Genomic DNA, 1,153,433 nt, shown 5'->3' with positions numbered 1-1,153,433 from the left:
TATCACTTACCATTCTACTATAAGGAAGAGCTTAAAGGAATGCATTCTAGGTTTATTTTTTCGTTCCTCCTCCACAACTTCCCCTCTGCGTGGAATGCCTTCCCAACCAGGCAAATCCTGCCCTTCCTTGAAGCCCAGATCCAGGGGTACCTTACCTGAAAGCCTCCCCTGCCCCAGTTGGGCAACTAAGACTGCCCACTCTTTCTCTCTTCCCTTCAAACAAGGTGGGCTATAGCTGTCTGGGCTGCTCAGAGCTCCTGACACAAGGAAAGGCTGGGAAGGGAAACCTACCCCTTCCATGGCAGAACTCCCACCCAATCTCCACCTGGTCACCTGCTGCGGTTCTCAAATTGTAGTACCCACCAGAATCACCAGGAGAGCTTTCTAAAGCACAGGTACCTGGGCCCTACCCCCAGGGATTCTAATGCTCTTCTCAAAAACCTCACTGGCTTACCAACAAATGCTTATTTCTCCTTCAGATTACATCAATTACAGATTGGCAGGGAGTTCCGGTCCACACATTCAAGAGACTCCATTTCAATATGAGGATTCCTGGCTTACCATACAAGGATTCTCTGCTCTCGGCCCAGTGGCCTGAAGTACACAGTGCTGAAAAGTGAGGGAGATCTTCGGGTTCCGATTGGAAAGTTGTCTAAGGCATGGTATTATGTTGAAAGAAAAAGGCATATAATTGTATATAAAGTATATATAGTGTATATAAAAAGAAAATACAAATCAGAATACCAGTGTGGTTTCCATCATTGGAACTTACTTTATTGATACTCATTAGCGAATAAAATTTTATTGTTGATTTTTGATGCATTACAACACACTCTTGGTAGTGGTTGCACGGGTTGATCGTTTATTTACTATGCTAAATACGGCAACCTCCGAATTGCTGATTTTTACATGGTATTTCTGGTGATAAGTGGCTCCTCCCTCTGAAGACATAAAGTGGTCCATTCAGTCCATAGTTTTCCTATTCCTTTGTTATTCTACCTACCGTTTTGAAATACATTCAAATAAAAAGATATAAGTTACTCGCAGTGAGTGCACACATACAACAGCAAGGAGAATCGAGAACATAATTAACCAACACTCTTGTGTTCAGAGAATAAATAGGTTTGAAATCGTGGGACTGAAGCCTGCTCCTTGGGGACTTCCTCACAGTATCCTTGGTGGACACAGAGTTACCCTCACCTAACTGAAGGGTACATCTGCTGGGCAGAGGACACAATGACAATTTCAGTTACACAGGATGTTTTCCTTCTATAAATGTCTGGAACAAGTGGTCATGGAACACCAGAATGTAAAGTGCAGTCCTCAGATTAGAATAAATAAATTAACTGCTTGGATTGGAATGCCACAGACACACTATATCTGGAGCTGGAAGGAGAGAGGATGTTTGTTTAAAATACAGCACACACAAGTAATAAATAAGAGTTTAAAACTTAATCGGTGACAGCAACAGGACCAGGCTCCCTTGTTTGTTTGTGGTTCTTTTCGCAAGCACCTCTGTCTTTTCCTAAGAATAAAAAGTAGTACAAGGAGATAAAAGGCTTTGGGGGGTGGGGGGGGTAGAGAAAAAATATTGTTGTGATCCTTACGACCATTCACTGTTCTGAAACCAGAGGGCAACACGTGGGCAGACACTGGCTGCCACAGAAGACTGTGCAGCACAAGCACACGGGCTGTCCCTGAGTTCCAGAGAAGGGGCGGGAGCCAGCAGGATGCCAGGTCTTGTTTCTCCCCGGAACCAGTCGAGTATTCCATCTAGTTTAGTTCTTCCCCTTTACTTTTACTACTGACAAATTTGATAAGCTTTTTCCCTATGCTCTTTCCTTTTAATCCTATTGTTAAAGTTATCTTGGGTCTGGTCTTAAATCAATTTAGTTGTGACACTGAGTCCCAGAAGTAATTTGCTATCTCATGAGCAGCGTGGTGTGTTTGAAATTTATATTTCGGTGTCATAGAACCACATAGAAAACATACACTACCAGTACCATTACTTCCCTGCATATAAAAAAATGGAAAAATAAAACAAATTACACAGAACATGGACAGGCTGCTGAACAAATGCAGCAGGAGTATAAATACATTCTCTTTCAGGTCAGACATGTGGCCTGACAGCTGATTATAGAACACAGGATGACTTCAAGTTGAAGGTATGAAAAGAGAAGGTCACACCTCACAAAAGAAATGACTGTCCGTTGAGGCAGAGTAGTGAAGGTCTTGAAGAAGCTGTGCCACCCATAAAAGAAAAAAGCTCTCCGATATGAACGCTACATCAGCTGCAGGTGGCTGAGGACGGAGGCTCCTTACACTCTCACAGGGTGGGCGAGACAGGGTGTTGGACAACACCCAGATGCATTATGACCTGAGCCCTGACAGCTCATCATGTGTGACACTGGTGGTCAACCACGGGATTCACTGGTTTCCTATCCATGGGATAAGAACCCACTTGGGAGTTTCAGTGCTTCTCAAAAGGAAGGAAGAACAGGACACCCCTTCCCCCAGGTGAGCAGGGGCATAGTTCTCATGAGAGTCATGCCAGCACAGGGGCACTTCCTGTGGGATCTGAAGAAAGAGCAGGGCAGAAATGAGGTCCCCAAGTCCTATATACACATTGTAGAGAGTTTTCACTCTTCCTCCATTAGGCACGAGGTTGATTTGTGTAGTTCAGGAGGGGATGGGCAGAGGAGAGAAGAGGGAGACAGTGCACTGGAAGGGAAGAGAGGGGGTGGGGTGCAAGACGGGAGAGCATTGGTCTCCTCTAGGGCAATAAGACCCCCCATCCCTCACCGTAAGCTAGTTTGTTTGGGGAGCTTAGCACCCATCAAGATGCCTGAGGTGAGAGTCACAGGGGCTTTCATCTGCATGCTGGATCCCACCATGGTGGGGAAGCTGCGATTCCGTCGGATACCACTGCTGAGCTGCAGCCCACCGATGGCACTAGTGACCGTGGGGCATCCAAGAGGCAGGCTCTCGGGTACCAGGCCTCCAGGGACAAGGGCTTGTGTGGGTCCCGGGGGCCCACAGAGGAGAGGTCCTGGCTCCTCAGTCAATGTGGGGACATGGGGTCGCCCTGAGTTCATCACTTTGGCCACTCCAAACCGCCTGACTTTGTCCACGAGGTTGAGGTTGGAGACAGACACATCTGTTTGGCTCTCACTGCTGCGGACGTTCTTCTTCTCCCTCACCTCCCTCAGGATGGAGCTTGCCGGCTTGGAAGCCAGGAAGTTGTCATAGGGAGGGCTTGTGCACTTGAACTCAAAGGAGGGCGGGGAGGACGTGGGCGTCTGCATAGGCGAGTTTGGCGGGGTGGAGGGGATCACAGCCATCCTGGGAGCGTAGGAGTGCAGGAGGGAGCCCCGGCCGGCCCTGTCCCAGCTCTGGGGGTCATAAACAGCTGCAGAAATACCCCGCTCCTTCAACAGCCACACAAGCCCTAGGGATGTGCTCATGGTGGTCGTGGACTCACGGATGTTAGTAAAGGATTCAGCCAGGCTCAGTCTCCGTGGAGTGCACGGTGTGGCCACTGGCGTGGATTTCAAGTGGCTAGCACTGCCACAAGCTGGAGTTGGGGCTGAGTTAAGGCTAAAAAAGAAGACACAACAAATTATTCATCAGAAATGCACACAAACACCATTGAAAGAGTCAGTGGCCAGTCTCCTGCAGGGGACACAGGGCAGGCCTGGGACAAAATGAGGGGATGCTCCCAGCTGAGGTCCCCACAGATGCCTCTATTCATGTCTGCTCCTCCCTTTCACTCAGGGAAGTCTTGGATTCCCTTAAATGGGAACGTGGTTTAAGACAACCTGGCAGGTGGGTATAACTATTCCCTTTGCAGATGGAGAAATAGATTCAAAGCTTAGTGGGTTTCCTCAGTGACACACCTGGCTATTAAGTGGACAGTCCCAAATTCAAAAGCAAGTCTGAATGACCCCAAGGCTATCAGAGAATAGGGAGAGAAGCCTTTCAGCAAAGATTTCTTTCCCTACAAAAGTTTCCTAAATTCCTAACACCTACTTCCCCCCGAGGCCAGACACCAACCAGGACTAAGGGATCTGAGATATTCTTTATTATAGGAATGGCAAAAAGGCCACAGTGTGGGGGGCCAACGCCAGAGGGAACACATCAGTCAGCGTCCTCCTGACTCCCAGCACAGTGCTGCTTCCTCTGTGCTGTGCTGCCCTGAATCCTCTTCACACACTCATCCAAATCTGTTTTGCCCCATGGAGTTATGGGGTCACAGGAGGACATTCATGTGCTAGCAGACCCATGTCTACAGTGCCACCTAGACGAAGACCTGCTGAAGCGTGTGAGATCTGGGTCACTAAGGAAGGCAGAGAGATATGTTCATTCATTGTTGGTGCTGACTGAGGACCACTAGGTCCCAACAGCTGGGATCCAGCTTTGAAGGCCAATAAGACAGAAAAATTCACCAGAAGGGCAGTAAAGGTAAACATATTGCTGTTTACTGAAAAAACAGGAAAGAGTCTTTTTTAATAGCTGCTGTGGGGATAGGGGTGGCCAAGTAGTCTAGACACCCTGCCCTGCTTCTAAATGAGCATCCCAGGGGCAAAGACGCAAATACATCCTAACAGTCTTATGGGAACCACCCTGGTGCTGGCTGGGGCTACCAGCACCCCTTGAAGCAGGTCGACTGGGTGGTCCCCAGGAGCTGGACCAGAACCTCTCTCCCCAGACTGGCAGCACTCCAGATGCTTTGGATAAAACACCAAATGGGGGAAAGGGAAGGTAGAGGGCCCATCCTGGAGCAGGGGTGCCCTCCTATGGGGAAGACAGTTCAAAAGCAAGTATAAGCCAGAGGTACCATTTGGCTCTGCACTCAGCTGACCTCACCACTGGCCAGTCAGCACAGGGTAGGGACCACAGAACAGACCCATCTCACACAAACTCAGGAGTAGGGATGCTGGCAGGTTGAGAACACTCAGAGAAGCATGAGATTAGAAACCAAAGCAGATTCCTAAGGTTAAAAATGTGGATTTTTTAAAAGGTACAGGTGAAATTGTATAAATGTGGACATATAAAGGGCAAAATGTTCTAGACTTAAATTTTTTTTTTCTCTTAACAATTTTTCTATTAAATCATGGCCATTCCTGGGGAGATTTTTACTTTTGTTTCAAGTGGACTTTTTTCAAATTAGGCCAAAAAAGCCCTCGTCTGCTACTGACTTCCCTGGCTTGTTGTGCCCCTGACATGGCTGTATGAAGATGTGAGTGTGGTCTTGGTCCTATGGCTGTGGTCACAAGAGTGCCATCTACTTACCCAGGACACCAGGCTCCTACAGGGGGAAGCTTTGTCCCATGGTTTTAAAAACAATGTCTTCCAAACATAAAGCCACAGGATGGGAAACCACGTTCTCCAGGGGCAGGGAGGGAGATGGGGAAGACAAAGGTAAAATTTAAAAATCCCCGTCTGGGTCTGGTGAGAACGGGTTAGGCCTTTATTAGTGCTGGCACTCAGCTTGACTGGGGCTGTTTAGAAGAGTTAAGGGTATCAACTGTCAAAGGCCACGTTAGCCAGGCACAACCACAGAGACACATTCACGGCTAAGTCCCCGGGTTAGTGGTGGCCACGCGTGCACACAGCTCCTTCCACGTGACCCTGCCAGGCAGGCCCTGCTGACAGCGTGCTCACCCCCTGCCTCGCCTGTGGGCTCAGACTCTCTGCCCTACATCTCCTCTCAGCTCAACGGGGCATATGGCTGCTTCATCGTCTTCCTCACATGACCTGCGGAGAATCATTTACAGTTTAAGGTGCTCCTTGGAGGCCACTCTCTCAAGCTAGCCCTTTTTCCCACCCTCCCTTTCTGTTTCGCCTTCCATTAACGGACATCTTGCTTAACTGTATCACACAGAGAGTGGCTGAGGGGGTCACTCTGCTATGTTAGGAGAGACCATGTTCCCTTTCACTGGGAGCTGTGGAAGGCCTGAAATCAAGCCAAACAGACCAACCCACACCATACAAGTCCTCCTGATCAATGAACTGTGCAATGAACTATGCTGCCCACGTGGCTCCATCTTGGAGTTTTATCACTTTCGTCTTCACAGTTTGGCTGTAGTGTATAGTTCCTGGTACCTATTCCAGAGGCAAAGGGCCTTCCACAGGGTTGAGTTAACTCTATCCAGGAAAGAACTCCATGCTCTGTTGATAAACTTAGGGAAAAATATCCAATAGACTTGGCTGTAGGGCCTGTAGTAGTGTCAGCATCAGCTGGTTAAGGAGGGGTAGACCTCCTTAATCCATCCATGGCTAAGTAAAAGAGCAACCAAGAGCCTTGCTTCAAAAGAAAAGGTGGGACCCAGAATAACTGCAAATGCTGATGAGATGCTTAAGCTGGCTACATAAAGTTGGTTTTTGAATGAACCTCTCTACTTGGCTTTCCTCAACATTAAGCCTTATAGGCAAGGGAGCACCCCAACATCACCCCACCCCTGCCCACCCTAGGTGTGTGCTCCTTACCTTGGTGTGACCCGAGTGAGCTCATCTGAAGGATGCAGGATTCGACAGGTGGTGAAGGTAAAGGTGGAGTTGGTCTGTGACATGCACTTCCCAGGGTGGTGTGCTAAATTGAGGGGAACAAAACATATTCCTTGCATCTAAGTATAACAATGACAAAAATAATAATCCAGCATGACCCTCAACAGATGCAAGAAGTGATGGGCTACCTTGTTGACTGGATCTGGGCGAGGAAGGTGAAACACACGTTCTGGACTGAAGGTGGTTCCTCAAAAATAACTACAATTTTGAGCACTGGTCTGCAGAGCATCAGATTCCAGCTTCCAACCCAATCCAGACAAGGTTCCTCATCAGTGTTCTTGGGCCAGTAGTGGATCCAGTTGGTGAGAGTGGGGGCTTAAAGGGTTTTTGTGGGTAAATTTGGTTTCTCTCCTCAGGGTAGAATCTGCTATCTTCTTTGGTCGCTTTATATTTCATTTCATTGGTAAATAAGTACCAAAACTCTGCTTGGAGGAAAGGGAGCGGTGCAGGCAGGGAGAGGCCCTTGGCACCTGGAAACAGGGCAAGGCGCATAGCTCCCTTTTCTGTTCTCACGAAAAGGGGCTTAGGGAAGCTGGTTCCACTACTGCCTGGGTGTGATTGTTATGATGGGAGATGGGGACCTCAGCTGCCTCAACAATAATCTGTCAAAAGTTCCAGAGATCAGGGCTCTGTGGAGTGCTGCTAAAGCTCCAGGGTCCAGTCTGGTCTGACACACAGTGGTACCAGTGGCACGGGTATCCCCCGCCCCACCCGGGCTGCTTTCCTGCCATCTCTGTGATATCTGATTTCTAATGGAAATGAGATGGCAACAAGTTATCCTCAATTTACTTCCTTTTAATGCTCTACCAAGTTGCTGTTGAGGCAGCTGGGGACTCTGCTCAGGAGCAGAGTAAGTCACAGAAGTATTAGGACCATGCATCAGAAAGCTGGCAAAGGAATGAGAGACGGAGGCTATGGGAGACATCATGATTGTAGAGGTCAACCTCATTCATAACTCAGGCATCAGGGAAAAAAAGAAAAAAGAAAAAAAAAAGATGCTGCACCAAATAGCATGCACAGTGAAGTACAGGGATGACTCTCCCACCCCGTCCCGCCCTCCCCTCTCCCCCTGTAGCAGCTCAGCCCCCAGAGACCTCCTGGGAGAAAACGGATTAGCGTATCAGAGGCCAAGAGGATTCAGAGGCCATGCAGATTCAAAAGGCTGTGAACTAGAATCTTTTAGCTCCTCACTAGAAGTTTTCTCTTGGATTTGACAAAAAGGAAAAGGGAAACAAAACAGAATAAGTTGGTGCCCCCAATCTACAGATCCACACACAAATGATGTGTTTTAAAAGAAAACCAGGAACCAGGTGAAACAAAAATAAAAATTAAAAAAAAAAAAAAATGCTGGAGACAAACAACTTGAAGCAGGCAGGACAAATCCAGAGCACAAAAATGGTGACAGTGACTAGAGGAGCAAGGCAAGACTGGTTTGCCCTGATTTTTATGGTCTGGTCCAGCTCTGTGGCAAAGGAGGCTCCTGTGGCCCTTGGCAGGACAGCCAGAACCACGGCCATGACAGCAAACTCTCCACAGGGAGCTCCAGGCAAAGTGGGAGGAAGGGGAAAGAAAATAAAAACACATAAAAATAGCCTTTATGAATCTCTGTCTCTTGACCAATAAATGTAGTGGTTTAGGAACTCCAATAACTAAGAAACTGCTGCAAGCAAAAGAAAAATGGAATAAGCTATGAAGAAAAGGCAACCAAACAATCACGATTCTCTGACTGCAATAAGGTCTAGAAACAAAAGCAACAGAAAACCTGAGAAAAGCATCCCAAATAATAGGCATGAGGGGTTATTTGGGAAGGAAGAGAGGAAAAAGCAGGAAATAGAAATAATTAAAGACAAAATAGTTGAAAGAGAGATAACATTAAGAAAAAAAATCAAACAAGGCAAGGCTGGATTTAAAATCAGAAGCGTACCCATTTAAACACATGGCCAGACCATCAAATCAAAAGGTCACAAATGTTCACGTCCTCCTCCCCCACCTCACGTATTAGATCTTCAATCACAACAGGTAGTATAAGATGGACATTTTAGAGACATAATTGCATCAGCAGAAGCAAAACCCATCTTATACAAATGGGTTTTGGGGATAGGAAAAGGCTGCTAAAAATTTACAAGTCACCACTCCCCAGAAGCAATGAATAGCTTAAGAAGACCAAGGAAGATCAACAAGGGTCAAAAGTGCCAAAGCCAGAGGTTCAGCCCCTGCAAAATACCACGGGGACGCCTGGACCCGCGAACTCTCCGCACGTCACCACTGACTGCTGGGCCACTGCTGCACCACCCTTCCTTAGGACACAACATAGACATAGTGAGTCACCCGAGGCTGGGCTTGCCAGAGGCTTTTCCTGCTTGTCACAGAGAAGCAACAGGCTGATTCCCAAAGCCCTGGCTGCAGGGAGAGAGCAAGTGCTAAAAAAAAAATAATAAGAGGCACATAAAACATTGTTCTTGGCAGGCAGCAGGGGGCCCACGATGAGGGTTCACCACTGACATCACCAAGGCCACACCACATACTGAAGGCTCTGCTTTATCTAAACCAGAAGTTCTTAGCAGAAGGTGGTATTACAAGTTCATCTCATGCTGCTCACTTTGGGGGTTAGAGGACAGGTTTCTTACATTTACTGCTTTCACTCCCTTACTTCTTATTTCCTCTCTCAACCTAGCTTCAGAGTGTTGTGGGGAGATGGGCACACAGAACAGGCTGGAGTATTCCTGGTGACAAGTACTTTCACCATTTTCTTTAGGAGTGAATTTGCATTTACCAGTAAGAAACTCTAGTCTTTTATTATTTTTAATTGTTCTCCTCCCAAGTTCTGACACTGGTACAATGTTTGATAGCTTTAAATTTAATTAATCCTTGATTATTCAAGATCTATGTTGGTAGGCCAGCATACACTTTTTTTGTACTGAAAACATACCACATGCAAGCACACCTCTTTCTGCTAGCTGCAGAAGGGTGCAACAGAGGACTTCACAGGGTGAAAGTCCTGGTCCCTGCCCTCTAGGAGGACACTGGCATGCTTTCTGGCTGGAGTAGGTACATGTGGAAAGTGGCACTGGCTGACAGTGCTTCCCTGGGGCCTGTGATGTCTGGGACTGACTAGGAAGCAGGGTGGCTGGGATTCTGCTGCTGGAGCCAGTGATGAAAGAGCCCTGACATGGTCCCAGTCTCTAGCAAAGTCGGGGCCTGCTCCCTGGCTGTCACTGCACATTGTGCCGTATAGGCCAGGATGGCTGCTGGCGTGTGCATCGCTCAGTCCCCCAGGGGAGATAGGCAGTAAAGCCCACCGCTTCATCCTGAGGATGCAAAAAGAGTACAGACAAGGGTGGGACACTGGCAGGGCGCAGGGGTTCCCAGGAACTTGAAGGAGCTTTGTTCACACCAACTCTGCCATTTTCATTCAATCCTAATGGTGTTCTTCTTCTCCCATCCATGTGAAAGGGCAGACTGGTAATGTGCTCGGGACAACAGAAGCTTTCTAGAACCTAGTCCTTAAAAGAACTCCCACATGAGCCCACCGAGATGTCAGAGAATACAGCTGCACCTGGTGTGTTTCTATGGACCACACAGTACACGCCCATGCACAGCTGCTTCTCCTTTGAGGACGGATAAACACCAGTCATGTTACACAGCCATGCTATATTTTTAAAATTTCATATAAATAACTTCTAAAGGGCGGTGCTGGTAGCTCAGTGGGTAGGGCGCCGGTCACATACACAGAGGCTTGTGGGTTCAAACCCAACCCCAGCCAGCTAAAACAATGACAATTCCAACAACAAAAAAAAAATAGCTGGGCGTTGTGGTGGGCGCCTGTAGTCCCAGCTACTTGGGAGGCTGAGGCAAGAGAACTGCTTAAGCCCAAGAGTTTGAGGCTGTTGTGAGCTATGCTGCCATGACACTCTATCCAGGGCAATAGCTTGAGACTCTGTCTCAAAAATAAATAAATAACTTCTAAAAATGTAAAAAAAAAATTTACAAATGCATCTCAAAAGCTTGGAAAATGGGACCCTGTCTTTGTGATGCACTGACAGCCTTCTATATTCTTTGCCCACTCTTCAATGGGAAATGGCCACTTGTGGAAAATTAACCAAATGCCCCGACCTTTCTTTCCTTGTCTTAATTTGGACATGTTGTATATGATGATACCCTCACATGATTTGGATCAGCCTTGCAAGTTCTATAAACTCATTAACCAACACCCAACAGAGGCACCTGCAGGCCAGCTTTTTCTATCCAAGCAAAAACAAATCTATTGAAAATAAAAGCCACTGTCTACCCAACTTCAAGGCAGGGTGGCCTAAACTAAGCCTTAAGAATATCAGTATTTTCTTAATGCCCTGCTTCTAATGACTTTGTTGCTTTTTGATTGAGGGGTGGAAAGGGGGAAGGAAGATATTTCTTTGCCAGTTAGCTATAAGAAATAACTCTTTTCATTAAACAAGGAGGCAAGAAGCAATGCTTCAGAATTTTCTATAAGACTAAAAATCAAGGCATAGAAAATACCTTGAAGACTTTCTTCTGTTACTTCATTATATAACTCTATCTACAAAATTTCGGGGGGGGGGAAGTTCTATGATAAGTTCATGTGGGCAAAGCTCCATAAAGCTTTCCTTTGCCCTGTGATTCATCATTTATATAAATATCATGTTAATTAATGCAGCTTTAACAAGTATTTTCTTCCGGAGGGTATTGGGGAATCAAGATTAGTTTCAATGTACCAAAGCAGCTTTCTTGTAATAAGATAACAATGATCTTAAACTATAAAGTATTTGTAGAGGATGATTTTTTTTTTTTTTTTTTGTAGAGACAGAGTCTCACTGTACCACCCTCAGCAGAGTGCCGTGGATTCACATGGCTCACAGCAACCTCTAACTCTTGGGCTTACGCAATTCTCTTGCCTCAGCCTCCCGAGCAGCTGGGACTATAGGCGCCCGCCACAACGCCTGGCTATTTTTTTGTTCTTGTTGTTGCAGTTTGGCTGGGTCTGGGCTTGAACCCGCCACCCTAGGCATATGGGGCCGGCGCCCTACTCACTGAGCCACAGGTGCTGCCCGAGGATGATATTTTTTTAAGACTTTATTTCCAGGATTTACATTAGCTTATGGTAACTGTTTATCTCTGCATAAATATCTCTTTAAGAGAACCCTTGTCTGGCCCTGCAGGTCTATAGAGACCCATGACCTCCCTGGGCATCAGATATCTGGCCAGCAGGAACTTGGGAGCTTTTTATCACAGATTCTAAAGCAGATCTTTTTTTCTGGTTCCTGTACAAATTATTTTTGGTTTCTGCAAAATTAAAAGTTACCTATTCCCATTACACCAGGCTGTCTACTCTCTGTTTCATCTAAAAAGTATATGATTTAAGACATGAATGATTTCACAGAACCTTGCAAAGGTCAGAAATTCTCTCCAGTGTCCTTGAGTTATCTTTTAGAGAAAAGGGGATTTTTTTTTTTGGATGCTGTCCAAAATGTCAAAAGGGCAAATGCAAAAATTTCTTGGGATCCTTGCCAGGACCACAAGGGCAGACCCATGTCCGCTGTCAGGCAGACACCAACAAGCAAATGGAGCTGGCCTCGCTGAGCTGCACTGGGACCTTCCCTTGCTGGTGATTCCAAAGCTAGTTTGAGAGCACGTCTCCTGAGCTTCTCTAGGCAGAGCAGCTGTAAAACTCAGCCAAGTCTGGATACCGTGTGTTCCCTTACAGCCCCCTCCACATCAGAAAAGTGGCAGGTACAGATGCCTGCTCATCTGAAACCCATATGGGTGCCTCTAGGAACACTGGGTTCTCCATGGTTTTCAGAGGTGAGGATGCCATACAGAAACCACTTTCAATAAGCGGGCTTTGTTCTGGAAACTGTAAGCAGGGTTGACTAGGCTTCTGGTTTTAAAGGAGTCATTTCTGTCATTCTTTGCTCATTTTTCCACTTCTGAATTGATGTTTTGCTCTGGTTTAACACACATCCTGTGCAAGATCACAAAGGCTTCCTTAGCATCCCCTCGCGCATGTGAGTGTGAGCTGACCGTCCACCCTGGCCAAATCGCCCAACTCCTCTGGATCGAGAGGTGTTCCCATCAGAAGGGAATTCACCATCACTGTCTCAGTGGAGACCACGGGAAGAAAATTCCCTGTACCCAAGGGTCTGTGAACTGAGTGTACCAGACTCTTCCTTCCAGACCCACGGAGCCCCCAGGCCAGCTTGTTCTCACAAGCCTACCTGGACCCTGTTTCTGTGGCCTATGGTGGGGCTAAATGCAAGACAGGATATTGACTGGTGTGGCTTTGCTCTAATTGGCTCTGCCTCCAGGAGAAGCTGCAAGAATCCTGGCCTTACTGCCTGGCTCCTTTCCACCACAAGCTGTTCTCCCTTCCCTCACACAGTAGCTGCTCATGAACTTGGCCTTGGTATCAGATGAGGAAGTGACATAAAAGGTTAATTCTCGGCTTTTGCCTCTTGGGGTCCAGGTGCAGGCGATTAAGGGTATTTTTCTAGGGTAATTTTGATCAAGTGTGATTTTTGCCCTCCCCACTGACTTTAGGATCTCAGCCTGTTATGATACAGGGCCACTGCCAGGTAAGAGGCCATGAGCTTGTTTTAGGATATGTCCCCCCATTATGTAATAGTATCCATGTATATGAGTATTAAAATTAACTGAACTTTAACTTCCTCTGTCGATGGGGGTTGGCTTTAATCCCAACTCTTTCTTACTTTCTTTTTTTTTTTTTTTTGTGGTTTTTTTTTTTTTTTTTTTGGGCCGGGGCTGAGTTTGAACCCGTCACCTCCGGCATATGGGACCAGCGCCCTACTCCTTAAGCCACAGGCGCCGCCCAATTCTTTCTTACTTTTAAGGATCAAGATAATTCAACTGAACTGTCCATCCCACTAACCAACTACAGATTTAACTGGGTGACTTTAATGCTTAATACCACATGCAGGCTCTTCCCCACACATAAAATACCTAAAGTATTGAATACTCTCAGGACAAGATGATTATTTCTGACAAAGCATACTTTCCATATGAATTAAAAAGTAAAAATAAAGTAAATAAAGTAAAACTTCTTTTAAAAATGTTTTAAATAATTCATTTTAATCATCTAAATTATTTACAGTACAATGACATGGAATCACCCTTTTAAAGAAATGGGATTATAAAAATCAGCAAACGATGCCTTGAATAATACGTTAAAATATATTACTACATGTAAAGTTTTCCAGTACTCAAAACTTTCTTCATGGGGCAGTAGGCTCTAGACCAGTGATTTTCTTTTTTTTTTTTGGTTTTTGGCCGGGGCTAGGTTTGAACCTGCCACTTCCGGCATATGGGATCGGCACCCTACTCCTTGAGCCACAGGCGCCACCCTAGACCAGTGATTTTCAACTGGTGTGCTATGGCACACTCATGTGCTGTGAGAGGATCTTAGGTGTGTTGTGATAATTTTTAAAGATCATTAATTAAGTTATTTTCAAAAGAAGTTCAAAGCACAGCAAGTATTTTTTTTTTGCTTCCTTTTTAATCAATATAATTTAAGTGTGCAGTGGAAGTTTAACTATAGGTTCAAGTATGCCATGAGATAAAAATGGTTGAAAAACACTGCTCTAGACACAAGTGCCTAATATGCAAATCTTCCATATTTCCTTCCATCATACCAGTTGTGTCTCTGTACAGAGTCCTCCCAGGCAGAGGGAAGCTCCTGGGGTAGTGCTGTTTGGCCACAGAAAACCCTAAGCATTGAGAACCAGACCACCCTGGACACAAACACTAAGACAGAAGATGCCCCAGGCCTCCTCCTAAAGCTCATCTGTCTACCCAGGACTCCACAATTGCAGGCACAGAGCCATTCGGGGCCTCCAGGATGACTGGAGAGTCATGTGCTTTTCACCTTCTAAGAATCAAAATGTCACCTCCAATAGAGAAAAAAGAGGCAAATCTTTGTTTATAGTTTCCTTCTGCAACCAGCTTGATCTGATCTAAATGATCAGATCCTTCCTAAATAACCTTCAGCAACCCAGATAATTCTTTTTTGATCATACACCTCCAACCTTAGCCTTCTACAGTTTCAACTACAAATATTCTTGCCTCTCTTCAAATAAAGTTGCTACGATGAATTAGCTGCAGGTTTGAATAAGGAAAGAACACAAAATTTGTCTTTGCTTCTGGTAAGGAAAGTGGTTGGGACTTTAGTCCTCATCACTGGTCCTTCTCCCTCTGTTCTCTGACAGAAGTTCTTTGTTGACTTTCTAAGCTTAATTCCTTCTGTACAATTTCTCAAAGATGCACCTAATGGTGCTTCTTTGAACTTCTAGGACTCACCCTCTCTTCCTGTCCGCTGCAGCGAGGGCATCTCACTCAACACAATGCCCACCTTTTCAACCACAGGTACCAGCCAGATGTCATCTTTCAGCCCCACTGCCTGCCTTCCAGATGGGCATGAGTGCTGATAACAAAGGGACGCACCATATGCAGCTGGTTTCCCTTTCTGGAGTGTGTGGATATGAAATAACAAACATTTTAATTCCATCACATGCTTAATATGGTAACCGCTAAAAAAGAAAAAAAAAAAATCAAACCATAAACAAACCTACGTGCTAAACAAATCCTTTTTACTTGATGACTCCTCTAAAGTTTATGTCAAAGAAAAAGAGAAAAGTTGGTCTCAAAGTTCCTTGACCACAGCTGTCTGAAATCAGCCAGAGGATTCGAAATACTGTCACAGCCTAGCTCTTTTCTGCCTGGTATTTCAGGGGCGTGTGATGGCCTTCACAACTGAAAACCATGAATCACCCCCCACAAATGTCCTTTCTTCAAACTTGATAAGTCATGACTGTTATGAGGATGATAACATCAGGTTAACTCATTGTTTCTGGGTCTCTCTCTTTATCCCACAAGAGCTCTGTCTTCCAAGCACAAGGAACTCTGAGGTCCAGGAAGTTGGGCCAAAGCAAATTGCTGGGGTAAACAATAACCATATGACCTCATGGCTCCCAGGGGCCCTGCTATCCCAATGGCCACTGGGGTGTGGTTAATTCTGCTTTAATGCTGGGGGAAGGGAGCTTAATGACATTCTCTTAGGGTTTATATAGCTAAGGAATACTGCTAAAACACTTCCCCAAAAGCCACTTTGACCACATGTATAAGCTGGAAAGAAAATAACGTATATGCCATCATTGAAGTTAGGAAAGTAAAAAGGCTGATCTTTCAATGTTGTCTGAAACCCTGAACATTTCCTAGGCTTCCTTGTATCTTGATATAGCACACAGGTAATAGCTTCTCTCATTCACCTTCTGAACAATGCAGCACTCATCATTTCCCTACAACTGCCTAGCTCGGCTCAGTTTGGAAGTCACCAGGGGATTTGAGAATCTGCCCTGTAGACACATGGAGAAACCTGTAACAGGAAGAAGGGTGCTGATGTTCTCAGGGGACCCAATAATCCACTTCTTTTTAGCAGCCTTTCCTGCTCCCACTTTAAAAACCCTGCTGGGCCATGCACCTCCAAGATGGGCAGGGAGTTATACCCATTTGTTACAAATAGGAGGCGTCAGATTCTGTATTAAAAACAGAACTGCGCAATGGGAATGCTTTAATAATCACCCACAGAGACGAGCGGAAGCTACAGACAGAGACCCACTACGGATGGTGCCCGGAACAGAGGTGAGGATGGCCCAGAACTCTGCCTCCGGGAAAGGTGCCAAGTTTACAGGACTTATCGTGGTGCCCTCACCAGACCCCTCCTCCTCCTCCTCCTCCGTGGCCGTTGGCGGCTCCTGCATCTCCTCTGAGGAAGCCTGAGGCCGGCTTGGGTAACTTCTGCTGTTTGAGACAGTCACGTGTGCTCGGGACCTCTCACCTGAGGTCTCTGGGTGCTGAACTGGCGTAGAGGTAGCTAGGCCTGGGAGAGAAATGTGGTCACCTGTGTCATCTTCTTCAAAGTCGTTAAGGCAGTATACTTCATCCAGGTCAACGTCCAGTGTCCGGAAGCCCTTGGTGACCACACCAGGACGGGGGTCCAGGATGCCCCCAAGGTGAGGCTGGGCCAACTGCTGCCAGTGGTGAAGGGTGGCAGAACCTTGTAGGAGAAAGAGAAGTGAAAATAAGGGAGGGAAGAGAGGGTTAGAATGGAAATCTTAGATGACAGCTGCTGGCTAAACTCAGAGTGCTTAGTGTGAACCCAGCAGGACCTGAGCCTTTATAGGTGTGCTATGGTGGGGACTTTGGTGGAGTGGTCTTGGCCCTTCCTGCTATGCAATGGTAGCTAAGATCCTATCATACCAATTGTTTTTTTAAAGTAAAATTAATGTTATACTATGTGTCAAGAGTTGGTGATAAAGTCCTTATTTTAATCACCTGATGTCAACCTCCAAATTCAACATATCATTTTACAAATAGAAGAGCAAAAAATGGCAAGATGAGCATAAAAGGAAGGTGCCCATGTGCCAATTCAATGCCAAATACACATTGCTGGGTACAGGGAAGACACAGCTCAGGAAGAAGGTAATGTCAAACCAACCCCACGACTCACAAGAGAAAAATAGCACACAGAGATAAATGATAGGTGTGACCATCACCTCCTTTACTTAGGTTTACTATATTCTGCCATCAGCCTCAAGGGGCTGCAGGCTTAGGAAGAGGGAGTCAGGTAAAAGAGGCATGATTTAAGAACATGGTTAAATTCACACAGAGATCTAAAGCAGAGGAGCCCATCTCCTCGGTGACACCAGACCCTAGGACTCAGATGATAACAGGCAAGGTCTGTAATAACATCAGTCTGTGTCCCTGAGGACCTCAAGGTGTCACAGGGGCTCTATAAAGAGAAGTATTCCAAGGCCTAGTATGCTTAGGAACTTGGGTTAAGAAGTATATTTACAGAAGGGCATCTTAGAACCTTTAGTATGCTATAATATCCTGGGTTTCTGCTCAACCTATTTGATAGAGCAACCCTCTTTTCCTCTTGGAATACTTACTAACACCTCACATGATACTGGTAATTGTGGTGGACAGCCTGTGAGGCTGGGAGTTCTAGCCCTTTTCTACAGATAAAGTCACCCACGTGCACACCATTGCACAAATAAATATTCTATACTCAAAAGAGAGACTTTGAAGAGGTTATCAGGCACCAGAGGACAGGAGCCTTCCCATACAGGTGGACACCCAGACAATCGCCACTGTTTTACCCAGGATGTACTTGTTGAGTAGGCAAGAATCCCTGCTGGCTACCAGGCTGCCCTGGGGAGTGAAAGAAAGGGAACCAGGGATGCTAGGAGCCAGCATCTCAGGAGCCAAGATAAAAGAGAAGGGAACACCAGCAGGTGCTGGGACGAGGAAACGGTCCAGGACCCTCTGGTGTGCCCAGTGAGTGCACTCCCTCCAAATACCACCGGAAAATAACTTCTCAGCCAGGACAATCTCAGCCAGGGAAGCTTGAAAATATTTTGTCGGTGGGCAATTTCAAATCCACTTAAAAGAAAAAAATTGTATATCCTTCTAATAAACATTTAAAGAGACATTCACTTCAAGGTCTATTCCAGTTTCTTGTGTGTACAGGTATAATAGCAGTCTACTTAATCGGAATCTATTGAATATAAATAGAAAATACTCCAAGGGCGGCGCCTGTGGCTTAGTGAGTAGGGCGCCGGCCCCATATGCCGAGGGTGGCGGGTTCAAACCGGGCCCCGGCCAAACTGCAACAGAAAAATAGCCAGGCGTTGTGGCGGGCGCCTGTAGTCCCAGCTGCTCGGGAGGCTGAGGCAAGAGAATCGCGTAAGCCCAAGAGTTAGAGTTGCTGTGAGCCGTGTGACGCCACGGCACTCTACCCGAGGGCGGTACAGTGAGACTCTGTCTCCACAAAAAAAAAAAAATAGAAAATACTCCAGATGCAAAAGGGAAATGAAACAAGATAGTGAAGAGTGAATATAATGAAAGAGGGCATCTGGCTGAGGGGGTAAGATACGTCTAGAGCACTGGTATGCAACTAGGGATGATTTTACCTGCAGGGGACATTGGGACTGGAGACATTTTTTGGTTGTTAAAACTGTAGAAGAAAAGGGGGATGCTAATGGTATCTGGTGGGTAGAGGTCAGGGATGCTGCTAAAATCCTACAAGGCATAGGACAGTCCCCGTAACAAGGAATGACCTGGCCCCCAATGTCAACAGTGCCAACATTAAAAAACCTTGCTGTAGAGCTGTGGTTCTTAACTCTCAGATATCCTGAGAATCTGAAGGAAGCACTCGAGACTCGAGCTCCCTTTGGAGAGGACCTGTTCCCCAAAGGCAGCTCACCAGCAACACTGTCAAACACAGCCGGGACTCGGCAGACCTGCTGAGACCAGTTTATGGGACTCTGAGCCTCAGGAGCCACAGCATCACTTTTTTTTTTTTTATTAAGCTGTGTACTGAAGCAGGCCTGCATGGCAATTTTTCTACAACTCACTCCTCAAAGCCACCCTATGACCTAAGTAATACACTTTAAAGATGGGGGAGCAGAGGCTACCTAAAGTTAGACAACTTCTCAAAGTCGCTTTGGCCAGGTTCTTTCCGTAATCTCACACTGCCTACTCCCCAAAATCCACAGGTCTGAGAACAACAAGGCCATCATTGTTCCAGCCAAAAGCCCTGGTCCCCTGCTGCATAAATGGTCAGCAGCAAAACTTCTAGGTAGGTGTCCAGGGCCTGCCAAGAGACATACACTCCTACTGATGGGAATTCTTCACCACCCCTGCGAACCCCACTCACACTACCTAATGTGCCCAAGTCCACGTATTCACCGGCTACAAAGACACATTCCTGACAACAAAATTGCAGCAGGGAGAAGTCTTAAATGAGCCACTGTCAGGCTCATCTCTGCACATTGGGACCTACGAAGGATGATGAGAAATCCCAGGTACAACGTGGTCACATCACCTCTACCGTTGATGGGGAAGAAGGGAAAGCCAACTGACTCTGAAAAGTGAAGCACCATGCAAGGAAATGCCAGATCTCTTTGTCCTTTTGAAAGGGGCTTGAGATGTCTACAATCCACAGGGAGAGAACTCACAGATGCTGAAGGTCAGGGCCCCAACCAGAGTCCCGCAGGCCTCACTCCTCTGTCTGTTCAATGGCTGCCTCATCTACCTCCCCAACCCCTCCCATGGAGGCTCGAGAGAGAAAGGAGGCCACTACTAAGGGTCTGCTGTGTGCAGTGAAAGAAGCTGCAGAAATGCACTGAAAACCACATAGCCAAGGAGACTAAGTGGGATCACAATTAAAAGATGTGGGAAGATGCACTGTACTTGGATTTGTACCCCAAGTGGACATCCCTTACTCATGTAAGAACAGCCAACCTTTACTGGGAGCTCACTGAGGGGTAGGCACTCTTCTGAGCAGTATATACCTATAACTTGTTAATTCTTCACAACAAACAGTAACCCTATTGTCTTCATTTTACAGATGAAGAAACTGAGTACTGGGTGGCAAAGTAACTTGCCAAAGGTTGCACAGCTGGCTAGTGGCCAATCCAGGACTGAAACCAAGGCTGGCTCCAGTGTCCATTCTTTTAACCCTACACATTGCTTCTCAGCAGTGAGAGGGCCTCACATATGTGAGTCTCAGAAACCTAGTCAATAACACCCTGAATGGCTCTTCTAACCCCCATCCAAGTGTCTTCTCAAACCTAACCTAACTGTGCCATTTCAGTTACGGAATGCTGTGGGGCTCATGGACTATTTCTACTCCTGGCTGGTCCCAAGGCCTCTGGAGGGTTTGCCAAGCCCAGCACCTGGGGAGAACATCTCACACTTTACCTCCCTGCTGCTGCCACTGCCTGTACCACCAGGAGGGAATTCTACCCATCTGCTAGCTGCTGAACTCCTTCCTTTCCTATCAGAGGGCATACAAAATAAAAGGTAAGTATGAACCACATCTTATTCAGGGTTGCCTCTTTCCTATCCCTTCCCCAGCTCATTCCTCAGCCTGGCTTCCTGTACTTGTCAAACACAAACACAATTGTCATCTCCCACTATATTACCTCCCACTACCGATTCAATATAAGACTGGCCCACTCCTCCCACCCACATAAAAATGAGGCAGGGATTAGGCAACAGGACAAGGAAATAGGAGCCTTTGTGCTCATGGTTGGCACCATAATAAAGTTCTATGCAACAAGGGTGTGGACAGCAGAGGAAACTTAATGATGGTCTCTACCCCTTTCCCTCTCCACCTGTGTTCCAACTAAAATGTTTTCACATCATCAAAGGAGAAAAAAAACAAACCCACTGATGTCAGAGGTGTTCCTCTCAGTACTCCGAATAACAAAACCTGGGAAATAAAGCACAGCTCATAAGTATATCCTTTCTCTTAATTACATACTGTTTATTTGGAAATATTACCACAGTTATAATTAATCAGAAAGGAAAAGCAAAATTCAGGAAAAGAAATATTGCCTGCCTCAGTCTTTTTAACACAGACATCTCCCTCTCTAGTTTGAATGTTTTGTTTGTTCTTTACTTGCTTACAACTCATAACGTAAAATGAGAGATGAGAGTACTCGCATTCTTAAACACCTAGCTCAGCTATTTTGGCTGAAACAATAAGCAGATGGCAAGATTAATTAAACAGGTAGGGAGATATCGATGGTAGACACAGATTGGCTATCTACTGAGATCCCAGCCAACGTTCTCCAGGGGCCTGTCACCCTGGGCACTTTTATCTGGGCTGCTGGAGATCATGGGAATCCTATCAGGTTCTGAGCAGGCCAGTGGAAAAGGATAAGGGAAGAACACAACCCTAGCACGATGCGGTCTAGGTCTCAACACCAGGAACTTGGCCCTGTAGACCTAAGCTGCCGGAATAGGGACAAGTTTGGGAAGCCCAAGTTTAACAAGCACTATTGGGTGCCAGGCACAATACCAAACACATCACACTTACTTCTCTCTGCAACATTGTTTGATAGCTATGAGCCTACTGCACAACTAAGGCAAACAGGGCTCAAAAGGTGGGGTAACTTATCAACACTACAGTAGAGCTGTGCTGCACCAGCACCCCACCTTATCAGACTTAACATAGTGTAGTAACACAAAAAATAATTGAGAAAGGGAGGGAAGAAAGACAATATTGGTTATATTTTAAACAGCTAAGAAGACAGAACTACAAAACAGAGACAAAGAGACTTATGGGGATATATTACAGGCCACAGTGATAAAACATGACTTTTAATGGTAGTGACGTAGCTTCCAGGGGAGCAGAGTACTATATATAAAATTCGTCTTGCAAATCTAATGGGATTTCCTCTTATTTTTATTAACTAATCACAAAAATACCCCTAAGTCACAAGATTAAAAGGAATAAAGATGAGTGTGGTCAAAACAAATTTTTAAAAATCTCTTCTTGAGATGTGTTTTGAAAATTAACTCAAAAACATATTCTTAGATGAGCTAATGAAATACGGAATCAAATGTGGAAAGCAGACAAGATAGAGATGATAAATTCTAATGATCTCCGAGAGACTAAGGAGGAAACAAAGAAAAGTAAGGCAGAAAGTAAAATTGCAGAAATGAAAGATTTTATTGAAAGAAAAACAGACACAGTGTGGATGGGCAAACAATCACCACGCTTCAACTGAATAGACAATTTAAAAAATCTTTCCTGAACTCCAGTGAGAGCCTCAGTTACACAATTCAGCGGCCTACTCTTCCTTGCTTTGGAGGTTATGGAACCAGGTCAGGCCTTGGTTACCACACGTGACCTCATCCTAGGGCTTGCATTTTCAACAGGGACAATACTGCCCCCAAGGGGACAAAACAGGTTATTTTAAGGTGAAAAAACTGTATTATATTTAGGTACAGAGCACAGAATATATGTAGAGTACATAAATATCAGTGTTATTAAAATTTCACGAGGGGATGCGGTTGGGGAAAACAATGTCTAAAAAGGTTCCTTAGAAGGGGCAATAATTTTTTAAAAGTTGAGAAATACTCCCTCATAGAAATCCTCATTTGGCTTTAGAAATGTAATAGAGAATTCTAAAACACCTTTTCAAATTCATAGGGGTTTCCAAACTAAAGGAAGAAAAAACAGAAAGGGCAAATACTCTGCAGCTCCCAGTGGGGCAGTAGTAGCTACAGGGAAAACATCATATAAAGCCTGAAGCAACTTCCCCCAAAAAAAGAAAGGAAGGGAAAAAGAGCAAAGGGAGTTTTCCCATGAGTGTAATCATCTGAGGAGCCCCTAATACTAAACTGTGAGCTGCCCCTGGAAAAGGGCAGCTGCAGGGGATTCAGAACTCGCGTCCCTTCGCAGTCATCTACCTCCTGGCCTCCAAATTTTGGACTCCACAGCTTCTTTACATGAAGATCAAATCAGAACAGCTGAGCCCACAAATTGCTTTCAGGTGGCCTATGGGGAAAACCCAAACCAAACAAACACAGGGTCTCCTTGGCACCTGACATCAAAACGTGTGACGAGGCAAAGCCTTCTAGTCTACCTCCTCAGACCCCCTCCCCGCTGGCCCTAAGTGACTTTGAGTCAGCCAGCTGCTCTCACTCCTGAGGTCCCCTCCTCTCCCCGCACCGTCCACCCGCGGCCGGCTCAGAGGAACTCGAACCAGCAGCGCGGGCGGCTGTCGCGGAAGAAGAAGGAGTAGGCGTTGCAGAGCGGGCCCGCCCTCCGCAGATGCAGCAGGGCCCACAGGGCGTCGCCGACCAGGGCCGACAGGGGCCGCGGCGCGCTGCGGTCACCTTCCAGCGGCTTCACGATCTGCAGTTTCTCGGGCAGGTAGGAGCGGCTGCCGAAGGACATGCCGGAGAAGCCGGTGAACTCGGAGAAGCGGGAGTGCGCGCCCAGCGACATGATGCTCTCGGTGGGCGTGAGGGAGCCGCTGCGCAGCTCGCCCTTCTCCGCCAGCTCCCGCAGCTTCCGCTCCTGCTCCTCCTCGAAGAACCTCCGCTCCGAGAGGTAGTTCTCCCGGCGCAGGGACAGCCGCCGCAGCGCCGTCTCCAGGTCGTGGGAGCCCGGCGTGCCCGGCGTCCCGGGCTTCTTACGCCGCTCCTCGTTTCTGGAAGGAGAAGGGCGTGTGAGGCCGGGCGGCCCGCTAGGGGCACCTCGTGGACCAAGAGGGCAGTTCACGTGCAGGTTCACAGGAGACAAACACCGGCCCTGGAGAGCCACGCCCCGCTGCGGGGTTGGGGGGCTGAGGGGGCGCGGGGAGTAAGGTGGAATGAAAATTTTCACAGACTAAATTCAGTCTCTCTAAACACGTCCCTCAGGAACATTCAGGAAGCAACCTTCTGCAGGTTGCAGTGCCTGCTCACCAGAAGGCCAACTGGTTCAGGGGATGCTTCTATTTCCTCCTGAAGCAAAGGTGTGGAAAGCTCAACGCTGAACAAAACCAGCTTTGGGGTCCAGAGTGGTGGCTCCTGCCTATAATCCTTGCACTGGAGAAGGTCCAGGAAGGAGGACTGCTTGAGGCCAAGAGTTCAAGACCAGTCTGAGAACCTAAGAACTCATCTCTACAAAGAATTGCAAACTTAGCTGGTGTGGTGGCGGGTATCTGCAGTCCCACCTACTCAGGGATCTGAGCCCAGGAGTGCGAGGTTGCTATGAGCTATGATGCCACCACTGGACTCTAGCCAGGGTGACAGAGCAAGAATCTGTCTCAAAAAACAAAAACAAAAAAAAAACACCCAGCTCTGATCCAAGGACTTCCCATCTGTCTGACCCAATCAGTCCAGAATAATCAATTTTATTAAGGAAAAGCCTTCACAGTGGACAATATTGGTGGAAGGGGAGGTTTGGAGCACTTCAGAACAAAGAGGAGGTGACCACTACAGAGGAGAGCTCTCTCGTTATGGATGAGTAACATGATGGACACTTTTAGGTACCCTGACTCCCTGCATCCCACCTTCTAAAGGAAACCAGAGAGCTTGAGTCCCCCCACCCCCCAGCCTTTCCAACATCCAAGGTACAAAGGGGTCATAAAACAATCGTCTATTCCATAGTTTAACAGTGAAGATTAACAGAAGAAATATTATTAATCTCCCCTCTAGCAGTTTACAGAAAAGCAGACTTTCGGGTATCACCTTGTTACATTTCTTTAAACTGGTAAAATATCAATACTGAGGATGAGCCTGTGTAGGCTGGTAGAACAGATGTGAGGAACTATAAGGTCTATACTTTCAGGTGACTCTCCCCAACCTCCCTCTGATGATTCCTCAACTGCAGTCCAAAACAGAAAAATCAAACTCCCAGCTCACTCACCCCAGGTCTGCTGCCTCTGTTTCCAAGATAATGCTGTTGGTCTTGTTGTCAAGAACAATGTTGCTGACATCGCTGCCATAGAAGCTGGACCGGGGGGTGCTGACACAGCTGGACAGGAGGGAGTTCATCGCTGAGGACTGGTTGGAGCCAGGGATGTTCATGGGGGAAGGGGTCAGAGACCTCTGCTTGACAACCTGGTTGATGTTTCTCACTGTCTCAAAGACACGCTTCTGGTGACTGGGGAGAGTGCACAACACGCATGAATAAGCAAATGCAGGAATGACCTTGGAGTTAAACCCTCCAATAATTATCAACAGAGGAGCCAAGAAGACACCTGGCCCACAATGAGCCACCAGGCAGCCTGCTATCCTGTGCCTCCACATGTTTTTCAGGGTGCTGGCTGCCCCCACCACAATGCGAACACCCACTGAATCCAGGACTGAATACACTTTGTGTGCTAGCAGGAGTGATGCTGCTTTGCACACCCCTAAAGCTTGACTTACAAATATAAATTCTTAGGTATTACTTCTGTCTTCTTGCTACTTTTCTTCTTTCACTAGAAGAAGCTCCAAGTTCCAAGAGGGCAGTACGGGACATGATAGGGTCCAATAAATATTTGTAAATGGATATTTTTTGACCATTCACGTAAAAAAAAAGTCCTAAAATTAGCTTTAAATTTCTATAGTGATATGATAAATCCCAGATTTGTTTATTTTTAGAAACTGCTATTTTTAAGAGCAGAACCCCCATACATGGATGCTAATGAGTTCTCTTTTAAAGAGAAACAAGTAGGCATGTTTCTATGATGGCTGCTTCCTTCAGGGCTGCAGAGGGCGTCACACACACACACACTGAAGATCACTTGGATGCTCATCACTCTCAGGAGCTTAAGTTCTATTGGTGGAATTTGTGTACAGAAGAATCATGATGAAACTTGGCCTACAGGGTCCTTATAAATACTTTGGGGCAGGCCAAGCACAAGATCAGAAGTTAGGAAGAGAGACAGTAGAAGCTGACCTCTCTGGGTATGTTCATAAAGGAAATAGAAACCTGGCTCTCACCCCTAGAAGAATTCTCTGTATCTCATACTGAATCACTCGTTTTCTGTTCCTAAAAGATGTTAAAATTTTTTTTACAAGACCAGCCTGAGCAAGAGTAAGACCTTGTCTCTAAAAAAGATAGCCGGGTGTTGTGGTGGGCATCTGTAGTCCCAGCTACTCAGGAAGCTGAAGCAAGAGAACTGCTTGAGCCCAAGAGTTTGAGGTTGCTGTGAGCTATGATGCCACAGCCACGGCACTCTACCAGGGGTGACAAAGTGAGGCTCTGTCTCTAAAACAAACAAACAAACAAAAAATTATTTTTTAAAGTAAAATGTTTTCTACTGGAAGAACAGATAAAAATGTGCAACTATGTCAAGATGGAGCTTGTGTTAAGAGAGATGGGAAATACATCTCTCCTTTTCTGGAACTTTCTGGAAGTTTATAATTTGTCTTTAAAACCTAATAGGAGGAGTTAGGTGATGTCAGCTGTGAAAGGACCAGAGTCATCGCTGTTGGTGTCTGAGGCCCAAACATTGCTAGTTTTTTGAACACCGAAGGTCACAAGTTGGTTGGTCTCTGAGGAGCTCAGAACCACAAAAACTGGCCGTACGTGATGTCTGGAGACTCAGGCTCTTCCAGCTGCAGTTCCTTGCGCATTGTTCCCTCGATCTCTGCTGCCAAGGAGTCCTGGAAAAGCCAGAAGACACATGTCAAATAAACAGCAATTCAAATGCCCTGTCTCTAAAAGAAGTATGCAGCCAGGTGTGCCATGGATACTAAATGGACCCACCAGAAGCACAAAGATATCCCACAACACAAGATTAACACCTTCCTCTATTGTGAGAGATCCTGGCTGTACAATGGCCAAGGCAGACTCTAAGTGTAGCCACACCATCACGCTCCTAAATCACACGCAGCTAAGTGTCTGAAAGCAAATCCTGTGTTCCCTTGGCCAAATCACAGGACTGTAACTGTGGTTACAAGGAGGGATGGAGAACTTATAAGGGCAAGGGTGTTGTTCAGAATGATGGGGACAGGTGAACTTCCAAATACCTCTGAGCTTATGCACAGTGACATGTGTGCTGAGGCCATGCTGAGGCCTGCTGTTTATGGGGTCTGCCACACCCCATGGCTCATCCTGGATTCTAGCATACAGACTAGAGCACGGCCTTCCAACTTTGGCTCTTAGGCAAGTATGCCCCACTGGTAAAGGGCACTCTGGGTCTGTGCTGAAAGAACAGCTCTATGTGCAGCACCTGAGTCATGGGTACTGTCATCTCAAGGCCTCTGCTCTGGTTTACCCTGGCCTCCTGCAAGGCAAGTTCCTCTCCCAACTATCCATGGCCCCTCACCTGAGTCATGGGCACTGTCATCTCAAGGACTCTGCTCTGGTTTACCCTGGCCTCCTGCAAGGCAAGTTCCTCTCCCAACTATCCATGGCCCCTCACTTTTTAACAACCTGCCCAGGAACCCACTAGGAATCTTGTGTTTCCTCGCAGACACAAAACACAAGAAGTCTTTGCTATTTTTCTGAACAGTGCAATTATTTCTCTCTCCAGCAAGGCTGTGCACTTTGTGGGTCAGGGGAAGGCCAATCATTGACGGCTTCTCACTTCACCAATGGGCCAGGTCCTGAGTGAGACTCACTAATACCACTACCAATGGCAAACTGGTTTAAAGAGGGGAGAGGGACCAACAATGAAGGCTGCCCGGTGGATGCCCCCTCTTCTGTAACACCCAACCTTGCTCACCATATGAGGCAGAACCTAAAAAACGATCCCCCACACAACGCAGGTGGGTGCCCTAGGACCAAGCATGTCCAGAAAGTACCTGCTGAGCACCAAAGGAGGACGCCTATTAGGACAATCCAAAGGGACAAGCTAAATCCGCATCAACCAACACAACCTTCCTGCGACTTGTCCTGTCACTTGGACATAAGTACTTATGGGAGCCACTATCATGGGTGGCTAGTGAGCACTTGAAATGTGCCTGGTGTGACTAAAGATCTGAATTCTTAGCTGTATTTCACTTTAACTGATTTAAATTTACATGGCCACAGGTGGCCAGTGGCTCCCCAGCACACAGCACATGGGGTCTCCAGAGCATCTACCTCCTGGCCCCACAGTCCACAGGGATGCTGACTCTGGAGGCGAGAGCCAGCCGAGTGAGGTGGCTCCAGAGAAGCTAGTGGGAAGCCCGGTCAATCAAGTGGCTTGTTGTTAATTCTTATTCATAAATATGCATTTTTTAAAGTAATTGTTACCCACAGGTTGTCATTAAACATAAGTCTGGTAAAGGGCTTCCCTAGGTGAGTCCAAGATCTTTTTAAGTCAGCTTCTTTTTCTTAATACTGTTATTCACCATATAATTTACATTTGGAATCCTGAAGAATAACAAGGAAGGGAACGTCATACACCTTAAGAAAAATGAGATATCAAATTTCTACAGCCAGCTCTTCCTATCCATGGGTTCCAGAACTTTGGATTCAACTAACCTCAGATGGGAAATTTGAAAAAAACAAAATAATAATAATAATACAAATAAGAAACCAATACGGTATAACAACTGTTTACATAGTATTTACTTTGTATGTTAGGTATTGTAAGGAATGTAGGGATGGTTTAAAGTATATGGGAGGATATGCATAGATTATATGGAAATACTAAGCCGTTTTACATCAGGGACTTGGGTATCTGGGGAGTTTGGTATCTGCAGGGAGTCCTGGAACTAATTCCCTATGGAACTAAGGTAATTTCAAAGCAGTACTGGGATAAAGTCCCTAACAGGTTCTGTGACTTTTCTGGGCCATGACCCACTCCCCTCTGGCAGTCTGGGGAAGCCTGTGGACCCCTTCTCAGGATAATATTTTTAAATGCATTATTAGGGTTACAAAAGAAGACGATTATATCAACACAACGTCATTTATGATATAGATACCTGGACTGGCAATTACTGTCATTTTAAAGTTGAGGTGAGCATCAGAGGTACCTTGAGGCATCTGTGCTCTGAAAATACCGTTGCCCTAGATGCTAGCCACAGACTTACAGGTAGTGCTAATATCACTGTGGCTTGTACTGGATATGGTTAAAGAATAATGAAAATAAGAGACAGAATTTTCCCTCAAAGTTCACAGGCCCCCTGAATTCAGTCTGTGGATCCCAGATTAAGAACTCCTGCCATAAGGCAAGAGATGTGGGAACATAGTTGAGCAAAAACTATAATTCACTGTTTTCTTCAGCAAGTAGGATAATTGGGAGCAAAAGAGGCAGATCTGGGCATTTGCACGGTGCAATCTTTAGATTGCTTTAAATACCTTTAATGCATAATGCACTTTTAAAATAGCCATCTTTAAAAGCTGGGCTATGCCAATAGCAACAGAAAAAGGCAAATAAAAGGCTTTCCCTAAGCAAATATAAAAGCTGAAAATCCCTGAATGCAAAATTTCAATTCAGCTTTTCCCATGCAATGGTTTAGTTTTCAAAGACAGGTTTGTCCTTGGGAATGGGTAAAACAGTGCAGTGAGTCCTAGGTACCCCAAATAATGATAGGGCCCCAGGTGTTCCCTAAACCAAGATGAGAAGCCAGGAAGGAAAGACCCTGGGCAGGAGGCCTGCAATGCTACACAGGCCAGTGTGAACTGGGTGTAGGCAGTGCTAGATCAGAGCACAAGGGGGACTGGAATTCCTAGAATCACTGGATCACCCTTTGAAAAGCTCACTATGTATCTTTTTGGTTTTTCTTAAATTTCAACCAAGTTAAGATAGAGAAAGTTCTAGCCTGATTTCGAGGTGCAAAAGCAAAGAGATCGTGATTTAGGGAAAGTGAGCCAGACAAGGAGTAGGGGTGGGGGCAAGTACCTGCCGTGGGTAGCAATGGGAGGCTGAAGAAAAAGAGTACACCAAGGAAAGGGTCAAATTCAGAAGGGATCAAATTTCACAAACCTTTTTAAAGCTATCCACTCCTATCTCATTTGGGGAGTGTCTCTCAAAAGCTCTACTCTCTTCAGAGAGAATTTGGTATTTCATCAAACCACAGAAACAAGCCTGAATACAAAGTAGTTGTAGGGAGTTGGCTCTTCAAGCCATCTACCCGTTTGTCCATCTAACCATCCATCTAAATGTAGTATCTACCAAGCGTCTGCAATTCTACAACATACTAAGCACTGTGGTAGGTAAAGAGAATTTTTTTTTTTTTTTATTAAACCATAGCTGTGTACATTAGTATGATCATGGGGCACCATACACTTGGTTCATATATCGTTTGACACATTTTCATCACATTAGTTAACATAGCTTTTGTAGCATTTTCTTAGTTATTTTGCTAAGACCTTTACATTCCACATTTACTAGGATTCACATATACCCTTGTAAGATGCACCACGGTAAAGAGAATTTCAAGAGGGGAATATGTTATAAATAAGATCTGGTCCCTACCTTCAAGGGGCGTAGTCTCATAGAAAATAAGACTAGTAAGCACATACCCCTGTAACATTTGACTCAGTCTATGCTGCCCAACTTCTCAAAGGAGAATAGCCTCCTGGAAAATCCCTTTCTCAACAATGTTCTCCCAAAACCCAAACATGAAACAAATCAGACCAGGGCTAAAAAAATTAAGTTGTGGAGAAATAATATGAAAAATATAAAATTACTAACGCAAGCACAGAGAGAAATTTTTTTTTCAGATCATAGATTCTGAAAGCTACCAAAAGAATGATTACTAAGCTGACAGAAAATCAGGAAAACCGTATAGGCACTTTAGGAATTCTGGAATGTACTTGTGAGGCTAAAACAGCACACCTCTAACAAGGTCAAAAGAAAACTAGGTACAGGTTGAGCATCCCTCACCTGAAATGCCTGGGACCAATCGTGTTTTGGATTATGGGTTTTTTTGGATTTTGGAATATTTCCAGAATGTATTCCACTTAGAGCATCCCTAATCCAAAAGTCTGAAATCCAAAATGAATGCTTCCTTTGAGCATCATGTTGATGTTTGAAAAGTTTTAGATTCTGGAGCATTTCATATTTCAGACTGGGGATGTTGAACCTGTATAAATCACATCTTCTAAATATCTGAGGTTCCTACTCAATTTATCTTCAGGAGTAGAAAGATGACAGATTTAGAGGGATGTAGAGCTATGAGAGGCTAACTATAAAGACCTAACTCCCTGCCAGAGGCCATCTTCCCAGCATCAGGGCCCCTGCTGCCCTCCAGTTAGGAAGAAATCACCAGCTGACCATGGGAAACAGGCCCAGGGAATGGTAGCGCCGGGAGGTGGTGTTGGGCATGGTTTTATTCCGGAGGTTCTTCAGCTCCTCCTGCGCCTCATGAAGCATCTCCATGCACTCTGCATATTTGTCCTCCAGCTCACGCAGCTGCAGAAGACCAGGAAAGATGAGGAGGGTCAGGATCTCCTGAGCACCCAGCTGCACACATGCCCGTCTACCTGAAGGCCAGGGCCACAGGCAATCTCATACAGTCCCTGGCACCCCGGGGAACCACCAACCTATGGGCCTGTTGCCAGAGTCCTCAAGGCTCACTTTTCCTTAGATTTGGGACAAGCTTACAGGCTCATAAATCTTTATAAATACTAACCAATGGGCAACGGAGATAAAAATCAACCTTAAACAAAAAAAAAAGGCAAATCTCCCCACTCTTATATGAAGCCACATCTGTGAATGGGACTCCTTTCACATGGTGCTCTGTGTTGGTTGTTTCACGTATTTGAACATTTACTGAACACCTGTGCATGCCAGGCTCAGCAGATGTACAGTCCAGCCTCCTAGGTGCTCATACCCAGAAATAGCACCAGGAAGCACAGAATCAAGGTACAACTGAGAATTATCTCACCAGTAAAGATGAAATTAAATTCAATATGAAAACGGTTAAGATGGACATGACCAAAGCTGTCAAGGGAGGCTGATCTGCCTTCACTGCAATCAGAGGCCCTGGAGAAACGAGGGAGAGACACTTACTTCAGCCGTGAGCTGCCGCTGGGCATCCTTAGCAGCTCCCAGGTGCTGGACAAGTTCTTCGTTTTCCACCGTGCACTAAAATGTGATTAAAGATAAATCATTTTCTAAGCTGATCTTTTAAGTAAAGCCTACTTTCCCCCTCTATTTCCTTGATCTACTGTGATTTTATCACTTTCTACAAGATGTTTATCTTATATTGGAGTAGAATTTTGCCTTTTATGTAATTTTGAAAGGAAAGTCTTTCCATGTGCATCCATATGCATTCTCCATAGCCCATCTACCCTCCAACCTCCAAAGCTCTCTGTAAGCTTTTCATCTCATGCCAATAGCAAAGGCCTAATATGAGAAACTAAATTGATTCTGTTGCTTCATCTTACCTAAAAGGGATATTGTTTTATTGCAAAACATTGTATAAAAACAAATACTAGGCTGGGCATGGTGGTTCATGCCTGTAATTCTAGCAGCCTGGGAGACCTATTCAGGTGGATTTCCTGAGCTCAGGAGTTTGAGACCAGCCTGAGAAAGAGCAAGACCCCATCTCTACTAAAAATAGACAAAATAGTCGGGCATTGTGGCAGATGCCTGTAGTCTCAGCTACTCAAAAGGCTGAGGCATAAAGATTGCTTGAGTCCAAGAGTTTGAGGTTGTTGTGAGCTGTGATGCCACAACATGCTACCCAAGGTGACAGAGTAAAACTCAGCCTCAAATAAACAAAACAAACAAAGAAAAAGCAAATACTAGACTACACATACAAGTTAAATGATAAAACTCTGTATTTATAGCATCCTTTTAATGAATTCTATTAATTATAATTCTAATAATTGCACCTTATTCTTACGAGATAAGTGGCCACAAGTAAAACCCCTCACCAATTCAGGGCAACCAGTTTTATATCGTTGAATCTACTAAGATTTTTCTCCACAGGGGCAGCACAAATCCTAAGATATGAAACTAAGCGGCACTGTCTACTGGAGTAAATGTTCCTTTCCGATCACAGCATGGCCACTCTTGTATCAGATCAGCCAGAGAAATGCCTTACAGCTTTTGCCTTTTTCTGCAAATCAACGATTTGTGACAGCAGGTGTGTGATCTCCTCTTGCTGTCGGGCAGCATCTTCCGTTTTCTTGGCCAATTCCTCTGAGATACTGGCAATCTGGACGTTGGCATCTCCTTTGACAAAAAAAAAAAAAAAAAAAAACAATAATCATAGAAGTCAGAAAACCACATATGCAGACCCAGAGAGTTGTTTTCTTTGTGGTTTGCACAGGAAAAACCATCTTTATTACAAGACATGGGGAGGAATGGACAGAGTGCAGGAAGAACAAACTCACTACAACCACTTTGCTGCACGGGGAAGCCAAGCGCCTTCTTTGGGGCTCAACCAGTCATAAAAAGGAACCTGGCCCCCTGGCTGTCGCTCCTGGACTTGGTGTGGGAGCCCAACCCCACTGACCAAATGAGGCAGCGGCCAGGAGTCAGCCAGGAGGTGCTACACCAAACACAGGCGTGGTTAGTAAAACCTCCACGTTCTACACATGAGCAAACCTATATCACTAACAGGAACCCCTGCTGTACCCTGTTCTAGAAAGACGATGATGGGTATAGTGCAATTCCATTCCTCTGAGGTTTTTGTTTCCAACCTGTGTTCATAGCCACAACTCATTTAACTAGATCTGAATGTGGGGTGTGTTTCATTTACTTAGTATGTTGCCCTTTTGCCTTAACTTGTAAATTCATAATGGAGAGGGTGGGGAGAAGTATTTATTTGCAAAGCTGAGAACCTTGCCCTCAACTTGGGCAAATCAAATTACTAGCAGTAAGCAGTTTTTCCACATCTTCAACACAAGTTTCTGTAGCTGGGCAATATTATAGTAGAAAGCCAAAAATCAAAATTAAATGTTCATCTCGGCCAGAAATTGAGATAATATGAGGCTAACAACCTAGCATCCAATTCATCCAATTCATAAACGAGGAGGGAGGTGCCACACGAGGTCAGGGAGGCCTCTGGTTTTAATAAAAATGCTGCTGGCAGGGGGACTGCACTTATCAGGGGGAGGCAACCCTGTCCAGTCATAATGATGGCAGATGCGAGAAAGTAAAAAGAGGGAGTGGGAAGCGGGGAGGGCAGGCTGGGAACGTACGCAGCTCCTTCACGCAGTCGTTGACCAGCTGCTGCTCCTTCTCCTCGTAGGTGATGGTCTCAGTCTTCAGCTGGGAGGCCTGCGGACAAGACCCCGGGTCAGAGTCCCACATCACACCTGGACTGGTGGGCAGGCGAGGGCTGAGGCACGGAGCAGCACTCACCTACCCCCAAATACAGAAAGTAAATCTGAATTCCTTGCTTAGTTAATGAACAGGTACCTTTAGAGCAGAAAAGCTGAAAATGCCTTCTACTAGAGGGCGACACACAGAGCACTGGGCAGGAGAGCTGTACACCTGGCTCCCATGAACACTGTGAGCACAGCCATTGAGTCCATCTGTCCTAGTCGGTACATTTGGACACACTGGAGACCCTCACAGCACCTAGGTCACTGCCTTGCCTACAGCAGGCATCCTAAGGATAACCACACAAGAACCGGCTAACATTTACCAAGTCACTACTATTTGCCAGGAACTGATCTATGTAAGAGGTTCTGAGTTGGAATTAAACCCGTGTGTTCAGCTTAGTAACAGCAAGGTGCAGCACAAAAGCATAAAAAAATTAAGGGCCCGGTTTCAGGACTCTGGACAGCTTATACCTCACTAAAAAGGCGAGAAAGCAGAGATCGGAAGGCTCAAAGAAAGTGCCCCAGTTAAAGAAAAGGTGTCTTTCAGCCCTTGGGTCCCTGCCCCAGAGATTCACTACGCTTCTGGGAACAGAGGTGAGGTGGCAGGAGTCTGCTGCTGGGGTCATATCCCTTCAGCTGCTTTGGGTGAAGATTTTGACAGAGGCTGAGTTGCTGGGGACCTGAGACCGGAACATCTGCCTGGGGCAGCTACTGGCTGGCAGAGGAAACCAGGGCGACCTTCTTGGTCAGTGTGGGTTTGTGCTTCCCATCAGTAAACAAGGGGCCAGAAGAGGTGAGGTCTAAGAGAGTAGACATGCAGGAGAGTGTCTTGCTTGTGAAGATCTTGCCAACATGTGGACAAGTTCAATGTGGCCAATGTGTCCTGCTGGGGGACTTCAGGGATCCCAGGGCCAGCTCACACCTGACAACAGGGCCATTCAGCCACATACCACACTTTTGGTTGGAGAGCATGAACACACCAGTAATTAAAACAGTGCTACGTCTGCCTGCATCAGTGTTTCTAGAGAGGGGAAGTGGGTGCAGGGGAGAAACGTGGCACTTAGAATCATAGAATTACAAATCCTGGCTTTGTCATTTATTAAGCTGCATGACTTTGGGAATATCAAAACACCCACCAGCCTGGAAGCCCATTTTTCTCACTATAAATGAGAATCACACTAACCAGCTGTAAAGCCTTGCTGTGAAGACGTAAGGAAAAAAATCATGTGGGCCAAGAGCCTGGCACAATGCATAGCCAATAAGATACTCAGAAGCATGAGTCCCCAAGTTGCCTCAATCCAACCTCTTCAAGTTAATTGTTTAAGAAATAATGGCTCCATTATGAGACTAAAACCATTCCTCATTGCTCTAACATGCTGAAGAAATCACCTGAGGGGGAGGGAGATGGATGCTCAGTTGTCACATCAAAAGAAGCAGCATTATTAAGGCAGCTTCCATTCTTGTTTAAGCCTTCCACTGTTAGAGATTTGAGTTTACATGATATACTTTATGCTCATAACTGATGTGGCTGGAGAACTGGTATTGAATTTATAGCATCAGCAGAACAGAAAATGTGATGTATTTTATGCATGTCAATAAATAAAGGAATGACCCGTTCTTGTTCTACAGAGAATGGAAATTGGAAGTCAAACACCCTTTGTATTCCAAAATAGGGTCTCAAACATTTTGTAATTTTCATTTAAATTGTTAGGAGGCTTGGAGCTATTAGTTAATCTATCTTCCAATACACTGTTTAATATAGCACTGAATAAATGATGCAAGTTGTCAATGGATGAGTGATCAATTAATAGCTCTGCTAGTAATTGATTTATTTTTCGTCAATAAAGTTGCATAAACCAATGAGTTAGCTGCCTGGATTCATCAGTATGGGAAACAATATTTTGTAAATGCAAAGCTGTTTTTTGTATATACTGTTGGGATTTGCTCCATTGTTTGACATCAAACGATGTAAAGTTCAAAAGAGTGAATATTTTGCCATGTTCAGTTAAAGTGCACAGTCTGTTCCAGGTTGACACATTGCTTGACCTGATTTATGCAGAATTAATAAGCTATTTGGATAGTGTAGCTTTAATGTGCTGCACATGATACTGGCAGCCCTGGAGTTCATAGATGGACTTAGGACCCAGCAGTTTTGAAGCGTGTGTGTGGAGTTTAAGAAGTTTATTTTCCAGGTGCAGCCCCCGTCTTAAAATTTTTCTTCACCTTGTACACTCGACAGCTGAAAAAAAAATAACACGGGAGTAATAATGGGTCAAAATTTTCAAAATAAAGTACTGTTTTGGTGTGAGACTTGTCATGAAGCTGTGTTGACGTGACTTATCTATGTGGGATATTGAGTATCCATTGAAATGGATTTGTTCAGCCATTTACATTAATGAGCATTTAAATGCAACAGATATCATTTCAGGTGACTTAAACATGAATGAATAAAAGTAAATGCTATTGGAAAGAAAAAAAAAAAAAGAAAGAATGGCTCCAAGTTCCTGTGTACCATTTCCTCGGAGCACAGCTGATATGCAGTGACATGGAAACAGGGCTGGGTTTGACAGGTGCTATGGTCAGAGGTGGAGACTATGCCGTGGGAAGCTCACCACTGGAGCTTCTGCCCAGTCCACCAGGCACTGCATAATTCACCGAGCTCATCTGCCCCAGCCCGGAAGGTACATGCAGTGCTGGCAGGCAATACCTGGCCACACTGTGCAGTTCTTTCACACACTATCGAATGGCCCAGTGACCATTGCTATTATCACCAGATGAGACAAGAGGGGCCATCACCCTTCCGGCAGGGGCTGGGAGAGACTTCACCTCAGATCGAAGTACCACGTTCTCCTCTTCAAGGTCTTTCAGCTTCTTCTGAAGAGAATCCAAATGGAAGTAGTTCTGGACTGAAGAGGATGACTCATTCCTCTTCAACCTGGGGGAGAAAATATGCTCACAATCTAGGGAGAGAGACATTTCCTCCTCCCACCTGGAAACTGCATGGAGATAGTGAGAAGGGCTACTTCAAAGAAAGTTCAGGAGACTTGCAGGTGTAACTACAACCCACCCATCAGACTACTCTCCCAACTCCAGGCAAACAGCACCTCTCAACACACAGGCTCACCACCACTTAGGACACACATCCCAACCTTTATCCACAAACACAGTGGTCACATCACCTCAGAATTTGGAGGAATCAACTCTATTTAAAGCCTATACAATTCTACAATGTCCGGAATTTATTTTATACTCTTAATGCAGTCTGTGTGCCAAGAACTATTTTAAGTACTCCCCATGTATTCACTCGATTAATGCTCATAACCCCACGACCTAAGTACTTCTGATATCTCTGTTTTATTTGGCTAAGAGCAGGCAGCCAGTAGGTCACAGAGCCGAGATCTAAACCCAGATGTGTGTGGTCTGGAGATGGGGGAGAGCAGCTGACCTGCATTGCTGGCAAAGGTGACCCTGCCTAGGAGACTCCAGGGGACAGGGGCCATCTTGTGCTCCGGCCCCTAGAAACACAGCCTCTGGTGACTTACGGAGTTGAGCAGATGGACTCAGGCTCGCTCTCCTCCGCAGCGCTGGTGTAGAACTGAAGCAGCTCATCTTTCATGGACAGCTCATGCCGGAGCTGAGACACCTGCACAAACAGAGTCAGGGGCCCATCACTGGCTTTCCCAAAAGTGACAATATCCCTGCTTATGCTCAAATACTGCTTAGTGAAAACATTTTTAAAATTTCCCACTGAAAGTGACGGCATTTAAATGATTTCATGTTATTCAAAGCAATAGGGTTTCAAAGGGTTGAGTGTGATCCCATTTGAGAAAAATACAATCAATTACTTTTTGGCAGCAACCTCCCTGTCTAAATTCATTATTTTTACTATGGTACAGAGAAGAGCAGAGAGGAGTCTAAAAAGCTCTAGACCACTCATGGGCTTTGGAAGGAGCCAGAGGCCCAGCTGGGAGAATAATCAGAGAAATACATCATGTTACTGTAAGAAAGAAGAGGCCTCTGCCAGAACCAAATCCCACATCCGGATAGGATTCTAGAAATGCCAGCTGTGAGTGGGCCACCATGAGCAGGTCATCAGCCCTTGCTCTCACCCTTGGACAACCTCAAAACCCCTTTCCGTGGCACACCCTCGCAGGGATCCTGGCCAAGCTTGATCAGACCTTGTTCTGGACCCAATGATCACCAGATAAGAATTTCAGGAGAAAAGAGGCAACCATCAGGGGCCGGCCACATTGACCCCTGCGGTTGGTTTGGCAGATCACACTGATTTATACTTAAGGTTTAAACAAAACTTAAACTGTGCTGTAAAATTTTTCATTTGGCCTTTTACCATTCAGTCTTCATGAATACAGAACCAGTGCTGCAAATAAGAATCATAATTGTGTTTTAATTCCTTCTTGTTTCTAATTTGACTTGGGGGTCTGTGGTTTATTGCAATGTTCCCACACAATTCGGTGAATGTCTTATGTTTTCCCTGGAGAAGCCCATTCTATGAGCATCTAAGTTCAGCCTCAAAACCTAGATTGACAATTTAATGATATGCCTACATACTATAATTTTCAAGTGGACAGCTTCTCCAAGGGAAAAAAGGTATACACACTCCTAGAAAACAGGACACTTTTTGTGCAAGGTGAAGCATGTCCTAAGCAAGAATGGGCATGTGAAGAGGCCGAAGGGCAACCATTTGTTGCATGTGGCAACCATGTGGCAGGTCCCTCTCCTCCAAAGGGGCTCCGAGGGGGCCATGCGGACCCAGCATGCTTTCTTCCCAGTCACCGTGAAGACAGGATTCAGGTCAGAGAATGCAGGTATCACTTTATCTCCTAGAACACAACAGTATCTGCCTTGTCATTGTTTATAGAGAGTCTAGGATTAAAACTTTTCTTAAGTGGCAACCACACTTCATCATATTAAAATTATCATTCAACCCTGATAATGATATACCAAGAAAAACTTTCACAAGGATCAGGTTTGAGTACATTTTAGAGACATGAACAAAAGCATCCCCTCTCACTAAGAAAGTTCCTAATAGAAAACAAGGAAGAAGAAATGAGAAGAGTCCTCACAGTTAAAATTCACTGGCAAAAAGAAGAGTTAGGGTGACAGGAAAGAAGCTGCTAAATAGGGCCTGGCTCTAAGATTGTAATCCTGATTCTAGCAACCCCTCCCAACTCCACAGCCTCCCTCCTCCGTCCACCCCACATTCCCTCCAGCTGTCCAGTGCCACTCCTCCTACACCTTGGCCTCAAGATAAAAGCCTAAAACTTTCATGTCCTTCTTCAAGTGTTGTATCATGAAAATAATAGGATTTCTATCATGAAAACCTCAGGCTAGTTTTTGGCTCTATTTTATATGCACAACATTACATTTTGATCATGAATGTGAATGGCCACTTTCCTGTGCATGTCAGCTGGCCTTCTAACGTGGCTCCTCCTCTAGCTGCCCACACCTGACCCAGGAGCCCCTGCTGGTTGTCACATGAGCCTGTGTGCACTTTTGCCAAATGTGGTGTGTCTCGATCAGCCTTCAGGCATAGCATCTAGACTCCTGGAGGACAAGGACTGAGGCTGGCAGGGCACTGTGGACCTGTAGACTAAGTGTAGACTAAGGCTGTGCCTACCAGTCAGATCCTGTCCACAGGGAACACAAGGAGCCACAGGAAGGTAGCTTTGGGTCTCCAGGGGCCACTTTAGAGCAGGCAGCTCTGGGCTCAGGCCCTGGGTGTAGACTCAGTACGCCGTTATATCATCTCCTCCAGCCAGGTCCATAAATGTTGCCACCCGCTCCTTACCTCCTCCCTGATGTGTTCCACTTGCTCTTCCAGAAGCTCGTTTCTCTCGGTTAGCGTCTTGTTCTTCTTCAACAATGACTGGCCGATCCGAGCAGCCAACTCTAAATCCCGTTCTTTCTATAAAGGCAAGAGGGAGAACATGGATTCAAAAGACCCATGCTTCCTGAGGGAGCCAACAGTGCTCAGTGTCGAATGAGGAAAACAAGGACATCTAGAAATGACAAAGGAATTAATAATTCACCATCCACGTTGGCTTTTGATAACCATTAAAAGAGGAGTGATCTCTGCACACACAATGTGCAGGGCCTACATGGACATCGAGCAATGGAAGGGAAACCTTAAAACCTAATGGAAACAAAGCTTTGTTCCTATAGAAAAGAAAAATCTTTCCAAAAACATCATTTGCAACAACTGTTGTTAGTATTTGTGTAGTCATTTGATAACTTATCTCTCCTGAGGGCTGAGTTATTGTCTTGCCAAGACCCGGCATATGGAAACACTCACTCAGCAGCTATTTATTGAATGAATACATACAGAAATTCTAAAGTGTGCTTACACGAAACCAAGAGCTGACACAGGGAGGCAGCCTTCTTAGCATGCCTTAGGCTGGAATTTACTGAGCTCCTTACTCTCAAACATTTAAAATTACTCTGAAAGACAATTACATGCTTTTTTTGGTTTTTACACAGAAAAAGCTACTTAACTTTAAAATATAAAAAAAGTATATAAAAGACTTTATTTATTTAAAAAACTTTCAAAATGGAGATGGAATGCACAAAATTGCCAAACTTTAGAGGCAAAGACAGTCAGTGTTAAGGACACAGAATGTTGTGTTAGTTCAGCTGAAGATATCAATGAAGACAGAGCAGTGCACAGAGGAAAATCCTTAGACAGAGCAGTGTAAGGACCAAGTTAACTCCATTTTGTTAAAACTAACTTCATCTTGTCCCTCAGTCTTCATTTTGTAGGTGGATACCAAAGGCGTTAGGCAACCTGCTCCCTCCCCCGACCCCCATCCTTGCCCCATGATCCGTGCTCTTACACAATGTCTGCTCCAAGCGATAACAGCACTCTAGACAGCCAAGGACAAATACTGCTCAGTCCCCCAAACCTCCTATCAGCTCACCTCAGCGGCTCACCTCACACCCCCTCCCTTTTTTTCCTTTCTGTACCCTTAAAACCTCCCTCCTTTTCAAGATCGGGGCTTCTCTGCTCCCCTCTGCCAGGACCAGGAAGCCCGGGTTCGAGCTTGTAAATAAACAACCTCTTGCTTTTGCATCGGATGTGGTCTCCGATGTGGTCTCCGGGTGATTTATGTGGGGGATCCCATGACTCGAGCACAACAGCAGTGCACAGAGGAAAATCCTTAGTGGCCTATAAAGGCAGAGCTGCCTCTGCGGGAAGAAAGATGTTCCCTGACAGTGGAAAGGCAGCAGCGCCAAATGCAGCCTTACTACTTTGCAGCTAGGGTTAGATTCAGCTTGCTCACCTTGGAGGAGAGGAGCTGGCAAGCGGAGGAAAAGTCTAAAAACTAAGTCATTTTAGAAAGGTGTGCTCATTAGCCTGTTTACCTAGTTTAAAAGCATGTATTGGGGGCAGGCAAAAGGCTGGGGAGGAAGCCTAGGTTCTGATCTGACAGGGGCTATAAACTACCCATGTGGCTCTCGGTGAATGTCTCCGGCCTCACAGGGTTCGGTACAGTACAGAATTAGTTTCTTCCAGCTACTGGGAGTGGAGGGTGAGAAACCATTTAGTAATGGCAATTGGCATTTTGTCTTAATTAAATATGACAGCACAGAACTGAAAACATCAAAGTGTGTTCCACATAATGAGGGTATTAGTCTACGTTTAAACTTCTGATTGTTTTGTATTTACCTACGTGAGCACCAGGTCACAACCTAAGGTATGTTTCTTACTTGGTGACAAGTTTCATTGCGCTGGGTGAACCATCCTACTCTAAACTGGGAGAGTTTAGGTTCTGTTTGAACATCCCTGGGGTCCCGTTCCCTCATCTGTTAAATAGAGGTAGGGTGAGGGGGACAGGCTAGTTGAGATATCCTTGAGAAAATCTTATAGCTTTATTATCCACTAAGTTGTATGATAAAAAGAACAAGCAGCTTTTATTTCTAACTCCTTATCTATCTGCCCAATTTCCCCATGCAGTAGCAGCACACCTCCCTTTGCTAACTATAGGCAATTCATTGAATTATGAGCACAGAACTTGAAGTCCAAGTACACTTTGAGAAGAGTCTGGATTCGAAAACAATTTAGCTCCTTCCTGCAGGACGGTAAGTATTATTATCCCCTGGAGAGACAGTTGTCTTCCATCCCAGAAGCCAGCCAGGTATCAAACCAAGTGAGCCGTAATCACTAGCAACTCACTCCCACAGTATATGCCTCCCCATCACCCCTCTCCCTCCCTCCAAGAAACATGGTAGGTGAGACAGGTGCTCTCAACAGAGCGAAGGGGACGTGGTGACCCTGCCCCATCAACCAAGCTCAACTATGTGCATTTATCCACACTGGCCAACAGGCTACCAAGACATGTTTACTCATGGCCCTCTGTCACTTCCCAGACTCAACAGTTGTGTTTATATGGCATTTAGAGGAAAGCATCTGAAGAACTGTGAGGGACAGCCTGGAATTGGAGTCTCCAGGGGCCAACTCAAAATCAGCACCAAGCAGTTTCAGTGGCTCACGCTCAAATAAAACTGCAATACCATAGATCTCATTCAAGCCTGCTGAATTTCTCTACTAGAACAAGTTCTCGGACTGAATACCCAGCAGGTGCTTCATTAACATTCATCAGCTCACTACCTCATGTGAACTATAATAAAAAATCAAATCCTAAGCTCTCTGCTAAATGAAAGGACCCCTCTCAGCCAAGGGGATCCAGGGGATCCCAGAAACACCTTAAAATTGAGTTGGTCCCAGCCATGATGGGATGGGAGAGATAAAGCACAATTACAAATGGGCATGATATCCCTTCACAAACATTCATGACTCCTGGTACAGCTTGTTGAGTATGCATATTTGACTACCCCATTCAGTATAAAATCTTGTTCCTCTTGTCTGTCCTTTGAAGCAGGAATGCTTGGCTTCTGGCTGGGGCTCTGCTTCTGAACAGGTTAAAATGACCACCCCATCGGCTGCTACCCTTTATGAGAAATAAAGCTCTCCTTTTTCCAAAGTATAAACCTCCTAAATTTTTTTCCCTAACCCTGACTCTACCTGTTGTTCTGCACTGCCTTCATGCTTCCAAGCTAAGTTCCCACGAGCACAGACACTTTGTAAACCTCAACAAATCAAGCACAAAGCAGAATAGTGAAGACAGGTCAGGCAAGGCACTGCCACAGCGCCTGAAGGATGTGGAAGGCTCAGAACCTCAGAGGACTGGGAAATAGGCAGGGAAGAGAAACAAGTGGGGCAGTGAGCTCAACTGTGAGCCCTTGTACCCTACCTAGCACACCTAAACCCAGGCCAAGGGCCTTTCCCTGCCCCTCCGAGGGCCAGCTCTCCCCTGGTCTATACTGTAAATCTAATCTTTAGAGTAATTATAAAGAACATTAGGCGCCCCAGAAAAAAAAAAGAAAAGAAATTATAGTAAGAATATTTATAGATGAAATAAAAAAAAATAAAAAAGTTATTAATTATGTCTCTAGGGTTTTTCTAATTTTATTAAAGCTGGTTTGGGTTTCCCTTTGAGAAATGTAAGAATGAAAAAACCTCCCTTTCGGGCGGCGCCTGTGGCTCAGTGAGTAGGGCGCCAGCCCCATATGCCGAGGGTGTCGGGTTCAAACCCAGCCCCGGCCAAACTGCAACAGAAAAATAGCCGGGCGTTGTGGCGGGCGCCTGTAGTCCCAGCTACTCTGGAGGCTGAGGCAAGAGAATCGCGTAAGCCCAAGAGTTAGAGGTTGCTGTGAGCCGTGTGACGCCACGGCACTCTACCCGAGGGTGGTACAGTGAGACTCTGTCTCTACAAAAAAAAAAAAAAAAAAGAAAGAAAAAACCTCCCTTTCTTATAACCAGCCAACATGAGATAAATATTTACTTCTAAAAACAAAAGAAAACATCTACCTAATGATAATTGGCTTAAACTACAATGAGAATTTCTACCATAAAGAAATAATTTAAGCCCTTGGAAATAAGCTATGAAGAGAACTAGTTCTTCTATTCCCCAGGAAGTGAGGTGAGGTGGAGCTCACCTCTGCTGGCTGTGCTTTGCTTAAAATAACTGTACCAACAAACACTGGCGTGGACACATCCACTAGAGATTCCCAACAGCCTGCCTCCTATTCTTAGCAGCTGACTCATCTCATTCACCGATTTCAGGATAAAATGCATGACTAAGGGGAGAGTCAATGGAATAACCCTCTCCATCTGGGGAGGAGGCAAGCTTTGTCCAAAGGTGTATTCCGAACAGCAGCAATGCAGGGCAGGCACAGCACTTAAAACCAGAAGCAGCTCTCCACGCTGGCCAAGGGCTGTGCTTTGGGACACTCGAATCCCCCAGCACCCCACCTGCCCATGAGCAGCAGGCTTGCTAACCAACGTGAAGGAACAGAGGAGACCTAGAGCCAATTTAGAGCCGGGCCAGCGCGGCTGTCACGTGACTGGGGTGATTAGACTTCAACCAGGAAACCCGCCTAGTTCCAAAGAAAGGCAGTAACTCAGGCATGAATCTTATCAGACAAGGAACAGAATGGCGAGCTATAAACAGAGACACAGAGATATAAACAAACCATTACCATGATGGCCCTTTAAAAATGAAACACGGCACAACAAAGAAGCACATGAAGAAACCAACCCATTGGGATTTTTTTCCAGCAACACAATTTTTTAAAAAAATGAGACCGTGCTCTTTATTTAGGAAACTAACTTGGGAGGGGGGTGGCGGGAATTAATTCTTAATACCCTGTATGGGCACCAAGGACTGAAGTCCCCGGCTCCTTTGGAAGTGATCCTTGCACATGCAGCTCTCGGACTCAGCTGCAGCCCTGAACTTCAGGCAGTGCACACTCACGGAGGCAGCTTCCCACAGAAAAATGTGCCCAGTTCATGTTTTCAAGGTCAGAAAGTCCCACTGAAAAGCTACTAGCCATATTAACAAAGACTGACAGTAGTAAACACAACAGCCAGATGCAACAGAGTCCCGTGCTTAGGGGCTGGGTTGGAAAGCTGCTGAGTAACCTTGAGCATCTTTTGTCCCCTCAGATGCAGGTCCTTCACTGTAAAATGGGGGAAACAGTGGTGTCTGCTTCTGAGAACCTACTGTACAATTAATGAGATGGTAAGGACAACACTCAGCTCTCAGGAAAGTTTCATCCCTAATAGTAAGCGTGACACCAAAGGCAGACATTTTATCAAAGGCCTGTTATGTCCAAGGTTCAAAAAGAGCGAAATCATCTGACAGCAGCTGGGCGCGGAGGCTCACACCTGTAATCTCAGGACTTTGGGATGTTGAGGTGGCAGGATCACTTGAATCCAGAATTTCAAGACCAGCCTGAACAATACAGCAAGATTCTATTTCTAATGAAAATTTTAAAAATTAGCTCAGCATAGGAGTGCAAGTCTATAGTCCTAGCTACTAGAGAGGCCGAGGCAAGAGGAATGCTTGTGCCTAGGAGCTGGAGGTTTCAGTGAGCTAGGATGATGCCCCAGCAACAGAGGGAGAGCCTGAAGAAAAGAGAGACCCTGGGGGTAGGGGGGAGGGAAGGGAGGCCCAACAAGGTTCCCTGCTTTGGAAAAACTTCTAACCATTCCAGCAGAATGAACAATAACAGGACTGCAGGATGACTCCTGTATTCGGCAGGGTACAGACTACCTGTGTCCAGGTCAAGGCCAGCTTCAAACATCCTGGTGGAACCTGCAGCGCAAGACTGAGAAAGGATGGAGATAGTCAAACAGCACATACGGCCAAGGGTGGGAGAGCAGGAGGCAGGTCCCGGTTACCGTGGGGAGTAGGAGGATTCAGGGTCATGAGCAAGACAGCGGCCTCAAATGCCACACTGAGGAGCTGAATGCGAGGGAGAGGACAAGGTGCTCACAGGGAGCTGGGGATGGTGGCAGCTGCAAGGAAGATGGGAGCGCAGAGAAGCTAAAATCCCACTGCTGAGGCTCTAGGAGTTTTAGTGCGGGCCTCAGAATTAAAAAAAAAAAAAAAAAGGTGGGGGGGTAATGTATGTAGGACCTTTCTCAGGGGACTTGATGAAGACACTAGGTGAGGAGCGGGTTCTAAAAACACTCTGTAAGATCTGGAGAGGGGTGGCACCGTTGGGGGAAATGAATGCAGCAGGAGGGAGTCTTCAATAAACCATTTTCAAAAGCCAGTGGCATCAGCCAAGTGAGCCCACCATGTGCTGACACCAGCAAGATGTGGCCACACCTGAAACACCATCTGAAGGCAGAAGGCTCCTAAACGCCTCCCCTGACACCCTGCCACACTGCAGAAAAAACCCCAACTTCCCCTCTGGAGATGGGATCGGAGTGGGCTACAAGAGGGGTGTGACAATGCTGGGTGTTCAGAAGGAGAAACATGGGAAGGGGAGACATAAGAACCCTGGGTCCCCCTAGATCCTATCTCTGTTTCAACCTTGTCCTCCCGCTGGTTGAAAACAGTAAAAACAACACAATTTCTGCGTCCCTTGTGTTACTCTACTCTCTTTTCAGAGAATGATGGCAATGAGCAGTCACATGACCCAAACTCATTCTAGACTCTAGAGAAGAAGAAACATGGGTTTAAACGTCAGCACCCCTCTACTTAAGGCCTGATTCAGTGGTGAGGGTGGTGTATAGGATGGGAACTTATTCTACGAGTACTAAGAGCCCACCACACTCTAGCCTGTTCTGAGGATGAACACATGACATACTCATGTTTCTACAGGCCTTCAAAGCACCTAATTCTCAACTCCCAATAGAATGTTGATAAGCTAAGAAAACCACAGTCTCTAAAACACAAGCAGCTTACCTAATCCTAAGCATTTTCCTAAATTTTTCTTGCTTTGCTTATTTTGCTTATTTCCTTGCTGATACTGCATAATATTCCAATAACCTGATGTAAGTAAAAACTTAAAATATGTTAAGAAGAAGACATGGATGATATAGTCTTCTGATATTTTTAGACACATTTAAAATATAAGGTGTCCCAAAAGTCCCCATGCATAGAGGAACCTGGGAAATTATAGCTAAATGTATGTTTATTTGGAAAGTATTCATTATAAAGTTTTGCAAAGAAGTGACCAACACATAGAGAATATTTTTTAAATATTTTGAAAAATTTGGTAATGAATATTTTATCAATAAAGGTACATTTAGCTACAATTCCCCATGTTCCCTACAATGACTGGGTATTCTAGAAAGTATTTAACCACTACCTTATTTCATGTCATTCCTTTAAAAACCTGAAATATCTGCACAAAATTACAGCTACAAAGGCCTACATAGCCACTAATCCAAAAAAACAAAGCCGTTAAAGTATACCCTGAGAGGGCCCAACTTCTGAGATTCCTCAGTGAAACAGACAATAAGGCATGCTTTGATCGAAATAAATTAAAATCATTATAAACCTCTTTGCCTTTCTCTGAAACACTTACCTCCTCAAGAAGCCGAGTAACAGCATCTATGTCATTATATGTCTTAGTCATCTGGCCAACTCTTTCAGCACATAAAACTGTAAGAAAAGAAAGGACAATGAGCCCAGCAATGCCACAAACTTGCCAAACAAATGACCCATCTGAAAAAGCAGCCCCAAAGTTGCGCCTGCATATTAGGCACACGGGGCCATTAGTTCTGCGGGTTCAATTCACGCTTGCCCATGTCTACTAAAAGTAGGAAAAAACTAGCCAGGCATAGTGGCAGGTGCTGGTAAATCTTCCTAGCTACTCAGGAGGCTAAGGCAAGAGGATTGCCTGAGCCCAAGAGCTTGAAGTGACTGTGAGCTATGATGCCATGGCACTCTACCCAGGGTGCAGTTTGAGACTCTGTCTGAAAAAATAACAAATAAAAAATAAAATTTCAATTAATGGCAAGGAATGGATTTGCAGTTCAATTAACACCAAGAAGGTAGCATGAGTTTTACTCTATGGGGGAAAGACTGAATATATTATAAATAGATTTAGGGCCAAAGTATAAAATTGTTTAAAACCTGCCTCTTTGGGGCTAAATAACAACTTTCTTGTAAATAAAACTCTAGAGAATAATTCTGTTAAGAGTCGAAGCTTTCGACCCACATTCAGGAAGGGCCCATGCAAGGTATTTGGGAATGGAAGTTTATTACTAAGTCAAACTCAGTAGCATTACTAACAGCAAACAGCACTGGAATTCAATAGGTCTCTAAATATTTTATGAAATGCAAGTAGAGATCATCCTAGTGAATGAGCTCAGAGAAACTGGATCTACTGGAATGATTTTCTAGCTTAAGGAGGAGACCTGAAATCTGGTTCTAAATCTGAAACCTTAGCAACACAGTGCCACCAGGGCCGGGAGACGAGACCCCTCCACCTGAAATGCACTGCCTCAGACAGACCTGCCCATGAGGGAGGGGCAAAGGACATCTACACGGGTGAGTTTAAATCAGAATCTAATTTGATGTAGACAAAGTCCAGCTCACATTGGCTTAGTTCATCAGCTCAAGGTCACAAGAAGTCCTCATGTTAAGATTTCTATGCCACAAGGTTAGTTTCCTCCCTGCACAGCTGTGAATACTGCAAGCATCCAGACCCCTTGTATACACCAGGAAACAGATCACCTCAATGAAATAGCCTCTGTGTTTAAACTTGTGTTATGACTTGAGCGCTTAACACTCCCCTGCTCTCCTCAAAGGACCAGTGAATTTTATCACCTGTGTGGGTTCACGTATCCACCATCACAAGGATCCCTTGTGTTGCCCTTTACAAAGTTACTTTTAAAAAGCTTTAAGATACAGTGGGCGGCGCCTGTGGCTCAGTCGGTAAGGCACCGGCCCCATATACCGAGGGTGGTGGGTTCAAACCCGGCCCCGGCCAAATTGCAACCAAAAGCCGGGCGTTGTGGCGGGCGCCTGTAGTCCCAGCTACTCGGAAGGCTGAGGCAAGAGAATCGCTTAAGCCCAGGAGCTGGAGGTTGCTGTGAACTGTGTGAGGCCACGGCACCCTACCGAGGGCCATAAAGTGAGACTCTGTCTCTATAAAAAAAAAAAAAAAAGATACTTTAACAGTTGAACCTAAAAATATGCACACCTGGACCAACATTAATCTGTCAGTACACATTGTCACCATGCATATAATGGACAGGAGGCAGGGTGTGCCCTTTCATGCTCCCAAGACAGGACAGCTGCAAGCTGGGTGCACAGAGGTAAAGGGACCTCTTCTAAGTCCCAGGGTTTTTGACTGAGCCTAACTGCACAAGGCAGAGGCATGAATGGAAAACAACTGTTTACCCCAAGCAGTAGAAGTGTGTGATCATTCCAACGACATTCAAAAAGAATACATAATTCCAATTTGGAGGCAAGGGAAAGAAATGTATAAATTCATGGTATATAGAAAAAAATTAGGATAGCCACAAAAGTATCAATATTTGGATAGGATTACAAATTTTACATTTTCTTCCTTGTGCTTCTTTTTAAAAAATTCTACAGTGGCAGCACCTGTGGCTCAGTGAGTAAGGCGCTGACCCCATATACCGAGGGTGGCAGGTTCAAACCTTGGCCCCGGCCAAACTGCAACAAAAAATAGACAGGCATTGTGGCGGGCGCCTGTAGGAGGGGAGGCTGAGGCAAGAGAATTGCTTAAGCCCAGGAGCTGGAGTTTGCTGTGAGCTGTGATGCCTTGACACTCTACCAAGGGCAATAAAGTGAGGCTCTGTCTCTACAAAAAAAAAAAAAAAAAAAAAATTCTACAGTGACTGTGCACTGATGGGGGAAAAATTACTTAAAATATTTTTCAGAAAATCTGGAACAGACTTAAAAAATAGGGTTCTGGAATCCTCCCTGAGCTTACTTGAAAAGAAATTGGTGACAGTAGCAGCCTACCTTTACTGAGCACAATTACTATGGCCAGGTACTGTTCCTAGCCCTCTACGTGGATCGTTTCATGTCATCCACGGAGCACTACTTACAGTAACACCATTTTAGGACACTAAGACTCCAAATATTTAAATAACTTGCCCTGGGCCAGGCATGCAAGGTGGCTTATGCCTATAATCCTAGCACTCTGGGAGGCCAAGGCAGGAGAATCACTTGAGGTCAGGAGTATGAGACCAGCCTGAGCAAGAGTGAGACCCCTGTCTCTACTAAAGAGAGAAAAATTACCTGGGTACAGTGGTGTGTGCCTGTAGGCCCAGCTACTTAGAAGGCTGGGGTAGGAGGATCCCTAGGAGTTTAAGGTTTCAGTGAGCTATCATTATATCACTGCACTCTAGTCTGGGCAACAGAGTGAGATCCTATCTCAAAAAACAAAGAACAACAACAACAACAGCAACAAAAAACTTACCCAATGTCACAAAGCTAGCAAGTAGCAAATCTGAGAGTAAGAAGAGATTCCCAACTGAGATGGCTGTTAACATTTACGATGTTATGCTACGTCAAGAGATTGAATATACTTTCTCATTTAATCTAAACAATGCTGCAGGGTGGGCACTGTTAACAACTCATCCGTGACTACTCCACCGATGAGAAAATGAGGCTCTGAGATATTAAGGCCCCGACTAAGGCCTGGGAGAGGCTGCGCTGCCGGGGTCACACCTAGGCCAGTTTGGCTCCTGGACTAAAACAGAGAGCCAGAGAGGACATGAGGTCAAGGCGAGGGCTGGCACAAATCCTCAATGTTTAGGAAGAGTGTGAAGCATTTGTGGCACTGGGGAAGCAAGCCCTGACCTCAGGCTGAGGCTCAGCTTTTCAAAGGACACTTGATCAAGACCACGAGGCCCTCAGCAGCTGTCAGTTAGCTGCAGCGTCTCGGCTTTCCCCTCCTGAGAAAGAGCAGGCAGGAGTGAGAACAGTGAGGATGGGAAAATAACAAAGCATGCCATTAAACAGTAAAATGACTACAGGCTGTGCTTTTCTAGTACTAACTTTTTAGACACTGAATCTATGATAAACTGTGCTCATGTTTCTCTCTCCACAGGAATGATATTTCAAATAGAAGTTCCATTTCTAACCCAGAGAGTGCTGCCAAATAAATCCACTTCTACCCAAAAAAAATCTGTCAGGGGAAAAAAAAAAGTAAAGGAGCTGCCGTAAACCTCTACAATAACTTAATATGAGACACTTATGGTCCAACTCCCAGAAAAAAGAAATTAGAAGTAACCTGTCTACCTACAATGGCGAAGTAACAAAGCTCACACTCTGCACCTTTGGAACTATCACACTAACACTAAACAACCGTTATCAGAGCTCTGGGGGGGACAAGACAGGGCACCCGCCCTCGTGGGACACGCAGAGAGTAGGGCAGACTAGGGCAGGTGCCCAGGGTGTCTGGGGACTAGCCAGTCCCTTTTAGGAGTCTGGACTTATATCACAGGACAAGGGAAAGCCAGGGCAGGATTTTCAAGGGGGGAGTGTCCACGTGAGATCTGTACTTCAGAAAACGCTTTGGCTCCGGTGCAGAGCAAAAGGGGAGGGGTACAAAGGCAACTCCTAGGGGCCAGCATCGAGGCTGTGACCCCAGGTGGCAGTAGGGTGGTCAGAAGGCAGCTTTTCCTTGACATTTATGAGACGAGACTGAGTAGAAAGTAAATCAGAAGTACAGGATCTGGGCTTCTTGTTGGGAGAGCAGGGTCGAGAGCAACGCTCCCCTTCAAAATGGGCACGTGAGGTGGAAGGTCGGGAGCGAGATGGGGCTGCCCAGCGAGACCTCTAGCATCGGGACAGCTGCTGACATCACTGTGGAATAACGTGCCGGGCAGAAGCTGCCCACAGCCCGTGGTGGCAGGAGGCCCATCTGACAGAAGCACACCCTGGGGGCTGCGGGTATGAGAGAATCCACTTTGAGATGGGAGGAGAATCAAGTGCTCACTGCTGGGATGGCAGGTAAAGTAAGAAATCCCACAAAGCCAAATTCGCATGAGTGGCCCTGGGGCTGGCTGACCAGAGAGAGGGAAACGTGTGACTGGGCTGTCACAGCTCACCAGGGTAGCAGAGGTGGAGCACAGCTCTGCAAGTGGCCTTTGCCTGAAAGTCAGTCATGCAACTCTTTTGTTGTTGTTGTTGTTGTTGTTGTTGTTGCAGTTTGGCCGGGGCCAGGTTTGAACCCACCACCCTCGGTATATGGGGCTGGCGCCCTACTCACTGAGCTACAGGCACCGCCCCAGTCATGCAACTCTTACACAAATTAAACCACGCCTCACACAATTTTAAGAGTAAATGTTGCTCTTTCCACCATGTGAGGTTACACAGAGAAGTCAGCCACTGGGACCCCAGAAGAGGGCCCTGATCAGAACCCAACCATTGCCAGTGCCTTGATCTTGGACTTCCAGCCACTAAAAATAAATACATGTCTGTCGTTGACAAGCCAAAAATAAATCAATTAGTGCACTGTTGGCATGCATTTTCCAGGTCCATCTCACAGATAGGAGATGCTGAGGGGATGCGGCCCGTGGGAGGCTCAAGGATGACTGTAACTGAGAGGCCCTGAGGGAAACCCCACATTGGATGAAAGCGACTGTGACAGGTGCTGGGGTTTTGATCTTGACAGATCTGACACTAGCTTCCTTCTGAATGAGCCCTCTGGCAGGGATGGGAGCGAAGGAGAGGAGTAGACTTCAGGGAGAGGTGGGACTGGAGCCTGTGAGGTCTGAGACTGTCCAGTAGGCAGGACCAGGGTGCCTGGCTGGAGTGGTGGTGGGGATGTCTGGAGTTCCATCACAGCAACCAGCTCTCCCCAAGGAACCCTGTACCTCCCTACTATATGTCAAATTAACAGGCTTAGCAAGCTTCGTTGACATTTTAGCCCCATCCTTCTTTAAGGAACTACAGCTGAAAGACCTCACTTCTCATTCATGCATTTTGGTGAACAGATTCCCATAAGGTTGTTATAGAACAAACAGCTCTCATCACGTCTTAGTCTGACTGCATCTCTGCCATTATGTCAGATTTATGTAGCTCTAGAGCAGTCTTTTTCAAACTTTTTTACCTCATGACACCCTTGAACCTATAGTTTAACATCTGCGGCACACTTAAATTATGTTAATAAAAAAGCATTAAAAAGGGCGGCGCCTATGGCTCAGTGGGTAGGGCGCCGGCCCCATATACCGAGGGTGATGGGTTTCGGACCCAGCCCGGGCCAGCTAAAACAGCAGTGGCAACTGCAACAAAAACAGCCAGGCGTTGTGGTGGGCGCCTGTAGTCCCAGGTACTCGGGAGGCTGAGGCAAGAGAATCACCCTAGCCTAAGAGCTGGAGGTTGCTGTGAACTGTGACACCATAGCACTCTACTGGGGACAACAACAACAACAACAACAAAGGCATTAAAAAAAGGATATACTTACTATCCTTTGAACTTCTTTTAAAATAATTTAATTAATAATCGTTAACAATTTTTGCAGCACATCTATAAGATCCTCTCACGGCACACCAGTGTGCCGCGGCACACCAATTGAGAATCACTGCTCTAGAGTGACTAATGCACACACACAAGTTATTTAACACATAAAAATCTCCCTAATCCTCAAGAAAACACTGCCTCCTTATCATTCAAAGACAAGTAGCCAATATCCACAAATAGAAAAAGATATTCATGACTGCCTAGTATATTTGTATTTGGAGCTGTCTGCATTCTGTCTTACCTATAGGCAGCGGTTCTCAACCTGTGGGTTGCGACCCACAGGAACGGTATTAAAGGGCTGCGGCATTAGGAAGGTTGAGAACCACTGCCTATAAGTCATTTAATTAAAACACTGCTTTTCAACTTTTTTTAAGAACCTGAGCCCCATATCTCCAATAATTTTTCCTCCTACCTTCTATATCTTAGCATCAGTTTTTTTAAAAGTTGAATTTTACCTTTCTATAATTATTATAAAAACTAGAAGTAGACTGAGTAAACTTTCAAAATAGACACATACCCCTAGAAATTCCGATGCACCCAGTAGAGGCAGGACTTGTACCCGGGTGACAAGCAAAAAAATGGCCCCCACACCAGTGGATGCCTCCCGCCCACTTCTGACCACCAGCGGCAGTTGTCAGGAAGAGAAAGCAGCACTACATCTGGCCTCTGATCCTCAAGGAAGTCAATTTAATAAGCACTTATTGTCTGCTCTCTTCATAGGAACAGGGGTTACAGGGCCCAAAGCTGGAAGCCACAGCTACAAAGCTTCCCGCAAAATTCTAAATGAGTCACTATTCATGCCAAGTTTCTAGCTATTACAAAACAGATGTCTTTTAAAACTTTGTCTACATGCTTTTGAATTACTCAGTCCCTGCTCTGTTTAACAATCTACCCCAGCTCTGGCACTTCCTACAAGTGGCAGCCTTGACATATGAGACACACAGAGACCATCCCTACCTGGCTCCAGCCCCCTCCCCGCCTCCCCCCCACCGCCCTTTGCCCAAGCCCGTTCTCCGTGGTAGCACTGCCACCCTGGTGATGCCACTCTCAGACGTCAGGCTGTGAGCCTGCTATTCTCTGCTGTAGGGACTTTCTTCCACTTCTCCATCTAGGAACTTCCTCTCTTCCCACAGCCCAGCAAGAAGAAGGTACTTCCATGTAGCTGACACCCTACCCAAGACTCGCCTCTCCCACCCACTTCTGTAAAATCTGTAGTTTCTACTGTCTGCCCAGACACTGAGACCAGCCCAAAGTGGCAAAAAAGGCTGTTGTGACTCAGTTTACACCAGCAACACCCGCCCATCTCTGCCAGACACAGCCCCGGTGAGTTAGATGCATTTATATCTACACCTATGATGGGGAAAGTGAGACTCCCAGAAGTCGGACAAGTTGCCTAAGGTTGCCAAGACTTTTCACAGCTTCCTAAATAACTACCCAAGAGAAATGTAAACACATGTCCACATGTTCATAGCATTATTCATTACAGCCCAAAAGCAAAAACAAATGTGCATCCATTGGTGAATGAATAAACAAAATGTGGTATATTCATACTGTAGAATGTTACTCAGCCATAAAAAGAAATGAAGTATTAATGCACGCTAAAGCAGAGACAGGCTCATTCCTTACTCTCAGTAAAAACCCAACACAAAAATACCACATATTTTCTGTTTTTATTCATGTAAAGTGTCAGAAAAGGCAAATTATAAAGATAAAAAGTAGGTTAGAGGTTGTTGAGGAGTGGAAGTGGGAACATGAGGGATCTCTCTGCTGGGGTGCAAAGTTCTAAAACTCAGTCATGGTGATGGTTGCACAACTCAAAGACTTTACTAAAAATCATTGAATTGTCCAGTCAAAACGAGTGAATTTTATAGCATGTAAATTATATGGCAATATTTTAAGTTACCAAATAACGTGCAAACAAGCATCCCTGAAGCACACCATATTCCAGTCACCTCCCTGTCACACGACAATGTAAACATTCTTTTATTATCTTAACCCTGGACTGAGCCCTCCTTGGGCTACAGTGATATAGCAGTCAGCCAGCAAAATTGTTTAGGAACAGCAAATCACTCAGGAAGAGACCAGAAGTGATGAAGAACACAGAAAGGAACTAATCTGCCCCACACAGATCGTTTTTAGTTAGAGAATTGTCATTGATGCCAGACAGCACTTCATGATACATCCATAACTCAGAGCCACCTCTGTCCAATTTTCAATAAAAGCTTGACTTTGAACTCTCTTCCCGCACACAAACCTCTTCAGCGCTCCCAAGTAACAGCTACTTCCATGGAGGCTCGGCCAAGTCTCTCACTTTGCTAGTGTCCCTCAACATTTATCCTCAAAATAACTCAGCCTTGACTTAGTCTTAGTCCTAATGAATTAACTAAGTCAAATAAGACACACATTACTTGGTTCTAAGAACAAAACACGACTAAGTTGATGCACACTTTGACCTGGACACTGGGATGGGGTGAAGGCCGCAGTACTTGGTAATACAAAACAATGCTCACTTCTCTGCAATTCAAAAAAAACCCAAAAAAACAAAAGTTTTGTCTTATTTTTATCTAAATGTCCTCATGTCAAAAATGGCTACAGCCGGGCAGCTAGTATAAACCTAACAAATGCTTACAAATGTCCCTTTTTATCAGACCTATTTAAGTCACATGAAGTCACAGCTGAGTATTACTCATTTGGGGGCAGAAACATAGTTGATACTCAAAAAATGGAAAAATCTATTTTACTTGCAAATAACAGCTCATTTCTAACCAACACCCCAAAAGGGGTGAAAAACATAAAAGTCCTGGTATACAGCTCATGACCCCAAGATGAGCAGGTGTTCTGGTGAGTTCTCTCCCAAGCCACAAGGCTCTCTGCAAAAATAAATAAATAAAAGCTCCCACAGGATGCTAAGAGATGGGTGGGAAGCTGCTATGACAGACACAATAGCAAGAAGGTACTGACTAAGCAGCTGTGCTCCCAGCAAAGAAGCACATGGGCAGCCTTCTACCACTCCTCCCACGGGAGAGGCGCTGTTACCCTGGCTTTCAGATGAAGACCTCTGGGGCAGCAGGGGCAGAGGCCGGCCCTGAGCCAGGCCCATAAGAACAGCAGGCTGTGCTGCCATTAGCCATGACTGTGTGATGCCACGTCTCTGTCCTGGGAGGCAGGAGTGAGGTGTCACTTGCCAAGGGCAGAGACCATTACAGTACACAGCTCTGGCTTCATTTTACTGGTCATCAGTGTCATTATTTACTGAAGTTGAAGTGTCACTATCTTGCTGGCTCACTCCCCCTTGTCTATCTTGAGAGCAGGGCACCAACACAAGTTACTTAAGAGGCAGAGAGAAATAAATGAAATGATGACTACTGAATTCCTATAATATGCCAAGCTCTGCCCTGGCATTTTACAAATATTATTTCACCTAAAACCCCAAATAATCCCTCAACACAAATATGATCCCACTGAACAAACCAGACAGAGAAAGAGAGAGAGAGACAGGTTAAGTGGCTAGTCCAAGGTCAGGTGCAACATAACTGTGGACTTGGAGGTTTGCTGCATGCTATAATCGTTCACCCTACCCCAGAATGGAATGCCCAGTGTTTATCCACAGGGGTTACTTATCGCCAAGACATTTAATGAGGTGATAACCAAATGGCTCACTCTTGAACACTCGCCAGTGCCTGGCACTCTGCTAAGTGCTGTGTGTACACAGTCTCTTTTAAATGTTTGCATCCAGGAGGAAAGTATTACTATTGTCCCGTGTTAGACAGGTAGAAACTGCCCAAGGTCACGAAGCTATTATGGAAGGGCCTCAACTGTTCAACCCCCAAGTTGGACTTGGGGTTGAGTAAATAAGTGAAGCCTCCCCTCAAAAGAATTCTTGACCTAGTTAAAAAGGTAAGACAGGGTGGCACCTGTGGCTCAAAGGAGTAGGGCGCCGGCCCCATATACCGGAGGTGGAGGGTTCAAACCCAGCCCTGCCAAAAACTGCAAAAAAAAAGGTAAGACACATACACAAATTAGTATAACACAGAGGAATAAGCAGGAAGTATCAGGTAAGAGATGCTACTGGGAGCTTCAGACCCAAGAAGGCTGGGGACGTGGACTGCGCAGCTAAAGGACCCCAAGATATAGACTGTGAAGGAGCTTTGCCCATGGCCAGCCTTAGGGTGATGCTGGTACCCCAACTCCATTAGGAGAGCCGCCCAGGGTGACTGACATTACAGGAGGCCTACGTGGGGGTAGCCCTGGGTACTGAGAACCAAACCCCAGTGCAGCCATGAGCAAAGAGACCTTTGTAACTGTGCTGCAGTGGGTCTGATAAGCCACATCAGCTCCTTCCTCATCCATGGCCCAGCAGGAAAGTTGTCAAAGTGCTCTTGAGCACTGCTAGTCACGCCACGTTAACACAGACACTGGGCCCTGGGTCCCTTCTCTAGGGCGGAGGTTCCCACTGGGCCCAGGAATGCCCTCCACGCTGGAGGAATGCGCTCTATTTCTCCAGCTTTGCCCAGGAACCAGCTGGAGAACTTGGATGGCCAGCAGGCAGGTGCAGCCTCTGGACAAAGACGAGGCTCTGGGTTCCTACTGCCAACTGACGTTTTTTTTCTTCTCTGTCTTTCCAGATTATAAACTCTGGTTACTGCTCAACGCCTGAACACTGCCTCAGTGCAGAGGACTCATGCTGCCTGCTCACACACTCTTAGAGTCACCCTCGGGAGGGCGGGATGCGCCCTTGCCTGCAAGCAGGTGATCTTGGGGACCCCACAACTACTCACAGGAACATTCAGACTCCATTCCCCGTGCTCTGTCCAAACCCTGCCATCTCCTGAGCAAATCGGAGTGACACCTACCAGAAACTCATCTCGTAAATGGGTAACAGCCTTGGAAATGCCCAGGTGAGAAGAAATTAGGAAGTCAGGTTTCTTAACACATTTCCTTGAGAAAGCAATGGAACAACCCAGAATGAACTAATGACCAGAAACTTCCCTTCTCACCGGTGTTTTCCTTATGCCAGTGGAGCTGCTCAGCCCCAGAGAGGGGCATGACCCACTCCTTGACTTCACCATGAGAGGGGCTTGAGAAAAGGAAAGCAAACACAGCCCTCCTCCAAGAAGGCCACTCAGCACCTGACAGCAATTTGGTTTTCTGCAACGGGCTAATTTGCAGTGGTCAGAAGACATAGAGCCTGAATATTTCCTCTCCCTGGAAAGAGAGTGAGAGTGAAGCTGTCTCTCCTGGTGCCTGGTCTCCCAGGAACACCCCCACCCAGGAGTTAAAAGGATTAAATGAGGTAATACCAGAGATGGGCCTAAACCTCTACCAGCTTTGAGCCTGGGGAGCGGTGGAAGGCAGGTGCTTGCAGCTGGGGGACTGCACAAGGCCAACCTGTTGGAGTCTCGGGTGCTTTGGTGGCAAAATGGGCATACTGTTTATCTCAAAGGCTGTTTTGAAGATTACATGGGTGCATTAGAAAGTGCCCAGCACCCCACAAGGTGATCAGGAGAGGACAACAAATGTATCTTGTATCCAAGTAACTCAAATACTTGTGTCCTACAGTTTTCAAACAAAATACCTCTTTTTTTTTTTTTTTTTTGAGACAGTCTTACTCCGTCACCCTTGGTAGAGTGCCGTGGCGTCACAGCTCACAGCAACCTCCAACTCTTGGGCTAAAGCGATTCTCTTGCCTCAGCCTCCCGAATATCTGGGACTACAGGCACCCGCCACAATGCCCAACTATTTTTTGTTGCAGTTGCCACTGCTGTTTTAACTGGCCAGTGCCGGGTTTGCCATACACTCTTGGTATACGGTGTCCTACCCACTGAGCCACAGGTGCCACCCTAAACTACCTCTTTTAAACAAGTAGAAAACCACGTCAGAACCCAGGTAACACAGACCTAAAGCCCCAGACCTATTTCCATACTCAAAAAGCACTTGTCTTCCACCTGGGACCTGGGCGGTGTGATGGCGACAGAGAAACACGGAGTCTCGTCCAGCCTGCTCTGGGATACATGACATGTGTCCAGCAAAACCAGCCATAAAACCAAACCTTGCAAGTCTATCTTCCTGATCCGCACCACAGACTTCCTTCAGGCCAAGAGAAAACCCCAAAAGTGAATGAGTTTGATTTTACAAAGAAAATAAAACATGTTGACAGTAACGTATTTTGAGGTTATTATCCTGGTCCTGAAAATATTGTTAACGCTTTATCTACAGGACCACCAAAAATATTTTACTGGAGAAAGCGGGAAATTGATGAGAACAAACAAGAAAGGAAGAAAATATGCAGTAATTGTCTATCATGAGCTGGGCACCACAGGGCTGGGTCTCCTCCCTGGGTGCTGCCACGGGCAGATGGATCTGCCAGTATCTCTGAGATGCGGATCAGCATAAGACAATACGCACGAGAATCACCCAGAGGACATGCTAAAACCCAGACTGTTGATCCCCAGCCCAGAGTTTCTGATTTAGCAGGTCTGGAGTGGGGCCCAAGGGTGTGTACTTCTAACAAGCTCCTAGGTCAGGCGTCCTCAAACTTTTTAAACAGGGGGCCAATTCACTGTCCCTCAGACCGTTGGAGGGCTGGACTATAGTTTAAAAAAAAAAACTATGAACAAATTCCTATGCACACTGCACATATCTTATTTTGAAGTAAAAAAACAAAACGGGAACAAATACAATCACACCGCCGCATGTGGCCTGCGGGCCACAGTTTGAGGACCCCTGTCCTAGGTGATGCTGTTGCTGTTGGTCAGGGACCCCACTCTGAGAACCACTAGCATAGTAATTACAGAGCAGAGCACTTTCACTTCATTCTGAATGGGCTGTGTGACTTTAAACGAGTTAACTTTAGTTTCCACCTTTCTATAAATGGAAGCTATTATACAACAGTACTTAAAACATTCACATTAAGTATTTTAAGGATTCAATGTGTGAATCCATATAAAGTACTTAAAATGATGCCTGGCACATAGTTAGTGCACAAAAACATTTGTTATCATCATCATATATACAAAATATTCATAGTCAGAGAAAGGAAAAGTCAAAAGGAAAATTTTTTTTTTTTTTTTTTTTCAGTTTTTGGCGGGGGCCGGCGCCCTACTCCTTTGAGCCACAGGCGCCACCTTCAAAAGAAAATTTTAAAAGGAGCCCGTGATGGCTGCTGTCAGGCACATGAGGAATGAAACCTGGGCTCCCCAGCTCACCTCTTGCCTGTGTAACTGGAGTTTGTTAAATACTTCACTGATAGGTGCTGGTCATAAACCTGTTTATCAGATACAGGGCAAAGACAGGATGGAATCAGTCACCCTCCACCAGACTCTAAGCTACCTAACTTTCTCCTTCCCGCTCAACCACATATTTACCTTATGTGCAGCGCTGCTAAACACCAATCAGAACCACAGGAAAGTAACTACTGCCTCACTACTCCCTTCTCCCACCTTCTGTGCCACACACATACCCCTGTTAGAAAACGTATATATACTGTGCCTCAGGTAACTGCCTCCAGACAGAGTCTCTGTCTGTACTGAGTCTGTGTTCCCAGGCTTAAGTCCTCAAACTCGGCTCAGACTCAATCCAACCTTGATTTCTCTAAGTTCTAGTGCCTATTATTTTATGTGGTTGACAAAATATATGAAGAGTATATATATGCAACGTGTGTGTGGATACAGATGCACACACCTTCTCTTCATATATATTTTATACAAGAAAAGTGCACAACATACTTTTTTTTCTTCTCTTGACTAGGATACATGGTATTGTTCCAGAATATTGTGTAGTCTTTAACGGAGAATCAGAAGTTTCGATGACTGGTTTTTTGTTTTTTTTTTTTTTGTAGAGACAGAGTCTCACTTTATGGCCCTCGGTAGAGTGCCATGGCGTCACACAGTTCACAGCAACCTCCAGCTCCTGGGCTTAAGTGATTCTCTTGCCTCAGCCTCCTGAGTAGCTGGGACTACAGGTGCCCGCCACAGCACCCGGCTATTTTTTTGTTGCAGTTTGGCCGGGGCTGGGTTTGAACCCGCAACCCTCAGTATATGGGGCCGGCGCCCTACTCACTGAGCCACAGGCACCGCCCAATGACTGGTTTTTTAAATCATCTTACACTTCAAGGCAGTAGCTCATCTTGTACTTTTTAACATGCATGCACATCATCTGGAGATCTTGTTACAATGCAGGTTCTGACTCAGTGGGTCTGGGCCGGGGCCTGGGATTCTGCATTTCTAGCTGGTTCTAAGGCAGGCACTGGCTGCTCTCACAGCAGCTCATCTTTACAGGACAGAGGCTAATCCAGGTAAGCCTGGGCTGGCTAACAAGAGCAGACAGATGCCTTCCTCTTGGTTGGACCCTTCCTGTCCCCTCCTGAGAGGGCCAGCAGGCCCCAGCCAGGCTCCAGGCTCTAGGCCTCAGCCCGGGGCCCTCACTCTCCAGCTTGACCCACTGTCTTCCCTTTCTCCAATAAAATTGTTTCAGCTGTCCCAGAGTTGAAGTATTAATATTTTCAGTACAGTGACTTCAAAAGAAAGACACTTTCAAAATATAGCCTATTATAAGTAATTTTGAAAACAAAAGTTATCCTGAGACATGAAAGCAGACCATTCTGAAGCAGAGTTCTGGAAACATATTCTGATTTTTTTTTTGAGACAGTCTCACTATGTTGCCCTCAGTAGAGTGCTATGGCGTCATAACTCACAGCAACCTCAAACTCTTGGGCTTAAGCAATTCTCTTGACTCAGCCTCCCAAGTAGCTGGGACTACAGGCACCCACCACAATGCCCGGCTATTTTTCTGTTGTTGTTGTCATTGTTCCTTAGCAGAAGTCAGAATACTGGCTTACACCCTAACCACTGAACTTGGGCAGCAAGCCAGTATTCAGCAAGCCAGTATTCTGACTTTTTACTCAAGAGACCTAAGGAATGTCCATGTAGTCACTGTGTAAACACCTTGATCACCCCCAAAAGCCTCTTTCTCTGTGCTGGAGGTGAAAGCTCCAGAAGCCCCTCTGGGAATGCACAGCAGCATCTGGGCCTATCTTTACTTGACACCCTCCTTTGCCCCACAAAGGGGCGTCCCTCTGAGAGAACCCAGCAATGGGATCCCCAGTGGTTTCAAGGCCAGCCCTTGGACTTTCTTCTTTGAAGTATCTCTAAGTTTAAAACAATCCTTATTTCAGGTCATTTTTAAAAAAATAAACACTGCCAGCACAAAACCATGCTTTATCTAATAACAATTCGGTCTCTTGCCCATTCATCTGCCAAAAGCCATTCAGTTACAAGAAAACACTTAAAACAGAGTGCTGGAAAAGCTAGAGTTTTTTCCACAAAGAAAAAAACGACAAAAAACAGCTAATATTTGTGGCAACATGGATGGATTTCAAAGTCTGTATTTAAGCAACAGAAGCCAGACACAAAGTAATACACACTGTTTGATTCTGTTTACAAAGACACAAAGATCAGGAAGTGGCAAAACAAATCTAAGGTGACAGAGTCAGAACAATGGTTTCTGGGGAAGCAGGTAAACTAGAAAGGTGGCCAGGGGACTTCCAGTGGAGCTGGAAATGCTCTGTGTGGGCGTCTTACAAGGGCGGCTCCAGGCCATTCACATAAGAGCTGTGTATTTTAAATTGTAACTCAATTTAAAAAAAAAAAGAATGCTACGAAATTGGTACAGCCAAGGCTATTTAGATACTAACAATGAAAGGATAAAATCTGAGCAAAGTACAGAATTTACCCTCTTCCAAGAGGTCCAAGGCGTCATGCTGCTCTCGGATGCGCTTCCTCTCTTCATCCTGACAGTCATATTCAAAGCATTCTTCTTCCCCTCCCACATTTCTCAGGGACATTGCTGAAGTCGCCCCCAAACTGAAACATCACCCTAAGGGGCCATTCTAGAGGGAGCTCTGGGCTGCATGCCCGGAGGAGCCATGAGGGCCCAGGCCCACGGGGCACAGGCTGGACCCTGGCCTGGGCCACAGACATGCCCTGGCTGGGCTGTGGTGGAAGGGTGTGCATAAAGCCACTGGCCCAGCATCACAGGGGGAGGACCCGGAAGGGGATGGCTCCCACAAGCCTAGAGGAGGGGTGGGGCCAGGAGAAGCACCTGGCAGAGTGGGAAGGACTATCAGGTATGGTCAGTTGATTTGGAGGGGAGCCCAGCAGGCAGGCAGGTACAGCACCACAGCAAGCTCTCCACCTCCAGATTCTCTCTACTTTTTCTCCCCCCAGGAGCAAGGATAATGGTTGCTTCCTGAAAGTTTCATAGTAACTGCACCAGGCGATACCAACCAAGCCTCAGGCAGGTGCACCTGTCTAAAGGTGAGGAGCTAGCAGAGGAGGTGCCCTGGGGAAGCACTGCCCCATGCCTTCAGATGAGAGATTTCCTGTGGGCGTGCTTGAGAAGCAGAGACAAATCTGACGCTGACGACAGTGCTAAGGGGGGCAAGGAAGTGATCCTTCTAATTTCTAGCAAAAGGGGAAAAAGTGCAGTAACCAATACTATGTTAAGCCTAATTCATCCCAGTCCTTCTTTGGTAATACATTGCATTTTCACTTCACGAATCTGCATTTTATATAATAAATCCCACTCTTACTCTCAATCTGTGTTTCCATAGCCAAATTTATAAAGATCTCTTCCACTTTGTAGAACAAGGCAAGAAAAAAATCTAAAGCCTAATAGCTTGCAATGCAGCCTGAAAAAAGAATCCACAGTTGAATTGTATATCTTGATACCAATTCTTCTGTACTGTTCAATTTTGCCTGTAACAGTGAGAATGGCAGGTTCCTCCATCAAACTCAGTAAACAGCAGCCTCGGGGCTGGCACCTCCCAGGACCGTAGCTCATTCTGGAATCTCTGGACTTCGGCCATCTCCCAGCAACTCTGTGGTAGGTCTCCCTGCTCCTGAAACCTACACCACGAGGCCTATTCCACCTCTATGGCGACTGGCCTTCCTCCAAGGACCCAAGGGAAAAGATTTTAGTAGAGGCAAGATCCTCATAAAAGATACTCTGCACAGATTCAGGGACTATGTCTCATCCATGTCTGACTCCTCAGTGCTGAGGATTCTGCTTAGGTAGCTGCAAATGTCTGCTGCACTTAATTGCTACCTCCATAAAGACTAACAGAAGATCACAAACATGTGCCTCTGAATATAAAACCAGAATATAATGAAGATTTGATTAAAAAATTAAAACCTAGGGACGTATGTATTCTTAACATATGGTTAATGTTTTTAGAACCTGAAAATAAGTACTACAATCTAGTAACTCAGAGGTAAGAAATTCAAAATTGCATTTTGAAAACTACATTAGCTATACCATATAAACATGCTCAGAAAAAAATCTTTCTTTAATCTCGGCAAATATTATCAGATTGGATTTATTAATTCAATTCAGATGACAGTGGGCATATCTGTTAAGATCTTCTTAATGAGACAGGGAGTTATTCTGAGCCCTTGGGAGGGAGTGGGGAAGGGAAGGAAACCCTCTACCTTGTGCTTGATTCAGTTAGCAAGTATCAGACTGACTAGAAAATGGATAGGATACTGTGCTCGGCCACAGTGTGTATAAATGAAAACAAAAACTAATTTCATAGATGTGCTTATCTTTTTTTTTATGTTTATTTTATTTTCATTTATTTATTTATTTATTGCAGTTTGGGCTGGGGCCGGGCTTGAACCCCTCTACCCCCAGTATATGGGGCCGGTGCCCCACTCCTTGAGCCACAGGCGCCGCCCGATGTGTTTATCTTTTAACTCACTCTAGGCTACCCTTAATAAATGATGTCCAAGTCTCTATATATGATGTAATAAAGGCCAAGAACATGATATTTTGTATTTACTTTTCCCCAACTTCTAATTATGAAAATATTTAAATATACTGCATAAAGAATACTGAAGTGGATGTGGTAGTACATACCCATAGTACCAACTACTTGGGAAGCTGAGGCTGAGTTCAAGGCCAAAACAAGACCTTGTCTCAAAATGTAATAATAATAATAATGATAGTACAATGAACACCTACATGCCTCCACCAGTACTGAACAATAGATATTTTGCTTTTGAGGGAGGGAAAGACATAGTTCAGATGTACAGAAAAGTTACAAGAACGGTACATGAAAATCCTGAATATCTTTCACCCACATTCCTCAAATGTTAACATTATACATTTATTTTCTCTCTTTCTCTTTCGACATTGAGACAATAGTATTATCTAATCCACAGACTTTTTTGAGATTCTCCTCAGTTGTTCCAATAATATCCTTGACAGCAAAAGAAATCCCAGAGCATGGGCTATATTCACCTGACAGGTCTTAAGTCTCCTTTAATCTCTAACAGTTTCTGAGTGTTTGATTTTCAAGATATTGATATTTTTAAACAACACAGGCCAATTATTGTTGACTGTCCCTTACTTTGGGTAGGTCTGATGCTTCCTTGTGATTCAATTCAGCTTATGAACTTTGGGTGAGACCACTGCAGAAGGTGCCGTCTTCTCAGCACGCCCTGCTGGGCGCTGCCTGTGCTACTCGGTTCATCTGCCTCAGGTGATGCCTGCCAGGTTTCTCCACTATAAAGTTATTATTTTCTCCTTTATTATTCAAACATGTCTCATGGTGATATACTTTGAGACCACTACTTTGGATGATTCTGGCCTCAGTCAGTTATTAGGATGGATGAAAAATGGTGAATTTCTAATTCCATCATTCCTGCACTTATTAGTTGGCTTTCTACTTTTAGTAATAACTTTTTCTTCTCTCCCATTTTAGCCATTCATTGATTTACTTATGTCAGTGTGCACTCAAGCAGTCTCACTTTATTCCATAAGCTGCAATCACTTACCACTACTATTTGAAATTCAAATTGCCCCCTATGAGGCCAGTTGAAACCCCTTCAGGCAGGTAGGACACGACATATGAACACAGGACCACCTTGGACTCTGCATGTTACCCCATTTCTCTGGGTTTAGATACACTTCAGGATACCCCCACCAATCTCTTCTTCCCTCCCACTGTGGGGGATAGGAGGGAATTCTCAAAACTCATGCACATCAGCATTCATTTCAAGGTTAAAGACAAAGATGGGCCAAAGAGCATCTCTTCTGATATAGAGCAGTTTCTCCAAAATCAAAGCAAAGCTTAACCCACAGAGGGCAGCAATAATGCCTGAGAATCCCTGTGCAAAGTGAGGGGTGGAGAGGGGTTGGTCATGCTGGACTCAGAGGCTGGAAGCCAGGGGTGTGAAAGGCAGGTAGGAAAGAAGGGTGTGCTGCAGCAGAGGCACAGAACAGACAGACACTGGGACCTAGAGCAGGGAGCCAGGGAATGAGTTCTGACTCCTCTGGGAACACTGGACAAGAAGGCCAGAGGAGAAGGGTGCAACCACCTCCTCTAGTACAGAGGGACATCTTTCTCTAAGTGTCCCCACTCTATATCTACTCGATATACCACCATAGAAGTCATCTTCCCAAAGCTCTACCTGGCATTATCCAAAGGGTGGCCACAAGGACTATTTACATTTACATTTTAATGATTTAAAATAAAATACGAAATCCAATCATGCTAGCCACATTTCAAGTGCTCCACGGCCACAGAGGGTAGTGGCTAGCACATTTGACAGCACAGAATAAAATAGGTGCACCCCTGTAAAATAGGTTCACTGGACAGCATCAATCTAAAGGGTATCCCTTATTTTTAAGATGTGAGCTTTAGACTTTCTCTGCCCCACACCCTACATCTCCCCTGGATCCTCTGCTACCAGCCTGACCTCCCACCACACTTGATTCATACAAAAGGAGCTGCTAACTTCTGCCCACACAACGCTGCTGCCTTAGCTCACCTGTGAAGGGGACCCAACTGCCACCCCAAAATATGCCTGTCTCTTTGGTATAAGGATTATTTTGAGCATAATCAAGGAACAGCAGGTACAAGAAAAAGCTCTAAAAACAGAGGAAATTTATATTCATTCAGGTGGCTCCCTCTCCTCATTGATAAGTCTCCCATTAATGGATAAGGCACCCAGTGAAATCTGCACACATCTTTACTAAACCATCTTTGCTTATCACACATTCCCTAGTCACCTCCCTCTAACCTACTCCCTTACAAGAGGCCCAAACCCCTTTCTTTTGTCTCACCTCTTCTCCACACTTTTGTGCCCTTTGGGATAGTATATAAGCCTCCAAATTCCAATTGATTCTCTGAGTCTTATTTCTTTCTGATTGTCTCTGTTTACGTTATAATTAAATCTATTTTTTCTTTTGTTAGTCTGTCTTTCACCAGTTTAATTTGCAGGGCTCCTAGCTACTGAACCTGGCCAAGGTCAAGGGATAAAGTTTTTCCTCCTCTACACCTGCAATGTCCCCCACCTCCCTAGACCTAAATCCTCCCATCTTTCCAAGTCTGATTCAGCGCTGCTCCCCTTTCCTTCAGGGAGACATAAGCATCCTTCTCTCCTCTGTAACTGTCTGGCCCATGTTCTATGCACCTCCCTTGCATTTCATTCCTCTGCTCCTAGAGAGCAGGGCTAGCCCAATATTGAAAGGTCATGTCTCCAAGGACCTTGCTTATGCCTAAACATTATAAAACTGTATTTCATCCCACCTTTTAAAAAAATCACCTTAATAATCTTTTAGGAAAGTGGTACGTCTGGAAAGAGAAAAGTCAACCTCTGCCTTCAAGAAAACATCACACAATGAATGCAAGACAAAGAAATAGGGGTCCATTTGTACTGATGCTTAGGGAAACAAAATGCAAGAAAATTAGAAAAACCATCTCAAAAATCTAGATCATCAACTAATGCTTAAAATAACTATAACAGAACTTCCCTCAGGAATCAGATACCCCACCTTGAGATGACATTCTGGAGGTCACTGAAATCAAGTGAATAACAGAATACACGTGATGGCTCTTGTGTGTTGTTACCTGGGATTTTCATGATGGAAGTTCTAAAAACAACTGTGCCACAATCCACCTCAATTTCCTTCTTTGCACATCAGTAAGAACTAGACCACCTCCTGCCTGGACACTCAGATCTGTAATACTGTAAGGGAGAGGTGGGTGGAGAACGAGTCAGATCACAGAAGACACTGCTGCAGGAGACGGGTGGCCGCAAGGCTGTACCCTGTTCAAAATACCATTCACCTTCTCAAAGAGATAGTTTCTGAAAGAACCTAACCTGTACTATTTCTGAGAAAATAAAATTAAGCACTGACCCAGCTCTTCGCCACTTATCCGAACTATTACTTTATTTACATTCTTCACACAGCTCCAACCAGTGTGGTCACCCCCATCTTCCAGATGAGGAATCTGGGTTTGCAGAGGCTCCGGGACTTTGGGTCCATATCACATGGCCACACAAAGTGCAAAACAGGCCTCAAGCAGAGACTCCAGCCCAGCACTCTGAATGCCATTCTACCTATTTTTAGAATAACTACAAAAAATGCACAGTTTCTGTAACTTAAGAATATACAGTGAACCTAGCCCTTTATAAGCACATTTTTTCTTCTATTATTTTTTTCTAAACTTCAGGTTAATGTGAGAGTACAAACAACCAGGTCACAATCTTTGAATTTGTTAGGTAACGTCCCTCTTGTAGTTGTGCCGTGCACCCAAAAGCTGTGCTATATACCCCTACATTTTGCCCATTAAGGGGGAACACCCCAAACCCCCTCTTTCCCATTTCTTGCTTCCTTGTTCTTTCCCCAACTTGAATTGAGTTTTTCTCCTGTGTGGGCATGAATTAGATCATCTTCTGTATAAGCACACTTTTTTGAAAGTGACCAGTGTAGCCAAGAAACTACCAAGATTCCCAGCTTGACCTAAAGAACTTTTTCTTTATTTTTCAGACCCTTATGCCTGGGGTTGATCTCCACTGACATTAGCAGTTTCCCCAAACACACCTGATGTAAAGAATTCCCAAAAACATGTGCTAAAATTATAGATTTCTCAGGGCTTCTCCTAGTCTGAAGTGGGTCCGAAAATCTGCTTTTTTAATAAGCATTGTGATTTTCAATGATTTCCCAAGTTTTAGAAGTTCTACACCAGGGGTGGGACCTAGCCAAGCAAGGTAATGAAGACCTCACTGGGCACCAGAGTTTAAACTGTAAACTCTCAACACACATATGCAAATTCTATGACCATTACTGCTATGTTGTAATATGTTGATCACTGGCTATTTCAAATCTCTAAAACTTAAGGTATTGGGGAAGCAACCTCCCCAATTTCTTATTATAAGCCCCTGCCCGTGCTTCTTACTGTACAGAGACAGGATGGGTTGAAGACCACAACTAAAATTGATAAAGGGGTTAGATACAGTTACTCAACACTGAATGAAGCTCTCCTGACCCTCAAAGATGAGGGAACAGTAGTCACCTCTTAATTCAGTAAAGATAGGTCCTTGTCGGCCTGTAATCTATATTCCCACCTGTATATATTTCTTTTTCAGTGCTAACACTGCACTTTAAGAGTGAGTCAATAACTCTAACATAAATGATTTTTTAATCTTTTTCAAAAGATTTGACTCACCTTTTATTAGTATCAAAAGTTCCCTGGATGTTTCCCTCATTGATGATTCAGGTGCCAAATGATAAGAGAGAGAAAGCAATGCTGTGTCTGCTTATTTGCAATAAAAAAGGCACATATAGTTTGGGGCAAATTTCTCTTCCAGACTAACCTGCTCAACATAGGAACAAACACAACTAGTCAGAAATGTGTACACAAGTCACCACACAATTGACACATACTTGCAATCCCCTTTTTGTACTTTTCCTAAACCACATCATTTTGGGGCTTCAGTTTCTTTTATTTCCTCTTTGCTACCTCTTTTGGGATTATGAAAATGCCATTTGTCCCAGTAAATTCTACTACTTCCTTCATCCATAATGGCACTGAAGTTAAAGGGCAAGTATTGTGCTCAACATACATTCACACCGTAACAGCAATCAGTATTTATTTACCCCTGGATGGATGAGCTCTCTCCTCTTCCATTTTCCTTTGCTCTTGGAGGAAGAGTGATCAGGGTTATCTCAGGGCCCAAAAGACTCAACCGAGGAACCTCTGGGTAAGAAAATCCTTCTGATGGACTCCCAGATAACAGCAAGCCTCCTCTCACCCTTCAGATTAACTATGGTGAGTGAACTGACTCTATTTCAGGGCGTAAAAAGAACTGGACAGTGTAGCAATTGGGTCAAGACATTAAGAAATCTCCCTCCCCTACTTCTAGGATGCCATCACTGGGGACATGGCCACACCTGCCTCTTCTTCAGGGCTTGTGATCAACACTCCCTAATCCAATGGTACACTGAGGATGTATTTAATGCTTAAGTTACGGAGTCACAAATTGCCAAGGAAATGAGAAGAGGTCAACCATGGTTTCTAAAAAGAAGTATCTCTTTTCTTTAACTGCCTTTTGGAGTTAGGTAATGATGGAAACTAACTTCAAGAATGAATATCTCCAAAAAAAAAAAAAAAAAGAATTCATTCATCCTTTCCCTCTTGAGCCTGGAAGCTGCCTCCAATTCTTGTGTACTCAAGATATTTTAAAGACGCACACACTGAGATCCAACAGACAATGTCTTCCTCTAATGCTGGAGGATGGTGGGCCTCAACTGGCTAAGTTTTCCAGCACATTTAATTACTACCCACTGAGACACCCCCTCAGCCCCTCTCCTATAGCTGACAGTCAAGGCAAAAATCAGCAAATAAGAGACAATTATGTAGTTCTTCAGCTTACTAACTAGGCCAGGTCCCAGCCTGTTACATCATTGAGGCTTATCAAATTTAGTCGCTGTCAGAGCAATCCGAAACTCCTGATTCAATTAAAAAGCAGTTACCTTGCCTATTAATGGCTCATGCAAGTCTGGAAACATATCCTCACTGGGGGACAGACCCTCAAAGTATATCTATTAACTATGTTTTCTTTTCTTTCCTTTGTAAAAGCATGTGATTTAAGGGCCATTTTTAAGAAAAAAAAATTTTAAAGGCAGACTAATTGTGTAACACATAATTTTTACGTCCAATGACACAGGAACCTGAGACCATTCCCCATGTGATCTGAGAACACGCTAGAGAACTATTTTCCATGTTCCTGAAACCTCCCGAGACCTGTCCTGCCACACACTGGTCTCCACCGGAATGTGCCACACCCTCCTTGCATAAACTGGGATAGTGACAGAAGGATACATTCTCTCCTGCCTCTCCCAACACCTCCCCACGCCCATCTCTGCTGGATCCAACAAGCAAAATTTATTTGAATCACCCGCTTGGTGGGAAGCTGCTTCTGCCTTTTCTCCAGTCTCCCCTCAGCCTCCAGGTCTGGGCTCAGGAAACGGCAGAGTCTTCCAGGCCTGCTGCTGATGGTCTAGGAAGCCACCTCCTGAAAATACGATTCCAGCCTCTAGGTTCCTAACCCCTCCAACAGCAGGAGCACAGTGAACACATTTCCACCTGCACACACACATGCATCAAAAACACATGTCTCACACCAGACAGGGATTCAACCCAACAGAAGTATAATGCCTGCAAGCCCAGCACACCAAAAACCATCTCCCCGTTCTGAGCAAATGACCACACATACTGCAGAGGAGTCTCCCATAGTAAAGAGCCCTGCCCACCTGCTATCTCCCCCACTGTGCCTTTGGAACTGTGAGATCCATGCACGCCTGCCAGTGGTGCTAGTTTTGGTGCCCCCCTCTGCCCATCTCCCATGAAGGTTTCGGGACCCCCCCCTCCCCAGTGGTAGACAATGCCTGTATAAAATCCCACTCTATTTTGCAGGGGGCATAATTACCATCCGAGCATTCTTCATAATACCAGTCTAGTTCATAATAATCCGCTTCGATAAATTTCTGCATAGTCAGTATTCTTGCAGAGGAAAGAATAGACTTCACGGCACCATCAACATCAAGTAAAACGCTGCCATGCCTCCCTGCCCTTCCAGAACACTGGGCAGAGGAGCATCCCGAAACACACCAGAATTACGCTGTGCATTCTTAGCGACAGTCTGGAGCCAAAACAGGAGAAGGGGCAATGAAAAGGAAAAATTCTATGGGCGAGAGGAGAGTAGGAGGAGCAGAAAGGGAGGCAATTTGAGAGCTATCAGAAACCCTGGCAGCTCTGCTAATAAAGCGGCACTGGACAGCAGCCCTGAATGGGAGTAGCCAGAACTGTCCTATCCAGACGCCGGGAGGGTGACGTCAGGGACACACACCACCACCGGCTGTCTCACTCAAGCCACGTCTCCTGCTCCACCGCTCATCTTTCAATCTAACTGTTGCCATAGAAACTGGCCAGCTCTAAAAGATGATGCAGAGATGGAGGAAATGTCTTCCAAGGATACTGGGAGCAGAGGCTGAGGGACGCCACACGGACAGAGGGAGAGTGCAGGCAGGTGGGGGACGGGGGTCTTGGCACCATCACCACCTCTAGCAAGTGTGAGGGCAAGCTTATTTGCTCTATTCTGAGTCACTGCAGAAAGATTCTAAATTTGGAAAACACTGTCTTTTAAAATCTGCAAACCATTACTTCTGGTTTTCTTTTTCCAACCAGATTTAAAACATTAAATATCTTTAAAATTTTTTTTACTACCACCTAAAGGAAATGTAAATTATTAGAAAATGGAAGCATTTTTGTTTAGATACCGTATCGTTCTCTGCTCATGCCTTTGCTCAAACTTCTGGGAAAACAGCCTGCCACCTACAAAAATGAGGAGCGTGCCATCACAAAGGGCTCATGCTGCACAAGATACTGTGTCATGGATGTTTATGTGTGTGACAGAGCACAGAAATACATGGAAGGAAGCGGCCCCCCTGCAGGAAGGTGGTTGCCTCTGGGGAAAGAGTGAGAGACTGGGCTTTAAAACTGTCCTTATACATGCACCTGTAATGTTTTACTTTCTTCAAAAACAAGAGTTATTGGAGAATTGGAGAATTACATAGAGTTTAGACTTATTACAGATTAAAGTTCATCCCCTGAAACAGGGTTTCTCAACATCAGCACTATCGACATCTGGGGTTAGATAATTCTTGGGTGTGAAAGACTGTCCTGGGCATGGTAAGATGCTTAGCAGCAGTCCTGGCCTCTCCCCACTGAATGCCAGGAGCACCAACCTCCACTCCCCAGATGCGACAACCAAAAATGTCTTCATACACTGCCAAATGTCCCCTGGCTGCAAAATCACTGGTTGAGAACTCTGCCCTAAAGTAAAACTACTTACCTCACTGGCCTGTTGGCCAGGTACTATATGTATTCCTTAGTGTCAACAGCAGCGTGTGTGTGTGTGTGTGTGTGTGAGTGTGTGTGTAAAATATAAAATAGTGTATATCTCTATATGTGCACATATGTGTGTATGTCAGCCTGCCTCTGTATGTATATAATAGAAAATTAAGAGGAAAACTATACACACACTAATTTTATATACAGAATCTTGTGCAGAATCTATACTTTTGTATAAATTTATCTCAATCTTCCTAAATCAGTGGATGCTACAGGCTCTGTATGGTTGTGCTGTGAGGTTCCCAAAGCTGGCTTCCTATTCCCACCTCTATTCCACAAGCCTCTTCCTACTCAGGGGCACCCTTCCCTCCCTCTAGGGCCATGCCTGGCTCTCTTCATCAGGGCTTGCTTGGACACCAGTGTGGGACCGTCCCTCCTGCCAGCCAGGTCCCTTGTGAACTGTGGGGTTCCTACTCTTTAGCACTCCCAGACAGCAGAGCTTCAAATCCAAGAATGGAAAAGAGACGTTAAAGGCAGGGCCCCAACCAAAGAAATCATCTCTGCATGGAGCTGAGCAACCACAGATAGTGGTGAGGAATCTAAGCTGAAGTTGTTAACAAGTTTTCAGAGAAGTTCATAAAACAAAGAGGACAAAGAAAGGAAGGACATCATCCCTGGCCACGTTATCTGCTGGCTGTCACCTGTACTCTGGAGGACCTGTGCCCCTCTGTCATCTTCCTTTCCTCCAAGGCATCTCCAATTTGACTCCAAATTTCTCCTGGTCAAAGCAGAGATCATACTGCTGGCTCCCCTAACTCACTTTAATCCCTCCCCCCGGCCCCAACTTGAATGCACATTTTAAGTTTTCTAGGACATGGGACTATTGGAAGTTGACAGACAATGATTTTAATTCCTTTTATAACTGCCTGTCATCTGAGACATGGCAAGTTTCCCTCTGGTCCTTTATCACCCCTTCCTTTGACAACAGCCCCCACAGCAAACTAACAAACCACCTTCTCAGGTATCATTCCTCCAAACAGAGGAACAGAGGACGGTGTCCCACGGTTTTCTAAAGTTTTTTTTTTTTTAATTCCTTAAGGTATTTCTAAAAAGATAACAATAAACCTCATAAATAGACAAATCAACAGTTAACAGACTCTTCAAAACTCAGCAATGTTCAACAGGTTCAATCCAGTATGTCTGGGGATGAGGTCCAACATGAATTTGCAAAATGAAGATTTAAAAAAGGAACAGGAAATGCAAATGTCTCCAGGCATCATATGAAAGTCAGACGAGGGTAGAAACCTCTTCAACAAAGGCTTGGCACAATTACCTTACAGAGCCATGAATTTGTTTACTATTTCAGAGAACAAATGACACGTAATGGATAGATGGACAGACAGACAGACAGGTGGAAGGACTGACAGCAGTGTAATGTCATAGTTAAGAGCACAGGTTTTAGAATCATCGGATGGTCCAAGGTTTGGTTCCAGGTCCTTATTCACCATCTCAGTGACCTTGTTAGACACATCAGTCTCATTTGCTAAACGTGGGTGGTTACAGTACATGCCACAGAGGTGTGGTAAAGCTTTAAGTTAATTAATGTATGGCCGAGCACCTAGCATGGTGCCTGGGACAAAGTGAGTTTGCGATAAATGTTACTCGTGACCATCTTCATCACTCTAATACTTTAAAAGATGAAATAAGCTAGGACAATAAGCAATTAAAAAGAGAGCACAAGCTATAATTAGAGAAATGAAGTAGAAACGCCATTTGTAAGTTTTTCCCAGCATAATTAATTCAAAGGCACTAGGTTCACAGTAATGAACAGGAGTGACAGGCGGGGCAGGGGAGAGGGGAAGGGACCTTTCTAAACAGTGACAACGCATCACCGAGCACAATGTACGTCAAGTCCAAAGACTGCACATATCCAGCTCGCTTTTTAAGAAAATAAGTGTATAAAATAAGCACAAAGAAGACATCCTCATTTGCAGATGAATTTTATGGGTCCTGAGCAGTTTCAAAGTGAACTTCTACACCAAAACTATTGCAGGGCTCAGAAGGATGAAGTATTCCACCCATGGCTCTGCAGAGACAGTTCCAAGATTAAAATCCAGGTCTGTCCGGCTTCAAATCCACTGTCCTACATGTTAATAGTTCTGGGACTCCTGAGGTTTACTGTCCCCCCTTGTCCTAGGCTTACTGCACCTGAACAAGAAATCTCCTCAAGAAACCAAGCCTATTCTCCCCCATCACTGCCCATCCCAGGAAGTCAGGAAAGGAACAGGGACAGGTCCCAGGAACAGCCTTGGATAAGCCTCAGTGACACGTGGTCAGCCACCCTCGGTCACCTGCATCTTCAGCCACACCACTTAGGAGTGCTGGCTACACGCCAGTCATCCGGTATCTTATATCCCACTTCATCCTTGAGTCCCCTGCAACCTACTGACTCCCCGATGTGTAGATATGTTTAAGGGGCTTAATGGTTTGAATCACTTGCCCAGGCTCACACAGCAAACACATACAAGAGCATCTGAATATAAATCAGAATGGCCCACAACTTAAGGCTTTTTCATTTCTCAATAAGTGATTAAGAAAATACCCAAAGATTATTTGCAAACGAATTTAGAAGAAGAGAGGAGGAAGGAAGGAGAAAGAAGGAAAAGAACAGCAACTAAGATAAAAAGTCAAGTTAGCATCTCACAGGAAAATTGTTTAAGAACAAAACAAAAAATTTATCTTCTTTTTTTTTTTTTTTTGTTTTTTTGTGGAGACAGAGTTTCACTTTATGGCCCTAGATAGAGTGCCATGGCATCGCATAGCTCACTGCAACCTCCAACTCCTGGGCTTAAGTGATTCTCTTGCCTCAGCCTCCCAAGTAGCTGGGACTACAGGTGCCTGCCACAACACCCGGCAAAACAAAAAATTTATCAACAAAGTAAGACTTAAATTGAAAAGACTAACGTGACTTCATGATATTAAAAAAAAACTCCTGGGCGGCGCCTGTGGCTCAAGGAGTAGGGCGCCGGTCCCATATGCTGGAGGTGGTGGGTTCAAACCCAGGCCCAGCCAAAAAAAAAAGAAAAAAAAAAAAAACTCCTTCCAGCTCTGTCACAAAAGTGGTCCCACAAGGGCTCCCCTCCAACCCATCAGCAGGACGTCAGCACTCTGCTGCCCAGATTTGGGCTAGGCCTTAACAGGGCTCCTTGGAGAGCTGCTGATTCCATGTCTTGAGCAGAGAAAAATCAATATGAGCCTGTAACAGGTTTCAAGAAGCAAAGACCACTGCAAAAGGTCTAGGGTGGAAGTGATTAGGTATAGGAACCATGCGCCCAGTGTCACAATTTGAACATTTTGAGAATACAGTCAATAATGGTTAAAGGGGACGAGCTGAGTCTGTAAAAGCCTCGAATCCACGATAAATATCCAAATGAAACGGCAACCAGGTGAACAAGGCAAGTGACGTGTAAAGGAAAGGAGAACATATTAGGAAGTTCTTCTTCTTTTTTTTTTTTTTTAGGAAGTTATTCTTAATCCATTTCAGAAAGCAGGCCAGGTGGGCGTGTATGGCTGCTCTGTTTCTGCCACTAATACCTTTTATAAAACATTGTACAAATATGTCTCTAAGTGGGATGGCTATGAATAAGCCAACCGGATCTGGAATGAGGAGGCAGGGACCAAGAACAGAAAGGCCCGATACCGTGGGCACCAACCACACCCGGGTGGGAGGAGGATCAGACCCAGGTTGCAAGATGATGGATTAGCCCGGAGACTCCAGAGGAGAGCTGATGGCCCACACCAGGACCCCAAATTCCGGGGAGATAAAAGCTCAATAGGACCCTGCTAATTATAACAAAAAACAAACAAATCTTGTATATGCTTTTAAAAACATTCCAGGTGAATGTGTCATTAGGATGGGACAATGAGTTATGTCACAACAACCAAAGAATTTGTCGTTGCAGGGAAAGGCACCAGTTGAAGGTGGCCTCTCCAAAGACATGACTATCTGGAAGCCGTGAATGTGGGAAAAGGGTCTTTGCAGGTATAGTTAAAAGTATTGAGATGGCATCATCCTGAATTCAGATGGGCCCTAAATCCAATGACAATCATCCTCAGAAGAGAAGAGAAGAGAAAAGAAACACAGAGGAGAAGGCAACGTGAGGACGGAAGCAGAGACGGGCGAGGTACTGCTGCAAGCCAAGGAACGCCAAGGACCTTCGCCGCCAGCTGCCAGAAACTTTGAGAAGGGCATGGAATGGGTTCTCCCTCCGAACGTCAGCAGGAACCAGCCAGGCCTACACCTGGACTTGGGATCTCTGGACTCCACAACTATGAAAAACTAAATTCTATTGCTTTAAGCCACCAAGTTGTGGTAGGCAAACTAATACAGCTACTCTGAGATAGTATTTTCTTTCTAGATCCCTGAAAAAGTCTAAAATGGGTTCAAAGGTCACAAAGAAATGAATTAAACCCCTAGCACCAATGTTTAAGTTAAACAGGAGGATCAGGAATTTTGTTGTCACTGCCGTAAGATCTCTATGTTCGCTCTTGTGAACATATAAGAGAATCTAAGGGAGTTGGTCAATGATGTCAAGGAGAATCTAATTAAATATATTTGTAATCAAGTGTAGGGCAGCGCCTGTGGCTCAGTCCGTAGGGCGCCGGCCCCACATGCCGAGGGTGGCGGGTTCAAACCCGGCCCCGGCCAAACTGCAACCAAAAAATAGCCGGGCGTTGTGGCGGGCGCCTGTAGTCCCAGCTACTCGGGAAGCTGAGGCAAGAGAATTGCTTAAGCCCAGGAGTTGGAGGTTGCTGTGAGCTGTGTGATGCCACGGCACTCTACAAAGGGCCATAAAGTGAGACTCTGTCTCTACAAAAAAAAAAAAACAATGTAATCAAGTGTAAATGTTTAAAAGAATAAAATTTCTAACAGTCTATTAGTTATATGAGTATATGAATATTTAAATTTATTTAATTTAATACATTGAAAAGATACATGAACACTGGCCGGGTGTGGTGGCTAATACCTGTAATCCCAGCACTCTGGGAGGCTGAGGCAGGTGGATTGCTTGAGCTCAGGAGTTCAAGACCAGCCTGGGCAAGAGTGAGACCCCATCTCTATTAAAAAAAGAAAAAGTAGCTGGGCATTGGGGTTGGTTGCCTGTAGTCCCAGCTACTCCAGAGGCTAAAGTAAGAGGATTGCTCAAAGCCAGGAGTTTGAGTTTGCTGTGAGCTATGACACTACCGCACTCTACCCACAGTGACAGAGTGAGACTCTGTCTCAAAAAAAAGACATGAACACTAACAATGGAGGACTAAAGTACCCCAATGATACAGTTATGAGTTTGCCCCAAGGTGCCTCCAATCTCACAAATCTTATCTTGTGCCACCTTTCTCTGGGCGCCACAGGTGCTCAGCACAGGCCCTGTGGTGCTGAACAAGGTCAGTCCTGCCAAGCACCCTCTGAGCTCTTCATTGCTGCCAGCAAGCGGAACCGCTCAGCAGCTTCATGCCAGGATGTGCTCCCAGTCTCCAGCACTTTCCTCCCTGCTGGCCTCTACCTGCAGCCCGGGAAGCCTGAGACAGGGTAGTGCAACACCCAAAAGGGGCTTCCTAACCTTCCATTCTTGAGCAGACCCTGGGGCTTATGTGAAATACACCTCGCAAACAGGCCTTCCCTCCATTTGCTTCAGAAAATTAACTGAACAGGATGCTTTCACAGACTTCTCTCTCTGATCTTTATTTTTTTTTAAAGCTGCCACTGCCAGTCACTAAGCACCCACAGCAGAAGGCAGGCTGCTAATGAACAGCTTGCTGTCAGCTACCCCCTCCCCAAAGCATCTCCTCCTCCTTTCAGGCATCAGAGAAGCTGGTACCCACCCCACCTCCAGGGGAAGGTGGGACAAAGCCTCACTCTTACAGAACACATCCAAAGGCAGGAAGACGGCACTGGGCAGAGGACTGCGGAGCCCAAAGTTCATCCTGGCCTCAATGCGACTCTTATTAAAATCAACCCTATTTCTAAGAAGGACAGAGAGAAAAAAAAGAGCCCAGATATGCTGGGATCAGTACTCAGCCCACACAGTTCTGAGTTTGCCTCCTGTCAGCCTGGGAAGGCTGTATGGGAAATCTCACTCCTATGACCAGAAGGTCATGTAGCAGATGCAGGCTTCAAAACACAAATAAACCAGAAGCTCAAATGGTCCCTGTTGCACTCCAGCCAAAACTCAGCTGAACCACCGTACCCTGAGCCCATCACCATGAAAGAGCGGATGGGGTGTGAGCTGAGCTGTCATGTCAATTTCCCACCTGAGTCCATTCCAGCTTTGTCTTAGACACGCTGAATTAACATGAAAAGGAAAATGGTCAATCTGCACAGGATTGCTTGCCAACCATTTTTCTTCTTAAAAAGGGAAAAAAAAAAAAAGATAACGTTGGAATCTGGTTTGGTAAGAAAGAATGAAAGCTGGCAGGTGGCAGGTGACAAAGTAAGCTGAGGGACCCTGAGAGTAGTTCTGCCCACCAGTATGAGTAACTGACTGTACTGCCCACGAGACACTGCCAAGGCTCCCGGTGCTGTCAGGCACTTGGCATGATCCCCTCCCCAAGACAGGCATCCTCAATACCCCCCAGCACCTGGCTGAAGGCCTTATGACCTTACAAGGCTAACATGTAAGAAGTGACAGTGTTTGCAGCCAGTGTTTCTGAGCTTCCACCTTTGACTCTGCAGATATCTGTGTCAGCCAAAAATGGTGAAGAATGGTCCATGGAAGTCTGTTTGGGTGAGGCATGAGCAAGAGAAGAGAGAAGATTTGCACCACTATAGCCAGCTAATTTATTTTTATTTTTATTTTTTGTAGAGACAGGGTCTTGCTAAATTGCCCAGGCTGCTCTGGAACTCCTGGCCTCCCAAAGTGTTGGGATTATAGGTGTGGCAACTATTTATCAATACATTATAATGTATACATTTTGTTATTATTTGTTAGCAAATGATAATAAAAAGTTTTCCCCGGCAATTAGATTCCCCTTCCAACCTCCACTATATCCCTATAATTTATCTTTCCTTCCTTCATACAACCCTGCCCACCCCCTCCCCAACCATTCTGGGTGAGAACAGACTCCACTTTGTTCCACCAAACACCTCTTGCCCAAACATACACATACTGTTAGGGCCCCACTTCATAAAATACTGACCCCTCCCCCTTTCAGAGGATCAGCACTGTCTGGTATTTTACTCATTTGCTCTGCACAGCCTTCGCGCATATTGTGATGTCTATTTTTGTTTCACTTAGGATTTTAATTAGGATGAAGTCAATCTTTGGAAGGTGGCAACAAACAAAATGATCTCGTTATCCCATATGGGTTTTAAATTTTGTTTTGTTTTTGCAAAAAAGATAAGGAAGGGGAAAAATTTATTTTCTTTTAATTTAAAACCACGTGTATTTTCATTTTCTCTTATTTAAGAGGCACTTATTAAGTACTTATTTAACACAATGCCCTGGGTTGAAGATGTTGGCCCATTCAAGCAGACATGAGCTCTGTCCCATAAATTTACTCCATGAATATGAAAATTATTTTCAAGAATTTGCAGTCTTTTAGAATTTAAACCTTGCACATATATAATCTTAACAAGGAAAGTTCTAGGTAATTTAAAACATGCTTAGAGAGTTGGGTGAATATTTCAGTTGTGTTCAGTTTGCGAATCCTTTAAGATCTCCCTACAATTCTAACTTAAAAGCAATTTAATAGCACTTTCATTCAAAAAAGAAAACACTACACTTCTTAAAAAACAAAAATTAAAAATCTCAACTGTCTTAGTTTCTATTATACAGGTATAATACAGAAAAACTCAAATTAAAAACTTCCATAAAACAAAAAAAAAATGTTTTTTTAATTTTGTCATGGAATACTTTTGACAAGAGAGTAAAAAATTCTCAAAGACGATTTCAGAAAATCACAGAATGTTTAATGCTGCTTAATTTCGAGATAGTAAAACCAAGTCCCAAAGCAGGTGTAAGTGATTTTCCCAAGGTCACACAGTTAGTAGATAACGGAGACAAGGCCCTCCTTGACCAACACAGGACTGGTGGGTCTCCAAACACTTTCATCTCCTAAGAACCAGTCAGAAGAAGAAAGCCTTTATTATAAACAAAAGTCACCCAAACCTCAAAGAGACATCACCTACTCGACAGAGACCAGCTGTATCTCTCAACTCCAGTCAAACTTCTACAGACAGTATGTGTCACTGCCACAGGTAAAAAGTTTGGGAAGTTGATCCCTTGATAACACTTTTAATTAAAAATAACACATGTATTACCTGAAACAATTTGCACACTCACATAAACTTTATTTTACTCTAGAGACAGGGTCTTGCTCTGTTGCCCAGGCTGGAGTGCAGTGTCACAACCATGGTTCACTGTAACCTTGAATGCCTGGGCTCAAATGATCCTCCTGTCTTAGCATCCCAAATAGCTGGGACTAATCAGGTGCTCTCTACCATATGCCTGGCTATTTTTTTTTCTTTCTTTCTCTCTCCCACCTCCACCCCCAAGATGTAGTCCATGTTGCCTAGGCTGGTCTCGAACTCCTGGCCTCAAGTGGTCCTCCTACCTTGGCCTTCCAGAGTACTGGAGTTATAGGTGTTTCCAGACATTCACTAGTAACAACCTGAACAAACTAAGAAAAAGTAAGTGCCCCCTCCTTTCCTTGGGTGTCTTCTAAGAAAATCTTTAGGATGTGTTTAAACTTGTTAAAGCCCAAATTTAGCATTTTTAAGCAAATTGCTTGTAAGTATTACCCGGCCTGATGTTGGGAAGTAGAAGGATTCGCTTGAAGCTGAGATGATCACAAGTTGGAATTCAGGGGAGGTTAAATCCTGTCCATTTTAAATGCCATAAGAACACATAAGACCTTTTCAAACTAGAAGATAATAAGAAAGAAAAGGTACGAACTGCCCCTGGAGATCCATATTGTGGATGAGAATGAGCTTGGTCCAGCTGGGCTGAGCCCCTGCTTCTCACCCTATTTGTGTGACCTTGAGCAGACAATGCCGACCTCCTCATTTTTAAAATGGAGATAAGAACAGTTTTCACCTCTGAGGGTTCCTAGAAGAACTAAAAGCACCTAAACGTAAGAAACACTTGCTGCATGTCACTTTCCCTCATCATTAACCACCATCATCTAGAAACCATCTAGAAGAAATTAGAGATAAAACTTGAAAAGGAGAATTCCTAATTCAAAGAGTGAGGCGCCCAGCAATATCCAAATCTCCATGAACATCTTCAGGGCAGGAAGCTACCAGGAAGTTTACTAAACCTCACCACCTCACAGAATGATGCCCCATTTGCTCCCTCGCTTTCATTTATCCAGTTTTCCTTCTAACTTCACAACTCGATATAAACTAACCAAGAATAAGCCATTCGTATTGCATCAATTTGAAGAATCATTTAACTTAAGAGTTAGTAAACAATGCAAATCAAAAGGCTTAAAAACAGTCGTACCTTCACGCCCAGTCTAGAGATACACCTTAAGGAAATCACAAACTGGGCAGATAAATTTGGGGAAGAAGCTGAAATAGCATAGATTACTAACAATAGATGAATGGCCAAATGTAAATGATACACTAGAAAGTGTTGGTGAAAACTGTGTTTCTCAAGAATTTTAATGCCAGGGGAAATAGTTAGCATATAATATTATTTTTAAAAGCATTATGTTCCTAAATATGTAGCGCATCTGTTGCAGAAAAAAACTACTAGAAAAATCTCACAAAAAGTGAATGAAAAAGTGAACTTAAGTCAGTCATCTTTTTGTTTTTATTTTCCAAATCACCTAAAATCAGCACACTTTTGTCACCAGAAAGAAATGTTATTTTTAAAACCTACCTCTTTTAAAGACCATTTGCATTCATTTCAAGGCCAGGCACCAAAAGCTGAGAAATGGGATAGGAGCCATGACTCTCTAAAATAGTGACAAAGTGACAAGTGTGCCTACTTCCCTGCTTCCTCACCTGAAAGGGACCCTACTTCTCAAGGCCATGCCATCACCAACAAAGTCACAGACTTTTCCTTAAACTCACCAGAAGGAAACTGAGGCCCAGAGAAGATCTGTGACTTCCTCGTGGTGACAGCAATCGCAGGTTTCAGAGCCAGGGCTAGGAGTGCAGGGGAAGACACCTTTGAGAAGACACCTGCTGGGTGTCCACACAGGGGCCTCTGTGAAAGCTAGGCAGGTGGAAGGAGAGCAGTGAGGAGGACAGCAGGTGTTTGGTTTATGTGAGATTCGGCAAGACACCCAGGAGGGAGAGAGAACTGGAGACACCACCTGCAGAGAGGCAACGGCTACAGCAACAAAGGTGTGGGAGGGAGGAGAAGCCCAGACGGAAGACTGACAAATGTCCACATTTACATACACCAAGGAGAGCAAGGGACTTAGCCAAAACCAAAAAGCTAAAGATGACTAAGCAGAGGATGAAGAAGATGAGGATGTTGCCACACGTGATTTAATCACGCACAAATGCACACTGAAAATACAACCTCTAAAAAGAAATACTCAGAATAAGACTTTCACGTTCATTCATCACCCCAGTACCCCTCCAACAAGAGAGCTTGGAAGAGGATTTCTCATGAGGAGGCTCCTCATTTGGGTTAGAAGTCAACCAGGAGTACCTGGAGCCACCAAGGAGGTAGTAAGTAGCACCTTCCTTTGTTCAGCCAACAGTTGGGCCAGGTGCCAGGCTCCCCCGTCTGCACAGAAGAAGGAACAAAAGTAACTCGATCTCTACCTCCAAGGCACCTGCTATCCAGCAAGAAGATGGTTGGTAAAATGAGCGTAACATAGTGGGTAAGGGCGTGGGTTTGTTACAAATACTACGTGGCACAAAACAGCAACAGCAATGGCAGAGGGGCTTTTCTGCTTCCCTGAGGAGCCTGCATTTGCCACGGCCCCCAAAAGCCCACAGCCCAGTGACACTGCTGGCCAGTGGACCACAGTCTCGTGTGCCTGGGTATTTGGGCTTCTGTGCATTGAGTTCTTTCTCTACTAGTGGTCAGTTGTGTGTCCTCAAGCCTATTTATCTCCGTCATGCTTATTCATGTCATTTCATAATTGCATTTAGTATTTCATGAAGGGGTACCAAAGGAAAACACTGTTTCTATGAAAACTAAGTTTAAAATCTTCAGGCACATGGAGGATTAGATGGCCAATTAGATTTAGGTGAAACTGTCATATATTTGAAAAAAGTCATTTAAACAAAAAAAAAGATTATTTACTTCAAATCTAGTGTCTAGGTCCTGGGGCACTCATGAAGGTAAAGCACTTGGCACAAGCCTGGCAAACAATAGCACTCACTAGATGCAAACTGTTATTATGATGATTATTATTATTTATCACTATGTAGGCCAATAATTACAAAGAGTGACAGGAGCTAGAACGGCAGGAAAAAAGTAAAGGAGTGTGTGTGGTGGGGGGAGGGGGCACAGAAGGGACGACCCAGGAAGGGCTTTAAGAAGAACACTCTTGCATCTAGAAACAAAGGACAGAAGAGAGAAGGGAGGGGTGTGGGAGCAGCCCGAGCCAAGGGATACATGGCTGGGATTTGTGTGACCGCAAGTCTGAAGCTGCTGGGTTGGTGAGAACCTTGAGCCAGGTCACAGGGTCTTTGAAGATCCTGCATTTTATCCAAAACGCAGTAAGAGGCAAACAAGCAGCGTAACCAGTTGGATGTCACAACAGACCAGCCAGGCTGCTAAGTAGAAAGCCGACCACAGAGAGGTAGGAGTGGAGGCCAGAGAGCACTCAGAGCCGTCCTGGGAGGAGACGGCAGTAGCTTCTGGGAGGGTGGCAACAGCGAGGCCAAAGAAGGAGTCTGGGACACGCCCCAAGGAAGAATTAACAGGACCTGCAGATGCCAGGAGGATGTGGAAACCAGGTAGACCCTGTGCAGTTATTAAGACAACTGTGTATGGAGGGAGGAAAAGGCCCTTTGGGCCGCAAATGTGCTCAGCCAATGACCAGGTAGATGCAGCTGCAGGGGAGAGGACTGGAGAGGAAAGGAAGGTTGGGGCGGGCATAAATTTGGCTGCAATTCCACCCTTGGAAAGAGAGGATACAGAGAAACAGGCTGGGCACTCCGACATGTAGAGCAGCTCATCACAGTTGCCTGAAGATCCAAAGGGCTATTCTAAGGGTGGGGCCTGGAAAGGTTACACAGCCAGTCCTCTGCATCCACCCCTTCCACATTTGCAGAATCTACCAAGCACAGACCAAAAATATCCAGGAAAAAAAATAACAATACAACAATAAAAAATAAATATAATTTTAAAATACAGTATAACAACTATTTACGTAGCATTTACACTGTATTAGCTATTACATGTAATCTAGGTACAATATGAAGTATATGGAAGGGCGTGTATAGGTTATATGAAAATACCGTTGTATATAAGAGACTTTAGTATCTACAGATTTTAGTATCTGCAGATAAGAGCCACTGACTTGGAAGCTCAGAGGAAGAGGTAAAAGAACTGGTGAAACAGACTGGAAAGGCTGCCCAGAGAGTCAGGTGGGAAATCTAGGAGCAAGTGAGGCCCTGGAAGCCAAGCCAGGAGGACGTCCAGAAGGGAGCAGCCACTGTGCCAGCCCTCCTCAAGGTCAAGCAGGATGAGGGGAAGCAGAAACCCTCAAGATGCAGTGCTGGAGGATGGGGGGGTCCAGTTAAACTCCCACCCCAGACGCTCTGGGTCCTTGAGCCCTATTCTGGGCAGATTCCCACTCTGCTGGGACGAGACGACAGTTTACTCTGTCTGAGTAAACTGCAATGCGTTGGGTTCCTCTCCCATACCTGTAACCGACTTACAAACGCCCATTACACCTGCGACTATGGGGACACGAGTAAGTGAATAAAGGCAGAGATAGGGATGTAACACACGCGGGTTCCACTGCTGGGCACATGAGTCCTGGCCCCACCCCTGCCAGCTGTATAAGCTCAGAAGTCATCTCATGGGTCCATGTTCACAATTATGGCTGAACTAGACTAATGATCTTTAACTTTTTATCTACATTTACATTTTAAAAAATTAAAATAGTCAGAGGAGCTGGTTTAATATGCAGGTTCCGTTCCCTTCTCCCACACGAGCAAAGGAAGCAACTCAGGGTAGGATGCCACCAAAGACCTCAAGAGCTCCCCACATTGGTCCAACCCAGTGCAAAGTCTTTGGGGTAGGTAATGGAAAAAAATAATACAGGAGAGTTTTTATCTCCCTAGTCAGAAAACCTTGGCTGGAGTTTAAACAAGTCAAGTTCTCAAAGGAATACAGGTGCTTACCAGTCACTCAGTAAATATTGTTGGCTGATTCATTAAAATTACTTAAAGCAAATAGTAAGACAATATATTGAAACTCTTAATTGCTTTATAAACTTCTCTTCTCCTTAGGAAAAAACTGTCCCAGGTAAAGTCAGCAGTGGAGTGCTCAATAGATCATATGCAAGTGAGCCAGAGAGAATTCTTTCCTCAACCTATGCTTCTTAACCAAAAATTTACATAGGGAGGCTCCTAGAAGGAAGAACCGAAGGAGTGACAGTTTACTCAAACATCAATGTAGCAACCTTCATGTCTGGTGTCTCCTGAATATTATGTGATTACAGACATTTACAGAACGCAGTCACCTCCATCTGGGATCAGAAAACATGACCTGTAGGCCACAGGATGGAGATGAAAGTTGCAGGGAAGAAGGAAACATCATCTTCACATTAAGCCACATCAGGTTAAGTGTCACCTGGGATGTGGACCATGAGCCATGAAAAAATAAATTTTGAATATGTTAGACATTCTTAAATAGCTACTGACAGATTCTGAAAGTTGGTTTTTGTGGTGGGGCCCTTTTGTGTGTGAGTTTCACCAGATGAGGTTTATTTTTAAAATAGAATTTATTTTACTTATTCAGAGAGAGAGAGAAAGAGGTTAAAAAAGACCACAAAACCCTGGTTTGAATCTTGGCACCTCCACTTGCTAGCTTTGTGACTTTGGAGAAGCTTCCTGACTTCCCTGAGCCTAAGTGTCCTCATCTGTGGAAGAGAGAGAGCCAGCAAGAGGCTGGCAAGAGCACTGAATGAGATACACGCAAAGCACTGACAACTGTGCCTGACACACAGCAAGCACGAAATGCTGATGATTTTTTCTTCCTGTTTAACCATCAAATCCCAAATATTCTATACACGTGGGTACATTTGCTTTGTGGGTCATTTTCATTTTCTGTTTCTTAGACTTAAAAACCCACTTGACTGAAGAAGTGCTGATACTTTTCTGAGAAAGTTATTCTACCACCTGGTAAAGGTGGATGCCCCAGAGCTCCCTCACCTCTTCTCAACAGGTAAGGGCTAGATTTAAAGTGTTTCTCCACCCAGGGGTATGACCCGTAGGAGAGGGAGCTGAATTTTATCTCACTTCCCGATGGCCAGGCCATATCTGCTCTGATCTGTACAGCAACGTGCAGCTGGCCCTCTTGTCCAGGGCTTCTTCCCTAGGGCAGCATATCAGAGCCCCCAGGGAACTCCTCCCCGCTCCCACCCACATCAGAGAAACCATGCCCTAACTGATGCGGAAAGTAACTCTAGAATGAAACAAGGGGTTATGTTGTCTTCTCACACATCTCACAACTGACGTAACACAACAGTGAGTCAGTGTGCTGTAAGTCATGGCATCTCCTGGGTTACACATGTGTAAACAAACAAACCCAAAAAACGATACCAGGAACAGAGCAAGACTCCTAACCTGTGCCTTCCAGCGACCCCTCTGCCAATCTAGCAAGGCAAGCAAGACTCAAAGTTGTAAAATAACACACAAAGGACTCCACAGGGAAACAGATGTATCTAAAACTTGAAAAAGAGTCTGGGATATGAACAACAAAAATAATTCTATGATACATCAAGTGTTTTTCATTAATGCATTAAATGACAAAATCTATCAGCAACTCTAGTAACAAATGTGATTTCAAAGCAATGATGGGTAAAGGCAATGATGGAAAGTATCTGCTTCCACGGTAACATGACGTGCAAACATCTATGATCTCCACTGGTGAGGAAGTCACAGGTCCTGCTATACCACTGTGATCTGTTGTTTGCATTCGTGACGAAAGGAAATGCTGCATTTCCTTAGAAGTTCATGAAATTAAAGATATAATTTTTTTCCCCTTTACAAGTTCTCAGAACTAAATTCTCTCTACAGGCCATTTGGGGGTCCCAGGACCTCAATGTGAGAACCCTATTCTACAGGGTTCTATGTTTAAGAGTTAATGCCTGATCTTTCAATTAATCGTTACTTAGCAAATAGCCACTTTGCTCTAAGTACAGAAACCACAAGAAAAAAAATGCAGAATTAAGATAAGGCTTGGGTGTAACCATGTTGTAAGGACTTGACAATCTCAGCTTGATGTTTATCTTTATTATTTCAGTTTTATTATTAATAGTAGTATCTGCTGCCACCAAGATTTTTTTTCTTAAATATATAACTTAAAGCAAACAAACCAAAAAAAGAGACACAATTTCTGTTTAAGTCTACTGAAACTGTGGTTATGTTATGAAATAAATGCTGAGCCTTCCATGCTCCCATTTCCTCTCTAATAAAACTAACCCTGCCCAACTGTAGATATTTTGCAGGGATGAAATGAGGCAATTTGTGTGAGAGTTCTCTGAAAATTGTGTGGTGTTGACCACGGATAGTGTTCCAATTACACTGTGAATGTCAGTGATTACTGAGTATCTATAGAGGGACCCACGAGCCTGCTATGACAGAAATGTCTCTGGAGGGCCAGGCACAGTGGCTCATGCCTATGATCCTAGCACTCTGGGAGGCCGAGGCAGGTGGATTGCTTGAGTTTAGGAGTTTAAGTTTAGCCTGAGCAAAAGTGAGACCCCGTTTCTAAAAACTAGCCAGGCATTGTGGCAGGTGCCTGTAGTCCTAGCTACTCAGGAGGCTGAGGCAGGAAGATCACTTGAGCCCAGGAGTTGGAGGTTGCTGTGAGCTATGACAGCAAGGCACTCTACTAAGGAAGACATAATAAGACTCTGTCTCCCCCCCCCAAAAAAAAAAGAAAAGAAAAGAAAGAAATTTTTCTGAGAGGGCCACAGACTCACAGGAGGGTCTTCTAAGGAAGAGTAAGTATCAACAGAGACATTTTCCAAAAAATAATTCTGTTATGAATTCTGCTGTTCTGTTGTGAATTCTATTGCACACTTTCTCTACAGTCTGAAGGAAAACAATACAAAACTGCCCAGGAAAAGTTACTCCAGATTTAGTTTTCCACATCATACCACATTCCTCAGTAGTACAGATGCCATGAGTAAGTAAAAGGGACTTGCAAAGCGTTTCTTATATGCTACAAGACACACTAGATGTTCTTTTTTTTTTCTTCTAGAGACAGAGTCTCACTTTATCCCCCTCGGTAGAGTGCCGTGGCTTCACACAGCTCACAGCAACCTCCAACTCCTGGGCTTAGGCGATTATCTTGCCTCAGCTGCCCCAGTAGCCGGGAGTATAGGCGCCTGCCACAATGCCTGGCTATTTTTTGTTGTTGTTGCAGTTTGGCCAAGGCTGGGTTTGAACCCGTCACCCTCAGTATATGGGGCCGGCGCCCTACCCACTGAGCCACAGGCACCGCCCCACACTAGATGTTCTAAAGCTCCAACTTAATGTGAGTGCAAGTCTAACATGCTTCATGTCTACTCTGGTGGGTCAGTTTCCTATTGAAACTGATCATCTGCAGCTTTTACAAAGAAATTGTAGGGTTTGCATCAGGCATAAAACATAAGTCAATTGAAACAAAATTCTTTAGAGTGCAGTGATGTCATCACAGCTCACTACAACCTCAAACTCCTGGGCTCAAGCGATCCTCCTGCCTCGGCCTCTCAAGTAGCTGTGACTATAGGTGTGCAACACCACACCCAGCTAATTTTTCTATTTTTGGTAGAGATGGGGTCTTGCTCTAGCTCAGGCTGTCTTTTCTTATTAATACCTAATACAGAGATTCTGAAAACAGCCCCAGATGCACTCTAAAGGAGATACTTGTAGTTCCAACTTGTTTATTATAAATGATTTCACAAATTATAGAAAATTGGAGAGAGCAGTCTGTACTAGGTGAAAATAATTACAGAAAACTTTTAGAAATGGATTATAAACTGGTTTTGAACTAAATTTATTTTCACATAGAAGTAGGATTACTTTACTTTTGTTTTTAAAGGTGACAAAATGATACATGGATATGTAAATGCTAGGCTGCCATGAAGTTCTAAAGAATGAAGTTGCTTTTAAAAAGGCACCTTTTGGGCTTCTTTGCTTACTTGCCCTGGCAATGGAGGCCTGTTTGCTGTTTATGGCAAATGTATCCTGCTTTGCAAGCTTTCTTACTCTGTAAGCAAGCCTACCTTTCTCTTCCTCAATAAACTTTGTTTCAAACTTGCCTTAAATAAATAAATAATCACCCCTTGAATAAATTTCAGAAACATCAAGTACTAATCTTTTCAATTATCATTTTTTTCCCTCCAAGTCTGCAATATCAAGTTTCAGAACCTCCTCATCAGGCCCACACTGAAAAACACCTACCTACACCCACCTAGTGTACTGTTCACCCTGCCAGGTATGCTCTGCAGCCCATTGGCATCAGCAGCTCTGTGCTACCGTGATATTTTGGCTTTCTCAAATAACCAGCACAGTGACCTTTCACAAAAGAGTTGTCAGCTTGGTACATGTCTTGCTGTGTCATATAAAGGGGGTGCCCAGTTCTCAATACCTTCGGTTTTAAACACAGACACACTCCTTCCTAATAAACATTTCTTTTTTTTTTATTAAATCATAACTGTGTACATTAATGCATTTATGGAGGACTAACATGGTACTTTTCACACAAAGGGAAAATGAGAGCATTTTCAAATTCTTCTATACAGTTAAAAAAAAGTTGATTCAAATGAAAATCATATTTGGTCCTCCTATTCTAAAATACCTATTCAGAACATTTAAAATCAAGACCTATTGTATGGCTAACGCTTGTAGTCACATTTCTTTGATGACCTTTCCAGAGAAGGCAGGCCAAAGTACATGCTAACCAGTATGCAATCTCATTAGAGGCCATGTTGAGAGGGGCTGGTCATCATACCAATCTCACAACACGAAAGGGCAACTACTTACGGAAGTATTTCAGCGTCTCTTCAATTTGCTCGGTTGTGAGGTCGATGTTGGCATCTGGAGAAATGAGAGGTGTATGGAGCCAGTCGTCGTGGTCATAACCGTAGATGGTATCGGCTCTTAACTTATAATGGGGCAGCTGCTCCTCCAGCAGGCTAATGATCTCGACTTCCGGAAGGTCGGTGCTATTGCACACATCTGGAGAAAAGACCAATAAATGAGCACCCGGAACTAGTTACGGCCTAGGGGCTGAAAATTAACTAAGCCAGGGCCTGAAGCAGGAGTCTTCAGCAACTTATCTACAGCATGGAAAAGCAAGAAAAGACCATATCTGGAGTCTTTTTTCTTTTTTTCCAATTTAAATTCTACTATTAAACTTAGAATTACGAAGGCCAGGTGCAGTGGCTCGTGCCCATAATTCCAGCACTTTGGGAGGCTGAGGTGAGAGGATTCCTGGAGGCTAGGAGCTTCAGACAAATCTGGGCAACACAGAGAGACCCTGTCTCTACAAAAAATAAAATAAAAGTGAGCCAGGCATGGTGGTGAGTAACTGTAGTCCTAGCTACTTCGGAGGCTGGGACAGGAGGACCACTGGAGCCCCAGGGGTCAAGGCTACCGTGAGCGATGATCACACCTCTGCACTCTAGTCCGGGCAACAGAGTGAGTCTCTGTTTCTAAAGAAAACTTAGATTCATGTGTGTGTACTACCAACACCTACCCAAGATAGTTTCTACTGTTTAGTGTCCACTATTTGGAAGAAAGGCCAAAATTCCCGAGCCTTCATCATCTGAGTTCTTTCTTCCAATTTTTTCTAACCATTCTCTCTCAAGCACTCTTCATGTAAGCCAAACCAGTTATAATTTCACCAACACCCCTAAACCTTTTCCTGCCACTCTTAAGATTCAGGCTATCCCCCTACCTAGAATTTCACCTTCATTTAATTGGTTCCTCTATCTGTTCATTTACCCACACTTCCTTCTGTCCATCCATACATAGGCATAGGAGACATAATAATGAACACAACAGTCACATACTTGCCTGTGTAACACTCACATTCTCACGGGGTTCCGGCAATTACACCAGTAGATGCCCATATTTCAAGGCATAGAGTGATTACTACCTTTTCCCTGATAGGTGGAAGAATCTAAGAAGAATTAATCTCTCTTCCCCTTTCTATATTCATATAGCATTTTGTCAGAATTTCTATTAGTACATTTTTATTAAGTTTTTTCTTTTGGGTATTATAGTATCCAACTCATCTTGCTGTGAGATGGCAAATTTCCCCACATAGTTGTGCTCGATCCACCACCTCTACCACACAGCCTCTGGCTCAGGGTGCACCATAATACCCATGGTGGTGAGCCAATCGCATTCATATAGGCCTTTTAATTTAATCATAAGCAAGACAACATGGCAAACATAACCAGGAAGGGACTGATCTTATCCTGCTTCTTCACCCCAGTGCTTACTTACCAAAGGAGAAATATAGAAAATGAATTAAATAAATGTTATTGGGTGGGCGGTGCCTGTGGCTCAAAGGAGCAGGGCGCCGGGCCCATATACTGGAGGCGGTGGGTTCAAACCCAGCCCTGGTCAAAAGCTGCAACAACAACAAAATGCTAATGGGTGAGTGAAAATCATTTCATCAACCAATTCTTACTTCATCTAGTGTATCAGCACATTCTGCATAAAGCATTTGGGACCTGTGATGCGAAAGAGCTCATGGGAGCAGTGGTGGTCTCGTCAACCCCTAAATAAACCAAGCACCTGTGATGCACACAGCTGGATAAGAGTGGATGGTTAAACCACTCTTTTGTTGAGGGAATGAGTCTTCAACAAAGAAAAACCAATCAAAAGATAAGAATACTAGTGAGCTCAAATCTCAACAAAGTTGTTACACTGTTTGATTCCACATCTTAGCAATTGTTAATTAAGCTGCAATAATCATTCTAGTGCAATGTCCTTATGGTAAAATGATTTTTTTCTTCTGGGTAGATCAGAAGAAAGCTACTCTCAACATCCTATTACATGGGATTGTGGGATCAAATGGAAGGTCTACTTTCAGCTCATTTAGGACTCTCCATACTTCTTTCCAAAGAGGCTATACTACTTTGCAATCCCACTAACAGTGTAAAAGTGTTCCCTTATCTCTACAGCCACACCAGCATTTGCAGCTTTGGGACTTAGTGATGTGGACTATTCTCAGTAGAGTTAGATGATATTTCAAGGTACTTTTGATTGGCATTTCTCTGATAATGAGTAATGATAAGCATTTTTTCATATGTTTACCCATCAACGCATGAATTGATTAACAAACTGTGGTATATGTATGTATACCGTGGAATACTATGTAGCCATAAAAAAGATGGGAGACTTAACATCTTTTGTATTAACCTGGATGTAGTTGAAGAACACTCTCCTTCATAAAGTATCACAAGAATGGAAAAGCAAGTATCAAATGTCCTCAATGCTAATATGAAACCAGTAAATAAACTCCTACATGCCTACACAAAAGAAAAACACAATTAAATTCAAGTGGAGGAGAGGGGAGGTGGAGGGGACCTGGTTAGCTCTCATCTAATGAGCACAGTGTAAGGCAGGTGTCCTCAAACTTTTTAAACAGGGGGCCAATTCACTGTCCCTCAGACAGTTGGAGGGCCGGACTATAGTTTAAAAAAAAACAAACTATGAACAAATTCCTATGCACACTGCACATACCTTATTTTGAAGTAAAAAAACAAAACTGGAACAAATACAATCACACCACCTCATGTGGTGTGTAAGGGTACACAGAACACCTCCTGGGTGAAGGGCTCAACTACAACTTGGACTTTACCTAACAAATGCAAACAATGTAGCCTAATTGTTTGTACCTGCATATTAATCTGGAAAAGAAAAGAAAATCAGAAAATTAAAACAAAAAGTTGTAAGGTGTTCTTGCCTTGACGTAGGAAACAAAGGTTGGAAGGGCTGAGCACATACTGCAGTCTCTGTCTCTCTCCAAAGTGTCAGAAAGGACAAGGGAGAAAAAAAAACACTCTTGATAAATAAAACCACATGACAGCATGGGAAAATGAGGAGGTGCTGAGGATGGATTGAAATGATGAGGTATCCCTGGTAGGATCCAATTTATAGAGAAAGAGCCAGCCCTGCGTGCATGCAAACACACACATATGCAGCAAATGAGTGCAAAGGGTGGGAACAGCCCCTGGGTGTTGCCCAGGAGGCAGCTGTCAGGCAGAGCAGCAAAGGCCTAGGGCAGGGATTCCGTGGAGAACCAAGGCAGGAACAGCCGGGAGGACCAGTCCCTTGCCTGCGCTCCCATCTTCAGCCAAGAAAGCAGCAAGGCAGTACCTGCAGGGCCTGGTCATGCCCAGGTAGTACGTGAGACAGCTGTGCCTAGAAGAACAGCCATGCCAGAGAGTCACCAAATCCCTGTCTCCTTTGTGTTTAATAAAAAGGCCACATAGCAGGGGGAAAAATATGCACTCACAGGAAGAGAGTGTACAGCTGTGAATCATCACCCTTCAGGCAGGAACCCACTAAAAACACATGTCAGTACCCACCCATCCCACAGCTTCCCATCACCCCACCCCACCCTTCCTTACTCAATTCAATATGCAAAGCTTCACATTGCATAGAACATGGGCATACAACCCTTCCATTCAGGAAGCCAGCATAGACTTTCAAAGAGCTAAGGAAAGAGTTAATAATTAGAAAGTGAGGGAATTCAGAATTTTACTTGGAGCTGGAGGGAAACAGTTCAGTCCTGCAGGGGTGACTACATCCAAATGCTGAGGCTTCTGTCTAAAATGGGAAATGTCACAGCAAGCACACTTGGTATTTCAGCTAGCCAAAAACCAGACCAGACTTTTTCTTTTCCAGGTTTCATTTAAAATTTATTGTAATGGGGTCCGCACAAAAGGAGGGGGAGGAGGGTGGGGAATATGCAGGGGACACAGGAACAGGATGACATGGCCAGGGCCAGAGCTTCTGCCGTGGGGAAGAGGGATGAAAAGACAAGACCAGGGCTGGAGCTGGGGTGGAAGAGGGAAGGGGGAGACACTGTGGCTGCATTCCCCCCAACCCTGGGAAGCACCCCTGGTCCCTGGATCCTTTCATTCCCCTGGCCCCCTAAGATTCCATCTCTTGTTCTGCCTCCTTCCTTTGCTCCCCTTGACTTCCCCACCCCCACCCCCGCACCAATTCTCAAGCAGGATGTTTAGGGCTTGACCCCAAACAACCCCACCTTAATGAAGGTACAGCTTCTGCCTCCCCTGCTTCTGTCAGTCTCAAATCTCACCTCACCTCCTTCCCTCTCTAGGACAGTCTTTGATTCCCCTCCTTCCTCTCCTCCCTCCCCCTGAAAAAAAAAAGAAAGAAAAAGAAAGCACCAACTCCCCAGGGAGGGGCAGCAGACAGTGGGGGGGAAAGCCTGAAAGATGATAAGGGGACCATGGAGGGAAAGGTTCACAAATCCCTAGGAGGACAGGGCTGGGGTTACAGAGAGGAGAAGGGGTAAGGGCAGTGGTTACTCCTGTCCTCTGCCACCCCTGCCATTGTCCAGGGGACTTCAACACAACCGAGGGGATTAGGTGTGTGTAGGGTCAGGTCTGATAGGAAGAAAAGAGGAGCAAAGGAAACAAATCGTTAAAACCTAGTGAATTCCCCTAAGGAAACATTTCTTCCTCCTTTAGTTCGGAGGCTCCTTGGTTGGTGGGTGAAGTAGTAAGGAGTCGGTGAGAAAAGTAGGGGAAGAGGAGACTGTACCAAGGGACTTTCCTGCACTCTCCCCCACCAAGTTGGAGCTCACCAGGCTGGGAGGGAAGTGGCTGAGAGCTCACAGGCACCCCCTCAGCCCCCGAGAGGAAGCCCACAGCTGTGGGAAGGGCTGCCACTGTTGCTGCTGCTGCTGAGAGTATCGTTATGGACTTGTGCCAGGTGTTTGACCAGGAACTGGATGCACTGGAAATTGAGACAGTACAAAGGAAACAATCCATCCCCGAAAATTCTATAAGATGAACTCTTCCTGTGCATATACTGCTCTTTGCCTCCTATACATGGAATGTCTCCTACCCCTCGTTGCTGGCCAACTCCAAGGATGTGATGGACAGCACTACCACTCAGAAGTATTGGACTGACATCCAGTTGCGCTGGGGAGAATATGATTCCCATGACATTGAGCATTACTCCCGGGCCAAGTTCCTGGACTACACTACAGACAATACCAGTATCTATCCCTCACCCACAGGTGTACTCATAGCCATTGACCTGGCCTATAACTTGCACAGTGCCTACAGAAACTGGTTCCCAGGCAGCAAGCCTCTTATACAGCAGGCCATGGCCAAGATCATGAAGGCAAACCCTGCCTGGTATGTGTTACGTGAATGGATCCACAAGGGGCTGCAGCTTTACTCATCAGAGCCCACTGAGCTTTATCTCTCCTCTCAGAACTATGGTGAGCTCTTCTCTAACCAGATTATCTGGTTTGTGGATGACACTAATGTCTAAAGAGTGACTATCCACAAGACCTTTGAAGGAAACCTGACAACCAAGCCCATCTGTGGGGCCATCTTCATCTTCAACTCACGGACAGGGCAGCTGTTCCTCAAGATAATCCACACATCTGTGTGGGCTGGACAAAAGCTTTTGGGACAGTTGGCTAAGTGGAAGACAGCTGAGGAGGTGGCTGCCCTGATCCGATCCCTGCCTGTAGAGGAGCAGCCCAAACAGGTCATTCTTACCAGGAAGGGCATGCTGGATCCATTGGAGGTGCACTTGCTGCACTTCCCCAATATTGTAATCAAAGGATCAGAGCTTCAGCTCCCCTTCCAGGCTTGTCTGAAGGTGGAAAAGTTTGGGGATTTAATCCTTAAAGCCACTGAGCCCCAGATGGTTCTCTTCGACCTCTATGATGACCGGCTCAAAACTATTTCATCTTACACAGCTTTCTCCTGTCTCATCTTGATTTTTTACAAAGAATGACCAAGCAAAGGTGATCCTGAAGCCAGATAAGACTACTATCGCAGAACCACATCACATCTGGCCCACTCTGACTGATGAGGAGTGGATCAAGGTGGAGGTGCAGCTCAAGGATCTCATCTTGGCCGACTATGGCAAGAAAAACAATGTGAATGTGGCATCACTGACACAATAAGAAATTCGAGACATCATCCTGGGTATGGGGAATCTCAGCACCATCACAGCTGAGATTGAGAAGCAGATCAAGGAACAGACTCGCACTGTCAACAAGCATGGTGATGAGATCATCACCTCCACCACCATCAACTACAAGACTCAGACTTTCTCTTCAAAGACTGAATGGAGGGTCAGGGCCATCTCTGCTGCCAATCTGCACTTGAGGACCAATCACATCTATGTTTCATCTGATGACATCAAGGAGACTGGTTACACTTATATCCTTCCCAAGAATGTGCTTAGGAAGTTCATCTGCATATGACCTTTGGGCCCAAACTGCAGGATAACTATATGGGGTGAGCCCACCGGATAACCCCCAGGTGAAGGAGATCTGCTGCATTATGATGGTCCCACAGTGGGGCACTCATCAGACTGTGCACCTGCCTGGCCAGCTGCCCCAACATGAGTACCTCAAGGAGATGGAGCCCTTAGGTTGGATCCACACTCAGCCCAATGAGTCCCCCCACCAGGATGTGACCCCAGGATGTCACCAGTCACGCCAAAATCATGGTTGACAACTCATCTTGGGATGGCGAGAAGACCATTATCATCAGCTGCAGCTTCACACCAGGCTCCTGCACACTGACAGCCTACAAGCTGACCCCTAGTGGCTAAGAATGGAGCTGACAGAACACCCACAAGGGCAACAACCCTAAGGGCTACCTACCCTCACACTATGAAAGGGTCCAGATGTTGCTGTCAGACCGTTTCCTTGCCTTCTTTATGGTCCCTGCCCAGTCCTCATGGAACTACAACTTTATGGGTGTCCAGCATGATCCTAACATGAAGTATGAGCTACAGCTGGCAAACCTCAAAGAGTTCTACCACGAGGTGCACAGACTCTCCCACTTCCTCAGCTTTGCCCTCCTGCAGGAGGGTGAGGTCTGCTCTGCAGACCATGAAGACGTATATGCCTAGTTGTTCCCTCACCTCCTAGACCACACTAGTTCTGTCACTTTGCAAAGGTCTGCCGGGAACAGAAGTTATGTCTTCCCCTAAGATAGAGCTACAGCCCAACTTAAGACAGAAGATTTCTCTATTTCTTCTTTCCCACTATAACAAAGCACCATCCACAGGGTTCAAGATGGGTCTATAATAAGCAAATATTTCCTCTTCTCATCATCAAGGGAAGAGTAAGTTCACATAAAGCTTGTCTCTGCGAAAGGCCTCACAGCTATAAAATGCCACCAGGCGGCTGAGTGGACATGGGCCCAAAGAAGGCTGACGCCCAATTGGTAGCACTCTTGGCTCCACGTGGGTCTGATCAAACCATCATTCCATAGCAACTCCACAAAAGGCAGTCCCAGACTGTCTGAGAAGAACAGGCAGGGGACCGACACATTCCCACATGACACACCCACACGGCATGTTGGAATCTTCTGGTGTCAGTGCTATTTGGTGGTGGGGAAGGCAACAGACTCCAGGAAAGAAAAATCCCTTCTAAGAATAACACATCACTTGCTTTCCACTCTCAAAAGCTGAGACTTAACCTGTCCTTCCACATTTCCAGGCCTGAAGGTCAACCTATTTACAGTGTGGGTCCTTGTGCCTAAAGCACACAATGACCAGTGAGATAAAGTATCAAAAGGTTAGGCTGTGCCAAAATGCCTTTTTAAAAAACTGTGTGTATTTGATTTTTATCTATGCTGTGGGTAGCCATATAAACAAGTTTTCAGATGCTTGGAAGGGTCCATGGAATTAGGGCACAGAAATGGATTATGCAGACAGCCCATAGAGCTCTCCTTGACCTTGGCCCCAGAGCCAGAGGCCCCAGAGACCCTATGTGGAAGCAGACACCACATTTGCCTCATGGACAAGACGTATCCAAGGCCTGAGGACAGGTATGTCTAATATGGAGGCTTCAATAATTCCCCATAGGTGCTGTCAGAGTGCCCAACTCCTAGCCAGATGTCTTCAGAGCATTCTCTGTCCCTTGCAGCAATCTGGGACACAGATATTACTTGGTCGGTCTTGGAGATGTGGAAACTGAGATGCACAGGGGCTGTGGACTATCTTTCTGGTCAAGGTCTTCCTGATAACTAAGTGGCAGATCCCATAAGAGCGGCCTCAGCTTGTCTGAATGAAAGGTATGCTCTTCTCTCTGCCACCTGCTGCCCATCTCCCAGGAGGGCACATGTGAAAAGCTAGGGAGTTCCCAGGATATCATCATCAGGTAAGTTTCCATTCTAAATAGGTAGAAGACTTCCCACATGTAGGAGGGATGCTCAATCAAATACATTGACAAATTCGGGAATTATAGAAATGACTTTTCCCTTTTAAAGCCCAGGAAACAGAGCCAAGAATTGAAGTAGCTTATCTGTAGAACCATGGAGGGTCAGTGGCCTGAGTAGGACAGCACTGCCCCTCCACCTTGAAGCTTACTCAAGTTCCTGGTATGAATGGACACTGCTGGCCACCCTGGAGGAAAGGTTCTCCACAGTTCCAATTCACATCAGTAACAAGCTATAAAAATGTGTTATCAGATAAGTTTCAAAATGAGGGCATCAAATTCCTGATTGAACCCAAGCCTTAACAGGTTCACGGCTGCTAGCAGATTTGCAGTAACAACAGTCCAGAACCCCTACTGACCTCCAGGCTTCAATCATCAAAAGACCAGTCTCAGCAGGACAATGAGAAAGACTCGCCCTTCAGCATCTCCTCCTTCCCCACTTACTATAACAGCTCTCCTGGTTGCTAGTGGGAACTAAAAATAAAATCCTAAACCCATTGCTAAATGAATGGACCCCTCTTGGCCAAGGGAATCCCAGAAACACCTTACAACTGAATCTAGCCATGTCAGGATGAGAGAGATAAAGCCCAACATGCACAATGATTTCCCTTCATAAATACTCACGACGCCTCCTATAGTTTGTTGACCTTGTGGATTGGACCATCCCACTCCATATAAAATCCTGTTCCCTTTTATCTCTTCTTTGAGGCACGTATGCCTGGCTTCTGCCTGGACTCTGCTTCCCAACCTGTTGGAATGGCCACCCAGCAGGTTGCTACACTTTATGAAAAACAAAGTACTCCTATTTCCAAAGTATAAGCCTTGTTACTTTTCTTTTCTTTCTTTCCTTTCTTTCCCTTCCTTCTTTTTTTTTTTTTTTAAGACAGAGTCTCGCTCCACTGTCCTGGCTAGAGTGCTGTAGCATTATCATAGCTCATTATAACCTCAACCTCCTGAGTAGCTGGGACTACAGGCACTCACCACAATACCCAGTTAATTCTTTTATTTTTTGTAAAGATGGGGTCTTGTTCTTGCTCAGGCTGGTCTCAAACTCTTGAGATCAAGTGATTCTCCCACCTTGGCTCCCAGAGTGCTAGGATTATGGGTGAGTCACTATGCCAGGTAGAAAGGTGCTTTTTAATAGTATTGCTCTCTTTTAAAAACCTCCCAGCTCGCTATAAAGCGATTCATTATCCAGCCTGCACCTTCCTAGCAGCAGAGGATAATGACTGTTTCTTCGCATCCAATCTCTGCTTCTTCCTTTTGGTAACGTAACCCCCATGATGTGGATAGGCCCATGGCCACCCAACTAAAAACTAGTTTCTAGCTTCCCCTACAGTAAGGCACATCCACGTGCCTGGTGAACAGGATGAAAATAGAACTTCCAAGTTGTGCCCTTTCCACCTGTCCAGCTGCAGAGTTGGGCTAGTGCTGGAGCCATCTTCAATCACACAGGCAAAGCCAGGAGATGGCCAGAGAAGCCCTGGCTGCCCAGGAGAACCTGGTGGAGAGAGGCTCCATTTAGACTTTGAAGAGCGGAAAAAAAAAATGTCTCCCGCAGTGAGGCCATGATTACTTAATATTTCAGTCTCTGTTAAAGCAGTTAAATCAATATCTGAACAGTGTTTCTTCTCAAGCTCAGCCCCTGCTATTTTCTCCAACTTTTCTTCATAAAGCCACAACTTCTCACCATTACCCAGACATGTTTTTCCACAAATCTCATTTTTCACACTTGCTATTTTAGCTTCCTAGAATGCCTTTCACCACACAGCAAAATGCATCTTAAAATGTCACTCAAATGTCACTTTGTATCGCAAAGCCCCCCTGGACCTCTCTGCTTTGGCTTCCTCAGCTCTGAGTACATAAATGATTTCAATATATGTGAGAAGTGTTTTCTCCATGTTTCTTCCCCCACTGACCGTGAGCCCCTCAGGACAAAGGGCTTTGAATTACTCACCTTTGCATCAACCCAGCCCTCAGCACCTTGCTGGGAAACCTTTAATATAGTCCAGGCTGGAAATCAGTAAGCACTGGATGAATAATGCAACAGAGGAGGAGGAAGCAGCATTGGGCACAGGTCTAGTCTGTCAACCCCCTAACTGCCCAGCCTTCAGCCTGAAAGAGGTGGAGCCACCTAGTGTCCAGGCCTTGTCACACCTCCTGGGTATTACTCCAGGTCTTTATCCAGCATGGAGGAAAGTCCCATCAGGAAATGAATGTCCCCTCAATCACTCAGCAAATGCTGATCCAACGCCACCATTTTTGTGGCATCGCTTAGGGAGCAGAACATATGGGGCTCTTTACCTCCTCAGAACTACAATCCTTCCTCAGTTTTCTCCAAGGCAAAAGTTTGGAGTGAGGCTCCCACACACCAGAGATAAGGGTTTCACTTAAGGCTGCCTGAGAGTTGGGAGAGGGTGCTGGAGCCTGCTCAGCACCTGGCAGGTCTGGGGCTGTAGCAGCAGCTATGTCCTCACCTGGCCTAGGCTACAGCTTCACTCTCCAAAGAGGGCACAGGAGGTTTCCCTGTCTAAGGATTTGTGCCAATGCTCAGGTGACACGCCAACTTCACAAAACCTGCTAGGTGCCTGAGACAATGCTTACATTTCACAGCGGAGGCAACAGCTCTAAATTAGTGACCAAGATTTAAAACTCAGAGAATCATATGTAAAAATACAGAACCAGGCCCTGGCCTCTCAAAGAAGTCTGCATATCTAGGATCAGGGGCCTTCCTCCTGGGCAGAGCTGTGAGATGCTCTGAGTGGTGGCCACCTCTGCCACCCCCAAGGAGAGTAGAGTAACTCCAAAGGCGTTTCTGGGCCTCTTGCCTGTACACTAGCTGGAGGAATCTGGGCCCAAGAGAGCTGAGACCTGCCCAGTTGCAAGGGGGCAGAGTATGCAAAAGAGCCGTTAGAAGGAAAGTAGCCCTAAATACTCTCCCAGCCTGCAGGAGATCTGGAAAACAGCAAGGGGAGAAGAAAAGAATAAAAGAAGGGAGAGACAAAGAAGAAAAGCACCCTGACAGAGAGCAACAGAGGGCACAGAAGAAAGGGGAAAAGAGGACTGCCAGGGAAGAGACTGCCACCTGCTGGAAGGCGGCAAGAGGCACTGGGTGCCAGCCAGGAGCACGGTCTCAATAGTGTGGGGAAAGGGACTGCAGCCTGGGTTTGCCCTCTGAGACTCAGTTTTTCCATCTGTAGAACAAAGGTCTGAGGCTGCAGAAAAGCTCTCTTCTCCCCCAACCTTCTCCGAGCAGCTAGAACAGGGTTTACACATTCCAAGGGCTGTGTCCAAGGGCAGCCCCCACTCACAGCACTTCCCTACCCCACTGAGGTGGTGGTCCCCTAGTCCTCAATATGCTGACGCCTTCAGGGTGTCCAGGGATCTGTATTTTCCTATGAGATTCCATGATTTCTAAATGCTAGACACCAGCTGAGGGGCAAATTAAATGTGCATGCCTCCAGTTTGCACGCTGGGATCTCCCATCCTGGTGCCTCATTCTGGATCTTGGGAGAAAGAGCCTTCTGGACTATATTAAAGGTAACGATCAAAGAACAAGAAATCAAATATGTTCACTACAGAGGCCCATCTTTTTCTGCTTTTTTCCTTCCTATCCTTTTTTACCTCCCCATCCCATTCTGTACTCTTCCCCACCAAGTTTCCACTTGGCCATAAGCCAGCAAGGAGCATGACCCCGGGTCTGTACTTGAGGAAATTTTGGCAGGAGGCAGTAACCTATGCTTGTGACCCATTCATTACCTCTGGCAGTAACTGCAAAGCCCCAGGAATGTTTAAAGGCTCCATAAGACAAGACTCCTCACCCACTTAGCCACTTGTAAACCACTCTGTACAGACTTGGAAATAATTCCATTTTCTTAAAATTATAAGGATTAAAGGGCACAAAGGATTCATATATAGGGCACATTAGTTCCAGACACGTTATACTGTGTAATTGGTGTCTGAGAGACAATCTTCTAGAAAATTCCTCTCCTTCATGGGATCATGCAGTTTAGGGCCTTATCCAAGCATCTTCAGGGCACTTTTTTTTTTTTTAAAGCAGCAGCATCTGGAGTACAGTGGTGTGAACATAGCTCACTGCAATCTCAAATTCCTAGGCTCAAACAATCCTCCCACCCCACACCTGGCTAGAAATAAAAAATACCACCCAGGCTGGTCTCAAACTCTTGACCTCAAGCAATCCTCCCACCCTAGCCTCTCAAAAGTGCTAGGATTATAGACATGAGCCACCGTGCCTCACCAAGGAAACTCAGTTTTAGTAATTATTTTCTAAACCACAAAAGTAGTGATTCCACAAGTTACAAAGCCACCATCAGAGCTAAAAACGACTGACCAAACTACTTCATTTAATGGAACAGGACACTGTGCTCAGAGAGGCTGAGAAAGTAGTCAAATGTCACAGAGCAAACCAGCAACAGACCCGAGACTGGGGCTCAGCCTGCTGCAGGTCCCACCATGCAAAGGGCCCCAGAAGCAGCAACAGCACCTCCAGATGCTGATTTCATGTCCACTGTTTTCCTAGCACCCAGAACCCTGCCTGGTAACCAGTAAGTACATAATAAATATTTGCTGAACAATGCAAAGCATTTGTATCCATTGCTAAATTTTCGTTTACTCTCACAAACCAGCAAGCAATACACAATAAGGATTAGGAATACATTTTATAAATGAGGAAACCAATATCTAAAAGCTAGAAGGAGAAACTGGGGCCCAGTGAGGTTCGGACATATGGCAAGGTCTCAAGGCTAAGCAGTGGCAGGACCCAGAGCAGGACCTCTGACACCCCTCCACCCCCCCTACAGCACTCCTGGCTCACACTCTACCAGGGGTCCTCAAACTACGGCCCGCGGGCCACAAGAGGCGGTGTGATTGTATTTGTTCCCATTTTGTTTTTTTACTTCAAAATGAGATATGTGCAGTGTGCGTAGGAATTTGTTCATAGTTTTTTGTTGTTTTTTTAAACTATAGTCCGGCCCTCCAACGGTCTGAGGGACAGTGAACTGGCCCCCAGGGACAGGTCCGAGTCTTCCCCTTCCCTCCTGCCTCTCCCCACTGAGGGACAGTTCACTTGCTGTGAACAGCAAAGAGTATCTCCAGAAGAGAGAGAAGGACAAGGGGAGAAAGCTGCCTGGAACCACAAAGGGAAGGCCAACGAGACCAGGCCTCAGAGACAGAAACAAACACCGACACTAGGGAGTTCTCTGGAATGGCTACAGTCTTGATTACCACCAGAAGCAACTCTAAGTGATAGGATAAACAATTATACTTCTTCAATTCCACGTAGACTCATCACGTACTGAGCTATGACCTAATCTTGCACTCACTCTCTCTCTCTCTCACACACACACACACACAGCTCCAATGATACATACCCAAAAGGAGCGGCTGAGCGAGCACAGCCAGTTCGCCCAGCTTAGAGGCATTTAGAAACAGGGTCTTCTTCAGTGTGAGGCTAAAGGGCAATCTTGCACAATTGAACGTGACACAGTCCAGTCAGGCATGCTGGTCTGTTGTGCAACAAGAGAGAGCAAGAAGGGGCAGGGCAAAGGGAAAAAGGAAGGAGCCTGCTATGGAGGCCCCAAAGTGTCAAAATCAAATTCGGTGGTTTTCAGAAACAGCAACTGCAATGGGCTTTGAATAGAAATCTACAAAAGTAGGCGATAATTGTTCCGGGTTAGATTGAATCTAACACTAGAACAGAAAGCTAGTATTGTACTGAAAGTTATTTTATTTAAAAGGAAAAATTACTGTGTTTAAGTCTAGCCCAGAGTTAAACCTCTAGGAAAATACTCAAATGAGTATTTGAGTATTTGTGTTAGTGTCCATAGGAAGTAGCTTTACTAAGAAAGAAACAGAAAAAATACAAGCCGGGCGCGGTGGCTCACGCCTGTAATCCTAGCACTCTGGGAGGCCGAGGCAGGAGGACTGCCTGGAATTCAGGAGTTCCAGACCAGCCTGAGCCAGAGCAAGACCCTGTTACTACTAAAAATAGAAAAACTGAAGCAAGAGGATGTCTTGAGCCCAAGAGCTTGCTTGGGCTTGCTGTGAACTATGATGTCACAGCACTCTACTCGGGCCGCCATAGTTGAGACTCTAAGAAAAAAAGAATAAATACTTTGGATTTATAATTTTCTCAATAAATTCTCTTAAAAGGGTATCTTAAAATTGTTAAATAATGGGGGCAGATTATTTTACATGAAAATATCCAGTGTTGTATGACTGCAATTAAAGAGCTCACAGCTGAACCAGTGTTTAGACAGATGGAGCTGGTAAAAATTGGAACAACACTTGTAGTAAACAGTTTGACAGCATGTTTGGTGAACCGAAAATTTGTCCATGATCCCTTAAACCACTAATCACACCTGGGATTAAATCTAAGAAAGGCATCCAAAAACCGGAAAGTGCAAAGTAAATAAGCATGTTTATGATACACCTGATAAAGTTAAAATATGCATAACCAGGTTTCCCAAAAAGTTAAACACAGAATTACTGTATGATGCAGCAATTTCACTTCTGGCATATATTCAAAAGAAATGACAGATATTTGCACCCATGTTCATAGAAGCACTATTGCCATAGCCAAAAGGTGGGGAAAAAGCCCTAATGTCATTAACAGATGAACAGACAAACACAAGGGGATATGTACATACAATGGAATGCTACTCAGTTTTTTAAAGGAAGGAAATTCTGACACACGCTACAACATGGGTGAACCTTACAGACACTATGCTAAGTGAAATAAGCCAGTCACAAAAGGACCAATAACGTATGAGGTACTTACGTGTCCCTAGAGTAGCCAAATCCATAAAGACATAAGGAAGAATGGCAGTGGCCAGAGGCTGGGGGAGGGAGAGAGGGAAGTAATTGGAAAACAGAGAATTTCTATTTGGGAAGATGAACAAGTTCTAGAGATGGACAGTGGTGATGACTGTACAACAGTATGAATGCATTTAATGCCGCTGAGATGTATATTTAAAATGCTAAGTTTTTGTTGTGTATATTTTGCCACAATTAAAAAAACAATGTGTATAATCCACATGGCCCAACATCCCTCCTTCCAGATCTCACTCCTAGAGAAGGTTCTCACATAAAAAAAAACAAGGACATATTTTCCGGGTGGCTCTAACAGCACCGCTCATAATAGCCGCAATGAGAAAATAAGCTAACTATACTTCAGCAGAGGAACAAATAAACTGCAATACCATATGGACATTAAAATGAATACATTAGCTGTGCATATTTCAACATTGAAGAAACCAAAAGCATAACGTTGGATGCAGAAAAAGCTGCAAATGATGCATGCAGTATTAAATCATTTATAAAAACTTTAAAACATACAAAATAAGAAGATAATTTGTGCATAGATACATTTGGAGTAAAAGTTTAAGAAAATTCAAAGACATCCAATGCGCCATCATGATAGTGGCTAACACCAGGAGAGAAAAAGGGAGTGGGGTTGGGCAAGAAGGCCTACTTGTCTCGATTTGCCCAGGACAGTCCCAGACTATGCCTGCTATTCTCTTCTCATTTTTAATATCACCCCGCTTTCTTTGCAAAAATGTCCCTGCTGGTAAACAGTTTGTAGAATTAGCATTATGATCTCCCAATTCTAGTCCTGGGTATATTATTCCAAAAAGCATTAAGAACAGGTATCTAAACAAAAACTTGCGCCCAAATATTCATAGAAGCATTATTTACAATAGCGAGAAGGTGGGAATGACCCAAACGTCTATCAGTTGATAAATGGATAAACAAAATGTGGTATACTCATACAATGGAATACCATCTAGCTAGAAAAAGAAATGAAGTACTGATATATGCTATGGCACAGATATGCCTTGACAACATTACACTAAGTGACCGAAGCTAGTTAGAAGAGACCACATGTTACATGATTCCACTTCTATGAAATGTCCAGATACATAAATGCACAGAAATCCATAGAGACTGAAAGTAGATTGGTGGCTGCCAGGAGAGACTGGGGGACTGGTTAGAGAGGTTTCCTTCTGAGGTGATAAAAATGTTTGGCAACTAGATAATAGTTATGGTTACATAACAATTTTTTTTTTTTTTTTTTTTTTGGAGAAAGGAGTCTCACTCTGTTGCCCTGGCTAGAGTACAGTGGTGTCATCATACTAATAGCTCAAACTCCTGGACTCAAGCAACCCTCCTGCAGCAGCCTGTAGAGAAGCAGGGACTACAGATACACACCACAAGCCCTGGACAATTTTTCTATTTTATGTAGAGATGGAGTATTGCTCTTGCTCAGGCTGGTCTCAAACTGCTGGCCTCCAGCAATGCCCTCACTTCAGACTCCCAAAGTGCTAGGATTACAGCCAATACAGGCAATTGTACCCTTTAAAATGATTAAACGGCTCTCTCTCCAGCCCCACGCCCCTGCCTCTTTCTTCTCTTTGCCACATAAGGGTGCAAGGAGAAGACGGCCGTCTGCACACCAGGAAGCAGGGCCTCTCTGCACTCCAGAGCTGCCAGCACCTTCAGCTGCCCAATCTAATATTCTCTTATAGCTGCAGAAACTAAGGCAAGTCCTGACACCTCAATAAGAATGAGTTACTCTTTTGAGAAAAAAAAAGGAGCCCATTATGAATACACGGGACACAGGCATCAGTAGGAGATAGGTGTGGAAAGAGAGGGAAAGGGAGGGAAGGTAGAAGCAAAGACCATCTTGACTGACCCCCTAATCTTGCCTTCCCAAGACAGACTCTGGCTTCCCCTTAGGCTCTTTCTGTTCCCATTATCTTAGACTCGGAATCTCCACATTTCATGCTGGCTGATGAAAAGACAGAAAGTGGGAAATGCATAATGTTTTAATGTTATAAATTATAGCCTTATTTAGTAGTTGAAAGTTTAAAAATAATGGTCCTTTTTGTCTCCAGGAAGAAATCAACAAGAGAAACAGCACAGATTGGCTTCCAGAAGATGCAGACTCTGAGGTGGAGACCAGCAGGCAGAAGGTCATTAGATGCGCTCGGTGGAGGTGGGGTCATCACCTGTGAAAGGAAAGGCAAGGAAAAAAGAGGACTGGCAGAGGGAGAAGTGCAGCTATGAGGGATTCTTCAGGAAAGCCTCAGCCTGCTGGATTATTCTGAAGAGGGGAAGACCCTTCAAAGATGTCTTGAACTGGGGTGAGAGGGCTAGCCTTTTATATCCCAAACTGACCAGTAATTGGACACAGAATGCCCCAGACAGGGACTGTCACCTTAGGCAAGGAAACTCTCTTCAACTGAGGCAATGCCTGTAAAGGACTGACAGCTGAGGAATGTCTTGCCCACAGCATTAGCCTCTGGGGGAATAAGACCTTCAGTCCTGAAGGGGGAATCTGAGCAGTATGTCACAGAGACCACCACAGACAGAAAATTAGTACCCACCACAGCGTTTGATACATGAAGTCACTCAATAAACATCTGTTTGATAGATGAAAAATAAACGAATGAAATGATTAAATGGTAAACACTATGTGTCTTTTAACACACACACAGTGGCTCATGCCTGGACCCTAACATTCTGGGAGGCTGAGGCAGGAGGATCACTTGAGCTCAGGAGTTCAAGACCAGCCTAAGAAAGAGTGAGTCCCTGTCTCTACCAAAATAGAAGAATTAGCTGGGTGTCGTGGCAGCTACTCAGGAGGCTAAGGCAGGATCACCTGAACCCAGGAGCCTGACATATCTGGGACCTAAGTAAACTAAGGCCATGGCACTCTAGCCAGGGCAACTGAGCGAGACTCAGTCTCAAAAAACGCACACATAAACCCTAAAAACAAAAGTGTCCCTGTTTAACAATCACAATGAGATACTATTACGCACTAACGAGAATGGCTATTATAATCAAAAGGGCAGATAATACCAGGAATCAGAGAATATGAAAAAAGTTAAACATTGCCGATAGGAATGAAAAATGGCATAGCTACTTTTATAAGACACAACTCTGAATGTCAACCAAAACATATCAGTGAATTGTACTCGTAAAACAGGTGAATGTTACGGTGTGCAAATTATATCTCAATAAAGCTGTTTTTCAAAAAAGTGTCCTTTCTTGGACAATGGTCATCCTAGCTCTGGTCAATCATTTGGGAGATAAATTTGAAATCAAAACAACAAAAGGTTATTAAATATAAATGAGAGTATATATGTTCTTAAATTACTTCTGCACATTTCTGGATGTTACTATCTTCAACAGACTTTTTAGAAAATGTTCACCGTATCACCAAAAACAACCATCATGTGTAGCACAAGAACAATATTTAAGTAAATCCTGTCAACTAAATGAACTACTACAAAGCCATAAGAATCAATTATCTGTTCATTTCTGGGGAGGAGCCATCTGGACAGAAACTGGAATGAAGACAGGGTGACCAGTGTTCTGGCAGAGGAACAGTAAATATAAAGAAAGGCCTGCAGTAGCCAGTATGGCTGGAGCCAAGGGAGGGGAGAGCAAAGGAGGATGAGGAAAGAGAGGCCACAGCTCCCAGGAACTCTGGGCAGCAGCAAGGGACCTATGCCACTTGCAATGGGAAGCCATGCGAGCAATGCATGACTCAGTGCAAGGATTTAACAGGTCACTCTGGCTGCTGTGTGGGCAGATGAGGGGCTAAAGGTCAGGGCGTTGGTGAGGATGCTACTGCCACAGCCCAGACAAGAAACAATGGTGGGTGTGGCAAGAGAGCTAGGGCAATGGGAGCAGTGACTGTATTCCAGAAACACTCTGAGGGTAGAGAAGGCAGTGCTTACTGATGGACTGGGTGGAGTTATAGAGACAGCATAGCCGAAGATAAAAATGCTTATAATATAAAACAAAGCGTGGAAAGGGACGTTTTACAATTACGTAAAGCTATGGACACATTGTGTTTCTTACAAGCAGGTTATTACAGAACCCAATAATGACAGCAACCTATATAAACTGGTCTGTGCAAAGGTTTTAAGGAAGTTTTTAAAAACTTTGTTATATTTCTCAAAGAGATTCATTTTTTTGAAATTTTTTGAAATACACACCTGGTTCAGGAAGGTGCTCTGAGAACCACAACCACTTGGAACCCAGGCTCCTGTAAAAAGGAGAGGCTCAGGAATGTCAAAACCCTTTTCTAGGTTTAATAAAAAAAAAGGAAGAAGAAGAAGAAGCAGCAGCAAATATTGCAAGATGCCCTAATTTGTTTTATTTGTTCACATTTTTGGTTGTAACCTTTATGGTGACAAAAGCAAGTCAGCAATGACGATGCCACGCAAAAGAGGCCGCAGTCCCTGAATCTGAGTTCTCACAGTCACAGTAATCACTTCATCCCATTGAGGTTTTTGTCAGTAAACAATGCAGGACAGTTTTCTCCCAACTCAGCCCTGGGAAGAGCCTCTTTCCAAACAAAAATGTTGGCTTTTTTTTTTTTTTCTTTAATGGTAGTGATGTAAGAGCAGGGGTCAGTTAACAAACTTTCAAGCAGGATTTCCTGATTTCTGGATTTATTCCCATCCATTCATTATCTACTTTCCCAATCTTTATTCTCCTTCACAACGCAGAAAATAAAGAAAACTAGATGTGTCCCCCAAGGCTTCAGCTCCAATTTCAGCACCTTCCAGGATTCTCTCCAGACTGTCTTTCCTGCTGTTGCTATTTCCAAAGGAGGTGCAAACTATGTCACTCACTCTGTATTGCACCCAACGGACCCAGACACAACAGCCAGCGGAAGTTTACAGAGGCCTGCAGCCCCACACCCCCACACCCCCACGCTCAGCAGCCCAGTCCCCTCATCCCCTCAGCCAACTGTTCACAGAAACCAAAAGACAGATACACGCAGATACAGCCCTCCACAAGCACACCACACAGGCTGCCCCCCACCACCGCCTGCTGCTTCCGCTCTTCTTTCCGTCCCCAGGCATTGCGCTCCCTCCTGCCTCTGAGCCTTGCTCATTCGGGCCCTCCACTTGGACACTTTTCTTTTCTCCAACAACCACCCCTTTGTCCTCAGATCCCAGATAGAGTAACTTCTGCAGGGCCACCTCCTGGAAAACCAGGCTGACGCAGGGCCCAAAGTTGCCCTCTCTTGGCACCTAACATTTTTTTTCTTTTTTCTTTTTTTTTTTTTGAGACAGAGTCTCACTATGTCACCCTGGGTAGAGTGCCGTAGCATCACAGCTCACAGCAACCTCAAACTCCTGGGCTTAAGTGATTCTCTTGCCTCATTCTCCCAAGTAGCTGGGACTACAGGCAACCACCACAATGCCTATTTTTTGTTGCAGTTGCCATTGTTATTTAGCTGGCAAGAGCCGGGTTCAAACCCGCCAACCTCGGTGTACATGGACAACTCTGTAACCACTGTGCTATGGGTGCCAAGCCAGCACCTGGCATTTTCCACTGATTACAATTTATAGTCATTGATTTGGTGATTGATTACCAGTCATCACTGCCACTGGAGGACGGAGAGAGGACAGGGTCTAATCAGGGTCACAGCAGGCACGCAATAAATGCTGCAGAACGGAAGGGGCAACCAATCTGGCTCCTCACAAACACCTCTCACGCTGGGAAAATCCACCTTCACAAACACCAAGCAAAGAGGCTAGGACCTTCCCTCAACATCTGCAGACAGACGACCTGGGGCTTTTGCCAAAATGACACCTCTCAAGTCACAAAAATGCACAAGGCAAGACTTGGTTTCTGTCTTCTACTCCTCTGCTCTTTGGGCCTCAAAGGGCCCGTCAGTTAAGTGGCAGAGCTCACACCCCACCTGTAAAAGGCAAGAGCTGAGCCAAGACAACAAAATCCAACATATGGTGCTGAACTGGGGCCTCAAGTAGGAAATCCATTTTGTTTCTTTTTCTTTTGCTATAAAGCAGTGATTTTCACCAATTTTGCCCCTCAGGAGACATCTGAAAATGTCTGAGACATTTCTGGTTCCCACAACTGGGAGGAATGCTACTGACATCCAGCAGGTAGAGGTCAGGATGTTCCTAACCATCCCACAGTGCACAGGACAGTCCCGAAACAAACAACTTTAGATGTTAAAGGGCAACAGTGCCACAGCAGTGCTTTAAAGGACATTAGTGAGACCGTGAACAAAATGCAAACGAGGGTTATGGATTAGATCCTGGCATGTCAGTATTAACTTTCTGATTTTGATCATTTCCTGACAGTTAGATAAGGGCATGTCCTTGAGTGTACAAAATACTGAGTATTCACAGATGGCAACTGACTCTCACAAGGTAGAGGAGGGAGAGAGAAATGATAAAGCAAACGTGGTAAAACGTTAGCATCTGGGAAATTTTAGTTGTACTGCATTTGCAACTTATCTCTAAACCTAAAATTATTCCAAAATTTAAAAATTACAAATATTTTGAAACAAAAATTAAGAGGTTGATTCAAATCAATCTTTTAGGATTGTCTGCTTCTATGACCGCTAAGTTACTTCTGTGACTTCACAGACATAGGATCAGATGCCCTGAGAGGATTTCACACGTAAGCTTTAGGACAGGCGTGTCCAACCTGCAGCCTGAGCCACGTGCTCATTTTATGAAGACTTTTTTTGTGTGTGTGTGATTTGTGGTGTAAGATAACACAAAAATTATGCACCATTTTTTTGCCGATGAATTTTCACCAGCAGTTATATATTTAATGTGTGGCCCCGGACAACTCTTACTCTTTTAATGTGCAGCAGGAAAATAAAAGCTTGGACACCCTACTTCAGGAGAAGGAAGTGGAAGAAAAAATGTCCAAAAGCACCTGGACACAAGCCATTAATTCCAAAACTATTCCGAAAATCTCTTTTCTACTTCCTTTGCTTTTATCTCTGACCTCCCCATATACCTTGGAAAAGTCACTCTTGCAATTAAAGAACACTCAAATATAATAAATATCCGTGTTAACCAGACCACTTCACACTTGTCCAATTACTTCCTCAAGATAAGTTCCTAGAACAGAAACTACAGCAAGAAATCTGTGCTCATATTACCAAACTGACTTCTAGACAGACATACCAGTTTATATCCCATAAACAGGGGATGAGAATTTGTGCCCCTACACTCTCCCACTACATGGGTTTCGTTACACATTTAAAGTTTTGTCAATCTGATGGACAACCACTGGTATCTTGCTTTTATTATCTATATAATTTTATTTTTATTAATAATAAAATTTGTATTTTATTGTTTAGGGTACCTAACATCTTCTCTTTGAGAAAGTGGCAATCCATAGTTCTTTAGCAAGTTTTTCGGACATTTTTTTTTTCTTGTTTTATCTCTGGGGGTGTCAACTCTTTACCTATTATTGATACACAGAGAGGGCATATATTAATCTTTGTCTCTCAAACATGTTGCAATTATTTTTTCCAGCTTGTCATTTGTCTTGCAACCCTACTCACGTTTACTATTGTTCCCTATTGCCACAACCTGACTTGCTATTAGGAACTCCTATGCCATTGGCGAGCAGGGGAGCAATACCAATGTGGCACAGATGTTATGTTGGTTCACATGGAATTTTTCGCTAAGGAGGGGAATCAGAATGATGAGAACACTTACAGCCTTCAACAGGAAAGGAAAAACCCCTACAGCTCTTGTTCTGCAAAGGCAGGAGCACTTTCAGTCCCATTTTAAAGGAATTTAAAATAAGCTCTGGCTGGGGGGTGGCTCACACCTGTAATACTCCCACTCTGGGAAGCTGAGGCCAGTGGATTGCGTCAGCCCAAGAGTTTGAGGTTGCTACGAACTATGACATAGCTCTCTAGCCTGGGGCAAAAGAGTGAGTCTCTGTCTCAAAAAAATAAAAAAATAAAGATTGGAATATTATTTCTTGAGAAAAGACATTTACACAAGAAATAATACTAATGTCCTGGTGTGGTAGCTCACACTTGTAATCCTAGTACTCCAGTAGGCCAAGACTGGTGGGTTGCTGGAGCTCAAGAGCTCACGACCAGCAAGAGATCCCGTGTCTAGTAAAAATAGAAAAAGTAGCTGAGCGTATGGCAGGCACCAATAATCTCAGACCCTATCTCTAAAAAATAAAGAGGTAGGTGCCAGATCAGAAATATCTTTACTTTATTAATAGAACACAATACTGTGAAACCACAATGCCAACTGTACTGCTACCACGCAATGCATTCAGCTGCTTTACTGTTCATCCAAATGATCTCCTGAACAGGAAGTTCTGATTATAAACAAACAATGGTTACTTTTTCAAAACATCAAATGAGATCATCTGGATATTAAAAGATTTCAAACTCATCCAAAACATTACAATATGCAGTTAACAAAACAGACAAAGAAAACAAATAAAATCTTACTGTAAAATGATTCTATGTTACTTGAACTAAGTATGAAACTAACAAGAATATAAAATCAAAATGTAGAAAATTATAAAGCAGAATATAAATAAAAAAATATAAAGTTATAATAAAGGAAATTTTTTAAAGTAACTCATCAGGTGCTGTAGTCACCATATGCAAGTGTCCAGTGCAAGTAAAGTATCTACTAAGTGTTCGCTGAAATAGCACGAATGAGCACTTGAGAAGGATCCTCACTCTGCTCTTCGAGGTGGGGAGTGCTCCTATCAAGAGTCAAGAACATCAAGGCAACAGAAACCAAGGAATTTTTGAAAGCTTATTAAAAATGCAGCCACAATGGGGGAGACGGGAGCAGACTAAAGAGTGACAGCTAAAGGGTATGGAGTTTCTTTTAGGGAGAATGAAAATGTTCTAAAACCAAATATGGGGGTGAATGTACAACCCTGAGAATACATGAAAAGGCACTGATATTACACACTTCATATGAATTATACAGAATATGAATTATACTTCAATGAAGCTAATACCTCCCCCTTAAAAAGGAATTTGAAAGTAGGGCTGCTGAGCACATGTACTACCCTTAAACACACCAACAATATCTCTGAAAAATAAAAACAATGCTCACAAAAGATAAATCTGAATCTGCCAGAAAGGTTACATTGCCTTCCATATCAACTATTTAGAAAACCTAAGGGAAAAGGAACTTCTACTACTTTTACAGATATTTCTACTAAAGATAGTAAGCAAAATGAAATCCTTAAAAATGATAAACTTTGGGTTCCTAGATTTTCAATGACATGAAACAACTATTTACAGCTTAACAGTGCTGAATGGGTGGGGTATCACTGGACATACCAACAGCGCTTTGAATTTTACTTGGCTTCCCAACTAAAAAGAGTTATTTATCGGGTGGCGCCTGTGGCTCAGTGAGTAGGGCGCCAGCCCCATATGGCGAGGGTGGCGGGTTCAAACCCAGCCCCGGCCAAACTGCAACAAAAAAATAGCCGGGCATTGTGCCGGGCGCCTGTAGTCCCAGCTGCTCGGGAGGCTGAGGCAAGAGAATTGCGTAAGCCCAAGAGTTAAGAGGTTGCTGTGAGCCGTGTGACGCCACTGCACTCTACCCGAGGGCGGTACAGTGAGACTCTGTCTCTACAAAAAAAAAAAATAAAAAATAAAAAAAATAATAAAAAAAAAAGAGTTATTTATCTCTTATTGTTAAATTGGCATCCTTGAAGGTGTAGGCCAGGAGTCTATACACTCCGCCTCCCTGCTATTTAAACAAATACAAATTTTATTGAAACACAGCCAAACCCTTCCTTTAGGTAGTACCTATGGCTGCTTCTGTGCTATCACAGCAGAGAAGAGCAGTTGTAACAGAGATCCTATGATCTGCAATCCTAAAATACTCACTCTGTGGCCCTTCAAAGTAGTTTACCAACCCCTGCTCTAGGCAATAAGGGCCCACATCCTTTCCCCACTCACCCCACCCCAAGCTCTCCAGCCCAACAAGGCTGAGAAGTAGCACAGGATTCAGAGATGACTGGCACCATGAGGCCTTTTCTATGCCCTTGAGCCATTCAAGGCCACTCCAGCCACAGAAGAATGTACAACCAGGCTCTTCCTGTTGTTCCCCCATTCTTCCTTTACTCTCCACCCTTGCTACAATTCACTTCGAATAAAATATCATTTCCCACCTCTGTGACTTTGGGCCATGCCACATGATTTATTGAGGCCAATGGAATGTTAGTACATAGAACTCCATGTCAAGCCAGAGACTGACTGTGCTGGTGTGGTTGAGTCCTCCTGAGCTCCTGTCCTCTGCCAGGAGGACAGTGTGTCCCTAGGTAGCAACTGCCCCCTTATTCCAGATCCCCAAATGAGAGACAAGCAGAGCAAACTGAATGGAAGCCCAGGCAACTCTGTCTGGGTGAGCCATGACCACCAGCGAGAAGTGAATGTTGCAGAAGTTGGGAGTTGTTAGCACGTCTACAGCAGCAACCACCCGGCACACACACATAACTTAAAGTCCTGTAAAGTACAACCACTGACAAGTAGAGTAAAGGTCACTGTGTGTGGCTGAAATGCACCCCCATCAGAATCTCCTTACATGTAATCTAAGCAGGAAAATCATGACCACATTTGGCTTTAATAACAGCCTCCCTTAACAAAGACTACTTCTGGAATTAGCTCCAAAAGGCTGATGGATCAAGACAGGAGACGGACTGAGGGGGCACGAGGGTTTCTCTTGTTCTGCCCACCTGAAGTCGCTGCCCCACCGTGAGACTTGTGTGATGGTCAATGTCCTCAGTCCCTTTCACAGTTGCAGACCAGGCCAGGAACAGGGCTCCCAACTCCTGCGCCAGCGCCTCCCCGCCCGCTAGGTGGCGCTGCGTCCTTACGCGGACCGTCCCTGCCGCCAGATCCCCAACAGCCCGAATTCCAAACAAAGGCAAAGAAAGGCAGGGAGAGCCCGAGCCAGAAAACTTCCCAGCCCTTCACTAACTCAAAGTGCCGCTGCCCATTTCTACGCACCAAAAAATCCACATAAAGAGGGAGAAATAGCTGTTAAAACAGCATTGGACCATGGTGTTCTAACCTGCAGGTATGAATGGCCAAGGGTTAAGAACTTATCAATGCTGAAAAAAGAGCATTTGGTAAGCGGAACCCTAATGTGTTGGGTGGGGACTGAGAACAGAATTCCCACCAAGAGAAGAGAAGGACACCAGGGTCCCTCAGCACAGCTCTCCCTTCCTGCATTTTGTGGGGAGTTAAAAAGGGGGCCTGCTCCAGGAGGGACCCTGCTCACAGCCCTGCCTGCCCTCATTTTCCCCACCATTCAGAAGGGAGGCCTTCCTTCTCCCCCACCATGAAGGCCCAGTCTGTCCCACACGCATTCCATCATCTAGATCAAAACAGAGCTAGTGTTCAAACCTGAGAGAGTAAAGATGAAGATCCTGCTCTGAGCTGGAGCATTCAGTCTGGAGCTGATGCCAGTACCCCCTGGCTCCTCGGGCCACCTCCAGTTCATTTTCTCTAATCTGCCTTTAAAAATCCTCGCTCACTTGAGACTCATGCCTCATCCCCTGCCTTCTGCTCCCCTGCCCACCCCGCAGCACCTCCAGCCTGATATGGAGGTCGCAATCATCCTCCACCAAGTCCAGCCACTCATCCAGGCTGTCACAAACCCCCCTCAGGGGGGCTTGACATCGTGCAACTCCTCCCTACCTCTCAATTTCTGAACCTCAGTACCCTCAATGACCCTCCCATCACATGGTGCCTCTGCCAGCCACAGCCAGGCCACCTCTGAGACCTGGAATTCAGATGCCCTCTCCCTGACCACGGCCCTCACAGCTATTGTTCCTGCTATTCCACATCAAGCCCCCGCCCTGCTCCATCAGGCCTGAACCCCACAGCCCTTTGCTTCAACCATGCTGATGCCTGAGGCCCATCCTCCCTTGGTCCCATGGTACTTTCAGGGCACTCACAGGGCAAAACCCAATTCTGGATGAAACCAACCGTCTGCCCTGCTCTCCCTGAAGCTAAGCTCCCACACCGGGCTGCCTGTGAGCCCTAGAATGCCCTATCCTCAGAGATGGGATCCAGCAATCCTTCTCCTCCAATTCGGTGGCAGAGGGTGCCAGGGCAGGAAGTGAGATGGGCCTGGATGAGGGATGAAACTGCCTCTCAGCAGTGCAGTAAGTTAGGGCAAAACCACACTCTGTGCAGCTTCCAGTCTCCCCACAGGGTGCCCTGGCTGGCTCGCTGTGCTCTTTCTTTCCCCACCCCCCTTCAGTGGTCAGGTTACCTTCTGCAGAACTCACACTTCAGTTTATTCAAATGCTCACCTCTTCCTTCTTTGAATGCTAGCTAATAATTCAAAAATATTAGCACCCTGACGACATGCGGAGTGAATACTAATAAACCAGTTAATTGCAAACTCAACCATCAACGTCTGGGTAACAAGGTAACTGTTGGCCAGACACAACAGGGAAAGGATCAGTTTAGGACAGGCAAACTTCCTCCATCTAACAAAGAACATTAACCTATCTGTTGCTTCTACCTAAGAAGCTCTACTAAACAGTGCAACTTCGCCAGCCTAGATCCACCTTGGTTGCACAATTTAAAAAATATATATTTCTTTTTTTCTTTTTTGTAGAGACAGAGTCTCACTTTATGGCCCTCGGTAGAGTGCCGTGGCCTCACACAGCTCACAGCAACCTCCAACTCCTGGGCTTAAGCAATTCTCTTGCCTCAGCCTCCCGAGTAGCTGGGACTACAGGCGCCCACCACAACGCCCAGCTATTTTTTGGTTGCAGTTCAGCAGGGGCCGGGTTTGAACCCGCCACCCTCGGTATATGGGGCCAGTGCCTTACCGACTGAGCCACAGGCGCCGCCCAAAAAAAATATATTTCTTTAAGGAAGAGGAGGAGGAAGCAGAGAAAGGAAGGGAAGGAGGGGAGGAAAGACACAGCCCTAAACTGACCCTTTCCCTATTGTGTCTGGCTAACAGGTACCTTGTTACCCAGACATTGATGGTTGAGTTTGCAATGACTGGTTTGTTAGTATTCACTCTGCATATCATCAAGGTGCAATAAGACTTTTGAATTATTAGTAGTGTTCAAAGAGAAGAAGGAGAAAAGGAGGAGAGACAGGTAGGAAGGAGGAAGGAAGAAGAGGGAGAGGAAAAGAGAGGGGTGGAAGGAGGGGATACGGGGGAGGTGGGGAAGAGAAGAGAGTGAGACGAAAAAAGAAAAGAAGGGAGGAAAGGAAAACTGAAAATAAACATCCTGAAAACAGAATACCCACCATCAATACCAGAGTGACCCTAGTACTGACCCAGCTGCTGGTATCACTGCAGTTTAAAAAGTGAGACACCCGCAGCCCTTCCCAGAGCACACCCCGACTGACCAGCTGTCAGTATGTGTTTGGTCTGTTTTCCAAGACAGATGCCTGGCAGATTTAAAGATTCAAATCACCAAATACATGGTGATCCCTGCCCCATTCACAGAAGGCACCGTGTATGTGCCCAGCAGATGATCCAAAGCATGGTCTTTCACCTCTAGAATTCAAAATTAAGACCTAGCAGACCACGCTAAATGAGGGGGACAGAAAGCAAAGTGTAAATAACAATTATCTTACTTAGAATTACGGAAGTAACCACTCCATGAGCTAAAAGTAGAAACTTGTTAAGAAGCATTTACCTCAAGTCACAGAAAAGGCAATAAAATACTCTAGGAAATACTGAAAGATGCTCAACCCCTACATACTGACAAGAGTTCAAATCAATCACCTGAGCTGCTGTCTTAGACACCTCACAATCATCCTCCACACTGTAGGAGACTGGAAGTTGGCAAAGAGCAAAGTGTTGGTAATACCCAGTGTGTAGGCAGACTGGGCCCACATGTTCTCCCACGTCATCTGAACAATACACAAAACACAACCTCTCTGACTCTAACCATCAGAACTGAAGTCTCCACTCTAGGAATTCCCTCAAGTACGTACCTCACGTATTTGCTCCAACATGTGGAAACAAGATATCTCCTATCCTGATCTGTATTTGTAAAATATGGGGGGAAATCTGCACATCCATCAACAGGGAAGCATTTAAGTCATCTGCCGCTCTTGCAAACAATGAATAATGCAGCCAACAAAAAGGAAATGATGGCTGTGTGCTAACTAGAAAGCTCTCCAGTATAGATTGCTGAGAGAAAAACAAACAGTATGTTTAGTGTGTGTCTCCATTTGTAAGAAATGTAAAGGGGGGTATACACACACACACACACACACACACGCATGGAATGTTTTTATAAAGAAACAGTGTTTCCTTTGGGGAGGAGAAGTAGCAGTCCAGGGATCTGATGGGGGTAGAAAACCCAACCTCCAGCTCTTGGCCTTAAGCGATCCTATTGCCTCAGTCTCCCAAGTAGCTGGAACTACAGGTGCCTGCCACAACACCCAGCTAGTTTTTAGAGATGAGGCATCACTCTTGCTCAGGCTGGTCTCGAACTCTTGAGCTCAGGTGATTCACCTGCCTTGGCCTCCCAAAGTGCTAGGATTATAGGTATGAGTCACTGCACTTGGCTCCAAAGGTGCATTCTTTGAACAGTTTGCATTTTTTTCTGTTACATACTTTTTAAGTTGATGCTTATGAGGGTAAGAAAGTCACTTGGTGCATCATTTAAAAAGCAAAAACTGGAAAAATTCACAGTATCATCAATAAGGAACTTCTGCAGCAGTTCTTTCTTGGACCCTGAGCAGCGAGCATAATTAGTTGTCTTTGTGGTGCCCCCTTCACAGCCAAGTCTACCTGCAGGGGCAGGGCATGACTGCTCATCACACATCCCAGTGAAGCCATGTCCATGCAGTTACAACTGACATACGGGCTACATCATTTTACTTTAGTTTCTCCTTTATCTTATAGTAAGGTATTACATTGATTCTTTTAAAATTATATGCTTAAGAGATTAGATATTCATTTAATTTTAGATTAATAAAATAGGAATCACAAAATATGTGTTATAAAAAGAAACATCAGGTCTTCTAGGACTGTGACTGCTGACTTTTCCTAGTCTGTTCAGGATGCTATAACAAAATACCATAAACTGGTAGCTTGCAGACGACAGGCATTTGTTTCTCACAGTTCTGGAGGCTGGGAATTCCAAGATCCAGGCACCAGCAGACACAGTGTATGGTGTGGTCCCATTTGTGTGTGTTTGTTTGTTTAACTGTTAAATTGTATTGGTAGTTGGTATACTTTCAAGTTTTATCAAACATATTATTTTTATAATTTAAAATCCTAGCTAAATGAAATTATTTTTTAAAAAAACCAAGAAGGACAGTAAGTTTTTCAGAAAATAGTATTGCCATGCATGATAGCTCAAGCCTAGCACTCTGGGAGGTCAAGGCGGGAGGACTGCTTGAGCTCAGGAGCTCGAGACCAGCCTGAGCAAGAGCGAAACCCCACCTCTACTAAAAATAGAAAAAACTAGCCAGGCATGATGATACACACCTGTAGTCTCATCTACTCAGGAGGCTGAGGCAGGAGAATTGATTGAGCCAGGAGTTTGAGGTTGTTGTGAGCTATGATACCACAGTACTCTACCCAGGGCGACAGAATGGGACTATCTCCAGAAAAAAAAAAAAAAAGAGGGAGGGAAGGAAGGAGAGGGGAGGAGGGAGGGAAGGGAGGGAAGGGAGGGAGAGAAGGGAAGGAAGGAAGGAAGGAAGACATTGCTGGGTCCCTGTTTTCTGTGAGAAATTAAGCCACCTCACTCTGGGTAATAACAGTACCCACCTTGCAGATTCATGCTGAGGACAGAATGAACTCCAGAAGCAGTGTTTGGAAACCTGCCAGGCACAGAGGTGCTACTCAGTGTCAACTGTTGTCAGGATTTGTAAAGGCTAATTTTTTTTTTTTTTTGTAGAGACAGAGTCTCACTTTATGGCCCTCGGTAGAGTGCCATGGCCTCACACAGCTCACAGCAACCTCCAACTCCGGGGCTTAAGCGATTCTCCTGCCTCAGCCTCCCGAGTAGCTGGGACTACAGGTGCCCGCCACAACGCCCAGCTATTTTTTTTGGTTGCAGTTTTGGCCGGGGCCGGGTTTGAACCCGCCACCCTCGGCATATGGGGCCGGCGCCTTACCGACTGAGCAGGCTAATTTTATATGTCGACTTGACTAGGCCATGGGGTGCCCAGACACACTACTCTGTGTGTGTCTGTGATAGCATTTCTGGGGGAAATTAATGTCTGAATGGGGAGACTAAGTAGAATATACTCTCTAACATGGGCAGGAAGGGGCTCATCTGATCAGGTGAAGGCCTGAATAGAACAAAAAGGCCAGCCCTTCTGCATGTAGGAGAAGATTCTGCCTGCCTGCCTGCCTGCCTGCCTGCCTGCAGGCTGGGAGCTAGCTCCTTCCTGCCCAGCCTGAAACATTGGCTCTTCCTGGGTCTCAAGCCTCTCAGCCTTCAGACGGGAACTACACCCTTGGCTCTCCTGCATCTCGGGTTTGCCAGCTGAGATCCAGGGCCATGTCAGCCTTCATAATGGAATGACCCAATTCTCATAACACACACACACACACACACATTCTGTTTCTCCAAAGAACCCTAATATAGGATTTATGAAATTCATTTTATTCCAGGTCTAATTACAGTTTTAATGTTTTGGCATATCATCGTTTCAGCTTGATTTGTTCAAGTTTTTCAATATTCACAAGTGAACAAGGGTCAGAGAACACAGACAAATCTCTGGCTCCAAAGTTCTCAGCACATCCAAATCCACTTGCTCAGCCCAATCCCTGCACCATGTCAGTTCCAGTCCAAGCCCCTCCAGCAGACCTCAACTGAGCAGGGTGAACAGAATACCCAGGCCAAGGCCCACACCTGGCCCCTCTGCAGCAACTGCAATTTCTTCTAATATATTCTGTATTCTAATTTATTATTTGCCAGCTTTTTAAAATGATTTGAGGTAGTCGAATTCTGTAACAGGTGACACATTTTTAAAAACTTGTTTCAAATGAAGAATTCAAACCAATTAGAATGAAGATTTTTAAAAAACAAAATGAAACACCAGGGAACTATAACCCTCAATTGTGTGTCAAGAATCTTACAAATTCATTAACTGAATTTTACAATTTATGTCAAAAACGCCGTGTGATATTCAGTCCACCCATCTCATGGTGAGGATGATCAGCTAGCAGTTGCAAAAGTCATTTCTAGCATATTTAAAAGGTTGTAAAAGTCATTTCTAGCATATTTAAAAGGCAGAGGTGAGGGTTTTTGTGTTTTTGCAAAGATCAAGTGTTAGCTCTAGAAATCAGCATAATAGGGCCCTGTCCGGCATTCCATTTGCAAAACACAAATCGACTGTTTAAATAGAGGAGATTCCACTGTGAGAAGGAGCAAAAGCCACTTCCAAATTACAAACTTAGAAAATATTTATAGTTCTCTAGATCCTAATTCATAATTTCTCACTCTGACAAAGAGAGGATATTTCACTGTCCATTCTTTACTGTTTCATTAAAACAGCCACGTAAGTGCCATTAAGATTATAAATTTTCAATGGAAAAGACATTATACTAGATGGAAACTGGTAAGATCTTAAATTTAATAAATAAAAATGTGCAAGAAGCCCACAATGTTTTATCTGAGCATGTTTTCTGAGGAAAACAACATCAAGTGTGTGGCTTAAACCAGTGCTAGAAGAGGAACACATCCTAAATCAGGTCCTTGGACGATGAGAACTCCGGGCAGGACTGCTGCCGGTCACGCCCTTCCCCAGCAGTCCTCACCATTCACACCTCTGCCCAGCTCTGAGCTCCAAGGGCAGAACCAGTCCTCAGCCATGAACACCAGCAATAAACACAAGCCCCAGCCAGCAGCTGACCCTGAATATAATCTTACTGATTTCATGAATGTTCAAAGTGTCTTTAGGCTTATTCAATAAGATTTACATGTCTTGAAACCTATAACTGACTGGAACAGGACTAGAGGAGCTCACACCTCTCAGGAATTTACTGCTTTTTGGCCCAGATAGCTTTTAGGAAACAGCACGCAGACAGAACAGAAACCAGACAGTTTATCAACCATTAGACTCTGACCAGCTCACAGGAAATGAGGAGAAACGTCAGCCCCACAGCAAGAGAGACAAGCCAGAGCAGGAGGGCTAGCAAGCTCTTCATCACTGGGGTGTGAACCAGACTCACAGAGCCAAGCAGCTAGTAAAGGACAAAAAGAAAGTGAGGGTGGAAAAAAATGTAAGAAGGGAGAGAAAAAGGGAGGGTGGTTTGGTTTTCAACTTTCGAAAAGCTCCTTGCTGACCCAGGACCAGGCTAGGCTCTAGGAAATGAGGATTAAGACACAGAATTAGAGAAATTACAGAATGAGAGTGGCCAGAGGGAGCCTTAAAGACCTTGCTTGTGGCTGCAGAGCAATTGTGAAAGGAAAAGAAGTGAGAGTCCAGGGCGCCTGGTCCCAACTCAGACCTGAGGCTCACACCCCCAGGGGTTACTTGTCTCCTCTGAGGCCAGACAAGGGAATGGGGGGGAACAGGGGATCAGGAGGACAAGGAGGTGAGGGGACAAGGGGATGGGGGACAGGGGATCAGGAGGACAAGGAGGTAAGGGGACAAGGGGATGGGGGACAGGGAATCAGGAGGACAAGGAGGTGAGGGGACAAGGGGATGGGGACACAGGGATAAGGAGGTCAAGGGGATGGGGGGACAAAGGGATGGGGACAGCAGATCAGGAGGACAAGGGGGTGAGGGATAAGGGGATGGGGGGTCAAGGGGATGACAGGACAAGGGGCTGGGAGAAAGGGGATGAGGGAGCAGCCTCTAAAGTCCCTCCACTCTGCCTGCCAGTCTTTCAGTATCACCATTTCCTTACCACATGGCCATGGACAAGCTGGCAAGCGGCGCAGAGCAAGACAGAAACAACTTCTGTGATGTTTTCTCCTTTCTGGACATACCACAAAGAAAACAAACAGCAGACACACCAGGCAAACACACTTACCACACGAGTTTGCCTGAATAAGCTTGCCTCGGCTGAGTCCTGGCAGAGACTGGGCCCTTCCAGGCTGCCCAAATTGAAAAAGCAATGCCATGTGCAGACATAAACTCCAAGTGCAATTCAGAGAAAAAAGAGATCCTCCATGAGAGCTCAGCCTGGGCACGGCCACACTCTCCAGCCTCCCTCAGCAGTTTTCTGAGTGTGCCTGTTAGGGCAAATCCTAAGTTTGTGCGCTGCCCTGGAAGCACAATGGGTTACGTAACTCTGGGCAGCCTGGGAACCCTATCGTCTCATCTTGTTAAACCACCCCAAAATGACGCACCCAACAATGTGATACCTTCAAGTTGGGGGTAGGGGAGTAGCAGGGAGAACAGGGCTTTGTGACGGGCATTTGGATTTGCCTAAAAATTACAGTGGAACAAAAAGTCTGCTGTTCATCTCTGGGCTTGCTGGGGACTGGGGGAGGAGTGTGTTGATCAGAGGCCCCATGCCAAGCGGTGTCCTGGAAGTGCACTTGGCAAACCGCTAGGAGTCCACACAGGCATTCCTGGGGACACTTAGAGAACTTTTCTCCATTTTATGTCTCCTTTCCATGACCATCTAATGAGACTTTAATCTGAGCATGTAAGCCTCGCCTGGCCGCCCATCACCTTACACAGCAGCACCTGGGTTTCCACTGCTGCTTACCAAGACCCTGCTAAACACAACAGCACGGAGCTGTCGCTCAGCTCCCCTCCAGTCCCACAGAACCTCCAGTTACCACGGCCCACAGGGTTTGAAGTTTCAGCACCGCATTCTGCTGCTTCTCTGCCCTCAGTTGTCAAGTCTGAACAAAGTGAAAGTACTCTAACAGGCTGGACGTTTCCTGGATTTCACTGGTACAGACACCACTAAAATCCCAGGGGTCAGTACACTTGCATTTTTTTATTTTTCTTTTCATTTCTACTGTTTGGACAAATGTCAATGTAGTTGGGATGTCTCCTCCTCCACCAAGTTCTCCTGGTCCACCTCTGTTCTTTCCCCTCCAAGGTTAGACCAGCACCCTCCATGGTCTCTTCCATGAGCCATGCTTATCACCTCAGTACAGGCACTTTCCACTGGCTCATCCATCTCCAGTGAGACTGAATTCCTGGGCAGCAGAGAACACACGCCCTGGAGACCCTCAGACCTGGATGCTACTCCTACCACTGAGAGATCAGTGGTCTCAGGCAAGATGCCGAATCTTTCAAGATTTAGTCCCTTCATCTGCAAAAAGAGGGTAATAGTGCTTACTTCATGGGGTTGTAATAATAATTAAATGACACAATTGATTCATCTAACAAATGTTCACTGAGCACTGGCCACATGCAGGCGCTACTTTAGTTGATGGGATTCAGGGGCATGCAAAACAGACACAGCCCTTGAGGAGTGTACAGTCTATTGCAAGTTTGGCAAACAAAATGAAAACACTGGTGCTCAGAGGATGGTCGAATAGGGGGAGAAAAATAAAGTGGAAAAGGGAAATAGGGAAAAGAGAGATGGACCACTCTTTAGGTCAGCGGTTCTCAACCTGTGGGTTGCAACAGTAGCAAAATTACAGTTATGAAATAGCAACAAAAATATTTTTATGGTTGGAGGTCACCACAACATGAGGAACTGTATTAAAGGGTTGTGGCATTAGGAAGGTTGAGAACCACTGCTTTAAGTGGTCACAAAATACATCCAATGAAATGCCACTTGGAGAAGAGATTTTTCATGAGGACATCGAGGGCTAAGGCAATCCAGGTGTGAGGGGCAGCACAAGAACAAAGGCTCTGCCACCGGAGTGCCTGGAGTGCAGGAGGATTAGGGAGCAGGCCAGCATGCTGGAGCAGAGTGGGGCAGAGGGGGAGCCCACCCCAGACCCTCAAAGACCGCTGTGAGATGGAGCTCACTGCAGGTTGGGAGGAGGGTTCTACCATGCGACTCTGTCTGAAAAGCCAATTGTCAGGAAGGGTGCAGCACAGACTGCATGGGCAGCAGCAGGAGGCCCAGCTGGGAGGCCAGTGTGATCCTCCAAGCATGTGATGAAGGCAGCTGGGACCAGGTGGCTGCTGAGGAACCAGGAGACATGGCCAAATTCTGGACATACAATGAAGATAGAGCCAACAGAACTCCTGGCAAAAAGGAGTAAAAGAAAGAAGTCATAAATGCCTCCAAGGTTTTTGGCCTGAGTAATCAGAATGATGCTCAGGACAGGGAAGGCCCCACAACAGGGGGTGGGATGGAAATCAAGAACTCGCTGTGCGCTGCGTGAGACAGAGGCACCTGTCGGGCGTCCAGGCAGAAACTCTGTGGAATGAGACAGAGATGGCTGGCCTTTGGGAGAGAGGTCCAGGCTTAGGAAAGAATAGAGGTGGCTTTTAAAACCTAGAGAGTGGCAAGACCACTTGATATGTAGACATGCACAAGACAGCAAAGGGAGGGAGGCCCAGGCCCCCACGGTCCCCAAAGCATGAAGATGAGCAGTGCATGGAGGCCCAAGGGATGGCCCTGTTTCCAGGAGGAGCGAGTGGTTGACAGTGTCAAGTATGGCTGAACAGTGAAGTAAGGCAAAGGCTGAGGACGCACCCAGGGACAGACAAGGCTGTCAGCGCTGGGGGAAGTGGGGGACGAGCCCGCCCACAGTGGGCTCAGGAGAGAACAGGGGAGAAACTGGAGAAAGCAGACAGAGGGGCAAAGACACAGGACACTGGCTTGCAGGGAACACAGGGCTGAGAAGGACTCTACTTGAGAAGGAAGGAGAATCATAGCATGTTGTTGTGCTGATAAGACAGACTTACGTTCAAGGGGGAAAGGATGACACAGTAGAGAAAGGGGAGAAACAGGAACTGTGTCCTTCAGGTGGCAGGTGAGCGGGGGCAGGACGCAGTGCACAGGTGGGGGGCGACGAGTGTGGGCCACGCCAGGGGAAGGGAGAAGAGGTGTGCAGGGCCTGGCACTGGGGCCTTCTCTGTGCCCCTCAGTAGCCAGGGAACTCCTAACACACAGTAACTGGTAACGCAGAACTATGAGAAGCTACTGGGAGCAAGTTCCCACATACTAAACTGTCACCAGGCACTACTGGAGAATGAACGCAAGAACTACAGACAAAAACGGGAAATAGGGAAAGATTTGTTAAAGGATACAAAATTACAGCTAGAAGGAGGAATACTGAGGCAAGAGAATCGCTTAAGCCCAGGAGTTGGAGGTTGCTGTGAGCTGTGATGCCACAGCACTTTACCGAGGGCCATAAAGTGAGACTCTGTCTCTACACAAAAAAAAAGAAAGGAGGAATAAGTTCTAGTGTCCTGTAGCACTGGAGATGACTATGCTTAACAATAACATATTACATAGCTTCAAACAGCTAGGATATTGAACACTCCTAACACAAAGAAATGACGTGTGTCTGAGATGATGCATATGCTACTTACCCTGAGCAGATCACTACACATTATATGTATCAACACATCACCATGTAGGTACTCCATGAATATGAACGTTCATAATTTGCCAATTTAAAAAATAATATATATAACAAACAGAGCAAACTTCTATATAAACACAACCCATTTAACCATGACTCTTGCGCTGCTGCTGTTAGGCACACCGTCCTACACCATTTCCACTGAGCCCTCTCGCACTGGGGGAAAAAACAAGCAAGAGCTCTAATGCCAAATGCGTGCGTAGCAGATGCTGTCAGGGACCTGGGAGGTGATCATCCTGCTCCGGAGACACTGGGAAGGTATGGATGACACAGGTATCTATTATAAAAACCAACATCTGTGCCAACCTGATGGTGTACAAAGGGCATTGCATGTGGTTCTCCATTTTTGACAACACGTGTTACTTTCATTATACCTATCTAATCTGTGAAGAAACTGAACTTCAGAGAGAGGAAGAAGGGGCTGAAGTACACTGGCATGCTGCTCAGGGCTCAATGTTACTGTCTTTAACCTTCACGACAATTCTGGGAGCTGGTATCTACATCTCAGACAGGTGAGTGACTGACACAAGTCACAGAATGATTCACCAGCAAAACAGGCTCTGGATGGGAGGTCTCACAATCCCAAAGCTCAGACTCTTTTTGCCCTTTGGAGGCTCCACCCCACATCCTTCCCCCAGACTTGTTCCTGTAGCTGCATCCCTTCCCCAGTCCTCACTGACCACAGCCCTCCACCCTCCTCCCCCTCCGGGGAAGGGCCCCCATACCGGTAATGGTGCAGGCATCCCGGTACCCTCTGGAGCTGGGAGCATCTTCCACAGCCTCACTTATATAGTGTTCCTCGGGGATGCCCGGGCTGCAGGCTAGGACTGCATGGTTGCACACCTCTGAAGGGGGCACAGAGCTGGCCAAAGTGTCGTCGTGCAGAGCTGTGGCGTCCAGCTTGGCAGGTTTCACAGGGAGGTGCCCACTGCCATCGGGGGCCCCACTGCCGGAGTCTGGGGCAGTTGGGCAGGTAGTCCCCAATAGGTCTGGTGCACCGGCAGGGGCTCCTCACAGGGAATCTACAGAACAATCCAGAGAGAAGGGCACAGTTACTCAGGGTCTATGAATAAGCCTGAACAACTCTTTAAAAAACAAGGGTCCTGGTTCCATACAAAATGAAGAATTTTTTTTCCAAATCTTGAAAGTATGGTGTTGGGATTTTAATGGGATTGCATTGAATTATTCAGCCACTAAAAAAGATGGAGACTATGCAACTTTTGTACTAACTTGGATGGAGGTGGAACACATTATTCTTAGTAAAGCATCACGAGAATGGAGAAGCAAGAATTCAATGTACTCAATTTTGATATAAGGACAATTGATGACCTAGTACACGGTGGGGAGTGGGGGAATGGGAGAACGAAGAGAAGGAAGGAGGGAGGATACACCTGTGTTTCATTCAACTAATCACCAATAGACCAAAATACGGAGCACATGGCTTCACTTTCTTATTGAAACTTGCCCTGAAGCAGGTCTATGCAAAACATTAACCAGACCGATGCTAGAATGATGATGCTTAACCTGCAACAAGGACATCCAGGAGGCCTGGCAACCACATCGTGTGTGAGAACAGCTGTGCATTGACATTCCAGGGAAGACAAAAACCGATGTATACCTACAGGGTTTGAGGTAATGTCTTATTTGTATATTGAATCACATAAGATGTGGTTTTTCTCTCAAATTCTTCAAACCATGATATTTTCTCAACTCTCCAAGAATGTTAAGGAGTGCCTCTACCTTAAGCTATAGCAAGCAATCAGGAGACTCCTTTCATACTTTGATGAAAACTACCTATTTAATATCTGACTGGAATTAAAAATGACTGCTGGAAAAGGAATGGTGAGTGACACTGGCTGCTGAGAACCCCACTCTGCCCCACCAATAGCAAACCTACATGGAGGTGATTTCCCCACATGTTTCAGGACAGCACTGCTGCCTCCCCTCCCAGCCCATCACCTCCACACACACATCTACATGTCTACACACAGACACACATGCAACATGTCAAATCGGAGCTCAGTGAACAAGGCAGGAAACTTACAAAAGAGCCTTTAGCACAAGACCTCTCTAAGTGTGGTCTGAGAATGCCTGGGTTCCTCACGATGGACACAAAGGGTCCGCAAAGTCCAAACTAAGACACTATTACCCTCATTGTTTCACTGAGGTACAGTGGAATTTTCTAGAGACTACATGACTTATGATGATGCCATTTCTCCAAAGGCTAATAGAATTTGTGCTTTGGTATCTCTGCAGTTTAAGATCTTACGTTTTGATTTCTAACACGATATGTATGAATCAATATAACCATGTACACAAAAGCTTCTTCGCATGCTCAATAACTAAGGAGTCCTGAGACCACAAAGAGAAACTAAAAAAAAAAAGGGTTGAGAACCACTGCTCTAATAAATAATGCATTATAGTTCATTGTGAAGTTAGCAGACATTATACTGAACACGGTATACACTCAGTTCTGAAAGAAAACTACAGCCCTGAATCTGTGGCATTTTTCCTCAACTAGAGTTTATTTACCAAAATACACCAAGAGTTCCTACTACAGGTTGAGTATCCCTTATCTGAAATGCTTGGGACCAAAAGCATTTCAAAATTGAGATTTTGGAATATTGGCATTAAACTTACCAATTGAGCATCCCTAATCCAAAAATCTGAAATGCAAAGTTCTCCAGTAAGTTTTTGGATTTCAGATTTGGGATACTTAGTCTGTATAAATGAACTGGGCCCAAGTGATAAACTTCCTGCCCTCATTAAAACAGGCAAATAAATATAAAAATGGGAAGTAGGTGAATGGGAGCCTGTGTATCCCTGGTGAAAAGGAAATGTAACACGAGAAGACTGGAAACTTTAGAAATTTCTGGAAGACAACACGTAGACAAAACTGGACTGTTGTATCTAGTCAGTGACTCGAATGCAGACAGATGGATAAGCTGCCCCACAAAAATTCCCAAGCAGAACCCAAAAACATTCCACGTACCAGAGGCATGAGGGGGGTGGACTAGAAGACCCCTAAAAGTTCTCAGTAGTGGGCGGCGCCTGTGGCTCAAGGAGTAGGGCGCTGGTCCCGTATGCTGCAGGTGGTGGGTTCAAACCCAGCCCCGGCCAAAAACCACAAAAAAAAAAAAAAAAAAAAAAAAAAGTTCTCAGTAGTAATCAAGGAGCCAGGATGGAAATTCACAGGATGAGAATTCAATGGGCGATGTCAAGGAAAGCTGGGCACCGCCACCGCCCAAGGAGGCCTCTACAGGCTGCTGAAGTTCTGATTCTTGGTCTGGATGCTGACGTGGTAACTACCATTGGTGCACAAAAATCCAGAAAGCTGCATTCTTCTAATCTATACACTTTGTTTGTACATATAGTTCAATAAGCTGGCGAGAACAGATTCATGAATACAGACACTGAATCTGTGAATTAGCCTAAAATGTCATCCCTAAACTAAGAAGATAAAAAAGGCACACTGATGCGAGTCCCAGAAAAGCCAATAAAAGTATAAGATGAGGGCGGCGCCTGTGGCTCAAGGAGTAGGGCGCCGGTCCCATATGCCGGAGGTGGCGGGTTCAAACCCAGCCCCGGCCAAAAAAAAATCACAAAAAAAAAAAAAAAAAAAAAAAAAGTATAAGATGAAAAAGAGCAAAGTATATAAAAACACTAATTTTTAAATGATCTTCTAGAGCCAAAGACTTACACCTTTAAATCAAAAGGTTCTACAACAAGGCTCAGACAAAATTAATGGAAAAAATACTCCTAAATATAATCTAGTAAAAAATTTAAATTCCAAAGATAAAAATCTAACAAACACGAAGATCAGAGATAAAAAGAGACTCCCTATCTTTATATGCCACGCCAGTGGCCAGTGAAATAGGTTTCTTAAAAATTTAAGTGATAAACAGTCATGTAAGACTCTGACAGCCAAGTAAACTATTACAGTCTCAAAACACACTCAAACAATATTGTTGATATGAGGGGCTCCAAGTATGCTCTCCACACCTCATGGGCTCTCACTATCAGGTTGACATAAAGAACTTAAAGGTGGAAAAAAAAAAAAAAAGAAGGATGTAAAGGTTGAGGAAGACATGATAAAGTAAAAAAAGTACTTTTTGCAAAGTCTAGGCTGGGCACTGTAGCTCAGTGGTTGGAGTGCTGGGTTTGAAACTTGCCTGGGCCTGCTTACTTAAAAAAATAATAATAAAAAAATAAAATAAAAATCAAAGTCTAAATAATGTATATGATTCACAAATCTAAATCAAACAGTCCCAAAGAAAAATGGACAAAGGATATAAAAATTCCCTCCCCCTGCCAAAACACACACACACACTCTCTCTCTGAATGTGTGAAGGAACCTTAAAATAGTTGATTTTTAAAATCTCTTATCAGATCAGCAAAGACTACAAAAATTATAATCATGTTCATTGGCAACTGTCTTAGGAAACTCACAGTTTCGTGCACTGCTGGAGTAGGGCGAGGAGCACAAATTCAGAAAGAGAACCTGACAAAATGGATGTGGCTCTTCGGCCTGTGTGCACACAGGTCAGAGATGTTTATCAAAGTGAAATGCTACAAACAACCTAACATGCAACCAGGAGAGGATTGAGTTATTAATTATGGTACAGCCAGAGAAGTTGCCTGTGCCACCATGAAAAAGAAAAGTTCAGAACAGGTACGAATTTGTCAATACAGAAGGATGCCCCACAATAGAAGATGAGTGTAGACTTCAAACGGTTCTAAAAATGCATTAAACCTTCTTTAACCTGTAGTACTTACACGTATTCTATACGATCCTTATCCAGAAGTTTGAAATACTTTCTCCCTCTACAAAACGCAAGTGTTCTTCCAAAAATGAAGACAGTTTCCTTTAAATCAATGTGCTATGTGTATGTGTTTTTAAACAAAGGTTCTGAAATGTAAAGATTCCTAAAGAAGACTTACAAATTCCACTCTGTGTCTGGAAACTGAGGGAGATGGCCTCAATCTGATCACTAGCCCTAAATTGCTATTGTTTCTCCTCCTAGCATCTTTGTTTCAATTTATAGTTGTCATATACTTAACCCAAAAACATATTGCTATAAAATAAATATTTCAAGTATAAGCACTTTCTAAAAATAACAAAATTTGGAAACTTAGCAAATGTTCATCAAGCCTTAAACAAGAACACAAGCAACAGTTCTGAAGTCCAAGGAACACTTTATATGTGCAGTAACTAGCAGAGCTGTTCAAAAGCTAGAGAGGCCTCTCTTGAAGTGAAAGAGTAATGAGAAATGCCCCTCATTTTTATCAACAGAAAAAGTTACTACCGCACATCCAAACTACTGCATTCTGTAAAAGGAAAAGCCACACAGGCCACTTACATTCATGCCTGGTACACATTAAGTTCTCAAAATAATCATTACCCACTGACATTGTAACTTCCAGATTCTCAGAATCAGGCACCTTTCTTGGTTCTACCACAATATTCAGATGTTAGCATTTCCAAAAACTAATTTACCATGAAACCTTTCTCCACACATCTTTTTTTTTTTTTTTTTTTTTTTTGTAGAGACAGAGTTTCACTTTATTGCCCTCGATAAGAGTGTCGTGGCATCACACAGCTCATAGCAACCTCCAACTCCTGGGCTTAGGCGATTCTCCTGCCTCAGCCTCCCGAGTAGCTAGGACTACAGGCGCCCGCCACAATGCCCGGCTATTTTTTTGTTGCAGTTTGGCGGGGGCTGGGTTTGAACCCGCCACCCTCGGCATATGGGGCCGGCACCCTTTCACTGAGCCACAGGCGCCACCCTCCACACATCTCTTCCCGTGGCCTTTATTTCATGGAGTGCACTTTGGGGGAAGCTTCTCTGTTCTGGACACAACCTTCATGCCTTGTCCATCTATCACTGCTGACCTGGGTTCATCTCTCCCACAAAACCACGAGCTCCTTGAAAGCATGGACTGGCCCTGGTTAAACAATAATTAATGAAATAAGGGGTTTGGCCCAAATGACTCTGCAGATCCCCTAAAGATTTAAAGCTGTGGTTCTATGGTCTATATAGTCACCAAAGGGTCTAAACTTCCAAATTTATACTGTTAACCTTGAAGACTAAGTGGAATCAATGGAAGACCTCCTGAAGACCTCCTAAAGTATGCAGACTAAACCCCATAGGCTCCTTGGATGGCCCCAATTTAACCCAATGTCATCCTTTTAAAATACAAACCAATATATATTAAATGTGATTTAATGGTCAAACATATGTAGACCAGAACGCCTCACTTATATACCACTCAAATGCTGGTTGTTTTTTTGTTTGTTTTTGAGACAGAGCCTCACTCTTTTGCCCTCAGTAGAGTGTCATGGCATCATAGCTCACAGCCACCTCAAACTCTTAGGCTCCAGGACTTCTCTTGCCTCAGCCTCCTGAGTTACTGGGACTATAGGTGCACACCACAGAGCTTGGCTATTTTTAGAGACTGGGTCTCACTCTTGCTCAGTCTAGTCTCAAACTCCCAAACTCAGGCAATCCACCAACCTCGGCCTCCCAGAGTGCTAGGATTACAGGCGTGAGCCACTGAACCTGGCCTCAAATGCTGGTTTGCAAGACTCCCAATCCAGTTTCTAACATGAAGAAAGAGTCACATGTTCCCTCTGGGGAGACCCAGGAATTGTGGAAGAAGGGGTAACACCACTCCCCCAATGCACCTATCTCCACCCAAAGTACACACACATTTCTGAGGCTCCATAGGGAGCTCAGGAACAAAGCAATTGCCACCCTCGATGCTCTCTGGCTCCAGCAAACCCTGGCACACCAAGCAAAAGGCTTCTTTCAGGCAGAGGAAACAAACAAGGCTTAAGAAAAGTGAGGGTGGATGGCCCTGAGACGTGAAAGCGCCTCTGTTTAATTTACTGAATGCTGCCGAAGGAGTCTGCAGGAAGGCAGGATTTTTCTTAGCAGAGGAGTGAGAAATTCTGCAACCTGGTCAATTTTTCAGGAAAAGAGGTGCCAGGAAAAGAAATAGGAGAAAGTATACACAGAGGCAGCTTTGCAATTGAGCTGAGACTGGGGCACTTGGCCCAGGTCCGCTGCCTCACTCTCCTTAACCCAGTAGTCAATGATTCCAAATCCCACACTGTCAAAGAGTACTTCTCAAGTTTATTTCAGTTTGTTGCTGAACTTAAATTTGCTGACAAAGTATACCTGTACAAGTTCCTAAGACTTTCTCTCCAACCAACATGTGATTTTTGTGACTCAGAATGTAAACTAAAACCCAAAGAGCTGTGTGACACTGGGGAGATGATGTCACGACCCTGGGCCTCAGACCCCTCATCTGGACAAAGTAAGGACTGAACAGCACCAACAAGCTGCCTTTGAGCCACACCCTGTAGGAACAGCACAAGAGAGCAGGGGAATCAATCACAGGAGGGCTATGCGTCTAGTTGGCCCTTCTCCACACTCCCTGGTGCTACAATCATAGAACTGTCGTCCCCCACATAGAGGTGACTTCTGGCAGGAAATCCAAGTAGTCATGAGCAGACAGAGCTGCCCTTTGTGAACAATAAATCGCCTATTACAAAGTCCCAAAACAACAGATGCTGGCATGGGTGCAGAGAGAAGGGAACACTCCTGCACTGTTGGTGGGAGTGCAAACTAGTACAGCCTTTTTGGAAAGAAGTATGGAAAATCCTCAAAGAACTAAAAGTGGACCTTTCATTTGATCCTGCAATCCCATTACAAGGTATCTACCCAAAAGAATAAAAATCACTTTACCATACGGACATTTGCAGTCAAATGTTTACAGCAGCCCAATTTGCAATTGCAAAGATGGGGGAACAACCCAAGTGCCCTTTGTCTCATGAATGGATTTATAAACTGTGGTATGTATATACCATGAAATACTATTAAACCATAAAAAAGATGGGAATTTTGTATCCTTTGGCACAACCTAGAGAACAGTCCGCTGAGTAAAGTATCACAAGAATTGAAAGACAGAGGCTGGGTGTGATGACTAACATCTGTAATCCTAGCACTCCGGAAGGCCAAGGCAGGTAGATTGCTTAAGCAAAACCAGCCTGAACAAAAGTGAGACCCCGTCTCTACTAAAAATAGAAAAACTAGTTGGTTGAAGTGGTGCATGCCTGTAATCCCAGTTACTTCAGAGGCTGAAGCAAGAGGACTGCTCAAGCTCAAGACTTTGAGGTTGCTGTGAGCTATGATGATGCCATGGCATTCTACTCAGAGCAACAGAGTGAGACTCTGTCTCCAAAAAAAAAAAAAAAAAAAGATTGGAAAGACAGGCATCCTGTGTACTCAACACCAACTTTAAAATTTGTAGATTAACAGCAACGTACTCACGTGAGAGAAAAACTCAAATGCATCCAAAAATGGGGAGGAGGAGGGTTGGTGGGTTCCTTCCCCAGAGGCAACACCGGGCAGGTGCATATGACACACTTCTGTGTGAGGGATGTAGCTACAACTTAGACTTTACCTTACAGATGCAAGCTATGTGGCCCAATGGTGTGTACCCTCATATTAATCAGAAATTAAAAAAAAAATTTTTTTAAAGAAATCACCTATTTCACAAGGAGTAAAAAGGGAGCTTCCTCCAGGACAAACTCAGAGGCTGTAAGGAAAAAACCAGACCCAGAAGCTCTAGGTGGAAAGGCCAGTCCTGGGTGACCCTTCGGTGGCCAGCCAGGTGCTCGAACTGCCAGGTTTCTGGGCAGGGGTGCCAGACATTCCCAGGACTATGATTTTATTCAGCAATTCCATACAAACACACCTTAGTACAGCAGAAGTGTTCAAGAAAGAACAGACTGTTCACCAGGATCAAGTCAGTCTTGTCTTGCTGCTGTGACAAATTACCACAAATTCACTGGTTTGAGATAACACCTGCTTATCAAATCATACTATCATTGGTTAGAAACCTATCATGGGTCTCACCAAGCTCCTATCAGGGTGTTGGCAGGGATGAGTCCATTACTGAAGGCTCTGGGAAAGAACTAGTATCCACACCTAAGCAGGTTGTTGGCCAAATTCAGTTCCTTGTGGTTACAGGACTAAAGTCCCGGCTTCCCGCTCTCATCTGGAGCTGTTTTTTGTTCCGATAAGCTGCCCATGTTCCTTCTCATGTCTCCCATGAGCTCCTGCAGGCCTCTTTCCAGCCCTCGCACATGGCACCCACGTCTCAGAGCCAGCAATGACATGTCAAATCCTTCTTACACCTGAAATCTCCATGACATCCCCTTCTGCCTTCCTTTACTGTTTGTAAGGACTCCTGCTATTACACTGAGCCCATTCAGATCATCCAGTATAATCTCCCTATCCTAAGGTCAGATGGTTAATAGTCCTAACTCCATCTTCAAAGTCCCTTCACAGCAGTGCCTAGGTCAGCACCAGTGAGTGGCGATCTTCAGGGGATGAGTTTAGAATTTTGCCTCCCAGAAAGACCTTTGATTCTGAAGGCACAGTCTGCCTTGGTTGTCCCCTTGTGGCCCAAAGCATAGTGAGAAGGCAAATCAGAGTCACCTGGCAGCCACCCAGATCCTTCTGGCCCAAGAGGAAGATAATTTAGATCTGACACGAGGGACCAGATAGGCCTGGGTTTAGTTCCAACTCAGCTACCACCTACTGACAGCAGCCTTTGGTCAGGTTCTGAGATTTCTCTTGTGTACAAAATGTGGGTACCATCACCCACTTGTCAAGTTGCTGGAAGTAGACACAATGAAAGTAGGTGGCCTGCCAGGCCTAGGATGGGAAGCCTGAGACTAGATCAAAAGTCTGAGACTCACCTAGGGATCATCAGCATTTAGCTGATGAATATGCAACGAAGGCATGTTTTAGTGCCAGGGGTGTCCAACCTGCACCCCATGGGCCAGATGTGGATTATCTGAGGGCTGTTTTGTTTACCTGTGGTGTTTAATGTCATGAATATTATGCACAGACCTTTTTTTGTTCGTTAGCTTTTGTTAGTGTTTGTGTATTTAATGTGTGGCCCAAGACAACTCTTTTTCCAATGTGTGGCAGGAAAAATAAAAGGTTGGACACCCCTGTCGTACAATCATGTGGGAAGGCCAGCTAATCTGTAGACTGTGTCTGGTCCTGAAGGAAAATAGTCATCTGAAATCAGAGTGGGAACCCCAGGACCTGGTATCTCACCTCACTCTGAAGGGCCCTGGTTAAGCAGCAACCAGGACTGGAGTCTCCCCATTCTCTGAGGAACCTGCTTCCTGATTTGAAGGTAAGAAGACCAACATGCCAACATGTGCTCTCTTAAAGTGCGGACGGCTCCAGCACTCCTGTAATCGTAAAAGGAGCCACGGGCACGGCACTCTGCTCAGAAATTCACGTGTGTGATCTTGTTCAAGGTTTACAACCTATACATAACATCAGCACCCACTTTTACACTGAATAACTTGTCTAGGATTTAAGCCTGGTTTTGAAAGCCTGCAAAGGGGGTCTTCAATCTATTATAGCTTGTACAATATACTATGCTTAAGAGACCTCAGAGGCCACTGGAGACTCAGACATTCCGGGTGGTCCTTGACCACTAGCCATTCTCCTACATCTGTCCACTGTCTCTTAATTAAAACAACTCTTTTGCCACACTAGAGCAAAGGAACTCAAAGCAAAGACACACGGAGACTGCTGTAGTTCTTACAAGAAATGTGCACACCCCAGTCAGCCCAAAGATGGGGAATGACCCGCAGGGCCACGCTGGGCGGTCGGCAGCTGGTGGGCAACCCTGCAGAGGTCTGCTCCTCCCCGACGTCCTCTCACCACTCTCCTGCCTTGTTTGACCTCTCACCAGTCCAGATCAGTGCTTTAAAGAAATGGACTAGCAGCTGAATGATGGGAATTATCATGTAAAAGCTGAACAGTTGGGAGATGAGGAGGAGATGAGTGCAGGTTTCCAGCAATGGTGCCAAGTCAATGCAAGAACAAGGCATCAAGAAGCCACCACCGGCCTGGCAGGACACTCACCCCACAGCTCACAGCTCACAGCGGGCTTTCACAAGCACTTTGCCACACACCCTGCCTGTAAAACAACCCACCGCTGGAGCTTGAGAGAACTATTCTCATTTTGTGAGTAAGGGGTGGGGAAAAGGCATGAGGAAAGGTTAAGTGACCTGATTGAAGTCTTCTCTCAGATAATGGCAGGAGCAAGACTGGGAAGCATTAGTCAAAAATTTCAACTAGCACTACAGCATGCTACAAAGGGAAGGAGCATCTTAGGAGCGGGCACACATGGCCACCTACAGAGCAAGCGAGGTTTGTAGGAGCCAATACCAGCAAGTACAGTCAGCGCAGCAGCAGCAGGGTAACCAAAGTCACAGGAAATGAGATTCCAAATGTCTCAAGGATGACTGCCAGGGCCCCTGTGAGTGCCCGTGAGAGCTCCCAAGGGCCCCTTGAGAAGGAGCGGCCCAGACAGCTGAGGGCTGCTGTCACAGATCCTGAGTGCCTCCAGGGCAGACTTGCACGTGGACTGGGGGCCTGCACATGCCTGTCCTCTGTTGCTCTCACTTTTCCACTCTCAGGCTCACACACACACAAACATGCATATGCACACACAAAAAAAACAAATGCCACTTTTAAGGCTAAACCTTTGTCTGGCTCTGGAGAAAGTGAATCCCCCCCAAATTACTAAGAAATCAACAATCACACAAAGAAAATTTCCACAACTCAAGGCAACAGGGGAAAGATGACTGACCCAATTTAGTTCCAGAATCCAGCCCTCTCTCTTCTCTAAATCTTGCTTAGGACAGAAGCAAATGCACCCACACAGACACAGCTCCCAGCCAACACCTACGAAGTAAGGACAAACCCATTTAACTGATGCAGATCTCATGAATGAAAATTACTTTCACATAACCAAATCCCTATTTCCAAAAATAATTCTGCTGCAACTAAGCAGCCACACTGCTTTCTGTAAAGCCATCTCTGTCTCCAGAATAAGGAAAAAAAAAAAAAGAGTATAAAAATACTCTGTACACTCCAACAGTCTTATGTAACAGTCTACATCTCCCTTTAGCTGATGGCAGCAGATTTATAAAATACCATAAATAGCTCCCTCTCCTGCCAAAGGAGACCAGGCTAAGAGGCTGAGCTGCAGACCCTGCTCACAGCCTGCCTCTCCTGTGTCATCTACAGTGGAAACTTTACATGCCTTCCAGTATAAAGCAAGTTCACTGAGACCAGCTGGCCTGGGCCTAATGTAGACATATCTCTTGAGAGACCCTAAAAGCTGAGCAAGACATTTAAAACTTGGCTGTTGATGCCCAAGACATAGTACTTCCAGGCCACCAGAGGAATGGTAACTACAGGACACTTCTCTGAAGAGAGGTTTCCCCAGCACACCCGGCTGACAGGATTGTTGGGTTGGGCAAACAGTGGTCTTTGGACACCTAATTCTGCCAGTCCAAGAGCATGAGGCCAGCCTGACAGGCAGCAGGCGGGATGGAGGCGCTTCTTAGAAGAGCATGATAGTGGTTATATTCCATGCTCCACTGTAAGCCCCAATCAGAGAATCAGAAATTGCAGAGCTCTCTTCACATTCCCAGGATACCAGGAGGAATTGTGGAGGCTAGCCAAAGCCCGAGAGGGTGGCAGGAGTGGTAACCTCATCCCAGATCCCTGTGGGCTGGCTCCCTGGAGATCCGAGATTCCAGGCTGGAAAGCAATTGCTTTGAAGAAGGGCCAGATGTCCTGAAGTAGGATACCCTGCAGCCTACACTGCATGTGTCATCACTTTGAATGAAAGGAGGTCTCTGGGGGAGAAAGAGAGCTAAGGTCCACGAGAAGGCAAGCATATGGGGCCCCACCTGCACTCCCAATGCACAGGCCTGGATTAGTAATGAACCTGGCCCAGCCAAGAGCAGCAGCTGCTGAGCCGTCAACACTCCAGAATAAAATTATAACAACAGAGTGAGAAAGAGGTCCAGGAATGCAGAATAAAAGTGGAAGAGAAAGAGAACAGTTCTCTATTTGTGACCCCCTCCTTAGGCTCTAGATTTTACTGCACTCACTCCCTAGGCAGAGTTTTGGCCTAAAACACACACGCTTACTCTGATAAGGAAAAGAGCTTTACTGGCTACCATTTACCTCATTGACTATGTGCCTAGCCAGGCCCAGGCACATTATCCCAGGGAGTGATTGCCCAAAATTCACAGCAGTCTGTGGGGCGTGCATCATTGCCTTCCGCAAGTTGCTGATGGGGAGAAGGGGGCTGGAAGTAACTTGACCACTGTACTGAGACCCACTTAGAGGTGAGGCTGGCATTGAACCCAAGCCAGTTTACTACCACAGCACGCAAGAAACATGTAAACATCAATGTAGTTCACTGTATTCTTTCACCCTTACATTGATTTGAACTTTTTCAGAACAAAAAGTTGGGACAGAAAAAGAACAACCCTACATGAAAAAAAAGTTAAGATCATAAGATGTCAATTTTAAGATAAACGCATTCAAAGAAATCATGAAGATCATTTCATATCGAAAATGTTAAAATCCATAATAAAAACTCATGTAAGAATCTTTATTAAATAAATATCAATAATAGGCTCAGCGCCTATAGCACAGTGGTTACAGAGTCAGCTACATACACCAAGGCTGGTGGATTCGAACCCAGCCCAGGCCAGCTAAGCAACAATGACAACTGCAACAGAAAAACAGCCGGGTGTTGTGGCAGGCACCTGTAGTCCCAACTACTTCGGAGGCTGAGGCAAGAGAATCGCTTAAGCCCCAGGATTGGAGGTTGCTGTGAGCCGCTATGCCACAGCACTCTACTGAGGGCAACATAGTGAGATTCTCAAAAAAAAAAAAAGAAAGAAATATCAATAAAATTTTTCAGGATAAAATGTCACCAGCAATCCAAAAAGCAGAAATTAAAACAAGCATGAGATACTATCATGCTACCTATGGCATTAGTACAAATTATAACCCGTGCTGCTGACAAGGGTACTGGTAATGAGTTCACCCACACCCCGGAACACGCATCAGAAGCAATTATATTCTGAGAAAAATCTAACTGTGTACCGACATCTAACTTTCCTCTTCTCAACATTCATGTAACAGGTAAAATGAAAATGTTAAATATAGGGATTTCAATTAAATAAGCATGGTCCACCCACATACTATGTCCCATGTCTGTGCTCTGCTCATGGCGACACCATCTCCAATGACACTGGTGGCCAAGAAACGATGGTGGCCAAGAAAAGATGCTTGGGGTAGATTAAGTGGGAAAATGGAAGGTCACGAACAGGGTTCAGAATATGGTATCTCTACTTAAATTAAAATAAGACACAAATACTAACAAATATATATATATATATATTTTTTTTTTTGGGGGGGGTGCAGTTTTTGGTTGGGGCTGGGTTTGGACCCACCACCTCTAGCATATGGGGCTGGTGCCTTACTCCTTTGAGCCACAGGTGCCGCCCAATACTAACAAATATTTACAGTAGAATTTCATCCTCACAGGCATCCCCTCCTCACACCCCCAGATCTGCAACCAACAGTTCTGGGTTAACCTCCTTATTAGGTCTGGGGCTGACTTACAACAACACTGTCATCCGGCCCTTCCTCTCAATGGTTGAGTGAGCTTAGCACCACTGCACCACCCTACTCACCCACAACTTTTAAACAGCTTGGAAATGAGCACATTTCCTAATCACAAACACATAGGCAAAAATGCATTTCCTAAAACATTTCCACTATAAGCTCAACCCTTCTGGGGACACAGCCAACATGAGTCACTGTGTACCACTGGCTAAGTTAAAGTCAGTTAACCCATACGACCCTCAGTTTTGTCATCTACAAAATGGAAAATAATAACCTAACACTGCAGGGATGTTGCAAGGATTAAATGAGCTAATACACTAAAATGTACTCTAAGATATAGCACATGCTCAATAAATGACCTCTCTGCAGGCACCACTAAGATAAATCCCCATGGGTGGTAGTTTATTTGTTGAGGAAATGAGGACCCTATTTCAACATTTTCCTACAATCAGGAAATTGTAGGAACTGTATACAAATTCCAACCACACATGAATTATATTCCATTCCAAATATTAAATGAACAGAAACTGATTAAGATAAAGACTGACTTCTGCCAATTTAGTTCCCTGCTGCACACTCAGTGCCTGGAACATAGTAAAATTCAGTGAGTCGCAGTGAATTTAATGACTCACCCTTTATGCTCAATCCTACTGAAAATAACCAACTTGATTATTTTTATCTTAATTACAACTGCATGATAGGCCAATCACCTATAAAATACAACAGATTTTCACTGAGCCACCTACCATATTAGGAAATGAAATGTTTCAGAGGCTTCCTGAGTGACAGGACAGAATGACAGTCAACCAGGACTGTGCCATAGTCAACTTCTGAAATTAACCTCAAAACTTATACAGCTTGGATAAAGAAAAAAGCTCATCTAAGCATCAGACAGAAACTGAAAGTTTTTGTTTTAAAGCATATATTTTAAATAGAAAAGCTTCGTTTCCATATCAGCTTCTCAATGTGCACTAAATGAACTACAGCGAAATCACAGTCTTGTGTTTTTGAAAACAGATTCCGCGACTATGGAAACAGAAGTTGTCAGTATATTCTGGCTGCATTGTAGGATCAAGTGAGAAGCAACATCAGCCCGGACACAGCTACTTAGCCACACATACTGTTCTTTTCAATAACCAATAAATAAAGCTCTTACATTTCTAATTTTCTAGACAAATTGTACCACATAAAAGTTCCTTTAGTTAACAATTCAGACTTCAGGCACACGTGTGAAAAGGTACCTGATTTTATTAATTCTAAATAATCCCCAGAAAGGCAAGTGGGTTTCACTTGGGCCACATTAATAGTAAAATTCTGGACTTAAACAAGCTTGATGGCAAAGTAGAAATTCTCTACAAAGCACTTACACAGGCATCTGGAAAGAATGAAAAAGAACGGGAAACCATTTTTATCAGCCACTTTTGGTAAGTAATCCAAAGCAGACCTTGGGATTACTCAAGAAGTAGCACAAATAATTAGGAATGTGTGGTACTGAAGGCAGAAGCCAAGAGCCCCTGTATGAGAATACCCCAGGAAAACAGTGAGGTCAAGGACCAGAGCCACAGAGGGGCTAAAGGAAGCGCGCCCTGTCCTCCCCCCAAAAGGCAGTCAATTAGCCTTTCTCACTGAAATTAACAGGGCCGTTACTAGGAAACTGGTCATAACAGTCATGTACACACTGGGTGAATAGCGACAGCTGGGCCTTTAGTCACACGGTTTCAGGGGACGGCAAGATGGCCTGCGACTGAGCAGTCATGACAAGCACAGCACATACAGGCAAGAAAGAGCAAGACAGGAAGTGAAAAAAGGGAACACACCAGCTAGGAACTGGGCAGATGGCAGGCAGGGAGGACTGAGGCAGTCACAAGCAGAAGGATGCCCACTCCTTCCCGTCCTTGCCAGGCATGAACCCCAGGAGCACCAAGGGCAGGTGGTCCCCCTTCTGCATTGCTCCTGACCTTGCTGTTCAGGGGCAGCAACGTCCTTACTCGGCTTTCCCAAGCTGGGCCACCTCTTTTTCTCTCCTTGACTATTCCATCACACAGCAAGAAACATCTCTCTAGGCCTCAGAGGGTCTAGTGCACCTCAGAGCTTCCTCTTCATAACTAATACGGGTTTGTTTAGTTGTAAGGGCAGGCAAGGCATTTTTGCCAGAAGGAGTTAAAAACCCATAAGATTCAATAAGGGTAGAGTTTTAAGATACAAGAGGTAAAGCTGGGGAGGACCCAGGCCACTCCATCACACAACTCTAGAGGTACTACTCACATTGTAATCTATGCAATTCTATACCGAGGTGGCCCTGCCCTCAAACAGTTTGCTTGGGCTGGGCATGGTGGCTCACACCTGTAATCCTGACACTCTGGGCGGCTGAGGCGGATGGATTACCTGAGCTCACCAGTTTGAGATCAGCCTGAGCAACGATGAGACCCCATCTCTAAACATAGCTGGGCATTGTGGCAGCTTCTGTAGTCCCAGCTACTTAGGAGGCTGAGGCAAGAGAATCGCTTAAGCCCAAGAGTTTTAGGTTGCTGTGAGCTATGACACTACAGCACTCTACTGAGGGTGACAAAGTGAAACTCTGTCTCAAAACAAAAAAAAAAGGGCAGCACCTGTGGCTCAAAGGAGTAGGGTGCCAGCCCCATATGCCAGAGGTGGCGGGTTCAAACCCAGCCCCGAACAAAAACAGCCAAAAAACCCCCCAAAAACAAAAACTGCTTGCTTGGCCTTTACAGAACAGGAAAATAATCCACCATGGCAGATGTTCTATTGGCTACAAAGTCCACCCTGAGATGTTAGATGAATTAAATGAAAACATGGGCTTTGACTTTCGAGAAAGCATGGTCAGGTGGTCAGAAACGCTCAGTACAAACAAACATCATAGATTTAGACCTGCAGAAAGGCACTAAAACCTTTTTTTTTTTTGCAGTTTTTGGCCAGGGCTGGGTTTGAACCCGCCACCTCTGGCATATGGGCCTGGTGCCCTATTCCTTTGAGCCACAGGTGCCGCCCTTAAAACCTATTTTAGTACTTCCACAATTCTATGACCTCTGATTAGAATCAAAAAATATCAAATTTAGGCTGGGTGTGTTGGCTCATGCCTATAATCCTAGCACTCTGGGAAGGGGAGGCGGAGGTGGGTGGCTTGCTTGAGTTTAGGAGTTAGAGAATATCCTAAGCAAGAGTAAGACCCCGTCGCTATTAAAAGTAGAAAAATTAGCTACGCATGGTGGTGGGCACCTGTAGTCCCAGCTATTCAGGAGGCTGAGGCAGGAGGATCACTTGAGCTCAGGAGTTTGAGGTTGCTATGAGTTATGATGACACCATGGCACTCTAGCCTGGGCAACAGAGTGAAATCTGTCTCAAAAAAAAAAAAAAAAAATCAAACTGAACAGCCCTTACCCAACATAATTACAGGTTGAGCATCTCAAATCTGAAAATTCACAATCCAAAATGTTCCAAAATCTGAAACCTTTTCAGTACTTACATTATGTTCAAAGGGAATGATCACTAGAGGATTTTAGATTTCAGGTTTTCAAATTCAAGATGCTCAATCAATAAGTATTTCAAAATGAGAAAAAAAAATTAAAATCTGTAACACTTCCGGTCCCAAGAATTTTGGATAAGGAATATACAACCTTATTTTAAAAAGAAAAAATAGGGCGGCGCCTGTGGCTCAGTCGGTGGGGCGCCGGCCCCATATACCGAGGGTGGCGGGTTCAAACCCGGCCCCGGCCGAGCTGCAACCAAGGAATAGCCGGGCGTTGTGGTGGGCGCCTATAGTCCCAGCTACTCGGGAGGCTGAGGCAAGAGAATCGCTTAGGCCCAGGAGTTGGAGGTTGCTGTGAGCTGTGTGAGGCCACGGCACTCTCCTGAGGGCCATAAGGTGAGACTCTGTCTCTACAAAAAAAAAAAAAAAAGAAAAAAAATAGGGGCAGCGCCTGTGGCTCAAGGAGTAGGGTACTGGTCCCATATGCCGGAGGTGGCGGGTTCAAACCTAGCCCCGGCCAAAACCCACCAAAAAAAAAAAAAAATAGGATAGCTACTTAACCCAGTGAAAATGGACTCTTAATATTCTAAGATATAAATCATTATCAGAAAAGCTTTTCATTTACCAGAAAACAGCACAAATACTTTAAAATTTTAAACAACACACTCTAAGCTGCTTAAAAGTGTTTATTACACATTATACACTTGCATTTCTATGTTAAGTTCCTAATAAAGTAACATCCATTCAATAAATCACATGGGAGCTTGCTCAATTACAACTGATAATATTTTAGAGTTCGTAGGAATTCGAAATTAAATTTAGGTTAGTAAAACATCAAGGCAAAAAATTTGTTTCATACTGAGGAGAGACTGTGAGAGAATTCAAGGCTGTGAAGTGTCGCTGCCACCCAATTCAGATGGCATTTGTGGCCTTCCTCAGGTGGGATGGTAACAAGGGCTGGAGCAGACAACATGGGTTTGCTCACACATCTAACAACATGACAGGGATGGCTGGAAGACTGGGACCTCTCTCTCATGTGGAAACACATTGCCTCCACGTGGCTGCTCAGGCTTCTCCTATGGTGGCTGGATCCCAAGAAGGGGTGTTCAAACCATGAGGCAGAAATTGCACCTCTCTCTAAACTCAGTCTTGGAAATATATAATATCACTTCCACCACAATCTATTGGTCAAAATATGTCAAGGCCAGCCCAGGTTCCAGGGGAAAGGACACACAGGGTCTATTTCTCGATAGAGAATGTGGTAAGAATTTGTGGCCCACGAAATATGGCATCATTCCCCTTTCACAATAAAGCACAGCTAGGTTGCCTGCATAATTTCTCTTTTCACTGTGTGCTTCATCATCATCTTCTCCAAAGAGCAAGAACTCCCTCACAAAGGCATTCCTAGAAGAAAAATGCAGGAACACAAAGAACCTGACTGCTTCTTCAGCTACTGTCTAGAGCAGAGTTGGCAAACTTGCTCTGTAAGAGCAAGGCAGTGACTATTTCAGGTTTTGAGGACAATATGGTGTCTGTTGCAACCATGCAACTCTGAGGCTGTAGCACAAAAGCAGCCAAAGACAACACATAAATGAATAGGTGTGGCTGTGTTCCAATAAAGCTTTTATTTACAACACAGGTGGTAGGACAGATTTGGCCCAGAGGTCAACTTGCTGATCCCTGGTCTGAAGAGAATGAGCACTGGGTTTGGGATTTGAAAATCAGGCCTGAAATTCAGACTTCACTACTCACCAGTGTGACTGGTTCAATTTCTTAAACAGTCTGAAGGGCATCGTTTACATTTAAAAAACAGAGATAATGTCACCCATTTCCCAAGGTGGTTCTGGGAAGTGAGATAACACAGGTGAACATGCCGCATACCCCAGCCAGTAAGACAAACAGCCTTGACCGCAGAGCCTGAAGAACAGATGCCACGGGGAGGGCCAGCGAGATGACTTCAGGGCACTGTTTTCCAAAGAAATGAAGCCCTCACTGATGAAAATTATATTAGCAGCTCAACAGTTTTGTTAAACACCTGGCACTGTTTTGCTCTTTCTCAACAACAAAATACCTTGTTTCAAGGCAAACTGAAAACACTAACACAACCCTATTTCCCAAATAAGCAGCATGCACAGCGAGAAGGAAAAAATCCACCAAAATAAACAAGCCTCAAAAGTGTTATTATCCAAATGCAAAGTTTTCTCAGAGGCACAGCAGCATAATCATACTCTATTGCAGCTTCTGAAAGGTTAAACCAAAAACAGTCTCTCAGATGAGTATTTTTTAATGCTAAAAGCGTAACTGGAATTTTTTTTTTAACAAGCAGGTGCAAACTTTACATTTCTGAAATTGGTCCTAGTGGAGAAAAAACATTTTTTTCTAAAAAAAATTTTTTTAAAGATCCTTAGCCAAAAGGAATCAAAAATATTGCAGTATTTCCTTTGCATCTAGTAGGGCAGCCCATAATATCAACAGTCAACCAAGAAAATAAGAGTGCCACAAGAAGTCCAGGTGTGCTGGCTCATGCCTATAATACAGCACTATAAGAAGCCAAGCCAGGGGCGGCGCCTGTGGCTCAGTCGGTAAGGCGCCGGCCCCATATACCAAGGGTTGCGGGTTCAAGCCCAGCCCCGGCCAAACTGCAACCAAAAAATAGCCGGGCGTTGTGGCGGGCGCCTGTAGTCCCAGCTGCTCGGGAGGCTGAGGCAAGAGAATCGCTTGAGCCCGGGAGTTGGAGGTTGCTGTGAGCTGTGTGAGGTCACGGCACTCTACAGAGGGCCATGGGGTTAGACTCTGTCTCTACAAAAAAAGAAAAAAAAGAAGCCAAGCCAGGAGGATTGCTTGAGCCCAGGAGTTTGAGACCAGTTTGGGCAATATAGTAAGACCCCATCTCTAGATAAAAGTAAAAAATTTAGCCAGGTACAGTGGTGCACCCCTACAGTCCCAGCTACTCAGGAGGCCAAGGCAGGAGGACTCCAGGAGTTCAAGGCTGCAGTAAGCTATGATGAGAACACCGCAAGCTAGCCTGGATGATAAGAGGGAGACAGTCTCAAAACAAACAAACAAAAAAAGAATAACTTGCCACACTGTACTCCTATTTTAGGAAAATTTTATTTCATCCACAGCGAAGCAGACATATTAGAGGCTGAGTGACTTTGACTTGTCCACTGTCAAAACCTTATCTGCTGTAGGATTCCTGCTGCACACATGAGCAGGATCTCTCGGCCACCACTGGGCAGTGTTCACCAGAAGCAGCTGTCCCACAGCCTCCACCAGAGACAGCTGCATTCTGGAAGGATGGCGTCAGCAACATCCTAGAAGGGCGTAGGTTCCCCCTTAAGCCCTGGAGTGAGTGCCAATGGCTGTCATCATTTGAATTGAATATCCACTTCCAAAGCAACCTGGACCACTTCCAGAGCAAAGTAATACTGAACAAAGCTAAAATCCAGGCAGAAGGCTAGTTGGATGGGCTTGTTGCTCCTCATCCATTAATTAATAAATTGGTATATACTGTTGGTCTCTGATTCATAAATTAGATGGGAAAGAAGTGAGATGACTTAGCATAATTAAGTAAAAGTGAACATTCCAAAATTCCCTTGCATTTGTACTTAAGCAGAATGGAATTCTCACATGCTAGCTGGCATGTCTATATTAAGTATCTCAGGCCAATCTTCTACTAAATAAAGTTCAAGTGGCAATGGGTTCACATGATACTCTGAGCTCTCCAAGCAGCTGACTGTCCTCCCCATATCTCCTGCTTTGGAACTTCAGCTTCAAAGTAGCTCCTTGTCTGCTTTTACTATGGCCAGAGTCGATTCTGTACCTAGGAGGTGTAAGTGTGAGGGCTTGCAAAGGACTGACAGATAACAGAACTGCCTCCCTCACTCTGTGTGTGTATGTGCACAGAGACCCATCAGTCTTGAAAACTTAAGGTCAGTGGTTATGTAAGATGTTAACATCAGGGAAGCTGGGTCAAGAGTGTATGGGAACTCTCTGTACTCTCTCTGCAACTTCTCTGCAAAGCTAAAATTATACCATAAAAAAAGTTTTAAAAAATTAAATAAACTTTAAGTCAGCTTCAAGGCTTGAAGCATACCATCCCAATTTTCACAGGGTCCTTCTGCCTAAGTCATTAAGTCCCTTGAAGGGTCAGCTTATTTAGCTCTGAAATGAAGCTGATGAGATCTCCAAGTGTCTGAAAAAAAGAAAAAAAAAAAGAAGAAAGAACCCTGACAAACAGGTGTGACTTTAATGTGACAATGTTCTCATCGAGGCTTGTTCCTGATAATAGACTACTACAGCTATAAACCAGGACGACTGCTAAGGGACACCATGCCTGGACAATAGACACTCTCCACCCACTACATTGCTTTGCCATCTTGCAGTTTCAAAGCTCCCCTGTCTCTCTCTTCCCAAAGGCAAAGGAACAACACTGAGGTAAATCCCTTTGGTTGCCTTTCATCATTTTAAGTGCACCTAAAATCATTTTTATATGGTTTTCATGGAGTTGCCTACTCAGTATGTAAATAAATATTTCCATAAGAAGTGATTAAACACTGGCCTCCGCTCTGTTACCCAGAACCCTAGGTCTTGGTACTTACTAGCTCTCCCCGCCCCTCAGGCACCCTCCATTCCTTCTCTCTCATCTTTTTTGGGATCTCAACCCCACTGAGAGCCCTTTCCTGCCCACCCTATTTAAAATTGTATCCCCTGTCCGTCTTTATTTTTCTTTAGCAGCTATTCCTTTATACTTTATAAAGTATATAAAGTATATAAAGTGAATATACTTTATTCATTTATTGCCCATCTTTCCCACATAACGTAAGCTCCATGAAGTGGGTCTTTTGTATGTTGTATTCACTGCTAATATGACTTCTTAAAAGCCTCCTATGGGCTTGCCCCTATCACTCTTACTGACATGGTTCTCTAGAATCAATGAAAATAATACTTTAAATGAAGAAAGGATACTTCTTGTGCAGGAAAAAAATGATTAATATCAATCAAGCACTTTCTGAATCTGCTATGTGCATGTAACATGGTCCCCTCATGCTTTAAATACTGTGTTATGTCCATGACAGTTTATAAAGTGTATATTACTTTTATGTAAATTATCTCATTCATTCTCCACAAATCTGTGAAGTAGGAGGAGTATGCTTTACCATTCACATTGCACAGCAGAGGAAAGCGAAGCCAGGACAAGAATCTAATTTACTTAACACCTTGCCAAAAACAAGTCTCCATCAGAGGTAGCTGTCTCTCTGTAGCGTAATAAAACACACTTTGAAAAGAGTCCTTTTAAATTTTTTCCTAGAAAAGAATAAACTTTCTGAGTTGGGTGATTTTTTTTAATGTAACACAAATATTAAAGAAAACTACATGTGATCCATCACATATATTCTTGCAGGAAAATGTACAGAAATACCCAGGAGGGATATAGGAAACATCTGAGGTCTGCTGATATGCACGGGGAAAAAATTGAGCCATAATTCTCTCCTAGCCACTGTCTCAAAATTTTATGAGACTTCGTAAAGACCACCTGAAAGCTTACTGCTGAAGACAAGTTGATATCTTTCTAAAATACAGTTAATTCAGTTCCCATCCTGGAGTGGGGAGTGGGGAGTGAGGGTAGGAATCTCAGTCTGTATGCCGACAGAAGCACAGGTGGTAGTTCCTTGAAGTCTAAGGCCTTCCTACGTCCTCTATGTGTGTGTGTGTGTGTGTCTGTCTGTCTGTGTATACACACACATATATACACATATACTTAGATTTCTTGTAAATTAGGTAAATGTGCACTTTATCTTAAAAATCACACACAAAGGGCATATAGTAAAGAGTAAGGCTCCTAAGAGCACATTGTTTCACATTTTAACATCTCTGAAATTTACGTATGTCTTATAAACTAATGATACCATGCTTTCTTTGTAGCATTTTTTTTTCTTTCTTAGACGTACATAAAGGTAATGGTGCATTTTATAATCTACGGCATCTCCTTCATACCTTAACTTTTAATGACACAAAGATTGGTATTTCTACTAATATAAAACCAGCTGATGAACAATTACACACCCACACAAGAGAAAATCACAATTAAATTCAAGTAGGGGAGATGGGAAGGGGAGGAGAGAAGGGGGTAAGGGGGACAAAGCGACGAGGGAGGGGTTTGGTGTGCTCTCCCCTAATAGGCACAAGGTAAGGGTACATGGCACACCTCCTCGGGGAAGAGCTCAACTACAACTTGGACTATACCTAACAAATGCAAACAATGACGCCTAATCATTTGTACTCTCATATTAATCTGAAATGTTAAAAAAGATTGCTATTTCTTTAACATAAAGGTAGCGGGTGGTGCCTGTGGCTTAGTGAGTAGGGCGCCAGCCCCAAATGCCGAGGGTGGCGGGTTCAAACCCAGCCCCAGCCAAACTGCAACAACAAAAAAATAGCCGGGAGTTGTGGCGGGCGCCTGTAGTCCCAGCTGCTCGGGAGGCTGAGGCAAGAGAATCGCGTAAGCCCAAGAGTTAGAGGTTGCTGTGAGCCGTGTGACATGGCACTCTACCCAAGGGCGGTACAGTGAGACTCTGTCTCTACAAAAAAAAATAAATAAATAAAAGGCAGCAAGCTCTAAACACAGTATGTACTTTGCTCTTCTTACTTAGCAGTGTATCTTTATTCCTTATGAATTCATATTGTCTCTTTGACTTTTACAGATGCATCACAATCCACTGAATGGACAAACTATAACTTAACCAGTTGCCTGGTGGTGGTAACTTAGACTATTTGATGACGATGTACTATGCTGAATATTCCTGGACACTTTTGTACATTCCTAAAAACACAGAATAGGTGGGCGGTGCCTGTGGCTCAAAAGAGTAGGGTGCCAACCCCATATACTGGAGGTGACAGGTTCAAACCCGGCCCCAGCCAAAAACTGCAAAAGACAAACAAAAAGAAAAAAACAGAGTAGGTTCCTAGATATGGAAAGGTTGAGTAAAACTAAGACATTTAAACATAGACAAGCCAACCACTCCTTCAGATTTGAGGAAGGGCGGGGGCAGGGATTGGGGGGGGGTTCAGCTCAACAACTAAAATGGCCCCAAAATGTTGTGCAAGGCCAAGCCGGATATTAGGGGAGATTCCTACATCAAAGGGAGGTATGACAGACGGACTTTAAAGGTTCTTTCTAGTCCTCAGTTATCACAATAAAGATGAACATGATAAAACAGAATTTAAAGGAGAAAGGATACTTAACAAACAAACCTTATCGCAGTTAATCTCCAAAACTGCCAGGGGACACGAGTACTATCTTTTTTTTTTTTTTTTTTAAATAACTACCCATGTTTTAAAGATGAGGAGGAGTTAGGACTGTACCTAACAAATTCAAATATTGTGACTTGTTTGTATGCTCACATTAACCTTAAATAAATAAAAATGAGGAGGCTTGGAGGGGTAATTTACCCCAAAGCTGGCCACAGGTCTGATTTCCCAACGAGATGCCTACTGTGGCACAGCAGTAAAAGAGGAATAAGGCAAACCAGGAAAGTGCAACGGTGGCAAAAATAACCCCAACACAGGGACAAAGGGCAGAGCTGGGAGGAGTGAAAGAGGGAGGTGAAGCTTGAGCTCAGCCTTACAAGGAAGCTCACAGAATGACATGTTCAGGTTTACTGCCATTTAAAATGAACATTTCTGTCAATCCTTAAACACTTAAGAACAAGAGCACACAGCCAGGCACGGTGACTCACGCCTATAGTCCCAGCACTTTGGGAGGCCGAGGAGGGAGGATCACTTGAGGTCTGGAGTTTGAGACCAGCCTGGGCAATATAGTAAAACCCCCATCTCTACAAAAAAAAGAAAAGAAACAAGCAGCCTAGTGCAGTGGTGCACACCTGTAGTCCTAGCTACTCAGGAGGCTGAGGCAGGAGATCACTTGAGCCTGGGAGTTTAAGGTTACAGTAGAAGGAGATCTTCTCTCTTTAAAGAAAAAAAAAAAAAAACAGAAGACCAAGAGCTCAAATAGATTAACAAGGTGCTGGCCAAGCAGCAGGTTAACCTGCTGGTTAAGTTCCCAAGGTTACAGGACGTTTGATGACTTGATGGAAGAGGGACAAATGGCCTGCCCGAGATGTAAATGAGATGGAGCCAACCCTAGAATCTAAGTCCACCCCTCCATTTCTGCTCAGCCATGCAAAATGGGTCAGTGTTTGCCTTCCGGCAGGTTCTCCCCAAATCACAAAAAGAAGGCAGCATCACCTGCATACTTAAAGTCACCTCTCCTTCTTACCGAAAGGAGAATCCTCCTCAGGAGACTGCAGCAAACTTGTCCTAACAGCAATGGCTCACACCAAACTTTAGGAGAGGGGAATAGGGCCGACTGCGACTCACCTGGACCAATCAATACCCATCTGGTTCTCCGTAAAGCCCCACTCCAGCACACCTCAAAGGAGGCTGAAGAGTGGAACAGAATCTGGACTCTGTTAGAAAGAAATAAGTGTGGCAGAAGATAGATGTGGGTTGGCCATCAGTTTCCACTACTCCCATCATTCATTCATTCACTCATTCAAGAAGTTCCTCTGTGAGCCTGTGGTCAGTCTTTGTGAAGAAAGCATTTGCACAAAATTGGGCTCCAACCCTCCAGAAGCTATGCTCCAGCCATGTTTACATAAGAATATTCCATTTTCCTTGACAGCCAAAGTAGCACTGGATAATCCAGGTGGTCTAAATAGCAAAGAGTAATTTAGAGTGATTTTAATTACTGCAACTTAAAATGTACCAGTGGCCTACTTCCCATCATCGTGATCACTGCCAGCCAGGAAGTTGCTCGATCTGAAATCAGCTGAAGTGGCAGAAGGTGCCCTTCACCAGGTCCCTGTTGTATTCATAGCAGCTGCACACGACTCAGGTTACAGGTTGATTCAAACCCATATAAAACTGGCTCCTCTGACTGAGGCAATTTTGATATTTCACCTTTCACACAAGATTTTTATTTTCAAAACCCTAATAATTGGAAATAGAAATGTCGAACTTAAAGGTATTAAACAGGATGTAGAGCAGCCTATTATCACAATCAGAGCCAGAAAAAGAAAGAAACATGAATTTCAAAAACTATGCCAAGTACTTGACATTATTTCCTAACAGGGCATACATGTAAAGGTCAAGATATGAAAAATGCATAATTCTAAACTGTGTTGATGACAATACTGAAAAGCAGGAACTTTCACCTTTTTCTTAGATTTATGAGTAAATGTAATAAAAAAGAACGCTTTGAATTTTACAATTTCTAGTAATTCACCTGAGTGAAATAATCTATTTAATGTCAGTTAACAGGTTTGCTCGATAAAATTTAGAAATCAATTATATACGAGAAAGAGGATATTTCTGTTTATGTTGAAATCTTTTCAGCACTGTTGAAGGACACTTATCCAAGATCTAGTTCAATTAAAATAATTACAAAAGTCAATAAGCACATTAAAAGATGCTCAATGTTATTATTAGTCATCAGAAAAATACACATAGGAACCACAATGTACCATCATAAAAGACAAATAGTAACGAGTGTCATTAAGGACGTGGACAAACTGGAATCCTTATACACAGCTGGTAAAATGTAAAATGGTGCAACCACTTTGGAAGACAGTCTGGCAGTTCCTCAAAAAGTTAAATACAGAATTAGCATATGATAACCAAATAGCAATTCTGCTCACGGATATCCACCGAGAGTAATGAAAGCATATGTCCACATAAAAACTTCCCTATGAGTGTTCATAACAACATTATAAGACAGCCAAAAAGTGGAAATCATCCAGAAGTTCACCAAATAATAAATGGATAAACAAAACGTCATATGTATACCCAATGAAATATTATCCAGCAATAAAAAGAATGAAGTACTGATATCTGCTACAACATGGTAAACCTTGAAAATGTTATACGTGAAAGAAGCCAGCCACAAGGGACCACATATTCTATGATTCTATTTATAGGAAATGTCCAGAATAGGAAAATCCACAGAAACACAGATTAGGGGTTGCCTGGAACTGTATTGGGAGTAACGGGGAATAAATGCTAATGGACATCGGGTTTGGAGGGTGGATGATGAAAGTGTTCTAAAACTGTGGTGATCATTGCACAACTCTCAATAGACTAAAACCATTGATTCTGTACTTTAAATGGGTGAACTATGATACATGAATTATATTTCAATAAAGCTGTTATTTTAACAACGCTTTTAAAAAAGGCTTTAGGGTGATGGGACTATTCTGTATCCTTGTGGTGGTTACACAACTCCATACATGTGTTAAAATTCATTCAACTATACACCAAAAGAAAAAAAGTCTATTTTGCTGTATAATTTAAATTTTTTCCCAGAAGTCTAAAAGTTCGGGCAGACACAGCTGATATATTATGAACAAAATGTTCAGAGATAATCACGGCAATGACTTGTCTGGAAAAATCAGAAATGATTCACCTCTCCCTGCCTTGGTTATAGTTGCTTCCGTGAATAAAATACCAAGTTATTCCCACTTTCCACCAGACATAAAATTTCTACCACATATAAAAATCTTCAAAATGTTACAATCATGCTGGAAATAATTATGATGGGAGGTAAATCTGGCTATACAACCAGTTAGCTGGTAAGCAGTAAGTTCTTTCTCATCCTCCTTCTTAAACCTACCCACAGTTCCTCATCATTGCTAAAATAAAACCCAAGCTTCTGATTTTGGTCTGTAAGGCTCTCAAGAGTAGCCTGTAGCTTCCTCGCCTCCTTGACTCTGCTTGCTGAGCCAGGCACAGAGTGGGCCATGGAACCAGCCAGGCCTAACTTGACAGCCGAGGGGAAGATGGAAGGAGGTCGGTCATTCACTCCATTAGCACTCACTGACCATGTTGACAAAGTGCTCAGCACAGTACCTGGCATGTAAAGAGCCCCAGTAAACAGTAGCTGTTTCTACTGCTACAGACACACACAGTTCTATGAGAACCCACACACAGGCACACACTCAAATGTTAACTTCCCAAGGCTCAGTCTGTCTATCTGTGTCTCCAACACCCCGATGGCAACAAAAGCAGGTGCTCAATAAAACACTGACTCCATGATGGTGGTCAGAGAGAACTGAGAAAATTCAGCAAGAGCCAGGACGTTTAGAGAAATTTCTACTAAAATCGAAAGCAGACCTTTGTGCATCCAGATATCTTTGTCACAGCTTAAGCAAGTATCAGGTAGGACAGACTATCTTACAGGGACCCAGATTTGGTTCCCAGCTGTATGAGATGAGCAGTACATCTGTCTCAAGACAAGGCAAAAGCAAAGAAGACCTTTGGCATTAGGGTCTGGGGTTTCATTTTTGCTCAGGAGGGAGGAAAATCGATGTGGATGCGTGTGTGGACTCAGAATACCTCTTCACCTGGGCAGTTCAGGCCTGTTCTACCTAACCAGCCAGGTGAGGCAGGGTCAGTGTGAACTTGGCTTGGGGCAGGAACTCAGCCCGGGTGCCAACCCTGCCTTTGCCAACTGCTCTGGGCCTGGTTCCTGAGGTGGGGGTGGGAAGGCAGTAGCTCCTCTAATAAGGCTTTTCCAGCCTTTCCCTAGGTCCAGGAGGAAAGGAGCCCAGATCACACAATGGAGGCGCCACACTAAGTGTGCCCAGCTCCCCCAAGAAGGGGTCTCCCACCCCACCCCCAGAGCAGCCGCTTGCCCCAAGTACTCTCCTCCCTTGCTGCCAACTTGATCCCTGATTCTGAATGGGGCTATGGTGTTTTCTTTCTCATAGAGTGCCTTTTTTTCCTGATGGGGCGGGGGGAGGGGGGCGGGAATCCACCTTTTCTTTTTCTTCACAAAGAAAATGAGCTCGGCTATCACACTACACTAACTGTAAACATTAGATAAAAGTCAACCAGACAGAGTCCATAAGGCCCACCAGCTTAAACAAATGGGAAAGAAAAGATTTCATTGTGTAGGACACTGCCTGGGAGAAGCAAGAACTCATAAAAGCAGCCATTGTTCAGGAGGGAAGAATCAGACAGCTTTATTCCAGGCAGCACATGAAATAGCAACATTCAGTCGGCTTGCAGAGTCAGGAAATCTAAATGGCAATGGAATGACCCGTCAGTCAGTGTCCCCTGCTTTTCCCCCCTTAACAGAGGTTCAAGATCAGCCAGCAGCACCAACAACTCCAAATTCCACACAAAAATGACTTCCTGAGGGCCTGTGCATCCAGCCCTCAATTTTCTCAGGGTGAGAAATTTGAGTTCTGACGGCTGGAACTCAAATCCTAGGGCCCTTACCACCTTCATTCCTTAACACTGTGTTGTTGAGGGCTCTTTCCTAATGGGGGAGGGCACAATATGGAACAATGCACACACTGTGATCTCGACTAGCTTAAATACACATCCTGCATGCACGCAGAATAAAGACTGGAAAGAAATCCCCAGAACGCCAACTGCTATTATCACTAGGGTCCACACAGCGACCTAGTTACTTCTTCACATGACGCAGCATAACACACATTTTGGTTTGCTTTGGTTTGTTTGTTGTTTGTTTGTTTTAAGATTGAATGGAGCTTTTTGGTCCAATGGGCTACTTTCTCAAATCAGAGCCTGAACAATAGCATAAAGGTCCCTAACCAGGGATGCTGGAGGGGTATTTCCCTCAGGAAGCCTTTGATGAGATTACCATGCCCTCTTTCCAGGCTTTGCGGGAGTAATCTCCCAACCCAAGACTGACTTCTGTTACCAGTCTACAAGATCACCTATACCAGTTAGGAACACCAGAACCTCCTGGAGGGCTTGTTCAAACACAGATCACTGGGTCCCTGAGGTCTGGAGCAAGACCCCAAAATTTACATTTCTGACAAGCTCCCAGATGATGCTGATCGTGCTGGTTGGGGGCCATACTGAGGGGCACTGCTCTAAACCGGCAAGTCGTATCAAGACACACACATCCTTCAGATACTTACATGCTGAACTCTTTAGCACAGGGATGATGCCATGCATTTTTTTCTTTATTTATAATCATCTTCAAATTCTCTGCAAGTTTGGACTTTACTGATTGTTCCTTGCTTGTGACAGTCTGCAGATTTAATCATTCAAAAGCTGGGTGCAAGCATGCTGAGCTACCATATCACAAGGGCATAGGGCAACTTCAGATGACAAATGAGTCACCAGAGTGTTGCTAGGAAGTAGAGAAGATAAGGTTGTAAGAGAAGTTTAATAAGAAAGAAAATCCTAGCCACACACACTTGGACAGTCATAAGGACTATTGATGGTGAAGCAGCTAGATATCCACTGTCTTTCATGATTTCAAAGAAGGAGTCTTCTAATCTCAGAGGTCACCTACTTATCTATCACCCGGAATTCTCCTTCTCTTCCTTCTCACAATGTCTCATCCAATTGCAAGTGGCAACGGGCTAGCCATCTCCCTGAGGCCTCTGAAGGCCACTTCACCCAGGCTTTGGCCCATCAAACAGCCATGCAGCTGCTCAGGAGAGTCCATGAGTAGACAGCAGAGCCAAAGTAAGAAAAGAAGCCATAGATATTGGCCGAGGCTGAAGAGAAAGTTGCAGATAAAGGGGAAGTCCCCACTAAGAGAACACCTGACCTTCAAACAGGTTAATGGCGTCCCCACCTATGTGGAAAATGAGAAGGCATGGATCCCACTGAGCTATCTTCCTGCCTGCCTTGGGCACAGAATGGAGGTTCCTTACTAAAGTAAGAAAGGAAAGGCCATAGAAAGATCTGCACCACCCTTTTCTACACAGGTGAACAGACAACTAAGAGCTCTGGCTAGGCTGGTGAATGGCAATAGGACCTACAACAATGACAGATAAATGACAGAAGGGATCTATCACCGCTAGGGAGGCAATGGCCTGTGCCCAAAACCTATAGATCCCATGGTCATCTGGAAGAGGAAAAGGCTAAAGAAGTTGCCCTGAAACTGGATTAAATGAACAATGAGAGCTCTTTTGTACATTGAAAAAAAAAGTATGGGCAGCACCTGTAGCTCGGTGAGAAGGGTGCCGGTCCCATATACCGAGGGTGGCGAGTTCAAACCCAGCCCTGGCCAAAACACAACAACAACAAAAAAAAATAGCCGTGCACTGTGGCGGGCACCTGTAGTCTCAGCTACTTGGGAGGCTGAGGCAACAGAATCCTTTAAGCCCAAGAGTTGGAGATTGCTGTGAGCTGTGACGTCATAGCACTCTACCAAGGGCAACATAGTAAGAGTCTGTGTCAAAAAAAAAAAGTCAAGAAGTATCTCAAGAATGTAAGAAAAAGTATCCAATGTACTCAGCCCTACTATGAAACTAATTTAGAGCTTACATATGAAGATTACAAGGGTACATGTGAAACTTACTAAATGTAGAATATAAATGTCTTAACACAATAACTAAGAAAATGCCATGAAGGCTATGTTAACCAGTTTGATGAAAATATTTCAAATTGTATGTAAAACTAGCACATTGTACCCCCATGATTGCATTAATGTACATAGCTATGATTTAATAATAAATAAATAAATAATCTCTTTCAAAATAAAAAAGTCAACCAGAGGGCTTCCAACACTACTTCTTTAAACCTACAAAAGAGACCATAAGGGGAATTTTTTAAAGCTATAATAAACTCACAAGGACAAAAAAATAGTCGAGAAGAGAGGGTGAAAATTTTCGACAGAATTTTGGAAAAGGAAAAGAGGCTGGACAAGGCCTAACTGCCTTCATGGAACAAAGGCAACTACAGCCTACAGGGGGTCCCAAGAAGGAGCAAAGGACTCTGAGAATGTTTAGGGCTTGCACGAGCTGTGTGAGGGGGAAGCGGACTTGAGCCAAAACAAGGGTATTGGCCAAAGATGCATATAAATGAGCACTGTTACACCCTCCCATCTCCCAAAGGTCCCTTTCCCTTCCCTTAACATTGAGGAAATGGTCCCCTCCTCCACTACTGCAGAAAATGGGGTCAGAGAGATTGAAACATAAAAGCTTTGGTTCCAGAACACCAGGCGCAAATGAAGGCTGGACTGAGAACAGAGTAAAAACAGAGTTTAAACCTAGATACTTAGAATGTGAGGTGCCTGCTCATCTCCCCACCCCCAGCTCCCTTCCCCAACCACCAGCAGCCAGGCAGAAGACTGGAAGGCTGCCCCCTGGACAAAGTGACCAGTCCAAGAGAAAGAACTACGGGTATTCAGAGTCCTCGATGAAAAAGGCTAAGTGCCTTCTCTCTTGGCACACAGCCTTATCATTAATAAGCCCTGCCCAGAATATAAGCACCAGTCAGCCCCGCAAACATGGACAACCAAAGACCATCAGACCCTTGAGGGAAGTCTATAACTTGCAGGCAGACCCCAAAGCAAACAGAAAAGAGGAACTTGGGAAACTACCGCTTTGGGGTGGTTTCTTCCTTTCACTTCTGTTCTTTCCTAAATAATTGGAATCTTTAAAGTTGGCTGTTATACAAAAATAAGAGTCATGATTTTAAATTTCAAAGTCAAACTGTAGGCATCTATGGGTTAATCTTTCAAATCTGTGGGTGTCAGAGCTCCCATCTTCCTTCTTTTCTTCCTACTTTACTTGATTAATGCCAAACCCAGAACTGAGGGACCAAAAGGGGGAAAAGGAAATCTTAAATATGTTCATTTTTCTCCCTTGCAGATCTGCTTAAAGATCAGCTTCTATGAGCATTACACTCCCCTAATTCGGGCATATAATAATTATACATTTTTAAAACTGCTTTTTCTTTTAAAAAGTACTATCTACCACCTTGGCCATGATTAACCTAAAAATAAATGTAAATATTAAGTACTAAAACGTTAGTACTTAGGCAAGATATACCTCTGAGTATCTTCAATGTCAAAGTTCCCATCATCTGTTAAAAACTAAATGAAATTAAGGTAATGCTAATACACATTCAAAAATAAATTTATTTCAGGGCATTCAGGAAATACCAAATCTCATATGAAATCAATAGCCAAAAAGCATACACTTATTAGAAAGGAAGAGTAAGGCTCAGTGCCTGTAGCACAGTGATTATGGTGCCAGCCATATGCACCGAGGCTGGTGGGTTCAAACTGGGCCCTGGGCCAAGCTAAACAACGACAACTGCAACAATTAAACAGCTGGGCGTTGTGGCAGGCACCTGTAGTCCCAGCTACTTGGGAGGCTGAGGCAAGAGAATCGTTTAAGCCCAAGAGTTTGAGGTTGCTGTGAGCTATGACGCCACTGCACTCTACCCAGGGCAACAGCTAGAGACTTTGTCTCAAAAAAAAGAAAAGGAAAGAAAACTACTCAATTATCACAAGAAATATAACCCCTTAGTAATGATGGATTCATGACTGGGAGTTAGTTTGGGAAGAAGAAAACTTACATTTCTACTTTCTAAAACAAGTACTTTTATGGCGGCGCCTGTAACTCAATCGGCAAGAGTGCCGGTCACATACACCTAGGATGGCAGATTCAAACTGGGTCTGAGCCTGCTAAGTAACAATGACAACTGCAACCATAAATAAATAAATAATAAAACAAGTACTTTAATCCTAGCAGACATTGTCCCATCTAGTCTAAATCGAACTTAGCGACTGTAAACACATTGATTTACCTTCCCCCTCTTGGCAGAAGACCTCCAAGCACTCTGTAAACATCCTCTTAATTCTATCTTCCAAAAATGGAGATACTAGAGTCAGAGGAACTCCACGAACCAGCTGGTTTACCCTGGCTTGTCAGCTGAGCCAACAAACTACTCCAGAGGGAGAACCCTTGGAGTCAGCGAGGCAGAGACAGCATGGGGGGCACCAAAACCCTCACAGACCCTCATTCCCCTAACTCCATACTGTCCCATAGCGCTGGCCCTAATCCCAGCTTTCCCAAGCTATGGACCTCTGAAGGTCTCTCAGGAGTTCCTGAAAGGTGGAAAAATTATGTATGAGTTTCTTTTCCTCAAATATTAAATCAACAAAAAGATAAAAAATTGCCAAAGTTGCTGAGTCAAAACCATGATTATCAAGAAGGCAAAGTTTCCAATGCCAAACACACTATCTACTACCTGAATGAGTCCCCAGTTTTTACTTGGTTGACGTTCAGTTTGGGGACCACTGCCCCAGAACACACATCACAGGTTTAGATGTCAGTTAACATAGAAGACAGGTGATAGGGTGAAGAGGGCCATTCTCCGCAGGCTCAGAGATGAGAAGGCACAAGGACTCCTCCTATATATTTTAACACATTGAACCACCAAAAAGCTCAAATAAACAAATTTTTAAAATTACCTTTATATGCTAAGGGGCAATTGTAACAATGGCCCTGATTCAGAAGTAGAGTTTCCATTTACTAAACATCACAGGCTGATTTCTAACCATCCCAGATAAAGGAGTCAAGATGAAGGCCAGACCACTCTTCTTCAGGATCACAGAATAATTGCTGTCTGGGCTAATGACTGGACTCCCAGTCTTCAAATGGCCAGTTTAGGTCCCAATAATGACAGTGAATTTCAAGTCCAGCAAATGCTCTCCTCCCACCTCTCCAAAGCCCGTTTAAGATGCGCTCACTATGGCGGTGCCTGTGGCTCAAAGGGGTAGGGCGCCTGCCCCATGTGCCAGAGGTGGTGGGTTCAGACTCAGCCCTGGCCAAAAACTGCAAACAAACAAACAAATAAACAAGATGTGCTCACTAGCCAGACTTTAATTATCGCCTTATGCAAAGGATGCTTTCCCTCCACCTAAAATCAGATTTGTGGTAACCCACCACACACCTCACAGAGAGCACTCCATTTTTATTTAAATTAATTACAGGGTGATTTCCACCCATAAAATTTTACTCTTGAGCAGTTTCCATAGTAGGCTTCCTTTAACTGAAGGTATGAGTCCAGCTTCTCAATAAAGTTATAAAAAGGAAACATGTACATGTGTAACAATATAACATACTATCAAATGTGTCTTCACACACAGAACTTTATGGTAGGGGCAGCGCCTGTGGCTCAAGGAGTAGGGCACCAGCCCCATATACTGGAGGTGATGGGTTCAAACCCGGCCCTAGCCAAAAACTGCAAAAAAAAAAAAAAAAAAAAGAACTTTATGGTAACAATAGCTTCTGCTTTGAGAAATTTCTTTTTTTTTTTTTTTGGTTTTTGGCCGGGGCTGGGTTTGAACCCGCCACCTCCGGCATATGGGACCGGCGCCCTATCCCTTGAGCCACAGGCGCCACCTTGCTTTGAGAAATTTCAATCATCACATTTCAAATTACCACATCCAATTTCCTAATTGGGGAAAAAAATTCTTTAAGAGACACATAGGCTTCAGCTAGTAAAGATTTTCTTCTTTCTTTTTTTTTGCAGTTTTTTTTTTGGCCAGGGCTAGGTTTGAACCCACTATCTCCGGTATATGGGGCTAGCACCCTACTCCTTTGAGCCACAGGCACCACCCCAGTAAAGATTTTCTTTTCTTCAAATAAGTTGGTTTTGTTGCTCTAGCTTCCAAAACCCAGCTAACTTGGAAATCCAGGGAAATCGTGTAATTCAAGTGAAAAAAACAGAGCACAGAAAACAGAAAATTGGCAGCAGGATCATGGCTGTTTCAGTAGTTGACCTTTGGCACCAAATCTTCTTTTAACCATAGAGCGTTTGTTAATATTGGCACACCCCTTCTCCCACAATGATGGAGGGGGCATCTATGTCAGTTCTAGAAGGAGGAGATTGTGACTTCGGGAGCTTAACAAATAGGCAGCTGGCAAGTGGCACAGATGGCCTGGAACCCAGGCCGCCTGGCTCTGGAGCCTAGCCTCTACAAATCCAACTTATTGACTCTACTTTCTAGGAAAGATGCCCTCTTAAGCACAGAAAACTCTGCACAAAACACAACCAATATTCAAAAAGCCTTTAAGAAAATAAAATGAAAAGCAAGTAGGGGTAGGAGGAATAGACTCAACACTAAAGCAGAACTGAAAAAAACATTATTTAAAATTCCAATATCAGGGCAGCGCCTGTGGCTCAGTGGGTAGGGAGCCAGCCCCATATACAGAGAGTGGCAGGTTCAAACCCGACCCCGGCCAAACCACAACAAAAAAATAGCCCGGCATTGTGGCAGGCGCCTGTAGTCCCAGCTACTCAGGAGGCTGAGGCAAGAGAATTGCCTAAGCCCAGGAGTTGGAGATTGCTATGAGCTGGGTGACGCCACGGCACTCTACCCAGGGCAATAAAGTGAGACTCTGTCTCTACAAAAAAAAAAAAAAAAAAAAGTTCCAATATCAGTTTTAAGGTCTCAAATCTAAGGCAACCCAGTGCTTTTGGCCACCTAAAAGATGGGTTTTTGGCCAGGCCTGGGCCCCAGGGCTTCTGAGCCCCAAGAAGTCAAGAGAACTAGCTGGTCGGTGGGCCATCCTTCTTATTCCAAACCAACCCACTTGGGAGATCAGGGCAAAGGATCACCATCAGAGGATGGACACTGAAGTTCCCATCTATAAAACAGTAACTCGGACCACAGCAATCCTTTTGTTTTATTAATAATAAAATTTAAAAGAAATTTTTAAAAAAGAAAATGTTGGCTTTCCACCAACTGAAAATCATTTTAAAGAGTTGGGAAGAAGACTATCTATCAAGTAATCAAGGGCTCTTCAGAGGCCAAACCATGGCCATCTTTCAAACCCGTGTCCCTTCAAGGGAGTTTGGCGGCAAGGTAGAAGCTTCCATCACCATAACAGGCCACTCACTACGTGAACCAGGGATGCCAAGGAGCAAAGCCAGGGACTGCTCAGACATGGCCAAGGCCTGTAGACAGAGCCTGTCTGCGACCATGAGATCCCCTTTTACACCCTATCTCCACAGAGGAAACAAGACCAGGGTCTGGAATTGGAGAAACATGCAGGCAGAAAAGCCAAAGCCAACCCCACAACCCCCAGGCTGGACAAGTTTGCTCACAGGGCTGGGGGTGCTGGTGGGAGTGGAGGGGACAGAGTCAGAGGAAGGACTGAGGGTTCTCAAGCTTAATGGGGCAGGGAGGGCAGGGATCAGGGTGAGGGGACAAGGAGAACAAAAGGAGAAGGGGCAATGGGAGGGAAGAGAACAGAGCAAGAGGGAGTGGGGAGGGAGCAGGAGAAAGAGGAGAGGCTGGGAGGAGGCAGGCAGGAGGGGGAAAGGAGAAGGAAGACAGGAGACGGCCAACAAGCAGAGACAAACCCAAGGGCAGCTGAGTGCTTTGAAAAGGTTGCTAAGCTGCTGCCCATAAACCCACAGAAACAAAGCTTAAGCTAGGAGTTGTTTGCAGATATGTTAATCCTTACCCCAGAAGGGGGAGGAAAGAGCAGCAAGCACTCTAAAGTCAGGATTCCTGGGATCAAATTCCACAGAAGGATCCCACCTAATGTATTCTTTAAAAAGAAGGCCATTATCTTCTGGTAATAAGAACCTGGGATCACTCCTTTAAGAGAGGAGACAAGATCACCATAATCGGCAACACTTTCAGAGCATGACAGGTCAGGGTTTCTTAAATATTAGAGACAGTAATCAGAGCAGTGACAACATGGAAGATCTGCACCAGGGAGTGGAACAGCCCTGCACCATTCACCTTAAGAACTGTATTCCTTCTCTGGAACGTATGCTATGAAGCAATCATTTTCATGAATTCATTTTCCAAAAGAAAATAAAGACCTGTAGTTCAATAAAAAACAATTTGCAAGCAAGAAGCAATTTCTGCTCAGACGTCTCTATTTCACTGAAAAGAAAAAGCATTTTCAGTTCATGGAAGTCCTAGAAATTAATAAAGAAAATTAACAAGTAATGGGCCAGTTGCTGTAGCTCACACCTGTAATCCCAGCACTCTGGGAGGCCAAGGAAGAAGGACTGGTTGAGGATAGGAGTTTGAGACCAGCCTGAGTAAGAGTGAGACCCCATCTCTACTAAAAATAGAACAATTAAGGCCAGGCATGGTGGCTCATGCCTGTAATCCTAGCACTCTGTGAGGCCAAGGCTGGTGCATTGCTTGAGCTCACGAATTCTGGACCAGCCTAAAAAAGAGTGAAACCCCATCACTACAAAAAATAGAAAAATTTGCCAGATGTTGTGGTGGTGCCTATAGTCCCAGCTGTTTACTTGGGAGGCTGAATGAAGAGGATCACTTGAGCCCAGAAATCTAAGATTGCTATGAGCTATAACTCTACAGCACTCTAGCCTAGGGCAACAGTCAGACTGTCTCAGAAAAAAAAAATTTCATGAAGTAATGATCTGAAAATCATTTATTATCATATGCCATATTAATAAAATAAAGGACAAAAAAGTATGGTCTTCTCAACGGATGTAGAAAAAGCATTTAACCAAATTTAACAGCCTTTCAGGATAAAACATTCAAAAACTAGAAAAAGAAGGAAACCTACTCAACCCAATGTAGAGTATCTATGTACTCAGTACTACTATAAAACAAATTTATAATCGCTCACACTTTCCTTTTTTTTTTTGTAGAGACAGAGTCTCACTTTATCGCCCTCAGTAGAGTGCCGTGGCCTCACACGGCTCACAGCAACCTCCAACTCCTGGGCTTAAGTGATTCTCTTGCCTCAGCCTCCCGAGTAGCTGGGACTACAGGTGCCCACCACAACGCCCGGCTATTTTTTGGTTGCAGTTTGGCCGGGGCTGGGTTTGAACCCGCCACCCTCGGTATATGGGGCCGGGGCCCTACTCACTGAGCCACAGGCGCCGCCCCAACTCACACTTTCATATGAGAGATGAATCACAACTATAGCCCAAGATGAAGGAGGGAAGAGGTGATTCGATAGAGGGAGGGTTAATGGTGGGACCTCACCTGTGAAGCATATTGCAAGGGTACAAATCAAATCTATCAAGTACTGAACACAAATGTCTTAACACTGTGATTAAGTAAATGAGGTGAAAGCTATGTTAATTAGTAGGATGTAAGCACTCCAATTTGTACAAATAATTAACACATTGAATCCCAGAAAGGCATAAATGTATTCATGATCTATGTATATATGACTTAATAAAAAAAAATCCACAGCTGGCTTGGCGCCTGTGGCTCAAGTGGCTAAGGCACCAGTCACATACACCTGAGCTGGCAGGTTCGAATCCAGCCCGGGGCCTGCCAAACAACAATGACGGCTGTAACCAAAAAAAATAGCCGGGCATTGTGGTGGGCGCCTGTAGTCCCAGCTACTTGGGAGGCTGAGGCAAGAGAATCGCTTAAGCCCAGGAGTTGGAGGTTTCTGTGAGCTAAGATGCCATAGCACTCTACCCAGGATGACAGCTTGAGGCTCTGTCTCAAAAAAAAAAAAAATGGCGGCGCTTGTGGCTCAGTCGGTAGGGCGCCGGCCCCATGTGCCGAGGGTGGCGGGTTCAAGCCCGGCCCCGGCCAAACTGCAACCAAAAAATAGCCGGGCATTGTGGCGGGCGCCTGTAGTCCCAGCTGCTCAGGAGGCTGAGGCAAGAGAATCGCTTGGGCCCAGGAGTTGGAGGTTGCTGTGAGCTGTGTGAGGCCACAGCACTCTACCGAGGGCCATAAAGTGAGACGCTGTCTCTACAAAAAAAAAAAAAAAAATCCACAGCTAACACCAAACTTCATAGTGAAAGACTGTGTACCCTGATGATCAGGAATAAAACAAGGATGTCCACTTCTAGTCAAGATTGTACTAGAGGTTCTTGCTACAGCAATCTGCCAAGAAAAATAGATAAAAGGTACTCATATTAAAAAAGAAGGTATCTCTATTTGTAGCTGAGGTGATCTTATACAAATAAAATCCTAAAGAAGCCACCAAAAACCATTCACAAGTTCAACAAGGTTGCAAAAATACAAGATCAATACACCGAAATCAATTTTATTTCTATACACTGGCAATAAACATAGGAGAAAATACATGCAAATCATGCATCTGATAGATGCTTGTATCCAGTATAAACACAGGCAGTCCCTGAGTTACAAACATCCACCTTACATACAACTCGCACTTATTAACAGAGGCTATTACAACAAGTCCCTAAGTTACAAACATCCGACTGACATCCAATTCACACTTACAAACAGAGACTATTATAGGTAATCGGCAATGTACCTGTTCTTACAAATTCAATTTACAAACAAACCCAAGGTGGGAGGATCACTTCAGCTCAGGAGTTCGAGACTAGTCTGAGCAAACAAGAAGATCCTGTCTCTACAAAAAATAAAAAAATTTAACGGGGCATGGCGATGCACACCTGTAGTCCTAGCTACTAGAGAGGCTGAAGCAAGAAGATTGCTTGAGCCCAAGAGCTGAAGATTGCCATGAACTACAATGATGCCATTACAGTCTAACCCAGACAGAGCAAGACTGTCTCAAAAGAAAACACTGGACAACAAAAATCGTTTTGGGCAAGAATATGGGGAAAAGGGAACCCTAATACATTGCTGGTAGGAATGTAAAATGGTATAAGCACACTGAAAAACACCCAGGTAGTCCCTCAAAAAAATTGAACACAGAGTTACCACGAACAACGATTTACTCCTAGCTGTGCATATTCGAGCAAAATGAAAACATGTCATACATAAATGTTCATAGCAGCATTTTTTTTTATTTTTATTTATTTTGAGACAGTCTCACTATGTCACCCTAGGTAGAGTACTGTGGCATTACAGCTCACAGCAATCTCAAACTCTTGGGCTTAAGCAATTCTCTTGCCTCAGCCTCCCTAGTAGCTGGGACTACAGGTGCCCGCCACAATGCCCAGCTATTTTGTTGTTGTTGTTATTGTTGTTGCGGTTGTCATTGTTGTTTAGCTGGCCCAGGCTGGGTTCGAACCCACCAGCCTCGGTGTATGTGGCCAGTGTCCTACCCATTGAGCTACGGACACCACAGAATTATTTATAATACAGAAAAAGTGGAGACAACCCAAATGTCTCTCCATCAACTAAACCGATGAACTGATAAATATGGTATACCATAAATGGAGTATTATTTGGCAGTAAAAAGAAATGAATAATTCCTACAAGCCACAATACGGATGATCTTTGAAAACACTATGCCAGGTGAAAGAACCCAGATACTACATATTATATAATTCCATTATACGCATATGACATGTTCAGAACAGGCAAATCCACTAATACAGAAAGTAGATCAGGGTAGCTCAGGGCTAGAAAATGGGGGGAGGAAGAATTTACTACTGATTGCTAATGGGGTTACATTTATGGTAGATAAAATGTTCTAAAATTATATTGTGGTAACAGTTGCACAACTCTATGATATAATAAAAATCACTAAATTGGATGAATTGTAAGGTATGTGAACTATATCTCAAGGCTGTTTTAGAAATATGAAGATTTCTAAATCTTCATATACAAACACACACGCCCATACACACACCCCCTTGGTATTTTAGTCTAGTCTAGAGAAATGCAATACAGTCTTCCTGACCCTGTCCTAACACTCTTGTATCACCCCTAGAAAGAGACCTAGTAGAAAAATCGTTTTTAAGCACTCTCATTTTATCCACCACCCTGTAAACCTCTGGGAAGCTCTGACCCACTGCCTCCCTTTCCAGTTGAAGTTCCCTACTAGAAAAGGAAATTGACCTCTCTGGGCCAAAGCCTTGTCAGGTGAGCTACCAAGGACATTATAATCTTGTTTTTTCACTTACACGTGGTCCAGCAGCCCTCACAGTGATGTCCCTTTGAATCATCTCTTAGGAATCCAAGAGGATGGCATCTTCTGTACAGTGCACCACACACAACTCCTATCAGGAAGGAGGAGAGGCCACCTGGACTCAAACTCTCAACTCAAACGCCTCACCAGCCACCCACCAACCTGGACCAATGACTAAGCTGGTAACTGGCTTCTCAGGCCCCTCTCAGGGGGTCACTGGGAGAATGAAATGCTATACTATTATAATCCACACAAACGCTCACTAATTGTCATCTGTTATTAACAGCAAGAAAGGAAGGACAGGTGATAAAGCCCAATTCTGGAGACAGAGACCATCCCAATTTCACTCTAATTTGTTCCTCTAACACGTGGTCTCCAAACATGGGTCATGCTACTCTGTACACCTGGGTGCCCTTCCCTGAGCTCCTCACTCCTCAGGGGAGCCTTTACTAAATTCCCTGACTAAGCCAAAGTGCCTATGCTAGTCCCCCGAGAACAACAGCCTCTGTCACAGAACCTGTTCCATTTACAACTGGATGTTTATTTGTGAAATTGCCCAAATGTCAGTCTATTCTACCAGGCTGCGAGCTCCACGAGAACTTCCACGAGTGTCTGCTTGCCACCCCGAGCACCCTGCCTGCATTCACTCAGGATCTGCTAGCACTGGGCTAGGTCCTGGACATCCACAGGAAATGTCACACATGAAGCTCCTGACCTCCAGCAGCTTCTGTTCTACTCAGGGGGAAGTTTAAAACCAAACCCCCAAAAAACAGTGAATTAAGATCATTAAAGAAAATAGGCATAAAGCAGGCACACCATAAATGTCCAATCAATGAATGATGATGAATCTTACCTACCTGAATCCTAAAACTCTAAGAGCAGCTTCTGCTGTATCACACCACAATAGCATGTTTCCGCTCAGTGGTACCACAGTGCTACCTACTGCACTCAGCCAGGTTAAACGCACAGTAATATAAACTCTCTAGAAGGCTCACTGAACAGGCCCTAACTCTTGGGACTAGAAACACACATTTTCTTCCACTTGTGACATAAGTCAGCACGGCCATGGCTATCTCTGACCCAGGAATTCTGTTCCACTGCTCTGGCGATTACAGCTTGAGATTTCCAGAGGTTCATAAGCATGTGGAGAAAGAGCACAGACAGGCTGCAGAGAAAGGCCTGCTCCAGTGGCCCAGCTCCTGTTTCTAAATCCATGCCTGTCTATTCACCCTAGTAGAGGAACAGACCAACTTAAATCTAAGGGTCGGGCGGCACCTGTGGCTCAGTGAGTAGGGCGCCGGCCCCATATGCCGAGGGTGGCGGGTTCAAACCCAGCCCCGGCCAAACTGCAACAAAAAAAAAACAGCCGGGCGTTGTGGCGGGCGCCTGTAGTCCCAGCTGCTCGGGAGGCTGAGGCAAGAGAATCGCGTAAGCCCAAGAGTTAGAGGTTGCTGTGAGCCATGTGACGCCACGGCACTCTACCCGAGGGCAGTACAGTGAGACTCTGTCTCTACAAAAAAAAAAAAAAAAAATCTAAGGGTCAGGAGAGAAACGCACTTCAAGCATCATGAAAACAACTGAGTTAGAGTTGAAAGTTCACTTTTTACTCATTCAATAAATATTTATTGAGCACCTACTATGTGCCAGGCACTACCATGAGGCACTGCTAGTGCCAGGAATATAGAAGAAAATTGGCCAGGTAGGGTGGCTCACACCTATTAATTCCAACACTTTGGGAGGCCAAAGTGGGAAGACTGCTTAAGGCCAGGAGTTCAAAACCAACCTGAGCAACATAGCAAGACCCTGTATCTACAAAAAAATAAAAAATTCAGCTTGGTCTCACACACCTGGAGTCGTAGCTACTCATGAGGCTTAGGAAGGAGGATCACTTGAGCCCAGGAGTTTAAGGCTGCAGTGAGAAATGATGATGCCACTGTACTCCAGCCTAGGCAGCAGAACAAAACCCTATCTCTAAAAAAAAAAAAAAAAAAAAACATTAAAAATAAATAAATTTTCAAAAAAGAAGAAACTGAATCCAACAAAAATCCCTGCCCTTGCGGAACCTACAATCTGCTGGGAATGCTGATCTCAATAGGCTCTGCTCCCTACAACACATAGATAAGAATGGCCCTTTGGGGAGAGTGCATGTCCTCCACTGTCAGCCATCTGCATGTCCTCCACTGTCCAAAGAAAGCCTCTTACAGATGCTCTTCAAGGGGTCACATACAGTATCAGCAGTGACAGGCCACTGTGAAAACTGCTGAGATAGATGGGTCATCTGGGTCAGGAAAGGCTTCCCAACCTTAGGCCAGAGCTAAAAATGAGCAGGAATTAAGCAGGCTGCCAGAACAAGCTGGGGCTGCCAGCACAGGCAGTGCAGAGAAAGGAGGCTGGGGGGGGGATTCTAAGGCAGAGGAACCCACAGAGGGACAGACAGCATGGCCCAGTTAGGAAACTGAAAAAGCTCTGAATGGCTTTAGCAAGAGAGGGAGAAGCAGCATCTTCTTTGGCCCCGTGGGGAGCTCCTGAATTGGTTTTAAGCAGGGGAATCATGGGATTCTATTTGTACTTTAGAAAGGTCACCTTAGCAACATAGTAGAGAAAAATATTAGAGTGGCCAAGCCCAAAAGGGCAATCAGGGAGCTCTGGGAGGCAACTGACCAGCAGGGGTGGGAGTGAGAGAAAGGAAGCATCAGGAAAATGTCCTGGATGATGCCTGAGCGACTGAGGGCAGCAGTGGCCTCCAGGTAACTGCTCACAGGCAGACCCTTTTCTTTAACAGGGAGTGTGGGGTGGAGAGTGGGGAGTGAGTGAGTAGTGGTGGTGTTCTGGGCAGGGTTTGTACATCCAATGGTGGAGGTGCACAAGGTCAGGCAGGTGTCCTGAGCTCAGGAGACAGATCTGGACTGATTTGGTGGTGATGGCAACTGAGACATAGGCCTGGTAGGATCACCATGAGCAGTGTGCCAGGCAAGGTGCCCAGGGCACACCCTGAGGACACACCAACATTCAAAGAAAGCATGAAGGTGGAGGAGCCTGCAGTCAACAAGGAAAACCAAGGCAGGGTAGTTGGAGAAGTAGGAGGAAACCAGGAGGATGTAGCTTCCCAGAAGCCAAGCGGAAGAACATTTCAAGAAGGAAACAAAGTGCTGTCAAAGGTCAAAAATGCCAGTACTCGCCGGGTGTGGTGGCTCACGCCGGTAATCCTAGCATTCTGGGAGGCTGAGGCAGGAGGATCCCTTGAACTCAGGAGTTCCAGACCAGCCTGAGAAAAAGTGAGACCCCGGTCCTACTAAAAATAAAACAAAAAATAGTGAGTCGTGGTGGTGGACACCGGTGGTCCCAGCTACTTCGGGGCTGAAGCAATAGGATGGCTTGAGCTAAGGAGTTGGAGGGTGCTGTCAGCTAGGCTGACACCATAGCACTCTAACCTGGGCAACAGAGTGAGATGCTCTCTCAAAAACAAAAATAAAAAAAAAAAAAAGAATGCCAGGACTGAAAGGTATGCTGTGGATTTCACATCAAACTCACTAAGTTATTGGTAGTAGAACGGCAGGTTCAGGTGTCTGATGGCAACAGGTGCAGGGGAAAGACACAGAGGACATGTTAGTGAGATTAGCAGTGAAGGGGTGAAAGAGCTACAGTGGGAGAAACACGGGGGTCTAGGACAACGGTAGAGGACAGAGCACATTACATGCTGATAGGATTGAACCCAGAGACAGGATGAGGCTGAAGAGACAGAAAGGGGCTAAGGGACTAAGTGCTGCTCCTGAGTAAGTGGTGTGTGACATGGTGGAACGATTCAGCTCAGGTCTGAAGAGGGCCTCTCCCTTGCCAAACAAGAGCTAAGCTAAAAGAACAGCTCTTACTCGGCTGGGCATGCGGGCTGGGCAACAGCAAGTCTGCTGGCTCTCACTCACACTGTTAAGGACTTCTATGTGGTTCTAAAGGCAAAAGGTAAGTATGGGGTAAGATGTTTGAGAAAAACATGGAAAGGCTAGAACAGTCATCACGGCAAAGGCAGAGAGAGAAGCCTAACAAAACACAAAAAGACCCCTTGGCAGAGCCTGTGACCAGGGAGAAGTTGGTTTACAGGGTCACCATGCTGGTGGTAGGTGATTATGTGACTCCTCCAGCACTCGCGGAAGGTAGGGGGAGAGTTCTGCCACGTGCACAAGGAAGGATGATGGGTACTCAGTGGTGAAAGGATGGGGTGGAGGAGAGAAGCCAGGTACCTGAACAGGGCAAGGAGCATGTGCAGGGGGCTGAGAGGAGTAGCATTCAGAGAACAAGGTGCTTTGCTTAGGGTGTCAGAGGTGAGCAGGTAACTACAGGTGATGACACAGTCCAAGTTATGCCCAGGCTGGAGGGAGAGGCAGGATAGTAAGGATGACTGGAAAGGAGATGATCAGGCTGCAGGTACCATCAGAACCCCACATGAGGCAGCAGTAGGTCAGGGAAAGTGACCTTCAGCCAAGTGACCCAGTCTTCAAGGATGGAGGCAGTGGGTCTGGTAGTAGAGGGAGGAAGAAGAGGAAATGCTGAAATGTCACTAGCCCCAAAGGAATGCAGCTGGGAGCTCTCCTTCACTGAGCACATGCTATGTGCTGCCAACAAGCAAAAACAAGGCAGACCTGTATATATATTACCATATCTAATCGCCACAAGCATACTCCGCAGTCTTATTCTACAGATGGAAAGAATGAGGCTCCCTGGCTAAGTACTTTTCTGAGATCACAGAGCCTAAAACAGGCTGTGTCCAGAATTTGAGGTTTGGCCTTCCAAACATTGAAGCCACTCGGCTCCACCACATTCACAGGGAGACAGGGCAGATTGCATTATTTATGCCCCAGCAATCACTTACCCCCATGCGAGAGCTCTCTAATTGCATCTCACACCATGTCCCAGGAGGAGGGGTCAGGGACTATTGGGCTGCTGGGTAGTAAGTGGCTGGCGGTGCTCCTGAATGGCTTACTGTATAGGCTGAAAAGGGAGACTGCAGTAATTGCCCACAGCCCATTAAAAAGCACCCAGAATGTGATGTTCTAATAGTTCCAGAAAAAACACATCAAATATCCATTTTTAAGGAAACACTGGCCCAGAATTTATATTTCTTTTTTTTTTTTTCAGAATTTATATTTCTAAAAGAGCTTGATCATAACTCAACAGGAAAAATCCCTTCCTTCCCACATTTCCAAATACAGCAGCCAGTGTTTTCATTTCAATGATAATGGATTTTCATTAGAAGGAGTATAGCAGCGTACCACACCTGTTTTAGGGTGTTATAAAATGTTTGGTACCACAGTCTTGGGGCTAAAGAAAAACCTTGAGGAAATCAAAGATATCACAATAGACTTATAGCCACCATCCATACACAAGAAAGCCATCAATAATTTAGTGTTTATTTGGACGTCAATAAGACACAGTGGAAAGGCCTAGGAGAGTTCAAAGGTTGCAAATAAGTCTTCAGGTTGACACACTCTAGGCGTATTTGGGAAAACGTTTAGGGCTTCACATCAGACTTGGCAAGACTCCATAGGCAGCCACTCTGCACTGCACAGAGGAAATAAGCCCCCCAGCTGCTGCTTGGGGAGCAACAGCAGGTTCTAGAATAACCAGGCATGCCCCATTCATACTCACTCTCTGCAGTCCTAAACAAGTTCAGCTCTTGTGTTGACCATTCTTACCATATTCTACCAGGAATTGGCATTATTTTCCATCCTCTAATACTTCGGATTCCTAGAGAACTGCACCTGATAGATTCTTTACTGATAACCTCAGCCACTTACCCACTTGCAGCCCTGAAACACGCTCTAGGCAGGAACCTGCTAGGCACTCCTGACTTAGCCCCTGCCTGCCAGCAGGTGGGGGAGCCCAGTCCTTCACCCTCTTCTCAGGAGAATGGAAGGGTTCATATTTTCTCCCTGAGGCTGTCCTCAAGGCCAGCAGCTTTGCAGGGAGGGAACTAATCTCAGATTGCTGAGGTGAGCAAGAGTGATAATGATGAGCCTTAGATCAGCTGTTTAATCTTTTTATAATCTCCCATCCCTAAGATTCTGATCCTTACTGAGGGACATGCCATCACCCATGTCACAAAGAAACTGGGAACACATCTCAGATAGAGCCACTGTACTACGTAACCAGATCAGATTTTAAACAGTAAAGTTCAAATGAGGCATCACACCCACGAACTAAGCGAATTTTACAACACATTAATACTGACAAAGTAATTTTGAATCTTTAGAAAATTTTCAATTTTGAACATTCAAATAGCTGAGGTTAACTATCTTGACTCCCATTGACACTGTGCTCTAAGGCATGTCATCCCTTTTTCTCTTTGTAATCTGTCCAATGATTACCTAGATATTCATTGATTTGGGAAGAAGTTTGAGGTTTGCCACATTCTGCATGCAGAACAAGTGATTTCTCGGCTACAGAAGAAAGGAACATTATTGTTCCTCCTCACCCCAAACCCCATCTACTTCTTTGATACTGAGTAAACTTTAACCCAAGCAGTCCCTATCAACTGCCTGTTAATGACAATGATTGTTAACACCAGGGTTTTTAAATTATGCAAATACTTTGATTTTAAAAATTCCACTTAAAATGTCTATAAGACCTGGCATCACCCTGGCCTTTTCTCTCCCCTGGCTCCTCACTTATCCTGAGCCCCTACCCCATCCCCAGGGCATCCATAAAGCATCACCTTCCTCCTCTGGCCTGTCCTGGTGCAAAACCCTGTCTTCTCTCCCTGCTCCCACTCCTACCTCCCTTACCTCCCCTGCACTGCACAGGGCAGCAGGCGATCCATTTAAAACTCAATTCATATCATTCCCCATACTCAGAATCTCTAGCAGCCACCAATCATACTCAGATTAAAATCTCAACTCCTAAAAATGGCCAGCAGGCCAGAGGACACAGCCCTATTCTGACCATCTTCCTGACCTCCACTTTCCCCAGGGGCTCCCTGCACTCCAGCCACACTGGTGTCCTTGCTGAGGCTACAGCACTTGCTGAGCATCTGCCTGGGAAGCTCCCCCTTCATGTGTTCCCATGGCTCCATCTCCATTATTCAGTCTCTGCTTGCTGATTGCTGCCACCTCACCCTCTCCCCTAGTCACTGCCTGACATCACATCCTACATCTGTTACCTGACTGTATCTGTCTTACCTGACCCCAGACCTAGGCTGTCTCCTTTACTGCCTTGTCTCCATGCCTGGCCCAGGGAAGCTACTCAACACATACTTAGTGTGTCTCCAGCTCCTCATTCTGCTGGAATCCCCTGCCCCCAACCAAAGGTGGTTCTTACCTGTTGAAGACCTAGGGAATCAGAACGAAGAATACATGTCTGGAATAAGCACAAGCCTCTTAGCAATAGCAGCATGCCGCATGTAAACACGTGACCCAAGTGGCCTGCAGCCACTTTGGAGAGCAGAGCTGCCTTTGAGAGAAAGGGCTTCCCACTCTGGGATTCCCTACTTCAGATAAAGTTAGGGAGATGTGGGCGGCGCCTGTGGCTCAGTTGGTAAGGCCCTGGCCCCATAGACTGAGGGTGGTGGGTTCAAACCCGGCCCCGGCCAAACTGCAACCAAAAAAATAGCTGGGCGTTGTGGCGGGCGCCTGTAGTCCCAGCTACTCGGGAGGCTGAGGCAAGAGAATCGCTTAAGCCCAGGAGTTGGAGGTTGCTGTGAGCTGTGTGAGGCCACGGCACTCTACCGAGGGCCATAAAGTGAGACTCTGTCTCTACAAAAAAAAAAAAAAAAAAGTTAGGGAGATGAAAAATGGTCGTTCCTGGCTCTCTTTCCCAAGCTCCGAATTAGCCGAGAAATGAAAGTGAATAATTAGCTGTCTAGTTCAGCACCTCTCTTCTCATGCTAGCCTCACCGGATAGTTTAGGCTTTTGGCTTTTTAAAAAAATCTCTTTAACACCTAAATAATGTTTAAATCCAGAAGTGCTTTTCTAAAATAAATATATTCACTTCCTTTTGAAGAAAAATGCCCAGATAGAAGCTTTTCTTAAAATGTACTTCTGACAGGGCAGCACCTTGTGGGTCAGTGAGTAGGGTGCTGGCCCCATATACCAGAGGTGGTGGGTTCAAGCCTGGCCCTGGCCAAAAACTGCAGCAACGACAACAAAAAAATGTATTTCTGACAGTTGTGGTTATTATTAGAATAAAATATACCACCGCTATATGCATTATTAAATCATTATTTTTAAAATAAAAATATAATCAGGTTAATTCATTTTGGGTCATAGCTACAAAATTAATGTAAACATACCAGAATATCAGCACTTAGAAATAAAACAGTAGGAAACTTCTATAATGAAGCTTGCATCACTCTGAGATTTAAAAAGTAGACATTGAGGTCATATTACATAAAAGCTCACTTCCTGTAGAAATTCAGTCCCTCAGAACAGTAATTTAAGTCAATTTAATATTGATTCTACTTTGTGATCCCAAGCTGAGAGGTAGGAAACTATAAAAGAGGTGGGAGAGGGAGTGGCCACAGGATGCTTACTGGTAAAAGTTGATCATTGAGATCCAGGACCACAGCACCAGGAGAAGCTGCCAAACTAACAAGGCACAAATTAGTGTGCAAAAATAATCCGTGTCCCTGGCCGGCTCATGAGTCTGCTCAGGTTAAAGTTGTCTTAGACAATAGCTACTTCTGGGCCACAGCAGTGAAGAGGACATTAAGCTAACTGTGTAGTTCAAAATAGGCTCTTATCAAAACGTTCTCTAGAATACGATGACCCTTGGACTTACCCACATTCCTTTCTCTTTCTGTGAAATGCCAAAGTTCATCTAAAATGGGCAAACCCTCTTCATGTCCTACTATGTCCCTTTCGAGTTCCACATAGGATTAAATGAAAAGGGCCTCGAAGGAGAAAGTAAGGAACAGGGAGAATGAGAATACAGAAAACTAGAGAAAGGAGAAACAAAGAGACAGAAAGAGGAAGAGAGGGGAGAAGAAGGGAGGGGAGGGGAGGAGAGAAAAGAGGTGGGGAGGGGAGAGGAGGGGTGGTAGGGAAGAAAGAGGAAGAAGAAAAGAGAAAGAAAAAAACAGAGAAACAGAGCAACAAAGACAAAGAAAAAGAAACAAAAGACAAAGAAAGAAAAGGAAAAAGTTCATGGGAAAAAAGTAGTGATGTGTTTTATGGAAAAGCCATTTGTTAGAGTCTCTTTTTTCATGTACTGTATTATACCATATGTGGGAAGTGAACAAGGCTGGAACTCTGCCTAAGAACATCTGCCAGGGACTTTAAAAGCCCTAATAATAGCACAGCTGGTGTCCCCAGCCTAATGAGCTCACCTCCCACGTGACTGCTCCTTCCCCAGCAGCTCCACAGAGAAGAGGCAGCCAACAAGAGAGACAGTCCCCGCCCCTCTGCCCTCCCCCACATTCACTCTCTATTTCCTACACTGCCTTCATTCTCCCTTTCCAGAAACCACCCCTACCTATTTTCCTGAACTAAGTTACTCTGATCCAATACTTCTTTGAACAGACACTTTCTTAATATGAAAGGAAAATATCAGAAATAAAAGATGGGGACATCACTACAGATCTTATGGACATTAGAAGGAAATTATAGACAATAATAGTTCCACCAATTAATTCCACAGCTAGAATAAAATGGACAGAGTCCTTAAAATATACAACTTACCAAAACTAACGTAAGAAGAAGGAAGATCTGAGTGACTCCACATCTATTTAAAAAATGAAATTCCCAATGAAAAACCTTTCCACAATACAGGGTACAGGTGCCTCCAGGAGCCCTGGGCTAGGCAGGAATGTCTGACAGGGAGACTTTTCCCACTGACCAAGGCATGTTGCTAGGAAGAATCTAAGCTCAGCAGAATTGTTGGGGGTGGGGTGGGGTGTTATAAACAAAGAAGTGAGGTTTTACAAGTTTAGGAAGTTTTAACCTCTCTGGTGTAATTTTTTAAAACTAATTCCCATCAGAGTATGCTTTTAAAACCCTAGCATTTTAAGAAACTGCATCTTAACATTAAGTAAGGGGAGAGAGTTTCAGATTATAAGGAGAAGCCCAGCAGAAAGGGAGGAGACTCCTGTTGGCACTGATGCCTGCCAGTATCCATAGCAATTTGAAAGAGGAGCTAAAAAATCTGGGATCTCTCACTCTCAGTCGCAGCAACAAACCCTGATGGCCAGGAAGAGCCAAATGGATATGATATATAGGGCTTATTCACCAGCAAAAGACAAAGAAGGCCACATTTCAAAACTCGTGCTTAGTAACACACAACAGCATGATGTGTTTGTGAGCATGCAATACTAACAAATTACTAGATTTTACCCCTGGCTACCAGGTAATTGTATCAAGAGCAATCCCATGCTTAGTTAAAAGCAGGATAATCATTAACTTTTTCTAATGTTGAACACTATTACACCCTAAAACACAGGGTTTTATTCCTTGTTAATGCCATAAATAAGTTATGTAAACATTGACAATTTCCTGCTTGGATTTATAACACCAATACTGCTGTGGCCATAAGTTAAACATTTCAAAATTCACAAAAATTCAAACAGAACAATTACAGTATTTTAAGGACCATCATAAATACTTTTATACATTATTCCCTTTGGTAAGAAATTTAATATACTGAGAAGAATCCTCTCCGATATACAATACAGTGGTTTACAATAATAAAACACTGAAAGCACTAAGATAATCAATTGCTATTTCAGTCTTTATCCTTCCAAATTTGTCCTTTCATTATTTTTAGGCCAAATATGCAGGTCAAGTCACTCTTCTTACATCTTAGACATCCCTCCTGGCTCCATCTTCAAGACCACAGAAGTGTCCTGCCAACCCATATCAGAGCCAGAGGCAAAAGGAAAAACCGGTAATACGGAGCCTGTCTCTAATTAAAACTTGGTTATTTTGTTCATCATAGACTTTTAATATTTATACTTCTTAAAGGAGTAAATTAAAATATTACTTATCTTGATTACTGTGCTTTCACCCTCTCTTAAATTTTGTATCCTAGGCAAGTGCCTCAGTAGCCTCACCCTAGTCTAGGCCCTTATAATATTTAATAACAGTACGACCTGGGCAAACTAAGGAAAGAAAGAATAAATACCCAGACTCATGCCTGAAATCCTAGCACTCTGGGAGGCCAGAGGCAGGAGGATCCATTGAGCTCAGGAGTTCCAGACCAGCCTGAGCAAGAATAAGACACACACACACACACACACACCGTCTCTACCGAAAATAGAAAAACATTAGCCAGGCATTGTGCAGGCACCTGTAGTCCTAGCTGCCCAGGAGGCTGAGGAAGGAGGATCACTTGAAGTCAAGAGTTTGAGGTTGCAGTGAGCTATGATGACACCACGGCACTCTAGCCCAGGCAGCTGAGTGAGACTCTGTCTCAAAAAAATAAAAATATAAAAATAAATAAAATAAATACGCAGGCTTCTTAACTGCTCAAAAGTTTGAGGTTGCCATGAGCTATGATGATGCCACAGCACTCTACCCAGGGCAATAGGGTGAGATTCTGTCTCAAAAAATAATAATAATAATTAATTAAATACATAAAAGTTGACAAATTAATTAGAACCTTTTGAGCTCCATTAATTTTTACTTTATACACACACCTTGTACTTACTGTCAATACCCCTTGTAGGTAACCACTAACCTGATCTCTACCAACATAAGATAATTGTTCCTGTTTTTAAACTTCATGTAAATAGAATCACACAGTGTGCACTCTTGTGTCTGGTCTCTTTTGCTCAACATTTTGTCTGCAACATCATCCATTTGTTGCACATATTAGTACTTCATTTCTTTTTCTGCTAAGTTTGGTTATAGCATATTTGTTTATATGGTCACCTGTTAATAGACATTAGAGTTTTTTTCCAAGTTTGGGGAAAATCATGAGTAAAGCTGCTGTGAACTAAGTCCATAAGTATCATTTCTGTTGACTATATACCCAGGAGTGGACTTGGGTCATTAAGCGTATGTTCAGCTATAGTAAATAGTAAATATCTATTGTTACGGGGGCTACGGAGGCATCTTCGCCAAAGCAAGCAATTTTCACATCTCTCCAATTTTGAGAGTCATGATTCTGACTCCAACAGTATAAACTGTAAAACCTCAAGTAAGATGTATAAGAATCACAAAAAAGTACAGTAAAAATCTTTAATTCGGAGCTCATTTATTTCAGAAACACTTAAACACCATGAGACAAATATAGATGATCTTGGCAAGGAAACCTGCAAAGAGGTTTACAAGACTAAGTCAGTATCTCTTAAAAAAAATAGACAACCATGTTATAAAACTACAAATGTTTGCACACCTACTATGTGTAAACAAATTCAAAGGACATTTTAGCCCTTATCTCACTTGGCCTCTAGAAGCAGCAGAATGACCCTGTACACCCCACCCTTCACCATCAGAACACTCTGTTTCCCAGCACTGTTGGTCTTCTCCCAATCCCTGGTCACTTCTCTGCGGGTTCTTTTTCACCTGATATCACTATTGACTGCACAGAGATGGGCCCCAAACTCAGCTCTCTCTTCCAAGTGTCAGACCCAGACGTCTCAGTGCCCTAAACATCTCCACTTGGAAATCTCACAAGCACAGCAAACCCAACTCATTCAAAACAGAGCCCTGGGACAACTGAATTATAGCAGTTCAACCCAAACACCTCAGCCTCGTCCCTAACTTTACCCTGTCCCTAACCCTACCACCATCTCCTCAACAAGCAGGCTTTATCTCCTAAATACTGTTCAAGCGCAGCCACTTCTTTCCATCCACACTGTCACTCACTACCCCAGTTTAATCAACACCTTGAGTCAAGTGTTGATTGCTTCCATGCCAGGTCTCAGCTGCTATAGAGGTGAGGGCTCCGACCACACACTGCCTGGGACACATTTACCAAGGTGAAGCCGGGCCCCCTCTCCTGATGTCACCCCAGTCCTGTCTTCTCTTTAGAAAACCTACATACTGCATTCCTTTTCCACCCTAATGACCAAATGTGGAGGGAAATTCTCAAATCTCATTGTGATAATCGCTCTTTGCCATACTGCCTCTTACCAAATAGAGAACTCCGTGTACTGTAAAGAATAAAAATCTGCTTATAAGATAATCAGGCGTCCAGGAATACTCATTTTCTTTATCCCCAAATAAGCATCACTTCTCTTCTAACATCAAGAGACCTAGCCAAACTAAAAGTTTTTCAAGTTAACATTCAATAGTTGTGAAAACTTTCCTCTTGTACTAATTTCTCTTTTGATAACACTAAATGCTTTCTTAACTTTCAAGTATAGTGTAAATACATCCACTGTACCAGTCAACATTTTAGTCTATTTTGCCAATGGCTTGCTTGTCACACCTTTTATTCACTGTTGTAATAACAACATTCTGCTTGTTTTCTCCAGTAGAATGAGGTTTTCTCAAATATATTTATAAGGTCATTGAATCTAAAATGTCTGATTTTGAATCAAAAGTTTAATTTATTCCTAACACTCTCAGAGGCTGAGGCAAGTAGACTGCTTGAGCTCAGGACCAGCCTAAGCAAGAACAAGACCCCATCTTTACTAAAAATAGAAAAACTAGCCAGGGTTTGTGGTGGGCACCTGTAGTCCCAGCTACTTGGGAGGCTGAGGCAGGAAGACTGTATGAGCCTATGTTTGAGGATGCTGTGAGCTACAATGACACCATGACACTCTACCCAGGGCAACAGAGTAAGGACTCCGCGTCAAAAGAAAAAAAAAAAAAAAAGAGTTTAGCTCATTGTATCTCAAACAAGAAACAGTACAATTAATCCAAGTATGCAACTACACTATCAACACAGTTTTGCTCTCTTAACAGTACCGTATGTATGCAGCAGCAAAGAAGCTTGAGTGTCAATGAAACTGAAAAGGCATTTTTCACAGCTTGTTCTACATGAATTAAACAGAGGTCAGAAGAAAAGTCTTCTCAAAATTTGCCTTGCTTTCCTATCATAACATAAAGGTGAACCATTTCTACACCATATTGTTAAATGTGATGAAAAAAGGATTCTTTCCATTCTTTCCATAGCTTGTTTAGAATTGAGTACTTTTCCTTGCAAAATGTGGTCCGAAGCCTGGAAGAAGTGGTAGTCAGTTGACACAAGCTCAGATGAACATAGTGGATGACGGAGAGTTTCTAAGTCCATCTCTGTAGTTTGAGCAAAGTTGTCTGTGTGACAGTGTTGTCTTATAAGAGGACTGGCCTGCCTGTATTGATCAATGTTGGCTGCTTAAATCGCAGGCATCTTCACTAATCATGTCATCCAGTTAGTTGAAGTTGACATCTGCTATAATCGAGTGACCAGGTTTCATGAAGCTGCAGTGGATAACACCAGCACTGGACCACCAAACAGACACCATTACCATTTTTTTTTTTTTTTTGAGACAGTCTTATTCTGTTGCCCAGGCTAGAATGCCGTGGCATCATAACTTATAGAAACCTCAAACGCACGAGCTCAAGCAACCCTCTTGCCTTAGGCTCCTAAGTAGCTAGAGACTACAGGCGCCTGCTACAAAGCCTGGCCCATTTTTTGTAGAGACGAATTCTCAATCTTGCTCAGGCTGGTCTCGAATTCCTGAGCTCAAGCGATCCACCGGCCTTGACCTCCCAGAGTGCTAGGATTACAGGTGTGAGCCACCACACCCATCCACTATTAGCTTTTTTCATGAATTATTTGATTTTAGAATGTTTCAGCACTTCATCTTTATCCAACCATTTTGCTGAATGCTTGTGATTCCCAAAAAGAACCTATTTTTCATCACATATAACAATATGGTATTGAAATGGTTCACCTTTATGTCATGATAGAAAAGGAAAGCAAGGGCGGCGCCTGTGGCTCAGTCGGTAAGACGCCAGCCCCATATACCGAGGGTGGCGGGTTCAAACTCGGCCCCGGCCAAACTGCAACCAAAAAATAGCCAGGTGTTGTGGCGGGCGCCTGTAGTCCCAGCTACTCGGGAGGCTGAGGCAAGAGAATCGCTTAAGCCCAGGAGTTGGAGGTTGCTGTGAGCTGTGTGATGCCACCGCACTCTACCGAGGGCCATAAAGTGAGACTCTGTCTCTACAAAAAAAGAAAAGGAAAGCAAGCTTTGAGAAGACTTCTCCTCTGACCCTCATTTAATTCATGTAAAACCCATCTATCTAGGTTCTTTACCTTGCTCTTTTGTTTCAAATGGTAAAATACAGTTGGAATAGTAACATCAAACCATGCTGCTAATTCCCATGTAGGTTGAGATAGATTCGCTTCTACTACAGCTTTCAACTCATCATATCCATGTTGGTCTCAGGTAGCCCATATGGCTCATTTTCAAGATTAAACTGATCAGAACTCCTCAAACCACCAAGGTACTGTGCATTAATTAGCCACATCCTTCCTAAACACTTCTTTGATATTTTGAGCTGTCTACATTGCACGGGTTCCAGGATGAAACTCATTTTCAAAAATTACAAGAATTTTTGACTTAGCCATGGTTTCACAAAAATTGCTCTTAAAAAAAAATGATACGTGCCAAAATGTCGATTTGAGAGAATGAGAATGTACCTTCATGATTCAAAAATTAAAAAAAAAAACAAAACAAGAAGTGTCCAAGTCAGAGACAGCAACTTTAAAACTTAGTATTTATGGAAATAAGACACTTCATACTTAATAACCACATTAATATAACATCAAACTGCTTTTCTTCCATGAGCAACCTTTTTCTCTTGTGTCCAAATATCAAGTCCAAAGGGATTTTTCTGATGCCTTGGGACAATTTTAAAATTAACCCTTTCTCCTTAAAGTCAAAGAAGGGAAGTTAGGTGTCAGCTGAGCAAAAACCACAGCCTGTATGAATGCCTTAGGCCATAGGGGCTACTCCTATTGATGCCAAATAGATAAAGGCCAACACCCATACCTGGGTGTGGCACAGAATACCTGTTCCAAAATTGTTGGTGGGCTCAGCGCCTATAGCTCAAGCGGCTAAGGCGCCAACCACATACACCAGAGCTGGCGAGTTCGAATCCAGCCCGGGCCTGCCAAACAACAATGACAACTACAACCAAAAAATAGCCAGACACCTGTAGTCCCAGCTACTTGGGAGGCTGAGGCAAGAGAATCGCTTCAACCCAGGAGTTGGAGGTTGCTGTGAGCTGAGATGCCACAGCCCTCTACCCAAGGCGATAGCTTGAGGCTCTGTCTCGAAAAAATAAATAAATAAATAAAAGAAAAAAACCAAAATTGTTGGTGAATGAATGGGTCATAAGGAGTTCAATAACAATAAGCATATGTACTAATTCATGTAATCCTCTTAATAACTATACAAGTTTGTCATATAAGGTAATGAATGATTCCAGGATTGGCTGTCATAAAAAAGAGGTTTTTGCTGAGTTCATCACATCTTAGCATCAATTTTACAGGGAAAAAAAGGAACATGGCTTCAAACACATCAATGGTATGCTACATTTTATCCAAACTGTTAAATCTGAAGGTTTTTATGTTTTAATGAATGAAAACAAAGCTCCACCTCACTCAGGTACGTATAGAGAACTGTATAATTCCCATAGTATTCAGCACTTCATTTAAAGCATATTCCAGATACAAAAGTTAGAATGAAATTCCCACTGTCAGGGTGACACTCTCTCTTCTACTATGAAAGCCAGTAAACAAAGTGTCTCAGAAATTCTTCATCCTAATGTCAGACTCACAGACATAGCACCAGTGAGTCATACACATAACAGATTTGCTCATTTTCCTCCTCTCCACCTTTCCTCCAAATAATTACAGTGCTATTCCTAATCATAGGTTTGGCTTTTTGTTTGTTTGGTGTTTTTAATGCCCTCGTATAAAGTTTACCAATCCCAACTCCATAATATGAAGTTTAAGCAACCTCCAATTTTCTTTCCAGGTTTCAAATTCTGCAGTGTAGGCAAAGCCCACAGCTTTGGAGCTCCCATTTAATACAAAATGGCCCTTGACATTATACTGTGTTGCCAGATCTCTTCAGATATCAGACCACCAAACATCATATGTCAAAGTCCTACAGGCTAACCAAAATTTATTGTTAGAACCCTATGTTCAGAATCACAAAATGTATTGTTGTACTGAGCTGCCTTTCTTTCTTCTGGAAGTGTCACGTGCCACATCCAAAGAGGAACAACCACTTGGAAAACTTAATATTTACTAAAGCTGGGCCAGGCGTGGTGGCTCATGCCTATAATCCTAGCACTCAGGGAGGCAGAGGCAGGTGGATTGCCTGAACTCACAGGTTCAAGACCAGCCTGAGCAAGAGCAAGACTCTGTCTCTAAAAATAGCCAAGCATTGAGGCAGGCACCTGTAGTCCCAGCTACGTGGGAGACTGAGGCAAGAGGATCACTTGAGCCCAAGAGTTTGAGGTTCCTGGGAACTATGACGCCACAGCACGCTACCAAGGATGACAAAAAAAAAATTTACTAAAGCTGAACATATGCCTTATGACCCAAATATCCATCAATAGGTGACCATATAAACAAATTATGGTATAACTATACAATGGCATACTACTCCACAATAAAAAGAAATGACATGCAAATACACACAACAAAAGGACAAATACTGCAGAAAAAATGTTGAGCAAAGGAGACCAGAAACAGGAGTATACACTGTGATTCCATTTACACGAAGTTTTAAAACAGGCACAATTATCCTATGCGTGGTAGAGGTCAGGCTAGTGGTTACATATGAGACCCTGTATCTATTGACGGTACAAGGTATGTATGTAAGTAAAAGTTAATGGAGCTCAAGGTGTAAGATAAAAAAGGTTCTAGTCAACTGGTCAAGTCTTTGATGATGATGCAACATGATGTGAAACATCTGTTACACACAACACATCAGGGACCAAATATTAGGCAGAAACACAAACATCCAGGACCTTGCTCTCACAGGCACTATCCTTTTCCCATGGCTATTCTCCACTCAGAACATGGCCACTTGGTCTCACCAAGAATGTGGACTCTCAATCCCTCTGGCATGAACAGCCAGGCCATCTGCAGTCACTGACTTTCTCATGACACTGAAGAGGACCAATGCTCCTGGAGAGCAAAGGAATTTGTCTTCGCCACGCTCCAAGAAATGTTTCCCAATACTCTCCAGATAAACATAAATTCAAGTGTGGTTTCTGCACTCTTCAAAGTTTAAATTCTTGACTCAATAATTAGGGTGAAACCAAACCAATTCTAACATTACATGGAGACATTTTATTTTTGACTGTATCTCAAAGTGGAAATTATTTAATATGGAGGCAAGCCTACACTGGACCATATCTGCTCTATTTTTTACAAACTTAGAAACTGAAAGCTTACAGAACATTAGCATCAAAAACCTACAGACCCACATAATATATTGTTAATGTTAAAGAACTGCCTGGAAGGACTTTGTGATTTTACCAAAACGACAAGAGGAACTGATGGAAAACTTCTAAAATCCCACAGTTCTCCATATGCATAGAAGCTTTCTCTTTCCAAACCTGGAGTGGAAAGACAAAAATAAGATCCCGTATCTCTACTAAAATGAATATCCATTTGAAGTGACATAAACCTTCATCTGTGTAATGGAATATAGGATTTGATAATAGCTAATCTGTGTGACCCTAAGTCAGTAGACGGTGGCATTTTTTAAGCAACATAATCGCATCATCTAGTAACTAAGTCTAGTCATTAGGGAGGAGTGCAGTAAGAGTGAAGTGCTCTCAGCAGTATGCTCAAGAGATAATTTTCAGAAACTATCAAGCCACTTAATCTACATGTTCACAGTTATTTTCAAGTAATTCTTAAAAGGGAAAAAAAGGATGTTAAAGACCCCTGAATGCCTTGCAGCATGGTTTTACTGAAGATTCAAATCTAGATAATTTATTAATATAATCTACTGGTTCTTTTATTTACTAATATACCTATTTCCCCTCAATATTAGAGGATCCTTTTCAGATGTTAATGCACAATCCATTTCCTCTAGGTAGATTATCTTCTGCTTTTGAATGTCCTGGTATATTATAAAGTCTAGAACTAGAAGAAACCATAGAAATACTCCTGCTCCAAGTTTCTCAAGGTAGGGTACATATACTGGGGGGAGCTCTAAGCATCCTAGAGAAAACAAAGTACATCTTCCTCAAGTACTTTTTAACTCAAGACGGCAATTTAAAGCAAAATGAAGTTGGCTCACACCTGTAATCTCAGCACTTTGGGACACTGAGGTGGGAGGATTTGAGGCCAAGAGTTCCGGATCAGCCCAGGTAATACAGGGAGCCAGAGGTGGTGGCATGTGCCTATCGCCGAGCCCAGAACTTAGGACTGGAGAGGAAGAGGCAGGAGGATCACGTTAGCTGCAGTGAGCTACAATTGTACCACTGACTCCAACCTAGGCAACAGAGTAATGCACTTTCTCTAAAAAAAATTTCTTTTAATTAAAAAATTTAGAAAGTTTAAAAAAAAAAACCCAAATGAATCCTACATTCTATTCTTCATCAAAGGAACCACAGAGTTTACACTGAAAACTTCAGGCTTGTGCTGGCAACATGGCACTGAGCTCCCAAATTGCCCTTTCCAGGGTTCCCTTGTCCTTAAGGTTATGGGGTAAGTTAAAGAAGCATCCATATAAAAGGCTGTGAAGGGCCACCTGAGTCACTGACATATGTTCACCTTCATCACAGGGATTTACAGGCTTCTTAGAAAAGCTCCAGCCACTAAACAGGTGAGGTTGAAAGCAGTCCTTTCAGGAATGCTGGAGCTGAAATCCAAACAAGAATTGATAGAACTCCCCTTCCACCCCACGCCACCCTCTTTCATCTCAGGTGCACTATTAACGATCACGTAATTAAATGAGTTTCTCAGTGAACAATACTGCACAGCCCTTCATAAAACATGCACCAAAGCCTTTATTTAAGCAGCTGTATATTACTTGGTATATGTAGCTCAGAGACATCCAGATTTACACATACGCTCTGATTTACTCTCTCTTCACTAAAACTCTGAACTTTTCAACACTGAAAGTCATCTCCATTTGGATATAGCTAAGAAGGCAGGTCAAAATAGGGAACAATTGTTCAAAAAGAAGAGAAAAAAAAGAGGGGTGAGGAGCCAGAAAACCCATTCAATAATGTATCTCTGTCCAGCAGACACTAACCCCAAACTGTAAAATAAAATCTAAGAACCTACATGAGCCCTGAGGTTAATGTGGAGACGGTCCTCACCCTAACATCTCTGTCTTCTATAAGGAGTATCCTTTTGTCCTCCCCCACAAATATCATTGTGCATATTAAACACAGATGAGTTACATAGATAGCATCAATTTTCTAAACTAAGGATCACAGAATTACATATCTAAAGAAGCTGATGATTGTAACATTACTCTCAAGTTTATCAAACCTCCTGACTACATAGCATTAAACTGCAGCAAACACAAAAGGCTTTACTGAATAGCTGCAATCTTCGCTGATTTAATTTAAATTAAGTCTTCAGCCACCAATGCCAATCTCACGAGTTCTAAAGGAGAAAAGAACCGAGTTCTAAAGGAGAAAAGAACCGTCCCTTGTAGGAGAAGTGGCCACCTGCCTACTTCCCCTCCTTGCCTCTCTCATTAACTGTATGGTGCAACAGAACAATCCTGTCTATGAAAACACCAACAGCTTAGCCGGGTGTTGTGGCGGGCGCCTGTAGTCCCAGCTGCTCGGGAGGCTGAGGCAAGAGAATCGCGTAAGCCCAAGAGTTAGAGGTTGCTGTCAGCCGTGTGACACCACAGCACTCTACCCAAGGGTGGTACAGTGAGACTCTGTCTCTACAAAAAAAAAAAAAGAAAAGAAAAGAAAACACCAACAGCTGATGGAGAAGAGAAAGCCCAAAGTCTGTTCTTTACCTTGCAAACACTTGGTCAAGATGAGGAGCCCAGATGGTTAATTCAAGAATAATCTAACAATTACAGAGGCCTACTAAATGCAAGGTCAGAAGTAGGACCTCCCAATGCAATGACAGACACAGGTCCACTTTAGATGGCAAAACTTAAGATGCTGTTAGTTTGGGGCCAGGTGCAGTGACTCACCACCTATAATCCTAGAACTGTGGGAGGCCAAGGTTGGTAGATCCCTTGAGCTCAGGAGTTCCAGACAAATCTGAGCAAGAATAAGACCCCATCTCTAAAAATAGCTGGGCATTGTGGGAGTGCCTGTAGTCTCAGCCACTCCGGAGGCTGAGGCAAAAGGATCACTTGAGCCCAACAGTTTGAGGTTGCTGTGAGCTATGACTCCACAGCACTCTACCAAGGGTGACAAAGTGAGACTGTCTCAAAAAAAAAAGATGCTGTTAGTTTGGAAAACAAAAGTTTAGGAACTCCTTCCAAGGCAAATAACGCTCTACTATTTTCCAAGCCTCTTCACATTATCTGATTTGACTGTACAACAGACAGGTCAACAGACAGGTCTGTATTACAACAAACCTGTAACAAGATGATTACTGTTTTAATATGTGCTTTATTATCTCTGTCACAGCTCAAAAATCACAAACCTAATTGTGTTGGAATGAGACCTAAAAATCTCCTCTGTCATTCAGGCAAACTTCTACGACTACTTTCATTTAAAACACTGTCTCTTTAAACGTAACAAAAGTCCATTAGGTTTGGAGGTTTTGCTGAGGGGGGTAATGAAGGGATAAATCCCAGAAAGGGGAGAGCCAGGTCAGAGAGGTTAAAGCAAGGTTACACAGCCAATAGCCTGGCAGAGAGACATTGGAATTTGGATTCAAGTTGCCCCCGCCACAGCCAGTGATTTTAACTCATCAAAGAGAAGGAGCAGAAGCAACATAGCCAGAGCCCAGACACCTTCAACCAAGAGCCAGGAATAGTAAACTGGTCCCTGGGGCATCAAACAGGAAAGGGCTGGTGCTGGGGCCAAGTTGAAACCCAACTCTTGCCAAACCGGGGGCACCCGGACAAGGGCTTTCTAACTAGCTTACCATGGTGGTGGGGTAGGTGCCATCTGTCACCAGTCCAGGTCCATACCTGTCATCCCCACCACTCAAACGTGAAAGACCCTCCCCAGTGCAGACTCCAGGGCTGGTCAGCCCTCCTTATGACCACCTCCCTCTTTGCTGCTCTTGTTCTTCTTGTAAGTGGTAACTGGGGAGGGCCTTGGAACTACAGTTTCCCTATGGTTATTTCCCAGGTAACCAAAGACCTCCAGGAAAGTGTACCAATCCTGGCACCCTCTGCAGATGGTACTGACAACGTTTACACATTTGTTTGAAGCAAATAAAGTTCTGGTGAAGCCTATCAGAAAAAAAATCAGAGGCCTGAACACTCAAACTTTGGAGGTTCTCAAAGTGAAGCTAATTTCAATGTCTGAACAATGCAGTGAAGAATTCTAAAACAGGGAGGTTTAACGGGAAAGGAACACCCCGTGCCAGCCCTAAGAGCAGCCGGACATTTGACATCTTCCCTAAACACAACTTTACAAAAGAGACGACACATTTCATTGTACGCATTTGTTTTTACCTGCAAGAAGCTGACCTTGGAGATTAGAAATGCATTTAAACTCTCATGTGTAGAGTGGCAAAGCGAACATATTAACTCTCAGGATGGAAAGGGGGACTCTAAAATCATCCGTCTGGTCCCTGACACGCTCAGAAGATATCGTTTTCATTAAGTTTTGCGGTTGAGTGGGAATTGGGGTGCTGCCCGCGCTCTGGCCTGGCTCAGCTCGGGGCTCTTTGAAGGTCGCCTCACTGTCACCTCGGAGTACCGAAGCTCGGAATCCAGGCCAAGCAGTGTGGCCGACACCGTGCCCAGCAGGCACCTTTCTAGACCCCAAGGGTTTCCCGCAGGTGCGGCCGATGCAGGAGGAGGGCTGCCAGTCCCCCTCAGGGTCCCGGCGCCCCGCCACTCCCGCCGCTACTATATCACGCGCCGACGCTCCGGTCCTTCCCCATCCCCCGGGCCTGATGCACCCGAGGCACGAGTACGACGACCCCAGGCTTACCCGCAAGAGGCGCAGGGAGCGCGGTCCGGGGGGCCTCCGGCGCTGGGCTACCCCGGCACTCAGCTCTCCCGACTGCCTCCTCCGCGTTATCCTCGGCCTGGCCCCGCCGCCCGGCGGCTCCGGTTCCCTCCGCTGCAGCCGGCCGGGCGGCACCGGGCACACGCGGCCGGGCTCCGCTTCGGCGCCGCCGACCCGGAGCTCCAGGGATCGGGGTCCGAGGTTCCGGGACGCAGAGGTCGTCTGAGCGCTCGAGACTCTTGGGGGCGCAGGGGCTGCGCTCGGGCTCCCCCGCGCTCCCTCAGGCGCGCGGCCCCTCTCCGGGGGACGCCCTGGTCGCCGTGCGCGGGCGTCACGGGCTGGGAGCGCGCGGGGGCGGCGGGCGGGAGGGTCCTGGGGCGGCGGGCGAGGGCACTACGGCGGACACCGGCACTGCTGTGGGCGCCGCGATGCGGCCTCTCGCCATGGCTCCCCCGCGAGCGGGCGGTTCGCGCCTCCCCTCCGCGCTGCCGTCACTGCCCGGCGCGCGCCCAGCCCTCCCCTCTCCCGGCTCCGCCCGCCGCCGCCACCTGCGGGCGGCCCTCCAGGATGCCCGCCGGGCAAGTGGGAGCTCCCGAAGCCGCGCCCCTCTTACCTCTCCCGGACCTGCCTGCCGCCGCACCTGCAGTTTTGCCGATGCCGCTGGGCACGGAGAAGGACCCGGGAAATCCCTGGACCCGGAAAGCTAATCACATCTCTCCGCGAGTGCTTATTTACTTCTAACACTTCTGGGTGTCCTTTCAGTGTCAGCTGAGGAAAGGATGGGACTCTGGCGGCCGGGTCCCGCGCTCCGGGGCTGTTTGTCGTGAACGCTGTGGAAGTCCAGGCGCTCGGTTCCTTGGGGCAGGCTGTCTTCCAGGAAAGAAACTCTTAGGCTTAAACGGAGGGAGTCTGGAACCGGGGGAGGGGGCGATGGAACCAGCAGTCTGAGCAAAATGTCACCAAAGGGTGACGCGGGGGGTGGGGGGAGGCGGGGATGTGTGGACCAAAAGCCGGGATCAGGAAACGATCCAGGAAGTAAGCGCTTACAGACTGCTCTATTATGCAAATTACTTGTGAACGGTTTAACGGGGAACTACCCCGATGAGCTCATTTCCAGTTGAGGCTGCTGAGTCTACTTCTTTGGCCTTCTTTGCTCAGAAGTCGTAGAGGACATTGGGAGGCTTTGGAGTAGACTCAGACTAGAACCAAAAGTTCAAGGAAGCTAAATCCTACAAAATCAGATTTCTGATACTAGCGGAGGACTTGAAGAGATCATGGAGATTGGTGGTGGCAAGAATCATCGGTGGATGCTAACTCTAGGGAGGAGCGTTACTGGAAAGCAGATGTTTGCCTGGTTTAATGTGTCTTCTCATAGGGGCCAGGAATACAGCGCCTTGACCAGATCAAACTTAACATCAGCAATGAGAGCAGATGAATATCATGTCCACATCACCTATGCAGTATTCTTGAGGAGAATGCATAACCTATTGCTTTTCAGCCTTTTGGCTAACATCAAGCATCTATTAAAGGGGGGCAGAGATTATATTCTTCCAAACTGTAGGTGTCATTAAAGTCAAAAGAAAGCTTGGTAAATGTTCCAGATTAAAGGGTGCTAAACAGTCAAGACAGCTAAATGACATACCTAATCCTAGACTGGATGAGAGAAAATGTTGTAATGGACATTCCAATTGACAAAGTCAGAATCCTTATTGTAAAGTATCCGATCAATGTTAAGTTTACTGATATTGACAACTTATACTTCCATATATACAAGAATATCTCTATTCTGAGGAAATACACACTGAAGTATCATGAAGGGGTAGCAGATCATAACGTGTGCAATTTTGAGTGGTTCGGGGGGAAACATCTTGATAGGCAACAATGGTAAAGCAAATTGACAAAACATTATCAGTGAATCTGTGTAAAGAGTGCACTGGAATATTTCCATAAATCTGAACTTATTTCCAAATAAAAAGTTTCTGGAAAACCATCAAATGGGGAAGTAAGGTAGGATGGGAGGAAGGCAGATGTGGTTTTGAAAGGGCAACACAAGGCATGCTTATGGTTTGGGAACTGTTAAGTATCTTGATTGTGATGGCACAGGTGATAAAATTATATAAAACTTAAAACACACACAAATGAGTACAAATAAACCTAGACAAATCTCAAAGATAGAGGTGAATTGTGTTGATGTCGATATCCTAGTTATGATATGCTAAGGTTTTACAAAACTAATCTTAGGGAGAAACTGGGGAAAGTATATTACTTACAATTGAATGTGAATCTATAATTATCTCAATAAAAATTTCGATTACAAAAGAAATCATCATGTATATAGCATGTTTGTCTGTAAATGGGCATGGCTGCCTGGGAGTGTGCAGGAGCAGGTAAGCTGGGGCTGTCTCATAGTGAATCTAGAATAGACAGGGTATGAAGGATTTTAAGGAAAAATAATAAGCTATTTGAAGTATTAACTAACAGATCAGTTACCTTTCAGTTATGTAACTTAGGAATCCTAAAGCTTGGAGTTCTTTGAGATCATCTAGTCCAACCTCATTTTCAGGAAACTGTGGGCAGAAAAGTAGTACATAACCACAGGAGCATCAAATTAGTGGTAGACCCTTAACTACAACTCTTGTCTGCTGAATATATCCAGCTCTCTTTGCACCTTTACCAGCTGCCCATCACTTTCTCTGTTCATGAAATTCAGTCAAGGCTGGAACAGAATTTTGAAGTCATTCCTTCATTGGAGTCCGTCTGTGTCCTGCAGTGCCAGATGATGCCAGATGACAGACATGTAGATCCCACCCCTGATACAGAAAAGGGCTGGTTTCCTTCTCCCACTCCTAGCTTGAAAGAAGCAGATGGCAAGCGGAGACCCAGTGAGAGCCCCAGCTGTGGGCCTGCCCAAGCTCATGAGCTACTTGGAGTAGCTGCTGACCTGCTGCTGCTAAAAGCAGTACAGGGACCTGGGAGGCAAGCAAGATGGGTAGACAGAAGAAAAAAACAGTATTTGCCCCAGCAGGTTCCAGCCTTTTTTAATAACAGGCGGAAGTCTCTGTACTAGTAGCAACCAGCTCCCCTTGGGCTACAGATAGCCATTGTATTCTTTCATTTTGTCAAATCAAATCAAAATCAGCATGTTTAGTGGCATTTGCCAGGCCCTGAGTCAGTTAACTGGAGAAAACATCTGATCCCTGACCTTTAGGAACCTAAAATACAGCCAGAGACCCAAGGTGGAAATGTAGGAAATAACCCAAGAAAAGGAATTAAAATGCAAACTGTTCGTGTTCTCTCAGAAAGCAGCAATGGGGAAGGACTTCAGGCAAGTAGTATCTTTTGGGACATTATCCCATGGAGTAGGGTGGAAAAAGAAATTGAGACCAGAAAGAATGAAAAAGGGAGGGACAGAAAGCCCATTCACGAGTGTATAAACTCTGGGCAATTGGGGCTTAGTCCCAAGACCCTCTGAGGAATTGCATAGAATGCAGGATGGAAGGAAGAAACAGTATTTATCTACCAGCTCCTCTCTCTCATTGGTCAAGTGAATGCCAAGCAAAGAAGCAAACTAAGGCTCGGCACCTGTGGCTCAAGCGGCTAAGGTGCCAGCCACATACACCTGAGCTGGTGGGTTTGAATCCAGTCCAGGCCCACCAAACAACAATGATGGCTGCAACCAAAAAATAGCCGGGCATTGTGATGGGCGCCTGTAGTTCCAGCTACTTGGGAGGCGGAGAAAGGAGAATCGTTTGAGCCCAGGAGTTGGAGGTTGCTGGCACTCTACCCAGGGCAACAGAGCTCGAGGCTCTGTCCCAAAAATAAATACATAAAAGCCCCCTCCAGCTGCTGTGTGAAAGATGAGCTTCAGGGGATAATCAAGAATGCCAGTGGCTGTCCATGGAGGGTATGAGGAAGACCAGGCCCCTGGAGGACCAGCCTCAGATGCTTAGGTCCCATGGCTTCCCCTCCCCACCTCCACTGCCACCAAGTCTGTGGTAATTTGTTATGGCAGCCCTAGGAAACTAATACACCTGCTCGGGTACTTCACTACAGTAACTCACCCTGCTCTCTTTCATCACCAATTTTTCCTCTCTGCTGGGGCATTCTCACCAGCACACAAGCATATTGTTATTCCTTCCATGTTGAATGAAAGAAAAAATTCTCTTGACTTCTCTTCCACCTCCAGATGCCGTCCTTTGCTCTCATTTATAGCAAATCTCCTCAAAGAATTGCTAATTGTCACAGTCTCAATTCTTCTCTATTTTTTTCCTTAAAACCATTCCAGTCAGACTTTTGTCCAGACCATTTCACCCAAAGAGCCCTTGTCAAGATCACCACTGACCTTCATGTTGCCACATCGAGTGTCTATTCTCTGTTCTCCTTTGTTTTCATATTTTTTTGAGTTTCTTATTCAGGCTAGAGTGCAGCGGTATGATCATAGTTCACTGTGACCTCAAACTCCTGGGCTCAAGTCATCCTCCTACCTTAGCTGCTCTAGTAGTTGGAACTACAAACACGTGCCATCATGCCTGGCTAGTTTTTTTATTTGAATTTTGTAGAGACAAGGTCTCACATTGTTACTTATGCTGGTCTTAAACTTCTGGCCTTCACCCATACTACCGCCTTAGCCTCCCAACATGCTGAGACTACAGATGTGAGTCACCACACCTGACCTGTTTTCCTTTTAATTGACCTCTCAGCACCATCTGACACAACTTCTGTCACCTTTCTCCTGGAAACATTTTCTTCACTTGGATTCTGTGCTGTACACCCATTTCTTAATGATCTCATCTAACCTTAAGGGTTTAAACACCCTTGGTACACAGATAACTACAAATTTATACTTCTAGCCCAGACTTTCCCCCTAAATTCCAGACTCACATAAACAAACTTCCTATCTGACACTGTCATTTGGATGTCTAATAGGCATCTCAAACTTACTATGCCCTAAACTGAACTGCTGTTCTTCTCCCATAGTCTCCTGGATTTCATTTGTTCAGGCCAAAAACCTTGTACTCATTTTGACTTCTCTGTTTTCTCTACCCCACATGTAATCCATCAGAAAATTCTATTGGTTCTACCTTCAAAATAGTCCAGAATCTACCTCTTCCTATTGTCACTATTTCTGCCCTATTCTAAGCCACCATCACCTTTCCTGGATGGCTGCAAGAACCTTGCTTGCTTCCCTGCTCTCTGCCCCTGTCCATTGTCAATACAGGAGCCCATGATCTTGAAAATGCGAGTCATAACACAGTTCTCCTCAGTTCAAAATCCTCCAATGGTTGCCATCCCTCCCAGAATATCAGCAAAAGTCTTTACGATGGCCCATGAGACCTACATGGTCTCCTCTGACCTCACCTACCTCATTTTCCATTTCTCTCTATCTCACTTCACTTCATAGGCACAGTGGTCTCCTTGTTGTTCCTTAAACATACCAGGGACATTCTTACTTTTGCACTAGCTGTTCCCTTTGCTTGGAAAGCTCTTCCTTCCTCTGAGTATTCTTAAGACTCTTCTCCTGTCACTGAGGCCTCCTGGCACCATCTCATTAATACTACTACTTCTTTTCCCCTGGTACTCCCAATGCCCCTTATTCTGCTCTTTTTAAATTATTTAGCACATATTAATATATAATTGATTGATTTATTATTATTTTCTGTCTCCTACCTCTTAAATCCCAAGATACTCTTATTCCTAGATATACTGTCTGCACAATATCTAGACCATAGCAGTGCTTATTAAATATTTGTTGATTGGACCAATCCTTTAGGATCTAACCGAAGATACATAGGACTTGGAATGTATTCACTAATTAACATTTTATTACTTTTGGAGGAGTGGAGAGTGTACTAATTCTCATTTTTCATCTCAAATTTAAAAAATCTTGAGAATATGTTATGGGCATCTTAATTTTCCTTCCACGACCCATTATAAAGTGATCATATCAAAATGTTACTAGATCCCACTTGTTTGCAAGATATGCAGTATTACTCTTGGGGTAAAGAATATCCTATATTACTTTGTCATTATGGTATGTCTATTCATGGAACTACTTCTCTCCATGTTCTAGGATTCCTCGGTTTCATTGTATGACTCTACTGACACCTGTCAATCCTCTTGCTTTCATGAAGTCTGAGATCATCTAATCCTCGTTCTAAGCTAGAGTCTTTTTTTTTTTTTTGAGACAGAGTTTCACTTTTTGCCCTCTCTCTGTGGAGTACAGTGGCATCATAACTCACAGCAACCTCAAACTCTTAAAGGCAAGTGATCCTCTTGCCTCAGCCTTCTGAGTAGCTCCTGCCACAGTGCCAGGCTGGGTTTTTTTTTTCTCTCTCTTTGGGGTCTTGCTCTTGCTCAGGCTGGTCTGGAATGCCTTAGTTCAGGTAAACCCCCCATCTTGGCCTCTCAGAGTGCTAGGATTACAGGTGTGAGCCACCATGTCCAGCCCAAATATATTTTTTCTTCAATTTATTTTGGTTATTTTGAAAACATATTATAAATAAAATTGCTTCATCAGTTCAAATTACAAGTTTATTGTTTTATTTTTCTTTATGTTTCACTAGGAAGCATGAGGTTACATGATTGGCCCAGTTGGGTCAAATGACTTTTAGGACTAGAGCTAGGGGTTAGGACCTGCTACCAAAAAGATGCCACTATTTTGGTCAGGAAAGGTACACGCATCATCACACCACGTTATAGCGTCTGAAATAGTTACTTGTTGATAAGAATTGGGAAAAACTTCTTGTTGGGAGACACTGCTAGGGGTCTGTCTATATTCCCCTCAGGCTTGCCGTTGTAATGCAGCCAGTCCCAGCTGCCAGCACCTGCATCTTTTTTGCTGACCACATCCTCTGGCTACCGAAGTCTGCACACCTCAACGCAATGGGCTGAAAGTTCTAAAGAATGAAATATCTCTTCCAGAAGTCCATATTCCCTTGTCCCTTGGGCAATATATGTTCAATTCTATGCTGGCTCCCAGACTTCCTTTACACGATGAAGCTCCAGTTATTTTTCTTGATAAAACATCTTTCTTTGGCTATCTTCCTTTCCTGTCTCACTTCTCTGCTCCCCTGCTCATGTATCCTGGAATCACTCCCAAATAAACTGCTTGCAAATCTTAGGGGCTACTTTTGGAGGAGGCCAAACTAAGATACCTCTCCCGCCATTACTATTATGCACATTGGTCATTGCCTGGCTTAGCACAAGCCTATGTTGGCAACCATCAAAGCAAAGAAAGAGGCACTAAGGAAATTTCTTAGATGCTGTGATGATGTCACTCTAGGAGAGGAGGAGAGGGAAGCAGGGTCATCGGTTTCTGTGCTACAAGGATGGTGAAAAGACAACAAAAGTAACAGTCTTGCATTGCTCAGCCCCAGCAAGTAGAATATTCTCTTCCTGCTGTTACTAAATTTATCACATTTAGCAAAATCAGGCAGTTGACCCAATTATGGATAGAATCCATAATTCTATCCATAAATGGATAGAATCCAATTTGAGCAACAAACTGTTTCTCTCACCAGGCCTTAGAAATAAATAAGCCAATAAGAAACAACTTTCATGTAGGTTATAAGAACTTGGCAAAGACGAAGCTGACGTAGCCAAGGTAATGTGGCAGTGGGGAACATACTTATTCCTCCAAAACCCATCCTACATGGATCAGTTAAATTGAAGACTCAGCAGCACCAGGTTCTTAAAGGAAGGTACCAGGCCTGTTTGTTAGCTGAGCGCACAGAGGACTTTCAGGAATGGGAACCAAGTGCTCATGCCTGTCACTGTATTTAAATCACTGAATACAACAGAACACAAAAGCTATCCTATCACATGTGGGATGACGTTTTTTGCCAATGGAAGCACAAAACCAAGAACAAAATGTGGGAACACCTATATCTGAACCTCTTGGACATGCTGCAGAAATGGTGGATATTTCTTCTGGCAAGAATCCAAATTTGAATTTGCTTTCACGAGAAGCTGTGTCTGAAGCATCCTTTGAGGTTGTGCTTCCTCATGCCCAAACGAAGAAATGACACACAATTTGGAGAAACTTGATGAACTCATTGTTTCCTTACCCCCATGGCTTGTTGCACAAGTTTGTTGAATAGAACATATTTTATTGGTTCTTTTTCTTCCCTCTCAATGAGTCTGAAAATTTTACAACCTATTTCTATTTCTTTTAATATAGTAACCCTTAAATTTTTAATAATTTTATATTTCCTTTTCACAATAAAACATTAATCTTACTTAAGGACATACTCTAAGAAAACATATAAAAATAACCTGAATACAGAAGCAAGAAGAGCACATGAACAATATAGAGATATGAGATGAGTCTGAATTATCTTATATTGCCAGAAAGTAAAGAATATTAAAACACAAACCAAACCCACAACCGTGGATTTATGTCAAAAAGGCTTAGAACTGAAAAAGTTCTTTTTTTTTTTTGTGGTTTTTGGCCGGGGCTGGGTTTGAACCCGCCACCTCCAGCATATGGGACCAGCACCCTACTCCTTGAGCCACAGGGGCCGCCCAGAACTGAAAAAGTTCTTATTGAACAATCCTGGAATAATTTGAGCAACAAAATAAATAAGGCGCTATTGGAATACAGCCCAAAGTATTATAAAAAGTAAATATCCATGAATCCACATTGACATAATAAATGAATGAACAAATAAATACACGAAGAGGAAAAGAAATCTCCTATGCAGAAGAATTCCAAATGAAGTATGTAGATCTCCACTATCAAGAGGTGGAGCTTAACTCCCATTTTCTAAGTGTGGGCTATGCATAATAACTTCCTTTCAAAGAGTGTATTATGAAAGAGGTGAAGAAAGCCATGAATGGTGGATCAGGCCTGTAATCCTAGCACTCTGGGAGTCTGAGACAGGTGGATCACCTGAGCTTGGAAGTTTGAGACCAGCCTCAGTAAGAGGGAGACACTGTTTTTACTAAAAAATATAAAAATAAGCCAGGCACGGTGGTGCACGTCTGTAGTCCCAGCGGTTCTGGAGACAGAGGCTAAGGCAAGAGGATCGCTTAAGCCCAGAAATTTGAGGTTGCTGTGAGCTGTGATGCCACTCTAGCCTGGGGCAACAGAGTGAGACTCAGTCTAAAAGAGAAAGAGAGAGACAGAGAGGAAGGAGAAGGAAGGGAGGGAGGGAGGGAAAGAAGGAAGGAAGGAAGGGAGGAAGGGAGGGAGGGAGAGAGAAGAGTATAACTATAAACTATCCAGTGAAAACCCTGACAAATACTCCTTCAGGCAATCAAGGCTGACATCAACGGTACTGAGTCACGTTGACAGCCTGTTCCCTTGATGGACGTGATGAGCATGGCACTTTCCCTCTGTGTTCTTCCTCCTTGGAGCCCATTAAGAAGACTTGGTGGGATACTAAAATAAACAAGAAAAACCCCAAGACCGTAGCCTCAGCCTAATCATGAGAAAAATATCAGACATATCCCAGTTGAGAGACAGTCTGAAAATAACCTGATAAATATTCCTCAAAACTGACAAGATTATAAAAAACTAGGAAATCCAGAGAAACGATCAGAGCCAAGAAGAGCCTCAGAGATAAGAAGACTAAACGTAATATGGTGTCCTACATGGGATCCTGGAAGAGAGAGAACATTCAGTAAAAACTACGTAAATCTGGATCAAACATGGACTTTAGTTAATAATAATATATCAGTATTTTTTCATCAATTATGACAAATATACCATATTAATCTGAGATGTTAATAATCGGGGAAACTGGGTGTAGGACACAAAGAAACAATTTATACTACCTGTGCCATTTTTTATGATCTAAAATTATTCTAATGTGAAAAGTTTATTTTAAAAATGAGAGTTAACATCAAAACCAGTATAACTTTATTTATTTATTTATTTATTTATTTTATTTATTTATTTATTTTTTTGTAGAGACAGAGTCTCACTTTATGGCCCTTGGTAGAGTGCCGTGGCGTCACACGGCTCACAGCAACCTCCAACTCCTGGGCTCAAGCGATTCTCTTGCCTCAGCCTCCCGAGTAGCTGGGACTACAGGCGCCCACCACAACGCCCGGCTATTTTTTGGTTGCAGTTTGGCCGGGGCCGGGTTTGAACCCACCACCCTCGGTATATGGGGCCGGCGCCTTACCGACTGAGCCACAGGCGCCGCCCCCAGTATAACTTTAAAGTCTAAATAATTTGTAATATGATTAGAATACTTAATGCATTGCTTACTAAATAAATATTTAAGGGTAAAATTATATATATATAAATAGAAATTAAAATATACTATTTCCACAAAATCTGGAAAGGTATAGAAGGAGGAGAATGGAAGAAAGAGGTAAATCTAAAGGTTTCATCCTATATAATTTATGATTTTTATGGAGAAATATAGATTGTTTAGATTTAGGGGTTATTATTAGAGAAACTGAAATAATTGTAGGCCACCTAAATCAACAGAGGAGAAACTGATAAAGTCAAAACAAAAAATATGATACGAATAAGGCCAATGAATAATCAATAGTCAGAGCAGGTATTAAAAAGTTAAATCTTCCAAAAAAAAAAAAAAAAAGAAGTTAAATCTTCCTTTAGAAAGAGAAGACTCTCACAGTGGGTGAAAAATAAAATCCAGTTTTATGGCAGTAGCAAAAGCCTACCTGAAAATATGACTTTTTTCAAGTTGAAAATAATGGGTCAAGCAAGGTGGCTTGTGCTTGTAATTCTAGCACTCTGGGAGTCAGAGGCGGGTGGATTGCTTGAGTTCAGGAGTTTGAGAGCAGCCTGAGCAAGAGTGAGACCCTGTCTCTACTAAAAATAGAAAAATTAGCTGGGCATTGTGGCAGGTGCCTGTAGTCCCAGCTCTGTGGGAGGCTGAGGCAGGAGGATCATTTGAGTCCAGGAGATTGAGGTTGCTGTGAGCCATGTTGCCGTGGCACTCTAGCCTGGGCAACAGAATGAGACTCTTGTCTCACCCCCCCCAAAAAAATAGAAAATAATGAAAGGCAAAACTGTAACAAAAGAATGCTCAGTAAGTATAGACAAGAAAAAGAAAGCATAGGTGGCCTTATTACCACAGCAGCATTATCTTCAATTTCTCTCCTGTTGCCTTCCTCAGTTACTGCACAGACAACCATAGTTTCCATCAGGCCTGATAACAGAACATTCTGTCCTTTTCCCCAGTAAATCTGAGAATCTCGAAAAACATTTGTATTATCCTAAAATCTCTTCCCTTGTCATTGCCTCTTGCCCCGGGCCTCTAAATGACTCATTGCAGGCCTCTTGCCTCTTTCCAATCTATGCCACTTATAGGCGCCCCCAATTGTGTGCCCAAACACATCTAATATAAGGCTGTCATGTTTAATTAGTGTTGACTAAGACCTGAGGATAGTAATTACATGTTAACTGAGTTAACCAGATGGAAAGACTTGATGTTGTGATACGTCACTTATCCCCAAATTAATCAGTGAATTTTATGTAATTCCAACCGAATGCCAAAGAAATTTTATTTTAAGGAAATAACAATGTATTTTAAAATTTCTATGTAAGAATAAAAATGTAAGAATATCTAAGACAATAAAAAAATATAATCAAGGGGTACTAACCCTGACCAGACCAAAACATAACATGAAGTAACAGTAATTAAAGAGTTATTTCTGTCATAGGAATAGACCAGCAGTTCTCACCCTGTGAGTCGGGACCTCTTTGGGGGTTGAATGACCCTTTCACAGGGATGGCCTAAGACCATCGGAAAACACATATTTCTGATGGTCTTAGGAACTGAGACACTGCTCCTCTATCCATCTCCAGGCAGATCCATCCACACGCAGATATACCCACATACCAGTACCTGGCGTGATGACAACCGCACCAACCCCAATACATACACCCCCCTACAAATACAGATGTATGTGACAGGGTTGGTGCCATAATGTACTTATGTGGACCAGTCACACATGTGCAGAGAGCAGCTACTGTGTAGAAAGCAGCTGCTGTGTTGAAAACAGCAGTATTGGAGGTAAAATGACACTTCATGAATTAAAATTACTGGGTAAATGTAAAATTATGTACTGTAAAATCATCAACTACTGCAAAATATATATATATATCTGTACCATGGGAACTTAATCTGGATGCTGATCGGTCTTTTTATATGCAGCTGTGGCTGATGTGAATACTGCCTCCTTGTGATAGTAACAGGTATGTAAAAAAAAACAAACAGAAGGTTAAATCATAGGAAACTTTAATGAGCTGTATTGACTGAACTATGCCATGTATCATCTTTTGTTTTATTAAAGCTATTATTATATATTATTTTTATTAGCAAATCATTCCATGACAATGGATCGTCTAGAGAAGAACATTAAGAAAAGAAAATATACTGAGGATTTTTACACTTGATCTTAGCAAAAAGGCCAAGAAGCTATAGCAAGGATTTTTTACAGTATGGTTTTACCTTAATAATTATAGCAGGAATTGAGAAACTGCAATGTGTTATTTGTTGTGAAGTTCTGTCAACTGAATATATGAAGCAGAACAAACTAAAATGCCATTTGAAAGCAAGCATCCAAGCTTTGCCGGCAAAGATACCAACTATTTCAAAAGCAAAGCTGATGGACTCAAGAAAACCAGAGTTGACACTGGTGGCAAGTACCACAAACAAAACCTAAGCAGCTGTGGAAGCCTCATATTTGGTGGCACTCACAATTGCCAGAGCTGTGAAACCTCATACCATTGCTGAGGATTTATTGTTGCCAGCGGCCAAAGACATTGTTGGGCTCAAATAATCTCCTTGCTTCAGCTCCCAACTGTCTGGGGCCATAGGTGCCTGCCATGACACTGGGCTAATTTTTCTATTTAGTAGAGATGGGATCTCGCTCTTGCTTAGGGTGGTCTTGAACTCCTGAGCTCAAGAAATCCACCCGCCTTTGTCTCCTCGAGTGCTGGGATTACAGGTGTGCAGGTGTGAGCCACTGCATCTGGCCTAAATATTATTACATTAAGAAAAAAAATTCTGGCTCGGCACCCATAGCACAGTGGTTACAGCGCTGGCCACATACACCGAAACTGCGGGTTTGAACTCAGCCTGGGCCACTTAAGCAACAATGACAACTGCAACAGAAAAATAGCTGGGCGTTGTGGTGAGGACCTGTAGTCCCAGCTACTTGGGAAGCTTAGGCAAGAGAATCGCTTAAGCCCAAGAGTTGGAGGTTGCTGTGAGCTGTGATGCCAAGTACTCTACCAAGGGTGACATAGTGAGACTCTGTCTCAAAAAAAAATTTTTTGTTCTCAGTTGGAATTTCTAACATCATAAATATCAGTAGCTATGGCACATAAACAAATGTTTTTTAAGGTCTTCCACAATTTTTAAGAGGGTAAGGCATTCTAAGACCAAAAAAGTTTGATAATACATACAATTTCTGGCATCACAAATGCATTTGACATAGACCACTACTGAGTGCAATTTTTGTTAATCAGCTAAGAACATAGCCAAGACTGTAAATTCAACTGATGTCATTTACAGTCCACAGAGTTAATGTTTTTTTTTCTACTCAGGCTTTGTAGTTTTTTTTTTTTTTTTTTTTTTTTTTGTAGAGACAGAGTCTCACTTTATGGCCCTCGGTAGAGTGCCGTGGCCTCACACAGCTCACAGCAACCTCCAACTCCTGGGCTCAAGCGATCCTCTTGCCTCAGCCTCCCGAGTAGCTGGGACTACAGGCGCCCGCCACAACGCCCAGCTATTTTTTGGTTGCAGTTTGGCCGGGGCCGGGCTTGAACCCGCCACCCTCGGTATATGGGGCCGGCACCCTACCGACGGAGCCACAGGCGCCACCCAGGCTTTGTAGTTTTAAAATAAGAGATTATTTTATCACAGTCATAGAGATTCCCTACTGGGACTTTACACTCTTCAGCCTCATTAAAACAAGCTATTTCAACTCATGGGTCTTAAATTCTTTGGGGGGGGGGGTGTGTATGTGTGTGTGTGTGTGTGTGTGTGTTTGCATGTGTATGTGTCACTCCTGTGGCAATCACTTACTGCTTCAAAGCCCTTTTTCTAGTGAATAGCCATTCCAAGTGACTACAAGTACCAATTTAAGCAACTGTTTTCTCATATTTTGCTAAAGGCTGCCAAATTCTCATCCCTGTAAATGAACTGTATTTCATTGTCTTTGTACCCAAGCAGCCCAGATATTTCCTTCAAGTTTTCTCAACTATCAAAGGGTCTTTGCCAGAATCTACTCTTGGTACCAATTTCTGCATTGGTTAGGGCTCTTAACTGGAAGCAATAGAAATAGATATTGATTAATTTAAGAAAAACAGTACATTGCAAAAGTTATTTATATCAAAATAAACAGGAATATATTGAAAAACAGGAGTATAGTGGGCAGCTCACAGATTTAATGCAAAAATTAGAACACTGAGATCAAAAAACTAGAAAAGATAAAGAGAGCCACAGGTTTAGTGTTCAGGCTGGGGCTAAGGTTAGGGCTACAGCTGGGGTCAGGGATAGGGCAGTGCTAGAGTGATGTTTGGGATATTGCTAAAGTTAGGGCTACAGTGGTGCTAGGATTAGGTTTATTTCTTATGGCTTATGTCCAGGGCTGCAAAAGAGTCAGTTTCATAGTTATGCTTTGACTTAAGCTTAGACCAGGTCTTCCGTTACCTTAAGTTCAAAGACAGCCTTAAGTGTAGAGCCCTGGCTATGACCTTGTGAACGTAGTATGTGCTCTTGATGTCTCATGCATGCTTTCTTTACCAAGCTAAGGCACTCATCTTCCATTAACCTTTCCCGAAAATGACTCCTATCTGAATGGTAACTGGTTCAGATCTGGAAATTAGGCCACCTACTCTTAGTAGGTGGAAGCCAATGCCTGGCTAATTTTGGCATTCAAAAGTGACACCCTAGGCCCGGTATGGTGGCTCACACCTGTATTCTTAGCACACTGGGAGGCTGACGCAGGTGGATTGCTTGAGCTTAGGAGTTTGAAACCAGCCTGAACAAGTGCAAGACCAAGTCTCTAAAAAATAGCAGGGCATTGTGACAGATGCCTATTGTCTCAGCTACTCTGGAGGCTGAGGCAAGAGAATCACTTGAGTTCAAGAGTTTGAGGTTGCTGTGAACTATGACATTACAGCACTCTACTGAGGGCGACAAGTTAAACTCTGTCTCAAAAAAAAAAAAAGTGATATCCTTATTTCAAAGTGGGGCCAAATCTGGAGTGTAGTTCTTGTTCAGAGCTTCCAGTAGCTATTGGCCAAATGAGGTCTTCAGCTAGACATCGTTGCTTAGCTTTTCCCTGTGACCTGTCCTGCTTCGCTCATTCCCTTCCTCCTAAGAGAACTTCCCCGATAAGCTGGTGAACAAGAATCCCCTTCTGAGGTTTTACTTCTAGGCAACTCACAGTGAGCAAAAATTCATATATAAGAAAGAAATTCATGTTCTGCCTGCCGAAACTGTCAAACATCCACAATAGCTATCTTAATCACAATAGAAAACAGGACACATACTCTGACTACATATCCCACTACTGAAATTGTTTCTCTCTCTACTTTCAAGAGGCTCCAGGAGATAAGATCGTACCGTTTTGTTCATTGATTTAGACTTAGGCTAATATAGTGTCTGACACACAGTAGGCCCTCGATATATATTTGTTGAATGAATGGATGGATAATACATAGGGTTCCTCTGATTCTACTCTTAGATTGCTGTTTATTCCAGAGAGTACTGATTCCAGAATTTTTCTCTCATAGCAATCTGATGTTCTCCATTTGTAGACAGGCCATTAGTGCAGTTCAGTGCTCCAATTATTCAACTCTAAATGACCTCTTGTCTCACACACACACACACACACACACACACACTAATTTCTTGGCTTAATCATTTCCCTCCTCTTTATATCTTCATGATCATCTCTGTTCTTTCATTCTCTGAAGATAATTTTTCTTCCTTCATTATAAAAATTTGAAACCAAATTAATAAGAACTTTCTCCAACTAGTGCAAAAATAGACAGCTCAAATGGAGCAAAATTAATAAGCTAGAAACAGATCCTAATGCATATATTAAGAAATTGGACTATAATGAGGGATGCATCACAAATTTCAGAGGAAAGGGAGAATTTTAGTGTGCAGATAAGTGATTAATTATTATGAAGAGTAATCAAAGTACATTCTAATTTCCCAATATTCACCAAAATAAATTCCAGAAAAACTGAAATAATAAAAATAGAAAAATAAGCAAACATCTAATCTCCAAATGAAAAAATTATGTATATATGGGCGGCGCCTGTGGCTCAGTGAGCAGGGCACCAGCCCCATATACTGAGGGTGGCGGGTTCAAACCCGTCCCCAGCTAAGCTGCAACAACAACAACAAAATAGCCGGGCGTTGGGCAGCGCCTGTGGCTCAAGGAGTAGGGCACCGGTCCCATATGCTGGAGGTGGCGGGCTCAAACCCAGCCCTGGCCAAAAAAAAAAAGAAAAAAAAAAAACACCAAAAAAAAAAAAAAAATAGCCGGACGTTGTGGCAGGCGCCTGTAGTCCCAGCTACTCGGGAGGCTGAGGCAGGAGAATTGCCTAAGCCCAGGAGTTGGAGGTTGCTGTGAGCTGTGTGACACCATGGCACTCTATCGAGGGTGATAAAGTGAAACTCTGTCTCTACCAAAAAAAAAGAAAAAAGAAAAAATTATGTATATATGTATGTATATTTATTTATTTTGAGGCAGTGCCTCACTCTGTTGCCTAGGCTAAAATATAGTGGTGTGTGTGATAGCTCATTGAAACCTCCAACTTGTGGGCTCAAGCAATTCTTAGTCTCCCAAAGTTCTGGGATTGCAAGTGTGAGTCACTGGGTCCAGCCAAAAATAATATTTAAACAATCACAGAGGAAATGTTAAATATTTGACACCACCCTATCACACAGGAATTCATCCTCACAAAAAATCAGAGATGTTTGCCAAAACCGATTTATAAGAATGCTCACAGGGGCGGCGCCTGTGGTTCAGTGAGCAGGGCACCGACCCCATATACTGAGGGTGGCGGGTTCGAACTGAGCCCCGGCCAAACTGCAACAAAAAAAAATAGCCGGGCGTTGTGGCAGGCGCCTGTAGTCCCAGCTGCTCGGGAGGCTGAGGCAAGAGAATCGCGTAAGCCGAGGAGTTGGAGGTTGCTGTGTGAGTCCTGTCATGTCATGGCGCTCTACCTAGGGCGGTAAAGTGAGACTCTGTCTCTACAAAAAAAAAAAAAAGAATTTTCACAGTTAACACTATATAGAAAAGAAAAAGGAAATTAGCTCTTTTTTTTTTTTTTGCAGTTTTTGGCCAGGGCTAGGTTTAAACCCACCACCTCTGGTATTTGGGGCTGGTGCCCTACTCCTTGAGCCAGAAATGTCACCGGGGAAACTAGCTTTTTAAATTCTTTTTCTTTCTATTTTTGGGCGGGGGAGGTAAAAAATTCAAAATTTATTTTCCAACAGACAGACGGCATCATCAGGTACAGGGGTTTCTTCATAGATCATATATTTACAAGGCATCATTAGCTCAAGAGTGAGAAAGCCACTGGTGTGTTCTATGTAACAATATTCACTTCACAGTGTGAACAGTAGCTATTTTTTTTTTTTTTTTTTGTAGAGACAGAGTCTCACTGTATCGCCCTCGGGTAGAGTGCCGTGGCGACACACGGCTCACAGCAACCTCTTACTCTTGGGGTTTACGCGATTCTCTTGCCTCAGCCTCCCTGAACAGTAGCTATTATTGTGTTCACTTAAAATTCCAGAAGGAAAGGCACAACTGAGTGCAAAAACAAAAACAAGAAAAAGAAAATAAAAGAAAAAAGAAGGGCAGTGCCTGTGGCTCAGTGAGTAGGGCGCTGGCCCCATATGGGTGGTGGGTTCAAACCTGGCCCCTGTCAAACTGCAACTAAAAAGTAGCCGGGCGTTGTGTAGCCGAGGTTGTGGTGGGCGCCTGTAGTTGCAGCTACTTGGGAGGCTGAGGCAAGAGAATCGCGTAAGTCCAGGAGGAGGTTGCTGTGAGCTGTGTGATGCCACCGCACTCTACCGAGGGTGATAAAGTGAGACTCTGCCTCTACAAAAAAAAAAAAAAAAAGAAAAGAAAAGAAAAGAAAAAGAAAAAAGAGGTTCCCAAAGTCAGGTGCAATAACTAAGAAACAAGACTCTGAGTAACAGGTGGCGCCCGTAGCTCAGTGAGTATGGCACCGGCCACATACACTAAGGCTGGCGAGTTTGAATCTGGCCCAGGCCAGTTAAAGCAACGATGACAACTGCAACAACAACAAAAAACGTAGCCGGGCGTATTTGTTATGATATGTTGCCAGGGTTATGGTGGGCGCCTGTAGTCCCAGTTACTTGGGAGGCTGAGGAAAGAATCACTTAAGCCCAGGAGTTGGAGGTTGCTGTGAGCTGTGATACCACAGCACTCTACTGAGAGTGACAGCTTAAGATGCCGTCTCAAGGGCGGCGCCTGTGGCTCAGTCGGTAAGGCGCCGGCCCCATATACCGAGGGTGGAGGGTTCAAACCTGGCCCCGGCCAAACTGCAACCAAAAAATAGCCGGGCGTTGTGGCGGGCACCTGTAGTCCCAGCTGCTCGGGAGGCTGAGGCAAGAGAATCGCTTAAGCCCAGAAGTTGGAGGTTGCTGTGAGCTGTGTGAGGCCACCGCACTTTACCCAGGGCCAGAAAGTGAGACTCTGCCTCTCCAAAAAAAAAAAAGATGCCGTCTCAAAAAAAAAAAGACTTGGAGTAACAGTTTTAATCCACTTTTTAAGCAACGTTTCATTATTTGTTCAATATTATTACATGTACAAAAGGAGATTACAAGGAGTCACCAAAATCATCTTGAAGGTCCAGCTGTTCCACCAATATCAATACGTCAACTCCTAAGTTTAAGACAGGGCCTGGGAGCTCTCTCTCTCCTTCTCTCTGTCTTTTTCTCCTTTCCTCTCTCTCCCCCCACCTTCTTTTCTCTCCTCCTTGGTGCTGCTCTGCAGCATCCCTACCTCGCCAATAAAAACCTTTCGTACAAAAAAAAATAAAAAAGACAGGGCCTGGGAATATTTCAGTGGTCATAAAATAGGAAAATAGAGGCTATGGCTACAAAAAAAAATATTAGGTAGATAAAGCTTTCGCATCCAGGTCTTGCCTGTTTCAACTCTGTAGCCTTTGTGAAATACTCATAAGGTGGGAATGGGGGGAATCATTATAATTACTTGGTATAAGTCATACCAAGGAAATTCAACAAAGTCAGTATGTGAGCCTGTGACAGGAAACACACCCTTGCACGAGTTTCTTCTCAAGAATGTTTCATTACAGTGGGCATGGTGATTCCCCACTCAGGTGCCCACCTCTTCTGGTGTTCAGGAAGACATTGGCACTTTCAGAGTTCCAAATGAATTGTATTTAAATAAGCACAACCCCCACATTATCTCCGTAAGGACCAAATAAGTCCATTTGAGGGCATACTACTTAAGGTTCTAGAGTTAAAGGAATTTTTTTTTTTTTTTTTTTGTGGTTTTTGGCCAGGGCTGGGTTTGAACCCGCCACCTCCGGCATATGGGACCGGAGCCCTACTCCTTGAGCCACAGGCGCCACCCGGGTTAAAGGAATTTTATAATTCTACAACCTTAGTATTTTTAAAAAATACATTCAAAAAAAAAAAAAACAAAGAAGAAAGAAAGAAAAAAGATAGGGACAGGGTTGGGGGTTATTTATAAAACAAGTCCCTAAATAAATGGATGACAGAGCTTGTCCATTTACCCCACAGTTACCATGAAGGTACACAGGACCCCTCCCCCCAACTTAGGCTAAGTAGTTGTCTTTTTGTTTTTTTTTGAGGTTTTAAAACTTTTTATTTGCATTAATAAAAAAATTGTGCATTCCAATAATTAAAATCATTTGAAAAAAAAATGGCACTCAGATTAAACTGCATTTTACAGCCTGCAAGAAACCCTGGGGCCAGCTTAGTTTTAACTTTAGATTTCACTGTCGTCCCACCCCAATTCTTTCTTCACCAACATGCAAGTTCTTTTCCTTCCCTGCCAGCCAGACAGGCAGATGGTAGAGGCAGGCGTGGCCTTCGTTGTCAGTAGTTCTGGATACTTTGATGTGAAAGGGGCAGCACAGTCATTTAAACTTGATCCAACCACTCTGCATCTTACAAAGTTAAACAGCTAAAAGAAGTAAAATAAGAAGGCAATGCTTGTGGAATGTACAGTGCATATCGGCGGCGCTCGCCTCATTACGACTCGCCTGCTTGCTTCTCCTGTTCGATCGTTTCTTTGGAAGGCAGTGGATTCTTCTCTTGCGTTTCCGTCTTCTTCAATTTCGACTTATCGAATTTCTCGATCTCAGCCATATCGGGTTTGTCAGACATGGTCGCGGAGGAAGCGGATCGCGATGCGAGAGCTAGGAGAGTCCGATCTGCGCAGAGTGCCGAATGCCAGTAGTTGTCTTTTTGATGGTGGTTCAGTAAATTCCAACTGTTCTACCTTGAAATAGGTAACTGTTTTTTGGAAAAAGTCACTCTAGGTTTGTACAAAGTTCTATGTATACCGTTTACCACAAGTAACAAAGCTACTTTGCAAGACCAGCTTCTTTCCAAAAAAAAAAAAAAAATTCAGGAGGCACCTGTGGCTCAAAGGAGTAGGGCACCAGCCCCATATGCTGCAGGTGGCGGGTTCAAACCCAGCCCCACCCAAAACTGCAAAAATAAATAAATAAATAATTAATTAATTAATTAAAAAAATTCTGGTCTGTATTTGTATTGGTATGAATTTTATTTTGAGTTTTCATTTTTTTTTTTCAAAGTAGCATAGCATCTCGATTGTAAGACTGCCAGAGGTTGTGGTCACAATCGTAGTAAACATCATTTGCATATCTGTAAGAAAAAGAAAACAGGAGGAAGAGATGGGTTTTGTAAGAAAATGAAAAAAGCAGCTTTTAGAGATTTCACTTTGCCTGCATTTCTCCTCCCAAGCCAGTCGTCCTTTAGCTTAGCTGACCAAAATCTTGTTATCTTCCAGGAAGTAATGGCACCTGGCTTTTCTACCTTGGCACTAACACCTGATTAGAAACATCTATCTTGGATGTTTGGATTACTGGGAGGGAGAGAATCCCACTGCTCTGGATCACAAAGATCTCGTTGGCCTTCATGACCAGACCACCATTAAGCATGCTGGTGTACTGTTCCACATGACAGGGTCTCTGCTCATGGAAGGGGCCAGGATTTCCTTGGGAAACATTTCTAAGACCCTCTTTCCATCAGCACCTAATAGAGCCATGGTATTCTCGATGGCCAGCTTCCCCCCACAGCTTGCTGAGTTATTGTTCGCCCTGTGGGTCATGTAGTGGACCTTCAAGTTGCCCTTGGTGGTAAAAACTCGACTGCACATGTTGCATTAAAAAAGTTCTATCCTGTGTGAGTCGGCTCATGAATCTGGAAAACACTGTTAGATGAGAATCTTCTGATACCTCATGCAGACAAATTGCTTGGCCTGTAGGCATGGCTGGGTGGCTAACACAGGGGTCATCCTTGCGGACAAGGTTGAGGGGCCCACAAACACTCCAGGAAACTAGCTTTTATTCCGGACAAGGAGAGAGCGTCTCTCCCTTCCTCCATCAGAGACTGTGTATGGAGGGTGGTCTAATAGTTTGGCCTAGATTTGTAAAAGTGAACTTTAAATCTGAATAATCTGCAGATTTTTTTTATTTTTTATTTTTATTTTTTTGTAGAGACAGAGTCTCACTTTATGGCCCTTGGTAGAGTGCCGTGGCCTCACACAGCTCACAGCAACCTCCAACTCCTGGGCTTAAGCGATTCTCTTGCCTCAGCCTCCCGAGTAGCTGGGACTACAGGCGCCCGCCACAACGCCCGGCTATTTTTTGGTTGCAGTTTGGCTGGGGCCGGGTTTGAACCCGCCACTCTTGGTATATGGGGTCGGCGCCTTACCAACTGAGCCACAGGCGCCGCCCATTTTCTTTTCTTTTCTATGCTATAACCTCTTTCTGTTATTGCCAAATCTTCAGTAAAAGTCTGTACTACAAAGTACCATGACTTTGGGAAGTGAAAGAGGAGGAAGAAAGCATTGTTAAAGGTACAGTTGAAGAGGATCATAACATACCACCACAAAACATGCCACTTTGACATATCAACTATTTTGAACTGAAGGCAATTGAAAAACAGCAGATTTCAGGTTTAGGGTTGGTTAACAGTTGGATGGGAGAAGCAGGAGGTACAGGAGTGGTCTCTAATCTCTTTCTCCTATCTAAAAATAGGGTATAAATTTCCTATGAGAAGGGTAACCTCCCTGTACTAGGAAGAGAACATTCTTGTCATTGGAAGTGGGGAGTTGACATCAACTTGAAACTGTAAAAACCTTACAAAGACAATGCTTATCTCTCACTTGCTTTCCCTTGTATTTTCTAGTCACTCTTACTCTTTACCACCTTCTAGCCCAAATCTCTTTTCTATTGTCCTTTCCCATTTCTACAATTTATTGCTTTTTGTTAAAATGGTATATATGTCCCTAGATCTAGTCATGTATTTGGATCTTCATTTCTTTTTTATGAAGGTTTCCATGTGAACATAAAAAAATAACTGAAAAGTAAATATTGAATAAACTCTTTTGTCAGTTTAATTCAAGGTCCTAGTCACAGACATTAGAGGAAAATTTCTCCCCTTCTACATTTTTAAGTATATGAGGGTAAGTAGGATCAGTTGTGAATAAGATATGCTGTAGATAAGATGATAAGAAAGGACCAAGGTTTAAGGAGCATGCTGTGAGAACAGACAAAAATATATGGTTTCTCTGAAAATCCAGCCCACCCTGGAGTTGCCACAGTATGTGCAAAGGATGCTAGACAGTCATTAATTTTGTTATTAAAGGAAAAGATGTCTTCAAATGCCACAAATTTTAAGGGCTATTAGATTGCTAATTTTATAACTGAAAATCTCATCCAAAAGAGAGGTAGTGTCTGGCTCTTCCAGTGTGTATTCACTGGAAGGTGCTGGATGATCATGCTCCTTCCACCAGAGTAATGAACCACATTTAGTTCTGAGGCTCCCAGACTTAGTTCTGTTTCCAAGAGAATCCATTATCTGAGAGTTGAGGCCCCATGATGTCACAGTCAGCTTCTGTGCCTAGTTCTATGGTGGGAATTTACAGTCTGTAGAGTACCATGGAAACTATTTCCTGTCCTCTGAATTTATGCCCCAAGCTAGTAGATTTTTCTCCCCTTCTAATTCATTCCTTTATGTTTTTATCTTTAGTAACACTTTCCTTTATTTCTACGGTGATCATTTTGTTATTTTTCTAAACTTCTTGTCCTTGAATTAAACCCAACAAGTAACTGGCAAATCCATAATCATAATGAACAACTTCAAAACACCTTTCTCAGGAACTGGCAAAGCAAGTAGGACAGAGCAACATAAAAAGATAGTTTAGAAGATTTGAACATTCAGTTAATAAGCTCAAAAATAGGCATATGAAATTTTGAACCCAACAAATAAGAAATATACCTTCTTTTTAAACTCCTGTGGAACATTCACAAATATCAGTCATTCATTACACCACAAAGTCAATTTCAATTAATTCCCAAATCCAAATGACATTTGAGTCAACCATAAAATTTACCCAACTGTCAACTAAAAATTACAACTTTTATATATCTCTTAGATTCAAAATAAAATGCAAATTAGCGATGCCATACCTTTTTATATCTTTGGAGATAGTATAATTTCTGAAGTTTAAAAACATCTGCTTTGTGCATTGTTTTTGCTTCCTTTGAGTTATTAGTTTGCTTATTTTATTTTTTTTTTATTTTTTTATTTTTATTTTTTTTGGCCGGGGTTGGGTTTGAACCCGCCACCTCTGGCATATGGGACTGGCGCCCTACTCACTGAGCCACAGGCGCCGCCCCTATTTTATTTTTTTAAGAGATGTGCTCTCTCTATGTTGCAGAGGTTAGTTGCAGTTGGTTTTCTTTTTTTTTTTTTTTTTTGTAGAGACAGAGTCTCACTGTACCGCCCTCGGGTAGAGTGCCGTGGCAGCACACGGCTCACAGCAACCTCTTAACTCCTGGGCTTACGCGATTCTCTTGCCTCAGCCTCCCGAGCAGCTGGGACTACAGGCGCCCGCCACAACGCCCGGCTATTTTTTGGTTGCAGTTTGGCCGGGGCTGGGTTTGAACCCGCCACCCTCTGCATATGGGGCCGGCGCCCTACTCACTGAGCCACAGGAGCCGCCCGAAGTTGGTTTTCTTATTTTAATCTTTTTCATGTTAATGTTTTCTCACATATCTTGATATTACTGATTATGTGTTCATTTGCAAAAGTAAAGCATCAAAGGGCTGACTCAGTGGAGTTTTTGTTTTTTTTTTTGCATGTTTTGAGGGTTTATTAGTGAAGTCCATTTTATGTTCTGGGAGTGTGGTAGTGTTTTAGAAAATGACATCTAGAAGCACAGTTTCTTTTTATGAAGAGATTTTTCTTCTTGACATTCTTCCTGTGTGAATCTTTTCCCAAGAAATATTCCAATCTTTAGATGGGAGATTAGGAGACTAGCTCTATTATTCTTTGCAGAAAAGAGGACTAAGGAAAGGCTTTATGATCCAGAAGGCAGATTTTCCTTCTCCATTGCCCCAGGCCTTTTGTTTATGATGTTTAGAAAGTATTTCAATGTTTCATCTTGAAGGCAAAAGCCACTGCATGGAAGATGTTGTCCTCTGTGTGCTAAGTGGTAAAGTTTATGGGTAGTGGAGATACCAATTATCAAGATAAAGATTAAATGCCTCAGGACTCATGTTAGTAGCTGAGTCAGGGTTGAGTCTGCTATGGATTGTCTTCTTATCTGAAGCCAAGTGCTTTCTGTGTACCAAAAATGCCTCAGAATTTCCATCTGATGATGGTTTACTTCCTTGTTTTTACTTGTTTTTAAATGTCCTTACAATTTCAATCTCAATTCAGTCATTTCAGTGAGGTTTTGGAAGGCCTTCTGGTAAATTCATGGGTCAGTTCTTCATTTTGAATCTTAAGCCCAAATTATTTTGTGAGGACAATTATAACTTTTCCTGAGTGTCTTGTTGTTGTTCCTTCCTAAGTGAAAGTGAAATGTCTTTCTTAGGAGCCACCCTGAGCATCTTTTAAGTCTTTTCTCCCCAGGATCCAAGAGAATTTTCTTAATTTGTTTTCCCTTTCCCTCAAAAAAATTTTGGGTTGACTGTACATGCATTATTATTATTCACGTATACTTCTTTGTCCAAAGAAAATAATGATGGAGTTGGGGCATAACATTAACAGGTTCATTTATTGCCTGGAAACACCCAAAGAACCTGGGCTAAGAAGATTCAGGATCTGATATTGTTTCCGACATTAACTCTCAGGTTATTTATCAAACTCAGAATAAAGTAAATATTTCATTAACTTTTATGTCTTCGTTAATTCTAGAGTAGGGCATGAGGAAACTTTTCCACAGCAAAGCTGTTAAGTACACAGAACTGACAATAATGGATACTGTAAGATTTTTGAGACAGGAAGGATCAAGAGTAAAAGAATAGATGCGATTTCCCTCAGAACAGCTCCTCTTTCTAGGTAAAGGTTAGCAAAATGCGTTCTTCAACAAGTAACATCGGCATTAAAATGCACAATTTCAGGCCTCATCTAGATCCACAGAATCAGAAGTTTTCTGGGTGGGGTCAGAAATCTGTGGCTTAGCAGGCGCTCCAGGTGATTCTTATCTTCAAGTCTGAAAACAATCCTGCTAACTAGAAAGGGAGTGAAGCTGAAGCGTGGAGCTGGTTCTAAAGAGCCTGGTAGTTGGAATTGGCCAGTCTGGAGCTTTGAAAGTCAAGAACAGGGCGGCGCCTGTGGCTCAGTGAGTAGGGCGCCGGCCCATATGCCGAGGGTGGCGGGTTCAAACCCAGCCCCGGCCAAACTGCAACAACAACAACAAAATAGCCGGGCGTTGTGCCGGGCGCCTGTAGTCCCAGCTACCCGGGAGGCTGAGGCAAGAGAATCGCGTAAGCCCAGGAGTTGGAGGTTGCTGTGAGCCGTGTGACGCCACGGCACTCTACCGAGGGCGGTACAGTGAGACTCTGTCTCTACAAAAAAAAAAAAAAAAAAAAAAAAAAAGAAAGTCAAGAACAATCAGCTAGAGTCAGAGGATCGGTTTTGTTTACTCGATTACAATAAGGAAGACAGTTAACAGCCTTCTGTTCTCTGGAGTGAGGAATCCGAGACACCTCGTCCACCTGAGCTCCTGGAGAACGCCAGAAAGGAAAGAATGTAAGGAAACATAAGAGGACAGTGGGGGCGGGAAAAGAAGAAACGATGATGGCCAAGGGCTTTACAGTCCGCAGTTCTGCACAGGCAAGGTCCCCTCTTTTAGTCAATTACCCCTAGTAACCATTTAGGATAGAAGGACTGTCCGTCACGGCTCCCACTTCCGGGCCTAGTCAATAAGAACTGAAATTCTCCGCTAATCAGCGCCGTGGATTTCTTCCGGCGTTCAGCGCGCTTCCATGGAGACGGAATGGGCAAATCCAAGCACAGAAGGTCTGTTGTGAGTCCCGCCTCCCTGCCGGACTTCCCGCCCCTGTCGCCTGCGGGCGGGCTGGTCCAGAGGCTGGTTGTGATACCCTTAGGGTGGAGAAAACGGCCCTCGCAGCCTCTCACTTCCGGGCCCCCGCCGGAAAGGCAACTCCTCAGCTAGTCAGCGCTTTGCGCTCCTTCCGGCGTTCTGCGTGCAGCCCTGGAGACGGGATGGGCGAATCCAAACACGGAGGGGTGCGAGATCCCCCTAGGCGGAAGCTAGATTCGAGCGTCCCGCTCTGTTTCATTGCTTCCCCCCCCGTACGTGGGCCTGTGGACCTATTCCGAGGCGGAGGCTGCGAAGTGCGCACCCGCGGGAGCGGTCAAGTGTACTAGCTGTTTCTACAGACCAAGTTATCAGGTGTGTGGCGGTGGCGGTTTTAGTAGCCACAAGTCGGGGTTCGTGTCTCCCTCAGCAGATACAGAAGACAGCGCAGGCTTGGGGGGCCTTTGCTCCTTATGTCCATGAACTTAGTGCTTTCTGTGAGCCCTGCTTTGCGCTAGCATTAAACTAAAATCCATACGGCTTTGTCTGGGCACACAGGACATCTCTTCCAGGACCTAATTGCCAGGGCATACGGGGTGATTGGGCTGCTCTTGTTTCTCCGCTTGGGAGATGCGCTTTATGGACGCCACTTCTTAAAACCCAGAGCGAGCTGCATGTTGACCGTCCCGGAGCGCTTCCTCGGCTCCCAGCCAGCGTTGCCGCGGACGGAGGGAGGTAATGGCAGGAGCTAGGTCGCTGGCGGCATGCTGTCTGGGGAACGGGCAGTGGGTGATACGTAGCTACTTTGAGCCTGCAGTTAAGCGAGAAGGACCTGTAGAGTGCTTAGCATAGTGCCTGCAGTCCTTTGTATCCCAGGGAAAGGTTGATTTCCTGGCCGTTCACAAAGTTAAGTGTGCATCAAAGACACCAGAGTGTATGTATTAACAAGTTTCTGGGTCCTACCTCCGGCGTTTCTGATTCTGGAGATCTGGGGCGGAGGTGAGAATTTGCATTTCTCTTCTCCCAGGTGCTGCTGATGTTGCGGTAGCCTGTGATCTTGACATAGGTGGGAATGATTGAGGGGAGGGAGAGTTCCAGTCTTGACCCGTACACTCGCATCACCTGGTCTGTATCAGTTAGTTGAATGCAGGGCATGCCCCCTGTGATTTAAAGGCTTCATTTGCACTCGTGTGATTTGCTCTGCTTTCTGACTTTTCAGACGCTTCTTAGGTTAAAAGAGACTCCATTTTTTTCGAAAACGAGGAAGATTACACTATGGTTTCTGGGAAAGGACTCTTGCATGAGAAAACTATTTTTTAAAGTTAGGAAGTGATGACTATGAAGGTCAGGAGAGTGGTTACTGAGGGATGAGAAGGGATTGGAATGAGATAGACTTATCCAGGGCCCCGCAAGGTGCCATTTCCTCACGTGGGTGGTGAGTACCTGTGTCTTTTTTTTTTTTTTTAAGACACAGTCTTCACTTTGTAGCCTTTGGTAAAGTGCGTTGGCGTCAAAGCTCACAGCAACCTCAAACTATTTGGGCTTAAGCGAATTATCCCGATACAGCCGCCCGATACAACGCCTGGCTTTTTTTTTTTTTTTTTTTAAGAGGACGTCTCATTCTGGCTCAGGCTGGTCTCCAACTCGTGAGCTCAAGCTGTTAGGCCTAGTGGGCCTAGGCCAGTGGTTCTCAACCTTCCTAATGCTGTGACCCTTTGATACAGTTCCTCATGTTGTGGTGACCCCCAACCATAAAATTATTTTTGTTTTTTCTTCATATCTGTCATTTTGCTACTGTTATGAATTGTAATGTAAATATCTGATATGCAGGATGTATTTAGGCGACCTCTGTGAAAGGGTCATTTGACCCACAGGTTGAGAACTGCTGGTCTAGGCTAACGCAGAAAGGTGTCAGGCCTAGGCTATAATGGAAAGATACTTGTTAATTCCTGGCAAATTTCCGGACTGCAAGCTTTCAAAAAAAAAAAAAAATAACTATAGTTCACTCCCAAGATAGATGGAAAAGTACTAATTAATTTCTTGTTTCTAGTTCACTCCATGTTTCTTGCTTGGCTAACTCCCTGGGAAACAGACTGGGAGGTACCAACTGTTCCCAGACTGACTTTTAAACAATACCCAGGTGGGGAAGTACTGAAACTAAGATGTATGACAGATGACTAACTGCAAAATTCTGCTTCTGTAAAATGCTTGCTTGCTACCCTACCTGGATACACCTGGACAGCCTGCGTGCCAACCAGGATGCAGACCAAGCCTTAAAAACCCAACCCCTTAAGCACTTGGGGCTGCTCTCAGAAACCCCATGTTGGGATACTGAGGCAGTTGCCGGCTGGCTCATCAATAAAAGGACGACTCTTTAAATATTAACTTGTTTGGCAGTATGGTATTTGTGGAACTCTTGGGCATAATAAAGCTGTCCACCCACCTCGGCCTCTCGGAGTGCTGGGATTACAGGCGTGAGCCATCTCACCTGGCATATATTTGTCTGTCTTATAATAATTTATTAAACTGTATATTTCATGGGATTTTGTGTTTTACGATTAAAAGGTAACGTTTAAATGCATGTTTGGAAGACTTTAATGGGGAACATCATGGAATGAGAGAAAATCTTAAAGTCATGCATGGAATTTCAGAATTGAAAGATAACATCCTCTGACTTTTTTTTTTTTTTTTTTTTTTTTGAGACAGTATTTCTGTGCCACTAGGGCCGAAATCCATTGGTGTGATCATAGTTCACTGCAACTTCAAACTCTTGGGGTCAGTGGATCCTCCTGCCTCAGCCTCCCCACATAGCGAGGATTACAGACCTGACACACCATGCTCTGCCTCTAATTATTGTTTTACTGTAAGGAAATTGAGCCCCACAGAGAAGTGCTTGTTAATTTCAAAATGCAGTTTCTGGTCAGATGTAGCTGCTAAGTAGAGGTTGAGGAAATAAATTTGGCCTGAATGAAACTCAAAATTTAAAGATTTTAATTTTTCCCCCCTGTGGGCTAAACCCTTATTTTCAAAATATCAGTTACTCATACCAAATAAAAACATTTCATCATCTTGTTTTAATGTACCCTAATAGAGCCAATTTGTGAACATTTCATTAAGGCTCCTGACTTTAATAGCTTTTCTATCTTAACATATTGTCAGTTTGATCTTATTTTGGTTATATTCCTATGTTGACTTCTTGCCATGTCAATATAGATGTATCTGAGGACTGAGGATTGGTTCTTTTTATTAACGTATTTTCTTTTTGAGACAGAGTCTTGCTTTGTCGCCCTCAGTAGAGTGTGGTGTCACAGCTCACAGCAACCTCCAGCTCTTGGGCTTAGGCAATTCTCTTGCCTCAGCCTCCCAAGTACCTGGGACTTAGGTGCCTGCCACAACACCCGGCTATTTTTTTTTTTTTTTTTTTTGTTGTTGTTGTTGCGGTTTGTCTGGGGCTGGGTTTGAACCTACCACCCTCGATATATGGGGCCAGTGCCCTACCCACTGAGCCACAGGTGCTTCCCGTGCAGTAAGTCTTAATTTCATTGGAAGATGGAATCATAGAATTGGTGTTACTGCTAGATTCTTAGAACACTGATACCAGAACAGGTGTCAGCAAATTACTATTGCTTGCATGGTTTTTAATTTTTTAATAATTTAGAAATACTATTAAAAGAATTATATTTTGAGTATGTGAAAAATGTATGAAATGTAAATTTTATTGTCCGTAAGTTTGTAATGGAACACAGACATGCCCCTTGTCTGTGGCTGCTTTATTGGTTCAATAGCAGACTTAAGTAGTTGCAACTACTATTTAAGGCTTGGGAAGCCTAAAATGTTTACTGCCTAAAATTTCACAGAAAAATGTTCAATTCTTAGAACAATTTTTTTCAGCTATATGTAGCCAGTTTTATTAAGTTATTTTTAAGTCTTAACATTTTCAAATTTTGGTAAACTACAAATAATATACACATCTTACGGTTTTTAAGGATACAGTTAGAGTTACATTGTTCTGTGCCAATCTCAAACTCTTTTGTTTTTGCAAAACTGTAACTAACCCATTAAATAACTCCTGTTTCCCCTTGCGCCTGCGGGCCACCCCCCAACCCACCATTCTACTTCCTGTCTCTAATTTCACTAATTTAGGCATCTCATAAATGTGGAGTCATATAGTATTTATCTTTTTGTGACTGGCTTATTTAACTTAATGTTAAAAGTTCATCCATATTATAGCGTGCATCAACGTTTCTTTTTAAGGCTTAATATTCCTGTGTGTATACATATATATTAATACACATATGCTACATTTTTCTTATCCATTGATCTGTTGATGGACACTTAGATTGCTTCCATCTTTGGCCTTTTGTGAATAATTCTTCGCTGAACATGGGTATACAAAGATCTTCTTGAGACTTCCTGCTTCCAATGCTTTTGGTTACATACCCAGAAGTGAAATTGCTGGATCCTATGATAGTTCTAGCTGCACTCCTTTCTTCAAGAATATGCAAGAGATCTAATTTCTCGGCATTTTCCAGATGTTTGTTGTTTTTTTTTTTTTGTTTCTATTTTTATAGTAGCCATGAGTGTAAGAGAGTAGCTCATTGTGGTTTTGATTTGCTCCCCCCCCAACATTAGGAATGCTGAGTTTCTTTTCATGTGCTATGACAAATTGTGTATTTTCTTTGGAAAAATGTCTGATCAAATCCTTTGCTCATTTTTGAGGTGGGCTGTTTTTTGTTGCTGGGCTGTAGGGATTCTTTATACAGTCTAGACATTAATCTCTTAATGGATTTGATTTGTCAGTGTTTTCTCATTGCCTTTCCACTCTGTCAATAGTGCCCTTTAATGCACAGAAATTTTAAATTTTAATGTAGTCCAGTTTATTTTTATTTTTTGCTTGCGCTTTTGGTGTCAAGCTTATATCCTTCTTTAGAAAAAGTAAATTTTAGGGCGGCGCCTGTGGCTCAGTCGGTAAGGCGCCTGCCCCATATACCGAGGGTGGCGGGATCAAACCTGGCCCCGGCTGAACTGTAACCAAAAAAAAAGAAAAAGAAAATTTTAAATAATTGAATGCTTTTGGCATTGCAAAGTGCTCTAAAATCTGAAACTTTGAGGACCAATATGATGCTCAAAGGAAATGTTCATGAAACATTTTGAATTTGGAATGTTCAACTGATAAGTATGATGAAAATATTCAAAAATCCAAACATCTAAAATCTGAAACACATTTGGTCCCAAGCATTGTGTATAAGGGGCATGAAACCTGTATATTTACCCCGTGGTGCGTTCATTACTGCTATTGAATGCCAGTATGTTTTCATCAACCCCTAAAGAAACCTTATATCCATTAAGTTACTGCTTTTTTTTTTTTTTTTTTTTAAGAGTTTGTTTCAAAGAGATTTTGCTATGGGTTCTGACTTGTTGGAGATTACATGAAGTACAGACTTCTTTTTTTTTTTTTTTTTTTTTTGTAGAGACAGAGTTTCACCTCATGGCCCTTGGTAGAGTGCCATGGCATCACACAGCTCACAGCAACCTCCAACTCCTGGGCTTAAGCGATTCTCTTGCCTCAGCCTCCCGGGTAGCTGGGACTACAGGCGCCCGCCACAACGCCCGGCTATTTTTTGGTTGCAGTTCAGCCGGGGCCGGGTTTGAACCCACCACCCTCGGTATATGGGGCCGGCGCCCTACTCACTGAGCCAGAGGCACCACCCTGAAGCACAGACTTCTTAAAGAGGATATTTTATGGCTTGGATAATTTCTGAGAAAATTTTCTTTCTTTACAAATTTTTGAATTTAAATTAGTCAAATGGAAAGGGTAGCAGAAGTAAATTTATATTTTTCTCTCGGCTTTATTAAGATGTGATCCACGAACAATTATATATATTTGGGGGGTACGACATACATGAATACCCATGTGTATTGTGAGTTTTGGGGAAGTCTTTGGTAGTCACCATGTATAAATCTCCCCAAGAGATGTTCCTGTATGAAAGATTGATCTTAGATAGTAAATACTTTGCTTATATGGTTGTACATTTGTTTAAGACATTAATTCCAGTGCTTTTCTTCAGTTCTAAATAAAAATCTAGTCTGATAAAAGATGACATCAAGGGCAGCACCTGTGGCTCAGTGGGGGTACGGTGCCAGCCCCATATACCAAGGGTGGCAGTTTCAAACCCGGCCCCGGCCAAACTGCAACAAAAAATAGCCAGGCATTGTGGTGGGTGCCTGTAGTCCCAGCTACTCAGGAGGCTGAGACAAGAGAAATCCCTAAGCCTAGGCGTTGGAGGTTGCTGTGAGCTGTGACACTACAGCACTCTGAGGGCGATAAAGTGAGACTCTATCTAAAAAAGTAAAAAATAAAAAAAGCACATCAAATGAAAATTAATGGGTTATGTTGGCCAAGGAAATGAACTAATTTAACTGCTTATACCTTAGATGAAGGATGAAGTACTTGGTTAAAAAAGAAAATCTTTATTTAGAACAAGGGTTGAAAAACTTTTCCTATAGGGATAGAGAGTAATATCTTAAGGTTTGTGCAATCCATAGAGTGTCACAATTCAACTCTGCCACTGTAATCTGACAGCAGCTGTAGGCGATATATAAATGAATGTGGCTGTGTTCCAATTACACTTAAGCAAACAGGAGGCATGATTTGACATATGAACCAGTATTTTTCTGACCTGACTTTGAAATGAGTGATATTTGGATTGACTTTTACAATATGGAAATATTATCATTCCATTATTTGTTTGCACAGTAAAGTGTTTTCATATTTCCTCCTTTCCCTCCCTTTCCTCCCTTCTCTCCCTCTCCTCCCTCCCTCCAGGTTGAGTGCAGTGGTATCATCATAGCTCACTGCATCACCTGGCGCCCGTGCTCAAGTGATCCACCTGCCTCAGCCTCCCAAGGAGCTGGGACTACAGGTGTGTGTCATGATGCCTGGTTAATTTTTCTGTTATATTTTTAGTAGAGATGGGGTCTTAACTCTTGCTCAGGCTGGTCTCAAACTCCAGAGCTCAAATGATCCTCCTACCTCAGCTTCCAGAGTGCTGGGATTATAGGTGTGAGCCACTGTGCCTAGCCCATACGTATTCATTTGCTTCTCATAATTTGTAAGGTTTAGGTGGAGCATATATTATCTTGTTAAACAGATGTTGTGCTTGCCGTTGTAACAGAAGTAAGATAATGAAATCTAATCTGGCTAAAATCTAATTCATACCTTGATTTTATTACATGTGTTTGAAATGTTTTCACTATTATTTAAAAATCTTTTTGATAGCAAGTTGAATATTGGTTTGTGAATTCTTTATTTTTTTCCTTAGCGTTGTTCATCCTACAAAAAGATCGACATTAGTATCCAATACTTGTAAGTGAATTTTCTGCATTTATAGAATTATTAGATTTATTTATATATTGAATATTGTAGGCTAATTATCCTAGGCTAATTAATTACCCATTTGGCTTGCATTTAAAGGGTCATTTTGGTTTACTTTTTAGGAGCTAGAGATGCTATTTTATCGTCCATGAGAAGTTGGCCCAGAGATGGAAAACTTTATTCTCTATGAGGAGATTGGCAGAGGAAGCAAGACTGTTGTCTATAAGGGGAGAAGGAAGGGAACAATCAATTTCGTAGCTATTCTTTGTACTGATAAGTGCAAAAGACCTGAAATAACAAACTGGGTAAGTGAAGTGTGTCTCCATCCATCCGGGAAAGACAGCTACAATCAGGTAGAAAAGGTAGCATGAACACGGAAGGCACTGAATTTGTGATATCAAGTGCCACATTTTCAATCTGAAATGGGTGACTTCCTGTTGGTTCAGAGCTGTCAGGCTTGAATAATGACTAATAAACATTTAAATATTCACTACCTTAGGTGTTTTTGTTCAGTCAGTGAAACCATATTCTAATCGAATTGTTTACTTTTAAAATTTAGTGTGTGAATATGAAGCTTTCCAAGGAAGGACATTGTGTGAGAGTGACTTGGTTTTGAAGTAGTTGCATCACTTTACAGTTGAAGCGTCTGAAAAAAAATCCTAAATACATATAATATTTACTTTAATGACTTTTAAGTGTACAACTCAGTGGTAAGTACATTCATATTGCTGTCCAACCATCATCACCATCTATCACCAGAACTTTTTTTATCTAGTAAAACTGAAACTTTATACCCACTAACTCTACATATGCCTCCATGCCTTTTTTTTTTTTTTTTTGTAGAAATGAGTTTTTGCTATGTTGCTCAGGCTAGTCCATCTTATCCTTCTGTGGGGAAGGGGCTGTGAGGCAGCAGGGCCCCACCGCCTGGGTAGGCAGTCAGGGAACGACCTCCCCCCAGATGCTTCTCCTCCTCTAACATCAAGCGTCTTTTCACCTACCAGAAATCAAGTAGCCCATGCATACTTTCCTTATTATTGGGCAAGCCACACAGCTTTTCCTTCTTACAGTTAGTTTTTACCCCAGGTATTAAGATTAACCCTTTTTTTGTTGTTGTTGTTGCAGTTTTTGGCCAGGGCTGGGTTTGAACCCACCACCTCTGGCATATGGGGCCGGTGCCTTACTCCTTTGAGCCACCGGTGCCACCCAAGATTTACCTTGTTAAAGATACTTTTTTTTTTTATTTTTTTTGAGACAGAGTCTCACTATGTCACCCTAGGTAGAGTGCTATGGTGTTACAGCTCGCAGCAACCTCAAACTCTTGGCCTTAAGTGATTCTCTTGCCTCAGCCTCTCAAGTAGCTGGGACTACAGTGCCCTCCACAACACCCGGCATCAGTTTTTTTTTTTTTTTTGTTGTGGCAGTTCGGCTGGGGCTGGGTTTGAACCTGCCACCCTCGGTATATGGGGCTGGCGCCTTACCAACTGAGCTATAGATGCCACCCTCCCCCTGATTTTTGAGTGTTTACTTTGTATTCTACTTTGCTAAATATGTTTCAGTTCTGACAATATTTTTATAGAATCTGTGGGCTTTTCTACATATAAAATTAATTATACCTTTAGTAATCAGATAATTTTACTTCTTCCTTTATGACTTGGATGCCATTTCTCTTTTTCTTGCCTAATTGCTTTAGCTAGGACTTCTTCCAGTACTGTGCTGACCAGACATGGTGAAAGCAGGCATTCTTGGCTAGTTCATTATCTCAGAGAAAAAGCATCAGTCTTTCAAAATTGCATATATTTGCTTTGGATTTTTCCTATATGACTTTCATTATGTTGGGATAGTTTCTTTCTGCTTCTAGTTTGTGGAGTGTTGAATTTTGCCAAGTGCTTTTTCTGCATTGACTGAGATGGTTATGTGGATTTTTTTCTTTCATTCTTTTAATCTCATGTATTACTTTTTTTGGTATCTTGAATCATGTTTGTGCTTCAGGAATAAATCTTATTTGATCATTTACCGGTTACTTAGTTAGGTGTTTCTCAGTAGATGTAATGATTTTTAGGAAGTTATTTATTTTTTTTAAATAAATTAAAGCACTACTGTGTATTTTTCCTTTTTCTTTTTCTTTTTTTCTTTTTTTTTTTGGAGACTGGGTAGAGTACTGTGGCATCACAGCTCACAGCAATCTCCAACTTCTGGGCTCAAGCGATTCTCCTGCCTCAGCTTCCCAAGTAGCTGGGACTACAGGTGCTCACCACAACGCCTGGCTATTTTTTGGTTGCAGCTGTCATTGTTATTTGATGGGCCCTGGCTGGATTCGAACCCACCAGCTCAGGTGTATGTGGCTGGTGCCTTAGCTGCTTGAGCCACAGGCGCCGAGCCTGTGTATTTTTCTTATAACAAGGAAAATTTCAGATACATATGTACATTTTCTTTTTTTTTATTAAGTCATTTGTACATGGATCATAAATACATTTATGCCATTATGGGATTCAATGTGTTGATTATTTGTACAAATTGGAGTTCTTAAATCCTACTAATCAACATAGCCTTCACCTCATTTACCCAATTACAGCGTTAAGGCTGTTCTACACCTGATCCAACTTATACTCGCAATATGCTCCATCGGTGTGGTCCCCCTACCAACCCTCTATCGACCCACCCCTCTCCTTCCCTTTCCCTCCTTCATCCTAGGCTATAGTTGTCTTTCATTTTTCATATGCAAGTGTGAGTGATTATAAATTGGTTTCACAGTATTACTGAGTACATTGGATTTTTTTTTCCATTCCATTCATGTAAACATAAAAGAGGTACTTTGGATATTTTTCCAGTTCCATTCATGTAAACATAAAAGGTAAAGTCTCCATTTTTTTAATGCTGCATAGTATTCCATGGTATATATATACCATAATTTATTAATCCATTCATGGGTCAATGGGCACTTGGGCTTCTTCCATGACTTGGCAATTATGAATTGAGTTGCAGTGAACAATCTGGTACAAATATCTTTATTGCCAAATGATTTTTGGTCCTTTGGATATACACCTAGAAGAGGAATTGCATGGTCAAATGGCAGGTGTACATTTAAATCCCTGAGTATTCTCCAAACTTCCTTCCAAAAGGAACATACTAGCTTGCATTCCCACCAGCAGTGCAGAAGTGTTCCCTTTTCTCCACATCCACGCCAACATTTGGGGGTTTTGTGATGTGGGCTACTCTTACTGGAGTTAGATGGTATCTCAGAGTGGTTTTGGTTTGCATTTCTCTGATTAAAGATGATGAGCATTTTTTTCATGTGTCTGTAGGCCATGCACCTGTCTTCTTCAGAGAAGCTTCTGTTCATGTCTTGCCCACAATGAAATGAGATCACTTGTTTTTTTCTTAGTAATAAGTTTGAGTTCTCTGTGGATTCTGGTTATTAGGCCTATTAAGACATGAAACTATAAAAATTCTTAGAGAAAGTGCAGGAGAAACACTTGAAAAAATTGGCCTGGGAGAATACTTTGAGGAGGACACCCTGGGCAATTGAAGCCACATCAAAAATACATGACTGGGATCTGATCAAATTCAAAAGCTTCTGCACTGCCAAGAACACACTAAGTAAAGCAAATAGCCTTCAGAATGGGAGAGGATTTTTGCAAAAAATTATTTTTTAGAGTGATTACTGGTGTTTTTACAGGTCCGTCTCATCCATGAAATTAAACACAAGAATATTGTAACTTTTCACGAATGGTATGAAACCAGCAATCATCTCTGGCTAGTCGTAGAACTCTGCACAGGTAAGAGAGTGTGTAAGAAGTACTATGAGGGTGGTGTCTGTGGCTCAAAGGAGTAGGGTGCTGGCCCCATATGCCAGAGGCGGCGGGTTCAAACCCAGCCCCGGCCAAAAGCTACAAAAGAAGAAAAAAAAGAAGTGCTATGAATGTAGCTACCTTTTGTACTATTGATAAAACATACAGTGTAAGTTTTGTTAATTTCATCTTCTATTACAAATATTAGTAGTGTTGATATTATTTGCTATCTTAACTTGAAAATCAATTATTGGTATTAGGGTGAAGAGCAAAGGTGTTTCATGAGAGGAAAAATTATGTAAAACTCAATTTGAAGTTGACTGTTATAGGTATTAATAAAAAACTTACATAAAAATTTACAAATATCTTAAAGTAATTTATCAACCAAATTTCTCTAATAAATGAAAAACATTTTAAGTTAACTAGATCAATTAGCTAACAAATTTGTAAAGTGATTTTTTTTTTATGAAAAGGATCCTTTATACAAACTTAAGTAATGTGGAAAAGTACTAAGGTGAACCAACAACTAACACCACGTGGTGATAATTAGTGGTAACATACTATTGCTCCATGCAACTTTCTAGGACTATATGGGAGAAGGTAACTAAACACATAGATATCTGGGGCCTTTAGTTTCAACATTTTAACAGTTTAACCAGGGAGAGGGGGGTGAGGGGCGGGTGTGGTCACTCATACCAGTAATCCTAGCACTCTGGGAGGCCAAGGTGGGCAGATCACTCGCGCTCAGGAGTTCCAGACTAGACTGAGCAAGAGCTAGATCCTCACCCTGAGACCCCGTCTCTACTAAAAATGGAAAAATTAGCCAACTGGTGTAATGGGTGTCTGTAGTCCCAGCTACTTGGGTGGCTGACGCAGGGGGTTACTTAAGCTCAGGAATTTGAGATTGCTATGAGCTAGGCTGAAGCCACCATACTCTAGTCTGGGCAATAGAATGATAATCTGTCTAAAAAAAAAGTTTAACGGGGGAAAAAAGTAATTACTACTACTCTTAGTATATTTTTATTTATACATTAATAATAAGGAATTATTAAATATTAAAACATTGTGATTATTACTTTATGAACCTAACTTACTGAATTAGAATAAGTATGGTAAGTCTTATAAATTCTGATACTTACCATAAGTATCAGAATTTATAAGACTTAATCATAAAAGAGGTTAAGAATAAGTACTTATTAGAATAAGTACGGTAAGTCTTATAAATTCTAATACTGTAAGTATAAAAGAGGTTGTTTAGATTAGTAACTTATTTGCATTTTATTTTTCTGATTCAATAGGAAAAGATAATCGTTGCATTATTTCCACAGATGGACATACTTTTTTTTTTTTTTTTTTGAGACAGAGCAGGGTAGAGTGCTATGGCATCACAGCTCACAGCAACCTCCAGTTCCTGGGCTTAAGCGATTCTCTTGCCTTAGCCTCCCAAGTAGCTGGGACTACAGGTGTCTGCCACAATACCCAGCTATTTTTTGGTTGGCAGGCCTGGGCTGGATTTGAACCCACCAGCTCTTGTGTATGTGGCTGGGCCTTAGCCACTTGAGCTACAGGCGCCGAGCCGCACAAATGGACATACTTAAGGTTATCAGGGGACACTTCTAGTATTACTTTGTGCTTCAGCTATTGTTTCTGATCCCTGACCAAGTGCAATATCCTAACTGAAGTATGTGTAAGTTTGTAATGGTTTCTCATCCATCACAACAAAATAAATAAAACTCCAAGTACCTCTTATTTCCATCATAGTAATTCTGATTGAACTTTCAGATGCTGGCAGAGACTTCACTTTTTCTGAACTTTGCTGTTACAATCTTGACCCTTAAAAAAAGTTTGTTTCAGGTACTCCAGTGGTAGTGATATGTAGTATAATGGGACTTTGGAAGAATATTCACAGTGGCCTGCCTTTTGTCTTTTAACTCATCTATGTGCACACTAGAGGTTGTGATCGTTTAACTGTTAGCAAAGTTAAAATGTGAGGTGACTTTGCACATGAGTGAACAAGATTATGTTTGTATAGTGTGATTTAAGTGCATAGTTTCGTGTTACTGTTATCTTTAACACTAATTTTTGCAGCTGTTCATTCACTGAAGGATCTGGGGTGACTGTTCTTTCATTCTACCTGTTTACTTCTTACCAATCTTTCACGTGTCAGGCGAATGTGATAACCACTACGCTATGGAAACCCTCTTACCAATCTTTCAGACAGAGCACGTCCTCTCCTACAGCTGGCTATGGAGTGAAGGGCAGACTTCTGTTGCAATGCTTGGACCACTGTGTTGGCTCACATGTGTTTTTCCTCTGTCAGACTGTCAGGGTTTACTGTTTAATCACTTTTTTGATGCTCAGTACCTCTTGCAGATAATCTGGTATTGGTGGGTTGAAATGGGTGATTTAAATTAACTTCTTGCAGGTGGTTCCTTAGAAACTGTTATTGCTCAAGATGAAAACCTCCCAGAAGATGTTGTGAGAGAATTTGGGATTGACCTGATAACTGGATTACATCATCTTCATAAACTTGGCATTCTCTTTTGTGACATTTCTCCTGGGAAGGTAATTTATGAAAATTTTGATTTCCTATTGACTACGGCCTCAGTTTAGAGTGTTTTCTCGAGTGTTTTCATTTTTAGATAAACTTTTGTCAGAACATCTTAAAATTTTATGTTAACCTTTTTAAATAAAAGGAAATAGTACTGTATTTTAGCTGCCTATTTAAGTAGCTTTTTGCATGGGAAGCCTCTTCCTTCAGAGCTCTTCAAGTATTTATTGCTGCTAAGGCATATTGTAAATGATGAGTCCAATAGGTTTATAAGGCTCTCTTAGCTCTTAAATCATAGTACATACTTATGAATGATTATTTTAGTTTGATAGTGGTATTTTGTGGCTGTTTATGTATGAGTCCTCATATTACAGATCAAATATTTTTTCTTTTGTTAAAATTAATAACCATACCTAATTTTCTATAATTACTTCAAGTGTAGTAGAGACATGAGACGTGCTTAGTTTCTGAGTTTTACAAGTTGTGTGATTATGGGCAAGTTACCCTGCTTCTCTTTGCCTTAGTTTCCTTGTCTGTGAAATGGAGATAGGTACTCTCAGGTTGGTTGTGAGAATTACATATTGTTTTATTTATTTATTTTTTGTAGAGATAAAGTGTCACTTTATTGGCCTCGGTAGAGTGCTGTGGTGTCACAGCTCACAGCAACCTCCAACTCCTGGGCTTAGGTGATTCTCTTGCCTCAGCCTCTTGAGTAGCTGGGACTACAAGTGCCCGCCACAACTCCTAGCTATTTTTTTGTTGTTGCAGTTTGAACCCACCACCCTCAGTATATGGGGCTGGTGCCCTACCCGCTGAGCCACAGGTGTTGCCTGAATTACATATTATTTTTAGGTTAAGTTTCTAGGGCATTTTCTGGTAGGTAATGTGCTCACATTAATGGCATCTATTACGGTCTTTACAAGTCTGTACTCATAGAAATTGTATACATTATTGGTCTGAGTTTTTACTTTTCCTTTATGTGAATGAAATGAAAAGTTGAATATTTCATTTTCAAACTTTATTTTTGTGGCCCATCCATATCAGAAGATGATTAAACCTAAAGAAAATGCTATGAAAACCCTGTGAAAGAACACAGGTTCTTGTTTGAAATATTCAGATACCTCAACTTTGCAGCCCTCTCAACTGCCATTTTAGTGCTGACAGCCGCCATATGTAAATACCTGGGTGTGGCTGTGTTTCTATAACTTTATTTATGGACATTGGAATTTGAGTTTCATGTAATTTTCACCTGTCAAGAAATGTTTTTTCCCCGAACCATTTAGTAATGTAAAAACCACTCTTAGCTCATAGATTTATAAAAATAGGCAGTGGCTGGGATTTGGCCCAGAGGCTGTGGTTTGCCAAAGACTGCGTGGGAGTTCTCTAATGAGTTTATTATCAGCTGTTATGATCTAAGGAATTCAGGAGGCTTTGTCATGTAGCCTGTGTTCTAAAATGGGTTGGCAAAGATTGGGCGAGATTTCCATTTCTGTAAATAAACTTGTATTGCAACAAAGTGGCACCCTTTCATTATGTGGGTGTTTGCTGTTATGTAACAGCAGTGGAATTAAGTAGTCAGGACAAAGGCTGTAGGGATTGCAAAGTCTAAAATGTTTACTAGCTGGCTCTTTAAAAAAAAAAAAAGTTGCTGACTCCTGCCAGTGCTTCTCACAGTGTATTCTGTGGATTGGCAGCATCAGCATTACCTGGGATTTGTTAGAAATGCAGGCTCTTGGGCCCCTCCCCAGACCTACTGAGTCAGAAACTCTGGAGGTAGTAACTATAAGTAGTCTGTGTTTTGATAAGTCCTCCAGGAGGTTCTGATATGCTCAGATAACTTTAAAAGCCATTGTTGTAGACCAACAAACATCCTTAGTATTTGTAACTAAAAGTTAAGGGTTAACTTCAAATTGCCTTATAAAAATCACAAAGCCACCTGACCCGTGGGAACTGCTGGGAAATACTTTTAATGATTCTAGAGAAAATGATAAAACTAATGGAACACTGGTTCTTGGCATGGTTTCAACAATCAATAGATAACTTCTAGGCAGAAATTATATTAACAGACCGAGCTCTTATCACATGCTAGTAACTGTTATAAGCTTTTGCACGTACACCTTCAATTCATCCTTACAGCAGTCTGAAGTTACTGTTTTTGTTCCATATAACTGAAGAGTTATTGTTTTTCCAATTTTATAGGTGAAGAAGCTGAATATTAGAAAGGTTAAATGAATTTATTAGTCAGGTAGCAAGTAAGTACTGGACTTGGGGTTAAAAACCAGGTTTCTAACTTAAAAACCCTAGTTTTAACCCCACATTATCTTCCTCTCTTGAATAAACACCTCAGGCAGGTGGGTTTTCAAATCCTTTTTTAGTTGTCATTGAAGGTTGGAGAGTATAGATTGTTCTGTTTACATTCTTTATCTTTTCCAAAAGACTGAGGTTTTCTTTCATGTCAGGTATATTTTTCTTTAGCTTTTTTTTTTTTTTTAAAAGACAGTCTCACTTTGTTCCCCAGGCTGGAGTAGCATGGTAGCATCATAGCTCACAGCAATCTTGGTTTCTTGGGTTCAAGAGATCTTCCTGTCTCAGCCTCCTGAGCAGCTGGGACTACAGGCATCCACCATAATGCCTGGCTTGTCTTTTCTATTTTTAGTAGAGATGGGGGGTCTTGCTCTTGCTCAGGCTGATCTTGAACTCCCGAGCTCAGGCGATCCAGCCCCTTTGACCTCCCAGAGTGGTAAGATATAGGTGTGAACCACTGTGTGAGTAACTTTAGCTGCTTAAAAAAAAAAAATTACAAGCACTTATTTTCCTGAGTTGTGATGGAACACAAAGTCAATGCTCAAAAATTCTTTAAAAATTTTTTTTCTTTTTTTCTTTTTTTTTTTTTTTTTGAGATACGATTTCTTTTTGTTTCCCAGGCTGGAGTGTAGTGGTGCAGTCATAGCTCACTGTAGCCTCAAACTCTTATGCTTAATCCTCCTGCCTCAGCCTCTGGAGTGGCTGGGCCTATAAGTATGTGACACCACACCTGCCTTCAAAGTTTTTTAGTGCAATTTTAAGACGTACTGTTGGATATATAAATTAGGTTGAGTTTGTTTCTGAAAACGTATTTTAATCTTCACAGATACTCTTGGAAGGCCCTGGCACATTGAAGTTTAGCAATTTTTGCTTGGCAAAAGTGGAAGGTGAAAATTTGGAAGAGTTCTTTGCTTTGGTGGCAGCAGAAGAAGGAGGAGGTGATAGTGGGGAAAATGTAATGAAGAAAAGCATGAAAAGCAGAGTCAAAGGTATGTGGACCTGGAGAGTTAAGGATCCTAACTCAAACTACAGGCCACCCAAGTCCTGTGCTTTGGAGATAATGTTGCTCTTTTGTTTTGCTTACTCAAATAATATATTGAAGATAGTAATGACCAGGAGAAGTGTGACATGGGAATGCCATGTCTATAGCTTAAAGTTTTCCATATGGACCTAATACTGTGTCAGGTCTGGCGAACCTGTAACAAAGCCTGTATCTTGTCCTTTTTGTGCTGCGGACCACTCATTCGCACATGAGGAGGCAGTTTTTCAACATTTGGAGTAGTGCCTGGGACACACTAGTGGCTCGAGATATTTGCCCAACAGTGTTGAGAGGCTGGCTGATGTTCTGCAGTTGAGACTGATTTATAGGGCTGCAATCTTCGCTGTCTCTTTTTAAATGTAGGTAACTTTTTTATCTCTTACCCTTCCCAACCTTCCCTCTTAGTTTCCAATGTCCATTATGCCACTTTATGACCGTATATACCCATTGTTTAGGTCCTACTTATAAGTGAGAATATGTGATATTTATTTTTCCATTCCTGAGATATTTCACTTAGGAAAATGGTCTCCACTCTTGTCCTGTGTTCCAGCAACACAGTGTGTTTACAGTTTCCTGTCATGCAGGGACTCACACCTGTGCCTTTATTTTTTTTTTTGGCTGCCCTTCTGTTCTCCTTTCCTGGCTTCAGCTTTTTTTATCTTTTTCTCTCTGAGTGGCATGATTTTATTGGACTGAATACTTAGGTATTTTTTTTTCTACTATTAATTTCATAATAAAATCCATCATTGAACTTACCATGTAATATAGTTTTGTGTGTGTCTTTCCCAATTGGTCCGTGAATGTAGGGACTTTTTATTCCTTTATTTCTTAGTTTATTTATTTGTTAATTCTATATTTATTAATTTGGCATGTTCTAGATACCAAGAATATGGATGTGAACAAACAGGTAAAAATCCCTTCCCTCGCTGAAATGAACATTTCTAATGGGGGAAGACAGATATTCACATTCAACAAATGTTAATGAAATACTTCTTAGGCATTGGAGAGAGTGCTGGGGCATCCTGTGGGCCTTATTTGTCTTTGTTTCCTCAGCATCTAGTGCAGGCAAGTAGGCCCTCTGTGGTGTTCAACAAGTGGATGTGTGCAAGAAACGTGACAGCATGGCAAAAAATGTTCCATAGGAGAACTTTACAGCCACACATCAGGACACACCAGCTTGCTGATATGGCTGTAACGGGCCCTGGAGAAAAAATTTGCTGGAAGGTTAACTCAGTGGAATTTTGTTTCCAAATGGTTGGTGATTACTTATTTCATGGAACAACATTTTCACTGGCGGTGGGGGTTTTAGATAGAATAGAAAGAGTATGTACCAGGGAGAGACAAGGGCCCGGGGTTTTGGCAGGTGCTCTGCAAATGCCCTGTGGTGTGATTTACTGCATATTAAGTACCCCTCGAGGCTTCAGTTTTCCTCATCAGTGAACAGGGGAACTTTCTAGCTCTAAAGTATGGGGTTTCTGTGTAATTCTAGACTTTTTATAGAGTATATGTGTGTAGTTGAGTGTGCTGTTCACTCAGTATCTCCCATTCTCCTTCTGGATACACAGTACGGTTGGATCTTCTTCCTGGCCAAAGCCAACAGACTGTGAGCGGAATTGGTATGAGTTGCTTCGAGAGAGGAATTTTAAACCCAGTATGCAATTTGCTGTATTCTTTCTCTTTGCCTGGGTGACTGAGGAAGCCGGAGTTGAGATGGAGCTTCTGTCAGCCTGGCTCTTTGAGTGACTGTCAGGATCAGAGCCCCTTAGCTGATTTACGATGGACATATAGTTTGAGTGATAAATAAAACTTTGTTATTAAGCCAGTGGGATTTTGAGCTTGTTATTGCTGGTTAACTTAACCTATTTGAATGAAATAGTAAAGTGGAAGTTGTTTCTTTTTTTTTTTGTTGTTGTTGTTTTGTTTTGTGGTTTTTGGCTGGGGCTGGGCTTGAACCCGCCACCTCCGGCATATGGGACTGGTGCCCTACCCCTTTGAGCCATAGGCACCGCCTGGAAGTTATTTCAATTTGACTACAGGCATACCTTATTTTTTCGCACTTTGCTTTATTGTGCTTCATAGATAATGCCTTTAAAAAACAAAACATATTGAGGAGAGCAGCATGGCCAGCTCCTTTCCCCGTCATGGCTTGTACTCTTCCACTGATATCAGTGGTGAGTATCAGTGATACTCTGAAAAGGGGGAGTCCTCTGGCTCCCAAAATGTCACTTGGCCTGTTTCCGCCACTCCCATTTGACCAGATATTGTGAACTTTGTTCACACCAAATTGTGCAAAAAACAACAGACAGCCATATGCTGTCAATGAATTAGCAGGTCCTTAGATCTGTGCCGAGTCCTGGAGTACTAGAAGAGCTGTGGCTAGAATTCCCCGAGTTCCAGGTGGTGGGACTCTGTTTTCTGGCCAGGATGCTTTTGGAAATCATGTGTCATGGAGACTGCATGTTTGCACCAACCCAAACCTGGCATCACTGGCACCATAGAGTGAACACGACCTCAAAGCGATATGCCATCTGCTCTGTCCTGGCTGCTTCATGTCTAAAGGTCATTGTATTGAGAAGTTTCTGAACTTCCTTTGGTGGTTGAAGATAAAGTTGAAGGGTCTAAGAAGACCAAGGAAGCTGTTTTATTTCTTAAGAAACTCAAGGCCTAGAATGATATCAGAAATGGTGTATGCCTCCCAGCAAATGAGGGCTGGCAAGGGCAAAATGAGAAACCACCGTCATATCTAGCACAGAGGACTCTGCATCATCTGTAATGAGGATGATAGATCATCACTAGAGCTTGAACATCCCTGGAATCACTCTGCATAATGTAAGCAAGCCAAACATTAGGAAACTTGCTCCTGGTGGGCATGTGGGACATTTCTGCATTTGGATTGAAAGTGCTTTCTAAAAGTTAGAGGAATTGTATGGCACTTGGTGTAAAAGCTGCTTCTCTCAAGAGTAACTACAACATTCCCATGCACAAGATAATGAACACAGACCTTAGCAAAATCTTGAAAAGCCCAGAGGTCCAAAGAGCTCTTCGACCACCACACAAGAAGATTCATCAGAGTCCCAAAGAAAAATCCACCGAAAAACCTGAGAACTGTGTTGAAGCTAAACTCATATGCAAAGATCACGTGCCAGAATGCCATTCTTCACCAGGCCAGAAATCCCAAAGTTTGGGTGGATAAGGCAGTGGCAGCACTGCAGGCCATGTCTGATGAGAAGGGGGTTGCAGGCAAGAAGCTGGTAGCAGTGAAGAAAGGAGAGAAGCCTCTGGAGAGAAAAAAGGCTGCTTCTACCAAGAAAGAAATCTACACAGGAAGTCTGCAGCATAAACTCTTAAATTTATTCCATCAAGGTCAAATCATTTGGGACAGCTTATTTTGAATAAAGACCTGAACAAAGAGTCAGTGTGGGGGGGAAAATATTGAAGGTTTGTGGCAACTCGGGTTGAGCAAGTCTGTTGGCTTCATTTTTCCAGTGGCATGTGCTCACTTTATTTCTGTGACATATTTGGGTAATTATTGCAATACAGGGTGGACATAAAGTTGATGTGCAATTTAAAGTTACAACTATTTCAGATTGCGTAAGAACTTTATGTTCACCCTGTATTTCAGACTCTTTCTGTGTCTGTTAAGGTATTCTGTGATCAGTGATCTTTAATGTTACTATTGTGGTAGCAATTGTTTTGAGGCACCAGGAGCTGTGCCCATGTAAGACAATGAACTTAACTGATAAATGTGTGTGATTTGACTGCTCCACTGGTAGGCCAATCTCCCATTTCTCTCCCTTTCCTTGAGCCTCTATGTTCCCTAAGACACAACAATATTGAAATTAGGCCAATTAATAACCTTTACAATGGGCTGTAAGTGTTCAAGTGAAAGCAAGAGTCAGAGGCCTCTCACATTAAATCAAAAGGTAGAAGTGATTAAGCTTAGTGAGGAAGGCATGTCAAAAGTTGAGATAGGCCGAAAGCTAGGCCTCTTGTACCAGTTAGGCAACTTCTGAATGCAAAGGAAAGTTTTTGAAGGACATTGGAAGTGCCACTCCAGTGAACACATTAATGATAAGAAAGTGAAACAGCCTTATTGCTGATATGGGGGAAAGTTTTAAGGGCTGGATAAAAGTCTTAGACCAACCATACTGTTCCCTTAAGCCAAAGTCTAATCCCGAGGAAGGCTCTAAGTCTTCAATTCTGTGAAGGCTGAGAGGTGAGAAAGATGCAGAAGAAAAGTTGGAAGCTAGCAGAGGTTGGTGCATGAAGTTTAAGAAAAGAAGCGGTCTCTGTAACATTAAAGTACAAGATGAAGCAGCAGCTGACATAGAAGCTACAGAAAGTTATCCTGAAGATCTAGCTGAGACCATATGGCTGCACTAAATAACATATTTTCAATGTAGATAAAATAGCCTGCTATTGGGAGAAAACATCTAAGAATTTCATAGCTACAGAGTGACTGGCTTCAAAGCTTCAAAAGACAGGTTGACTTTCTCAGTAAGAGCTGATGTAACTGGTGACTTGAAGCCAATGCTTAGTTACCATTCTGAAAATCCTAGAACCCTTCAGAATTATGCTCAGAATCTACTCAACCGGTGCTCTGTAAGAAGGAACAACAAAGCCTGGTGACAGGACATCTGTTTATAGCATTTTCACTAAATATTTAAGCCCATTGCTGAGACCTTTTTTTTCCCATGGGCTAAATTGACAATTATTTGTCTATTTCTTGCATTTGAAGTACTCTTTGTTGATATTCATGGCCTGGCATTCCTTGCCATAGTTCTTAACCACTACACAACTGTAACCAATCATTTGATGGGGTTTCCACCCTTCATTCATAAAGGCCTACCTACCCATTCTCCTAGTTTTTTGTTGTCATCGACCTTAACTAGGATGATTTGGTGTTCAGCAGAAAGGGCTTCCACTAACTTGGCATACTAGACTCCTCAGAGATGGATGCCGGCACACTAAGATGGGCTTGACACTGTCTGAGGCTTTGGCAACTTCACATATTTCACATGCAAGATCCTTGTGGAGGAAGGGGATCTTACCTCTTAACAGAGCAGTGTTACTGCCCATTACACCTCCAGAAGCAATGCCTTCTTGGCTGTGGTGGTGGGTTATGGGTGAAGCTGAATCTTGAATCCACCCGAGCTGCTGCTCCCACACTACTTGGTAGTGGTAGGGAAAGAGATGATTTTTTTCAAATATTAGTACTCACTGACAATTCACCTAGTCAACCAAGAGCACTGATGGAGATGTACAAGAAAATTTTTTTTTATGCCTGCTAATATCTCTTCCTTTCTATAGCACATGGATTAAGGAGTAATTTTGACTTCCAAGTCTTAAAGAAGTCCCAGTCTTACTTAAGTATGTTTAATAAGGCTTTATCTGTCACAGTGATTCCTCTGATGGATCTAGAGAAAGAAAATTGAAAACCTACTGGAAAGGATTCATCATTCTAGATGCATTAGGAATATTCATGATTCATAGGAGAAATCAAAATATCAATAGAGTTTGAAAGAAGTTGATTCTACCTTTTAGAGTTGACTTTGAGAGTCTTCAGTGGAGGAAGTAACTTTAGATGTTGTGGAAATAGCCAGAGAACTAGAATTAGAAGTGGATTCTGAAGATTTAACTTGAATTACTGCAGTCATGATCAGGACTGAATGGATGAGGAGTTGCTTGTTAGGGATGAACAAAGAAAGTAATTTCTTTAGATGGAATATATTCCCAACAAAGATGCTGTAAACATTGTTGAAATGACAACAAAGGATTTAGATATTATAATATACAAGGTTAGTTGATAAAGCAGTGACAGAGCTTGAGAGGATTGAGTCCAATTTTAAAAGAAATTGTGCTGTGAGTAAAATCCTGTCAAAAACATAGCATGCTGTAGAGAAATCCTTCATGAAGTGTGGCAAACTTCATTATCATATTTTAAGAAATTGCCATAGCGACCCCAGCCTTTGACACCATCACCTGGGTCGGAAGCTACCATCAACATCAAAGCAAGACCTTCTACCAACAAAAAAATTGACTTACTGAAAGCTCAGATGATCCTTAACATTTTTTTGTGATAAAGTATTTTTTAATTAGGGTATGTATTTTTTTTAAAGACATAATGCTACTGTATGTTTAATAGACTATGGTGTAAATACAACTTTTCCATGTACTGGGAGACCCCAAAATTTGTGTGGCTTGGTTTATTGTCATATTTGCTTTATTGTAATGGTGTGGAACCAAACCTGCAATATTTCTGAAGTCTGTATTTAAATCGTCAATTAAAAAAAAAATACCTCGATGTGCCATACTTCTTGGTTGGATTTTCAAAACTTTTCATGTCTACATATCTTTTGGAAAAGGTAACCTTAAAATTAGAAAATATTTAAAAATATGAAATACACATTTTGTTCATGCATACATTTTTCTCCTGGAAGTTTCTCTCACCAGGCCTTTCCCAGTAGGGCTGTGTTGAGAACAATACAAATACATAACAGAGTTGTTCTTTATACTTTGCTTTTAGGATCTCCGATATATACAGCACCAGAAATTATGAGGGGTGCTGACTTCTCCATCGCCAGTGACCTCTGGTCTTTGGGCTGTCTGCTTTATGAAATGTTTTCAGGTGATTATTTTCTGTTTCAGCATCCCATCAAAGCTAGTCTAACACAAATGAAATAACAAGGTTTGCAAATCTTTTACCAGTATGTTGTTAAAAAGATGACTTTATTACATTTTAATTTATTTTAGGAGATGGAGTCTTTTGGTGTTGCCCAAGCTGGGCTTAAGCAGTCCTCCCATCTTAGCCTCCCAAGTACCTAGTAGCCTCCCAAGCATACCAATATGCCCAGCAGTATTTTTATTTATTTTCTTTTTTGAGACAGAGCCTCAAGCTGTTGCCCTGGGTAGAGTGCTGTGGCATCACAGCTCACAGCAACCTCCAACTCCTGGGCTCAAGCGAGTCCCCTGCCTCCGCCTCCCAAGTAGCTGGGACTATAGGTGCCCGGCTATTTTTTGGTTGCAGCCGTCATTGTTGTTTGGCGGGCCCAGGCTGGATTCGAACCTGCCAGCTGAGGTGTATGTGGCTGGCGCCTTAGCTGCTTGAGCCACAGGTGCCGAGCCCAAAATTTTTATATATGCTAATTTTGGCAGAATTGCTTGGTGTCTAGGAATATGTAGGTTCCTAGGAACTTTTTGACATATAGGAAATTTTTCATGATAATCATCTGGAATGTTTACTGTGATTATTAGAAATTCTTGTAAATATTTCTGTGATGTGAATTATTTGGCTGTGTTGAGTGGCCCCTCTACTCTTGGATCATAGTCATTGTCTGTATGAATTTGTATATTTGTTAGGATGATAAATTTTGAATTAGAGAAATACAAAAATAGATAATGGTCTCATACATACTAGGCATTCATTATTTCTATATTTTTTTCTGTAAATTGTATAATCCTAAAATATTGAGATTAGTTTAGACTTAACTGGGGATAGCAAACTGTTTTATTTTGTAAATTTTCATGTGATTTCAGGAAAACCTCCGTTCTTCTCAGATAGTGTTTCAGAATTGGTTGAGAAGATTTTATATGAAGATCCTTTGCCTCCTACTCCAAAAGGTAAGATTTCTTATGGTAAATCAAGTTAACTTACATTTTATGCTTATTAAAGATACACCTTTATCTTAAGTCTATTTTTGATTCATAACCCCCAAAGGTATATTTTATAAATGGCCCCAAATTGATATTTTTAGAAGTGTTAGCAATGCCTTTGTCATAATTTTGATATACTGAAATGGAAAACAAAGTACTATTGATAGTTTCTTTTATTATAAAACACAAATTATTTTGTGTACCTATATCACAAGTCTAGTTTAATGATTTAAAAAGGCTTTATATAATATTTCTTTTCGTATGTATCATTTACTTAATTTATACTCATACCCTGTGTGGTAATTTCTATTTAGTGTTTGAATAGGAACAAATCAGCTGTTTTTTAGACTTTATTTTGATGAATCTGAATGCTATGCTTAAAAGTTTAAAAGTCTTTTAAACTAGATATAGCTGTGGTACTTTAAAACTGTTGAAACTTTAATCAGATAAACTGGTTTATGGAACAGTCAACCATTAGCAATAATTTTAAGGAGAAAAAAACAAAAGAAGGCACAAACATAGTGAAACATTTTGCTATACACCATTAAAGAAGCAATCTTTTATATTTTTTTTGTTGAAATTAATGGATATGCATATTTTGGGGTACATGTGATAATTAAATGCATTCAGTATAATTTGTAAAGAACAAATGAGTGTTCTTATGCTGTTTATCATCTTAAATATTTGTCCTTTATACTAGGAACATTTGAATTATTCTCTTCTAGCTATTTTTGAAATTTAAAATAGATTATTGTAAAGTTACCATTTGATCTATTGAAGACTAGTCTTTATTTCAAGAAATTAATCTCTCTATATACATATCTATATAATGAAAACAGGATTCTATAAAAATTTTGTCAGTTTTTAAAAGAAAAACATTTTCAGAAGTGATGAGTAGCGTGAATAGGAATACAGGATATTTTTAATATTTCAGGACTCATCCTAGGTGAAAACTCTTTATACTTCAAAATTAGTCTTATTTCTTAAAATGAGTTACATTTCTTTTTTCTTCCACTATCTTTATCTTAATTTTTGTAGAAATCATTCATTCCTGTTTCTGGAAATGATGGCTTCTGATGTTTTTGTTTTAAATACAGCATTAATTACAGTTTTCACTTATAAGTTAAGGGTTTTTATGCAGAGAGGAGAAATCGGAGAATGATGGTATTAAGGATTGGGTCAGATCACTGATGCCATCGCTGATGGCAATTGTGTCATCCATTTTGATTGCTTTGTCTCAAGCGGGCTTAGCTATTGTCTTTGGTCATTGTCTTCATAGCCACTTCTCTTCATAGACTGATGAATTGACTGTGGAATAGATGTAATTTTAAAAGACAAGACCTGAGATTAATGGAATTGGATAGTGTCATAATGTTGTGAAGTTTATTATTATATTTCTCTATTAGAAATCTTTCAAATAAAAGAGATCACAAGTTTTCTAATATATTAGAATGCAAAGTTGGTCAAGTTAAGAATGTGTCAGATGAAAAGATATAATTAATATTAATAGAAGAGTCTGAGTTTCTCAGGCTGGTGATCCTTATTGGTGTTATTCGATAATGAGAAAGTTTACTAGAGGTTAGTTAAGACTTAGTTTTTGAGTAATTGTTGTTAATGGATTCAATGTTCTCTTAAAACCAATTTATATGTTAAAGATACTATTATTGTAAATATAGATATAGGATATAATTTGTATTACGTATTTGTTCATTTACCACATTTGTTTTTGTAAATTAATTTGTTATAGATGCATCGCTTCCTAAAGCTTCTTCAGATTTTATTAATTTGCTTGATGGGTTACTTCAAAGAGATCCTGAGAAAAGGTAGGGATGGTACATTTTTTTTTTTTTTTTTTTTTTTTTTTTGAGAAGGTAGTGATGGTATTATTATTTTTTTGAGAGTAAAACTATTATTTACTCATTTCTAGACAGGATAAAGCGCTGAGAGTATAATATAGTTTAAATAAAGTATGTATATATGTGTATATATATAGCTTGACGATAAATACTTGCTAAAGGTAGAAAATTATTATAAATATTGAGAATAGACAAAACATCTTCAAAGTTTTATAGACGTTGCATTTTAAAATTAATTAGAAACTATGCTTTTCTTCTATGTTAATACTAAAATAGTTGCATTTTGGCTTATATTACAACAGGTAATAATTTATCCATTTGAATATAAACGTGTAATAGTCTTTCTGCATTTTAGATTAAAATAGTACAATATTAAAAAGCTTATAAGCTAAGTCACCAACAAAAATAGGAACTTACCTATACATTTTTGACATTGGGGACCTGTATACAGAGGGTGCCAAGAAATGCAAACATATCTTTTTTTTTTTTTTTTTTGTAGAGACAGAGTTTCACTTTATTGCCCTCGGTAGAGTGCCGTGGCATCACACAGCCAGCTCACAGCAGCCTCCAACTCCTGGGCTTAGGCGATTCTCCTGCCTCAGCCTCCTGAGTAGCTGGGACTACAGGCGCCCGCCACAACGCCTGGCTATTTTTTTGTTGCAGTTTGGCCGGGGCTGGGTTTGAACCCGCCACCCTTGGCATATGGGGCCGGCGCCCTGCTCACTGAACCACAGGCGCCACCTGCAAACATATCTTAAAAAAGGAAAAAAAAAAACTGTATTAAATTATAATATGTCAAGTATGTAGAAAACAAAAGATGAATGTAAGTCACATTTGAGCACCTCTTGTAATTGGAGAAGTCAAATGTGACTTGAGTATTACAATTTTAATATAATTTTTTCCTTTCTTAAAAATGAGTATACATGGGCAGCGCCTGTGGCTCAACGGGTAGGGTGCCGGTCCCATATGCCGGAGGTGGCGGGTTCAAGCCCAGCCCCGGCCAAAAATAAAAAAAAAAAAAAAAAAAAAAAAAATGAGTATACATTTTTTGGCACTTTAGGTATTATGTTACGGAATACCAAACACGGGCAATGTATTCAAGTTTTAGGATAGTTATAATGAAATAAAAAAAGAGAAAAAAATCAAACAGTATAATTTTGTCCCTCCAAAGTAGAGGGACTTAATGATATTTGCTCATTGGAATAAAAAGAAAATTTCATCCTTACAATTAAAGGGCCAAATTCTACTATGTTCTAAAAGTGTGGATATTGTTGCTGTTATTCTTTGAAATAGATGACTTCAGTTCAAATTCCCCTATATTTCTGGCACAATTCACACAGAGATATAACATTACAGAGTAAAAGCTTTCATTGAAAGATAAAATCTATAAATATATCCTTAATACAGAAGTGTGAGCCACTATGAGATTTATTCTGTCGCAAGCTACAGTAAGTTTTATAAGTATGCAGATATGCCATGGTTAGGAAAAGGATTTTAATGATCATGTCTTCTTTGCTTTATTGGGTGGCTGGAATGAATTTAGCCTCTGACCAAGCAGATCATACCTCTGCTTCAGTTATTCCCTCTCAGTGTGCTTAGTGTCACACGGGATGGTGTTTTAATGTAATTGAATAGTGGAATCTTTTTTTCTCTTCCATTTACTTTTAAGTTTCTGCTTTTCTTAATGTACAGATAGCTGTTAAAATTACCTTTTTTAAAAGAAAAGAAGTCTGACTTTGGATTAAGAATTTTTCCTCTCAGTTTGCAGGTATTTCTAATCATAAGGAACTTCTGAAGTCAGTTTCTCTTTTCATGTATTAAATAGTTGCCTCGTAGTTTAACAGATTTTCTTGTAATTCTCAAATACAAGAAGTGCATTTCTCTCCATTGTGTATTTCAGGCTAAAATGATTTTAGACTGTTGAACCAGAGATGATACTGTCAAGATAGTTAATGTATTGTTAACTCAATGACATTTAATGTGATATGTTTTTATGATAATTCTGTCATAATGAGGTTGTCAAGTGACAGGGTGATGGGATCATGGTGAATTTTCTGTGTTGTAGTGATGGCAGTAAGTTGGAAATCACTGTTGTGGCACAGGGTCCGGGAGACTAGGAGGTAGTAGGTCATAGGGAAAGAGGTGTCCTTGGCCTAGGTGACAAGAGTGACTAGTTTCTAGTTCTGCTTCTGTCATGAGATAATTGAGGCAGGTAAAGGAGGAGGTTTTGGGGGTAAAATGGAGAATAAATTTAGTGTAGCATAGAAAATGCTTCATTCTCTACTTTTATTCAATATATGAAAATAAGTGTAGAAGAAAATGCTGATTCTTGTGTAAGCCTTTACTTATATTGGAATGCTTTCAGAATTAATGTTATTTTGGTAGTGAATCTTTATATATCTTTTGATAGGATATACATATACCTAATTTGTTTAGGAGGGTATATTCACATATGCCTACATTTATAACCCTATATATTATATAATGTTTTGCTTAAACGGGACCACTCCATAACCGACTTTTTTTCTCTTGTGGTGTGTTATGGATATTTTTTTTTTGGTAGAGACAGAGTCTCACTTTATGGCCCTCAGTAGAGTGCCGTGGCCTCACACAGCTCACAGCAACCTTCAACTCCTGGGCTTACGCAATTCTCTTGCCTCAGCCTCCCGAGTAGCTGGGACTACAGGTGCCTGCCACAACGCCCGGCTAGGATATTTTCATATTAATGTGTGGGAAATATATCCGCATACATATATATCTTAGTAATTTTATTTGTTTATTTTGAGACAGAGTCTCACTATGTCACCCTAGGTAGAGTGCCGTGGTGTCACAGCTCATAGCAACCTCAAACTCTTGGGCTTAAGTGATTCTCTTGCCTCAGCCTCCCAAGTAGCTGGGACTACAGGCACCTGCCATAATGCCTGGCTGTTTTTCTGTTGCAGTTGTCATTGTTGCTTAGCTGGTCTGGGCTGGGTTCAAACCCACCAGCATCAGTGTATGTGGTGGGTGCCTTAACCACTGTGCTATGGGTGCAGAGCCTATCTTAGTAATTTTACATAGCTACAGAATGTACCTGCGATTATCTATAATAAAGAAATGTAGAATGCTTCTTGATTTGGAATATTATATTCCTTGCTACAGAAGATATCTTTTTGTGTGTGTTTTTTTTTTGTATTGTTCACTTGGACAGAGATCTCCTTTGTATGAATTTCTTAAAGTAGGATTGCTGTCCTAAGGTTAAGAGCATTAAAAAGTTTGCTATATTTGCTGCCTTTTGGGAACATGTTAGAAAGCTCCTTCCCCCCCATTCTCACCACAGTGGGCTTTCTTGACCTTTTAATTTTTGCCAATACGTTGGGTAAAAAGTAAATTTCACTTTTTGGCTATTTTGAATTAGAAGAGCCCTTGTATAAAAGAATGTCATATGTGGTTGCAAATTCTGTTTATTATTTGCTCAAAGTAACATTCATTTAATACAGAAATTTTGGATCATTAAATTATTCAAATATAAAATCTTTTTTGTTTTAAATTTAAGTCATGCCTGATTTTCCCAATCTGGTTGTCTATGCCTAGTGATATACTCTATTAGTAATGAACCGTAATGCTTTGAAGGTGAGTCTGTGTTTTAGATACAGCCTAGCATTTTAAGGCACTAGCTAGGTAACATTATTTTGACTCCTAAACAGTGGTGTGAATGTATATAGTCATGAAGCTGATATTCTTGTTTATTTCTGAAGCAAGTTCCAAAAGCGAAGTTCCAAAGCTGAAATGTGTCAGAGGATAACTGAAATAATCATGCCTCCCTTGGGACACAATGGATGACAGAATTATAGATTGATACTATCTGATATTTTTACTTTAGAATTTCAAATTTTTCATAGACTCTTCATATACTGTTTGGAGTACCCGAAATAGCTTGTTAGGCTCTATGGAATATGAGCCCTGAGACTACTAGTACTTGTCAGACTCTTTCATTCTGCACCATTTAAGGCTTTTGAACTGTTTTGCTAACAATTAATTGCACACTAAAGTGAAAGAGTAAAATGTAAAACAATTTCAAAGGTACATTTTCATGGAGGTATTTATAAAATTGTAAAGTTTGGTAGTGTATGTAATGGGAACATGTCTTGGGGGAATTCTCCATGGTAAATCATGTTAAAATAGAATTTTAACATTTATGTTTTATAAAGATTAACTTGGACAGGCTTACTGCAACATTCATTTTGGAAGAATGCTTTCGCTAGAGAAGATCAGGAATCAAGGATCGAGGATTTCAGCTTCAGGTAGTATAAAAGTATCTTTTATACTACCATGGGATATATTTATAGAGTACTAATGCTATTCCTATTTTAATTATGCAACTTCAGTGACCTGAATTTGTATGCTTTCCAAAGAGAAAATACCGCATTTGCTTAACCAAGGATTGTGATTACTTGGTGTTCTTAATTTTGCTCATTTTCTGATCAATTGTTTCTTCTTCAATCATTGATTTATTATGGTAGTCACTAGTTCTGTTTACCAACTACATCTGGCTTTCTGCCTCCCAAGGAAATGCTAGGATCTCATTCCCCCTTTTAAGTTAGGTGTGGTCATGTGATTTGCTTTGTCTAATAAAATGTGAGGAGAAGTGATGTGTGTTATTTTCACATAGAAACTTTAAGAGCCAGTGTGTGATTTGCACATTCTTTCTCCTGATGAGATATAATTGGGAAGAAAAATGTCAAAATGAAGTTGCTGTCAGCCTGGGTCTTGAGTGGCTTCTATGAGCCTGGCTTTCCTGCCAGTTTTCAACAGCTATGTGCATGAGTGAGGGATAAAGTTGCGAGTTTTTTTTTTTTTGTAGAGATGGAGTCTCACTTTCTGGCCCTCGGTAGAGTGCCGTGGCCTCACACAGCTCACAGCCCCTCCTGGGCTTAAGCGATTCTCTTGCCTCAGCCTCCCGAGCAGCTGGGACTATAGGCACCCGCCACAATGTCCGGCTATTTTTTGGTTGCAGTTTGGCCGGGGCCGGGTTTGAACCCACCACCCTCGGTATATGGGGCCGGCGCCCCACCAACTGAGCCACAGGCACCGCCCAAGTTGCGAGATTTTTAAGCCACTAGGATTTGGCAAGTCACTATTGCATGACCTAGGTCATCCTGCCTAATATACTTCATTTTTAATGAAAAATATTCCTGGTCCAGGACACTTAGCAAAGTTATAGCATTTGGAAAAGAACAAAGTCAGAAGTAGTTGGTAAAGTCATCATAGTTGACTTCCCCCCTCAGGTCATTCAGTGATAAATGGATTTTCCTTTTTCTTCTTTTTCTTTTCCTTTCCTTTCCTTTCCTTTTTCTTTCCCTCTCCCCCTTCCTCCCTCACTTCCTTCATTTTTATTTTTTATTGAGACAGCGAATCACTCTGTTACCTGGACTAGAGTATATAGAGGCATCATCATAGTTCACAGCAACCTCAAACCCCTGGGCTCAAGCAGTTCTCCTGCTTTGACCTCCCAAATAGCTGGGACTACAAGTGTGTGCCATCATGTCTAGCTAATATTTTCCTTTCCTTTTTTTTTTTTTTTTTTCAGAGACAGGGTCTCACTTTTGCTCAGGCTGGTCTGGAACTCCTGGCCTCAAATGATCCTCCCACCTTGGCCTCCCAGAGTGCTGGGATTATAGGAGTAAGCTACCATGCTTGACCGGTTTTCTGCTTGTTAATTTTGATCCTGGCAAAATTAGTATTCTGGTTAGAGAAGTCCCAGTTCTACTTAAGATCCCTTTCAAACTGGAGTTTCTATGATCCAGCGATCTTTAACTGTGTTCTCGTTGTTTTAGGCTCTATGGGAGCTGCTGCAAAGTTTGAATTATAGCTCCCACCTTTGATTGCTTATAATCTGGCACGGGGCCTGGTTCCTGATTTTTAGAGTGAAAGCATTCTGTCTTTCCTCAATTAATGCGATGCTAGCCAGAGGTTTTTATAGCTGTCCTTTTTCGGTTGAATGAATGTTCAATTTTTTTTTTTTTTTTTTTTTTTTTTTTTTGAGACAGAGCCTCAAGCTGTCACCATGGGTAGAGTGCAGTGGCATCACAGCTCACAGCAACCTCCAACTCCTGGGCTCAAGCAATTTTCCTGCCTCCACCTCCCAAGTAGCTGGGACTACAGGCGCCTGCCAGAATGCCCGGCTATTTTTTTTCTTTTTTTTTGGTTGTAGCTGTCATTGTTGTTTGGCGGGCCTGGGCTGGATTCGAACCCTCCAGCTCAGTTGTATGTGGCTGGCGCCTTAGCCACTTGAGCCACAGGTGCTGAGCCTGAATGTTCAATTTTGGTAAATACTTTTTCTCTATCATTTGAGGTAATCATGTGGCCTTTCTTCTTTAGGCTCTTACTCTGGTGGATTACATTAATTGATTTTCAAACATGGAGTCTTCCCTGCATTCCCAGAAGAAACCCTTCTTGGTTGTGACATATTATGGTTTTTGTCACATGGCAGGAGGACAATGAGAGAGAAAAACAGAGAGCAGAGCAGTTTGCCTCAGGTTCTTGGTAACATACCTCTCTGGTCAGAGTAAAGTGTGCCCATCCCCAGAGGCTGGGCATGACAAAAGAGAAGAAAGAAAAAAAAGAAAAAACAAAACTAGGATGTTTTCCTTAACTGCTCTGGGTTTTATCTCCTCTCTATCCCATTCCTTGAAACAAAAATAGAGGACTGCTTCTTGGATTCTTTCTTCTCCACTTATTGCCTTTGAGTCCAGACGCGGCAATACTATGATAAAAGGGATAAATAAAGACAAACTCATTGATGGTTTTAGTGGTACTTTAAGCATTGGTTTACTTCCCCCATCTGCCTGCTACTATTTATTTCCCAGAGATAAGGTTTATAGACTCCTTAGTACAGTGCCTTCCATGTAGAAAGTGCTCATTTTAGCTACTAATTGAAACAAATTATTACTTTTCTAACTCTACAACTTTGTCAAACGCATTGTTTAATTTAATTGCAATAACCAAGCTAGATGTTTCCACGTTACATATTTCTATGATAAAGATCTCCAAAGTTTGATTTTTTTTTTCTTGGCTTTCTCTCATTGAGTAGTAGAAATGTGATGGAGTGTCCTGAGCCACGAGATTCCAAGGAGCTTTTGCAGAACCCTCAGAGTGTAGAAGCCAAAGGGCAGAAGAGTGGTCAACGACTAAGTCACTCTCTTAGACTAGGTAAGCCTTCATTTGAGCACACTCATGCTGCTTAGAATGCCTTTTCAGAGAGTTCCTAATTTCCGAATTATCTTTCTCTTTAAATCTGTTTGTGTTTTGCCTTGCTTATGATACTGTCATTCGTCTATGGATAATATTTTACTTTCCTGCCACAGAAAATCCAACTGACTTGCGGCCTAAGAGTACTCTTGGGGGTCAATTGAATGAATCCATGTTTCTTCTCAGGTATGTGAAAGGAAAAAGCAGTAAGAGATCAATGAGACATAGAATTTATATCTTTTTCTTTTTTTATTAATATTAGATCATAGCTGTGTACATTAATGTGATCATGGGGCACCATACACTGGTTGTATAAACAGTTTGACACTTTTTCATCACACTGCTTAACATTGTCTTCCTGACATTTTCTTAGTTATTGTATTAAGACAATTATATTCTACATTTACTAAGTTTCACATGTATCCTTGTAAGATGCACCATAGGTGTAATCCCACCAATCACCCTCCCTCTGCCCATCCTCCCCCCTTCCTCCCATAACTCTCCCCCTTCCCCATATTCTTAGGTTTTAACTGGGTTATAGCTTTCATGTGAAAGCCATAAATTAGTTTCATAGTAGAGCTGAGTACATTGGATACTTTTTCTTCCATTCTTGAGATACTTTACAAAGAAGAATATGTTCCAGCTCCATCCATGTAAACATGAAAGAGGTAAAGTCTTCATCTTTTTTTAAGGCTGCATAATATTCCATGGTGTACATATACCACAATTTATTAATCCATTTGTGGATCGATGGGCACTTGGGCTTTTTCCATGACTTAGCAATTATGAATTGGGCTGCAATAAACATTCTGGTGCAAATATCTTTGTTATAATGTGATTTTTGGTCTTCTGGGTATATACCTAGTAGAGGAATTATAGGATTGAATGGCAGATCCATTTTTAGATCTCTAAGTGTTCTCCAAACATCTTTCCAAAAGAAATGTATTAATTTGCATTCCTACCAGCAGTGTAGAATTGTTCCCTTTTCTCCACATCCATGCCAACATCTCTGGTCTTGGGATTTTGTGATATAGGCTAGTCTCACTGGAGTTAGATGACATCTCAAAGTAGTTTTGATTTGCATTTCTCTGATGATTAAAGATGATGAGCATTTTTTCATATGTCTGTAGGCCTTGCAGCTGTCTTCTTCAGAGAAGTTTCTTTTCAAGTCCCTTGCCCAGCCTGTGATGGGATCACTTGTTCATTTCTTGCTTATACGTTTGAGTTCTCAGTGGATTCTGGTTATGAAACCTTTGTCGGAGACATAACCTGCAAATATCTTCTCCCATTCTGAGGGCTGTTTGCTTGCTTTACTGTGTTCTTGGCTGTGCAGAAGCTTTTTAGTTTGATCAGGTCCCAGTAGTGTATTTTTGAAGCTGCTTCAGTTGCCCGGTGGGTCCTCCTCATAAAATACTCGCCCAGACTGATTTCTTCAAAAGTTTTCACTGCACTCTCTTTTAGTATTTTTATAGTTTCATGTCTTAAGTTTAAATCTTTAATCCAGTGAGAGTCTATCTTAGTTAATGGTGAAAGGTGTGGGTCCAGTTTCAGTCCTCTACAGGTTGCCAGCCAGTTCACCCAGCCCCATTTGTTAAATAGGGAATCTTTTTCCCACTGAATGTTTTTAATTGGCTTGTCAAAGATCAAATAACGGTAAGTAGCTGGACTCATCTCTTGGTTCTCTATTCTGTTCCAGACATCTACTTCTGTTTTTTTGCCAGTACCATGCTGGTTTTTTTTTTTTTTTTTGCAGTTTTTGGCTGGGGCTGGGTTTGAACCCACCATCTCCAGCGTATGGGGCCGGCGCCCTTCTCCTTTGAGCCACAGGTGTCGCCCACCATGCTGTTTTGATCACTATCGATTTATGGTATAGTCTGAGGTCTGGTAGCATAATTCCTCCTGCTTTGTTTTTATTTCTGAGTAATGTGTTGGCTATTTGAGTTTTTTTCTGATTCCATATAAAACGAAGTATTATTTTTTCAAGATCTTTAAAGTATGACAGTGGAGCTTTAATAGGGATTGCATTAAAATTGTATATTGCTTTGGGTACTATGGACATTTTAACAATGCTGATTCTCCCCAGCCATGAGCATGGTATGTTTTTCCATTTGTTAACGTTCTCAGCTATTTCTTTTCTTAGAGTTTTGTAGTTCTCTTTATAGAGATCTTTCACGTCCTTTGTTAGATAATCTCCCAAATATTTCATCTTCTTTGGCACTACTGTGAACGAAATAGAGTCCTTAACTGTTTTTTCAGCTTGACCATTGTTGGTATATATAAAGGCTACCGATTTATGAATGTTGATTTTGTAACCTGAGATGCTGCTGTATTCCTTGATCACTTCTAAGAGTTTTGTAGTAGAATCCCTTGGGTTTTCCAGATACACAATCATATCAGCTGCGAAGAGCGAAAGTTTGGTCTCTTCTGACCCTATATGGATACCCTTGATCGCCTTTTCTTCCCTAATTGCGATGGCTAAAACTTCCATTTCAATGTTAAAGAGCAGTGGAGACAATGGGCAGCCTTGTCTGGTTTCTGATCTGAGTGGAAATGATTTCAATTTAACTCCATTCCATACGATATTGGCTGTGGGTTTGCTATAGATGGCCTCTATCAGTTTAAGAAATGTCCCTTCTAGCCGGGTGTTGTGGCGGGCGCCTGTAGTCCCAGCTACTCGGAAGGCTGAGGTAAGAGAATTGCTTAAGCCCAGGAGTTGGAGGTTGCTGTGAGCTGTGTGAGGCCACGGCACTCTACCGAGGGCCATAAAGTGAGACTCTGTCTCTACAAAAAAAAAGAAATTTCCCTTTTATACCAATTTTCTTTAGTGCTCTGATCATGAAGGCATGCTGTATATTATCAAAAGCTTTTTCTGCATCAATTGAGAGAATCATACGGTCTTTGCTTTTTAATTTGTTTATGTGCTGAATTATACTTATAGATTTATGTATATTGAACAAGCCTTGAGACCCTGGGATAAAATCAAGTTGGTCATGATGTAAAATTTGTTTGATGTGTTGCTGGATTCTGTTTGTTAGGATCTTGTTGAATATTTTTGTATCTATATTCATTAGTGATATTGGTCTATAATTTTCTTTTCTTGTTGGGTCTTTTCCTGGTTTGGGGATCAGGGTGATGTTTGCTTCATAGAACGTGTTGGGTAGTCTTCCTTCTTCTTCTACACTTTGGAACAGGTTGAGTAATATAGGTACTAGTTGCTCTTTAAAGGTTTGGTAGAATTCTAACGTGAAGCCATCTGGTCCTGGGCTTTTCTTTTTAGGGAGATTTTGTATGGTTGATGGCTATTTCAGAACTTGATCTAGGCCTGTTCAACATTTCCACTTGATTCTGGCCAAGTTTTGGAAAGTGACGTGCTTCCAAGTATTGGTCAATTTCCTTCAGATTTTCATATTTCTGAGAATAAAGTTTCTTATAATATTCATTAAGGATTTTTTGAATTTCTGAGAAGTCTGTTGTTATTTCATGTTTGTCATTTCTGATTGATGAAATTAGAGATTTTACTGTTTTATTCCTGGTTAGGTTAGCCAAAGGTTTATCTATTTTACTGACCTTTTCAAAAAACCAACTTTTCGATTTATTGATCTGTTGTATAATTCTTTTCTTTCCAATTTCATTTAATTCTGCTCTAAATTTGGTTATTTCTTTTCTCCTACTGGGTTTGGGGTTGGAATATGCTTCCTTTTCCAGTTGCTTGAGATGTCCCATTAAGTTGTTAACTTCCTCTCTTTCTGTTCTCTTGAGGAAAGCTTGCAGTACTATAAATTTTCCTCTTAGAACTGCCTTTGCGGAATGCTAGAGGTTCTCATAATTTGTGTCTTCATTGTCGTTTTGTTCTAAAAATTTGGCAGTTTCCTTCTTGATCTCGTCTCTGACCCAGCTATCATTCAGAATAAGGTTATTTAACTTCCATGTTTTTGTATGAGAATGCAGGTTCTTGTTGTTACTGAGTTCAACTTTTATTCCATGGTGGTCTGAGAGGATGCAAGGAATAATTTCTATTCCTTTGAATTTATTGAGGTTAGACTTGTGACCTAAGATGTGATCGATTATGGAGTATGTTCCTTGGGTGATGAGAAGTATGTGTATTCAGTTTTGTTGGGATGAAATGTTCTGTAAATGTCTGCTAAATCCAAATGTTGGATGGTTAGGTTTAAATCTCAAATTTCTTTGCTCAGCTTCTTATTGGAGGATCTATTCAACACTGCCAGAGGAAAGTGTTCAACACTGTTGAAATCTCCGACTATAATGGAACTGGAGGAAATCAAGTTGCTCATGTCTGTTAGAATTTGTTGTATATATTGAGGCACGTTCTAGTTGGATGCATAAATATTCATAATTGAAATCTCATCATATTGAGTATTACCCTTAACAAATATGAAGTGACCCTTCTTATCCTTCCTTAGTTTTGTTGGTTTAAATCCTATTGTGTCTGCAAATAGAATTGAAACACCTGCTTTTTTCTGGCTACCATTTGCCCGAAATATGGACGACCATCCTTTCACCGTGAGTCTATATTTATCTTTTAAGGTAAGATGTGACTCTCGTATGCAGCAAATATCTGACCTGAGTTTTTGTATCCAGTCAGCTAACCTGTAACTCTTTAGAGGACAGTTTAAGCTGTTCACATTAATGGAGAATATTGATAAGTCTGGTAAAATTTTGGGTATCGAGTTTTTCTTTTTGTTTTTTTTTTTTTTTTGGTTTTTGGCCAGGGCTGGGTTTGAACCTGCCACCTCCAGCATATGGGACTGGCGGCCTACTCCTTGAGCCACAGGCGCCACCCAGTGTATCGACTTTTTCAAATGTCCAGTGGACATTTTTTTTTTTTTTTTTTTTTTGTAGAGACAGAGTCTCACTTTATGGCCCTCGGTAGAGTGCCGGGGCCTCACACAGCTCACAGCAACCTCCAACTCCTGGGCTTAAGCGATTCTCTTGCCTCAGCCTCCCAAGTAGCTGGGACTACAGGTGCCCGCCACAACGCCCGGCTATTTTTTTTGGTTGCAGTTTGGCCAGGGCCGGGTTTGAACCTGCCACCCTCGGTATATGGGGCCAGCGCCTTACCGACTGAGCCACAGGCGCTGCCCCCAGTGGACATTTTTAATCCTTTCACCACTGTGGAAGCTGGAGTTTGATCAAAACTTTCTGAGTTTATTTTTGTGGTAGAGGATTGGGCTGGTCATAATGGAGGATAGGTCTGAGAATATCCTGAAGAGCTGGTTTGGTTATGGCAAATTTCTTCAACATATGAATGTCATTAAAGTATTTAATTTCTCCATCATAAATGAATCTCAGTTTAGCTGGATACAGGATCCAGGGTTGAAAGTTATTTTGTTTTAGGAGATTAAACGTCGATGACCATCCTCTTCTGGCTTGAAAAGTTTCAGCAGAGAGATCTGCAGTCATTCTAATATTCTTCTCTTTGTAGGTAATGAATTTCTTATGTCTGACTGCTTTCAGAATTTTTTCTTTCATATTAACACTAGTGAAGTTAATTATGATATGCTTGGGGGATGTCTTATTTGGATTGAGTTGTGCTGGGGTTCTGAAACTGCTTGCTATCTGAATTTCAGAATCTCTAGGCATGTCTGGAAAAGTCTCTTTCATAGTTTCATGGAGAGGGGCCTCTGTGCCTTGCGAGGCCACTTCATCATTTTCAGGAACTCCAATGTGGCGGATGTTAGCCTTCTTTGAATTATCCCAGAGCTCTATGAGAAAATGATCTGTTTTTGCTCTCCATTTCTCTTACTCTTTGAGAGTTTGGGAATGTTCAAAAGCTTTGTCTTCAATGTCAGAAATCTTTTCTTCTGCTTGGTCCACTCTGTTACTGAGGGATTCTACTGTATTTTTCACATCTTTGAGGGCTGCAAATTCTTGCTTCAGTGCATCAAAATCTTTGGTGGTTTTGTCTTTAAATTCATTAAATTCTTGAGACAACTTTTGAATTTCTCCTCAAATTTCTAATTCTAAATTTTCCTTAATCTTGTTTGCAATCCAAATTCTGAATTCGATTTCTTACATCTCGGTGAGCTGTTTATGAATGGGATCTTCAGTTACATCAGCCATATCTTTCCTTGGGGGGGTTGATCTATTCTGGTTATTCATGTTACCAGAGTTTTTCTGCTGATTCTCCCCCATGATTCTTTTACACCGTTTGACTTTTCCCCTGGAGCTTTGTTGATGACCCGTATAGTGCTACTGCCTGAGAAACTGGGGACCTGTTTGGTGTGGTGGGGCTAAGTGGTTCTGTCTTGTTTTCAGCTGGTCTCTGTTCAACCCTAGTGAAGTAGTTACTCTGGGTTGAAGTCACAGATGTGGAGAAATATCAGCAATTAAGTCACCCCACCCCCCACAGGCAACAATTGGAAAAGGAAAATGAAACCTTCCTACAACCACACACCCAGGACACCACTTGAATAGTCCTGAGGCGATTGGCTCAGTTCAAAATGTCCAAATCAGTTGTCTCAGTCAGCACCTGTCTCAGGTGTGAGAGTTTCAAAGGTCTCTGGGAATTGGATTGCAGGGGTCTGGTGACAACTCAAATATGACTTGCTCCGGCGTTCCGTGAAGTCCGGAGGACCCACCCAGCAAATAGAGTAGTCTGGGAAAGTTGATGCCTACTTCCCCACCTTGCACCTTTGTTACACCCAGTCACTGATAGCCCCTCAGGGCTGTGACTCAGTTGCCTCCCGTGAGCAGATACTTCAGGGCTTTGCATCTGCCTGAATCACAAGGACATCTGTATCTGCTCAGCCAGGCCACTGCTTACTGCCTCTGTGTAGCAGGGGGTGGTGAGGCCTGACAGCCTCGGGCGCTTGATGGAGGCTGGCAGGTGTTCACTCAGTTCCAGCCCAACCCCTGATTGATGTTACTGACAGAACAGAAGAACTTTGTGGAATTTGTGTCTGTCCCTGTTAAATTCCTCTGCAGAAGAGAAGGTGTTTTGAGTTCTCAGAACCTGTGCCTCCGGCCCTGTCTTTACTCGTTCAGGTTTGTATTCGTAGCACAGTCAGCTCTGGCCTCTTGCCTTTCTTTGTCTATCGGCTGATGATCCCCTGAGGGCTGGGTGTGTCTTAGGCCAGTAAAGTGGTCTTCTGAGTGAGCCCCGCCCTGAGAATTTCTTGGCTCTGTGTGTGCGTTTTCTAGTCCCCATGGTCCACCCAGGCTGGTACCCCCACAGGCAGACCTTTTACTCACAAGGCCTGTGTTTCAGTCCCATATCTGTTCCGCGGTGGTTGCCTTCTGAGAAGATGCCCAGCCTCCTCTGGTTGCCCAGGGAGACGGGTTGTGCGTTTGGAATATCTGGGGGTGGGCCGTGTTGTAGCCAAAAACAGCTGCTGCTCTGTACCTCAGGGCACTGCCGGTCTGGTGTGGTTCCCTCTCAGCCGACTGTCGTCTCCTCACTCCCGTGACGTAGAATCAGCAATGACCAGCTGCAGTCCAGGCCTTGTCCCCACCCCTCGAGAAATCACCCAAGAATCTGGACTTCTTGGGGACAGGCCTCCAGACCTCAGAGTGAGAGTGGAGGGGAGTGCTGGGGGCTGAGAATTGCGGGTCGAAACACCAAATTCATTGAGACCAAATGAGCAAATAAACAGATAAAAAGGCTACCAGACACACAAGCCCCCAGATGCACAAACAATCAGAAACACAGACATACAAACAACAACAAAAAAACCAACTACAATAAAAATAATTATAATCATAAAATAATTGAGAAAAAGGTAAAAAAAATACAACAAAATGAATAAACAAACTCTCTAGGAAAGTGATGGTAGGACTCTCAGAAACCATAGGAAGGGAAGAAGAGGAATACAGAAGGGAGAAAAAAAGGTGGTGTTCATAAAAAAGTTAAAGAAGAAAGAAAAAAATAGAGAAAATAAAAATATATAAAAAATAAAAATTGACGATAGTTCCTCCAAAAAAATTGTGAGGAAAAAAAAGCACCAACCACAAAAATATTATTGTTGTATATGTGTAGAAATATACGTCTATATATATGACATAGGAATCAACTTTTGTAGGAATATATTTAAAATGCAGTATACTTTCTGGACACCAGGTGGCACTGTGAGTGGTTCCTAGACTTATACCTGATTCACAGCTTATACTGTTACCACGGTAACCACCCTACATGGCCAATCACCATTTTGGAGTTTCTGTAAAAGTTTTTTTACCTAATTGTTGTTGTAACCTCAGCTACTCTGTTCCAGACAGTACTCCTATCCGACCTCCCAGCTCAGTGCAGGAGTCCTCGCTTCACAAATCCTTCCACTCTGCTCCGGAGTTCTCCTGCAAACTGGCAACTGCAATTGGCTGTGGGGGAGGGTGCTGGCAGCTGCCAGGTCTAGTTGGTGCCCGGTCCTGCGGGTGTTGTTAGGTGTTGCTGCCACCAAGGCTGCGGCGGCAGAAACCTTATACTCAGTTTTTGGGGCTCTGGAGTTTTGAGTCCAGCTACCCACCAGTTGGCTGCACAGCCTGAACTGCCAGCCCACACCAATATTCCCCACCAGGAATGGTCTGCTCTATTTAACCACTCCTGTTGTTCTGGGGGAAGTTGTCTGCCATTTTGGACAATTCAAAATGTCTTTTTCCAGCGCGGGATCCCTTCCTTTCAATTTTCCATCAGGTTGCTTAGTATCTTGTGATTCTGAGTAGCTCCCCTTTCGGGTGCCATCTCTGCTTAGGAATAAATTTTCGTCAGTTGGGTTTTGCCAGGAATTGCAAACTGCTGTCCTCTGTGAGGGAGGGGCCTACCGGCCGGCATGGCCAAACAAGGAAAATGTCTACAACAGAGTCCGTGGTTTTAAATTACACCTCATATACAGCAATCTGCCAATTTGCTGCGCGTCTCCAGCTGTCTGTCCACACTAACATTCCACGCAGGGAAAAGGTCCTGACCCCACTTCCTCTCACCTGATGACTTGGGAGAGGTGGGCTACACGTCCATCCCATCTGCCATCATGCTCCGCCTCCAGAAGTTAAATCTTCTTAAAGCATCTGCTGTCCTGGTAGCAAACTATGTTACACAGAGATAAAGAACAGAGATATTAATGCCAAATTCTGGTTTCACTCTGTAAACTTACAGTTAAGTGCTGGCTAGTAGAATCTAGATTTGCCGTGTACAGTATTTAAAAAAAAATTTTTTTTTTGAAACAGTGCCTCAAGCTGTCACCCTGGGTAGAGCGCTGTGGCATCAGCTCACAGCAACTTCCAACTGCTGGACTCAAGTGATTCTCCTGCCTCCACCTCCCACGTAGCTGGGACTACTGTCACCCACCACAATGCTAGGCTATTTTTCTTTTGGTTGCAGCCATCATTGTTGTTTGGTGGGCCCAGGCTGGATTTGAACCCACCAACTCAGGTGTATGTGGCTAGCACCTTAGCCACTTGAGCCATGAGTGCAGAGCCTATTTTTAAAATTTGTAACCAAGCCAACTTATTTTTCCTGTTTGTAAGGATTAAAGTCTCTTCATTTTGTGCTTTAACTTAAAATACAATTGAATTAAAAATCTTAGAAGTCCAGTTTCTTTGTTTGGATCAGGACTTATAGAAAAGAACATGTGTTTTTCTTTAGATATTACATGTATTTAAAGATGTACAAGACTTAACAGTATTTGCAATCGGCTTGGCACCTGTAGCTCAGTGAGTAGGGTGCCAGCCACAGACACCCAGGCTGGTGGGTTCAGCCCTGCCTGGGCCTGCTAAACACGACAACCGCAATCAAAAAGTGGCCAGGCGTTGTGGGTGCCTGTAGTCCCAGCTACTTGGGAGACCAAGGCAAGAGAATCGCTTAAGCCCAAGAGTTTGAGGTTGCTGTGAGCTGTGATGACACAGCACTCTATCCAGGGTGACAGTGAAACTGTGTCTCAAAAAAAAAAAAATAATAATAAACCAAAAAAAATTGTAATTACTGGAGGAATTAAGTTAGAGTGGCATGTTAAAGTAAGGACTAATGTATTTAAAAACTTGATGAGCTGTGTGCAGTGGCTCATGCCTATGATCCTAGTACTCTGGCAAGCCGAAATGGGTGGATTGCTTAAGTCAGGAGTTCAAGACCACTCAGAGCAAGAGTGAAATCCCGTCTCTTCTAAAAATGGAAAAACTGAGGCAGGAAAATTGCTTAAGCCCAAGAGTTGGAGGTTGCTATGAGCTATAACACCATGGCACTGTACTCAGGGCAACAGAGTGAGACTCTGTCTAAAAGGAAAAAAAAAAACAAAAAAACAAAAATAACCTTAATGTATCAATATTACATTATTTTCATAAACTTCTGGAGAAATAGTTTTATTTCTTAAGATAGGGGCTATAAAGACAAAGTAAAATTTTCTGATCTGTTTTACTTATATTTAAAAATGTTATGCATGTTTTAAGTTCTTTGTATACATTTTAGGCATTTTAAATTTAGTTTTTCAGAACCTCATACAGTTTTTGGTATACTGTATTTCATGTGCTAGCTGCTGGTTTTTTTTTTTTTTTTTTTTTTTTGTAGAGACAGAGTCTCACTGTACCGCCCTCGGGTAGAGTGCCGTGGCGTCACACGGCTCACAGCAACCTCTAACTCTTGGGCTTACGCGATTCTCTTGCCTCAGCCTCCCGAGCAGCTGGGACTACAGGCGCCCGCCACAACGCCCGGCTATTTTTTTGTTGCAGTTTGGCCGGGGCTGGGTTTGAACCCGCCACCCTCGGCATATGGGGCCGACGCCCTACTCACTGAGCCACAGGCGCCGCCCAGCTAGCTGCTGGTTTAATGAATCAATAAACAGATAAGTGGAAGAGAGGTGAGAATTCTGATCTTTGGGAATTTGAGGAAAATGATTTAAAGAGACTCCAATAATCCAAGAGGAAGGATTTCTTAAAATGTGAAAAAACTTGAAACCAGAGACTCAGGAATAGTGCAGTGGCTCATAGAATGTGGCAGGTATTTATACATGTAAGGAGAATAATTAAAAATAGGTACAGGTCATAACTTATTTGTTATTTATCTTAAATATACACCAGTGTAATTTTCCATACAAAATTTTCTGATATATAACTATAAATATCTTTCATCTTTTGTACAATATCTGATCTATTTTATTATGTTAATCCTGCCAACACAAGACATTTAAATAATAATAAAAATCAATGTTCACAGAGTTCCTAATTTAAAAATATTGTACATAGCATGGATATTCTAAATAAAAGAAATAATAAATTAGCTAGGAAATTAACAGCAGTTAGAAAAGTTATGTCATCTGAGCTCATACTGAATCATCTATTTTAACATTTTTCATGAGACATGTTTTTCTCCTGGAAATAATAATCAGAGGATAAAGTTTATGAAATCTGAATGTTATCTGGTGTATATTTTTCAGTTCTCGTCCTACTCCAAGAACTAGCACTGTCGTGGCCGTAGGCCCTGGTGAGGATATAACTCAGAATTCACCACAGAAGACTTCTCCTATGACCAAGGTGAGCAGAGATGGGAATTTTTTTTCTAAATAAGATAGAGGCTCAAAGGAATAATTGTAAGTTTATATAGGAATCATATTCATTATAAAATTTGTGCTAAAGTTCTCTTTCCTGATGATTGGTTTTTCTAGTAAGCAGTCTGAGGGAGATCCCATTTAGTTGCTTCTTAGTTTTCTTGGTAACAGCTTTGTAGAGCTGTAATTAACATTACATTCAATTCACCCATTTAAAGGGTACAGTTCAGGCTTGTAGTGTATTCAGAGTCGCGCAGCCATTACCACAATCAGTTTTATAATTATTTCACCATCTACAATGAAACGCTACCATTGGCAATCCCCCTGCCGCCATCTCCCCATGCTTCCCTGTACAACCACTAGTATATGTTCTGTCTCTATACATCTGCCTGTTCTGGACGTTTCATACAAATGGAATCATGCAATATGTAGTCTTTCGTTACTGACTTTTCCTACTTATTGTAAGATTTATCCAGTTGTAGCGTGTATCAGTACTAGATTCCTTTTTATTGTTAAATAACATTCTATCATGTATCTTTTTATTCATTTATCAGTTTCATCGATATTTGGGTTGATTCTACCTTTGGGTTAAGAGGGAAATACTGCTATGACATTTTTTTTTGCTATGAATATTTTGGTACCTGTTTCTGTCTAGATTGTACACACACACACCTATGAGTGGAATTACTATGTCATGTGGCTATATATACCTATGTGTGGAATTACTGTGTCATGTGGCTAATTCCTCGTTTAACTTTTTGAGAAACCTCTACACTGTTTTTCAGAGCAGCTGCACCATTTTACGTTCTCACTAGTGTATGAGAGTTCCAGTTTTTACAAATGCTTACTAACATTTGTTACCTTTTGTTTTTTTAAAAAAAAATTGTGATAAAATATACATAAAATTTGCCATTTTGACTATTTCTAAGCGTACGGTTCAGTGGCATTAAGTATTTTCATCGTGCTCTGCACCCATCATCACTGTCCATCTCCAGAACTACTGCCTCCCAAATCGCAACTCTGTATCCATTAACAACTCCCCTTTCCCATTCACTGTTCTACTTTCTGACTCTATGGATGTGCCTTTTCTAGTATCTCTGTAGGTGTCTGTCCTTTTATGTCTGGCTTTTTCACTGAGTGTAATGTCTTAAAGGTTAGTCCATGTTGTAGCATCTACCAGAATTTCATTCCTTTCTAAAACAATAACATTCTGGCTTGGAGCCTGTAGTTCAGCAGCTAGGGTGCCAGCCGCATACACCAGAGCTAGCGGGTTTGAACCCAGCCTGGGCCTGCCAAACAACAATGACGATTACAAAAAAAAGCCGAGCGTTGTGGCAGGTGCCTGTAGTCCCAGCTACTTGGGAGACTGAGGCAAGAGAATCACTTAAGCCCAAGAGTTTGAGGTTGCTGTGAGCTGTGACGCCATGGCACTCTACCGAGGGTGACATAGACTCTGTCTCAATAAAAAACCAAACCAAAAAAAAAAACAACCAAACAAAAAAACCAGTACCATTCCCTTGCATGTGTGTACCACACTTTATCTTTCATCTGCTGATGAAGGTTGGGTTGCTTCCACCTGTTGGCTGTTGTGCTGCATTGTTTGTCTTTTTGATCATAGTCATCCTATTTCACTCCCTAGTGTGTATGAAATTCTATGTCTTTGTGCTTATTTGTATTACCTGATAGCTAATGATGTAGAAACTTTTCTTTTTTTTTTTTTTTGTAGAGACAGAGTCTCACTTTATGGCCCTCGGTAGAGTGCCGTGGCATCACACAGCTCACAGCAACCTCTAACTCCTGGGCTTAAGCGATTCTCTTGCCTCAGCCTCCCGAGTAGCTGGGACCACAGGCGCCCGCCACAACGCCCGGCTATTTTTTGGTTGCAGTTTGGCCGGGGCCGGGTTTGAACCCGCCACCCTCGGTATATGGGGCCGGCACCTTACCGACTGAGCCACAGGCGCCGCCCATGATGTAGAAACTTTTCATGTGCTTACTTCAAATTCTTTACCTATTTTTATTTAGTTGTAGCAATTTAAAAAAAAATTCTAGATTTAGATTTATGATTTGTAAAATTTTTTTCCCATTCCCTAGATTGTCTTTGAAGCACAAAAGATTTAAATTTTGATACGGTCCAATTTATAGTCGAATTTTTTGTATTTATTGCTGCTTGTGCTTTTAGTGTCATATCTAAGAAACCATTGCCAACCCCAAGCTCATGAAGATTTCCATCCATGTTTTCTTCTAAGAGTTTTATAGTTCTCACGTTTAGGATTTTTATCTATTCGAGGTAGTTTTTATACATGGCATGCGGTAGAGGATACAGCTTCATTGTTTTACATGTAGATAATGTATATCCAGTTGTCTCAGCAACATTTGTTGAAAGGATTTTTCTTTCCTCATTGAATCATCTTGGCATCCTTGTTGATGAAAATCAGTTACTGTAAATATAAGAGTTTATTTCTGAACTCTGTTTCATTGTTCAGTTTGTCCTTATGCTAGTAGCTTACTATCTTGATTATTGTAGCTTTTAGTAAGTTTTGAGAACAGGAAGTATGACTCTTCCAACTTCATTTTTTTTTTTTTTTTTCAAGATTGTCTTGGCTATTCTGGGACACTTGAATTTCCATATGACTTTTAGGGATTGACTTGTCAGTTTCTGAAAATAAGCTAACTGGAGTTTTAATAACAATTGCATTGAATCTATGGATCAATTTGGGAAGTACTTCCTTATTAATATTAAGCTTTCCTCTGCGAGCATGGGATCTCTTTCTACTTATTGTAGGTTGTCTTAAATTTCTTTCAATCATAGTTGTTTTGAATGCAGAAGTACTGTGAATTAAATAAGTTTTTATAAGTTATTTTACTTCCTGCTTGATAAATTGATTTTAATTTTCATATAATTTTTTTTGTAATGTGAAATATATTTGGGTCATATGAAACTTATTGCTTTGAAATTTAGTGTACTGAATTATAAAAAAGTCTGATTTTTTTTGGTTATATGTGAAACATAAAATCTGTGCAAAATAAAAGCATTCTGAAATGTGATAGGCGTTGAAGCTCTTCTGGCAAATGGGTATTAGAGATGAGAGTATAATTATTGAGAAAGTTTAATCAATAATTATGTAAATACATAAGATAATGTTTTGTAATATTTGTTTTATTTTATTTTAATTTCAGGTTAATGTGAGGGTACAACCAACCAGGTTACAGTACCTCTTGTAGTTGTGTCCTACACTCAAAAAGTGTGCCATACACTCCTACATTGTGCCCATTAAGTGGGAGCACACCAATGCCCCCTCCAGTCTCCTCCATTCCTTGTCCCCCTCCTGCAACGTGAATTAAATTGAATTTTACTCCTATGTGGGCATGTATTAGATCATCTGTTGGCTTCATATTAGTATTGAGTACATTAGCTATTTGCTTTCCATTCTTGTGATACTTTACCAAGAAGAAGGTGTTTCAACTCCCTCCAGGTTAATATAAAAGAAATAAAGTCATCTTTTTATGGCTGAATAGTATTCCATGGCATACATGTATCATAGTTTGTTAATCCATTCCTGAGTTGATGGGCATTTAAGTTGTTTTCACATCTTCGTGATTGTAAATTGATCTGTGATAAATAATCTAGTATAACTGTCTTTATGATAAAATGATTTGTCTGGGTAGATGCCTAGTAATGGGATTGCAGGATCAAATGAGAGGTCTAATTTGAGTTCTCTGAGGATTCTCCATACTTATGTCCAAAGAGGGTGTATCAGTTTGTAGTCCCAACAGTGTAAAAGTGTTCCCTTCTCTCCACATCTCTCCAGCATCTGCAACTTTGGGACTTTGTGATGTGGACTAATCTTACTGGGATTAGGTGATATCTCAGGGTAGTTTTGCTTTGCATTTCTTTGATTAGGGACAATGAGCATTTTTTCATGTGTTTGTTAGCCATTTTTTTGAGAGAAGATTCCATTCATGTATCTTGCCCAGTGAGAGATGGGATTGTTCTTTTTTTGTTGATTAATTTGAGTTCTGTATAGATCCCAGTTATCAAATCTCTGTCAGATTCATAAGATGCAAATCCCTTTTCCCATTCTGAAAGTTGTCTATTTGCTGTAATAGCTTACCTGTCCAGAAGCTTTTCAGTTTAATTAAGTCCCATTTGTTTATTTTTGTTGTTGCAATTGCCATTCAAATTGTCTTCATAAAAATCTTTCCTCAGGCCAACATCATCAAGAGTTTTCCCAACATTTTCCTCTAGGATTTTTATTCCACCAATTCTTTATAGGTGGAATCTTTTGTGGTAGCTACCTTATGAACCCTTGGAGGGGAGTGCTCTGTTTTGGTTTTTCATGTTGCCGGAATTGTTCTGTGGGTTCTTCCTCTTGTGTGTTCTCTCCTTGTTGATTTCCTTCCTCTATTTTTTCCTTGTCACTACCTCCTTTATTTTAAATTACTGTATCTCATAGAGTAGGTATCAAAGTGGCCTTTTGGTATAAGGACAAAAGGAACGTAAGGGTAAAGAGTGAGAAGAGGGGAAAAAAAGAAATTGATAGGAAAAAGGGGGCGCAAAAAAAAAAGAATTCAAAGAAAGTAGAGAAGGTGGATAGAAGAGAGTGACAGGAGAAGTAGTGGTGTTCAGCAGGGTGCTTTGACCACACTCATATCTCTAGGACTTTAGGGGACTGGGCTGGTTGGGTCCCTCAAAGTCAAAGCTTCTTACCAACCTGGGGAAAAAGCAAGAATCCCACCTATGCCAAAAAGAAAAAAAGTCACCAGGCTCCATGCCTGTAGCTTAGGGGCTAGGGTGCCAGCCACCTACACCGGAGCTGGCGGGTTCGAATCCAGCCTGGGCCTGCCAAACAACAATGACAACTACAACCAAAAAATAGCCAGGCATTGTGATGGGCACCTGTAGTCCTAGCTACTCGGGAGGCTGAGGCAAGAGAATCCCTTAAGCCCAAGAGTTTGAGATTGCTGTGAGATGTGATGCCATGGCACTCTACCCAGGGTGACAGCTTGAGACTGTGTTTCAAAAGAAAAGGAAAGAAAAAAAAAATCACCAGTATGTCATGGTGGGGATCTTCCAAAAGCTAAAGCTAGAAGGACACCCTAGATCAGTGGTTTTCAACCTGTGGGTCATGACCCACAGGAACTGTATTAAAGGGCTCTGACATTAGGAAGGTTGAGAACCACTGCCCTAGATCATGATCTTGTGGCCTCCTTGAGCCAAACCAAAGCAATGACCCCACCCTCATAGAACACATAAAAACAATAAAAGTAAAGAAAATTAAAAATATAATTATATAAGATAAAGGGGAAAAAATTGGATATCTTAGCTGTTTCATGAGAAATTTATAAGGGAACATTGAGAAGAATAGAAAAATCTCTACCACAAGAGAGAAATAAGAAAGAATAAAAGGTGTAAAAAACTAATAAAAATGGAGGAGCCCTTGCTATTGAAAAAAGTAAAAATGAAAAAATAAAAATATAACTGAAACCAAAACCAAAAACATTCACCACCACCACAACAAAAAAAGCTCAGGAACAAATTAAAAGAAGGACCAAAAGATCAAAGAAATATATGTATATAAATATATACATTGCAACATATTACCTGGACACCAGATGGTGATGTGGTGTTAGGAGACAGAACACATATGGAAGTTTTGCTGTATCTTACTGAAGCCAGAAGCCACTCTCTAGTTTCAGAGGATATCCTGTCCTTTCTTCCTGACTTATTTACCCTCAGTCAGGGCCTGCTGGCTTCATCAGCACTCAGTTCTTATGGAATTTGGCTCCTGTAGCTGTTTGCAGATTTCTTAGGAGGCACATCAAACAGTGCCCCCTGAAAACAAAGTGGCCTTCATGGGGTGTGGGGACCACTCCACTCACCCCAGGATAGTTGCCTGAGCTCAGCAGGCCGCCAGAGCTGACTGTCCGGTAAGACCCTGCAGACCATTCCTCCTGCACAACCTTCCCACACATAATGGTGGCATCTTGCTAGTAGCCAAGCCGATGGGAAATCCACCTACCACTGTTGGATACTGTTTGAGTCCACTCACATTTTTAAGCCTTCCTAGGTAGCTCTAGTGAGCAGCTCAGTCCAAAGTCAAGAAACTGTAGGATAGCCCTTTCTTGTCCCAGTCCTCTGTGGGAGGGCTGGCCATCTGGCCCTGCCTGTACCCAGATACTTGCCTTGTGTGCTGGTTTTCCTCAGCACAAAACTTCTTTTTTGGCTCCTGGAGTCCCCCACTGCTTCACTGGGCCCCCAGAGTGATGTCTGTGGGTAGGTTTCCCCAGCCGGAGGTGGCTGGAGTTCTCTCCCTTGTCTTGCTGCAAGTGGCTAGTAAGATGAGGTCTCTAGTCTGCCATCTGCTCCACCTGTTACGGAATGTTTAAATTATTATTTTGATTAAGTTACAGAAAATGTAATCGTAGAAAATTTGGAAAATGTAAAAGGAGACAAAATAGAAAAAACATTTATAATGTAATCACGCAGAGTGAACATGGTGTGATTACTTTTTTTTTTTTTTTTGAAGAGACAGAATCTCACTTTATTACCCTCGGTAGAGTGCCGTGGCCTCACACAGCTCACAGCAACCTCCAACTCCTGGGCCCAAGCGATTCTCCTGCCTCAGCCTCCCGAGTAGCTGGGACTACAGGCACCCGCCACAACGCCCAGCTATTTTTTGGTTGCAGTTAAGCCGGGGCCGGGTTTGAACCCGTCACCCTTGGTATATGGGGCCTGCGCCTTACCGACTGAGCCACAGGTGCCGTCCTACCCTTTTTTTTTTTTTTTTTTTTTTTTAACAATCTCACTCTGTCACCCCGGGTAGCATCCCATGGCATCGTCATAACTCATAGCAACCTTAGACTCTTGGGCTGAAGTGATCCTCTTGCCTCAGACTCCTGTATCTGGGACTACAGGTGTTTGACACTGCATCTAGCTAGTTTGTCCATTTTTGTAGTTGTGATGGAGTATTGCTCTAGCTCAAGCTGGTCTCTAACTCTTGAGCTCAAGCAATCCACCTGCCTTAGCCTTCAGAGTGTTAGGATTACGGGTACGAGCCACTGTGGCTTGCCACCGATTTTCTTTTTTTTTTTTTTTGAGATGGAGTCTTACTATGTTGCTCTTGGTAAAGTGCTGTAGCATCACAGCTCACAGCAACTTCAAACTCTTGGGCTTAAGTGATTCTCTTGCCTTAGCCTCCCAAGTAGCTGGGACTACAGGTGCCCGCCACAACACCCGACTTTTTTTTGTTGTAGTTGTCGTTGTTTGGCAGGCCCAGGCTGGGTTGGAACCCACTAGCCTCGGTGCATATGGCCGGTGCCATAACCACTGTGCTACGGGTACCAAGCCCCAATTTCCTTTTGATATTTCTACATCTGGATTTATAAATGTTCGTTTCCAAACAAGGAAACATTTTATCATTTAGAGATTATGATTTCATTGCAGTTGTTGATCACTTAGTTTATTCTTGAATATTTTATTTATTTCTGATATTATGAATAGAATATTGTTATAACTATAATTTACACATATTCCGTTTACTTGTAGGAAATTTTTATGTGCAAATATTGTAATTCATCTACTTTACTAATTCTTACATTTTTCTAAATTTTTTAGTTGATTAATTTTAGCTTTTTTGATGTTCAGTTGTATCATTTACATACAAAGATAATTTCAGCCAGGCAAGATGGCTTACATCTGTAATCCTACTACTCTGTGAGGTCAAGGTAGGCGGATTGCTGGAGCTTAGCAGTTTTAGACCAGACTGAGAGAGAGTGAGACTGTCTCTACTAAATAATAGAAAAAGTAGCTGGGCATTGTGGCACATACATGTAGTCCTAGCTACTAGGGAGGCTGGGGCAACAGGATTGCTTGAGCCCAGTAGTTTAAGGTTGCTGTGAGTTATGACACCATGGCACTGTAGCCTGGGACAACAGAGTTTCTCTGTCTCAAAGAAAAAAAAAGTAATTTAGCCTCTTCTTACAAATGACCTTTCAGACGTCATTCTTTACTCTGTGAACTAATGTAATTTACTAGCAGTTCCTATGTATCATTAAATTAGCCCTTTCATTTTTTGTTTATTTTTAAGTGAGTTAGGTCTCACTGTGTTACCCAGGCTGGAGTTAAGTGACTGTTCTCAGGTGCGATCATCATAGCATACTACAGCACCAAAACTCCTGGTCTCTAACAGTCCTTCTGCATGAGCTTTCTGAGTAGCTAGGACAGCAGGTACATGACACCACAACCAGCTTTTGCTTTGCTATTGACTTTTCTCCTTTCATTCTGTCCTCTTTCTTGCCCAAGACACTCCTTTCTATCCAGACTATTCCAATACCTTACCTCCCCTGTTCTCCTTTGCTCCCTTCCAGTCCTTTCTTTGTTGAAGCCATTAATTACAATTGTCATATTCTTTTTTTTTTTTTTTTTTTTTTTTGTAGAGACAGAGTCTCACTTTATGGCCCTCGGTAGAGTGCCGTAGCCTCACACAGCTCACAGCAACCTCCAACTCCTGGGCTTAAGCGATTCTCTTGCCTCAGCCCCCCCCGAGTAGCTGGAACTACAGGCGCCCGCCACAACGCCCGGCTATTTTTTTTGGTTTTTTTGCAGTTTGGCTGGGGTCGGGTTTGAACCCGCCACCCTCAGTATATGGGGCCGGCGCCTTACCGACTGAGCCACAGGCGCCGCCCTATTCTTTTTTTTTTTTTTATTAAATCAATTGTCATATTCTTGAGCAATGCCAGGCTTTGCTTTATATGCTGTAAGGTTATTCTTCACAATCTTGAAAAGTTCTCAGTTTCAACCTTCAGAAAAGAAAAGAAAAAAGCTTTTTTGTTTAACTTTCTTACGGTTATGTAGTTAACAAGTGTCAGTGGAAGTCTACTCATCTTTCTGTCTTGAAAGTCCATGTTCTTAACCTTAGAAGAAAAAAAAGTTTTTTACACAAGGTTTCTTCTTTGTATGTTTTTTTTTTTGGCTGGGGCTGGGTTTGAACCCACCACCTCTGGTATATGGGGCCAGTGCCCTACTCCTTGAGCCACAGGAGCTGCCCACTTCTTTGTATGTTTTTAATATGGCTTTTTTTCCCCCTGTTACAAGGGTAGTCTTAGTTACAGGAACTTTGTTAGCTAACTCTTTTGTTCATTTATCCATACCCTTCCCCACTCAGTTTTGGATTATTTTTTGGGTTCTTTACTTCACTGGCTGTTTTTTTTCTCTTTTATTCAGCTTGCTAGTCATTGCTTCACATAAAGTTCTTAATGCATGAATTCATTTTTTTATCTGATGTGAAATACTAAGGAAGAGCGCTAGCAGTCATATTTCTGTTGAAGTTAGAACACAACCATCTGAAAAGAAAAGCTGATCACAAACTCTGGTTATTAATTTTGTTATATATAAATTCTAACTTGGTTTAACAGATATAAAGGGGTTTAACACTTATGGTGACAGTTAAGTAGTTCAATCTGAAATGTTTTATGGTATAATGTTAACTTTGTATCCAATATTCTAAAAGCAGAAGTAATTGATTAATGTTCTATGAATGAAAGATAAAAACTATGTTGGTAATTGAAAAATCAATTGCCTCATTACAGTTTAGAACATCAAGCTGTTTTGTAGTCCTAAATAGCCTTAGTGGTCAATGTAAGTGATTCATTTACTTTTCTTGAGCTTTGTTTTCTTCATCTGTAAAATGGGAGTAATGATACATATAATTTAGTATGTTTGTCAAGGTCAAATGAGACTGTGAAAGTGTTTTGAACAGTAATTGAAGTACCTTGATATAGGTGACCTTCCACAATGGCGTCTTCCTCAGTATCTTATTAGCTCCATCTTCTAAAGCTCTTAGTCACAGGAAAAAGTCTAATTTTTGTTTTTGTTTCAGATTGCAAGTGGACACCTGAGTCAGCAGGACCTGGAATCCCTGATGAGAGGGCTTATCTACACAGACTCAGATCTTGTCATCACCCCAATTATCGACAACCCAAAGGTCTGGAAAGACTCCATAACCACTGAGTTTTAGACTCTTTTGTGGTCTTAAATCTGCATGATATTTTCATTCAGAGTATTCCTTGCCTTATTTTCTTTCCTGTTCCTCTTGTTGGGCTGCTTCTCTGTAGTATTTCATTTGTGCCACATGTCTGCATTTCAGCTCCTACCTGTCTGCAACCCTCTTCTTTTCCTTCAGTTCCATTTTCCTGGAGTGGTGAGCTTTATTCCCACTGTTCTTATCCTGTCAGCTCTGCCTCTCATGGTGCTCTCCATGTGTTAAGGAGCAGCTGCCGTCTTTGCTACCTCGAGCATTAGCTCTCAGTCCCTTCATTTCTCCACTTGTACTTATGCAATTCTCTCCAGGTATTTCAGTGCTGATGTATCACAAAAGCAGATGTGAGGGGGCCACTGCTCACCCGGCTGGGGTGGGCAGGCCACACAGAAACCCTACCTTTTCATAGGTTGTTAGAGCCACAGAGCAGGCAATGGGGAGACAGCGTGGGGCTGGGGAGCCCTGCTTCACAGTGCCCTTCCAACCCAGTGTGAGTTTTGTTGCTTCATGAGTTTTGGATTGTAATATTGCATAACTAGGGGATGATGAGTACTCTCCTTTAATGAAAATTAATTTCTCAGTCTTCTATTTTCTCTTGATTTCCCTCCCTCAACATAAATTCTACCACGTATTTCCTGCTTTCAAAAATGCCTTTTTATATTGATTCGTGACCATTTCCTCTTATCTCATTGGGGAACATTATTGTGGTTAATACCAAATGAGTTCTTGGATTCGTGTTTATTAGATAGACAGCATTTCATATGGATTATTTAGCTCTTTTTCATAACAGCTAGTTCTTGTAAGTTCAAATATCTGGCAGAGTAACTGTATTATGCTAAGTTTGTTGGGTAATGGGGCTTTTTTTGTTTTTTTTTGAGAGAGAGTCACTCTGTCACCCTTCATAGAGTGCTATGCTGTCACAGCTCACAGCAACCTCAAACTCTTGGGCTTAAGCGATTCTCTTACCTTAGCTTCCCAAGTAGCTGGGACTATAGGTGCCCGCCACAACACTTGGCTATTTTTTGTTGCAGTTGTCATTGTTGTTTTAGCTGGCCCGGGCTGCGTTCAAATCTGCCAACTTCATTGTATGTGGCTGGCTGTGCTACGGGTGCTGAGCTGGGTAATGGGGCATTTTAATAGTGGACTTTCTGGAACAATTTGTGGTAACTTTTTTTCTTTAGTTCCTCTTATACTTGGTAGTTTCTGGGAAGGTTTTAGTAGAAATTTCTGTTTATGTTTAACTTTTTATTTTAAACTACATTTAGACTTAGAGAAAAGGTTTAGAAATAGTAGAGAGTTCCTGTATACCTTTTACCTCTCTGTTTTCAATGGTAACATCTTACAGGACCAAGGTACAGTTAGTAAAACCTAGGAAGTAACATGGTTGCAGTGATTAGCTAAATTACCAAATTTATTTGAGTTTATCAGTTGTGCTGCTAATGTTCTTTTTTTGTTCCAGTGTCCCACCTTACAGTCAGACCTGTTTCGTCTCCCAGTCTGTCTTTGTCTTTCATGGCCTTGTCAGGATTTTTCAGTCTTTGTTCCTCTTTCATGACCATGAGACTTGGGATAGTAACTGACCAGGTATTTTGTAGCATGTGCCTCAATTTGGGTTCATCTGAGGGTGTCTCATGATTAAAATGAGATTCTGAATGTTGGTTGTGAAATTAGAATGGGAGCATGCATTTTTAGCCCAAGTGCTGCAGTAAATACAGTGATACTGGTACTTACTGTACTAGTAAAGGTTTTTAAATGTTATATATGGAAGTTTGTGAAGTTGGACAAAGAAATGATAGTTGAAGGTTACTTTCATCTTCCGCCTCCTACATAAACACTGTTGTAATTGCATCAACCTAAAGTGCTTGTTGTAGTCTCTATTATTTTAAAGAAATTTCTTCCTATAAAAGGTATTCTCTGTAATTATGTCCTTCCTATTTTGAATTGTTAATTTTTTTTTTTTTGGTTTAACAGCTGTTTGTCTCATCTTTCCTAGTAGAGTATCAGCTCTCTAAGAATAGGATTACGTCTTTTATACATGTGTGTCTCTGTATTCCCCTTAGCTCTTAGCACAGCACCTCACCCTGGCAGGCACACCATAAATATTTGTTGAATGACTAAATTTCTAACCTGGAGGTAAATTAGCTAAAGTGTTAGCCAAGATAGGGTGAATTTTTTTCTATAAAAGTAATAATAAAAGTTTTATTGCAGGTATCAATTAAAATACTTAAAAATAATTTGTTTTAATTGAAAGGACATTATTGAATACTACTTTTTGGTAACAAATTTTATAGCATTCTTTTTTGTCCTCATTGATTTATAATCTGATATAGGTGACAAAAGCAGGAGACCGTTATCTGTCTCAAAAGGCACCTCAATCTTTTTTTATTTTCCTAACCATAGATAACGAAACAACTGCCAAATAAATTTGATCCAAAATTACTGCATCTACCAACGCATTCAGGTAGGATTATAAATGGCTTATCAGATATGCAGACTTATTGTATACAGAAACAAATAGGAAATTTACTTGCAAATGAAATATTTGTTATGCATAATTTTCTGTTTTCTTGCCAATTGCTATATCCTTAGAATAGCAATATGCAGATTATAAACAATCTATAATTGTTTGTGTCTGCCTTGTGCTCTGGTGGGTGGGGATAGTTTTATAGAGCTGGACATGTTTTCTGTAAAGGGTAGGAAGGGGTCTCCTCCTGCCCTTCCCCTTGTAGACCATTGTAATTTCCACTGTTTATGGTGCTACTGTGGGTGTACAGGGTTGGTGACCACGGTGAAGAGTTTGGATTCTACCCAAGGGATCAAGGCAATAGAGAACTGGGCTAGGTAGTTCACATCTGTAGGGATGGTGTGGAAATGGAGATATTGAAAGTATGATTGTTATGTTTTTGTTCAACCTAATGAAAGTCTTAGGCTGAACATAAGAAAGTTTTACATACTTTAAATTGATTCATTTTATTTGATAATTTATATATTAAGCCATTACACAAGATTTGGAGAAAATTCTTCATCATGGCTGGAGTAGAATCTGATTTGAAGTAAACTCCAAATTTATTCAAATTTAAATAAATCAACTAATGGTTTACATTAGTTAATTTAATTACTGATAAAATAATGAAGAAACCACATAGAAGGATGTTTTTGAAAGATGAGAGTGATGCAAAACGTTATTAATGGTGGTTTCAGTGCCAAAGAGAACCATTATTTAAGAACACCTAGAAAATTATCTGGAAATAGTATTTTTTTCCTGTTTCTGAGCTATTTAGGAAATTATATTTATAATTTATTTTATTTAAATATAAAGATCAGCTTTATTAAATATAAAGATCAGCTAAATGTGTTAATTTTAGATGGCATCTCACTTCCTAATCTTTGCCTTTTGTTTAGGGATTTGGAGGTAGGAATTCCAGGTGATTTTGACTTTGATGTTAACCTGATTATTTTTAAAAGTAGTTTCACTGAGATTTTTTAACAACTATAGAAATTTGTGACTTTTCCATATTTTAGGGCTGGGTTAATTTTATTAATGCAAAGACGTTCTTGTTTTCCTCACAGTTTTATTCAACTTTATATTTTGTGGTTATTGAACGATTCTCTGTTAGGCATCTGTTTTCTTTTTTGGAGCATAGTTTTCCATTGAAGTAGTTAAAAAGCCTCCATGGGTAGAAACAGAGATGAGGAATATAGAAAGACAAAAGTAGTGTCATTTTTGAGAACTTCTGGTTCTGACAGTGCAGTGGTACATTCTTCTTTGTCTTCACCTTAACTATTGAAATCCTGTGTCCATTTCTCACTAAATGTTTCCAGCAAGTCTTTTTTGCATCATACACACTTTAATTATTTTATTTCCTGTGTAGTGGATAAGTTGTTATTTCTGAAAGATCAAGATTGGAATGACTTTTTGCAACAAGTGTGCTCTCAGATTGACTCCACCGAGAAGAGTACTGGAGCCTCCCGAACCAAGCTGAATCTCCTTTGCTATTTATGTGTGGTGGCTGGTCACCAGGAGGTGGCCACCAAGCTCCTTCATTCCCCCCTGGTAAGTCTCTGTGATGTGCTTAACTTTTGTGTTTCTGTAGAGGTTAAAAAAAGTGTTAAAATATTAATTTGACTTAATTATAATGAAAAAAGTGATTTCTCAAGATTACAGGTTCATGATAATTATCCTGTGTTTAATTCTTAGGTCTAAAAGCAGTCGAGTAGATGGTGGCTTTGAATATTTTTTTGGTAATATTCAGCTTGCATGTTGTTAACTTGTAATAATTATACAGTCTTTTTTGTATCTGAAATCATAAGACGTGTTCTCATTAGTGGTTGACGTAAACTGCCCGTGTGAAATAGGGCCAGGTAAGCTGTAAGGTTTCTTTTTTTTTTTTGCTGGGGCCAGGTTTGAACCCACCACCTCCAGCATATGGGGCTGGTGCCTTACTCACTAAGCCACAGGTGCCACCCAGCTGTAAGCTTTCTGATGTGACATTGAAGTGAGACATTAAGTCTGTAAGATTTTTTTTTTTTTTTTTTTTATCTCTTTCTGGAAATACTACTTCTTGGAGTGTCTTGGTTTATTGGGAGGAATGTGGCGGAGCTTTTGCAGTCATCAGAAAGGAATGACTTGGAGTTTTGGTTTAGAAGTGTTTTTTTTAATTTTTATTAAATCACAACTTTGTACATTGATGCATTTATTGGGTTCAGGGTACTGCTTTGATATACAATGTGAAATGCTTACATTGAACTAAGTAACAAATACATCACAATTATACTCATTTCTTTATAGTTTTGAAATGTACTGTTGCATCATGCACATTAGGTGAGGTCCTCACAAATACCCTCTCTCCTCCCATTCCCCCCCCTTCCCTCTTTCTACTCTTCCCTCTCTCTACTCTTCCCTTCTACTTTATGGACTAAAGTTATGTTTTGCCATTCGTATGAATGTGTAGGTGATTATATATTGATTTCATAGTAGAATTGAGTACATTGGATACTTTCCCCCCATTTTCGAGATACTTTACGAAGAAGAATATGTTCCAGCTCTATCCAGGTAAACATAACATTTTATTAAACAATAATCTAAAAGATGTGAAGTCTCCATCTTTTTTATGGCTGCATAGTATTCCATGGTGTACATACACCACAACTTGTTAATCCATTCATGGGTCGATGGGCACTTGGGCTGTTTCATGTCTTGGCTATTATGAATTGAGCTGCAGTAAACATTCTGGTGCAAATGTCTTTGTTGTAAAATAATTTTTGATCATCTGGGTATATACCTAGTAGAGGAATTGCAGGATCAAACGGTAGGTTTACTTTTAGTTCCTTGAGTGTTCTCCAAACTTCTTCCCAAAAAGGTCATATTAGCTTGCATTCACCAGCAGTGTAGAAGCATTCCCTTCTCTCCACATCCGTGCCAACATCTCTGGTTTTGGGATTTTGTGATGTGGGCTAATCTTACTGGAGTTAAATGATATCTCAAAACCACTTTCAAAATCATCTCTGATGATTAAGAATGATGAGCATTTTTTCATGTGTTTGTAGGCAGAAGTGTTTTTTTTTTTTTTTAGTGGACCTTGATGTGGGGACTGGCTTAAACAAAATTAACTTAATTTCCTTCCAAGACAGTAATACGGTTACTTTTTTGGTAGTTTTGTATCTTTTGGGTGGAGGTAGATATGTAGGGCAGCAGTCCCCAAACTTTTTGACACCAGGGACCAGTTTCACGGAGGATAATTTTTCCATGGATCAGGGTTGAGGGGTGTGGTTTCAGCATGATCCAGGTGCTTACATTTATTGTGCAGTTTATTTCTATTATTATATTGTAATGTATAATGAAATAATTATACAACTCACCATAAAGTACATTAGTGGGAACCCTGAGCTTATTTTCCTGCAATTGGACAGTCCCATCCTCTATCTGCAGCTGCTCTCCAGTGCTAGCATCACCGCCTCAGCTCCACCTCAGATCATCAGGCATTAGGTTCTCACAAGAAGTGTGCAATGTGGATCCCTCACATGCTCAGCTTACAGTGGTATTCACATGTCTGTGAGAATCTAATGCCACCACCCATGTGACCAGAGGCAGAACACAGGCAGGGATGCTAGTGATGGGGAATGGCTGTAAATAAAGATGAAGCTTTGCCTACCCACTGCTTACCTGCTGCTGTGCAGTCTCCTTTCTAACAGGCTGAGGCCTGATACTGGTCTGGGACCCAGAACCACAGATTTAGGGACTATAAAGTGGTAGGAAAAACTAAAAGTACTGTCCTTAGTTTTTATTTTTTTATTTGTATTCTAATGATTTTATGTTTGTAAAGAATCTCCCTGCACAATTTACATTTCAGTTGTATAAAGGTCTGATTTCTTAGCCATCACATTTTGTATTTTGTGGATTAAATGTACATTTTAATTTTTTTTCTAGTTCCAATTGCTAATCCAGCATTTGCGAATAGCTCCAAACTGGGATATGTAAGTAACATTTATACTTTAAAAGTTATTCTTTATGATTTTATATTAAGTAATTACAACATATTTATGAAAAGCACAATCCTAAATAATCATCAGAAATTATTCTGAAGTATTAATGACTCTGACTCATAGGCAATTTCTATAGGCATCTCAACTGTAAATTTAAAAAGAGGATTTAAAAGTAGCCGTTATCCTAAAGTTATAAACACATCTCTGGGATTATTGAAGTTACTTTGGGAAACTTTATTAACTGTTAATTTTTTGAGTTATATAATAAAATGTTAGACAAAATATTGTAAAATGGGGGTGGCGTAACTACATACATTTTTCTTAATGATTCGACTTTGAACAGTGCCTTGTACTTAGTGCATGTGTAATATATGTTGGCGATGTGGAAGTTGTACTTATCAAAATATGTCTAACATTTTATTAGACAATAATCTAATATCTCATCTCCATATTTTAATTTAGTTTTCTTTGTCATTTGTATCTTTACCTCATGTAGCACATAACTTAATAATAGCATAGACTGTTATTTGTAGTCTAATGCAGTGGTTCTCAACCTGAGGATTGCGATCCACAGGAACTGTATCAAAGGGCTACGGCATTAGGAAGGTTGAGAACCACTGGTCTAATGAGATTGTGATTTATAAATTCCTGGTAGAAGGAAGTGTACTTTTTATGGAAGTAACATGCCAGAGTGAAAAGCATACTGGATAAAGTGTTGGAATGCTCTGGGGTGTGGTTGCCAATGAGGCTTGGCCAAATGATCTCTTTTTTTCTTTTTCTTTTTAATATTTATTCAGTTTTTTCAGAGCTACGGTCTAGCTCTGTTGTTCAGGCTAGAGTATGGTGGTACGATCAAAGCCCAATGCTGTCTGGAACTCCTAGGCTTATGTGATCTGCCACTTTAGCTTCTGGAGTAGCAAGGACTACAGTTGTGTGCTACCATGTCCAGCCTATTTTTCCTTTGTTTTTTTTTTTTTTTTTTTTTTTTTTTTGTGGAAACATGGTCTTGTTCTGTTGCCTTTGCTGATCTCAAACTCCTGACCTTGAGTGATCTTTCCACCTCAGCCTCTAAAATATTGGGATTACAGGCATGAGCCACTGCACCTGGCCCTTTTTTCTGAGTCAGCTTCCTGGGCAGTCTGTGTGGGATAAGGAAAAGGCATAGGTTTAGGATTCAGACAGAGCTGGGTGTGATCGCAGATCTGATCCCTTAGCAAATTGGTTTAACTGTTCTGAGCCTCAATTGCCTCATCTGTAAAATGGTAGTGGTGTAACTACATACATTTTTGTTAATGATTCAACTTTGAACAGTGCCTTGTTCTTAGTGCATGTTTAATACATGTTGGAGATGTGGAAGTTGTACTTATTATTAGGCTTGCTCATCTCATATCGTTAGGAAAAGCATGTGAAAAAATGGAGGTGAAAGGATTTTGTGAATTGTGGTAGTGGTGTGATAGTAATTCTTTGGTGCTGGCAAAATATGAGGGAAATAATAAGGGCTCACAAAATGCTTTTTTTGGGTTTTTATTATGTGTCTTCTAATGTTACTCTCTAAAGTAAAATCTGATATTACAAAATAGGATTTGGAGATAATGCATTTAATACTTTGAGAAGATTTACCCTATGCTTATTAAAAATAAACCAGTGAAATCTTTGCTCAAACATGTTTGTTTTAATCCTTAAGCTAGCTGGGGTGAATGAATTGAATGGGGTGCCCCCTGCTGACATTTTAAAATAGACATTTTTTATTTTTATTAAATCATAGCTGTGTACATAAATGCAATCATGGTTTTACATACAATTTAAAATACTTTCATCAAACTAGTCAACATAGCCTTCACGGCATTTTCTTAGTTATTGTGTTAAGATATTTATATTCTACACCTAGTACATTTCACATGTAAAACAGACATTCTTCATCATTTCCAAGTACAGTCATCCCAGGTATCCACCTGGCAGTGGTTCCAGGACCCCTGAGAATATCAAAATACATAGATGCTATTTTTTCAGTTTTTAAAATCGAAGTTTAATTGTAAAATATTTATTTATTTTTTTTGCCGGGGATGGGTTTGAACCCGCTACCTCCGGCATATGGGACCGGCGCCCTACTCCTTGAGCCACAGGTGCCGCCTGTAAAATAGTTTTAATTTGAGGAAAACAATAAGTAGAAAAGCAAACAAATCTTCTGGTACGAGCTGCCTTTTATTTTTTTTCTGCATTGAAATGCCATTTCCCCCAATGAGGCCATTTCTGACCCCCAGATTATCTTGAGAGCATCTAGTAAGGTTCCTTAACTTAGCCTGGGGGATAATCACTATTAAAATAGATATATTTATTCCTTGGCTTTGTTCTGTATATCAAAAACAAGAATTAAGGCTTGGTGCCTGTGGCTCAAGCGGCTAAGGCGCCAGCCACATACACCTGAGCTGGTAGGTTTGAATCCAGTCTGGACCTGCCAAACAACTATGATGGCTGCAATCAAAAAATAGCCAGGTGTTGTGGTGGGCGCCTGGCTACTTGGGAGGTGGAGGCAAGAGAATTACTTGAGCCCACGAGCTGGAGGTTGCTGTGAGCTGTGATGCTACGGCACTCTACCCAAAGTGACAGCTTGAGGCTCTGTCTCAAAAAACAAACAACAAAAAAACAAGAAGTAAAATCACATCATATAATTGTATAGTTTTCTCAGTTCTCTATAATATATATTTTTAATGGCAGTACTTTGTCTAAGATATTTATAAGGCATACCTTTTAAGTTGTGAATATGTGATCATTTTGTTTATCCTATACTGTTTTTGGATCCTATAATATTTTGCTGAACATTTTTGTACTTAAATATTTTTACCTGCTTTCTTTCTCCACTTAGGGCACATTCATAAAATTAGAACAAATGAATAGAAGGCAATACATATTTTTGTGAGTTCTGATACATTGCTAACATGTTCTTCAAAAACATATCAACATACATTGGCAATGTATTTAAAGTGCTTTTTTTAAAATACTGAGTATTTATCAGATTTTATTTTATTTTAGAGACGGGTCTTGCTAGACCAGACTGGAATACAGTGGCCTGATTGTAGCCCCTGCAAGATGCGAACTTATGAGCTCAAGTGATTCTCCTGCCTCCTCCTCCTGAGTAGCTGGGGCTAGAGTCATATACCATTACCCAGTTATTAATAATTAAAAACCTTTTCTTCTTTGTAGAGATAGAGGTCTTGCTATGGTGTCCAACCTGGTCTTGAAATCTTGGCCTCAAGCAACCCTCCCACCTCAGCTTCCCAGAGTGCCACAGTTATAGGCATGAGCCACCATGTCTGGTCTATCAAATTTTCAGTCCTTCCTTGCAATGAACTTTATGTGGTATAATTCACATAAAATAATGGTATAATATTTTAATTAAAAACTTTTATTAGTTATAAATTATGTGTAGCCTAAAGTTTAACATTTTAGCCATTTTTAAGTATATAAGGACATAAAGTACATTTATATTACTTTGCAACTGTCTACTATCCATTTCCACAACTTTTTCATTATCTCAAACAGAAGTTATTTAGGTATTAAACGATAATGTCCCTCCTCCCATCCCAAGGCCTGGTATCATATTTCCTACTTTCTATCTCTATGAATTTGCTTATTGTGTGCACCCCATACATGAATGAGTAGAATCATATAATATTTGTCTTTTGTGTCTGGTTGACTTCACTTAGATTAATGTTCTTTTTATTTATTTATTTTTTATTGTTAAATCATAGCTGTGTACATTAGTACAATCAAGGGGTACAATGTGCTGGTGTCATAAAATCTGAAATATTCTCATCAAAACTGTTCAACGTAGCCTTCATGGCATTTTCTTAGTTATTGTATGTAGACATTTGTATTCTGCATTTAGTAGGTTTCGCCTGTACCCATTCTAAGATGCACTGTAGGTGTGCACCTCCAATTACCCTCCCTCCACCCTAACCTCCCCCCTCCCTTCCCCTCCCTTGGCCCTTTCCCCATATTCTTGTGCTATAGTTGGGTTATAGCCTTCATATGAAAGCTATAAATTAGCTTCATAGTAGGGCTGAGTACATTGGATACTTTTTCTTCCCCATTCTTGAGATACTTTGCTAAGAAGAATATGTTCCAGCTCCATCCATGTAAACATGAAAGAAGTAAAGTCTCCATCTTTCTTTAAGGCTGCATAATATTCCATGGTATACATGTACCACAATTTGCTAGTCCATTCGTGGGTCGATGGGCACTTGGGCTTCTTCCATGATTTAGCAGTTATGAATTGGGCTGCATTCTGGTACAGATGTCTTTGTTATATTGTGATTTTTGGTACAGATGTCTTTGTTATATTGTGATTTTTGGTCTTCTGGGTATATACCTAGTAAAGGAATTATAGGATTGAATGGCAGGTCTATTTTTAGATCTCTAAGTATTCTCCAAACATCCTTAGGTATTCTCCAAACATCCTTCCAGAAGGAACGTATTGGTGTGCATCCACCAGCAGTGCAGAAGTGTGCCCTTTTCTCCACATCCACGTCAACATCTCTGGTTTTGGGATTTTGTTATGTGGGCTATTCTTACTGGGGTTAGGTGATATCTCAAAGTAGTTTTGATTTGCATTTCTCTGATGATTAAGGATGATGAGCTTTTTTTCATGTGTCTGTAGATTGTGCATCTGTCTTCTTCAGAGAAGTTTCTCTTCAAGTTCCTTGTCCACCCTGAGGTGGGATCACTTGTTCTTTTCTTGCTAATAACGTTTGAGTTCTCTGTGGATTCTGGTTATTAAACCTTTATCAGATGTATAACCTGCAAATATTTTCTCCCATTCTGAGGGCTGTCTGCTTGCTTTACTTACTATGTTCTTGGCTGTGCAGAAGCTTTTTAGTTTGATCAGGTCTCAGTAATGTATTTTTGGTACTGCTTCAATTGCCTGGGGAGTTGTCCTCATAAAATACTCACGCAGGCCGATTCCTTCAAGAGTTTTCCCTGCACTTCCTTCAAGTATTTTTATAGTTTTATGTCTAAAGTTTAAATCTTTTATCCAGTGAGAGTCTATTTTAGTTAATGGTGAAAGGTGTGGGTCCAGTTTCAGTCTTCTACAGGTTGCCAGCCATTTCACCCAGCACCATTTGTTAAATAGGGAATCTTTTCCCGACTGAATGTTTTTAATTGGCTTGCCAAAGATCAAATAACGGTAAGTAGCTGGATTCATCTCTTGATTCTCTATTCTGTTCCAGACATGTAATTCTCTGTTTTTGTGCCAATACCATGCTCTTTTGATCACTATCAATTTGTAATACAGTCTCAGGTCTGGTAGCGTGATTCCTCCTGCTGTGTTTTTGAGTAATGTCTTGGCTATTCGAGGTTTTTTCTGATATATATAAAACGAAGTATTTTTTCAACATCTGTAAAATATGACAACAGAGCTTTAATAGGAATTGCATTAAAATTATATATTGCTTTGGGTAGTATAGACATTTTAACAATGTTGATTCTTCCCAGCCATGAGCATGGTATGTTTTTCCATTTGTTAACATCTTCAGCTATTTCTTTTCTTAAAGTTTCATAGTTCTTTTTATAGAGATCTTTCACATCTTTTGTTAGATAAACTACCAAATATTTCGACATCTTTGGCACTACTGTGAAAGGAACAGAGTCCTTGACTGCTTTTTCGGCTTGGCTATTGTTGGTATATATAAAGGCTACCGATTTTGGGTGTTGATTTTGTAGCCTGAGACATTACTGTATTCCTTGATCACTTCTAAAAGTTTTGTAGTAGAGTCCCTAGTGTTTTCCAGATATACGATCGTATCATCTGTGAAGAGTGAAAGTTTGATCTCTTCTGATCCTGTGTGGATACCCTTGATTGCCTTTTCTTCCCTAATTGCAATGGCTAAAACTTCCATTACAATGTTAAAGAGCAATGGAGACAATGGGCAACCTTGCTTGGTTCCTGATCTAAGTGGAAATGATTTCAATTTAACTTTATTCAATACGATATTGGCTATGGGTTTGCTGTAGATGGCCTTATCAGTTTAAGAAATGTCCCTTCTATACCAATTTTCTTGAGTGTTCTGATCATGAAGGGATGCTGGATATTATCAGAAGCTTTTTCTGCATCAATTGAGAGAATCATATGGTCTTTATTTTTTAGTTTTTTTATGTGCTGAATTACATTTATAGATTTACGTATATTGAACCAGCCTTGAGACCCTGGGATAAATCCCACTTGGTCATGATGTATAATTTTTTTGATGTGTTGTTGGATTCTGTTTGTTAGGATCTTATTGATGAATTTTGCATCAATATTCATTAGTGATATTAGTCTATAATTTTCTTTTCTTGTTGGGTCTGTCCCTGGTTTAGGGATCAAGGTGATGTTTGCTTCGTAGAATGTGTTGGGTAGTATTCCTTATTCTATATTTTGGAAGAGGTTTAGTAATATAGGTACTAACTCTTCTTTAAAGGTTTAGTAGAATTCTGACATAAAGCCATCTGGTCCTGGGCTTTTCTTTTTAGGAAGATTTTGTATAGTTGATGCTATTTCAGAACTTGATATAGGCCTTTTCGACATTTCCACTTTGTTCTGGCTAAATCTTGGTAGGTGGTGTACTTACAAGTATTGGTCGATTTCAGATGTTCATATTTCTGAGAGTAAAGTTTTTTGTAATATTCGTTAAGGATTTTTTTGAATTTCTGAGGAGTCTGTTATTTCATCTTTACCATTTCTGATTGATGAAATTAGAGATTTTACTCTTTTTTTCCTGGTTAGGTTGGCCAAAGGTTTAATCTATTTTATTGATCTTTTTAAAAGACCAAGGTTTTGATTTATTGATTTGTTGTATAATTCTTTTGTTTTCAATTTCATTTAATTCTGCTCTGATTTTGGTTATTTCTTTTTTCTTGCTGGGTTTGGGGTTGAAATGTTCTTCCTTCTCCAGTTGCTTGATATGTCCCATAAAGTTATTAACTTCCTCTCTTTCCGTTTTCTTGAGGAAGGCTTGTAGTGATATAAATTTTCCTCTTAGGACTGCCTTTGCAGTATCCCAACAGTTCTGATAATTTGTGTCTTCATTGTTGTTTTGTTTCAAAAATTTGGTGATTTCCTTCTTAATCTCGTCTATAACCCATCTATCCTTCAGCATAAGGTTATTTAACTTCCATGTTTTTGTATGGGTATGCAGATTCCTGTTGTTACTGAGTTGAACTTTTATTCCATGATGGTCTGAGAAGATGCAAGGTATAATTTCTGTTTTTTTAAATTTGCTGAGGTTAGATTTGTGGCCTAGGATGTGGTCGATTTGGAGTATGTTCCTTAGGCTGATGAGGAGAATGTGTATTCAGTTTTGTTGGGATGAAATGTTCTGTAGATTTCTGTGAAGTCCAGATGTTGAATGGTTAAGTTTAAATCTAAAATTTCTTTGCTTAGCTTCTTTTTGGAGGATCTATCCAGCACTGCTAAAGGGGTGTTAAAATCTCCAACTACTATGGAACTGAAGGAAATCAAATTGCTCATGTCTGTTAGAGTTTCTCTTATAAATTGAGTGCATTCTGGTTGGATAAATATTCATAATTGAAATCTAATCATATTATTACCTTTAACAAATATGAAGTGTCCATCCTTATCCTTCCTTATTTTGGTTGGTTTAAAGCCTATTGCGTCTGTGAATAGGATTGCAACGCCTGCTTTTTTCTGCTTCAAATTTGCCTGGAGTATAGATGACCATCCCTTCACCTTGAGTCTATATTTGTCTTTTAATGTAAGATGAGATTCTTGTATGCAGCAGATATCGGGCTTGAGTTTTTGTATCCAGTCAGCCAACCTGTGCCTCTTTAGAGGACAATTTAAACCATTCACATTAATTGAGAATATTGTCTACGGCCATACCTCCCTGAACGCGCCCGATCTCGTCTGATCTCGGAAGCTAAGCAGGGTCGGGCCTGGTTAGTACTTGGATGGGAGAATATTGATAAGCCTTTTGAGAGTCTGGTAGACATTTTTAGTCCTTTTGTGACTGTGGAAGTTGGAATTTGATCAAAATTTTCTGGGTGGATTTACTTTTGTGGTGGAGGATTATGCTGTTCTTTATGGAGGATAGGTCTGAGAATATCCTGGAGAGCTGGTTTAGTTGTGGCAAATTTCTTCAACATGTGAATGTCATTAAAGTATTTAATTTCTCTATCATAAATGAAACTCAGTTTAACTGGGTATAGGATCCTGGATTGAAAGTTATTTATTTATTTATTTATTTATTTTTTGTGCTTGTTGGCTTGGGCTGGGTTTGAATCCGCCACCTCTGGCATATGGGACTGGCATCCTACCCCTTTGAGCCACAGGCACCACCTGAAGTTATTTTGTTTTAGGAGATTAAAAGTAGATGACCATCGTCTTCTAGCTTGAATGGTTTCAGCGGAGAGGTCTGTAGTTATTCTAATATTCTTCCCCTCGTAGGTAATGGTTTTCTTTCATCTGGCTGCTTTCAGAATTTTCTCCTTCATATTAACTTTAGTGAAATTGATTATGATGTGTCTGGGGGATATCTTATTCCCGTTGAGTCATGCTGGAGTTCTGAAACTGTCTGCTATCTGAATTTCAGAATCTCTTGGCATGTCTGGAAAGTTCTCTTTCATAATCTCCTGGAGGAGACACTCTGTGCCTTGTGAAGCCATTTCATCACTTTCGGGGATCCCGGGGTCTGGGCGGGTCCCGATCGTGGGTCGCAGTGCAGCTCTTCTGGAGGTTTGGTTGGGTGCCCAATAGCAGAATTTTAAGTTGAAGTAAAAGCTCACATACCACGCAATATGCCCTGGGCAGCCTGCGCTTGCCCGGCCTCTTGGTGCCTTGGCCTGGCTCCGGCCCCAGATTAATGTTTTCAAGATTTATCAATGTTACAGCATGTGACAGAATTTCCTGCCTTTTTAAGGCTGAATAATAGTCCATTGTATATATACGTATAGCACATTTGTCTGTCTTTTCCTCTGTTCATGAACACTTGGGTTGTTTCTACTTTGGGTGCTTTTTGTTTCTTCTTTTTTGTTATGGACAGTAGTATCCTGATGGGTATGTAGTGGTATCTCATCGTTTTGGTTTGCATTTCCTTTATGACTAATGATGAGCATTTTTTCATCTGAATTTGGCTATTTGTATATCTTCTTGAAGAAATGTCTGTTCAAGTTTTTTGCTTATTTCTAAATCAGGTGGTTTTATGTTGAGTTCTTTATATGTTATCGATATTAATCCCTTATCAGAGACCTAATTTGCAAATATCTTTTTTCATTCCGTGAGTGGCCTTTTTACTCTGTTATGGTGTCCTTTGATGCATTGCAGTTTTTAGTTTTGGTTGAACTCCAGTACATCTTTTTTTCTTTTATTGCTTGTCCTCTTTATGTCATATCCAAAAAAATCATTGCAAAATCTAATGTCATAATTTTTTTGCCTGTATCTTCTATGAGTTAAATAGTTTTCGGTTTTATTTTTAGGTCTTCGATTCAGTTTGCGTTACTATTTGCATATAATGTAGAGTAAGGGTCCGACTTCATTTGTTTGCATGTGCATATCCTGTTTTACCTATACCATTTGTGGAAAAGACTATTTTTTCCCCCTTGAGTGGTCTTGGTACTTTGTTGGGAATCATTTGCCATGTATTTCAGGGTATACTTCTATATTCTATTTCATTGGTTTATATGTTTGGTTTTATGCCAGTACCATTAGCCTGATTACTGTAGCTTTGTAGTAAGTTTTGATTGGGAAGTGTGAGACATCCAACTTTCTTCTTTTTTAAGATTGTTTAGCTATTCAAGGATTCCTTGGGATATGAATTTTAGGAATGATTTTTTTGTTAGTATGTTTTACACTTTAATAAGGTAGAGTAAACACTTGTCATTTTCTTTAAGCACAATTTCTCTGTTTCTTTGCTCCAGTTCCCTCTTGGTTCATTGGAGTTCATTATTTGGTAGTTTTTTTGTTTGTGTTTTAATTTTTAAGAAGACCTCTTGCTGGCTCCTCTCCTCTATAGCACCCTTTGGAGTTTGTGTTCTCTCCCCTGTGCTTCGTGGGGCCAACCTCACTTTTTCTTGTCTCTTGTTTGATTTTTCTTTTCATTGTGAGACCTGTTTTGTATTATTACAGGCTTGTGAAATTTTAGTACAACTAGAATTTTGCTAGAATCTCTTTTACTAATTTGCTTTAGCAGATGCTCAGTTAAATTCTTCATTTCTTCATTAGGTTTTCTGTTATTTCTTTCTATTTTATATTTTTCCTTATTCTGAAACTCCTGTAGGATGAGTGGAGGAGAGAATAGTTCTCTGGCTCTTCTGTTTTTCTTTGCTTTTTCACTTCCACTTTTTTATTCAGAGGTAATTCACATGCCATCACATTCCCCCCTCCCCTTTTTTCTGACACAGTCTCTCTTTGTTGCCCCGAATAGAGTGCCGTGGTGTCATAGTTCCAAGTAAACTCAGATTCCTGGGCTCAAGCGATTCTCTTGCCTCAGTCTCCCAAGCAGCTGGGACTACAGGCGCCTGCCACAATGCCTGGCTATATTTAGAGGCAGAGTCTCACTCTAGCTCAGTCTGGCCTCAAATTTGTGAGCTCAGGCAATCCACCTGCCTTGGCCTTCCTGTGCTGGGATTATAGGCGTGAGCCACTGTGCTGGCCGAATTCACCTTTTTAAAGTTTACAGTTCAGTGGGTTTTAATATATTCAAAGTTGTACCACTATCACCACTATCTAATTTCAGAACCTTTTTATGACCTAATGAAACCCGGTGATCATTCTTTCTGCTGCTGGCAACCACTAACGTACTTTCTTTCTATTGATTTCCCTATTCTGGATAATTCATATAAATGGAATCATGCAGTATATGGCCTTTTGTGTCTAGCTTAGTTTCATCCATATTGTAAGATGTCTTATTCTTTATATAGCTTGATAATATTCCCTTGTACGAATAGACTACATTTTGTTTGTTCTTGATGGACATTTGGATTGTTTCCATATTTGGCTATTATGAGTAATGCTACCACAAACATTTGTCTACAAGGTTCTCTGTGAACGTACTTTTATTTCTCTTGGATGCATACCTAGTAGTGGAATTTCTAGGTGATACGGCTAACTCTGTGTTCAACCTTTTGAAGAACTGCTGGACTCTGTTTCAATGCTCTTTCTTGACTTTATGTTTGAGTTCTGTAGCTTGGTATTTGAAAGTTTTTGTTTATTTTCTTGTTCTGATTGGTCCTTTTTCCTACCTGCGTACGTTTGGCATTTAATTTGAAGAAAAATATGGTGGAACATCTGTAAGTTGAGCACCCAAGGGACCACAACAAACTGGTCAACATACAGAAGTGGTCAACATAAGGAACTAGGCCCACTGTGCTGATATGTGCATGTGGACAGACTTTAAAGGTCTGTCCTTACCTGTGGTATTTAGACAGGGGATTCTTCTATTTGTTCTCTGTCAATCTCAGTTTGTCTATGTATGTCATCTGGGATTTCCTCAAACATTCTAGTCCACATTCAGCCCTTTTTATTTCCAATTATCATTTAATTGAAAGAACTTTTGTTTTAGTGGACTCTTGAGGGAATCAGAAAGGTGGGTGTCAGTGTTTGCTAACATTAAAGAGAATGTTTCATGAGTCTGGATCTGTATTATTATTTAGATGATTGGGATTTATAGAAGTTTTCATTTTTATTATACTTGATGTATAGATATATAGAAGTTAAATTTATAAGTATTTAGGCTTTTTTGGTTTATATTTGTTATTTCTACTTTTCTACTTTTATATGACAATGAGTCTTATAATTTCTGCCTTTGGGAATTGTATAAATTTGTTTTTGTGGCCTAATATAAAACCATTTTTTAAAATATGTCATGAATGTAGTTAATAATGTGGTAATAATAGCTAACTCATTCAGCACATCTTCATTGTTGAACACTCTGATAATTTCTGCACCTGGATCATCTTCTTTCATTTGAGAAAAATTTGGTGAGATATTTGTTGTTAGTCCAGTCTTAGGAGGCAACTAGGAATCAGGCACATGAAAGATGAGTAGCTAACCTAGGGTACTGTCTCCCTCACCTCCAACCATGGAGCCGGGAATGAGCTCAGGATGTATGATTCCAGAGACGTAAACAAGACTTACTCAGTCTCCACCTGAGTAAGTGTGGTCACTGTAGGGTGTAAAGTGAGTGTGTATGTATAAATATGTAATCTGTTACTTTGATCTTGTTAGTTCTATTAAGGATACTCGAATGTGTGTATGTATGCATTCATTTCTTGCCTTCTTGCTGTGCTTGTGAGAGAAACAGACTGATGTTTGTCACTACTATTGGTTTCCTTTCCATGCTTTGTTATTTGGTGTATATAGATTCACACCATATTATCTTTTGTAGGTCATACTGTGTTTAAAAGAAGCCCTTTCCTCATTTTATGATTTTAGCCTTAAATTCTACTTAGAGATTTATTAAATACATTGTAAATCCTGCTTCACTTTTGTTCCCTTTATGCAGCCATGCTTTTATCTACTCTTTCCTACTCGTGTGTTTAGTTTGTTTTTGATAGTGATTTATATTCATTGAACAAACATTTATGGATGCCTACTTACCCCAGGCACTTTCTAGATGCTTACAGTGATGATTAGGACAAAGTCCTGTGTTCATGGCCCTAGCGGGCTGATGGGGTACACAGATCTATAGTAATAAACAAGTAAACAAATGAACATGTAACCACAAAATTTTAGATCTTCTGTAATAAACTTACTAACCGCATGTGGCTATTTAAATTTAAATTGAAAATTAATCCAGACTAAATATAATTAAATGTTTAGTTTCTCTCTTGCCTGTCATGTGTTGTGTGCTGGATAGTCACACGTTTAGTCATACTGCACAGTGCAGATGTGGAGCGTTTCTGTCAGTGCACAAAGTTTTGCCAGACAGTGCTGCCTTAGATGCTGTTATGGAGATGGGATGGTTCTGAGGTGCACAGAGCCACTGGGGACACCTGGAGTGACACTGAAGACGAAACCTGAGTGCTGAGAAGGAACCAGTCTTGTGAGAGTGTTGACTTAGGTTCTTGGTACAAACTGATTATTGTTATTAATTTAAATAGCTTACAATGTAAAAGTACAGAGTTTTTAGGTAGTTTGTTTTTGTGTTTTAATGGGAATTGTTTCTGGTGTTATTGGGGAAAATATTTAATTAGCATGTTGATACATTTTTATTTTAGTTTAATAAATCTAGTAGCCAGTATTTAATTTTACAGATTAAAAATGATTCAATGTTTCATAAATATTTTGAGCTTGTATTTGAAAAGAGATAAGTTTTGTTTCATGTCTTTTAATTCATTGAGCATTTGATAATAAGCATCTGCTTAATAATTGTGAAAAAACTCTTAGATGTTAACTGAGCTGCCCCTTTAAATTGCACACAAGTAGAAATTGAAGGGTAATTGACTTGGCTAATGTCAGTAGCTGATACAGTGCTGTGACTATATATATATTTTTGTAACTCTTGGTGTAATATTCCACAAGTATTTTTCCAAATGATTACTTTTATAGTATAATTGTTTTATTTAAAGGTGGAATTGCCGGAGACTTCTTTAATCTGTTGTATATATATATATCCAGATTGAGACACTATCTCAAAGAAAAAAAAATATATACACACACACATATATAATGTATATGCACATATATACATATATATACACACATTTTTTTTTTTTTTTTTTTTTTTGAGATAGTGTCTCACTATGTTGCCCTCGGTGGAGTGCTCTGGTGTCACAGCTCACAGAAACATTAAACTCTTGTGCTCAAGCGATTCCCTTGCCTCAGCCTCCCTAGTAGCTGGAACTGCAAGTGCCTGCCACAACTACCAGCTATTTTTTTTTTTTTTTTTTTTAGCAGGCTTGGGCTGGGTTAAAATGCACCAGCCCCCGTGCATGTGGCCAGCACCCTAACTGCTGGCCTAGGGGTCCTGAGCCAATCTGTTGGAAATGTTAAGAGATGTGAATGGGCAATACAAGAAGTGTTGAAATTCTTAAGAATGGTTTATGTATGTTAGAGCTGTGACAACCCAGACATTTTTCCTGTGGTATTTCTGAGTCTGATTTATTTCACTCCATGAATGCTACATAGGTTTATTTTAAGAACCTGAAGAATAAGGCTTTCTGGCTAATGTACATACTGATTTGCCTGGATAACGTGGAAGCATCACTAAATGAGTACGGTTTTCATCAACTCACTGTTTTTTTTTTTTTTTTTTTTATTAAAAAAATCTTATGAAAACTAATTTTTTTGTATGAAACTCTTTTACACATCACACTAAAGTGTTACTTAGTAATTTATCTGCTTTATTTTCTGCTTGATACCAAAGGGATATCTCATTATAACCAAGTAGTGTTTATTGAAATAGAAAAGTATTTATAAAACTCTAGATGATAAACATTTCTATTAAAGTGAATATACATATGTTTAACTGTTCAGATATTCATTAGTATTCATTTAGAAACTCATTGATCTACTAACAAGTGGAACAGAGAACTTTAACCAAATCCCTCTGTACTCAGAGATAAAAAGATTATTTCTTTCCTCTCTCTGGTTAATTTTAAAATTTTATTTTCCATTTTACTGTTAAACTACTTCTTGTTTAAATTTTGTCACTATGAAAGTATTGCAGAGGACATTGCTGTTCATGTCTCCCTGAGGGAGAGTTTCTCTGGGCTACATTCATGGAGGAGTGTGCCTGACTGATTACATTCAGTTTTTATTCCACATTCTTGTATCTGATGTTCACTATTGGATAATATAACTAGCTGGGGCTGGTCCCCTTGGTCTCTGACTTTTCTCTTCATAGCCTATTTTTTTCTCTATTCACAGACGGGCCAAGGTTGCTCGGGTGATTGGTTTACTGGCCTCACACACAACTGAGCTCCAGGAAAATACACCTGTTATTGAGGTAATTTCTTTTATTACTGAAATGTTATGAATGACGAAGATTGTTCTTGATTTTATAACTTAGAACTCTTTCACTTAATTTTTCTTTGTAGAATTATTATAAAACAGTCACCTCAGCCGACTTCTAGGCTTAAACAGAGCAGCTTGTTTATAACAGTATGTTATTAAAAGTGGTATGTCAGCGTTAACAAGGCTTGTGAACTCTCCTCATTGTTATTTCATTTATTTTTGAATAAGGCTTGTTTTATTGCTGTTTTTCTTGTAGTCTACCCAACATTTTGTTATAAATAATGTATTTTCTAGTTAAAGCATAGCCTTGGATTTAATGTTTTCATCCTCACCAGTTTTCAATTATTTCTTGTCAACTCATCTCAATATTTAATGGCCATGTGTACACTAAAGATATTTTCTAATATCAGCCGTTTCTATGAAATGTTGATATACTGATAACCCTTTCTTATTCACTTAACAAGTCCTGCTAAGTGAAAGTATCATTGTCCTGTCTGGTTGAGTGTCCTTGAATACTAAAATCTACTTTCTGGCTCAGCGCCTGTAGCACAGTGGTTATGATACCAGCCACATACACTGAGGCTGGCGGATTTGAACCTGGCCCTGGCCAGCTGAACAACAATGACAATTGCAACAAAAAATAGCCGGGCATTGTGGCACGGGTGCCTGTAGTCCTAGCTACTTGGGAGGCTGAGGCAAGAGAATTGCTTAAGCCCTAAAGTTTGAGGATGTTGTGAACTGTGACGCCATGGTACTCTACTGATGGTGACATAATGAAATTCTGTCTCAAAAAAAATAAAAAAATAAAAAAACTACTTTCTACCTATTCTGTTGAACTTTATGGGCCACCCTATATATTTACATTTACTTGGTAACAGAACTTTATTCCTGGGACTGTAAGAGGCTTAAGAGTTAAAATAGATTAAAAAAAAAAGAAAAACAACTCAAGGCTTTTAGGGAAAAGGGAAAGAATTGAAGGAAGGGAAAAAGGGGTAAGGAAGAGGGGATTTTATACAGCTGAAGCTGGTGGTGTGGAAATTGTCTAGCCAAGTGCTATCCAATAGAAATTTCTGCAATGATAGAAAATTTTCTGCAGTAGTAAATTGCTGGGATACTATCCAAGCCAATTGCTGGGACACTATCTCCCATTTATTGTACTGTTTGGGTTCAATAAATGGGAGATTGGTTTTTTTGTATTTCCTTTGCTTACAATTCCATCTCTATTCCCTAAAAACCACTAGATCTCTGACCTGCTAATAAAAATGTCATTAAGCTGGAGCTTTTCTATTCTTCCTGGGACTAAAGTGAATTGTGACCTATATGATTTCGGATGGTACCCAGCTTGGCTCCCAGAGATGTGTAACATAGATTTTTGTCTAAAAGACTGAACTAAATAAGGCAGTGTCACCAGGGAGATAAGAAGGCTTAGGACCTCAAAAGTGAGGTTCCTGCTGCTGGCTCTGCAAAAGCTCTCCAGTGAGACAGAGTGGCTATAGGAGATGGAAGACAACTTTGAAGTCTCAAGCAAAGTCCTGAGATTTTAGAGGATATTCCTGGATAACCAAAGCATGCATTCATTGCTCAGGAGCCACGTACCATGAGGAAAGAGCTTCTGAATATGTAAAATTTGAATTTTGAATTTTATTCAATAGTTAACAATAACAAGTAGGATGGGTTCTTTAATAGGAAGCAGAATTAGTGAATTTGAAGATCAGCTGGATGAGTCAGAAAAAGGATAAAAAGTAGGAATAAAAAAGGCTTAGATGTTAGTTCCAGAAGACCTGTTGTATGGTCCACTGTGGTAGCCACCGGTCACAAGTGGCTACTGAGTGCTAAGAACAACTAATCTAAACTGAGATGAGCTACAAGTGGAAAACACCTACCAGATGTTGAAGATGTGGCATGAAAAGAATAGTAAAGTATCTCATCTGTAACTTTAAAAATACATCTTACATTTTCAGATGATAATATTTTAGATATATTCATTAAATATTACCATTAATTTCATTTGTTTTAATTTTCTATTGTAAGTTAATATGAGGGTATATACAATTAGGTTACATTATTTGTGTTTGCGAGTTAAGTCCAAAGTCTGAGTTCCTGGGCGATCCCTTCACCCAGGAAGTGTGCCATATACTATATGTTGTACCTTATAGGTGGGAACTAATTGAGCCCCTTCCTTCTCCCCTGTTCTTGAATTTGTGTTTTTCTCTCATAGTTGTTGGTTTACTATTTTCAGATTAATACTGAGTATATGAAATGCTTGCTTTTCCATTTTTGAGATATTTTGCTTAGGAGAATGTTCTCCAGATCTTCCAGGTAAATAGAAATGCTGCAAAATTGCCATCTTTTTACAGCTGAATAGTATTCTATGCCATACACATACCACAGTTTATTAATCCTTTTATGGGTTGATGGGCACTTGGGTTGTTTGCACATTTTTGTGATTATGAATTGAACTGCAGTAAACATTCAAGTGCAAAGAAAAGAGCAAAGAACCCAGCAGTCAGTGGACAAGTGACATGAATGGAACCTTTTCCCAAGAAGACAAATGGCCAACTAACAAATGAAAACATGCCCATTATTCCTAATTATTAGAGAAATGCAAATCAAAACTACTTTGAGATAGTGCCTAGCACCAGTGACAATAGCCTACATCACACGGTCCAAAAGCTGCAGATGATGCTGTGGGTGTGGAGAGAGGGGTACACTGATGTATTGCTGGTGGGATTGCCGACTGGTATGGCCTTTTTGGAAAGAAGTATGGAGACTCCTCAAAGAACTAAAAGTAGACTTCCCATTTGACCCCATAGTCCTATTATTAGGTTAATGTGTTTACTAAGAAATTTTACATTATTTATGTGGTTTGAATTATATTCCTGTTGAAGAGGTCTAAGATTTTCAGAGAGAGATCAAGCCAACAGAAGGGAAATAATTGTGAAAGAAATAGTAAAGAAAATGTCACCCTGAATTGAGGAAAGATTGAAATCTTTAGATGAAAGGCCTCACCAAGTGTCAGGCAAAACATTGAGAAAAGATGTAAATTTAGACGTACCATGGTAAATATGTAATTTCAGAGAGAAAAATATGAAAAACAAAAAATCAGGTTATAAACAAAAGCATTCAGGTTTACATTTAATTTATTCGTGACATGGAAGACTACAAGAAACAAAAAGGAACAATACTTAGGGGATTGCGTGCTCTGAAGTTTCTCTATGCAGTCCTCACGTTGCCTTTTTCTGAGGACAGAAGACTTTTTGGGAACTCAATCCAAATTTTACCAGCATTTCTAAAAAGAGAAAAAGAGTCTAAAAAGTCTAAAAAGAGAAATTTTACTCAAGCAAACTAAACTATAGCTGCCTAAGAAAACAAATATTAAGGTAAAGTACAGAAGAAACAAATTTAAACAAATGAGTATTAAAATTTAACTCTAAATAATAGCTGTTAAGCTTGTGAAGCTTAATCTGGAAAGAATGGATTCTTGAAAAGAATATACATATTAAAAATTAACAGCATGGAAATACTACACTATTTTAAAAGATCTATGAGTAGGGGGTAGGGAATAGAAAAAGGCAAGCTTTAATTTTGTTCTGGAAGTTCATAGATACTGCTATATTCTTTTTTTTTTTTTTTTTTTTTTTTTGAGACAGAGCCTCAAGCTGTCACCCTGGGTAGAGTGCTGTGGCATCACAGGTCACAGCAACCTCCAACTCCTGGGCTTACGCGCTTCTCTTGCCTCAGCCTCCCAAATAGCTGGGACGACAGGTACCTGCCAGAACACCCGGCTATTTTTTGGTTGCAGCTGTTATTGTTGTTTGGTGGGCTCGGGCTGGATTCGAACCTGCCAGCTCAGGTGTATGTGGCTGGCGCCTTATCCGCTTGAACCCCAGGCGCCGAGCCTGATACTGTTATATTCTTTACATTGATACCCTTTTATTAATTTATTTCAGAAATATTTAATACTTATGTATACACAAGTCATTATGTATGAGTTGCAGTGTTGAACAATATAGGCAAAAATCTCTGGAGATTTTATTCTAGCGTAGGAAGAGAGAAAAATATATGAAATGTCAAGCAGTGATAAATGCTATGGGCTCAGTGACTGTGGCTCAAGTGGCTAAAGCTCCAGCCACGTACACCTGAGCTGGTGGGTTTGAATCCATTCTGGCCCCCTAAGCAAGAATGATGGCTGTAACCAAAAAAAAAAAAAAAAAAAAAATAGCCGGGCGTTGTGGCGGGCGCCTGTAGTCCTAGTTACTTGGGAGGCAGAGGCAGGAGAATCGCTTGAACCCAGGAGTTGGAGGTTGCTATGAGCTGTGATGCCACAGCACTCTACCCAGGGGGACAGCTTGAGGCTCTGTCTCAAAAAAAAAAAAAAAGCTATGAAAAGATGAAGTATAATTAATAGGGATTAGAAATGGGTGATCATGGTACTCTTTAGATTCATTGCTGAGGGAAAGCCTTTGATAGAAACATTCAGAGACCTGGGGTGGCGCCTGTGGCTCAGCGGGTAGGGCGCCGGTCCCATATGCCGGAGGTGGCGGGTTCAAACCCAGCCCCGGCCAAATTAAAAAAAAAAAAAAAAAAAAGAAACATTCAGAGACCTGAAGATGTTGAGGGAACAAGCAAGGTATCTGGGGGAAGTGTTCTAGGCACAGTAAATAGCAATTGCAAAGGGCTGAAGGTAGAAAAGTGGTTGGCTTATTTCAAGGAACAGGAGGTGAGTGCATGTGGGATTGAGTGAAAGGGAGTGGGTGGTAGGAGGTAAAAGTTGTTGGGGTTACCAGGGGCTAGATCACAGAGAGCAGTGGTTCTCAACTTGTGGGTCGTGACCCCAGGAACTGTAGTAAGGGGTCGCGGCCTTAGGAAGGTTGAGAACCATTGATATAGAGCCTTGTTGTAAGTCGTAATAAGTAAGGATTTGGGATTTTATTCAGAATGAGATGGGAGGTTAGTGGAAGATTGTGAGCAGAAGAAGCATGCCTTGATGTGGCTTATGTTTGAAAAAGATCACTCGTATTACAGGGATGGGGCAAGGAAGACTCAGACTGGTTTAGGAGGTGAGAGCAGATGGCCCAGGTTGTTAGTCACACACACCCACACACATGTTTATATGAACATGCACATGTGTTTTTTACCTGGGTACAGAATATTGACAAATTTGCTGGTTGCTATAATATTTAAAGGCAAGCTTTTATCACCAAGAACACTGGCTAATGTAAATTCTAATATTTAGTATTTAAAATAGTAAGTCAAATGCAAATCAAAACCAAAATGAAGTATCAGCATAGTTACCAGATTGGCAACAATCGAAAAGCCTTGTAATCCTAAATGTTTGTGAAAGTACTGAGTAGAAGAAATTGTCACATGCTACTGATGGGAATGTGAATGAGCATAGCCATTCTGGAAACTTTGGCAATGTCTCCTGAAGTGGAATGTGTCTTTCTACCTGTAACCCAACACCCTCAACAGTATAACCCAATGTGCCAAAGACTTATACAAGCATATATGTTAGCAGTGTTATTTATAACCACTCCATATTAAAATTTTATTTATTTTTTGAGATAAGTTCATGCTCTGTTACCAAGGTTAGAGTGGAGTGGCACAATCATAGCTCACCTCTTGAATAGCTAAGACTATAGGTATGTGCCAGTACACATAGCTAATTTAAAATTTTTTTTATAGACACAGAGGCTCATTTTCTTATCTTGCCTGGTCTTGAACTCCTGGCTGCAAATGGTCCTCCTGTGTTGGCCTCCTAAATGCTAGGATTACCAGCATGAACCACTGTGCCTGACCAATATAATAACCCCATATTTAAAATAATCCTTACATCTGTCAACAGTGGCATGTTCACACAATGGAATGCTAAATAGCATCGAGAGTAACGAGCCACAGCATGGGACAGTGGGCCGGAATGAAGCTCATATTCATAGGAACTTACCCTAAAGATCAGTAGTTTATTTCCTGGGAAAGACTGATCTATATTTCAGTAATGTCCTGGGTGCCGTGATGGTTCTTGCTTAGAGGTCAGCTCCCCCTTGGGCCAAACACAATGTGGGACAGGTGATTAGAGGTAGGTGCCATGGATGGGGTCAGGAGGCGTGGCTTGTGGCAAATCTGGAGCTGAGAGACTGCCCACACTTCCTGTGGGATCCTTGTGTGTGGCACTCCCTGTGACAGTGTCTGGGAGAAGGCACCTGTAGTTAACCTGGGACCTGTCAGTCACCTGGGTTAGGTGCTCCCCTCGCCCCCGGCTCCATGCTCTGGCCTGGTCTTCCTGGTACTTGCTATTGCTGCTTGGCCCAGGGGTTCCTGAACTACCTTTGTTGCTTGTGCCCACTTGGATTGAGTTCTTTGGCCAGCGTGTGTTCCCAGAGTTTTTTACCAACTCCATTTATTCCTGATGCTGCAGAGTGAAAGAGGTGGGGTGTTAATTCTTAAGGTTCTTGGGGCTTTTTTTTTTTTTCTTACACTGTTCCCTTTGTAGGTATTTGCTGATAATTTATTAATTTGAAATGCAAAGAACCTGGGGAAAAGTATACTCATTTCATTAAAAAATAATGGTGTCTATTTAGCTATCTGGCACATTTAAAATAGGCACATTGTATCGTGAACTAAATTTAGTTGGATGATGGGGAATATATATAATAAGTTAAAACTTTGCCAAGGCACTCCCCTGTGATGCCATTTTTATTTTGTTATTTCTCAAAATATTTTTTAGTTCTTTCATTCCTGCTGTGGACAATTGGCTATGATAATTTAAGTAGCCACTAGAGGTCACTCAAGTATTAGAAAAAAAGTTAAGTTTAAGAGATAGCTTTCAACTTCCCGAAACTGCAGGATCTATTTTAGAAGTTCCTGCTATGTGAAATGTGGTTCTGTTCCATTGGTGATTTTTATTTGAGATTAATGAAATTAGTAAAAGCCATGATAGCCTCTCCAGAAAAATGCAGTCAACACCTTGCTCATGATTTCAGAGGCTCTAGAAAGCCTGTAGAAGCCATTGCGAGCCTTTGGTTCAGAACTCTTGAGACCAGGTTTCCATAAAACTCACAGTTGGATGATTGTAGATAATTTTACAGTAAATCATTAATAAAAATTTAAATTATTTCTCCAGTAGTTTTAATATCAGTAGATAATAGAAATTGTGTTAAAGACCATGAGGGCATAGCCCCTCATCTTGTCAATTCAGCTTCGTACCCCACTGTGCCAAGTCAAATTCCTATGCGCACTGCGCATATCTTTATTTTGAAGTAAAAAAACAAAACAGGAACAAATACAATCCCACCGCCTCCTGTGGCCTATGGGCCATAGTCTGAGGACCTCTGATGCAGCAGCATCACTCCCTCCCAGTAGTTATCGGCACTGTGCCAGTCTTGTTTCCCCTCTCTCTCCTGTTTCCACTCCTCTCTCCCCTTTACTCCCTCTTTTTTCCGTTTCTTTTCCTTATTGGAGTATTTTTTTTAATTTCAAAGTATTAAGAGGTTATAAATGCCTTTGTTACATGGATCCCTTGATGAATAATGCTTAAGTGGGGGCTTTTAGTGTTTCCATCACCAGAATAGTGTTCATTGTACCCTGTAGCTAAGTTTTTACCCTTCATCCCCTACCATTCTCCCCACTTCTTGGTTTCCAGTGTCCTTACATCTCGGTACATGTGTGCCCATCATTTAGATCCCAATTATCAGAGAGTACATGGAGTGTTGTTTTTTCATTTCTGAGATACTCTGGTTCCATGAAAATTGCAGAAGACATTATTCCATTCCTTTTTATAGATGAGTAGTAGTCTGTCTGGAATATTAAAAAAAGATCATTTTACTAATATGACTTCAGGCAAGAGCGCAATGGTATCATCATAGCTCACAGCAACCTCAAACTCCTGGGCTGAAGTGATTGTCCAGCCTCAGCTTTCTGAGTAGCTGGGACAACAGTCATGTGCCACCAGGCCTGGCTAATTTTTTCTTGATAGAGACAGGGTTAATAGAGACAGAGTCTCCCTGCTGCTCAGGCTGGTCTCAAACCCCTGGCCTCAAGTGATCCTCTTGTCTCAGCTTCCCAGGGTGCTAGGTGGGATTACAGGCATAAGCCCAGCCCATAGGTACATATTTTTTTTAAACAGAAAAGGATTTTAAAAGGTGTAACATTTTCTCAATGGTCTCATATATGTCATTAAAAAATTTTTTTTTATTTTTATTTTTAATTTCAGCTTGCTTGTTCATTTTTCATTTGAAGTACTTTTTTTTTTTTTTGTTCATTTTCTTTCTTCTTTTTTTTTAGATGTTCTTTCTCTGGCGATGCTCTGTCCCCTTGACTCCCCAGTAGGGGGAATTACAGACGCCCACCACAACGTCTGGCTAGTTTTGATGTTAGTAGAGACGGGGTCTTACTCTGGCTCACATGCTGTTACATAGAGGTCTCGAACCTCTGAGCTCAGGCAATCCACCCGCCTCGGCCTCCCACAGCGCTGGGACTACAGGCGTGAGCCACCACGCCCGGCCCATTAAAAAATTTTTTTTGAGATAGCATTGAAGCAAGTTCCTGTGTGTATTTAGATAATATGTTCCTTAAGTCTCTTAATTCCAAACATTCCTTGTCTTTTATTTTTTAGCATTTATTTATTAAAGACATTGTCATTTGTCTCAGGTAAGACTGGAATGTCAAAAATTTCATTGTATCCTTTGTTATTTAACATAGTTCTCTATCTCCTTTCTTTCCTAAAGACTGCTGCTTGGAGGTAGAACTTTGATTATATTCAAGTTCAGTGTTTTTCAAGGGGTTGGGGTATAGGAATTCTTAATAGTTGATGCTGTATATTTCCTATTGCTTCACAGAGGCACATAATGTCTAGTTGTCTCTCTATTAATGGGGCTAAGGTTGATCACTAAAGTTGGATGTTGGATGTTGTCAGCCTTATTAAAAATATTCCCATTCTTTTCATAGTTTTAACATTGATTATTGTCTGGGTACAATAATCTTTTAGTGTCACAAAATAATTCACTTACTCTATAATTCCTTTACTTCAAAAAAAAATTTTTTTTTATTAAATCATAGCTGTGTACATTAATGCAATCATGGGGTACAATGTGCTGGTTTTATGTACCGTTTGAAATATTTTCACAAACTGGTTAACATAGCCTTCATTGCATTTTCTTAGTTATTGTGTTAAGACATTTATATTCTACACTTAGTAAATTTAACATGTACCCTTGTAAAATGCACTGTAGGTGTAATTCCTTTTCTATTTGTAGCTAGAAGTTTTCTCACAGAAGAGCTTTCTCTGGGCTGGGCACGGTGGCTCCTGCCTGTAATCCTAGCACTCTGGGAGGTCAAAGCAGGTAGATTGCTAGAGCTCACGAGTTTGAGACCAGCCTAAGCAAGAGGAAGATGCCATCTTTACCAAAAATAGAAAAACAGAAGCAAAAGGATAGCTTGAGCCCAAGAGTTAGAAGGTTGCTGTGAGTTATGATGATGGCATGGCACTCTACCAGGGCAACAACTTGAGACTTTGTCTCAAAAAAAAAAAAAAAAAAAAGGCTTTCTCTGATTAACTATTTTATTGTCCCCAAATGTGGTTCATTTAGCAAGGCAGGATAAATGCTTATTTCTCTTTGTAGGCCAATTTTCAAAATAATAAGTTTTAGTGCCTTAGTTATCTGTGTAAGTGTCCAAAAAGAGTTTATTTGTGTTAAGAAATTATAGAGTTCTTAATTTTATATATTCTAGTTCTTAATTCTATATTCTAGTTCTTTGCAGCCATTAGTCTTTTTGATGCTCAAATTGTGTCATCTCTGTCCCATATGAGCCATTTCACGTTTGTCCTTCTCCCCTTTGACATAACTCTCCTACTGCCTCTGATAACTTGCTTTTCCGGCAGTGAGATTTCATAGATTTATCTTGAGCCCCGAATTTGGAAACCAATTCTGTAAGGAACCTTGGTTATACTTCGGTAGAAGTAGTATTTAGAGAATATAATCTGAGTAGGGGTTGTTCACTTCTATTAGGGTTGTTACTTCTTTTAGAATATTTCTAAAAGAGGTTAGAGCTAGGAAAAGGTTTTTAAAGAGAGATTATGAATTCATTCTGATACTTCCAATTCAAATTAAAAATTAGAGATTTCACCTTTCTGATTTAAAATTTTTATTTTTCTTCTCATAAGCTAAAAATCTTGCCACTGATGACATCAACATAATTTTTTAGCCTATAGTAGAATAGTTTGGAAATAGTAATAAAATTGTTACAACAGCAAAAACACAAAGTATATTTAAGGATATTTTGTATTCTGTTTTTTGGTTTTTGGGATATAACCCACTAGATAATGTGTATCAAAATACTGAATTTTAAAGTCAGTTAAAAGAACCCTTCACCTGTACTTCCTTCATCGATATGATACATGGTTATGTGTGTTTTTAATTTGTTTTAGGTGATTAAGAATTACTTCTTGCTTTCTTTTTAGCTTAAAAATTATACTTTTATTGAAGTGTTATAAATGTATGGAAATATATATAAAACATGTATATATGTTTTGTATACATTTGTATAAAAGTAGTACTTAGTGAATTATCACAAAATGAAACCAAGGAAAATGCCACTGGGTTGAGAAATAGAACATTGAATAGATTATTGCAAACACATCAGGGGACCCCCTGTGCCCTCTCCCAAGCACACTCTTTCCCTTTACTGGAAAGGTAGTTTCTAATATTATAATTGTTTTGCTTGTTTTTGAATTTACTTAGAGTCATGTGATATGTATGCTTTGGTAGCTGGCATCTTTTATTCCATGTTATGTTTGGGAATTCATCCTTGTTGCATATACCTGTAGTTCATGTTCATTATGTCAACATACCACATAACTTGTGATAGGCGTTTGGATTTTTTTCTATATTTGGCCGTTATAAATTTTGTACATGAATACCACATGTTTTCACTTGTGAGAGGGAGCTATGTAATATGTACACATGAAAGCAGAGTGTGGAGGGAAGGACAGGGAGGCTTGGGTGAGGAGCTGGAAGGGGTGGATCATGGGAGGTTGCTTGGTGGGCGCAATGTGTGTTGCTTCACTGATGGATGCATTGAGGACTCTGACTTCACCACCTTGCATGCTGTATGTCAGTGTAACAAAATTGGATGCACTTGTGCAAGTTTCCAATTGGCTATACTCAGGAATAGGATTCTAGGTTATAGGACATGCATATATTCAACTTTAAAGGTAATCTGAACTATTTTCCAAAAGGGTTGTATGATATACATTTAAAATCATCCAACAATACAGTGCTGGGTATTCTCATTAACACTTGGTATTGAAATAAAATCATGTTCAATAAGTATTTTCCAGTTTATTTAAAAAAAATTTTTTTTATTTTTAATTTCAACTTGCTTGTTCATTCTTTGTTTGAAGTACTTTTTTTTGTTGTTCATTTTTTTCTTTTTAAAAATGTTCTTCTTCTGCCAATGCTCTGTCCCATTGCCTTGTCCCATTGCCTCCCCAGTAGCTGGGATTATAGACGCCCACCACAACGTTTTGATGTTAGTAGAGGCAGGGTCTTACTCTGGCTCACTGCTGCTCATACTGGTCTTGAACCTCTGAGCTCAGGTAATCCACCCGCCTTGGCCTCCCACAGCGCTGGGACTACAGGCATGATCCACCACGCCTGGCCTCCAGTTTATTTTTGTTCTTATTAGTAGGTGTTGGATTTGGTAATATGGTATCTATACACATCATATAATTTTTCTTCCTATTTCTATTAACAGGTAGATTGTATCAGTGAAATTCCTAAGATTAAATCACTCTTGCCTTTTTAGGAGAAATTGTGCTTGGCTTTATGTTTATAAAGTACTTCTGGACTCTGTTTGCTAATATTTCTTCTTATGAATTTTCTCCCTCTCTTTTTTTCTTTGCTTCATGATATTGATTTCTTGGAGAGTCCAGGCCATATGTATTACGGAATGTTCCACATTCCAGATTTGAAGGCTTGTTTTTTCTTGATATTGTTAAACTTGTTTCATCTAGTTCCTAAATTTCCTGGAAGCTGTAAGTTAGATGTGGGAGCTTGATTAGATTTAGATTAAACTTCCCCCCCCCCCCCCCCCCGTTGTGGGGAAAATATATTATAGATTTCCACATGTCAGGAAGCACACAGTGTCAGGTTTCCCCTTACTACCCTGTTTCCTCGAAAATAAGACAGTGTCTTATTTTAAGGTGTGCTCCCAAAGATGCACTAGGTCTTATTTTCAGGGGACGTCTTATCTTTCCTGTAAGTAGGTCTTATTTTCGGAGGATGTCTTATTTTCGGGGAAACAGGGTAGTTGCATGCACTTTGATCATTTGATTAAAGTGGTGTTGCCAAATAGCTTCACTATAAAGGTGTGTCTTTTCCTTTGCCATGCCACTTTCATTGTCACATGATGCATGCTGTAAGAACATAATCTGAAAAATTATATAGATTATAACTCTCCACTTTTAACATTTTTCTAAATTAAAAGTATAGGAAATGTTAATCATATTAACTATCATCACCATTATATTTTCTCTTCTCATTTTCGACAGGTTATTCATTAAATTTACTGTGCGATGCATTATTATTAATTGCCATCATTGTTTTAAAATTCAATTTTATTTAAAAACTATTTTAAATAATTTTATATTTCATATCCTAATTTTTTTGTGGGATAATCACATTTTGTGATTTAGTTCTTTAAAAGAGTGCAGTCTTCTAAGAGTGATTGACTTAAAAGTATCAACACTGTTATTTAGCCTTCTACTCAGTTGGTTTTAGGATTGAATTTATGGTAACCAGTGGATTTTTGGTGATTTGAAGTATCATTTAACTTAGCTCTCTCTGAGCATTGCGTGCTTTGGGAAGTCTAAGATAGCGTGAGACAGAGGTGCTTGTTCCTCCTGTGTTAAAGGTTGGGTACAGTGTGCTGCACTTTGGGCAGTTGGTTGGTATTAAACCGCACAATTGTATCACTTACTCCTCTGTCCCTGGGGCCTTGAGTAGTGCAGCTTTTCATTGCTAGATAACTATTACTTTTTTTTGTTAGATAACTATTAATACCTATAGTACATTTTGTCATGGTCCTTATTTTCCATAGTCCTAGTTTTCAACTTACAACTTTTTTGGAAAGCAGGTGGTGCTTGTACTTTCTGTATATATATGTTTTGGGATACATGTATTTTATGTAAATATGGGATATATGTATTTTATGTGAATATGTGGACTTGTTTTTACCTATAGTTTTTCACATAGCATTTGTTATGATTTTGTAAATATTCTAACTGAAAAATAATGTGTTGTTTTCTAATTGTGTATGGCAGTTTAGCTCCTTAGATAATCTTCAAAATCCTTGCACTGAACAAAACAATAAACAACCTAAAAAATGCAGGATAATATGCAACAGAAAGACTTTAGAATACATGGACGAATCCACAAGAAAGGGACACTCTAAAAAGTCAGAAACGGTGGTGGAGGGGACCTTAAATCGAAAGTGGCAGGACTTTGAGGCTGTCTGGGACACAGTGGGATGGTGGTTATTGCTGTTACTGTTTTGAGGTTTGACATAATTTAGGAATAGAAGATGAGGCCTTAGGTTTTTTTTCCTGACGCTGTTAGTTGGAACTCAGACCCTTCAAGAACTATCATTTCATAAAATGGGGAGTTTAAGGGGAAAAAAAAGCAACTCATCTGTCTGTATAGAAATGACAAAAAAGTTTGTTGATTTTTACCTTTGGCTCTAGAACAGCGGTTCTCAACCTGTGGGTCGCGACCCCTTTTGTAACAATGAAAATACATCCTGCATATCAGATATTTACATTATAATTCATAACAGTAGCAAAATTATAGTTATGAAGTAGCAACAAAAATAATTTTATGGTTGGGGGGGTCACCACAACATGAGGAACTGTATTAAAGGGTCGTGGCATTAGGAAGGTTGAGAACCACTGTCCTAGAAAGAGAAATACAAGTCTTCCATGTAAATTGTAATCATACTTTTTTGTTTCATTCATGTTTGAGACATAAATTTATGCCTCTCTGAAACTGAGAAATTAACGTAAAAATCAGACCTGGGCTCCTGGTTTTGGTAATGGTCACAGACCATGGGCTAACTCTTCCAATAACAATAATAAATCTGGACAGAATATAAAAACAAAAATAGGTAGAAACTGGAGGGAACACACTATTGAAAGAAGGAAAGTAAGTTAGGTGAGCTGTACATTTAACTGGTTTATTCCTTCTGCAGGTGCTCTGAGTTCACACAAAGTAATAGAGTTTAGGCCAAAAATGGCGTTCTTCCTGAGCAAAGGAACTGAAGTTGGCGTTTGGCCCTGTTGGGTGAGGGTGGGGGACAAATGAATAGGGAAAATCTTAGCAATAGCAGATCACAAAATATGTATACAAGTTCTGTCATTGGCTGACTTTGAAACTGTGCAAGTGTTAAGTGACACCCTGTGGAAACTGGCAGAAAGCAGCAGCTGAGAAGTTAAAGAGTTGAGCAGAAATTTTAGCAGTTGCCCTTTGCTGGGCAGATAGTTTGAAGGGCAAGCCCCACTAAGAAGGGCTGAGTAAACACCACTGCAATTTGAGAAGGACCACATCTTAAGATTATGAAGATGCTATAAAATGAAGGGCTGTGCCCGAGAACTAATGCCCTATGCTTTAGGGCTAAAAAAACAAGAAAAGATGGTCCTAACAAAAGCAACTACCATGCCGTCACAGGATTGAGGTGACTGGCTGGTCTTTTAATTGTTTACCAGAACAAAACTCAGTAGTTGGAGAGGAAAATAAGATTATCCAGAGTCTTTAGTATATATCCACAAGATTCAGAAGAGAAACTCTTGGTGGTCCTTGGTTGGACAAAGAGGCCTTAGACTTGACACCAAAAGCATGGTCTATAAAGGGCAAGAGTTAATAAATTGGACTTTATCAAAATTTAAAACTTTTGCCCTGCTAATGACCTGGTTAAAGAATGAAAAGACAAGCTGGACACAGAGAAAATATTTTCGAACTATCTGGCAAGGGACTCAGCTAGAATATGTCTCAAACTCAACAGTAAACATCCAATTAGAAAATGGGGCCTGTTGCTGTGGTTCATGCCCTGTAATCCCAGCATTCTGGAGGCTGAGGCATAGAGGATCATTTGAGGCCAGTGAGTACCACAGTGAGACCCCCGTCTCTACTAAAAATAAAAAAATTAGCTGGATGTGATGGCTCGTGCTTACAGTTCCAGTTACTTGGGCGGATGAGGCAGGAGGATCAGTTGAGCCTAATAGTTGGAGGCTGCAGTCAGTTGTAATCATGCCACTGCACTCTAGCCTGGGCCACAAGTAAAGCCCTGTCTCAAACAAAAAGGAAAATGGGCAAAAGACATGAGAAATGCATTACCAAAGAAGATACATGAATGGCAAATAAGTACATGAGAAGATATTTAGCATTATCTCTTAGGGAAGAGCAATACTCAAACACTAACTACACACACATTATATTAGTATAGTAAGTAGTGGCAATACCAAGGGCTGTCATGGATGCTGAGAAACTTACTCTCTGTACTTTGCTGGTAGAAGTGTAAAATCATACATCTGTTCTGGAAAACATTTTGGCAGTTTTGTAAAGAATGAAGCATCCACATAGTATAACTCCAGATTATACATTTATGTTCATATGAATATACATATTCACCTCTGAGCTTTGTGAGAAGTGAAACCTGATGTTCAAGTATCTCTACATGACTGTTCATGCTAGCTCTATTGGTTAATGCATCTACTATGCTATGCTGGCTGGTAATACTAGCTCTATTTGTAATATGCCAAAACTGGAAACAACAAAATGTCCTTTGACTTACGAATGATTAAGACAAACTGTGTTACATCCTTAGGATGGAATACTACCTAGCAAAAATTAAGAGAAATGGGGTCTGGGAGTGGTGGCTTATGCCTGTAATCCTAGCATGCTTGGAGGCAGAGGAGGGTGGATTGCCTAAGCTCAAGAGTTCAAGACCAGCCTGAGCTAGAGTGAGACCCTGTCTCTACTAAAAATAAGAGAAAACTAGCTAGGTGTTGTGGCATGTGCTTGTTGTCCTAGCTACTTGGGAGGCTGAGGCCAGAGGAGCTCTTGAGTCTGACAGTTTGAGGTTGCTGTGAGCTACAGTGACACGATGGCACTCCACCAGGGTGACCAAGTGAGACTCTGAAAAAACAAAGGGGAGAGAGAAATGAACTATTGATAGAACTTGGATGGATCTGAAGGGCATTTCGATGAATGAAATGTCATATTAATATGCTATTCTTAAAATTAAAAACCTATTGTGCTGGAAAACAGATCAGTGTGTTTGCCAGGGGTAAGGGATATGAGGGGAAGAGGAAGGGGTTTGACTGTGTAGGGGTAGCACAAGCGAGAGATTTGTAATAATGGAGTAATCCTGTTTTTTTGGTTGCAGTGCTAGTTATGTGAATCTACATGTGATGAAATGATGTAATGATGTAGAATTGTACGCACATTGTACCAGTGTCAAACATTTGGCTTTGATACCGTTCTGCATTGTGGGAAATTGGAGGAAGGGCATATGGGACTTCTCTGTACTACTTATGCCTCTCCTTCCCTTTCCCCCTGAGTATATAAGCTACTTTATAAGTTGCTTCAGTGGCATTATTTCCAGGTCATACGGCTGCTTGAAAGAATTGTCTTTGCTTTCGCTTTTCATCTTTTAATTTCTGCAGTACAACCTTTTGAGCCTCTGCCTATAGTTTAAAGTATTTATGTTCCTTATGAGTACTTTAACATGGATGAACATTGAATTTCTTTAATTCTAATCGCAATATCACAAAGCATGCAAATCAACTTATCTTTAGCAGAAACAAGGTAATGTGTCAATTCCCAATCCTCATTAAAAAATCTGTTCTCTTTCAGCATTCTCTTGGTCATTTTTGACCTGATGGGCTATTAAGCAGACAATATTTAAAAATACTGTCAAGCGTGCAGCTATTCACAAATTCCACTTTCAAGAGAAACCCAGTGCACCATTTTCAAAATCTAATAACAAACTGGCATACTCAACCCCATAGACTGTCACCAACCAGCCTCATGCAGTGATGGTGCCAGTCAGGCAGGTGAAGTTAGAACTGAATCATGAGTGTGGCAGCTATCAGTTTAGCCCTGGTGGCTCACTGATGTTCTAATTGTGCCAGTCAGTCTGGGAGGATTGTTTCATTGAAAACTTATTTTATTCTTTAGTATTTTAAATATGTTCATTTAAAAAAATGAAATAAAAATATGAAAGATAAACAAGAGTATTAAGAATAAAAAGATTTGGTGGCTCAAAGGAGAAGGGCGCTAGCCCCATATGCTGGCGGTGGCAGGTTCAAACCCAGCCCCAGCCAAAAATAAAAAAATAAAAAAAAAGATTTGGTCTGTAAAATTTGATTCAGTCAAAAGGCCCCACTTCAGGACCTAGAATGATTTTCAACCAGTGTGCTGTGAGGGGATCTTAGGTGTGCCGTGAAAAATTTTAAAGATCATTAATTATTTCTGAAAGACATTTAAAGTGCAGTTAAGTATATTCTTTTTCTTTTTTTTGGTCAACATAATTTAAGTGTGCTATGGACATTTATAGGTTTGAGTGTGCTATGAGATAAAAGTTGAAAACCACTGACCTAGAAGGCCACAGGTTCCCCACGATGGCCAACTCTGTCTTTTCTACATAGGAAAGCAAGGGAAGAGGATCTGGGAGGAGATGGTTAGCTCATTGGCTTAGCCTGGAGGTTACAAAGTTATTGCCCAAAGGCATCAAATAAGGAAGTTCTAAAATATGTAAGTGGAGGGTAGTATTTGAATTCGAAAATTGCCAGAGGTGAGAGAGTCCAGAGTATGACTTTGTGGGTGAATGGCTGAGCTGGGGTGGTAGAAAAGGTCAAGAAACTGACTATCAAGAAACCGTGTGGTCAGGCTGTCAGGTGTATCTTTCATGTGGGTGTCTAAGTTGCTGAATTTGAGCACAGGCACAGGTAGGGAGGAAGATGGTGAGCCAGGAGCCAGTGTTCTCTTGAGTAGAAAAATTCAGCAAGGGCTTGGTTGCCCAGGGCTGAGGAGAGGGAGAGTGAGAGGGTAGTATGATGATGTAAGCTTTAAGATCACAGGTCCTTTGGCAAGACCGAGGACACCAGCCCCCCTCACCTCAAAGTGCACTTTTTGAATTAGGTTCCAGATTATGCTTGTTGTTTGGCAGGGCAATAAGAAGCAGAGAGAGACTTAGGTTTATAGGTGATTTTCCATCAGAATCTCAAAGAAATGCCCCCTCTCTTCTTTGGATAAGCTGCTGTTTAAATTTGGTTCATCTAAGGACTGGATTAACAACAGTGACAGTCCGAGACCAAGTGCTAGCCGAAATGTGTCAGGTGGGAAGAACTTTTGGTAAACTGGTTAACTGTGTTTTTGTTAATACTTCTCTTTGTAAAATAGGATCTCCTCCTTGTTGATAGCAATTTGTAAAATTAGATGCTTTCCTGGACAAACTACCTCAGGGTTTGGAGGTCAAGTTTATATATTTTCCTTTTTGCTATCTATCAAAATGGCCGCGTGGACTGCTTTGTACCCTGCTATAGCTTTGGTGTTTTCTCGATTGTTTTGTAGACTGTGTTGAGGGGCCCAAAGGTGCCATATTTCACATCAGCAGTGGTTGAAGATCATTTCTGGCTTGTTTGTAGCCCTCAGTTTAGTCTGATAATCCTCCACATTAATTTCAGTGAACTTGCCTTTGTATCTCCTTGATAGACAAATTTCTTTTTCTTTACTTTTTGGAAAGCAGCAGAGGTAAATTCATAGAAAATGACAAAGCAAGAGTTAGATAATCAGATGTTTTTCCGTGTAGAATGAAGTAAAACATTCTGAATTTTTTTCTATATTAAACTGTGATGCTGAATTTTGTTATCGTTTGGGGGAACTGCAATATTTGAATCACTTTTGCATACAAATTAAACATCTCATATTAAAGAATTCCTAAAAGACATGCTTCCTAATTTCTTATAATGATGGAATTCATTTAATTTCTTATCTGATATCTTGTAGAACAATTTTTAGTTTCTGTGTCTTCTATGACTAATTTTAATGCTCGTTTTACCTTGGCTGTGAATATACCTTTGCTGTGTTTTAGAGCAGCAGTTATGAGGCTTACATATTTGAATGTAATGTAATTTAGTAATCCTTGGGAACCTAGCAAAGCATCCCATTTAATTTTGTATTAGATGAAAGAAACATGGAAAGAGAATTGGTGATGGAAAGAATAGCACAGAATACAACTAATCAGAGCTGAACCCTGAAGCAGAAAAATGCAATTTAAAATGAGTTTCTTTTGTATTTCCATGTGAGGAGTATTGAAGATATGACTTTTAAGAATATAGCAGCAGGTAAATAATAGTTGTATATAGCAGACTTAAAATTGTAGTGTAAGAGCTATGCTCTTTTAAATTATTACAGCATATAAAAATCCAGTTTTAATAACACCACAATGGTAACTTACCCTCTTAAGAAAACATCTGTGTAGTGAGCATAGTTGTGTTCTACTGTTCCTAAATAGAAATGTCACTCAGCCATTGATAAACACATGTATTGTTTATGCCCCAGTAGTTATTTACATTGGATACAGAAGAGGGGACCTGCCACAACAGTGTGGCAGTGCCTGGGTTATCTGCCTCTGGATTTGTTTCCTTTGTCTGGAATGGTTTCTCCCTCCATCTTTGTCAGTTTACTTTGTGGCAGCAAAAGTAGAAAGAAGGTATGGTCTCCAGCCAGTATAGCTGCCAGGAGTCCTGGCCACAGTGCCCTATTTGTTCAGAAAACTTTTATTAGAGCAGTGTCACTGTTCCATTATCATAGATATGTTCCAGACTGGGGAGGCCTCTGCAGGTTGCTGGTCTTCCATTGGTGAATAGTGTTGCTTGACGAGTAGTAGATTAGATGGGGAATTCAAAAGATGATTCTCTGACACTGAGGTGACATTTCTGTGGTGATCCCAACAGCTTTTTTTTTAATTTGAGTAAAACTAACTCAAAACTATAAAATGAAAGTTTGAGAAGTCTTAAAAGGCTGTAACTCCAAACAAAACCTGTCAGTTGTCTCAATGATCAGTCTAAGAACAACCTGGTATCCCATCTGTTGCTCGCAAGAAAGAAAGATGAATTAGGGCGTCAGTGGGGAACCTGTGGCCTTCTAGGTCAGTGTTTTTCAACCTTTTTTTTTTACCTCATGGCGCACTCAAACCTATTGTTAAACGTCCACAGTGCACTTAAATTATGTTGATTAAAAAAATATATACTTTGCTTTAAACTTCTTTCAAAAATAATTAATGATCTTTAAAAATTTTCTTTAAAAATGTATCTTTTCCCATCTTACATTCTGGGACTAGGGAGATACTTAATGATGGGTCCATGGTCCCACTGAACAGCTGTGAGATATAGATAGATTTGAGCTAAGGCTTCATGTAGCACCTGATCTAGGTAAACTGACTTTGGACAATGGTGGCATTTTAGGTTTCCAGAGATCAGCCTGAGTTCAGAGCTTGTATCTAATAACTTCAAGGGGCCCAGCACTGGTTATTTCCCTTTCTGCGGTGCTTAGTCACATGATAAATGCTGAAGCCTCTCTGGGAAAGGAAAGCACTGTGGAAGATTCACAGCCTTCACCTGTGGCCACTTTGCAGGGCTCTCTTTTAAAGCGACCTCCAATTTAGTTAAGGAACTTTAGCTCTGTGAACCAGCTTGGGTCTGGGATCTGGGTGAGGGTTTGTAAATTCTTGACGGTAGTCTTCAGTTATGTTTCTGCCCAATAAACCTAGAAACTTTCTTACTAAATGTCAAGCATTGACTTAGGCTGATCTGATGGGTCGTCTTACCATTGTCTTGGATTTTTTTTTTTTATTGTTAAATCATAGCTGTGTACATTAGTGCAATCAAGGGGTACAATGTGCTGGTTTCATAAACAATCTGAAATATTCTCATCAAATTGTTCATCGTAGCCTTCATGGCATTTTCTTAGTTATTGTATGTAGACATTTGTATTCTGCCTTTAGTAAGTTTTGCCTGTACCCATTCTAAGATGCACCGTGGGTGTGGCCCCACCGATTACCCTCCCTCCACCCTAACCTCCCCCCTCCCTTCTCCTTCCTTGGCCCTTTCCTCATAGTCTTGCGCCATAGTTGGGTTATAGCCTTCATGTGAAAGCTATAATTTAGCTTCATAGTAGGGCTCAGTACATTGGATACTTTTTCTTCCATTCCTGAAATACTTTGCTAAGAAGAATATGTTCCAGCTCCATCCATGTAAACATGAAAGAGGTAAAGTTTCCATCTTTCTTTAAGGCTGCATAGTATTCCATGGTATACATGTACCACAATTTGCTAGTCCATTCGTGGGTCGATGGGCACTTGGGCTTCTTCCATGACTTAGCAATTATGAACTGGGCTGCAATAAACATTCTGGTACAGATGTCTTTGTTACATTGTGATTTTTTGGTCTTCTGGGTATAAACCTAGTAAAGGAATTATAGGATCGAATGGCAGGTCTATTTTTAGGTCTCTTTCTCCAAACATCCTTCCAGAAGGAACGTATTAGTGTGCATTCCCACCAGCAGTGTAGAAGTGTGCCCTTTTCTCCACATCCATGCCAACATCTCTGGTTTTGGGATTTTGTTACGTGGGCTACTCTTACTGGGGTTAGGTGATATCTCAAAGTAGTTTTTTTATTTTTTTTGTACAGACAGAGTCTCACTGTACCGCCCTTGGTAGAGTGCCGTGGCGTCACATGGCTCACAGCAACCTCTAACTCCTGGACTTACGCGATTCTCCTGCCTCAACCTCCCGAGCAGCTGGGACTACAGGCGCCCACCACAACGCCCGGCTATTTTTTTGTTGCAGTTTGGCCGGGGCTGGGTTTGAACCCGCCACCCTCGGCATATGGGGCCGGCGCCCTACTCACTGAGCCACAGGCGCCGCCCTCAAAGTAGTTTTGATTTGCATTTCCCTGATGATTAAAGATGATGAGCTTTTTTTCATGTGTTTGTAGATCGTGCATCTATCTTCTTTAGAGAAGTTTCTTTTCAAGTCCTTTGCCCACCTTAAGATGGGATCACGTATTATTTTCTTGCTAATACATTTGAGTTCTCTGTGGATTCTGGTTATTAGACCTTTATCGGAGATACAACCTGCAAATATTTTCTCCCATTCTGAGGGCTGTCTGCTTGCTTTACTTACTGTGTTCTTGGCTGTGCAGAAGCTGTTTAGTTTGATCAGGTCCCAGTAGTGTATTTTTGATACTGCTTCAATTGCCTGGGGAGTCCCCCTCATAAAATATTCACCCAGGCCAATTCCTTCAAGAGTTTTCCCTTCACTTTCTTCAAGTATTTTTATAGCTTCATGTCTTAAGTTTAAATCTTTTATCCAGTGAGAGTCTATCTTAGTTAATAGTGAAAGGTGTGGGTCCAGTTTCAATCTTCTACAGGTTGCCAGCCAGTTCACCCAGCACCATTTGTTAAATAGGGAATCTTTTCTCCACTGAATGTTTTTAATTGGCTTGCCAAAGATCAAATAACGGTAAGTAGCTGGATTCATCTCTTGGTTCTCTATTCTGTTCCAGACATCTACTTCTCTGTTTTTGTGCCAATACCATGCTGTTTTGATCACTAACGATTTATAGTACAGTCTGAGCTCTGGTAGCGTGATTCCTCCTGCTGTGTTTTTATTGCTGAGTAATGTTTTGGCTATTCGAGGTTTTTTTCTGATTCCATATAAAATGAAGTATTGTTTTTTCAACACCTTTAAAATATGACAATGGAGCTTTAATAGGAATTGCATTAAAATTATATATTGCTTGGGGTAGTATAGACATTTTAACAATGTTGATTCTTCCCAGCCATGAGTATGGTATGTTTTTCCATTTGTTAACATTTTCAGCTATTTCTTTTCTTAGAGTTTCATAGTTCTCTTTGTAGAGATCTTTCATGTCCTTTGTTAGGTATACTCCCAAATATTTCATCATCTTTGGCACTACTGTCAAAGGAATAGAGAACTTGACTGTTTTTTCGGCTTGGTTATTGTTGGTATATTTAAAGGCTACAGATTAATGGGTGTTGATTTTGTAGCCTGAGACATTGCTGAATTCCTTGATCACTTCTAAAAGTTTTGTAGTAGAGTCCCTAGTGTTTTCCAGATATACAATCATATCATCTGCGAAGAGTAAATGAACTCTTCTGACTCTTATGTGGATACCCTTGATCGCCTTTTCTTCCCTAATTGCAGTGGCTAAAACTTCCATTACAATGTTAAAGAGCAATGGAGACAATGGGCAACCTTGCTTGGTTCCTGATCTAAGTGGAAATGATTTCAATTTAACTTCATTCCATATGATATTGGCTGTGGGTTTGCTGTAGATGACCTATATTAGTTTAAGAAATGTCCCTTCTATACGAATTTTCTTAAGTGTTCTGATCATGAAGGGATGCTGGATATTATCAAAAGCTTTTTCTGCATCAATTGAGAGAATCATATGGTCTTTATTTTTTAGTTTGTTTATGTGCTGAATTACATTTATAGATTTACATATATTGAAACAGCCTTGAGACCCTGGGATAAATCCGACTTGGTCATGGTGTATAATTTTTTTGATGTGGTATTGGATTCTGTTTGTTAGGATCTTATTGAGTATTTTACATCATATTGGATTTGTGGGTCAGAGTACCTCACGCTAATTAAGGCAGACTCTTGGGGGGGGGTGTTAGATGCAGCTGTCTATAGTTTTTATAGGTACACAGGTGATTCTGACATGCAGGCAATATTGAGTACTGCAATAGTGATTTTCAAAGTGTGGGTCTAGACTGTACCAATTTGTTAGAGATGTAAATTCTCATGCCTTCCCCCAGGCCTACTGAATAAGAAACTTTGAGGATCAGACCTTGCAACTGTGTTTTTACAAATTCTTCAGTGATTCTGATACATGCTAAAATGTGAGAAGCACTGTTCTAGCACATGCTGGGGAGATCCTAGTTTGTTGATTTCATTAGCCAGAGGCCACGTTTCAGTTGTCCAGCCTAGCAAACTCCCAGATGTTTGGTCTCTCAAGTGAGGCATTGTGAATATGAACTGAAGACCTGCTTTTGATGATTAAATTGATTCTTACAGGAGATTTTTTCCCCCACTGCTTGATTTAGTACCAAGGTCTCAACATTCCCTGCTAACCTCTCTCCTAGGGTGGCTCATTTCTTATATATCCTGGGGTCCTAACTTGATGTGAATGGTCTCCGATTTGATACTACACTATGGGTGTGACCTAGGGTTTGTTTCTTGATCCATATCATAGGGTCATTTTAATGTCACCATGAATTTGGCACATCTCTCTCCCATCTTCCCCAAGGTTGAAGTAGCCTCACTGGTCACCTGTCTCTCTGATTTCCTATTTTCTCTTTGTTCTCCTCTTTCATTTCTATTTTTGGTCTTTGAGTTTTCCTTAATGTCCTGCAAATTAAGCCATGCATATGATAAAGATATTTTATTTAGCATTTTTTTTAACAGTGTCATTTTCCTACCCTAGATTAGGGTGCGGAGGTATCATAGCTCATAGCAATCTCAAACTCTTGGGCTTAAGCCAGTGGTTCTCAACCTTCTTAATGCTGTGATGTATTTTCATTGTTACCAAGGGGTTGCGACCCACAGGTTGAGAACTGCTGGCTTAAGCTATCTCTTGCTTCAGCCTCCTGAGCAGCTGGGACTACAGGTACTTGTCACAACACCTGGCTAGTTTTTCTTTTTTTTTTTAGTAGAGATGGGGGTCTCACTCTTGCTCAGGCTGGTCTTGAACACTGAGCTCAAGCAGTCTACCTCCCTCGGCCTCACAGAGAGCTAGGATTGCAGGCATGAGCTACCTCACCTGGCCCTTTTGTTATTTTTCAGTGGGAGGAATATTCAGGATATTTTGTCTGCCATCTATCAAAAATGGGCTAAGGAATTTTAATCAGTAATCTGATTTTGAAATACAGATTTATTACATATTCATAAGTTTTGCAGTTTGACAACCTATTTTCTAACAGTCTGCATGGCAAGATTTTTTTTTTTAAAGAGCAGTTTTAGGTTTATGGTAAAATTGAGAGAAAAGTACAGAGATATCCCCTACTCTCACACATGTGCAGCCTCCCCCATTGTCAGCATCCCACACCAGTGTGGTACGTTTGTTATAGGTGATGAACCTCCATTGCCACATCATTATCATCCAGTGTCCTTAGTCTCAATTAGGGTTAACTTTTGGTGGTGTACATTCTGTGGGCTTAGAAGAATGTGTAACAACATGTGTCTACCACTACAGGATCATACAGAGACTTTTCACTGTCCTCGAGACTCACTGTGCTCCACCTGTTCATTATTCCTTCCCCATACCCCCTGCCTGGTAACCATTGATCTTTTTCCTGACTCTGGTTTTGCCTTTTCCAGAATGTCATATACACTATCCTTTTCATGTACTGCCTTTCTGGTGGTTGGTGCTTTGCATCCGCGGTGTCAGATCAATGACATAAAGGTTGGTATAATTTTAGGTGCCACACGAATAATCTTTTTCTACCCTTAAGATATGGGTGCCTGAAAATGTGTCAAACGGTCTATAAAACCAGTGTATGGTGTCCCATGATGGCATTAATGTACACAGCTATGATTTAATAAAAAAAAAATGGGTGCCATAGTGTACTGGCTGTTTAGTAATTCTTTTAAACTAGTAGAACTCTGTCATTACTGTGTGTAATTAAAGGAGATTAGTTTCCTTGGATTGAATGATCAGGGTTTCTTTCTCAGGGTAGGCTAGCTTATGTTGTGCTAGCAAAGGCCTTCACAGTCTTAGAGGCTTGCCCTCTCACTGCAGGCCTAGCTGGCTCTTGTGAGCGGCTGACCCAGCATTCTAGGCTGCTTCCATCTTAAGTGGCATTTCTGTCCAGGGTAGAGTGCTTTGAAGTTTCTTGGAACAAAGAGACGTGAGTATAGAAAATTGTACATAAGAATACATACATCATTTTCACTTTCCGTCAATTGGCCAGAGCTACTCACATGGCTCCACCCAACTCTTAGGGGATTGGGAAATGTGTGTCCAGCAAGAATGAGGAACTGGACAGCACTAGTACTATCTGCCACTCTTTTAAATTGATTTTGGCTAACTCAGGTATAAAAGGGTGTTTATTTGAAGGAAATGAAATAGGTCAGAGGCTCCAGAGGTTTGGATTAGTCAGAACCTGGCAGTTCCTTGGGGACTCTTTGCTGCTGGACTTAGGCTGTGGTGCTGCTTGTGACTGTTCCAGACTGTGCGAGGAAAGGGGTTTCTGAGAGGAGCGAGGGACCCTTTCAGGTTTTGTATTTGGAGGGCAGAATGCCTGATTTGCCATCCTATAGACTAGGCATAGTGCAGAAAAGGTATCTCTCCAGTGGTATTAGGACAAGGGACTGGATGGCTAGTGACCCAAAATGAAAAATTTCTTTTGCAGTTGATATTTTCCTTAGGAAATCCAGAAGTTGATAAAGTTTGTGTACCTAGTACGTCCAAACTTTTTAAATGACTGTAAAAGCCTGTATGAAAAAATTTATTTGTGCATTTCATTTGCTTTTCCTGACATTTCATTATCTTCAAGAGAAGGAATCTACCAGTTATAGGTTGTTTTACATTTAGGCTTCAATAGGAAAGTGACAAGATAACAGTCTTGCTTCTCCCTGATTTACTTTTAGGAGTTAGCTGCCAATCACAGGTGCCAATTTGAATGCAGTTACCCAATTAACATGCAGAGAATTAGAGATAATGGTGAAACTTTGATGTCTAGATGTCATCAGACAGAACTTCTTATGGACAACCTTGCAAGAACATTTTCAAAGTTACGAAATACAGGACAGAATTCTCCTCTCTTTAAATGGTTTTATTTTTCTCCCCTGGCATCATTGGCCCTCCCTTATCTGTCTAGAGCCTGGCTTCTTCTTCTTCTTCTTCTTTTTTTTGAGACAGTCTCACTATGTTAGCCTTGGTAACGTGCCATGGCATCACAGCTCCCAGCAACCTCGAACTCTTGGCCTTAAGCGATTCTCCTGCCTCAGCCTCCCAACTAGCTGGGACTACAGGTGCCTGCCACAATGCCTGGTTATTATTATTATTTTTGGTTGCAGTTGTCATTGTTGTTTGGCAGGCCTGGCCTGGGGTCGAAGCTACCAGCTCCAGTGTATCTGGCTGGCGCCCTAGCCGCTGAGGTACAGGCACTGAGCCCTATCTTCTTCTTTTATTTATTTATTTATTTTTATTAAATCATAGCTGTGTACATGAGTATGATCATGGAGCACCATACAGTTGGTTCATAGACCGTTTGACACATTTTCATCACACTAATTAACATAGCTTTCGTGGCATTTCCTTAGTTATTTTGCTAAGACCTTTACATTCCACATTTACTAGGACTCACATATTCCCTTGTAAGATGCACCGCAGGTGTAATCCCATTAATCCCCCTCCCTCCCTTTCCCCCTTCTCCCTATTCTTAGGTTGTAACTGGGTTATAGCTTTCATGTGAAGGTCCTACATTAGTTTCATAATAAGGGTGAGTACATTGGGTACTTTTTCTTCCATTCTTGAGACACTTTACTAAGAAGAATATGTTCCAGCTCCATCCATGTAAACGTGAAAGAGGTAAAGTCTCCATCTTTCTTTAAGGCTGCATAATATTCTATGGTGTACAAATACCACAATTTATTAATCCATTCGTGGATCGATGGGCACTTGGGCTTTTTCCATGACTTAGCAATTATGAATAGGGCTGCAATAAATTTTCTAATACAAATATCTTTGTTATGATGTGCTTTTTGGTCTTCTGGGTACATGCCCAGTAGAGGGATTACAGGATTGAACGGCAGATCTATTTCTAGATGTCTAAGTGTTCTCCATATCTCTTTCCAAAAGGAATATATTAATTTGCATTCCCACCAGCAGTGCAAAAGTGTTCCCTTTTCTCCACATCCACGCCAACATCTCTGGTCTTGGGATTTTGTGATGTAGGCTAGTCTCACTGGAGTTAGATGATATCTCAAAGTAGTTTTGATTTGCATTTCTCTGATGATTAAAGATGATGAGCATTTGTTCATATGTCTGAAGGCCGTGCACCTGTCTTCTTCAGAGAAGTTTCTCTTCAAGTCCTTTGCCCAGCCTGCAATGGGATCCCTTGTTCTTTTCTTGCTAATGCGTTTGAGTTCTCTGTGGATTCTGGTTATTAAACCTTTGTTGGAGACATAACCTGCAAATATCTTTTCCCATTCTGAGGGTTGTTTGCTTGCTTTACTTACTGTGTTCTTGGCTGTGCAGAAGCTTTTTAGTTTGATCAAGTCCCAATAATGTATTTTTGAAGCACCTTCAATTGCGCGGGGGGTCCTTCTCATGAAAAACTTACCCAACCCAATTTCTTCAAGGGTTTTCCCTGCACTCTCTTCTAGTATTTTTATAGTTTCATGTCTTATGTTTAAATCTTCAATCCAGTGAGAATCTATCTTAGTTAATGATGAGAGGTGTGGGTCCAGTTTCAGTCTTCTACAGGTTGCCAGCCAGTTCACCCAGCACCATTTGTTAAATAGGGAATCTTTTCCCCATTGAATGTTTTTAATTGGCTTGTCAAAGATTAAATAACGGTAATTAGCTGTATTCATCTCTTGGTTCTCTATTCTGTTCCAGACATCTATCTCTCTTTTTGTGCCAGTACCATGCTGTTTTGATCACTATCGATTTGTAGTATAGTCTGAGGTCTGGTAGCGTGATTCCTCCTTCTTTATTTTTATTTTTGAGTAATGTCTTGGCTATTCGAGTTTTTTTCTGATTCCATATAAAACGAAGTATTGTTTTTTCAAGATCTTTAAAGTATGACAGTGGAGCTTTAATGGGGATTGCATTGAAGTTATATATTGCTTTGGGTAGTATGGACATTTTAACAATGTTGATTCTTCCCAACCATGAGCATGGTATATTTTTCCATTTGTTGACATTCTAAGCTATCTCTTTTCTTAGAGTTTCATAGTTCTCTTTATATAGATCTTTCACGTCCTTTGTTAGATAAACTCCCAAGTATTTCATCTTCTTTGGCACTACTGTGAATGGGATAGAGTCCTTAATTGTTTTTTCAACTTGACTATTGTTGGTATGTATAAAGGCTACCGATTTATGAATGTTGATTTTGTAACCTGAGACGCTGCTGTATTCCTTGATAACTTCTAAGAGTTTTGTAGTAGAGTCCCTAGTATTTTCCAGATATACAATCATATCATCTGCGAAGAGCAAAAGTTTGATCTCTTCTGACCCCATGTTGATATCCTTGATCACCTTTTCTTCCCTAATTGCGGTGGCTAAACTTCCATTACAATGTTAAAGAGCAATGGAGACAATGGGCAGCCTTGTCTGGTTCCAGATCTGAGTGGAAATGATTCCAATTTAACTCCGTTCAATATGATACTGGCTGTGGGTTTGCTGTAGATGGCCTCTATCAGTTTAAGAAATGTCCCTTCTATACCAATTTTCTTAAGTGTTCTGATCATTAAGGGATTTTGTATGTTATCAAAAGCTTTTTCTGCATTGATTGAGAGAATCATATGGTCTTTGTTTTATAATATGTTTATGTGCTGGATTACATTTATAGATTTACGTATATTGAACCAGCCTTGAGACCCTGGGATAAAACCGACTTGGTCATGATGTATGATTTGTTTGATATGTTGCTGGATTCTGTTTGTTAGGATCTTGTTGAATATTTTTGCATCTATATTCATTAGTGATATTGGTCTATAATTTTCTTTTCTTGTTGGGTCTTTTCCTGGTTTGGGGATCAGGGTGATGTTTGCTTCATAGAACATGTTGGGTAGTCTTCCTTCCTTTTTAACATTTTGGAACAGATTGAGTAATATAGGTACTAATTCCTCTTTGAAGGTTTGGTAGAATTTTGACGTAAAACCTTCTGGTCCTGGGCTTTCCTTTCTGGGGAGATTTTGTATGGTTGATACCATTTCCAAACTTGATATGGGCCTGTTCAACATTTCCACTTGATTCTGGCTAAGTCTTAGAAGGTGACATGCTTCCAAGTATTAGTCAATTTCCTTCATATTTTCATATTTCTGAGAATAAAGTTTCTTATAATATTCATTAAGGATTTTTTGGATTTCCGAGGAGTCTGTTGTTATTTCGTCTTTGTTATTTCTGATTGATGAGATTAGAGATTTTACTGTTTTTTTCCTGATTAGGTTGGCCAAAGGTTTATCTATTTTGTTGACCTTTTCAAAAAACCAGTTTTTTGATTTATTGATCTGTTGTATTATTCTTTTGTTTTCAATTTCATTTAGTTCTGCTCTGATTTTGGTTATTTCTTTTCTTCTACTGGATTTGGGGTTGGAGTGTTCTTCCATTTCCAGTCTCTTGAGATGTCCCATTAAATTGCTTACTGCCTCTCTTTCCGTTCTCTTGAGGAAGGCTTGCAGTGCTATAAATTTCCCTCTTAGAACTGCCTTTGCAGTGTCCCAGAGATTCTGATAGTTCGTGTCTTCATTGTCGTTTTGTTCCAGAAATTTGGCAATTTCCTTCTTGATCTCATCTCTGACCCAGCTATCATTCAGCATAAGGTTATTTAACTTCCATGTTTTTGTATGAGTATGCAGATTCCTGTTGTTACTAGTCTCAAGTTTTATTCCACGATGGTCTGAGAAGATGCATGGAATAATTTCTATTCCTTTAAATTTACTGAGGTTAGACTTGTGACCTAAGATGTGATCAATTTTGGAGTAAGATCTGTGGGCTGATGAGAAGTATGTGTATTCAGTTTTGTTGGGAAGAAATGTTCTGTAGATGTCTGCTAAATCTAAATGCTGGATGGTTAGATTTAAATCTAGAATTTCTTTACTCAGCGTTTTGTTGGAGGATCGATCCATCGCTGCCAAAGGAGTGTTAAAATCTCCGACTGTTATAGAGTTGGAGGAAATGAAGTTGCTCATGTCTGTTAGAGTTTTTCTAATAAATTGAGGTGCATTCTGGTTGGGTGCATAGATATTAATAATTGAAATCTCATCATATTGAGTCTTACCCTTAACAAATATGAAGTGACCATTTTTATCTTTCCTTACTTTTGTTGGTTTAAATCCTATTGTATCTGCAAATAAAATAGCAACATCTGCTTTTTTCTGGTTACCATTTGCCTGAAATATGGATGACCACCCTTTCACCCTGAGTCTGTATTTGTCTTTTAAGTTGAGATTTGACTCTTGTATGCAACAAATGTCTGGCCTGAGTTTTTGTATCCAGTCAGCTAACCTATGTCTCTTTAGAGGGCAGTTTAAGCCATTCACATTAATGGAGAGTATTGATAAGTTTGGTGAAATTTGGGGTATTGAGTTTTTTGGAAGTCCAGTGGGCATTTTTAATCCTTTTGCCATTGTGTTAGTTGGAGTTTGATCAGAAGTTTCTGAGTGAGTTTACTTTTATGGTAGAGGATTGGGTTGGTTATTATGGAGGATAGGTCTGAGAATATCCTGAAGAGCTGGTTTGGTTATGGCAAATTTCTTTAGCATATGAATGTCATTAAAGTATTTAATTTCTCCATCATAAATGAAACTCAGTTTAGCTGGATACAAGATCTGGGATTGAAAGTTATTTTGCTTGAGGACATTAAACGTTGATGACCACCCTCTTCTGCCTTGAAAAGTTTCAGCAGAGAGATCTGCAGTCATTCTAATGTTCTTCCCTTTGAAGGTAATAGTTTTCTTTCACTGGGCCGCTTTGAGAATTTTCTCCTTCATATTTACTTTAGTGAAGTTAATTATGATATGCCTGGGGGATGTCTTCTTGGGGTTGAGTCCTGCTGGGGTTCTGAAGCTATCTGAATTTCAGGTTCTCTAGGCATGTCTGGGAAATTCTCTTTCATAATTTCATGCACAAGCGCCTCTGCGCCCAGTGAGGCCACTTCATCTGTTTCAGGAATTCCTATGAGTCAGATATTTGCCTTCTTTGAATTATCCCAGAGCTCTCTGAGAGAGCTCTCTGAGAGAGCAATGGATTTTTGCTCTCCATTTCTCTTCCTCTTTGAGAGTTTGGGAGCGTTCAAAGGCTTTATCTTCAGTGTCGGAAATCCTTTCTTCTGCTTGGTCCATTCTGTTGCTAAGGGATTCTACTGTATTTTCCATATCATTGAGGGCTGCAAATTCTTGCTTCAGTGTGTCTAAGTCTTTTGTGGTTTTGTCTTTAAATTCGTTAAATTCTTGAGTCAGCTTTTGAATTTCTCCACGAATTCCTAGTTCCATTTTGTTAATCTTGTTTGCCATCCATATTCTGAATTCGATTTCTGACATCTCAGCCAGTTGTTTGTGAATGGGATCTTCAATTACATCTGCCATATCTTTCCTTGTGGGGGTTGATCTATTCTGGTTATTCATGTTACCAGAGTTTTTCCACTGATTCTGCCCCATGATTGTTTTACTCCCTTTCATTTCTCCGCTGGTGTTTTTTCGAAGACTCGTACAGTGCTGTGGCCTGAGAAACTGGGGCCCTGTTTGGTGTAGAGGGGCTAAGTGGTTCTGTCTTGTTTTCAGCTGGTTTCTATTTGACCCTAGTGAAACAGTTACTCTGGGTTGAAGTCTCAGCTGTGGAGAAATAGCAGCAATTAAGTCACCCCACCCACCACAGGCAACAAATGGAAAAGGAAAATCAAACCTTCCTACAACCACACACCCGGGGCACCACCTGGATAGTCCCCAGGTGAGTGGCTCAGTTCAAAAGGTCCAAATCAATTGTCTCAGTCAGCAGCTTCCTCGGGTGGGAGAGTTCAAGAGGTCCCTGGGAACTGGATCACAGGGGTCTGGTGACTGCTCTAATATGGCTTGCTCCAGTGCTGCGTGGAGTCAGGAAGAGCCACCCAGTAAATAGATCAGTCTGGGAAGATTGATGCCTCCTTCCCCACCTTGCAGCTCTGTCACACCCAGTCGCTGCTAGCCCCACAGGGCTGTGACGCAGTCAGTTGTCTGCAGTAAGCAGATACTCCAGAGGTTTGCACCTGCCTAAGTCACAGGGTAGTCTGTGTCTGGTCGTCTAGGCCGCTACTCTCTGTCTTTATCCAGTGGGGGGTGGTGTGGCCTGTCAACCTCCGGCACTTGATGGAGGCTGGAGGTGTTCACTCAGTTCCAGCCCCACCCTTAGTTTATGTTACTGGGTGAAGGGAACAACCCTGTGGGAGTTTGTTTCTGACCCTGCTAGATTCTTCTGCAGAGGAGAGGCTGATTTGAGTTCCCAGTACCTGTGCCCCAGGCCCTGTCTTTAGTCCTGTGGGTTTGTATTCGCAGCACGATCAGTTGTCGGTTGTAGCCTCTTGGCCTCCTTTGTCTGTAGGCTGGTGATCCCCTGAGGGCCAGGTGCATTTTAGGCTCAGTCAAGCGGTCCTTTGGATCAACTTCACTTAGGGAGTTTTCCGGCTCTCGGGTGTGTTTTCTAGTCCCTGTGTTCCACCCAGGTCAGTGCTGTCTCAGGCAAACCCTTTACTCATGGGGCCTGTGTTTCAGTCCCAGGTCTGTTTCATGGTGGTTGCCATGTGAGAAGATGCTCGGCCTCATCTGGTTGCCCTGGAAGATAGGAGGAGAGGCTATGGGATATCTGGGGGTGGACCTTGTTATTGCTGAAGACAGGTGTTGCTCTGCACTTCGGGGCACAACCACTCCAGTGTAATTCTCTCTTAGCCGACCGTCGTCTTCTCGCTCCTTTGCTACAGAGTGAGCACTGGCCAGCTGTAGTCCAGGTCCTGTCTGCACCACTCGAGAGTTCACCCAAGAATCTGGACTCCTGGGGGGGCAGGTCTCCAGATCATGGAGTGAGAGTGGAGGGAAGTGTTAGGCGCTCAGAGTTGCAGGTCGTAACATCAAGCTCATTGAGACCAAATGAACAAATAAACAGATACAAAGGTTACCAGATACATGAGCCCATAGATACAGAGACAGACGGAGACACATAGACATACAGGTAACAGCCATGACAACGGCAATATAAGAACTGCAATAAAAATAGTGATAATTGTAAAATAATTGAAAGAAAGGAAAAGAGAGAAAAAATTGGTGTTAGTAGGAATGTGAAATGAGAAGAAGAAATTAAAATTAGAAGACATAGAAATAAAAAATATATTTAGATAAAAAGTAATAATAAAAAATTATCGAAATCTCCTCTAAGAAAATGGTGAGGAAACAACAGACAAAAACAAAACAAAGAAACAAACAAAAACAGGAAATAAAAAAAAAACAAAAACAAAAATGGCACCAACTACAAAAATATTCTTGCGTGTAGAAATATACCTATATATATCTATATGTCTGCTGTAGGGATCAACTTTCATAGGAATATATTCCTACTGCAATATACTTTCTGGACACCAGGTGGCGCTGTGAGTGGTTCTGAGGCTTATACCTGATTTACAGTTTATACTGTTATCATGGTAACCACCTTCCATGGCCGATTGCCATTTTGGAATTTCTGCAAAAGTTTGTCGCCTAGGAATTGTGTAACCTTGGCTGTTCTTTTCCAGACAGCACTTGCTACTGACCTTCCCACTCAGTGCCGGTGTCCACGCTTCTCAAGTCTTTCCACTCTGTTCCCAGGTTCTCCTGCAAACTGGCGACTGCAATGAGCTGTAGGGTGAATGGTGCTTAGTTTGCGCTGTCGTTGGCGGGCTTGCGGTTTTATCTGCTGTAGCTGGCTCCAGGGGCTGAAGCCAAATTCGCGGCTTCAGTAGCTTCCCAGCTTTAGCAGCCAAAGCCAGGTCTGGGGCTTCAAGCTGGGTCCCGTGGTTGGAGCGTTAGGGAGACTTATTCTGGGTTTTATGGTTCAGAGTTTCCCTTTTGGATGGCCGCCCGCCAGTTCGCCATGCAGCCTAAACCGCCAGTCCCCTCCAACACCTCCGGGAAAGGTGCCCCCCCCTTTTGGGTAGTTCAAAATGTCTGTTTCCCGGGCAGGATCCCTCCCCTTCAATTGTCCAACAGTTTGCCCAGCTCCCCGTGGTTTTGAGTGGCTCTCCTTTCGGATGCCTCCCTCAGTTCAGGAATAATTATTTGTCAATTGAGTTTTGTCAGCATTTACAGGCTGCTGACCTCCGTATGGGAGGGGCCTGCTGGCCTAACGGCCAAGCAGGGAAGAATCTCAACAACAGAGTCTGTGATTTTAAATTACCCCTCATATATAGCAATCCGTCAGTTCGCTGGGCGTCTCCAGCTGTCTGTTCACTCCAATATTCCACACACAGGGAAGGTCCAGACCACCTTTTCTCTCACCTGATGGCTTGGGAGAGGTGGGCTACACGTCCGTCCTGTCCGCCATCATGCTCCGCCCCCTCCCCATCTTCTTTTTTAACCAGTGCTTGTGAAAATGAGTATTTGAAGGTTCGTCAATGGATGTGATTTTGTGAAGGCTTAATTAGATAAGAAGGATTCAAAGTATTCTAGGATTTAATACAAATAAAATAGAGCATGGCTTTAAAAGGGGGATTATGAAATCACATTGTCCTTATTTTGTGTGCCCTAACTATGTTTGAGACATTGAAAGTGATGTTGTAAAAAAGCACTTAGACAAAGTGCTTTTTGGTAGGACAAAGGACAAAGTGGTATTGATTAGAATTCCTTGTTCATTTGGGATTATGGAATGCTGCTTATTCCTGGGGTTAGGGAAGAGTGGTGAATAGTACATGATTTAAAAAGCTATATTGTTAATGTAATCACTGCTGCTATATCTCCCACTGGGAGTAGTGAAGTAGGGTTTTAAAATGTCCCTTTGGCCCGCAAAACACTGACCATAAATAGCAAATGCCTGATACTTTCTGGATCTGGGGATTAATTCAGTTTCTATCTGTAGCTGTTAATTGTGTATCCATTAACGTGGACATTTAATAACCATATTTTGAAGGTCAAGAGCAAGCAAATTACATCTGTGTATCAGAATGTTACTTTTGTAACTGGAGAACTTCCGCGTCAGTGTGTTCTTTCTAGTTCATCATCTTCCTGTCTTTCTCTCCCGGACTTAAGAGACTCAGTTTAGGGCGGCGCCTGTGGCTCAGCGAGCAGGGCGCCGGCCCCATATACCCAGGGTGGCGGGTTCAAACCCGGCCTGGCCAAACTGCAAAAAAATAGCTGGGCGTTGTGGCGGGCGCCGGTAGTCCCAGCTACTCGGGAGGCTGAGGCAGGAGAATCGCCTAAGCCCGGGAGTTGGAGGTTGCTGTGAGCTGTGTGACGCCACGGCACTCTACCGAGGGCGATAAAGTGAAACTCTGTCTCTACAAAAAAAAAAAAAAAAAAAGAAAGAGACTCAGTTTAGGACATATAGGATTGAAGCACATTTGACATTTTGATATCAATCGGGCGACTTCAACTAATGTCACAAAGGCCTGGCTCCATCTGGTCAAATTTGTTATGAAATGAGTTTTGATTTCAAATAAGTAGTTTGGGAAATGGCAGTGCAGTCTTGAATTATTATTAGCAATATTCAACCAACCAGTCATGCCTGTGGTTGCAGAAGAATAGTTTCCATTAGGTTAATAGAATGAGTGATGGCATGGATATATGTCAAAATCTGATACTAAGAAATAAGACCAAAAACTGCTCAGTTTCCTTTACTTACGGTTTTCTAAAAATGCACATGATAGTAGAATAATACCCAAGTATCTATCCTACTTTTATCTCTTGCAGTTTCAATGTTAGAAGGCTGGGAAGATTGATTATAGGAAAACATGCATAAGAACAATATCCACATATTACTTATATTAGAGTTCAAAGAAGAACCAAATCTGTTTTACTTTTCTCATTCTGTTTAGCATTGACATTTTCAAATGCCATTGTACCTAGGTCAACAAATTTTTTTTCCCTCCTTGGTATTTGTCCTTTATGTGTCATATTTGTTCATTCTTAGTTTTTCTTTTTGATATTAATATTTCTTTAAATTTTTAAGATAATAGAAAATCTATACAAATAACATTGCAGAGAACCATTATCTATGGAGTACTGTGTAATGCTAGTGAGATTGCTGTGGCATTATTGGAATAAGTTATATGATGTGTGTCTATTTACAAGACACTGAGCTCCAAAGCAATTTCTATTATGCTGGAGGCAGTCCAGACAGTTTTATCACTTTAAGGGTCTGTAGCATTAAAATGTTTTAAATTTCTAATGATGTTTACTGACAACAAAATACCAGTGGATTATAAAATGGAGAAATGCTGTAAATCTCTGCCACTAACTTTGTGAAGCAGAAATCCAGATCTGGGTTTTGGATTCAATATGAGCTTGACTTTTGAATCAAACTTTTTATTTCTGAGACAATTGTAGATTCACCTGCAAATATAAGAAATAATACAGGGAGATTATCATGTGCACTTATTTGGAAAAACTGTAGTACAATATTACAACCAGGACATTGACTTTGAAACAGTTAAGATCCATCATATCGCCTTTTTGACCATATCTTCTTCTTCCCCCAACTGCGTGTGCCCCTTCAACCATTAATCTTTACTTCTACCTATGCTTTTTTTTTTTTTTTTTTTTTTTTTTTGAGATAGAGTCTCACTTTGTTGTCCTCGTATCGTGCCGTGGCTTATAGGTCACAGCAACTTCATACTCTTGGGCTCAAGAGATCCTCTTGCCTCAGCCTCCTGAGTAGCTGGGAATACAGGCATCTGCCATGATGCCTGGCTGATTTTTCTATTTTTACTAGAGATGGGTTTTGTTCTTGCTCAGGCTGAGTCTGGAATTTCTTTTTTTTTTTTTTTGTAGAGACAGAGTCTCACTTTATGGCCCTCGGTAGAGTGCCGTGGCCTCACACAGCTCACAGCAACCTCCAACTCCTGGGCTTAAGCGATTCTCTTGCCTCAGCCTCCTGAGTAGCTGGGACTACAGGCGCCCGCCACAACGCCCGGCTATTTTTATTTTTATTTTTTTTTGTTGCAGTTTGGCCGGGGCTGGGCCTGAACCCGCCACCCTCGGCATATGGGGCCGGCGCCCTACCGACTGAGCCACAGGCGCCGCCCGAGTCTGGAATTTCTAAGCTCAAGCAATCCACCCCCCCACCTCCGGACTCCCAGAGTGCTAGGATTACAGGTGCGAGCCACTGTGTCCTGTCCTTTACTATTATTATTTTTAATTTTAAGTAAATTTATTTCAGGTTAATGTGAGGGTACAAGCAACCAGGTCAAAATATTTGATTTTGTTAGGTAGAGTTCATCTTGTGGTTATGTCCTCCACACAAAAGTTGTGCCGACCCCTCCCCACGCCGTGTCCATTCAGTGAGAGGACCCAACCCCTCCCCTCTCTTGTTACCCTGTCCCCCAGCTCTAATGGAAATGAGTTTTTCTCCCATTTGGGCATGTATTGGATCATCTACTGGCTTCATAATAGTAGTGTTGAATACATTGGATAATTGCTTTTCCATTCTTGTGGCACTTTACTAAGAAGAATGTGTTAGAACTCCATCTAGGATATTATAAAAGATGTGATGTCATCATCTTTTTATGGCTGAATAGTATTCTATGTTGTATCCTTTATTTTTATATATTTTTATCCATTTCTATGTGTTCATTTCTAGTAGGTAAAAATGCAGTTCTATTGCCAAATTCACTTTCTAGGAGTAAATTGCTTGGGACATCCTATGGGGACAATTTGTCATTTGCAAATTTTAACTATTTTGTATTGGATGAATTGTGATAGTTCATATTATTTGAAGAGTTGGTTCCTTTTGTGTAAGTGCTGAAATTTATATGTGTAGAGTTGTTCTTAGTGTTTTCTTTATTATTATTTTGATGTTCACTTATTTTTTTTGTATATTTGTTTATTTTTTAAATTTAGAAAACTTTTTAACTGGCAAATAACAATGGTATATATCTATAGGGGACAATGTGCTGTTGTGATATTTGTATACATTGTGGAATGATTATATCAAGCCAATTAACATATCTGTTACCTCACATGCTTTTCTGTAGTGAGAATATTTAAAAGCTACTCTTTTAACTGTGAAAATAACATTGTTATTATATTTAGAATATTTAAAAGCTACTTTTTAACTGTGAAAATAACATTATTATGTTAAACTGTGAAATATACATTATTATTTAACTATGATTACCATGCTGAGCATAGATCTTGAAAACTTGTTCCTTCTGTCTAACTGAAACTTTGTACCTTTTGATCAACATCTTCCAATTCCCTATCCAACCCTGGTAGGTTACCACAGTTCTACTCTGTATATTTATAAATTTGACATTTTAAGATTCACATATAAATGAGGTCATACACTATTTGTCTTTCTGTGCCTATGAGAGAGGTGGTGAAGTTCATACTGATAATTGTGGATTTGTCTATTTCTCCTTCTGGTTCTATTGGGTTTTGCTTCACATATTTTGTGGCTCTTTTGTTTGGTGATGCTCATTTAAGATTAGTGTTTCTTTTTCTGGTGGATCGACCATTTTGTTATTATCTTATGTTTCCCTTAAGTCTCTGACAATTTTCTTTGCTCTGAAGTCTACATTACTGATATTAATATAACGAGTACTACTTTCCTTTGATTACTGTTTATTTTTTTCATCTTTAACAACTATATCAAAATTTTTAAAAATTTTACTTTTAATTGACAGTTGTATATAGTGTGTTTGGGATATTTTTCTTTTTATTTTCAACCTACCTATATCACTGTATTTGATGTGAGTTTTTTGTAGACAGCAGATGGTTGGGTCATAATTTTTTCTTCTATTTTTCCAATCTTTTTAAAAAAAAGTTGTGTTGGGCTGTGCCTGTGGCTCAAGGAGTAGGGCGCCGGTCCCATATGCCGGAGGTGGTGGGTTCAAACCCAGCCCCGGCCAAAAACCACAAAAAAGAAAAAAAAAATTGTATTTAGACTACTTTTAATTTGTATAGTTTTTCCTTCAACCATCAAACAATTTAGAAAACTTAATAGGGGAAGGAAAGCTTATTATATTTACTTATATTTTGTTCTTCTTATCTGATATGCCAAGATTTGTTCTTCTATCCTTTCTCTTTAGACTACATATTTTAGCCATTCTTTTAGAGTAGTGGGCTGGCAACAATTTGTTTTTATAGGGTAAAAAAAATGTTGAACATTAATGGCAATTTAAAATGATTTAATGTAGCACTAGTGGATGATCAGTAAAGGTCAGGGGAGACAGACATTGTGTATGGAAGAGAACTGCTACAAAGGTTAATGCTACATGATTCCTTTTTTCTCCTTAGCCCACTTGATCTAGCAGGGGTGTCCAGACCACACTGGAAGAAGAGTTGTCTTGGGATGAGCCCCTCCCCCCAAAATCCATGCATAATTTTCATGATATCCTCCATCACAGATATAAAAAAGTCCTCAGTAAATCTGCATGTGACTCACAGGCTGCAGGTTGGATACCCCGATACAGGATTTACTGTGGGTAAGGCAGTGAGTACATCCATACAGTGGAATACAAGTCAGCTATAAAAAGGGATAAACTATTGATAGATACATGCAGCAATGTGGATGAATCTTAAATGCATTAAGCTTAATGAAAGAAGTTGAACAAAGAATACATAGGGTGTGCAGTATGATCCCATTTACATAAACTTCAGAAAATGCAAACTGATGAGATAAAGTAGATTGGTGACTGGGCAGAAGAGAAATGGAATGGGACTGAGATTACAAAGGGACCTTGAAACACTGGGGGGTGTTTGTTATCCTGATGGTGGAGATGGTTTCACAGTCACAGCAAATGTTTCTAATTGTATACTTTATACAGTTTATTGTGGGAGGCAGATAAGCTGATCTCTTTGTGGGGTATGGCCTCAGTTCAGGGCAAAGTAAGAAGATGGGCCATCCCTGGGGGCTCATCAAGACCACCAAAGATGAAGGGAGTCCAGAGGTGCCCCAGAAAGGGCAAAGTCCTTAATACCATCAGCAGGCAGGGTGGGTTTGAACTCTTGATCAGTGGTTAGATTAGGGAAGCTGATTTGCCTGCCCTGTGGAGATGAGTTGTTTTCTCCTCTCCCTTTCTAAACACATTTTCCACCATTGCTGATACTTCACTACCCGATGTTTTGAATTACCTGGCTGAGCTTGGAATTCTTTGAATCCTATTTTTGAATTTTGGCAGCTTTACATGTTTCACATATGCTTTGTGTTAGAGATCAATAAAGGGTTTCTGAGAAGTCAGAGTTGCTGCATTGTCTCACTCTGCCACCTGGCATGTGAGCCAGTGTGCGCCTCTTCAGGCTCCCGAGAGTTTATATAGAAAGCTGGTGTAGAGGCCCATTCTTTCCTCCCAATGTCATCTCCCCTGTCGACCCCAACCCAGGCTGGGGTCCATAGAGAACCCCAACATCAGTTACAACTCAGCTTTTAGAAAAAATACCACATTAGCAAGCGTTCCTACAGTGCATGACTATAGTGCAGCTACCCCACCGGTATCTCCACTTTTTCTGTACTCTTATTTACAGAATGAGACCTGTGATTACATGCTTTAATATTGTGGCATTGTCAAGTTGCTTTGAAACTTTAAATGCTTTCTTTTAGTTTTTAAATTAATGTCTTTATCAGTGGTAAGAAATAGTCTGGTCTGTGCACCACACTTTTGAGTTACACTGTTTTGGAGAAATGCTTCTACACTATTTTATGTAATTTTTTCCCCCTTTCTCAAAATGGAGCCATTCTCCATATACAGAGAGTGCAAAAAAAAAAAATTACATATTTTAAGAAAGGAAGAAAACTGTATTAAAATTGTAATACTTAATATATATCAACAACACAAGATCAATACAAGTCACGTTTGAGCACCTCTTATATTTGTAGAAGTCAAACATGACTTGGGTGTTAAAATGTGTGTACATTTTTTTTGGCATCCTCTGTATAGCATTCTGAAACCATTCTATCTTACTTCGTGGTCACGCTATGATTTGATTCACCTCTGTTCTAATATATGCGTTCTGGCAATGAGTGCATGTGGTTTTCTTGGCATGACACCTAACAAATTAACTACATCCGATAAAAGATGCTGAGTTTCAAAGTGGAGTATAACTGAAACTTTGTATAACATTCCCACTTTCGGAGTTTTAAAGGAATTATGTTAAAGTTTAATGCAATATCAGAACTTTTCAAACTGTGGTGTTATAGCATACTAGGGATATGACATGGTAAAATCTGTGTCTTGGTCCTGTCTGTCCAGTGAACTGGATGGCTTGGGGCCACTTGCTAAAATCTCTCTCAGCCTCTGTTTACTTCTTTGCCTCACAGGATCAGTGATGCAGTGGTGGAAGTGCTTTATACACTGAAAAGTGCTCTATGTATATACGTTTATTTTACTGAATATATTTTTAACCTTTAACTGGAAGAGTTACTATATTTTTATTCAGAAATAAGGCCCACATTTAGAAAATAATTTGGAGGCTAGTCATTAAAAATGGTAACTCTTTTAGAGTGTCTCGCTTGTCACATATAGGTTAAAGAATTGAGAAGTACATCTTAAATAGTATTTTTTTCTCTTTTCAGGCAATTGTTCTCTTAACTGAATTAATTAGGGAAAACTTCAGGAACAGCAAATTAAAACAGTGCCTTTTACCAACCCTTGGGGAGCTGATCTATCTTGTTGCCACCCAGGTGAGACAGTATGATTAACTCTGTTGCAATTTGACATGCTCTGACATATCCTGCCTGACAAGTATAATATCTTATAAAAGTTTTTTGACTTTGCCCCTTAGAGCATGCCCAGGGAACTTAGGAGAAATTTTACCTCTGGCAGAGAGAATTTCTCAGTGTTTCTGTCTCTTTCTATCTCACCCTGTCTCTCGTCTTTCCTCCTTCCCAGTTTTTTCCTTTAAAATGTAGGTGATTTGTAGACCATACTTTAAAACCAATGGACTGAAAGACCCCAGAGTACTCCCCATCTTTGAAGTTGCTGCTATCTTTTGTTCTATCAGGCAAGAGGAGACCATTGGTTCTCTCAGCATAAAAGTTCCATTTCAGTTTAAACAGGACACTAGTTTGTGCAAATATGTATAGCTTTTCATACGTATTTGTGATGGAAGAATTTGACTTTTTATTTCTGACGTTAAAATATGGAAATGCTATTGAATTAAACAAGGGAAAACTTAATATTTCCTTAATTTTTTAGAATATTATTGAATAGCTATTGATAATTTATGGGTTAGTCAATTCACAGGATACTTTTGAGAGTTTTAAAAACTGGCAAGTTATAAGTAATGAAGGAAGTTCTTTTCTTATATTTCTTAAGTATTGTTTCTAGAACTTGGTCAAATGTTATGTAACCTGAATATCCTTAGTATCTAAATTCAACTTTCTGGGCAATCATCACTTTAAGACAACTACCAAACTCATTATAAAACATTGGTAGTGTTTAAATTGTTTGTCTTTATAGTTAGTACTGATAGCTGATATAGCAAATCTCTCTTTTTTTCTTCCTTTTCATGGAGTATTCTGACTATTCCTGGCCCTTATATCAGAATAAATTTTTGAATCAGTCTGTCCAATTCTATAAATCATTTTTTAAACTTCATTGATTATCCAGATTTGAGGAGAACCGATGTCTTTATGATTTTGAGCCTTCCAAAGCAAGATTTGCTTTTTTCACTTAAGAATTGGAGATAGAGAAGAGCAGACTGTGACTCTGCGGAGGTTTTTCTGAGGCAACATGCTTTTAGCGTATGTATTTTTTCTTACCCTTGTCAAGGATACCTATCATCTTGGGTCTAGGTATTCTCATATTGTTTTCTTTTTCTGTCCTCATTAGGGGAAAGGGAAGGTCAGTAGGGCTGAATGTAGTTTAAGGTCCTGGTAAAAGGACTAAAAAGATTATAACTGGGTTATAGCTTTCATATGAAAGACAAAAATTAGTTTCATAGTAGGGCTGAGTACATTGGATACTTTTTCTTCCGTTCTTGAGATACATAGTAATAAAAAAAAAAAAAAAAGGATAAGAAGAATCTACTGGATTGAATGACCTGAAAGTCTTGGGTGACTCACCAAGAGCTTTTTATTTATTAACTTTACCTGGAGTTAGGGAGGCCGAATCATCAGATTGGAGTGGGTTGAAGATTTAAAGGGAAGTAAGGAAGCTAAAAAAGTCAGTGTATGGTGAGGATGGTTATGACCAAGGGGCCAGGGGCTAAAGAGGATCTCGTTTAAAAATGGAAGACAGTGACCCTATTCAAATGAAATGGAAGAGTTCTAGTGGAGATAAGACTAAGGAATAGTCCATAAGCTAATGACCCTGAATAAGGCAGGGTAGGCACGGGATCCTAAGCTAGAGTGGAGGAGCCTGTCCTGTTATAATCATGGGGCAGAAGTGGCCAAATGGCTTCACATGGGGGGCGAGTTTGTGGTTCCTTTTTTAGGACTTCCATTTTCTTTGTGAAGAGGCAGGTAAGTGAGGGGTGGAAGTATCACAGGCTCGCAATAGGTCTTTTAGAGAGTTAATCTGAGAAATGGTTGGCCTGGAGAGTGATGCTGAGGTGCCTGCCCTTGGTCTGCTGATGCTAAGTCAGTAATGGACTCTGCTCTGTGGTGCCTCCTTCTCTACGGGGCCAGTTGCCTGAACACAGGTGACTGTCTTTCTCCAAGGTTGGGGTTTCCCAAACAAGGGTGAGGGGATGACTAAAGAAAAAGTTTAGATTTTTGGCAGGAATGATTAAATGATGGGCCAGGCACTCTCAGTATCTGATATGGAAGTGGGTGATAGGCTAGGTGAAGGAAGGAAGGGGTCAGGGGAGAGGGGACAGAGTCCAGGGATGTTAAAGACTATGGTGGGCATTTTGAATAAGTGAATGGGAAGTGAAGAAAGTTGTTTGGAAGTTAAAATTAGTTGTGAATTAGTGATTTTTGAGTTGGCGCAGCTCCTGATTATAATGTCTAGGCCAGGCAATGACCATATGTGCAATTCTATAACAATGGGTTACAGTTCTCTTCATGGGCATAAAATATTTTTAATGTACCAATTCTGTCATTTGGATGATGTTAAATTTTTCTCTCAATAGAACCTAATTTTTTCTGCTTTAAAAGATAATTTTTTTTCACCTTTCTGTAAGGCACCTAATTTATATTGTGATTTTATCCGATAGGTTGTAGGAGTGTTTTTATGGTTATTATAACAATTTGGTTAATCTTCTGTGAGACAATTGATGCTGATTCATTAAGATTAGTGTACCTGCTGATCACATTGGCTCATTTTTGTTGAGCACAGTGTCTTACTGGGTCGTATAGGGCCTTTTACTTGTGCTTATGAATCATCTTGAGATACTGCTCAAAGTTGTGTTTTCTGTGTTCTCAAATCATTCCAGACAGTGTAATACTTTTTAGGTAAGAGCATCTAAGTTATCATCTACAATTATCAATGGAATATTTTTTAAAGAATTTTTTTATAAATTAGATGATTTGTCATTTCTCCATTCTTTCCACTAGCTTCTGATAAAGAGATGTTATTAACATCTTATATAACACAATGAGAAAAAGAAGAAACACTGTGTATGTACAGTGCAAGATAAGACCCTTGATGTGGTCGTAATTGTCTGGTAGTAAATAATACTTTAAGTAGAATATTAAGAGGTTTTTAATAGTTTGTATATTTGGAACTGCGACTTTTTCTTCAATGGGTTAATAACTTTTGTGCTGTTAGCTTTACTGCTTTTTCCCCCATTTCATTCTAGGAAGAAAAAAAAAAGAACCCTAGAGAGTGTTGGGCTGTTCCCTTGGCTGCATATACAGTGCTAATGAGGTGCCTTCGGGAAGGGGTAAGACTCCTTTGTTGTCCTCTGTAGACAACCGCAATTGTAATAACCCTTCAGGCAGTGTGTGGGGATTGTAGCCTGCAGCAGTGCAGGAGCTTGTCAACGAGGATTGCTCCTGAATTTAAATAATTCCGACAACCCACTGTGAGCAAGTGACCTACAGTTGAAGCAAGCGTAAAAATGAATGAGCTTTCTCCCTCCCTTGTTTAAATGTATTGCTTTTTAAAAGTTGATGGCACATATAAACAACATAATTCACTTTTAATAGCATATCCTTAATTACCCTATCACTCTTCCCCTTTAAAGTTATTGATATACTAGTTTAGTAAGGAAGATGAATGCAGAGAATTTTCTGTGAGCTTGGGACACCCATGATTATTCTTGTCAGGTTGCCATTTTGAGGTTCAGAAACAGGGAAGCTTCTAGTATCCATTGATTTTTAACATTAAGTTGTATTTACTGTGAGATGTGATTTTTCAGTTTATTCACAGTTCTTATGCTGTTAATAGTCAAAAGCCAGCCAGCTGGCCAATCAACCCTCTTCTCTGTTTGTAGCTCCTATGGGTAACTATGTAAAGGATTTAGTAACTGACCTAAAAGGTTGGCATTTTCTGTTGGCTTTAAACCATTTGACATTGTTTCACCCAAGGCAAAGCCATAGGCTAAAAACATTCCTTAAGGAATGAAAAAGATACATCAGGATAAACATCTTTCTTTTGAGTCCTTGACTTTCTACATTCTATGGTAACAGAATAATGTTCCCAGTATAGAAAGCTCTCTGAGACTTTTCCCTAGTGACTCAGAAATAAAGTTTCAACACTTCTTAGCCTGTAGGTTTGAATACTTAATCATTTGTTTTTAATCAGATAGGATGAAACAAGTAAATTGTACTTTGTCAATAATATGAGAATTAAGTCATTTTCACATATTATCAAAAGACACATGTGGATTTAACATTTAGGGCTTCAAGGTAGGCACTGGTGGGCCTAATGCAGCCACACACAAACCCGTTCTCCCTTCCCCTCTTCCTTCTCTCCCCCTAAGACAAAGACACTAAGGATCTGACTAGCCCGCCTCCCTCCAGTTCTCATGGAAAGACCCTAAACTGACAGGCAACCCATGGAATGTGCCCAGACCCCATGCGTCCCCCGCCCCCATAACAGTGGTCTCTAACTGCCCACAGGCGCAGACGCCATCTTGCACTGCCCAGGCGTGGGTCACCCTCCCCTTTCAATAAACCTGGCCTGGACATCTGTGTGGTCTTGTCTCAGGGCGCCACCTTTTATAATTTTCAGGTGCAAAGCACACTTGGAGGCACACAGATGGAGCAGTTAAAATTCCTGTTTACACACTAATCTCACCTATTGTGAGAGCCAAGATTAAAATACAAGATGGATTATGTCTAATACATAAATGCAGAAGAATAAGGATCTCAGGGAGAAAGGAGTTTTTGACAGTAAAAGTAATTCTATTGTGCTGTGATAAACATGGGAGTGCAGTTACCTCTTTAATATACTGATTTTCTTTCTTTTGGAAAAATACCTACCAGCAGAATTACTGGATCATATGGTGGTTCTATTTTTAGTGTTTTGAGGAACCTCCACATTGTTTTTCATAATGGTTATACTAATTTACATTCCATCAACCGTGTATGGGAATTCTCTTTGCATCCTTACCAGCATATTATTTTTTATCTTTTAATGAAAGCCATTTTAACCGTGGTGAGACAGCATCTCATTGTGGATTCCATTCACATTTCCCTGATGGTAGTGATGTTGAACACTTTTTCTGTATACCTGTTAGCCATTTGTATGTTGTCTTTTGAGAAATGTCTATTCAGATCATTTGCCTGGTTTTAATTGGACTATTTGGTTTTTATTCTGTTGAATTGTTTGAGTTCCTTTTCTATTCTGGTTCTTAATCCTTTAGCCAGGATAGGAAATCAACCGTAGTGTTCATCCACAGATAAATAGATAAAGAAAATATAGTATATATTGAATACAATGGAATATAGCCATCGAAAAGAATAATATCCTGGCTGGGTGCAGTGGCTCACACCTGTAATCTTAGCACTCTGGGAGGCCAAGGTGGGTGGATTACTTGAGCTCAGGAGTTTGAGACCAGCCTGAGAAAAAGTGAGACCCTGTCTCCACTAAAAATAGAAAAACTAGCTGGGTGTTGTCGTGGGCACCTGTAGTCCCAGCTACTAGGGAGGCTGAGGTAAGAGGTTGCTCAAGCCCAAGAGTTTGAGGTTGTTGTCAGCTATGATACCACAGCAGTCCACCCAGGGCAAAAGAGAGAGACTGAACAAAACCAAACAAAAAGAATAATATCCTGTTGTTTATAGCAACACGGATGAGCCCGGTGGACATTACATTAAGTGAAATAAGCCAGGCATTAAAAGACAAATGTTGCATGGCCTTACTCATGTGGGAGCTGAAAAACTTGATCTAATGGAGGTAGAATTATGGTTACTAGACAGTGAGAAACGATGAAGAGAGGTTGGAAAATGTATAAAAAAATAGTCAAATAGAAGGAATAAGTTCTAGTGTTTAATAGCATAGTAGAGTGATTAACTATCAATAATTTTTTGTTTATTTCAAAATAACTAAAAGAAAAGTTGGAATATTTTTAACACAAAGAAATGGTAAATGTTTGAGGTGATGCATGTGTATCCAATTACTCTAAGTTGACCACTACACATTATCTGAACGTATTCAAATGCCACGTGTATCCTATAACAAGTGCAGTTATTATCAACAAGAAAGAACTTCTAAAATCTTTTTAATTTTTGCATCTAAAGTTATTAAATAAAAGATGATGGATTCTAATTCCTGAAGTTGTATCTTTTATTTAAAATCTCTTCCCTTGTGTTTCACTGTACATTAAATATGAAGAGTAATGTTTGACACCTGTGTGCATTGTTGCAATGTTACTAATTATAAAAGAGAAATAGTTTTATCTTTTAGTAACATAGTTGCCTTGTATTTCCTTGGTGTGTATGGCAAGTCTTGCATGTTTTTCATAAATGAGAGAATTTCTAAAACTATATATTTATGAAAATTTTATTTCATGTATTTGAAAAGCAGCTACGTATTTGCTTTGGTAGCATATACACTAACATTGATAAATATTGATAAAAATTGATAAATAAGGTGATGATTATATCTGTTAAGAAGGATTTCTTTGTTTACAAAACAATTCAATTATAGCAGTTCTTAAAATAGCAAATTTGTTGAATGCATTCAAATCATTCATTGCTCAAGGTAAAATAATTTTTAAGCTTTTTTCTTCAACAATTTAAAAACTTTTTTTCTATGTAGAGAACCATTTTTCCAAAACCTACTGAGAATTCTGAATGTAGGTTCTTGTGAAATACACTTCAGTTATAGAGAAAGTTTTGAGATACACGAAATCTGCATGATGAAAGGCATTCAGCCCTGCCAGCAACACCCATATGCGGAACAATTTGAAACTTGCATGGGGGAATCTGAAAGGACACTGTTGACTGTATTTCTTAGAAGTGAAATAATGGACCCATTACAGTCTGTCTCCAAATTTTTATAGTGACCTACATATAATTGAAAACACTCAAATACTCTTAAATACAAAAAAAAAAAAAATTGGGCTGAGTGGGTTGATATCCTCTTTCTCCTTCTTGAAAGTTGCATCTTGTTCTTTCTTTCCTGGTGTTACCATAATTCTTTGGTGATCAATATTCACAGGGTTTTCTTTTTAGTGTTTTCATCTTTGAATGTATTGCTAAACATTAAATTTATTGTTTCTTAATGGTATTTCTTAAATTGTCTCTTTATAAACAGAATGGCATCCTTACTATTTTGAGACTTAATTCTTTTGCTTAAGGTTAGGTTGGGGTTGGTAACCTGTGATTATGTAAACTATCACTCACTGGGGTCGGTAACCTGCTGATTATGTAAACTATCACTCATGTGTACCACTGTAGCATGCCTGTCACTCTGTGTGTATATGTATCTGTGAGTATAAACACGTATAAATACTACCACCAGCAGGTTATGGGAGTGCTCATTAATCTCCATCTTCTGGAACATTTAACATGGACTGCACATCAATCTGATGGGTATTAAGAGGTTTTTTATAATAGTTTTAATACCTATTTCCCTGGTTACTAATGAGGGCGACTATCTTTTTCTATTTGGTTTTTTGGGTTTCCTCTTTTGAAAAATGCTTTTGATTTCTTTGTAGGAACTCTGTACCTTCTGCAGTCTATTAATAAAATGTTTATTAGAAAGGGAAAGAAAAGTGTTATGATTCCCTTAATTTTTCCATCACTCGGATCTACCTGTTGTCAGCGTGCTGCCCTGCCTGCTTTGCAGTAATGTCTGTGTGTGTGTATCTATATCCATGTGCATTTATGCTTTTATTCATTTTCCAAACTGTTTGAAAAAATTACAGATGTCATTAGAATTTATATGTGTTCTGGATATTAATTCTTTGTTGTTGATATGTGTTGCAGGTAGTTAATAATTTGTGATTGGGCCGTAGTTTTCTTCATGCTGTCTGTTGTATGCAGAAGTTCTTAATTTTAATGTAGCTAAATTTATCAATCTGTCCATTTGTGATTTGTGCTTTTTTGTGTCTAAAGAAATGCTTCCCTCCCCCAAAATCATAAAGGAAGTCTCTTGCGTTTTCTTCTTGAAGTTTTATTTTGCCTTTTCCCATTTAGAGCTTTAATCTTTTTGTAATTGTTTGTCGTATGTGGTACTATGTACAGGTCTGGTTTGATTTTTAAATATGAATGTAGGTAACTGGTTTCCTGCACCTCTGAGTGAGTCTTGTCTGCTCCCTGCTGCTCTGCCCCTCGTGTGCAGCCCTCTCTCTGGACTCCGTTGGCTCTCTGTCTGTCTCTCTGCCATGCTAGCTAAAGTAGCTAACTCAACAGTCTTTCTTTTAACATATATTTTTAATATATGGGAAGTAATCTTTTTTTCAAGAGTTCCTTAGCTGTTTTTGTTCCTTTTCATTTGCATATAATTTCTCCAATTAACTTTTTGAGTTCACCTGTTGGGATGTTGGTTGAGAATACATGTATAAATAAATGAGAGGATAATTAATTGATATTAGTATAAAATAGAAGGTATTATCAATGAAAATATTAACAGTAAGAGAACAACACATTTGATTTAAAAAACTGGGATAAGGTGACAACTGAAGTTCCTTTGAGTTCTTGATCACATTCAGCTAATGTGCTAATACTCTCTGGTAAAGGTCCAATACTTTTCCGTTAAAATTGATCAAACATGTCTTCATATTTCACATACTGGCTGGGTTCAGGAAAGACACTGCCCGTCTTCATTTACTGGGAAAGATAAGTGGTTTGTTGTAATCCCTAGTTCTGTACCTCAGCTTTTGCTGTTGTTTGGTAACTTCATTTTCTTTATTTTTTGTACTATTACTAAGTCATTTAAGGCTGTGAACTTCCCTGTCAATCTAGTTTTAGCTATAGTCTGTTAGTTTTGGCATGTAATGTTTTCATTATTGTTATTTTATGGCTAGTCCCTAGTTGTAATTAAAAAATTGTTTTTCCTAGTTTGGGTTTGTTATGAGATGATTTAAGTCTTTTTAGGTGGGTGGGATTTTATTGTTTTTTTCTTTTGTTGAAATAATCAAGCTGCCTTGCCTTTATAGTCAAGAATGTGGTCTATTTATCTCACTTTTAAAAAAAGTGTTATGATAAATGTACATAAAATTGACCATTTTAACCATTAAATATATAGTTCTGTGGATTAGTACATTTATACTGTTGGGTGATTTCTCTTGTTTTTACATCTGTTGAGATGTTCTTTTGCTTATTTCTTTTCCCCCCTCACAAATGTTGAATATTAGCCATTGATTCTGGCTGTTGCTCCTTTTCCTTTCCCTTCTCACCTCTGCATTGGAAAGAAAACAACATGGAAAATTTCCTTCATTTTATTCATACGTAGACCTCTTATTAAAAGGAAATTCTAGGGCGGCGCCTGTGGCTCAGTCGGTAAGGCGCCGGCCCCATATACCGAGGGTGGCGGGTTCAAACCCGGCCCCGGCCAAAACGGCAACCAAAAAATAGCCGGGCGTTGTGGCGGGCGCCTGTAGTCCCGGCTACTCGGGAGGCTGAGGCAAGAGAATCGATTAGGCCCAGGAGTTGGAGGTTTCTGTGAGCTGTGTGAGGCCACAGCATGCTACCGAGGGCCATAAAGTGAAACTCTGTCTCTACAAAAAAAAAAAAAAAAAAAAAAAAAAATAAAAGGAAATTCTAGATGTTTTTAATACTGCAGGTTAATACCAGCAAACATGATAAGATTACATTGTTTGTGTTTATAAGATAAAGTACACGTTGTAGTTGGGCGCTTTACCCAGGAAGTGTAGTGTTTACGCATACACTGAACCCGATAGGTGGGAACTTACCGGATCCCCCCTTCCCCTCCCTCCTCCTTGAATTTGTGTTTTTCTTTCATGTGGGCCTGTAGTTGTTAATCTACTAGTTTCAACTTAATATTGAGTACATGAGATACTTGATTTTCCATTTTTGAGGTACGGTACTTAGGCGAATATTCTCCAGATCCCTCCAGGTAAATATAAAAGATACAAAGTCTCCATCTTTTTTATGTCTGAATTGTGTTCCAGGGAATACATCTAGCACAGTTTATTAGTCCATTCATGGGTTGATGAGCACTTGGGTTGTTCCCACATCTTTATGATTGTGAATTGAGCTGCTGTAACCATTCGAGTACAAATGACCTTATGCATTAAGGACATTTGGGATTGCAAGCTACTATAGCCCTTTTGTAAAGAAGGATGGAAAATCCTCAGAAAGCTAAAAATAGACCTGCCCTTTGATTGGCAATTTTAGTTTTTAATTTTTTTTTTAGTTTATAGAAAACTAGCTTTGTTTTGGATGTTTATAAGCATTATGTGAATGGGCTGGGCACCCGTAGCTCATGAGCCACATGTGCCAGGGCTGGTGGGTTTGAACCCAGCCCTGGCTTGCTAAACAAACAACAACAAAAAAAAGCCACGTGTTGTGGTGAGTGCCTGTTAGTCCCAGCTACTAGGGAGACTGAGGCAAGAAAATCGTTGGAGCCCAAGAGTTTGAGGTTGCTGTGAGCTATGATGTCATTCATAGCACTCTACAGAGGGTGACAAAGTGAGAGTCTGTCTCCATTTAAAAAAAAGAAAGCAGCATTATGTGAATGAAGAGCTTTCTAGCCAGATAAGTTGTGTCAGCAGAAAAGAACCTAAAACTCTTTAAAGTAATAAAAAAAAATTTATTCTGAGCCAAATATGTGCTACCATGGCCTGGAGAGCTATACTCAAGAAGCCTTGAGCAAGTGATCTTGCAGTGGTTTGGTTACAGTTTGCTTTTGTGTGTTTTAGGGATGCAGGAATTACATGTAAAGTAACTGGATAGAGTGCCATGGTGCCATCGTAGCTCATAGCAACTTCCACCTCTTGGGCTTGAGCAATCCTCTTGCCTCATCCTCCTGAGCAGCTGCGACTACATGCACCTGCCAGAATGCCCAGCTAGTTTTTCTATTTTTATTAAAGTTGGGGTCTCGCTCATGCTCAGGCTGCTCTCGAACTCCTGAGCTCAGGTGATCCACCCACCTCAGCCTCTCAGAGTGCTAGGATTACAGACGTGAGCCACCACTCCTGGCCTCAGGCTGGCCTGTTTTATGAACATGATTTCTGTAATTTTAATGATGAGAGAGATGTTTGTTAGACGGGTTTTCCTTGTTTAGATGGAACAAGGGGAAGTGGATAGACTGAGAGACTTTTGGTGGAACACACCAAAGGGAAGTCTGGTGTATATGTTGAGAAAAGATCGTGGCAATAGAGAAGAAAAGATACCCATGATGACACCAAATCATAGTTTCAGAGGCAGTGCTGGCATTTGACACCTGGAGTTGAGATTTAGAAGATGTGGATTTTCCTATTAGCTATGCCTGTCTTCAGACGCTTGGTGTTGACCCATGCCTGGTGGCCACACTTGGTGGTGTTTCTTATTAAAAAAAAAAAAAAAAAGCAAAAACCTGTTCTTGGTGATCTTCCATGTGCTTCTGACTGGATCCCCCCACCCCATGACTTTTTTGGCCATCGCTTTGCCTGTTGTGTTTATATACAATAGCAAAAAATAGTTCTCTCCTAGGGATCATGGCTGTGTTGATCTCAGGAATATTTGGCATTGAATTTAACTGTGTGTGCAGTAGGGAGGCTGAGAAAGTTGTCTTTTTCTTTTTCTTTCTTTTAGGTTTTTCTTTTCTGTCTACAGTACATGTGAAATATGGAAATTTTTGCATGTTTAGAGGAGACTAGAGACTTTTTGCATGTTTAGAGGAGAAGATTAATTTATACATTTATAGCTAATCAACCATCTCTTTTTTTTAGCTCACATAATAGTCTGTATAATTATGGATTCTGAACTAATACCTGTCTTATGTTGTATTTAAAAATGTGAGGTTCAAAAAATAGTTAGTTTTTATTATACATTTCTGAATAATGGCTCATTAGATAATTTTTATGTAAGAAGATTCTTTTAAGAGGAAATTTAATTTTCATTTTTAAATTAGAGCTCTTTGTTCTTTCTGAGGAAACCACTGGCAAATCATTTATGTATTTAATTTGAGGAGACTGAGCTTGAATTAAAAAGAATTACTAGAAATGTTAGCTGTTACATGTATTATCATGGAAATGTTTTAGACACTGGTTACCTAAAGCAAAGAGAAATGAGTTAAATAAAATTCTTGGCTTTTGATAAGAGCTGAAATTTGTTTTGTTTTCTGGTTTTTTAAATATTGTTGCAGCTAAGTTTAATCTTCCTGGTGAAGAAATACATGTGCCATCAACATCAGGGTCTTTGTGGGTGCTCATAATTCCACTTGCCTTTTATGCAGTGAAGATGAACAATGCGTGTGGAATAGAAACAGTGAATGGTGTTTTCTTTGATTTGAATACCACCATGAGCCTAATAATTCACAACTTTCCGAGTGTTGTTAATAACAGGATGGCTTACCAGTGTGGTGTTACCCAGTGTGTCTTAGTCAGCTGTTGAGAATGGCATGAGGGAGCAATCCTCAGCTAGCACTGAGTGGGGTAGACCAGTTTCCAAGAGTGGATAGTAAGAGGGGCACATAGCATGTGGCATTTTCTCTGCAAGAGTGAGGGTTATGCTGCCTTACTTCCTGTGTTATACTCACAGAGGAGGCTTGGCATGTAAGGGCTGAGGAAATCTCTGAGTAGGAATACGTTTCAAGGATTTGCGTTGGTTGGATTTCTGTGTAAGTTTTCACATTCCTTCGATGTTGTATCCATTACATGCTTTGTATGCTTAACAGAATCTGTAGCTCTTCTGTTTCTCGTTTAATATTTCCCCTTCTGTTTCCCCTTACTTAACTTTTGATTATTATTTTTAGCTTAATGATATTATGGTTACAGAGATGTATGTGTGGTTCCTTTGGAATTTCTCAAAATTTTTTTATGACTCTGTATGTGTATACGTGGGGGAAAGTGAATTCTATCGTCACTGGGTGATATGTTTTTTTTTCTGTCAATGAGGTAAAGCTTGTTAATTTTCTAGATAGATATAGATCTTGTATGTGGATTGGTTTTTCTCTGTTTTATCAATACTGAGATAATGTGTTTAAATTGCCCTCTTTGGTAGGGTTGCAATTTTGTTCTATTTGTGTATTTTGAGTGTTATTAGATACATAAAAATTTTAATTTTTCTTTGATTTATTATTTTTATCATTATATTGTGGCCTTAAAAAATCTCCAATAATACCTTTTACCCAAAGTCTACTTTGTCTGATATTAATATAGCTAACCAGCCTCTTTGGGGTTGAAAGAAGTTCAAAGCACAGTACGTATATTCTTGTTTTTACTCTTTTTTAAATGAACATAATTTAAGTGTGCCACGGAAGTTTATAGTTTTAATTGTGATGTGAGATAAAAGAGGTTGAAAAGAACCAGGGTTAGGTATGACTTGAGTATCTTTCTTTATTCTCTCTTGTCCAGTCAGTCTTTTCATAACTTTATGTTTTAGATGTCTCTTTGTATTGTTTGTTTAAAAAATTCTGTTTTAGAAACACATTTCTCATAATTGCAGTATTTAGTTCATTTATGCTTATTGTAATTGTTGGCATGTTAGTTTTGTAGCTGCCGTCTCCTTTTGTGCTATTTGTTCCATCTGTTTTATGTTTTTTCTTCATGCTTTATTGTTTCTTTTTTTCTAATTCTTTTTGTTTTCGTGATTATTCGAATGCTCTTGTTTTTAAAATATATTTTTTTCTGTGAGCACGATTGTAGACGGATAGTAGTTTCTGTTAGCAATGAGATACTATGTATATTATTTCCCTGTCTTGTGGCTACAGTTGTTGGTGCTAAGAAGTCAGCTATTAAGCTATTAGAGCAACTCTGGCTTTTTTGAAGGAAATACTCTGTAAATCAACTGAGGGCCTGCTTTTGCTTTAGCTTCTTTTGGGCCTTCCTGCAACTCACACCCTCACCTCCAAATATACTTCCAGTGCTCAACTCAGATTAACAGATAGTCAGGAAGAGGGGGGTAGCTTGGTTGTAGCTACTGGAATCTCCTTTTTTTTTTTTTTTTGCAGTTTTTGGCTGGGGCTGGGTTTGAACCCGCCCACCTCCGGTATATGGGGCCGGTGTCCTACTCCTTTGAGCCACAGGCGCCGCCCCATCTCCTATTTTTTTATTTTTTTATTGTTGGGGATTCATTGAGGGTACAATAAGCCAGATTACACTGATTGCAATTGTTAGGTAAAGTCCCTCTTGCAATCATGTCTTGCCCCCATAAAGTGTGATACACACCCAGGCCCCACCCCCCTCCCTCCGTCCCTCTTTCTGCTTCCCCCCCCATAGCCTTAATTGTCATTAATTGTCCTCATATCAAAATTGAGTACATAGGATTCATGCTTCTTCGTTCTTGTGATGTTTTACTAAGAATAATGTCTTCCACTTCCATCCAGGTTAATATGAAGGACGTAAAGTCTCCATTTTTTTTAATGGCTGAATAGTATTCCATGGTATACATATACCACAGCTTGTTAATCCATTCCTGGGTTGGTGGGCATTTAGGCTGTTTCCACATTTTGGCGATTGTAAATTGAGCTACAGTAAACAGTCTAGTACAAGTGTCCTTATGATAAAAGGATTTTTTTCCTTCTGGTAGATACCCAGTAATGGGATTGCAGGATCGAATGGGAGGTCTAGGTTGAGTGCTTTGAGGTTTCTCCATACTTCCTTCCAGAAAGGTTGTACTAGTTTGCAGTCCCACCAGCAGTGTAAAAGTGTTCCCTTCTCTTCACATCCACGCCAGCATCTGCAGTTTTGAGATTTTGTGATGTGGGCCATTCTCACTGGGGTTAGATGATATGTCAGGGTTGTTTTGATTTGCATTTCTCTAATATATAGAGACGATGAACATTTTTTCATGTGTTTGTTAGCCATTCGTGTGTCGTCTTTAGAGAAAGTTCTATTCATGTCTCTTGCCCATTGATATATGGGATTGTTGGCTTTTTTCATGTGGATTAATTTGAGTTCTCTATAGATTCTAGTTATCAAGTTTTTGTCTGATTGAAAATATGCAAATATCCTTTCCCACTGTGTAGGTTGTCTCTTTGCTTTGGTTATTGTCTCCTCCTCATCAATTTTTAAGCTTAGCTTAGCAGGGTACAGAATTCTGTGCTCGAAAGTGTTCTGTTTAAGTAGATTAAAGGTAGATGACCATTGTCTTCTGGCTTGGAAAGTTTCATTAGAGAAGTCTGTAGTCGCTCTGATGGATTTGCCCCTGTAGGTCAACTGGCGCTTACTCCTGGCAGCTTGCATTATCTTTTCTTTTGTCTCGACTTTGCACAGGTTCATCACAATGTGTCTTGGAGAAGCTTTGTTAGAGTTGAGGCGACCTGGGGTCCGATATGCCTTTAAAGCAGTGTGTCAGAATCTTTGGTGATATTTGGGAAATTTTCTTTTATAATATTCTCTAGTATGGCTTCCATTCCTCTGGGGCATTCTTCTTCCCCTTCTGGAATTCCTATAACTCGTATGTTGGAACGCTTTATAAAGTCCCATAATTCTGACAGTGAACGTTCTGCTTTCTCTCTCTTCTTTTCTGCCTCTTTTACTATCTGAGTTATCTCAAGAACTATGTCTTCTACCTCTGAAATTCTTTCTTCTGCATGGTCTAACCTGTTGCTGATACTTTCCATTGCATCTTTAAGGACTGTTTCAGTTTCTTCAGCTCTGCTATATCCTTTTTATATTCTTCGTATCGTTCATCTCTTATTCGATTCTATTTTTGGATTTCCTTTTGGTTATTTTCCACTTTATTAGCAGTTTCCTTCATTATTTCCATCATTTCTTTCATTGTTTTATCATGTGTATTCTAAATTCCCTTTCTGTGATTCCTAACATTTCTTTACAGGTGGAATCCTCTGAAGCAGCTACCTCATGGTCCCTTGGCAGGGTTGTTCTGGACTGGTTCTTCATGTTGCCTGGAGTTTTCTGCTGATTGTTCCTCATGAGTGATTTCTTTTATCTGTTTCTTTGCCCTAAGTTTCCTTTCACTTCCTCTTGCTCTTTATGTTCTTGTGCCTGTGGACTAAGGGTTACAGGACCAGAGGGGTTAAAGGTTGAAGAGCAAAGAAGGGATGAAAGAAAGGAGGACCGAGTGATAAGAAAAGAAAAAAAAAATAGAGAAAGAAGAGGGTGTGGGTAAAAGGAATATTGACAAAAAGAAGAGAGGCACAGAAAGTGGGAGACAGAGCAATATAGGTGTACAGTAGGGTACTTTGATACCACCTTAAAAAAAAAACCCACCTTCTGGGAGTGCCCAGTTGGGTGGTTCCCTTGAGGTCAGCAGCTCTTTGCTAACCTGATCAGACACAGTACCCCACCTCCACCAAGTAGAGAGGAAAGACAAAAATGCTATAAATCAAACCAAAACAAGCAAACAAAAAACTTTACGGGATAAAATTGGCTGGAAAAACCAAATAATAGCGGTAGAAACACTGACAAAAATGAAGTTCTAATAATTGAAATAGGCAGCAATAGGAAATTATAATTAAACTAGAAAAATTGAGAAAGAAAAAGGATCTGTATGGAAAAGGTTGAACTTAAAAAACAAAACAACAATCCACAACATCAAAATAAACAAAAAAACCAACCAAACCAAAAAAAAAAAAAAAAAACACAACCAAAAACAAAGCAGTATGTATATGTTATTGAATATTGTCTGGGCAACACGTGGTCTTCTGGGGTATGAGATGTTAATCACAGTTCTGATACGACTGGAGGCTGCTGATTTCTCAAACCCCAGCAGGTATACACCCTAAATCTCTCTTCAGCCCACTTAAAAGGCACTTTGAACTTGTAAACTTGCTGAGCAGAAGCTTTCCCAGGAAAGTGCTTGTTGCTGGAATCACTGCTGAAGTGGCTATCCACTTACCCAGTGTGCCAAAACCGGTCTCACTCTGCCCCTGAGGGTTAGGGCTGCAAGGTGGCTCAGACCCCACCCTTAGGCTACTCAGTCGCTGGGTTACCAGCTCTCACCCGATTCTAGCTCTGTGACCCTGACGGTGGAGCTTGCCGGGGCAGATCGCTCACAATGGCTCCCTGTGACCCACCGCCAAACACTATTAGCTCTGTCTGGCTCAGTGGCTCAGACCGGGGCCCTAGACAACAGCCAAAGTTCTCCGCACTCCCGCTCAGGCTCTCCCCAAGGCAGTTCAACTGAGTGCCAAGTCCAAAGACACCAAAACAGTTCACAGGTAAGGCCTTTCTGGTTTGCAGTCTCGCTGCTACTGAACTTTCAGTTGCGGGCGGGTTTAGTCGGATTGAACACACGCGACCACTTGCTGTTTTTCCACTGTTTTAGTCCTCCTCTTGGGGTCCAGAAGTCTCTCGCTGACTCCCTGTATCTTCACAGGGGTGATGATAGGCAGATGCCACCAGCCAGAGATGCCTGGAGTCCTCTCTCCCCAGACTCATGGTGCCCAGATGCAAGGAAGCTGTTACTTGGCCGTCATCTTGCTCCGCCTCCTCCCCAATCTCCTATTTTTAATTGGGTCAGAGTAAAGGATTCCTTTTTTTTTTTTTTTTTTGTAAGGATTCTTTATTTTACTTACTAACGTTACTTATATGGCTCCTTAGCCTTGCCATTTTCTTACCTTACTGGACAAATGCTATTATGGCCAACACCATTTTAAGTGTTCTGTGTACCTGTCATGATTCTTATTTACCCAGTTCCTGGCTTAAGAATTTTGTGTCATTTTATGGATGATTTTAAAATTTGTTCGTTGACTTCCTTATTTTGTGTCTAGTATTTTTACTTGTTTTCAGAGGGATAGGGTTGTCCAGGTACCTTGGCTACTATATTGTAAGAATTGAGAATCCCATGTTCTTATTTAAGTGAGTTACTAAAATAATAAAGTTTGTAAAATCCCAGGTTCCTTGAAGCTTTCAAAGGAAAGAGGAATCTACCAATATGAAAATAATTAATGTCTAGCTGGGTGTTGTGGCAGGCGCCTTTAGTCCTAGCTACTCGGGAGGTTTAGGCAAGAGAATCTCCTAAACCCAGGAGGTGGAGGTTGCTTTGAGCTGTGATGTCATGGCCCTCTACTGAGGGTGATAAAGTGAGACTCTGTCTCTAAAAAAAAAAAAGAAAAGAAAGAAAGAAAATAATTAATATCAAAGTTTTAGATAATTTTGGTGTTATTTATTAGAAAAGTAGGCATGTAGACTAAAATTACATTGGCAACAAAACTTTCTTTTTAAGACTGCCTATAATGCATTAGATCTACTTAACCCCATTTAAACATAATACAGCTCTTCATTAATAAGCCTGCCCATTTTTTCTAATAGTCATAGCCTTTATTCTCATGTATGATTAAATCTTTGATTTAATAGTAGACATTAGTACAGGTAGCCCTTCCACTAGTTAATTAGGCAGAATATATCACTGATCTTATTGCTTGGTTTGGTGTCCCATGGGGAATCCCAGAGTCTAGGTTGCTCATTTCAGGTAGTAGATTGAATTGGCCTGACAATCTCACTGAGTTTATAGAGTGGTGGGATGACACACAGCCCCTGTTCAACCTAGCTGTTAAAATAATTGTGATTTTGTAGTAGTAGGAATTGGTTCTCCCAGGAATTGACTGACAATTATGATGTAAAGCACATGGGAAGGTATTTGAGAAGGGAAAGTTTTCAGAACTTTATGAGGAAAAAAGGCAAAGAACAGGGAATATGGGAGAAAGTACCATAGTTGTGTATTATGAGAACTAGGGTGAAGGACATAGCTTGTATCTCTGGGCAAATAGGCTTCCGTATATTGGACACCTCCTTCCCCACGTTAACAACACTTAGCACTCCCCAGGAACAACAGCACTATCCTAGTCGGGGACCTGTCTGGGTAAGATTTGTAAGTGGGGAATATGAGAATATGGATGGGCCTGTCCCCAGTGGAAAAGGAGGAAGAGTTGAGCTGTGCACTTAGGCATGTCTCCTTGATTGTTTTAAAATTTGCCAAGTAGATGACTCATTTTGTTTCCCCATGAGTAGAATGGATAAAAGAACTGACAGGCTAGGAGTGTTATGTTAATTTATTCTGGCCACCTGGGAGGAAAACTGGAATAGGAAGATGGGAAGGAAGAGATCTTTCAGATACTCATTATGAGAAATGAAATGTGTCAAAGTTTGAGAAAATGGTGTGTGTTTAAAATTTCTTTTCTAGGAAGCTTGCTTATCAACAATAGCAAGAAAAGCTAACCTTTATTGAGGACTTCCTACTTTCACGATCCAAATTGTGTATATATATGCTGTCTTCTTTAATTCTTGAGCTGCCTTGTGTTCTCCTTTCTCTGTGTTATAGATAAGCTGAGGCACAGAGATGGAAATGCCCAAGAATAGATGGCTAGTAAAATGCAAAACCATGTTTTGAAATTAAATGTATAGGTCAATAAATTCTCATTTTAAAATATTATTTAAGATATTTTACATACATTACAGGGAAAATATGTAAATTTGGATTGAGACAGTAATGCATGCGTACTATTAGCAATCCAAACGATGCAGAAATGTCTAAAGTAGAATTGGTGGACTCCCTGTTCCCACAACCCGTATCTGTTAGAATCATCATTAACAGTGTTACGTATCTTTTTGTGCCCTTCCTTCACTTATGTTTTACATATATATGCATATATACTGTTAAGCAAATGTAGGATCGTATCATATACATAATTCTCTAATGTCTTTTTCAACATTTTATATTAATTATATAACATAAAATGATAATATGTTTAATAGGTGTGTTGCAAATAATTTTTGCTAATCTAAAACACTATGAAGCTTAATGGTGTTTTTATGAGCAGGAATTTAGAATTATGATGTTTAGTATTTTTTTTATGCTTATTGTCTTTCTGTCCTTACAAGATAGTCAAGATATTCTTTATGGTATCTCCTGGAAGCATTATGGTTCTAACTTTTACAGTTAAGTTTGTGATTCATCTCAAATTGATTTGTGAGTATGGATTTTGCTGTGTTTTTTATGGCCCAGAACATGATCTACCTTGGTAATGTTTCGTGTTTTTTTTTTTCTTTTTCTTTTGAGACAGAGTTTTATTTACTATGTCACCCTTGGTAGAGTGCCTTGGCGTCATACAGCTCACAGCAACCTTCAACTCCTGAGCTTAAGCGATTCTCTTGCCTTAGCCTCCCAAGTAGCTGGGACTATAGGCACCCGGCACAATGCTGAGCTATTTTTTGGTTGTAATTCTCCTTGTTTGTCAGGCCCAGGCTGGATTTGAACCCGCTAGCTCCGGTTTTGTGGCTGGCACTCTAGCTGCTGAGCTACAGGTGCTGAGCCTATTTCATGTGATTTTGAAAAGAACATGTACTCTACTTTTACTTGGTGGAGTGTTCTGTGAATCTCGAAGCTGGCTGATAATGTTATCCAAATCTTCTCTGTCTTTGCTGACTTTTATCTCCTTTATTGGCTTATACAGCTTTTTGTTTTTGTGGTACGTTTCTCATTTATCACAGTGGACTTTCAAGTAATGATATACAAATTTATATATAAAATACATGACCGTTATATAATGTTAGAACCTTATACCATCTAATATGTAGTATTAGAAGATTATATCATCATCATTATTTTTATAGACAGGGTCATTCTCTGTTATCCTGGCTGTACTGCAGTGGTCTCGTCATAGCTCACTGCAACCTTGAATGCCTGGGCTCAGGTGATCTTCCTGCCTCAGCCTCCTGAATATGTGGGACTATAGTGGTGTGCTACCACGCCTGCCTAATTTCTTTTGCTATTTTGTAAGATAGGGTCTTGCTGTGTTGCCAGGCTGGTCTCAATCCACCTTCAGGTGATCCTCCTGCCTTTGTTTCCCAAAGCGCTGGATTGATAGGTGTGAGTCCTCCACCGGCCCAGAACCTTATTTATATAATGTATGTAATAATATATACAAACTCATAAGAACTATATAGCATGGACATAAAGTTCATCTGCAATTTAAAATAGGTTACCATAGTAAATTGTACAAGAACTTTATGGGCAGGCTGTATATAAGAACCTTACACTATAATCCAGTACTTCTAGCCTTTCTACTGTTGTCATGCGTTTTACATGTACATGTGTTAGAAACCTCACAGTACATTGTTGTTATTTCTGCTTTAAACAGCTATATTTTCAAGAGGTTCAAAAAGTAAGGAAAACTGGCCACTATGTTTATTCACATTATTAACCATTTTTTTTCATATATCTAGTTTTCCTGTCTGAAGGGTTTCCTTTAATATTTTTGTAGCACCTTTCTGGTGGTGAACTTTTACAGCTTTTGTATGTCAGGAAAGTTCATTTTACTTTTGTTTCTGAAAGACATTTTGGGGAGTAGATTTGTAGGTTGACTGTTACCTTTTCTTTTCTTTTGGTATTTCCAAGATACTTACTGCTTCAATGTCTTCTGCTTCTATTTTCTGTAATGAGAATTTCTTGCCGGCCTTCTTTTTGTTTGTTTGGAATGTGTCATATATCTTTATGATAGTTGCTAGCTGCTTTTGAGATTTTTTAGTTTATTACTGATTCTTAGCAGTTTGAATATGAGGTACCCTGGTGTGATATGTCTTTGTTTCTTCTGCTTGGGGCTCACTGAGGTTTCTGAGTCCTAGAGTTATTAGTTTTCATGAATTTTCAAAATTTTTAACCAATATTTTTTCTGTCTCCCGCTTTGAGATTCCAACTACTCATATACAGGTACTAGATGTTTTGAAGCTGTCCCACAGTTCACTGATGCTGTGTTCCATGTTTTGTTTAGACTTATTCCTATGTTTATGTTGGATAGTTTTTTATTGCTAATTGCTGTGTCTTTAAGTTCAATCATTTAATCTACCCTAATCTGTTAATCTTGTCCAGTGTAGTTATTCTGTAAAACATTGCATTATCTACCCCAGATTTTTTTTTTGAGACAGAGTCTTACTATGTCACCCTTGGCAAGGTGCCATGGCATCACAGCTCACAGCAACCTCAAACTCTTGGGCTTAAGCAATTCTCTTGACTCAGCCTCCCAAGTAGTTGGGACTGTAGGCTCCCGCCACAATGCCTGGATATTTTTTTTGGTTGCAGTTGTCACTGTTGTTTTAGCTGGCCCGGGCCAGGTTCCAACCTGCCAGCCTCTGTGTATGTGGCTGGCACCCTACCCACTGAGCTACAGGCGCCACCCTACTCCAGATTTTTTATTTGGCTCACTTTTATATCTTCTGTTTTCTTCCTTGTATTCATATGCTTTCCTCTTCTTGAGTATATGCACTGTGTTTATAATCATTTAACATCTACCAAGTCTATTGTCATTTCTATTATATTTTTTTCTTATGTTTTCCTGCCCCTTTGCATCCTTGGTAATATTTAATTAGATGTCAGACACTATGGATTTTGTATTCTTGGGTGCTGATTTTTTTTTTATACTTCAGTACTTTTGGGCTTTTGGGTGGGGGGGGCTCATTTATATTACCTAAAATCAGTTGGTTTCTTTTTTATTTTTGAGACAGAGTCTCCCTCTATTGCCTTGGGTAGAGTGTGGTAGCATCATCATGGCTCACAGCAACCTCAGACTCCTGCGCTCAAGCAGTCCTCCTGCCTCAGCCTCCTAAGTATCTGGGACTATAGGCACCTGCCATGATTCTTGGCTAATTTTTTTATTTTTTAGTGGAGATGGGGTTTGCTTCTATTCAGGCTGGTTCTCAACCTCCTGAACTCAAATGATCCTCCTGGCTTGGCCTATTGGAATGACAGGATTACAGGTGTGAGCCACTGCCCAGACAACAGTTGGTTTATTTTAAACCTCACTTTGAAGTGTGTTCGGACCACCCAGAAAATCTTTTAGTCTACGGTTAATTTGGTCACACCACTGAGGCAGTGTCTTTTTAGGACTCTCCTTGATGGTCTGCATTTAGGTGAACTTTCCACTTTGGCTGATTGGTGTACATGTTGTTCCTAAGCCTGTGTGCTCTGAGGATTAGTCTGTATATTCTTTGTGATTTTAAAATCATTTTCCAATTTCCATATTACATTTATATTGTTTATTTTCCAGGCCATTTCAACAATTTAATTTTTATTAAAATAGGTATAGAATTAATTATGCTAGCTTGCTGGTAAATAACCAAATGATAATTTGTAGTAGTTTTAAAATAATCTGAAAGAGTAGCCACACCTCCTAAGATGCCTTAACATATGATGATATAGTCTTGGTATCATAACATGATTTGCAAACGTTATGAAAAAATGACATGCATGTATTTCTCACACTATGTAATACTCCTTTAATCTCCTTGTCTGTACTTTCTCTAGGAAGAACGTGTTGTGAATCATATAGCAGCAAAGATTATTGAAAATGTCTGTACTACCTTTTCTGCTCAAGCCCAGGGCTTTATTACAGGAGAAATTGGACCGGTTTTATGGTACCTCTTCAGACATTCCACTGTTGATTCTCTTAGGATAACAGCAATATCGGTAAGACGGAGCATCTTTCGGGATATATCCAGGTATATTTACACACCAAGTTTGAAGAAATGTACCAGCATAAATTTAATTGAATAGGTAGGAAACTGAAATCTCAGAGTAGTAATAGTTGGTGAGAGCAATAACTTGATTTTTTCCTAAAGAAGAATTTTAAAAACTGGGTTGGAAAATATTGGGACTGTCAGGGAATTCCAGCAGAACCTTGTGAGGAGTATGATATTATGGTTTCAAAAACTGTCTAGAGGTGATAGTGGAAAACTATGGCAGTACATAGGTTATAGTATGTGGTTTGTTATATTTCTAATGGTCCTTGACCTTAACTAAAAGACCTGTTCCGTCTTTTAGACTTTGTGTTACAATTCATTTTGATGTTTAGGTGTCTGTGTTTTTTGCAGTTTTTGTGTTTTGATTGGTTGTTTATTACTTTTATCACATGGTAATAATGACTTGGTGTAAAGAATAATTATGTATGAAGATGTGTTAACACACTGTATCAGTTTAATACTCTGTTGAACAAAATACAACCCTATCTCATGTGATTTATTTAAATACCTCTTTGAATTGCTGCAAGTCTCATCTGGGTTGTCAATGTTCTGTGGCTCCTAGGTATCTCTCTAGGCAGCTCATACTTGCCCTTCTCCCTGGGGCAGTTTCCTGCCTCGTGTGCCTTCCCTAATCCCCAAGTCCTGCATTTTCACCCGCATCCTCACTACATGACTTGCCCCTACTGCCCAGGGAAGATGAAGACATCCAGGGGATCCATCCCAGCTTCCAGCTGCCATGTCAACAGGCCTGTTGTCAGGCACACCTACCTTCTCTCAGTCCTTTCCCTCATGGTGCAATTGACGAGTTGTCCCTTCTGTCAGAGACAAAACTTTTCGCGTTTCTCCAGATCTTCTTCCTGGTCCCTTGGGAATCTCACCTGAGATTTAAAATGGCTATTTTTGTCACTTTAGGAAATTTCAGATCTCTCCTCTGCTAGATCCTCTTAGTCAGCATTCAGGTGTTCTTTCATTTACTCCATTAAAACACACACAAATCAACACACACACACAAATCAACACACACACATCAACACATTACATCAAACACACACACATATACACCACACACCCCTCATACCTCACACACCAACAGATCAGAAGCCCCCAGGCTGCATATCCCCACTTCACAGCCACACCTATTTAAAGAGTCTTCACCTACTGTTGCTCCTTTCTGGCCTATGTTTCCTCCTCAGCCAAATCTGGTACCTGTTCTAAATATGCCACTGAAGTCGCTCTCAGTAAGTTTACTAATGACTTTCATGTTGCTAAATCCTGTGGATATTTATGGATGTTTTTCAGTTCTTTTCTTAGTTTACCTACATGATCTTCAAAAGCAAGAGATTAAAAATCCTGCTCCCTGAATATCCTTAAGAAAAGAAATACAACATTCCTCTCACACACATATATACATACATACAGCTGTTTCAGGAGCCACGTTTTCAAAATTAGAAAAAAATCCCACAATTAGTTATGGTATTAATAATAACAGAGAAGTTGTCAGAAAAATATCAGAAAGAGTTCAGAGTATACCAGTGAACTTTCTTGAGGCATCTTTGAATCATACTTTAAAGCAATCATTTTAATCCTGGGCTTTGAAAAATCTGTCTTGCTCTAATTGGATTTATGTTATTTTCATTATTATACTCAGCATGGTTTCCTTTCTTGGCTAAATTTTTCCAATTGTTTCCACGAAGGTCTCATATTCAGTCCTTCTTTTCTTCATCTGACTCATCAAGCCTGGTTCTTTCATCATGGTCTTCTTATACTTTGTTCTTAGCGTTCATTTACGTCATTAATTTTTAACTGAAATTTTGCCAATTCCCCCAATAATGTTTCCTTTTTCTTTTCTGGTCCAGGATCCTACTTAGGAGCATGTATTTTGTTTTTGTAGCTCCTTAGTCTCTTTCAGTCTGACACAACCCTTCAGTCATTGTATATTTCATGTCCTTTATAATTTTCAAGAGTACAGAGCTTTATTATGTAGGGCAAGGCACACCTGGGTCTGTGTGGCTTTTCCTCAGTAAATGTCTGTAGCGTCCCTTGATGACTCCTTAAATGTACCAGTTACCTCTTTGGTGGTTTCCATTGTGATGATCATTTGTATCATTGCTTTTATCTTCAGGGTTGGCAAATATTTCCTATAGAAGACCAGATAATAAAAATTTGAGGCTTTAACCGGGCGTGGTGGCTCACGCCTGTAATCCCAGCACTGTGGGAGGGTGAGGAGGGAGGATTGCTTGAGCTCAGGAGTTCGAGGCTTGTCTGAGCAAGAGTGAGACCCCGACTCATGGAAAAAAATGGAAAAACCCGGTCGGGTGCCGCAGCGAGCGCCTGTAATCCCAGCGGTTTCGGAGGCTGAGGCAGCAGGATGCCCACAGCCGGAGTCTGAGGTTGCAGTGAGCTACGATGCCATTGCCCTCTGCTCAGGGCATAGGGTAGAACTCTGTCTCGACAAAAAAAAAAAAAATTGAGGCTTTGCAGGCCACATGCAGTCTCTGTATTCTTTTTGTTTTGTTTTCAATAACCTTTTAAAAATGTGAAAGCTGGGCGGTGCCTGTGGCTCAAAGGGGTAGGGCGCTGGCCCCATATGCCGGAGGGGTGGGTTCAAACCCAGCCCTGGCAGGAAACAGCAAAAAAAAAAAAAGTAAAAGCCATTTTTTTTTTTTTTTTTTTTTTGTATTGATCCTGAGCTATATGAACCCAAGCCATATGTCTTAATTGGAATTCTATTTCTAGGACTTGCTTTCTCCTGCATTTATGTATGTATGTATTGATATCACAATGGACTCACGGATATCTGTTTTATTCAGTGAGTTGTAATGTGATACTACTACTAATATTGGGATTCAAGTGCTCAAAACATCCCAGATTTGGCCAGTGGGATCCCTCAGGGTGGCTTCTGTCTTTTTGACCCATTTTTATCACTATTGGATACTCTTACCTTCTCACACCACGTGGTGTTTTGGGCTCATTTTGTACTTTTCCTACTCCAGCCTGGAATCAGTCATTTCTGCAGGAAACCCTTAGTATTTAGAAATAAGGACTTGTTACTCTTTGTGCTCATTCTTGGGAGTGTGGTTGATGTCATTGTTTCTAGGCCTTCTCAATATCCAAATCTAGGCAAAATATTCGTACCCAAACCTACATTTATATTTTTAAAATACATGTCATTGTACATATTTGGGAAAAACCCTTATGAATTTATATTCATACTTGTAATTTTAACACCTCAGGATTCGTTCTAGTCTTCCCTCTTTCCAAGGTTGTAAATCGCTTCTCAGAGAGAAACCAGTCCTATTATTCTCAATGTGTTACTGATTTGCTCAGTTGGTTAACTTACTTCCTTAGTCTAACAAACTCCTGTTTTCTCTGGCTGCCTCCTCCAGGTCATGTCCATCTGTTTCCCTTGTTCCACCACCCTGCTTCCCCGCCCCTCCTTGGCTCACGGTTCTTTCTTCCCTCCTTGTCCCCCTTCCTTAGACTGATACATTGATTCAGGGAGGGAAGGTTCAGAGCATTGGTTAAGGAAAGCAAAGGGCTAGAGGTCATCTTGGGGACTTTCCCTGCCTTTAACTTCTTCTGCTTCACTGTTTACAACCAGCTGGACCATCTGACCTGTGATCCTGATTCCGCGGCATCTCTCAGCACTATCTCTCTGTGGCTGCGTAGCTACCCCCGTCATCCAGGCCACCACCCTCTCTCACAGGACCACTGGAGTGGCTTTCTACTTGGTCTGCCAAAGGACAGTGTTATGCTCTACCAACTCCATCATCTACACAGAGAGACCTTCATAAAATCATATTTCCTCTTATCTGCCTAATCATTTTCAAAGCTTTCCAGTTTTTTCAAATGACTGAAAATGCTTTACCTAAAATGTTAGGTAAAAGTTGAGAATGGACGAATGCTTTTGGTTTTAGGTTAATATTTAATGTTCAAAGCGGATAGTACATTTTGCTTAGCAAATTAGTTATATTAGTTTATTATGATGCCTTATAGATTGTAAACTTTTTATTCATCTCTTTTTAATACTAGCTCTCTTGATTGCATGTTAGCAGTTTTCTTGCAAAGATTAAGAGGGCACAGGTTAATAATGTTAAGCCCCCTTCTTCACTGCAAGATAAAGAAAAATAGGCCACAAAGGTCCTGATAATATATAGGGGTGGCATAATGTTAAAGGAGGATAGAATATATATAGCATGAGATCATTGTTCAGAGATACCAAAGAAAGTTATTCTATCATAATCTTCAGAAAATTGTACCTGCACTATAAACAGATTTACATGAGTTTTTTTTTTTTTTTTTGAGACAGAATTTCACATGGTTCCCTTGGTAGAGTGCCGTTGTGTCTCAGCTCACAGCAACCTCAAACTCTTAGGTTCAAGCGATCTTCTTGCCTCAGTCTCGCAAGTAGCTGGGACTATAGGCACCTACCACAATGCCCAGCTATTTTTAGAGACGGGGGTCTCACTCTGGCTCAGGTTGGTCTTGAACCTGTGAGCTCAGGCAGTCCACCTGCCTTGGCCTCCCAAGTGCTGGAATTATAGGCGTGAGCCACCACACCTGGCTACCTGAGGATTTATTAGAGAATGAGGTTATAGAAACAGACTATGCATCTGGAAATTACTTCACATGCATTCCTGGCAAGGAATGATGGTTCCTTCCTAAACTGGGATGGCTTATGGGGCTGCACTTCCTTGTCAGTGTCTTTTCCTTTACTCCCCTGCCAGGAATACATATGTCCTGACAATGGACCCATTTGATGTTAAAGATCATTCTTAACATGACCTTCAGGATTGTGCGTGATTTCGCCCAGGCCTTCCTCTTTTGATTCATCTCATAACACTCGTTCCCTCCCTCACTGTGTCTCAGTCAATTTATGTTCAGACATTGTCTAGAATTTTTGGCCTCAGGACCTTCTCCCTTGCTGTTTCCTGTGCTTGGATGCTCTCTGCTGGCTGTTCACTTGGCCATCTCCTCATCTTTGAGGTCTCAGCTAAGCGCTGCTTCCTCTGTTAGGATCTTCCTGGCTCTGCTTTTGCCCCTCTAGTGAACACAACTGTGTTTATCTTACTTACAGTTTTTCTCAGTAGATGTTCAATTCCAAGAAGATAAGAGGTGCTCAGAAGATGTCTGCTGACCAAATGAATGAAGGAGTGGGTGGAGGATAGCCCTGCTCAGTGCCTACTCAGCAACCCATTCCTTGCTCCAGTTGTAACTGTCTGCCTTTGCTGCCTCTGTCATTGATTTTTCAGACCCATTTCTCCTGATCTCTTAGCCCCATAGATTCTTCTACGTAGGTGTGATCCCCAGACCAGAAGGATCAACTTTACGTGGAAACTTGTTAGAAACATAGTTCACTGGGCCCTAAGCCAGATCTACGGAGTCAGAATCTCTGGGGCTGGGGGAGGGAGGCCCAGCAATCTGCATTTCAACCAGGTTCTAGATGATTTTTGCTTTCTGAAATTTGAGAACCACTGTCCTAGACTTTGGAGCTTTTAGAAAACACTGTCATTGGCTTGGAGTAAAAGAACTAACTTCCCCTTGCCACTCAGGAGGGGTCACGTTGGTAGGTACTGGTAGTTGCCAGGAGAGGACCTGTCTTGGGGAATGCACTGTATAGTTAAAACTGATCCTGAGAATTATTGAGATTATAGAAAATCTCTATAGGAACCATGGTGGAAGCAGAGACACCCTGAGAGTTAGAGTGTGTAAAAGGGCTCCTATGAGGGAGATAATTGGAGTTGTCCTAATTACTGATGTGCCAAGGTGAAAAGATGTCAGACTTGAAGTGTGCAGGGTAGTGGCTCTTGCTGGGGTTGGAGGGGAGCTTTTCAAGCAGCACTGACTGCTTCCTCTTCTCCATTCATCCCTCCCCCTACTCTATGTGTCTTTAAGATCTCGCGGGGGGTCAAATGGGAGTGTGTGTAGTTTGAAAAAACTCCCAGGGTAATTTTACACGAAGTCAAAAAATCATTTGAAAGACCAAACAGAAAATGGTTCTTGAAACTTTTCTTCCTTGGTGATTCTAGATACGTAACCTTCAATTTTGAATGAATCTATTTCTTTGAGACTGCTAGAAAACCTGAATTCTAGAGGTAATACTAAATATTCTTTTCGATGTGAATTTTGAGCTGGAACTATTCTTTCCAGTTTTAATAGATAGTCTCAAACTCCGTTTTAATAAGTTGGTTTTTAAAACAAAATCACTGAAGCTGAGACTAGATATTTGATTTTTTTTTACTCAGAAAATATAAGCATTAATGTACTCGTTAGGCTCTATGCGTCTTCTCAGTTGCTCTGAAGCTCTCAACTGAGTTTGACATTCAGAAGCAGATTAAAGATTATGTTCTCCGTGAGCTTTTAGAAATGGATGGAAGTCTGTTAGACTTTTGAGTGGGATTCTGAGGAGGAGACATTTTAGTTGCCCTCATACTGCTTTGAATTTCACTGAGAAGTAAACTGGGCAAATCTTGTTATCAAGAAATTTCTCCATGATAATTAGGCAGGGATTTTATAATAATAGGAAGTCAGTTTTGTCGTGCCAGGTCCTCTAAGAATTGTTACGGTGCTAATGAGACATTGTTTTGCCGTGTTGACGTCACTATTGGGAGAGTCCTAATTTGCTTGAAAAATTGTGATTGTAGTATGACCTTTAGGCACTTCATTTAACATACTCTTAAAAGAAAAACTTGGATTAGGAAAATAATGAAACACTTCTGTTTTGATTTCTTAAATAACAATTTTCTTAGATTAATTACAGATGAGTTTTAAAAACTTTTATAATTCTGTAATCAGAACCAGGTTTTTAAAAAGTGAAGAAAAGAATTGCAGAGAGAGAGAGGGAGGGAGGGAGGGGGTGGGTTCTTGGTGTGTGCCACACCTTTTGGGGGCAAGACACAATTGCAAGAGAGACTTTGCCTAATAAATGCAATCAGTGTAATCTGGTTTATTGTACCCTCAATGAATCCCCAACAATGAAAAAAAGTGAATTTATTTTTTGTATTCCTATTTTCAGATATTATTGCTGCTTTTTCATTGAAACTTAAACATTTTGGATTTTAGATTCAAAGAGCCCTACCTTCTTATTTCCTAAACTATGATGTCTACTCTACCCATCTGTAACTCTTTTGGAAGAAAGGGGAAAGACTGAAATGTTATTTCAGAGACACCCAAAGTAGAGTTTAATTATTTGATGGATTTCATTCTGATACAGCTATCTCTAAATGAATAGAAATCCCAGCCATATGTTTGAAATGTAATCAGTGATTATTAAGACATAAATTTTTAAGTGTCTTATATGATAGTTCCACAAAGCAAGGGATACTTTGTTTTTAGGGAAAAGTATATGGTTAGTGCTTTGCAAATTCCCATTTCTTGGATACATTTTGTTTGCTTATTCACTTAGAAATGGTATTAAATATATATATATACACACATTATTAATAAAAATTTCCTGTATATGTTTATTTCAGTATAATCTTATAAATGCCTATTATAATATTGACATTAGAATAATTTTTAAGGATTACTGTAAAAATTTTATACTGTTTGCATTTGAAAGATTTCAACAGCACAGACATTAAAATGTGAAAACTCTTCATGGACCCTTCTCTACCTCCACTTCTTAGTCCCACTGTCAAGAGAAAACATACGAAGAAAGTCCTTTTAGATTTTCATTGATACTAGTTATGTTTGCCATTTCCTTTCTGGCTATAACAAAATCACATTAGGATTAGCATTTTCATAAAGAAATGAAATAAGAAAGAAATGAAACCAAATAGAAATAAGGTTTAACTTTAAGTTAAAACATTTACTTAAAAAATTTCATTTTGGGACAAGACTGAGCTCTATACCAATCACCATGTACTTTTCCTTATGTTCTCAATAGGAGTATCTTTTAAAGGAAGTTCATGCTTAGAGATAGGAATAATGTTTAATCTTTTTCTTCTGACTTTCATGAAAATGAAAATATTTTTCGAAGTCTTTTATCTTTTTTATATCTCCTTCCTTCCTCTCCACTTGACATACTATTTATAACAATTCTTGTATTTCATCTTTTCATTGTTATAAATCTGTTTAAAATATAAATCAGGAAGAAGCTTAAATTACATTAATTATAATGCATTTAAAAAAATTATTCTTAGCTTATTTCTCTCTTTGGCGTTTCTCACATACATGCGGAGTATCAGCCATCTCTTTGTTACTAAGTTTTGAGGGCTTTAGTTTACTTAAGGCATAAGATTTAAACTTCCCAATTTTGTCAACTACCTCTGGCTCCAGCCTGCTTTTCTAGATGGATCATCCGGTTTCCTTCTATCCTTCTGAGTATCTCCTTTCTTACCCAACATAATGTTTTAACTGCTTCAGGTAAATTGTCCTTCTCAGAGCATACTTTGCAGCTTCAGGTCTCCATGGGAGCGTTGTTCTGTTCTCTCAGGTTAGAATTTTCATTGCTCACTTTTCTACCTGTTTCCCAGACTAGCTCAATATTATCTTTCTTATGTAGCTTTTGTTTTCTTGCTTTTCCTTTCCCTTCATGCATAATTAATTGCATCTACTTCTGTTACGCCACTTATTACGTTCTGTTTGTGATAAGGTTCATGTGTAACAGTGTAATAGTCTACAAGCAATCGGGAACGGTTACAGGGTCAGACTACATTGGTTTAAATGTCTGCTCTGCCACTGACAACTTTGGGTGCTACTAACTGTTATCCTACATGCCTTTGGATAAGTTACTCAGGCACTGTGCGCCTTTGTGTTATTATCTACAAAAGGAGGATAATAATGCCACCTCTTCTGTATGTTGTCAGGAGAATTCGAGGAGATAATCCTCAGATCCTCTCAGTGTTCTTCATGTTGTAAACCCTAAATGTTTGATGTTAACTTTTATTACTAGTTTTTGAACACTTAGTTCCATTATCGACACAAACAGGGTGTTTAGTAATGTGTTTGATTACGTAAAGGGATGTTTTTCTTTATAGACTAATGAGTAATTTATCAATTTAATGGTTATCATAATCTCCAATTTTTAAAACAACTTCAGTTTTTATCGGCCGTTGGATATTTTGTTCCTAAGTTTGTTGAAAATTTCCAACTTTATTGTGCCAAAATAAATAATAAAGGAGCAAGGTAAGCACCTTCTAATCTGCTGCACAGAAGCTTGTGTTACCCTCTGGAGGAATGATTGATGCACTTGAAGTTGCCTGACAGATCTCTCCTTTCTTCGTAGGCCTTGTGTAGACTCACCCGCCATTCTCCTACTGCCTTCCAGAATGTCATTGAGAAGGTGGGACTGAACTCAGTGATAAATTCCCTGGCCTCTGCCATCTGCAAAGTTCAACAGTACATGTTGACCTTATTTACTGCCATGTTGTCCTGTGGGATTCATCTTCAAAGACTAATCCAAGAAAAGGTTTGTCCTATTTCACCTGTTACTCTACTTTAAAAATTGTTATTTTCTGTTACAATTTCAGTGGTTCAACAAGTAATGCCATCTCAGTATAATTTATTTTTCATTCCAGGTAGCCTTTTTGAACTTTGCCAAACCTCTGTCTCATGGAGTATTCATCTGCAGATGTTATTAGAGTCTTATAGTAACCAAAGTAGAAATCCAGTAAATGGCTTCTGCCTGCTTACCTTATTGTAGTAATGAAAAATTAGAAAATGTGAGTCCTTTCTATATTTCAGCCCCAGGCTCCATCTCTTCTTCTCATATCGTTTGCCTTTATGTTTTCTGCTTATTCTGACCTGCTTTTATTCCTTTAGAGTCCCTTCTAGTCTTTTAATATTCCTTTCTTTTACATACGGTTGAATTTGTGAGCATTGAACTCATATCATAGAACTGAATAGCTATACATGGGTCTCTCTAGTAGCCTTTCTCAAAGTGTCTTCTCTAGCCCCTGGCTCTAAAGAGTGATCTCTGCGCCAGCAGCACTGGCATCACTTGGGAGTGTGCTGGCCAAGTGTGTTGGAAATGCAGATTCTCAGGCCCCACTGCAGATCTGCTGCCTCAGAATTTACATTTTACTGTAGTGTTTTTCAACCTTTTTATTTCAAGACACACTTGAACCTGTAGTTAAACTTTCATGACACACTTACGTTGATCAAAAAATGAGTAAAAAAAAGTGTGTGTAATATATATATATACATACATACACTTTGCTTTGAACTTTTCTTTGAGACACTCTCACTCTGTCCCCCTGGGTGGAGTGCTATGGTGTCACAGCTCACAGCAAACTCAAACTCTTAGGCTCCAGTGATTCTTTTTCCTCAGCCTTTTGAGAAGTTGGGACTGTAGGCGTCTGCTACAACACCCAGCTAGTTTTTCTATTTTTAGTAGAGATGGGGTCTTACTCTTTCTCAGGCTGGTCTCAAACTCCTGAGCTCAAGCAATCCACCTGCCTCGGCCTTTTAGTGTGCTAGAATTACAGGCATGGGGTACTGTGCCTGGCTTGCTTTTAATTTCTTTCAAAAATAATGTAATTAATGATTTTAAAAATATTTGTGGCACACCTAAGACCCTCTCATCACACAGTGGTTGAAAATCACTGTTTTAATGAGATCTCTAACTGATACATTTGAACTTGGTTTGAGAAGCCCTGCCTTAGAATTATCAGTGTTTGGTGAAAAAAGCAGACCATGGCTATGTAGAAATTTGGCAAGCAAAGAATCCAAGTTAGAGATATTTTCAATTGCACAACTTTTCCCAGTTTTTATTTATTTTATTTTTTTATTATTAAATCATAGCTGTGTACATTAATGCAATCATGGGGCACCATACACTGGTTTTATAGACCGTTTGACACATTTTCATCACACCGGTTAGTATAGCCTTCCTGGCATTTTCTTTTTTTGTTTTTTTAAGTGAGGGAATTCTTTTTATTTTTATTTTTTTTTATTAAATCATAACTGTATACAATGATATGATTATGGGGCATCATACACTCACTTCATAAACCATTTGACACATTTTTATCACAGTGGTTAACATAGCCTTTCCGGCGTTATCTCAGTTACTGTGCCAAAACATTTACATTCTACATTTACCAAGTTTCGCAAATACCCCTGTAATATGCACCACAGGTGTGATCCCACCGATTCCCCTCCCTCTACCCACCCCCCCCTTTCCCACTTCTCCCTATTGTTAAGTTGTAGCTGGGTTATAGCTTTCATGTGAGAGCCCCAAATTAGTTTCATAGTAGGGCTGTGTACATTGGGTATTTTTTCTTCCATTCTTGGGATACTTTACTAAGAAGAATATGTTCCAGCTCCATCCATGTAAACATGAAAGAGGTAAAGTCTCCATCTTTCTTTAAGGCTGCATAGTATTCCATGGTATACATATACCACAATTTATTAATCCATTCGTGGATCGATGGGCACTTGGGCTTTTTCCATGACTTAGCTATTATGAATTGGGCTGCAATAAACATTCTGGTACAAATATCTTTGTTATGTTGTGATTTTTGGTCTTCTGGGTATATGCCCAGTAGAGGAATTACAGGATTGAATGGCAGATCTATTTTTAGATCTCTGAGTGTTCTCCATATATCTTTCCAAAAGGAATGAATTAATTTGCATTCCCACCAGCAGTGCAGAAGTGTTCCCTTTTCTCCGCATCCACGCCAACATCTCTGGTCTTGAGATTTTGTGATATAGGCTAGTCTCATTGGAGTTAGATGATATCTCAAAGTAGTTTTGATTTGCATTTCTCTGATGATTAAAGATGATGAGCATTTTTTCATATGTCTGAAGGCCGTGCGCCTGTCTTCTTCAGAGAAGTTTCTCTTCAAATCCCTTGCCCAGCCTGCGATGGGATCCCTTGTTTTTTTCTTGCTAATGCGTTTGAGTTCTCTGTGGATTCTGGTTATTAAACCTTTGTCAGAGATATACCCTGCAAATATCTTCTCCCATTCTGAGGGCTGTCTGCTTGCTCTGCTTACTGTGTTCTTAGCTGTGCAGAAGCTTTTTAGTTTGATCAAGTCCCAATAGTGTATTTTTGAAGCTGCTTCAATTGCCCAGGGGGTTCTCCTCATGAAATACTCACCCAGACCAATTTCTTCAAGGGTTTTCCCTGCATTCTCCTCTAGTATTTTTATAGTTTCATGTCTTAAGTTTAAATCTTTAATCCAATGAGAGTCTATCTTCGTTAATGGTGAAAGGTGTGGGTCCAATTTCAGTCTTCTGCAGGTTGCCAGCCAGTTCACCCAGCACCATTTGTTAAATAGGGAATCTTTTCCCCACTGAATGTTTTTAATTGGCTTGTCAAAAATCAAATAGCGGTAAGTAGCTGGATTCATCTCTTGGTTCTCTATTCTGTTCCAGATATCTACTTCTCTGTTTTTGTGCCAATACCATGCTGTTCTGATCACTATCGATTTGTAGTAAAGTCTGAGGTCTGGTAGTGTGATTCCTCCTGTTTTGTTTTTATTTCTGAGTAATGTCTTGGCTATTCGAGGTTTTTTCTGATTCCATATAAAACGAAGTAATGTTTTTTCAAGATCTTTAAAATATGACAGTGGAGCTTTAATAGGGAGTGCGTTGAAATTATATATTGCTTTGGGTAGTATGGACATTTTGATAATGTTGATTCTTCCTAGCCATGAGCATGGTATGTTTTTCCATTTGTTAACATTTTCAGCTATTTCTTTTCTTAGAGTTTCATAGTTCTCTTTATAGAGATCTTTCACGTCTTTTGTTAGGTAAATTCCCAAATATTTCATCTTCTTTGGCGCTACTGTGAATGGGATAGAGTCCTTAACTGCTTTTTCAATTTGACTGTTGTTGGTGTATATAAAGGCTACCGATTTATGAATGTTGATTTTGTATCCTGAGACACTGCTGTATTCCTTGATCACTTCTAGGAGTTTTGTAGTAGAGTCCCTAGTGTTTTCCAGATACACAATCATATCATCTGCGAAGAGCGAGAGTTTGATCTCTTCTGACCCTATATGGATACCCTTGATCGCCTTTTCTTCCCTAATTGCGGTGGCTAAAACTTCCATTACAATGTTGAAAAGCAATGGAGACAATGGGCAGCCTTGTCTGGTTCCTGATCTGAGTGGAAATGATTCCAATTTAACTCCATTCAATATGATATTGGCTGTGGGTTTGCTGTAGATAGCCTCTATCAGTTTAAGAAAAGTCCCTTCTAGACCAATTTTCTTGAGTGTTCTGATCATGAAGGGATGCTGGATATTATCAAAAGCTTTTTCTGCATCAATTGAGAGAATCATATGATCTTTGTTTTTTAATTTGTTTATGTGCTGAATTACATTTATAGATTTACGTATATTGAACCAGCCTTGAGACCCTGGGATAAAACCAACTTGGTCATGATGTATAATTTGTTTGATGTGTTGCTGGATTCTGTTTGTTAGGATCTTGTTGAATATTTTTGCATCTATATTCATTAGTGATATTGGTCTATAATTTTCTTTTCTTGTTGGGTCTTTTCCTGGTTTGGGGATCAGGGTGATGTTTGCTTCATAGAACGTGTTGGGTAGTCTTCCTTCTTTTTCTACATTTTGGAACAGGTTGAGTAATATAGGTATTAATTCCTCTTTAAAGGTTTGGTAGAATTCTGACGTGAAACCATCTGGTCCCGGGCTTTTCTTTTTAGGGAGGTTTTGTATAGTTGATGCTATTTCTGAACTTGATATGGGTCTGTTCAACATTTCCACTTGATTCTGGTTAAGTCTTGGAAGGTGGCGTGCTTCCAAGTATCGGTCTATTTCCTTCAGATTTTCATATTTCTGAGAATAAAGTTTCTTGTAATATTCATTAAGGATTTTTTGGATTTCTGATGAGTCTGTGGTTATTTCGTCTTTGTTGTTTCTGATTGATGATATTAGGGATTTTACTCTTTTTTTCCTGATTAGGTTGGCCAGAGGTTTATCTATTTTATTGACCTTTTCAAAAAACCAGCTTTTTGATTTATTGATCTGTTGTATTATTCTTTTGTTTTCAATTTCATTTAATTCTGCTCTAATTTTGGTTATTTCTTTTTGTTCTACTGGGTTTGGGGTTGGAATGTTCTTCCTTTTCCAGTTGCGTGAGATGTCCCATTAAGTTGTTAACTTCCTCTCTTTCCGTTCTCTTGAGGAAGGCTTGCAGTGCTATAAATTTCCCTCTTAGAACTGCCTTTGCAGTGTCCCAGAGGTTCTGATAGTTTGTGTCCTCATTGTCATTTTGTTCCAAAAAATTGGTGATTTCTTTCTTAATCTCATCTCTGACCCAGCTATCATTCAGCATAAGGTTATTTAACTTCCATGTTTTTGTATGGGTATGCAGATTCCTGTTGTTACTCAATTCAAGTTTTATTCCATGATGGTCTGAGAAGATGCATGGAATAATTTCTATTCCTTTAAATTTACTGAGGTTAGACTTGTGACCTAAAATGTGATCAATTTTGGAGTAAGTTCCGTGGGCTGATGAGAAGTATGTGTATTCAGTTTTGTTGGGATGAAATGTTCTGTAGATGTCTGCTAAATCTAAATATTGGATGGTTAGGTTTAAATCTAAGATTTCTTTGCTCAGCTTCTTTCTGGAGGATCGATCCAACACTGCCAAGGGAGTGTTGAAATCTCCAACAATTATGGAGCTGGAGGAAATCAAGTTACTCATGTCTGTTAGAGTTTCTCTTATAAATTGAGGTGCATTCTGGTTGGGTGCATAGATATTAATAATTGAGATCTCGTCATATTGAGTATTACCCTTAACAAATATGAAGTGACCATTCTTGTCCTTCCTTACTTTTGATGGTTTAAAGCCTACTGTATCTGCAAATAAAATTGCAACACCTGCTTTTTTCTGATTACCATTTGCCTGAAATATGGATGACCATCCTTTCACCCTGAGTCTGTATTTGTCTTTTAAGTTGAGATGTGACTCTTGTATGCAACAAATATCTGGCTTGAGTTTTTGTATCCAGTCAGCTAACCTATGCCTCTTTAGAGGACAGTTTAAGCCATTCACATTGATGGACAGTATTGATAAGGCTGGTGGAATTTTGGGTGTCGAGTTTTTCAAAGGTCCAGTGGACATTTTTAATCCTTTCGCCAGTGTGGAAGTTGGAGTTTGATCCGAAGTTTCTGGGTGATTTTACTTTTGTGGTATAGGATTGGGTTGGTCATTGTGGAGGATAGGTCTGAGAACATCCTGAAGAGCTGGTTTACTTATGGCAAATTTTTTCAACATATGAATGTCATTGAAGTATTTAATTTCTCCATCATAGATGAAACTCAATTTAGCTGGATACAAGATCCTGGGTTAAAAGTTTTTTTGCTTTAGGAGATTAAAAGTTGATGACCAGCCTCTTCTTGCTTGAAAAGTTTCAGCAGAGAGATCTGCAGTTATTCTAATATTCTTACCTTTGTACGTTATAGTTTTCTTTCGCCGGGTTGCTTTGAGAATCTTCTCTTTCATGTTAACTTTAGTGAAGCTAATTATGATATGTCTGGGAGATGGCTTATTGGGGTTGAATCGTGCTGGGGTTCTGAAGCTGTCTGCTATCTGAATTTCAGATTCTCTGGGCATGTCTGGAAAATTTTCTTTCATAATTTCATGTAGAAGGGCCTCTGTGCCCTTGGCAGCCACTTCATCGTTCTCCGGAATTCCTATAACCCTTACGTTGTTTTTTTTCGAATTATCTGAGAGTTCTTTGAGTGAGTGATTCGTTTTTGCTCTCCATTTCTCTTCCTCTTTGAGAGATTGGGAGCGTTCGAAGACTTTATCTTCAATGTCAGAAATCCTTTCTTCTGCTTGCTCCATTCTGTTACTGAGGGATTCTACTGTATTTTTCATATCTTTGAGGGCTGTAAGTTCTTGTTTCAGTGTGTCTAAGTCTTTGGTGGTTTTGTCTTTAAATTCGTTAAATTCTTGGGACAATTTTTGAATTTCTCCTCGAATTCCTAATTCCATTTTATTGATCTTGTCTGCAAACCAAATTCTGAATTCGACTTCTGACATCTCAGCCAGTTGTTTATGAATGGGATCTTCAATCACATCTGCCGTATCTTTTCTTGGGGGGGTTGATCTATTCTGGTTATTCATGTTACCAGAGTTTTTCCGCTGATTCCGCCCCATGGTTTACTCCCTTTGGTTTTTCCCCTGGGGTTTTATCGAGGGCCCGTACAGTGTTGTGGCCTGAGAAACTGGGGCCCTGTCTGGTGTGGTGGAGCAAAGTGGTTCTGTCTTGTTTTCAGCTGGTTTTTGTTCGATCCTATTGCAGCTTCTACTCTGGCTTGAAGTCTCAGCTGTGTGGAAAAATCAGCAATTAAGTCACCCCGCCTGCCCACCTCTGGCCCCAGTTGGAAAAGGAGAATCAAACCTTCCTACAATCGCACACCCAGGGCACCGCCTGAAAAGTCCTCAGTCTATTAGCCCAGTTCAAAAGGTCCGAATCAACTGTCTCAATCGGCACTTGTCTCGGGTGGAAGGGTTCAAGAGGTCTCTGGGAACTGGATCACAGGGGCCTGGTTACTCCTCTGACACAGTTCACCCCAGTGCAGCGTGGAGTCAGGAGGAGCCACCCAGCAAACAGAGCAGTCTAGGAACTTTGACGTCTCCTTCCCCACTTTGCCCCTCCGTCGGACCCAGTCACTGGTATCTCTGCAGATGGCTAACCCAGTTGCCTGCAGTGAACAGACACTCCAGGGGTTTGCACCTGCCTGAATCGCAAGGAAGTCTGCCAGGCCCCCGCAGACTGCCGCTATCTAGCAGAAGGAGATGGGGCCTGACATCTTTGAGTGTTTGATGCAGGTGATGGGAAGGAGGTGTTCGCTCAGGCTTAGCCCCGTCCCTGATGGATGCTGCTAACAGAACAGAACAGACAACTTTGCGAGTTTCTGTCTCTGTTCCTGTCGTCGCCTACAGAAGACGGGCTGTTTTGAGTTCAAACGTCTTTGCTGCTGGAGAATTGCGTCTGAACACCTCTCTGGGTCAGCCCCGCCCTGGAAGCTTCCCGGGTTTGTGAGCCGCGTCACCCGGTGGCCTCCTCTGGTTGCCCAGGGAGACAGGGGGTGTGGCCTCAGAATATCCAGTAGTGAGCGTTCTGCCGTTAAAGAAAAAACGGCTGTTGATCTACCTCCAGGGAACTGCTGCTCTGGTGTGGGCACTCAGGCGACCCTTTTCTCCTCTGTCCCGCGCCCCAGAGTCAGCACTGAGCGGCCGCAGTTTGTGCTGGGTTCACACCCCTTAAGAGATCCCCCAAGAATCAGAACTCTTGGGGGATGGGCCCCCAGACCCCGATTGGGAGTGGGGCGGGGGGAAGCTAGAGTTTCATTCAGTTTTACGCAATACTACGGTCCGGGGAGGGCTCCTGCACTGCACCGCGGGGAAGTGCCGCCAAGGCTTGATTTCCCCTCAGCAGAGTGCCCTCTCCTCGCTCACGTGTCCCAGAGTCAGGGCTGACCTGACGCAGCTCAGGCACTGTGCACTCCCCTCGAGAAATCACCCAAGGAGCCGAACTCCTGGGGGACAGTCCCTCAGACCCCGAGTGAGAGTAGGGGTTCTCAGCTCTCAGCGGGGAGGCCAGAGTCTTATTCAGTCTTGGGCCCGTATGCCCGGGGAGGGTTGGTGCACTGCAGCGCAGGGAAGTGCCGCGAGGCGTGACTCCCCCTCAGCCCGGTGCCCTCTCCTCACTTGCGCGCCTCAGAGTCAATGCTGACCAGTCGCAACTCGGGGACTGTCCACTCCCCTTGAGAAATCACCCAAGGAGCCGAACTCCTGGGGGATAGTCCCTCAGACCCCGAGTGAGAGTAGGGGCTCTCAGCTCTCAGCGGGGAGGCTAGAGTCTTATTCAGTCTTGTGCCCAGGGAGGGTTGTTGCACTGCACCGCAGGGAAGTGCTGCGAGGCGTGACTCCCCCTCAGCCCGGTGCCCTCTCCTCACTCGCGCGCCTCAGAGTCAATGCTGACCAGTCGCAACTCGGGGACTGTCCACTCCCCTTGAGAAATCACCCAAGGATCCGAAGTCCTAGGGGACAGGCCTCCAGACCTCAGTGGGCGGGAGGGGAGCGCCGGGGATTCAGGGTTGCCGGCAAAGGATTCCCAAAGTTTTATTCAGCCCTATGTCCGGCAGGAGAACGCCACGGCACCCCAGTAGGGGAGGTAGGTCCAGTTTTTAGAAGGTCTCTCCCGTGGAGTGTAGTGGGAGGGCCTTTAATTTCTGCCTGCTTGTTCAATTTTGGGGCTCTTGAGCCGGTCTCATGGGGGAGGGGGACTTGGTGGTGGATTTTGTACCTTTTGTTTGCGTCCTTGTGATCACAGCTTGCCTCAGCGGTGTTGATGTGCGTTCTTCAGCCTTCTCTCTTGGTGAGGCTCAAGTCCACCAGGATACTTACTAAATTCCTGTCCCTTAACTCTCCTTCTGGATGGGAGCCTTTGTTGAAAGCTGGCTTCAGTCCGCCATCTTGTCTCCCCCTCAATCGCATTTTCTTAGTTATTGTGTTAAGACATTTATATTCTACATTTACTGAGTTTCACATGTACCCTTGTAAGATGCACCGCAGGTGTAATCCCGCCAGTCACCCTCCCTCCGCCCATCCTCCGCCCATCCTCCGCCCATCCTCCCCCCATCCTCTTCCCTCCCTCCCTCTTCCCCATATGCTTAGGTTATAATTGGGTTATAGCTTTCATATGAAAGCCATAAATTAGTTTCATAGTAGGGCTGAGTATATTGGATACTTTCCCAGTTTTTAATATGCACGTGTGTATCATGAATCTTCATGAAGGGAATTCAGTGTGCTCTATCTCTTAGAATTATTCTTTAAAATGTGGTATGCATAGCCAGGGCATTGTGTTGGGCGCCTGTAGTCCTAGCTACTAGGGAGGCTGAGGCAAGAGAATTGCTTAAGCCTCTTAAGAATTAGAGGTTGCTGTGACGCCTTGGCACTCTACTAAGGGTGACATAGTGAGACTCGGTGTCAAAAAAAAAAAAAAAAAAAAGTGGTATGCGGTGTCCTTTAGACCAATCATCCTTTTCTTTCTAGGGATAGAGGGGTATGCCTTTCAAATCAGAGTGAAATTAATGCACAGTGAATTCACAAAGCACAGGGAAATTAATGCTACTCAGAAGTATAGGCTGGAATAACTTAAGTATTCTGTTTACCATGGTTCTTTTGCATTAAATGTGACATGTTAAATTTCATTTTTATAACTAAAGTTAAAATTTCAGTAACTATTGTGAATAATTATCATGTAAATTTCAGTATTATGAATAATTACTATGTAAACTTAATGTATAAAAGTCTAAATAGAGGGTAAATGACTTCTTGCCTTCACTTATTCTGATTATGATTCTGCTAAGAAGTTGGTGTCTCAGAAAAGTATTTTTTCTGCAATCCATGTCTAGTTTTTGCTATTAAATTTTCCAAGTCATTAAATACTCTTATCATTGTATTAGAAAAAGTAACACTTGAGGAATTGTATTTGGTAAGTCTTGGTAATAGAGGCTAAAGGTTTTAGAAGAATGTTTTTCCCCACCCTCAGCACAGGCATGGGTTAAGCTTTGAATATGATATTTAACAAAGGCAGTGAAGTAGAATGTATTAATATGATTTTAAATTATTTTATAATGTATAACTGCTATTCCATGTGTATTTTTTTTTCTTAATTTAAGGTTAATGTGAGGGTTTGAACAACTAGGTTATAGTATTTGTGTTTATTAAGTAGAGTCCCTCTTGTAGTTCTGTCCCACTCCCAAAAGGTGTGTCATATATCCTTATGTTGTGCCCATTAAGTGGGAGGACACCAATCCCCTCCTCTCCTTCCTTCCCCCACATCCTTCCCCCCCCCCCGCCCAACATGGATTCTATTGAGTTTTTTATTTTATGTGGGTATATGTTAGATCGTCCACTGGCTTCATATTAGTAATGGGTATATTGAATATTTGGTTTTCCATTCTTGTGATATTTTGTTAAGGAGAATGTGTTTTAACTCCATCCAGGTTAATACAAAAGATGTAAAATCTCCATCTTTTTTAGGGTGAATAGTATACTATGGCATACATATACTATGATTTGTTAATCCATTCCTGGGTTGGTGGGCATTTAGTTTGTTTCCACATCTTGGCAATTGTAAATTGAGCTGCAATAAACAATCTAGTGTGAATGTCTTTATGATAGTTTTTTTTCCTTCTGGGTAGATGCTTAGTAATGGGATTGCAGGATCAAATGAGAGATCTAATTTGAGTTCTTTGAGGATTCTCCATACTTCTTTCGAAAGAGGCTGTATTAGTTTGTAGTCCCATCAACCATGTAGAAGTCCTTCTCTCTCCACATCTGTGCCAGCATCTGCAACTTTGAGACTTAATGATGTGGCTATTCTCACTGAGGTTACATGATATCTCAGGGTTGTTTTGATTTGCATTTCTCTGAAGATTAGGGATGATGAGCACTTTTTCATGTTTTTAGGCATTCATCTGTCTTCCTCAGAGAAGGTTCTGTTCATTGCTTTTGCCTGGTGGTAGATGGAGGATGAGGGCGTGTTTGCTCTTTTTTGTTGTTGATTAATTTGAGTTCTCTATTGATCCTAGTTATCAAACCTTTGTGAGATTTGTAATATGCTAATATCTTTTCTCATGCTGAAGGTTGTCTATTTGTTTTAATTGTGTCCTTAACTGTGCAGAAGCTTTTTAGTTTCATTAAGTCCATTTGTGTATTTTTGTTGTTGTAGTTGCCGTGGAAGTCTTCTTCATAAAATCTTTCTACAGGCCAATATCATCAAGAATTTTCCCCACATTTTCTTCTATGATTTTTATTTTTCATGCCTTAGATTTAAATCTTTTATCCATCTTCAGTCCATTTTTTTTTTTTTTTTTTTATTGTTGGGGATTCATTGAGGGTACAATAAGCCAGGTTACACTGATTGCAATTGTTAGGTTAAGTCCCTCTTGTAATCATGTCTTGCCCCCATAAAGTGTGACACACACCAGGGCCCTACCCACCTCCCTCCTTCCCTCTTTCTGTCCCCCCCCATAACCATAATTGTCATTAATTGTCCTCATATCAAAATTGAGTACATAGGATTCATGCTTCTCCATTCTTGTGATGCTTTACTAAGAATAATGTCTTCCATGTCCATCCAGGTTTATACGAAGGATGTAAAGTCTCCATTTTTTTTAATGGCTGAATAGTATTCCATGGTATACATATACCACAGCTTGTTAATCCATTCCTGGGTTGGTGGGCATTTAGGCTGTTTCCACATTTTGGCAATGGTAAATTGAGCTGCAATAAACAGTCTAGTAAAGTGTCCTTATGATAAAAGGATTTCTTTCCTTCTGGGTAGATGCCCAGTAATGGGATTGCAGGATCAAATGGGAGATCTAGCTTGAGTGCTTTGAGGTTTCTCCATACTTCCTTCCAGAAAGGTTGTACTAGTTTGCAGTCCCACCAGCAGTGTAAAAGTGTTCCCTTCTCTCCACATCCACGCCAGCATCTGCAGTTTTGAGATTTTGTGATGTGGGCCATTCTCACTGGGGTTAGATGATATGTCAGGGTTGTTTTGATTTGCATTTCTCTAATAGATAGAGATGATGAACATTTTTTCATATGTTTGTTAGCCATTCGTCTGTCGTCTTTAGAGAAAGTTCTATTCATGTCTCTTGCCCATTGATATAAGGGATTGTCGGCTTTTTTCATGTGGATTAATTTGAGTTCTCTATAGATCCTAGCTATCAAGCTTTTGTCTGATTGAAAATATGCAAATATCCTTTGCATTGTGTAGGTTGTCTCTTTGCTTTGGTTATTGTCTCCTTAGCTGTACAGAAGCTTTTCAATTTAATGAAGTCCCATTTGTTTATTTTTGTTGTTGTTGCAATTGCCATGGCAGTCTTCTTCATGAAGTCTTCCCCCAGGCCAATATCTTCCAGTGTTTTTCCTATGCTTTCTTTGAGCATTTGTATTGTTTCATGCCTTAAATTTAAGTCCTTTATCCATCTTGAATCAATTTTTGTGAGTGGGGAAAGGTGTGGGTCCAGTTTCAGTCTTTTACATGTAGACATCCAGTTCTCCCAACACCATTTATTGAATAGGGAGTCTTTCCCCCAAGGTAAGTTCTTGTTTGGTTTATCAAAGATTAGGTGGTTGTAAGATGTTACTTTCATTTCATGGTGTTCAATTCGATTCCAAGTGTCTATGTCTCTGTTTTTGTGCCAGTACCATGCTGTCTTGAGCACTATGGCTTTGTAGTACAGACTAAAATCTGGTATGCTGATGCCCCCCGCTTTATTTTTGTTACTAAGAACTGCCTTAGCTATACGGGGTTTTTTCCGGTTCCATACAAAACGCAGAATCATTTTTTCCAAATCTTGAAAGTACGATGTAAGTACTTTGATAGGAATGGCATTGAATAGGTAGATTGCTTTGGGAAGTATAGACATTTTAACAATGTTGATTCTTCCCATCCATGAGCATGGTATGTTCTTCCATTTGTTAATATCCTCTGCTATTTCCTTTCTGAGGATTTCATAGTTTTCTTTATAGAGGTCCTTCACCTCCTTCGTTAGGTATATTCCTAGGTATTTCATTTTCTTTGAAACTATGGTGAAGGGAGTTGTGTCCTTAATTAGCTTCTCATCTTGACTGTTATTGGTATATACAAAGGCTACTGACTTGTGGACATTGATTTTATATCCTGAAACATTACTGTATTTTTTGATGACTTCTAGGAGTCTTGTGGTTGAGTCTTTGGGGTTCTTTAAGTATAAGATCATGTCGTCAGCAAAGAGGGAGAGTTTGACCTCCTCTGCTCCCATTTGGATTCCCTTTATTTCCTTGTCTTGCCTAATTGTATTGGCTAGAACTTCCAGCACTACGTTGAATAGTAAAGGTGACAGAGGACAACCTTGTCTGGTTCCAGTTCTAAGAGGAAAAGCTTTCAGTTTGACTCCATTCAGTAAAATATTGGCTGTGGGTTTGTCATAGATAGCTTCAATCAGTTTTAGAAATGTGCCACCTATGCCTATACTCTTCAGTGTTCTAATTAGAAAAGGATGCTGGATTTTATCAAATGCTTTTTCTGCATCTATTGAGAGGATCATGTGATCTTTATTTTTGCCTCTGTTAATATGGTGGATAACATTTGTGGACTTGCGTATGTTAAACCAGCCTTGCATCCCTGGGATGAAGCCTACTTGATCATGATGAATGACTTTTTTGATGATAAGCTGTAATCTATTGGCTAGGATTTTGTTGAGAATTTTTGCGTCTGTGTTCATGAGTGAGATTGGTCTGAAATTCTCCTTTTTGTTTGGGTCTTTTCCTGGTTTTGGTATCAGGGTGATGTTTGCTTCATAGAATGTGTTGGGCAAGATTCCTTCTTCCTCAGTTTTTTGGAATAATTTCTGCAGTACAGGAATAAGCTCTTCCTTGAAGGTTTGATAGAATTCTGGAGTGAAGCCATCTGGACCAGGGTATGTTTTGGTTGGAAGATTTTTTATTGTTTCTTTGATCTCAGTGCTTGAAATTGGTCTGTTCAGGAGGTCTATTTCTTCCTGGCTAAGTCTAGGGAGAGGGTGTGATTCCAAATATTGATCCATTTCCTTCACATTGTCAAATTTCTGGGCATAGAGTTTCTGGTAGTATTCAGAGATGATCTCTTGTATCTCTGTGGGATCAGTTGTTATTTCCCCTTTATCATTTCTGATTGATGTTATTAGAGATTTTACTTTTCTATTTCTTGTTAGTCTGGCCAATGGTTTATCTATTTTATTTATTTTTTCAAAAAACCAACCCCTTGTTTCATTAATTTTCTGAATGATTCTTTTGTTTTCAATTTCATTGATCTCTGATTTGATTTTGGATATTTCTTTTCTTCTACAGAGTTTAGGCTTAGATTGTTCTTCTTTTTCCAATTCCATAAGATCTCTTGTGAGATTGTTGATGTGCTCTCTTTCTGTTTTTCGAATGTAGGCATCTAAAGCGATGAATTTTCCTCTCAAAACTGCTTTTGCAGTATCCCACAGGTTTTGGTAGCTTGTGTCTTCATTGTTGTTATGCTCAAGGAAGTTAATGATCTCCTGTTTTATTTCTTCCTTCACCCATCTGTTATTCAACAGAAGATTGTTTAATTTCCATGCCTTTGGTTGGGGTTGAGCATTTTTGTTAGAGTTGAGTTCCACCTTTAGTGCCTTATGTTCTGAGAAGATACAAGGTAAAATTTCAATTCTTTTGATTCTGTTGATATTTGTTTTGTGTCCCAAGATATGATCAATTTTGGAGAATGTTCCATGGGGTGATGAGAAGAATGTATATTCTTTATCTTTGGGATGGAGTGTTCTATATGCATCTATCAAGCACAGTTGTTCTAGGGTCTCATTTAAGTCTGTTACATCCTTGTTTAATTTCTGTTTAGAGGATCTGTCCGGCTCTGTAAGAGGAGTGTTAAGGTCCCCTGTTATGATGGTATTATCAGATATCATATTGCTCAGACTGAGTAAGGTCTGTTTCAAGAATCTGGGAGCATTTAAATTGGATGCATAAATATTTAGAATTGAAATGTCTTCTTGTTGTAGTTTTCCGTTGACCAATATAAAGTGACCATCTTTGTCTTTTTTGACTTTAGTTGCTTTAAATCCACATGTATCTGAAAATAAGATTGCAACTCCTCTTTTCTTCTGAATTCCATTTTCCTGAAAAATTGTCTTCCAACCCTTGACTTGGAGCTTTAATTTGTCTTTTGAAGCCAGGTGTGTTTCTTGCAGACAGCAAATGGATGGCTTATGTTTTTTAATCCAGTCAACCAATCTATGTCTCTTCAGTGGGGAATTCAAGCCATTAACATTTATTGAGATAATTGATAAGTGTGGTAGTCTTATATTCGTCTTATTTTGTGAGAGTCCATTGCTTAGTTTTATCTTTTGCATCAGTGTGGAGGTTTGGTTCTGTCCTTCAATTTGTGAGTTCTTACTTTGCTGCTGATGCATTGTGGTGGTCAGTGTGCAGAACAGGTTGAAGTATTTCCTGTAGAGCTGGTGTTGTTTTGGCGAATTTCCTCGATGTTTGTATATCCGTAAATGATTTGATTTCTCTGTCAGTTTTGAAGTTTGGCTTAGCCGGGTACAGAATTCTGGGCTGGAAATTGTTCTGTTTAAGTAGATTAAAGGTAGATGACCATTGTCTTCTTGCTTGGAAAGTTTCATTAGAGAAGTCTGCGGTCACTCTGATGGATTTGCCCCTGTAGGTCAACTGGCGCTTACTCCTGGCAGCTTGCAGAATCTTTTCTTTTGTCTTGACTTTGGACAGGTTCATCACAATGTGTCTTGGAGAAGCTCGGTTAGAGTTGAGGCGACCTGGGGTCCGGTAGCCCTCTGAAAGCAGTGTGTCAGAATCTTTGGTGATATTTGGGAAAGTTTCTTTTATAATATTCTGTAGTATGGCTTCCATTCCTCTGGGGCATTCTTCTTCCCCTTCTGGGATTCCTATAACTCGTATGTTGGAACGCTTCATAAAGTCCCATAATTCTGACAGTGAATGTTCTGCTTTCTCTCTCTTCTTTTCTGCCTCTTTTACTATCTGAGTTATCTCAAAAACTTTGTCTTCTACCTCTGAAATTCTTTCTTCTGCATGGTCTAACCTGTTGCTGATACTTTCCATTGCATCTTTAAGTTCCCTGATTGACTGTTTCATTTCCTTCAGCTCTGCTATATCCTTTTTATATTCTTCATATCGTTCATCTCTGATTTGATTCTGTTTTTGGATTTCCTTTTGGCTATTTTCCACTTTATTAGCAGTTTCCTTCATTGTTTCCATCATTTCTTTCATTGTTTTCAACATGTGTATTCTAAATTCCCTTTCTGTCATTCCTAACATTTCTGTATAGGTGGAATCCTCTGCAGTAGCTACCTCATGGTCCCTTGGCGGGGTTGTTCTGGACTGGTTCTTCATGTTGCTTGGAGTTTTCTGCTGATTCTTCCTCATGGGTGATTTCTTTTATCTGTTTCCTGGCCCTAATTTTCCTTTCACTTCCTCTTGCTCTTTAAGTTCTCGTGCCTGTGGACGGTTTTCCACTGTTTTCGTCCTCCTCTTGGGGTCCAGAAGTTTCTCGCTGACTCCGTGTATCCTCTCAGGGGTGATGATAGGCAGATCCCACCAGCCAGAGATGCCTGGAGTCCTGTATCCCCAGACTCACGGTGCCCAGATGCAAGGAAGCTGTTACTTGGGTGCCATCCTGCTCCGTCCGCACTTAGAGGTCTGGAGAAAGTTGCTCGGCTCGGAATGAGGTGGTGCCCCCGCAGTTGGGGTCGAGAGGGAGTGCGGGAGAAGGCAGCCCCGGTCGTGGCGTGAGGAGGCTGAGCACAAGCGCGGGAGTTGCCACCGTCGCTACCGCCCCCTCAGCTTCTCCCTGCTGTGCCGCCCCACGCCCGCGCCTATCGCGCGCCCAGCCGCACTGACCCATTTTCCGTCCATTTTTGTAAGTGGTGAAAGCTGTGGGTTCATTTTTCAGTCTTTTACAGTTATCCAATTCTCCCAGCACCATTTATTGAATTGGGGTTCTTTTCCCCATGTGCTGTTTTGGTTTAGCAAAGATCAGATGCCAATAAGAGACTAGTTTCATCTCTTGGTTTTCTATTTATTTCCATATGTCTCTATGTTTATTTTTGTGCCAATACCATGTTGTTTTGATCACTATGGACTTGTAATACAACCTGAAGTCTAGTAGAGTAATGCCTCTGGTTTTGTTTTTATTACTAAAAATTGCCTTGGCTATATGGGTTTATTTTGTTTCTGGTTCCATATGAAACATAGAATTATTTTTTCCATTTTTTCAAATTATGATATTGGTATTTTAATGGGGAGTACATCAAATCTGTAGATTTCTTTGGGTAGTATACACATTTTAACAATGCTTATTCTTCCCAGCCAAGAGCATGGTATATTCTTTCATTTGTTAATGGCTTCTGCGATTTCTTAGGGTTTCATAATTCTCTTTGTAGAGATCCTTTACCTCTTTTTTTAAGGTCTATTCCTAGGTATTTCATTTTCTTTGAAGCTACTGTGAAGGGAATTGCATCTTTTATTAGCTTTTCAACTTGGTGGGTTTTGGCCTGTATAAAGGCTACTGATTTGTGGACACTGATTTTATGTGCTGAGATGTTACTGTATTTCTTGATCACTTCTAGGAGTCTTGTGGTGCAGTCTCTGGGATTCTCTAGGTAGGAGATGAAATCATCTGCCAAGAGTGAGAGTTTGACCTCCTTTGTGCCCATTTATATGCCCTTTATGTCCTTCTCTTCTCTGATTGCGTTGGCTAGAAATTCCAGCAGTATATTGAATAGTAGTGGAGGTAGAGGACATCCTTGTCTGGTTCCAGTTTAAGTGGAAAAGCTTTCAGTTTTATTCCATTCAGTGTGATATTAGCTGTGGGTTTGGTGTACATGGCTTTAATCAGTTTAAGAAATATGCCACCTATACACATATTCTTAAGTTGTCTTGTTAGGAAAGGATGCTGAATTTTATCACATGCCTTTTTTGCATCTATTGGGAGGATTATATGGTCTTTGTTTTTGGTTCTATTGATATGGTGGATTATAGTTACAGATTTGCATGTGTTAAATCAGTCTTGCATCCCTGGGATGTAGCCTATTTGATTGTATTATATGATTTATTTTTATTTATATATATATATATCCTTTTTTTTTTTTGTGGTTTTTGGCTGGGGCTGGGTTTGAACCCACCACCTCTGGCATATGGGACTGGCGCCCTACTCCTTGAGCCACAGGTGCCACCCTTGTATTATATAATTTTTTTTTTTTTCTGTGTATCCACTTTTTTATTATTTAGCATAGATGTCCACCACTTGGCACTTTGTTTAAAAGTTTCCCCAATATCTTTCAAATTTTTTTTAATTTATTTTTTATTTTTTTTATTTTTTATTGTTGGGGATTCATTTAGGGTACAATAAGCCAGGTTACACTGATTGCAAGTGTTAGGTAAAGTCCCTCTTGCAATCATGTCTTACCCTCATAAAGTGTGACACACACCAAGGCCCCACCCCCTTCCCTCCATCCCTCTTTCTGCTTCCCCCCCTCATAACCTTAATTGTCCTCATATCAAAATTGAGTACATAGGATTCATGCTTCTCCATTCTTGTGATGCTTTACTAAGATATATAATTTTTTTAATGTGTAGCTGTAATCTATTGGCTAAGATTTTATCAAGTGTTTTTACACCAATATTCATTAGTGAAATTGGTCTGCAGTTTTCCTTTAGAATTGGGTTCTTTGCAGGTTTTGGTATGAGGGTGATGTTTGCTTCATATAATGTGTTGGGGAAGATTTCTTCTTTGTCATTGTTTTGAAGCAGGTTCTACAGTATAGGTACAAGGTCGTCTTTGAAGATTTGATACAATTTTGGTGTGAAGTCATCTAGTTCAGGGGCTTTTTTGGTTGGAAGCTCTTTTGTTATTTCTTTAAGATTAGTGCTTTAAATTGGTCTGTTCCTGAAGTCTGTTTCTTTCTATTTATATCTAGGGATATGGTGTGATTCTAGGTATTGGTCCATTTCCTCCACCTTGTCAAATTTCTGGGCATAGAGTTTCTTATAGTAGACGTAACCACATATCTATGGTATCTGTTTTTGTTTTCCCCTTTTCCTTTCTGATTGAGAGTATTAGAGATTTTACTTTTCTGTTTCTAGTTAAGCTGGCCAAATGTTTATTGATTTTATTTATCCTTTGGAGGAACCAACTTTGTGTTTCATTAATTTTCTGAACAATTCTTTTGTTTTCAATTTCATGTATTTCTGATGTAATTTTGGTTATTTCCTTCTGCTGGGTTTGGGATTGGATTGCTCTTCCTTTTCTATTTCCTTAAGATTTATTAGGTGGTTGTTGTCTCTTTTTATGTTTTTCAGATGTAGGCATCTAATGTGATATATTTCTCTCTCAGGACTGCTTTTGCAGTGTGCCACAGGTTTTGTAATATGTAGCTTCAACATTGTTACATTTGAGGAATTTAATAATTTCCTCCTTTATCTATTCCTTGACCAAAAGTCATTCAGCATAAAGTTGTTTAGTTTCCATGCATTTGTATGAGGATGAAAGTTTTTGTTTGAGTGGAGACCAACTTTTATTACTTTGTGGTCTGAGAATATACAAGGTATAATTTCAATTCTTTTAATTTTGTTGAGGTTTGATTTGTGTTCTAGGAGATGATCTGTTTTGGAGTATGTTTCATACTCAGGATTGACAAGAGTGTATATTCCTTAGCTTTGGGAAGGTGTGTTCTGTATATGTCTATTAATCCCATTTGTCCTAGGGTCACATTTAAGTCCCTTGTATTTTGTTTAGTTTCTGTGTAGAGTAACTGTCCAGTAAAGCCAGAGTGGTGTTAGAGTCCCCAGAATTATGGTGTTATTGGATATCATATTGCTCAGACCGGTCAAGGTCTGTTTCATAAATCTGGAAGCATTTAAGTTGTGTACATAAATGTTTAGAATTGAAACATCCTCTTGGTGGGTTGTTCTCTTGACTGGTATGAAGTGTAACTATCTTTGTATTTCTTAACTTCAGTTCGTTTGAATCCACTTGTATCTGAAAATAACATTGCAAGCCCTCATTTCTTCTGATTTCCATTTGCCTGAAATATTGTTTTCCTACCTTTACCCTGAGTCTTGTTTCGTCCTTCAAGGTTAGGTGTGTTTGCTGAAAACATTATATGGATGGCTTGTGCTTTTTTTATATGATCAGTCAGCTATTATCTCTTTAGTAGGGAATTCAAGCCATTTACATTTATTGAGAGACTTGATTAATGTGGTGGAGTTCTAACCTCATTTTATGAAAATTCATTAGTTTTAATATTTGTACCACTGTGGAAGCAAGTTTTTGTTCTTTAGTTTCTGAGTGTTTGCCTTTGGTTCATTGTGATATTCAGTGTGGAGAATAGGTCTAAGTATTTTCTGTAAAGCTGATTTTCTTGTGGCAAATTTCCTCAGTGTTTGCATATCAGTAAAATATTTGATTTCTCCATTGGGTTTGAAACTTGGTTTAGCATGATACAGAATACTGGGCTGAAAATTGTTTTGTTTAGGAAGGTTAAAGGTAGATGACCATTTTCTTCTTGCTTGGAAAGTTTCAGCTGAAAAGTTCACCATCACCCTGGCTCTTCATTGGGTTTTTATTGGCATGATGGTTGGGATGGAGGCTCTGTCACTGTTTGGTTGGGATGAAAGCGTTACGTCTCCACTTGGTCTTCTCTGATGCCATTCTGCCACTCTGTGGTGATCACATGTGTTTTGAAGTCCAGGCTCCCTACCTCCCCTTTATTGATAGGGCTTAGGATATGATTTTTGTATAGTATTTGACTGAAGTGGAGGAAGGTATTGTCTAAAAGTTTTCTCTCTTGCCAGGATGCCCCTTTCTTGGTCCTTTAGGTTGAAATAGCTGGTTTTTTTTTGTGTATTTGTATATGTGTACCTATTGTGTTTCCAGGCTCCTGGGTTCTCCATCTTCCAATATGGGATATGGGAGGAAAAGAGATAACCTAGTGAATGCACTGATGTGCCAATCCTTTGGTCCTGAGGTTCCTAGATGGCTACAACCTTCTTTCCAACTTTTAGTCTTCTTATGCCTCTTTCTTATGTAACATCCATGGCTGTTTGTTTAGTGGTAAGAATAAAGAAAAGTACATCTTCTCTCTCTTGATGTCTAGGTGTTTTTTTTTGTTTGTTTGTTTTGTTTTGCAGGCCTGGGCTGGGTTCAAACCCACTACCCCCCATGCATGTGGCTGGCACCCTAACCACTGACTTACAGGCGTTCCCCCCCCCATATTATCCCCAGCCCTTCCCCTTCCCCTTCTCTTCCCTTTCCCCTTCCCTTCCCCTTCCCTTTCCCTTCCCCTTCCCTTCCCTTTCCCTTCCCTTCCCTTTCCCTTCCCCTTCCCTTCCCTTTCCCTTCCCTTCCCTTTCCCCTCCCCTCCCCCTTCCCTTCCCCTCCCCCTTCCCTTCCCCTTTCCAGCTCTTCCCTAGCCCTTCCCTTTCCCTTTCTCTAGCCTGTCCCTTCCCTTTCCCCTTCCCTTTCCCCTTCCCTGTGCCTTCCTCTTCCCTCCCCTTCCTTCCTCTTCCCCTCCCCTCTCCTTCCCAGCTCTTCCCTCTCCTTCCCAGCTCTTCCCTCTCCTTCCCAGCTCTTCCCTAGCCCTTCCCTTTCCCTAGCCTGTCCCTTCCCTTTCCCCTTCCCTGTCCCTTCCCTTTCCCCTTCCCTGTCCCTTCTCTTTCCCTTGTCCCTTCCCTTTCCCCTTCCCCGCCCCTTCCCCTTCCCCGCCCCTTCCCCTACCCTGCCCCTTCCTTCCCCTGCCCCTTCCCTGCACCTCCCTTCTCTTCCCTCCCTTCCCTGTCCCTGCCTTCCCTGCCCCTTCCTTCCCTTCCCTGCTCCTCCCTTCCCTGCCCCCTGCCCCTACCTTCCCTGCCCCCCGCCCCTACCTTCCCTGCCCCCCGCCCCTCCCTTCCCTGCCCCCCGCCCCTCCCTTCCCTGCCCCCGCCCCTCCCTTCCCCTTCCCCTTCCCTTCCCCTTCCCCTCCTCTTCCCCTTCCCTTCCTCTTCCCCTTCCCTTCCTCTTCCCCTCCTCTTCCCTTCTCCTCCTCTTCCCTTCTCCTCCCCCTCCCCCCCGCCCCCTTCCTTTATCCCTCCCTCCCTCTCTTTCTGTCTCTCTCCACACACATGCACAGTGGCCATTGTTTACTTAAAGAAGAGAAAAATGCGTGCATTTGACCATATGTGTGAGGTGCAGGTTTACCAGTCTTATTATTGCTAATTTGAGGGTTTTTTCAAGTGTTTGATTATTTGATTATTGGTTAGAATAGGTTAGAATGAGTAGAAGAGTAAGGGACCCAGGAGCAAATACAACATGTGCTCCTTCCTATTGGACAGGGAGAAAAAACAGCATGAGGTGTTTTTTGTGGGGGGATTGATGCCTGTATATTATGGTCTTTATAAATTGAAATTCAGTCTCCAGAAGATGTCCATTGTCATCCTTATAAATAAAAGAAATTATTCACTCTAAAGAAAATAAACTTAGCTGTAATCTCACTACCCAGCAATAATTATTGTTAACTTGTTAATTTATCTCTTTTACTTTTTTGTCTGTGTCTGTTTTATGAATATGATGATAAAGTTACAATTGTGTTGATTTATCATGCTATTTTCACAACTATTTTACTATGTCATATATTCCTCAAGAACATTTTTTAAAATAGCATATTTGATTTGTCTTGGGAAGCTTCATTAATTCTTCTTCCAATATTAAACTATTTCCTTCCCTATTTTGATCCCTATTAACTCTGATGTAATGAACATCATCTTCACATGCATTCTTGTGTTTACCTCTGATAGATTATCTCATGTTAAACACATAAGACTCTGCATTAATGTTTCTTTATTATTTTCTGGAAAGGTAGATTATGTGAGTATCATTTACTTAAAATTTAAGCATCAGTCATTTAAGCCATATGCTATAATTCTCTCACAATAAAATTTAGAGTTTAGTATCATTTAATTAGCAGAATACTTTTTATTCATGGTTATTTTCAATTGGTAATTAATTTATGATTGTTCATTTGAAATATCTAACTGTAGCATGGTTTTCATCTTAAATTACATTTACTAAATGTATAGTTTATTCCCTTATGAGTCATATTCATTTTCTCAAGTAGATCTTGATATGTTGAAGGAATTTGTTCAGTTCATGCTATTAACTACATGGTTATCTGTGTCCTTAGATAATGACTGTTCAGCAGCCATTTGCATCATAGCCCTTTATGTCATTGTTGCTTGATTTACTTTCTGTCATCTTTAGAAGTGTCTGCTTTTCCTTTGAGTCCCACTGCTTGGCCCTCTCTTTCCACAGCCCTAGCTCACTATGAAGATTGTGCCCTTGGTCGCCAAACCTTTCTGCTTGAAAACATTGATCTGCAGAAAAGGGACCAAGCCACCAGGACTATGATCACTCTGGGAGTGATAGCACTCAGATAACTCTTCTCAGAAGTGGGTTGTTGGGGGTCAGGAGATCCGACATGCAAAGCTCCGAAGGCAAATGCTCTATAAATGTCCCTTCTGCTCTACCTGGCCTCTCACAAGGCTCCTCGGACTTTACCATGCATGGAATCACCTGGGGAGTCTGTCCAAGTACAGATTCTGACTCAGTAGATCTAGGATCTGAGATTCTGCATTTCTGACGAGTTGCCTGGGGATGCCAGTGCTGCTGACTGGACCACAGTGTGTAGAGGGACATTCTAGAACTCCACTGCCCAATACAGCAGCCAATAGCCACATGTGGCTACTGCACACTGCAGTGTGTCTGGTCAGAATTGAGATGGGCCGTGAATGTAAATTTTGTACTGGATTTCAAAGACTTAATACAGAGGAAAAAATGTAAAATAGCTCATTCATATTTTTAATATTATATGTTGAAATGATAATATTTTGAACGTATTGTGTTAAATAAAACCTATCATTAACATTAATTTCACTTCTTCTTTAGCATGGCTATTAAAAAATTTAAAATTACAAAAAAAAAAAAAAAAAGTGTCTGCTTGCCCATGGATGCACTAAGTGGTGGAAGATTCCTTTATCTAAAATAAGTGTTAGTTCCATACATTGTAATGTAAAAAGTAAGTGAACACAGCTGTGGGAGAATGGACACACACACACTCTCTTTCTCTTTTTTAATTCCTTTTTTTTTTGAAGGGTCAAGGTGTTGCACTGGAGTGCAGTGGTGTGATCATAGCTCACTGTACCTTCAAACTCCTGGTTTCTAGCAATCCTCCTACCTCAGCCTCCTAAGTAGCTGGGACCATAGGCACACACTTCCACACCTAGCTGATGTTTAAATTCTTTTGTAAAGAGTGTCTTGATGTGTTGCCAACACGGGTCTTGAATTCCTGGCCTCAAGTGATCCTCTTACCTTGTTCCCAAAGTGCTGGGATTACAGGCTGAGATCCATCATACTTGGCTCAAGAGAGGATTTTCTTGATTTATAAGTGAAAGTGATAAACCATTTTTTTTTTGTTTGTTTTTATTCACAAGATATTTAACAGAAAACTTGCACCATTAGTAGGTGGTACTTGATATGTGTATGATTCCTTAGTCATTGCTAAATGTAGAGAATTGATTACCTTTTTATAATTCAGATGCTGGAGTGACTGAACATGAAGCTGGAGGGCTGACAAGGTATAAGAAAAAAACCTTGTAGGTTAGGTATGAGTTTATTTACTAATCTTTGTAGTATAAATGCTTTATTCATGTAAAAAATTTTTTTTTACCTTTTATTTATTTATTTATTTTTTTGTTGTTACAGTTTTTGGCCGGGGCCGGGTATGAACCGGTTAGGATTAGGGATGCTTTTTTTAAATGCTTTTCTTAAAGTTTACCTTGTAGTTATATTCATCTGTTTCTTCCAGGCTGTTAATTTATTCTGCAAATATTTGATCATTAATATATGGGGCTGGAGGAGTTTAGAAGTTCATAGTTCTCACTTATTAGGGAGAATAATACTGGATGTAGTCAGTATAATTTTCCATAATCTAAAAAGTTAATGTAGCCAATGCTAATTTAATTTTTATCAGATTGTATTTATAACTTTAATAAATTTTAGGGTTTATGTGTGTAGTATAGAGGATTGGGAATATGTGGAATACAGAACACATATAAATAAGCTAATGTGCTTATTTCCCTGAGGTAATCTCTGTAGAAATTTTAATATATATCTTTTCAAGTTTATATTTGCTGTGCATATATGTATACCTGTACACACATACAGATATATATATTTTCACATATTTCCACTTACCTTGCTGCCCGATAACATGCTATTAGAGTCTTTATAGAAATTGGATCAATTGTATGTTGTTTGGCAACCTATGTTTTTCCTATTCAATGATATGTTAGGGAGTCTGTGTTTAAGTCAATTAATGTAACTCTTCAGTATCATTTTAAGAGATTATGACATCCTATCATGTGAAAGTATCACAGTTTATTTCAGTGGTTCCCTCCTTCTCATTTAAGAATTTCTGTTGTTTTGTCAGGAAGAATGTTCTCATGGTTAAGTTATTTTGTATATACATCCTTAATAATTCCTTTAGGATAAACTTTTAAGTAAAATTCCTCTATTAGTCTTATTTTTTTAAAAAGTACTTTTCCCCTGTAGCTTATATATAATGAATAGCTACGGTGCCAGTAAAATGTGTAATAAAGTAAAACCCCATCTTTCACATATGCCAAAAGTATTTTGGTTTAGAGCTTTGTTAAGTGCATGATTACAGTCTTTTCATGTCTTTCATTTTCCTTTTCTATCAAAGTTTCAACCAAGGTACTTAGAGGTCACGTGGTAAATTATGGTTTTCATTTTTCATAATCCCCATCTTTTTAAATTCAGTGGCCCACAGTAAGTTATTTTGAGGTTGTTGCAAGTTGTGGCTCTGTTCTAAATATGGGCTCAGAAATCATGCCAGTTGGAAAATTTGCTTTGCCTTCTGACATCAGGGTAGCTAGTAGAACATGACTCTTCTTGGAATTTAGAAAATCTAAGAAGGACAAGGACAGAACCTGAACCATATTTCTGTTTCTGACATATCTCTGAGTAGATTTCCTGTAAAACTCTCTCACTATAAAAATTTTAGATATGCAGGATAGTCCTTGTGAAGGCATATTTGAATTTGCAAAAAAACCCAAAAATATTAAAAATGTCTAATAGTGAGGATGAAGTGAAAATTGGAACAGCTATTGTGAGTGAAAAAGGACAACAGTCTCAGTTATTACCAGTGTGTGTGTGTGTTTAATACATCAAACATTAAACAGATCAGGGACTGCAGCCTTAACATGTGACTCCTATATTTCTTGTATACTTGTAGGTTTGTTCAGATTTAAATTTGAAACTTTTCTGAGCAGGAGGGTAAAGATGCTTCATTGGTGATATGTGTTCTTTATATCAAAAGACACAGCAATTATCTCCTTTTCTGATGTTTCGAATAAGCAGTGGCTTGAGGCAGTTTTAGTGCAATCTAATGATTATTATACATTTTCCTATCAGATTCACACTTAATGCTTTCATCAGCCATCAATGATAATAGATTTTTTCTGGGTTATTTTTATGGTTATTTTTTTCTCTGGTTATTTATTCGTATTTTATTATGATTATTATTTATTGGTATTCTTTTTACCTGTGTTTACTAATTGCAGTTCCTTGTAGGAAAGAAGTCTTATTTATTAACTACTTGGATATCCCAAAATACAGGTTATAGAAGCAAAAGCAGGATAAATGCTTTATTCAGTCTCTTACTGGTATTCAGAGCAATGAATTGGTTCTTTAGCAGTCTCTAAAGACTGATTGTTTTGGAGCTTTTATGAGCTCATGGATTTTAAGATTTTCATGTGTTTTAAATCCATTGTGGATATTCTTCCATTTCAGAAGCCTCTACATGTTGCCTCCTGGGTCCTTTTTGTCTTAATTCTAGTAGTCTCTGCTCTCTTGCTTCCTGATATGTTGTTTCAGACTTGTGTTACACATTTTTGCTCTAGATCTGGAATCATTTTCCCAAGGAGCTCTGTTTCTTCTAGCGGGAAGTAGTATTTATGGTTTATAATGTGATAGATAGTCGATTGCTATAGGGTTGGTAATTGTTTCTAGACCTTTTCTTTTTTTAATTTTTTTTATTATTTATGGATACAGTTAAGAAACAATGCATTCGAAAAATATGTCAACTGTTCATACTGGTATTGCTTACTCTGTTATAGTATATTGGTATTTCTTAAGCTGAAAATCTTGGTTCCTAGTGGCATCATTGTAACTTTTTGGAGTACAGATGCAGTTTGTAACATGCATAGATTACAGAGTGGTGAAGTTGGGGCTTTTAGGTATCCATTACCCAGATAACACACGTTGTACCTACTTAGTAATTTCTCACTTTACGTTCCCTTCCGCTAATGCCCTCACCATTCCACACTTTGCATCACGTGTGCACATCATCTAGCTCCAACTTATAGTCAAAACATGTGATGTTTGTCTTTTTGTGTCTGACTTCTTTAATTTAATGGGCTCCAGTTCTAGACAACTGCTGCAAAACACGATTTTATTCCTTTTTATGGCTGAATATTATTCATTGTGTATGTATACCACATTTTTAATCCAGTCATCTGTTGATGAGTACTTAGGTTGATTCCGTATCTTTGCTATTGTGAATAGTGCTGTGATAAATATCTGAATGCAGTGTTTTATATCATTATATCAAAAAGATAATGCTGGGCGGCACCTGTGGCTCAGTCGGTAGGGCGCCAGCCCCATATACCGAAGGTGGCGGGTTCAGGCCTGGCCCCAGCCAAACTGCAACAACAACAAAAAAAATAGCCGGGTGTTGTGGCGGGCTCCTGTAGTCCCAGCTACTAGGGAGGCTGAGGCAAGAGAATCGCTTAAGCCCAGGAGTTGGAGGTTGCTGTGAGCTGTGTGAGGCCACGGCACTCTACCGAGGGCCATAAAGTGAGACTCTGTCTCTACAAAAAAAAAAAAAATAATAATAATAAAAAAAAGATATAATGCTTTCCTTATTTTTGGGTATATGGTCAGTATTGGGATTGCTAGATTGAATGGTAGTTCTTTTTTCAGTTCTTTGAGAAATCACCATACTGTTTTTCTTAGAGACTGTGTTAATTTATGTTCCCTATACAGGGTATCACTGTTTTCTTATGGAGGGACCAACATCTGTTATTTTTTGAGTTATTAATACTAGTCAATCTGACTGAGATAAAATGATATTGCATGGTGGTTTTTGTTTATAGAGACAGAGTCTTGCTTTGTCGCCCTTGGTAGAGTGCCGTGGCATCACAGCACACAGCAACCTCCAACTCTTGGGCTTAGGTGATTCTCTTGCCTCAGCCCCCCAGGTAGCTGGGATTACAGGTGCCAGAACGCCCAGCTACTTTTTTTGTTGCAGTTTGGCTGGGGCCGGGTTTGAACCTGCCACCCTCGATATATGGGGCCGGCCTCTACCCACTGAGCCACAGGCGCCGCCCTGCATGGTGGTTTTAATTTGCATTTCTCTGATTAGTGATGTTGAGCATTTTTTTTACATGCCTGTTAGCCGTTTGTGTGTCTTCTTTTGAAAAATGTCTGTTCGTGTCCCATGTGCAATTTTAATGGAATTATTTATTTATTTATCTTTTTTTTTGAGACAGGATGTTAGTCTATTGCCAAGGCTGGGGTGCAGTGGCATGGTCCTTGCTCAAGTAATCTTCCCACCTCAGCCTCTTGAGTAGCCAGGACTAAGGTGCATGTCACCTTGCCCAGTTAAATTTTAAATTTTTTTGTAGAGATCGCATCTCACAATGTTGTCCAGGCTAGTCTTGAATTCCTGGCTTCGAGTGATTCTCTTATCTTGGCCTCCCCAAGTGCCAGGATTACAGGTGTGAGCCACTATGGTTGGTGGGATTATTTGCTTTTTTTTTTAAGTTATTAAATTTTAATTTGCAAATTAAAAAAAATCACAAATGTTATGCAAAAATGGCTCCACTGGTAATTTCTCTTTCTTTCCTTCCTTCCTTTCTTTCTTTCTTTTTTCCTTTCCTTTCTCCTTTCCTTTCGTCTCAGTTTGTTGCTCTTGGTAGAGTGTTGGGGGTTCACAGTTCACAGCTATCTCAAACTCTTGGGCTTAAGCAATTCTCTTGCCTCAGCCTCTCAAGTAGCTGCCCATCACAGTGCCCAGCTATTTTTGGTTGCAGTTGTCATTGTTGTTTAGCTGTCTTGGGCTGGGTTTGAACCCACCACCTTTGGTGTATGTGGCTGGCGCCCTTACCACTGTGCTATGGGCACTGAGCCTCCACTGGTAATTTCTTTTTTATTTTATTTTATTTTTTTATCGTTAAATCATAGCTGTGTACATTAGTGCAACCAAGGGGTACAATGTGCTGGTTTCATATACAATCTGAAATATTCTCATCAAACTGTTCAACATAGCCTTCGTGGCATTTCCTTAGTTATTGTATGTAGACATTTGTATTCTGCATTTAGTAAGTTTTGCCTGTACCCATTCTAAGATGCACCGTAGGTGTGGCCCCACCCATTACCCTCCATTTCCCTTTCTTGGCCCTTTCCCCATATTCTTGTGCTTTTTGGTTGTTTTTGATGAATTGTTTGAGTTCCTTTATATTCTGGATATTAGACTTTTGTCATCCATATTTCACAAGTATTTTATTTCATTCTGCATGTTGTCCATCCACTCTATTATTTCTTTTGCTGGGCAGGAGCTTTTCAGTTTAAGCAGGAGTTTTGGGGTTTGTTACCTGTGCTTTTGAGGTCTTAGTCAGGAATTCTTTCCCAAGACAAATGTTCTGAAAAGTTTTCACTAGGTTTTCCTCCAGAATTTTTGTAATTTCAAGTCTTACCTGTAAGATTTTAATCCATCTTGAATTGATTTTGTATATGGTGAGAGACAGGCATCCTATTTTGTTCTTTTGCGTATGACAATTCAATTTTCCCAGCACCATTCATTGAAAGGGTATCCTTTCCCCAGTATATGTTCTTGTTGACTTATTGAAGATCACTTTGCTTTAGGTATGTGGCTTCATTTCTGGGTTCTGTCTTCTATTTCACTCATCTTTGTATCTGTTTTTACACCAGTACTATGCTGTTTTGTTTACTATAGCATTAGAGTGTAATTTGAAGTCAAGTAACGTGATGCCTTTAGCTTTATCCTTTTTGCGTACAATTGCTTTGGTTATTCAGACTCTTGGTTCCATAAGAATTTTAGGATTTTAAGAAAAGGTTTATGGAACATGATGTTGGTATTGTTGTAGGAATTGCATTGAATCTATAGATTGCAGAAGAAGAAACAGGACCCATCTGTCTCACCATGTACAAAAGTCAACTCAAGATGAATAAAGCCTATGTATAAGACCTGAAACTATGAAAATTCTAGAAGATAGCCTAAGGAAAACTTTTCAGTTCATTGGTCTACCAGGGGTTCTCAAACTGCAGCCCGCGGGCCATATGAGGTAGTGCGATTGTATTTGTTCCCGCTTTGTTTTTTTATTTCAAAATAAGATATGTGCAGTGTGCATAGGAATTTGTTCATAGTTTTTTTTTAAACTATAGTCCAGCCTTCCAACGGTCTGAGGGACAGTGAACTGGCCCCCTGTTTAAAAAGTTTGAGGACTCCTAGAGCAAAGGATTCCTAAGACATCAATGCCAAAAATTGGCGAATGGTACTTAATCGAACTGAAAAGCTTCTGCACAGCAAAGGAAGTAATCAACAGAATAAATGGACAACCTACAGAATGGGAGAAAATATCCATGAATTATGCATTTTGCAAAGGACTAATGCCCAGAATTTATAAGGAATTCAATTCAACACCAACAAAAACAAAGAAACTTCAAATAATCCCATTAAAAAACAAAGGACACAACACCCTTCCTCCCTCCCTCCCTCCCTCCATTGCCCTTGGTAGAGTGCCGTACCATCACAGCAACCTAGAACTCCTTCCTGGGCTTAGGCGATTCTCTTGCCTTAGCCTCCTGAGTAGCTGGAACTATAAGCTCCTGCTAGAATGCCTGGCTATGTTTTTTTTTTTTTTGTTGTTGTTGTTGTTGCAGTTTGGCTGGGGCTGGGTTCAAACCCGCCTTCCTTGGTATATAAGGCCAGCGCCCTACCCACTGAGCCACAGGTGCCGCCCAAAGATGAAGAGCTGTTCTTAAACCGGTTTTTTTTTTTTTTTTTTTTTCTTTTTCTTTCAGTTTTTGGCTGGAGCTGGGTTTGAACCTGCCACCTCTGGTATATGGGGCAGGCATCCTACTCCTTGAGCTACAGGTGCTGCCGAACAACACACATTTTTCAAAAGAAGACATAGAAAGTGATGTTGAGTGTTATGAAAAAACACTCAACATCACTAATCACCAGAGAGATGAAAATTAAAGCTGTAGTAAGATACCATCTTACATAGAATGGTTATTATTAAAAAATGAAAAACAAAAAAGCCCCAACCCCTTACCCCGCCAAAAAACAAAGCAACCCCCCAGATGTTGGCAAGGATACTTAGAGAATGCTTATATGCTGTTTTGGGGAATATAAATTAGTACAACCTCTAAGGAAACAGTATGGAGAAAAATATGGAATCAGCCTAGATGTCCGTCAACTGATGAATGGATAAAAACAATTGATGTGCCCCAAGACAGAGGTGTATCTCATGCTTGGACAAAACTGCTTACCCATTTGTTTTGCTTCCCTGTCCCTGTGTCTGCTGGTCTGTCAGGGCCACTCCTGTCTGTTCCTGGAAAGCTCATCTCTACAGACCCTGGTACCTACCCAGTCTGTCCCATACTATTATCCATAAACCAGTCCAAAAAAAAAAGAAACAATGATGTGTGTGTATGTATGTGTGTGTGTATATACATACACACACACATACATACATAGGAATACTTTTCAGCCATGAACAACAATGAAATCGTTTGTTTTACAGTAATATGGATAGAACTGGAGCCCATCATCGTAAGTGAAATAACTCAGAAAGAAATACTGCATGTTGTCACAAGTTGGAGCTAAATAATACAGAGTGGAATAATTAGACATTGGAGACTTGGAAGGGTGAGATGGGAGATGAGGGAAAAATCACATAAAGGGTGTAAGGCACAATATTTAGGTGATAGTTACTCTGTAAGCCCAGTCCTCACAACTGCCTACTGTATCCCTGTAACAAAGCTGCAGTCATAACCTCTAAATCCGTGTAAATAAAAAGAATAAAGGTGTCTAGGTATTTCCACAAATTCTAGAATATGAGCAGGTGAGGTCAGCAGCTGTTTGGGAGTTGCAGAGGGCAGGAGAAGGTAACTTCTGACAGCCCTATAGCCCTACAAACTGAGAATCCAGTAATTTCCAACGAGTGGTTACCTCTTAACAGGAAAATGCCCCACTCAACATGGAAAATCTGAAAGAGGGTCCTGGAACCAATACCTTGTGGATACCAAGGTACCCTTGTATACGAAAATTAAAATAAAGTAAAGAAATACTGGTACAAAACAAAAAAAACCTTGCATAAAAAGTCAGTGCCAGATTCTTGATGTTAGAAAACTGAAAGTGTGATAAAACTCCTGGACTTCTACTCTGCTGTATTTTAGTTACTTGAGTTTTGAGAACTCACATCAAATTCTGTAAGTTACGGTCAAACATCTGCCTCAGTTATTTCCCCCCCCCCCCCCGAGGTGTATGACCTTTGAATGCATTTTATAACTGAATAATCAGTAATGCGTACTTTGGATTTCATATACTTTTGGGGTTGTTTAAAAATTTATACATTAATTTCTAAAGCTAGACCATATTTCATACACATTTGTTCATGCTCGTTGGTCAGATGGCTTCCTTCTGATGTTTTGACATTAACTAGAGATGCTGCCCTTTTAGCATTTTGCTTTATTAGTTTTGACGCTGGCTGCTGTCCGTTTTTATCTGAGTAGTCTAATTTGAAGCCAGTGCTTTAGGTTTTGTGTTTTGACCAAGTAGCCCAAAGGGGATTAATAATAAACTTGTACTTCAGGTTTATTATAAAACTTTTCTATTATTTGGAAGTACCGTGGAAGATCACCATGAAATTTCATGCATATAAAATTTGGAAAATTGGAGTCCTAAATCTGCTCAGTTTTTTAATAAAAAATCAGTCATGAGGCATACAGACTCAGTGGTTGCTAATAATAAAGTATAAAATTAACATACATATTAATCAGATTGAGTTCGTGTTATGATATTTTTAGTTTATTCATAAATGTGTTCTTTCAAAGACATTTTAGTTGGCTAAACATCTTTTTAAGGAAACTGTGATCCCAGTTTTAGATTTAATCAGTACATTTTTTTGTTTCCATAAATATTAAATAGTAAAATAATGTCAATGTAGTTAATTACATTGTTTCTCATTGTTCTTCCTTGAGGCTGTTACCATTTGATGGCCAGACTGTTCTCATTGATTTTTAGTTGTGACAGTTGGTTAAAGCGGGATCTATTTTAACTCTGGAGATTTTTTTTTATCTTCTCAATATTTTTATTTTTGTTTAGAAGTAAGTTTCTTTTTCTTTTCTCTCTTTTTTGCAATTAAAATGGCTTTATTCCACCTGAGTGCAGGTAGGGTAGGATTTCCAACCTAGGAGTAAGTTTCTTAAACATAACCAAGGGAAGAAATTTTCTTAAACGTCACATCATTGATATGGTAATTATTTGAAAAATTTTTTTAAAATCATAGCTGTGTACAATAATGCAATCATGAGGTACAATGATTTTCACCCAACTGGTTAACATAGCCTTCATGGCATTTTCTTAATTATTGCGTTCAAACCCTTATACTCTACACTTAGTAAACTTCACCTGCACCCTTCCAAGATGCACCCTAGGTGTGGACCCACCAATCACCCTACCTCCCCTCCCCCTTCCCCTCCCTCCCCTCCCCTCCCCCTTCCCCTCCCTCTTCCCCTCCCTCCCCTCCCCTCCCCCTTCCCCTCCCTCCCCTCCCCCTTCCCCTCCTCCCCCTCCCTCCCTTCTCCTTTCCCCCTTCTCCTCCCTTCCCCTTCCCCTCCCTTCCCCTTCCCCTCCCTCCCCCTCCCTCCCTCCCTTCTCCTCCCTTCCCCTTTCCCCCTTCTCCCCTTCTCCCCCTTCCCCTCCCCCCTCCTCCCTACCCTCCCCTTCCTCCTCCCTTTCCCTTCCCCCTCCCTTTCCCTTCCCCCCTCCCCTTTTCCCCCTCCCCCTTCCCCGTATTCTTGTACTGCGATTGGGTTATAGCCTTTGTATGAAAGCTATAAATTAGTTTCATATTTGGGCTGAGTACATTGGGTACTTTTTCTTCTATTCTTGGGATACCTTGCTAAGAAGAATATTTTCCATCTCCATCCATGTAAACATGAAAGTGGTATAGTCTTCATCTTTCTTTATGGCTGATTTTTAAGAGTTAATTTTGAAGCTCTCAATCTCACCATTATTTTTCACTTATCTAATAATTTTGTCATTATGATACATACTAGAGAGATATTTGAACATTTCGTTTAATTTTGATAAAAATGTCTTTTTGTTTGTGAAGTGAGCTTTATATTTTGTTAGATTATTCCTAATTTTATGATTATTTCATCACAGCCTCTTTATTTTAGGGCAGACACGTCCACTGTGAAGTCACTGCTGAGTACCGTTTGCTCTTAGTTGTGAATGCTGGACAAAAACTCGTTGTCCTGTGATTTGGGTTATAGAACTAAATGGCTTCTGCTCTTTTTCTCAGCATGTCATATTTAGGCATGTTGAGCTGTATGACGAGATGAATTTAAATCAAAGCTGAATACATAGTGGATTGCTAGCTGAAGTGACCTGAGGTCACCTTTTGGTTCTCTAATGGTAGTTTTGATTATTCATCCTTGGCACTGAGTCTTTCCCTGCAGCGTGTTATCTTCCCTCCTCAAGTGTTGCTAAGATTAAAACTGTTGTAGAGGTGTGGTGCACACATTGCTTAAGATTAAATGTGGAGCTTTGGGCAATTAGTTGTAGGGAGTCAAAGGCATTACTATTCATTCAGGTTTTTTGAAATGAGTAAGCTTACATCCAAAATTGTGCTGCATATTCTTACAAGACTTATTCTGTTATGAATAAATCTTGTATATAATCTTTTACTTTTTGGTTTTTGTTTGTCTAGTTACAAGGGTGTGTAACCTTTATTCTTTTATGCCACATATTGGAAGAATGAGCATTGTCTTGGGTACACATTAAATAAAAAAATACTAAAACACTAAAAAGCTGATGAACAACAACAACGAAAAAATCTGGAGTGGCGCCTGTGGCTCAGTGAGTAGGGCACCGGCCCCATATACCCAGGGTGGCTGGTTTGAACCCGGCCCCAGCCAACCTGCAACAACAAAAATATAGCTGGGCACTGTGGTAGGCGCCTATAGTCCCAGCTACTTGGGAGGCTGAGGCAAAAGAATCACCTAAGCCCAAGAGCTGGAGGTTGCTGTGAGCTGTGATGCCAGAGCACTCTACTGAGGGTGACAAACTGAGACTCTGTCTCACAAAAAAAATTCTGTGCATGCTTTTCGGGATATCTGACACCACAGATAAGCAAAACAATCCTCAAATAAGAAGCATGCTGCCTGTGGGCCACAGGTTGGATGTACCTGGTGTTTTGCTTATAATCATAAGCATATTATTTTAATTTTGCAAGATTTTAACTAATGGCTAAATCACAATACAGATTTCCCACAACTTACGATGGCTCAATTTAGTGCTTTTTTGACTTATGATAAGTGTATCAGTAGCAATCCCATTATAAGTTGAAAGCATCTGTATATCAAGGAAAAAATACAGCAATAGATCTCACTGTTATTTATTATTGGACATTTCTGTATTTCAAAATTATGTCTATTGCTATATAAAACTCCTGTGACAGGAACCATTTCCTCTTAATATTCTTAAGTTATATTTTATTTAGTGCCATGTAACAAACTACTTTAAAATGGTTTAGTGGTTTAGACAAGAACAGTAAGTTATTTTGTTCACAAATCTGTAAGTGGAACAAGGCTGTGTTACTGGAGAATAACCTTTCCTGGGGGCTCACACGTTGACTGGCATATTTGTGCTAGCTATTTGCTAGGAACCAACTGGAGCTGGAGGCTGGAAGTCTCAAGTGGATTCTATGTTGGCCTCTGCAGATTGCTTGGGCTTCATCATAGCACATTGTCTGGCTTCCAAGAATGAGCGTCCAACAGGAATCTACGTGGCCTTGTCAAACCTAGCCCCGGAGGTCCTGCGGCACCATTTGTATCACTTCCCTTCCGCGCTGCTTTTCCCTCCCCTTTTACATCATTATGTTGGTCATGAAGGAAGCTTAGTCTGGACATTAGGTAGATGGACTATTTGCTACAATTACGATCTTCTGAATAAATTTTCTATTTTTGGGTGTTAAAATAGTTTCTTGGTCGTGTTTCTTATGAACAGTGCTACCGTAAGCATTCTTGTATGTAAAGTTCATTTGTTCAATACTTTAAGTTTCTTGAGACATAACAGCTGTGTCAGAAAAAACATTTTTAAGGCTTTAAACACATGGCAACTCACTTCCCTACCAGCTGTAGGAAAGGCTGAAGACTTAAGTTTCACAACAGCTGTATTTAAGATTTATCCATTTACCTATTACCATGCCAACACTAGCTGCCGGCTCTTGTTATCTTTGGTAATATGCTTTGCAATAAAGTAGATTCTTATTCTTACTAACTTTGCATGTCTTTGCTGGTGAGGACAACCATATTTTAATTTGCTTTTTGGCAGTTTACTGAGTTCTTTTGTCAGTTATTAGCTTATATCATTTTTTCTGTAGTATAATATGTTTTTATCCATAAGTTATATATGCATAAAGATATTCTTTGCCATAGGTTTTAAATACTTGAAGTATTTTTTCTAAGATTTTATGTTTATTTTGACAGATACATAGTATTATAAAGTTACATTTCCCTCTTTAATTTTTAACAACCTGTTTGGAATCTTTCTAGTACTAGAAGTAAAGTAAGGATATCATTTAATAAATAGTCTGGCCTTTATCTTTTCTATTTTTCTGAACTCTTAAATATACTTGTGTTTATCTTTTCTCTTTATATTATATCTTTTTTGTAATTTTGAAATATGTACTTTTTGCAGCTTTATGATTTTGTTATCTAGTTGGACAAAATCCTTCAGTCATTACATCAAGTCAGTGATTTGTGGTGGTGTACTTCTCTCCACTTTGTTTTAAAGTTGAAGAAATTGAATCACAGGTTATTTGTCAAAGAATATGGCATTTGTACTCAGATTTTCCTGACTCCAGCTCTCAAGTTCTTTGCTAGCATACTGTATTATGCTGCCACTGCATTTATTTAAGTGCTCTATTATCAATTCATAAAAATCTATAGTTTTCCTTGTGTAAGTCCTACATTTCTCTTTTAAGCTTTTTTCCTTCAATGGTTTATATTTTTGTTGCTATTTATTGAGTTTTTTTACTACATGTTATAGTGAAGATTGAAGTTTTAATATTTATGTTTAGCTATTTTACTTGGCTTTCAAACAAGAAAAAGCATCAAGTGTATTTTTAGTGTTTCTGAATTTGAATTCATAAGTGCTAAATTTATAAATGTTTAAGAAAATGTTTATTTAATACAGAATTTGATAAAACATATTTTGATAAATATGTAAACATTTTTAAAGAGTAGTTTACAACATAAGATTGCGGGTTTTTAAAAAAATTATACACCTTTTCGTTTTTTTGGTTTATAACTGTTTATACCAAAGTCTTGTCAGGAAGATTTATTTATATTTTAGTTCAGGTTAATTAAGGGTACAAAGAAATAGGTTATGATGTTCGCAGTTGTTAGGTGGAGTCCCTCTTACAATTGTGTCCCGACCCCAAGAAGTGTGCGGTACACCCCAACACTGTGCCCATTAAGTGGGAAGACACCAATCCCCTCCTCTCCTCCTGGCTCTCCATCCCTCATTCCCCTCCCCCAACAACCATGGGTTGAATTGAGTTTTTATCTTATTTGAGTATGTGTTAGATCATTTACTGGCTTCATACTAGTAATGGGTACATTGGATATTTGGTTTTCTATTCTTGTGATACTTTACTAAGGACAATGTGTTCCAGCTCCATCCAGGTTAATAAAAAAGATGTTAAGTCTCCATCTTTTTAAAAGGCTGAATAGTATTCCATGGTATACATATACCACAGCTTGTTAACCCATTTTTCAGATTGTGGGCATTTAGGTTGTTTCCACATTTGGATGATTGTAAATTGAGCTGTAGTAAATAATCTAGTGTAATATCCTTATGATAAAATATTTTGTATCTCTGGGTAGATGCCTAGTAATGGGATTGCAGGATCAAATGGGAGATTCAATTTGAGTTCTTTGAGGATTCTCTATACTTCTTTACAAGGAGGTTTTATGAGTTTGCAATCCCACCAACAGTGTTCCCTTCTCTTTCATATCCATGCCAGCATCTGCAACTCTGAGACTTTGTGATGTGGGCTATTCTCACTGGGGTTAGGTAATATCTCGGGTGTTTGATTTGCATTTTTCTGATGATTAGGGATGAGGAGCATTTTTTGATATATTTGTTAGCCATTTGTCTGTCTTCCTCAGAGAATGTTCTGTTCATGTCTCTTGCCCAATGGTAGATGGGATTATTGGGTCTTTTTTGTTGATTAATTTGAGTTCTCTATAGATTCTAGTTGTCAACCCTTTACCAGATTCATACCCTACAAATACCTTTTCCCATTCCGAAGGTTGTCTGTTTGCTTTAATTGTTCTGTCCTTAGCTGTGCAGAAGCTTTTCAGTTTAATTTAGTTTATTTGTTTATTTTTGTTGTTGAGATTGCCACTGAAGTTGTCTTCATAAAATCTTTCCCCAGGCTGACTTCATGAAGAGTTTTCTCCATACTTTCTTCTGAGAGTTCTATCATTTAATGCCTTAGATTTAAATCTTTTATCCAGCTTGAGTCAATTTTTGTAAATGGTGAAAGGTGTGGATTCAGTTTCATTCTTTTACGTGTGGTATCCAGCATCATTTATTGAATTGGGATTCTTTTCCCCACTGTATGCTTTTGTTTGGTTTATCAAAGATCAGATGCCAATAAGAGACTGGTTTCATCTCTTGATTTTCTGTTTGGTTCCACATGTCTATGTCTCCATTTTGGTGCTAATATCATGCTGTTTTGATCTCTGTGGACTTGTGTGATGCCTCTATTTGTTTTTATTACCAAGGATAGCCTTGGCCAAGTTTTTTTTTTTTTTTTATTTGTTCCATACAAAACAAAGTACTATTTTTTCTAGTTCTGCAAAGTTTGCTGTTGGTATTTCAGTGGGGATTGCATTGGATCTGTAGATTTCTTTGGGTAGTGTAGACATTTGAACAATGTTGATTCTTCCCAGCCAAGAGCATGGTAATGTCTTCTGCTATTTCTTTTCTTAGGGTTTCATAATTCTCTTTGTAGAGATCCTTCACCTCTTTTGTGAGGTATATTCCTAGTTATTTCATTTTAACTGAAGCTACTGTGAAGGGAATTGTGTCCTGGATGTGCTTCTCAACTTGGTTGTTATTGGCATATACAAAGGCCTCTGATTTGGAAGTACACATTTTATACCCTGAGACGTGACTGTATTTCTTGATCATTTCCAGGAGTTCTGTGGTTGATTCTCTGGGGTTTTCTAAGTATAAGATCCTATCATCAGGAAAGAGAGTTTGACCTCCTCTGTGCCCATTTGGATGGCCTTTATATCCTTCTTTTCCCTGATTGCACTGTCTAGAACTTCCAGAACTATGTTGAATCATAGTAGAGATAGTGGACATCCTTGTCTAGTTCCAGTTCTAAGTGGAAAGCTTTTATTTTTACTCCATTCATTATGATATTAGCCCTGGGTTTGTCCTATAGTCAGGGAGACTTAAAAAGGTTTCCTTTTTTGCTGGGAATACTTTTAAAATTCCTTATGAGTTAAAATAAGGGATGCATTATCCTGTTCTAAAAACTTCGGATAGCTTTAAAGTGAGTACTAGTTTTTTTGGAGAGATTTTTCTTAAATTACTATCATTTGTGTTCATTAACATTTTCTCTAAACTCAAAATTAAAAATTTAAATAAAATGAAAAAGACAATTATATATAAGTGTTGGTGAGTTTGTAAAGCAAATGTAACTTTCATATATGGGTGGTGAGCAAATTGGTCCAACTATTTTGGAAAAACAATGACAGTCTCTGATAAAGCTAAACAGATGCCTACCTTTAAATGTAGCAATTCTATCTGAAGGTATACATCCAAGAGAACTTGGAGTTACAGCTCACAGCAACCTCCAACTCCTAAGCTCAAGTGATTCTCTTGCCTCAACCTCCCAAGTAGCTGGGACTACAGCTACTTGGCTATTTTTTTTTGTTTAACAGGCCCAAGTCAGGTTTGACCCCACCAGCCCCCCAGTGTATGTGGCTGGTGCCCTAACTACTTAGCTACGGGAGCTCCCTGGGGATCATGGTTTTGGTGTCACATCTAAGAACTCTTCTTAACTTGAGGTCATGTAATGTTTTCTTCTCTGTTTAAGAATTTTGTAGTTTTGTATATTACATTCAGTTGGATGATATATTTTAGGTTAGTTCTTGCATATTGTGCAAGGTATGAATTGAAGTTAATATTTTTATATGTGGATATCCAGTTACTCCAGAATCATTTTTTTAAAACATTAGGCTTTTGTTGAAGTTGCCTTTGAACCTTTGTCATTGACTGTATTTCTAAACTTTCTATTTTATTTGGTCCAAATGCTGCCTTGTTTTGATTGCTGAAACTTTTTGTCTTAAAAAGTCATTGTGTGATTCTTCTGTTTTCCCACCCCACAGTTTTTCCTATTTTAGTTTCTTTGCCTTTCCAAATCAATTTTATTTTATTTTTTTTAATTCTTTATTAAATCATAACTGTGTACATTAATGCATTTGTGGGGTATAATGTGCCGATTTGATACACAATGTGGAATGCTTACATCTACCTGATGAACAAAACTGATTAACGTAACTGTCTCCTTGCTTGTCTGTTGTGGCAAAAACATTCATATTCTATTCTTAATTGTATAGAAATATATTGTTGCATTATGCACATAAACTTAGTCTGTATCTATAAAAATCCTTCTGGGATTTTCATAGAAGTGGGAGTAAATCTGTAGTTCAATTTAGGAAGGATTGGCATCTTAATTAACTTAACTAACTTGTCTTTTACTATGTGAATGTGGACTGTGTCTTCATTTATTTATGCCTTTAAGATTTTTTCCCTTCATCACTATTTTATGGTTTTCCGTGTACAGATGCTATATATATTTTATTAGGTTCAAACCAATATTTCTTTGTGATTGTTATTGTTGGAGCTATTGAAAAATGGTACTTCAAAAAATTTATTTTCTGATTGCTCATTACTTGGTGTATGGAAATATACCAGATGTTGCTAAATGCACTTATTAGTTGAAGAAGCTATTTTGTAGATTTATTGGGGATTTTCTGCATAGACAAATCATGTTGTCTTTCAATATTTCTTCCATTCCAATCTAAATGCCTTTTATTTATTTTTCTTATTATACTGACTATAGCTTTCAATCAAATACTGAATCATGGATGATGTGAGTTGACATATTGCTTAATTTCCAATTTCTGGGGGAAGCCTCTAGACTTTCATGGTTAAGTGTGATTTTTTTTTTTTTTATTAAATCAAACACATAGATCATGTATACATTAATGTATTTATGGGGTACAGTGTGCTGATTTCATATAGAATTAGGGATGCTTACCTCATACTGGTTAAACCTCATCTCGATTACTTATTGTGTTATAACTGGAGGGTTTTCCATATGCCCTTCCTCAGAATGCGTAGGTTTCCTTATATTCCTAATTTGCTGAGAGTTTTTGTTATGAATGGGTATTGAATGTGGCTAAATGCTTTTTCATTATCAATTGATGTCATGTGTCCTTTTTGTTTAATGTCTTAATGTGGTGAATTACATTAATTTTTTTTGAAATGTTGAATTAGCCTTGGATTCCTGGGACAAACCTCACTTGTTTATAATGTTTTCTTCTTTTAATATACTGCTAGATCAACTTGCCCACATTTTGTTGAGGAATTTTTGCATCTGTGTTCCTAGGGCAGATTGTCTACAATTTCCTTGTCTTGTCTTATAAAATCAACGGTCTTGTATGTTTTTCATTTCTATAAGTGGGTATTTATTTATTTATTGTTTCATTGGTTTTGTTTTTCTTTTTTTTTAGGTATTAAATCATAGCTGTGTACATTAATGCGATCCTGGGGCACCATACACTGGTTTTATAGACCGTTTGACACATTTTCATCACATTGGTTAACATAGCCTTCCTGGGATTTTCTTAGTTATTGTGTTAAGACATTTATAGTCTACATTTACTAAGTTTCACATGTACCCTTGTACGATGCACTGCAAGTGTAATCCCTCACCCCTCCCCCTCCCTCGCCCTCCCTCCTTTCTCGCCCTCCCTCCTTCCCCTTTGCCCTCTCTCCCCTTCTACCCCTCCCCCCTTGCCCTCCCTCTCCCTCCCACCCCTCCCCCTCACTCCCTCCCCCTCCCCCTCCTTGCTCCTCCTCTCCCCCTTCCCCCTATTCTTAGGTTGTAACTGGGTTATAGCTTTCATGTGAAAGCTGTAAATTAGTTTCATAGTAGGGCTGAGTACATTGGATACTTTTTCTTCCATTCTTGAGATACTTTACTAAGAAAGATATGTTCCAGCTGCATCCATGTAAACATGAAAGAGGTAAATTCTCCATCTTTCTTTAAGGCTGCATAATATTCCATGGTGTACATATACCACAATTTATTAATCCATTTGTGGATCGATGGGCACTTGGGCTTTTTCCATGACTTAGCAATTGTGAATTGGGCTGCAATAAACATTCTGGTACAAATATCTTTGTTATAATGTGATTTTTGGTTTTCTGGGTATATACCTAGTAGAGGAATTGTAGGATAAATTGTGATATATGTACATCATAGAATATTATGGAGCCTTAAAAAAAGATGGAGTTTTCCATTGGATTCTGAATCCCTCAAGGATCTATCTCTGGCATAATCTTGCTCCTTCTTGTTCTGTTCTGCAACTTCTTCCTGTGGGATCTTTGGTAAGGGGAGGTTCTAGCCCCTTTCTCTTAGTATTTCTCTTGGGCTATGCTTTCTTACTTAAAAATTTTTCTTTTGGGGTCAGTCTGGTGACCATCATCTCTAGTTGACCATCATGCCCCCTGCCTTCCATTTTTCTCTTTAAAATGGGGATAATATTGTCAACTTTTTATGGCTGATATTTAGGTTTAAATGAGATAGTATATATTAAAAATTTAGTATGACTGGCTGTGCATAGTGGCCTGCCCGAGTAGTCCCTCTGGGAGGGACTGAGGTGGAAGGATCGCGTAAGCTCAGGAGTTGGAGACCAGCATGAGCAAGAGCGAGACCCTGTCTCTACTAAAAATAGAAAAATTAGCTGTGTGTGTTAGTGTGCTCCTATAATTGCAACTATTCAGGAGTCTGAGGCAGGAGAATCACTTGAGCCCAGGAGTTTGATGCCACTGCCCTCTACCTGGGGCAATGGAGCAAGACTGTGTCTCAAAAAAAGAAAAAAATTGAATATGGGGTTTGAAACAATTTAAAAGTGCCATCTCTTTGATTGGTATAATCTTTTCACTCTGAGAGTTGACTGCCCTATTTTTTATGTTTTCTCAAAAAACTTTTTAAATGTCTTCCACAGGATTTTGTCTCCACAATTATTCGCTTACTTGACAGCCCTTCAACTTACATTAGAGCTAAAGCCTTCCTGGTTCTTCTATATATTCTGATTTATAACCATGAGATGCTGCTGCTCTGTTGCCAAGCAAGGTAAGACCTTCTCTAACAGTCTCAGGAATAATTTCAGTTTGGTGCCTATTTTATTAGTAGTTGCATATACATGTCATAGGGCATTTCTTGGCCTCCGTGTACCCAGTATTTAATTATTCTTCTAAATTTTCTTGAGGGTTTAGTTAGTATTTCGCTTATAATCTCTGCTTGAAAGCACCAGTGACATAGAAGAGACCCCTGCAACTGAAGCAGGGTGGGAAATCCCTGGTGGGAAATTTTAAATTTGAGGACGATCCCAGGTAGAGTGTTGAAGTTGGTTCTGGTTTATTTCTTTGGGTACATTTTGGGGGTCATTTTTCAGATAAGTGGCCTGGTTGTGGTTTTTGATACTGTTAGGTTCTGGAATGAGCCTCTGAAGGCCCAGAAGGAGCAGCCTTGTGTGGGGTAGGGGCAGAAGAGCAGGGCAGGGCCAGGATGTGTCCTAGGGTGGGTGCATCTCACTCTGGATTTCAGCTCCTTCCTCTAAAAGGAGGGGCTGTCCTTGAGATGTCCTTCAAGTTCCTTCATGTTCCAAGAGTAACATCTTCTGAACCATCTGATCCATGCTCCATTGAAGCCTAGAAGGTCTTTGAAAATCTGGTTTAATGTCTATTTCTAGGTGTAGGTTTTTGCTTTACTTAGATGTGAGCCTAGCCTGGAAGTGCTGAGATTGATCTAGGTTAGAAGTTGGCAAACTTTTTCATGTAAACAACTGGAAAGTATCTTAGGCTTTGTGGGTCAAGAGGCAAAATTGGGAATGTTACATACATATTTAAAAAGAGAAAAAAAATCTTCACACATTTTTATTGATGTAATATGCCAGTAACACTTGAGTATAATTTCTTTTGTAATGCACATCTACTTATGAAAAGAAGGGAATTCTTTTCTTCGGGTGGGGGAGATAACATTTTGCTTAATTGGGGGTCAGTTAGCATGCCCATCATCAAATCAGTTGCAGTTGTCATCTGTGAGTGTTCATCTTTAATGTGATTTTATGTGTCTTGTCTTTGAAAATGTCTTCACACAGGTAGGTACTGCCAAATATCAAAAGGCAAAAGATTTATGTGATCTGAAGAGAAATCAGACTGTACTGCCAAATATTAATATCAGTTCATGAGCATATGATTTCAGTAGAGCATCTTTGTCATTTGAAGGGCATTTGTAGAATTCTTAGATTCTGTTCTTGATACTTGCCTTTCACCATGCCATTACATTATAGATTATTCATTTCCAATTGAAGGGAATGTGGAATCTCCTAACTAGTCTCCTTGCTTTTCATCTCCCAGGCATCACTCTCCTTTGTCGTTTTAGGTACAATGTCTTGAAAATTGATATTTCATGTATTTTATCTAATTTTTGGTTGTTGTAGATGAGAGAGTGAGTCCTGTTCTCATTAGTCCATTCTGGTCTGAGGCAGAAGTCACTCTTGTCTATTTTTTACAGCCTCACCACTGGCTACCGTGCCTTTGAGCTCTCCTTGCAGGTCCCATCATTTTTTATCAGAGCAGCTGATACATCTCTAGTTTCTGAGTAGATGCTCTTACTTCATCTCCTTCACTCGGTCTGGTCTCCATCGAGCAGCTCTAGTGTTTGCATGCTGGGCCGTGCCCCTCATCGTGGCCCACCCTGCCCTGCTGCCTGTACTTTCTGCTCTTCTCTCAGCCTTTGTCTTCTACAGCTTTTCTTTGTGCACACTGAATTCCAGCCACATGATTGTTTGTTGCTTTTTGAACACACAAAGCCTGTCGTGCTTACTCAGGGTCCCTGTCAGTTGCGTTCCCATGCCTGTGATGTCTGCGCGGCTGGCTTCCCCAGGCTTCTTGTTCTCAGTGCAAGCCTTAGTGCCTCTGAGAGCCAGTCTGATTGCTCTACCTGACATATCCCCCTTGACTCCAGCTCCAGAAACTTTATCTGGAAAGAACTAAACTACTCAGAGCTTCAGAGACTGGGCATGACACATGTGGCCCACCTAGGAATTGCTGTGACTTCTGTGTCTCTGGATGGGGATTTATGAACTTTAGCAGTGGTCTGGAGATATTTCCCCTCACCACCACTCTGCTTGCTTTCTGGAGCAACACACTGAGAGTGTGAGTCTGGAGAGGAGGCCTGGTGGGTGAGCTTAGCTTGCCAGGAAGGTAACTCCAGTTCCCTTCTTTCTGCATGTATGTCAGAGATGGTGTCCCATCTGTGGGCCCCTAAGCTTGGGGTGAATTCTAGACTTTGGGACTATGGCAGGTTCCAAAGTGCAGATTACTATCTACATGCAGTGATTGGGATCCTCAGTTCTGTTCTTAGGAGATTTGGAGCAGGACTAAAATGGTGGGCCAGTCTGCGAGGCTGTGGGAAGACCACCTCACCTTCTTGCTCTGGAAGAGAACAGTGCTTTGTTATACCTGTTCTGATCAGGTGCCGAGTAGGCTAAGAAGTCAATAGGCAGAGATTTGTTCCAGGTCATTTAGGTAAAGACAGTAAGTGAAGGAGAAAGAACGGGACAACCAGGCAATTCCTACTGAGGCAGAACTAATGGAAGAGACAGAAAAGAATTTTAACATTTAATGAAAATTCTATGAAGGGGCAATTTTTTTGAGAGTCAGCAGAAGAACTGAAAGAGAATGTCCTCTGCTAGTGATGGCATTGGTTCTTTGAAAGACAGTATCAAAGAATAAGTCGAACCATTCAGAGCTGAATTCTAGGAGGAACAAAGCAATAGCTGGAAGAGGATTCCTCGTGGAGGAAATCATTGATGTCATCTTCAGGTTGAACATGTTTTCTTCTGATACTGTACTCAGAGTGGAGGAGTGAAGAGGGCACAAAACCACAAGGGCAAAGGGACAGATGGCTAAAGTGGATGAATGTTGTCACCTGGTCTTTGAATTTTGGTTTAAAGCAATGCCCATTTATTAATCTGACAGTTTTTATGGGTCCGGAGTCTGGGCACAGTAAAACTGGATCTTTTGCTCACATCACATGCTTGAAGTCACGGTCTTGGCTGGTGCTATGATTCTCATTTGAGGCTCGAGGGCTTCTTCCAAACTCACTGAATATTGCTGAATTTCCTTGTAGCTGTAGGATTGATGTCCTCAATTTTTTGCTGGTTATTTGTCTTGGATTCTCTCTCAGCTTCTAGAGGACATTTTTTTTCTTCATTGGCAGTTTATAAACATGGCTTACTTTCTTCTTGGCAGACGGCAAGGTCATATCTCATGCCCTAAGTCTCCTTCATACTTCAGACATCTTTGACTTCCTGCTTTGTCTGTCAGTGAGAGGAAATGACTTCAAAAGGTCTCCGCTAATTGGATTAGGCTTACTCAAATCATCTACCTATCTTACATATTGAGGTTAATTGAATTGGGGCTTTAATTACATCTTCAAACTCCTTTCACAGTACTGATGCTCCTTGACTTACCATGGGGTAGTGTCCTAATAAACCCATTGTAAGTTGAAATGCATTTAGTGCACCTATCCTACTGAACCTAGCCTGCCTTAAACATGCTCAGAACCCTTATATAAGCCTACAACTGGGCAAAATAACCTAACATAAAATCCTTTTAAAATGAAGTATTGAATATTTCATGTAATTCATTGAGTACGGAAAGTGAAAAACAGAAGGGTTGTATGCTCCAAGTATGGTTTCTTCTGAATGAATATTGCTTTCACACCATCTTAATGTTTGGGGAAAAACCTGTTAGAAGTTGGGGATTATCAGTAGTATCAAGATTATTATTTCATAATAGCCAGGGGGGTGGGATTTGGGGGGAGGGGCATCTTTAGCATTCTGCTGATTGCAGCTACATAGCTGTGAAAAGGCACAAGGAATATCTGTATATCGAAGTCATTGAAGTCATCTCTGATATGTATTTATTATTACCCTGAAAAAAAGCAAGGTGTATTGTAGTATTCAAAGCCTACCACCTTTTGTGTAAGAAAAGGGTGAAAATGGGAAGGATGTGTATTTATAAATATTTTCAAAAACAAAAAATGGAAGGTGAAATAAAAATTTACAAAAATGTCAATTTACAGGGGTAAGACAAGAATAGGAAACAGAGGCAGGGATGAGGTACATCTCTGAATGTACCTGACTTATGATCTAGACTTAAGAGCCATGTAAATGTTTTATATAATTTTTAAAAAATATGAAAAATAAATGAAATAAAGCAATCTCTGAAAATTTGATTTAACCTGCATGTCAAGTTCAAAGTATCTTTTTATTTCCTTTGGAACTTCCCTTCCTCATTAATCCATGTATTATTTAGAAATGTTTTATTCACTTGTTACATTTTTAGAGATTTTTCTATTGTTAATCTCTTATTGATAGTTTGAATTTATTATCATCAGAGAATACACTTTCTATGATTTCAGATCTTTTAAATTTGTTAAGGTTTGTTTTGTGCTTTAGTGTATGATCCAACTTCATGAGTGATTCATGGGTGCTTGAAAATGACATGTGTTTTGCTAGTTGTTGGGTGGGATGTTCTTTATATGTCAGTATAAAGATATTTTTGATATTCCGTATTTTTACTGTTTTACTTTTTATTATTTCTATCAATTTCTGAAAGTAGGATATTGTGGTTCACAGTTGAAATTGTGGCTTTGTCTATTTGCCTTTATAGCTCTAATATTTTTTGTTTCATATATTTGGAGGGAGGTTCCATTGTTTACTACATACATATTTAGGATATTATGTCTTTTTGGTGTATAGATACTTTTATCTTTATGTAAGTTCTTTATCTCTAATAATTTGTTTTGCTCTAAAGTTCACTTCACCTTATACTGATAGTTGCTGCTGTGTATATTTTAATGTTTGTATTTTATACCTGTTGCCATGCTTTTACTTTACCTATCTATATTATTGCATAGAAATGACTTTCTTATAGACAGCATATTATTGGGTAATGATTTTATATCTACTCTGCCTTTTAATTGGTGCATTGGACCATTTATATTTAAGGTGATTATTGATATGGTAAGATTTAAGCTTGGTATTTTATTTTTATTTTTTTATTTTTTAGTTTTTTTTTTTTTTTTAGAGACAGAGTCTCATTTTATGGCCCTCGGTAGAGTGCCGTGGCATCACACAGCTCACAGCAACCTCCAACTCCTGGGCTCAAGCGATTCTCTTGCCTCAGCCTCCCGAGCAGTTGGGACTACAGGCGCCCGCCACAACACCTGGCTATTTTTTGGTTGCAGTTTGGCCGGGGCCGGGTTTGAACCCACCACCCTTGGTATATGGGGCCGGCGCCTTACCGACTGAGCCACAGGTGCCGCCCATATTTTTTAATTTCTTTTTCTTTTCTTATCTTCCGGTGGGTTATTTGAACATATTTGAGATCCCTTGATTTATCTATAGCCCTTTTGAGTATATTAATTTGCAATGTTGTATAGTTTCCTTAGTGGTTGCTTTAGATATTGTAATATATATGTAACTTTTTTTTTTTTTTGCAGTTTATGGCCAGGGCTGGGTTTGAACCCACCACCTCTGGCATACTCCTTTGAGCCACAGGCGCTGCCCTATATATGTAACTTTTAACAGTCTCCCACTCTCAAAAGTTTATTAATGTGAGTGAAGAGTGAACACCTAATTTCCTTTTACTCTCCTCACCTTTAAAATGTAATTGCTGGCTCAGTGCCTATGGCTCAGTGCCTGCAGCTCAGTGGTTAGGGTGCCAGCCACATGCACCAGGGCTGGTGGGTTCAAACCTGGCCTGGGCCTGCTAACCAAAAAATAGCTGGGTGTTGTGGTGGGCACCTATAGTCCCAGCTATTCAGGAGGCTGAGGCAAGAGAATGGCTCACAGTTTGAGGTTACTGGGAGCTATGTTGCCAGGGCACTCTACCGAGGGTGACGTAGTGAGACTTTGTTACACACACACACACACACACAAAATGGTGATTGTTTTAAGTATTGAACACTTTATCAGATGGTTATAATTTTTGCTTTAATCATTTAGTATGATTTAAGATATTTATTAGAAGTAAGCTAGACCCATCACATCTACCCTTAATTTACCCATTCTGATGTTCTTTACTTTCTGATATCTTTAGCCTTCTGTCATCACTCCCTTTAGGTTTAGATAGATTTCTTCAGACTTTTTTTTAAGGATATGTTTGCTATTAAAACAACTGTTACTTTTCTTATGAGAAATCTTTTCATTCTTTTCTTCCTGAAATTTATTATATTGCACTTAAAACTTTGGTTGACAGTTCTTTTATTTTATCTTTTTAGTCTTTAAAAATGTTCCACTTCTAGACCTTATGGTTTCATAGTACGGTTTCAAATCTGTTGTTTTCAATTGGTGTTCCTTTATAGGTAATTGGGAAGGGGGCTATCTTCATAGGTAATGTGTCATTTCTCTAGCCATTTTGAAGACATTTTCTTTACCTTTGCTGTGGTTTCTTTGGGTTTATCTTATTTGGAGTTTGATTAGTTTCTTGAATCTGTAGATTTATATCTTATAAATTTGGATATTTGGGTGGGTATTGTTTCTGTGAGTACTCTTTCAGTCTCATTCTTCCTATCTGACCCTCTAGGGACTCTGATGACATGAATGTAAGGTGTTTGATTATTTTCCTATTGATCTGTAAGCCTGTTTTTTTTCTTTTGTCTTCTCTCTGCTTTTCAGACTCCTTAAATTCAATTTACCTTTCCTCAAGTTTATTGATTCTATTCTGTGTCATCTATCCTTGATATGGAGCCCATCCACTGAGGTTTTTTTTCTTGGTTATTATATTTTTCAGTTCCATGTTGTACATTTGGTTCTTCTTATAAGAACCCCTTCTTCTCCTCCATGTTTTAATTTATTTCATTAATTTTAAGAGGCTTTGTAATGCTTTTTGAAACATTTTTATGATGAGTGCTTGAAAATCATTGTTATATCATTTCAGCATCTTAGCATTTTAGCTTACTATAGTAATATGTAGTTTTAGCATGTATTAATTATCCTTTGTGATTTTCTTGATTCTTACTTTGATAAGTGATTTTAGATTATATCCTGGACATTTTGCCTATTATCTTAGGAGACTGGGTCCTTATCTCACTCTGTGTCATTAAGTCTTGTTGCTGGTTGGGCTGACAGTAACCTTGTAGGGGGAGCAGATTATTGCTTCTTCCGGTTGGGAATGGAAGATAATCCCCTTCCCATATACCTTAACAACTCCTTGGCAGGGAAATTGGAGAGTGGACTGTTTTTCTTGGGCAGGGAACAGAGGGTCAGCTGCCTGCTGAGTCTCACAGAGCACTACCTCTGCAGGGGAATCAGATAACTGCTGCCTGGTTCCACCTGGCAGGGGATGGAAGATTAGCTCCCTATTATGCCTTGCCTGCATCTCTTAGCTGGAGCATTGGAGTGGGTCACCTGATTCTCAGGGTAAGAAGATCACCTCCCTACTGGCCCACATAACTGGAGGAGGGGCGGGAAAGGATTATAAGTGGTTTTCTGCCAGTGTGTTTTCAGAGTAGGAGAGGTAGTGCCAAAAAGATTTTCTGTTGGTAGGCCATCTTTTCACTGGTGTGTTGGCTAGGGGAAGTAGACTTTTTTCCTGGAATTTTTTGGGGGCAGTTCTGGGTTGGAGGCTTCTGTAGGACCATGTGAAGCAATGAGGAAATGAAGACGACTTGCTGCCTCATTGTTTCTTAGAAAGTCCACCTTCTTCTTTCCACCTTTCAGAGTCTTCCTATGCTTATTTTTTATATTATATTCAGGGCTTTTTAGTTATGAGAGGGAGCACTTTGGAGTAATGGTGCTACTCCATCTTGGCATAAGTGAAAATTTAAAGTCACTTAGCCTTGGTGGTATAGAGGTTAGCATACTTTAAAAAAAATTAATTAAATTAATTTATTTAGAGACAGGGTTTTGCTCTGTCATCTAGGCTTAAGTCTAATGTTATGATCATAGCTCTTTATAGCCTTGAACTCCTATATTCAAGTGAGTCTCCCATCTCAGCTTTCCAAATAGCTGGGTCTAGAGGCAGGGTCCTCTGCACTCAGCTCAAAGTCACTTTTAAATATCATTGCAGCAACATTTTGAAAATAATTTGGAAATATCTTATGACTGTTAACAATACACACCACTTTGGTTTTATCAGGCCTGCATTTGATTGATTTAGCTGCCAGAAATGAAAGTGTGACTAGTTCAGGATAGTCATGAGGGTGTCCAACATAGCATCGTTACCTGGAAATGCAGTTAACACCCATCAGTATTGAAATGCTTCAATGAGTAATGATAGAGCTGTAATATAAATGATTCATTTGATAAACTTGGAGGGATCTTCATTATGTATAGATAAGTGTAAGAATGAAAGGGCAGAGTTATATATTATGAAGTTTCTTTTAAAAACAAAAGTGACAAAATTTTTCTATCTGCATGTATTTTATAATTCACTAAAAAACAGACATGGAAGAATAATATCAAATTTGTTATCTTAGAGTGTTTATCTTCACTCATTTGTATTTTTAGGCTATTATAATCATGTTTCACTCCTATAATTAAAAAAATATATAATTAAGGAAAACTAAAAGAAATGTTAGCAATGGGTACCAGTAGGTTTTGTAGGATTCAGGGAATCCTTAAGGCAGTGAAAGTTCAAATTTTTTTATACTTTTAGATTAAATTTAGTATATAAATTATTGTCAGAAACAAATAGGACAGGCTGTCTTGGTGACTGGTATTTTTTTCCTTTATGCTTTGCAGCCCATGTATTATATTCACATGAATATAAAATGCGAGGTAGAATATAAAGGTATGCAAAGAGTGAGTCAGCCTTCAGGCTAGAGATATATTAAAATTCTCTCTGATGAGTTTATACGGAAAAGTGTTCTTCCTTCCTTCCTTGTCCCTTGAAACTGCACTAGCAGCTGGAGTTCTGAGCAAATCACAGTGCTGCCCATCTGCCTGAGAACGAAAGTCCCACATCAGTAGCCCCCGTAACCTTTGCTACATTATGCAGGTATTATTTTCTGTCTACCATCATCACCTTCGGCCTTTTATGGATTAGATTTCAGCTTTTCTCTATGATGTCAGCTCTCACATCTATCTAGCATGAGACAGGTAGTGAAATTGAGCTGTCAGGATCAGATAAAAATGATATGATGGCCCCCAAATCTCCACCTATTTCTCCAAATGGCTTCATACTCATATTGAATATGACAGGTGATAAAATAGGGCCTTACGTGTCTCTAGAAATGATAACCCTTTTAGAGGATGAATAGTTTTGTAACTTCATTGTATAGGTTTGCTGTGGGCCTGAAATGTCAGTGGTTCTTGATAGATCAGGTTTTCCTAGAGTTTTTTTTTTTTTGATTCCCAATAGCATTACTGTTCATTTATTAATAAGCAAAATAAACCTTAATTTTTTTTTGTAATAAACCTTAATTTTAAAAGAAAGGTTTTATAAAGAAATACTTTCTTTGGATAATTGGTTATGTGGAGGAAAAATTATTTTCTCTTACATATTATTCAAAAATCAATTCCAGATGGATTAAATAATTATATACCAAAAAGAAATCATAATCAGCTGGAAGGAAATATGTTCAAATATGGGTGAGCAAATATTTCCTGAGTAGAAAAGCAACAAAAGCCATAAAAGGAAATACTGATGATTTGCTATGTATAAATTAGACACTTCTATGTCCCTGCAAAATCATAGATAAAATCTATGTGCTAATAAAAACTGTAAATTTTAATACCACACATGTACATAATCTGTGAACACCTATATAAATAGGTGTTCAGCCTCATTAGTAATCAATGAAATGGAAATATGATGTGAGGGACATTCCTTTTGCCAAGCTCACGCATAACTTCCAGCTTTGCCACTTTGGCTCCTTTGTACATTGGCCTGTTGGGCAAGCCCTGTGGTGGCTGGAGAAGGAGTCTTGACTGACATTTGCAGAGCATGTCATGTTGTTTACCTGGTGATTGGGAGCCTCCTCTGAAGTGGATGTCCTTTAGTGAACATCCTCATGGCACGTAAATGTCTTCATGCTCTGTGCCCATTCTATGGGGTCTACCCCCACATCTTTTTCTGAGAACTTCTTGTCACCAGTCTCCAAATCTTGTCCTAAGTCTCTGACTGTCCTACCAGCTATTAGCCAGTGCTCATGAAACAGCATGCCTCTGTACTTCTAGCCATATCTTAGTTTAAACACAGGGTATAACACAGCATTGTTTACTGAAGTTCTGTTCAGAGGATGTTCTTTTCAGGGACACTTTTGATTAGCTTTGTAATGTAGCAGTCCATCTTTATTTGGTGCCAGCATATTGTACCGAACCATTCACTAACCAGACTCAGTGCTTTTCTTGTTAGTCAACATGTCATAAATAATTCTTAATCAGGATTGAGGGGAAGTGACACAGCGGAGTATGTGTTGAAGAAATCTGAGCCACTGCTCATGAAACTCACTCATATAATCTGGACTTGTTCAGGTTCAGTCTCTTACATTGTTCAATCTACCACTGTGCATACCCAACCTGGGAACTCAAATCACATGATCATTTATGTCAATAGTCGTATCAGGAGCTGACTCTCAAAAGGAGAATAGTGATCCATAGATGGGCTTTTGCTTCTAAACACTTAGGTGTTTCCTTAATTTGCCACTAATCTAATACACTCAGATTAGTATTAGATAGTTTAGGTTTTATGGCCCCAGCAGCAGAGCGGCTTGTACCACAGCTCGGGAATGCTGCAGAGTTTTTACTCACTCCAGCTCCATTCAAAAACAGCAAGTTTATAGGTTCCTCACAAAGACCCACCAAGCATTGTGCCTGTTTTTGGTCATAGCAGTAGAAGGTATAATAATCGATCTTTGCCCTGGAAGGATGTCCCAACATGCTCTAGACCACTGAGTTCCAGAAACTTCAATGAGGTGGTAGGGCCCTGGATTTTAATGGTGTCTCTTTCTTGTGCTCCCTCATCTTACTAAGTCAACTGAAGTGCTTGTTGCTCTTTCTCCGTTCAGCCAGCTGAATGTCATCAAAATAGTGAACAAGGGTAATGTTTGGTAGGATGTGAAGATATCCAGCTCTTTCTAGGCTGTTTCTAGGCTGTTACTGGGCTGAGAGCAGGACAGTTGGCATAGTTGTGAGATGAGGTAGCAGACTTGAAATGTTCACCCTGAAGAGGAAAAGCAAATACATCTTGGTGGTTCTAAACTGAGAAACAAGCCCTTGCCAGGCCAACAGCAGCTAAGATGGCCAGGGCTATGTTGATTTGCCCCAGTAGATATATGAGATCTTATATCACAGCTGCAAGTGGAATCACATATTTACATTTTGGATAACATGTTATTCATTGCAGTCCATCACCGTTATTTTCAAAGATTTTGCATAGGCTAAATAGACGACCTAAATGGGGATGATAGATAATAGATATTATCATCCCTGCACCTTTTATGTTTTTCTTTTTTGGTTGAAACCAATTTCTGTGATTTGGTTTCTGTTAATATGCTTTACTATCTTTGTAGACTATCATACTAGTCCCCCTCCATATAGCAGATGGCTAACGTATAGATTCTGCTAGTTGCTAAGTATGTCTTTTTAACTTAATAGACTTAGGTAGTGAAGAACTAATCAGAAATGAGGTCCATAAATATGCTAGGTCATTATAATTTGAATGTGGGCTAGAACTCCATTTATCACCTGATCTCCATAAGCTGAGAGGTAATAGCTTTAATTGGAAACAGATATTGAATTGGGTGGCAAGTTTACTGAGATTTGGCAGGGAGATGGAAGAGAGGAAAAATGCATCCATATTTGAAGTGTAAATTATTCCTACATGAAGGAAGACAATAGTAATAAAGAATAAAGACAGACAAAAATGGACTTTATTTCTTTCTCTGGCCTAATTACTCTGGTTGGGGATATGATGAATAAAAGTGGTGAAAGTGGCCCTCCTTGTCTTATCCTAGACTTTTAATTTTTCCTTTTTCTGTATGATCTTAGCTGTGGATTTCCCTATGTAGACATTATTGTGTTGAGAGATGAACATTCCTTCTGTGTACTTAATTTGTTGAGAATTTTTTTTATTATGAAAGGATGTTAAATTTTATCAATGTTTTTCCTGCATCTATTGAAATGGTAATGTGGCTTTTGTCCTTGATTCTATTAATGTGATGTATCACATTTATTAATTTGCATGTGTTGACCCATCCTTGCATTCCTGAGATGAATCCCACTTGATAAGGGTGAATGATTCTTTTTAAGTACTGTTGAAATCTGTTTACTGGTATTGTGTTGAATATTTTTGCAAATATGTTCATCAGGGTTACTGGCTTGTAGTTTTCTTGTCCTGTTTTCTTTAGGGTATTACTAGCCTTGTAGAATGAGTTGGGAAGAATACCTTTCTCTGAAATATTTTTGAAATAGTTTTAAAAGGATTGGTATCCATTCTTCTTTAAATATTTGGTAGAATGAAGCTGTGAAGCCTGAGGTTCAGGTCTATATTTTGATGAGAGATTTTATTATTCAGTTTTGTTACTCATTATTGGTCTGTTCAGATTTTTTATTTTTATGATTTAATTTTGGTAGGTTGTATGCACCCTCAAAATTAGTCTATTTCTTATGTTATTCATAATGGTCTTAATGATCCTTTGTATTTCTATAGTATCAACTATAATACTTCCTTTTTCTTATGACTGGGTACTGTGGCTCATGCCTAATCCTAGCTGTCTGGGAGGCTGAGCCAGGAGGATCCCTTCAGCTCAGGAGTTCGAAACCAGCCTGAGCAAGAGCGAGACTCTGTCTCCACTACAAATAGAGTAATTAGTCATGCATTGTCATGGGTGCCTGTAGTCCCAGGAGGCTAAGAAAGCAGGATTACTTGAACCCAAAGGTTTGAGGTTGCTGAAGTTTGAGGTCTGAGGCTTTGTCTCAAGAAAAAAAACAAAAAAAACCCTCCTTTTATCTGTGATTTTGTTTATTAATTTTTTTCTTGTCTTAGTCTACGTAAATGTTTGTTTCTTTTAGCTTTCTTCAGAAAAGCAACTTTTTGCTGATTCTTTATATTTTTTAGTATTTCATTGATTTCCTCTTATATTTTTCTTGTTGTTTTTTGAGACAGAGTCTCACTCTGTTGCCCTAGGATAGGATACTGTGGTATCATAGCTCAAGCAATCCATCCATCCCAGGCTATCAGAGTTCTGGGAATACAGGCGTGAACCACCTTACTTCTCCTTTTTGATTTTTATTATTTCTTTCCTTCTAATGAGGTAATTAATCGTTATTGTTTTTCTTGTTTCTTGAGTTGCAATGTTAAGTTGTTTGAGATTTTGCTGATGTTTTGATCCAAGTGTTTATTGCTATAAACTTCCCTCTTAGAACTTCTTTTGCTGTATCCCATAGGTTTTGGTGTGTTGTATTTCCTCAAGGAATTTTAAAATTTCCACTTTAATTCCTCTGTTGTTTAATTTGTATGTATTTGTATAGGTTTCAAAATTTCTCTACTTCTAGTTTTATTTTATGGTGGTTAGAAAAGATACTTGATATGATTTCTGTTTTTAAAAATTTGTTGAGACTTGTTTTGTGGTCTACCATACGATCCATCCTGGAAAAAGTTCCATGTGTGACCATTGCTGAAAGAGTGGTCTTGAAGTTCCCCTACTATTTTTATATTGCTGTCTATCTCTCCCTTTAGACTTAATAATATTTCTTTTAGATGTTTGGGTATGTGTGCCGGTATTTAGTGCTCTTGGTTGGGAAGAGTCAACATTGTTAAAATGTCTATACTACCCAAAGCAATTTTCATATTTAATGCAATCTCTGTTAAAATACCAACATCATACTTTTAAGAATCGGAAAAAATTCTTCACTTCATATGGAACCAGAAAAAAACCCTGAATAGCCACAGCAATTCTTAGTAATAAAAACAAAGCCAGAGGCATTATTCTACCAGACTTCAGGTTTTATTACAAGTCCACAGTGAAAAAACAGCATGATATTGGCACAAAAATAGAGACATAGAGATATGATCAAAGAGCAATCCAAGAGATGAAATCAGTCTTTTATAGCCACCTGATCTTTGACAAACCAAATAAAAGCATGCAGTGGGGAAAAGAATCCCGATTCAATAAGTGGTGCTGGGAGCACTGGATAACCCTGTGTAAAAGACTGAAACTGGACTTGCACCTTTCATCACTTACAAAAATGGACTCAAGATGGATAAAAGATTTAAATCTAAGAAATGAAGCAATAACAGTCCTAGAAGAAAGTGTGGGAAAAACTCTTGATGAAGTCATCCTGGCGGAAGATTTTATGATGAAAACGTCAGTGGCAATCACAACAAAAATTAACAAATGAGTTTTAATTAAACTGAAAAACTTTTGCACAGCTAAGGACACAACAGTTAAAGCAAGTAGATGACCTTCAGAATGGGAAAAGTTATTTGCATGTTACAAATCTGACAAAGGTTTGATAACTAGGATCTATAGAGAATTCTTATTAATCAACAGAAAAAGAGCAAACAATCCCATCTTTCGCTAGACAAGAGACATGAACAGAACTTTCTGATGAAGCTAGAAGAATGGTTAACAAACACATGAAAAAATATTCATCATCCCTAATCATCAGAGAAATGGAAATCAAAACCACCCGGAGATAGTACCTAACCCCAGTGAGAAGAGCTCATGTCACAAAGTCCCAGAGTTGCAGATGCTGGCATGGTGTGGAGAAAAAAGAAAACTTTTACACTGTTGGTGGGACTGCAAACTAATAGAACCTTTTTGGAAGAAAGTATGGAAAATCCTCAAAGATCTCAAATTAGACCACCTATTTGACCCTGCCATCCCACTAATAGACATCTACCCAGAAGGAAAAAATCATTTTATTATAAGAACATTTACACACTAGATTGTTCATGGCTCAATTTGCAATCTTCAAGATGTGGAAACAACCTAAATGCTCATCAACACAGGAGTGGATGAACAAAACTGTGGTATATGTATACCATGGTGTACTATTTAGCCATAAAAAGATGGTGACTTTACATATTTTGTCTTAACCTGGATGGAGTTGAAACACATTCTTCTTAGTAAAGGATCAAAGAAATGAAACAACAAATATCCAATGTACTCAATTTTATTATCAATCCAGTAGATGATCTAATACATGCCCAGATGGGAGAAAAACTTAATTTAAGGTGGGGGTGGAGGAATGAGATATGGAGAGGAGAGAAGGGGGGATTCATGTGCTCCCACTTAATAGGCACAGTGTAGGAGTGTATGGCACACCTTTTGGGTGTGGGACACTACTACAGGAGGAACTCTGCCTAACAAATTGAAATACTATGACCTGGTTGTTTGTACCCTCACATTAACCTGGAAAAAAAACCTTTTTTTTTCAACTTTTTTGTCTAGAATTTTTACAGTTTCATTTCTTATGCTTAATTCATGATGGATAACATACTAAATTTTTGTCACTGGCAAGAGATGTAGATCCTGTTTCAGTCTTTTACATGTTGCTACATAATTTTTTCCGGTACCGTTTATTCAACAGGAATTCTTTATCTCAGTGTATATTTTTGTGTGCTTTGTCTAATATCAGATGACAATATCAGTATGGATGTATGTCTGGATTCCCTGTTCTGATCCATTGGTCTAAGTGTCTGTTCTTCTGTCAGTATCATGGTGTTTTGATTACTGTAGCCTTGGAGTATAGCTTGAAATCTGGTAAATGGATGCCTCCCAATTTGTTCTTGTTGTTTAAGGATGCTTTCACTATGCAGGGAATTTTCTGATTCCATATGAAGCATAGAATTATTTTTTTCTAGATCTGTGAAATATGACCTTGGCATTTTAATTGGTGATTGCATTGATCAGCAGATCACTTTGGGTAGTATGGACATTTTAAGATTGCTGATTCTGCCAATCAGTCATCATGATATGTTTTTTATCGGTTTATGTCCTTTGCTATTTCCTTCTTTAATGTTTCATAGTTCTCCATATAGAGATCTTTTATCATTTGTTAAATGTATTCCTAGGTATTTTATTTTCTTTGTTCTTATTGTGAAGGGTATGAGTCTTTGATTTGGTTCTCAGGTTGACTGTTGTTGGCATATATGATTGCTACTGATTTGTATACATTGATTTGTAAACCTGAGACTTTGCTAAATTTATTTGTCAATTCCAGGAGTCTTTTGGCAGAATCTTTGGGGTTTTCTAGATATAAGGTCATATAGTCAGCAAAGAGGCAGAGTTTGATCTCTTCTTTCCTCATTTGGTTACCTTCTCTTGTGTGATTGCTTTGCCTAGGATTGTCTTGAACAGAAGTGGTGATAGTGGGCATCCTTGTCTAGTTCCAGTTCTCAGGGGTAATGCTTTCAATTTTTCCCCATTAAGTATGAAACATTCATGTCTGCACAAAGTTGTGGTAACTAAACTATTTCTGAGTAATAGTTGGTTTAAAGAGGAAATTAAGATGGAAATCAAAAGATTCTTTTAACTAATGATAAAGAGGACAGAAGTCATAATCTGTGGGACATAACTAAAACAGTTGAGAGGAAAATTAATCACTGTAAATGCCACATCCAGAGGAAAATTAATCACTGTAAATGCCTACATCCAAAAGACAGATCACAAATCACCCATGTAATGAATCATCTCAAAGAACTGGACAAGGAAGAGTAAACCAATCCCAAATCCAGCAGAAGAAAATAAATAAGATCAGAGCAGAGCTAAATGAGATCAATATCAAAAGAATTACACAGAAGATGAATGTAACAAAAAGTTGGTTCTTTGATATGATAAACGATATTGGCAGGCCACTCACTAGATTAACCAGAAGGAGAAGAGAAAGGACTCTGGTAAGCTCAATCATGAATGAAACAGGAGAATTCACAACTGACAACACAGTAATACGAAATATCATCTCTGAATACTATAAAACACTCTACGCACGTAAACTTGAACACCCGGAGGAAATGGACATGTTCTTAGAAACATACAGCCTCTCTAGGCTCAATCAGGAAGAAATTGATTATCTGACCAGACTAATATCACGTACTGAAATTGAAGCAGCAATAAATATCTCCCAACAAAGTAATGTCCTGGACCAGATCACCTGAATTTTACCAGACCTACAAAGAATTGGTGCTTATCCTGAAGAAATTACTTTATAACATTGAGAAGGAAGGAATCCCCCCACCATGTTTTATCAATATAACCTTGATACCAAAGCCAGGAAAGGACACAACAAAAAGGAAAAAATACAGATTAATATCCCTTATGAATATAGATGCAAAAATTCTCAATAAAACCTTAGCAAACCAAATTTAGCTGCACATCAAGGAAATTATTCACCATGACCAAGTGGGTTTAATCCCAGAGCACAAGGATGGTTCAACATATGCAAATCTATAAATGTAATTCAGCCCACAAATACATGGAAAAATAAAGACCATATGATCCTCTCAAAAGATGCAGAAAAATCGTTTGGTCCTATGACATCATTTGGTAGGGTGTGTTGGCTTTGTTTCTGGTTGGGCAAGATATCATAGTCTTTGTGCAGTTTCTTTAGCTATTGTCAACATTAGCAATGCGTCTGAGTGGCTCAGTGACTTAGGTTGGAGGAGTTTATGCAACAGTTCTTTTGGCGTGTGGAGATGATCTCTAGGCACCTCTCATCACCCACCTTACTGATGTTACTCTGAAACCACAAGTTCTTATATAACAATAGAAAGTCATCTTAAGCATTTGTGTGTACGTGTTTGAAATCTCCATATTTCAATGTGTTTATTAAGGGTGTGTGTGATACATATATAAAGGTATATGTATATATAAAATTCAGTACTTTTAATTTTTGTTTTATTTATGATGTGAATGTTTACCTGAATAACTTAACTCATCTTTAACAGAAAGTGGAAGTCTGCTGCCATCCTTCTCGAAGTATCTTCTTACTTGATACCCAGGGCCCTTGTTTAGATTTTCTTCACTTTTCACCAGTCACTATTTCTTAGTTTCCTTTACTTGCCCTTCCTTATCATCCTAGCCACTATACTAGTTCTGTGGCTCGGTCTGTGGACATTCAGTTCCCAAGTGATCTCATTTAGTTTAATGGACTTAAATACCTGCTATCCATGGCCTATTCTCAGATTAACGTCATTAGCCCATACATTTTCTGTGAACTCAGGCTCACATGTGAATGTTCCACATGATATCTAAGCTTTTTTTCTCCATGCTTGTTATTCTAGCAGTGTTTATCTATCTCAATAAATGTCTGGTCTGTTCTTCCAGTCCCTTAGTTGCACAAAGTTATTCTTGACTCCTGCCTTTCACATCTCACATCCAATCAATAGAAAATCTAATTATTCTTAACTTAAAAAGATATCCAGAATTTCATCAATTCATACTATTTCTACACCATTTCCACTCCAGCCAAAGCCATAATTCCTATCTGAATTGTTACAGCTGCTTCTCAGGTGGTCTTCCTTCTTGCATTTCTACAGCCTATTTTTCTTCGTACTATCCAGAGAGCTATTTTTAACTCACATATCAGATCATCTCACTCCTTATTCAAAGTAAAATTCAAGGTCCTTACTATGTCCTACAAAGGCTCACAGAGTCTGGAGGCTGGCGACCTCTCTGATCTGTTCTTACACTGTGCTCCAGTCACACAACTACACAACACATTAAGCATGTGGGACATTGCATGTGCCTTCCTATTTATCTGGAATGTTTTGTCCTGGCTTCCACATCATTTGCTTCTTCAACCCTTGTTGAAGACATCCTGCTTAAATGACATCCTGTCAGAGAGGCCATCTTAAATGACATCCTGTCAGAGAGGCCATCTCTGACAAGTGACTAGCTGTCTTCCTCTTCTTTAATTTTCCTTACAGGACAGACTACCACTTAAACTATTTTCTAGTTATTTATTTGCTTATTGTCTATTTCATCCTACTTGAATATGTATTTCAGGAGCTGTATCCACATCAGCTAGAAAAAAGCTTAGCACATAGAAGACATTGTGAATATTTATTGAATGCATGTCACCCTCCTTTGAGTCATCGAGGTCATTTGACTATTGGCATTGTTCTACCATAGGTAGCAGAGATACACGGGGGCATAACACCTGGCAAGTTTTGCCCCAGAGCATGGAGGCAAAGGCAGATGGGGAATACGAAAAGGCGGATGTGTATACAATGAGCCTAGGATTCTTAGGGAGATGCAAGTAGGAAAACTGTGGTTAGATTAGCATGACTGAATCATAGAGATAATTAATGGAGGGAAACACAGGATTAGAGACAGTTTGTGAAACAGGCACATTCTGGGGAGAAATAATCCTATTAAAGATATGTAGTGGGGGACAAATGAAGAATGTTATCTTGTTCATTTGAAGTTGACTTGGATTTGTGTTTGGAGTGTTGATCTTTTAAACTTGATATACCCTTGTAGAACACTAAATACCATTTTCAATTTTGTTGTAGAACAGTTGTAAAGTGTTTTTTGACACTATGCTCAAATGTTTTCATATATTTCTTCATAGAATGTGAATTATTTTAGTAAATAATGTTCCCTTGTCAGTAAAGTCAATTTCTTCTATTATAGCCTGTAAAAACATATCTTGTAATGGGGAGTCTTTGGGGAGAGTACAGGGAAACAGAGCATCATTCTAGATGTAGTTTTATATTGTTATGGATCCCATCCGTCTTTTATTTTTCCCAGAAGATGTGGTGGATGCTTTCTTATGTATTAAGTCTGTAACAGTATTTGAAAATGATTTGAATAGTTTTTGCCTTAAGTAAAAGACATTTCAAACCATGACAATTAAGCAACACATTGTTAAGTTTTATAATGGATAATTTAAAGTTTAGAGAAAAATTAATTTCTTACAGACAAGTATGAATTTCCTTTTTGATATTCAGTGAATTGTAGGGGGAATTTCTGTTGGGTTCCCTGACTGCTAAAAGATACACATTTCCATTTTCCTCTGTTTTCGGTTTCTGGGGTACCTGTTGGTAAAATGGAGAATTTCCTAAAACAGGGAAAGAAGCCCACTTCCGAATCATCTCAATCTGTATTCAGTTGATCTATACTTGTTGGTGCCTTAGTTGCCTTCCTGGAGCAAATCTAAATTCTGTCTGGAGAAGTCTAACCCTAGGCCTCAAAATATCTTCTATAGTTTTTATATGTTCAGATTTATGGGGAGCTAAACTATGATTTAAAATAAAACCCAAAACAAGAGAAATGAGACAGTGTGCACAAGGGATACAGACAATGGAGTTTTTAGATACCAACTTAAAAAAACAAAACAAAACTGTGATTAATGCATTTAAGCAGTTTGAAAGATTAAGGATTTTACTGGAGAGCTAGAATTGTAATAACAACCCAAATGTATGTTCTAGAACTGAAAAATGAAAGCACTTGGGATTGGGTTAACAACAGATTAGATCTAGCTGAAAAAAGAATATACTGGAGTTCCCTGGAATCAGGAGAGAGAGAGAAAAGTGTGGAAAACATGGAGAAAAGCAGAGAGACATGAACGAAACTGAGAAAATGGTGACTTTTATCATAAGCATTGCTGGATAATTTGGGAATCAATATAGGAAAGTAATAAAAACTTTACCCCTAAGTTATACTGTCAAAAAAAAAAATCAATGCAAAAAGATTTCACATTTCCCATTTCACATGTGAAAGGTAAAAGCAATGAAGCTTCCAATAGATAACAAATAAAAATAGCTTCATGACCACGGGGTAGACCAAGATTTTTTTTAATAGGACACAAAGGCACTGTCATAAAAGAAAATATTGATATTTAGACTCCCTAAAGCAGTGGTTATCAACCTTCCTAATGCTGTGATGTATTTTCATTATTGCAAAGGGGTTGCGACCCAGAGGTTGAGAACCCCTGCTGAAGTTTAAGAACTTCTGTTCATAAAAAGACAAGCCATAGAGTAAAGGTATTTGGCACTTAATATGTAAAGAACTGCTTCTTTAAGGAGAAAAGGCCAGGTAACCCAGTAGAAAAATAAGTACACGACTTGAACAGGTATTTTACAAAAGTGGTTATCTCCACATGGCCAGTTAATGAAAAATGCTTAACCTGATTCTAGTCATCAGGATAATTTAGTTTAATCACAGTGAGGTACTAATGCATACCCACCAGAATGGCTGTGATTAAAAAGCCTGATGATGCAGGGTTGGGCAAGGATGTAGAGCAACTGAAATTCTGATGGCTGCAAGTTGGGGTATAAATATGATGACATAGTGATCACTTTGGAAACTAATTAGCAGTGCCTCTTAAACTGAATCTAGGCATGCCTTGTGATTCAGCACTTTAATTTTCCAAGTATATACTCAATGGAAATGTTTACACGTGACTAGCATGAGATACACTTTAGAATTTATTCATAAACTGAAATAGCCCGGGCGGTGCCTGTGGCTCAGTGAGTAGGGTGCTGGCCCCATATGCCGAGGGTGGCGGGTTCAAACCCAGCCCCGGCCAAACTGCAACAAAAAAAATAGCCGGGCGTTGTGGTGGGCACCTGTAGTCCCAGCTGCTCGGGAGGCTGAGGCAAGAGAATCACATAAGCCCAAAGGTTAGAGGTTGCTGTGAGCCGTGTGACGCCACAGCACTCTACCCTAGGGCCATACAGTGAGACTCTGTCTCTACAAAAAAAAAAAAAAAAAAAAAAAAAAAGCCCAAATGTCCATCCACATCTAAATGGATGAATAAATTGTGGTCTATCCACACACTGGAATACCACACAGCAATGAAAAAGAATGTGGGTAAATATCAGCATGTGTAAAGTTGATTAAAGAAGCTGGGCTTTCAGATATTTGGTAATGTTTGATTTCCTTATAATTGAGAGTTAAGCCTGTTTTAGTAGTTCTCAGTCCATGGGTGAATTTTGTTGACTTTGAGCTTCACATTGAGATCACCTGTGTGGGCATTTTATATGTGAACAGTAGTGTCAGTATTTCTGGGTATTTCTTTCTCTCAGGCCCAGTAGTTTTGCCAAAGAAGAACACAGAAGGAACATTCCAGTTGTATGCCTGGAAGGAAGGGACCTGGATGCCATAGTCCTGGTTGCCCACTGGAAGAAGGGAGCTGAGTTCTCAGTATTCTCTGTACCTAAATTCACTTAGCCTCCCTATTTTCATTTTGTTAGTCCTCTCTAACTTGGTCTTCCTAGATTTTCTGTTTTCTTCTCTCCAGAGGTAAGTGCTTGGACTTTTGCCTGGGTGTAAGTCTAGTGGCACTCACCTAGATTCTTTGGGTAGGGGAGGTAATTTAAGGATCAAACTTTTTAGACCAGATTTTGGTAAATATTTAATATTTTACTCTGTTTTCTTCACCCTTAGTTTTAGAAGTATATTTTCAATGAATAGTACTAGGTAAGTAATTATTCACTTGGAAAAAGAATGAAATTTGATTCCTACCTCAACCTGTATGATCAATCAGCTTCCAATGGACATCAGTGTGTAAAACAAAGAGGAGAAAGGGGGTGAGGCAGAGGGAGAGGAAAGGAACGGACTGCATAAGTAATGCTTCCTAATCAGTGAAAAAAGATCAATGACTTAGTGAAAGAATGAGCAAAAGATATGAACAGATATTTCAGAAAACAAGAAATATGAGCAGAAAATAAATACCAAATTATGCTTATCTCATTAATAATTAAGAGAATTCAAATTGAAGCAACAGGGTACCAATTTAGACCCCATAGATGGGTAGAAATTAAAGCTGATAATACTGGGTATTGGTTGGCTTGTAACTCGAGAGAATTCTGCACTGCTGGTGGCAGTAAATTGGGACAACCACTTTGGTAAGCAGTTTGGCAGTATGGCAAAGGTGAATATTTGCGTTTCCATTCTTATACATGTACCCTTGCACCTGCTCCAGGAGACAGATGCAGCAGTGTTTGTGATTACATCATTTGCAAGAACAAAAGCCAAAGCAGCCCTAATGTCTCTCAGCAGAATGAGTAAATAAATTGTGGTGCATTTTGCATGTTTACTGAAGATAAAACTAGTTATTTTGTTTCCTTAAAGAAGATATTTGGATTTTTCCTACATCAAAAGGAGTAGAACAATTTTAATGACATCTGTTATGTACCATCCATAGAAAGATATCAGGTGTTCTCTCATTTTAATAAATCAAGGCAGACTTTTGGCCATGGTGATTTGTGAGTCAGAACGGGATAAAAAGCAGAATTAGCTTTCTTTAGGAATTTTGTCTTAGTGTATACTCAAGAAAGCGCTATTCCAAGTCTGGTAGTGGTAGTCCCAGACCAAGATGATGATGATAACTGCTATCTCGAGTGTTTGCCATGCCCTTGGCTGTTGCTGATTTAAATCTTCATAGCAGTCCTGCAAGACAGGCATTATTACATTATTATCCATTTTGTAATTAGAAGATTGAAGCTTTTAAGAGCTTAAGGAATTTGTTCAAGATCACACTGTTAGAAAGCTAGAGCTGGGAGTTTTTATTTTGTTGTTATCTCTATTACAATATTGTTAGGTTAAAAGATTGGCCCTACTGAAGAAAAGAATCTAGGAATCATAAAGGACACAGACATAATAAAGTTTTGGAACTCAAACAACTGTGGTACTATTGTTGGTTTGCTTCTTTCATAAAGTCAGCCTGACACTCAGCACTGTGAGCAAGCATCGATCTTTTAACAAAGGGATTGTGTTTGCCTCGGCATTTATTATTTGGTAGGGTATCCTGTGTAATTGACCACTATCTGAGTCAAGAAAATTAAAACAAAGAAAGGGGGCTCTGTGAGACAGCAACATTTTAATGAATTGAAAACATTTATGTTAAAGTTTTGAGTAGGTAATCATGTTCGCGGCTCAAAAACCAAGAAGTTCAAAAAGTGAGAAATTTCTCACTTGTGCCCGATTGCCCCAGAATACCGTCACGAACAATTAAGGATCATTATTAGTTGCATATGTTATCTGTCTTGATATCTGTCCAAACAAATACGAACATAGATTATTTTCCTTTCTTTTTAAATAAAAAGTACCCTATTTTGAACATTGCTTATTGTACTTAACATATCTTGTAATTTTTTCATAGAGTATATAAAGAGCTGCCTGTTTTGATAGCCACATTCTAATGATGTGTACTGTATTTTATTTAATTGGTCAGCTTTTGATTGAGTCTCAACCCCAACTTTTTGCTGTTATAAATAGCAGACAATGAATAGGTATCATATCGTATACATCCAAGTTTATCTATAGAATAATTTCTTCTTAGAGATGTGATTACTAGATTTTTCATTTTCAAGATATTGTCAACCTACTCTGATTTGTACCTGCTTACATTTTCAACAGCAATGTAATTAGAGTTTCAGTATCCTTAGAATCTCTCTGGAAATCTTTGTTATCAAACTTCTTGAATTTTGGCTATGTGAAGGGTAAAAAAAAGTCATTTTAATGTTTATTATAAGCAAAGTGGAATATCTTTTTACTTGAGCCTTTTTCCTATTCCTTGCTCATTTTTTTCTCTTGATAGTCTGTTTCTAATCATTATCTGTGAGGCACATGTGTGAGTATGTGTGTATACATACTACAGGTGCCAAAAATATATATACACGTTTTAAGAAATCTTGTTAGGAGTTGAATTGATCATTCCCCAAAGTGTATGAATTGCAGGTAAAATAGATGTGCATGTCTATCTAGGTATACTTAACCAGATATAATTCCCTCAATTCCACTTCAAGAAGTAATACATTGATAACATCTCTTAAAATGTGTATACGCATTTTTTTACCCTCTGGAAATAATATTAACCTTTTGTTAATATTGTTATGGACTGGGAATATTATTCCCATTTGTCTTTTGATTTTGCTACTGGTAATCCAGCAGTGTGAATTTCAAGTAAACACACATCTATTTCAAATTCTACACACAATGGTAGAATTAAGAAAAGGTCCTTGGGAATCATAAGAACGAAGGAATTGCTTTAGAGAACTAGTTTCAACAGCAATATTTATCTTTTCAGCTAACATTTATTGAATACTTATTTCGTGTCAGGAACTGTGCCCAGAAGTGGAAGGATGTGGTAAGGAAAATACCTTGCCTTTAGGTATTTTTAAGTTTACTAGGATGGCAAACACTATAAATAATCAAAAATATATTATAAAATTGCAGTTGGGTAAGGCCTTGTTGTATTCGATGCTATGAGATAGTATCTTGGGGGACTTTAAATTAAGGAAGTTCTTGGAAACTGTGGTGAATTCTGAATTACGTGTATGAATTTATTGTCAGGGAGGGGAGATAAGAGCCATCTAGGCAGAGGCAATAGCTTATTGCTGGGGGAGGTACTGTGTTAAAGGGACTAAAAGAAGGATGGTGGGAGAGAAATCAAGATGAAACTGGAGAAGTAGTTGGGGGTCAGACCTTGTAGGTCATGATAGGGAATTGTAAGAACTCAGTTTGAAAAATATTTAATGATTGAGTTGAGAAAGGAAGTTAGAGAAAGGGAAGCATTAAAGACTCTTAAGTTTCTGGTTTATTTAATAGAGTAGAGAGTGATGCTACCCAGTGGGATGTTGTACTCTGGAAGACAACCAAGTTGGTAAGATCTTGATGTTTATTTCGCATATAGAGAGTTGAAGTACCTTTGAGATAGACAAAAGCAGGTATCAAGCCAGTAATTGAATGTATTGGTTTATAGCTTAGAGACTGTTTTTGGCTCCAAATTTGTAATTGGAAGATCTGTGTATATAGATTGTCATTTAAGTAATTAGTAGGGATGAGGTGGCCAGGTTCAAATGGATAGAGTAGTGGACTGATAACTGTGTCTTGACGAACTTAAGCATTTAGGAGCATGAACCAATGAGAGATAGAAAAGTAACAGCCAGAGAAACCTGAGAAGAAAACTTGGAAAGTACGATGTTATGAGAGAGGAACAGGAGGAGTGGCAATAGTTTTGAATGTTGCCAACTTGTCAAGATAGGTGAAGGAAGGCAAATGCCCACTGGATTTGACATCATGGAGATTGTCAGTGACCTTGGACATAGTTATAAGAGTGAAAGCCAGATTAAGAAACACATTGGTTGAATAGTGGAGGCAGTATGTTCGATTTCTTTTTAAGAGATTTGACAAAGAAAGGGAGAAGAGATGCAATAGGGAAGTTGCTAGAAGAGCATGAAAAGTTTTTGTTACATGGGAGAGAATGAATGTGCAGTACATGGAAGGAAAAATGAGTTATTGCCAGCTTAAAGTTCTGAGAAAGTAAAAGGGAATGAGGTCCAGGGCACAGACGGTAGGTGGGATAGATGCGTTCTTGTAATAGGAGGAAAGGTGGATGGAATGGGATGCACGGTCGGTGTGCATTTGGGAACTGGGAAGAAGAGGGGCTTCTCTATGATGTTTTCTATTTTTGTGTGTTCAATAGGAGGCATGATCACTCAGTGATGGTCTCATAACAGAATGTAAGGTTAAAGGTTTGAAGAGAAGACCATTAGGAAATTGTGGAATAAGTTGACAAGGAAATGTAGTTAGATGGTTGGTCCTGTTCTGAACCATTCAGTACTGGTGTTTTGCATTTATGGTATTGTATGTCTGCCCCATGTTTAACTGACTTCAGCATCCTTCTCTGGAGGCATTCTGAAAGTATTGTCAGATTCATCGTGAGTTCATTTGACTAGAGGTGTGCAAAGAAAATGGAGCAAGAGTGTAATCAAATGATAGATGGTTGGATCTAATTCGGTCATGAGGAAAGTGGGAAAAAAAAAAAGAGTTGATGGAATGGGGGGAGAAATCTCATGGATTCAATTAGTACAAGTTCCGGGAAAGTTGAGGACCTGTCATAGTGGACATACTGGAATAAGAGCAGGTATGGTCAGAGGAGATGTCTGAAATACTTATCCTGCAGTGGGTGCAGCGAAGTGCCATAGTTTTTGATTTTGTAAAGGTAAGAAGGAAGATGTCAGGTAACCCATGTTAGGAAGCTGAAAGGGAAGATGAGTTCCCATTGTCCCTAGTCTTTTCTGGTCTCTGTCCTTAGTGAAGCAGGTGCCAATTAGTTAAGAGGCTCTTGCAGTGGCTGCCAGGCAACAGCAATTAGTGTGTTAATGCTGCAGGTCCCCAGGGTCTCTGAGACGGTCCCATTCAGTTCATCACAACTTATATGGCTGATGTTCTGGGGGTCCATTTATCATGAAACAGAGGGAGTGTTGCTCTTCGTGGTTTACTTGTTATCAGAACATTTTGTGCCCTGAGCTGCATTACTGCTAATTCATCAATATTCCCATTTTATTCTAACCAGGGTCATGTGTTTGTCAGAGTGTGGCTAGGGCTGTGATCAGTGACTAGAACAGGGGATGCTAACTGACTGATACAGAATCAAGGCTAACTTCCTTATTTGGGTTCATCCTTCTGTGTTCACTAACAAGGTTCAAAATAGCAATAAACAGGCAAATACATGAATAAATCTATTGAGACACATAGATGCTAAGTGTCAAGATTTCCATATCCTTTATGGAAATGTGTGTATTATGTACAAAACAGTGTACTGTGGGAATTGGTTAGACATTGTTTCTGAGAAGTAAAAGTTGGATAGGATGGTTGAGAACAGAAACAAGGAGGTGGTTGATGGTGAACAGGGAGGTTTCCTTAAAGGGGCTTTTGTGTGATGAAATCAGTGCTCTTCCTGGTTTTCAGAGAGTTAAGGAGAATGGGAATTTGGGAAAATGATTAGTGAGTAAAAAGCAGAAAATGTAGAGAGTTCCAAAACTTGGGAACAGTCCCCTATATATCCAAGGTAAGGGTCCAGTGTGCTCCCAAGTTCTGGGTTGAAACAGTTTGTTCAGAAATTGATGTTTAATGAATGCCAGTGGTGTGAAGAAGAGAAATCTTTAAAATGTAGTTATTATAAAACTAGTGGATAAGAAATCTATAAAATCTAAGTGTTCAGATAGTTTCTATCCACATAGTCCAGAGTTAAAATGAAACATTTCTTTGGATTTATGTATATGATTTACTGACAAAATTTGAGTGAATTTCCTGGGGTGCCATGCATATTTAATATGAATAAAGTTGCAGTCAATTTGTGGTTATGCTTTGGAATTTTGAAACATTGAGAGCCCTTGTCTGTCCTGATATCTTTGTTTGTCTTTCATTTCTCATCTGGAGAATATTGTAACTTTCCATTGGCCAAAGGCTGATGAAATTAGGCCATTATTTTGTAGTACACTGATAGAAAGATTCAAATTTGCCTTATTTTCTTTCTGCATAAATGTTTTGAGTTTTCTAAGGTGAAAATTGACTATGCCCGACAAGCTGTTGCAAATCTAAGTGCCAACATGATTGAGACTGTGCCCTCTGGAAACACTTGCCTTGGCAGCATTTGTGGACAGATGCTATCAGCTGTTTCATCATGAGAGGTAATCTTTGCACTTTCCTGTATGTAGACTGGTGATGTACATTGAGAGAGACAGCAGAAAGACCACTCCAGGCAAGGAGCAGCAAAGCGGCAATGAATACCTGTCCAAATGCCTGGATCTTCTCATCCGTCACATTGTGCAGGAGCTGCCACGAATCCTGGGTAAATTGGAGTCACATCCTCAGGCCCTGTTCTGGCTAACCTTTCTATGACTTGGCTTTTAGGCATCACCTCTTTTTATTCATTCTTCTTAACGGTGAATGCAATGATCCTTTTTAATGAATATGTAATTTCAAAAATTAAATTTGCTTTATCTATTTTTATAATTATTTTGCTTCAGTGATATGATTGAGACAATTGCAGTCTAATGGTTACATTGAGGTATTATCTGAGGTAAACCAGAAATTTTAGAAAACAAATGGAAGAAGTTTTCTGATGGCTTAAAATTGGACTTAAACTATTATTATTTCACAGAAGATTTTTCAAGATTCTCTTTCTGCTTAAATCTGAAGAAAAGAATTTACCTTAAACCTAGAGCCACAAATTAATTTATTGCTAAAGAGCTTTAAAATGGGTAGATTTTAATTTAAAAATTAATTTCTTAAAGAATTTTGGTACTGGTTATGGTTTGAAACTTTCTTTTGTTTGAAAAATCATCTTTAAGATAAAAATTGTTCTAATAATGATTTGCAAAGGATTTTTATTATGGCTGAAGAAATCCTTCAATTTCATTGTTATTTGCAGAAATTAATCTAAGGAATGTGTAAATATAGTTTAAATCCATTCCATGCTTTTCCAGCAGATGTAGCTATAAACCAGAAATGTCTAAAATGCTAAATGTGGTTCAAGGTATTATAGCAAGTTATATTTAGACTCAGAAATTCAGATTATTAAATTAATGAAAATATCCTTATGGCTGATTGACAGTTACTTTTTACTCATTACGAATACTTTAGAAGATTATTTTGCCTGTTAATAGAGCATACCAAAATTATTTTGGTTATCACCATTCTTCAGGGTTTAAAAAACTTCTATTTTTTAATTTAAATTTTTTTTTGAGACAGGGTCTTGCTCTGTTGCCCAGGATAGAGTGCAGTGGTGCTGTCATAGCTCACTATAACCTCAAGCTCCTGGTCTTAAGGGCTCCTCCTGCGTCAGCCTCCCACTTAGGTGTGACTACAGGCACATGCCACCATGCCCAACTAATTTTTCTATTTTTTTTTGTGGACACAGGGTTTTGCTATGTTGTTCCTGCCAGTCTTGAACTCCTGGGCTCAAGTGATCCTCCTGTGTTGGCCTCCCAAAGTACTAGTATTACAGGCATGAGTCACTGTGCCCACCTGGAATATAACTTTTTTTTTTTTTTTTTTTGTAGAGAGAGAGGTTCATTTTATTGCCCTCGGTAGAGTGCCATGACATCACGCAGCTCACGCAACCTCCAACTCCTGGGCTTAGGCGATTCTCCTGCTTCAACCTCCCGAGCAGCTGGGACTACAGGCGCCCGCCACAACACCCGGCTATTTTTTGTTGCAGTTTGGCCGGGGCTGGGTTTGAACCCACCACCCTCGGCATATGGGGCCGGCGCCCTGCTTACTGAGCCACAGGCGCTGCCCTGGAATATAACTTTTTAAAATCTCCAACATGAAAGCTATGATCTCTTCAATTGGTAGCTGAATATGTTTATTATAGACTTATCTTGTTTTAGGATATGATGATAAGATTCTGATATCCGCAAAGCAAGTTTTGGTATTAGATTTATCATCCAGTCAGAAGTTTGCAGAATTGATCTCTTTTTACTATCATCCTATTCTGGTTTTCAAAAATTGCAATCTATTTTTGTTCACTTACAATTTTTAAATAATTTTTTCCTGTTTATAAAAGTAATAAGTGCTCAAGGTTGAAATTTGGAAACTACAAAAATTCTACAAGCACTGTTCTCTCATAATCATTTATAAATTTCATTTTTAATTTGTAGATGAAAGGTTGAATTCATTGATAGTGTATATGCAGAATATCATATTCTGTGCCCAGGGCTATATGTGTCTGTTATAATTTTAGTACTTGTGAATAAAATGATACATCTATCTACTTCTTTTATTTGGAGATAAATTATCTTAGAAGTCCCATTTTAGTATTTAAGCAATGACCAGTACCTAAGTATTTGTGGGTTTTGACCTCCATGCATGCACTTGGCTGTGTTTTCACAGGTGACATTCTTAATGCCTTGGCTACTGTTTCTGGCCGTAAACACCCATCAACAGTTCAAGTGAAGCAGCTGAAGATGTGTCTCCCTCTGATGCCAATAGTGCTTCACCTTGTAACTTCACAGGTACTGTTGTATTAGGGGGCAAACGATATAAATGTGGCTCTCTACTTTGACAAGTGGAGCCAAGAAAAATGAAGTCAGACAAAACATTTTAATTCTTTTCTTTTTCATCACTTTCAGCATTTAATCTATAGAAACTCTTATCACACAGGTATTTCGACCTCAAGTTGTAACAGAAGAGTTCCTTTTCAGTTATGGAACTATTCTTGTGAGTAATACTAAATTTTTCTTGTTTCTGATAAAAATGTGGCTCTCTCTGTTTGTGGAATTTGGTGTCAGGATGAGGTAATTTAAAAATCCTAGTGGTATTTATCCCTAGGGAAGTGACCTTTTTATATTTTTATCTGTTGACTGTAATAAAATTTGACATTTGGAAAAACATACATTCTCTCCTGATAATGCATTTTGTTCAGAGACAGTCCAAATGGGGTAAATAAGTCCATAGAAACACTGTCGTAGATTTTAGTATTGAAAAACCAAAAATCTGAAAAAATTTAATATAATAAAACTGGTGAAAATGGAGTGCTAGGAATATATTATCATTATTTACTTTGGACTATATTGTTCGGTCATGTGCAGCATCTCCTTTTATAATTGTGTTTCTCCACATTAAGCTCAGCTCAGGTTTTTTTTTTTTTTTGTTGTTGTTGTTAAATTTAATCTTGATGATCCAAGTAGAAATGAAAAACAAATCACTGTGCTGTTTTTGACTTCAGTTTTGTTCATAAAAATTTATCTTTTTGTTCAGATTGTGGTTCACGAATTATGTTATCTTTTCCCCTTGTCTGTAGTAGTGACGTATTGCTGATAAAATGAGCTGTACAAAGGAAAGCTGCGACATTTGTCATGCAATGTCCCCAGTCTTACGTTGCTATCAATAACAAACTAAAAAGAGGTTTTCAAAACACCCAGAAAGGTATCTAGTTAAAACAAAGCAAACCTGTCCATTTTATTGTTAGTTTGCTCCACCTGCAAGTGAGACTTTGGTTTGCTAGAGGTTCATCATCGGGTGCAGTGCGATGATTTTAAGCACAAATATTGAGTTGAGGTCTCTGTCAGGAAGCAGCGTGGGTAACGCAGTAAGGGTCCTATTTGTGCTCACTTTCAAAGCTTTGTCATCATTCCAGAGCTTTAATCCTGAATTCTAAAAAGTAGATAATTTTATAAAATCTCTAAATTAACAAATAATTAGAATTTTCATCAATGGCCAATCTTTAGTTTACTTTTCATACTATTTTTAAGTACATGATATAATTCTATAGTTATAATCCCATTGCACTGACATATCAATGTCTGAAATAGTAATTTTCCCTTGTAGTGCACCTTGGAATATTTTGGCACAGTGTTTGTTTGGAATAGGTCTAATCGTCCTGCAGTCTTTCTCTTATTAATTTCTTTTGTCTTCTGCCTACATTATCTGAGTAAACTTTGGGTTTTTAAGAAACTAGCCAGGGTCCCCCAACGTAAAAGTCTTCATGGACTTTCAGGAATTACATATCGGTATACTGGGGAGAACTCACGAGCTGCTTGGAATAATGTGTTCATACTGTGTTCAGAGACGAGGCAGAGAAAGACTTCCTCACCCTGTCCCGGGAACAGGAATACTCCTTGGGGGTTCTGTAGGTTCTCCTCAACGTAGGCTCTTTTAGAGAATGGAAAATAAGTTGCCTGGTTTAAAGATCATTATGGTATTGTAAAAAATTTTTAGCAATATTTTCCTTTAATAATCTCACCTAAGGAGAGAGAATTTGGTAAAGTGGAGGTTTTTGGCCATGTTGAGGTTGTTTTCCTAGTTGAAATCACGGCTGGTCCTAGAATTCTTTCGTTGCTTGTTGTTCACTTTTCTCCATACCTAGTGTTGGTGGCACTGGTGAAATGCCAGCAAAGGGGGAGAATTATCGACTAAAATTCAGGATCTGGATTAGTTATCCATATTTTGAATTGTTGAGAGTTAGATGTTGCTTCTGTGAGCTAATTCATAATATTTCCAAAAGAAACCAAAAATAATCGAGTGACAATGTTCTGCTGATGCCTCCGAGACACATTGACTCATCCAACACCCTGTACAGCCTGTTAGAAATTTACAGTGCAGATTAGCACATTAAAGCGTCTGAGTTTCTTCTTTAAAAGTTTTTTATAACCTTTTTAAAGCCAGTGTTTCTAAGCAGAGGTTTTCTAAATTTCTCTAAGGGTCTCTTTTTCTTTTTCTTTTTTTTTTTTGAGGGCAGGGCAGGGCCAAATAGTCACAAATTTAGACCATAGAATGATTGTGTGGGAACTGTCTCTAGGGCACAGTGCTTCATTGGTTCTGGTCACACGAGGAAGTAGTCCATTCATATTTACCCATACTTAGCATTGCATTTGTTTTGGTTTGGTTTTTTAAGAGACAGATCTTGCTCTGTTGCCCAGGCTGGAGTGCTGTGGCCAGCATTGAATTCTGGAAGATTTATTGGTCCAAATCTATCTGTAGAGTAGATTCTGTATTGTGGCAGGCATATTGTCCTTTTATATTTCAAAAATATGCCTTAATTTGAGGCATTCAAACTTAGTCCCCTTTAGTCGCTATATCTGGAAGCAGCAAGCTGCTGCCAAAAACTTCTTGGGCTTCTGCTAAAGAGATCTCCAAGAGCTGCTGGCCTGCCTTGGGTGTGCGTGGAGGTGGGACCAGGGTTGGGCTCATCTCCACTCATTAAAAGGTTCTTAAGGAGGAGACTGGAGAGGGCACTGAAATTGTGCTTCCCACTGGCTTCATGTCTCATAATGGCACCAGGGCAAGGTTTGCCGATTTGACCTATACATATTTTTGGTTTTAGTAGAAAAATTTAGGATACTACTTACATGTGGAGATGTGAATTAGGAATTTACTTTCTGTAACTATTTTTTCCCCAAGATAAAACGAAATCTTAGCTTTCTTACATTTTAAAGAAACTAGCGTTTGGAAATAGTTCAGGGGACTTGTCAAACATTATCAAGCTTTACAAGACTCCTGGCAAAGAGGATAAGCCAGCTGATAATGGCTGTTGTCACTTTTTCCTGGCAGAGGCAGCCTGTCGTCATCACACTTGGCTCCCTCTCCAGGTTTTAGCAGTCAAGTCTCTGGACAGGTGCTAGAGGGAAATGCCGTGGTGAATGCTGTGCTGCTTTTGGGATTCCAGAAGAATCGGACGTTATTGAACTGGGCTGGGGAACAGAAAGCAATGACCTTAAGGAAATATGCTAAGGAGCTTATGTGTATTAACTTGATGTTTTTTGTATTCTTTGTTTCCTTTTGAAAATGCTCTTTATTAATGAGTTGAGGAAGAAGACTTTGCTGTGTTTAAGTTCTGGTCCCGTTACTTTATAAAAGTATGATGGCTTTGTGGTGGTTATGGTTTTTCTCCCACTCTCTCTCTTTTTTTTTTTTTTTTTTTACAAAAAAATATAACTGAGAGAAGACATACTTTTTGCACTCCGCAGATTTTTATTATAAGGGAGAGATTTTGGTTTCAGTTGTACATGAAGCAGAGATAGTGCATTCTTTTATTTTTAAAAATGTGATACTGTATACTTATTCATTGCCACACAGATTTGTTGTTTCTAGTGCTCCCTCACCCCCGCTGCCTTTTACAGACCATGAATTCATAGTCCCAAGTTTGCTCCTGGAGCTTGTCTTAGCCTCTTTAGGGGAGTCCTGGGTGATATTGGAGAGCCCTGACCCACTTGCAGGCCCAGCTGTGCCTCCTGTTCTCTAGGTGGAGCCATTTCTGCCCCACACTCCTCCAGCCGTTGTGCCTAGGTGGTGTCTACCCTGCTTGCTCCCCTGCTAAACTCCCAGCTTTGAAGCTAATTCTATCGGTAAGTACCTGTGTTAGCCCCTGTGTCATGGTCGTCTGTAGATTTCTGGGTCATTGCCCCTCATTCCTCGGCTTGCTTCTAGCATTCGGCTCACTGTGAGCCTCTCTGTGCTGCTCCTGCCATCATTTGTGGAGAATTTGCTAATTCTCTGGTGTAGTCTTCCAGCACCCCAGCCTCTTAGCTGCTCAGGTACAAGCTTGTTTTTCCCTCAGCTGCCTGCCCCAGTGGTCAGACTCTTGACCTTACTGTAAGCATTGCCTTTTCTGGCCACCATCCCTGATCTTCAAACCCTTTTCTCTCCTCCCCAACTCCCACAGCCCTTTGACTCCTCTGAGACTGAATTTGTCCTTCCCAGCCTCCTGCCCACCACCCTGCCCTACCAGGCTCTGCTGCTTCACTTTCTCTTTAGTTCACCAGAGTGCCTGCTCCAGCTGCTGTTACTGCCTTGTATAGACCCAGAGCTCCCTTTCCTCTTTGTTTTCCTGTCTTCCTCTGGAAAATCCTAATGCCGGTGAAATTTAAGTCTCTATCTACCCTGCCTTTGCTCTGAGTGGCTAAATACTGGGTAGATAAAAACATGTTGAAAATAACAGGTCTCACTTAGAATATACCTTGACTCATGCAGACTGGTATGCCTAGTTTATTTTCCTAATTTGTATACCTCTATGCTCGTGTACATGGCTATATTTCCCTTTTCTCCTTAAATCTCCAGTGCCTCCTGTCCCATCCTCACTTTCGCCTTGATGCTTCTTATTACGTACACTGAGAATGAGGAGAAATATATCAAAAGACACTGAAATTGGTAAATCAATAACATACTCAGGGATATATTTTTAAAATAGAGGAAGTATAAGGAAGAAAAGTTAGAAGAAGCCCATAATTTCATCATTTGGATAACCTTTGCTGATATAAAAAAAGAGAAAAAGGTAATACTTGTGTTAGAAAATCTCCAGAGGACAGAAAGGCAGAAAATACAAATTAAAACACACTTTCTGTTTCCGATTCCAAAAGGAACCCATGCTCCTTCTTTCCTGTGATCTCTTCCCCCCAAATTATTGTCTATCTCACCAGCATTTGTGTGTTATCTACATATTTTTAAAAGAATTACTCAGAAATCATTTTTACACATTGTTCGGTGCCTTCTCTCTTGCTTTAGTAATCCACAGACATTGAAGTAGATTTGGTTAAGTGAAGACATTCTGTGTCTCTCTCTTTCTCTCTGAATTTTTCAGAATCCGTATTTACCAAATAAAAGTTACGTGTCCATGTTTGAATTTTGTGAAACTCTTTCAACCAAAATATCATGAAAAGTATATCTTGTCTTTTTAAAAAATTAACGCCATCTTTTTAGTCTTATTTATTCATAGATCAAATTAGAAAACCTGTGGTTTCATGTATTTTCAGTTTTCAAAGAGTTTACATTTTCTAGGCCTTTTGATTTTCTTTATAACCTAAATAAATAATGTCGTGTAAGATTTTAACCTTTACTTTAAAGGTAATTTATGCTTATTTAAGTTGTAAAAATGCATGCTTATTAAAGAAAAATTTGGGAAATTATAATGAATTTTGAAGAAAATAAAATTATGTGTAACTCCACACTAGGAGATAACCATTGTTCACATTGTTGTTTCCTTATGTTTGCTATCAGATACACGCTTGTATTGTAGAAAAAAATTATGTATCTGTAACACACATGCAACATATGCAGATACATGTGGTTGAAACCATTCTGTATCTACATGGATTTATGTTCTACCTTTTTAAAATTTACATTGTGTGTTAAATATTTTCCTATATTTAAAAAAATGTGAATGTATATATTTATGGAGTACAACATTGCAATATGTATCATGTCAAATAGCTAAATTGAGCTAATTAGCATCCCTGACATACTCTTCATATTTTTTTGTGGTGAGAACACCACATAATCTATTCTCTTAGCAATTTTCAAGAATGCAGCACGTTGTTATTAACTGTATTCACCATGTTGTACATTAAATGTCCTTGGTAACCACTATTCTCTCTACTTCTGAGTTCAATTTGTTTTAGCTTCATGTAACATTTGTCTTTCTGTGCCGGGCATATTTTACCTACCATAGTATCCTCCAGGTTCATTTACTCACGCCACAAACTACAAGATTTTCTTCTTTTTTAAGGCTGAATAGTTTTCCATTGTATATATCTATCACTTGTTCCTTATCCATTCATCTGTTGATGGTCAATTAGGTGATTCCATATTTTAGCTATTGTGAATAGTGCTGCAATAAATATGACATACCTCTTCCACATACTGATTTTATTACTGTTTCTTTTGGATATATACCTGATAGTAGGATTGCTACATCACATGGTAGTTCTGTTCTTAATTTTTTAAAGGAATACTTGAACCATTTTCCATAATGCCTGTATTAATTTACATTCCTACCAGCAATGTGCAAGAGTTCCCTTTTCTCCAAATCCTTGTTAGCACATGTTTTCTTTGCTTTTTGGTAGTAGCCATTCTAACAAGTGTGAAGTGATAGCTCATTGTACTTTTAATTTGCACTTCCTTCAATTAATTCACAAGAAAGAAACCAACAATCCCATACATCACTGGGGAAGAGAGATGAATAGAATCTTCTCTAAAGATGACAGACGAATGGCCAGCAGTCATATGAAAATATGTTCATCAGGCTCCCGCCATGCGTTCATAAACCCGCTACCCCTCAAACCGACCTCCTTGCCAAGGAGGAAGAATATAAACATTTAAATGCAGAATTGGAAGCAAAAACAGCTGACTTGGTTTGACAGGCTGATGAAGTAATACGAGATCAGCAAGAAGTAGGATCAAGGCCTTCGGCAACACAAATGAAATCATACAAAGAGGAAGATAACAGTTTAAGAGCTGCGTCGCGACCATGATGCTGCACCGCGACTGTGATCAGTGCCTGCTGGGACCTCGGTAAGAGCTGCGCTGCGACCTGCGCGCACCGGGCCTCTGCACACCCTGACCAAGAACTGTGGGAGCTGCGCAACCCTGCGTCCTCCCTCCTGTACCCTCCCTTCCTCCACACCGGCCTGCTTGTCAGGCCAGGGACTCTGGTAGCCGCGTGCCCTCCGGAGCCCTCCCTGCCTCTGTGTGGAGCCCTTCTCCTGGCCAGAGACTGCTGGAGCCTTGGGCTGTCTGTGCCAAAGTAACTGGGCACCAGGCACTCCCAGAACTGTGTGCGTCAACCCTCACCCTGTTGCTGGATCTGGGTGTGTCACACTCCAGAGCTGCTTCCACCACCAGCACTCCCTGGCTGGGGCAGCCACAGAGAAACTACACAGAGTCGCTCCCTACAAAGATCCAACAACAATAGAGTGACAGGGTCTAATCTTGGAGAGACACCTCTCCAACTCTGAGGACGGACAGAGGCAATGGGTGAAAAACAATCATGAGGCGAAATCAATGGAAAAACTCTGGCAATATGAATAATCAGAGTAGATCAACTCCCAGAAGGATCAATGGGGCAGACACAGCACAAGATCCCATGCACAGACAAATAGCTGAGATGTCAGTAATGGAATTCAGAATCTGGATAGCAAATAAGATCGAATTAGAATTCCAAGCAGTAACCCAAAAGAGATATTAAGAATTCAATGGATTCAAAGACCAAATGACCAAAGACTTTGACACATTGAGACAAGAAGTTACAGCCCTCAAAGATCTGAGAAACACAGTAGAATCCCTCAGTAACAGAATGGAGCAAGCAGAAGAAAGGATTTCTGACATTGAAGACAAAGCTTTCGAACGCTCCCAAACTCTCAAAGAGGAAGAGAAATGAAGGGCAAAACCAAATCACTCTCTCAGAAAGCTCTGGGATAATTTGAAGAAAACTAATATTCGTCTTATAGGGATCCCCAAAAGCAACAAAGTGGCTTCACAAGGCACAGAGTCTCTTCTCCATGAGATTATGAAGGAGAACTTTCCAGACATGCCAAGAGATTCTGAAATTCAGATAGCAGTTTCAGAACTCCAGCATGACTCAACCCAAATAAGACATCCCCCAGACACATCATAGTCAATTTTGCTAAAGTTAATATGAAGGAGAAAATTCTGAAAGCAGCCAGATGAAAGAAAACCATCACTTACAAGGGTAAGAATATTAGAATAACTGCAGATCTCTCTGCTGAAACCTTTCAAGCTAGAAGAGGATGGTCATTGACTTTTAATCTCCTAAAACAAAATAACTTTCAACTCAGGATCCTGTACCCAGCTAAACTGAGTTTCATTTATGACGGAGAAATTAAATACTTCAATGACATTCACATGTTGAAGAAATTTGCCATAACTAAACTAGCTCTCCAGGATATTCTCAGACCTATCCTCCATAAAGACCAGCGTAATCCTCCACCACAAAAGTAAACACACACAGAAAATTTTGATCAAATTCCAACTTCCACAGTCGCAAAAGGATTAAAAATGTCCACTAGACTCTCGAAAGGCTTATCAATATTCTCAATTAATGTGAATGGTTTAAATTGTCCTCTCAAGAGGCACAGGTTGACTGACTATATACAAAAACTCAAGCCAGATCTCTGCTGCATACAAGAATCGCATCTTACATTAAAAGACAAATATAGACTCAAAGTGAAGGGATGGTCATATATACTCCAGGCAAATGGAAAGCAGAAGAAAGCAGGTATTGCAATCTTATTTGCAGACACAATAGGCTTTAAACCAACCAAAATAAGGAAGGCTAAGGATGGACACGTCATATTTGTTAAAGGTAAGACTCAATATGATGAGATTTCAATTACGAATATTTATGCACCCAACCAGAACGCACCTCAATTTATAAGAGAAACTCTAATAGACATGAGCAACTTGATTTCTTCCAGTTTCATAGTAGTGGGAGATTTTAACAACCGTTTAGCAGTGCTGGATAGATCCTCCAAAAAGAAGCTAAGCAAAGAAATTTTAGATTTAAACTCAACCATTCAACATCTAGACTTAACGAACATCTACAGAATATTTCATCCCATCAAAACTGAATACACATTCTTCTCATCAGCCCATGGAACATACTGCAAAATTAACCACATCCTAGACAACAAATCTGACCTCAGCAAATTTAAAAAAAACAGAAATTATCCTTTGCATCTTCTCAGACCATCATGGAATAAAAGTTGAACTCAATAACAACAGGAACCTGCATACCCATAAAAAAACATGGAAGCTAAATAACCTTATGCTGAAGGATAGATGGGTTATAGATGAGATTAAGAAGGAAATAACCAAATTTTTGGAACAAAACAACAGTGAAGACATGAATTGTCAGAACCTCTGGGATACTGGAAAGGTTTTCCTAAGAGGGAAATTTATAGCACTGCAAGCCTTCCTCAAGAAAACAGAAAGAGAGGAAGTTAATAACTTAATGGGACATCTCAAGCAACTGGAGAAGGAAGAACATTCCAACCCCAAACCCAGCAGAAGATGAGAAATAACCAAAAATCAGAACAGAATTAAATGAAATTAAAAACAAAAGAATTATACAACAGATCAATAAATCCAAAAGTTGGTTTTTTGAAAAGATCAATAAAATAGATAAACCTTTGGCCAACCGGAAAAAAGAGTAAAATCTCTAATGTCATTAATTAGAAATGATAATGATGAAATAACAACAGAACCCTAAGAAATTCAAAAAATCCTTAATGAATACTATAAGAAACTCTGCTCTCAGAAATATGAAAATCTGAAAGAAATCGACCAATACCTGGAAGTATGCCACCTACCAAGACTTAGCCAGAATGAAGTGGAAATGTTGAACAGGCCTATGTCAAGTTCTGAAATAGCATCAACTATACAAAATCTCCCTACAAAGAAAAGCCCAGGACCATATGGCTTTACGTCAGAATTCTACCAAACCTTTAAAGAAGAAGTAGTACCTATATTACTAAACCTCTTCCAAAAGATAGAAAAAGAAGGAATATTACCCAACACATTCTAGGAAGCAAACATCACCTTGATCCCCAACCAGGAAAGACCCAACAAGAAAAGAAAATTATAGACCAATATCACTAATGAATATTGGTTCAAAAATACTCAATAAGATCCTAACAAACAGACAAACACATCCAACAACACATCAAAAAAATTATACACCATGACCAAGTGGGATTTATCCCAGGCTATCAAGTCTGGTTCAATGTACATAAATCTATAAATGTAATTCAGCCCATAAACTAAAAAGTAAAGACCATATGATTCTCTCAATTGACACAGAAAAAGCTTTTGATAATATCCAGCATCCCTTCGTGATCAGAACACTTAAGAAAATTGGTATAGAAGGGACATTTCTTAAACTAATAGAGGCCATCTACAGCAAACCCACAGCCAATATCATATGGAATGGAGTTAAATTGAAATCATTTCCACTCAGATCAGGAACCAGGCAAGGTTGCCCATTGTCTCCATTGCTCTTTAACATTGTAATGGAAGTTTTAGCCATTGCAATTAGGGAAGAAAAGGTGATCAAGGGTATCCACATAGAGTCAGAAGAGATCAAACTTTCACTCTTCGCAGATGATCTGATCGTATATCTGGAGAACACTAGGGATTCTACTATAAAACTTTTAGAAGTGATCAAGGAATACAGCAATGTCTCAGGCTATAAAATTAACACCCATAAATCTGTAGCCTTTATATATACCAACAATAACCAAGCCGAAAAAACAATCAAGGTCTCTATTCCATTCACAGTAGTGCCAAAGAAGATGAAATATTTGGGAGTATACCTAACAAAGGATGTAAAAGATCTCTACAAAGAGAACTATGAAACTTTAAGAATAGAAATAGCTGAAGATGTTAACAGATGGAAAAACATACCATGCTCATGGCTGGGAAGAATCAACATTGTTAAAATGTCTATACTACCCAAAGCAATATATAATTTTAATGCAATTCCTATTATAGCTCCATTGTCATATTTTAAAGATCTTGGAAAAAATAATACTTCATTTTCTATGGAATCAGAAAAAACAACGAATAGCCAAAACATTACTCAGCAATAAAGACACAGCAGGAGGAATCACGCTACCAGACCTGAGACTGTACTATAAATCCGTAGCGATCAAAACAGCTTGGTACTGGCACAAAAGCAGAGAAGTAGATGTCTGGAACAGAATAGAGAACCAAGAGATGAATCCAGCTACTTACCGTTATTTGATCTTTGACAAGCCAATTAAAAACATTCAGTGGGGAAAAGATTCCCTATATAACAAATGGTGCTGGGTGAACTGGCTGGCAATCTGTAGAAGATTGAAACTGGACCCACACCTTTCACCATTAACTAAGATAGACTCTCACTGGATAAAAGATTCAAACTTAAGACATGAACGTATAAAAATACTTGAAGAAAGTGCAGGGAAAACTCTTGAAGGAATCAGCCTGCGTGAATATTTTATGAGGAGGACTCCCTAGGCAATTGAAGCAGTATCAAAAATACACTACTGGGACCTGCTCAAACTAAAAAGCTGCACAGCCAAGAACACAGTAAGTAAAGCAAGCAGACAGCCCTCAGAATGGGAGAAAACATTTGCAGGTTATACCTCCGATAAAGGTCTAATAACCAGAATCCACAGAGAACTCAAACGTATTAGCCAGAAAAGAACACTGACCCCATCTCAGGGTGGCAATGGATTTGAAGAGAAACTTCTCTGAAGAAGACAGACACACGATCTACAGACACATGAAAAAAAGCTCATCATCCTTAATTATCAGAGAAATGCAAATCAAAACTACTTTGAGATATCACCTAACCCCAGTAAGAGTAGCCCACATAACAAAATCCTGAAACCAGAGATGTTGGCGTGGATGTGGCAAAAAGGGCACACTTCTGCACTGCTGGTGGGAATGCACACTAATACGTTCCTTTTGGAAGGATGTTTGGAGAATACTTAGAGATGTAAAAATAGACCTGCTATTCGATCCTATAATTCCTTTTCCTAGGTATATACCCAGAAGACCAAAAATCACAATATAAGAAAAACATCTGTACCAGAATGTTTATTGTAGCCCAATTCAGTATTGCTGAGTCATGGAAGAAGCCCAAGTGCCCATTGACCCATGAATGGACTAGCCAATTGTGGTACATTTGTACCATGGAATATTATGTAGCCGTAAAGAAAGATGGAGACTTTACTTCTTTCATGTTTACGTGGATGGAGCTGGAACATATTCTTCTTAGCAAAGCATCTCAGGAATGGAAGAAAAAGTATCTAATGTACTCAGCCCTACTATGAAGCTAATTTATAGCGTTCATGTGAAGTCTATAGCCCAAGTATAGTAAAAGACTATGGGGAAAGGGCCAAGGAAGGGGAAGGGAGGGGGGAGGTTAGGGTGAAGGGAGTGTAATGGGTGGGGCCACTCCTACGGTGCATCTCAGTTTTAATTTTTATTTTTTATTAAATCATAGCTGTGTACATTGATATGATCATGGGGTGGTGCATCTTAGAATGAGTACTGGCAAAACTTACTAAATGCAGAATACAAATGTCTACATACAACTACTAAGAAAATGCCATGAAGGCTATGTTGAACATTTTCATGAGAATATTTCAGATTGTATATGAAACGAGCACTTTGTACCCCTTATTTGCAGTATGGTACACAGCTATGATTTAACAGTGAAAAATAAGTATAAATAAAAAATAAAATAAAAAAGTAAAACACCATGACCAAACAACTCATGAGTTTGCAATAAAAAGCTAATGAATTTAATTTGAGCATGTGACTACTAAACTGTGTTAATCATGATAAGAGAGCTCTGGAATAGGAATAGAAAAGAAAAGTTAGCATTTCTGCTAAGAGGATCAGGAGAGGCTGGTCCTGAATTCTGCAAGAATCAGGGATATGCATAATGTTGGGTTCATTCAATATTGTTCACAAAAATAATTCACCTCTCACCAGTTTACTAAATAGTAAAACATGTATTTAGGAAAGCAATCAGAACTTTTTCCTCATTTGAAAAAAACCAGAAATGTAGCCCTTTTATTTATTAATAAACTTTGGGAGCTTTTGATATAAATAACCCTGTTCAGATGTAAAGATATTCCATTAAAAGTCTAGAAGAATAAGAAAATGGATTATTGTGTATAATTCAGCATTTCCCCTCCTGGTTGATTTATTCGAGAGAAATGAAGATGTTTTCCCAAGAAGAAATCTTCATGCAAATGTTTAGAGCACTTTTATTAGTAATTATCCAAACCTGAAACAACCCAAGTATCCATGAAATGGTGACTGGATAAACTAATTATGGTATATATGTGCAATAGAATACTACATAGCAGTAAAAATAATGATCTACTGATACAGCAACAAAATACGTACTAAGCGAAAGAAGTCAGAATAAAAAATGTACATAATCTATGTTTCTACTTACAGATACTTGACATTCTAGAAATGGCAAAACTATAGTAACAGAAATCAGATTACTTGTTGTCTAGGGCTCAGAGTAGGGGTTTAGGGGACTAACCTTCCTATATATTCATTTGTCATTGTTACAAAGGGGTCTTGACCTACAGGTTGAGAACCACTGTCGTAGACAATGGAAATATTCTCCATCTTGGTTGTAGTGGTTTTGTGACCATGTAAGTTTGTTAAGTTTTTTGAATTTAATATTTTAAAAAGGTGTATGTTATGATATATTAAATTTTATCTCAATAAAAAAAGTTCATCATCCCTTATTGTTAGAGAAGTGCAGATTGAACATTTTTAAAAAAATATTTTTGAGTGTTAATGTTCTTTTGAATCATGTCCATTCGGATTCTTTGACCAATTTTATAACCAAGTTATCTACTTTCTTACTATTGAGTTGAGTTCCTTATATATTTTAGCTGTTAACCCCTTATCAGATGTTTGGTTTGCAGATATTTTCATCCATTGTGTATGTTATCTGTTCACTCTGTTGATTGATTCCTTGGCTGTGTAGAAGCTTTTTAGTTTTACGTAATCCCATTTGTCCATTTTTGCTTTGGTTGCCAGCACTTTAGGATTCATACCCCAAAAAATCATTGCCCAGACTGCTGTCATAGAGTTTTTCCCCTGTGGCTTTTTCTAGTTGTTTTATAGTTTGAGGTCTTAAGTTTTCTAAACACTTTAATGGCTCCACACTGTCATATTTGTATGAATTGTAAATAGTTTGATATGATTTCAGCAAGGCTCAAAAATATACAATATTTGAGAACATATGTATATGTTTTAAAACTATTAACAAAAACCAAAGAAATAATAAATTTGTGATAGTGGTTGTCTCTGGGGGCGAAGCATGTAGATAGAATGGAGGAATTTATGTAAGCAATTGGGAATGTCTTAGCTCTTGACTTATGGATTTAAGAATTTTCTTTGTTCTTTATAACACAAAATATATATATATATTTGCATATGTTACATATATTCTTTCATATTGATCAAATATATTAAGAAAAATCTTAGGAGAACAGTAAAAAACTGGGCAATTGCTTACACTTAATGATTTTTAGTTTTAGTGTCATCTTATATATTACTTTCCATTTGTTATATATAAAATAATACAGGGTGGACGTAGAGTTTCTGTGCAATTTAAAATAGTTGTAACTTTAAACTGCACATGATCTTTATGTCCATCCTGTGTAATATGTATTATTTTATGCACCTTAGGGCAAGAATTCTGTTGTATGTCTCTGCAAATGGATACTCTGCCTAATATAGCTATGGCAGTGATTGTTTCATTGAAACTATGTTCATGAGCAGTTGTGCGTCTGAAGTGTCCAGCTACCATGACAGGGAAGGCCATTTATCCTGGGAGCTGAGTCCTCAAAGAGCTCACAGCTGAGTTGTTCAGGCCTGACTCTCAAGCAGCTTTGGATGTCTTCCTGCAAAGGAAGCAGAAACCTGGTGCTCAGGAGCACCAAGATGGGGGCAGGAGATATTTAGGAGGAAGTAAAAACGGTGGAGAGATTTGAAGTCAGGCCATGAGAACCAAAGCGCCATGTCTTGATGCAGTTTAGAACCAAAGCGCCATGTCTTGATGCAGTTTGTACTCAGGATAACTAAGACTTGACCTTCCTTTGAGACAACTATTTCTCCTGACTAGGTCCCATTGTCACTAAGTTCCACTGTAGTGAGAGAAGTAAGTGTTGGCATGTTATTGGTAATGGTTATATGTCAATTGTATTATTCTCACTTTCGCATGTGCTTATATTACTATGGAATTTATTCTAATTCTATCACTGCTAGTGATTTGTATGTTTAAAAATGATTATAGTTTATAATTCATGTGCAGTATTTAACGACATATTTTAAAACTGTAATTTTAGTATATATGATATATGTAGTGTATTTAATGCCATTTGTAAGTTATTTCATTAAGAATAATGGATACGGTTTTGGGCAAAACACTATTTTATTTCAGAGTAAGTTTGAAACCTCCATTTATTAAAAATTTTCCCTTTTCAGAGCCATATCAAATCGGTAGACTCAGGAGAAACTAACATAGATGGAGCCATTGGTGAGTTTCTTTCTTTATTTGAGGTACTTTAATATTGTGATTTAGAACATGTAAACAAACACCTATAATAATTAACTGTATTTCTAGGACTAACGGCATCAGAAGAATTTATCAAGATCACGTTGTCAGCTTTTGAAGCAATAATACAGTATCCTATTTTATTGAAAGACTATCGCTCTACGGTCAGTTCTGGCATCTTTTGGGAAAAGCTCTCTCTTATTTACTTGGTGATTCTGTATACAGCTCTGTTTTATTTACTTGGTGATTCTGTATACCTATTTTACATATGCTTGGCTCATATGCATATGTGTTCCTCAGATGAAATACCATTTAGAAAAGCTGCCCCATCCCTGGCTGGATGAACATAGGAAATCCCTTCCCTGTGTTGACTTCCTTGGGATTTTTCTTTTTTCTCCTCTTTTTCTTCTGGTCCAAACCTTTCCCCAGCATACTTCTTACTTCTGGCCTCATTATTTGTTGTAGACAATAGTACAAACCCTTAGAGCAGTATATTTCAACCTTGGGACTTAGGGACATTTTGGGATGAACAATTCTTTGTTGTGGGTGACTATGCTGTGCATTGTGCGATGTTTACCAGCATCCTTGGCTTCTACCCACTAGATGCTTATAGCACCTGCTCCATCTCTCTTCGTTTGGGACAACTGTCTGTATACATGGAAATATATCCTTTGGGTGGCAAAACTGCCCCCATTTGAGAACCTGTGCTTTGAATGTTTAGATGAGCTGCCTTCGGCAGAAAGGCCCTCAGCAGAGGAGCCAGGAAGGATAAGAACTAAGATCCTGGTGCAAGGAGCAGTATGAAGTTTCACCACCCAGTGCCTTTCCCATCTCCTGCCCCAGCCCTGCCCTGAGTGCCAGTGATTTGTGGCTAAGAACCTGTGTGCCTCAGCTTCTGCCTTTTGTTCTGCTTCCTGTCTCATTTAGCATTTGACCCAAACAGTAGTGACTGCTTTTAGATAATGAATTGGGCATCGGAGGCTGCCTATAATGGTGATGAATAAAAGTATTGAATATAGAAATTGTATTAAAAAAGAAATTATGAAGTAAAGAAAGTCAATTTTTGACGTCTTCATGTTCACATAGATCCTATCATAGAACTAAGTTCTGTAAATTGTTTCCTCACCTTGCTCTCCTCTACCTTGCACCCTCCCACATACGTACGTGTACACACACATTCTCTCTCAGCTCCCTGTCTTATATTGTGTCCTTTGCTTAAATGGTGTCCTCCTTGGCTTGCGACATCTTGGAATTTGCTTAGTTTTGAACTGGGTTTTTATTGCATGTATATTAAAAATTTTTAATTTATAAAATGTAGTTTAGAATGCCAAAAAGGTATGTATCTATCTTGTTTTCTTAATTAGGAATTACTGTTAAAATAAGGTGCAAATGACTATTTTGGAATTAGCTTTAGTTGCTTGTTAATATATTTAACATTTTTGTGGAATAGTATTGAGAAAGCTGTGCAACTCCCTAAAAGTTATGATGTTATTACTACCAGCTACCCAGTCTTCAAAAAAGTAGGCAATTCATATAAGTGTTCTTACATTCATGTTTTTTCACAAACCATTTATAGAGACCCTTCTTTTCTAGTTTTCATTTACTTTAAAATTTTTTCTTAAAATTGTATTCTTTTATTTTCTTTAATTTTTTCTTGACTTTTTTGGTTTTATTTATTTATTTTTTATTATTAAATCATAGCTGTGTACATTAATGCGATCATGGGGCACCATACACTGGTTTTATAGACCGTTTGACACATTTTCATCACACTGGTTAACATAGCCTTCCTGGCATTTTCTTAGTTATTGTGTTAAGACATTTATATTCTACATTTACTAAGTTTCACATGTACCCTTGTAAGATGCACGGCAGGTGTAATCCCACCAATCACCCTCTCTCCGCCTATCTCCCCTCCCCTCCCCCCTTATTCGTAACTGGGTTATAGCTTTCATGTGAAAGTCATAAATGATGTGCACCTGTAGTCCCAGCTACTCGGGAGGCTGAGACAGGAGGATCACTTGAGTCCAGGAGTTCTGGGTTGTAGTGCGCTATGCCAGTTGGGTGTTTGCACTAAGTTCGGTATCCATATGGTGACCTCCCGGGAGCGGGGGGCCGCCAGGTTGCCTAAGGAGGGGTGAACAAGCCCAGGTCAGAAATGGTTTTCATTTTAATGAGATTGCATTTGCTTTAATGATGCTGGGACTAAAGTGTTGGGGATTCCAAGTATCAAGTGTTTATATGTCTGAAATCTTAAGGCTTGTTTAGATGCATTTCACTACCTATAATTAAAGTTACTAAAAGATAATCTGGAAATATCAGAATTCTGATCTTGACTCCCCAGCTTTCTTTTTCTTGTTTTAGCTCCCAAGAAGGAGTCATGAGAAAGATGGAAGATATCAACTTCAGTGGCTTTTCCTTAAAATATTTTTGTTCCTGATTTAACATTTAAACTAACAAGTCAGTTTTATTAAGTTATCTTTAAGCAGTCATTCATATTGATTGCCTTGCCTTATCATACTAAGTATTACTGTAGGTACAGGTGAAAGAAAGAAGTGAGCAAAACAAAGTACCTGCCCCCATAGAGCCTGCAATTCAAGTAGGGAGGTAGACAGTAACAAAAATTCACATAAATATATATCACGTGGTAGTCATGGCTATGAAGAAAACCTCGGGGTATGAATGGGTGAGTGAGTGCTGGTGATGTTTGTAGAACATTGTTACCTCTTCAGGAGTGAGATGCTTGGGCAGATACCTGACATATCTGGGGAAAGAGCTTTCCAGGCAGAGGGCATAGCAAGTGCAAAAACAGTAAGTACTGAGGTTGCTCAAGGACTCTTAAAGGGGCTGGTGATGTGGTGGTCCTAGGGGAGCAGCTTTTGAGAAGATAAAGGTAGACAGATGGGGCTGGGAGGAGTAGCATATCATAGGGAGCTCTTGGCCATGGTCATGAATTTGGATTTTACTCTGTTGACTATTGATTCCTGAGTGGCCCCATTCCTGTCCCATAAATAATTATAAATATAATTTTTCAGATAGGAATTATTTCTGCAACGACTGCAATCATTTTTGTATTCTCTTTCATGGTTCTAGGGGTTGATTGAGTTTACCAAGTCAGTTTTCACTGAGGCAATGTCTTTTTTTTATTTTTTATTTTTTTTATTGTTGGGGATTCATTGAGAGGCAATGTCTTTCATGTGGTTCAGGTCAGGTGATACCTAGGGCTGGAATCATCTGAAGGGTTCTGGGGCATTTCTCTCCACCTCTAAGTGGTCCTCTACCCGGGTGACTTCAGGGTGCCCTAGCTTCTTACATGGCAGCTCAGAGCTCTAACGACACATGTCCTGAGATAGGGGATGATTATTTTTTGAGAGAAGGAAATTTCTACTAATTCTTTATGGTCTTTTTTTGTTCTTGTTTTATATATTTTACTGGAAAGTAAATTACACAAAAGTGTTTCTTTTTTTTTTTGAAATCCTCAAAAATTTATTGTTGAATTTCTGTATTTAATTGGGAGAAATTTTTATAAAATGAGAGATCCATAATTTTCTTCGAAAATAAAAAGGGCGTTTATCTTTCAGTATTATTATTCCATCCAATCATGAACATAGTGGTTTATTCTTTATATTCTTTTTTAATTTTTTTATTAAGTCTTTTGTACATATATCATAAATACATTTATGCCCATTTCAGTGTGTTGATTATTTGTACAAATTGGAGTGCTTACATCATACTAATCAGCATAGCTTTCATCTCATTTACCCAATTATAGCATTAGGATATTTGTGTTCTACACATGATAGAACCAACTTGTACTTGCAATGTGCTCCATAGTTGTGGTCCTCCTACTATCCCTCCCTCCCTCTCACCATCCCTCGCCCTCCTCTTCCCTCCTTCATCAGAGAAATGCAAACCAAAACTACTCTGAGATCCCTTCTAACTCTAGTAAGAGTAGCCCACATCACAAAATCCCAAAACAACAGATGTTGGCATGGATGTGGAGAAAAGGGAACATTTCTGCACTGCTGTTGGGAATGCAAGCTAGTATGTTCCTTTTGGAAGGAAGTTTGGAGAACACTCAGGGATCTAAATGTAGACCTGCCGTTTTGATCCTGTAATTCCTTTTCTAGGTGTATATCCAAATGACCAAAAATCATTTGGCAATAAAGATATTTGCACCAGATTGTTCATTGCAGCTCAATTCATAATTGCCAAGTCATGGAAGAAGCCCAAGTGCCCATCGACCCATGAATGGATTAATAAATTGTGGTATATGTATACCATGGAATTCTGTGTAGCAGTAAAAAAAAAGAAGACTTTACCTCCTTTATGTTTACATGGATGGAGCTGGAAAATATTCTTCTTAGTAAAGTATCTCAGGAATGGGAAAAAAAAGTATCCAATGTACTCAGTACTACTGTGAAACTAATTTATAATAACTCACACTTGCATATGAAAAAGTGTTTCTAAGTATATATAGTTTAACAGATAGTCATAAAGCAAGTACTCAAGAAATCACCACTCAGCAATTTACCCACAGATAAAATTGCTGTTTGAACTTTCGTAGTAATCATTCCCATGGATTTCATTATAGGAATATGTATGCATTCCTAAACAATAGAGATTGGTTTGCCTTTTTTGAGCCCTTGTATCAGGATAGGATGTATTTGTGTGTAACTTACTTTTTTTGTCTAGTATTTGTGAGTCATCCATGTTTGATTTTTCATCAATGTACAGTATCCCATTGTATGAATATGTGTAAATGAATAGTCAAAATACCCTTATATACTCTTGGTAGATATTAGATCATTAGTTTTTGGTATTTATAAGTGATACTTCTGTGCATATTGCACAGAATGTAAATATGTGTAAATGAATAGTCATAATACCCTTCTATACTCTTGGTAGATCTTAGATTATTCTTAGTTTTTGGTATTTATAAGTGATTTTTTGTGCATATTGCACACAATGTATTTTGGTGTACATAAACATGGATTATTTTTAGTATATATGACTTAAGAAAATAGTCTAGGTTATGGGATCTGTGTAAACCCAGTTTATCTAGAAAATGCTGTGATGTTTTCCATAGAGGGGAAATGTACAAGTTTATGTTCACAGAGCAGTACCTGATGTTTGCCATCCTTCCTAACTTGTTATTTCAGACTTTCTAATGGATGTGCGCATAGTGATATTTAACCATACTTTTAAGTTGTTTTTTCAAGACCATTAATGAGGCTGAGTGACTTTCCACATGTGTGTTGACCATTTGGATGTACCCGTGATCTTTTGTAGAATGTTTTGTTCAAGTATTCTCTTTAGTTGGCTTTTTCTTATGGAATTCTTTATGTTCTCTGGATACTAATCCCCTGAAGATAATTGCTTTTGTCAGGTTTTGCAAGCCTCATAAAATAAGTTGAGGAGTGTGTTCCCTCTTTTTCTATCCTGTGAAGAGTTGGAATTATTTCTTCTTTGCATATGGGTAGATGTGATAGCTTCCTGTGAAGCTATCTAGGCCTGGATATTTTTTTCCAGGAGGCAAGGGTTGCCTTTTTAGTTTTCTATTTCTTCCTAATTCAGCTATTAGTTTTGTTTTCTGTGATTTTGTTTTTTTTCTAGTTTTTAAAATTTATTGGCATAAAGAAGATCATAATACTTTCTTGCCATCTTTTGTAGTGAATGTCTGCATAATCTGATGATGTTGCCTTACATTTTTTGATATTATTGTTCCTTTTTTCTTAAGCAGTCTAGCCAGGTTTGTGAGTTTTATTAACTTTATTGAAGAGCCATTGTTCAGTTTTGCTGATTCCCTCTATGATGTTTCTTTTCTATTTCATCTATTTGTGTTCTAGTAATGCTTATTTCTTTTCTCCTTTCTTTGAGTCTATTTTGTATTCTTTTTGTAACTTGTTGAGATAAATATTTAGGTTTTAATTTTCTGTACGTTTTTATATGAATTTAACACATTTCTCTCTACTGCTTTAACAGCATCCTACAAGTTCTGCTATATAGAATTTGTATCCTTCAGTTAAAATATTTTCTGTTTTTCCTTGACTCATGGGTTATTTAATATATATGCATTTAAATTTTGTATGGCTATATAATTTTTAAAATTATTTTTAAAAATCATTTTTATATAATTGATTGCTAGAGTAATTACTTTGAAGTTGGAGACTATACTCTGATTTCAATATGTTGAAATTTATTAAGACTTGCTTTTCAGCTCTTTATGAAATTTTTCTGTGATAATGTTCTCTATATTTGAGAAGACTATGTATTTTGCAGATGTTGGGTATGGTATTCAATGTATGTCCATCAGGTACATTTATTAGTCTTCTTGTCCAAATCTTTCCTATCCTTACTAACTTTGGCTTGCTTGTTTTATGCATTATGGTATATGTATAAATCCCATATTACTGTTATTTCTTCTTGTGGTTCTGACAGTTTTTGTATTATACATTTTGAGGCTATGTTACTAAGCACATACAAATTTCAAATTATGTCTTCCTATGAAATAAGCCTTTTATCATTGTGAGGTGACCTTCCTTATCTCTAGCACTGCTTTTTGCTTTACTTTACTCTCTGTTTTGTCTCACCTTAATATAATCATACAGGCTATTTTTTGGTTAATATTTACCTGTATATATTTTTTCATTCTTTTCCTTCTAACACCTATCTTTATATTTTAGATCTCTATATAGATCTATATTTTAGATCTGCTTGTCTGTTTTTTATTTTCATTCTATGTCATGAAAATATCATATGGCATTTTAAAATACTTTAATGGTCCACTTTTGACTGGCATCTGGAGCATGCACTCTTTATGCACTGTAAGTATTGGTCTATTTGGACCATTTCTTTCCACTTTTGTCATGCAGACATTTTTTGTCTACTCTCTTGTGCTATTGATTAATGTTTTCTTTTCTTCTTTCCCTGTGTAAGGTTAGTATTTACACACTCTCTGTCCTTGTACTGCTTACTCCCAAATTTACATCATGCATATTAACTTATTAAAAGTTAACCTTAGAAACTTCCTTTTCCTTATGTAATATACAGAGCATAGCCTACTTACTTCCACTCAGTCCCTCGTGGGAGGTATGTGTATGTTATCACTGTCTGGCATTTTTAATCTGCCTTGTTTCATTTCTCTTTTTTTAGACTTCCACCAAATCTTCTCACTAGTACTTTAATACAGTTAACGCCCATTTACATTTGTTCGCATATTCACTACTTTGTTCTTCGTTCCTTCTTAGTTGTCCAGCCTTCCCTCTGTCTTCTCTTGTTTCCTGCTGCAGTAGGTCTTTCACCGTTTCCTTTAGCTTGAGTGTACTGGTGGCAAACTGTCTGGTAAGGTCAGTATTTCTTGAGGGATATTTTTGCCGAGCATTAACTTCTAGGTTGGTGGTTATTTTTGCTAGTATTATTTAGCATTGTGTATGTCTTATTTTGTTCTGAATTGTTGCTAGCAAGAGGATAACTTTTTGGCCTTTGGTTTTTCCTCTGAAGGGAGCCTCTCTTTTTGTCCTTTGTGTCCTCCTAAAATGTTTTCTTGAGTGTGGTGTCCTTGGTTTTCTGTCAATTCACTATGTTGTAACTAAATATGAATTTATGTTTTACTTATTATTTTTAGAATTCTATGTGCCTATTGAATCTGTTGTCTTTTTTATTTTATTAAATCATAGCTGTGTACATTAATGCGATCATGGGGCACCATACACTGGTTTTATAGACTGTTTGACACATTTTCATCACACTGGTTAACATAGCCTTCCTGGCATTTTCTTAGTTATTGTGTTAAGACATTTATATTCTACGTTTACTAAGTTTCACATGTACCCTTGTAAGATGCACCGCAGGTGTAATCCCACCAATCACCCTCCCTCCACGCATCCTCCCCCCTCCCTCCCCTTCCTCCACACATCTTCTCCCCTCCCTCCCCTTTCTCTTCCCCTTCCCCATATTCTTAGGTTTTAACTGGGTTATAGCTTTCATATGAAAGGCATAAATTAGTTTCATTAGAGCTGAGTACATTGGATACTTTTTCTTCCATTCTTGAGATACTTTACTAAGAAGAATATGTTCCAGCTCCATCCATGTAAACATGAAAGAGGTAAATCTCCATCTTTCTTTAAAGCTGCATAATATTCCATGGTGTACATATACCACAATTTATTAATCCATTTGTGGGTCGATGGCACTTGGGCTTTTTCCATGACTTAGCAAGTATGAATTGGGCTGCAATAAACATTCTGGTACAAATATCTTTGTTATAATGTGATTTTTGGTCTTCTGAGTATATACCTAGTAGAGGAATTATAGGATTGAATGGCAGGTCTATTTCTAGATCTCTAAGTGCTCTCCAAACATCTTTCCAAAAGGAATGTATTAATTTACGTTCCCACCAGCAGTGTAGAAGTGTTCTCTCTCTTTTTTTTTTTTTTTATTAGCCTGGGAAATTCCCTGCCATTATTTCTGCTTTTCTTTCTCCTCCAGTCTATCTTCTTTTGCAATTCAGATCACGTGGGAATTAAATTTTATTGTCTGTAGTACTCACTGTCTCTCTGTATATTTGAAATTCTTCTGTAGAATATTCTGAATGATTTAATTTGTTCTGTTTCTGTCTTCTATCCATTCTGCCAAATAGAGCTACTGAATTTTTAATTTTGGTTATTTCTCAATTTTAAAAATCTGTCATCACTAGAAATTCTGCTTCTGTTTTTTATTTCCCAGATCTATATTGCTTTTTATAGTTTCCTGTTCCCTGTAGATATTTTTTAGTTTGTGATTTACAAATTTGCATTTCTAAAGTACAGTTCTATAGGATGTGTGGTAATTCCAATATTAGAAGACTGTGTGACAGTTGCCTTTTGTCTGCGATGTCTTATATCGTGTTTGTGCCCAAATTATCTTGTTTTCTTGGAGGCTTGATTATTGTTTACCCATTGCTGATGATTATTCTGGAAACCCTTTTGTAAGCATTCCCTGAAATCTAGCATTTGCTTCTGCTTCTAGAGGCTCTGCCAGTCGGGATACTACTTCAGAGCAAAGTCGTTTGTACTCAGTGTGCAGATAACTCAGCATGTAGATCTGAGACCATGACTTCCCAGGGCAGCCTTCTAGTTTTCAGGAGTAGGAGTGTATGTGGACTAGACCTGGATTTCCTTGCTCTGAGAGTGTATTCCATCCTCTTGCTTTTGCCCTGCTCAGTGTTAGGAGACTCACAAAACCCCAGATGCTAGGAGGACGTGGACCCAGAAGCCCCACTGGACCTCTGATGTTTATGTTGGTGGTAAATGCTTCCTGGGCACGGTCAGTCCTGTACACTAGTTAATGTTCTCCTCACCTCTCTACTTAAGGTGTTCATTCAGAAATTGGTCTGAAAATTCCTCTACTGTTTTTTCAGTATTTTTGTGGTTTGGAGTTTTTATATTTTATCTGTCATTTTTCATTGTTTTCAGTAATAGAGTTACTGAAAGTAACCATATCCACTAACTAGAAATTCTGTTTGTCATAGTTATTTTCAGAGCAATAAATTCTAAGTCTTCAAGTAAAAGATTTCTTGCTGAGATGTTGCTATTGATTCTTTTGCCTAATGAACAATAATCTCAAAGGTGATTTGTTAAGATCCATTGTTTATAAATATCTATATTGCATTTGAAAAGAAATTTAATTAGTTTATTTTCCTTTTTTTAATTAGTTTATTTTCTAATCAGGAAATGCAAGCATGCTAATTATTGAAACTATATCCTCTGTCATTCTAGAAAAGGTATCATTATAACCTATCAGCTTCATAAAAAGTACTTTTAATGCTATAACTCATGGGAAATTTTCTAATTACTACTTCTTGAACATGACTTGAATACGTGAAGATGATTATCCAATACCCAAGGAGACAAAAATTGTTTGAAATGTTAGCACACTCTAAATTCAAGGCTCCTGACCAACATTGAAGTGGCTAAGTGCATTTAATTCTTATGAAGTACAAGTACTTAACTGAGGTTTTTCCTACAGTTTTTTTTTTTTTTTTTTGCAGTTTTTGACTACGTCTGGCATATGGGGCCCTTCCCCTACTCCTTTGAACCATAGTTGCCACCCTTTCCCAGAGTTTTTAAGACCATTGAGTCCCTCAGAGTTGGAAGTCATTGGTTTGACTCACAGAGTAATCAGAAAGCCACAATGATTTGGTTTGCTCAGAGAATTGGTTTCTACTCATGGTGTTTCAAAAAATCTTATTAAAAGCAAAGGAAAAAATAAAAGTGACTTTTTACAGAATTCTGGCAGTATTGTACATAACTTAAAATATATTTGTTTCTTTATCTTTAGAAAATAAGCCAAGCCTTTATAAAGCATCTTCTCATTACACATTTTTAAATTAAAGGCTTAAAGCTAAAAAATCCTGAATAATTTAGTTTCAATTAAACCAATTGTTTGGAGTTAATAGTAAGTGTTAATGGGAATGTAAAGCAAATGGAACTTAGAATCTACTAGTGGGTATGCGAATTGGTACAAATACTTTTCAAAACTGGCTGTTGCTACTGGAGCTGAAAAATGTATATATTATGACTCAGCAGTTTTACTTCTTAATGTATATTCAGTAGAAATGTGAACATATATTCACCAAAATATGCATACAAGAATGATCATAGCTCCAAACTGGAAGCTATCCAGATGCCCATGTGCAGTTTATGGTAAATAAATTATAGTATAGTTGTACCATGGAATATTCTATAACAGAGAAAAATGAATGATCTTCAGTTAGACTAAGCATCTAATATTGTTCATATGCTATTTCCTATTGTTGGAGGTGTATTTTCAGGTTAAATTGGGATTTATGGTTTAATCAGTAGAAGGGTGATTGTGGAATCAAAAGGTGTGCACTTTTGTCATATGCCAGCAGCATCTCTTGCATAGGCTTTTACTTTCCTACCAGCAGCATGTGAGAGTGCCTGTTTCTCCGCAGTTTTGTCAAAGGTGTATTATCTCCTATTTGAATTTTTGCCAGTCTAATGTGATCTTGTGAGGAAGGAAAAATAAATCTTATACTCCCTGGTGGTCCTGAGAATGCAGCTGACAGCTGCAAAAGAACTCAGCCTCCAAAGATAAGAAAGAACTTTAAGAGATACACTAAATAGGAATCACCTTGAAAGGGACTGTGTTACAAATAATATCACTCTGGTTTCTTGAGAAATATAATCATTAACTTTTTATGACTTTTTTTTTTTGCCTGCTAACTAAAATTTTTCCATGACCTTGCATTGGTATCGGTAACTCTGCATGTATCTTACTAGAATAGTATAAAAGAGCTTTGTGAGAACCACTCAGGGGGCTCCGTGCTTTAAGGCTTATGGCCTGCTGGGTTCTTGCTGGCTAATAAAATTCCTTCCCCTATAATCTTTGGTGAGAATCTGTTGGTTTCGGTTTGCCGGTCCTGCTGAATTCCTTCGTTAACATGTTGTTAGCTATTTAATATTGTAAAGGAGAATTAAACAATGTTTTCTTAGTTATTCGGAAGGAGCCATTCTGTCAGTGGAGGAAGTTAATGTCATGACCTAGGCATGTGATGGCTGACATAACCTACTCTAAGAAAAGAGGACTGACAGTTGGAATATTTTTGTTAATTATGAACCAGATTTGAGGTCTACTGAACTGGAGGCGATGATGATTAAATATCAAATATTAGAATAAATTTTAGTTGAGTGCTTAGAAAGTGAATTTTAGTTTTCAAATGATTTGTTTCATCACTCAAACGTAAAAACACCCATCTACAAAAATAACGGTATAAACCATACTTTCATAATGATTGATTGTTTTAGAAATGAAGTTTTCCATAGGTTATAAGATTGTTGCATTTTTTTTTTATTTTTATTTTTTTTTGGTGAACAGAAGAAAATGCGAATATAGTTACATGGTGATTTATAGCTTAAAGGTGCTAAATTTCAAATATCTCATCTTCAACATTTTTTTTTAAAATGGAAAACATTGAATTAAATCATTATCTTGGGCAGCAAAAGCTTTAAGAACAACTGACATAAGGCTTAACAATGCAGATATTATTTTATATTTCCGATGCATTTGTTAGTGTGTAGCTTAAATGTCCCAGAGGTGTCTTTAGGGTCCCTAGGTGACAGGCATTTATTTTATTTGGGACATGCCATTTAGGATCATAAGCAGTGACTACAGGCAGTCCCTGAGTTACAAATGAGGTAGGTTCTATAGGTTTGTTCTTAAGTTGAATTTGTATGTAAATTGGAACAGTTACATTTATTTATTATCTCCATTCATAAGTGTGAGTCATGTATCAGTTGGATGTTTGTAACTTGAGAACTTACTGTAATAGCCTCTGTAAGTGCGAGTTGTATGTAAGTTGGATGTTTCTAACTTGGGAACTTTAATGTGCATGAACATCCTCTCCCCCCACCCGCTTTTTTAAAAGGGGTATCTTAGTTTTTGAGCAAGGAAATAAAAAATCACCAGACTTTGGAATTTTCATTTTCAAAAAGAGTTCACTAGGTCTCTGGTTTTTTTTTTTTTTTTGTAGAGACAGAGTCTCACTTTATCGCCCTTTGTAGAGTGCCGTGGCCTCACACAGCTCACAGCAACCGTCAGTTCCTGGGCTTAGGCGATTCTCTTGCCTCAGCCTCCCAACTAGGGGGACTACAGGCGCCCACCACAACGCCTGGCTATTTTTTGGTTGCAGTTCGCCGGAGCCGGGTTCCAACCCGCCACCCTCAGTATATGGGGACGACACCTTACCCACTGAGCCACAGGCACCGCCCTCTGTTTTTTTTTGTAGAGACAGAGTCTGACTTTAACGCCCTCGGTAGAGTGCCGTGGCCTCACGCGGCTCACAGCAACCTCCAGCTCTTGGGCTTACGCTATTCTCTTACCTCAGCCTCCCGAGCAGCTGGGACTACAGGTGCCCGCCACAACGCCCGGCTATTTTTTTGTTGTAGTTCTGTGGGGCTGGGTTTGAACCTGCCACCTTGGTATATGGGGCCGGCGCCCTACTCTCTGAGCCACAGGCGCCGCCTTTTTGTTGTTGTTGTTGTTTTTTCTGGCTATGTACTCCACAGCTGAATGTCTTTAAGAAATCAATATCACTAGCCTTAAATATTAAATTTTTTTGGATTACTCCATGTAAGGGTTATTATCCCTACACTACAGTAATGAATGATGGAATTTTATGATAGAGATTTCACTGGTACAGAGGAGCTTGATGAGGATTGTAATGATTTATTGGTGCATATGTTTATACATTCTGTGGAAGATTCTGTAAGGGCAGAACATTACTGAGCAAATCATTAACTCCACCTCAGCCAAAAGGTACTCACTGTCTGTTGTCTCAGAAGATTCAGTCTCTTCTTTTAATTGGTACTAGGTGACCTAGTACCAATGAGCAAACCCATGCCAATTTGAGGGTTTGGAACTTGTTCTCTGTCATGTACTATGTCAGATTTTGTTGTCCTGGTTTCCTCACTGTGACTCAGAAGCAATTTGGTAGAGTTTTTAGGGTTTTGATCTTTTTGGGGGGAGGTTATTTACTGCATTGTTGCTATTTTGTTTTAGGTAGTCATTAAGGCATACAATTTTAATTTGACTGCTCAAAATGCAGATTGAGTTTCATGAGTCAGACTGCATTTCCCAATTATTATTTTTATATCAAGAAACAGCCTGCAGCACGATTAAGCAGTAATTATAGTGTTAAGTTATTCTTTATGTTGGTCTGATACTGAGTTTGAAATTTCTCAGGGCTTAAGGGAACTTAGCCACAATTTTAGATAAAAATCAATGGATGTTAAAGGAAGAAAATAAAAAAATACTGTTTAAAAGCATATTTGGAATAGAGAATCCCCCCAAGTCTGGGAGGAGGTGTGGGCTTGGGTTGTGTGGGGAAGAAACTCCCTTTTGCATGTAGGGGCCCCTTTCTGGCAATGTGGTCTGATGGAAGACAGAAAAGCTTTTACCTTGAAATATCTGCCTGGCCTTTTTTTATAACCATCAGCCTATAAATTGGTCTGTGTTGAGCTTCCATTTCTCTAGTAGGTAGGGATTGGGGCATAGGCTAGAAACCTAGATGGAGAAGGGAGATGGTGGTAGCAGAGAAGCTAAAATTTGTCTGAATAGGAAATGCACACATGTTGTGGAGGTGGTGGGTAGGAAAATAGGGAAGGAAGCAAAGAAAGCGGTGGATGCCCAGAAGTCAAAAAGTCAGGCAGTGGGGCAAGAGCCCAGAGTTTGTGCAGGAAGGTCAGTGAGAAAAGTTGAAGTTATAAGTGATTGCAGATAATTATAAAATCTCCATCACTGCAAACCCTCAGTAAAGTCTGGTATATGTCTTAAGAACTTGTGAGACTTTTAAATGTACTCCTTGAAAAGGAACTATGTTCTTTGACCACACTAGTGGGTAGGAATCAACAAAGACCACCCAAATGAGAACAAATAGAGGCCGTTTATTCAGAGCTTGCAATAGCAAGGGAGTTAGCAACTACCACTTACATTTGACAGAGACTCAGGTAAGGATGGCAGAGCTTTGTAATGCAACAAAGGGAAGCCTTCAGGTGTGCCCTGGTGGAGGCTATTGGCAGGGGGATCTAGAGGTGGGCTAACAAGAGGTAGGACATCCTATGTGATTGGTTAGGGGAGCATATTTTGCTTTCTCTCTGGTTGGCCTTAAGTTGGAAGTGAAGGAGGGCATAAAAAAAATAGTGCAGCTGTCAGTTGTTGACCAAATTCTCACCATTCTGGGTTGATGGCTGCTGGGGTTGCCGTTTGCCTTCCCTGCTGAGTCCTTCAGAAGCTGCGGGTCAGAGTTCTAATGTGTTACTTAGTCTGGCCACTGACTCTTTGTATATTAAGTCTCTCAGAAGCAAATAGCAGGAGAAGGTAAAAAGTGAGTAAGATAAGAGAATAAGTGAGATAGAAGCACTGTGTTAGCATGGGGAAGTAAATAAGCCTCTGCGAATTTCTAGACATCTTGAAAAAGACATGAAAGGTTATATTTTAAACTCAAGTTTGGGTTAACCTCAGCTAATAACTAGGATACAAAAGCAAGTTAGGTTTTGTTTTAAAGAAATTGGTGTTCCTGGCACAAATGAATACTTTTATAGCTTTCAAACTTTTTTTATACTTTATATTAAAGGGTAAATTAGTATGATTAGAGTTATAGCAGTGATATAAAAAGTGGCCCCAGGAAAACTCTTTGATAGTACAACCTCCGTAGTTGACCACCTCCTTAAGTTGTCCAAATTTTCATAGATGGGACATGCACCACATATATGTATCAGAACAATAGGCCTAGTTCCTTATCTTGACTAGTTTCTTACAGTCCCTTGGGTGGTCAACTTATAAAGGTTCTACTGTATTTGGTATACTCACATATTCTTAATGAGGGCCTTTTCTAAACCATCTCTTTAAAGCTTATTATGTGAAATGAAGATGGAACAGGCCACCAACCATGTCTGGAGTTCCTTACCTGTGCCAGGCATTGTTTCACTGTTTGGACAGCAAGATATCACTGGGTTTTCCTGACCTTTATCAGTATAGCTATACCAATAGGTGTTTATTGTCACCAAGATAGTTCATCAGATGAAACAGTGGGCTTCAAAGTTAGATTGTAGTAGTGATTTTTCCTTTTTGCATTTGTATTTTGGAAGTAAAAATGTTATTTTGGGTTAAATTTTAAACTATTTTATGTGCTCTGGTACAAGTGGGATGTCAGAGGGGTGGTTTGTATAGTAGATTGACACCTTGTGAGTCTATTTCTAAAAATAACCAAGATTAACTTGTCATAGTTCTTTGATGTATTTGATGAAACATGGGGATTATGTGTCTCTTCCCCTCCAACATTTTGATTGTTGGTTAGCTTAAACTTAAGTAATTATCACTAGCTTATACATACTAATTTGGTTTAATGCCAACATATGCCAACCAGATTTTGTGTTATATACTAAAGTTACATTTATAAACCCTGAAGTTTTCAGAAATTACTATTTTGATTTTTGTAAGAGTCATCTTGACTGAAGACTTTTTCAGAGTTAAATGAGCTTGGTGATTTAGTAAATGTCATAGGAAATTTAAATCCAGGATGAATTTAGCTGTTGATGTTTTTATTCTCCTTTGATTAGTGGTGGTTGGTATCAGTTTTGTGTTTATAGAGAGTTGAACCAAGTCTTTCACGTGCTTTCTTTTAGGTTATTGATTATATCCTTCCACCCTTGGTCTCCCTGGTTCAAAGCCAAAATGGTAAGTGTGACTGTACTAGCAAGAATTGCATCAGTTCCATACTCTGTTTTCATTCTATGTTCATGTAGTCACATTCCTGGTATTTCTTTTTTCTTTCAAGTGGAATGGAGACTCTTCAGCTTGCGGTTGCTCTCAGAAACCACATGTCTACTCGTGAACCAGGAGGTTGGGGAAGGCGAGGAGGCAGCCAGTGTTGATTCTGACAGCAATCTGATGGCCCTCCTTAGAGATGTCTTACTTCCCCAGTAAGTATCATGTAGCTGTACTCTTGTAGAGAAGGGTAGAATGCCCAGGAAGTTTGTTTCAGACCAGGTTTCATGATGGGTCAGAGTCTCGATGTCTTTGTATTTATGCACAAATGCTTGCGTTCTCTTTATAAAAGAGGTCTGGAAACAGAGGCAGTAACTGTTACACTAAGGAATCTCAGTCTGTCTTCAAAAACATCCGGTCAGAGTTTAATCTGTTTTGTGCCAGGCTCATGACTTTGAAGTTATGCAGATTTAAGGGTATTCCTGGCTCAAGGGGTAAAGTTTATGATTCAAGATCCATATCACAAGACTACTGGCACACAAAATTGAGACTCTTCATGGCGCTACTCAGAAATAGTAGAGATTGAAGGACATCTCCCTTACCCCCCAACCTCCACTCTTGGAATTAGAAATTAGGTTTATTTACAGATAGAATTTTGGTAGCGGAGGGGTTGGTTAGGTAAGGTGGTAGAACGTGTAATGAGTATTAGTTAACAGAAAGGGGTTATTTTTTTCTTTTACTTCATTGCTTACATAGCAAACCTACAGCAGGATAGTTACTGAGATAGCTCAATGTAAACATGCAAAACTCCAAAATGGTACTTTATGTAATTAGAGAACACTGTCAATTTTTTAATTTGTTAATTTACTTTTTTCGAAGACCCTATTTCCAAATATTTCTCAATGTAATTTAAGTTTCCAAGAAGCATATGTCATATATCACTCTCAAAGACTTTTTACAAAATTGGTTGAGGAAGGTAAGGCACCTTTTCCTAAGTTTGCTGCTGTTCTGTGTTAAGCCTCCCATGGGCCGAGGAAGCCTGTCTTGTCTGGCCGAGGATTGATGTGTGTAGTGGTTTGATTTGTAGGGCCAGCCTCTTGGGTTTTTTTTTTTTTTTTTTTCCCCTTTCTTTTTTATACTTCTGCAGTTGCTTTCAGAGAGATCACTGATAATGAATATGTACAGGAAGAATACTTTTGAGTCTTTCCAAAGTAAGACAACTGTTTCTATATGAAAAATAATTTTTTAAACTTTGTCATGTGGAGCTTTCTCAGTGATTAAGTATCAATATCGGTTGTATTTGTCATATATGAGGGTATATGTATATAGTTTACACTCATGCAGGTTAAGTAAAAGATTAAAGCATTCTCCACTGGTATTACTTAATTCTTTTAATGCCATCTTACATTTGTAAAGTATTCACATTCAATCCTATCTTTCTGATAAGAAAATGCCTAAAAATACAGTTTTAGCACAAAATGTGATATTTAAAAGGTGAGGTTTTTTTTTGATATCTGGTATCTAAAGACTTATAGAGAATCATTTTTTAGAACTTAAGAAGTGCTCCCACAATAATAGGGACAGGATCTACTCCAGTAGGACTTCATAGTTTAGTAAGAGTTTAACAGCTCTGCAAAGCTGAAATAAAATTTCTTTACATCTGATGTCTACCCAGTTTTAGAACAGTTTGTAAATTAAAAAGTCTTCAAGTTCAGTGCTCCTATGTTACTCATTTGAGCTGGAATAAATAATAAGTATTTTCTTAAAAGTAGTCTTTACCTTTTCCAGAGAAGAGATTAGATAGGAAAATGCAAATGTAAACCACATAGCAGTTCAGGAGCATAAATAATGTAGATGAGTTTAAGTTTCTGTTAAACAACTTGAAGTGCACTTCAGCTAATGGTATGGGATTTATTGGGATGAGATATGGAAGGTTTTCAGAGCTTTTGGGCTGTTGTTGTGAAAGCACAGGTCTTGGCTCTCTGAATTTTAGTCTCTAGCCCTTAGTTCCCTCATCTACATTATGAGGATAATAATACCTGCCTCTGAAGATTATTGTGAAAATTAAATAGGATACTTCTTATGGAACACTTAGGGCAATGTGTGGGGCATAGTACACGCTTGACAGATGTTTAGCATCACTGCTGTTATCATTAGGCTCATTCTTTCAATCCTTTCTAGTAATCTTTAAAATGAAGATCTATAGAAGTGAAATGGCTGTCAAAATAGATAACGTTTATTGTGCCTACCTGGCATGTATAGTAAGGGCTCAATAAATGTCATGTAAAAAATTAAAAAAATGAAATAAAAGTAATGCATTCATCTAACTTCCTTGACTCTGGAGAACTAGAACCTTGGCAAGGAGTTTGGTCTTTGAAGATAACTCTTGGTAATTGTAAGTTTGGAAATACCAATAATGGAAAATTGATATTCTCCATTGAGGATGTAAATAGTGAAGTTTTTAGAGTTCTTGGGAACTCACTTCAGTTTGTCAAGTAGACATAGTGATGTTGATAATTTTGTTAAAGTTTTAATCCTCCTTTAACCCTAAATAATACTTTGGATAAGGCTAACATGAAGGTCTTTTCATGCATATGTTTAGTGGCCTCCCCAGTTTTTGCACGAAAGTATTGTATTAGTCACGACTATTTTATTTGCAAGTGATAACATCCAACTCAAATTAACTTAGCAAATACATTGCTTATATAACTGAGAATTCAAAGACTTGTGCTAGCATCAGTTATAGCTGGGTTCAAGGTGTTGACTTACGTTTACAATCCTCTGTGACTTTCTCACCATCTCTCTCCTGCCTGCATCTACATGGCTTTGTTCTTAGTTATGCTCCCGTGCTCCTTCCACTTGGTGGTTAAATGGCTCTCATGACAGTGGGGTGGGGGTGGGGGGTTTCCCAGAGAAAGGACAGGTGTCTTTTCTATTAGTTCTGGCAAAATTACCAGGAAGAACAATAATTTAATTACCGTGTAATACCTATGTTCCAGGTGCTTATTAGAACTGATGTGTAATAAAAGTAAAAAATCAGCAAGAAAAAACATCCGTATTAATGTTCTCCAGAGCAACTGAACAAATAGGCTATCTGTATGTATATATAAAAAAGAAATATACTGCAAGGAATTGGCTCACATGTTTATAGAGGCTAAGAAGTCCTAAGGTCTGCAGGCTGGAGACCCACTGGAAACAGGTGTAAGGCCAAAGAAGAGCCAAAGTTTCAGTTCTAGTTTGAAGGCAGGGAACGACCCATGCCCCAGTTAGAGGTAGTCAGCCAGGAGAAGTTCCCTTGTACTCTGCCTTTTTGCTCTGTTCAGGTTTTCTGTTGGTTGGCTGAGACCTGCACACATTAGGGAGGCAATTTGCTTTACTCAGTGTGCTGATTCAGATGGTACTCATCCAAGAACACCTTCACAGACCCACCCAGAGAGTGTGCAACCAAAAGTCGGTCCTCTCGGCTCAATGAATTGGCACATAAAATTAACCATCACATCATAAATACCATGCAAAATAGCTTACTATTTGAAGTAATGCATTAATATAAAACAATTGCCTGTTTGCATTGTGCATGGTTTATATTCTGAAGAGGTAAACTTTCAATTGTGAGATAAACTTTAGTCATAACTATTTGTTTTGCTTAGTGCTTACTATATGTGGATTATAATACCATTATAGAGAGATGCTGTTTGAGTTTGACTTTGAAACTTGTGTATGACTGGATAGCAAAGGAATGGACACGCCAGGCAAAAATGGGGAAACCAAGATGTGGAAGAGGCAGAGATCTGGGCAGTAAGCAGACTGCTTGTTTCCAGCAGAAATCTGCGTGTGAGAGTTACATGCAATAGTGGGAAAAGAATGTTTTCTGCCTTTCATCAGCTCATTTATTCATCCAGTGCTAAATGCATCTTATTTCACAGGCATGTTTCCGGTTGGAAAAATAAATGATCAAGATAGGTATAGCCTCTGCCTTTATGGAACGTACTCTCAGAGGCAAAAATTTCAGAAATTTTTTTAGCCGAAGACATTTGTAAGTCAGGTAAACAAAAATGTTTACTGAAGCATTAAATGTTGAAGTCACCTTTCTGAAACTGTGGACTTACCTAATATTAATAAATCTGGAGGGAGCATGGGCTCCTTTTTCACAGTTCACCCATTTAACTGTCTAAAGCTCAGAGTTTCTCAGCATTCTGTGCCCTTAGGACTCTATTTCCCAGGACCTGCTTATTAATGTCTCTCAGAACTTTAGTAGTCTGTCCATCTCAATTTTGGAAATGCTGTTTAATTAAGAACATTTTCACTAAGGTCAAGAACCAAAAAAGGGTACTCAGCATCAAAACTTTTGTGATTTTGGATTATAAGTATTAATAAAATACAGGAAAATTCAACTCTATCTATTGATGTTCTATTGATAACAATTTTCCACAGACTTGGTGGCTTAAAGCAGCACCCATGTGTTAGGTTGCTGTGCTGTAGGTCGGGACTCAGACCCAGTACACTGGGTTCCTGCTCAGGCTCTCATGCAGCTGAAATTGTGCATCTGCTGGTCTGAGTCCTTATTTGGAGGCTCTGGGGAGAAATCTGTTGCTAAGTGTGTTCAGGTTGTTGGCAGAATTCAGTTTCTTGTGGTTTGTGTTAGTTTCTTAGGATGCTATAACATATTACCCCAAATGGGCTTAAGATAGCCGTTCAGGAGACTAGAAGTCTGAAATCAAGGTGTTGGCAGGGTTGGCTCTTCTGGGAAGCTCTGAAGGAGAATCCATTTCGTGCTTCTGCCCCAGTTTCTGATGCCCCAGCAACCCTTCCTTTGTGGCAGCATCATTACAGTCTGTGCCTCTGGCTTTTCCCCTGTGTCTTTGTATTTCAATTTCCCTCATCCTTTCTTTTATGGGGATGGCAGTCATTGGATTCAGGACCCCCCGGAATCAAGGATGATCTTTTTTTTTATTATTATTATTACATCATAGCTGTGTACATTAATGCGATCATGGGGCACGATACACTGGTTTTATAGACTGACATATTTTCAGCACACTGGTTAACATACCCTCCCTGGCATTTTCTTAGTTATTGTGTTAAGACATTTATATTCTACATTTACTAAGTTTCACATGTACCCTTGTAAGATATGCTGTAGGTGTAATCCCACCAATCACCCTCCCTCCACGCATCCTCCCCCCTCCCTCCCCTCTGCCTCTTCCTCTTCCCCATAATTCTTAGGTTATAACTGGGTTATAGCTTTCATATGAAAGCCATGAATTAGTTTCATAGTAGGGCTGAGGATATTGGATACTTTTTCTTCCAATCTTGAGATACTTTACTAAGAAGATATGTTCCAGCTCCATCCATGTAAACATGAAAGAGGTAAAGTCTCCATCTTTCTTTAAGGCTGCATAATATTCCATGGTGTACATATACCACAATTTACTAATCCATTGGTGGATTGATGGGCACTTGGGCTTTTTCCATGACTTAGCAATTAAAATTGGGCTGCAATAAAAATTCTGGTACAAATATCTTTGTTATGATGTGATTTTTGGTCTTCTGGGTATATGCCTAGTAGAGGAATTACAGGATTAAATGGAAGATCTATTTTTACATTTTTTTTTTTTTTTTTTTTTTTTTTTTTTTTGTAGAGACAGAGTCTCACTTTATGGCCCTCCGTAGAGTGCCATGGCATCACACAGCTCACAGCAACCTCCAACTCCTGGGCTTAAGCGATTCTCTTGCCTCAGCCTCCAGAGTAGCTGGGACTACAGGCGCCCGCCACAACGCCCAGCTATTTTTTGGTTTGCAGTTCAGCCGGGGTCGGGTTTGAACCCGCCACCCTCGGTATATGGGGCCGGCGCCTTACCGACTGAGCCACGGCGCCGCCCGGAAGATCTATTTTTAGATGTCTAAGTGTTCTCCAAACATCTTTCCAAAAGGAATGCATTAATTTGCATTCCCACCAGCAGTGTAGAAGTGTTCCCTTTTCTCCACATCCACGCCAACATGTCTGGTCTTGGGATTTTGTGATATAGGCTAATCTTACTGGAGTTAGATGACATCTCAAAGTAGTTTTGATTTGCATTTCTCTGATGATTAAACATGATGAGCATTTTTTCATATGTCTGTAGGCCGTGCGCCTGTCTTCTTCAGAGAAGTTTCTCTTCAAGTCCCTTGCCCAACCTGCAATGGGATCACTTGTTCTTTTCTTGCTTATATGTTTGAGTTCTCTGTGGATTCTGGTTATTAAACCTTTGTCGGAGACATAACCTGCAAATATCTTCTTCCATTCTGAGGGCTGTCTGCTTGCTTTACTTACTGTGTTCTTGGCTGTGCAGAAGCTTTTTAGTTTGATCAAGTTCCAGTAGTGTATTTTTGAAGCCGCTTCAATTGCCCAGGGGGGTCGTCCTCATAAAATACTTGCCCAGACCGATTTCTTCAAGAGTTTTCCCTGCACTCTCTTCTAGTATTTTTACAGTTTAAATGTTTAATCCAGTGGGAGTCTATCTTAGTTAATGGTGAAAGGTGTGGTCCAGTTTCAGTCTTCTACAGGTTGCCAGCCAGTTCACCCAGCACCATTTGTTAAATAGGGAATCTTTTCCCCACTGAATGTTTTTAATTGGCTAGTAAGTAGCCAGATTCATTTCTTGGTTCTCTATTCTTTTCCATACATCTATCTCTCTGTTTTTGTGCCAGTACGTGCTGTTTTTATCACTATCGATTTATAGTATACTCTAAGGTCCCGTAGCATGATTCCTCCTGCTTTGTTTTTATTTCTGAGTAATGTCTTGGCTATTTGAGGTTTTTTCTGATTTCACATAAAACAAAGTATTATTTTTTCAAGTTCTTTAAAGTATGACAGTGGAGCTTTAATAGGGAGTGCATTAAAATTGTTTATTGCTTTGGTCTGGGTTGAAGTCTCAGCTGTGGTGAAATACCAGCAATTAAGTCACCCCGCCCGCCCACAGGCAACAATTGGAAAAGGAAAATCAAACCTTCCTAAAACCACACACCCATGGCACCATTTGGATAGTCCTTGGGCAATTGGCTCAGTTCTAAAGGTCCAAATCAATTGTCTCAGTCAGCACCTGTCTCAGGTAGGAGAGTTTAAAATGTCTCTGGCCACTGGATTGCAGGGGTCTGCTGACAACTGAAATATGACTTGCTGCAGTGGTGTGTGAAGTCAGGAGGACCCACCCAGCAAATAGATTAGTCTGAGAAGGTTGATGCACCTCTGTTACACCCCAGCTTGGATCTCTGTCACACCCAGTCACTGATAACCCTTCAGGGCTGTGATCTAGTTTCCTCCAATGAGCAGATACTCTAGGGGTTTGCACCTGCCTGAATCACAAGGAAATCTATGTCTCCTCAGCCAGGCCACTGCTCTCTGTCTCTATCTGGCAAGGGGAGGTGAGGCCTGAGAACTTCGGGTGCTTGATGGAGGCTGGTGTGTTCACTCAGTTCCATCTCCACCCCTGATTGATGTTACTGACAGAACAAAACAACTTTGCGGAATTCATTTCTATCTTGGCTAAATTCCCCTGCAGAAGAGAAGCTGTTTTGAGTTCACAGAACCTCCAACTCAGGCCCTGTGTTTGCTGCTGCAGGTTTGTATTTACAGCACTATTAGCTGTCAGTTTTTGCCTCCTGCCCTCCTTTGTCTAGGTTGATGATCCCCTGGTGACCTGGAGCTTCTTAGGCTCAGTAAAGTGGTCCTCTGTTCAGCCCCACCCTGGGAGTCAGTTGGCACTGCGTGTGCGTTTTCTAGTCCCCATGCTCCACCCAGGCCTGTACCGCCTCAAGCAAACCCTTTACTCACGCGGCCTTAGTTTCCATCCCAGATGTTCTACTGGTGGTTGCCTCCTGAGCAGATGCCCGGCCTCTTCTTGTTGCCCAGAGAGACAGGGGGTGTGACTCCAGAATATCCAGGGGTGAGCCCTATTGTTGCCAAAAACGACTGCTGCTCTGTGCCTCAGGGCACTGCCTCTCTGGCATGGTTCCCTCTCAGCCAACCATCCTCTCTTCACTCCCATGCTGCAGAATCAGCACTGGCTAGGTGCAGTCCAGGCCTTGTCCCCACCCCTTGAGACATCACCCAAGAATCTGGACTCCTCAGGGAGAGGCCTCCAGACCTTAGAGTGAGAGTGCAGGGGAGTGTTTGGAGCTCAGAATTGCAAGTAGAGTACATATACAGTTTTACACAGTTTAATTCCTGGCTGGAGGGTGCCATGGCACCCTAGTAGGGGATGTAGGTCCAGTTTTTAGAGGGTCTCTTGCATGCAGTATAATGGGAGGTCTTTTGAACTCTGCTCATTTGTTTATGGGGTACTCCGAGCCGTTCTCATGTGGGAGGGGCTCCCGTCTGCTTAGTGATGGATTTTGTACCTTTTGTTTGGATTTTGGGGTCGCAGCTCCCCTCAGTGGGGTTGATATGTGTTCTTCAGCCTTCTCTCTTGGCGCACCTCCAATCTGCCAGGTTACTTGCTAAATTTCTGTCCTTTAACTCTCCTTCTGGACAGGAGCCTCTGTGGATATCTGGCTTCAGTCAGCCATCTTGTCTCCTCTCTCTCTCAAGAATGATCTTATCTCACAGTCCTAAACTATATCTTCAGAGACCCCTTTCCAGGTAAGGTCGTTTTCACATGTTCTGGGTGTCAGCATTTGGACTTATCTTTCTTGACACCATTATTCGTTCTACTGCGCAGTTACAGGATCACAGTACCCATATCTGTGCTGCCCTCAGTGCCTTGGGGTGCCTGAATTTTTTCTCAGGTATGCCCTCCATCTTCAAGCTGGAAACAGGTGGTTAAATTCTCTTTATGTTTGGAATCTCTCTGACTTCTACCACCATCTCAAGTATACTCTGCTTATTGAAGTTGGCAATTTTCGCCATTGGTTATGTTCACCTAGTGGCTCATGTGTTAGGATTCCACTGTGGATGTGGCATGTATGCCCTCACTTCCTCCTCCTCTTCCTTCTTTTGGTTGCCCTCCTTTCTTTAAGATAGTCGAAATGTCAGTAGCATAACTGAGTTATCTGTGTGATTAATGAGAAAAGATTTTTTTCTTTCCTGGGAAGAAAGATAATACATATACTCAGAAAATGACCATGATTTCTATTCAGCTGTGAGACAAGATTTAATTTTAAAGGTTTATGTAGAAGAGAGGAGGAATATTCTAATGGAGCTTAAACCCAAATGGACCTTATTAATTAAAATCAGCATCTCTCAGAAGTTTAATATCAGAGTCATTTACAGTGAAATCTTTTTTTTTCTTAGAGACAGAGTCTCTCTTTGTCACCCTCGGTAGAGTGCTGTGGTGTCACAGCTCACAGAAACCTCCAGTTCTTGGGTTTAGGCGATTGTCTTGCCTCAGCCTCCCGAGTAGCTGGGACCACTGACACCCACCACAACACCAGGCTCTTTTTTTTGTTGCAGTTTGGCTGGGGCTGGATTTGAACCTGCCACCCGCAGTATATGGGGCCAGTGCCCTACTCACTGAGCTATAGGCATTGCCCAATCAGTGAAATCTCAGTATTGGGAGTAGTCTTATGCTGACTATTTGAACAGTTTTTTTCTGAGACATGTTATATAAGGTAAGAACATTTCTTTTTCAGTATTTAACCATAAATGGGAATAGATCCTTCACATAGGATCATAAGCAATAAGCTCATTGCTTATTTGAGGGGGGAAGCAGGAAATTTTAATAGTCATACAAATGTAAATCTAATTTATACTACAGTATGTATTTGGGCATTTGTCGTTTGACTCTTCTTCCCTTCCACCTCCTTTCGTTCTTGGTTATTTTATTCAGTAAATATATATTGAGTGTCCTCCATGTGTCAGTCACTGGGGCTGTAGTGGTGAATAAGACTGAATCTCTTTCCCTCGTGTGCTTACATTCCAGTGGGTGAGATAGCAGTAAACAAACACATCTGTGGGATGACTTCAGCTAATTAATTATGAGTACTGTATGGGAAAACAGTGTACTGGGAAAATAGAGGATGGTAAGGGGAATAATTGAGGGGCTGTTTTAGATAGGATATTCAGGAAGGTTTAAGTGATAGAGAAAGCCATGGGGAAAATTTGCTATACTGTTTACTTTTGGTAGACTAGAATGGTTTTGCCAGCATGAATTTTAATTTTATATACTTTTTAGCTTTGAGTGTTTGTATTGAAATGGGATTGTGCTGATATAAATGTGCTTACAACATTTTAATGATAGTATGGCATTCAGCATTTCTCTCTTGGGGAAAATGATTATAGGCTTTCTTTTTTGAAATTCTCTGGTGACCTATAAAATCATCAGAGCCATAATGACTTCATAAAATATTAAGGCTTTCTTTTTAGAATCTGAGGAATATATTCCTTAGAAATTAGAATTGTATTTCCCTTTAGGAATAGAAATTTAAAACTGAATTCTTTTAGTGGCAAAACAGTATAGGGTCATTTAGCTGTGTCAGGAATAAAGTCCAGTAAAAGTCATGAATGTGACTATCTAATTTCTGTGCTTGTGGCTCAGAGGATGTGTGAATGGATCTGTATTGCTTCTCTGTCTCTACAACAAGCTTGTTATGTTAAAATAGGTATCAATCTGAGGATCTTTGACAGGAATCAGAATGGAAAGGAATATTTCATTTTTGGTCTTTCCTTAGGTAATTCTTTTGCAGATAAAATATGACTTGCAAACCATTCTGTGTCTGAAGGAAACAACATTCTACTTTCTTCCTTTTACTTAATCTTTTTATAATGCTTTGAGTCTATACTTAAATTGCTACATGTAGGTACAGTGATTTACTCCCACCCTCTAGGGATATAATCTATAGCAATTTAAGTTGGGATAATTTTGTAGCTAGAAGCAGTAATGGGACACAAAGATAATGTTCTTTGACCCTTCTCACTCAGGATAATTCTACCACTTTAGTTCATTGGATATATTTTGTAAAACATCATTGTAAAAATTTTCTGTTGATCTGATTGAAGAGGCTGGTAGAGAGTAGGGCATAACTATCTGAAATTACATTTAACACTTACTTTGAAATTGTATCTATATTTCTTTTTTTGTTTGTTTTGTTTTTTATTATTGGGGATTCATCGAGGGTACAATAAGCCAGGTTACACTGATTGCAATTGTTAGGTAAAGTCCCTCTTGCAATCGTGTCTTGCCCCCATAAAGTGTGACACACACCAAGGCCCCACTCCCCTCCCTCCTTCCCTCTTTCTGCTCCACCCCCATAACCTTGATTGTCATTAACTGTCCTCATATCAAAATTGTGAGTACATAGGATTCATGCTTCTCCATTCTTGTGATGCTTTACTAAGAATAATGTCTTCCACTTCCATCCAGGTTAATACGAAGGATGTAAAGTATCTATATTTCTTTAAAAAAATTATTTGTATATACATGTGTTGGTCTTCCTACATGACTTTATACACTTACGTATTCATTTATTGTATCCATTTATCTATTGATGTACTTAAATACTTACGTGTCTATACAAACATCACGGAATCACCTACAGCTCAGGTCACTTACAAATCATCTTGGGAAGTCCCCAATATAATTGTTTGTTTGATTTATATATTATCTCATCTCATGAAGTTTTGCAATTGACTTGAGATGTTACCTAGTTCAAATTTTGTTTTTGTTTTTTTTTTAAAATGTTACAAAGCTGGGTAGTGAGCACACGTATTTGTTTTATTTATTTATTTTTTTATTAAATCATAGCTGTGTACATTAGTATGATCATGGGCACCATACACTTGGTTCATAGACCGTTTGACACATTTTCCTCACACTAGTTAACATAGCTTTCCTGGCATTTTCTTAGTTATTTTGCTAAGACCTTTACATTCCACATTTACTAAGATTTACATATACCCTTGTAAGATGCATCACAGGTCTAATCCCATTAATCCCCCTCCCTCCCCTCCCTTTTCCCCTTCTCCATCCCCTCTCTTTCCCCCTTCCCCCTATTCTTAGGTTGTAACTGGGTTATAGCTTTCATGTGAAGGTCCTACATTAGTTTCATAATAAGGGTGAGTACATTGGGTACTTTTTCTTCCATTCTTGAGATACTTTACTAAGAAGAATATGTTCCAGCTCCATCCATGTAAACATGAAAGAGGTAAAGTCTCCATCTTTCTTTAAGGCTGCATAATATTCCATGGTGTACATATAGCACAATTTACTAATCCATTTGTGGATGGATGGGCACTTGGGCTTTTTCCATGACTTAGCAATTATGAATAGGGCTGCAATAAATATTCTGATACAAATATCTTTGTTATGATGTGATTTTTGGTCTTCTGGGTATATGCCCAGTAGAGCGATTACAGGATTGAATGGAAGATCTATTTTTAGATGTCTAAGTGTTCTCCATATCTCTTTCCAAAAGGAATGAATTAATTTGCATTCTCACCAGCAGTGCAAAAGTGTTCCCTTTTCTCCATATCCGCGCCAACATCTCTGGTCTTGGGATTTTGTGATGTAGGCTAATCTCACTGGAGTTAGATGATATCTCAAAGTAGTTTTGATTTGCATTTCTCTGATGATTAAAGATGATGAGCATTTTTTCATATGTCTGAAGGCCACGTGCCTGTCTTCTTCAGAGACGTTTCTCTTCATGTCCCTTGCCCAGCCTGCGATGGGATCCCTTGTTCTTTTCTTGCTAATGCATTTGAGTTCTCTGTGGGTTCTGGTTATTTAACCTTTGTCAGAGACATAACCTGCAAATATCTTCTCCCATTCTGAGGGCTGTTTGCTTGCTTTACTTACTGTGTTCTTGGCTGTGCAGAAGCTTTTTAGTTTGATCAAGTTCCAGTAGTGTATTTTTGAAGCAGCTTCAATTGCCCGGGGGGTCCTTCTCATAGAAAACTCGCCCAACCCAATTTCTTCAAGGGTTTTCCCTGCCCTCTCTTCTAGTATTTTTATAGTTTCATGTCTTAGGTTTAAATGTTTAATCCAGTGAGAGTCTACCTTGGTTAGTGGTGAAAGTTGTGGGTCCAGTTTCAGTCTTCTACAGGTTGCCAGCCAGTTCACCCAGCACCATTTGTTAAATAGGGAATCTTTTCCCCACTGAATGTTTTTAATTGGATTGTCAAAGATTAAATAACGGTAATTAGCTGGATTCATCTCTTGGTTCTCTATTCTGTTCCAGACATCTACTTCTCTGTTTTTGTGCCAGTACCATGCTGTTTTGATCACTATCGATTTGTAATACAGTCTGAGGTCTGGTAGCGTGATTCCTCCTGCTTTGTTTTTATTTTTGAGTAATGTCTTGGCTTTTCGAGGTTTTTTCTGATTCCAGATTCTTTATTTTTTCTGATAAAACGAAGTACTGTTTTTTCAAGATCTTTAAAGTATGACAGTGGAGCTTTAATGGGGATTGCGTTGAAATTATATATTGCTTTGGGTGGTATGGACATTTTAACAATGTCGATTCTTCCCAACCATGAGCATGGTATATTTTTCCATTTGTTAACATTCTCAGCTATCTCTTTTCTTCGAGTTTCATAGTTGTCTTTATAGAGATCTTTCACGTCCTTTGTTAGATAAAGTCCCAAGTATTTCATCTTTGGCACTACTGTGAATGGGATAGAGTCCTTAATTGTTTTTTCAACTTGACTAATGTTGGTATATATAAAGGCTACCGATTTATGAATGTTGATTTTGTAACCTGAGAGGCTGCTGTATTCTTTGATCACTTCTAAGAGTTTTGTAGTAGAGTCCCTAGTGTTTTCCAGATATGCAATCATATCATCTGCGAAGAGCGAAAGTTTGATCTCTTCTGACGCTATGTGGGTACTCTTGATCGTGTTTTCTTTCCTAATTGCGGTGGCTAAAACTTCCATTACAATGTTAAAGAGAAATGGAGACAATGGGCAGTCTTGTCTGGTTTCTGATCTGAGTGGAAACGATTCTAATTTAACTCCATTCAATATGATATTGGCTTTGGGTTTGCTGTAGATGGCCTCTATCAGTTTAAGAAATGTCCCTTCTATATCAATTTTCTTAAGTGTTCTGATCATGAAGGGATGTTGGATGTTATCAAAAGCTTTTTCTGCATCGATTGAGAGAATCATATGGTCTTTGTTTTTTAATTTGTTTATGTGCTGAATTACATTTATAGATTTACGTATTGAACTAACCTTGAGACCCTGGGATAAAACCGACTTGGTCATGATGTATGATTTGTTTGATATGTTGCTGGATTCTGTTTGTTAGGATCTTGTTGAATATTTTTGCATCTATATTCATTAGTGATTTTGGTCTATAATTTTCTTTTCTTGTTGGGTCTTTTCCTGGTTTGGGGATCAGGGTGATGTTTGCTTCATAGAACGTGTTGGGTAGTCTTCCTTCTTTTTCTACCTTTTGGAACAGGTTGAGTAATATAGGTACTATTTCCTCTTTAAAGGTTTGGTAGAATTCTGACGTAAAACCATCTGGTCCCGGGCTTGTCTTTTTGGGGAGATTTTATATGGTTGATGTTATTTCAGAACTTGATATGGGCCTGTTCAACATTTCCACTTGATTCTGGCTAAGTCTTGGAAGGTGATGTGCTTCCAACTAACAGTCAATTTCCTTCAAATTTTCATATTTCTGAGAGTAAAGTTTCTTGTAATATTCATTAAGGATTTTTTGGATTTTTGAGGAGTCTGTTGTTATTTCGTCTTTGTTATTTCTGATTGATGAGATTAGAGATTTTACTCTTTTTCTTATTTAGGTTGGCCAAAGGTTTATTTTGTTGACCTTTTCAAAAAACGAGCTTTTTGATTTATTCATCTGTTGTATAATTCTTTTGTTTTCAATTTCATTTAGTTCTGCTCTGATTTTTGTTATTTCTTTTCTTCTACTGGATTTGGGGTTGGAGTGTTCTTCCATTTCCAGTCTCTTGAGATGTCCCATTAAGTTGCTTACTTCCTCTCTTTCCGTTCTCCTGAGGAAGGCTTGCAGTGCTATAAATTTCCCTCTTAGAACTGCCTTTGCGGTGTTCCAGAGGTTCTGATAGTTTGTGTCTTCATTGTCGTTTTGTTCCAAAAATTTGGCAATTTCCTTCTTGATCTCATCTCTGACCCAGCTATCATTCAGCATAAGGTTATTTAACTTCCATGTTTTTGTATGTGTATGCTGATTCCTGTTGTTACTCATCTTAAGTTTTATTCCCTCATGGTCCTAGAACATGCATGGAATAATTTCTATTCCTTTAAATTTACTGAGGTTAGACTTGTGACCTAAGATGTGATCAATTTTGGAGTAAGATCCGTGGGCTGATGAGAAGTATGTGTATTCAGTTTTGTTAGGATGAATGTTCTGTAGATGTCTGCTAAATCTAAATGCTGGATGGTTAGATTTAAATCTAGAATTTCTTTACTCAGCTTTTTGTTGGAGGATCAATCCATCACTGCCAAAGGAGTGTTAAAATCTCCGACTATTATGGAGTTTAAGGAAATCAAGTTGCTCATGTCTGTTAGAGTTTCTCTTATAAATTGAGGTGCATTCTCGTAGGGTGCATAGATATTAATAATTGAAATCTCATCATATTGGGTCTTACCCTTAAAAAATATGAAGTGACCATTTTTGTTGTTCCTTACTTTTGTTGGTTTAAAGCCTATTGTATCCGCAAATAAACTTGCAACATCTGCTTTTTTCTGGTTACCATTTGCCTGAAGTAAGGATGACCATTCTTTCACCCTGAGTCTGTATTTGTCTTTTAAGTTAAGATTTGACTCTTGTATGCAACAGCTATCTGGCCTGAGTTTTTGTATCCAGTCAGCTAACCTATGTCTCTTTAGAGGGCAGTTTAAGCCATTTACATTAATGGAGAGTATTGATAAGTTTGGTGAAATTTGGAGTATTGAGTTTTTCATAAGTTCAGTGGGCATTTTTAATTCTTTTGCCATTGTGGATGTTGGAGTTTGATCCGAAGTTTCTGAGTGAGTTTACTTTTGTAGTAGAGTTTTGGGTTGGTTATTATGGAGGATAGGTCTGAGAATATCCTGAAGAGCTGGTTTGGTTATGGCAAATTTCTTCAGCATATGAATGTCATTAAAGTATTTAATTTCTTCATCATAAATGAAACTCAGTTTAGCTAGGTACAAGATCTGGGGTTGAAAGTTATTTTGCTTTAGGAGATTAAACGTTGATGACCACCCTCTTCTGGCTTGAAAATTTCAGCAAAGAGATCTGCAGTCATTCTAATGTTCTTCGCTTTGAAGGTAATGGTTTTCTTTCGCCTGGCTGCTTTGAGAATTTTCTCCTTCATATTAACTTTAGTGAAGTTAATTATGATATGCCTGGGGAATGTCTTATTGGGGTAGAGTCGTGCTGGGGTTCTGAAGCTATCTGCTGTCTGAATTTTAGGTTCTCTAGGCATGTCTGGAAAATTCTCTTTCATAATTTCATGCAGAAGGGCCTCTGCGCCCAGTGAGGCCACTTCATCTGTTTCAGGAATTCCTATGAGTCGGATATTTGCCTTCTTTGAGTTATCCCAGAGCTCTCTGAGATAGTGATTCATTTTTGCTCTCCATTTCTCTTCCTCTTTGAGAGTTTGGGAGCGTTCAAAGGCTTTATCTTCAGTGTCAGAAATCCTTTCTTCTGCTTGGTCCATTCTGTTGCTAAGGGATTCTACTGTATGTTTCATATCTTTGAGGGCTGCAAATTCTTGCTTCAGTGTGTCTTAAGTCTTTGGTGGTTTTGTCTTTAAATTCGTTAAATTCTTGAGTCAGCTTTTGAATTTCTCCACGAATTCCTAGTTCCATTTTGTTAATCTTGTTTGCCATCCAATTTCTGAATTCGATTTCTGACATCTCAGCCAGTTGTTTGTGAATGGGATCTTCAATTACATCTGCCATATCTTTCCTTGTGGGGGTTGATCTATTCTGGTTATTCATGTTACCAGAGTTTTTCCACTGATTCTGCCCCATGATTGTTTTACTCCCTTTGATTTCTCCCCTGGTGTTTTGTCGAGGACTCGTACAGTGCTGTGGTCTGAGAAACTGGGGCCCTGTTTGGTGTAGAGGGGCTAAGTGGTTCTGTCTTGTTTTCAGCTGATTTCTATTTGACCCTAGTGAAACAGTTACTCTGGGTTGAAGTCTCAGCTGTGGAGGAATACCAGCAATTAAGTCACCCCAGCCACCGTAGGCAACAAATGGAAAAGGAAAATCAAACCTTCCTACAACCACACACCCAGGGCACCACCTTGATAGTCCCCAGGTGAGTGGCTCAGTTCAAAAGGTCCAAATCAATTGTCTCAGTCAGCAGCTGCCTCGGGTGGGAGAGTTCAAGGGGTCCCTGGGAACTGGATCACAGGGGTCTGATGACTGCTCTAATATGGCTTGCTCCAGTGCTGCGTGGAGTCAGGAAGAGCCACCCAGTAAATAGATCAGTCTGGGAAGATTGATGCCTCTTTCCCCACCTTGCTGCTCTGTCACACCCAGTCGCTGCTAGCCCCGCAGGGCTGTGACGCAGTCAGTTGTCTGCAGTAAGCAGATACTCCAGGGGTTTGCACCTGCCTAAGTCACAGGGTAGTCTTTGTCTGGTCGTCTAGGCCGCTATTCTCTGTCTGTATCCAGCGGGGGTAGTGTGGCCTGTCAACCTTGGGCACTTGATGGAAGCTGGAAGTGTTCACTCAGTTCCAGCCCCACCCTTAGTTTATGTTACTGGGTGAAGGGAACAACCCTGTGGGAGTTTGTTTCTGACCCTGCTAGATTCTTCTGCAGAGGAGAGGCTGATTTGAGTTCCCAGAACCTGTGCCTCAGGCCCTGTCTTTAGTCTTGCGGGTCTGTATTTGCAGCACGATCAGTTGTCGGCTGTAGCCTCTTGGCCTCCTTTGTCTATAGGCTGGTGATCCCCTGAGTGCCAGGTGCATCCTAGGCTCAGTAAAGCGGTCCTCTGGATCAGCCCCATCCTGGGAGTATCCCGGCTCTGCGGGTGTGTTTTCTGGTTCCTGTGTTCCACCCAGGTCAGTGCCGCCTCAGGCACACCCTTTACTCCCGGGGCCTATGTTGTGGTTCCAGGTCTGTTCCATGGTGGTTGCCATCTGAGAGGATGCTTGGCCTCATCTGGTTGCCCAGGAAGACAGGAGGAGAGGCTATGGGATATCTGGGGGTGGGCCTCGTTATTGCTGTAGACGGCTGTTGCTCTGTACCTTGGGGCACCACCGCTCCTGTGTAATTCCCTCTTAGCCGACCATTGTCTTCTCGCTCCTTTGCTATAGAGTCAGGACTGGTCAGCTGCAGTCCAGGTTATGTCTGCGCCTCTTGAGAGTTCACCCAAGAATCTGGACTCCTGTGGGGGCAGGTCTCCAGATCATGGAATGAGAGTGGAGGGGAGTGCTAGGAGCTCAGAGTTGCAGGTCCTAATACCAAGCTCATTGAGACCAAATGAACAAATAAACAGATACAAAGGTTACCAGGCACACGGGCCCATAGATACAGAGACAGATGGAAACACATAGACATACAGGCAACAGCCATGACAACAGCAATATAAGACCTACTGCAATAAAAATAGTGATTATCATACAATAATTGAAAGAAAGGGAAAAAAGAGAGAAAAAAGTGGTGTTAGTAGAAATGTTAGAAGAAATAAGAAATTAAAATTAGAAAACATAGAAATAAAAAATATATCTATATAAAAAGTAATAATAAAAAATTATCGAAATCTCCTCCAAGAAAATGGTGAGGAGAAAACAGACAAAAACAAAACAAACCAAAAAAAAAAAAAAACCAAACAAAAGGCATCAACTACAAAAATATTCTTGTGTGTAGAAATATACCTATATATATCTATATGTCTGCTGTAGGGATTAAGTTTCGTAGGAATATACTCATACTGCAGTATTCTTTCTGGACCCCAGGTGGTGCTGTGAGTGGTTCCGAGGCTTATACCTGATTTACAGTTTATACTCTTATTATGGTAACCACCTTCCATGGCCGATTGCCATTTTGGAATTTCTGTAAAGGTTTGTCGCCTAAGAATTGTGTAACCTCGGCTGTTCTTTTCCAGACAGCACTTGCGACCGACCTTCCCACTCTGTGCCCATGTCCATGCTTCTCAAGTCTTTCCACTCTGTTCCCAGGTTCTCTTGCAAACTGGCGACTGCAATCGGCTGTAGGGGGAGTGATGCTGAGTTCTTGTGGTCGCTTAGCTGGTTTGCGGTTTTAGCTGCTGTAGCTGATTCCCAGGGGTTAAGCCAAGTTCGCGGCTTTAGTAGCCAAAGCCGGGTCTGCGCCTTCAGTAGCTTCGCAGCTTTTGCAGCTAAAGCCGGGTCCGTGGCTTCAATCCGGTTCCTGTGGTTGGAGCGTTCGGGGGACTTATTCTGAGTTTTATGGTTCAGAGTTTCCCTTTTGGATCGGCGCCTGCCAGTTCGTCGCACAGCTTGAACTGCAAGCCCCCTCCAACACCTGGGGGAAAGGTGCCCAGGGTGGTTCAAAATTTCTGTTTCCCGGGCGGGATGCCTTCACTTCAATTGTCCAACAGATTGCCCAGCTCCCCGTGGTTTTGAGTGGCTCTCCTTTCGGATGCCTCCCTCAGTTCAGGAATAAATATTTGTCAATTGGGTTTTGTCAGCATTTATAAGCTGCTGACCTCTGTACAGGAGGGGCCTGCTGGCCAGCACAGCCGAGCAGGGAAGGATCTCTAGAACAGTCTGTGGTTGTAAATTACCCCTCATACATAGCAATCCACCAGTTCGCTGGTCGTCTCCAGCTGTCTGTCCACTCCAATAATCCACACACAGGGAAGGTCCAGACTGCCTTTCCTCTCACCTGATGGCTTGGGAGAGGTGGGTTACATGTCCGTGCTGTCCGCCATCATGCTCCGCCTCCTCCCCTAGTTCAAATTTTGGAAGAGACTGTGCAGAAAATGTCAAAAAGAGTAAGCCATCTACCTTTGTCTCATAGCAATCTAGGGGACAGTCGTTAGCCTGTGCAAAAGGTAGATTTTACCTCAGTGCTTTTGCAGTTGGTAGCCTACTCTTTTTCTAAACCTCTTTTCTAAACATCTCTTTCCTCTGAGCTCCTCAAGCCAGATCTATTTTGATCCTCTCCTAGTTTTGCATTTTGATGCATCACTTTTCTCAGATCCCTGCTTTGCTCAGAAATCTGTAGAGCATAACATTTATAGTATTCACCAACTATTTAAGACTCTTACTGTTTCTCCTCTTGCCTACTATTTTAAGTTAGTATTTTCCTGCTCTACTCTATGGTTTCTCCATTCCTGGGGAAATTTACTTCGAATTTTCTGAAATTTCCTGTGTGGAGCCTTCCTACTGTCCTTCCTACTCCCAGTGATCATTCTGTTAATATCTGTATGTACTCTGTATCTATACTTACATAACACTATTTAGTTGGCTGTCTTATAATCTACTTTTTAGCTATGCCTACACTTAGATTACTAAAAAATCACTTAATTCTCAGTTACCAAACATGTAGGATTATTACAGTATTTTACATTATATAGAATGCTGCAAAGACCCTTTTTTATGTCTGTGCCATTGAATGCATCCTTATTTCCTTTTGTTGAATCTCTAGGGTAGAGTTGCTGTGTCAAAATTTAGTAGCATAAAAAAAACTATTTGATATGTTTTGCCAAACTTTTTCAAAGGTAACGGACAGTTTATACTACCACAGTCTCTGTATAAAATTGCTTGTTTTTCTCTACCTTGTGAACTCTATATTGCTTTCTTGCAGATATTAATGAATTAAACCATTTCCCCACATGCTTCTCTGGCTATTTAAATTCTTCTTAGGTGAATTTTGCCTGGTTTTCTAGTGGTGTGTTTATTGTTATTTACAATGGCTGATTATATAGTAAGAAGATTAGCTCTTTGTTTTACCAACATTTTGCAAATAATTTTTCCCCATTTGGTTTGTGGTGGTGGTTTTGCTATTGAGAAATACTTAATTTCATAGAACTTTATTAATAATCTATTTCATATTTATTTTACACGTGTAATGCTAAAGAGGACTTTTTAACCATAGACTATGTGAGTACTCATTTTTAGCATTTTAATGAAGTAAACATTTCACTTAAAATTTTAATTTATTAGAGATACACATTCATAAAGGACGATTTGAGCACTTGGTCTATCTCCCTTTCTAGGATTATTCTTTCCTATCCAGTGCTAAGTGTCACTTTTCTTTCCTTTTGATTTATGATTTATAGTCATGCATCACTTAAGATGGGATAAATTCCAAGAAATGTGTCATTGAGTGGTTTTTCCTTTGTGCAGACATGCACAATGCAATATGGCCTGTTGCTCCTGGGCTATAAACCTATACATAGCATGTGACGGTACTGAATCCTGTAGGCAGTTGTAACACAATGGTAAGTGTTTGTATATCTAAAATAGAGAAGGTACAGTAAAAAAAAAAAAAAAAAAACTTACAGGCATGTCCAAACTTTTCTGCCACACATTGGAAGAAGTAGTGTTGTCTTGGGTCATGCATGAAATACACGAATGCTAATGAAAGCCAATGAACAAAAAAAAAGGTCCATGGTCATTTTCACAATATCCGATACCACAGATAAGCAAAACAGTTCTCAAATAATCAGCATGTGGCCCATGGACCCCAGGTTGGACTCCCCTGGATGCAGTCTCTTGTTGACCCAAATACCACACAGCATGTGACTATGTATGCGTATTCTTTATCCCACCCTACACTTGGTAATTATTGTGGCTTTATAATGTAATTTAGCTTTATATTTAGCAGGATCTTCTTTGTTGTATTTCATCTTAAAATTCATTGGATGTATATTCTGGAATAATCCCTGCCCCCTGAATTCTCTTGAGTGTAGTCCATCGAGATGCAAATTTGAATTTGTGGGTTAATCCCTGCAGAGCGGACCTCTTCAAACTGCCTCCTACCTCCCCTCCACACAATTGGAGAGGACTTTCTCTATTTGGCTAATTCTTTGGTCCCATTTCTTAGAGTATTTCTCACAATAATCCAGAGTTACTTAAATGACCTGTTTCAATTTTTCTCCTAGACCACTTAATTGGACACAGTTTATACCAGTCACTTGGACAAGATAGGGTTTATTCATTTTAGGATTAGGAGTGAAGAACGAAGAGGCAGAGATTATCTTGTCGTCATCTGCTTGTCATGGGTCCTAAATATGGGCTTTTTAGGGGGTTTCTCTTATTTGGGATAGTAGTTAATTCAGTAGGAATGGCCTTTCCTGCCTAAATTCCGCTCCTTTGGTCCCTAGCAAAGACACCTTGGCTGGAGAAGATTAGAGGCAGAAGGAGAACTCCGTGGACGAGGCACTGTGAACAGTGATCTCAATCTGCAGCCGGGCCCAGGCACCTGGCGTTTTCCTCTCTGGCCCTGTCCATCAAATGGCTGGCTTCCACTGGCCACTCTTTCCCAAGGCTATTTCAGGCTCAGGGTTTATCAATGTTTTGTTTCCTGCTAAATTTCATTCAGAGGAATGCATCCAGTTACTACCAGTTTAGTTTAGTACTACCAGTACAGCATACTTTTGACTAGATCTTGCTGACCATTACAAATCTATCTTTGATTAAACTAAAATGTTTATATATATATATTCTAAACATATCCATTATGAATATTACCCTTCTTTTTTTTCCCAATAGAAGGAAAATAGAACAAAATTTTTGGGAAAATTCCCGCTGTACAGGCTAGTACAAGCTTCTTGCTTTCCTCTTGTTTCAAGGTTAGATAACCTCACGTGACCTTAAGACACTTTTATGTCAGTAATATTTCAGCTGTATTTTCTTCTGATATGTCGATTCCACATGGTTCATGTTGTCTATTTTAAGATATGTTTTCCATCCCTATTGAGAATTTTTTTTTTTTTATTATTTTTTTATTTTTTATTTTTGTAGAGACAGAGTCTCACTGTACCGCCCTCGGGTAGAGTGCCGTGGCGTCACATGGCTCACAGCAACCTCTAACTCTTGGGCTTACGCGATTCTCTTGCCTCAGCCTCCCGAGCAGCTGGGACCACAGGCGCCCGCCACAACACCCGGCCATTTTTTGGTTGCAGTTTGGCCGGGGCCGGGTTCGAACCCACCACCCTCGGCATATGGGGCCGGCGCCCCACTCACCGAGCCACAGGCGCCGCCCCCTATTGAGAATTTTTAAAAATTCATTTCTAAGTAGTGGTTATTCATATTTTCTCTTATGATTTCTACACAAGCATGTGAGTAAGGCGGTCACTTGAGAAGGTTTTTAAAAATTCAAAGGCTAATTAATCCATTCGTGGGTCAATGGGCACTTGGGCTTCTTCCATGATTTAGCAATTATGAATTGGGCTGCAATAAACATTCTGGTACAAATATCTTTGTTATAATGTGATTTTTGGTTTTCTGGGTATATTCCTAGTAGAGGAATTGTAGGATAAATTGTGATATATGTACATCATGGAATATTATGGAGCCTTAAAAAAAGATGGAGTTTTTACCTCTTTCATGTTTACATGGACGGAGCTGGAACATATTCTTAGCAAAGTATCTCAAGAATGGAAGAAAAAGTATCCAATGTACTCAGCCCTACTATGAAACCAAACCCTACTATAGCTTTCATATGAAAGCTATTACCCAATTATAGCCCAAGAATATGGGGATAGGGAGGGGAGGGGAGGGGAGAGGAGGGGTGGAGGGAGGGTAATTGGTGGGACCACACCTACAATGCATCTTACAAAAGCACATGTGAAATTTACTGAATGTAGAATATAAATGTCTCAACACAATAAGAAAATACCATGAAGGCTATGTGAACCAGTTAGATGAAAATATTTCAAATTGTATTAAAACCAGCACATTGTACCCCACGATTGCATTAATGTACACAGCTATGATTTAATAAAAAATAAAAATAAAATTAAAAAAAAATTCAAAGGCTTGTGGCCCCTTCCCTTAGCATTTGCCTGGGAGTGGGGACACAGGGAGCCACTTACCCGGGGTACCCCAATGTCAAGTGCTCCAGGCCTTTGTGACTACCTCACAGTAAAACCCTGGATGCCAAAGCTCAGGTGAACTGTTCTGGTTGACAATACTTCACATGCGTTTTCACACATTGCTGCTAGAAGGACCAAGCACGGTTTGTACAGCTCACTGGGAGAGGACAGTGAAAGCTTGTGCCTGGTCTCTTGTGGACTCTGCAGTGTGTACCCCTGATCTTTGCTGATTTTTAATATGTATCAATTCATTGTAATAAGCCATAGTTGTGAGTGTTATAGCTTTTCTGAGTTCTGTGAGTCCTTCCAGCGAATCATTGAACTTGAGAATATTGTTGAATGTCCTGGACTCAGGATGATAAGAGCTTTTTATTTCATAAAATATATAGTCAGGAAAGGAACTAATGATATCTTTCTCTAGTTACTAAGTTGTTTCTTTTTAAATAAAATTTGAATTGTATATTGAATTTTATCAAATACATTTTTATTCTAAAGATTTTTATTTTTGTTTTATTCATATAATAAAATATTAACTGACTTGCTGATATTGTTTTTCATTCTCGAAGTTACCTGTACTTGGTTATGTTGTATTTTTTAATGTGTTATTTCCTTATGATATGTGGGCAGATCTTTCAATTGCTATAATTTGAAACTTTTAGCAAACTTTCTACCTCCTGGCTTCTTAAAGAGAATACTGTAACCCGCCTTACCCTTTTCTTGACTCACTATCCTCATTTCAGACATTGTGTCGTGTGAGGAGCTCTCATCCCCCACTGGGGTGTGAGCAACTTCTTACTCTGTATTAAATGCTCCCCGGGCTGCTTCCTGGAGTTTTTAGGATTGCTTTATTTTGTTTGCCCTATACTTTCAAGTCCCACTTCTCGTAAGTCTTCCCGTAATAATCCCTCTCCTCCCTTTACTTGGCCCCTTTTTTATGGCTGTGGGCTTAGAGGCCGTATAATTAAGCTTGTTATATAATGATTTCCAAAATGAGAGAAAATAAGCTGTAAGAGCCTGGGGCCCTGTTCTCTAGATGAAAAGCATCTGTTTCATGTCACAAGTTTTTAAATATCCATTTTGGATTTTTAGAGATATTTTTCTCTCTTCTTAGTTGTTGGCTGTTGAAGAGAATTAAGCCATAAAGTTGATTAGATGGTTCATTCATTCACTTGATATTTATTGAGCAACCATACAGGGCTGTATACTGGATAGCTTAGAAAGTAACATAGAAGAGCAGACTGAACTTTGTTTGGAAATGTTTGATAAAGACATTTTGAGTTTTTTTTCCTTTGTTAATAGTATTAATCTGTAGTTTTAAAATGTTAATTAAGAATGCAATGCAACCTGAACCGCCAGCCCCGTCACATGAAAGCTATAACCCAGTTACAACCTAAGAATAGGGAGAAAGGAGAAAGGGAGGGGAGGGAGGGGGAAGGAAGGGGATTAATGGGATTACACCTGCGGTGCATCTTACAAGGGTATATGTGAATCCTAGTAAATGTGGAATGTAAAGGTCTTAGCAAAATAACTAAGAAAATGCTACAAAAGCTATGTTAACTAATGTGATGAAAATGTGTCAAACAATCTATGAACCAAGTGTATGGTGCCCCACGATCATACTAATGTACACAGCTATGGTTTAATAAAAAAAAAAAAAGAATGCAATGCAGAAAAGAGTTAGCATAGCAGGCCTGAAACTTCTATTCTTAAAATTTACTATTTGCACTGATTGTGGTGGCATGCTTCTGTAGTCCCATCTACTTGGGAGGCTGAGGTAGGAGGATTACTTCAGGCCAGGAGTTTGAGACCAGCCTGGGCAACATAGTGAGACACTATCTCTAAAACAAAATAAAATGAAATTAGCTGGGTCTGGTGGCACGAGGACGACAAAAATAAAAATGTCCTGTTTGCAAGGCAGGCCCCTGGTTAGGCATTTTGAACTTGCTCTCAGAATGCTTCCAGGTAACACTCACCTGCTAAGGGTAGTTAGTTCACTGTGACTCCACTATTTATACAGACAGTGTGAGTTATGCTGAACCCTTGCTTTCCTTTTGGGAATCTGGAATTTTGGTGCGTGTGAGGCAGAGATCGCCTACGTGAGCAGTAGTAATGAAAACCCTGGTCACTGAGTCTCTGGAGGCTTCACACATATGTGCTGTGCTGCCTTTCCACTGCTGGAGAAAGAGTGTGCCCTGTGCAGCCCCTTGTGGGGGACAGCGCATAAGGAAACCTGTGCCTGGCATCCTCCAGGCCTGCGTCAGTGTCATTTTCCCAGATGATTCAGCTGTGTGTGCTTACTGGGCTCCTGTGCTGCTGCTTAGCCATGCTGAGCCCCAGGAGCTCTCTGGGTGAGCCATGCTCAGTCTCCAGTGAAGCTCTTGAATGTGAGGTTGGTCTTGAGCCCCTCAACAAAAATGCCTAATATGCATTTATCTCTCATGTGCCCAGCTCAATACTAATCATTTATGTGGATTTTCTCGTTGACTTTTTTCAACAACAATATTCCATGAGGTATGTCAGTATCGTCATCACTGTTTGGCAAGTGAAACGGTTAGAAGCTTCATGAGGTTAAATAAAGGTTTGTGCAAGTCCTATTAACTCATAAGTTTATTTCGGTATCTGCATATGTTTTCTAATGTTTCCACCTTATAATGTCTTTTTTTTTTTTTTGTAGTTTTTTGACCGGGGCTGGGTTTGAACCTGCCACCTCTGGCATATGAGGCTGGAGCCTACTCCTCTGAGCCACAGGCACCGCCATAATGTTTTATTCAGGGTTATGTTTAAGTGAGGAAAACTACTGAGTGGTGTTTGTTTTAAGAGACATAGTCTCACTCTGTTAGCAAGGCTGGAGTGTAGTAGTGTGATTGTAGCTCATAGTACCCTGAAACTCCTTGGCTCAAGTGATCCTCCTGCCTCAGTTCCTAAGTAGTGGGGACTAGCATATGCCAGTACACTTGGCTATTATTCTATTTTTTGTAGAAATGGGGTCTCACTATGTTACTCAGGCTGGCCTTGAACTCCTGACCTCAAACAGTCCTCTTGCCTCATCCTCCCAAAGTGCTGGGAATACAGGTGTGAGCCATGATACCCAGCCACGAGTGTTTCTAAAATGTCTCTATCATTTCATTTCAGGTATGAGCATATTCTCATGGAGCCTGACCCAGTACCTGCATATGCTCTGAAACTCCTAGTTGCAATGACTGAGCATAACCCAACTTTTACCAGGTACTATAAGTTCAAATTTATTTTTCTTGTTCTCATCTATGAAATGAATTTTATCTATTATGAAAATATTAAAGGTGAGGAAATCCTGAAAGGCCAATGTTTGCTCTGTCAAAATGGTAGTAATTTGTCATGTTTCACAGGTGGTAATATCTGTCATTTATCCTGTTTTGGCTCTTGTTCTTATTTTTTGTCTTATTTTAAGAGTTTCCAAATTATGGAATGCATGATGTTCTAAAATGATTATCTTTTTTTTTTTTCTTCCTGAGACAGAGTCTTGCTCTGTCGCCCAGCCTAGAGTGCAGTGGCATTATCACAACTCACTGCCACCTTCCACTCTTAGGCTTAAGCAATCTCCCTGCCTCAGCTTCCCAAGAATAGGCACCCACCACCACAGCCAACTGTTTTTTTTTTTTTTTTTTTGGTAGAAACACAGTCTCGCTCTTGGCCAGGCTGGTCTCGAACCCCCAGGCTCAAGTAATCCTCCTGCCTCACCCTCCCAGAGTTTTAGGATTATAGGCATTGAGCCACCATGTCCAGTCAAAAATGATAAATTCTTTTTTTTTTTTTTTTTTTGGTGTAAAAGTTGTTTTTTTTATTATGGGAGTAGGAGAAATTAATAAATTTTTATTCGAGGAATTTCACATGTGATTCTCCTTCTGCTATCCATCTCAATGGCTGGAGTCACTGAAGATTTACCTTCAAGACAGCCCTTTTTTTTTTTTTTTTTTTTGTAGAGACAGAGTCTCACTGTACCGCCCTCGGGTAGAGTGCCGTGGCGTCACACGAAGACAGCCCTTTTTAATGAACAGATCCTCAATCCACAATTGTCCTGTTAGCCCTACATAATAACAAAAGTTTATATATCCAAAGATGATCATATAAAACAAGCCTCCCTTAGCTCCACAAACCACCTATTTATTAGCTGTCCTGAACAGTTAGCAAGAGATCCAGGCATGCACTGTTCCTGCTGTAAAACCTATTAGACAATCACAGTTGCTTGCTTTGTATTTCCACTTGGACAGTGTCACACGCAGGCAATGGAGGGAAAACCAGTCTAATAAAGGGTTAATACAATGTCCCCAGTAGGTTGAGTGCTACCAAAGTAGCAGATAGAAAACCATAAAAAAACTGCCAAAAATGATAAATTCTTTAAGGATAAAAAAACTGTGCATACTTTTAAAAATGTTAATTGTTGTCTTATTTTGTACTGAACAATTTGTCTTAATAGTATTTAATGACTATTACTTGCTACTATTTTTTTTTACATATATATTTTAAGTAGTGGAGAGCTTTTATTATTATTGAAGGTACTAAATATGATGGCAGTATTTTTTAGAACTAGTTCCTGCAATGCTTTTAGTCTTATAAGGAACAGTTTGAGAGAACACTGATGTCCTCAGAAGGAGGAGAAAGAAGTTTTCCTTGTTTTCAAGAAAGAAAATTAGTTTTCTTGTTTAGGTGATGTCTGGGAATTTGGGGGGTTTGAATACTGTCTGCAGTTCATTGCGCCTCCAGAGCTGCCAGTCTGTGTTTAACCAAGAACCAAATCACAGAGTCCCCACCCCACTGATTTCCTCTAACCTGCTGTCCAATTGCAGAAAGTACTGCACTGTTCTGAGCCACCATCAGTCACTGTAATTACTAGCAAACCAGAAAGTCTGATTTTAGACACGATCCATATTGAGCGAAAGCCAAACCACTCTTTCCAGCAGGTGTGCCTGGACACGCGGTGTGCTGTGACTGAGTCACAGGGATGCTCGGATGTGCTCGGTCTGAGGGTCATCCACACACTAGGGCTGTGATAGCTCTCAGACCTGTTACCCTCTCTCATTTATGACCAAACGGTACCATACAAATATCACCCTGTATTCTCTGTGCCATGTTATGGAAGAACCTGGGGGCACTGAACTAGTACCCTCTCTCTTCGCCAATTTGAAGCTCTGTTTCTCAGGGCCAGACCAATGAGCCTAATAAATTCATCACTCAGAAGCACTATTTTCTCATGGGGGCAAGACATGGCTTATTGTACCCTCAATGAATCCCCAACAATAAAAAAAAAAAAAAATTCTAAAGAGTGAATCTATATCAGAAGTTGAATAAAAATTCAGATAATTGTTTCTTTCCTGGACTTATGACATCAGTACTATAATCTGTATAATCATTTTATCCTTTCATTAGACTGAGCAGATTCCATTTACTTTTTTTTGTGTTAAATTAGCTCATTCATGTGGCATGTTTTATAGACTCCTCCCATCTTACCAACTCTTATTAAATTCAGCTGAATTTCTTCTAACCGAAAGAAGTAGAAACAGATAATCAGTGGGCCCCTATAGAACCTTTTTATTTTAAAAATGATTACAGACTAGATTTGGAAGTTAATTTGCTCTAGAGTTTACAAACAAAGGTCAGTGCGCTAATTTTTATAATTTTCTTTGTTTTATAATTGAACAAGTAATATTTAAATATATTGTCTTAAATTTTAACAATAAAATCAAGAAGTCCCCTTGGCTTACTCATTCCTCCAGCCCTTCTGTCTCACAAGTTTCCTTCCCCAAGGTGAGAGGTGTTGTTATTTTGGTGTGTGTCCTTTCTGAACTTTTTCTGTCTAAATTCTATACATACATGCACATAACACACACAGATTTTGGGTCTGTGTGTGAAATAAATCACTTTGCTTTGTGGTGGTTGATTTTTTTAAAATTATAGATAGTATTATTGTATATGTATTCTTTTTAAATTTGGTGTTTAATTTGTCAAAATGATTTGGAGGTCTTTTCATATCAGTATTCATATTTTTACCAACATCTTTGCCAAATGAATGAAAAAGAATAGGAATTTGATTTTGCATTCAACTACTAATATTGAAACTTTTGATATTTATTCACTATATGTAATAAAATGTAAAAGTTATCAGACATTTGTTGGAATCATAGCATGCAAAAATCTTTTCCCCAAAGGGGAGGGGAAAAAGGAGGGTTGTTGGTGGGAGGGGGGATGGCATTTGGTGGGATCTCACCTCAAGTGCACAATGCAAGGGTATATTTCAAAGTAAGAGTAAATTATGAATGTCTTACCATAAAAAAAAAGTAAGTGAGGTGATAGTTATATTAATCTATTTGATTTAACCATTCCATATTGTACCCCACAAATGTATACAGTTGTGATTTAATTAAAAATTAAAAAAAATGTAAAAGGTACATTTCCTTCAAACTTCAGTTCTATCTAAAAATTTGTTCTAGTGAAAAACTCACAAATGCACAAAGAATTCCACTGAGGCAAATCTCAAAAATCAGAAAATTTTATATAACTTAACATAAATAAAATTAGGATATAACCATAATATAGAACACCATATCAATTCAAAAGGGCAAGATGAAACTTGAATACTGACATGCAAAAGTATCTAAATAATTTATTAACTGAAATTATCTACTTATTCCTCCCCTCCCCAAATACTACCTTTGCCTGATTTGTGATCTCTTTCTGGGTTCTGTTGCGTTTGCCTTTTCCCAGGAAACAGGGTGTTAAAATAATACTTGCCTTATGTCAGGCAGTTCTGGCTGAGGCTCCAGAGGTCAAAAGCAGTGAATTAAAAGCCAATTACCATTTCTCCTCCCACCAACACACACACTTTGGGAAGGTCCTCGCAACCTGTGTGCAACTTGAAAACTCCATTCATATATGGAAATGAGGAATGGGGGAGGAAGAAGTCATAAGTAGTTCAACTTTGGAGTTTGTTTTAAATTTTCCAAGCTGGATTTTTAAAAACGAGTTTTAAGTCCAACATTTTGGAATGAGTAATATATTTTTAGTGGAAAAAAAGAAAGTTGTAAAAAGATACTGAGAAGTTTTGTTTCTTCTCCTGTCCACTCTGTTCTCTCTTCATTGTTTTATCATTCTTCATGGTTAACCACTTTTATTCATTCGTGTTCGATGCAAGCTAACATGAATATGTATTTTTTCATTTTCCTTTTTACACACAACAGGTTATGTTTGTTTTTGACTTTCTACCCTTTGATCTTTTCACTTAACAGTATATCCCTACAGTTTGCTTCTGTATAACATGTAGAGAGCTTCTACGTTGTGTTTTACAGGGATAAGATCCTCCATTGTATAGATACATCATAATTTACTTAATTAGTGTCTAATGGATAGATTTGTTTCTACTCTTATTTCATTTCAGAGGATGAATAATCTTATACACATTTCATTTTGTACATATGCATGTGCATTTTATAGCATAATTCCTAGAAATGGTACTGATGTATTGAAGGCTAAATACAGTTGAACATTTTTTTAATGCGGCCAGAGTACCTTCCTTGGTAGTTTACCATTTTGTATCTCCAAAGGACGTATATAAGAATGCCTACTTCTTTACAGCCTTGCCATCAAACTTTGGAATTTTGCCAATGTGACAAGTGAGCTAGATTATTTCAGTGTAATTTTAATTTGCATTTCTCTTATGAGAGAGGTCGAATATCCTTTCTATGTTCATTGACCATTTATGTATCTTTTTCTCTTTGCCAATAGTTCCTTGGTCTTGGCAGTGACACTCTTCATACTAAATCACACCTGCCTAGCTTTCGATCACACACACACATGTCTACTGACCCACTTTACTTTTAGTAGTGTCTGGGTTGTTCCAATTTTTTGTTTCATGAATAGTGCAGCCATGAATACTCCTGTGCGTGCTCCTTGGTGAACCCATGTTTGTCTTTCTGTTGAGTACCTGTGCAGGCATGGAAATGCTGGATTGTAGGGCTGCTTATGGTCTTCCAGGTGCAGTAGATGTACTGAACTACAATGCTAGTAGCAATTTATATTCCTACCAGCATTGTTTAAGGGGTCCAGGTGTCATCTAAGCAATTTTTAAAACATAGGTTTATTGAGGTATAATTTGCATAGAGTAAAAAATCACTTGTTGTAGGTGTACATTTCTATGAGTTTTGATAAACATGTACAATTGTGTAAACCGCTATTGTGGTGAAGATAGAGTACATCATTACAGAAAGTTCTCTTGTGCCCCTTCGTTAGTTTATAAGAGTTTTGATGCCTAGGGAATATGACCAAGTTGATTTTGTATTTAATTTCAGCTTTTAAAATTCATTTTTCAGAGTTAATACGTAACATGTTGACATTTCATTGTTTGAAAGAGTATCTAGAGAAGAGCAAGTCTTCCTCCAAAGAGACAGCTGCTGTTAGCAGTTTATCTGTACATTATTCTTCTCATAGGTGAGAGCATGCTGTCTGCCATTACGCACCTCTTTTAAAATATAGCAGCTTTATTGAAATATAATTTGCATACCAGCTGTACCTCTTTTTAACAGAAACTTGGTATTGTCTTTTATGAATATTATATGTTGATTTAATAAGTCCCTTTTTGGCGAATTTTTTCCCTAATCTTTTAGTATTATAACACGAAACTCCAATTAATAATATAGCTTATTTATCACATGTGTGAATATATGTGTGGGATAAATAGTGAAAAGTGGAATTGTTTCCTCAAAGGATACATAAAGCTGGGCTCTGTGGCTCAGGCCTATACTCACATCACTTTGGGAGGCCACGCTGGGAGGATCACTTGAGGCCAGGAGTTCAAGACCCACCTGGGTAATGTTGTGAGATCCCCATCTCTACCAAAAAAAAAAAAAAAAAAAAATTAACTGAGTCTGGTGGCACATGTCTGGTCCTAGCTACTTGGGAGGCTGAAGGAGGAGGTTTGTTTGAGCCTAGAAGTTCAAAGTTATAAGCTTTGATGACACCACTGCACTCCAGCCTGGGCAACAGAATGAGATCCCATCTCAAAAGTATTTAAGCCAGTGATTTCTACACTTGTCTGTACATTAGTAGGCCTGGGGATCTTTTTACAAATTCTAAAGGCCACGCCATAGCCTCGGACAATTAAATCACAATCTCTAGGGCTGACTTAGGCATCAGTGATTATTGAAGCTCTCCACCTGTTAAATGTGGAAGGAAGTTTGAGAACCTCTAGTCTAAGCTTTTGTATTTTGAAAGATATTGCCAAATTGCCCCCAATCATTTTCTTTCTGTCAGACACATATGAGAGAGCCTATTTGGGCAAAACCTTTATCAATAGGTGTATGTGTGTTTTTGGCCATTCCATTACATGAAAATTCAGTCTTTGACATTAATTTCTAGTTTTATTGTATTGTAATTAGATAATATTTTTGTTCTGTTTCTGGTTTTTATTTCTGCTTTTATTTGTGTGATAATGTGTTGATTTTTGTTAATGTTCTATGTTTATTTGGTGTTGTAACCAAAACAAAATTAGTCCTAGTGCTGAGGAATACCAGCCCTAATTTTGGAAAGTGCCTAAAAAAATGGTACTCGTTAACCTAAAGGTCATAGTGGGTTGTAGGCAAAATACTTACCTATAAAGATATGTCAAGAGTAGAATACCTTAATTGTTTTGTGCAAACAGGTTTATATTCATGTAAAAATAACTACGGACCATTTGTTACAAATTTAACTTATTAATTAGATCAAAGCCATCACAGTCTTTGAAGTATCTTAATTTAGCTTGTAGATAGTATGACTTTAGGGTACCTAGTAATAACTATTAGAACATTATCCCATCCTATGTCACATGAAGCATTATTATTTTTATGTGTTTATTTTTATTTTATAGGATTCTTTGTTTATAAAGAAACCCATGAAGTTTAGTCATAGTATCATTGAGAATTTATTGTTCCCCTTCAAATGAGAGATAAGAGTTTGACCAGGATATTTTTTTTTCTTATTATTTTTTAAGAAAGTATTGCTCTGGTGGTTCTAGTTTATTACTGAGTGTATAGAAGAGAGGTAATCCATGTTGGTGGAATTTTATTGGGAGGAATGTGTTAACTCCCTTGAGCTCTGCCCTTTTTTTTTTTTTTTTTTCTCTTCTTAATTTTACAGTAGGTTGCACCAAACCATTCCTCTCAGAGACAGCAATACCCTGGTGGCTTGTTTCCATTAAGGGCTAATTAGTTTTCAGCAAATCTTCCTCAGCAAACAAATTCAATTTTAACTACGTTGAGTCCTTTTGGAGCAAAATTTAGCTCTTTAAATTTTTTTTGAATGCTCTGTATCTAAGAAGAATTGTTATCATTTTTGTTTGCTCAAAAATGTTCCAACTATTTGTTTTATGGCAAGAGTCAGAAATATATCAAGTGAATGAAATTTTAGGGATGTCTTAAATAAGTTCACAAGTGAATCAGTGGTGTAGCCTTCAGTAAAAAGTATTTCTGACCTTATATTCACCAGTCTTCAACTGACTTTCTTCATTGTTTTTTGATTCATTTTTTCATTACTTCATTCATTCATTTATCAGACATCTAAATAGGCAACTACTGAATGATGACAAGACCAAATGATAAGATAAAGTCACCCTAAGGTGCTTAGTATTTAACAGAGGAGTCAGTTAGGTTCTCATTCAACAATGTAATGAGTTCCACGAGATGGTCATGTCCAGAAGGTTTTAATACATCTAAAGGAATTTAACCCAACTAGCTGTATGATCTTGGCCGTTTTATCTTTGCTTGTCTGTATCTAAGTTCCCTCCTCTGGAAAATAAGGGTAACATTAGCACCAGATCTGAAGAAAGTGCTGTATAAGTTCCACCTTCTCTTCACTCTCCTTCCCCTCCTCTCTCCTGCTTTTTCTCTCCTTCTTGGTCTTATTTCCCACTTTCCATTATGATTAGAGGAAGAAGTATTAGTATTTTTTGAAGATGTAAAAGTAATGTCTTTGACAGATAGTGTAAGTGTTTGGTGGTACTGATTCAAACCAGAGCTCCAGCACGCTAAAAAGAATTAGAAGAACAAAAAGAAGTTTTCAATACCTGAAAGAAACTGCATGGGGGCTGGTCACTTTGGATTGACTTTGGGTAATAATTGTGGAGGCCCTCGCAAGCACCCCAGTTACAAGATGGCTTTCGTTTGCGTTTGTCTTCCAGTTTATATATCTTAATAAAATTAGGCTTTTTCACTTCTGATATATTTTAGTTTAAATTTCATAGTCTGGTTAAAGTAAAAGCCCAAATCACCAGAGATGTTTGGAGATGTTTCCCTGTTGTTAAGATAAGCCGTTTAGATTTATTTCCCCTCAGCTAGCTGAATTAATACAGCTAAAATATTTCCTCTGATGAAATCTCAGTAACTGAAATAGCTATATAATGAAGTAAAAGTTTATTGTTAGAATGAATTGATTTCTTCAGAAATAAGTTGCTGTTTCTCAGGCTGCCTGTGGGTATGGAAAAGCTTCACAGTGAGAACAAAGCGAATCTCTGAGTCTGTGAAGCTCCTCCTATTTCCATTTTTAGGGTCATCTTATGTGGTTTCATGTTTATTCTTTACCAGCCCTCTGCAGAATGAAACACAAGATGTCCCCAGCAGGGGCTGAGCTCTTAAGCATCTGTTTTAAACTTGCTCTTTCCTCTTTTTGTGGACATAGCCGCCCTCCCTACTCCATCCTTGGCTGCTTGTTCACTGTGGGTACACATCTACACTTCTTACTGAAGTAGAATTTTAGGAGATCAAGCAAGTGAAAAAGATTAAAACACTGAGAAAATTTTGAGGTTTTTCTCCTTTTAATCACTCTTTTGAATAAGAGCTTTTCAGCCCTTTTTCTTTCTGCCTTGATTTTGGGATAATAATGCTGCATACTCATCCAACATGTTTTATTGGCCTTTAAAAATTAAGAAGAACTTGGCAATTAAATTAAATTTGTCCTAATTGTCAACTTTGCTGAGGTATTTTGTATTCTTCCACTAATATTATCATTTTAACAATTATGAACACAAATTTTACTCTTGAAATGTTTTGTTTTTCCTGGGAAAGTCCTTTTTCTTGGTTCAACTGCTAGTGGCTGTTAACTTTCATTGAAAGCTGTTAGTAATATAGCATCTCCTATCCTAAAGAAAGAGTTGACAGTTGGACATAGTTATGTTGTCTTATCCAGTTTTAGAGAAATCCACAACTTACAGATAAATTTTGAATAGACATTTGAATGGATTTGTATTTTTATGATCCTGTCGAGTTTGTGTTTTCTAGACTTTAGTCAGGACAGTTATTTTAACATGGTGGTATTTTTCTCATTGTTTTCTTTCAATATAGGTGTGCCTTCACCATCACATTAATTCTTAATAGTTACTTCTTGGTCAGAAGCAGATGGCTTTTTTGGTGTGAGATTTATAAGGAACCACTTAGGATTGTAGTGCACATGTATAAATAGTGATTCCCAGATGTGCATTACAGAGCAGTTTTAAATGTGAGTATGAATTCTGTAAAGCTTTTAAATATTTTTTAAGGCACTCTAAGATCTGTAAACTTTCTCTTGTCATCTAAGGCATAGACTGGCCAACTATAACCCAAAGGGCCAGCTGGCTTGCAGCCCGTGTTTGGGCAGCTCGTGAGGTAAGAGTGGTATTTACATTTTTAAATGCTTGTAAAACTTGCAGACAGAGACTGTGCGTCTGGAAAAGCGTAAAATATTTGACATTTTCCAGAAAATGTTTGGTGACTCTTCCTCTAAAGGACTAGAACGTTTTTGTCTTTATTCAAGTGAACATAGAAATATTGGAATTTTAGAGCCGGGTAGACCTTGGAAGGTCATTTGTTTATTTTAAAATGTAGATTTTATTGTTATTCGGTATAGCTAGGCCAAGGGGATCAGGAGCCAGTTGTCATTAAAAAGATGTTATACCCAGAGGTCCCATGAGAAGGGGCATGTCTGGGAAGCACCAGGGCTAGTTGGGGCAGCCAGGAGGCAGAGGAAGTGATTTTCATGGGGAGAAAGAGGTAAGACAGAGTAAGCAGGTGTGGGATTGCCTAGTTTGAATAATTTCAGTGGGCTCTAGGATGTAGAGGAGGTCCCTGGTTGTCTGATAACTGGCCCTGGAGTGATTAGGACAGGGAAGTAGTGTTAGGAGCTCAGTAAAGGAGGCGACCAGGAGTGCGAGCTCTGGATAGGTTGGTTTGTATAGGAAAGACATGCTCAAGGCTAGTGTTCACTGTCAGTAGGAATTAGATAGTCCTGGGATGGACATTCCCTCCAGGGTTGGCAAGATCCGAAGATATCAAAGCATCAAAAAATACAGAGTCAAAAGATAACCATCAGTATACTGGGCCAATGTCTTCATTTTACACCTGAAGAAAATGGAATCCTAATAGGAATTTGTCCTGTGCCCCATAATCAATTTGAAGCAAGGTCAGATTTTGGGTTCAGACCTCCTGTTCCATTTGTTCATTGTACTACCCAGCAAAGCTACTTTTTTAAGAAATTGAAGTGAATATCACAGTAGATGTAAGGTCAAACTGTTTTAAGTTCCATCGTCACATTTACTTATGAAAGCAGTCCAGTTTCTCAATGTAGTTATCCTTGGTATCATGTGGATAAAAACAAAAGCACTGTTTCCCTTTGCTTCCTTCTGCCATCATCCTGGTTTCCCGGCACCCACCTCTCCTTGCTTTTCACCACCACCTTGGTCCTGGTGCCTTTGACTCATAGTACGGTACTAATTTCTGGTTCAGTTCTGCCTCTTCCTTTTTTTACCTCCCAGGTTTTAAACCCTTCTCTGGCTCACGATTTAAACCACACTGACAGGGTTGGCATCCTTCCTTATTATGTTATAACTCATTACTGCGTATCCTATAGAAACAAATTTCCTTATGTAAGCACTCCATGGAGTAAAGGTTAAATTAATTTGGTCCATCCATTCCAGTATTCTGTCTATGATAGAATTATAGAAAAACACTCAACTAAATGGTTAGGAGTTTGGTCTAAGGTATGCCATTTTTCTTGTGTATTCATAAAGAAGATTAATTGTAATTAATCTAAATCTGTTTTGATACTATTTGTGTTTTCAGGATATAAAGAACTCTTACATGAATTTTGCCTGTTACACATGGCAGTAAATCATTCTGCTATTTTCTTCCATTATCTCATTCACCATCACAGAGATTTTTTCTAAGTTCATGGTGACTTGGTGAGGCATTTCATTGCCTATTCATATCATTGGAGTCCAGTTGGGTCCATTGAGCCTGTGCATCTCTGCGATCAGTAACAACTCAGTCTTTGGAGTCCATACTCTTACAGCAGCCCTCTGGCTGGAGGCTTGGTCATTTCAGTTGTTCTCTGGCTTTCTTGGGTTCAGTGAGGGCTTTCTTCATGGAGCGGCAACTCGAGCCTAGTGGAGAGCCCTGCACGGTCATGTTTCTTTGGTCACAGGTGCCCAGGCTTGAGGCCCTCAGTATATGCTTAGATTAGAAGGTAGCATTTAGTTGAAGTTTTTGGTCAGAGTTGCCTGTGTATTTTGGAGGCTACAATCAACACTAATTCACAGTTCCTCTTTTCTGTGTTTAAGAAGTAGTATGGAGAATACTACCTAACATTTCCCCAAAGTATTTCCTTAGTTACTCACAAGAAAATTCATTTTTACTGTTTTAAGAGTCTCTTGAGATCTTGTGATTTATTTGCATTATGCAACTTCAAAGCAGAACCAGCTTAGCATTTTTCTGCCTGCAGGAAAACTTGTCATTCGTTGACTCATTCCAAAAGTAATTGTATTCACTGAGTGGGACAAAGCAAACAAGATTCTGCTTTCATGGAGCTTACAGTTAAGTGGAAGTAATAGCCAATAAACAAGGAAATCAATTTTAAACGTAATTTCCACAAGTGCCGTGAAGAACAGTAAAGCAGAGTAAGAGAATGGAGAGTTTTCTGGGCTGAGCCTGGGGTGAGAAGGTGGACAGAGAGAGACTGTTAAGGAAGGTGATGTGTAAGATTGAGGCGAGGGAGTTTATTAGCTGTGCTTGCTAGGTGCAGTATTAAAAACACAAGCTCCCAATTTTCAGGGATGTTCAGAAGGAGAGAATAATAACAATGTCAAATGCCGCTAAGAGGGTCAGCGTGATGAGGTAGGAGAATTGACCATTATAATTGGCAACAGGAAGTGGAACTCCTTTAAGGGTGATTTTCAGTGGCACGTGTGGCCCACGCCTGGCAGAATAGATTGTGGAGAGAATGATGAAGTAGAGACAAGGAATGTTAATAACCCTAAAGGAGATCTGCTGTAAAGGAGAGCTGGAAAATGGGCAGCTGGAAGGAGATAGGGAGTCAGGGAGGTTTTTGTTTTTAAGATGACCAATAGTTTAGTGATGTTTCTGTGTTAACAAGAATAATCTAGTTCAGAGGTTGATGAACTACAGCTTTTCTGGCCAAATCTAACTCACCACCTACTTTTGAAATGAAATATTGTTGGTAGATAGCCATGCCCATTCTTTTATGGATTGCCTGTGCCCATGTTTGGATTGTAAAGGCAGAGTTGGGTAGTTGTGAAAGAGAATTACTTTCGGCCCTTTACTGAAAGTTTTCTGACCTATCATCTCCTGGAAAGGGTAAGACTGATTATATAAGTTAGACTGGTGTCCTCCCTCCCTAGGGGATGGTCCTCTCTGCAATTTCCCTGAGGGAGAAGTGTTAAAATTCAGTACAGAAGTAGAGTGGTAATTGAGCTGGAGAGTTAGGAAGTAGTGTTCTGGCTTTGAGATGTTTAAAAGTGAGATTTTTGAAGTGGGATGCCATTAGTAGTCATAAACACTCTGTAGGAAATTGAGTGATTAAGGGTAAGCTAAAAAAAGAGGGGTTTGGAAGCGATGAGGTCAATGAGTCCAGAGGACGAGGTATCAAATTCTTATTTGGGTAATTGGAGACTATATTACATATTACTGTTTCTAGAATATTTGTAAAAGGAATGCCTAACACTATCCTAATGCCTTGTTGCTGTTTATTTCTATTTGGAGTTGTAGTCATTTGGTACAATATACCTTCATTTCCTTCTTTAAGATTAAAAAGTAAAAAACGATGGGTATTATTGTGGTCATTTTTATGAGCTCCTCTTTTTAGACTAGCCTTTTAAAAAACCTGTTCCGATGTATTTCTCTTTGTGGAAAAACATGTTACATTTTTTCTAATAAATCATTTGAGCATGTACAAAGTTCACTAATTTTGCATCTTTCAGACTGGGCAGAGGGACTCATCTGTTTGAGTCTCTCAGTCTAACATGAAACTTTTCGTAGAGGCATGTGTTAGGATTTACGGACAGTAGCTTCTATGAGTTAAGGATTGTATTTATTGTTGCATCATTCTTCCATTTTCTCCTTGAACTCTCGCTTACAATGGGTGTCATCCAGGTGACTTGCTAGAATGTCAGTTAAGTCTCAGGTACACTGTGTCCTTGGCCATAGCTTGTCACCTTCTCATTATTTGCTCAGACATGCATTTTGAGACACAGTTTGGGGCTATAATTCTCCATGTCTTTCCTAGTGAAGTTTGACAGCTCTGGGGGCAGGGGTGGGCAGTGGGTGTAGCCCACAAGACCCTGGTCATCTCCTAAGCTCTTCCTTAGAAAGAGCTAGTAGGCAAAACCGAGGACTGTTCTACAAACTCTGTGACCATTGTGCAGATGATATAAAATAATTGTGAAAATAGTTGTGCTCACATGCTAGGTTTAGCCTGGGTTTTTAGGGTTAGATGCAAACTCCAGAGCTAAACCCAAGTCTCCTGACCAGTTATGCATTGGGCTTAGTTTAGTGGCAGGCTCCTCAATATATCAGTCATTATCAAGAAATGACTCAGTTGAGGGCTGGGCTCATGCCTTGTAATTTTAGCACTCTGGGAGGCTGAGGTAGGAGGATCCCTTGAGCTCAGGAGTTCCAGACCAGTCTGAGCAAGAGAAAGACCCTGTCTGTACTAAAAATAGAAAAATTAGCCAGGCATTGTGGCAGGTGCCTGTAGTCTCAGTTACTCGGGAGGCTGAGGCAGAAGGATCACTTGAACCCAGGAATTTGAGGTTGCTGTGAAATAGGCTAATGCCATGTCACTCTAGCCTGGGCAACAGAGTGAGACTCTGTTCGAAGAAAAGAAAAGAAATGAAATGACTCAGTTGTATTACATATAAAGCAACCAAGCAGCCTTCATACAGGGCTTTTGCATAGAGTTTTGAATATATGAGTCTACAGCACACTTTTCCAACTGGTCTAGAGAGAAAGTGAGTGCTGTAAGTGTCCTGTGTGCCAGTAGAAATGGGACTTTCCGTTTGCACAGTTTTAGGATAACGATGTTAGTATCTCTGAGATGATGATGATCATGGTGGAATTAGTAAAACACAAATCTTCACAAGCTTTCATAGATTGTTAGCCATCTAAACCCTGATGTCCTTCAGTGGAATGCTTGGTTTCTCATTCACACATCGGTCTGGTATCCAAGCAATCTACCTCATCCTTTACCGTAATAAATACATTTCCATTTCTTCATTCAGCTACCATAGGTATCATTATTCTCAGGAGTTAGAAGGGCTAGTCTTTAAATTACTTGTTTATTTAACATCAGATTAACACCTTTCCTTTTACTGGTTTATTAGAAGTGTATAAAGGTGACAATTGCCTTGGACTAGAATATTAATGTAGGAAATACTTATTTTGGTAGATACACTTAGTTATCTTGCCTTGCTGAGAGTTTCTTTTTTAGTTGGCTTCTTTGATTTTTGACTCATCAGCTAATGTCTTTTGGTTATTGTACTTTGCTTCTGATGGTGATAGAATACAGCAATGAAGATAGTGACAAAAGAAAATTTATTGTCTCACAATGAAGCTTTTTTATGATGACCTTATATTCTGTATTTATATGGTTAGTGGGTCTGTCTATGTACCAGATAGTCAATTTAGTAACTGCTTTATTTGGTTTTTACAAGCAGCAAAACCATCAGTGAATGGCACCCTAACAGTAGAAGTAATAGTAAAACAAGGTCTCTTGATCTGATCATTGTATCTTCTGAAGTCTGAAAGAATCAATCCCTTCAATCCCAATTATTTGGCAAGTTTTAACATTACAGTTCTGTTTTGATGTTTGCATTTTATTTTGGTGATTTACCAATGTAATTTACCATTTTAGAATTAACACAGTATCTGGGCTGCAAATTTTTGTTTGTTTAGCTACTCTTGATAAAATCATGCATCATTGTGAATATATTGCATACACCTGCCATTGTCAGTCAACTAGATAGAGCATTGTGAGGCCCAGCTGAATGGAATGTCACATGAAGCACAAAACACAGACTCTCAATTCATTTGTCATGTCTCAACACCAAATCTTCTTTTGTATCAAGAGCCTTCTGATTTTAGGTGATGACAGTTATTGGTCAGAATGTATTATAGAGTTTGCTGTACAGATGTAGCCTCAGCCATCTAATTAAAGAGCACAAAAGCTGCCAGACTAAACAGTAGTCTGAGTTTCAAATGATGTTCTGTGACTTGCTTGGCGCATTTTTATTACCATCTCAAACATGTGTTATCACTTAGCATTCTTCAGCATGTTACATAGGGAGAAAACCCAAGCAGTGAAGTTGTCTAATCATGGTTCTTCAATGAGGTAAATGCCTCTGAGACACTTTGAACCCTAAGAATGCACCGTTTGTGTGTGAGTGTGAGTGCGTCTCCTCTGTCTGCTTGGAATCATAAATTCTGCTTAACCCAGATGTTTACAAGGTAAACAAATGGTCAGCTTTTAGGGACAGATTTCATTGGGTATTTTGAGATTATAATGTAGGGTAGGACCAAAGAGCAAAAGGGACAAAGGTACATTAAAAGTCTATTTCTAACAATAAACATGAAAAAAGAGTCATCATTAATAATCAAAATTCCTTTAAAAGAATAAGACACTTTAAAAAAATTAATAGTTTTTTCCTTAATAGCACTCATTGAGAGTGTAGTGAAATGTGTACTTTCATACAGTTCTGCCTGTCTTTTAAAGTAGTATATCCTTGAACCCCAAAGCACAGGCAATAAAAGGAACATAGGCAAATGGGATTATAGCAACCTAAAAAACTTGTGTATGGCCAGGGAAACAGTCAAAGGAGTGAAGAGAGAACCTACAGAATGAGAGACGATATTTGCAAAGTATAGCAAACTGATGAGTGATTGATAGCCAAAATATATAAGGACCCCAAACAGGTCAACAGTAAGAAAACAACCTGATTAAAAAATGGACAAAGGATCTGAATAGATGTTTCTCAAAAGAAGATAGACAAACTATCAACAGATGCATGTGTATGAAAAAATGCTCAACACTGCTAATGCATCAGGGAAATGTAAGTTAAAACCACAGTGAAATAATACCTCACACCAGTTAGAATGGCCATTATAAAAAAGATGAAAGATAGCAAGAGTTTGGATGTGGAGAAAAGGGAACCTTGTATATTGTTGGTGAGAGTTTAAATTAGTACAGCCATTCTGGAAAAATAATAGGGAGGTTCCTCAAAACATTAAAAATACCACCACCGTATGACCCAGCAGTCCCACTCCTGGGTATATATCCAGAGGAGCTGAAATAGCTATCTTGTAGAGAGAGATACTGCACCTCCCATGTTGATTGCAGTGTTATTCACAATAGCCAAATACAGAGCGAAACTAAGTGCCCCTCAGTGGATGAAGAGATCACAAAAATGCAGTAGATAAACAGAATGCTAGTCAGCCTTAATGAGGAAGGAAATCCTGTCATTTGTGACAACATGGGAACATTATGTTAAGTAAAATATTAAGCCAGACACAGAAAACAAATGCTGCATGATCTCACTTACATGTGGAATGTCAAAATTATGAACTCAGGAGAATGGTGGGTTCCAGGGGAGAAGGGGAGGCCATAGGGTGTTTAGGGAGATGTCAAAAATAAAAAATTTCAATTGGATAGGAGGAGTAACATGGTTTATAGTTAATACCAATAGCAATGTATTGTGTTATTGAAAATGCTAAGAGTTTAAGTGTTCTTACCACAAAAGAAAAAAAGAAAATGGTATGTCAGGTAAGACATATATTGATTAGTTTGATTTAGACATTTGGCAATGTACAAAGTATATATATTTCAAAACCTATTGTGCATGATAAATATATACCATTTTAATCTGTCAAGTAAAACTTACAGATTAGTATAGCTTTTGGGATGGGCAAACTCTCAGTACGTGTTAAACCTTAAATATCTTTGATTCAGGCTGGGTGTGGTGGCTCACACTTGTAATTTCAGCACTCTGGGAGGCCAAGGCAGGAGGATCATTTGAGGTAATAGTTTGAGACCAGTCTGAGCAAGAGTGAGATGCCTGTCTCTACTCAAAATAGAAAAAATGATCAAGATGTGGTGGCATGTGCTCGTAGTCCAAGCTGCTTGGAAGGCTGAGGCAGGAGAATCACTTGAGCCCAGGAGTTTAAGGTTGCAGTGAGCTATGGTGACACCTCTGTACTCTAACCCAGGCTGTAGAGCAAGACACTGTCTCAATAAACAACGAAAAACCTTTGGTTTTAGTTTTAGGAATATATGCCAAGAAAATAGTGAAAGATGTACACAAATGTTTATATGCAAGAATGCCCTTTAAGACATTTAAACAATACTAATAGCAAAGACGGCTAGTATCTGTCTTCAAAGAAAGGATTTTACATACCAACTGATACATAAGGTTGGAAGCTTCACAGGTGTAACCTCATTTCCTCCTCACCATTGCGAAGTGAAGTTGGTGACACAGACTGGGAACACAACAGGAAGGATGATTGAGATTAGAACCCATCTGACGTGATGCCTATACCCCACTACTTTTATTTCCTTTCTAAATACATAGGGGTGAAAAGTAGAAAACAGGGGTCCATCAAAAGAGGGCTAGTTAAATATATTGTAGAGAGAGCTATATAGCTAAAATAATTTACTTATTTATTTTGTCAAGATGGAGTTCTACCTGATGCCCTGAGCAGACTGTAATGGCATCCTAGCTCACTGCAACCTCAGCCTCTGAAGATGCTGGGATTACAGGCACTCACCGTGATGCCTGGCTGGGTTTTTCCATTTTTTTTTTTTTTTTTTTTTTTTTTCATGAGTCAGGGTCTCACTCAGGCTCACATAAGCCTTGAACTCCTGAGCTCAAGCAATCCTCCCGCCTCAGCCTCCCACAGTGCTGGGATTACAGGTGTGAAGCCACTGTGCCTGGAAAATAATTTATGTTCTCAATGACTTTTCTGATATGAGAAAATGTTTTTAACATGTTAAAGAAAATTAGAATTTGAACTTGTTCTCCTATCCCCTATCCTGATATGCTGCTATATCTAATAGACTCTTAATCAGATTTCCAGTTCTAATCTCATGTCCATTATTAGGTTTATAAGTGACTATAAGCAAATTGGTTCATCAGCCTATCTGTCAGTGTCTGCCTCCGTAAAACAGGCTGAACTTCATAGTTATTAAATGAGGCCTGGATGCCCAGCATGCAGCGCAGTGCGGCGCGGCATGTGCTGACTGAGCGGCAGCTGTCACTTTAAAGATGAGGTTGATCCTGTGTCCTATGTGCACAGAAAAAAGACAGGTAAGTAACTGATCTAAATCTAGCAATGATTTTCTTAGAGTAATGGGATTATATTTTCTTTAATTTTTCTAGTTTTCCAAATGTAACATTAATAAAATATTATCCTTCCATATTTATACATATTATGTCAATATGCATAAAAAGTACACGAAGTAATTTTCAATAATGTTTTTATAATCACAAAACTAGAAATTTGTTAACCACACACACGCTTGTACACAGAGGCTGGTGGTTCTTATGAGACATAAGCATGAATGGCAGTCCTAACCCCTGTCAGTGTTTTTCATGGCCAATAAGATAGCCTTAGTTCCGTGGTTTCAAGTTGGTCATCACTGTGTTTTTTATCTCTTAGTATCTTTGTTTTGTGGATTGATCTCAGAAGTATTTCCTGAAATGGGCTTGGCGATATTAAAGTTACTGAATATTCACGATAGAAGAAAAAATGACAGGGATTGGGATCTAAAATCTAAGCATCAGGGATGGTGAGCAGGGTTTTGTTCTTTTTTTTGACTCTTGCATTCCACCTTTATTGATACTCATTGTTATTCTACCTTCATTGATATTGTGAAAGTTTTCACATCACATGAACACTGAGACCATGAGGTTTATTTTCTTCCTGCCAACTCCTTAAATGTTGATAAGCTTTGGGTTTCTGCCCCCGGTTCTTGTCTTATTCTTCTTTCCAAACTTAATTCACCTTCTGATCAAACATTCTTTTCTTCTCTACGCGTTAGAGCAGTCAAGGTTATAAACTTTGAAACTAATTAGCCATGTTACCTTGAGATAGTGAGAAGACAAGTTTGACTTTCTGTTGCCAGAAACAGGACTGAGTCATCCTTGACAACTTCCGGTTCTGCATCATACCCACATGGCTCAAGCTGTTGGCGAGAGATAAGAACTCAGAGCCGGGCTCCTCACTTTTCCCACTGCTTCCGGCATTTGCCCACAACATTGAAGTAACCCGTGTGCCATTCCCCTCTAGTTGCCACACGCTTTTCTCTCTGTCTGCCTGACTCTTCATTCTTCATGCCTCTTGTGACCTGGGAAGTGGAGGATTGTTCTCTTGGCTCATTACGCCCTTTTTGCCCAGGGTCCGTAAGTGAAAGTCTTTGAACTTGTGATGATGTATTGAATTTGTACATTCTATCTGAAGAACTAGAGGATGCCCCAGAATAGGTTTTCCCTGAGTTGGTGACAGAGCACAACATCAGGCTCCTAGCGCCAAAGCAAAGGTCAGGCAAGAGCCATAGGGCATCCCTCATCTGGTTGTGGGTCAGACAACTAGCTTCACACGGTCCACTGGGTAAAAGAATTAGCCCATGAAAGGCACACTGTAAACACCTTGTCCTTTAACTTCCTCTCAGGTCAAAGTTGCTGGTTACTTTGGTACAGAAACACCAATTTAGCTGGGAGCTTTCAGAATACTTGGTTAAGGCTCAATGCTGGTTTTCTCTGTAGCGTGAGGTTAATTATTTGTTCCCCATGGTAAGGATTAAGTGAGAGGTAAAGGAGTGAGCCTGGTGTCGCCCTGCACAGGGAGCTCCAGGACTCAAGGTTGCTTGCTGTGATGTTGTTTCTCATGGTGGTGGCCTCCAGGTACAAATCAAGTACCCAGAGCCATTCTTGATCTCTTCTCTCCTGAATCTGGTAGATTATTAAATCTTGCTGATGAGCTGATAACAACCTCACTAACACCTGTTTTCATTGTCTTTTCCTGTGGATTCCTGCTTTGATTCTGTCACTTCTTGAGACTCGTCACAATCTGCTAACGGACCTCCTTATTCCCAGTCCTTTTTTGTTTTCAGTCCATTCTCCTCATGTAGCTTGAATAATGTTTGTAAAAATTTAATGATGGTAATGACATCACTTTGCCTAATCCTACCCTTCGTGGCTCCCAGTCATCAAGAGTAGGAGTTAGCAAATCTTTTCTGTAAAAGGTCAGATAGTAAATATTTTAAACTCTGCAAGCCATATGGTCTGTGTTACAACTACCCTGCCACTGTAGCGTAAAAGCAAACATAGACAATGTGTAAATGAATGAAAGTGGCTGTGTTCCAATAACATTTTACTTCTGGGAACTGAAAAGTTGAATTTCATACAGCTCTCATACTACATCACAAAATATTCTTATTTTGATTTTCCTCAACCATTTAAAAAGCCTGACAACTATTCTTAGCTGCGGGCCATGTAAATACAGGCAGCCCACAGGGTTTGGCCTGCTGTACTTTGCCAACCCCAACCTAGAAGGTGAGGTTCCAACTCCTTAGCATGACCAACAGGATCTTTTGTGAGCTGCCCTGGCCTTGTCCTCCATCCCACTGTCTTCTTTCTGCCTCTTCACTTATGTGATGAACTTGCTTTCTCACTTACTTTTCACTAGGAGCCATCCTGGTTTTGACTTGAGTCCTGCTACTCCCTTTGCCCAGGATACGCTTTGCCCCGTCTGTCCACCTGCCTTCCCGTGCTTCCTCCACCCACTGCCAATGCAGGCTCCTCTGCTGGCCCTGAAGCTGCACCTCCGCTGCAGTATGCTGACTCCGATCCACGCTGCCCGGCTCGCATCTCAGCCCCTCTACTTGCCACTTAACCAACCGATTTACTTTTGGTGCTTCACTTTCTCATCTGAAGAAAATAGATAATTATGGCTACCTCTTAAGCTTTTCCGTTTCTCTCTCTTTTTATTTTTTATTCTTTGGTTAGAATTCAATGAATTAGCATATGTGCAGCACTCAGGACAGTGTGTTCTGCAGAGTAACTGTGCAATCCATGTTTACTATTGTCATTACTGATTGTACTCTGAAGCCTTAGCTGGACCCCTTAGGAAGACAACTTCTGTTGTCCCTTCTGCACCCTTTCTAGACCATTTTCTTTACGACTCTATCCTAGCCCTTATAATATTTGGTGGAGCTTTCAGTTAGCCTAGTTCATGACACATAAAAGACACTAAGCAAATGTTTTTGCATGAATGGGAGAGAAAAGAGAAAAATCTGAGCTCAACTACAAGATTCCAAAAGAAAACTATCTTGCATTCCATTAAGTATCAAGACAAAAGGGGACTTTAGAAAATAACATGTTCATAAAATTGAAAAGAATTTTTAAAAAATCTTATATGCAATTTCTCTTTTTTACTGTTGGATTCCTATCTGTAGAAGAAAGGAAATGCTGGCCAGATGTATGATCTAGTGGTCCTCTTAGGCAGCAGTCCCTAACCTTTTTGGCACCTGGGACCAGTTTCATGGCAGACAATTATTCCACAGACTGGGGTGGGGTGGGTTTTGTTTTGGGATGGTTCAAGCATATGACCTTCATTGTGTTCTTTGTTTCTATTAAAATTATGTTGTTACGTTACACTGCATTATTACATTGTTACATTATCTATATCCGTCTTGCATTCTCACAGGGAGTGGAGTGTGCAACCTGGGGCCCTCACATGTGTGGTTTACAACAGTGTTCTTGTTCCTATGAGAATCTAATGCTGCCACTGCTCTGACAGGAGGGGGAGCTCAGGCGGCGAGGCAAGCAGTGGGGAGTGGCTGTAAATACCAGATGAAGCTTCATTTGCTCATCTACCACTGACTTTCTGCTGTGCCACCCACTTCCAAACAGACTATGGACTGGTAGGTTGGAGTCACAGCTCTTAGAGACTTGCCTCTGGTCGGTACCCCATGCATCCTTTATCTCACTGTTTCTTTCTGTTCAGCCCCCTTCCCGTTCTGGTGCAAGGGTAAGCAGGCCCCTTTCTTGTTTCAACACGTGGAGCTGGGGGATGAATATGGAATTATGTCTTGGAAGAATGCCAAGGAGTCGGAAAACCCTTAGTGATGAGAGGCCAGCTGCAGAGCCACAGGATTCAGAAAGGCAGAACGAGTGAGTGCTCAGGAGCCAGGCAGAACAGAAAGCACTGGACAGGATGTGGGAATGAGGGATGGACGCTGATTCGCAAAAACATTATTGACTGTGTAGGGACAGTTCATGTAAAGCCTTGGACAAAATAAGACTGTTAGACATATCACAGCATCTGGAGTTAGAAAGAGTCAGAGATGCCTTGTAAAAAAAAGTTCTGCACACTGGTTGGGGATCCTCTTGACTACAGCTCTCTTATTTTACCATTTGTACTTTCTGTAACAGAAACATTCTGTGGCTTATTTCATTCAACAGATGTGGATTATCACAGGGCCGTACTGGGCATCTTTTGAGGCAATGGGGGTAAAAGCATTTTTGCAAAGTTGTTACTATAACATAAAATGCTTCTGTTCACATTTAAAATTTCCTTTGTGGTCTTGGGATTTTGTGATATGGGCTAATCTTATAGAGTTAGATGATATCCCAAAGTAGTTTTGATTTGCATTTCTCTGATGATTAAGGATGATGAGCATTTTTTCATATGTCTGTAGGCCGTGCACCCGTCTTCTTCAGAGAAGTTTCTCTTCAAGTCCCTTGCCCAGCCTGCGATGGAATCACTTGTTCTTTTCTTGCTTATACGTTTGAGTTCTCTGTGGATTCTGGTTATTAAACCTTTGTCAGAGACATAACCTGCAAATATCTTCTCCTATTCTGAGGGCTGTCTGCTTGCTTTACTTACTATGTTCTTGGCTGTGCGGAAGCTTTTTAGTTTGATGAGGTCCCAGTAGTGTATTTTTGAAGCTGCTTCAATTGCTCGGGGGGTCCTCCTCATAAAATATTCACCCAGACCGATTTCTTCAAGAGTTTTCCCTGTGCTCTCTTCTAGTATTTTTATAGTTTCATGTCTTAAGTTTAAATCTTTAATCCAGTGAGAGTCTATCTTAGTTAATGGTGAAAGGTGTGGGTCCAGTTTCAGTCTTTCACAGGTTGCCAGCCAGTTCACCCAGCACCATCTCAAGAATGGAAGAAAAAGTATCCAGTTTACTCAGCCCTACTATGAAACTAATTTATGGCGTTCACATGAAAGCTATAACCAGTTATAACCTAAGAATATGGGGAAGGGTGAGAGAGAGGGGAGGGAGGGTGGGATGGGAGGAGGGATGGTAATTGGTGGGATTACACCTATGGTGCAGCTTACAAGGGTACATGTGAAACTTAGTAAATGTAGAATATAAATGTCTTACACAATAACTAAGAAAATGCCAGGAAGGCTATGTTAACCAGTGTGATGAAAATATGTCAAATGGTCTATAAAACCAGTGTATGGTGCCCCATGATCGCATTAATGTACACAGCTATGATTTGATAATAAAATAAATAAAATTTCCTTTCTATTGGAACACACTTGCTTTTAACCTAACTAAAATTTCTTTACTCAAATTCATATCTTTGTCATGCTATATTAGGCAAGGTGAGCTTTCCTGAAATACGAGGTACATTCTAGTATAGTTTCATGTTCTAACTTAATTTTGAGATTTTCTTCGCAAATGAGGCAGTCAGCCTTGTAACGCGGATTAAGTTATTTTTATATTGTGTATGTTTTTTTGTCTTTTGTTGTGTGCAATTCTTCTGGGAAGAAATGTAATGGCTGGCCATAAGGAAGACTCCATGGATGTTCGTAAAATGACCAAATCTAAAATTTATCTGTGCTAAAGCTGCTGAACTCTCAACCCTGCTCCTTTTTATTTGTGAAAACTAACTCCTCATATGTGTACCTTTATTGGCAAGACTTCTGTAGTTCCCTGCAAATGGATTAGTGAGCATTGCAGGCAAGGGCAAATGTTTCAAGGAGAATATCACAAATGTTATTGTTTTCAGGGTAGACATAATATCATACACAACTAAACATTATGAAACCATTTGTTTTTGAAGCTGATTCAGTGAACCAAGAATTTGAATTTCAGCTTGATGTTAGAGATTTTTAATTTAAAATGCCTATCGTTGGTCCACTAGACTGGTAAATTATGTAACCGAAGAAGCTTTCTTTGTAGTCTAGTGCTCAGCTACTGAACAAATACGAAATCTAAATAATTTTTGGAAAGTTTAACAATGTCCAGCTTCTATTTCGGGTTTGTATACAAGTTGTCTAGAAGCAGGAGAATCAAATATGAATTATTTCTTAAAAAGGAGGCAGGTGTAAGAATGAACTGGGGAAGTGGGCAAGTTCCAGTGTGTGATGGGCAGAACTCTTAAGAGGGCCTTCAAGATTCCCAGTTGCTGGCATATACACACATTCTTCCAGCCAATCAAATACTAATTAAGTGCTGTTATAAAGGGATATTGCAGTTGTAATTAACCAAATTAGTTAACCTTAAAATATGGAGGTTATATGGGTGGGCCCAACCTATCATATGAGCCCTTTAAATCTGTTTTAGAAGTCAGAGACAGAGAAGTCAAAGAGATTGGAGCTTAAGAAGGATTTGATGTGGAAGAGATCCTCTCTTGCTGGTTCCGCGATTGAGGGGGCCCACGTGGCAAGGAATATGAGTGGCTTTAGGTGCTGAGCGAGCTGTAGCTGACAGCCAACAAGGAAATAGGGATCTAAGTCTTCTAACTTTTATAGGAAACTGAATTATGCCAACTATAAGAATGAGATCGGAATGAGGGGGTCCCCTCCACCTCAGCCTCTAGACTAGGACTGCCCATCTGACTCATTGACTCCAGCTTTGTGATCGTCTGAGATGATAACCTAGCCATACTGAGCTGCCCTTCTGAGCTGTAGAACATTGAATGGATGGCGCTTTGAGCAGCTAAGTCTGTGGTTATTTGTTGTGCAACAGTGGCAAACTAATATAAGGCCCTCAATCATGTCTCCTTTGGATTACTGTAGTAATAACCTATTTTCGTTTTGTTGTTTAGAGACAGGATCTGGCTCTGTCACCTAGGCTGGAGTGCAGTAGCATGGTCATAGCTCTCTGCAGCCTCTAACAGTTGTGCTCAAGCAGTCTTCCTGCCTCAGCCTCCTGGGACTATAGGCACTTAACCACCACACCTGGATAATTTTACTTATTTTTATTTTGTTAGAGCAGGTGTCCTCAAACTGTGGCCCGCGGGCCACATGAAGCGGTGTGAATTGTATTTGTTCCCGTTTTGTTTTTTACTTCAAAATAAGATATGTGCAGTATGCATAGGAATTTGTTCATTGTTTTTTGTTTTTTTTTTTAAACTATAGCCTGGCCCTCCACCAGTCTGAGGGACAGTGAATTGGCCCCCTGTTTAAAAAGGTTGAGGACGCCTGTGTTAGAGGGTTTCACTATGTTGCCTAGGCTGATCTTGAACTCCTGGCCTCAAGCAATCCTCCTGCCTTGGCTTCTCAAAGTACTGGGATTATAGGTGTAAGCCACCTATATGCCTGGCCTATAGTAACCTATTAAATGATCTTTCTACTTATGTAAACTAGTGCTACTCAGACTATGGTGAAAAAGCAATTTTTAAAACTTCTATTTGTTGCAGACAAATACTGTGGCAGATCATGTTTCAAAAAGATTTCTGCAAAAATATCTTCTATCCCACGTGCTTTCCTGTAGGCTGACTGTGCCATTCCCAGTAAGAGATAGAGTCTAGCTTCCACTTGAGTCCGGACTGCTTAGATAACCTGCTTGCCTCCACCAAGAACACATGGAAGTGATGCTGTGTAACTTGCAAGGCCAGGTCATGAAATAACACATGGCTTCCATCTGGTTCTCTCAGGGAGCCTGCTTTCTAGGTGCTCGCTCCCTGGACCTCTCCCTAGACCTCTCTCTGGGTCACCCGGCTGTCATGCTGAGAGAGGCCACGCCGTGTGGAGAGGGCAGCAGCAGGTACTCCAGTCAACAGAAGTAACTGAGTCTTCCCTGGAGTCATCCCACCCCAGGAGCCAGACATGTGAGTGGGAGCCTTCAGACGTTGACAGCCCCTAGCTCTTTTTTGTCACTCTCATGCCCAGCTTTTGTATCTTCTTAGCTAAGGCCTCAAACATCATGGAACAAAGGCAAGTTATCCCCACCACACCCTGCCCCAATCTGTGATCCAGGTAATCCACAAGCCTCATAAAATAGTTATTGCTTTATGCCACTAAGTATGGAGTATTTAGTTATCAAGCAAAAGGTAGTCAGAACAAATATTTTTATGAAATAGTATAAAACAAAATTCCGAAAAAGACACAGAGTCTAAGCAAAAATCACAGTGTCACTTCCATGCTACTATATTGGTCAAAACAGTCATACACATGCCCAGACTCGCAGAGAGAAGACATAGACCCCTCCTCTCAAAGAGAGGAGTCAAAGACCCAGAAGCCATATAAGAAAAACTTTAAAGTTTGAAATAATTTTAGCCTTATAGAGAAGTTGCAAAAGCAGTACAAAGAATTTCCATGTGCCCTTCAGCTAGCTTCTACTGATATTATCATCTCACATGGCTGCTGTATAGATAGCAAAGTCAGCAAGTTAAGGTTTGTATAGTACTATTAACTAGACTGCAGATCATATTCCAGTTTTGCCCGTTTTCCGACTAATGTCTTTTTTCTGGTTCAGGTTCTAATCTAGGATCCCACGTTGCATTTAGTCTTCAGATCTTTTTAGTCTGGGACACTGTCTTTCCTCATCCGTCTTTCGTGACCATACACTTTTGAAGTGTCCTGGGTAGTTATTTTGTAAGATGCCCCACTGTTTGGGTTTTTCTGATGTTTTTTATGGTCGATTGAGGTTATGCATCTTTGCCAGAATGCTGCAGAAGTGATGCTGTGCCCTCCTCGGTGCATCGCATAAGGGTATCCTGCTGACCTTGTGTCTTATTACTGGGACATGAAATTCACTCCCTGCCTTAAGGTGGCATCTGCCAGGTTAGTCAGACACTGCAAATAGCTTATGAGCAGGTATTGTGCTAATGCCCTGTTTTTCATCATATTTTGATGGGGTCATGTTTTAAAACGGTCACAAACTTCAGTTTTTGAGTTTTTTTTTTTTTTTTTATCATGAGAGCCAGTGGGGATGAACATAATCTTACAAATTTCTATAGTAATCTTGTCGTAGACCTGTGAGCAGTGGTCTGTAGACCACTGTTAGAGTAGCAGCTCTACTTCTCCTCCTAGTTAAGTTTTCCAGTTACAGTCAGATTGGCCTTTGAACAGCAAATTCAATTGTGTTGCTCTGCCTAAAATCCTCAGAAGTTAGGGGGCATTTAGGGTGAAAACCAATGTCTTAACATGGAATTCAAAGCTGCATCACTCTGTTCAGTCTTTCACGTTGACCTTTTTGAAATTTAAGGCCCTGCTGTTGACCTCACTTCTCCATGCCATGTACGTACACCTGCCCTCTCCACCTACACTAACTAGCTAATTCCTAATGTTTTTTAAGGCCATGAACACTTTCTCTTATCTGTCTGTACTAGTGAGGTTTCCCCCCTGTCTGTTCTGTTACATTCTGTGCATCTGTGTGTCCGTTTTACAAGTTAATTCCCTTTGATATTTATTTTTCTGTTAACCCACTTGAGGGCATGGACTTTGAGTTTATAGTATTAGCCCATGGCAAGGGCTCAGTAGTGTTAATCATAAATTTAGTTCTGAGATAGTTTCCAGAAAGAAAAGGTTCTCTGCTCAGTAAGATCATTATGACAAGACGAATGCCTGAAATAGAGGTAGTGGATGGAAAGATGCTTTGGGAGGACAGTGTCCTCCCTGGATGGGCTGGCTCATCGGACCTGGATTTAGATTTGCGGCCTTTCATCTTTCCATACAGGGGTTGATGAAAATCGCAAGCAAGTAAGCAAACCCAAGGCAGGGCAGCTCCGAAGGCCACAGTGATCTCCTTGGACCTGTCTTGTCACTCTTCTGGGCTCCTTTCTTTATTTGCAAAACTGAGCACAGAGCAGGCGGAGATCCTTTGCCTTCTCTCCCTCCATGTCCTCGCAGCTCTTTTGCTCTCTGGATAGATGGGAATTATGGTGGCACAGGGCCAGAGGGACTTTTCTTTCCTTTTAACTCTGTTCTTGGTTCATCCTTACATAGCCATGGGGAAAAACTCTTAAATTTTAAAGGAAAGTTTTAAAAATGTTAATGATAGTATGACATTCAGCCCAGTCTACTTCTGTAGCTCTCTGAATAGAAGTGGAGTTAATCTTCCATTCCAACTTGGTGCCCGTAGCTCAGTGAGTAGGGTGCCGGCCCCATACACCGAGGTTGGCAGGTTCGAGCTTGGCCCAGACGTGCTAAACAATGACAACTGCAACCAAAAATAGCTGGGTATTGTGGCTGGTGTCTGAAGTCCCAGCTACTTGAGAGGCTGAGGCAAGAGAATCGCTTAAGCCCAAGAGTTGGAGGTTGCTGTGAACTGTGATGCCACAGTACTCTATCAAGGGTGACATAGTGAGACACTGTCTCAAAAAAGAAAAAAACCAAAACTCTCTATTCCTACTTTTCCTAAGTTGCAACTAGTAATTTATATAAAATCACCAGATTTACTTCATATAGTGAACTAAAATAAAATCCTAAGTCCCCAACCGACTGAATGGACCCACTGTGGCCAAGAGGACCTCAGACAAACCTTAAAACTGAGAGTTGCTGGCCTTGATGTGATGGAAGGTGAGACTGGCCGTGTTCTACTTCCTCCCGGCCTGCTATTAGGCTTTCTTCCTTAGGGTCTAAACAGAAACCAATCTCCCCTCCCTTCCGGTGCTTTAGACCAACCTTCCTTCCTGATAAGAGGCCAGTGACCAGTTCACGGAGGATGGGAAGTAAGGGTTTTGTGTTCTCTACTTCACCTTTTCATGTCAGAGGACCGAAAACTCCATGTTAATACTGCCATTTTTGTACATGTGACCTATGAAGGGGTGGGAAGCTCAACTGTGCATACATGTTTCTCCTTCATAGATACATTCATGGCAACTCCGTAGTTTATTAAACATGCATATTCAGCCACCTTGCTGGCAGAAATTCCTGCTCCTTGCCATTTCCTGAAAGTACCTGTTCTTGGCTTCTTCCAGAGGCTATTGCTTCCTAGCCTGACAGAAAGGCCACCCTTCATGCCGCCACCCTTTCTGAGAAACGAAGCGCTCCTTTCCAGCATATGAACCTCATCATTTCTTCAATAACAGTACTTATCCTTTGTTTTCAATGTACGTGAAAGGCAACTGTGTCATAAAATACAGAAAAACAAGGCTACCATAGGCTACTGCTAATGACTTTATGTCAAAACAAGTATTCTTTCTTATATCAAAAGTATTGACCCATTATTTAAGGTATTCATTTTAATTAGTAATCATTGCGTATTTGTGATGAAATCCTCTTCCAGGTCAAATTGTGCCTTCAGCTTCCATAGATAAATCTCAATGAAATAATTTAGATAGTGTTTAAATAGATGGCATTTTAAATATTGTTTATTGATGCATAAACTATAAAATATCAATACATTTTAAAAATTTGGTAACATTAAGGGCAATATATACTTTAGGGCAGGAGGGAGTTAGAATGTCAAACAATATGTTCTAAAAACTTTCAGGAGTTTATTCAAAATTTTATAGTTGAAACAGTACCTCCTTTGTTAATAATATACAATATCCTAGTGAATCTTCTGAGACAAAATTTTATAGGGAACACAAAATCTATCATTAAATTACACTGTTAAGGGAGAAACAAACAAACCCCAAGGTAAAGGAGTCTCAGGAACTACATTTGGAAACTATATTTCAATTTACCCATCTGGAATTACTTATACATGTTGTGCTTAGACAGCTAACATAAAGGAAGAAAAGTATACTGTAACATAGTTAATATGTTCACAGTCCTTTGAAGATTGTGGATCATTTCAAAAATATCTCTGTTTCATTTAGTTTTGGTTTTAAAAAATTTAGATGAATCTCTTCACTTCCTGGCCTTCGGGCTGTCCATAAACCGTAGACAGTTCATTGTTTTAGGATTTGGAATATAACAGGCCTATGTAGTAAAATGATACTGGCAATTTAAATCATGGTGGCCAACCACAATAGGGTACCTCCCAAATAAGGTGGCTTTTGCGTTATTATTTTCCAAGGGGTGCTATGATGATTTAAGACTTGCTGTCTGAATAATTCCTGGAGAATCAGCAGCATCAACTTCAACTTCATTTTGGAGCTAAGCCTCATCCTCTGTGGCCTAGAGAGGCCTGAGCACCAGAGCTACTCGCTGAAGTACTGCATCAAATGAAAGGTGCTCTGAGTAATGCTCTTGACTCAGAGCACAGGGAGGGTTTGATCACTGGAGCCCTCCCCCCCGCCCTTAGACTCACGCTGTGTGAGAAGAGTTGCTTAACATAAGGAGAAGGATTAGTTTTTTTAAATCACATTTTAAGAATATACTGTAAAGCAGATGAATATTTTCTCTAATGTAGTCTCCTTAAATCTATGGATATCATATGTTCTATCTACAACTCCTGGTTAAAAAACAAAAATCAAAAAGCAAGGCATTTTGTCCATTACTCAACACATCACAGCCCAATACTATGTGTGACACCCTGGGACAGTCTTTGTTTTATTGTTTTTTTTTTTTTGTAGAGACAGAGTCTCACTTTATGGCCCTCGGTAGAGTGCCATGGCCTCACACAGCTCACAGCAACCTCCAACTCCTGGGCTTAAGCGATTCTCTTGCCTCAGCCTCCCGAGTAGCTGGGACTACAGGTGCCCGCCACAATGCCCGGCTATTTTTTGGTTGCAGTTTGGCTGGGGCCGGGTTTGAACCCACCACCCTCGGTATATGGGGCCGGTGCCTTACCGACTGAGCCACAGGCGCCGCCTTGTTTATTGTTTTTAATTGGAAACATGCTTTTGTTTCCCACTTATTGGTCACTTCCCAGGATTTAGAAAAAGACTGCATCAGATAATTTTAAATGATTGCAGTCACATTTGTTCCTTACTTGCTTTAGCGTTCCTCTGGTGGATTCACATTCAAGGTTTAGTTCATAAGTCATAGAAGGAAACATAGAAATCTTTTTAGCTAAAATATGATTTTACTTAGCTCAAGTTCCCTTCTTATTTACCAGGAAATATAATATGTGGCTCTAAGTTATGCTAGTAAAGTCAGGGAACAAAAATTGTTATAGTTGATTATATGAGGATGGACTGTTAGAATTTAGAGTTAAAGGAGACATAATACATGTCCATCATACAGAGTCCTGGAAAAGAATTAGTAATTTTAAAGAATGAATTAAGGTGTTTTTATGTGGTTATAGCTTAATACAATACATGTATCTTAAAATACTATTATCCAAAGGCTGGCGTGAGTGGATATTTTCGGTCTGAATGATGGAGTAGACTAACGTCCAGGTACCATTGGAGAAGTCATGGTATTCATGTTCTTGTGGCTTTCTTGGCCTTGGTTGTTATGTGCTTGGCTATTTCAGCCCGAGTCTCATAATACTATACATAATAAAAGTTTAAGAAGACCAGTTTAGGAAAAGAGGAAGTTAACATCTAGGAAGCTGAGGAAGGAGACTGTGAATATGCTGGGCCTGAAGCTGTGTATGGTCTTGAGTCTGTGCATTTCCTGTCCTACCCAGGCATAATGTAAGGAGCGTCATCCTCACGTTGGAGTCTTTCATTCTCCAGGAACGAGGGTGTAAATGATCTTAACATTTATAATCAAATTCTTTACCCCAATTTATTGAAACTAGAGAAATAATCACAGTTACTTTTAAAATTATTAACATTATTTAAAATGGTGTTTTATTATTATTATTTTTTATTTATTTTTTTTTTTTGTAGAGACAGAGTCTCACTGTACCACCCTCGGGTAGAATGCTGTGTCGTCACACGGCTCACAGCAACCTCTAACTCTTGGGCTTACGCGCTTCTCTTGCCTCAGCCTCCCGAGCAGCTGGGGCTACAGGCGCCCGCCACAACGCCCGGCTATTTTTTTTTTTTGTTGCAGTTTGGCCGGGGCTGGGTCCGAACCCGCCACCCTCGGCATATGGGGCCGGCGCCCTACTCACTAAGCCACAGGCGCCGCCCAAAATGGTGTTTTATTTTTAACTGACAGATAATTGTATACATTTATGGAGAACAGTATAAGGGTATAACGTGTATGCATTTTGGGATGAGTAAATCCTACAGTGAGTATTTACTCATTAACATATCTATCACTTCACATATTTTTTTGTTTTTGAGAACATTTGAAATCTACTCTTTTAACAGTTTGGCTATAAAATGCATTATTGTTATCATTTTTAATTACATACCATAGTATTTAAACAAAGGTATTATTAGTAATTAACTTATTCCTCCTGTCTAAATGGACCTTGTACTCTTTTACTTGTATCTCCTCTGTCCCCATCTACCTCCTACCCATGCTCGTAACCACTACTTTACTTTCTGCTTTCGTGAGTTCCTCATTTTGCCACTTTACACATAAGCAGTGCCCTGTAGTATTTGTCTCTCTATGCCTGGCTTATTTCACTTAGCATAATGTCCTCTGTCACAAATGACAGAATCGCTTTTTTTAAGGCCGACAAGTTGTCATGTGTATATACACCACGTTTTCTCTATTCATTTGTCCATCGATGAACATATCTTGCCTGTTGTGGATAATGCTACATTGAATAGCAAGCCATTTATGTTTGCTAGGTACCAAGGTAGACCTTGCTAAGTGCTTCAGTCTTTGAGAAATCTCTTTGTGTCTCACTTTCTCTTAACAAATATTTGCCAACATTGTGATCTTTTTTGGTGTAAGGAGCTTCATGCGGAAAGCAAGAGGTGTCTAATGGGAACTTTCAGGTTTGCCTATTGAGTGTCTGCTCACTTAGTCTCGGAGATTTATCATGCTTCTGGGAGGCCAGATGATAAAATTTCCTTTCCATACACCTGGTATTTTCTGTGTAATAGGCAAATTGCACTCACCTACAACGTATGCAGCATGCTTATCTTAAACTCTGTAGTTTATCATACAAAGTTAATTCCAATAAAACAGTAGAAAGGAATTTTTTTTTAATTTGGATTAGAGCAGGAGTCAGCAAACTATAACTTGTGTCCAACCATGGCCCACTACCTGTTTTTTTTTTTTTTTGAGACAGAGTCTCACTTTGTCACCCTCGGTAGAGTGCTGTGGCATCACAGCTCGAAGCAACCTCTAACTCTTGGACTTAAGCTATTCTCTTGCCTCAGCCTCCCAGGTAGCTGGGACTACAGGTGCCCACCACAATGCCTGGCTATTTTTGTTGTTGTTGTTGCAGTTGTCATTATTGTTTAGCAGGCCCGGGCTGGGTTCAAATCCGCCCGCCTTGGTGTACGTGGCTGGTGCCCTACCAACTGAGCTACAAGCACTGCCTTACCACTGCCTGTTTTTTGTAAATAAAGTTTTATTGGAACACAGCCATGCCTATTTGTGTATTTTTATGGCTGCTCGCACTTTACAATGACGGAATTACATAGTTGCTATTGAGACAGCACGGCCTGCAAAGGCTGAAATATTTACTGTGTGGCCTAGTACAGAAAAAATGTTTGATGTATCCTGCACTAAAGGTGTATTTGAAGATTCAGATACTGACTTTCGAATGGTTTAGGTTTTATCAAGGATGTTTTCTCTTAAATTGCATTAAAAAATCTTCTGTTATGGGTGGCGCCTGTAGCTCAGTCAGTAAGGCGCCGGCCCCATATACTGAGGGTGGCGGGTTCAAACCTGGCCCCGACTGAACTGCAACCAAAAAAAAAAAAAAATAGCTGGACGTTGTGGCGGGCACCTGTAGTCCCAGCTACTTGGGAGGCTGAGGCAAGAGAATCGCTTAAGCCCAGGAGTTGGAGGTTGCTGTGAGCTGTGTGATGCCATGGCACTCTACCAAGGGCCATAAAAGTGACTCTGTCTCTACAAAAAAAAAAAAAAAAATCTTCTGTTATAATTGATGATAATTTGTGACTAGATTTGTTGAGGAAAAGTGCCTAGAGTCTACTAGTGATTGGTGTCCAAATTTTTAACAATTAAAAATCATTAAAATTCATTATACATTAATTCCTTAATGATGAGCAGATAACTAATGAGGCATATATTAAGAATTACACTGTGGCATGCTTATGATTTAACTGTGCAGTGAGGGTTGGTTGCATTATTTCTGCTGACATTACCAATTAAAATTGTGAATTTTAATTAATTTTTACATTAAAAATATTTTTTAAAATGAAAAATCTTTTTGAGATTTTACTTGCTATAGATCAATAAGGCTAAACTAGTATCATTAGCAAAGAAACCTTGTATTTCTTGGGTTTAATAGCTGTGGATCAGTGTTTTAAAAATGAGCATTTAATCATAGCATTTTTGGTCACAGAATTTTAGCAACAAAACGGGGGGCCTATAGTGCTCTGTATCAGGGCAATAGTTTAAATATACATTATCTAACATGTGGTTATGTTTCTGTTTTTTCTTTTTTTTTTTTAACAGACTTGTGGAAGAAAGCAAACTGATCCCACTGATTTTTGAAGTAATTCTGGTAAGAAAGGAAATGTGCATTTGAAACTCAAGTGGAATCGCTTCTTGGCCTTTTGGCTAAGATCAAGTGAAACTCAAGTGGATTTTTGAAAATTTTAAGGTTCTGATAACCCTGACTCTGCCCTGAAGTAGTATTGTATGTTCTTTATTGTCTCACTTAACCTCTTTAGACTACAGCTTGCTTATCTAGAAACGAATGTCAAACTCTGAAATTTATGCAGACATAATTTAATGGCCTACCCTCTTTTCACAAATCCTTTAGATTTGACTTTTATTGTATTAATATGTGTTTTCTGGCCAGTGCAGTGGCTTATGCCTTTAATCCTAGCACTCTGGGTGGCCAAGGCAGGTGGATTACATGAGCTCAGGAGTTTGAGACCAGCCTGACAAAGAGTGAAATCCCATCTCTACTAAAACTAGACAAATTAACCAGGTGGAAGGGCCATGCCTGTAGTCCCAGCTGAGGCAGAGGCCAGGAGTTTTAGATTGCTGTGAGCTAGGATGCAAGGGCGTTCTAGCCTGGGGCAACAGTGAGAGTCTGTCTCTAAAATAAAATGATAAGGGGGTAGGGCTCTGGTCCCATATGTTGGAGGTGGTGGGTTCAAACCCAGGCCTGGCCAAAAACCACACACACAAAAAAAATAATAATAAAAATGTCTTTTCTAACATAGAATACTTTATCTGAGGTTGTTTTGTGGAGGGAGGAAAGAATGATTATTGCTGCACTTCAGTATGAATTTTCTGATGGTCGATTTGAAGCCCTCTGACTGTGTAGTTACTGGATAGCAGTTTTATGCCTATGGTCATCAAATTGTCTTCTTCAGAACCTAGATAGCTTAGCTTCTATACATCATTTTTCTATTTCCAGAATACAACTTAAATTGAAAACTATCTGTTAAGGAAAATGTTTCATCTCTATTTCTTTCTTTCTTTTTATTTTTTGGAGACAGAGTCTCAAGCTGTCGCCCTGGGTAGAGTGCCGTGGCATCATAACTCACAGCAACCTCCAACTCTTGGGCTTAAGTGGTACTCTTGCCTCAGTTTTCTAGTTTTATTAGAGAGTTTTGCTCAGGGTGTTCTTGAACTCATGAGCTGAAGCAATCTACCAACCTAAGCCTCCCAGAGTGCTAGGATTAAAGGCGTGAGCCACCACGCCTGGCCTCATCTATGTTCTTATTTGTAGAGAATACAATGGGATGCAGAGTTAATTTGCTTCGTGTCTGCTAAATCCCTAATTATAGATCTGTGAATTAGGCTGAAAATTGAATTGTGCTTACAGCACAGAAATGCTTGTGGCCAAGGACAGATTCTGTTGTATCTGGGTTTCTTATTCCCTCTTACTATGAACTTTACGTTCATTGTTCACTGATAGCATAAGGGACAAAGGGGAGGACATGTCCCCTATAGGACTGGTCTAGCCTACCTTGGTCATCAATGAGCATTAGCTGTGGTAATCTGATAATCCTACCAATGGAGAATTAACTTTCATTAATGACCTTGAAATATTTTGTTTTTTTGGTGTGCTGTCATGTCCTTTTCTCAACTGCAGATCACTCTGAGAAGCTCCTTTTGGGGGAGTTTACTGGGTTTGCTGAGCTATTTGCATTGGATAGGGTTTAGGGGTGGGAGTGGGTAGTATTCCCAAAGTGTGCCCAAGTGACAAGATGACAGCTGCTTTGCTGAGTGGAATATGAAAAGTTAGAGTCTGGACTGAAAAGGTTAGTAGAGTAAAAGGGAATTTTAGAGATAGCATAAGGAGAAAAGGGAGATAGAGAAGTGGGGAGCCCCAGATCTGTCTAATGGGGACTTTTACATTTTCCCGGTGGCATGTGTCTGCCCACCTTCCGTAGGATGCACATTACTTGCTAATTTGTTATGCTGGTGGATTTGTTATGGAGGACAGTGTTGTAGCAAAACTGCTGAGTTTGGTCAGGTGGTTGGGCATGGGGCAAAGCTGTCCGTCCTTAGCCACTTTAGGTGCGTGTTTGGAAAGAGACTTGTGTAGACCCTGTAGAACTAGTATGGGCCTTAATGGGTGGATGCGATTCATCCCTGTGCTTTGGGAGAAGGGCTTCCAACCTGCTAAGTCAATACAGCACTTTGTGTGACTGATGGAAAGTTCTCAGTCTATCCTTTGGTAATCGTCTCAACATTTAAAATCTAAACACAAAATTCCTTCTTGTAGTTACCAAAACCCCTTGATTAATCTTTGTATACTGAGCACCTAGCAAGTGCTTGATATTTTACAAACCACAATAAATTTTTAATTAATTGATTAATGCCACCATTTAAACTCTTGTCATTGTGGTATGGCTATTTTGGGGAGTGGGTGGAAGGTGACGTCTGGTCTGCATATCAGGACTGTAGCTGGTCCTGAGCCCTGTGGCCTCACAGCCATGTCTAGAGTGATGTTCTTTCTCTAACCAGAACTCCATGCCCAGGTTCCTCATAGCATATTATTCTAAAAAAGAGATCCTGCTGCCAAACAGTAAAGAAGAAAAGAGCTGGAAACCACTGCTGTCTGGGGCAGAGCTTTGACATCTTTGAAGTATATTATTAAATTCCTATGCTACTTGGTCTTTCTTGGGTTGAATAATCTCAACTGTTTTTCTCTGTATAAATACGTTTTTTAATCAATGAAATGTCTTTGTAGAAGTTATCCTGTGAACTTCTATCTTGTCCTTTAAAAATTTTTGTTACTGAGGTAGACATAATATAGTATTTTATTGATTTTTATGATGCACATTTTTTTCAGATTTTAACATTTCTGAAACTGAGATATGCTTTCCAATTTAGTGACATTTTACAATTGCTTTCAGCCAGGTGACCCAGTTGTCATTGCCTTAACCAATTTATTTCACTTCTATTTTATTTTCCTTTTTATAAATGCTTCAGAGTGATACGTTATAAAAATCTATGTCTGAATAAGTCTAGAGGAGCTCTTTCAATAAAAAGTAAATAAAAATTCTGAGTAAGGAGAGATGACATCATAGTTTAATTGGCAGCATTTTTCTTTCTTAGTACTTGATAAAATAATGGTGCATCTTAGAACTGATGGATTTCCAGATTTGAGGAAACATAGTATGCACTTCCATTCAGTTTGGTTTCTAAGTTCAAGGGCCTATGTAGTGTCTAGTATATACACATGGCAGCTTCTGGCAATGAGATCATAATAAGATGAAATGTGAAGATGGTATGGGGCCCTGCATGACTGGCTGCTAATTGTGCCTTCTAGCCTCCCTTTAAAAAAACAACAAAACAGCATTTGACTTGTTCACTTGGCGATCTACTGTGACTTCTTGATTACTTTTTTCTTACTCTTAGCTCATAACTTTTCCAACTTCTGTCTGATATCCTGTGCAGGCTTTGTTACCTCCTGCCTACTTTCTAGAGCTCTTCCTATGATGTGCTCTTCCCAGCAGTGCTCTCTTGCGCATCTTTCCTGAAGAAAGTGACCTCTTTTGATGGAATTGCAGGCAACTTCTCTGTTTTTCTTACAGGCATGGAGACAAGAAAAAGGTGAAGGGAACAGAATTTTGAATTTATGTCTTGTTTGTACAAAAGAGCCATGGAGGAATCTTAGGAGGCACAGACGTTTCTGGAGCTGTATGATAGACCAAGAGCTCCAAGCATGGATTCAAACCAGTTAAATGAAAAATCAATTGAAATTAATTTTTATTATTTTGGAAAAAATATATAAGCTGTCTTCAGTTCCACAGTCTACTTTGGACTACTTTTGGTCTGGATGGCTAAAGTACAGGCTCTGTGCATTCATGATGCAGGGGGAAAGCACCATGGAAACACGTAACTGGGTAAGAGCGTAGTAGGAGCTTTGTGGATCCTGAGGAGGGAGTGACCAGCTGAGTGGAGGTGGGGAGTCTCACAGAAGTGACTTTTGAACAGGGCTGGGGGTGGGAGGGAATTCATCTTGGAGGATGGGAAGGCAAGGTTAGTGTATGGAATGCTGAGTATAGTCAGCTCTCAGTATCTGAGAGGGATGGCTTCTAGTACCCTACCCTCCCTAGTCAGGTGCCTTGTATATCCTCCGTATACTTTAAATCATTTCTAGATTACCTGAGATACCCAATACAATGCAAATGCTATGTACATAGTTGTTGTACTATATTTTTAAATTCGTAAATTTTTATAAGCCAGGCGCGGTGGCTCATGCCTGTAGTCCTAGCACTCTGGAAGGCCGAGGTGGGTGGATTGCCTGAGCTCACAGGTTCAAGACCAGCCTGAGCCAGAGTGATAACCCTGTCTCTAAAAATAGTCGGGCGTTGTGGCGGGCACCTGTAGTCCCAGCTATTTAGGAGGCTGAGGCAAGAGAATTGCTTGAGCCCAAGAGTTTGAGGTTGCTGTCAGCTGTGATGTCATGGCACTCTACCGAGGGCAACAAAGTGAGACTGTCTTAAAAAAAAAAAAAATTGTAAATTTTTTGTACTATTATTTTTTTCCCAAACATTTTTTGATTCATGGTTGTCGAATGTGGAATCTGGGGATAGGGAAGGCCAACTGTCCTTAGATGTGCTTCAGTACATGGAGCAGAGAACATGGAGAAGTGGTAGAAAGTGAGGCTAGAGGGTAATTTGGGACAAAATTCTGCAGGCCTTTATAGTGTGGTCATTTTATATTTGTTTGGCTTTGCCAATAATTATGCTTTTTAAAATCCTCTCCTTAAAAAAAATCTTCTGGCACTCTTATGCTGAAGGAGGTGTGTGCAGTAAGGATATGGGTTGGCAGGCCAGAGGTTTGGGGCTCGGGGTCATGGGGTCATGGGCATATACTGGAAACTGGAGTGTCCATGTTCCTTCAGTCACTAGAGGACTGAAACGGGGTGCAAGGTGGGTTCTGGGAGTTCTTGCAAGTTTCCATCTGTGAGGCTTTTGAAGTCAGCTAGAGGGACTTTGAGGAAGGGAGTGTAAAAGACAGAGCTGGCTCGGCTCAGAGGTCTGATCTAGAATCCCAGGAGTTCTAACACCATGTTCAGGGTAGAGAGGAGGCAGAATGCTTCCAATCCTGAGCTCCAGCTGCGTGTTTCCTTGCTTTGGCAGGCCAGGCAGTGGAGAAAACCAAGTGGCTGACAGTTTACAAAGCACTGTTGTCTTCTTGGGAGCTTGGTGCTACACCCTTGCCAGGGCCTCTGTGGCTGAGAGCTCTGCGTTTTCAGTGACAGCACTGGGCTGCTGTGTTAAGCAGGGAGAGCAGGCCCAGGCAGCCCGCATCAGATTGAGTGAATGCATTTGTAGCATGCAGTCTTCAGGGTCTACATCACAAAGGCAGTTAGTTCAGATGTGCTTAATTTTAATAAATGCAGGTTCCTGAAAAAACGGGAGCCTTCAGAAGATGGCCTGGCTTTGGAGCACAGAATTGCTGGATCTGTAGGATGGAGGACATTCTTTTTTCCACTTTTCTACTTTCCAAAGAGTAGAAATTGCTTTTAAATGTATCTCAAGTGTGAATTTGGCTGTATCAGCCTTTGGATTTTGCTATAACTCTAATCTTTCTTCATTTTATTTCAGTGGTTTATGTTTTGGCTTACTTCAATAAATCATTTTAATGCCACGTAATACAGGCAAACTCTATTTTATTGGAAAAAAAATCTTTATTCATGGCAGATTTTCCAATACGTGCCAAAATATTGCTGTCATGATATTTTATGTGTCTATTCCGAAGCAAACAATTAAAGAGCAATTTCAGTGGCAAACGTTAACAATAAAAATGGGATTAGCAGTACACTAGTTTAAAAATTATGTTGTTTCAACAATTCCAGAGGCTAGCAGTTGAAGCAAGCTTGGGTAAATCTTTCAAGTCAACAGTATCTTCAGAGAAGAGCCTCTTTATGGATCCTGGAAGCCCAAAGGATTTAATCACTGAGACACCGACGTGGTTTAGAATGACAGACACATTACATTTAAGGAATGTTTTCAAACTCGTACGTTCATCAGGCTTATAAAATTGCTTTGCTCTACTCCAGTTGCAACTCAACTAATATGAATTGGTTCTTGGGTATGTTAAAATAACAATTTTTCTTATAATTTTAAGAATCTACATGCTTGTGTTTAATATGCTGTTAATAAGATTCTGCTTTGCATGTGTGCAGAAATTTCTAAAATAGAAAACAAGATTTGACTAACATTTCAAAATAGGAAGATAGTTTTAAATTTTTGCAAAGAATGCCTGTCAGATGCAGGACATGAATTTCATTCTTCAGCCCACATTTGTACCTATTCTAGGCTTTTGCAGGTAGAGGAATGTAGCCATACAACAATTTCTTTGTATACAAATTTGTATACAAAGATGACTTTATACACTGCTAATGGTGGTGTTTTTGGAAATAAAATGGATTTTCACAGATCCATTCTTGGTAGTTTCTGTCCTAAATTTGGACTTGGAAAATAACTTTCTAGGGAGAGGGTACAATCTCTTGATACTGGACTGAATGAAGTGAAGTTATTTATATAGCAAGTGAATAAAAGACTTTGATCAGTTCCATATTAGCTGAATAAATGGGTTGAACTCAGTGAAATAAACTGATGTCAGTAAACTTGGGTTAAACAAAGCATATTCTATATAATCAGCCCAGACCTAATTTAGATAAAACCCACATGTTGTACCCAATGAAGAGAAGCTGAAGTAGGCTTCCTGTGTGTTTGGCCAAGCATAGCGCCTAGATTGAGAGCATGTTCCATGTGGAACACCAGTGGAATCTTGAGTTGTACCATCATCATCCTTGTTTCTAGTTCTCTTCTAAGTCCCTGAGCTTCACACTGAGGAAAGAGATAGTACATACTCATTTTTCCTTCTTTCAAAGGAAGAGAGGTTAGTTAAGAAACAAAAGAATGAAGTAGATAAGTAATAAGATGTTAAATAATATATTTCCCAAGGACATAAGCTTTTTGGTTTTTACTTCTTATTAATTGAGGAATTGGAAAAATGAAATAGTAGAAAGGGCCAGTGTTCTTCAGTTTGATGTACTCAAAAGACAGTGGTGTGGCTTCTCTTGATTGTGACTGTGGTGAATGATAGCACTCAATTTCTTCCCTAACTCTAGACTCTCTGGGTATGCCCAGTCATTAGTCATTGCCCAACTCTGGTTTCAGGCTTATGTACTGACTGTGGTTAGATTTCCTGGTCATATTAAAACCATGTATACTCTAAAGCAGTGATTCTCAACCTTTCTAATGCTGCGACCCTTTAATATGGTTCCTGTGGATCGTGACCCACAGGTTGAGAACCCCTGCTCTAAAGCCTTTGATAGATGGAACAAAGTAAGAGGATTAATGGTAAATGCAAAGAATTCTTGGAAGAGCCTAGTATAAATCCGTCATTATTCATTGTGAATTTTACTTTTTCTCAAAGTTCTTCATTAACATAAGATTCCATAAAGTTCATTCGTGAAAACAACAGAGAATATTCACTTTTTAAGACAGCAGAAACGTCAGCAAAAAGTTACTAGTTTTGATTAAGTAGAACAGCACATACTTACTAGCATTCACCTTTCATGTTCTTTGTATTCGTTTTCTTGGATGCGCCAGACAAAGCCAAATTTATGTGCTTGCTCAGATCTGCAGAGGATTTTTAGACTGAGCCAGGAAATCTGATGTACTGAATCAGTTTACTGATTTATAGTAAAAGAGAAGCTTTTTAAATAGTTCTATAAAATAAAATTGCATTTTGGATTTAGTAGAGCTTGGAGAAAAACTGATGTATAGCCAGTAAGGGCAAGTTGAAATTTTAGGTTTATCTTTTTTGGTAACAAAAACAATGTATACTTGTAAAGAGTTTAAGTAACAGAGATGTCTAACATAGCATATGATGGTCTCTCATAGTTTCATGGCTTATATCTAAATGCATATATTCCTCATTATTTTCCATATGTGTATCTGTATCAGTTTTTTTCAAAAATGAGACTCTACCAAAAATTTATAATGTCCATGGCAGCAACGTTGATGGATGTGTGTGTGTGTGTGCACGCGCGCAGGCGCATGCCTGTGCATTTGCCCTTGTGTATTCTTTATGCTATTTAATGAACATGTAATATTTCATTGTATTAGCATAATTTATTTAGCCAGTCTCTACTGATGAACATTTTAACCCTTTCACCCACCCAGCTTTGTGCTAATAGGAAGAACACTGAACAGAGTATCTGTCACATCTTTGTCCACCTCTGTGGGTTTCTATAGGATAAGTTCTTGGAAGTTGAATTGTTACACCAAACTATGTGCATCTTTTGTATATTAATACTGCTTTGCAAATGGTGAAATAAATTTTCCTACACATTTGTAGGAAAAGTAACACCCGCTTTGCCATACTCTTAGCACAATTGAATATTGTCAGTTGATTGTATTTTAACCTTTTTCCTTTTCAATATGAAAGTCAGATTCATCAATCTTTTTGCTTGTAGCTTCTGTGTTTTCCAGTATGCTTAGGAAAAGACTTTTCAAGATTATAAAGTATTTATTTTTTATTCTATTCGTTTATAGTTTCATAATTAAGTTGTAGATCTTTGCTCCAGAATAATTTTATTGTCAGGAATGAGTACAAATAGGGCTCATCTCTTTCCCCGCATCTCCTTCTCAACATCGTCACGTTGTTGTTCTAACATTGTATATTAATTTAATCCATCATGATGTGACTTGAAACCTTTCTCTTACCATGTTAAAAAATCACTCAATGAATTAAAGACATAAACATGAAACCTGAACGTACTACTAGAAGAAAACACAGAGAACGTACTTTAGGACAATTATCCATGCAAAGATTTCACAGGTAAGACTACAGAAGCATAGGCAACAAAAACAAAAATGGATTGGAACTATGTGAAACAAAAAAGCCTCTGGACGGGCTAAATATCATGTGAGAATAACTGGCTATGTCTTTCTCCCTGGCTTCATTTATTATCTGGCACAGAGTGGCCTTCGCTGTTCAGTAGCTACTCACTACCTTCAGCTTCAACTTCAATGAGGTGAAAGTGCACTATGAAGATTGTTCACCTTTGCTGCATTTGGGATTTATATGGTTATTTGGTAACATTGTTTAAGAACTACTGGGTCTTAAAAAAAAAAAAAGAACTACTGGGTCTTAATGCAATCTTGCGTAAGAATATAATTTATACTATGTGAAAAAATAAGATGGGACTTATTACCAGAAACTACAAAGACCAATCATACACATTTTTTAAGATTTGTTTTATGAAAAAGCATGTAAATGTGTGCAGCTATTTTCTTATGTTGACTCAAAGTTAAAAGCATCATAGTAAAAAATATTAAAAATTTTTGTCCACACTGAAAAAAATAGTTATGGTATAGTGCAGTATTATTTTTAGTGTACTATTGGATTTAATATACAGGTTGTTTTTTTTTATTTCAAAATATTTATAAATGAAATTTGTCTATATTTTCTGCTAATGCTTTTAAAAATAACTTTATATATTGAAATACTTATAATTTCACAGTAGGTTACAAAGATGTACACAGGGGTCCCCTGTACCAATACCAGAAAATCTGCATGGGCACTATGTATATGCATAGTTATTTAAGTTTTTTGATATTGTTTTATCTTCTATGGATGCTTAGGGATTGTGTTTTCTATTGTTGATCCTTGTGTTGTATAAATGTTGATTAGATCCCATTGGTTGATGGTGTATTGAGTTCTATATTCCTGTCAATTTTCTTTCAAGTTATCCTATTAGTTGAGGAGAAAGGAATGTTGAAGTCTTCACCTATAATTGTGGATTTATCTATTTCTCCTTTCTTGTCTCGCTCCTGGTTTGTGCTTCAGTGTTTTGCAGCTTTGTTGTTTAGCTCGTACATATTCAGGATTGTTATGTCTTCTTAGTGAATGGAGTCATTTTATTATTATATAAGTTCTGTGTTCCCATTTATTTTCTTTCCCCTGAAGCTACTTTTTTCTACTATCAGTGTAGTAGAAAGAACACATCTGCTTTCTTTTGTTTGCTGCTGTAACTTCTTCTATCTGTTTAAGGCTCAACTTACATTTATTATGTTTTAAATGAATTTCTTATAGACAGCTTTTAGTTTGGTCATTTATTTTCTTAATCTACTCTTCAAATATAGTAGACCCACTTATCTAGAGTAGATTAAGAAAATTGACCTCTGTAAGTTTACCGCCCAAGGGACTGTAACAAACTAGTCAACATACAGATGTGGTCAACATAAAGAACTAGGTCTACTGTATGTTGAATACATGTGTTGCATGTCCTTCAGTGTAGGGAGGTGGTCAACTATGGAGGTTCTACTGTATGTCTTTTCAGTGGCCTTGTATATTTAATGTAATTATTAATGTCTTAGTTATTAAGTCTATTTTTTGTCCCCCCGTCTTGTTTTTTGTTTCTCTATTTTATTTTTCCTGCTCTCCTCTGGATTACTTGTACAATTTTTAGAATCATATTTTGATTTGTCTGTAGTGTTTTTGAGTGTTTGTCTTTTTAATGATTTATTAGTGGTTACTTTCAGTATTATAATTACATAAGTCAAATTCTAGTAGTTTTAAATTATAGAAACCTTCTCTCCCTTCACAGAACATTTATTTAAGAATATTAGCCCTGAAACTCTTATGGTTCATTTTGGGGGATATTCTAGTTCTTTGACCACTTTTTAAAAAAATTTTTTTTATGTTAGTATATTATAGATTTATAGAAAGGTTACAGAGGTTACAGAAAAGTGAGTTTCTGTGTGCCCTTACCTAGTTTCCCCATTGTTAAGTTCTTATATTAGTATGGTACATTGTCACAACTAAGGACCCAATACTTTATTCAGATTTTATTTTCTGTAGTATTTGTTTGCTTTTTGAGGAGCCATGAAGTATACCACGTTGCACTCAGTCATCATGTTTCCTTAATCTCCTCTGGCCTGTGGCTGTTCCTCAGTCTTACCTTGTTTTGGATGATCTTGGTGGTTTTAAGTAGCATCAGTGTTTTGAAAAATGTTTCTTAATTTAAGTGTGCCCTCTTTCCTTTTTCTCATTATGAGATGGGCATTATGCATCTGGGGGAGGGAAACCACAGAGACGAGCTACTATTCTCATCACCTCCTATCACAGGTACATGCAGGCAGCATAACCTGTCATTGGTAATATTGTGTTTGCTTATGTGGCTGACATTTTTAAGGTTTCTCTACTATAAAGTTACTTTCCCTGCTCATCTCCGCCATTGCCGTACTTCATTCCTTGGAAGCAAGTTTGTAAGCACTCTGACACTCAGGTAATAAGAAATTAAGCTATATATTCTTGAAGTTAGAGTAGCTACATAAATTCCTTGAAATCTTTCTCCACTGGAGATTTATCTTTTCTCCTCTGTTTATTCTTTGACAACTTATAAAAACTTTTTTCCTAGTTATTGTCTGTAAAAGTTATTTTTCTCCTGGAAATTTTATTTTTTCCTAGAATATTACCCATTCCATTATTTGAGTGGAATAAGAATATATATTTTAATGTGTATTATTTACTCTGTCTTCTTTCTAACTTGATATGCTGTGATTTCTCTCATTTCTTTGTGTTAATGTTTTATTTAATTTTAATCTTTTTTATTCCCAAGTCACTAACTAGCTTTTGGATCTTTACCAATTCTACTGATTTTATTATATTATATATTAATTCCTCTATAAAACATCTTTAATAATTCCTTTTTCATTTTCATTAGGGTTATTTTGTTCTTTTCTTGATCTCTTGATTGAAGTCTTTATCCATTTATCAATTTTCCTGTGAGAAATAACAAGCATTTGGTTTTGTCTTCTGAACCAGAGCTATATCTGTTTCCTGGGAGTGTGTGATGAGGGAGATAAGTGGAAAGTGTTATCATGTGGGAATTTTGTGTGTGACTTATGATAATCATTGTTATTCAGTCAGCTGGCCTGTTTGGCACTCCTCAGGTGAGAGAGAATGAGCACAGGTCTTGGCTTTGGTGAGCTCACTTGTGGAGGCAGAAGTAACACAATGTTTAGAATACAGTATAGTGTAACTTATCACAGAGACACACAGTGCTGCTGCCCCTCAGCTGTGGGGTGGTTAGAACCCCTTCAGGAGAGAGAGGACACTTTGCTGAACATAAAATATTGCAGTTTGCATGATGAACAGTATTGTTCATTGGCTGAAGTGTTTGCTCTGTTCTCTTCCCCAAAGGATGTGCTCTTAGGTTGAAAAACTGTGTTCTTATCAGAGTTAACTTTTAGTGGTTCCTCTTCTCTACACTCTCCTGGCCACCTGCCTTTGCCACAGGTGCTCAGGGCACCCTGTACTTCTGTAGAGCACTTATCATGGTCTGCAGTTTTACATTAGTTTTAAGAGAGTAATTGATTAACACCTACCGCTGCATTGCCGACTTCATACAGCAGGCACTGTGCCATGTTTGGTCACCACTGTATCCCTGAACTTCGATCACTGATGGGCAATACTAGGTGCTCATTAAGTGCTTGTGCAACAGAATGAGTGTGTAAGGGAGAGCAGTGGTGGTTATAGGGTGGACTGAGCCCAAACTGTGACAAGCTTTAGTCCATGCCAAGGAGTCTAGGACTTTACCTCACATTTTCTGATGAGCTTTGGGAGAATATTAACCAAGAATTTTGATCATTAGATTTACATTTAGAAATATCTACATCAAAGTTATATATGTGGGGAACATATTTTTGGAGCATGTGCATAAAGCAAGGTTAGCAGATAATTCTTGTTTTTGTAGATATTAACCCGTGGGATTAGTAAGTTTCTTATTTCGAAAATGTCTTTTCTGGGGAATCATCTTTTTATACCTTTATGTAGATTCTCCCCTGGGATGTGATAGGAATGATTTTCAAAGTTTGTACCTGTGGTAGGCAAAATGGTTCTCCCACCTTCCAAGACATCCACATCCTAATCCCTGAAACCTGTGAAATATGCCGGTTACATGGCAAGAGGGGATTAAGGCTGTTATCAGATGACCTAAAGATAGAGGAGGTTTTCCTGGACCATTCTGTGGGTCCAGTGTAATCACAAGTATCCTTTCAATGTGGAAGAAGGAGATATCAGAGTGATGTGATGCAATGTGGGAAAGACTCAGCTGGCCATTGCTAGCTCTGATGTTGGAAAGATGCCATAAGCTGAGAAATGCAGGCAGCTTCTGGAAGGTGGAAAAGACAAGAAAACAGATTGTTTTCCTGGAGCCTCTGAAAGGACTACAGCCGTGTGGACACCTTGTTTTTTTGTTTTATAAACCAGTGGTACCTGTCTTGGATTTCTGACTCTAGACCCACGAGATAATTTGTGTTGTTTTAAACCACAGTGTTTGCAATAATTTGAGAGGATATTAACACAATGTCACTTGCTATTTTTTTCTTTTTTTCTCCCCATTATTATGACTAGAAAAAGCACTTACTGTTCTCTATAATAAGCCAGATCATGAGAAACAATACAAAATAGTCTTTGTGGAAGCTATAAATGAGATTAATGTGAGCGTGTGTGTGTATGTGTATTCTGTGGGCCATAAAAATACCAACATGTATTTGATGATTTTTCTTAGATTAAAATTCATAAGACTCTTGATCTAAATTGGTCAAAGCAGAAATAATGTTCTCTTTTTTTCTAATGCTGTTCTCAGATGATTCACATGTGAATAACTCCTGCTGTGCTATATAACTATGGCAATTTCTAGGTTTCATTGTAAAAATGATTAATTCTGGCCTCCATGACAGGTTTTCCTTTGAAATGTATTGCTTGTATGCTCTGGGAGATTGCTCACATATGTCTCCCTATCTGTCTGGTCTCGTGAAATGCTCTGTATCTGTTGAAGCACTGGCTTTTTGATTTTACTATATAATGTTTTATAGCTTTTCCCATGGCTCCAATTGAGCTACTTTTAAACAATTAATATTTTAGAAGGTTTAGTTTACAAAGTAGGCAGTGTTATAAACCTGTTTAGATAGATAGCAGACTGAAGTGAGGTCGAAACTTTTTAATTCTTCCTCTGGTGGCTATCCAGGGAGGGAGTGAGCAACTGGTTAGATGCAACCAGGACATCTCTGCTTTGATGATTCTTTTAATGTCCAGTGGGTCCACTCATTCTGAATGGGCCTTAAAACTCTTAAGGTGTGTTAGCTTGAGCCCTTTGGGAAGTCAGGGGCTATCAGTAATGAAAGACATGCTTACAAATATGTATTTTTCAGAAGTTATTGTTTTTTAATTAGAGAAATACTTATCAAGAGGATTCAGGGTATCTGTTGTGTTTAGGAGTTTTGTTTTTTCACTTTTCTCCATGTGATGCATTACGAATTGTAGACTTTACCTTTGATCTCTTCTATTATGCATGGCTGCTCCCTTCCCCACAAATCTCTAGCTTTATGGTTTGGGGGACATGTTTCTTTTTTATCTTCTTCAAAAATTTCCAGTGGTAAACCAGTCATCTTGGAGTGGTAATCAGAGGGAAGAAATTGAATGCAGGTGGTGCTGTCTTGTTAGGTCGGGTCTAGACCCCTCTCCTTTCCCCATGGGTTTTCCTATGTGGTTGATCATTCTCTCTGGCCTAGGCTGTGAACCCAGAGGACAGCACAAGGTGGTCCTACCAAGAACTATCTGTCTAAAAAGTTTAGCATGTGATGTACTGTGATGGGAGGGGTTGAGGGGGAGGGAGGGCAATTACGTCACAGAGGCAAATTTTATTTAAGACATGAAAAGTAGCTGTATAATTTGCCATGCCTGACTAGTGCAAAGGCCTTGCAGATTTCAAGTCAAAAGAAAAAAAGCCACGAACATCTCTCTCTTGGTCCATACAAAGAAAGGAGTTTTCTTAAACTATGTAAAATTTCCTGGAGAATCCTTTGGTAAGGCCCAAATAAGAATTAGGTTTGGGATGATCTGTGGTTGGTGCATAAGGTCTCACACTGAGATTTTCCCATTATGCCTCACTACAAAGTAGGGAGACAGCGGTGTGTCCACGGCTAAGCTCACCCTTCTTAGTCACCTCGATGCTATGTGGAACAGGCCTTCATAGACTCCCAAAAGAGGAGTCTGCAGGAGGGGCCCTCTGCCCTGACCACCAGCTCAATGGAGCTACAGCAGAGAGATAGGAGTGGGATGGGGCCTACTTCTGGAGAGTAGAGGCAGGGATACTATTAAATAGTGTACAGTGCACAGGAAAGTGTCCCCCAAACAGAGAGTTATCTAGCCTACACCATCACTACTGCTGACAGTGAGAATCCTTATGCTAGAGACTGGCTCAGTCTCTTCCTTTCTGTAACTACTTCTGACATCATTCTTGGTGACATTAGTTTCCATGGTCCATGTTATGCATGGTCCATCTTATGCTTTGGCCACTGAGTACCTCAGCTATTTTAATTTTAATGTTTTGTTCCATTCCCTAAACATACTTCAGGCGGCGCCTGTGGCTCAAAGGAGTAAGGTGCTGGCCCCATATGCCAGAGGTGGTGGGTTCAAACCCAGCCTGGGTCAAAAACTGAAAAAAAAAAAAAAAAAAAAAAAAAAAAATCCCTACACATATTTCACGTACATAGTCTGAGGACATGTCCCTGACCTTGTGATCTGTGTAATTGGGTTGCCTTTACGACCTTGACTTCACGTATCTCATTCTCTTATGTCTTCACTACCCTTTTTTGGCTTTGATTCCACGATTCACCCAATGCATGCCCTTGCAAATGCCCCAGTTCCCTTGCTCTCTTCCTTATACCTACCTCATCTGTTAGGACCATAACTTTCATTAAGCCCAACTCGCAAGTCTCCTCCTTTTCTTCACCAGCAGCTAGTGAATTAAAATCTCCTGGAGGAAAACAGGTAGGTACAATCCATTGGTTTCTCCTTAAATTCCCTGACTGTATCTGAACTGGGAGTCCATGCTCTTTGCTCTATGTATATGCTCCCCACTGTCTAAAACTACCCCCAGTGCCTGGCTGCCTGAGCTTTAGTCAGAAAGTCCCTTGTCCTTGCAGCATCAAATCTGTCAGCCTATAGGCAAATGTGCACATACCATCTTTCTTGTTTTTCCCAATGGAGTGACTAGAACATCCCTGCTTTTATCAAAGGCAACTCATGCTGTGGGCCCGTTCCCTCTTGCCTTTGTAACGTCTTTCTCCTCTGACTCTCTTTTCAGATCTTGTTAGGAAACACGAGGCCTGCTTTTCACCCTACATTCCTCTGCGGCTTTTGCTTTATTTCTCTGATTGCTCCCACAGCTAAATGTCTTGAAAGAGTTGTCTTTGGTGCTGTCTTTTCTCTGCCTTATTGTGTTTCCATAGATTTTTTGGTTTCCTTTCTTTGTTGAGATTGCACTTATGTCACCGATGACTGTCACATGGGCAGATTCCATAGTCACTTTTTGGTTGTTACTTCCTTAATCTGAAAATAGTTCCTTAGTAAAACTGAGCACTTTCCCCGCTTGAGATGGTCTTTAGCTTGGCTTCTGTGGTGCCACATTCTCCTGTTTTCCTCCCACCTCCCTAGTACTACTGACTTCTGATCTCCTCTGCTAACTCCTCAAGCTGTATTTGACCCCTAAGGTTCAGAGTGTCCAAAAGCTCTGCCTTGGGACACCTTTTCTTTATTTACACACTTTTCCATAAGTAAATCTATCCATGTCCATGGTTTCAAATATTCTTGAACTAGTAATTTTCCCTTAACCTCCCTTTCCAGGATTAATGAGCCACCTTTCCGCCTGCTCAGTGCCCAGGAGGCTGACCCCACCAGAGGCTTCTGGTTGTGTTCCATCAGAAGTTGATGTTGGTAAGATGAGAGAGCGAGAGGAGAAGGGGACAGAGTATTTATTCTCCTTCTCCCTTCTCTGCCTGGCAATAGTTACGGCAGTGGCTGGCCTACAATTTATAACTTAAACTCTAGTCAAGGGATCCCTCTCCCTGGCTCCAGCTCTTCCTGGGCGCTGGCACTACCATCCTTTCTCCTGACACTTCAGGTCTAGTGTGCTAGCTGCTAGTCCTCGGGTGCTTCCCCCTTTGCAGTCTGTCGTAAGCTCGCCCACACACCTGCACGGAGTCCCTTTGTTGACTTATTTTCAGTTAAATCCTTTCCCCAGTGTGTCATTTGATCTGATCAGTGTGTCAGTAGGAAACTACTATCATAAGTACCTTAGAAATGTCTCAAACTTCTTGTAGCCAAGACAGGTATTTTGATTTTGTACCCTTTGCTCTTCCTCACACCTGCCCAGACTGCTTCTGCCATAGTTTTTCCACATCTTAGTAAAATTTATCTGTCCTACCCATATAATACACTCTGTGACCAGCCTTTCTTCTTTTTATAAACATAGCTCAGTCCGTCTCTTTTCCATCTCCCTGACCGGCACTGCAGGCCAAGCCACATTGTGTCTCACCTGGACTGCTAAGTGTTGCTGGCTCATCTCCCTGCTTCTACTTTTACCTTCCCTGCTGTCTGTGTTTCATATACAGCCAGATTTGACCTTCTTAAAAATGAAAATGATACATTTCCTCTCTAACTCAAAACCTGCCAGTTCAACATCCAGTAGAAAATAAACCTTGACCCTCTACAACTGGACTTAAAAAGCCCTACATCTGCACCCTGCCTTGCTCTTCCATCCCGTCTCAGACCATTTGCTCCCTCACCTGTATTCTTCAGCCATGGTGGCCTTCCTGTTTCTCCAGCTTCTGAAGCTGATTCCAACTTGGATCTTCATGCAAAGTTCCATTTACCTGGAATGCTCTTCTCTTTCCTTGGCATGGCTGGTCCCTCTTGTCATTCAGGTTTTAGTCTAAATCTTCCTGTTCTGGGAAGCTTCCACCTAGCAAAAGAACTCAGTCGTAGTCTATTGGCTCAGCTGATTTTAATTTCTAATGGCCCTTAACACTTTTTGATATTTTTCTTATTTGTCACCTTCATGTTTCTACCCACTAAGACCGAAGTTCCCTGAGATTAGGGATATTCTCTGTCATGTTCAGTACTATAAAACTAGTTCCTAGAACAGTTTTATTGTACTGACAGTACAACAGTAGCATTGATTAAGTGGTTAATGAATGAACAAACTGTGTGCCATTTGCTTTTCAGATGTATATTTTTCCAAATTAAAGTTTTACATAGAAATTAAAAAAATTTTCTATAATGAAAAATTTTCATTACAGAAAAAATTTTAAAATACGAAAGAGGAAAATAAAAATCACCTTTTTACAACTACACAGGGATAATGACGTTAACATTTGAGTATCGTGCCTTCTAGTCATACATATGCTTGTGTATGTATTTATGTTTTGATTTCCTGATGGTTTGTATGAATTTAAAATTATGCAATCTATATCAGGAAATGGCAATATGTAAGACTTAGTACTGTCTTTTAAAAGTAATACTTGCCTTTTTCCCCCTTTTTATGCAAGTATGACATATAAATCTGCATCGTATAAAAACTATATACAAAAAAAGCCAGAAGAAGAAACTAGAAAGTAGCTATTACCCTATTCCTAGTGTTAATGTCATAGTTAACATCTTAGCATATATATTTCTGGGCTTGTTTCTGTATCTGTTTCTATGTACAGTTACTGTTGTAGATAGAGACATCAACTATTGGTAGTTATCTTTTTGCATGGTTCCAATGTGTGTGAATTTCACTTAATAGGGTTTAGTTAAATTGGTTACCACATAGGTGTGTGTGCGTGTGCACACACATATGTATATGTGTATGTGTAAATACAAACTTCACTGCTAGATCTTAAATGAAAAATAAAACACTAAATAATAGATGCACATCACATCATGAGTAGCGGCCTATCACGTCACTTCTTTCATGCTCTGTTGGTGATTTGTCACTGTGCGTCAATTCTTGCTCAGACAGCAAAATGCGTAGTGGGGTTTTGTCCTTGGCCTCCCATTGATAACCCCACGTGAGCCTTTACCAAAGCAGTTAGTTGAAATAGAGGTTGGGCAACAAAGAACCATTCAGCAAAGAAACACAATATGGTAATGGTGGAAATGAGATTTGAATGAAGCCTAAGTGGAGTTAGAGAAGAAATAGCTGACTGTGGTAAGGCTGGCCTGCTGCCATCCTACAAGCTCTAGACACACAGCCAAAGTAACTCAGGGGAAGTGAACTTACTAACGCTGAGGAGGAAAGTGGCTGTGCCAAAAAGCATGAACGTGTCTGAGCAAGTGCCATAAGAAAGCTTGACATTAAAGGAACTCAGATTGTTCACAGTATCGAAAACACAAACGATAAAATGGTGAAAAAGAGCATTCCTCAAGTACAGACAAGATACTCTGTGTTGTAAGTTATAGGATGAAAAGAAGATGGCTAGCACTGTTCAACCTACTGTCCTTAAGTGTTTTACTTGATGTTTCGAATATTTTAAATTACAGTGTACTAAAGAAATAATAGGTTTACTGTTTTATTTCTCTGCACGTTTTAACTGATAATAAGACACTTTTAGTGTTTTGACAACAAATTATAAAGATAGAACAACTGTAATTTTTCTGCTAATACAAACACTTAGCACAGTGTCAGCTTCTACAACCATTTCATTTATTTTTATTTCAGATTACTATGAGGGTACACTTGATTAGTTTACATTGTTTACATTTGTAAAGTCAAGTCCAAGTTGTAGTTGTTTTCTTCACCCACGAAGTGTGCCATATACCTGTGCCTTATTCTCTTTGGGTGGGAGCTAGCCAAACCTTCTCCCCCAGTCCTCCTCCTTGTATTTAATTGAGGTTTTCTCTTAAGTGAGCATGCAGTTGTTAATCTACTAGTTTCAACTTAGTATTGAGCATGTGTGAGGCTTGCTTTTCCGTTCCTGTTATACTTCTGTATGGCCATTTAAGTAGTTCCACACTAATTGTATGACATGGGGGCTACCTGTGTATGTTTGATCAAACTATTATCTGCCTTCTGTGGCCAAATATTCGTACCTATACATTTTACTTCTATGTATGACTCTGATAATATATTATTATTGTTCCTTTAATCTGTCCTTTTAAAGAAATTTAAATATAATAAAAATAAGTTTAAAGACAGTCATATATGCACATATTACCTATTTTTAGGAGACCTTTGTTCCTTTGCATAGATTTAAATTTCATTTTTATTTTTTTTTTCTCCCTCCCTCCCTCCCTCCCTCCCTTCCTTCCTTCCTCTCCTGTGCAGGTATACCAGTGAAGAATTCTTTCAACTTTTGTTTGCCAAAAAATTTTTCACCTTCATCTTCAAGAATATTTTCACTCAGTATAAATTTTTGCTGCTTTTTCTTTTAATGCTTCAAAGATGCTATTTCAGTGTCGTGTGGCTTGCACAATTACTAATGACAAATCTGCTATCATTTTTGTCATTTTCTATGTAAATTTTCCTCCCTCTCTGATTCTTTTAAGATTTTCCGTGTATTTCTGGTTGTCAGCAATCTGATTATGATTTGTCTTGGTGTATGAGTGTGTGTTGGGGGTGGGTGCGTATATGAATGCTTAATCATCTTATTGTTTATTGAACTTCTTAGAGATAGGGATTTATAATTTTCCTCAAATAAGAAATTCTCGATGCATTATTTCTTCAAAAAGCTTTTTGTCCCTTTTCCTTTTATCCTATTTAGTACCCGAATGCATTTATGCTAGACTGTTTAATATCCCATAAGATACTAAAGCAGTGTTTTTCAACCTTTTTTTTATTCTCATAGCACACTTGAACCTTTAGTTAACTTCCTCGGCACATTTAAATTATATTGATAAAAACAGAAGAGTTAAAAAAATATACTTACTGTGCTTTGAATTTCTTTTAAAAATAATCTAATTAATGATCTTCAAACATTTTCGTGGCACACCTAAGATCCAGTGGGACACTGGTTGAAAATCACTTCACTAAAAAGGTTCTTTTATTCCTTCAGTTTGTTTTCCTTTCTGTACTTAATTTTGAATATGTTCTATTCCTAGGTCTTCAAGTTCTTTGATCTTTTTGTTCATTGTGTCTAATCTACTGATAATTTCATCTAGTAAAATTTTTATTTCTAAAAGTTGCCTTTGGTTGTTTGAAGCATCTCCCATTTCTTTCTTCATTATGTTCAATTTTCTTTACCTTCCTGAGCATATTGTGTACATTTATAATAGCAATTTTAGCTTTTTCAGTGTGCAGTTCCACTATTTTTGCCATTTCTCTGTCTTGATTCTTTTGACTATTTTTTCTTCTCATGAGTCATTTTTCTTTTTCTTCTTTTGTCTAGCAATATTTCATTTAACTCCTGACATTGCAAATTTTGTATTGAGCCTGTCATTTTGTTGATTTTTCTTTTTTTTTTGAATGTGAAATATATATATATATATATATTTTATATCTACTTTTTTTTATTTTTGGGGATTCATTGAGGGTACAATAAGCCAGGTTACACTGATAGCAATTGTTAGGTAAAGTCCCTCTTGCAATTATGTCTTGCCCCCATAAAGTGTGACACACACCAAGGACCCACACCCCTCCCTCCGTCCCTCTTTCTGCTCCACCCCCATAACCTTAATAGTCATTAATTGTCCTCATATCAAAATTGAGTACATAGGATTCCTGCTTCTCCATTCTTGTGATGCTTTACTAAGAATAATGTCTTCCACTTCCATCCAGGTTAATACGAAGGATGTAAAGTCTCCATTTTTTTATTAATAGCTGAATAGTATTCCATGGTATACATATACCACAGCTTGTTAATCCATTCCTGGGTTGGTGGGCATTTAGGCTGTTTCCACATTTCGACAATTATAAATTGAGCTGCAATAAACAGTCTAGTACAAGTGTCCTTATGATAAAAGGATTTTTTTCCTTCTGGGTAGATGCCCAGTAATGGGATTGCAGGATCAAATGGGAGGTCTAGCTTGAGTGCTTTGAGGTTTCTCCAAACTTCCTTCCAGAAAGGTTGTACTAGTTTGCAGTCCCACAGCAGTGTAAAAGTGTTCCCTTCTCTCCACATCCACGCCAGCATCTGCGGTTTTGAGATTTTGTGATGTGGGCCATTCTCACTGGGGTTAGATGATATCTCAGGGTTGTTTTGGTTTGCATTTCTTTAATATATAGAGATGATGAACATTTTTTCATGTGTTTGTTAGCCATTCGTCTGTCATCTTTAGAGAAGATTCTATTCATGTCTCTTGCCCATTGATATATGGGATTGTTGGCTTTTTTCATGTGGATTAATTTGAGTTCTCTATAGATCCTAGTTATCAAGCTTTTGTCTGATTGAAAATATGCAAATATCCTTTCCCATTGTGTAGGTTGTCTCTTTCCATTGGTTATTGTCTCCTTAGTTGTACAGAAGCTTTTCAGTTTAATGAAGTCCCATTTGTTTATTTTTGTTGTTGTTGCAATTGCCATGGTAGTCTTCTTCATGAAGTCTTTCCCCAGGCCAATATCTTCCAGTGTTTTTCCTATGCTTTCTTTGAGGATTTTTATTGTTTCATGCCTTAAATTTAAGTCCTTTATCCATCTTGAATCAATTTTTGTGAGTGGGGAAAGGTGTGTGTCCAGTTTCAGTCTTTTACATGTAGACATCCAGTTCTCCCAACACCATTTATTGAATAGGGAGTCTTTCCCCCAAGGTATGTTCTTGTTTGGTTTATCGAAGATTAGGTGGTTGTAAGATGTTAGTTTCATTTCTTTGTTTTCAATTCGATTCCAAGTGTCTATGTCTCTGTTTTTGTGCCAGTACCATGCTGTCTTGAGCACTATGGCTTTGTAGTACAGACTAAAATCTGGTATGCTGATGCCCCCAGCTTTATTTTTATTACTAAGAACTGCCTTAGCTATACGAGTTTTTTTCCGGTTCCATACAAAACGCAGAATCATTTTTTCCAAATCTTGAAACTACGATATTGGTATTTTGATAGGAATGGCATTGAATAGGTAGATTGCTTTGGGAAGTATAGACATTTTAACAATGTTGATTCTTCCCATCCATGAGCATAGTATGTTCTTCCATTTGTTAATATCCTCTGCTATTTCCTTTCTGAGGATTTCATAGTTTTCTTTATAGAGGTCCTTCACTTCCTTCGTTAGGTATAGTCCTAGGTATTTCATTTTCTTTGAAACTATGGTGAAGGGAGTTGTGTCCTTAATTAGGTTCTCATCTTGACTGTTATTGGTGTATACAAAGGCTACTGACTTGTGGACATTGATTTTATATCCTGAAACATTACTGTATTTTTTGATGACTTCTAGGAGTCTTGTGGTTGAGTCTTTGGGGTTCTCTAAGTATAAGATCATGTCGTCAGCAAAGAGGGAGAGTTTGACCTCCTCTGCTCCCATTTGGATTCCCTTTATTTCCTTGTCTTGCCTAATTGTATTGGCTAGAACTTCCAGCACTATGTTGAATAGCAAAGGTGACAGAGGACAACCTTGTCTGGTTCCAGTTCTAAGAGGAAAAGCTTTCAGTTTTACTCCATTCAGTAAAATATTAGCTGTGGGTTTGTCATAGATAGCTTCAATCAGTTTTAGAAATGTGTATATGCCTATACACATATATCTAAGAGTATATGCCTATACTCTTCAGTGTTCTAATTAGAAAAGGATGCTGGATTTTATCGAATGCTTTTTTGGCATCTATTGAGAGGATCATGTGATCTTTATTTTTGCCTCTGTTAATATGGTGGATAACGTTTATGGACTTGCGTATGTTAAACCAGCCTTGCATCCCTGGGATGAAGCATAATTGATCATGATGTATGACTTTTTTGATGATAAGCTGTAATCTATTGGCTAGGATTTTGTTGAGAATTTTTGCATCTATATTCATGAGTGAGATTAGTCTGAAATTCTCCTTTTTGTTTGGGTCTTTTCCTGGTTTTGGTATGAGAGTGATGTTTGCTTCATAGAATGTGTTGGGGAGGATTCCTTCTTCCTCAATTTTTTGGAATAATTTCTGCAGTACAGGAATAAGCTCTTCCTTGAAGGTTTGATAGAATTCTGGTGTGAAGCCATCTGCAGGGCCTTTTATGGTTGGAAGATTTTTTTATTGTTTCTTTGATCTCAGTGCTTGAAATTGGTCTGTTCAGGAGCTCTATTTCTTCCTGGCTGAGTCTAGCGAGAGGGTGTGATTCCAAATATTGATCCATTTCCTTCACATTGTCAAATTTCTGAGCATAGAGTTTCTGGTAGTATTCAGAGATGGTCTCTTGTATCTCTGTGGATCAGTTGTTATTTCCCCTTTATCATTTCTGATTGAGGTTACTAGAGATTTTACTTTTCTATTTCTCGTTAGTCTGGCCAATGGTTTATCTATTTTATTAATTTTTTCACAAAACTAAGTCCTTGTTTCATTAATTTTCTGAATGATTCTTTTGTTTTCAATTTCATTGATCTCTGATTTGATTTTCGATATTTCTTTTCTTCTACTGATATTAGGCTTAGATTGTTCTTCTTTTTCCAATTCCATAAGATGGCTTGTGAGATTGTTGATGCGCTCTCTTTCTGTTTTTTGAATGTAGGCATCTAAAGCGATGAATTTTCCTCTCAAAACTGCTTTTGCAGTATCCCACAGGTTTTGGTAGCTTGTGTCTTCATTGTTGTTATGCTCAAGGAAGTTAATGATTTCCTGTTTTATTTCTTCCTTCACCCATCTGTTATTCAACAGAAGATTGTTTAATTTCCATGCCTTTGGGTGGGGTCGAGCGTTTTTTTTAAAGTTGAGTTCCACCTTTAGTGCCTTATGGTCTGAGAAGATACAAGGTGAAATTTCAATTCTTTTGATTCTGTTGATATTTGTTTTGTGTCCCAGGATATGATCAATTTTTGCAGAATGTTCCATGGGGTGATGAGAAGAATGTATATTCTTTATCTTTGGGATGGAGTGTTCTATATGCGTCTATCAAGCACAGTTGTTCTAGGGTCTCATTTAAATCTGTTATATATTTGTTTAATTTCTATTTAGAGGATTTGTCCAGCTCTGTGAGAGGAGTGTGAAAGTCCCCTGTTATTATGGTATTATCAGATACCATATTGTTCAGACGGAGTAAAGTCTGTTTCATGAATCTGGGAGCATTTAAATTGGGTGCATAAATATTTAGAATTGAAATGTCTTCTTGTTGTAGTTTTCCCTTGACCAATATAAAGTGACCATCTTTGTCTTTTTTGACTTTAGTTGCTTTAAATCCACATGAATCTGAAAATAAGATTGCAACTCCTCTTTTCTTCTGAATTCCATATGCCTGAAAAATTGTCTTCCAACCCTTGACTCGGAGCTTTAATTTGTCTTTTGAAGCCAGGTGTGTTTCTTGCAGACAGCAAATGGATGGCTTGTGTTTTTTAATCCAGTCAGCCAATCTATGTCTCTTCAGTGGGGAATTCAAGCCATTAACATTCATTGAGATAATTGATAAGTGTGGTAGTCTTATATTCGTCTTATTTTGTGAGAGTCCATTGCTTTGTTTTATCTTTTGCATCAGTGTGGAGGTTTGGTTCTGTCCTTTAATTTCTGAGTTCTTACTTTGCTGCTGATCCATTGTGGTGGTCAGTGTGCAGAACAGGTTGAAGTATTTACTGTAGAGCTGGTCTTGTTGTGGCGAATTTCCTCAATGTTTGTATATCCGTAAATGATTTGATTTCTCCGTCAATTTTTGAGCTTAGCTTAGCAGGGTACAGAATTCTGGGCTGGAAATTGTTCTGTTTAAGTAGATTAAAGGTAGATGATCATTGTGTTCTTGCTTGGAAAGTTTCATTAGAGAATTCTGCAGTCACTCTGATGGCTTTGCCCCTGTAGGTCAACTGGCGCTTACTCCTGGCAGCTTGCAGAATCTTTTCTTTTGTCTTGACTTTGGACAGGTTCATCACAATGTGTCTTGGAGAAGCTCGGTTAGAGTTGAGGTGACCTGGGGTCCGATATCCGTCTGAAAGCAGTGTGTCAGAATCTTTGGTGATATTTGGGAAATTTTCTTTTATAATATTCTCTAGTATGGCCTCCATTCCTGTGGAGCATTCTTCTTCCCCTTCTGGAATTCCTATAACTGGTATGTTGGAACGCTTCATAAAGTGTCATAATTCTGACAATGAACGTTCTGCTTTCTCTCTCTTCTTTTCTGCCTCTTTTACTATCTGAGTTATCTCAAGAACTTTGTCTTCTACCTCTGAAATTCTTTCTTCTGCGTGGTCTAACCTGTTGCTGATACTTTCCATTGCATCTTTAAGTTCCCTAATTGACTGTTGCAGTTCCTTCAGGTCTGCTATATCCTTTTTATATTCTTCATATCGTTCATCTCTTATTTGATTCTGTTTTTGGTTTTCCTTTTGGTTATTTTCCACTTTAGTAGCAGTTTCCTTCATTGTTTCCATCATTTCTTTCATTGTTTTCATCATGTGTATTCTAAATTCCCTTTCTGTCATTCCTAACATTTCTTTCTCGGTGGAATCCTCTGTAGTACCTACCTCATGGTCCCTTGGCGGGGTTGTTCTGGACTGGTTCTTCATGTTGCCTGGAGTTTTCTGCTGATTCTTCCTCATGAGTGATTTCTTTTATCTGTTTCCTTGCCCTAGTTTTCCTTTCACTTCCTCCTGCTCTTCTCATGCCTGTGGATTAAGGGTTAGATGAGTCCTTTTGGTACAGGACCAGAAGGGTGAGAAGGTTGAAGAGCAAGAAAGGGATGAATTAAAGGAAGACCGAGTGAAAAGAAAAAAAAAAAATGGAGAAAGGAGAGGGGGTGGGTAAAAGGAATAGTGACAAAAAGAAGAGAAGCACATTAAGAGGGAGAGTGAGCAATATAGGTGTACAGTAGGGCACTTTGACACAACCTTAAAAAAACAACCACCTTCTGGGTGTGCCCAGTTGGGTGGTTTTCTTGAGGTCAGCTGCTCTTTGCTAACCTGATGAGACACAGTACCCCACCTCCACCAAGTAGAGAGGAAAGACAAAAATGCTATACATCAAACCAAACCAAGCAAACAGAAAACTTTACAGGATAATATTGGGTGAAAAACCAAATAATAGTGGTAGAAACACTAGCAAAAGTGAAGTTCTGGTTTTTAAAAAAGGCAGCATTGGGAAATTATAATTAAACTGGAAAATTTGAGAAAAAAGATCTGTATGGAAAAGGTTGAAATTAAAAAACAAAGCAACATCATCAACATCAAAATAAACATACAACCAAACCAAAAAAAAAAAAAAAAAAAAGAGAAAAAAACCACAACCGAAAACAAAGCAGTATTTATATGTTATTGAATATTGTCTGGGCAACACGTGGTCTTCTGGGGTATGAGATGTTAATCACAGTTCTGATACGACTGGAGGCTGCTGATTTCTCAAACCCCAGCAGGTAGACACCCTAAATCTCTCTTCAGCCCACTTAAAAGGCACTTTGAACTTGTAAACTTGCTAAGCAGATGCTTTCCCAGAAAGTGCTTGTCGCTGGAATCACTGCTGAAGTGGCTGTCCACTTACCCAGTGTGCCAAAACTGGTCTCACTCTGCCGCTGAGCGTTAGGGCTGCAAGGCGGCTCAGACCCCACCCTTAGGCTATTCCGTTGCTGGGTTACCAGCTCCCACCCAATTCTAGCTCTGGGACCCTGAGGGCGGAGCTTGCCGGGGCAGATCACTCACAATGGCTCCCTGTGGCCCACAGCCAAGCACTGTTAGCTCCATCTGGCTCAGACTGGGGCCCTAGATAGTGGCCAAAGTTGTCCGCATTCCCACTCAGGCTCTCCCCAAGGCAGTTCAACTTAGTGCCAAGTGCAAAGACACTGAAACAGTTCATAGGTAAGGCCTTTCCAGTTTGCAGTCTCGCTGCTACTGAGCTTACAGTTGTGGGCGGGTTTAGACCGATTGAACACACGCGACCACTTGCCAGTTTTCCACTGTTTTAGTCCTTGTCTTGAGGTCCAGAAGTCTCTCGCTGACTGTCTGTATCCTCACAGGGGTGATGATAGGCAGATCCCAACAGCTAGAGATGCCTGGAGTCCTATCTTCCCGGACTCATGGTGCCCAGATGCAAGGAAGCTGTTACTCGGCCGCCATCTTGCTCCATTTTGTTGATTTTTCTAAAAAGTATTGGTTTTGTTTTTTTCGTAGTAGGTAATAAAGTTACTTGTAGATTAATTTTAGAGGTATGCGTTTAAGCTCTTTTAAGCCAGGCGCAGAATTACTTTTACTCCAGGAAAAAGATTATCGTATTTCTTTTCAGACAGACCAGGCCTCTTTGTGAAAAGAGCTCCAGTGATTCCCTGGCCTTGTATGAGCTTTGGAACTTGTTTCTTTTACTTCTCCCTAGTAACTTTTATTTCTTAGGAATTTTTTTCTCTCCTGGTCTTTGTTTTTTTCTATGCAGATGCAGATTGATTTCAGAGATTCACAGTATAGAGCTTTCCCAAGTTCTTTCTCTGTGTGATTCTCTTCTCTCCTAGATTAAACTCTATATTATAAGTTCTTGCTGCTTTAGCATTCCCCAAACTCTAAACCAGGTTGCTGGACATAGTCTGAGATCCTGCTCACTGTGCCACTATCTGAAAAGTGCCTCATAACTAGAAGGTCTGTTCAGTGGTAGGTTCACTTCATTCATTTCTTTTGCTTTAGGGATTATGCTCCTGAGCTAAGTTTTGTGGAGTTTTTTAAAAAAATATTTGTCCTATTTTCTTGTTGTTATTTACAGAGAAAAGATAATTGCAGATCCTTTTAATCCCTCATGACTAAAAGGTGAATTCCAAGAATATACACTTTATGCTATGTCTCATCCTCCTTCCACAATGTGAATAACAAGGGCATGGACCAAGTGGATGAGTATCACCAACACTGGCCAGTGCTGGACACACAATGAGAACTTGCTAAATGAAAATGTTCATTGAGGTCTTAAGACCATCTTGAGCAGTATTGAACTCATTATTAGTTCATTGATTTTATGTTTTCTTCATTATTGTGGCTTTAAAAAAATGACTGTCTTACCTATGTCTATTAAATTATTTGTTGCTATATTTATGACCTGTAACCTTACATTTTTGTTTTTAAATTTAATATATGAATAGAAATAGTCTTTTTTTTTTTTTTTTTTTTTTTGTTTGGCCGGGGCTGGGTTTGAACCCACCACCTCCGGCATATGGGACCAGCGCCCTACCCCTTTGAGCCACAGGTGCCGCCCAGAAATAGTCTTTTGTATTTATTTCATTGGTGTAAATAGTACTAAAGAATATGTGGCTTTGTATGTTAGGGAATGATAAGATCTGATACTTATTGTTAAATGGGCCTTTGTACATGCAGGCTAGTGCAGAGCCTGGCTTCGTGGCCAACAGGTGGGAGACCTGGGCTCTTTTGCTGCTCTTTGGTTGTCTGTTCTGCACTTCTCAAAGCCTCAGTTTGCCGAGAGGTAAAAGTACAGTGTGGTGATCACAATCCTATAGTTTCTTTTAGCTCAAAACACCATGATTATTGTCATCATTTTTCTGTGAAAATTAGAAAAAGAAAATCTAAAGCATAATAACTTTATCTTTGAATTGGATGTAAGTTTGGAAAAATTAGGAAGTCGCAGTTGTGTGAAGGTATGTATTTGTTTGATTTCAATAGCAATCTTTTGGATAAAAGAACTTTTAGTTCCTTTGTATAGTTTGGAAATTCTAATCAATGCTCCTGACATTAGTTCTGTTCAATATAATTATCTTTTGTTCATTGTATACTGGCATCTTTATAAGAAAATAATAGAAGATCATTTTTAAATTGTCTTTAATAATCAATGGAAGATAAGTAATATGCTAAAAAATTCTATGATATAAAATTCAAAGTGCTAATTAACCAATATTAAAAATTATCTAATTTGAAAGATTTTTATCTGTGACATGAAACAATATTTGTTAGAAAGTTGTGGCATTTTCTTTTCAGTTTTCAGTTCCTGAGATAGTATTACCAAACACTGCTGCTGTGCCAGGTTCAATGCACTAGGACCACCATGATGACTAACACTTAGCCTTTGCCTTTAGGAAAGTTCATCTAATTATAGTCAAGTAAGTAAATGCTGTTGGTGACTGAGACACCAAGTGAATATTTTACAGCTTTTGTCTAATTACTTTTAAGATATAGTTCTTTCTCACTATTTTGAAACTTTCTTTCTCACTATTTTAAAACTACGCACCTACGTGGAGTCAAATTCAAATTCAATAATGGTATTGGTGTGGTAGGAGGAATTCTGTTATACCTCCCATGATCTCCGTCCTCATTACATGCCAAAGGGAAGTTTGAAGATGTAATGAAATCACCATTCACTTGACCTTAAGATAAAGAGATTCTGTCTGTGGGCCTCACCTGATGGTTGGGATCCAGATAAGCCTACATAGAATTCTGAGCTATGAATACTGAGATATTAAGTGTTGTGATTTTTTTTGTCCCTGAAAACAACAATAATTTAGTAATATAAAAAATCTAGTGGGTGTTCAAATTTCCAGTTACCTTATGTATGATTTTTTTTCAGTTTATTTGAATAAGCGGATTACATTGATATTGTTTCTCTTAAGCTCTTTTACTCTAATGTTCCTTTCTCTCTTTTTCTGTCTTTTTTTTTTTTTTATTTCAGATTAATGTGAAGATAGAAACAACCAGGTCACAATACATGAATTTGCTACATAGAGTCCATCCTGTAGTTGTGTCCTATATCCAACCAGTGTGCCACATATCCCTACATTATGCCCATTAAGTGGGAGCACGCCAATCCCCCTTTCCCCCTCCCTCATTCTCTGTTTCCCTAACTTGAATTGAGTTTTATTTCTGTGTGGACATGAATTAGATTGTCTACTGGTTTATTATTAGTATTGAGTACATTGGATATTTGCCTTTCCATTCTTATGATACTTTACTAAGAAGAATGTGTTTCAACTTCATCCAGGTTAATACAAAAAAGTCACCATCTTGTTTATGGATGAATAGTATTCTATGGTATACAGATACCACAGTTTGTTAATCCATTCCCGTGTTGATGGGCATTTATGTTGTTTCCACATCTTGGCATCTGAGCTGTGATAGATGATCTGATGCAAATGTCTTCATGATACAATGATTTTTTTCCCTTCTGGGTAGATGTTTAATAATGGAATAGCAGGGTCAAATGGGAGGTCTAATTTGAGTTCTTTGAGGATTCTCCATACTTCTTTCCAAAAACAACATGTGTGTTCTCTGTCTTCTAATACCACAGTACCACTGGGATCCAGGCAATATATTACTATAGACACACACACACACACACATATATGTACAAACACACACAGAGAGACATATTTATAGCTAAACATATTTCTTTTTTATGTGAAAGATTTTTTTTTTTTTTTTCTATATTTACAATGAGGGCCAGAAACCCCTTTCTCCTGTAGAGCAGATTCGGCCCTGTCTTCCTCACTTATTTGCCCTCAATCATGGCCTGGTTGCTTCGTCAGCATTCAGTCCCTGTGGGATTAGTGTCCTATAAGCTGTGTGCAGCTTCCTTAGAAGGCATGTCAAACAGTGCCGTCTGTGAACAAAGTGTCCTCCCAGGGATGCAGAGTCTGCTCCGTTTACCCCAAGGATGGTTTCTCAAGGTAAGCAAACATGCCAGAGCTGGCCTTGTATTAGGACCCTGCAGATCATTCCTCTCATATAGCCTTCCCACAATTGCAGTGCCCTGCTAGTAGCCGAGCTGATGGGAGACCGCCCCACCAAATATTCATGCCTAGGTGCTGGATACTGTTCAAGTCCGCTCACTCATTTAAGCGTTCCAAAGCAGCTCCAGTGAGCAGTGTAGACCAAAATGCAAGAACTGCAGGGCGGTCCTTTCCTGTCCTCAATCCTCCACATGAGGGCTTGCTGGCCATCCCCTACCCGTAAGCAAGCACTTGCCTTCTGTGCTAGTTTTCCTCAGCTCCAGACCTCTACCTTGGCTCCTGTAGTTGACCACTGATGGACTCTGCCCTCAGAGTGATATCTCTGGGTAAGTTCCCCAGCCATAGGTCACTGGAATTCTATTTCCCCTGTCTCATTGCAAGTGGCTGGTAAGGAGCTGTTTCTAATCTGTCATCTTGCTCCACCTCCCGTAATGGGAGTATTTTTTTGATTTACAATAGAACCTTCATATTTGACCACCTCCATACATTGACCACCTCCTTATGTTGACCTGATTTTCATAGACCAGACATGCACTACATGTACGTTTTTAGCACAATAGGCCTAGTTCTTTATGATGATCACCTGTGTATGTTGACTGCTGTGTTACAGTCTCTTGGGTGGTCAACTATAGAGGTTCCACTGTATTTGTTGACAAAATAAAATTGCTTTTCCTATGTTACTTCCCACAGACTACATTCTCACAGTGTCATTTAACATGTTCTGTGATCACTTTTTTCTTGATGTTTCTCTAAACACATGACAGTTTACCATCTTAGCCATTTGTCAGTATGAAGTTTATTAGTGTTTCTATATTCATGTTGTTAGACAGTGAATCTGTAGACCTTTTTTGTTTTGTAAAATAGAAACTGTGTCCCCATTAAACCTTATTTTCCCCTCTCCTCTCCTCTGATCCCTTTGCACCCACCTCTCTTTGTATGATTTTGACTACTTTACATTTTCATATTTATGAATTATAACCGTGTTTTACCTTTTATGCCTGGCTTATTTCACACAGTGTAAATAACAGTTTGTGCATGTTGTTACAAATGACAACTTCCTTCTTTTTGAAGGCTTTTATTGTATTCCAATGTGTATATATACCACATTTTCTTTATCTGTTCTTTGTTGATGGACACTTAAGGTGATTCCATATATTTGCTATTGGGAATAATGCTGCAGTGAATATGGGTGGTGTAGTCATCTTCTTGAGACCCAGTTTTGAAATTGTTTGGGTATATACCCAGAAGTGGGATTGTTAGATCATGTGATATTTTTATTTAAAAAATTTTAAGGGATTTCTATACGGTTTTTCATAATGTCTACACCATTTTATATTCCCAGCAATAGTGTACAAGAGTTCCAGTTTCTTCACATCTTCACCAACATTTGTGATTTTTTTTTTACAATGGTCAAGCTTTTGGGTGTGGTTTGGGCCAAGTTGATGGCTGTGGTTTTGATTTGCTTTTCTCTTACAATCGATGATGATGAGCTTCTTTTCCTATACTTGTTCGCAATTTGAAGAATTGTCCATTCAAGTCCTTTGTCCATTTTTAATTAGGTTTTGTTATTGAGGATTTGCTTATATTCTGAATGGTAACCCCTTATCAGATAAATGATTTGCAAAATTTTTTTTCCATTCTATAAGGTGTGTGTTTTTTTTTTTTTTTTACTCAGTTGATTTTTTCCTTTGTGCACATAAGGGTTTGTTTGTTTATTTATTTATTTATTTATTTATTTATAGACAGAGTATAACTCTGTTGCCCATGCTAGAGTGTGATGCTATCAGTCTATCTCACATCAACTTCAAACTCCTGTGTACAAACTTTTTGCCTCCCTCAGTCTCCCAGGTAGCTGGTACGATAGCCACAATACCTGGCTAATTTGTTTATTTTTAGTATAGGTGGCGTCTCCCTCTCTTAGGTGAGTCTGGAACTCATGAGCTCAAGTAATCTTTCCAGCTTGTCCTCCCAGAGATTACAGATATGAGCCACCAAGCCTGACAAGCACAGAAATTTTCAAAATTTTGTGGTCTTCTTTGTTTTTATTTTGTTGTTGGTGCTTTTCCTCTCATATGCAAGAAATTATCACCAAAGCCAGTGTCCTGAAACTTTCTCCCATGTTTTCTTCTGGGATTTTTACAGCTTTAGATTTTATATTTAGATCTTTAATCCATTTCGAGTTTATTTTTATATAAGATGTAAGGGTCCAACTCCATTTATTTGCATGTGCATAACGAGGTTTTCCAGACCCACTTGTTGAAAAGAGTATCCTTTTGCATGCTATAGACTTGAAAGCTTATCAAAGATCATTTAATCAGGTGTACACAGGTTTGTTTATGGGCTATTTTGTACTATACTGGTCCATATGCCAACGCTGTCCTGTTTTGATTGTTGCTGTTTCATAGTATGTTTTAAAATCATAAAATGTGACACCTGTAACTGTGTACTTTTTAAAAGATTGTTTTGGTAATTTAGGGTCCCTTGAGATTTCATATGAATTTTAGGAATGTTTTTCTAATTCTGCAATGAATGCCCTTGGAATTTTGATGGAGATTTCTTTGAATCTGTAGTTTACTTTTGGTAGTATGGATGTTTGAATAATACTGAGTTTTCTAATCTATGAACACAAGATGTCTTCTGATCTATTTTTATTTCCCTTAGTAGTGTTTTGAATTTTTTGGTATGCAAGTCTTTCACCTCCTTGGTCAGGTTTCTTTCTAAGTATTTTATTCTGTTTTCTGCTATTGTAAATGGGATTGTTTCCTCAATTTCCATTTCAGATTGGTTATTATTAGTTATAACATATGCTATGGTAAATTTTCATGAATTTTCTGTGTGCAGTTAAAATTTATTTTTGATTTTTTGCTATTTATAGGAGTCAGAATTTGATATTATCTTATTGAACATATTATTCAAGTCTTGCTTACTGTTGCTGGTTTTTCCCCTTCATCTTTCTTAAATTGAGGGAATTGAATAAAGTTCTGTATTATTAGTGGGTTTTTATGTAGTTCTCTCATGGTTTATAAAAGTTGTTGCTATGTTACAATGTATTAATAATTATTTTTATTGTTAATATTCATAGTGATATTTGTTTTATTAATTTGCTATATTTTTCTATTTAGACCTTGATACAAAGTTAAAAGAGAAAACAGGAATAGATTCATATATGGGTATTGTAGAATCATGTACAGTGTCCCAAAATTCACCATACATGAGAGAAAATGGGAAGTGATAGTTAAATATACCTTTATTTATAAAATATTCCCTAAAAAATTTTACAATGATGTGGCCAACATATAGAGAATATTTTGTAAATATTTTGTCAAATTTTATAATGAAGGTTTCGTAAACAAAGGTACATTTAGCTACAGACCCCCCTCCCAGGTATGGTGACTGCATGTACGGGGACACCCTCTGTATAATGTCCTCTAATCTGTTCTCCCGTAGGTACCATTCTTTTTACATCAGAGATTTTCCTCACTGAGTCTTCTAGTTTCTAATAGACTCAATCAAAATTTGGCCCAGAGACTCATTTAATTACTTGCTGAATTGTAATTCTAGTTAGGCTTCATAGCTTTCTCATCATGACACATTTTGGAAGCAAGCATGCTATCGAAAGAATCTGTAGAACACCACCTGCATATTTGATAGGTGCTTCTCTGCCCTATAGAGACCCGAGTGAATAGCCATTTTCATTTTTGCTACATTCCACATTTGCATGCCCCTTGACAGATTGTGTATTGTAGGACAATACACACACTGTATTGTAGGACTCACAGGTAGATGGGTTTACAGGAGTATCCTGGTGGAAACGATCTAGCAATCCTGGTTAACAATAACAAAGCACTACAGACATGATAAAAGTGGGAGAAGCCAGGCGTGGTAGCTCATGGTTATAGTCCCAGGGACTCTGGGAGGCTGGGATTGGAGGACCTCTTGAACCCATGAGTTTGAGGTTACAGCTCACTGTGCTTTAGCGTGGATGACAGTGAGACCTCCTATCTTTTAAAAGTGAGATGAGGAGGGTAAGAATGATGGCCAAGGCCTGAGGAAGTGAGATGACAGAGAATGTAGGGCACATCAGCATAGAAAGTGTGATTCTGGCTGCCACTTCAAGGTTGTAATGGAAGGAAGCTGCCTGGCCGGAGAAAGATAGTCTCTCTAGCAGGTGATAAGTTACTGCTGAATGAGACTTTAATTATAGTATAATGCTTTCCTCACAAATATAAATATAAAACAAAGTATTCATCTCTTTGAATGGTTACTTCCTGATTGCAGAATGGGTAAAATTTTTAGATGATCCATCTCTTCTTATTAATCCCACAGGGGTTCATAGTAGAAAATAAATGAGACTTATTTATGCTTGCAAATCAAATTGTCATAAAAGGTTATTTCAATAGACAGAAGCAAAATCATAATAAAATAATTTAGTAAAAATGGGAGCTAAGAGTATGCTTAATGGAACATGATTAGATTTAATTTTCTTACTATTTCTATCATTAAAGCTCCATTATCTTTTCTGAGACCTCATTTAGGCTTCCTGCCACACTGCACTTCTGAAGCATTTCTGGGGCACATATAGAAGCCTGTGAGCACCATTAAAAAACAAAAATAGCTAATAATATTCTGTTCTTTCATTTTTGTTCTTTGATAACAATGTCTCACATCCAGAATTTCTTATATTCTCTTCCTCGCCCCATCTCCTGAAAGCCACAAATATCATTATCTAAGAGCTTTCACACAAAAGAAATTCTATTCTAAAGTAGAAAACAAAACTGAGACTTGTTGATGACTGTCTCTAAAGTGCAGGGGCTCTGAGAATTCTTAAGAATTCATCTAGTTATATCCCTTTGCCTTTAAGCATATCCATGGGTAAATCATATTTGTGGATAATGACAGAATCAGTAATCAGCAGCAGTGCCAGCCTTTTGTGTTCTACAGCACTCGATAGACAGGAATAGTCAAGAATCTGCACATTTAAGAACTACTAGGAAAGACTAACCCGTTGGTTTAATGCAGTGATTCTCAACCTTCCCAATGCCGCGACCCTTTGATACAGTTCCTCATGCTGTGGTGACCCCCAACCATAAAATTATTTTCGTTGCTACTTCATAACTGTAATTTTGCTACTGTTATGAATCGTAATGTAAATATCTGATATGCAGGATATATATTCATTGTTACAAATTGAACATAAAGCATAGTGATTAATCACAGAAACAATGTGTAATTATATATTGTGAAATATTTCTAATTACAAATAAATGAAATTTTGTTCTGAAGCATGGTGTAGCATGGGTAACAGTCTTAATAGAACAATAGTAAACTACATTGCTACATTTTGCGACAGTATGCATAAAAAGCCAACTTCAGTGTGAAGGTTGAGATTGCACCTTTCTCACCAGATCAGAAATTCTAGGGGCAGTCTTTGCAAGAATACAATGAAGATCATCTTCCACAACAGGTCTACTTCTGTATTTAGACTTGATAACCAACAAGCTGGAAAACCCTGTTTCACAAAGATATGTTGTTTGAAATGGAAGAAGAAGGCAACACAGTCTCTGACAGAACAGGATATGACTGCAAACACTTGACCCAGAATTTTGTAACTGGCATTGTAGAGAAATCAGTTCTCACTGCGTCAGTGTTAGTAATTCAGTGAACTCCTGTGTGCTATCTCAGGAACATCTTCAACTTAATTGTGAATGGGCTTCTGGCAGATGCATGTGCAAGTGTTCCTTCACAGAAATTATCATCGTAATCCTTTTGTCTGGTTCAATGTTGTTCCTCAAAGAATGCAGATAAGGTAGGCAACATGTAAATTTTATTTTCATCCAATGTTTTTTTTTTTTTGCCAAAACTGAAGTTTCAGTTGGAATGATTGGATCTTTTCAGACAAATCGAGACATGTTGCATTTGGTCCCTGTAGTGATAAATTTAACTCATTCAAGATGGCAAAGATGTCAACCAAGTAAGCTATTTTCTGCAGTTCACTTTTATTGCTGAAAAGTGCTTCGAACTGCAGTCTTGCTTTCTGATTAAAAAACGTTTTGAATTCATCACGAAGTTCAAAAACACGTTTTAAAACTTTTCCTTTAACAACTGTCTCACTTGAGGGTGAAATAGCAGTGCATTGTTCGGTGCATCCAACTTGTTGCACAGTTGAGAAACAGTCGACTGTTTAAAGTGCTCGCCTTTACAAAATTGACAGAACTTGTGACACTTTTCATTACTTCTTGTAACTCTTATAGCAGCGTCTGCGTTGCTAATATTTGTTGATGAATCATATAGTGAGTTCCGATGACTGTTGGTGACTCATTCAGCACCAAACGTTGAAATCCAGGTCGACATCCTAGCACAGCTAGAGCACCATCTGTGCAAACACCACAAACCTTTCCCCAATAGATCTTATGCTCTTTCAGAAATGAACCAACTGTGTCAAATACATCATGGGTAGTAGTTGTTGTTTCAAGAGGTTTGCAAAAAAGAAACTAATCTTTAAAGTCGCCATCATTAATACACCTCACATAAACCAGTAACTGTGAACAGTTTGCAATGTCTGTAGATTCATCAATCTGGATACTAAATATTGGAAGTGGAGCAGATTTAATTTCCTGGATAACCTGATCAAGAATATCAGCAGACATGTTGTCTGTTCTTTGTGGACAGTGTCGTTAGATAAGGAAATTACCCTTAACTTCGTAACAAATTTGTCTCCCATCATAACTAAAACAGTGTCTTTGGCCACTGGCAACAGTAAATCCTCAGCAATGGTGTGAGGTTTCATAGCCCTGGTGATTCCGAGTGCCACCAAATATGAAGCTTCAATGGCTGCTACGTTTTGTTTGTGGTACTTGCCACCAGTGTCAAGTCTGGCTTTCTTGAGTCCATCAGCTTTGCTTCTAAAATAGTTGGTGTCCTTGCTGGCAAAGCTCGGATGTTTGCTATCAGAATGGCATTTTAGTTTGTTCGGCTTCATAGTTTCGGCTGATAGAACTTCACAACAAGTAACACATTGTGGTTTCTCAATTCCTACTGTAATTATTGAGGTAAAACCATACTGTAAAAAATCCTCAGTATATTTTCTTTTCTAAACATTCTTCTCTACACGATCCATTGTCATGGGATGGTTTGCTAATGAAAATAACATAATAATAGCTTTAATAATACAAAAGATGATACATGGCATAGTTCAGTCAATACAGTTCATCAAAGTTTCCTATGATTTACCCATTCTGTGGTTTTCTTACATACCTGTTACTATTCCAAGGGGGCAGTATTCACATCAACCGCAGCTGAATATAAAAAGGCTGATCAGCATCCAGATTAAGTTCCCATGGTAGTTATTATTATTACCCTGTTTCCCTGAAAATAAGATATCCTCCAAAAATAAGAACTACTTACAGGAAAGATAAGACCTCCCCTGCAAATAAGATCTAGCGAATCTTTGGGAGCACACCTTAAAATAAGACACTGTCTTATTTTCAAGGAAACAGGGTATTTTTTTTTTTTTTGCAGTAGCTGATGATTTTACAGCACATGATTTTACATTTCCCCAGTAATTATAATTCATGAAGTGTCGTTTTACCTCCAATACTGCTGCTTTCAACATAGTAGCTGCTTTTAACAGGGTAGCTGCTTTCAACACAGCAGCTGCTTTCTACACAGTAGCTGCTCTCGGCACATGTGTGACTGGTCTGCATAAGTACATTATGGTGCCAACCCTGTCACATACGCCTCTATTTGTATGGGGTTGGAGCGATGATGTTATCACGCCCAGTACTGGTATGTGGGCGTAGTTGCATGTATGCAGACCCGCCTGGAGATGGATAGAAGAGCCATGTCTTGGTTCCTTGGACCGTAGAAAATGTGTTTTCTGATGGTCTTAGGCGACCCCTGTGAAAGGGTCGCTCGAACCCCAGGTTGAGAATTACTGGTTTAAAGTAACCAGGGAGAGTGGATGCTGGCCTTTCCACCCAGAGAGGTACAGCCTGGTCAATTTAGGTTCAGTTAGGAGTCAGTGCCCCAGGGCCATGTGAAAGTAGAAAGTGAGGTGTTGAGGTCCTGGCATGAAGGCCTCATCAGAGGTGAGTTGTGAGAAGAGGCCCTGTGGGGCTGACCATGGGGCTGGCGTGCTCCTCTCCTCTTCACTCTGAGCAGACACGGCATGGTTGATATCGCTGATGTATAATGACAATAGATTCTAGTTTGCTTTTAATGCCACTGAATCCATAAGAAGTTAATATTCTAGGTACTCATTGACTAAGATTTAGTGTGAATTCTAAAAAGTATTGAGAGTAATCGGCCTCAGTGTGCCTTTGTGTCTTCCCTTTTCTCTCAGCCACATGTTCCTGTGTCTCATCTTGTCTGTGGAAGCCACAATCTGTGCTCCTCATCAAGTTCTCAGCCAACCCCCAGTCTGCTGGCGCTTCCTGCCCAGAGCCATTTCCATCTCCCCTTCCTAAAGCCCTTCTGCTCCCTCTTGCTGTGGCTTGGTCAGGCTCAGCAGCACCCCTTAGCCTGCTGTGTTTGTCCAACCTGCCACCCTGCTGGATAGGAAGTTCCTTAAGAGCTGGTATCTGGGTGCAGATTTGGGGCACTTTGTAAAGATCTGGGGCAGCCCTGACATACGCTGCTGCTCTTAGAGACTGTTGAAGGAACGACATTCAATTGTGTACAGAGGAGCATGTTCAGTTTTTTACTTTTTTCAAAATAGTCTATTTATTATAGTACAAAAGGGTATTAAGGCAGACCAACTACTGAAATGATGACTAATCAACAAATTGTTCACATAATCCTTCATTGTAGGTCTGTGTGTATATATGTTTTAAATGTATACAGTTTCACAGGGAAACTTCTTGTTTTTATGTGGGAACTTAGTTACAATTCATTTGTTGTGTCCAAATGTGTTTTTTTTTGTTTGTTTGTTTTCTCTATCATAAAGCTCTTTGGGAAGACAGTAGTAATTCATAAATATACTTCTTCCCTTCACTCCCCTGGCTGATATTCGTTTGATGAAGTTGGACTTCCTAGTAACTTAGCTGGGTTCTGGTATATAGGTTTCTTTGGGGGTTGAAGGCAGGCAGGCTTCCAAGGATTTTTTTTTTCTTGAAACATAATACAACTTTATATTATTCTTAGGTTGATTAGTGTGTATTACAGGAACGGATGATGGGGGACACTAGTTTTGTGCTAAAACTTATATTTGAGTGATTTTTGTTGGAAACCACAAATGACAGACTATGCAGAAACGTTTTGTTTGGATATCTTCACAAAGCTGCAAAATTGTTAAAATTTGACATTTCTTAACGTCTCATTCAATTATTCTCCCTGTGTGTTTTTTCCTGGGAGTAATTTTGAAAGACACAACATAGGTTTTAGCATCAGAGGATGTTGGAGCAGAAAAGGACCTGGTTAGCTTAAGTCCTCAGCAGTGCACTTCCCACTGGGCAGCCCCGTCTGCACCTATGAGCTACTTGCTTCTGGGCGGAGCTCCCAGCTGTGCACCTGGATGAGGCAGTTGATGCCCTATCGATGAGCAGAGAAGGCGAGGTGGTCTTTAGGAGATGCCCCTGAGCTTCAGGGGACATCTATACACCCTTCATGGATGTACAGCAATATCGATGTGGCTGGACACTCTCAATTGCTGTAGGGAAATGTTTATGGTTTTAAAGAATGTGTTTCCAGCTAATTGCCGTCTTACCTCTTTTTCTGCCTTTAATGTATCTGGTGACAGTAACTTGGATGCTGTAGCTTAGAGTCATTGCTGTAGCATATTTCTTTTCTTTTCTTTTTTTTTTTTTTTTTGAGACGGAGTCTCACTATGTTGCTCTGGGTAGAGTGCTGTGGCATTACAGCTCACAGCAACTTCAAACTCTTGCCTCAGCTTCCCAAACAGCTGAGACAACAGGCACCCATCACAACACCCAGCTGTTTTTTTGTTGTAGTTGTCATTGTTGTTTGGCAGGGCAGGCCCGGCCCAGGCCGGGTTTGAACCCACCAGCCTCTGTGTATGTGGCTGGCACCCTAGCTGCTGAGCTACAAGTGCCAAGCCTGCTGTGGCATATTTCTTTCTGGGGATTCTTGGTCTGGGTGTAGAAGAGCCTCCATTAAGTTGAACCTCTGATGAAATGAAATTGTATTAATTTTGACATATAGATTTCTTATTTCTTCAAAAGAGGTGCTTTTAAAAATTTCTTCAACTTGTTACTTATGCCCCGAGAGATAAGATTCTAAGATTACATAGTAAGATTGGCTAATAATAAAATCCAGTCTTCCATGAAGGATGTGTAGATGTCCCCTGAAGCTCAGGGACATCTCCTAAAGACCACCTCGGCTTCTCTGCTTACGCATACCAGCAGAAGAATTCTGTGCCAGCAAGTCAGCCTGAGGGGACCACGTGGCTATTTATCAGCTCATCAAAATTCACATGCAGAAAGGGCTGTGACACCATCACTCTGGATTCTCACAGGGGGTGGCCAGGTGAGAGTGTGATAGCAAGAAAGCAATCTCAATGACATGTGTGCCCCGTGAATTGAGAAACTGTTTGAAGTGCCTGCCAGAGTTAAGAGCATGAGAGAGGAAGACTGTGCTTGCTTTTCTGCTCCTTGTCTGTGGGGAACATCATGGATCATGCTGGGAAGCCACTAAGCCGTGCTAAAGTGCAGGCACACAGCTGCGGCCTCTGTGCATCTTGCTCTGACCTGCCAGTTAGCAGTTGGAGGCTTCCAGTAGCCGGACACACATTAGGTCTGTGGACTCACTGTTAGGAAAAAATGCCAATTCTAGATTGAGGTGAATAGCTGCCCTGTGATGGGGAGACCTTTGAATTTAGCACCTGCAAGCTTGGTGTTATGTCCTGAGCTTAGCTTCTTTGGACTCGATTTTCCTTCTTGGGGAAAGCCATCTATTCCTCCTTCCTCCCTTCCTATTTTCCCTTCTTTCCTAGCCTTTCTCACATCTGTCCTTCCTCTCTCCTTTCATACTTAGCACTCATTTTGATTTCTTGATATTTTTTCTCTTACCTGCATGAGGAATATTTAATCAAGCCATCTTGACACATAGGCTCTTAAAGCTGGAAGCTCATGTATTGGGATATAGCAGTTAAAAAATATGAAAAAACCAAAGCCTCCTCCCCTTTCCCTTCCTGATTCCTGTATTTTTTCTGGACTGGTGGGGCTGGTGCTCAGATGAGGAAACAGTGGGCAGGACCAAACAGATGCTCTTCAGATGAGTCTTGAATGCTTAGCATATAGCCAGGAACCTCAGCAGATAGCCAGGAATCTTTAAATGTATACAATTTCACAGGGAAACCCTCTTATTGGTTTTATGTGGGAACTTAGTTACAATTCATTTGTTGTGTCCAAATGGGTTTTCTTTTTTTTTTTTTCAGAAGTAGAAAAAATAGTTGTTGCTATCTGTCCCAGAATAGATATTGAGGAGGAGGGTTGGGTTTCAGCTGACTCCCACCTGACTTGGCTTAAGAAATAAAACTCTCAATAGGTGTTGGGGGGGGGCGGAGCAAGATGGCAGCCGAGTAACAGCTTCCTTGCATCTGGGCACCGTGAGTCTGGGGAGATAGGACTCCAGGCATCTCTGGCTGGTGGGAACTGCCTATCATCACTCCTATGAGGATACAGGGAGTCAGCGAGAGACTTCTGGACCCCAAGAGGAGGACTAAAACAGTGGAAAACCGGCAAGTGGTCGCGTGTGTTCAACCCGTCTAAACCCGCCCACAACTGTAAGTTCAGTAGCAGCGAGACTGCAAACCAGAAAGGCCTTACCTGTGAACTCTTTTGATGTCCTTGGACTTGGCACTGAGTTGAACTGCCTTGGGGAAGGCCTGAGCGGGAGTGCGGAGAACTTTGGCCGTTGTCTAGGGCCCCAGTCTGAGCCGCTGAGCCAGACGGAGCTAATAGTGTTTGGCGGTGGGTCACACGGATCCATTGTCAGTGATCTGCCCCGGCAAGCTCCGCCCCCAGGGTCGCAGAGCTAGAAACGGGTGGGAGCTGGTAACCCAGCAACCAAGTAGCCTAAGGGTGGGGTCTGAGCCGCCTTGCAGCCCTAACCCTCAGGGGCAGAGTGAGACCGGTTTTGGCACACTGAGTAAGTGGATAGCCACTTCAGCAGTGATTCCAGCGAGAAAGCTGGGAAAGCTTCTGCTCAGCAAGTTTACAAGTTCAAAGTGCCTTTTAAGTGGGCTGAAGAGAGATTTAGGGTGTCTACCTGCTGGGGTTTGAGAAATCAGCAGCCTCCAGTCGTATCAGAACTGTGACTAACATCTCATACCCCAAAAGACCACGTGTTGCCCAGACAATATTCAACAACATATACAAACTGCTTTGTTTTTGGTTGTGTATTTTTTTTTCTTTTTTTTTGTTTGGTTGGGGTTTTTTGTTTGTTTATTTTGACGTTGTTGATGTTCTTTTGTTTCTTAATTTCAATCTTTTCCATACAGATCCCTTTTTCTTTCTCAATTTTTCTAGTTTAATTATAATTTCCCATTGCTGCCTTTTTTAATAACTACAACTTCATTTTTGCTAGTGTTTCTACCACTATCACTTGGTTTTTCACCCAATTTTATCGCCATAAAGTTTTCTGTTTGCTTGTTTTGGTTTGATTTATAGCATTTTTGTCTTTCCTCTCTACTTGGTGGAGGTGGGGTACTGTGTCTGACCAGGTTAGCAAAGAGCTGCTGACCTCAAGGGAACCACCCAACTGGGCACCCAACCCCCAGAAGGTGGGGTTTTTTAAGGTTGTGTCAAAGTACCCTACTGTACACCTATATTGCCCTGTCTCCCTCTTTCTGTGCTTCTCTTCTTTTTGTCAATATTCCTTATCCCTACCCCCCTCCTTTCTCTATCTTTCTTTTTTTTCTTATCACTCGGTCCTCCTTTCTCTCATCCCTTTTTTGCTCTTCAACCTTCTCACCTTTCTGGTCCTGTAACCCTTAGTCCACAGGCACAAGAACGTAAAGAGCAAGAGGAAGTGAAAGGAAAATTAGGGCAAGGAAACAGATAAAAGAAATCACTCATGAGGAAGAATCAGCAGAAAACTCCAGGCAACATGAAGAACCAGTCCAGAACAACCCCGCCAAGGGACCATGAGGTAGCGACAGCAGAGGATTCCACCTATACAGAAATGTTAGGAATGACAGAAAGGGAATTTAGAATACACATGTTGAAAACAATGAAAGAAATGATGGAAACAATGAAGGAAACTGCTAATAAAGTGGAAAATAACCAAAAGGAAATCCAAAAACAGAATCAAATCAGAGATGAACGATATGAAGAATATAAAAAGGATATAGCAGAGCTGAAGGAAATGAAACAGTCAATCAGGGAACTTAAAGATGCAATGGAAAGTATCAGCAACAGGTTAGACCATGCAGAAGAAAGAATTTCAGAGGTAGAAGACAAAGTTTTTGAGATAACTCAGATAGTAAAAGAGGCAGAAAAGAAGAGAGAGAAAGCAGAACGTTCACTGTCAGAATTATGGGACTTTATGAAACGTTCCAACATACGAGTTATAGGAATTCCAGAAGGGGAAGAAGAATGCCCCAGAGGAATGGAAGCCATACTAGAGAATATTATACAAGAAAATTTCCCAAACATCACCAAAGATTCTGACACACTGCTTTCAGAGGGCTATCGGACCCCAGGTCGCCTCAACTCTAACCGAGCTTCTCCAAGACACATTGTGATGAACCTGTCCAAAGTCAAGACAAAAGAAAAGATTCTGCAAGCTGCCAGGAGTAAGCGCCAGTTGACCTACAGGGGCAAATCCATCAGAGTGACCTCAGACTTCTCTAATGAAACTTTCCAAGCAAGAAGACAATGGTCATCTACCTTTAATCTACTTAAACAGAACAATTTCCAGCCCAGAATTCTGTACCCTGCTAAGCTAAGCTTCAAAATTGATGGAGAAATCAAATCATTTACGGATATACAAACATTGAGGAAATTCACCACAACAAGACCAGCTCTACAGGGAATACTTCAACCTGTTCTGCACACTGACCACCACAATGCATCAGCAGCAAAGTAAGAACTCAGAAATCAAAGGACAGAACCTAACCTCCACACTGATGCAAAAGATAAAACTAAGCAATGGACTCTCACCAAATAAGACGAATAGAATACTACCACAATTATCAATTATCTCCATAAATGTTAATGGCTTGAATTCCCCACTGAAGAGACATAGATTGGCTGACTGGATTAAAAAACACAAGCCATCCATTTGCTGTCTGCAAGAAACGCACCTGGCTTCAAAAGACAAATTAAAGCTCCGAGTCAAGGGTTGGAAGACAATTTTTCAGGCAAATGGAATTCAGAAGAAAAGAGGAGTTGCAATCTTATTTTCAGATACATGTGGATTTAAAGCAACTAAAGTCAAAAAAGACAAAGATGGTCACTTTATATTGGTCAAGGGAAAACTACAACAAGAAGACATTTCAATTCTAAATATCTATGCACCAAATTTAAATGCTCCCAGATTCTTGAAACAGACCTTACTCAGTCTGAGCAATATGATATCTGATAATACCATCATAACAGGGGACTTTAACACACCTCTTACAGAGCTGGACAGATCCTCTAAACAGAAATTAAAGATATAAGAGATTTAAATGAGACCCCAGAACAATTATGCTTGATAGACGCATATAGAACACTCCACCCCAAAGATAAAGAATATACATTCTTCTCATCACCCCATGGAACATTCTCCAAAATTGATCATATCCTGGGACACAAAACAAATATCAACAGAATCAAAAGAATTGAAATTTTACCTTGTATCTTTTCAGACCATAAGGCACTAAAGGTGGAACTCAACTCTAACAAAAATGCTCGACCCCATCCAAAGGCATGGAAATTAAACAATCTTCTGTTGAATAACAGATGGGTGCAGGAAGAAATCAAACAGGAAATCACTAACTTTCTTAAGCATAACAACAATGAAGACACAAGCTACCAAAACCTGTGGGATACTGCAAAAGCAGTTTTGAGAGGAAAATTCATCGCTTTAGATGCCTACATTCGAAAAACAGACAGAGAGCACATCAACAATCTCACAAGAGACCTTATGGAATTGGAAAAAGAAGAACAATCTAAGCCTAAACTCAGTAGAAGAAAAGAAATCTCCAAAATCAAATCAGAGATCAATGAAATTGAAAACAAAAGAATCATTCAGAAAATTAATGAAACAAGGAGTTGGTTTTTTGAAAAAATAAATAAAATAGATAAACCATTGGCCAGACTAACTAGAAATAGAAAAGTAAAATCTCTAGTAACCTCAATCAGAAATGATAAAGGGGAAATAACAACTGATCCCACAGAGATACAAGAGATCATCTCTGAATACTACCAGAAACTCTATGCCCAGAAATTTGACAATGTGAAGGAAATGGATCAATATTTGGAATCACACCCTCTCCCTAGACTTGGCCAGGAAGAAATAGACCTCCTGAACAGACCAATTTCAAGCACTGAGATCAAAGAAACAATAAAAAAGCTTCCAACTAAAAAATGCCCTGGTCCAGATGGCTTCACTCCAGAATTCTATCAAACCTTCAAGGAAGAGCTTATTCCTGTACTGCAGAAATTATTCCAAAAAATTGAGGAAGAAGGAATCTTCCCCAACACATTCTATGAAGCAAACATCACCCTGATACCAAAACCAGGAAAAGACCCAAACAAAAAGGAGAATTTCAGACCAATCTCACTCATGAATATAGATGGAAAAATTCTCAACAAAATCCTAGCCAATAGATTACAGCTTATCATCAAAAAAGTCATTCATCATGATCAAGCAGGCTTCATCCCAGGGATGCAAGGCTGGCTCAACATACGCAAGTCCATAAACGTTATCCACCATATTAACAGAGGCAAAAATAAAGATCACATGATCCTCTCAATAGATGCAGAAAAAGCATTTGATAAAATCCAGCATCCTTTTCTAATTAGAACACTGAAGAGTATAGGCATAGGTGGCACATTTCTAAAACTGATTGAAGCTATCTATAACAAACCCACAGCCAATATTTTACTGAATGGAGTAAAACTGAAAGCTTTTCCTCTTAGAACTGGAACCAGACAAGGTTGTCCTCTGTCACCTTTACTATTCAACATAGTGCTGGAAGTTCTAGCCAATACAATTAGGCAAGACAAGGAAATAAAGGGAATCCAAATGGGAGCAGAGGAGGTCAAACTCTCCCTCTTTGCTGACGACATGATCTTATACTTAGAGAACCCCAAAGACTCAACCACAAGACTCCTAGAAGTCATCAAAAAATACAGTAATGTTTCAGGATATAAAATCAATGTCCACAAGTCAGTAGCCTTTGTATACACCAATAACAGTCAAGAGGAGAAGCTAATTAAGGACACAACTCCCTTCACCATAGTTTCAAAGAAAATGAAATACCTAGGAATATACCTAACGAAGGAGGTGAAGGACCTCTATAAAGAAAACTATGAACTCCTCAGAAAGGAAATAGCAGAGGATATTAACAAATGGAAGAACATACCATGCTCATGGATGGGAAGAATCAACATTGTTAAAATGTCTATACTTCCCAAAGCAATCTACCTATTCAATGCCATTCCTATCAAAGTACCTACATCGTACTTTCAAGATTTGGAAAAAATGATTCTGCGTTTTGTATGGAACCGGAAAAAACCCCGTATAGCTAAGGCAGTTCTTAGTGACAAAAATAAAGCTGGGGGCATCAGCATACCAGATTTTAGTCTGTACTACAAAGCCATAGTGGTCAAGACAGCATGGTACTGGCACAAAAACAGAGACATAGACACTTGGAATCGAATTGAACACCAAGAAATGAAACTAACATCTTACAACCACCTAATCTTCGATAAACCAAACAAGAACTTACCTTGGGGGAAAGACTCCCTATTCAATAAATGGTGTTGGGAGAATTGGATGTCTGCGTGTAAAAGACTGAAACTGGACCCACACCTTTCCCCACTCACAAAAATTGATTCAAGATGGATAAAGGACTTAAATTTAAGGCACGAAACAATAAAAATCCTCAAAGAAAGCATAGGAAAAACACTGGAAGATATTGGCCTGGGGGAAGACTTCATGAAGAAGACTGCCATGGCAATTGCAACAACAACAAAAATAAACAAATGGGACTTCATTAAACTGAAAAGCTTCTGTACAGCTAAGGTGACGATAACCAAAGCAAAGAGACAACCCACACAATGGGAAAGGATATTTGCATATTTTCAATCAGACAAAAGCTTGATAACCAGGATCTATAGAGAACTCAAATTAATCCACATGAAAAAAGCCAACAATCCCTTATATCAATGGGCAAGAGACATGAATAGAACTTTCTCTAAAGACGACAGACGAATGGCTAACAAACACATGAAAAAATGTTCATCATCTCTATATATTAGAGAAATGCAAATCAAAACATCCCTGAGATATCATCTAACCCCAGAGAGAATGGCCCACATCACAAAATCTCAAAACTGCAGATGCTGGCGTGGATGTGGAGAGAAGGGAACACTTTTACACTGCTGGTGGGACTGCAAACTAGTACAACCTTTCTGGAAGGAAGTATGGAGAAACCTCAAAGCACTCAAGCTAGACCTGCCATTAGATCCTGCAATCCCGTTACTGGGCATCTACCCAGAAGGAAAGAAATCCTTTTATCATAAGGACACTTGTACTAGACTGTTTATTGCAGCTCAATTTACAATCGCCAAAATGTGGAAACAGCCTGAATGCCCACCAACCCAGGAATGGATTAACAAGCTGTGGTATATGTATACCATGGAATACTATTCAGCCATTAAAAAAAATGGAGACTTTACATCCTTCGTATTAACCTGGATGGAAGTGGAAGACATTATTCTTAGTAAAGCATCACAAGAATGGAGAAGCATGAATCCTATGTACTCAATCTTGATATGAGGACAATTAATGACAATTAAGGTTATGGGGGGGGAAGCAGAAAGAGAGAGGGAGGGAGTGGGGTGGGGCCTTAGTGTGTGTCACACTTTATGGGGGCAAGACATGATTGCAAGAGGGACTCTACCTAACAATTGCAATCAGTGTAACTGGCTTATTGTACCCTCAATGAATCCCCAACAATAAAAAAAAAAAAGAAAAAAAAAAAAAGAAATAAAACTCTCAGGAGTTTTCTGAACTTTAGAAATGAGGACTGGACTATGTACAGCTACTTTTCTCCTTGGTCAGATTAGTCAGCCACCTGACATTTGGCGTCTCCTTGTTCTTGTTTGTCCAGCGCAGGGTCTGTGGGTTGTGGATCTCTAAACTTACACCTTTTCCCACTGCAAGGCTCCTTGATCAAAATCCTTCCCTTGGTTTTCCAGCACGGAACTTTGGACATACTTATTGATACTACATACTACTTTAATACTGCTCAGTTTATGTTTATGTCTAGAGTATTAATAAAAATAATGCCAGTAAGAACACAAAAGATTATCTGGGAGGTGAAAAATTTCTGGGATCGGAAATTTTATCCCATTGCAACCATTGATTCTGTAAGATAAGATAACGTAGTTTCTGTCACTGTGTGGCCAAAAATGACTTCATTGAATATTTCAAAGTGATTATATAAATGTAACTGTTATCATCCAAGTCGAGTCTGAGAAAAGGAAAGCTGATTGCCCTTGGTTAAAGGAGATTGGGAACAGAAGTGTGATGATGCATCAAATACCCAGCGCAGCAAATTCCAGGGTGAGTGACAAGGATCCAGGCTGCCTTTGCTGCTGATTTTTAAACTCTCCGTATACGTGCATGCTGCAGTTCCCTGATATCTGACATGTTACCTGCTCAGAATATTTTATTGGAAAAAGGTGCTGCTTGCTTAAAATTTAACCCTGACTGTAGGATGTCTTTTACCTTTTTTGAGAGAGCCCTCTGTTACAAAAACTGAAAAGTTCTATTAGATCTAGTAAACATTTCTTCTGGGACATGAGGGTCAGAAGGCATTATGTCTGAGTATTCCCATCTGCTCAGGAAGAGCCCCCTTAGAAGGGCCCCCTGATCACTGGCTGACCCCAAAAAAGGCATTCAGGACAGCTGATTGTGCAGCTCCAAGGGGCAGTGTTGACAGGATTACTCCAGTGTGGGCAAAAAAGTTATCTGTTGTGAACTTATATCCTTGACTTGCTTCTTGACCTTTGGCTAAGATCAAGTGTAAAATCACACCCTTGGCTACACATGCTCTGACGTGATTTTTAGGTAAAGGACTGAGGAGCAATGGGAGGAAATGTGAGAGGAACATGCACTTTTGAGTTTAAGCCCTGGCCGTACTCTTTATATTCCCTCCTTAGTGATTCAGTTTATCTTTAAAATTAAAACATTGCACTAGAAGGTCTCTGAGAGTCTTCCATGGCTTAGGAATGTATGATTCTTGCTTTTCTCCAGGTTTTCTAGCGGCTTTGCGGCAGGCCAGGGCTTAGCACGGAGTCTGCCCAGTTTTCTTTCTGCTCTGAGGCACCGTTTCTTTATGCTCTTTAAAACCTTAGCTTTAAGTAAATTTTCTAGCCAGTTCCCACTGACATCTTTTTCCTGCAGGATTTACTAGTACCTGTTTGAAATAGGGACTGTGAGTATCTGACTTGGTAAACTCCATTAGGAAAAACCATGCAAATTTCCCTTGGTGGAAGATAGCTCTAATTGAAGACCACCGTGGGATCAGTGTGAGCATTGATCTCTCCTTTCATGTGCACCATGTGTAATATTTTCTTTCCTCAGGATGGGACTCTTCTTTGTATTTTTGAGCAGTTATCTTTTATGGTGAATTCCATTCAAATTGTGTTTCATTAAATTGTGTTTCTGAATTTTAGGAGTATATATTTCCCGTGCTAATGCAAATGCTTCAGCAGGTCTTGAGAAGTACAGTATTTAGCATCTGAGAGATTTTTTATATCTTATTTAAAGTAAAACAATCTGGATCCACCACTAATTGCAAAACACTATTTAAAAGTAAATATATTCTAATTAAAAACTTCTTGAGAAAGGCCATTTTTATCTTTTTGTGGTTCTATTTCATGCCATTGTATAGCAAATTTTAGGTGCTCAAAAATATTTATAATTGCTTAATTGAAGGCAGTTTCTAGTCACTGATTAATTTCTTTTTTTTTTTTTTTTTTGAGATAGCGTCTCACTCTGTTGCCATGGTAGAGTGCCATCGCATCATCATACCTCACCGCAACCTCGAACTCTTGGGCTCAAGCCATCCTCTTGTCTCAGCCTCCTGAGTAGCTGGGACTGCAGGTGCCTACACAATGCCCAGCTAATTTTTCTACTTTTGGTAGAGCTAATGCAGTGGTTCTCAACCTTCCTAATGCCACAATGTATTTTCATTGTTAAAAGAGGGGTCGCAACCCATAGGTTGAGAACTGCTGAGCTAAGGTCTCACTTTCCTCAGGCTGGTCCCAAACTTTTGAGTTCAGATGATCCTCCTTGGCCTCCCGGAGTGCTTGGATTGGAGGTGTGAGCCATTGCGCCTTGGCCTGATCAGTTAATTTCTTGCAGGAGGCTGTCAAGAGCTGTCTCTCTCTTCTGTAGCCACATTCAACCAAACAAATTTGAGCAGGATCACTTTTTCATTAATTTTTCAGAGACCATCGTGTACCAGGCACAAAACCTAGGTATTGGGACATGAATACACCTCCTGGTCCTGTCCCCAAGGAGCTCAGCATCAGTGAAGAAGAAGATGAACCAACAGTGATTGTACTCGTGGTAGGCACAGTGACAGAAGTGGCATGGAGGTGATGAAAACACTGTTCAACACAAGGGCACCCTTCTTCTCTATGGCCCCAGTTTCAAGAAACAACATCTGGCCTGAATTTTTAAAAGCGACATTAATTTCCTACTTTATTATCACTGTTTAATTTTTAGTACTATTTTTACTCTGGCCAGTGTTGGGGTATGAGGAGAAGGCTGCAGGCACTAGGTGTCGGGATGCACACCGCTGTTTTCTCGTTTGCCCTCCTGCAGGCTGGTGTTTGAGGAAGATTGGCCTATCTTTCAACACCCCAGGCAGATACATAAAAGGGGCGCAATCCACCCTCAGGGAGACTGGTCCTGGCAGCTTCCCTTTGGCTCCCTTGCCAGGGTTTTCCTGCCTGAGCAGCACTGGCTCTGGCCCACTGATCCTGCCTTGAGGCATCCAGCCCTATAGGGAGCCAAGCTCATGGAAGCTTCCTGCTAGAAGCCTAAATAACATGAAAGGGTAGGGCCAGGAAAGCCAAGTGACACAATCAACCTGCCAGAAGGGCATTCACACACTGTCACTGGGGTTAAATGAGGAACGGAATTCTACGGACAAGCTCAGCGTACTGATTGGCAAGTGGTACCAACTGATCAAACCCACCCCCCAGTGCCAGCTGGCATGTGTTGCTAATTAGAACTTGTATTCGCTGCTGGTAGAAGGCCTCTATATACCTGCCAGTCAAATTTAAAAATCTCATGTCTTTGATTAGAAAGGTGGAGGGAGACCTTCAAATGTTGATACCCATGTAAAGAAAAAGGGACTTAACTGTCCATACCTCTAGCCTCTTAGGGTGAGAGCACCATAAATTTTTGGTTACAGATGGAAGAAAATCATGCTTTGAAGTTCTCTCTTAGTCTCCCCAGCCTGTCGGAGCCTGCTCAGCCCCCCAAATCCCTGATCAGGTTGGCAGAAGGGTACAAATGGCCAAGCAAATGCCCACGGGCATTTACCCCAGCTCCATTGTCATCATACTGCAAACATTCCCACTTTAGACCCTCAAATTATGTCCTCCTTTCCAGGAAATCTGTGTACAGTAATCTCCCCATTATCTGGCACCCACAGGGATTGGTAGATTCTGGATAAATGTAGTTTCTAGTTGCTTGAGAGTTACTATTGAAAATAGGCCTAATCTGTATTCCTTACTACACCATGCCATACTATAAATTTGTATTGATTTGATATTAATACTGAAATACACTAATTGAAAGCATATTGAGACAAAGGCAAACTTCCCTTACTATAACAGTTTTACTGTATGATGGCAATGTGTATACGATGTATACACCAGTATGTGTACAGAAATAAAGTCTCACAGCATTAGACAATCTCACAGCATTTAGCAGACATAATTTATATAACTGGGTATAGGATGCCAAGCTTGTGGGGCTACAAGTCCCAGTAAACCATATCACAGTACTACATTATTTAACCCCAGATCAATAGAGGCACAATAGCAATGCCGACCAATATGTGCAGAGTATGACCAGTTACAAATCCACTTATAGTCAGATAAATAGATCCGTGCAGTATAATCAGAAAGTCCCACAGAAAGCGCAGGGCAGCATAATGGCAGCAGTAGAAAGTCAGCCCATACCCAATTGTGACTGCCCAGAAAAGCAGTAGAGATCCTAAATATGGAGAACACGTGGGAGCCGTGGCAGTGATGCGTGAAGCGTGGCTTACTGACCGTGCACCAAGTTTAAACTCTGATTTGGAGGGGGGCAGGCCTTCTGGCTGCTTACCTTTTGGATAATGGGGAGTTTGTTGTATTTATGAGGTGAATGGCTCAGTTTGTTGTCAGTCTGTGTCCTTTCAGTTTAATTTAGCTTGTCCCCTTCTTTGTTCCTTATCCCTAGTGGTCAATATTTGGCTCAACAAGTTATGAGAACTTTTTTTTTTTTTTTTTGTAGAGACACAGTCTCACTGTACCGCCCTCGGGTAGGTACACATGGCGTCACACGGTTCACAGCAACCTCTTAACTCTTGGGCTTACGTGATTCTCTTGCCTCAGCCTCCCTAGCAGCTGGGACTACAGGCGCCCGCCACAACACCCGGCTATTTTTTGGTTGCAGTTTGGCCGGGGCTGGGTTTGAACCCGCCACCCTCGGCATATGGGGCTGGCGCCCTACTCACTGAACCACAGGCGCCGCCCGAGAACATTTTTTTAAACTACAAAGTGATGTTTCTCTGGACATGGGAGCATTGGCGTAACAGTATTGTCTCTAGGTCATTCCATGACCTTGTGGCTTCCCCTCCTTTCTGGGCTTTAAGTCCCACTATGGCTGTGTGGACACAAACTGGACTGTGGAGTAGTGGTCTTGGTCTCGGTCTCGGTCTCGGACCTGTAGTAAATGAATATGCTCTCTTGGCCTGCAGCCCCCCAGATGTAAGTCACAGGGAGGGAGACAGAGTCCCTGTCACCTCAGAAAGAGGAGTCTGTAGCAGTGGAGGAGGTAAGGCTGGAGGGAGAGACACCTACTAGGAGATTGTCGTGGTCCCAGCCAAGGATGGCAACTGCCTCGTCTTAGGCAGGGTGGTGGGAGGGAGAGCAGAAGACAGAAGCAAGAGAGATCCAGGGACAGTCGGGCCCAGGGTGAGGAAGACAGCAGACAGTCGTGGTCCCAATGGTTCCATGATTTGTAGCTGGGCATGTTGTAGGGCTTTCCATTGAAAAAAAGGAGACAGAAAAGAAGGAAGCATATGGGCAAAGGAGATGAGCTCAGTTTAGATTCCCTTGAGTTTGAGCTGCTTGTGGAAAAGCCTTTTCAAAAATCATCAGTAAAATGGAAAAATGTGCTCTTTCCCTCCACGATTTATTTCACTTGAATGCTCTGAAGCCCCTTTTCTGAGCTTGGGACTCAGAGCTCTGGGAAGCTATTTATTTCACTTGAATGCTCTTTTCTGAGCTTGGGGCTCAGAGCTGGGGGAATCTCAGAGCCAGGTGGAAGGACACGTGCAGAGGAAGGTGAGTGAAGCAGCACTTTGGTACCAGGGACAAGCCGGTGCATAGCAAACGAGCTTCCTTACAGCAACATTGGGACTTTTTTCTGAATTGTAGTCTCAATGTATGTTGACTAAGATGGACCACATGTTTCTAAGAGACTATAGCTGCATTGTGCGCCGCAACACTTGTGTGTGCTTTTGGTTCTCATTTTCTCTGTGGTTTCTCAGCCCTCAGATTAGTTGTAGTCTTTTAATTAGTTGTCTTTTGAATTCTGACCTAAAGGCAAAAGAGAGTAACTGTGGTTCATTGCTACTTTGTTGTTGATGGTATCTTCTATGTTGACTATTCAGATCCCAACCAAACTTTGGAATCTGGACATCTGAAGTCTGTTAGTGTCATTTAATTCTAATGTTGGAATCAAGTATAATGCCATGTCTACAGTGACACCACATTGGAAAGGCTGATCACTTTCTACTTGTGTTTTCTTGCTGTGCCCTTGATATTTCAGAGCTGTCCTCTTTAAGCATTGAAGCAATTAGTTTTGAGAAGGCCTATTCTTCAGGGTCCAGTGCTCTCCTGCCTTTCATTTGCTGAAGCTGTACATTTTAGTGAAGTTGTTTCGTCTATGTTGCCAAACATTAGAATTTTGCTGCTTCAATTCTAATTATCTCTACTGGCAAATGCTGTTTTATTAGCACTCTCAAGTCTCCTGTTTATTAAATGTCCATGCACGATGGTTTAAGCACATAAATTAGATCAGCTGTGCTTATGGGTTATGGATGAAGGTGTTAAATATTCTTCATCATGATCTCTTTTAAAAAATATAAAAAATTTTTATATAAATATAAAAATATATATTTATTAAAATATATATTAATATTTTATATAATGTTATATATCATATAAAATAACATTTTATATAAAATAATATATAATAAATATATTAAAAAATATATATTTCATTGTTGGGGATTCATCGAGGGTATAAGAAACCAGGTTACACTGATTGCATTCGTTAGGCAAAGTTCCTGTTGCCTTCATCACAATCTTACAGTGCAGTGGAATTGCCTTCAATGGAGCACAGTGATACCCTGTCCTGTGAGCTGATTCCTCTCTCACCCATGGCCACTGCAAACACAAGTATCCTGAATACTGTGGCTAGTAATGGTGGCTCTATGTATTTTGTTCTTTTGAGTAATACTCTCTTCCTGTTCTTGCAGTTGCATGATGCCTACATCTTGCTTCTTTGTTTTTTTTTTTTTGTTTGTTTTTTATTTATTTTTTTATTTTTTTTCTTTTTATTTTTTTATTAAACCATAGCTGTGTACATTAGTATGATCATGGGGCACCATACACTTGGTTCATATATCGTTTGACACATTTTCATCACATTAGTTAACATAGCTTTTGTAGCATTTTCTTAGTTATTTTGCTAAGACCTTTAATTCCACATTTACTAGGATTCACATATACCCTTGTAAGATGCACCGCAGGTGTAATCCCATTAGTCCCCCTTCTTCCCCCTCCCTCCCCCTCCCTCCCCTCCCTTTCGCCTTTCTCCCTATTCTTAGGTTATAACTGGGATATAGCTTTCATGTGAAGGTCCTACATTAGTTTCATAATAAGGGTGAGAAAAAAGTACCCAATGTACATCTTGCTTCTTGAGTTGTGCGTCTTACAGCACAGTGATAACATCATAAGTACTTATGAAAGCAGGTGTGGTGGTGGCAACAGCAGGGTACATTGTGGCCTGAAAGGAGGAAGGACAAGCCCCCAAACACTAGAATTTCTTGGGTTTGTCCCACCTCCGACTCTAGACTCCCTTCCATGGTGGAGTTGGTTAACTGGAGTATGCTGACTAGCCTGGGTGACCCAGGCCCCACCCCCTCTCTGTTTGTGGTCATGAGGCAGTGCTGCATGGTGATAAGGGCATGGCCACTGCTGTCCTGTAGACCAGGTCCCAGCTTCACCACCGAAGAGCTTGGCAATTTACGCTTGGCCTCATAAACCTCAGTCTTTATTGATAAGAGGAGAACCGTAGCCCCTTGCATGTTGTGTAAAGATTAGATGAGATAATGTGGGTAAAGGGCTTGGGGTACAGGCCCACAGCACATAGTAAGTTCTTAATAAGTTATTAGAGCAGCCTCGCTCCCTCCAACTCTGGCCTGTGTGGTCTTTGAATCAAACTGTTCCCCTTTCCCTTTCCACCGGTCTTCCAGATCTGTCTAAGAAGAACTCTAGCCTCATATATTTACTCTCACATTTTCTCTTATCTATGCTGACTTTTTTTTTTTTTTTTTTTAAATATGGAACGCTTCACGAATTTGCGTGTCATCTTTGCGCAGGGGCCATGCTAATCTTCTCTGTATTGTTCCAATTTTAGTATATGTGCTGCCGAAGCGAGCACTAACTATGCTGACTTTAAAAAGTATATATGATGTTTTTCAGTGTATAATCTATCCCCTTCAGGCTAATATGGTTATGAACAAGAAGAAAAAGTTGCTAAGAGAAATGAAATAAATTTGATGTAGGTTAATAGAAGTGTGTTTATTTCACATTAATACCTTCTCAACTGCTTTTTGCATTTATTTAACATTTTTTTCTAGGGAAGTTATGATCTAGTCCAGAACAGTAGCTGTGTTAGTTTTCCTAGAGAACCATATCTTCATCTTGAGCAGAAAACATTTCTCTGTTTTGAGGTCTTCCTCCCCAACACCAAAAGGCATACACACCTGTAGGACAGAAGAGCAAGTAAAGATAAATTGATAATACTATTTTTATAAGTTTTTTAAAGCCCCCCTCTTTATACTGAACAAAGTTCACAACCTATAAATAGTTTTAAAAACTATCAAGAAAGAAAATAAAGACAACAGTCTTCTTAATGTCTAGAATAGAAAAGGACCAATTTTCCCCTATCTGGCTATAGGATTATTGGTCTGTTTTTTGTGCTGTTCATCTAATATATTTTTTTCATGAGTACCTAGTCATAATGGTTGTGGGGATGTTTGATAATCAGAGTGTAGCTTAGCTTTACCGTCCTCTGCAATCTCAGAGGCCTTCATTCTGCAGTGACTCGGAGCTCCTGGGGGGGATTCGCATAACCTGGTTGGTTAAGATCTGGTTCCATGTTTTAGTGTCCAGAGGTAACGGAGATTTGGAGAGCTGTCTTTTGTATTAAAGAAAATGCCTGTTATTAACAAGTGATAACCAATGAGCACAGGAAAAGCTAAAGTATTAGCTGTAAAACAAACAAAATAATTGCCAAGGGCATCATAGAAAAAGTGCGTTGAGTCATTAAAATGTGTATCTCAAACAATGAATTTGTCTCCTGTAAGACTGACCTATATTTGGTGACAGACAGGTCTTTGAACAAGGAGCACTATGTGTCATTTTACCAAATGGGACCAAAAATAAAAGATTTATTAGCTTCATTTTTCTTCACAAGCGTTCGTTTTCTGTGTATCGTTAGTTACTTTATCATGAATAACATGTAGTGTCATCTTGGTGCTTATTAATCATCCTTTCCTTCCAACCAACTGTAAGAATAATTATATGAAATTGGTGGCAGACCATTGCTTCCACATTAATCTTCTTAAGCTGGTGTCAGTGAAATATTCAAACTTTAACATTGACCACAAAAGTGCTCTTCAGTGTGTTTCTGAAGTTTGAAATTTTCAGTTAGCAGCATTTGGGAAGCAAACTCTTTGTCTTGGATCAGGCAAAGATATAGACTGTAAAACCCATATGTAATCAAGTGTCTCTCATCAGTGGCGTGTACAGATCTGGCGAGAGAGCAGTTTCAGAGTCAGATGCAGTGCAGGTGTTTTTGTAAGCTTTGGAAACCACCTGTGCAATAAAGAATTCCTGGTTACTCCGCTTCATGTTCTCACTCTGGTACCCAGGCTGTTGTGATGCAGGGGGTGCCTCCATGAAGGGAGGGAACCTTTAGAACTCACCAAGTGGGTTCTTGGCTTCTTGGCTTCTCATGGGAGAGACTCCAAGAGCAAGCCAACTAGGGACAGAAAATTTATGGAGAAAGAAACGGACAGTGGATCTTACTCCACAGACAGAGTAGGTGTCCTTTTCTGAGCAGGAAGAGGTCCCCTTATGGGACACTGGTAACATTTTTAATTATTTAAATACCCCTATGAGGAAATAGCCCTATGTGACCAGGACTGTCTGTGGTCAGGCCATAAAGGTTAATCATAAACTGCTGTCACAGAGAGGCAAGTGCAAACAGTTTGTAGAGCATGTGCTCAGGTGGTGACTTGCTGGAGGTAAAGGTCCAGTATCCATCCAAATGGCTGCACTGTGGCTCTTTCGACCTGTTTTTTTTTTTTTCTTTTTTTTCCGCCTTATCCCTACATTAATTGGAACCTCTGCTGTCTAGAAGGTCACTGGTCATAGAAGCAGAAGTTTGAAAAATAAGAAAATGAAGTCCTACTTGCCTCTTAAGGCTTCTTCCCAAATGAATTTAATTGGCCAAAAGAAGACTCATTTTTCTTTCTAGGTACAAATGGTCAGGGAAATGCCATTGTACTGTATACCTAAGAGAGAAGTCGGAAATGTGTTAGTCATTTATAATCACTAACTCAAAGCAAAAAATGCATTTGATCATTAAATGGAAAATGGTTTCCTTGAAAAGTCCAATAGCATTGACAAAGCTCTGGGAGTCCGATCAACGGGAGGAGCGGACACAGTGTAAAGGGCAATTTAAATTGAGTTCAGAGAAGATTTGTGAAGGTGTAAGAGAATACTATATATGATTTTATTACATTATGTTTGAAAATTTGGACATTGTACATGATTTTCTCAGAAAATGGAAAAAATCAAAATCAGTGTTGTAGATACCTGAGTAGAAGTTTTTATTTTTCTTTTTTAAATTTGAAGTTCTACTGGTATGATAATGTGAAATATGTATTTGGTCTTCACTCCTGTTCCCTGGCATATAACTCCTTAGAAATCCCAAAGTTTTGTCTTCTGTATGCTAATGAGTTGACTGATGGTGATGGGGACTGGTCATCAGAAAGACTGAGGAAGGTTTAGAGGGTTGGGACTTTCAGCGCCAACCTCTGGGGAAGGGATGGGGGTATAGGTTAAGTTGGTCTCATCATGATGCTTCCATAAAAACCCAAAAGGACAGAGTTTGATAGCTTCAGGATTGCAGAATATGTGGAGATTCCTGGAGGGTTGCACACCCGAGTAGGACATGGAAGTCCCCCACCTCTTCCTCCTGACCAAAGAAAAATAGCTCAGAGCAGTCTGAGCTATGTGAAGTATGCAAAATTTAACACACCCATAGAGATAGGAGTTTGGGACTTGAGTCATGGCATGCCCCCTCCAAACACATACGCAAGACACACACACACACACACACACACACACACACACACACACACACACACACACACACACCCACACCCCACCCCGCTAGTCTCAGAGGCAGTTGTTCCTGACTAGCTGCATCAAATGTCTTCATGCTCTTAGGAACTGCCTCTTCCTTTAAACCCCACTTGGAACTGCTGCTAATTAGAGCGTATCTTCAGGGCAACTTGAATCTGTGCTCCTGGGTTGCAGTCTTCAAACTTGACCTGAATAAACTCTGTTTTAATATGTTTGCCTCCCTTTTTCCCCCTTAGCTTGACACCCCATACCTTGCCCTATGCATCTCTTCATCTGTGTTCTTCGTAATGTCCTTCACAATAAACTGATAAACGTGTTTGCCTGAGTTCTTGAGCCACTCTAGCAGATTAATTGACCCCAAAGAGGAGGTCATGGGACCCCCAACTTGAACTTCCAGCGGCCTGGACTTTGCAGCTGGTGTCTGAAGCGGGGTCAAGTCTTTTGGGACTGAGCCCTCACACTACGGGATCTGATGCTGTGTCCAGGTAGATAGTGTCAGAATTGACTTGGTGGACACTCAGCTGGGGTCGGCTGTAGTCGATTGTTTGCTGGGTGTGGGAGGAATCCCTTCCCCCTCCCCATCTCTGCATATGGTCACAATAGTCTTCTGCATTGATTGTCATTGAGTAGGAGAATAGAAAAAGCACTTTGAGTTTATGTGTGAGTTTTTCCATATAACTGGTAAGAGTGTGCCGAGCCTAGTTACTTTTATGAGTAAATTCTACCAAGTCTACCAGAAACAAATAATAGATGCACAATGAGCTGGAGGGCTCGGATTTTGGGATACTAGTCTGCCAAGTCTCCTGGCCAGGGAATAAAGTCACTTCTTAAAAAAATAAAAAATTAATGGAAGAGGCTAGCATGAAATTGATACTAAAATCAGACGAGGATGTCAATCATAGGTGAATTATCATTCATAAACGTAGATGAAAGAATTCTAAATAAACTTAGCTAACAGAATCTAGAAATATATTAGAATGAATACATCTCCCCTCCTTCAAATTTTTGCTCAGATGTTACCTTCTGAAGGAGCTATGCCTTGCTTGCTCTAGTTAACACTACAGCCTTCCCCCACAGCACTCCCAAACCGCCTTGTCCTATTCTATGTTGGCTCCCATAGCATGTATCCCCTTGTAAGGAATCCTGTCATTATTTATTAGATTTATTGTTGACTGCCTCCTTTCCCTCCTAGCAGGTAAACACCATAAGGGCAGATTTTTGTTTTTGTTTTCCTGTTCACTGATATAATCCAAGTACCTAGAATATTTGGCACTTAGTGAGTAATTGTTGCAAAAAATGAATTAGTCCCAAATGTGGCATGGGATCCTGAATTGGATCCTGCAACAGAACAAGACATTAGTGGAAAACTGATGAAATTTAAATTAAATCCGTAACAGTAATACAATACTAACCATTTAGTTTGTTAGTATTGTATTAGTGTTAATTTCCTAGTTTTGATAAGTGTAGCATGATTAGGTAAGATGTTAACATCAAGGAAAGCTGGGTGCAGATATAGGGAAACTCCCTGTACTACCTTTGCAACTCAGCTGTAAAGCTGAAATTATTTCCAAAGAAACATTTATTAAAATGAATTAATCTGAGGTGTAGTAAGAGGCTTTAGCATTTAAAAGTAAAAAAAAACTTCTGTTCAAATGATTCCTTCTCAATCTTATCCCACCCACCCGATTTAAAATCACACATGTGGTTGCTGTCTGCTCAACCACACTTCCCTGCTCTGCTCTTTTCCTTTTTGCCAGAGCACTTGTCACCCAATACATTATACAGTTTACTTATTATGCTGTTGTTTGCTGTCTGTTTCTGTGAGGATATGGAACTTTGTTTTGTTCACCGGTACACCTCAAGTACCTAGAACGGCGTGGCACAAAATAGCCATTCATTAAATTATTTGTTGAATGAATAATAGATATGATATAATTTACATTTAAAAAAACCATTGGTAAACATGTATTTCTCTGGTATGTGTGAAAGGGAGGGAGAGAGAAAAGAAATCTGGATGAAGCCCACTAGTTGGTCTGCTTGTTGCTTTTCAGGATGGGAATAGTTATTAGCAGAGTGGTTAAGAACAGGGTCAGGACTAGAGAGGGGCGAACCAGACTCCTAGAAACACTACTCTCGGTGGGTACTTGCATGGACCCAGGAGTGAGCACCTCTCTACATTTTGTACCCTGTGTGTCTCCCTTGCCTCATCCTACTCCCAAACCTTAAAGAATTCCTGTTTTGTTTTTTTTTTAATTATACAACATCATATTTTCAGTGATAATCTGTTATTTAATTTGTTTTTATTCAGAGAAATTCAAAAGGGAACCAAAGAAAAACAAGTTATTTTTTGAGATACTTCTAAAATTACAAGGAAAATATCTCATTTGTTTTGGCAATGAGAAATTAAGACTGAAGAATTATTTATTTTCTGCATCTTCTTTAGGACCTAAGTTACTTCCTACTCTTTAAGTGTTGAGGAAAGTAAAATCTACTCTTTTATGTCCCCAGTGAAGTTTATTGCACTGAAGCAGTAATACAATTAGATTCAACATAACCATAAATGTTTTAATACCAGGATAATCTTGAAATGGCAAAAACATTTCTTTAAGTAGTGTTCTTCTGTGATCTGAAACTCACTTTCAGCTCTGGCCTTCTGGGTTCCATATACGTCATCTCTGACCATTCCTTTGCTGCCCACTGAAAGCACTCGGGGATGTATGTTGCCCCTCTGCTCACTGACAGGATTGTACGCACAGCACTGCCGTCTGAATGGTTTACTCTTTTTCCCTGTTCACTTACCTAATTGGCAGGGTGTGCCTTGACACAGAAGGATTTGTTTCCGTAAAGTGCAAAAAAACAGTCATTTAACCTCATGAAAAGACTAAAGGGTTGGGGATCATTTGGTCATTTGTCTTTATGACGATATAATTGTACTTCTGTGTAGTTATGATGAAAATTGTTATCTATTGCAGGAACATCAGGAGAGCATTCTGGGTAACACCATGCAAAGTGTGATTGCATTACTTAACAATCTGGTTGCCTGCAAAGATTCGAATATGAAGCTACTTTATGAACAAGGTAAATGCTTCTTAGAATTAAAGTTGAGTTTTGCTTCTGATTCTGTTAAGGTTTGCGTATTTGTAAGTTTGCTCATCTTATGTAACATGGAATCTAAAGGTACTATTTAAAATTGATGAGTCAAACAGATATTTAAAAATCTATAGATAATGATATTATCAGATAAATTGGAGGCAGGGTTACATAAATACAGTTTCCCTCAGTTAGCTTGTTTTCTTTCATGGCACAGTCAGTCAGCACTGCTTAAAAATGATAAACCAAGAAATGGCATAGTGTTTAGGCTGATTGCTACCTGTCTCAGTCCGTTTTATGTTGCTATAACTGAATATTTGAGACTGGATAATTTACGGCAAAAAAGGAATGTATTTCTGATAGCTTTTCCTGTAAGCTAGGAAGTCTAAGGTCAGGGACCCCATCTGGTGAGGGCCTTCTTGCTGTGGGGACTCTGCAGAGTTCTGAGGTAGTGCAGGGGATGACGCAGTGAGGGTCCTCCTCTTATAAAGCCACCAGTACCCCACCCTCATGAACTCTCTAATCCTAATTACCTCTCAATGGTCCCACCTCTCAGATACTGTATAGTTAGATTTCCCACACTCTAAATACATTACCAAACAGATTTATTCTCAGCACGAATTTCAGACTGGACAAACATTCAAACCATAGCATTGTCAGTCAAAATAAAAACACATTTGGCCCAAAGAACCTTGGAACATGAGACTCAGTGGGTTGAAGGTGGCTTGCTTTATGTTGTATGCACATCTGTCCTGTTACAGTTTTTAAAATCTTGAACAGCGATGTGTAATTGTTGTCATTGTGTATACTGACACAAACCTCACTGGGATACTCCTAGACTATATAGTATAGCCTATTTCTACTGAGCTGCAAACCAATGCAGCATGTGGTTTTAGCGAATACTATAGGAAACTGTAACAAGTATTTATGTATCTAAACCTAGAAAACATACAGTAATCATAAGGTATAAAAGATAAAAAAGGGTGCACCTGTATACGGCACTTGCCATGAATGGAGTTTGCAGGGCTGGAAGTTGCTCTGAGCCAGTGAGGGGTGATGAGTGAATGTGAAGGCCTAGGACAGTACTGTACACTAATGTAGACTTTGTAAATACTATACATTTAGGCTACTATATAAAACATTTTTTCTTCAGTAATAAATTAACCTTAGCTAACAGTAATCTTTTCGCTTTATAGCTTTTAATTTTTAAAGAGCTTTTTGACTATTTTGTAATAACACTTAGCTTAAAACACAAACACACTTTATGTCCTTATTCTATGAGTGTTTTTCTTTTTTTTTTTTTTAAATTTTATTTTTTTTAATTATTGTTGGGGATTCATTGAGGGTACAATAAGCCAGGTTACACTGATTGCAGTTGTTAGGCAAAGTCCCTCTTGCAATCATGTCTTGCCCCCATAAAGTGTGACACACACCAAGGCCCCACCCCCCTCCCTCCGTCCCTCTTTCTGCTTTTCCTCCCCCTCCATAACTTTAATTGTCATTAATTGTCCTCATATCAAAATTGAGTACATAGGATTCATGCTTCTCCATTCTTGTGATGCTTTACTAAGAATAATGTCTTCCACTTCCATCCAGGTTAATACGAAGGATGTAAAGTCTCCATTTTTTTTAATGGCTGAATAGTATTCCATGGTATACATATACCACAGCTTGTTAATCCATTCCTGGGTTGGTGGGCATTTAGGCTGTTTCCACATTTTGGCGATTGTAAATTGAGCTGCAATAAACAGTCTAGTACAAGTGTCCTTACGATAAAAGGATTTTTTTCCTTCTGGGTAGATGCGCAGTAATGGGATTGCAGGATCAAATGGGAGGTCTAGCTTGAGTGCTTTGAGGTTTCTCCAAACTTCCTTCCAGAAAGGTTGTACTAGTTTGCAGTCCCACCAGCAGTGTAAAAGTGTTCCCTTCTCTCCACATCCACACCAGCATCTGCAGTTTTGAGATTTTGCGATGTGGGCCATTCTCACTGGGGTTAGATGATATCTCAGGGTTGTTTTGATTTGCATTTCTCTATTATAAAGAGATGATGAACATTTTTTCATGTGTTTGTTAGCCATTCGTCTGTCATCTTTAGAGAAGGTTCTACTCATGTCTCTTGCCCATTGATATACGGGATTGTTGGCTTTTTTCATGTGGATTAATTTGAGTTCTCTATAGATCCTGGTTATCAAGCTTTTGTCTGATTGAAAATATGCAAACATCCTTTTCCATTGTGTAGGTTGTCTCTTTGCTTTGGTTATTGTCTCCTTAGCAGTACAGAAGCTTTATGTAGTCTCAGTTTAATGAAGTCCCATTTGTTTATTTTTTTTGTTGTTGCAATTGCCATGGCAGTCTTCTTCATGAAGTCTTTCCCCAGGCCAATATCTTCCAGTGTTTTTCCTATGCTTTCTTGGAGGGTTTTTATTGTTTCATGCCTTAAGTTTAAGTCCTTTATCCATCTTGAATCAATTTTTGTGAGTGGGGAAAGGTGTGGGTCCAGTTTCAGTCTTTTACATGTAGACATCCAGTTCTCCCAACACCATTTATTGAATAGGGAGTCTTTCCCCCAAGGTATGTTCTTGTTTGGTTTATCGAAGATTAGGTGGTTGTAAGATGTTAGTTTCATTTCTTGGTTTTCAATCTATGAGTGTTTTTCTATTTGAAAAAAATCTTTTTTCACTTTTAAGTCTTTTTATTAAAAACTGAGACACAAACACTTGTATTAGCCTAGGCCTACACAGGATAAGGGTCATCAAGACCGTTGCTAGGTGATAGGGTTATAAAACAGATCTATTATAATCTTAGGTGGTGCCTTATTGACCAAAATTTTTTTATGTAGTACAAATATGTTTTACTTTTATATTAACAATATTATTTATAATAAAACAATGAAAAGCTTTTATTGGAATTGTTGACCAAAATAAGACTTAGACCAAATCTGTCACTGAATAACATTAAGTCACTGTTCTGATTCTCCCATCTCCAAGAATTTAGAGTTCTGATTTTATGTGGTCATTATATTTAAATGTTCGTAATACCTTTTTTGTCCCTTAAGAAACATATACTCTCACTTCCAGTGATAAATATCACCAACAGCGTGCAGCTTTGGTACATAGAGATCCTTATTTTACACAGAAGCAGCCTATTCTGTTTATGGGCATAGCATAATTTATTTAACCAGTGCTCTAATGATGAATATGTACTGTCTCCAATATTTAGCTACTACTGATAGTTCTGCAATGAATATTCTTATACGTACACATTTTTTTCGCACAAGAGTAGAACTATCTGTAGGACATTCCTAGAATTAGAATTGTTAAATCAAAGGCTAGATGTATTTGCAACTTCATAGATATTGACAAGTTGCTGTAAGTGATGTGCCAGTTTATACAACCATTCAGCCATGAGTTTGCTTATCTGTGAATCTAATAGCGTGTTGTATTTCAAGACTTTTTTATGTTCGTCAGAGATGTTTTGTTTTCTCTATATAGACTTTGTGCATTTCTTAAGTTTATTTCTCGCTAGATATTTTATCTTTCTTGGCTTGTTATTAGAAACGAGGACTGTTCTGCCATTATAATTTCTAATTTATCTTTTATATTTAAAAGTTTTTGATTTTTGTTTATTTAATATTGTACCTCTTAATTTTTGATCATTTTCAGTAGTAGTAATTTTTCTAAGAGAATCTAGTGATCCTCTTAGTTTTCCAACTACATAATCACAATAATTGCAAATAATGTTTTTCTTTTTATATATATATATATATATTTGAAATATATCTATATTTTTTTATTAAATCATAAGTGTATACATTGATATGATCATGGGGCATTATACACTCACTTCATAAACCATCTGACACATTTTTATCACAGTGGTTAACATAGCCTTTCCGGTGTTATCTCAGTTACTGTGCCAAAACATTTACATTCTACATTTACCAAGTTTCGCAAATACCCCTGTAAGATGCACCACAGGTGTGATCCCACCGATCCCCCTCCCTCTACCCACCCACCCCCTTTCCCACTTCCCCCTGGGGGAAGTTGTAGCTGGGTTACAGCTTTCATGTGAGAGTCCCAAATTAGTTTCATAGTAGGGCTGTGTACATTGGGTACTTTTTCTTCCATTCTTGGGATACTTTACTAAGAAGAATATGTTCCAGTTCCATCCATGTAAACATGAAAGAGGTAAAGTCTCCATCTTTCTTTAAGGCTGCATAGTATTCCATGGTATACATATACCACAATTTATTAATCCATTCGTGGATCGATGGGCACTTGGGCTTTTTCCATGACTTAGCTATTATGAATTGGGCTGCAATAAACATTCTGGTACAAATATCCTTGTATGTTGTGATTTTTGGTCTTCTGGGTATATGCCCAGCAGAGGGATTACAGGATTGAATGGCAGATCTATTTTTAGATCTCTGAGTGTTCTCCATATATCTTTCCAGAAGGAATGTATTAATTTGCATTCCCACCAGCAGTGCAGAAGTGTTCCCTTTTCTCCGCATCCACGCCAACATCTCTGGTCTTGAGATTTTGTGATATAGGCTAGTCTCATTGGAGTTAGATGATATCTCAAAGTAGTTTTGATTTGCATTTCTCTGATGATTAAAGATGATGAGCATTTTTTCATATGTCTGAAGGCCTTGCGCCTGTCTTCTTCAGAGAAGTTTCTCTTCAAATCCCTTGCCCAGCCTGCGATGGGATCCCTTTTTTCTTGCTGATGCGTTTGAGTTCTCTGTGGATTCTGGATATTAAACCTTTGTCAGAGATATACCCTGCAAATATCTTCTCCCATTCTGAGGGCTGTCTGCTTGCTCTGCTTACTGTGTTCTTAGCTGTGCAGAAGCTTTTTAGTTTGATCAAGTCCCAGTAGTGTATTTTTGAAGCTGCTTCAATTGCCCGGGGGGTTCTCCTCATGAAATACTCACCCAGACCAATTTCTTCAAGGGTTTTCCCTGCATTCTCCTCTAGTATTTTTATAGTTTCATGTTTTAAGTTTAAATCTTTAATCCAATGAGAGTCTATCTTAGTTAATGGTGAAAGGTGTGGGTCCAATTTCAGTCTTCTGCAGGTTGCCAGCCAGTTCAGCCAGCACCATTTGTTAAATAGGGAATCTTTTCCCCACTGAATGTTTTTAATTGGCTTGTCAAAAATCAAATAGCGGTAAGTAGCTGGATTCATCTCTTGGTTCTCTATTCTGTTCCAGATATCTACTTCTCTGTTTTTGTGCCAATACCATGCTGTTTTGATCACTATTGATTTGTAGTAAAGTCTGAGGTCTGGTAGTGTGATTCCTCCTGTTTTGTTTTTATTTCTGAGTAATGTCTTGGCTATTCGAGGTTTTTTCTGATTCCATATAAAACGAAGTAATGTTTTTTCAAGATCTTTAAAATATGACAGTGGAGCTTTAATAGGGAGTGCGTTGAAATTATATATTGCTTTGGATAGTATGGACATTTTGATAATGTTGATTCTTCCCAGCCATGAGCATGGTATGTTTTTCCATTTGTTAACATTTTCAGCTATTTCTTTTCTTAGAGTTTCATAGTTCTCTTTATAGAGATCTTTCACGTCTTTTGTTAGGTAAATCCCCAAATATTTCATCTTCTTTGGCACTACTGTGAATGGGATAGAGTCCTTAACTGCTTTTTCAATTTGACTGTTGTTGGTGTATATAAAGGCTACCGATTTATGAATGTTGATTTTGTAACCTGAGACGCTGCTGTATTCCTTGATCACTTCTAGGAGTTTTGTAGTAGAGTCCCTAGTGTTTTCCAGATACACAATCATATCATCTGCGAAGAGCGAGAGTTTGATCTCTTCTGACCCTATATGGATACCCTTGATCGCCTTTTCTTCCCTAATTGCGGCGGCTAAAACTTCCATTACAATGTTGAAAAGCAATGGAGACAATGGGCAGCCTTGTCTGGTTCCTGATCTGAGTGGAAATGATTCCAATTTAACTCCATTCAATATGATATTGGCTGTGGGTTTGCTGTAGATAGCCTCTATCAGTTTAAGAAAAGTCCCTTCTAGACCAATTTTCTTGAGTGTTCTGATCATGAAGGGATGCTGGATATTATCAAAAGCTTTTTCTGCATCAATTGAGAGAATCATATGGTCTTTGTTTTTTAATTTGTTTATGTGCTGAATTACATTTATAGATTTACGTATATTGAACCAGCCTTGAGACCCTGGGATAAAACCAACTTGGTCATGATGTATAATTTGTTTGATGTGTTGCTGGATTCTGTTTGTTAGGATCTTGTTGAATATTTTTGCATCTATATTCATTAGTGATATTGGTCTATAATTTTCTTTTCTTGTTGGGTCTTTTCCTGGTTTGGGGATCAGGGTGATGTTTGCTTCATAGAACGTGTTGGTAGTCTTCCTTCTTTTTCTACATTTTGGAACAGGTTGAGTAATATAGGTACTAATTCCTCTTTAAAGGTTTGGTAGAATTCTGACGTGAAACCATCTGGTCCCGGGCTTTTCTTTTTAGGGAGGTTTTGTATAATTGATGCTATTTCTGAACTTGATATGGGTCTGTTCAACATTTCCACTTGATTCTGGTTAAGTCTTGGAAGGTGGCGTGCTTCCAAGTATCGGTCTATTTCCTTCAGATTTTCATATTTCTGAGAATAAAGTTTCTTGTAATATTCATTAAGGATTTTTTGGATTTCTGATGAGTCTGTGGTTATTTCGTCTTTGTTGTTTCTGATTGATGATATTAGAGATTTTACTCTTTTTTTCCTGATTAGGTTGGCCAGAGGTTTATCTATTTTATTGACCTTTTCAAAAAACGAGCTTTTTGATTTATTGATCTGTTGTATTATTCTTTTGTTTTCAATTTCATTTAATTCTGCTCTAATTTTGGTTATTTCTTTCCTTCTACTGGGTTTTGGGTTGGAATGTTCTTCCTTTTCCAGTTGCGTGAGATGTCCCATTAAGTTGTTAACTTCCTCTCTTTCCGTTCTCTTGAGGAAGGCTTGCAGTGCTATAAATTTCCCTCTTAGAACTGCCTTTGCAGTGTCCCAGAGGTTCTGATAGTTTGTGTCTTCATTGTCGTTTTGTTCCAAAAAATTGGCGATTTCTTTCTTAATCTCATCTCTGACCCAGCTATCATTCAGCATAAGGTTATTTAACTTCCATGTTTTTGTATGGGTATGCAGATTCCTGTTGTTACTCAATTCAAGTTTTATTCCATGATGATCCGAGAAGATGCATGGAATAATTTCTATTCCTTTAAATTTACTGAGGTTAGACTTGTGACCTAAAATGTGGTCAATTTTGGAGTAAGTTCCGTGGGCTATTAGAAGTATGTGTATTCAGTTTTGTTGGGATGAAATGTTCTGTAGATGTCTGCTAAATCTAAATATTGGATGGTTAGGTTTAAATCTAAGATTTCTTTGCTTAGCTTCTTTCTGGAGGATCGATCCAACACTGCCAAGGGAGTGTTGAAATCTCCGACGATTATGGAGCTGGAGGAAATCAAGTTACTCATGTCTGTTAGAGTTTCTCTTATAAATTGAGGTGCATTCTGGTTGGGTGCATAGATATTAATAATTTATATCTCATCATATTGAGTATTACCCTTAACAAATATGAAGTGACCATTCTTGTCCTTCCTTACTTTTGATGGTTTAAAGCCTACTGTATCTGCAAATAAAATTGCAACACCTGCTTTTTTCTGATTACCATTTGCCTGAAATATGGATGACCGTCCTTTCACCGTGAGTCTGTATTTGTCTTTTAAGTTGAGATGTGACTCTTGTATGCAACAAATATCTGGCTTGAGTTTTTGTAACCAGTCAGCTAACCTATGCCTCTTTAGAGGACAGTTTAAGCCATTCAGATTGATGGAGAGTACTGATAAGTCTGGTGGAATTTTGGGTATCGAGTTTTTCAAAGGTCCAGTGGACATTTTTAATCCTTTTTCCAGTGTGGAAGTTGGAGTTTGATCCGAAGTTTCTGAGTGAGTTTACTTTTGTGGTATAGGATTGGGTTGGTCATTGTGGAGGATAGGTCTGAGAACATCCTGAAGAGCTGGTTTACTTATGGCAAATTTTTTCAACATATGAATGTCATTGAAGTATTTAATTTCTCCATCATAGATGAAACTCAGTTTAGCTGGATACAAGATCCTGGGTTGAAAATTTTTTTGCTTTAGGAGATTAAAAGTTGATGACCAGCCTCTTCTGGCTTGAAAAGTTTCAGCAGAGAGATCTGCAGTTATTCTAATATTCTTACCTTTGTACGTTATAGTTTTCTTTCGCCGGGCTGCTTTGAGAATCTTCTCTTTCATGTTAACTTTAGTGAAGCTAATTATGATATGTCTGGGGGATGACTTATTGGGGTTGAATCGTGCTGGGGTTCTGAAGCTGTCTGCTATCTGAATTTCAGATTCTCTAGGCATGTCTGGAAAATTTTCTTTCATAATTTCATGCAGAAGGGCCTCTGTGCCCTCGGAGGCGACTTCATCGTTCTCAGAAATTCCTATAATCCTTATGTTGCTTTTTTTCGAATTATCTGAGAGTTCTCTGAGTGAGTGATCCATTTTTGCTCTCCATTTCTCTTCCTCTTTGAGAGATTGGGAGCGTTCGAAGACTTTATCTTCAATGTCAGAAATCCTTTCTTCTGCTTGCTCCATTCTGTTACTGAGGGATTCTACTGTATTTTTCATATCTTTGAGGGCTGTAAGTTCTTGCTTCAGTGTGTCTAAGTCTTTGGTGGTTTTGTCTTTAAATTCGTTAAATTCTTGAGACAATTTTTGAATTTCTCCTCGAATTCCTAATTCCATTTTATTAATCTTGTCTGCAATCCAAATTCTGAATTCGATTTCTGACATCTCAGCCAGTTGTTTATGAATGGGATCTTCAATCACATCTGCCGTATCTTTTCTTGGGGGGGTTGATCTATTCTGGTTATTCATGTTACCAGAGCTTTTCCGCTGATTCCGCCCCATGGTTATTTTACTCCCTTTGGTTTTTCCCCTGGGGTTTTATCGAGGGCCCGTACAGTGTTGTGGCCTGAGAAACTGGGGCCCTGTCTGGTGTGGTGGAGCAAAGTGGTTCTGTCTTGTTTTCAGCTGGTTTCTGTTCGATCCTATTGCAACTTCTACTCTGGCCTGAAGTCTCAGCTGTGTGGAAAAATCAGCAATTAAGTCACCCCGCCTGCCCACCTCTGGCCCCAGTTGGAAAAGGAGAATCAAACCTTCCTACAATCGCACACCCAGGGCACCGCCTGAAAAGTCCTCAGTCTATTAGCCCAGTTCAAAAGGTCCAAATTAACTGTCTCAATCGGCACTTGTCTCGGGTGGGAGAGTTCAAGAGGTCTCTGGGAACCGGATCACAGGGGCCTGGTGACTCCTCTGACACGGCTCACCCCAGTGCAGCGTGGAGTCAGGAGGAGCCACCCAGCAAACAGAGCAGTCTAGGAAGGTTGACGTCTCCTTCCCCACTTTGCCCCTCCGTCGGACCCAGTCACTGGTATCTCTGCAGATGGCTAACCCAGTTGCCTGCAGTGAACAGACACTCCAGGGGTTTGCACCTGCCTGAATCGCAAGGAAGTCTGCCAGGCCCCCGCAGACTGCCGCTATCTAGCAGGAGGAGATGGGGCCTGACATCTTTGAGTGTTTGATGCAGATGATGGGAAGGAGGTGTTCACTCAGGCTTAGCCCCATCCCTGATGGATGCTGCTAACAGAACAGAACAGAACAGGCAACTTTGCGGGGTTCTGTCTCTGTTCCTGTCGAAATCGCCTACAGAAGACGGGCTGTTTTGAGTTCAAACGTCTTTGCTGCTGGAGATTTGCTTCCGAACACCTCTCTGGGTGGGCCCCGCCCTGAAAGCTTCCCAGGTTTGTGAGCCGTGTCAGGAAATCCCCTGCTCACCGGTGGCCTCCTCTGGTTGCCCAGGGAGACAGGGGGTGTGGCCTCAGAATATCCAGAAGTGAGCGTTCTGCCGTTAAAAAACCGCTGTTGATCTACCTCCAGGGAACTGCTGCTCTGGTGTGGGCACTCAGGTGACCCTTTTCTCCTCTGTCTCGCGCCCCAGAGTTAGCACTGAGCGGCCGCAGTTTGTGCTGGGTCCACACCCCTCAAGAGATCCCCCAAGAAGCAGAACTCTTGGGGGATGGGCCCCCAGACCCCGATTGGGAGTGGGGGGGGAAGCTAGAGTTTCATTCAGTTTAATGCAACACTACGGCCCGGGGAGGGCTCCTGCACTGCACCGCAGGGAAGTGCCGCCAAGGATTGATTTCCCCTCAGCAGAGTGCCCTCTCCTCGCTCACGTGTCCCAGAGTCAGCGCTGACCTGACGCAGCTCAGGCACTGTGCACTCCCCTCGAGAAATCACCCAAGGATCCGAACTCCTGGGGGATGGGCCCTCAGACCTCGAGTGAGAGTAGGGGCTCTCAGCTCTCAGCGGGGAAGCTAGAGTCTTATTCAGTCTTGGGCCCCGTATGCCCGGGGAGGGTTGCTGCACTGCACTGCAGGGAAGTGCCGCTGATGCGTGACTCCCCTTCAGCCCGGTGCCCTCTCCTCACTCGCGCGCCTCAGAGTCAATGCTGACCAGTCGCAACTCGGGGACTGTCCACTCCCCTTGTGAAATCTCCCAAGGATCCGAACTCCTGGGGGACAGGCCTCCAGACCTTAGTGGGCGGGAGGGGAGCGCCGGGGATTCAGGGTTGCCGGCAAAGGATTCCCAAAGTTTTATTCAGTTTTATGCCCGGCAGGAGAACGCCACGGCACCCCAGTAGGGGAGGTAGGTCCAGTTTTTAGAAGGTCTCTCCCTGGAGTGTAGTGGGAGGGCCTTTAATTTCTGCCCGCTTGTTCAATTGTGGGGCTCTGGAGCCGGTCTCATGGGGGAGGGGGACTCCCGTCCGCTTGGTGGTGGATTTTGTACCTTTTGTTTGCGTCCTTGTGATCACAGCTTGCCTCAGCGGTGTTGATGTGCATTCTTCAACCTTCTGTCCTGGTGAGGCTCAAGTCCACCAGGATACTTACTAAATTCCTGTCCCTTAACTCTCCTTCTGGACAGGAGCCTCTGTTGAAAGCTGGCTTCAGTCCGCCATCTTGTCTCCCTCCAATGTTTTTCTTTATGTTTTCTTATAAGGCTACTTTTGCCCTTTTGTCTAATTATAACATTTAGTGAAAATGGGGTAGAGGTTACCTTAGATTTGTTTCAGGATCTTTTTTACAGGTTAAGGAGGTACCCATCTATTTTAATTTTATCTATGTTTTCCTTTGTAATCAAAGTAGATAAATAATGACTTTATCAAATGCTTTCTTGTCCTCTATGGAAATGATCAAAATTTTTGATCTATTATTGGATAAAATTAATAGATTATATTTAATAGGTTATCTAATATTGAACCCATCCTACTGTTTTGAGTCATTTCCTATGCTTAATTATCATATATGTTCTTTGTGATATTTCTTTGCTGATATTTTATTCAGGATTTTTCATTGCCATTTATCAGTGTGATTTTTGTGTTTGTTTTTGATGGAAGAAATACACCCTTTGCCAAATGTTGCTATTAACGCTCTCTTGCTTTTACTTTTTGCTTTTTTTGTTTTTTAAGAGAGTATTTTTTTCTTTCTGTGCTTTGGGAAAAATTTAATTATCATTAGGAATTATCTATTTCTTAAAAGGTTAGTATTATAGAATTCCCTCATGGAGTCATCTAGTTGGAATTGTCTTTTTGAAATATGACAGTGGTTGGCACACCTTTTGGGTACAGGGCACAACTACAAAAGGGACACTACATAACATATGCAAATATTGTAACCTTTTTTGTTGTTTGTGCCCTCACATTAACCCGAAATAAAGAAAAAAAAAATATGACAGTGGTGATAGCTGTTTGATGCCATTCTCTACATCTACAGTGATAATGAAATTCTGTATTTTCTCATCTCTTCTAGAATCAGTTTTAGTACATTATAATTTCCTAGAACATTTTTATTTCATATACACTTCCAAAGCTATTCCCAGATGTTGGACAAAATAGATTCTCAAAAATCTTTATTGAGGTCTTAGTTATCTCATTACATTTTTAAAATATTATTTGTACTTTTGCATTTTTTCTTTTTTGAGACAGAGTCTTGCTCTGTCACCCAAGGCTGGAGTGCTGCGGCATGATCAGAACACACTGCAGCCTTGAACTCCTAGTCTCAAGTGTTCCTCCTGCCTCAGCCTCAGGAGTAGCTAGGACTACAGGTATGCTCCACCATACCCAGGTAATTAGACTGATTTCACTATATTTATACAGGCCGATCTTGAACTCCTAGCCTTTAGCAGTCTTCCCACCTCAGCCTCCCAAAGTGCTGGAATTATAGGTGTAAACCACCATTCCTGGCCTACTTTTGCATTTTTAATGTGTAATTAAGACAGTGATTTTTACTAGTATGTTTTCCAAATAAGTTTTGGGACTGACTTGTTAGTTTTACTGAAAAGAGTAAGTCATTTTCTGTTTTCACCTATTAATCCTTTGTGTTTTTAATGTCTGTTTTGTCATTCTTTTTCTAGGATTTTCTGTAAGATGTTTAACTCTGATGTTATGAATTGTTTTCAAGTGTTACGTTATCTACACCTGAGTAGAGAATTCTGATCTGTAGCTGTTTGATCATTTTTGTTTTGCATACACATTTCAGTTTTAGTTTATGTTCACTCTTTGAGTTAAGAGTTGTTGAGGAAAGATGCTATGAATTTTTAAGGCTTTATGTTTTAATTTTTTTTGCAGTTTATTGAATTGACCTAAGGGCAAGATTTACAGTAACAGTAAATAATGTGGATCTCTTCAAGGCTGGAGTTAATTAGAAATTAATATGTGGATTAGCACCTACCATAAGAGTTGCTTTAGCAATAGTACTATAATGTTCTTGGAGCCTTTGTCCAAAACCAGTTAGCTGTAAAGCCATGAATTTATTTCTGGATTCTCTGTTCTGTTCCATGGATCTTTGTGTCTAATTTCAATCAATACTATTTTGATTATTATAGTCTTGTAATGTATTTTGAAGTCAGGTTGTGTAATGCCTCTGGCTTTGTTCTTTCTGATCAGGAATGCTTTGGATGATCTTTTTTTTTGGTTCCATATGAATTTTAGGATTTTTTTCCTATTTCTTTGAAAATGTCATTCATATTTTGATAGGGTACTTTGGTAGGAATTGCATTGAATCCATAGGTTGCTTTGGGCAGTATGGTTATTTTAGCAATGTTAATTCTTCAATCTATGAGCATGACACATTTTTCAGTTTGTTTCATCTTTAATTTCTTTCATTAGTATTCTGTAGTTTTTTATTTTTTTTTTTGTAGAAGGCTTTCACTTGGTTAAATTTATTCCTGGATATTTAATTTTTTTTTGTAGCTATTGTAAATGGGATTGGATTTTTAATTTACATATCAGCTAGTTTATTATCAGTATATAGAAATGCTACTGATGTATGTTAACTTTGTATTCTATAACTTTGCTGAATTTGTTTATCATTTCTAAGCGTTTTTTGGTGGAGTCTGTAGGTTTTTCTAGATTTAAGATCCTATCATCAGCAAAAAGGCATAGTTCTATTTCTTCTTTTCTCATTTGCTTGCCTTTTATTTCTTTCTCTTGCCTAAGTGGTCTGACTAGGACTTCTAGTACCATATTGAATAGGAATGGTGAAAATGGATATCTTTGTTTTGTTCCAGATCTTAGAGGAAAGGCTTTCGGCTTTTCCCCCTTCAGTATGATGTTAGTTGTGGGTTTATCACATATGGCCTTTATTATGTTGGCATATGTTTCTTTTTATCATGAAGAGATGGTGAATTTTATCAAATGTTTTTTTCTTCATCTATTGAGTTGATACTAAGTTTTGTCCTTCATTCTGCAGATGTGAGGCATCATGTTTGTTGATTTATGTATATTGAACCATCCTGTATCCCTAGCATAAATCTCACTTGATCATTGTGTATTATCTTTTTGAAATGTTGTTGGGTTGGGGTTGCTAGTGTTTCTTTTGAGGATTTATATACATCTGTGTTTATTAGAGATATTGACCTGTACTTTTGAGATCAGACGAGATCAGGCAGGTTCAGGGTGGTATGGCTGTAGACATTGACCTGTACTTTTATTGTTGTTGTTGCATTCTTGTTTGGTTTTAGTATTAGGGTAATACTGGCCTCATAGGATGAGTTAGGGAGAATTTTTTTCCTCTTGAATTTTTTGGAATAGTTTGAGGAGAAATAATTTCATTCTTCTATGAGAGTTTGTTAAGAATTTGGCAGTGATGCTATCTAGTCCTTGACTTTTCTTTGACTCAATCTCATCACTTTTTCTTGGTCTGTTTCTGCAGCACTGGTGAGGGCATAAGCAATATCGGGCTGGCAGGGCAGGCTTGTCCTATTGTGCAGAGCACAGGCTGTGGCGGTTGGGACAGGGCAGTCCTCGGGATGCTGGATGATGTGCTCAGGCAGCAGCAGCGGTAGATGGTATGAGGCTGTCCTCAGTCCCAAGGCAGGGTTCTAGTTGGCATGTTCCTGGGCCACTGAAGGCATGTGCAGGTGTGCATTAGGCCTGTTGCTGTGAGTGAGGGAAGGTTTCTGTTAGTGACAGTGGCTTCAGGCAGGCAACTCTTAGGCTCTGGGAAGCACATACTTCAGCTCCCTTTGTCCCTGGAGTAGCCTCCTCAGTGTACGCCTCTTCCCTGGGGTGTAGGACACTGCATGGACTAGAGTGCCAGTGACCTAGCCACACTACTGGTTACAGCCAGCATTGTACCACTGCACCCTCTGTGGGACTGCTGGGGGATGTCAGAGGAGCTCCAGGGATATGGAGATTTAGGGGATATTGTGCCCCAGGGAAGAATGCAGTCTATTGGGGATTGGACTCTCAAAATGGTGCTATGTTGCACCCGCTTGGGTCTCAATGGGTCTGTGGCACCCAGTGTGAAGTCTTTTTCTAGAACAATGCCACCACTTGCGCTCCAGGTATCTCCCTCTACTAGTTTTACTGCTGATGGCTGCTGTTGCAAGAGTCCCAGGTAGAAATGTGAATCTCTGAGGAGCTCTCACTTACCCTTTCCCACACTGGAGAGGCTCTGTGGGCTCTGGGCTGATCTTGGCAGGGCAGTGGTGGTTGTGTCATTTCCCTCTTCTTCTGTGCGTCAGATATTCCCTTTTTCTTCTCTGTTAAGTTCCAGTGTTCTGTCTCAGATGCTCTAATCAACATGTGAATATTTCATAGCTGTTTTGTTCCTTTTTTATGGAGAAGGTGAGTTCTGGGTGCCTCTACTTCTCATGAAACCCTCCTTGATATTTCTAGTTGTATTGCACTATGATCAGTAAAGTTTCAGAGTACTATTTCTACTTTAACATCTATTGAAGTTGTCTTGAACTTACTGTGTGTTCAGTTTTCATGATGTATTATGTACTCCTGAGAAGATTCATAACGGCTTTCTCCTATGACAAAAACTGGCAATAACAGGCCCTCCCACCATGAGAAACAGTAAAACTCAATGAAATATGTGAAGCAACTATTATTATTTTCAAGCAGCCTAAAAACTGAGATAAAATTTATTTATCTATTTTCTTATTTAATATTTTTAAGGATAAAATCTTGAAAGTTTTCAGAGAAAAGTGAATCATTACATAAAGGGAGGTGAACAATACAAATGAAAGCTGGCCTCTTGTCATAAATAGTGAAGAGCACAAAGATATATTTTCATATAGGCAGAAGAGGGGATGTGATCCTTGAGAGAAGGCAAACACATGAGGTCAACCTTATGTTCACTCTGATTTCTTTTTCCTTGGGGAAGGAAGTAGGGTCTTAGTAGAGCATGGTTTGGGGATGAGATCTGGTGAGGATTCATAGGGAAGGGTATAAATGAAGGGTGAGTTGCTCAGATAGATATGGCTGAGAAGGAGGTTTTTCTTTCTTTTTTTTTGAGAGAAGGAGGTTTTTCTTGGGTCTTTGGTGAGGTTGACTGTAAGTGTACAGAGAATCTGTTAGGCTTAGCAGAGGGCAGAGCTGATGCTGTAGGGCCCAAAGCTGAATGGCAATGATGAGTGATGCTGGAATTTCAACCTAGACAAAAATAGAGATCTTTGCTATGCACCTGAATAGATCAGCCTGAAATTAAAGGCTACTCTAGACCTGCTTTAGAGTATGAGTAATATCCTAAAGTAAGGACTAGTCCTAGGACTAAGGATTAAACCAATATAGATCTGAACTGACAAAAAATAAATTAAAGCCTTTTGGGGATCATAAAATTTACCGAAACTTTTACTACCTTCTAGAAAAAAGGGTGAAACTACTTAAAACAGTGGTTCTCAACCTTCCTAATGCCACAACCCTTTAATACAGTTCCTGTGGGTCATGACCCATAGGTTGAGAACCGCTGACTTAAAAGAAGCCGCCACGCCCCACAACATATTATGCGGAATGACCGGCAAAGAAAAATTTAGTAAACACTCCATGAAGGCTACGTTGAACAGTTTGATGAGAATATTTCAGATTGTATATGAAACCAGCACATTGTACCCTTTGATTGCACTAATGTACACAGCTATGATTTAACAATAAAAAAAGAGAAAAAAAAATTTTTAATTATGGTAATAAAACATAAAACTTAGAAAAAAATTTAGTAAACACAAAGGAAGTTGAAGAATGTGGGTGCTAATAATAATATTATTAATGATAATAAATGTCCATTGAAACAAAATCCAGGATTACCCACATTAGAATTTAGCAAGTCAGAGTTTTAAAACAACTATTATAAATATACTCAATGTCAAAAAAGAAGATAGACTTAATATATGAAGTGATACGGAACCTTATCAGAGACATGAATCTGTGAAAAAGAGAACAAATAGAACTGAAGAGTACAATATCTAAAGTTTTAAAAATTCCCTGGCTGAACTTCCCTGCAGATTAAAAATTGCAGAAGAAAGGGTTAATAAACTTGAAAGATTAGTAGAAATTTTCTCATCTGAAGAACAAGGACATAAAAAAAGTGTGGCCTATGGGAAATGTTAAGTAATCTGATATATGTATACTTGGAATTCCAGAAACAGAAGTGAAAGAATGAGGCAGAAAAATAATTTAAAGAAATAATGACTAAAATATCCCCCAAGTTGGTGAAACATATTTGTTTATAGGTTCACAAAGAGCAGTTAACTCTTGTAAGATAAAACAACAAATAAACAATACCCATATAAACTCACGATAGTCAAACACCTGAAAATTGAATATCTTGAAATCTTGAAAGTATTCACAAAAAAATGACACATTGCGAAAAGGAGAGCAAACAGTACAAATGATGCTGCCCTCTTGTCAGAAACAGTGGGGGCCCGAAGAGCAGAAAAACATCTTTAAAGTGCTGAAAGAATAAAAGTTGCCAATCAATCTATCCATCTATTTTTATATCTAGCAGAAATATCTTTTTATGTGATGTTGCAATAGGACATTTTAGATAAAAGGCAAGGAAATTTATTGCTAGTAGGGGCCTATTTTATAAGAAATACCAGATTAAATTTTTTAGGCTAAAGGGAGGAGATACCAGATAAAAATTAAAACTCAAATTTACAGAAGGAAATAATGTACACAACTCCTCCAAAAGTCCCATTCCCAGAGCATTGCCACGATTTGACATGTCTCCTACTTCCTTGAAAAAATTCTCCTCATAGGTCACTGTTATTATTTGAATTGGAGCTTATCTGAAGGAAAAAAATCTATATCCATGGAATTTATCACAGTTTTTGCCAGTAAGATGTAGGGAATGAAATCTCCATAGGCGGCTTTAAAAGTCTCTGACATATTCCTGGTGAATATAGATGACTACATACATAGGGCTGTGGACACAACCAGGAAAGACCTGAAAGGACTCCAATCTTTCTCCTCTGAGTGACGTTGAGGGCTTGTGCAGAGTTATAAACTCACTAAATGTGGAAGGCATGTCCCAGCATAAACACACAGCCCCTTGGCAAAGAGTGGAAGATTTATTTGTTTTGGGCATTCAAAGAAATGTCTGACCAGTCATTAACTGGCTACTGAGCTAAATGAACAGAGATTTCTGTGGCCAGACATTATATACAGACTTTATACAATTAGCACAAAGCAACAATGAAATAGCAATAACTGCCCTCATTGGTGGGTCTGATTTTCATTTTTGACATGTGACATCATCTAATATGTTCAGGTTTAAAGGCAAATTTACAAGCATGTCAAAAATAAAAATTGGGAAAATATGGCCCCACACAGGAAAAAAGCCATTAATAGAAACTATTCTTGAAACTATTCCCAGGTCTAAAGAATTGAAGGAAAATATGAAAATTATGTGTCATCAAATGAGACTGTAAATAAGAGATAGAAGTTGTAAGAAAACAAGAACCAAGTATAGTAGGATGACCAAAATGAAAAATTCAGTAAAAAAAATCAGTGGCAGATTTGAACTTGCAGAAAGAATCAGCTAATTGATAATAGATCATCACTATGACCTTATAAAACTAAAAAGAACTATAAGGGCATAGTAGGAACACCTTCATGCCAACAGATTAGACAACTTAGATGAGATTTCTAGAAAAACTACTAAAACTAACTTAAGAAGAAATAGAAAATATTAATAGACTTATAACAGAGAGAGCAAATTAGTAATTGAAAGCATTCCATAGAGTGTGAATGCAAGCAGGCATAGTTCATTAACTGCAGCAAAAGAAGCAAGAGAGCTCTCTTTGGAGCTGGGTACTACAGTATGACCTCTATCCCCTAACAGTTCTTTCTTTTTCATACACAAAATGCAACATTGCCCTAACATTTCTCCAAATATCTCATCTTATTTTTTTGTTTGTTTGTTTGTTTGTTTGTTTTTGGCCGGGGCTAGGTTTGAACCCGCTACCTCCGGCATATGGGACCGGTGCCCTACTCCTTGAGCCACAGGCGCCGCCCTGTCTCATCTTATTAAAGGATCAGTTTCAGGCTTCATAATAAGGATCTTGTCATCTTAAGTAAGTCTGTACATACCTGAAGCTCCTTGGGTACATTTCCTCAGGTATAGCTCCTTGAATATTGTTCCTTTCAGTCTTGAAAACCTATGAATTAAGGACAGAAATTATCTGCTCCTCCACATTCGACCATGATGAGATAAAGAAAGGAGCATCATAGACACTCTCATTTAAAAAGGAGGAAAACAGAAGTTACCTAGCAGTCACTAGTCTATAGCAATGCCAAAATCCTGGCGGACACATTTGCTTAGTTCTCTTTGCTGCACAGGAAAAAAATATTCTTTGCTTTGGGAAAATTTCTGCTCCCTGGAATTGTTTCTCTGTGGCTCTTGACTCTACTGTCTGGATTATTCTTCCTTTTCCATAAAGAGGACTCATATTTGTCATGGAATAGATTTCTCAGCCTGATTGCTGCTTATAGAAGTTTGGGGTGTGGGTTCCTGAAGCCTCTTTCCATTCTGAAATGAATTGTTCTTATCCTTTTTAAGTCCAACCTGGAGGTGCTTCTGATGATACAATTCAATTAAAATCATTGTTGGTTTCCTATAAATTATTGGTGTTCATATCATTAAACAAAAAGCCCATCCATGAATCCATTTAAAACATCCCCCTCTCTAACTTTGGCTGAGAATAAGGATGGTGGAGAATAATGCCTTTTAAATTCTGTTTTTTTTATTTTAGGTTAAATTAAGTGTACAAAGAATTAGGTTACAATGTTGTAGTTGTGATCTGTTCCCAGTAGGTGTGCCCATTGAGTGAGAGCACACCAGTCCTCCTCCCTCCTTCTACCTCCTCTTCCTTGAATTGGATTTTTCTCTTACATAGGTGTGTATTAGATCATCTACTAACTTCATATTAGTATTGAGTACATTGGATACTTGATTTTCCATTCTTGTGATACTTTACTAAGAAGAATGTATTTCAGCTCCATCCAGGTTAATATAAAAGATATAAAATCTCCATCTTTTTATGGCTGAGTAATATTCCATGGTATACATATACCACAGTTTATTAATCCATTGGTGGGTTGATGAGCATTTAGGTTGTTTCCACATCTTAATGATTGTAATTGAGCTGCAGTTAACAATCTAGTGCAAATGTCTTTATGATAAAATGATTTTGTTTCTTCTGGGTAGATGCCTAGTAATAGGATTGATACTGCATAGACTAATAGAATTATTGGAAGATGTATTTTGAGTTCTTTCCAAAGAGGCTGTATTAATTTGCAGTTCCACTAACCATGTAAAGGTGTTTCCTTTTCACTACATCCACTCCCATCATCTGCAGCTTTGAGACACACCCTTGCCAGCATCTGCAACTCTGGGGCTTTGTGACATGGGCTCTTCTCACTGGGATTAGGTGATACCTCAGGGTTGTTTTGTTTTGCATTTCTCTGATGATTAGCGATGCTGAGCATTTCTTCATGTATTTGTTAGCCATTCATTCATCTGTCTTCTTCAGAGAAGGTTCTGTTCATGTCTATTGCCCAGTGATACTTGGGATTGTTTGCCCCTTTTTTGTTGATTAATTGGAGTTCTCTGTAGATTCTAGTTTCAGGCCTTAGTCAGATTTGTAACATGAAAATATCTTTTCTCATTCTGAAGATTGTCTATTGGCTTTCATTGTGTCTTTATCTGTGCAGAGGCTTTTCAGCTTAATTAAGACCAATTTGTTCATTTTTGTTATTGTTGTAAAATCTTTCCCCAGACTGCCATCATTAAGAGTTTTGCCCATACTTTCTTTTAGGATTTTTATTGTTTTTGCCATCCATATTTTAAATTCCCTTTCCATCAAGTCCATACATTCTTTATAGGTGGAATCCTCTGCATGATCCTTTGGGGGGTGGTTGATCTCTTTTGGTTTTCATGCTTCCATTATTTTTCTGTTGGTTCCTCCTCATGAGTGATTTTTTTCTTGTTCACTTCCTTCCCCTACTTTTTTCTTTCACTTTCTCCTTCTCTTTAAATTACCTTGTCTCTGTGATTAGGTGTTGAAGTATTCTTTAGGTATAGGGTCAAAAGGAAGAAAAGAATAAAGAGGAAGAAGGGAGAAAAGAAAGTCAAAGAAAAAAATGGGGAGGTGGTTAAATGAAAAATTGAAAAAAAAGGAAAGAAGAACAGGGAGAGAGAGAAGGGGGTAATAGTCATGTTCAGCAGGGTGATTTTACCCACAACCACTATTCTAGATCTCTGGGGGCCAGGTTGGGTGGGTCCTTCACTATCTGGAGCTTCTTACCACACAGGACCAAAGCAAGAAAACCTACTCCAAATATAGAAAAAAAAAAGTCAGCAGTATGCCACACTGAGGACTTACCTAGACCATCCTTCCAAAGGCCAAAGCTAGAAATACTCACCAGACCAGGGGCTCAATGTCTCCTTGAACCAAGCCAATGCTGTGGTGCACCAATCCAGGTCTCAGAGTAAAGCTCTGTTCTACAAATGGAATACAGAATGAAATAGAATAAAACAAATCAGAAGAAAAGAAAATCAATCATAATAAACATATATAATGAAAGTTGAAAATAAAGTTATATAAGATGTAAAAAAGAAAGTATATCTTAGTTGTTTGAGAAATTTATATGGGAAAGATAAGTAGAAAAATCTCCACAAAAAGAGAGAGAGAAAAGGAGAAAAATGGAAAGGAAAGAAAGTATAAAAGAAATCGAAAAACTGAAGCATAAATGGAGTCCTTACTATTGAAGAAAGTAAGAATGGAAAAAAAAAACACAACAAAACAAAATACAACAAACTAAACAAAATAGAACCTAAAGAAACAAACTGGGAAAAGAAAGAATAAAAGGAACAGAACAACTGCAAGAAAAGTGGAGCCCTTACTGTGGAAAAAAGAAAAATAAAAAAATAAAAATACAACAACAAAAAGCCTAGACAAAAAAGTTGAATTATATTGCAATATATTGCTTGGACACCAGGTAGTGCTCTGGGATTAGGAGATGCTAATTATGTTGCTGATTCTATATAAGATAGGGGCCAAAAGCCACTATATAATTCCTGAGGAGACCCCGTCCTCTCTTCCTGATTTATTTGCTCTAAATCCCTTCAGGGTTGGAAGTCTGAAGTTCTAGCTAGACTACTTAAGAGACACTGTTGCTCTTTGCTAACAGTGCCCCTTTTTCACAAAGTGGCTTTCCTCAGAAAAGCAGGATCCACCCTACTCCCACAAAGGTGGCTTCCCAGCTCAGCAGGCACACCAGAAATGGACCTGTGCTAGGACCTTGTTGGCTCTTTCTCCTGGGTAGCCCTCCCCCAATGGCAGCGCCCTGCTAGCAGCTGAGTGATGAAAATTTCACCGCATCTGGTAGCTCAAACTTGGCCATTGGGTGCTGTTCAAATTCACTTGCTTGCTTAAGCTCTTCCAATGTAACTCTGGTGAGTACCCAAGTACATAAAAGAAAATTGTGGGACAGGCATTCTCTCTAGCTCTCTGCCAAAGGTCCAGCCAGCTACTGGGTAGGCTGAGGCATGAGGATTATTTGAGCCCAGGAGTTTGAGGTTGCAGTGAGCTGTGAAGGCACATGACAGTCTAGCCTGGGCAACAGTGCAAAACCCTGCGTCAAAAAGGAGGCATACCTATACATTCTTACTAGGATTCTAATGAAAGTAGAGTCATTACATGACAACTTATAGAAAAAAGAAGATGACAGATAGAAAGCTGGAGAATTTAATGCCAGGAAAGGATAGTTTGATAATTTTAGAAAGAGATTTATCTTAAAAACATTTCAAGATAATAGGAGAGGCAGGTTCTATTAACCAAGAGGCAGCAGATGATTTTCCAGATGCTGTTAAAAAATTATTGAGGAGCAGGTTAACTGCCTGAATAGGTTTTTAATGCAGACAATGCCCTATTCTAGAAAAAAAAAAAAAGCCACAGAAGACATTTATTAGTAAGACAAGCAGACACCAGGATTTGGGGGCAGGAAGGGATTTGGCTAACTCTACCATTTTGTGAAAATGCAATTGAGTTTATAATCAGGACTGCTTTTACCTGTTAAGCTACTAACTCCTGAGTCTTTAAGGGAAAAGATAAATAGCAGCTGCTAGGCTTTGGCTGTAAGCAAGAAGACCTGAACAAGAACACCTTTTCTGGATTGGTTCCATCAGTGCTTTGTTCCTTATGTCAAGTAGTACTTTGCCAGTAAGAGACTCTCTTGTGTTTCATATTGGATGATAATCCTGGCCACCCAAAACCCCATGATTTCAACACTGAAGAAATCATCATGGTTTACTTGCCTTCGCAACATCTCTCAGCCTCTAGATCAGGGGCTCATAATGAGTCTTCATTATACATAGTACTTGATGAAAAGGATCATAAGCACTATGGAAGAGAACTTGGATAGAGCATCATGAAAGCTTAGTGCTATCATACTACTGATGCCATTATTGTTATAGAAAAGGCCATGGAAGCCATCAAGCCTGAAACAATTAATTCCTACTGGAGAAAACTATGTCCAGATATTGTGCATGACTTGGTAGGATTTACAATAGACTTGATCAAGAACATTGTGAAAGAAGTTGTGGATATGGCATAAAAGGTAGAGGATCAGATTCAAGATACGAATCGTGGAGAACTTCAGACACTATACCAGAGGACTTAACAGAAGATGATTTGATCGAGCTGAGTGCTTCTGACCCACTATCAGGTGATGAGGAAGATGTAGAAGAAGCAGTGCCAGGAAACAAATGACATTAGACAATCTGGCAGAAGGGTTCAGACTATTTAAGAGTGCTTCTGACTTCTTTTATGATATAGACTCTTCTATGATATGGGCACTGAAACTAAAGCAATATAGTAGAAGAATTGGTACTGTGTGGAAAATGTATGGAAATTTTTTTTGAGAAACGAAAAGGCAAAAATGTATTTCTGTAAAATTTCACTGTATGGCTGCCTCTTCTGCCTTTCTTTCTATCTCCCCCACCTCTGCCACCCCTGAGACATCAAGATTAACCCTTCTTCTTCTTCTTTTTCCTTAGTCGACTCAAAGTGAATGTGATGAGAATGAAGACCTTTATTATTATCCTCTGATACTTAATTAATAATACATATATTTTGTCTTCCTTTTGATTTTCCTAATATAGTAGAACCTCCATAGTTGACTTCCTCCTTACATTGACCAGCTATTTAAGTTGACCTAATTTTCATAGACCGGATAATGCACCACATGTACGTATCAGTAGAATAGGCCTAGTTCCTTATGTTGACCAGTTTGTTATGATCCCTTGGGTGGTCAACTTACAGAGGTTCTACTGTATTTTCTGTTTTATTGTAAGAACACAGTATATAATACATAGAATTATAAGACTGGCCAAGAATGTGTTGTTTATATTATCAGTAAGGTCAACAACGGGCTATTAGTATTTAAATTGAGGGGAGTCAAAAGTTATATGTGGATTTTTGACTGGGAAGTCCACACCCCTAACAAATACAGGGTAAATACAGGGCCAACTATATTTACTATATCACTTTTTAAAAAACAATTTGCCAGCTCCTGATCTAGCAGCAACATGGAAAAAGACATCTCCCAGACTCAATGATAAAAGCAGAATGGGGAAATAAAGGATTCTTTACTTGCAAGGACCTGCCTAGGAGACTAGGTCCTAAGAGGCAGTTTCAGGTAGAGTGGAAAGGGTAAAGGAAGCTAGAGAAACAGGCTGGTAATTTGAGGGATTTTGCTGGTAACTATGAGCTCCAGGAGTCATAGTGGAAGGGGTGCAGAAGTTGGAGAGGGTGAGATGTGGCACCTGAAAGGGAGATGTGCAAATCCCCTTGCTGTTTACACTGGTGGAGAAGGGGGATGACCTGATGATCCTCAGCTTCTTGCTGCAACATAAGTAGAGACAAAGGGCATGATGAGTTCAGGGAGTCTTAAGGCCAAGGAGGGTGATCAGGTTCTGAGTATGGGGTGAGAGGATGGAGCTTTCCAGGAGTACACAGAGCTCAGAAACTTTATTGTGGCTCCTGCTGGTGGATGTTGGAGGGGAGGGGATGCCCATGTGGGTGAAGAACAGTCTATTTCCAGTCTCCAGAGATGAGCACCCATGTGTGACTTGGCATCTCACTCTGCTGCTCTCAAACTCCTTGACACTAACTGTGTGGGCTTATTCTTTGAAAGTTGGTTAAAGATCTTGTAAGTGTTTGTAAAGCCAGAGTACATGAAGATTCAGTGGAGCATTGTCACATGGGAGAGTCTCAGATAACCTGCCACTGTATGAGCTGAGTGTATGGAGTCCTCTTGAAAAGCTTTGCTTTTGTTCAGTTAATCATTACTTGGTATATTTCTTACATTTCATACAGCAAATTAAGTTCCCTATTTCAGACATACAGAACTATTTCTAATACTGACACTTTAAAAAATTGCCCCCCCAATAGGTGAATTACATGTAGATAAAAAAGTGGAAATGATTATTCTCTGCTTTAAGTGCTTTATTATAGCATGTCATTGTCAAACTGAGTTTCATTCTCAGACCACACACCAATGGTGGCATAAGGGTGAATTCTAAGGTGCACATCTGTTTTTCTCATATTGTAGTATCTCTGAAATCAGTGCATCAACCATTGCTGTTCATGTTGTGGTTCTGACATGATGACTGCTACTGGCATGTTCACGCTGAACCCTGCAGGATGGGTGTGAGCATCCAGTGGCCTCAGGCGACCATGCTGCTGTAGGACGTTCATATCCCAGTACTCTTGACAGAATGTGAACATTGATGATTCTGAGCTAAAAAATACATCAGGCTTCAAATGGGAAGAGCTTTTTAGGATAATTAATTAATTTAACTTCTGTTTTTCTTTCTTATGTATGAATAAAGGCAATATAGAGAAAAACCATGGTAAAGTAAGCCTCTAAGAGCACTTGTGTTGAATATAAGGTGAATTTCTAAGTGATAAATCATGCAACATCATGTACTTAGCAGTTTTTTCTTTCCTAGTGGTATATAAATTAGTCATGTTCCTTCCGATCAATGTCACCGTAGAGAGAGAGAGCAGTAGGGTAGGTAATGTACATAACAACTTCAGTACAGTGTCTGTTGCCTGGTAGACATGTCACAGACTACATAGGTTTTGATAAATAGACTTGTCGATGTTATCCATATGCATCAGCATTATATAATTCAGCTTTTTTTGGAGTAAACATTGTCTTTTCTGAATGAAATGTTTAGGAAAGAATTATAAGACAAAATAAGACTTTTTGTTTATATTTTGAAAATATCAGTGGTTAACATTTTAAAACTGGCTCTTCCCTGTGCAATGACTATTCAATAATGGATATTAATTCCAGCTTCAGTTTTGCCAGTAGACTTTTAGAATAATGGATTTACATGACGTAGGTCAGCAACAAACTGTAGTATCTCCAAAGAAGCAAAGAAATTATTTGTCTCCACTGGTTTATGGAGTATCAGAAATCAAAATACTCATTTCTTACTAGATTTAGTATTGAACAGTCTAAATTGGTATTTGCTCAAGAGACCAAAGAATCATTATGAGAGTTGTTTGGGCTTTAAAAATGATGTATACCTGGACAGTGCCCATAGCTCAGTGGGTAGTATGCCAGTATGCCAGTATGCACCAGGGCTGGTGGTTTCGAACCCAGCCCAGGCCTGCCAAAATAAAAAAAAATAGTCGGGCATTGTGGTGGGCACCTGTAGTCCCAGCTACTAGGGAGACTGAGGCAAGAGAATTGCTTGAGCCCAAGAGTTTGAGGTTGCTGTGAGCTGCGACGCCATGGCACTCTACCAAGGGCAACATAGTGAGACTCTCTCATTTAAAACAAACAAAAAAAGAATGATGTATACTTGATTGCGCTCTTTTATTTCTTTATCTTTAAGAATGACATTCAGAATAATGTATAGCAGGGGCTTATAAACTTTCCTTGCAAAGAACCAAATAGTAAATATTTTACGTTTGTGGATCATATGGTCTTTGTCTCTGCTACTTAATTCTGTGAGCAGAGCATGAAAACAAATCACAGAGAATCCATCAAAGAATGGGCATGATCAGTTTCAATAAAATTTCATTTACAAAAGTAGGTAGGTGGCTAGCCTGTGGGCCATGATTTGCCAACCATTGTCATTAATTCAAATAAACTCTCCCCAAACTACTCTCAAATCTTTACAAGTCAACATATAACATTTAAGAATACATGAAAAAATACAACAGATCTTCACAAGTCAACATATAAAGTTTAGGTATTAGACTATAATTTAACTCAAGATGTACTGCTGCCATCACAGGAGTATGAAGGTATGTGAAGAAAATGGGAAAAACATACTCTAAGTGTTTAATCTAAAAATCATAACAAATCCCACTGTTGTCAGGTAGCCTTTGCTAAACCGAGCATTGTGGGTACCTGTAGTTCCAGGTACTCAGGAGGGTGAGGCAAGAGAATTGCTCAAGTCTAAGAGTTTGAGTTTGATATAAGTTATGGTGCCATGACACTTTACCCAGGGCAATAGAGTGACACTCTGTCTCAAAAAAATAAATGAAATAAAGAATTAGCCTTTGCTAGATTATAAACCCCAACATGAAGTGACTTCAAATAACAATCAGATATTTGCTCACTGTTGCTTACTCACTTGCCTGGAGCTTCAGTTGCGATGGGGCCTTTCTTTCTACATGGCCTCTCATCCTTAAAGGAGACTCACTCGGGCTTTTTATTATGGTCGCAGCATTCGGAGAGGGCCTAAGTGGAAGCTACAAGGCCTCTTGATGCCTAGGCTTGGAGATCTCATGTTACTTCTATCAGACTGTGTTGGTTGAAGGAAATCATTAAGCCTGCCTGATTCAAGGGGTAGGAGAAGAAACTCTACCTCTTGATGTCAGGAACTGCAAAATATTGTGGCTGTATGTGCTCTACCAGTTTGCTTGGAATTTGCAATCAGAGCTTTTCACAATATTACAGTTGGTGCATCTGATTTAGGGGTTGGCAAACTTTATTCTGTAAAGGGCCAGATATATTGTAAGTTTTATGGGCAATATAGTCTCTGTTACAGCCACTCAACTCTGTTCCAATAGCTCAGAACAGCTGTAAATAACATGTAAATGAATGAATCTATGTTCCAACAAAATTTTATTTACATAGACAGTTTGCCCCCACAGATCTAGTTCATTAAGTCATTGTACAAATATTTGTATGCTAGTCGTTGTTCTAGGTACAAGGAATACAGTAATAAATAAAACTTACAAAAATCTCTGCCTTCATTTAGCTTACATTCTGGTGGAAAAAAATTAAAAAACAAAATAAATGGACCAAAGAGTATGTTAGATAATGCTAAATTTTAGATAATAATAAATACTGAGAAAAAAATAAAATGAAGAAGGATATGAAGTATCTGGATGGGAGTGGGGGTAGAAATGCTACAGGGTTTAAGGCAGGGAAGAGCTTGCTGTAAAGGCGACGGTTATGTAAAAACCTGAAGGCTGCTTAGAAGCCAGCCAGTTAGATAGGTGGGGAAGAGAACAGCAAGTACAAAAGCCCAAGGTGGGATCCTGCCTGGCCTGGCAGAGGATTAGCAAGGAGGCCCGAGTGGCTGCAGTAGAGGAAACACAGGAAGAGCAGTAAGAAAAATCAGAAGAATTTGTTGGTGCATCCAGAATGTACGTGGTCATTTTTGTCAAAAGCCATTGAAAGCATTAAAATCATTTGAGAACTTGTGGCTACCTACCTAGCTTCTATCTTCACTAACTTGTATATACTGGCCTAGTGGTTAGGGAAGCTCAGAGTAAGGCCTAGGAGCATCCCACCGGAGACTAATAATAATCTAGGTTCAAAACCATTGCAGTAGATTCAGCTCTCACTGGGACTGGAGTCTCTTATGCTGTCATCTTGAGAGAGTACTGTGTGAATGAGTCTGGGGTTAGAAAGTCCTTGTTCCCACAAGACAGCACATTCCACCTTTGAAAAATTCTAATTATTGCAGAGTATTTCTACATATTGAGCTGAAATTGCTTCCCTGTAATTTCGACCCCATTTGATTCTGGTTTCCCCCTTTGAAACTACTCATACAAGATTTGTTATGTCAGTTTGCCTACACAAGGAATAAAAAGCCTCACAGTGTTAGATCCACAAGTAAAGTTTAAATTATAGTTATATCACAATTGGTATTTTATAATATGTGTATCTTATGTTTAAGGTATCAGAAATATTTTATTGATTTTTTTTTCAGCTAGCTATTGTTGAGAGATGTTTTTCTTTAGAAAATATGATTAGGTTACATAGTTTGCTTTTGTAAGATTTGAGTACAAGTTGTCATTGTGTCCTTCACCCAGGAAGTGTGCAATACACCTGTGCAATGAACCTGTCGAGTGGAAACTTACCCAATCCTGTCTCTCTTCCCCCTACTTGAATTTAATTGAGTTTTTCTCTCATGTGAGCATGTAGTTGTTAATCTACAATTAACAACCAATTTTGCACTGAATACATGGGATGCTTGTTTTTCATTCTTGTGGTACTTCACTTAGGAGAATAGTCTCCAAATCCAGCCAGGTTGTTACAAAAGATATGAAATGGCCATTTTATTTTTAATCATTGAGTAGTATACCAATGTCATACTTTGAATATGTTTTAAAAAAAGTTCAACATTTTGTATGGTGTGTGTGTGTGTGTGTATATGTATATCACAATTTATTAATCCATTTGAAAGGTACTTAGTTTGTTTCCACACCTTTGTGATTGTGAATTGTGCTGCTATAAAACTAGGTATGTATCCAAAAGACCAAAAATCACTTGGCAACAAAGATATTTGCACCAGATTGTTCATTGTAGCTCAGTTCATAATTGCCAAGTCATGGGAGAAGCCCAAGTGCTCATCGACCCATGAATGGATTAATAAATTATGGTATATGTATACCATGGAATATCATGCAGCATTAAAAAAAGGTGGAGACTTTACCTCTTTTATGTTTACATAGATGGAGCTGGAAAATATTCTTCTTGGTAAAGTATCTCAGGAATGGAAAAAAATATATCCAATGTACTCAGTACTACTGTGAAACCAATTTATAATCATTTACACTTTCATATGAAAGATGAATCACAACTATAACCCAGGATGAAGGAGGGAAGAGGAGGGGGATGGAAAGGGAGGGGGGTGGTTTGATAGAGAGAGGGTTAATGGTGGGAACACACCTATCGAACATATTGTAAGAGTGCAAGTCAAATCCATCAATATAGAACACAAATGTCTTAACACTGTGATTAAGTAAATGAGATGAAAGCTATGTTAATTAGTTGGATGTAAGCACTCCAATTTGTACAAATAATCAACACATTGAATCCCACAAAGACATAAATGTATTCATGATCTATATATATATGACTTAATAAAAGGAAAACAAAGAAAAGAAAAAGAAAACAATAAATAAATAAAGGTTTGAGTGCAAATGTCCTTATGGTAAAATGTCTGTATTTCTTCTGGGTAAATACCTAGTAAGGATATTGCAGGATCAAAGGATAGGTCTACTTTCAGCTCTTTGAGGAATCTGCATACTTCTTTTCATAGAGTATATCATAGTTTGCAGTCCCATCAAGGGTGCGTGGGTGTTCCTTTCTCTTCACCTGCACGCCAGCATTTGTTGCTTTGGGGCCTGATATGAGCCATTCTCACCGAGGTTAGGTGATGCCTCCATGTGGTTTTGATTTACATCTCTCTGTTGATTAGGGACAATGAGCATTTTTTCATGTGTTTGTTGCCCATTTGTCCATTCTCATGAGAAAAGTTTCTGTTCATATTTCTTGCCCAGTTTTTTATGGGGCTTTTTGATTTCTTTTCTTGACTTGCTTGAATTCTTTGTAGATTCTAGTTAATAGGCCTTTGTCAGATGTGTAGCATGCAAATATCTTCTCCCATTATGTAGGCTGCCTCTTTGCTTTGTTGGTTGTGTCCTTAGCTGTGCAGAAACCTTTTAACTTGATTAGGTCCCATTTATTTTATTTTTGTTGTTCCTACAATTGTCAATGGGATCTTCTTCACAAATTCTTTCCCTAGGGGGCTAAGATTCAGAGTTTTTCCCATGCTTTTTCCCAAGGTTTTTATAGGTCCATATCTTAGATTTAAATCTTTTATCCATCGTGAGTTAATTTTCCTAAGTGCTGAGAGGTGTGGGTTCGATTTTAGTCTTCTCTATGTGGCTGACAAGTTCTCCCAGACCATTTATTGAATAAGATTCTTTTCCTCAATGTATGTTCACCTTGTCAAAGATCAGATGGCAATATGAGGCTGGTTTCATCTCTAGATACTCTGTTCTGTTTCATAGTAGATCTATGTCTCTATTTTTATGCCAATACCATACTATTTCGATCCTTATAGGCTGGTAGTGTATCCTAAAGTTTGGTAACAATGCCTCCAGATTTGTTCTTATTTCATAGAATTGCATTGGCTATTAGGTTTTTTTTTCTGGTTCTATGCAAAACATGGAACTATTTTTTAACATCTTCAAAGCATGATATTGGAATTTTAATGGGAATTATATTAAATCTTATAGATTTCGTTGGGTAGTATAGACATTTAACAATGTTGATTCTTTCAAGCCATGAGCATGATATGTTTTTTCATCTGTTAACATCCTCCTCAATATCTTTATTTGTGTTTTGTAGTTCTCTCTATAGAGATCCTTCACATTCTTTGTTAAATAAATTCCAAGGTATTTCTTTTCTTTTTTTTTTTTATGCTATTATGGAGGATATTGTATCTTTGATTTTATTTGCAGCTTGATGTTTTTAGCATATATGAGGGCTACTGGTTTGTGTACATTGCTTTTATATCCAGAGATGTTGCTGTATTTTTTAAAATCAATTTAGGAGTCTTGTGGTTGAGTCCTTGGGGTTTTCTAGGTATAAGATCATATCATCAGCAAGGAGAGATAGTTTGACCTCCTCGCTCTTCATTTAGATACCTTTGATATCCTTCTCTTGTCTAATTGAATTGGCTAGAACTTCCAGCCTTATCTTGAGAAGTAGTGGTGATAAAGGACGTCCTTGTCTGCTTCTAGTTCTAAGTAGGGATGCTTTCAGTTTTTCACTATTTAATATGCTATATTTAAGAGATTAATGAAGCCAAAAGTTGGTTCTTTGAATTGATGAGACATTGGCTAGATTAACCAGAAACAGAAAAGTGAGATCTCTAATAAGCTCAATCAGTAACGAAAAAGAAGAAATAACCACAGATAAAACAAGAATACAAAATATCATCACTGAATACTACAAAAATCTCTATGCCAAAAAGAAATTTGAAAACATGGAGGAGGTGGACAAATTCCTAGAATCACACTAACCCCCTGGACTCAACCAGGAAAAAATAGAATTCTTGAACAGACCAATATCAAGCACTAAAATTGAAACAACAATAAAAAAGCTTCCAACAACAACAGAAAGTCCCAGACCAGACAGTTTCACATCAGAATTCTACAAAGCTTTCAAAGAAGAATAGAATCTACTGTAATCCTAGCACTCTGGGGGGCTAAGGTTGGTGGATTACCTGAGTTCACGGGTTCCAGACCAGCCTTCCACAGTTTGGAAGGAAGAGTATGAATATTTTTTGGATAGCCAGCTATTTTATCTACAAATACCAAATATAAAAACTATTTTTGATATATAGGCAACTTTTAAAATAGTAAATCAAACTTAGAGGTAATTCCATGAAACTATAGAGTCAGAAGATCCTGAAATGTTCCTGTCAAACTTAATAGGTAAAATAAATATTAAGGTTCCCATTTTAATAATTTAAAAATGAATGTTTCTCATATTAGTGTGTTCTTTTGAGTCTCATCAAGACCTATCGATAATTGACCTTGATTTACCTGACCCTGTCTTCCCCACATGTTCATAAGTGTTTCTAATTCAAATTCTGTCACACAGTGTCCCACTGTGGGACAGGAAATGCCTCTGTCTGAGGAAGGATGTCGAATTTAATTATGGATGAAACATCGTAAAAGAAACACTGCAGATGAAACTGCTCATCATTCAGCCTCCAGGAGAGTGAGGGAAATGGGAACCATTCCTCCCGAGGAGCAGTGGAAGTTGCTGGGATGTTTGGTTTGTAAGCCAGATGACTAATCAGAGCTCTGAGGGGTGTCTTTAGATACATGCCTGCCTCTCCTGTGAGGCAGAGAGGAGGTTTATGCTGTGAAAAGCTCCAGAAGATGAGACATTCAGCCCTAGTGAATGTTCCAGGGCAGCCCTTTGTGTTTTCTAACAAAGATCTTTCTAACAAGTTGAAGACTCAGCTGTGCAGAGGCCGACTTCTGGACATAGTGCTCTGCACTGTAAATGCCCCAGCAGTCTCTAAGGAAGATGGAACTGAGGGCGATTCCAGTGGGGGTGGGAGGTGGGCTCATGACCTCCAGAGCCCCTTCTCTAGCTCTAAGATTCTGTGTTTTTTTCTTATGTTTGCCAGTGTTTGTAAACATTCCTGCAGTCTCCAAGATGAAAAGCAAGGGAGAAGTTAATGTAATGAAAGAAAGCTATTAAGATGTAAATTGTTTTCTCTGTAAGTGCTTTCATAATGTGCTGAAACATACATTCATTTTTATTCCCTTATGTTTTGGTTGCTGACACTCAGGAACTAAAGATGGAAATGTAGAATCAAGCAGGTTATGCTCGTATAAAGGGAAGACAGCTAACATCTGGCTCTTTTGCTTTTCCTCTAACTGATAGAATCAGCACTGCATAGGGTCTCTAATGCCTTCCCTTTTATATCCTTAGTTTTGAGAAAAATCTAATGTCAGGCAGCAATTATGCAGCACATTGCTGCCATATTCCTCCAACAGTAGGACATTTCGAGCAAGGACAGTTATTAGTGGGATTAAAACAGTAATAAAACTTTATACAAGCATTTAATAACTCATTTACAGATCATGAAACAAAGCTAATAGTCAACCTTCATGGGTGAAGTGTTCAATTTGTCTTGTCGTCCACTGTTTTGACTTTTAGTCAAATGTCAAGAGATCACTTAGATTTCAAATGTCTTTATGTCATCTTATTGTTAAAGCCTGTAGAATTTTGCACACTTAAGTAATGAGTCCCCAAAGAGCAATGATCTAGCATTAACATTTCAAATACAAAGTTGAGGTATCAGCTCTTTCTACACATAGATATATAAATGAATCATTGGCAAACAATAAAATGATCTTTAGTCTACATGAGCACCAAATTTTGGATTTAATCCAGTCTCCTTCTCTATATGGCTCTCAGATATTAACTATAAATATTTTAATAAGTTATAGGCCATTTATCTCCCCTTCCATTAATAATTTCCATCATAATTGAGTATTTCTGAACATTATAGTTTATCTTCCTTTCCCTCCTAACTGCTTGTTCCCTTACTTTTTACCATGCCCAGGAGATTTCCTTTCTTATTGGAGACCATCACTCTGATTGGGTTGTGTTTCATTCATTTTTATTCAATAGACCTCTTTTAGATTGTAGAATGTTCAGAGTGGGAGTAGCCTTAAAAATAATTTGTTTAAACTTCTCACTGTACAGATGATGATGCCTAGGCCAATGACATGCAGAAACTTCCCTAGGCTCCTCCAGCTGGAAAGTGGCTGAGATGGCTCTGAGACGCAGCACTTCCAATCCAAGCTGAATTCCTTCCCTTCCTGTTCCCTCACCAGGGGCTGGCTCACCTGTCTCTGTTCAGAACAGCAAATAGCCAGGACACCATTAGGTATTTTCTGCCTTTCATTTGGTACCAGGCTTTTGCTTTAGTTTGTTTGTTTGTTTATGAAATGGACTGGATTACTGCTCTCTCTTTTAAGGATAATATTGCTGATAGCCTGAGGTTCCTCATTTACAGACACAGTTCAGGATCTTCTCCCTTAATGTTCTTGGTGACCAGTGGCATGCATCCTTTTTTTTTTTTTTTTTTCCTCTGAGACAGCTGGCCAGTGTTTGGAGAAGTCATTTCTGCCCAGGGAGTAAAGTTATGCTATCCCTCTCAGGAGTTCCATCAGGACTTTACATTCTTTAATCCTGGATGTCTAAAGACTGTTCTCCAGCCGGAGATGGCATGACCGTAATGCTCTGACAGGCAGCTGGCTTGGGCAACCTGATACATATTTTAAAGATAAGGTTAAGAAATGATCTAAAAAAGAGAGAATTTGTTATATTTGAAATAAAGAGGAAAAGATAATAGTTTGAAAGCAGGTCTGTTATATCTGATTAATGTAGTAAGCAGGTAGGTGACGTGCTTATGCAATGCTCAGTCCTTCTACTTGTATCTTTTTTTTTTTTTTTTAGTTGTTTGGGATTCATGAGAGTACAAAGAATTAAGGTTAAACTGATTGCATTTGTTAGATAAAGTCTCTCTTCTGTTCTTTCCTACCCCAGTTCTAATTGTATCTTGACCAATGACTCATTTTGATTTTTCTGTCATAACTCCTTGCATGTCATGTTTACTCAGTAAATATTTATTAAATAATTAATGAAAGAATAAGTGAACAAATGAACTTAAAAATTACTTAAAGATAATTGCATATGTTAATGTGCTTCTGAGAGTGAATCAGGTAAGAAGGGAGAATGGGTTCAGTAATAATGATGATGACGGTAAGTAGTGAAACTTACAGTAAGTGGCATTTGTTTCCAAACATCAGGTCACCTAGCATTAAGCAATATTCCCAGAGTTTGCCTCTGAGTCGGGTTCCCTGAGAGGCAGGGTAGACGCTCCCACCAGGGAACCCAGTCATTCAAAACCAGAGGCCTGCAGAGGGGTTTTCACAGTGCCAACATAGAAATAGAAACCTGGCTTTGGCCTTGTGGATTATTCTTTAAAAGTAAAGAGGACTGACCTAGTTCCTACCTAGTTCCCTCAAACCCTGTTCTAAGGGTTCTAAGTTCTGTTTGTTGGGGGCAGAGCCCTGACTATCACCTCTTAATGCTACTACTTTGGGTCTTAGATTCCAATATATGAATTATGGGGAGATGCATAGATTCAGATCATAATAATATTGCTCTGTATCTTCACCAGCATTTAGTCTTATCAGTTGTGGATTTTAGTCATTCTAATAGGTTTGTGGTGATATCTCATTGTTTGGATTTGTATTTTCCTAGTGAGACATGTTGAGTATTTTTACATATGCTCTTTTGCCATCTGTGTATTTTCTTTGATGAGGTATCTGTTTGGATCTGTTGCCCTTTTTTAATTGTTTTTTTTTTTTCTTTATTTTTGAGCTTTAAGGGTTCTTTTCATATATTGGATACATGTTTTGCAAATACAGTAGAACTTCTGTAAGTTGACCATTCAACTATAACAAACTGGTCAATATATGGAGGTGGTCAACTAGCCTACTGTACTGATATGTACATGTGGTGCATGTCCAGTCTATGAAAATTAGGTCAACTTAAGGAGGTGATCAGTGTAGATGATCATGGAGGTTCTATATTTTTATCTAGTCTATAACTTGTCTTTTTATTTTCTTCTGGTTTAATTTATTTTGATACTTGATTTTAGTGGGTGTTATAGCTGAAAAGTAAACCTTATAAACAGTGCATAGATCTGAGTAGAAAAAATACACCATTGATTCTGCTTTCTAAATTAAATTTATTTTCAAATCCATGAACCAATTATGCAATGGGTTTTTTAAAAATATAATTCAGGTAGTAAAATTTCGTTTCCCTAGATTGTCACCTGCTTTTACTAACTAATTGGAGCTGTTGTATTTCTATATATATTTAAGACCTACTGAGATTTACTTGGAAAATGTTTAAATGGGTGTGAAAATTGTTTCCAATTTCTTCGTTGTATTTTATTTACTTTATACTGAAGTTTAACATGCTTGCAGTAAAGTATAATAATTTTAAGGGTATAGCTTAATGAATTTTTACAGATGTATGCACATGTAAAATCAACACATAGATCAAGGTAAAGAATGTGTCTACTACACTAGAAAGTTCCATCAAGTCCCTTTCAGGTCAGTGTTCCTACCCAGAGCTAATCAGTCTTCTGATAATTTTACTTGTGTTATCTTTGTAATCTTAACTTGAAAATATATTTTTATTTTAATTGGAATCAAAGCAGCTATTCTGTCGGTGATTTTACTTATATAGGTTTTAATTTAAAAAATGAATTATTTACTGTCAAGAGTATATCTTCAGCATATCTTCAGTGACTCACAGAAAAAGTAATTATATGAACATCTCTTGATAGGAACAGAATCTGGAAATGCCATGAGTTGTGTCTGTTCTAAAATAGCTATGCTGGGATCCACCCTCCACAATATATTTGCTCTAGTGCTTGGTGCTTCAAATTTTCAGCAATTCTTTCAGCCAGTGATATTTATTGATAAATATTACATTTCAGTAGATATTTTTGTTGTTGGTGGTGTTATTACATATTATTTCAGCTGTTTTTACCATGGGAAGAAAAGTGTTTCCCCCAATGGTTTGTGGCTTTCTAACGTTTACTATAAAATATGAAACCTCACAGAGACTTCTAAATATTTATCATTAAATTTCATAAAACTTTGAGAAGTATTGGACCAAGAAAAGAATCATTGAAATGTAGAGTCCTCCCTCCCTTACCTCTTTTCTCTCCTCCTTACCCCCTCCCTCACCTCCCCTCCTTCCCTCCCTTCCTTCCTTCCTTTTATGAGGAAGGGCCTCACTCTGGTGCTCAGGCTAGAGTGCGGTGGCATCATCATAGTTGACTGCAACCTCAAACTCCTGGGCTCAAGTGGTCTTCCTGCCTCAGCCACCTAAAGTGTTGAGATTATAGATGTGAGCCACACTGTACCTGGCTGGGTTTTTATTTTTCTATTGTAGGTGATTAGTTTCAAATTTTCTTGCTAATTATAATGGAGTCATTTATTTCTTCCTAAAATATCAAGGCAAAATATATGCCAGGATTCATTTAATAGCAGTAGTTTTCATAATTTCCATTTTAAAGCTGGCTTTTCATAACTGATTAACTTGGCTTTTTTTTTGTTTTTTTGTGCAACTAGGGAGCAGAATTACTCTGATTTTTTGTTTGTTTGTGCCTATCTGTATTATTAGTATTATCCTCAGTTCCATTTTCTTTAATGGAAATCTATAAGGTACTTGTCTCCTTTTTGATTGTTAATTTAGTTAAAACTAAGTAAATTATTGGTATGTTCACTTAACCGGGCATACGTGAACTGCTTTATACTGCATATATATACACATGCACAGGATGCTGACATTGTACAGAAACTTGTGAAGGATTGTCCTCTCTGCCTCTCCTGTAGCATGCACCTGCTGTTTCCTCCAGATACCCAGCACCTCCACCCTGCTAGGCAGAGTGATGCATGGATCCCATGAAAAGTCCATTTTTAAATATTATTCTCCCAGTAAAAATGATTATAAGGCACATTCTGATTTTTCCTTAAACCACACTCCAGTGGTTCACTTTGGAGAACTATTGTCTAAAGTAACAAAGCACTTGCTTAAATAATAGAGACCAGGAAAATGATTCATCAGTGAAGGAGTAATGTTTGAAAGGCCATAGTAGAGAGCTAAGGGGGGAAATAAACAGAGAAGTTGATGATAAATTTGTGAAAATGCGTAGAAAAATCTTAGAAGGTTCCAAAAAAGAGGTGAAGATGCAACAGTGGCAGCATCGAGACAGAAAATGACTACAAGCCAGGGTTTCTGCAGAGCCGTGCTGCTTGGCTCAGCACTTGGAAACGTCCCCGTCAGCTTCTACTCTTCTTCCTCTATGTATATCCATTCTATTTCTACACTTAGGAAGCCCATCAGCTGTCCTCTCAGCTTGAGTGGCTCGCTGGAATCACAGTCTCAAGACCAGAAGTTGGGCGAGGGGATGGACACAGCAGCCTGGTGCACCCACTCTTTGTTTAGCTTGTGCTTCTTTGCACTGGGAGGGTCTTTATCCTTCCCCACTCATTTATGTGAGTGCTTCAGGGAAGAATAAAGAAGCCCTAACAGAGACTAATAAAAAACGTTAATGTACTCTGTACTCTACTTTTAAGATGATCACATTAATGTGTGTACTATTTATGTGAAACAGGCATTTCTTATTTAGTCTTTCTTGCCGTATGGACAGTTAAAAGAGTAACACTACAGAAAATGCATTGGACAAAATATAACACTTACTTATTACTTAAAAACTGCCTTAAAATTATAAGGCAGTTACCTTAGCTTGATAAATAGTGTTTGCCAAAAAATTAAAGCTGTTACCATATTTAATAATGGAATATTGGAAATTTCACCCTGAAATTGGGAACAAGACAAAGATGTCCATCGTGACCACTTATATTAAACATTGTCTTGGAAGTCCTATCCAGTAAAATTAGTTTAGAAAAAAGAAAGAAATGTATAACAAATAGAAAGAAATAAAATTGCTATTGTTTTTGGGCAACATGATTATGAACCCAGAAAATTCAAAAGAATTTACAGATTATTGAAATTAATAAGCAAGTTAGCAAGGTCACTGGGCACAAAGTCAATATAAAAAATCAATTGATATAAAATTTGTATTAAAATTTGATCTTGTTTCTACCAACCATAAAAATAAAAAAATCAAAGATTTAACTTATATTAGCATCTATAAAAAAATACCTAGGAATAAATTTAACAGACAAACTTTTTTTTTAATTGACTTCACCTTTTTTTTTATTTTTCATTAATTTTTTTACATTTTTTAATTAAATAATAGCTGTGTACATTAATGCATTTACGAGGTACAATGTGCTGGTTTTATATACAATTTGAAATACAGCAAACTGGTTAACAGAGTCTCACTGTGTTGCCCTCGGTAGAGTGTTGTGGCAGCATCACAGCTCACAGCAACCTCCGACTCCTGGGCTTAAGCGATTCTCTTGCCTCAGCCTCCCAAGTAGCTGGGACTACAGGCACCCACCACAACGCCCTGCTATTTTTGGTTGTAGTTGTCATTGTTTTTTGGCAGGCCTGGGCTGGGTTCGAACTTGCCAGCTGTGGTGTATGTGGCTGGCACCCTAGCCACTGAGCTACAGGTGTTGAGCCTAACAGACAAACTTCTGTACTGAAAATTATAAAACATCCCTGAGAGACATGTACAGGGTGTTCATAGCACAGCATTTATAATAACGAAAACCTGGAAACTTCTCAAATTTGCATCAGTGCTAGAATATTTAAGTACTGTGGCCTGGTCACATGATGGAATGCTATATACCAATAATAACAAATGAAATGGAACTATGGTTAATACAGTATGGGTGGAACTCATCAAGGAAACAGATGATTCTAGTTATATATTGTATAAAACCAGGCAGCTAATCTTTGGTGGTAGGAGTCAGCATAGTGATGACTTTTGGAAGGGGGATAGTGTCTGGAAGGAGCACAAGAGGATTCTGGGTGCTGTTGATGTTCTGTTAAGCTATGGGGTGTTTATGTGGGTACATTCAATTTGCACAAATTCATCTAGCTGTAATACTTGCCCTATGTACACTTTTTATATGCCTCCTACACATCAATAAAAAGTTTCTCTGAAAAAGTCTAACTGCTTATTATATGCAGATAACAGATCAACATTGGGTATAGGTGCACCTTAGACTCAGTGGGTTTGATTGTTATTCAGTAGTGACTGCATAATGGCCATGTGACCTTGCATACCTAGCTAGGCCATGTGCTTGGACTACTTCCTTACCCTTGTTAAGTTATTTTGAGAATTAATACTGGCATATAGAGAATATGCTTATTTCCCTTCCTTAGGGAACAGTGTATGTGTTTATGTATGTGTGTGTATAAAAATGTGTATATACACACCCAAAGACACATACACAGGGTGTATCTATAAAAGAAAGCAAAAATTCTAGTGAATTTTAAACTGTAACTATTGATTAGATTAAAATAATTATGTACCAATGAAATGTTCTAGCTAAAATATGTTTAGAGTTTACATTTATAGGCCTACGTATAGCTATGTATTTATGGGGCTATGTTCAGTTATAGAGCAAAAGTGAAGATTTTTTGCCATAAGATTTTGCCTATGTATTTTTCCCTTTCAAAGTGATCATGTAAAATAAAATATATGTTTAGTTGCATTTAGGTTGTTAGATGATAGGTTAGGATCTAATAATAATTTTTCTCCCTTTGTAGCTTGTCAGATTTAATCAGTAGGTAATCAGACATTGATGGAAAATGAAATTCAGAATTATGTACTTTCATATTTGCATACATCAATCTGAAGACCTGAGCTGTTTTATAGTCCAGAATAACAGAAATGACTTTTATTTCCATTCACATATTCATTTATTTAAATATTTGTTGAGAGCTGACTAAATCCATCTGCTCTTCTGGGCACTGGTCATAGTAGAGGGTAAAACAAAGGCTCCTGTCTTATGTTTTAGGTGAGAGAGACAGTAAATAGCCTGTGTGGTAAAAATGTCGGTTGACATATGTTGACATAAACTGCAAGGTGGTAAGACGTGAGATAGGGGTTCTGTGTGCAGGGTGACCGGGGGAGGCCTCTCTCTTTGTGATGATATTTAGTGGAGAAATGAGGGAAGGAGGGGAGACTCACGCCAGTGTGTAGGAGATGAGCATTCTTCTAGTCTTAATTCCAAATCAAATGACCCCAAATAAAAAATTTTTACATTATCTTTATTTTTATGGGCTGTTTTTTTTTCTTTGTTTGTTTGTTTATTTGGTTTGCTGTATTGATTGGAATTATTTGGACTTAACCAAATATGGCCTTTCCTATTGTTGAAATCAGAGCATGGATTCAAATGACTAGTTCCAAGTGTTGAGGTTATTATTTCTAGTTCTAATTCATTTCAAGGTCTTTGCTTGCTTCTAAAATGCATTTACTTTCATGAGTAAGATTCAGAAAAACAGAGTATTGTTGTATATCATTTTAGGACATTGAAATGTCATTAATGATGACATTTCAGGTGTTAATCATCAGGTTTCTTTTTCCTTTGAAAGACAAAACATTCCAAATGATTCATAAAGCACATGTGCTAATTACTTACATGTTATACTTTTCCACTGAATATATTCTGAAAGGAGATATTATTCCTTAGGTTAAATTTTCAGCCAATTCAGAACTTAGTGTTTTTAATACTTCTCAAAATTATAACCTAAATGGATGATTTCCAAAAAATTTTGGTACCTTATGACACTAGCCAGAATTTTCCTCAGAAACATTTAGAGTGGACGAGAACTTGAGAGTTTTTTAAATCATATCTGTCCATATTAGTGAGGAAGATGGGGTCCCTTGTAGAACTAAGGCCGACAACTAAGTGGGATCTATAGACTCTGAAACTGATGCCTTCTCTGTTTCCTAGGTCATCTTTAGGTCACAGTGTGGCCATAGAATAGAGGAAGAGCTAGTGACCTGCTTATTTATATAACTAATCTGTGAAAAGTTTTGGGTATACTGAGTTTGTTGACAATGAAGTCTTAGTCTTTTGTTAACTTTGTTTTTGCCTTTGTGCTTCCTGTAGCTGTGACTCTTCCCCTGACAGATCTTCAGGCCACCACCAGTTAGACCTTAAACCAGTGTTTCTCAACCTTTTTTATCTCATGGCACACTTGAACCTATAGTTAAATTTTTGCGGTATACATAAATTATTTACATTAATAAAAAGTAAAAAAAAAAAAGAATGCGCTTTGAATTTTGAAAATAATTTAATTATCTTTAAAAAATTTTGTGGCACTCTTAAGATCTTCTTATGGTTCACCAGTGTACGTACTATGGCAACCAGTTGAAAATCACTGCTTTAAATGATGTCCAATTCCCTGAAATGGTTTTGGTGCACTAACCTGATTGCTGGTGAGTTTTGAAATGAAATGGCAATTTAGGGAGCAAAGCCTGTTTTCTTCTATAACTGTGGTGCCCAACACCCAGGCCACAGACCAGCACTAGTGTGGTCATCTGTATTTACAACTGCTCCCCATCGCTTACATCATGGCCTGAGATCTGCCTCCGATCAGATCAACAGCGGCATTAGATTCTCATAGGAGCAGGAACCCTAGTGTAAACTGACATGTGAGGGATCCAGGTTGCACACTCCATGTGAGAATCTAATACCTGATGACCTGAGGTGGAGCTGAGGCAGTGATACTAGCACCCGAGAGTGGCTGCAAGCACAGATTATCATTAGCAGAGAGGTATGACTGCATGGAGACCATAATTAATCAGTTGCTTGTAGGCTCATATCAAAACCCACCCCTGACCACACCCCCTGGTCCATGGAAAAATTGTCTTCCATGAAACCAGTCCATGGTGCTAGAAAGGTTGAGGACTGCTGTCCTAGAAGATTGAAGTTCTGGTCAGTTGACAACTAATCATAACTGTAACCTAGTCCTTGGGTATGTGAGATTCTTTCTATGATTCCTCTGGGGCTAGATGTTCTCTGTCCTCTTCATTAACTAGGCAATGGGGTTGCCATTCCAATACCTCCTTTAAATTTATGTAACTAATGAAAAGCCCATCTACAGTACAGATACTTTTTTTTTTCTTAAGCTACCTTCTCAGTAGTTGCATAACTGTGCCAAAGGGCATCACATTTTTTTATGGCAGCTGGTTGGTGCTATGTGTATGTTTATCCAGGATTATTGAGATAATTTATAGATAATAAAATGAACTAACAGTGCAGTTTGCAGAGATGAGTATGTAGTTGTGAAGCCGTTACTATAACCAAGATGTGGAACATTTCTATTACCCTAGATTCCTTGTGTTCCCTTGCAGTGAATTTTCTCACCTGCTCTCAGCCCCTGGAAGCCCAATACGTTTTTTTTGCTTTTATAATTTTGCCTTTAAAAAATGTCATAAATGGGAGCGTACAGTGTGCAGCTTTGCATCTCACTTCTTTCACATTGCAAAGTACTTTTGAGACGCATCCATATTGTCCATGTATCAGTAGTTTTTTCCTTTTGAATAATACTCTGTTGTGTGGTGGTATCTTAACTTGTTTATCCATTTACCAGATGATGGACATTTGGGGGTTATTTCTAGCTATTAGTGTTGTGAATAAAGGTAATATGAACAGTCACGTATATATCTTTGTGTTTACATATGTTTTCATTTTTCTTGGTCAAATACCTAGGAATGGGATTGTTGAGTCACATGGTAGTGTATCTTTAACTTTATGAGAAACTGCTTATGTCTATTACAAAGATAAAAGATAACAAATGTTGACAAAGATGTGGGAAAAAAGGGAACCCTTGTATGCTGTTAGTGGGAATGCAAATTAGCACAGCCATTATGGAAAAAAATTTGGAGGTTTCTTTAAAAATTTAAAACTAGAACTACCATATGATCCAGCAATTCACTTCTGGGTACATATCCAAAGGAAATAAAATGCATATATTGAAGAGATATTTGCATTCCCATGTTCATTACAACATTATTCACAGTAGCTCAAGCTAGGGAATCAATTTAAATGTTCATCAAGGGATGAATAGATTTAAAAAATGTAGAATATATACATAATGGAATACTGTCAGGCTTTAAAAAGAAAGAAATCTTGTCATTTGTGACAACATGGATGAACCTGGAGGACATTATGCTAAGTGAAATAAGCCAGTCACAGAAAGACAAATACCATATGATCTCACTTGTATGTGTAATCCAAAAAAGTCAAACTCAAGAAGCAGAGGAGGAATGGGGTTTCTACGGGCCCTGGGTAGGGGTTGGGGGGAAATAGGGGACATATTGGTCAAAAGATACAAGGTTTCGGTTAGATAAGAGCAATAAGATCTTTTGTATAGTGTGGTGACTATTGTTAATAATAATGTATACTTGAAAATTGCTGAGAGAATAGATTTTAAATATTCTTAGCACCAGAAAAAAGTAGGTGATAGTTATATTAATTAGCTTGGTGTAACCATTCCACTATATATACATGCACACACATATGTGCACACATCATATTGTACCTCAAATATAATTTTTATTAATTTTAAAAATTAAGTTTTTATAACTGCCTTCCTGTTTTCCAAAGTTTCTCTTATCAGTGGCTCTTGGGATTCTTATCAGCAGTGTGAGAGAGTTCTGATTGCTCTGTATTCTCACCAACACTTTGAATTGTCAGTCTATTTTATTTAACCATTCTAGTGACTATATAGTGACATCTCATTATAGTTTCCATTTGTATTACCCTGAAAACTGGTGACGTTGAACCGTGCTTATTTGCTAATTAAAAACTGTGGACTTTGAAATATTGTGTTAAACCTTTCAAATTACTGAGAAAATAAAAGCAATGAAAGCCTATACTAGACCAACAAAAACAAAAGAGGGAAAACGTTTATGAAAAAATAAGAGTTCAAGATAACAAGACATCAAATTTACAGTGAAAATATGCCATAAGTGGAATAAAAAAATGCAGGTGCATAAATTGAGGGGTCGTTATTGTAGAAATAATTGAATGACCAGTATGAATCTACACAGCCACCTGGCCCTGAGTGTGGGGATGCAGCGACAATATTTAAATCATCCCAGGCTTGGCTATGCTTGGTGCCATTTGTTGGCCCCTGTGGGACCAGTGAATGTATAGGTGGGGATTCTGTGCCAGGCTGGGGGCTCTGGGACAGCACTAGCATTTCTGGGAATTTTCAAGTTGACTTAATCCAGGGGATTGGGCCAGAAGGGTCTCTCATCCAACCTCCCTGATCCCTGAAGAAAGCTTGCCTGCCATTGTGCAGCTTAGCCTCTCCTTGCCCTCCACACTCACCCTCCCTCTAACCATCACAGAAGTGAAAACTAAAAGAGCAAAACTCCTACCCCAGCCCCACCTTAGATCACATTTTTTAAAATAAGATTTTTATATAGTGGGACTCTGGCATTGATATTTTTTTAAAATTGTAGTTCTCAACTATTGAGAACCAGTGCCTTCAGTGGTTTCTGTAGAAAAAAAAGACAAAAGGAAGGAGCTAGGCTTCCAATTTAAGGAAAAAAAAAAAACACAAAAAAACCCTGAATGAAGTAGAAGGAAGAAAATCATAAAGGCACAAGCAGAAATTAATGAAGCAGAACAGTCCATTAATGCAGTAGGGAAGATCAACAAAGCCGATTGAAATGTCCTTGAAAGAACAGTAAAATTGAAAAAGCTCAGGAAAGCCTTAAGAAAAAAAGGAAAGAAAGTGCAAATAATGTTAAGAATGAAAAAGAGGAAATAATGCTGATTTATCAATGACTGGAGAGATAAGGGAGTACTATAGCAATATTATGCCAATAAATTTAAACACAGAGGAAACTTAGAAAAATATGGCTTAGCAAACTGGATTCAAGAAGTAAAAAGTCTGAGTTATATTATAACTAACATGACTATATAATTTGTCATCCAAATGTGGACACTTTTGAAAATTATGCTGGCTCAACATGTGTAAACCAATAATATTCTAGACTAACCATTAATGAAACTAAAAACCTTCCTAGAAAGAATATATCAGGCTCAAGTGGTTTTGCAGGGGAGAGGAATCAAAAGTTCAAGGGCTGTATTATTCCAATCTTACATTTCTCCACTGAACAAAATAACAGGCGATATTTCTAACTCATTTTATAATGTCAGTATAACTTTACATTGATGTTAGCCTAAGATAACACGTCAACAAAAAATAACAGATCGTTCTCATAAATGAATATAAACAGCAAACATAATTCAGTGAAATATGGATAAGAAAAATACAATAGGAACATTTAGTTCCAACCCAGTAATATAGCGATGGTTTAACATTAGAAAAATCTGTAAAATGTAACTGGCATCATTTACACATTAAAGAAGAAAACCCTGTAACTTCAGTTGATGCAGAAAATCATTTAATAAAATCCAACAACCATTTAGGATTAAAAAAAAACCAACTCTTAGCCAAACAAAAATAGGAGACTTTCTTAACTTGATAAAGGAAGAGTATTTATTAAAATTATTTGCCAAAAGCATCCAGCAAACCCTGATAGTAAGATAATGCTTACAGAGCATTACTTCTGAAAATTAGGAACAAGACGTTGCCACGTACATTCTCATGTACCTGTCTAGCACAGAACAACAATGAAAAATTATACTGACATAAAAAGTATAATTCTAGGATATGAAACTGTCATTATTTACAGATGATATAATCACCTACATTGAAAGCCCCAAGTGTCTACAGGAAAGTTATTGAAAATATTAATACAGATTAGAAAATTGGCTAAATAGAAGATCAGTACATAGAAAATATATTTCTCTACATAAAAGTAGTATAAAAAAGATACCATTTCAATAACAATAGTCTCAATAAATTCATCTAGATAACTGTACATTCTTTTTTTTTTTTTTGAAATTTCTGGTTTATTTCACAGCAAACCAAATCTTTCCATTTGGTAGAAAAACAAAGTAGCTGCATTCTACCATATCATGATTTTGTATGTGCACACGCACTGTATTCTTTACAAAGAAATTCATAAATTTTTATTAAATGATAGCAAAGACCTAAATAAACGAAGATAAAATCTTCATAGATAAGAAGACTCGATATAGCAAAGATAATCAGTTTTCTCCCAAGCTGGTTTGTAAACTCCGTAGAATTAAAGTAAGTATTCCAACAGGGTTTTTGTTTTGGAAACTTGATTATATGATTCCAAAATTTGTATGGAAAAAGAAAGACTAAATGTGGTCAAATTCTACAGAGTTTTTGGTTCCATTGTGGTCAAATAAAGCAATGGAATAGAAAGATTGCTCAGAAACAGAGCCCTACTTTTGTTCTGTGACAGAAATGGAATTCTCGATTCCTGGGTAAATGATGGAATACTCAATGAATGGTGCTGGAGTAATTATATCTCACTGTGGAAAAGGTGCAGTTCTACCTTGTATCATTCACAAGGACCAAGTCTAGGCATTTTATATATTTAAATATAAAAAAACTAAACTTCAAATCTTTTAGCAGAAAATGTAGGATAATGTCTTTATAACCTGAAGGTAAAGATTTTTAAAATACTAATTATAAAAGATCAAGTTGTTACCTTAAAATTTTAAAACATCTATTTATGAAATAAATTTTCACTGTATAGAAAATGAAAAGATGAGGGACAAATTGAAAGAAGCTATTTCTTTTTCTTTTCTCTTTTTTATTTTTACATTTACATGTGTTAATTAGGTTTCCATTCTTTTTGCCTTCACAAACTTAAAAAGACTTGAAATTTAATAACAATAATAATGTTTAAGATAAGGACTAGAAATAAAAACCTCATAAAGAATGAATGAGCATAAATAAATGAACCAATATTCATTCAGAAAATGAATCAATTTACATTGAAATATTAAGCGATAATAATGCAAAGAAAGTAACATTCACATTGTCGAATAAGAGTATGTCTATTATAGAATGCTTTGACTCTGAGATTCAGTATAGAGTCATCAATTAACTTCTTATTTTTTTAAGTAACAAAAAATAGACAACTAATATTTATAAATTAAAGTAAAAGATAATTTCAAAAAACAGATCATGCTAAATCTTATAGACAATAGAAAAAGAAGAAATATATCAAAATCATCTACCTGATCTGGGTACACCTGATATTAAAATTGGAAAAAATATTATAAGGGAGAAATTACAAACATATGTCACTTATAAATGAGGATATAACATCCTAAACAACATATTAACAAGTTGACTTAAAAATTAATGTTTAATATACTTTTGTCAAAATTAAAACCAATTTATGTGAAAATTAGTCACTATTTTCTTTTCTTTTCTTGTTCTTTTTTTTCTTCTTCTTTTCCTTTCCCTCAGCCCTTCCCTCCTTCTCTGTCTGCTCTCCCCTTCCCCATGCCCCACCATGTCATTGTCTTCAAATCAAAATTGAGTACATAGAATTCGTACTTCTCCATTCCTGTGATGCTTCACTAAGAATAATGTGTTCCACCTCCATCCAGGTTAGTACAAATGCTGCAAAATCTCCATTTTTTAATGGCTGAATAATATTCCATGGTGTACATATACCACAGCTTACCAATCCATCCTGGGTTGAAGGACATTTAGGTTGTTTCCACGTTTGGCAATTGTAAATTGGGCTGCGATAAACAGCCTAGTACAGGTGTCTTTATAATGAAAGTTTTGTTTTTTTTTTTTCCTTCTGGACAGATGCCCAGTAATGGGATTGCAGGATTGAATGGGAGGTGTAGGTTGAGTTCTTTGAGGTTTCTCCATACTTCCTTCCAAAAAGGTTGTATTAGTTTGCAGTCCCACCAGCAGTGTAAAAGTGTTCCTTTCTCTCCACATCCACGCCAGCATCTAGAGTTTTTTTTTTTTTTTTTTTTTTATTGTTGGGGATTCATTGAGGGTACAATAAGCTAGTTACACTGATTGCAATTGTTAGGTAAAGTCCCTCTTGCAATCATGTCTTGCCCCCATAAAGTGTGACACACACTAAGGCCCCACCCTCCTCCCTCCATCCCTCTTTCTGCTCCCCCCCCCATAAACTTAATTGTCATTAATTGTCCTCATATCAAGATTGAGTACATAGGATTCATGCTTCTCCATTTTTGTGATGCTTTACTAAGAATAATGTCTTCCACTTCCATCCAGGTTAATACGAAGGATGTAAAGTCTCCATTTTTTTTAATAGCTGAATAGTATTCCATGGTATACATATACCACAGCTTGTTAATCCATTCCTGGGTTGGTGGGCATTTAGGCTGTTTCCACATTTTGGCAATGGTAAATTGAGCTGCCATAAACAGTCTAGTACAAGTGTCCTTATGATAAAAGGATTTTTTTCCTTCTGGGTAGATGCCCAGTAATGGGATTAAAGGATCGAATGGGAGGTCTAGGTTGAGTGCTTTGAGGTTTCTCCATACTTCCTTCCAGAAAGGTTGTACTAGTTTGCAGTCCCACCAGCAGTGTAAAAGTGTTCCCTTCTCTCCACATCCACGCCAGCATCTGCAGTTTTGAGATTTTGTGATGTGGGCCATTCTCACTGGGGTTAGATGATATCTCAGGGTTGTTTTGATTTGCATTTCTCTAATATATAGAGATGATGAACATTTTTTCATATGTTTGTTAGCCATTCGTCTGTCATCTTTAGAGAAAGTTCTATTCATGTCTCTTGCCCATTGATATAAGGGATTGTTGGCTTTTTTCATGTGGATTAATTTGAGTTCTCTATAGATCCTAGTTATCAAGCTTTTGTCTGATTGAAAATATGCAAATATCCTTTCCCATTGTGTAGGTTGTCTCTTTGCTTTGGTTATTGTGTCCTTAGCTGTACAGAAGCTTTTCAGTTTAATGAAGTCCCATTTGTTTATTTTTGATGTTGTTGCAATTGCCTTGGCAGTCTTCCCCCAGGCCAATATCTTCCAGTGTTTTTCCTATGCTTTCTTTGAGGATTTTTATTGTTTCATGCCTTAAATTTAAGTCCTTTATCCATCTTGAATCAATTTTTGTGAGTGGGGAAAGGTGTGGGTCCAGTTTCAGTCTTTTACATGTAGACATCCAATTCTCCCAACACCATTTATTGAATAGGGAGTCTTTCCCCCAAGGTAAGTTCTTGTTTGGTTTATCAAAGATTAGGTGGTTGTAAGATGTTAGTTTCATTTCTTGGTGTTCAATTTGATTCCAAGTGTCTATGTCTCTGTTTTTGTGCCAGTACCATGCTGTCTTGACCACTATGGCTTTGTAGTACAGACTAAAATCTGGTATGCTGATGCCCCCAGCTTTATTTTTGTTACTAAGAACTGCCTTAGCTATACGGGGTTTTTTCCGGTTCCATACAAAACGCAGAATCATTTTTTCCAAATCTTGAAAGTACGATGTAGGTACTTTGATAGGAATGGCATTGAATAGGTAGATAGCTTTGGGAAGTATAGACATTTTAACAATGTTGATTCTTCCCATCCATGAGCATGGTATGTTCTTCCATTTGTTGATATCCTCTGCTATTTCCTTTCTGAGGATTTCATAGTTTTCTTTATAGAGGTCCTTCACCTCCTTCGTTAGGTATATTCCTAGGTATTTCATTTTCTTTGAAACTATGGTGAAGGGAGTTGTGTCCTTAATTAGCTTCTCATCTTGACTGTTATTGGTGTATACAAAGGCTACTGACTTGTGGACATTGATTTTATATCCTGAAACATTACTGTATTTTTTGATGACTTCTAGGAGTCTTGTGGTTGAGTCTTTGGGGTTCTCTAAGTATAAGATCATGTCGTCAGCAAAGAGGGAGAGTTTGACCTCCTCTGCTCCCATGTGGATTCCCTTTATTTCCTTGTCTTGCCTAATTGTATTGGCTAGAACTTCCAGCACTACGTTGAATAGTAAAGGTGACAGAGGACAACCTTGTCTGGTTCCAGTTCTAAGAGGAAAAGCTTTCAGTTTTACTCCATTCAGTAAAATATTGGCTGTGGGTTTGTCATAGATAGCTTCAATCAGTTTTAGAAATGTGCCACCTATGCCTATACTCTTCAGTGTTCTAATTAGAAAAGGATGCTGGATTTTATCAAATGCTTTTTCTGCATCTATTGAGAGGATCATGTGATCTTTATTTTTGCCTCTGTTAATATGGTGGATAACGTTTATAGACTTGCGTATGTTAAACCAGCCTTGCATCCCTGGGATGAAGCCTACTTGATCATGATGAATGACTTTTTTGATGATAAGCTGTAATCTGTTGGCTAGGATTTTGTTGAGAATTTTTGCGTCTATGTTCATGAGTGAGATTGGTCTGAAATTCTCCTTTTTGTTTGGGTCTTTTCCTGGTTTTGGTATCAGGGTGATGTTTGCTTCATAGAATGTGTTGGGGAAGATTCCTTCTTCCTCAGTTTTTTGGAATAATTTCTGCAGTACAGGAATAAGCTCTTCCTTGAAGGTTTGATAGAATTCTGGAGTGAAGCCATCTGGACCAGGGCATTTTTTAGTTGGAAGCTTTTTTATTGTTTCTTTGATCTCAGTGCTTGAAATTGGTCTGTTCAGGAGGTCTATTTCTTCCTGGCTAAGTCTAGGGAGAGGGTGTGATTCCAAATATTGATCCATTTCCTTCACATTGTCAAATTTCTGGGCATAGAGTTTCTGGTAGTATTCAGAGATGATCTCTTGTATCTCTGTGGGATCAGTTGTTATTTCCCCTTTATCGTTTCTGATTGAGGTTATTAGAGATTTTACTTTTCTATTTCTAGTTAGTCTGGCTAATGGTTTATCTATTTTATTTATTTTTTCAAAAAACCAACTCCTTGTTTCATTAATTTTCTGAATGATTCTTTTGTTTTCAATTTCATTGATCTCTGATTTGATTTTGGATATTTCTTTTCTTCTACTGAGTTTAGGCTTAGATTGTTCTTCTTTTTCCAATTCCATAAGATCTCTTGTGAGATTGTTGATGTGCTCTCTTTCTGTTTTTCGAATGTAGGCATCTAAAGCGATGAATTTTCCTCTCAAAACTGCTTTTGCAGTATCCCACAGGTTTTGGTAGCTTGTGTCTTCATTGTTGTTATGCTCAAGGAAGTTAATGATTTCCTGTTTTATTTCTTCCTTCACCCATCTGTTATTCAACAGAAGATTGTTTAATTTCCATGCCTTTGGGTGGGCTTGAGCATTTTTGTTAGAGTTGAGTTCCACCTTTAGTGCCTTATGGTCTGAAAAGATACAAGGTAAAATTTCAATTCTTTTGATTCTGTTGATATTTGTTTTGTGTCCCAGGATATGATCAATTTTGGAGAATGTTCCATGGGGTGATGAGAAGAATGTATATTCTTTATCTTTGGGATGGAGTGTTCTATATGCGTCTATCAAGCACAGTTGTTCTAGCGTCTCATTTAAGTCTCTTATATCCTTGTTTAATTTCTGTTTAGAGGATCTGTCCATCTCTGTAAGAGGAGTGTTAAGGTCCCCTGTTATGATGGTATTATCAGATATCATATTGCTCAGACTGAGTAAGGTCTGCTTCAAGAATCTGGGAGCATTTAAATTGGGTGCATAAATATTTAGAATGGAAATGTCTTCTTGTTGTAGTTTTCCCTTGACCAATATAAAGTGACCATCTTTGTCTTTTTTGACTTTAGTTGCTTTAAATCCACATGTATCTGAAAATAAGATTGCAACTCCTCTTTTCTTCTGAATTCCGTTTGCCTGAAAAATTGTCTTCCAACCCTTGACTCGGAGCTTTAATTTGTCTTTTGAGGCCAGGTGTGTTTCTTGCAGACAGCAAATGGATGGCTTGTGTTTTTTAATCCAGTCAGCCAATCTATGTCTCTTCAGTGGGGAATTCAAGCCATTAACATTTATTGAGATAATTGATAAGTGTGGTAGTATTCTATTCGTCTTATTTGGTGAGAGTCCATTGCTTAGTTTTATCTTTTGCATCAGTGTGGAGGTTAGGTTTTGTCCTTTGATTTCTGAGTTCTTACTTTGCTGCTGATCCATTGTGGTGGTCAGTGTGCAGAACAGGTTGAAGTATTTCCTGTAGAGCTGGTCTTGTTGTGGCGAATTTCCTCAATGTTTGTATATCCGTAAATGATTTGATTTCTCCGTCAATTCTGAAGCTTAGCTTAGCAGGGTACAGAATTCTGGGCTGAAAATTGTTCTGTTTAAGTAGGTTAAAGGTAGATGACCATTGTCTTCTTGCTTGGAAAGTTTCATTAGAGAAGTCTGCGGTAACTCTGATGGATTTGCCCCTGTAGGTCAACTGGCGCTTACTCCTGGCAGCTTGCAGAATCTTTTCTTTTGTCTTGACTTTGGACAGGTTCATCACAATGTGTCTTGGAGAAGCTCAGTTAGAGTTGAGGCGACCTGGGGTCCGATATCCCTGAAACCAGTGTGTCAGACTCTTTGGTGATGTTTGGGAAATTTTCTTATATAATATTCTCTAGTATGGCTTCCATTCCTCTGGGGCATTCTTCTTCCCCTTCTGGGATTCCTATAACTCGTATGTTGGAACGCTTCATAAAGTCCCATAATTCTGACAGTGAACATTCTGCTTTCTCTCTTTTCTTTTCTGCCTCTTTTACTGTCTGAGTTATCTCAAGAACTTTGTCTTCTACCTCTGAAATTCTTTCTTCTGCATGGTCTAACCTGTTGCTGATACTTTCCATTGTATCTTTAAGTTCCCTAATTGACTGTTTCAGTTCCTTCAGGTCTGCTATATCCTTTTTATATTCTTCATATCGTTCATCTCTTATTTGATTCTGTTTTTGGATTTCCTTTTGGTTATTTTCCACTTTATTAGCAATTTCCTTCATTGTTTCCATCATTTCTTTCATTGTTTTCAACATGTGTATTCTAAATTCCCTTTCTGTCATTCCTAACATTTCTATAGTGGTGGAATCATCTGCAGTAGCTACCTCGTGGTCCCTTGGTGGGGTTGTTCTAGACTGGTTCTTCATGTTGCCTGGAGTTTTCTGCTGATTCTTCCTCATGAGTGATTTCTTTTATCTGTTTCCTTGCCCTAATTTTCCTTTCACTTCCTCTTGCTCTTTAAGTTCTTGTGCCTGTGGACTAATGGTTACAGGACCAGAAGGGTGAGAAGGTTGAAGAGCAAAAAAAGGGGATGAAAGAAAGGAGGACCGAGTGATAAGAAAAAAAGAAAGATAGAGAAAGGAGAGGGGGTGGGTATAAGGAATATTGACAAAAAGAAGAGAGGCACAGAAAGAGGGAGACAGGGCAATATAGGTGTACAGTAGGGTACTTTGACACAACCTTAAAAAACCCCACTTTCTGGGGGTGCCCAGTTGCGTGGTTCCCTTGAGGTCAGCAGCTCTTTGCTAACCTGATCAGACACAGTACCCCACCTCCACCAAGTAGAGAGGAAAGACAAAAATGCTATAAATCAAACCAAAAGAAGCAAACAAAAAACTTTACGGGGATAAAATTGGGTGAAAAACCAAATTATATCGGTAGAAACACTAGCAAAAATGAAGTTGAAGTTATTAAAAAAGGCAGCAATGGGAAATTATAATTAAACTAGGAAAATTGAGAAAGAAAAAGGGATCTGTGTGGAAAAGATTGAAATTAAAAAAACAAAAGAACATCAGCAACGTCAGAATAAACAAACAAAAAAAACAACCAAACCAAAAAAAAAGAAGAAAAAAATACACAACCAAAAACAAAGCAGTTTGTATATGTTATTGAATATTGTCTGGGCAACACGTGGTCTTCTGGGGTATGAGATGTTAGTCACAGTTCTGATACGACTGGAGGCTGCTGATTTCTCAAACCCCAGCAGGTAGACACCCTAAATCTCTCTTCAGCCTACTTAAAAGGCACTTTGAACTTGTAAACTTGCTGAGCAGAAGCTTTCCCAGCTTTCTCGCTGGAATCGCTGCTGAAGTGGCTATCCACTTACTCAGTGTGCCAAGACCGGTCTCACTCTGCCCCTGAGGGTTAGGGCTGCAAGGCGGCTCAAACCCCACCCTTAGGCTACTTGGTTGCTGGGTTACCAGCTCCCACCCGTTTGTAGCTCTGCGACCCTGAGGGCGGAGCTTGCCGGGGCAGATCACTGACAATGGATCCGTGTGACCCAGCGCCAAACACTATTAGCTACGTCTGGCTCAGCGGCTCAGACTGGGGCCCTAGACAAAGGCCAAAGTTCTCCGCACTCCCGCTCAGGCCTTCCCCAAGGCAGTTCAACTCAGTGCCAAGTCCAAGGACATCCAAAACAGTTCACAGGTAAGGCCTTTCTGGTTTCCAGTCTCGCTGCTACTGAACTTACAGTTGTGGGCGGGTTTAGACGGATTGAACACACGCGACCACTTGCAGGTTTTCCACTGTTTTAGTCCTCCTCTTGGGGTCCAGAAGTCTCTCGCTGACTCCCTGTAGCTTCATAGGAGTGATGATAGGCAGTTCCCACCAGCCAGAGATGCCTGGAGTCCTATCTCCCCAGACTCACGGTGCCCAGATGCAAGGAAGCTGTTACTCGGCTGCCATCTTGCTCCGCCTCCCCAGCATCTACAGTTTTGAGATTTTGTGATATAGGCCATTCTCGCTGGGGTTAGGTGATATCTGAGGGTGGTTTTAATCTGCATTTCTCTAATAATTAGGGATGATTAACATTTTTCATATGATTGCTGGCCATTCGTCTGTCGTCTTTGGAGAGGTTCTATTCATGTCTCTTCCCCATTGATGTATGGGATTGTTGTTTTTTTTCTTGTGAATTAATTGAAGTTCTGTATAGATCTTGGTTATTAAGTGTTTGTCTGATTCCAAATATGCAAATATCTTTTCCCATTGTGTAGGTTGTCTATTTGCTTTGGTTGTTGTCACCTTGGCTGTACAGAAGCTTTTCAGTTTAATTAAACCCCATTTGTTTATTGTTGCTATTGCCATGGCAGTCTTCCTCATAAAATCTTTCCCCAGGCCGATCTCTTCCAGTGTTTTTCCTATTCTTCCTTTAAGGATTTTTATTGTTTCATGCCTTAAATTTAAATTCTTTATCCATCTTGAATCAATTAGTGGAGAAAGGTATAGGTCCAGTTTCAGTCTTTTACGTGTGGATGTCCAGTTCTCCCAGCACCATTTATTGAATAGGGAATCTTTCCCCCAGTGGATGCTCTTGTTTGGTTTATTGAAGATTAGGTGGCTGTAAGTTGTTGATTTCATTTCCTGGTTTTCTATTTGATTCCAAATGTCTAGTCTCTATTTTTGTGCCAGTACCATGCTGTCTTGACCACTATGGCCTTGTAGTATAGCCTAAAATCCGGTATGGTGATAACCCCGGCTTTGTTTTTATTACTAAGAACTGCCGTAGCTATATGGGGTTTTTTGTGGTTCCATACAAAATGCAGAATCACTTTTTGCAAGTCTTGAAAATAGGATGTTGGTATTTTAATAGGGATGGGGTTGAATCCGTAAATTGCTCTGGGTAGTATAGACAATTAATAATGTTGATTCTTCCTAGCCATGAGCATGGTATGTTCTTCCATTTGTTAAGGTCCTCTGCTATTTCCTTTCTTAAGGTTACATAATTTTATTTATAGAGGTCCTTCACTTCTTTTGTTAGGTATATTCCTAAGTTTTTCATTTTCTTTGGGGCTATGGTGAAGGGAGTTGTGTCTTTAATTAACATCTCATCTTGGCTGTTGTTGGCATATACAAAAGCAACTGACTGTGGACATTGATTTTTATGTCCTGAAACATTACTGTATTTTTTAATGACTTCGAAGAGTCTTGTGGTGAAGTCTTTTGGTTTCTCTAAGTATAAGATCATATCATCAGCAAAGAGGGAGAGTTTTACCTCCTCTGCTCCGATTTGGATGCCCTTTATTTTCTTGTCTTGTCTAATTGTATTGGCTAGAACTTCTAGCACTATGTTGAATAGTAATGGTGACAGAGGACAACCTTAACAGTAACACAGAGGACAACTGCTTAAACATTAATTTTATTTTATTTATTTATTTTTATTTTATTTTATTTTATTTTTTTATTAAATCATAGCTGTGTACATTGATATGATCATGGGGCATCATTCACTAGCTTTACAGACCATTTACCAAGTTTCACATATACCCTTGTAAGATGCACCCCTGGTGCTTAAACATTAATTTTAACTCAACATGTTGATATGTTGTTTAGGATATTGTGTCCTCATTTATAAGTGACATACGTTTGTAATTTCTCCTTTATAATAATATATTTTCTCCAACTTTAATATCAGGTGTACCCAGATCAAGTAGAATGATTTTGATGTATTTCTTCTTTTTCTACTGTCTATAAGATTTAGCATGATCCGTTTTTTGAAATTATCTTTTACTTTTATTTATAAATATTAGTTGTCTATTTTTTTTACTTAAAAAGAATAAGAAGTTAATTGATGACTCCATTCTGAATCTCAGAGTCAAAGCATTCTATTATAGGCATACTCTTATTTGACAATGTGAATGTTACTTTCTTTCCATTATTATTATTATTGCTTAATATTTCGATGTAGCAATTGTCTGATTTCTTTTATTTATTATTAAATCATAGCTGTGTACATTAATGCAATCATGGGGCACCATACACTGGTTTTTTTTTTTTGTAGAGACAGAGTCTCACTTTATGGCCCTCGGTAGAGTGCCGTGGCATCACACAGCTCACAGCAACCTCCAACTCCTGGGCTTAAGCGATTCTCTTGCCTCAGCCTCCCGAGTAGCTGGGACTACAGGCGCTCGCCACAACGCCTGGCTACATACACTGGTTTTATATACCATTTGACATATTTTCATCACACTAGTTAACATAGCCTTCCTGGCATTTTCTTAGTTATTGTGTTGAGACATTTACACTCTACATCCAGTAAGTTTCACATGTAACCTTGTAAGATGCACCATAGGTGAGATTCCTTTTTTTGAATGTATTTACGTTCGTTCGTTCTTTATAAGGTTTTTGTTTCTAATCCTTATCTTAAACATTGTTATTGTTATTAAATTTTAAGTCTTTTTAATTTTGTGAAGGCAAAAAAAAATTGAAATCTAATTAACACGTGTATATGTAAAAATAAAAATTAAAATTAAAATTCTGCTAAAAAAAGCTTCTTTGACAATTCTAATCATGACTTTAATAGTGGAAAAGTAGAAAACATATTTGTCTTCATTGTTAGAAAGAGAGGTAGGATGGTACTTTCAGAGGGATTCAAGGGCAGTTGAAGATTTCCTCAGGAGGTGGGAAATTGCCATATTTGAAAAAAATACCCAAACAGACAGATGAAAGGGAAAGATGATGGCAAGTTACAGTTAAGTGAATAACTTGGAGATAGTGATTTTGGAGTAGACGGAAGGGAACAAGGTGGCTCCCAAGTGAAACTTCCAGGAAGGATGACTAGAGCATGCCATTTTCTTAGCTTTATGTTCTATATGCTTAATTGTCTTGACTAAAAATAGAAAACCTAACTGGGCATCATGGTGGGCATCTATAGTCCCAGCTACTTGAGAGGCAGAGGCAAGAGAATTGCTTGAGCCCAAGGGTGTGAGCTTGCTGTGAGCTGTGATGCTACAGCACTCTACCGAGGGCACAAAGTGAGACTCTGTAGTAAAAAAAATAAATAAATAAAATAAAAATAAATAAATAATAGGATGTCCACAGAGCCTGAAAAGATAGTATGGGTAAAACAGCACTGTGCTTGAAAAATGGGAAGTATTCAGTTTAAAAAAAAATCACTCTCAAATACCTGGATTATACATGTCAAAACTCTGTATCATTTTCTAACATGGCTTTCCATACTGTTGTCATAGGTATGTTTCTGTTTCAGTACGTGGAGTTCTACTTCATTTTTATAATGGTTCCCAATCTCATCCCTTCCCTCTCTAAGTAGGCTCTTCTCATTGTTAAGATGAGCACTTTTTATAGCGTTATCATTGTTTTTCTTTGGTAAATAGCTGTTGCTTCTCTTTTACTTGTGAGTTACTGGAGTATTTGTCTTTTTATTACTGATTAGGAAGGAATATTGTATAAGGGATATTAACACATTTTACATAACTCACATTAAAGATATATGAATTAACTTCATTGATTCTTTTGTCATATAGTAATTCTATATTGATTCTTTTGTCATATAGTAATTCTATATATATGAATTAACTTCATTGATTCTTTTGTCATATAGTAATTCTATACCTTTTTATTGTCAAATCCGTCAGTATTTTATATTATGCTTTCTGATAATCTTTCCCACTTGAAGGTTTGTTTTTTGTTTGTTTGTTTGTTTGCAGTTTTGGCCGGGGTAGGTCTTGAACCCGCCACCACTGGTATATGAGGCCAGCACCCTACTCCTTGAGCCATAGGTGCCACCCTGAAGGTTTGCTTTTATATTTAAAGCTTTAACCTGGCTGGGATTGGTTTCTACTAGTAATGTGACATGTAGAGATTTATCCTTAATTTTTTTTAAATGAGTAGGCAGTTATACAATCACTATTTATTGTTCCTAGAATTTCAAAATCATACTTTTCATATTCTTGCTTAAATAGGAATTTTTATACATTTATATACCAAATTCCATTATCTATATCTGGACTCATTATTTTTCTCATTGGTGTAGCTTTTAATTCCTATATTAGATTATAGTATCTTAATTATTGTAGTGCTAGAGTATATGTATTTTGGTATTTGATAGGGCAAGTATTTATTCTTTTTTTCAAGAAATACCCAACTGTACTTAAGCATTTATCTTTTCAAATAAACTTTAAAATCTATTTGTTAAGTTCCCTCCAAATCCCAGTAAGATTTTTATAACCAATATTGATTATATGCCAAATTGGATTATACTTGTATCTTCACACATACTTTTTCTTTTTTATTAAGTCAAATACACATAGATCACGAATATATTTATGCATATGTGGGGTACAATGTGTTGATTTTTTTTTATACAATCTAATGTGGTTAGATCAAACCAATCAACATAGTTTTCACCTCATTTACTTGATTATTGTGTTAAGACATTTATGTTCTACACTTGACAGATTTGACCTGTACCCTTGTCATATGCTCCATAGGTGTGGTCCGCCTTTTACCCTCCCTCTGTCAAACCTCCCCCGTCCACTCCCTTCCCACTCCATTTCTCTCCTCCATCCTGGGCTGTGTTCTGTCTTTCTTCAAGTATACGTTCATTTGAGGGTTTTGTGCCTTTTCAATTATTCAGGTCTCCTCTTACATCTTTCCATAATGTGTTATATTCTTCTGTACATAGTTGTTTCATTTTTGATCAGATTGATTCCTAAGAAGTTTTGTCATTTAAGTTGTAGTTTATTTATGAAAAGACTTTTTAAATTATTTCCACTGGATATCGTCAATATTAAGGAAAACTTTACATACTGGTAACAATAGTTTTTTCTTGTTTCTTCTTGTTCACAATCACATCTACAAATAATGATAATTTTAACTATTTGTTTCTGGTAATTTTAGTTTATTCCCTTTATTACTTGGGCTAGATTATACAACAGAATTTTTAATAAAATTTGGGAGAGGAGGCATCCTTTTCTTGTTGTCCGGTATTAGTGGATATGCTTCTAGTGTTTCTCTTGAGAGGTATATATGCAAGTGGGCAGTGGCAGGTTCTGTGAATAGAACTCAGATTCACAGCCTCTGTGCAGCCAGCCCAGGTAGCCAAGCCACAACCTCGGGTCAGGACTTGGACAGTGACTGCCAGCTTCTCACATTTTTGTCTGTGCTTGCAACTCAGCATCAACCACAGAAAGCTGAATATGCTCTCCTCACCAGTATTATAAGATGTTCTGCTTCTAGTTAGTCCACTCACCTTCAGCTTCCCCAGGCCTGCAACCTCCAATTAGTGCCTACCTGACACTTTTCTGTCTATTCACTGTAAAGCTTCCCAACTCCTCCCTTGCTCACATTTGAGTCTCGTCAAATCAAGTGATATCTGACTCTCTTGTCGTAGCAAATTCTCAGTAGCCTCTGTTCATTTTCATTTGGGTGATCTTTACTTCTCTACATTATTAAGCATAATGCTTATTAATGAGTTTTCTAATGATTAATCAGCATATTTCTAGAATAAGCCTTTCTTTGGTCATGTTATAATAACAGTTGGTTAGCACTATTTTTTTTTTTTTTTTTTTTTTTTTTTGAGACAGAGTCTCAAGCTTTTACTCTGGGTAGAGTGCTGTGGTGTGATAGCACACAGCAACGTCCAACCTTTGGGCTCCAGCGATCCTTTTGCCTCAGTTTTCTATTCTTAGTAGAGAAAGGATCTTGCTTTTGCTCAGGCTGATCTCTAGCTCATGAGCTCAAGCAATCCACCTGCCTCGGCCTCGCAGAGTGCTAGGATTACAGGCATGAGCCACTGTACCTGACCTATTTAGCACAAATTTCTTGAATATCTGCTACATACTGTGAGCCAGGGACTGTGCAAGGCTTACATAATGCAGTAATTACCCAAGCAGATAGAATCTGTTGTCAGTAGGAACATGGACACTCATCAGATAAGTGCACACACTTGACTGTGGGATAAAGGGGTAGAGTTCTAGGAAGTTGAAAAGGAATGGCTTGGGAAACCTAGAAGATGGGTGTCCTGCAGGCCAAGGAAAAGCAATTTTCAAAAGGTCGTATTTGTCAAGAGCCATCCTGAGGTCAAGTGCAAAGAGGTAACAGTGAATGCTCTTTTGCATTTAAGCACATTTTCTTATTTTTTTTTCTTTGTGGTTATTTCTGCCAGCTTCATCTTTTACATTCATATTTAAGTAAGCTTTTAGAAGTCCTCTTATAACTTGAATTGATTTCTAATGTGACTTCAAATTTTTCAGAAATTGTGTATCTAAAAGTTGCATATTAAATTCTACCTAATATTTACATTCTCCACCAGAAAACTGAAAATGAGACGGGCTCCCTGCTGATTATTGTCATTTACTTGACTGCTCTGGTGTTGAATATCTAATGTTGCAGCAGCAGTGGTGAGGATGGGCTCACTCTGTGAGTGGCACCTGTTAATTACCTATTGCAGAGAGACGTCACTGAAGTAGAAGACTGTCACAGGATAATAGACCTGCTGTGTACAAGTGCTAAAATAACTTTTGCAAAATCAGATATTAATGAAGCAGATTTATTTTCAAGGTGGAATGCCTTGGTGCCACAGCAATTGTCTATCCTGTTTATTTACTTATTTTTTATCCTTATATTTCTCTAGTGGTGGAGGGATTCAACTTTCCATGTAAAGCCCTCACCCTTATTATTTTATTCTTTTCTGTTCTCAGTTACATCTTTTTAAAAGATGTGGGGGTTTTTCCCCATCCCTTGGATTTACTAAATAGTCTTATTTTCCTTCTTTTCTGTTTTTAGTAATTTTAGTTACAGAACAGCAGTCTTGCAAAGAGGGTAATAGCACAGACCTTGGAGCCACATGGCCTTGGTAATCTACCTTATGCTTTAGATATGTTAAAGCATTTAGGATAGCACCTGGCACATGGTAAGAACAATACAGATATTTGCTATTACTACTGTTTGTCTACACTAGGTTATTACAATGTCAAATTTGTAGCTTTAGAATATTGATTTATAACAAATAGTCACAGTTTGTCATCATGCCTCTTTATTGAAAATTATGGAAAGTACTTTTTATGTAGAATTATCTCAAGTGTAGAGATAAATAATATGATTTGTTTGCCACATTCTGACTTGTAAACTGTCAGAGCTGAAAGAAATCTCAGACATCACATGGGGCTCCTTCTCCATTTACATGGAGGAAGTTAAGGCTTAGTGATATGGTCAGATTGCAGCAGCGTTGAGATCAGAATGCACATATCCAGGTTTCCAGTCCAAGGTGCTTTCTGTGCTGTAATTTATATGATATGGTTTTCCTCTCATTTTGGCCAACCAAAAATGAGTCAATTCATAACCTTTTCCTACAAAACAATGTATTAAATATAGCGTGTCTCCAATATTATCAGACTGGGTTCTTCTAAGTTCTTGATGACAACTCAGAAGTTCATCTCCTTCCTTGGTACAGTGGTTGAGAACTTCTTGGTAATGACAACAGACTAAGCCAAGGCATCTACTTTTTTTTTTTAATTTATTTATTTTTATTGTTAAATCATAGCTGTGTACATTAGTGCAATCAAGGGGTACAATGTGCTGGTTTCATATACAATCTGAAATATTCTCATCAAACTGTTCAACATAGCCTTCATGGCATTTTCTTAGTTACTGTATGTAGACATTTGTATTCTGCATTTAGTAAGTTTTGCCTGTACCCATTCTAAGATGTGCCATAGGTGTGGCTCCCCCTCATTACCCTCCCTCCACCAAAACCTCCCCCCTACCTTCCCCTTCCTTGGCCCTTTCCCCATATTCTTGTGCTATAGTTATAGCCTTCATGTGAAAGCTATAATTTAACTTCATAGTAGAGCTGAGTACATTGGATACTTTTTCTTCCATTCCTGAGGTACTTTGCTAAGAAGAATATGTTCCAGCTCCATCCATGTAAACATGAAAGAGGTAAAGTCTCCATCTTTCTTTAAGGCTGCATAATATTCCATGGTATACATGTACCACAATTTGCTAGTCCATTCGTGGGTCGATGGGTACTTGGGCTTCTTCCATGACTTAGCAATCATGAATTGGGCTGCAATAAACATTCTGGTACAGATGTCTTTGTTATATTGTGATTTTTGGTCTTCTGGGTATAAACCTAGTAAAGGAATTATAGGATTGAATGGCAGGTCTATTTTTAGATCTCTAAGTATTCTCCAAACATCCTTCCAGAAGGAACGTATTAGTGTGCATACCCACCAGCAGTGTAGAAGTGTGCCCTTTTCTCCACATCCATGCCAACATCTCTGTTTTTGGGATTTTGTTATGTGGGCTACTCTTACTGGGGTTAGGTGATATCTCAGAGTAGTTTTGATTTGCATTTCTCTGATGAATAAGGGTGATGAGCTTTTTTTCATGTGTCTGTAGATCGTGTGTCTCTCTTCTTTAGAGAAGTTTCTCTTCAAGTCCGTTGCCCACCCTGAGATGGGGTCACGTGTTCTTTTCTTGCTAATACGTTTGAGTTCTCTGTGGATTCTGGTTATTAGACCTTTATCGGAGGTATAACCTGCAAATATTTTCTCCCATTTTTAGGGCTGTCTGCTTGCTTTACTTACTATGTTCTTGGCTGTGCAGAAGCTTTTTAGTTTGATCAGGTCCCTGTAGTGTATTTTTGATACTGCTTCAATTGCCTGGGGAGTCCTCCTCATAAAATATTCACCCAGGCCAATTCCTTTAAGAGTTTTCCCTGCACTTTCTTCAAGTATTTTTATAGTTTCATGACTTAAGTTTAAATCTTTTATCCAGTGAGAGTCTATCTTAGTTAATGGTGAAAGGTGTGGGTCCAGTTTCAGTCTTGTACAGGTCGCCAGCCAGTTCACCCAGCACCATTTGTTATATAGGGAATCTTTTCCCCACTGAATGTTTTGAATTGGCTTGTCAAAGATCAAATAACGGTAAGTAGCTGGATTCATCTCTTGGTTCTCTATTCTGTTCCAGAAATCTACTTCTCTGTTTTTGTGGCAGTAGCATGCTGTTTTGATCACTATCGATTTATAGTACAGTCTCAGGTCTGGTAGTGTGATTCCTCCTGCTTTGTTTTTATTGCTGAGTAATGTTTTGGCTATTCGAGGTTTTTTTTATCCACACCTTACATTAGCTGCAAACCTAGTAGCTTGCAATAATACAATAATTTGTTCTCTTACAATCCTGGAGACTTCAGAATTCTGACCAGAAGTGTAAAGTCAAGGTGTTGGCAGGGCTTCCTTCCTTCTGGAAGCTTCTGTTTCCTTCCCTTGAGAAACCATATTGAAAGGTTGCTAGTGACCACTCACATTCCTTGGCTTGTGGTCCCTTCTCTGCATCACTTCTCACTTCTGTCAAATTTCTCCTGCTCCTCAGTCTGACCTCTTGCCTCTCTCTGGAAGGAGTCTTGGGACGCAATTGGATAATCCTTGACAATCTCCCCATCTCAACATCCTTAACTTAATGACATTTGTCAAGTCCTTTTTGCCATGTAAGGTCATATTCACAGGGTTCAGGGATTAAGATGTGGATATCTGTGTGTGGATGGAGGGTATTATTCAGTTTACCGCACTCTCAAAGTACCATTTAAATTTAAGCAAGAGTTAAATTTTCTAAATTATTAGCTCTGAGTGAAACAAGATTATTGCCCCACAAAAGAAAATTAATCACAATTTTCTCCAAAATTTAATTGAAAATAGTGTTTATATACAGTCATAGCTATGTTATCACTAGATATCAATCTGGTTGGAAGTAAGAGTGAACCATAGAGGACCACGGGGTGGGAACTGTGTGTTGAGAAGTGGGAGGAGTTGGGAGAATAGACTTGCATCTTCATATTCTGCCCTAGGAAGTCAGCAGATAATGCCAAAAACTGGAAAAAAAAAAAAAATCTGGACGTAGCTAGGCAAATGTATTATTTAGAAATGTGGAGATAAATAAAATAATCAAGTAAAGAAAGTGAAAGTAATTGCTTCTGAGGAGAGGAAAGGTGAGCTGGGACTGCTGTAAGATTCCTGGACTCTGATAAAAATAAACAAAATTAGTACAGATTGAGGACAAATGAAGGAGGTAGAAATAATGTAAAGAATCAAAATAGTAGTTCTAAACTTGACAAGTAGAGACTGCTAATGTAGTCCGCTAAAAGAAGATTAGAAAAGAAAAATAATTCCCAATCTGTTGTGTTGGTTGGGTCCATAACCTACATGCATTGGAAACTTACACTAGCTAAGTGAAAACATCTTAATGTTGGCAAGATCCATTCCAGGGCCCTGGAGCAGCTGGGACTGAAGGCTCACATGTGACACTGGATGCCCTTCTCCCTCAGTCCCTCCCATGGCCATGACTTTCCTTGATATTCTCACTATAATCCAGCTCTGCCTCCTCTGTCCCTAAGATGAGCCATCATCACTGCCTCTTCCAAATTTCAAATGGTAAAACATGTTTCTCAGACAGATGGCCTCTCTCTCCTTGTCTGCCCCTTTTTTGGGATACCAAGGGAAGTAATCATCTGGCTATGGCGAGGAAACCAGTCATCTTGAGCAGAATGGCTGCTGCACAGTAACTGGGTGATATGTGAACTTCACAGTTTCTTCTTCTGGGAATTATCAATGATATTATGCAATTTTGCTTTTAAAACAGGGTGTTGTGAAGTTTAAATTAAAATAATGAGTTATAATGTGTTAAAATGTCTCTGAGTTGACCCTTGAACAACATAGGGGTTAGGTTTGCCAAATCCCCCCTCTACACAGTCAAAAATCTGCATATAAATTTTATTCCCCCCAAACTATGAATAGCTTGTTGATCAGAAGCCCTTACTGATAACATAAACAGTTAATACTTGTTTTGTATGTTATATGTATTATATGCTGTATTCATTCTTGCAGTATAGCTAGACTATATTATATTACAATATAATTAGACTATTATATTACAATATAATATAGTCTAGCTATAGAGAAAAATGTTAAGAAAATTATAAAGAAGAGAAAATATTTTTATTATGTATTATAAATCTCTTTGTCTTAACATTGAGAAGACTGAAAAGTAGGGAGAGGAGGTTGGTCTTGGTGTCTCAGATGTGGCAGAGATGGAAGAAAATCTGTGTATAAGTGAACCTGTGCAGTTAAAACCAATGCCATTCAAGGGTCAGCTGTATTCTTTAGTTAAAAAAAAAAAGCAAACTATAGAATATACCCATGCATAATGTATAATATATGAGCATTTATAATAATGCATATACTTAGAATCTATAGCAAGCTCTCATTCATGGTGCGTTTTGAGGAAATAGGATGTCAGCTAAATTTCTGTCATCTCTGTCACGTTTTTACATACAAATACGTACAGAGGGTGCCCAAAAAATGTATACAGATTTTAAGAAAGGAAAAGTATTAGAATTGTAATACTGAAGTCACATTTGACTTCTGTAATTACAAGAGAAACTATATATATGACAAATAACAAATGTTGGTAACAAGATGGGCATAAAGTTCATATGCAATTTAAATAGTTATAACAATTAGTTACAACTATTTAAATTTATGCCCACTTTGTTGAGTATTATAATTTGAATACAGTTTTGTCCTTTCTTAAAATGTGTATATTATTTGTATTTTTACAGAATATAATTTTAAAAAATGAGGATTTGTCTATCAGGAGTACATATTTCTTCCTTCTTCTTCTTCTTCTTCTTTTTATTTTATTTTATTTTTTTGCAGTTTTTGGCCGGGGCCAGGTTTGAACCCACCACCTCCGGTATGTGGGGCCAGCACCCTACTCCTTTGAGCCACAGGCACTGCCTAGGAATATATATGTCTTTTGGAATAAGAAACTAATGGGAGAAATTGCCACCTCTTTGCATTGCTTATGTGATAATGATCTACAATCTCCTGTCCTTTGGCATTTAGGAGCTGGCATACCTCCTGTTTCTGCCCTCTGCCCTGCCTCATTCTGCTGTCCTCCCAGGCCCTGTGTTCTAGCCCTCCCATCAATGCTTGAATGCAGCGTGCTCAGATCCCAGCCACAAACCTTCTCATTGTTTATTGACCACACTAGGGTGCCCTTCCTCCTGTCCTGTGCCTGTCCAAATCCAGATGTCCTGTGAAGTTTGCTTCCAGTCCCTCCTTCCCCATAAGCCCTGTCCCATCCCTTCCCTTGATCATCATTTCTGACCAGTAGCAACAATGGGGACGCTTCATTCTGTGATGCTGTTCATGTGCAATATCTTTATATGAGCCCTTAAAGGAAGGGGACCATTCCTTACTTATTTCATTACTTAATTTTTTTGGAAGTTCCTTCATTGTCTAGCACTGTAAAACTTACATTATAAATCCTCAGCAGCTTGTGTGAACCAGGGAACAAAAGAATGATGCAGGGTTTCTCCTGAATGTTTACCTAATATCGCAGAGCTAGATGATGAGGGAGGAAGAAAGAGAGGGGCTGAGGATTTCCTGGGTTGTGGTGTGCTCTACCTCAGTCTCAACTCACAGAAGCCTCTGCGTAATTCAGCACGTGCTAAATTAAAGTTGGAATTGAATTAGACAAAGCCGTCAGACTTTTGAGGCAGACCTTGGGCTGTGTTGCTGCTGAGAGATCAGCCTCCCTCCCAGGAGGGTTTCCTTCACTTCCCCTCTACCCACTCTCTATTTCCCGCACTTTCCTGGGCATTGGAACATATAATCAATTGTTCACTTTTTTATCCATTCCCTGGCAGAAATTGGTACGCTTATATGCCCTTGAGTTGATAGGATTAACTTTTTGATTTAGTCATAAACAAAATTATATCTTAAGGCTGAATTAACATCCACTTCTCAAATACAAAAATTGTTCCAGTTTATTTGTTTAAATCATTCCTAATCCATAGTAGCACTCTCTGTGTAATCAAAATGAGTGTACTGTTGGTGCAGAAATCCCATAGGTGTTAAACTTCTCCTTTCAGGGATTTTATAATTGACTTTATTCTTTTTTTTTTTTTTTGATTTTTAAAAACCAAAACATTTATTGCATGACTAATAGTTGAAATTCTTAAGATGAACTGGATGCTGCAACAGCTGCCCTCTTGGGTTTAGGTGTTGTTCCTTCACGGAATCCATGCCTGCGGTACACAATTTTTAGGTGCCTCATCCGACCACTCCCAGTGGTATTTCTTCTTTTAGAGTTGGCACTCCAGTTTCTCTTGTGCTTAGCAGGATAGCCACATTTGCCACAGGTGGACTTTCGTAGGTGGTAGGCCTTCGAGCCACAGTGGCAGCACAACGTATGCGTCTTATTCCCACGCTTTCCAAGCAATGATGTTCTCTTCGTCACGGTGCTTCTGTGACCGAGACCAAAGAGCAATTGAGTTCATTCTATCTAGGACTTTCACTTTAAACTATGTAACTTGGATCTCTTTTTGGTCATGGAGCTAAAATTGAGGATTTCTGCTTAAATCAGAAAATTGCATTGCAGCCCCTGAGACAGGTTATCAGAATAAATTATATGCTTGGAATAATTCAGTCTAATATTCTGTACTAATCATAGGAGAATCCAGAGACTGTTTTAGGCTCAGAGGGGAACTGGACATGTTTGTTTTTAAGATACTCACACATACAAAGTTTTCTTGGGAAAGTAATTCAAAATGAATACTCTGAGTAGAGTCTCTTCAAGTTTTTAGAAGAAAATGTTTAACATTAGCTATGGGGCTGGGCGCAATGGCTCAGGCCTATAATCCTAGCATTTGGGAGGCCGAGGCAGATGGATTGTCTGAGCTCATGGGTTTGAGACCAGCCTGAGCCAGAGCGAGACCCTATCTCTAAAAAAATAGCTGGACATTATGGCCAGTGCCTATAGTCCCAGCTACTCAGAAGGCTGAGGCAAGAGAATGGCTTGAGCCAAGAGACTGAGGTTGCTGTGAGCTATGGTGCTACGGCACTCTACCTAAGGCAGTGGTTCTCAACCTGTGGTTTGCGACCCATTTGGGGGTCTCCTGCATATCAGATATTTACATTACGATTCATAACAGTAGCAAAATTACAGTTATGAAGTAGCAATGAAAATAATTTTATGGTTGGGGTCGCCACAACTTGAGGAACTATATATTAAAGGGTCACGGCATTAGGAAGATTGAGAACCACTGACCTAGGGTAACAAAGTGAGACTCAGTCTCAAAAACAAACAAAAAAATCCAAAAGCAACAACAACAACAGAAAACAACATTAGCGTCTGTTATGTTTGAGAAGGCCCAGCGTATGATCCATGAGGTTCTTTTGATTACAGGTTAGATGCATTACTCTACTTCAGCAGAGCAGAGAATTGTGAATTAGCTTAGTAATACTCATTGGGATAAACTTGTTTGATATCTCCCCTGTCTGGGGCAGAGAAAACCCCTATGGTCCCTGGTGTTAGGATTGGATAAAGGAGAGGCTTTAGATAAAGAAGCAAAATCCCCAGGCCAGAGGGATGGCATAGTTTGGAGTACAAACAGGTTAGGAGGATCAAAGCTGGGGAAAGGTGTTGGGCTGGCAACAAGCACAGTGTAGACTCCTTGGCCTCTTCAGTAGCACCTCTGTCAACCTCAGTGAACATGTTGGACTTGTGCTCAGTAGGGCTGGAATAGAAGAGGCAAAGCCTACACTGAGATGGCACAGAAAATTTTAACCTTAGAGATGTTGGTTTTATTTTTGTCTGGGGTCATTTCAGAGTTCAAATAGCTGCTTATAAAGCTTTGGCCAGAACATGTACACTTGGATACCATATGGCTTGAGGGACCCTACAGTTCCCAGATGCCTCCATTTATACCCTGTCATGTCAGTTAGTCCAAGACAAGCATTGCCACTTTCCATGCTCTAAGTTTTTCTATTTAAAAGCAGGCTTTTAACTTACCTGATTTGATGTGACTTGGTTTTAGTGGTTAAATGGTTAAATGTTGATCAAATGGGAGAAGAATAATGTCCCCACATTGAATTTCACAAATACTTTTTATGCTACTTTTCCAGATTTTCTATTTAGGTTGACTTTAGTGAACCCTAAGTGCAAAAGACTACATGTTTATATGATGTAAATAGAAAATTGTCCCGAAGGAGGCCTCTGTATAGGGAAGTTATATTTAGTTTTAGAGTGTTGTATTCAAATTATTAAAGATAGAAACATAAAGTACTTTCAAAGGCTTGGAAATTCAAAGTGTACTCTTGTTCTCTACTCCACCAGATTTTGAAAAGTAGTGATATAATAAGGACATTGTGACCGGAGCTGGAAATAGCTCATGCACATTAATATTCCCAGAACATTAGGCACTTGAAAATAACTTACAGAGATGACTCCTTTAGGGATTTTCTTATAATTAACACAAAATAATTTTTGGATTTTTTGATGAGTTGCTTGTAATTAATGCAAAATAATTCTTGGGTTCTTTGACTTAATGAATTTTGATTTCTTTTACAACTGTTAGGATGGAACATTAAGAAGTTATTGTGATGGCATTTGACCAGAGGACTAGGAAGTTCTTGAACACTATCCCAGATGCATTTGTACAGCATCTCTGAGGGAGGTGATAAGCATGGAAGTTACAGAAACGTTTTTATTATGCTGGTCTACATAGAGGTTTCTTTTTAGCTACACTGTCCATGTCTACTGGTATGGAGACAAAGGTGGCTGTGTCTTTTCCTCTTTATTTGCTTCAGTGCTCAAACTTCAATCTTGGATCTTAACAGTTTGTGCAAGAAAGCTTTCCTCTTCTCTTCAAATAGATGTATCTTATCTAGAACCAATAGAAAGAGGCAAGAGACACAAAAAGAGACTGCATTCGCTCAGCAACGACTGAGGCAAAGCTGATCTAGGCCACAGGTGGCTACTGCACCTAAGACTGGGTCTAGGCAAGAGAGGTTTAGAGCAAAGGAAGAGAGAAAACAAAGCAAAATAAAACAAGGAATGGGTTAGTCTTTCCTGGGGATCACCTTCTAGTCAGGCCATATTTTCACCAGCCTTCTTAGAGCAAACAAAAGTGGAAAGAGTCACACACCTATCTACACTAATGTTTTGATCCCTTGGAAATTTTTCAATCTGAGAACACAGTCTTGGCAATATCCTTGAACTTCACTTCATCTCTTTGGAGGTAGAGGTGTCTTTCTCTTGGTCATGACTTTTCTGTGGAAAAGAATAAAAATAGGAAGATAGGGGAATGTTAACTTTTTTCCTCCTCCATACCAAAGGTTTCTACCTTGATTTCCTTTGACTTCCTTTTTAGATTTATCCTTTAATTCAGTAAAATACACTGTTTATTATAGGATAGAGTATTGGGTTAAAAGTGCTAGGCAGTAGGGACAGAGTAATATGGGAAAAAGCCAAGCATCAGTGCTGGCCCTGAGTACTAAAAACAACATTCACTAGACACAGCGTACTGTTTCAGCCCTAAGTCATATTTAGCAGTGATAAGGTTAAGGTGAGACAGAACTGCAGTAAATTGTGTCTACTTCAATTTTTTTCTTCAATGTTTTATAGTTTTCAATATACGGGTCTTTCACCATCCTTGTTAAATTACTCCTAAGTATTTTATTACATTTTGTGGCTGTTGTAAATGAGATTGTTCTTTTGAAGAACAATTTCTTCTCAGAAAGTTCATTATTAGTGTGTAGAAAATCTACTGATTTTTTTTTTTTTTTTTTTTTTTTAAGACAGAGTCTCACTTTGTTGCCCTTGCCGCAGTTTTTCTATTTTTAGTAGAGGTGGGATCTTGCTCTTGCTTGGGCTGGTCTCAAACTCCTGAGCTCAGGCAATCCACCCATCTTGGCCTCCCAGAGTGCTAGGATTACAGGCATGGGTCATCCCAACTGGCCGAAAATTTATTTATTTTTTTTGTTGTTGTTGATTTTTGTATCCTGTAACTTTATTGTAATTCTAATAGTTTTTTTGTGGAATTTTTAGGGTTTTCTCTATATAAGATCATGTCATTGGCAAACAACAATTCTATTTTCTCCTTGCCCATTTGGGTACCTTTTATTTTTTTCTCTTACCTAATTACTCTGGCAAGGATTTCCAATAATTGGTCACATAGAAGAGGCAAGAGTGGGCATCCTTGTCTTGTTACTGGATCTTTAAAAACGGGGTTACAGTTTTTCACTTTTGAGGGGCTTGCAGGCTGTGCTGTGCACTGTTTAGACTCCTGGTTATGGCAGATCTAGCTCCTCTTCGCACTAATTTGCTGTGATGGTTGTCTCTCTCCTTGGCCCCTGAGGTAAGGTTGGAGGCTGGATATCCAGAGATTCAAGCTAAGTAGACCTTTTCATTACTCCTGGTACACCCAAGTCACCTTTTCAAATGATCTGTACTGTTAGCTGGTACCTCTGATGGGACACTACTGCTGGCAGGTACACAGAGCTACCACTGAGATTTACATGCTGGTTGCTGTGGACTCTGCCTCCTTTCTTTGCCCTGCGTAACCCCAGGTGGTCTAGCTGTGCAGTTTTCTCCTGTGTTCTCCATGAAATGATATAGGAGTGGGCTTCCTAGGAAGGTTCTCGGAATGTTAAGGAAACTGGATGTCCACCTTCAGTTCTCTTTTCCCTCAGTAGAAACTGTAGTCCCTGAGGAATCTTCTCTTTGTGGCCCTTTGCCATCTTGGGAGAAATGAGACCATTTCTTTTACCCTGTTCACGTAGTAAAGTTCTATGGGCCATGGAAGTGACTTTGGTTTCTTCCAGATTTTTTGGATTTTTACCATTGTGTTCTTGTCTGTGGATAGTTGCTAGTTGAACTTTCTGTGGAGGTTGTGAAATCTGAGACCTCCTATTCTGCCATCTTGCTGATGACCAATTAAATATTTTTGACACCTCCCTCCTCCCCATTTTGACTAATGCTAGTCATTATTTGTTATCCTTTAAATCTCCTTATCATGATTCCTGCTTTATTAGCACTTTTGCCTCCATTTCCTCCATGAAGTCCTTCCATTGTCTGGGATTTACTCACCCTCCATCTTCCACTTTCTGTTTCTCTAAGTCTGGGCTGTCCCTTGGGAACATTTCCATTCTCTCTTCTCTTCTACCCCCTCTTTTCTCAGTCTTAACTGCTACCTGGTTTCTAGGGCTAAATCTCCAAATACCTTTGGACATGGACACTTTGGATGTCTTAAACTCAGCATATCTTAAAAGTTAACTTAGAAAAATTCCTAGAATACTCACCCTCCATTTCTTCTAGTGAATGTATCATGCCAAGAATAGAGCAAGTGCTCAGTAAACACTGCTATCAACCCAGTGTAGACTGTGCACACTGCTTTATCTGTCTACCTCGAATATTCCGGTAGTCTATCCCAACTTGATTTTTTTAGGTCTGTACTTTCAAATTTAAATATTTTTAATGCAGTAAATGTACAAATTTTATATATATACTTCAATTAAGGAATGCATACACTTCTGTAACCAATATTCCATTAAAATATAGAACATTTCTATCACCTTAAAAAGTTTTAAGAAATACATACACTTCCGTAACCAATATTCCATTAAAATATAGAACATTTCTATCACCTTAAAAAGTTCCATCTTGCCCCTTTCCCAGAAGCAACTACTGTTCTGATTTTAATGAAGAGACAAGTTTTCTTTAGAGCTTTAAATAAATGTATTCATACTACTCAATTTATACAGTTCTTTTATTTCTGAGGTCTATCTCTCATCATCATTTTTGAGATTCATCCATGTTGTTGTAGGATTTAGTGGTTCATTTCTTTTTATTGCCAACAGTTTTCTCATTTACAGTATACGTGTGTGAGGTCTGGTCACTCCACATTATTACCAACATTTGGTGTTGGGTTTTTTATTATAATTATTTCTATTTATATGTGGTGGTATCTCATTGTGATTTTAATTTGCATTTCCCTGATTGCTAGTGATATTGAACACTTTTAATGTGCTTATTTCGATGTATCTTTTGTGAACTGACTATTCAAGCCTTTACCTATTTAAAAAATTAGATTAGAGCAGGCAAGGTGGCTGAAGCCTATAATCCCAGGTGGGGTTGGAGGGTTTGAGATCAGCCTGAGCAAGAGTGATACATCCCTACTGAAGAATAGAAAAACTAGCCAGACATCATGGTGGGTATCTGTAGTCCTAGTTACTTGGGAGGCTGAGACAAGAGGGTCAATGAAACCCAGGTATTTGAGGTTGCTGTGAGCTATGGTGGCACAGTATTCTACCCAGGGTGACAGAGTAAGACTCTGTCTCAAAAATAAATAAAAATTAGGTTATTTGTCTGTTTGTTATTGAGTTGTAGGAATTGTTTGTATATTCTAAATACATATTTTAGAGCTATATGTGCATAGGGTGCCAAAAACATGTATACACTTTAAGAAAGGAAAAACTCTATTAAAATTTTAATAATATTTACTGAAACAAAAGATGAATACAAGTCATGTTGAACAACTTTTGTAGTTACAGAAGTCAAATGTGACTTGAGTATTACAAATTTAATACAGTTTTTTCCTTTTTAAAATGTGTATACATTTTTTTGGCACTCTCTATATGTAGCGAATGTTTTCTCTTGGTCTTAGACTTTCCTGTTTGTTCTCTTAATAGTGTTTTTGATTTGCAAAAGTTTTAATGTTTGATAAAGTTGAATTTATCCATTTTTTAATGATCAGGTCTCTTATGGTTCTAAGAAATCTTATCTACCTCTTAGTTGCTAACATTTTATCTTACAATTTTTCCTAGAACTTTTTAGATTTTATGTGTTTGATTCATCTGAAATTAAATTTAGCCTATTGTGTGAGATGCAGTGGTCAAGGATCAAGGTCAAGTTTTTCCTTTCCTTTTTGCTGAAAATAATTTCTTTTTTCTAAAGAAATCCCTTGTTGAAATTCATTTGGCCATATATTATGGGTCCATTTCTGGACTCTGGCATTAGAAACATCTGAAATTGGCATAAATGTATTTATGATCTATGAACAAAAGACTTAATAAAAAAATTAAAATTAAAAAAAGAGAGAGAAACATCTGCATGAATTCATTATTTTTCCTCAAAGAGGTATTTACTTATTGTTTGCATTCACCAAATCAATGACCCAGTATCAATGAATATCCCTAGTGCTCAGAACATGGTCTCTAAATACCTATTCTCATAGTGCGCACATGCACACACACACACACACACACACACTCGCACTCACACACACTCACACCTTGTCTCCTTAGAGAAGTAGCTAATACCTACTCTGAGGTAGGACTCTTATAAGATAAACTTGAGACACATGTAGCAGAAGGAAGGATACTTTCAAGAGTTTCTCAGTAGCCAAAAATGGTCCATGTTGAGCATGAAAAGTATAATGATTAAAATTAAATTAAACCCATAAAATATATTATTTAAAAATCTATTTTTTTTTTTTTTTTTTGTAGAGACAGAGTCTCACTGTACTGCCCTCAGGTAGAGTGCTGTGGCATCACACGGCTCACAGCAACCTCTAACTCTTGGGCTTATGCGATTCTCTTGCCTCAGTTCACAGTGATGCTATAAAATAAACTCATAAGTAACTTTTGGTAGTTTCTAGATTCCCCTACCATGGCCTCCCCCACCTTGGTCATCTTTAGTAGTTGTTAACACTCTAAAATCATTGTTTTGAAGACTAGTACATGAAAGAAAGAATAATTTATCTTTTCCTCTTCAAACCTTATTTTATTATAACCAAATAGCTGATAAGAGATGATTCTTTATGGAAGAAAATCCTTTTAAAATATGCAGAAGGAATGATAAGAATATGAAAATCACCGTATTGCTCTATCTAGTGATTGTTACTAGCCAGTGTTAGGGAACTTTATAGTGGATAGGTTGAGTCAGCAACCCCTGAATCCATGGATCAACTTCAATATCCCTAAGACAGATGGTAGATCTTTCCAGAGTACCCAGCCCCAGGTGTTATGGCCAAAGGGATTGATTGAACTTGAATTAAATTGAGTCTCTGGGCCTAACTATCAGTTTACAGGAAATACAGGGATATAAGAACAATGCTATGATAAAATCTATGAGAAAGATGTTCTAATTTCTCCAGCAAATAAATGGCATAAAAATTGTGTATTTGGGAAGAATTTTTAGATAGTAAAGATTAACAATCAAATGGAATGTGTGAACCTGGTTTTCATACCTATTAAAACTAATCATTAAAAAAAAGGTTTTAAGACAGTTGAGTATATTAAGAGAATATGTTGGGCTTGGCACCCACAGCTCAGTGGTTAGGGCGCCGGCTACATGCACCAGGGTTGGCAGGTTCGAACCCAGCCTGGGCCTGCTAAACAATGATAACTACAACAACAACAACAACAACAACAACAACAAAAAATAGCTGGGCATTGTGGCAGGCACCTGTAGTCCCAGCTACTTGGGAGGCTGAGGCAAGAGAATCGCTTATGGCCAAGAGTTTGAGGTTGCTGTGAGTTGTGACGCTACAGCACTCTACCAAGGGCAACATAGTGAGACTCTGTCTCAAAAAAAGGGAAAATATGTTAATGTTATTAAATGGCAATGGCATTGTAATTAAAAAAGAGTCTTTATCTGTTAGAGTACACAGAAGAGTTTACAAGAGAAATAAGATGATGTATGATATTTGCTTAAATTATTTTTTAAAAAGATAAAACAAGATAGATAAACTTGATAATTATTGAAAAGGGTAGTAGAGGTTCATTTTATAGAACTGTCTCTTAACTTGCTTTTTTTTTAAAAAATAAAAAGTTTGAACATGAAAAACAAGCATTTTGACCCAGAAGTGAATATTCTGTCTATTATGAAGAACACTGAAAATATGGCTGAGATGATGGGTTTTTCTGACATTATCCCTGTAGTGAGGAAATATTTTTATCTCATATGTCATTTTCTAATCTTATCTGACCACCTTCCTGTGGGAGCTGGTGACCTTGGTGTGTAAAATCAGAGTTTGGCATTTCTGGCCTGCTTTTTACATAGTAGGCTGGGAAAGACTTTCCTTACCAGCAAGGATTTGGTGTATTCATCCTTTGCACTCCTTCCTTGAAGACTGGAGATCAGGAAGAACATTGCTGCCCACCAGCTATTGACTCTGAATCAAGCAGAGTGTACATGGTGCCATCTCTGTCTCCTGAAGAGCCAGATTCTTCTCTGCTGCTAACAGAGCTGGACTTCACCAGCACTCACCCCCTGCAGCTTTCACCTATGTGGTGTGTCACAAAGTCATTAAGAACCCCAAAAGGAAAACATGTGTCCTGCAGCATGTATTTACTAAAGACTGTGTTTTTAAGCCCTTCTACCCTATCTGCAGCTCACAGATGCCAAGTGTTGCTTGGTAGCATGCACATGGTCATGCATGGTAGCTCTCAGGAAGATGCCTGGTGGTGCAATACACATGCTGTGATACTACACAATTACTTCTCTGCACTGTGTGCCATGGATGTGTGCTATCGGCCCTTGTTGTTTGATAAAGAAATTTTGATGATATTTCATTCTATCTCTTCAAGAGAAATTTCTGTTTGGGATTTTTTTTTTTTTTTAAGCATCTTAGCAGTTGCGTAACTTACACGTTTTTTTTGCAACAAATATAGCTTTGAGCGATGCCTCTGTAATTTTGGCGAGTCTCTTCCTGTAGTGACAAAATTAGTTACTTTTGCAATCTAAGAATTATTTTGCAATTGGCAAGAAAACTAGATTCGTTTGCTGGAAGTGCATTGTGGGGAGGAGATGTCAAAGCTTGAATGTCTGAGCTCGGCAGAGTTTCCATCCAGTTGCTGGTCTGGAGTCTAGGGATGATGGGATTGCAGGTCTAATAAAATCTAGCTTTTAGTACATGTCTGACTTCTTTACCATGCTTTTTCCTCTGTCTGCTTGTATGAAGATTCACTTTTTTTTTTTTATTGTTTGGGATTCATTGAGGGTACAAAGAATGAGGTTACACTGATTGCATTTGTTAGGATTCATTTTTCTTTTTGAGGCATTTAGATTCATGCTCTGCTGATGCTAAAGGTCTCATTTATCATTTAGGTTTATATTATCATGTTTCATGGTGTATTTTCACATTTTTGTATTTAATTTTTGTGAATTCAGGGCTAATGCTATGTAATAGTAACAATAAAAATGTCAATTTAGATGTAAACAATAATGCCCCCAAAATGTGGAAATATATCTGTCGTGACAGACTACATCTAACTAAAAGTTAGTGAAGACTACATTGTTAATATGAGGTTTGCACAGACAAGATGACAGAACTTGGACATTTCTGTATTTCAAATTTTTAAAGATCATTCTGATAATTTTGAAATGTATGAGAAAAAGTTGCTGAATTGCTTTATGCTCTTGAAACAACACAGTTACTGTGGTCAGCCATGGCTCTTGAGTGAAACACTGAAGAACACTGGCTTCAAAGGACAGTCTGGGCACAGCATGTTTATATACAAAATATTTTCCTTCAGTGTCAGGGAGTCCTCAGACCCTGTGAAGCCTGCTCATGCGGGTTTGTGTTTCTCATATTACCTGGGGAACGTCTTTAACAAGTATATATGGCTTTTATGAAAGTTTTGAGATACACAGAAGTCAAGAAATGTAAAATCCACACAGATGGAAACAAACGAAGCCCTCTCAGCAATGCCTAAGAGCCAAATAAGTTGAAACTTGCACGAATGAATCAGAAAACACACTGTTGAATGTGTTGCTTAGAAATGAAATAATGGATCATAACACCATCTCAAAACTTCCGTAGTGACCCACGTATTCCTAGGCTGTCTCCCAGGCTCCGGACCAGAGTCTGTGGGAGTGAGGCCTGGAAACCTGCCTTTTGACCAACTTTCCCCGGTGAATCTGGTAGGAATACAGTTTAAGTACTGCTTAGGGTTCCTAAAGATAGTCTAAGAATGCCTTTCTGTTTGGTTCATGTGACATATTACTTTTATAATTCATGATGAGTATTTTTTCCTTCTCCTTTTTTATCCTCAGGACTTGTTAGTCATGTCTGTAAACTGTTCACTGAAACTGCCACACTGTGCTTGGATACGAACAATAAAAACAACAGTGAGCTGGCGGCCGCGCTGCTGTTCTCCCTGCTCGATATTTTGCACGGCATGCTGACCTACACATCCGGGGTTGTGCGACTGGCCTTGCAGGTAAAGGAGTGTTTTCCTGTATCTTCAGCAGCCCTATGCCATGTCATAATCCATTTTCATTTTCTTCTTTCTAATCTTCCTCTAGCATGGGTCTTTTTTTTAAGAACATATCATTCTATAGAAAGTGTTTGAGTAACCCGTGTCAAGAATAGAGAATTCGATCACAAAATCTTGAGGGAAGGCAGGAGAGGCCTACCAAGGAGAGACTTAGTGAACATTTGTTGAGAAAATGCTCGTGACCAAGGAGAGCTTTTGCCTTAGGTATATCCTATTGTTGGGCAAGCAGTGTGCGGCCTTTCTTGTCCAGAGATCAGGAGGACGGCTCAGCTTGTTAGGAACAATGGGTTAAGAGTCGATGCACGATCACACGCATGTACATGTCTGTGTACCCATATACCAACCTATGAAACGTGTAAACTCTCATAATGCGTTTCCTTATGACTGATGACATGGAATCATGAGATGGTTTTGAGGCTTAGGAGTGTATTCAGTGACAACGGAAAAAGTCAATTTGTCCTGAACTGTAACCTGTATTTATTTATTTAGCATCAGTCTGCACAGAAGAAAGGAGATGTGGTTTTATTGAAACTCTTTCATGTTGGGTGCCTTCCCAGGCCTGTTCACTTAATGCTCTCTCTAACCAACTGAGTCAGCTGATACTTAGATCAAATGTAAGGCACGCGGCCAATATGAAGTCATTGTTATTATTTAAAATCCTGATAAAATTGCTAGAGATGTGTATCAGATGGTTGCATCGTAAGTTGGATAGATGCAGAAGCTTATGTTGAAACTAAACTGTTTTGATACGTTGCCAGGAGTCATAGTAGCCAAGCCAAGAACTAATCCCTAGGCCCTGCTTTAGTCTCTGCTCTTTATCATTATGATAAATGGTATGTTTTACCCGCAGTTAAGCTGGTCAAGTATTTAGCTTGTTTAATATAGTTTAATACATAACTCTAAGATCCCCTCAACCAATATGATAGGTAATTACTGAGTATTTAACCCAAACTATAAAGCCATAGTTAACATGGGCTTTGGAGTACAAGTTGCTTTTATTTGCTTATCTATAATAATTCTAAATTAACAGGAAAGCATTAAATTGCTTATGGAATCCTGAATTATGCATTTCTCCTTTCTTTTCCTCTCTTTTCTAGTAAACCTCATCACAGAGAACAGTATTTCTTTATATTAATTTTTAAAACTTTGTTTTTAATTCTTATGGGCACATAATACCTGGTAGTTGTATGTTTGTATAGGGCACATGTGATCTTTTGATACAGGCATACAATATAAATTAATCAAATCATGGGAATTGGGTTATCCATTACTTCAGGCATTTGTCATTTCTTTGTGTTAGGAACACTTCAGTTCCACACTTTTAGTTGTTTTAGAGTATACCCTAACTACTATTTGTAGCAGCCCATATAGCCTATGGCTTAGGAGAAGTGAGAGTTATGAGAAATACCTGTATAACTCAATAATGGAACACCTTGGTGGAAAGGGCATGGAGAGGGATTCAGCTCTCCTAGCAAGCATGAGAACTCGTGAGATGAGAGCAGTGGTGAATTGGCAGTCTCTACACCTGTGGTGTTGAGAGACGCGAGATCAGCCTTATATTAGGCTAGCAGAGAAGGCAGTCGGGAGCATGCGCATTCTATCACAGACCCGCTTACTCTGACTCTGCCTCCTCTCCTGCCTGCAGAACGCCAGCACGGCGTCTCTCTGCTGAAGATTACCAAGCTCCGCTGAAGACTAAGATCTATCTATTCTAAGACTACTTTACTTTCTCTAAGACTCTCTCTGTCTCTCTCCTGCTAAAGTAGATAGCCCTCAGGCACCTAAGAGAAATTGTTCCTGAGCAAGGTCGCATAGCAGTCTGCATCTGGAACCTAGTTAATCCAGGCCTGAGACCTGGCCAGTCCTGGGCCCTGACAACTATTGATATTAGTCATATTGTTGGGCTATCAAATATGAACACTGTTTCTTATTTGAATTTCCACAGTGATAGTTTTATATAATTCTTTGCTCTGTAGTTGATGGTTACTCTCAAAAGATGCCTTGATGATATCAATTTGTAAAATATTGTCCTGTAGATTGTAGATTTAAAAAGGATCAGAAGTTAAAAGTCTCCAGAACAATAGAAATCTTTTATTATAAGTGAATAGGTAGATATTTAGGGGGCATTACATCTAAATTGACATTTTTATTATTACTATTAATAGCATTAGCCTTTGAATTCACAAAAATTAAATACAAAAACTTGAAATTACACCATGAAGCAGTATTATAATATAAACCTAAATGATGAATGAGACCTTTAGCATCAGTAGAGCATGAATCCAAATTATTTCTGGTCTTTTAGTTTATGCTAAGAAGTTAGCTACATTCTTGTATGTAATTTTTGGTAATGCTGATTCTCATTTAATATTAAATATGGCTCTTACATTAACATTGCTAGGTTTTTATATATGTTTAAGACTACTAAAGTTATATTTCCACCCAGAGTTCTCCTCTGAGATCACTAGCCATATACCCAGCAACTTGTTCAGTACAACCACTAAGTGTCCTGTGGTCCAAAGCTGAACTCAGGATTTACTTCCCAACTCCATTTCCCTGCCAGCAACTCTGCCTCACTCATTTTGCTGTGGAAACCAGAGACCTGGGAGTCATTATGAAAATTTCCTGCTTTCAGCTCGGCTGCTGTAGCTCAGCAGCTAGGGCACTGGCCACATATACCAGGGCTGGTGTGTTCAAACCCAGCCTGGGCCTGCCAAACAACAATGACAACTACAACAAAAAAATAGCCAGGCGTTGTGGCGGGTGCCTGTAGTCCCAGCTACTTGGGAGGCTGAGGTAAGAGAATCGCTTAAGTCCAAGAGTTTGAGGTTGCTGTGAGCTGTGAAGCCACGGCACTCTACTGAGGGCAACAAAGTGAGACTCTGTCTTAAAAAAAAAAATTCTCGCTTTCATATCCCACATCTAATCTGCCACCAAATCATGCAGATTTTTCCTTAAATATCTCACAAATGCAGTTACTTCTCTCAAACCTGCTGCTGTTACCCTAGGTCAGCAGGCTACTATCCTTTCTTGCCTTGACTATATCAGCTGAGAATAGTGAAAACTATTCCTGACTAGGCAGGGATAAGTCCACACACAGCAATAACAAAAGGCAGTAAGTTCTGGAAAGGGCTCAAGGGGACCAGAGGCAAAGGTGAAGGCCCTGGATGGAGAGTTGATGTCATCACAGTGGTAATGTCATGGTAGAGACAGACCCTTTGCAAAGTGCACAAAGAAGACTACACATCCAGCAGTCAGCGGTCTGACTTGAGGGACCAGGGAGCTATGGAGAACTGGGGAGAGACTGACAGGGAGTTGGGCCTGGGCCTCTGTACTGGTTTCTGGCTTCAGTGTTTACTGCTGCATCCATGCAGAGGTCTTTTCGCTGCACACAGCTTCCACTTAGGCCAATACTTTGGTGAAAGGAGTTGAACTTCTAATGCATTCCTGTCATGTACTTCTCTGTCTTACAGAGCTACAGCATCCTCTTTCTTCTGGAACCTTTGGCAACTTTGCCAGGAGGTGGTACATGAATACTGATGGGCAGGGTCTGGATGTTTCTTGGTGACAATAACAAACGAATGTTCTTGGAGGATCTAGAGGACCACCGGCTATTCTGGTGGCAAAAGTCCCCCAGTGTGTGCTTCCGCTGTGGCCCCATCTGCTTTCTCATACATGTGTGAAAGGAAGCAGTGGCATCATGCTCCCCACTGCTGCCTTGGTCCTGATTTGCAAGACTGCCTCATCTCAGCCAAGAGAGAAACAACCTACTCTAAAGGATAATGTGTTAATGTGAAAAGGCCGATTTTCCTTGTTAGATGCACTTCAGAGGGCAAAGGATCAACAGCCAAGATCAGAAAGATTCAGGCCCCTAGGACCTTGCGGCACGTTTGTTTTGTGGGAGGAAATACACCTTTCTAATACAGTCAGTCGGGGCGGGGGAGAGGGAAGCTTCTAGCTAATGATTACCACTGTTCCCTTTAGCTATGGAGCGATGCAAGTTGTTAAAAGATAGGCATCTGAGTTTTAGTGACGTCCAAGTAAAGACTGCAGACAATTGAAATTCTGGTCCACAAATCAGAAGTGCAGAAGGAAACTAGGCATTTATGAGAAGGACCCTGGAGTCCAGGTTAATGACCCAAGGCCAGGCACTCTACAGCCTGTTTGATTGCCCTATAAAGGTCATTATCTAAAAGTGGTTTTGTCTCTTCTAAGTAAAAGTAAAAAGAAACAAGAACAGTGTGAGTGAATTGTATATATACTATAGTATACATATTATAGCAAATAAAATAATCATTACCTTTTCTCAGTACAAAATTACTCATTTATAGTCAACTCCTTTGGAATTAAACAGTTCTATAAAACTCTTAGATGAAGACATACTTAAAATAAAAACTACTCACTCGTTAATTCCTTTCATTGCAGTTTAAGTCTTCATATTCTAAAGAACATAGACCCATATTTGAAGCCTATCCATGCAGTGATTTATCGGGTAATATTCTAGATGTTATCTGAGCATGTGCATGCACACATAGGGTGAAAGAATAGCAGAATGCATTTAGTATGTATCATACTCACACTATGTGCATAAAAACACTCAGAGGAGATTAGCATTTGTGACTTGGAGTCAGATGCCAGGGTTGGCCTCTGGCTTTGTCACTTATTATCTGTGGGATTACTTAGCTTCTCTAAACTTCTGTTTTCTCACCTAAAAAATGGGAATAACAGCACCTAGTCTCAGGATGATTGGAAGATGAAATCCTTCCCACTCAGGATGTGAGACATCACCATCCTTCCTCCAGCAACTATTGCTGTATCTGTGTGCTGTCCAAGTTTGCCTCTGTAGCCTGAGCTGGTGGCAGTGGCAACGTGTATGCTCTTTGTTATAACAAAGCATAATCTTTCCTGGGGCCTCTGTTCTGTACTCAGGAGCTATCATGGAGGTGCAGTGTTTTCCTAGCCCTTTTCATCTGCTAGACTGAGTGGACCTGTCTCCTACAGCCAAGCTGACGAATCACCAAAATCCCCTTTCGCTTCTCTTTCCTTCAGGCCCAGAAGTCTGGCTCAGGAGGGGGCACTCAGGCTGCAGAAGAATTGCTGCTGCTCAGCAAACCTCTGACAAACCTCATTAGCCTGCTCATCCTGCTGGTAAGGGCTCACCTAAGTTTGTGTGTCTTTTAGAACGTTACTGAGAGGTTGAAGTAATTTTATTTGAATTTTATGATTTTCTGAGCTACTCTGTTATTTTCTTTCCTTTCAAAGCCAGAACCAAAAGAATATTTACATGACTATTTGGCCTGGAAATACTAAAGTTTTTACTTTATTTTAAAACCAGTGACTTGGCTCGGCACCTTAGCTCAGCGGCTAGGGCGCCAGCCACATATACCAGAGCTTGCAGGTTCGAATCCAGCCCGGGGCTGCCAAACAACAATGACAACTACAACCAAAAAATAAAAATAGGCAGGTATTGTGGCAGGCGCCTATAGTCCCAGCTACTTGGGAGACTGAAGTAAGAGAATTGCTTACGCCCAAGAGTTTGAGGTTGCTGTGAGCTGTGATGCCATGGTACTCTACCAAGGTTGATAAAGTGAGATTCTTTCTCCCCCCCCCCCCAAAAAAAGCAGGTGACTTATCATTCATTTAAATAGATATTTAAGTAAAGCAGAATCTCAAATCTAATTACTTTCTTAACGAATGTAAGCCAAAAAAAATTCAACAAATGAATTCTAAGATGGAAGAAGAAATCATCATGGGAATAAATTCCTTTTCTGAACGATATTTTAGAGTTTTATTTGGCAAGCAAGACTACCTAGAAATGTGAAAGCGCAGACCCAGACTTAGGGCGTACCCCTCACACTCAGCAGAAATGAAATGATGCAAGTAAAATAAAAACAAGTAAGATTGTACAAGACCATTGAACATGTGAAAAGAGCCCAAAAATATGGAGTTTAGAAAAACTAGTTTTAACCAAACTTAAAAAGGGCCCACTTTGTAGACACATGACTCCCATTCTTAGAAAAAGCTCTCAGCCAGTGGGGTGGTTAGTGAAATTCTATAAATATCATGAAACCGCTCCAGTTCGTGGCTCTAAGAACTAGAGGTACAGGTAACCTGGGGAAAGTATCACTGATGGCCTCCACCCTTCACAAAGGCAGGCAGACAGCGCTTCAGTTCTGTAAAGACTGCCAGAATTTGACATTTCCTACCTTATGGCTCAAAAGAAAGCAAATGCTGTTTAGATAAATAATTCTATGGATTTAATTCAAAAGGTAATGTTTTGGTTCAAGTGAGAGAGAAAGAAAAAGGAATAAGACATTATCAGTACTCAGTTCTTTTAAATAATAGTATGTAAGCAATAGAGCCGTCACAAAAAAGCAGCCAGCGGGTTCATGGTGAAGTTATGGAACAACCCAAAACCCCAGAGAACTGGATATGCCCCTGACAAAGTGGAGAGATCTTTGGAATAGAACTTTGCATGAAGTTGCAGGGCAAATAGCAAAGCTAAGTACTCCAGCTTAGAGTCTGTAAGCCTGGATTATTTACTTTTTGCCTCTTTATGGAAAATGTTTGTTGACTCATGATATATAGGAAATGCATATATTAATAACATTGATCTAATAGAATTATATTCATCTTTGTACTCTGAAAAAAACTCTGGAAAATACTTTTTAAGAAGTTGACCTTAAAAAATTATAATTAAAACAATAACATAAAAGAAAATTATTAAGAAAAACCAAACTTTAAGGACAGAAAAGGAGCTCCGGGCCAGAGTTCACTGAAGAAATAATTTGATGTTCACTGGTATTCTGGTCCTCTGGCTTCTGAGGAGAAATCAGCCACGAGGCTTACTGATGAAGCTTCTATGTGATGAATTCTCTGGATAGGGAACTTCGAAGGGCTTCCATCCAATTACGTCTCCACTGGTGGCTGGGTTTCATCATGATTGAGAGATGTTGGGTTTTAAGCCTGTTAGGGAGTTGGAGAAAGAAGGCAGACAAAGCTTATTGTTCTTACTAAGATTTTGACACTTTTCTTGAATAAATGCTCCTGGATTGTTTCAAAAAAAAAAAAAAAGAAAAGAAAAGAAAAGAAAGTTAACAGTACATTATAAACCACATTCTTCAACCATAGTGCTACAATATAACTTGAGGGGGAAAACAGCAAGTGAAGAAGCACTATTAGCAAATACTATCTATGAATACAGATAATAAGATAATGAATACGTATCAGTCTGGGTCCAGTCAGGAGACAGCAACCATACAGTGATCTGAACAAAATTTTAACATAAAGAATTATTAAAACCATGATAGAAGGATAATTGTAAGATTTTTAAAGACATCTGTAGGGTACCTTAAAGCTGAGGGAAAACAGCCAAGGAAGGACAAACTTGGAAAGGGGACTCCCTGTTCCCAAGGCTGTGGCTCAGACCTCATGGGAGAAGGCATGGCTGCAGCCCACAACAAGGTGGAGAAGTTTGCTGGGTTGCAAGGGCTAGAGCTGCAAAGCAGGAAGCAATCCTCCAGGATGCAGGGAAATTCTAGACAATGGGCAGGCAGGGTGCCACTTGTTAGGAAGACCACAGGAAACAAACCTCTAGAGGTGGTAGACCAGCAGGGGGAGCTGGGCTCCCAGGCACAGTATCCATACTGGGAGGACAGCAGGACTGTGATCACAGGCCAGGCGAGGGCTGAGGGACCATGAATTCTGGGCACGTGGTTAGGGCAGCAGACCCCTGATGCCATCATACCTTAATGATGTGGATGCAACCACCAGAACTATCTGGAGAGGTCCTGACTCCTGAAGTGTGCCTCCAGCGTTCTCTACTGAGCAAGTTAACCTTCATATTCGCTCTATAAGGAGGAATGCTTAACAAAATTCTGTCCATGTCACAGATTGTACTCAAAAGTGATTTTGGAGCTGAGTGGCAGTGAATAGATAATTGGCGTAGTGATTAAACTGACTTCATTCCAGGAAAGTAGATAATCCAGTGTTAGGGAATCTAACATTCTTCAAAGTCACAGGGCTTTTAAGTGAATAAGTTAGCATTCAAACATGTAGATGTCTAACTCCCACCAGCAATGAATGAGGGTTCTCATTGTTCCAGATATTGTCAGTTATTTTTTAAAAATTATTATTAAAAAAGCCTTTTTTGCCATCCTAAAAGATATGTAGTAATGTTTCATTATTCAGTTTGCATTTTTGTAATGACTAGTAATATCATTTTTTCATGTGCTTATTTACTAATATTTTTATTTTTAAAAGTTATTTTTGAAATACGAATTTCTTTCATAATAATACATTAATAGTAAATTGAGTTACTTTAAAAAAAAACATTTTAAATGTATAATTTCAGTGCCTACAAAATGTCCTAGTATTTTAAAATCAAATTATTGTTCCCTGGAAGACTTTTAACACACTTTAATTAATTTTAACTTTATATTTTTTGCCAATTCTATAATCTTTCTAATTAAGAATATTTAGTTACCCTTTTTTTTTTTTTTTTTTTTTTTTTTTTTTAGACAGAGTCCCAAGCTGTTGCCCTGGGCAGAGTGCATGATGGAGTCATAGCTCATACCAACCTACAACTCAGGCTCAAGAGATCTTCTTGCCTCAGTTTTTCTATTTTTTTAGTAGAGATGGGGTCTTGCTTTTGCTCAGACTGGTCTCGAATTCCTGAGCTCAAGCAATCCACCCACCTTTGCCTCCCAGAGTGCTAGGATTACAGAATTTTTCCACGATATCTGTGGAAGCAGGGTTCCTCTTTTTTTACACTATATGTGGTAACTTCCTAAGGGTTGTCAGGGGGATTGTAAACTGTCTTGTTGCTGGTGAAAGTTTATTTTAATATGTTAATACATTATAAGTGGAGTATGAGGAGCTACAAGAGCAGGGGGGGTTGTTCTCATCACCATCTTGGCTCTTACTGGTCTTAACTGGTTTCTTCACTGCATCCTGTTTTTCTTAGAGGCCTTGGTTAGGGTATTGCAACTTTTTAACAAGTTGGGCCTGCTGGTTTCCTGTCTCAAGAACATGGTATGATTCTGGCCAGAGGTTGCCAGGTGAGTAGAAGAAGACCCATGGCCTTGAAGTAAGAAATCCAGGACTGAGGGTCTGGTTCTGCTGCTGCCCAGCTTTGTGATCCTGGGTGAGGCAGTTTTTATCTCTGAGCCTCAGAGGATTAAATGAAATGATGCATATAGCCTGACATGGTGTTGCATTCTTTCCATAATGTTAAGCCCCTCCCCCACCAGCTGAGTTGCTAGCCATGAGAAAGGAGATCAGACAAGCCTCATCATGCCCCTGTCTTCACAGAGGTGTCTTTTGTGACTCATTAATGGGCCTAAGGTTATGCAAGACACACCTGCAGGTCTTCAATATACACAATAAACCACTTGAGTTTGGGCATATGTCCTCTAGTTTGTCTCTGATTAACAGACCCTTATCTTACTATTCCTTTTTTCTGACTCCTGGTCTATTAGATAAAGCCTAACTCTTTCCCTCAATTGTCAACTAAAGAATCTTTAAACTCACCTATAGCCTGTAAGCTCCCCGTTTTGAGATGCTCTACTTTTTCCAGCTAAACCAATGTATAATTTATGCCTTGCACATATCAATTTATAACTCTACCTGTACTTCCTGTCTCCCTAAAATGTATAAAACCAAACTGTAACCCCACCACAGCAACTTCACTTGCTCAAGACTTCTTGGGTGTGGCCCTGGGGTCATGGTTTTGAAATTTAGCTCAGGGGCGGTGCCTGTGGCTCAGTCGGTAAGGCGCCGGCCCCATATACCAAAGGTGGCAGGTTCAAACCCTGCCTCGGCTGAACTGCAACCAAAAAAAAAAAAAATAGCTGGGCGTTGTGGTGGGCGCCTGTAGTCCCAGCTACTCGGGAGGCTGAGGCAAGAGACTCGCTTAAGCCCAGGAGTTGGAGGTTGCTGTGAGCTGTGTGAGGCCACGGCACTCTACCGAGGGCCATAAAGTGAGACTCGGTCTCTACCAAAAAAAAAAAAAAAAGATGAAATTTAGCTCAGAATAAACCTCTTTAAATTATTTTACACAGTGCAGCTTCTTTTCCATTGACAGCTCTTTAAGACTTTGGCAGTTCTTGATTATCATTTCTCAATGTCCCCTTTGATCACATGTCATCTGAAGTCTGATTTTTAGCCTTACTCTTTGCTTGTTACTTTTTGTTAGAATCCTGCCCTCATTAAGCACTCTGTCTTTTGTCTCTCTTCCCTCAGCCTATGTACTATGCTACCTCTTTGCTCAGTGCAGGGTCCTTTGCAGGCAGATTCCTGGAGTCTTCTTTATAAATTCCTCTACTTGTGTTTATGAATTCTCCCCAAAGACCTCTTGTGTCGTGTCCTTTTCCAGGTTGTCTAGGTTCTTCCCTTGAATATTTACATATGTAAAAGCAGGGAGTCTGATTTCCTTCAATAGATCTACTGCTAATAGGTCTTCCTGACCTTTCCTCTGGAATTCTCCTTGGAGCAACTTCTTTTCCTCCAGCGATGCCACCCAGCGTTCATAGTAAGTGACAGCCCAAGGGAAAAAATTGTCCTCTGAGAGGTTTTTCCTAGATCTTTCAGACACTGCACTCCTGTTAACGCTAACTTGATCACACTTAAGTTCTGGAATATTGGCCAGATGTCTGCCTAGTGTATGTGAGCTCTAGTGTATAGAGTATATACACATTTATCACTGGAGCCATTAGGTTTAAAAATGGCCCATGACAAAAACATTGCCATATGTCTTCTCTGCGAAAGATTAACACACATTTATAGCTGTATATAAAGTGAAGAAAAATAGTAATAAGGCTATTGGAGAACCTGAACTAGAGCACATACAGACCAAAGATAAATTTTACAGTAGTTGTTAAAAAATGTAACAGGTTACAGAATGAAGTGCTGGTATTGCTTTCCCATAGGGAAAAATAAACAGACTTTCAGTTTTCATCTGACTTGGATAATTTGGGAGGCATTTGGCCTAAAGGCAAGAGAATGAACATGTTAGCTCTTGAAGTTCTTTCCAGATAATGGTCCTATGAAGGGAAACCTACTTATCCTTAATAGAATATGAAGCCTGTCAACCCATAATTTCTGACCTGTATTTATAATACACACTGTAGGAGAATCATAGTGAAATGTGTATATAAGACAGTGATTGTTACTCTGTTTTGAGCATCTGATGGTTCTAGACTACTCACCCATAAAAATGCCTAGACACACCTTTTGGGAGCAAGACACAATTCTAAGAGGGACTTTACCAAACTAATGCAATCAGTGTAACCTGGTTTCTTGTACTCTCAGTGAATCTCCAATTACAAAAAAAGAAATCCTAAAAAAAATTAATAAACGCCTAGACTTGTTTATATGCAAAGTTTTGCTCTCCTGTACACAAGTCATAATTTCAGAAGGAATTTCAAACCCTTAGTTGGTAACAACAGTATAATAAGTAGCTAATATAGTTTTGGTATCTCCTCAAGAAAAGATAAAACAGGGTAATTATTTGACCAAAATGTTTTATTTCTTAAGAGAAAATGAAAATTCATGGTATATATTCTAGATAAACTTCTAAACTAGATAATTGCTTTAAGAAATTATGCTATAGCTTGCTTATAGGAAACGTTTTTAAAATGTTTATTATATATGTAAGATATAGTTAGACTGGTTTATATTAGTTGATACATATCATATTAATCATTATACCTTTTTAATCATGTATGCCATTGAAAAAATGTCCCTCTGCAGTCTGCTTAGAGTCACTGCCCTCAGCCTGCAATGAAATGTGTACTCTTTCCTGTGCTAGATGCCTGGGGGACTTGCTGTCACCTGAATGCCTAATGATTCTTATCAATTCATGTTTCTAAGATGACTGGGCCAATTTTAAAAATGAGTAAGGTAAAATAAAAATAAAAGTGGGACTATATACGAAAAATCAATTTCTGTTTTTTATTTTCTAATTTCTTCCCTTCAAGAAATACGTGAGCAGATTTTTCTCTTTACATGATGGCACACTGGGACTTGCTTGTTCATTCCCTTCTCTGCTGCCTTCACAGTGGTGTGAAATATAGGTAATAGTTTATGGTGTTTGTGGGAATGAAGCCCAGAGGTACTGGGCAGTGTTTTTGCAAGTCAAAACCAAGAGACTAGGTATTTTACTAGTTCTATACTAAAAAATCACTGCCCCGTTTAATGGTGATAACTCTTTTTTTTTGTTGTTAAATTTGTTTCAGATTAATGTAATGTGAGGGTACAAATAATTAGGTTACATTATTTGCATCTATTAAGTAAAGTTCACGTTGTAGTTGAGTCCTTCATCCAAGGGGTGTGCTTTATACTCCTACATTGTGCCTATCAGGTGAGAGCTTACCGGTACCCACCCTCCTTCCCTTTTCTCTTTTCCTCCCTCCCTAACTTCCTCCTCCCCTCTCCTCTTTTCCTCCTGCCTCACTTCTTTCTGTCCTTTCTGTCTTCTCCCCTCCGACTCCCCTCCACTTGAAGTTAATTGTGTTTTTCTTTCCTGTGGGCATGTAGTTGTTTGTCTACTAGTATTATTAGTATTGAATACATTGGATTCTTGCTTTTCCATTCATGTGATACGTTACTAAGACCAGCATTCTTCAACTCTATCTAGGTTAATACAAAAGATGTAAAGTCTCCATATTTTTGTGGCTGAATAGTATTCCATGGTATACATATACCACAGCTTGTTAATCTATCCATATGGATGGGCACTTGGGTTGATTCCACATCTTGGCCATTGTGAATTGAGCTGGTACAAACATTCTACAATAAATGTCCTTATGGTAAAAGTATTTTTTTCTTCTGGATTGATACCTAGTAATGGGATTGTGGGATCAAATGAAAGGTTTACTTGTAGCTTTTTGAGAGTTTTCCATACTTCTTTCTGTAAGGGCTGTATTAATTTACAGTCCCACCAGCAGTGTAAAAGTGTTCCCTACTCTCTTTATCCATGCCACCATTTGCAGCTTTGGGACTTTGTGATGTGGGCTCTTCTCACTGGGGTTAGGTGATATCTCAGGGTGGTTTTGATTTGCAGTTTTTGATGGTTAGGGATGATGAGCATTTTTTTTGTGTGTGTGTGTTTGTTAGCCTGTTCTTCAAAGTAGGTGCTGTTCATGTCTCTTGCCTACTGATAAGTGGGATTGTTTGTTCTCTTTTTGTTGATTAATTTGAGTTCTCTGTAGATTCTAGTTATCAGGCCTTTATAGGATTCATAGCATGCAAATATCTTCACCCATTCTGAAGGTTGTCTGTATGCTTTAGTTGTTGTATTCTTAGCTGTGCAGAAGGTTTTTAGCTTGATAATATCCCATTCATTTATTTTTAGTGTTGCTGCAGTTGTCAAGGAGGTCTTCTTAATAAAATCTTTTCACAGGCTGATAGCATCAGGAGATTTTCTCACATTTTCTTCTAGAATTTTTATTGTTTTCTGTCTTAAGTTTAAATCTTTTGTCCAGTGAGTGTTGATTTTTATAATTGATGAGAGGTGTGGGTCCAGTTTTAGTCTTCTACATGTGGCTAACCAGTTATCCCAGAACCATTAATTAAATAGGGATTCTTTTTAAAAAAACAGTGCATGTTTTTGTATGGGTTATCAAAGATCGGATGGCGATATATGGCAGGGTTCATCTCTATGTTATCTATTCTATTCCATACATCAGTATCTTTTTTTGTGCTGCTACCATGCTATTTTGACTTTTAGACTTGTAGTATTACCTGAAGTCTGACAATGTGATACCTCTAGATTAGTTTTTATTACTTAGAATTGCTCCGAGTGTTTGTTTGTTTGTTTGTTTTCCTGGTTCCATATGAAAGGAATTTCTATTTTTTCAAGTTCTTCAAAGTATGACATTGGTGCTTTGATGGGGATTGAATTGAATCAGTAGATTTCTTTGAGTAGTATGGACATTTTGATGATGTTGATTCTTATCAGGTCTGAGCATGATATGTGCTTCCATTTGTTGATGTCTTCTGCTATTTATTTTCACACGGTTTCAGTGATCCTTCATGTCCTTTGTTAGGTATATTTTTAGGTATTTAATTTTCTATGAAGCTACTGTGAAGGGTATTGTATCTTTCACTTGATTCTCAGCTTGACTGTTACTAAAGTATATGAAGGCTACAGATTGTGGACATTGATTTTGTATTCCAAGACATTATATTCCTTGATTACTTCTAGGACCCTTTGTTTGAGTCCCTGGGGTTTTCTAAGTATAAGATCATAATATCCACAAAGACAGAGTTTGACCTCCTCTACCCCCATTTGAATATCCTTAATCTCCTTCTCTTGCCTGATTGCATTGGCTAGAATTTCTAGCACTGTGTTGAATAGCAGTGGCAGTAGTGGACATCCTTGTCTGGTTCCAGTTCTAAGTAGAAATGCTTTCAGTTTTGCTCCATCTTGTATGATATTGGCTGTGGGTTTGTTGTAGATTGCCTCTATCACTTTAACAACTGTCGCCTCTGTGCCAATTTTCTGAAGTGTTCTTGTTAGAAAAACATGCTGAATTTTGTCAAATGGTTTTTCTGAGTCTATTGAGAGGATCACATGGTCTTTGTTTTTGCATCTGTTTATGTGGTCAATTACATTTATGGACTTATGTATGTTGAACCAACCTTGCATTCCTGGGATAAAGGCCACCTGATCGCAGTGTATATATATTTTTAATGTGTAGCTGTATTCTGTTTGCTAAGATTTTATTGAGTATTTTTATGCTAATATTCATTAGTGAAATTGGTCTGTAGTTTTCCTTTTTTGCTGGGTCCTTTCTTGGTTTTGGTATGAAAGTGATGTTTGCTTTGCTTCATAGAACGTGTTGGGGAGGGTTCCTTCCTTCTCTATGTTTTGGAATAGGTTTTGCAATGTAGGTATGAGGTCTTCTTTGAAGGTTTACTACAATTCTGATGTAAAACCCTCTGGTCCAGGACTTTTCTTTTTGGAAGATTTTTGTATTGTCATTGCAATTTTGGTGCTTGATATTGGTCTATTCAAAATTTCTGATTCTTTTTGGTTGAGTTTAGGGAGGTGGTGTGATTCTAGGTATTGGTCCATTTCCTCTACATTTTCAAATTTCTGGGTATAGAGTTTTTTTTGCAGTAATCTGTGATGATTTGTATCTCAGTAGTATCTATTGTTATTTTCCATTTTTTGTGTCTAACTGACGTTATTAGAGATCTTTTCTGTTTCTAATTACTCTAGCCAAGTGTTTGTACATTTTATAAATCTTTTCAAAAAACCAACTTTATGTTTTGCTGATCGGCTGAATGGTTCTTAATATTCTCAATTTCATTTAATTCTGATCTAATTTTGCCTATTTCTTTTCATCTTCTAGGTCTGGGATTGGATTGCTCTTCCTTTTCCACCTTTTCCAGATGGTTCATTAGGGTGTTGTACATTCTTTCTGTATTGGATGTGAGCATTTGATGTGATAAATTTTCCTCTTGGGACTGCCTTTGCAATATTCCACAGGTTTTGATAGCTTTATTATCATTTTTTTGGATAAATCCAATGCTTTTCTTCTTTATCTCCTCCTTGATCTAGCTATCATTCAGCATTAGATTGTTTAGTTTCCATGCCTTCAGGTGGAAATGAAAATTTTTGTTGGAGTTGAGTTCTATTTTTATTCAGGGATGTTCCAAAAAGATAAAAGGTATAATTTCTATTAATTTTGCTCAGGTTTAATTTGTTTCCTAGAATGTGGTCGATTTTGGATTGTGTACCATGGGTTGATAAGAAAAATGTATATTCCTTAGCTTTGGGATGGTATGTTCTGTATATGTCTATTAATCCCATTTGTTCTAGGGGCACATTTAAGTCCTTTGTATCTTTGTTTACTTTCTGTTTAGAGGATCTGTCCAGTTCTGTTTGAAGGGTGTTAAAGTCCCTGACTATTATGGTGTTACTGGATATCATATTGCTCAGACCCATTAAGGTCTGTTTCATAAATCTGGAAGCATTTAAGTTGAGTGCATAAATATTTAGAATTGAAATGTTTCCTTGTTGCATTATTCTTTTGACTAGTATATAGTGATTGTCTTTGTCTTTTTTTAACTTCAGTTGCTTTAAATCCACTTGTATCTGAAAATAAGATTACAACCCCTCCTTTCTTCTGATTTCCATTTACTTGAAATATTATCTTCCATACCTTAACCCTGAGTCTTGATTTGTCCTTCAAGTCTAGGTGGGTCTCCTAGAGACAGCATATGGATGACTTGTGTTTTTTCATCCAATCAGTCACCCTGTGCCTCTTCAGTGGTGAATTCAGTCCATTGACATTTATTGAGAAAATTGATAAGTGTGGTGGACTTCTCTTCATCTTATTTTGTGAATGTCTGTTGTGTAGTTTTATCCTTTGTGCCATTGTGGAAGCTATGTTTTGACCTTTAGCTTCTGTGTGTTTACTTTGTTGGTGGTCCATTCATGGTGTCAGTTTTGAGAATAGGTCTAAGTATTCCTTGAAGAGCTGGTCTTGTTGTGGCAAATTTCCTAAGTGTTTGTATATTGCAAAAGATTTGATTTCTCCATCAGTTTTGAAGCTTAGTTTAGCAGCCTATATAACTCTGGGCTGAACATAATTTTGTTTAAGAATGTTGAAGGTAGATGACTATTCTCTTCTGGCTTGTAAAGTTTCAGTTAAGAAGTCTGCTGTCAGCCTAATGCTTCTGCCTCTGTGGATCAGTTACTGCTTACTCCTGGCTGTTTGCGGAGTTTTTTCTTTCATCTCGACTTTGGCCATGTTCATTACAATATGTCTTGAAGAAATTCTTTGAGCTGAGATGACCTGGGGTTTGATATCTCTCTGAAAGGAGTGTATTGGGGTCTTTAATAAAACTTGGGACGTTTTCATTTATGATAGTCTCCAATAGGCCTTCCATTCCTTTGGGGCAATCTTCTTTCCCTTAAGGAATCCCTATTATTCATATGTTTGAGTGCTTCATGGAGTATTGTAGTTCTCTAACTGCCTGTTGCTTTCTCTCTCTTTTTTTTCTGCCTTTTTAACTATCTGGGTTAACTCAAAAACCTTATCCTCTAGCTCTAAGGTTATTTCTTCTCCATGGTCTAACCTATTTTTGATACTTTCTACTGCATCTTTGCATTCCCTGATTGCCTCCTTCATTTCCTTAAGCTCTGCCATATCCTTTCTGTATTCTACATATCTCTCTTTTGACTTTTGGTTCTGTCTTTCCATTTTCTCATCCATTCCTTTTATTGGCTTTATCATCTATATTTTAAATTCTATTTGTGTCAAATCCATTAATTCTTTATAGGTAGAGTCTTCTGCTATAGCTGCCTCATGGTCCCTTGGGGGAATTTTTCCATTTTGGTTTTTCACATTGCCTAAATTTTTCTGTTGGTTCCTTCTCATGTGTTCTTTCTACTTGTTCATCTTCTTGTCCTTCTTTTTTCTTTTTGCTTCCTCCTTTGCTTCAAATTACCTTGTCTCAAACCTTAGGTCTTGAAGTGGCCTCAGCCTGAGCAAAGCCAAACTGTTCCCCATGGCTGAAAAAACAGGAGTCCTTGCTCTTGATGACAATATGTTGCAATATGTCGCTAGAACACCAGGTGGCACTGTGTTTTTTTAGGAGATGGAGAACACAGCCAGCAACCTCTTAGGGTTCTTATTCCTAAGTTAGTTAGTGCCTTTGGTGATCACCTGATTGTTTCCTCAGCATTCAGAACCTGCCAGGTTGAGATCTTAAAGCTCACAAGTATCCTTTGGGGGCAGGTCTCACAGTGCCCCGACACCAGTTCCCATTGGGTGGAGAAGTCCTTTGGCCTTTCCCAAGAGTGAAGTTCTGATCCCAGCAGGCAGAATTAAGATGGCCGTGCTTTCGGCCCCTGCTAAGACCTTCTCAGGACCTTGCCACAATGACAGCTCCCTGGCCACTGAGACCTTTTCTGTATGGCTGCCTCTCCAGCCACCAAACATGTGGCAAATACACTCCAACTGGTATTCAAATCTGGTTGCTGTACACTGTTTGATTGTAGACTCTTCCAAGCTTTCCACTCAACTGCAGCTTCCCCCCAAACTGAGAACTCCAGAAGGGTTTCTTCCCATCACAGACTACCATGGAGGGTCAGCTAATGCCAGCTGGTTGCAATCACTTGCCTAATTTGTCAGATCTTGATCCACCACTCTGGATCATATGCTGTGTCCAGCTCACCACCTCCTTGCTGTGCTCCCTGGGCTACAATCCAGGTAAGGTCCCTGTGCCAGGTTTGGCTGGGTTCTCTCTTTTTCTCTTAGTCCTTCTAGGAGAGCTTAGCTGAATGATCCTTCTGGTTCCAAGGTATAATTTCTATTCTTTTAAGTGTGTTGAGATTTGACTTGTGCCCTAGAATATGATCAGTTTTGGAGAATGATTCATGGGCTAACAGGTAGAACACATAGTCAATTTTATTGGAATGGAATGTTTTGTATATGTCTATGAAGCCCATTTGCCCTAAAGTTGTGTTTAAGTCCATTGCTTGTTTGTTTTGTTTCTGCTTGGAAGATCAGTTCTATCAGAGGGGTATTGAAAATCCCTATTTATTATGGTGTTGCCAGATATATTGTTCAGATTAGTTAGGGTTTGTTTTATATATCTAGGAGCATTTAATATGGATGCATAGATATTTAGTATTGAAATGTCTTCTTGTTGATTTGCTTTCCTGACCATTATATAGTACCTGTCTTTGTCTTTGTTTTTAATTTAAATATAATTGTATCTTCCTAAAAGATTGCAACCTCTGCTTTCTTCTGCTTTCCATTTGCCTGAAATGTTGTTTTCCAACCCTTCACCCTGAGTTTTGTTTTGTCCTTAGAAGTTAGATGTGTTTCCTGAAGAAAATATATAGTTGGCTTGTGCTTTTTTTTTATTCAGTCAGCCAGCTTGTGCCTCTTCAATGGCAAATTCAAGCCATTTACATTTATTGAGAGAATGAGAAGTATGTGGAATTCTGTTCATCTTATTTTGTAAAGGTGCACTGCTTAGATTTATCCATTGTGGCATTAAAGAAGCTAGGCTTTGTTATTTAGTTTCTGGTTGTTCACTTTATTGGTGGTCAATTGTGCTGGTCAGTATGAAGAACAAGTCTGAGTACTTCCTGCAGAGCTGGTCTTGTGGTGAGTTTTCTTAATGTTTACATGTCAATAAAATATTTGATTTCTCTGTTGAACATGAAACTTAGTTTAGCAGGATACAGAATCCTGGGCTTCAAATTCTTTTGTTTAAGAAGGTTAAAGGTAGATGACCACCCTCTTCTGGGTTTCTTTTTCTTTTTTTTTTTTTTTTGGCTTGAAATGTTTTAGCTGAAAAATCCACTGTCACTGACTTGGTGCCTTTAGATCATCGGCTAGGGTGCTGGCCACATACACCAGGACTGGTGGTTTAAAACCAAGCCCGGGACTGCCAAAACAACAATGACAACTACAACAAAAACATAGCCAGGCATTGTGGTGGGTGCCTGTAGTCCTAGCTACTTGGGAGGCTGATGCTAGAGAATTGCTTAAGCCCAGGAGTTTGATGTTGCTGTGAACTGTGACGCCATGGCACTCCACCAAGCTGACATAGTGAGATTCTGTCTTAAAAATAAATAAATAAACTACTGTAACCCTGATATTTTTCCCCTTATAGGTAAGAAGTTGCTTCCAGAATTTTCTCGTTTCACTTTGACTTTGGTCAAGCCAATTATAATATGTCTAGGAGATGCTTTGTTTGAATTGAGTCATGCTGGGGTTCTAAAACTATCTAGTGTCTGAATTTCAGGGTCTCTTGCAATGCTCAGGAAATTCTCCACCATAATGCCTTGAAGTAATTTTAGAACTTTCTTTTTCTTCTTTAGGGATCCCTGTGATTTGAATGTAGTATCATGTATCTCTCAGAGAAAGCTCTGCTTTTATTTTCCTTTTCTTGCTTCTTTGAATATTGGGTTAGTTCAAAAGTCTTACCTTTTACTGTGTTCTGAACCTTTTTGAATGCCTCTTTCAATTTCTTAATGTCTGCTATATCCTTCCTAATTATATCCAGATCCTTGGTGACTTTGTCTTTAATTTCATTGACTTCTTGAGACAATTTTTAGACTTCCTTTTGCATTTCTTTTTCCATCTTCTCCTCAATTCCATTCATCTCATTTGCCATCCATATTCTGAATTCAGTGTCTGTCATTTCAACAATTTCTCTATGATGGTATTTTCAGCTGTATTTCTCTTGTAATCTCTTGATGGAGCTGATCTGCTCTGATTTTTCGGTTGTTGGTGGTGTTCTGCTGATTCCTCCCTATGTGTATTTTCAGTTTATTTATGTATTTATTATACATTCTAGCTGGACTATTAGGTTGTCCCTGAATTGTTATTGAGACATAATTTATTTGTGGTCCCTTAGGCAGCACTCAGGAGACCTGTTTGAATACTAAAACTAGTAGCTTGAAGTCAGATCCAGAGGCCTCAGGATATGGAGTTCACCACTCTCCTTTACCACTGATTGTTCAAATTCAGTGTCACTTATAATTGTGCCCCTTCCACACACAGTGGCCCAAAGCTCCCTTAGGGGACTACAGCATCTGAGGGTACCTGAGAACTGGCCTTGCTATGGGCAGGACCTCTAGGTGACAGTTCTAGGATGTAGGTAGCTCCAGGATATCAAACCAAACTGTTGTAGTCGAAGATCCAGCCCCCTCAAAAACAGGTTCAAAAAAATGCCTTGGCTTTTGCCTGCAATTGGAGGACTGGGATCTCTGGCTTCCCATCTGCTTCCTGGACTTTCCCAGACTAGGCTCATCCTCTCCAACTCAGCAGGAGTGGACCTGGTGGCCAAACCTTTAGGAAGGGCCCACTTGGCACAGATGCAGGACAGAGCCACTCCAGAGGGGGTAGGGAAAGATCCTTCCTAGCAGGAGGGAGACTCAAGAGAGACTAGGTCTCGTCAGAGTTAGTACAGTTGAGCCATAATTTCCTCCTGCAGCGGGGGGCAGGGATGCTATAAGGCCCACTCATTTTGCTGGGTCATATAATGCCGAGGCTTCTCAGAGTTCCCACCAGACAGGTTGCAGGAGCAGGTCCTGTCTCCCTTTCCTCCCAGTGGTGAGGTAAGGATCTGCAGGTTGCCAGCCACATAGCCAATGACCGTTTTATAACCCTTGCTTCCTTGGTTAGTATTGGGGGGTGGATAGGGACCAAAGCTCCTTTGCCTGTCTGGTGCTTGTAGGTGGGGCAGCACCTCGAGGCTGTTGGGGAGGGGCTAATACTCCTACAGGCCCAGGCATTGGGAAGCAGGCCTTTGCTGGGGGCAGTAGTCAGGCAAACAAAGAAAAAGAGACCCCTCCAGGTTCTCGCCAGACACATTGGGGCAGCAGGATCTGTCTCCTTTCTTCTCATGTCTGTGAGGGATCCTGCCAGTTGTCCAAAATTGCTCACTATTCTGCCAGGCAGGATGGGGACCCGGAGAAGGATACTCCTAGGTTCAGGAAAACTGAGACTTATTTGTCCTTGGTGGCAGTCTTCTATGGGGTCAGAGATCCTGTGTTTCGGTGCTCCCAGACAGCTCCCAGGTGAGGGAGGGGCTCTTGCTGTCTGGTCTACTCCTTAATTGTCCCCTGTTCTCTTCCTACCTTTTCTCATCTTTGTCCTTGCAGGTTGTCTCAATAAGGTTGTTGAGTACCTTATTGTCTTCTTGCATTCTGCTCTCCAATTTCAAGTACTCTAGGTTTGCTTCAGTCCAGTTTTTCCCTTTTTGGGTGGAAGCTTCTGTTGAAAGCTTCCTCTAGTTGGACCTCTTGCCCTGCCAACCCTTTTTCCCCTGTGTTACCCTCTTTGTGACTAACCATTGTTTGTCTGTCTAGTAGACATTTCTACTGGATGAACCATAAGTACCTCAGATTCAACAGGGTTAAAACAAACTCATAATCACCTCATCAAAACTGTTCCTCCTCTTGTGCTCTCTCGGTGAATGAAACTAACTCCACCCAGTTACCCAAGCTAAGAATGGAGGCATCATCCTTGCCTCTTCCTTCACCATGCTGCCCCGTCTCATCAAGGCCTGGCAGTCCTACCACCCAAATACTTCACAGACTATCACTTTCAGACCCTTTCTGATGTTTCCAGCCTTTTCTCTTGATGTTTCTTGTCCTACTCTGTGTTCTGCATCCCAACTTTCTTCAGTTTTTGAAGCTTGCCTTTGTTCCCCTTCCCTCTGTCTCCTTTCATTTGGCAGCTCTTCTTTAGCTTTCAGGCCTTCACTTCAATGTTCTTTCTCTCAACAAGCCACTATGCCCACCAAGACGGGTTCAGGTTGCCTCTGACCACTATTCCCATGGGGCCCCCACTTCCTCGTTTCTAATACATCTCATTACCTGGTACCAAAGGCTCTTGTTTATGTTATTGTCTCTCTCACTAGACTGTCATCCCTAGGAAGTAGGAGCCAAATCTATTGGCTTCATTTGGAGCCTGGTACAGAGAGGAGATTCAGTTAATATTTGTGTAGGAAAGGAATTGGAGAGCTAACAAATATATATTCTCAGTGTAACTGAGAACAGACCAAATCTGATAAGATATAGATTTAAGTACAGATGTGTTCATTTAGTTTGTACCCCTGCTGCCCCCCATCCCTAGCTGAGCTAGTCTCTCCTAGGAGACGGTAGTGGTGATGGTTTACCAGCTTACTTTCAGATTACATCATTAGGACTTCTCTCTAGAGGTCACCCTCTTCTTAGCAGGGTAGGTCCTGGCATTCACTGGGAAACCTATATTCCTGAAATAACCTATACTCTGTCTTTGACTGACAAGAAAGGATACAGAAGGGCAGATAGCATTACCTAGGGACTCCGTGTTATTTCTAGGTCCTCTAACTGCACCTGTTTTCTCCTATTACTTATTATACCTTGTCTTTAAGTGGTTGTCATGTAGCATTAAGATTTTTAATGGCATTTTGCAGTTGACCAAGGCTGCCTGCTGTGAGTTTTGAGGACAAAAATATTCACTTATGTGGCAGGATATGAGGAGAGCCAGAAGGCAAGTCCTCCAGAAAGACATTCTTACCCATTGATGCCCCACAATCTAGCTCTCTCGCGTCCTCTTTTCAAGCCCTCTGTCACATAGTAATGCTTTTGTATGAATTCAGCTTACTAACAGAACAGGATAAAATGATAGACGAAAAAGAGATAGGAATTGAAAAGACAAAAGGAAGAATTAAATGTGGAACTGTGCACATTCCAAAAGACATGTCATGTCAAAAGCAATGTCTAGCTAATGAAAAGTATTTTAAGAATGTACTTTATTCCCTGTTTCTGATATACTTGCCTTGATTTAAAAGTGTAAGTTAAGAATATTTTTGTATAATTCATGGTTGAGTTTTTATGTGCATCACTGAGGAAAGTGTCTCTTAATAGTTGGACTCAAATAACCATGTCTGAAGGTTAACTATTAGAACCAGGTAAAAACACATCAGAATTTTAGTATGACTTTATGTTTATACATTTCACTTATGTAAAAGCTGGACAGGATGGTAATAATCCATAGTTTTTGGAATTCCAGAACTTGTAACAAATTCATTTATACATACACACACACACACACGTGGATCACTTTTACATTACCATCCTGCCCAGCTTTGACATAAGTGAAATGTATAAACATAAAGTCATACTAAAATTCTGATGTGTTTTTACCTGGTTCTAATAACTTTCAGATATGGTTATTTGAGTCCAACTATTAAGAGACACTTTCCTCAGTGATGCACATAAAAACTCAACCATTAATTATACAAAAATACTCTGCTAAAAATAGAAAAACTGGCCAGGCATTGTGGTGGGTGCCTGTAGTCCCAGCTACTTGGAAGGCTGAGGTAAGAGGATTACTGGAACCCAGGAGTGTGAGGTTGTTATGAACTATGATGCCACAGCACTCTAACCAGGGCCACAGAATGAGACTGTCTCCCCCCCAAAAGGAAACATACCTTAAATATAATGACACAAATAAGTCAAAAGTATGAGAAGAGAAGATACAGAAAGCTAAAATCGTTATTTTAATATTAGACAAATTATTAATAGATTTCAGAGCAAAGAATATTACTAAAGATGAAGTTTAGTTTCTGATAATAAGGTTGTCTGATAATCAAGTAGATGTAACAGTGCTAAACAAACAGCATAAAGCCAAAAACTGTTAGGAGCACAAAGATGAAAAATCTACAATTTTAGTCAGAGATTTCAACACGCTACTCTTGATCATCTTTAGAACAGCAGAAAAGAGAATCAGCAAAGAAATGGTAGACCTGACTAACACTAGCACATAACTTGACCTGATTAGCATTTTTAGAACACCCAGCAAGGAAGAAAACATGTTTCAAATGTACACAGAACATCTTATCAAAATAGACCATATTCTGAGTCATAAAATATATCTTGAATTAAGAACGATTCAGGTCATACATAGTATATAAAAATAAATAAAACCACAATGGAGTTAAAAACCAATTTCAAAAGATATTTAGAAAATTCCTGTATGTTTAAAACTAATGCACTTCTTAATAATCATAGCTCAGATTAAAAATAAAAAATTACAAAGTATGTTGAACTGAATGAAAGCAAAAGTACTATATATCAGAATTTGCACGATGCTGCTCTTGTACTGGTACTTGGTGGGGAGGGTGAATTTATGGCACACAACTGCCCTGTTAGAAAAGAAGAAAAGTGACCATAGTCAGTGATGCAGCTTTTACCTAAAGAGACTAGGAAAAAAAGAAAGAGCAAATTAAACTCAAAAGTAAGTCAAAGACGTAAGTCAGTCCCAGTTCTTTGGGAGGCTCAACAACATTGGAAAACCCATTGACAGACTGTTCAGGGAAGAGAGAGAGAAGACACAAGTTACTGATATCAGGGGTAAGAGAGGAGTGCGGGGAGATATAACCACAAATTCTATAGATATTAAAAGAACGGCAAGGAAATGTGATGGATAGCTTTATGACAATTAAATATCTTAGATGAAATGAAAAAATTCATTGAATGGCCAAACTATCAAACTCAAGGAAAAAATAGCCTAAATAACCCTATTTTGCATTTAAAAAATAGAATTTTTAGTTTACAATGTTGCTATAAACAAACCTCCAGTTCCAGATAGCTTCAGTAGTAACATTTAATTCAGTGAAACATTTAAGAAATAATAGCAATTTTATATAAATCTTTCCAGAAAATTGAAGAAGAGTTTGTATTTCCCAACTCATTCCGTGAGGCCACCCTTACCTCATACCCCGAACCAAAGACGTTACAAGAAAAGAAAACAACCAACCAATATCTCTTGTGACCATAAATGCAAAAATTCTAAACATAATTTTATCAAATTGAATACAACTGTAGCAGAACCTCCATAGATGAACACCTCCCTATATTGACCACCTCCTTAAGTTAACCTAATTTCAATAGACTGGACATGCACTACATTTACACATCAGTAGAATAGGTTTTGTTCCTTATGTTGACCACTTCTGTATGTTGACTGGTTTGTTATAGTCTCTTAGGTGGTCAACTTACAGAGGTTATACTATATATATTAAAAGAATAAATACATCATGACCAAGTGGTATTTATGCCAGTAACACAGGATTGATTTAACATTAAAAAATCAATGTAATACTATATCATCATCACAATATAGAAATATATTTGATAAAAATCTCACATCTTTTCCTGATAAACCTCCTAAAGTGCATTTATGAAGAATATACAGTTAGCATCATACTTTATGGTGAAAGACTTAATGCTTTCTCTCTGAAATCTGAAACACAAATAGGAGTATCTGCCTTTACACTTCCATTTGTCATTGTATTAGGGCAGGTGTCCTCAAATTTTTTAAATGGGGCCAGTTCACTGTCCCTCAGACTGTTGGAGGGCCGGACTATAGTTAAAAAAAACAAAAAAAAACAACAAAAAAAAAACTGTGAACAATTTCCTATGCACACTGCACGTATCTAATTTTGAAATAAAAATACAGGAACAAATGCAATCACACCGCCTCATGTGGCCCGCGGGCTGCAGTTTGAGGACCCCTGTATTAGAGGCTCTGGCCAGGGTAATCAAGCAAGAAAAAGAAATCAACATCATCCACGTTGGAAGGGAAGTAAGCTGTCTTTATTCACAGATGATACAATGTCTATGTTGAAAATCTTAACGGAATCTTCAAAAAATGGAAATAATGATTGTGGCAGTGTTGCAGTAAACAAAACCAATACACTGAAGTCTATTTTGTCTTTTGCAGTGAACAATTAGAAATTGAAGTATAAAATTATACCACTTGTAACAGCAAAGTATTTACAAAGTATTCTTTACATGTTGGCTACCTGTTTGAAAAATTTTGTAATGAATATTTTGTAAATAAAGGTACATTTAGCTACAATTTACCATTTTCCTTATGTGTGGTGACTTTGGGGATACCCTGTATTAGGGATAAGTCTTATAATAAAATACATGAAAACCAAAAACATTGTTTAGAGAAATTAAAGCAGTTTCTACATATATGGAGAGATATGCCTGGCTCATGAGTGGGAGATAAATTGAAATAAAAAGTAATACCACTTACAATAGCATAAAAATATTTTATTCAATGTTGTTAAGATGCCAGTTCTTCCTAAATTGATCTATAAATTCAGTGCAGTCCCGATCAAAATCCCAGCAGAATTTTTTTGTAGCAATTGATCACTGGTTTTAAAATTTATATGAAATACTAAGGACATTAGAATAGTCAAAACAACTTTGAAGGGCGGCACCTGTGGCTCAAAGGAGTAGGGTGAACTTTGAAAATTAATAAAATTGGAGGGCTAATGCTACCTGACTTCAAGACTTACAGTGAAGCGTCCATACTCAAAATAGTGAGGTATTGGTGAACAGAAACTTTTGAGGGTACTGGTTATGTTCAGCATCTTGAATGCTCTATACTTAAGTGTGTGCACTTGATCATATGTCCGTTATGCCTCAAGAATACGGATAAAAAATAAGACATCATTTTGAGTTGGCTGGGTTATTTTCATTCCTCCTCGAATGAATTCACCTAGTGGCTGTGTGTTCAGTGGTTCTCCTTCTCTATTTCTGTCTTCCTCCCTACTTAGGCTCCTGAACAGTAGAAGCCTCCAGGGATGTTTTGTAATGCTCTTTTTTTTTCTTTCCTCCACTTTCTCCCTGTCTACTGGGAGAAAGTAATTAAAGTTACTTCAACTCTGCCCTGGGTTCTTCAATCCCGAAATAGATGTAAAGTCCAAATTTCTGTCTCAAGGTGATACTTGGTGTATCACAAGTCTAGCTACTAAAGAAGTGGTGAATTTGGCTCAGGTTCTCTAGCTGCTGTTTTCAACAATGGGGCAGCTTCATTTATTAGTGGGAGCCATGTCTCTTTGTGGATTCCATTTCCTGCTCTGCTTGTGTCTTGCCATACCTGGAATGGTGATCCTGTTGCACTGACAATTCTATTTCTTGGTAGCTGCTTCTGCTACTTTTGAATTTCAACCTGCTGTGTGTTTGTTTTATTTATGGCCAAAAGAGACTTTTACCTATATTTTTAAAGTTCTGTTTAAAACTTTAGTTATTATGAGAAGAGTGCAAATTTTGAACTCAAAGACCATTTTGACTGGCAGTCACATGCCTCTAAAGTTCCTACTTTATCCACGGCACTTTTCAAACTATTGATAAATGGTGGATGCGTGAATAAGATACACTAAATGCCAAAACTGGGTTACAAAATAAAATTATAATATGCTCTGACTTCTGTCCTACTGTATATGTATATGTATAGTGGTACAAAAATAAGTGAGGGTGGAAAAACACCAAGGATGTCATTGGGTATTTCTGGACATTCATCTCATTCAAGAGAAATTTCTAAATTGTTATTTTAGTTTCAGAATCTTGAACATTTTTCTTAATATATTTTTAGTGAACACTGAATTTTTCTCTAAATTTAGGTCTTGAAATCCCAGAGTCAAATCTGATAGATATCTCCAAGCTTCTCAGATGATTCAGAAGTATACATTCCTCCCATCCACTTTGCCAGTGGCCAGTAAGAAAATTTTGTAAATGTTCACCAGCTCTGCAACTCTGAGTTTCTCACAGTAGCTGTTATCAGTAGAATTCGCTCTTTAATTCTGGCAGGAAAGGTCAGCATCCTGTTCTGTTGACTAAGAACAGGTTGGTTGGTTTTCCTATGGCAATAAATTGGCTCTGTAGTGCTACAGTAAACATTTTGTTGCCTCCAAAATAAGCAGCTAGATATGATTTAGCAGAGCATAAAACTTAAGATATGTTGCTAGATATGTTGCTTTTCTCCTTTCAGACTTGGTACGTTTCATGTCTTAGTATATGGTGCTACATCCACCGAATTATAAGAATAGTAATTTCTTTTAAAGCAGGTGTGATTTAGGGGGGATCTATATTACTTGTGACATTTGCTAATCTTAATTAATTTTTGATGCCCTTCGTAAGGAGCTAGATGGCACCTCTCTGCTGTGGAGGACATGGGGGCTTTGGTTTACGGCAGCAGCAGCAGCCCTTGGGTCACTTTCTAATTACTACCTAAGAACATGACTGCCTTCTTCCTGTCCCCAAGCAGTACAACCATTTTGGGCATTTGGACCCTAATACATCTTGGTCCAGTAACTTTGTACAACCGAAAGACACAGTGCATAATGGCTCCTTTTTCATCCAGTTTTTTAAAATAATTTACCAGAGATAAAATGACCATTTTCTGCCTGCAAGGCAGTGGTTGGACTAGAAGAACTCTGCTGACCCCTTCAAGCTCCATCATTTTCAAATTCACTCAAGAGATAATGAAATATCTATTATGTAATAAAAGATAATGAAAATACCTGGTTTTAGTTTCAAATGAAACTATATGCTTGTTTATAATATAGCATTTTCAAAAAGCATCCACCAGAAATACAGATGCTTCTCAATGTACAGAGATGTAAGTGTCTGAGCCTAGCATACCTTAAACACGCTTAGACACTTACATTAGCCTACAGTTGAACAGAATCATCTGAAACACAGCTTATTTTGTAAGAAAGTATTGAATATCTCATGTAAATTTATGGAATACTGTACTGAAAGTGAATAGTTGTGTGGGTACTCAGAGTATGGTTTTTGTTGAGTGCCTGCATATGTCTTGCTTTTGCACTATTGTAAAGTCAAAAAAATGGTAAGGTGAGCCATAGTAAGTTAGGGACTGTCTGTATTCTTAAGGAAATTGGTTACATGCGTCCCCCCCCCCCATTTTCCTACTAAATTACTAAAAAGTAATTGTACACGTAGTCAATCCAAAGCTATTTATTCTCACATAGGATTTTATTTAGCAATTTTTGAATTATTTTAGGCTGTGCCTATATGAAACAAGTTGAGAAACATCAGTTATGATTGATTAGCATCCTTCATAAAAAGAGTATAATTATTTTGGATTGCTAGCATATGTGTGTATCTTCTAACATACTTTTATTTTTATTTTGCTTGGACACCCTATGATCTTTAGTAGTTAGATGTCCACAGTTTTTATATGTCCTGGAGATTAAACTGTATTGACAAACAATACAGTTGCCAGTGGCCAGTAAGAAAATTTCGTAAATATTCACCAGCTCTGCAATTCTGAGTTTCTCACAGTAGCTGTTATCAGTAGAATTCGCTCTTTAATTCTGGCAGCAAAGGTCAGCATCCTGTTCTGTTGACTAAGAACAGGTTGGTTGGTTTTCCTGTGGCAATTTAGTGAGAGACATCACTAAAGACTTTAGATGTGAGATTCATTTCCTGAGATCCACCCACCCTTAGGAATATGCTTTCATATGCAGCAGACAACCACCTGTTTCACAGAGAAGTAAATTTAAGTATGAATTGTTTGGTTAAGCTGTTCCTATCTTTCATTTTGCCAGTGTGAATTGAAGGGGAAATTTTCTAACTCATAACTTTTTTATAATTATGTTTTAGCTCATAATTAAAGATTCACTTAAGGCAAAAATTGGAAACTCACATTTCGTGTAAATGAAACCTGAAAGCTTTTTGGAACGTTGAGGCCAAGATAATTACAAAATCTATCATGCAGAAACACTGCAAATATAGAAAATTCAATGTTTAACCCAGTGATTCGTTTTCCCTAATTTATCACTGAGAGAAAAAGAAATCAACTATTTAAGAACTAACTCCTTTTCCTATAGGTTATTGTTTTAAAAAATAAACTAAAATGCTTTGATCATTAACATTGGGAAAAAATACTTAAATATAAAAAAATAATAAAATAAAGTAATATATTTCTATACCAGGACTTCACATTGGCCTTACCAAAAAGTGCAAATGAAAAATGAGTTGGTCACTTGATTATAGGCAGATTAGCTCTCTTCTGAGGTTTTAATGTACCTTCATGATTTATATATCTTACATATTTCCTCAAAATATTTTGGGGACTTGACAAATAGATTTTACTTGTCAGTGTCCTTTTTAAAATCCTAAAAATTATGTGGATTAATTTGAGTTCTCTATAGATCCTAGTTATCAAGCTTTTGTCTGATTCAAAATATGCAAGTATCCTTTCCCATTGTGTAGGTTGTCTCTTTGCTTTGGTTATTGTCTCCTTAGCTTTACAGAAGCTTTTCAGTTTAATGAAGTCCCATTTGTTTATTTTTGTTATTGTTGCAATTGCCATGGCAGTCTTCTTCATGAAGTCTTTCCCCAGGCCAATATCTTCCAGTGTTTTTTCTATGCTTTCTTTGAGGATTTTTATTGTTTCATGCCTTAAATTTAAGTCCTTTATCCATCTTGAATCAATTTTTGTGAGTGGGGAAAGGTGTGGGTCCAGTTTCAGTCTTTTACATGTAGACATCCAGTTCTCCCAACACCATTTGTTGAATAGGGAGTCTTTCCCCCAAGGTATGTTCTTGTTTGGTTTATCGAACATTAGGTGATTGTAAGATGTTAGTTTCATTTCTTGGTTTTCTATTCGATTCCAAGTGTCTATGTCTCTATTTTTGTGCCAGTACCATGCTGTCTTGACCATTGTGGCTTTGTAGTACAGACTAAAATCTGGTATGCTGATGCCCCAAGCTTTATTTTTATTACTAAGAACTGCCTTAGCTATCTGGGTTTTTTTTCTGGTTCCATATAAAACGCAGAATCATTTTTTCCAAATCTTGAAAGTACGATGTTGGTATTTTGATAGGAATGGCATTGAATAGGTAGACTGCTTTGGGAAGTATAGACATTTTAACAATGTTGATTCTGCCCATCCATAAGCATGGTGTGTTCTTCCATTTGTTAAAATCCTCTGCTGTTTCCTTTCTGAGGATTTCATAATTTTCTTTATAGAGGTCCTTCACCTCCTTCATTAGGTATATTCCTAGGTATTTCATTTTCTTCGAGACTATGGTGAAGGGAGTTGTGTCCTTAATTAGCTTCTCATCTTGACTGTTATTGGCGTATACAAAGGCTACTGACTTGTGGACATTGATTTTATATCCTGAAACATTACTGTATTTTTTGATGACTTCTAGGAGTCTTGTGATTGAGTCTTTGTGATTCTCTAAGTATAAGATCATGTCGTCAGCAAAGAGGGAGAGTTTGACCTCCTCTGCTCCCATTTGGATTCCCTTTATTTCCTTGTCTTGCCTAATTGTATTGGCTAGAACTTCCAGCACTATGTTGAATAGCAAAGGTGACAGAGGACAACCTTGTCTGGTTCCAGTTTTAAGAGGAAAAGCTTTCAATTTTACCCCATTCAGTAAAATATTAGCTGTGGGTTTGTCATAGATAGCTTCAGTCAGTTTTAGAAATGTGCCACCTATGTCTATACTCTTCAGTGTTCTAATTAGAAAAGGATGCTGGATTTTATCAAATGCTTTTTCTGCATCTATTGAGAAGATCATATGATCTTTATTTTTGCCTCTGTTAATATGGTGGACAACGTTTATGGACTTGCGTATGTTAAACCAGCCTTGCATCCCTGGGATGAAACCTACTTGATCATGATGAATGACTTTTTTTTTTTTTTTTTTTTTTTTTGGCCAGGGCTGGGTTTGAACCCGCCACCTCCGGCATATGGGACCGGCGCCCTACTCCTTGAGCCACAGGAGCCGCCCCGATGAATGACTTTTTTGATGATAAGCTGTAATCTATTGGCTAGGATTTTGTTGAGAATTTTTGCATCTATATTCATGAGTGAGATTGGTCTGAAATTCTCCTTTTTGGTTGGGTCTTTTCCTGGTTTTGGCAAGAGACATGAATAGAACCTTCTCTGAAGAAGACAGACGAATGGCTAACAAACATGAAAAAATGTTCATCATCCCTATATATTAGAGAAATGCAAATCAAAACCACCCTGAGATACCATCTAACCCCAGTGAGAATGGCCCACATCACAAAATCTCAAAACTGCCGATGCTGGCGTGGATGTGGAGAGAAGGGAACACTTTTGCACTGCTGGTGGGACTGCAAACTACAGTACAACCTTTCTGGAAGGAAGTAGGAGAAACCTCAAAGCACTCAAGCTAGACCTCCCATTTGATCCTGCAATCCCATTACTGGGCATCTACCCAGAAGGAAAAAAATCCTTTTATCATAAGAACACTTGTACTAGACTGTTCATTGCAGCTCAATTTACAATCGCCAAAATGTGGAAACAGCCTAAATGCCCACCAACCCAGGAATGGATTAACAAGCTGTGGTATATGTATACCATGGAATACTATTCAGCTATTAAAAAAAATGGAGACTTTACATCCTTTGTATTAACCTGGATGGAAGTGGAAGACATTATTCTTAGTAAAGCATCACAAGAATGGAGAAGCATGAATCCTATGTACTCAATTTTGATATGAGGACAATTAATGACAATTAAGGTCATGGGGGGGAGGAAAAGCAGAGAGAGGGATGGAGGGAGGGGGGTGGGGCCTCGGTGTGTGCCACACCTTCTGCAAATGCAATCAGTGTAACCTGGCTTATTGTACCCTCAATGAATCCCCAACCATAAAAAAAAAAAAAAAGAAGAGCCACAGAGGCAACTTCAGTGGATGTGAGATGAGGGTAGCTAGAGCACGGAACTTTGAGGGACCACAGCCACAATGTGGTTTAAAACTGGCCATCTTGTGAGAGGCACAAAGGGCCACAGTGGATATGTGAACTGGCTGAGAAATGGAAACAGAGTGGAAAGATGAGATTTTTCACTGTGGCATTCTGCCATTTTGCCATTCTAATACAGTGTAAATCCACTTGGGATTCTGAGCACCAGACCTGGATAATTCCCTTTGTAGAGGTCAAGTTATAATTAGTGAGCTACTCAGCCATTTTATAGCTAGGGGCGTTGTCATCAGTCTGTCATTGCTAAAGACTTCTGAGAGTGAAAGCACTCTTAGTACCATTACCCATCTGATACTGATTGGAGTAACTTTGTCCACCTTATATCTGGAAACTGAGTGCTGCCACTTGGCCTTTGCTGCTTTGTGATAAATTTTTTCCCACTGATAACAGCAAGCACATCTCATAGTAACATATCCCACTGTCATAACTGGTCTATAAAGGACAGTCACCTTGGGACTTTTCAAGGAAATTTGTGTTGACCTCACTAATGTATTGCTCTAAGGTTAGTGAAGAAAATGCCTTTGGACTCTCAGGAAGTGACTATGAAGACTTACACATTTCCAAAATCTCTATTCCTTAAACCTAAGGGTTTATTTCTTTACCAAATGATGGAAAATTCTGGCATATCTGACTCATTAAATGCAGGCCACTGTTAAAAAAAAAAATCCTAAAAATTATATAGCCTGTAAAAATAGTACCTAATAAATAAAGCACTAATAAATAAATAAATATTTTCCTCTCTTGTCTAAACTTATAGAAAATGGTATTTGTGTTTATACTTATGTGCGTGGACGTATAAATGAATGTAGCTATGCCCCATTTTATACAGTGGGATCATAGTATACCTATATATCTGCAACCTGGCTTATCTCTCCTTTATATATTTTAACAAAGTTTCCATATCAAAACAGAAAATTGGGTACTTTTTCTTCCATTCTTGAGATACTTTACTTAGAAGAATATGTTCCAGGTCCATCCATGTAAACATAAGAGGTAAAGTCGCCATCATTTTTAAGGCTGCATAGTATTCCATGGTATAGATATACCACAATTTATTAATTCATTCATGGGTTGATGGGCACTTGGGCTTCTTCCATGACTTGGCTATTGTGAATTGAGCTGCAGTGAATAATCTGGTGCAAATATCTTTTTTTGCCAAGTGATTTTTAGTCTTTCACATATGCTCGTAGTAGAGGAATTGGAGGATCCAAGGGCAGGTCTATTTTAGATCTGAGTGTTCTCCAAACTCCTTCCAAAAGGAGTGTATTAGCTTGCACTCTCACCAGCAGTGCAGAAGTGTTCCCTTTTCTCCACATTCACATCAACATCCCAAGAATGGAAGAAAAAGTATCCAATGTACTCAGTACTTCTATGAAACCAATTTATATTTACTCACACTTTCTTATGAAAGATAGATCACAACTATAGTCCAGGATGAAGAGGAGAAATGAGTGGGAAGGGAGGGGAAAGGGGAGGTTTGATGGAGGGTAAACTGTGGGACCACACCTATGGAGCATATTGCAAGGGTACAAGTCAAATTTAACAAGGATAGAACATAAATGTCTTAACACAATAATCAAGTAAATGAGGAGAAAGTTATATTAATTAGTTTGATGTAAGCACTCCAAATTATATTAAAAAATCAACATATAGTACCCCACATATGCATAAATGTATTCATGATCTATGTGTATATGACTTAATAAAAATAAAAAACATAAAATTTTTACTAAAATATTTTGGATTTTGGAGCATTTCTGATTTCAGATTTTTAGATTAGAGGTGGTCAACTTGTATAACTATTTTTGATGACTGTGGCACTGTATGAATATATCATAATCAAGTTATATTTCTCAACACTTAATTAGTTTAATTAGTGTTTAAGCTTCTAGGCATGCGTGTGTATGGTGATAGTTTTTTCTGATGGATAGACCTGCACTGAAAATCTTTGTTAGGTGTATCTGTTTATTTGTACTTATATAATCATAGGACAAATCCCATGAAATAGAATTGCTTGGTAAAAGATTGTAAATTTCAGGTATTAATATACAGTAGGACCTTTGTAAGTTGACCACACAAGGAATTGTTAACGAACTAGTCACCATAAAGAGGTGGGCCTACTCTACTGATGCATACTTGTGGTGCATGTCTGGTCTATGAAAATTAGGTCAACTTGAGGTAGTCAGCTATGGAGGTTCTACTATATATTGCCAAATTGCCTTCCCTAAAAGATAGAGGACTGGTTTTCAATCTCACCTAAAGATACATTGCCTGTTTCTCCATAGCTTTGCTGATACTGTTGTATGAAATTATAGCATTTTGCCATTCTGATATATGAAACCTCATAGGTCTTTGATGTTTTGTATTTTTTTCATTGTGAATGTTTAGTATCTTTTGTAGGTAAGTTGCCACTTATATGTCTTTTTTCTGTAAATTGCTTTTGTGACTTTGCACATTTCATTCTTAGTTTACCTTTTACTATTGATTTGTAAGTGCTGTTTGTATATTAAGAAGCTTATCCTTTTGTTACAACAAATATACTTCTAAAATTTCTCCTGGTATTTTTTTTGTTTGTTTAGAGACAGAGTCTCACTTTATCACCCTCGGTAGAGTAGTATGGCATCACAGCTCACAGCAACCTCCAACTCCTAGGTTTAGGCGATTCTCTTGCCTCAGCCTCCTGAGTAGCTGGGACTACAGGCGCCTGCCACAACACCCGGCTATTTTTTTTGTTGTTGTTGCAGTTTTTCCGGGGCTGGGTTTGAATCCACCAACTTTGGTATGTGGGGCCAGCGCCCTACTCACTGAGCCACAGGCGTATTTTCTCTATAAAGATAGTTTTTTAGTCAAATTTATCAGTATCCTTTATGATTTTTGAGTTTTATTTCATGTTTTAAAAGGTCTTCCTACTCTAGGATTATAATTACCCGCTTTTTCTTCTAGTACTTCCATGGTTTTATTTTTTATATTATATTTGATTTATTCAGGATTATTTTATTGTAAGGAATAAGATGGTATATTGGTAAAAAATTTCAACCATCAAATACTGTAAAGATTTTGTTCTATTGGTTTTAGTTATCCTTTGCTACATAGTTATTAAATAAGTGGAAATGGCACCAGCATATCTTAGGAATTTATCATTTGTTTGAGTGCAGTTGATTGTATTTATTCTTTGTATCACAGTCATTAAATAATTGAGAATAGTATGTGTCTAGGGAGATAATAGCTAAGCATCTCTTGTGCAAGTATCTCCTTGACCTAATTTGCTATCTTCCTAATAAAACTAAACAAAAGGGAATGGATAATAGTGATTCTTTTATACCACAGAAATGAGTAGTGGCCTCACCTCCATTTCTGTTGTATGGTTATTCTGCAATATGCCCCAAGGATTACACAGAAGAACCTTGCTTTTGCAGTATAATATAATCCTCCAGAGAAAGTAGCATTTTCAGTGGTGTTTTCCTCTCTGAAAAGATATCTTTTCTTCATTGGTTCATGAGAGAGAAACAGACTCAAGGCATGCTATATTGTTTCTTTTGGGGTGATGAAAACTTTATTTAAAGGTGAGGTGCTGATGGATAACCGATAATTTGCCTTATTTTATTTATCTTTTTAAATCTCTATTTCAAGGTCATACTGATACACATATCATTTTAGTTTTTTGATGCTGGTCTTTAGTATGCTAACCTCCTAACATGTATGTATACTAGATTTTTAAACTGTAGAAACTGCTGTGCTTTGCTGTCATCAGGAATAATGGCATAATAGCAGGGAGTTGTGCATTTACAGGTAACAGCAACAAGAAAGAAATGCTTGCATCTTTAAAAGTCGAAAACCAAACTATGTTATCTTATATAGGTGATATTCTACCTCAGACTGTTTAGCAGGAGATCATGGTATTTCCATGATTCAGTTGGGTTATCCCTGAATGCCCATTTGTTTAACTGTGGTTGAGTTAACTGGTTATCAGATGAATGACCTACGGCAAGTTACAAAGCTTCTCACATCAAAAAAGGGAGGGAATTATAATATTTCACAGGATTGTTGGGAGGACTAACAGAGTAATGCAAGAAGAGCTCATAGCACAGGATTTGGCACATGGTAAATCCCCCCCAGATGTTTGTATCTATATCTTTGCTGTGTTATTACTGGTGGTGATACTATTTTTATTATTTAGTAGTACAATAGTGTGATGAAAAATATATTATGCTATAATAAATGAAATACAATTCCTAGGTGTCTTTAGAAGAGGACCATATTTAAGATGAACGGTAAACTGCCTGCATTTGCTTTGTTTCATTTTTGCCACCCTCCTTCTAAATCAAATCAACTCATACTTGATTATGAGTAAGCTGAGAAAGCATGCCTGTGCATCATTTTCGAAACAGGAAAATATGGATATTTAATAGTGTGGATATTTACCCATAACTGTGATACAGTAAAGTTAGCAGTTTTGATAATGATGTTTGGCTTTTTTGTTTTGTTTAATGCCTACAAGATTATCCTGCCTATGGCTCCCAGAGGCCCTTCCCATACAGCATGTTCTATAATCATATTACTGATCTAATAAACATCTATCTCTTATTGAAATAAACTCTCTTTGTGAACCGCCTCATTAATGTGCTGAAATAATGTACCCGGGGGTATTTTTAACAATTTTATTGTAGCTCTAAAATTAGCTGCCCTAACAGCTCTATTGGTGTGAAAACTGCCACTTCAGCTCTGATGATTGAGTCTTCTGCCATACTGTGCAGATCATGAAGGTACAGAGAGCAGAACTCACAGTAGAGGCACTTTGGGGGCAAGAAAGTCCTATACTGTAAAATTATAGACAAGCAATCTCATTTTAATGTGATTTCTGAATCAGTCTTCTTGAATGAATAAACAATATAAACTGAGACCTTACCTTATGGAATTTATGTTAAATGTCTAAAAGACTTAAACTATGTTTAACCCATTTTATTTTATTTTATTTTATTTTATTTTATTTTATTTTATTTATTTTTTTTTTTTTGTAGAGACAGAGTCTCACTTTATGGCCCTCGATAGAGTGCCGTGGCCTCACACAGCTCACAGCAACCTCCAACTCCTGGGCTTAAGCGATTCTTTTGTCTCAGCCTCCCGAGTAGCTGGGACTACAGGCGTCCGCCACAACGCCCAGCTATTTTTTGGTTGCAGTTTGGCCGGGGCTGGGTTTGAACCCGCCACCCTCGGTATATGGGGCCGGCGCCTTACGGACTGAGCCACAGGCGCCGCCCTGTTTAACCCATTTTATATAGAGAATTTTAATCTTTTACTTGTAAAATTTGCTTCATTTTGTAAGCTTTCACTGTTAGGAAGTGTTTTTTAAAATTTTAGTATCCTTGTAATTATGTCATAAAATATTCATTCTTTTAATGGAAAAAAGCTTCCTGAAGAATAAATGTATTGCCTCCTATTCTTTTTCATTAGGGTATGTTCTCAACCTCAAACCTATATTATTTAGTTATGAACGCTTCAGAAAGGAATTATTTTAGCATAAAGAGAATTTCGTATATTTTTCAATGTCTTAGATTCAGTAAATAAATTTTAACAGACTTCTAGACCATATATTTCTGTAGTACACTTCTGACTTTTGTTTCTGTGGGGGTTTTTTGTTTGTTTGTTTTGTTTTATTTTTGAGACAGAGTCTCACTTTGTCATCCTTGGTAGAATGCTGTGGTTTTACAGCTCACAGCAGTTTAAACTCTTGGACCCAAGCAATACTCTTACCTCAGCCTCCCATGTAGCTAGGATGGGAGGCACCTGCCACAAAGCCCAGCTGTTTTTAGAGATGGGATCTTGCTCTTGCTCAGCCTGGTCTTGAACTCCTGAGCTCAAGCAATCCCTTGGCCTCTCAGAGTGCTGGGATTATAGGTTTGAGCCACTGTGCCTGGCCTTATACTACACTCTTGAATCTTATAACCAAAAAATTACACTTGTGAGTTTTTTTGTTCCTTATTTGATGATCATAGAAAATTATGATGGTATCTTATTTAAGTTGCTAGAGGCAGCTTGAGTCCTTCCCACTTTCTTCACTAGTTATAGCAAATCTTGGATTTAACCACTGCATGATGAAGGTCATTACACAGTGTCCCTAGGATACTTTTTTGTTGTTACTAATTTTGGTGGTAAAAATAGCAGATTTGTTTCAAATATTTGAATCACCAGAGATACCTTAAGTGGATTATAACAATTCAAACAATATGGAACTGATTAAAGGAAAAATGAAGTCTTGCTCTTTTGACCTACCCTCAGCATAACCACCAATTACATTTGACATGTGTCCTTGCATTTTCTATCACAAGCACTTATATCATTGATTTTCTTTTTTTGTTTTTGCTTTCACTTTTAAAAATAAGACCATAATATTTGTATTTTGTAACCTGCTTTTCATTTATTTCAGCATGATGAACAGTCTTCCAAGTCAGTACTTCCACATCAATCTTGTTCTTTTTAATAGCTGCATAGTATTTTATAGTAATATAGTACGAATGTACTATTATTTATTCAGTTCAAACATCTGATGGATGGCCATTCAGATTATAAATGTGGCATAATAAATATCTTATAGTTTTGGTACTTATGCACTTCCTTTGATTAGATAAACTACCAGAAGTGAAATGGCTAAATAGAAACATGCTTTTATTTTATAAAAAGTACTAATTACCCTATAACTTCCAAAAATATTCTAACAATTTGTGTTCTAATTAAACAGTGTACAAATGTACCACCTTTCCTACCTCTTCACAAGCACTGCATCTTCTGAGTCTTTTTAAAATTTGTTGCCCTTTTGATAGGTAAAAATGATATCTCACAAACTTTCAATTTGGATTCTGTGACGCTAGCATTAAGAAAGAGAAAAGAAATATAGACACATGACTGTGAAATATGTGTAACATTAAAGCATGAGATTTTCATTAAAGTGGAAATATAGACAAGTTTTGTAGAAAAGTACAAGTCATTAAAATTGATGGCAGAATAGATGAAAATATCAAACTTCAGAAGTTTTTAAAATTTGATCATCGAATATACATTTCTCAATCTCTGTTTCAATAAGAATCTTCAAGGTCTGATTTGTTTTCACCACCACAAAAGGTAGAAAAGAGGTATGCTAATCCAACAAAAAAATCCTACAAGTATTTATACCTGGTAGAAATTCAAAGATGTCAATATAAATATTATCACCAAAGCAAACATTGTTAGGTAAGATAACCAATCAAACATTTTTATCTTTTAAAAGATAAATGTTGATTTCACAGGATACGATCATTTTTTAAGCCTTCTAGGTATCTTACAAGACTTCTTTATTAGAAATAACATTTTCAAGGACTGTTTTTATGATTGAAAATAGAATCCACTTTTCTGTAGCTGCAGGGTAAAGGGAATATTTTTCTCTTTATTATCTTACTAAGATTTCTTTCAAAAGCAGTTAGAAGGGATGCCAATTTGAAGGGCAAATACTAGAATTCCATTAGTTACTTCCAAGTGAAAAAGAAATCTTATTGTAATATGAAAAAACAAACAAGTGATTCATAGAGATGTCATATTTTGCATCTGCAAGATCTATCATTAAAACATTGCCAAGCCTCTACATGAATGTTCAAGGAATCAACAACTGCAATGCTATTTAAATGATTCAGAGTGTAGAAAAAGATGGAGAGCTTCCTGGTTAACATTCTTGAGGTGTAAATTTGATATCATAATCCACTTTAAAACAGTGCAGAACAAGTGAAGATCACCTTCACATAGGAATATAAGTGAACAGAAAAAATAGCAAATCCAATCTAGCAATATATTAAAAGGTCAATATAACTGAGTAAGGTTATATTTTAAGAGTAGTTTGAGCACTAGAAAAATGTGGCTTAAGTTTTTTTAAAAATTGAAGAAGAATAAAAGCACAACCATAATAATTGATGCTAAAATGTTCAGCTAGCCATTCTCCCTTTTGAAAACTTCATTTAAAATAGTGATGCTTTCACACATGTTGAAGTTTATTTCCTAGAAATAAAAAAATGAACATTTTGAATAAAGAAACATTAAAAGCATTTTCATTAAAATTGACAAAGAGGAATGTCACTAATAGTCAATAGTCAACAGTATGGTTATAGATAATGCTATAAGATAAAAGAAATAAATCTTTGGTCTAAAAATGATTACTTATAGTTAATAAGATTTTTCTACCTAAAAAGAAAGAAAATTTAAACAAAGCAAAATTTTGTAAGTAGGTGGTATTTAAGACCCAGAAATCAATAGCTTTTCTTTATGCTGGCATGAGTTCGAAAAAAATAGAAATGGGGGAAAATCCCTTTTATGGAAGTGACTAAAATCGCCCTATAAAAGGATAAAAATAAATGTAACAAGAAAATACACATCATATGATAATAATTATAAGGAAATTTAAGAGACATAAAGTATGGCGTAAATGACATCAGAGACATGCCAAATACCTGGCAGTAGAGTTTACTGTCACTGCAAATATTAATTCTTCTCAAATTAATACACACATTTAAAGTGATTTGTATCAAAACCTCATCCCTCCTTGGTAGTTCACGGAACTGATCCTACAGAATAAATGTGAGAGATTTGCTAAGAAAATTATGAATAGAAAGGCTACTTCTCACTATTTTTTCTCCATACATTCCTCTCTCGTTGCTCACAAGACCTCTTTAAGGGAAAAGTATAGGAATTCAAAAAGGAGTAAACTCATAATAATGAAGAGGAAGGAGACATACCGGTTTCTCCAAAAATAAGACAGTGTCTTATATTAAGGTTTGCTCCCAAAGATGCACTAGGTCTTATTTTTAGGGGACGTCTTATCTTTCCTGTAAGTAGGTCTTATTTTCAGAGGATGTCTTATTTTGGGGAAAACAGGGTAGGAGTCAGTGGCAAATTAAGATGCCCACACACTTCTGGGAGGCAGAAGGCAGAGGGAAGCCTGTAGAAGGACTCACCAGGGGAGAGGATCCCAGCCCCAGAACACCTGGTGATGGTGTTGAGGGCAGTGGAAACACCTGGTGATGGGGTTGAGGCCAGTACCTCTGGCCTCGGAAGGAGATGGGAAGGGGGGCATTTTCAAAAGTCTGTACAGTGTAGATCTGCCATGCGAGCCTTAATCCTGTCTTCAGTTTCCACATGCTAAAGGCCAGGCTGCCTGGCATATTCCCCTGAGTCCCCGCAGTGATGCCTGGACTTTCCCCTAAAGAAGTTGAAGCTGAGAAGAAATTGTGCCTCAGAATAAAGCATTTCTGGTTTTCTGTGGCTTGGTGGTGGTAGAAGGGAGGGTGAGGTGTCCCTAAAGAAAAGCTGTCTGAGCAGCACAGCAGCCACTGCAGGGCGGCGCCACCTCCTCTCTCCACCAGTAATCTCATCCCGCCCCTTGCTTTCCACGCTGTCTATGCTTGGCAGCTTTCCAAATTTGTATTTTTAGCCACAGCCTGTCCCTGAACTCTATTTTTCGATATCTATTCCCTAAATACGATCTCCATGAGACATCTAAGCAGATGGTGGTGTGAACCACAGGGCGGAGATCCCACTGACTATTCGGTGGGCTCTGTGTCATCCTGCTGTCCCCTCTCACCTCACTTTCTAGCCAGTCCGTGCACATTCACTCCAGTCATACTGCCTCCTTGCTGGCTCACCAAGAACCATCACAGCGCTCCTGCCCTGCCCCCGAAATTCTTACTACGAATGTACTCAGCCCCACTATGAAGCTAAATTATAGCTTCCACATGAAGACTATAACCCAACTATAGCACAAGACTATGGGGAAAGGGCCAAGGAAGGGGAAGGGAGGGGGGAGGTTTTGGTGGAGGGAGGGTAATGGGTGGGGCCACAACTATGGTGCATCTTAGAATGGGTATAGGCGATTGCACTAATGTACACAGCTATGATTTAACAATAAAAAAAAAGAAAAAAAGAAAATTTTCAAACAGAAACGCTGAAAGAATTGCACAGTAAGCCCTACATAACTGTCACCTGCATCCTATAACAACAAATAGTTTTCTATATTTTATCACTTATCTATCAATGCATCTTTTTAACTTTGCATTCTAACTTTGAAAGGCCCTTTCCCCCAACATTTGCATTGCTCCTTCTCTCTTTTGGCCGTCTATTCGAAGACTATTTCCTCAGAGAATCCTTTGCTAATACCACACTGTTAGGTCCCCATTCATTTATTGTCTGCCTTCCCCTCTAGAATGAGTGCTCTGGCAGGGAGGGACTTTTCCTGTTTTGGCATCAGGACAATCCCTGGCAGAGACTTCAAGTTGTCCACCAACATCCAGTCTCCTTATGGACGTTATAGATGGCAAAACTCCATCTCTATCCTCTTAGGTTCCTGCCTAGGCCTGAGAATTAGATTAATAGGAAAAAAGCACTCAAATTTGTTTAATAAGAGTTTCACATGGCATAGGAGTCCTTATAAGGAAATGAAGACTAGAGAAGCAGTTAAGAATCAGTTACTTAAATACTAAATTAGACAAAGAATAGTACAGTTGACCCTTGAACAACACAGGTAAGAACTGCATAGATATATTTACATGCAAACTTTTTTCAATTAAGTTGGAAAACTTTTTAAGATTTGCAACAATTTGAAAAACTTGTAGGCAACCCACAGCCTAGAAATACTGACAAAATTAAGAAAAAGGTATGTTATGAATGTATAAGCTATCTGTCTGTTCACGTGTGAATCAGCTGTTTATGATTTTAGTAAGCCTTCCAGTCAACAGTGCACCATAGCATCTAAGTTTGTGGCGAGTCAAAAGTTATATGCAGATTTTTAACTGTGCAGGGTGGTTGAGGGTCGGTGCTTTCAATCCGTGAGTTATTCAAGGGCCAAATGTAAGTTGTGAAAATTTGATAAGGCTAGTGTAGTTTATAGGCTAGAAAAGTAGCTAGAAGGATAAGTTAGTTTAAAACTTGTTTGTACAGAATTCCTTCAATCTTAACTTCTTCATCCCTGATAAGAATGGTACATCTTTCATCTCCTGATTTTTATAAACAGCACAAAGATCAGAGTGATCTCTTCGCACAAGCTGTTTTGCAAGTACCTTTGACTTAAATAGCGAATATACCAGAGTGGTATTTTTTTTTTTTAACTCCTTTAACACCTGTAACGCTATTTTTTTCCAGCCTCTTTTCTTGCTTGTTGTGACATGTAACTGATCCAGTAAGGCCAGTGAGAAGGGAAGAGAAGTGATTAATGTCCCATCCAGGATTCACTCTTAAAAGGACTTTGTGTGTGCTCACCTGCCTTTGATCCTGTTCCCGCTGCCTGGATGGGAGGAGCCTCTGTGCACCAGGTGCCCAGGTTTTGCAGTCAGCCTCTGCAGCTTAAGTACAATCTACACCTGGTGTAGAGACATATGATTTCCTCTAGACTGCTAACCTGCACCTTCTGTGAGTTCCTCATACTCAAGTCAGCCTCCATCCAACCCCACATTCAGAAGTTTCCTGAATCACATTGTTCTTCCTCCTTCGGGTGTGTCAGCAGTGTTTTGTGGCCTTATCTTTTCTGTGCTTCTAGACATATTCCCATTTCTTTCCCAGGCCCTCTTCCCTGACAGTTTCACTGCTGATCTCTCCCCATTCAACCCCAGCATCCTTACATTAGCTCAGTGACTGGCAGAAAGCTTTTCTTCCATTCTTCCAATCATTCCATCATTCCAAACCATATCTGCATCTGATACCTCTGGAGTTTCTCCGGGAGTGAGCCCTGTGCAGACCAGAATGCTTCTCTGCATAAACGCACCCTCCCCTCCTCACTGTCTTTCATAGGCACAGAGGCAGAAGACAGCGGGCTTCCAGGGGCTCACTGTTTGGCCCCCAGTAGCTTCCTGTTAGCCATAAAGAATTCCTGGTCCTATGGAGCACCCCACAGGCTATAGCCAGGATGTCCTTTTGGGAATTCTCCCATCACATTTACATTTCAGTGCACTATCACCGAGCCCCCATCAGTGTGTCCTGCCCCCAACTTTCTTCATGGAGTGCTTTGTAATTCCTGATTCTAAGTCCAATCTCTTCCGTGCACAAATGCTATCTCATTTGGACAAATCCTATTTCCCTTTCTCGATGCTATTCCTCCTTGGTAATTAGCCTAAATAAGTTAGGTGGGTCACATGTCCCCTTTTTCACATGGGCGTTCCCAGCCCTGTGCTACAGCCCTGTCTTTCCTGCTCCTGTGGGCATCCATTGTTCCTGTCTCAGGCTGCATTTCCAGGCAATCTCATTGTAGATCTCTTTTCTCCTTTTCTTTTTCTTTCCAGCACTATTGCAAACCTCTGTGGTATCAGTACACATGGTCTGTGTCAGTTAGGAAATGTGATCATTTTTCAATGTATTCTAAGGCAAGAACCATTAGAAGCAAATAGTTTTGTTCTGGGGAGGGGTGTAGCAGTTGAAAATATAAATGGTTGACAGAGGCATTTCATTACATAAGGGCTTCATTCCAGTGGCCTTCTGAGGATTTAAAGGGAAAAAAACAGTCATTACAGTGGCCTTTGAATGGAGCCAGTAGTGAGGGAAGTGGAAGGATGGGGACCCAGGAGAGGCCATGGCAGGCCCAGCTCTGTTCAGTAGTCACCTTGAAGCAATGAGGACCTAAGTGGGAAATCCTTGTTTTTATGTGAAATCTTCCAATTATGAAATGTTAGAAACTTGATATTAAATTTTTCAAATGTTCAAGACCAAATAAGACAAGTCTGTGGGCAGATTTGTTCCAGGGCCTACCAGTTTATGTCTTCTCTGTCACACTAAAAGCCTAGTTCTTTTTTATTTATGTGTTAGGACTTACATTTAGTACAGTTATTTTTCCTATTGTTACTGCTATATCAAAATTATCATTTTCCTGGAAATGTAGGACTTTTTGATGTTATTTTATAAAGATCATATGGCCACATTTCCCCTAGAGGGGAGTTTGTTTATAAAAGTCATTGGAACAATAACGTTTGGCATATAAAAGTTCACATTATTTGTAGTTCACAGTTGTATTACTCACGGTATCTCCATTCTCCAACTCCTCTTTGTTTTGAATCTCTTGCCAGTGGGGTGTTTGAATCGGCAAGCGGGTTTAACACATGTTCACTGAGTGCCTGCTTTGTACCAGGTGACGGGTGCAGGCCAAGAGCCAGCTTTCATGGGCTAAAACAAGTGAGTGGGCATGCTCATTTCTAAGAGTGGCAAGTGGTCTTAATCGTGAAAAGGGAGCGGTGGTACAGCACCGCAGAGTGGCTTGGGGGGTAGGAGAGGAAGATTTGGAATGAGACAAGTATCTCTTTAAAATGGGAGGCTATGGAGGAGCTCTCTGAGGAAGTGGCCTTTGAATGGAGCCATGATTTGTGTGTAGTCACCCTTGTGAAAATAGGCAATGACCACCCAGGTAACAACATTGAAGATGTAACTATCCTGAGTAGCACCACCATGGCACACCAGGAATGAAGGAAAGCTGGATAGTTTAGGTGTAATGAGCAGGGACAGAGGAGGCTATAGGTGAGACCAGAGGAAAGGCCAGATTCTGGCCCCACAGGCTCTGTGGGCCACAGTAAGTCTTTTGGCCTATACTCTAAATGCAGTGAGAAGTCATTCAAGGTTTTAAGCAGAGAAGTGATGTGATCCAATATAAGTTTTGGGAAAAAAAAAATCACTGTGGCTCCTGTGTTGATTATAGGGAGCATTGTCACTGGGAGCATTGTCACAAGTGGAGCATTGTCAGGGAGCATTGTCACAAGTGGAGCATTGTCAAGTGGGACATTTGGTCACTTCTCAGGTTGCTGTCTCAGACCTTCTCCACCCATTGGTGACAGAATCCATCCAAGTGTCTAGAGATAAGAAGAGCAGAAGGTGACATAGTCAGGCCCAGGCTTTCCCACAGAACTCAGCGTCTTCATGTTCACTGTTAACACATCCTTCTCTGTGGCTTCTGAAACTTTGTTGTTTCAGTAGAATTATGTAAATCTCCTTCTGTTTTCACAGTTACGGCTTTTAGAATGAGCTATGTTTCCCCTTTCTTTAGTTACTGACATGGAAACTGTCATTTCATAATGCACATGAAAAGTATGTTATGAAAATTGTGTGGATAGTACAGGAGGCCCAGAAGTCAGGCCAGTTTGATCTATCTGTGACTTTCAACTTCGTTTCAGATTTTTTTTACCTGATACTCTGGTCTGTAATATGTAGACTTTTATACCTAAATCAATAAAGGTAGCAGCAAGTTTTTTTTCTCTTTAAATCCTCACATTGAAAAATATAATATGCCTGGGATTAAAGGAGATTGAAGAGTACCCTCACTTCTGAAGGAAAAGGGGCCAACGTCAAGGCTGTGGGTGATAGTGTTTGCTTGGGCTGTGTCCTTTGCGGTAACCACCATTCATGAATTTAATGATGTTTTCTTTTTTTTTTTTTTTTGGTATTGTTGAGGATTCATTGAGGGCACAAAGAACCAGGTTACACTGCTTGCATTTGTTAGGTAAAGTCCCTCTTATACTTGTGTCCAGCCCCGAGAAGGTGAGTCACACACTGTGACCCCCAACCCCCTCCCTCCTTCCCTCTCTTTGCTTTTCCATTCCCCCTCCCCCCACCATGTACTAGGTCATTAATTGTCTTCATATCAGAATTGAGTACATGGGATTCTTGCTTCTCCATTCTTGTGATGCTTTACTAAGAATAATGTCTTCCACTTCCATCCAGGTTAATACAAAAGATGTAAAGTCTCCATACTTTTTAATGGCTGAATAGTATTCCATGGTATACATATATCACAGCTTATTAATCCAATCCAGGGTTGGTGGGTATTTAGGCTTTTTCTACATTGTGGTGATTGTAAATTGAGCTGTGATAAACAGTCTAGTACAAGTGTCCTTATGGTAAAAGGATTTTTTTCCTTCTGGATACATGTCCAGTAATGGGATTGCAGGATCAAATGGGAGGTCTAGCTTGAGTTCCTTGACAGTTCTCCATTAATTCCTTTCAAAAAGGTTGTATTAGTTTGCAGTCCCACCAGCAGTGTAAAAGTATTCTTTTCTCTCCACATCCATGCCAGCATCTGTAGTTTTGAGATTTTGTGATGTTGGGCATTCTTGCTGGGGTTAGATGATATCTCAGAGTGGTTTTGATTTGCATTTCTCAAATAATAAGGGATGGTGAGTATTTTTTAATATGTTTGTTAGCCATTCATCTGTCTTCTTTGGAGAAGGTACTATTCATCTGTCTTGCCCATCGATATATGGGACTGTAGGCTTTTTTTCATGGGGATTAATTTGAGTTCTCTGTAGAACCTAGTTATCAAGCTTTTGTCTAATTCAAAACATGCAAATATCCTTTCCGGTTGTGTAAGTTGTCTGGTTATTATCTCATTAGCTGTACAGAAGCTTTTCAGTTTAAATACCATTTATTTATTTTTGTTGTTGCAGTTGCTACAGAAGTCTTCTTCGTAACGTCTTTCCCCGTGCTGATATCTTCGAGTGTTTTCCTATGCTTTCTTTGAAGATTTTTTTCATTTCATGCCTTAAATTTAGGTCTTTTATCCATCTTGAATCAATTTTTATGAGTGGAGAAAAGTGTGGGTCCAGTTTTAGTCTTTTACATAATGGATATCCAGTTCTCCTAGCACCATTTATTGAATAGAGATTCTTTCCTCCAGTGTATGTTCTATTTGGTTTATCGAAGATTGGGTGACTATAAGATGTTAGTTTCATTTTTTGGTTTTCTTTTCAATTGCAAATGTCTGTGTCTCTATTTTTGTGCCAGTACTGTACTGTTTTAACCACTATGGCCTTGTAGTGCAGCCTAAAGTCTGGTATGCTGATGCTCCCAGCTTTGTTTTTATTACCAAGAACTACCTTAGCTATATGGGTTTTTTTTCTAGTTCCATACAAAAGGAAGAATTATTTTTTCCAAGTCTTGAAAGTGCAATGTTAGTATTTTAATAGGGATGGCATTCAATCTTTAGGTTGCTTTGGGAAGTATAGACATTTTAATAATGTTGATTCTTCCCAGCCATGAGCATGGTATATTGTTCCATTTGTTAATATTCTCTGTTATTTCTTTTCTTGGGGTTTCATAATTTTTTTTATAGTAGTCCTTCACTTTTTTTGTTAGGTATATTCTGAGGTATTTCATTTTCTTTGATGCTATGGTGAAGGGGATTGTGTACTAAATTAACTTCTCATCTTGGCATATACAAAGGCAACTGACTTGTGGACATTGATTTTATATCTTGAGACATTACTGTATTTTTTGATGACTTCCAGGAGTCTTGTGGTTGAGTCTTTGGGGTTCTCTAAGTATAAGATCATATCATCAGCAGAGAGGGAGCATTTGACCTCCTCTGCTCCCATTTGGATTCCCTTTATTTCCTTGTCTTGCCTAATTGTATTGGCTCGAACTTCCAGCACTATGTTGAATAGTAATGGTGACAGAGGACAATCTTGTCTGGTTCCACTTCTAAGTGGAAAAGCTTTCAGTTTTACTCCATTCAGTAAAATATTAGCTGTGGGTTTGTCATAGGTAGCTTCAATCAGTTTCAGAAATGTGCCACCTATGCCTGTACTCTTCAGTGTTCTGATTAGAAACGGATGCTGAATTTTATCAAATGCTTTTTCTGTACCTATTGAGAGGATTATATAGTCTTTGTTTTTGCTTCCGTTGATATGGTGAATAATGTTTATGGACTTGCGTACGTTAAACCAGCCTTGCATCCCTGGGATGAAACCTACTTGATCATGATGTATGACTTTTTTGATGATAAGCTATAATCTATTTGCTAGGATTTTGTTGAGAATTTTTGCATCTATTTTATTAGTGAAATTGGTCTGAAGTTCGTTTTAGTTGGGTCTTTTCCTGGTTTGGAGATCAGGGTGATGCTTGCTTCATAGAATGTTTTGGGGAAGATTCCTTCCTCCTCAATTTTTTGAAATAACTTCTGCAGTATGAGAATAAGCTCTTCTTTAAAGGTTTTCTAGAATTCTGGTGTGAAGCCATTTGGACCAGAGCATTCTTTTTTTAGGGGATATTTTATTGTTTCTTTGATGTCAGTGCTTGAAATTGGTCTGTTCAGGAGATCTATTTCTTCCTGGCTAAGTCTAGGGAGAGGATGTGATTCCAAATATTGATCTATTTCCTTCACATTGTCAAATTTCTGGTCATAGAGTTTCTGTTAGTATTCAGAGATAATCTCTTATATCTCTGTGGTATCTGTTGTTACTTCCCCTTTATAAGTTCTGATTGAGGTTACTAGAGGTTTTACTTTTTAATTTCTAGTTAATCTGGCCAAAGGTTTATCTATTTTATTTATTTTTTCAAAAAACCAGCTCCTTGCTTCATTAATTTTCTGAATGATTCTTTTGTTTTCAATTTCATTAATTTCTGATTTAATTTTTGATATTTCTTTCTTCTGCTGGGTTTGGACTTAGATTGTTCTTCTTTTTCCAATTCCATAAGATGGCTTGTGAGTTTGTTGATGTTCTGTTTTTCACATATAGGCATCTAAAGTGATACATTTTCCCCTCATGACTGCTTTTGCTGTATCCCACAAGTTTTGGTAGCTTGTGTCTTCATTGTTATGCTCAAGGAAATTAATGATTTCACCTTTTATTTCTTCCTATACCCAACTGTTATTCAGCATAAGGTTGTTTAATTTCCATGCCTTTGTGTGTGGTTGAATGTTTTTGTTGGAGTTGAGAAGTTGTGATCAGAGAAGATAAAAGGTAAAATTTCAGTTCTTTTTATTCTGCTGAGGTTTGTTTTGTGTCCTAGGAAATGATCAATTTTGGAGAATGTTCCATGGGCCAATGAGAAGACTGTATATTCTTTAGCTTTGGGATCGAGTGTCCTATATACATCTATCAAGCACAGTTGTTCTAGAGTTACAATTAAGTCCCTTGTATCTTTGTTCAATTTTTGTTTGGAGGATCCATCCAGGTCTGTAAAAGGAGTGTTAAAGTCCTCTACTATTATGGTGTTATGGGATATCATGTTGCTCAGACTAATTAAAGTCTGTCTCAGGAATCTGGGAGCATTTAAGATGGGAGCATAAATATTCTGAATTGAAATGTCTTCTTATTCTATTTTTTCCTTGATGAGTATGAAGTGAACATCTTTGTCTTTTTTGACTTTAGTTGCTTTAAATCTACTTGTATCTGAAAATAAGTTTGCAACCCCTCTTTTCTTCTGAATTCCGTTTGCCTGAAAAATTGTCTTCCAACCCTTAACTCTAAGTTTTAATTTGTCCTTTGAAGCTAGGTGTGTTTCTTGCAGACAACAAATGGATGGCTTGTGTTTTTTAATCCAATCAGCCAGTCTGTGCCTCTTCAGTGGGGGATTCAAACCATTAACATTTATTGAGATAATTGATAAGTGTGGTGGCATTCTAGTCATCTTATTTTTTGAAAGTCCATTGCTTAGCTTTATCCATTGCATCATTGTAGAAGCTAAGTTTTGTCTTTTAATGTTTGGGTGCTTACTTTGCTGTTGATCCATTGTGATCGTCAGTGTGTAGAACACGTTGAAGTATTTCCTTTAGAGATGGTCTTGTTGTGCAAACTTCCTCAATGTTTGCAAATGAGTAAAATATTTGATTTCTCTGTCAATTTTAAAGCTTAGCCTAGTAAATACAGAATTCTAGGCTGGAAATTGTTCTGTTTAAGTAGATTAAAGGTAGATGACCATTGTCTTTTGGCTTGAAAAGTTTCATTAGAGAAGTCTGCAGTCACCCTGATAGATTTGTCCCTGTAGGTCAATTTTGGTGCTTAGTCCTGGCAGCCTGTAGAATTTTTTATTTCATCTTGACTTTGGACAGGTTCATCACCATGTGTCTTGGAGAAGCTCTATTTGAGTTGAGGCAACGTGGGGTCCAAAATCCCTCTGAAAGGAGTGTGTTAGAATCTTTGGTGATATTTGGGAACTTTTCATTTATAATACTCTCTAAAATGGCTTCCATTCCTCTGGGGCACACTTCTTCCCCTTCTGGGATACCTGTAACTCATATGTTTGAATACTTCATCAAGTCCCATAATTCTTTCAGTGAATGTTCTGTTTTCTCTCTCCTTTTTCCTGCCTCTTTAACTAAGTTATCTCAAGAGCTTTATCCTCTACCTCTTAGATTCTTTCTTCTGCATGGTCTAATCTGTTATTGATACTTTATACTGCATCTTTAAGTTCCCTAATTGACTGCTTTCATTCCTTTAGCTCTACTATATCCTTTCTATAGTCTTAATATCATTCATATCATTCATTTCTTATTTGATTGTTTTTTTGGATTTCCTTTTGGTTATTTTCCACTTTCTCAGCAATTTCCTTCATTGTTTTCATCATCTGTATTTCAAAGTCCCCTTCTGTCATTTCTTTATAGGTGGAATCTTCTGCAGTAGCTAGCTCATGGGCCCTTGGGTGGATTGTTCTAGTCTGGTTTTTCATGTTGCCAAGATTTCTGTACTGATTGTTCCTCATGAGTGTTTTCTTTTGTCTGTTTCCTTGCCCCCAATTGTCCTTTCACTTCCTCTTGCTTTTTAATTTACTGTGCTGTGACCTAAGGTGTTGTTGGGTCCTTTTGGTACAGGACTAACAGAATGAGAAGACTGAAGATCAAGAAGGGAAAAAAGATTAAAAAAAAAAAAAGAGAAAGGGAAGGGGGTGAGTAAAAGGGAATATTGACAAAAAGAAGAGAGGCACAGAAAGAGGGAGATGGTAGTAATAAAGATGTACACTAGGGTACTTTGACTCACACTTTAAAAACCCCCAATCTCTGGGGCCAACATCTCTTTGCCAGCCTGAGCAGACATAGTAGTATCCCACCTCCACCAAATAGAGAGGGAAAACAAAAATACCACAAATCAAACCAAAATAAATAGAAAACCTTACAGGATGAAATTGGGGAGGAAACCAAATAACAGGGGTTTTATTATTAACAATGGCAACACTGGAAAATTATATTTACACTACAAAAATGAGCAAGAAAAGAAAATTCTAATGGGAAAAAGTTGAAATTAAAGAAAAATAAATAAAGCAGTATATATGTCTTGCTGAATATTGTCTGGGCAACAGGTGATCTTCTGGGATCTGAGATGCTAATCAGACTGCTGATATAGCTATATGAGATGGAGACGGGAGGCCTCTGCTGACTTCTTTTTTCTCAAACCCTGCAGGGTTGAGAGCTTGAATCTCTCCTCAGCACACTTAAAAGACACTTTTTTTTTTATTAAATCATAAAAACATAGATCATGTATACATTAATGCATTTATAGGGTACAATGTGCTGATTTCATACAGAATTAGGAATGTTTACATCACACTGGTTAATATATACCTCATCTCGTTTACTTAATTATTGTGTTAAGACGTTTATACTCAGTGGTTCTCAACCTTCCTAATACTGTGACCCTTTAATATAGTTCCTCATGTTGTGGTTACCCCCAACCATAAAATTATTTTCATTTCCATATAATTTTGATGTACTGCAGCAGGGAAGAAAAGGTGATCAAGGTGGGCGGCGCCTGTGGCTCAGTCAGTAAGGCGCCGGCCCCATATGCCGAGGGTGGCGGGTTCAAACCCACCCCGGCCAAACTGTAACCAAAAAATAGCCAGGCGTTGTGGCGGGCGCCTGTAGTCCCAGCTACTCGGGAGGCTGAGGCAAGAGAATCACTTAAGCCCAGGAGTTGGAGGTTGCTGTGAGCTGTGTGAGGCCACTGCACTCTACCGAGGGCCATAAAGTGAGACTCTGTCTCTACCAAAAAAAAAAAAAAAAAAGAAAGAAAAGGTGATCAAGGGTATCCATATAGGGTCAGAAGAGGTCAAACTTTCACTCTTCGCAGATAATATGATCATCAAACACCAGGTATTCTACTTCAAAACTCCTAGAAGTGAGCAAGGAATACAGCAGCGTCTCAGGTTACAAAATCAACATTCATAAACTGGTAGCCTTTATATATACCAACAATAGTCAAGCTGAAAAAACAGTTAAGGAATCTATTCCATTCACAGTAGTGCCAAAGAAGATGAAATATTTGGGAATTTATCTAACAAAGGACGTAAAAGATCTCTATAAAGAGAACTATGAAACTCTAAGAAAAGAAATAGCTGAAAATGTTAACAAATGGAAAAACATACCATGCTCATGGCTGGGAAGAATCAACATTGTTAGAATGTCCATATTACCCAGAGCAATATACAATTTTAATGCAATCCCTATTAAAGCGCCACTGTCGTACTTTAAAGATCTTGAAAAAATAACACTTCATTTTATGTGGAATCAGAAAAAACCTTGAATACCAAGACATTACTCAGAAGTAAAAACAAAGCAGGAGGAATCACACTACCTGACCTCAGACTATAGTATAAATCAATAGTGATCAAAACAGCATGGTATTGGCACAAAAACAGAGAAGTAGATGTCTGGAACAGAATAGAGAACCAAGAGATGAATCCAGATACTTACCGTTATTTGATCTTTGACAAGCCAATTAAAAACATTCAGTGGGGAAAAGATTCCCTATTTAACAAATGGTGCTGGGTGAACTGGCTGGCAACCTGTAGAAGACTGAAACTGGACCCACACCTTTCACCATTAACTAAGATAGACTCTCACTGGATTAAAGATTTAAACTTAAGACATGAAACTATAAAAATACTAGAGTGCAGGGAAAACCCTTGAAGAAATCGGTCTGGGCGAGTCTTTTATGAGGAGGACCCCCCCAGGCAATTGAAGCAGCTTGAAAAATACACTACTGGGACATGATCAAACTAAAAAGCTTCTGCGTAGCCAAGAACACAAATAAAGCAAGCAGGCACCCCTCAGAATGGCAGAAGATATTTGCAGGTTATGTCTCCGACAATGTTTTAATAACCAGAATCCACAGAGAACTCAAACATATAAGCAAGAAAAGAACAAGTGATCCCATCTCAGGCTCATCAAGGAACTTGAAGAGAAACTTCTCTGAAGAAGACAGGCGCACGGCCTACAGACATGAAAAAATGCTCATCATCTTTAATCATCAGAGAAATGTAAATCACAACTACCTTGTGATACCATCTAACTCCAGTAAGATTAGTCCATATCACAAAATCCCAAGACCAGAGATTTTGGCATGGATGTGGAGAAAAGGGAACACTTCTACACTGCTGGTGGGAATGCAAATTAATACATTCCTTTTGGAAAGATGTATGGAAAACACTTAGAGATCTAAAAATAGATCTGCCATTCAATCCTATAATTCTTTTACTAGGTATATACCCAGAATACCAAAAATCACATTATAACATAGATATTTGTAGCAGAATGTTTATTGCAGCCCAATTCATAATTGCTAAGTCATGGAAAAAGTCCAAGTGCCCATCAATCCACGAATGGATTAATAAATTGTGGTATATGTACACCATGGAATATTATGCAGCCTTAAAGAAAGATGGAGACTTTACCTCTTTCATGTTTACATGGATGGAGCTGGAACATATTCTTCTTAGTGAAGTATCTCAAGAATGGAAGAAAAAGTATCCAATGTACTCGGCCCTACTATGAAACTAATTTATGGCTTTCATACGAAAGCTATAACCCAGTTATAACCTAAGAATATGGGGAATGGGGTGATGGAGGGGAAGAAGGGGGGAGGATGGGCAGAGGGAGGGTGATTGGTGGAATTATACCTATGGTGCATCTTACAAGGGTACATGTGAAACTTAGTAAATGTAGAATATAAATGTCTTAACACAATAACTAAGAAAATGCTAGGAAGGCTATGTTAACCATTGTGATGAAAATGTGTCAAACGGTCTATAAAACCAGTGTATGGTGCCCCATGATTGCATTGATGTACACAGTTATGATTTAAGAATAACAAATAAAAAGAAAACAGTCTGGCTATTCCTTGAAAAGGTTAAACATAGAGTTAGCACATGACCCTGCCATTTTACTCCTAGGTATATACCCAAATGCACTGAAAACACATGTCTACACAAAAACTGGGACATAAATGTTCATAGCAGCGTTATTTATAATAGCCAAAAAATGAAAGCATATCTATTGTCCATCAACTGATGGACAAATAGTATGGATAAATAGTATTTGGTCTATCCATACAAGAGAATATTGAAATATTTATCAATGAAAAAAAGTACTGATACATGCTACAATAAGGATGACCCTTAAAAACATGTAGGGCGGCGCCTGTGGCTCAAGGAGTAGGGCGCCGGTCCCATATGCCAGAGGTGGTGGGTTCAAACTCAGCCCTGGCCAAAAAAAAAAAAAAAAAAAACATGCTAAGTAAAAGAAACCAGTCACAAAGGGTGACATTTTGTGTGATTTCATGTATCTGAAGTGTCTACAATAGGCATATCCTTTGAGATGGAAAACAGATTAGCCTGGAGGGGGGGCATGGCAAGGTGACTACTAGGGGACATAGGATTTCTTCTTGGGGTGATGAAAATGTTTTAATATTGTGGTAATGGGTGCATGATTCTGTGAATATACTAAAAATTACTGAATTGTACACTTGGGGTAAGTTGTATGGTATAGAAATTATATCTCAATAAAGCTGACATAAAATTTTGAAATATAAAAAGGTTAAAATATAGGATTTCCTATTTATACCTTTTTATAAATATATAGAAACAATAGTTTCCTTCCTATCTGTTTAGTCAATAATGATTTGAACACAGACAAGATTAAAGTGCTCTTTCGTGTCCTCTAGAAAGTGGACTTTTCCTAAATAAGTGATAAGTAAACAGGAGTATAAAGGAACATATCTCTGAAAAATCAAACTATTTCTACATCCATTGACTTGCACACATTCCTGCAAGTATATATATGTGTAAGTTAGATATACATGTGCAATACACATTGATCCTCTACTAATTACAGACCATTCTTTTCTGTGGATGAATGCATCCATCAATGGATGAACAGATAAAGAAAATTCCATGGGTATACACAATGGATACTATCTAACTATAAAAGAGAATGAAATTCTTTCATTTGTGGCAACATGAATGAACCTGGAGGACATTATGTTAAGTGAAATAAGCTAATCACAGAGATAAACACCACAAATATTTGGTGGTATAAAAGTTGATCTCACGTGGTAGAGAGTAGAATAGTGGTTAGTAGAATAGTGGTTACTAGAAGCTTGAAAGGAGAAGAGGAGATGTGGGGGGATGAGGTGGGCTTGGTCATTGGGTACAAAGTTAAGTTAGCTAGGAGGAATGAGTTCTAGTGTTCCATTGCCAGTAGCATGACTATATTTAGCAATAATATGTTGCGCATTTGAAGGTAGCTAGAAGAGAGGAATTTTAACGTTTTCATCACAAAGAAATGATAAATGTATGAGATGATGGACTTGCTGATTATCCTAATTCAGTTATTCCACTTGATTCATGTATATTGAAACATCACAGTATATCCCATAAATATGTACATTTATTATGAGTCAATTAAAAATAGAATAAAAGTTTTTTTTCAAAAAGAAAGGACTGAAGACCTTTTCCTGATTTTTGTGCTATTTACCTTGTTTGAGCTACTTGAAAAGGATGCGTTCAAAAAATAGTGAGATTTGTGCTCAGACTGCTGCTCTCATTATTAAGCCATATTTTTACTGTATTTCTTGAGGAGTACTAACACCATCTTTGATGGAATTTAAATAGTCTTGTTTGTTAATTTTCAGCTTCCTCATGAGGATCCTGAAATTTTCGATGTTTCGTCCAAGTGTCTGTCTATACTGGTTCAGCTGTATGGAGGTGAAAACCCAGACAGCCTGTCTCCTGAACACATGGAAACTTTTGCTGACTTGCTAGTATCCAAGGAGGACATAAAGGAGCAGAAACTTCTGTTGAGGATACTCAGAAGAATGGTGAGTTCACGCACAAACTTGGGGGTATGATGGGTAACTTCAGTGGCAGGTACATAGACAGTGAGTAATTGTTTCTTGGACCTAATTTCAAAGTTCCACCAAAGTTGTAAGAGTAGTAAAAGAATTCTAATGTGAAGGCAGTAGATGATCTAATACTGGGGGGAGGTTGGGGAATGAGGGTTTGGGGAGAGGCGAGGAGGCATGTTACATAAAGGATGGTCATCAGATGTTGGTTACTACTGTGTGGTACTCCCTACGTTAAGGACTTTTGGGTTATCTCATTTAATCCTCACAACAATCCTCGAGGTCAGCTCCAGTCATTATTCTCACTTTACAGGTTAAAAATTAAGGCTCACAGAGCTTAAGTAGTATTCCCAAGTCCACCAACCAGGAAGTGGCAGAGCTGGTGTGGAGCCCAAATTGGATTGCCCCTACTCAGACTCCTTCCAAGTAGCTCACCCCAGGCTGCTGCTCTGCCTAGGACTGATCTGGATTCTGTAGACCAGTGGTTCTCAACCTGTGGGTCGCAACCCCTTTTTAACAATGAAAATACCTTGCGGCATTAGGAAGGTTGAGAACCACTGCTGTAGACATTCATAAAGCCAAATTTGAGTAAACTTTCATCTAGATTGGTACCTGAGAGATTCATTCTTTCATTCATGGATAAATAAGTAACATGGAAAGCTGTACTATGCACAAAGCACTGCACTAGGGATACTGAAACAGTAAGAAGTGGTCTTCCTGCTCCCTGCCCTAAGGATCTCTAGCCAGAGAGATTCATAAATAACCAGCATCATCACAAAGCAGAAAGCAATCTGTGCTCAGCCAACAAAATGCCACAGGACTGCTCCCTCTGGGGAGGAAGTTGTCCAGACATGTTTAAACTGGATGCAGAAGGATGTGTTGCTATTCATGGAGCAGGAGTAAGCACAACCTGAGCAAAGGCCCAGAAATTCATGGAGCCAGATTGGGAGGACATAAGAACTGGGTCAGGAAAGGCCAGAGAGTACCAAGCATGAGCTTTACCAGCGTTTGGAGTTTGGACATTATTGTTGGAGTAGGAAATTGTGGTCTTTGAAACAAAACTGTGGTGGCAACATTTCTTTTGAATTCTAGTTATCCTTACTGTGGAAAAAAAGCTTTACCAAAGTACCTGGCATCAAATAGATATTTAGTGAATAAGCTAAATAAGGACTATCCATTAAATGTAACTATTTCATTATTGGCAGCTATTTATTTTTGCTCTTCAGTCCATATGGGAAGCTCATGTTGATGCTGCACAGACACATAGGTCAGACTTAGAAAGACCATCAAAGACATTTAGCGAGGCCACGGTCGGAAGCATCAGTTTCCTCTGTGGTAGTAGCCTTGCCAAGTTTCTGAGTAATGGATGAAAATGGATGTGCAGGTGGAGAGAGGACAGGACATTGACTGATATAAGGAATGATATCAGAGATTTCCTGTGACTTTGAGGAGAACCCTCTCAGGTCCAGCTCACCAAAGATAAACAGGGACAATCTAGAATTATTACTTGCCATCAGAGGTTGGATTAAGGAGGACTGATAAATGCATTCTCTTGACTAGAAGAAACTAAGGAAGGCTAGACAAGCTTCTTGAGGACCTACCTCACAGGGTTTTCATTAAGAGCTTACTCTGACCAGGAGCACATATGAAAAGAGAGACTTCCAAGCTGGTGGGGCTGTCTTGAAGCCCTGATAGAGGAGTGCCCTCCTGTGCCCCAAACTGAGCAAGCCTGGATGGATCCAGAGAGGGTGACCCTAAAATAGGATTGGCTCCATAATTTACAGTAATGAGCATGTCCATGTCTGGCAGATTGCCACTATTACAGAATCGTTTTGGAGAATCTTGCAGATACCTCCCTCTGAATCACAAAAACTGTCCTAAATTCTTGACATTTCTGTGTAAAGCCCCAGTGTTGTGATACTAGCTTTATTTGGGGGAGAGAAGGAGGAGCTGCAGATCAAACAGAGGGTATTTGGCATACCTGCCTGATGGGATTCTCCCTGGCTGCCTGAAACCCAGCTGTGAGGGAGGTGGTAGTCCTTGGGCAGCTGCACACATTTCTTATCCTGTAGGCTGAAGCCATCTTGAAACCTTTAAGAAAAGAGTTAAACCCAGCATCTAGGAAGCAGAAAGATATTGGAGCTTTGATAATATATTACGGACTTGCTTTTTTAGTATTGGACTGCCTAACTATGGGCTGTTCATTGTATGCAAAAAATGATTCTCTGTCTGATCAAGCCACTGCAAGTTGGGTTTCCTGGTACATGTTACTGAACTCAACCCTAATAATGCTGCTTTGAGGTATTAGTGAACCAGCCTACTGCTCAATTGCTATGACCTTAGGGCTAGTGCTATAAATATGAATCTAGGATAGTAACTTTCTAAAGCCATGATTTTTGCTAACAAAAGGAAGTAGATGCTTAATTTCTGTTAATGGAGGTGGGATGTGTTTTGCCCCGAGAGTGCTCTTCCTTCTTTAGTCTGTATTTAGAACATCCGGAGAAAGTTGAGGAAACCTAACGATTTAATTATCTGTTGTAATTTACCAGAAAGTTGGAGGGTTTTATAATCTTATTTTGTACTTTAGCTTTAAAAATGTGACAGAAATCTTTCCAGTATCTCCCAGGTTTGCCTATCCCCTAAACTGATAGCAGTGGGAGTTTTCCCCGGATAATGATTGTAGATTAGCTACTTGTCTCTTAATTAAAGCTAGCTTACTCCAACACACAAAATATTGACTACATGTGGAACCACCACAGAATTGTTCTGTACCTGAAATTGGCTTAATGTATGCTATTGACTTCTCTCTGAACGCAAAGCAATCCAGGGAGGGTGATTGTGATATGCTGCTGCTAATGCCCTATCATCCTGTCACCCAGCAGAGGTGGCAGGAGTACAATTTGGGATAACTCCCTGAAGGTGATTAGTATTACAGAATTTTGAAGATTTATTATAAATATCCATTTCTAAGAGGCTCTTTACCCTATGGCCTTCTGAAAACCTTTCTGTGCTCACTACCATTTTCCTTCTAAAGTGTCACTCCACACGAGACTGAGTATAACATAGCATTTCTTCCTGTGCAGAGTCTTTGCATCTTTAGAGAGACCAGGTTAGGAAGCGAGGAATTCTGCAGTCACTCTTTTTCTGTTTGAGGATCAGGTTGAATTAGAATCAAAAGAGACATAATTTCTACTAGAAAAGTACAGAAGGAAGTACTCCTTAAAGAATAACAGAAAGGCAAAATGATGCCCCTCTCCCGCCTGTCACTTTTCTTTGTGTTAAGACCTTCTATTCTTGACTGCTTCAACAATACAAAAAAAAAAAAGGGAGAGAAAGGATGAAGATTGGTGTGAAACCAGTGACATTTTAAAGAGAAACACGGTGTGCCCAAATGAGTAAAAAGTAAATGAAATCAGTTTCTGTGAAATATGGTCCCTGAAGATTTTCCTGAAACTCTTAAGAATATCTTTCTTGAATTCATACAAACCCATTTGTAGTTCCACTGGATAACCATTCTCTGCCAGGAATTGCCATAGGGCTCACAAGTTAATTTGGGGATTCTTTGAATGATTGTCTAGAATTTTTGCTTTATTTGCTAAAGAGACATTCCTGAGATTTTGAGCAAGACAGATTCAGGAAGCAAATGGCTAGTGGAATAGAGTCATTTCTAGCCGGTTCCTGTCAGGATTTCAGTGTTGCTGTCAGCAAAATAACAGTCCACGTCCAGAGCCTTGAGGAAGGATATAGATCTTCACCATAAGACCACAGGTCACAGGATGTACATGTGACAGACAGCATCCTTCAGATCCACTCTGAGCATGTCTCTTTTCCCCCACACATCAGCTCTCCCCAGTCTCCTCCTGTCTAGGCTTTTTGCCATCCCTTCCCTTCCTAGTTCTCAGTCTGCTGTTTGTAGCTCCTGGGAAGCACAATTTTCTTTCTGTTCTGACTTTTTTTCCCAAGAGATTCAGTTCCCCCACCCACTTCCTGTAATCCCAGCAAATAAAATTTGTTCCCTCCTTTCTCTCTAGAGCCTGTGCTCTTTTTTAAGCTCCCATTGCCACTGATACTTTTTTATTACAAAATGTTTCAAGACCACAGAAAGGCTCAAGTAGAATGATCACCTTTGTAATCAAAATTGTTGATTGGTCATGGGATTAGAGTATAAAACATAAATAAATAAAAGCATTAGTATCAGAATTGTTACCATTTTACCATATTGCTATGTGCATATATGTCTGTTTTCTGAATCATATGAAAGACCTAATGTTGGGCAGCGCCTGTGGCTCAGTGAGTAGGGCGCTGGCCCCATATACTGAGGGTGGCAGGTTTGAACCCAGCCAAACTGCAACAAAAAAATAGCTGGGTATTGTGGCGGGCACCTTTAGTCCCAGCGGCTCGGGAGGCTGAGGCAAGACAATCGCCTAAGCCCGGGAGTTGGAGGTTGCTATGAGCTGTGTGACACCACAGCATTCTACCGAGGATGATAAAGTGAGACTCTGTCTCTACACACACACACACACACACACACCTAATGACACTTGACCCCTAACCACAATACCATTATCAGACCTAAGAAAATGATTTTGTAATACCATTAAAATCTAATTTATGTTTAATTTTCCCTATTTGTCAAAAAATGGTTATAATAGTTTTTGGTTTTGAGCCACAGTCCAATAAAGCCTCAAATACTAAACTTAATTGTTATTTTCTTGTTTGTTTATTTATTTATTTAGAGACAGTCTCATTTCGTTCCTGAGGCTAGAGTGCCATGGCATCATAGCTTACAGCAACCTCAGACTCTTAGGCTCAAGTTATCCTTTTGCCTCAGCCTCCTAAGTAGCTGGGACTACAGGCACCTGCCACTCCACCATGCTTAGATTAACTTTTTCTATTTTTAGTAGAGACAGGGTCTCACTCTCACTCAGGCTGGTGTTGAACTCCTAAGCTCAAGCTGTCCACCCACCTCAGCCTCCTGGAGTGCTGGGATTATAGGCATAAGCCACTGCGCCCAGCCTTTTTTTATTTTTTTCTTTTAATCTAGAAGAATCTCTATGTTTTTTTCCCCCTCCTATTAAATTGACATTTTGAAAAGCCCAAATTAGTTGCGAAATTTCCCACATTTTGGACTATTGTGATTATTTCTTCATGATATTTTGTGTCAAAATATCCATTGGTAGTAGCCCCTCGTATCATACCATCCATCAGGAAGCAGACACACTACTGTTTCATACATGAGGACGCAGCTAATGCCAGTCTGCTTCACTTACGTGACACTCAGATGATTGCTTTGTTACGGTGGTGTCTGCCACATCTCACCAACATGCAGGTGCACATTTCCCTTGCAACTGTATAATCCTTGGAGAGAGACATTGGCACTGTGTGAAATTCCTATTTCCCACATTGAGAACATTTTAGAGCAAAGGATAAAAACTATAAAAATGTGATGATGTTTATGGAACCAAAGAAATTGTTAATTTTAAAACCTGAGTAAGGGAATATTTAAAATGTAGAAAGGCCCAATCTACTATTCTTGGTAACAGATATAATAACCCTCAAAGAGAAAGAAGAGCTGCTGGAAATACTGCTTCCTTCTATAATATAATCATTGAAAATCTACCCAGTGGAAGTTGTAAGTAAAAAGCTAAGTCCCTAGCTTTTGCTTTATGTTTAATAGTCTCCTAACAACCAAAAGTGTACCGTGAGGGGTCATTTATTAATTCAAACCTTAAATGTTTCCATTTATGAGGAATTATTATCTGGTGCAGACGATACTGACTGTTAAGTTACTGTGTTTTGCCTTCTTGCTGCTTACTATTAGTTTTTGAACATTGTCAAAACTCACTGCAGTTTTTGTCATGCAGAATGCTGCAGATTCTCCTGGCAATTTGGGATTTCTTTAAAGATATGCTTTTAATAAAACCATTCTCAAAATAATGAGCATTTAAAGCATGTTAAGTATTAGAATGAATATGTTTGAAAAATACTTTTTGTGGTTGTAAACAGCAATGAGAATGTTCTAGAAGCCTTTATGAATAGCCACATTAAATGTTTCTAAAGTTTTTTTTAAATAATACTTTAAATATAACTTTTCTTTATTCAACCTATACTAATCTTAAAAAATAAATTCCGTCCACTGAAAGAAATAATAACTAATATCTATATTAGATTCATAGGAGTATGTTTCTTTCTTGAAAAGGATTGTTTTCGTATAGATAGGCTATATTTAAAACAAATAGCCAGAGCTGACTTTTAGGGTTTTAGTTTTTAAATAATCACAGAAAAATCTGAAGATAAAATATTTTAGTTGATATTTAAAATATGTATCCAAGAGACTATTTTAAATTTAAGCTGTTAAATAAATTGAATTTAAAGGTATAAAATACGATATTTTCTTGGTTTTTATGAACTGTGTATTAGTGTATTGAGTTCAGTCAATAGAACTACTTGACCAGGTTTAGGTATATGATTTTGTATCCCAGGAGTTATTTTTGTTGTGGTTATTCCAGAGTAAATGATATTGGAAAATCAACCCTTAATGTAGCTTCATGTAAACTGGCTTTATGCTTAATAGTTAGGAGACTATTAAACAATTATAGTCCTAATGGTTGTTAGGAGAATATTAAACAATTATTAGGTATTATTGGTAAATAATGACAAAATGTTTGGTTGGGATTTGATCTCAAAATATAAAAATAGATTTATTTTGACTTTTTTTTTTTTTTATTGTTGGGGATTCATTGAGGGTACAATAAGCCAGGTTACACTGATTGCAATTGTTAGGTAAAGTCCCTCTTGCAATCATGTCTTGCCCCCATAAAGTGTGACACACACCAAGGCCCCACCCACCTCCCTCCTTCCCTCTTTCTGCTTCCCCCCCCATAACCATAATTGTCATTAATTGTCCTCATATCAAAATTGAGTACATAGGATTCATGCTTCTCCATTCTTGTGATGCTTTACTAAGAAAATGTCTTCCATGTCCATCCATGTTAATACGAAGGATTTAAAGTCTCCATTTTTTTTAATAGCTGAATAGTATTCCATGGTATACATATACCACAGCTTGTTAATCCATTCCTGGGTTGGTGGGCATTTAGGCTGTTTCCACATTTTGGCGATTGTACATTGAGTTGCAATAAACAGTCTAGTACAAGTGTCCTTATGATAAAAGGATTTTTTTCCTTCTGGGTAGATGCCCAGTAATGGGATTGCAGGATCAAATGGGAGGTCTAGCTTGAGTGCTTTGAGGTTTCTCCATACTTCCTTCCAGAAAGGTTGTACTAGTTTGCAGTCCCACCAGCAGTGTAAAAGTGTTCCCTTCTCTCCACATCCACGCCAGTATCTGCAGTTTTGAGATTTTGTGATGTGGGCCATTCTCACTGGGGTTAGATGATATGTCAGGGTTGTTTTGATTTCCATTTCTCTAATATATAGAGATGATGAACATTTTTTCATGTGTTTGTTAGCCATTCGTCTGTCGTCTTTAGAGAAAGTTCTATTCATGTCTCTTGCCCATTGATATAAGGGATTGTTGGCTTTTTTCATGTGGATTAATTTGAGTTCTCTATAGATCCTAGTTATCAAGCTTTTGTCTGATTGAAAATATGCAAATATCCTTTCCCATTGTGTAGGTTGTCTCTTTCCTTTGGTTATTGTCTCCTTAGCTGTACAGAAGCTTTTCAGTTTAATGAAGTCCCATTTGTTTATTTTTGTTGTTGTTGCAATTGCCATGGCAGTCTTCTTCATGAAGTCTTTCCCCAGGCCAATATCTTCCAGTTTTTTTCCTATGCTTTCTTGGAGGATTTTTATTGTTTCATGCCTTAAGTTTAAGTCCTTTATCCATCTTGAATCAATTTTTGTGAGTGGGCAAAGGTGTGGGTCCAGTTTCAGTCTTTTACATGTAGACATCCAGTTCTCCCAACACCATTTATTGAATAGGGAATCTTTCCCTCAAGGTATGTTCTTGTTTGGTTTATCAAAGATTAGGTGGTTGTAAAATGTTAGTTTCATTTCTTGGTTTTCAATTCGATTCCAATTGTCTATGTCTCTGTTTTTGTGCCAGTGCCATGCTGTCTTGAGCACTATGGCTTTGTAGTACAGACTAAAATCTGGTATGCTGATGCCCCCAGCTTTATTTTTGTTACAGAGAACTGCCTTAGCTATACGGGTTTTTTTCCGGTTCCATAGAAAATGCAGAATCATTTTTTCCAAATCTTGAAAGTACGATGTTGGTATTTTGATAGGAATGGCATTGAATAGGTAGATTGCTTTGGGAAGTATAGACATTTTAACAATGTTGATTCTTCCCATCCATGAGCATGGTATGTTCTTCCATTTGTTAATATCCTCTGCTATTTCCTTTCTGCGGATTTCATAGTTTTCTTTATAGAGGTCCTTCACCTCCTTCGTTAGGTATATTCCTAGGTATTTCATTTTCTTTGAGACTATGGTGAAGGGAGTTGTGTCCTTAATTAGCTTCTCATCTTGACTGTTATTGGTGTATACAAAGGCTACTGACTTGTGGACATTGATTTTATATCCTGAAACATTACTGTATTTTTTGATGACTTCTAGGAGTCTTGTGGTTGAGTCTTTGGGGTTCTCTAAGTATAAGATCATGTCGTCAGCAAAGAGGGAGAGTTTGACCTCCTCTGCTCCCATTTGGATTCCCTTGATTTCCTTGTCTTGCCTAATTGTATTGGCTAGAACTTCCAGCGCTATGTTGAATAGTAAAGGTGACAGAGGACAACCTTGTCTGGTTCCAGTTCTAAGAGGAAAAGCTTTCAGGTTTACTCCATTCAGTAAAATATTGGCTGTGGGTTTGTCATAGATAGCTTCAATCAGTTTTAGAAATGTGCCACCTATGCCTATACTCTTCAGTGTTCTAATTAGAAAAGGATGCTGGATTTTATCAAATGCTTTTTCTGCATCTATTGAGAGGATAATGTGATCTTTATTTTTGCCTCTGTTAATATGGTGGATAACGTTTATAGACTTGCATATGTTAAACCAGCCTTGCATCCCTTGGATGAAGCCTACTTGATCATGATGAATGACTTTTTTGATGATAAGCTGTAATCTATTGGCTAGGATTTTGTTGAGAATTTTTGCGTCTATGTTCATGAGTGTGATTGGTCTGAAATTGTCCTTTTTGTTTGGGTCTTTTCCTGGTTTTGGTATCAGGGTGATGTTTGCTTCATAGAATGTGTTGGGGAAGATTCCTTCTTCCTCAGTTTTTTGGAATAATTTCTGCAGTACAGGAATAAGCTCTTCCTTGAAGGTTTGATAGAATTCTGGAGTGAAGCCATCTGGACCAGGGCATTTTTTGGTTGGAAGCTTTTTTATTGTTTCTTTGATCTCAGTGCTTGAAATTGGTCTGTTCAGGAGCTCTATTTCTTCCTGGCTGAGTCTAGGGAGAGGGTGTGATTCCAAATATTGATCCATTTCTTTCACATTGTCAAATTTCTGGGCATAGAGTTTCTGGTAGTATTCAGAGATGATCTCTTGTATCTCTGTGGATCAGTTGTTACTTCCCCTTTATCATTTCTGATTGAGATTACTAGAGATTTTACTTTTCTATTCCTCGTTAGTCTGGCCAATGGTTTATCTATTTTATTTATTTTTTCAAAAAACCAACTCCTTGTTTCATTAATTTTCTGAATGATTCTTTTGTTTTCAATTTCATTGATCTCTGGTTTGGTTTTGGATATTTCTTTTCTTCTACTGAGTTTAGGCTTAGATTGTTCTTCTTTTTCCAATTCCATAAGATCTCTTATGAGATTGTTGATGTGCTCTCTTTCTGTTTTTCGAATGTAGGCATCTAAAGCGATGAATTTTCCTCTCAAAACTGCTTTTGCAGTATCCCACAGGTTTTGGTAGCTTGTGTCTTCATTGTTGTTATGCTCAAGGAAGTTAATGATTTCCTGTTTTATTTCTTCGTTCACCCATCTGTTATTCAACAGAAGATTGTTTAATTTCCATGCCTTTGGGTGGGGTCGAGCATTTTTGTTAGAGTTGAGTTCCACCTTTAGTGCCTTATGGTCTGAGAAGATACAAGGTAAAATTTCAATTCTTTTGATTCTGTTGATATTTGTTTTGTGTCCCAGGATATGATCAATTTTGGAGAATGTTCCATGGGGTGATGAGAAGAATGTATATTCTTTATCTTTGGGATGGAGTGTTCTATATGCGTCTATCAAGCACAGTTGTTCTAGGGTCTCATTTAAGTCTCTTATATCCTTGTTTAATTTCTGTTTAGAGGATCTGTCCATCTCTGTAAGAGGAGTGTTAAGGTCCCCTGTTATTATGGTATTATCAGATATCATATTGCTCAGACTGAGTAAGGTCTGTTTCAAGAATCTGGGAGCATTTAAATTGGGTGCATAGATATTTAGAATTGAAAGGTCTTCTTGTTGTAGTTTTCCCTTGACCAATATAAAGTGACCATCTTTGTCTTTTTTGACTTTAGTTGCTTTAAATCCACATGTATCTGAAAATAAGATTGCAACTCCTCTTTTCTTCTGAATTCCATTTGCCTGAAAAATTGTCTTCCAACCCTTGACTCGGAGCTTTAATTTGTCTTTTGAAGCCAGGTGTGTTTCTTGCAGACAGCAAATGGATGGCTTGTGTTTTTTAATCCAGGCAGCCAATCTATGTCTCTTCAGTGGGGAATTCAAGCCATTAACATTTATTGAGATAATTGATAAGTGTGGTAGTATTCTATTCATCTTATTTGGTGAGAGTCCATTGCTTAGTTTTATCTTTTGCATCAGTGTGGAGGTTTGGTTCTGTCCTTTAATTTCTGAGTTCTTACTTTGCTGCTGATTCATTGTGGTGGTCAGTGTGCAGAACAGGTTGAAGTGTTTCCTGTAGAGCTGGTCTTGTTGTGGCGAATTTCCTCAATGTTTGTATATCCGTAAATGATTTGATTTCTCCGTCAATTTTGAAGCTTAGCTTAGCAGGGTACAGAATTCTGGGCTGGAAATTGTTCTGTTTAAGTAGATTAAAGGTAGATGACCATTGTCTTCTTGCTTGGAAAGTTTCATTAGAGAAGTCTGCGGTCACTCTGATGGCTTTGCCCCTGTAGGTCAACTGGCGCTTACTCCTGGCAGCTTGCAGAATCTTTTCTTTTGTCTTGATTTTGGACAGGTTCATCCCAATGTGTCTTGGAGAAGCTCGGTTAGAGTTGAGGCGACCTGGGGTCCGATAGCCCTCTGAAAGCAGTGTGTCAGAATCTTTGGTGATATTTGGGAAATTTTCTTTTATGATATTCTCTAGTATGGCTTCCATTCCTCTGGGGCATTCTTCTTCCCCTTCTGGGATTCCTATAACTCGTATCTTGGAACGCTTCATAAAGTCCCATAATTCTGACAGTGAACGTTCTGCTTTCTCTCTCTTCTTTTCTGCCTCCTTTACTATCTGAGTTATCTCAAAAACTTTGTCTTCTACCTCTGAAATTCTTTCTTCTGCATGGTCTAACCTGTTGCTGATACTTTCCATTGCATCTTTAAGTTCCCTGATTGACTGTTTCATTTCCTTCAGCTCTGCTATATCCTTTTTATATTCTTCATATGGTTCATCTCTGATTTGATTCTGTTTTTGGATTTCCTTTTGGTTATTTTCCACTTTATTAGCAGTTTCCTTCATTGTTTCCATCATTTCTTTCATTGTTTTCAACATTTGTATTCTAAATTCCCTTTCTGTCATTCCTAACATTTCTGTGTAGGTGGAATCCTCTGCAGTAGCTACCTCATGGTCCCTTGGCGGGGTTGTTCTGGACTGGTTCTTCATGTTGCGTGGAGTTTTCTGCTGATTCTTCCTCATGGGTGATTTCTTTTATCTGTTTCCTTGCCCTAATTTTCCTTTCACTTCCTCTTGCTCTTTAAGTTCTCGTGCCTGTGGAAGTTGCAGGCGGGTTTAGACGGATTGAACACACATGACCACTTGCCGGTTTTCCACTGTTTTAGTCCTCCTCTTGGGGTCCAGAAGAGAACTACGAAACAAAGGCTCCCCATTGAAAAAGCAACAATTTTCATTTCAGACACTTTGGAATTTTTAAAAACGGAGGCTCACTCTGTCACCCTGGCTAGAAAGCAGTAATGTCATCACAGCTCATTGCAACTGTAGGGTTTCAAGCAGTTGTCTGCATCCTTGGTTCTCGGGGTACTCTTGGTTGAGGAATGATCAGATGCCCCTGTGAACTGTTTTGATGTCCTTGGACTTGGCACTGAGTTGAACTGCCTTGGGGAAGGCCTGAGTGGGAGTGCGGAGAACTTTGGCCGTTGTGTAGGGCCCCAGTCTGAGCCCTATTTTGACTTTTAACAACATTATGAAGTCCTTCCAATGATTTATTTAGCGTTTCTCAATAGTACACTAGAAATCCTCACTAAGACGAGTAACCACTCACTCCACAAATAGTTACTGAGTGACTACTCTGGGGAAGACATTGTTCTTATATGCTGGGGAGACAGCAGCTAGCAAAACAGGAAGAAATCCCTGCTCTAATGACGCTTACTGGGGAGGGCAAGATGATGGCTACATTTATTAAATAAATCATATTGTATTTTAGAAAATAAAAGCACTGAGGAGAAAAATATAGAAGGAAAGAAAGATAGGAAGTAGAACAGGATATTTGCAACTTTTAGATAATGTGGCCAGGGAAGGTTTCACTGATATGACATCCAAACTCATACCTGAAGGAAGTAGAGGACAGAGCCAGGGGTTATTTGGAGCTGAGCATACCGGACAGGGAATAGCAATAAGGTGACAAGGCCGTACATACATGACATGTTCTAGGGACTATAAGGAACGTTGGGTGCGCATAACGAAATGAGGAAGAACACACTGAATGTAAATAAGAGAGACCACAGGGAGGGGCATTCTAGAGGGAAGAAGTTACAAAGGACCTGCAGCCCTTGCAAAGACTAGCCTTTATCTGAATGAGAGAGGGGCCTTTGGAGGGTTTTGATTAAAGGTGAAATGAACTGGTTGCTGCATTGATAACAGTTATTGAAGGGAGCGAGCGATAAGAGATGTAAGTCAGGAGGCTCCCGCAGCCAGAGGAGTCCTGATCATGGCTTGGAGGGAGTAAAAAGTGTTCATGTTTTGGATATATCTTGAAAGTAGAGCCAGTAGAATTTGTTGACAGATTGGATGGAGACTGTGAAACAAAGGCTGCAGTCAAAGATGTTTCCAATTTTGGCGTACACCAAAACTGAGATGCCTGAAATTGCAGAAGGACCCGATTTGGAGTGAAAGGGGAAATTCAAAGGACAGTCTTTAACATGTTACATTTGAGACCTCTGTCAAGATATCAACTGGGGACATCAAGTTGGCCTGAAATTCCAAGTGAGAGATGTCTGACCTAGAGACAGGAATGACAGAAGGTGGTGATCAGAAAGTAGGTGCTTGCTTGAATGCAGAAGGTTGCCAGTTAATGGTAGTGACCAGGTCTAGGATAAAGCCACAGGAGTACATGTGTGAAAGGCAGAGGAAGACAAGATCATGGGAGGAAAAGCCAAAGGAATCTGTGGTCCTAGAGGTTCTGCAAGAGGATCCTTTTTGTCCATCACTTGGGGCTCTGCCAATGATTCTTGATGTCTTCTTTCACATTGTCAAGATTGCATGATGGCACATTATAACATCTTTCATATTTAACCTTCTCTGCACCATCATAAAAATGAGTCTGTTTAGCAGATATTTAACATTTCCATCAATTTTCCATTACTATTAAAATTAACTATTTTTTAAAATTGCCTGGACTGTCTTCACCTTTGAAGAGATTTTCTCTTCTTCAGCTGTTAATCATCCAGTCTTCTGTTTATCTGTCAAACCCTTCCTAATCAGGATTTGGGTTTGATTCCTCCACCATTACTGACACTGATTTCATGAAATCCCACATCTTTTGCAAGATTAGATTTTTTTCCTTCACATTTATGTATGCGCACACGAGCGCTAACCACCCATCAGTTTATCAGTGAACTTGCATATGCCACAAGGATGTATGCTTCCCAGCTCAGTCAGAGTTTCTGAGGGCTCAGGTATGGAAAATAAATATTTAGGTAATAAGACTCCTCTACTACTCTGTAATGACCTATAGCAAATCTATGATCCTACATGCAGGCATGGCTTTCTTTTGAGAATTTGCCTTTAAAATCAAGCATCACAATAAGTGACACTTTTAATCTGTGTCAGTAGTTATTTGGTTTGATTTTAAAAATATATTTTGGCATGTAGGGGTGATGAGCTAATCCGATAATCTCTTCTAGTATTTCTTCTTAGAACATTTAGGAGATGACTGGGAAGAGATAGGTGGCCCACATATGTGACATGGGGAGATAAAGTCTCATTGGCATCATAGGCAGTTGAGCCAAACCTTCTAGACCATTATCCCAGCCATATCCATGAAATCATTATTGAGGCCTTCCATAACTTTTTATGTTTCATGGATTAGCCTTTTCCAACATCACTGCTAGACAAAATGTTTGGAAAGTGTTCCTGAGAATTATTTTCCATGGTATCTTGATTTGGTAGCTGCTGCTGTCATAACCCTCCTTGAAGCAAGTAATGATTGGGGCTCTCATTTCAAATAATCCTTACCTCACTTTCTGATTTATACACAGAACATACTTATCCCTTCTTCAAAGAAAATCTCAAAGTTCTATATAGTATAATTTTTTCAGGATAATAAACACTTTTATTTACTATAAACTAATACTACTTTTTTTCTATGGAATACTTCTAGAAACAGTATAGGTTTCATTAATTGGATCTCTAAAATATTTGATTTTAAGTTTCACAAAAGTTTTGATGTCACTTGCCTTTTTTGTTCATTCATTGTTTTGTCAAGAGACTAAGCCTGTTTATAAACTCCACATGGATCTTTTGTGTAATGGTTATGAACAGGTTTTAATGAAATTTGAGAGTGTCTCTAGAGATCACAGATACTGGGCCCTTTTACGTTGTGTTGTTGCTTAGCAACCTGGAAGTCATTACATTTCCAGGCTCTGTAATAACATGGTATACTTTTCTTTGCCAGTCTCTGATGAAAAAGTAATGGAAATAATCCCTTTCTAAAGGTTGCACTCTACGAGTGGACAGCAAAATAGTTTTTTGTTTTTTTTTTTCTCTTTTCATGGCTGGGGCGGCAGGTTTTAATTCAGTGCACATAGTATTATCTTCTGAATGTTGCATATAATAGAAGGAAATATATTCTAAGGTGATATTCTTAAAAGGAAGGCCTACTATTCTGAAAATAATGGTTATAAGGGCCATAGCAATTGTTAGCATACGTTTGTGCATCCTCACCATGTTGCAGAGAAAATTGGATTTATTAGTTGACCACCAGTTACTGCAAAAATGTCTGCTTATTCCCCAGTTAATTTATTCTATCCAGGTATTTGCAGGTATTAGGCTGGTATTAAGGGTTTAATAAAACCATATGCTTTAGTGTAGTAGGAGCAAAGCCAGTCTAAGTTATTGAAAAATTTGACTCACTATTTTTGAAATAATATTTTCATAACTTTTAAAGTAGTATTTTTAAATTATAAAAGTAATACACAATTTGTACATGAAGTTCATAGCAGCACTGTTCGTAATAGCTCAAAAGTTAGAGACAACTGAAGTGTCATTCAACTGATGAATGAATAAGTAAAAATTGGTATGCCTGTATCATAGGATATTTATTATTCAGCTATAAAAAAGAATGAGGGACTGATACATGTTACGACATGGATAGACCTTGGAAGCATTATGCTAAATGAAGGAAGTCAGATACAAAACACCACATGCTGTGTGATCCTGCTTATATATAAAATATCCAGATTAGATGAATACTTAGATAAATCAATAATCTGCAGAATCTACACTGCTACAAAAAGATTGTGGTTGCCTGGGCTTGCGAGAGGAATGGGTTATGACTGCTAGTCATATGGCCGTGAATTTTGTTTGGGGTTGATGTTGTTTAAAGCTGATTGTGGTGACAGTTATAAAACTCTGAATATTCTAAAAAAAAAAAAAAAACACCGCTAATCTTGTACACTTTGAAATGGTGAATTTTATGGTATATAAATTTGTTATTTAAAAAATTGCAACATCAAAAAAAAGAATATATAGTCATAGTTGATAACTTACAAAATACATGATTAAAAGGTAGAAAATTATGTCATCCTTAAACTTATAAACCATCGATTACCATGGTTAATATTTTGGCTTATTTCTTTGTTGTCACACAAACGCACAACATGTATGCATGTATATGTATATACACATGCATGCAAACACACATATACATATATTAACATTTATTTCTATATTCATATTTTAAGTTTCAATGGTGAGTCCATGTGTTTACCTTGTTGGCTCCCCAAATTCCACAGAAATGATCAACAAAATTATGAAAATAAGTAAAAATGCAGTCTCACTGAACACAGGGCAGAGTATCAATAATAGATGCCTAATTTGAGATATTTCTGGAAGACAGGATTGGTTTGACAGCAAGAGTATTCAGAATGCAGGAGACCACAGAGCACCATAGGCAGGACGCAGGCACACAGAGAAGCTCTGGAAGAATCCCAGACTCAGGGACAGCAGGAGTTCAGGGGAGGGGCAGAGCACCCGCCCCAGTTCCATCCTCAGAGCTGCTCACCTAGGATCTGCCCAAGGGTGCACTGTGGGAGGGCACAAGAGTAACTGAATTCCAGAATAGGCTGCCCTGGCCCCTCAGAGCCACTGCCCTCCACCAAAGGGGATTCTCAGCCTTTTACCCTTATTCCTTCCCTGAACTAAAGTCTTAATTCACTTCTCCATTTCTTACTAACTCCAGAGCAAGACTGCCTACAGCTCTCAGCAGCATCCACTTAGGAGGAGATCCCTAAGGAAGTCAAAACAAAAATCTTAAAAATTACAGGGGTAGGCCCGGTGCCTGTAGCTCAGCAGCTAGGGCTCTGGCCACATACACGGGGGCGGCGAGTTCGAACCCAGCCCAGGCCTGCCGAACAACCATAACAACTACAACAATAAAATAGCTGGGCATTGTGGCAGGTGCCTGTAGTCCCAGCTACTTGGGAGGCTGAGGCAAGAGAATCACTTAAGCCCAAGAGTTTGAGGTTGCTGTGAGCTGTGACGCCATAGCATTCTACTGAGGGTGACATAGTGAGACTCTGTTTAAAAAAAAAAAAATTACAGATGTGGTGCTCATCAGGCTGCCAGTATATGCATGCATCTTCATTTATGAATATGAACAGACAAGAAAGAATCACTGGATAGTGGAGAAAGGTACATAACCAAAGAGTGGCTGCAGCTGAACCAGAAAAGCCAACAGCCATAGAAAAAATAGAAGCAGGTCTTAAAAGATACTCTAATTAGTATCCTCATATAGACTTGAAAGATTATTACATCCATAAAATAAAACACAACTTTTTCAAATTTGAAAACCTAATGGATTAAATAACAGAATAAGCTCTGACAAAAGCCAAGTAAGTTATTTATAAAACAATTTGAAGAGTTCTTTCTGAACTTAAAGTGAGAAAAATGTTACAAATTATGGCAAGTGGATCCAGGAAATCCAATGGCTCTTCATGGGAACAGAATATGAGTGCCATCTGGGTCTTGTGAGCCACCAAATGAATGCCATCCTAGCATAGAGAGGAGGGACAGAACACTCAACTGTGACATGTAGACATTTTCTCACTCCACATGTGGACAATTTGCATATAGTATATATGCGTAAATGTATCATAGACGTACATGATATACTGTATGTACATGCACACTTGGTGTGTATGTGTATATATACACAGTAAGTATATAGATACAATAAGTGCGTGTGTGTCTCAGCCATATTTTCCAAAGATTGGTGTCTGAGGTTCTGCATTTGCAGAATCTGTTCTACTGAATTGGCACACATTTTCTTATATCAAATAAATATGACTGTTTTGTACTATTTATTTATTTATTGAGACAGAGTCTCACTGTGTTGCCCTCGGAAGAGTGCTATGGTGTCACAGCTCACAGCAACCTCAAGCTCTTGGGCTTAAGCGATTCTCTTGCCTCAGCCTCCCAAGTAGCTGGGACTACAGGCTTCCGCCACAATGCCTGGTTATTTTGTTATTGTACTTGTCATTGTTTAGCAGGCCTGGGCCGGGTTCGAACCCGCCAGCCCCAGTGTATGTGGCTGGTGCCCTAGCCACTGAGCTATGGGCGCTGAGCCTGTTTTGTACTATTTAAAGCGAAGTATGTAATATTACTCCCAGAAACATGTATTTTCTAGGGAATTACCTCATATTTCCAATACTATAATAGACAAATAAAAGACCATCTGACCTCCTTACCCTTATTCTTAACCCAAGGAGTTGTCCGTCTATTTGCTGAGTTAGTGAGAACCGCCACAGATTCATTAGTCTTGGGTTTCTGTTGAAGTCAGTCTTGAGAAGATTTCACGAGGTGAATCGCACCTATAGTGAAGCCGTGGGCCATCTGCCTGGGATTCCTTCTGTGTTGCCTGGTGCTTTCTGTTCTCAGGAGCCAGAAGGGCCAGAGTGCTGCTTGCTGTTGTTTGTTTTGAGAGCATCTTCAGCCCCTGCCATTGTGCCCTTTAGCCTTGTTAGCCCAGTTTGTGAGTCTGTCCCAACTTTTCTGGATCAAATGACTTAAGTAGTACAGCCTTTCAGTATATGCATTAATACTTAGCGATCACTCTTTGTTGAGGTAGATAGTAAAGCTATACAAATCATTTCCGAATAATTCGCTTTGTGATATGAACTATTTGATTCTGACCAACTTGACTTATGTTTTTACTTAAGAAAATCAGTGATCCTTATTTTAGCTTGAGTTCATTTGATACGACCTAACCACAAAATTGTTTTTATACCGAGGTAGATGAAAATTTAACTTTATAAGGTACTCGTTCTATGTTTGCAATGAAAGAGCTCATTTAGCATAAAGGTGAAGAACAGGGGCTTATGGGTCAGATAGCCTTGGGTTCAAGGCTCACTTCTTTATTTGGCAAACAATTGGGGGCAGGAAACCTATCTTTACTGAGTCTTAGTAATCTAAAAACTGGACTTGATGATATTTCTATATTAGATTATTGTGAGGATTGAATAAGACAGTGTAAGCGAGGTGTTTAGCATGCGCCTGAAACATAACTGCTTGGCAGTGGTATAACTATTGCTATGCTCATTACTATCAGCATCCTTATGATCATTTTTATTCCTATGTTAAATTTCTGGCTGCACCAGAAAGTTTAGCTATCTTATTTCTTAAATACATGTTACTTTGTGCCTCATAATTGTGAAAACATTAAGATAAGTAAAACGTCTGTTGGCTATTTGAAGAGTATTCCAAATTTGCCTTATTAAGCTTTCATCAGACTTCAAGAACATGAAGGCTGCCACATAATAAATTTTGTTTATTCTCTTCTTTCTATTAAGTGAGGCAAATGTTATACTGTTTACTGTAATGCGAAGAAACACTCATTCGTTGCATGTCCCAGTAGGACAGCTAGATTTTTCTGGACTAGATAATGAGATTACCCAGCAAAAAATACTTTTGGATTATGGATCCTGAGTGTAGTAAAAATGCTAAAATACTGCCATCTCTGGAAGAGTTCAACAGCGTGATGGTGAGATAACAGGACCTCTAATCCCTTGAAGCCCAAAATATGGCCCCAGACCTGCAATTGCATCATTACTTGGGAGCTTTTTTGAAATGTAGAATATCAGGCCCTACCCCATCCCTGCTGAATCAGCATCTGCATTTTACCAAGATCCTCAAATGATGAATCTTCGTATTATTTAAGAAATGCTATTCTAGAGGCTGCCCCTCTAGAATGGATGTTTATTGAAGCCATAAAAATGATTTGGATCTGAGAGATTCCCTTCTCAGAAAAGTCTGTCTCTATCCAGTTCCAGAAACTTTAAATTATGTTTGCTAGAAAGAGAATTAGAACCCTAATTTGTCCATTTATTTCTAGAAGGCCTGCTAATATCTACTTTCAAAAGTCTTTTTATTTCTTAAGTTTTCTTTTAATTGAAAATGGTAACGATAGCCCATATTGACATATCTGTTTATGGTCTTCTGTCTCTAGAGTCCAGTTTATCTGGTGAAGAATTCACCAGTGGAGAGACTTTAAATAGCACAAGAAGAGAGCTATCAGGAAGAGAGAATGCTGCTTTAAGAAACCTATGAAAAAGGCTAGCCTCAAAAGTACAAGAGATTTCTCATCTGTTGAGATGACGATATCTGCTTACTAATGCGTTAATAATGCAGTACGTGCACAGGGCCCAGCACAGGGCCTGGGGGAGGGCAGGTGGGCCAGTGTCATTGCTGAACAGTCAGTTCAGGGGCAAAGGCCAGGAAATGGGGATGAGGGGATTACTGGGCTCTTCTAGACAGTTAGTCAACAGTGACTGGATTAAAAGAAGAGACTTGGGTATGAGGTTCAAATCTTCACCCTGCTCCTTATCTGCTGTGTCTTCGGGCTCGGCGTTTAACCTGTGGAAGCTGAGTGGTGATTTGCCTGTCGGGGCTGTTGTATGAGGATTACTGGAGGTAGTTATGCAAGATGTCTGTATCATAGTGTTTGGCACAAAGCAAACCATACTAAAAGACGAACACATGTACATAACATACATACATGCACCCAGATACATACTTTGGAAATGAGAATTGTCTTCATAAATGTGCAGGACCCAGGGTTGCATCCCTCCCCAATTACATGCTTTCATCCTTGTTTCCCCAGCAAAATCCATTTCTGTTTGCACACACACACCCTTCCTGCCAGCTGAGGGTTGCAATGATGGGAAAAATAGAAGGCAGCCTGCATAATGCACATATTTTTATTGCTTGACTCTGCAAGAACAAGAGCTCTGGAAGTCAGCTTTATTGGATCCACAGAGAGGAAGCAATCCTAGGCCAGCAGCCTCCACACACACAGGAGGCCTCTGTTGCCTGTTTCCCCATAAACCAGGGATCAGTCTTGCTGTGTCTGGCTTATGAGAGCACAGAGCAGTCAACAGAGCTGCTCATGACTTATGCATGAAGATAGGTGATCCCATCTGGCCTCCCTCAAAGTCTTGACCCTTCTCTGGCCTTTCCCTGCTGCCAACACATAATCCTTAGCCCCTGGGGAACCAGAGGCCTGTTGCCAATTACCGTGGGCATCTCTGTGTGCCCCCCAGGGGGCTCCTTCTGCCTTGTTAGGCTTAATTGCATGGCCACTGAGAGCTGGAGCCTCTGGTATTGTTTCTTCAGTGGCTCTGGGGCATCCTGGGGACAGGCAGTGTGGCTCACAGAGTCCACTGCAAAGTTGTATGCAGGCTTGCTGCCTCCATTACCACTATAAAGGCTGGAGAGCAGCCAGGCTGCACAGCAGGGCCCCAGCTGCAGCAAATGATGCTGGAGACTGTGTCACTGCACAGAAACTTTCCAGGAACAGTACAGCCAGTTTAGGGCTTTGCTCTCTTAGTGCCTGGATCACGAACCTCTGAGCTTCTGCAAAGCTGGAATGTTCTCTGCTGCTGAGTGCTTCTCCCAGGGACGTTCTTATTATCACCAACTGCTAATCAGATGAGTCTATAGACTGGGAAACAATTTTCTTCAAAGTTACTCTTTGATCATTGCCTTAATAATGGTGTAAAATCCGACATATTTTGAATACTGTCTCTGGGATGGCCACTGAACTGAGTCATTAGATACTGTGGATAATATTGGAATGACCATATGAGGGGAGATATTGCCCCTATTTTACAGTCAAGGAAACTGAGACATGAGAAGCCAGATGAGTTAGTGGTGGAGCTAGGATTTGAACCCAGATTTTTTTAACTTAACATTTTTTACCATCACGAATGGTGATTATTGTATCATATCTACCCCAAATGAGGAAGAACCGACAAAATCCTTCATGGGCTTATTTTCTGTGAAAATCACCTTCGCTCAAAAAAATCCCCAAAATATTTGGTGCCATCATACCTAGGAACTTTCTGTACTTCAGCCAACACTACTCCGGAGGGGTTGCATTTTTCATGTCCTTTAAGCTTGTAGGCTTTCACACCTGAAATGAATTGGCTAGACTGAACCATCCCATTATACATAATCCTCTGTTGTCAGACATGACTGAAAAGTTCACTATTCTGGTTAATCGAGGTATCTGACGAATGCTACTCTCAGAAAACCAGAAGGCAGTAAGATATGTTTATCAGGATAACTCTTTTCAACACAGATTACCCTTTAAGTGTATAGAACTCCTGTCTAAATATACAGTAACCCATGTGAGCAGAGCATAAAGAATAGGCTTATTCCATTACCTTGTTTTATAAGCATGTTGAAACTCTTATTTCACAATGATATAAATACAAAATAGCCACCTTCTCTAGAAATAATACCAAAATGCTGGCATCTCTCTTTGAAGTTTTTATGGCAGAAATTTAAATTTAATACAAATTGATTATATCAAAATCTGAATAAGATGCTACATTTTATTATGAATATTTTGCACTCATACCAAATTGTGAAGAACAAAAAATAAAAACTTCTATAACCACCATAGAATAAAATCCTCTTTAAAAAAATCTTCTAGTTAATCAAGTTAGGATAACTTATAGTGATATCGTAATATGAAGGGTCTGAAAATTAAGTTCAAAGACTTGTACAGTGTGCTTATGCTGGCAGCACTGTACAAACAACTCAGTAAGGTTTCATAACCTTGGTATATCAGTGTCTCACAGCTGTGTTCATGTCAACATGTGGCAGTGTCTTGCTAAGTGGCATTCATTATTGTTGCATATTTTTGTGTGCCCTTTCAAGAATGTTGGAGGTTAAATTAGAGCAATAAACAAATACAACATTTCTTGGATTGTCTAGATAACTTGAGACAGACCGTTACCTAATTGTATACATCTAGGGTAGGTACTCCAGTGTATCTTGAACCAGTGACCAGTAATTTGAAGTAAAAGTAGTTGACTGACAGTGAAAAACTCTACCTTTGGTGACTAGGATGACATACAGCATTTTTTTATAGGTATTGTACAGAAATTACAGTCTTTTTTTTTTTTTTTTTCGAGACAGAGTCTCTGTGATGCCTTGGTAGAGTACGATGGCATCACAGCTCACAGCAACCTCAAACTCTTGGGCTTAAGCAATTCTCTTGCCTCAGGCTCCCAAGTGGCTTGGACTACAGGCACCCCACTCCCCCAATACCTGGCTATTTTTTGTTAATTTACTTATTCATTGCCTCTCTCCTAGAATATTAGTTCCATGTGAGTGGAGATCTTTGTGTCGCTCACTGATGCAGCCCATACATGGGTGTTTAATAAATATTTATTGAATTAAAGTAAAAAGAAGTTCTTGTTAAACATGGCAAGAGTGCAAGTGAAATCAGGGTCATATTAGTCCAAATTTATGGCGATAATGCTATGAAGAAAATGGTAGTCTACAAATGGATTATACATTTTTCTGAGGGAAGAGATAGCATCACTGATGAAGAGATGTCAAGATGGCTAGTAACAAGCAAAACTGATGAAAACATTGCAAAAATTCATTGAATTTTGTGTTAAAATTGTCAGCTGATTGTGAGAAGCATAGCAGACTAAGTAAACATCAGTAGCGAAAATCTTCACTGAAAATCTTGGCATGAGAAAAGTGTGTGCAAAAATGGTCCCCAAAGAGCTCACCAATGAACAAACAAAGTAAAGTCAAAGTTTGCCAAGACCTTTTAGGCAAGGTGGTGTTTTGGGCCATGTGATCACTGATGACAAAACATGGATGTATCAATATGAACCTGAAACAAAGCATCAAAGTGCACAATGGAAGTCAGCTAATTCTCCTTGACCAGAAAAGTTCTTTCAATCCAAATCAAGAGTTAAAACAAGGTTGCTAACATTGTTTGATATCAGAGGGATTATTCATTATGAATTTGTACCAATTAGATAAGCAATAAACCAAGTGTACTATTTGGAAGTGCTGAAAAGTCTGATGTCTGTGAGTGAGTGTTTAGCCAGTCAACAAACAACTGCCTTGGAACATTCTCCCTACTGGCCTTCAGTGACTTTCATCCGACCTTCAGTGACTTTTTTCTTTACCTGAATGAAGATAAAGGAAATATGGAAAGGAAGACATTTTGATGACATTCAGTACTACACTTAATCTTAGCCAAAAGACTGAGAAGCGATTTTGATGATATTCAGGACATCAGGGGTAATATAATGACAGCTCTGATGGCCATTCCAGAAAAAGAGTTCCAAAATTGCTTTAAAGTGTGGACTAGGCACTGGTGCTGACTCATAGCTTCTCAAGGGGAGTACTTTGAAGGTGACCGTAGTGATATTCAGCAGTGAGGTCTGTATTACTTTTTCTAGGATGGGTTAATTGCCAGGTCTTATATAAAATCATCTCCAAATAATGATATATTTTCACAGTATGGCTTTTGAACTTCTATACAGTTTTATGTTGGTTTTTGGCCAACATGGTCTAGATTCAGTCACCTGCTTCCACAATGAATGGCCCACTGTCAGGCCTGATCCCAGGAAAAAATGAGTTTGTGTCCAAGAGTACTTTTCAAACAACAGGATAGGAATTCGTACTTTTCATAATTTTATGTATTATACTGATTAAAATTTTTTCCTGCATTTTATCTCATCAAATGGGAGTTTTCTCTCAATCCTTGGCTAAAAAAGGATTACAAGTTTCTATTTAAAATCTTTTAAAAATATCCAAACTCATAGTTTTCTTTCTTGGCTGATGATCTTTTTTTCGAGCGTCACAAAATAGATGAGGTTGGGAGAGAGTTCAGCCTGTTTTATCTCAAGGCACGCTTAAACCTATAGTTAAACTTCCACAACACACTTAGATTATGTTGATTAAAAAAAAGAGTAAAAAAATATGTACTTACTATGCTCTGAAGTTCTTTTGAAAATAATCTAATTAATGATCTTTAAAAATTTTCTTGGCACAACTGAGATCCTCTCTTGGGACACCAGTTGAAAATTACTGGCCTCCAGACCAGAGAGTGATCAGTCCTCAGTCTTTGCTTGACATAGCTTTTGTCACAGCTGTGACTCCTCCTCCAGGAACACTCTCTTCCCTTGGTTTCCGGGACATGGTGTTCTTTTGCTTTTCCTCCTGATACACCAGCCATTCCTCTCCGTCTCCTTAGCTAATGTCTATAAATGTGCCTGGAGACTACCCTGAGACCACAACTCCCCTCCAATGTGTTTACTTACTCCCTGGGGGAACCCTGCCTGTTCCTTCTTTTCCTGTCATCCTTACACCTGGGCCTCTAGCCTTGTACCTTCAGCACACACGGGCCCCTGAGCTCGAGTCTGAGGGAATGGGCCACCTGCTGCAGACCTTCAGACTGCCCATGGACTCCAGGCCTGCTGCTCCCTCCCTCCAGCCCGCCTCAGTCATGTAGCTTTAGGTGCCTCAAGTGGGACCTTGCACCAACTCTGTGTGCTGCAGGAGGGTGGCCTTTGGGCAGAGGCGTGAAGGAAGTCAGGGAACAAGCCAAGTTGTCCTCAGATCCCCTCTCTCATCCTACTACCATTACCCATAGATTCTGCTCTATTCTGAGCATAGATCAAGAATCAGACCATTTTACCCCCTCCCCTACTCCTGTCCTAACCTAACACCTCCACGTGGATTACTGGAACCACCAGAAAATAGTCCCCCTGCCTCCCTGTGCCCCCAGGCCCTACCCTTCTGTCCTTTCTCAACATAGAGCCTGGGGATCTGCTTACAACCTAGGTTAGGGCGTAACATGAAGACTACCAGGTGAGTGTTCATCTCAGAGTGAACTCCACATTGTTACCTCATCTGCAAGGCTTGTGCCTCTGGCCTCCACTACCTGTCAGCTCACCTCTTCTGCCACTTTGCTTGGGGCTAACCTCAATGTTGATGCACTTGCTGTTTCTCAAACACCCCAAGCATGTTTGTAGGTCCAGGCCTTCATGTGTGCTGTGCCCTCTTCCTGGAGGGTTGTTCACATACCCACATGGCTGCCTCCCTTCATCCAGGTCTGCATATGAATGTTACCATGTAGAGGCCTTCCTGCACCAGCCTCCAGGACACAGCGCCCCTCTCTGCCTCTATGTCCTCTGCCTCCTGGTCTGGCTTTCTCATTCTCCGTACACTTACTGTCTTATTGTGTTTTGTCTTTTTGTTTGTTTTCTATTGTTTATTTGCCACTCTAAGGTATGAGCACCATGAAGATGAGGAATTTGTTCATCTCAACATCATTGCTGTATCCCTAGCACCTAGGTTGTACTGGGTATATGGTCTGTTTAAATAAATGAGTGTTTTTGTAAACTATGTCCCTGCTCCTTCCCGGATGGACTTAAGCCATGATCTGTTCTGCAGAGCCATTTATTGTAGTGTGTTTGCCCCTGAACGTCTGTGGCAGGAACGTGATGAGGCAAGGTTTTCAGATCAGGCCTAGGTTTAAGTCTCCATTCTACAGTGGGAAACCTTGGACAAATTACTTAACTTCCTTAAACATTTCTTTATCAGTAAACTAGAGATTACAGCATCTGCTTCACAGGTGTCCATGAAGATCAAATGTTTGTTTATCCAAATGTCCTCACATATTTCAAGCTTCCAGGTTCACCACTTCCTTATCTCCAAAAAAAAAAGACTCGTATTCTAAGGGGCGCAGCACCCCGTCACGGTTGCCAAGGATGACTGTAATGTGGAAGGGGCTTAGATTCTACTGGTTACCTACACCTCACCTGCCTGCTTGCTGATCACCATCACACCTAAGCCTCCCTCTTTCATCCCCAAGTGTGGGGAAGGAACATTTTCAGCCTGCTGAGGGAACTGTGAGGCCTCCTCTTACCTTATTCTCCACCTCCCAAGCTACAGCCTCCTCTGCCTCACCTCCTAGTTGAGACTTGCCCCTGCCCCTTGACGCTGCTCCCCAGGCTCCAGGCTCTGATGGGCCTTGCTTGGTTTCCCTTTACCTTTTACCCTGATCCTGTCTTCCTTATGAAGCACTTGAAGAATGTTTACATTCTTAGCAAAATTAAATCTTTGTTTTTATTTTCTGACTGTACAGGTAACATATGACCTTTATGGAAAACAATTCAAGCATTACAGAAATGACTAAGAAAGTTCAAAATTCTAAAAAAAAAAAAAAAAAGAGTGTCATTCTATACACATTGATCCACAACTGCCTTTTTATAGGGGATAGAGTTTTTTTGGTTAGTGTACAGTTAATAAATAGTAAGGATATAGTTTCCAATGCTGTGATTTACAGTGCCCCCACATCCTTGGACTCCTGCGAGTGACTGTATTAGAAAAGAACAAAGTCACTGAGAATTTGGAGACAGGCGAGACTGTCAAGGGAGACGGCAGTAGATGACATGCACCTGACAGTGACGATCAACTGTGTTCCTGCCAGGCAGCTTCACGTCCGTGTGTCTGGCATGTCCCAGTCACTGCCACATCTCAGTCTCAAGGTAATAGAAGTTGGTGTTTTTGAATGATCCTCTCTCCTTTATAGGAAAACATATAAAGTCACAGAAGAGTCTAAGAATAGTTTGGCATGGAGAACACAAGAGGAAGTGGCCTTCGAATATGGAAACAAATTTAATTATAAGGAGTCTGACCTATTTTTCATCTCACCAAGGTCAGAATAATAGTCAATTTAAATTACGTATAAGGAAAAATTATGTGATAGTTAAATGAAAATATCCAGGTGCTTATCTGAGAGAGGCTGTGGGATGTCCTTAGGGCAAGAAAACTGGTTTGCATAGAGTATTTATTTGTAAGCTTTCTATTTTGAATTTGATGGCATTTTTTAGCTAGCTGTTTCATTTTAGCATACTCAGTAATGAAATAAACGAAGTGTGAAATATGAAACAGTGCTAGTTAAACATTTATACCAGCCCTACCCTGTCATTTCTTGAAACTATTAAAATGTAATGTTTTTATATGAAATCATTATAAATTTATAACAAGTCTAATCTGTGGTGATACACTGTGCCATGGACTGTGAATTATTGTTCTAAATTTCGGTCGGTAGATGCTTCCTCTGAGCAGTGTGCAGGGATGATTAGTTCCTCTAATGCAGTGTAAGAATGTATCTTCTAATTTGCATGAGACACGAGTGCTGATTATACAGTTTGATTTGAGACCCTTCTAAAATATTTTTCCAAACAATAATCTTGACAGTCATCCCTCTTACAATAAGAAAGTTGATTATGAATACTACCCTGAAGACTTTCTACTCCAAAATCTCTATGAAGAATGTAGCCATAGAGACGATAACTCAGGAAAATCACTGAGTCTTTAAGACACGTTCAGTAATTGTCCATTGCAGAAGGTAGGTTCTGTAAGGCTTTTGCTAAGCTCAAGAGCAGTCTTAGGTTGGAGGCTGAATTCAACCCAGGATCATATCTCTCTCCCCAACTCCAGTCTTAGATGTAGGTGGACGAGACGCTACCCTCCGGCATTGCTGAAGAGTGCTACGAGGGCCCTTCTGCCTCAGAGTATCTGTGTCTTTTGTGCCTTCATCAGTTCCTAAAATTCATCCTCTAGAGATCTTTCTTTGGAGAACAAGATCTCATTTATGGGAATACATATCTTAGAAAGTGATGCCTTTACCCTTAGCACAGTTAATTTCTTAACAAATGAGAATTTTCAATGTGCTTTGCAGTGTGGTAAGGAGCTGAGAGCAACTCCTTCAAGAGTGATGAACAGCAGCTGCTCGGGAGGCTGAGGCAAGAGAATCGCGTAAGCCCAAGAGTTAGAGGTTGCTGTGAGCTGTGTGACGCCACGGCACTCTACTGAGGGCGGTACAGTGAGACTCTGTCTCTACAAAAAAAAAAAAGAGTGATGAACAGGAGCCTAGCAGTGCTTTGACGCAGGTGTTGGAGGGCGGGAAAGAAGATATCCTGGGCTGTAGAGAGGGAGACATCCGCCAGGCAGGGATCAGGTCAGCAAACCAGTTTGGATTTCTGTAGTGTAACAGAGGTCAAGTGTTCAACCTGGAGAAGACTGCACAGCAGTGCTCGTTTGCAATCACATGTGTCTGTAATGAATACAGATTTGGAAAACACGCTATAATCTAGTAAACACAGCTGTTTAGCGGGCTTGCTCAGACCTAGCAGAGTTTGATTTACCTGTTTCAAAGTGGGGCCCTCACTTCCTGATCTCCCAGGCCCCTTTTGTAAGCTGGCCTCTGCCACGCCTCTGCCATGCTTCCGCCTGTCAGCTCACCTCACAGCAGAAAGCACAGGAGGGAGTAGTCTGTTGTATCTTTTTTTTGTGTGTGGTTTTTGGCCGGGGCTGGGTTTGAACCCACCACCTCCGGCATATGGGACCGGCGCCCTACTCCTTGAGCCACAGGCACCGCCCAGTCTGTTGTATCTTGACCCCAGGTGCTCCCAGTCTGACAGGCAGGAGGCTGACACTACACAGTGTTGCCACACAACGTTTGTGATTAAATGAGAAGGGCCTGCAAACCTGGTCTAGAAATGGGGTAGCCAGTTGAAACCAGGCTCTACTGAAATCTCTGAAACAGCCAGAGAGGCTTGATTTGTAATGGATGCGATATATGTAAATGGTGCACAGTAGAGCTCGGGAAAGCAGGAGCCCCTGCCACGGTGCTTGAGCCTTCAATGAAAGGAGATTGGACTCTGTCTCAGTATCGCCTCCCTCAGCCACTATGGACTGGTGGGAGAAAAAAGGAAGAGTGACAGAGTGGCCAGCAAAGCACCCAGTGTAGTGATGCTCTTATGTGACTCACACTGGACTGCATGTCCCTCCCTTGCATTCAGGGTCCCCAAGTGGTGTGTGAATTCTGGGTGGAGGCTCCTTAGGAGGAGAGGCCTCTTCAGTCCTCTGTACCCATTGCCAGCTGACTGCAAAGGGCTCGGAGGTCTCTGTGGGACAGAAGAGCCACAGGCTGCAAGGAGCATGGCTCTCTGAGGTACCAGAGAATCACTTTGAAACTTACATTGAACTGTCTATGAGAAGAAACAAGAAATAAACTTCTTAGGTGTTAAGTCACTGAGCTGTGGGTAGGAGGGAGGGAGGCAGGGACGAAGAACTGTCTGTTACTTCATCTCACTTTATTTTAACTAATATGGTAGGTGCGGCCTGTGGAAGTAAAGCAGTAAAACAGCCTTTCCTTGTTTTGCTTTAGTTATTGACTTCACATTAACACTACTGCTCCAGGTTACTAATATATTATGAATACAAATGTGTACCTCTATTGCTGGCCTTGCAAATAAAATATAATCTGATCTGTAGTCAGTGAAGTAGGTCAGCACTTAGTGGAACCAGGTCCTGTTACGCTAAGAGGCAGGGGGAAGCTGATGTCAGAGAGAGTTCTAAGCTGGGGAGACCCAGGAACAGTGGATACCAAGCTTAAGATTTCTACAGAGGAAGAGGGAGAAGTATCCCTGGGATAGGCTAAAGTTGTGTCATTTCTTACATTCTCCAGACCCAAAGGGAAGCTACCAGATACTGCTGGCCCTGAAAGCAAGTCCAGTAGTATAAAAGCATAAAAGGGAAAGGTGAGAGGCCTTTTTGAGGTCCATGGCTGCCATTCTGACACCCACGTGGGTGAAGATAGTACTGTTCTCTTTTGCTTAAGATTTGAAAATGCACGAGTCCTGCTCTTCCCCAAAGGCTCGCACATTCCCTGTTAACCAGCACCTCAGGTTAGGGTTCCTGAGTCTTCTGCCTTCCTTCAGGCTAAGCAGTCTCCTGTTTGGCTGGGAATTTAGTCCAAGGGAGGAGGGTAAGCAAAAAGGAGTTAAGCTGCTCTCTGCAGCAGATCAGAAAGGCATTGTCCTGGAAGGGGAAGTTAGTATGATGTTTATTATTTTTGGCTATTTTTTAGTGGACAGAGAGTCCTGAGCCTGGAGCTGAGAGCATGGGGAAAATGAGCTCATACCTGAGAGAGAAGGGTCAGGATATGAAGGGTGCAAGGAAACAGTGGCTAACAGGGGAACCCCCAGTGTGGGATTTGACACTGGGAACATCAAAACGTGATAGAGTTTTCTCTTTGGGGGATCTCAGATCTTTTCTGATATTACCAGTAAACACTGTGCTCAGTACTAGTCAATGGTGCCTTGAGAGTAATGGTGGGGATCCTGCAGCCTTGGCAGGGTGCTTGGAGGGGGTGGCCCTCACTGTTCTCTGTAGCCACGGTCATGGTTGTAGGATTTATGGGAAGGGGGAGTCAGTGTTCCCTGAGGCCAGATGGGAACAAGCAGCCAAGTCAGAAGATGCCTGCAGACATGGAAACATACGAGGCCATGGCCAGACATTAGAGCAGGTGTCCTCAAACTGTGGCCCATGGGCCACATGAAGTGGTGTGAATTGTATTTGTTCCCATTTTATTTTTTACTTCAAAATAAGATATGTGCAGTGTGCATAGGAATTTGTTCATAGTTTTGTTTTTTTTTAAACTATAGTCTGGCCCTCCAACAGTCTGAGGCACAGTGAATTGGCCCCCTGTTTAAAAAGTTTGAGGATGCCTGAATTAGAGGATGGATTCCAGAGAGCCCAAGCCCCCTTTTTCACATCCACTAGAACAGTGTTTGTTACATGTTTTTTTTTTTTTTCCTAATTACAAACCTGAAGGAATCTTTTTAGACCTTTTTTCCCTCACTGCCTCTCCCTATAAAATTTTTATATGGCAGATAGTTTGTGTCTATTTATATATTGTGATCTTTCGGAAAGGCACAGACCATTGTAATATCTAAAATTTAGCCGCTTACTCCAGTGACCAATTTTCACCCCACGGAGCAGTATTTCCTGTTGGGAATGCAGTTGTAGAAGCAGACGACCTACAGAGGAGGGACCGTCAGATGTTCTTCCTTGCGGATGGGGGTGACCCTGGATTTAGGATGGATCCTTAGATTTCCATGTCTGTCCTGTGAAGACAGGCAGCTCCCGTAAGGCAGACTTTGCTGAATATAGTGATACTTATTGAAAGACACAAGTGTAAGTCTGCCTGTGGTCCCAGCTACTTGAGCCCAGGAGTTTGAGTCCAACTATTTGTGGACAGCATAGCAAGACCCTATCTCGAAGAAAGAAAGAAAGAAGAAGAGGGGGAGGAAGGTAAAGAGTGAACCATGAATTCATTGCAAAGAATCCTAGATGATTCTGGGGTTGATGCAAGAAGCTGTAGTTATTAACATGATCCACAGAACACTTGGATACACACGCACACAAACTACCAAACACTAAGCCACAATTTCAGCTTCTTACGCTAGTTCAATGGTAAGCCTTCAAATTGTAGTTTATTCTTTTGTTCTTGTTGTTGTTAGAGACAGGGTCTTGCTCTGTCACCCAGAGTGCAGTGCTCTAGCTCACTGCAGCCTTGAACTCCTGATCCTTCTGCCTCACCCTCCCAAGTGGCTGGGACTACAGGCGCACACAGCCACACCTGCATGTTTAACAAAAAATGTAGAGATGGAGTCTCATTATGTTCCCCAGGCTGGCCTTGAACTCCTGGCCTCAAGCAGTCCTCCCACCTCAGCCTTCCAAAGTGCTAGGATTATAGGTATGAGCCACTGTGCCCAGGGTAGTTTATTCTTAAGCAGCATTACTTTTTGATTCATATGCATAAAAAGATAGGAAAAGTTATATTTTTCTTCATAAGGATTATTTTTGTTTGTGTTAAGGAAACAAAATTCTAACTAAATTAAAATGAGTTATATGAAAACCTTGTGGTTTTTCTCTGTATGCATGTTTTTCTGGAGAAGAGATCCCTAACTTTTCTCTCATCCTTAAAAAGACCTATGTCTCAAAAAACACAATAAAAAAACAATCGATCAAGAGCATGCTATCCCTCTGCAGAGGAGAGGAACCGTCAGGATATTATAAAGCTATTTCTTCAACTTGCGCTTTTATTATCTTCTTAGGTTAAATATGAGAATGCTAAATATGATGAATAGTAGGTTTGCATAAAATATGGAAAAGGTCTGTGTTGGTGAAGAAATGACTTTCACAAATCACATTTATCATAATGTAATGTTATAAAATGTATACCATGTGCCTGTAAAATATGCCCATGAAATAGCATAGAGGATTTATGTCCATATTCATAATGGCAAGATGGGCAGAATAAGCTACCTCTTATTTTTCAGAAAGATACACGTGGCCTTGACAGTGGAGCCACAGTGATATTTCCTGTACAGGGGAATAACTTACATAAAGAGACATGATACCATTTCATTGAAAGTAGGAATAAAGTACATTGGGCCCTTGTTTCCTCATGAGCCTCCTCCGATGAGAAACTTCTATGCCTTATGTTTATGCCCAGAACACCACGGGAGAATCCAAGTTTTATATTTGACAAATGAACTGAGAGTAAAAAACGACACTCTTTTTGTCTTACTTTGCCTTTCCTCAAGTTCAGTTCTGCTGGGGGACAGGGATTCAGGAGCTGTGGTTCATGGGTGCACTGTTCGTGTTAGCACTAGTTGTGCTACCACTTCTACTCCTGAAAGTCTCTCTCACGTGTCTGCCCATAAATGTCATGGATGGTGAATGGAACAATTCCTTGCTGGCTTCTTAGGAGGACTTAGGCATAGGGGCAGGAGGGTCGGGAAGTTTGGCTTAAGTAACCCCAAGTAGACTAGACCCAGAGCTCAGCTCTCAGAAACCAACTTAGATAGTCTGGAGGGGTATTCCCAGAGGTCTGGAGTTTCTCAGCATATTCAGTGGGTAGAGCCTGTGACCGCTCTTATGTCAGATAGGAATGGAAGGATAGATGGAATTTTTGTTATGGGAATAGTGGCCTTCACAAACGAAGGAAGATGGAAGTTGAGGGTATGTGGTGAATTCAGTAGAGCTCAGCCTTCGAGCTCATATGACCTTTAGTATGGCCTGAGCCCTAGCCGCCTTCTGGCCTTCTGCTCAGACTGCAGTACTTCAGACTGAGGCATCTATCAGTCCCATCTCCGTTTAGACCTGTGTCTTTTTTTTTTTTAATTTAAAATTAATATGAGGGTACAAATTTTTGGATTACATTGTTTTCATTTCCAAGGTAAAGTTCTAGTTGTAAAAGAACCCCTCACCCAGGGAGTATATTATAAACGCTCACATTGTGCCCCTTAAGTAAGATCCCACCAAATGCCCTCCCTCCTTCTTCCAATCATCCTCCCCATCCTCCTTCCCCTTCCTCTCCCCCCTACTCCTGCCCCTGCCCTGGACTTTATTTGTGTTTTGTTGTTCATATGAGCATGTTATTGTTTATTTATGGGTATATTAGTATTGAGTACATTGGCATTTATTTTTCCATTCTTACAATACTTTACTAAGAAGAATGTGTTTCAGTTCCATCCAGGTAAACACAAAAGATATAAAGTCTCCACCTTTTTATAACTGAATAGTATTTCATGATATACATATACCACAATCTGTTAATCCATTGATGGGCGTTTGGGTTGCTTCCACATCTTGGCAGTTGTGAATTGGGCTGCAATAAACATTCTGGTGACAATGTCTTTGTGGTAAAATGACTTTTGTTCTTCTGCGTAGATACCTAGTAATGGGATTGCAGGATCAAATGGAAGGTCAACTTTTAGTTCCTTGATAATTCTCTGTGCTTCTTTCCAAAAAGGCTTTTTGGAATACCACCAGCAGTGTAGAAGTGTTCCCTTCTCTCCACATCCACACCAGCATCTGCAGTTTGGGGACTTTGTGATGTGGACTAATCTTACTGGAGTTAAATGATACCTCAGAGTGGCTTTGATTTGCATTTCTCTTATGATTAAAGACAATGAGCATTTTTTCATGTGTTTTTTGGCCATTTGTCATCTTTGGAGAAGTTTCTGTTCAAGTCTGTTGCCCACTTAGAAATGGGGTTGTTTGTTCTTATTGACTGAATTGAGTTCTCTGTAGATTCTAGATATCAGGCCTTTTGTCAGATTCGTAACATGCAAAAATCTTCTCCCATTCTGAAGACTGTCTGTTTGCTTTGTTTGTGGTACCCTTAGTTGTGCCTGTGTCTTAAAGGTTGACTTGGGAAGAGTGAACCATTCATATCTCAGTGGAGATCATCAAATCTGCCTGCTATCTTACATAAAGGACATTTTCCTGATATGTTAGCGCTCATACAGGTAACAGGTACTGACTGATGCTTCTTGTGAGGGTCCTTTGGCTGCTTGGGTTCTCTTAAAGACCTGGTTCTGGGTCACCATACAGAAAACATTCACTGTTGTGAAGTCACTGAGCTTCCAGAAGCTGAGAACTAAGGACTCTGGCCCACTTTGGTGAGGTACAGCCAAAATCTGTTGTTCGCTTCTTCTAATTCAGAATATACCAAATCAAATAGGTAATTAAATCCATGAATGTGGAAACTCCTGGGAAGTATGATGCATTATGCTGATATCAGGGACTTCCGTTCACCTCTTTTGCTTGTTCCTGCTGTAATGCTAACAGTGTTCCTAGAAGTCTAACTCATACTTCTGCCCTTGTTTTATTGGGGCACGATGTGTGTGCTCGCTTGTATTTATCTTTTTTGGAGTGTAAAGTTTCTTGGGCAACATAAGGGATGGGACAGACTTTGGAGGCAGAATGGTTTTTAGCTGTTTGGTCCTTTCTGCACTCACTCAGCCTCTCTGGCCCCATTCCCTCCTCCATCAAGCAAAGATAATAATATGGACATTCTAGAGTTGTTTTGACAAATTCATCAACAATGTAAGTAAGGTCCTTGCACAAACTCTGGCCCTTCCATGCACTCTAAATGACAGCCTTTACCTTGTTCTCTAGGACACCTTGCGTAGGAACCCAGAAATGCTGAGTTGGGTTTGCCGGAGGTGAATGTAACACCTGTGCCTTTCACATTTGAGACCCTGTTCTTCTTTTTGCCTCCTCTTGATCCAGGTACTTTTTTAAATTGTTAGATCAGCAAATCCACCCGTTCCTATCTTCCTAATACCTCACTGCTCATGCAGGTAACAGGTATTAATGCTTCTTAAAGTAAAGCAACACACAAAGGGTTACCCTGCATTACCCTGCCCTCAATAGGTCAAGAGTTAGATGACACAACGCAGGGTAACAAAGTGGCCCGGGCACTGGAGGAGAGGCTCCTTCTCTCTGACCATACATAAGGCCAGTTTCTTAGAGAAGGCAGTATCCGAGATGAATTTGTGTGTGATTCGAACATGCAGATGGGGAGATAAGAGCATCCAGATACAAGGAACAGCATGAACAAGAGCATAGAAGCCAGAAAGGGAGAAGCAGACTTGAGAGTGGAAAGGAAGTTTTAGATCGAGTGTTACGTGTGTGGAGGGGAAGAGGAGAAAGAAATGAAGGTGGCAAAAAATGTGGAAACAGCCGAAATGCCCACCAACCCAGGAATGGATTAACAAGCCGTGGTATATGTATACCATGGAATACTATTCAGCCATTAAAAACAATGGAGACTTTACATCCTTCGTATTAACCTGGATGGACGTGGAAGACATTATTCTTAGTAAAGCATCACAAGAATGGAGAAGCATGAATCCTATGTACTCAATTTTGATATGAGGACAATTAATGACAATTATGGTTATGGGGGGGGAACAGAAAGAGGGAAGGAGGGAGGGGGGTGGGGCCTTGGTGTGTGTCACACTTTATGGGGGCAAGATATGATTGCAAGAGGGACTTTACCTAACAATTGCAATCAGTGTAACCTGGCTTATTGTACCCTCAATGAATCCCCAACAACAAAAAAAACAAATTAAAAAAAAGAAAAAAGAAATGAAGGTGGCAAGACGAATCAGAGCCTGACCTGGGAAAGCCTTGACTATCTCTCGATTTTTAAGAGCTGGGGGACAAAGCATTTGTCTTACTTGTTTGCTGGAATATTATAGGCTTCCTGCTTACACTTTTTGAGACTATGAACTCTGAATTGGAAATTTTTGAAATAAAAAATTTTTCATTTTATGATTTTTCCAAAAATGAGAAGAGATTTTGCATACTAAAAACTTAAAAGCAATACACACATGACAAGTCTAGTTAGCACACGCATGGCTTTGGACTGAGTTGATTATTGGAATAAACTTAAAAGCTACTGCAAGGTGCCTTTGAAGTCAGCTCTAGCTGCAGTGACGGCCCTTTTATGTAGTGCCTATTCTAGTCAGAGGAAGGTATAAATCTCTGTGAGTCCTGTGTGGTTTCTTTTCCTAAACATTTTTTTTCGGTGTCTAAAAAGGGGGGATTCCAGTGACTAAATTCTGTAATTGGTGTTCTTTGAAAATAAATCCTGAGTAATGACTCATATATTGTAGATCATTCTTAAGCCATTATAAAAGTTTGAACCTCCTGAGAATAAGCAGTGAGTCTATATGTGACCAAGCCCTCAAATCCAAACGACTGACTCACACTCTTGTCATGTTAAATGCTATATACTTCATACTTGGAAATGATGTTGAAATGAATTATTTTAGAAAAAAGGGACTCAAGAATAGAGTGTCCTTGCTTGCTTTCATCTTTTTCAATTATTTTTTTCAGCTTTATTTTTCACAGCACACACAAAAATGTACTTCTTCCTTATTCATTGTGCAGTTATTGTGAAAAGTAGTTCCCAGTGAAAATGGATATAATCCAAAACGTGGGTCTTTTCCCGAGGAAAATATTAATTTAAGCATAAGAGAATTAAATGCTAGAATTCTTCCTCCTACCCTTTTAAACTTAGCTCCCTCTGTCCTCACAGCTACATCGCCCTGACTTACCTCCTGCCCTCTAGCACCCCAGTCTGGGCCCTTGTGGGAACTCTGAGCTCACTTTCTGCAGAGAAGGGGAACCAAGAACTTCAGTATGCCAAAAAGGAGAGCAGTGAAGTTATCAAAGAGGCAATTTAGAGTTACCTGTGAGGCAAGTGCAAGAAGGAGACAATAGGAACTTCCAGAAAGCAGGCATAGTTTAAGTCTTGGATGTTGTGATGCATCCTGACATGAGTGGTGGAGCCAGGGAGCTGGAAGGAAAGACAGTCCCACCTTACTACCCTGCTTAAAGCCCAGCCAGTGGTCCCCACTGCCCTTCCATAAAGCCTGGGGTCCTAAACGTGGCTTGTGAAGTCCTTCCTGACTTCTGTCCTCTCTCTGGTCATGCCTCCTGTCTGGATACTCTGCCCCCCAGCTGTTCTGGCCCCAGCACCTGGCTGTACCCTAGCCCTCTGTCTAAAATAGTGTTCCTTCCCAACCCCACATCCTGTCCCCATCTGTCCCCCTGTAAGTCCCTGCTCTCTGTACAAGTCTCAGTTCCCAGCGTTTCCCACTAGGGTAGGAACACATCTTGCACTACCCCTGCTGCAGCATCTCACAACTATCTTTAGGTTTGGTTTCTATATGTCCAGGACAGTTTCAAACAGTGTAGATGAAACATACGTGGAAGATACTTAGACATCAGGAAGAAGGAGGCCCGCAGAAGGACAAGAGGAAGGGAAGAAAGAGAAAGGTGAGGGAAAGAAAGAAATGCCTACAAGGCATTGTGCCAGGCACTGGGAATAAAAAATTAGTTAAAAAAAAATAATCCCCAGGGGGATGGCGGGTTATGGTGTGTGACACGCCTCTTGGGGGCAGGACACAATTATAAGTTACCTAACAAATGTAATCAGTGTAACAGAATTCTTTGTACCCTCAATAAATCCCAAACAATAAAAAAGAAAAAAAAATCCTGATAGGAGTTTACAGTTCACAGCCTAATAGGGAAGAGATATTCATACAAAATCATTAAAAATACGATGTCAAGAAGCAGATAATAGTGCTGTGAACTAAGGGCCATTGAACCCACTCGGTAGCTCTTAAACATAAGCATGAGGATCCTTGCTCAGGATCTCAGGAACAGGGAAGGGTCCTAGGCATGTTGGGACCAGGAAGTGGGGATGTGATTGTCCTGGATTGAATGCTGACCGTGAGCTTGCCATTGGCAGTCCCAGGTGGCCACAGGACCCACTTGTTTCCTCTGGAGATGATTAGATCACTCCTGTTTTATGTAGGGGCCACTCTGAGGAGCCCTGGGCTCATATGGCCCAAACCATAGCAGAGCACCAACCACAGCCCCCTCTTATCCCTCCAGGAGTGAAAGCTCTCTCATACAGGGACTGGGGCTGGGGGCGGGGTGAGGGGGACTTCCAGCATTAGAGTTGACCTGGGGAAAGACTTGCAGGAAGAAGGGCCATCCTCAGTGTTCCTGAGAAGATGCTGGAGTAGAGAGCATGGATGGGCAGATATGTACAAGCTTATCGAATCTGGACATTCTCTAAAGTGCTTAAAAATCTAAGGGTAATAAAGACGTTTAGAGTGTTGTCTATGTGAGTCACTGTTTTCCCCAAGTAAATTGTGTAAAACCAAAGAGAAGAGCACGCCGGTCTGGCTGCGGCCCCTCATTTCCCGTTTGCATCCCGTCAGTAATCTCCTCACAGCTCAGAGTGGCAAATAGAAAGATAATTAGCATTAGGCTGTGAGAGAAGCTTCTGCACAACAGAGGCTTATTCTTTGTATGTACGATTACAATGTGATGGGAACTCGGGAGGATTCAAGTTAAATAAGACCACAGCTTGTCAGTGGCTTACTTTTTGTTCATATGACTCTTTATTAAGCAGTAGCTGCCTGTGTGTTTCTTATATGACTTTAGCTCTAATAACAGTAGCAACATTTTAATTATTAGAGGACTCTTAATCAGCTTTCATTGCGACATAGACAAGAAAATCTATTGGAAACCTCAGGCCCAGTGGAGAATCAAGGTGCCTGCATTAGACTGTAGTGCAAGTCCATTGGCCCTCTGGGCAGTCTGTTCCCCCTCATTCTGGTGTCTATCGTTAGAATGTGGAGTGACCAGAGCTGTGCCTTTCTGAAATGACCGTGTGGCTTTGCCTGTGTCTGTGCATGAAGCTCCATTCTAAACCCTCAACTCATTAATTTACTCCCCCCTGCCAAGGTGCTTCTATCCTAAGCACAAACCAAGGACTTAAAAGGAGAGAGGGAAGCGCATAAACCATCCTGGCAGTTTACTCCACTCCATCCCCATCTTGCCACAAGCGGTAGTTAAGTTTTTATTCATTCAAAAATTACTTTGCTTAACACATCTGCTGAAATGTCATGCTGCCTTGGCTTTTAATAAAACAAAATTTGTTTATAATCAGCTCAGGAAACTCCTCTCGGATTTGCGAGACCATTCAGTAGATACTTCATATCTTAAACAACGGGAGAAAGAAACCCTAAAGTGCATCACTGCCATTCATTTAGTTACTTGGGTAGCTCCTCTGAGGGATGAACACCATCCTTTCCAGGAAAGTGGAATGTGGGAATAGGGTCCCCGTGAGGATGCTCCGCAGTGCTTTCCACGTGGGAGCCTGTGGGACCCACTGTGACTGCCAGGCTGCCGTAAGGGCACTTGGCCTGTTTCCCTGCTGGGCAAGCTACTGCCCCAGCCCTTCAGTCCCTTCTTTTTTACTTTTCTGGTGTCCACCAGAGGATGCAACTGACCTCCCAACCTCCTCCAACAGAGTCTCAGAAGGGTATTCCTGAGCCCCGGGAGCAGAGGTGAGTGGGGTACCTGCCCCAGTGGGAGCTGGGGTGTCAGGCAGGATGGGGAGAGCAGCTCACATCTGCCACTTACGTGTATGCCATCTGTCCTGTGCCAGACCCTGCCACAGCCTTGTGATTTTATGCCTAGTGGTCTCTGATGATAAAGTTAGCAGAAGAAAAGAGAAAAAAAAAAGGGATCCGAGAGGTGGGTTTATTTTCAAAATTTCCCCTTTTCTTCTCAGTTATGGGCTATAAAGAATTAACAGTAGGGGCAAATAATATCCTTGATGAGGATGACTGAGCCACTTGTGTCTTATGTGAAATCAAAGTTACAATACAGTGAGAGTGACAGTGCTGATATCAGTTTCTCTTTTTCAGCTTCTGTTCTGGTTAGACTGGGTTTCCATGGTATAGCCATGTGGGGCTATGGTTGTTACAGCCATGGTTTATCTTCATCATACTTAAAGTGATAGCTCCAGTCCAGCACCTCCAAAGAGCTCAGTTACCCAACAAAATCATATACTTTTTCCAAACTGAGTCTAGTCCTTCCTTTGTCACCATCTGTAATGGGCAGCTATTACCAGGATAGTGAAAAACACAGTCATATAATAAACCACCCCCCAAAATCAAAAAGCATTTATTTACTGATCGTGTGATTGGAGGTCATCTGGGTGCAGCTGGTCTGAGCTCAGCCCACAGGCAGAGTTCCATTCTGCTCTGTTCTTTAGAGCCAGTGGGCTACTCAGGGTAAGATATTCTCAAGGCAGTGAAAAAAGCACAAAAGACCAAACCCAACCATGTGAGTACATTTCAGTCCTCTGCCGGGGCTGTATATACTAATATCCCATTGGCCAAAATCAAATCACAAGGTTAATCCCCAAATTAAGGAGATGGTAAGTGTCTCCACCTATCCTGCAGCAAAAACAAGTCACCTGGCCAAGCCCAAGTGAATATTTATTGAAAAATAATGTAAACTATCAGACCCTCATAGGGACTGGGTACACAAGGTAAATCTCATGTCAGTCTGCTTGTTCTTCCCTTGCTGTGTGTGCTGAAACATACACCGAAGAGTCTCAGCACCTTGCAGGTGTGACCGCAGTGCTTGGTGGGAAGTTAGCGACTCACATGATAGAGAACATTGCAGCCTCTTAATCAAGAGAGAATACCAGTTGTATCACTGGACTGGATGCCCTCACAGTAGGATGGCCTAGCCACTGGATTTCCATTTGGAAATTTGAGGGGGCTGGTTCTGTACTCAGCTTGGGAATGATGCTCTTAACCCTGCCTTCAGTCTTAAAGATATATGTCTCCTCTGCTGAGCTCTAATTTCCTTCAAGAAGAGACATTTGTTACTTTGTTCCTTGTATGTCCAAACCAACCCCATCTATATCCATAAAAGATTCCCAGTGAATTTTTATAAATAGACAAAAACTTCGTCTTGGTTCTAAGAATAGTTACCAGCATGAACTTGTACATATTTTCATATCTTTAATCATAGCACACGAGAAACAAAAGAACCTTTAGAGATCATCTAGTTCAGCACTGTTCAAACTTTCTGCAATGATGAAAATGGTCTTTATCTATACTGTCCAATATAGTAGCCACTTGCCTTAGACGGCTGTCAAGCACTCTGAATATGTCTAGCACTGTTAATGAACTAGATTTTAATTTTATTTACTTTCTGCAATGTTGAAAATGGTCTTTATCTATACTGTCCAATATAGTAGCCACTTTTCTTTGATGGCTGTTGAGCACTCCAAATGTGTCTAGCACTGTTAATGAACTAGATTTTAATTTTATTTAATTTTCATTGTTTTAAACTTAAATTGCCTATCACTACTATATTGGTAGTAGCTTGTAACTACTATATCAGGCAGTGTGGATCTATTTAATTCCCTTTTTGGCTCAGAGTAGATATTAGTAGATATTCATTCAAGATATGGCTTGAATGAATAAAAGAGGAAGAGAGAAATGGCCTTCATCCAAGGTCATGCAGCCAATTCATGGCAAAGCCAAAATAAGACCCTGAGACCTAGCAAAGGTTTGCCTGGGCACTTACTTTCCTCTGCTTCCCCACCTTTACCTTCTGGAGGCCTGTATTTGCATTGGTTTGACCTTAATTTTGTACATGTAACCTTCTAACAATATCTGAACACCTCACGGTCAAATAGGTTGGGAAAAAAACACAGAAAAATAAAACAATTTTTCTATTATTAGTAATTTGAAGAGTGAGCATTAAAAACTCAATCAAACATCAAATAATTTTTGCACACTAGAAATAATATATACTTTCCATCCAAATTAAAACACATGCTCCTGGCAATTTAATTATGCAAATGTGATATAAGCAGCAGTAGAAACAGTGTTAAAGGAGAAGAATGAAGATTGATAAGCTAAAATTTCTGGTGACATTTTCCTTTTTAATTTCCTCTTTTGGTTAACATTATGCTGATTTTCATGCACTGCTAAGGTGGATACTTTATTTCTTTGTAATAAGTGCCTCTACAAATTTATGCAAATAATATTAATCACTGTTGAGGAAAACACAGCCACTACTATCCCTATTACCCACAAGTGTTAGGCACCAGTAATAGATGAGTTTTGAGCTATGAATACGATTAAATATACCGGTGAGCAAAGCTGCTGTGTTCGGGAAGGGTTGTTCTTCCTCTAGCTGCATGGGAGAATTTCTAAAGGAAAGGTGGGAAATATAGTTCCCACTTCCTTGTAAGGAAGAGCCAAAGCAAAAAAATTAAAGAGTGGATAGGGCAGCTCCTGTGGCTCAAAGGAGTAGGGTGCCGTCCCCATATGCCAGAGGTGGCGGGTTCAACCCCAGCCCCGGCCAAAAACTGCAAAAAAAAAAAAGAGTGGATAGAAGTTGTCTTGCCCCTGCCTTATCAGAGGAGCACCCTTCCCCCGGCTCTCATCAGTGGGGACCTCTGGCTCAGGCGCTTCCCCCTGAGGCAGGCTGAGATGAGGACTTGTCCCCAGGAGAACCCTGTGAGGAAGAGGGGAAGCAGGACAGGGAAGGGCAGGAAGGCAGCAGCAAGGGCCTTACAGAGTCCTGTGGTGGGCGGCTCCGTCCTGATTCCACCGTGGACACTAGATTTGTCCTTAGAATTTATCCCCACTTGAGGGCAGGGGACTGAGCTTTTGTGTGTGGCCACTATCAGTGTAAATCCCCGGGCACTGGCAGCTCTCTGGGAGTGAGTGTGGGCGGAGTGGCTGGCAGGCGGAGAGCTGCTAGTGCAGGCCCGTGCATGGGGATAGAGACTGGAAAAGAGACCCAGGGGGATTGGGAGAGGCCTGGCGGTGCCATCAGAGCCTTACCCTGGCACCTGCCCACTACTGGTATGCTCCACTTTGCTGCTTGTGGTAGCTAAGAGGCTAAGGGATGCCCAGAGAGCTGGTTAAACATCCTTTCTGGGTATGTCTGGAAGAGATTAGCAATGAATTAATTGGTAGACAGAATATAGCAGCTGGCCCTCCCCGGGGCAGGTAGGTGTCACCAATCCCTGAGAGCCTGAACAGAACAGAAAGGTAGAAGGGACTATTCATTCTCTTTACCTGATTGTTTGAGCTGGGACAACCATCTTCTGGCCTCAGCATTCCTGGTTCTCAGGCCTTCACACTCTTGCTGGAATCTGTACTACCTGCTTGCCGACTCTCAGGCCTTCAGAGTACACCACCAGCTTTCCTGAGTTTCCAGCTCACAGACAGCAGAACCTCCAGAATTGTATGAACTAATACCTAATGATCACACACACACACAAACATACAAATACATGCACACATTATCTTATGAGTTCTTTTCATTGGGGAATCCTTTCTAATACAGGATCTCCATAAAGTTCATGCAATTTAAAATAGACACTGTTTTAAATTGTTGTCCATTTTAAATTGCTCATAAACTTTATGGACACCTATACAGTGCTCTACCCTCCAAAACACCTCCAAAGCACTACCCTGGAGTTCTACTGGGGACTAGAGGGTTTCCTGCTAAATTATTCCCAGGCAAATGGTATTTTTGTTTGTAAAGGCTTTTTTTCCATAGCTTACATTAGGATTTTAAGAGCCGTCTTCAGAGTTTTAAAGCAAAGGGGTGAGCCGTGGAGGAAATTTGTGGAAATTTCCCCAGTAGAAAAGTTGTTCAGATCAAGAGAGCAACTCATGAGTAAGGCTAGCTAATAAGGAACCCACATAATTTAGAAATTAATGTTTGTTTTTCCCCTGCAATTCCTTTATAAAGCCTAGGATGCTGTAATGATTCCTCCCTTTTCACAACCAGAAAGTTTAGGGCTTGGTTATGTAGCACAGATAGTCTCTAGGGCTGTCCTACGGCAGCCTCCCCATGGATATGGGGAGGGGAAGGGAAGCTGGAATTCTAGGCACAAGGCACCCTATGTCAAAGCACTCCAATCCCATTGCAGAAAAATTGGAGCTATAGACACTTTCTCTCTTATTTACTTCCGCCCTTTCAAAGAAGGTATCCCTCTGAAAGGCTCTCTCTGCAAAGCAGAAATGCTATTTTGAAGATGAACATAAAAGCTTTCTTGGTAAAGAAATTGCTTTGTTCCATTTGAGAAAGCCCCCCCCTCCCCCTTTGAGAGAAGAGAGGGTATGGGGCTATGGGAACTTGATTAGCTCTCATCATCTTTCTCTCTGGTTTTCAGAGATGAGGCTAGACAGAAAGGCTCTCTCTCAGGTTTGTCTGTCTCATAGACACAAGTCTATCCCCTGATTGCAGAACTTCAAGAGCTGCCATAATCAGAGATGCCTGAGATTTGGGGATTCCTATTAGGACGGGAAACTGAGAACAGAACTCAGGGCCCAGGCAGCAGAAGGGGAATCAGATTCTGGTTGTCTGTGGTTGTGGCTGGTTCTGCTACTAAATGGCTGTGAAAATTCTGTTTTGCAAAATAAGGACAGCCGCACCTTAGCACGTTGTGCAAAGGGTACACTGTAAACTGAAAAGGACCGTACGATTTAGTTGCTAGTGATTTCTGAGTCCCAGGACCTCAGAATTCTGTGTGTACACACGTGTGCTCGCATCTGTGTGCACATACATGTGCATGCATGCATGTTTTAGCCTATCTTGGCACATGTGGTTGGTGTTGCTATGCCCCTAAACTACCAGTCCTCCTCCTCCCCTCATGCTTAGAACAGAGGAGGTACGGAGTCCCCTTTCTCACACAGGTGAGCAGACAGCAGCAATGACAGAGGCACAACTCTTATTCCTGCACTTCTTCCCCACCCCCCACCTCATACAAGGACTCTGTCAAAGCATTGTCAATTTTACTTTACCAAAAGTGTCCAAATTGTTATTTTTATATAAATATAATAAATATGTACTGTAAAATAATACTTTAGAGCCCTAAAATATAAAGTTTAAAATAAAATGGAATCATCATGATTAGAAGGGCGTAGGACTTTGAGTAGTAAGATCTGGATTTGGGACCTGAGTCTGCTGTTGATTTATTACATGTCATGTATTCTCTCCAAGCTTCACTTTCCCAGTCTGGAAAATGGAGCTAAGCCCAATAGAAGTATTGTTGTGACATTCTAAAAAAAGGACATTGGAGCATCCAGTGGAGCAGTCTAGAGCTGCAGTATAGCCTCCTGGTTTACAGATGCGGGAGCTGAGCTCCAGATTCATTAGACTCCCCCAGTGTTACTAGCAATGGCCTGTCACAGCTTCCTGTCCAGTACATCCCACATGCTCTAGGCAAGATGGCAGATGCCAGCCTGGCCTGGCCATCTCCCAGGCTGCCGGGAGGCCCAGTCTTGCCCTTTACTATCATTCTACCTGCCCATTCCCAGCCTCTGTAGGTACAAATGCTGGAGACCTCAGAGGGAGTTAGTGTTGTGGCTGAAAGGACAGACCATGTGCATTTGTAAAGGCGGATAGGCGTGGGCTTTGGGGTAAAATAAGAGAGATGTTCTTTCTCCTCCTGCACCTTTGAATTGCTCTGTGTACCAGCAAGTTCTCACCTTAAACCTTGAATGCATTGCTTCCTCCCAAGAGGTGGTGAGAAGTGGGCTTCTGTGCTTGTCTAAAAGAAGCAACACAGAACAGGGGTCCATAGGGCACCACTTTTTCACTCTTTGCTTTCCCTAAGCTAGACCCCAGTAACATTGGAGAACGTTTCAACAGGGGCTTAAAGTTTTCCCACCATTGTTTTTTGATACGTTTTGTTTCTTTCCCCCCCCCCACCCTGATACATTTCCTTTAAAGTTTTAAATTTAATATGTAGAACCTTTTACTGTGTGTTAACTTTCCAAAGCTCTTGCTGATTGTTTCTGTTGCACAGAAAGTGTTTTCCTCCGGAGATACTTTCACCATCATGGTAGATTTCCTGGGGAAGGGACTGGGGTCCTATTCAGAGTGCCCAGGCTGGGCCTCAGCATGCTGCAGGGCGTGGTGAGCAGAGTCCTCATCTTCCCTGTGGCCCTCCGAGGCTGGGCTGGTCCCCTGGAGGAGCTGAGTGTGTTTAGGTAGAGATGGGCTAACATCATAGTTCTTCATGGCCAAGATGTATATGCATTCAGCTGCCAAAACCTGCTCCTTCTTTGTCCTTCTGCACATCTCTTTATCTATCAGAAAGCCTTGTTCTATTATAAACAAGTTTGGAATGGCTTATGGCATAGGTTTTCCTGTTTTCAAGTTAAGAATTTGTTTTAAGCTTATGGAGCATTTATTTGGGTTGCTTTATGTTGATGTTTCTTTCCATTTTTAACTGTTCCCTTAGAGCAGTGGTTCTCAACCTTCCTAAGGCCGCAAGGTATTTTCATTGTTAAAAATGGGTCGTGACCCAGAGGTTGAGAACCACTGCCCTGGCTTGGGGTGGACACTTTTAAATATCTAAAATAAGAAATAATTCAAGATGAGACCCTGGTGGTGTTTGAAGACTAAATACATCCTTTCAGTGCTTATGCTGCTGACATCCAACTCCCTTTAAGTTCCTTATGCCTCCAGCACCCGCCTGTTTTATAATCACCAATTTCCATGGGGTAGGTTATGATTGGTGTTCTTTAACAAAATAGCTGCCTTTTTAAGTACATTCACAGGCCATAATTTTCTTGTATCTTGTATTATTAGTGGTTATGACATTTTTTGCAAGGGGAAAAAAGACTTTACTCTTACTATTTTGTTATTTACACTGTTTCCAAGAAACATGAGCTGCTGAGAGATTTTTTTAATAATTCCAACCCCATTAAACTGGATAATTTGAAGATGGAGATATTCTTACCTAGATAGTTAGAAATGTGTTCAATCAATGAAGTTAGAGATTAATAAGGACTCACACCACTGATGATTTCTGTCATTAGTCTTTGAACCCAAGCCATGGAATGTGATACTGTACAAAATGCACATCAATTTTACCATGAAGTCAACCAGCATTAAACAACCTGCTCCTTAGTTCCAATTTAAATTTAACTCTTTTAAAACCTTATTCTTAATGAGCATTATTAACACTGTTATTTTGTGACTTAATTATCCATTCTACTCGGCTTGCCAAGAATGCTTATAAAGAAGGGACTATATGCCATTATTGTTAAAAACATCATTAAAAAATTAGCATAGAATGTTCAAAGTTCTGTGTCTCTTCATTTGTGTAAATAGTAGTTTGCCTCTGTTGATCTTTCTTTTTTCACCCTCAACTCTATAAATTTTTATCCTGCCTTAAATTCTCTATCCCTGGGGAATAGATCATCATTTTAGGTAGTCTCTACTCCTCTAGCCAAGACATTCTGGGGACAGCTTCTACCCTGTTCACTTCTGCCTTTCCTTTCTGTCTGAGTCTTATTTATCTCTATTCCTCCAAAGGATGAATTAAAACAAAAGGTAATTAAACATGAAGCTTTAAAAGAATAGTTGTAGGGCGGCACCTGTGGCTCAGTGAGTAGGGCACCAGCCCCATATACCAAGGATGGCGGGTTCAAACCTGACCCTAGTCAAACCGCAACAAAAAATAGCCAGGTATTGTGGCGGGTGCCTATAGTCCCAGCTACTTGGGAGGCTGAGGCAAGAGAATCGCCTAAGCCCAGGAGTTGGAGGTTGCTGTGAGCTGTGACACCGCAGCACTTTACTGAGGGCAATAAAGTATAACTCTGTCTCTAAAAATAAATAAATGAAATAGTTGTAGTTAATTTTTTTCCATAAATGTTCAAATATGTTTTCATGTATTAAAATATACATCTCAGATATCTGTGTTTAGGCAGTATACTTCAAAGACTTAGAAGTCTTTGTTTTAATGGTTTATAGCCTCACCAGGGGACTCCTGCTGCCCCATTTGGAGAGCCCTGGAAGTGGAGGGGAAGATTCATTAGTGGACAGGGAGGAGCAGTACCCAGATGGTGTCACCCCCGTGCTCACTTTTTATGTGTATTTATGGTCATGCTTGAAAGTGGGTGTACCAGTTTTTTCCACCATGGCCTAAATAGAAAAATAATCTTTAAAAAGTCTCTAAAGTCATAGAGTTCAAAAAATTTAGAGTGGAAGGAGCCAAGGATATCAGGTGAGACACTGTCTTGGTGGCCTTGATTTGGAATCCTCGCAGGGTGTCAGGGAGAAACAAAGAACCCAAGTGGCTAATAGAGCCTAAAGAGACTAGATGGGCTTCCAAGGGAGAGTAGTTGAGGCAGCTTCTCAACTCACTTCCCAGAAATAATTTAAGAAAGGTTTGTTTCGGTAAGTCCTTTTCAGTTTGTAGCCCCTTTCACAAACCTTCTATGTTCAGCCCTCTTCCCATCACTATAGGAACCATCTCTTATAATAAAAACAATTAAGGGAAGAAGCACTTCTGCAAATATAACCTGGAGAATAAAAGTTCACCTGACAAGGTAACTAAAACACTTGCGCGTCCACACACACTGGCAAAACTGATGGCAGAACCAGGGTGCAGTTGAAATCATCTAAGCCACATTTGTCTATATAATTCAAGCAGTGACTTGATCTGAAATATCTACAGATGTGCCCTCAATTTATTCTACTACTGATTCAATCTGAAATGGAACCTTCAAGAAAGACTTATTCTCATGTTGTAGAGATTTATCATGGCTGCACATAAGCTCTCCAGAAATATGTTATCTTTTGCCCTTTGAATCTCAAGGCACACTGGTTTGCTAGGAAAAAAACAATTGTTTTTTGTTTCAGATGATGACTAGAATATATTTTTAAAAGCTGGTTAAAGTTGGTCTAAAGATTTTTAAAGGGCAGTACTGACCTTCTTAAGAAAAGGATTTTAAACTACTTTTATCTTGCTTTCTATACCATCTGTCCATCCAAGCAGAGCAGTGCAGACTTAGCCCGTTGAGCAGTTATGGTTTCTGGCTTCCCACCAAGACTGTCATTGGGAAGCTGAGACGCTGGAAAGGTGGAAATGCTGTCCTTTGCAGCACTAAGTGTTATTAACTATGATGAGATCAAGTTGATTCATGCTTGAGTTGACTGTTTTCCAGAATTTTCTTAAAATCTTTTGAATATTCAATTGGAATTCACAAATGTTGTGGCCCCCAGATCTGCTTTGTAATCGGTGCTTTAGAAGTAGACAAGCTTTGAAATGGAAATGTAGGTTTGTTGATTTGTATTTATTTATTTTCTCTCTTGGCTGGAGAATCTCTGGTAACTGGAGGAGTCAGTCCTCTCCTCTCCTGGGGTGTCCAGCCTGTTTTTTTCCTCTGCTACACATTGGAAGAAGAGTTGCCTTGGACCACATGGTAAATACACAAACACTAACAAAAGCTAATCAGCAAAAAAAAAAAAAAAAGTCCATGCATACTTTTTGTGATATCCAACATCACAGATAAGAAAATAAAAGTCCTTACAAAATCAGCATGAGACACACAGCCCACAGGTTGGACACCCCTACTTGTAGGCCATATAGTAGCCATGTTCTAATTTCTAATGGGTACTAAGAAAAGATTCATGAAATTTTAAGATCTGACATCCCAAGATTGTCATTTAATTATGATCTTGACGATTTCATCTTGTATTTTAACAGCTATTATTTTAGCATATACAAAACTTGGAAAGACAAGTGAAAAGAAAAAAATTACACCATTGTCCCAAATAAATTGTTATTGTCATTATTATTTTTTGACACAGAGTCTTACTCTGTCACCTTTGGTAGAGTGTCCTGGCATCATAGGTCACGACAACCTCAAACTCTTGATCTCAAGCTATCCTCTTGCTTCAGCCTCTAGAGTAGCTGGGACTATAGGCAACTACCATGATGCTTGGCTAGTTTTTCTCTTCTTTCTTTTTTTTCTGAGACAGAGTCTTACTATATCACCCTTGGTAGAGTGCCATAGCGTTATAGCTCGCAGCAACCTCCAACTCTGGGACTTAAGAGATTCTCTTGCCTCAGCCTCCCATGTAGCTGAGACTACAGGTGCGCACCACAATGCCTGGCTGTATTTTTTGTTGCAGTTGTCATTGTTGTTTAGCAGGCCCAGGCCAGGTTCGAGCCCGCCATCCTTGGTGTATGTGGCCAGCACCCTAACCACTGAGCTACAGGCGCTAAGCCAGTTTTTTTCCTATGTTCAGTAGAGACAGATCTCACTTTGCCCAGGCTAGTCTTGATGTCCTGAGCTCAGGCAGTCCACCTGCCTTGGCCTTCTAGAGTGCTAGACTTACAGCTGCGAGCCACCACAATCAGCCCCCAATGAATTATTATTTATAATTTTAGTATTTTTTCCTACACTTATAGAAATTATAGTACTTTTTTTTGTTTTCCTTTTTAAAATGTATACTCAGTACATACTAACATTCATCAATCACTTGTTCTTTATAAAGCACCAAGAAAGAGTCATAAATTATGTCAGCCAGAGACCAATTGAATTATTAGAGAGCACTTATTAAATAATCCAAATTGATAAATCAAAGTGCTAAGAAGTTAGCTCAAAGAACTTTAGAGATTCTGTACATTTGATGAAGGTGTTGAGAAGTGACAAGGGAAGTGGATTACAGAGAAAACATTTATTTCTAACTTGAACCTAGAAAATATTTAAGAAAATGTGTAAGTAAATAGTTTTAAAAATGAGAAATTGAGGAATCTCAAATACCAGTGCCTTGCTTTTGGTATATTGGGATTGGGATGTGGCCAAGAAATAAAAAGCATAGAAATAACCGTGGGTAGACAGTTTTCCTCTTGTTTTCACCTTTTTTTTCAGGATTCTAAAGGCACAGAATTAATATTAAACAGTCAGATTTTATCCTATAATTGCACACATTATCATCCCAAGAACACTCCATTTTCCCTAGGTAATTGGAGTAGATTAGCTGTCAAGAACCCTGGAGTGCATACTCAGTGAGAATTGACTTGCCCAAATGTTTCCGTTCCCTTGATGCATCCCTAATATGCATTACTGCTATGACGATTGACAACTGTTGCCCTGAAGGAGCTCCCTTCCCCTGGTGGGCAGTCTGGCTTGATGCAATTCAGACTAGATTGATCTCTTACCCTAATGAATGCTTACAGACCTGACTTACAGGGATAACCGATACCTAAGTCAGTTTGGGGGCAACTCTCTTCTTTCTCCCAATGGCTGCTGTGCCTAAATGCGTGCTCTGGGGAATTTAGTAATTTTGAAGCTGCTTTGGTGTTTTTGTGAGGGTTGTGTGTGTGTACGAGAGAGAGAGAGAGAGAGAGGGGTGTGTGTGTGTTTTAAATGGGCAGATCCTGTAGTCTTTGGGAAACTGCAATGCTGAAGGCTAAGCTATAGATCTCATGTGGCTCCCTGTGGGGACTGACAGGGACTGGCTGTACCTCCCAGCCTCTGCCACCTTCCTTTGATCTCCCTATCTTGTTGCTCTCTGACCTCTGTAACCAGTCTGAGCTTGGCAGCATGGCTTTGTGTAAGCCCAGAACCTCACACAACCACTGCCATGGCCATGGCCACACTATTCCCATGGCCTTAGCTCTGCTGCCTGGAACTATTATTAAGCCCAAGTGATACTGTGAATATAAAACATCTTTTAAACTATGGAGTGATGGGGCCAAAGAGTTCTTTGGTGTTTTTAAATGACTTAGGAGTGAGCCTGGCTCTGAGGCTCTGACCACAGTCACCCTCACTTGGATCGTGCACATGCTCCTTATACACCATTGATGGCTTCTATTACTGCACGTTCGTGCTCCCAGGGAATCCCTGAACCCTTACCCTTGGGTTGGGTTTGTAGACAAGTAGAAGAGTAGTAAGACCTGCCTAGGTAATCACGTTCCGAGGAGCTGGGAGGGGATGTGAGCAGAGGCCAGCTTCAGGAAATGACCGAACATGCTCTGATTGTCAGATAATTTGTGAAACTCATAAAAGGAAGTAACTATAGGGTCAATTTTCTTGGGAAAGCACAATCAGTGCCCAGAAGCTTGGGGCAGGAGATAAGCTGACTGAAGTTGGCTGAAGGGAACAAGGAGGAAATGGGCAGGAGAGGTGTGGAGAGAGAGCATCCTTGTGCTGGCAAATTTTAATCTCTCTGGCATCAACTCATGCATAGGGTCCAGAAAGCCCAGTGACAGCAGGATTGTAAAATCCATGGCAGGAAACAGCTTTTAGCTTCAGGGGAGAAAGCACTGGGCCTGTGGAGGTCAGTTAATGTGATGCTAATCTGAAAACATCTTCCTGTTAGTACACATCAGAGAACTCTAATTTAGGTATTTACATTTCAGTAATCCCATATGTTTTTGTATTTTTATTTCCTAATGTGATACCAATTTTCAAATCTAATATGCTCTTCCAATAAATACCCTATCTTATGAAGAGCTTTATTTTTTTTTATCAAATAATTAAAAACCTCTAATATCCAGGGTGGCCATAAAGTTTGTGTACAGTTTTAAATTACACACTATTTTAAATTTCACACAAACTTTATGTCCACCCTGTATATAAACAAAGGTGTTTATTGCTACATTATATTAGTGAAGACTTGGAAACAATCTGAATGTCCGTTGATGAGATATCTATTATGTAAATTTTGGTCTATATATAATGGAATATTACACTGTTCTTAAAAAGAATGAGGTAGAATTAGATGTATTAATAGGAAAAGGATTATGGTATTGAGTTGCATAACAATTTATAATTAAGATCCCATTTTTATAAATATATTTCATTAAATAAGGAAAATGTCTATGAGAAATAGTCACTAAACCATTTACGGTGAAAGTCATAAAGGAAAAAATTATTTTCTTAGCTAAGTATATATATATTAATCTGAAGCATTTGAGTGTTTTCTGTGAGCATGCATCTTTTTTCTGGAATTAATTCCTTTAAACTTAAGCTCCAGTAGGGAGAAAAAGATCATTAGTGGCAGCAAATACTATAACTTCTTCAAGCTGGATTCATTGCTCCCCAGATTGAGCCACATTTGGAAAACCTGAAAAAACAGAGGCTCCAGAGTAGCCAGTTGATGTTCTCCATCATACTCTGTTTAAGAATTTGAACTATTGGGAGCTGGGAACGGTGGCTCACACCTGTAATCCCAGTGACTCGGGAAGCTAAGGCAGCAGAATTTCTTGAAGCCAGGAGTTCAAAACCAGACTGGGCAACAAAGCGAGACCCCCCTAACCCATCTCTAAGACAATGGAAAAAAAGATGGTTAAGCATGGTGGCATGTGCCTGTAATCCCAGCTATTTGGTAGGTTGAGATAGGAGGATCTCTTGAGACTAGGAGTTTGAGGTTTTTATGAGCTATGATCACACCATTGCATGCCAGCTTCTTGCCACAGAGGAAGACCCTATCTCTTCCTTTTTTTGAGACAGAGTCTCACTTTGTCGCCCTTAGTAGAGTGCAGTGGCATCACAGCTCACAGCAACCTCAAACTCTTGGGCTTAAGTGATTCTCTTGCCTTAGTTCCAAGTAACTGGGAATACAGGCGCCGGCCACAACGCCCAGCTACTTTTAGAGACGAGGTCTCACTCCGGCTCAGGCTGGTCTCAAACTTATGAGCTCAGCCAATCCACTCCCAGAGTGCTAGGATTACAGGTGTGGGCCACCAAACCTGGGCTAAGACCCTATCTCTTAAAGAAAAAAAAAAAAAAAAGAATTTGAACTACTGATACATTGCATCTTCCTAGATAAATCTTAGAAGCATTGTAGGCATACTGAGTGAAGGAAGCCAGGCTTAAAAGGTTCCATATCATATGATTCCATTTATTGGGCAGTTCTCAAAATGATAAAACTATAGAGATGGAGATGGGATCAGTAGTTACCATGGTTTGGGGAAAGGGCAGCACAAAGGATTTTTTTTGGATGATGGAAAGTTTGGTATCTTGATTATAAAGGTGGTGGTGAATATGCGATTAATATGTTAAAATTAATTGACCTATATACAAAATCAGTGTTATGCTATGTTAATTTTAAACAAACAAAAAAATTTTAAAGCCAAAAATAAAATAAAGGAAGAGGAAATCAAAGAAGATTATACATCTGAGCCCATGTAAGAAAGTGACTGTAGTTTTCTGGTCCCTCAGCACCACATGCATGCCTCACTCTGTTGGGCTGGCTCTCATTTGCTGAGTACCAGAAGCAGCCTCACCCTCACCTCTGCCCAGGGCATCCCTCAGTTCAAGAGATTGTCCAGTTTCTATTTGAGCAAAGCCCATATCAGAAGCTCAGGACCTGGCAAGACTTTATCCTGGATTTGCATATTCCATCTATGAAGTCTGCCCTTCTTCCCTGTAACTTTCACCAGTGGCATCTAAGTTTGCACACTGACATGACGTAGAATAAATTCAACCTCTCTTCTTTCAACTCCAGAAACATCTATATGTTGTAATCATCTTTCTTCCTTTGCCATCCCCACCTCTCCTCCGAATTGTTTCTCTTCTTATGATTTCCAGACTGCTGGGTGTCTTGTCTATAGTTCTGTTTGTCAGTGTCCCTCTGAAAATGCCTTGGCCAGAAGTGAATGGGATCGATCATCTGTAGTCTCATAGTGGGGGACAGAGCCAGTCTGCTCTCTTGCTGATCCCAATGCATTTTTTCTGTTAAGGACCCTCGTGGTCAGAGGGCCCTCTGTAGAAGCCATATCACTCTGTGAACTCGAAGTGCCCAGATGATGTTACTGCATGTGCTGCTGCAAAGCCACACCTTCCCCAGCCTATTCCCCAAGAGTAGGTTCTTTGTCCTTCCCTGCAGATGTCTGCATTTATCCTATTCAGTTACGTCTCATTAGGATGGCCATTCGGAACTATCCAGGCTATTTTGCATCCTGTGGGGTTCTGACATCTGGCATATCCCCTGTTCTTCTCAGCCTCAGGGTTACTGTTCTTCATCTGAATCAGTAATATAGTCCCTCTTCCTAGAAGACTTGAGGAAGGGGGAGGTTTGAACTGCATTTTTGCCCCATCACCTCTGACCCACTGGGGTAGCCTGTTCCACAAATGAAAAGAAATGCCTTCTTCCGCTGTCCTCTGCCTGTATTCCTGTGTGAAAAGATTCCCCTGTGTTCTCGGTGTTGTCACTCTTTATATGTGACTGTTAATTGTATGCCTCATGCTAGTGTAGGTTGCTGGGGCAGGATGGCGCCGCATAAGTACAAGTTATCAACCTAATTAACATCACTGCATACTTAAGCAGGTCTGAAACCTTGCAGCTTCTTCTGGCACTTCATAGGTGTATAGTTATTATGAAATTACCACACATCTGGATGTCTTATTTCCATAATTGCTCTACTTGAAAGGTGACTACTGGCCTGTTCTAGAATGAAAAGGTGTTAATTATGTTAATAATCAGCAATTCTTGAAGCAGCTTCTCTCTGTGAGTCCTAGATGTATGTGGGTTCTGGAGACTGCAGAGAAGGCGGGTAGCCAGTGACCTGATGGCAGGATAAGGGCAAAAGGACATAAGTGGAAGTAGAAAAAAAGTGAGAAAAATGAATTATAAATGGCCATGGAGGCGATTTGTTGGCATGATTAAAAAGTACACTTGATATAATGAGGTAAATTAAATAGGGCAGGAATTTGGTGTAATTTGCTCCTGAACAAAGTGCCCTATGGACTTTCTCTAGCAAGACACCTTCTTCCAGTAGATGCTCAGGATCTGAGGGCTAATGGAGAAGGTGCTAAATCGACCTTTTTCTTCTCCTTTCAGAGCCAGGGTTTTATTTTCAAACTTTTTTATTTCTCATTTCCCCCCAAAATAAAAATAAAATAAATCACCCACAGTAAAAGTTCTGTGCTGGTCTACCTTATTAAAGGCTTGGAAAGACCAGGGCAGAGACCTGTGCATGGAGGAGGGGATCTAGGTCCGTGGTCCCTTGGATTGCTAGCCTGGCTCATGAGTGTCCCTGTCCTCTGCGTCCTCTACCATGTCCCTCCAAAAGCATCATGCACCGTCACAGAGGACCATCTCTGAACTGGCCGTCCTCACCCATCCAGGTGGAAAGAGAAAACAAGAAATATCTTTAAAAACAGCTCAAAACTTTTGTAAAATATGCTTTATACATGACTGCCAAAATACACAGGTGGGTTTTTTTCTTTTATTTAGAAATCTTGCTAAACTTGTACCCTATCGTCTCTTAGTTTCTTTTCACTTAAGTCTATCATTCATCTATTATTTTTTCTTCTATTCTTTATTCACAGAGGAGGTAGCATATTATTATATATTAATATTATTATAGAAGGTATGTTATTAGATATATAATTATATTATTATATAATGTATTACCATAATGTTATTCTACTGTGTATGTATTCTTGTATGTATACAAGCATGTAAATATAACAACTTTTTAAAAACTTAACGTTAATACATTTTTCAACAAATGTAGGGAGATTTGGGAATTGTATCAGGCAGGCATTTCAATCAAAGATTCTAAATTGCACTTCAGTTAATAATGAAATTCTTGCAGGAATTAGCTGCAAACTTGTATTTAAGAATCGAATTTGAAGAGTTGTCTGTATTGATTTGTGAGGTCTAATGGTACGACTCATGATCAGAATGCTGTGAATTTGCTTCCTGCAGAGAGAATGAGAGAGGTCAGAGCAATCTGTTCTAGAGGAGTCCAAGCTGCAGACACCGCCTACACTCGCTGTGCTGAAGCCAGTTGTCCCAGCTGGTGGCGGGTCCATGAGCTTAGTCATTACGTACAGTGATTTTTACTGGGGTATGATAAAGACCTGGTTTCATTTTATTATATATAAAATCCATTATTTCTATATATGTTTATTTATATACATATATATGCATGCATCTATATATCATTCATTTATATATTTTTAGTATATTTTAATATATAAAATAGGATCTATTATATTATCAAAAACATCTTCTTCAGTCCTAAGAACTTGTCTCCTCACACGCCGTTTCAGTGTCCTTGAAAATAATTTTCAACCAAAACAATAACGTATATTGTAGAATTTACCAAATGGATAACTATTTACATCAAAAGTATGTTTATTGCATGATAGTTTGGAATCTGCTTTCCATTTTAAATTTAATTAGCATTTAATGCTGATCTTTCTTTTAGGAAACTAATGAAAAAAACTGATATTTATGGTTTGAAAGTTGTTTCTCTCTGTATCCACCTGCAGCTCATCGTAATTCTCCACCCCACCCCACCCCCCAGGACACCCTAACTCTGGGCTTCTTTCAGTGTTCTCAGTTTTCTGAGTGACTAAACTGGTATTGTCATTTTCTGAAAAGAGGGCACTACCTCAGGAATTCCTGGGAGAATTGTGCCATTCTATCCATGTTGAGGTCACTCGGGACTGAGTGTATGATGTCAAGTTGTACTTCAACGAAAAAGTATCATTTAAACCATCAGAAAATTGTAGGTTAGGCTGTGAAGAAATCAGGGTTGTTCTTACCACTGCAACAAGCCCTGCTCGCCCTTCCCTGTCTCTGCTGGAGGAGATGATCTCATTTGGCTGGGTAATTACCTCCTTTGAAAGATGGTCATTTGCTTTTACTCTTGCGGAGCCAATGTTTTTCCAACTTAATGTTTTAGTGTAACACTTCCTTCACTCAGAGTGAAATGTGTGTAGTTTGTCATGAGATGCTGGATCGAAAACAAGAAAACCAAAGGAAACTCTTCCTGATATCATGATGTAGAAGATGAAGGAGGAAAATGCCCTTATATCACCTTTGCTGAAATGAGAAAGAGGGTGGCCTTCCCCTCAAAACTCTGCTTTTGCCTGTGCTGCTCCCTCATCGTGCTCTGCGCTGTGCAAAGCCCCTCCGTTCTTGACAGCCCACTTGTTTCCACCTGCTGTCTAAATAGCTGAGTCAGCCCGGCCCCTGCTGTCTGAGCCTGGAGTGGTGGCTCCTCTGACTGGCAGTTGCTGTGCCTTGTTTTTTCTTGAGCTTTTATTAAATTTTTCATATCTTTTCACCCTGCCAAAATAGGCATGGTCCTTTGTACAGCTCTGTGCATAGAGTCTACAGGCCTTTGTGTTGCTCTGTCACAGAGTAGACAATCGCTGAGTGCACTGAATTGACGGAAGATCTCATAAAGTAAGCAGGTGTTCAACCGTCCTCCTTGGTTGGTTTAGCTTTCTTATTCACAGGCAAATGATTAGTGGCCATTGAATAGTAGGTGTTTAGTGACCCCAGGAGCAAGGTCTACAGCTTCTTTGGGTTCTTAGCATAGACTGGGAAGCCAGAGTCTTAGAACCTGCTCAGTGAATTGAAAGGAAGAGATGAGGCTGCCTTTGATGCTAAGGCCTCAGCTGAAATAAATGAGGTAAGTGACCGCAGAACCCTGAACTTGGGCTCACCTGGCTTTCTGCTGGGCTCAGCCTGTGGTGGCAGTCATTTCCTTAAAGGAAAATAACAGAAATGCTATTGGATCATGAAACAGCTCAAGATAACCAGGCACAAGCTTTACTGCCTTCCCAGCTTATGAACCCAGGGAAGTTATTAAGCTATACTACCTACAAGAAAGAAAGATTTCAAAATTATTTATTTTTTTATTTTATTATTAATATTTTACTACTAATAAATTCTAAAGTATTTCTATTCCTCGCTGCTTTTGATTTTTGTGTTTTGTTTTATTTGACACAGTCTCACTTTGTCACCCTTGGTAGAGTGCTGTGGCATCAGAGCTCACAGCAACCTCAAACTCTTGGTCTCAAGCGATTCTCTTGTGTCAGCCTCCTGAGTAGCTGAGACTACAGGCACCCACCACATCGCCTAGCTTTTTTTTTTTTTTTTTTTTTTTTTTTTTTCAGTTTGTAGCCGGGACCAGATTTGAACCTACCAACCCCAGTATATGGGACTGGCACCCTACTCCTTGAGCCATAGGCGCCACCCACACCCAGCTACTTTTTAGAGAGGGGGCGTCTCAGACTTGCTCAGGCAATCCACCTGCCTCGCCCCCTGAGTTCTAGGATTACAGGTGTGAGCCTCTGTGCCCGCCCGGCCTCTCAGGTGCTTTTGAATTGCAGTTATTTCTCTTGTTACTTTTTGTTAACTTAGTAAAACCACCCTTCATGCAACCCTGCTTCTAGCTTGTTGCCTTTTGCCTAGTCTGCAAATACTTACAGGAGTGAGAATAAGATGGGGTTGGGGTGTAGGGGCTCGCAGCTAACTTGCAGGTATGTTTGCATCAGCCCTGACCACTGGGCAGCAGGCAGGGCCACGTGTGTGGCTTCAGGAATCCTGGATGGGACCTGGTGAAAAGTTTACTTTTTTATAGTATAGTAATGCTAAGACCACTGGAGATATTTAGTCAATAGTGTAAATCCTAATTATCAAAAGTGTTCATTTCTTTGTCCTATAGTTGGATTTAAAGTTTCTGTAGGTAGAGGTAACATGCCATTATTTGGGGAGGGGATGGTATTTTATTTTTTTTTTGTTGAACTAGGGTTAAGGATTTAATTTCTCCTTTTCCTTCTCCAATATCTACCCCCACTCCCTTCCTCACTCAGATATATTTAACATATGGCCTTGAATATTGATGTGTGTGTCTGTGGATATGTATAGCAACACGAATGGAGTTTTAAAGTATATACACATGGCTATTACATATATGTATGTGTATATGAGGAATGTCCAAAAAGTATCTAGTCATGTGTGTCTGTATTTTTCTTTTTTTAATTAATTAATTTATTTTTTATTGTTAAATCATAGCTATGTACATTTGTGCAACCAAGGGGTACAATGTGCTGGGTTCATATACAATCTGACAAATTCTCATCAAACTGTTCAACGTAGCCTTCATGGCATTTTCTTAGTTATTGTATGTACACATTTGTATTCTGCATTTAGTAGGTTTCACCTGTACCCATTCTAAGATGCACTGTAAGTGTAACCTCCCTCCACTCTGCCTTCCCCCTTCCCTTCCCCTCCCTTGGCCCTTTCCCCATGTTCTTGTGCTATAGTTGGGTTATAGCCTTCATGTGGAAGCTATAAATTAGGGCTGAGTACATTGGATACTTTTTCTTCCATTCTTGAGATACTTTGCTAAGAAGAATATGTTCTAGCTCCATCCATGTAAGCATGAAAGAGGTAAAGTCTCCATCTTTCTTTAAGGCTGCATAATATTCCATGGTATACATGTACCACAATTTGCTAGTGCATTCATGGGTCGATGGGCACTTGGGCTTCTTCCATGACTTAGCAATTATGAATTGGGCTGCAATAAACATTCTGGTACAGATGTCTTTGTTATATTGTGATTTTTGGTCTTCTGGTTATATACCTAGTAAAGGAATTATAGGATCAAATGGCAGGTCTATTTTTAGATCTCTAAGTATTCTCCAAACATCCTTCCAAAAGGAACATATTAGTGTGCATTCCCACCAGCAGTGTAGAAGTATGCCCTTTTCTCCACATCTACGCCAACATCTCTGGTTTTGGGATTTTGTTATGTGGGCTACTCTTACTGGGGTTAGGTGATATCTCAAAGTAGTTTTGATTTGCATGTCTCTGATAATTAAGGATGATGAGCTTTTTTTCATGTATCTATAGATCGCACATCTGTCTTCTTTAAGTCCTTTGCCCATCTTGAGATGGGATCACTTGTTCTTTTCTTGCTAATACGTTTGAGTTCTCTGTGGATTCTGGTTATTAAACCTTTATCAGAGGTATAACCTGCAAATATTTTCTCCCATTCTGAGGGCTGTCTGCTTGCTTTACTTACTATGTTCTTGGTTGTGCAGAAGCTTTTTAGTTTGATCATGTCCCAGTAGTGTATTTTTGATACTGCTTCAATTGCCTGGGAATTCCTGCTCATAAAGTATTCACCGAGGCCAATTCCTTCAAGAGTTTTCCCTGCACTTTCTTCAAGTACTTTTATACGTTCATGTCTTAACTTTAAATCTTTTATCCAGTGAGAGTCTATCTTAGTTAATGGTGAAAGGTATGGATCCAGTTTCAGTCTTACAGGTCACCAGCCAGTTAACCCAGCACCATTTGTTAAATAGGGAATCTTTTCCCCACTGAATGTTTTTACTTGGCTTATCAAAGATCAAATAACGGTAAGTAGCTGGATTCATCTCTTCATTCTCTGTTCTGTTCCAGACATCTACTTCTTTGCTTTTGTGTCAATACCATGTTGTTTTGATCACTATCGATTTATAGTACAGTCTCAGGTCTGGTGGCATGATTCCTCCTGCTTTGTTTTTATTTCTGAGTAATGTGTTGGCTATTCGAGGTTTTTTTCTGATTCCATATAAAGCGAAGTATTATTTTTTCAAGATCCTTAAAATACGACAATGGAGCTTTAATAGAAATTGCATTAAAATTATATATTGCTTTGGGTAGTATAGACATTTTAGCAATGTTGATTCTTCCCAGCCATGAGCATGGTATGTTCTTCCATTTGTTAACATCTTCAGCTATTTTTTTTCTTAAAGTTTCATAGTTCTCTTTATAGAGATCTTTCACATCCTTTGTTAGATAAACTCCCAAATATTTCATCTTCTTTGGCACTACTGTGAAAGGAATAGAGTCCTTGACTTTTTTCGGCTTGGCTATTGTTGGTATATAGAAAGGCTACCAATTTATGGGTGTTGATTTTGTAGCCTGAGACATTGCTGTATTCCTTGATCACTTCTAAAAGTTTTGTAGTAGAATCCCTAGTGTTTTCCAGATATACGATCATGTCATCTGCAAAGAGTGAAAGTTTGATCTCTTCTGACCCTATGTGGATACCCGTGATCACCTTTTCTTCCCTAATTGCATCGGCTAAAACTTCCATTACAATGTTAAAGAACAATGGAGACAATGGGCAACCTTGCCTGGTTCCCGATCTAAATGGAAATGATTTCAATTTAACTCCATTCAATATGATATTGGCTGTGGGTTTGCTGTAGATGGCCTCTATTAGTTTAAGAAATGTCCCTTCTATACCAGTTTTCTTAAGTGTTCTGATGATGAAGGGATGCTGGATATTGTCTAAAGCTTTTTCTGCATCAATTGAGAGAATCATATGATCTTTATTTTTTAGTTTGTTTCTGTGCTGAATTACATTCATAGATTTACGTTTATTGAACCAGCCTTGAGAGCCGGGATAAATCCCACTTGGTCATGGTGTATAATTTTTTTGATGAGTTATTGGATTCTGTTTGTTAGGATTTTATTGAGTATTTTAGTGTCAATATTCATTAGTGATATTGGTCTATAATTTTCTCTTCATGTTAGGTCTTTCCCTGGTTTAGGGATCAAGGTGATGTTTGCTTCGTAGAATGTGTTGGGTAGTATTCCTTCTTCTTTCTATATTTTGGAAGAGGTTTAGTATAGCTACTAGTTCTTCTTAAAAGGTTTGGTAGAATTCTGACGTAAAGCCGTCTGGTCCTGGGCTTCTCTTTTTAGGGAGATTTTGTATAGTTGATGCTATTTCAGAACTTGATTTAGGCCTGTTCAACATTTCCACTTCATTCTGGCTAAGTCTTGGTAGGTGGTGTACTTCCAAGTATTGGTCGATTTCTTTCAGATTTTCATATTTCTGAGAGTAAAGTTTCTTGTAGTATTCGTTAAGGATTTTTTTAATTTCTGAGGGGTCTGTTGTTATTTCATCTTTACCATTTTTGATTGATGACATTAGAGATTTTACTCTTTTTTTCCTGGTTAGGTTGGCCAAAGGTTTATCTATTTTATTGACCTTTTCAAAAAACCAACTTTTGGATTTATTGATCTGTTGTATAATTCTTTTGTTTTCAATTTCATTTAATTCTGCTCTAATTTTGGTTATTTCTTTTATTCTGCTGGGTTTGGGGTGGAATGTTCTTCCTTCTCCAGTTGCTGGAGATGTCCCATTAAGTCATTTACTTCCTCTCTTTCCGTTTTCTTGAGGAAGGCTTGCAGTGCTATAAATTTCCCTCTTAGGACTGCCTTTCCAGTATCCCAGCGGTTCTGATAATTCGTGTCTTCATTGTTGTTTTGTTCCCGAAATTTGGTGATTACCTTCTTAATCTCGTCTGTAACTCATCTATCCTTCAGCATAATGTTATTTAACTTCCATGTTTTTATATGGGTATGCAGATTTCTGTTGTTATTGAGTTCAACTTTTATTCCATGATGGTCTGAGAAAATGCAAAGAATAATTTCTATTATTTTAAATTTACTGAGGTTAGATTTGTGGCCTAGGATGTGGTCAATTTTAGAGTATGTTCCATGGGCTGATGAGAAGAATGTGTATTCAGTTTTGTTGGGATGAAATGTTCTGTAGATGTCTGTTAAATCCAGATGTTGAATGGTTAAGTTTAAATCTAAAATTTCTTTGCTTAGCTTTCTTTTGGAGGATCTATCCAGCACTGCTAAAGGGGTGTTAAAATTTCCAACTACTATGGAGCTGGAGGAAATCAAGTTGCTCATGTCTGTTAGAGTTTCTCTTATAAATTGAGGTGCGTTCTGGTTGGGTGCATAAATATTCATAATTGAAATCTCATCATATTGAGTATTACCTTTAACAAATATGAAGTGTCCATCCTTATCCTTCCTTATTTTGGTTGGTCTAAAGCCTATTGCATCTACAAATAGGATTGCAACGCCTGCTTTTTTCTGCTTTCCATTTGCCTGGGTATAGATGACCATCCCTTCACCTTGAATCTGTATTTGTCTTTTAATGTAAGATGAGATTCTTATATGCAGCAGATATCGGGCTTGAGTTTTTATATCCGGTCAGCCAACCTGTGCCTCTTTAGAGGACAATTTAAACCATTCACATTAATTGAGAATATTGATAAGCCTTTTGAGAGTCCAGTGGACATTTTTAATCCTTTTGAGACTGTGGAGGTTGGAATTTGATCAAAATTTTCTGGGTTTGTTTACTTTTGTGGTGGAGGATTATGCTGGTATTTATGGAGGATAAGTCTGAGAATATCCTGGAGAGTTGGTTTAGTTGTGGCAAATTTCTTCAACATGTGAACGTCATTACAGTATTTAATTTCTCCATCATAAATGAAACTCAGTTTAGCTGGGTACAGGATCCTGGGTTGAAAGTTATTTTCTTTTAGGAGATTAAAAGTTGATCACCCTCCTCTTCTACCCTGTTTCCCCGAAAATAAGACAGTGTCTTATTTTAAGGTGTGATCCCAAAGATGCACTAGGTCTTATTTTCAGAGGACGTCTTATCTTTCCTATAAGTAGGTCTTATTTTCAGAGGATGTCTTATTTTTGGAGAAACAGGGTAGTTTGAAAGGTTTCAGCAGAGAGATCTGCAGTTATTCTAATATTCTTCCCCTTGTAGGTTATGGTTTTCTTACATCTGGCTGCTTTCAGAATTTTCTCCTTCATATTAACTTTAGTGAAATTGATTATGATGTGTCTGGGGGATGTCTTATTCGGGTTGAGTCGTGCTGGAGTTCTGAAACTGTCTGCTATCTAAGAATCTCTTAGCATGTCTGGAAAGTTCTCTTTCAGAATCTCATGAACAAGAGACTCTGTGCCTTGTGAAGTCACTTCGTCGCTTTCAGGGATCCCTATAAGACGAATATTGATTTTCTTAGAATTATCCCAGAGCTCTCTGAGAGAGTGATCTTTTTTTGCTCTTCATTTTTCTTCCTCTCTGAGAGTTTGGGAGCGTTGGAAAGCTTTGTCTTCAAGGTCAGAAATCCTTTCTTCTGCTTGCTCCATTCTGTTACTGAGGGATTCTACTGTGTTTCTCAGATCTTTGAGAGCTGCAACTTCTTGTCTCAATGTGTCAAAATCTTTGGTCATTTGGTCTTTGAATTCGTTGAATTCTTGAGACATCTTTTGGGTTACTGCTTGGAATTCTAATTTGGTCTTATTTGCTATCCAGATTCTGAATTCGATTCCTGACATCTCAGCTATTTGTGCATGGGATCTTCTGCTGTGTCTGCCCCCATTGTTCCTTGGGGGAATCGATCTACTCTGATTATTTATATTGCCAGAGTTTTTCCTTTTATTTTGTCTCATGATTGTTTTTCACCGTTGCCTCTGGCTGTCCTCAGAGTTGGGGTGGTGTCTCTCCAAGATTAGGCCCTGGGAGGGATCACTCTGTTGTTGTTGGATATTTGTAGGGAGTGACCCTGTGTAGCTCTCCTGGGGCTGCCCCAGCCAGGGAGTTCTGGTTGTGGGAGCAGCTCTGGAGTGTGACACCCCCGATCCAGCAACAGGGAGTGAGGTGGTGCACATGGTTCTGGGAGTGCCTGGCACCCAGTGACTTTGGCACAGAGGGCCCAAGGCTCCAGCAGTCTCTGGCCAGGAGAAGGGCACCGCGCAGAGGCAGGGAGGGGTCCAGAGGGCATGCTGCTACCAGAGTCCCTGGCCAGACAAGCGGGCAGTGTGGAGGCAGGGATGGTACAGGAGGGAGGACCCAGGGTTGCATAGCTCCCAGAGTTTCTGGTCAGGGCGTGGGGAGGCCCAGTGTAGCTCTTACCGGGGTCCAGGTGGGCAAAGCTCTTACCAGTGTCTGGGAGAGTGCCAATTGCTGTTGTGGAGGAGCTCTTCCGGAGGTCTGGGAGGGTCCCTGCACAATTCTTACCGGGGTCAGGGAGAGCACCGATCGCAGGTCACAGAGGGTGACGATCCCAGGTTGCCGGGCAGCTCTTACGGAGGTCCTGGAGGGTTCCTGCGCAGCTCTTCTGAAGGTGGGAGGGTGCCAATCGTGGGTCCCGGTGCAACTCTTCCAGAGGTGGGAGGGTGCTGATCCCGGGTCTGGCGCAGCTCTTCCGGAGGTCCAGGAGGGTGCCGATCATGGGTCCTGTCGCCTGTATTTTTCATATTTACATAGCTAGATACTTTTCAGACAGCCCTTTTAAGTATATAATATTTTTTATGTATGCACAGAGAGAGCATGCGTGCGCACACACAAGAGCTCTTTTGTGTGTGTTTTCAACTTACACAGATGATATTGTACTATTGATGTTGTTCTTTCTTTAAACTTTGTTTAACTAACAATATAGTTTTAAATTCCATTCACGTAGCTATATGTAGATTAAGTTATATGTCTCTAGAATATAAATCCAGCTTTGGACTTGCTCAGTCCTATTGTGTGGGCACAATCGCTTCAGTCAGCATCATCAGGTCTTTTGACAGGGATTTCACTGGGTTAAACCCACCACATGCAATTTTGAGGGTTCTTGGCTCTTGCTCATTTTTACCAGGGATTTAGACTCATGCCAATGGGTGTAAATAGTATCTCCTTGTAAATTAGTTTTGCCCTTCTCAGCAAATAAATGCTTTGTGGATTTTCTGTTCCTATCCTTTGCCCATTCTTCTGTTGGTATCCCTGGCTTTTTCTGGTTGATTTGCAGGCATTGCTTATGTATGCTAGATATTTAGATCTAAAGATGGCAAATATCATCTCCATGTTTGTTAATTTTGTTTACAGTGTCTTTTGTTCACCAGAAAAATACCCGATCATTTGCCTTTGGTTTGTACTTTTGAGCTTTGTTTAGGAAGCCTTTCCCTAATCCCTGTTCATAAAGATAACCTTCTACAATGTACCCTAAGGGTTTTTACCTGAATTTTTGAAAAGTCATTCTGTAAATATTTGGCACACATCTATTTCTGGTCTTGTTCAATTTAAATGAAGCAGAAATCTTGAATGTAGTTTTAGTATGTTTGAGATGTAGTCCTGCAAATCAGTACACGCTGAGCATTAGATAATTTAGCCGTAAGTAAGCATTCATCCTTTCTTATACCCGGTACTCTCTGACTTCTGAGTTCCTGGGAATGACCTGGGAACTTTGTGCAAAGGTATATTCTTGATCCCTATGTGAGATTCTGGTTCATTAGGTGGCTTGGGACTGAGTAATCTTTTAGTCCAGTACAGGTGGTCTGCAGGTTGTATTTTGAGTGATACCTTACAGTGATTCCAATTGTGGCATATATACATTTATGACTTTTAAGACCCTAAATAAGGGACTTAGAGCAAAGAAAGTATAATGGAAAATGTGCCGGAAATACCAACCCAGCCACTGGGTAGTGCAGGCATGGGAGTAGGGTGTCAGGGTTGTCACTAGGTGTGGGAATCAAGGCTTCCATATGAAAGAGCTGTTGAATATTTTATAACCTTAGTCTTTTCACACTAATGCTGTGTTTCCAATAGGCACCAGTTCTTCTGAGGACTAAAAAAGGTTTCTCTGAGGCCATTACCACCCTAATTAACACCTCACCTCTTCTTTGAAAGGAACCCCCTGAAGTAGTTAATAGAAAATGCAAGATTTTGGGTGGAAGCACCTTCCCAGGGTGCAAGTTTGTTGCATTATAAAGGGAAGAACCAGAGAGGCCTTGCAATTAAGATCCATGGACAATTTCCAGGCTCCAAAAATTACAGTAAAATACAATTCCATTGAGTTACTGAATCTTAAAACTTGTTCCAAAGCAGCCTAAAAGGCTTATTTAAAAGATGAGCCTCTCAGGATCAGTTCAGGAGAATATTCAAAATTGAGAAAAATTCTTATCCAGGACAATGGGAGACAGAAGTTACTCTCAGTGCCCAGCCTGGAAGAATTGATGTCAGGTGCTTAGTCTCCCAGGACTCCAGCTACTCTCCTTGTTACTGGAAAATGTGTTGTGATTCCAACAGTTGACTTGCAGTCTGACATTCTTCGTCACTCTCCGGGTAATGAATGGCAACATCCCGGCATTGTATACATAGTTTACATAGGACTTTTCCCTAGATTATTTCATAATTTTAAAGGGTGCCCTTTGTTGAGTGCCCAGGAGGAGGTGGCTGCTTCATATACACACACACATATACATACATACAGAGATACATGGTGGCCATCAAGTTCTTGTGCAATGTACTTTATGGCCACTGTGTATGCCTGTGTGTGTGTGTGTGTGTGTGTGTGTATTTACACATACATATATCATCCTAATCTTCCTGAGAAATCTGGATATTTATAGTGGGGGAGGCAAAAGCTCAAAAACATTAGAAGAGTGAGTTATTACTACTGAGTTTTAAGTTATGAGAAAGTTGTATAGCTATATACATGAAGAAACTATAGAATCTACAGTGGTTGATGACACTATTAGTGGAATAGCGATGGGGTTATTCTCAGTAGCCTGATGAAAGCCTGGGCTCTCTATTTATTAATTCAGTATCTCTGGCTCTACCATTGACTAATTCAGTGATTCTGGGAGAGTTATTTAATCTCTCTGAATATCAGTTTCCAGAGGTTTAAATTGGGCAGAATAGTAATAACTATCTCATGTAGTTCTCATTAGGATTATATGACATAATACACAGAAAGTATTTTTAAAAGTATCAGGCACATGACAAGGAAAAAGTACTAGGAAATAAACATCAAAGCATAACAGTAAAAAAAAAAAAAAAAGTATCAGGCACATGGAAAACACCCCAATAAATACTAGAGGTTTAACCCTTTCCAATCCAATTTTTTTGCCACCCACAGACTCCCTATCTCTTATTTATTTAGGGCATAAAAGAGGCTGATAGGTTACTTTTAATTATCCTACAGTTTTAAAAGATAAACACATAAATATGAATTCACCTAATGATTTTATCTATTTAGATTATATAAAACAATTAAAGTATTTTTTGTTTGTTTTTGTTTATCAACAAAAATAATTATGTTGGATAAAGTCCAACATAGAATTAGAAAGGGTTAAAAAATGAATACAGTGGATATGATGGCCTTCACCTTGGCAGGGGGAGATGGTGGTCTCCAATATTGCTTTGACCATGTACCAAAATGTGCAAAGATTTCTTTTTATTAAATAAAACCTAGATTTTCAGAGAGCCACAGGCCTACAGATTCTCCTTTTTGATCTGAGCTCTCTGGAAATTGACGGCACTTACAGAACTTAGCTTATTCTTGACGAGTTATGTACTCAGGCACATATACATGGGAAGTACTTTTAGATCTTAATCATTTAAGATCTTAGTGGAAACAAAGAATCTTAACTGCTCTTGAAATGGAGGCCGTGTGAGTTAAACAGAAGGAATCACCATCTGTAGCACTTACTTTTACTGGTCTGTCCATAGCGCCCCCATCCCAGAGGTGATGCCCAAGTATGCCTGGAAGCACATTGCAGCCTGCAAGTCCATTTTAAGGGTTGCCTTAGTTTCTACACTGCCTCTTGAGTGTTTCTGGGGCCATCTTGTGCTAGCTTTAATATTGCATTTAAGTAAAATAAGGACCCCATGCAAGAAATACATAAACTCATATTCATAGACCTGTTACAACTGATCATCTTTTCAGACACAATCCTTTATTCTACCAAATCCACCATAATATTATATGTGTATAATCAGTAGTACTGACTTCTCCATAACATGGTTCTTTTCAAAACTAAATTAACATACACTGGAAGTAAATTTGAGTTTCTGGCTAGATCTGTCATCTTCTACCTGTTATAGGGGTCATCATTGACTAAGACCTCTTTATTCCAAATATAGCCCATTTTTTGGCAAGGTGTGGTTGGATCCACAGTATTAATCAGCAATGTACAAGTTGATTTTCTAGATACGTTCTAACCTCAGATACTACACTGCTGGCTGCCGTCAGTCTAGGACAGTGGTTCTCAACCTTCCTAATGCCACGGCCCTTTAATACAGTTTCTGTGGGTCGCGACCCACAGGTTGAGAACCACTGCTCCAGGATAACTTAGATTGCTGGCTGGCCCTGGCCATCAGGTTTCCCTCAGGAACAGCACAAACCCTGGACATTTCCTCCTACCAGCACTCTGTATAGCTCCCTAACTTTGGAGAAGACTTTCCTTAAAATATTTTAAGATAATAGCAATTATAATCCAGAATACAATTTTCTTGTGCAGCAAATCTTTATTTTGACTCAGTATTGTCATGTTTTAAGGACCCTTAAGAAAACTAAAGTTTTGGGTGGCGCCTGTGGCTCAGTCGGTAAGGAGCCAGCCCCATATACCTGAAGGTGGAGGATTCAAACCCGGCCCCGGCCAAACTGCAACCAAAAAATAGCTGGGCGTTGTGGCAGGCGCCTGTAGTCCCAGCTACTCGGGAGGCTGAGGCAAGAGAATCGCTTAAGCCCAGGAGTTGGAGGTTGCTGTGAGCTGTGTGAGGCCACGGCACTCTACCGAGGGCCATAAAGTGAGACTCTGTCTCTACAAAAAAAAAAAAAAAAAACAAAACTAAAGTTTTTTGTTGTTGTTTTTTTTTTTTTTTTTTGTGGTGGGCGCCTATAGACCCAGCTACTTGGGAGGCTGAGGCAAGATCACTTGAGCCCAAGAGTTTTGTTTTTGTTTTTGTTTTTTTCTCCCTTTTTTTTTTTTTTTTTTATTGTTGTGGATTCATTGAGGGTACAATAAGCCAGGTTACACTGATTGCAATTGTTAGGTAAAGTCCCTCTTGTAATCATGTCTTGCCCCCATAAAGTGTGACACACACCAAGGCCCCATCTCCCTCCTTCCCTCTTTCTGTTCCCCCCCCCCATAACCATAATTGTCATTAATTGTCCTCATATCAAAATTGAGTACATAGGATTCATGCTTCTCCATTCTTGTGATGCTTTACTAAGAATAATGTCTTCCACTTCCATCCAGGTTAATACGAAGGATGTAAAGTCTCCATTTTTTTTAATGGCTGAATAGTATTCCATGGTATACATATACCACAGCTTGTTAATCCATTCCTGGGTTGGTGGGCATTTAGGCTGTTTCCACATTTTGGCGATTGTAAATTGAGCTGCAATAAACAGTCTAGTACAAGTGTCCTTATGATAAAAGGATTTTTTTCCTTCTGGGTAGATGCCCGGTAATGGGATTGCAGGATCAAATGGGAGGTCTAGCTTGAGTGCCTTGAGGTTTCTCCATACTTCCTTCCAGAAAGGTTGTACTAGTTTGCAGTCCCACCAGCAGTGTAAAAGTGTTCCCTTCTCTCCACATCCACGCCAGCATCTGCAGTTTTGAGATTTTGTGATGTGGGCCATTCTCACTGGGGTTAGATGATATCTCAGGGTTGTTTTGATTTGCATTTCTCTAATATATAGAGATGATGAACATTTTTTCATGTGTTTGTTAGCCATTCGTCTGTCGTCTTTAGAGAAAGTTCTATTCATGTCTCTTGCCCATTGATATATGGGATTGTTGGCTTTTTTCATGTGGATTAATTTGAGTTCTCTATAGATCCTAGTTATCAAGCTTTTGTCTGATTGAAAATATGCAAATATCCTTTCCCATTGTGTAGGTTGTCTCTTTGCTTTGGTTATTGTGTCCTTAGCTGTACAGAAGCTTTTCAGTTTAATGAAGTCCCATTTGTTTATTTTTGTTGTTGTTGCAATTGCCGTAGCAGTCTTCTTCATGAAGTCTTTTCCCAGGCCAATATCTTCCAGTGTTTTTCCTATGCTTTCTTGGAGGATTTTTATTGTTTCATGCCTTAAGTTTAAGTCCTTTATCCATCTTGAATCAATTTTTGTGAGAGGGGAAAGGTGTGGGTCCAGTTTCAGTCTTTTACATGTAGACATCCAGTTCTCCCAGCACCATTTATTGAATAGGGAGTCTTTCCCCCAAGGTATGTTCTTGTTTGGTTTATCAAAGATTAGGTGGTTGTAAGATGTTAGTTTCATTTCTTGGTTTTCAATTCGATTCCAAGTGTCTATGTCTCTGTTTTTGTGCCAGTGCCATGCTGTCTTGAGCACTATGGCTTTGTAGTACAGACTAAAATCTGGTATGCTGATGCCCCCAGCTTTATTTTTGTTACAGAGAACTGCCTTAGCTATACGGGGTTTTTTCCGGTTCCATACAAAACGCAGAATCATTGTTTCCAAATCTTGAAAGTACAATGTTGGTATTTTGATAGGAATGGCATTGAATAGGTAGATTGCTTTGGGAAGTATAGACATTTTAACAATGTTGATTCTTCCCATCCATGAGCATGGTATGTTCTTCCATTTGTTAATATCCTCTGCTATTTCCTTTCTGAGGAGTTCCTAGTTTTCTTTATAGAGGTCCTTCACCTCCTTCGTTAGGTATATTCCTAGGTATTTCATTTTCTTTGAGACTATGGTGAAGGGAGTTGTGTCCTTAATTAGGTTCTCATCTTGACTGTTATTGGTGTACACAAAGGCTACTGACTTGTGGACATTGATTTTATATCCTGAAACATTACTGTATTTTTTGATAACTTCTTGGAGTCTTGTGGTTGAGTCTTTGGGGTTCTCTAAGTATAAGATCATGTCGTCAGCAAAGAGGGAGAGTTTGACCTCCTCTGCTCCCATTTGGATTCCCTTTATTTCCTTGTCTTGCCTAATTGTATTGGCTAGAACTTCCAGCACTACGTTGAATAGTAAAGGTGACAGAGGACAACCTTGTCTGGTTCCAGTTCTAAGAGGAAAAGCTTTCAGGTTTACTCCATTCAGTAAAATATTGGCTGTGGGTTTGTCATAGATAGCTTCAATCAGTTTTAGAAATGTGCCACCTATGCCTATACTCTTCAGTGTTCTAATTAGAAAAGGATGCTGGATTTTATCAAATGCTTTTTCTGCATCTATTGAGAGGATCATGTGATCTTTATTTTTGCCTCTGTTAATATGGTGGATAACGTTTATAGACTTGCATATGTTAAACCAGCCTTGCATCCCTGGGATGAAGCCTATTTGATCATGATGAATGACTTTTTTGATGATAAGCTGTAATCTATTGGCTAGGATTTTGTTGAGAATTTTTCCATCTATATTCATGAGTGAGATTGGTCTGAAATTGTCCTTTTTGTTTGGGTCTTTTCCTGGTTTTGGTATCAGGGTGATGTTTGCTTCATAGAATGTGTTGGGGAAGATTCCTTCTTCCTCAATTTTTTGGAATAATTTCTGCAGTACAGGAATAAGCTCTTCCTTGAAGGTTTGATAGAATTCTGGAGTGAAGCCATCTGGACCAGGGCATTTTTTGGTTGGAAGCTTTTTTATTGTTTCTTTGATCTCAGTGCTTGAAATTGGTCTGTTCAGGAGCTCTATTTCTTCCTGGCTGAGTCTAGGGACAGGGTGTGATTCCAAATATTGATCCATTTCTTTCACATTGTCAAATTTCTGGGCATAGAGTTTCTGGTAGTATTCAGAGATGATCTCTTGTATCTCTGTGGAATCAGTTGTTATTTCCCCTTTATCATTTCTGATTGAGGTTACTAGACATTTTACTTTTCTATTCCTTGTTAGTCTGGCCAATGGTTTATCTATTTTATTTATTTTTTCATAAAACCAACTCCTTGTTTCATTAATTTTCTGAATGATTCTTTTGTTTTCAATTTCATTGATCTCTGATTTGATTTTGGATATTTCTTTTCTTCTACTGAGTTTAGGCTTAGATTGTTCTTCTTTTTCCAATTCCATAAGATCTCTTGTGAGATTGTTGATGTGCTCTCTTTCTGTTTTTCGAATGTAGGCATCTAAAGCGATGAATTTTCCTCTCAAAACTGCTTTTGCAGTATCTCACAGGTATTGGTAGCTTGTGTCTTCATTGTTGTTATGCTCAAGGAAGTTAATGATTTCCTGTTTTATTTCTTCGTTCACCCATCTGTTATTCAACAGAAGATTGTTTAATTTCCATGCCTTTGGGTGGGTCGAGCATTTTTGTTTGAGTTGAGTTCCACCTTTAGTGCCTTATGGTCTGAGAAGATACAAGGTAAAATTTCAATTCTTTTGATTCTGTTGATATTTGTTTTGTGTCCTAGGATATGATCAATTTTGGAGAATGTTCCATGGGGTGATGAGAAGAATGTATATTCTTTATCTTTGGGATGGAGTGTTCTATATGCGTCTATCAAGCACAGTTGTTCTAGGGTCTCATTTAAGTCTCTTATATCCTTGTTTAATTTCTGTTTCGAGGATCTGTCCAGCTCTGTAAGAGGAGTGTTAAGGTCCCCTGTTATTATGGTATTATCAGATATCATATTGCTCAGACTGAGTAAGGTCTGTTTCAAGAATCTGGGAGCATTTAAATTGGGTGCACAGATATTTAGAATTGAAATGTCTTCTTGTTGTATTTTTCCCTTGACCAATATAAAGTGACCATCTTTGTCTTTTTTGACTTTAGTTGCTTTAAATCCACATGTATGTGAAAATAAGATTGCAACTCCTCTTTTCTTCTGAATTCCATTTGCCTGAAAAATTGTTTTCCATCCCTTGACTTGGAGCTTTAATTTGTCTTTTGAAGCCAGGTGTGTTTCTTGCAGACAGCAAATGGATGGCTTGTGTTTTTTAATCCAGTCAACCAATCTATGTCTCTTCAGTGGGGAATTCAAGCCATTAACATTTATGGAGATAATTGATAAGTGTGGTAGTATTCTCTTCGTCTTATTTTGTGAGAGTCCATTGCTTAGTTTTATCTTTTGCATCAGTGTGGAGGTTTGGTTCTGTCCTTCAATTTCTGAGTTCTTACTTTGCTGCTGATCCATTGTGGTGGTTAGTGTGCAGAACAGGTTGAAGTATTTCCTGTAGAGCTGGTCTTGTTGTGGCGAATTTCCTCAATGTTTGTATATCCATAAATGATTTGATTTCTCCGTCAATTTTGAAGCTTAGCTTAGCAGGGTACAGAATTCTGGGATGAAAATTGTTCTGTTTAAGGAGATTAAAGGTAGATGACCATTGTCTTCTTGCTTGGAAGGTTTCATTAGAGAAGTCTGCGGTCACTCTGATGGATTTGCCCCTGTAGGTCAACTGGCGCTTACTCCTGGCAGCTTGCAGAATCTTTTCTTTTGTCTTGACTTTGGACATGTTCATCACAATGTGTCTTGGAGAAGCTCCGTTAGAGTTGAGGCGACCTGGGGTCCAATAGCCCTCTGAAAGCAGTGTGTCAGAATCTTTGGTGATATTTGGGAAATTTTCTTTTATGATATTCTCTAGTATGGCTTCCATTCCTCTGGGGCATTCTTCTTCCCCTTCTGGGATTCCTATAACTCGTATGTTGGAACGCTTCCTAAAGTCCCATAATTCTGACAGTGAACGTTCTGCTTTCTCTCTCTTCTTTTCTGCCTCTTTTACTATCTGAGTTATCTCAAAAACTTTGTCTTCTACCTCTGAAATTCTTTCTTCTGCATGGTCTAACCTGTTGCTGATACTTTCCATTGCATCTTTAAGTTCCCTGATTGCCTGTTTCATTTCCTTTAGCTCTGTTATATCCTTTTTATATTCTTCATATCGTTCATCTCTGATTTGATTCTGTTTTTGGATTTCCTTTTGGTTATTTTCCACTTTATTAGCAGTTTCCTTCATTGTTTCCATCATTTCTTTCATTGTTTTCCGCATGTGTATTCTAAATTCCCTTTCTGTCATTCCTAGCATTTCTGTATAGGTGGAATCCTGTGCAGTAGCTACCTCATGGTCCCTTGGCGGGGTTGTTCTGGACTGGTTCTTCATGTTGCCTGGAGTTTTGTGCTGATTTTTCCTCATGGGTGATTTCTTTTATCTGTTTCCTTGCCCTAATTTTCCTTTCACTTCCTCTTGCTCTTTAAGTTCTTGTGCCTGTGGATGAGCAGAAGCTTTCTCAGGGAAGTGCTTGTCGCTGGAATCACTGCTGAAGTGGCTATCCACTTACCCTGTGTGTCAAAACTGGTCTCCCAGAAAACTAAAGTTTTAAACCAAAAACTAGATATAGCTATGACTACTTACTGTCAAAGCCATATTTAATTACTCATTTTTAATAAAATATATAAACAACCATGTTTTAAAACAGCCCAGTGTAAACCAGTCTGAACTTCTTGAAATTCGAGTATCAAAGTTGTTCTACAAATTGAAATTTTGTTTTGAGTTTCCAGTTCTTAAAATGTTTTCTTAAGTATCTATGGAGAAAATCCCCCTATTTATGTCTAATATTTATGGACTAGAACAACTTAAAACCCTAATGTTTTCTATTTTTTTTTTTTGCCTATATTTTCCCCTATTAGGATTTTCTCAAGAGATAAACTAAAGAGAGCACCTTTTGCCTTTAAGCTCATCAATAATTCACCTTACCCTGGGACAGCAGTGTTGATACACCCATTAGTTTAAGGGGTCAATAAAATGACATCAACAGGAGGAGGAAGTTCAAGTGACTAGTTCCTAGCAGCATCTGTGATTTAATGCTAAGCAGATATAAAAGGAGAAGAATTGGCAGCAACTTCCCCAACCTCAGGACCGGAAAGTAAATCCTTCTAGGCTGTGATAACAGAAAGGTATTCTGGTGGGGGTCAGAGCCCCAGCATGTGGTTTGGACAGCACTGTGCTGCAGGATACCTCCCAATGCATTTTGGAATAATGTGGTGTATCTGTCCATCAAAATTACAATTCTGTTTAGCTATTTACCTTCAGTGATTTATTGTTTAAAGAAGAATATTATTTGACCAATAAAAAAGTAATTGTTATGTTTGTGTTACTTAGTGGGGGTGGTGTGGAGAGGAAGCATGGGGGAACATGAGACTGGAGATAGCCTATATCATCTCCTTCTCTTTCCTAGATGCTTAACCAGTCCTTGTGTTGGATTATTTATCATTACAAGTTATCAGCTGTGCAGACTACAAAATTGAAAGAAGGGAAATGACATTATTTCAAAATCAGAAGAAATGAGTTTGAATTGCTAAGAAAATAGATACAATTGCCTATTTTATATCAAAAATTATAATTTAACAGAATTTTTAAGGAGAGTTTTAATGTTTTAGAAAATGCCTGATATACTGTCTTTTGCCATGTAAAATGCATTCCCGTGTATAATGTGCCACCTATGTTTTGGACCCAAATTGTCAGGAAAACATACTTTGAGAAAGTAGCCAGGAGAAACACATCTGGGGAGGGCTAATGCTCCCTGGGTAAATGTGCAGACCACACCAGCCTCTCTAGGCCCCTTCCCTCCCGAAGCCCTTTCCTCCCTGGAGCCCCTCCCTTTATCAGGGTACTTGCGATGGAGGCCACTCCAGCCTCCTCTGCTGGATCCCCATCCTCCCAACCTGGAATCCTGTGTACCCAGCAGGCCCAGGCAGGAGAGTGCAGCAGTCCCAGGAGGCTTGCTGGGCTCTCCTGCTCCCAAGCCTTATTTTTCCCCTCAAAAATTTGGTCAAAAATTACACATTATATATGGCAAAATGCAGTATGATTAAGTTTAAATTGCACAGAAGAATACATACACAGAGCCAAAGACGAGGGGGAAATATTCTAAGATGTTAACTCATCCACTTCATCATGATTTGAGCGCCTGTTATATGCAAGACCCTGTTGGAGATGCAAACATATGGCGGTGAACCAAACAAGGAAAATCCTGCCTTTGTGGAGCTCACACAGCAGTTGGGGGAAGAGGAACAATACCATTAAAAAAAATAATTGCTTTATTGAGATAGAATTCACATATCATAAAATTAACCCATTTAAAATGCATAATTCATTGTTTTCTAATGTATTTACAGAGCCGTGCAAGCATCACCACAATTTTTTAACATTTTTGTCACCCCAAAAAGAAACCTCATACCCATTAACAGTTACATCCTAATCTCCTCTCTCTCTCAGTCCCCTGGAAATCACTAAATATTCTGTCTATAGGTTTGTCTATTCTGCATGTTTCACATGAAAGGAATTATAACAGTATGTGGCCTTTTTAGTTTTTTCACTTAATGTTATGCTTCCAGAATTTATCCGTGTGTAGCATATGTCAGCACTTCATTTCTCTTTCTTTTTTGCCAAATAATATTCCATTGTATGGGTATAGCTCACATTTGTTTATCCATTTATCAGATGATGGACATTTTGTTTTTTTACCATTTTGCTGTTTTTAATATATACATGTTTTCATGTAGACATGTTTTCATTTATCTTGTATATATGCTTATATACAAGATATACATATATAAGCATAAGTATGTATGCTTATGACCAGAATTTCTGGATCATTTGGTAACTATGTTTAATCATCTGGGGAACTCCCAGGCTCTTTTTCCAAAATGGCTGCCCCATTTTATATTCCCGTCAGTGTATGGGAGTACGTGAGTGCTGATTACTTTATATCCTTCGCCGCAGCAGCAGCAGCAGCAGCACTTGGCATCATTTGCTCTTCTGGTTATAGCCATCCTGATGGTGGAAAGAGGTATCTCATTGTGGTTTAATTTCACTTTTCTGATGGGTAATGATAGTGAACATCTTTTCATGTGCTTATTGGCCACTTGTATATCTGTATCTTCTTTGGGGGGAAATGTTTATCAGATACTTTACCCATTGTTTATGTGAGAGAGACTGGAGGAGGAAAGATCAGGCCAGGCCTCTCTGATATCTGAGAAATGAATGTTGAGAAGGAGCTTGTCATGCAGAGGACCAGGAAAGTCTTCAGGGTCTCTAGTGCTGCAAGGGCAGAGGCCCTTATGAGGAACAAATTTGACTTGTTCAGTGAGGCTGAAACACAGCAGCCTGGGGAGAAATGGTAGGAGATGAGGACCCAGGTGGATGGGTGCCGGAGCAAGTGTCACTTGGGTAGACTTTGGATTCTAATTGCAGTGGGAAATGCTTGGGTGGCTCTAATCAGGAAAGTGAAGTGATGCTGATTTATGACTTCTGTGTGAAGAAAGGTTTGGAGTGGGTGGGTACAAGTTAGGAGGTGACCGGACTAGATTCAGGTGCAGATGACAATAGACTGCTGTGGTAGTAGTGGAGATGGAGAGATTTAGGATTGGAGATGCACTGTCAAGGAGGCATGTGGGACTAGCTCTTGGGTTGGATGTAGGAGAGAAAGAGGAGATAGAAAGGAGCACTAGGTTTTTGCCTATACAGTTGCTTAGATGATAGCCATCAACTGAAGGAAGACACAATTTCAGCTGAAAAAGAAAAGAATTCACTTTTCCTTTCTTTCTTTTTTTCCCCCAAGGCATAGTCTTGCTCTGTTACCCCAGCTAGAGATCAATGACATCATCATAGCTCACTGCAACCTCAAACTCCTAGGCTTAAGTGGTCCTCCTGCCTTAGCCTCCAGAGTAGGTCCTGGCTAATTGTTTTTTATATATTTTTTATTTTTAGTAGAGATAGGGTCTCACTCTTGCTCAGGCTGGTCTTGAAGTCCAGAGTTCAAGCAATCCTCCCACCTTGGCCTCCCAGATTACAGGCATGAGCCATGGCATCTAGCCTTTACTTTTTTCAGTATTACGTTGGAGATCTTCTTGAACATAGGGTTATTTTCCTCAAATTTGAAAAGTTTTCAGCCATTAGTTTTTCAAATACTTTTTTCTGCTCCTTTCAGTCTCCTCCTGGTACTTCCATTTTGCATTTGCTGATGCACTTAATGGTATCCCACATTTGTCTAAGGCTCTGTTCATTTTTCTTCTTTCTTGTTTTCTCTCTGTTCTTTGGATTACATAATCTCTGTCAGTGTTGTTTTCTCTCTGTTCTTTGGATTACATAATCTCTGTCAGTGTATCTTCAAGCTTGCTGATCCTTTCTTTTACTCATTCAGATCTACTGTTGAGGGTCTCTGGTGAATTTTTCATACCATTTATTGTACTTCTCAACACTAGAATTTCACTTTTGAAAAAACATCTGTTTATTGATAGTCTTCATTTGCTAAGACATTGTCATCAGACCTTCCTTTAGTCCTTTAAATGTGATTTCCATTAGTTCTTTGAACATATTCATAATTCTTCTCTGAAATGTATGTCTGTTAAATACAACATCTGGGTCCTCTCACAGTTTTTGTTGTTGGCTTTTCTTTCTTTGTATGGCTTATATGTTCCTTTGCATATCTTGTAATTTCTTATTGCAAACTGGACATTTTAGATAATATATTGCAGCAACCCTGGTCATTGGTTCCCCTTCTGCAGGGGCTTGCTGTTATTATTTGCTCAGTGCCTGGCTGGATTATTTTAGAGGTATCTTCCCGCACAGCCCTAAGCCTCTGATGTGGCTCCTCAGTGGGCACAGCCTTGGGCATGTGCAGTCACCCTGGAAGATCATGGCTTTAGCAGGGCTGTCTTTGTCTTTCTTGCTGATCTCTGTGTTAAACTCTCTGCTTCTATGGTATCACATCCAGCTGTTAGCCTCCACTAATTGCTGGCTTATTGCTATCTTTGTTTTCAAGAACATTCTAGGGCAAAAATTGCTATACTATCTGATCCCGTTGAATTCAGGCTCCTTGGCATGAATAGTTTTTGATGTCAGTCTTTGAGGATTGTTTTGACTCCAATAAGGATCTTTTAAGCTGTCTTTTTCCTTAGTTTTTTCTAGTAAAGAAGCTGAGCTTGGCTGGGCATGGCGGCTCATGCCTGTAATCCTGGCACTTTAGGAGGTTGAAGCAGGAGGATCCCTTAAGCTCAGTGGTTCTAGACCAACCTGAGCAAGAGCGATACCCTGTCTCTACTAAAAATAGAAAAATCAGAGAGGATTGTGGTGCTCACCAGTAGTCACAGATGCTCAGAAGGCGCTGAGGTAGGAGGATTGCTTGAGCCTCGTAGTTTGAGGCTGCCATGAGCTAGGCTGACACCAGGCACTCTAGCCTGGGCAACAGAGTGAGACTCTGTCTTAAAAAGCTGAGCTACGGGCCGTGCCTGTGGCTCAAAGGAATAGGGCGCCGGCCCCATATGCCAGAGGAGGTGGCGGGTTCAAACCCAGCCCCGGCTAAAAAGTGCAAAAAAAATAAAAAAGCTGAGCTACCAGCTCAGCTTGTTGTTTACAGTGAAACCACCAGCTCCCCCTAACTTGCTTACCACCAAAAGTTCCTTTGTTTTGAAAGCATCCTTAGGCTTGAACTTTCTCATACTTTGTTTCAAATTAAGTCATTTCCTTTGGGGAGAACTTTGGAGTTCTTTGTTCTTAAGGCCTGTCTGTTTTTCCAGGCAAAATGAGCCATGACTTGAGCTGGAGAAAGGACCAGTGGCCTGTTCGTCTCAGAGATACGCCCCTGCTTTATAAGCAGGGTGTAAACTGCTGGTCTTACCAGTTTGCCTCTTCCACCCTGGACCTTTGCCCTATAAGCAAACTGTGTAAGGGAAATGAGGGCCCCAGTATTTTGGTGTGACACGCCAACATAGCACCTGTGCTCTGAGTGGGAACTTGGTGGAGGGAGCATCAGCCTCTCTGCTGGAAGTACCTGGAATTTATCCTCTACATCACATGGTGACAGGATGAGAAATGCTGGTGGCATGTCTCTCCTGAGATACACTGTAACCCTTACCTGGGAACTGTTGAGACAGCGAGCCTTATATGCTTAGGTGCACCAGCTGAGAGTGGAATTTCTGTCATGCTGATCTGGGAAGGGGTAGGGATGGAGAGGGTCATGGTTGAAATGCCCCAACCTTACACTGTTCTTATGTGTTTGAGTAGATTTTTTTGAATAAATGTTTCTTCATTTGTGTTATATCCTTAAGACCATTTCAGACACTGAACTTTTATTTCTACTGGTTTCAGTGAATTACCACCTTGTTGAAGTTGGTTTCCCAGCCTTCCCATGGTTTCTCAGGAGAACTGAACATTACACTGTCAGCTGGTGACCTGTAGCTTTGTACTTAAATATAAGGTCGCCAGTATTTCCCACCTTTGTCGCAGTTTGGCGTGGTGGGGGGTATTGTGTTTACGTCTGATGCAGTCTTACCAGAGCTTTCTGTTTACTTGTGACTATATAAAATAAGATACTGCACTTGTTTTGAAGGTATGTATAATTTTAAATTTCAAATTATGTTTGTGTTATGATAAATCATTCTGGTAAGAATTTTGTAAAAAAAAATCATAAACCCGGGTGTGGTTTCCAATTGTAAGCACTGGGGTGTAAGCACCTGTACTGTTGCGTATCACCAAAAATGGCATTGAGGAAGTTGAGGTGATGGAAGTGAACAGTGAGAATGCATACAGTTTGCTGGATGAAATACCAAGGGATGACAAGTCATGTGTATCCAAGAGTGACAATGAAGGTGACTTTGAAAATCCAGAAGGACGTTTACCTCAAGATTTGGATGATGAAACAGAAGATTAAGAAAGAGCTACGATACACTATGACACATAAGTGCCAGCGAGCGTGTGAAAATAATGAGTTTGCAGGAAATCTGGATGTACAATATTGCCTCTGAATTTTCAGAAGAATTTGAGCCAAGTATTCCTGAAGAAATAACATTACTGCTAGAGGGTTTGGAATGCTTATTGTCCTCAGAAATTGCTGGATATCACATTATTTTCCAGGAGCTAAATCCAAAGGAGGGCATGTACCTCAAAGACTTTAGATGAGCCAGGATCGCAGGACTTGTAGGGGCACAACTAGGTTCCCCAAGAGCAGAATATCAGCAACTCATGTCAACAGCTTCAAACCCTTTGTTCCTCAAGAGAAACGATTAGACACCTGCACTTCAGCCTGTTCAGAGAACACGCAGGACGTGTGCCTTGTGCAGTCTGGCTAAAGGTCCACACGCACAAAATGGGTGTGCCAGACATGTGGAGCTGGACTCTGTGAGCAAGAACAAGAATTGTGAGCAACACCTGGTTTCCCAAGGGTTTTGATGTGGAACCACATGCAAAAATTAACCATGGAAAAATATTTTTACTAAAAAACTCTGTGAACATATTCCTTAGCTGTATAAATCTAAAATTAAAATAAAAACATATAGTATATATATGCTTTTGCTTGTTAGTAACCAAAGGGTTAAAATTATTGTTTTAAAATAATTTCTACCAGTTATTATTTTGCTGGAGAATGAGTCTATGGAGCTCCTCACGTTGTCATTCCCGAAGTCTGGAACACCATTTTTATTCAAAGGAATAACTATTGACACACAGATGAGACTTGAGCATTTGGCAGGCATTTTATCAAAGATGAACAAAGTAAGGCTGTGACTTTAAGGAAAACAACTGACAACATTTGTTGCCATAAAATTTGAGTTTTCAAGTAAAATTAGATTTTAGAAGATGTGTACTCATACCTGAGAGTTCAACAGCTTCCCAGGGGTGATATTAATGAAGTGATTTTTTTGATAACATGTACTAAATAATGAAATGTGTCAACACTTGGGCAGATCTTTATAACTAAGTAGACCAATATTTTCCAGATGACAAATGCATAAGATTACGAAATTGTATATGGCAAGAGACCCATTCAGGTTCAGATAAACCAATGGATTTTAATGTTACAGAGTATGAAAAGTTTTCTAATATGGTTTCCATTTCATGTCCCAGTTATCCTTAAGAATGACCACATGGGCTGGATGCAGTGGGTTACCACTAGTAATCCTAGCACTCTGGGAGGCTGAGGTGGGTCGGTTGCTTGAGCTTAGGAGTTCAAGACCAGCCTGAGGAGAGTGAGACAATGTCTCTACTATAAATAGAAAAAAAAAAAAGGGCGGCGCCTGTGGCTCAGTGAGTAGGGCGCCAGCCCCATATGCCAAGGGTGGCGGGTTCAAACCCAGTCCCAGCCAAACTGCGACAAAAAAATAGCTGGGCGTTGTGGCGGGCGTCAGTAGTCCCAGCTGCTTGGGAGGCTGAGGCAAGAGAATCGCGTAAGCCCAGGAGTTAGAGGTTGCTGTGAGCCGTGTGACGCCACGGCACTCTACCAAGGGCGGTACAGTGAGACTCTGTCTCTACAAAAAAAAAAAAATCTAGCCGGCTGTTGTGGCAGGTGCCTATAGTCCCAGACTCCTTGGGAGGCTGAGGTAAGAGAATTGCTTGAGCCCAGGAGTTATATCTCTGTTTTCTAATTACCTATCTGCAAGGCTGGATTTTCTCCATATACTTCTGCCAACACCATATATCCCAGCAGATCAAATACAGAAGCAGATTCTCATAGAATGCAACTATCTTCTTATACATAGTAAGACATCATTAAAGAATTAGCAAAAGTGTAAAACAATGTCATCCTTATTCCTAACTTTTCTTTTTTGGAAAATAGAAAAATAAAAAATAGGCTAACATTCAAGGGTTTAGTACTTTTAAACAAATTTATAAACTTTTTAAATACCTCAGTTTTCTTTTCTAAATACATACCCTGCATAAGCTAAAACTCTGAGGTCCTCAATTTTTAAAAGTATAAAGGGTTCTGAGATTAAAAAGCTTAAAACCACTGACCTAGTAGAGACCCACATGTAATTTTTGTTAAATCAGTGGTTTTAAATATATATTTATATTTTGAGAAAAAGAAAGAGTTAGAAATCTTTCCTGTCTGCCTGGAAAAAAAAAATGAGAGGGAAAGAGAGATATCAATGAAAGTCTGCACCAAGCAAAGGTGTTTTCTTTACGGGGACGCAGGGAGCAGTTATACTTACAGGCCATGGCAAAATTTTTAAACCAAATACAAATAATGTATATGCTCAGACCACATTTCTAACCATAGTTAAATTAGAGATGAATGATAAAATATACCATCCCCATCACCACTATTACCAATACCATTGTTTGTTTGAACCTTCAGAATACACATACTTCTAAGTAATTTATGGCTTTAAAATAATTTGATATTGTTTTTTGTTTTTGTTTTTGTTTTTTTGTAGAGAGAGTCTCACTGTACTGCCCTTGGGTAGAGTACTATGAAGTCATAGCTCACAGCAATCTCTAACTCTTGGGCTTACGCGATTCTCTTGCCTCAGCCTCCTGAGCAGCTGGGACTACAGGCGCCCACCACAACGCCCAGCTATTTTTTTGTTGCAGTTTGGCCCGGGCTGGGTTTGAACCCGCCACCCTCAGCATATGGGGCCGGCGCCCTACTCACTGAGCCACAGGCGCCGCCCATAATTTGATATTGTTAAAACAGAAAATATTTTGAACTGTTCTAGTTTGCTACAAAACAAACCATGTTATTTTTCTGGCAGATCTGTAGTTCGTGTTGGGCTCCATAAAGTCAGCTTGTCTCTGCTCCATAGGATATCAGCTGGTGCCTCTCAAAGGCTGGGGCTTAAAATCCTGAAAAGGCTCGCTCTTAGCTCTGGCAGTTGATGCTTGCTGTCACAAGCTGAAACACCTGTACGTGGCCTCTTCATGTAGCCTGGGCTTCCCCAGGACATGGTGGGTAGGTTCTAAGGACTTCCATCTCAGGAGCTCTAGAGCCTTGCAGAAGCTATCTCACCTTTTATGATAGCTTCAGATATGACTTAGCTTCAGAAGTGAACATCTTCTACCCATTCAAGGTCAGTCCCTAAGGCTGGTCTGAATTCAAAAAGAGGAAAATTAGATGCTATTTTTGATTACAGGAGTGTCAAAGAACCGCCAGGCTTGTTTTAAGTCCACCATAGAACTGAAGAAATAAAATTGTATGGTTTAACTAAAGTGACACATTAGTGCTTTAGCTAGAAATAGATTTTTATCATTAAAGATGAACTTTAAAAACAAGAAACATTGAAAATAAATGTGTTGAAAGTTCAACTAAAGAGGGCTGTAAAAGAATAGCAATAAACCCAAAGAAAGCAGAGGAATAAAATACTAAATATAAGAACAGAAATTAATGAAATAGAAAACAGTAGAAAAATGGAGAAGATAAACTTTTGAAAAAATCCTTTGAAAATGTCAGTAGTGTAATAATCTAAGGAAAAACAGAACAAATAATCACCAACAATAGGAGCCACAGTTAACATTTAGCAAGCATTAAATATATTAGCTTTTATTGCCGTTGACTGATCTAAGCATATTATATACATGAACCAGTTTAACTCTCACAAGCACCATATGGAATTGGTACTTTAGATAATCCTAATTAACAAATGATGAAACCAAAGCATTATACAGCTTAAATAATTTGCCCATGAAGCACACAGCCACTAAGTGCCTTAATACTTACTTTTCATCCCGATGTATCTGTGTATGCCCCCCTCTTTGTACCTTGTGCTGTTTTGTGTCCTTTCTCTTTTCCTTGTGAGCAACTTTTCCAGAGATGTGTCTGCCCAATTGGTCTTCTCTAAGAACCACCCGTGGGCCTTGTTGGTAGTTTTGTATGTATGCTTATTTCTGTTTCGTTGATGTTTGCTCCTGTGGTTATTTCTTTCCTTCTGTTTTCTTTGGATTTACTCTGCTTTTCTTTTTCTATTAATTTGCATGATAAGCTCATTGCTTTTCAGACTGTTTTCTTATCTAATATAAGTATTTAGGGATAGAAGTAACCCTTCTAGGGCAACTTGTACTGTTTTCCACTCATTGTGATATATGGTGTCTTTATTATCATTTAGTTCTAAACTTTTTAATAATTTCATTATCCCATTTTGAAATATGAGTTATATAAAAATGTAGTTTTATATTTCAAACCTATGAGTTTTTGTTTACTTGTTTTTTGAGACAGAGTCTCACTTGTCAACCAGTTTAGAGTGACATGGCAACACCCTAGATCACAGTAACTTCAGTACTCCTGGGTTCAAATGATTTCTTCTACCTCACCCTCCACAGTGGCTGGAATACAGGTGCGTGCCACTACCCCTGGCTAATTTTCTATTTATAGTAGAGATAAGATCACATTCTTGCTCAATAGTTGGGTAGAAAGCTTTATATATGGCCATTATATTGTGCTTTTAATTATTATTTTTTATGGTGCCAAATCTGTTTACATATATATATTTTTTTAATTAAATCATAGCTATGTACATTAGTGCAATCAAGGGGTACAATGTGCTGGTTTCCTATACAATCTGAAATATTTTAATTGAACTGTTTAATACAGCCTTCGCGGCATTTTCTTAGTTATTGTATGTAGACATTTATACTCTGCATTTAGTAAGTTTCACCTGTGCCCATTCTAAGATGCATCATAGGTATAACCCCACCAATTACCCTCCCTCCACTCCAACATTCCCCTTTCCCTCCCCTCCCTTGGCCCTTTCCCCATATTCTTGTGCTATAGTTGGGTTATAGGCTTCATATGAAAGCTATAAATTAGCTTCATAGTAGGTCTGAGTACATTGGTTACTTTTTCTTCCATTTTTGAGATACTTTGCTAAGAAGAATATATTCTAGCTCCATCCATGTAAACATGAAAGAGGTAAAGTCTCCATCTTTCTTTAAGGCTGCATAAATATTCCATGGTATACATGTACCACAATTTCTTAATCCATTAGTGGGTCGATGGGCACTTGGGCTTCTTCCATGACTTAGCAATTATGAATTGGGCTGTAATAAACATTCTGATACAGATGTCTTTGTTATATTGTGATTTTTGGTCTTCTGGGTATAAACCTAGTAAAGGAATTATAGGATCGAATGGCAGGTCTATTTTTAGGTCTCTTTCTCCAAACAGCCTTCCAGAAGAAACGTATTAGTGTGCATTTCCACCAGCAGTGTAGAAGTGTGCCCTTTTCTCCACATCCACGCCAACATCTCTGGTTTTGGGATTTTGTTATGTGGGCTACTCTTACCGGGGTTAGGTGATATCTCAAAGTAGTTTTGATTTGCATTTCTCTGATGATTAAGGATGATGAGCTTTCTTCATGTGTCTGTAGGCTGTGTGCCTGTCTTCTTTAGAGAAGTTTCTCTTCAAGTCTTTTGCCCACCCTGAAATGGGATCACTTGTTCTTTTCTTGCTAATAACGTTCTTTTCTTGCTAATATGCTGTGGATTCTGGTTATTAAGACTTTGTCAGAGTTATACCCCGCAAACATTTTCTCTCATTCTGAGGGCTGTCTGCTTGCTATACTTACTATGTTTTTGGCTGTGCAGAAGCTTTTTAGTTTGATTAGGTCCCAGTATGTATTTTTGATACTGCTTCAATTGCCTGGGGAGTCCTCCTTATAAAATATTCACCCAGGCCGATTCCTTCAAGAGTTTTCCCTGCACTTTCTTCTAGTATTTTTATAGTTTCATGTCTTAAGTTCAAATCTTTTATCCAGTGAGAATCTATCTCAGTTAATGGTGAAAGGTATGGATCCAGTTTCAGTCTTCTACAGGTCGCCAACCAGTTCACCCAGCACCATTTGTTAAACAGGGAATCGCTGAATGTTTTTAATTGGCTTGTCAAAGATCAAATAACGGTAAGTTGCTGGATTCATCTCTTGGTTCTCTATTTCTTTTCTTTCTTTCTCTTTTTTTCTTTCTTTCTTTTTTTTTTTTGTTAATCAGGCCCATGAAAGGATCGAACTCGCCATCCCTGCTGTGCGGGGCTGAGCTAACGACTGAGTTATAGTGCCCAGCTCCTTATTATTTCTTACTGTATTTCATTCTTATATTCAAATTACATCTTTCTAAAATACTCATTTGGTAGATTTTCATTAGGGTTTTTACTAATAAGCTTTGTCTATTCTTGTTTTTCAGGAAAATGTCTTTATTTTAACCTATCTTCTGGATAATTATAAAATAAAAATTATAGCATTCTAAAGTAATCATTCTAAAATATTCATTTAGTCTTCTATGATCGTCTTTCAGTATTTTCGGAACATTATCCCAGTGTCTTCTGCATTCTGTTGTAAATGTTGAAAAGTCTGTTTTGAGTCTAACTGACATTTTTCAATGAGTGATCAGTCTTTTTTCTATGATTTTGAAGTCTGCTCAGAGCCAGGCCCAGTGACATGTATCCATAGTCCCAGCTAATTTGGAGGCTGAGACTGGAGAATCACTTGAGTCCTGGAGTTTAGGGCTGTAGTGCACTGTGATGCCACATGTGAATAGCCCCTGTGCTCCTGCCTGGGCAACATAGTGAGATCCTGTTTGGTTTTGTTTTCTCTTTGTCTTTAGTGTTTGCAGTTTCACAATAATGTTTTTAGGTACAGCCATATTTTCTGTTTCTTTTTCTGGACTCATTGTCCTTCATGAATCTGAAAATTCAGATCCTTTATACTTTTGAGAAAATTATCAGCTACTGCCTCTTAAATATTTCTGCTCCATTTGTTTCTTCTTAAACCTTTTCTAATGAATGCCAGATCCTCTAATTCTATCCTTTTAACTTCTTGTACGTATTTTCCTCCAGTGTAGCTTTCTGTCGTGCGTTCTAAATGCTTTCTTCATACAGGTTGGGTATCCCTTATCCAAAATGCATGTGAATAGAAGTGTTTTGAATTTGGGGACGTTGGCATGTATTAATCCAAAAATCTGAAATCTGAAGTGCTCTGAGGACCATTTCCACTGAGCATCGAGTCAGTGCTCATAAAGTTTCAGGATTGGGAGCACTTCCAGTTTCAGAGTTTCGGATTAGGGATACTTAGCCTGTATCTGTTTTTGAACCCATTTGCTCTCTCTATTGCTTATCTGCTGCTTGACCCAGTCTTTAAATTTTTAATTTTAGCAACTACATTTTTTTATTTCCTGGATTCAAATGTGGTTCTTCCAATTATTTCCAGCGTCTGTTTCCAATATTTGTATCTGATCTTTTCTTTTTGATCCTCTCTTCTTTGCCTTTCTTTAATCCCACTTACTCATTTTTTTGTAGTTTTTATTCAGTAATTTAGTTTACGAAGTTGCTCAAAGTTCACTATTTTGTTTCTGAGCCTCGCTCAAGGTGGATCATTTGCTCCTCTGTTTGTAATTTGGGTCTGTGAGCTGCTGACTTCAGTTCTCTCTTTGTCTGTGGGGAAGCTGTAGTCTGTGTTGAGGGTGTGTCTTTCAGGAGTTGTTCTCTTTTTATTCTTCTAGGTACTTTAAGCGTATCACCTTTCAGAGGCTCCTTTTTAGTGTTTACATGTGTAGGTGTGTGTGTATCTGTACATGTGTTATCACTTTGAGTTTCCTGGACTCTACAGGGGTTATAAATTCAAACTCTAAGCCAGATAAAAGCCAAACCATAGCAACAGCTTCTCAGGGCGAATTTGTCTGGACCCAGAGCTCAGGCCCTGCAGGTCAAGCTTTCCTGACTGCCCTGTGTCAGTGGGAAGGTAATTTCTATTCTTAAGAGTGTGGCTGTCTCATTCTCACATCCTTTATTATACATGCCCTTAGGTTTTATGGAAACTCAAGCTTTTGGATACTAAAATGAGCACATTTCAAGGCTTAGTGGGGTGGCTCATGCCTAGAATCCTAGAATGCTGGAAGGCTGAGGTGGGCGGGTCCCTTGAGCTCAGGAGTTCAAGTTCAACCTGATCAAGAGTGAGACCCCATCTCTACTAAAAATAGAAAACTGAACCAAGCACTGTGGCAGGCACCTGTGGTCTCAGCTACTCAGGAGGCTGAGGCCAGAGGATTGCTTGAGCTCAGGAGTTTGAGGTTGCTGTGAGCTATGATGATGCCACTGCACTCTAGCTGGGGTTACAAAGCAAAACTCTGTGTCAAAGAAAATAGTTAAATGAGCACATTCCAAGGCAGCCACATCAGCCACCTAAGCTCTGGGCTTTAATTTCTTTTTGTATTTTCACACTGGAGAGTTCTCTGCTTCCTTAGTTGTTTAGCTAAATCTTTAAGGTGATATGGGCTCTAATTTATCAATACATCTAAACTTTCATAGTTTAAGAAGTTTTAGTCTCTCCAGGCACTACTGTTTTATTATTGGAAATGGAAATCTCTCACAATGCATCTCAATCATCAGGAAAACTATTAACATATTTAAATTAAAAGAAAAAGAGCACCCACCCTTTACAGAGGGTTAGAGTTTCCCTCTCTAGTGTCTGAATCTTCTCCCTCTGGTCATGGCCCTTTTCCTGTTGTCAGAACACAGAAAAGGGTTCCCAGGGACATGGCATGGAGTCCAGGCTGAGTGGCAGCCTGTGTGCTGTTGCCTGCTGCTGCCCCTTCCCTCGCCCTGCTCTTCCAGCCTGCACTAGCCTCCCTGTGAGCACCCCTTTTATTTTTATCTCCATATAGCTCTTGCTTCTCTCCTTTATCTCCCCACCATTTAAGCAACAGAATTGGCCTAGTAACTTTTTACTGTTCTCTTTTGCAGAGCCCATGCCATTTTGGTGGCCCGGCACATGTGCCCCTCTCCATATTAGGGGCATGTTCCCCACCTTATAACACTTGGCGGGACATAGAGACAGCCTGTAATGATAACACTCATGGTTCCTCCTCTCTTGCATCTGGGTGTAAGACAGGGGACCTCAGCTCTCCCTGTCAGACTCCCTCATTGTACACTTTGCCTCAAGGGCTAATGACATAAATAGCAAGAGATGGGGAGTTTGGTCTCTGGAGAAGTGACAGGATCCCAGGTTGCCGGGTAGACTCCCCAGCACTATGGAGCAGAGGCTGGGCTGTGAGCAGTCGTGGTGGCAGTATCCCCGCCTTCCAAATCATCGCCCTGGTGATACTCATCGCTGGAGTATCTTACAGGGGTGGCGGTGGCGGTGGCTGTGAGTGGTAATGGGCTTTGCCCCAAGCAGCTTAGCCTCAAGTTTTCCCACTTCCCCTGAAATTATGAGCTATCCAGGTTTAAGCTCTGCAGCTTCCTGCTAAAAAAACTAAGGTCTCCAAGTGTTAAACTTATCAGAGTTAAAAGTTTCTGACTTTCTCCAGAGCCAGCATGTTCATGTTCTTGAGCTGTCTTCACATAGACCTTTTCCACACAGCCGTCACTTACATGTAGACCTTCTTTGTCTGCCACAGCGGTATTCGAAGGCTTATAGACCAGGCAGATTGTTTACCATTTTATCTATGATGCTGAGTTCCCCCACATTCCTCACGCTTCAAATATTGTCCATTTCTTTCAGATACAAATTTAATGGCTATAATACCTATTTGGCATTATTCTGCCCCTCATTTCTGAGCATTCTTGAGGAGCTTTGAGCCCCTCTTGGTTACTACCTCTTACCTCTTGTTACCATGCAGCTCCAAAATTCAATCCCAGTTACTGCTGCAGGCTGCTGTCCTTCCCGGCAGTTACCTCAGGGCACAGGTACACCTGCCCCCAGGGCATGCTACCCTAGGTGAGTTATGGACTTGAGCAAGTCAGAAGGAAATCAGTGCAGTGCAGGCTCGCTGACAACTGTGATCTTTAACAGCATCACTGCTCCCTGGCCCCAAGAAACCCCATATCTCAGAACACACTGCTGGACATGCAGAAACTTACTTCTACTTGTGAATAATTGAAAGTTGGTTGTCTGTATTTTGTTGTATGAAGAAATAGGGAGAAATCAAATTGAGACTTCAGTGGATCCACTGAGACATTGGTATGTTACTCCTAATGTGCTCTAACATAATGTGGTGGAACATGTCTGCACTCACAAAATCTTAATTTTAATGAATACTACTTTTCTTTCTTTGGGAAGTAGAATTAACTAGAAACGCTAAATTGTTAATAGCCTCCCTAGAGTTTTACTTCTTGTTATGACACCTTCAACAATTTAATCTTAATTTAGACAGAATAAAATATCCCAGTATAGGCTCTGGAGCTTGAAGCTTTTTAAATTTTCTTCAAAAATAGGAAAATCTTTTATTTCAAACTCTGAGAAAAGGCTGTCAAATCAGTTCAGCACCAAATTATTATCAGAGGCAGTACTATAATTTTTAAAAATTGTAATGGCTAAAAATAATTATACCATTTGCTCATTTGTATTTGAATGTTTGACATCATGACTTTTGAATAGGACATTGATTTTGTTCCTTCTGACATAAAGGCACAATTCTGTCTTCCATTCTTTTGCTATATTCTGTTTTAATGTACTTCATTTCATTAATAGAAAAAATTTTACTTATTTAATATTATGAAATCTCTCACATTGAATTAGATACTATGTTTAGATTTCTGAATGTTTAAATAAACTTGTTTATCCAAAATTTGACATCAGTAGAGTCAAAGATGGATGCTTTGTTAACATATGGTATGTATACAAATGTTTAAAATTATCTATCGTGACCCCAATGGACCTTCATTTTATTTGGAATCAGAGCTTTTTTTTGAGCTAGAGTTTCACTATGTTGCCCTGTGCTTAAGAGATTCTCTTGCCTCAGCCTCCCAAGTAGCTGGGACTACAGGCACCCTCCACAATGCCTGGCTATTTTGTTGTTGTTGTAGCTGTCATTGTTGTTTAGCAGGCCCGGGCCAGGTTCGAATCCACCAGCCCCAGTGTATGTGGCCGGCACCATATCCACTGAGCTACAGGCGCCGAGCCAGAGCTTTTAATTATTTATTTGGTTTTAAAATTACTTTCTCACTTTAAATAAGGACTGCGTTGCAACTTAGAAAGTGAACTTTTTGGAGAATAATTATGAAATAAACTTGTGTTGCAACTGGGCAATATTCTAAATATTTCAAGTACTTTGCAGACAGTGAAATAAATAGCTCATTTCAACATGCTGAATTTTCATAAAACTGCCTCTTTACACATAGACTTTATTGCTCAGAGAATAATCTGTCGCTACTTGTTTCCTGTTGGCCATCTATTTGGTATTCTTTCTTCAACATCCTACAGTAGGAATGGAAGAGCAGCCTTTGCTGGCTTCCCTTTCCTCTCTTTTATTCCTGGTTTCCGGGCATATGAAAAAGCCTACTTACTAACTTAAATAATGAAGTCTTGATTGAAATATTATTTTGTTTCCACACAATAATGAGTTGGGGAAGACTTCATTTAACTCTGATAGAAAAATTAAACACATTTAAAATCGATAGTCAAACCCTTTCAATGCCATGTATACCTGTTCAGTTCTCCATTACCCAAACATTCTCTGTAGTGCTTATGTATGTAAACATGGTTTCCTGTGAGAGCATACACATGTTCAAACACATCACGTGTTTCACATGATCGTAATTTCACCATGTTTTTGTCTTCACTCTTACCATTCTGTATCTGTTAGGCCTGGTCCTTAGTTCAGTACTAAATAGAAAATGTTAAATTTATTAATATTATAAAAGTACTTATTAATCGAGAGGCCATGATTATTTTAGAACCTTAAACTGAGTTTTATTGTAGATAATAAACATCAATTAACTCTTCAAAACAGAATTCCACTTCCCAAGAGGTAATAACTGACTTATTTTTCATAGGCGTAATTTTTCCTCTTAAATGTCTTGATTGTGAAATACTTTGTCAGAATGATGACATTCTGAATGGCAGTCTAACGTCTTGATTTTATGTTTGTTTTGTTATGTTTCTTCATTTGCATTAATAGTTACTTAACAATACTTAAAATGAACCACTTACAGTAAATGCACTTACGCAAACATATTCTTTTGAGATACTAGAAACATAGCCCACCAGAAAGCCTATTTCTGTAGAAAATAATGATCAACCATTGTACCCAGTGCTTAAGCTATTGTTTGGTTGAGAGTTAAATAAATTAGGATTGGTGTGAAATCTTTTCAGTAGGATATATACCATTAAATAAGTTAGTGCTCACATGTTATTTCAGTTCCTGGTGTATAACTTAGAGCTAATTAGAAGGTATCTTGGGTCCTGGGAAGATTCTGTACGTTCTATTGTCATTATGTTGAAATGCACATTTTCCCTAATGTTAAAAGATTGAATAGCATTTTTTTTTTAAATGAAATGAAATGCCAGCTGGTTAAAAGAGAAAAAAATCTAGTTAGTATAATATTTTCCGCATCAATAGCACTATCCCTGCAGGGTATTGATTTCTCCCATCTCACTCAGCTCTCAGTCTTGACTAATGAAGGCAGTAGGCAGTGAGGAGGATCCCCCGGCAATAAATGATTCAGAAATCTTGCCTTTTCATTGCATAGTGAAATACAGCAGCCTCCCTTGACCCTTTCTCGACCTAGTTCTGTTCCATCCACATGGGCTGCAAGATCTTGGACAAGTCCCCTGACCCCAAGGAATCTAGTCACACCAAGCAATCTTTCATGATTCTCCTCAATCTGGACCCAATTGCTTCCATGTTGTGACTTCAGGTCCTGCTATTCTAGATCAGAGAGAAGCCAAGAAAAGCTGTGAAATAGTCAAGATTTAATAATGAGAGAGAAGAAAAAATTAATTCTTTTATAAACTTGAGAGCTTTAACTGCTATGAGTACTTGTATCATGCCTGGGAGGGTGTCCCATAGCATTCTCCTGGCTGGGGTCTATGTGGGGCTTCTGCACAACCACTGGGATGTGCTGTGGAGGGGACAGGAGCTCACCAGGCCATGCATGGCTCTGTGCTTGCACTGTTAGCCTTGATGCAGATAAAGGTTTGCCCAGATGTGGTCATATTGTTTGGGTAGTGGTCAGCAACCACAGAATAATTTTAATATAGAAATCAGTGAAAACTAACTGCAAAAGCCTCTAGAGTTTATTTGTTGTCTTTTTTTATCCTTTCAACATGATCTTGTTAAGTAATGCTCATTATAAACATACATTTTGGGGAAAGTTACACATTTTCACATATACCAGTTCTTCCTCTAAAATTTGTTTTAGAAAAGCAAATGCCCACCAGTTTCTACAATTTAAACTGCTGTAAATGTTCCAGAATTAAGTGTCTGAGTAACATTGACCTCTTCCTTAGTTCTCTGCATTTTCAAAATTGTATGCCAACCTCATTTGTCCAGTGGTATATAAATCGGATGGCTCCACGGTTGCTCTAGGCTTTCATCCATTCAAAGAAACGTAACCAAAGCTCTCGTTTTTCAACTTTTCATCTACTAAATTTATACCTCCTAAAAATAAATCCAGTACTGGAAGTATGTGATGAAACTGGTGCTTTTTCCCTGCTGGCTTTGGTGAAAATTGGTTCAGCCCCTCTAGAAAGTAGCAAATGGCCTCTTTAAGGAGCCATGTTACTGTTAATGACCTTGAATCTGTACTTCTGCTCTTAAGACTATCCTAAAGAAATCATCCAAACATGCTATATGTTACATGTATAAAATCGTTTGTAATTCTCAGCAGTCGGAAACAATCTAAACGTCTACCAACATGGGCATGATTAGGTAAATTATATTCCTCCAATGGAATATTTTATAGCTATTAGAGATTATAATAAATGCAGATTAGCAATGTAAAAAAATATGTAGGCTATAATAGTTGCAAGTTATGCAACAAAAATAGCATATTCCCTGGGTTTATAAATTATTCCTCCTTAACGATAGATGAAAGAACATGAAAATCTCCTCATCCAAATATTTAGGAGACCCCAAATCTATCAGTTGAACATAGCAGCATTGACAAATCTCTCTGAAACTTACTGACTTGAAACAAGAGCTGATTCCATAGCTCATGATTCTGCAGGTCAGCCTTTTAGGGTGGGAGCTACAAAAGTATCTTGTTTGTTTTGATTGGGCTCTTTCCTGAAACTGGACTGTCACATGTGTGCTTGATCAGCTGCAGATGAGTAGATGGCACTGCCAATCACAGCGGGGCTGGAACAGCTGGGCCAGTTGTGCCCCACATAGCCTCTCATTCTCCATCAGACTAGCCTGGGCTTATTCTTATTATAGACATTCTCCAAAAGGGGAGAATGGAATTGTGCAAAGCCTCTGGAGTCCTAGGATTGGCACTGATACCACATTACTTCTGTCACATCCTGTTAGCCAGCACAGGTCACAAAGGTCAGCCTGGATTCAAGGATGGAAAATAGACTCTGCCTCTTGATGGGAGGAGCTGCAATGCCACAAAGAGGTATGAGTATAAGGAGGAGAATAACTGCAGCCATTTTTGCAAACATTCTACCCCTAACTCGCTCACTCTAACTTAACCAAATTGCCAGGTTTAATTATAACCTTCAGTGATTCTCTAACACAGTGGTTCTCAACCTTCCTAATGCCATGGCCCTTTAATACAGTTCCTGTGGGTCATGACCCACAGACTGAGAACTGCTTCTTTAAAGAGTTCAGAGATTCCCAATCTGGTGCTTTACCCCAGGACTAAGATTCAAGCAGAACACTCCAGGGCACATCCCTTTGGCCTGGTCATTGTGCCCGTTCTGACTGCTCAGTCCCATGTCACACTGGTACTTCAATATTTTGAGTATCTCTTCTGTTTGACCTTGTATGATTTTTGGAGGCCTCCAATAGGTATAAAAGTTTACAGCATTATCACCCTCCTAGTATACAGTTTGGAGAACATAATTGTGAAGTGACTTATTCTTCAACAACAGCAGAAGACAGCTGAGACCCATATTTCTTGCATCTAGGTCAAAATCTTATTTTCTTTTGATTTAAGGTGGAAAAAGACAAGAATAAGAAGGTCTAAATGTTTTCAGAGAGCACTAATTCTGGTTAATTTATTTAACAGGAAGACATAAGTGGTCAAGGGCAATAATGGCATAGTGTTAAAGTTTTGGGCCACTGACTTTTGGGGACTAACCAATTTAGGATTGAGCAGGTACACTTTAAAGGTAAAGGAATTTAAAGATAAACTTTTAGAAGAAGCTAGTGCCTTTGTTCTTTGATTCTTATTGTTAACTCTTCTTATTGATGGAAAAATGAAAGGACTTCATCTGGAAACCTGAAAGCCAATTTTTAAAAATATTTTAATAGCTTTATGGTTGGAGTTCAGTCATGTTGGCCAAATGTTATTTTCCATCTATTACATTTTAAACCAGAAGTCACTTGCTGTATATGGCATATGATATTATTTTGGTGTCTGATTTTTCCTATCATTTGCAGAATCAAACAGTAGATGTAATACATACCCTCAGTGGTGATGGGCAATTTTTTTATCTGCTGTAAACCTATAAGACAAAGTGCTGCCTCGTTGGTTGTTGACCGAGGAGTTATTGATTCGTGTTAGGCCTTTGACCTGTAAGTGCTAAAAATGTGCAACATTGTCAAGGGAGCATCATTCATTTTATTCATGACCTGAAATACAGCGAGCTGATGTTTATGCTCTTCTGCAATGTGATGATGCATTAGCCCAGACAAAAACATCTTACACTTCACCATCTTTGACCACATATGGGAACTCTAAAAAAGTATTGGTCCTTAACTCCAAAGAATCTTACTTGTTGTGTCTGGAGGGACCTAGAAATCTGTGTGTTTCAAAGAGGCATAGGTGGTTCTACTGTGAGATCGCTTGTGTTAGATCTGAGTTGAGGAAAAACGCTTCTGCCAGTCCCTTTACGTGGGTTCAACATCAGCAGCCGCTCATCCCCTGTTTTGCTGGTGCAATATGCCAGCCACTTCATGGGACTCTCACATGGTGTGGTATCAGTCTCAAAATCAAAAAGCATAGCCTCCATTCTACTTTCAATATATTTGTAGCAGGAAGAAGCCAACCACCGCTCCTCACAATGATTGCGGGGACAGGGAGGAGGGTTTCAGGAGTCCAGGGTCGCCAAGAACACATGCCAGGAAATTAAACAGCAGGTGGACACTGACCTCAATGATGCTGATTCATACTTAGCAGTGGGTGCACATAGAAGCAGCAGGAGGGAGAGAAATTAGCCTTCTAAAAGATGGATGGGCTCCATGAGGCAAGAAGAGAGCCCCTTCCAGCAGTGGACCAGCCACATGGCAGCACCAGGACACAGCCCCTTTCACTGTCCCAGGCTCCATTTGCAGAAGGTCAAAGTATGTGGGATCAGATCTTGCTAATCCCACGGGGTTTGACTTCCATTTTCTCAATGTAATTCTTCTTCTCTCTCCTTTCTTCCTTCTCTCCCCCACTTCCCTCCTTCCCTCTCTGTGTTCACTTATTTCCTCCTCCCTTCAGTGGTCCCATTCTGCTTGTTCTTAGTCTGGCTGTGCCCTTGCTTTAAGTATTGGTCCCTAACTGTGCAGTCTGGCCCCTGACTCCTCTCACCTCACTCACCAGCCACCAGCCCTGAGGACCTTTTTGGCCTAGAGTTCTCCTGTTCACTTGCTCTTCCTCAGGTGTGGCTGCCTCCCTGTCTCCTTTAGTACCCAGCGTAGATGTCACCTCCCACCAAGGCCTCTGATGTCATAGGAATAATTCTTTACCCATGGGACTGAGAGATGACAGCCTCCTACAGAGTCCCCAGCTGGCAGGCAGAGTCTTCATGCCTGTTGTGTAGGCGGGACAGACCTCCCTGACACAGAGTGTCAGCTAAGGAAGCTCAGCTGTAGTTCACCCCAGTGGAGAGCACCAAGCTCAAGGTCCCCAAAGAGTTTTAGCTTCCAATCATACTTTTAACTACCTTCAGAGGTGCCTTTCTTTGAGAATGAGTTATATGTTTCCTTTTTTTTTTTTTTTGCTTTATTAGAGCCATTTTATGTTCAGAGCAAAATTAAGATGGAATTACAGAGATTTCCCAGTATGTTTTCTGCCTCCTACACACACACAGCCTCCTTCACTATCAACATTTCCCACTAGAGAGCACATTGGTGTCCTCCTTCTGTGGGCTTGAACAAATGTATCGTGACATGTATCCATCATCATAGTCTTATATAGAGTAGTTTCACTGCCCCCAAACCCTCAGTGCTCCACTTGTTCATCCCTTCCCCACCTTCCACCCCCTGGCAACTGTTGATCATTTTACTGGTCTCCAGTTTTGCCTTTTCTAGTATGTCATATAGTTGGAATCATACAGTGTGTAGCCTTTTTCAGATTGGTTTGTTTTACTTATGATATGCATTTAAGGTTTGTCTGCATTTCTGCACGGCTTGATAGCTGCCATCTTTTTAGTGCTGAATAATATTCCATTGTCGGGGTATACCGCAGCTTATTTATCCATTCATCTATTGGTTGCTTCCAAATGTTGGCAATTATGAAAAAGTTGCTCTAAACATTTGTGCACAGGTTTTTATGTGGACCTAAATTTTCAGATTCTTTGAGTAAATTCCAAAGAATCTGATTTTTAGATAATAATATATTCGGTTTTGTAAGAAACTGCTCAACCGTCTCCCAAAATGGCTATATTATCTTATAGCCCCCTTAACAACAAGTGAGAGCTCCTATTGGTCAGTTCTCCACTTGATGATTAGTCTTTGAGAATGGACTCACATCGTATTTATCTCAGAGTCTCTGACTGCCCCAGCTCTGGGCTTTGCCCAAAAAAATGGTGACTGAGTGGAGGAGGACTGACCTTCAGCTGCTATAATTCTATTGTCTTTTTGCTGTCCTGTGACCTCAATCACATTTTTGTGTTGCCTTGACCGTGCATGGAATACTTCCAGCTTTTTCCCCTTTTACTTGTGTGTGTTTGCATATTTTTTATTTTCTTTTGATAATCCCACAAGTGTTTTCCTGTGAATCTTCAAGTTCCCTAGTTTAGTTATCTAAATGATTTTTCCTTATTTTTATTTATTTTATTTATTATATTCTTTACATTACCAGTCCTATTCATGGGACTTCTTATAATTAAAATATCACCTTGTCTCACTCTTTGTATCTTCCCATTAGCAAACCAAATATATTCAAAATCTGTTCTTTTTCTTTAAATTGCATATGTTCTCAAAGATTACTGCTATCATTAAAATCATATGGTCAAAATATTCTTTTACTTGAAATTCACAATATTGATACTTCCTTGTAAATAGATTTTATTTATACAGCTGTTATGATGTAGGTGTGTATTGTCCAATCTTTTTACATAAATTATGAAAAAAATTAATTCATGCGTTATTGCTCGGGCCTTTCTCCTATTCTCTAAGCCAGTCTGACTCCCTGGATTGTATGGTGATAGGATTTTGTTACTGTTCCTGGGATTCGAGGGAAAAATTCTACTTCTACAATCTCAGTTTCAATTTAATTTTGCATAAGTTCTATTACTATTAACTAATTATGTAGTGTTCCTCCTACATTTGGATTTAATTTGCATGCCTCGAAGAAACACTTTTTTAAATTCGTACCCTCTATCCTGATGTAAAAATAGAAAAGAACCATTCTATCAGTTAGAGGTTTTGAAATTTTTTTCTCTTAGGATAAAAACAAGACCTTCCCTGGCCTGGTGTGGTGGCTCATACCGGTAACCCTAGCACTCTGAGAGGCTGAAGCACGAGGATCACTTGAGCTCAGGAGTTCCCAGCCTAAGCCAGAACAAGACTCTGTCTCTAATAAAAGTAGAAAAATTAGCCCAGCATTGTGGTGGGTGCCTGTAGTACCAGCTACTCGGGAGGCTGAGGAAGGAGGATCACTTGAGCCAAGGAGTTTGAGGTTGCTGTGAGCTAGCCTGACACCACTGTACTCTAGCTTGTCTGAAAAACAAACAAACAAATAAAAAAGACCTTTCTAAATGTTGTGCCTTCTGGTTCTCAGTTCCTTTTTCAGTATTCAAATGGGTTCTCCTGATGGTGCCTGACAGGGCAGTTAATAATCTAGAAAGCCTTCTACATCTCTTGTCTTATGATAAGAGAGCTGTGTAAACAGAAAGCTTTTCAGCTTCAGGTCAAAGACTTGGGGAGAGGCCCATGGAGAGGGCAGTAGGGAGACCACTGACTAGAAGGGGAAGCTCAGAGTCCAGGGCATTGTTGGCAAGTCATTTGATCCTTCTGAGCTTTAATTATTAATTGGGAGAAACAGTACCTATCTCAAAGTTTGTGAGTTGAAAGGCTTGCCTTTACAAGACAATAACTTAAAATTTCTACTTTCCACTTAGTATTATAGTAATTGATGGGGTTGTTACTACTTATTTGTAAACTTGTTGATGAATAACGTGTACAGAAAATCACAAGTGATGGCGTGATGAATGTTCATAAACTAAATACACCTGTGCAGCCAGCACCTGACTTGACAGAGCTTTGCAGCGCCTCCAAAAGCCCTCTCTTATCACTTAACAATACTGATTCATGTTGATTAGTTCCCTTATTATGACTGCTCAATAGTGTTCTATTACATGATTATAATATAGATTACTTATCCATTCTTCTCTCAAGGGGCATTAGGCTGTTCGTTTTTTGCATCTTTTTTTCTTCTTTTTCTTTCCTTTTTCTCTTCTTTTCTTGTCTCATTTCTTTTCTTTCTTTGTCTTCCTTTTTCTTTCCCCTGTTTTTCTTTTTTCTTTTTCCTCCCTTCCTTTCTTCTTTCTTTTACAAGAGACACTAATCTTATACACATTTTATATTAGGCAGTGTCTGGTAAAGAAAACAGAAGCCATTCTAAACATTCTAGTTGGGAGAAGATTGTGTACAGGGAATTGGCAAGGCAACGGGAGAGAAAATCAGGAGCTTCTGGGAGTATTTGAGGAGTCAGGACTATAGGGATCACTGCAAACTACCAAAAAACATTTTCAGCTGCCTGTGCCACTGAATGCTCAGAAAGAGGCCTAGAATCTACTAGCAAACCCCTCATCAGCCATCTCTTAATTCCCAGGCAACTGCCTATATTGTCTCTAATGAATAACTGCTTCTCTTGGCCCATCTTCCAGATGTCAGGCGATTGACCTGACTAGCAAAACCTAATCTAGAACCTGCTGGCAAGGGAGTCTGGGAATTGTAGTTTGGAGGATTCCTGCACACAGCAGGAGTGTAGAAGGGTGGGAATGGTCCTAAGTATCGAGGGAGAATGCTCAGTTTGCATGTACCAAGCCATTCCCCACAGGGAGCTCGTGCTTAGAGGAGTCTGATGGTTCTGGTCATACCTGGGTCACACTGTAATGTTGCCTCCCAGTGAGACTCAGCACCTCTGTGACAGAATTTAGTCCAGTCACTTGCAGCTCCCTGCACCTTTGCCAGTGCAACCCCACTAGTTACTAACACCACCATAAAGCCAGAAAGGGCTCTTTGAGGAGTGGAAGCCAGTTGAAAATGACAGAAACCTAGGAAAGAAGCAGTGTTACCTAAAGAGTAAGAGCAGAGGCTTTGAAGCCAGATTATGGAGCCTCAAAATCCCAGCTCCTTCGCTTTCCAGTTGTTGCAAGTTACTTAATCTCTGTCTCAATTCTCCTATTTCTTAAATGGAGGAATAATAGTAAATTCAGCATCCACCAGTTGCATGACTATAAATAAGTTAATACAGAAAAGTGCCTATTACATAGTACATCTTCAATAAACTTAGCTGTCCCCATCACTGTCATCATCATCCCTGTAATATCACATGGCAGAGACTTTACCAGGTCTTGTGGTTGATCTAAGAAGATGATGCAGGGTTAGGATCTATCTCCGGTAGCAGACAGACTCTCTCCTCTCCTTGGGCTTCCTCTCTAGTCCTGAGCTCGACATTCTTGTGTCCAGTGAGTACAGGTTAGATGAATGTGCACCAAGATTCCTTCTGCTCTGTCTGCCATGGACTCTGTAGCCACCTTCCACCTGAGTTGCTGTGGGATGCTCTAGGAAACTGCCTGGGGTTTTATGGTGTGAATTCACTTTGAATTTTGTGGATATTTTCTTTCAATAATGCTGAATTTCTGAGGGAGTTTTATGACAGTACTTATGATTATTTTCAGTAGGTGTTGGGTCCAGGTAATTGTAAAACTAATGGAGAATTCAGAGTAGACAGAGTTGCCCTTGGGGATTTAATCATTTATTCCAGTTATTTTGTTGCACTGTGTCTTGTCCTGCCAATACTTGAAACAGTAAACTCAGTAAGTAATAGCTATAATTTTAAAATGTTCAGGGCACTCGGATGATGGTATATTATTCCAAAATTAGGAACATTTTAAGTATGTGGCTTATAACTGCCATAACAACAGCAACAACAACAACAACAACAAATTGAGAAAGGCTAATTAAATATTTAAAAATGTAGAGCCATAGCTCTAATAGAGAAAGACTAGAGAAAGGTAGCAAGCCTCAGAGCTGCCAGCTGCTTCAGCTGCTCCCCTGCAGTGTTCTGACAAGGAGCCCATCTACACCTGCGGGTGCGCTCCTCTCCCAGTCAGAGGGGCACCCTGCTGGGTGTGCCCCTCTGTTATGAACTGGAGCAAAGTGAGACCCAAATGTTTTCCACCTTTGACCTTCACAACATTTTTCAAGGCTAGGTTAGAAACCTTAACCATTCAAAGAATCACTGCAAGGAGGGTTTTATCACAGACACTGGGGAGGTCTGTGATGGGTTTGGCAGGTCTTTCTCTTGAACTCTGAGTGCTAATACACTGGGGTATGACAAGTTAAGATTCCTCAAAGTGTTCTTGGGGGCAAATTTGTTATTTGCTTATATTACCAGCAAATAACAAAAACTCCAAGTCAAATTGGTCTGAACAGTGAGCAAATGAATTGGATCTCATAGAAGTGTCCAGAGGTACAAATGGTCCGAGGCCCTTCCTACCTTCTTCCTTGAATTGCCCTCCTCATAGCATGAGCTGCTTTCTGGAACTGCAGCCAGATGTTTCCAGCAAGCCCACCCTTCTTACCAAGACATAACCTCCATAGTTCTCTAAGACCTGCTTAGATCTCATAGGAGGAAATCTTTCCCTAAACCCCACAGCAGCCCTCCCGTCAAGTCTCACTGGCCAGGTCAGGGTTAGAGCCTTCACTGAGAGTGGACTACAGGATTACCTTGGGGGAGACAGCTTATCTTCCCTGGGGCAAGGTTTGTCAGGGAAGAGTGGACAAAATTGGAGTTATGAAAGGAAGAGAAAAGGGAGAGGTCTAATGTCTACTAGCCATTGTATTTCATATTATTTTATTTGTGAAATGATTTTAAGTTTAGTTTTCCCCCACAAAACTATATACAGAGGATAATAACGAGACTCAAACTGTATTTTAGTATAATTTCATCGTTATCAAAGAAATCACTGTGTTCCCATCAGGTCTTTTCACACCCACCTCAGATTCAAGCAGCCGGAAAGTAACTCCAAAGGCATTTAACCCAATCAGATTATATCTACACAGGCTCATAGAATCAAGATCCAAGAAAAGTTTCAGCCTAGTTTAAGAAAACAGGCCATGCACGCCTTGTCCTCAAATGTCCCCCTGTGACAGTCTGGGAAATAAGATTCACTGGACTAAACTTCTGTGAGCGAACCTGACTTCGGCCTCAGTGCCGTACTTTTCGGGATGACTCTGGTTTGCAAATCTGGATTCTGGCAAATGTTAATATCAACCTAAAAGGATGTTCTTACTGTGAGTATTTGGCTTAGAGAAAGACTCAGCTTCCAGGAGACTCAGATCTCTAACTGGAGAGTCAGCTGTTTGATGAATGCTCGAAACACCAGAGAATTATAATGTCTCAGGCGTGAAAGAATCTAGACTGTGTCCTCCATCAGTCATAACTCCGTGTCCTGTTCTTTGCAGAGCGAAGTTACACAACCACTTTTCACCCCATGGGGGGGCTTCCTTTGGTCCTATTTTGTTTCTAAATTTTGGACTGAGAAAAGTCAGTATAAGGGTAGGCATTATTCCATTCACAGCCGAATCCATATCCCAGGGGCAGAAAACAGAGGACGCTACCTTGTTTTTTCTCTTCACATCATTTCTGTTCTTCAGCCAGCAGGAAATTGTATCCCACTCTGCTACTCAGTCCTATTTTCCTTCCTTCCACCAAGTTAAACCAAAAGATTTCTTTTCTTCCTCCTTGTTAGGAGGAAAGTCCTCCCCTCCTTTGCTTATTTAGACATTATGACCCTGCCAGCTGCCTGCTCAGGAATTTCCCTCATCTCTGCTCTTGGCTCACCTTTTTATTCTCCCAGATTCAGTCCCCACACTGACCTTGCCCTTTTGCATCAAGATTTTCACTAGTTTCTGTCATACACTCCGGATTACTGTAGGTTCTTGGATGTGCTGACGCCGCTGACAGGGACATTCTGTGGCCTCACATCGTCCCCTCTGCCATCTGATAGGTTTGTGTGAAAAGTCATTCCCATGTGTAATTGTCGCATCCTACTACCTATAAAGATAGAGTATGACTTCCAGGTCTTGTGGCCTCTGGGAAGAGCAGTTGAGTGAAGATGACAGACGCCCATTGGAGGGTGGTCTGACCTCTTGCCTTCTTGACAGCAAGAGGTTGAAGGTCTTGGGGGGGCGACACTGAGAGGCAAGAAGAGATGGCGTGTGGAGAGTGGAGGCGCTGAGTGTGGGAAGGACTAGAAGGAAGGGCCCTGTGGTTTTGAGGAAGCCATTCCCCAAATCTGTTTTCACATGCCACCCTGAGCATAGGCCTGGTGCCATCTGGCTTCACTGGACCCCAGCCTTGCCTTTTCCATAGCCTTGGCTGTGGCTGCAGCCTTGAGTGTAGCCTGGGCCCTGTACAAGCTTTTCTCCCTATCTTTATAATTACCCTGGTTGTTCCTGGACAGGCCATGGGGCCACACCTATGGGGACCTTCTGCTGGTTGTCCCAACCTTAGCCTTCCAGCTGCTTCCACTCCCTCATCTGCTTTCCCTCATGGCTTACAGTAGGCTCGTAGCCTCTGAGTTCTGGGCCAGGCAGATCTCAAAACGCAGTCTCAGGCTGTATGCGATGGCTCACACCTATAATCCCAGAATTCTGGGAGGCTGAGGTGGGTGGATCACCTGAACTCACAAGTTCAAGACTGGCTTGAGCAAGAGCAAGACCCTGTCTCTAAAAATAGCCAGGCCTTGTGGCGGGTGCCCATAATCCCAGCTACTCTGGAGGCTTGAGCCCAAGAGTTTGAGGTTGCTGTGAGCTATGATGCCACAGCATTCAAATGGGGGTGACAAAGTCAGACTCTGAATCCAGAATAAATAAATAAATTAAATAAATATAAAATAAAAATGCAACCTCATCCAACTACCAGATTAACTTATTGCCAGGCTCTGGAACTTTACTCTTCCTTCTCTCTGATCCTGCTTACTGCCTCTGAAAAACAGAGATCAAAATAATGTCTATCTCGGAGGATTATTACAAGGATTCTACAAGATAAAGTATAAGAGACCTTCACAAACCCTAATGCACTGTAATTATCTTAAAGGAAATTGTTATATATTGATCTCTGAAGATACAAAGAGCCCCTCATTCGGCCTGGCCTATTAGCATGTCCATCAAAATGAGGTTCCAGAAAAGATATTCTTTCCTTAAATATTGATAAGAGCTTTAAGGCAATCTCTGGTTCAAATTTTAATGGATTAAAAAGAATATAAAATGAACAGTCTCCCATCTAATCATCCAATCCTGTTCCCTAGCTACCCAATTTTCCTCCTTGGAGGCAGCCTTTATTATTATTTTTTTTTTTATATCATCCCAGAGATGGTTCATGCACATGCAAGAAAGTGCTGGATATTCATCTCCCCCCGTCACATAGACAGCAGCTAGTTGGCATGCTGCCTTGTTTTCATTCCCCTTCCTCCTCAGTTATTTTATCTTTGCTAATCAATAGGTGGAAACGGTATTTTGCTGTTGTTTCAATTTCCATTTTACTTACTGTGAGATTAAGGACAATTTTCTACCTAAAAGCCATGTTAACTATCCTTTCCTGTGAACTGGATTTTCAGGTGTTTTGCCCAGTTTCTTGAGTTGACCTTATACTTATTGATTTGTAGGAGCTCTTTACTAGGCACATAAGCCCTTTGTAATTTATGTTACAGCAGTCTTCCCGATATGTTGTTTACTTTTTGATTCTGTTAATATTACTTGTTCACATGTAGAATTTGACTTTATGGAGTTACAGACTTTGGTAAAAAAAGAAGAAAGACAAAGAGCTATTTAGCTCTGAGATTTGCATTTTGGTCTCTCTATTTTGCACTTTAATTCTTTTTCTATCACCTGTTTTTATCCTCTGACCAGGTAAAGTGTGCAAGGGCTAGAGCTTTGACTTGAATGGTCCTAGGAAGCAAGAAACAGCCCAGAACTTTGAGTATAAGAATAGATTGAGAACACAGATGAAATCAGAAGTGAGGGATTTTTCCTGCAGGGAGACTGGAAGATCCTGGTAAACAGAAAATCTGGATTTCTCAAAGCTATGAAGAAAGAAATCTTTTGTTAAATTGGGGTTGGATTAAGGGTGCCAAGCCTGTTCCATACTTACTGTCATCAGATAACTATGGGAGAATGAGAGATTTACCCTAGTCAGTGAACTGAGACCTGAACAGTTGAGCTCAGCCATTGTGGCAGGGGTCCGATATTCATAGAGGTATCTTCTCTTGCTCATTTTCCCTTCTAAGATGCCAAATCCTGCCCTATGGATCAGATCAGTGGTAGTCTGATACATATTCTGTCACTGTGGAGTCCTGGAATCAGGAATTAGACAAAGGATTGATTCTTGATCTTTTCTGTACTGATATCCCATTCTGGGTTGATAGCACTTCTTTAATACAGCCATAGGCAAAGCCCATGCCCAATGAGGACATCTTATTAACAACCTGCTCTGCCTGGGGAGCCAATAGCAACAGCAGCTCAGTAAATCTCAGTTGGAGGACATGACAGAAGAGTATATTTCTTAAGCAAATGGTGTCACCTTGGACCCTACAAATGTTAGGGAGGATTCTGAGCAAGGTCACCAGCAGCTGGGCTGTTCTTTTTTGAGCATCCAGACAGACATCGGATGGATATTCCAACTTGTTAGGACGAGTAGCTGGAAAGTTTGCTCCAAATGCCATTAGCGGTTTTTCCCCACCCCTACCTCCCCACCCTTTGGCCATTCTCTTAAAGGCGGATTCTAATCTTTCTTTGAAAAGGGCATTTCTCAAAAGAACTATTTTCTGTCTCTGCTAGACACTCCTGTAGCAAGTGCAGATGAGCAGCAGCTTTGATCCTGCAGGCATTCTTTTCAAGTTTGATCTTTTGATCTAATGTTTTGTTTCTATACACTTAATGGTTTGCCTCAAAATCGCCTAAATACCAGGTCAAATAAGACAAATACTTTCAAAAGCAAAACTGATACCAATAATTTATTGTAACCCCTAACGAAGTGCTATAAAATTGTTCTGTGCAACCAGCCAGTTGTGTCTAAATTGGTAGAAGGTGACAGGGAGAACAATGGATCACTGACCTAGATGATCACCAAAGCCCAGGTAGCAAATTATACATCAGTAAATCACTTCGTCACTGTCCTGACATACCTTATGGGAAGTAATAGATAGGTTGTTTCTTGTGGGGTGTTTGCCAAGCACCGTGGGCTGTAAAGAATTGCCCTTGTCTTTGCCTTGAGAGTTGTGGGACAATCTAGTTCACTCTGCTGTAGCCCCACTGGAACATGTGTCTCTGAGCCAGTTAGTGAGCAGTGCAGAGCACAGAGGTCTCAAGCATTCCCACACAGCACTGAAGCCAGGGTTAGCAGAGTTGGCTAACGGTGGTGGGGCATCTTTTGTCATAATCCTTTATCTTCCACCACATAAATAGAAGTCCTGGACATAGGACCCTATGAGGTACAAGACTCAGAGACATGCCAAACCACATTAGAGCAAGCTACAACTGGAACCCAGTTCCTCAGGACTTAATTGACTGCCTTTGTTGTTTGGGGTATCAGAAATCTGAGCCAGCAAATCAGGCCCACCAAAATTTTATTCTGGTTGAGTGTAGTTATAGCCATGTATTCAAGGCCTATAATAATTTGGCTGTATCTTTGCCAGCATATTGTTATGAATAATTGATTTTGAGATTCTGTGGTTGCCATTCATCTTTAAATCCATGAGTCAGTCCCTAGGCCTTTTTCAGAGGTTAATTAATCCACATTTTATGAAGGAAAACATTACCACTATGGTAGAACTGATGAGTGTATCAGAGCTAGTATAGCAGGCCGTGCAGAACACACATGTCTCAGGCATTCCCACATAGAGTTATTAGTGGACAGTTACTAGTGGCTATGTGTGCTGCTGCGAAGCTTTAAAATATATTGCAAACTAATACATGTGTACAAAAAATGAAAAACTAGAAACATCCTAAGTATCTTTTTTTTATTATTTCAGATTAATGTGAGGATAGAAAGGATTACAATGTTGGCATCTGTTACATAAGGTCCCTGTTGTAGTTGTGCCCTCACTCGGGAAGTATGTCACATACTCTTACACTGTGCCCGTTGGACATCCCATGTATCTAACATTCGAAGAATGGTTAGATAAATTGGGAATATGTAAACATTAGAAACTAATATATGAGGATGTCTGCTTTGGGCAAGGTAGAGTACTGAAATAGCCAAAAAATGAAAAGAAAACAATATGCAAAACAATTGTTTTCAAGACATTGGACATCATTCAGGTTATTAAGAAAACTTTAGGGAAAAAAAAGACATTGGATATCAGGCAGTGGAAGATGGAGACCGCAGAGAGGTAGTGCATGAAAGTGGTGAATCCTGTGAGTGCCCTGGCTTACTGCTTTGACACTTTGCAGGCCACACCATGTGGAGCGTGTCTTAGTCTGTTTTTTATTACTATGAAAAAATACCTGAGACTGGGCAATTGATAAAGAAAAGGGGTTTATTTCATTCCCAGTGCTGCAGGCTGATTAGCTTAAGGACTTGGCCATGGCTTCTGGCAAGGGCTTAAGTGCAGCTTAAGTGCTGCATCATGACAAGTCAAAGGGGAAGTGGACACTGGGGAAGAGAGGGAGACCTGAGGGACATCATGGCTTTATTACAGCCCACTCTCTCAGACCCACTTCATTCCCACAAAAACTAATCCAGTGTCCTTGAGAGCATGAACTCAACTGTGGTAAGAACAGCACCAAACCATCTATGCAGGATATGCCTCATGACCCAGACACCTCCCCCAGGCCTCATCTCCAGCACTGTCACAGGAGGGATCAAATTTCAACATAAGCTTTAATGGGAACAAACAAATCATCTCCAGACCCTAGCAGGAGGAACTAAGGAAAGGCCTCACAGGTTCCAAGTTGAGAAGTCAGAGCTGAGAGTCCAGTAAAGTCCAGGCTGGTAGAGTTCATAGGACACTGTACTGGGGAGAAACCCTGGAGGTCTGCAGATGGTTTCCCCTGAGTATTCAGCATCTGTGTGTGAGCTCAGGGAAAGAGCCATCCAAATGGCTCAAAGGGAATCGTGCCAGTGCTGGTAAAAGGCCAGCAATAATGCCTTTTCCACGAGGCAAACTGGAAAAATGGGGCATGAGGTAGAACGTACAGAAGGGTGTTGCCTCAGTAGGGGAGATAATTAGACTGAGCACTGCTGACCTGCAAATCAGAAAGTCAAAACCCAAAGGATCAAAATGTTTCCAGCTGCATCCCAACACAAAGATGAAGAATACGTTTAGGAATACAAAAATATCAAGTTTTCAACAAGGTGAAATTTATGATGTCTGGCATCAAAGATCACAAGGCGTGTAAAGAAGCAGAAAAGCAAAATCAAAACCAATCCAGAACCAACACAGAGGTTAGAATGGGCAGACAGGGTGTTAAAAGTTGTTGTAACTACTCTGTATGTTTAAGAAGTTTAGCAGAGACATGGAAGATATTCTTTAAAAGCCGTAAGAAGAGCTTTTAGATATGAAAACTATAATGTCCAAGATGAAAAATACATGGGATGTGATTCATAGCAGATTACATGTTACAGAAGGAAAATTAGTGAGTTTGAATACATAGTGATGGAAGCTATTCAAAATGAAATACAGAAAGAATTCTTTAAAAAATAAAAATAGGCTGAGTGCAGGGGCTCTTGCCTATAAGCCTAGCACTTTGGGAAGCCAAGGCAGGAGGGTCGCTTGAGGCCAGAAGTTCAAGACCAGCCTGAGCAACAGTGAGGCCACTTCTCTACAAAGAACAGAAAGAATTAGCTGGGTGTGATGGCACACACTTTGAGTCCTAGCTACTCAGGCTGTGTCAGGAAGATTGCTTGGACTCAGGAATTTGGAGTTGCATTGAGCTGCAGTGATCTCAATGTGGTGTTGGTTTCACCGTCACACTTAGCACCATTGGTTGCTAAGTGTGTCCAAACTTAACAAATTGTAGTTTCTGTTGTATGTCAGTTAAATCGCAATAAAGCTTCTAAAAATTAATATGTGAAGACAGAATAGAATGTGAGAAATACATAGAAAAATGACACAAAGTATAGAAACACAGTTTTATAAACCCTATAACCTAAAACAACTCAAAGTACTTTAAAAAATACATGTATGGGGCAGCGCCTGTGGCTCAGTCGGTAAGGCGCCGGCCCCATATACCGAGGGTGGCGGGTTCAAACCCGGCCCTGGCTGAACTGCAATCAAAAAATATATATATATATAGCTGGGCGTTGTGGCGGGCACCTGTAGTCCCAGCTACTCAGGAGGCTGAGGCAAGAGAATCGCTTAAGCCCAGGAGTTGGAGGTTGCTGTGAGCTGTGTGATGCCACGGCACTCTACCGAGGGTGATAAAGTGAGACTCTGTCTCTACAAAAAAAAAAAAAAAATACACGTGTGTATGTATTTATATATAAGCCCTGTAACAACTGGGTAAAAACTGCATATAATAGAGATGGTATATCAATAAAGAAATAATTTAGATAGGTAGTTATGTTTAGAAAAAAGTTATTGCAATAATTTTACCAGTTCTAACAATACAAAAATGAATAAATAGAAGATAAAAAATTTACTCTATTCTCAGAGTTTGCCATTTTATGGGATTTCAATTTTAATTACAATGTTTAGGGTTTTTAATGATTGCCTTAGAAACTTAATCTTTCTATACCACAATCTTTCCTTATTTATAAAATGAAGACACTAACCGTGTCTAACTCCTAGAAGCTTAAATGAGCTAACTCACTTCTAAGAGCTTAGAATGGTACCTGGCATACAGTAAGCACTCAGTACATGCTATCTTTCATATTACCAGCTACTAACAGAATGTCGCCTCCAGGAATACTTTGGATCCAGAAAGTCAAACATATTCTGATTCCTCCTCTATCTCCGTATACTCAACAGAAAAACAACAAAAACTGAAAGGGATAGGGAGAAAGGCAAAGGCTTTATTTCTTTGTTTCTACTTCCTGACTTCAAGGACCAAGACCCTACAAATGTGCAGAGCAATTCTTTGGGTCCCATGGGGAGAGTAATGAGCATCGTGGACATGGGGCCAGTCAGGGTTTGCTTCAAGGGCACAGACCCTCAGCGGGTTGGGAATGATGGATGAAGTGAGAGCCACCTGAATGTCCAGTCCCAGCTCTGGGCCCACTCCCAGTTAGGGGTCTGTATCCCCCCACCTGACTGTGCCTTGCCACCACCTCTTTCCTCTGGACTCTGGGCCCTCTCTTTGAACAAGCAGTTTTCATTTCATATTACAGATCGTTGTTTCTCTGGGTGATCTCTTGGCCTCCAAGCTAACAACCTTGCCTGTCATTATCTTAGGCTGTTATCATGATGTATGTGTGTATTTATTCCAAGTAATACAGAATATATATTCCAAGTAATACAGAAAACAGTCTATTTAGAGATTTAACACGTAACTGTTCACACTGGTAAGTTGTATTTTCTCATTGTACCTTCAAGCTAGAGGTAGAGTTTTCATCAAGTGTTATGGGTGGAAAAAAGCTGAGCCTCCAAAAAGCTAAGGATTCCCCTCAGCACCCTTCCAACCACAGTTACGTACAAGTGCTTTACTATTCAATTCTCTTTATTAAGTAATTTAACTTTATAGGTAACTATAAAACCAAGTGGTTATAATTTAGATAATTTTAAGAGACATGGAGATTATACATAATTCTTAAAAGAATACTGTGACTTTGGGAGGCCAGGAGTTCGAGATCAACCTGGGCAACAGTGAGACCCCATCTCTCAAAAAAAGAGAGAGAGAGAGAAAAGAACAACAAGAATAAAGTATACTGTGAAGTCCTTCTTCTTTTATATAGATAATCTACATAATAATTTGCTTTTTCATAAATTTGCTTCTTTACACAATTCAGTTCATTAAAATAGAATTTTATGATCTTAATTCATGTTTCGTTATCATGAACCAAAGCATCTCATCGTGGTATTACTCACTCGTGGTGCTATTTTCTGATGGGGTCAGATGGATTACAGCCTTGTAATATCTCCCAGTTATGGGAGCCATTGGATCATGCTGCATTCTCCCTCCTCACTCAGATATTGGAAGACTATGCCTTTGCACAGGAATATCAATTCCTAGAGCTCATTTCTCTGTTGTAAGCCAGGGTTCTTCTTCTTGGATTTTCTGTAAAAGGACATTTGAGTGATGTGTCAGATTCCTGTAGTCCGGGATCTTTATTTCTTTCATGGATTTGCATTGAAATTAGTAGGAAAGCTCATGGATGTAAATGGAATTATCCATTTCCAGGGGATTCCTTTGATTATGCCATAAATACAAAATAAAGAATTCCTTCTCATCACACTTTTCCCCTAGACTCCTGTGTTATAAAACTCATACAGAACTAACTTTAGAGGTGTATGATAAAAGCTTGCTTCAAATTCTCAAGTGGGCCAGATGGGAAAAAGAACTACCTTGCTGCAGGTGCCAGCGGTCAGGCTCTGCACTGTCTTTCCTGGGTTGGTTGGGTCAGTGTAAGCTGTGAGCACTGTGGTCCTGAGAGCAGCTAAGGGGCTGGCCTCTGCGCACTGTCTAAAGTGTGGCTCCTCCCTGGTTCTGCAGTAACTATGTGCAAAGCTGCTGTGAGTCCTTACTTTCTTGAGCTACATGTGGGGAGGGTGGAGTGTGAGGACTTCAAGGATTTTCTGCTAGAGCCTCACTGCCCTGGGCGGCTCAGAAGGACCTTAGAGTACAAGTTCACCCTGGAGGGGGATATAGGCAAGTGGTGGCCACTGGCCCACATGCCATAGAAGGAAGGATCTTGTGTGTTGGAAGTAAGGCTGGCCCCAAACTCAACCTCAAGACAGAGGAAAAGAAGGGGAGGTATGTTGGGCAGGGGTCTAACCTTCTGCAGGAAGCATCCTGGTATAACATGAGAAGGCACTACAATCTGACCCCGCAAAGAGCTAACGGGCTAGCCCAGGCTTTCTCAACTCCAGCACTACAGACATTGTTCGTCAGGTAAGTCTTTACTATGGGGACTGGCCTGTGCAGTGGAAAATATAGCAGCATTTCTGGCCTCTACCCACTAGAAGCCACTAGCACCTCCCTTTACTTCCATCTGTGACAACCAAAAACATCTGTAGACATTGCAAAATGTCTCTTGGGGGTCAAACTCTCCTCCCACCCTCACTGAGAAACTAATGTGCAGTGGTAAGCTGTGTCACCAAGCCACCAAGTCAAAGGTAGAAACACCTCAGCTCATGCTCCTGACTCAAAGGCCTGTTTGTTCTTTCTCAATGTCCCTGGATGGCTGAGACCAAGGGTTCTTAGTCAGGAAGACCATGTTTGGTCACTTTGCCTCTTTTTTTTTTTCCTTTTAAGACTAGTCAAGTGCAGTAGTGAGAAGAGGGGAGAGAGTAGGATGAGGAGTTCAGTCTGTAACTGTGAACGAGCGAGATAACTCGCTACCTTCCGACAGCGCCTGCTCAGGTGGCAAATGGGCCATCACTTTTTTCTTGTTTCTTTTTTTATTTTTATTTTCCTTTTTGAGATGGAGCCTCACTCTGTTGCCCCAGGCTAGAGTGCTGGGACATCAGCATGGTTCACAGCACCTTTAAACTTCTGAGTTCAAGCAATCCTCTTGCCTCAGCCTCCTGAGTAGCTGGGACTACAGGTATGCACCAAAATTCCCAGCTAATTTTTCTATTTTTAAAAAGATACAGGCTGGTCCTGAGCTCAAGGGATCCTCCTAGAGTGCTAGGATTACAGGTGTGAGCTACCTCGCCTGGTCACTTTGCCTCCTGAGGCGCCGGTCTCCTCGTCTATACATGACAGTAGTAACAAGACTCATGCTGCTCTGAGGTCAATAGGAGTAAGGCATGTAAAGGACTTTCACTAAGGCTGTTGTCAAATTAGGACCTAAGAGTCATGCAGAGTTCATAGAATTAAGGTATTTAGAACTTCCACCTTTTTACATCCACCATGTTCCATTTTTAGGATAAATGAGTCTGTCCAAGATAAGTTTTGAAAAGCCTTAACCCTCCCCACCCCCCACACATACACATATTTACTGCCATAGGCACCCAGCCACAGAAAATAGGTGGCAAGAGGGTTCCGATCTCTACTTAGAAGATGTGGAGGCAGCCCCACCGCCACTCACACTGCTTGCCAAATGCAAGTCGCCCCCTGAGCAGAGCAGTTTTAAGGGCCCATGAAAGTAAATGGAGGCTGTTTGGAGGCAGGGATAGTAGCACTTCAGTTAAGGAAGAGTAGGAGTTCCTCCTTCCTCCCTTTATTGAAATCCTTTTCTTGGTCTCAGCTTATTTTCCTGGTTTTGCTCCATGCAAACCTTCTAGAAATACATTTGCATTTCAACTGGGGTTCAGGTAGCACTTGTAAGTTACCAATATTCTAACTCATCTGAAAACACCCAAAAGGATTTTTTCTCGGTTAATATTCCTAGGCTTTCAAGAGTCCTAGCCTTGTACTCTGAGCCCTTAAGAAAAATGTGAGGAAATAGTAATAAAGCCCAGCCTGATTGTGGTCAACAGCCATTCCCTGGTGGCTCACCTCAATTGGTAGGGAGTCCTTTGGTCTCAGAGCTCTGGGACCTTGACTCTGTGAGGCCCTCTCCTCAGGTTCTCCCTCTGTCTTGCAAAGATGTGTGAGCAGGGTCTGTAGCCAATCTGAGCCTTCTGTAGAGCCTCAGTTTCACCCACTAGAGACTCAGCAGGACCAAAGAGCTGGTGTTCCAGTTAAAGTGCCCAGACTTGCCCAGAAGGAATGATTGCATATGGTGGTCACAACTCCTTTGAGTCTAGGGTTCCAAACCCTGTCCTGCCATCAGTGCCAGCCTCTGCCCTGGCTGGGTCTCTACAAGGATGAGGGGCAGAGGCTAAGGGAACATGATCAATTCAGCCTGTCAAAGCCTTTTATAGAGGAAAATCCAGGTTCTTTGATGTTGCCCCTGGAAGCATCTGAGACTTGCTTTAGTTAATTTTATCTCAAGGGCAATTTGACACTTGGCCAAGAAGTCATTTCCTGAACACACAAAATCTGCTGGGATCTCTGTGGCCCATCAGATTTCCCTCAGAGCCAGGAATGTGTGGGTCAGCAGATGCCTGGGAATTTTCCAAGCACCACACCCCCCCCCCACACACACACACAGGTCCTTGTTACTGCCCACTTGTGCATATGAGTGCCCTGGGGTCTGCTGACTACTGAACTGTCTCTCTAAAACAGGTGAAAACCCAGAGACTTCATGATTACCCTCCCTCCTTCCAGATGCAGACTTTCTCAAGGTCATCACAAAGAATGTCCCTTAACTGTGGTCCCACCTGATGAAAGGGAGGGTGAGGTCTCTCAACGGGCCTGCTCTTTTTCTCAAAATGGTCATTATTAAAATGCTTCCAAGTGGAGTCTGTCAGTATTTGATCAAGTCTCTCAACAAAATTAACAGCCAACATGAGAATTTTCAGCTGTCCAGCAGTTAGATATGAGGACTAAATTTTGATTAATTGGTCCCTGACAGCTTTAATCATGTAAACGAAATATGCTTTAATTTTCCATTGATTTTATTTTCTTCCTAATTGTGTCAATTTAAAGGAATTTCAGAGGGCCCTAATGTTTCATTAGAGAATCACAGAAGTACAAGGTGAAGTTTGGAGGATAGTGCAAAGCCACAGCGGGAGTGAGCAGACTCATAGCTCAGATGGCTTCACCAGCTTGTTGGCAGTGGTCACGAGCTGCCTTCAGCCTTGTTCTGACTCGTGTTGAGGAGGTTCCTGAGGTGACAGTGGAGGTGGCTGTCTCTGAGTCCTAGGAAGCATGCAAGTCACTCTCAACGCTGACTACTCCCGGTTCACACTTTTACTGTCTGTGGCTACCTGTGGCCATGCATCTGCCACCAACTCTGAAGTGGCCCCTCACCTGTCTTCCTGACTGAAGGTTCAGTGCCCAGCCCAGACTGAGGATCTAAAGGTGTTGGCCCAGCCTTTGTTTTCTAGGCCTGGCCATGTTGACCTCTCATGTCCCTCAGTGCCCAAGGCCTTCTGTCCCGCCTTTGGAGTTCTTTGTGATGACTTCTCTGAGGGCCTGTGGGGACTGGGGACTGGCCCCCAACTGTGTGCTATCTCTCAAGTCTCCCTCCCATACTTGTGAATTCAGTGGCTTCCCTGCAGCAAAGGTGTGTTTGCTCAATAGAGCATATTACTCAGAACAGAAATTACAGCTGGCCATAACCAACTGATCTTCCCACAGTTGTAACATGGGTTTCTGGAGGAAGCTAAGATTTCACTCATTTATTTTTTATTTTTATCTTTTTGAACTTCAGATTAATACATGGGTACATATGCTTAGGTTACACTGTTTGCATTTGTAAGGTAAAGTTAGAGTTGCAGTTGAGTCCTTCCCCAAGGAGTGTGCCATATGCCCCTACATTGTACGCATTAGGTGGCAACTTACTCCCTCTTTTGCCTCCCCCTTTCTTGAATTTAATTGTGTCTGTCTCTTGTATGGGTCTGTAGTTGTTGATCTACTAGTTTCAGCATAGTATTGAGTTGGATGCTTAGTATATGGTATATGGGATGCTTGCTTATCCATTCTTGAGATACTTTACTTAGGAGAATGTTCTCCAAATCCATCCAGATAAACATAAGAGATGCGAAGTCTTCATATTTTTTATGGCTGAATAGCATTCTATGGTATACATATACCACATACACCAGTTTATTAATCCATTCATGGGTTGATGGGTACTTGGGTTGTTTCCACATCTTTGTGATTGTGAATTGAGTTTCTATAAACATTTGAATGCAAATGTCCTTAAGATATAATGTTTTTTTCCTTCTGTGTAGAAACCTAGTAATAGGACTGTGGGATCAAATGGAAGGTTGCTTTTAGCTCTTTGAGGATTCTTCATATTTCTTTCCAAAGAGGCTGCATTAGTTTGCAGTATGACCAATAAGTGTTCCCCCTCTCTCCACACACACACCAGCATCTGCAGCTTTGGGTCATTGTGATGTGGGCTATTCTCACTGGGGTTAGATGATATCTCAAAGTGGTTTTGATTTGCATTTCACTGATAATTAGGAATGATGAGCATTTTTTCATGTGCTTGTTGGCCATTTGTCCTCTTGGGAATAGATTACGTTCATGTATCTTGATTAATGGGATTGTTTGCTCATTTCTTATAGATTTGCTTGAGTTCTTTGTAGATTCTGGTTATTAGCTCTTTGTCAGATTCGTAACCTTCTCCCAATCTGAAGGTGGTCTATTTACCTTGTTGATTGTGTCCTTACCTGTGCAGAAGCTTTTAACATGATCAGGACTCATTTATTTGTTTTTGTTATTACTGCAATTGCTAGTGGCGTCTTCTTCATAAAATTTCTCCCGTAAAGAGTTTTTCCTACCCTTTCTTCTAGAGTTTTTATTTTGTGTCATAGATTTAAATCTTTTATCCACCATGAGTTAACTTTTGTAAGTGATAAGAGGTGTTGGTCCAGTTTCCGTCTTTTACATGTGGCTAACCAATTCTCCCAGCGCCATTTATTAAATAGGGCTTCTTTTCTTAGTATAAGCTTTTGTTTGGTTTATCAAAGACCAGATAGTGATAGGAGGCTGGTTACATCTCTAGGTTCTCAATTCTGATCAATCAAGCATCCCATGTACTCAATACAGATCTGTGTTTCTGTTTTTATGACAGTACCATGCTGTTTTAATCACTACAGCCTTGTGTACTGTTGGTATTGAAAACTAATCTGAAGACCATAGTGATCAAAACAGCATATTGGCACAAAATTAAATTGAAGTCTGGTAACATGATGCCTCCAAATTTGTTTCTATTCTGTATAATTGTGTTGGCTATTTCAGTTTTTTTCCGGTTTCATAGAAAATGAAGAAATATTTTTTCAAGTTCTTCAAAGTATGACATTGGTATTTTAATGGGCATTGCACTGAATCTGTAGATCATTTTGGGTAGTATAGACCTTTTAATGATGTCATTTCCTCCCAGGCATGAGCTTGGTATAGTCTTCCATTTATTAATCTCTGAACCAGATGATAATGAAGCTATCAAAACCTGTGGGATACTGCAAAAGCAGTCCTAGGAGAAAAACTTATTGCATTAAATGCTCACATCCAAAAGACTAAAAGGGCACAAATGAACTACCTAATGAGTCATCTCAAGGAACTGGAAAAAGATGAGCAATCTCATCCCACACTATTAAAAGAAGAAAAATAGGGCGGCGCCTGTGGCTCAGTCCGTAGGACGCTGGCCCCATATAACGAGGGTGACGGGTTCAAACCCGGCCCCAGCCAAACTGCAACCAAAAAATAGCTGGGCGTTGTGGTGGGCGCCTGTAGTCCCAGCTACTTGGGAGGCTGAGGCAAGAGAATCACTTAAGCCCAGGAGTTGGAGGTTGCTGTGAGCTGTGTGAGGCCACGGCACTCTACCGAGGGCCATAAAGTGAGACTCTGTCTCTACAAAAAAAAAAAAAAGAAAAAAAGAAGAAGAAAAATAAACAAAATTAGATCAGAATGAGGCTGAGGCAAGAGAATCACTTAAGCCCAGGAGTTGGAGGTTGCTGTGAGCTGTGTGATGCCATGGCACTCTACCGAGGGCCATAAAGTGAGACTCTGTCTCTACAAAAAAAAAAAAAAAAAGAAGAAGAAGAAGAAGAAAAATAACCAAAATTAGATCAGAACTAAATGAAATCAAGAACAAAAATCCATTCAGAAGATTAATGAAACAAAAAGTTGGTTATTTGAAAAAATAGGTAAAATTGGTAAACCTTTGGCCAGATTAACCAGAAATAAAAAAGTAACATCTTTAATAACCTCAATCTGAAATGAAAAAGGGGAAATAACAACAGATACCAAAGAGATACAAATTATCATCACTGAATACTACCAAAAACTCTATGTCCAGAAATTTGAAAATGTGAAGGAAATGGACAAATTCCTGGAATCAAACTACCTCCTTAGACATAACTAAGAAGAAATAGAACTCTTGGGCTTGGCTAATTTAGATGACAAGTTCACCATGTTTTAAAACCTAGCCAAAAAATAAAATGTTCATTTAATATGTCTGTTGAAAGATTGCTAATAATTATTAATTAGTCAGTATCCTGTCTACTCTGTGAATGTGTAATCATATTGCCCATTTTCAAATGTGGGATCTTTAACTTTTCTCTGAAGAGTATTTGAGTTACTTTATTTCTAATAGAAATCTCAAGAGTTCTGTTTCCATATGGGGAGGATGCAGACTTTTCTCCCAGTTTCCCCAGAAAGGGACTATTTAGACATGTGGCCCTGCAGTGGTTGGCTTACCCCAATAGCCACCTGCCAGCTCACACCCCCACCAAGGCCCAGTGGTATCTGTTTTCCCAATTGAAGGAAGGGTGGGGAGGAAGCACCAGGTCAGTGTTGGGATCCCATGCTGGCGTGTGAGCTCCCAGGCGTGGTGCCTCATCCTCATTATCTCACACCTGGACCAGTCTGCAGTCACTCTTGACTGGTTCCCAGCCTCCAGCTGGTCCCTGGTCCTGCAGCCTCCCAATCTCTACTTGGCTCATTCCTACCTCAGGCCTCCATGGTTGTTGCTGTCACCTCTTTTAGAGTACAAGTACCCCAAATTTTCTCCCAGCTGGTACTTTCTCATCATTCTCTCTCAGCTCAAGTGTCAGCTCCTCAGGGGACAGTCCTTTACACCACTCCTCTCCTCACTCCCTGCTTTCCTTTCCTCATGGCACCAACTGGCTTTGCAGACTATTTTGTTTACTTTGTAGGTGTCTTTCTCACAGTGGAAGATCTAAGTTGACACCCCCAGGCCATATCCCCAGAATCTAGAGAGTCTCACACATAGTAGGTATTGAATATATCCTGTCTTTTCTGCCATAGTATTATGGAAGCTAATATTTGTAGGATATGAGCTACAGTGGCCAAAAGAGCTTTTCATATGTCCTCATCTCATGTATGATTATGACTTCTTTTCTGCCATGACTAGACTGAAGGGATGAGGATGATGGGTCACTTTCTTATATCACTGGGGACATCAGACTTAGGATGTACCTATACTATCTGCATATCCTTATAGTCTTGGTCCATGTTGTATTTTACGTTTTTTACTTTACATCATGAGCATTTTCCTGATTATCCTTATTTATAGTGGCTGAATCACCACAGAGTATTTCGTGTTTGACAGTGTCCTCACTTTGTAGAATGAGGAACTGAGGAAAAAAGGAAGTTGTGGGCTTATATGGCATGGTTGACTTGACATTGTTCTACTTTGCTCTCCTCTATCCAATGAAATATTCAGAGAAAGGGATGGAGACAGGCACTGTTGGGCCACTTCTCCTATCTTCTTCTTCTTTCCCATCTTGGAGAGAGCCCCTATGACATAGGCTTCCCTCACAAAACAAAATCAGTTACTCCACTGTCAAATGTGCAGACACCTCAGCACGACCCCATAGAGTATTCCTGAAAATCTGCTGAGAATTAAGTGTGCATGATGTCCGTTCACACAGTAGATATGACTCCTCACTGCTTATGACCCAAGTTCTCTCACTCCCCAAATCATACCATAGTTACCTACTTCAAATATTTTCTCTCATGAGATGATTCAGCCACGTGCATGGTTGACATCCTAGCACCAAAGCCTTGGAAATCTCTTCTCTCATGTTTATCTTACTAAGCACTTGGTTTGGGTCCTGTTGGGCAAAATGGTATATCCAGAACCTGTGTTTCACCAGAACTTTCTTTGGGCCAACTTCTAGTTTATTCTTATGTCCATAAGAAGTCCACATCATAAATTTTTCCAATGAAAACTTTTTTCCTTACTTATTTTGGACTTGGCTGTTGTAGATACTTCATTGGATCAGGCCTAAAAGATTGCCCAAGCCAACAATATTATATTCAGCATTTTAAACTTACTGGATTTAATGGCTAGAAACTGATGTAATTAAGAACATTTTCTGGCAAGACATGATTGCAAGAGGGACTTTACCTAACAATTGCAATCAGTGTAACCTGGCTTATTGTACCCTCAATGAATCCCCAACAATAAAAAAAAAAAGAACATTTTCTAAGCAATAAGGGCATTTTTTTACTTCCCTGCAGAAAGCTGAGAGAATTGGCTGGCCTAAAATGAAGAAGGAGGTGTGTGGGTAATTTTCTTCTAGGAAATAATCATGTTTTAGGGGGTGAAATAGAAAAGCATTCAGATTCTTAGCCTGTCATTTCCATGGCCTGTGGATTTAGCAGGTCCCCACAGTTGCAGGAAGTTTGGGCAAGAGAGAAGAACAGAGGTGTCAGGCTAGGTTGAGAAGCATACAGATGCCAGGAGGAAAGAAAGTTCAAGAGAGAGAAGAAAATCTTTCATTGTTGGTGTGTTCTCACCAGAGTCTGCTCTCCCTGACCACTGGATGATCAAATGCTAGCTTACCATCCTTCTTCCTTTGCATGCTGCCTTTCCAAATCTGGAAATGATCAGTGGAGAGGACCTTGGCTCCAGAGGCTTAAACACTGCAGGACACACACTTCCTCAGAGGCCTCAGCCTCCTCACTACTCAGGAGGTGTCACTTCCCTCCTTCTGCAGTCAGATACTGGCCCTGTTGCTGTGTCAGGAGCTCCAGCAGCCAGACCCTCGTGGCAGGAGGCAAAAGGAACATGGTGATCAGGGCAGGCAAAGGGTAGCACAGCAACAGGGAGGTGGGATGCTGGGAAGAGTCGGCCAGATCTGGCTTCCAACCCAGCACCACTGCCAACCACCACCTCAACCCTGTCTCCAACATAGGATCGGAGGACATTGTGAAGAGAACAAGAGAGAATGGCCCACAGTGACTACCCAACAAACTGTTCATGTATTTCCCATCACCAGCAATAACAGACCTTCACCTATGAGTGCCAGGAGAAATGTGCAAAGTCTTCTGGTAGCCAGGCTTTGAGAGATATTGCCAAATGTGTGGTGTTCCCCAAATCAGGAACACTGTACTGGATAGTCACAGGGTCCACAGACTTTTTTGGTCAAGATCAGGAGTCCCTGATTCTGGCCAAGACAGAGATTCTCTGGTTTCTGCTCCAGCTAAAAATGATGAGGATCAACACCACTGGTGAGAGCATAGGGTGCCATGCACTTTGCAAGAAGTGGCCTGCACATCAGTATGGAGTTGGTGGGCCATGTATGAAAGGTTACCCAGCATATGGGCAGGGGTCTAGAGTGAAGCCCTGTTTAGTCAATCATTTATTATGATTAATCATCCAATCAGCCCACAACTGCACATGGATCTTAGGGGAAGATGGAAGGACGATGGAATGTCTCTTGGAAAAAGTGAGAATCTTGAAGTTGCGGATGATGGGTCAGTTCATAGTGCCAGTGCTTACTGGCTGGGCGACCTTGGACAAGTCACCCAAGCCTACCTAGCCTCTATTTCTTTGTCTGTAAAACAAATATAGTAGTATTTGTTTTTCAAGATTGTCAAAAAGAAGATAATACTATGTATATTTGAAAGCACTTAACTCTGTTCCTGAATATAGTAGGTGCTCTTTTCTTGACCTAAATCCCAACCCTTTTTACTCAAAGGCTTTTGACTTATTCAATCCTATAGATCAGTGGTTCTCAACCTTCCTAATGCTGCAACCCTTTAAACAGTTCCTCATGTTGTAGGACCATAAAGTGCTTCATGAGTAGCAACAAAAATAATTTTATGGTTGGGGGTCACCACAACATGAGGAACTATATTAAAGGGTCGCGGCATTAGGAAGGTTGAGAACCACCACTATAGATAAAAGTAAATCCTAGCAGTTTCTACCTGAAACCTAGATTGTGTTGGCTTTGCTCACACACTTCTTCTAATGCCCTGTGCAGACCCCCTTCCCCTGCCCAGTTCTTCTGGAGCACACAATGTGGAGACTCATGGGTGTTGTCCAATGTTTGCTTTCTCTCCTGCCCTAGCCTCCTTCAACTTGAGGGATCATTATATTCCAGATACCACCACTTTCTTAGACCTCAGTACTGCACTGGGTCTCCCAGTGACTTAGAGCTAGCTACACTGTGCTTCATGTGGAACATAGAAGAAGCCTTGCAGGGTGGTCCACCTAGACCAAGGTGGTGCTCTCCTGCTCCTGTACCATCCAGGGTGCTCAGTGCAGTATCTCTGTCTCCCTCCAGAGAACCTGCGATCATGGAAGTGTGGGCCAGATCCTAGCGAGCAGGGCTTTGTGACTGGGCTGCCTCAGCTGTAGGATCCTGCATGTTCCCTGGCACTCCAACTGGTACCCCTTGCCCTGGGTGATCAGCAGTTTCACTGACAGGAATCCTTAGGGATATCTGTGGTTCTCTTAAATTATCCCCTGCATTCCTAACCCTGGTCAGAAAGGGCCTCACTTTTGCTGAGGAACATAAGTTTTCTAAATGGACTCCAAGGAAGGCAGAGATGCCATGAGGCAGCCAGAGGCTGTGCATGAAAATCACTCCATTTGGTCTCAGCAGCACTCAGCATCATGGAAGACATGATGAGCATATGGGCCCAGATGCAGAGCAGCAGGTCTTTATATAGACTGCTTTAATCTGAAAAAACAAAGTGAGACTCTGGAAACAGCCTGAGAAGTTTCTGGAAAGACCCAGACCTCACACTACAACACCAGGTAGGAAGTATGGAAGGCCTGCCAGATTCATCATTTTGACCAGAGGTTCTCCTCCACGTTCCACCTGGCGTCAGGTGACCAGGGGATCGCGTGTCTCCATCCATGACTGGGAGAAATGGCTTTGAAGTAACATGAAAACTCCAACTGAAGAGAAGACAAGGTATATGTTAAGAGAATCAAATAAAGGGGCTGGATGGATAGGTTTATTTTTGAAATTTAAACTCTCTGAAGTAAAGTTGTCATAGTTACCTGCTTGTTTTTACTTGTATTTATGAGATCTGAAGGCTACAGAATTAAAATAATCCTTCTCTGTGTGAAGTGTATGTCTGTAATAACAAGCACCAAGGAGCACCTGGGCTGTTCTCACCATGTCAGCTTCTTCTTTTTTTCCCCTAGTCTGTCAGTGTTGCCCAGGCCTGTTGAGGGGAACTCATGATTAGAAAGCTGAAGTTAACATGGCTTTGTTTTGCCACACACATTCAGGGGCCCTGAAGATTCAGACATATATTATTGTATGCTCATAAAGTCTCATCGCCAGCCCATACCTGGCTCAGTGACAGCCACATATCTTTCCACACCAAAAAACATTTATTAATACAGAAGCCTACACTGGAACGTTTTACGAGCTTCGTATGATGCTGTGAGTCATATTTACGAGCATAAATTCATGATGTGCCATGGTGATAGAAAACAAAAGTGCATTCTGATCTGCATGGTTTTTAAGGCCTTAGGTAAGGGTATACCCAGGCTTGGAGAAGGCACTGGGCTTGGATATGTCCCTCAGTGGCCACTTTGCTGTGGGCAGGCCACCATCTTCTCTGTTGTCATACCCTTGGCTGCGATCGGAGGAGGATGGCCACCTTCCAGGCTTTACTATTACCAGGGGCATAGCATGGCTCCTCTCCCTAGTTTCCATTTGGGGGAAGCTGAAATCCAGAAAAGACCATCCCAAACTGTACTCTAGGCTGTAGTGTAGAAAGCCACAACCTTACAATTGGTGAGCGTGGAAGGAAACTTGAGGGATGACTCTGCAGGACACTAGTATCTCCTTTCAATGTCTGGGTCATACCAAGTGATACATGAATGTCAGATTGACACAGTGCCGTGTTAAAGTGAGTATAGCAGAAAGTTGAATAAAATTATGTAGTTACCCAAAGAGCATCTTCTGATCTTTAATGTATGTGTGTATCTCAACAGATACACCAAATCATCTTTCCAAGCTCAAATTTCCAACTCTTACAATTTTTCCCTTATTGACCCATGTTTTAAACACTACCTGTCTATTTAGTATAATTCATGTTTCTATTTTGATTGGTTTTAGCCATATAGCTACCAGTCAGATACCTTAGCAGCATGAGATAGTGACTAACACTCTAGACTCAGCTGATGTATTTTCATCATAAAGCAGAGAAATGTGAGGCAGGCATGACTCTGTTTGCAGGAAATGGATGCCTGCCATTTGATGTTTTGAAATACTGAAATCTACTCACGGACTCAGAGGTCCAGGAACCTCTGCTGTGGTACATTATTGTAAAATAAAATTGAGTTTGCTTGTCTTAACTTATAGGGATTAACTGACTGCAGTAATGAAAATAATAACTACAGGAAGAAGGTATTATATTCACACTCTTCACCAGTTTTCTTTCATATTCTTTTTCCCCCCTTTTTTCCTAGCTGCCTTTTAAGCAGAAACTTGCATTATTTTCTTAAAGAGTCACTGCAGTGTCTTTTCCTGACTTTTATCATCACAGCCGGAAGTTCTCCAGTAGTCACGTGGCCATGAATTCAGCATCACAGTGGATGAGGGTCACTTTGTTCCTCCCCCATTTAGAATGGGGAAGAATTCTCTGTGTCAGTGTGCACAAAGCATTCTCTGCTTAGGTAGTGCAAAAGGGAAGTAGGTGGATGATTTTTGAGCAGCCCCACAATTGGATTATTGAGAAAATTTAGGTACTGAAAAATTATTAAAGGTATGATTAAAAGTCATATTGGTAGTGACCTTTAATAATGGAATCTAATGTTCTAAAAGAGGCCGCGTGCAATAGCTCATACCTGCACTCCTAGCACTCTGGGAGACTGAGGCAGGTGGATTTGCTTGAGCTTAACAGTTGGAGACCAGCCTAAGCAAGAGTGAGATTTCATCTCTACTAAAAATAGAAAAACTAGCTGGCAGTTGTGGCAGGTGACCGTAGTCCCAGCTACTCCAGAGGCTGAGGCAGGTAGATTGCTTGAACTCAAGAGTTTGAGACCAGCCTGAGCAAGAGTGAGATCCCATCTCTACTAAACATAGAAAAACTAGCTGGGTGTCATGGCGGGTGCCTGTAGGTTCAACTACTTGGGAGGCTGAGGCAAGAGGATCAAGCGAGCCCAAGAGTTTAAGGTTGCTGTGAGCTATGATGCCATGGCAGCCTACCCCAAGATGACAGAGTGAGACTATCACAAAGTAATAATAATAATCAAAATAATAATAATTCTAAAAGAAAGTTGGTTCCCATCTTTTTTTAATTTATAACCTTAATGGCCTCAGAGGAGACGCCAAACTCTGGCAGAAAGAAACAACTCACTCCTAGGATCACACATTTCAAAGCCACCTAAAATCCTAATCTTCCAACCTCACCTAATTATAGAAAATGGTATCATGGGATAGAATAATTTAGCAAGGCAAATCAAAACTCTTATCTTTTCAAAAATTACCTAGCCTTATTTTTACTGGTATCTCATTCTGAAAATCCCATCAGACTGTGCAGGTTTGCTTGCATTCCAAGTGACGCATGCGTGACTTCCTTGTTTTTCCATTTCCTTGTTGAAGGACATCTTGGTTGCTTCTACTTTTTAGCAGTTACAAAGAAAACTACAATGTAATTCTGCATACATTCTTTTCTGTGTACACAAGTATATACCCAAGAGTGCAATTGCTAGGCTCTCTGGTAAGACTTTGATTTTATAAGGAATTGCCAAACTGTCTTCCAAAGTGCTATACTAGTTTGTATTCCCACCAGCAATGAGAGAGAATTATTATTATTCTGCTTCCTCACTAACATTTGTTATTGGCAGTTTTAGGAATTTTAGCCACTCTGATAAGTATGTAGTGGTACTGCATTGCAGTTTTAATATGCCTTTCCCTAGTGATGAATGATGTTGAACATCTTCTCTCATTTGCCATCCAGGTATCTTTTTTGATGAAGTGTCTACTCTGATTTTCTGCCCATTTTTTAAAAATGGGCTTTTTTTCTTATTGTTTAATGTTAAGACTTCTTTTTATGTTCTAAAAGTAAGTCCTTTAATGATACATGCGTTGCAAATGAAAAACCTATCTTTTCATTCTCTTATTAGTATTTTCAAAAAGCAAAGTTTTTCCTTTTGATTAAGTCCAATTTGTCAGTTTTTTTCCTTCAGGATTGGGTTTTTGTGTTAAAGACTCACTGATAAACCCAAGATCACATAGATTTTCTCCTATTTTTTCTTCTAGAAGTTTTATAGTTTTCCATTTTATATTCAGATCCATGATCCTTTTTGAATTATGTTTTATGTAAGTTATAAGATATGTATGTGCCCAGGTTCATGTTTTTGCATGTAGACATCCCTTTGTTCTAGCACCACTTGTTCAAAAGATTTCCCTCAAAAGGGTGGATGCAGTGGCTCATGCCTCTAATCCCAGCATTCTGGGAGGCTAAGGCGGAAGGATCCCTTGAGCTCAGGGGTTTAAGAGCAGCCTGAGCAAGAGTGAGATCCTGGCTCTAATAAATATAGCAAAACGAGCCAGGCATTGTGGTGGGCACCTATAGTCTCAGATACTCAATAAGCTGAGGCAGGAGGATCTCTTGAACCTGGGAGTGTGAGGTTGCTGTTAGCTAATCTGTTGCCATGGCACTCTAGCCTGGGTCACAGAGTGCGACTCTGTCTCAAAACTTCCTTCATTGAATTACCTTTGGACCATTGTCAAAATTTTTGGCAATACTCATATAGTTCTATTTCTGGGCCCTCTATTCTGTCCAATTGGTCTATCTGTCCATCCCTCTGCCAATACCATCATCTTGCCTGGTTACTGTGGCCAGATAATAGATCTTAAAACTGGGGAGTATGATTCTTCAAACTTAATTTGGCTTTTTAAAAATTGTTTTATCCATTCTGGTTTCTTTGCCTTTCCATACAAGTTTTAGAATTATTCTCTATTACAAAGATTCCTGATAAGATTTTGATAGAAAGTTCATTAGACTTAGATTTTGAATGAATTTATATCTTTATCGTATGGAACCTTCTAATCTTGAACATAGTATATCCACTTATTTTTTTCTTGCATCAGCACATTACAGTTTTGTCATATCGACCCTGATATATCTTGTTAGATTTATGCCTTTGACATTTGTCAAAACTTGTCTTATGACCCAGCATATAGAGTACTTTGGAAAATTGCCACACATACTTGAATATATATTCTGCAGTTTTTAGATGAGTTTTTCTATATATATTAAATAGGTCACGTCTGTCCCTTCTGGGTTTTGTATGCATATTACTGGGAGAGTTTGAAAGGTATCCCGCCATGATTGTGGATCTCGTACCTGGGCTCTGTCATTTTTATTTGTGTTATGTATTTTGAGGTGATTAAGGGCATATAAATTTAGAGTTAGAGTATCCACCTGGTCAAGTGATCTTTTTATAAATATGAGATATCCCTCTTCAATTATGATTATGGCCTTAAAATCTGCTTTGGTATTAGCTATGCTAACTTACGTCTTTCATTACTGTTTCCATGTACATCTTTTCTTCATTCTTTAACCTTTAAATTTTCTGTGCCCTTATATTTGAACTATATTTCTTAGAAGCTATTCATATGTATTTACATACACACACACATACCTCATACGTTCGTGTCTGTGTGTTTTGTTATATCTGATTTGAAATCGTAATCCTTTATTTGGAGTATTTGGTAAATTTACATTTAATGTAAAACAGGCATGTGCAACCTTTGTAAAGACTTTTTTTGCTTATCTGTGATGGTAGATACCATGAAAATTATGCATGTAACTTTTTTTTTTTTGCTAATTTAGCTTTTGTTATCATTTTTGTTTTTATTTATTTTTTAATTGTATTTGTTTTGGGGGGTTTTTTTGAGACAGACTCTCACTATTTTGCCCTCAGTAGAGTGCTGTAGCATCACAGCTCACAGCAACCTCAAACTTATGGACTTAAGCGATTCTCTTGTTTCCACCTCCCAAGTAGCTGGGACTACAGGTACCCGCCACAATGCCCAGCTATTTTTTTGTTGCAGTTGTCATTGCTGTTTAGCTGGCCTGGGCTGGGTTCGAACCCACCAGCCTGGGTATATGGGGCCAGCGCCCTACTCACTAAGCCACAGGTACCACCCTCTTTTGTAGTTTCTTTTTTTTTTTTTGTAGAGACAGAGTCTCACTTTACCGCCCTCGGTACAGTGCCATGACGTCACAGGACTCACAGCAACCTCCAGCTCTTGGGCTTAAACAATTTTCCTGCCTCAGCCTCCCAAGCAGCTGGGACTACAGGCGCCCGCCACAACGCCCAGCTATTTTTTTGTTGCAATTCGGCCGGGGCTGGGTTTGAACCTGCCACCCTCAGTATATGGGGCCGGCACCCTACTCATTGAGCCACAGGCACCGCCCTCTTTTGTAGTTTCTTGATGTGAAATCTTGAATTATTGATTTGGGACATTGCCTCTTTTCTAAATAAGAATTTAGTCCTATAAATTTCCCTCAAAGCATTACTTTAGCTGCATCCCAGATTTTGCATAGTCATTTTGGTTCAGCTAAGAATATTTCCCAACTTTCCTTTGGGATGTCCTTCTTGAGTCTTGGAATTTTTGTTTTGTTGTTGTTTTATTTACAGCATCTCATTCTGTTGCCTGGGCATGAGTACATTGGTGTCATCATAGCTCTCACTGCATCCTCCAACTCCTGGGCTCAACTGATCATCCTGCTTTAGTCTCCTGAGTAGCTGGGACTATGGGCGCATGCCACCTTGCCTAGCTGATTTTTCTGTTTTTTGTAGAGACAGAGGTTACTATGTTGCTCAGACTGGTCTTGAACTCTTGACCTTCAGCAAGCCTCCTGTCTGAGCTTTGAAAGTAAGCCACTATGCCTGGCTCCTTGGATTATTAAGGAGGATGTTATTTGATTCCAAGTGAATAGAGATATTCCTATTATCTTTGTTATTAATTTCTAGTTTAATTCCATTATGGTCACAGAATATATTTTCTATGATTTCAATTCTTTTAAATTTGTTAAGATTTACTTAACATAGAATATTGTATACATTGGTGAATGTTCATAGATCCTTAGATAAAGTTATTGTTGATGGGTTCAGTGCTCTACAAATGTCACCAAGATCCAAGGAGAGGATGTGTGTCTTTACAGTTAGAGTAGTTTTGAAGTTTCCAACTATAATTTTGGGTTTATCTGTTTTTCCTTTCAGTTGTATCAGTTTTGGCTTTGTGTATTTGTAATTTTTGTTGTTAGATGCATATACATTTATTATGTGGTTTTGGTGACATAACCCTTTAATCAAAGTATTTCCCTATTTATCTTGGGTAATTTTTTATGCTCTGAAGTCTATTTTGCCTGATAATGATATAGCCACTCTAGCTTTCTTTTGATTTCTATTTGCATGTTACATCTTTTTTCATTCTTTTACTTTTACTCAACCTATTCATTATATTTCAATTAAGATTCTTATAGATAGTATATATTAATAGTTGGGTCATTTTTTTAATCATTCAAAAAAATCTCTTGCTGCACTTACTTCATCTCCATATTTTAAGTAATTCTCGATGTGTTAGGATTTAGTCTATCTTTCTATATGATTTCTGTTTGTTTCCTGTGTTTTCCTCATTTTTCTTTTTCCTGACTTCTTTTAAGCTATTTCAACAGTTTTAGTATTAAATTTTAATTTTATGAATTGTGCTTTGTTATATCCCTTTCTTAAATTTTTTTAGTGGCTGCTATTAGAATTGTAAAATACTTTCCACATTCTACTATGTCTGGTATTTTATCACTTCAATTGGAATATAGAAATCTTACTACTGCTGGGCACAGTGGCTCATGCCTATAACCCCAGGATTTTGAAAGGCTAAAGTAAAAGCATTTTTTTGAAACCAGGAGTTTGAGACCAGCCTAGGCTGTACATAGTGAGACCTTGTCTCTCCTAAAATAATTTTTTTTTTTTTAATTAGCTGGGTCTGGTGGTATGAGCCTGAGACAGTCTCATTTACTTAGGAGGCTGAGGCAGTTGGGATTGCTTGAGCCCAGGAGTTTGAGGTTGTAGTGGGCTATGATTGTGCCATTACATTTCAGCCTAGGCAACAGAGTGTGACCTTTACTCTTAAAAGAAAAAGAAACCTTGCTACCTTTGCCCTCCCTCACTTATGTTCCAGTTATCTTCTGTTGAGTTCAGCTGGGAACATCTATATACATTGAAAAGCCCATCAGAATACATTATGTTTTATGCTTTTCTAAGAAAAAATATCTTCTAGAGAAAGATGACATCTGTTTCTGTGCTCTTCCTGTATTCCTGATGTTCTATGTTTCCTTCTGGTATTATTTCCTTTGTCTCTGAAGAACTTGCTTTAGCAATTCTTTTTTTTTTTTTGCAGTTTTGGTCGGGGCTAGGCTTGAACCCACCACCCCCAGTATATGGGGCCAGCACCCTACTCCTTGAGCCACAGGTGCTGCCCCTGCTTTAGCAATTCTTTTAGAGCATGCCTATTTCTATTAGCTTTCTTTCATCTGAGAATCTCTTTATTTAACCTTTTTCCTGATAACATGTTGATATCATGATATTGATCCTGAATGATATTTGCTAGATATAAGATTCTAGTTTGATAGAATTATGGAACATATACCACTCCTTTCTGGCCTCATTGGTTTCTGATGGGAAATCCAAAGCATTGTTTCCCTGTAACTGTGGTCCCCATCCCCTGGGCCTCAGACTGGTGCTGGTCTATGGCCTGTTAGGAACTGGGCCACACAGCAGGATCCCTCATACTCCTGTCTGTGGAAAAACTGTCTTCCATGAGACTGGTCTGCTAGGAACTGGGCTGCACAACAGGTGGGTAGTGGGCAGTGAGCAGGCGAAGTCTCATCTGTAGTGACAGCTGCTCCCATCACTGGCATCGCCACCTGAGCTCCACCTCTTGTCAGATCCCTCCCCCAACCCTGTCCATGGAAAAGTTGATGAAACTGGGGGGTCCCTGATGCCAAAAAGGTTGGGGACACTGCCCTATAAGTAATACATCCGTTTTTTTCTTCTTGCTTTCAAGATTTTACCTTTAGCAAGTTTGATTATGATGTGTTTGGATGTGTATTTCTTCGGGTTTTGTCTTGTTTGGGATTTACTCAGCTTCTTGAATCTGTAGGTTTCTTTCTTTCATCATATTTAGAACAGTATTAGTTATTATTTCTTCAAATGCCTTTTTATCCATTCAGTATCTATCCTCTCATTCTGGAATGCCAATGACACAGCCTTTTGTTATTTTCTGACAGGTCCCCAAGCCACTCTTCATTTGTGTTCTCATCTTTTTTCCCCTTTCTATCGCTCAGATCAGATCATTTCTATTTGTTTACCAACTCTTTTAATATCTCTATTCTACTATTGTGTCCATACAATGAGATTTGAAAAAAATCTTGGTTATTTTATTTTTGTTCCTAAAATTTCCATTTGATTCTTCTTCATGCATTCTATTTTTAATGATACATTCTATTCCATTATTTATCTCAAGAGTGATTGCTTCTTTTTAGCATCTTTATAATAACACTTTAATGGCTTTGTCAGATAATTCCACAACATATTTGTCATTTTATTTATTGTTTTTTGTTGATTGTTTTTTTTTCATGTGAGTTGAGATTTTCATGGTTGGTTGTATGTGAAGTAATTTATCCTGGCTATTTTATATATTAAATTATGAGACTCTGCCTTATTGAAACCCTACAGAGAATATTGATATTTTTGTCTCAGCAACTGATTATGCTAGTTAGGTTCAGGCTGCAGGTTGGAACTGTAATTTCAGTTTCAAAGGTTTTGCAGTGCTACGTCAATCTATCTGGTGTGTCCTTCCCCCAAGAGTCAGTCTGGGATATGGCAGAGATTTATCTGTTAGCTCAGTTCTTTAAGTCTTTGGTATGCTAGCAGGGTCAATTCCTGGCATGCACAAGTTCGGGTGAGCCTAGGAGTTCACCAACAGTTTCATAGGACTGCTTTCCTGGGCACTTTCTGATTCTCTCCCCAGTACTTTCTGGTTCCCTGGGTTTTCCATGTTCTGTCTCACCAAATCAGGCCACGTCTGTGCCAAACGCTAGGAGAATAGAGAAAGAACAAAGATTTTTTTTTTTCTGCACAGGCTCCTGTTGCTGCTACCACCGCCACTGCAAATGGCCTGAGGCATTAGAAGATGGAGGAAAAGGAGTGAAAAATACCCGAGGGTTTTCATCTACTCTAGGAGCTTTTAGGAGTTCCCTTCCCCACTCTTTAAGCTGAATTTGTCTTGGAGCTTTTTGTCTGTCCCACAATGCTCACTTCTGGAGTTTGAGTTTGTTGAGTTCAGCTGGGAAAGCAGTGCCAAACTCACCACAAGTTTTAGTGGTGCTTTGAATTCATTGCCTGCCCCCAGTCTGCCTATTACCATTACTTTTCAGTGTTCTCAAATAGCTGTGCTATGCATTTTCTTCAGGGTTTTTTTTTGTTTAGAGATAGGGTCTTGGTGTGCCACCCAGGCTAGAGTACAGTGGCCCAATCATAGCTCACTCCAGCTTCGAACTCCTATGCTCAGCTGATCCTCCTGCCTCAGCCTCCCAAGTAACTGAGACTACAGTGCGTCAACATACCCAGTTAATTTTTAAAAAAAACTTTTGCAACAGGGTTGTGCTGTGTTGTCCAGGCTAGTTCTAATTCCTGGCCTCAAGTGATCCTCCTGCCCTGGCCTCCTAAAGTGTTGGGATTACAGGCAGGAGTCACTTCCCCTGGCTTGTTCAGGGTTGAGAGTTCCATGCAAAGGGAGAAAAAGGGTGGCATGAGTTTTCACTATTTTACCCAGAACTTGAACCTCTCATATAATTAAATTTTTTATTTCTAATTAAAAATATATCCTTATATACAGGATAATAGTTGATGTTATTGATAAGAGTTCAGTCAAGTAGCTAAACCATATAATTTTCAATTCTTTTAGGCTTCTGTATGCCTACATTTCTATCAGCTGTACATGATACTATTTTGGTTTCTTCCTTTGATCACATAATTCTCACCATGTTTTTCTTTTTTTTTTTTTTTTTTTTTTGTAGAGACAGAGTCTCACTGTACCGCCCTCAGGTAGAGTGCCGTGGCATCACACGGCTCACAGCAACCTCTAACTCTTGGGCTTCCGCGATTCTCTTGCCTCAGCCTCCCGAGCAGCTGGGACTACAGGCGCCTGCCACAACGCCCAGCTATTTTTTTTGTTGTTGTTGCAGTTTGGCCGGGGCTGGGTTTGAACCCGCCACCCTCGGCATATGGGGCCGGCGCCCTACTCACTGAGCCACAGGCACCGCCCTCTCACCATGTTTTTCTATTTGCACGTTCTAACTAGCCTTGTGGGGGAATGTATTTTGTCATTTCTTTGGGTGATTTCCTGGGAGCAGAGCCTCTGCACCCCATCCTATGGCAGGGCTGGTCAGGGGCAGTGAGCCTGGATGTAGTTCAGCTAAGCTCTCTGAGGCAGTTCTGAGAAAAATTGGGTGGGAATCTTCACCGAAGACCCCTGATGTGAAGTGCACCTTCCCTTAAGTTTGTGCATACTTCAGACAAATTGAACTACAACTAACATTTTCAAAAAGTAGTCTTCTTTGAACTCATCAAGTTAGGTGTAATTTCAGAACAAATTTACATATAGCTCTTTTAAGATGCGGATCTTTGCAGAAATCACACCTGATGCAGTTAAACTGGCAGCTGTTCTCTGGCACACTCAGGAAGTGGGAGAGGATCTCAGTGGAGGTACAAATTCATTCACATGTAATTCAGAGTTCACATTAAAGTTTAGTCACCCCTATGACCTTCCTTTCATTGTGAGTGATCGGTTAAGAAATGTTCAGCCTCTTCTTGAGAACTAGGGAAATAATAATCCAGCTTGGTTGCTATGATCAAAGTCACTTGAAGCCAATCTAGTTCCAGCTTCATATTGGGGAAGAGAATCAGGCTCTATGTGAACTCCTGTAGCAGCCCCTTAATTTCACTAAGCCTCTGTTACTTCGTATATATAACATGCCACATATTTACCTTGCAAGGTGAGGCTGTTGTGAAGAATGAATGGGAAAACATACAGGAAATTGCAGAGCCTTCTGAAATGTAAAGCATCATATCAGTGTTTATTACAAAATGTTTAAACTACCAATTAAAGATAAAAATAGGATGTGAATGATGATTAAGAGGGAATAAAGTCAAATGGTAGAATCACTGGTTCCATGATGGTTCCTGCCTCACAGGACATGGACTTATTTATGGGAGGGGCATAATTATGAGGTCTCTAGGTGCTTGAGCTGGTAAATCCCCACCTGAGCTCCTTCCAGCCCTGAGTTTGTGACTCTGCAAACAGGTGCCACAGAGTTAGGGATGCCCAAGTGTGTTTCTCCCAGGACTGCAGCAATTAGCATGGGCATGCTTCCTGGGGTTTGGTTATCAGTGCCTCTTCTCCCAGGCTCCCCTGACCCCCAGGCACAAAGGATCATGATCCTTCTGCCCACTTCAAAGAGACTGTGTTTGGGCTTAGAGCCCCAAGAACAGATTTAGTTACTAGCTGTACGCACAGTGCCCCAGCTCTGAAAATGTAGTTTTGCTTTAACTTGAAAGTTCAGGCTTCTAGATACAGATCCTCTTCAGGGACCCACCTGAGTTACCCCCCTGCCCTGTACTAGCCATCTCCAGCCCCAACAGACTCCCTCTTCCCACCCCTAAGGGTCACCAGGGTCTTGCCTCTATCACTATGGCCAGTAAATCCAGGGTCGGCAGCACTCTGGGAGAGGGGGTTGAAGGTAGGCTCCAGGCACACCCCCAGTGCTTCAAGCAGCAAGTGTGAGCCTGACTGTCACGGTGTCCATCCAGCAGGGTATAAGCAGGCATGGGCCAGCTGACCACTTCCTTCTCCCTCCCACCCTTGTAGATCACCTCCAATGAGAAACACCTGGAGAGCTTCAAGAATTCGGGCAGCCTCCTGCAGGCTCTGGAGCAGCTGGCCCCGGCTAGTGGGTAAGTGGGCCCTGGAAGAGCAGTACAGAGTCAGCAAACACCCTCAACCATTCCTCAGGGACCACCACCTTCCAGCCTGTCATTGCCCATGCAGAGGTACTGCCCAGCCCCTCCTCCAGCTGGACACCCCTTGTGGTAAGGAAAGGGGAGAAGTCAGCAAGGGAAAGAAGGTCCTGCCAAAGGAAACAACATTCCCACCTTGAGGCATCCTAGGAGGGAGAGCAGATGGTGGTGGTGGGAGAGGCAGCCCCTGGCCCATCACTCGCACCCCCATCAGTAGCAGGCCCTGGGGATGTCCTTATCTCACCTCCTGGAGCACCTGCAGGCCTCTGTTCTGAGGCTCCAGGATGTGTCCCTTGGCCAGCTCTCCTGAAAACAGACCGGAACCACACATAATGGAGTATTTGACACCCAGAAGCTGACAGTGTGGGCTTAGGCCAGCCTTCTAGTCTTTGGCTGTACAATGTATCTGGGAGTGATAGCCACAGACTAGGCCTGTTCCATGCTGTGAAAGCAGAACTGGCATCTCATCCAGCCCCATGGTGACACTAATGCTCTGAGGAGTGAGAGAGCCCCTGGAGAGGGTTCATCTCACCATGACATGCACGACCTCCCCCATTGAACGTGAGAGGTGTGGCAGGTGAGGGAGTGGGGCTTACAAATTTTACACTCTTAACAAAAATGTGAATACCAAAAAGCAAACTGCTAGGGCTAAAGAAAAGGGTGCCCTAGATATCCACCCTTCAGGCACCTGGTGCCAGATAACTAGATTTAGTGTGTGTGGCAGCGCCAGAGCCTGGTTGTGGCTGGGTGAGCACAATTAACCTCCTCCCCTGGGCCATTGTCCCAGAACTAAAGGACGTGGCTAGAAGTTGTGGTGGCCACAGTACCCTGAGCTCCAGAGGCTCTCCACACCCTGAGGAGGACCCCACACCTCCTAAGGGTGCCTGACCTTCACTCGACATAAAATGGGTCTGCCTTTTCCTGGCAGTTTGTTCTCAGAACTATAAGGTTCTATGACATCTGCTGCCTGGTGTGTGTTTGGTATTAATTTGAAGAAAAATTTCGTGACTGAGGCATTGCCAAGACAGTAAGTCTGCAGAGAAGGCTCAGGCTCAACCACACTTTTGCATTTAATTCTGAATTGGGTGGGAAGAATCAATAATCATCCTTCGTCTTCCCCACCCATTTCCTCTTTAGCTTAAACCAGCGGTTCTCAACCTGTGGGTCACAACCCCTTTTTAACAATGAAAATAACATTGCAGCATTAGGAAGGTTGAGAACCACTTGCTTAAACCAAAGAAGCTCTTATTCGTGGTTTTCCGTGAGGCAAGGTGAAGGAGAGGTTGGCTTTGATGCCAGGGGCCCCCTTCTCAGCTTATGGGGCCACCAGGGGTAAGGCACGGATAGTGATCTCATGGCTGAGCTACAGGCCTTCTGCTAGGCTGGTTTGTGAGAAGCAGGTGACATCCATCCTCAGGCATCCTGGCCTTGTGCAAAAAAAAAAAAAAAAAAAAATGCTGTGACAAAGCACCCTAAGCAGCTTTGTGCTGAGGAAGGGAAGGGGATAGCCATGGAGGAGTGGCGTTTGACATAAGAGCCCCTCCTCACCTAACAGGGGCTTCTGACTGCCTTTATGCCATGTTATGGTACATCCTCATGCTCCACCCAATTTGGACCATGTGTATCAAAACAAAGCTCAGTGCTCCAGCGAGACTGGTGGCCTTTTTTTCACTCACATCTGGCACTCCAGCATGTAAAATGTCTACACCAGGAAGATCTCATATTGGGTGGGGAGTTGCTACTAGAAGTTGTCTCATTTGGGCTTTCGTTCAGATGGCCCAACAAGAAAAGGTTTTCTTGTGCCAACCAAGAATGAGTGGATGGCAGTGTGCTTGGTTCCGGGGCTGCTCTGGTGGGTAGAGTGGGTAACGTGGCCACACCAGACTAGCCTGGACTCAGCCAGAGGCAGGCTGAGTTCAAACGCATTCCCACCATCCCGCAGGGCCTTTGATGCATAGAGCAAGAATGCATGGCACCACCTCCTGGGTCGCAGCCCCACTGCCACCCTCGCCTCTCATGCAACTCCCCCACCCCACCCATCTATTTGGTAACAGATCTATTTCTGTGCAGTCAAGGGGGTGCCCAAGCTAATTTTACACCGCAAGGGTCACTGCTATGTGTCAGTCTTTTCTTTACTAACAGTTGTTAAGGCACAGGTTTAAAAGTGTTCCAAACAATCTCTCCCAGTAGCAAAGTTTCCATTTTAAGCTCTTAATTGCACATCCACACCATTGAGGGTGAGAAGCCCAAAGCTCCTGACTGATGTCTGATGCAAGCAGGGAAGGTCACGGTGCAGGGTGTGGAGTGGGTCTGGGACACTCAAATTAGCTCCTACAGACCCAGGGAGGGCCCCAGAGCACAGTAGGGTCTGGCTATCTGCCTGACTTGTCCTTACAGGGTTTCAGTGGTCTCCTGACAAGACTGGCTCAGGTGAGTGGTGGCTGTGGCCAGCTCAGGCTAGCCTAGGGGGCCTGGCATGGGAAATTCTGAGCTCACCTGGACTGCAGGCTAGGGGTTCTCACCTCACATACCTAGAACTGGGGTTTCCTGCTTCTGCTTCCCTGAAAGATGCACATGGGCAGCTCTATAAAGCAGCCGGCCCATTAGACATGGGTGCGAAAGGGGCCAGCCCCTCTAAAAGAGGACATTTTACCCCAGAGAAGGTGTTCAGTATCTCTCCTTTGCTCCCCCCCACCCCCACAGTTCATCTACTGACAGTGTTGTGGCTTCTTTGGCCCTGGAAATCCTCAAGCTCTTGGGCACTTGGCAAGAAGGCATTTAGCACCAGCCCTACTGCAGGGCAAGGTCGGCTTCCAAGTACACTCACCACATCACCACCGTATTTGGACCTAATAAAGTCGGCTGAACCCAGAACCTGCCAGCTGAAGTGCTTTTACTGACTCTGCGACCTAGGAAGTGATTCAGAATGGACCTCCTCAGTTGCTGTGGGATGCACGTGAGGAGCCCAGGTTTGCTAGGCATTCTCCTAAATGTCCTTTCCCTCTGTGTGGGCCAGGTAGGCCCCTCCAAAATGCTAACGAAACAGATGAGAAGCACAATCCTCGGCCTGTCAGCATCTGTGCACACCTCTCAAGAGACAAATGCAAAAGACCAGGCAGATGCTCGCCTAACCACAACTCCAGAGTAAGCCTTTGGGAGCTAGTTTGAGCCTCTTGTCTTCCTCCCACTTTTATCTTTCTTCATTTTAGGGATAAAGTGATTCCAAGAATCCTGGGGAGGACTGAGTGAGTCCCCAGGCACAGGCAGTTAAGCCTGCCTGAAGGAATGCAAAATGCTCAAGGACACTAGCTTCCTTGAAGCTTTGCCCACCCAGATGGGATGATGGCATCAAGGTAGAATCATTCCTTTTACCTGCTTATCCTTGAAATCTTTCCAACTTCTGTCTCACATTCCTTCATACAGATGCCTGAGAACAACCTTAACAGTCACGCCCTGAAAGTATTTGGTGGACATGTGGAAGTATGCTGGGGCTGTGGTAGTGGGGAAGGCTTGCTCTCAAATCCAGAATGGAAGCCAGGGGTGAGCCTTGGCATCCCTGGGGGCTCAGGCTCCTTTTCTCCCATCTTGCAAAATGAGAGGGTTAGATAAGTGGGTGCTAACCCTCCCTCGCCCAGTTCCAGTGCTCTGTTTCTCTAAAGAGGGCATTTGCCCCATTAACACTGTCCAGATGGATCCTGTGTTCTAGACAGCAGCCACCTGCTACTAGAGTGAGTGGGACAGCAGGTGGCCCCATCTACCGCATCATAGGAGGCTGGTAACAGTCACTGGGTAGTTTGCCAGTTTCCATTTGGCTTTACAATGAAAACAGCTGTGTGTGTGTGTGACCACAACAAAGGCCTATGTCAATTACTTTAATCCCCACCAGAACCTGCAAAGCAGTCCTTCTTAAGCTTCATTCACAGATGAGAAAACAGGCTCAGGAGCCATTCCATTGCCCAAGTTTCCATTACTTGGTTGAACCCAGGATTCTAACTCCATAGCCTGTGTATGTTTCCCCAAATGGGGTGTTCAGAGCTTGAACTGTGAATAACGGGTACAAAAGTGTGTCTCATGCAGAACCAACAGCTTCATTTGATCTTCATTGATCTGCTCATGTTGAGAAGGCTCCACTGTTTGTCCTCTGGGTGACGTGCCCATCCCCAGGCTAGGTATGTCCATATGGCCACAGCCTGACTGAATTTGCCTGTTTTGGGGAGTGAAGGGAGCAGCTGATAGAGCAGCCAGAGGCCTGGATTTCAGCTCCAGATCCAGGAGCAGGCACAGGTTTCCTTACATTCCCTACCTTCTCCCTTCGTTACTTGTTAGAGAACTGCCCTGGGGTTCTGGATCCAGTCTTTCCGAAAGGAATTTCAGAACATGGAAGATTCTTCTACCTTTTTCAGTTAGGCAGGGAGGACTCTTTGTTATTCAACCTAAAACAGGAAGGTTTTAACATCCCCAAACTGTTTTGTTCAGTGCACTATACCACTTCTGTTCCTGAGCCCCACAGCACTGCTACTAGAGCAAATCTTCTCTTACGTCTTCACTCTTGCTACTTCTCAAAAGTACTTCGCTGAAGCAGATTGACTCTCATGTTGGTTTTTTTTTTTTTTTTTTTTGAGACAGTCTTACTATGTCACCTGGGTAGAGTGCCATAGCATCATAGGTCACAGCAACCTCAGACTCTCAGGCGTAAGTGATTTTCTTGCCTCAGTCTCCAAGTAGCTAGGACTGGTGTACGTGGCTGGCACCGTAACCACTGTGCTACAGGCACCAAGCCTCATGTTAAGGTTTTAAATGAAACTTCAAAAATACAGTGGTATTAGGCACAGCTCTGAAGATATTTTCTGGTTTAAAAACGTTTAAATGAAATACCTTCCTGTGGTACTTTATGTTAAAAGCTGAACTCACTGAAGATTTGCATTGTGTTAAATAACCTGTAGCTCTAGGCTTCTTGAAATAACTAGCTTGTTCTGTTTGTCACACATGAGGCAGAACCTGAGACCTACTATCTCATAAGCTGTGTGATGTTTCTTTTCCAAATCCAATTATATCTTAGATCACAGTGAAGAATTTAGGGGCATTCCCAAAGCAAGCTGATTTAACAAAAAGGAACTCAATGTTATGTTTGTACAGTAGTCACTATCATTATAAAAACAAAAAAACAAACAAGCTTTCCCCAAAGCACAAAACACTTAAGACTTTTTTAAAAGACCAAATCACAAGTCTTAACCGGTATACTTTAAAAGATGAACTAATCTTGCCAGACCTACCAGGGAGATGATAAGATCATCTGGCAGATAATATGGAAGAAGGCCCATGCTAGTTTTAAACGTTTTCTAACGTAATTGAACAAGTTTAAAGCATTGATGTTTATCAGTTCAAAGTAGAGTTGAAGGAATTCCCCTCTCCAAGCACCTTCACACAAGTGTGACTCATTTGAAGTCCAAATCCCAGGTAGTTAAAATATTTCACTGTAACCTTAATGGAATGAAACTACCTGAAGGCACTTAACGTGAGACATGGCTATTTGGCTTTCAGTTTTAACTCTCTAGTTCTTTGGGCTTTATGTAGCCCAAAGACTAGAAATCCAAATGCTTCTGAACTGTGGAGCTGTTTGTTGGTCACTTGAGCAAGACGGCCAGGCTGAAGGAGTCTTGGCCCCATGCTCTAAGCCTTGAGTCCTTCAGCTGGAGAGAAGAATCTTTCCTCCTACAAAAGCCAATTTATCAGTGTTCAAGGATGAAACACTTTTGAAGGATGCAGTTTAACCCAGGGCCAAATGTTAAAGCAATGTGGCAAATGATCCCACCGAGAGAGAGAGGGAAGGCCTTCTCTATCATTAAAACTTAAATGATTTCACTATGTGTATTTTTCTCAGGATGAAATTGAGGGCTTACTACCCTCATTAACCATTTAATGACAAGGAAAAAAATGACACAATCAAATGAATTAAAAGTTTAATTCTGAACCATTTTTATAACCGCATTTTCTCTTGAAGCATTGTATCACAGCAGGTTACAACAACTTTGGGATAAAAGGCAACTGGTAAACTGTCCAAAGCAAGGTTCCAAATAATACCTTTTACTGATTTACCCTACCCAGACGTATCCCAAATAAAGTTTTTGATCAAAAACATGAAATAGATCCACCTGCTTATTTTAAGCATATTAAAAAGGAAACTAATTGGACCATTTCTATTTGTCTATTTTATACAAAAAGGCTACACAATGTTACACTTTATTCAGATTACAATTAGAGTGATTATGAATTAGTGTTCTACACCATTACTCAATTTTTAAAAATTAGAAATTGCTGTAGCAGTATTCACTATAACTTAACACTACAAGAGACTTAAAAAACTAACAGTTACTGCAAAAAAAAAAAAAAAAATTAAAGAGCTACTTCAAAGCAAGCAAAGTCAGTACCATTACAGATTAAAAAAAAAAAAAATTTTTAACAAGCAAGGCTAGGGTTTGATAAATTCCATCTTGTGATCCATTCTTGTGCATTCTTCACTTCTTGAGTCACTCCCAAAATCCATTTGTATTGTTACTCCTCGACCAAAAAGGACCAGAACAAAAAGTTTACTTCAATTGTTCCCATAGGAAACTCAGCTTGGTTAGTGTGTCAGGCACTTTCTGAGATACCAGCCCACCCCTCGAGCCCTCTCAGCAATTCTACAGGCCAATCACAATGCAAGTTCAGACAATACAGCTGTATAAAGAGAGAAAGGCTGCTATTAATGTTTAAAACAGCAAATGTTACTCATTTGAGTATTAAGTTGCAAAAGCTGTGGCAAAAAACATTAAAGTTAATAACTTCCACACATGATCACATAACAACCAGAAATCTGAGAACATCCAAATGTTCCAAGACATCTCCTTTCAAAGCATGTATCTTTTTGTGGCAGATTTACAAATAGGCCTAAACCACTCCCACCCTACCAACCAAGTCTTTCTGAAGTTCTGTAGGCAGAGTAAAAGTATTTCACCCAAACTGGCTTTTTAAAACTTCTTACCTAAAGGACGATTTACAGGTCAGTATCAAACCAGGCCAGCTGATTGCTGTCACCTGGAGGCAGCCCATCCATGAGGTCCTGGGCATGCCCCAGATCTGGCAGCCCATCAACTGGATAGTCAGCACCAGGGTGGTGCCCACCCATTTCATGCTCCATCATAGGGTCCATACCCAAGGCATCCTGGCCATATCCACCAGAGTGAAAAGAACGATAGCTAGGATCTAGAAGAGTCAGGGTGGCAACAAAATGGGCAAGGGGCAAAAAGAGAGGGAAGGGAAGAGAGACATACAAGTTAACACTGAGGTTAGGGTATCCAAAGTGTGGCAGTAATCTTGACAAAAATCACTGTTTCTAGCCTCTTCTTCAATTTTTAGCTTTTTTCACCCAAGTAATTAGTTCTAGGCCACCCATGAGACTACACAGACAATGTCTATTTCCATCAGAGGCATACTAGCAGATGGCACATATAATCCATTTGTTAGAAAGCCAAGTGATACACACTACAGTACTGAGAAAACATAAGACCCTGTTTGCAATATATTATGTTTTATTTTAAGGGTCAATACTATCCATCATGGTGAGAAGCCTATGAGCTTTAGTGATAATTAGGTAAAACCAGGTGGCATTATAATTTTTTTTCTTTTTTTCTTTGAGAAAGTCTCACTTTGTTGCTCAGGCTATAGTGTCATGGCATCAGCCTGGCTCACAGCATGTTCAAACTCCTGGGTTTAAGTGATCCTCCTGCCTCTGCTTCCCCAGTACCTGGGACTACATGTGCCTGCCACAACACCAGACTAATTTCTCTATTTTTAGTAGAGATGGGGTCTCCCTCTTGTTCAGGCAGGTCTATGAACTCCTGAGCTCAGGAAATCCTCCTCCTGCCTTGGCCTGATAGAGTATTAGAATTACAGGTGTGAAGTTATAAATTTAAGATGGTTATAGTTGTTAATGGTCTACTCCATCCTCCATCTTCATTACCCAGATTTGAATCAGCTTTTCAAGAAAGCCCTGATAATGCAACTATGTAAATACCCACCCCAGATCTGAACTTAGAAACAGGAATTTTCCATACTTTCACTTCCCTATATAGGTTATAGATAAAGGCATTGTGTGAGTTCTCTGAACAAAACAAAAAGCCAGGCAAACTGTAACATCTTGCACTGCAGAGCCCAGTAGTACCAAGTATTTGTTGGTGTGGTGTGATCCTTCTGCTTGCTCAGTGTGTGGCTCAGAATTCCCTGTGCTCCATAAAAGATACTATTGCTGACTCTGAAATTTAAGACCTGCTTCTAATTGCACCCACTACTTTTCTGCCAACACTGGTTTCCCAGATGAGCAAACTGGCTCTTTTGATAAAGCTTTAGAACTTTAGCTTAATCTGGAGTTAATCAAGAAATATGAGACACATACCATCCTGGCGATATCCAAGGGGTTCTCCCTGGGCACCAATATCAAGTCCAAGATCAGCAGTCTAGATAAGCAGGCACAAGGCATGGAAGAATAGAAAGCAAATTGAAAATTCCCAACTTAAAAGTATATACTCTCTAATATTTTCTAAGCATACTTTCAGATTACAAAATGAACAAAGAACTCAAACATTACAGAAACACTTAGAAAATGAAAGTTCTTCAGAACTCCACTCCTCAAAGATACTTGTTTATTTTGCACATAGTATTAAAAACGTCCACTAATTTATTCTTTCAACAAATATATACTAAGCAACCTACTATGGGCCAGGCACTGTTCTAGGTGCTAGAGATACAGTAATAAACCAAACAGGCAAAAATACCTTTCCCCAACTGGAGCTGCTGACAGACTGGATGTGTTATATTAAAGAGATTTTTAGCCTGAGCACGTGGATGGACAAAACTGCCATAAGAAGACAATCAAAACAGGTTTGGGGAAGGGGGTGGGATGGGAAAAGTTAAGGGCTCAAGTTGGAATATGTCAATAAGATGCCTATTAAATATCCAGTTAACACATTATTCACGTGTGGTAATTTGCATTTTTAACCTAACAATATCTCTTTCTATTCATTCAAATAAATAGAACCCACTATATATGTACCATAGTTGCTCACAGTGGGGGATGAATAAAATAAACTTCAAGGATGGACCTAATTTTATTAGAAACAATGTTTCGATGTACACATATACTAGGACAAATATTGAAGACAAATATGTAGCAGAAAACCAAAGAGAAAAAAGCATATGAAAACTTCAGTGATTTTTTTTTTTTTATAGTACTGATAAATTGACTTCCAACTAACAGTGCCTCTTTCCTTAAATCCTTTTGAAAATCTTTTCTAATGTTAGGTAGCACAGCCTGTCTGTAAAGACTCTTGAGTTGCAGTTCTTCCTCACAGCAGTTGTTGGGACAGCATGAAGAAGAACAAATACTCAAGCCAGAAATACAGTCAATGCAAATGAACATGTACCAGATAAATGTGCTCACATTTGCCTACCTCATTCCAAGCCATTGGCTCTGTTCTGAAGAGAGAGCTGGTCAGCTCAACGGAAAGCCGTTTCTTGTAATCTTGTGGCTTGTCCTCAGACATTCGGAATAAGACAGCAGCTGCATATGTTGCTGGGAGAGGAAGAGAAAGGCCCTTAGGAAAAGCTAAAGGTTCACTGCACACATCTGCTAAAGGCTTTAGTTCCTTTTCTACTTACCCACACCTTCATTCCTAGAGTGAAGTAACTCTGTCAGAGGAGCTGTGGCTCCCTCAGCTTCAATAGCTTCTGCGGCCTCCTTGTCCTGAGCAAGTTCACAGAGGACCCCTGCAGCTACTCTTTGGATATTTTCAATGGGAGAATAAAGCAACTAAAGAGAAAACACACACAAACAAAACCTAATTAAATCTAAAACTAAAACATGGCAAGCACCCCACTGTGGTGCAAACATTCCCAATTTGGAGTATAACAGTATTTAATCACACTGAATTTAATCATTCTCTGAATTTTATGTCCTAGGGTGTCTGAATGCTCTGGGAGCACTGGATTTCTAGAATACTTTTTTAGCTATGAAAGCCTTCTCCAGAGGCAACTGTGATTCATTTAAGATTTAGAAAACCAAGAGTTGGAGACCCAGGACCTGGCACACCAAGCCAGTTCTCCTCCCTCATAAAACCGAGTACCCTACAAGTGTAGTCTCCTGCTTTCTTCTTCAGGTTCTTTTCTCGATGTTTCTCCTTCTACTGACAAGGAATAATGAAGGAAATCTTCATAAAACTAAAATGTTGCTTTTATTTTTGGTCCCTAATTTTCTAAAATTTTGTTGATCATTAAACTCTCGAAATTTTAAGGACACATAAAATTTAGAACACCTCACTTAAAACCAACATACCTGCACAAACAATGGAATGGTATTTAGTCCTCTGATTACAATTCGGTTGTGAACATCCCGAGCCAGGATGTGAAGGGCTCCAGTACAACCTTCAACTATTTCCTCCATGCGGACCCCCTCCTACCAAAAGAAACATGGTTTATAGATAGGGCATGCTCTTCTCTAAAGTTTATGAACCTGAAAGACTTTCCATTCTGAGTAGCATTACAAAGATTTTTAGAGTTATCCTCATTATTTACCTAAAGTTCTCTATAATTTACAATTAGTTCAGGAATGAAAAGGGATTCCATTAAGTCAAATGTCACCAAGAACAGGCTTCCTGGCAACACCAACTTCAAACAGCACCCCTCCCCCATCCACAGTGAAGTACAACTTCCATATACCTCTGAATCCTACAGACAGCGTTCTTACAGACAAGGCACCAACCACTCTGGGTAAGAAGTATGTAAAAAGAGAAGATGGGAAAGTAATGTTCAGATTTTATTGATGTTTTTCTTTTATATACCGCCTCTACTTTTGTATATCTTTGTATTTGGTGAAAACTTTGCCAAGTTTTTAGCACCAACTGCTAAAATTCTACTAAGTTGCCACCAGAAAATCCACTCCTCCTTCCGCTCTTCCAAAACTATTCAACTGATAGCCTATAAGGAAAAAGGAAGTTAGTTTTTGCAGTATGTTAAGTACCATCTGCTTTCCCCTGTTTGCAGGTTTGAGTTTTTAAAAGGGTTATGGTTCTGCTACTTTTAGCAGCTTTTATAAATAACTTGGTTTTTATGAGGACATAAAACCTCCTCTCTTCTTAAAGACTTAAAATAAGAGGAACCCTCAAGCATTCTATTAAGCCACTCCAAAGAGATGGGCCAATACCAAAAGTAATAAATGAAGAAAGCCACAGTCCCAATATGATGAGTGTATATACTGTGTGTATAACAAACAGCAGTAAGAGATTCTCTAAATCTGTTCTGATAAAGTCCATCTTTGTTTTCTAAAGCAACGTAAAATAAGAGAAACTTTTTAAAGGTCTTAAATCTTAAAGTCAAAGGAATTCAAAGTGTCTTTATATGCTAATAGTGAAGCTAAGTTTAAGACTCAAAATGTGTGGGCGGCGCCTATGGCTCAGTCCGTAAGGCACCGGCCCCATATACCGAGGGTGACGGGTTCAAACCCGGCCCCGGCCAAACTGCAACCAAAAAATAGCCGGGCGTTGTGGCGGGCGCCTGTAGTCCCCGCTACTCGGGAGGCTGAGGCAAGAGAATCACCTAAGCCCAGGAGTTGGAGGTTGCTGTGAGCTGTGGGAGGCCACGGCACTCTACCGAGAGCCATAAAGTAAGACTCTGTCTCTACAAAAAAAAAAGACTCAAAATGTGATATCAAAGTTGTAGACTGAGATTATTATGGGTGAAGATTCTAGAAATGCTATTAAGTATTCTTGAAACTTATCCATACTATATTCTTACTTAGGTCCATGAAAATAATGTAGACATCTCATGGAAGAGATAGAAAAGCCTGTTAAATATTAATAGGCAAAACTCATGTTTCAGTGAAGGATAAGAAGCTGTGAAATCATACAGACTCGGATTCAAATTATGGCTCTACTTCTTCCTAAAGTCAGTCTTTGTACAGATTAAATGAGAATAAGGCATGAAGTGCCTGACCCCACAGCAGTAAATCATACCCCATACTCCTCTGTAAGACTGACCACATTAAGGACATGTCCTAGAACTATCACTAGAGGCCACATTATTCCTGATCTTCTCTGCAGCCACAGAAAAACATGTTTGTGTTTTCAATCATTAGCAGCCCTTCAGGAAGAGATGGAAGGAGCCACTGACCAAAAAAGTTCAAGACCTTTTGGATTTATGCATTACTTTTTTAATAGCCAGGTGTCTATACTATAAAGATTTATGTACCACGAATTGTTGCTGTGTTCCACCCATTGATGTACGGCGCTGAGTGTCCTGATGTGCACGAACAAGCAATTGAACTAGTCGTGGAATGGCGCCCTGCTCACGCAAAGGTGCATGATTTGCTGGACAAAGGGCAAGATTTCGAATCAATCCAACTGTAGCCTGCCGATAAAAGGGAAAGAATTGGTATACAACTCAGCAAAATCATCTTCTTAGCCTAAAATTCCCAACATGCTAAATCTGGTAACAACTAAAAGGAGCCCTAACTACACATACATTTCAGAATCCCACTCCTGTCTGAGCCATACTTTCTATTTACTATACAATTCCTCTAAGCCAATAACTGGAGGTAGTTCATTTTCAATTCTGCAACATTTTACTTTGACAATTTACCTTTATCAGAGGCCAATGGGATGGTGGGTGCAAGAGTTTAACCACAACTGGTAGTCCATAGTGAAGGCGAACAGCATTCTGGGCCATCTCTGCTTCCTGGTGTCGGCTGGTCAGGTGACGAAGAGCACAGATGGCAGGCTCTGTGATGTCCTCCCTGTCACCAGCACGAAGGACAGTACGCACTAGAGCCTCTATACCACCAACTTGGCACACCATCATCTTGTTCTTATAATTATTGCAAGTGAGGTTAGAAAGAATTCCAGCTGCACAGGTAACCACATTTATGTCATCTGAACCCAAAAGCTGAACAAGAGTCCCAAGAAGACCTTCCATTCCTTCCTATAGACATAAAAACAGATGTTAGTACAGACTCATCTTGACTATTACCAAGTCTCCAGTTAACTCAGAATTTACCTGTTTAGTTGCAGCATCTGAAAGATTCCTAAGAGTCCAAAGACAGTTCTGAACAAGACGTTGACTTGGATCTGTTAGGTGAAGTCCTAAAGCTTGCATTCCACCTAGAAAATTAAAAAGGATATAAAAAGCCATTAGCTACAAGTTTCTATGAGCCCTAAATGTCTTCTCTAGATTTAAGTGTTTCTCTTTTTTTTGAGACAGTCTCACTTTGTCACCCTGGGTAGACTGCTGTGGCATCATAGCTCAAACTCTTTGGCTCAAGTGATACTCTTGCCTCAGCCTCTCAAGTAGCTGGGACTACAGGTGCCCGCCACAATGCCCGGCTATTTTTTAGAGATGGTTCTCACTCTTGCTCAGCCTGGTCTCAAATTTATGAGCTCAAGCAATCCACTCTCCTCAGTGTGCCAGAGTGCTAGGATTACAGGCAGGAGCCACCATGCCTGGCCAAGTGTCCAAGTGACCTTTATGTCCAAAGTTTATCTCCCTCTAGAATTTTGCTCACACTTTCCCTCTGTTGCCAGTTCAACTCACTAATGACAAAACTGTCAAAAGGCTACTGTTCCTTTCTTATGTGGAAAAAGCCTGTTATTTCCATAAATGTTATTTTTATTACTTCTTTTCATCCATTCAATCATTTCAAAATTATTTATTCAGTACTAGGCTCTGTTCAGAGTTGAAGATACACCAGTGAACAAAATATTATAAAATTCCTATGCTATTCAAAGTTTATAGAGAAGGTAGACAACAAATATACAATAAACTAAAATCATATAGTTTGTAAGATGGTATTAAAGTGGCATAAAATTAAGGGCTGCAATTTTAAGTTGGGTTACCTTACCGTAAAAGTGACATGTGAGCAAAGACCCGAAGAAGCTATGTTCCTAGTATAAGAACAATCGATAAAGAAGGTACTGAAACGGGCGGCGCCTGTGGCTCAAAGGGGAAGGGCACCGGACCCATATGCCAGAGGTGGCGGGTTCAAACCCAGCCCCAGCCAAAAACCGCACGCACGCGCGCGCGCGCGCGCACACACACACACACACTAAATAAATAAAATAAAATCTATGAAAAAAAAAAAAAGGTACTGAAACACTTATTGCCAGAGATTATATAGAAGTCACTGACTCTAAAGCATGTGTTCCAGAGGTTCACAACCTTCTAGCATTTAGGACCATTAAACGAGAAACATTTACTCCGGCAAAGGATTATTAAGGGAAGCCCAATCCTCAGAAACTAGTTTAAACTTCACTTACCTCTGCATCAAATCACTTCTGACTGCAGTAAGAGATGCTTTCCTTGTCTCCTTGGTCATCTTTTAGTTCTATTTCCTCAGATTAGGTTAGGCTTAACTTGCTACATAATGTGGATGGGGACCATATCTATTGTTGCCCAATGTATGCCATGTGCTTTTTAGAATACACTGCTTAAAATACATTAGGTGCTGATGTATCAACAAATGAACATAGGAATAACCTGGGAGAATTAAAATGAAAATTCCCAGGCTTCCAATCTCATACATTTTCAGCTACCTACACAGTCCTTCCTTTCACTTCAAATAAACTTTTTAATTTGTCTTTATATAAATATCAACATCCCAGAGATTCTGATCTAAAAATCTGTACTTCTACCAAGCACTACAGGTTATTTCTAGAATAGCTGCCAGAATTTATATCCCTCATTCTGTATTAACTCATCCACACATGTCTATCCCCAAAACTGTGTGGTCCTGCTGCCAGCAGCTACCCCTGAACAATCATAATCACCTTCTCTCTCATAAATATGAACAAAATTACTCTCGATAGGTAGGAAAAATAGGTGTTGCCAGCCCTTTACTTTACACTTAACATTTCTTCCATTAAATGCCTTCGTGTTTTTCCTCTTTCAGTTTTGGCTTGAAATTTGGCTTAAGAGTCTAAGTATATTGAGAAGCTAGAACAGAACTTATAAAAAAAAAATCTAGGATGATGTTGTTAGGTGGATTAGCTGAAAAGTAACTATTTTCATGACAAAAATAAAAAAGAGGCCCTTGTGCAAACTCTTTATTCTTTTCCTCAACCACCAACACATCCACGATATAAACTGCCACATACTAATTAAGAGGGGTACAAAAAGAAATTGTTTTTCATATTAGACTGTTTACCGAGAACACAGAATATCAAGGCAAAACACTGTACTAGTGAGCATGTACTAACAAATAAGGAAAATCACTTTGCTATATAAAATTGCACTTTATTGGAATTTACCATTATTTTCCCTACATACAAAGCAAATCTTGGGTTTACCCAAAACTGAAACTAAAGAGAAATTTTATTGAACAGAACATCTTGTCATTTTTGATGGGGAATAAGAACTTCACTTAAACTAGTCTTAAACAGCACCAATCCAGGTTTATAAGCACGTTAAATACGATCTCGGCTACAAACTGAATAGAGTCATTTATTTTCAGCCATTAAAGTAAAATTAAGAACTAATAATAGTAAGAAATGTAATCTAATTAGAATAGCAGATGTAGTATACAAGACTTGGAATAGATACTTACCAGCCTCTACAATAGCCGGCTTATTACTAGAACAGACAGACAGCACCTTCAGCACTCTGCTTGTGGTCCACAGTAGTTTCTCGTAAGTGTAGGTCCTCATTATATTTACTAACGCTTGGGGTCCACCACTAGCCAGTATGATCAACTAAAAATGTGTGTGTATATACATATATAGTTAGTCATGGAATCTTGATCAGATGCCTAGAAAAAAGCCGTATTACCAACTTATCTTATTAGACCTGGACTTAAATGTATTCTGGGGCTTCATCAATCAAAACCCCCTTCACCCCCCAGGGCCCTATCTGACTCCTCATTCTACAGCATTCCACCCAAATTTGAACAACCCAGGTCTCTTAAGAATACCAACGTACATCAACTCTGGCCAAATTTCCTTCTTCCGAAATCAATCATAGCAAAAAAAGAAAACACAAAAACCTCATGGTATGTAATAGTAACACCAAAATATGTAAAGTTATAATATCAAAACTGATTCATTGAAAATATGAACCAGAATAGGCATTTAAAATTCCTAACATTTTGGTCCTTTAATTTTAATTATATCTCTTAAAAGAGATAACCATAAAATCATCATTCACTCTTACCATTTACTTCCCTATATACCCTCACCTCCTGCCCCTGCCCCCACCCCAGTTTTCTGAAAACAAATCTCATCACTTCATGCCTCTGCTAAAAACTGTTTTCCACTGCTCTTTTAACATGCTTTACAAAGCCCTGGGGGATCTGCCCTGCCTATCTCAATAGCCTTACCTCAACCTTTCCTCCTCCTCACCCTTTTTATTTCTTAAATTTCCCAAAGTCACCATGTTCCTCCCTCTCTAGAAGTTTTCAAAGATGCCATTTTTCTCACTTAATCTTTAGTCAATCCTTTCTCAACCTTGAAAGCTGAACTATCACTTCCTCCAAAAAGTCTTCTTGAACCTTCAAAACAGGATCTATTTCACTTGTTATATGTTCTCAAACACCCTGTTCTTCTTTGTAACACGTAAGTTAAATATTAATTCGATTATTTTGATGTCTATCTTCCACCTAAGAATGAAAAAAGCAACAGAAACTTTCTTTATCTCTAGTACTTAAAGGAATAGAGGGGCCTGGCTTTTCTAGGATACAAAGGGTGAGGCATACTATCAATCTATTAAAGGTCCATGGAATGACATGACATTGGAGGTCTCCAATACCCAATGAAAACTGTATTAAGAACAATTCTTTTACCTTGCTTTCTTGATTGCCATAAGCTAAAATCTGAAGGCAGTCTGTTGTTATAGCCAAGAATTTAACATTTGTTTTGTTGAGCAAGGCAACCATTTTCTGCAGCCCACCAGCTAAACGCACTGCCATTTTAGCTCCTTCTTGATGTAATAAAAGGTTGTGGAGAGTTGTAATGGCATAAAACAACACTGAATCCACTGGCGAACTGAGAAGAAAAAAGCCTCATCAGAAATTTGACTGTATTCTTCTATTTTTCACCTTCAGACAGTCTGACAACGTTTTCTTACCCAAGCATTTTTACCAGGGCAGGAATGCCTCCAGACTTAAAGATGGCCAATAAGCCCTCACGATGATGGGAAAGGTTATGCAAGGTCCCGGCAGTACAACGAGCTGTTTCCACATCATTTGTATTCTGCATGGTACGTACAATAGCAGACACCATCTGAGGAGAACGCATGATGGCATGTCTGGAAGCTTCCTTTTTAGAAAGCTGATGGACCATAACTGCAGCCTTATTAACCACCACCTATGATACAGGAGTTAAGAGACATCATTAGCTTCTAAACACTGATACTGGGTAGATACTCTGAAACTACTCCCTTGAAAGTTTTCTTCAAAGCAGAGTGAAAAGCTAGCCATGTCATTGCTTACCTGGTCCTCATCATTTAGCAGTTTCGTAAGTTCAGGGATTGCACGTGTGGCAAGTTCTGCATCATCCTGATAGTTAATCAAGTTTACAACTGCATGTTTCAGCATCTGTGATGGTTCAGCCAAACGCTGGACATTAGTAGGATGAGCAGCATCAAACTGTGTGGATGGGATCTGCATACCCTCATCTAATGTCTCAGGGAACATAGCAGCTCGTACTCTCTGAGCTCGAGTCATTGCATACTGTCCATCAATATCTGGAAAAGGTAAACTTAACACTCGGTATTCACATTTCAGCATTTATCCAAGGATTTGTTGTTCTAAATAGTAAAGGTTATATTGTAATTACTTCCTTTTCTCCACAACATTTTAATTTTATTATACACCATCTTTTATAAGAGTATTTAATTCTCAAAACTGCATTCTGACTTTCAGTAAGGCAATAATACTCTTACCAGCTACTTGTTCTTGAGTGAAGGACTGCGAAAATCCCTGTTCCCACTCATACAGGACTTGGGAGGTATCCACATCCTCTTCCTCAGGATTGCCTTTACCACTCAGAGAAGGAGCTGTAGTAGTGGCACCAGAATGGATTCCAGAGTCCAGGTAAGACTGTTGCTGCCAGTGACTAACAGCTGCTTTTCTATCTGGCTCCATGGCCATATCCAACTCCATCAAATCAGCTGTAAAAAATGAAACAGTATTAATATTAGTACACTGGAAATGTCACCCTAATTTAAAAAAAAAAAATCTGTGATATGACCCACTGAAGTATTCTTACAAATAAAGACAAATCTGAAAGACAGCCAAGAAAAGCAGAATGATAGTCAGGATTAGCAAGTGATGAAATAGCTACGCCCTTAAAGGACTACCTAACAGTTACTCACTGAATCAGTGGAAGAATGGTACTGCATCGAGGCTCCAGAAGCAGTCATCCAGACTAGATTCCTGCTGGTGGCTTGTTTGCTATTTCACCAAGCCATTAGGAGGAGTGAGCAGAAAATGGAGCAAAAGGTAGCCTGACAAGTAAGCAGGGAGAGAGGAAAGCAGGGGGATCTGAGCCAGACTGGGTTAATGGCAACCAAGCAGAGTCCCAATTCAGTAACTAGAGATTTATGATACAAACCTTGAGTAGCCATTGTCCACACGGAATTTTCCAAACACTTGTAGGGTGTACTTCAGATATCCTAAAAAAAAGTTAATCAAAAGACATTAGGATTTAAACTTAATTTGATTTTAATACTCGTAAGTCACAGGGATGCGTGCTAAATAAATATATTTTATGCCCACCAAAACCCCTAAATCTTTGGCCATGTGACACAGGGGAACACAAACCTCATAGTCTCCTCCAGACACCTTAACCATACTAACATACATCTTTTTTTTTTGTTTTTGGAGAAATATAAATTATAGGAGGTTGATGAAGAAGCAAAAACATTCTAATAGTGAAAGCCTGGGAGAGGTGAAAAAACTATTCAAAATCAATTGCTCTTTGAATTGCTAAGATCTCTCTTTTTACCTCTCACTGAAAAATTATAGATTCCCTAAGCAGTAACAGTGCAACTCGATTTTAAAAACACCAAATTTTCATTAAACAAGTCAGAGGTTTTCTTATATAATATAGTGCCACCTAAAATATCATAAAGCAGGTTTTGATGACTGAATCAGAACAATGGACTTGAGATTTTTTTTTAGTAAGAAGTAAATTACTTTTCAAATGAAGGTCTGCAACATGATTTATTATAAATACAAATATTACCAATTGAGATGCTATTTTGATCAATATATAATAAAAAATTATTTCATTTATATAAAAATCTTAGCATTTAATTTTTGTCTGTATTTTATCTTTATTGTGCAATATTCAGGAAAAACACTAAACCATACAGAGAACTATTTGCAAATGAAACAGTTTAAGGGCTCGCATCATCCAGATAGTTCTAATGAAATTTCCTTTATTATAATGTTTGCCCCAAACAAGTTCATTTTGCACTACAAATTAACATACTGGATATGTAAAGATACGGAATAAGATATGGAAAACACAGTGTGAACTGTGTTTTTAATTAATGCAGAAAGAATTGTAAATGTTTAATGAAGTGGGAAACTACATATTAATGTCCTATTTTTCTCTGTATAAAGGAAGCATGTATCGTTTATTCCTAAAACTGCTCTAACACCAAATCTTTACCATCATCAAGATCATTTGACATGTAAAGCTGACAAGAGTTGTGGATAGTTGTTTTAGTGACCCTAGTAGAAATAAATGACAATTTCTGTACAAGGCACAATGAAGTAGAGAGAAAAGTAAAAATGATTCTACTCGACAAAAATCTTGTAAGATAACTTACTAAGCAGGATTACATGTTTAATGTTTTGATTCGATAGGACTGGAGTGAAGCATAGAAACTTCCATTTTTACTGAACAGTCTAGGATGCAGGAAAGTGATCAGCAAACCACACTTTGAGAAATACTATATCCAAGAAGGCATCCAGGTTCTCTGTCCAACTGATGCTGCATTTTAGCTTTGTCACTTTTCCACCCTTTTGAAAAATGAGTTCTCCACTCCAGCCCTCACTGTATTTCTGCAAAGGAGACTTAAAATGTTTTCTATACTTAGCTTCTCCTTTGGTTAATGCCAAAAGGCTTAGAAACCAACTAGTCATGTTTATAGGCTATGTAGCTGTTTTAAAACTTCAATACATCTGGCTTCTAGAAAAATGTTTTATTTATTTAGAGACAGTCTCATCTTGTTGCCCTCGGTAGAGTGCTGTGACGTCACAGCTCACAGCAACTCCAGTTCTTGGGCTTAGGCAATTCTCTTGCCTCAGCCTCCCAAGTAGCTGGGACTACAGGCGCCTGCCACAACGCCTGGCTACTTTTTTGTTGCAGTTTGGCTGGGGCTGGGTTCGAACCCACCACCCTCGGTATATGGGGCCAGCACCCTACTCACTGAGCCACAGGCGCTGCCTGGAAAAATGTTTTATATAGTATTATTTCCTTATTGTTGATGCAAAAGCAAAACATTTAAATCATGTTATTGGGTAAAATCTGGTTGTGCAGACTGACCTGGTAACCTGACCACAATTAATAATGACTTTATTCAAGAAAGTTCATGTTCTAAAGTTACAGTATCTACTTATATGTTGGGACTTCAATTCTGTTGTTTGTTTTTTGTTTTTTTTTTTTCACTTTGAAATTCTTACTCCATCAGTGAGGGAGGGCAAATATCAACCAACAGGTAGAGAAGTAAAGCCTAAGGGTGAAAAATGGGGACCTACACAGGCAACAATATAGATCACCCCCATGATTCCTATACTGCTCTATAGACACAAATTCAAATATACCCCAAATCTGAACATATTCACTAAGAAATCAGATACGCTGCTCAGAAAGAACTAGGGGAGAATCTCACCCCATTCCTCATTCCTTCTTTGGCTAGAGCCTTCTAAGGGCTGGCTCCCCTCCACCACACCATGCCAATCGCTAACTGCAATCAACCAAGGCTTTCCAATCACTTAAGGAAAAGAAAAAGGTCAATATCAAAGGACAAAGAAAAACCAATAGAAAAACTGACTCCATGAAGACTTTACCTCTTTCACGTTTACATGGATGGAGCTGGAACATACTCTTAGCAAAGTATCTCAAGAATGGAAGAAAAAGTATCCAATGTACTCAGCCCTACTATGAAACCAATTTATAGCTTTCATATGAAAGCTATAATCCAATTATAGCTCAAGAATATGGGGAAAGGGAGGGGAGGGAAGAGGAGGAGTAATTGGTGAGACCACACCTACCGTGCATCTTACACGGGTACATGTGAAATTTACTAAATGTAGAATATAAATGTCTTAACACAATAACTAAGAAAATGCCGTGAAGGCTATGTTAACTAGTTTGATGAAAATATTTCAAATTGTATATAAAACCAGCACATTGCACCCCATGATTGCATTAATGTACACAACTATGATTTAATTAAAACAAAAATACATTCTCATGAGATTTTTAAACATCAAAAATAAAAAGAATGTAAAAAAAAGAAAGAAAGAAAAAAAACTGACTCCATCCAAGCAAAGGCAGAACTTAAAGATGGGGGCAGAGTAGGGAAAGAAACGGAGCATTTGAATTTAGTATCCTCATAAAGACTGGAAGAATTAAAAAAAAAAAGAAAGAAAGAAACTGAAATTGAAAAAAATCTCCTAAGCATAACCAAAGACAAAAACACAAAATACAAAAAAAGACGAAACAAAGATCAGTCCTGGAGAATAAAACTCCAACTAGGCATTTCAGAAAGAATTACGAAAAATAAAAACGGAGAAAAACCACTAAAATGGGGGGAGGGTACTTAAAGATAATTAAAATACAACCATGCACCACATAATGACATTTCAGTCAATGACAGACAGTATATACTACAGTGATCCCACTGTATTTTTATTGTACTTTTTCTGTTTAGATACACAAATATTTACCACTGCATTACAAATGCCTATAGTAACATGCTGCGTTACTATACTTTGTATAGTTCTAGGCTTTCATAGCCTAGAACAATAGGTGATACCATATAGGTTTGTGTAAGTACCATACTAAATGTTCTAATGCAGGTGAACATTAACTACACTCCATTAGAATGCTTTTATGTCCTGAGAGCTTATCACCAAGTGATGTTTTGATAAAGAAAGAGGGTGCTGGGGGATGGCAAACTTACATATTTTTCCATCCAGTCTAATGAGGTGGTGAACACATGCGTCTTTCATTTTTTTCCACTACTTAAACTCTTTCCAATCATAGATATATTTTATAAAGTAACTCAAAATTCATCTTCCTATTTATGATTAAAACCCTATAAAATGTCTATCAAAATCAATGTGAAAATTCTTAACAATTAATACAGATTTTTATACTAATGTTATTTTCCCAATTCCCATCAGGACAAAAATTAATTACCTCAGTTTTCGAAAAGTTTCAGTATTACTGACAGTAACTCTGCTACATAAAAACGGATACATTGGGTGGCACCTATGGCTCAGTGAGTAGGGCACCAGCCCCATATGCCCAGGGTGGTGGGTTCAAACCCAGCCCCGGCCAAACTGCAACAACAAAAAAAAAAATAGCCGGGCGTTGTGGCGGGCGCCTGTAGTCCCAGCTGCTCGGGAGGCTGAGGCAAGAGAATCATGTAAGCCCAAGAGTTAGAGGTTGCTGTGAGCTGTGTGACGCCACGGCACTCCACCGAGGGCGGTACAGTGAGACTCTGTCTCTACAAAAAAAAAAAAAAACGGATACATTATAAAACATCAGTTTCATACTGGGGCAGTTAACTCTTAACAATTCTCTTTTCCAAACATCTGTACTAAAGAACCAAAGCCAGTTATTTATTCTTTGTTTTGAGATAAGAAAATGCTACTCTATTTTAGGAGCTTTATAAACTTTTTTAAATCCCTGAAGGCATCAGTAAAACTTAATTTGTAAGTATAAAAACACAAAGCATGGGCATTTTCATTAACTATCACTGGTAATACTCTGGCAAAGCATTTTAAGTTACAATGCACAGTACTTTGCTTTCTTCTTTCACAGCCTTCTTCAGCTATGTGTGCGCATGTGAGTATGCATTCATGTATGTTTTGTCTTCTCTTCCTGAAATAGCAATGACCCCTGCTCCTCTCAACACTAAAATCTGTACTTTTGGTATTTTCTTTAAAAACGTAGGTGCAAAAATGGCTGTTTAGAACTAAAAAATGCCTTTCTGGCTAGGAAAAATTAGGATGTTTTCCAAACGATCTCTTTCTTTATAATTTACCGTCTTCCTACTATAAAATATTACTTCCTTGTCATCTCCAAATTCTACCACAGTTAATAACAACATTTTGGTATTACTGCTATATATTTTTTAAATAAAATCATAAAAATAAATTCCTTATGATATGCATTATAAAATGTCATCCGGACTGTATCCTATTCCTATGCTATAATTTAACCATACCTCTCACTCCTAGATATTTAGTTTATCCTACTCCATTTTGTCTGCTATTCCCAGACAATAAACACCCCTGCATATATGTAAATAAACAATTTTCTTAATTTCTTACACTGCAAGTTCTAGGAGGAATATTATAGGGTTAAAGATCAAGAAATTTTTTAAGTCTCCTGATACACAGCTCCAAAATACTGACAGCATAAACGGATATAATTCTCACAGAAGGCACTACACACATGGCCAAGTTACCAGGACTGGTTGGTCTGTACTGTTACCTCCAACAACTTCTAATAGCTAATAGCTACCATCACCCACCCCATCCTGCAAGTTTTTCTAAGTTTTGAGTAGTTCTAATGGTCTCTGTATTTTTTAACACATAGCTTTTTAAGTTTGTTAGATTTCTGATGTAGTCCATGATATGATACACATGAGAAACCCCTTGGATAATCATTGACATAGCAAATGTAGGCCAACTGTATGTTATGGAATATAATTTTACTATTTAAAATAACTAGATTATGATAGTATCTTTTGCATTTATAACTTACTGTTAATCTCACCAATGAGTAATTTCATAGAATCTTTGGTCAGGAACACAATCACAAAATAGGACTGGTCTTCCAGGAAAAAAAGAATGTTTTAAAATAATTTCATTTCATCTCCAAAAACAAATTATTACAAAAAGTAGATACTATTTTTTCTGCAGCTTTTATTAATATAAGCACCTAGAGAGTGATACTGTAAAACACACGTATCTCAAAGTACATACTGAATAGGGCTTTATCTAAATAGACATACTTTATAATTTCCAAAAATAATTTTCTATCAAGTTTAAAAAAGAATGATTCATATAGTTTACATACTAAAAGTATACAAAGAACACATACCAGCTTCTTAATAATGAGAGAGAGGGGATGTGTGTGTGTGGGGGGGGCGAGGGAATAGGAAGAGAAAGGTTATTAAAGATGGCGTCAATGTTTGGTAGGTTTTTGTTTTTTGAAGTCAAACAAATACAGCAAAACTAATTAATCTGGGTGATGGGTACTTGAGTGTTACATTATTCTCTATAATTTGTATAGCAAAAATAAATGAATAAAAGAAAGCAGATATACAAGTATATTAGCATTTCAGATAAAATAAAGCCCAAATACATTTTTATTTATTTTTTTCCAAATAAATTTTTAGAATAAGACTTTGCAATTTAAAATGGAGTTTTGAGTAGTATTAATATTTACGTATATTTCTGGTAAACCAGATAAACCATACTAACTCAAGTCTCAAAATATTTCCATTTCCTTGAAAAGGTAGCAGTAACAAAAGTTAAAACAAAAACAAGCTACAAATTTATTTTGGAACGCTAAGGATTATAGCTATCTGGGAGAATCTGGTTCTACTACATCTTGGAACTGAAAATCTTGCTTTTCTCAACTTCAGAAACTGACTGCCTAAATACAGTATCTTTAAACTTTAGGATACCAATAACATCCTTGAAATACTTGTCATTTTATGGTCTGGTAAGGCTGAAAATTAAACAATTCTTAGTTTAACTAAATTTTTAATAAAACTGGTCACTAATTATGTACAAAAACCACTTTCCCATACACAAATGAGACAGAAAATATAATCACAAAAAGATTTCATTCCTAATAACAATAAAAACAAGGTATATACAAAAATAGGAAAGACATCTTGTTTTTGACTAAAAAAAAATTGTATTGTATAAAGGTATTTCCAAAAATTCAATGCACCTCCAATAAAATTTTAGTTGACTTCCTTAAGACTGAAAAATTATTCTCAAGTTCATTTGGAACTGAAGTGTAAGGGTAATAAAAACTGTGAAATAACTATGAGAAGGGACCAGTTCTGTCATATACCAAGATAACATTAGAAACCAACAGCACAGCAATTAAAGTATTGTATTATTAGGAAATGAACAGATAAGAGATGACAGTAACCAGAAAAATACCCAGATAGTATATTGTGGCAATTTCATAAATCAAAGTATTATTTAAATCAGCAGAAGAAAGTGGGTAACTTGATTAATAGCATTAGGAAAAATGAGCTTGTCATTTTAAAAGGCCTTTTTTTTTTTTTTGAAAACATATTCTCTCCCTGTCCTACCTACTAGAGTGTAGTGACATCTCCATAGTTTACTACAACCTCTAACTCTTGGGTTCAAGTAATACTCTGGTCTCAGCCTTCTAAGTACTAAAATTATAGATGTGAGCTGCCACATCCAGCCTACAAGGCGTTTTTTTTTAATCCTTGCTTTACTACATTAAAATTAAATCTACAATCACCAAATTTTATATGTAAAAGATAAAATATGAGTATATATAAAGATAAACATACCCAATCAATGTAAGCATAAATTGAAATTCTGAAACAAGAGAAAAATACACAATAATGTGTATGTGTGTATAATTTTTAAAATCTGGGCAAAACCACCACAAAGGAAGTAATTTAAAAAAATTATACTGAAACATGTGAAATATGACTAAAAGCTAAAATCCCTAGTACACAAAAAACTGGACACAAATTAGTAAGAAAAATATACTGAAGGGAAAGGACAGGAACTTGTATTTCAAAGGAAAAATTTAAAGTAAGCAATACATACATACAAAAGATGTTTAAAACCCATTTAGGTTTTGCTTATCAGATTGGCTAAGACTGAAAAGACTGACAACACCTACTGCTGCTGTTAAGGAGAGAAGCCGGCAGAAAGTTTCTGGCAAGCTAGCACCATCCACTGAATATTAAGTGTTAATACCCCCTTTGGCGTAAACATTCCATTTTTTATAACAGAAATGCATTCTGCAGGATATATTCATAGAAGCATGCCAAGAAATATCCACAGTGAAGCATTCATAGAGAAAAAGCTAAAAATTACCCAAATGCCCATCAACAAGAGACCAAATAAAAAATGTAATATATACTAAAGCAGTGAACAAATTTTAAGCAACTTTTATGTTACTGTCATTACAATCACAATGAATAAGAGTCAAGGTCATACTTCTACAGAAGCTTATATTTGACTATTAGGGAATTAAGCAATACAAACAAGACAATTAGTCAAAACTGCTATGAAGAAAATAAGGTGAAAAGAGAAGGCCTCACTGAGGAAATGACATTTGAACAGAGGAGCTAGCCAGATAAAGATAGGACACAACACTCCAGGCCCAGCACAAGTGCAAAGGAAGGAATGAGCTTGATGTGATAAAGGTAGTGATCAATAAGGATGTAGAATACAATCCATGGTTTCTGAGAAGCCACTTAAGCAATATAATCTGTGATGTAGGCATTTTACAATTGACTCTAGCAGTGGTATGGGAGGGGGAAAGGCTATAAAAGGCAAAAGCAAAGCAGAGTGATGGTAGTTAGGAAGTTTCTGTACACATCCAGGTCAGGAGGAGTGGTGGATTACTAGGTAGTGTTTAGTAAGAATGAAGAAGTGCTCAACGGGTATCAAGTATGCAAATCATTTGTACAACTTTGTACACATTTCTTTGCATACTTTTGCAGAACCAAATGTACAGAAATAATACATTATGATAAATCATATTTGTCCAAAAAGATACATATATTGTTTAGCTCTATACAGGTTACCCAAGCATAAAAAGTTAAGCGACCTTTAAAATGGAGTTTGTTCAAAAGAAATGTAGCCAATCATTTTCCCTAAAGTTACAAACTGATAAAAGTAAAAGTGATATATGCTTTGAAAAAATAGCCAATATATTCTAAGGCAAGGAAATAAAACTTGCATTTTTTTTTACTTCTAAGCAAATATCATTAACTTACATCAATAAATTTCCTATTTTTAGTAATTTAATAATTTCATTCATTCCTAGTTCTTATTCTATTAAAGTGGTAATATTTTAAGAATCACCTGCATTGCAAAGTAATGCCAGGTTTCTAAACTTCAAAATACTGCCTCGTATTTATTAGCTACACACCTACTTTTGTCCTTGGACTTACTTAACAAAGTAGCATTAAATTCCAAAGAACTTCAGTTCTGAGCCAATCTTATTTCACTGAATCTTCCTAGCAACCTCACAGACATCATTTCCCAAATTATCATGAGAAACTGACTAGCAGTAGTTAATTCGAGAGTACAGCTAATAAATTGTTCAGGTAAAATTCAAATCCAGGTCTTTTTTTGCTCAGTAACATGTCCTTTCAATCTAATCATATTTCTCACCCCTCCTCTTTTTCTCCACTTACAAGTTTCCCTTCTCCACTTACAAGTTTCCCTTCTCCACTATACCAGCCCACTGACCTTTTTAAAAAAGAAAATTTTAAAAGCTCAATGAATGAACTCTCTGAGGGCTGAAACTGTACCTTCAGTTTGTTTCCAAAGTGCTCAGCACATATTAAACTCGTAAATATTTGATGGATTGAATGTGCTAATATAAAAAAATAAAATGTTCAAAAAATAGAAAGGAGAATACACAAAATGTAACATGGAGGCTTAGATAGCCAGTAAATTATTTATAACTTAAGAGATTTCTTAAATGCATTCAGAATGTGTATCATCTAGAACAGAGGTCAGCAAACTTTTTCTGTAAAGTGGCAGAAAGTAAACATTTTAGGATTTTGGGGTCATGAGCTATTGCAGTGTAAAAACAGCCATAGATAACATGCATGATAATGAGTATGGCTACGCCCCAACAAAACTTTATTCACAGAAATTCTGAAATTTGAAATTCATATAATTTTCAAGTGTCAACAAAATATTATCCTCCTTTGCTCTTCTCCTTTTTGCCATTTCAAAAATGCAAAAATCATTTTTAGTTCACAGGCCATACAAAAACAGGTAACTGGCAGTAATTTGCCAGCACCTCATTTATTATATAATTTCACTAAAAACAAAGGCAAGTGAATTTGTGTTTTAATCAATCACATTAAGCCTAAACATGAAGACCTATAAGACAAAGGGTTTTTTAAGTGGGTCATTAAGTTACAAAGAGAGAGATCACAAAGTTTTCTTCCATAAATACCTTCAAAAATAGGTTGTGTGAAAAACACAAAATAGACCAAATGAGAGCCACACAAAACAATTTGGGAAAAACACCTCAAGCCATTAAGACAAAACCATTATGTGCTAAACCAGAATTCTGTCTCTCTATATATATGAACTTCTAAAATCTTTTAGTACAAAGACCTAAAATTTGCTTGAAAGGGGGCCCCTTTAAACTGGAAACCAGATCCTTCCAATGGTTTTTAACCAAAGGTGTTAAACTAACCTTCAACATCTAAGATACAGACGACTAGGCAGGTCTCTAATAGAGTGGTTGGGTTTGGACCCTGGCATTGTGCTTTTCATTTAAGTGTGATAGGTTTGCTGACGCTGCCACCCACAGCCAAAGGGTATAGCTGTAAGCAAACCATATGATCCAATCCTCTATGTGTAATATATTAAGAAGTAACCCAAGTTAAAAAACAAAACAAAACAAAACTGACTCAATAGAGTAAGCCTAACATCCCCTCCTTGAGAAGCACTCATTAAAACAGATTCCTAATCCTTAGCAACCTTCTATCCCCTACCACACATGTCAAATTTATGTTATTTCCCCAAATAGAAAGGCACTTTACTACCCTAGTATTAGTCTTACCCTAGTATTAGGACTCATAATTATGAGGCTTTCATATTTAGGAAGAGAATGTTACAAAAAGTAGAATGAGCTAGGAAACTTTTACTTTCAAAATGAGACTGCTTTTCATTATTTCAATACAAAAACTTCAATAGTCTCTCATCTTTACTAGAGTCCAAAAATACAACAAGAGTCGAGTCATAACCTGGAACTATACATGAATGCTCCATTGGTTGTTTCTCCTCAATCCAGCATATTGTGATGATTCTTGTTCCACAAAAAAACTTTCTTGTGACTTCTTTATTTACACTGTAGCTTCAGGATACAGCAATATCAATAATACCCCATTTCCCCGAAAATAAGACAGTGTCTTATTTTAAGGTGTGCTCCCAAAGATGCGCTAGGTCTTATTTTCAGGGGACGTCTTATCTTTCCTGTACATAGGTCTTATTTTCAGGGCATGTCTTATTTTCGGGGAAACGGGCTATAATGTACAGCCTTCACTCATTTATTCAGCAAAAATGTATGCATCAGCTACATGCCAGGATTTGTAACAGATTCAGGGTATATGGTAGTAATTTAAAACAGTCATGGTCCTAGCATTCTTGAGAGGGAGAAAGACAACCACTGAATAAACAACGGCAAAGAGTGATAAGTATACAACTAAACAACCAGTGGAAAGGGAGTGGAATGACAATCCCAAGCACAAGTGGAAGGTCCCACTTAAGAGTGGCCAGAGGTTTCTTGACATTAACCTTCAAGCTGAGACTTGAAGAAGTATGCAAAAGGGCCAGCCAGCATTCAAGGAGCACAGCAACATTCCAGAAATAGGGGGAAAATGCACAAAACCCCCAAGTCATGAAAAAACTTATCATTAAAAAAAAAAAACACCTTGAAATCAGAGTAGTTTGATTATAGAGGAGTATAATGACATCATCATGTAAGTTCTCAGTGCCACTGAAAGTCACAAAAGGTTGTAAGCAGGCAAATAACAGGATCCCATTTGAATTTTTTAATGCTGGTGCTGGCGTTAATTTAAAAAACTGAAAGGGAACAAGAGAGAAAAGGGAAACCAGTAAAGCAGGTATAACATTAGTTCAGGTGATACAGTGGCTTTCACTACCATAATACCAGTAGCGAGAAGCAGCAGCTAGATCAGAGAAATACTCTGGAGGTAGAAAAAGGGTCTGTTGATAAACTAGACAGAGTAGATGAGAGAACTTAAAAGTATAGGAGAGGAATTAAAGTTGTGTCCTAGGTATCTGGCTTGATCAATTAGGTTGCGATACTAAATCTAGTGCCATATAAAGGAGAAATGTGTTGCTAAAATTTCACTGTCCAAAACAATACCCACTGGCCACATGTGGCTATTTATATTTAAGTTTAATTTAGCATTAACAATTTAGTCATTCACTCATAGCCACATTTCAAGTGTCCAATAGCCACATATAGCTACTGCATTGGACAACACTGATAGGGAATATTTCTACCATCACAGAAAGTGTGGACTACTGGACAGTGCTATTCTAGAAGGATCTAAGAAACATGCCAAACGTGAAGTGGTCCAGCAAGACTAAAGCAAAAAAAAAAAAAAATCCATTTAATTGGTCAACATCAGCAATGAACTCAGCTACAACATATTCGCTAGAATAACGTAGGTAGCACACAAACTGGATTGGGAGTGAAAAATGGAGACCATGTACATAGGATATCTCTTTTAGGCTGTGAAAGAGCGCAGAAAAATAAATGAAATGTCAGGTGGAGTGAAATAAAGGTTAAGCAATTTGACTGTAGAGTAATTAATTCAACAAACCATTAGTGAACTCTTTAAGTTCCAGATACTATTCTGGGTACCAGGCATACAAAATCAGGTAGGGGAAAAAAAAACACAAAGTAAACAAATGTTACTTCAGAATATGATTAAGTACCACTAACTAAATAAATGAAGATACTATGACAAAGTGAAACTGACTTAACAGGAAACACTTCAATGTGGAAGTGACATCTGACATCAGCCATAAACTCTTAATCAGTTCAAGGCAAGAAAAAAAGGTTGAAGAGAAGTAGAAGGAGAAAAGCATCAGGTGATGAAGGTCGTGATCCAATCACATAGGAGCTTGTGCTTTTACTGAATAAGATGGTAAGCCCCTGGAGGTTTTTAAACAGAAAAGTTCAACGAACTATTGCTTTAAAAAGAACTTCCCTAGCTACTGTGTAGAGAAGGCACTTAAGCAGGAAGACCAGTTAGAAGGTCTTTGCAATAATACAGGGAAAAGATTAAGATGGCAGGGATAGATAGAAATGGTTAAGATTTGGGGTATGCCAGACATGTACTGCATAACATTTCAGTTGACAATCGACTTCTTATAGTATATATAAGTAGTTCCACAAGATTTTATAATGGGGCTGAAAATTTCCTATCACCTAGCCATTGTAACAGTGTAGCACAAAATGGTTTGTGTTTGCTGTGATGCTTGTGTGAACAAACATGTTATGCTGTCTCCTAAAAGTACAGGACAATTTTGTACAGTATATAATACTTGACAATAAATGTTACTGATTTATGTATTTACTATACTATTATCATTATTTTAGAGTGTACTCCTACTTACTGTAACAAAAGTTAACGGTAAAACAGCTTCAGGCAGGTCCTTCAGGGGATATTCCAGAAGGTGGCATTGTTATTTATCATAGGAGATGAAGGCTTCATGTATGCCCCCCAAGACCTTCCAGTGGGACAAGAATGAAAGTGATTGATAATGATCCTGAGCCTTAGTAGTATAACAAGCCTAAACTAATGTGTGTTTGTATCTTAGTTTTTAACACAAAAGCCTAACATTTTTTTAAATATAAAAAAGATTTCAGAAGAATATAAGGAAATTTTTTTTATCTCTGTGCAATGTGTTTGTATTTTAAATCTTAAGCCAACTGTTTTTACAAAACTGCAAAAAACATTAAAAAATATAGTTTATAAAGTAAAAACATTATAGTAAGGTAAGGTTAATATATTATTGAAGATAAAAACTTTTTCATAAATTTACTATAGCCTAAGCATACAGTCTACCTGCACAATAATGTCCTAGGTCTTCCACAAAGTACAATACTTTTTCTATGTTTAGATACACATATGTTTAGATATATTTAGATACCTTTGTGTTATGCTGCTTTTCTGTTTCAATACAGTCACATGCTGTCCAGGTTTGTAGCCTAGGAACAACAGACCACACCATGTAGCCTACCTGTAGTAGGCTATATGGGTACATCCAGGTTTGACTAAGTATACACTGTGAGATCTGCACAACCATGGTATGGCCTACTGATACACTTCTCAGAACACATCCCTATTGTTAAGTGACACGTGACTGCCTTTTGAAGGGAAAGCAATGGGGTGTGAAAGGAAAAAGTCCAGAATCACAAGGTTTTAAGCTTAAGTAATTAGAAAGACAGATTTACATTTGAGAAAGACTAGAAGCAGCTTTGAGGGAAATTGGGAAGTCAGTTTCAGATACATTAAGTTTGAGATGCTTCAGACATCTAAAATGTTGAAAATAGCTACATATGAGAATCTATAGAGTTCAGGAGAGAAACCCAGGTTAGGAGTATACATTTGGAAATCATCAGCAAACAGATTTAAGTACCATCTGTTTAAAGCTTTGAGACTAGAGTAAATAAGGACATAAAAAAAAAGAAGAGCCTTAAAGACTAAACTTTTAGCCATTCGAAGACGGAGGTTTGAAGAGATAATGAAATGTCTGTATGCTTATGAGAAGAATCAGTAGAAGAGAAAAAAAACAATAATACACACGAGAAGGGAGAATGCCAGAATAATACGCTTGTGAGCTAGAGGGGACAGGATCTAGTGTACAAAAGAACTAAGTGGCCTCATCTCAGAACACTACAGTCCATTCCTAGTGACAAAAGAGAAAGTAAAGGGCACAGCTATAGACACTAGGGATCACTGGGCATGAAGCCAGGGAGGGACAAAGTGGTTGAGTAAATGGAGAGAAACATTGATTTAATATAAAATTTCAGCTATGTAGAAACAAGGGTGAGAAAAGGGGAAAAGCTTGGATAGATAGATTGTAGCCCCCAGTGGGACTGAGGGGCTCTTCAAATTGAAGTATTTACTAGAGGAATGAGAGAGTGGGATGCGGAGTGAGATTGAGGGAAGAGGACAGTTACTGGTAAGTCAAGGATAAGACCATGGAGAGAGTAAATCAAGGCACTAACAAGCTAGGACATTCTATATCAATGTTACTCAAAGTGTCACACCACGACATCATAAGGAGCTTGTAGAAGATTTAAATCAACATACTGCTTTGAAGCTTCACCAAAAAACCTTGCTACAAAAAAGGAAGCTGAATTAAATAGTGAACTTAATGACAGGTAACTTACCTTCTAGCAGAAACTCCTTATTGTAGTTCATACTGGTAACAAAGAGTTCACACAGACTAGACCACATTTTGAGTAGCACTACTCTAAATGGATAGTTGTATCACCAAGAATTATGAAAGATATAAAGGAGATAGTGAAAATGAGCCAGGAGCTAATGACAGTGTTCAAGAAAAAGGGGAATCACCCAGGCAGGTTGGTAGATACCTATAATAAAGACAGGTAGTGAGTAGTATGATTTCATTACATGAAAATCCAAGCTTGAAGTTTTGAAAAAGAATGATCAAGAAGTGACAATGAGGGACAAAGAAGACTATATACTCTCAGTTCAGTGCTGTTAAGTATGCAAAGAAGAAAAAATATACCACTTGAGAAAGCTGCATGGGAAGAAGCAGCAGCATTATCAGGGAAAGGCTAGGTTACAGTTGGAATAAGAAAGAGAACTGTGCATTCCCACAACAGATTAAGCATAAAAGGAACTTGCTAATAAGTATGAGTTTCAGAAAGTTATAATGAATGCATTTCAGGGCATGATGAAAGGTGGGAGATGGGGACCCAAAAAAGCAGTAGGATTAAAAGTCTAGAGCAATGGTTCTCAACCTGCCTACTGCCTGCCTCCTACTGCGGCAACCCTTTAATATAGTTCCTCATGTTGGGGTAACCGCCAGCCATAAAATTATTTTCACTGCTACTTCATAACTGTAATTTTGCTCCTCTTATGAATTGTAATATAAATATCTGATATGCAGGATGTATTTTCATTGTTACAAACGGGTCGCAACCCACAGGCTGAGAACGCTGGTTTAGAGGATAAGCGAAATGCAAGAATGAGGTATAATTAAAGTGACAAAGTCCTTGAAAAGACAAGCCTCAGGATTAGCCTCTGACCAAATGCAATAATTCCTTCACTATAAGCAAAGATGGCCCCTTGATGTAGACTGACTACAAGGTGAAGAGGCTTCTGCTTAGTTTCTGATGGGGGAAGAGGGAGTTGAAGGAGAAAAGAGAAGGTACTAAATAGTCCTTCTGTCTTAGACTGTTCTGGAGAAATGTATAGCATCTGGGTATGGCAATAAGGAAAAACCAAAGACCCTTTGGCATATAGTGAGGGCATTCTTCAAGCAAAACTAGTAAGTATTCTATAAAAAAAAAAAAATCCCATTCTACTATTTCCCAGCTTCCACTTATCAACAAGATCATTTTAACTATCATTATTCTGCCTCAAAAGTGACTCTTGATCTTCTGGCATTCCTAAATATGTCATCTCTGAACTGGCTAGCATCTATTTCTAATTCTACGTGGACTAGAATCGCTGGCACTCTGATTCGGGCCTTAGAAAAACTGACCGCAGAATTAAAGCAAGAAATAATGATCTACAAAAGACAACTGTAAGACAAAAAACAGGCTTAAAAACTAACTCAACATTAAAATTAAGCAAAATGCCAGAAAACTGATACACCAAATTTATAAATCCACTTAAAAAGATTTGCTATGTTTCCTAAGTAACATTTAATTTCTACTTTTGTTATAAGTAGACACTGTTAATGAGCTTTTAGCAGCTGAAAAAGGAATTTAAACATCTAACTCAGCACTCTCCTACACAGGGAAATGGAACTCTACTTGGAAGCCTGCATTGTTGAATAAAAAAATATTTCCAAGATTCTCTTATTCCTCCCTTATACATGTGGCATTCATCTAGCATATGCAAAACTTCAAAGATAGACTCACTCCCTACACCCTTACCCCCAAACCACTTAATTATACTAAAAAAAAAAAAAAAAAAAAAAAAGTACAGCGCTTAAAGCCTATTAAAGCCAGTTTACTTCATATTAAAGGTAAATTGGGAGCAGTTTGCAACAAACATCCTTCAGTGCAGCAAATTACAATAACCATTTAAGGTTATCGTTAAATCGTTAAATTGCACTCCTAAGAAATTGAGGTAAATTTAACTCCTCACATTTTTATATGAATAATGTCCAATAAAGTATGTTTTACCTACATGTATTTATGTATCACCATTACATCAGCTATCATAAAATCCTGTTAATAAAAGCTTATCAAACTAAGCCTAACCCTTCATTTTACATAACTTTTACTTCCAACTCAGATCAACTACCAGCATTTAAGATCAATTACAGATAAGATGGATGCCCTGAACATTAACTTGAAAGAACTTAAAAGTGAAAAATGCCTTCCCAATTTTAAAACTAATTGTTCAACATATCTGTTACAAATCACCTAAAAACAAAGTATCTGTCCAGTGACATGTGTGTTATTAAATTACAAGTAAAACCATGAGAGAATTAGTGAAAAATAATTAAAAGATAGAAATAAGGAAGAAAATGGGAAGAGCTATGAAGCAGTTTTGTCTAGCATCATTCAGCTGTTCACATTTTTCAAACTGTCACAAGGGGGGCAGGGGAGAAAAAAAAAGCCTTTCCAACAAGTTCAAAAAAAAAAAAAAAGAAAATCAGAGATAGGAAATTTCTGGAAAATTACAAAAGAAACTTTACAAGTGACTCCATCAAGAGTCATATGGGGATCTGGGGATAAGTGGGGTGGGAGTGGGGGGACAGTGTGAGACACCTCTGAAATTGTTTCAAGGAAGGTTTACTGATGTGCTTGCATTTTATACTATATTCCAATAAAAATAACTATACAGTACAGCACTGTTTTCAAACAATGCTTTTAAAACCCAATGTTAGCCTATGGTTTGCATTTTCAGTCCAGGCACTGTCTGTCATTTAAACATGGGAGTTTGAAAACTAAGCACCCTCTTTCAAACTCTGGAAACGAAAAACTTTGTTAGCAGCAAAAGATTTAACCAAAATCTATCTAATCATCTACATAAATTTATACTGACCATAAAGCAATCTGCCATTCATTTAAGTAAAACATTCAATTAATTTTTAATTATTTAAACTATTTTAAAGTTATGAGTTTAATCTAATAAAAACAGTTCACCTTAAAAATGCAGACCTCTGCTGAAAATTAGGAACTTCAGTAAAATTTGAGGCTGACATGAATTGTGTACACACAGAACTTGTCCAGCATGTTAACTGCAATCACAGGTTAAGAACCTAATCTATAATCAGCTGATACAAGCAGTTTCCAAGTGCCTAAATACAAACCTAATAGTTTTAACAATGTTATTTGCTAAATTATGTAAATTCGCAGAAAGAGGCATTTCACAGAATCATTAAAAAGAAAAAAAAAATAAACTTTATTCCAAACAGGACTAGGTAACATATAGGAGGTATTCTGCCAATAGATTTAATTTGTGCTGAACAGCATCTTAAAATATGAATTTTATTCACCAACATTTACAAATTTGAGAGATGCACATTCATCTAACTTCCTGCTTCTCCTATGGAGAAAAAATTCAGAGATGAACTGGGAATGGAAACTGTTTTCCCACACAGTGGCTGCTTAGATGCTCCAATTTGTCCCAGTTACTCCATACTTATCTGGCCCCAGAGACATCTGAGTAGCCATTCCCACTGTAATAAAACCAATCCTATACGGCTTGTGAGAACAAGCTTATTTAGATATGTCTTAAACGCCAAATCGCAGTATGCTACATTATGAAGGCAAATAGCCAATTTCAAGAGACAAATCAACTCGCCAACAGCAAATTTTTTTTCAGTGAGTTGTATGTACATAATTTTAAAAACAACTTTCGTACCTCTCACTTCTCAAATCTTAAAAAGCTGGACAAAAAGCTTAAAGAGGATAAATGTTGCATATACTAAGCACCAATTTGGACATCACTAATTACAAGTATGATCCCTGATGGAGGAATACTTAATCCATCTTGAAATAATCATTCACACAAAGCACTGGAGGCACTCTTGCAATTTTTTTTTTAAAAATTAACTAGGTATAACAATAGTACTTTCTTAAACAGTCAAAAAATCCTATCAATGTTTCCACCAAGTTACAATGAATTCCACAGGCAAAGTAGAGCTATCAATGATAGGGTCATTCACTTCCCATACATTGTTAACATTCAGTTTCATTTTAACAACATACCTTGGAATATAACTTTTTAAAAATCTAAACCCTGACAATTTCCTATAAACTGACCATTTGACTTCTAAAAGTTAAGAAAAAGCTTCATTCCTGTGACTAATTAGGCTGATTGGAAATAAGTATTTTCAGACAGTAACGTTACTAACAATAATACATGAAACATACAGAAATACATGAACTTTAACATAGGAGCCTAGAAAAAGTTCTTATAGAAAAATTTAAAGGGCAAGATACTACTATGGATCACAGCCACCACCTCTGTACAAATGAGGGCCTACACTCACTAGATACATTTTAGTTCATATACACTGACTTAACACTCTGTTTCTATCTAGCTCCTAATATAACTAGTTGAATACTGTTTTACTGTGAAACTGATACTAGACAATTTGGCAATTAACATCTTCAGTAATTTCTGAGAATTTCAGTTTCTGTAATTCATCAACACAGCTAAACATTATGACCTTTTACCTCCTAAAGTGCTATATTTTCTGATGCATTGCTATGATATGTTTAAGTAGAACAAAGTATTTAAAGTGACCTAAAGGAAAATAAATCCCCCCAATTTAACTTTTCTCTGAAAATAATAGGATAACATTTTCTCAAGCTAGCCTTTTAATCAGCAGTACTGCTATGAATAAATTATTCCAGAATTCAAAGGTTTCTTAATTGATTCTCTAGCATGAGACTCTTCATAAAAATATTCACCCAAATTCACTGGAATTAAAAAAAAAAAAATCACAAGCACTATAGTATATCCACTGGAGGGCACTCAACATGACCAAAGCATGCAATGAAAACATGTCCAACCACTACTCACTCTGTTGCTTCAGGTTGAGGGATTAAAAAGAGGGGGCAGTGTATCTTAACAGAAAATATGCCCATAATAAACTTGATCAAAATTAATGACTAAACCCTAAAAATGGGTTTCTAGTGTGACTTTCTCTTTTATGAGCTGCTTTTTCCTTAGGGAGAGAGCAGGTTATACGCATACTTCAAAGACAGCAGGGTTCAGACCTCAACAGATGAATCTAAGTTTCAGATTGAGTCAAGCTCAGTCTTGCAAGAAACACAAAAGCTTTCTTAAGTAAACAGAGGAAATAAAGAACTTTCTCCTAAATTTAAGTGATGAAAAACTATAGGAGTTAATTCCCATTCATTTCAATTAACACAAATCATGTATGTTCTTTTTGTGAAACCTGTGTTATTTTAACCTATTAGTCCAGTTATCTATCAAACCCACAATTGCAACAATAGTAGGTAAACAACATTCTTAAAGAAGGAGAACTGATCAAGCAAATCAGTACCCTCTCAATGAAAATAGAAGAGGCAAGGGCTACATACACTGAACAAAAGTAGCTCCTAGGCTATGTTTACTATTTACTTTTATGCTTCAAAAATGTTTTTATTCAAGCCATTTCTACAAAAGAAACCATAGGTCCAATAAAAAGAGGTCTATTAAGAAAACAACTATGTTAACAAAAGTAATGTTTTCAAAAACAATGACACAAATCAACATGTAACACTATGAAAGAGTTGCAAATACTTTCTATTGGAAATTTGTCCAATTCTGAAAGAATTCATCCTTTGTGCCCTGGGTTAGCAATCAAGCATACTTCCCATCAAGCTCAAAGTATAAACTTAAAATTTACCCACCTACTCAACTACAATTATTATCAGTAGCTAGCAGACCACAAAAAAAAAGAAAAAAATCTTATTTATAAATGGACAGATGTATTATTTAATTTCATTAACATTAAAGTTTCATTTGGCTCAATCTACTTACATAGTACATTTCAGGAGTTCTAATTTCACTGCTACTTTTACAACTATAAAGGAATGATATTCAAACTTCTGAATTCTCTATGCCCTAGTTTCAACAATACTTAACACGAGACTCTACCCACTGCACCCTAAAAAAGGATAAATGCAAGCAGTTTTTCTAAGCACTGTATTTCAAATGAGAAATACCCTGAGAGAAGAAACTTGCCACCTTGTTTTCCATCTTATCTTGGTGGTGGTGATGGCGTTATGAAAATAAGCATATAGACCTCCATTTATGATAATTTTCATTCCAGTCATCAATAAAAACAGCAGGAAGCTCAGTTCACTTTGATAAACTTTAATGCTGGAATATATGTTTTTCTACATAGTAATCTTGGTTAAGAAAGTAATCAGATGACAGTTAAAAAACAAAAACCTCTTCAGTATTTCTTTATACCTAAACACCCTTAAAAGTCTTCATTTTTTTTCCCAGCCACCTTATTTCTAAAAAGTGGGTATTTCTGGAAAACTGTTTTAAATGGTAGTTCTGATTTCTGGGAGCCTATTAAGTGTAGGACTCTAAGTTACCGTGTTATATACTAAGCTAGTAGCCCAGTCCCTCCCCCAACGCCCCAAGGACTTCAAACTTGAATAGTCTCCGCATTCCTTTAATCCTATAGAATAGACTTTTGCAAGTTTTTCAAGTTACTGTTGCAATCATTTCAGGGCCTTGTCCTTGCACATGGCCTTCAGAACAAAGATTAGGTCAAAGTAATGAATACTGGGTGCAAATTAATCAAAACTTTTTCTAGTGTGAACGAACAGTCTCCAATAAGTCTGCCTTATAGGTAGTTTTTAAATTTAATTAAGATTTTCAGGATTTAAATGTTAAGAGTAAAATACATACAGCAGCAGTCTTAGTTCAATCAAAAAACCATCAAAGGAGAAATTCATTTCTCAGGATGAAAACAAGCATAGCACGAAGACATATGAAGGTATTGAACATTCACCAAGTGACAAGTAAATAATGAAATGGCTTTTTAAATTCCAGACAAAATACTTTACAACTTAGAGATCTGAAAATCATTAGCCTAGACTTTATCAAAGGAAATGCTGTCATCTCTTCAAGTTGATGTCTAGTCTAAGCCACCATTATTCACGATACAAAGCTCTTACTTCACTAAAACCACTCCTTGATTTCCTTTTGCCGACCTCTGCATACCAGCAGCCCAGTCGCTCTTCATTCACCACTCACAAACTGGGGACGGGAGAGGGGGGTAGACCACAGATGTCTGGAAGATACAAAGTATCAGACAAAGCTCCCACCAAAGGGGAACTGAAAATGAAGGAAACAACAACTACAACCAAGTGCCAAAGCCGCCAGGTTCAGAGGCGGGCTGTGGAAAGAACTTCCACAGTGTCAGTTCAAAGTCCTCTCCGCAGACAAAACACTGAGAAGTTGCAACACCAGAATTTCATTCGGCCGATTTTGTAGCGAGGCCTCTCGGCTGAAGGGAAAACGTGCTCCAAAAATCAGGTTTAGATGCCACCAACTATTTGAATAAATAATTTCTACTACCATTATTACTGAAGCAGTTAAGAGAGGCTGAATCCCGTGGTTCACTAGATAAGCGGTAAGCAAGTCACCCTCGCCTCTCCCTAAATTCACGAGGGTCTCATACTCACCGCCATAAACCCTGCAGACTCCGAGTACATTGCACATTACTTTCACTAACCTGCACGGTGTGAGAAAATAAAGATGCAAGACGTGGATTTTTATATGTGCACACCCTACTGACGCATCACTCCTGCTGCACTAAGAGTTTTGTTACTCTAAGGTTTAAAGTTGCTTCGATTCAAACTCACACAGACAGAGGATTTAAAACACACACACTAACACTTCTCTTATTCTCCTTAAGAAGGCAAAGAGGAAATCTGGAGATAAAGTCCACTGGCCCTATCCCCAAGGCAAATGGGACCTAGGGTGGCATCCCGGCCTCAGCGCGCGAACCCCAACTCGCCGCCGGGGCTAGGAAGGCGGAGCCCCCAGTCCCCACCCCGCCCCCCACCCCAGCGCATCCCGAGGCCCAGGGTCCCTCCCCCAAACTCGGCCACCACAGAAGCCCGGGACGGAAACCACAGCCCCCACCCCCACCCTGCCGACCATCCGGGCTCCTGGACGCGCCCCCGCGGCGCCCCCTCCCCGCCAGCGGCGCCCTTAGGGGCCCCCAGAGGGGCAGTGAGAGCGGAACCCGGCTCCGGCCGCCGCCCTCCGCGCGGCCCGCCCCAGTCGTTCTCCTGAGCCCCCAGTTCCCCACCCCAGGCCTCCGGGCCCGGTTCCCCGCCCGCCTCCGGGACTGCGCGCCAGCGACGAAGTTTGGCTCCGAGTAGGAGCGGGAGCAACCCCGGAAGGGTAAGGAAAGGAACGCTCAAGCACCTCAGGGGAACGGGCTCCTCCCGCTGCGGGGGCCCAACGTCCTCGGCCTGCAGTGGCGGCTCGGCGGGGACTGGACCTACTCCTCGGACCTTGCTCCGTCTCCGCCTCCCCTCGCTCTCTGCTCCCGGTGCCGGGCTAACGCGGCTGCCACAGACCGAGAGGCTTAAAATGGCGCCGCACAAGGAGCTCTTATAAGTCGCACAGAAGCTGCTGTATCCTGCCGCCGCCGGCACAGCGCGGAGCGTTCCGCCGCGCGAGGACAAGGGGCGGGGCGCGGGCGGGCAGCGGAAAGTAGTCCGCGTGCCGCTCGGCCGTCCGCCACCGTCTGACCGCCTCGAGTCGGGGTGGGGTATCCGCACACCCCTTGGACGCTCCCAAGGTGGAGGCTAGCGGCTGCGGGCCGCACGGAACTGGTGGGCAGCCTGTGAGGGCGCCGCGGTGTGCAGCGGGGAAGTCAGGCCCTCGCTGGCCGGGGTGGGCGGAGGGCAGCCCCGGGATCCTCTTCTGTCCCAAACCCGACGCCCCCGCCTCGCGCGTACCCCAAACCCTGAGAGCAGGCGCGGGGCTCGCTGCGCAATTCTTGCTACCCGCGGAAGGTGGCACCTTGGTCCTGGACCTCAGGGATTCGCGGGCGGATGGAACAGATCCTGGGAGGCGGAAGTTTGGGACCCGGGTTGAGGCGGTAGGGGCTCTAAGGTCAGGGCCAGTCCTGCTCGGGGAGCTCCAGAGCTGCCGCTGCGCCGCAGTCGGTCTGCGGACTACCGGCGGGGCGCGGGTTGCGGTCTGTGCCTCATACTCTTTACTGGATCTGGTTCGCATCCCAGTTTCACAGCACCTCCAAAGTCCCCCACTGTCCGGCTTGGAGGATCCCACCTCCCGGTTGGCTGCTCAACCTGTATTCGGTCTTGAACAACCAGGCCGAGCCGTTTTCCATCCCCCATCCCGAGGGCTGTGTGAACTCTTGGTAGAATGGGCTCCTAGCCCGCAATTCAACAAGTCCTTATGAGTATCTACTGTGAACAAGTAACTAATGGAAGTGGATTAGCGCTAGAGCATTGTCAATTAGGTTAATTCTTTTTTTTATTAATATTAATCATAGCTGTGTACATTAACGCGATCATGGGGCACCATACACTGGTTTTATAAACAGTTTGACACATTTTCATCACAATGGTTAACATAGCCTTCCTGGCATTTTCTTAGCTACTGTGTTAAGACAATTATATTCTATATTTACTAAGTTTCACGTGTACCCTTGTAAGATGTTCTTATAGATTCTATTTTTATCTGGTTACACTTGTCAATAGGTATCAATAGATTTATTTGTGGGGATTTTTTCTTTGGAGAAACTGCATTTCTATGGTGGTACTAATTTAAAAAATTCAAGTGTGTTAATAGAATTATTGATTAGGCAGCCTTTCGTTTTTTAAACTGATGTTCTATTCTTCAAAAACATTTTCTTATTCGTATCAATAGGTTGGGGGGTCTTCATTTCCCTTGGAAATGTTTCTTTTGAGATACGGCAAGATTGGCATTTGTCAAAACTGGCACAATTGTGATCAATTCACTTTCTCTAGTCTATTGTTTTATGCTTATTTTTTCCTCCAAAACAATGGGGTACAGAAAACAACAATGAAAGTTATCTCAGTGCTTTTATCACAGGACTATAATTAATGCATCCAAACAATAGGTCTTCAGACATAGGTACAAGCAGGAAGCCTACTTATTAATTCACTCAGTAGGATATGTAGTTATAGACATAACTTTTTCAGGCCAACATATTTAAATAATTTTTATTTTTCTGTCTTAAAGATATTTTACTATATACAGTGGTAATGTCAACTGCTGTGTATCACCATAGCACATGTGGGCCACTGCAATGGAAAAAAAGTCCACACATTAAGAAGGTATGAAGTAAGATCTATTTTCTTAGAATGACTTGCTCATTTGTATCTTTCTTAGTAATTCTGTAGAATTAAATGTAGCTGTTGGTTGTAGTTAACTTCAGCTGATCATAATTCAAATGGATTAAACAGAAAAAGATATTTCATCAAAGCACTGTTTCTAATCCAAACTGACAAGTGTAAATGGCATTTTCAGGTGCCAATTCACAATTTTAATTGTCATATACAGAGTTTAAAAATACACACTGATTTAAGCGCATATTTTTGATTTACATTCAAAATAAGATGACTAAAGAGGAATTTTTTAAAAAATAAATGTTTGCTTGTTCTATGTTCAGTTTACTTTTGCTTAATAAGGCACACTGTTAAAACTGCTTTAAAAAATATTTGCACCAATGGAAGATCTAAAGGTTAAAAATACCTTTATATTTGTATTTCTCTAACAGGTACCAAAATAATTGAAGCATTTTTCTGTAATTTAGGTACTTTAATCTAAATTTAAAATTACTGTTTTGTAATCTCTATTGATACTTTAAGCAAACATATATTTATTAAAGAAAATACAAAATTTCCAACAATATACCATGCTGTTTTTCCCATCAAATATAAGTGTACTAAAGAATTATGGGGTAAAACTAGTATTAAAACAAGTTAGTTAAATTTAACATATTGTTCAAAATTTTTACTTGCATCTTTTAGAAAGTAAAAATTGTTCCAATTGTCTCACCAACAAATATGGGATGAATAACTTATGAAATGAAGACAAATACTATCATTAAATCAAAGAGAAGTACAATATCAAAATACCTAATGAGTTGGTGAAACAAGTACTTTTATGAAAATAATTTTTTAAAATTGGCCTTGGACAATACATTTTATAAAAAGAGTTGGTTATCTTTTTTATGCTTTTTCTTTCTAGGGCCAGCCTATCGTGGGTTGGACATAAATTCATTTTGTGAAACAGTGACAGACAAATGTTTTTAAATTTTAGGCTTCAAAGTGTCTCCAGCTAGTTTAATAGAGAAGATATTTCTTGTCATGATATTAGACCATTGGCATATCATCAGTGACCACACAGAACCTAAACCTAAAGCTTCCTTTTCCTAAAATACATGCTTTTGAACCATTAAGCAAAATAACATATGCCCAGATTGTTTTTCCATTTCGGACAGAAGCATTAATCAAGCCAGCATTGAAAGATCTGTTCACTTTTAGATACTTAACTCTATCCAATCAATTAAACATTTATTGAGCACCTAAGACAATGAGCTGCCTTTAAAGAAAGAGAAAGGGATGACTGGCTCCTTTTGATTAGGTCCCTTAAATTAATGTAAAATTGTAACTGTTAATCCTACTTAAAAATAAGCAGAAGTAGTAGAAAACAAGCTGTGAAACTAGGGTGTGGTCTCCTTCGGATGCTACATCCAAATTCCCTTGAGAAGAAGCCGTCCCAGCAGACAGGTGAAAATAATATTCCACAGTTTAAAAACAATCCCCATACTAAAATATGGCCTATTAAAAGTATTTCTTTATGACAACATGAAAACACTGGACAATAATCAGGATGAACTTTTCATTTAGCAGTTCATCATGTGGGCTATTTATAGATTGGGACTTTTTTGATTTGCAATACATCATCTCAGTGTTCAGTGTTATCTTTTGATTTCTTTCCAGCTGAACAGGCTAAGTAGTTGTAAATACCTCTTGTCAGACTACATGGTTGGCTATTCTCGCACACAGAAGTAATCTAGGAACCCACTGGGCAAGTTCAGCGGACAGCCACGGTGGAAAGCTTGCAGCTGATGTGCACTGCAGAACAAGGGAGGGGCAGTGAAGCTGGTGAGAAGAATGGCCATGGTGGTTGCAGTGGCCTGGTGGTTTCAGTTATTCCAGGAATACCCTTCTTGCTTGGCATTAACGTCTGCTCTCAAGGCCTTCATTGGTTTCCCATATCAAGCAAATACATTTTAATGGCTACCATAGAAATTGTGAAGGAGAAGCAATGGAGATATCATCCATGATATTCAAAGAATGCAAAGGTATATGTTTTTCAGTGTTTCTAGAACTGAGACAGATACCGCTGCATTGCTAAGAAAATCATAGTTCAAAACACATTCCCCCAACATATACATGCGTGAGCACACACCCCCCCACAAACCCCTTTATTAAAAATTTCAAAATGGTTACAATTACTTCATTTCATTCACAAGAAGGTTAAAGGCGTTTCCCATCGCAAGAAGGATTAACTTACCGGAGGATTCTGGGACTGCAGATGTATACTGCGGCAAAATCCTAAATTCATCGAAAAAAATCATTTCTGGACTCCAGCTGCTAAAAACAATAGAATTATAGTAAATCATGGATAAGATTAAAACAAACTATTTTCACATTTCAAAGTGTTCAGAAAAAAAAGATTCTTTTCTTTTAAATCATTTCTTAAACAATGCAAATTTTAAAGTATCTTTTCTTTCCAGACCTCGCAGCGCCATGAAATCGATAATTTTTGATCTTTTGGTTAGTAGGCAACATGGTGAGCTATTGCAGGAACTGCAGGCAGCAGACATGTTCTTGTCAGCTAAAAATTTTCATATTGTTTTTGAATCCATTGAGATTTGTAGATGTGATATCACCAGGGTTTTTTTGTTTTAGATTACACTAGGCTATAGGGACGCAAACCCTCAGTTTATCGACATATGCATGTCTATTGCGTTATATATATTAAAAACAGGGAGTCTTACTGGATCTTAAACAAAAAATTATGTAAAAGGAGTGGCTGGTGTGATTATAATCCCATCATGCAGGGTCCACGGTTCCCATTTAGTGAAATTTCGCAGAGGGCAACTTCTTAAGAACATCCCTGCTGTGCAGAGTGAAAAGCATGAACAAACCAAAGACAGAATTCATCTGTGTTTATATTTTACAAACAATGAAAAACCTACTCTTTGTATGCCTTTTTTCCCCCACCTTATTATTTCATGAAAACTGCAGCATTTCCCCCGCCCCCATCCAAACACTCACCACCCCAGCACTGCAGTATTCCGTCCCTCTTTGCTTCTCCTTCGTCGTCTTTTTCGCTTTCACAAATTCTGCACGCGCCATCTTTGTGTGGGGTGATTCTCTGCTAATTTCACTTACCCATTCTCTTACAAATCAGTTCAGAAATAGAAAATTATAGTGCGCTTTGGGGCTTAATTTGACTAAATTTCTTTCAGTCTTCTGTTCTGACATAGAAAAATGGAAACGACAGGGGGGAAAGTCAAAAAAAAAGATATTTCTATTATTGCCATAACCTGTTGTATACAGTGGTAATAAAAAATATTATTAACATAATAGCAACAGCTGCAGCCTAAATAGAAGCTATGAGATAATTAATGTGCTACAACAAATTAATTTGCTGCAGGTGCTTCTGCTGTGAACTGAGTAACCCATGCCATATAAAGTCTAAATACAATTATGATTCCCCCTACACGCAGTAAAACAAAATAAAGAACAAAGTGTCCCCTGTCTAGTACATATGCCTATTTAAAAAAAAAATCCTCCGAGTCCTTTTCTTTCTACCCCCCACCAGCCCACCGTGAATGGTTTAGTCATGAGTGGGTAAGTGTAGAGTTGCATGGAGTGTGTATGTGTATGAGTGTGTATTGGAAAGTCTGGCAGTTTTAAACATACTGAGGTTTTATGCTGTGTCTTAGTTGGAACACATATAGGTAACCTATAGAATTCTTTTAAAAATTATAGTTTGTGATATTTAAGAGCTTTATTGGTTTTAGAACAAAAATGAGATGTGTGTCATATATAGATAGAAGAAAAAGAACAGTGCTGAGCAGGTACCTAACTGAATTAATAATTTTAAACAATTGTCTGTCTTGTAAAAAGGAAAGCAGTATGTTTGCAGTGTGGCAGTCTTCATCAATGTAGAAGAGAGATTTCTTTATTTTTTATTCTCACCTGCTGTCAAGTTGAGTGTTTATGGAAAGTGGTTGCTGGTTATATCACAAGTGTGTGCCAGAAATATATTGTATCAGGGTAGCAGGCGGAGACCGGGAGGAGGTCACAGTGCCAGAAGCAAATGTCCATTTTCTATTCTATTATGTACCACTCAGTAAAAAAATAACTTTGGGCCTAAAAAAGTGGAGGAATGTACAAATTGAATTTTTTTTAAACTTGTTGGCTAAAACATTCTTGAAGATACATCATTTCTGATTTTTATTCCAGTAATGCTGCTGAAAGAAATGGACATTTTGTTTACATAGCAGTCCTGATTTTTTGTTTGTTAAAAACAAAAAATATATCAATTTTATCCTCGTCAAATTTTAAATGTTATTGGTTAAAATTTATTCTGTTGTATGACCTTAAAATTTAAATGTTAAATCTTAAAATCCAACAAATTAATTTCTTATACAATGCATAGATTTTAACAGCATCTTGGTTTAACTTTGTAGAAATTTTAGTTCTAGGAGTAGATTATGAAATTACGAAAAAACCTATACCAACTATACACAGAAGGGACAATGCATTTGCATGGATTTTTTTTTTTGAAGAATGTATTTTATTTCACATACTCGCTTTAGGTGGATAAGCAATGCTCTGAGTCACCACCATTCTTTGTGGAGGTACCACGTTTGTCACACCATTTCTCACGCAGTGACGGACATGCGTTTTACTCCATCTTTCTTTTGTTTATACTAAAGCTTTTTCTTCATAATTCATTTTCAGATCTTCTCATGCTTTGAATTTGCAATTCTAGAATTTGAATTAGGGGAAAAAGAAAATAAACAAAGCTCATATTGGTTTTCTTTTAAAAAGAAGAGAAACAGACAATTCTTTGATAAAAATAAGGAAAGTTAACAAATATAAAATACATACATCTTCTCTTACATCTTCCAGTAATTTTCAGGGCAGCTAACTGTTACTCTCCCAAGTGGAACTCTCTGAAATCATATAGTTCTGTAATTATAACATTCATTTTGGAAAAGGAGGAAGTGCTTTAATTTATACTGTTTCAAGGCATCATCCATTCAAAATATTTTTCCTTCCACTGTAAATTGTATGAGAAACTAAGCTGTAAGAAATCGAGATAGTAAATGTCTAAAACACACATTCCTCTCCTCTTTTAATGCTCCTTTCATAGCAGTCCTAGTTCCTTCAAACTTTTCTCATATGACTTAGTTAAATCATCAGTACAAGTGACGTTATATAGGTTCTGAACAATAAAAGATGGTGGTGGTTATAAGCCAATTAATTTTGGGATGTTTTGTTACATAGGAAAAGCTAACTGATAATTCCATTTGGGGCTTATTTTTAATAATCACTTCATACTACAATTTTATCCTGAGCTTGATTGTTGTCTTCCAAAACAAACATTTCTAAAGATTTTTAATTGTGCAAGTCTTCTTAGTAAAATAATTTTATATATATACTCCCAAGTGTGATTTATTTAAATTATGTACATGTACTGCCATCAGAACACATATTAAATGTCAATGAAGCTTGAGTTCTTCCTTTTTAAGGCAAAAAGCAAATATAGGAAAAATAGCCGGGCATTGTGGCAGGCACCTGTAGTCCCAGCTACTCGGGAGGCTGAGGTAAGAGGATCGCTTGAGCCCAGGAGTTTGAGGTTGCTGTGAACTATGATGCCATGGCACTCACCGAGAGCGCTAAGTGAGACTCTATCTAAATAAATAAATACATACATACATACATAAATGCAAATGTAGGTGTTATATGATTTTATTTCCTTATCCCAATGGATCCTCATATACCTTCATTGTTATGGTCATTCCACTCAGGACCACTGATCTTAAACTGTCAAATCTTTTCCATAATATGCTTTAAAGCATTGTTTCACGCATTTTGAATTTGTGTGATTTGTTTTTTAGAACTGAACTTGGAGCTTAATTTTTTACAGTTCCTGATTATTGCAGAAACCTTTGGGGAATTACACTTTGATCTTTTCTGTTAACTACTTTTGAATAAACCACCTTTTCATAAAAACGAGCATTCATATTCCCAGTAAATAAACCTAGAACGTATGTTTGTTTATGGAGTCTCCTGCATCATCATTTTCTCTTACTATTTATCTCTTTTGCTTTCTTTAATACTGTTTAACAAGGAAGTGTTAACAAAGAGGATAAGGGTACCTTTCCAATGTCAAAAGATTCTGAGATACCTCCACTTAATAATAATTGTACATTTAGTATCTGCTCATTCTGTATCTACATAATGGCAAAAAGCTGCTATAAATTTTAGTGTTGATTTTAAACAAAGTTGTGTTTTATCAGTCCCAATGGAATCTGCGTGAATTTGAATACTGTTTAAGACAGGTAGAAACCCCATTCTTCAGTGCACAGACACTGCTTGGAACCCTTGCTTAACTTGGTAGTTAGAAAGCCACTGCTGTGATGAATACAGCAGATGCAAATACCATTCTGCCTTGCACTAGCTGTGTGACCTGATCAGGATCTTCAGCTTCTCCAAGTCTTGGCATCACCAGCAGTAACGTCCTCTGCAGTAGCAGTTACAGCAGTGGTACTGAGTCACAACAATCCAAATAATGACCTCCATTTCTTGAGCTGCCGCCAGGTCCCAAGCTTTGACCTTCACAACCCAGTGAACTTCACTCTTCACATAAGACCTTTTCTTAGTCATCATGACTAGTAAAATACAGCAAAAACTTAATTTCTGCATTTGACATTTTGGAAATGGAGATTTGGTTTACACAGGTTATAAGATAAATAAACAGCTGGAATTTGAACGTTAGAGTTCTGCTGTCCAAAAGCCATTAGCCACATGTGGCTACTTACATTTAAATCAACTTAAATTAAATTAAATCCCTCATTTTAAGCACTCAGCAGCTGTACGTGGCTACTAGATTGCATGGCACAAAGTAGCTGCATCATCACAGTAAGTTCCACTGGACAGTGCTGAACTAGGCTGATGAGCAGCAAAGCCTGTAGTGTAACTGCTGGATTTAATTCTTCCTTATTCATTTCTTTACTCATTAATTCACTCAACAAACATGTACTGAATACCTGCCATGTGCTGGGCACCACGTTGGACACTGGAGAGTTATCTCACTGCATTATGGTTAAAAGCAAATTAAATGATGTGAAAACTTTTAAAGCCGTAGGTTATAGGGAAAAAGTGCGATACTTTTACGTTGTAGTCACTGTAGTACACTGAGACTGCTTTGTTGAGAGCAGGATCTACGTTACTCTTCTTGAAATCCTCTTTTCACTCCCCCCTCCTCCCCTCCTTCCCACTTCTCCACCCCCCCCACCCCCCTTCCCATAGCACTTAGCAGGGTGCACAGGGCACAGTGCTCGTAGGAAGTGAATACAGAGCCTCGCATTAGAGTGCACACGTGTGAGTTTTTGTCCGAACACCTTCTGAACCCTTTTCCTAAGATTGGTAATCCCTCAGGTAGAGTATTGTGGGAACATGGGCTATGGAAGTTGGAGCATGAGGTCCTAGCTCAGCCAATCAGAGGCTTCCGTTTGGTGTTTTGACAGGGCAGATGACATGAAGGAGGCAGATTGAATTATTTCGGTGACAGCAGCCACAATGCCCTCTTTCTATTTGACTGCCACTTTACCGGATTTGGTGGGTATCGTAAAGGCAACTTTACATATATATATATATATATTTTAGAGACAGAGTCTCACTTTGTCACCCTGGGTAGAGTGAAATGGCATCATAGCTCACAGCAACCTCCAACTCCTGGGTTTAGGCAATTCTCTTGCCTCAGCCTCCCAAGTACTACAGGCGCCCGCCACAACACCCGGCTATTTTTTTGTTGCAGTTTGGCCGAGGCTGCGTTTGAACCCACCACCCTCGGTATATGGGGCCGGCACCCTACTCACTGAGCCACAGACAACTTTATATTTTGTACATGAGGTTAAGCCTCTGTCACGAGGATGTTTCTGAAAACCCATGACTTTCACCACCTTTGTCAGGTAACAAAGTCTTATGGTTACTAAGTTGCAAACAGGGCCTCTGGTTATTAAGCCACACTTTCATCTTCAAAGACAAAAATTCTTCCTCCTCTCTTAGCTAAGGCTGCAAAAAGGGTGAGTTGACTTCTTCCTCTCACTCCCACATCCTCACTGGCTAGCTGCTATTTCTGACCCTTTGGGGTTGTGGCCATGAGGGAAGATAAGAGGAATACAACATTTCTTCACAGACTTGTTACTGTCATGAACTGGCTGGGCCCAGCCAATGTTTAAAGGTGGCTCTGTTGTGGGCATTTTTGTGGGTTCACTGGCAGCTCCTCTACCGGAACCCTCTAACTGCCTGTCCCTTGGGCACGGTGGGGCTCCACAGTAGCCCTTCCAAAGTCCTCTTCAAGCATCTTCCCCCAGTCTTTGTTCCTCATCTCTTTGATGTCCTCACTGTGCCCAGTTCTAGGTCATTTGCTTTGACGTTCCTGCTTGGTAACCTGCATTACACATATCTCACTCTGATATGGAAAAGCTGCTCTATCTTGGTGCTTCACTTAAAACTTCTGGTCTGACATCCTGTTCTCCTAAAGGAGGCACAGGCAACCAGGGCCAGTGGGCACAGTGGAAACAGCGTCCTCATCAGGTATTTTATGATCATTGCTACCTAGCCTTCTTAGGTTTCTGGTGGTTTTTCAATATATGTATATATTTTTCTAGTAAAATATATTAAGTTATATCCACCTCCAACCACTTGAAATAAAATTCCCATGGTCTTCAGTTGAACTGTATATCCCTTCCTTTTAGAATGTCTATTTTTTCATTAAAGTAAATTTCTAACCCACTCTACATGCTCAGATACAGGTTTTTAGAAAGACTACAAGTTACCTGGTTCATGAAGTGGTAATCTGATCCTTAGTCAAGTGTTATGTTCATCAATATACATACATTTCACCATGTCCACCAGTTCCCACCGCCACTGCTCTCATATTAATGCTGTTATTAAATTCTTCTGTAACCTATCAATTTCTCTGCAACAAATATGAGTTTGTGTTACTTTTCCTCTCCTTTTTAATACAAAAGTTAGTATAATGTTCTTGCACTTATTTTTGTCACTTAACATATCTTGGAAACCTTGCTACGTTAGTACCCAGAGTCCTGCATGGCATTCCATGGTACCTTAATTTATTTAACTAGCCCCTCTTCATTGATGGACATTGTTTCCAAACATCTGTCATTACAAATAGTGCTGCATAATAGTTTTGTGCCTGTGTCATTGACTACATGTGTAAATCTTTTTTTTTTTTTTTTTGAGACAAAGTCTCAAGCTGTTGCCCTCAATAGAGTGCAATGGCGTCACAGCTCACAGCAATCTCAAACTCTCGGGCTTAAGGGATTCTCTTGCCTCAGCCTTCCAAGTAGCTGGGACTATAGGCACCTGCCACAATGCCTGGATATTTGTTTGTTGCCGTTATCATTGTTGTTTAGCAGGTCTAGGCTGGGTTCGAACCCGCCACCCTCGGTGTATGTGGCCGGCACCCGACCCATTGAGCTATGAGCGCTGCCCTACATGTGCAAATCTTAATTGCAAGATCAGTTCCCAGAAGTGAGACTGCTGCATCAAAGGACGTAGGCACCAAGAAAGTGGAATCAGTATGATATTGTCAAATTCCCAGTATATAATAAGTCTCTCAGTTATCATAGGTGTTGTCACAATTTCCATTCTCACTGGGAATATCTGGAAGTTTCATTAATGGAGAGTGTATGGAAAATAAAGCTGTGCCCACCCACACCCTCTAGTCATTCATCTCTATACTGTGGCTGCTCCTCTGTGCCCCTGTGTGTGAGTGAGGGGATGGATCTGGCAGCAATGCCTGAGAGTTCATCTTCATAAGCAGCAATGCACCAGTGATGAACAGGGAGCTGAGGGATTGATATCCCTGCTTTCCCACCTGCAGAGGGTGAAGCTCTGACCTGTGTTCTACACTGCCTCTCACAGTTCCCCATCTGAGCTCCAGGTACCCACAGTGGTAACTGGCTGGATTACACATCTTGTCTGGACTTCTTTCTCTCTCCCCTACTGGTGTTTCCTGAATTCACTTCCCAAATAAACTACTTACACTAAACCATTTGGGAGAACCCAATGTAATAGTGTGTCATCAAATTTTTGGAATTTTATGATGGTAACTCAGTGTAATTTGAATTTGTTTATCTTTTTTTTGATGAAGTTCAGCATGTGTTTTATACATCTGAGTATTTTTCTTTTCATTTCTGTGAACTGATGATCATATATTTTGCCTGTTGGCTCTTCAATTTCTATAAAGTCTCTTTAGTAGGAAGACTCAGTCTTTATTTGTGATATGACTATTTTTCCAGTTTGTTCTTTGTCTTTGTTTATGGTGTTTAATGTTTTTTGTCTTCTCCTTGTCTTTCTCCTCCTCCTCATCCCCCCTTTCTCTTTTCTTTGGCCAATTCAAGAGGTTCTCTTTTTATGTAGGCAAATTATTTTCTTTTGTCTCTTTTACATACTGAATCATAGTTAGAAATGCTTTTCTCCATTCCAAGGTATAGAAGAAAAATCCCATATTTTCTAATAACCCTTCTTATTTTTATATAAATAAATACTTATATCTTTAAGCTATTTGGAATTTATTCTATAGTTTGTTCAACAACTTTTACCTTCATTGTGATTTTGTTTTTGCTCTAGGGTCTCTCCCAGAATTGCCTACCACTGTGGAGACTGCCCTTGGATTACTGTGAGAAAGATGTCATATTTCACTGCGCAAACCTATTTCCTCTTGCTAATGATTATGAGTTTCTGAGTCTTCCAATTAACTTGGCCTTTGCTAACCTTATTAGCAGAAGATTTTCCTGCTGCAGCATCTCTCTATCTGGAATAGCTGGTCTGTCTCTTTTTACTTTACTGAGCTTATATTTTATATGCATCGATGTGTACATTTTATTCCTCTCCTATAGTTCTTTATTTTTTTCTCTAGTTCTTCTCAAAATGGCATTTTCATATAGCATTGCACCCAGCCTCTCCTAAAATTGCAGAATTTTTTTAGTTGTACCCTTAAAAAATAATTGAGTGGGCCTTAATAATTTTATTAAAAATTTTTTAAATTTTTGCAACACATCATGCTGTTGTGTAAATTTTAAATCCATTTTTGTCTTGATAGTTTTTTCGGTCTTAGAAATATATTAAAAATAGATGGATGATAGATAGATTGATAGACAGACATGACTTTTATTCCTCTCTAGAACGTCATACACTGTCGCACAAATCACATTGGCACAAAAACTTGATTAAATTCAGTTGTATTGGCCAAAGCAGATAAACTGGAAGGATTAAACCTTTTCTGGTTTATTGATGCCTGTTTGACCATCCTTTAGCTGTGCTTCAAAAAATACTGCTTTTGCACTTCTGGTTGCTTTTTTAATGATATTCTGGGCCAATTCTACTCCAAATGTGGGTGAGTTGTACTCGCCAATCTTAGGCTTTTTTCTAGGTGGGTAGCATCCACAGAGACATAGTCTTTCTTAGAAAGATGAAAGAAGCCCTTCCTATTTGCTTGGCCTGGTTAACTGTCTTAATATTGAGTTAGAGTTGTTACTCAACATCAGACAAGGAAACCAGCCAGAATTCTGTCCTCTCATGGGTGTTTTAAGCTCCTTTTGACCTCGTGTGATACTGAGGAAATGTGTCACCTCCACCTGTTTACTCAACTGCCTCTGTGTGTACCAGACTCTTAATTGCTGTACCTGGGAAGAAAATACGTCTGCCTGTGGCAACTAGAACAACTGCGAGATCTCCTTTCACAAATGCTTTCAAAGGCCTTACCGGACTGTTCTTGGATGAGACCAGGGCAGTCAAACTGGATGGCAAAATGCCCATCTCCTCATCAGTCCTCCATTCTCTCTGCAAGTTTTCAGTGTAGCCTCTGTGGAAACTTCCATCGCAGATATCTCCCCGGCACCCCCACCCTCCTCATCAGAATACTCCTCCCCTGAGTGTCACTCGCTGTAGAATTGTAAGGCACCATTATAATAAAGGTGACAATGACAGATTTCAAGGCAGTGGAGCTCCAAAGTGAGGGAGGGAGATACATCAGAGGGAACGGGCTCTGCAAGTCCGATAATGAGCATGGAGAGGACTTTTCCTGCTTATGGGTGAAAAAGACAGGGAAGACTCTGTTTGAAGACAAAGCACATAATAATGTGATCACAGAGCCCTCCTAATGGGGCCGATGTGACGTTCAGAAAATGTATTCTTTTCACTGTCTTATTCTTATATTCCAGTGGAAGAGGTCTTCAAATAAGTGTTTACTTCATCCATCTAACTTCGTAATGCCACCCTCCAGTCAAGATTGTTATGCTGCAAAATTATACACAGGTGATAATGTTTAATTGACTTCATAAGCTCAATAATTGACTCACTTCATATGAGTCTCATAGATGAGTTTTTCCAGACTCCTTGCCACAGTTGGAAGAATTAAAAAAAGTGTCCAGATATAAACCCCTTAGTAATATTGTCAATTTATTTCTAAAGGATTTTCTTTCTTTTTTTTTTTTTAGCAGTTTTTGGCTGGGGCTGTGTTTGAACCCGCCACCTCCACCCTATGGGGCCAGCACCCTACTCCTTGAGCCACAGGCAACACCCTCTAAAGGATTTTCTAATGCACTTAGGTACTCCCTGGCCTTTTTCTTCTCCCAAAAGGTAGGGAGGCTTTCATGAAAATTTATAACTTGGGGGCGGCGCCTGTGGCTCAGCGGGTAGGGCGCCGGCCCCACATGCCGAGGGTGGTGGGTTCAAACCCGGCCCCGGCCAAACTGCAACAACAAAAAAAAAAAAATAGCCGGGCGTTGTGGCGGGCGCCTGTAATCCCAGCTACTTGGGAGGCTGAGGCAAGAGAATCGCCTAAGCCTAGGAGTTGGAGGTTGCTGTGAGCTGTGTGACGCCACGGCACTCTACCAAGGGTGATAAAGTGAGACTCTGTCTCTACAAAAAAAAAAAAAAAAAGAAAATTTATAACTTGGTTCAACGAGTATTGCACAGCACTGCCAGCTTCCTGTGTAAAGAACATCCTGTTTGCCCCAAGTCTGAATTTGGGATGCAGGTCCTCTGTAGGAAGTGACCTGACATCCCCTTTGTGTTCAGGAAGAAAACCAGGCCACACCCCTGCCTCATGGGCCAGAGGCAGCTGCTACTCTCTGGGTGGCAGGGTGTGCAAATGCCCACATTTCTCTTAGACTGGGACAAGGGAACGGATTCATTAGTGACTAGTTTGAGACAGCCTTTCCCTTTCTTTCTTTCTGTTGATTTTCCAATCACTGAGCTAGCAATCAGAAAGTCATGCCAAAGTTGTGGTTCTCCAAAGCTAAAAAGGAGAATGGGGGGCTTTCCAGAGGAAAGGTCTACCAGTGTGCTAGGACCCCTTAACTGCCACTATTCTTCCCCATAAGGATTTCCGCGTGGTTCCTGGGATCAGAAACAAGAGAGATGGCCCGCCAGCCCTTTTTGGTTAGGGCTGGGGGTTTAGGGTAAAATGAGGAATGATTGTCAGTGAGTATGGGGCTTCTTTTTGGAGTGATGGAAATATTCTAAAGTTGATTGTGGTGATGGTTGTAAAACTTTGAGAATATATTAAAAACCACTGAGTTGTACACTTTAAATGGGGAAATTATATGGCATGTGAATTATACGTCAATAAAGATGTTATAAAATGTATTCATATATTTTATTATTAGCAATTAATCCTATTCTTCTAGGATCCCATCCTTAATGATTCTCATGATATACATCTCTCAAGGGCAGTATGTAGTTGCCTGTGACTAAGTGCAGATGTCAAAAGATGTCATGAGCACAGTTTGTGCAAACCTTGTTCCTGTGACAGACTCAGAAGCTGATGCACTATTAAACACTATTACTGAATTTGTTCACTTCAAAAAAAGGCATCTATATTCTTCTTAGCAAAGTGTCTCAAGAATGGAAGAAAAAGTATCCAATGTACTCAGCCCTACTGTGAAGCTAATTTATAGCTTTCACATGAAGGCTACAACCCAACTATAGCACAAGACTATGAGGAAAGGGCCAAGGAAGGGGAAGGGAGGGGGGAGGTTAGGGTGGAGGGAGGGTAATGGGTGGGGCCACACCTATGGTGCATCTTAGAATGGGTACAGGCGAAACTTACTAAATGCAGAATACAAATGCCTACATACAATAACTAAGAAAATGCCATGAAGGCTACGTTGAACAGTTTGATGAGAATATTTCAGATTGTATATGAAACTAGCACATTGTACCCCTTGATTGCACTAATGTACACAGCTATGATTTAACAATTAAAAAAGGCATCTAATTTTTGTATTATGTCCTATACATAGATAGTGAAACAGTAATTTTTAAAATGTTAGGTAATTAAAAGGTCAGAAATACACAGTATCTTCTTGTCACGTCACCTGGTGCCCTCACCTGGTGCTTCCTGAGTCACTGGCTGGAGGGATCACAAGTGAACATTCCCAGTGGAAATTTGGGGTTACTTACTTCAGCATTTTAGGAGGAGTGCCACAGGTAGAGTCTCAATCCTGGTGGTTGTGTGCTCTGCCCACATTTTAGATTTTGTACCATTTTATGACCTTTCTCTTACTGTGATGTTCACCTTCAGGAGCCAGTACCTGCACTGTTTTTTTTTTTTTTTTTTTTGGAGGATTGTCCTCAGTCTATTGGAATCTACTTTGCCCACCTGCATAGGGAGCCAGCAGTGCCTGGGAATTTATGAGCCTACTCAGGCAGGGAATGGTCCTTAATCAATGACTGAGGGGTGCAGATGGGGAGGGATGAAATACCGGCTCCGCTGTCTCAAATCCAGACAACTCTGAGGTATAACTCGTTCCAGGGCTCCTTGTGGGAATAGGCTGAAATAAGCTTCCAAAAGACTGTTTGCAATCACATCCTTGTTTGACTTCCTCCCCTTCCCTGTCTTACTTCCTCTGTTTCCTTACAGATCTCCCCGGCAGCACTTCCTTTATAAATCACCTCACACTAATCTTTATCTCAATGTCTGCTTTGGAGGACTCGACCTGAGACCACAGTCAGCATGTGTGGTCAGTGCGTTCAGTGTGCAGCCTGGGCTTGCCGCAGGTGCAGGTGGTGTCTGCATCTCAACCAGCTGTGGGAATCTGCACAGGCCCTTCTCTGTGGAGCACTGGAATGCTTGGGGAGGTAAGGGATCAACTGAGATTTGGTATTTTTCCTGTAGCTCCTCAGAATCCTTGACAAAACCCAGCTCCTAAATCTGGGCTCATGTCTCCAGGATAGCTTTGAGCAGAATGGGGGTGGGAGACACCGTTTGAGTTCTCCTGGCCCAAGGAGAGTGACTCCAATCCTGCCCTTCCCCCATTCAGGATGCTCTATGCATAGGTGTATGGGTATGGGTTTCGGGGGACATCTACTCTTACTTGGATTCTAACCTGGACCCAGGTGACCCTTGAGCATCCCCCTGTCCTTTCAGTATTCATCTAGGTTTGCCAGTGCCCTTGGAGCCCCTAACTGCGTGGCTTTGACAGGCACCCTCTTCTACTTCACAGCCTTTGCATGGTGAGGGGCCTGTATGAGGTTTCCTAGCAGCTGAGCATGGCCAATGTGCAGTCCCATGTCAGACAGCTTAGTTACAGCACTTCAACACTTACTGGCTGTGAGAACATAGACAAGTCATAAGCCTCTTGGAACCTTTCTTTCTTCATCTGTGAGATTAGGGAAGCCCCTACCTCTTAGGGTAGTTGTGAGGATTAAATGAAGTGTTAATACACTTACTATACTTCCTTGGACCATAAAATGTAAATCATTATAACTAGTCTCACCACCTCTTTATTTATCTCAAAATAGGAACCATTACAATCAATACATTGTTGCCAACAAGAAATAAATTGGTTTCTTCCAGTAGCCTTGCTTTGAGATGTGATGAGCTCTTGGAAATAATTTCTTGCATTCTGCTGGTTGCAGAAGCATTTTCTCCACAAAAAGTTGTCAAGATGCTTGAAAAAGTGGTAGTCAGTTGGTGAGAGGTCAGGTGACTATGTAGATGAGGCAAAACTTAATAGCCCAGTTCATTCGACTTTTGAAGTGCTGGTTGCGCCATGTTTGGTTGAGAGTTGTCACGGAGAAAAATTGAGCCCTTTCTGTTGATCAATGCCAGCTGCAGCCATTGTAGTTTTTGGCAAGTCTCATCTATTTGCTGAGCACACTTCTTAGATGTGATGGTTTCACCAGGACTCAGAAAGCTGCAGTGGATCAGTCCAGCAGCAGACCACTAAACAGCAGACCATGACTTTTTCTTTGGTGCCAGTTTAGCTTTGGAAAGTGCTTTGGAGGTTCTTCTTGGTCAACCATTGAGCTGTTCTTCACCAGTTGTCATATAAAATTCACTTTTTATCTCATATCACAATCCCATTGAAAACCGTTTTTTGTTGCATAGAGTAAGAGAGGAGAACACTTGAAAAAGACAATTACTCTGATCTTCAGTCAGCTCGTGAAGCACCCCCTTATTGAACTTTTCACCTTTCTGCTTTGCTTCAAATGCCAAACAACTGTAAGAATGGTCAGACATTGAGTTCTTGGGCAACTTCTCATGTAGCTGTCAGAGGATCAGCTTCAATGATTGCTCTCAGTTGGTTATTGTCAACTTCTGGTGGCTGGCCACTACCCTCCTCATCTTCAAGGCTGTCGTTTCCTTTTCAAAACTTCTTGAACCACCACTACACAATCATTAGCAGTTCCTGGGGCAAATGTGTTGTTAATACTGTGAGTTGTCTCTGCTGGTTTACAACCCGTTTTGCAATGAAATAAGACAATCACTCAAATTTGCTTTTTGTCTAACACAATTTTCATAGTCCGCAATAAATGTAAAATAAACAGAAGTAATAAATGATTAGCAAAAAAAAAAAAAGCAAGAAATGTGCATTCAAATGATGCTAACATAACCACATCTACTTAAGAATGTATTTCAGTATCAACTGGCAAATTTCAACAATGCAAAAACTGCAGTTGCTTTTCCACCAGCCTAAATAGAATATATGTTCTCTATGAAGTAAAAAATAGTCTACATGGCTTAAGTAAAACTCACTTGGGGAACTTTGAAGGCACTTGATAAAGAGGAGCAATTACTTTCCAGAGCAGAGAAAACTAGGAAACAATGAGACTCCTGAGATTCTGCTGATGGAGAAAGATTTCAGGATGGGGAAAATGAATGAAAATTTCCTAGTATGAGCTCCTAATAGAAGTATAGGTAAGAGCTGATTTGCAGTTGAGCTGCTTCTTGAATGGACAACTCTGTGATGCTCTCCAGGCTGAGTGACATCAGGAATTTATTTATTTTCACAGTAGTTAATGATTTTCCTCAGCACCTATGGGGACACGGTTTGAGCAAATGTGAAAGTGCAAATGAATGTGGCATATTTGTTTCTTGAGGACAGTGGTGCTACCCAGGGCAGATCCTATGGTGTTTTAGGATCTAGCCCACATCATCCTTCACATTTCATACCACTTCCTTTTAATATTTACTGTAAGAGAGGAAATTGCTATACTGATATAAGGCACACAGCTGACAAGCTGCTAAACTCTATTACTCAAAACTGCCGAGTGGACAAAAAAAAGAAAGAAAGAAAAAGAAAAAAGAAGAAACTGATTTATGTTGTGGAATAAATGAGAGGGGCTACCTTCTAGAGGATGCTGTGAGAGGTCTTCTGGGGGAACTTGGAATGCCCTGTCTTTTAAACTGGGTGCTGTTTCATGGGTGTGTTTACTTTCTCCACTTTCTTTTTAAACTTCAATGAAAAGTTAAAATAAAGGCAGCATCCAGCTAGATCTTAATGTACAGAAATAATAAATTACCTTGGTTCAGACTCTGAGTTTTTCTGGTTACAGAATGTGGTAGACACTGCTGACTAACCAAACATCTATTCCTCCAGTCCACCTTACCTGCCCTGAGATGGGCCAGACGGACTTTCTCAGCCTCCTTTCCCCTGTGGCATTGTTAGGATCAGTGAGATGGAAGGCATTGTTTGTTGGGGACTGTTGAGGAAGCTTTTACTTTCCTGATTAAAGGGACAGAGGAAACTGGCTTCATGCCTTTGCCCCTCCTCCTGCCGGAATACAAATGTGAGGCCTGAAACCTCGGTAGCCCTATCGTGACAAGGGTGAGATCAAGAGACATTCAGAAGCACCGTCCCTGAGATCTTAAGATTTGTTAGGGGGAAAAAATGGCTTCTATTTATGTAAGATAAATTAGTCTTACTGTTTTACTACTCGCAACAAAGAACATTCCAAATGGACACACAGATCTCCTCCTCCTCCATTTCCTTCTCCTTTTCTTTGAGATTTAGCTCACTATGAACAGGAATTTGACTGAGTATTGACTGTTCAGTGTCTTTCTGGCTTTGTAGCAGTTGATAGGTCTGAACTGTGGGTACTTAACATTTATACCATTCTATAACGCACCATTGTACTTTATAAAATCTGTGATGTAGACTGTGTGTAACAGACGGGCCAAATGTGTAAAATAGTACCAAGAGTGCAGCAGTGTCCATAAGTAATCCTTTGATGGTTTCATGGAAAAGGAGGTACCATGGTCTAGTCAGTCAGGAAAATACACCAAGTTAAATAGGTTTCTTCACTGTGGGAATTCCCATAGCCACGAATGTGCCAGTCTGCAGAAGCAGGAACTGAATTTTTCCCAGACCCTTATGGCATGCATCTTCTGGGACTTGCCTTTGAGAATGCTTCACCACATACCTTTGATGGAGATGCTTCCAGTGGTACCTTGCTTACCCCAGGTGCACCTGAGGCCATGCTCTTTGGAGTGAGGCACCAGAAGGCTAATAGCATAAAGGTTATCTGCACACATCCTTCTGCTCCTGGGCATCCCAGCGGAGGCATGGAGGAACCTGCAATTTACAGCATGTTAAATCCATGAAAGAATCAAACTCAAGGTAATAAACAAAATGCCACAGGCTCATAGAGTACCATCTATTCACATAAATCTCTGCTAGGGATGACCCCTTTCCTGGCTTCTTCAAGTCCTTGTTTCCGCCTTCTCCACCATTCAGCATTTACTAACCATCCCGATCCACAGCGCTCCTGTATGCTCTAAGCATGTGGTGTTGGGGATCACCGAGAGTCAGAGAAGTTTTATGTTCTCTGTCTTAAGTGTGCTATGTTAGAATAGGTTATGCTTTGCTGTAGTAATAAGCAAAGTCAGAAATATCAATGATTTATTACCATAAAAGGTTTATTTCTTCCTTAGATATAACATAATGTCTGACAGGCACTTTCTCCTACTTACAACTATGGTCTGGAACATGTGGCCTCTAGGAGGAGAAGGAAGATCCCACAGTCCAGAACTTGCATAGGTCCAAAGCTCACTGCAGGGAGGCCAGAGTGAGTGGAGCATGTGTTGATGAACGCTGACTGTCACACAAGGTCACATTTCTTATTAATTTATAAGCATTTTGCTTTTAAGCAGCAGGTGTACCTTGTACGGTGGTTGCCTCTGTTGATTTTGCCTGCCCACCGTCCACTCTCCCTTTTGCTAGGCAGGTTCACTGATTTCTGCCTCCTCCACTCTAAAGCCACATGCTCTACTGGCACGACTCCACCTTCTATGACAGGGGTGTGATCCAGTCTTGACCACTCAGACAAAATTCTGAGAATTTTTTTTTTAAATGTTAGGAAACAGAACCTCTTTCTTTCTGTTGCTAATAAAGCTTGGAGATGCAGGGGCCCACCATGTAGAGAAAACTGCTTAAGAATAAACACCACAGTAAAAAAGCCAAGCCATGAAGCAGAGGGAGAGAGAGACAGACACTGGATTACTTCCTGTTGGCATTGTTTGAGCTCCTGGCGAGGGAAGATTGGTGGGATGCAACCTGTGCAGGCACATAGGGTCAGAGCTTAGAAGGATTGGTGCTTGGTTTAATGCTCTGACATTGTCATCTTGAAGTTCTTAGTCGTTTTTGAAAAGGGACCCCGTGTCCACTTGATGTGCTGGGCCCTGCAAATTATGCAGCTGGTCCTGGCCCCCATGTTTAACCATATCTGAAGCTACCGATACTCCTACTGGATCTTTTTTTCTTACACAACTCAGAAAATTTCCTTTGAACTTTTGCTGATATTGAGCTGCTACCACAGTCTGAGTTCCCAGTTGCAAACATCAGCAACTCATTCCAGCCAATTTAAGCAGAAAAGGAATTTGTTCAACAATATTAGATAACTCAGAGAATCTCTGAGAGGAACAGACCTGTACTGCATAGTGACCGAGAACAGTAGCCAGATTCCTTCACATATCTGGTTCCAGGGATACACCCCATGCATGAATATTGTGCTCACTGCCCTGAGTCTGGGGCTTGGATGCCATTTGGAATAATGTGTTGCCATGCTCAGCAGAATGGATTAACTGGGCACCAACTTCATTGTAGTTTCTCAGTCAAACTGTCATGTAAGCTGTTGCAGTGACTCACACCTGTAATCCCAGCACTTTGAGAGGTGCAGGTGGGATGATTGAGGCTAGGAGTTGGAGACCAGCCTTGGCAATATATTATAGCAAGACCCTGTCTACAGAAACAGATTTTAAAAATTAGCTGGGTAATTTTTGTAAATTTTGGCACACTTGTAGTCTTAGATACGTGGGAGGCTGAGGTGGGAGGATCGCTTGAGCCCATGAGTTCAAAGTTACAGTAACTATGATTACACCCCTGCAATCCAGCATGGGCAACAGAGTGAGATCCTGCTTGGGCCCCTGCTTGTACCATAGCAACAAGGGTGGCTAAGTAAGAGTGATTCCTGCTTCTAAAAGCAAGCATCATAAACAAGGCAATTTCCCCAAAGATGGGCAGGGTGTTTAAAGATGTTGGGAGGCAACCCCAAATAACCAACTCCCACTACTTATACAAATTTGAATTCTATTGAGGTCTGTATACATATGAAATACTCCACAAATGTGGAATGAATGAGCTGATGCATATGCTTTCTGCTGTTTTCAGCAGTTGAGAGGTCTCCCTGTGTGCTACTCCAACCAATCCTTAGAACCTGGACCTGGCAGGTAGGAAAGTTATTTCTATGCAAAAGTTTCTTATTGCTAATAGTTTTTATGCCAGCTTCCACCCCATTTGTGAGGCATGTTTTTCAGAATCAGGTATTGACAAAATAATGAACAAATAAAATGTACAGAGTTAGTAATTATCAGTTTCCTTTGATGAATCCGCCCTAGAGTTTATCACCAATCTGATATAAAAATTAAACAGAACAAAAGAGCGCCTTTGGGAGGGGCATGAAATCAGCATTTAAAAACAACAGTTTTATTCATTTTGTACTGTTGCACTGAATATTTTTATTTCAAAGGAAAGGCTGGAAGATGGAAGGTAAAAATGGGCTGAGGGGCTGCTGTGGATAGGGGAGTCCTCTCAGTCACTAGGGAGGAAGCTGTAGGTGGCCTGTGAGGAGAGCGTCTTGGACTCAGAGAGCTGATGCTGGGCAAACAGTGGGGTCAAAATCCTGTCTAAAAGGGATGTGATTCTGCCAGGGACTTGGGGACATGCAGGATTTAGACCTGGGGAAGAGCAAAGAGCAGTTCTTTGTCTCTATCTCAGCTCCTGGGCTCAATTATTTTGAAGCTTCGCTGCTAGTTGGGGCAGGATTGGTGGGAACTGAGCTCCGCTCTCTGCCCCCTGGTTGGAAGGAAGGGCAGCAGGCCTCTGCTCTCTGAGAGGCCAGGCACTGCAACAGCCGTAAGAGTATCCTTCAGAGTTTTATGCCCCAAACCTTTTATCTGGGAATAAGTCAAAGACATGTGGTAGGTACTCAGCAAACATTTGCCAAACAAATGTCTGTTCACTTCTGAACAGCCTTTGTCCACGCTGTTTCCACTACTTGGAGTATTCTTTCCCTTTCCTTGCTTCCCATCAGTCACTAAAGCCTCTTGGAATTTTGACAGAAACCATTAAAACGTAAAATGAAGTCCATAAATCTTGAGGGAGACATAGTCTCTTGAATGTCAGGAATGCACCCCCTTCCCCCATGGAGCACCCTCCCCAGCCAGATTCACCTCCCGACAGTTCCAGGCCTCAGGCGCAGCAACTCTGTACTGCACAGGGAAGGGAGGATTACACATGTTCGAGTCTGTGTTGCCACTGAAAAAAGCAGATGCATCCTCATAGGTAGGTCCTGAATAACCCTGTGCTGTACATTTTCACTGACCTTTAAACTAAACACAATAGATGAGGAACAGCCACAAAGATGAGAAGGGCAGCCTGAGAGATTGACTTTTTAAGGATTCAGCCACCTCTGGAAAATCTCCTCTCTGTTCCCTGTGTCTAATACAACTCTTCCTGTGCACCCCTGCTGAGACCCTCCCTGTCCAGCCTCTTTTAGGCTGTGGTCTCACTGCCTCTCTTCCCTAGGAGGTGATAAGGCTTTCTCCACACCGAAGGGGAGTCAGCACAAATAACTCAGCTGCTGTCTCTGATATGCCAGAACACCCCTTCCAGGCCCTGGGGGAGCCCTAGGATGGGTTTAAATTTACAATCAAACTCATTCCTTTCTGGGCACTGTGGAAGGTCACTTTCTGAACTGAGTTTCCCTGCCTGCAGCCTCTGACGTCATAGTAACCAAGTAGAGTGGTAGAGCTTCCTTCTTTTCTCCCAAATTTCAGAATTGGCAGGCCAAATGGCAACTCACCACCTGGGTCAGTGGTTCTCAACCTTCCTAATGCCGCGGCCCTTTAATACAGTTCCTGTGAGTTGCAACCCACAGGTTGAGAACCGCTGACCTTAATGAATCCTTGTCTATTAAACAGGATACATAAGAAATCAAAGTGGGCAGGGACATCTTTTCAGAAGAAATGCCAAATCAGCAGCTGCTTACAAATGCTGAAAATACACACAGAAGAATAAGTAAATAAGTAACGTGCTGTAAATGGCCCCCCCATTCTGAATTCTGAAGCAGCTTTGGCACCCCACCTTAACCTAGGAAAAGGATGGGCAGGTGTTTGGGGTAAGCCATTTTTTGATGGTGCGACCTTCAAGCTGCTTGACCTCCGTGGCTTAGTTTGGTCATCGGCAACATGGAAAAAATAATTTTATTGCCTTGTAGGGCTGCCAATGAAGGCTAAATGAGACAGGGCAGGTGAAGGGCCTAACACAGGGCCTGGAACATGCCATAAGAGCTCAGGGAATGTCAGTCATTACCCTGTTACTCAGACATGGCTGGAGGAGACAGTAGTAGGAACAAGAGGCTGGACTCCTGAAAGATGCGCCCTAGGGGTGCAGCGAGTGTGAACTGGGGTTTGCCCAGCAGAGGCCACGTTCCTCAGAGTCAGGAGCCATGCCTTCAGTGCTTACTGGCTGCCCTGGTGTGGATGGCTGCCTCAGCCGGAATGACCTTTGAAAGGAGCAAAGCCATGGGGACAGAAGGTTTTTGCTTCCTCTGTGACTGACTCATCTAATTATCACCCTCCCTGGGGGTTTGACTGGGCAGAGATGAGCTAAAGAGAAAAGGAGGGGCTGCATTCCAGAGGAACTTCTCCCTTACACTAAGGAATTTGGAGTTTTCTGGAAGCTAGGGCAAGTCTTCCAGGGGTTTTAAGCAGGATGGTGATCAGAATTATGTTTCTGAAAAATCATAAGGGAAAGTATTGTACACCACAGGTGTCTGCAGAGGGACAGGTAGTCAGGAGGTAGAAAGTGGGAGAGATGAGCAGCGGACTCCCCAGCCATTCAGGTAAGAGGTGATCCACCTGGATCAAGATGGGACATGAGGGATGGGGCCAGGGGAGGTTTAGGAGAAGGGACATGAATGAGAGAAAGGGGTACAGTAGACTGAGTTTAATGGACAGTTGGATGTAGTATGAGGTCTACATGATGGTTGTTAACACCACCTCGGCACCATCTACCCAGGGAAGAAAACTCATCCTGAACACAACAATGCCTTTGATACCAACTCCTCAGCATGGATGTGTACTACTCATCCTGGAGATTCTCAGGAGGCACCTCCAGAAGTTAATGCTTTGAAGAACTTTGAGGAGAAGCAATGGGGAGATTCTGTGCAGGGCCAGAGGGGACTCAGCATTCTCCCTCCGGTCCCCTCCCACTTCCCTGCCTTACTTCAGGCTGCCCCTTCCCCCCGCCCCACCCACACATACCATGGGAGGGAAGCCTGGGGTGCAGGTCAGACTTTGTCCCTGAGAGAATTCTCTGCCTGTCCTGAATCCCTGGGGATGCCTGCCAAGGAGCAGGGGGCTCCAGGGAGCTTTGCTCTCTTGTCTCTGAGGCTCTGCAGAGCCCTAGCTGTCAGCAGGAGACAGGAGGGCAGTGTCCCCTGAGGCTTGGTGCTTCTGTGGAGGAAGCACATTGGCTCCAGGAGCCTCTGAAGGCCACAGGAGGAGGCCAGAGTGACAGCTGCGACTAGTGGACATTCACAGGTGAGTCCTGGGAGGTATGATACACATATACTAAGGAAAAGTTCTCTCCTCACCTGGCTGTGCCCTGTACCACCAAGAAAAGCAAGGCTGAGTAAAGCAACTCAGGCATCCTGGAGAGACTTCTTGAGGCACAAGATTGACCATGGGGTCGTCAAGGTTAACGGGTCACTATGTCTTCATCATAGGTCTTGTGGATGTGTCATGTCAAAACAGCACTGTATTACTGTATTCCCACAGTGCTGTCTCTCTGGGGGTTGATGTCAAGAAAGATTTTTCTTAATTTCTAGGATTTCAGCTCTGTGAAACTAGAGCTATTTCTGTGCTCAAGAAAGTCACCAAACTCTCTGAGAAGAGCCTCAGTGTAAACAATGCATCTGATTCCAGCCCAGGGATGTGGGGCTGAAGATTTTCTACTACAGTGGCATTCAGAACAGGCGCATTCGTGTTGCTGACTCTCTTCCTCTTGGCTTTAGCTCAAGACTCCAGTTTGGTGTTAGGATTATTATAATTTTTCCCTAAAGCAAAATTTCTCAACCTTGGCACTATTGACATTTCAAGCCAGATGATTCCTCACTATTTGGGGCTGTACTGCATTTTGTAGGGTGTCCAGCAGCATCCCTGGCATCCAGATGCCAGCAGCAGTCCTTCTCCCACTAATGTGACAACCAAAAGGCTCTCCAGACATTGTCAAATGCCATTCGGTGGGCACTGGTTTGAAGGAAGGCCTCTGGTTAGAAGTGGTATCTGGCTGTTTATGTGGAGCCAAATTCTATTCTGACATTTGTCCCGAGAGAAAAGTGAGAAGGCTATGGACATATGATTGCAAGTGCCATTTCTAGTAACAGATGGTCTCCTCGGCATATCCTCTGGGTGGACGAGGTTTCAAAGCCTAGTACCCACTTATTCAGGGTAAGAGGAGATGGGTTTCAGGTGGGTCATGGATGCAACACTAGGAAATAATGAATCAAAAGCACAAAGCTGATTTTCTTTCCAAGTCTCCTTCAGCTGTACTAAATCTTGGGTTTATACTGACATCTTTTTTACTTTGTTAATGCATTCTTACCAAAAATTTCTTTCTTGCCCTCTATTTTATCTTTTGTATTATCTTTTCTGTTGTGCTTTATACTATCGCTGTTTTAGTGGGTTACCCTAGTATCACAGAATGCATCCTTAACTTATTACAGTCTACTTTAAATTAGCACTTTCACCACATTCTGAACAGCACAAGATCCTTACAACAATTTTAATCCACTTATCCCTTGCTTGCTTTTTTGTGCTTGTTGAGATATATTTTATTTTTACATATATTTTATTATGGTTCTTGCTTTAAACCATCAACAGTTTTTGTATTTCCCTTTTAGATGCATTGTTTTTCTTCCTGTACCTTTTGTCTTCTGTCTGGAAACATTTTCCTTCTGCACAAAGAAGACCCTGTAGTATTTCTTCTGTTTTAACACAGGATCACGTTCAGCTCCTTTCCCATACTTTCATAGATGAACTTAGTCAAGACGTTTTTGTTTTCATTATGTTTATCGCAGTTGTTACGTCCACTACATATTATCCAAGAAAAAGGGACAGTGTTCTTTCCATTGACCTTTTCAAAGTAACACATTGGGTTCATTTAAAGAAAAATATTAAGCAGAAAATGCCAGGAAGGCTATGTCAACGATTGTGATGAAAGTGTGTCAAACATTCTGTAAAACCTAGTGTATGATGCCCCATGATCATATCAATGTACACAGCTATGATTTAATAAAAAAAAAAAGAAAAAGAAAAAAAATATTAAGCAAATAATCATCCAGGCATACAAAGAAAAAACTGAGATGGAGATTTTCAAAGTTTGAGTAAGAGCTCCTGAAAGGTGAGATGCTGTGGGGTGAGGGGCAGAAGAAAGCCAGCTCTCCTCTGACTGTGGGCCTTCTGTCAGGGGCAGCATTGTCAGGCCTAAACACCAAGCTGGGGAGTCTGCCCCTGTGTCTGTGAGCAAGACACTTCACTTCTGTCACCCCAAAATGAGGGGTGTTAGAAGGGAAACTTCAGGCAATTTAAGTGTTCAAACACAGTGTTAGAAGGGAAACTTCAGGCAATTTTATAGTTCCAGGTTATTTATAGTTATCTTTTTTTTTTTTGGAGACAGTCTTACTCTGTTGCCCTCAGTAGAGTGCTATGGTGTCACAGCTCACAGCAACCTCAAACTCTTGGGCTTAAGCTATTCTCTTGCCTCAGGCTCCCAAGTAGCTGGGACTACAGGCACCCACCATGATGTCTGGCTTTTTTTTTGTTGTAGTTGTCATTGTTTAGCAGGCCCGGGCTGGGTTTGAACCTGCTTGGCACCCTAGCTGCTGAGCTACAGGCCCTGAGCCAATTTATAGTTATCTTAAGTAATAACAACTGCCATTTATAGTAAAGACTATGTTTCAGGCAATATGCTAAAGACCCCTTACTAACCAGAAGTCAAGTTGTTATTTTCTATTTCACTGTTTTTAATTACAAAGTTTTTCACACTTACCAGCTTTATTAATTTACTCAGCAAGTGGTCATGGGACATATTCTTTGCCTCAGTCCTGAATCAACGGACTGAGGATATCCTGGCGACCTAAAGCAGGGACAGTCCCTGTTCTCCTATAGCTTGAGCTTAACATGGAAGGCAGACAGTAATCTAACAATCACAGAAATAAACGTATGATTGCAAATTAGGGGCTAAGAAGGGAACCTGTGTCCTATAAGGGCACTGTCAGGGCCCTAGCATAGTCGGGGGTCAGAGGGTGGGGTAATCTTCCTGAGGCCTTGACTGTGGCACTTCATTCAGTTGGGACCTCTCCTCCGGCCTCCACTCTCCTCACCTGGCAACCTCCCCCTGCCCACCCCACCCCTGCTTACTTCTGCAGAGCTCTTATCTCAACCCTGCAGCAAGTTAGGTACTGCATCTGCTACTTGCCTGCAGATAGTACCCTAGACTATTCGTTTGCAGGGCTTCACATTATTATAATTAAAAAGTTATTTGGCTAATCTTTTGGGAGGGTCTGACAGCCTTCACTGGGCTGTGAGTTTCATATCTATCACATGTGTTGCTGTGTAACTTACTCCTGGCACTTAGTAGGCTCTCAGTAATGCAAGTTAATCAAAGTGAACTCTTGGACTTGGTTTCCTGATCTGCAAAGTTGAGATGATAATATTGAACTCACTAGCATTTTTTTTTTTTTTTGCAAATTAGAGTCTTGTGGGTAGTAATAAATGCATAAAGTGCAGCGTATGTAGGTAGTTTTACATGTTATTTCTTGCCTCATATTTTTGCATTTCTTCCTGGGAGTACCTGTTTCCTTTTTCTTTTAAAACATTTTTTAATTTCTTGCCTGCAATTCTATGACCTCCTGCATTAACCCCTTCTCAGGGCCACAGGTTCTTCTCCCCTCAGCCTCCACAAATCAGCCGCCTAGAAGCCTTCTCCTTTTCCTCTGTGTTTAGGGAAAACTCCTGTCCTGTGGTCTCAGAGAAACATTTGCATAATCATGAATAGTTTTACAACTTAATTAAAGGTCACTTAAGTTGGCCTCATGCTCCCAGCCTCACTTTTTATGGGGTGAGAGGTTAATTAACCCATCCTAATAAACTCCCTTATCTTCATCAAATAGAAAGCAGAAATCTCTCTTACACCTTTTTTGGGAGAAAATGCATATGTTCTAAGTCAAAGAAGGAATGGCCTGATGTCATAATGCAGAGAATTTCAGAGCTGGACAGCGCCAGGAGCACCTCAAACTTAGTACCTTCATTGTACAGATGAGGAAACCGAGGTTCAAGGAGCATAGCTAGTTACTGGCAGGGCACAAACCTTGGTCAGAACCAGCACTTGTAACACTATACTGCAGTGATTTATCTTCATATCCATTATTCCTTTCTTGCCCACATTTAATAGACGAATGTTTTCCTGCACAGCTATCTCGTTTCCTCATGTGATTAAAGGATTAATTAATTAATCCAACAGTATTTTCTGAATATCAACTCTGTGCCAGACACTGTGGCAAGTACTAAGTAAACCAAGATAACTAGGACAACCTAATGTGCCTCAAATCAGGGAATGGTTGAATTCTGGTACACCTATCAAAAGGAATATTCTGCGTTGGATATTCAGCCCAACTCCTTCCAGACCTTTATTTTCTTGGCTTTATCCTGCTGAGAACATTTATAAAGAGAAAAAAATAATAATTAAAACTCTCCAGAAAGGATAGTTTAAGTGACTTTGTTTTCTTTATTCAAGCTTCTCCAAGTTTGGACCTGGAAGGGGTCCCAAGTTTGGACCCCTAGGAAAGGAATACCCAGGGCAAATCTATTCTTGCCACCAGCCTCTGCCTAGCTTACTCCATCCAGCTGTACCTGCTTACTGCCTTCCATTGGTGGGGTTTAGCTCCTGCCAGGAAGAAGCAGCCAGTCTAAGTGAGAACTAAGATGTCACTCCAACACTGGCACCACATTTATCCCTAAGCAGTTTCTGTAGGAATCTTGGCATTGTCCTGTGGCATTTGGGCCTTCCTGGTTCTATACCTATCTTGCTCTGATCGCCAACATGTTTTTGGTGCAGTCTGCTGTGATTTTGGCCACTGTCAAGCATCTGAATGAGTTCTGTCCAAACAATAGACACTATAGCCATATGACTATTTAATCTTTTTATTATCCAAGGATAAAAAAGGATAGCCAAAGAGAGGTTCTTGTTTACAAATGGAAATTTGTATAACTTTTAGAAAAGAGAAACCTAAAATACGGAAATTGCAGTCACTCATTTGGTGATTGGAATGATGTGACTTAAGCAAGGCCAATCAAGGTCTTTCCCTGAGATTTTTCCATTGGAGTTGGAAAAAAGCCCTGTTTCTTGAGTTATGGATCAGAAAGAATCTGAAGTTACAGAGGACAGTGGCCTGGTTTCTGGCCACCCAGAGAAAGCCTGTCTGCCCTGTGAGAAAATGAGCTGAGAAGATACAAGCAAAGAGGGATGCAGAGTTCTGGTCTTGTTTCTCATTCCTAAGAAATCACATGAAAGTGAGCTGCAAACGGCTCCAAAGGACAGGGAAGATAGGTTGATGAAGAGAATCTAAGTATAAGCATCTCATTGAGAACACTCAGTGCAGTGGAGATACTATCGTGAGATATTTTTTTCCACTCATTACTGTATTCTGTGTTATCTCCCTTTCTCAGCCTTTAATTTAGCTTGGCAGATTCTATACCTTTTTGGCCACTTACAATGATTAAACACAGCCAGGTCCTGCTAAAAACACCCATATTCTATGTAATGCCATGACTTCTTCTTTGCTAATGTCTAGATTTGTGGCTCGAAGGACTCAGATGGAGAGAGGGCATGGCTTTCCTTTCCCTTCTCCCCTCTCTCTTCTGTCTCTGGCTTATCTACGTGTGGGACAATGGGGAGAGATGGGAAGCAGGGACGGTCCACTTACATGGCTCTCCTGTGATGGGGTGGCCTTGAAATAGCTCTGGCTCCATGTGGTTCTAATCTGAAGCTTGGGTCAGGCCATTTCTCCAGATGGGTGAGGAGTTCAGGTAGGCTATGGCTGTCTATGCAGATATCTGTAGGCGAGCAAGAGAAGAAGGCTGAAAAATGCCAAAAAATGTGCTCACCCCCAGGTGAGTATCCCAGTGTCCTGCTACTTCCTTGTTCTCTCTCATTTCCATGAAGAACAAGGGCCCTGGAACCACATAGAAGTGGGTTTGGCCCTGGCAATATTCCTTTTTAGCTTAGTGCATTTGGGCACAAACTTCATTTTGTTGAACTTCAGGTTATTCACTCACAAAATGGGTATATTAATAATACCTACCTCATGAGGCCACTGCCCCTGTAACCACGGGAATGGTGATTGCCAGCTCCTCCCTCTGCCCAATTGTATGTTTGGAGTAGGAAAGGTACAGTTTCCTAAAGGAAGGGCAGAGAGTGCCGTTTAGAGAAAACATTATTGTCCTTGCAACCCCAAACATCCTTACGAATGTGAATGAATGTTTGTAACATTTTTTTTTTTATCTAAAACATGCTGCCATCTGTTACCACCGTAAAATACAGTCACCCAGGCCCATATCAGAATCAGCTCTGAGCAGCTGCTCCTTCTGCTATAGGATGGGACCTCAAGCGCTGGTCATTTCTAGAGGATGAAGGCTGTGTTCATGCATCAAAGTTGTAATATATCATTGCTTTCTAGCAGCAAAAATTCACATTGGTCAGTTTGTAAAATGTGTCCAACCATCACAAGTTTTAGGGCTATAATTCCTAAAAGAGTCCTAGTTTTAGCCAAGAACAGACACTGCCATCAGGAATTCCGAAGTTATTCCCCAACATCTTAATTTGCAAGCAGAGGTGCACTGTAGCAAGTGTCCACTTCCAAGGGACCCTTTCTGTGATTTGATCTCTATTTTTCCAAGTTTAGGGTGAAGAACAATGAAGACTTCCATTTTTTTGTTGTTGGGGATTCATTGAGGGTACAAAGAATGAAGACTTCCATTTAAGGAACGTTTTGAACACCTATGACAGAATGATCACTGAATTTGGTATCAAAGACACAAAAATAATCAAGAGACACAGTATCTACCCTTCATGACCTTGCACTTAATTACAGTATAATTTGATAAGTGCAGTGGTAGAGATGGGCTCAGGATGAGAGATAGCTCAGCCAAATAAGAAGGGATTTGCAGGTAGTTCTTACAGATGATTAAATCAGTCTTGAACTGGGCAGGTGCTATGTGTTTCTACTGTTCTGTTCTCACACCCTGCATGCTTTCACCTTGCACATCTGATTGTAGGTTGTTTTTGTTGTTGTTGTTTGTTTGTTTATATAGGGTCTTGCTCTATTGCTTGGCCTAGAGTGCAATGGCATCATCATAGCTCATTGCAACCTCAAATTCCTGGGCTCCACTGATCCTCCTGCCTGGACCTCCTGAATAGCTGAGACTACAGCCATGTGTCACTATGCTTGGCTAATTTATTTTTTAAAGTTGTTTAGAGCTAGGGCTCTCACTATATTGCCTAGGCTGGTCTTGAACTCCTGGCCTCAAGTAATCTTCTCACCTTGGCCTCCTAAAGGGCTAAGAGCATGAACTCTAGGCATGAGCCACTGCATCCAAACATATGTGATTCTTTTTGCCCAGACTTCTCTTCCCTAAGTACTTTTACGATGACCCCCTCATTTTATCCAGTATCCACATTCAAATGCCATTTTATCAGAAAGGCCTTCAGCTGACATCTCATATAGAAGACTACCCCACTACATATTCAGTTTCTATTCCATACCTGCCTCTATTTTTCTTCATTGCATTTATTACTACTGACATATTGCACACTAATTTGTCTTGATCTGTCATCTACATGTACACAAAAACTGTTAAAATCAAGAAAGCAGGGACTTAGTATTCTCTCTTTCTCTTTTTTTTTTTTACTTCTGTATCCCCAGTACCTGGAGCAATCCTTGCCACAAAGTAGATCCTCAGTAAATATAAGTAAAATGAATGGATGAATATGATACCTAGACAGCTTATACTTGACCTCCATACTCAAATTGTATGTTTAGTTTGGGAAGAAGAATAGAAAAAAAAAAATAAAGAGAGAGAGAGAGAAAGAAAAAAAAAGAAAAGGAAAGAAATGAAACGATATCTGGTTGCTGGTTTAATTGAAGTGTGAGCAAAATGTTAACAGAGCTTACAGGAGGAAGCTATTAATTCTTCCTCATGAGTAGGGAGTGCAGAAGGAGGTAAGATTTCAGAGGAGGGCACATTTCATGTGGATCTTAACAGAGAAATGAGTTTTCCAGCCAGAAGCGGGGTGGAAACTTGTAGCAGTTTGTATGGGTACATACTACCCATGCCTATTGGACTCTCCATCTGGAGCATGGCACAGCTGCTGACTATGTGCACATACAACTCTTCAGCCTGGGGCTTTCTCGCCAACGTATACTGGGAAGGCTGGAAGGGCCAGAGAGGCAGCCCCCTGGGAGCAGCCCTTAGCAGTAGTAGTTGGGGTTGGAGGTAAATGCTGCAACTACTTTGCCACTCAAGTGGGACAACTTAGAGGTAAGTTCTGATGTCTCCAAGAGGACTGGGTCCTCTTTACCCACAGTGGTACCCTGATTGATAACATATTCTTTACTGACTATCCTTCCCTTTCCAGTCTCACCTCCTCACTTCACTGGTAGTGTTGCCTGGGATCACCTGCCACACAAACTGTTTCCTCTGGGATCCTTGACTCAGTTTGCATCCAGAAGAAGCACCTGAGACAGTCATGGTCCCAGAAATAGCAGGAACATGGACAATGACAAGGGGCCTGACTGTGTCTGGCAGCTATGGAGAGACAGGGAGACGGGAGCAAGAACAGAAGCTGTGTCCACCCTGCAGCTCCATTGTCCCGTGCACCTAAACAGGAGGTTTGATGGTAAAAAGAGATGCTGCCCCCAGCACATGGAGCCAGCATTCCTCCTTTGTAGCCTCAGCTTTTTGTTATTGTTGTTGTTGTTGTTGTTTTGAGTCTCATCATGTCACCCTCGGTAGAGTGTGACAGAGTCTCATCATGTCACCCTCAGTAGAGTGCTATGGCATCACAGCTCACAGCAACCTCAAACTCTTGGGCTCAAGCGAATCTCCTGCCTCAGTCTCCCAAGCAGCTGGGACCACAGGCGCCTGCCACAATGCCCAGCTATTTTTTGTTACAGTAGGCATTGTTGGTTACCTGGCCTGGGCTGGGCTCGAACCTGCCACCTTTGGTGTATGTGGCTGGCTCCATAACCACTGTGCTACAGGCACCGAGCCGAGCCGAGCCACAGCTTTTGAATGTGGATTTAGCTTTTTAGTTTTTATCATTGTGTTTGCTGCCCTTTCATTCCAGATTTCTCCTTCTCTGTCAGTCACTGGAAGAAAAATTGGCTCCCTGCCATGGGAGCCAATTAGGAATGGAAATGCCAGTGGGGACAAATCTCTGAGAAAGAGTAGACAATGCAGAAGGGCCACCTGGGTAGTGCATGATGGCCCAGGACAGATACTCGCTGGTGGGTGGGCATGACAGGTGGGTGGTGCAGGCAAAAGAAAGGAAGATATGTGCAGGAAATTCATAAATAAGTGTGGAACTATTGTTCCTTTAGAGTTGCACATTCAAGTCAAATATCATTGTCATTCAGTGAAATCTCCTTGACTGAGTGACCAATTGTTCTGAGAGATAATTAAACAGTACCCAAAGCAGGAACAATCAATACAAGGGTTGCTTGTGAATGAAATGACAAGAGTAGCAAGTGTTTTGAGATATAAATCCATTCCCATGGGGGCTGTAACTCTTGCAAAGAGAGGGATGCTGAGACCTGGGGGGGCAGGTTGGAATGACTCACAGGGTGCCTTTCCTAGATAAGTGACCAGTGGACCTTTTGTCTCGTCCAGTAGGCTGAGAGGAAATTGAGCTGCCAAGCCATATGACACTCCTGCTAGAGATCTGGAGGAAGATGAATGGTACTTAAGTAACAAGAAGACCGTGAAATCAAACCATTATAAAACAATTTCAAGATCAGTCAACTCCCTTACCTTCTTTTCACTGTGATACACCCCCCCCCACCCCCAAATCATTGGGTGGTTCCTTTGATCTTGCTCAAGTTGATGTGTTGACTTTCTCACTACTTTCCATCTTTGCCTTGGGGAAATACTATCTGTGGGAGAGGATAGGGATAGGGAGGCACTACTCCCTTCCTCCTCTTTTCTCTGTTATCTTCCAGCCTTGGGGAAAAACCTGGGATTCTTGGGGCTGAAGTCACCAAGGTTCCTGCAGGTATGCCTAGGAGAGATACAGTTTGAGCAAGCCCACTTTTCACTGATTTCTAAAAAGCTCTTTTATCCAATCTGAGCTCTCTATTGCTTTCTACCCCATCTCATCCCAAAACTGAGAATAGAATGGACTCATGTCAGGTTTTGGCCCAGGCAACAGAGGTCCTTTAAATCTGGTGATGGTGGTGGTAGTGGTGGTGAGTGTCATCTAGGATGACATAAAGTTTACCTTCTGCTTCCAAATCCTACCTTTCTATTTTTTTCATTTAAGCTTTAATTCTAGTCATGTAAAGTATAGACAAATGCATTTTTCTTGTGAAAAATTAAATGAAAACACATTGGACACATTGGATACGGTTGAAGGCCACTTTGACTAACAGTTCCCACCTCTACTCCTCTAGCCTCCCCAGAAGTAACAGGTATTGCAGGGAAGCTACATATCCCTTGAGTCCTTTTTCTACCCATTAACAAGCACAATTAATATCATGTATTAATATTTATGTCCTCAGAGAAATTTGTGTGTTTGTGTTTTGTGTTTAAATTTGTTAAAGGCATGTACTGTTTTTTGTACTGGTCTACAACTTGTTTCTTCATTTGACACAGTCCTTCAGGTTGATAGGACAGGACTCAGAGCCACAGCTCTGGTTACACAGCCAAAATGCATGAGGAAGACTGAACCTCACTCCATCGCCACTAGCTTAACCCAGAGGAAGAGTGCCTTTTTGTAGCTGATTAACCTAGAGGCGATTATCTTTTTCTTATTCCTAGGAAGATGTGGCATGCACTGTGGTGGCCCTGGATGCATCTTCTAAGTTGTACTTAATGGCTTCACAGTATTCCACAATGCATATATTCCATGTATGCAACCCCATGACCAGACATTTAAGTTGTTTCTACTTTCTCATGATCACAGGAATGCTGCATTGTAGCTTGCACAGGTCTCTGCATGTACATGTGCAAGTGTTTCTTCTGAGAAGAAGCAGGATTGCTGGGTCATAGGGATTCAGATTTTAAAATCTACCAGAGAGTGCTAAATTGCCCTCTGAAGGGCCTTGCCCACCTGCGGTCCCTCAGCAGTGTACACGAGAGCTCATTCCCATCATCCTCACCAACACCTGATGCTGCCAGGTTTTCAATTTCCCTAACTCTATCTTGGTCTGTTTGGCCTGCTATAACAAAATGCTATAAACTGGGTGACTTATAAACAACAGAAATTTATTTCTCGCAGTTCTGGAGGCTGGGAAGTCCATGACCAAGGTACCAGCAGATTCAGCGTCTGGTGAGGTTATAAATGGAGCCTTTTTGCTGTGTTCTCACATGGTGGAAGGGACCAGCTAGCTTTCTGAGACTTCCTTCATAAGGGCACTAATCCCAATCATGAAGGCTATGACTTAATCACCTCCCAAAGACCCTGCCCCTAATACCTTGGTGTTTAGGTCTCAACATATAAATTTTGGGGGGCACATTCAGACTATAGTATTTTTCCCTTTATAATGTACACTTGGTTGTGGTTGACCCTACTGTGCTGAGGTTGTCCTTAACCTGCCATTTTATTTCACTCCTGATTTCTTTATCTCAATCTTGGCTCTCTGGCCACCCAAGCTTCCTGCTCCTTGGGCCATCTACTCTGACACAGATCATCTGCCTTTATTCTGGCCTGAATTCTCGGTGGCAAATGGGTTGGAGAACAAGGGTGCTTTCACCTAGCTGTGCAACCTTGGGCCCACCACTGGGATGGACCTCAGTTTTCCTACATGAACCAAGAAAGAACTGGATTCCAGAAACTCCAGGATCATAGCTCTAAAGTTCTGGCTTAAGTAGCACTAAAAAATTTCATTTAAAAATACCCTCTTGCCCTCATTTGTTCTAACCACTGTTCTGGCCTGGTTGAAACATTACTGCAAGTACACACAGAAATGAGTCATTGTCAAAGGTAATGTGTAGGTATGGACTTTTATTGCTTCCATAAATTCCATCACCATTCATTTCTGTGTTTTCATGGGTGGGGACCGGTGATAGAAGAAGGACCTTTTGGTATCCCCAAGATCTCAGCCAGTTAGTGAGCACTTCTTGAATAAATCAGCCCCACTTCCACTTTGCACCCACCTCCTTCTTGTCTTCAGGCCATTCATTCAGCAAATATTTATTGAGCACCTACAGTGTCTCCTTCTGCATGACTACTTTTGGTAAGGGTAAGAGTGGAAGGTGGAGGAAAGATACAGGGTGGTGGAAAAGTACTTGTATGAACTTCCAGCTCTCATGGTTTAGTTCAGTGGTATCTAATAAACCATCTGTGACAATAGAAGTACTCTGTAAAATCTATACTGTCCAATATGACCATTGGCCACTTGCTATAGAAAGTGTGGTTTGGGATCCCGGTGTGAATGTCTAGTGAGTATAAGTAAGCCAGACAGTGTTGGGGGGTCTTTGCAGCAGACACCTCAGAGCTCAGTCCTTACAATCATCTCTTTGAAGTCTCCATCTCTTAATCTGTAGAAAATTGGTTTGAGACTCAAAGCACATAGAGCGTGTAGGCTTGGCGCAGGGTCCAGTTCATCACAAGTACATGGTCAGGGGATATTCCCTTTCCCTCTTGTGGTGTCTTCCTTCTCAGGAATTCTGCATGCTTAGCATCCAGTAAAAGCTTCTACCTTGATGAAGCTTTCAAAGAAAGAGCAAATAGTAGTGAGGCTTGCCAGAAACCAAAACCAGGACAAAGTGACCATGAACCTGATCATGCTTCTAGATCTAACCATCAATTTAAGGAAAATACAGAGGAGAGAGGAACATTTTAGGCTACCTCGGGGGATGCAATCAATGAAATCTACATCTGGGAAATTCTATAGGACAAACAACTCCATTTCAAGGAAAAAAAGATAAAGGAAGAATGTAAAGATTAAAAAAAGACTTAAGAAGCATATTAACCAATTGCAATGTGTTGACATATTTAATTTGCATGTTGATTCAAACAAAGAATGTAAAGAAATTATGATTATTTATAAGACAAATAAAAATTTGAACACTCATTGGAAAAAAAAAAAAGAAAAAAAATCTTCTACCTTGAGGAGGCAGACTCAGGGAGCTGCGGAGCCCACCTCCTCCCACAGAGGCTTCCAGCACCTCAGACTGTGATTCACTCAGGTGAGTTGCACAACTTTATGGTTGCCACAAATCATGTCTCTCCCATTCTGGGGATTTTTAAAGGGTGGGACTTTGCCTCCCCAACTACCGCCTACCTAGACAGGTGCTGGAACATAACAGATGTTTTGTAAACAATTGTGGGTGGATTAATCACTCAAAGTTACTACAGTTGAGTGCCAGCGAGAAGTCATGGGTTTTAGACCCTCCCAGCTTTGCCTCTCTGAGATAAGGCAAGCTAGGGTTGGGTCTCAGCTTTTGCTGTTGCTTGGCTCTGTGATCTTGGAAGGGCTGACTGTGCTTGGAGTGTCTTAGTATCCCCATGCGTCCAGTGGTACCCTAAAATTCTGTGAGCTGAGTACAGTCCTGAGGCTGGACATAGACTTTATTTATACTTTTGTCTTCAGGCTGGAGTTTGTCCAGGCTGGTCATTCATCCCCCCAATCTCTGCCCTTCCCCTTACCACATACACAGCAGGAGCCTGGCATTTGGTTTCTTGTGACTCCAACAACAGGCGGGCAGGTTTTTCCTTCCCTTCCCTGACCTCACCCAGCAAGTGCTCCCAAGGCAGTCAGAGCAAACAGGACTTGAGCAACCTGAGCAGGAAATCTAGAACAAAGAAGGGCTTCTTTTATCAATGTTTCCTTTTCTCTGAAGATAAATTATAAGAGTAATAACCTTAAAAAGAAACTGGAACAGAAGAAAAATAAAATTATACAATAGTTAGATGAAAGGGAGGTATTTGTTTATTTTTTATTCAGTGAACGTGTGATTACTATGTACTGGGGATCTTGAGCTATGGCTGTCCAGTGGTGTGTACAATGGAGAGCCAGACCCATGGGAGTTCACAGTGTAGTAGAGGAAATTAGAAATAAGGACCTAGACAAATTAGGGGGTAGATGGCTTTGTCTTTTTTTTTATTACTGTGTCCCTACTGCCTAGATTTAGACTAGCACATAGTTGATGTCTAATAATTAGTTGTTGAGTTAATGAATGAGTGAATGGATAGGATGTTCAGAAAGCCCATAGCAGGAGTCCCTAATCCAGAATTGAGGGGTCGGTTAAGGCTGCTGGGAAGAAAGGAGGATCCGAGACTGGCCAACTCGAAGAAAGCATGGGTGAGACGTAGAGGAAAGCTGGGGTGGGGAGGATCTGGGTTTGCAGGTTGAGGGAGCCTCAGAGGGGTGAGAACGAGGGCCTTGGTAGGTTCAATTCATGTAAAGTTGCCAATAACTGATCACTTTGACTAAGAATAACATAGCTGTTTCTTGTATTTCAACCAAATATTTAAAATGTCACTAAATCATCAGGGACAAATGACTTGGGGCCTTGTGAGCTATGTAGAAATCAAATTTTTTGCTGAAGGCATGTACATAGAAGCAAGGAAGTTTAGCTATTTTGTTTTTTAAAAAAAACCATAAGTAACTATTTTCATATGGCTATATAACTAATTTATGTTATTACTGAAAAAATTCAGATCATAACAATAGTATAAAGTAAGAGGAGAACAGTCACCTTTGTACCACTCAGAGGACCATAGCTTGCAATTGGGCACCCTTTCCAGACTGTCCTCCTCAATTCTTACGTTTGCAGAGTAGGGCATGCAATTGCTGTTTAGAAGTTGCCACGGCCTCTGTGTCTAATTGAGAAAGCTTCAGGTTATCACGGAAAAATTCGTTTTTGTTTTGTGAGTGATCAGAGTGGGAGAAAGGTGGAGCAGGACTTTTAGGGGCATAACTGTTGCCTTTCCTCATAGCTGCCCTCATACGAATTTGTAAGGGACAAGGTGGGCGTGTTTGTGCAAGGCTCAAGGAGCCTCCCAGGAAGCTGGCGTTGATATCTAACACAAAGCCAAATCCCAAACAGAAAACTTTGGAAGTTTGAAAAACAGAGAAAAATTCAGAAAATAAAATGATTTCGTATAGTTTCACTGTGCACAATCCCCTTATTGACATTTTTGGCATAGTTGCTCCCAGTTCTTTTCCCCTCTATAGTACGTTCGTATGTGTGGTGATAAATCAGACAGAATTAATAGCAAATATTCACTCTGCCCCCCTTACCTTTATGTGTTCTTGCTCACGTGTGCGTGCACATGCGTACACACGGCCATGGAAAGTATGTAGTAATGTTTTGTGCCTCTCCTCCTTCTGCCATGTTATTTTAGAATTCCAGATTGGACTTAAGGTCCCTAAGAAAGTTCCAAAGGGATTTTTAAAGTCCTGAAATAGCCCTTCAAAATTCCCGATGATATGCTGTTAACTTCAAGAAGTTCTTTCATTCCCTAAAATTGGTGAATTGAAGCCACTTTTGGTATCTCCTTAGCGTTGTACCCTCTTCTTGTGGTACTGTGTCTGTCTGTCTGTCTGTTTGTTTGTTTTACCCAGAGTGGGCATAATTGGCATTTGGCAAGTGACAAGTCAAGTCCTGCACCTCTTCCTGCTTGTTTCATGGAATGTGGATGGATGTCCAGTGCCTGAACCCGCTGCCTGGGGAGGATAGTGAACACCTGAAACTACTCAAATACTTGCCCTCTAGGCAGCCCCTGCATCCCTCCCGGTCCAGACCCTTCACAGCCTAACTTCTGCTGGCTTCTCCTCAACCCCCAGTATTCCAGCCTGCCTCTCCCTGAGGGGCAAGCTGCTGTCTTTATGCCTGGTTCTGCCAACCCAAGAAAATTCTGAGTAAGGCTCAAGGTTGGCCACAGAGAGGCAAAAATCAAGGTGATGCATGACACTTGATGTACTGATCACTGACTCCATTCTGCCTTTGCTTTCATATTTTTCTTGGGAAAAGACTTCATTTCCTAAGGACCATTGTAGTGCAAGATAATGATGTCTCAAATTCCCACCTTCTTTTCAATCCTCTTCCATTTTCCAATTTTTTTTTTAAAGGCCTTTAACTTTTGCATTTCTAGAGAGGAATTCTTTTTCCAAAACTATTCTTTTTGAATGTGCTCATCCCATCAATGGCAATGACAAAAGGATGGACCTGCACTGCTGACCTGTTCCCCTTTCTCAGCAGGTTATCCTCTATTGACTTGTCCTATCCCACCAGCTCCCCTTCTTTGCAGCTCCCTGTGCTGGAGGCAGGGTTGCTCTTGCAGGTTAAGAGCTCACCTGCCCAGCCACCAGTGTCCTGGAGGGTTCCCCTGTGGTCCCTGTGTTGCTGTGTGTTCCTTTCTTGTTGTTTTGGGACTCCACCCTTGCCTCTTTATCTTCTATTCATTTTATTAACCAGAGAAAATGACAGATTGCTTTTGGTTTGGCAATTAGAACTCGAGCCTTGATAATGACACCTTCTTTGTTTATTGTTCTTTTCTCTATTTTCTATAATGAACTATCTAGACTCATGATAAAAGACCTTTTTATTCTTCATCTAATACAATAATAACAACTACCTCAAACAATAATAAAACAACAAAAATGGCTTTTTATTGAAAGCAAAAATTGCTTTCCATACACCAAGCAATAATATGTGCTTTATATATATGATCTCTTTTGACCCTAATGATAATTCCCATTCTTTTTTCTTCTCTTTCTAATAATTCCCATTCTACAGATAAGTTAGGTACAGAAAATTTAAGTAAGTTACTGAAGCACTAGAACCAATGTTCAGACTCAGTCAGTAACCCAGACTCATCTTAACCAAGATAAAGCCACTATAGTATACTATACTGTGTGTGGAAGAATTGCCCATGAATCTCATTGACCCACTTCCCTGCATAAGTGGTCTTGGGCATTCAGATGCTGTTACTGAAACACTGTTTATCTTGAGGACATGGCCCTTTGAATGCTCTGCATTGAGACTTTTTTGTTGTTGTTGTTGTTGGGCTATTGTCTACAAGCAGCTGCAGCTGCTCTTCTTAGGGTCTCAGAAATGGTCTTTATCAGCATTTGGATGTCTCTTCCATAGGCCACAGAAGCACTCCCTGAGAAGCATCTCTGATTGCAGCCCCTCCAATTGTGTTCTTAATGACTTGGTCCAGCCTTGGGAGGTTCATTGACAGGCTCAGGGGCTGGGCTGGAGGAAGGAATCTACATATATCACCCAGGGGCTGGCCTCAGCATCAAAGGCTGTACCTGCAAGGGTAGCAGGGCCCTCAGCCTCCAGATACCTGGAGCAGCTGGGACAGTCCATAGTTCTAGGAATCAGTGTCCTGCTCCTGCTGATAATATCTTTTCTCTTGCTATCTCACTCCAGCTGTCCCCTTGTGTCAGCCTTCCTGGATTTTCTGCATCCTTTTTGACCCAAATGCTTCCAGCTGGTACTACTGAAATTAGGCTACTGGAAAAAGTCTCTCTGAATGATTTTACTTGTAATTTCATAGTCATTTTGACTGATGCACGTGACAATGGTAAAAAGAAATGTATATGCAAAATGGACCTATAGGCTGGGTTGGCTCCACTGTCAGAGGTATGGGCTATGGTGGGTATGAGTTTTCTTTCACTGGAATCCACACTGACCTATCACCACCCTGCAGAGCACTTTGGCTCCTGGAAATAATGAAAGTCCTGAAGTAATAGCATCACCCAGGGTATCTCTGCTATGGGACATCCATCTCTCCCTCCATCCAATACCTGGAAGTTAGAAGAGAATGATGACCCATCTGCTGGGAGTGGAGAACTAGAGACCAGGAGGCAGGGGGTGAGGAGGAGCTGCTGTGAGGGGTGTTGCCAGTGCTCCTGAGGAGGGTGTGAGGAGTGGTCAGCAGCAGCACTGAAGTGGCACAGGGTTGGGGGGCCCATGGCCTTAACAAGAGTAGCTTCAGCTAAGGGTCCAGAGTTACAGACACAGCTGACAGGCTAAATGAGGAGATACCCTAACAACCAGATAATTCAGACTGGCAAAGTTTTGGTGAACACATGAAGAAAATGGCATTTCTGGAGGAACCATCAATGGACTCAAGTTCACAATCTTTTATCTGTAATCCTTGGGGCCAGAAGTGTGTTGGAATTTAGAATTTTTCAGATTTTAGAAAAGCAATATGATGTATAAATTATATAACACTCCCTGCAGGGATGAGGGCAATAACTTATGATCAAATACATTTATGTATCTGCAGTGAAATGTACAAATGTTCGAAGTAAGTGGGATAAATAAAGACTGTACATAGCCTCATGTTCATTCAGGTCAGGGTTTTTGCTACCACATAAGGTTAGATACTAAATTTAGAAAAGCATTTTCAGCTCTCAGAGTTTTGTGGATAATGGATTACAGACCTTGCAACCTTTCTAGAGGACAACTTGACGATATGTGTTAAGAATTTTTTTTTTTTTTTTTGAGGTTCTCTGTTGCCCAGGCTAGAGTGCAGTGGCATCATCATAGCTCGCTGAAACCTGAAATGCCTGGGGTCAAGCTATCCTCCCGCCTCAGCCTCCCTCAGCTAGGATTACAGGTAAGCACCACTATGCCTGGCCAAGAATCTTAAAGTATACATATCTTTTTACCCACCAACTTTACTTCTAAAATAAAGATGTTCTTCACAGCATTATTTTTATTTGCAAAAAAAGTATAAACAATCTAAATGTCCCCCAATAGGGTATTGTTTAAACAAATATCATACATCCATACAATGAAATTGGAGGTGCTTCTTAAAAATCTATTGTTTGTTTATTGACTTTGAAAGATGTGGCTAATGTTATTTAAGCTATGAATGTAATCATATTTGCATAATGAAGCCTGAAATAGTACCTACCAGCAAGGGTTATCTCTAGGAGTAAGTCTTATGCATGATTTTCAATTATTTATTGCTGATGTAGATTTTTCTCATATTCTTTATTCTAAGTTTGAAAAGTAATTCTCTTCAAAAATTTAAAAGAATTCAGATATACATAAGCTGAAACAAAGGCTTGTACCCCTTTAGTCCTCTCAACCCCCTCCCTGGAGATAACACATATTTATTTGGTGTGTTTCTTTCCAGACTCTTTTCTATGTTTGTAAATACATACAAACTTTAAGTAAATTTTCTCTTCTTAGAGTCATACCATGTACATTCTTCTTCATGCCTCAGTCTTTCTCTTCACTCCATCATTAGCTTGTTTCCATGCTGTAAGGATGTGCCTTAATTTACTTAACCCTTTCCACATTGTTGACATTTAAGTGGTTTCTGTTTCAAACAACATTGCAGTGAACATCCTTGTGGATGTGCCTTTGTACACATGTACACATATTTATGTAGAAGAGCTCTTAATTTTAATTTTTTATGATTTTTCTATAGTGAACATGTACTTTTAGATCATTAAAAATATTATTAAACATAAGTATTAAAGGATTCTACCAGACTGTTTCTAAAACCCTGACGTGACTTCGTTGGCTCATTTTTTTTTTTTGAAGGATAAATGAGCTATCCACTAGTACCACTTTGTAAATAAATACTATGTATTTTCAGGCCATACATATTTTTTACAGATTTACCCTGATTGAGGAGTATCTGGTCCAGGGCAGCAGACAGGAGTCTGTGGTCAGTGCCTCCACCTGAGGAATGTGGCTGTAGGTGCCAAAGCCATCTGGCAGGGGATAGTGGGTGGTGGATTGTCCTGGAGTGGCTCTGAGTATCCACCTTTCACAGGCTGTCTGGAGATCTGAGGGCCTTTCCTTGCTGATGACTCTTGGGAAGGCCTTGATCACTGCTACTAGGGGCCAGTGGCCTCTCTCTCCAGGAACAGCTGGGATTTTCTGAGGCTTGAGCCCAGTGGGTCTTTGGGGATGCTTGGGGCTGCTGTCTCCTGGCCCCTGGCCAAGGTGAGGTCCTAAGAGAGGAAGGGTAGGCAGAGTGGATCTCTGCATCCCTACACCCTCTAGATCTCCCTTCCTTCTGTGCTTACAAAATAGACCCCACATTTCCTCAAACTCTAGTTATACATTTCTCTTTCACATTTTAGTGTTCCTGAAATTGGAAGTGGGTGCTAAGTGTGGGAGTGCTCCCCCCACCTTGCTCTTTTTGAATCCTGTTATTACATAGACGATGCAGCATACAGCTGAAGGGGTCCTGGAGTTAAGGAACATTAAACGCTCCTCATTTAGTCCCCTTTGCCTCTAGGCCCATCACACATGCAGCTCCAGCTGGCCCACCCAATCAGGGGCTGGAAAGGCCACCCCTCCTATTGTGTACGGTATGAAGAAAATGTTGTTGAAGTCTTTTCTGGAAGTTGATACTGGACGCAGGAGTTAGGCAAAGGCTCAGCTCCTCACTGCTTCCCTCGGCTGCTCCATGCCCATCCCTTCCAATAATGCTGCTGGAACCCTCCTGTGTAATTAGTGGGGGCATAATTAATATGTGAGAGGAGGCTTTCCAACAGATCTGAACAAGTGTAGTCTCATAAAAATGGGGTGGGAGGCAGAACCTCACAGGCGTCTATGTGTCGGCTCCAAACGTTCAGTCAGATGATCAAGTCTACGTCTCCAGCCACGCTCGTTTATATGCTTCCTGGATGGACTCAGACCCATGGATGGAAGGACGGGAGTTAGGAAGCATTCTGAGTGACTGAAATGGAAATCAGAGAGGGTGGGTTAGAGGGCTGTGGAAACCAAACCGGGAATGAAGTTGTAGTTTCCGTAAGAGTATCTTTGGATGACAGTAGTAAATTGGGAAGCAAGGCTGACGTGGAAGACGTGAAGAAACAAAAGTTTAGGAAGCACCTGCTATGTGCCGGTACCAAGACACTGTCTCAGCCCCCCCACCCCCCCACAAAATGTGCTGATCTCCCCATTTACACGTGGCAATAGAGTGATATGCCAGCTGAAGGCCATGCAGGGACTGGGCCTCAGCCTTGTCCGACTCTCAAAACTTAAAGGAAAACATTCCTGTCACAGCCCTAAGTTCCCTTGTTCCTCCACTCCCTTTCTTCAGTTTTTTCCTTTCCATCCATCTGGTACATGGTTCATGGGATAAACTTTCTGGAACTCTGGTTTAGATCATTCCCTCCACGCCTGGCTCGTCCCCACCTCTCTAGCCTCATAGCCTGTGGATCCAAATGTGCTCCCCTCTTCGTGTCTTCAGACGACATGAAGAGATTGGCCTCAGCGCTCTCTGAAGTCTCTTCCTAATGGTCATGGTTTATGGTTGGCAAGTTCATAAACATTTTACTTAGTACCCTTACAAGGCTTCTGACTGCAGTAGGCACAAACGGCACCCTTGTCCCCAACCACACTTGCTTTTCTCCTACTCATTTATCTTAGTGACTTACCCACCTTCCACTCAGCTGATCAAGCTGGAGCTGGGTCTCAACCTTGAAGTTTCTTTTCCTCCACAACCTGCCTTAGCCAGTCAGTCACTGATCATTAACGCTGCCTAATCTCCTCTTACCCAAATCTATCCTTCCATTCCCACTGCTGTTATATTAGTTCATCTATTGCAATAGCTTCCCACCTGTACTTCCTACCCTTATTTTTACCCTGCATCCCTTCCAATGTTCTGCACATGCAGCCACATGATCTGTCTAGAAGACAAAGCTGACCGTGTCACTCTGCTGTTTTAGATCTCAATGGTTTCCTCATCCTCTTAAATCCATGAACGTAACTCCCCAGGACTTCCTCATCTGGCCACTAATCCTGCCGCAGCATTGTCTTCCATGTCTCCTCCCTCCCCACTCCATGCCCCAGTTGTGTGAACCACCTACAGTTTTATAAAAATATGTGGAGGAAAAATATATCCTTCTGGAACATGAATGCAGACTGAAAATATTAAGCCATACTTCTAAACTTTCAGAAATGAGGCACTAAAGGAAAGCATTAAAGTTCAACCCCAAAGTGGCACCTTGCCTCTAAGTTGTTTGGTTCCAGTGCTTCCTTTACATGCTGGAGAGTGACGAGGAAAGGCCAGGTTCCCTGGGACCAAGCAGGTACTCACAAGATGTATACCAAGGGCCTGAAGCACTGTCCCCAGAATCCCTGGGAGAGCTGCCTTCCTCGCGGGTGGGCCACTCTGCCCAGCATTGCCAACCGCTTCTCCCTCTGAGCTTGTTGTGAGAAGCCATTACTATCACTCAGTTTAATTCCCATTTAATATAGTGTCGAGATAAAGACTGAGGATTCATGGGTTCAGCCTGTGAAGGTGCAGTGCAAATGTGTGCAAATAAAACATCTCCCGACCTTACCATCAGAGACACAGATTTTATTTATTTTCTCGGGACTGGAGTGTCTGGTGAGGTGGTTTTTTTTCCTTTTGGTTGTTGTTGTTATAGCTCAGTGGAGCACTAAATTTAGAGAGCAGTCTGATCTGTCATAGCCAGAGCTGGCAGGACTGTAGGCTGATGTGACCTGGAGATACAGTCCTCTGAGTTTTGTAATAAATCCCTCGGTCTGTAGTTGTAGCCGTGGGAGAAGGCTCCAGCCTTAGCTTGCCCTGAACAGAAGTGTAGAGTCACAGCAACAGTCATGACACACCATGGCATCCCTCTAAAGCAGATCCCAGGAAGAGTACAGGGGCCTAGGAAAGTGAAGCAGGGAAGGGACAGAAGCCCATCCAGGGTAAGTTAATGAGCAGGTCACCTCTGTGGGCCAGTGGGGCTGAGTCCACTGCACATTCTTAGGAACTGTCCCTCTGTGGGACAAGGAAGTTGGGGTATTTATATACGCTTTCCTGTCTCACAGGTGGAGGGCTGCTCTCTGGGGTTATTTTATTTTTTTAAATTTCAAATTAATACGAGGGTACAAATATTTAGGTTACATTGTTTTCATTTTTAAGGTAAAATTCAAGTTGTAGTTGAGCCCTTCACCCAAGGAGTGCTGAACACCCTCGTACTGTGGGCATTAGGTAAGAACCTGCCAATCACCCTCCTTCCCATCCCCTCTTCTCCCCTTCCTCTCCCTTCCCTGTCTAGGGCATTTTTTTAACTCTGCCATACAACACTTTTGGATCACTTTCAACATTTCTATTGGTTTTCATTCTACTTTTTGGGCTTCTTCTACTCATCATCAAATGTAGGCGTACCTTAGGGCTTTGTCTCAGTCCGGTTTTCTTAGTTACCTATACTGCATGTATCAGATCACACTATTTTATGTGCTGCTTTTATTTTATGTCAGTTCCACTTGTATGTTCATGACGCTTCCATTGCCAGCTTGGGCAGACTTCTAGTTACCTCCTGAAACATAGTCTCTCCTTATTAATAGAGTTGCAGCCAGATCTGGGCTTCTCAGCTAGACGCTATGTTTCCCACCTCTCCTGTTTCTAGGTATGACCAGACTTGAGGTTTGGCCAATGGATGTGAGCCATTTAGATGTGAGCAAAACCAGTGTGTGCAGCTCTTGGCTGATCTCCAATTTAAAAACAGGCTACTTTCCTTGGACCTTCTCTTTTCCATCCTTCCCACAAGTTGGATCCGGATAGTGCAGTAATGTAGTTTTTCCATTTCTGATGAAGATACACTGTGAAGATGCTGGAAGAAAACGGTGGAACGAGGCTGGGCCCCTGAATTACTTCATGGAGCAGAGTCATACCACAGTAAAACTCTGTGTTATTAAGCGTTTGTATTTGGAGCGTCTTTGTTACATAATTGCAATTAGCCTGCTAATTAAGTAATAAACTGGCCCAGACTTCTCTTCTGAGATTCCGATCCATTTATCCAAATCCAGCACCACACTTCTACTTGGATGACTCTCAAGCCTTTGTTTAAAACTGAACTCTTAATTTTCACTTCCTCCCTCCCTAATCTAATCCTTTTCCAATGTTCTCTTTTCCATAAATGCCATCTAAGACAAACCACTTTATTACCATAATGCTAAGATCTATTTTTTATCTAGCAATATTCTTAATTTATTGGGTTAATTTTTGGAATTGCTACGAATATATTTCATACTTAATTCTACTTATTTTTTTCACATAATCCTATAGATTTTCTTATATTTTTTAAATTTGAATTTATTTTTTTAAATTTCAAATTAATATGAGGGTACAATTTTTAGATTACATTGTTCTCACTTCCAAGGTAAAGTTTCAGTTGTAAAAGGACCCTCTCACCCAGGAGATGTCCTGTACACCCAGCATTATACTCATTAGGCGAGATTCCACCAAATGTCCTTCCTCCTTCTGCCAATCATCCTCCCTCCTCCCTATAAGATCTGTTTTTTTAATACCTTATTTACCTCATCTCCTCATCCAATCTAATCTCCAGATCCTACTGATTCTGCTTTCAGGATACATCATATATCCACACACTGAGTTTTCTTGTTTCCTTTTCTGGATCTCTAAAGAGAGTAGAGTTCATCTTATACCTCTATTATTATTACAATTTTAGGTAGGGATCCTACTTCTCTTAATTTTTATTTCTACTTTTCTCATCTCATTTTCTATGTCCCCTCCCATATGCCTTTTCTCTATAGGTACTAGTTCTCATGTGTTTGGTATATGTCTCAAAATAGGTATATATCTTTGAAAAATGCAAAGTATTTGTTCATGCAAGTGCTTTCATTTTTAACATGGTATTGTAATAGAGCTTTCATTCTAACTTTTGTAACAAGCACAATGATTTTGAAGATTTTTTTATATATTATCTATGTTGCTATGTGAACCTCTAATTCATTACTTCCATTTTTCCATGTGTTCCATAGTGGGCTGCCACCATATTTTGCTTATCTATATTCTTTTTTTTTTTTTTTTGTAGAGACAGAGTCTCACTTTATGGCCCTCGGTAGAGTGCCGTGGCCTCACACAGCTCACAGCAACCTCCAACTCCTGGGCTTAAGCGATTCTCTTGCCTCAGCCTCCCGAGTAGCTGGGACTACAGGCGCCCGCCACAACGCCCGGCTATTTTTTGGTTGCAGTTTGGCCAGGGCCGGGTTTGAACCCGCCACCCTCCGTATATGGGGCCAGCGCCTTACCGACTGAGCCACAGGCGCCGCCCGCTTATCTATATTCTTAATGATGGATACCTTGGTTATCACAAAATCCCTGTTACCAAAAAAAAAAAAAAAAAAAACAAGAGTTGCAAAAATTTTTTTCACACAGGTTTCTACATGGGCCTGAATGTGAGATCTTTATACTCTGTAGTCCAGAAATCCCAGTCCTGGATGTATGGTAATTTCAGTAAGTAATGCTAAGTTGCTTTCCAATGGGGCTATATCCAGTCTTCTCTCCCACCATTAGTGCATAAAGATTCCTTTTCCTCTAGATGCTTGTCCATTATGATCAGGATATTGGTACTAGTGGATGAGGTAGCGTGAACCTGGAGTCCCAGCTACTTGGGAGGTTGAGGTGGGAGAATGGTTTGCGACCAGCTTGGGCAACATGAGTAAAACTCTATCTCTGAAAAAAAAAAAAAAAGAAAGAAAGAAAAAATATTTAGCACTATACTATCTGACTTTTTAATTTTAACATTGCCAATATTATGGATGTAACATAATGCCTCATAATTACTTTAGTTAGTGATTGAATTAATTGTGCCATGTGAGCATCTATTCTCACATTCATTAGCCATTCTTCCTCCACTTCCTTGAATTGCTTGTTCATATTCTTTGCACAAAATGTTTCCAGCTGGGGTTACAATGTTGTTTTTGTGGATTTGTAAGGAGGAGTTCCTTTTATCATAGTAACTGTCCTAACCTCATACTGTCCCTGTTTGCATTTATGTTTATAATCATGTTGGTATAAAGTTCATGCAAACCCATAGGAACAAAGGATTTTCAGTACTTCATATGGAGACAGGAGGTTTAGAGGCTGAGTTATCATCCCATACATGGTAGTGTAGACATGTGGAACTCTGAAGAGCCTGTGCTGTGGTGTCTGGAATCATACTCACAGCACTGTTGTGCTGCACACACCACCACTTTGTACAACCAACCTTTTCCAGTTCATGAACAATAAGGGTTTTAGTAATTATATGCATTGAAGAAATTTTAATTAAATGGTGCCTTAAACTTTTCAGTACTCTATTTTGGAGTGCACCATTAAATTGTCCCATTAAAATTAGTAGTTAAAATGAGTTCATTGTTAAATAGGAAAAATAATGATAGTCACTGAAACAATGGGCCCTCCTGCTCAAAAATTGGAAATATCAAGCCATTAACATGTGAAATATACAATGTGAAAATAGATTTTCTTATTTTTAGGACAGACATTCGTGATTTACTTTGAGCAAAACAACATCACTAATCATGCTGAAGAAACATTGCTGGTTTGAATTTCAGTCATTTTTAGAGTTTTGCTTGTGGTTAATTTGCAAATTAATTTTTATAGTATTTTTTAAAGATTTTGTAACCATGAAAATTTTATAGCTATTTTTATGTTTCTACATTTTGAATAACATCATAATAAACACAATTTGATAACTACTGGGGGTCTGTAAGGATTTTTCCATTAATATTTGAGAACTATTGCCTCCATGTACTGAAACAGTCATAGAGTTGGAGTAAATGGTGGTGACTGAGGTAAAGTCTAAAATAACAGGCACCACAGGTAATTCAAATGTATCTTGAGGGGAAGGTCAGAGATAAGATTGCCACATCTACAGACTTGTGCTAGATATGATGGGCTGACCTCAGCAGCCATTCCATCCTTCCTCTACTGTCTCCTTTCTCAAGTCAAGAACTGCATCTCCCAAGCCCCCTTTGCAGCTTGAATTCTAGGTAGGACATAAAGTCAGCCTTTCAGGTGACTCATGTGAGTGTGGGGAGGCTCAAGTGAGCAGATGTCTCTTTCTATTGCCAGGAAGACTTGAGGAGCTGTTTGTATGGTCTCGGGGTCCACTGCTATCTTTGAAGATAGGGCTGGGGAATGCTTTTGATGGTATAGATAGGAGGATGGTCTCCTGGTTATGGTATTAGTGATGTCCTTCTGTCTTCACAGTGGCCCCTTAACTGCAGGAGAGCCAGCAGCTCAAAAGGTGGCCCAATTATTTCAGTGGCTTTGGAAGATAGTGCAGAAAGCTCAACCTGTTTGTTGAGTGCTTCCAGTTATCCTATAGGCTGTAAATATCCTGTAACAATTCATTCCTACTTAGCCTAGCTAGAAAGATTTTATTCTTTGCAATCAAACCCTGGCTAACATGAGGTCAAAGCTTTCCTTGTACAGGGAGACTTTCTGACTGCTCACATTAACTTCCCCACAGGGAGATCACATTTTGTTGTAGGACTCTTGCCAAAGCCATGTCAGGTACAGTTTTGGGCTTTGCCACTAGCGAGCCCAGAGACAAGACTGTTGGTGGTCAGTAGCACCAGAGTAGCATAGGCTTGAGCTTCCTTGGATTCAGGGATGGGTAGGGTGGGGCCAGGGAAGATAGCACTGTGTGTGGATGGACTAGAGGCCTCATGAAAAGGTAGCACTTGAACTGAACTTTAGTTAATGAGCCGAGGCTACAGAGGCTGTGGGAAGGACAGAGGATGTAGAAGGTGGGCAGGACAGCATGAGCAGCATGCAGAAGCAGGGAAATGAGCACTGGCCAGATCCTGGAAAGCTTTGAACACTAGGAAAAGGGTTTAATAATATTTCACTCTTCAAGCAATGGAGAGCCATTGCAGCTTTTGAGTAGGAGTAATGTGATTAAAACTGTGCTTGCTCTCTCTGAAGGATAGAGAAAGCAGTGTTTACATGATAAGCTCTTGGAGTGACTGAGGTTGCTTTATGCTACTAAGAGACTGAGATATTCTTAACATGGGCTGTTGATTTGGAACTTCGGGAAGTGGGACCCATGGGAGGCTTAGCATTGGATAAATTCCTGGAAGACATCAATGGAGACACATTAGTCCCAGCAGCAATCCAGTCCATGCTATTGAAGAAGAAATCAAGATTCCACCCAAGTTCCTGGGCGTGACCCTCAGATTAGGGTTGTGCAGAATGAAAACATCTGAAAAGGATATTTTGCAATATTGATTTCTTTGAGTAGTAAGGTGTGAGAGAATTGATTTCAGGATTTTACTTTCTCTGAGGTTACAATGAAGGCTGATTGCATTGTTGGAAATTTTATATTCTCTAAGAACTATGATTTTTATGTGGAAACTTCATAAGGATGAAAGGAGTATTAATTTCATTTATGTCTTGCTGGATTTGGGCTGAGTTCTCTGCATAACCTTTTCTGACATGCTAGGCTGGATGATGTGGTTGGCTACAGCATGGGAGCAAATTGTCAGGTGGTGAACTTTGGACTTAAATGACTGGCCTTTCTTTACCCATTTCAGACATTTCTGGGAGCAATGAAAAAGAGACATTGCTTTTGGAGTAAAATTATCTGAAGAGGAACTCCAAGAATGGAGAAAGACTTGTCCCTGATACTCTGTGGATTTTCTCCCCCGCCACAGTCTAGGTTTGATTGGAGATAGGCCTATCTGTTGAGCCAGATGGTTAATGAAAGCAAAAAAGCATTGGAATGTAGGTTTCCAAGGGGAGAGCTGTGTTCATGGTACAGCATCTCATTCATTTTTATTCCTTCCCAGTGGCGTTTTCCCAGTGTTTTACTAATGTAATTAGTTAGACTTCAGAATGAAGATCAGCCATCTTTACTTATGGACAAATCATACCCTTTCCCTTCTGTGATGAATAACTAGCAAGCTGAGGTAGAACCCTTCCCTATTGGACAACCTCTTCTCTACTCAACTTTGAGTGGTCGAAAAAAAAAAAAAAACAAATAGTGATAGTGGCTTGGTTGTATCAGCAGATGTATTACCATCCTTCAATCCAAAATCAACTCAAAGTAGAGCTAAGGAAGCTAACAGCACAGTTGTTCAGGCTAAATTGGGTCTCACAGAGACCTTACTCTTTGCTTGAGGGCAGAGGATCAGGGGACATTTATTTCCTTTCTTTCTGTTTTGATGCTCATCAAGTCTTAGCTCTCGGGTCATCTGTGCCACTCTTGTTTGGCCCCACTTCCATGTTCAAACTGACCTATGCATTCCCCTCTTGGAATTATCATGTTATTATAATATGTGGAGGGTTTGACTCCCAAGATACCTTGTTTAGTGTCTGGGAAGTCCCTTCTTGGGCACCCTGATGACAGCTGATTTTTTTCAAGGTATGTGTAAACAGGGGTAAGCTTCTGTGATCAGAAATGTATGAACTACACTTAGATGTTCTGTTTTTTTCTTATAGATGCCAATAATGTTAAACTGGACTACCTATTTTTTCATTATCTTTGTAATTTTTATTCTTCTTTTTTTTTTTGTGCTAGACTATTTTTCTGGATTTCTGTCTACTTGCTTCACAAATTTCTTTTAAACCTGGGCACACAGATGCATTTTTTGGTCATTGTGATCCTTGACATTGTACTCTCCAACCTCCTGTTTAGGAGGAGGTCCACTTGCCTTGTCTCTCCCCCAGGGCTCGGCTTCCTTCTTCCTCCTGTTTCCAGGCAGGTGGAAGAGTAAGTACATGTGTTTCTCGGTTCTTCAATCATGTTCACTTGTTTCTTCAGCCTTGGGGTCTGGCTGGGGACAGTTCTGTCTTGAGCTCAGAGGAAGAGATACATCTTCATTCTTGGCAATTGGCCATATCCCCCAGGTCCTTTGCCAGAAAGTTCTGCAAATAACAAAGCAATACTTTGTTTTCCGCTTTCTCCTTGTGTACAGTGGCAAATGCATCCCAGCAAATTCACTGGGAGGAAGGTAGAATTTGGCATGTCTGGGTTCCCTGTTCAGATGTCATTCAAATCCCACCATTATGTTTGGCAGAAAATATTCCAAGCACTGAACTGGGGATGGATTGTGTATCAGGGAGCAGAGAAGCAGAAGACTGTGGGAAACCCTGAGGCCTGCAGTGTTGAGGGTCAGAACTGAGGACATGGCAGTGAGGAGGAACAGAAGATGTGGATGAGAATGACAGCAGGGAGGGAGATGTGGCAGATCGGTGATAAAAATTTTTCCTTAAAGGATGTGCAAGCAAAAAAAAAAAAAAAAAATCAGAAACAGGACAATGAGATAAGTAAAAATATGAATGATTAGGGCAATAATTAAAAAAGATGAAATAAGGAAATATGGCTAGAGGAAAAAAGGAATTTAAGAAAAGTTAAAAATGTCAAAAATGGTTTCATAGATAAGATTTGAAAACTTCACTTGCTTGCCTAATTTACCTTCCTTTGGGCATTATACACAGTTCCCTGGAGGCTGACACATGGTTAGGAAAATGGATGCTACTTAGCCTAAATGAGGGAGGTCCTTGAAAGGAGCTTGCCCTGTGTTTTTAAAAGCCTTAATGATTGAGCAGGCCAATCGGACCAAGATTTTTTGGGTTTGTGGGATCTCAGTGCCCTCAATACCCCAAAGTAATGATAAGAGCTTGCACCTCATCATTCTGCCAGTTCCTTCAGGTGACTCCTTCTGTCTTGATTTGGGTTTCTCTGAAAGCAGAGCTGGAGATAAGGGCCCAGGAAATGATTCCTGGAATCAGGAGTGAAGGGTAGTGAAGGTGGGATGGAGAAGAGGAAAAGCTGGGAAATAGTTGCTTTGGGAAGGTTGCTGCTGTGGTGACAGGGACTCACATGTCCCAGGATTCTGGAGAAGGTCAGAAGAGCTCCTGGGACTGCCCATGGAGAGAGGAGGCCAGAATGTCTCTCCTGCGCCTCTCCTCCTGCACCTGCCCCCACGAGCATTGCCCCTAGCTTTTGGGCTGAGCTTTGGTGGGTTGATGGCTGTAGGGCAGGAAGTGGAGAGACAATGGAACTTGCCAAAAGATACTGTCAGCTGGAGGGTGTCCCAGCAGTGTGTGGAACTGTCCACCAATGAGGTGGCTGGAATCACAGGTGAGATGAGGGGCTCAGGGCATCTGTACAACTAATAACCCCTGGAGGGCACTTTCCACTCTGCATTGTACTAGTGTTGGAATTCAGCTGATGTGCACCAGTTGTTCAAACACGAAATTGAGAAGCCTACTCCCAATCCCCTCTGCCAGCCCTCATACTCTCCATGAAACATCTGGATGGTCCCATAATCTAGCAACTGAGGGATTAATTCCTGGCTGAGCAGGTCTCTGCTCTGGCCCCAAGACTGACCTGACTGGCTGGGGCCTGTGCCCCATTGATTGTGAAATATTTTGAATATTACCCCTAATTGTAATTATCCACCCACATACAGGTATCTCTTTTTCACTATATCAGTGTGCCTCAGACAAGGACTGTTTTATTTTTTTATCTGTTTATTTTTGTATCTCCATCCTCCAGTGCACGGTATGCCACATTTAGCAACTCAATATTAGAAACAGAAGTGGTGTCAAAATGAAAGGACTCAACTACACCTCGGACTTTGGAATTTGCCAAACACAAATAATGTAACCTAATCAAATATACCCTCATATTAACCCCAAATTTAAAAAATATGAAAATACGTTTTCATATCATGGTTAACCAAAGCATAGGATAAAGTGATACATGTATACTGATTATTATAAACATGGCTTGAGACAAATTAAATAGTGAATATTTCAAGTCTTGCTTTAACCTTGAACATAATCTTATTCTAAACTGTAACCTAAATCCATTATAAAGCTGGGTTCTAAAGAGAAATACCTGGCGAACTTTGGTTCTTTGCACGTGTATTTGATGTCTAGAAATGACCCAGATTTGTTCAGAGGTAAGTCTGGAAAATTCTAATGGTTTTTCAAAGTGAGAAATACTGTTTTGGATCATAAATAAAGTATATGACTCAGAGGTAATGTGGTTTCTTATTTCTTTTGTTGTTCTAGTCTGAACTGGAAGGCAATTCCAAAGGATGAAGTATGAACATATTTTGAACCATTGACAATTTGTAAAAAAAAAAGTGTACAGTCTCCCAAGGTGACTATTTTGAAAGAACACACTTGTTTGGACGTTTAAGTATGTTTAATATGATTGGTCACGTGAACTTATGGCCATAAATCACTTACAGGTGAACATACACAATGTTTCCAAGTGCTGGGACACGTCACTGTCTCCCTCCCGTGCTGAGCAGATTCCAAGCTTAAGAAGTGACTGACTAGCACATAGACAGCACAGAGCACCATGGGAACACAGCCTGCTACCCACTTTCTCACTTTCAAAGCTGCTAAGTGTCACTTACTTTGTCATTCTATCCCACTGAGAAGGTGGCTGAATATATTCTCTGGCATAAATAAGAATGTCATAAGTCACTGGGCTGTTACATATTCCAGAATATAGACTGACTCAGGAACTCCAACTAGTATATGCTACTAAAATAGAAAAGGGCTAGTTGTATTTTTTGAGGAGAAAGCTAACCCTCCAAAATTCATTTTTCAATATTAATTAGAAATTGGATCACATGAAAAAAAGCAGGTAGAACTGCTGCTCCTTCCTGCTCCATATCTTGGATGTTCAGCTTGGCTGGAGACTCCTATTCCTTTAAATCAAGGTTTCTCAAGCTCAGCAGCTTTGACATTTGGGGTGGGAGAATTCTCTGTTATGGGTACTGTCCTGTGCATCTTAGAATATTTAACATCATTCCTGTTTTGTTTTGTTTTTTGCAGTTTTTGACTGAGGCTGAGTTTGAACCCGCCACCTCCAGCATATGGGGCTGGTGCCCTACTCCTTTGAGCCACAGGCGCCGTCCCATTCCTGGTTTTTATTCAAGGGGCTGGGGAGGGATGCCAGTAGCAACACTCCTCTGCCCCTTGTGACAGCCCATAATGTCTTTGGACATTGCTAAATGTCCCCACATTAAAAACACTACCTTCAGTGGAGGACAAAATTCTCAGCTTTTCTCCTGAAAATAACATGACCAAATGGCCAAGACTTTGACATGTCTTCTACAGCAATGGGGAGCATTCTGTACTGGTGTGGTTTTGTGAGATGTTAGCGGGAAACCCAGGGGGGTTTTGTACCCCAGAGACCTCCCAAGCATGAACTGTGGTGAGAGGCAGCATTTAGATGGAATGTCTTAGTCTTCCGTGACTGTAATGTGCTTTAGGAAGGAGCCCAGACTTCAGTATTGTGTGCGTCTGGGCGTAGGTCCTGTTCTATGGGCAGGTTACCTAATCTTTCCAAGAATAGTCTTTCTCTGTGTAAAATGGGGGTTCCAAGACCTACCTCATGGAGTAATTGTGAGGGTGAAATGAAATGATGCATCTAAGGATGTGCTGTTGACAAATCCTAACTTCATCTTCTCCCTAAACCACCCCAACCAGTTGTTGCAGGGTTAGTCCTCTGCTCAGACCCCCAAGGCTCCCCTTTACATTTCTATGTACCCCTTCCCCAATGTCTGTGTTCTCTGCTTTTCAGAGCAGATTCTTTTCAGAGGTCTATCACTGGGCTACTGGAGACACTTTGCCCACATGAAAAGAGTGGATGTGTCTGGTGTTTACACACCCCCAATCTCTCTTCATGGCCACTAGTCAATTACTGAGAGGTATAGGAATATGAAGGTTCACTTCCTTTGTCTCAAGTGGGGTCAAGTGCTAAGGTGTAGTTTATACTCCAGAGCTCATCTCTAGATTCAGGTTGATGCTGGGACTTTGTCTGAAATCACTCTCTTGCTTGACTTTTTCCTGTTTCCTAACCTGCTTCTCCTCTTCCCTTCCCCATCTTCTCTGGGAGCCCTTCCTACACAAATCATCTGCACATGAATTATCATCTTAAGATCTGCTGCTGGGGAAGTACACGTAGTCTTCTCAAATGGCCTCCTTTGTTTCCTTTCTTCCCTGTACATGCATGTTGCTCCTCACATTAAAAGGGAGATTTTAATTTCCCTCCCTTGAATCTGGGCTGGGATTAATGACTTGCTTAACTAGTAGAATACAGCACAGTGATATTCTGAAATGTTCTTTTGGGATACTCACTCTTGGGAACTCAGCTTCCAGGTGGTGAAAAAGTCAAAGCACATGAAGAAGATACTTGTGGATCCTCTGATCAACATCTGCATCTGAGCTCCCAGCCCAGAGCCACCGTTTACTACCAGCCATGTGAGTGAAGCATTTGGATGTTATTATGGACTGAACATTTGTTTCCCTCAAACTTCCTGTCCTGAAATCCTAACCTGCAACTGGAAGGTATTTGGACAATGGGGCCTTTTAGAGGTAATTAGGTATTGGGGGTAGAGCCCTCATGATCAGATTAACGTCCTTATAGGGAGATACATATGAGGATGCAATAAGAAGTCACCTTATTGCACCAAACCAGAAACAGAACTCTCACCAGGAATTGAATCAGTCAGCACCATGATCTTGGATTTCCCAGACATCTAAGTGGCACACTTTATTCCAGTTTATGCTGAAATGTTCCCTTTTTTAGAGAAGCATTTTTCATCACCCTGTCCAAAATACTGCCTCTGGCATTCTACATCTGCAGACCCGCTTGGTGTTATACCTTAGCATTTTTCAGTAGCAGATGGTATTCCACATTCTTTCTTTTTGTTTGTTTATGGATGGTAGGGTCTTTGTTTGTTTTTTCATTTCTGTCTTTTTATATCAAGTGAGTGAGTGAATGCATTTTGGCTCTGCTGATCATGTGCTATGTCATCTTGCACCAACCACTTGGTCCCTTAGTGGCCCATCTTTTCTGTGAAGAGGCTGTAGTGTCTCTTGAACTCTGCAATCCTGGATAGGTATTTGATTTCCCTCCTCTTTGGGGGCAAAGATAATAGGAAGATACTGGATTCTACCTGGAATATCTTGGAGAGGTCCAGAAGTGCAGAAAGAAAGCAGAAAAAAGAAGGATATGGACAGTGAGAGATGATGCAGGAAACACTGACTCAGAGTGACTTCCTAAATTGATGACATAAAATAGTCTTTCAAATTGGCTATGTCAGAAGCAGGCAGAGATATCTCACTAGTGACTGGTGAATCCAGCGTGGGTATGAAGGAAAGTTTAGAGGCCCTAGAGTGCCCAACATCATGGACAATTGCTCCCAGGGACTATACATCCAGCATTGAATAACATTGAATCATATCATAGGAAAGCTATTTCCTTTTTAATTTCCTGGGATGAGGAAGTCCTTTACTTTAGGTGAGAAGTTCTCTAGAATTACCTCCACTCTCTTTTTGTCTCACAGCTGCACCATACTCACTTTATGAGTATATTATATGGGGTATGTCCAAGATTAGAACTCAGGTTTGCTCATGTCTCATCTATTGCAGGAACGATTCTTGTGTGGGCATTGCTGGGGAAGCCTTTTCAAAATGCTTATGTGAATTGTTTAGAAAATCTCAGTGTTTCTGATAAGCATCCCCTGGTTTGTTCATACTACCTTGGCCAGTAGTAAGAGACATCAAAAAAAGTTTGCTTCCTTGTCTATATTCTTTGTGTATCTGTTAGAGTTCTTTGATAGTGAGCAACAGAGACTGACATTTATTAGTTTGGTTAAAAAAGGAATAATTTTGAAAGATATTGAGTAATAGGATTATCTTAAAAAGCTGACCAACCAGGCTATCGGAACCAGGGGACCATGAGAATTTTAATGAAAGTCTTGAGATGCCTTCTTTAAGGTCTTTCCTTCAAGATGTCTTGGCTCTGTGTCTTTTCACTTAAGATTCTAATTTCCAGAAAAATTTCAATAGTCTCAATTGAGCCACATTCCTATCTGTTGGCCAAATGGGGTAGTGAGGTATCTTGATCCATCAGGACCCAAAAAGGAAAATTGAATTCTATTAGCAAAGAGAAAGAAAAGAGGCTGAAAAGGCATAATACCAACTATAAGCTATGAAGATCTTCCCAGATGAGACTAAAACTACATAGCTGTTTTCCTGTCAGTTATTTTAGTAACCCTGGTTGGAAGGATAATTTCCTATCTGCAGATGAGGAACCCGAGTCTTTGAGATGTCAGGAAGGTATGAGCAGTGTTTCAGGAGGTTTCTGGACTCTTCTCTAAGACATTGGACCTGGTTCTCTAATAGGTTGAGCTAAGCACCAGTCACTCCACTTGGAAGATGCATCTTACTTTCTTGAGACTCAGGGAAATATTGATTTTGAGCCTTGAAAAGTTTCCTGGAACTAAACCAGTGGCAGAATTGTATTAATATATTTCCAGCCATGAGTTATTAGTTAGTGGACACAGGCAATTCCCGAGTGGGGATGATTTGAACAGGGTACTCCTTGGGATAAGAAAATGGACCCAAGTCTTTTTAGGGGTTGTTTTGTCTATAATGGTAGGATTTGACTCTGGCTTACCATGTGCAGTGAGACCTGTGTGACCAATCTTTCCTTTTTTACTCAAATGACTAGGATGTCCAACTGTGTAAGACTTTGTTGAGAATTTTTTCCTCCAGCTCATATATACTATTCTAATTACTTTTTCCTATTTCTGCTGTGTATCAGACAATTTTATTATATGTGTTTACTATTACCAGCTTCATTCCCTTTATAGGCAAAGGCTGGGTAGGTATAACATGGCCTTTCTTCTGATAGTTATTGGCTGGGTGTTCTCAGAAAGGACATCCAATTCTCTGCACCTCATTTTTCCATAAAATGCTCTGCCAACTTCACTGGGTAGTTTCAAGGGTCAAGTGAATGAATGTGCATGAGAGGGATTTGTACAGCAATATAATCATGCAAAGTATTATTACATATTGTTGCAGCAACACAATTAAGAGTAATAATTAGATGAGGCACAGGCAAATTTTACTTTAGTTTTGAACTTCAGCCAAGCAAGAGGAAAGGTAAAGCCAAAACATAGAGGCAATATTTCCAAACTGGGGAAAGAGTGAGACCTTCGGCTTTGGACCTTTCTGAATGTCTTTCTTGGGTCTGGTCCCTGCAGTTATTTGATCAGCCTTTCCCAGTGTGAATGCCCACCCTGTGTTATTATACAGCATGTCTAGCTTGCACCCTGAGGAATAACACTTACATACATATACTCTCACCCCTGTCTGAGAAATTGAGAAGGCCTGAGCAAGGGACCCTAGGGCTTTTCTGCACATCGCGTCAAAACTAGGGGAGGCTGAGCCAGGCATCGGAATGTTTGCCGGATTAAGCATTCCTTTATTAGCCATGTGTCTTGTTGGAAACCTGAATACCTAAGGGAAAGAAGGAAACAATTTTAAGGATCTCTTTGCTTACATAGAATTCATTCCATTTCATCTAAGAAAGCCTCCTATATTATAATACAATAACATCTCCAAGAAAGAAAGCTCTTTGCTTGTATTTTCCTAGGGATAATAATATCATGTTAGTCTTTTAAGTAAGTTTAGGGTAGATTTTTCTCCTTTAGCCAGTTTTAACACAGTATGGTGTCTCTGGTTTTGGAAAGATGCTCCCAACAATGTGGATGCTCCCCAAGACCCCCCTGGGTCCAAGACTGCCAAAGGACATCTAAGGAGATGGAACAGTTCAAGGAGTACCAGTAAGTAAATTTTATGTACTGAAAAAGTCAATAGGTTAAAATTAATCCAACAGGACTATGAGGATTAAAATATAAAACAGGAATTTCTTATATGTACCCTCTGCCTTGCCCCCAAATACCTAAAGGCAAATACCTTTACTTCTTACTTGTTTCCCTCTAAATAACATACATATTTATTATTATAATTACTTTATGCTATTTCTTAATGTGTCATTTGTATGTCATTTTAAAATAGCATCCTACTACCTCTTACACTGTCCCTCCCCATCAATTTCAATGTAGTTACATCACAAACTTTTGGTTAATCAAATCTGTTACATTATTATGAAATAATAAAGAAATATTGCTCATCGTTAAATCAAGTAGTGTGTGTAATTACATTACGTTCTTGAAAAAGTACTTCAGTTTTTCCTTTGATTAGTTTTCTATGTAGTGTCCAATGCATTTCTCCTATCCCTAATCTATACCCAGTACTTCTACAGATATGTCAATTTTTTTATTAATTATTTCTTTCAACAATATCAAATAATCTAAAATCCCTCTCCCAGAAACCTTCAGATTGATATTCTCATCTTTCTCTCCCCACCTGCTTTGGTTTCTCTTCAGGATTGATACAGACATCCTGGCAATTTCTGTCACCAACTCTTCTGATTTATCTTTTACTTTTACTTCTTCTTTTTCTTTCTTTTTTTTTTTATTGTTGGGGATTCATTGAGGGTATTTGCTTCTTCAGTTTCTGGGTTTATGTTTTCATTTTGCTAAATCATATCCTTTAGATCTTCCTAAGAAAGGATACATGGTGGTTAATTTTTTTTGAGTCCTTATATGTGAACTGTCTTTATTTTATACTCATACTCAGTTGAGAGTTTGTCTGGATATAGAATTCCAGTTTGAAATTAATTTCACTCTAGAAGTGAGGCATGACTGCATTCCTTTCTAGCATTCCTAATTGCTGTTGAGATATTCTGGTGTAATTCTTTGTGTCTTCTTATTCTGTTACTGTTTTCTTTCTGCAATTTTTATCGCTTTATCCCTGTGGTTATGACATGTGATGATGAAGTGCCCTAGTGTGAGTCTTTTAACATTCATTCTCTGAAGTCCACAAGGGAATCTTTCAGTGAGTCCTCTAATTCTTACACATTTTCTTATATTGTTTACATACTTGTTAATTTCTTCCCTTCTTTTTTTCTCCTGAAGATCCAAATAGTTTGACATTGCGACTTTTAGACCAGTTAAAAACAAACAAGCAAACAAAAAACTCTATCCCCCCAACAATTCAGTGAGTTTATAACAAGCATTAAAAAATGAAATAGAATAGATAGAAAATAGATAGAAAATTTTAGTCTGTGTATTTGATGGTTAATTTTATGTCAACTTGAATAGGCTAAGGGATGCCCTGATAGCTGATTTAATGTTATTTCTGGGTGTCTCTGTGAAGGTGTTTCTGGAACAGATTAGCATTTGTATCAGTAGAGTAAGTAAAGACGATCTCTTACTAATTTGGGCAGACATCGCCCAATCTATTGAAGGCCCCGATAGAGCAAAAAAGGTGAAGGAAGGGTGAATTCTCACTCTTCTTGAGCCGTGACATCCATTTTCTCCTGCCCTCACATATCAGAGCTCCTAATACTTAGGCCTTTGGATTTCAGGACTTACACCAGTGTCCGCCCCGCCCCCCAAGTCTCAGGTCTTTCTCCTTGGCTCAGAGTTATACCATTGGCTCCCTTGGTCCTCAGGTCTTTAGACATGCACTGAATTATACCACCAGCTCTCATAGTTCTCCAACTTGAAAATGGGGTATAATAGGAATTATATCCCATTAGGTTCCTAGCCTCTATAATTGGGTAAGCCAATTTCCAGAATAAATCCCCATTTATATATCACATTGGTTCTGTTTCTGTGGAGAATACTGACTGACTAATACGACACATCATATAACAAGTGTTAATACTGTGTGTGTCTATGTGTGGTGGGCTGCAATACAATAGAGGATGCATTTATTACTATGAGTCATGATTAAAAACATGTTTACCAAGCATTTTAGACTGCTTAATTTTCTTATCCTTATTATTCTGTTATCTCTTTCTTTGCTTTCTTGTTTTGCTTTCTTCTAACCCTTCTACTGAATTTAAATTTTGTTTATCAGGTTTTTAATTCGTAGAAGCTCTATTTGCTGTTTGTTCCTTTTTCATTATACCCCTGGCCTCCCCACCCCAGCACCTGCTGGCCTGATTTCCAGATGACAGAGTCTGGATTACTTTTCCTGAAGGCTTTCTCTGGTCACTAAAGCCCATTTGACCCATCCATGTGAAAAGTTAGCACTACCAGAGAATTAGCACTTCCCTTTTATTCCCCTTGCCACACCCCTGTTCACCTTCATCAAAATACTGTGGGAGTTGGTCTAAAAATACCCTAGCTAATCTGAAAATAAAATGAGGCCTATGTTTTTACGTGGTTTCTAATTTTCTCAGGGGGTTAAATGCTAATGACCCATAGTGGTAAATGGTCAACAACACACCCTTTATTGACTGCTCTTCCTTTCTTGTTTAACTCAATTCTCTTTATTCCAAAATAAACTATTTGCACTTGAATTCTTATCTCAGGGTCTGCTTCTTAGAAACCTATGTCTAATCAAATTTTTGCACTGTAAATGGTGGCTTCAAAGAAGCTCTGTCTCTCTGGAAATAGTCTGCTCTGTCCCAGTAGGAGTGAGTGAGTTTCAGGTTTGGGTCCTATTGCCCAGGTAATTCTGATCAAAGTCAAGATATGGCCTCATGTGGGAGGTGCAGTTAATAGCTTATTCTGTGGCCTAGATCATATGAAGGGTCCAAGTGGTGATGATCTTTGGCACAAATTTGATTCACCTCAGAACATCCTTGCCTTCCATCAGGGAATAACCTTGGCACTTCCATACCCACAGGTCTATTGGCAAGTCCCCAGAGACAGATGGGTCTTTCAAGGACCATGGCCCTTGAATTTCCAGTTCAGGTTGAACCCTGTACAATGGACTTAAGGAGCAGGACAGCTCAGGCTTGGAGTGGGAGACCATTATTAAATAATTAATCACAAGGTTATTCTTTATTGGCCCCTTCAGGGTTAATAATGAAAATTAATAAGGGGTGTGTGTGGCTGAGAGCCCTGCTGTTTATTTTAATAGCTGTCTTACATCTTGAGGGGAAAAACAGAAAGAGCTGAGCTGAGCTGGAATAAACCCAAGTTTAGCTTTCAGCCAAATGTAGCATGCGACATTCTGGGGATCTTGGCTGGCAACACTGAGGAGGACCGAGATGGGGTAGGAGGGAGTCTGAAGTGTGGGGTGTGGATAGGTGATTCCTGACCACTGAGATGACCTGTGCCAAGGAATACCTCTCCCTGTGTGGTCTGTTGACTGCCTGCCTAGTAAGAAATCTTGATTACCATATTTCTTTTGAGTACTATTTTGTTCCCACTGCCTCTCTTTTATTCCTTCTTCTTCCTCCCCATGCAGAAGTGATTCCTCAGTTCAAATATTGGAACAGTCTGACATTTGATGAGTGTTATTTTCCTGTGATTGATGTAGCTGTGTTGTGCAGTTCTCAGCTCAGTGGCCAGGTGACAGCCATCTTCTAGAAAAAGCAGGCTCTGCATGCTGGGGGGTCAGAGCTGGGAGGGGGCACTAGAGACTATTATTTTTGTATGTGTCCTGGGCAAGAAGGTACTTCCTGAGAGCAAAGACAAGCTATCACCTTGGGGAGTGTACTTGTGCCCCCAGGCAGGTAAAGACAGGATGTTCCAGTCAGTGACTAGTGCTGGATCCTGACCAAGGAGAATAAATATCCAGCTTCTCACCATAGCATCTAAGTGGGTGTTGGGGGTGACTGAGCCTCTTAATTGAGGGAATAGACACAGCATGTTACAGCCACCATTTCTATGAAGAAGATACACACCCCAACATCATTCAGAACCCCAAAGCCCCCATTGCATCAGATCTCACCGAGTTCCTTTAGCCTTGTCCCTGGGATCTGCCACAGAGGAGCCCAAGCACATGTGAATGGACTGTGAGGTCCTCAAGAATCAAACAGAGCTTTCATGTGAAAACCCGTAGAGGGAAGGGGATTGGTGGGATTACACCAGGGGTGCATCTTACAAGGGTATATGTGAAACTTCATAAACGGTCTGTGAAGCTAGTGAATGATGCCCCATGATCATATCAATGTACACAGCTATGATTTAATAATAAAAAAAAAAAGAATCAAACAGAGCTACTCTTGCTGGGAGTTAACCTGGAATTTTAGCTAGTAATCCCATCTCCTAGGAGTCATGCTCATCTTTTTTCCAGCCTCTAGGAGGCTCAAGGGACCCAATGGCTAGCCTGCCCAGCGTGCCTCCTGTAGCTTTCACATAGTCTCTTGCCTGGCTCTTGCTAGCTCTTTGGCCATCTACATCCCCCTCCTGTCTTCTTCTCTCTGACATACTTCTCCAGTGTGCTGACCTCAATCCAGCCTGCCTGACTCCTCCAGGCTTCATGCAGCCCAGCACAGCTTCTGCCTGCAACCTGAGCCTCAGGAGACTGCTGTCCAGCCCTCAGGGAGAAGTTGGACGGGGAGATTACTCAGTCACTTCCTCCCACCACCAGTTTGTTCTAACCTCTATTGCCCCCAGCAATTTCTGATGTACTGAGAATAACTTAATGAGGAGTTGTCCAGCTGCCTTGCGTGCATTTTGCTTCCTCGTTCATTGTGACTCCTTTGCAAGAGTTCCCTTTCTTTTTTGGAGGAAGGGATTCAAATTCTCTCTTTTAGGAGACCCCTCTGGTACATGTATTATTTTGGTTGTAGCTTGCCTGTTTAGAAACAAGGATCCATGTCTTTGCATTTGTTACCTGAGGCAAAGAGAGTGTAATCAGTGTTGTTCTCTGAGCCTAGAGCTATAGAAGATTTAGAAAAGAGAGATGTAAGAGTCTTGCTGTATACCAAACAATGCCAAGAACTGGTGGCTTAAAACAACAACCATGTGTTTAGCTCATGGTGCTGTGAGTCAAAGATTTGGGCTGGGATCAGCTGAGAGGTTCTTCTGGCCTTCACTGGAAATTCACTCTTGAGCCTGTGTTCGGTTGGCACATTCACTCACGAAGTATTGTTTCCTTTACAAATCTGATAGTTGTCTAACTGTTGCCTTATTTCTGTACCATGTGAAGTCTTATCTTCTGGCAGCTAGTTCAGGTTTCTTCACCGGATGGGTGGACAGAGTTCAAGAGAATGAGGAGAAATATACAAGGCCTTTTTTGCCTAGGCTCAGAACTGTTTCATGTCACTCTTGCCTGTTGGTTAAAGCAAGTACAAGAAAAATAGCATAGATTCAAGGAGGAGGGACAGAGGGTCTGGAAAAGTATGTTGCAAAGGGATGTGGATAATGGAAGGACGGAGAATGTACCCAGTTTTGCAACTACTTTGCCTATTACACTATCTCTGCACTACACTTTCTCTTCGTAAGAGGCATTCAAGCAGCACTGTTCATTAGTTACAGAATTTTCTACATGAGTTTCCTTTCCAGCTCCAAGTTGTAGTCCCTATAGTGTAAGGCATGGGTTTTGGAGGAATGGATGATGTGCAACCTCCTGTGTGTCAGCACCGCAGGGATCCCGGAGTTGGACCAGGCTGTTCCTGGGGAGGCTGACAACTATGTGGAGATGGAAATTCCAGGTGTTTTGATAACATGAAGTGAGGAAACAGTGCAGGTTTCCTCCCACCCCCATTTTTTGGACTTAATATTTTGAAATAATTACAGATTTACAAAAAAGTTGCCAAAACGATACACAGAGTTCCTTTGTACTGTTCATTTGACTTCCCTTAATGTTAATATGTTGCATAACCACAGTACAGTGGTAAAGACCAAGAAATTAATATTGATATAGCGTTATTAACCAATCTACAGATTGGATTCATATTTTGCCAATTGTGGTATCTGTCAGATTTCTCCACTATTAAGTTATTATTTTTTCCTTTTTAATTAATAAGTATCTTGTAAGGAGATACTTTAAGAGTGTGAAAATACACTATCCTTTTCATATGGTGATTGCCAAATGGTGATTTCCATCATTATTTATACATTCTTATTAATTAGACATCTGTTGATATCTGTTGAAGAGGCAAAGTGGTCCCTTCTCAGTCATTTGTATTTATTCAATTATTTATTTACATCAGTGTGGACTCCTGGTATTTACTGTATGTAATGGATTACAATCCATTACTATCATTATTTACTTTGCTAGAGCAAGCCCTCTCACGTGGTCAAGAATCACGTGGTGTCTTACTGATCCATAAAGTGCTGGTGGTTACTTCCTGCACAGTGTGAGGCCTCCACGGCAGGGCCTGCATCACATGAATATCTGCATGTCCCAGTCCTCTGGCCTTGCACAATGCCTGGCATAGTGTGCTAAATGAGTAAATGAATGAGTGAACAAATAATTTTAGTGCCTTGAAGTAAATAATAAACTCTAGAGGCCCTAAGCTCCAAAAGGTTTATGGTGCCTCTTTATCCAAGCTTGATTAGTTAAAACAAAACAAATCAAAAATAAAAACAAAAATACCCCAAACTATAAAATATATAAAGGCTAAACCAATTTTGATTATCTTTTATATTGGCTACCTAGCTGTCCATAATTTTTGGAAATATCAAAACTGTGTCAAAAGAGTTGCTGATGACCTCTGCTAATGCCCCGAACATATGCTGATTCTGCCTGTTGATCATAGGGCACTTCTTTGACGAATTGGGGGGTGATTACACAGAGGAGGAGACATTTGAGGTGGATCTTCAAGAGTATGTAGCCATTTCACAGGCAGAAGAAAGGGAGAAGAGTATTCTAGGCAGAGGAAGTAGCACATGCAGAGCCCAAAGGAATGAAAAAGGGTACTATTTTGGCCAAAGGGTCAGTAGCTCCATGTAGAGGAATGGCAGGGCATGAGAACGTGGGTGGGAAATAATGGGTAGGAAATTAGAAAAAGCCTTGAATATGAAGGGGTTTGGACTTGATCCTGCAGTAAGAGAAAGCCAAAGCAGGTTCTAAGTTGGGCAATGATAACATCCATTCATTTATTTAAAAAAGGTTTGTGAACATCTACCGTCTGCTTACAGTTCTGGAAAAGAGCCAGTTCTGGTCCTCACAGAGCCAGGATAGAGAGATTGTCAGTAGATATATAACAATCAGAGTTTCTATAAAACATCCCAATGTGGGGAGAGACTGATGGCAGAAGCGAACGGCAGGGGGGCTGGAGGGAGTAACTCCCCTTCCTTTCTCTTTCCTCCTTGCTCGGTTGGGGCACACTCCAGGGGGAGAGGAAGGGAGTAAGGAGAGCTCAGCCTCACAAAGTCCTCCAGGCAATCTGAGTTGAGAAGAGGGCCTTCAGTCCAGGCAACTCTTTCTACAAACTGGAGAAACCTTCCTTTATAGAAACTCTTTACCACTGCCCTGTTGGGGCAAAGACTTCTGGACCTCATAGGGCTTGGTGCCTAGAAACTAAGGAGATGCCCAAGGATAAGAGGTTTGGTATAGTGAGGGCAGTGTTTCTCTGCTAAATTTAGATTCCTGCTCTTTATTTTGATGCTATAACCCCGCTCCCCCCAAACAAATGATATAGGTCATTAATGTTTGCTGTCCCTATCCCCTCTAGCTTACCATTACAGTGTATTCCCAACTGCCAGTGCCTGCAGCGTCTCTTTGCTGGAGGCATTCTCTGCAGACAGTCCCTGACCAAAGACCGGCAGGAGTAGGTAGCCGAATACTCCAGCTCCCTTGCCTTCCTGTGTGATGACTCTGAGGAGTGTTCTACGCAGATTCCCAGAGCTTCCCCGGGGGATTGAGTCCCAGTTGCCCACCACACTGCTTGATAACACATACTTTACTGCTCCTTCTCTCCTCTCTCACTTCTCATCCCTCTACAGGTGTTTCTGGGATCCTCTCCCAGATAAACCCCCGCCCGAATCCTGGCTTCAGGATCTGCCTCTGGGGCACCCACAGTAAGATGACATACCACATGTTGTATTTTAGAGGAGCATCTTGTCATTTCCCTGGCAAGGTATGCCACCTGGTTTACCTAATTTAGTGTGGGAATGAGCTGCTGTCACTAGGGCACAGTCAGCCCTGCTCTCCACTCTCACTTTTTGATGCCACCTTCATCCCTTGATATTTGTCAAATGCCCCCGCCACCCACAGACTTTGGAGCCCCAAGAAGGGAGGGATCACATCAGAAGCTGAGCTCAGATAGTGTGAGTGTTAAAACAAGCAAGACTGCCGGAGAAGGAATCCACAATCGTCTTTTCTGTCGTTTCCTTGTAAATAGCAAGGAGCAGCTTCACTTTTTTTTTTTTTTTGGCAGTCTAATCACTAAGAACTCCTCTCTGGTGGTACTTTTTTTAGAGCATAATAGAAGGTGTGATATCTTGTGAGAGGCCCAGAATCACTTGGAGAATAGCAGCTCTGGGATTGAAGGAGGAGGTGACAAGTTCCTGGGAATATTAAAGATTAACACCAAATACTTTGTTGCTATTTAACTCTCTGACGATTCATGTTGCTGAAGCGGAAACAGAACATTTCTTTCCCTCCCTTCTGTTTATTCCTTCCCTTCTCTGTTCTGGGGATTCAGAAGCTGTGGATGTCAGATGCCAACTCCTTAAGGGCTGAAATGGTTTTATATAATAACGGAGAGGGGGGAGCCTACAAAATGAAGAAAGAATCTAATTCAGTGCTTAGACTGAAATGGGAACTGGAAGCGAGGGGGGAGCATTCTTAAAAATAGCTCACTCAGAGAGAAGAATGGAGCTTGTCTCGCAGCAGCCGCACAACCCTTGGGTGAATTACAGGAGCCGACTGCAGGCCTTGTGCAGTTCTCTTTTGAAATGTTGATTGTGGCTAAAAGGAGGCAGTGGAATGAAAGGCTGCTGGTGACTGACACTCCGGGGCCCTTGGCACTGGAGGAGCCTGCCAGGCCTCGCCTGTAGCCCACATGGGCTGCATGCCACTGGGCTACCTATGGCCCATTCCTTCCCACTAATTAATGATGCAGCTCCTATTGCTGGAACTCCAAACCCTTCTCGGAGGTGCACACAGGTCTCTAGAGGAGGATGGGGATGGAGCTCTGGGGTGCCAGAGAAAGGAGGGGAGGTGGAGAAAGAATGATCAGAGAGGAGTGAGACAGGGGATAATGATAGGGCATCTAGGGACCAGTGGGCCCAAGAGACATACTGAGGGAATGGCAAGGATGAGAAAAGAGAAGGGGGGTAGGAGAGAGAGAGTGCCCAGATGAGGACACAAGAAGCCCACGGAGACAAGCAGTGGGTCTCCAGACACACAGACACAGAAGGAAGGAGGAGGATCGGCAATGGGAGGAAAAGGAGGTAGCAGTTTCAACACTGGATAATGAATGAGAGGGAAGGGGGCCCAGCATCTTCCCCAGGCTGCAAACAGCCCATGCTTCCTATGTCCCCACCCTGCCTGCCCTGTGTTTATGAGAGCAGTCACGCCTGATTTTCTTTTGTGGTTGTCTTTGTTTCTAATGGACAATTCCCAGGAAAAGTGTGCAAATCTTACTATTATTGCAGACTTTTCCTGAAGTCCTTCAGCTTGGAAAGTGGTCACGGATGTGCCCAGGACTTCAGGGAATTCTCTGGATCAACCCTTTTGTCCTCTCTGGAAGGTTTGCCTTTGATTGATTACAAGTCCAAGTGCCCTATCTACATCCACTCAGACTTCCCTAAACTGGGCAGTGACTCCTCATTGCTGCTTCTCTGGTCAGAGATGCCTGAGAAAGTGGGTACACAGGCAGACATGGTGACTGAGAGAGCTTGCTGTAGCATCTTCCAAGTCTACCCAATGAAGAGGAGGAGGGGAAGAAGGCAAGAGCTTTGTCCTACATTCCTGGTTCTCTAGCATGGCACCCTCATGGGGGCTCAAGCTATGCTCCTGGCACCTGCCCACACCCCCTTGACACCTTCCATTTCCACACCTGCTGACAGATTCTGACCTCAAGCACACTTGTCTTTCTGCTTGAGGATTTTGAGCACAAGAGTGCTTGGCCTGTCAAGAAGCAGCCCTGAATAATGACCAGTGTACAGAAGCCCCAGCTTCCTTGTCCTTGGACAGCATAATTCTGAGGCATGTCCTATACACAGTTTCCCTGAGAGCCCCTGTGGGGCTGAGCCCTACTTGGCTACAGAGGTGACCTGATTATTAACACCCTGTATTATCTTCTTTTTCTTCAGTATCTCACTTTCTCTATGACCCCAGTGCAACTTCCTGAGATCACCTCCCAAATAAACTAAGTGCTCTCAATCTCTAATCTTCTGGAGGAACTTCTCTCCAGAACTGGGACAGAGTGTGGTTGGAGCAGTTTCCTCCTAGCTCACGTGAGTGGAGGGAATGTGAAGGGCTGTGTCGGCACAGTGTAAAGCACCGCACAGGACCGGGGCGATTGACTATCAGTTTGGTCAGAGAGGCCATTCTGGTCTGGATTTCCTAGAGATGACCCAGAGAAGCTAGTTATTGGAGTTTCTGCAGGCACTGTCAGACAAGAGTGGCCTTAATGAACACACAACAGAAAAACAAGAAAACAGCTGAAAAAGAATAAGCGCAGTTAAGTTTCACACTTTGACAGACATATTTTGAGAATTCAAATCTCCAATTCAATCAAAAGCCTTCAAAGCAAAGCGTTGAGTATGGAGTAAGCTGACCTGGCCAAATTCTGATTGCTGATTGTCACCTGTGAGGCAGACACAAGCAATAGAAACATGCGATATTGCTGCCTCTGTCCCCAAGGAGAGTGGCTCTGGGGTCTCAAGAGAGCTGTTGGGATGTCTGAAAGAGTCTGATGGCTGAAGGAGAGGCACTAGGATTGAATCCCTGCTCTACTATGTTCTAGTTGTGTTACCCTGAGCAAAAGATTTAACCTGTCTGAGCCTCAGTTTCCCCACCTGTGAAACTGAAGCTGTAACCTCAGAGAATTGTTGTGAAGATGAAAAACAACATAGTGCATGTCTGGCAGCTAGTATCAAGTATAATTTCATTTTGTTCTTCTGTCTTCCAAGAGAGCCATACCCTTGGCCTGACAGATGTCAAGTTGAGGGTTAAAGGAAGTATATCCTGAGTGTTCCTGCCACACGGTCAGGCATTGAGACAACTGGCCACCACAGCTCCCCACACACAGCCAGCCTGCGTCAGTGGGCGTGGGAAAGAGACGTAAATGCTGATGGGCATTAAACTCGAGTTAGACATGCCATTCCGCCCCACCAACACATTTCAAAAGTGCACATCACAAGGCTCTTGTTGAAACCCTGGCGTCCAGCCAGGGTCAAACCACAAAAGGAAGTTGTTTCTTTGCTGGAGCTCCTGGGCGGCCACATCCCTGCAATGTGCAGGGCTCTTTGGTGACTTCCTCTCCTATCCATTCTTTCTCCCATGGGCCCGTTGTCAATGTCCCAGGTGGCCATGCCCCAGCCAGCCAGGAAAGTCAGCTTTCACCTGACCCCGCCTATGTCATAGAAATGTCAAGTCTGTGATATTCACACAAGGTCTGCTGTGGCATGTGGCACACGCCTTCTGGGACCCTACCTTGGTTTTTTCCCCTTTGGAGTACCAAGGAAATGGTTCTTTTATCCACAGTTGGTAGAAATCACATTCCATCTGTATCATCAAGGTTTGAAAGGTGGCCACAGGCCAAGAGGTAGCAGAAGGTCTGTGATGCAGCTGGTGTTAAGTCAGGCCTTGTTCCCGGCAGACAATCTGTAAATATTTATTGAGGGTCTGCTCTGTGCTAGCTCTGTGCCCAGGTCTGCAGGGCACACAGAGATGCCCTGTGTGAGACAAGGAGCTTATGTTCTGACTGGGAGCACCAGACTGACACACAGGAAACCAGGGGGTCCCGTTGACCCTCAGAATGCTTTTGCTGCTTAGCTGTGTGGGAAAATCCAGGCCAAATACCAAGATGCTGGTCTGACTCCCCATGATTGGGTGCATTATTGGAGTGTGGAGGAGGCTGTGCAAGTATTCTTGCTTTGCCCATGGATTTCCTTGCAAGCAGCACTGAATCCACTAAGTCTTCAGATTGTTTCTCATGGCCCCCTCTGGCTTCTCTTTACTATTAGTGGGTTTATTCTTCTTTTTATTTTCCCCCATCTTCAGCCACACCTGCTTTTATCCTTTCAAACAAGAGAAAAACATACAGAAAATGTATGCGTTTATTGATTAGCCCTCACAAATACCTTGTAAGGGAGGTTCTGCTATTTTTGTTTTGCAGAGGGGGAAACAGGTTGAATGAGGTGAGTGACCTGCTCAGCATCCCTTAGGGAGCTGATCTTCCATCCTGTGTGGTCCCTCAGGGGTTCCCTCTGAGCAGCAGGACTGGGTTAGTGTTTAAAGATACTGGCAGAGTCAGCTCTGGGCCTGGGCTTGCAAAAATGCCAGTCTGTGGAAACAGGACCTTCTGAATATCACATAGATAGACTCTAAATCCAAACAAATAAAACATTTTCACTCACAATTCCTATGTGCCTACCCCTCTGTCATAGGTTCCTATGTGGAAGAACATTTATATTTACTTTTGTTTGCATAGAAATATAATGTCTCAAATAATGGAGCATTAGGATGTCTTTTTTTCAGTTTATCTTGAGTCATTGAACTTTCATTGGCCAGACTGTGTGATTGACACCTCCGAGTGCCTATCACTGGTCTCACTCTTTTACAGCTCCCTCACTTCTCCTGAGCCCCTTCGCCTTCTTGCTCTGCATGAAAATCACACTTCTTGTTGAGATTTGAGGGAGCACAATCCATAGCAAGACTCTTCCCCATGTGAATTCCGAACCACTGAGGCAGGTCTCTGGATTTGACAATGGAGCATCAGCTTCTTCACCAGAGAAGCTGATGGTGGAGAATGCAGATTAGCTGTGCAGAAGCTATGGACCTTAAAATACTGAACCCCAGATCAGACAGACCTACCTCCCAGCCAGGCTTTGCTGAACCATTGTAGATTTCCTCAGGACCCTGCATTTGGGAACAGGCAAGAATGCAGGTTTCCTGCAGAGCCCAAAAGTGAAAGACTTCTTAGTAGCTTCTTTTAACCTCACTAGATCAGAGAAGACTACAGGGAGGGGAGAGATCAGGGTTATTACGTGGGTAAAGTCCCTTGCCTAACAGTGCAAACCATCCATAGGTATACATATTGTGGGGTCACTCTCCATAAATGCACCCTTTGTAGCCCTACATAACTCAACCCTGGCTGTCTTGGAGACCTATCATGTGTTCTGGGGTTGAAGATCAATTTGTTGGTCTCTGCCTGGAGGTTTTCCTGGGGCAGGGCTGAGAGGGTGGAGAAAGGACGTTGGTGGTCTACAGGGTGTCTCAAAAGTTGCCCCTAAAGTCACTATACATAGAGAAAATGGGATACTGTACCAAATGTCCCTTTATTTATGAAATATTCATTATGAATGAAGCAAGGTTCCCTGAGTAGGGTGGAAAAGTAATTGGCTGCACCACCTGAGCTTCAGAGATGGCTTGGAGCAAAGTGAAGGCACGGATCACAACCGTGGGCAGAACATAAGGAGGGAAAAGCCAATGGGAGCTCTCCATTCCCTGAATTTTTTCAAAGAGGCTCCCATCCAGAAGGAGAGTTAAAGGACAGAAATTTAGCAAGTAACCTGGTGGATTAGAGCTGCACCAAGAGAGAAGGTTGAAGAACACACATAAACCCTGCTGAGGACAGCTGCGACCCCAAGGATACAAACAAAAGGTACAAAATCCATCACCAAGTGGATAGGAGTTCCCTCCCCCATGAGAATGGCTTGGAGTACCCCATAAACAAATTAGCAGAGTTCAAAAGTCCTCCCATTATACTCCACGGGAGAGACCCTCTAAAAACTCTACTTCCCCTACTAGGGTGCCATGGTGCTCTCCTGCCAGGCATAAAACTGTGTAAAACTGTATATATTCTCTACCTGCAATTCTGAGTTCCCAGCACTCCCCTCCACTCTTACTCTGAGGTGTGGAGGCCTGTCCCCCAGGAGTCCGGATTCTTGGGTGATTTCTCGAGGGGCGTGGACCAGCCCTGGACTGCAGCTGGTCAGTGCTAATTCTGCGGCACAAGAGTGAGGAGAGGATGGTTGGCTGAGAGGGAACGACACCAGAGCAGCGGTGCCCCGAGGCGCAAAGCAGCAGCCGTTTTTGGCAATAATGGGGCTCACCCCTGGATATTCTGGAGCCACACCCCCTGTCTCTCTGGGCAACCAGAGGAGGCCAGGCATCTTCTCAGGTAGCAACCACTGGTGGAAGACCTGGGACAGAAACACAGTCCGTGTGAGTAAAGGGTATGCCTGAGGCGGTACTGGCCTAGGTGGAGTGGGGGGACTAGAAAACATACACGCAGAGCTCAGAGATTCCCAGTGCGGGGCTGACCCAGAGGACTGCTATACTGAGCCTAAAATGCACCCGGCCCTCAGGGGATCATCAGCCTAGACAAAGGAGAGGAGGAGGCTAGAAGTGAGAGCTAACTGAGCTGTGAATACAAACCTTTGCAGCAGCAAAGACAGGGCCTGAGGCGTAGGTTCTGTGAACTCAAAACAGCTTCTCTTCTACAGGGGAATTTAGCCAGGACAGAAACAAATTCCACAGAGTTGTCTGTTCAGTCAGTAACATCAACCAGGGGTGGGGCTGGAACTGAGTGAACATCCCCCAGTCTCCATCAAGCCCACGAGGTTGTCAGGCCTCACCTCCCCCTGCCGGATAGAGACAGAGAGCAGCAGCCTGGCTGAGGAGACATAGATTTTCTTGTGATTTAGGCAGGTGTAAACCCCTGGAGTATCTGCTCATTGGAGGCAACCGTGTCACAGCTCTGTAGGGTTATTAGTGACTGGGTGTGACAGAGGTGCAAGGTGGGGTGTGACAGAGGTGCATCAACCTTCCCAGACTAATCTATTTGCTGGGTGGGTCCTCCTGACCACACAGAGCACCAGAAAAGGTCATATTTGAGTTGTCAGCAGACCCCTGTGATTTAGTTGCCAGAGACCTTTTAAACGCTTCCACCTGAGACAGGTGCTGACCAAGCCAAATGATTTGGACCTTTTGAACTGAGCCAATTGCCCAAGGACTTTCCAAGTAGTGCCCTGGGTGTGTGGTTGTAGGAGGCTGTATTTTCCTTTTCCAATTGTTGCCTGTGTGTGGGGGGGTATGTGGGGGTGGGGCAGGGTGACTTAACTGCTGGTATTTCTCCATAGCTGAGACTTCAACCCAGAGTAACTGTTTCACTAGGGTCGGATAGAGACCAGCTGAAAATAAGACAGAGCCACTTAGCCCCCCACACCAAACAGATCCCCAGTTTCTCAGGTTGCAGCATTGTATGGGTCCTCGACAAAGCTCCAGGGGAAAAGTCAAACAGTGTAAAATAATCACGGGGTGGAATCAGCAGAAAAACTCTGGTAACATGAATAACCAGAATAGATCAACCCCCCAAGGAAAGATATGGCAGATGTAACTGAAGATCCCATTCATAAACAGCTGGCAGAAATCTCTATGTCAGAAATTGAATTCAGAATTTGGATTGCAAACAAGATTAATAGAATGGAGGAAAATTTGGAATTAGAAATTCAAGGAGAAATTCAAAAGTCAGAATTAGAAATTTGAGGAGAAATTCAAAAGGTGCCTCAAGAATTTAATGAATTTAAAGACAAAACCACCAAAGATTTAGACACACTGAAGCAAGAATTTGAAGCCCACAAAGATCTTAAAAATACAGTAGAATCCCTCAGTAACAGAGTGGAGCAAGCATAAGAAAGGATTTCTGACATTGAAGACAAAGCTCTTGAACGCTCCCAAACTCTCAAAGAGGAAGAGAAATGTAGAGCAAAAACAGATCATTCTCTCAGAGAGTTCTGGGATAATTCGAAGAAGGCTAATATCTGCCTCACTGGAATCCCTGAAAACCATGAAGTAGCTTGGCAAGGTACAGAGGCCCTCCTCCACGAAATTATGAAAGAGAATTTTCCAAACATGCCAAGAGATTCTAAAATTCAGATAGCAGACAGTTTCAGAACCCCAGCATGACTCAACTTGAATAAGACATCCCCTAGGCACATCATAATTAACTTAACTAAAGTTAACATCAAGGAGAAAATTCTGAAAGCAGCCAGACATAAGACAATTATTAACTACAAAGGGAAGAATATTAGAATGACTGCAGATCTCTCTGCTGAAACCTTTCAAGCCAGAAGAAGGTGGTCATCAACTTTTAATCTCCTAAAACAAAATAACTATCAACCTTGGATCCTGTATCCAGCTAAACTGAGTTTCACCTATGATGGAGAAATTAAATACTTTAATGACATTCACATGTTGAAGAAATTAGCCATAACCAAACCAGCTCTTCAGGATATTCTCAGACCTATCCTCCATAATGATCAGCACAATACTCTACCACAAAAGTAAACTCACTCAGAAACTTTGGATCAAACTCCAATTTCCACACTGGCAAAAGGATTAAAAATGCCCACTGGACTTTTGAAAAACTCGATACCCAAAACTTCACCAGACTTATCAATATACTCCATTAATGTGAACAGCTTAAACTGTCCTCTAAAGAGGCACAGGTTAGCTGACTGGATACAAAAACTCAGGCCAGATATTTGCCACGTATAAGAATCACATCTTACCTTAAAAGATAAATACAGACTCAGGGTGAAAAGATGGTCATCCATATTTCAGGCAAATGGTAATCAGAAAAAAGCAGGTGTTGCAATTCTATTTGCAGATACAATAGGCTTTAAACCAACAAAAGGAAGGAAGGATAAGAATGGTCACTTCATGTTTGTTAAGGGTAATACTCAATATGATGAGATTTCAATTATTAATATTTATGCACCCAATGAGAATGCGCCTCAATTTATAAGAGAAACTAACAGACCTGAGCAACTTGATTTCCTCCAGCCCCATAATAGTTGGAGATTTTAACACTACTTTGGCAGTGTTGGATCGATCCTCCAGTAAGAAGCTGAGCAAAGAAATTTTAGATTTAAACCTAACCATCCAACATTTGGGTTTAGCAGACATCTACAGAACATTTCATCCCAACAAAACTGAATACACATACTTCTCATCAGCCCATGGAACATACTCCAAAATCGATCACATCTTAGGTAACAAATTTAACCTCAGTAAATTTAAAGGAATAGAAATTATTCCATGCATCTTCAAGGACCACCATGGAATAAAAGTTGAACTCAGTAAAAACAGAAATCTGCATACTCATACAACAACATGGAAGTTAAATAACCTTATGCTGAATGATAGCTGGTGAGAGATGAGATTAAGAAGGAAATTGCCAAATTTTTGGAACAAAACGACAATGAACCTCAGGGATACTGCAAAGGTAGTCCTAAGAGGGAAATTTATAGCACTGCAAGCCTTCCTCAAGAGAACGGAAAGAGAGGAGAGTAACAACTTAATGGGACATCTCAAGCAACTGGAAAAGTAAGAACATTCCAACCCAAAACCCAGTAGAAGAAAAGAAATAACCAAAATTAGAGCAGAATTAAATGAAATTGAAAACAAAAGAATTATACAACAGATCAATAAATCAAAAAGTTAGTTTTTTGCTAAGGTCAATAAAATAGCTAAACCTTTGGCTAACCTAACCAGGAAAAAAAGAGTAAAATATCTAATTCCATCAATCAGAAATGACAAAGACGAAATAACAACAGACTCCTCTGAAATTCAAAAAATCATTAACGAATACTACAAGAAACTTTATTCTCAGAAATATGAAAATCTGAAGGAAATTGACTAATACTTGGAAGCATGTCACCTTCCAAGACTTAGCCAGAATCAAGTGGAAATGTTGAACAGGCCTATATCAAGTTCTGAAATAGCATCAACCATACAAAATCTCCCTAAAAAGAAAAGCCCTAAAAAACGTCACAATTCTACCAAACCTTTAAAGAGGAACTAGAACCTATATTACTCAACCTGTTCCAAAATATAGAAAAAGAAGGAAGACTACCCAACACGTTCTATGAAGCAAACATCATCCTGATCCCCAAACCAGGAAAAGACCCAACAAGAAAAAAAAAATTATAGACGAATATCACTAATGAATATAAATGCAAAAAATATTTAACAAGATCCTAACAGAATCCAGCAACACATCAAACAAATTATACATCACGACCAAGTCATTTTTATCCCAGAGTCTCAAAGCTGGTTCAATATATGTAAGTCTATAAGTATAATTCAGCACATAAACAAATTAAAAAACAAAGACCTTATGATTCTCTCAACTGATGCAGAAAAAGCTTTTGATAATATCCAGCATCCTTTCATGATCAGAACACTTAAGAAAATTGGTATAGAACGGACATTTCTTAAACTGATAGAGGCTATCTATGGTAAATCCACAGCCAATATTGTATTGAATGAAGTTAAATCAAAATCGTTTCCACTCAGATCAGGAACCAAAAAAGGTTGCCCATTGTCTCCACTGCTCTTTAACATTGTAATGGAAGTTTTAGCCATTGCGATTAGGGAAGAAAAGGCAATCAAGGGTATTCATATAGGGTTGGAAGAGATCAAACTTTTGCTCTTCGCGGATGATATGATTGCATATCTGGAAAACACCAGGGATTCTACTACAAAACTCTTAGAAGTGATCAAGGAATACAGCGGCATCTCAGGTTACAAAATCAACATTCATAAATTGGTAGCCTTTATATATACCAACAATAGTCAAGCTGAAAAAACAGTTAAGGACTGTATTCCATTCACAGTAGTCCGAAGAAGATGAAATATTTGGGAGTTTACCTAACAAAGGATGTGAAAGATCTCTATAAAGAGAACTATGAAACTCTAAGAAAAGAAATAGCTGAAAATGTTAACAAATGGAAAAACATACCATGCTCATGGCTGAGATAAATCAACATTGTTAAAATGTCCATACTACCCAAAGCAATATACAATTTTAATGCAATCCCTATTAAAGCTCCACTGTCATACTTTAAAAAGCTTGAAAAAATAATACTTCATTTTATATGGAATCAGAAAAAACCTCGAATAGCCAAGACATTACTCAGAAATAAAAACAAAGCAGGAGGAATCATGCTACCAGAACTCAGACTATACTATAAATCGATAGTGATCAAAACAGCATGGTACTGGCACAAAAACAGAGAAGTAGATGTCTGGAACAGAATAGAGAACCAAGAGATGAATCCAGCTACTTACCGTTATTTGATCTTTGACAAGCCAATTAAAAACATTCAGTGGGGAAAAGATTCCCTATTTAACAAATGGTGCTGGGTGAACTGGCTGGCAACCTGTAGAAGACTGAAACTGGACCCACACCTTTCACCATTAACTAAGATAGACTCTCACTGGATTAAAGATTTAAACTTAAGACATGAAACTATAAAAATACTAGAAGAGAGTGCAGGGAAAACTCTTGAAGAAATCGGTCTGGGCGAGTATTTTATGAGGAGGACCCCCACCGGCAATTGAAGCAGCTTCAAAACTACACTACTGGGACCTGATCGAACTAAAAAGCTTCTGCACAGCCAAGAACACAGTAAATAAAGGAAGCAGACAGCCCTCAGAATGGGAGAAGATATTTGCAGGTTATGTCTCCAACAAAGGTTTAATAACTAGAATCCACAGAGAACTCAAACGCATTAGCAAGAAAAGAACAAGGGATCCCATTGCAGGCTGGGCAAGGGATTTGAAGAGAAACTTCTCTGAAGAAGACAGGTGCACAGCCTTCAGACATATGAAAAAAATGCTCATCATCTTTAATCATCAGAGAAATGCAAATCAAAACTACTTTGAGATATCATCTAACTCCAGTAAGATTAGCCCGTATCACAAAATCCCAAGACCAGAGATGTTGGTGTGATTGTGGAGAAAAGGGAACACTTCTACACTGCTGGTGGGAATGCAAATTAATACATTCCTTTTGGAAAGATGTTTGGAGAACACTGCCATTCAATCCTATAATTCCTCTACTAGGTACCAGAAGACCAAAAACCACATTATAACAAAGATATTTGTACCAGAATGTTTATTGCAGCCCAATTCATTATTTCTAAGTCATGGAAAAAGCCCAAGTGCCCATCGATTGACGAATGGATTAATAAATTGTGGTATATGTACACCATGGAATATTATGCAGCCTTAAAGAAAGATGGAGACTTTACCTCTTTCATGTTTACATGGATGGAGCTGGAACATATTCTTCTTAGTAAAGTATCTCAAGAATGGAAGAAAAAGTGTCCAATATACTCATCCCTACTATGAAACTAATTTATGGCTTTCATATGAAAGCTATAACCCAGTTATAACCTAACCATATGGGGAAGAGGGAGAGGAAGGGGAGGGAGGGGGGAGCATGGAAGGAGTGAGGGTGATTGGTGGGACCACACCTATGGTGCATCTTACAAGGGTACATGTGAAACTTAGTAAATGTAGAATATAAATGTCTTAACATAGTAACTAAGAAAATGCCAGGAAGGCTATGTTAACCAGTGTGATGAAAATATGTCAAATGGTCTATAAAACCAGTGTATGGTGCCCCATGGTCGCATTAATGTACACAGCTATGATTTAATATTAATAAAAAAAGAATAAAATATTCATTACAAAATTTTACCAAATATTTACAAAACATTCTCTATGTGTCAGCCACTTCTTTGTTAAATTCTGTAATGAATATTTTGTAAATAAAGGGACATTTGGCTACAATTTCCCATTTTCCCTGTATATGGAGACTTTAGGGGTGACTTTTGGGGCACCCTGTATTGCAACATTTTCCTGCATTTACAGGCTTAGTAATATGGTAATGGTAATGGCGGTAGTTGATAACAAGGGGCTTAACACAGTGCTAGGCACGTAGTAACTGCTTAATGAGTATTTGCTCTTTTATGTCTAACAGAATGCCTTACGATGAGACCATGATGGTTATGTAGAGTACCTTCCACTCTCTGTTTCCGTATTTGTACAGTGGTGATGTGGTGAGCTCATGCCTGGTCCTGAACACAGTATTGTGCATGCAGTAGCTATTGGTGTGAATTAATTCCAGCAGTGAATTCTCTCCTGTCTCTGAGCTGAGCTCCTTGTCCTTGGGGAATGAGTGTTTGGATCAGGTGATGCAGAAGGGCAGAATGTGGAGTTGTGGCTCCATCCCTGGGGAGGGAGACCCAGGGCCTCAGAGGAAGGGGAATGGTGGTCCTAGTCTGTCAGAGTTGGACGTGGAAAGGGAGATAGAGGTGCCAAAGATAAACTTTTTCCTGCTTTTCTACTTTTTTCCATGCAGAGGGAGCTCCTAGGACCCAGGAAGGTCACAGACAGACCCTATCCTGGTCATTGTGCTGAGTGATTCATGAGAAATCTCTCTCTCTTCTCCTTCCTCTGCCTCCCTCCCTTGTTTCCTCACATTCTCCCTTCTCTCTCCTTCTCCCCTCTCTGCCTTCCAAACTCCTGAACCTCTTGCCCCTCTAATTACATTAGGCTTCAGCCTTGGATCTGGCCCCTGCATTTTTCAGGCAATGAAAGCAAGCCCTGACTATGTTGTGACGTTCTTTTGACAAAACTGCCTTTTAGGTAAATACTTTTTTGGGCCAATCTCACTGAATTAACTATCTGGGTCATTTGAATTTCTTCTCCGGGAAATAATTATGGCCTTTGGGAAATGTAAAGTGTACTGCAGTCCTGTGAGTGGAGAGAAAGTACGAGTCTCTCTCTCCATGTGCTCCCTCCCTTCCATCTCTGTGTGACCCAGGGAACCAAATTAGCAGTAACTCCCATCTCAGGGGCCCACTGTTGCTTGGATCTCTCTGGGGAAGTCCCTTAGGCATTCAAGGTAACTCTGCACGTGAAGGAGATAATATTCCTGTTACTTTTCTATGTGTGAGAGCAGTGATTTCCTTCTGAGTAGCTCATTTTTTTTTTTTTTTTTTTTTGGAAAAATAACGTTCTATATATTCCCTTGCCAATTCTAGAAGGTGAAACAGAGAAGTAAGTGGTGTTACAGGATTGGAAGGACTAAGGTTTGCTTCATGGTGCGAGGCAAGAACAAAAGCTCATGGACCTGAGTTGGGGAGTTGGGGGGCTGTTGTTGGGGGTAGCTGAGTCATTTGATTATGATATCAAATGTAGAGGAAGAAGCTGCCAGCCCCTTCTCTGGCCAGAGGATTCAGGAAGTCATGTTGGATATGAGAATGACTCCTTTTCGTCATGAAAGTGTAAGACAAGGAGGCCATACTGCCTCTGGGCCTGAGCAAGGTCACTTCCTCCCAACGTGCCTTGGGAGGCAGAGCTGGCAGGAGGGACGCTGGGGAAGTTTGCCAGGGTGCTTAACAATGTGCCACAGACTGGTGGCTTGAAAAGCAGAAATTAGTTTTCCCACTGTCATGGAGGCCGTGAGACCAAGATCAAGGTGCTAGCAGGGTTGGTCTCCTCTGCGGCCTCTCCCTGGCTTGCTTGTAGGTGGCCATCTCCTCCTCCCTGAATCTTCACCTGGTTGCCCTTCTGTGCATGTGTATGTCCTGATCACCACTTGTTATAAGGGCACCAGTCCTACTGGTGATGCGTACCCATGTGGCCTAGTTTTATCTTACTTTAAAGGCCCTGTCTCCAAGTGTGGTCACTTTGTCAGATACTGGGGGTTAGACTTCAACATTTGAATTTTGAGAGTACACCATTCAGCCCCTAATAGGCTTCCTGGGAGAGGAAGTGGGAAGGTGGAAGTTGAGTGAGTGAAGAATACTGGGACGAGTGGTATGCCCAGTGGAACCTCATGCTGCTGATGTCCAGAGGCCTCAGGACCTCTCCAGTGTACTGGGCTGTCCTGACTGAAGTCCCTTGACCAGAGGACACCAAGAAGCCCAAAGGTAAGCTCACCAAGGAGGAAGGGGAGCCTGGGCAGTGACCCAGACCCACCAGGAGGAACCAGAGGCTCCAACAGAAACCAGAGGCTGGTGTGTATGTGCACATAAGGCATAGGTGAGGGCTGGAGCCAGGCGCAGAGAGCTGGGGCCGGGTGTTCCTCCAACCATGCTTATGGAACTAGCCGAGCACGTGAATGTGAATAAAAAGAACTGCAACCCTGCAGGTCTCGCTGGGGCTGCACAGGCTGTGCAGAGGCCCGTGCAGGTGAGGCCACTGTGCAGAGCTGTGCAAGCTGCACACTACGTGGTCATGTCCTGTGGTTGCGTGACTGTGTGTGAGAATGGTACCCCGGGAGGTGGGCTGTGGCCTGTGAGGGCCACTGTGGCTCTGCCTCCAGGGGAGGAGCATCCATGCAAGTCTACAGGACACCATGTGGCAGCAATGGAAGCCATGATAGGAGTGGGGGCTGGGCAGATTCTCATCTCTCCTCCAGGCATTTGGATGCAGGCCTGACCTCGTAAGTCTGAGGAAGGTCCAGGAATACCGGGCGATGGGGCAAGAAAAAGTCCAAAGGAGGAATTTGTTTCCAGATGAGGGAGGGAAGGAATTGAGTGATTGAAGAAAAGAAAGGGACATGACTGGTTTGTACCCTAGGCTGGTTAAATGGAAGATCTCTTTGAAGAGAATGAACACCTTTGGGGAAGAGATTTAAACATCTATGCTTGGATTTGGGTTCAAATTTTGACCAACTGTACATCCATAACTATACCTGTTTTATCAATAAGGTAGAGATTCACATACTGGCAATTTGAGGTATTAGCCTCAAGAAACTTATTAATGACAAAGAAGAGACCTGGATTATGAAGTCAATTCTGTCCCACATACGAGCTGGCTGCTGGCAGTGAGTAAATACTGCATCTTAGGGTAGGTTTCTCAGAAGCAGATCCAGAGACAGGGACCCATGGGGAACTGATTCACTAAGGATGTGCTCCCAGAAGACACTACAAAGAGAGCTGAGGAAGCAGGGGAGAGTGCGGAACTGAGAGAGGCTGTGGTCCCCAGGCAGAGTCCCCCAGCCTCAGCCTGGGCCCACTGTGCTTGGGAGGGTGCCCACTGCAGAGTTTGCCTGACTTGAGGCAATGGAGCTGGACTTTTATAGTTCCCAAATAGTCTTTGACCACCTGGTAGTTCCTAGCCACCTGGGGAGCAATAAGGGCCACTTGGGAAGTCATAAACATCCAGGTGCTTCCAGCTTCTGCTCCCAGGAGCACAGCGCTTCAGGAGTCCATGGACGGCCCCTCCTCCTAAGGGAGAGGCAGGTGTAGCTGTTAGAAACAAAGCAACGCAGCAGTTGGAGGAGGGACTAAGTAAGGGTAGAAGGGAAGACCGGGGTCTGGGCAGACCTCTGTCTGCTATCTCCATTACCCAGTGGCTGGCGTGCCTGGAGATTTGACTCCTTTTTCCTGGAATTGTTGTAAGTCCTAACTCAGTAAAGGAGCATGAAGCTTGGGTCAGAACCATTGAGACTGAGGGTGTCTATTTGACTCACCAGCTGTTACCAAGGGCAGTGACTCTGACCTTCACTTTCCTGGTTGGCAGGGTGGAAATGATAATACCTCCCTTCCAGAGGGTTGTGAAGATAAAAGAGGCAGTGCCTGCTAAGGGCCTGGCTCCTTGCTTGGCACACCATAGGAATGCATGAAATGCCAACTCCCTACTTTCCCCCCACCCTCCCTTCCTGGGGAAGAACCAGTTTCACCACGTTTGCTGAAAAGTCCCGGCAACCTACTCATTTTGTTTATGTACCGTTCTGGGGAAGGTAACAATTTAGCTGGCAAATTGCACTGCCAGAGCCGGGGAGTTGGTGTATTAATTCCTGACTATTTACTGTGACAACTTTAAAGCTCAGTATCTCAGGGAGTGCTGGGGCTCCCACTCCATGCCCCGCAGAATTGCAAAGATGCTGTACCTCGCTACTACCTGGCAACATCAAGCAGTTCTCTGCACTACAAGTTTCCAGCATCTCCTCTGCTCACAGATTGTGGGAGCAAGACCCCGGGAACACTCAAGGCACTGGCTGACTTCTTCCTGCCTCCTCTCCCAGTAGCTCAGGGAGAGCTACCCTTTCCTTTCTGAGGACAGACAGGTCCATCCCTAATGCTGTGTAGCTCTGTCTCTGTAGTTGGGTCAGGGGGACATGAAGACCAGAGGTGATCCAGGATGATGAAGCTTCCATCTCTCTCCTTCAATTCATGGCAAATGTCCATGTTAGGTGCTATTATCCTCACACTGCAGGTTGAAATATTGAGGCTTACACAAGCTCTCACAGCCAGTGGGAGATAGAAGCCAACCTTGGACTGACTTTAACGTGGGAGACACCAAGTTGCCCTCCTGCCTCCACGTCTGTGTGGAGAGAAGTCCAGGGTCCTTCCTTGATATCACATGAGGCTTTTTAAAGAGATTGAGGAGCTCTGCCTCTACTTCATGCTTACATTCCCCTGTAATACCTTTTCTATCTTCTGCCCCCGCCCTCAGAAAAATAAACTATCACAGAGAAATCTAGCGGGTACATTTTATTCCTTGGGCATGATCTTGGAGACAGTCTCACCGTCTATCCTGAGCAGCATATTAGAGCATTCCTTCCAAACAAATTACTTGTGGGGAACACGAGAACATTTTTCTTCACCAGAATTTCTCATGTGTAAAATAGCACTCATGCCTTTGGGTTGTTGGGACGTAGCTGTGCTTAGCAGAGGCCCTGGCACCTGGTGACTCCTCAGTGGCTGTTCATGATTCTAATTGCTGTCAGCCTCCTTAGGTAGGGTGTTCCTTTGTGTCCTTGGTGAGTAGGAGGATGTACTTCACTTTAAATCTGCACTGATTTGTGGAAAGGTAATTATGAAACTGTGGCTCTCTGTGACAGCTAAATGCAGAGAAGGATTGTTTCTCCAGCACTGTCCAATAGAACTGCCCAAGATTGTGGAAAACTTCCATCATTCACACTGTCCAACACAATAGCTACAAGGCACATGGGGCTACTGAGTGCCTGGGGTGTCATGAGTGCGTTTGAGAACTTGGGGTTTCAAACAATTTAAGTTTAGATAGCCACAGGTGACTAGTGACTACCACTTTGAGCAGCACAGATGTAATCCTCATTTTACTGTGACTTATGGAGGCTATACAAACTTTAACCATAGCACACATGAGTGCTCTAAAATAATTTATTGCTAAAATATACACCCCAGTAAAAATAAGAAGCATGGTAGTGGGGTAATAAAGGATTTGCTGATCTTTCCTTGGCAGTCACATGCCTAAGACAAACACTTATAACTGATTCATGATTTGCAGGTTGATGAAGGACCCCTTCAGGGGATCACGACAGTCACATCTAAGTCAGGCTGGTGATGTTCTCACTCTCAAAATGAAATGGGAAGGAAGGTGTTTGGGCCCCTTCTCATCCAAATACTGTAGGCAAGTCTCAATTGATATTTCTTGTAGACACCTTCCAAACCATCCTTTAATAGCTGCATAATATAAAATATTCTTTTTAACTCAGTTATTTCATTTCTAGGAGTTTATACTAAAAAAAAAAAACCAAAAACTCCCAAACAAGGAAATAAAATTCTACACACAAAGACCTTAATTATAGTGGTACTTACATTGGTAGAGCCTTGGAAACAAGCCACATGTTCATTAAGAGGACTAAAAGAACTGCAGAATAAAATATTAGGAATAAATCAAATAGTTAAGAAGGAAATGGCTTTGAAATCACCTGTATCTATGTGATGTAATATTCTGCAACCCTTAAAATCATATTTATAATGATAAGTTTTTAAAAAGCAGAATTGTACATAGAGAAAATTCTCAAGTTTTTAAAAATGAATAGAAAAAAGACAAAGCAAATGAATAAAAAATGTTTCACTGGACTCCTGCTTCTGAGATGATGGAATAGAAACACTTTTGCTTATTCTCTCACTAATCATAGCCTCTGGAGGGGGCTCAGCACCCGTAGCTCAGTGTGTAGGGTGCTGGCCACATACACCAAATTTGTTGGGTTCAAGCCCAGCCAGGGCCTGCTAAACAATAATGACAACTGCAACCAAAAAATAGCCAGGTGTTATGGTAGGTGCCCGTAGTCCCAGCTACTTGAGAGGCTGAGGCAAAAGAATCACTTAAACCGAAGGTTAGAGGTTGCTGTGAGCTGTGATGCCATGGCACTCTACCAAGGGCGACATAATGAGCAAAACTCCGGACAGTGTATATGAAACAAATGTAAGAAGATTCTGAGTGTAGAGAAAAGAAGTCAGACCAGCTAGAGACCTCAGGACTTATGAACAGTATGTCAATAAACTTTCTGGATTTTCTGTTAGTATTGTATACATCAAACTTGGAGCTGAAGGTGGCAACCCAGAAACATCAATAGGTGCAGATATTTGAAAAAAAAAAAAAAAAAAAGCCTGACAAAAGCCTGAACTCTTCAGCCAAAAGGCAAGGAAAGAGGCAGACTAAAAAGAAAGAAAAAATTTTTCTAAAAAGAAATATTTTAGACAATAACTCCTCTACTCTAGCTAAACACCATAGAAAAAAAGTGACTCCAACACAATTCATGCTAGCATGGGACCAAATGGGGAGTTATTTGATTTTAATTGCAGTCAGTCTCCTTACATAAGGTATTCCTTTGTGTCCCAGAGGAAATTTCCACCCTCATGAGGCTGTTACAAGGAATTTCTACACCCTTACAAGGGTGGTTGTCAGAGAAGGCCAAGTAGGGAGTTGGGGCTTTCCTCCTCGCTGGACATGATGAGGTCCCTCTACCCAAACCCAGGTAAAACAGAAGGTTAAATAAGAGCCAGGGAATAATAGTAGGAAAATATCCGGGTTTCAATGGAGAAAATCACTTACAATACTGAGCATCAGAAAGATTTTAACTGAATGACAAAAAAAAAAAACAACAAACCAATAGATGCCAACAGAGGATCTGATAGACATTTATAGAATACTTCACCCAAACAGCAGAATACATATTCTTTTCAAGTGCACTTGGAGCATAGACCAAGATAGACCATATTCTCAGCCATTAAAACAAACCTCAACAAATGAAAAGAATTGAAATCGTAAAGTGTGTGTTCTCTGACCACAATAAAATCAAAGTAGCCATCAATAACAGAAAGGTAACTGAAAAATCTCCAAATACTTGGAAACTAAACAACACACTTCTAAATAATCCATGGGTTAAAGAGGAACTCTCCAAGGGAAATAAAAAAATACATTGAACTGAATGAAAATGAAAACACAACATATCAACATTGTGGGACATAGCTAAAACAGTGCTGAAACGAAATTTGTAGCACTAGATAAATACATTAGAAAAGAAGAAAAGTCTCTAGATTTGTGGATCTACTTAAAATGCTATTAAGAAGGAAGGAGACAAGATGGCTGACTGGAGCCAGCTTTCCACAGAGGCTCCCGTCCAGTAGGAGAGTTAGAGGACAAAAATTCAGCAAGTAACCTGGTGGATTTGAGCTGCACTAAGAGAGAAGGTTGAAGAACGCACGTCAACCCTGCTGAGGCGAGCTGCAACCACAAGGATACAAGCAAAAGGTACAAAATCCATCACCAAGCGGACGGGAGTCCCCTCCCCCATGAGAATGGCTCAGAGTGCCCCACAAACAATTGTGCAGAGTTCAAAGGTCCTCCCACTACACTCCATGGGAGAGACCCTCTAAAAACTGGACCTACCTCCTCTAATAGGGTGCCACGGCATCCTCCTGCCAGGCATAAAACTGTATAAACTGTATATAGTCTCTACCTGGAATTCTGAGCTCCCAGCGCTTCCCTCCACTCACACTGAGGTCTGGAGACCAGTCCCCCAGGAGTTCAGAGTCTTGGGTGATTTCTCGAGGGGTGTGGACAGGGCCTCGACTGCAGCTGGTCGGTGCCGGCTCCGGGGCACGGGAGTGAGGACAGGACTATTCGTAGAGAGGGGACTGCACTGGAGCAGCAGTTCCCTGAAGCACAGTGTGACAGCCGTCTTTTGGTGACAATATGGCCAGGCATAAAACTGTGTATGTTCTCTGCTGGCAACCCCAGGCTCCCAGCGCTCCCCATGCTCCCCTATGCTCTCGCTCCAAGGTCTGGAGGCCTGTCCCCCAGGAGTCCATACTCTTGGGCAATTGCTCGAGGGGTGTAGACAGTGCTGGTCTGCAGCCAGTCAGTGCAGCCTCTGGGGCATGGGAGTGGAGAGAGGACGGTTGGCCAAAAGGGAGCTGCACCGGAGCAGCGGTTGCCTGAGGCATAAAACAGCAGCCCTCTTTTGCTAGCAATACATCTCACTACTGAATATTCTGAAGCCACACACCCTGTCTCCCTGGGCAACCAGAGACTGTGAGTATAGGATTTGCCTGAGGCAACTCCAACTTGCAAACCGGGGAAACTCCCAGGACGGGGCTGACCCAGAGGTCCGCTTTACTGAACCTAAGATGCACCTGGCCCTCAGGGGATCGTCAGCCTATAGACAATACAAGAGCAAAGACAAGCTGATTTGGAACTCAATTCAGCTTCTCTTCTGCAGGTGAACCGCAACGTTGGTCTGTTCTGTTCTGTCAGTAACATTAATCAGGGGCAAGACCGGACCTGAGTGAAAACCCCTCAACCATCATCAAGTGCCCGAGGTTGTCAGGCCTCACCTCCTCCTGCTAGAGAGAGGCAGAGCGCAGCGGCTTGGCAGACTTCCTTGTGATTCAGGCAGGTGCAAACTCCTGAGTACCGGTTCACTACAGGCAACTGGGTCAGCCAACTGCAGGGCTATCAGTGACTGGGTATGACAGTGGTGCAAGGTGGGGAAGGAGGCAGCAACCTTCCCAGACTGATCTATTGGCTGGGTGGCTCCTGCTGACTCCACGCAGCACTGGAGCAAGCCACACCAGAGTAGTCACCAGACCCCTGGGATCCGGTTCCTAGAGACCTCTTAAACTCTCTCACCCGATACAGGTGCAAATTAAGACAATTGATTTGGACCTTTTGAACGGAACCAATCACCTGAGGACAAATCAGGTGGTGCCCTGGATGCATGGTGGTAGGAAGGTTTGATTTTTCTTTTCCAATTGTTTGCCAGTGGGGGGCGGGGTGACTTAATTGCTGATATTTCTCCACAGCTGAGACTTCAATCCAGAGTATCTGTTTCACTAGGGTGGAACAGAAACCAGCTGAAAACAAGACAGAACCACTTAGCTCCTCCACACCAGACAGGGCCCCAGTTTCTCAGGCCACAACACTGTACAGGCCCTCTACAAAGCCCCAGGGGAAAAATAATCAAAGGGAGTAAAACCTCCATGGGGCAGAATCAGTGGAAAAACTCTGGTAACATGAATAACCAGAATAGATCAACCTCCCCAAGGAAAGATATGGCAGATGCAATTGAAGATCCCATTCATAAACAACTGGTTGAGATGTCAGAAATCGAATTCAGAATTTGGATTGCAGACAAGATTAACAAATGGAATTAGGAATTCGAGGAGAAATTCAAAAGTTGTCTCAAGAATTTAACGAATTTAAAGACAAAACCACCAAAGACTTAGACACACTGAAGCAAGAATTTGCAGCCCTCAAAGATATGAAAAATACAGTAGAATCCCTCAGCAACAGAATGGAGCAAGCAGAAGAAAGGATTTCTGACATTGAAGATAAAGCCTTTGAACACTCCCAAACTCTCAAAGAGGAAGAGAAATGGAGAGCAAAAACGGATCATTCTCTCTGAGAGCTCTGGGATAATTCGAAGAAAGTTAATATCCGAATCATTGGAGTTCCAGAAATAGATGCAGGTTATATCTCCGACAAAGGTTTAATAACCAGAATCCACAGAGAACTCAAATGCATTAGCAAGAATAGAACAAGGGATCCCATCACAGGCTGGGCAAGGGATTTGAAGAGAAACTTCTCTGAAGAAGACAGGCGCGCAGCCTTCAGACATATGAAAAAATGCTCATCATCTTTAATCATCAGAGAAATGCAAATCAAAACTACTTTGAGATACCATCTAACTCCAGTGAGACTAGCCTATATCACAAAATCCCAAGACCAGAGATGTTGGCGCGGATGTGGAGAAAAGGGAACACTTTTGCACTGCTGGTGGGAATGCAAATTAATACATTCCTTTTGGAAAGAGATATGGAGAACACTTAGAGATCTAAAAATAGATCTGCCATTCAATCCTGTAATCCCTCTACTGGGCATATACCCAGAAGAGCAAAAATCACATCATAACAAAGATATTTGTACCAGAATGTTTATTGCAGCCCAATTCATAATTGCTAAACATGGAAAAAGCCCAAGTGCCCATCGATCCACGAATGGATTAGTAAATTGTGGTATATGTATACCATGGTATATTATATAGCCTTAAAGAAAGATGGAGACTTTACCTCTTTCATGTTTACATGGATGGAGCTGGAACATATTCTTCTTAGTAAAGTATCTCAAGAATGGAAGAAAAAGTACCCAATGTACTCAGCCCTACTATGAAACTAATTTAGGGTTTTCACATGAAAGCTATAACCCAGTAACAACCTAAGAATAGGGGGAAGGGGATAAGGGAGGGGAGGGAGGAGGTAGGTGTGTAGAGGGAAGGGAATTGGTGGGATTACACCAGCGGTGCATCTTACAAGGGTATATGTGAAACTTGGTAAACGGTCTGTGAAGCTAGTGAATGATGCCCCATGATCATATCAATGTACACAGCTATGATTTAATAAAAAAAAATGCTATTAAGAAAAAATACTGAGTTTTAAATAAAAATCATTAAAAGAAAAAAAAAAAGAAAAGAAGAAAAGTCTCTAATAATCTAGGTCCATCTCAAGAACCTAGAAAAATAAGAGCAAAATAAAACCAAAGGAAGCAGCAGGAAGGAAATAATAAAGATAAGAGAAGAAACTAATAAAATATAAAACAGAAACTATAGGAAAAAAACAGTAAAACAAAGAGATGATCCTTTGAAAAAATTAATAAATTGATAAACCTCTAGCAATATTGACTGAACAAGAAGGGAAGATACAAATGACCAATATCAGTAATGAAACCGGAGATATCAATGCATACTTTAAAAGGAGAATAGGGAATATTTCAAGTAACTACACACATAACTAACAATTTAGAGAAAATAAACCCTTTCCTTGAAAAGCACTATCACAACTCATTTTACATTAGCACTAAAACTAACTTGAATATCCTTTCAACTATTAATAAAATTGAATTCATAATTACAAAACTCTCCAAAAAGAAATCTTCAGGCCCAGATGTTTTCACCGGAGAATTCTACCAAATATTTAAACCAATTCTACACACATTTCTTCCAGAAAAACAGAAGATGAGAGAATACTTCTGACTTCATTTTATGAAGCTAGTATTATCCTGATAACAAAATCAAAGACTTTACCAAAAAAAAAAAAAAAAGAAAGAAAGAAAAAGAAAAATACAGACCATGTATCTCATGAATATAGATGCAAAAAATCATTAACAAATTATTAGCAAACAGAATTTAGTGATATGTAAAAGTGTTACATATCAAAATGGAATGAAGTTTATTCCAAGGATGCAAGGATGATTCAATATTCAAAAATCAGTGCAATCTGTCACATTCATAGGCTAATGAAGAAAATTACATAATCATATCAATTAATGCAAAAAAAGCATTTGACAAAACTCAACATCCATTTATGATTTTAAAAAAACACTCAGAAAACTAAGAATATAGGAAACCTCCTCAAGTTGATAAAAAGCATCTGTAAAATCCTTACCGTTAACCTTATACTAACTGATGAAAGGCTGAATGCTTTACCCCTAAGTTTAAGAACAAGGCAAAGATGTCTGCTTTCTTACCACTCTAATTTAACATTGTATTGAAATTTCTAGATAGTACAATAAAGCAAGAAAAGGAAATAGAAGTCCCACAGATAGGAACAGATGAAATGAAATAGTTTCTATTTGCAAATGCCATGACTGTCCACAGAAGATTCCAAGAATCTACTCAAAACAAGAGAAAATCTTTTATAATAAGTAAATGTAGTGACACCATAGGATATAAGACACACATATAAAAATCAATTGTATTTTATACATTAACAATGAACATGTGACAATTTAAATTAAAAACACAGTACTATTTACAATCAGTTAAAAAATGATGTAGGTATAAATCTACCCAAAAATATGTAAGCCTAGATAAATCTAATATGCACAAGATTTGTATGCTGAAAGCTATAAACACTATTTTAAAAAGCAAAGAAAATTTAAATAAATGCAGAGACATACCATATTCGGTGTTTGGAAGACTCAACACAATAAAAGTGTCAATTCTCCTCAAACTGAGGTGTGGAGTTAATACGTTTCTTGTTAAAACTCCAGGATGATTTTTTTAGATACAGAACAGTATTCTAAAATTTATATGGAAAGGCAAACTCAAATGGTTAAAATAGTTTTGAACAAAAAGAATAAAATGGTAGGAATCCAACTGAAGACCTCTATTTCCTGAAATAAATTTGTGCAGAATCCAATTTTCAGGCTTAACATACAGCTGCACTAATCAAGACTGCATGGGAATGGTGGAGAAGAGAAACATTGATGGAACAGAGGACCCAGAGTTGGACTCAAAAAACTGTGCCTAACTGATTTTTGTTTGACAAAGGGGCAAAAATGATTTGACGGAGATGGGTAGACTTTGAAACAAATGGTGCAGAAACAAATGGGCATTCATAAGCAAACAAACAAAACAAAACCCCCTTCCAAAAAACACTTTAATCTGCGTCTCACAATTTATACAAAATTTAACTCAAAATGGATAAACAAGCTTAAATAAACTTAAGTGTAATCTGTAAAACTATAAAACTTTCAGGAAAAAGCATAGGGAAGTTAGTTTGATTTGGATTTCTGATCCTGGTCTTGACTAATATACTGGGTAATGACGCCATTCTTGGGCAAAAACCAAGTGTGGTTTTATGATGAGGATGCTGATTCTCTTTGGTGCCTTGTAAATGGTCTCTGAAGGCCTCCATAGGAGGTATCTCAAAACATCTTCAGCAATGGCATCACCAGGGTATAAAATGCATGTGGTTTTCCAGAGTAATGCTTTTGGGGCACCGAGTTCATTTGGGTATAGAAGTTCAATGTGACCTTGAAAACAAGAGAAGATTTTCCCTTTATAATTTCACACTTGAGGTGGTATTTGACCTACAAATGAGCATCTCAGGGACTTTTATCCCTTAACAAGGAAGGAGGCAAGAAGGGTCTCCGAGGTGCTTTCCTTCCTGAGGTTGAGAGGGCCCCTCTTCATGTGAGCACCTTGGAAAACCCAAGCACCTCATGGCTAGTTTGGTTCAGGGGTTTTATGTGGCCACAGGAAAGGGTGTCCTCTTCCCCATGCAGAGGCTGATTCTCTCCTCATTAGCTGGAATCCCATGAAACCCTTTTTTCTCCACCATTGGGAGCTCTTCATCAGCTTCCTGCAGGCTCAGGAGGTTTCCAGGCCAATTCTGCCCTCAGCCTAAAGGGAATTAAGAAGCGTCTGCTTAGCCCTGGTGCTGCTTTGGTCACTCTTTTCTCTGGGGTCCCTGTCTGGGTCCAGGCCTTGCAGTGTGATCTGCATTGCCCCTGCTCTTGCCTGCCTGTCTCCTTGTCCCCAGATCAGGAGAGCCATCTCCAGATAAGGAGAGGGGCAGGCAAGTCAACTGAGTGGCCCCCAAAGCTGACTCAGAGCTCAGGCCTGAGTCAGGCTCTTTCAGCAGGATCCAGCACACTATTGGGCTGTCTTGTTTTTGGGAGCCCTGGCTGTCCATGAACTGCCTTACCCTATGACTTCTCAACCCACCTGTCTGGCATACACTGCCAGTCACCCCATTTTCCTCAGCTACAGCTCTGTTGGTCAGGTGGCTCTAGGTCATCCTAGGTTTGGTCCTGGACTATGACACAGAGCTAAATCCCCTCCCACACCAATGTACGGGGCTGCAGCTGGGGTTTATTCTAGGGGTATTCCAAGGCTTCCTAGAAATTAGACTAGATCCAGGCACAGAACTGGATAGTTCTAGAGAAATGATAGGGAAGCATCCCAGGCTTTGCTTTTTACTCCAAGGACAGACCAGGTCTGTCCAGGAGGATATACTTGAACCCAGGTGTCCGCAGGGAGCCAAGTCTATTCCAGGAACCCTGGGAAGGCAGCGTAGTTCTATGGTCTGTAACAGTGGTTCTGGAGATCGTGGGCAGAGTGCCCTAAATCCCCAGGCCAAGCCTGGGCTGTTGACACACAGCCATTTTTCTAGATGGGTAGCATCCTGCAGCTAGACCAGGTAAGAAGGAAAGCCCTGTGCCTGCTTTAACTAACTTTGCCCAGGAAGGGAGGCAGACGTGAGGAGTTGTACCGTGTCTGAGCTATGCTGGAGGGCAGATCCCAGCTTGTCCTTCCTATGAGAGGAAGTCTATCCTGGGACCCCACCCTCATTCTGGGGGAATCCTGTCTTTCTCAGAAGCCAAGGAAGAAGGCCTTCTGGGAAATTCTGGCCTAGGATCTCCTTGGCTGATTTCCAAGGATAAATTAAGAGAAGCAAATCTTCTGGGTAGACCGAAAAAGTCATTTCCTCTCCATTTTCTTGAGGCTTCTGTGTCAAACCCAGTTAAGCCAGAGGCCAAGAAGTTCTGTATCCACCCTAAAACAAACCCATAAGAGGAGTCTTCTAGAAATCCAAATATCCGGTGACACTTTTGGAAGCAAGTGCTCAGAATCAGCGTGCTTGATGACGCAGTAACAGACAACTCAGTGAAGTGACCTGCATCATGGATACTGCAGGTGCTGTGGACACTCTCCTTTGTCACGTGGCCAGGGATGTTGAACTAAAGAGCCTAGTAAATGAACATGGCAGGAAAGAGTGAGGAGGAGCAGGGGGTAGAACAGGCCAGAGGCTGCTCTCCCTGGCCACTGCTCCTGGTGGCATTGGAGAAAGGACAGGGTGGGGAACCAGAGAATGAGAGAGTGCAGAAGAGGTCATTTTCCTGGATGGGGATGAGGTGATGGAGAATGTTCTGTCCTGGTAATATTTTTTAATGCTCCTGGTTTCTTGGATAGAAAAATTAGTCTTTATGCTAAAAGGAGTTTTCCCATGAATGATTTAGGGAAATTCTGACAATTATAGTACTTCAGGGAAGGGATGCCAAGTACAAACCCAAATCAAGGCCAGTGGAAAGCCTAGTTTCAATGTTCATTGAATGTCCACTTCACTCTAGGCACATCACGCACGTTAATATACCTGTACCTGTGTCATCTAGCGTGCAATATTCTAGGCCTTCCCTCCCCCAAATACCTATCACTATGTAGATTTCTAAAAGACTTCACTTGCTAATTTAGACACAGCTTTACTTAGCCTACTGACTTAAGAATTCTCTTCATATGTTAATAGGATTTGACTCAGGAGCTTCAAGGAAAGCAGATAGAAATGGGTGTGAAGACAAAGATAAGAGAGGTGTGGCTGCCTTCTGGTTACTCACAGTAGAGTAAAGGAGACAGGTATGGCAGCCAATAATTATACCACTATGTAGTGGGTGTTTAAACAAGGCTCAACATTGCATTTTGGAGCCCAAAGGAAAGATGAGTAACTGCAGAGCAAGGGGAGGAAGGTAAGAGGAGAAGTGAGTTGAGGAATATCAGGAGTGTAGCAAGCCTTGTACAATAGGTAATAGGGATGGGGAAGAGAAGGCATTTAGTCCAGTGATGGCTCAGTGTGGGCCAGGTGCATAGGTCAGCAAAGGCCCGGCATATTTAGGGAAGAATAGGGAGTATTGTGCTCTGGGGTGTGCGTCACAGTCCTTGGAGTGGAGGCTGGGGAGGGAGACAGCCTTGTGAGCCAAGTGGAGGATTCAGGGCCTTGTCCTGTAAGCTATTGTGGAGGCAGAGGTTTCTGAACAGGAATTTTTGTGATTATTTTTGTTTTTTTAGGCCTGCAAATGGGTCTTCTTCCTTCCTTCTAGGCTGTGGATATTCATGAAGTTACACTGATAGTGAGACCATAATTTCATACAACCCTCCCACCTGCTGAACCACAAGAAACTAACTTTCTTTTAGAACCCCAACCCAACTATGATATCTCAGGAAGAGGTGGTTCTTGCTGGTAATATCAGGCCTCTTGCTGGCTGGTCACTCAGCAGATCTCCAGCCTGGGGCTGCAGTTTGCCTCCCACAGGCCCTCCTGCCCTCTTCCTTCTCACCTGTGCTCACCTGCCTTCTGCAGGCAGGGACAGTCTGCTCCATGTCCTGGCCTGTTCTTTCATCTTTATCTCTCATATTCATTCCTATCAACTTTCCTTGAGGCTCTTGAGTCAAATCCTATTAACTCAAGGAGAGGATTCATAAATCAATAGGCTACGTAATGCTGTGCCTAAGCCTTTTAACACTCTGAAGGCCCATGGAAGAGTTACTTAGGCCAGAAGTATCTCGGGGTTTCATGAAACTTATTTTTTTAGCTTGACATACATTCCTTTTTTTTCAGTGTACAGAGCTGGATTTGAGGATCATTCTTAAAGAAACATTTGCTGGTGTAAGCTATTGTTGAAAGTGTTTTAGCCTCCCTTGATTCAGGTTACTAACATTGAGTTTGTGGTTGTATTAAAGAAAATTCCCAGCAAATCAGAAATATTTCAGAAAGCACATTGCATTTTGGTAGCTTTTCCATTGTGCATGCTGTACCTCTCTTCTTTAGTGTCAATAATTATGTAGTGGATGACAGGACATGGGTGGGTTCTGGAATCAAACTGCTATACTTCAAATCCCAGTTCTGCTGCTTACTATGTGGCCTTGAGCAACCTACTTAGTTTTGTTTTATCTCAGTTTGCTCATCTGTAAAATGGGGATGATGATAGTATCTACTACATAGAATTATTGCGAAAATTAATGGATGAAAAAAATTTAGTGCAGTGCCTGGCACAACGTAAGGGCTTGCGATAGTGTTGATGGCGATAATAATTCCAAGGCACAGCTGCTTTCCATGCTGGCTGAGAGGAAGACAGGGAAGACGGTGGTAAAATTGCAGTGGTGTGGAAGGGATTAAATTAGTAGAACTTTCAGATGGGTTGAGCTATGGGACACGGATTTGTCTTCCCAGTGGACAGCACTGGAAAAGTTTGGGGAGTATTTTTCTGTGAATGAGATTCATCCAGGCTAGGGCTCACAATTATTTTTACAGGGGGTGCGGAGGATTTTAAATGTAGCTTTGGCCAGAGTCAGGGGACGTGAGCTGGGTTTAAGTATTATCTCTGAAATGAGATGGCTCTCATCACAGGGTGTGGAGGAGTATGGAAAAGTGAGCTATTGAAAAAGACAAGCTGCGAAAGGAAGAAAGTATTTCCCTTTTGCTTGTGCTCCAGGGTTGTTTTGAGAGCAAAGTGCCAGCAGGCTAAGAGCTAATTGAACAATTGTTAGAAGCCCTCAGCTGTCTTCTGGCACTGGAGTCTCCAGGGGTAAGAGGCTCCTCAGCTGCTAAGGAAGGAGGACTGGGTCCTTCCCACCCCGGCCTTGGAGCCTGTTGCTGCTGCTCGGGATTTGGCCTGGAAGGTAGAAAGGGTCCTCAAGAATTTCACTGTCTCAAGTTGTTTTTGTTTGTAAGCAGGGAATGTGGTGGGACTATTGGAAAATTAAGAGGTTCCCTCAAGTCAAAAGTCCTAGTGATTTTCTGCCCCAGACTGGGTAGATGGAATGGATCAAGTGGTCACTGTGGTCAGGCTGGGGGTGCTGCATGATTAAGTCCTGTGTCCCCACATTCTTAAGTTGTTCCCAATGCTTGTAGACTTCATGGGACATTAATAGATGACCAGCCACCAAGAGAAGGGATGTCTTCTTTTCATTCCTCAGCCCTCCATTTTTGTGTAAAAATAATTTTTTATTATCAAGGGCTTCACATCAAAACTTTTTTTTTATTAGTAAATCATAGCTGTGTACATTAATGCAATCATGGGGCACCATACACTAGTTTTATAGACCGTTTGAAACATTTTGATCACACTGGTTAACATAGCCTTCCTGGCATTTTCTTAGTTATTGTGTTAAGACATTTGAATTCTACATTTACTAAGTTTCACATATACCCATGTAAGATGCACCGCAGGTGTAATCTCACCAATCACCCTCTCTCCACCTACCTTTCCCCTCCCTCCCCTCCCTCCACCCCTTCCCCATATGCTTGGGTTATAACTGGGTTATAGCTTTCATGTGAAAGACATAAATTAGTTTCATAGTAGGGCTGAGTACATTGGATACTTTTTCTTCCATTCTTGAGATACTTTACTAAGAAGAATATGTTCCAGCTCCATCAATGTAAACATGAAAGAGGTAACGGCTCCATCTTTCTTTAAGGCTGCATAATATTCCATGGTGTACATATACCACAATTTATTAATCCATTCATGGATCGATGGGCACTTGGACTTTTTTCATGACTTAGCAATTATGAATTGGGCTGCAATAAACATTCTGGTACAAATATCTTTGTTATGATGTGATTTTTGCTTTTCTGGGTATATGCCTAGTAGAGGAATTATAGGATTGAATGGCAGATCTATTTTTAGATCTCTAAGTGTTCTACAAACATCTTTCCAAAAGGAATGTATTAATTTGCATTCCCACCAGCAGTGTAGAAGTGTTCCCTTTTCTCCACAACCACGCCAACATCTCTGGTCTTGGGATTTTGTGATATGGGCTCATCTTACTGGACTTAGATGATATCTCAAAGTAGTTTTGATTTGCATTTCTCTGATGATTAAAGATGATGAGCATTTTTTCATATGTCTGTAGGCCATGTGCCTGTCTTCTTCAGAGAAGTTTCTTTTCAAGTCCTTTGCCCAGCCTGTGATGGGATCACTTGTTCATTTCTTGTTTATACGTTTGAGTTCTCTGTGGATTCTGGTTATTAAACCTTTGTCGGAGACATAACCTGCAAATATCTTCTCCCATTCTGAAGGCTGTTTGCTTGCTTTACTTACCATGTTCTTGGCTGCGCAGAAGTTTTTTAGTTTACACTACCCAGTAGTGTATTTTTGAAGTTGCTTCAATTGCCCTGAGCGTCCTCCTCATAAAATACTCACCCAGACCTATTTCTTCAAGGGTTTTCCCTGCACTCTCTTTTAGTATTTTTGTAGTTTCATGTCTTCAGTTTAAATCTTTAATCCAGTAAGAGTCTAGCTTAGTTAATGGTGAAAGGTGTGGGTCCAGTTTCAGTCTTCTATGGGTTGCCAGCCAGTTCACCCAGCACCATTTGTTAAATAGGGAATGATTTCCCCCGCTGAATGTTTTTAATTGGCTTGTCAAAGATCTAATAATGGTAAGCAGCTGGGTTCATCTCTTGGTTCTCTATTCTGTTCCAGACATCTACTTCTCTGATTTTGTGTCAGTACCATGCTGTTTTGATCACTATCGATTTATAGTATAGTCTGAGGTCTGGTAGCGTGATTCCTCCTGCTTTGTTTTTATTTCTGAGTAATGTCTTGGCTATTCGAGGTTTTTTCTGATTCCATATAAAACAAAGTATTGTTTTTTCAAGATCTTTAAAGTATGACAGTAGAGCTTTAATAGGGATTGCATTAAAATTGTATATTGCTTTGGGTAGTATGGACATTTTAACAATGTTGATTCTTCCCAGCCTTGAGCATGGTATGTTTTTCCATTTGTTAACATTTTCAGCTATTTCTTTTCTTAGAGTTTCATTAGTTCTCTTTATAAAGATCTTTCACGTCCTTCGTTAGGTAAACTCCCAAATATTTCATCTTCTTTGGCACTACTGTGAATGGAATAGAGTCCTTAACTGTTTTTTCAGCTTGACTATTGTTGGTATATATAAAGGCTACCGATTTATGAATGTTGATTTTGTAACCTGTGACGCTACTGTATTCCTTGATTACTTCTAAGAGTTTTAGAGTAGAATCCCTGGTGTTTTCCAGATATACAATCATATCATCTGCAAGGAGCAAAAGTTTGATCTCTTCTGACCCTATATGGATACCCTTGATAGCCTTTTCTTCCGTAATTGCAATGGCTAAAACTTTCATTACAATGTTAAAGAGCAGTGGAGACAATGGGCAGCTTTGTCTGGGGCCTGATCTGAGTGGAAATGATTTTAATTTAACTCCATTCAACACGATATTGGCTGTGGGTTTGCTGTAGATGGCCTCTATTAGTTTGAGAAATGTCCCTTCTATACCAATTTTCTTAAGTGTTCTGATCATGAAGGGATGCTGGATATTATCAAAGCTTTTTCTGCATCAATTGATAGAATCAGATGGTCTTTGTTTTTTAATTTGTTTATGTGCTGAATTATACTTATAGATTTATGTATATTGAATCAGCCTTGAGACCCTGTGATAAAACCGACTTTGTCATGATGTATAATTTGTTTGATGTGTTGCTGGATTCTGTTTATTAGGATCTTGTTGAATATTTTTGCATCTATATTCATTCGTAATATTGGTCTATAATTTTATTTTCTTGTTGTGTCTTTTCCTGGGTTGGGGAACAGGGTGATGTTTGCTTCATAGAACGTGTTGGGTAGTCTTCCTTCTTTTTCTACATTTTGGAACAGGTTGAGTAATATAGGTACTAATTCCTCTTTAAAGGTTTGGTAGAATTCTGACGTGAAGCCATCTTGTCCTGGGATTTTCTTTTTAGGGAGATTTTGTATGGTTGATGCTATTTCAGAACTTGATATAGGCCTGTTCAACGTTTCTACTTGATTCTGGCTAAGTCTTGGAAGGTGACATGCTTCCAAGTATTAGTCAATTTCCTTCAGATTTTCATATTTCTGAGAATAAAGTTTCTTGTAAATTTCATTAAGGATTTTTTTGAATTTCTGAGGAGTCTGTTGTTATTCGTCTTTGTCATTTCTGATTGATGAGATTAGAGATTTTACTCTTTTTTTTCCTGGTTAGGTTAGCCAAAAGTTTATCTATTTTATTGACCTTTTCAAAAAACCAACTTTTTGATTTATTGATCTGTTGTATAATTCTTTTGTTCTCAATTTCATTTAATTCTGCTCTAATTTTGGTTATTTCTTTTCTTCTGCTGGGTTTGGGGTTGGAATGTTCTTCCTTTTCTAGTTACTTCAGGTGTCCCATTAAGTTGTTAACTTCCTCTCTTTCCATTCTCTTGAGGAAGGCTTGCAGTGCTATAAATTTCCTTCTTAGGACTGCATTTGCAGTATCCCAGAGATTCTGATAATTAGTGTATTCATTGTCATTTTGTTCCAAAAATTTGGCAATTTCCTTCTTAATCTCATCTCTGACCCAGCTATCATTCAGCATAAGGTTATTTAACTTCCATGTTTTTTTATGAGTATGTAGATTCCCGTTGTTACTGAGTTCAACTTTTATTCCATGGTGGTGCAAGAAGATGCAAGAAATAATTTCTATTTCTTTAAATTTATTGAGGTTAGACTTGTGACCTAAGATGTGATCGATTTTGGAGTATGTTCTGTTGGTGATGAGAAGTATGTGTATTCAGTTTTGTTGGGATGAAATGTTCTGTAGATGTCTGCTAAATCCAAATGTTGGATGGTTAGGTTTAAATCTAAAATTTCTTTGCTCAGCTTCTTATTGGAGGATCGATCCAACACTGCCAAAGGAGTGTTGAAATCTCCAACTATTATGGAGGTGGAGGAAATCAAGTTGCTCATGTCTGTTAGAGTTTCTCTTATAAATTGAGGTGCATTCTGATTGGATGCATACATATTAATACTTGAAATCTCATCATATTGAGTATTACCTTAACAAATATGAAGTGACCATTCTTATCCTTCCTTACTTTTGTTGGTTTAAAGCCTATTGTATCTGCAAATAGAATTGCAACACTTGCTTTTTTCTGATTATCATTTGCCTGAAATATGGATGACCATCCTTTCACCCTGAGTCTATATTTATCTTTTAAGGTAAGATGTGACTCTTGTATGCAGCAAATATCTGGCCTGAGCTTTTGTATCCAGTCAGCTAACATATGCCTCTTTAGAGGACAGTTTAAGCTGTTCACATTAATGGAGAATATTGATAAGTCTGGTAAAATTTTGGGTATTGAGTTTTTCGAAAGTCCAGTGGACATTTTTAAACCTTTCGCCACTGTGGAAGTTGGAGTTTGATCAAAAGTTTCTGAGTGAGTTTACTTTTGTGGTAGAGGATTAGGCTGGTCATTATGGAGGATAGGTCTGAGAATTTCCTGAAAAGCTGGTTTGGTTATGGCAAATTTCTTCAACATATGAATGTCATTAAAGTATTTAATTTCTCCATCATAAACGAAACTCAGTTTAGCTGGATACAGGATCCGGGGTTGAAAGTTATTTTGCTTTAGGAGATTAAAAGTCGATGACCACCCTCTTCTGGCTTGAAGAGTTTCAGCAGAGAGATCTGCCTCATTCTTATATTCTTCCCTTTGTAGGTAATGGATTTCTTCCATCTGGCTGCTTTCAGAATTTTCTCCTTCATATTAACTTTACTGAAGTTAACTATGATATGGCTGGGGGATGTCTTATACAGATTGAGTCATGCTGAGGTTCTGAAACTCTCTGCTATTTCAGAATCTGTTGGCACATCTGGTAAATTCTCTTTGACAATTTCATGGAGAAGGGTCTCTGTGCCTTGCGAGGCCACTTCATCACTTTCAGGGATTCCAATGAGGCGGATATTAGCCTTCTTTGAATCATCCCAGAGCTCTCTGAGAGAATGATCCGTTTTTGCTCTCCATTTCTCTTCCTCTTTCAGAGTTTGGGAGCATTCAAAAGCTTTGTCTTCAATGTCAGAAATCCTTTCTTCTGCTTGCTCCACTCTGTTACTGAGGGATTCTACTGTATTTTTCAGATCTTTGAGGGCTGCAAATTCTTGCTTCAGTGCGTCAAAATCTTTGATGGTTTTGTCTTTAAAGTCATTAAATTCTTGAGACAACTTTTGAATTTCTGCTCAAATTTCTAGTTCCGACTTTTGAATTGCTTCTCGAATTTCTAATTCCGTATTTTCCTCCATTCTATTAATCTTGTTTACAATCCAAATTCCGAATTCGATTTCTGACATCTCTGCCAGCTGTTTATGAATGGGATCTTCAGTTACATCTGTCATATCTTTCCTTGGGGGGGTTGATCTATTCTGGTTACTCTTGTTACCAGAGTTGTTCTGCTGATTCCGCCCCGTGATTGTTTTACACCATTTGATTTTTTCCCCTGGAGCTTTGTTGAGGACCCGTACCGTGCTATGGCCTGAGAAACTGGGGATCTGTTTGGTGTGGTGGGGCTAAGTGGTTCTGTCTTGTTTTCAGCTGGTCTTTGTTCAACCCTAGTGAAACAGTTACTCTGGGTTTAAGTCTCAGCTGTGGAGAAATACCAGTAATTAAGTCTCCCCGCCCCCCACAGGCAACAATTGGAAAAGGAAAATCAAACAATCCTACAACCACACACCCAGGGCACCACATGTGTAGTCCTCAGGCGATTGGCTCAGTTCAAAAGGTCCAAATCAATTCTCAGTCAGCACCTGTCTCAGCTGGGAGCGTTTAAAAGGTCTCTGGCAACTGGATTGCAGAGGTCTGGTGACTACTCAGATATGGCTTGCTCTGGTGGCCTCTGAGTCAGGAGGACCCACCCAGCAAATAGATCAGTCTGGGAAGGTTGATGCCTCCTTCCCCACCTTGCACCTCTGTCACACTCAGTCACTGATAGCCCAGCAGGGCTGTGACCCAGTTGTCTGTAGTGAACAGATACTCTAGGGGTTTGTACCTGCCTGAATCACAAGGAAATCTATTTCTGCTCAGCCAGGCCGCTGCTCTCTGCCTCTGTCTAGCAGGAGGAGGTGAGGCCTGACAACCTCAGGCACTTGATGGAGGCTGGGGGAGTGTTCACTCAGTTCCAGCCCCACCCCTGATTGCTGTTACTGACAGAACAGAACAGAATAACTTTGGGGGAATTTGTTTCTGCCCCTGCTAAATTCCCCTGAAGAAGAGAAGCTGTTTTGAGTTCCCCCAGACTGTGCCTCAGGCCCTGTCTTTGGTCCTGAAGGTTTGTATTCGGTTACCTGTCAGTTCTAGCCTTCTGTCTTCCTTTGTCTATAGGCTGATGATCCCCTGAGGGTCAGGTGCATCTTAGGCTCAGTAAAGCGGTCCTTTGGGTCAGCCCTGCCCTGGGAACTTCCCAGCTCTGTCTTTCTCCCCACGCTCCACCCAGGTTGGTACCGCCTCAGGCAAACCCTTTACTCATGGGGCCTGCGTTTCCATCCCAGATCTGTTCTTTGGTGGTTGCCACCTGAGTAGATGCCCGGTTTCCTCTGGTTGCCCCTGGAGACAGGGGGTGTGGCTTCAGAATATCTGGGAGTGAGCACTATTGTTTCCAAAAGACGGTTGCTGCTCTGCACCTTGGGGCACCGCTGCTCCGGTATGGTTACCTCTCAGCCGACCATCCTCTCCTCACTCCCATGCTGGTAGAGTCAGCACTGACCAGCTGCAGTTTAGGCTCTTTCCACACCCCTCACGAAATCACCCAACAATCTGGACTCCTGGGGGACAGGCATCCAGACCTCAGAGTGAGAGTGGAGGGGAGTGCTAGGAGCTCAGAGTTGCAGGTAGAGAATATATACAGTTTTATACAGTTTTATGCCTGGCAGGAGAACACCGTGGCATCCTAGTAGGGGATGTAGGTCCAGTTTTTAGAGTGTCTCTCCCATGGAGTCTAGTGGGAGGACCTTTGAACTCTGCTTGTTTGTTTGTGGGGCACTCTGAGCCATTCTCATGGGGGAGGGGACTCTCGTCCACTTGGTGATGGATTTTGTACCTTTTGTTTGTATCCTTGGGGTCTCAGCTCGCCTCAGTGGGGTTGATATGCGTTCTTCAACCTTCTCTCTTGGTGCAGCTCTAATCCACCAGGTTACTTGCTAAATTTCTGTCCTTTAACTCTACTTCTGGACGGGAGCCTCTACCTCTGGTTGCACCCGTGGCTGGCTCAGCCTCCGCATGGACCGCCCACATCAAAACTGTGTTAATTAAATAAAGTTAATTTTAGAAAAATAGAAATTCCCTTCCCAGAAACTCAGTTATTTACCTTCAGTCTTAGCTGTGCTGTGAATATTAGTTTTAAAGATTTGCAACTAGCTTGTAGTCTAGGTTTTCACTGAACATTATAAGTATCATTAGGGCTGTTATATGCATTCCATAATTATTTTTTAGGGCTTCATGACATATTTTCCATTGAGTTACTATACCATTATTTATTTAATCATTTCACCCTAATGCACACTTAGATCATTTTCTACTTTTGCCTGTGATGGTGATTGCTGTATGAATTGCCTTTGTATTATGTTTATAGTTGGTTTCTTCTATTAAATTTGTCATTTAGATTAAAATCCAAGAGATAGGTTTACTGGGTTGAAAGGTATGAATGTTTTCATTCTTTTTAATACCTATTACCTTTTAAAAGGATCAAATCAATTTATAGTTTCTCCAACTATGTATGATGGCACCATTTCTTTTCCAACTTCTTTTACATTGGCTGTTGCTATTAAAATGTATTTTTCTTAGTGAAGTATCTCAAGAATGGAAAAAATATCCAATGTATTCAGTATTAATATGAAACCAATATATAGACAACTACTCACCCACACAAATGATAAAACACAAATATAGTCTAGCAAGGAGAGAGGAGAGCTGGGAGAGGAGAGAAGACGGGGTGGGGGAGGAGGGAGGGCAATCGATGTGATTTCACCTAATGTGGACAATATGAGGTTGTTCAGCACACCCCCTGGGTGAAAGGCTTAGTTGCAACTTGAACTTTACCTTAGAATTGAAAACAATGTAACCTGAGAATTTGTACCTCATATTAATTTGAAATTAAAAAATAAAATAAAACGTGTATTAGTCTAGGCAAGGTGGCTAATGCCTATAATCCTAGCACTCTGGTAGGCTGAGGTGGGTGGATTGCTTGAGTTCAGGAGTTCGAGACTAGCCTGAGCAAGAGTGAGACCCCCATTTCTACTAAGAAAAAAATAGCTGGGCATTGTTGCAGGTGCCTGTAGTCCAGCTACTGGGGAGGCTGAGGCAACAGTATCACTTGAGCCCAAGAATTTAAGGTTGCTGTGAGCATGATGCCATGGCACTCAAGGCACTCAACCCAGAGTAGCAGAGTGAGACTCTGCCTCACACAAAAAAATGTGTATTATAAATTTTTAACCCATATGCTGAAACATAGTACCTACATCTGCTTCAATTGCATTTCTTGGATGCTTCCCTCTATCTAACCCTTAAGCCAGAAAGACCTACCAATCTGCTATGCTCTGCTGGTCTTGACTTACTAGCATATTCTTACAAACCCCAATTTAATCCTAAATCCATTTTCATTGATTCTTTTTTTTAATTAATATTAAATCATAGCTGTGTACATTAATGCGATCATGGGGCACCATACATTGGTTTTATAAACAGTTTGACACATTTTCATCACACTGGTTAACATAGCCTTCCTGGCATTTTCTTGGTTATTGTGTTAAGACAATTATATTCTACATTTACTAATTTTCACATGTTTTTTAAATGCAACTAGAATCTCCTCCCTTCTTGCCCCTGGCTTCTACCAGATTTGATTTTCTTCCAGATTCTTCTAGTGTGGCATGTTTTCTATCTGGTTTATTCCTCTAGAAAGCATTTCTCCCTCTCTCATTGATTCAGACATTTAGCACAACTGGTGAAGAACTTTTCCCCATACATTAAATTATTACATGTTTTCTCTTATTTGAGTTGTCTTTTGCCATTTCATTTATTCATTCATTCCAACAAGTATTACGGAGTGCCTACCATATTCTGGATGGTAGAGATATGACCATCCAGTGAAGATATGGATTCTGCCCTCATCCACTCACATTCTACTAAGGCACACAGACTGTTAATAAGCAAGTGAGTGAATGTGTATGTTAGGCTGTATAAATGCTAAGGAGACAAATACTAAGGTTGGGGAAATGTGAACAAGGGTGTGCTGGTGTTGGCTGGCACCAGCTCTAGGAAGTTGTGTGCATCTCTCTCCAACTTCATATTCAATGACCTCATGGTGGTAGCTTGAAATTGGCCACAGAAGGAATATTTAAATCAAGCAGAAAAAAATGCTATAGTTCAGAAATAGCTGATTTTTAAAAACTTGCCAGTGTATAGTTAGATATAGGATTTTTTTTTTTTTTTTTTTGCAGTTTTTGGCCAGGGCAGGGTTTGAACCCACCACCTCCAGTATATTGGTCCGGCGGCTACTCCTTTGAGTCACAGGCACTGCCCTAGATATAGGGTTATTATTTTGTGTGGGTTGGTCAAAGAAAATTTCACCCAGAAGGCATCATTTGAGGAGAGACTTGGAGGAGGTGAGGAGGGGAGTTATCTGTATGTCTGGGGGAACAGCATTCCAGGCAGAAGGAACAGCCAGCCAGTGCAAAGTCTTGAGGCAAGATAGGGTTGGCATGCTTTAGATATGGCAAGGAGGCCACTGAAAACTATTTGAAGAGGGGGTGGAAAGAAGGAGAAAAATGGTAAGAGATGAAATGAGAGGCAAGGAGATAGGGGACTGGTAGGTAACAAGATCAAATATAGGCCTTGTAGGTCATTGTAAATGTTCTGGCTTTTCCTTCTGATTTGAGATGGAAACCACTGGAGAATTTTGAGTTGAGAAGTGACAGATTCTGATTTATGTTTTAAGAGGATCACTCTGGCTGCTGTGTTGAGAATAGAAATGTGAGAAGGCAGAATTGCAATCTCTAGAAGGCTATAAAAATAATCCAGGAAAGAGTTGATGTTTGCTTGGATTGGTGGTAGAGGTGGTGGGAAATGGTTCAATTCTTAATATGTAGTCAAGGAAGAACTCATGATATTTGCTAATGGATCAGATGGGATGACTCCTTTCCATTAAGGCCTTTTCCATATTAACGGAATTGTCTCAATTCAGCAAGACTGGAGGCATGGTGGCAGAGTCTACCACCCAGAGGTTTATTTGGTTTATACTTCATTCTTTACACAAATCTTATTACAAGGGAAGAGTCCCTTTCAACCATGTTTGATTCTGAGCAATTCAGTCCTAAAGAAGTCAGCCAAGCATAACTGTGGAGGAAAGTGCTAGATGTCCACAAAAGTCCATTCTACCCGCCCCCCACCCCGCACATAGCAGCAAAGTTTACACTTAGCATGAGCCATCTCTAGAACCAAGTGTGGGCCAAGTATAAGTATCACTTCTAAGTGACTGTCAGAAGCAAGAAAAGCTATTTTTCTGAAATTTCTCTTTTTTTACCCCATAAACTCAATCACAGTTGTCAGATGGGCCTATGACTTGGCTTTGATCTTGTAGCCAAAGACTATGGAGCAGTAGGATGGAGGGAACTAAGGCTCGGTGTCACCATGTGGAGCAAACTGCTTGCCCCTTTCAGGACTGCTGTATGGAATTACAAGCTTTCTCACGCCGTGGCTTTCTGGGAGTCTTCCATTGTGCAGCTTAACCTTTACCCTAACTAATACAAAAGCCGATTCCAAAACAAACAAACCAGCAAAAAATCAGAAAGTCGAAAGTGACATATTCCAACTGATGAGGAAAGCCTGAAGGAGCAGAACCCAGGGCAAAGGCCATCAAGCATCTCAGAAGGCCAGCCATGATTAGATGGGAGCAGTGGCTTCACACTTACACTGGTTACAGGGAGTAGAAAGATGTTGGTGGAGGAGAGGAAACAACACTAGTGTTAAGGCATGGAGATTTTCCCAGTATGAGGTCAATATGTTCTAGGAAGTGAGGCTGAGGGCCATGTGTGGGCCTATAGGGGAAGTTGTTCCACTGTGGAGAAGGCAAATATAAGAAATCATCCTAAGAGAAGATATTCTTGCAGACACCGAGGAGATGGGCAGGAAAGATCCAGTAGATCTTTTGAAAAATGTCTTTTATTGGCTGTGCATTAACCTAATCTATGCTAAGGGAGGGGGAAAAGACGCCTAACAACCTTCCTCATTAAAGTTAATGGGGAATACCCTATAAAGTCTAAGGGCAGAATATGGGATGATGAATCTGTATGATTATTTCACAAAGCTTCCAAAAGATAAATAAAGCCCTTAAGAGACGTGTTTATTGGTGAACAATTTATATCTGTGTACGTACCATGAGCTGGAATGTAATTGCTGAGGATAAGGTGGGAAACGATTACTAAGCCTGACTCCAGCTGGCGCTGCACCTGTGGGAATGCAGTAAATAATTGCTGAATCACAATGAATATAAATTGGTGCACTGGGTGAACACTTCCAGAGAGCCAACACATGCCTCTTTACTCTCTTTAAGAAGCTGGGCTTGCCTGGCACTTGGGAGAGGCAGCAAGATTTCCTCTGAAACTACTTTGAAGGCTAGGACCATGTCTTTGGTGGGAGGAAAGAAGCAGTGCCCAGCACTCCAGGGCTCTGGGGAGGAACTTGTGGAAGCCCAAGTTTCAACTGGAGGGATTGGCTTTTTGCCTTCTCTGTAGCTCTCCAGGCAAGTCTGCAGGGGAAAGAGCTCTGCCTGATTCCTTCCTCTCTGCATTCCCCACACTTTGTCACTCTGCAGGGATATTCCTAAAGTTCTGCTCCTTATCTCCTTCATGTGCCTTGGTCTCTTGTGGCCTTTAGCGCACCCCTCTACAAAGGCTGCTCCTGCTGGTGCTGTGCAGTGTGGTAGTTCATGGGCACATGGGCTATGAAGTGGACCTGCTTGGGTTCAAGTCCAAGCCATGCCATTTACACATATCAACTCTGTAATGTTGGGCCTAGTGTCCTCATTTGTGAAGTGAAGATAATATTTGTTTATATCTATTTTTCTTACTAGACTGTGACCTCCATGAGGGCATTTCTTTTTCATATATTCCTAGATGCTAGAACAGCAATGCTTTTCTATGATATGAGTATGTGGAGAAAAGAGTTGGCATCCAGTTGCAGTCAGGTTCTCCAAAGAAGAGGCAATGGGCTGTCCTATCCTAATTAGTTGTGTATATACCTAGGGGGCTATCACTTTAGGCTAAAGCCTGTTAGGTACAAGGTGAGAAAAAGGGTGGAGACAGGATGGAGATTGGCTGCCAGCATCCACCTGGTTAGGGTTCTCCAGGGTAACTTGAATTGAATAGGAAAGGGCAGTCATGAGGAGCATCTTAGGAAAGCACAAAGAGGTTACCAACTGGACTTATATTAAGCCAATGTGGCATATTACTTGCACAAAGGACCATAATTATTCTCCTCTCCATAACCATGCTTCTTTGCAATAGCACTTTGCTGCACTTCCTATAAGGAGGTGAAATCTCTTTCCCTACCCTTGGGTTGGGAATCTGGGTTGGCCTCATGGTTTGCTTTAGCCAATTGAAAATGGTAGAAGTGTCAAAAGCATCAGTTCTAAGTCTAAGCCTCAAGAGGCCTTTTACGGACTTTTCTCTCTTCAGAACCTGTGTCTAGTCATGTGAACTAGCTCAGGCTGGCCTCCTGGATGATGCAAGATGTAGTGAATCAGAGGCAAGTCAGCCCAGTTTTCTAGGGTGGGCTTCAGAAATGTGAGATGGCACAGTGATTGTCAGTATAGCCAGCTAACAACTGACGTGTGGCTGACTGCAGACGTGTGAGGACCTAGCCAAGAATAGAAGGGCCACCCAAGTGAGCCCAGACCCAAATGCAGTACATAGTATCATGAGCTAAGTAAACCGTGGTGGTTTTAGGCCACTTTGTTTAGCAGTTGTTATATAACAACAGATAAGTAATACATCATTTAACAAAGTTGAGTGGGATCTAAGAGTAAGAAAAAAGATGTGTGTCCCTTAGCCCATATTCAGCTCTCACTGCAAATGCTGTTGCACTTGAAACTTATTTATTTACTTATTTATTTTATTTATTTATTTTTTGAGACAGAGTCTCACTATGTCGCCCTTGGTAGAGTGCTGTGGTGTCACAGCTGACAGCAATGTCCAACTCTTGGGCTTAAGCGATTCTCTTGCCTCAGCCTCCCAAGTAGCTGGGACTATAGGCGCCTGCCACAATGCCTAGCTATTTTTCTTTTGCAGTTGTTATTGTTGCTTAGCTGGCCCAGGCTGGGTTTGAACCCGCCAGCCTTGGTGTATGTGACTGGTGCCATAACCACTGTTCTACAGGTGCCAAGCCTATTTATTTATTTTTTGAGACAGGGTCTCACTCTGTTGCCTGGGCTAGAATACAGTGGTGTCATAGTTCATTGCCACCTCCAACTCCTGCATTCTAGAAATTCTCCTGCCTTGGCTGGGACTATAGGCCTGTGTCACCATGCCCAGATAATTTTTCTACTTTTTGTAGAGATGGGTTCTTGCTGTGTTGTTTAGGCTGGTCTCAAACTCCTGGTCTCAAGCGATCTTCCTGCCTTGGCTTCTCAGAGTGCTAGAATTATAGGCATGAACTGCTGTGTCTGGCCTTTCAAATTTCATTTTATCAGGCATTATAGGGGGAAAATTTCTTTCTTTCTTTTTTTTTTTTGAGACAGAGTTTCACTTTGCACCCTCAGTAGAGTGCCCTGGCATCACAGCTCACAGCAATCTAAGACTCTTGGGCTTAAGTGATTCTCTTTCCTCAGCCTCCCAAGTAGCTGGGACTACAGGTGCCCACCACAACACTGTATTTTGGTTGTAGTTGTCATTGTTGTTTGGCAGGCCCGGGCTGGATTCGAACCTGCCAGCTCCGGTGTATGTTGCTGGTGCCCTAACCTCTGAGCTGCAGGTGCAGAGCCAGGGGGAAAATTTCTAACTGATGTCTGGGTCATATTAGCACAGCTGGTAAATAGGACAGTCAGTCCACATCCTGTCTCCGAAGGCTCAGTTCTAGAGCCTACTTTGTCTTTGGACATTGTCTTCAAGTAGAGCCAGCTGGAATGTCCACGTTGCTCACAGAAGACATACCTCAGCTTCATCTGCCACTTCATGGAGGTGTGTGATGGCAGGTAAGCATAGGGAGTTAAAGATTGCAGCACTTCAAGTTTAGACTTGAAACCTGACACTGACTAGCTGCGAGATATAACCTCCTAGAGTTTTGGTTTTTTCATCAGTGAAATGGAAATGGTCACACTTATCTCACAGGGTCATTGTTAAGATAGTGAATGACATATGTCATGTATGGGTCCCAGCTTGGTGTAGGATTGTTGTGAGAGTGGAGGAGGTCATGGACGTGTGGGGAGTCTAGAAAAGGCATTTCCTCCCACATGAATAGGGAAATAGTCCCAATGTCCCCTTGCCAGCTACAGGCCTGGGTTAAGATTATCTTAGAGCCATTGGAGGAGACCTAGGGCAGGGGAGCCTGCCTCTCTACCTCAGAAATTCACAAGCCTGGCCATGGTTTCTGCTGTTAGAGACTTAGTTGATGGCTCCACTCTCGCCACACCATCTCTACTCTTTGTGTTAGTGATAGAGTGTTTAGTAAGCCCAGAAGTGATTTTCTTGATGGCCAGGGCTCATGTTTTCCTCACAGAAGAACATGCAAGTGGAGAATGGTTTGCTCGTTTGCAACTACCTTCCCCACCAATCTGCACTCCACCCCTCAACATTTCTCCAGTTCCTGTGGGTCAGCGAGCTGAGCCCAGGGGTATGGATTTACACCCATCAGAAGTCTGATTGAGGGTTAGGAAAAATCATCTGGGATGTGATGACAGTCACAGGCACAGACCCTAGAGTTGTGGCTGCTATTTCTTTTCATAGACTGCCCCCAGGGGCCCTTGGTCCTAAGCAGTTGCCAATATCTGCTTAAAAGGTTTGTATATTCCCCATGGTTGTAGAAAACTTTAAAGGGGAAAACACTTACGCTCTGGGTCATCTCCTCTTCCTGTCACCCCAAATTTCTTCCCTTATATACTCATATGTATGCATGGACATACAGATATGAATTTTCTCTCTCCATATATTTTTATGAAGAGAGAATACATATATGTAAAATGGGAACATGCTCACTAGTAGCCTTTTTTTTAATACTTAATAGAGCATAAATGTCACTTCTGGTCAGTAAACATTCGTTAAAAGGCCACATTTTAGAGGCAAAAGACAAATTCAGTGCATATGGGATTTGTTTGGCAGTGTTGCTAAAGGCGTGAGTTTGAACACCTTAAGAAGAAGCATATATTTTTCAAACTCTGGTCACAGAGGCATTTGAAGTTATCATCCTGAGTTTTATATTATTGTTTACAATTACTATTATCCTGCCATATATGTATTTCTCAGTAGGGAAATTTGGTCAATTTTCAGCAGATAGTTCCTTGTTGCCTGGGACTATTTTGTATAATAGCATCCCTGGCTCCCACCAATTCTATGCTAGGAGTGCCCTCAGATCTTTGTGATAATCCAAACTGTATGCATGGTCCAGACTGGGCCATGCATTCTTGCCTTGGGCTAATGATGAAATCATCATAGATTTTTCTACATAGATATATTTAAGTATGATGACCTTATGTCCTAGTTTACTTGGGACAGTACCAGGGACTCCTGTGGTTCAGATGTATTTATTAATAGCACCTCCTTTCTGTCAAAAAAGAGGAGGATATCTCTGTTTGGATGATAGGCTGGTTGGTCACCTTAAGTATAAGGCTCTGCTTTAGTAGTGGATAGATTTGTCAGGTTCTTCTCAAGAAAGACTAAAAGTGCCAAGGGTGCTAAGCGTGTCTTCTCAGAGTTAATCTGTGTGTCCATGGTCAGTGGCTTCTGCTGGGGATGCTATAGACAGAGCCAACTTCTGACTTCAGAGCTAAACAGTAGGACAATCAGCAACACAGGCACACTTTTTAAAATGTGGGCAAGGATTGGTGTAAGGACAGAGATAGGCTGGAGAAACAGGGTGTCTGATAACCCCTCAGATTCAAGAAGGCCCAGAGTGGTATCATTCCCATTGAGAGTGCATGATCTCAAGAGGCATGCCCAGGTTCCATGTTTTACAGATTAAGAAACCGTGGCCCAGAGAAAGGAAGGGAAGCAGAACCTCAGGATATGAAGAGTTTAAGAGTTTCCTTGCCCTCCTACCTTGGAAGCTTGCATTTCCCCTGAGCTAAGCATATATACAGGGGTAGGGTTAGCCTCACTCAAAACCTTGAACTGGGTCATAGGTACTACCCAGGCAAGAGGCAGAGGCAGAACTCAGGAATCCCCAGTCTTAGACCTGAACTCTTTATTTGGTCCATTTTGTCTCTTTTTGGATTTCCTTTTAAGATGTTTAAACCTCTATCCTCCCATGTACATCTACAAGATGAAACTGGTTTGGAAATATTAAATGTGTCTCAGAGAGGGTTCCCAGAAGCTATAGGAGATACACATTTAACAGTTGCTTAAAAACAAGCACAGTGAATGAGAACCTTCTATGGGCTGGTTTGAGTAGATTCCATTATATTTGACCTTGGAGAATTTCTAGGTAGCTCACTAACGCTTCCTTCAGTCTGGCTTGGGAAGGTTTTCCTCAGGAGCTGTGCCTGAGTAGCAGCCAGCTGTCTGGAATGTGGAGGAGGACTCATCTCAAACCTGCTAACTCTGGCAGAGTTGGGCTCCCAGCATGGAAGGTGGCATGGGGTGACCTGGCTGCAGACCCCACTTCTGTCTGATGCTGATTCCAGCTGGCTCTTCAAGTGTTCTGAGTAGTCTCTATACAGGACATGCATTCTGTGTTGAAAGCTGTTTCTCACCATTGTTTATTTTTATCTGGGGCCTTTTATGGGATTGGTACTGCTTTAAAGAGACCTGTCAGCCATTCTTTGTGGGTGTCTCTGTCTATTGACATATGATTTGCTCTGTGTTGGATAGACATCAATGTCTGGCACTACAGCCATCTGGAAAACCACAGCATTTTATGAGAGGTGGTGTCTTTTCTTCCACGAGTTTCTTGAATGTTCTTTCTAAACTTTTCATCTAACCTCACCTTGGATTCAAGCTTCTCACTAGGAGTGGTATATTGCTTCTGGATTATTAGAGCTAAAACTATTCTGAACAGACGTGGCAGAAAACACTTTGGGGATTAATTCAAGTTAATGTAAATAATACTGTTATTTGTTGGGCACTATGTGCTATATCTTTGCTAAGCACTTTGATGACCTACCTCATTTAATCCTTATAAGTCTATTGTGATGTATTCATTAATTCCCTCATTTTATAGAGTATAAAGTTGAGGCTCAGAGAAGTTGAATTGCTTGCTCCAGAGTACACAGCTACTAAATGGCAGAGCTAACATTCAACTTCAGGTCAGTGTGATGCAGAGCCTGATCTGAACTGCAGCATTGTAGTCAATACCCAGAGCACTCGTGGGAAGGATGCCCCATTGACCCCTTCTCTCAGAGGCACATAAATGCACAGTGCCTCTTCTTATCAGGGATGCAGTGTGGGGTCACAAAGAGAGGTCCGGACCTGAAGTCAGAAGGTCTGGATTTGAGTAGCAACACCTGTCCTGCCTGTATTACATTTATTGTGAAGATTGAATGCTACAGTGAACATGATTAAGGTCTTCGTAATTGTAGGTTGGTTGTGATGGCTTTTATAAAAGATGGCACTTATGTATACATACATACCTGTTTCTACCTGTGTCTGTGTGACTCAATGCCACCACCACCCCACTCCCACATGTCCTATGATGATAGGTATATATCAGGTTGCTCCCAGTTGGAAAAGCTGTTCTTGGGACTGGGATTTTAAAAATGGAAGGGACCTTAGAGATCATCTATACATTACAAATGAGGTAAATGAAATTTGGTAGATTTCTTTGCACTTTCCCCAGGACTAGCTGAATGACATTGAGGGTTAGAGACCAGTGACTCAAGGGTAGGCAGGAACCAAAAGAGCTATGATGTTAATTTACATGCCACCAAAGGCATTTGAGTTTGTGAACATAAATTTATTATGCTTGTCTGAGGAGATGTAATATGTGTATTGGAAAGCTTAGATCATGGGAGGATGAACACTGTCTAGATTGAGAGAGGAGCAGACTGGAGTCAGAGAGTTGATCAGGATTGCTGAGAGGGGGGCAGAAAAGGAAGGTTCCAGGAGAATGGACAGTGCTACATATAAGGGAGGGTATTCAGAAAGCTTCACTGCCTGAGGGACCTGGTGCTGTTTCTTCTTACCATGCCTTGCCATTACACATCCATGTATAATGTACAGTGTTCCACAGCTCCCCTACCTGTGGGCAATTAGGTTTTATTATGTTTGAGAAGGTTGGCCTGAGAGTATTTATGTGATGTCCATGAGTAGAAAGTGGTTCAGTAGGGAGACTGCACTGAGTCTATGAACTGGAGTGAAAAAGACCCAGATGAAGATTTGATCCTACAAGGTAGAAGGAACCAGTTGTCCTTTATAGAACTGACTTGGGCAAAATTCCATATTTAGTCCACCCATGATGCCCCCAGACTCCACAGCTACCAATTCTTTCCTCAGAGGTCCAGATGACCCCACAATCTTTTTTTCTAGTTTTCCTGCAAATGCCTGGTCTTAAACCAAAGTAGATGAGAGGGTACCAACAAATAATCCAGGTCTACAGCTGACAAAACAACCCACAGCACATGTCCTGCACTCAGATGGGGACTGGAGGTCAACTATGTCATCTTTCTTTATGGGAGAGAGCATGTTATTATTCTAATTACAGTGTACTGGGCTTGACTGGGAACTAAATATAGATATATGTGGCATCTAGAGACAGGCGCCAACATTCCTTTGGCTTTCTTTGCTATGTGGTTTTCTTAAGACAAATTTTCGCCTTGATTAGGAATAAAAAAAAAAAAAAAGGCTGCCCAAAGCGGTACTGTCTTATGCATTTTCAAAAGGGCAGCCTGCGTTTGACCAGTGCTGCTGTCACCTGTGCCACGTTCAAGGAGTTGTTCCCGACCATTATTTTCCCTACTGTCACGTGAGATTGTAAAGGGAACAGAGTAAGCAGCTGCACTCCGTGTTCCTCTATTGCAGTTTTTTGACTTCTGGGCTCTTTGTATCTCTTAATGAAGAACTCTGCGCTCCAGCCCAGCCTAGATGGGCCCGAGAGACCTTCTCCCTGGAGAAGTTACTGGAGAGGGGTTTGGGCTGACTCTGCAGCATAAGGAGAGGAGGAATTAGCATTGATTGAGTTCCCGCTGTGTGCTCCCCTGTGCCACATGATTTTGCTGATCACTGCAGAAACCCTGGGAGGTACATGAATTGGAGCCTGTAGATAAAGAAGCAAATGGTACAGTTGAATCTGGGCCCATGTCTGTTCAGTCCAAGCCCATGCTCTTCCTGTGTTATATTAGGGTCAAATTAAACTGTGGCAGGAAGTACAGACTTCTTTGTGCCCTTTCTTGCCCATGTAATATCTCTGGGGAGGTACAGTGCAGGGGAAATGAGAAAAGATAGGAAACAGTGTCACTACTTCTGTTCTCAGGCAGGCATAATAAATCTATGTTGACAAACTCGCATGCTTTTGGTGGTGTGGTGGAATATGTAAGCGTGAGAGAAGCCCAGCAAATAGGGTGTTGGAGAGAGAGGTGCTGTAATGGATCCAGAACCCACAGACTTGCCCTGTTGGAAGGCATCAGCATTCATGCTCTTAAAATCATTGTTGGTCAAATCAAGTATGCCTGTGATCCAGTCAGGTCCAAGGACTGCCACGTGAGGACTGCTAAATCAAATGTCTCTCTAGGTGTTAACGGGCACTATGTGCCCCTCCGGCTGCCAATGTATCCTGCCTAGCGTGTCCCTTTAGGTGTTTGATTTGAATTCCTTATTCTCTATAAAGGAGAGTAAATATATCACCCACACAAATTTAAAGAGTAACCTCTCCCCACAAACAGTAGAAATATAGTGAGTATTACTTTGTTCTTTGTACTTCCCTCTCAATTTTTAAAATGCAGCATGTGAGAGCTGAAGGCAACCTGAGCATCTTAGTCCAATTCATCCATTTCATAGATGAAAAAACTGAAGTTGAGAGAGGAAAGGAGCCTTCCTAGTATCACAGAGATGGTCATTAGGAGAGCTGGTCCCAGAGGACCTGACTCCAGGCTAGTAGTCCTTTCATTATATACTCCTCCATGTACAAGTGTGTGGGCCCAGACAATAGTTACAGTATCATGTATAGAAATGCTTGCAGCGGTGCTTACACTGTCTTAAGGTCAAGTTTAGGCAATGTGACTCTGTTTAGCCATCAGAGGAGGACTGGACAGAATTTGCTTGCCAGGCTTATTGGCTAAGTGTCCTTGTATAAAGATGTGAAGATGTGACGCTGGCTCTCAAACCCAGCCCCCACTCAACCTGGGCTACACACAGGCTGTGAGGATCCAGGTGGGGGATGTCCTGAGAGGATGCTTTTCGTCTGAGAATGAAGCAGTGAAATCCTCCCTCTGAATGGAGCAAGAAGCTTTGAGTGATCAGGTAAAGGGGGAATTTACTTTAAACCAAATTAAAAACCCTACATCCTCTGGGCTGAAATTTGTTCTAGCTCTAGATGAAAGGTGCTTTGAATTCCCTGAGGGAAAGCAGCAGAATGTTAGCAGTAGAAGAACTCTGAAGAAGAGTCGGTCCAATTCTTCATCACCCGGAGAAAGAAGTGCAGGAGGGGAAGGCAGGATCGACTGTAGGGTGTGTCAACCTGGGAAAATACTTTTTTCCAGAGTCCCTATCTTTATAGACTATTTGATAATAAACATACTCAAAAATTCATGGGCCTACCTAAGATACAGTGATTTATCAGAAAAGATGGAGAATAATAAGTAGAGACAAGGTGCTTAATGTCTTTGTGTATTGTCCTCTCAATGCATGTGAAGTTTCCCTGTGGTATCTGGGCACTGTCTCTCCCTTTTTAGATCTAAGAACGATCTTTTCATGTTGTCTATGAAATACATGTTCCTGGAGAATTTCTTACCTCCCACTTTGAGAAAAAGGTAGCAACACTCATAATACCATGCTGTTTTGAACCTCTTTGGGTTGATAACAAATAGATTTTCTTGCCTCTGCAGTTCCCCAATGCCACGTATTTAATGATGGATTTATCGTTAACTTGTGATGCTGTGTCATGGACTTTGCTGCCTGAGAATGATGGCTTCCAGTGACTCCCTCAAAGATTGTTACGTGCTTCACAGACGATGACCACTGTATCCATCAGGGTCAACTAGAGAAACAGAACAAGTAGGATATGTATACAATGTCCCCTACTCCTGGGCCATGGATTGGAACTGGCTCCATGACCTACTAAGAGCTGGGCTACACAGCAGGAGGTGAGCAGTGGGCAAGTGAGTGAAGCTTCATCTGTACATACAGCTGCTTCACATCACTCTCATCACCACCTGAGCTCTGCCTCTTGTCGGATCAGGGGCGGAATTAGATTCTCATAGGAGAACAAACCCTACTGTAGTGTGTGCATGGGAGGGACCTAGGTTGCACATTCCTTATGAGAATGTAACTCATGGCCGTCAGCCCCAAGTTCGTGGAAAAATTGTCTCCCCATGAAACTGGTTGCTGGTTCCAAAATGCTACCCTGTTTTCCCCAAAATAAGACATCCTCCGAAAATAAGACCTACTTACAGGGAAGATAAGAGTCCCCTGAAAATAAGACCTAGGGCATCTTTGGGAGCACACCTGAAAATAAGACACTGTCTTATTTTCGGGGAAACAGGGTAGAAGCCTTGAGGAAAGCATTTCAAAGTGGGCACTGGGGATTGGGTGGATTTTAGCAGGTTGGGAGTAGAGATAGTGGTGGAAGTGATGCTAAGGGATGGGGATTATAGCAGGAGCCCCACTCTCTTACCCAGATCTGAGTGTGGTTCTAGGGGAAGGAAATTGTTCAGGTTCACAAGGTTGGTTGCTGGCAAACCTGTGATGTTAGTGAGGTGTGACCAAGAAGTTTATTGCTAGTAATTATTAAGGGACTGAAGCTTGGAAATGCTTTACTAAAACAAGTAGGACAGATTTATGGTAATTCCCATGATAACCTCACTCTTGCTCACTTGCACTGATGTCCTTTCTTGAGATGCAGAGTGAAGGAGGGAAATAGGGATACCCAATGGGAACATAATCTGCCTGCATCATGAGTTTGTTTTCCAAAGCTTTCTTCTAAGCAAGGAATGGCCTGTTGGGACCATTGGGCCAGGAAGCCAGTATACAAAGGGTACTAAGTACTAAGGCATTACCAAAATGTAACAATGAATGAAGCTTCAGTTCCCAGAACTCCTAGAAAGCAAATAGCATGTAAGTGGTTCAGGGATAGAGAGGTCGGTGTGGTGAGCCTGCTAAGGGGTATATGAGAAACATACAAAACTTCAGAAAATAGCAATTGTTGGTGAGGATGTAGAGCAACTAGTATTCCCAAACACTGCTGATGGGTGTGTAACTTAGCTGTCACTTTGGGCAGCTGTTTGGCAGCAGCTACTATGATAAACATGTACCTTCCGTATGATCAAGTGATTTCTCTGTTGCCCTCTCTCTATTTCTGTCTATGTCTATCCCTGTGTCTGTGTCTATATCCGTATGTCTGACAGAAATATCTGTGCAAGTTCACCAAAAGATATTTCTAGATTGTTCATAGCAGCTCTATTCATAGTAACAAGAAGGGGAAGCATCCCAAGTGCCTGACACCTGTAGAATGGATAAATAGATTGTGGTATATTTACATCATGAAATACAATTAGCAAAATGAATGAACAATTTTCAGCTACATACAGTAATGTGGAAATGTGAATGATAATCACTGGATATTAAGCAAAAGAAATTAGAAACAAAGGAGAACATCTTATATGATTTCATGTAAAAAGAACAAAAACTGGCAAGCTAATCTTTCCTGTTAGAAGTTAAGATAATGGTTGTCTTTGGGAGGAGGCAAGGGATTGTGGAATGCTGGTGATGTTATTATTAGTTTTAAAAATCTGGGTGCTGACAGCAGTGTGTGTTCAGATGCCTGTAATTTTCCATGTGTGCTTTATATGTCAGCAACAAGGTAAGGAAAAGAGAGAAATTCTCTTCTTCCTCTACTTAGTATTCATCTTCTCCTCCAAAAAATATTAAACTGATACTTAAAGAGTATTGATTTGAAGGTGTGACAAATTATTAGCTTATTCTGAATCCCTGCATATTTCCCTCTGGCCATCATCCCTCCCACGCATACATGATGACCACCCTGTGTGTTGTGGTTGAAATGCACTCGGGAGTACCAGGGATACTTTTCCATCCTAATTAAGGCATGAAGAGCTAAACATAGCAGTTTCTTACATTTCACATTTTTCTTCCCATGAGCATTCAGCCTCTTTACATGAAAGGAGTTTGATTCCTCCTCAGCAGCTAGTTGATACTCCAGAGCATTGGGTAAGAAAAAGGAATGCTTGTAATAATCATTTTCTACATCATACCATGGGGTCCTCTGCTTCTTCCTTTCTTTTCCCTTACCTCCCCATTGCCTCTTTCCTCTTTCTACCTTTTTTCCTTTTCTGCCTTACTATACTGCCAGTCTCCCAGAGATACCCGGGAGAATTCTTTGTTCCCCGTGATACTCAGTAGAGTCTATGGCTTATTCAAGAATCAAGCAGATCTCTTACCAAAGAATCTGTAAAAATCATTTAGCCTCTCTTGACTCATCTTGAGTTTTCTCTTCTCAACAAAGGGAAAGTAATGGCATCTATCTCATCAAATCCCTGGAGGACTAAGCGGAATAAAATTGATGATGTCTGGCCTATAATAGATACTTAATACGTGTCTACCTCCCTGCTTCCTCCCGATGCTTGTGGAGAGGTTTCTAATACTGGCTGGAGCACAGATGAGTAACGAGCTGCTGTTTTTCAATCCCAGACCATCTGAAACATGGCTGTGATGCTTTGGTTTTTCACGAATTATTTGCAACACCTAAAGTCATTTGTGTAGTATCAGGAAAAGTGATTTAGCCAAGGCCAGCAGTGATAAATTTCTGGTGGGGAAGGGGCTCATGGGGGAAAGCCAAATGCATTCCCCCCATGGCCACCCGGGGATAAGGCTCTCAATGTGGCCTGAGGATGGAAGCTAGAGTGGGGGACTCAACAGCATCATTTGTAGTCAAAACAAACGATGGGGATGAGGAGGATACTTCTAACAGGCCATGTCCATTGACAACATTTAGCCTCATTTTATATTATTTAACTATCCCAATTCTGGATTGAGTGAAAGTCCATGTATTAAGCAGAGAAAGGAAAAATGCAAATTTTGACTTTGCCCTTCTGAGACTTTATTCTTCTCTCTTTGATCCCACTGCAGTTCACTTCCTTGTTTCTACATGGCAAATAAAGAAGATCTTTTTATAAATGAAAGAATCCAAGCCCCACATCCATCATTTCTCCTCCTCAGAGTATTCTGCTTAAATTTTGAGAGGTTCCTATCTTGAATGGCAACTATTATCCTAACTCACTTTGAAAACCAAGTGTCATGTTAATTCCACACACATTTCTGCACTAAAGCCATGTGTGTAGCAATGGCTTTAGTGTAGCATCAGGAAATGTCAACGTGGATACTGCTTAGTACAGACAAAATGAAATGGAAGCCTGAGCAACTTTCCAAGAAATTAAATGGTGCTTCTAGAAGGCTTAGACCTTTCATTTTCCTTGGTTACACCAAAAGCTGTACCTTGGGTTTCCATGTCTCAATCTACATCCTCAAACCTGACCCAGTCTCATCACAGTCCCAGAGGGGGTGAAAAAAGTGGTAGGAAAAGACCTAGAATTTGCCCCAGATACTAACTCTGCGCTAGAGTTTTCCCAGGAAATGAGGATGAAAGGTGCTGGAGGCAGAGAAATAGCACAGGCAGAAGTGTGGTGTCTGGAATTAGCATGACATTTGCAAGAATGGTAAGAAGCCTGAGATGACTAGACTACAGGACAAGAAGGAGGGCAAACGAGCTTGGAGGAGATAGAAAGTGATTACTCATGGATGGTCTTAAATTCTAGGCTGAGGAATTTTGGATTTAACTCCACCCCCTCAAAGCCCTCCTGCAATAATACAACTTACTCAGCAAAAACTCTCATGTTCAAGTGTTGTGATATTTTAAAGAGTGATGGGAGTCTCCTTTCTGCCATCTTCCATATAGACCAGCGGTTCTCAGCCTGTGGGTCATGACCCCTTTTTAACAATGAAAATACATTGCAGCATTAGGAAGGGTGAGAACCACTGACATAGACCAACACAGATCCTAGAATGGCAAATATGGTTATGCTATGCCCTGCCCAAAACCCTCTGGTGTGTCTCAAATCTGTAAGATTACGTATCATTTCCCTTCCATGGCACTCACGGACATGTAGGATCAGTCCCTCCTCATTCTCTGCTGTGTACACCATCGCGTCTGGGTGGTGGGGTCCATTTGGAAAGCAGGATTATACGAGATCAGTGGTTCACAACCTGTGGGTCGTGACCCCTTTGGGGGTTGAATGACCCTTTCACAGGGGTCGCCTAAGACCATCTTGCATATCAGATATTTACATTACAATTCATAACAGTAGCAAAATTACAGTTATGAAGTAGCAATGAAAATAATTTTATGGTTGGGGGTCACCACAGCATGAGGAGCTCTATTAAAGGGTCGCGGCATTGGGAAGGTTGAGAACCACCATACTGGATGCTGGAGCTATAAAGATGAGCAAGACAAAATGTCAATCTAGGTGGCAGGACTGATAAGCAAATGGGCTGAAAGCTCTGATAATTCTATATGAGGGGTGTCTGTGAAGGAGGAGTATTTAAAAGTCCAGAGGAGAGAGAGAAACCCATAGTGGAAATTTTAAACACTGTCTGTTTACAGGGAGAATGGACAGACCTGGTCTTGAAGTCTTGGCTGAGACCAGGACTGGAGTCCCAGCCCTGAGAGTTACTAGCTGGGTGCCACTTACTCTCTCTGAGTCTCATTTTCTACTTTTCCAAATAAGGAAAAAGATCCTTGCTCTGCCCACTTCACATAATGATTTTGCAGGATTTAGATGAGATATTGTGTACCAGAAACCTTCACAAACTATAAAGCATTTGAGAAATATAAAGGATTATTGAGGGTATGAGCTGGCAGGCTCTGCTTTTAGGGACTTGGACCTAAGAAGGTGGAAATCCAGTTCCATTTTTGCATGAAGTCATGTGCCTCTGATTGGGTTCTGTCCCCTTGTTGTGCAAAATCACCATAGAAATAAAGATATCACTAACGGCTGCATAGTTTTGGCCCTTGATGCCCAGAAATCCACTGGAATCCTCTAGGAATGGACCAGCAAGAATTGACTGGCACCTTGTTTTGTTTGTGGTCCCCCAAGGAACCTGTGGATGAAGAGCTGCTGCAGCATCCAGAGTTCGGTATTGATCGTGTTTATGATTTAAACACTCAGAGACCAAGGAATTGACTGCTTTGATGTGGATTGATGGTTTCCTGATGCCTTATGACAGGTGTGGCCCAGGGACCTCTCCTCTAAGCCTGAAAGAATCATCCTCTGTTGTTAAATAGCTCAATCATTTCTCATCCCTGGTACCTGCCCCATCCTTGGCTCCTTTTACTTCCTTGCTTACCTACATGACTCGTTCTGGGCTGCTGCCAAATGTGATCCCCATGAACTGTGAGCCTCAGGCTGCTGGGCTGCCAGGGTTGGAGTCAAAGACAGAAGAGGATCCACATTTTGGCATGTCTGTTAGAGCACCAGCATGGTCATCCTATTATCAATTTTGCAAAATAGATATCATTTTCACTGCTCTATGGATGAATAAGCTGAGGCTGAGGGTAACTTACCACATGAGGGACTCACTCTTGCAAATGCTCTCACTTCACTGCCTGCAGAAGAGACTAGCAGGAGAGGGATGGGGAACAAGGGCGGAGGAAGTAGGACTGTTCTCCAATTACTCCTTCAGTGGGGTGGAAGAAATCGAAGGGCTGGGTGTGGGGCATTGGGAGCCCACAGGTTGTACCACAGAGGACTCAGGATGCGATGGGCAGGAAGAAGGAATGAAGAGAGAAGTAGGTAGTTTTGTTCCAAGCTAATTCGGAACAAAAGTCCTGGCTGCAGACATGCGTCTATGTGTCATTATCAGCCTCTTCTATACATACCCCTCCAAGTTGCTGTGTGTTGCTTTTCAGTACTTTCTTTTCCAGGTTAGCCTGATTTGCTTGCAGATGACAAAGCTTCAAATGTCTCTGGAGAAGTCTTGGACATGTCCAGGAAACTTCAGAAAAAGAACTTTGTAGATTGGCTCACAAAAAGGCAAAGAAAGGGGCTGGGGTTCTGGGTCCCTCATCTGGGGCCATCAACACCTTCCCCTTTATAGCTCTGCCAGGCACTTGGCCTCTCCTGTGTACTCTGACAGAGTTTGGTACCTCTCTGCAACACGGAAGATGCTCAGAGAGCCCAAAGCTCAGAGCTCAGGATACTTTGTGAGCAGGGGATAGGGGTCTCACTCATCCAGAAAAGAAAAGGAGGTGGAGAAGGCCCAAGGTGCTTGGACAGGCTGCTGTAATTCTGCACTGTGGTAAACATAAACAACACAGCCTGCTGGCTCACCTTGTTGAGTCAGGTTAAGTTAATTCCACAAATGCTCTTTGGATACATGACCTTGGGCTTATAATGCTCAAAAGTGGATGAGACATATTCACTAATAACTGCAGTGCAGTGCCGGAGAACTAAACAAAGGGCCAAGGCAGCTGGTGGAGGAAGGGAAGCTGGGCACAGAAATTACTCCTTCAGTGATTCAACAGTCATTGACAAACTCTCACCCCACTTGAGGAGTTGAGGATACAGATATGAAGGACACAATCCTTGTCACCAGGGAATCACAGGATATCGGTAATTATCAGTTTTAAAAAATGGACAATAAATGTATGTCCAGAGAATTCTGATGCCTAATCCCCATGAGGAAGGGTTTGGCTTTTTTGGTGGGGGTGACCTCTGAATTATGTGGAAAAAGGATGCAGTGCTGATGCATAAAGGATGAGTAGACATTAGTGCTTGATGTGTCTAGAAAGCTACAAGCAATGGGAGCTAGTCTGTCTGTACAGGTGGTATTTGTGTGCTGGAGATGGCTGCTGAGAGGGAGCAGGAGACAAGGCTTAGAACTGGTCTGAACAGACCGTGAGTGTATTGGATGTCATTAGTGTTTTGAAAGTTCTCAGCAGTCAATGAAGGAGGGACTGGTGGGTCCAGATGTGTGTTGTATAAGCATCAGAGCATGGAGGCTGGGCTGAGAGGAGACTTGTCTCTGTAATGCAGGCAAGAAGCCAAGAGGGCTTCATGAGTCAGGGCTTGCACTGGCTTCAGACGTAGGGCTGTAGGATTGGGTGATGACTCCAGGAGATATTCATGGGTTGAGGCATTATGAGCTGCAGGTTGTGGCTCAGTTACATTGCAATGTACCAGTCATGATTTTTATAGGCATCAGAAGCCAACCATGGCTGTGGCTGATTGAAGCAGAGAGTTTAATGGAAAGGACGCTGGGTGGCTGGAAATACAGGAGGAAGACAGACAGCTAAGCTGGAGGCTAAGCAACATGGAGCAGCTCCCAGAATCACCTGGTGGAAGGGGGCTGAAGGAATTTCTCTGCTTTGGCAACTGAACCTTGGGCATTACCATAGGCATTGATGCCACCTCTATGCTACAAATTTGAGCCTGCTGTAGAGAGGGTGAGAAAGAGAAAGAGAAAGGGAGAATGTACCTGCTCCACCACTCCTGTCTCTGGCTCTTGAGTCAAAGTCTGGCATGGCACATGGTTGGTGGGTCCTGGTGACAGCCTGAGCCCTGGCTACAAAGGCTGTTGGGAAATCCAGTTTCTGCCATTTTCTGCATCTGCAGTGGGAAGCAGACATTGAAGACGAGGAAGACTCATGAAGTGGGAACTCCCCAAATGAAAAAGGAGTTCAGATATTGGATGCCTTAGTTGGGAACTTAGAAGCTGGGGGCAGTGTCAGGCTGCTGATGATATAATGTTCTCTCACAGGTATTAAGCAATTACTTTCTGTGCTGAGCACTCTAAATGCAGTATCTCATTTAATCCTCCTGACAAATCTCCTGGGCAATTACTAATCTCACACCCATTTCACAAAGGTGACAACTGGACTGTAGATATGGCCATAGCACTTACCTCCTATGTGGGGGAACTGAGATTCTAGCACAGGGCAATATATCTTCTGAGATCTTGGGTCACACTTTCATGAATGAAGGCTATGTGAGAAATTCTAGGTATATGTTTTTAAGTTAGAGTACTGTGATCAGCTATCCCTAGGGCTCACCATTCAAATTATGCCATGCTAACTGTCAATAGGAAGTTGAAGATCCCATCTCAAGGTTTTTCTGGGAATTGCCAAGAACAACTGGTGTGGCTCATGAGTCAGACAAGGTTATTGGAAGCCACTGTGCTGTCACCTTCCTCTGCCAACCCTAGGCCTGCTGGGTGTCGGGGAAGGTGCTTCTGGCTATGCTGAGTAGCTCCAGTTATGGGCACTGGTACATGGGTTCTCTCTTGCCACCACTCTTAGCCATACTGAAGATCTTCCCCCAAACTGAGTAACCTGGGCTACACAGCCCTTCCCACCTGCCACAACTGCCAGCCACACCTGAGATTGCCCAGGAGAGACCTTCCAGAGCAGATGTCTGCAGCTGGCCAATAGGTGTTCCTGGCCCTCAAGGGGCCTGCCTATGCCCTAAGAGGGGAGAAGATTAACTCCCCTTGGCTACACTCTTGCAAGATGGGACCTGTAGCAAGGCTACTTGGACCTCCCAAGAGCCTCAGACTTCATGGCACATCAAATTTAGATAATTTCTGTTCCAGGGCTTCCTCAGGCTGTCAGTAGAGCCATGTCAGTACCCTTTAGGCACAGGGCCCGAAAGCAGCCAGTTGTGACATCCTCCCTCTTCCTTTCTGCCTTCTTTTTTTGATAATTGGATCAAATCATTCTCCCATCCTAATCTCACTTTCATAAATTAATTGTGGACTGATTGTAAAATGGGAATAGTAATGATATCTGTCTGTCCTGATTTGTGTCTTCCTGCAGGCAGACTTGAGACAGGACTTGGATGCAAGCATCTTATTTGGGAGGTGACCCCAGGAAGCAAGAGTGAAGGAGCCAGAAGAAGGAGCAGAGAAGACCACAGACACCAACATGAGGATGTGCTACTGGATACTGCTACTGGCGGGGGGACCTCAATTACCCTGGGGCCTCCAGGAAGCACACAGAAGCCAGCCACGATGGTCCTCCTGTAGGAAGGCAGGCAGGAGCATCTACTGCAAGCTTCTAGCCCCCTTGGTGGAGAGTTGTCTGGGGAGGGAGGGTGGAGGATGGTGATTGCTTGCCTTGCCCTGAACAGAAGAAATCACCAGAGAGTTGACCTGGCTTCCACAGTTTCAGTGAGTCCCTGAGGCAGAGAGGAGGAAGCCATGGGCACTTGTCTGAGGAACATTGTCCAGGAAGAAGGAAGAGCTTTTCCATCACACTGGACTGAAGTCAAGAATGAGACAAAGGGGCATGATGCATCACTGAAAACACATGCTGTACTTCCTTATGAGGTTGTTCCTAGTACATGAGTTAATTCATGTGAAACGCCTAGCACAGTACCCACGCCCAGGAAGGCTACATGGTGTGTATGTGCTGTTATTATTTGTGTGACTATTGCAAGGTGCCTGGTGCTTCTCCAGGCTCTGTGGATACACCCTCATGGAACTTACCTTCAGTTCATAAAAGCTACCCTATTTATGTATCAATTGACATCATTCAAATCCTGTTGCCAGGAGATTCTCAGTCCCCTTGTAGATGGGTATGTTTGGGGGATAGTCGGGTGGCACGGCCCCACCTGCCTGCTCGCCTTGTAAGTGTCTCTGTCCCATCTTTCTTCTAGTTTGGAGGCTGCCCTGCCATGCCTTGCTCTTCATGATCCTGAACAAGGATTTGACAACTAAGATTTGAATCCTGGATGTGAAACGATCAGATGCAAATTGTCCCTCTTCTGAATTATACCCTGTTGGGAAAAGAAAACAGCTTCAGACCAAAGTCACTTGGCTTTTTAAATAATTGATGGGTAAGAGATTGCAGCATGTGCAAAACTCACTTTCTGGATATGCCACTAAGAGTGGTTCAAGCAGAAGAAATTACTCTCCCAATCCCCTGGACACCAGGCCTGCTGTCAGCTAATGGAATGACCTAATCCCTTCACATGGGGGAGGGCCAGAGCATGGGAGTCCAGGCCATGATGTACCTTTTCACCAGAGTCTTCTGGAAGCAAGTCCAGGCTAGCCAGTGCTTATCCATCCAAGCTCGCTGACCTGCTCCCAGTGTATAGGCCAGTCCCAAATAAGAATGTGCAGTCCTCCTAGCCCTGCCTTTTCCCCTGACGAACATTTGACTGTTCTGGCCTCATATCTGTCCCTCAGATGTGACACTTGATATGTTCCTTAAGGACAGGCTTGGTCTTCTCCTGGTTGGATGCTCACACTGACTCCTCAGGTTCCTGCGGTTTCTGGCTTCACAGGTGAGCCCTTTCCCCTCAGCTCTATGACAACATAGTTGGGGAGGCAAGGGCCTGGGGCCTGGGGCCGGCTCTGGCCCCATCTTGGCGCTCACAAGTGGAAACCTGTAAGGTCTTACCCAGAGGGAAAGTCATAATTCACTTTCTTTTCAAATGTTAATAAACTGCTCAGAAAAATATTCCTTTATAGGTCTGTAATCCCCTATCCACAATCTCAAAATCCAAAAGCTCTGAAAGCCAAAAGTTGGTTGTCATCTAAATAGCAGCAAAATCAGACCCGACTGATTTCATTTGCCAGAAGTATCTACTGGCATGAAGCAGAGGCTATTTATAGCCTTTATTGATTTCATTTGGTGTGAATATGCATACATGCCACTGCAAAAATATTCATTGATTATGAGAGCACACCTGGTCCCGAGGGTTTTAGATGAAGGATTGGGGCCTATGTTAGGATTGTCCCAGGGAGGACTTAGAGAAGGGACCATGAGTGGCCATCATCCTCCAAAGTGTGAGGCTGCAGGGAGCCAGGAGCAGCTGCAGCACTACCTCCTTCAGCATCATTACAGAGTCAGGACGTGAGGACGGTCATACTGACCTCCTTCCAGTAAAAAGAAAAGGAAAATTTGCTTCCTATAATCCACACCCATTAATTTGGCTTTACCCTTAATAGCTGACCCCCTTCAGAAAGACTGGGGTGTTTTCTAGATAGTAGTTCTGAGTCTTATTCTTTCCCTGTTCCATTCTTACCTTCTTCCCTTTGCCTCACCCCTGAACGTTTCCCCCTCCTTGTGTTTTTGTTTCTATAATTTATACAACAATAAGGCTCCTTAGGTAAATGAAGGGAAGTCTGCAGCCTGAACTACAAATGAGAGGTCATCCCGTTCTGCTTCCAGTTGGCCCTCCACTGGGAGAGTGATTCTGAGGAAAAGGCAGAAAGGGAGCCCACATCTGAGGAGGCCAACTGTGTGCTGGGCATTTCTGCGTGGAGTGGGCAGAGGGGTGCTTGGAACACACTCTGTGTCTACCCCTGGATTTTTCTAGTGCCCTCCTAGAAGACCCATGCTCGATCCAGAATGCAGGACAGGAGTGTGGATTTAACTTGAGGGCTTCGTTTGTATGTGTCTCAGAAGCGTGTCCTGAGATGAGGGCTCTGGGAGGTGGAGAACAGAGCTGGCAGTGACTGAAGCTTAATCCGTTGGGGAGACTCTGGGAGCACATTGCAGAGCCCTCCTGCTGAGGTGTGAGAGAGCTGGGTTATGTGTACACTACCTCCTGAAGGTCGTGGGCTGAGGGATGCTGGGATAAGACACTAGTGCTCAGGCACTTGCTGCCTGCTTGCTAAGGGCAAAGGTCTCAAGCACAGATGCTGAGGCTTGAACTTGTTGCTTGTGATACTAAGGCCCCCCAAATATGCTGGCAAGGCACTGACAGCATCTGCTACAGTTCTTTTCACTAAAATTCAAAGGAATTTTGGTAATAATTTATCAGAAGGAAAAGAACATCAGCTCCCTCCCCCCAGTTTAGTGGTTGTGCCCACAAGCGCCAGAAGAGCCTAGAGGGGCAGCAATATCCATGGTGGTGGGATCATTTGCAGCTAGTGAGGGGTAGGGGCTGGGGGAAGAGCAGGAATGGCTGGTCTTTCTGTGGGACTGAATGGTGATAGTTGCTAGTGGCAACTTGTGCCCCTGGGCATGGGAACAGGTGTCCCTGAAGGCCGTAGGGTTATCTTTCTTTTTAGCCTTCACAGATGTCAGCAATTGATCCCTGAGTAATCAAGGGAAAAATGGCAGGCACAGCCATGGACTCAGCTTGATTGCAAAGCCCTGTGACCTCCCTTGGTCTCTTTGTGGGGCTGAAAAGTACCACTCACGTCCAGCTAGGTGGGTCCTGTTGAGTGAGTAGGTGTTGCTGAAGTTGCTGACTGGCTAAGAGCCCTTCTAAGCTAGGAATTGTCATACTTCCTGCTGCTAAATACTTTAGGCTTTATGGGCCCAACTACTTAGCTCCCCTGTTCTAGCAAGAAATGCCTGCAGACCATATGTAAAGAATGCATATGGCTGTGTTCCAACACAACTTTATTTATGGATTCTGAAATTTGAATTTTTATATCATTTTCATTTGCTTCTTTCTTTCTTTTTCTTCCTTTCTCTCTTTTTTCAGAGACAGGGTTTCCTTTGCTGGCCAAGCTAGAGTATGGTGGCGCGATCATGGGTCAGTATAACCCTGCAACCTGAACTCCCAGTCTCAAGGGATCCCCCTATCTCAATCCCCCAAGTAGTTGTGACTATAGGCCTGCCACTGTGCCCAGCTATTTAGAGATGGGGTCTTGCCACGCTGCTCAGGCTGACCTCAAACTCCTGGCCTCAACCGGCCCTCCTGCCTTGGCCTCCCAAAGTGTTCGAATTACAGGGTTGAGCCACCACTCCAGCCACAAACTTTTATTTATTTATTTTTTATTGTTGGGGATTCATTGAGGGTACAATAAGCCAGGTTACACTGATTGCAATTGTTAGGTAAAGTCCCTCTTGCAATCATGTCTTGCCCCCATAAAGTGTGACACACACCAAGGCCCCACCCCCCTCCCTTCATCCCTCTTTCTGCTCCCCCCCCATAACCTTGTCATTAATAGTCCTCATATCAAAATTGAGTACATAGGATTCATGCTTCTCCATTCTTGTGATGCTTTACTAAGAATAATGTCTTCCACTTCCATCCAGGTTAATACGAAAAGTCTCCATTTTTTTTTAATGGCTGAATAGTATTCCATGGTATACATATACCACAGCTTGTTTTTTGTTTTTTTTTTTTTATTGCTGGGGATTCATTGAGGGTACAATAAGCCAGGTTACACTGATTGCAATTGTTAGGTAAAGTCCCTCTTGCAATCATGTCTTGCCCCCATAAAGTGTGACACACACCAAGGCCCCACCCCCCTCCCTCCGTCCCTCTATCTGCTTCGCCCCCCATAACCTTAATCGTCATTAATTGTCCTCATATCAAAATTGAGTACATAGGATTCATGCTTCTCCATTCTTGTGATGCTTTACTAAGAATAATGTCTTCCACTTCCATCCAGGTTAATACGAAGGATGTAAAGTCTCCATTTTTTTTAATGGCTGAATAGTATTCCATGGTATACATATACCACAGCTTGTTAATCCACTCCTGGGTTGGTGGGCATTTAGGCTGTTTCCACATTTTGGCGATTGTACATTGAGCTGCAAAAAACAGTCTAGTACAAGTGTCCTTATGATAAAAGGGTTTTTTTCCTTCTGGGTAGATGCCCAGTAATGGGATTGCAGGATCAAATGGGAGGTCTAGCTTGAGTGCTTTGAGGTTTCTCCATACTTCCTTCCAGAAAGGTTGTAATAGTTTGCAGTGTAAAAGTGTTCCCTTCTCTCCACATCCACGCCAGCATTTGCAGTTTTGAGATTTTGTGATGTGGGCCATTCTCACTGGGGTTAGATGACATCTCAGGGTTGTTTTGATTTGCATTTCTCTAATATATAGAGATGATGAACATTTTTTCATGTGTTTGTTAGCCATTCGTCTGTCATCTTTAGAGAAAGTTCTATTCATGTCTCTTGCCCATTGATATATGGGATTGTTGGCTTTTTTCATGTGGATTAATTTGAGTTCTCTATAGATCCTAGTTATCAAGCTTTTGTCTAATTGAAAATATGCAAATATCCTTTCCCATTGTGTAGGTTGTCTCTTTGCTTTGGTTATTGTCTCCTTAGCTGTACAGAAGCTTTTCAGTTTAATGAAGTCCCATTTGTTTATTTTTGTTGTTGTTGCAATTGCCATGGCAGTCTTCTTCATGAAGTCTTCCCCCAGGTCAATATCTTCCAGTGTTTTTCCTATGCTTTCTTGGAGGATTTTTATTGTTTCATACCTTAAATTTAAGTCCTTTATCCATCTTGAATCAATTTTTGTGTGTGGGGAAATATGTGGGTCCAGTTTCAGTCTTTTACATGTAGACATCCAGTTCTCCCAACACCATTTGTTGAATAGGGAGTCTTTCCCCCAAGGGATGTTCTTGTTTGGTTTATTGAAGATTAGGTGGTTGTAAGACGTTAGTTTCATTTCTTGGTTTTCAATTTGATTCCAAGTGTCTATGTCTCTGTTTTTGTGCCAGTATCGTGCTGTCTTCACCACTATGGCTTTGTAGTACAGACTAAAATCCGGTATGCTGATGCCCCCAACTTTATTTTTATTACTAAGAACTGCCTTAGGCATACGGGGTTTTTTCTGGTTCCATACAAAACGCAGAATCATGTTTTCCAAATCTTGAAAGTATGATGTTGGTATTTTGATAGTAATGGCATTGAATAGGTAGATTGCTTTGGGAAGTACAGACATTTTAACAATGTTGATTCTTCCCATCCATGAGCATGTATGTTCTTCCATTTGTTAATATCCTCTGCTATTTCCTTTCTGAGGATTTCATAGTTTTCTTTATAGAGGTCCTTCACCTCCTTCGTTAGAGAGAGAGAGAGTTGCGGGTGGTGAGGGAGGCACACTGGGGGAAGGTTTATGCTCTCTGAAGAGGGAGCCTTAGACAGACAGTGGATCTTCTTCCTGTGTACTTTGCTCTGAGTGCTTGGTCCTGATATGTCTTCCTGCCATTACCCCTAGGAGATGCCAGCAACAAAGGTGATTGAATGGCAAGAGGGAAGTTTCCTGGGTCTGAAAGGCAGCATCACTTGGCAAGTGATCTGTACCCACTTTTGTTTCTGTACTTGCTTATTGTTGAAGTCAGTTTTAGTTGAGACTGTTCCTTGAAGCCAAAAACATCCAACTGATCTATTAGGGCCACATCCTTGACAGAAGAGCTTCCGCTAAGGAGAGAAAGAAGGCAAAATGTGCAATGGGCAACGAGGGGCTGGGCACTTTTGGTGGTTAGTGAAGCATACCTTGTACTCTACCTGGACTAGCCTCAAGAACTTGTATTAATTAATTGACTTATTGCTCATGGGGGAGCAATTGATGATGAGCTTGTATTGGCTGCCTCCTACATGGATAGCATGAGAACAGGTCTTCCCAGGAATGAAAGAGCCATATAAAACATGGCTCTTGTTTCAGTCTTCAAGCATCACAAAATTTAGTTGGTGGAGATAAGACTAGAAGTAAAATAAAATAAAATAAATGGTTTAGAGAAGGTGTGCTCAGCCTGTACTGGAGTTGGTAAAAACCTGACAGAGATGGGGAAAGATGAATTGGGCCTTAATCAGCAGAAAAGACAAAGTTGAGGATGTTGTTAGGTTAAGCAACATGTTCCAGATTACACTGCTAGAAAGTGGTGGAACTGGGGTTCAAACCCTAGATATTGGACTCCTTCCAATGCTGTGCATGTAACTGCTACACTCCCAATGTAGATATATAAGCCTGGAATGCTGACTTATTAATTTATGATGAGAAATAGAACTGACCAACATTATAAATCCAACATTTGTGAAACTAAGTTATATTTAGAAGGCCCCCCAAGAGAGCCTGAAGCAGATTAACAGACAGGATACCCCTGACACCAGGATGTGGACATGTTTTCAAGGGCTTATCTTCCTCTCCCTGGCTGGGTACCAGTAAGAGAATGGCCAAGTTTGAGTCTTGGGGCTCTCATTTAAATGCTCCAGGCTATTTCTAAAGTCCTTCTCCAGCCTTGGTATAACTCAGCTGGTCAGGCCTCTAGGCATTAATTATCTTCACATTTAATTCAGTAGCATACTAGTAAATGTTTAACAAATGGCTTTTTAGGGGGACAAAAAAGCCCTGATTTGTCACATGTGCCAAATTGAGTTTCATAGTGTGAATACTCCCTCCAAGACTTATTCCAGGCTACCAGTGGGAAGCCGTGCTCCGTGGCTCTTGGAGCTGGTACAGGCAGCGCCAGCACACCACTGTGGTCACATTGAGTCCCTTTTCTCAGAGACTATCCCCAGATGCCCTGATGGGAATTATGAGGGGTTCCCAGACTTCTCAGTAGAACATTTGCCAAATCAGTCACAGCCATTGTGTGTGAACTTTTTCAGTTTCATTCTTGGGAAATGGCCTTCTTTACAAATTCTTGGAAAATATTTTCACCCCCATATTTCACCAACTAACACAGTTGTAAGGTGGCCAAAGAAGCAGAAGATAAATATCCTTTGCATATTGTCTAAAGTCCAGAGTTTTTTTTTTTTAGGGGGGGAACCCACCAAATAAACAAACTGTAAAGAGTAAGGTTAGGAGACTGCTGGACTGAGCAATACCATAAATGAGGATGGAAGAATCTTCTGCAACATGGCCATGCCTCATTTTGCTGTTTACCCCATGCCTCATTTTGCTGTTTTGCCCAACATAAAATGGCAGGAAAACAAATCTGTGTTGCTTGGTTACAACCTTGGATGCAGGGAAGACCGGTCAATACAGTTCTGAATTAAGGTAACAACAATCTACGAAAAAAATCCATCCTGGGAATTGATAGGAAACAAAGTGTAGTTATAGTCTTACTAGCTGATGGGGAAGCCCTATTAGCTTTGGGTGTTGGATTATGTAAGATGAAATATCTGGGATATAGATGTTTTTCTGGGAAAAATAGTCTACTCTGAGGCTGTGAAAATCAATAGGCCACTTTGAAGGCTGACTTGAGCTATTACTGATAATGTTTTGGTTGTGTGTGCGAATCAACAATTCAGGAAAAGTAGGTCTATTTAGTAGTTACGGGGAGCCCTAGTTGGCAATTGTGTAATAAAGTCTCTCCATCCACTGAAAGCCCCAGCGTCTCTCAAGGGCTATCACGAGCCTAAGGGGAACCCAAAGGCTGACACCAGCATAAAGGATTGAGGAGGGGTTTTGCGGGGTGGCCAGCCATCACAGAATGTCTGAAATGGAGGAATTTCCCAGAACGGGGAACTTTTAATGTAAAAACCAGTGATGTCTTGGGCCCGGTGATCATCCTAGATCAGTGGTTCTCACCTGGAAGTGATTTTTGTCCCCCAGATAGGGTTGCCAGATAAAATAGCCAATGCTTTGTTAAGTTTGACTTTCACATAACAGTGAATAATGTTTAGAAAACTTCTGCCAAGCTGAATGTTTTCAGAGGTTTTAAGTTTTCTTATGCAGTGACCCATCTTTAATAATGCTTTGAGTTGAAAACATTGATAATATTATGAGATTGGTAACAAACTGGCTGGCTGACTCACCTGGCAAAGGGCCTAGAAGGTGCAAGGCCACAGGCTGTCCCACAGTGTGAGACGCAGACCACAAATATTATGATAGTGCACACTTATAGTAAATAAAATTTTCTTTCATTTACCTGAAATTTCAATTTTATTAGGTTTTTTTTTTTTTTTAAGGTAAATCTGGAAGCCCTGCCACCAAGGGATATTTGTCAATGATTGGAAGCATTTTTGGTTGTTACAACCATTACTTGGGGGCAATGCTACTAGAATCCAGTGGGTAGAGGCCAGGGGCGCTGCTAAACTTCTACCATGTGCCAACGTACATACATGACAGCCACCAAAGTAAAGCATCATACTGCCTGAAATGTTGTCAGTACAAGGTTGAGAAAGCCCACTCTGGACCTTAAACAAGCAGTCACCACTCAGTACTGTCTTCCCTGGGAGAGCACTAAGGTACTGACATGGGCTTCCTGCTTCATGAGCCCAGGTGCAGAAATGTCCTGTACATTCTTGATCTTTAATGCTTTTAGTCAGAAAAGGAGTCAGACAGCCATTAGGAGCCTAAGAAATGTGACTCTAGCAAAATGCTTCTGCCTTGCCAGGCTCCCCCTTCCACACTTGGGAAGGGTGAGGCAGGCTGTGCCATTGAACCATAGTGCAAGTGAAGGCTGAATTGAATTGGGGTGGTCTCTATGATGCCTCCATCTAGACATCTGTGGTGACATGTCCTCAACGCCCTGAAGCTTGTTCTTGACTTTGAAACAGAACTTCAGAATGTCTTTATTGTGTTAATATACTGTTTGGGGCATGCCTGGAGTTTTCCTAAAGGCAATTGTAGCAGCAGGATTTTGTGTGATGCTATAATAAGGGGGTTTATCCTCTCAAAAACACACCCCTTCTCCTTGTTGCCAACTCTCCCATGGCCCGTGAAAAGTGTAGCTCAGAAGCTACTGAGGCATTTTTATGTTTTTCCCATCTTCCTATAGTTCATATCAAGTGACAGAGAAGATTCTTCTGTGATTCACACTTAGGCTCAATAGCTTGAGTGAATGAATCCAAGGTCTGATTCTGAGCCCATTTTCCTATTGTATAAGAAGGGAAATGTAAAAAGTGGCATATGCTTAAAGGGAATTGATGAGTGTGACTACTCCAGGTACCTCGTATAAGTGGAATTAGAGTTTAATGAGTACAGACTTTCAGTTCAGGAAGAAGAAAAATGCTCTAGAGATGGAGGGTGGTGACGGTTGCACACCAATATGGTTGTACCTAATGTGGCACAACTGCACACTTATAAATGGTTAACATGGTAGATTTTATGTTGTGTATATTTCAGCACAATTTAAAAAAGAACTGGTGGTATGATATTCATCTAGGCACATGGTAAGTGTGCAATAAATGCTTCCTGGTTATTTATCCAAAGTTGACCTTGGTCTATTTGTGCATTTTCACCTAATAAAGTTGGTAACTGACTTATCATCCTGGTTTTTATCCTTGTAGTGGACTATGCCTTAGTCTTCTGTTCTTTGCTCTTTAATGCAGCGGTCACTAGAGGACAGGAATGTATTTTCTGGTTGGAATTTACTCTTATTCTTCCTAAGTCATATCCTCTTAAGTCTCAATATTTTCCCAAGTGTGTACCTAATATTTGGGGACCTTTTGTCTTTTCCCAGAGTGTGGAAAAGGTATGTGTCATTCTGGTTTGAATTTTGTTTGGAGTAGCCATCATAAGATTTCTAAGTTGTTATCCACAGACCGGCCAGAAAGCCAGGGGCTCCTGACAGCCATCTCAAGAACAGGAGGGGTTCTAGGCGTAGGATGAAGCTGCCTCTGTAGAAGCAGAGGAGAAAGACAGAAAAGGCCTGTGTTACTGAACATAAGGAACCACTAGATGAATCCCACAAGCCATCCATTTATGATTTCCATAATGTGTGCTGGAAAGATTTCTTGTTTTGGGAACCACTTTCAGCTGGTTTTTCTGTCACCTGCAGTTGGAAGTGGGACTGATCCTTGTGAAGCTAAGTAATTAGAAGCTTGAGGTTTCTTCCCTCCCACAGGCTTCTTGCAAGGCCCTGGGAGTAGTCCCAGAGTGCCACAAGTTTGTAAGATTAGCAAAAGCAATGTGAAGGGTGGCACCTGTGGCTCAAGTGGCTAAGGTGCCAGCCACGTACACCAGAGTTGGCCGGTTCAAATCTGGCCTGGGCCTGCCAAACAATAACAATTATAACCAAAAATTAGCCAGGCACTGTGGTGGGTGCCTGTAGTCCCAGCTAGTCGGAGGCTGAGGCAAGAGAGTAGCTTCAGCCCAGAAGTTGAAGGTTGCTGTGAGCTGTGACGCCATGGCACTCTACGCAGAGTGATAGCTTGAGGCTCTGTCTCAAAAATAAAAAATAAAAAATAAATAAAACAAACCAATGTGAAAACCACCACTTCTTTCCACTCTGACTCTCCCTGTCACCCTGCCCCAGGGTAGGGTGGGTTGGAGCAGTCACAGGGAGTTTGAGAATCTGGCCATGGAGGAAATGAACTAGTTACTCATTCAGGTGAGTGTGGAGGGACTTAACTAAATCATGCTGGGTGGTCCAGTGTAGGAATGATTTCCAAGAATTTTATTGCCACCCACATAGCTGACTCACCTGGCAATGGGCCTGGAAGGTGCAAGGCCACAGGTTGTCCCACAGTGTGAGATGCAGACCACAGAACTTAGCATGGAACCATATGGAGACTGAAGGAGAAACAAGATTCCGAACATATTCTGAGGAAATTTCTTCCATTTACCAGACACATGAAATTGTACAGAAGCATTCATTTCTTTTTTTAATTAATTTATTAATTAATTAATTTTTATTTTTTATTATTAAATCATAGCTGTGTACATTAATGCAATCATGGAGCACCACACACTGGTTTTATAGACCATTTGACATATTTTCATCACACTGGTTAACATAGCCTTCCTGGCATTTTCTTAGTTATTGTGTTAAGACATTTATATTCTACATTTACTAAGTTTCACATGTACCCTTGTAAGATGCACCATAGGTGTAATCCCACCAGTCACCCTCCCTCCCCTCCGTCCCCTCCCTCTCTTTCATGTTTACATGGATGGAGCTGGAACATTCTTCTTAGTAAGTATCTCAAGAATGGAAGAAAAAGTATCCAATGTACTCAGCCCTACTATGAAACTAATTTATGGCTTTCATATGAAAGGTATAACCTAGTCATAACCTAAGAATAGGGGGAGGTGGGCGGAGGAGGGTGATTGATGGGATTACACCTGTGGTGCATCTTACAAGGGTACATGTGAAACTTAGTAAATGTAGAATATAAATGTCTTAACATAGTAACTAAGAAAATGCCAGGAAGGCTGTGTTAGCCAGTGTGATGAAAATGTGTCAAACGGTCTATAAGACCAGTGAATGGTGCCCCATGATAGCATTAATGTACACAGCTATGATTTAATAATAAAAAATAAATTAATTAAAAAAAAAGAATGGAAGAAAAAGTATCCAATTTACTCAGCCCTACAATGAAACTAATTTGTGGCTTTCAACTGAGCTATAACCCAGTTATAACCTAAGAATATGGGGAGGGGGGAGAGCATTCATTTCTTGTCAATGCCTTGTCACAACTAAAGTTCTCCCTGTCAGATATTGACCTTCCAATAGGTCACTATGATTATGAAGTTGGTAACAAACTGGTTAATCAATGTTTTCAACTCAAAGCATTGTTAAAGATGGGTCATTGCATAAGATAACTTAAAACCTCTGAAAATGTTCAGCTTGGCAGAAGTTTTCTAAATTTGACAATAGTCCTACATATGAACATGATCTTATCAATAATGAGTTGAAACTTAAAATAACTATCAATAATGAAAAGATATTGATGACTCGTGTTAGAGAAAAGTCTGAATTATACGTCTATTTGCTCTAGAGAAAAATGATATTATAAAATGATTATCATGCCATAAAGCAATCAAAGCCAAAAAATTCAGAGAAAAAAGTATTTTCTGGGGATATCAAATTTAGTAAGTATATATATTTTTTTATTTTCTAATGTTTTTGTTGTCAATGTTTGAAAATTTGTAATTTGTTTTAATTTCTTTTCTCCTCCTAGGTCTTTGTTTTCTTATCTAATTTTGTATTGGTAATTTTGTGGGTTTCTTTCCTAAAGAGAGGTCTCTAGTTGTAATCCTCAGGCCTCACAGCACCAGTGTCTACTCTGATGGGGGAACCATCTGCTTTAGGGTCCTCATGGAGCCCCTGCTGGGTTCTCTCAACCTCTTTGGTGTGTGGCCTAGTGGTAGCAGAGCCCACCTGCTAGATTTATTTTATTTCTTGTGTTCTGCTAGAGGGCCTCTTCAGGGGACTCAGGGCTGTCACTGGCTGTGGCCCCTGGCAGCCACTCCAGCCATGAAAACACTGGATGACAGACTATCTCCACAGGCATCCCTCTGGATCCCAGGAAATGCCTGCCCAGCAATAGTCTTGATATGCACAAAATGTTCCGAAGGGCTAGAATGAAAGCAATTATAAATGCTTAGGAGTACCTGAGACATGGAACAACCCATCAACATGTAAATGGTGAAAGGAAGCTGCTCTTGCTGTATAGTTCCCACTCTGCTGGCACGGACAGCAGAGGCTCCATAGACACCTTCCCTCCAGGGTCCATGCACAGAATTCACTGGGTTTGTGAACTTGGATGGAAGAGACACTGTCTTTAGATTTAGATTTAGTTTAGATTTATAGTAAAGTTGCAAAGATAGCACAGAGAGTTCAAATATACTTTGTACACAAGCTTCTTTGAATATTAATATCTTACATAACTATGATTTATCAAAACTAAGACATAGGCATCCATATGATTTTATTTATTAAACTATCAACTTTATTCAAAATTTACCAGTTTTTCACTCAGACTCTTTTTCTACTCCAGGATGCAATTCAGGATACCATGTTGCATTTAGTGGTCATTAGTCCTTAGTATCTCTGTGACAGTTTCTCAGTCCTCTCTTATTTATCATGGTCTCAATGCTTTTGAGAGGACTGATCAGATGTTCTGTGGAACATCCCTCAATTTGGGTTTGTCTGATTTGTCATGATTAGATTGGGGTTAAGGATTTGGGGGAAGAATCGGAGGTGGCGTGCCATTCTGTTTGCCACTTAGCAGGGTGTACATGATTCCCACATGACTTACTGGTGATATGAATCTTGATCACATGGTTGAGGTGGCGTCACCAGATTTTTCCACTATCAAGCTGGTGTTTTTCCTTTTCTGTGTGTGAGAAATGAGTCACTAGGTCCAGTTCACACTGGAGAGAAGGGGGATTAATAAGCTCCACCCTCTGGAGTAAGGAGTATCAGAGAATTTGTGAACACACAGCGTACTTTTTTTTATTAATATTAAATCATAGCTGTGTACATTAATGTGATCATGGGGCACCATACATTGGTTTTATAAACAGTTTGACACATTTTCATCACACTGGTTAATATAGCCTTTCTGGCATTTTCTTATTGTGTTAAGACAATTATACATTCTAAAAGCAATAGAGGGGCACATTCATTAACCCTTCTGCACAGTTGTCTTGCCTATCTACCCTATTGGTATCTCCTGGGATTACTTCACAAATAAATTCCTTGCACTGAAATCCATTGCTAGGGATGCTGGCTGAAGGTAATCCCATTTTCTTTCTAGAGTTCAAGTTCAATTCTGGGAACTGTGTTCATGTTATTTGCAGGAAGGAACTGTCATAGTCTGAGTCTTCATACTATGTCAGAGGGTTTATGAATAGATGAACCAGGGATATTTAACTTAAGGGAAATTTTGAAGGGATGGTCAAGGTCCTTTCAAATGCCTGGAAGGTACCTCAGTGAAAGAGGTGTGTTGGCTCTCTAGAATGAGGCACCAGCACTAATATGACTATATAGTAATAATGAATGTTCCCACCAAGCTATTGGCTTTTTTAGGCAGGGAATGAGTTTTACTCAACTTGCCATCCTCAGTAACCAGCATGGTGATTGTCAAAAAAGCAAAGACTGGTAGGAAACATTTGTGGGTTCCTTCCCAGCATCCAGTCCCCTCTTCTCCTGTCCTCTAGAAAATTCACCCCTCTCTCACTTTAAGTCTTTTGGTACAGACAGGATAAATATTCTTACCTTAGCTCCATTTCCCATCTCTTTTGCTGCAGTGATTGATTCAGGGATAGGCACATGATCTGCTTTGAGCCAATCAGATTGAGTCTGAGGACCCATGAGAGGAGCTAACAGAAGAGAGATGCTCTTGGCTCCCCTGGAGGAAGAGAGAAGGGGCCTGGCCTGCAACAGCCATTTTGCCAACACCAAGGCTAACCCAGGAGCACCAGGAGGGCTTACGGATGAGTGGGTCAACAAGATGGAAGACAGTGGAAGAGGAGCACTATGTGGTCCTTTGTGACATTTTTGAACTCTGAGACAACCCTTATTTGAAATCATTTTCCCCCCTAGTAATGCCTGTTATCAGGCAAGTCAATTTGAGTGGGATTTCTGTCACTTATAGTATTATGTTATAACTGAATAGGGGCTCAACATAGGTTTGCTGATGGATAAGTGATATAAAACTGGAGCAGATTTCAGGTAGATTTAGAGAAGAGTTTGTTAAAACTCTGAAATATAGATCAGAATGCTCTCTGAGGAATATGTTTTACATTTCCAAGGGTATAAGCATAGGGTGAATCACCATTCTGTCCGAGGTGCTGGAGATGGAATCCCTGTGGGTGGAGGATGGGGTTATATGAATGATGAAATAGAACCTCTCCCACTTTAACATTCTATCAGTATATTAGCTCAGCAAGACCCTACAATGGTGATAATACAATGTAAAGTTGTGCCTGGAGAAGTGATACTTGTTCCCTATTACTCTATACTCTTGGAATATTCCAGGCAGGGAGAGCAAGGGGAAGAATTCTGAATGTGAGCTAAAAGTATGACAAGGTGGCATTGTACTTGGGTGACAAGAGAGCCCCATAGATCCCATGGCTGAGCAGCACTCCGTGGAGAGCAGCTGTCACCAGGGAAAGGGCCCATTTGAATGTTTGGCTGCAGCTTGAGGACCTAGTCAACCCTTAGCTTGCTGACAGGGCGTGCAATGAAGTTTATGGGGTCTATTCATACCCTGACATATGTGTCAGGAGGAGGGTTTGCTCCAGAGGTTTGATGACACATTTGAAGGCATGTGAAAGAGTACACATCCAACATTATTTGTCACCAATGGATTTTTTTCTTTTTTTTCAATTGGTTTCCAAATTTATAAATAACTTGTCATGGAACTGGTTGATTCTTTTTTATTTTGTGGTGGTTTACCATCATGCAGCTCTTTATATATGCATATATGAAGCTAAGCCTATATAGTCAGGGGCTTAGGAACTCTGGGGTCTGCCAGGGCCATGTTTAAGTCCTAGCTTTGCCACTGGCCTCCTGTGTGATTGCAGGAAACATATTTGAGCACCACTTCTCTCATCCATAAAATGAGACTCATGGCATCTACCTCCTAGAGCCACTGTAAGATAAAACACAAAAATTATGCAAACTCTTGGCATACCCCATGTGCTAAAATAGTGAGAGGCATCTTGAGGGCCTCCCCAACCGATGGGGCCTGGGAAGACACAATTCATTCAAAACTTCATTCTGTGAATTACAGAGGCCCAAAGCCCCTTTCAAATTCTCTGGAGTCTTCTATTCTTCCTGATATTATATCAATCAAGGAGAAGCCAGAAAGATAGGTAGGTTGAGGCCAAACAGGAAACACATAGGTATAAAGTATGACAAGAAGGAATGGTGTAGACTGTGGCTAAGTATAGTGTGTAGGCTCTGCGCAACACTGCTGCTGCTCTGGGCTCCAGCCAGTTGCTTCCAGGCAGGAATGAGGGCTGAGTCATTCTCACAATTGTTTAATAGAAGCCAGAAAGTCAGATTTTTTTCCCCCCTTAAATTCTCCTGATTTTTATTTTCATTATATTATTATTATTATTACTATTATTTTGTAGAGACAGAGTCTCACTTTATCACCCTCAGTAGAGTGCTGTGGCATCACAGCTCACAGCAACCTCCAACTCCTGGGCTTAGGCAATTCTCTTGCCTCAGCCTCCCGAGTAGCTGGGACTACAGGTGCCCCCCACAACGCCCAGCTATTTTTTTGTTGCAGTTTGGCTGGGGCTGGGTTTGAACCCACCACCCTCGGTATATGGGGCTGGTGCCCAATCCTGATTTTTAAATGTCTTTAAGGAATTGAAAAAATTAAAACCTGGGTAGCCCAAATAAAATGGGAGGCAGGGCTGACTTTGGCATGTACCCCTCCTTCACTACATTTGCTTTGAAGTCTGGAGGGTGGGTCTGCTCTGCAAATGCCAAGGCCACATGGCCTCCGGCCCTGTTCCCTGTGCTGTTGGTTTCAGTCCACCCTCCTGAGCACGGCAATGCAAATACTTCATGTAGACTGATGTATCTGTCCACATGTGACAGCTGATGACACCCTGGGAAAACCATTAAGGGTAGGAGGAATGACAGCAGGCAGAGAGATCAAAGTTTCTGGAATTCCCTCCTCCTCCATGACACATTCTGTGTCCTTGGAGCCTGAAAGTCAGTTTACTTCAACTCAGTTAATTTCAACTAAATTTTCTACACATTAGTGCATGTCAAACACTATCTAGCCCCTGGGGATGTTTTTTTCATGCCTACCTACAGAGTTAGGTGTTTTAAATGCTTTGTCTCATGATAACCTTATGATTTAGGAATTATCCTCTTCATTTTACCTCTGGAGAACGAAAGCCTCAAGAGTATGTCGCCACTTGCCCTGAATCACCTACAGTCCCTAGTCCTTGTTGGCTTCATGCTACCGCTCTTTTCCTGGGCACAAACAAGCAAAGTTAAGATGGAAGCAAATGTGACAAGCATCGCCATGGTGCCATGAAGGACAGAAAAGGGAAGTGCCTTCCCCAGAGATTCCCATGTGTCAGTATGCTCATGGATGGTGGGGGTCTTGTGGTCTAACAAGACTAGTGGTTCTGAGCCAGCAGGGCTCTGTGGGCCTCCAGAGCCTGCTGTCTTAGAAAATGCCCTGGTGGTACCTCCTGCTGCTGTGTCTGCTACCCTTAGAAAAGTGAGGCTCTATTTATTGGTCTTAAACTGGGCCCTCTCACCCTGGGGACCGGCTACTTGATCAGAATGGGAAGGAGGCAAGGCTGTGACAGGTCGGTGCGAATCTGCTACTCCTGGTGAAATAGTTCCTGTGCTTGGCTACTTCCTGTGAGATCAGAAGGGTGGTATTTATACACACAGTGCTGTTGTGTCACTGCAGGTGTGGGGCACCCATGAGCGTCTTGCTATGATGCAGCTCAGGATAGCACAAGATTTAAGACTAGGCAGATCTGTCTTTTTATGAGAGGTGCATGTGATCTGGGGCCCAAGCAGTGGGTCTTTTAAGAGAACCAGGTTCCTGTATCTCTAGCATTTCCCAGGCACCACTCTCTGGGGAAATTGGAGGAAGGCAGCTTGCTGCTTTCTAGTCAGGACCAGTGCTGGGAAGAAAAGACCTAGTCAGCTCTGTAACTCTCTGTGTTTGAAAAGACACAAGTTGGAATGGAAATCCTGGCTGAGCAGAGTCCTGTTGGAGCAATAAGTATGTACTACTTTTCCAGCGCTCTCTAGTTACCAGAAATGTGCTCTCATACCCTAATGAGAACCCCAAGGGTTTACAAATTTCCCCTGGCCTAGTTGGAACTGACTCTCCAAAGACAGAAAAGGTTAAAAATGTGTTTTAAGCTTCAGGCAATTATAGCAACCTCACAGAACCCCTGACACTAAGGGGATTTATACTGGATTTTATCTAATATTAATATGACTGAGTGCAACTGAGCATCACAGGTCTAAGGGGCACCTGCTTCCCCAACACAGCATCTTTGGTTTGGGACTTAAGGAAGACAAAAGGATGCTTGGGGTCCAGCCCTTGCTAGGAAAATATAATCAGGAAATGGAAGAGCCCAAGAATTAGAGCCTCATGCTCCTATTTTAAATACATTTGCTGATGACTGGCTTTAGATCAAGAGGTTGCACACAGAACTTCACTCACAGGAGGCCTTGAAGGCAAGAGCAGGCCCCTTCCAATCGTGCCAGCGGCACATCGTGGGGGTGGGAAGAAAGGCCAGAGATGCTGGTGGTTGCCAATAGCAGGGGATCTCAAAGGGTGGCTGGAACTGGGGAGAGGCTACTGCTCTTAGAAAGGGCAGCACAGGCCCTGCTGGGGGAAGCAGTCCCTCATTACTTATCTCACCGACCAGCTTCACTCGTTTCCACCTGGAGGCATGTGAGCCATTGGCCTGTGACCTATATAATATCTGGTGTCACCTCAAGCTGACATTTGTTCAACATGGATTTGCTAAGCATTAGGACTTCTGCTGCCTGCATGACCTTCTCCTCTCACCCCATCCTCAACTCCTGCTTTTTGCTAAGATGGCAAACAAAAGAACACGGTCAGTGTTCCCAGGCTTAGTGCAGAGTACAGACACGTGAGTCAGCTAACAACCTCGAAAGTGGTTTGTTTGTTTAACCTCATGTACCTCGGATCTCACTCTTGAGAAAGTGAACTCATTATGTTCAGAAGGGAAGGGGCACTGCACTTCTTCTGGACTTGGAAGGCTTTCACCTGTGGTTTGGCGTCTTCAGATGTGGATGAGCTACACTTTCAGCAACTGGTGGCTCCGCAACCTGTCCTTGGCTGGGACAATTAAAGCCCATTGATGATCCCCTGGGCTGAGCTCTGAGGAAATGTACAGCTGGTGGGGACTCCCTCTCTCTTTTTTCTTTTGGGGAGGTGGGCAGAGTCAGCTGGTGAAGGTGGTTCTGCATTGTCAATCCCATTCAGCTCCTTGCTGTGCCCCTTTTCACAGAAGTGAATGTTCCTGTATGAGGTCCAGTAGGTCACTTGGTTATCAAGCAAAGTATGGGTTCTGGGGAAGAAATGAAGACGAACACGGCGGGTGGGGGACTAGTAGAGTACATGTGTAGGGGAAGGACAGAACATGGCCTTCTAGACTGGCCCTGGCTTGAGAGTCCAAGGCATCATCAGTTGGGTCTGGCTTTCCAAGGACACCCAGGGTGACGGATGGGAGTCGGGCAGTGCGGGACTTTCTGCATGGCATCTGTTGCTTCTGACTACTTTCTGGGGCCTCCTCACTGGAGGCTGTAGAGGCCAGGGAGGGAGGAAGATCCTGGGGCCAGGTGGAGCTGTGAGTATGGGGGTGTGGGGAGTGTGGCCGGGTGGCTGCATGAGGACTACAGTGTGAGAGGCCGAAGTAAGGCTGAGGAGGGCAAAGATGGCGAAAGGGTCTTCTGTACAAGAAGAGTGTCACTGTGCGGCCCCTTCCAGCTTGGCTTGCCTCTATTGGCTGTGTACTGTTCTAGAATGATGCCTGCCATCAGCAGGACACATTCTTCAAAAAGGACGGGAGGTAAAGCTCAGGGAAGAGGTCTAGGAATCAGGAAATTTAAATTAAATTTATGTGTCACATTAAATGTATGTGTCACTTCAACACTGCGAAGTATGGGGTTACGTTCCCATGTGGCTCTGATACCTTCTGAGGTCAACTGGTCCTTTTTGACCTAAGCAGAGATGGTTTTACCCTGGCCCCAGCCCATTCCCTTCCCCACCCTGTCTGTGATGCCCAGATGAGGTACTTATGGTCACTTCCCAGCTCCCGTTTTCACCTCCCAACCCCTGGGACAACATTCTTCCCCTCCTCTTGCTGACCCTCCTCCCGGTCCTCTGCCCTCCCTCCCTCCTCCGGCCTTGAATCATTTTCTGTGTGAATGACAGACTTTCTTGCACGTTTGGGAGCAGCAAATAGTTTTTCATCACAAACAACATAAAATAATGTTAGCTATTCATGACCTTACGAGTCCTGTCTTCATCAGAACAGTGCCCATATCTCCCCTTCCCATCTTCATCTCTGCCCTCCATCTGCTCACCTGACTCTCTCCCCTCCCCACACACTACTGACACCTTTTTCATGCAGAGCATGTTAGTGGCCATCTTGTTTCTCTTGAGGTCTCACCCTCTTTACCCAAAGTGCTTCATCACTTTGCCATTTCCTGAATAAATATGGAAAAGGAAGGTTGTTGCTAGCCTAAATAATGACTTTTCACCCTGCTACAACCATTTTACAGGTGTGGACCCTGAGTATCTAAGAGGTTAAGCAACCTGGTTGGATGGTTTGTGAGTTACTTGGGGAGATTTCTGAGTTAGAAGGGGCTCCTGTCCCCACAGGAAGCTGGAGATGTACAGGTCCTGGCCATGGCCTGGCAGGGGTCTTGTCCTCCTATTTTTGTCTTAGGAGATGAGGATCATCTCCTCCCATCACTTGGTTTTTCAAGACAAGGTCATGGGGAGAAGGTTCTGATGTGCCCAACTTTCTATTAATTTGCTCTTTGGGGAGAGTAGGCATGGGTGCTGGGTAGGGCCAAAGTGCTGCTCTGTCAGCAAGTTGCATCTCTGCAGTGATGGCCAGCCCAGCACACTTTTCTCAGTTTAACACACCAGTGGGTACATTGTACCTCATAGCTCAGAATCAATAAAGTCAAGGCAATTTCCTTAACATGCCATCAATAAGAGATTATGGAAAGGGGAGGGTTTTCTTTAGAAGCTAATGCCTTACTAAAGTTCAAATGAGGCAATATATAGTAAAATAAATTCAATCTCTATTTTCACTCCTTGCAATTTTAGTGGAGACTAAATGAAATGGAACTGTGTTGATCCTAACCCGTTCAATATATCTTCACTGCCTAAGAACCAAGGTCATTTTTACCTTCATGGGAAGGGAGGTAAAATATAAAATTCTCACCCATACTGAACAGAAATGCATTTGTAGGTTTTTGAAAGCCAGGTAGATGACTGATATATTATGTAATTCATTTCGTGGCACAGCTGAATGTGTTTTATAGATAGTGTTTAACCTTGCCAGTTCTGCTCTGAGATAATCCCCCTTTTGAGGATAAAAATCATATATTTAACATAAAAGAAAAGGTTGGGAGGAGAAAAGCAGCATAATGTGTCCTGTACAACAGATCATCAGAAGTTGCTTCCATGGAAAGATGATCAGAGCAGGTTCATTGCCGCTTCGCCTTATTAGCTAATCGTCATGTTAATACTAATCAGGAGCGAGGAGATAACCACTTGAGTGGCACTGTGGCGGTGGCAGTGTGCTGCTGACTGACAAAATGCACGCAACGCTGTGTGGTGGGACGGCATGCGGGCGATGGTACGGACTGCAGCAGGGTGGGCCTGGGGTTGGTTTTCTGCTCTGTGCAGTGTGTGTTCTATAAACTGGGGTAATTTACAGATTTGAACCTCTGTTTCTATGTTTTAGGGGAGTAACAGCACATACTAACAGATACTACTAGTTATTTGTCTGTTATCCAATTCCTGTCTTCATCCTTCCCAACGGAGTTGTGTTTTGTCCAGGTTTTCCCACCCCTACTTCCATGGAGGAATCTTGATTCATCCCAAGTAGTACATGGAAGTCTCTGGTCTGGGGAAGGTGCACAATCGCCATTGGTGCAATCAGACTGGAAAGGAAGTATTTTTACCTTCTTCTGGGGTATAAACAAAGAAGCACATTGTCCCAGTGGCGACTGGTAGCCAGCTGGCATTCACACGAGAAACTAGACTGGACGTGAAGGCAGAAGTGAGAGAGGCAAAGCACTGAGGCAGAAAGGACCAGGTCCTCAGCATCCTCAGTTCTTGTGCTGGGCCTGGAACCACTGGCTTCTGGGCTCCTAGGTTTAAATAAATATTATTTGTTTAAAAGTAAGTGGTAAATTTATCTAAGAAGCCATTTCAAGCTGGGATTTTTCTGTTACAGGCAGAGCAATGCATTCCAACCAATAAGCTACAGTAGAGGACTGTTGTAAGGATTGGGCCCTATCAAGGGCCCAGTGGATATTTCTGGGATGATGGCAGTTTTCCGTATCTGCCTTGTCCTAAACAGCAGCCACTAGTCACATAGGACCACTGAGCACTTGAAATGTGGCAAGAGCAGTAGAAAAATGGAATTTTAAATTCCATTTCATTTCAGTTAATGTGAATTAGAAATTTAAATAGCTACATGTGGCTAGTGGCTACTGTGGAATGGATCTATGGATCTATGCAAGCGAATGACATAGTATTTGGAACCTAATAGGGTCAATGAATGCTGGGTTCACTGCTTGTGTCTCCCACACCCGCCACGCACTTCTCTGAAAACTCATTTGCTCACCAACTTCTCAACAGGTAGCACAAAGAGCAGGAGGCAGTAATTTTGAAGGTGAGCCAAGGGTTGGAAAGAGAACCAGATTTGAGAGTCAGACCTGAATAGACGTTTCCGATAATAGTGTTTGCACTTTGTTCCTATCCTAGTTACCCAGGGAAGCCAGGCCCCTGTGTGGTTGGAGGCCCAAGAAAAGCCAGTGCATATCCGTGGGCAGATTACGATGTTGGCCTACAGGTAAGTGAAGACTTAAGGCTTAGCAGACACGTCCAGACAGTTTAACACCCCAGTGAGTGTGACAAAGGTTTCCTAAGAGCCCCTGTCTGCTGAAGGCTCATATGTATGAAGCAGCCAAGCCTTCAGTGGTGTGCTCTGTGCTGTGACCATTATAGCTCCCACACAGGCAGATAATGTCCCCTCAAAGAATGGCCTTCAGAGGGAATCCTGGGCTGCAGGAATTGGGATACTTCCCTAGGTGACTGGAAGCATGCTTGTTTCTTACAAATTGTATTCCTTGTCATCTGCTGTTACCCCTTCCCAGTCTCCATCTTTATTCCTCTACCAACCCCATCTTCCCCTCTACTTACAAGTTGGCAATACCTGTAAGTTATTTCACCGATAGAAAGGAAATATTAGGGTCCTTTTAACTTAGGCCAGTGAAATATCAATGTCCAGCATACTTGGGGGAAAATCTTACTTACTATCTACCAAGAGTGGAAGGGTGGTGTGCCCAAAGGAAGCTCAGTTCTACGGGCTTTGTAGGGGAAGTGTGCTGTTGTTGGTTCCCTGAAACATAGGCAAGTTTGATTGAGAATTTTCTGCAATTGCAGGTATTTACTGTTTTAAAAAGTTTTTTTAACGAGAGGTAACAAAATAAAGTACACAAAACTTAAGTGTACATCTTGATGAATTTTGTGAATATATGTGTATGTACACACATATGTGTGTGTGTATATACACACACCTACCTACATACCAGGTAACCCCTTCTCAGAACGAGAAATCCCAGTCTGTATCTGCCCTCAAAAGCAATCACTTTTATTTATATCACTATAGATTGGTTTTGCCTGTTCAAGAACTTTGCATTAATTGAATCATACAGCTTCTCCGCTCAGCATTATGCCAGGGGGGTGAATCCAGATCGCTGCATTGAGCAGAGTGTGTTCTTTTCCCCTCCTATAGAGCATTCCACTGCACTGACTGTATCAGACTTTATCCATTCTACTGTTTCTGGACATTTGGGCCATTTCTGGTTTTTGGTTATTGGGAATAAAGCCACTACAAACATCTTTGTACATGAGCATTGGCAGACATATGTATTTACTTTAATCAGGTTTATAGCCAGGAGGTGAATTGCTGGGTTATAGATTATGTATATTTAGCTTCAGTAGATACTGTTGGAGTTTTCCAAAGTGACTGTACAAATTTCTACCTAAACAATGCAGGAGAGTTCCAGTTTCTCCATCTCCTCATCCAATCTTAGTACCATCAGTTCTTTTAATTTTAGTTATTTTTGTGTGCTTGGCAATTCTGGTGGAAGCATATTACCCTATTTTGATGCTCAAAGTCAGAGGTGGCAAAATATGGCCTGTAAGACATATCCAGCCCACTGTCTGTTTTTGTACACAAAGCAACCATGTTCATTCATTTAGGACTTGTCTATGACTACTTTTACACTTAAACAGCCAAGTTGAATACTTGCAACAGAGACCATATGGCCCACAGTGCTTAAAATAGCTGGCCATTTATAGAAGTTTGCTGCCCCTGCTTAAAATAAGTTATTCGTGGGAGAACTGTTTCAGTAATCATTGTGGACATCTTGTTGCTGTTTTCTTGGCTTTATGTGGCAGGCAATACTGCATAGCAGCTATACTGGTTTGCCTTGGTACCCTGGTGCTGGGGTGGGTTACAGAATACTGGGATGTTGATCTCGTCAACCCTCAAGGCAGATGAACAGGGCTTGGGGCACTTGGAGTTCCCAGGATGGTTTTCTCTGGTTTTGAGCAGCCTCAGTGGTTAGTCCCAGTGTGTGAGGTAAACATGATATTTTTCTGCATGTGCCATGATGTATAAAAGTTTGGGAGGCCTTAAGACAAGACTCCATACCACTATCTTCATTTTCACAAGCCTGCCAACTGCTTCCCACCTGTCTCTGCTCACTGAAATCCCCAATCCAGGTTTTTTTTTTTTTTTTCTCAAGTCCTCAGTTTTCTTAATTTCCTTGTGGCTTTAGACACTGCTTCTCCTTCTGCAAAACTCTTGCTGGCCTTGCCTATGCAATAATAATTATAATACTGGTTAACATTCATTGGGGTCCTCCTATGGGGTGTAAGATTTACATATAGTATCTTAACTGTTTATCATAACAATCAGATGCAGAAAGTAGATGTTTTCAGCAAGTCTCAGTTCTTCGCTAGTGAGTGAAAGCAGGGAAGTGAACCTGGGTTTGTGGAGCTTGACTGTCCATACTCTCCAGGACGTCAGCATTGCCTCCCACTGCATGATACTGCTATTTTTCCTCTGATCTTGAGGATCTTCTTTGGTTCTGGCTTTTGTACCTTTTGCTGTCTCCTAACTCTTATTTCCCCCATGGCTCAGACATTAATCTCCTCTCTTTACTATATGTTCTTTTCCTCCTTTCCCTCAAGGTCTGGCTCATGATTTCAACTTTAACTTTGATCCTGGATGTGAATTAATATTGATTTTTTTCTGAGGGCATTCTGAAAACTTTACATGTGGTATCTCATTAAATCCTCAACATAACCCTGGAAGTCAAGACTGCACCCACTTCACAGAGGGGGGAACTGAAGCTGAGAGGAGTTCATTGACCTGGCTGAAAGCGACTCAGTTGGAGGGTGATGAGACAGGGTACCTCTAACCCAGATCTATTATTATCCAAAATCCCATGAGTGTAAGACACCTCTATCTCAGTTGAATTTCAGTGTGGACCCGCAACTTATTACAGGATGTGTCTGCTTATATTTTCATCACGATCTTGAGTACAACATGTCTAAAAACAAACTCATCCTTCTATCCTCCTGTTCCATGCCAGTTCTGCTTTACACATTCCATTTCCCACTATTCTCTTGGGCACCTGTGTCGAAGTCTCCAAGTTACCTTGGATTCCAGATTCTCCATTATGTACCTACAAGCTGCCACTCGACCTCCCCAAGCTCTGATATCTCCTATTTATATATTCATGCTTCAGGTCTGGGTGATGCTTTTTCTGTTTCCTGACACCAGGCACAGCCATATAGATCATGGTCCCTTTCTCTGAGATCCCCAACAACCCTTGTCTGTACTATGCCTTCAGATACTCAATGTGATTTCTCTGTTTCCTTCTGTCTGCCTGTGTACCCACCTCGATATGTACATGTTCCATCAAGGCCGGGTAGAATGTTCATTACCATGCTTCATGGTGGCTTTCAAACATGCTTGGGCCTCAGAATTAACTGCAGTCTTGTTTTTTCCAAAATAGGTTCCTGACCAGAGCATCTGATTGATTGAATTCAAAATGAGGTTGAAAATTTGCATTTTTAACACACATCTTTGCGATTTTAATGCAGGTAGCTTTGCACCTTACTCTGAGAAACACTGGTCTAGTGCAACTCTCTACGCACAGGTACAACCTGCATTCAAAGAACAGGGCGCTGAGGGGGAGGAAGGTGGAGGAGGATTCAACCCTCATCTCTTGCTCTCTTGCAGCCTCCTTTATTCTTTCTGCCTCCGATATTTTCTATGCACATGTCAGAGGCTCAGTGATTCTTGGTAGAATGAATGAATTTGAAAGTCTTTGTCCTCATCTCTCAAAGTTATTCTCTGGTCATGAAGCGAAATGATGCATGTGAAAGCTGCATGAATTCCACCTTCCAGTAGGATTTCTTGGGTAGAAAGTGGTGGGGCTAAAGGGCATTCTACAAAACACCCAACCAGCACCCTTCAAAACTGTCAAGGTCAATCAAAACAAGAAACGTCTGAGAAGCTATCATAGTCAAGAGGTACCTAAGGAGACAGGGCAACTTAATGTAATGTATTCTGGATTCCTTGGGACAGAAAAAGGACCATCAGGTAAAAACTAAGGAAAGTTGACCTTTAATTAATTAAAAAGAAAAAGACGTGGTTGAGCAGAAATCTAAAGTACTCATGCTGTCTTCCCATTAGTACATGGGATGGTTGACAGGCATTAGGTCACAACCTCAATGTTAGCATCTCAGCCTATTCAGAAAGGTGATGCTGGTTGTGTTTGCAAAGATTGCCACTAGTCCAACGAGTGCTTTGTTTCCTTCACACGTTCCTTTTCTGGGATGAGTGTCCATGAAGATCTGGCCAGTCTGAAGGCCTGCATGGTTTAAGTGGGTCATTGAGAGCAAGACTTTGGCATTGAGGGCTGGTAGAGGCCAGTGCAGTGATTTCAGCAGAAGCTGGTTCCAAACTTAGCTCTGATATTCATCAGCTGTGTGACCAACAGTGTGTTTTCTGTCTTCTCATAAGTTGAATGGAGGTGACAGTCCCCTCCTTGTAGAACTATTATGAGTATTGTTGAGTGTCAACTAGGGCACAGTAGGCAATACCTGGAAGAAGATACTTTACTCAAGGCACTCTTTGGTCAGGTTTTGGGAGTTTCAGGTTGGCTAAAGATGGGACCTCTCAGGACTTCTTTCTCCAGCTTCTTTTCCAAATTGGGGTGAACTACCTCCTAGAAGTCCTTTAGCCTTCCTGCCATGCTTGGCTGGGCAACCCCAGACATAACTCAGACTTCTGGTTCATTAGGAATGGAACATTTATCTGCCCTACTCCCAGATGCCATTTTTATTGGTGTCTAAAAATAAAAATAATAGTCATTTCCTAAACGTCAACAGCATTGACCCAGCTGGCTGGAGTTCTTCCTCTGGGCATGCTGTTCACACCACATTCAGATGCAGACCTCTGACCCGGTCATTGTCAGTGTGCACAGTCCAAGGAGGAAGCTTCCAGTCTGTACCCAGTTTGCTGTCTCAGTGTCTGAGGCTCTTCCCTCCCTAGTCTCCCCCTTCAATGTTGGTTAAGGACACTGGGGGAAGGAGAAAAGAGGCAAGAAGTGGGGGAGTCACAGAGTAGGATAGAGAAAAAGAGAGAAGGCCCTGACACTTTAAAGGTGAAAGAGGTAGTCCTGGCAGATAAGTAACAAACATGTCTTCCTCCTGCATGAACTGTTTGTGCAGCTGATTAGATTTAGCATCGTCCAGAATCATTCTCTGATGTATTCGTGCCACGTGGGGAAGATTTACAATTGCAATTCTCAAAGATGCTGTGCCTGGGAGTTATGTATTCTCTGCACAGTGTAGCCAGGGAGGCCAGGGAAGTTTCATGCAATTTAACACACTCCATAGATCTTTCTGGACATATTCTGGATGCATCGCTCTGGTCGTCAGCTACTCCGACAGAGGCAGGAAGCAAGTCCAGGATTGGTAGACTCCTGCAGCATGCAACACTTCTGGGTCACCTTGGGCACCACTCTGCAGGTCATATCTCAGGCAGAGATGCTGGGACTCCTCCTAGAGTAAACTCCATCTTGTTCCAGGGACCTGGGTTCCCAAGGTGGGTGTATTTTTTTTTTTTTTTACTATATTACCCTCAATAGAGTGCCATGGTGTCACAACTCACAGCAACCTTAAACTCTTGGGCTTAAGCAATTCTCTTGCCCCAGCCTCCCGAGTAGCTGGGGCAAATCCACCACAAGTGGTTCGAACCCACTTGCCTTGGTGTATGTGGTCAGTGCCCTAACCACTGATCTATGGGTGCTGAATCAGTGGGTATATGTTTTAAAAATTTTTAGTTACACAAGTAATGCCTGAATACATTCTCCCTGTAAAAAGGAAATTAAAGCAATACAGATACTCTAAATTCCTCTTCATGTGTCATCCCCAGGCTTTTTCTCAACCCAAGAAGTAACTACTGTTACCATTTGGGCAGGCTTTTCCTAGAACTATTTAATGCATTCTTATCCATTTATATGAATGCATACAAAAATATGTTGTATGTGTGTATGAGGTTTATTTTTTCCCTCCTTCTCTCCCTCCCTTCCTTCCGTCTTTTTTTTTAAATTTTTACCTACCTTTAAAAAATATTTATTCATGCAGGTGTTTGTTTACATAATGGCATCTTGGTGTATGCTTGTCTTTTTTTTTTTTTTCTTTCTTTTTTATTTATTTATTTATTTTTTTTATTGTTGGGGATTCATTGAGGGTACAATAAGCCAGTTACACTGATTGCAATTGTTAGGTAAAGTCCCTCTTGCAATCATGTCTTGCCCCCATAAAGTGTGACACACACTAAGGCCCCACCCCCCTCCCTCCATCCCGCTTTCTGCTTCCCCCCCCTTAACCTTAATTGTCATTAATTGTCCTCATATCAAGATTGAGTACATGCTTCTCCATTCTTGTGATGCTTTACTAAGAATAATGTCTTCCACTTCCATCCAGGTTAATACGAAGGATGTAAAGTCTCCATTTTTTTTAATGGCTGAATAGTATTCCATGGTATACATATACCACAGCTTGTTAATCCATTCCTGGGTTGGTGGGCATTTAGACTGTTTCCACATTTTGGCGATTGTAAATTGAGCTGCAATAAACAGTCTAGTACAAGTGTCCTTATGATAAAAGGATTTTTTTTCCTTCTGGGTAGATGCCCAGTAATGGGATTGCAGGATCGAATGGGAGGTCTAGGTTGAGTGCTTTGAGGTTTCCCCATACTTCCTTCAAGAAAGGTTGTACTAGTTTGCAGTCCCACCAGCAGTGTAAAAGTGTTCCCTTCTCTCCACATCCACACCAGCATCTACAGTTTTGAGATTTTGTGATGTGGGCCATTCTCACCGGGGTTAGATGATATCTCAGGGTTGTTTTGATTTGCATTTCTCTAATATATAGAGATGATGAACATTTTTTCATGTGTTTGTTAGCATTCATCTGTCATCTTTAGAGAAAGTTCTATTCATGTCTTTTGCCCATTGATATAAGGGATTGTTGGCTTTTTTCATGTGGATTAATTTGAGTTCTCTATAGATCCTAGTTATCAAGCTTTTGTCTGATTGAAAATATGCAAATATCCTTTCCCATTGGGTAGGTTGTCTCTTTGCTTTGGTTATTGTCTCCTTAGCTGTACAGAAGCTTTTCAGTTTAATGAAGTCCCATTTGTTTATTTTTGTTGTTGTTGCAGTTGCCATGGCAGTCTTCTTCATGAAGTCTTCCCCCAGGCCAATATCTTCCAGTGTTTTTCCTATGCTTTCTTGGAGGATTTTTATTGTTTCATGCCTTAAGTTTAAGTCCTTTATCCATCTTGAATCAATTTTTGTGAGAGGGGAAAGGTGTGGGTCCAGTTTCAGTCTTTTACATGTAGACATCCAGTTCTCCCAACACCATTTATTGAATAGGGAGTCTTTCCCCCAAGGTAAGTTCTTGTTTGGTTTATCGAAGATTAGGTGGTTGTAAGATGTTAGTTTCATTTCTTGGTTTTCAATTCGATTCCAAGTGTCTATGTCTCTGTTTTTGTGCCAGTACCATGCTGTCTTGACCACTATGGCTTTGTAGTACAGACTAAAATCTGGTATGCTGATGCCCCCAGCTTTATTTTTGTTACTAAGAGCTGCCTTAGCTATACAGGGTTTTTTCCGGTTCCATACAAAATGCAGAATCATTTTTTCCAAATCTTGAAAGTACGATGTAGGTACTTTGATAGGAATGGCATTGAATAGGTAGATTGCTTTGGGAAGTATAGACATTTTAACAATGTTGATTCTTCCCATCCATGAGCATGGTATGTTCTTCCATTTGTTAATATCCTCTGCTATTTCCTTTCTGAGGAGTTCATAGTTTTCTTTATAGAGGTCCTTCACCTCCTTCGTTAGGTATATTCCTAGGTATTTCATTTTCTTTGAGACTATGGTGAAGGGAGTTGTGTCCTTAATTAGCTTCTCATCTTGACTGTTATTGGTGTACACAAAGGCTACTGACTTGTGGACATTGATTTTATATCCTGAAACATTACTGTATTTTTTGATGACTTCAAGGAGTCTTGTGGTTGAGTCTTTGGGGTTCTCTAAGTATAAGATCATGTCATCAGCAAAGAGGGAGAGTTTGATCTCCTCTGCTCCCATTTGGATTCCCTTTATTTCCTTGTCTTGCCTAATTGTATTGGCTAGAACTTCCAGCACTACGTTGAATAGTAAAGGTGACAGAGGACAACCTTGTCTGGTTCCAGTTCTAAGAGGAAAAGCTTTCAGTTTTACTCCATTCAGTAAAATATTGGCTGTGGGTTTGTCATAGATAGCTTCAATCAGTTTTAGAAATGTGCCACCTATGCCTATACTCTTCAGTGTTCTAATTAGAAAAGGATGCTGGATTTTATCAAATGCTTTTTCTGCATCTATTGAGAAGATCATGTGATCTTTATTTTTGCCTCTGTTAATATGGTGGATAACGTTTATGGACTTGCGTATGTTGAACCAGCCTTGCATCCCTGGGATGAAGCCTACTTGATCATGATGAATGACTTTTTTGATGATAAGCTGTAATCTATTGGCTAGGATTTTGTTGAGAATTTTTCCATCTACATTCATGAGGGAGATTGGTCTGAAATTCTCCTTTTTGTTTGGGTCTTTTCCTGGTTTTGGTATCAGGGTGATGTTTGCTTCATAGAATGTGTTGGGGAAGATTCCTTCTTCCTCAGTTTTTTGGAATAATTTCTGCAGTACAGGAATAAGCTCTTCCTTGAAGGTTTGATAGAATTCTGGAGTGAAGCCATCAGGACCAGGGCATTTTTTAGTTGGAAGCTTTTTTATTGTTTCTTTGATCTCAGTGCTTGAAATTGGTCTGTTCAGGAGCTCTATTTCTTCCTGGCTAAGTCTAGGGAGAGGGTGTGATTCCAAATATTGATCCCTTTCCTTCACATTGTCAAATTTCTGGGCATAGAGTTTCTGGTAGTATTCAGAGATGATCTCTTGTATCTCTGTGGGATCAGTTGTTATTTCCCCTTTATCATTTCTGATTGAGGTTACTAGAGATTTTACTTTTGTATTTCTAGTTAGTCTGGCCAATGGTTTATCTATTTTATTTGTTTTTTCAAAAAACCAACTCCTTGTTTCATTAATTTTCTGAATGATTCTTTTGTTTTCAATTTCATTGATCTCTGATTTGATTTTGGATATTTCTTTTCTTCTACTGAGTTTAGGCTTAGATTGTTCTTCTTTTTCCAATTCCATAAGATCTCTTGTGAGATTGTTGATGTGCTCTCTTTCTGTTTTTTGAATGTAGGCATCTAAAGCGATGAATTTTCCTCTCAAAACTGCTTTTGCAGTATCCCACAGGTTTTGGTAGCTTGTGTCTTGATTGTTGTTATGCTCAAGGAAGTTAATGATTTCCTGTTTTATTTCTTTCTGCACCCATCTGTTATTCAACAGAAGATTGTTTCGTTTCCATGCCTTTGGGTGGGGTCGAGCATTTTTGTTAGAGTTGAGTTCCACCTTTAGTGCCTTATGGTCTGAGAAGATACAAGGTAAAATTTCAATTCTTTTGATTCTGTTGATATTTGTTTTGTGTCCCAGGATATGATCAATTTTGGAGAATGTTCCATGGGGTGATAAGAAGAATGTATATTCTTTATCTTTGGGATGGAGTGTTCTATATGCGTCTATCAAATATAGTTGTTCTAGGGTCTCATTTAAATCTCTTATATCCTTGTTTAATTTCTGTTTAGAGGATCTGTCCAGCTCTGTAAGAAGAGTGTTAAGGTCCCCTGTTATTATGGTATTATCAGATATCATATTGCTCAGACTGAGTAAGGTCTGTTTCAAGAATCTGGGAGCATTTAAATTGGGTGCATAAATATTTAGAATTGAAATGTCTTCTTGTTGTATTTTTCCCTTGACCAATATAAAGTGACCATATTTGTCTTTTTTGACTTTAGTTGCTTTAAATCCACATGTATCTGAAAATAAGATTGCAACTCCTCTTTTCTTCTGAATTCCATTTGCCTGAAAAATTGTCTTCCAACCCTTGACTCGGAGCTTTGATTTGTCTTTTGAAGCCAGGTGTGTTTCTTGCAGACAGCAAATTGATGGCTTGTGTTTTTTAATCCAGTCAGCCAATCTATGGCTCTTCAGTGGGGAATTCAAGACATTAACATTTATTGAGATAATTGATAAGTGTGGTAGTATTCTATTCCTCTTATTTTGTGAGACTCCATTGCTTAGTTTTATCTTTTGCATCAGTGTGGAGGTTAGTTTCTGTCTTTTGATTTCTGAGTTCTTACTTTGCTGCTGATCCATTGTGGTGGTCAGTGTGCAGAACAGGTTGAAGTATTTCCTGTAGAGCTGGTCTTTTTGTGGCGAATTTCCTCAATGTTTGTATATCTGTAAATGATTTGATTTCTCTGTCAATTTTGAAGCTTAGCTTAGCAGGGTACAGAATTCTGGGCTGGAAATTGTTCTGTTTAAGTAGATTAAAGGTAGATGACCATTGTCTTCTTGCTTGGAAAGTTTCATTAGAGAAGTCTGCGGTAACTCTGATGGATTTGCCCCTGTAGGTCAACTGGCGCTTACTCCTGGCAGCTTGCAGAATCTTTTCTTTTGTCTTGACTTTGGACAGGTTCATCAGAATGTGTCTTGGAGAAGCTCGGTTAGAGTTGAGGCGACCTGGGGTCCGATATCCCTCTGAAAGCAGTGTGTCAGAATCTTTGGTGATGTTTGGGAAATTTTCTTTTATAATATTCTCTAGTATGGCTTCCATTCCTCTGGGGCATTCTTCTTCCCCTTCTGGAATTCCTATAACTCATATGTTGGAACGCTTCACGAGGTCCCATAATTCTGACAGTGAACATTCTGCTTTCTCTCTCTTCTTTTCTGCCTCTTTTACTGTCTGAGTTATCTCAAGAACTTTGTCTTCTACCTCTGAAATTCTTTCTTCTGCATGGTCTAACCTGTTGCTGATACTTTCCATTGCATCTTTAAGTTCCCTGATTGACTGTTTCAGTTCCTTCAGGTCTGCTATATCCTTTTTATATTCTTCATATCGTTCATCTCTTATTCTGTTTTTGGATTTCCTTTCTGTTATTTTCCACTTTATTAGCAATTTCCTTCATTGTTTCCATCATTTCTTTCATTGTTTTCAACATGTGTATTCTAAATTCCCTTTCTGTCATTCCTAACATTTCTTTACAGGTGGAATCATCTGCAGTAACTACCTCATGGTCCCTTGGTGGGGTTGTTCTAGACTGGTTCTTCATGTTGCCTGGAGTTTTCTGCTGATTCTTCCTCATGATTGATTTCTTTTATCTGTTTCCTTGCCCTAATTTTCCTTACACTTCCTCTTGCTCTATAAGTTCTTGTGCCTGTGGACTAAGGGTTATAGGACCAGAAGGGTGAGAAGGTTGAAGAGCAAAAAAGGGATGAAAGAAAGGAGGACCGAGTGATAAGAAAAAAAAGAAAAATAGAGAAAGGAGAGGGGGTGGGTATAAGGAATATTGACAAAAAGAAGAGAGGCACAGAAAGAGGGAGACAGTGCAATATAGGTGTACAGTAGGGTACTTTGACACAACCTTAAAAAACCCCACCGTCTGGGAGTGCCCAGTTGGGTGGTTCCCTTGAGGTCAGCGGCTCTTTGCTAATCTGATCAGACACAGTACCCCACCTCCACCAAGTAGAGAGGAAAGACAAAAATGCTATAAATCAAACCAAAACAAGCAAACAGAAAACTTTGCGGGGATAAAATTGGGTGAAAAACCAAATGATAGTGGTAGAAACACTAACAAAAATGAAGTTCTAGTTATTAAAAAAGGCAGCAATGGGAAATTATAATTAAACTAGAAAATTTGAGAAAGAAAAAGGGATCTGTATGGAAAAGATTGAAATTAAAAAACAAAAGAACATCATCAATGTCAAAATAAACAAAAAAAAAACAACCAAACAAAAGAAAAAATACACAACCAAAAACAAAGCAGTTTGTATATGTTATTGAATATTGTCTTGGCAACACGTTGTCTTCTGGGGTATGAGATGTTAATCACAGTTCTGATATGACTGGAGGCTGCTGATTTCTCAAACCCCAGCAGGTAGACACCCTAAATCTCTCTTCAGCCCACTTAAAAGGCACTTTGAACTTGTAAACTTGCTGAGCAGAAGCTTTCCCAGCTTTCTCGCTGGAATCACTGCTGGAGTGGCTATCCACTTACCCAGTGTGCCAAAACCGGTCTCACTCTGCCCCTGAGGGTTAGGGCTGCAAGGCGGCTCAGACTCCACCCTTAGGCTACTTGGTTGCTGGGTTACCAGCTCCCACCCGTTTCTAGCTTTGCAACCCTGAGGGCGGAGCTTGCCGGGGCAGATCACTGACAATGGTTCTGTGTGACCCACCGCCAAATGCTATGAGCTCCGGCTCAGCGGCTCAGACTGGGGCCCTGGACAACGGCCAAAGTTCTCCGCACTCCTGCTCAGGCTCTCCGCAAGGCAGTTCAGCTGAGTGCCAAGTCCAAAGACACCAAAACAGTTCACAGGTAAGGCCTTTCTGGTTTGCAGTCTCGCTGCTACTGAACTTATAGTTGTGGGCGGGTTTAGACAGATTGAACATACGTGACCACTTGCCGGTTTTCCACTGTTTTAGTCCTCCTCTTGGGGTCCAGAAGTCTCTCGCTGACTCCCTGTATCCTCATAGGAGTGATGATAGGCAGTTTCCACCAGCCAGAGATGCCTGGAGTCCTATCTCCCCAGACTCACAGTGCCCAGATGCAAGGAAGCTGTTACTAGGCTGCCATCTTGCTCCGCCTCATGCTTGTCTTATAATATCCTACTTTCATTCATCAATGAGTGTACCATTGGGGTCCTCTGGGAAGCGAACACTGAGAGGTCTGGGAGTATAAGAGTTTAATTGGAAATGATGCTTGTGAAAGGGGGAGAATCGGCCAGCCCAGTGGGAGCTCAGAAGTAACACTACCCTTTGGAGGAGTGCCTCCTTGGCAGGAATGGCCAGGCCTTCATTCCACAGCCATGTTCAGTCATTGGTTGGGAGGCTCCCAGGCAGCTCGTGGTCTCACTCAAATGGTTCAGTGAGTCTCAAAAGCTCTGCAGGTAGAGGGTGTCAGCTCAATATGTTCCCTGCAGCCGAGCAGCAGGTTCTGTCTTGAAGGGAGGTGTGAGTGGTACAGGACTGCCTCTTGGAACTTAGAATCTCTTTATGTGAGGTATGTGTATTTTTGTTTCAAGTGTGTTTTCCAGAATGGGTTTATTGCAATTGATTTAGCCATTTTCTTCCTGATGGGCACTTAGGTTGTTTCCTTCTTTGCTATTATGAACCGTGGGGTAATCATCATGCTTGGAGATGACCCTATGTCTTCCTTCCACAGCAAAAGATGGTAAGGGCTTCTCTGGCGGTAAACATGGTGTGGAGGAATTTCTGGCTCTAAGGATGCCCACTATGAATTCATAAATTTCAGGCAAATGACCCTCTCAATGGGCCATGTACAATGACTTTCCTCCTGCAGAATGGAAAAGCCTGTGCTTCCCACAATCCCAACAGGTATGGGTTTGATGAGGGATTTCTGCCGCTGAGGTCCGCCTCCCTGTGTTGGACCTCTGATCCTGTTTGTCCCAGAGTTGACCTCTGACACCTGCTGCTGCATCCTCAGAAGATTCCTTCATCCAAACTTTTGTCCTGTGTTTGCCTGGCTGGCCCTTTGTCAACTGAAGTGGCAAATATGGGGTTCTATGATCACAGATTCTGCAAAAAACTAAGGACAAAGGACAGTCAATCCTAGCTCTTCCAGTTCCTAATTATGATGATGGACAAGTTACTTAGGCCATCTTTGCACCTTAGTTTCCTCATCTATACAATGAGGATATTAATAGTGCATACTTTACAGGGCAGAGTTAGTACATGTAGACTGTTTAGCACCATAGCACCTGCCTTGTACATGGTGAAGCCAATCAATAATTTTAGCTATTATTGTCTGACCACCTGGCTTGGACCCTCACATCTTACCAATCATTACTGATTCTCATCTCCCAAGTGTCTTGCTCTCATGAGTAGACTCCCCTAAATCCAGACCAGCTTCAGTATTGGTTTAGGAAATGTAATCACCCCATTGCTTCCCTAGGGCTGGGCTTCTTCAGTGTCTCCTGGCATCAGCTTTTCTGCTCACATCAGCATACCTTTCTAGGCCTCTAGAAAAAGCCCCCTTCTCTGTCCTGGAGTGTGACATAGTGAGATAAACACATATGATTCTCAGCTTTTTTTTTCAAATCTTAGTTTGTGTTGACTATGCTGATTATAAAAGACAGTAAAACTCCAATTATTCAAATCTTGAGTATAACCTGTGAAACTTAGTTCTCTCACCTGTAAAATGGGATTGGTAATATGACCTACCTTATAGGGTTATTTCTGAGAATTAAAGGTGAAAACAGAAGCAAAAAACTTAGAGCCATGCTCAGCAAAGGTACTAATACTAATACCTTCCCAGAGACTGACCATTCTTTAATGCTATTCACTTACATCATGTGGTTAACTGAAGATTAGCATTTCCATGCTTACTACAATCAGATGAGGTTTGTATTTAGTTGAGTTAGGTATATGGTAATAGAACCTGGCATAAAGAGATGGGACAATTCCAAAGGGACAGAGATGGCAAAAGCAGTTTTTGGAAAGTTCTATTTGGATTATCAACAATAGACATAGCTTTCGTGTCTGCCCAAATGAAACATCTTCATGGCAATGTCTATGTAGGACATAGGTGTCCTGTTGTTCATGCTGCAGGGTGACCTCACTACAGAGAAATGTGAAAGTGTCCCCTTGTAAGATGTACCAAGGTACCACCAGCTACCACTTACCATTACCTTCAGGATCTTGGGTCCAGAACTATTAAGTTCAATTAAGAAAGAAAGAAAGAAAAATGCCCCCCAGAAGTTGTAATTTATATGTGAACTTCTCAATTTTATGATGTTGACTACTAATTCAAGTGAACTTGGCCAGCCAGTTTATCCCTCACAGTTCATCCTTAACTTACTATATCACTTGAAAACCGATAGAGTCTTTCTGTTTAAAGGACATGATAGCCTCACAGGTTGGTGGCACATTTTAAGTGGCAAGCATGGGGCACATTGGAATTTCAATGGCCTGTATTAAACGCTTCCTTCTTTGGGTTCCCTGGTTTTATCTCCTAGGGTCCTGTTAAATTTTTGTTAATTATGTCCTTCCTTCCTTCTTTTCCATAAGGACAAGTGACCAAGTGGGCTGCCTGACAGGTAGTATTCATGGAATAATTGCAAAGTTTGGAATCCAGAGACATCTTCCCCCAGCAACTCTTTCCAGTATCTTTCCTTCTGGAGTGAAATTAAAGCTATTTTTCAGCAACCTGTTTAACCAGATGGAGAGCAAGTCTTCTCTGGGATTACAAATCTCCCTTCACTTTTCCTCTTTGCATTTGGGGGGTTGCATTTTTCACTTCCAAGGATTTTATTTCCAGGTTGCCCAAGCTCTCTTCTTTCTGGCTTTGCCCTTTGTCTATGTCTAGGAACCATCTCATTGACACACACTGAAAAGTGAAGCATGTTTTATGCATACTTATTTTTAGAACCTTCCACTGAATTCTGTGAGTATAGCCAGAGCTGTTGAGGGCTCAGGGTTTCCAGCTTGGTGGGGTTCCTGGGGGCAAGGGATGGTCCTCAGGGTGAGGATTGGGGCTGCCCTATAGCAATGATGATAGTAACTGTCATCTTGATTTACTCTGCCCACCCTACACATAGAGAGGGTAAAGAGATGTAGGATGTGTTTCAAACTTATTTTTAGCAGGGGAAGCCTTCTTTATATGATGTTTTATATGGAAGGTCAGTATGTGAAAGCTGCTTTTCTTGGAGATCCTGGCATGGCTCAGTTCCTCTTCAGACAACTCTCAACTGGAGTGACCCCTTAGATGTTCCTCAGACGCTGAGGTTATGCAGAGGAAATCAATGTTCAAGTCCCAAGTCTTTATGCTGATCATTCCTTCACTTTTCACAGACAAACATTGGTAATTGGAGTGGACACTGTGCTCTGCCCAGATCCATTCAGATCCCTTTATCAGATCTGCGTGTCTCTCCCTGGCTTTGGGGAATTGATGCTTCTGATAGCAGAGGACTGCCCTCCACTCCTGGATCCCATCTGCTTGTGAAGAGCAGCAAGCACCAGGAAGTTTACATTCCCAGGGATAACTGATGATAAATGCCTGACTGGAGAAGGTTTATAAGAGCCCGGCTCCCTCCACGGAGGCTGCACTTTATATTGCAAAGCTGCCCTGAGGGATCAGGCTCGAGCTGCCTTCTGAGGCTCTTTGCCTACAATCAGTCTTGCTTGATTTTCTTCCCTTCTCTGTCCTGCTTTCTTCTTTCCTAATCTTGTCTGTGAGTAATCTTTAATAAATTACCTAAATCCAAACCCTGCCTCAGGTTCTTCCCAGCCTTGCCTGCTCTCCCAGGGAGATTACCTGCTATCTTTAACTGTTGTTTAGCCAGCATTTGCAGCTACAGAGGGGCCCACCAGTGGTCTTTTGGAATCCAGGAAGCGGTCCGGTTGGGCATGCAACCATGTCTCTCTTCGGTAGGTTTTTTCTCTTCAGGGAAGTACAACTTGCCAGCCAGTGTTGAACTTATCAGGGATTTTGTTGCCTTGGAGACACCAGGTGAGAAGACTGAGGAGCCAGGCAGACCCAAGTCAAAGAGCTGGTGCCTGGAGCATCTTTTTTTTGGGGGGGAGGCTGCTGCTGCAGGGCGTCTGCCAATATGGAGCACTCACAGCCCTCTTCTCCTTTCCCATGGCCATGCTCCCATTCAAGATCTAATGTTCATTAGAAGTTTGGGATGTGCATTTCAAGCTTTTGATTTTATTAGGATTCTCTCCTCCTTTTGTTTTTGAGACAGAGTCACACTTTGTTGTCCAGGCGTGTTGCCCTGGTATCAGCCTAGCTAACAGCCTCTGAAACTCCTGGGCTCATGTAATCCTCCTGCCCCAGCCTCAGCCTCATGAGTAGCTGGGACTACAGATGTGTATCACCATGTCCAGCTAATTTTTCTAGTTTTTGCAGAGACAGGGTCTCGATCTTTCTCAGGCTGGTCTTAAATTCCTGGCTTCAAGCAAGCCTTCCTCTGAGGTTTCTCAGAGTGCGAGGATTACAAATGTGAGCCACTGTGCCCAGTGATTTAATGGTTTCCTTTGTGAATCCAAATTAAGGTCAGTGCACTTTCCCCATCTCTACTATACCAAAGATCATGGCAAAAATGGTTTTTCCTTCAGGCTCCATGTCTGTCTGGCTTTTATGTGGCTAACATCTCAGGTGACATCTGATTGGGCCAGGTGGTAAGGGATGATAAGGGAGGCAGACACTATCTTTTGGCGCCAAAACTCTTTTTGACCCCACAAGCCTAGGTTAGAGTCTTACCATGTGTTCCCACAGACCCCACTGCTTCATCTACTATACCATTTTCCACTTGCTTATTTACTTGTCTAGTTGATGAGGTTAAAGGGAAACCTCTGGGTCTGAAGGGTTTGAAGTCATTGAACAATAGTATTTAAAAGAAAATCATGGGGCCTTAATCAAGTGTAAATGTGTACTTGCTGGACTTGCCCACTCGCCAACAAAGGAATAGCCCCAGGGTGAACGTGAAAATGTATTACGGACATGGAAGAAAATAGGTCACTCTTCATATGCATAGACTCTATTTTTTAAATAAAAAAGTCAGGGCACAAGATCTCATAAGTACTTACGGGAACTGTGGCAGGGAATGGTAATACACCCAGAATAGGCTGCTCTTGTCATTAAGCAGGCCGTGCCTGGGCTTCTAGCCCCAAAGCTCTCCTTCCCCAGCCCTGGGCCTACCTGCACATTTGTCAAAGGTTGTGGAGACCGCATCACTCCTTTCTCCTCCATCCCACTCCTGCAGCATCCTAGGCACTCCTGGGTGAGCATTCTGAAACTCTACAGCATCTTGATCTGCTCAGCTGCCATGGCCTTCCTCTCTGCTTTTCCTTCCTTTGGCACCTGCTGGACTCTGTAATCTCAGAGCTGCCATTGACGCTGTCTGCCTCTCTGAGCACAGCCTCTGCTCATCCCTAATTCCATCACATCCGATCTTTGCACTGTGCTTGTATTTCCAGGCGTTCTCACTCTTTAGGGGCTTAGTCAGCCAGCTGCCTCTTGGTTTTACTTCCCCTTTATCTTAGAAGGCACCACATCACCCTTTCTTTGGCAGCACCCTCAACTCCCTGCTCTTTGAACTGCAGCAACCTTGCCCACGCTCTTACCCTTGTCTAGTCTGCTAGGGGCAGTCACAGGAAGTCCCAACCACATCCTCAATACCCCTCAGCTTATGCCATGTACTAGTTACTTCTGCTTGACCACTGTAGATGTTCCAAACTCATTCTCAGGTCTGGGATAAGCCTTCCTTGATGCAGAAGAAAGGAGGTTCCCAGCACGAATTCTTCCACTTCCTACCCTATTTACTACGAACCCTATTGCACCTTGTCTCCCCTCTTCCCTTTTTACTGCCTGCCTCTTATCTAGGAAAATCGGGTCTAAGGCTAGATATCACTTCTTCCAGGAAGTCATCCCTGCCCCCCAACATCCCATCCCCCTCCTCCCCCCACACTGGCCAAGACAATGTTCCCTCCTGGGTTTTACACAACACCAAATTTAACACCATCCCACCATCCTGTAATTATAGATGTCCTGTACATCTCTCTTTCTGGGCTTGAGCTCCTTGAGGGCAAGAGCAGTGTTTTTCTTACATCTTGAATACCTGGCAGTGTGCTGGGCACATAGTAAGTGCTTGATTCACGTTGTTGAATGAATGAATCTCTTCTTCTTTATACAATGAGTCCATCCTCCTTCATTCTGGATCCCTTCTTTTCTTCCATCCTTGTGCTATGAATCCTTCCTTCTTTGGGTTGTGTCTTTAACCCATCCTCCAGTGGGGTTTTGCATGCAACTATTATTATATTACTGTCATTCTTAATGATATCATTATTATTACGGCCACTATTTATTGGACTCTTGCTCTGTGTCAGTAAATGGTAGGGTGTTTGCTAAATACCTTGAATACATGCTCCAGCTTAATTTTCACAAGAATCTTAGGAGGGTAGTATCATTACCCTCAGTTTCCCAATGACATTTAACCATAATTAAGTTTCCTTAGTTTCAAGCAAAGTCCTTTCTAGACTCTGTGTGCCCCTCTATCTAATGTCATACATCTTTCATTATATTTACACCACATTTCTAAAGTGTTATCTCTATCACCTGTCTCCCTGTTCTGACCTCTCTTTTACTCCCGGCTCCCTGGAACCAAGCCCTGTCTGGCTACGAAAGCTCCCAGTGACGTCACCAGTGACCTCCATGGGCTAACACAGTGCCTGCTTTCAGGCTTATCTTTCCAGTTTTGCAGCAGCAGACGACATTGATGGCCACCCCCTCCCTGTGGCTCACTTTCCTTTCCAGCTCGCATTTCCTCTGGCCCTGTTTAGTGTTTGTGTTCCCTTGGCTCAGTTCGTAGCTTTTTATCCCCCCATGCTCCATACTCTCTTTCCCAGCATTCTCTGCTTCAGCTTAACTAAAAATCCTGCTGGCATCCCAGGCATCCTCTCCCCATGGTCCAGAACCACAGGACCACAGCCTCTGCATCCACCTTGATAACTTCCACAGAGGCCAAACTCACTGCACCAGTGACACTATTATGTTCCCAGTGGCCCAAGTAAAAATGTCATCGCAATTTTTGGTTCTTTCTTTTCTCTTCCACCTTATATATAACCAGCCACCAAATCACATTTATTCTTTATATGAGGCTTCTTTTATGTCTGTTTTTCTCCCCTCTCCATCTTCATTGGAATTGTCCTAGTTCAGTCACCATGTTTTAGCTGCTCAATTGGAGTTGGTCTCTTGCATGCCTTTCTGTTCATCCAATAAACAGTAGGGTTAAAATAAAAACACAGTGATTTTTATTGTGCTTTAATTCTACAATGGCTCTCTATTTCCCTTGGGAAGAGTCTTAGATGCTGAACATAACTATGAAAGACCTTTCTTGGTCTGAGTGCTGATGCCTTTTCTAGCCTTATTTCCTGCCTGCACCCCACCTCTCCACCTTACATTTTGATTGAGAGACACTGATCCACATGCCCCCCTGAGAATCAGCCAAGCTCTCCTTCACCTCTGAATCTTTACCTCTGTTCTCTCTGTCTTGGCTGATGAATGTCCAACTTCTCTTTTACTCCTTTCATTATGTTAATAGAAATTACCTCATTGCATTACAAATACTAGAATTTCTCTTTGGAACCATAGTAGACTATGAACATCCAGAGGACAAAGATTGTGCCTTTGTACCTTAATAATGCCAGTGCCAATGCAAGGATTGGTATGGATAGGGCGTAATTTAAGAAAAAAAATCATAGTATTTTGCTTCATGTACCTTATTTAGATGAATGATCAATTCTTAGGGTCAAAGGCAGATCATATAATTCTAAAACCCAATTGTGGGTAACATTTTGGGTTTAAAACCAGTGATGCCAGCAAAGGACATTCTTGGTACCACTCTCCCCCCCCACTTTCTATGGAGAGGCTCAGGAACTGGGAAATCAGGCAGATGGCATTTTGGGGGTGAGGAAAATGGGCTGGAATGATATATCCAATGGGCAGATTTGCATTTGCCCACCAGGTATCTTAAAACCTGCAAGTCTTTGGATTTAGTCAAGAAGTTAAGGCCACCAGCCCAGAAGATAGCTTTTAATATTAATACCCAGCCTTTATTTGAAAAATTCAGGTTTTTTACTCTATTTCTTCCATCTTGTTCAAAGAATCCCTGATCCTGAAATCTCTCAGGAAGTAGATTCCTGATCACAGCACACATGAATAACTAGAGAGAGCTTGAATAGAAGTTTTTTTTGTTTGTTCGTTTTTTAAATTGTTTGGGATTTATTGAGGGTACAAAGAATTAGGTTACACTGATTGCACTTCTTAGATAAAGTCCTTCTTATAATTGTATTCTGCCCCTAAGAGGTGTGCCATACACTGTGACCCCACCATTCCCCCCTGCCCTCTCCCCGCTCTGCATTCCCCTACCCATCCCCTTGTATTAGCTCATCTACTGCCTTCATATCAGAATAGAGTACATTGGATTCTTGCTTCTCCATTCTTGTGATGCTTTACTAAGAAGAAAGTGTTCCACCTCCATCCAGGTTATTTTTTGATTCCTCCAAGCTGTTTCTGGTCTTCTAAAGGAACATAATCTAGATTGGAGTCTGGGTATAGAGGAGTTGAACTCTAGATCTTTGATGAACTCAAATACTGCTGTCCCTGGGATATGGAACAATCTCTAAAAACTACAAGCTTGTCTTGAGACATTTAGCAGGACAGTAAATTACAGGGTGGGGTTTTTTCTGTGTCTTAACTTGAGTATTCAATGTCTGGAAATGGCCAATTAACCTTCTGTGCAGGTGACACTACCATGTGAACATGCCCCAGCTTGTCTGCTGGAGAATGAAAGACACATGTCCCAGCCACCCTGCCACCTAGCTGATTGCAAGCCCATCCCCCAAAGGGCCACCTGAATGACTTGGTTTGTCTGCAGGTTTATGAGGGAGCCCAGCTTACACTTAGAGTAATCACTCAGCCAAGCCAAGCCTGGATGGATGACCCTCAGGATGGTGAGTAGAAGACATGGTTGTGGTTTTAAGCCACTAAGTTTTGGAATAGCCTGCTTGGAAGCAAAAATGAGCTGCTGGTATCTGTGCTGCTGATTTTCATGCTACAGCTCAGCAGACAAGGAGGTGAAAGTGGTAGATAAAAGCACAAAGCAACAGGGAATGAAAGAGCCAGTTCTCTGGCTCATAGTTCACCGACTGGAGAGAGAATCAGGGAAGGAATGAAGCGGGCTGTTGTTTCACGGATGCATTCAGAGCTGAGTCAAGCAGATAGGCAGCTGCTGGCCTGCAAAGCCCCAGACCCACCTCTTGTGGGACGTGCCTTTGGGGCACATCCGGCAGCTCCTTTAGTCCTATTCTAGGCCAAACAACAAACAGGGTTTTTGTTTTTCTGTCAGAAAAGAACTTAACATTTTATGAGACAGCCTCTGAGTTACCACAGGAGTGCTTAACTTGTGGAGTTTAAGGGGCCAAGTGGGAACAATGACAGCGGAGAAGAGTATCTTCAGAATAGGCCTGCTCAGAGGTGCCAATGCCTTCTAGCTCTGAAGGGCAGCACATGAAAAGTAGTAATTTGCTCTGGCCCAGCCAGGGAATAGAATGTTAAACATAAACAGCTGTTTGCCTTGTAATGGTCTGGTCTGGAAGGCTCCGTGATAGGGGTGAGTCATAGAATTTTAGATCTGGAGCAGGATTTAAAGATTGTCTTGTGGGAAATCTCTATCCTCCACTTGAATGCTTCATTCTGTGTTTATAGTTACTTATACAAGCAACACCTGGACATACAGTTGGCTCTCCAAATTCATGGATTCTGAACCTATAGATTCAAACAAGCGCGGATCAAAAATATTTTTTAAAATGCTACTAAAAGGAAAAACATAAAAATACAAATAAAGAATGCAGCATAACAACTATTTACATAGCATTTACCTTGTACTAGGTATCATAAGTACTAGGTATCACCCATCTTGACTTGGTGCTGGCTCTAGGAAAGCTCTTTAGCTACCTTCAAAAAAAAAATTAGTCAATATTTGTTAATTCATAAGTAACCTAGATGTGATTCCAAGTATAAGGAGGATGTGCATACACAATGTGCAAATACGGTGCAATTTGACATAAGGGACTTGAGCATCTGTGGATTTTGGTATCTATGGGGGTCCTGGAACAATTCTTTGCTTCCCCTATACCAAGGGATGACTGCATTCTCTGTAAGAATTAGAGGACAGAGACATTCCCTTTCCATGTCACAGCATCCTGGCCCCCACTTGCAGAAGCAGCCAGTGAACAGGGAGTGGGCGTCGCCCCAGCCCTCATTCTATCTATTGACAGGCACACAGAAATGGACATATATCCACAGATTTGCTTTTCTATGGCTACTTTATGAGGTCATCATGTTTTAAATTTGATTTTTTCACCAACCGGTCTGTTTTTAAGACGTTTTTGTGCCAGTACATAGGGGGCAAATTCATCTTTTAAGATATCCACGCTCTATTAACTTCTCCGTTTTTTAAAGGAAATGTAGATTGCTTCCACTTCTTTTGCTATTCTAAATCTCAAAGAGAAACATTTTTGTGCATTACTCTGCACATTTCTTTAGGATAGATTCTTAGAAACAGAATTGCTAGAACATAGGGCATGTGTATTTCTAAGATTTGGAATTTGCTTTTAACCCATCTCGACTTGGTGCTGGCTCTAGGAAAGCTCTTTAACTACCTTCAAAAAAAAAAAATTAGTCAATATTTGTTAATTCATGTTTTGCCTTTTCCTTAATTAATTTTTAAAATTTATTTTTCTCCCAAGAAATCATGATTTACATATAGACTTTCACATTTTCAGTAATATGTTGTATATATGTGTGTCTTTTAATTTATAAAAATATCTCCTTATTGGATTTGTGTTCTTTTCTGTTGTTAATATTGTTTGTCTTCTGTGTTTTTCTCTTTATCAGATGTGCCAGAGGTTTATCTGTTTGTCTTTTAAAGAAAACCAAGCTTACTGATTTTTCTTTCTTCTGTTTTAGCCCGTTAATCTCTGCTTTTATCATTGTTAAATTTTCCTATTTCTTTGGAACTATTCTGTAGTGTTTTATGTACATGTCTGGGTATTGGGTTCAGTTCATTTATTTTTAATATTTTTAGATTTCTAATGTATCATTTAAAGCTTTAACTTTTCCTTTGAGAACTGGTTTTGATGTGTGGTATTCTCATGTTTGTTCACCTTTAAATAGTAGGAATTTCTATCTTAATTTTTTTTATTGTCCAAAAGTTGTATTTAAGACTTTGGATATTCCTAAGCAGACAGACGTTTTGGCTATCTTTTACATGTTGATTTCTCAATTGATTGCATTGTGGTCAAAGAATATAACCTGTATGATTTCTGCTTTAGGAAAAAAATTTCGTTGAGAGTTTATTTCTTTTTTCTTTAATTGAATCATAAAGAGGTAAATCATGTATACATTAATGCATTTATGGGGTACAATGTACTGATTTCATATACAAATATTGTAATGCTACATTATACTGGTTAATATATCCCTCCTCTGTGTGTGTATGTGTATGTGTGTGTGTAAAATGCCTGGTCAACTTTTGTGGAAATTCCTTGTAGGCTTGAAAAGAATGCTCATTCTCTTTCTTTTTCGCATGAAGTTTATTACTACAGGGTTCAAATTCTCCCTGACTTTAATGTTTTACTTAACAAATACAGTAGAACCTCTGTAAGTTGATGACTCAAGAGACTGTAACAAACTGTTCAGCATATAGGTGGTCAACATAAGGAACTAGGGCTACTATACTGATATATATGGTGTATGACTGGTCTATGAAAATTAGGTCAATTAAGGAGGTGGACAGTGTAGGGAGGTGGTCAACTGTGGAGGTTCTACAGTATTTCCCACCCTTGGTGAATTTGTAGTGTTCCCCCCCTTAGAATTTCTATCATTTTTGTTTTTTATATTGTATGTGTAAAGGTTTATATCTATTGTATCTTGTTGGCAGCTGGGCCTTTTGTCAATATCAAATCTCCTTTTTAAATATCTTTTGCCTTGACTTCTATTTGTATAGTATGTGTAAATAATAACATATGTAAATAATGAAATGTGTGTCAATCAATCAATTTTATTTTTGTTTATGGTTTCCTCTGGATTATCTTCTCTATTCCTTTATTTTAACAATTCCTACTGAACTGGGTTTTAGCTTTCCTATGAAAGCCATAAATTAGTTTCATAGTAGGGCTGAGTACATTGGATTACACCTGCGGTGCATCTTACAAGGGTACATGTGAAACTTAGTGAATGCAGAATATGATTGTCTTAACACAATAACTAAGAAAATACCAGGAATGCTATGTTAACCAGTGTGATGAAAATGTGTCGAACTGTTAATAAAACCAGTGTATGGTGCCCCATGATCGTATTATTGTACACAGCTATGATATAATACTAATAAAAAAAATTCCTACTGAAGAAATGCAATATAGACTACTGGGTAGAATTCAAAGCTCATTTTTTGTCTCCACCTACCTGTGAAGCCTCCAGCAAGTCACACGACCTCTTGGTGCTTCAGTTTCCCATCTATAAAATCACAATAAGAATGGTACTTTTCCATAAACTTGTTGTGGAGATTAATATAGAGAGCACAAAGTACATTCTTAATAAATATTAGAAAGTATTATTCTATGAGTGTGATCTTAACATACAATTGGATGTTTAAAACCCATTCTGAGAATCTCCTTTATTTAAGTAGCGAATTTAAAACATTTATATTTTTAACAGTCTTAAGCAGTTTTAAAATTCACCAAATTTAAATAAACAATCAAATAAGTTTTAGTAAATGTACAGAGCTGGGCAATTATCACCTTGTTCCAATTTTAGAGTATTTCCATCATTCCAAAAATATTGCTTGTACCCACTTGCAATCACTTTTCATCCCCACTCCTAATCCTAAACAACTACTACCAACTTTCTGTCTTCATAGGCTTGCCTTTTCTGGACATTTTACAAAAATAAATCATATACTATGTGGTCTTTTGCATTTGGCTTCCTTTACTTAACACAATGTTTCTGAGGTTCACACATGCCGTAGCATGTATCAGTAGTTGGTGCCTTTTAAACTACTGCATAGCATTCCTGTGAATGGATATAGATGTGAACACTTGGTGAACATTTTCATCATTCCCACTTTTTGGCTGCTACGAAATGCTGCTATGACTATTTACCTATAAATACTTATGTAGATATGTTTTAATTACTTTCACAGAGTAAGAATTTCTGGGTTGTATGGTGTGGTTATATTTAACTTTCTAAGAAATTTTCAAAATTTCCCAAAGCATCTGCACCATTTTACGGTTTCTCTACATCCTTGCCAGTACTTGGTATTTTAGTCTTTTTAATAGCTCAATTAAAAATGGATGAAATATTTGAATTTATGTTTCACCAAAGAAGATACATGAAGGACCAATAAGCATATGCATATTAAACATCTTTTACTAAAGATGTTTGTTATTAGGAAAATGCAGATTAAAATGACATTGAAATGCCACTTCATACACACAACATGGCAATAATAAATATTTTGCGCATTTTAAAATTGGGTTGAACACTTTCCAACTCCTCGTATGAGACCAATGTTACACTGGTACTAAAACCACATACAGACATCACAAGAAAACTGCAGATCAATTTTTTTTTATGAATAAAGACACAAAAATCCTCAATGAAACAGTGGCACACTGAATCTAGCAATCTATAAAAAGAATTATACACCATGACTAAGTGGGATTGATCCTGACAATGCAAGATTGGTTTAACATCTGAAAATCTATTAATGTAATGTATCATATCAGGGGAGTGCGGGGCAAAAAACACACCATCATCTCAACAAATGCAGAAAAAGCGATGGACAAAATTTTACACCTTTGAAGGGAGCTTTTTCAACCTGTGGCAGGGAAATTGTAAAACCCACAACTATTAATGAAAACTTAATAATGAAAAACTGAAAGCTTTTTCCCTGAGTCAGGATAGAGACAAGGATATCCGCTCTGGCCATTTCTACCCAACATTGTGCTTGGAGGATCTAGCCTCTGTAATAGCTAGGGTAATTAGGGAAAAATATGGGGGAGAAAAGGCATTCAGACTGGATAAAAATAATCTCTAAATAAGAGAAGCAAAATAAATCTCTATTTGCGGCTGATATGATCTTGTATTTAAAGTCCTAAGATATCCACTGAAAAGCTATTATATTAGAATTATTAAACAAGCTGAGCAACATTTGAAGGATATAAGGTTAATATATAAAAATACAATTTGATTTTTATATAAAATTGCAATTATAGTATAATTAACTTTAGATTGCAATTGACAATCTCAAAGGAAAATGTTTAAAGTTCTATTTACAAAATGAAGTTTAAAAACTTGGGAATAAGTTTAACAAAGAAGTACAAAACATTCAATTTTCTCTAAAAAAGAATTGCTGGAAACACAAGGACAACCTTCAGGGTCCAATTTTCACTTTATATTTTCCAAGTAGTAAAATAGCAGCCCTACATGTTGAAGAAAAAGGAATTTCAGTTTCTATTAGTTTTTTAGTCATATTAACATTAAAAAGTTTACTGTTCTAATAAGTTTGTGCTTTATTTTACATTGCCACACATCTGCTTATTTAAAAACTACATCCCTTTGGCAGTAATTGTTCAGTATAATTCGGTATTACAGCTTGACGTTTGGGTGTTTTAATTCTAAGTGTTCTTTTATTCCAGGTCAACAACATTTTGTGAAATATATGTAAAATAATAAATAGTAATGTAATTTTAAAAAAAGAAGTAAAAAAAGTATACTTTGAAAAATACAAAACATAGTTGGAAAAATTAAAATTGACGTGTCTGACTTTTATTATTGAGTCATACATATCTTTATATATTCTGGATAAAAGTATTTTATCAGATATATGATTCGTAAATATTTTCCCACGATCTGTCTTTTCTTTTTCATAATGATGTCTCTGAAGTGCAAATGTTTTTTATTTTTATAATACTGAATTTATCAATCTTTTTCTTTTATGGGTAGGTCTTTTGATGTCATAACTAAGAAATCTTTACCCAACTCTAAATCATAAAGATTTTTCCTTAGATCTTCTAAATGTGTTATGGTTTTGGTTTTAGCTCTTATATTTTTGTTCATGGTATGAGATAATGGCCTAAAATCATCTTTCTGCACATGGATATCTAATTGTCCGAGTACCATATGTTTAAAAAAAACTATTCATTACCCATTGATTTTCCTTGATGTGTTTCTCAAATATCAATTGATCATAAATGTAAGGACTTATTTCTGGAAGCTCAATTATGCCTCTATATCTTGTACCATTCTATCTTGGTCACTTGTAGCTTTATAGTAAGTTTTGAAACGGGAACTTGTAAGCCCTAAAAATTTGTTCTTGTTTTTCAAGATCCTTTTGGTTATTCTGAGTCATTTGAATATCCTTAAAAATGTTAGGATCAACTTGACAATTTTTGCATAATAAGAAAAAAAAGCAGCCAGCTGAGTTTTTTAATCTATAGATTCAGTGAAGATTTATGTTAATTTTTCTTTAAATGTTTTGGTAGAATTAACCAGTGAAATCATCTGGTTCTGCATTTTTACTTATGGAAGGATTTTATATGCTTTGGTCAATTTCCAGAATCTTTAAATGGTTATTATAACTTTGTCCAGTTTTAGTGTTTCTTTTCGATGAAAGAATTTTCCTGAGCCACTTCAAAAGTCCTCCCTTCCCCTCTCTCTGCCATTTATATTTATTGCAAATACTTAACACATTACCAACTCATTCCTGCCATATAATTTTAGTTTTTTATTTACCATGTTTTCATGTTCTCTTTCCTCCATTCTGCCTTTTGGCAAATTAATTACATTTTCTTTCATCCTTTTCTTTCTTAATGTTTACATAATTTATATACTATTTCTCGTCTTCTAGTGGTTACCCTTAATCTTTAAACAAATACATTTAAATATTTTTCTATCAGTGTATAAAGTCAATCATTATTTATATCCTCTCTCCGAATAATAACATAATGGCAGCATATTTTTATTTCCCTAGTCTCTCTGCCATCTTCCTTCCCACCCCCTCTGCAAACACCTCTCATGTTGAGATCATTAGACATTCTATTTTACATTTGAATTTTTATTTTTTTTTATTGGCAGGCCTTTTTAGATGGTTGTGAATTTTGTTGATTTCTTTGTCATTATCCTTTCTTCACTGTACCTCAGACACCCACTGACATGCTCATTTTCTAGTTTAGACTTGATCATTCATAAGAAGTGAATTGTGATCTAATTCTCCATTTTGAATATCTTACTAGCTAACTGTCATTGCCTTTCCTAAGATATCAATAGTTTGATTATTTCCTGGCACAAAAATATCTGACTTTACTGAAACTTCTAAATTTTTGACTTTATCATCATCTTTCCTATCTAATTCCCTCTTTAACCCTTTCAGGTCATGGGGTCAGCACAGTATAGCCATCCCTTGTAAACACCCTTTACTCCTCTCTCTCCTTTATTACTCCCAGAAAAACAACCTAGTTACAACTAATTTTCTACTTGCTCTACATTTGTATCCAAGAAGCTGAATATTACCGGAGAAAATTATGTTAGCTCACTTCAAATTTATGACCTTAGATCTCAAACGGGCATTCAAACCTTCTGGAGACTCCTACTAATCACTATTCCCTAATAAATTTACTTCTCTATCCTTCTAGCCTCCCAAACAGCTGTTTTACTACTTTTCTTCCCTCAAGCCTTCAAGAGCACCTCTCAGTCTCAACTATGAATTTAAACCAAATTTCACAGAGAAAAATGATTAAATGGTTATTATTAGATGAGAGCCTTTGTTCTCAATTTCTTAGTCTCAAGAAATTGAGACTTTCTTTTTATTTTTTTTCTTTTTTTTTATTGTTGGGGATTCATTGAGGGTACAATAAGCCAGTTACACTGATTGCAATTGTTAGGTAAAGTCCCTCTTGCAAGCATGTCTTGCCCCCATAAAGTGTGACACACACTAAGGCCCCACCCCCCTCCCTCCCTCCCTCTTTCTGCTTCCCCCCCCCATAACCTTAATCGTCATTAATTGTCCTCATATCAAGATTGAGTACATAGGATTCATGCTTCTCCATTCTTGTGATGCTTTACTAAGAATAATGTCTTCCACTTCCATCCAGGTTAATACGAAGGATGTAAAGTCTCCATTTTTTTTAATGGCTGAATAGTATTCCATGGTATACATATACCACGGCTTGTTAATCCATTCCTGGGTTGGTGGGCATTTAGGCTGTTTCCACATTTTGGCGATTGTAAATTGAGCTGCAATAAACAGTCTAGTACAAGTGTCCTTATGATAAAAGGATTTTTTTCCTTCTGGGTGCCCAGTAATGGGATTGCAGGATCAAATGGGAGGTCTAGGTTGAGTGCTTTGAGGTTTCTCCATACTTCCTTCCAGAAAGGTTGTACTAGTTTGCAGTCCCAAGAGCAGTGTAAAGGTGTTCCCTTCTCTCCACATCCACGCCAGCATCTGCAGTTTTGAGATTTTGTGATGTGGGCCATTCTCTCTGGGGTTAGATGATATCTCAGGGATGTTTTGATTTGCATTTCTCTAATATATAGAGATGATGAACATTTTTTCATGTGTTTGTTAGCCATTCGTCTGTCATCTTTAGAGAAAGTTCTATTCATGTCTCTTGCCCATTGATATAAGGGATTGTTGGCTTTTTTCATGTGGATTAATTTGAGTTCTCTATAGATCCTAGTTATCAAGCTTTTGTCTGATTGAAAATATGCAAATATCCTTTCCCATTGTGTGGGTTGTCTCTTTGCTTTGGTTATCGACACCTTAGCTGTACAGAAGCTTTTCAGTTTAATGAAGTCCCATTTGTTTATTTTTGTTGTTGTTGCAATTGCCATGGCAGTCTTCTTCATGAAGTCTTCCCCCAGGCCAATATCTTCCAGTATTTTTCCTATGCTTTCTTTGAGGATTTTTATTGTTTCATGCCTTAAATTTAAGTCTTTTATCCATCTTGAATCAATTTTTGTGAGTGGGGAAAGGTGTGGGTCCAGTTTCAGTCTTTTACATGTAGACATCCAATTCTCCCAACACCATTTATTGAATAGGGAGTCTTTCCCCCAAGGTAAGTTCTTGTTTGGTTTATCGAAGATTAGGTTGTTGTAAGATGTTAGTTTCATTTCTTGGTGTTCAATTTGATTCCAAGTGTCTATGTCTCTGTTTTTGTGCCAGTACCATGCTGTCTTGAGCACTATGGCTTTGTAGTACAGACTAAAATCTGGTATGCTGATGCCCCCAGCTTTATTTTTGTTACTAAGAACTGCCTTAGGTATACGGGGTTTTTTCTGGTTCCATACAAAACGCAGAATCATTTTTTCCAAATCTTGAAAGTACGATGTAGGTACTTTGATAGGAATGGCATTGAATAGGTAGATTGCTTTGGGAAGTATAGACATTTTAACAATGTTGATTCTTCCCATCCATGAGCATGGTATGTTCTTCCATTTGTTAGTATCCTCTGCTATTTCCTTTCTGAGGATTTCATAGTTTTCTTTATAGAGGTCCTTCACCTCCTTCGTTAGGTATATTCCTAGGTATTTCATTTTCTTTGAAACTATGGTGAAGGGAGTTGTGTCCTTAATTAGCTTCTCATCTTGACTGTTATTGGTGTATACAAAGGCTACTGACTTGTGGACATTGATTTTATATCCTGAAACATTACTGTATTTTTTGATGACTTCTAGGAGTCTTGTGGTTGAGTCTTTGGGGTTTTCTAAGTATAAGATCATGTCGTCAGCAAAGAGGGAGAGTTTGACCTCCTCTGCTCCCATTTGGATTCCCTTTATTTCCTTGTCTTGCCTAATTGTATTGGCTAGAACTTCCAGAACTATGTTGAATAGTAAAGGTGACAGAGGACAACCTTGTCTGGTTCCAGTTCTAAGAGGAAAAGCTTTCAGGTTTACTCCATTCAGTAAAATATTGGCTGTGGGTTTGTCATAGATAGCTTCAATCAGTTTTAGAAATGTGCCACCTATGCCTATACTCTTCAGTGTTCTAATTAGAAAAGGATGCTGGATTTTATCAAATGCTTTTTCTGCATCTATTGAGAGGATCATGTGATCTTTATTTTTGCCTCTGTTAATATGGTGGATAACGTTTATGGACTTGCGTATGTTAAACCAGCCTTGCATCCCTGGGATGAAGCCTACTTGATCATGATGAATGACTTTTTTGATGATAAGCTGTAATCTATTGGCTAGGATTTTGTTGAGAATTTTTGCATCTATATTCATGAGTGAGATTGGTCTGAAATTCTCCTTTTTGTTTGGGTCTTTTCCTGGTTTTGGTATCAGGGTGATGTTTGCTTCATAGAATGTGTTGGGGAAGATTCCTTCTTCCTCAGTTTTTTGGAATAATTTCTGCAGTACAGGAATAAGCTCTTCCTTGAAGGTTTGATAGAATTCTGGAGTGAAGCCATCTGGACCAGGGCATTTTTTAGTTGGAAGCTTTTTTATTGTTTCTTTGATCTCAGTGCTTGAAATTGGTCTGTTCAGGAGCTCTATTTCTTCCTGGCTAAGTCTAGGGAGAGGGTGTGATTCCAAATATTGATCCATTTCCTTCACATTGTCAAATTTCTGGGCATACAGTTTCTGGTAGTATTCAGAGATGATCTCTTGTATCTCTGTGGGATCAGTTGTTATTTCCCCTTTATCGTTTCTGATTGAGGTTACTAGAGATTTTACTTTTGTATTTCTAGTTAGTCTGGCCAATGGTTTATCTATTTTATTTATTTTTTCAAAAAACCAACTCCTTGTTTCATTAATTTTCTGAATGATTCTTTTGTTTTCAATTTCATTGATCTCTGATTTGATTTTGGAGATTTCTTTTCTTCTACTGAGTTTAGGCTTATATTGTTCTTCTTTTTCCAATTCCATAAGATCTCTTGTGAGATTGTTGATGTGCTCTCTGTCTGTTTTTCGAATGTAGGCATCTAAAGCAATGAATTTTCCTCTCAAAACTGCTTTTGCAGTATCCCACAGGTTTTGGTAGCTTGTGTCTTCATTGTTGTTATGCTCAAGGAAGTTAATGATTTCCTGTTTTATTTCTTCCTGCACCCATCTGTTATTCAACAGAAGATTGTTTAATTTCCATGCCTTTGGGTGGGGTCGAGCTTTTTTGTTAGAGTTGAGTTCCACCTTTAGTGCCTTATGGTCTGAAAAGATACAAGGTAAGATTTCAATTCTTTTGATTCTGTTGATATTTGTTTTGTGTCCCAGGATATGATCAATTTTGGAGAATGTTCCATGGGGTGATGAGAAGAATGTATATTCTTTATCTTTGGGGTGGAGTGTTCTATATACGTCTATCAAGCATAGTTGCTCTAGGGTCTCATTTAAATCTCTTGTATCTTTGTTTAATTTCTGTTTAGAGGATCTGTCCAGCTCTGTAAGAGGTGTGTTAAAGTCCCCTGTTATGATGGTATTATCAGATATCATATTGTTCAGACTGAGTAAGGTCTGTTTCAAGAATCTGGGAGCATTTAAATTTGGTGCATAGATATTTAGAATTGAAATATCTTCTTGTTGTAGTTTTCCCTTGACCAATATAAAGTGACCATCTTTGTCTTTTTTGACTTTAGTTGCTTTAAATCCACATGTATCTGAAAATAAGATTGCAACTCCTCTTTTCTTCTGAATTCCATTTGCCTGAAAAATTGTCTTCCAACCCTTGACTCGGAGCTTTAATTTGTCTTTTGAAGCCAGGTGTGTTTCTTGCAGACAGCAAATGGATGGCTTGTGTTTTTTAATCCAGTCAGCCAATCTATGTCTCTTCAGTGGGGAATTCAAGCCATTAACATTTATGGAGATAATTGATAAGTTTGGTAGTATTCTATTCGTCTTATTTGGTGAGAGTCCATTGCTTAGTTTTATCTTTTGCATCAGTGTGGAGGTTAGGTTCTGTCCTTTGATTTCTGAGTTCTTACTTTGCTGCTGATCCATTGTGGTGGTCAGTGTGCAGAACAGGTTGAAGTATTTCCTGTAGAGCTGGTCTTGTTGTGGCGAATTTTCTCAATGTTTGTATATCCGTAAATGATTTGATTTCTCCGTCAATTTTGAAGCTTAGCTTAGAAGGGTACAGAATTCTGGGCTGAAAATTGTTCTGTTTAAGTAGATTAAAGGTAGATGACCATTGTCTTCTTGCTTGGAAAGTTTCATTAGAGAAGTCTGAGGTCACTCTGATGGATTTGCCCCTGTAGGTCAACTGGCGCTTACTCCTGGCAGCTTGCAGAATCTTTTCTTTTGTCTTGACTTTGGACAGGTTCATCACAATGTGTCTTGGAGAAGCTCAGTTAGAGTTGAGGCGACGTGGGGTCCGATATCCCTCTGAAAGCAGTGTGTCAGAATCTTTGGTGATGTTTGGGAAATTTTCTTTTATAATATTCTCTAGTATGGCTTCCATTCCTCTGGGGCATTCTTCTTCCCCTTCTGGAATTCCTATAACTCGTATGTTGGAACGCTTCATAAAGTCCCATAATTCTGACAGTGAACGTTCTGCTTTCTCTCTCTTCTTTTCTGCCTCTTTTACTATCTGAGTTATCTCAAAAACTTTGTCTTCTACCTCTGAAATTCTTTCTTCTGCATGGTCTAACCTGTTGCTGATACTTTCCTTTGCATCTTTAAGTTCCCTGATTGACTGTTTCATTTCCTTCAGCTCTGCTATATCCTTTTTATATTCTTCATATCGTTCATCTCTGATTTGATTCTGTTTTTGGATTTCCTTTTGGTTATTTTCCACTTTATTAGCAGTTTCCTTCATTGTTTCCATCATTTCTTTCATTGTTTTCAACATGTGTATTCTAAATTCCCTTTCTGTCATTCCTAACATTTCTGTATAGGTGGAATCCTCTGCAGTAGCTACCTCATGGTCGCTTGGCGGGGTTGTTCTGGACTGGTTCTTCATGTCGCCTGGAGTTTTCTGCTGATTCTTCCTCATGAGTGATTTCTTTTATCTGTTTCCTTGCCCTAATTTTCCTTTCACTTCCTCTTGCTCTTTAAGTTCTTGTGCCTGTGGACTAAGGGTTACAGGACCAGAAAGGTGAGAAGGTTGAAGAGCAAAAAAGGGATGAAAGAAAGGAGGACCGAGTGATAAGAAAAAAAAGAAAGATAGAGAAAGGAGAGGGGGTGGGGATAAGGAATATTGACAAAAAGAAGAGAGGCACAGAAAGAGGGAGAGAGGGCAATATAGGTGTACAGTAGGGTACTTTGACACAACCTTAAAAAAACCTCACCTTCTGGGGGTTGGGTGCCCAGTTGGGTGGTTCCCTTGAGGTCAGCAGCTCTTTGCTAACCTGGTCAGACACAGTACCCCACCTCCACCAAGTAGAGAGGAAAGACAAAAATGCTATAAATCAAACCAAAACAAGCAAACAGAAAACTTTATGGAGATAAAATTGGGTGAAAAACCAAGTGATAGCGGTAGAAACACTAGCAAAAATGAAGTTGTAGTTATTAAAGAAGGCAGCAATGGGAAATTATAATTAAACTAGAAAAATTGAGAAAGAAAAAGGGATCTGTATGGAAAAGATTGAAATTAAGAAACAAAAGAACATCAACAACGTCAAAATAAACAAACAAAAAAAACCAACCAAACAAAAAAAAAAAGAAAAAAAAATACACAACCAAAAACAAAGCAGTTTGTATATGTTATTGAATATTGTCTGGGCAACACGTGGTCTTTTGGGTATGAGGTGTTAGTCACAGTTCTGATACGACTGGAGGCTGCTGATTTCTCAAACCCCAGCAGGTAGACACCCTAAATCTCTCTTCAGCCCACTTAAAAGGCACTTTGAACTTGTAAACTTGCTGAGCAGAAGCTTTCCCAGCTTTCTCGCTGGAATCACTGCTGAAGTGGCTATCGACTTACCCAGTGTGCCAAAACCAGTCTCACTCTGCCCCTGAGGGTTAGGGCTGCAAGGCGGCTCAGACCCCACCCTTAGGCTACTTGGTTGCTGGGTTACCAGCTCCCACCCGTTTCTAGGTCTGCGACCCTGAGGGCGGAGCTTGCCGGGGCAGATCACTGACAATGGATCCGTGTGACCCACCGCCAAACACTAGTAGCTCCGTCTGGCTCAGCGGCTCAGACTGGGGCCCTAGACAACGGCCAAAGTTCTCCGCACTCCCGCTCAGGCCTTCCCCAAGGCAGTTCAACTCAGTGCCAAGTCCAAGGACATCAAAACAGTTCACAGGTAAGGCCTTTCTGGTTTGCAGTCTCGCTGCTACTGAACTTACAGTTGTGGGCGGGTTTAGACGGATTGAACACACGCGACCACTTGCTGGTTTTCCACTGTTTTAGTCCTCCTCTTGGGGTCCAGAAGTCTCTCGCTGACTCCCTGTATCCTCATAGGAGTGATGATAGGCAGTTCCCACCAGCCAGAGATGCCTGGAGTCCTATCTCCCCAGACTCATGGTGCCCAGATGCAAGGAAGCTGTTACTCGGCTGCCATCTTGCTCCGCCCCAGTCGAAATTGAGACTTTCTTAGTCTCGTTGCTCACAATTTCTTAGTCTGCCTTGCTGGCTGTTGCTTCTGTTCCAGATCTAAATGCTGAAACGCCCAGGGCTCTTATTATTAGATGAGAATGATCTTTTCTTTTTTCCATTTGGTCTGTATTTTAGTTTGTTTGTGCTGTTATAACAGAATACTTGAGAGTGGGTCATTCTTAAAGGACAGAAATTTATTTCTCACAGTTTGGGAGCCTAAGAAGTCTAAGATCAAGGTGCTGACAGGTTTGGTGTTTGGTGAAGGTCTATTCACTTTCCAGTTCCAAGATGGCACCTTGAGTGCTACATTCCTTGGAGGGAAGGAATTCTCTGGGTCTCCAAGTGGCAGGATACAGAGGGCAAAAGTGAAATTCCCTCCACCAGGCCCTTTTATATGGGCATCTGATCCCATTCATGAGGGAGAAACCATCATGACTTAATCATCTCCCAAAGGTGATACCTCCCAATACTGTTGCATTGGGGATTAAGTTTCCGTAAGAACTTCTGGGACCCAAACAGACCATAGCAATCTGCCCTTCTGCCTGCATTTGTGCCCATTGTTACTATGGAAGACTTGGGTTATCAACTTTTTAAGCCCTGAATTTTACCATGGGCCCTATCATCTTTCTGCATAAAAATTTCCCTACTGAAAATATCCACTTTCATTCTTCCATGAACATTTTCCTCCTTTCAACTAGATTATTCTCATACATACATACCTTAATCTTCTACCTTAAATAAAAGACTTCTGACCTAGCATCACTTTCCAGCTAACAGGCTTCTCCCCTCATTTCTCTATTTCTAGTTCTAGCAAAACTCACGGAAACACCTGAAACCAGCAAACAAGCTCCTTATCTCCTATTTCTACCTTAGTCACTCAGCCACACTTTTATACTCTTCAATCCACACAAAGAGAGCTTTTTACTAAGATTGCCTTTGACCTACATTTTGCCAAAGGTGAAGGTCAATTTTCTATCCCCATCTGACCCCTCAGTTGGATTTGATCCAACTGATTTCTCCCTCCTTCTTTGCTCTACTTTGAAATTCATCCGATCCTGAGATAACATACTCTTCTTGTTTTTCTCCTACCCCATTGCTCACAATTTCTTAGTCTCCCTTCTGGCTGCTGCTTCTGTTCCAGATCTCTAAATGCTGAAACACCCAAGGCTCTTTCCTCAGGCCTTCATCTCTATCCAGATTTCATTGGTAGTTTCCTTTAGTCTCATGATATAAATAAAATGGATGTGTTATTGCATCTTCGATTTCAAGCAGCAGGTAAGATCTTCACTCTGAGCATCAATCAGACTCTTGTGTGCAGTCATCAACTCAACATCTCCACTTGCTTTTCTGTCAGACATCTCAGACTTCAGGTGTCCTGAGAGAACAACTGGTCACTGCATCCTCCCATTCCAGCCCCAAGTACTACATTGTCATCCCATAGCACTACATTGTCACCACCATCTGTGCAGTTTAGGATGCCAAAAACTTGGTTAGCTCCAATTTCTGTCTCCCTCATACTTCACAGGCAATCCATTGGCAGGTCTTGTTGGCTTTACCTCAAGTCCATATTTCAAATCTGTCTCCTTCCTTTATAACTGCACTATTTTGAATTTAGTCCAATTTACCTTTATCTTGAACAACATTAATAGACTCCTTAGTGCTCTTATTTCCTCCATTCTTGCTTCTCTAACAGAATAAAATTCACACTCTGAAATATTTCTGTTTTTTTAAATTTCAGATTAACATGAGGGTGCAAATGATTAGGTTACGATGTTTGCATTTGTTAGATAAGATCCCTGTTGTAGTTGTGTCCCACACCCAGGATATGTGCTATACCCTTATATTGTGCCCATTGTGTGGGAGCACACCAATACCACTGTCTGAAATAATTCTGATTCACAGCAAAGTGTAAAGAATAGCATAAAAACTTTTATAATCCAGCATAAAAAAAAAAAAACATTATCGACACAGGTTCTCCATGAGAACCTCCCTGATTATCTGCTCCTCTCTAGTGGTTACTGATAAACTGGTGGTCATTACCCCTACATATGTCCTTATACTTAATATGTACATGTACATACATACATACATACATGTTTACTTGTATATATCCCTAAGCAGTATGTTGTTTTATTTTCCATGCTTTAAAACTCTATATAGATATTACGTGCACAGAAAATAAGAAGAAATAGTTCCCTGACTTGCAAGACCCCAAATTGCCAAACTTGGGCCACTGTATTAACCTTCTCCTAATTCCTTGGCTGGATTTTTTCTTAAGGATGTCTGTGGCATTCTTAAATGGCTATGATTTTCTCTTTCCTCGGACCTCAAGATGTCTGGATCGAAATCTGTAAGGCTGCTTAATTGCTCAGGGCCTTTCAACACTCATTGTGTTCACTGACCTACCCTCTGATTACTCCTTATTTTTCCCTTTGTTCCCACTTCTCACATATATTGTTTGAAATCATGAATATACTTCTGTACATTGCTGCAAACTCTTTCTTACAATTGGGCCAGGAATAAGTAAGTAAATAAGTAAATTTGACAACTCCCAGAGGAGAAAGAAGAGTTTGACACAGACCCCTTCCATTGTGCCAGGAAACCATCTTTTTTGCATTTAGGATTCTGTGCTGCAACTGACCAGGTCACCTTGTACTGTCACAGAGGCTAATCTGATGTTTTAATAACACTTTAGTATTAACTGCATTATTCAAAACTGTGGTGTAAAGGACCATGAACCAGATGCTCAAACACCTTATCACACAATGTCATCATAAAGACACCCCAAGTCTCCATTTGCATTGAAGCAGGGAGGTTAAATAAGGATGTTAGGAGTTGCTCTCAGGATTCATATTTATACTGTATTATATTTAAAATCACCTCTCTCAAACCTTCTGTTTCTTCAAAAATGGCCCCTGGATTTTCAAGGAGAGGTAAGTACCATGGTAGGTTGTATCAGAAGCTAAGTCTGTGGAATGACAGGGAATGTAGTAATTGTCTTCAGATGTGACAGCAGTCATTATGGGAGAGGAAGACTATACTTTTTCTGTGTGGCCCCAAGGGATAGGTTACAGAAAGGAGCTTTCTCACTGTCAAAGCAGGCCCAAGATGGAATACTTGGGCTGAACTGGATCCTTGCTGCTTCCCTTAAGCACCTATTCTTTAGGCTCTCCCTCCCATTCTATGCCCTGATGACTTTCTGCCTGAGAGTTTTCTCTGATTGCAGGGGTGTGCATGGCCCACGTACAGAGGCAGCCAGAATTGCTGGGTGTCAGTGCTCCCAGGAAGAGCTCACAACGTAGAGGGCTCAGGAGTCTTTCTTGTGCCTCAGGTAGTGTACCTCTGAGGCATGGTCTGCACACTTTCACAGAGGTCTCTAGGTGGTACTGAGCCCTGGAGTCCTATAGGCATTAAGACATTCCTCTGTCATTAAGACATTCCTCTGTAGGGCGGCGCCTGTGGCTCAGCGGGTAGGGCGCCGGTCCCATATGCCGGAGGTGGCGGGTTCAAACCCAGCCCCGGCCAAATTAAAAAAAAAAAAAAAAAAAGACATTCCTCTGTCATCCTGTGCTGGCTGCCTTCCCTTTCAGGTCTTTTCCTATTCTGAATTCTGGAACTACTTCCCAAGTAAACTAGTGGGACTAGAAATCTTGTTTCAGAGTCTGCTTCTGGGGAGCACAGTCTGTGACAGTACCCTTGTGAATATGTTATTTGTAGCAGCTTTTCTTTGCCTCCTAGGGGAGATTGGCACCTGGTTATAGGGAGTCTGTCAACGGTTTGCCTTTGGAGAGACAAGTTTGGTAAAATTAATTAAATGAGGCTCTGAAATGGCTACTAGTGGACTCTCTTCTTCAGAGGCAGATGTCCCACCAAGCATAAGTCCCAAGAAATGTCATCGGTGATATAACTGAAGAAAGATCACAGTGGGATGGAAGATTGAGGGACTAATTTTGATTAGCAAGGTAAGGAGGATTCCAAAGATATGTGACCTTTGACCTGGGTCTGGAGGACAACAAAGTTCAACAGGCAAAGAGACAAGAAAAATAGAAAGAGAAAAACAATCTTCACCAGAAGGGAAGGCTTGCCAAATTTATCTTCTGCCAGATTGATTATATGTGCTTAGAAATAATTTATGTAGACAAGGTGAAAAGGAAATAGTAAACAATGCTAACAAGCATATATGTAAATAATTAAAAAAATAATTCAAACAGTGCTAATGACTGAGAGATAAATCTATGAGTGGCATTTAACAGCAAGTGTATTGACAAGTCCCATAGAAACCTTACAAATTAAAGCACACAATTCGTTGCTATTTAGGTCTTAAGACAAATAAAACTTGGGAATGGTGAGTGAAGTCAGCCATGTCCTCTGGTTGGCAAAAATGAAATCCCCATCAACTGTAAAATAAAAAAAAAAACACTACTCATTATGAAGAAGTTTATAGATATTCTTTTGCACACTAATTAATTGAGGGTGACAATTTTGAAAGTGCTTAAGAACGTCATAAAAATATAACACTATTGACATTTGGAGGAAGAGCGTATGACTCCTTAAAGGCATTCTCATTATCCTCATTTATTCTGTTTGGATTTTTCTGACATGACAGGTGAAAGGGAGTCCTTCATGCTAATGAAAGGGGCTGTGAGCTGAGAAAATTTGAGGACTCCTTTTGACTCTGTTATAACTCACTTGTGCTATCAGCTCCCTACTTGAGTGCATTAATAAAGAAAATGAGAATTTATCTATTCTGGTATCTGAAGTGTTAACCAGGGAAGTGTGTCCAAGATGTAAATGGGAGTGAGTAAACGAAAATATCTGAGATACTGGCTGAATTACTGTTGATATAGTTCATCCTGATTTTCATGTTTATTATTAAGTATGTGCCCTAATCTTTAATAGCCTGGCATTCTAGCAGTCCTTTTGAATGGTGATATTTTGTAACAAGCATTAATACTCAGGAATTTGAATTCAGTATTCTCACCTGCCTTTCGCTCTTTGTTCTCAGCTTTCCAGTGGCCACAGCTACCTCACTTGTCAGTGATGGTCGGGATGGTGCATAAAACACTGGAGCACTCTTCTCGGTAGCATTGTGCATTGTTCCCTGTCTCCCTTAGGTCAGTCACCTTGGGCACCCACACAGCCATCAGTGTTTCCTGATGCCCATAAGCCAGGAAATACCAGAGAGTTACCATCCTGTGGAGAAACACTGGACCATAGGGACAGAAGCTAGCTTTCTCCCAGAACCTCTCACTTATTCCTTGGGATCATTTCCCAAAATGTACAAATGACATATAAGCCCCGGTCGCAGGTTCTTCTTTGGGGGTAAACTAGACTGAGATATACGGCAATTAGTTTTATTCTGGGCAGGTTACTTTTGCTCACCGAGCTTCTGTTTCCTTTTCAATAAAACGAAGGAATCAGGGTTGTCATTCCTTCCAGTTAACAGAGTCTATAAAATAGAGGAAAGTTGTCAAGAAATCCAGGAAGTCTCATCTTCCCCAATAATATCTTTATTAACACTCCTGATTTAACTACAGTTCAGATAAGGCTTCTATTGTTTTAAACACGTCTATTCCCCTTTGTGCAGGTGCAGCAATTCTCTGGGTTATAGCTTTTGCTATCTCTCCAGCTATTCAAACCTTACCCTAAAGTCGCAAGAAAAAAATCTATCAAGGAGCCCATGGCTGGAGGTCTATGCCCTTACTACTTTCCTGCCTGTCACAATTACTGCTCCACCAGGGAACCGTGGAGTGGAGTTTGGTCTCTGTAAATGATGGCAGTGTTGCTGAGGGTAGTGGTCACGACGGACAAGGATAGAGATGATGAGCTGTCAGCAAACACTGGCTTTCATGACATGGAACGATGAAGGAATGAAGATAGTCAAGCAGCCCCCTACTCAGAAATTTCATCCTGAGAGTTCAGATCTAGACACATTGCACTGGACACATCTTAAGAAATAGTAGATTCCCATTCAGTTTCAAACTGAAGGCAGCTTAAGGTTGAGACTTAATATTTAGTACTGTGAGTGGTGTCAGCAAGAATAGGACTTTCTAGCACTTGTTCCTTTGCAGAAACATCAATTTGAACAACTATCCATGCATGAAAATAACTTCTCAGGAGCTAAGGAGTCCAGGTAAGAGACTGTAGCACCCGGTGTAGCACAGATATGAGAAAAGACACATTGAAGAGGGTGGGAAGACAGTTCCACCCTAGTGTTACTCCCACCCCACGCCCGAGAAGCACAGCAGTGAGAAAAATACCCTCTGCATGGAAGGAAAGTGAAATGAACATTTGACCTTGTTGAAGACCTGACATCAGGTCCTGAAACTCAGTGCCAGCTCTCATATCCCAAGACTCCAGACCGGTACCCACAAAACTGGCTATAGGCCAGACACTAAGGCTGTAGCTCCAGGCTGGCCCCTGTAGCTCCAGGTGTCAGGCTCACCCCAGTGGCCATGTCAGCCCTCATAGTTCCAGGTTCCGGCCTGCCCCACTGCCAGGCTGGCACCTGTAGACATCAGTTCCAGGCCCACCTCTGTAGCTGCAGTCTCCAAGTCAGCCCCCATAATGTGGGACTTCAGGCTTGCCCCTGTGGCCCCAGGCTCCAGGCCAGCCCCCGTGACATCAGGTTTTAAATTCACCCTCATGGCAGTTCAATCCATGTAGACCTAACCTCCAAACCTGGTCCAGCACCTGGAAAGACTTCATAGCACCAAGCTCCAGGCTGGCATCCATGGCCACATGCTATAGTGGACCTAGGGTCTGGTCATGCCCCAGTAGACCCTGGCACCAGGCTGGACCCCTATACCTAGAACCAACCCCATGAACCTGGGCTCCAGACTAGCCACTGGGTACCATGTCTTCAAGCCAGCACCTGTAAACCCACCCCCTAAGATGGTACCCATGGATCCATGCTCAAAGCTAGCCCCAGTGCAAGGCCATTCTTCATGGATCCACCTAGGCTTTAGGCAAATTCACATGGGTTCAGGCTCCAGGCTAAGCCCCCTCGGATTAAGGCACTGACTTGATGACCAAGGCACCAGGCCAGCCTGCCTAATGATTCTAACAGTAAGCCCACTTGCAGGTTCCACCAGATGGTAGATTCCACCCAGAATTTCTAGATGGGCTGACTGGTGAAGGACTTTCCTTGCGTAAATCAGTCTATAAGATTAGACAAGGTGCCTACTATTTCAAATATGCAGACGCAAATACATGGCTACAAGGATCATGAATAATAAGGGAAACATGACACTGCAAAAGGAACAAAATATAAGCAATTCTTATAAAATGGAGATCTATGAATGACCTGACAAAAATTCAAAATAACCATTTTGAAGAGGCTCAGTGAGCTACAAAAGAACACAGATAGCTAGCTAAACAAAAATTAGGAAAACAAGCAGAGCCCGTAGCTCAGTCAGTAGGCTGCCAGCCACATACACTGAGGCTGGCAGGTTCAAACCCTGCTAAAACAACAATGGCAACAACAACAACACAAAAATTGCTGGGTATTGTGGCAGGCACCTGTAATCCCAGCTACTTGGGAGGCTGAGGCAAGAGAATTGTTTAAGCCCAAGAGTTGGGGGTTGCTGTGAGCTGTGATGCCATGGCACTCTACTGAGGGCAACATAGACTCTGCCTCAAAAAAAAAAAAAATTAGGTAAACAGTACGTTAACAAAATTATAAGTGCAACAAAGAGATAGTAATCATTAAAAAGAGCCAAACAGAAATTCTGGAAGTAAAAAGTACAATGACTGAACTGAAGAATTCCATAAGGAACTTTGTCAGCAGATTCATTTTATCAAGCAGATTTTATCAGTTAGCTTAAAAACACATCATTTAAAGTCACTCATGAGAGAAACAAATAAAGAAACACAAAGAATGGGGAAAAAATGAAATGGGATTCATAAAACATTGTCTAATTAACCAATATACTCTTTCATTATAAGAACTGCAGGAGCAGAAAAAGGGAATGGGAAAATAAAGCTTATTTAAGTAAATTAATGACAGAAAATTCCCCAAATCTGGAGAAGAAAAACATCCAGATCCATGCATCCTAAAGAGCCCAAATGTATTAAATGTAAAGAGATAGTCGCTGAGACACACTATTTCAAATTCCAAAAGTAAAAGAGAAAGAATTTTGAAAGTGACAAGGGTAAAGCAACTCATCACATACAAGGGAATCACCATAATACTTAAATACATTCCTCAGCAAAACCCTTGAAGGTCAGGAGAGTGGGATAATATATACAAAGTGCTGAAAGAAAAACTGCAAAACAATGATATCATATGCACAAGTTTGCACTCCAGAAGTAAAGGAGAGAAAAGGATTTCCCAAACAAACAAAAGGTTTATCAGCTCATTACCACTAGACCTGCATTACAAAAAATACTAAAGGGAATTCTTCAAGTTGGACTGAAAACATAAGAAATAAGAGAACATATAACAAGAAAACATATGAAAGTATAAAACTCAGTGTAAAAATAAGAATATAGTCAAATTTGGACTACTGTAATAATGTAATGGTTTTCCATAAATCACTTTTAATTTTAGTATAAAAGTTAAAAGATGAAAGTACATATTAAAACAACTGTAGCTACAATAATTTGTTAATGTATATAGGATATATAAAAATGTAAATTGTGACATTAAATGTAGGGATAACATAAAATGTAGGGATAGGAGAATTTAAAATGTTAAGGTTTTGTACATGGTCCGAGTTAAGTTCTTAGCATAGAATAGACTGTTTTAATTATAAGATGTTTTATGTAAGCCCATGGCAACTACAAAGAAAAAAACCTGTAGAACAAAAACACAAGATGAAAAGAAAGGAATAAAAGTGTACCACTACAAAAAAAAAAAAATCACAAAGAGAGGAAAAATCGAACAACAACAAAAGAACTACAAAATAGTCATGAAATAATTAACAAAATGGCGATCATAACTTCTTACTTATTGATAATTATGCTAAATAGAAATGAATTAAATTCTCCAAAAAAACATATGGCATGGCTAAATGGATTAACCCCCCCCCCCCAAGATTCAACTGTATGCTGACTTTAGAGACTCATTTTAGTGTTAACACATATAGGCTAAAAGTCAAGGGATGGGAAAAGATGTTCTGTGTAAATGGTAACCAAAGAGAGCAGGAATAGGTATATTTATACCATAAAAAAACAGATTTTAAGTAAAAATTCTCACAAGAGACAAAGAAGGTCATTATGTTATGATAAAAGAGTTAATGCATCAAGAGAAATAAAAATTATAAATATATATGCACCCAACATCAAAGCACCTAAATAGATAAAGCAAATATTAATAGATATGGAACAAGAAACAGGCAATAATAAAGTATTAGGGGACTGCATTACCCCACCTTCAACAATGGATAGATCCTCAGGGCAGAAAACATAGATTTTAACAACATTATAGATAAAAAGGATCTAACATAAATACAGAACATACTATCCAAAAGTGGGACAATACATATTCTTTTCAAGCAAACCCATAATATCATCCAGGATAAAGAATATTTTAGGCCACAATGCAACTCTTAACAAATTGAAGAGATTTAAGTCATATCCTGATGTATATTTAAGTCAAAAGTATCTTTTCTGACCACAGTTGTGTAAAACTAGAAATCAATAATAGGAGGAAAGTTGGAAAATACACTAATATGTGAAATTTAAGCAATATACTCTTGAACAACCAGTGAATCAAGGAAAACATCAAAAGTGAAATAAAAAAAATATTGAGACAAATGAAAATGGAACCATAACATACCAAAACTAAATAAGATGCAGCAAAAGCAGTTCTAAGAGGGAAGTTTATAGCATAAATGCCTATATTAAGAAAGAGTCTAAAGAACCTAACTTTACAATGCAAGGGACTGGATAAAGAAGACTAAATTAAACCCAGAGTCAACAGACAGAAGGAAATAATAAAGATCAGAACAGAAATAAACACTTAAAAAAAAAAGGAAAAGATCAATAAAACTGTTTGAAAAGACAAACAAAAGTGACGGACCTTTAGCTAGACTAAAAGAGAGAGAGAGTACTCAAATAAAACTAGAAATAAAAAAGGAGACATTAAAGCAGATATCTCAGAAATAAAAAGGATCATTAAAGACTACTATGAACAATATACCAAAAAATTGTAAAATCCAGGAGAAATAAATACATTCCAAGAAATATACAACCTACCAAGACTGAATCATGAAGGAATAGAAAATCTGAACAGACCAATAATAAACAGATTGAATCTCAGTATTCAAAAACTCCAACAACAACAAAAAAAAAATCCCAAGATCTGATGGCTTCATTGAAAAATTCTCTGTAGCATTTAAATATAAATTAATGCTAATTCTTCCCAAACTCTTCCAAAAAATAGAAGGGTATATGTCTACCCTCATTTTATGAGGCCAGCATTAACACTATTTGCATTTGATACCAAAGCTAGACAAGGATGCCACAAGAAAAGACAATTATAGGCCAATATCCCTGAGGAACATAGATGCAAATATCTTTAACAAAATATAGCAAACAAGATTCAACAGCACATTAAAAGGATCATGAACAATGATCAAATAGGATTTATCCCTGGGATGTAAGGATGTTTTAACATATGTGAATCAATCAATGTGATACACCGCATTAACAGAATCAAAGATAAAAATCATATAATCATGTCAATAAATGCAGAAAAAGCATTTGACAAAATTTAACCTTCTTTCATGATGAAAACTCTCAACAAATTCAGCACAGAAGTATTAAATAATGTGCCTCAACATAATAAAGGCCATATATGACAAGTCCACAGCTAACATCATATTCAATGGTGAAAAGTTGAAATTTGAGGAGGGGGTGGAGAATATGGCCAAATAGACACCTCCAGCAATCATCCTTGCACACAAACATCAGATTCAACAACTATCCATGCAAGGAAACATAGGTGAGTGGTCAAAGTACCTGGTTTTTAACATTACATCAAAGAAAGAGGCACTGAAGAGGGCAGGAAAGACTTTTGCATCACCTATACCACCCCTCCCTCATGCCCCAGCACAGCCAACCAGTGCCAGGAGTGGAGAATCTGTACACCTTGGGGACTTTGCATTGGAACTCAGAGCTGCCTTGTCACAGAAGAACAAAGCACAGGGCACAATTCTGCCAGCACATGAAGGGAGCATTTAGAACAGCTCAGCCAGAGGGAAATCCTCTACTCCTAAACTCAAGTGCTGACTAGCCCCACCAGTAGGTGATAAAACGTGGCCTAGGGACTAGAATAAATTCATAAGGCAATCACACCACAAAGTCTGCAGTCCGTGGGCTATTCCTGAAGCTGTGCTGCTGGCGCAGAGCCAGTGGACTTCAGGTACGTATGACACAGTGAGACACAAGCAATGGTGGCCAAGCCAGAGCTTGTGTCACCCTCCCACAGTTCCAGGCAGAGTAGTTTGAGGAGAGTCTTCTACTTGGGAAAAGGAAAAGGAAGAGTTCAAAGAACTTTGTTTTGCAACTTGGATACCAGCTTAGCCGCAGTAAAATAAAGTACAAACTTTTTCTTCCATTCTTGAGATACTTTACTATGAAGAATATGTTCCAGTTCCATCCATGTAAACATGAAAGAGGTATCCAATGTACTCAGCCCTAGTATGAAACTAATTTATGGCTTTCATATGAAAGCTATAACCCAGTTATAACCTAAGAATATGGGGAAGAGGGAGAGGGAGGGGAGGGAGGGGGGAGGATGGCCAGAGGGAGGGTGATTGGTGGGATTACACCTGTGGTGCATCTTACAAGGGTACATGTGAAACTTACTAAATGTAGAATATAAATGTCTTAACACAGTAACTAAGAAAATGCCAGGAAGGCTATGTTAACCAGTGTGATGAAAATATTTCAAATGGTCTATAAAACCAGTGTATGGTGCCCCATGATCGAATTAATGTACACAGCTATGATTTAATAATAATAATAAAAAAAAAAAGTAAAGTACCAACCAGATTCTCAAAGCCTGTCAGTCCAGGGCTGAGTTTCTGGACAGCATTTCTAGACTCACACTGGGACAGAAGGAAACATGCTTCCCTGAAAGGAAGGACCCAGTCCTGGCAGGATTCACCATCTGCTGACTAACAAGCTCTTGGGTTTTGAATAAACATCAGAGGTAGCCAGGCAACAGTCACCATCAGCTTTGGGCGAGACTGGGGTGGCTTCAGGTGTGACCTGGCACAGTTCCAGCTGTGATGGCCACAAGGGAGTGTCCACTTCACTCTTCTCAAAGCCCAGCACAGAGAGGCAGGGAAAAGAGTGACAGTATTTTCCTGGAAATCCCATGTCTTACCCAAGTCCACCAACATGGCACCATAAAGAATCTGCAAGAGTCACATTACTGGGCTTGGGGAACTCCCGGTGTTGATGAAGCTGCAGTGACCAAAGACTTAGAATACAACATTCAATCCACTTTAAATATGTGGATGTTGTTGAAAAGCCATCACAGGAAGGACAGGTTAAAATAAGCCCAGAATGTGAAGATTAAAACGTGTATTTAACTTTTCAATGCCTAGCCATTGACACACATCCACAAGCCTCAGGAACATCCAGGAAAACAGGACCTTATCAAATGAGCTAAATAAGTTAGCAGTGACTATCCCAGAACCATGGTGTTATGTGACCTTTCAGACAAAGAATTCAAAATAGCTGTCCTAAAGAAGCTCAAGACTTAAATCTAAGACCTGAAATTATGAAACTTCCAGCTTCTGGGGTTTGCAAGTCCAGCATTGATGCCTTCCTGCACTAAGGCATCTTAGCAGGAGTTTGTATGGAGAGGAGCAGAGGTTGGTAAAAATGCCGCCCCATGGAGGTTACCATGATGTTCTTTGTCCAGATTTCCAAATCCAACCACTTCTCTCAGTCCATGCCAGCATCACCTCCCTGGTGAATTTCAGTCACCTTCTAATTGGTCTTCCTGCTCACATTTCCAGCTTATGCTCCTCCTCCAATCCTTCCTGCATATTTAGTGTACTCTCTAAAATGTAAGTCACAACATATCTGTCCCCTGCCTAAGATGCCCCTGTAGGTTCTTATTGCATTAGAATAACCTACAAGGTCTCACATGATCCATCCCACATGTGGGATCTACCCATCTCCTCCCTCACTCCCATGTTCCTCCCACACTGCCCCATTCTCTCTTACTACAGCACTGGAAGTGTCCTTTCTCCTTTGGGACTTTGCCTTGGTGACATCCTGCTTTGCACCCAGGTTTCCATGTGGCTGGCTCTTTCTCACCTTTTAGGTATCAATTTGAATGTCATCTTTTCATAAAGGTGTTCCCTGACCCCCTAAAATTCATGTGTTGCATCACCTTGTTTCATTGTCATTGAAGCTTTGTCAATATCTGAAAATATCTTAATTAATCATTGACTTGTTTTCTCTCCTTCCCACTGGAATGTGTGCTCTGGAGGAGCAGAGCCTGTGTGTTCCGGTGACCACTGTGTCCTCAGCAGTATGGGGAGTGCTTGAGATTTATTAGATGCTCAGTGAATATGGTTTGAAATTCCCGACTTCCAAATGTCCTCAATGGTCATCAGCCATGTTCAGAAGGAACCAAAGTCCTCCAGAAAGAGGGCACTTTTCATGTCTAGAGGAGATGAATGTCAGGAGGAGCTTAAAAGTTAAACATCTGACTGAAATTGGAGATGAGGAGGGATTTTTGTTCTTGGTAACTCATTCTAATGAAGGTCTTGTGCAGTATGAATCCCTGAGATATAGGAGGCCAACCTCTTAGTTAATGTCTGATACTACTCAACACAGTGTATACCCTAATATGTGCTAGTGATTTTGAAGAGAGCTCATGCCCACAGGCTGCTCTGAGGCAGACCACCTGGCAGCCATGCTCTGCTGGGTGCACCTGAAGATGCTCAGGATCTTCCCCATCTCCTTTTCAGATCTTGTCGAACACAGTCCCCAGGAAGAGAACGACAGCCAGCTGGACAAAGAGTTGGTCCCCAGACTTTAAACAAGCCAAGTGACCACTGGCTGGCCCCACCACCTCTTCAACCTGCTTTGGGGTCATCTGTGAAGCAGAATTTGTTGCAGCAGGCGCTGGGGAGCCCAGCTTTTAATTTGGATCTGTGAGAGGGTTGGAATGATTGATGTTGAGGAAGTAGAGCTTCAAGAGTGGGGCAGACTCCCAGGTGTGCAGGTGCTTTTATCTTCACATCAAACGCTACCTGCTGTGTTACAGGGCACAGGCTGGGTGTGGGGCCCCTGAGGTGGGCAGCTGCTGCTCAAAAGCAGAGAGGTAGGCCACGTGGCTGAAGACAGAGCCTGGCTTCCCGGCAGACAGCTGCCTGTAAATAACAGGATGCAGTTCTTGGAAGGGGCAAACTGGTAAGCTTAGTAGATGAAAGAACCACAGTGGATACCATACTTAATGTGTTCATTGCTTATTTACTCATTTATTCATTCACAGGCTAATGTAACGAGCATCTATAGCCCTGCTCCTCAACATGTCCATGGAGCAGCAGCATGAACATTACCTCAGAGATGCAGAATCCTAGGCCCTCCTTAGCCACCCTCAACACACAATCTGCATTTTGACAAGATTTCCAGGAGATTTTTAGATATTACAAAGTCAGAAGGTGTGATCTACAGGATTACTCGTGTGCCCACTCCTGGGTAGAGCCCTACAGTGGTACTGGGAGGTTGCATCTGGCAAACATCACACCTCTGCTGGGAGGTCCTTTGAGGAGGAGCCCAGGTGCACCTCCTGCAGGTCTGACTTCTGAGAAAACATATTCCACACCTGGTTTATTCCTTTTCAAAGTTTATATAACCTCTGCCCATTTCAACAAGATAGGAACACAAATGACAGTAGCACACAACTGTGATGGTACAGCAAGGGACGGATGAGGGACCTTGAAATAAAGCCCCCAGCCCCTTCTTTTGTGGCCACTCCATAGCCCACTGAAATTCTCAGGGTCTTGCCACCAAAGAAAACCTGTTTTTACTGTAAGAATCCCTTACACCTCTGTGTGAATTCAAATCAATGACTTTCAAACACAATATTTGTGTTTCTATACTCTTGATAACTGTCACACCTGAGCCAGAGTCCACAAACTGGTGAGAGATGCATTTGGGGAGCAGGGGTGTCACATCTCAGGTGAGCCTTGCCAACTCAGGATGCAGGTCCTGAAAACATAGAAATCAGAAAAGCACTTTGTGGTTTATGAAAATGTTCCTTTATGTTTCTATTGTACAGGTGAAGAGACTGAAGTTCAGAGAGATCGTGATTTGCCCAAAGTCATACAACTAGTAAGTGGTTAAATTGAAACGTCAACCTATTCTTCAACTAGAAAATTTGTGTTCTTTTTTTTTTTTTTTTGTAGAGACAGAGCCTCACTGTACCGTCCTCGGGTAGAGTGCCGTGGCGTCACACGGCTCACAGCAACCTCTAACTCTTGGGCTTACGCGATTCTCTTGCCTCAGCCTCCTGAGCAGCTGGGACTACAGGCGCCCGCCACAACGCCCGGCTATTTTTTTTGTTGTTGTTGCAGTTTGGCCGGGGCTGGGTTTGAACCTGCCACCCTCGGCATATGGGGCCGGCGCCCCACTCACTGAGCCACAGGCGTCGCCCGAAAATTTGTGTTCTTTTATACTGTTATACTTTATACTGTTAGGCTGCTTCTATATGAGGAAAGGTATTAGTTATTTAAGCCCCAAGACCTTTCTCTTTTTCCATTTTTCATCAATTCATGCAAAAAAAAAAAAGGTTTATTGAGCATGTTTGTATACTTAGAATTTAAGAAAAAGGGCAGGTACAAGGATGACATCTCTCTCTTTTTCTCTTTCTCTCTCTAGCTCTCTTTTCATTCATCCAATCGATGTCTTCAGCTCAAGAAATTTACAGACCAATGAAGAAGAAAAGACATACTGAGAAGACTACATCATGTCCCTCCCCCTCTGGTAGGAATGAAACTTGAAACTTGGCTTTAACACCCAATTCTAGGCCCTATGGAGTCTGACGTCTTCCCAGTGGCAAACGTTATTTTTCAGAGGCAGAGTTCACTCTCTCGGGTGTCTTTACTGCCAGCTCCTGAATCAAGTGTGCTAACCATATTTCATTCTGTGTCAGTGGGCGCATGGAACCAAGCCACCTTACCACAGTCCAAAAAAACACTCACTTGTGCCAAACATTTTGTGAACTAAGATTATGCATTGAAAATTGACAGTCTCGGAGCAGCAGTCCTATTGTGGGTGTGTGGCCGTTCTCCCCTCCTCTGTCTATGCTGCTCACCCACTCTTCCCTACTCTGGGAAGCTTCCATTTTTCTTCTTTGGGGGCAAGTCATTCAGCCATCTCTTAACCCCAAAGTTTTACCATCCAGATGTATCGTAGTGCTCAGAGAAAAGAAGGATTATTTCTGTGCCATGAGGACTTTAGACTGCAGTTGATATATATATATATTTTTTTTTTTTTGATTTTTGGCCGGAGCTAGGTTTGAACCCGCCACCTCTGGCATATGGGACCGGCGCCCTACTCCTTGAGCTATAGGCACCGCTCATGCAGTTGATATTTTATCTTTAAATAAACTATTTTGTTGATATATAATATACATATAGAGAGGGCATTCAGAGCGCATTATCTGATACATTTTCACAAAGTGAACACAGCTGTGTAACCAGTAGTCAGACCAAGAAACAAAACATGAGCAGTATCCAGAGCCTCCTGTCAAAGACAGTTGATAATTTTAATAAAAAATTGTTCTTGCTGTTACTTACATGAGAAGAACATGGAAAGTGCCAGGAGGGAAGAACAATATCCTACCAGGAAATGGAGAAGACTTTGGTTTGGCTGGAGGGAGCAGAGAAGGCCCCAGAACTGGGCCCTGGAAGGTAAATGACATTTAGTCCAACAGAAAAGGGACGGGTGTGTGAGGTGGTAATGCCATGTGACAGAGGTAGCTTGACAGTCCAAAAAGATGTGGAGGGTTTTAACAGTCAGCAAGGTTGTCTGTGTCTGAAGATGGGGAGTGGTGAGCAGAATGCTGGGGAAGCTAAGGCTGGAACCACATTGTAAAGGGTATGGAACAGCAGCGTAGGTGCTATTCTTGTAGATTTCAGATATACTATCTATTAGGAATGTGTTGCAAACGACCCCAAAAATTCATATTTATTTAAGCAAAACAAAAACAAAAATTGAATAAATCCCACTGCATATTGTATCACCTCAGACATTGCTTGATCTGGGGTTCAAATGATAACTGAGACTAGGTTTCCACCCCCTTCTGTTTTTTATCTGTGTCCTTGGAGTTGTCACCTTTTAATTTGCTTTTAACCAAAGCAGACTTTGAGGTAAGGATTTAAATGTGATTTTGGAGGGGCAGGAAGTCCAATGAGAGTGTAAGGAAGTGACCCAGGAAAGGAAAAATGGTGGGGGTGCCAGGAGCAGTCACCCTGTGAAGCCCTGAACACGTGCCTCGGTGTTACCCCACTGAAGGGACAGGAGGCTGGAACAACAACTCCCATGAGTGTTTAACTGAGGGCTGCTCTGAGGGAGGGTTAATTCCCAGACCTCCAAGAAAATGCAGCCTTTGAGAGACCTGAGTAAGCCCAGAAGCCCATGGGCAGGGAGGGCCATTGGGAGGGCAGGTGTCCCTGAAGGGTGAGACCCTTGGGAAATAGGCATCTCAGCCCTGGCTTTCATTTCATCCAAACTGGGTCATTTGAATTAATCCCTGAGGTCAGGGAGAGGTGATTCCCCAGAAAAGAATCTCATGCCATCAGCTGGCTCAGCAGCGGAGGGAGGCCCATCACAGGCCAGGATGAGGAGTCTGCTGGGCGTGTGGAGGGGTCCTGCAAGCAGCTGGGAGGGAGCTTGCATGGAAGATGCTTATGTGTTTGTGTCTTCATTTGTGTTTCCCTGAAGCAGACCCGGAGACAAGGACTTGGGTGTGAGAAGTTTATTTGGGAGGTCATAGAGGAAGCAGGACCCAGGGAGTAGGAAAGAGGGACAGGGAAGGAAAACTAACCAATTCAGGGGGTGTTAGTGCCAGGCACTCTGCCCCCCCCCCCAAACAGTGTACAGCATACCTCAGAATCTCTCTTTAAGATTTGAGGACACTGGAATTTACTCTCACTAATTCCCATCCCTCACTGGCTGAAATACATTCTGAGGCATTTTACCCCCAATCATTCAGACCTGATCTGTTTGCGGACCTGACCTGTATGAGGACTAGGCATGTGTCTGTGGCTGGAGGATGCCCTCAGCATGAGAGGCAGGGAAGCCCCAGCAGCCTGGGCACCAGTGGGCTACAGGAATCCTCCATGGTAGACCAAAGGCATGGCGGGGGGGGGAAGGTGGGGGGAGCACCACCACCATCTGCTGCTGTATCCTTCCTTTCCTCGCACAACCCCTGGTGGGCTGGTGGGGGTGCACAGAAACTCCCACTCCTGCTCCTGTACCTACCCTTTTTGTCTTTGAAGTCTCCATTCTCTGTTCCTGGGTAGCCCTAGAGCCCCATTTTCTTTTTCCCAACTGTCTGTATCTCCATCTTGGCTCCAGGCAATGTTCTCATTTGGAAATGGAGTTCTTGATAAATTCCCACATTAAGAAGAGGCTGGGATGTGTGTCAAATTTCACTCCAAAATTGTCTCTGGGAATGGAAATGGCAGTTATGTGGACAGGAAAAAAATGATATGATCTAGCCTGTAGCTATTGATTTACTGGAATCAATGATTCTCTTATGGCCTGGAGAGTGTTTTAGAAGTTCTGGGGATCCTCTTTCAAACCAGACACACGCCCTGACCTCCACATCTGATGCGTCTACTGCAGGGGTCAGGGGTGGGAACATGAATGGCCTCCTCTGGGCCTGGCTTGTGGAGAATCCCTGTGTGTAATCTGGGAAGTTACTGAGGGGTGAGCCTTGGAATGAGGACAGTGTGGAGGCAGAGTGAAAGCTGCTTTGAAATATAACCCTGTATCCACAAGTGCATGGGAGAGTGGCAGGAAGTTGTGGAGACAAGACGTGGGTTTGAATTCAGACTTAACCATCATCAATAAAATTAGAATCCTAATGCAAATGCCATGGGCTTGCTGTGGGGATTAACAGCATTTCTGGCACATTTTTTTCAATTGCACTTAAAAAAAAATTGTATTAACCCTTGGAGAGCTCTTTAATGCAGAACCCCTAATCTATTGCCCGTGGGATAGCTGTCTCCTAAGCCCTCCCTTCCACCCACATTTACGAGCCTCCTGCCAGGATGGTCAGTGTCTGCCACTCAGCTGCCTCACTGCGTGAGCTCTCTTTGTTGTTGCCAAAGGGGCCCTCGAAGTTGGGTGGGAGATCAGGGGTATTCTTTCTCCCTGAAAGGTCATAGGTCTTGCAGAGCCACTTCACTCTTTCTTAGGGGAGGCCTGAGAAAAGTAAGGGTGCCCTGGAGACTGGTTCAGGTGTCCCAGAGTGTGGATAAGGTCTACTTGTGAGTCTTGTGACCAAGGTCAATACTTAACGGGAAAGACTTAGCTGAGGCTGGAAATGGCAGGTGAATATTATCCTTACGGAGACAGGGGCACTGACAGCCCAAGCAGATCACCTCCTTAAAGACAGCTTTCTGAGTGTTCCACTACCCAGCTCTGCAGAGCACACTCAGCAAAGCACTGCCTGTCTGGTCTATTAAATCATCTCTCCCTTTCTTATATGCCTTCAATTAGTACTGAAATCATTGCCCTCAAATATTCAACATACTTTTAAAAAATACAATAAACAAATAAAATAGCATATGCAAGAAAATTTCATTTACATTCCTAAAAAGGCACTGATTGCTATGGATTCTCCAAGAAGCCTGGGTAAGTTAGCAATACAGTATATCCCAAATGCAAATGTAGATAAGTGCCGCCAGAGTGAAAAGCCACTTGCTACCATCTGCAGGAGAGGAAGTGGGTGGAAATTCCCAGGAATTCCCTTGGTGACTCCTGCAGAGGCATTGCCTCAAGGAGACTGACCCTAAATATAGCAGGTGCAGCTGGCTGCAGGCTGGAAAGCATTCCTTGGCTATTTTTCACCCTTGGCCAGGAGGGACTCTGCCTGATACTCTGCTATCTCTTTTCTTCCTCCAGGATCAGGGTGACATGCTCTCAGCCTTTTTCCCCCCTAAACCTCTATGTGACAAAATAAAAAGGAAATTGCTGAGATATTCTCCCTCCTCTATTTGCTTTGCCCCATGAGAGCTAAGGATACATTGGTTGGCTCTTTTTTGGCAACTGCTCCAGGCAGATACTAATACACTAGGAATCCAAGCAGAAAGCTCCTGCAATGAGAGTCTTACCAATTAAAGTCTCCCTAGTGCAGGACCCGTAAGAATGCCTGTCTCATGAGTGCTCTGCTGAGATGAAGATGATGTGAAGTAACCCTGTCTACTATACTCCACTGTTCACTTCTAACGCTGAAAGAACGGCATACCCTTGTGCAAAATTTACCCTGAAATAAGTCGAAATACATGAAAAAAATGACGCAATGTTAGCTAGTGTTAGTATACTTGGCCCTCCTATTTTCAGGTTCTGCATCCATGGATACCTTACATATTTTATATCTGTGGTTAGTGGAACCCACAGACTGGGTTTCTAAGGGTCAACTGTGCTATGCCAGCTTATGTAAGGGACTTGAGCATCTGAGGACTTGGTATCCACGGGGGTACTGGAACCAGTCTCCCCTGGTTACAGAGGGCCGACTGTATATTTATCATTCATACATTGAGTATATTTTGGGAAAGATCTGCAAATACTCTACATTCAAGAACTCTCTATGTGTGATACACACCCTTGTTTGAGTCTTTCTGTAATAAAATTGGCAGAAAAGTAGAGAAAAGATGGGACCATTCAAAAAAAGATGTTAGAAAAAATATTACACTCCTATACCATACCATACCCAGAAAGATACTCAAAGAGGATTATGAAGTTAAACTTAACAGCAAAAGTAAGTCATTTACTGTATGGTAATATTTTGGTTAACTATAGACTGCATAAACCACCAGGGTCCCATAAGATTATAACAGAGCTGAAAAATTTTTGCCATCTAGTGATGTCATAGCCATCATAATGTCAGAACACAAAGTTGGAGGACTCACATTATCAGATTTCAAAACATATTATAAACCTATAGTGGTTGTCAATGAACCCACAACAATAAAAAAAAAACTATAGTGGTTGTGAAAGGCTAAACACAAAGATGGATGAAACAAAATAAAAAATCCAGAAATAAACCCACAGATATATGGTTGATTGATTTTTAATGAAATTGCAAAAGCAATTTAATGGAATGAGATTAGTCTTTTCAGCAAAGGCTACTGAAACAATTGAATATACAATACACATGCAAACAAATGACCTCGATCCATACCTCACATCATCAACAAAAATCAACTCAAAATTTATCATAGGTCTAGATGTAAAACCTGAAACTGTAAAACTTCTAGAGGAAAATATTGGATAAAATCTTTATGAATGTGGGTTAAGTAAAGATTTCTTACATACAACACCAAAAGCAAAAGCTATGAAAGAAAAATAATAAATTAGATTTCATCAAGATCAAGAACTTCTCTTTGAAACATTAAGTATAGAAAGAGAACAATTGTAAATCACATATCTGATAGAGTTTTTGTATACATTAAGAACTCTTAAAAGTCAAAAATAAGAAAACAAGCAAATTAAAAATGGACAAAGGGATTGAACATTTACCCCAAACATATAAAGATAGCAAATAAGTACATATCATTAGCCATTAGGGAAATGCAAATTAAATTCACTAGATACCCTGATACAACAATCAGGATGGTGAAAGGAAGGAAAGGAGGAAGGAACCAATGAATGAACGAAAGAAGGAAGAGAAACATCATTGATACCAAGTACTGATGAGGATGTAGAGCTACTGAAACTCTCATCTCGTAAGTGGCTTGTATGAATGCAAATGATACAGACACTTCAGAAAACAGTTTCTAACAAGGCTTAATACGCTTATCGTATGACCCAAAAATATCATTCATTGATGTTCCTCCAAATGAAATGAAAACCATTTCGTCACAAAAACTTCTAAGTGGATGTTTATTCATGACATCAAAAACTGTATGTTTTGTAAGATGCACCACAGGTGTAATCCCACTAATCACCCTCCCTCCTCCCTCCCTTCTCTCTCCCTCCCCTCTCTCTCCCTCTTCGCCCTGTTCTTAAGTTATAACTGGGTTATAGCTTTCATATGAAAGCCATAAATTAGTTTCATAGTAGGGCTGAGTACATTGGATACTTTTTCTTCCATTCTTGAGATACATGTGAAACTTACTAAATGTAGAATATAAATGTTTTAACACAATAACTAAGAAAATGCCAGGAAGGCTATGTTAACCAGTGTGATGAAAATATTTGAAATGGTATATAAAACCAGTGTATAGTGCCCCATGCTATGATTTAATTAAAAAACAACAACAACAACAAAAAAACGGGATGTTTTCATTGGGTGAACGGATAAATGTACTGTGGTACTTCCAACTCTGTAATAAAAAGGAAAGAACTATTGTTATGCACAACGACATGGATGTATCGCAAATGCCTTATGCTACATTAGAGAAGCCATACAGTAGAACCTCTGTAAGTTGCTACAGACCACTCAAGGGACTGTAACAAACTGGTCAACATAAGGAACTGGGCCTACTGTACTGATATGTACATGTGGTGCATGTTCCATCTATGAAAATTAGGTCGACTTAAAAAAAAAAGAAAGAAAATTAGGTCAACTTAAGGAGGTGGTCAATGTAGGGAGGTGGTCAACTATGGAGGTTCTACACTATAATCTATAGTTCTATTTATATGATAATCTGGAAAACTATAGAAACTATAGAAATAGAAAACATATCAATGATTGCTAGGGACCAGATGTAGGGGATGGGCTGACTATAAAGAGGCATAAATGTATTTCTATATTTGGGTGATGGAACTGTTTTGTAATTTTAGTTGTGGTGGTAGTTACACAATTATATGTATTTGTTAAATTACACAGAACTGTTCAATAAAATGGATGAATTTTATTACATGTAAACTTAACCTAAAAGGGTCAGGGGGGAAGTCAGGACTATAGCATAGAAATTTCAATGTAAAAGGAAACATCCATGTTCCACAAGGTAGGGTAAAGGGAATTCAGATAAATTGTAAACTGGAGAAGGAATTGGTGAGTACTTTTTGAAAGGCAATTTGACAAAACATCTTAAAAAAATCCCATGGTGTACATATACCACAATTTATTAATCCATTCGTGGATCGATGGGCACTTGGGCTTTTTGAAAGCTATAACCCAGTTACAACCTAAGAATAGGGAGAAGGGGGAAAGGGAGGGGAGGGAGGGGGGAGATAGGTGGAGGAAGGGGGATTAATGGGATTACACCTGCGGTGCATCTTACAAGGGTATATGTGAATCCTAGTAAATGTGGAATGTAAAGGTCTTAGCAAAATAACTAAGAAAATGCCATGAAAGCTATGTTAACTAGTGTGATGAAAATGTGTCAAACGGTCTATGAACCAAGTGTATGGTGCCCCATGATCATACTAATGTACACAACTATGATTTAATAAAATAAATAAATAAATAAATAAAATAAATAAAAAAAAATTTAAAAAAAATCCCCAAAACTATACTCCTTAAAATAAGCAATTCCTCATCTAGAGATGTATCTTGTAGACATCCATGCCCATGTCACACTGCTGCAGTAAGACTTGCAAGGAATGTGGTCCACCTGTCTACTCAGTTTGCAGACATCCAGGAAAGACTATCCTTGTGGTAGGAACTGGTGAGGCAGATGCTTGGCCTTTCCGTTATAGTGGACACCTGCCAGCCTTCCACCTGCTAGAGGTTTTCACTGGCATGAACAAAAATCTCTACCTCAACAACCCTCAAATAATTAATAACTTATGGGAGCTGGTGTGTAAATACCCTGGAGGGCAGAGGACCAACTCTGAAATATGCTTTCTGCATTGCTCCCCAGAATCCTGCACTAGTATTAAACTTCATATTCCAAAGATGGTGACTAGCTTGATAATACACCTGTTATTTTCTTCCTTCCCTTCCTTGCTTAGTTCTCAATTCTCTACTCCTGGGGATTATGTCTCACATAAGGTAATTTTGCTTGAATCCTTGTCTTGGGTTCTGCTTCTGCAGAAACCAAACCAAGACAATTGAGTTCTCCTGAAAGAAAGGCCATGGTGGACACTACTTGTAAGTATCTTCCTTGCTGTTAAGCACCAATATGAGACTAGAGGAGATGAAAAGACTAATTATCAAAAACATATGTGGGACTTTTGCAGTTTGGAGCTGCAGAGGTTGGGTAGAGCTTACACAAGGTTGGACTTGTGACACTGAAATAAAAATGATGGCTGCTTTGTAACCCACACTTTCCTTACATGGCTGGTCAATGGGACATAGACATATACCATATCAATGTTTCTCACAGTCCCTGCTTTAAATAAGGCCAAGATAGCTGAACACGTGGGATTACTGAAGATGCACTTTTCCCGAGCATCATCAGTCACTGCCCAGAAGACTTTGTAGAATTTGTGCCCAAATTTCACAAATGGAATCTGCAGGCTGTGAATTGCTACTGTTTAAGTTGGACATTAATAATTTGTACCCCTTCTACTACCAAAATGAAAAAAAATGAGAAATTGCTACCTAGGTTGTGAATTTTAGACTATCCCGAGTCAATTCCTCTTCTAAAGTTAGAAGATGGTCAAAGCGCCTCCTGTTTGTAACACCAAAGATGAGATTTCCTAATCCACAGTGGGATGGCTACAAAGTTAAAGCACAGTCTTAAGCCTGTCTGGGACTGCTTGATTCATATCTTATTCTTTCACAAACCACAACCACTGCCGAGGAAGTTCAATGCCAACTGGACTCCTTATGAAGACCGTCCTGTCTCGAAGATGACACAAGGTCAGTATAGTCATTGAAGACACTTCTGAATCTCATCAAGTACACTATGTTCTTACCACTTGCAATATCAGAGTGTAAGGCACATTAGAGACCAGCTACTTGGTGCTGGATCTGATATCACCAAGCCACCTGCCATGCAGGTCCCATATTACACTGGGCTCGCTTCTATAAGATCCAGCCCCCAGCATGATCAATTAATGACATCAACTGTGTGGCTTGACACTATAGACTGTGAATGGCAGGTGTCTTAATAGGTGTGGGTGGGTGACAGGTAATAAAACTTGTTCAACGATTTCATTTATTCATAAGCTGTAGAAATGACTTCTCTTTTTCTGAAGAATAATTTGTAAAGGAAAAATCTGTATGATTATAAAGACAATTTTTGTGATATGTTGACCCTATAACTCATCAAGGGATTGCTTACCTGATAACATTCCAGGTGATTGGTTAGCAGGTTCTAACATTTAGCATGACTAGTCAAAAGATTTTGATGAGAAATCCATATAGATTTCTGCAGAATGAGTGCAAGGGAAGAATTTCTTGATATAAATCTATCTTGATATAAATCAATATGTATTTATCCATCTATTTAGTCTGAGAAAGGCTGTAAGCTCTTGTTAACAGTAGTGTCAGGCAAGTATTAGAGTTATCAATTTTAAAGGTATATATGACCTCTGCATTGCACAAACCAAAAATTTTGGAAAGACTTAGACCATAGAAATGTTGATCAGTGGCTAGATCTTTTGGGACAGAGTGAAGCATACGGTTGCTCAATCCTAGTAACTAGCCTTTGAAAGATAACCTTTTGTTTCTGCTTAATTATAACTTTCATTTCTTATAAAATATTTATATGTGATTTCATCGCTTTACATCCCCCAGCCTGGATGCAGAGCAGGGCGAGGGTGGCAGGTATCTAGTTGTAAAAATTAAGATGGGCTTGAGGGGGGACACAGAGAAACCTTAAAAACACTGGCTTGCAGGAGATAGCGAACAGTAAGGGAACATGGGAAGAAAGAAGACTAGTGTAGACCATGAGTCTAGGACAGCAACTTGCCAAGGTGATCCAGACTTTGGATCAACAGCAGAAGGGTCCAAAGCAGCAGTGGCAGAATATGGTACTCTAAGCATGAGTGTGATGAGCTCACTTAGAGATGAGTTCCCTAACCAGGCCATAGAGGGCAAGGCCATCTGGTTACACCCAAGAACAAGGGAGTGGTGGACCCTCAGCAGATTCAGGGCTTAGGCCAACAAGGTTGAAGGTTAGGACCAGGCTTATGAATAACAGAGCATGGAACGTTGGCCCTATACAATGGATGCTAGAAAGGCTCAGATAGGGAGCCTTTTGGTGGCCAGAGGACTCATCGCAGCAGACTTTAGGCCTGTGGCTCAGTAGGAGAAATCCTAACCCCATGCTGGGGCTGGAATGCTAAGATGTTTTTTGCTATAAGGTATGCCTCTGACTGGCCAAGGATATGGCTTGTATCTTGAATAGTGCAGCCTTCTCACAAGGAGCCCAAGTATGGCCCAGGTAGTCATAAGACTGCCCAGAAAGGCAAGCACAAGTTAGCATGCTGTCCCTCAGAACTTCCCCTGCCCTGCTCTACTCATTCCTGTAACCTCAGCCACACTTGCCTCTTTGTTTTTCCTTAGGAAGTTCAATCCCTCTCCCACCTTGGGGCCTTGGCACTGGCTGTCCTCTCTACTACTTAGCTTACTCCCTCATCTTATTCCAGTTTTTGCTCTACTACCTCTCTTAAGAAAGGTCTTTCTGGATCATTCTTACTAAAATAGCACCTTTTCTTTCTCTATCCTCTTCACCTGCATTTTCCCCTTGATAGCATTTACAGTTCCTTCATACAATATCATTTATTTGCTGTACACTATCTTCTGACTGTAATAAAAGCACTACAAGGGTAGAACTTTATTTGCTATCATTAATGTGTAGAATGGGGCTTAGTACAAAGAGATGCTCAAGAAATATGTGTTAAATGAATGAATGAACAAACAAATGAACAAATTGTTTTACATATTATTGATGTGTAGTGAGCTGCTATGATGTTTATCATTGGCCCTCATGTAGCTTGATCAATGCAGTTAACGAAGTGGAGCTGCCTAAAGTTGCCCATGAGTTCAGGGTTGCTGAGTGCTGTGCAGAGAAGCTTTCAGTTCACAGTGAATCTTCCTGCCACATGGTTTTCCCATGTCCTGTGGATAACAGCAGCCTCCACTGACACCAGCACCCCTGGACCTCTAGCAGGGGCTGGAGACAGGCAGGCTCTCTGGCAAGTTGCAACCTTGGGAACAACCAAGGAACCACATCCACAGGAAACAAAACCCTCTAATTTGTATTCCCTGTGAGATTCAAGGGGACAATGCACTTATGAAAGGGGAGAAATATGAGATCAGGGTAGATTGCTTTCTGATGAAAAACATGCATTCCTTAATTTAGAAAACCATTCTGGACAGTACGAATAGCTTAGTGAATAAGGTAGAAAAGAGATTCATTGATTCTGAGGCATGGTTTGATAAATTATCTGATCATTCAGAAATATAAAAAGATTTTTTATAAATGTAAAAGGATTGAGGTTATGAGCAAAAAGATAAGAGTGTAAAAGAAATGGATTCAGGAGGAGTAAGAAAAGCCATTTTCTTGTGCTAAAAACAGAATAGCATCTTCGGATCAAAAGGGTTTACCAAGTATCAGAGAAATTAATACAAAGAAAGGTGCACAGAAATATTCTGGCATTTTTTTTTAAATGTTAAGAATAAGAAAAAAATCTTATTATAGCCATTCCGGGAAAACAAAAATGATCAAGCTGACAAGTCACTTCTTTTCTACAATCTAAAGATCAGAGGAAAATGGGACAGTGTTACAGACGGCAGTTGAGCAATTCTGAGGGGTAGCAAATGGAAAGAACTTTCCAGAACTTTCCTTTCTTAATTCTATTTTCTCAAAAAGTAATCCAATCATTTTAGAGACAAATCACAACAGCAGAGGATTCAAGTATGAAGGAAGCACTGTACCCATAGTGAGGCGAGCAGTGACACAGCTTAAGGCAGTGGTTCTCAACTTGTGGGTTATGACCCCTTTGGGGCTCAAACGACCCTTTCATAGGGGTCACCTAAATACATCCTGCATATCAGATATTTACATTATGATTCATAACAGTAGCAAACTTACAGGTGTGAAGTAGCAATGAAAATAATTTTATGGTTGGGAGGTCACCACAACATGAGGAACTGGATTAAAGGGTCGCGGCATTAGGAAGGTTGAGAACCACTGGCTTAAAGTGAAGTATAGTGTAAACAATGACAGTTTATCGTGTAAGGAAATGAAATACAGATGTAAAAATAATTACAAAAGAAAAAGATGCATAATGTAACATACTATTAACTTGTATTTAAAAGCCAAGGTTAAACTAAAATAATCTTAGGAAATTGGAGGTAGACATAGATGGGATGTGTAGATCTCTCATTTTCCATGGATGGTGTCATAGGTCCTATGTAAAAGAATACAAGATCAACTCTGTTTGAACTGTAAGGATAACCAGAAACTCAGCAAAAATAGAATTCACAACGCTCAAATCACTTGGGTAAAAAGAACAAATAAGCAAAAGACATTTGGCAAAAGATAGGAGGAAAAGAAGCAGAGGCATCAGAATCAGGCATAAACTAAGACGAGAGAAATAAGAGCACATATGTGACCCACCAGAAGAAATGTGATAATGAGTAAAATAAAAGCAAAGGCTCCCAGACTAGATCCAAATGCAGATTGTTTGTAAGAGACGTTTGGAAAACAATGACAGAGAAATTAAAATAAGTTAATAAGTAAGTAAATGCATAAATAAATAAATGGAGGTGCAAGAATATACCAGAATAAGCCACACAAATTAAGGGGGAAAAAAACAAGCTGTTTAAAATGAAGGTGTTTGGAAGAAAGCCTTATTATCCCCCGTAATTCCTCACAGCAAGAGCATTTATGTAAAAGAAATGTAAGGACAAGCTACTAGGATGGCAGTGGGAGCCCAAGGGCAAACGTAAGCCTCAGAGGATGCTCACCAACCTGCTGTACAGGCCCCAGAGAGGACTGAATTTGGATCTCAAGAGAGAATTAGAGTGAGAAGACAAAGAGCCAGCAAGATGCTGGGAGGCCGGTCTCTCTGTGATTCCACTTCTTTCCTGCACTCCGTGTAATCTCAGTTGGTGCAGCCAAGACCCCTGCTAAACACGGGCATCATGGAGTCTTTGAACAAATGAGTAAAGAAGCTTGGCTTTATGTCCAAGTTGATCAAAAATAAAATAGGAACTGTTCCACATATCTTAGAATGTTTAGCAGCATTCCCGGACTCTACCTACTAAATGCCAGTGGCTTCCCCTCTTCCCTCAGGTTGTGATAACCGATTAAGTCTCCAGACATTGCCAAATATTCTCTGAGAGAAAAATCATAATCAGTTGAAAACCACTGATCTATACTGGTCCCCAGAGCTACAGCTGGTCCCTACAGCCCTGAATTCCCTCACTCTCTGGAGTGAGAATCTACTACTTCCTCCTCTTTTATAACACGATGTATTAATGGTAAGAGATAAGGTCATTTTACTTACAAAACACAGAAGTGTGTTGACCTTGAAGCCAGCCTCTCAGGGTCTTGGCATTTCTGGGACTTGGTGATCTCTGACTGTATTAGCTCTCCCCCTACACCCTAGCCAAGGCTCAAAAGCTTTCTCATTCCTGCTAGAAGAGCACATTCTCAATAGTCTCGACTTTTGATTTTCCTTTTCATTGGCAATAGGAGAGCGATTTCCCCAAGATGTTCCATAGTGCTGAGGACTACTACTAAGGCTGGTCAGAACCTGCTTCTGGTTCTGATGATGGATCCCCAGCCACACTCACTAGCTTAACCGTCACATCCAGGAGTATGACTCTCCCATGCCCAAGAGCCAGCAGTGGGAACCGGAGGAACCTCCCCCACGAACAAGATTTAAAACATACCTGGCAGAAAGTGGCCCAAGCCAATGCAGTTATTTATCTTGTCCACTCTACCTGAAGCAGTTCAGAATGTTCTGTGAAATTCTCCCTGGCTGTGGGGGGCTGTGAAAAGTGCGTGGAGTTTGGTGAATGTATAGCTGTGTGACTCTGGAAAAGATTTTTAACCTTAACGGAGCCTTAGTTTCTTGATTTAAAAATGGGTACCTACCTACAGGTAGGTTTTTTTGTTATTTTATTTTATTTTTTTTTATAAAATGAGGTAACATATGCAGCATCATCTGGTCAAATACCTAGCACAGAGTTGGCACTCAATAGAAGGTAATTACTTCTGTCCTTTATGAGTCTGGTCAAGTTCCTTCATTCATCTGAACCTTGATTTTTCTCATTTGTAAAATGGGAATGAGATACCATTCTCATTGCATTATTATGGACATGAAAAGCTTTTGAGAACCACGAAGTGCTATGAAGTATGACTAGAGCCCTTACCACAGTACAGTGGACTACTCCAGTGCCTGGGACATGGTGAGCACTGACAGGACAGAACAGAGTAAGCTTTAAGGATGGGCCCAGTGGTTGTGCTCCGGGAACATCTCAGGGCCTCTGCTCTCCTCACCTGAATATTAATGCAGTTTTGAACACTTCCTGGCAAGTGCTGGGCTTCAGTGAAGCTGGCAAAGTGTCCCCCACCCTGCAATCCAGGAGCCATTCCCTCAGTTAAGAATTCAGAAGGACTAGGTGCTACCGGTGTGAAGGAGGATGCTGCAGGACAAAATGTGTTTTCTTTAATGCTTAGTATAGCTAGCATTTTTAGAGCACTTATGCCCTTGTCATGCTGCTCATCTTACATGAATTATTTTACATGACCTTCACATAATCTTATGTAATAGGCCCTATTATTATCCTCAATTTATAAATGAGTTAATTGAGGCTCAGAGGGGTAGCTCAAGTGTCAGAGCTCCGGTTTGACATCAACAGTTCCAGGCAACTGGTAACACTCTAATTTGAAATATTGGGATTGTTGTCATTTTGTAGCCTAGCTTAGGACCAGGGTATGAGAAGTGTAGAAAGGAAGATTTTTTTTTTCCTCAAAATAAAAAAGAATATCGTATCAACCAGAGTTGTATCAAGTGAAGCATGATACCTTTAAGGGAGCTCTGTGTTATTGTATATATTAAACAATAGGCTGAACAAATAGCCTGTAGATTGTACCAGAATGTAAATGTGCCAGTAACATTAGGTTTGGGACTCTGGAAAACTCAAAACGTATGTGGAATATAATCTATTTGGAAAAGGTATCTTAAGTAGGAAGGTAGGTTCTATCTAAAAAAGAAAACAGAATTGAATATAATGGATCCTGGGGAGAGCCAAATCTACTGCCAGGAGAGTCAGGGTGGGGCTAAAGAGATAGAAGCATTAAGGCAGTTAAGGTGGGGGCCAAAATGGGCATCTGGAAATTCAAAAGAGCTAGAGAAGTCTGAGCAGGCAAGTGCATTCAAGCTCAGGAGATCAATTTATATGCGAGAGTCCACCTGCTGTGGATGAGCAGGAGCCAAATCCTACCCTGTATGTTAGGATATGCAGTTCAAGGATTGTCTGTTAGGCAAAGAGGAGACACAGGCTGGCTATAGACAGGTTGTCCCAAGTTGATAAACTTGGGGGGTGATAAATGGTGAGGTCAGTTTACATTTGTTTATTACACAAAGAAGTTCTGATAATTCTGGTCTTCAATGCTCAGAAGACCCGTCACAGCTCTTCTGCCTGACTTGTCACTATGCTTCAGACATAGACTGAGGTGAGGGTTTGGACTCCACTAGGCTGCTGGCCTGCTCTTGTCAAGCTTACCAAGGGGTTGCACCCTGGAAAACTATGAATAATTTCCTGTCCTCATCCTACTTTACTTTTCAGCAGCATTTTACATAGTAATGCTGTGAGGAGCATTACTCCTCATTCAAAATGAAGAGCATAAGTCTTCCTAGTTAAGATTCTGCATTTAACTTGCCCAATAGCAAGTAAACAAATTGGAGAGGAAGCAGGTAGCAGAGATGAGTGACATGACATCACCACACAAACTTTCAGGGTACCCGTCAAAGGATATAATCAATAGAGTAAATAGACAACTTATAGAATGGAAGAAAATATTCACAAACTGTGCATCTGACAAAGGACTTATCTCCAAGATCTACAAAGAACTCAAACAAATTATTAATTAAAAAAAATGCCTAGCTTGGCTTCCATCATACCATACTCTCCAGGGTTCTTTTTACATTAAAATATTTCAAACTTACAAAAAGCATGGAAAGCATTTTAGACACCCATGTATCCACCATCAAGATCAAACAGAATTTTACATTTTGTCATATTAATTCAAATTCTATTGCTTCCTATATTTCACTTCTTCTTTCTGGATTTAATTTTTTATCATAAATTAATGTACTTAGTTCATTCAGAAAAAAATTCTTGAGTGCTGGATTCTTCTAGTTTTTGTCTGAAAACGTCATTATTTTGCCCTCATTTTTGAATGATATTTACTTGAGTATAGACTTTTAGATTGAGTGGATTGTTCCCCCGGATATTTTATCATATTACACCAATCCTCTGTTATTATGGAGAAAGGCATTGTCAGAATAAACATTTTTGGTGACCACTCTATCTTTCTTCTTTGGTTACTGTTGTCTGTTGTGTTTTTCTTTGTTTTTGGTGTTCTGTGTTTTATAACAGTGTGTTATGTGTGGATATATCTATCCTGTTTGGAAACTTTATCAATCTGAGAATTTATGTTTTCCATCAATCTTAACTTTTTTTTCTTTTTCTAATATTATATTTCCTCTTTATTTTCTCTATGGGACTCCTGTTAGGTAAATGCTGCACTTGCTCATTTTGTCCTCACAATTTTTTACCTTTTTTTGTATGAACTTGGATTGAGTTGGAACACATTCTTCTCAGTAAAGCATCATAAGAATGGAGAAGCAAGGATCCAATGTACTCAATTCTAGTATGAAGGCAGTAGGTGATCTAATACAAGGGGGGTAGGGGAAGGAGGGAGCAGGGAGAGGGGAGGTGAGAAGGAGATGGGCTGGGGTGTTAATGGTGTATGGCACACCCCCTGGGGGGTGGGACACAAGTGTAAGAAGGACTGTACCGAACAAATGCAATCAATGTAACCTAATTCTTTGTACCCTCAATGAATCCCAAACAAAAACGAAAAAAATATTTTTCATCTTTTTAAATAAAAGGTCTTTTATATTGCCAATATTTCATATTTCTGTGCTGCATGTGGGTATTTTCCTTAGATCTATCTTCTAGACAACTAATTATCTTTGTTTTGTTTGTTTTTCTCCCTGAGTGCTGTGGCATCATAACTCTCAGCAACCGCAACTCTTGGGCTCAAGTGATCCTCTTGCCTCAGCCTTCCAAGCAGCTAGGACTACAGGTGACTGCTGCAAACCCAGCTAGTTTTGCTATTATTAGTAGTAGAGATGGGGGTCTCACTCTTGTGCAGGCTGGTCTAGAACTCCTAAACTCAAGCAATTGATCACCTCAGCTTCCCAAAATGCTAGGGTTATAGGTGTGAGCCACCAAACCCAGTTTAGACAACTAATTCTCTATTCAACCACATATAATCTGATCTTTACCATGAATTTTAATGATGATATTTTTTATTTGAAAAAGTTTCCATTTGGATACTATACTGCTTCCTTCAGGGTAATAAAGTAAGAAGGACCAGATTTAGGAACAAGGACCCATTGACTGAATAAACAAAAAATAGCGAAGTCTTTGAAAGTATCATAATAGACAGAAAGTAAAAGAGGTAACCCCCAGCCTACTATCTAGAGAGGATTTCCAGACCACAGAGCAGGGAGAATCAAGAGGAAACCTGAAAGTCAGCTAGAGTTAAGGAGATAAAGCCACCAGGGAGATCAAGATAGCTGAGTTTGCAGGATAGGTGACTGAGGAGAGGAGAGATCTGCACGAAAAGAAAGCCCCATAGATCTGTGGAGGGTCCCCCTTGACTATTCAGCAGACTACTGATCAGTGCAAAAGTATAAGGAAACCACCCAAGGCTAAGGGAAGAACTACTTGAAAAGATTAGAGATAAAAGTGCCTTCTGCTCACACAGGCTGGGAACAGTGCCTGTTTCCACCATCCGCGCTGGAAAATGTATGACAACATGGGCATAAAAGCCAGCAAGGGGGAAATTGAAGTAGACTATTGTAAAGTGCTTATGCTACCTGAAGTGGATGTCTTATCACTTGAAGGTAGACTATGATAATTTAAATATGTGAAGTGTAATTGCTAAAGTAATAAACAGAGCACTATACCTAATAAATGAAAAAAGGAAATAAGGTGGAAACAAAAAATGTAAATAATTCCCCCTCCCATAAAGGTCAGAAAATGAAGGAAAGGGAACAAAGAGCAGATGGGATAAATAGAAAACAGACAGCAAGAGGACAGACTTAAATTCAACTACTAACGATACCCAATTAAATGTAAGACATTGTCATACTCAATAAAAAGAGCAAGACACAACTAAATGCTATTTAAAATAAATTCACTTTAAATACGAAGATACAAATAGTCTAAGCCTAAAAGGGTAGAAACAATTTTACTATGCTAACACTAGCCAAAAACTATAAAAAAGGCTAGAGGGGCTATTACATTAGGCACAGTAGATTACAGAGCAGAGACTATTTCATAACAATAAAGGAGTCATTCATGAAGGTCATTCACAAACCTAAATGTTTTTGACCTTGTGACAGAGCTTCAAATAAATGAAGCAAAAATGGATAGAATTCCAAGGATATAGAAGACAAAATACGCAATAATAGATGAAAATCTCAGTAACTCTCAATAACTGATATAACAAACAAGCAGAAAATTAACATGGGTATAAGAAACACGAACTACACAATAAATCGACTTTACCTCATTGTATACAACATTCTACTCAACAACAGAATACACTCTTTTTTGAAAAGTGCACGTAGAGAATACCAAGATGGACAATACTCTGGGCTATAAAATTAGTTTTATTAAATTTCAAATGTTTCAAAGTGTACAAAGTGTTTTCTGACCATAAAAAATTAAATTAGAAATCAATTAAGACAGATTTCTGGGAAACTTACAAATATGTGGAAATAAGTAACACACTCCCAAGTAACCCATGGGTCAAAGAAGAAATGAAAAAGGGAGATTATAAAGTATGTTGAGTTGAACGAAAATTTAAAAATAATATACCTCCACATGGGAGGCCACAAAGCAGTACTTGGAAAGAAATTCATAGTACTAAGTGCCTATATTTGAAAAGAAAGGTCTTAAATTAATTATCTTAACTTAAAGAACTGGAAAAATAAAAGCAAATTAAACCCAACTAAGCAGAGAAAGAGTGAGATTAACATCAGAAAGAAAATCTATGAAATAGAAAATAGGAAAATAATAGAAAAAGTCAATTTTAAATTAAATAACATTGGCTGAAATTACCCATATTGAGAATGAGGGAAGTAATATCCCAGAGCCTATCATATTAAAAGGATAATAAGTTAAATGTTATAAATAACTTTATTCCAATAAATTTGTCAGCCTAGATGAGATGGACAAATTCCTCAAAGCTTGTACAGAAAGAAATACACAACCTTAAAATTTGCTCTACATTTACTAGAGAAATCAAATTTGTAGTTAAAAAACATTTTCATGCAGAAAACGCCTGGCCCAGGTGGTTCATTTGTGTGTTATACAATCAGAAAATTTAAAAGATTGGAAGAGGTCATTCATGTCTTTTGTCACTTTTTCATGGCATTATTTGTTTCTTTTATTGATAACTTGTTTGAGTTCCTTATAGATCTTAGAGATAAGTCCTTTGTCAGATGCACAGTTTGTGAATATTTTCTCCCATTCTATAAGTTGTCTATTTACTCTATTGATTATATCCTTTGACGGGTACCCTGAAAGTTTGTGTGGTGATGTCACGTCACTCATTTCTGCTACCTGCTTCCTCTCCAATTTGTTTACTTGCTATTGGGCAAGTTAAATGCAGAATCTTAACTAGGAGAACTTAGGCTCCTCATTTTGAAAAGTGACAAATCCTCCTTAAAATGGTACTATGAGAAGACAACTCTAGTGATTTTTTTTTTATCACTTCATGCAATAGCAAAATCTTTCATATCCCTTAGTTTTGCCACTTAACTTTTCTTTTTCTTTTGAGACACAGAGTCTCACTTTATTTGCCTCGGTAGAATGCTGTGGCGTTATAGCTCACAGCAACCTCCAGCTCCTGGGCTTAGGCAATTCTCTTGCCTCAGCCTCCCGAGTAGCTGGAACTACAGGCACCCACTACAACACCCGGCTGTTTGTTGTTTTTGTTGTTGTTGTTGCAGTTTGGCTGGGGCTGGGTTCGAACCCACCACCCTCTGTATATGGACCCAGTGTCCTACCCACTGAAACATAGGTGCCACCCGCCACTTAATTTTTATTAATGCAGCCAAAGATTGCTTTAAAACAAACCAAACACTTCTCCACTATCACTGCTATACAGCCATGTTATTGTGTTACAACCTAAGGCCAACGAAGCCCCAAATGGAAGGACTCTGTCCAGCTCCTCAGAGTGAACTTCACTTTTCCCTTATCCAGATAAACAAAGATTCCCCTTCTTAATCAGACACCAGGGAAGATGCAATCTAAGGAGTAAAAACTTCTTATTCTTTTGCTTGTGACCATAACAAAAACCAGTAAACAAAAGTCTTTGAGTAAAAAGAAAACCTTTTGTTGAAAGGTGCTTCCAGGGCCTTGATAAGTGGCATTAGAGGCCAAGTTAATGACCAAAGATCAGATCTAGGAATTAAGAAAAAATCTGTAGCTTAGAGATGATTTGGCACCTACATTTATTGACACCAACAAAACAATTCTTTTTTCCTATTTAGATGAGCATTTTGATTTAAAGTAACATTTGTTACTTGTACTTTGGCCCAAATGAATCAATTTTTTAAGAGACATTCTTGATATTAAAAAGTCTATTATTCACTGTCCCAAGAGCAGCAGACACACTTTGAGTTTACTGGTAGTCCCTGCTTCCCAGTTACAGACTTTTATTCCAATATGACTTGGAGCAATTTAGATAAGGAATCCCTGGGTTAGTTTTATCTAAAATATATTGACTGATTGGTAGAAATAAGCTCTAAAGAAATTTAACAAAATGATTAGAAAATAAGGTAGAACCTCCATAGTTGCCCACCTCTCTACATTGACCACCTCCTTAAGCTGATTACTTTTTATAGACTGGACACGTACCACATGTACATACCAGTACAGTAGGCCAAGTTCTTTATGTGCCGAGATGGAGTAACAGGAATAGGATTTACTCTTCTATATGAAATAACCAAAAATGAACAAAATATATGAAACACTGAAAGATTTGAACAGGCACATTACCAAAGTAGATGTACAGATTTCAAATGAGCACATCATAGGATTCTCAACATAGTTGTTGGAGAAATTCACATAAAAACTGCAATAACATTCTACTACACACATTCTAATAGGAATGTATCAAATGCCAGAAAAAGAAAAAAAAAAACCTACCAAGACTTGGCAAGAACGTGGAGGAACTGAAACTCTCTACACTGTCAATATGGGTGTTAATTGGTACAATCTCCTTTGAAAACAGTTTGACCATTCCACTCATAAGTAATTGTCTAAGAGAAAAAAAAAACCCATATGCTCATACAAAGACCTATACGTGGATATGTACTTTATTTGTGATAGCCAAAAATTGGAAGCAACTCAAATGACCAACAATTGATAAATGGATAAATAAATTGCGGGATATTCATACAATGGAGTACTATTCAACAACAAAAGGAATGAACTATTGATTTTATAGCAAAATGGATAGATCTCAAAATAATTATGCTAAATAAAAAAATCCAGACAAGTAAGAGTACATATTATATAATTTCATTCATATAAAACTCCAGAAAAATGCAATACCCCTACAGTGTTAAAAGCAGATCAGGGATGATTTGGAGAGGGAGTGGGGAGAGTGGTGAGAGGAAGGCATGAGGGAACTTTCAGAAGCAATGGGTATGTTTATAGTCTTGATTGCAGGATGGGTTCTTATCTCTGTTGAGATTAACCCTGGCCCTGTAGGTGGGGAAATCAGGACTCAGCTATGGGGGTCTGGGGATAGTGAGGGAAATAAGGCCAGAACTAAGAGGGGACAAGGAGTTAAATTTCCACTGCTTGGGTGGTGGCTACACCTGCATCAGAAGCTAGATCATTCAGTCTTATACCCAGATGGCTCCTCCCATCCTTTAGAGAAGCTGGGTGGTGGAGTTGAGATAGCAGTAATTTGGGATCAGTACTGAGCCAGAGTTCAGATACCAGCTCTGCTACCTACTAATAGTGTCATCTGGGGTAATATATTTGGCCTTCCTGAACCTCAAGGGCCCCCAGCACATGATAATAATCATTTTCCCACTCAAAACCTTAAGGCTACACCATTATGTGCCCTCAAGGTTTGTTTATGAAAACTCATTGGATCTTCCTGTGATTTGTTACGAAACTTTCCTCCTTTTCTCTGAGGTATTAGTGGGTTCTTAGACCTGGACCATTGGTGTTTGCTGAGGAATTTGTCTCATATACACTCCATGGCTCTTTCCGATTCCGGATGCCCGAATTCAGAGTCTCAGACCCCCAAAGCCCAAACCCTAGACTCAGCCATCCAGTCCCATCCATGTCCAGCCTGTGAGATGGGTTGCAGGCAGGAACAAGACCTACTTTATTTGTGGTTATGGGGCTTTGATGAACAATACATATAAAACACCTACGTCACTTTCTCTT

At 40.5% G+C, this 1,153,433-nt stretch overlaps 5 protein-coding genes, 1 non-coding gene and 3 pseudogenes across 27 annotated transcripts; 3 read left to right on the top strand and 6 right to left on the bottom strand.

Annotated features, from left to right (window-relative positions):
• Window positions 1–749: 749 nt before the first annotated feature.
• TRAK1 (trafficking kinesin protein 1) lies at window positions 750–196,078 on the bottom strand. 16 transcript variants are annotated; one of them, XM_053598666.1, is made up of 17 exons: window positions 195,754–196,078; window positions 130,230–130,526; window positions 91,788–91,982; window positions 47,489–47,565; window positions 39,897–40,013; window positions 37,630–37,730; window positions 36,914–37,022; window positions 33,962–34,040; window positions 32,860–32,990; window positions 31,821–31,895; window positions 31,083–31,220; window positions 26,459–26,535; window positions 24,809–25,045; window positions 23,290–23,606; window positions 16,304–16,648; window positions 6,490–6,592; window positions 750–3,597 (listed from the first exon to the last, which is right to left on the bottom strand). In XM_053598666.1, the coding sequence occupies exons 4-17, from the start codon at window positions 47,537–47,539 to the stop codon at window positions 2,799–2,801; spliced, it is 2,679 nt and encodes an 892-aa protein (XP_053454641.1). In that variant the 5' UTR covers window positions 47,540–47,565; window positions 91,788–91,982; window positions 130,230–130,526; window positions 195,754–196,078; the 3' UTR covers window positions 750–2,798. The 16 variants fall into 16 exon arrangements, with proteins under 16 accessions (XP_053454641.1, XP_053454640.1, XP_053454646.1 ...); XM_053598665.1 differs by lacking the exon at window positions 195,754–196,078 and adding an exon at window positions 195,123–195,588; XM_053598671.1 differs by lacking the exon at window positions 195,754–196,078 and adding an exon at window positions 195,123–195,586 and having other exon boundaries at window positions 16,493–16,648.
• Window positions 96,597–99,237, top strand: LOC128591225 (pre-mRNA-processing-splicing factor 8-like; annotated as a pseudogene). Its single transcript, XR_008381550.1, has one exon. The product of XR_008381550.1 is annotated as a pre-mRNA-processing-splicing factor 8-like (transcript).
• Window positions 196,079–214,962: 18,884 nt separating the features above from the next.
• LOC128592544 (thymosin beta-4) lies at window positions 214,963–215,551 on the bottom strand. The gene has a single exon (XM_053600525.1). The coding sequence runs from the start codon at window positions 215,498–215,500 to the stop codon at window positions 215,366–215,368; it is 135 nt and encodes a 44-aa protein (XP_053456500.1). The 5' UTR covers window positions 215,501–215,551; the 3' UTR covers window positions 214,963–215,365.
• Window positions 215,552–215,928: 377 nt separating this feature from the next.
• Window positions 215,929–218,895, bottom strand: LOC128591380 (sal-like protein 4; annotated as a pseudogene).
• Window positions 218,896–221,979: 3,084 nt separating this feature from the next.
• Window positions 221,980–885,176, top strand: ULK4 (unc-51 like kinase 4). 4 transcript variants are annotated; one of them, XM_053600785.1, is made up of 39 exons: window positions 222,039–222,074; window positions 228,526–228,622; window positions 229,022–229,065; window positions 229,197–229,379; window positions 232,754–232,853; window positions 235,291–235,430; window positions 238,547–238,709; window positions 245,286–245,387; window positions 246,296–246,379; window positions 248,160–248,235; window positions 252,459–252,551; window positions 255,341–255,459; window positions 255,615–255,684; window positions 266,871–266,967; window positions 276,860–276,964; window positions 279,419–279,479; window positions 280,891–281,072; window positions 283,446–283,492; window positions 298,365–298,443; window positions 340,990–341,097; window positions 344,160–344,243; window positions 364,120–364,281; window positions 373,564–373,746; window positions 417,580–417,707; window positions 446,051–446,184; window positions 448,230–448,351; window positions 448,500–448,556; window positions 463,641–463,692; window positions 463,780–463,874; window positions 479,898–479,949; window positions 480,050–480,194; window positions 507,030–507,122; window positions 541,793–541,841; window positions 605,445–605,550; window positions 685,301–685,467; window positions 690,574–690,672; window positions 743,275–743,460; window positions 881,408–881,493; window positions 884,260–885,176. In XM_053600785.1, the coding sequence occupies exons 4-39, from the start codon at window positions 229,242–229,244 to the stop codon at window positions 884,336–884,338; spliced, it is 3,843 nt and encodes a 1,280-aa protein (XP_053456760.1). In that variant the 5' UTR covers window positions 222,039–222,074; window positions 228,526–228,622; window positions 229,022–229,065; window positions 229,197–229,241; the 3' UTR covers window positions 884,339–885,176. The 4 variants fall into 4 exon arrangements, with proteins under 4 accessions (XP_053456762.1, XP_053456760.1, XP_053456761.1 ...); XM_053600786.1 differs by lacking the exon at window positions 228,526–228,622 and having other exon boundaries at window positions 222,052–222,074; XM_053600787.1 differs by lacking the exons at window positions 228,526–228,622; window positions 229,022–229,065 and having other exon boundaries at window positions 221,980–222,074.
• Window positions 240,901–242,151, top strand: LOC128592345 (60S ribosomal protein L4-like; annotated as a pseudogene).
• LOC128592844 (U6 spliceosomal RNA) lies at window positions 599,370–599,476 on the bottom strand. Its single transcript, XR_008382056.1, has one exon. It is a non-coding gene; the product is annotated as a U6 spliceosomal RNA (small nuclear RNA).
• On the bottom strand, window positions 674,371–679,473 carry LOC128592344 (60S ribosomal protein L37-like). Its single transcript, XM_053600249.1, has 2 exons — window positions 679,331–679,473; window positions 674,371–674,705 (listed from the first exon to the last, which is right to left on the bottom strand). Exons 1-2 carry the CDS (start codon window positions 679,471–679,473, stop codon window positions 674,417–674,419), a joined length of 432 nt encoding a protein of 143 aa, XP_053456224.1. The 3' UTR covers window positions 674,371–674,416.
• Window positions 885,177–887,502: 2,326 nt separating the features above from the next.
• On the bottom strand, window positions 887,503–923,488 carry CTNNB1 (catenin beta 1). 3 transcript variants are annotated; one of them, XM_053600790.1, is made up of 16 exons: window positions 923,248–923,488; window positions 900,180–900,240; window positions 899,509–899,736; window positions 899,057–899,310; window positions 898,693–898,931; window positions 898,409–898,610; window positions 897,179–897,323; window positions 894,637–894,740; window positions 894,223–894,561; window positions 893,833–893,991; window positions 891,923–892,042; window positions 891,250–891,400; window positions 891,042–891,163; window positions 889,988–890,048; window positions 888,578–888,798; window positions 887,503–888,273 (listed from the first exon to the last, which is right to left on the bottom strand). In XM_053600790.1, the coding sequence occupies exons 2-15, from the start codon at window positions 900,190–900,192 to the stop codon at window positions 888,590–888,592; spliced, it is 2,346 nt and encodes a 781-aa protein (XP_053456765.1). In that variant the 5' UTR covers window positions 900,193–900,240; window positions 923,248–923,488; the 3' UTR covers window positions 887,503–888,273; window positions 888,578–888,589. The 3 variants fall into 3 exon arrangements, with proteins under 3 accessions (XP_053456765.1, XP_053456766.1, XP_053456764.1); XM_053600791.1 differs by having other exon boundaries at window positions 887,503–888,114; XM_053600789.1 differs by having other exon boundaries at window positions 887,503–888,798.
• Window positions 923,489–1,153,433: the final 229,945 nt, after the last annotated feature.

The sequence above is a fragment of the Nycticebus coucang genome, chromosome 8 (assembly GCF_027406575.1).
Source record: "Nycticebus coucang isolate mNycCou1 chromosome 8, mNycCou1.pri, whole genome shotgun sequence".
Classification (NCBI taxonomy): Eukaryota; Metazoa; Chordata; class Mammalia; order Primates; family Lorisidae; genus Nycticebus; species Nycticebus coucang.
This window is presented reverse-complemented; position numbering and strand designations above follow the sequence as displayed.

What these genes read in the sequence shown, in the direction of transcription:
- TRAK1 (XM_053598658.1), bottom strand. Translation starts at nt 126,114, where the DNA reads ATGGCATTGCTTTTTCAATTTGGGCAGCCTGGAAGGGCCCAGTCTCTG. An exon ending in TATTCAGGCAAACTCGTGTG is followed by an intron (nt 91,983 to 126,023) that starts GTAAGTGTGTTT and finishes TCTTTTCTCCAG; the next exon opens with ATGTGTGCAATAGCACCGAC. An exon ending in AGAGACGCTGAAATACTTCC is followed by an intron (nt 47,566 to 91,787) that starts GTAAGTAGTTGC and finishes CTTTTCTTACAG; the next exon opens with TTTTATGTGCTGAAAGAGTT.
- LOC128592544 (XM_053600525.1), bottom strand. Translation starts at nt 215,500, where the DNA reads ATGTCTGACAAACCCGATATGGCTGAGATCGAGAAATTCGATAAGTCG.
- ULK4 (XM_053600787.1), top strand. Translation starts at nt 229,242, where the DNA reads ATGGAAAACTTTATTCTCTATGAGGAGATTGGCAGAGGAAGCAAGACT. An exon ending in ATAGCTCCAAACTGGGATAT is followed by an intron (nt 283,493 to 298,364) that starts GTAAGTAACATT and finishes CTCTATTCACAG; the next exon opens with ACGGGCCAAGGTTGCTCGGG. An exon ending in CCTGGTTCAAAGCCAAAATG is followed by an intron (nt 479,950 to 480,049) that starts GTAAGTGTGACT and finishes TTTTCTTTCAAG; the next exon opens with TGGAATGGAGACTCTTCAGC.
- LOC128592344 (XM_053600249.1), bottom strand. Translation starts at nt 679,473, where the DNA reads ATGTCCAAAGGTATTTGGAGATTTAGCCCTAGAAACCAGGTAGCAGTT. An exon ending in CAGAAAGTGGAAGATGGAGG is followed by an intron (nt 674,706 to 679,330) that starts GTGAGTAAATCC and finishes TCTCGGTCACAG; the next exon opens with AAGCACCGTGACGAAGAGAA.
- CTNNB1 (XM_053600789.1), bottom strand. An exon ending in CCCATTGGCCTCTGATAAAG is followed by an intron (nt 893,992 to 894,222) that starts GTAAATTGTCAA and finishes TTTTATCGGCAG; the next exon opens with GCTACAGTTGGATTGATTCG. An exon ending in CTCTAGGAATGAAGGTGTGG is followed by an intron (nt 891,164 to 891,249) that starts GTAAGTAGAAAA and finishes TTCCTCTCCCAG; the next exon opens with CAACATATGCAGCTGCTGTC.